Raw genomic sequence first — 1,130,974 nt, 5'->3', positions numbered from 1 at the left:
CCTATCGAAAGGACATACTGTGCAGAAATACCAGGAGATGGGCCCTGATACGGAGACTAGGACAAATCCTGATGTGCTTAGAGTGGAAGATGGGAATGAGAAAGGACAAATTAACATCTGATTTGTATGCGCTGTTAGATGCAGGCATGGGCAGAGAGGAGAATATGCAAACAGGAGGACGGATTGATAGGCTAGGGAATATAGGTGCGTACGGTGGGCCCCGCAGCATTTGTGGTGCGGGGATGAGGTCATGGGGTGCACGCTACTCTGCCAATGACCTTTGAATGTCTTTGAAAGTTTATGGGACTAGACCATAAAAAGTGTAGAGATCTCGCAATACATTTTGCAAACAAGGAGAAACAGAGAGACGGCCTGCGGCCGTCAAAGTGAAAGTACGGCCGGCGGAGGAGAAATGCGACACGGCGGGCAGGGGAGGGGGCGCAGCGGGGAGAGCGGCATGAGGGTGTGAAGCAGCAGGGGCCTGAGATGCGGCCGCCTTTGATGTGATAATGGGAGCGAAGCAGCTGGTGCATTGTGCACGCGCTTTCACGGGCACTGCAAGAAATCGCCTGGGAATCGCCTGATCTCGGTAAGCTCTGTTTAAGCCGCTATATATCGAGCTCCCGCTCAATGCGCATGCGCATTGAGATAGGTCGCTCGACCTAATAAACGTGTATGCCTTGTCTCCGTAAAAGGGCTGCAACTCCTGCTAGGCACTTTGTGAATACTCTTGGTGCCAATTGGATTCCGAAGGCAAGTACCTTGAATTGGTAGTGTTCTTGTCAAACCACAAATCAGAGGAATATTTTGTGTCCTGAATGCATTTGGAAGTGCAAATAAGCGTCCTTCAAGTCTATTGTTGCCATGTAATCCCCTATTTGCAATGGAGGTACGGCCTTGGAAACTCGTCATCTCGAATTTTTGAGTTCTTATAAATTTGTTTAGAAACCTTGCGTCCAGAATTGCCGCAGTGTTATGTCTACCTTTGGTATCAGAAAATATGTCGAGTAGTTTCCTTTGCTGCTTGCCATTTTTGGTACTAGTTCTATTACATCTTTTGCCAAAATGTCCCCACCTCCTTGAGTAGGTGGGATGTTTCCTCCTTTGAATGAACCTTTCTTCTTTGTACCATGCATGGAGGTGTCTTGCCTAACTCTATGCAATATCCTTATCGTATTAGGTTTTGAAACCATTTGTAAGAAGCGATCTTCCTCCACTCCTGAATGAAGCTTTGATTCTGCCTCCTCTGGTGTTTTGTGTAAGAGTTTGTGGTGTTTGCTATTTATGGTAGTGTGGACAGGCAGCCATAGGCCTAACACAGAGGAGGGCAAGACATTTGTTACACACACAGTGACTAATAAATGGCAACTCAAAAACAAGCATTGGAAATGCAATAGGTCTCGCACCATTAGAGTTAGTGCTTTTAGAATTGTTTATGGGGTTTTTTTTGTAAATGTTTAGCATTTTTGTTTCCTGTAGCCAATGCTAAAGTATTACAAATAAAAAAAGCCATAAACATTTCTAAAAGCTCTAACTGAAATGGTCTGAGAACTATTGCACTGTGTGAGGGTGAGTGAGGGTGAGTGAGAGTGAGGTGAGGGTGAGTGAGAGTGAGTGAGTGAGAGTGAGTGAGTGAGAGTGAGTGAGTGAGAGTGAGTGAGAGTGAGAGTGAGTGAGTGAGAGTGAGTGTGAGTGAGAGTGAGTGAGGGTGAGTGAGGGTGAGTGAGGGTGAGTGAGTGAGGGTGAGTGAGGGTGAGTGAGGGTGAGTGAGGGTGAGTGAGAGTGAGTGAGTGAGAGTGAGTGAGTGAGAGTGAGTGAGTGAGAGTGAGTGAGTGAGAGTGAGTGAGAGTGAGTGAGGGTGAGTGAGTGAGGGTGAGTGAGGGTGAGTGAGGGTGAGTGAGGGTGAGTGAGGGTGAGTGAGGGTGAGTGGGGGTGAGGTGTTGAGGGTGAGTGAGGGTGAGTGAGGGTGAGTGAGGGTGAGGGGGTGAGGGTGAGTGAGGGTGAGGGGGTGAGTGGGGTGAGTGGGGGTGAGTGGGGGTGAGTGAGGGTGAGTGGGGGTGAGTGGGGGTGAGGGGTTGAGGGTGAGTGAGGGTGAGGGTGGGAGAGTGAGGGTGAGGGGTGAGGGTGTGTGAGAGAGAGTGAGAGTGAAGAGTGAAGAGTGAAGAGTGGAGAGTGGAGGGTGAGGGTGAGGGTGAGGGTGAGGGTGAGGGTGAGGGTGAGGGTGAGGGTGAGGGTGAGGGTGAGGGTGAGGGTGAGGGTGAGGGTGAGGGTGAGGGAGAGTGAGTGAGTGAGAGTGAGAGTGAGTGAGAGTGAGTGAGAGTGAGTGAGAGTGAGTGAGTGAGTGAGTGAGTGAGAGTGAGTGTGAGTGAGAGTGAGAGTGAGTGAGGGTGAGTGAGTGAGGGTGAGTGAGGGTGAGTGAGGGTGAGTGAGGGTGAGTGAGAGTGAGTGAGTGAGAGTGAGTGAGTGAGAGTGAGTGAGTGAGAGTGAGTGTGAGTGAGAGTGAGTGAGGGTGAGTGAGTGAGGGTGAGTGAGGGTGAGTGAGGGTGAGTGAGGGGTGAGTGAGGGTGAGTGAGGGTGAGTGGGGGTGAGGTGTTGAGGGTGAGTGAGGGTGAGTGGGGGTGAGTGGGGGTGAGGGGTTGAGGGTGAGTGAGGGTGAGGGGGTGAGTGGGGGTGAGTGGGGGTGAGGGGTTGAGGGTGAGTGAGGGTGAGTGGGGGTGAGTGGGGGTGAGTGGGGGTGAGGGGTTGAGGGTGAGTGAGGGTGAGGGGGTGAGGGTGGGAGAGTGAGGGTGAGAGTGAGGGTGAGGGGTTGAGGGTGTGTGAGAGTGAGAGTGAGAGTGGAGAGTGGAGAGTGGAGAGTGGAGAGTGGAGAGTGGAGAGTGGAGAGTGGAGAGTGGAGAGTGGAGAGTGGAGAGTGGAGAGTGGAGAGTGGAGAGTGGAGAGTGGAGATGGAGAGTGAGGGTGAGGGTGAGGGTGAGGGTGAGTGGGGGTGAGTGGGGGTGAGTGGGGGTGAGTGGGGGTGAGGGGTTGAGGGTGAGTGAGGGTGAGTGAGGGTGAGTGGGGGTGAGGGGGTGAGGGTGGGTGAGTGAGAGTGAGAGTGAAGAGTGGAGAGTGGAGAGTGGAGAGTGAGAGTGGAGAGTGGAGAGTGGAGAGTGGAGAGTGGAGAGTGGAGAGTGGAGTGGAGAGTGGAGAGTGGAGAGTGGAGAGTGGAGAGTGGAGAGTGGAGAGTGAGGGTGAGGGTGAGGGTGAGGGTGAGTGGGGGTGAGGGGTTGAGGGTGAGTGAGGGTGAGGGGGTGAGGGTGAGGGTGAGAGTGAGAGTGAGAGTGAGAGTGAGAGTGAGAGTGGAGAGTGGAGAGTGGAGAGTGGAGAGTGGAGAGTGGAGGGTGAGGGTGAGGGTGAGGGTGAGGGTGAGGGTGAGGGGTGAGTGGGGGGTGAGTGGGGGTGAGTGGGGGTGAGTGGGGGTGAGGGGTTGAGGGTGAGTGAGGGTGAGTGAGGGTGAGGGGGTGAGGGGTGGGGTGAGTGAGAGTGAGGGTGAAGAGTGAAGAGTGAAGAGTGAAGAGTGAAGAGTGGAGAGTGGAGAGTGGAGAGTGGAGAGTGGAGAGTGGAGAGTGGAGAGTGGAGAGTGGAGAGTGGAGAGTGGAGAGTGGAGAGTGGAGAGTGGAGGGTGAGGGTGAGGGTGAGGGTGAGGGTGAGTGGGGGTGAGTGGGGGTGAGGGGTTTGAGGGTGAGTGGGGGTGAGGGGGTGAGGGAGTGAGAGTGAGAGTGAGAGTGAGGGTGAGAGTGAGGGTGAGAGTGAGAGTGAGAGTGAGAGTGGAGAGTGGAGAGTGGAGAGTGGAGAGTGGAGAGTGGAGAGTGGAGAGTGAGGGTTGAGGGTGAGGGTGAGTGGGGGTGAGTGGGGGTGAGGGGTTGAGGGTGAGTGAGGGTGAGTGGGGGTGAGGGGGTGAGGGTGGGAGAGTGAGAGTGAGAGTGAGGGTGAGGGTGAGGGTGAGGGTGAGGGTGAGGGTGAGGGTGAGAGTGAGAGTGGAGAGTGGAGAGTGGAGAGTGGAGAGTGGAGAGTGGAGAGTGGAGAGTGGAGAGTGGAGAGTGGAGAGTGGAGAGTGGAGAGTGGAGAGTGGAGAGTGAGGGTGAGGTGAGGGTGAGTGGGGGTGAGTGGGGGTGAGTGGGGGGTGAGTGGGGTGAGGGGTTGAGGGGGTGAGGGTGAGTGGGGTGAGTGGGGTGAGGGGGCGAGTGAGAGTGAGAGTGAGAGTGAGAGTGAGTGTGAGGTGAGAGGTGAGAGTGAGAGTGAGAGTGAGAGTGGAGAGTGGAGAGTGGAGAGTGGAGAGTGGAGAGAGTGGAGAGTGGAGAGTGAGGTGAGGGTGAGTGGGGTGAGTGGGGGTGAGGGGTTGAGGGTGAGGGTGAGGGGTGAGGGGGGTGAGGGTGAGAGTGAGAGTGAGAGTGAGAGTGGAGAGTGGAGAGTGGAGAGTGGAGAGTGGAGAGTGGAGAGTGGAGAGTGGAGAGTGGAGAGTGGAGAGTGGAGAGTGGAGAGAGTGAGGGTGAGGGTGAGGGTGAGGGTGAGGGGTGAGTGGGTGAGGGGGTGAGTGGGGTGAGTGGTGAGTGAGGGGTGAGGGTGAGTGAGGGGGTGAGGGTGAGGGGTGAGGTGAGGGTGAGAGTGAGAGTGAGAGTGATGAGTGAGAGTGAGAGTGAGAGTGAGAGTGGAGAGTGGAGAGTGGAGAGTGGAGAGTGGAGAGTGGAGAGTGGAGAGTGAGAGTGAGTGAGGTGAGGGTGAGGGTGAGGGTGAGGAGGTGAGGGTGAGGGTGTGAGTGGGGTGAGTGGGGGTGAGTGGGGGTGGAGTGGGGGTGAGTGGGGGTGAGGGGTTGAGGGTGAGTGAGGGTGAGTGGGGGTGAGGGGGTGAGAGGTGGGAGAGTGAGAGTGAGGTGAGAGTGAGAGTGAGAGAGTGAAGAGTGAAGAGTGAGAGTGGAGAGTGAAGAGTGGAGAGTGGAGAGAGTGGAGAGTGGAGAGTGGAGAGAGGGAGAGTGGAGAGTGGAGAGTGGAGAGTGAGAGTGAGGGTGAGGGGTGAGGGGTGAGTGGGGTGATGAGGGGTGAGTGGTGAGTGAGGGGGTGAGGTGAGGGGGTGAGAGTGGAGAGTGGAGAGTGGAGAGTGGAGAGTGGAGAGTGGGAGAGTTGGAGAGTGGAGAGTGGAGAGTTGGAGAGTGGAGAGTGGAGAGTGGAGAGTGGAGAGTGGAGGAGTGAGAGTGGTGAGGTGAGGAGTGAGGGTGAGGGTGAGGGGTGAGGGGGTGAGGGTGAGTGGGGAGTGAGGGAGTGAGGGAGTGAGAGTGAGAGTGAGAGTGAGGAGTGAGAGTGAGGAGTGAGAGTGAGAGTGGAGAGTGAGAGTGAGGTGAGAGTGAGAGTGGAGAGTGGAGAGTGGAGAGTGGAGAGTGGAGAGTGGAGAGGTGTGAGGTGAGGTGAGGGTGAGGGTGAGGGTGAGGGTGAGGGGTGAGGGTGAGGGGGTGAGGGAGAGGGGGTGAGGGTGAGGGAGAGGGAGAGAGGGAGAGGGAGAGGGAGAGGGAGAGGGGAGGGAGGGAGAGGGAGAGGGAGGGGGAGGGGGAGAGGGAGGGGAGGGAGGGGGGAGGGGGAGGGGAGGGGGAGGGGGGAGGGGGAGGGGGAGGGGTGAGGGTGAGGGTGAGGGTGAGGGTGAGGGTGAGGGTGAGGGTGAGGGGTGAGGGTGAGGGTGAGTGTGAGGGTGGAGAGTGAGAGTGGAGAGTGGAGAGTGAGGAGAGTGGAGAGTGGAGAGTGGAGAGTGGAGAGTGGAGAGTGAGGTGAGAGTGAGGGTGAGGGTGAGGGTGAGGGTGAGGGTGAGGGTGAGGGTGGAGGGTGAGGGTGAGGGTGAGGTGAGGGTGAGGGTGAGGGTGAGGGTGGAGGGTGAGGGTGAGGGGTGAGGGTGAGGGTGAGGGTGAGGGTTGAGGTGAGGTTGAGGGTGAGGGTTGAGGGTGTGAGGGTTGAGGGTTGAGGTGAGGGGTTGAGGGTGAGGGTTGAGGGTGAGGGGTTGAGGGTGGGGTGAGGGTTGAGGGTGGGGTGGGGTTGAGGGTGAGTGGTTGGGTGAGGGTGAGGTGAGGGGTTGAGGGTGAGGGTTGAGGGTGAGGGGTTGAGGGTGAGGGGTTGAGGGTGAGGGGTTGAGGGTAGGGTTGAGGGTGAGGGGTTGAGGGTGAGGGGTTGAGGGTGAGGGGTTGAGGGTGAGGGTGAGGGTGAGGGGTTGAGGGTGAGGGTTGAGGGTGAGGGGTGAGGGTGAGGGGTTGAGGGTGAGGGTTGAGGGTGAGGGGTTGAGGGTGAGGGGTTGAGGGTGAGGGGTGAGGGTGAGGGGTTGAGGGTGAGGGGTTGAGGTGAGGGGTGAGGGTGAGTGAGGTGAGGGTGAGGGGTTGAGGGTGAGGTGAGGTGAGTGAGGGTGAGGGTGAGGGTGAGGGTGAGGGGAGGGTGAGGAGGGTTGAGGGTGAGGGGTGAGGGTGAGGGGTTGAGGGTGAGGTGAGGTGAGGTGGTGAGGGTGGGTGAGGGTTGAGGGGTGAGGGGTTGAGTGAGGGTTGAGGGTGAGGGTGGAGTGAGGTGAGTGAGGAGAGAGGGTTGAGGGTGAGTGAGTGAGGGTGAGGGGTTGAGGTGGGGTGAGGGTTGAGGGTGAGGTGTTGAGGGTGAGTGAGGGTGAGTGAGGGTGAGTGGGGGTGAGTGGGTGTGAGTGGGGGTGAGGTGTTGAGGGAGTGAGGGTGAGGGTGAGGGTGAGGGTGAGGTGTTGAGGGTGAGGGGTTGAGGGTGAGGGGTTGAGGGTGAGGGGTTGAGGGTGAGGGGTTGAGGGTGAGGGGTTGAGGGTGAGGGGTTGAGGGTGAGGGGTTGAGGGTGAGGGGTTGAGGGTGAGGGGTTGAGGGTGAGGGGTTGAGGGTGAGGGGTTGAGGGTGAGGGGTTGAGGGTGAGGGTTGAGGGTGAGGGGTTGAGGGTGAGGGTTGAGGGTGAGGGGTTGAGGGTGAGGGGTTGAGGTGAGGGTTGAGGGTGAGGGGTTGAGGGTGAGGGGTTGAGGGTGAGGGGTTGAGGGTGAGGGGTTGAGGGTGAGGGGTTGAGGGTGAGGGGTTGAGGGTGAGGGGTTGAGGGTGAGGGGTTGAGGGTGAGGGGTTGAGGGTGAGGGGTTGAGGGTGAGGGGTTGAGGGTGAGGGGTTGAGGGTGAGGGTTGAGGGTGAGGGTTGAGGGTGAGGGGTTGAGGGTGAGGGGTTGAGGGTGAGGGGTTGAGGGTGAGGGGTTGAGGGTGAGGGGTTGAGGGTGAGGGGTTGAGGGTGAGGGTTGAGGGTGAGGGGTTGAGGGTGAGGGGTTGAGGGTGAGGTGTTGAGGGTGAGGTGTTGAGGGTGAGGTGTTGAGGGTGAGGTGTTGAGGGTGAGGTGTTGAGGGTGAGGTGTTGAGGGTGAGGTGTTGAGGGTGAGGTGTTGAGGGTGAGGTGTTGAGGGTGAGGTGTTGAGGGTGAGGTGTTGAGGGTGAGGTGTTGAGGTGAGTGAGGTGAGTGAGGTGATGAGGTGAGTGAGGTGAGGTGAGTGAGGGTGAGTGAGGTGTTTGGGTGAGTGAGGGTGAGGGGGAGTAGTTGAGGCTGAGTGAAAATGAGGGTGAGTGGGGTTGAGGGTGAGGGTTTGAGGGTGAGTGAGTGAGGGTGAGGGGTTGAGGGTGAGTGAGGATGAGTGAGAGTGAGGGTGAGTGAGGGGTTGAGGGTGAGGGGTTGAGGGTGAGTGAGGGGTTGAGGTGGGTGAGGGGTTGAGGGGGAGGGGTTGAGGGGGAGGGGTTGAGGGGAGGGGGGTTGAGGGGGAGGGGTTGAGGGGGAGGGGTTGAGGGTGAGTGAGGGTGAGTGAGTGAGGTGAGGGGTTGAGGGTGAGTGAGTGAGGGTGAGGGGTTGAGGGTGGGTGAGGGTTTGAGGGTGAGGGGTTGAGGGTGAGTGAGTGGGGTGAGGTGTTGAGGGTGAGGGGTTGGCGATTCTAAGGTGGCCCCTTACTGCAAAACTGGTTGCGGAAATCCTGGTGCATGAGCTGGACTGCTGCTGGGGCGCATTGGTGCTGTTACAAGGGTGTAAGTGCAGCAAAATCACCCGATTGAGCGCTGGGCGCTGCGCATCTAAAATGACGGCAGCGCACTGAGGGGGAGACTTCCACCGGCTGCGGCAACGGGAGATGTGCACTCTGTTTGTGAGCGGCTGGGAGGCGATTTGGCGTGCAGACTCACAGCGGAAAACTGCGGAGGCGGCAGTCCTGGGGGAGAAGTCTGGAGGGCGAGATCGCCTTAACCTTCCTGTGGTGCACTAGGCTCCCAAGATGGCAGTTATGGGATGCGGGCGGAGGCCTGATGCCGACGAAGGTGAGAGGCAGACCGAGGCGGTGAGGCGAGGAGGTGCTGAATGCTGGAGTTTCTTTGTAGCTCGGGACCTGGCTCAAGCAGCTGTAGGGACCACCAGCAACCAGGTTTGATGTCCTTGCGTGGCAGGCCGCGTTGTTTGGGGGAGCACGTTTGGGTGAGGTGGCGAGTATATTGAAGTTACAGTAGGGAACGGGTGCGTTTGCCTGTGCTGGATTTTATTCATGCAGTCAGGATTAGCACGGTCGGGCATTACCTGTGGGTAAGAGAAGGGCGATCCAGCACCGGGCTAAGGGGGAGCGTGGCGCAATTACAGCACCAGGCTAACGAGGAAATCCAGCACGGGCTATGGCAGAGGAGATCCTCGGACGGGCGGGGTAAAGAAAAGGGGAGCCAGCAAGAGGATATAAGAATAACGGAGACCTCGCAAAACCGAGTTAAAAAGGGTGAGAACGATATATCAAGCACTGGAGGTAAAAAGGGGGAAACATCGCGAAGGTTAAAAGGGTAAGAGTTAGTAAAAGCGGTGCAAGTTTGAGTAAGAATAGATCATCCAGGGCAGCTAAAGGAAACAAGACGGAGGGAAGAGAGGGAGGGGGGAGGAGAAATGCGTCTCGGCCGGAGCAGGGGCGGAGCAGGGAGAGCGGGCTTTGGAATGTAATTGACACGGCCGGCCGGTCGTGAAACTGAAAGCATGGCCGGCCGGCCGTGAAAGCCTTTGATGCGGCAGGGAAATGCGAGACGGCGGGGAGGGGGCGGAGCGGGTAAACAAAGACGGACGTGCACGCGCTTTTAAGCTCAATGCGCATGCGCATTGAGCTTAAAAGTCACGGGTACTGCAAGGAATCGCCACGATTCCTTGCAGTGTGGATAAAGAGTGGATAAGTCCCAATACTCTCGCTTGCTCGATGCGCATGCGCATCGACAGGCGAGACCTAATGATATCTTCAAGAATTTGAGACAAAGAAGCTTCTTTCAAGATTTAAAACCAAGATGTTCGCAAAAGGCATGTACATTTTTCAGGGAAATTACTTTATACTTTTAAAAAGTGGACAGTGCAATATTCAATTTAGCAATTTTAACCTATGGAGGAAAACAAGAATGTGGTTTTCCAGGTAAGTACACAACTTACAGTTCCAGTCTTTGGGGTTTCAGGTCAACACCACGCAAGGTTCAGATTGGCACCGAACCTGCACCACCAGCGACACTGGAGCGGTAGGGTGCAGAGGTCAGATCAAGGTCAGTGCCCAATTTTAACCAATGGAGACTGGGGCGGGCAGGCATTCCTCCAAGGGCTTTGGAGGTCACTGAGCGTGCAGGACGGGTCATCTTTTTGTAGCAGAGGCGCAAGACAGCAGACAGGCCAGCAGGGGCTAGCACAGAGTCAGTCACTGGTCCTTCTTCTATCATGCTGGTGTGGCTCTCTGGTGTCCGGGCTTCTTAGGTCATCGTAGATCTGAAGACAGGGTCCGAGCAAGCCACCTAAATACTAGATTTAGGGGTGTAACACGTAGGGACCAATGGTTTCCTTACCTGGGATGTCTACACCCACTACTAATCACACTATCCTGATTGGATAAGTCCGACCATCTTCAAGATGGTGGGCAATGAAAAATTTGCTTTACTTCCCCTTCAGTATCTGAGGGGTGGAGTTGGCACCTCCTATTCTTGCTAAGTTTTCTAGACGGTGCTCCCGCCTAAAAGTAGAGAATATGAACCGGGAGCTGCCATCTGCTGTTAGCAGCAGAGGCTGGGGTCACATTACAAAGGTGGCAGGCCTTTGAAGCTTCCCTCTCGAGCACTGTGCCCATACTAGGGGAGAAGGTGTAACACCTCTGCCCAGGATGTGCTTAGTTTCTGACCACAGAGAGTAGAAGCTCTTGACCCAGGGGTCCAGAAACAGGTCTGGTGGTGGCAGGTTACCTAAAGCCAGTCCGAGAACACACCAGGGTTGGTAGGTTTTTCGGGGGCACCTCTAAGGTGCCCTTGAGTACATGGTTTATTAAATATCACACTGGCATCAGTGTGTCTTTATTAACCGCGGCCCGAATTCCGCCGCAGTGGTTTTAACGATGTGGGCGGGGCCGCGTCAGCCAACGGACATGCGCAGCACTAGCCAGGTAGTGCTCGCGGCTGCCGACGGGAGCAAGGAGGGGGTTAAGAGGAGTTGTTTGATAAACACTCATGGGTCCAGCGAAGCCATCATGGTGCTGGGGAACTTGAGTTGTCGAGTTTCCAGCCGATATACTCTCCATGGCTTTCCTGGCACTTACAATATTAAGGAACAGTGTACCCTGCCTTAGGCCTTGTAAGGCCTGCTAGAGGGGTGACTTACCTATACCTTAGGCAGTGCTGGTTGGGTTGGCATGGCACGGCACACAGTGTGCCATGTCGACTGTCATTTTTCACTGCACCAATGATTGCAAGCTGCAGTGGCATGGCAATGGTGAGGGGCTCATAGGGGACATTCTTCAGTTCACATGTCTCAGGTACTAGGGGTATAATTTTTTAGGGACTTACAGGGGGCTGAAGTTTCCAATCGTGGTACAGTTTTAGGGAAAAAGCACTGACACATAGAACGTGGTTGGCAGGGCCCTGTGCACTAAAATTGAAACCACATCCTTTTCCAGGCAAAAAGGTGGTCAAGAGGCACTTTCTCTCAGTTGGCAAGTCATCTATTTGCAGGTGGCGCTCCTCTCCTGTGTGGTTGTCCTCTCCCTCGTTTGTGACTGCGAAAGAACTGACTTCCTTGCTGGTACTGAAAATTCTGTTATTGAATTGACTGACTGCCTCCCTGGTACCTCTGTTGATAAATCTGGTGTGATGTTCCAGATTTGAAGGTACACTTTCCTGTGGGTTTTTGTGAAGATACTGACCCCCTCCACATATTGCCTCTGAATTGTAGAGCTCCCATCGACCTGGCTGTCTCGTTGTCTTTTTCCAACTGATTTAGCGTTTCATCAACAGCACTTCCAAACAGCTGTTCGCCATTGAATTGCGCATTCAGGATGTTTGCTGGAATCTCAAATTTGGAACCAAGCATGACCTCTTTCTGTTACTCCTATCATCATCTGTTGACCTGAAGTATCTGCCACATCTAGTATGAACCTTAAGCATGTATTGGTGATGTTATTGCCATCTTCCACTAGGTGTGCTGCCCTCTTCTGATATTGTTCCAGGCAGGGTTTCATAAGTTCCGCTATCTTCTCCCACTGTTGGCAAGCATGGCAATTCGGCAGTGCATTTGAATTTGCAATACGCCACTGATTTGCTGCATAACTCGATTTTTCAACCCATTAGGTCCATCCTCTTACTTGCCTTGTCTGGAGGTGGTCCAGAGGTAGTTTGAAGGTTAGCTCTCTTTCTCGTCGTCAGTTTAATATTAGAGTCTGCTGGCACCATGCTCCTGCATGCAGGATCTTTGGACGAGTACTTAATATTTTTTCTCTGCACCTGGTGTAAGTGCTTTGCATGCGGCAGGTTCTTTAAAGGACTCCTTCCATTGGTCCAAGACACTTATTTGCATAGGCAAGAACTCACTCTTAGTTTGTGTGGGCATAAGAGTGTCCAGTAGGAAACAGGATTAAGGTTTCTCTTCCTCTAGATGTACCCCATATCTGTCCACTGCCTTTTTGATCACCTGGTTAAAGATGCCTATGACACCAGATTGTGATGGTCTTGATGGGTAACTGCCCACCTCCTCTTCTGGCAAATCAGATTCTAAATCTTGCCATTGTGTTTCGGTGTATTCGGAAGCCTCGGAACCCTGATATATTTGTTCCTCCTCTTCAGCATAGAAGATTTCTTCCACCCGTTCTCCTGAGGCTCAGAAGTTAGTAGTGGCTCAAGTTCTCAAAAAGTTTCTTCCCCTGATCCTACGATGTCGCGGATTTCAATGGGATACATAACTCCTTTAAACTTTTGTAGACCTTGTGTTTCTGGAACAAGACCGCCATTTCGACTTAGAGATATTTTTTCTTTCTATCTCGCCAGCCTGTTCGGCGTCAAGATTGTTGGTGGTCTCTTTCTTCAACGACAAAGAGTCTTTCAAAGACAAATCTGTTGGTAAAGGGAGGGTCGGTTCAAGACCGTCCTTGTTTTGACACAGTGTCTTTTCCTCGCCCACCCTTCGAAGACCTCGAATTTTTCTGGTATTTTGACTGATGTTGTGTCCCTTTAGAGGGTACCGAGGGTTTCTTTGACTCTGGCCGTGTCTGCGGACGTCAAATGCTTAGACGCCAAGGCTACCTTTGAGGATTTGGAATCTGTTTTTCGAGACTCAGGTAAGATTTGCGGACGATGGATCTCTTACCTTGGTTCTATATGTCTTCTGGGCCCCCTGTGTTTCAGCATTGAGGATCTATGTGTCGACCTACGTTTGCCCTTCTGGTCCTTCAGCATGTTCTCTTCATCACTTGAGAGTTCCAGGTCTCGTACAGTGGGGACCGCATGTTGTGTTGGGCTCTTCTCTGTCACCCTCTTATCCTAAGGGTCTTCGGTGTGAACGCTGAGCAGGCAATGCAATCCCCACTACAGGGATCTAAAGGCAGGCAAAGATTGCTGACCGGGTGCTCGTTCTTTTGTGAAAACTTGTGGTGGCAGTTTCTACTAATCGGGAATGGGGTCTTCTTCAATAATCCGTAAAGGGAGCCCGCTGCATGTGCATTCTCTGAAACCTACAAGGATATACTTTGCCTTTTTCATAAATTCTCCTCCGGTACAGTCTATGAATGTTTTCTGTCACTTCGGATGACTTTCAGTGTACTTCTCACGATCTTCGGGTAACTTGCTCTTTCAAATTGTTTGAGTGCCTTCAGCATGCATCCAGACCTAACGGTGGAAAAAAAGAACCTGAAGAGGACGACCAAAGGTGGGAACTTCTAAGGAAGCAAGACTACGTCACATGTTACAACAAATAGAGGTCCCTCTCAACCCACCAACAACAAAAAACAAAGCAAGAAGAAGCATAAAAGCATTTAGGGAGCATTCCGGACCCAACCGCTAGATGGCAGAACATTGCGCAGCGTGTAAACCCAGAAAAAGTTCACAGTGCAAAACTTGCACATGCGTCCATACTGCTCTGTTGCCCATCCTTTTTTTGTTCTTTCATTTGCAGTGCAACTGCATCTAAAAACGCAATTTTAAAAAACATTTTTAAAAAGCGGGACATGATGGCTGTGGGTGGGAGTATTTTGTGTATGGGTGTGCTACATCTCAAAGTTTCCCTATAAATGTATTCCTACTTAGTAGTCTATCAAACTTTCTCAGGCACTTCACTCCCAACCGTAGTTACTCCCACACAAGCCATTTTCTGATTGAACAGTTGCTACAGGCCAGAGGAGTGTGGCATCACACAAACAAATAATGGGGCATAAGTCTTGGCAAATTATGAAGGGATCCATGTCTGGATCACCATCTAAATGATGGTCTCATCTCTGCTGGGCATAGACACTCTACAACAATACTGGACAAAGCACATGTTCAAGGCACAGAATCAGTATTTTAAATATACCTATGACACTCATTGGAGAAAAGAGCACACAAGTCACTAATGCGAGTTTCTTTCATGTAGTATTGGACAATAGTGTGAAAATGCATCAGCATTGTTGATTTCTGACCAATGATCTAGTGTTTTATCTCCAAAAGAAACCATGTCTAGATCATAAGATTAGGAATTGTGCACGTCTAATCAGGGAAAGGTTTTAGTCATATGCACATTCAACAAGTTTCATAAATAATCCTTGAAAAGTACCAAGCAGTTGGCAGAAAGGTGCATTACTACTAAACAAATGCATGAATTTACATTTGCACTAGCAATGAAACAGTAGGTTTTGTCACAAAGTCAGTCCAGTCCTGAGATGGAGTCTTCTGTTGCTCCAGGCCTGCAGAAACAAGGTGTATATTCAACAGTGGGTCGTACTATCAGACCTTCAAGACAGAGTATTGATGATCAGTTTACAGAGACCTGTAATCTGAACAAAAGTAGGGATTTAAAATACTGAACATGTACGAATGTATTTCAAAGGTTTGACAAGTTAGTTTATTTTTGGAAACATATGGTTAGTGTATGTAATCATGAACACGGAACACTAAAGTGTTTTACAGTTGGTAGCTGTACCGTGCTTACATTGTTGCCTTCTTGGTCAGCCAGGTAAGGACAGAGACGGCTCAGACCTCTGACAACCAAACGGAAATAAGCCATGTGATACCAACTCTTGTACGATTAATGTCAATTATAAAGTACAGGCTGCCTAAAGTGAGAGCCTTATTTTTTTATACTGATGCTTGACATACAAGGATGAATCTTTAAGTTAAAATCGTGTGCTTCACTGCAGTGCTGTTAAAATCCAGGTCAACAGGAATACGTGCAAGCTCTGTTAACTCACAGGCTTTAACGGCATGTTTTTCATCCCGGTTTCCTCAAATGTGACTACATAGTATCAGCCAATACGTTTCACTCATTTACTCAGATGGGAGTCCAAGAGAACTTCACTAAGGCTGAAAATGAAAATGTGTATAAAGAATTAGGTTTGTGGCTAATGAGGTAAGTAGTCACCGGACATCCACTTGGGTGCCAAATTAGCTGCGTTTATGAAGTTTCAACCTCATGCCTTATTGTGCAGTCTTTAAATGTGGAAAGTATAAGACCATTTTGCAGTGTTTGTATGCCAATGTGTTGCTAGTACTTGGTAGAATATGCCATTGATGAGGAACAAGACCAGAGGGAAAACGGGTCTCTTTTAATAAAGAAATTCTTGGGATATTGATCTGAGATACATAGGAGTTAGCAAATGGGGCCAAATGAAAGATCAAGAGTTAGGTAGGGTGCTGCTTTCACAAGCTTAAGTCTAGTTACAATTCCTATTTACAAAATGCACCTTAAGAGAACTTAGTTTAAAGACGGCAGGGCGTATAGGCATGGCAGTGTACACTCGAACAGAAAAGCAATGCCAATAAAGAATGTGCAATAAATTATATGTATTCAGTCTTAGAAAGAGCCCAGTGTAACAACTCAACAGTAATAACATTAAAAGAGTAACTGGAGACCACACTGGGCTTGTGATTGTTTAACATAGGCCATCACACTGACACAAGACTCTGAAAGAAGAGACCCAGCACTTAATGCTGTACGAAGTGGTTGAGGGGGTAAGTCTGTCATGTGAATTCTGACGAACCTCTGTCGCGCTCCCCGTATATCTGCTAGCAACAGTGGACATGTAGGAGGAGTAGTAAGTGCTAATTAACCACAACCCTGGCCCAAAATATGAGAAGCCGTTGCATTTCAGACAACTTGTTGTGACGTAAACACCTTTGGGAATTGGCCACGAATGGGCATCAGGTCTGTAGTTTTCTAAATAGCTCTGACATATTGTAATGTAAATTGTGAAACATACGCTTCCCTAATGCCTAGCGCCTCACGCTCAAAAGATATATGGGGCCCGTATAGGGCATATATCGCTGAGAGGTGTCGGGATTCTGCCACACAGATTGAGAGCGGCATAGTACCAGAGGGGGTGGGGTGATGGGCTATAGTACTGGCATGTGATTCCTGTTATTTAATTCACCCTCAACTCACCTTTCCATTGTGTGCACGCATCATTAGTTGGAACGGATGATGTAGTGGGTAAAACCTGCATAACATGACTAATTGACGTACTGGTAGATTTCAGATAGGACGAGCCAGGGCTTTGGAGTATGCTAAATTCTTTTACTATTTGGACCAGTCTTCCAATTGAGTTGTCTAATATTGCGATTTGCATATTATTGTGTATTACTGCTATGTGATAAAACACCGGACAATGTCTGTGGGTTGGTCTGTGATGATGGTGTCTTAGTGCGAACTAGTTTGTGGCGTAGACTGGTGTTCCTCTTGAAGGCGAAGAGTGGTTGAAACCATTGTTTTGCTCCACCATTCAGGATCTTCCAGTTCTTTTTGATGATATTCAGGACTTTGTTCGAGATTGGTGTACATGTAGTGACAGATACAACCCTATCTTTGTCAGGTTTAGTGTGAATCTCCACACGGCCTCCCTATTATTGTTTCTAGCTCTTTTCTTTGCTTTTTGCACCGCTCTTTTTTGGCTAGTGGTAGGCCGCTAGTTTTTCTTCCTGAGCATTTGCCTGCGTCTCAAATGCCTCCATCGAGGAGCATTTTCGTCTGACTTGTAAAAATTGGCCTACTGGTTTCTGGTGTAATGATCTGGGATGAAAACTTTCATACAGGAGTAGGCTGTTTTTGTCCATGATTTTATTGTGGACCTTAGTACTGATGTCTCCCTGATCCATTGTGATCACTAGATCCCAAAACACTGCTTCCTACTTTCACACTTTGTGTGTAAATCTCAGGTGTCTGTCTCTGGTGTTAACCCACTATGAGAATTTACTCGCAATGTTCATTGCCATGCCATTTTAATACATCATCGATGTACCTGCACCACAGTTTGATGTGATCTTTGTATGGATTTTCCCGGGTGAATATATGGTCTGCCTCAAACTGGTGTACATGCTCCACTTCGAATACACAGCAGCCCGGTGATACGGCCACGAAGCTCGAGACTAGAAGGAGGCATTTACATTCATTGCCCCAGAACTACGGCATTACCAGCCATTTTAAGTATTCCCAGTCCCTCTAAGATTTATGGCCCGAGCAGCTGCGCGTTGTAAGACCATCAAGCAGCAGTAAACATTTGTAAGAATCCTTTATCAATATTAAGTTGATTTTCCTGCTATTACCGAGCCTCCCACACCCTCTACGATTTAGATATTTAGAGCCAAGTCACACACGGCAGCTGCATTTCACGTACTAATCAGTATATGTCCTGAAGTATTCCCACACTTCAGAACAATTTGGAAATAAGAAAAGGTGCGCAGTATTTTCCTCATCGCTGTTCTGAGCCATTTATCTATACTGTTTTACACGAGAAGCCTTCTGTCAGAGCTCATCATTTTCATCGCCAAACGCCTCCATCATACAAGGCTGAACTTACCCAAACGAACATTAACATTTTTTTAACTTGATGGTATTTCCTGACGAAGACACGCCTGTGTCAAAACGCGCGTCGAAGCTACCATCACATATTTCCTTTTTATTGTTCTAAATATAATGATTTACAAATGTATTATTGAAAGTCATTGATTCTGTTTTTAATAATTATCATGATCATTAAAATTTTAAAAAACGTGTTATCATCTTTTTTTGTTTGTACTCCTTGTTCTACATTGTTTATGTTCTACAGTGTCTGGGAATGTTATTTTTCATTGTATGTTTTACCCTGTCCCAGGATTGATACCTAATCACAGGGTTCCTTGTTATTTGCAAGTACATGCAGGCAGGCAGGCCATACTAGGGGCGAGGGTACTCCCCATTGAAGTTCTTTGCATTTGATGGTTCATTACTCCCTCGAATTCAAAAACAATTTCAGTTAGTGCTATTTCTGCACATTCCATGACGAAGTGTATTGGGGTCATGAAGTCCCATTCTGTCTCTTGAAGAATGTGTTCCACCACTTCAAGGGTTCGTCTCTGGGGAATGCTAGTTTTTAGCGCTTCAATGTCCATTGTTATAATCATGTCACCAGGGGTACTTATCATGTCACCATAGTCAGGCTATAAGATAGTATAAATATTGGTGTAATACTGCATGTGTGAAATTTCAGTAGTGGTCTCCACCTACCAACAACTTCGAAACACTATTAGGAAAGGAAATGTTTTGTGGCTAAGTTGCCAAGTGCCAATCCAGGAAACCTGGGATGTAATACCCCTCCCTACAGCCCCAGCCTCTTCACCTCATTGTGTTGTGCATGTGAAACAACTTGAATCTCACTGTGTTTCAGTTCCCATACCTCTAGAAATATAAAAATCTTAGAAATTTACAATATGGTTGGTTAACATGAAGGACTATATATAACAGATGTAATTAGTTGTTAAACCTCTTTAAAGCTTTTTTTTTTTTAACACTACCCCTGTTTTTGCCTTTACAAAGTTCCTACAAATCGTAGCAGCTATTTGAATACACATTTAAGCTATTTGCTGCATTTAACTGCCAAAAAAACAGTCATAGGGTGCACATTTTGTAAGATTCTTAATAAATGGCTGAAATAGTCCAAACTTTTAAGTAAACTAATTCAACACAAATGTCTATGACAATAGCAATCACAGCTCTTTGTCTTCTTCTCATAAGTGTACAGTTAAATATATTCTCATTTTAATGACGGACTACAATCCATTCACTTTCTGTACATCAAGAAGAATCACTTTATTAGCAACCAGCACTGCATTTCAAACCTCTATTTGACTTCCCCTACACTGCCATATAACCATCCTCCGAAACAATACCTTGATCTTCAAAATGTCCACAGGCCTTATGCCACCATCTTACTGCCACTGATCCCAACTTGCAAACTGCTGACAGTCCCTACATTCTGCACCTTCCCAACAGTTCTATTGCTCTCACCCTTTCAGAGTGTTTATGAGGGTCTTTAACCATTACAATGATAGCCCAACCTCAAGATTCGTTTCAATGCATAAATAATAAAAAAAGTACTAGGAGGGTGACATAAAGGGATTTCTTATTTTACAAAAAATGTGTGCACTGCCAGTCGGAGTCTCCAAATCTGGGGTCGTTTTTAGGCCTGGGTGTTGACATTTCAGACCTGCTGCTAAAAAATATATATACTGGACTTTAGGTTCTCCTATTCTAACCATTTGCTTTCTTTGATCCTCTTTCAGTCATGTCCCAGCTCTGACCAATGAAGTATTTATTCATCTGTCACCTATTGCTACTGGAGTGTAACCTTTTACCTCCACTCAAGTGCTTGCATTCAACTGAATGAGACACTACAACTATACTCTTTCGTGTCAGTTCCTGGCGGTCTCTTCTGTGCGTCTCACTCAAATATGCTAACGCTCCCTGCATTAGCATATTATACCCAGGCCTGTTGGCTTTGCCAATCCTTGTTCATCTTGGAGTGCACCAGCTCTCACTCAAGCTTCTATCACAGCTCCAGACTACATTTATCTCTACAGTGCTGAACATCCACCCCCCCACCCCCCAAGTGCACCATGCCCTTACGTATTCCTATCACAGAGCGCCAACCTACTCATCCAGCCTGCACACAACTTGACTCACACCCGGACTGAGCTGCATTGGTTCCTGAAAGCTGAAGTCCCACCGTGGCAAAGTTGACACCAAAAACAATTGAACATACTTGTTTGGTTGGCTCAACCTACTATTTATTGCCATAATACTATGAAGATACTACCTTCTAGAAGTCAAGCATACCATGTAACATCAAAGCTCTAGCATCATGTCATCCATAGAGAAAAATCTTAACACTGGCAAAGCCTACAAATTCAGAGCTTTCGGCCAGGCTTTGTCAATGTTTGTTTTGTCATGGTTTGTGTAAAACTTTTTTGTTGGGGGACCTGCTGGGCACTCGCCAATATTTAAAAAAAAAAAATTAAAAAAATTATATATATATATATATATATATATATCTCTCCAAAGCTTCAAAACACCAGCCGGTTGCACTCGTGGGCACGCCAATCGGGGGTGTGCCCGTTACACGATGTCAGTTTCACACATCCAAGGACCATAAATCCAAAAGGAAAGCAGCACTCGCAGGAGGTAGTTCCAAAAACAATTTATTCGTGGCGGAACTAAACAGCAACGACGCGTTTCACCGTGGGGCTTTGTCAAGTTGTACAGAGAGAAGAGACGCGCATGAACTTAAAAGCTGTCAAAATGCCATAGAGAGCAAAGAAGGACTGCATAATTTAGGACGAAAATGGCAGCCATATTGGAACGTTATACATTCATATCACTGCGCGTGTATTATTACCCAATTGCTGTTCACAAAAGTGCCATAAGCTCGCCCTCTGAATGGAAGTTTATAATACAAACATGATGTGGCCCTGTATGGGCAAAAGCAATCCAACTTAAATGCTCACCTCAAACGAGGACTAATGTAAGCGTGCACCACAGAAGGAGAATGAATCACATTATAACACATGTACATAACCCCTGATCTAATGTTACCAGCAATCTAAGCACAAATGCTTATAGGTACAGTGTAAACATTGACACTCTCCAAATTTATAGATGATTATATACTTAAATTACGCCCTGTATGGGCATAGGTGTCTGGCCTACAAAACATGTCCAATGACATCTCTGCATACAAAATCTATTAGCCAAGTTAAATGTTCAAAAAATCAAGATTAAAACAATCAAGATCAAGAATTATTCAAAGAATTCATCCAATAAATCATCATGTAGAATCAAAAAAGACACAATTGCAATAACATGATGCGACTCGAATCATGGTATGAAACAGACAGAATATATACATGAGTTCAATGGGCCTATCCCAGATGTACAGATAGTTCTTCATGCATGTTCAGGCCCCTCGGGTTTTTACTCTGTAGGTCGATTATGTACCTAGATTCTAAGCGTCTGAGCTTTAAAAGACGGTCACCTCCTCTAATATTGGCCGGTACACTATCGAGACAGATGTATGACAATAGATCCCTGTTGCCATTGTGCATCTTCTCGAAGTGCCTCGCCACAGGATAGGATTCGTCCTTCTTGGCAATGGCACGCATATGCTCTAAGATTCTTAATTTTACTGCATTGGTGGTGCTGCCAATGTAGTTAAGACCACACGGGCAGGTAAGGCAGTAAATCGCATAGGGTGTAGAACATGTCAGAAATTTCGTAATTTTTTTCGGTGTTACCAGACCAGGTATCTTAAAAGTGAGCGTCCGCTTACTATACTTGCAGGCCTTACACCGACCACAGGGATAAAAACCACTGAGAACAGGTAATTGAGGAGTACTCGCAGGGGAAGAGAAATGACTGGAGACTAAATGATCTTTAAGGGATTTAGCCTTCCTGTAAGTGACCAACGGGTTGGTCGGCAGGTCAGCTTTGATAATGTTGTCAGACATGAGAATACCCCAGTTCTTTTTAAAGATTTTCTTAATTTGACCAGCATTACGCGAAAAGGTAGTAATGAGGCGAAATGCCCCATTATTAGATACCCTAGTGTGCTTAGGTTTCAAAAGATCTTTACGCTGTATCTTTTTGACTCTCTCAAAAGCACGTATCAAAACCCCATTTTTGTATCCTCTTTTCTTGAATCTTTGAAGGCTAGCAGCCGCTGCCATCTTAAAGTCATCATCATTAGAATTGTTACGCCTTAACCTTAAAAGTTCTCCATAGGGGATACTCTCGATTAATTGGCGTGGGTGACTGCTGGTTGCAAAGAGCGTGGAATTCCCAGCCGTCTCTTTCCTGAACAGTTTAGTCTGTACTTTACCATCATCATCAATATATACAGTTAGGTCTAAATAGTTGACTGCACTCTTGCTGATGTGCCCCGAAAATTTCAGATTCACATCGTTGTCATTGAGTACCTCAACAAAGACATTGGCCGTTTCTATGGAGCAATCTAGAATAATAAACAGATCGTCTATGTACCGATGCCATCCTATAATTTTGTTGGTCCATTCCTGATTGTTGCACCAGGATGCCTGTTCTTCCCAGTGACCTACAAAAAGATTGGCCAAGCTAGGAGCAGAGCAAGCTCCCATACCTACTCCGGACATCTGCTTATACAATTGATTGCTGAAAAGAAAAATGTTATTGTTTAAACTGAAATTCATAAATTCCATTAACATTTTATTGTGTTCGTAAAAACGTACAGGACGTTTCTCCAAGAAACTGGCCATAGCTCTAAGACCATCACCATGAGCTATACAGGTGTATAGACTGGCAATGTCGAGGACCATCATGCAATACGTGTCTTTCCAGATAACTTGATCAATGAAGGACAAGAAATGTTTGGTGTCTCTAAGATAGGAAGGCAGAGACATAACCAAAGGTGACAGAAACGAGTCAACATAAATCGAAAGGTTTTCAGTAAGACTTCCATTGGAAGCCACAATGGGCCTCCCCGGAGGATTGTGCAAGTCTTTATGAACCTTAGGAAGGTAGTAGAAAGTGGGAATCACCGGACTTAAACAACGTAAAAATAGATATTCATCGGTATTAAGCATGTTAACATTATACCACTTTGATATCATATCGTGGTACTCTACCACGCTTTGATTATATACTTTGTTGTTCACAAGCCTGTAGGTGTTAACATCTCCCAATAAACGAAGAGCCTCGGTTTCGTATTGAGCAGTAGTAAGAAGGACAATATTGCCCCCCTTATCAGAGGGTTTACACACCAGACCAGAGTCGTTGCACAAAGTTTGTAATGCATTCTGTTGTTGTTTGGTGAAATTATCGCCAGAAGATAAATATGACTTCGATTTTCTTAGTCTAGAGAGGTCCATCAAAACCGCATCCGAGAAAGTATCAATAGCATCTGAACCCATGATAGGCATAAATGTGGAAACAGGTTTAAATGCACTGTCCCCACTTTTTTGTTGTATGTCCAGATGCGCCAGTGTTTGAGTGTTGGTGATATCTCCATCTTCACCTGTGTTGATTTCCTGATGTAGACCTTCTATGGCACAGAGGCCACCCAAATCCCGGCACCTCAGTCCATCTCCGTCTTTGTCGGCTAAAGGAACAGAATTGGCACTATGTGATTTAAGTTTGAAAAATGTGTGCAATTTCAATTTTCTCGTGAATTTAAAAACGTCAATTCTTGTTTGCGCAAAGTCAAAGTTCCTACGTGGGCAGAAGGATAAGCCCAATTTCAATATAGAATTCTCCTCTTCTGTAAGTACTTTGTTGGTCAAATTTATGATGGTCAGATTATCTTTGTCTGCAGGGTCATGTCTTAAATCTTCTTCCTGTAGAAGTTCTTCCTGCTGCGTGTGACAGGTGGGGAACCTAGTGGATTTCTTCCCACCGCCCCCGCGCCTCGTCTTCCTCTTGCCCCTGCGTTGTCCGGAGGCTTGCCCCTGCCCCCCTCTAGTTGTTGGTTGCGCATAACTTTGTACGCCACGTGAAAAGAAGGAGCTTCCACACTTCCGTCTTCACTGATCGCGTCGTCTGCGTTAGCATCTGATTCGGAGGTTACAGGTTCTACAGAGGCGGGTGCACTTTTCTTTTGCTTCAATTGTTTCCTTGTGTGGTCGTATTTCTTAGCAAAAGTTAGTACCCTTCCCATCTGATAATCATTCTCATCTCTTTCAAATTTTTCTTCCTTGCGCTGTTTTATTTTATGTTCATATTTCTTGAGACGCTTTTTGATTTGTTCACGCTTTTCTCCTAAAGTGACCTGGTCTTCCTCTTTCAATAGTTCCTCTTCCAATTCTTTGATTTGTGTCAAAGCTTTATCCCTATCGCTCCAGGCAAAGCGTACTAAAATCTTAAGACTCCCTTTGCAAGATGCTGCCGTATGCTCCGCCCATGCATCCAGCAGTTCAGGGTCAGGATTTTCGTACGCGGGGATAGTATATATCCTCAATCCCCTTGGGACGCGGTCAACATCGATATAATTTTGCAGTGATGTCGCCTCCCACCACTTTCTGATCTCACGTTCATACAGACGTTCTAGTGAGTTCAGTTTGGTGTTCATGGAGGTACCGCCCCCACTGGCTTGACTAGTGCCTGCTTTTTGAGTCCCATCAGGTTTTTTCTTGTTCTTAAACATCCCTTGTTCGGCCTCTCTTCTCTCCGCCTCACAAAACATGCTTGAATGGTAGCGCAGCCGCAACTACCACAGATACAAAATTAATTTAAGTATATAATCATCTATAAATTTGGAGAGTGTCAATGTTTACACTGTACCTATAAGCATTTGTGCTTAGATTGCTGGTAACATTAGATCAGGGGTTATGTACATGTGTTATAATGTGATTCATTCTCCTTCTGTGGTGCACGCTTACATTAGTCCTCGTTTGAGGTGAGCATTTAAGTTGGATTGCTTTTGCCCATACAGGGCCACATCATGTTTGTATTATAAACTTCCATTCAGGGGGCGAGCTTATGGCACTTTTGTGAACAGCTATTGGGTAATAATACACGCGCAGTAATATGAATGTATAACGTTCCAATATGGCTGCCATTTTCGTCCTAAATTATGCAGTCCTTCTTTGCTCTCTATGGCATTTTGACAGCTTTTAAGTTCATGAGCGTCTCTTCTCTCTGTACAACTTGACAAAGCCCCACGGCGAAACGCGTCGTTGCTGTTTAGTTCCGCCACGAATAAATTGGTTTTGGAACTACCTCCTGCGAGTGCTGCTTTCCTTTTGGATTTATGGTCCTTGGATGTGTGAAACTGACATTGTGTAACGGGCACACCCCCGTTTGGCGTGCACCCGCCCACGAGTGCAACCGGCTGGTGTTTTGAAGCTTTGGAGATTATTTTCCGGCTGCATCGAGTTTGTCGAAGAAATCCCGCATTGCCAAGACCAGGAAGAGTTGCAGAGTGAAATTCATCTTCATGATTCAGGCGTTTATTCTTCTTCTCTGGTAAGGCGCGGTTAGCGCATTCAAGACTTTCTTTGCGCACAGACATTAACTCAGAGCGAAGGGGGGATACAGCTTATTTGATCTGTGGTAGTTGCGGCTGCGCTACCATTCAAGCATGTTTTGTGAGGCGGAGAGAAGAGAGGCCGAACAAGGGATGTTTAAGAACAAGAAAAAACCTGATGGGACTCAAAAAGCAGGCACTAGTCAAGCCAGTGGGGGCGGTACCTCCATGAACACCAAACTGAACTCACTAGAACGTCTGTATGAACGTGAGATCAGAAAGTGGTGGGAGGCGACATCACTGCAAAATTATATCGATGTTGACCGCGTCCCAAGGGGATTGAGGATATATACTATCCCCGCGTACGAAAATCCTGACCCTGAACTGCTGGATGCATGGGCGGAGCATACGGCAGCATCTTGCAAAGGGAGTCTTAAGATTTTAGTACGCTTTGCCTGGAGCGATAGGGATAAAGCTTTGACACAAATCAAAGAATTGGAAGAGGAACTATTGAAAGAGGAAGACCAGGTCACTTTAGGAGAAAAGCGTGAACAAATCAAAAAGCGTCTCAAGAAATATGAACATAAAATAAAACAGCGCAAGGAAGAAAAATTTGAAAGAGATGAGAATGATTATCAGATGGGAAGGGTACTAACTTTTGCTAAGAAATACGACCACACAAGGAAACAATTGAAGCAAAAGACAAGTGCACCCGCCTCTGTAGAACCTGTAACCTCCAAATCAGATGCTAACGCAGACGACGCGATCAGTGAAGACGGAAGTGTGGAAGCTCCTTCTTTTCACGTGGAGTACAAAGTTATGCGCAACCAACAACTAGAGGGGGGCAGGGGCAAGCCTCCGGACAACGCAGGGGCAAGAGGAAGACGAGGCGCGGGGGCGGTGGGAAGAAATCCACTAGGTTCCCCACCTGTCACACGCAGCAGGAAGAACTTCTACAGGAAGAAGATTTAAGACATGACCCTGCAGACAAAGATAATCTGACCATCATAAATTTGACCAACAAAGTACTTACAGAAGAGGAGAATTCTATATTGAAATTGGGCTTATCCTTCTGCCCACGTAGGAACTTTGACTTTGCGCAAACAAGAATTGACGTTTTTAAATTCACGAGAAAATTGAAATTGCACAAATTTTTCAAACTTAAATCACATAGTGCCAATTCTGTTCCTTTAGCCGACAAAGACGGAGATGGACTGAGGTGCCGGGATTTGGGTGGCCTCTGTGCCATAGAAGGTCTACATCAGGAAATCAACACAGGTGAAGATGGAGATATCACCAACACTCAAACACTGGCGCATCTGGACATACAACAAAAAAGTGGGGACAGTGCATTTAAACCTGTTTCCACATTTATGCCTATCATGGGTTCAGATGCTATTGATACTTTCTCGGATGCGGTTTTGATGGACCTCTCTAGACTAAGAAAATCGAAGTCATATTTATCTTCTGGCGATAATTTCACCAAACAACAACAGAATGCATTACAAACTTTGTGCAACGACTCTGGTCTGGTGTGTAAACCCTCTGATAAGGGGGGCAATATTGTCCTTCTTACTACTGCTCAATACGAAACCGAGGCTCTTAGTTTATTGGGAGATGTTAACACCTACAGGCTTGTGAACAACAAAGTATATAATCAAAGCGTGGTAGAGTACCACGATATGATATCAAAGTGGTATAATGTTAACATGCTTAATACCGATGAATATCTATTTTTACGTTGTTTAAGTCCGGTGATTCCCACTTTCTACTACCTTCCTACGGTTCATAAAGACTTGTACAATCCTCCGGGGAGGCCCATTGTGGCTTCCAATGGAAGTCTTACTGAAAACCTTTCGATTTATGTTGACTCGTTTCTGTCACCTTTGGTTATGTCTCTGCCTTCCTATCTTAGAGACACCAAACATTTCTTGTCCTTCATTGATCAAGTTATCTGGAAAGACACGTATTGCATGATGGTCCTCGACATTGCCAGTCTATACACCTGTATAGCTCATGGTGATGGTCTTAGAGCTATGGCCAGTTTCTTGGAGAAACGTCTTGTACGTTTTTACGAACACAATAAAATGTTAATGGAATTTATGAATTTCAGTTTAAACAATAACATTTTTCTTTTCAGCAATCAATTGTATAAGCAGATGTCCGGAGTAGCTATGGGAGCTTGCTCTGCTCCTAGCTTTGCCAATCTTTTTGTAGGTCACTGGGAAGAACAGGCATCCTGGTGCAACAATCAGGAATGGACCAACAAAATTATAGGATGGCATCGGTACATAGACGATCTGTTTATTATTCTAGATTGCTCCATAGAAACGGCCAATGTCTTTGTTGAGGTACTCAATGACAACGATGTGAATCTGAAATTTTCGGGGCACATCAGCAAGAGTGCAGTCAACTATTTAGACCCAACTGTATATATTGATGATGATGGTAAAGTACAGACTAAACTGTTCAGGAAAGAGACGGCTGGGAATTCCACGCTCTTTGCAACCAGCAGTCACCCACGCCAATTAATCGAGAGTATCCCCTATGGAGAACTTTTAAGGTTAAGGCGTAACAATTCTAATGATGATGACTTTAAGATGGCAGCGGCTGCTAGCCTTCAAAGATTCAAGAAAAGAGGATACAAAAATGGGGTTTTGATACGTGCTTTTGAGAGAGTCAAAAAGATACAGCGTAAAGATCTTTTGAAACCTAAGCACACTAGGGTATCTAATAATGGGGCATTTCGCCTCATTACTACCTTTTCGCGTAATGCTGGTCAAATTAAGAAAATCTTTAAAAAGAACTGGGGTATTCTCATGTCTGACAACATTATCAAAGCTGACCTGCCGACCAACCCGTTGGTCACTTACAGGAAGGCTAAATCCCTTAAAGATCATTTAGTCTCCAGTCATTTCTCTTCCCCTGCGAGTACTCCTCAATTACCTGTTCTCAGTGGTTTTTATCCCTGTGGTCGGTGTAAGGCCTGCAAGTATAGTAAGCGGACGCTCACTTTTAAGATACCTGGTCTGGTAACACCGAAAAAAATTACGAAATTTCTGACATGTTCTACACCCTATGCGATTTACTGCCTTACCTGCCCGTGTGGTCTTAACTACATTGGCAGCACCACCAATGCAGTAAAATTAAGAATCTTAGAGCATATGCGTGCCATTGCCAAGAAGGACGAATCCTATCCTGTGGCGAGGCACTTCGAGAAGATGCACAATGGCAACAGGGATCTGTTGTCATACATCTGTCTCGATAGTGTACCGGCCAATATTAGAGGAGGTGACCGTCTTTTAAAGCTCAGACGCTTAGAATCTAGGTACATAATCGACCTACAGAGTAAAAACCCGAGGGGCCTGAACATGCATGAAGAACTATCTGTACATCTGGGATAGGCCCATTGAACTCATGTATATATATGTATATATTCTGTCTGTTTCATACCATGATTCGAGTCGCATCATGTTATTGCAATTGTGTCTTTTTTGATTCTACATGATGATTTATTGGATGAATTCTTTGAATAATTCTTGATCTTGATTGTTTTAATCTTGATTTTTTGAACATTTAACTTGGCTAATAGATTTTGTATGCAGAGATGTCATTGGACATGTTTTCTAGGCCAGACACCTATGCCCATACAGGGCGTAATTTAAGTATATAATCATCTATAAATTTGGAGAGTGTCAATGTTTACACTGTACCTATAAGCATTTGTGCTTAGATTGCTGGTAACATTAGATCAGGGGTTATGTACATGTGTTATAATGTGATTCATTCTCCTTCTGTGGTGCACGCTTACATTAGTCCTCGTTTGAGGTGAGCATTTAAGTTGGATGGCTTTTGCCCATACAGGGCCACATCATGTTTGTATTATAAACTTCCATTCAGGGGGCGAGCTTATGGCACTTTTGTGAACAGCTATTGGGTAATAATACACGCGCAGTAATATGAATGTATAACGTTCCAATATGGCTGCCATTTTCGGCCTAAATTATGCAGTCCTTCTTTGCTCTCTATGGCATTTTGACAGCTTTTAAGTTCATGCGCGTCTCTTCTCTCTGTACAACTTGACAAAGCCCCACGGCGAAACGCGTCGTTGCTGTTTAATTCCGCCACGAATAAATTGGTTTTGGAACTACCTCCTGCGAGTGCTGCTTTCCTTTTGGATTTATGGTCCTTGGATGTGTGAAACTGATATATATATATATATATATATATTTTTTTTTTTAAACAACCATGGCCCCAAATGCTAAAATATGTTTTGGTTTCAAAATGCACCCACTGCAGTAGTAGTGCCTGGCAGTGAAGAGAACTTTGTGTGTACGTGTGTGCCTTGTGAAAGAGTAGAATACTGTAACTCACAGTAAAGTTAGCTATGGCTGGAATGCGATAGTATTTATGCGGTGGAAGAAAAATGTGAACAGCAAACCTAGAGGACATGCCAATGAGAAATCTATTCCAACTTAATGTTTCTACTCCGTTTCACCTCCTTCCTCACTTACTGTTCCAACTACTTTTCACTCTTGTTCTCTCCACCTACACATAAACCCTGTCCTACACACATATATACACACTTCCCTCATCCATTTCAAGTTCTTTCCCTTCACCATTTACATTCTGAAACTTCAAACATTAGCCAACAGTCATCATTTCCCCTCTCCTTGCCTCCAAATTCCTTCAAAGATTAAACTAAGCCCCTGCTGTCTTCTACTTGTTTCCTTGTAATTCCCTCATCCTCTCTGTCTCCCCCATTCACTCTATACCTCCCAAACAATCTTTCTTTCTTATTCACAAGCCCACCGACCTCCTCCACTTCTTATCCATACACCAGTTTGACGGTCCTCATCTACAGGTTTGAGCTACAGATGAGGGTATTCTAAGTTATGAACTTAATAGCGAGGCTAAAACATCCATGTTTTAAAAGCTTTTGAGGTCTCGCCAGAGCATGCGCCGCTCTGGCGTGACATTTAGTAAGCGGGTTTTCGAAGTGCTACCCAAAGGCTTTTTCCAGCACCAGCTTGCTGTTACGGGCAGAAGCACGCGCGTCTTGCTCCGCCTCTCCAATGCTGCGCGCGCATCCCTCGCGTGCTTAGCACAGAGCGCATCATCGCGATTACTTTCGCTGTCGCGGCAGCGCGACCAATGCTTGTTCATTCAGTCTCTTTCTCTAGCTGTCTCCAGCCACCTCCCCTTTCATTCCGTATCGCTTGTTCCCTCCTTCCTCACTCATATTCTCCCCTCTCTTGTCTATCCCCTCCACCTCATTGCTTTGAGACAAGCTTAGTGCAGTATAAGAGCACTATACGATGCACGCGCTTGTGTTTAACTTGTTCCACATGCGGCTGGTGCGTTTTGTTTTCTAGATTTCTCATTCTCAATGTCCGGGAGACCGGTGCAAACCCCCCCCCCCCCCCTTCCAGTGCAGGCATAGGCCCCGTCCCCCATCATTTGACTGATGACTGCTCGGCACAGATCCCCTTCCCGGTCCAAGCATTTCTCTCCCCTGAGTCCTGGCATTCCTCTTCCCTCTAGAGCAGGCATGCCCCCCCCCCTCCTTTCATTGCTGACCGGTCGGCACCCAGCACACCCCCTCCCCACTTCCTCCGTTCCATCCATGGGCTGCCCAACCCCAGCATGGCTCTCAACTGAGGCCCAGCAACCCCTCTTGTCTAAGAATCCTTCCCTCCTCCGCCCCCGCTCTCAGCGCAGGGCAGGGCACCGCAGGGACCAGGGTCCCTGTCATGTACCTCTGTCTCTCCGACCTTGCTTTGCCTTCGCCAGTTTGCTTTAAAGCGAGTCTTTCTCCTGCTGCGCCGCTCCGACTGCCTCTCACAGCCGTTCCTTATCTTCACAGATGTTTTCAAGGCGCTTTTTCATTCCGTCTCTTTCTCTAGCTGTCTCCCGACGCCTCCCCTTTCATCCCCTATAGCTTGTTCCCTCCCTCCCTCACTCAGTCTCCTCTCTCTTGTCCATCCCCTCCACCTCAGCGATTTGAGACCAGCTTAGTGCAGTATACGAGCACTATATGAATAAACAGGATATAGCATGGAATTATAACGTAATGCCTTTAGACCGTAGACGTACTATGAACAGGTTCAGCTTTGCATTTTATATTTTCAAAGAGGAATACATGTTTGCTTGCTGGTTTGTGTGCGAGTATGGGTTTTAGGGGAGTGTGATTTACAAATTTGTTTATCCATGGACAGAACAAGTATTTGATGGCGCTTTAGTACGTCGTTGAGAATTTGCACTGACTCGCAAAACCCTAAAACATCCCGAAATGTGTGGATTAAAATTAAAACAATAATTAATTCTCTAGTTCAAAAACCATGTACCCAGAATACATTCTATAACCTAGATTCATTAGACCTTTCTTAATTGTACTTGCATTCAGTGTCACATGAATGGTACTAGCGGCTTAATGTATTGTTCTCACATTTGAATACATTTGGGTAGACACATGATTACTTGTATACAAGTTATTTTTTTCGCATTACCCCATCCCCTGCAGTCCACTTTGTTTAACTGAACTCAACTGAAACTCCTACAATAAGAAGCATCGGCATAGCCAATAGCTCTCGCCTTTCGGACCTTATAAGTGTTTAACCATGCAACAGTTAATGTTGTTGCACCAAGGATATTGTGCTGCATAACTAAATACTTGTAAGGTCCCAAAAGCGAGACCTATTGGCTATGCCAATGCTTGTTTAAACTGTCTTTGGTCAGTGCTGACATGGAGATATATTGGAAGCTGACTCCAGTATTGAGTGGCTAAACGAAAAGGATCTGCCCCCATTTCTGGCCGTACGGATGCCGCTAAGACATAACAGAAGTTTTCAGCAGGACCCAAACTCCCAGTGGGGGCATGGCATTTCAGTTTTTCTGTAAATATTGAGGACCATTCCTATAAAGGGATTTATGAACCAAACACAGAAATTTAAACCATGATCTTTTCGTTTATGGGGCAGCCAGTGGAGGCTTCTAAGAACAGGTTCAGAGGGTGACCGGGGTGGAAGATGACAAACTAGACGTGCGCTGTATTTTGGACCACCTAAAGTTTTGCGAACAGGCCTTCATTAATAGAAGCCATTAGTGCATTCCCATAGTTCAGGAGACAAATTATAAAGGGACTGGACAAGGAATTTTCTTGATTGAAGAGGTAGCCATTGAAATACTTTTCTAAGAAGCCATATAATTCCAAAACATGAGCCCGTAATGTAGTTTACATGTTCCTTCATGAACAGGTTCTCATCCACTACCTTTGGAGATGGGCCTATGCATAATATGCCACCAGTCATCTGACCATATCGAACGAGCCTTTCCAAACAGTACAATAGTTTTTTCTTGCTTTAAGTTGCAGACAATTCTGCTGTATCCATCTGGTGCTATTATCCATGCAGTCTCTGAATATTACCTTAGTAGACTCTGGATTGGTCCCATTGTGATGATAAGTTGAGTGTCATCTACATAAGAGATGACCTTGAAACCATATGATTGTATCACTTGTGCCAGTGGTGCCATGTACATGTTAAAAAGAGGGAGACTTAATGCAGATTCCTGTTGCAACCCCCTAAACAAGGATATGGTTCGGGAAGTAAAAGGACTCTACCTGTACTGTGATCAAAATTCTTTAGCCAACCCAAGGATTTCCCTCCGACACCAATTTCTTCCAGTCTTTTAATTAGAACTGCATGTGAGATGGTGTCAAATGCTGCTGGTGGACCAAAAAACCAGCATTGATGTGTGTCCGTCATCCAGGGAAAGTCTTATGTTGTCTAAGACCTCTACCAGTGCTGTCTCTGTACTAGACAGATCATGATAACATGACTAGGAAGGGTCGAGCAGTTGGTGGCTTTCTAAGAATGCCACCAGTTGAGTGTTCACCAATCTTTCCATAACTTTCCCCAGAAAAGTAAGTAAGGAAATGGGTCTATAATTTCCCAGTTCTTTAGGATCTGCAGTGGACTTTTTAAGAATTGTTTTAACCCTGACCTCTTCCCACTAAGCCGGGACTCAGTCCAGGTTCAAAGAGAGATTGATCAAGTCAATAATGCCATGATGAAGGGCAGGGGGCAGAATGGACAATATACAGTGGTGCAAAGTTAGAGCCTGACAACTGTATTAATCAGGGCGCTGACTTCGTCTTGCATCACCCTGGTAAACTCCTCCAGAAGAACTAGGCAGACAATTCCCTCCATGATGTGCACCGTTTTCATTTCATGTATGCTCTCATTTGCAAAAGTATTGTAAATTTTTGTTTTTTTGTCAAAGACGTTGGAAAGATCTTCTACCAAGGCCCGTGAGGCAGAAATTGATTCCTTACAGAAGTGGGATTTGTAAATTCTTCAAAAATCTTATACAGTTTTTTATGCAAATTGGCTGTATTATCGATTTGGTCTACAATATGATCTTGCTTGGCAACTTTGATGTTGATAAGACAGTGTCTGAGGGCCATTTAATGAGTAAGTCTATTTTCAGTTATTTTTGTTTTAAGAACTCCATTTACGTTCTCGTTTCCTGCATGAAGTCTTTTCATTCTTCAAGGAGTCAATGAACCATGGTGCCAGCATGGTCTTGCGCTTAAGCTTACTCATTGTGATAGGAGCCACTTTATCTAAAGTTCAAAAGATAGCACTCTCTAAAGCTCCTATCCAAATTGATGTGGTCCATTAGGAGGGAGGAAGAAAATATGAGGTGAAGTGGTTTTCCTCCATGGCCGAATTAACTTAGGAGCTGTGGTCATGACGTCAGGAGGTCATCCTGCTCGGAAGTGGAATTTAACGGCATAGTGATCCAACCAGACCAACGGTATCTGAGTGAATAGTAGGTAAAGACTATGTCCTGCTATATAGGTAGGTCCAATTACCTTTAGGTACAGGCTTAAAGATTCCAAACCCATAGGTAGGCGGCGGTGTCAGGGTCTGTGGTTAGTTTTGCATGGTGGTTAGAATCCCCTCCAGTAAGAAGTCATCCGCAGCAAGGATGTGGGGGGAGGGGACGGGGGGGTTAAGCATTCAATATGTTTATCGGTAAAGTCCCTTTTTATCCCCGAGGGCCTACATTAAAGTGCCCCACTTCATGTTCCTTTCTGCGGTGTTGCCAATCTAAAAACACGGATTTCTGCCCATTCAGTGATGAGCGACGCCAATTACGTAACTTGTATCCGTTTGTTAAAGGCAGTTGCAATACCCCCTCCTGCTTTTTTTCCCCTCTGTCCTGCCTGATTAGTTTATAGTCCGAAGGAAAAGCCAGTAAATTGTCGGGGAGGGCTGCTGGATGCAGTCAGGTTTCAGTAAAGAAACACATGTCTGACTTTTTCTTGTTTAACAAGTCCCATAACTCTAATGCGTGTTGGAGATTTAACGTGTATTACAGTATAGGCCTGGAATTTCAGACCATTGACCTCTATTGTTGTGTCCTGAAACTTATGGCCTTTTTTGAAGAAAAGTAGTATAACTAAAAGGACACGTTTTGCAAATATAGGGACCTACATATCCTGAACTAGGGCAAGTGTACTGCCTGAATTCTGAGTGCATGTGCCAGTTTGTGCTTGATATTTCTTAACGCTGTGCTCGAGTAAGAGAGATGCGCCATAATAGTAACTTTCTTGAAGGCAGGTCGGGAGGAAAGATGCAGAGGTCCAGTCTGCAGGCAGGAGCGGACGGGCACAGACGGGCTTGCCTTTGACACGCCGATGGGGTGTGTCCATTATGGCCCTTAATAGCCTGCAGCTGTCAGGTGGGGGGGAAGAAAATGCAAGAGACTAGACCGCTAATCGCGTGGTAGAGATCGCCAAAGCGGTCAGGACAGTCCTCCTTTTATGTTTTTTGAACAGAGTTTTATGTAGCGAGAACTTGACCCGAAACGGGTATCAGAGCGCTTTACATAGCACCAGTTTGATTACATGAGGACATATTCATTTTTGTTAGGCACAGGGAGATTAAGTGATTTGGCTAGAATCACAGGATGTTCAGCATCATTGCCACGACTCAAACCCAGTTCCCCAGTTTCGAGGGCAACCGCCCTACCCGTTAGGCCAACTCCTCTCCCAATGTTGGGGAGCCTAAAACATATCCCTCTGCACAAACGCCACGGCGGACAAGGGACTGCTTCAGAGAGGGAAATAAAGTGATCTGAGTGTAATACTTGAACTATGTGCAAAATTATTAAAAGGCATAAGTAAGAACAGTACAATAAATACAAACAGCAGAGGGCGGTTTGCTGCTAATGTCGAGTTTCGGTAAATAGTTTTTGACAGCTCAAACTTGCAAAGTCCTGTAGTGCAGATTAAAATTGAAGATAACACCAAATTAAATTATTAAAATAGAACTGAAACTCTACCTGAAGAAACACAAAGTATCAGCATTCATTTAAGGAAACTATTTTCTACAACTGTTCAATTGGATTCAAATGTGGTCTCTGCACGCAAACCATCTTGATTGCAACAAGGGGCGATATTAAATCTACCGCCGATTCAAAAGGAAATGCAGCACTTCTGCTAAGATCTCATCTAACGCGGATATTTTTGACCACCCTGCGCTTTACAGACGTTCAGCAAGATAGGATTGCATGGAAGTGTTCTGCACAGAATTACATCCGTCCATGTTGAGAGATCTTTCACACTATGATTTCCTACATTTTGCTCTGCACAGTTCCCCTCTACGGCCAGTGTTCCTCAAGTTTTCTCCATTGCCCCACTCCACTTCCTTTTTTCCCAACCACTCCACTTCCAAAGAGTCAATAATTCTAAAGTTTATAAATACATCAGATGTCGACTATGCCAAAGCCTCTAGTGACTGACGACAGGATGCTAAACTAAAAAAAAAGCACCAGCTACATTTTTTAAAACTCAGGTTAATGGACCAACTCCTAAATCAAATGCCCAACAGATCTATGCCCCCTCCCCCCATGCAAGAAAAGTAATCAGGAAGAACTCCAAAGCCTTCCTTGTAGAATACAAACATCAAGTTAGAAAAGGAACTTTCCACATAGTGAATTCTACATCAAACATCTGCGATTAACACAGCACACCCTTCCCGTCTCGACTGTTCAACAATGTATGCCACGTTGCAGACCTTGACAAAGGAATCGGCATCCTTAAAGCCAGGAAAGAGCCCTTCGCGCTCGGGAATCTCAACCACCTCCTCGCTATCACTACCAACCGACTCCATACTCCTCGCTTCCACTGCACCGGGCGCCGCCATCTTCCGACGCGAGACTCTCGCGAGAGTTGATCTTCATTAGGGAAACATTTCACTGGGACGGGCAGAGATAGAGGTAACGACCGGGTAATATCGTCACTGTCGCCCTGCACTGATAGCTTGAAAGACTAACCAGATGCGTCACTATTGAATCCTGCCATCAGCAGGGATGTCACTGCCGACCCAGTGTGTCATCATTTTTTCAATTCAGCGTAATTGTGGGCATAATAGAATCAGAGTGGGTAAAAAGAAAAAATCCTAGTTTACGAGTTGTAAAACAAAACTTGGTTCTACTGTATTGAATGGTTGAAAACGCTCCCAATCCAAGATGGCCGCCGCGCATTGGACGTTCAGGCTGAGTGGCGTACAACAGCGTCAACGTCCAACGACAAATATTAAACTTGCACTGGACAGCCTTTCCGTCGTACATTGAGTCGGCAGCTGTAAAAAGATAACGTTTGGTCAGTGACATGGGGTAGCTCGCACTTCCTCTCTAGGGATCTGGCCAAAAGTATAATTCAAAATTTGCAAACATTCGTGACAAGAATTTTCAATTCTATTAAGGACTAGGAGGCGAGGATTATGCTTTCTCATTTCTATTGCAGGACAGGAGGCTCCGATTATGCTAGTCTCATTTCTTTATTGAAATGCCCAGCAGCCAAGTAAAAAACTACATTACCCAGAAACACTTGGGTAACAACCATAGAGTCTCGTAGTATAAATAAGCATACAGACAATACCACATCCTCTTTCTTTGCTGCTCCGCAGCCAGTTAAGTGCTCTTACCTTGTTATTGTTCTAATTGCTGTGGTTTATTATTCTGCATTTATTTGCCGCTTTGTGCATGCTTCATATTGCGCTCTGCTTGCGCGTTTTGCCGCGTTGTTTGTTTTCGAGTGTCCGTTTCTTCTGTGGGCGTGACGCGGCTGGGAGCGAGTGTACTCCTCCCGAGGGCTGGGCGCTTTGTGCCTGTGTCCTTTCATGGTTGTGGAGTGGAGTTTCAGGGTCTTGGCTGCCTCGCGCTGCTCGCGCGGGCTGTCCTGCATTTGGGAGGCTGCCGGTGCTTGCGCATGCGCGTTGCTGCATTTCCGGCGCTCCGTGTGTCTTCTGTCACCGGAGCTTCAGTGAAGAGCGTCTTTACGACGTTAACGCCCACAGAGCTTCCAAATTTTGACCCTTTTGACGCCGGAGCCTACAAAAAGACTCCGGCTGTAATAATAAGCATAGGCTTTGCCTAGAGTGACGTTTTTTGTGTGCCAGCGAGCCCTCCCTCCACTCTCTATTGCTGTTGTTTGCCAGTAGTTTATTCTGCTGTGTGGCTTGCTGTGAGGGTTTTTTCACTCCCCTGTGACTTTTGCCTTTGGCATTATATATTCACCTTCCTCATTTTGTGGGCATATATATTCACGTTCCACGTGAACAATGAGTGATTACTATAATTATGAGGAGGACGCTGAGTATGACGACGAGGCTCCTGCACTCTTGGAGCAGGATCTTGTGGAGGCACTGGATAGAGGAGTCCAGCACTCCATGAATGCAGCCCTAGTGCGTGCCATTACGCCTCTGAAGCGGCACTTGACCAAATATGCCCAACTGCAGGGTTGGGTCCCTAAGACCAAGAAATCCTCTTCTTCATCTCCGAATAATCCGCATGCTTCGGACTTTCAAAAGTTGGCGCAGTCTTTGACTTCTTCTAAACATCCTACTATTATAGAGGATGACGAGAGTGACGATCACCAGTCCTCTTCGTCTTCCGATCCCGCTCCTCCCCCTCCAAAGAAGAAGAAATGCAAGGAACATTTCGTGGACGCACCTTCTCACCCTCCAGTTCTCACTTTCGAGCCTGCCGACATCATTCATCCCCAGTCCACGGCATGGCTTCCGTCCCCAGCGGTGACGGAATACGTTCAGCAACACATCCGTCGGCCATTCGAGAAGGAGGTACGTGCCCGCCTCCGTTCTGAATGCCCTCGGCCCGACCTTGCTGAGCATCTGGCTGAGACTCCTGAGGTGGATCCCACCATGATGACCTATTTACGCAAGTTTGCGAAGGATCCCAAGAAGGGTCTCGACAGGTCGTGGCGTGCCTGTCAAGACAAAGTGTTAGACCTCTTGGGTCCACTCACCAAAATGTTAGATCTTGGTTTTTTGGCAAAAAGTACCAACAGGATGGTTGACCCTGATGAACTCATTGAATGGGCCCAACGCGCCATTTGCCAGTTGGGCAATGCCAACTGCGCGCTCTCTAGCGAGAGGCGCCGTTCCATCCTGCTCAAACTGGATCCTAAGTTGGCCGAACTGGCAACGTCGGAGTCTGGCCCTGCGGCCCAAGGTCTGCTTTTCGGCCAACCCTTTTTAAAGGAATTGACCAATTTCGTCAATACTTTCAGTGGCCTGAATAAGGCACAGGCTTCTCTTCGCCGGACCTTACGTCCGGTTTTCAACAGGGCCGGCAGAGGGGGACGTTCTACCGGCCGTGGTCAGCAGCAGCCCTCCCAGAGGGGCTTTCAGTCCCAACGAGGTGGCCGTCAGGACTCAGGATACACCCAACGATCCAATTTCTATCCATCACGGAAAGGACGTGGCCAGTATAAAAAAGGACGTTCTGGTGGCTCCTCCGGCGGATATCACGATTCCGCCACTTCAGGTGAGAATTCTTCCTGCATGCAGTGTTGTTCTGGGGGGCAGGATCCGCCTTTTTCTAGAGAACTGGCGCTCAATCTCCAGCGATGCATGGGTGCTGGAAACGGTTCAGGGCTTCAAGCTAGAATTCTATCAGCCTGTTCGTCAGTCCCATCCTCCCTTTCCTCTCCGCTTCTCAAAGCAAAGTCAAGAGTTCATCACAGAAGAACTCCGGTCACTGGAGCAGAAAGGGGCGATTGTGCCGACAGTTCGCCATCCTCGAGGCTTTGCCAGCTCAATCTTCCTGGTGGACAAGAAGGGAGGGGGATCGAGGTTGGTCCTCAATCTGAAGGAGTTCAATGCGGGAATAGTATACCGCCACTTCAAGATGGAGGGCATCCATCTGTTGCGGGATCTCCTGAGGGAACGGGATTGGATGGTCCGTCTAGACCTCAAGGATGCTTACCTCTCTGTTCCGATTTTTCCGCCCCATTGCCGCTTTCTTCAGTTCCAGTGGCTGGGGATTTGGTATCAGTATCGGGTCCTTCCCTTCGGCCTTTCGTCAGCACCGTGGTGCTTCACGAAACTGTTGCGTCCGGTTGTGGAGTCCCTCCGCTGTCGCGGGGTTCGCTTGATCATTTATTTAGACGACATCCTCCTGCTGGCGGACTGTCCTATCAAGCTTATGACTCATCTGTCATGGACCATCGATCTTCTTCAGTCTCTGGGTTTTTTGGTCAATGTTCCCAAATCTGTACTTCAACCTGCTCAGGTGATAGATTTCTTGGGGTTCCAAATCAATTCCCTCTCTTGCCAACTTCTGTTACCTCGTCAGAAGATTCGATACATCAAGAGGGAATTGACTTCTGTTGTCTCAAGTCCGACGGTGTCATTGAGATCGTTGGCACGAGTTGTCGGTCTTTTAGCGTCTTCTCTGCAAGCAATCTTTCCGGCTCCGCTGCATTATCGAGCGTTGCAGCGCCTGAAGATTCAACATCTTCGGAAGGGCCTTCGTTATTCCGACCACATCCCTCTGTCGGAGGAGGCGAAGTCGGAAATGAAGTGGTGGTTAACTCACATGGAAGCATGGAACGGCAGAGCCCTCTTCGGGTCTTCTCCGGAGATTGTGATCGAGTCGGATGCCAGTCAGTGGGGCTGGGGGGCCCGCTGCGGCTCGGTCACGACGGGGGGCCGGTGGTCCCCCCAGGAACTTTCTCTCCACATCAATTGTTTGGAGTTACTGGCGGGATCGTTCGCGATCAAATGTCTATCTCCGCTTCAGTCCAGCTGCTGTATACTTCTCCGAATGGACAATGTATCGGCAGTCCGTTACATCAACAAACTCGGAGGGACTCGTTCGAGGTTGTTGGCGGAGATCGCCAAAGAGTTTTGGCATTACTGTCTGCACAACAAGATCACTGTTATTGCGGAATACCTTCCGGGTTGTCGCAATGTTGTGGCGGATTGGAACTCCAGATACCTGAGGGACTTCAGCGATTGGAGACTCCATCCGCGGGTGTTTCGACAACTTCAACGGACTTGGGGTCCTTGTCAGATCGACCTCTTTGCGTCCCGGCTCAATGCCCAACTTCCCCGGTTCTTCAGTTGGAGACCGGATCCGGAGGCTCTGGCGACGGATGCGTTCCTTCAGCCGTGGCCGACCTCCCTCTGTTATGCGTTTCCCCCGTTTATGATGATCCCCAGGGTTCTGGCCTACGTAACACGTTTCCAGGCGGAGCTGATTCTGATCACTCCTCTGTGGCGAGCTCAACCGTGGTTCCCTGTTCTGCTGGAAATGACTTGCGCATTGCCATTTCTTCTGCCTCGGAAGCGGAATCTCCTGTTAGATCCGCTGCTGAATCCGCATCCTCTAGTTCAGTCAGGCTCTCTCCTTCTCCTGGCGTGGCGGATTTCGGGGACCGTTGGGCACTGCCAGGCCTTTCGACGGACGCTACCAGACTCCTCAGCAACGCCTGGGCCCCGGCTACTCACAAACGTTACAGAGGTTCATGGAAACGTTGGAGTGATTGGTGTGCTCAACGGCAAGTTGATCCGACATCGGCTGATGTCTCTTTGATTGTCAATTTTTTGGCATCTCTGTATTCTGCCTCTGGCTTGGCGTACCGTACCATCAACAATTTCCGCTCTGCTATTTCGGCGGGCCATGTTCCTATTGATGGTAAACCTGTGGGGGAGCATCCTCTGGTGTCCAAGATCCTTAAAGGTGTTCGTATGGCTGTTCCTCCGCGTCCCAAATATGTTGCTTTATGGGACGTTTCAGTTGTTTTAAGTTTTTTGGAAGCCTGGCCTGTAAATGCCTTGCTGTCTCGCAAACAACTTTCGGCCAAGCTTACCATGTTGCTATGTTTGCTTTCTTGCAAACGGATTTCGGATGTTCATGCCTTGGATCTTGCTGGACGGAGTTTTACTCCGGAAGGGGTTACATTTCGCCTTTCCAGGCGCACCAAAACTAATACTGAGATTATCTCTTACCCTTCTTTTCCGGCTCGTCCCAACCTTTGTGTGGTCCAATGTCTTAAAACTTATGAGGTAAGTACTTCTAATCTTCGTTCTGATATGCAAGGTCAATTGTTGATTGCATTGTTGAAGCCTTTCCGCCCCGTTACCCCTGCTACATTGGCTCGCTGGGTACCGTGGCTTATGGGAGAGGCAGGTATTGATGTTTCTGTTTTTGGTGCTCATTCTGCTCGTGGGGCCATGGCCTCTAAGGCTTTTTCTTTGGGGGTCACCTTGGGTGACATTATGAAGGCTGCTGATTGGTCGACTGATTCTGTGTTTAAGACCTTTTACTTTAAGCCTGTACCTACGGTTGCTTCTGTGGTGTTGGAGGAGCTTTGAACAAGCATAATCGGAGCCTCCTGTCCTGCAATAGAATTCAAAATTTGCAAACATTCGTGACAAGAATTTTCAATTCTATTAAGGACTAGGAGGCGAGGATTATCCCACCCATGGATTGTACATTGTGTATACTGACACTTGTTTATGCATTATTCTGTTTTCCACTGTATCTATTGCCTTATTTTTTCCCACCCTTGTTTTGACATGTTCCTGTTATACTGGACGTGTATTACGGCTTTGTGTCTCTTTTCAGGCTCTGATCCAAAGTGATGTCTCTCCGGTTCAACATAGGAGTGCCTGTTTTTCTTCTCTGAAGATTGTTCCTGTTCTGCCTTCGGCTGTTTGGGTTCTCAGCTGACATCTTTTCCATGGACTGCCTTTGCTGTTGCATTGACTGTTTCGATCTCTTTTACTGTTTCCTGGATTCTCCTCACCAAAGAAAGAGGATGTGGTATTGTCTGTATGCTTATTTATACTACGAGACTCTATGGTTGTTACCCAAGTGTTTCTGGGTAATGTAGTTTTTTACTTGGCTGCTGGGCATTTCAATAAAGAAATGAGACTAGCATAATCCTCGCCTCCTAGTCCTTAATAGAATTGAAAATTCTTGTCACGAATGTTTTCAAATTTTGAATTCTTTAATGAAATGCTCAGCAGCCAATAAAAAACAATGAAAAAATACAGTTCCCATGAACACTAGGGAATGACCATAGAGACTATCCTATAAAAGGTCCAAACATTAGTCCTGCTTCCTCTTTCTTTGTGGAAACAGTTCCATATCGAAAAACAATCCCAAGTAAATCAACAAAAACAGTTCCAAACACGCTGCAGAAATCCAAAGGATCTGGAAGCAGAAGATCGAGGAACACTGGGTCCGTGAACCAGGAAACACAGGAGACTCTTGAAGAAGAGGAGCAACTTCATTTTGGGTCTGAACCTGAAAAAGACACATAGCCGTAATATCCAAATAGTTCGAGGAAAAAGTCAAGCAATCCAGGGGGGGAAAAGAACACGGATAAACAGACCTGCATCAGTAGGCAAGCAGTATACAGTACATAACAATGCCAATAAATCAGAAACAAGGGTGGGATAATCCTCGCCTCCTAGTCCTTAATAGAATTGAAAATTCTTGTCACGAATGTTTGCAAATTTTGAATTCTATGTCAGGACAGGAGGCTCCGATTATGATTTTTCAAAGCTGATCCACCACAACAGAGGCAACATTAATAATAGGTTTATAATAAAACGTCTTGAAAACAGAATCTGAAGACCAATCTGCAGCTTTCATAATATCAAAGAGAGTGACACCCATGGAAAAAGCCTTAGAGGCCATCGCCCCTCTTGCAGAATGTGCACCAAAAATAGATACATCGATGCCCGCCTCGGACATCAGCCAACGCACCCAGCGAGCCAGAGTAGCCGGGGTAACAGGGCGAAATGGCTTCTGTAGGGCAATCAACAACTGACCTTGCATGTCTGTACGGAAAGTAGCAGTACTCACCTCATAATCTTTCAGACACTGGACAACACAAAGATTGGGATGATCAGGAAAAGAAGGATACGTAATGGAGGAAGTATTAGACTTAGTCCTCCTAGAGAGAATGAACGTAACACCCTCAGGGGTGAAACTACGGCCCGCAAGATCCAAAGCGTGGATATCAGAAACGCGTTTGCACGAAACAAGACACAATAACATGGTCAATTTCGCAGACAACTGCTTACGAGATAACATGAGATTAGAGGGCCAAGCCTCCAAAAAACGCAGAACAATAGAAACATCCCATAAAGAGACATATTTAGGAGCGGGAGGTTTTGCAAGACGAATCCCTTTAAGCAATTTGGAAATGAAGGGATGCTCACCAGCGGGCTTGCCATCAATTCGAACGTGGCCAGCTGAAATAGCGGAGCGAAAACTATTGACTGTCCGATAGGCCAGACCTGAGGTGGCCAGGGATGTCAAGAAGTTAATGATCAGACTGACATCCGCTGAAACGGGATCAACTTCCCGTTGAACACACCAATCACACCAGCGCTTCCACGCTCCTTTATATCGTTTGTGAGTATTAGGAGACCAGGCGTCACTAATGAATTTGGCAGCGTCGCTAGAAATGCCCGGGATCGTCCAACGATCCCCGAGATGCGCCATGCCAGTAACTGGAGAGAGCCGGACAGAATGAGGGGATGTGGATCTCCGAGAGGATCCAGCAACAGATTCCACTTCAGGGGAAGAAGGAGCGGAGGGTCGCAACACATCTCTAGGAGAACCGGGAACCACGCCTGAGCCCTCCACAGAGGAGCAATCAGAATCAGCTCCGCTCTAAACCGCTTGGTGTAAGCCAGCACCCTGGGAAGCATCATGAATGGGGGAAACGCATAACAGAGAGTCGATGGCCACTGTTGAAGAAAAGCATCCGTGGCCAGAGCCAAGGGATCCGGTCTCCAACTGTAAAACCGGGGAAGTTGCGCGTTGAGGCGAGAGGCAAACAGATCCAGGTGACACTGGCCCCACTGCCGGAGAATGGCACGGAAGACTCGAGGATGAAGCCTCCAGTCGCTGAAATCCCGAAGATGTCTGGAGTGCCAATCTGCAACCTGATTGTTGCGACCCGGAAGATATTCTGCAATAACCTTGATCTTCCGTTGCAGACAAAAATGCCAAAAATCCTTGGCTATCTCCGCCAACACCTTGGACCGAGTCCCGCCCAGCTTGTTGACATAGCGGACTGCGGACACGTTGTCCATCCGGAGAAGAATGCAACAACTCGCCTGAAGGGGAGAGAAACACCTGATCGCAAAGGAACCCGCTAGGAGTTCCAGACAATTTATGTGGAGAGACAACTCCTGGGGGGACCAACGGCCCCCCGTCGAGACAGACCCGCAGCGGGCTCCCCAACCCCACCGACTGGCATCGGATTCGACCACCAGTTCCGGAGACGAACCGAACAGGGCTCGACCGTTCCAGGCCTCCATGTGGTCCAGCCACCACTGCATCTCCCACCGCACTTCCTCCGAAAGAGGAATCTGATCCGAATAGCGGAGGCCTTTCCGGAGATGTTGAATCTTCAGGCGTTGCATCGCCCTGTAATGTAGAGGACCCGGAAAGATCGCCTGAATGGAGGACGCTAGCAGACCTACCACACGTGCTAACGACCTCAATGACACAGTCTGTCTGGAAATAACAGACGTCAACTCCCTCTTGATGTAGCGCAGCTTCTGGCTGGGCAAGAGAAGTTGGCAAGACACCGAGTCGATCAGAAAGCCCAGAAAATCTATAGATTGAGTGGGGACCAAAACTGATTTCGGAATGTTGACCAGAAAACCTAGAGACTGCAAGAGTTCGATGGACCACTCCAGATGTTGCAGAAGTCTGAGAGGACAATCCGCCATAAGGAGAATGTCGTCCAGATATATGATCAATCTGACTCCCCGCGACCGTAGATGTTCTACAACTGGTCTCAGTAGTTTCGTAAAGCACCATGGTGCTGACGAAAGGCCGAACGGGAGGACCTGATACTCGAACCAACGGCCCTGCCACCAGAATTGGAGAAATCGACGATGGGGTTTGTAAATCGGGATGGACAAATACGCGTCCTTCAGGTCCAGACGGACCATCCAATCTCCCTCCCGAAGGAGATCCCGCAAAAGATGGATGCCCTCCATCTTGAAGTGTCTGTACACTACCCCGCTGTTGAAGTCTTTCAGGTTGAGAACCAGGCGAGACCCGCCTCCTTTCTTCTCGACCAGAAAGACTGAGCTGACAAAACCGTTCGGATGACGGTCGGTAGGAACGATCGCTCCTTTTTGTAGGAGAACGTTGATTTCCTCTGAAAGGCAAGTTTGTGCGTGATGGGAAAAAAGCAAAGGAGGGGGAAGACGGGTCTGATGCAAAGGGTGATAGAACTCTATTTTGAAACCCTGGACGGTTTCTAGCACCCATGCATCGTTGGAGATCAAACGCCAATTGTGCAGGAAAAATTGAACTCTGCCCCCCAACATCACATCGCAAGCTGGAATTAAGCTCACCTGCAGCGCCGGAATCTTGTTAATGGCCTTGTTGTCCACCTGATCGACCTTTGCCGTATTGGCCCTTTCCTTTGCGGGAGGGGTAGAAATTTGCACGAGTGGAGTATCCCGTGTTATGTGTTATATTGTCCACCACGTTGCTGTGAGGCTCCTCTCTGGGACTGCTGCTGCGACCCACGGCCGAACGAGCGTCCCTGTTGATGTCCGGCCTTGGCAAAAACCGGACGCATGGCCCGGCGCAATGACGCCTGCGCTTTGTCAATTCCACTGAAAGCGGATACAAATTTAGTCAGTTCTTTTAAAAACGGTTGACCAAATAAGAGGCCCTGCGCCTCTGGACCTGATTCCGAAGTCGCCAATTCCGCCAATTTGGGATCTAACTTGAGCAAAATGGATCTACGCCTTTCCGCAGAAACGGCGCAATTTACATTCCCCAGCTGGCAGACAGCCCTCTGCGCCCACTCAATGAGCTCATCTGGGTTCACGAGAGCAGAAGCGGCCTTAGCGTTGAAGCCTAAATCCAGAATTGTGGAAAGGGGACCAAGCATGTCCAGCAACTTATCCTGGCAAGACCTCCAGGAACGGTCCAGGCCCTTCTTAGGGTCCTTTGAATATTTCTTGAGGTAGGTGACCATCATCGGGTCCACCTCCGGAGTTTCGGCTAGGTGATTAGCAAGGTCAGGACTCGGGCATTCTGAACGGAGCCTGGCCCGAGCCGTCGCCTCAAAAGGCTGGCGAATATGTGCCTCAATATAAGCGGCCACAGCTGGAGCGGGCAACCACGATGACGAGTGCGGATGGACAATGTCCTCCGGCTCAAAATTGAGCAGGGAAGGACGGTCAGGTGCGTCAACAAAATGCTCCTTGCGGAGACGTTTCGTGGGAGGCGGAGAGTCCTGATCAGAAGAGGCCTGATCGGACTCCTCCGCAACACGCGACGCTGAAGATTTGGACGTGTCAGTAGCCAAAGTCTTCGCTAGCCTCTGAAAGTCAGACTTATGTGGATTATGAGGCGATTTGGTGGACTTCTGGGAAGGAGGCAACCAACCTTGCTGCATCGCATACTGGTTTAAATGGCGCTTTAGGGGATTTATAGCACGAACAAGCGCCTTAGTAACAGAAAACTGCACACCTTTATCCAATTCCTCCACCAGATCATATTCAAGAGTGTCATCCTCTTCATCATCATAGAAACAGTCATCATCTGCGACATAATAGTCTGCCATTGCACTGCAGTGCAACAATTCAAAGCCCACAAGATGACAATATGTAATATACAGTATCAAAGATACAATGCCGGGGGAGTGATAACCCCAGGGCAGGCCAAAGAGACCAGGAACAGTCCAGACTCTAAATAAACAATTGAACGTGGAGGGAGTGAAGCCTGCCGAATTACAATCACTCTAGGCAGAGCCTATGCACATGAATAATTCTACCAAAGCACTTTCCTGTGCTCCGGCGTCGAACGGGGTCGAAAGGTTGAAGGCTGTGGGCGAGAGCGCTCCAGAAACGCTTGTTCTCTCAACCGGCGTGAGGAAAACAAAGCCTCAAGCCGGAAACAACTCAGTGCGCATGCGCGACACCGCCGCCCTCAAAGCACCGGCTCGAGAGCGCTCGCGCTCTCCGAATGAACCGCCGACCCCTACTCCCGCTCCACAAGGCAACCGGGCACAAGTGGCCAGGCGCAGGGAGGCGAACACACGCTCCCAAGAACATGCCGCCAACGGACGAAAAACACCAAAACCGGGAAATATGAAAACGGAGTCGGAGCGCTCCAAACTTGCACAAACACCGCGCGCAATGCAGACAAAGCAGCGGAACACAAGGCAAGTGCAATATATCAAAGTAAATAGCATTAAAGTAGCATGAGCATGTATAAGAGAGACAAATAGACTTAACTGGCTGCGGAGCAGCAAAGAAAGAGGAAGAAGGACTAATGTTTGGACCTTTTATAGGATAGTCTCTATGGTCAATCCCTAGTGTTCATGGGAACTGTAGTTTTTCATTGTTTTTTATTGGCTGCTGAGCATTTCATTAAAGAAATGAGAAAGCATAATCGGAGCCTCCTGTCCTGACATAGAATTTTCTTAAAGATGGACAAAATACCCTTTCTCCAGAATTTATATAGTCCAATCTCATTGCACTACTTTGTGTCTGGGAGGGGCTGCCCTCACAATTGTTCAGCTGTGTTAGTATGCAGTAATGGCAAACAGACTCAAACAGCTGATAAACTGGGAGTCCACCACAGCTACATTTGCTGACATTTGCCTTGAACAGTGAGTCCTTTTCTCTTGGATAGTAGCCCACAAGTAGTATCACCGCAACCATGTCATATTTAAGATTGGTAGATATTTGTCTGTCATACCTGGACTGCTATACTTACATATCAGAAAGTTCCAAAATATCATACATCCTTACCTGCATGGATTATCATCCTCTTCCCTGGCAAGTGTGTTTTCCCCCATGATCTACAACTTATAGAATTATTTGTCAAGAATGGTGTAGGTTCCTGGTCCCTCCACCTAATGGCCTGGTCTACCTTTCCCTATGTCAGTATTCCAATTGACTTACACATTCTGTGATGATTTTTTTATTTGCCAAAATTGATTGTCTAAACGAATGATCTATCAAGTGGCATAGTTGGCTAAGTGTCCTATTTCTCTTGATTTCATTTCAGATACCTCCTCACAACACTATCCATATGTAAATTGCATTGTGCTTCGATTTTAAATTACCCCTGTTATATTGCAGCAATAGTCGGCTAAGGATTCGTATGCAGGTAATTGTCATAGAATTGGCATCTGGCCAGTATATCATATGCATACACATTTACTGCATTCCCAGTGTTTCTACTTTAATGGCGATCTATACTCTATCAGCTGTCAATTCTCTTACGCTCATTTACAGTTATGCTGGAACTTATAGTTGAATGAAATAACATTTTTATTTTCCAAAGTTTATTATTTGCTAGATCAATACTGCCCAGGTACCAGAAGGATTCAAAATTTGCGAACATACGTGACACGAATTTTCAATTCTATTAAGGACTAGGAGGCGAGGATTATGCTTTCTCATTTCTTTAATGAAATGCTCAGCAGCCAATAAAAAAATAACCAAAACTACATTTCCCATGAACACTAGGGAATGACCATAGAGACTATAGTATAAAAGGTCCCAACATTAGTCCTTCTTCCTCTTTCTTTGTGGAGGAAACAGTTCAAGTCCAAAATGCAACACCATGTAGATCAACAATAACAACTCCAAACACGCCGCAGAAATCCAAAGGATCCGGAAGCAGGCAGTAGAAGAACACTGGGTCCGTGAACCAGGAGAAAGATGAAACTCTGGAGGAAGTCGGCCAACTTTACTTGGGATCTGAACCTGAAAAAGACACATAGCCGTAACATACAAGTAATGGAAGAGAGTCAAATGCAATCCAGGGGGGAAAAGAACAAGGAATAAGAGCATTGCAATAGCATCAAAATAGATTACAGTACATAACAATGCAAATTAAGTACAATGGGTGGGATAATCCTCGCCTCCTAGTCCTTAATAGAATTGAAAATTCTTGTCACGTATGTTCGCAAATTTTGAATTCTATGTCAGGACAGGAGGCTCTGATTATGCTTTTTCAAAGCTGATCCACCACCACAGAAGCAATACTATTAATAGGTTTGTAGTAAAAGTTTTGAAAACTGAATCAGAAGACCAATCTGCGGCCTTCATAATGTCAAAAAGCGTGACACCCATGGAAAAAGCTTTAGAAGCCATTGCTCCACGTGCAGAATGTGCACCAAACACAGACACATCAACGCCCGCCTCGGACATAAGCCAACGCACCCAGCGCGCCAGAGTAGCTGGAGTGACAGGGCGAAATGGTTTCTGTAAGGCAATTAACAATTGACCCTGCATGTCAGAACGTAAAGAAGCAGTACTCACCTCATAATCCTTAAGACACTGCACAACACAAAGGTTGGGATGTGCGGGAAAAGAAGGATACGTAATGGAAGTAGTATTAGACTTAGTCCGTCTAGAAATACGAAAAGAAACACCCTCAGGTGTGAAACTGCGACCCGCAAGATCTAACGCGCGGACATCCGACACACGTTTACAAGAAACAAGGCACAACAACATGGTCAACTTAGCAGACAATTGTTTCCGGGATAACAACAGATTGGAAGGCCAGGCCTCCAAGAACCGCAGGACAATGGAAACATCCCATAAAGAGACATACTTAGGAGTGGGAGGCTTCGAGAGACGAATACCTTTAAGCAATTTGGAAATGAAGGGGTGCTCACCAGCAGGCTTGCCATCAATCTGGACGTGGCCAGCAGAAATAGCGGAATGAAAGTTATTGACTGTCCTATAAGCCAGACCTGAAGAGGCCAGGGACGCCAAGAAGTTAATGATCAAACAGATATCCGCAGAAACGGGATCAACTTCCCATTGAGCACACCAATCACACCACCGCTTCCAGGCACCTTTATATCGTTTGTGAGTATTGGGAGACCATGCCTCACTAATGAATTTGGAAGCGTCGCTAGAAATGCCCGGGATCGTCCAGCGATCCCCGAGATCCGCCACGCCAGCAGCTGAAGAGAGCCCGACAGAATTAGGGGATGCGGATCTTCGAGAGGATCCAGTAAAAGATTCCACTTCTGGGGAAGAAGAAGAGGCGGCTCGCAACACATTTCCAGGAGAACCGGGAACCACGCTTGAGCCCTCCAGAGCGGAGCAATCAGAATCAGATCCGCTCGAAACCGTTTGGTGTAAGCCAGAACTCTGGGGAGCATCATGAATGGGGGAAACGCATAGCACAGAGTCGATGGCCACTTCTGCAGAAAAGCATCCGTGGCCAGGGCCAGCGGATCCGGTCTCCAACTGTAAAACTGTGGGAGTTGCGTGTTGAGGCGAGAGGCAAAGAGATCTATGTGACACCGGCCCCAACGCCGGAGAATGGAGCGGAACACTCGAGGGTGAAGCCTCCAGTCGCTGAAATCCCGAAGATGTCTGGAGTGCCAATCCGCAATTTGATTGTTGTGACCCGGAAGATACTCCGCAATAACAGTGATCCTCTGCTGCAGACAAAAATGCCAAAAATCCTTGGCTATGTCCGCCAACACCTTGGACCGAGTCCCGCCCAGCTGGTTGACATAGCGGACTGCGGACACGTTGTCCATCCGGAGAAGAATGCAGCAACTGGTTTGAAGGGGAGAGAAACACTTGATCGCAAAAGAACCCGCTAGGAGTTCCAGACAGTTTATGTGGAGAGACAACTCCTGAGGGGACCAACGACCCCCCGTCGAGACCGGCCCGCAACGGGCTCCCCAACCCCATCGACTGGCATCGGATTCTATCACTAGTTCCGGCGATGCACCGAATAGGGCTCGACCATTCCAGGCCTCCATGTGGTCTAGCCACCATTGCATCTCCCACCTCACTTCCTCCGTAAGGGGAATCTGGTCCGAATATCTGAGGCCTTTCCGGAGATGTTGGATTTTCAGACGTTGCATTGCTCTGTAATGCAGAGGGCCCGGAAAGATCGCCTGAATGGAAGACGCCAACAGACCTACCACACGTGCCAACGATCTCAGTGACACAGTCTGTCTGGAAATAACAGAGGTCAATTCCCTCTTGATGTAACGAATCTTCTGGCCGGGCAAGAGAAGCTGGCAAGCAACCGAGTCTATTCGGAAACCCAGAAAATCTATAGATTGAGTTGGAGTCAAAACTGATTTTGGAATGTTGAGCAGAAAACCGAGAGATTGCAAAAGACCGATGGACCACTCCAGATGTTGCAGAAGTCTGAGCGGACAATCCGCCATAAGGAGAATATCGTCCAGATAAATAATCAGCCTGACCCCCCGAGATCGCAGATGTTCCACAACCGGCCTCAGCAGTTTCGTGAAGCACCATGGTGCCGACGAAAGGCCGAACGGGAGAACCTGATACTCGTACCAAACTCCCTGCCACTGAAACTGGAGAAACCGACGATGGGGTCTGTAGATTGGTATCGATAGATACGCGTCCTTGAGATCCAGACGGACCATCCAGTCCCCTTCGCGCAGGAGATTCCGCAAGAGATGGATGCCCTCCATCTTGAAGTGCCGGTAGACTACCCCTCCGTTGAAGTCTTTCAGGTTGAGAACCAGGTGAGACCCGCCTCCTTTCTTCTTGACCAGAAAGACTGAGCTGTCAGATGACGGCTGGTTTGAATAATCGCCCCTTTCCGGAGAAGAACGTTTATTTCCTCGGAGAGGCAAGCTTGATCTTGAAGGGAAAAACTTAAACAAGGGGGAGGATGGGTCTGATGCATAGGGTGATAGAACTCTATCTTGAACCCCTGGACGGTTTCCAGCACCCATGCATCGCTGGAGATCATGCGCCAGTTTTCGAGAAAACACTGAATGCGGCCCCCCAACATCACATCGCATGCATGAATCAGGCTCACCTGCAGAGTTGGAGTCCTGGTAGTGTCCTTGCTGTCCTCCGGAACGACCTTTGCCATATTGTCCCTTTCCCTTGCGGGAGGGATAGAAATTGGCCCTGGTGGAGTATCCTGTATCGTATGCTCCTCCTCGATGAGAGGTGTTACCACGTTGGGACTGGTGAGCGGAACCACGACCGAACGAGCGTCCCCGATGTCGTCCGGCCTTGGCAAAAACCGGACGCATAGCCCGGCGCAAGGATGCCTGCGCCTTGTCGATGCCACTGAAGGTGGAGACAAACTTAGTAAGCTCCTTTAAGAAAGGTTGTCCAAATAAGAGACCTTGTGCTTCAGGACCAGACTCAGAAGTCGCCAACTCGGACAATTTTGGGTCCAATTTCAAAAGAATCAACCTGCGCCGTTCAGCAGACACAGCACAATTGGCGTTCCCCAATTGGCAGATCGCCCTTTGTGCCCACTCAATCAATTCGTCTGGGTCCACACGGGCTGTGGCCTCTTTTGCCTGGAATCCCAGGTCCAGAATCTTGGTTAGAGGCCCAAGCATGTCCAGCATCTTGTCTTGACAAGACCGCCAAGACCGGTCAAGGCCCTTTTTCGGGTCCTTAGCATATTTCTTCAAGTAGGTGACCATCATGGGGTCGACCTCCGGCGTCTCAGCCAAATGATCAGCGAGGTCAGGCCTCGGGCATTCTGAACGGAGTCTAGCACGAACAGAAGCCTCAAAGGGTCGTCGAATGTGCGCCTGAATATAGGCGGCAACAGCAGGCGAAGGCAACCAAGTAGATGAATTCGGATGTAAGATATCTGCGGGCTCAAAATTGAGCACAGGAGGACGTTCAGGAGCGTCCACAAAATGCTCCTTGCGGACACGCTTTTTTGGCGGGGGCGAGTATGGTCCGAAGATGTGGAGGAATGAGCATCGTCAGAATCGGTATCCGGAGGTGCAGAAGCTCTGGAAGGCGCAGCCGCCAAGGTCTTAGCCAGTCTCTGGAAATCAGATTTATGGGGATTAACAGGTGACTCCGTGGTTTTCTTAGACGCAGGCAGCCATCCTTGCTGCTGCGCATACAAATTCAAATGACGCTTGAGAGGATTAATTGCATGCACCAGTGCTTTATTAACAGACTGTTGGACTCCTTTGTCCAATTCCTCTACTAAATTATGCTCCAAAGAGCCTTCATCCTCATCCCCATAATAGTAGTCATCATCTGCGTCATAGTAGTCTGCCATTATACACAAGGGTATAAATTAGGGCCCACAAGATGACTATTGGAATATAGAGTGTCAAGAAACACAATGCAAGGGGGAGTGTAAGAACCCCACAACAGGCTTACAAAAGAGCAGGCACAAACCGGGCTCTAAATGAAAATAAAACGTGGAGGGAGCAAAGCCTGCACAGCAAATACACTCTAGGCAGCGCCTATGCAAAAGTATCAACCGAAGCCTACACAGGACTCCAGTGTCACACGGGGTTAAATTGGAACAGGCCGAGGGCATGGGCGTTGAAAAACGACCTCGTCACTCAACCGGCGTCTGTGAGGAAATGTCACCGGAGCCGGAAACAAAGCAGCGCGCATGCGCGACTGGCGCCTGACACAATACCCGGCTCGAGAGCGCTCGCGCTCTCTGTGCGAGTTGGAAACCCCTGCTCCCGCTCCACAAGGTCCACAGGCAACAAGCAGGCGCCCGAACAATTAAACGGAGGTGAACACACGCTCCGAGACAAAGACGTCGAACGGGCGAACGAAAGCGAAAGCGCACACTGAAACAAGCGGAGTCGGGAGAGCTCCAATGAAAGGCGAACGCAGCGCATTATGAGAAATTCCAAATACAAGCAATATACACCATGCACAAGTAAGCAAAAACAGATAAAGCACTTAACTGACTGCGGAGCAGCAAAGAAAGAGGAAGAAGGACTAATGTTGGGACCTTTTATACTATAGTCTCTATGGTCATTCCCTAGTGTTCATGGGAAATGTAGTTTTGGTTATTTTTTTATTGGCTGCTGAGCATTTCATTAAAGAAATGAGAAAGCATAATCAGAGCCTCCTGTCCTGACATAGAATTTCATGCCACCTGCATTTGCTGAAAGTGTGCATAAAATCTTAGAGACCTTCTATCTTGAAATGTTCCTGGCCCATGCTTGTTTTGAGGCACTATGGATAGGGAGTGGACATAGACTGCATAATAAGAATGTATATGTGCATTACCCCTGTAAGTATAATTGTTCAACACCCTTTGAGTATATTTCTTATGATCTTATGCAAAGCATTTCATACCTTGTTGGTATGCCCCCTGCATTTTAAACAAGCTTCAACACTTGCCCCGAGTGCCCAACTACGAGTGAAACTGGTATCCTTTTATTTCGACCATGGTTCATGCCGATCTACTGTGCATGCAGGGGCCTAGGCTTATCCCTACCAATGCGAGGTTCAAGACCTGTCCTGTGCCCTGGAGGGGTGAACCAAGCGTGGGCATACCCTGGGTGCACCACATAAAGCAGTGGAGGCACCATGTCATGTTTAAAACCTATAGTGTTACCGGACCTTTTTTATGTCAGTGTGTATGCGGTCTACTGATTCCACTCATGACAAGGTCCGCTATTATGTGACATCCAGAACTGTGCATGGACATCTTGCATGCTTGTTGATTGCATGTATGTATGGGGTGTGTGTATGGTAGTAGGAATCTGATTGTTTGAGTTTGAGTACTGGGGCCAGTGAGATCCATTCTGATGAATACTTCTAACTACAGATTCCTCACTGTTAGAATAGTACCAGGCTCTAAACTGGATCTGGAGTTTTTCTCAACAGTGCTCCCCATGTGCCGTAGGTGGCACCATATGGCCCTGCAATTACTTCAATCCACCCTAGCGGTGGCAGAGCAGCTCTGCATATAAGTGTCAGCCCAGCATGTTGATGTCAGTTTCTTTCTTTGTATGCCTTTCGATGAGGATCTGGAGCTCTGCTCCAACTTATTGATTTTCTGACAACTCCAAATCTTGTCATTGTGCGTAGGGAAGATGTCGCCTCTGAGAATAACAGTATTCAAGCAGTGCATTGACTGTAGGAAACAGATTCGGTCATGTACCCACACAATGTGTGTGTGTTCAGTCACCACACAATTGTGCCCTTATGCGCCCAAAGGCAATCAGGGAGTTGAAGGTGAAGCTTTACGTCGCCAGGCAAGAGAACAGGACGTGTTTGAATCTGAGGTCCAACTCCATGTTACCAGCCTTTCTTGGTCACGGTCAAAAAGTCAGTCCTGAGCGAAGTTTTGTTCTGGCTCAAAGTCTTGTGGTAAGATGAAGTTAAAGGTGCCAAAAGACATCGAGCTGGTCCCTGATTTGGTCCTAGCACACATCAAAGTCCCCAAGCCATTGTCGACCCCAAAGCAAACAGCGGAGTTCAAGGAGACCATGCTACAAACTTTCTAGATGCTACTGGCTCCCTCAGAGCTACTAAGGCCCACTAGTTGTTTGCCTGTGCCCCCCCTCCCCGACTGCCCTTCAAGACCCGTCCTGGGCCGATACTGAAGCCGATCCAGACTTCCACTCCAGTCCTAGGGTCATTGCCAGTTACTACATGCCATGGCGACATAGACTCCACGATCCCAGGACTGCATCCAATCGCGACACCAGTGTCTGACCCAGAACCGACATTGGCCCATGGCTGGTCTTTGTTGCACTATGGCACTACCAGTAGTGATACAGCCAGAACTTAAGCCTAGGTCTCACGATGTCAGTAGTATCAGAGGATAGAGGCCCTCTTTAGTTCTGATTCCTATACTGTCCATGGCATACCTAATGCCCTCATGGCACTGATGATGAGGGGGAAGCAGACAATCTACCCTACCTTCATTACACTGGTGAAGGGTTGTATTTAAACGTACAAAATATCCGTGGGCTAAATACCGCACAAGAAAATGAGAGGCTGGACTCATCACATAGGGCCATCTTGCACATGCAGCACATTTTCCTTTTATGTGCCATTTTACACTGCAGGTGGCAATCCGCCTGCACTTTTAAGAGGGGTGAAAGATCCCCTTGCAGGTGGGTGCAGTAGTGACTGCACCTGCCTGCAAGGAGATGTCTAGGTGGTCCACAGGACCCCCTTCATCCTCGGTAGAGGGCTACCATTGGGGGCGCACTGATAGTGCACCACCTTTTGGTGGTGCACTGTCAGTGTGCCTTCTGATGGCTTCTTAGCCTTTGCACCTGCGTCTATAATATGGCAGGGGAGCAGAGGCAATGAGAAATCCACATTTGCATGGGGTCACATCCCCATGCAAATAAGGGAATGACCTCTGATGATAGCGCTAGCTCTATCTGTATTACAGAAGGGGCCATACAAGTGTCTGTGGCCCCTTATGTAATACCAAAGTGCCCTGTTAGCGCGCAAAGCGGGATCAAACGCGCACTCAGGGCACTTTGTGTAATACGGCCCCGGGTGCACCAACCGAAGAAAGTGTTTCTTTTGTTAATGCGAACAGCAGCAGAAGTGCTAGACAAGCAACCGCCTACTCTGGAGACCAAAGCCATTTTTTTGACTGAAATTCTTCAGCCAGGGCCAACTTCATCAGAGCACCTGTTACCATTTAACAAGACTTTATGCCTCTTTTACATATATTTATACACCTAAATGTTTCAAAGCTATTGGCTCCCAGTTTAATGCATTATAATCAGGTGTTGAATCATCTATGACTAAGATACTTGTTTTCTGCCAGTTTATGTGTAATCCTGAAATAGCCCCGAATGCAATGAGCAAATCTATTACTTTTGTAGTGTCTCACTTCTTTTAAAGGAATAACAACGTGTCATTAGCTCAGAGGGGTATACAGTACGTTGTGCCATCTACTAATATGCCTGCGTATGTGGACCCTAATCTCGCCTTGTATGCTAGTGGCTCAACTGCCAAAGCAAATAACAGGGGAATCAGTGGACACCCCCGTCTCGTATCCCTTTCCACTGAGTATCTCTCCGATACAATTCGACCTATATTGACCCTAGCAGTGGCCAGAGAATATAAGAGCCTATTCTATTATTCTAACTCCTGTCCCAGGCTAAGTCATTTTCTAAAGTGTTGAAAGCTTTTTCTGACATCTATTGTCATCACTATAGATCAGCAGGGATGCACCAGGAAAGATGCGGGCGCATCATGGCGCAAGGATAAACAGATGCGTGTCGCATCTGCTGGCGTAAGGTTGGCACAGTGCTGGAGTTGCGTCGCAGGCGATGCAACTCCAGCGCTGTTCCAACCCTGCTTATGTCCAACATGGTGCGTCAAGCCTTAGGCCTGCTTCAAGCAGGCGCAGGGTTTTGACGCAACATGGCCGTAAAAGTGACACAGTGAAATCTTGTAGATTTCACTGCGTTACTTTTACGTTCCGTTCCGGCGCCGGAAAGCCCACCCTGCACCGGAACGCCCACATGAAACCTGACACAGGTTTCATGTGGCGCAGGGCTTCACAACGTCACTCATCTACCTAGATGCATCACGTTGTAAATAAGGCGCAACGTGGCGCATTGTTTACGCCGCCACTGCGTCACAAAAGTAACGCAGCGGCGGCGTAAAAGTGTCGTAAGGGGCTTGTAAATCTTCCCCTCAGTATGAGCATCTGATGCGTCACTTAATAGATGTTTAGTGCTGTGTTTCAGCCAGGTATGAATCTGGATTGATCAGGATGTTCAAGGCGTCACATATGTAGTAGTAATCTTGTGTCAAGCACCTTGTTTAAAATTTTAAAGTCCATATTTAGCATCAACAGTGGTTGATAAATTGTAATAACGTCTTGGTCTCTGTCTGGATTTTGTAGGAGAAAAACTATAGCTTTTCTTGACTTGTGTGGGAGGGACCCCATTTCCCAGGCCTCTTAAACCATTTACAACCTTGGAGCCAGTTGTGCTATGTAGGTCATATAACATTTAGCTGGCAGGTCGTCAGAACCTGGTGCCTTACCATTATTGTTGCTTTAATATCTGGCATGGTTTAGTCCTTCCCAATGTGGTCAAGCCCTTCATCCTAAAACTCTAATAATATAGGTTCGGTAGCTTTACACCCACTAGTGTATAGGGGTTTGTAGTGTCATGTGAACACATTACTTATCTCTAATTGCGTATGCACTCTCACACCCTATTTGTTTTTGAGACCAAGTATTTGTGAGCCCCGTTCATGTGGATTCGCCAGCCAGGCTAAAAGGGATCCTGCTTAATCCCATTCATCATGTGCCCAAACAAAATATTCCTTATAATCAAAACAGCTGAGCCATTGCATGTGCTTGGTCAGTTAATCTTTCGCACGTAATAACTCTACCTGCTCCTCAGGGTGCCCCAGCTTTTTGTTTTCCACTTCTCAGAGGGTCTGTTCTTGATAGTTGACATCCTGGACAAATGCTTTATGGACCACAGACTACAACCTTCAAGGCCCCCCACTCTATCACGGCTGAGGATGCTGAGCCCCTATTCCCTGCAAACAAGGTTCTGTATGCCTTCCCCTATTGTCTGTTTAAAGACTTGATCCTATGGCACCTCAACTTTCAGCTCGTATATTACAGTGTGGATTTTGTCCCACATCAGTGTTAACATAAGGGTATGAAGATCAGATAGAGGTCAGGTGAGATATTCATGTTTAGTGCTACCAGCAATTTGGGAGCCTCCTTATGTAGGGCACACCTTTGCTCCCAATGATTGGACTCCACTAGATTTTATATGAATTCATTTATTACTTCATATGAATTTATTAGAAGATGTTTTCATCTTTATATCGTTTTTAGATCATGTTTCCCACTTGATTGTAACAAATTCAAATTGCTTTTCATTTTATATGTAGCTCCAATGCATTTCGGGCATATTTGCCCTTCTTCCGGGAGCTCTGTAAACACAAGGATATAGCATAGGTGTATAGCATGGGTACATAGTATCAAAACATCATACAATATATACATTGGTTCTAAACTGTTGTGGTGTGTATCGTGTCTATATGTGGCCAAGCACCCGTTCTGTGAGAAACCTTAACCCGAAGGGCTCAGTATACGGGAAAAACGCTTACGTGTTTGTAGGTCATTTCATGCACGAAGTGCGCAATCTGAAAAAGATGACACGTGTGAAAGACTGCATCAGTTTGCAGTATGATTATAACGGAACGCATTTAAAATGCAGCGTCTTACCGACTTACTTGACAATTCCGAAGTGCTCTCTTAGGTGTGGGTTCCGTGACTCGCCATTACCGCGACTGAATTGGATAGTGTAATGGGACGCACCCCTTAATAAACATGATGACGGGCTAAAAACAAGAGTGTGGTGTGAAGCTAAACAACGGACTATGTACGTTGCTAGCGCTTGAGATAAATGACGGACTAAAATCGGGTGTGTGTAGTGAAGCCAAACGACGGACTGTATTAGGACGTAGAACAATGTCAATTGTAGGAAATGTTAATATGTAGGTTACCCACATGCATTAATTTAAAGATGCATCATGATCCAAATAGATTTAAACAATTACAAGTAGCAAGCAAATTCCATCCTGTCATTCAGGCCGAACGGCTTCATTGAATTAAGTCTGTAAATCCAATTGTTTTCCCTTTGTAACATAAATTTGGTATTGTCTCTTCCTTCCTTCTTTGTTATAATATCCAAGATTATAAACCTCAATTGAGAAATATGGTGTTGGTGATCGTTGAAATGTACGGTAATCGATGATTTAATGTTTTTTGTTCTTATGTTGGATTTGTGGTCATTGATCCGAGTTTTAATCTTCCTTTCGGTCTTGCCAACATATACCTGGCCACATGGGCATTTGATCATATAAATAACGTTCATGGTGTCACATGTTGCGTTGACTTTTAGCTTGATTTTAAATCCTTTCATCGAACGGGTAATCATATTTCCTTTCATCACATTATTGCAGTTATTGCAATTAGCTCATGGGAGAGTTCCCTTATATTCCTCTGTTTTTTCTGTTTTTGTCATCAAGATTTCTCTGATGTTTTTATTCCTGGTGTATGCGAAGATAGGAGGATCCTTAAAGAATGAGTTAAAGTCAGGTTCCGTGGTCAGGATGGGCCAATGTCTGAGGATGAATCCTTTTGAAATTAGAGCTCAACGTGGAGTATTTTGATACTAACACCATCCTTGCGCTTTCACGTCTTTCTGTTCGCTTTAGTAAATTCTCCCGAGGGATTTTCATCACGCGGTCCTGTGTTTGTTCAATCAAAGGTCTGGGGTATCCTCTCTGGGCGAATCTGTTGCCCAACTCTTTAACTCGCATAATTGCTTGTGTATCGTTGGATACTATTCGTTTAGCTCGCACCATTTGAGAATATGGCAAAAATCTTTTGAGTGAAGGTTGGTGAAAACTAGAAAAATGGAGGGTGTTGTTTCTGTCTGTTTGTTTGCGGAATAAATCCGTTTCAATGCCTGTGGGTGTCAATGTGATCAGTACATCCAAAAAGGTAATTTGTTTATCTTGAATGTCCCATGTGAATTTGATGCGGTCATTTGTTCTGTTCAATTGTTCTAGAGCTGATTGTAGCTTATCCTTCGTGTTGTTCCATATAATGAATACATCATCTATATACCGTACCATTATTTCGATGTTGTTCATCCATTCTGGGTCTGTATAAATATTGTCCTCTTCATATTGCTTCATGTAAACATTAGCATATGTTGGTGCGGCACAATTGCCCATCGAGGTCCCCGATAGTTGCAGATACCATGTTTGGTTGTACTCAAAATAGCTGTGGGACAGTGTGTTAATTATCATTTCCATGACAAAATTTCTGCATAGATGGATCTATATCTGAATTCAATATCGCAGTTTCCATGGCTTCTATCCCCCCGGCGTGTGGGATAGAGGAGTATAATGCTTGTACATCCGCTGTGCATAATAGAAACTTCTTAGTACCGTCCAGCTGTATGGACGAAAGTTTTGACAAAAAATCGGTGGTGTCTTTTATGTAGCTAGTCATAGTTTTTACCATAGGCTGTAGGTATTTGTCCAAAAATGTTCCCACCGTTCCATGTAGGGATCCTCTGGTGGATACAATTGGTCTGTATGGGGGGTCTACCGCTTTTTGTGTATTTTTGGCACCAAATATATGGTAGGACTTTTGGGATTTTCTTTCAATAGATACTTTTTGGTTCTATCATTGATGGTTCCTTCTTCTACAGCTGTGTTCACTATTTCCACCAGCTTTTGTTCGAACGTAGTAGTGGGGTTACCTTCTAGTTTCATGTATGTTTCAGAGTCGTTGATATGTTCCAACACCTTTTTATTATACGTTTCTGAGTTGACGATTACTAGGGCCCCTCCCTTCTCCGCTTTTATGCATTTTATTCTTTCGTTATTGGCCACCCTTTTAAGGGTATCCACGTCCCTATGTGTGACATTCCTTCTGTGTTGTTTGTTAAAATTCAATTTGGACAAATCCTGTTTGACCAGATTATCGAACATATCGATGCTCTTGTGGCTTACAGGTGCTTGGTAGCTACTTTGAGGTCGTAGGCCCCTTAGTTGGTCTGATTTGGTTTCTGTGGAGGGTGGCAGTATGTTGTCAAAAAAGTGCCTAAGTCTAAGTTTTCTGGTAAATTTGAAGGTGTTAACTTCCATTTCTAATAGGTTGGTGTTGCTTGTGGGTATGAACGATGTTCCTTTCTCAAGTAGTTTCATTTCTTGAGGCTTGAGGGCGTAGTCTGATATGTTAATAACTAAATGTTCTTCTTCTTTTTCTGAACCATGGTGCTCCTCGTATTCTGGCTTGGTTGTTCCTTCTCTTTTTCTTTTTAGGTCGAGCTGGCGTTGGAGCGCGAAGCGCTCCCGCCAGCGAGACTATAGTCACCTTCCTCCCTGTCAAGGGAGTAACAGCTGTGAACGAGCCCGATACAGACCTGGGCACGAGCCGACCCAGGTCTGTGAACGAGCTTCAAGGTTGAGCAGCTTGTGCACGTTTGTTGGACGTCAGGCGCTGCAAGCCCGCCAGACCAATTATCCCAGCATGAAACTCTACTTCCTGAGGCGCCACAAGACCAATTATCCCAGCAGGAGTCTCCACTTCCTCAGGCGCTGCAACAATTATCACAGCATGAGACCCACTTATCACAGCATGTCAACAGGCGCCCCAGGCTGCTGGAGCACTCAACTATAATTAATGTGCAGTTGAGTGCTCCAGCAGCGTGGGGCGGCTCTCTGCATGCTGTGATAATTATCACTTTGGGGCCTCATGCTGTGATAATTACGGCGGCATGCTCTATTTGCAGCACTGAACATTTTCAAAGAAGGTGAAGCAGTGACATTCATTGGAGACACTCACCCTCACGCCCTCACCCCCTCACCCCTCACACACCTCCTCACCCTCACACACCTCCTCACCCTCACCTTCACACCCCCTCACACACACCCTCACATACCCTTACCAGCACAGCAAAACACAACACAGCACAGCAAAACACAGCACAGCACAGCAAAACACAACACAACACAGCACAGCACAGCACAGCAAAACACAGCACAGCACAGCAAAACACAACACAGCACAGCAAAACACAGCACAGCACAACAAAACACAACACAGCACAACAGAGCAAAACACAACACAGCACAGCACAGCACAGCAAAACACAGCACAGCAAAACACAACACAGCACAGCACAGCAAAACACAACACAGCACAGCACAACGCAGCACAGCACAGCAAAACACAGCACAACACAGCACAGCAAAACACAACACAACACAGCACAGCACAGCAAAACACAGCACAGGACAGCACAGCAAAGCACAGCACAGCAAAACACAGCACAGCACAACACAACACAGCACAGCACAGCAAAACACAGCACAGGACAGCACAGCAAAGCACAGCACAGCAAAACACAGCACAGCAAAACACAGCACAGCAAAACACAGCACAACACAGCACAGCACAACACAGCACAGCACAACACAGCACAGCACAGCACAACACAACACAGCACAGCAAAACACAGCACAGCACAGCAAAACACAGCAAAACACAGCACAACACAGCACAGCAAAGCACAGCACAGCAAAACACAACACAGCACAGCACAGCACAGCAAAACACAACACAGCACAGCAAAGCACAGCACAGCACAGCAAAACACAGCACAGCAAAACACAGCACAGCACAACACAGCACAGCACAACACAACACAACCCTCACGCCCTCACCCCTCACACACCTCATCACCCTCACACACCTCCTCACCCTCACACCCTCACCTTCACACCCCCTCACACACACCCTCACATACCCTTACCAGCACAGCAAAACACAACACAACACAGCACAGCAAAACACAACACAGCACAGTACAGCAAAACACAACACAGCACAGCACAGCAAAACACAACACAACACAGCACAGCACAGCAAAACACAGCACAGCACAGGACAGCACAGCACAGCAAAACACAGCACAGCACAACACAGCACAGCAAAACACAACACAACACAGCACAGCACATCAAAACACAGCACAGGACAGCACAGCAAAGCACAGCACAGCAAAACACAGCACAGCAAAACACAGCACAGCAAAACACAGCACAACACAGCACAACACAGCACAGCACAACACAGCACAGCACAACACAGCACAGCAAAACACAGCACAGCACAGCAAAACACAGCAAAACACAGCACAGCAAAGCACAGCACAGCAAAACACAACACAGCACAGCACAGCAAAACACAACACAGCACAGCAAAGCACAGCACAGCAAAACACAGCACAGCAAAACACAGCACAACACAGCACAGCAAAACACAACACAACACAACCCTCACGCCCTCACCCCCTCACCCCTCACACACCTCATCACCCTCACACACCTCCTCACCCTCACACCCTCACCTTCACACCCCCTCACACACACCCTCACATACCCTTACCAGCACAGCAAAACACAACACAACACAGCACAGCAAAACACAACACAGCACAGTACAGCAAAACACAACACAGCACAGTACAGCAAAACACAGCACAGCACAGCAAAACACAACACAACACAGCACAGCACAGCAAAACACAACACAGCAGAGCAAAGCACAGCACAGCAAAACACAGCACAGCAAAACACAACACAGCACAACACAGCACAGCAAAACACAACACAGCACAGCAAAACAGCACAACACAACACAGCACAGCAAAACACAACACAGCACAGCAAAACACAACACAACACAGCACAGCAAAGCACAGCACAGGACAGCACAGCAAAGCACAGCACAGCAAAACACAGCACAACACAGCACAACACAGCACAGCACAGCAAAACACAGCACAGCACAACACAACACAGCACAACACAACACAGCACAACACAACACAGCACAGCAAAACACAGCACAGCACAGCACAACACAGCAAAACACAGCACAGCACAGCAAAGCACAGCACAGCACAGCAAAACACAGCACAGCATAGCAAAACACAGCACAGCAAAACACAGCACAGCACAGCAAAACAGCACAGCAAAACACAGCACAGCAAAACACCGCACAGCACAGCAAAACACAGCACAGCAAAGCACAGCACAGCAAAACACAGCACAGCAAAGCACAGCACAGCAAAACACAGCACAGCAAAACACAGCACAGCAAAACACAGCACAGCACAGCAAAACACAGCACAGCACAGCAAAACACAGCACAGCACAGCAAAACACAGCACAGCAAAACACAGCACAGCACAGCAAAACACAGCACAGCAAAACACAGCACAGCACAACTAAGCACAGCACAACCAAGCACAGCACAACCAAGCACAGCACAACCAAGCACAGCACAACCAAGCACAGCACAACCAAGCACAGCATAACCAAGCACAGCATAACCAAGCACAGCATAACCAAGCATAGCGTAATAAAGCACAACAAAAAATAGCATAACAAAAAATAGCATAACACAACACAACAAAACATAGCATAGCAAAACAAAACATAGCATAGCAAAACACAACACAACATAGCATAGCATAACAAAGCATAGCATAACAAACACAACAAAACATAGCATAGCATAACAAAACATAGCATAACAAAACACAACATAGCATAGCATAACAAAACACAACATAGCATAGCATAACAAAACACAACATAGCATAGCATAACAAAACACAACATAGCATAGGATAACAAAACAAAGCATAGGATAGCAAAACAAAACATAGCCTAACAAAACATGGCATAACAAAACATGGCATAACAAAACATGGCATAACAAAACATGGCATAACAAAACATGGCATAACAAAACATGGCATAACAAAACATAGCATAGCAAAACATATAATAGCATAGCAAAACATAGCATATCAAACACAACAAAACATAGCATAGCAAAACAAAGCATAGCATAGCAAAACAGAGCATAGCATAACAAAGCATAGCATAGCAAAAGATAGCATAGCATAACAAAGCATAACAAAGCATAGCATAACAAAACATAGCATAGCATAACATAACAAAACATAGCATAACATAGCATAGCATAACAAAACACAACATAGCATAGCATAACAAAACACAACATAGCATAGGATAGCAAAACTAAACAGAGCATAGCATAACAAAACAAAGCATAGGATAGCAAAACAAAACATAGCCTAACAAAACATGGCATAACACAACATGGCATAACAAAACATAGCATAGCAAAACATATAATAGCATAGCAAAACATAGCATATCAAACACAACAAAACATAGCATAGCAAAACAAAGCATAGCATAGCAAAACAGAGCATAGCATAACAAAGCATAACAAAGCATAGCATAACAAAACATAGCATAACAAAACATAGCATAACAAAACATAGCATAGCAAAACAAAGCATAGCATAGCAAAACACAACACAACACAGCATAGCATAACAAAGAATAGCATAACAAACACAACAAAGCATTGCATAGCATAACAAAACAAAGCATAGGATAGCAAAAAAACATAGCATAGCAAAACACAACACAACACAACATAGCATAGCATAACAAAGAATAGCATAACAAACACAACAAAGCATTGCATAGCATAACAAAACAAAGCATAGGATAGCAAAAAAACATAGCATAGCATAACAAAGCATAGAATAGCAAAACAAAACATTGCATAGCATAACAAAACATAACATAACAAAACATAGCATAGCATAACAAAACAAAACATATCATAGCCTAGCAAAACATAGCATACCAAACACAACAAAACATAGCATAACAAAACATAGAAAAACAAAGCATAACACACACAAGCACACACACACAAGCACACACACACAACCACGCACACATAACCACAACCACACACACAACTATCTATCTATCTATCGCCCTCACTCTATCTGTCTATCGATCTATCGCCCTCACTCTATCTGTCTATCTATCGCCCTCACTCTATCTATCGGCCTCAGTCTATCTATCTAATCGCCCTCACTCTATCTGTCTATCTATCGGCCTCACTCTATCTAATCGCCCTCACTCTATCTATCTATCGCCTTCACTCTATCTTATCGCCCTCACTCTATCGCCCTCACGCTATCTATCGCCCTCACGCTATCTATCGCCCTCACTCTATCTATCGCCCTCACTCTATCTATCGCCCTCACTCTATCTATCGCCCTCACTCTATCTATCGCCCTCACTCTATCTATCGCCCTAACTCTATCTATCTATCTATCGCCCTCACTCTATCTATCTATCAATCTATCTATCGCCCTCACTCTATCTATCTATCGCCCTCACGCTATCTATCTATCGCCCTCACGCTATCTATCTATCGCCCTCACTCTATCTATCGCCCTCACTCTATCTATCTTTCTATCGATCTATCGCCCTCATTCTATCTACTTATTTAGATACTGATCGCCATCACTCTATCTATCTGTCTAGCTATCTATCGCCCTCACTCAATCTCTCTATCGCCCTCCCTCTATCCATCTATCCCACTCACTCTATCTATCTATCCCACTCACTCTATCTATCGCATCACCACAGCATCACTAAGGGGCACAACAACATCACTATGCGCTACCACAACAACATCACTATGCGCTACCACAGGATCATTGAATGCCACAGCATCACTAGTCGCCACCACAACATCTCTCAGCCCCACCACAGCATCAATCTGTGCAACCATTTACCAACAACTGGGTCAAATATGATCTCTCAATGTTTCAAGCTTTATTACAAATGTCACAAAAAGAGGTTAGTATTTCACTTCTGTTCTTGGATTTTCGTCACAATAAAATACACTGAACATATTCTTCAGAAAAGTTATTCACAAAAGTTTAAGCTATTGCCATTATAAATTACAATAACTTTTATTTAAGTATTAATTATTAAAAAAATTCAAAGCCATTGTTATTTGTAATATCAATACATCTAAGTCACGTGAATACAACACATATTGCATTACAAATGCTATAGGTGTCACAAGTTATAACTATTGGCATTGTAAATGACAAAGCTATTATTTTTGCTATTTTCAAAACCAACACATATATAACAAATGTGTCATTTACAATACCAATAGCTCAAACTTTCCTAATGCGAGACCTTATGCATTGCAAATGCTTGTTCTTTTGTTGTTACCCCTCCTGGGTCTGCTGTGTCGTCTTGGCTATGCTCTAAAAAAGGTGCCGCTGTGGTTGTGTTCTTGGATGAAGGTCCAGTTTGCGATTGTGATTCGTGTGATCTCGAGGATGAACTAGGTAGGTTAGCATTCATTGGTTTTTGGGGTCTGGTTGATGTATTACTCCCAGAGGATGATGTATCCGTTTGCTGGTTATAAGGTTTATTACGTCTGCGTTGAGCGTAGACCTCCGCCCATGTATACACTTCCCCAAGTTTGTAGTCCAAGGTATCACGCTTGAACTTACGTACCTTCCTTTCATTTATCTCCTTGGAGTGTCTGTCTAGTTGTGTCTTAATGTCCTCAAGTATTTTGGACCATTCCTCGGCTGTGACCATTTCGTTAAGTTCCTTTTCAGTTTCTTTAATTTCTGTATTTAGTTCAACCGAAATTGCAGACAATTCTTCCACTATAAGTAGTATAAGATCCAAGCTGCATTTGTTCAAAATAGCATACCATTTCTCTTGGAATGCCTTAGAGTTCTTGCAAAGAGAGGGTTTTAATGCTATCCGTAGACCTCTGGGGATGCGCGAGGCTCGATGATATTTGACCAGTGTGCTGGCATATAGTTTTTGGTTTGTTTCTCTTTTGGAAAGGTAGAGTAGTTGTTTGATGCACTGTTCCTTAGTGCGTGTAGGTGAGCTTTGTGCTAAATCCTCGTGAATTAGGGCGTATATTCGAGAAGCTTCCTTTTTGTCATAGGCGAAAGTGTTCGCTTTGGCATCAGTGGATTTCGTTATGTCCTCGTATTGCATGGTTTAATTGGCGTGCTCCCCTCCTGTGAGTCGGATCTGTAGATTAATTATAAACAAGTGAGCGGTGAGTGCACAGCCTGTTTGTTTGGTTTGATTTGATTTGATTTGTTGTATAGGTAATTAACGTTTGACAAGTTTGGGTGCTCCTTTAAAGTGACGTGTCAAACAGGATTTGTCCAAATTGAATTTTAACAAACAACACAGAAGGAATGTCACACATAGGGACGTGGATACCCTTAAAAGGTTGGCCAATAACGAAAGAATAAAATGCATAAAAGCGGGCAAGGGAGGGGCCCTAGTAATCGTCAACTCAGAAACGTATAATAAAAAGGTGTTGGAACATATCAACGACTCTGAAACATACATGAAACTAGAAGGTAACCCCACTACTACGTTCAAACAAAAGCTGGTGGAAATAGTGAACACAGCTGTAGAAGAAGGAACCATCAATGATAGAACCAAAAAGTATCTATTTTTTTCCCCAAAAACCTTTATTGTACCTTCAATTTTACACAGCGTATGCCTACAACCCATCGGGCTGGCCGCCAATACCATCTTACAAACATCATGCAGTACCTTCAATATGGAATCTACGTGTTCATTATTCGTGATTTGTGATACTGCAGTAAGTAAAAAGGCACTATGTGCTCATGTGCATGCTGAGAAATATTGGTTCTTGGTTTTCTGTTTTTTCAATAACAACAAACAACATTAAAGAAACATTAGGAATCACATTGCGGTCTTGCGTTGCCGATTATCAGTTACCTGAAGTCAGTAGTGAGGTTTCTTTCCCGTGTCCCCTCCGTCTAGGTCCTCCCTTCCTATGCTAAAGCCTTACAGTGTGAGTGGTCTACTGCCCCCTGACGTCGCTCCCCTGGATTCCTTTCATAGCGCACTCACAATATTATCCTACAGTAACTTTAGATTATCCCAAGTTCCAAGGCGTCCCGCTCTTCCCGAGTTTGTGCTGTACATTATCCCATTTCCCCTTCATCATCCGACATGTCCTGGTCCTCCTCCGGTAAGGGCTCACATATTTCCCCCCTGTACATGTTCCACTTGGTCCAAATTTTATTCCACTTCCCCGGGCAAGCTCTGTTAGTGTATACTGCCCTTTCCGTCACCATAACCCTGTCCATGTTAAGACACCATTGCGCCTTTGTTGGCACTTGCGCCGCTCCCCATCGCTGCGCTACGTCACGTTTCGCCACTATCAAACCCACCGTGACCCAGAGTCGATCATGTCTGGACAAGTCAGTTGCCTCCCATACATTTAGGAGGCACCTCCGTGGTTCAGGCAGCAGCGAAACCTCCAGTGTCTGTGACATAGTTCGCATTATCTGTCTCCAAAACTCCTGGATACGGGGACAGTCCCATATAGTGTGGAAAAACGTGCCCTCCTCCCCGCACCCACGGAGGCAGAAGGGGTGTTGTGCTCTATGAATGCGGTGTAGCATAGTTCTGGTGTAGTATACCCTGTGTAAAACCTTTAGTTGAACCAGTCTCAGTCGTGCTGAGATGCCTACTTCTTTAGGTGACGCCAGCGCCTCGTTCCATTCATGTTCATCCATCTCACTGGTGTCTCTCTCCCACTTCTCTTTCACTAGGGTCATTGGGTCAGATAGATTATGAAGTATTTTACGGTATGTGAGTGATGTCGCACGTTCGATCATAAACTCCGTGAGAAGGCGGTCTTCTAACGGGGAGGACTCCGGCAGTTCCATGTCGGGGGGTATGGCTGAGAGCAACGCATGTTGTATCTGAATGTATCTATACAGTTCTCTCTCTCCTAGGTCATAGACCTCTCTTAGTCGGCTAAAAGACAATACTTCCCCCTTTCCCAAAGATCCCCAACTGTCGATATCCCTATTGTGTCCCAATGTGCGAAACCTCTACTGTTTCTCATGTTGCCCAAGTCTCGAGAATCCCACAGTGGCGTAAGTTTGGTTATTCTCCCCTTCCATCCCAATGCCGCAGTCGCCGTATGCCACAGCGTCGCGGTTAGTCTGGTAGGCCCAACCAGTTTACGCAGTTTACTTTGGTCATAGAGCGGTGCCAGTAAAGTATTTGTTCCCAATTGCGCCCTATCTGCTTGGAATGCCGGTTCGTGCTGCGGAGTGTGTAACCAGTGGTTTATGGGTTTGAGTTGAGCCGCCCAGTAATATAATTTCAGATTAGGCAACGCTATTCCTCCATCGTACCAACCCCTGTGTAATTTGGCTTGCGCGATGCGCGCCGGGAGATTCCCCCACAAAAGAGCGGATACTAATGCCGCCACTCTCTGAAAAAATCTCGGGGCCACCGGATACGGAGTATTCTCAACTATATACAGAAATCGAGGCAGAGACATCATTTTATACAGTGCGGCCCTCCCTAGTAGTGTTAGTGGCAGCCCCGCCCAGAACTTAACATCCTGCTGGAGTCGTGCCATTGGGGGTCCCAGATTTTTATCCATAAACTCAGTTGGGTCTCTTGTGACTTGGATACTCAGGTATTTAAAGGAAGAACCGGCCGTCTTAAGAGGGCAATCTGTACTCAACGCCGGCATCGGACCCCTCAGGACATACATCTCTGACTTGGTCCAGTTCAATGTGTATCCCGACACCATACCGTAGCTATCACAGAGATGCAGGAGCGCCGGTACTCCATGTTCTGGGTCCGTTAGGTACACCAGCATATCATCCGCATAAAGGGAGAGCCTGTCTTCCCAACCCTCCTTCCAGCGTATTCCTGTCAGTAATGGTGTGTTCCTGATCAAAGTGGCCAGCGGTTCCAATGAAATCGCAAATAGCAACGGCGAGAGGGGGCATCCCTGACGAGTGCCCCTCCCCAAAGGAAATGGTCGTGAGACATGACCGTTTGCCACTACCTGCGCAACCGGGTCAGCGTATAGTAATTTAATCCATGCAATAAACTTGGGACCGAAGCCCAGACGGGACAGAACTTCAAACAAATAATTCCACTCTACCAGGTCAAAAGCCATCTTGGCGTCCAGCGCCAAAATCACTGCTGGAGTTGGTATCGCATCTGCCCTAGCCAGCACCCCGTGTAACCTGCGGAGATTTAGTGCGGTATTCCTATGCGGCATAAAACCAGACTGATCCGGATGTATCAGGTTGGGCAGATGGGGAAAGATCCTGGTCGCCAAGAGCTTGGCGAGGATTTTGACCTCAGCATTAAGTAGCGAGATGGGATGGTAAGAGGAGCAGTCCTCCGGTGGCTTCCCCGGTTTGGGGATAGCCACTATAGTGGCTAGTCTCTGATCTGGTGGAAGTATCCCCTTCTCTAAGCATTCCTCATACATTGCTAGCAGATGCTGAGTCAGACTCTCCGGTGTTGATTGATACCATTCTATAGGTATGCCGTTCGGTCCAAGCGCCTTGCCCGGAATCAGTGCATTAATGGCTATTTGAATTTCATCTGTAGTTATGTCCGCCTCTAATTCCGTAGCGACCTCCGAAGGGAGTGTCTGGACTTCAATCTGTTCTAATATCGCCCTAGCCATTTCCGGTGTTACTATTCGCTCTGGGGTATATACTCCTTCAAAGTGGGACGCGAGCGTGTCAACTATTTGTTCCGGGGTTGTGTGCATCACTCCCTGACTGTCTCTCACCTGTTGGACTCCTCTGGAACTGCCACCCCGCTTGTTGAGCCATGCCAGCATCTTACCCGCCTTGTCTCCCACTTCGTAAATTCTATTCTGCGTATCTGTTATGTAGCCTTTAACTTGAGTCCGTAAATGATCCGTGTAGAGTTGCTGTTGGAGGGCAAGAGTGTGTGACGTAGCCGGAGTGGGGTGCAATTCATGCGCCGCTGTTATTTCCTGCAATTTTAATTCCAATTCGGTTAATTCCTGAGCTTTTCCCCTTTTGTAACCCGTGATTGAGTTGATTGCGTGGCTCCTTAGCACTGTCTTATATGCCTCCCAGACGACCTCTGAGGAGCGCACTGAGTCTACATTCTCCGTGAAGTACTGTGCCGTCGCCTGTGTGAGCGCTTTGCGTACTTGGGGGATCTTAAGGTACGTGGCATGTATAGGGTATATGCGTTTCCGCGAACTCTCCTGGGTGGAGATCGTTAGTGTAATCGGGGAGTGATCTGAAATACCCCTGGGAAGGATGCCTATGGAGTCCACGTGTTGGATGCCCTCACCCAGGGTAAAAATGTGGTCAATTCTCGACATGCTGCCGTGTACCGCTGAGTGAAAGGTGTATTGTTTAGTCTGAGGGTGGGTGTGCCTCCAAACGTCAATTAGACCCATGGCCGTCAGGAAACGCTTGAATCGGGAGGGTCCTCCAGTGGGAGGTAGTATCGGGAACCTATCTAACTGAGTGTCCACAATGGCGTTGAAGTCTCCCCCAATTACCACATCCCCCTCGGGAAGAGTCAGTAGGAAGTCAGCCAATTTCGGGAGCTGCACCGAGTGGAGCGCTGGGGGGATGTATACTGAGACTAAATTAATGAGCCTGCCCTCCCATTGCCCCTGGAGGGCAGCAAAGCATCCCTGATCGTCAGTCTTGGTTTGCAGTGAAATGAACTGCGAGGATTTCTGAATGAGGATGCCGGTCCCCCTTGACCCCGAGGTGAATTCGGAATGAGTTACCATTTTGAACCCTCTCCTGTCCATTGCTTTGGTTGCGCCCCCTGTTAAATGTGTTTCTTGTAGTAGTGCTATAGCAGGTTTCTGCCGTTTCAGCATTGTCAATACTAGTCCCCGTTTCACCCTATCCCCCAATCCCCTCACATTCCACGTTATTATTCGTAGAGACCTTACCCGCGTGGTCAGGTCATTACTCTCTGCGTTTAGTGTTGGGTCGTCTGCTATCTGCGTGTATGAGATTGCCAATGTCTGTTACATAGGTCGTATCGTGAATAATAACTCTACATCCGTCCAGTAGTTTGCACAGAGACATTGTCGAAGAGCTAGATCTTGCCATTGTGTTCCGAACTATCGTTAAACCTCCTGTCTGCATTACAGTGTTCCAAGACCTTACATGTGTATTCCTTACAACGTCAAAACAATTTCCCCCCTCCTCCCTCCTCCCTGCCCCCCTGCTTAACGGACTTCTAACTGCCCGCCTCCCCAACTGAGCAGAGTGCTTTACCCATCCCAAAACCAGAGTACTTGCGTGTAGGGGGGAGAGCGTCTCCCCGAGCAGGCGGCATCCCTGCTCACATCTGGGGCTAACCAGGCCAGCGTCCATCTGCAACTATGAAAACTGTGATCCATTAGCAAGAGGCAGCTATCAGTACAGTGTCTGCTATTCCTGTTCATTCCTCTTCAGCAGCCTCCGTGTGTTCTTGGGTCGGAGACCCTCCCGCTCCTCCTCCACCTGACATTTGCTACCCTGTTCGGCTGTCGTCCCTGCGTCCGTGACTCGGCCCGTGATTCCTCCGCGGCTGGCCCATGGTGCGCCATCCCTCCAGCCAGTCTCTTGCCGCCTCAGGGGAATCGAAGAACCAGACTTTTTTACTACTCTGAGCCGGGCTGGAAAGATCATTGAGTAGGGCAGTTCTTTTTCCCTTAATGTTCTTTTTACTTCAAGAAAAGTTCTCCGTCTCCGTGAGACCTCCGACGTATAGTCTGGGAAGAAGGACACTCTGGAGTTTTGAATCTGTATGGCTGGGGCCACCCTAGCCGCCTGTAAGATGGCGTCCCGGTCCCTGAAGTTGAAGAGTCTAGCCAGTATCGGTCTCGGTGGGCCTCCAGTCTTTGGCTTACCCCCTGGCACCCTGTGCGCCCTCTCCACTAAGAAAGAAATTTGAAAGGCCTTTGGGCTGGAGCTGACTTTTGATTAAATCTTCTACATACAGGTCCATCGCTCCAGTAGCCTCAGATTCCGGCACGCCTAGGATGCGGACGTTGTTTCTCCGTGAGCGCCCTTCTTGGTCGTCCAGCTTTTCTTTGAGTAGTTTATTATCCGCTTGCAGTTTTCCTATTTCAACTTGCAGGTCCGATACATCCTCGACCAAGGACTTGGTCACTACTTCGACCTGTTTCACTCTCTCGTTCATCTTCTGAAGATCTGCACGGATTAATGTGACTTCGGTCGCCGTCACCCCCACTGTCTCCTGCACCTTTGCTAACGCCGCCAGAACATCGTCCAATGTAGCTTTCTTTGACCCTTCGGCGTCCGCCATTTTCCCCGCAGTCTTGCGTTGTTCTTGAGGGGGTGTCTGTTTTTCATAGGCAAATTTGTCGAGTTTAGCCTGTGTGGAGCCGTGCCTGGGGCCTCTATTCGACATGCTGTACCTCCAGTGATCGTTCTGTGCACCAGTAGGGGCGTGCCACCTGTTCCGGTAGAGGAGCCCAGTCATGAACTCCAGGTGCGATCCGCGTCGCGTTTTTGGCCGCCCCCTTGTAGTGCGTGATGCAGGTCCTCCCTTGAGAGCGCCCGGTCTCCGGTATCTCCGCTGTCGGCGGTGCTTGTTCAGCCAAGTCCTGCACCCCCCTTCTGCGTTTGAGGCGTCTCTTCAGGCGATAGGTACCCCGTTCTTCCTTCCTATACCCTCGGGCAGTTGCACAACACCTGCGACTTTCGGACTCTGTGCTCCTGGTGACGCCCTAAATAATAGTATATAGGCCGGGTGGAGCGTGCCCCTCCAGTTCCATACGCCAAATGTGCAAGTCACCGCGTGCTGACCCTGCTCCAGCCGTATGAGGGGGGTGGGGGGGGGGGGGAGGCGGGGGGGTGGGACCCCCAGTCACTCATGGCACTGAAGCCCGGTATTTACCGAGGCCAACTGGCTGTCATCCCCGAGTGCTTGCAACATTTTCTGACAGCCCCTGCCACCCCCGAAGACTTCGTCCCGGTCCCTCCGGCGTACCTGCCCAGGGGTCCCGCGACTTCCTCCCGGAGTGACTGCTCACGGGCCGACTCCCAGCACAAGATGGCTGTACCGCCCCTCTCACCGTGACGTCCTCTGAGTTGGGTTTTGCACGAGTCCCGTGGCCGCGCCCGTTACCCCATCTGTTCGCAGGTCCGTGTAGACAGTGCGGGAGCTTCCCGATCCCGTGTCGGCGATATGGACGGAGGTCCGATACTTCCGGTCAATGATGCCCGCCGGCGCTTAACTTCCGGCCGGGTGCAGATCCCCAGCTATTCCGTGGCTGCGAGGAGGACAGCAGGCCCCTCCTCTCGCTTGCCGTTCAATCCGCTCGCCGGGCCGCTGCTGCCTCTAAGCTGTGTCGTTTGGCGCCGCACGGTCACCAGACCCGGTCCGCCCCGTCAGAATGCCTTTGTCGTCGGATAAATATAACGGATTTAAGTGGGATGCCGCCTCACTGTGGGAGCCTCCCTAAGCTGCGGCCGCCATCGCTGGCTGCTAGCCACGCCCCCCCAAAAAGTATCTATTGAAAGAAAATCCAAAAAGTCCCACCATATATTTGGTGCCAAAAATACACAAAAACGCGGTAGACCCCCCATACAGACCAATTGTATCCACCAGAGGATCCCTACATGAAACGGTAGGAACATTTTTGGACAAATACCTACAGCCTATGGTAAAAACTATGACTAGCTACATAAAAGACACCACCGATTTTTTGTCAAAACTTTCGTCCATACAGCTGGACGGTACTAAGAAGTTTCTATTATGCACAGCGGATGTACAAGCATTATACACCGCTATCCCACACGCCGGGGGGATAGAAGCCATGGAAACTGCGATATTGAATTCAGATATAGATCCATCTATGCAGAAATTTCTCATGGAACTGATAATTTACACACTGTACCACAGCTATTTTGAGTACAACCAAACATGGTATCTGCAACTATCGGGGACCTCGATGGGCAATTGTGCCGCACCAACATATGCTAATGTTTACATGAAGCAATATGAAAAGGACAATATTTATACAGACCCAGAATGGATGAACAACATCGAAATAATGGTACTCATTATATGGAACAACACGAAGGATAAGTTACAATCAGCTCTAGAACAATTGAACAGAACAAATGACCGCATCAAATTCACATGGGACATTCAAGATAAACAAATTACCTTTTTGGATGTACTGATCACATTGACACCCACAGGCATTGAAACGGATTTATTCCGCAAACAAACAGACAGAAACAACACCCTCCATTTTTCTAGTTTTCACCAACCTTCACTCAAAAGATTTTTGCCATATTCTCAAATGGTGCGAGCTAAACGAATAGTATCCAACGATACACAAGCAATTATGCGAGTTAAAGAGATGGGCAACAGATTCGCCCAGAGAGGATACCCCAGACCTTTGATTGAACAAACACAGGATCGCGTGATGAAAATCCCTCGGGAGAATTTACTAAAGCGAACAGAAAGACGTGAAAGCACAAGGATGGTGTTAGTATCAAAATACTCCACGTTGAGCTCTAATTTAAAAAGGATTCATCCTCAGACATTGGCCCATCCTGACCACGGAACCTGACTTTAACTCAATCTTTAAGGATCCTCCTATCTTCGCATACACCAGGAATAAAAACATCAGAGAAATCTTGATGACAAAAACAGAAAAAATAGAGGAATATAAGGGAGCTCTCCCATGAACTAATTGCAATAACTGCAATAATGTGATGAAAGGAAATATGATTACCCGTTTGATGAAAGGATTTAAAATCAAGCTAAAAGTCAACGCAACATGTGACACCATGAACGTTATTTATATGATCAAATGCCCATGTGGCCAGGTATATGTTGGCAAGACCGAAAGGAAGATTAAAACTCGGATCAATGAGCACAAATCCAACATAAGAACAAAAAACATTAAATCATCGATTATCGTACATTTCAACGATCACCAACACCATATTTCTCAATTGAGGTTTATAATCTTGGATATTATAACAAAGAAGGAAGGAAGAGACAATACCAAATGTATGTTACAAAGGGAAAACAATTGGATTTACAGACTTAATTCAATGAAGCCGTTCGGCCTGAATGACAGGATGGAATTTGCTTGCTACTTGTAATTGTTTAAATCTATTTGGATCATGATGCATCTGTAAATTAATGCATGTGGGTAACCTACATATTAACATTTCCTACAATTGACATTGTTCTACGTCCTAATACAGTCCGTCGTTTGGCTTCACTACACACACCCGATTTTAGTCCGTCATTTATCTCAAGCGCTAGCAACAGTACATAGTCCGTTGTTTAGCTTCACACCACACTCTTGTTTTTAGCCCGTCATCCATGTTTATTAAGGGGTGCGTCCCATTACACTATCCAATTCAGTCGCGGTAATGGCGAGTCACGGAACCCACACCTAAGAGAGCACTTCGGAATTGTCAAGTAAGTCGGCAAGACGCTGCATTTTAAATGCGTTCCGTTATAATCATATTGCAAACTGATGCAGTCTTTCACACGTGTCATCTTTTTCAGATTGCGCACTTCGTGCATGAAATGACCTACAAACACGTAAGCGGTTTTCCCGTATACTGAGCCCTTCGGGTTAAGGTTTCTCACAGAACGGGTGCTTGGCCACATATAGACACGATACACACCACAACAGTTTAGAACCAATGTATATATTGTATGATGTTTTGATACTATGTACCCATGCTATACACCTATGCTATATCCTTGTGTTTACAGAGCTCCCGGCAGAAGGGCAAATATGCCCGAAATGCATTGGAGCTACATATAAAATGAAAAGCAATTTGAATTTGTTACAATCAAGTGGGAAACATGATCTAAAAACGATATAAAGATGAAAACATCTTCTAATAAATTCATTACGAAGTAATAAATGAATTCATATAAAATCGAGTGGAGTCCAATCATTGGGACCCAAGGTGTGCCCTACATAAGGAGGCTCCCAAATTGCTGGTAGCACTACATATGTTGAATTTCACATCGACGTGCAGGGACGGACACGTCACTTTAAAGGAGCACCCAAACTTGTCAAACGTTAATTACCTATACAACAAATCAAATCAAATCAAACCAAACTAACAGGCTGTGCACCCACTGCTCACTTGTTTATAGATATTCATGTTTGACATCTTGCATGCATATTTGCTGCATATAAAAATGTGTCTAATCGGACGTGTAAATCACGCAGCACTAAAAAAAGGAATAGTCCTGTGCCAGAGGGTGTTCCACTCTCCAGGTATCACTTACTCCCCAATATACTTGCCAGTGTAAAATCTTTGTGGGATCTCTGAGGCAGAGCTGTGCAGGTAAGTATGATTGTATTTAAAATGTTTGGTGCATGCATGAATATATGGGAGCGGTGTTGTGAATCGATGTGTGTGCGTGCATGTGTGAATGCATGAGTGCAATTGTTTATGTGTGTGTTTGTGTCCCTCCCGCCTTCTCCCTGCTAATACAGTATTATTTAGGCCCCTAACACTCCTTGTTGCTGTCTTGTAATTAGACAGGACTCCTATCACCGTTAACCCATGTTTGCACTCTGTATCAAGGTGGTCACTTCATACGTTTGTATTTCCATCTCCCTTCCAGCATTCAATCATTTCAGCGGTTTCCACATATGACTAAGCCCACAACAACCCCACCCCTGGATAGTGAGACAAGGCCCTCCTATTAGAACTGGTCCTCAAGAAACGCCTGAGCAGATCTACAAATTCCTAAACTGTAATAAACGGGCTGTAGTACGCAAGCAGTAAGGGTTTCTTTTCCGTAGCCTGCCACAGTGTGCATTCACCGGTCAGACTTAATCATCCTCTAATCTTGGCATATATCCATGGGTATACAGCCTATTTCCAGAGTCGTCCTGTGTTGAAGCAACTTCTGTTTAGGGTATGTTGCCAGTTCACACCTCCAGTATCATTCCCTTAGTATGGCAGCTGCTGCAACTGATTTGTCTCAGTCCCGTTTGCTTGGTCTTTAGGAGTAGGCGAAGTCCCAGACAACCGGCCCAGACCTGTTTGTCATTTGTCTCGAGTGCGGGATTTCAAGCACTCTGTCCTCCGCACCTCTCGCCACAGAGGGACGTCCAGTTGTCACTCCTCAATGCAACAAGAAATGCACTTCAACAGTTGCAGATGGAGATTAATTCAGTGGCTGCCATGACTATTCAACATGGAATTACAGTTGACCTCCTGACACTACAATAAGGAGGACTATGTGTTTTACTGAATTCCTCTTGCTGTTATTTTTTAAATAGTAGTGGAAACATAGCAAGGGATGTGGCACAAATTAAGCATGTGGTTCAAATATTCAGTGGAGCAGAGACAATGACAGATTCTGAAAATTGGTGTTGGCTATGGTCCTGGCTATGAACCGGATGGCTGAAGAGCTTAGTTCTAGAACTACTGGGTACCTATACACCAATAGTGATACTATTGTGTTGGAATAATGAATACCTATTAGGTATGTCTACGCATCAATATATGCATGTTACTTAAACATGGTGTAATGCCATTCAAAGATATGTACCTTATTGATACTTTTATGTTTCTACCATATATATATATATATATATATTATATGTGACCAAGACCACGGACGTTATCGAAACGCGTCGTCTTTTCTGCCAAAAATAAAACTTACTTGCTGCAACTGCTGTGGGCTTGCCTGAATTCCTTTCCCTTGGATCGTAATATATATCGCAGAATCCACAAAGACAGCGAAGGCAATGCCACCCTTCTCGCAGCAATGTGGACACGGACCAAGGATTCGTGCAAGGTAATTGTATTTCCTGCTTGTTACCGCCATAACGTTTCACCTCCTACGAGGCTTGTTCACATATATATATATATATTTTTACAATGGTATATGATATGGCTATCCTAAAGGGGTGTGGAGGAAAAAATATATTTCCCTATATATGTATCACCCAGATAGTGTAATCGATTACAATTCTCCCCTGCACTATCTCAGACCCATTGAGCTAGCTGTCTGTCTCTGACCAAATTAAATTGCTTGCTCTGTCCTCCCCCTCCTTTATAAATATATTCCAGCCTGACTAAGGGCATAAACGACACTCTGAAAGCCTCCTGTTTCTTACAAGTTTAGCTCAACCTATTTTATGTTCCCTTGTTTGCTTATACTACAATAAGTTTATTTTACACTGTGTCTTGTGCTTGCATGGCAATTCTATTTTCTGTGTTACCTCTATATGGACTATGTCTAAATCTGGGGTTTTCGGCTGGTGACAGCATTTTCTAACATATATAAGCAGCCCACAAAGTCAGACTCTGGGCAGAAGAAGCTTGTTCCAAGATGTAACAATGGAATGATTGATTGATTATGATTGAAATGATTACGCACTTGTATAGCGCACGACTACCCGTAGGCATCTCAGCGCTTGTACGAATACAGCCGAGGAACCCTTCCTGGCCTTTCCCTGTGAGGAGCTCACTCCTGGGCACCCCCAAGGTGAAGTCAGGCATCCTTAGTGTTGTTGGGGCCGTTGTAGAGATTAAGCAAGCTATTGCCCAGAGGTGCAGAGTGGGACTCATGATTAGAATAGGCACCGAGGCGAGAATTATCAGGTCCGAGGAAATTGAGCCCGAGACCCGCCGAGGCGGGAATTGAACCCTGGTCCCGGCCAGACTACTGCATCAGGGTCTGCCGCTCTAACCATTGAGCCACACTTCTCTACATCTACCTTCTGCCTTGGCATGCCAATTAGCATTAGTAGCTGCAAATACATTTCATCTGCTTCGGAGCCTGCCTGGTGTCTGTGTTTTCTTTGCAACGCTCTGAGGAGGGTTTGAAGATTTATTTCTCTAACATGACCTCTCTCTTCACACCGTCGCTCCCTGTTGATCACCAGCTCAGCTGTTCTGATAGTTCCAGGCGATCTCTATGATGCCAAGTTTTCAGATTGCATATGTGTGACATTTTCAAGGTTTCAGTGTACTTGTGAGGGACATTTGATATTAAATGGGTGTTACTTAGGGGCAGATTTATTAGGATTTTATGCTGTGTTTGTGTCTCAAAAGTGATGCAAATCGGTGCAAAATCTTCTTTTCTGATTTACTTTCCTCTGGAAATAACGTGAAAGTAATGCAAACCGCGCATAGTGCTGCTTTGTATTACTTTGCTCCCAAGGGGCGAACAATGGGTGATGCATGGGCATTCCCATGCAACCGCCCAAGGCTTCTGACGCTAAACCCAATTTACTTAAAAAAGTAAACAGGGTATAGCGTCTGAAAATAGGGCACACTTGAACCTGGAGCTATGAAGGAGAAATGCTATTTTTCCTACTTTGCAGGGGTGCACACAAAATTAATTTAAGCTTAGTATTGTGTACTGGAAGGTTTATCCTTCCAGTACAAATCCTATGCTTGACTCATGGAGACACCCTTGCACTATGGCGCAAAGGTGTCTCCTTGTTGCACAGCCCCACATTTCAGCTCCGGTGCGAGGGAAAGGGGATGAGAGTGCCATATTTCTGTAAATATGGAGCTATCCTGCTCTTTCTTCTCACGCAACACAGTGCAGCATTTGCAGCTGCTGCACTGCGCTCCGTGAGATACTGGTGAATTTGCCCCTTAGAGTGACACTTTCTTGCAAGAAATGAAGTCCCTGGAAAAAGATATGTCTAAGGAATTAGACCACTTTGAACAAAGGGAAACTCTAAACATATTTTGAAACTGCTTCAAAACCCCTGAAACAGAAGGTCATTAACCTAGAAATTTAATTGCGACATTAATATTAATTGGACTGGCTGATCAGACTTCCTAAGGCACTACCTGTTGTAGGGTGATGGTGGAATTGCAGATTCTATTGTGTAAAGCTTTGCAGCAACCATAATTAGTCTACCACACTTCGGACAGTGCTCGTTTGCATGTGACCTTATACAAAACATACATTCTTTTTGGGAGGTTTTTACTGGATGATCATTTACAGTTGCAATATGGGCCCTCGACCAAGGTGTACTCATACCTGCCAACTTGCAGAACAATCTCACTGTGTGAGGAGAGGACGGCACCTTGAAAGGGGCGAGGCCTCATCCCAAGGAGTACCTACCAGGCCCTTTTGAACCCCCGAGCCCTCTCCAGCCCCCTCCCCCCTCCAAAAGTAGGGACAAAAAGCTGGCGGGGGCTGGTGCTGATGTCTTGGGGTGTTTTCCCACACCTTAATGGAAGTCAGCAGCTCAAAGCCTTGGAAAACCACTATTTACAGTGGTTTTCAGCTCGTTTTCCCTGCCAAAGTGTGATATCGGTCCCTCGCCATGTGATGGGAGCCGAAATCGTGTGTCACACGGTGGCACGTGTGAGTTGACAGGTATATATACTACAGATTATTTGAATTGCACATTCTCACAGAAACTACTAATTGTATGCATCTATGCCGTGAATTTACTGAACACAACAAACCACTAGGTGGCAGTCGTGCACCAATTAATGTAATTTCTTTCAACACATTTTATGACGGGTTCAAAAGTATCACTGTTCTGAATAACTACAAACCTAGTTTATTTTTAGGTCTCGTGACCTTTAAATGCGCGCAAGCGCATTGAGGGAGCGAGAATTCAAGTGCTCGAAATTCTCGTGAAACCACCCCTTTTTTCGTGCGGTTTTCATCGAGTTCACGTGGCCACAGGCACGTGCTTTTGGGCCATAAACTTTCCCCCTCCCCAGCCAGCTTTGCCAGCAGCATTTGCCTCATCAATGGCTTCCGCTGCCCCGCCCCCCGCCCTCACTTATTCACGGCCGCAGGCCGTGACTTCAAAGGGTGCATCTTGCTTAACAGGCCGGGCTGCACGCATGTCTCGCGCTTTAGAGGACCAACAATATAAAACCGAGCAGTGCACACCAACGTAAAAAGTAAAACAGTGGCTTTATCTGACGAATTAAGAGTCACTGATAAGTATTAAACACTCATGTACACAAAATAGATGAATAATCAATTGCCTACTATAGACAAACATCGCAGGAAAAAAAACTCGCTACTGACACGGAGCCGAGGAGTCCTATTTAGAGAGCTGCCTCCTGAATACAAGTAACATCGCAGGAAAAACAAGCACTGGCGTTGCCAATAGGTCTCGCATTAGGAAAGTTTAACCTATTGGTATTGTAAATGACATAAACTTTCCTAATGCGAGACCTATTGGCAACGCCAGTGCTTGTTGTCATTATAATTATTGTAAGTTGTAAATTGCGGTTTACTGTAAGATGAGAAAGTAATAAAAACATATTAGCACAGGATCACTTTAGTTAAAGTAGAAGAACCCGCCTGTCGGCTCTAAGCCCAGTCGACCTTAACCCCTTTCGTGCTTATGACGGAACCACGCTGTCATGAGCCACAGGCGGTGTATGCTCATGACTGCATGGTTTCGTCATTTTTTTTGTTATACCGTTTTTATTGCAGAACCAAATGCACAGCACTTCAATCAGGAATATTGTCATCAGCGCGGAGTCCTCGCCCCCTTGTCCGTGTATCTACACGTCATACACAGCCATTCAGCCCACATCCCGGAGGCCGGGCAGCGATACTCTTAAACAAGAAAATCTTTACACTCGTCAGTCGCTGTGTGTGTCGTATGAGGAGATCTGCTGTCTGCTTTTAGGTTTTCATCCCCCCCCCCCCGGTGTCTCATGAAATACTCGCCTCTTCTACACTACCTTGATCTAGAAAGCCCCCCACTCCTCTTTTCCCCTCCCCCCCAAGTGTCCCCACTTGCGCCTAGCCAAAATATGTATGTCTGTGTAGTGACCAGCAGGAAATCATAATCGTCTACTGGGTGTGTGTGAAAAGTGTGATTGGTGAGGGCGCTATTGCTATGTGTGTTTCGGTCGCGTTGTCTGGTGCCTCCCCCTCTTCTCCCTCCTCCTCTATCGAGCTATCTCGCAGGGCTTGCACCAAGATTTCCCACTCCATTGCCGCCTCCTGAGCCCTCTCGTCCGCCCTTCGGCGTGCCAATTGGTACCTGATTGTGCTCTCGCTCGCCGCCCATTTTAGAAACTCATTTAGCCACCTCCGATGCGTGGGACCTATTTTCGACTTTCATCCCTTGGTCACTTCTCTTTTGGCCAATAGGAGGCCCATGTCAATGAATTTGCTCGACATCTTATTTTTGGGCGTGTGTGGGAACCAGTGCAAAATGCTGACGGCTGTATCGTATTGGAGGTCCCTACCTGTCACTTCATTCAGTGTGTCGCCAATCTCCCTCCAGTAGTCCTGTAGGTGAGGGCAGTCTCTGAGCATGTGGGTCAGATCCGCTCCTATTCTATTACAGCGTGGGCAAGCTGCCTCCTCCGCCCGAAGTATTTCCTTATTTTGCTTGGGGTAAGGTAGGCCCTGTGGAGAATATAAAAGTGGATTAGCTGGAAGCGTGCGTTCCTCGTGCTCTTCCTAGCTCGTCTCAACAACTGCGCCCACGTGGTGTCTGGGATGTCTGTCTGCAGATCCAGTTCCCATTTGGCCTTCAGCCCTGTCAAAGGTTGCAAGGTTTCATTCAGTATTCTGGAGTAGAGGCATGTGACCGCCTTGTAGGTACCTGCAGACATCATAGTGTATTGGCAGGCCAGCGTCGTTGGTGGTTCCACTAGCCCCTCACCCCAATGTGCTTGAATGGCTCGCACCACCGCCGCATGCAGTAGGTAGTCCCCCCGTGGAAGGCCGTAGCGCTCTTGCAGCGTTCGGTACGGGGTCAGTGCCCCATCGTCCTACAAGTCCCCCAGGATCTGTAACCCTGCCTACTCCCAGTATTGCAAGTGCGACCAATCTCCACCATGTGGGAGCGCTGTCACCATGCCCAGTGGGATCTCGGGTGCGTTTGGGTGTTTGACTCCCGCTCGCCTTTGTGACCGATTCCAGCTAAGACGGAAAGTTCTTTCTTCCAGGGATAAGTCTCTGAGTGCCAATCATTGTTGTAGGGCAATGTAGGCCAGCACATGTCGGGGGGTGCCGCTGTCCCTTTCTTGCTCCGGACCGCGGTATACCCTTGCAATTTCTTGCGTAAAGGTCTGTAGCTGGGCCGCTAGGTAGTAGATTTCAAAATCAGGGACCGCCAGGCCTCCCTCGTCCTTCGGGCGGGTCAGTGTGGTCAGTGCTATTCTGCATCTGCCCGTACCCCACAGAAAGGATATAATCGTCGATTTCAGCTGCCGAAATATCGCACCCGGCACCCATATAGGCAGTGTCCGGAAGTAATACAGCAACTGGGGTAAGGCTATCATCTTTAGTAGGGATACGCGGCCCGTCACTGACAACGGGAGAGTAGCCCAGAAGGACATATTGCTTTTTAGGGTGCGGAGACAGCGGCCCACATTGCCCTCCAGCATGCTCGCAGCATCATGGTATACGTACACTCCCAGATACTCTAAACAGTGAGGCTCCCACCTAAGCAGTGGGCGGGTGAAGGGCTGTATCAAGCCCTTCCTTAGGGGGAACAGGCAGGTCTTGGCCCAGTTGACTCTCAGGCCGGACAGCTCGCCGAAGTGCGCGAGGAGCCTTTCCGCCCCCTCCACAGCTTCCTCGGCATCCTCTAAAAAGAGGAGGAGATCGTCCGCGTACAGCGAGATGGAGTTGCGATTCCCTCTGTGTTCCAGGCCCCTGTAGTAGCCTCCCTTCCTAGCCATTGCGGCGAGAGGCTCCACTGCTAGGGCAAACAGCAGTGGGGACAGCGCGCATCCCTGCCTGGTTCCGCGGCACACTTCGTATTGGTTTGATATTAGGGTGCCCACCCTCACTCTTGCTCTCGCCGCCGTGTACAATACTCTCGTCCACTTTATGTAGCCCTCCCCTAGACCAAAGCGCCACAGCACCTTATACAAGTATTCCCACTCCAAGCTGTCGAAAGCCTTTTCTATATCAACTGCCAGCACTAGGGGCGCTCTAGCTTCCAGTGGCGGATCATTCACTAATCGGGTTAACCTTCGGATATTGTGAGTGGTGTTGCGCGCGGGTATGAACCCAGATTGGTCCCTGTGGACCAGTTCCTGCATATGTTGTAGCAATCTGGACGCCAGCACTGTGCTCAGAATCTTATAGTCGGTTGTCAGCATTGATAGCGGTCGGTAGGACGCCGTATTGGTGCTCTCCCTTTGCGGTTTCAATAGGGGGATCATCAAGGCTTCGCGCATAGAGTGCGGTAGCCGTCCCTTGTCTTTGGCTTCGTTGTAGACTGTTTGGAGCCGCGGGGCCAGCTGTTCTATGTATCGCCCATAGACTCTATTGGCAGTCCGTCTAACCCTGGGGTCTTAATGCGAGCCATGCGCTTCACTGCTCCTCTGATTTCAGCTAGTTCTATTTGACTGCCCAAGGCATCCGCCTGCGCCTGCTCCAAGTGCGGTAAATGCAGGTCATTTAAGAATGCATCTATTGCCTCTCCCCTGTCGCCTAGCGCACTTTTGTACAGCTTTTCATAGTAGGATCTAAAGCTATCAAGGATCTCCGACTGCGTGGTACTCGTGTGACCCCCGTCTTCTAATATGGTTAGGATCGGGTGGCTGCGTCTGGCAGGGTTGGCTAGCCAAGCCAGTAGTGTCCCAGCCTTATCCCCCTCAGCATGCGTTTTCGTTAGATAAGTCTTGTAATCATAACTGCGGAGGTGCTCAATTTCCACCACCACCGCCTCACGCGCCTCGCAGAGGCTCTCCTGGAGCTCGGGTCGATTAGGGCGCGCCAGCTCAACCTCCCGTAGCGCGCGTTCCGCTCTGTCCAAGTCGTCCAGCAAAGTTCTACGAGCCCCAGCGTATTTTCCTATGCAGTGTCCCCTCACCACTATCTTGAAGGCGTCCCGCTCCGTAGCTCTGGAGTCAGCGGAGCCTTCATTCTCCGCAAAATACTGGCCAATTCTTTCCCCCAGTGCCTCGCGGAATGGTGGGTCATCCAACGTGTCCGGTCTCAGTTGCCATGTCGGGACTCGGGATATTTCGGTCATCCAATCGAGTGACAATAGTAGGGGGTTATGGTCTGATATCATGCACGCTAGATATTCGGTGCGGGCCACCGCAGGGAGCACTAGTGGTTAGCACAGAAAGGTGTCAATACGGACGTGGAGGTCATGGAGGCTGGAGTGGAACGAGTAATCCCGTTCTATTGGGTGCTGCGTGCGCCAAGCATCGGCTAGATTCCACTGCTCCTGCCAGTCTGACCTGCATTTCGCTAGTCTGCGCACAGGGGATGTGTGTAGTGGTGGGTGTGATCTATCTAGTGTGATATCTGCCACCGAATTAAAATCCCCCCCATCAAGATAGGGCCCGCGAGGTAACTAGCCAATTCCTCAGATAGTTTCGCAAAGTATGCCGCTTGGTCCATATTGGGTGCATATACGCTGCAAAGCATTATGTGTCGACTTCTGAGTTTCCTCTCCACTGCCACAAATCTCCCCTCCGGATCCACTACCTGTCTGATTGCCTGAAAAGGGGTGCCCGCTCTTATCCAGATCAATACCCCCCTAGCAAAGGCTGAGTACGTGGTATTAAACAAGTGTCCCCTCCATCTACGCTGTAACGCTATTCCCTCCTTTTTCGTCAAGTGTGTTTCCTGTAGCAGCGCAATATGGACCCCTCTACGAACCAGATACGCATGAACCTTGTGTCTTCTTGTCATGGTGTGAAGCCCCCTCACATTCCAAGTCACACATTTTATCGTTCGTGCATTAGCCATTGTCCCATGCTGCTCGGTGCATTGCAATACAGATACGTCTCCAGGCGCTTGTGGTGACACTCCCCCCCCCTCAAAAACTGTCCCTTTCCCCCTCCCTTAACTGTGCCTCGGGCCACCCCAACTTCCTCAGGCCCCCCCCCCCAGAACCGGACCTAACTTCATGAAAGCTGCTCCCATCCAAACTGTGTGTGAGCAACCGTGCTCTTCAACCCACCTAATCCGCAGTCTGCACTACGGAGGCCTTATGGGCCCTAAGGAGCGTGACCTGGCTTCAAGGACCTGAACCACAGTCCCATCCCCCCGCCCCACAATACTCTTTGCAACTTACGATATAACAGTCCAATAGCTGCCTGCTCTGGTCGCTGCCATGGCAAGTTCCAGTGGCCGAAAGTTAGCACAGGGGCAGTGTTCCACTCTCAGCCTTCAACAATCTCCTCCGACGTTTGCGGCGTGACCTCTGGGCCTTTCGTACGGCCAAACTCCGATAGTTCTGTTTCTGAGCCCGTTGCTTGGTCCTCCGAGCCCGAGGCCCGCTCCGATTGAGTCAAAGCTGTGCCCGACAAGTTTATTACTGCCTGTAGAGCAGCTCTCCGCTCTTCCTCCGTCTGGGAGACCGTTGGTTTTCCGGCCTTCTGCTTACTTCCCCGGACCCTCCGCGACCTCCTCACCGGCAGCTGTTGTCGTGCCTCCTCCGCCCTGAGCCGCGCTCCGTCCGTGCCTGCTTAAAAGTGTCCCACCAGGCCCACGCCTCCGCCGAAGTAGGAAAGAACAGCGATTTCTCATCTACCCCCACCCGCAGTCTGGCTGGAAAGAGGAGCGAGTACTGTATGCCTTCTGTCCTCAGTTCTCTTTTGATGGATAAGAACGAGGCTCGTAGCTTCTGGGTCTCGAAGGTGTAATCCGGAAACAACGTCACCCTGCTATTGTCCACTTGAAAGGGACCCGCATCTCTCGCTCTCTGCAGCAGCCAGTCTCTATCCTTGTAGTGCAGTAGTTTAACTACCACTGGGCGAGGTGGCTGTCCCGGACTGGGTGGTCTGGCTGGTACGCGGTGCGCCCTTTCGAGCGTGAAGAAGGGTGAGAGCCCCTCCGGCGCCACTTCTGTTCTCAGCCAGTTGGTCAAATATTCCACGATGTCAGGGCCCTCTTTTTTTTCCGGAAGGCCCACTAGGCGCACGTTGTTGCGCCTGCTGCGTTTTTCGGCATCCTTCGCCCGCCTCTCCAGGGACTGTATGCGGTCCAGCGCCTCAGTCAGTCGACCCTCCATGGATTTGTGTGCAGGCACCAGGTCCTTCAGGGCGGTCTCCGTTGTCTTGACCCTGTCCGATAATTTCCCATGGTCTGCCCGCAGTAGCCCCAGACCCGTTGCTACCTGTGCTATGTCCTGATGTAGGGCGTCTTTTGTGGCAGCAATAGCCTCCAGGATACGGTCCTGCATCTGCTGCAGGTCCGTCGAGGTCTGTGATGCGTCGTCAGGTACCTCCGAGCTAGGGCCTCCCTCACCCTTCGGACCTCTGGGCTTCCCCATCTTGCGTCACTGTGTGTGGCCCGGGCCCCTCCTGGTGCCGGCGGCAGTAGATATGCACTTCCGCAGGCGTTCCAGCGCTTCTCGGGCCTGCGGTTAGTTAGGCCAGGTTGGTCGGCCCCCCCGGGATCAGTTTCATCCGCCCAATCAGGGCTCCAGCTCCCCGGGCATCCCCGCTCGCCCCGGTCAGCGCACTCCAGCACTCGTCGTGGAGTTGTATCCAGCGCCTCCCACTGTTGTGCTCCCTATAACTGGAAGGGACGTCTTCCCCCTATACCCGCCACCAGTATGTCCGTGATTCGGCATCGATCTGGTGTTTGTGGCAGTGGTCCAGCGCTCAGGAGATTACTTCCAGGCCCCAATCACCAGTAGCTGCGATGGACGATCTACAGCCGGGGCCAGCACAGGCTGAAGCTCTTGATCCCCGCGCCTTCACTGCGGGTCTCAGCTGCATCCACAGGTCGGGTCTCGCTTGGCAATACGTGGGGGGGGAAGGGCTCCATCTAGTGTCTTCAATGGCCCTCCTGCGCTACGTAGCTGGCGTTATTGCAGGCAGTTCGGACTCCTAGGGCATCCCCACTCACCAGCACCAGCGCGGCGAAGGATCGCTCCTCCCCCCGGGTGGAACGGGCGGCAGTAGGCTCCTCAGGAGGCCGGCCGGCGCAGCGGGCCTCCCGCTCCTCCAGGCCCTAGCGCTTGGATGTCCCCCGAGCAGCCAGCGGAGGCAATATGGCCGCTCCCAGGGTCGCCGTCTTGTGCTGGAGTCAGACCAAAGGGGCTCCGGAGCCGCCGATCTCCACAGACCCCGCCGCCGGAGGCCCGTCGCAGCAGACCCAGCCCGTCAGGACCGATGAAAATGTCCCTGGATCGCCCTGCGGCGCCCGCAGCAGCAGTAGGCCTCGGGAAGCCGGGGCGTCGATTTCCCGCCTCCCGGGTAGGGAGGAGCCTCGCTGGGATTGCTGGAGCGCGGCCCCGGTTTCGCCAATAGTAGAGGTCGGAGGCCTCACCAACCGGTCTCGCGCTCCTCTGGTCCTCCGGGCACTGCCTTATTTGTCGCAGTCGAGCGTCAGGGCCGTTGTCGCAGCTAGCCTTTCGTTGCAGGCTTCGAGATTGCGCCATCTTGTGCCTCGGCTTCTCGAGTTTCCCCTGCCGATTTGTACTCCTCTCGGTGCAGCCACTGATGCGCCGTACAAACCGGAGCAGGCACCGATGTATTTTCTGGGATCAACCGGACTTTCACGGGGATCCCAGGCCAGGTGAAGGAGTATTTTCCGGATTAGCGGGCGGGGGGTTGGGAGCCTCGTTAGGCTGCGACCATCCTCGCCGGCTGCAAGCCACGCCCCCCTGACTGCATGGTTTCGTCATGTGGCTGCCGCTCCGACCACACGGCATTAATTCCCCGCCTGTGTAGGCGAATTAATGAGCGGACGAGGCCATTACGGAACCATGCCATCATGAGCACAAGCCGTCCGTAACTCATGGCGGCGTGGTTCCATCACGAGCACAGCAGCGCCACACTCACCCCCAGCAGATTCAATAAATAAATCGTCCGACCATAGCTATGACCCCAGGGAAACAATGAGTTTATAGGCTAAGCAGAGCTGAATCTGATGTCCTATACTAGCGCTGATCGGCCTAAAATGCGTTATTCCAACTTCTGATGCGTGATACTTGGCAGGGCTGTATTCGATGCTGTCAGGGAGATCATGTAAGCATGGCTTTGTTTTCTTGTGTTCACGTTTGCCAGCTTCGTTCCCACCAGTATTGTATTGTAATTTCCTTTACATAGCACCTCCTACCCCTGACGGGGCGTCAAAGCGCTTTTTCGGCGAGTAGCGCGCTAATCTGGAACCCATAAGGATTGGTGGTGGATTAGTATAGTGAAATATGAAATTAATTTGAGCGGTGGATATGTTAGTCTGTTATTTGGATTGAGAAGGATAGTGGCGGGATCGACGCTGGAAAGGTTTGCATTTATATAGCGCATGCTACTCCTGATGAGGTGTTGAGGCCCTTTTTGGCAAGTAGCACGCTACTCCGGAACCAAAAAAGGATTAGTGGTGTATTCGTTTAGGGAAATATAAAATTTAATTTGAGCGGTGGTCATGTTAGTTTGTTATTTGGATTGAAAATGAATAGTAGAGGGATAGAAGAGGGAAGGGTCAAGAATGTTTTTTTTTATGGACATCATAGCAGTAGGTGGGGGTTTGGGATGAGTAATGGGGAGGTGGAAGGAGAAGAGTCAAAGGCAAGAAGGGTTTAGAAAGGCTTGTTTGAGAGATCTGAATACTAAAACGGGTATGAGATGAAGCAAGGAGGGATAGTACAGCTGGGACTTATTTGTCGCCGATGCCTTCCAGCTGTCGAGACTTGTTCATCTGTCATCGGCACATGGTAGCCTACATATTGGCTTTGCCAGTATGCAGCTCATCTGCGTCTTTGGAAAATTCCTCCAGCAGCTTTATCTGGATATTAAACTGCTCAAGTAAAGAGGTAATGCTGACTGCTTCTGTACAGGTCCCCATATCTGTTTTGGCCCAGGGGTGTCAAAATATCATCAGAATGAGTCTGGATGGTGGCGGACCTTCAGGAGTCTCTCGGGATGCCACCTACTCATTGGCATCAAGCCAAACCCTCCCCACATTTAAGAGTTACTTGTAGGCTCTTTTGACCTTTTCTTGTTTGATTACACTTCTCTCTTCAAATCACCGACTGTGATTTTTTTTGTGATATATGCGCCTCTTAGCATACACATTCACCATTTATTCAGCTGTATATCTGTGTATATATTCGGATTGCATGATACAGTCAACCTTTCTGTCCCCATTCCTACTATAGGGTTTGGACACCACCTCGAATGCGTGCGCGGAGGGTAAGGTGCCACTAGTTCACCCGACCATCGGGTAAGCATCACAATTGATTATCCATATAATTTGCACAGCCACATTTGCACTGTTGCACAAGTTACTTACCTTCGGTAACGATATATCTGTAGGAAACAGTAGTTAGTGTTAGATTCCTTACCGCCCCACCCATCCTCCCCGTTCAGTTCTACCGCACGTCTTGTGAAGGGAGTCTCCCTGAGCTCCGCTCAGTTTCTTCAATCTATAAACCTTTTATCTTCTTCTACAATGTCTTCTACTAAGAAATCTTTATTCAAGCCTTGTTCTGCTTGTGGAAAACTTCGCCTGTTCCATGAGGACCGTCATAAAAAGTGCATCTATTGCCTGTACCCAGACCAAGAGGTGAGGAATTGCAAGTTTTGCAGAACTTTTTCATCTTTGACCCTAAAGGATATAGAGGCCCGTCTCCTTCTGTGGCTACAGAAGTTGAAGACTTCAGACAACCCTGTGTCTGATGTAGAGAGTGTGTCTTCCTTCCATTCCAAGACCTCTCTGAAACGTGGGTCGGAGACAGAGATGCCGTCTCCTTTTCTAAAAAAGAAGAAGCTTGTGGACGCTCCAAAGTCCGTCTCCCCACGGGATCTGCTGGCCTCTACGCCTACGGGACCTGGTTCTCTGGCGTCGCAGTCCCAATCTGTGCCCTATCGTCTAAAACTAGTGTCAGCTCGTCGACATGCCCGTGGACGACGACAAGATCCGTCGACGTTGTGCCTACGATGACGACGACATGCTCTATGTCGACGAAGACAACGACGTCCGCATCGTCCGCAATCTGTACTCCTGAGGCACAGCCGGGAGCTCTGCTCAAATTTGGAATAATTTTAAAAACTTTGTGTGAATTGATTGATTTATTTGTGTGAATTGATTTTAAGAATTACGCACCTCTCCTTCACCTGCTAGGCGGGTTGGGGCACTCATCCTGTAACTAATTACCCGTGCAGCCGATCGGAACGCTGCCACAGGGTAGGAAATCGCAAGCACCGCCATCAGCGAGCGAGCCTGCTCACAGGCCACGCCCACTTACCAAGGCCACGCCCCCCTGACTATATAAAGCGCCGACGCCCAGACCTCCTAGGAATCTGTACTCCTGAGGCACAGCCGGGAGCTCTGCTCAAATTTGGAAGAATTTTTAAAACTTTGTGTGAATTGATTGATTTATTTGTGTGAATTGATTTTAAGAATTACGCACCTCTCCTTCACCTGCTAGGCGGGTTGGGGCACTCATCCTATAACTAATTACCCGTGCAGCCGATCGGAACGCTGCCACGGGGTAGGAAATCGCAAGCACCGCCATCAGCGAGCGACCCTGCTCACAGGCCACGCCCACTTACCAAGGCCACGCCCCTCCTGACTATATAAAGCGCCGACGCCCAGACCTCCTAGGAATCTGTACTCCTGAGGCACAGCCGGGAGCTCTGCTCAAATTTGGAATAATTTTAAAAACTTTGTGTGAATTGATTGATTTATTTGGGTGAATTGATTTTAAGAATTACGCACCTCTCCTTCACCTGCTAGGCGGGTTGGGGCACTCATCCTGTAACTAATTACCCGTGCAGCCGATCGGAATGCTGCCACGGGGTAGGAAATCGCAAGCACCGCCATCAGCGAGCGAGCCTGCTCACAGGCCACGCCCACTTACCAAGGCCACACCCCCCCTGACTATATAAAGCGCCGACGCCCACACCTCCTAGGAATCTGTACTCCTGAGGCACAGCCGGGAGCTCTGCTCAAATTTGGAATAATTTTAAAAACGTTGTGTGAATTGATTGATTTATTTGTGTGAATTGATTTTAAGAATTACGCACCTCTCCTTCACCTGCTAGGCGGGTTGGGGCACTCATCCTATAACTAATTACCCGTGCAGCCGATCGGAACGCTGCCACGGGGTAGGAAATCGCAAGCACCGCCATCAGCGAGCGGGCCTGCTCACAGGCCACGCCCAGTTACCAAGGCCACGCCCCCCCTGACTATATAAAGCGCCGACGCCCAGACCTCCTAGGAATCTGTACTCCTGAGGCACAGCTGGGAGCTCTGCTCAAATTTGGAATAATTTTAAAAACTTTGTGTGAATTGATTGATTTATTTGTGTGAATTGATTTTAAGAATTACGCACCTCTCCTTCACCTGCTAGGCAGGTTGGGGCACTCATCCTGTAACTAATTACCCGTGCAGCCGATCGGAACGCTGCCACGGGGTAGGAAATCGCAAGCACCGCCATCAGCGAGCGAGCCTGCTCACAGGCCACGCCCACTTACCAAGGCCACGCCCCCCCCTGACTATATAAAGCGCCGACGCCCAGACCTCCTAGGAATCTGTACTCCTGAGGCACAGCCGGGAGCTCTGCTCAAATTTGGAATAATTTTAAAAACTTTGTGTGAATTGATTGATTTATTTGTGCGAATTGATTTTAAGAATTACGCACCTCTCCTTCACCTGCTAGGCGGGTTGGGGCACTCATCCTATAACTAATTACCCGTGCAGCCGTTTGGAACGCTGCCACGGGGTAGGAAATCGCAAGCACCGCCATCAGCGAGCGAGCCTGCTCACAGGCCACGCCCACTTACCAAGGCCACGCCCCCCTGACTATATAAAGCGCCGACGCCCAGACCTCCTAGGAATCTGTACTCCTGAGGCACAGCCGGGAGCTCTGCTCAAATTTGGAATAATTTTAAAAACTTTGTGTGAATTGATTGATTTATTTGTGCGAATTGATTTTAAGAATTACGCACCTCTCCTTCACCTGCTAGGCGGGTTGGGGCACTCATCCTATAACTAATTACCCGTGCAGCCGATTGGAACGCTGCCACGGGGTAGGAAATCGCAAGCACCGCCATCAGCGAGCGAGCCTGCTCACAGGCCACGCCCACTTACCAAGGCCACGCCCCCCTGACTATATAAAGCGCCGACGCCCAGACCTCCTAGGAATCTGTACTCCTGAGGCACAGCCGGGAGCTCTGCTCAAATTTGGAATAATTTTAAAAACTTTGTGTGAATTGATTGATTTATTTGTGTGAATTGATTTTAAGAATTACGCACCTCTCCTTCACCTGCTAGGCGGGTTGGGGCACTCATCCTGTAACTAATTACCCGTGCAGCCGATCGGAACGCTGCCACGGGGTAGGAAATCGCAAGCACCGCCATCAGCGAGCGAGCCTGCTCACAGGCCACGCCCACTTACCAAGGCCACGCCCCCCACGCCCTCTTCCCGTATAAAATTATGTGCAACGCTCGGACGCGCAGCGGACGGGCGCAGCGGGCGCGCCGAAGGCGCGCCTAAGGCAAGCCCGTCTGGGCCCATCCGGGCCCAGCCGGACCCAGGCCCAGGAACTCTGCCCGACTCGCTGCAGGATCGTGTGGTTTATACAAGTGACATGCTTCGAGCCCTGTACCAGAAAAGGAATCAGGAATGCCACTACGTCCATACAGTGGGTAAACCTTTTGTCAACTGCGCTCGCTGTAACCCAGCTGAGCACTGCTTGGGAAAGCGGGAACTACAGATTGGCCTCCTTAACTGCCGCTCCCTCCCTAAACATGCGCATGAAATCGCTTTGTTAATACAGGACCACGGCCTGGACGCCTTGTTCCTCACAGAAACCTGGCTTTCTGCTAGCACGGACTCGGATATTGTCAACGCCCTTCCCCCTGGCTATCTTATCCAAACCCTGCACAGACCTAAAGGGAGAGGAGGGGGGCTGGCAATCATCCACAGAGAACACCTTGCCTGCCGGATTAGCAATGCCAACATCATAGACTGCGAAAGCTGCCATTTCGCCCTTCAAATTTCTCCGGCACACTCCATCTCAGGACTGTTGATTTACCGCCCGCCAGGGACACCAGGGAATTTCCTCATCGCTCTCACTGATGTGGTGTCACAACTAGCCTCCTCTGCTTTGAACTTTCTCCTCGTGGGTGATCTCAACCTTCACCTCAATGACCCCACAGATTCCTCAGCTTCGGATCTCCTTAAGGACCTCAGGTCATCCAATATCCGACTGGTAAACAACGAACCCACCCATGTTGAGGGTCACATCTTGGACCCTGTTCTGACCAACATCAGGGACATTACTTCAAATCCCCCCATTCCTCTCCCGTGGTCAGACCACTTCCTTGTTCCCTTTTTCTGGCACCGTGCCATAGCACCCCCCCTACCCCCCAAAATTCGAGTGACGGGTCGACGTTGGCACAAGCTTGAACCGGTTGAATGGGCCAGCGTGCTCTCAGACTCCACACCTGTCCTCTCCACGGACCCGACCACGGCCGACGAACAGTTTAATTCCTGGGTTACATCCTCACTGGATAAACTCCTCCCCATTACTACCACTCTCATACATACGAAAAGAGTGGCTCCTGCTCCCTGGTACACTCCGGCGCTCAAATCTCTGCGTCAGGAGTGCAAGAGAACTGAACGCTCTTGGAGGAAGGACAAATCTAACGAAAATAAGGAAGTTTATCATATTGCATTGCAAAATTACAAAACTGCTCTCCGTAAAACCAAAAGTCTATTCTTCCTAGAAAGAATAGAACATTCAACTAGTTCCAGTAAGGAATCTTTTACCATTTTGAAAGAACTTCTCAAAATCCCTGACCCGGGACCAAGAGACCCCCCAGACCCCAAAGCCGATGAAGAAAAGTGCTACAAGTTAGCCAATTTCTTCAAGGAGAAAATCCAAAAAATCCTCGACTCCATCCCATCTACGAGTCCGAGCGAGGAAGAAGAAGCCAGCAACTATCTCTCCCTCCCTTGTCTCACTTTCTGGGAACAAGTGACGGCAGAAGAGGTCGAAGACACACTGCAAGTCATTAAAAGCGGATCTCCCAGGGATCCTGCCCCTTTACGTATCCTCAAAAAGGTAGCACCCACGATCGCTCCCTTCCTCACTCAACTTATCAACGCCTCTCTGCAACAAGGAGTCGTTCCCCCCAGTTGGAAGGCGGCAGTCGTCAAGGCACTATTAAAAAAACCTTCCCTTGACCCGGCCGACCTGGCAAACTATAGACCTATCTCCCTCCTCCCGGGAACTAGCAAAATAGCGGAAAAACTTGTGAATAGAAAACTTTCACAATTCCTGGAGAACAACAACCGACTAAAAAGCTCGCAGACGGGATTCCGCCCCGGGCAAGGCACCGACATCGCCCTCCTCATGGCGGTGGAGGAGGCCAGAGCACTCTTAGACGAAGGAGGATCAGTGGCAGTGATCCTCCTCGACCTTAGTGCGGCCTTCGACACCGTCAACCACCAGCTCCTCATTCAGCGACTTAGGAGCGTCGGTGTTGGAGGAACAGCTCTGTCTTGGATATCGTCCTTTCTGAGTCAACGCTCCTTTCAAATCTGGGAGAATAACACCTGCTCCTCCGAAACTCCCCTCCAATGTGGTGTACCTCAGGGCTCCTCCCTGAGCCCCACATTATTCAACATCTACATGTCCCCATTGGAGGAGGTTGTTATCCCGTTCGGAGTGAGCATCGTCAGCTACGCTGACGACACACAGTTAGTGGTGTCCCTTTCTCATCCTAAACATCAACCTGCGGACCTTTACAATTGTCTGACACAGATACAAGGGTGGATGAATAGATCGTCTCTGAAACTCAACGGGTCAAAGACTGACATTCTCCTCCTTGGTCAGAAGGGGCCCACTTCACTGCATAACATCTGGCCTCCTTGCTTAGGCTCGCTCCCAGACCCGAAACCGGAAGTAAAAAGCCTGGGCGTGTGGCTCGACAAGGAACTATCTTTCACAACACAGGCAAATAAGGTAGCCGGGTTGTGCTTTGGACTACTCAGGTCAATTCGAAAGATTCTGCCCCTACTCCCCCACAACTCCCAAAAACTGTTGATTCAAGGCCTGATTCTTTCTAGGCTTGACTTTAGTAATTCCATCTACTTAGGGGCCCCAGAGGCAACCCTGAACAAATTGCAAAGGGTCCAAAATGCAGCCGCCCGGATCCTCACCAATACCCCTGCCAGAGCCTCGGCCAAACCAGATCTGAAGCTTCTCCATTGGCTTCCGGTGAGAGAACGGGTGATGTTCAAGGCTCTCTGCCTGGCACACAGACTGCTTCAAAACAATGGCCCCCCAAGTCTAGAAAAATTTATCAAACCATACAAAGCCCCTAGATCCCTCCGCTCCGATCAGGAACATCTCATCGTCACTCCCAGAGTCAAGAAGGCCCGTACAGGAGGGAGGCGCTTCTCGGTCCATACCGCACGCCTTTGGAACGCCCTACCTCACCACCTGAGAACGGAACCTATCTATTTAAGGTTCAGGAAGCAACTGAAAACCCACCTCTTTCCTTAAAACTGCCCCTCCCTGCCCCCGCTGACCCCCCAGTCGTACTGATCCTAGCGCTGGGATACCTACGGGTGACTACGCGCTCTACAAAATTAAATAATAATAATAATAATAATAATCGTCGACGATGGACCAAGACGTTAGGCCTATAACCTCCATTGTAAAGATCTCGTTGACGGCGAAGAAATCCGTCTCGTCGACGACCTTACCAAAGCTCATCGTCGACAGCTCCTTCGACGACGAAGACCTCGTCGACGATGGCTGCACCGTCAACGAGGAAAGTCCTGGCTCCGTTGACGGCTTCCGCTTCTTCGTCAACGCCTGGATCAACATTGACGAGTCCCTCGAAGACGGTTTCGACCACGAGCTCATCGACGGGCCCGTCGACGGAACACTATTCTCTGGCAACTGCAACGACCATTACTGTGGTGACAGCTTCTACTATAAAAAGTCCTGCTCCGCTGGTTTTGAGTCCTCTTCAAGGTGGTTCTGGCCCCCCTGCTCAACTTTTTGCGTCTGCAGAGGAGGAATCTTCTGATGGGTCTTATGTTGATGACACCTTTCGTCCTGCAAACAGTCCTTCGGAGCTCAATATAAAATATCAGGACTATGAGGATGAAGACAATGATGACAGGGGGTCACTCTTCCCAGTTCATGATGACCAGCTGGATGTTGATCACGAGGTTCCTATGGCACAGATACCGGTGTCTTTGATTTCAAACCTTCAGCACTTGTTAGACGATTACCATCATCGATTCCCACCTTCTCCGCAGGCCTCTCCTACTCCGCCTCCTCCAGCACGAGAGCCACTTCCTGTTGCTCAGGCAAGATCACCAGTTCTTCCAGATCCTGGTACTGATGATGATGATGTCCGCAATGATACTGACAAGGACGACGACGCTGTCCTTGCAGATTGGGACAATTATCGTGCCCAGACCCCGTCTCCTCCTCCTGCTTTTCCCCTGGCTTCTCCCCCAGTGGACATTGGGGGTTTCCACAACTTAATGATGAGAGCCGCGAAGCGTTTTCATTTGCTCATGCTCGTCAAACAACAAGACTGTTTCCTTTATGACTTCAAGGATCAACGTCAAACAACAAGACTGTTTCCTTTATGACTTCAAGGATCAACCTTTAAAGCAAGTGCATACCATTCCAATTATTGATTTTATATGGAAGGAGGGACTTAAACTAATTGAACGGCTTAACTCCATCCCGGCCGTGCTTCCGCGCCTTGACAAAAAGTATAAGGCGCCTGAGGATTCACCTGCATGCCTTGTGTCACAACCAAAGGCTGACTCGGTCATTACGCAAGCCGCTCAAAAAAGGTCGCGTAACCCGGCAACTCCGTTAAGTTCGCCACCGGATCAGGAAGGTCGCCGCCTGGATACCATTGGGAAGAAATTCACCACTATGGCTGCCACGACGGTCAGGGCGGCAAACTCCTTAGCCATCCTCGGGCGATACGACCGTCAGATGTGGTCCAAGATCGCGGCTTTGGTTGACCTACTTCCGGAATCCTCCAAGGCAGAAGCCCATAAGATCGTGCAAGAGGGAGAGAAAATATCCTCTGAAATTATAGACTGTGCCATTGATATTTCATCTATGGGTTTCAGACAGCTCGCAGGTGCTGCAGTCTTAAGGAGGCAGGGCTGGCTTAAGGCTACGGCTTTTCGGCCTGAAGTGCAGGCAAGAGTGCTCGATTTGCCTTTTAATGGAGAGTCCCTCTTCGGCAAGCATGTGGATGACGCCTTAGAGTCCCTCAAGAAAGACACGGACACTGCTCGTGCCCTGTGATCTCTCCAGTACCGGAAGTGGCCCTTTCGTGGAGCACGTGGCAGAGGTACTTCCTCCAATTTTCGTGGCTCCTCCCAGTACCGCTCCTATGGTGTAAACAAGCAGCGCTACTCCTATCAAACTTAGAATAGGCAATCCGATTCCAGGCCTTATAGAAGGAAAAACCACCTACAGAGGAGGTGCTACCTCTAAAAAACAGTGACTTTCCACGGATCAAGTGTTCTCCAAAAATAACTTCAGATCGTTGGGTCTTGGATGTAATCTTAAAGGGCCACACTCTCGAATTTCTTAAATTTCAGCCCACCCGCCCACCCTCTGGCCCTCCCCCAGCACATTTGAAGGAACTGTTTGCGCAAGTCACAATTATGATAAAGAAAGGGGCTGTCGAAGTGGTTCCTCGATTACAACAAGTCAAGGGCTTTTATTCCCGCTTTTTCCTTATCAGGAAAAAATCAGGAGAGTGGTGCCCTATCTTAGACCTCAGAGCCCTCAACAAGTTCATCAAGTCCCAAACATTTCAGATGCTGACCTTGCTGGAAATTTTACAGTTCCTGAATCCCGGAGAGTTCCTCTCCACAATCGACCTCCAAGATGCATACTTTCATGTACCTATCCATCACAGACACAGGAAGTACCTTCGTTTCACAGTGGATCGAAACACTTCCAATTCAAAGTTTTACCTTTCGGCCTTCGTTCCGCTCCGAGAGTCTTCACAAAGATCATGGCTCCGGTTGCGGCTTTTCTATGCCTACAGGGCATACAGTTCTACCCTTATTTAGACGACTGCTTGATAAAGGCCCAAACCTTTCTTGCAGCAAGACAACACACTTAGACTTGCCTATCCGTCTTTCAAGCCTTGGGTCTTTCCATCAACCACGAGAAATCGCATGTCCGTCCAGCACAACAAAGGATCTTTCAAGGGGCATTAATAGACTCTCATCTGGCGAAGGTGTTTGTTTCGCAGGAGCGCCAAGATCGCATTATCAAGATGATGGCTCTTCTACGCTCAAGAAGGTCCGCTTCTGTCTGAATGTTAAAATCTTTTCTGGGCATGGCATCGTCCTGCATACAGCTGATCCCCAATTGCAGGCTACACATGCGAGTCCTCCAAGAGGAGTTGGACAGACAATGGCGGCAAGTCTCAGGGTCGTTCAACGACAAAGTCTGCCTGACCCCCCGCATTCAGGGCGCATTGGAATGGTGGGCTCACCTTCCAAACATCGCAACTGGGCGGCCGTTCCAGGACACAGACCCCACGCTTACCCTTACGACGGACACTTCCTTAGAGGGTTGAGGTGCAAACCTCGAAGGGTTGTCAGTCAAAGGCAAATGGACGGCAGATCAATGCAAATGGCACATAAATCGCCTGGAACTTTTGGCTATCTTTCTCGCCCTAAAATCTTTCCGGCTGCTGGTGGAAGGGGAGTCACTGCTGGTGCGTACTGACAACACCACCAGTATGCACTACCTCAACAAGCAAGGGGGTACGAGATCTCTTCTGCTATCCAGACAGGCACAACAGATCTGGGAATGGGCGATTCGCCATCGAGTCCAGCTAACAGCAGTTCACGTACTGGGTGACTCCAACGCCCTTGCAAACTCTCTCAGTAGATCGGCTACGGACAATCACGAGTGGGAACTCCATCAACCGACTCTGGAGTATGTGTTTCGCTTGTGGGGCCAGCTGGAGCTGGATCTGTTTGCGACTCCACTCAACCGCAAATGCCTACGCTTCACAAGTCAGCATCCCCACAACGGATCGAGCTGGAATGCGTTTTCGATCAACTGGTCGAACAAATTCGTTTACGCTTTTCTGCCGATCCCTCTGATACCACGCCTACTGCACAAGATGAGACTTCAACCGTGTCACATCCTATTGATTGCGCCCAGGTGGCCGCGTCGCCCGAGGTTCACGGATCTTCTTCTGTTTTCCCAGTGCGATCCGATTCTTCTTCGTCCCCTGCCTCATCTTCTCACCATGAGCCAGGGCCAGATTTGCCACCCGGATCCAGCGTCTCTCCAGCTTCACGCTTGGAACCTGAGCACAATGAGTTTGCACATCTGAATATTGCTCCCGAGTGCAGAGAGGTGCTTGCTCATGCATGCGCTCCTTCCACAGTCAAAACCTATAAACTGAAATGGAAACGGTTTTGTGTTTTCTGCCACAAGGAGAGGGTCGAGCCTCTGCTCGTCACACCTGAGCAAATCCTGCCTTTTTTCCTCCTTTTGGCAAAGTCGGGACTTTCGCATTCCACTCCTAAAGTCTTCCTGACTGCGATTTTCCGCTTTCGCCACGATGGTTCCACATCCCTGTACTCCTCTCGGATCATTCGTCAGTTCTTTAAGGGCCTATTCCGGATGTTTCCACCTATCCGGCGTCCACCACCTGCTTGGCGTTTGAATCTGGTCTTATCACAGCTCCTCAAACCTCCTTTCGAACCTATTCATTCAGCGGAATTAAAATTCCTTACTTGGAAAGTTTCCCTCCTCCTCGCACTTACATCCTCCAGGCGAGTGAGCGACATCCAGGCTTTCACTATTCAGCCTCCTTTTCTTCAATTCTCAAGGGATGCTGTTACACTTCGTACGAATCCTAAATTTATTCCTAAGGTTCCTTCTGACTTCCACCTTAATGAACCTGTCATTCTCAAGACTTTTTTCCCAGACCCTCAGTCTCCCGCTGAGCGCTCTCTTCATTCTTTGGACTTAAAGTGCTGCCTCAAATTCTACATTCAACGCACTGCTGCCTTTCGTAAATCAGACCAGCTCTTTGTGGCTTATGGACGGATGCGCAAAGGACATCCGGTCACTAAACAATCCATTACTCAATGGATTTATTCTGCCATCAACGGGCTGGCAAGCCTCTTTCTGCTCCGGTGCAAGAACACTCGACGAGGGCAGTTGCTCCTCTACCGCCCTATTTGCTGGAGTGCCTCCACATCTGATCTGCAGGGCGGCAACGTGGTCCAGCAGGCACACGTTCACGAGGCACTACTGTCTGGAGACAGCTGACGCTGCAGACACTGCTGTGGGTCAAGCGGTGCTAGGAAATCTCTTCAGATGAAGGTGAGCCTCTGTTGCTTCCCGCCTCCTATCATAAAAGGTTCTTTCATATATATGCAATGTTCATATGTGCATTTGTTTGCTTGTATTTGTTCTTATTGCCTTTTATGACTCTCATGTGTTGGCGTACTGCTTTCTATTCTTATTCAAGCATGTGAATCTATGAAAGACACCCTAATACTGGAGAAAAACAAAAGTTACTTACCTGTAAACAGTGGTTCTCCAGTATTGATGTCTTTCATAGATTCACATGCGACCCACCCTTCCTCCCCTCAGAGGCTCTCTTCTCCTCATGCACTCTGGGTCTCTTTAGTGCTACGAAAATCTGAGGGCTTGAGCTTCTGAGGAGAAGGTTCTAGAGGGTGCTGCAGCCTGATTGGCTGGAAGGTGGACCATTATAATGACATGGATATGTTACTAAAGTGAATTCTCCCTTTAGACTTCTATGGGCCTATGTTGTTCTATGGTACTTTTACATTTCTTATTTATATCTATTTATATGTATATTTATGATGTTATATATATATATATATATATATATATATATATATATATATATATATATATATATATTCACAGAAAAAAACATAGGTTTGAGACCATATATAGTTAGGTATTTGCATTTACAAAACCTTGAAAATTCAATGAAAAAACCATAGGTTTGAGACCATATATAGTTAGGTGAATATTTTAATCATACAAAACCAATGAAATTCCATATATAGTTAGTTGCACTAACTATATATTTCGCGCACCCGCAATCCACTGCTGATGATGTCACATATTACATCATTCATGACATGGTCAGTGACATCACTGATGACATCACTGATGACATCTCAAATGACATCACTGATGACATCTCATTTGACATCATTGATCACATCACTGATAACATCATTCTTGTGCTAATACGATGAACCTCTTCAGACTCTAATATACCCTTAGATACACTCAGTGTATACAGACACTCACACACTGTCACTCATCCATGGAGTTACTCACACACCTAGTCAGTCATGCAAAGAAACAATCTCACCTCCATTTCCTCAACTATACAGTTATACACACCTTACTTATTCAAACATATACTAACACATATTTACTCTCTTATACAATCCCTGATACAAGTTCACAATGATCCATACAGCCACTCACACATTCACTGGCTCTCATGCACAGTTATTTATATATGCCAACTCTCACATGTACTGTGTTTTACATATGTACTTACTATGACATGTAGCATTCAGATATCCATTCACTCATCAATACACTCATGCACACAGTCAACCGCCCATGTAGCTGTTTCCACATGCACTCTTGAACTCATACACCTAGTGAATCAACTGCTCACACATCTATGCACAGTCACACACCTCCCAGCCACCCCCACACACACTCAATCTCCCATACAAATACTTGAGCAACCAATCAATAACACATATAGCCTCTCGTATAGCTAATGATCAACACATGCAGCAGTTTACACCACAACAGACATACTGATGCACACATTCAGACAGTTTAGTCACTAACCCATGCATTTAGTACGACACATTTATTCACTCACTCATACAGTCAGTCACGCACCTACTAAATCCTTCATCCAGACATTTATACATCCACTCATTCTTCAATATGTAAAACATATTTAAACTTTACAGAAACACACAGTCACTGGATGATGTCATCAGTGATGTCATTTGAGATGTCATCATTGATGTCATCAGTGATGTCACTGACCATGTCATGAATGATGTAATATATGACATCATCAGCAGTGGATTGCGGGTGCGCGAAATATATAGTTAGTGCAACTAACTATATATGGAATTTCATTGGTTTTGTATGATTAAAATATTCACCTAACTATATATGGTCTCAAACCTATGGTTTTTTCATTGAATTTTCAAGGTTTTGTAAATGCAAATACCTAACTATATATGGTCTCAAACCTATGTTTTTTTCTGTGAATTTCAATGGTTTTTTATTAGCAAATATCAATAGCTGTAAAATAGATACTTCATTAAAATGAATAATGTATTTTATATTTATTTAATAAAAAAATGTTTATGTTTAATTTAATTTAATTTTTTTTAAAATTTTTGCCCCGGAGCGCTCCCGTTACGCGCACCAGGCAGTGCACCGGTAAGCTCAACTCTGTTTAGCACCCCGGTGCGCGTTACGGTAAGCGCCCCGTCAGCGCAATTGCCGCGAACGAAAACAACATCGTGACGCACCACGTAAGCGTGACGTATCGCGTAACCGCGTGATGCGTTCTTTCGGCGCGCTGAGTAAACGCACCCGGAAGCGCTCCGTGGCGCGACCCGGAGTGCGTAATGTAAGCGCGCCGGAGCGCGTAACGTAAGCACGTCGGGACATGTGACCTGAAAATAACACTTTTCATTGGTTCTCAACTTTTTTTTTCTCCAAATGATGAAAGCCCCCTCCTTTTTTCCTCATTCTTACTTTCTTCTTTGAGAGAGCAAGAGCTATTTGTGAGCAGAGAAATGGCTTCAGTAGTAGCTGCAGCTGGTGTACCCCCACCACCACCACCACCACCCAGAAAGGAAGGTCCACCACCCCAGATCCTTCCAGGAGTTGAAGAAGTGGAGGAAGAAGATGATGAGGAGGAACAGCGTAGGAGATTCTTGCCGGAAGAACCTAGGGAAAGGCATGTAAAAGTGCATTTTATATGGGAGTACTTCTCCATCCCTGCTGGGCAAAAAAAAGTGAATGCCCCACATGTCACCTGTTTAATTTGCGACAAAGTCCTCTCCAGGGGCAACCCCAACAAAAAGTATTCCTTCGGGAATTATACAATGATCCGCCACATGGAGAGGTGGCATCCTAACAATTTGGCACAGGCTGAGGTACGGGACATGATTCAAAAGAACAGAGATCCTCAGGCCAGCACCTCCACAGGTGAAATTACGGTTGCAGCACCAGAGGGCGCCAAATGGTGCCAAACATACAAAATAAATTTGGTGGATTAAAGATGGTCTGCATTTATTGTGGAAAGACCATCTGCTACGGGCAACTAAGTATTTCCCTTATTAATGATGCTGTAGACAACCACCACTGCAGCAAGAAAAGAAAGCAGCAGCTTTTTTTATTTTTTTTTGCTCCTGTTGAGCCACTGTTAATTCACAGTTTTTTGTTTCTTCCCTAAAAAAATACACCCTCAGATAAACTAGGGGGTCATGATATGTCTACTGTGCCCCCTTTAGCCCATTCCCAACATTGTTTATCCTCCATCTTCTGTCTAAATTCGACCGAAACACAAGATGGCGGACTCCCGTTACGCTACCGGTAAGCTTCCCGGTGCGCGCACCGGGAAGCGCAACTCCCGCGAAAAAACGCAAACATTTTTTTTGCCCCGCGGGGCCTTTTAATAGCCCCCACATCAAACCTAGGGGGTCAGGGGGGATCTACCCTGTCCCCTTTTGGTCATTTCGCACTTTGTTTTTTCCACCTCTTGTGTCTCTATCCTACCGAGAAACAAGATGGCGGCCGCTCCGAACTGTTTGGAATGTTGTCAGACATCGGAGAGCCAATCCGCTTCTCCTCGCGAAGTTCCATAACGCGCTCCGGTGCGCGCACCGGTGAGCGCACCGGAGCGCTGTCACAGATATATATATTTTTTTGAACCTTAATTTCTCAAAATCCACTGGACCACATATCTTGAGACCTAGTAAAGGCACATCGGGCTAACAGTCCCTACAATTTTGCCAAGTTTGGTGGAAATCCATTCAGCCGTTCGGGCTAAAAGTGAGTCCAACCGCCCTATGGAAAATTGCATGGGGAAAACACGTTTTGGGACCCCCCTTTTATCTCGGCCCCCGCTTGACGAATCCCCCCCAAACTTTCAGGGAAGGACCGGAGAGTAAATGTGCCATTTTCAGGAAAATTTCAGCCAATTCCGTCCATCAACGCCAACGTTATTCAACATAGAATTTTGAAAAATCCCATAGGAAAAAATCCTAACTATATATACCTACTGGCGACCGCCAGTAGGTAATATATATATATATATATATATACATATATATATATATATATATATATATATATATATTACCTACTGGCGGTCGCCAGTAGGTATATATAGTTAGGATTTTTTCTCTATGGGTTTTTTGAAAATTCTATGTCTAATAACTTTGGCGTTTGTGGACGGAATTGGCTGAAATTTTCAGGAAAATGGCACATTTTGTTTCTGAGCAGCCCTTGAAAATTTGGGGGGGGGGTTCGTCAAGGGGGGGCCGAGAAAAAAGGGGGGTCCCAAAACGTGTTTTTAACATTGAGTTTTCCATAGGGCGGTTGGCCTCACTTTTAGCCCGAACGGCTGAATGGATTTGCACGAATTGCAAAATTGTAGGGACTGGTAGCCCGATGTGCCTTTTGTAGGTCTCAATATATGTGCTCCAGTGGATTTTGAGAAATTAACGTTTAAAAAAAGATATATATCTGTAACAGCGGACCTGGCAGCGTCCCAGGACGCGTACTTTACGCGCAACGGAGCTTTGTGAAGCGAAGCTGATTGGTTCTCCGGCGTCTGTCAACATTCCAAACAGTCCGTAGCGGCCGCCATCTTGTCTCTCGGTAGGATCGAGTGACAAGAGGAGGCCAAAGCGAAGGGGCAAATGACCATAAGGGGGCATAGTACATTGTCGCTCACCCCCTAGGTTTGATGTGGAGGTTTTAAAAGGGCCCCGCGGGGCAAAAAAAAATAAAAATAATAATAATCGAACAGCTGAATGGATTTGCACGAAACTTGGCAAAATTGTAGGGACTGGTAGCCCGATGTGCCTTTGCTAGATCTCAATATATGTGCTCCAGTGGATTTTGAGAAATTAACGTTCAAAAAAAGATATATATCTGTAACAGCGCACCGCTTCGCGTACTTTTCGCGTTACGGAGCTTTGCGAAGCGAAGCTGATTGGCTCTCCGGTGTCTGTAAACATTCCAAACAGTCCGTAGCGGCCGCCATCTTGTCTCTCGGTAGGATCGAACAGCTGAATGGATTTGCACGAAACTTGGCAAAATTGTAGGGACTGGTAGCCCGATGTGCCTTTGCTAGGTCTCAATATATGTGCTTCAGTGCATTTTGAGAAATTAACGTTCAGAAACAAGATATATATCTGTAACAGCGCTCCGCTTCGCGGAGATAAAATTATATGTGTATTACCTAGCTGTTGCTAACACCAGTTAGCGACGGCTAGTAGAATATAGCGACCATCTTGGGCCCCACTTTGCATGTGAGTGATATTTATCACTAATGACATGCAAAGTGGGCATGCCAAGATGTTAGCGACTGGAAACAGTCGCTAACATCGCTATCTCCTATTATCAACTTTTGGAAATATTCGAGATAAGCGCGAATATCTCCAAAAGCTACCACCTGCCCTGAGCAGTTCTTAGCCATGTTATCCAATGGGAGGTGGATAACATGGCTAAGAGCATTAGCTCGGTAATGCATGAATATCGCTGAGTTTTCAGCGATATTAATGCATTGCGGTCGTTTTTTATCGTATTTCCGATAAACCTTGATAATAGCAAGGTTTATCTGCGATAATTTCTGACGGTAAAAAAATCGTTGCTAAGCATCGTTAGGGATAAATATCGCTTAACTTTGGTAATATGCCCCAACGTCTGTTAACGTTCGATTCGAAGGAAATCAGGAAGTGTTGAAAAACATTGTCTGCGCCATCTTGTCTTTTTTCAAATGCCACACTTTTGTCGTGCACGGCAGCCATTTTAGATGCCTTGACCAGACCCACTCTGTGCACGCTGTCGATCCTTAGCATGGCTCCCCACCCTCGCAAGCATCTCCCCCAGGCAGTGGTCACCCCCGCTCTCTGTCTTATGCATGGGTAATAAACCTCCCCCCATCTGCGCTGCTCTTCCCTGAGAATCACACCCTGTGCCCGCCCGACACCTCCCTTTCGCCCTATTCACTACCGCACCCTCTGACACTCCTTTTCCTCTGTGTCCGATTGTCCAGGCTGGTCCTAGGGTATCAGCTAGCCCTGCAGATGTAGTTTATGGCCACAGCTGTAAAGAATCACCCCTCTTCAAAGGAGTTATAGTAGATCAAGGCCCACACTCGATGAGATCCGTCACAGCAGAAGCGTTGCTATTATCTGAAAACCATCCTGTATTGTGATTGGGGAGGGGACCGAGCCTGAAGCGGAAGATTCCAGGGATGACTCTTTGTACATCAAAGTTTTTACAATTATGTGTCACATTAAAAATATATAGCACTCCGACAAAGTAGTAAGATTATAAAACTTTAATAATTTATAAATATATACAAGAAAACAAAAATAGTAATAACATATAAACATTTTTAGGGAAAAACAACGAAGTAGCGGTCGGCTATGCGAATAGTCCCAACGCAGCACAACGTCCAGATTTCCGGCGTGGGGCGTCGCGGGGGGTGGGTCATCAGTAGCAAACTGTTGTGCGAATAGTTCCAAGGCAGCAGAACGCGCTGAAATCTAGATGACACTAAAGTGATGTCTAGTAAGTTGCCACCCAGCAAATAACGGCATGGGGCGTCGCGGGGGGTGGGTCATCAGTAGCAAACTGTTGCGCGAATAGTTCCAAGGCAGCAGAACGATGGCACCAAGGTGATGTCCAGTAAGTTGCCGCACTGGTTTTGGTATCCTACAATGCTGCTCCGAATAACGGCGCGGGGCGCCCCGGGGGAGGCGGTGAACGGGCCTCTCCAGGTGGAGTGTCATCTGTTGTAGTGGGGCGCCCCTTTACCGTTTCAGTTGCCATTCCGTCCGTTTTTGGTCCACTGTGTCAAAAGCCGCAATTCAGCTGAGTTGCGCCCACTCTTGCGGTGCAGCGATAGGCGGCTGTCACAGGACTCTCAAAATGGCGGCAGGCTGTTTCCTTTTTGGGCCTGGTCCACTGAAATGGCCCTGGGACACCTTGGAAATCGGACGCTTGTCTGCTAGGTCTTGGACCCCATTCTGGAAAGCGTCCCCTCCGCCTTGAGAATTCATCAAAAGTTTTGGGGGCTCCGACTCCTGCAGGCTTCTGGTGGGGAGCGGCTGCCATGATTGCTCGCGGAATGACCACGACTGAGCTACGAGATGGTGGTGCTCTCATGCTGACGCCAGCTTCAGTCTGAAACATCCAGAAACAAGGTGGGGCTTTCATCGTTTGGGGAAAAAAAAAAGTTTTCATCCAATGAAAAGTGTTGTTTTTAGGTCACATGATCAAGCCTTCCATCATTAGGAAACCAAAAGTAAAATGAACCAATGAAAAGTTTTATAAACAAGTCACATGACCTGTTATGCGGCATAGGGTGTAAAATGCGGAGAAAATACGTTGGCACGTGAGGCGGCGTCAGTAGCGGACCGATGTGCGAATAGGCCGAAGGCAACACAACGCGCCAAGATCCGGATGGCACCGAGGTGGTGTCCAGCAAGTTGCAGCACTGGTGTGGCCATCCTACAATGCTGAAAGTCGGCGTGGGGCGCCCCGTTGGCACGTGAGGCGGCGTCAGTAGCGGACCGATGTGCGAATAGGCCGAAGGCAACACAACGCGCCAAGATCCGGATGGCACCGAGGTGGTGTCCAGCAAGTTGCAGCACTGGTGTGGCCATCCTACAATGCTGAAAGTCGGCGTGGGGCGCCCCGTTGGCACGTGAGGCGGCGTCAGTAGCGGACCGATGTGCGAATAGGCCGAAGGCAACACAACGCGCCAAGATCCGGATGGCACCGAGGTGGTGTCCAGCAAGTTGCAGCACTGGTGTGGCCATCCTACAATGCTGAAAGTCGGCGTGGGGCGCCCCGTTGGCACGTGAGGCGGCGTCAGTAGCGGACCGATGTGCAAATAGGCCGAAGGCAACACAATGCGCCAAGATCCGGATGGCACCGAGGTGGTGTCCAGCAAGTTGCAGCACTGGTGTGGCCATCCTACAATGCTGAAAGTCGGCGTGGGGCGCCCCGTTGGCCTGTGAGTTTGCGTCAGTAGCGGACCGATGTGCGAATAGGCCGAAGGCAGCACAACGCGCCAAGATCCGGATGGCACCGAGGTGGTGTCTAGTAAGTTGCCGCACTGGTGTGGCCATCCAACAATGCTGAAAGTCGGCGTGGGGCGCCCCGTTGGCCTGTGAGTTTGCGTCAGTAGCGGACCGATGTGCGAATAGGCCGAAGGCAGCACAACGCGCCAAGATCCGGATGGCACCGAGGTGGTGTCTAGTAAGTTGCCGCACTGGTGTGGCCATCCAACAATGCTGAAAGTCGGCGTGGGGCGCCCCGTTGGCCTGTGAGTTTGCGTCAGTAGCGGACCGATGTGCGAATAGGCCGAAGGCAGCACAACGCGCCAAGATCCGGATGGCACCGAGGTGGTGTCTAGTAAGTTGCCGCACTGGTGTGGCCATCCTACAATGCTGAAAGTCGGCGTGGGGCGCCCCGTTGGACTGTGAGATGGTGTCAGTAGCGGATCGATGTGTGAATGGGGCCGAAGGCAGCGCAACAATATTTTCGGAATAGAAGACACCACTAGGCGCTGAGATTCCAAGATCCGGATGGCACCGAGGTGGTGTGTAGCAAGTTGCCGCACTGGTGTGGCCATCCTACAATGCTGAAAGTCGGCGTGGGGCGCCCCGTTGGCCTGTGAGTTTGCGTCAGTAGCGGACCGATGTGCGAATAGGCCGAAGGCAGCACAACGCGCCAAGATCCGGATGGCACCGAGGTGGTGTCTAGTAAGTTGTCGCACTTCTGTGGCCATCCTACAATGTTGAAAGTCGGCGTGGGGCGCCCCGTTGGCCTGTGAGATGGCGTCAGTAGCGGACCGATGTGCGAATGGGGCCAAAGGCAGCGCAACAATATTTTCTGATTTGAAGACACCACAAGGCGCTGAGATGCCAAGATCCGGATGGCACCGAGGTGGTGTCTAGCAAGTTGTGGCACTGGTGTGGCCATCGTACAATGGTAAAAGTCGGCGTGGGGCGCCCTGTTGGCCTGTGAGATGGTGTCAGTAGCGGACTGATGTGTGAATGGGGCCAAAGGCAGCGCAACAATATTTTCTACAATATTTTCGGAGTAGAAGACACCACAAGGCGCTGAGATGCCAAGATCCGGATGGCACCGAGGTGATGTCTAAGTTGCGGACCGATGTGCGAATGGGGCCAAAGGTAGCGTAACAAGATTTTCTGTATGGAAGATACCACTAGGCGTTGAGATGCCAAGATTCGGATGGCACCGAGGTGATGTCTAGCAAGTTGTGCCACTGGTGTGGCCATCGTACAATGGTAAAAGTCGGCGTGGGGCGCCCTATTGGCCTGTGAGATGGTGTCAGTAGCGGACTGATGTGCGAATGGGGCCAAAGGCAGCGCAACAATATTTTCTGACTGACACCACAAGGCGCTGAGATGCCAAGATCCGGATGGCACCGAGGTGATGTCTAAGTTGCGGACTGATGTGCGAATGGGGCCAAAGGCAGCGTAACAATATTTTCTGTATGGAAGATACCACTAGGCGTTGAGATGCCAAGATTCGGATGGCACCGAGGTGATGTCTAGCAAGTTGGTGTGGTCATCCTACAATGCTGAAACTCGGCGTGGGTCACCCCATTAGCCTGTGAGATGGCGTCAGTAGCGGACCGATGTGCGAATAGGCCGAAGGCAGCACAACGCGCCAAGATCCGGATGTCACCGTGGTGGTTTCATAGTTGAGAGGCTCTTCATCTGCAGTGGGGCGCCGAGATCCGGATGGCACCGAGGTGATGTCTAGCAAGTTGCTGTACTGGTGTGGTCATCCTACAATGCTGAAATGTAGTGGGGCGCCCATATACCGTTTCAGTTGCCATTCAGCTGAGTTTCGGCTGCTCTTGATGCTACAGCGACAGGCGGCTGCAAGAGGACTCTCAAAATGGCGGCCTGTTCTTTGGATTTGGGCCTGGTCCACTAAAATGGCCCTGGGACACCTTAGAACTTGGACGCTCGATTTTTTTTTCCTTTCCTGTACATGCAAAAAAAGGTAAATGCCCGGTACGTTACACGCTTCATCTGCCACGATGAACTCTCCAGAGGAACCGAAAAAAAATATAGTTGTGGTAACTATACCATGCATCGTCATATGGAGAGGTGGCACCAATTAATTATAGTGCTGCATAAAAGAGAGATTTGGAGGAGAACCCCTGACCTGCTAGTACATTCATCAAAGAAGTGGCACTGAGAGCTTCAGAGGCAAGGGAAACGGTCCCAAATATTTAGAAGAACTTTGGAAAGATTAAAATGACATGTTTAGATTGTGGTAAATTAATTTCATGTGGACAGATGAGTGTTACTCTAATAAATACAGCATATGAACATCATCATAGTCGATGGTTGGTAGAGACATTTTGACTATATCCTGGACCTGCCCGTCCTCGCCCAAAATGGCGCCGGAATAAATGGGACTCGTAACTCCTTGTTGTGTACTGGTTGCAGAACCTTGAAATCACGAGATACGTATGCAGTTTTGAAGCACATGGCGGGCGGGGACGAGAATTGATTGAATATTTCGACATCCCTATTGATATTAAGTTCTGATGTGTTATTGATTACTGTACTGTTGAAAGTTCGAATTAACGTCACCCATGGTACTTGCCCGCAAATGTATATCTAGATAATTTTATTGTAACTGGCCCTGTCGTATTTTAATTATAAAATGTACGTCCACCGATTCCGTAACTGTTAGACACCTTAGTTCTTGCAACCTAATGGCCCGCCCGTTACGTTCCTCTACAGTGTAAATGTCTATTCATCATATACGATTACAGTTTGCTCCGTGGCAGGCCCACGTGGTTATAGGCTCGTATTTGTATAATGAAATTTTCACAATAAAGGTTTTTAAAAGAAAACATGGTAGTAGTATATACATTGGTAAAGTTTTTAATAATAGTCACTGTTTTAGAATCATTAAAAGGCAAGTGAAATAAAGCAGACCAATTACATGAAGGGTAAAAGGTATAATACGAAGGAACGCAGTAAAGATAAATGGTCAAGGGCTGTTGTGTTTTCTATTCCTGCAACATAAAGTGATTGATAAGAATCTCATATTCAGGCGTATCGGCGACTAAGACAGCAGGTCGACCCTCTTTTGCTCAACGGCTCCGTCATGGGACGAAGAAACGCTCTTTTTCTCGAAAAAAGAATATATTTTACTTGCAGGACAGTTGTAAAATTTCCGGGAAAGTACATTAGCCTGGAACATTATAACATATATTTAAGAAAAAATAATGTTCGGAAGTAATTAAAAGCGTAATTTTTAGGTGATATGACCAAGGCTTTCATCATTAGAATAAGAAAAGTAAAATGAACCAATGAAAAGTTTTATTAACAAGTCACATGACTTGTTATGCTTACGTTACGCGCTGCGCGCCCCGGATGACTTCCGGATGCGCTAACGCGGCGCGTCATATGACGCATTATGCGACAACGCAGGTCCAGAATATAGTCAAAATGTCTCCACCAACCAGCGGTCGAAACACAACCCCTTTCAGCAGGCTAAATAGTTCTGTTAAATGACAACAGAAGGGACAGGCAACAAGAACCATCAGTCAAAGAGGGGAGGGCTAGTTCTTCTCTACCGGGTTACATTGGGGCGCTACCGGAACTGATCGAATTGGTAGTCTACAGTGTTTCTGGATGTTTCAGACTGAAGCTGGGGTTAGCATGAGAGCAGCACCATTTCGTAGCTCCGTCGTGGCCATTCCGCAACCAATCATGGCAGCCGCTCTTTATCGTTATTTTGGGCGGGGTGGGTGGCGGAGCCGAGCTGTTTTGCAGCCATCATTGTGTGGAGTTCAGTTCATCTCACTAGTTTTGTATTTGTCATGAGGGGTTGTTCCTAATGTTTCTATTTTAGCGAGGTCAAAAAGAGATCCCATTAGTGGCCTACTGATTTTGCTCGATTCCTTTTCTTTTTTTTTACACGATTTTTCGTTATCTGCAAAGACTAAACAGAGTATTGCGACTCTGTGTTTGTTTGTAAATAGAGAATGAACCAAAGAGAACTAATTCTAAAATAGTAAATACTTGGATAACAATCAATCAAATGGAGAGAGAAGCAGGCACGACGGATTACAACGGGGGCAAAGGCCTGCGTTAACTACCTTTCACTATCTGCAAAGAGAGAGTACTCCTAATAGAAATGAGGGGGGGGGCACCATTCAAAGCAGATCAGTGTGCATAAACACGAAAATGTTTTCACTTACCACGTACTTGACATTCGACAGCTTATGATATTTGCTATTAAAAAACCATTGAAATTCACTGAAAAAACCATAGGTTATAGACCATATATAGTTAGGAATTAGCATTTACAAAACCTTGAAAATTCACTGAAAAAACCATAGGTTATAGACCATATATAGTTAGGAATTAGCATTTAAAAAACCTTATTTTACTCACACAAAACCATTGAAATTCCATATATAGTTAGTTGCACAAACTATATATCGCGCACCCGCAATCCACTGCTGATCATGTCACATATTACATCATTCATGACATGGTCAGTGACATCACTGATGACATCACTGATGACATCTCAAATGACATCACTGATGACATCACTGATGACATCTCATTTGACATCATTCTTGTGCTAATACGATAAACCTCTTCAGACTCTAATATAACCTTAGATACACTCAGTGTATACAGACACTCACACACTGCCACTCATCCATGGAGTTACTCACACACCCAGTCAGTCATGCAAAGAAACAATCTCACCTCCATTTCTTCAACTATACAGTTAAACACACCTTACTTATTGAAACATATACTAACACATATTTACTCTCTTATACAATCCCTGATACAAGTTCACAATGATCGATACAACCACTCACTCATTCAGTGGCTCTCATGCACAGTTATTTATATATGCCAACTCTCACATGTACTGTGTTTAACATATGTACTTACTATGACATGTAGCATTGAGATATCCATTCACTCATCAATACACTCATGCACACAGTCAACTGCCCATGTAGCTGTTTCCACATGCAGTCTTGAACTCATACACCTAGTGAATAAACTGCTCACACATCTATGCATAGAGTCACACACCTTCCAGCCACCCCCACACAAACTCAATCTGCCATAGAAATACTTGGGCAACCAATTAATAACACATATAGCCTCTCGTATAGCTAATGATCAACACATGCAGCAGTTTACAGAACAACAGACATAATGATGCACAAATTAAGACAGTTTAGTCACTAACCCATGCACTCAGTGAGACACATTTAATCACTCACTCATACATTCAGTCATGCACCTACTAAATCCTTCGTCCAGACACTTATACATCTACTCATTCTTCAATATGTAAAACATATTTAAACTTCACAGAAACACACAGTCACTGGATGACGTCATCAGTGATCTCATCAGTGATGTCATTTGAGATGTCATCAGTGATGTCATCAGTGATGTCACTGACCATGTCATGAATGATGTAATATGTGACATGATCAGCAGTGGATTGCGGGTGCGCGATATATAGTTAGTGCAACTAACTATATATGGAATTTCAATGGTTTTGTGTGAGTAAAATAAGGTTTTTTAAATGCTAATTCCTAACTATATATGGTCTATAACCTATGGTTTTTTCAGTGAATATATATATATATATAAAATTTCTATGGCAAAATGAAACCCCTCATTTTGTTCCTTTTCAAATTACATTTATTAAGTGTTACCACTTTATTCCAATCAAGATGACTTCAGGTGTGCCATACTTTTGTCATAAGTAAGACTGTTAGCGTAGTAGCGTAAGCGCGTCGGGTCATGTGAATGTTAAAGAATCTGTCAATTTTCACTACTGAAATCCATTGATTTGCACTAAAATCGTTTTTCAATTATCATTTTAGGAACAGAACACAGGTCCTATGTACAAGCATTCATTTTCACTACTGAAAGCCATTAATTTGCCCTAAAATCGTTTTTTAATTAATATTTAATGAACCGAGCACAGATCCTATTTACAAGCATTCATTTTCACTACTAAAACCCGTCTCCTTTGTAGATATCTTGCATGTTGTTACAGAAGTTATTGTGGTATATGGAATTCATACCATAGTCTGTCAGGAAAGCATAAACAACATGGAGGCAGGAGATGATAAAGAGATGTTAAATACACATTGGAGATAATATAGTGGGAGATAGGAAGTAACTATGAGCAAAATTACTATGTAACATAAAAAAGTTGCACAGTATATTTTAAGTCTCTGGTGGCCATCTTTGGGCTACATTGGGCTACATTTGGGCTCTAACATATATATAGCCCAATGTAGCCCAATATATATTTTTTCAAAGTTAATTTTCGTAAAAACCACTGGAGCATATATCTTGAGACATAGCAAAGGCACATCGGGGTACCAGTCCCTACAATTTTGCCAAGTTTGGTGGAAATCCATTCAGCCGTTCGGTCTAAAAGTGAGTCCAACCTCCCTATGGAAAATTGCATGGGGAAAACACGTTTTGGGACCCCCATTTTATCTCGGCCCCTGCTTGACGAATCCCCCCCAAACTTTCAGGGAAGGACCGGAGAGTAAATGTGCCATTTTCAGGACAATTTCAGCCGATTCCGTCCATCAACGCCAAAGTTATTCAACATAGAATTTTGAAAAATCCCATAGGAAAAAATCCTAACTATATATACCTACTGGCGACCGCCAGTAGGTAATAAATATATATATATATATATATATATATATATATATATATATATATATATATTACTACTATTTTATGTACCGTGAGACTCCCACTTCGACGACGGGGAATTATTCAAGCATCTGAATCTATGAAAGACACTAATACTGGAGAACCACAGTTTACAGGTAAGTAACTTTTGTTCTTCTCCTTCCGGAGGAAGCCGGTGATATTCCGCAGGTCCAAGACATGGCGCAGGCCCCCTTTGCCCTTCTTGGGAACAAGAAAGTAGTGGGAGTAACAACCACACCCTACTTCTGGCCCAGGAACGTGCTTGATGGCCCCCTGGCCAAGAGGGCCGTAACTTCCTCTTGCAGAAGTTGCAAGTGATCCCCCGACGCGGTGGTACTGCGGTGGCATGGCTGGAGGGGTCGCCTCGAAGGGGAGGGAGTAGCCCCTTCGGACGATTTGCAGCACCCACCTGTCTGATGTGATGGTGCTATGATTGTTGTTGGGGCAGATGCACAGCAAATTTTGGTGAACTTTTTTTTACGGTTTTAGGTGCTACACAAGTAACGTCAAGTGTCCCGCGACGTTGATATATGAACATAGGAATTGTGAGGTCAGTGAGTCACTGGTCCCATCCTTGTGTGCACACTATTGTTCCTCTATTAGAACAGAGGTTTCAAACTTCTTTGTCATTTGTTAGATACGTATTTATTCAGCAGAACAGTTCTTAAATCAATTTCATCTCAACTGTATAATACTCATTAGTAGATTCTTTCTCGGTGTTTAACACTGTCCTTTAAATATATCCATATATCCAATGCATTTCCGGGCTATTGTCTGCCCCTTCATCAGGGAAAGGATACTGAAATCAAAATAGAAATAAAAGTATTCAGTAAATGATGTGCCGTTTGTGGGGTACTCTTTAAACTGGGTGTGAAGGAAAAAGAATGGGTCGGGGTGTGGTTGGGTGTTCAATTACGTGATCACCTTAAACAATCCAAAAACCCGTGAGGGTGACATAGAGTAACTCGATGTTGGTCTTACGTGTACTGAGTTTCTACTGGTGCATGGTTCTAAAAGCAAAAATAAATCTGTGTAAGTCATCGCGGCGTGGCGTGGCAAGTTGCTATCAAGGAGCTGTGAATCTGACTGAGAGTCTCTAAACTGACCTGGTTATTCGTGACGGGAGGTCGGAAGTGTTCTGCTCTTAAGCGCCCCCGTCCCTGGCCGGCCCTGACCGGCGCTGAAGAGCAGAACACTTCCGACCTCCTGACAAAGAAGTTTGAAACCTCTGTTCTAATAGAGGAACAATAGTGTGCACACAAGGATGGGACCAGTGACTCACTGACCTCACAATTCCTATGTTCATATATCAACGTCGCGGGACACTTGGCGTTACTTGTGTAGCACCTAAAACCGTCAAAAAAGTTCACCAAAATTTGCTGTGCATCTGCCCCAACAAAAATCATAGTTTTACCTTTTCGTGTCCACCCCAGGACAGATAGCACGCCATCAATCCACCATGAGCAACTACGATGAAATCTCCAAAAGTACCGAGGCCAGAGCCTCTACGTTCTCGTTTAAACCTGATGAAGCTGATCGAATCTATGCATTGATTAGGGAAGAAAACGCACAGGAGACCACTACCCGCTCCAAAGAGCAACACATAAGACAACTAATATATCTAAGCAAGAGACGTATCAATCAACAACTGCATGCAAGCACCCTGGTAAAATATCACCGCAACCAACGTATACCCAGGGGCCTAAGAATTGCCTTAAAACCATGTCTTTGTAAAAATTCAAAAAAAATTCAAGAAAGGTGGTTTGAAATTCTTAATAAATGTTCTCTGGACCTGATTCTTTTAATTATCAAAGAGTTATCTGGAATACTAGAAGAGTTAACCACGGAAATTGCTGAAACATCAACAGAATTATCCAAAATGCTCTCTGAGGAGGAATTAAAGACCATACTTGAAGACATACAATCACAAATGAATAGACATACCAACGACATTAACGAGCATAAGATTCGGAAATTCAAGAGGGACACCCTTGATTATAGACTGGGAGAGGTCTACACCTGGGCCGAAATCTACGCCCAGAAAAGAAGGAACAAACCTTATAATCCTCAAACTGAAACCTCTTCATCGGATAGCGATAGTACCCAAAGAACTAGGAGAACCCAACCTACACCGACTGGTACAGATACTCATCAAACACAGCAACCTACCACCAGCCAGCCAATAGAATCGAGTCCTTTTTTAGAACAGGGCCAAGCACAAAAAGGAGACCCCGGAGAGGACAAAACAAAAGAAAAAGACAAGAAGAAAGAACCACCGACCACGAGAAGTGCGACGGGAACCATCAAGGACAAGCAAACAAAGAAGACATAAACACAGATCAACTGGTTATTAACATCAGCAAACATCAACTTACTAAACATGTAAAACAACTTCTACAAAAAGGCACATCGTTTGTACCTACTACCAACACAAACAATTTGGAAGTGGAAGTAAGTTTTTTTAAACTTATGCGTAAATTACGGTTACGCCACTTTTTCGATAATGTACTACCTAAACAACCTCAACAAAAGGAGGATCAACTACTGGGTCTAAGATCACACAGTACATTTCAACCTCCAGTGAGTCATAAAACGTTGGATTTATTTGAAAACAGAGTCAAGAAAGACTTACTAAACATCAAACATGAGAAAAAACATGCCAAAAACATTACCCAAAAAGATTTGGATACCCTAAAAAAGATATCAACGAACGACCAGATCAGATGCATTAAAGCTGATAAAGGGGGAGCCCTAGTCATTATGGATCAAAGTATGTATGAATCCAAAGTTCTGGAACACATTACGGATACCACTACCTACATGAAATTGGATAACAATCCCACCACAGAATTCATGAAAACTTTAACAAACATTCTAGACAAAGCACATGAACTAGGCACAATCAATGACAGAACCAAGAATTTTCTAACTAAAGCCAATCCAAAGAGCCCCACCCTTAGGATGGTACCCAAAATTCACAAAAATCTGATGGACCCCCCCATGAGACCCATAGTCTCCACGTGTGGGAGCATCCACAAACCAATTGGCCAACTGTTGGATAAATATCTTCAACCTGCAGTACAATCTATGAGAACATACACAAAAGACACCACTCACTTTATGTCTAAATTGGATAACCTCAAGATCAACGCAGAGGACAAGTTGATTTTATGCACGGCGGATGTGCGTTCATTATACACCTCTATACCCCATTCCCTAGGTATAGAAGCAATTGAAAAAACACTACTCGAGTCAACCATGGATATACCGCTTCAAACATTCTTGATGGAACTCATGCTCTTCACTCTGTATCAGAGCTACTTTAAATACCAAAACACATGGTACCAACAACTGGTAGGAATGGCCATGGGCAATTCAGCGGCGCCTGTATACGCTAACATCTTTATGCAACAATACGAGGAGTGTGGTATATAAATAAATAATACCGGATCTATTTTTGAATGAATGAATGAATAACAGATAGCTCAATAAATAAGAGTCAAAATTCGAGGTAGTAGGAGTTTTGCAGGTTTATTACAGCATAAAGGACAGGAACAGGACAACCTGCATAGGAATAGGATGACAGGGCCCAGCAGCTGCTGGGGCTGGGTCTGGGATGAGCGCGCTGGCTTTTAATAACAATACATGAGCATATATACATAACGCAAACACATAGCATTACATTGCAGTAGGCGTAGCAGTGGGTGGAGCAGAAGGTGTGACGCGTAGCAGTCGCGAAAGATAAGGGATAACGAAGGTGTAACTCAGACATGTGATGCAAACGTAACAGAATATGTCATGAATGGGCGGGAACCATGGAGGAGGCTACCTAAGGAGCCGGGACCTCTAACCTGGTGGTGCGTGCAAACTGGTAATGACGTGTTACGAGGAGAAGCTGGGGGCTATGAACTCTGTGCTAGGAGCAGAGACTGAAGTCTGGAGGGTCGGAGCGACATGTACCTAAACCCTATCTAGTGTCTGATGTTTAGGGAACATGTTGATATAAACTAGAAGTCATGAGGGGAAAAGCTAACTGACTCTAAGACTAGAGCATGCATTTATTCTACATGTAGTGCGTGATGAAGAATATTAAATGACCATTAAATACAGTATTTCTCCTAACATGGGGCCGAATAGGCTAGACAATGACGGAAACTATTGATGCAGTTCAGTAGCTTAGGAATGCAGAGAAGGAGGACTGAACTGATAACTGGAATCATAACATATTCTTGGCAGACTCAGAGACTGAGCCAAGCTGCACCGGGCACTGCGAGGCAGGAAGTAAGTGAAAGGTCGAGGATACAGGTGGGGGCTGGATCGCTCCTCAGCGAGGCTCAGGAGACAGGAGCTGAAGCTGAATCTGATGTCCGGGCCCTGTTGAGGCCTGGAAACGGGGACTTTATAATAGAATAACGTGCACACTGAGAAACGTGGCAACGTAGCTTTACATAGGCCTGACATTCGTAGTATTCACGAGGACTGGAAACTGGCATACTAGAGGAGGACACAACTGTAATTGCGTCTTGAATCGGACATGGGGAATAACATATGCATATTGGTCATGCACACATAACATATGATGGATGACACGTAGGGACACAGAACATGACAAAATTTACTTTTCCACATTCCCTCCTTGTCACTACGTTTCCATCAGGAAACATCAATATTCATGATACCATCTATCATTTCATACAGTACCATTTGTTCATCTCGAATTGTCTTGGAACGAGATTTAGAACGGGGCTTGGGACTAGGAATACAAGAGGTAGCACACATGCCGCAAATCGCAGGGCCACATTGTATACAGAGGCAGCAGCTGAATATGATCGCTACTGCGATACCTAGAAAGGACAGGACTTTCCATCCCCATGCGGAAATTATATTCCAGAACCAACCGGACCATGTCCAGGTGCCTGGATCTTGGTGTAACAGATGGGCAATTTTATGAAGATGGTTATAGCTGAATAAACAGACGGCGCGTTATTTGGAATGAAAATGCAGCAACTGGATCCGATGAGTCTACAGGCCCCGCCCCTATCGGCCAGTATGACGTCAAGGACGAGACGATTCTGGAGCACGACAATTCTCATAAAGGATTGCTCTTCGGTTAAGTTACCTAGAGCGGAGGCAGTCTCATCTACTACAGCTTCAAGGGTTCTTGTTAACCTACGAATTAGCTTACTATTTACAACTGTACCTAAATAAGGGAAAACACCTTTATCAATATCAATGAATTGCTCTGCAGCAGTTTCAGTATAATCGACAATCGGTAGGTTTCTTTTGTGTCTAGTATGTACTAGGTAGGAATTCCTATGGTAGTCAGGTGGGGCTAGGAAAACAGGTGGCAGTAGGAAGGCAATGTAACAGGTTCCCTCCCAATCGAGGGGCAGACGAACATATGCAGTTTGACCACAAACAAAATAAGAATGACGTGAAGCTTTAAAAATAGATTTCCCACTGTCACTATACTTGACAATAGTAGTACAATCACTATGTCCTACGTGTACAGAACCATAATTAAGAACACATAATTCGCCTTTGACTGGTAATACTGAAATAGCAGGTGAGTCTGGAGTAGTATCAGACTGAACATTCAGGACCATGAAATTCGACGAATAGTTACCTAAATTGTACACTTCATTTTCTAGATCTAAACCTGTTCTGTGGGGGAGACCTTGCTTGTCTGGGAAACATGTGCTGTTAAGAAAAGACATATCTGTTGAGGATGACGTTAACGTGGACCATGCTCCACACGAACCATTATGTGAAAATGGATAAGGAAAAAGTGGCAGAACTCCCTTCGGGGTCTGGAAAGGGGGGAGTCGACCACACACCCAACAATTAGTGGCATTGCTGGTCTGGTGTGAATAATGCAACATGCGGATAAATGTATTGTTACGCATAGCGAGGCGGTATGAATATTCGTGAGGAGGCAGATCACTAAACGTGTGCTCTACTGTAACATTAGAAGGCTTATTTACATGAGGAACTGGAAAACACAGGAAAAATGCGTAACTAGTGCAGGAAATCAAAAGGCTGAGAAATAATATGAAACTTAGAAAAACGATACATCGGATTGAGTTTTGACTAACTCTCTCACTATGGGGGTCTATTTTATACATGTCAGAAACAGTCTAACCGTTTCACCTAGGGGAGGACTTAGACAATCAAACTGGCTGACTTAATTTACTAGACCGTAGTTTCTGTTTATACTCCTGCTGCGGAGTTTTCTCTAACAGGGGGGGGTTTTGAATCAATGTCATTTGCGGGACAGTCCTTAGGAACAATGTTTTGACAAGTCTTTAAGTCCTGGGAAATGTTCTTGGAGACCGGTTTCAATCCGTAGAATTTCTTGACGTGCGAAAGATGCACCCAGCCGCGGCGTCCTTCCAATTTCACGGCTGTACGGGTGGTGAGGAGGACCTGACGGGGCTCCTTCCAACGTGGCTCCAGCGGACTTGATCTGTCGAAGTTCCGTACGAGTACCATCGAACCAGGAACGATTTCATGCGGTGCCACCTCGGTATTGTCTGGAAATGCGGCGGCAACCTGTGAACGACATGAGTTGAGGGCAGACATCAAGGAAGCTAGGTAATCTGTCAGCATATTACATGAAACATCAGTAATACTTCGGGGTCTAGGAGTACCCCACATGTTAGGGGGGCGGCCGAATACGACCTCATACGGGGACAGACCTGATCTGGAATGTGCGACCATGCGCATATAAAACAAAGCAACTGGCAGAGCTACTAGCCAGTCCACACCCTTATCTTTACATATTTTGGCAATTCGGATTTTCAGAGTCTGATTATGTCTCTCGACTAGACCGGCTGCTTCAGGATGGCGTACACAATGAAACTTCCACTGGTACCCCAACAACAGGGAAACGTGCTTCATCAGTTCAGATGAGAATGGCTGACCGTTATCAGAATATACGACTCTAGGGAGTCCATATCGAGGGAAGAATTCACGAACCAACTGCTTGGCAGTGGTCGCGGCTGTGTAATCTGGGACTGGATATGCTTCTGTCCATCTGGACAAAGCGCATACAACTACAAGGACATACTTGAAACCTCGACATCGCTCCATCTGAATATAATCCATCTGGAGGACCTCAAAAGGGTGGTCAGGAGGCTGGAAACCACCTTGTTCCACCGGGACACTTTTACCTGGATTAAACTGACAACATATCATACAGGTACGGACTTTCTGCTTAGCTGCAGCTCGTAAATGCTTGTTGAACCAAATGTTCTGGATACTGTCTAACATTGCTTTTTCTCCTAAATGTGCTGGACTATGTGCGGTATTAATGATGACTTGAACCATAGAGTCGGGGAGAAACCATGCGGTCCTACCCTTCGTCACCCATCCTTGATCTGTCTGGACCCCTCCTTGTTCAGACCATTTCTTGATTTCATCGGGAGTAGCATGTAATTGGATATCTATGACATCTTGAGTAGGGTCCTTAACGGTCATACATGTAGTCAGATCTGGAGTGTGTGTCATGTTAACTGGACTGTCTAGAGTCTGTGCTGTAAGCTTGGCTGTGCGATCTGCTAGATCATTACCTTGAGAAATAATGTCAGTGACTTTCGTATGTGCTTTGCATTTCATGATAGCGATAGATGTCGGTAAGTGTATGGCATCCAACAGAGCTTGAATAAGGAGACCATGCTGAATCTTGGTTCCATGAGAAGTCATGAAACCTCTCTCCTGCCAGAGCACTCCAAAGTCGTGTACAACTCCAAATGCGTAACGTGAATCTGTGTAAACATTAACTTTCAGGTTCTTGGCGTGTATACAGGCTTGTGTCAGAGCAACTAGCTCTGCTGCTTGAGCGGACAGGGTATCAATACGGTGTGTTTCAATAACTTCGGTGTCAGTAGTCACTGCATACGCGGCAACTAAATCTCCTGTACTAGTTCTCATACATGACCCATCCACATAAAGTGTCAGGTCAGGGTCTGGTAACGGAATATCTGTCAGATCTTGTCTTGGCTTTGTCGTAATGTTAACTACTTCCACGCAATCATGTGTGGCTGGATTTGAATTAACTGATGGTAACAGTGTAGCAGGATTCAGGATGTTGCAGCGTCTGATTTCTATGTGTGGTTGGAACAGTGTCAATTCATAACCTGTTAAACGTGCAATTGTCAAGTGCTGTGTTTGTGTTCGGTTTAAAAGAACTTCCACGGAGTGTGGGACTTGTACTGTCAAGGTATGTCCTAAGACTATGGAATCACTTTGTCTGATAGCTAGTGCTGTGGCTGCAACTGACTTGAGGCACGCAGGCAGAGCCTGGGCGACTGGATCTAGTGTGCTAGAAAAATAAGCACACGGCCTGTATTGTCCTGCTTGATCTTGTGTGAGAACAGATAATGTTGTACCTTCGCGTTCAGTGACGAAAAGTGTAAAAGGCTTACTGTAGTTCGGCGTAGCTAGAACTGGAGCTTGGCATAAAGCTTTCTTTAACTCGTTGAAACTAAGTGTATGTTCAGATGTCCAAGGGAGAACAGTCGATACGGCTGCCTCCTGTGTCGTTAACTGTATCAGTGGCTTGGCTAGAAATGCATACTGAGGAATCCATTGTCTGCAATAAGAAGTAAGGCCAATAAAGGCACGTACCTCCTTCTGGGTTCTGGGCTGAGGAAGACTCGCTATTAACTGGATACGGTCTGGTGTCAACTGCCTACCCCTCTTGGACAGTAAGTGTCCTAAGTAGACCACTTGCTGGACACAGAATTGAAGCTTCGAAGGGGACACCTTGTGCCCCATCTCGGCTAGGAAATACAGAACCGTCAGTGACGCTCGCTCGCAGTCACGTTCAGAACGGGCTGTGATCAGTAGATCATCGACATACTGGAGCAGGGCAGTGTCAGTTGGCATGTGAATGTTGTCTAGTTGTCTCTTGAGTGCTTGACTGTAAATACTAGGACTTTCTGTGAAACCTTGAGGAGCGCGTGTAAACATATAGCTCCTTCCATTTAAACAGAATCCGAAAAGAAACTGGCTGTCTGGATGAATGGGAACACTAAAAAATGCATTCTTGAGGTCTATGACAGTGAAGAACGTGGCTTCGGAATCAATGGCTGTCAATAGGGAAGAGATATCTGGGACAACTGGGTACTGAGGAATAATACATTTGTTAAGCTCTCGTAAATCAATCACTAATCGATATACTGGGGGTGCATTTGGATCAGTACGTTTCATAACTGGAATGATCGGAGAGTTACATACATTGGAGTCAGTTTCTACAACTACTCCTTGAGCCATGAGCTCGTCTATAATTTTGGATAAGGCTGCTACAGCCTCGGGTGGCAATCTATACTGCCTGATTCGTGGTAACACTACACCTGGTTTCAGGGTCACACGATGGGGTGTGATTTGCATGTAACCTACATCAGTTGGACCTTGCGCCCATAAATGCTGCGGGACATTAGACAGTCTGGGATCAAAATCTCGTAATACATAGTGACCCTTAAAGTCACGTAGGAACAGACGTATTCCCTCCGGGGAACAGCATATAACTGCACCTAACTCTTTCAGTGTTTTAATGCCTAATAGATTTTCTGGACATGATTTAGTAAGTAACAGATCAGTAGTGCGGGACAATGGACCTACTTCTAGAGTGACTGGCTTTGAAATCTCATTAACGATAGGCTTTCCTGAAAATCCAAGGGAAACATTTCTTGAGCCTGAGAGCGGAGCCCCTGGAACTTCGGCGTGACTAATTGTGGTCCTACTTGCCCCTGTATCAATCAAAAACTTTCTGTCTTTCCCTAATACTTGACTGTGAACATAGGGACCTTCTTGATCTACAGGTATCTCGATGAGAGGCAAGCCTACCTCCCTCTCTAGGCTGTTTCATGAATACGGCTGGTACTCTGGATACTCAGACTGTGCATACTGGTACATCTGCGATGTAACATGCTGTGTTGCAGCAATAGGCTGCGGTGCTGTAACTGTCTGTGGTGCATTCTGTGGCTGAGGAATCTGTGAAACTTGTTCCTGTCTAGGCGGACGTGGTCTTTCTTTAGTCTTACCGGTAGCTATGTTATGTTTCAGAACTGCACACTCATTTATAAAATGACCTGGCTGTTTACAATAATTGCAGTTCCCTTTAACGGGTGCTGCAGGATGACTGGCTTGATTCGGACCCCTCTTCTGACTGTCGTGAGGAACAGATTGTGCAACTAGCACTTTCATTTTCGTGTCTTTCATACGTTTTCTCTCGTGTTCTTGCTCTTCTCTGATTCTATTCTGGTGGTACTGGAGCATCTGGAGCATCTGGGACGGAGTATTAGCTTGCCAGGTGCTTTCGACTTTCAAAACTCGGTTTTTAACTTGTGGGCTTGAATTCTCAACTAATTTAGTAACAAAAAGGTGAGGGTATGACTCACTACTTGTCTTGAGGCCACTGTTGATACTGAAACATTTTTCAAACCTAGAATAAAAATCACTAATATCTTCATCTTGTTTCTGTTTACAGGCTGAGATTGCATCCCAGTCTTCCTTTTTCGTTGTCAATAATCTGGGTAAAACTTGAATCAATAATTCTGGTAATTCTTTACATTTCTCTCCTAGACCAGTACCTGGTACTCGTATCTTATCTTCAGCTTCTAGGACTGCCCAATCGATCTTTTTCTCTCCCACCTCCCATTCTTTTTCTTTAAGCTTTTCATACACCCCTGCGGGTAGCAGAACCTTTAACATTTTAATGATATCTGGGTAAGTGTATTCTCCCATACGGAGCATGTCTTTTAATTCTCTATGGAACCCTGCTGGATCTTTGTCATGACAGGGAATTAATTTCTTCATTTCGAGGAGTTCCATCTTTGTGATCGGAGTGTATACAAACACTCGCTGCATTTCGCCACCCGCTCCTCTGACTGGGTGGACTTCTCGTAACGGATTCTGTCTGTCTATGTAGAATGATTTACTTTCTGGGGGTGAGACATGAACAAAATGCGGGTTCAAGAATGTTCTATATTTGTGGCGCTGTTCTAGAATGACACTAATTAAATCGGTACCTAGACCTCTCCATCTATACTGGAGTAACTCGTTCAGGATATCATGTAACGGGCCTGGATCAGAATGTTGACCCTCATACAGAGTAATGAGGTACTGAATCATATACATACCCACCAGTCGTTGCTCGGCTGGGGGCATTTTCAGAAACATTTGTGCCACTATTTCGTCTGGAAAAGTGGTAGAATCAGTAATCCATCGGACTGCTGACCGAACTATTTCTTGTTCATGCATGGTACTTAACTCACTATAACCGATTCGTGATTTCAGAATGTGATCGGTAGCTTGAAATACTTGTTCTAGGGAACCTTGTTCTGGTGCTGGATGATGGAAAATTGGCTTGTGTTCTAGACGTAAATGGCGATCTGGAAATCTAGATTTTCCTACATACGCTATTCTGGCAGTATTCTCATCGTCTTCCTCTTCAGGATCAGAGATACTTTCTTTCTCGCTTACTTGTGCTGCTTTACGCTGTTCGTGTATCTTTATTATCTCTCTACGAATTTTCTTGTACATACTTTCCATGGCACCAATGGTATTGTGCTTTCCTTCGGCTATATTATCACTCCATTTTGTTAGAGTTTTCATTTCTTCCGAGTCTTTAGACGGGTAATCCTGTTCTCTTATTAGACAGTTAATTAAGAACTTTAATATCATGCGCTGAATCTCGGCTTTCCTTTGAGACATGGCATCACTAATACTTTGTGGGTCATCCCCTGTACGGATGAAACGATATATCCTGTCTAGATCTTCTTTCATATTCGGCAGGGTGACTAGATACTCGGTCACTCTCCTTACGCGTACGGAATATAAAACCATATTAAACTCGCCTGGAACTGGGTCATAGACACATTCGCCAAGGGTTTGCCTGATCTCTGCAACAGACTTATTACTCTTAGGAGTACGCTGTGATGCTTGAGCATGTAATTCGAGTGCTGATAAACGCTTGTATGGCGGCGGAGTTTGAGGAAGACCTCCTCCTGCGGCCCCTATACTAGAATCATCAACTGATGCTTTCCGTCCTGGCAGAGTGGGTAATTGTAACGTGGGCTGGACTTGTATGGCGGGCTGACCCGGGGGAGCTGTTAAGGGCACCCCGGTGTCTGGAGGAGCAGGAATTACCTGATTTACAGGGACTGGCGGAGTGCGAACAGGATTTGCATATTCTGGGACTGTGTCGTCCAGATAGGACGAAATAAAAATATCAGCCGCGGTCGGTTTGTGACGTAGCTTGGTCGGAACTAATGGTGGCGGAAAATTACTGGATGCCTCCGGGGTCGCTTTTGGCAAGCCCTCGGCAAGAAGAGGATACATACCCTTAGTAAGGGCATGCCTCTGTCTGTCTGATTGTTCAGCTTTGACTTGTTCACCTATCTCGATTAATTCTCTTTCTTGGGCTCGTTCTTGGGATTCTCTACTTAGTTCTGACTTTCTGATTTCTTTTTCGGTTCTTTTATGAGCTTCTTTGCGCCATAGCTCGATGGCATCCTTCTGTGATTGTCTGGCTTTCTTTTTCCATAATGCCTCCTCTACTCGCATGATGCATTCGGCATCCCATGTACCCGATACGGGCCATCTATACTTTTCTTCTAACTGTTTGGTATATTCTACCCATAAATCTAGATACAATATGGCGCTTATGCCATGTTTCTGATACATAAAGTGACCTGGACTGTCCCTAGGCGGGACGGGAACTGTCGGTCTTTAACTGACGTAATTTTGAGAAGAGCGGCATGACTGGACTATAATCTGAACATAATACAATACACAATGAAAACACGAAATCACGTCGCACTCATACCACAACATTAAAATACATGAAGAACATTTAAAATAACAGTTCGAACAGAATACTACCTGGAAATACTGAGAACAGAACACATGAATTTCTCGAGAACAGAACTGACTAGAACAGAAACTAGATGCACTGCTGAAACAGTACGAAACTTACCGGTCTCTTAAAGAGACACGTCAGGACCCGTATCCACCGAAGTGAACACTTCGTTTGTGGGACTGTGTACCACCAACCCACAGACCAGAGTCAATTAAATTGACCCTGTCTAGATACCACCCCAGTAACGGTACTCACCGGGCAGCAAGAACGGAAGGCCTCGGACTGGACTGGACTGCTACGACGATGACGACGAACTTCGGACTTCGGACTTCAGTTACGGGTGGACCTCCGGATACCTCGGACCTTGGACTCTTGGCTTGGGCTCTGGTCGGGACTCGCCGCGTTCCTCCACCGTCTCGTCTGGATGCTGGACCGCCTCCTCCGTCTCCTCCGTGGGCCTGAGGGATACTTGAGCAGAAATATCTGCCACTGCGCAGAAGAGTTCCGTCACGACTGCAGAGGGTCAGGGGGTCGGCGTGGCTTCACCGACGCGTGGGGAAAGGGCAAGTCCCTATTCGGGCGCCATTATGTGGTATATAAATAAATAATACCGGATCTATTTTTGAATGAATGAATGAATAACAGATAGCTCAATAAATAAGAGTCAAAATTCGAGGTAGTAGGAGTTTTGCAGGTTTATTACAGCATAAAGGACAGGAACAGGACAACCTGCATAGGAATAGGATGACAGGGCCCAGCAGCTGCTGGGGCTGGGTCTGGGATGAGCGCGCTGGCTTTTAATAACAATACATGAGCATATATACATAACGCAAACACATAGCATTACATTGCAGTAGGCGTAGCAGTGGGTGGAGCAGAAGGTGTGACGCGTAGCAGTCGCGAAAGATAAGGGATAACGAAGGTGTAACTCAGACATGTGATGCAAACGTAACAGAATATGTCATGAATGGGCGGGAACCATGGAGGAGGCTACCTAAGGAGCCGGGACCTCTAACCTGGTGGTGCGTGCAAACTGGTAATGACGTGTTACGAGGAGAAGCTGGGGGCTATGAACTCTGTGCTAGGAGCAGAGACTGAAGTCTGGAGGGTCGGAGCGACATGTACCTAAACCCTATCTAGTATCTGATGTTTAGGGAACATGTTGATATAAACTAGAAGTCATGAGGGGAAAAGCTAACTGACTCTAAGACTAGAGCATGCATTTATTCTACATGTAGTGCGTGATGAAGAATATTAAATGACCATTAAATACAGTATTTCTCCTAACATGGGGCCGAATAGGCTAGACAATGACGGAAACTATTGATGCAGTTCAGTAGCTTAGGAATGCAGAGAAGGAGGACTGAACTGATAACTGGAATCATAACATATTCTTGGCAGACTCAGAGACTGAGCCAAGCTGCACCGGGCACTGCGAGGCAGGAAGTAAGTGAAAGGTCGAGGATACAGGTGGGGGCTGGATCGCTCCTCAGCGAGGCTCAGGAGACAGGAGCTGAAGCTGAATCTGATGTCCGGGCCCTGTTGAGGCCTGGAAACGGGGACTTTATAATAGAATAACGTGCACACTGAGAAACGTGGCAACGTAGCTTTACATAGGCCTGACATTCGTAGTATTCACGAGGACTGGAAACTGGCATACTAGAGGAGGACACAACTGTAATTGCGTCTTGAATCGGACATGGGGAATAACATATGCATATTGGTCATGCACACATAACATATGATGGATGACACGTAGGGACACAGAACATGACAAAATTTACTTTTCCACAGGAGACCCACATCTTCACTAAAAAGGAATGGACAGATAACCTACTACTTCTAACCCGTTATATTGACGACATCTTTATCGTCTGGAAAGACACCAAGGAGAAATTACAAAAACTCTTGATGGAATTCAATCAAATTGATGAGCGGATCCAACTCACTTGGGAAATATCGGAAGAAAGTGTGAACTTTTTGGACGTCAAGGTTTCCATTAACCAACAGGGATTTGAGACGGATTTATTCACAAAGCCCACAGACAGAAACAACATGCTCCATTACACGAGTTTCCACGAACCTAATTTAAAAAAAACATCTTCCATTCTCTCAAATGGCACAGGCCAAACGAATTACATCAGACCCCATTAAATCTAAACAACGAATCGAGGAAGTTGCTACCAAATTCCAAACAGAGGATACCCACAAAACATCATTGAGGAATCCAAACAAAAAATCTTGAACACAGACAGACAGAAACTATTGCAACCCAGCATAAAAAAACAACAGACCCGCATAGTGGTAGTTTCCAAATACTCCACAGCAACCACGAAATTCAAACGAACCATATATCAACACTGGTCACTACTAAACTTGGAACCAGATTTTAATCAAATTTTCTTGGAACCTCCTCTATTTGCGTTTACAAGAGCACAAAACTTGGGAGAAATGGTCCAACACAAACCAGCAATTAACATTAAATACACGGGTACAAAACCATGCTTGAACTGTGGGAACTGTAACAGCATCATTAAAGGAAATGTAATCAACCACCCCATGAAAGGAAACACTATAAAACTTAAAGTCAACGCCACCTGTGATTCGAGCAATGTGATCTATGCTCTCAAATGCCCTTGCGGGAAACTCTATATCGGTAAGACGGAACGTAAAATCAAGATCAGATTGACAGAACATAAGTCTAACATACGACTAAAAAACAGCAAATCTTCCATAGCCACACATTTCCATGAAGAGAAACACAATATTTCCCAAATGAAGTTCATTATATTGGAAACTATCTTAAGAATAGAAGGTAGAGACAATACCAAATATCTACTACAACGAGAAAATACATGGATCCAAAGACTTTCTACACAGAAGCCACTGGGCTTGAATGACAGAATTGAACTCTCTTGTTACCTGTAATAATTGCACTTGGAGTAATGTAATGATTCCTGTGTGAACTCATCATGACATTTTTTGTTTTAATTTCATTTACAACCAATAACGTTTATTCTTTTCACCTTTTCTTCACCTTTTGTCCAAGTACTCACGCACCTTCCAAGCCTTAGTGTAGGCTATGTAACTAACCCAGCATCCCCGTAACTCTCCCACCCCTGCCCCACACTGAGAGCAATCCTCACCCAATACTCCAAGCACATTCCTACATAATTTCGCCAACCTTTCATTTCTATCCCCCTCCCTACCATAGTTGTTTATTTTTTTATCAATACCATATTTTGCCAAGCCACGAACGTGGGCATGAGTCTTTCTTCCACATCCATGAACACGTGACCGCAATAGTTTGAATGTGAGCAAACGCGGCAGGAGACGCCCCCGTCCCTGACCGGCGCTGAAGAGCAGAACACTTCCGACCTCCCGTCACGAATAACCAGGTCAGTTTAGAGACTCACAGTCAGATTCACGGCTCCTTGATAGCAACTTGCCACGCCGCGATGACTTACACAGATTTATTTTTGCTTTTAGAACCATGCACCAGTAGAAACTCAGTACACGTAAGACCAACATCGAGTTACTCTATGTCACCCTCACGGGTTTTTGGATTGTTTAAGGTGATCACGTAATTGAACACCCAACCACACCCCGACCCATTCTTTTTCTTTCACACCCAGTTTAAAGAGTACCCCACAAACGGCACATCATTTACTGAATACTTTTATTTCTATTTTGATTTCAGTATCCTTTCCCTGATGAAGGGGCAGACAATAGCCCCGAAATGCATTGGATATATGGATATATTTAAAGGACAGTGTTAAACGCCGAGAAAGAATCTACTAATGAGTATTATACAGTTGAGATGAAATTGATTTAAGAACTGTTCTGCTGAATAAATACGTATCTAACAAATGACAAAGAAGTTTGAAACCTCTGTTCTAATAGAGGAACAATAGTGTGCACACAAGGATGGGACCAGTGACTCACTGACCTCACAATTCCTATGATGTGATGGTGCGCCAGTGGAGTAAGTGATGGCAAACCCTGTCCCCCACTGGCATCAAATGGGCCTGAAAGCTCGGACTAGGAAGGCTTTGAGGCGGATGATGCGAGGGTGGATGTGGACTGGCCTCGCCACGGCGGTTACCATGTCCGCCGCCGCGCTGGATGGTAGTCTGCAGCCCTTGGCTGGCAGGACGTCAGGGGGTGCCCCTTCCTTGGCCACGAAAGGAGCGTAAGGCAGAAGTTTGCTGGCGCTGGCCCGACAGGTCCAAGGACTTGGCCTTAGCCCTGGAGTCCTTGAAACGCTCAAGCACACTGTCTGCCTTGTCGCCAAAGAAGCGACGGCCATCAAACGGCATGTCCATGAGTGTGTTCTGGACTTCAGCCGAGAAGTTGGCGGACCTCAGCCAGGCGTGGCGGCGAACCGCCACCGTCGTGGTAATCGCCCTGTCTAGTGAGTCCGTGGTATCCAGCCCACATCGAATAGAGTACCGTGCTGCGTCTCGCCCTTCCGCAAGGGCTTGAGTGAGTTTTGCCCGGGCCTCCTCTGGGCAGTCTGGCAGCACGTCCACAACCGTGTCCCACAGAGAGTGGGTGTAACGGCCCAAAAGGCAATCGGTGTTGACCGACCGCAACCCCAAACTAAGTGAGGAGAACAGCTTCTTACTGAACTGGTTATACCTTTTGGATTCCCGATCAGGAGGGGCAGTCTGGAATGCGGTCTGGGAGTTAGAGACCTGGATAACCAGGCTCTCGGGGGTGGGGTGGGTGGACAGGAAGCTAGGGTCGCCTGGGGCCGGGCGATGGCGTCTGGCCACGTTCCGATCTACAGGAGGGCCTGTAGCGGGCTTAGACCAGGTGCCCAACAGAACGTCAGTAAGGGCCTCATTAAACAGCAGTAGAGACTCCGAAGAGGATGCCTGCGGTTTGAGGACCTCGGTGAGGAGGTTAGTTCTCACGGCCGCGACAGGGAGCTCACGAGCCAAGGACTTGGCCTCCCTCGTCAACACCATGCTGTAAGCAGCCCCCTCCTCCGTAGCCACGGTAGGAGGGGAGACAAATCCAGTGTTGGGCGAAGTGTCCAGACCACTGGCCTCCCGTAGCTCAACTGCCCAGTCCTGATACGACTGCCACTCCCGTGCCAGAGGGTCCTCAGACCCCTCCCAATCCTCCTCGCCCCCGATCTCCTGATAGTCCGGTCCAAAGGATGGGCCGAATCATAGAAGAATTGCTCCTCTCTCGGCGTAGAATGCGGCGTCGAGCGACGCCGGTCCGATGCCGGGTCCGGACCGAGGGGGGGACCGGGGACGTCGTCGTCCGGGGACGGCGTCGAGGGCGACACCCTGGGGGTTGGTGCTGGCGGACGGGTCGTAAGGTCGACCAGCGGCGACCCGGATCCAGACCCGGATCCAGTGGGGCCCTGCGGCGTCGAGACCGGAGGTGTCGACGGCGCTGAAGCACCCGACGGCTGCCGAGGCCGGAGCCACCGGCCCACTAGGGGACCCAGACGGACCCACGGGGCCCGGAGGCACCTCCGTAGGGCCCGTAGGAGGGGAGCGATTCCTCATGTCGACTAGGCAGGCGCTGATCTCCTTCAGCGTTGCGTTCAGCCCAGGGACTCGCGGGTATGGAGCTGGGCGCGGCGCCTGCTGCAGGGGCAGTGTCGCCCGAACCCCCAGCTGCATCGCGCGAGCGTCAGGGGGGGGGGGGGGGGGGGAGCGAGCCGGAAGAGCGGTGTCGTCTCTTCGACTTCTTGTGCCTCTTACCTGAGGACTTGGAGCCCGACGAGTGGTGTCGACTGGCCAAGCTGCGACCGGTCCCTCGACCTCCTCCTGGTCCGGGACTGTGAACGGCCCGGGGCCGACTGCCGGAGCTCGAGGTGCTTAAGGGACCGCTCCTGCCTAGCCTTCGACGTCAAGGTCCGGCATTTGGGGCACGACTTGTCATCGTGGTCGGCCCCCAAGGCAAAAGAGGCACTGACGGAGTGGGTCGGTAACCAACATCAGGCGGTTATAGTCGGCACAGGGTTTGAACCCAGGCATCCCTATCGGCATGCATGTTGATCGAATCATGTTTATGAATTGCAGAAATGTAACTTGAACTAAAGTGGATTGCTAGCCAACTGAATTTATGCCAGCATTGTATTATTTCACAGAATTAACCAAAGTCCCCTGATGAAGGGCACATGCCCAAATACATTGGGCACAATCACAATGAATGTTTTGAAAACGTTATGCAGTAATAACGAGTACCAAATGAACATGAAATAAAACAGAAACGAGCATTGGATACAATTTTCATGAAACTTTATTGAATGAATGAGATGAACATTTGATCCAAGAGTGCATCGAAGGGACGTCACTCCTGAGGGAACTGCCGCTTTTCTAATGTTGAATCCTCCTGCCATAGCCCACACTTTGTAAATCCTCACCCCTGGATGTCCCATTAAAGCTTGTCCTGACATACCTGGTAGTTAGTTTTAACTTCACTTGCACTTTCCCTCCACGCCTGGCTCATCTGAAGGTTTTAGAATAGCTCTTGATCACATCGACAAAACATCCCTGAGCTCCTCCCTCTCAGAGAGCGGGTTGTAGTCCACACTGCGACTAGGTTTGCAGTATGAGGAGATTCCCTATGATGAACCATGCCACCTACAGGTGGGTGAGGGAAACAGTCTTTAAAAGGGACTTCTCTGCAGTCCCCCCCTTTTTAGGTCTCGGCCTGTGAAAGAGTGCGCACATGCGCAGTCAAGCTGGCGAGATTTAATCAGGTAGGGTATTTTCTACTAGCGAGGTTAAGCCCCGCCCCTCTTCTCCATTGGCTGGCGTCACCGTTCATGCAAAACGGTGGCCAGCCATTGGAGAAGAGGTCCTAGTGACGTTCTTTTTTCTTTGTAAGCCCTGTCCTTTTCAGACGGGGTTCCTTGACTTACTGCTGGTGTAAAAGGTTTCTTATCTTCTTTATGGGTCCAGATGGCCCCATAAAGAAGATAAGGAACCATTCATGCCAGCAGGAAGTCAGGCACTTGTCGTGCGCTTGTTACATCTAATATTCTCCAGAATGTGCGTGTTGGAGAACGACAAAGTTCAACTGGGTAAAGTACGTTTCAAAGCTTTCAAACCTGTCAAGCAATTAAAGGAAAAACGGATTAGACACGTGATACATTCTGAAGCTGTGAAATATGTGCTTAAACACGGGATACATTCTGAGGCTGTGAAATATGTGCTTAAACGCGGGATACATTCTGAGGCTGTGAAATATGTGCTTAAACACTGGATACATTCTGAGGCTGTGAAATGTGTGCTTAAAAATAGCTCCGGAACGAACTCTGTTGAAAAGCGGCCCTCTCTCCTAGGATGACGACAAGGGCCGGAGGTAGGGTGTCCGTGACCGCAGGTCTTGATGCCAAGGCTGCCTTGGGTGAAAGGAGAACCGGGGGCCAAAGGGTGATGCGCGCACACCGCACCCACGGAGTGCCATGCACGAGGCTTAACACACGCACTGTGCACACAGACACCACACGCACACATGAACACGCACCACATGCACAAAGTGCATACGAGTACACATGCACCTCACGCAAAAATAAACACTGAATGCATGCTCCTACAGGTACAGAGAGTGCATAAATAAACACGCGGACTGGCATAGGCACAGCAAGCGCGTGCACGACAAGAGTAGTTTAAATGTATATATGAATATGCACCATACACACAGGGATACAAGTAGCTCTGGAATGAACCCTGTTGAAAAGCGGCCCTCTCTCCCAGGATGACGACAAGGGCCGGAGGTAGGGTGTCCGTGACCGCAGGTCTTGATGCCAAGGCTGCCTTGGGTGAAAGGAGAACCGGGGGCCACGGGGTGATGCGCGTGCACCGCACACACGGAGTGTGTTCTTGGTATTTATATTTTTTTCTTCAGTTTTTTCCAACTGAACATCTGTTTTAACTTTTTAGATTATTCATTAATAATGTGTTGGTGCTTTTGCGATTTCATCGTGAAGGCTTATATATTTTGGAGTGTTTGGGGGAGGGGGCAAGTGTTTTGAAAGGGAGACAGCTGTGAGCCTGGATTTCTTGCCTGTCTTTTGCTCTGTTTTAATCAATGGAGGGGAATTTGAGGCATTTTGTGTAGGAGCGCGTTCTTCGCTGATAACTGTACCCGGAGTCCCGTTCACACACATCTCACGTACAGTAATGGGACCATGCACACCTCAACATTTCCCGCACCAATCTGCCCAAATTGTCAGATGGTTCCTTTGAATTACACCCGCAGTTCTTAAACTAATGCACACACTGCACGCGTAGAAAACTCCATGTTCACAGTGGCATGAAACAGTTAAACCGTACAAGTAGCAGGTGGTAGAATGTATTTATGTTTTTTGATACAACTTTACAGAAAATAGTAGTTTTTTAATTGAAGTCGCTCTTTATGTTTTGTAAGATCTGGACACTTTTTAAAATCCGCGAAGTGATTACGTTAAAAATACGATAAACATTGAAATTTTTGGGGTATTGATTTTTAATAAAAACTTAACTTGTAAAAACGTGGTATCTGAGAGGGAGGAGGCAAAGTATTTGTTTTCTTCAATTCCTAACCCTTATTATTTTGCCTGTTGCATTAAAACATGTCGGACACATTCAGGCTTTTGGTCACTTTTTCGCAAACTATATTGCCGTGAGTCCTCAGCTCTTGCCTGTGGTCATAGCTTGTGCCCTGGAGTCCGTGCACGGGCGAGCCCCCCGCCAGCCTCACGGCTCCCTTATCTGTGCGCTCCGACTCCTGCAGCCCTCTGACCTGCCCCCGGAAGTGTGCGCCCTCAAGTGTGCGTCCTTGTTTCTCTGCCCTCCTTCCTGGTCATCCAGGCGTGCGCTGCCCTAAGTTCTGCGGTGCCTTCACACCTGAAAGGTGCGTGGCAGGACACCCAGACACATGCTGCCCGCGTCCAGCGCCCTCAGACCCTACCTTCAGTGTCAGACCCGAGCCGTCCTCCCTCGGTGCTGCAGCACCATGTCCTCGACCCCCCTTTCTTTCAAACTCCACTGGACCCACAAGGGGCCCTGGCGCAAATGCTGCCTAAGGTTTGCAACTTCTGGGTCTTAGTAACTGCACCCCCCGCACACACCCCCCCTCCCCCCCATTCTCAGGGGCTCCTTTGCCACAAGTGGATCTTTCAGTATTTATTTCATTACTTGAATTCCGCCGCACCGGACTCTGCCTCGGAAGCGGAAATTGAAGGGTGGGAAAGGAAAGTGAGGGCGCGGGTGTGGAGCAGAGGGAGTGGGGGTGGTAATGTCGCAGAAAGTTTGGTGGAGGAGGGGTAACATTATAACCAATATTTCCCGCCCGGGAAACGGCATCTACAACGAAGCCGTTTCCACGAAATCATTTACCACGCATGCACTACAACGCATGCGTGGTTACAACTAAAGGCTTTACCACGCATACCTTTACTACGAAATACGTAGTAAAGGCATGTGTGGTAAATGAAAAAAAAAACGAAGGGGGGTTTGGGGGGTCTCCCCCATAAAAAAAAATAAAGCGCTGGGATAAAAAGGGGGGCTGGGGGGGTCCCCCCCAAAAAAAAAAAAACTAACCTGAGGAGCCGAAGCTAAAGCCGAAGCTGAAGCAATCAACGTCGTTAGGGAGGAAACGGAAAGTAACTTCCGCTTCCTCTTAACGACGTACGACCGACGTAACCAGAGAAGATGGAGGGAAGGCGAGTTAAAAGGTAAGGGGTATTTTAGTAATATATATATATATATATATATTAAGGGTTAAGGGTAAATATAAGGAATGAGGCTGGGGGAATGTAAGGGGAGAGTTTTAATCTTTATCAAGAGTATGCCCTCACCATGCATACATTTACAACAAAAAACGGTGTAAATGTATGCGTGGTAAAGGAATATTCGAGGTAAAGGTTAAGCGTGGAAAACGAATTCCGTTGTAACGCATGCGTGGTAAAGGCATGCGTTGCAACGGAATTCGTTGTAACGTCATACATTCTTCCCGCCCACCGACAAGTCCCTACAGGTTCTATGAACAGGACTCGTTGAAAAACATGTACAGAAATGCACTTTTTTATGGCTCGATTTTTTTTCTCGTTTCTAAGAAACGTGTTAAAATGAAATAAAATTTGTTCTTGTGCGAAGTGTCCAGTGCAAGTGCAATGCATATGATTTTATTGGAGCGAACAAGTGAGGTTTTCAGGCTGAGTCGGGCAGCGCTGACTGGCACAGTAAAGCACGAAGAGAGGAAATGGGTGCAGCTGTTCCAAGTGGATGCCCACGCTGTGATCGAAGGGGACAGATGTTACGATGTACGCAGTTAGAGGAGTTTGAAATGGAGGTGAAAGTACATGGTCTGGGTGTTGCTGGAGTTTAGCATGAGGCTGCACTGTCCCATCCAGTGCAAGACAGGTAAGATTAGACTGTCAGGAATATTTTGCTGTAAAAGGTGTGAAATTACGCGTAGTGATATTTTTACTGTGCCTACTGCAGTGCCTTGCTGGGCTCAAAATACTTTGAATAACCTGGCTTGAAATGGGTCAATCAGCCTAATCCCACACCAAACCACAGACTTTTCCTAACAACTGGCATATATTGATTTTGTTGAGGGGTTCCTGGTTGCCAGAATTTCATCTACAACCTCAGGTGGGAGATCAAAGGCAGTCTGCTCTTGCTGCTCAATCTATCACCAAGGTGGTGGAGTTTGTGCAGGACCCTTCCCTGCTACTGCCACAGAAGATCCTCTCAAAATAGCAGCCTGATCGGATGAAAGATGCTTATGTCCAGGCGTTCTGGATAACACACTTTCTGTGCCCAATCCGGTGCCACTATGATGATTTGGGCCCAGTCACACCTGATCTTCAGAACTTGGGGCAGGAGAGATATTGAGGGAAAGGTGTACATGACTCCTAAGTTCCACTGTAGGCGGAATGTATCTCTGAGAGAGTGGCACCTTGAAACTCGTGCAAAAGTGCCGACATTGTACCTTCTCAGTGGTGGCAATAAGATCGAGCTAAGGTTGTTCCTATTCTTAGAAGAGACTTAATGCCACCTTCGGATGGAACCGCAATTTGTGATCTGCGAGTCGTCAAAGGCAGAGTTGGTTTACCCTAGCATTCAAAGATGCCATCAGGTCGTAAACCACCTGAAAAATTCTCCGGTGTCCCTTCATTTTCCAGTGACACAGCATCATTGCACAGGGTCCACAAACCTACCTGCCCATTGCATTACCACATGGCAGTGGTGTAGTCCCGCAACACCTGCACAAACCTCTGCTTGATGGACTGTAGGAAGCCCTACAGCACCAAACAGATGGCCTACAGCTCCAGAAGGTTGATGTAAAGCTGGGAGTCCACTGGAGACGAGATGTCTTTGATCTTCACTTTACCGAAGTGGCCACCCCTACCCAGAAACAATACATCAGTCACCACTGAGCTCTGGGTGGGGTAGAAGAGGTGTCTACTGCTGAGCCTTGAACAGCAGGATGCCATCAGTCTTAGCAGCCTCAGAGTCAACCTCACTGAGATCCAGAACAAAGTCTGCAACATTGGGATCATGGCCCAAATGTCCTGGACTCGCCATTCCTAGGGGAAGGCACAATGCTGCACAGTGTCCAGAATGCCTCCAATGATGGGGAGCATCTGTGAAGGAGACAGCTGTAACTTTGACGTGTTTATAGTGAACCTTAACAATGATATGAGGTTCGGTGTGGTCTTGTTGAGGAAAATTAATGCCTGGGATGAGTATGCCTTCAGCAACCTGTCATTGAGATGGGGAAGGAGTGGAATCATCACCTCTGAAGATGTGCAGCATCCACGATCATCAGTTTTGGAAACACCAGAGGGGCACCAGTGAGAACAAAAAGGAGCACAGCAAACTGAAAAATGCTAGTGCTCCAATGTGAACCGCAGATAGTGCCTCTGGGCCTGCAGGACCGAAATGTAGAAATAAGCATCCTGCAGGTCCACTGCTACCATCCAGTCTCTAGGGTCGAAGGCAGACAAGACCAGGGCTAGGGTGAGCATCTTGAATTTGTTGTTCTGCAGAAAAACATTGAGAGGGCGAAGATTTAAAATAGGACTAAGTCCTCCGTCCTTCTTGGGCACCAGGAAGTAGCGTGAATATCAACCAAAGCCTACTTGTGATGCCTGCAGCCTCTCTATGGTTCCTATGGCCAGAAGGGCCTGCACTTTTCTACTGCATGAGAAGCAGATTGTCCTCTCAGCCACTGTGAAGATGGTAGAAGTTGCAGCAGGGTGACAAGAAATGGTAGGGTATAGCCTCCCCTGAATAAACTGTAGGACCCACTTATCGGAAGATAATGCCAGTCAGGCTGTGTCCCTCTGTCAGCCACTGTGAAGATGGTAGAAGTTGCAGCAGGGTGACAAGAAATGGTAGGGTATAGCCTCTAGAGCGGTGCTCCACTTACCTGAGCTGCAGCCAGGTGGGGTGATGCATTATCCTCCTACCTAGTAGGTAAGCGGATTTTTTTCATGAGTAATGGGATATTGACCATACTTTCTATTGATAAATTGTACAAAAAGTACTGTGTATTGTGACAATTCTGTGATGTTTAGTCTACTTTTCTTTCTTGGTCCTCCTTGTATCCTGTCCTTGACACAACGATTATTCAGTGCTCTGGAGGATATTTAGTATGACCTGGAATCTACAGGTGATATAACTTTTATTTCTATTGAATTTTGCAGTAGCGAACACACTGGTCTTGAAGAAAGCAGTGGCGTAAACAATTGCCACATATGCTGAAACATGTCGACCTCCCCTGCAAACAGATATTTTGTTAAATCTATTGGTATTTCACATTGTTTTTAAGTTTTGGAAGAATTGGGAGATACTATTAAAATTCTCTTTCTACTCATTTCTATCCAATTTTATATACCTCACTTTTTCACTTCTGCACTGCAAATCAGTTACCCCTTTAGACACTACTTTTTGGTATCATCCATCTACACATATATCTATCAATGGTTGAGCGTCAGTCACAAGAACATCTAGTGGCTGACAGCATACTCTCCTTGGTATAAGGAGAACCCATATGATGATAAAGGGCGGTACCGAGTGGGAACTGATGGGAACTTTTTCCTCACCCTAGAGATATTGTGTTATGCCTTCAACACATATCGACATACTTTGTTTAATCACCATTTGGTCATTTATTAGTTGTGTCTCGGACGGGTTACATAGTCTAGTTCCGTTTCCTGACTCTTAGACACTTTTTGTTATTATAACGTATCCTTGGGGCATGTGTCTATTTGTTGGTCATTAATCCTGCCCTTAGACCCACATTCAAACTGTTTGTTTTTGTAGGGTATAGCCTCCCCTGAATAATCTGTAGGAACCACTTGTTGGAAGATAATGCCCGTCAGGCTGTGTCCCTCAAAGGGTACACTACAGTTTTGAAGCTTTGGCAGCTGAAGGGGCAAAAGGCTATGCTGCACACTGCCACTGTTGTCCACATGGTCTGTTGGTACAACGGTCTCTTTCACAAAAAGGTTGAAGAGTTTGCTCGACAGGCTGATCATGCTGCCAATATTGGAAGCCACAAAAGGGGCAAAACGTTTGGCCGGCATGGTGGGGCAGACAAGCTGAAGGACGTGCCATGGCCATACTATCTTTGAAGCGCCCAAGGGCAGAGTATGCCTTCTAATCAAAAAAGCAAGAACTATCGAAAGGTACGTCCATTAACATGGACAGGACGTTGCCAGAGAAGCCTATGGCCCTCATCCAGGTGTGTCTCCTGAGAGCCACACTGGTGCCAATTGCCCGTCTTAGGCAATCTGTGGTGTCTAAGCAACGTATATGTTACATTTTGCTGCATCATGACTATCCTAAATAAATTAGTTGGATAAGTCATGAGCGACACCAGGCAAGACCTGGTCAACAGTGTCCTAAAGGGCATCAGTATAACAGCCTAGATGGCAGCTGACATTGACTGAGCGTAATTTAGTATTTCCCAAAGGTCTCAATATGTTTTGATTCCCTGTCTGGTAATGTGGTAGGCCATGCTTTGGGTTGACCGTACCTGTTGAGTTCTGCACAACTAGGCTCTTGGGTGTGGGGTGCTTAATCAAAACGTCTGGTTCACCCTGGGCTGGATGATGGCACCATGCTATCTGCTTGTTGACTGGAGGTCCAAAAACAGGGGTCTGTCTAAGCCCCAGGAAGGATGTATGTGAGGGCTTCATTGAACAGAAGCAAGGGCTTAGTATACGCTTGCCTTGGCTGAAGCACTTCCGTTAGAACATTAGTCCTCACCTCCATATGGGGTAACAGGAAGTCAAGAACCTCGGCTGTCCTTTGCACAACCATTGAGAAGGCACTCTCTTCTGAGGCAGGCCCTGAGGTGAAATGTGCCCAGTGTATGACAAGGTGTCAAGACAGCAATGTATGTTGAACGTGCGTAAACACGCCCTTGTAGCAGTTTGCCAGAGGTCCAACACCGAAACACCTCTCGGAGCAGCTATAGTGGTGGCCTGGCTCTGAAGGAATGAGCCAGAAGGCCTCCAGGTGGCTAATTTTTGACCCATTCGTAGAATGCTTTTATGTATATGATGAACTCCGTAGACAAGGCTTGCTTCTGGACCGCCTTATAAGCAACGGCAAAGCCAATAAAAAGCTGGTCATCCAACCTATTCTCTTTTGTGGGCTCAATGTAAAAGATAAAGCTAAAAGCTCTTTCTGGGTTCAGTGGTCAAAGGGTGATTCAGAACAAAATTGCAGCGACAATACCACTTTCATGAAAAGACGGTACCACTTTCAGCAAAAATGAAGCAATGGGAAAAAAAATCTTGATCAGCAAAGAAAGAGAGCAACTGTGTAAAGGCGTTAAGGCCTGCACATTAAGAACATAAGGATGAGATGAAGGCCCTATTGAGGCATAATAATGGTGTAGGGAAAAACATATGCAGAAATCCTACAAAAAACACATTGCAATTGGTGACCTGAATAACAAAGGTCAGTCAGTCAGTCAGAGAAAGGCCAGAGGGGCAGACAAATAACGTTAACAGTGCCTACCGCAAACCTTTGTGCGATAGAATGAACAAAACATCTGACAATGTGGCCTGTAGACAGTTGAGTTGATGGTCTCCACACCACGCCACAAACATAACCTAGTGACGTGAACAAATAGAATGGAAAAAGAGGCCATAGTCTCACGAATAATATTCACTAACATCCCAAAGAATTAGCCACACAGGAGAACAAATGCTCAAGAGATTGGTTTACCAACCTCTTCTGGCCCAATAAGAGCTGTTAGGATGATCTGAGTCTAGTCTTCCCTGATCTTTTGAGGCAGGAAGTCAGGAGATGAGAAGGCATACCAGAGACCTACATCCCACCACAGGCAAAGTGCATCTCCCTGGAAACCTCTAAAAGGAAACTCCAGTGCATATTAAGCATGTCACTGCATGTTCCCACTGGTGACAAAAAGATCTAGCAAGGGCACTGTCCGCCAGGTAAGGCTGTTTCAAGTCACCTCCGATGAAGATGCCATTCCTGGTCTGCCAGGTGGTATAGGCTGAATGTGTCCGCCCTAGCATTCAGTTAGCTTGCCTAATGATTGGCCATTAAGGAGATCACTTGACACTTCAGCCACTTCTAATGAGCCAGTTCTTCCTGGCACAGTATCCATGACCCAACATCATCCTCCTTGTTGAGTACCATATGGCGGTTGTGTTGGCCATCAACAGAGAAAGCTTCTTCTTGACGGATGGAAGACCTTCAAGCCAACCAGGTGGCACAAAACTCCAGGCCGCTGATACAGACCTTCTGCTCTGCTGGAGTCCAAAGACCACCTGATCTCCACTTGATATTCAAACCCAGAAAAGATGCATCTGTCACTACTGTGAGCTCTGTGTAGTGAAGAGGGAATGGCTTACCTCAGATCAGTTTGGATTCTGCCAAACACAACTGGAGGTCACAGGCTTCCTCTTTCACAATGTAAATGTTGTCAGAAAGGTAACCCCAGAGCTGTGCTGACTGTCGGCAAAGGTAACTTCGCAAGATCCACTTTTGCTACAGACATGTGGGGCAAGCAGAATGCAATAGGCCAAGAAGGCTCTGAACTGTCCATGCAGAGTGGGTTAAAAAGATCAGGATCATAAGCTGAATGGCTAGCTATGGGGCTGGGAAGGTCTTGAACACCGTTGTGTCCAGAATGGCCTCTATGAAGGGAATCTTCTGCACAGGGGGGGGGGTGAGCGCATTGAAGGAAAACCCAAAGGATGAAAGAAGGGCAACTACTGTTTGGCGGTGGTCCAGAGCTGATTATGGGGAGCCCATCTTCAGCAGTTAGTCATCAATGTATAGGAATACATGTATCCAATACCTGTAAGGAAGGGCTGCAACTACCCTGATCACCTTTGTAAACACTTGAGGGGCAGAGGTGAGGTTGAAGGCTAGAACAAACAGGAGTTCTCCGACTCAATCATGAAATGAAGTAAGGGTCTTTAGGACTAGAGAACCAGCACATAAAAATAGGGGTACTGCTAGCCCAAGTACATCGGCCAGTCCACTGGAACCAGGCCTTGGCCTAAGTCATCATTTTGAACCTTAGTTTCTGAAAGAAGATGTTAAGAAGTTGAAGATCTACAGCCGCTGTTCTTTAGACCCTTTGGCCAGTAGAAACTGAAGTACCTGCTTATAGGAGGCATGATCGGCTGAGAAACTAACAGAAACAGGTAGGATAAGAGGGGGTGGAAGTGAAGGCCAGGGTGTAATCTTGATTTACAGAAAAATAGGTGTTGGGATACAGTAAACCACACCTATCACTTCTATTGACTTCGCAACAGTCCAAACAATCCAGAAGGTCAAACCCCTAACCTTTCATAACAGTGTCACCTCCACACTAGATCAGAACAAATGATCAGCACACCTCAAGATGTATATATAACAAAAATCTTCGGCTGTGTTGCCAAATTCCACCTTAGGCCTTGGTTCGAACCTAATGCACAGTCTCCATTTCTTTTTTCTTTAAAATACTTTTTTTATTCACATCATCTCTTTCTTCTTATAATAAAAACAATTCTTCAAAAGTAGCCAAAGAATCGCCAACGCGTTTCGTCTCTTATTTGAGACTTCTTCAGGACTCCTTGATTGGGTTTCTTGAAATAAATCGAAGCACTCGACTGTTTGGAAGCTAGTGATGGGAACACGCCGCATACAGATACAAGTATCGAATCAGGAAGGAAGACGAACCCAGGATACATTGAAAGACCAGACTGGTCTATGAGTGGTTCGATTAATTTAAAGAAACACAGTCTATCGTGTGCAGCCAGGTTGGTTCTCAAGATATATTTTATTATGTCTGTCCGTCTAGGATTGTTTGAACAACTGACTTTCTGAATTTGTCTGTGATGGCAGGCAACATCTCTCTGGCTATAATCAAATGACATGCATGCAACGTGCACCTCATGATTAAGCAGGAGAAAGAAAATATATTTTTGCTAAAAGCATCAGTACTTTTTGATTTTGTCTGGTGGTGCAGTAGGGAAAGCATTGATATTCAGCATGATAGTAGAAGCTTGAACCAAGTCCTTTGAGTCGAGGTGGGGAGTAAAAAAAGAAAACGAACCCCAGGGAGAGGCCTTCTATGTCTAGCTACTGGAGGAATGAGGGAACAGAACATAGGTTAGACCAAGCCACCATAGGTTTCCGTCAAGGCCTCACTAAAGTCTGTAAGACCTGTTAAGTGGCTGGCCCAGGCTGCAAGATTTCTGTCAGTAGGTTAGCCTTAGCCTCCATTGTAGTTACCAGTAGTTCCAACACCTCTGCTGCTCTGCCAGCTACTACAGTGAAAGAGGAACTCTCCTCAGTCGGGTCAGGCAGTTTGTGGCACACTGGGAATAGCCTCAGGACAAGCTTGGAGTCAAACAATGGTAACAGAATTGGGTCCTTGAAGGACTGACTGTGCGGCCTTTTCTTGGAGAGGTAGTGGGGGATGCATACAAGTCATGACTAGACTTCCTGCTCTTGCAGGTGTAACTTGTCACTCACCTTTGACTTGGGCCTACCCTATGATGGTGACTTTGAGATCTGGAGCGGAGCAGACCTACAACTTTGAGCGGATCCACCGTTTAGAGTGCAACCTACCTAGCTTTTGGTTAAAAAGCTTACCCTGTGCCCTCTCGACAGTCTTCAAGTGTTTGAAGGAAGATTTATCGCATGCCTTCGAGTAGTGCCTCAATCCTAGACGCAACATGCAGACATTGTGTGGATCTGTTATTGACATCTGCATCCTGCAGGTGCAGCCAGGTTTGAAGACTATAGTTTTTGTAGGAGACATTTCCCTAAAGAAAAAGTTGCTTATCTTCAGACACACCTTTTCTGATAGACTCAACTTAACCACAGATTCTTCACCTTGTGAGTTTCCTCAGGTGCCAGGTTGGATCTGGAAACATTTGTAGCAATTCCATTACACATTTACAGGTGGTATTGTGCTTTTATGAGCCCCAATGTACCCCAACATAGGCCTAGGTAGATGCACGACCGTGTACCCACATTTGTCCTACCTTGCTCTACATAACAGCTGTGGCGCTGACCTTTTGCTTAGTTATGTGATGAATAAATGTTGTGTGGTTTTCTTCGAAAGCTAGCCTAATGTACGAGTTACTTACCTTCGGTAACGATGTATCTGAAAGAGACGATTCTAGCAGCAGATTCCTTCACATATAATTATCCCCAGGCGTGAGACTGGATCCGGAAACTTTTTGCCACAGCATCCCTGCTCACCTGGGGGCGGGGCGACATCACGCGACTCCGCCCAGGCGTTGTCTGAGCACGTGACGTCAGCGAGGTCACATAAGCCCCACCCCGGCACGCCGACGACAGTTTTCTTCTGACATCTTTTCCACACCACAATGCGGAACCACCAAACAAAAAACTTGGGAGCATGGGAACAGCGTGCGAAAGAGTATACAAAAAAGAACCCCATAAGAACAGTGCAACACCGCAGTGTCCAAGGGCAGAGAAAGAGAGGAAGAACAGAGCAGAGCCCTGAGCAGCCACCCGGCCAATACCTAGATAGCAACACCCCAACTCCCCCCCCCCCGGAGACAGGGAACCTGCGTAAAGGCATGACACATGTAGCAGGCCTACAATCACACCTCGAAACAAGGAAGGGGAGACAGTCCCAACAGTCAGGAACACCCAACCTCCAGCCACCCCAGCCTAGAGGGCATCCACCCCCCAAGAAACAAGGGTAAGGCACGACCAGAGGGCCTCCACTCAGAGGAGCAGCAAGAGGAAGGGAGGGAAGGGAGATATTGGAGGCAAACCTCCCCCACCTGGAGCAGCCAGAACAGCGGGCATAGGAGCACCAGAACCCTACCTTCCCAGAACCAAGAGGAGGGAAGAACAGCAACCAGACGGAGCCACCGCCAAGAGCAAAAGAAGGTACTCACAGAAGACATGGCCCCCACAGAGAGGCGAGTACCAAGGACCAGCCCAGGGGTCCTTGCAGAACGGGGAGGAAGGGCGGGCCGTGAAGGAATCTGCAATTAGAATCGTCTCTACCAGATACATCTTTACCAAAGGTAAGTAACTCATACATCTGATAGAGACTACTAGCCGCAGATTTCTTCATGTAGAATAGATACCCTAGCAATACCCACGGGGCAGGAGGGTCTGCGAAAGGACCCCACCAGACTGGACAGAACAGAAGACCCACAGAGGACCAGACCTGTGGACCAGGGAGGTAACCTCGCCCCTACAAGGCAAGAGGACCCCCACAAGTCAAATGCCAGCAGCCCCAGAAGGGATGTAGGAGGAAGAAGAAGAGTGGTGGCCCACACACTCACAACAGAGGGACCTAGGGCAAGGCCGGAGAGGCCAAAGCACCCCACTCCGCCCCCAGGGCAACAGAGCTTCCACCCAACTCCAGGACAGGCAGAGGAACAAGAAGAAGAAGCCCTGAGGGTCCAAGGAAACCAAGGAAAGAGGCGAGCCCACCCAGAGGGAAGGCAAAAGGCCAGCCAGAACGGTAGCTATAACCATAAGCCGCCAGAAGCATGAAAGACACTGAAGCTTCCCAGCTCTCAACACAAGAGCAGGAAGGAGAGAAAATGGCCGGGCCTACTACTACAAGGGCTGCACACACAACTTCAAGAAGCAATAGCAACATGCAGAAATGCCAAGGAGAACAGGCACCCGAAGGCAACCAGCACTCCCCAGCAGAGCAGAGCCATATAACAGCTACCACTACCCCACATAGGGTACGGTAAGTCCCAAAACACGGGAACCCTCTCTGGAAGAACTTCCGCAGTAGAGGAGAAAGCAAGCATCACAGGAAAAAACAGTCTAGCGGAAGGCTTGACATCAGCCCAAAGAAAAACAGAAGGCCTAATCTCAGGGCCAAATCTGTGTACTATTCCAGCAAAAAACACACACACAGGCACAACAAGGGCCGTCCAGCAGCCAACAATGCCAAAGTCCCAGCAAGGAGGACTCAATGGCCAGTAAACACAATCTACAGCCAGGGCATCCAAAAAGCCCAAACCCGGCTCAACTCAGCAGTCACTGAGGAGTAGGCGGAGGAGGAGTAGTAGGCGGAGGAGGACGGAGCCCCCAGCAACCTCTGGATGGCAGAATCAGCCGGTGCATGGAACAACAAGCTGCCATCAAACGGAAGAACAATGAGCCGTTCCCGAATATTCTCAGGGAAGACGCTGCTCCGAAGCCAAGCAAGGCGAAGGAGGGCGACTGAGGAAGCTATGGCCCAGCCCAACACCTCCGAGATGTCCGGAGTGGAGAATAAACGCCGCCAGCTCCCGGCCATCCAAAGCATGATGCCGTAAGTCCACCTGAACAGTCTCCTGGGAAGCCGCGGATCCCAGAGACTCAGCTGAGTCCCACAAACAATAGGAGGCCCTCGCCAATACACACAAGGTGTTAAGAGCCCGCAGGGCAGCACTGGTTGAGGCGAACATGTTGCGCTCCCAAGAGTCCAGCTAGCGGGCCTCCCGGGACGGCGGAGTCAACAGTGGCGGCAGGGAGGGAAAAACGGTCCTCAAGAGTGGAATGGCAGCAGAGGGGTGGAGGGAGAGGCACGCCAGGTCACGTGGCGCCGGAAGGTGATGGTGCAGAAGGTGTTGAGGCACCAGATCTCCCGAGGCTGGACGCCTCTAAGCTCCCTCCAGGGAAGAAAGGAGCGAAAGGGGAGTAAGATCTGCCACCCACCAGAGCCGTGTGGAGAACCTCCAAGAGATGGTCTGCCGGAAAATGAGCAATTGGGTCCCCCATGCGCAGAATGCCCACAGTTGTGGACACTGCGTGCGCGAATGCCGCATGTTAAATTCAGTAAATTAAATATGAAGACTCCTCGTTGTAATGTTCATATAGTATATTTATTCTTGGGATTAGATGCTCAGGTACAGCATTCAAGTAGGAATGTAATCTGGAATAAACCCCACCAGGAGCAGATAACTTCCTGCTCAGCCTCCAGGTAACTGATAAATCCTTTGAACAGCAACAGGTAGAATCATGGATGACATCACAGAAACATGACATAGACAAGCAGACACTAACACTAAGGAGGGGCAAAAGGGGGGAAGAGCAGGATGTAACACACCTCCCGCCTTTAATGGAAAAGATGAAGAAGATAAAACAGAAGGTGGCAGAAGCAGACAGGCAGAAGAAAAAGAACATAAACGCACAAGAAATAAACACCCTCTTCAATATGGTAGAAAGAAGAGGTAATATCAAAGGGGCCTGCCTCCGTAGGGCCCTGCGGAGAAGAAATCAGCTCCTTCGTGGGTGACGGCTGTAGATCAAGACAGCCGTCCCCGAAGCTAAGCAGGACGGGCAAGGGCCAGACCTGAAAGCCAAAAGGCACCAAAGAATGGGGTACCTGCCGCTCCTCTGACAAGGGAGGGCGGGGAGCCACCCTTCGACGCCGGTGAAAAAAACACCACGCGGCAGCCAGTCTCCGGGAAGAGGACACCAAAAAGCAGCCAGCCTCCGGAGAAGAGGGAGCATCTGAAGACGAATCCACTGCACGACCTGTGTGTGGAGCCGTGGTGTCCGCACCCTGAGGTAGGGTGCCAGCACCATCCGGCGCCGAAGGAGAGATTAGATAGGGCTCCCCCAAGTCACACCGCACCGGGGATCAGAGTGGGGACCAGAGTGGGGCCGGAGCCGAAGTGGCCAAAGGGCGGCACCGTAACGGCGCTGACTCGACCCCCGCCGAGGCAGCCGCCTGCGTGGAGGGACGAGAGGCATTGGGGGAGTGACCCGAAGTTCTCCGCCAGCCTCGGCCCAGAATGTTGCGGAGGTGGTCCGGCGACCCATGTGGTGGTGCCAGAGACGACTCAACCTCCCACCCGCCCTCTGACAAGGCAGCCGCCTGCGGGGTTAGGAACGAGAATGGCCCGGAGGGGGATGAGGAGTCCCCACCCCACCTCGGCCCAGAACGGGACGAAAAGAGGTAACCGACCCTTGTGGCCCTGCCCGAAGCAGACACCGGTGCCCGAACGGCGTCAGCTCAGCCTTGGACGAGGCCTTCGCCTGCCCAGAGGGCCGAGCAGGGCTCGGAGATGCGGCCCGAGCCCTGGCGACCTCCCGCTACACCACAGGGACTCCCGCGGGAGGCGCCGTGGCGCGAAGGAGGGATCCCAGAGGGGCAGCACCCCAACAGCACCACATCCTCCAAGCCTGGATCCGAACCAGTTGGCGCCGCGGAGGGCCCCGCGCGAGGCAAGGGATCCACTGACGCCCCAGGAAGGGAAGGAGGAGGAGACGCCAACGAGGCCTGCAAAGCAGCCACGTATGTCTTCATCTGGACTCTCTATGCCCCCTCACCGGGAAACAGTGGATAGGAGGACGACACGTGGGGCCGCATCACCCGCGGAGAGTTCACGCCCCCGGAAGGCCGAACACAAGCCCCCGGGGACAAACTGTGACATTTACCCACCGGGGAGTGGCGCTCTCGCAACATCGTAGAAGGGCGGGGACGATGACCACGGCCGAATCTGAAGCAGTCTGCCGAAGCTGATCGAGGGGAGGAGGTCGACCTGGAGAGACGCGCCAATAGAAGTTTCAGGCGGCGCTCCCGCCGCGACATTGGCTTCAACTGTTGTCACGCATCACAATCAGTGGTGCCGTGTTCCTCCCGCAAACACCACATACAAATGAGATGCCGACGTAAGGCACCCACACGACGTGCAAATTTTGAAGCCCAAAGGCATTTCGCACACTGTTCCACCAGACAGAAGGCAATTGGTGAAGAAACAAGCATTTACAATGCAACGGTCTCGCCTTTGCAAAAGTTAGAGCTATTGGCATTGTAAATGCCAACATTTTTATTTATGTGTTGGTTTTGAAAACAGATAAATAAATGGTATTGTCATTTACAATGCCAATAGTTTAATCTCTCGCAAATGCGAGACCTATTGCATTTGCACCCACACACCCACAGAGCCACACACACACACACACACAGAGCCACACACACACACAGAGCCACACACACACACACACACACACACACACACACACAGATACACACAGAGCCACATGCACACCCAAAGAGCCACACACACACACAGAGCCACACACACACACAGAGCCACACACACGCACAGAGCCACACACACGCACAGAGCCACACACACAGAGCCACACACACGCACAGAGCCACACACACGCACAGAGCCACACACACGCACAGAGCCACACACGCACAGAGCCACACACACGCACAGAGCCACACACACACACACAGAGCCACACACAGACACACACAGACACACACAGAGCCACACACACTCCCACAGAGCCACACACACTCCCACAGAGCCACAAACACTCCCACAGAGCCACACTGTTAAGACACGAAACCGCACTATGCAACGAGCCACAGCAAAGTCCCGATTCCGGAACTACACAACCCAGGAAACCCCCGCTTCGAACTACATTACCCAGCAGGCAAAGCAGGAAGCATGCGCTGACCGCGCCACCATAAAGCGCCCCCGGAAGCCAGCAGACGGTGTCGGATATTTTGGTTTGCAGTCGGACGACTGCTTCGCCGAGGCTACAAAGAAAGGTGAGCCTTGGATTCTGTTTGGGGATTTCGGAAACCGACGACGCGCTGTAAGAGACTACGTTAGGGTCTCAGGACCTGTTGGTGGTGTGTCCGGCGTAGAAAGTGGCAGTCCCCGCTCAAGGGTTATCGAGCGCTAGGGACATTGTCCCTCATTTGAACCTTGGCAGTCCCCGCTCGAGGGTTATCGAGCGTTAGGGACTTCGTCCCTCATTTGAACCTTGGCAGTCCCCGCTCGAGGGTTATCGAGCGCTAGGGACTTCGTCCTTCATTTGAACCTTGGCAGTCCCCGCTCGAGGGTTATCGAGCGCTAGGGACTTCATCCCTCATTTAAACCTTGGCAGTCCCCGTTCGAGGGTTATCGAGCGCTAGGGACTTCGTCCCTCATTTGAACCTTGGCAGTCCCCGCTCGAGGGTTATCGAGCGAACCCCACGTTGGTCTTGGCCAGTCCCCGTTCGAGGGTTTATCGATCGTGCTGGGGTACGACTATACCACGCAAGGCCACCCAGCCTGTTAACTGGGGTTGAACCAGAGCAACCAGCTTGTCCCGTGTGTTGCCCTCCGTTGGATGGTGTCGGGACCGACACCACTGCGGAGGACGATTCAAGGAGTTCCAGCCCAACAACAATAATACCTCGAGTGGCATTGTCGGCCATTGCTTTGCACGGTGTCCTCTGTTGGGGAATGCCGGACCGGCATTCGTGCAGAGGACGGTTGGACAGAACATACAAGCTCCTACACCGGGTGACTATTCACTGTGTCGTTTGGTATGCTGTTTTCCTCATATCAGTACAGTGTAATAGCAAAGCTGGTCATCCTAACCCTACTGGTCTCTTCGTTATTGCGTTCTACCCAGTGTGGTCAAGTGGGGTGTGCGTGTTTGCCCAATCCCGAGGAGTCAAGGGATAACACACACACACTCCCACAGAGCCACACACCCTCCCACAGAGCCAGACACACATAGAGCGACAAACACACACACACAGAGCTACACACACACACACTGAGCTACACACACACACAGAGCCACACATACACACACAGAGCACACATACACACACCGAGCCACACACACACAGAGCCACACACACATACACAAAGCCACACACACATACACAGAGCCCCAGAGCATAATTCCAAGAGCCAATCATTTGCTACCGTGCACCCGGGGGTCCATCACTGGGTGCTGAGGTATGGCAGCGGCTCTAAAGGGGGTGGGTGTTCAAGTAATTTAGTAGGCAGACACACATGGGTCACAGGCATCGAGAGCACGGCACCTAGGCCACAAAGTGCGCGTGTTGGGTTTGATAGCTGACTTTCCACCACCAAGGTCGTCATGCACACTAGAGGCTTCTCGACATTAGTGAGCGGGGATTGCTCAAAGCCGCAGACCCTCAGTCTCCCAATGAGCCGTGAATCGCACGCTCAAGCCAATCCTGGCGCTGCGCTCTTGCTGTGTAACAGCAAGGGATCAGACTCAGGATTGGCTGATAAACGTGGTTGCTGGGGCCTAGTCTAGGTCTCTCTAGTGCACAGTTTGTGCACATGGTGCAGCAAGGTGGAAGGTTCTGCCCACAGAGTAATGACCAATCACTGTAATGGCTTATTGTCAAGCCATGCAGTAATTTGGCCATTTCTGTCGCTGCTGGGCCGCTGCTTGGCCAATGCCCGTCTTCCCCACTCACCTCTTTCGGAGAGGGAGCAGGACGGAGTCAGATCAAGAACATACCTAGGACCTTACATCTACTGTGGGCAGGTAGATTCGAGCAGAGCCTTGTATGTGACTGATCACCAACACAAAGATCCGACTCCGAAGTTGAGTGGACAGTCAGTGGACTTGGGTCAGTAACAGCCAGTGCCACTTAACCCTGAGCAAAAGTAGGTGACTCAAATTATTGGATACATATGTAATATTTTCATTGTGTATATTATATGGACGTGGAACTGGATAAAGAAAGGCAGCGTTAGTGTCTCAGCGAGTGTTTAGTGGTGACGGAGAGGAGAAGCGAGGGGAGGTTAGGTAACGTTCGGAATGGTTGGTGGTTTGATCAGGTCATCATTAATAAAACTTTTGTGTATGGAACAGTTGAAGGGTTGGTTTAAACCTTCCTTTCCTGTGTCTTTCCACCTATACAATTATGTGCCTTTGAATCCGTCTCCTGTCTGGAGCCTGGTAAACTGTGGCTTTTGCCACCCAATATATCCGAACTCAACTTTAATCACCTAAAACAGCGCCTAACTTCCACTATGTGCCAAGCTAGAGCATTTATGACATACCAATACTTCTAGGACAACCGTATTTGCCATTTTTGTCCTTTTTAGCATGTTATAGAGTGCTAATCATGTGAGAAAACGGAAACATGTCCAAAATGGCTGGCAAATTGTCTGTGTCCACTGTGCCCCGTATTTCAGCAAACTGTGAACAAACCACAAAAAGCCAGCTGTTGGTATCACAAGTGTTATTTGGGCCCTAAGTCGGCAACAATGCTGACTGAAAATTTCGTGTACCCTCTGCAGTGTGGAAATTCCAGCTCTACTTGATTTAGTATAGATCATTTGGGTAATTAATTAAATACACTGCACAGTTTTACCCTAACAGATGATTATGCAAGGGGAAAGGCCAGCGCAGAGCGATATCTCCTACGGTTGACCTACTGTTGGTACAGAACCCTGCGCTGGTGCTCCAACAAAGCTGCCTTGTGCTTCACTGGATCTTAAATAGCATACGCAACTGTGCGGTAGTTTGTGTTTCACTACTGCCGGAGCAAAGCCTAAGTAAGTCCAGCCTGGTGACCTAAAGACATGGAGCAAGGCGATACAAGGACCTTTGACGATTTTGAGGTTGCTGTGATGCTACCATTCCCTTGAAGAATCACACCTGAGTCGAGTGTGTTTTATATGTGTTTCTTCAGTTCCAACAGTGACCCAAGGTCGCATGATCATTGATTTCAGGTCACGTAACATGCATAGAAACCCAGGCCCCCATTTGGCTTCTCTTCAGAAATAGTGTTTAGTTGAAGAGAAAGTCACACATAAAGACATTACTCTGACAAACAAAATTACTACAATGAGGACAATGAAATTCTGTTATGATTATGCAGGTTTATAATTGAGGCGTATCTAGAAAGCAGGAGAGCGAGGAAAGAATAGAGGGGTACGTCCTCTTCCCCAATATAGCAGTACAAACAACATGGACGAACCCACAGGTAAGTGTTAACACTTGTGTTGACTCAAGATGATGTGAAAGAGTACAGATATTAAATGGATTTGTTACAAGACCCCTCACCCACCAACCTAGTATATGGCATACTTCATCATTGGGGTCCCAGCTGGGCTACCGAATGCAACCCAGCTGTGCTTCAACGCCTGACTACAGCGGAACGTTTTTTTTGGGGGGTTCAGTGAGGTGTGCTCAGGGAGTGGTAAAGTTAAAAATGTCTCTAAGGAACACCCAAACAAAAGAAACAACAAAATACCTTATAGGGTCTTAGGACATGATTAAAAACTGAGGCGGGATATAGTGAAGAGGACAATGTACCTTCAATATCCTTTAGGTTTAGGTCAACATGTTTCAGCCTTTTACAGTAATCCTAAGGCTTTCTTCAAGACCACAGTGTAAAAAAAAAAAAAAGGTGAGGTGACTACAAAAGTGGTGGTAGCCACGCGAGTGAGCTATCAGCACACACGTTAAGGTGTGCTGTGTATGTAGTGGAAGAACACACTTAATGTTGGAAATTTCAGACAATTTAAAGAAAATCAGACGAATCCTGCAAGGGGGAGTCTCCTGTAATCAAACATTCATCAAGGATGGCCTCCCACCATTCAAACCTGTTCGGGACTTGCCAGGATCCCGCCGGTGAGGCGGCCAGGTATCGTGATTAGATAGGAAGCCTGGCACAGTGTAAATGTAAATATAAATTGATACTTGTATAGCGCACTACTCACCCGCAAGGGTCTCAAGGCGCTTGTACGAATACCGCTGCGGAACCTATCCTGGCTTTCCCTGTGATGTGTCCACTCCTGGGCACCCCCAAGGTGGAGGCCAGGCATCCTTAGCGTTGTGGGGGCCGTTGTGGAGATTAAGCAAGCTATTGCCCAGAGTTGCAGAGTGGGACTCCATGATTGGAATAGGCACCGAGGCGAGAGAATGATCAGGTCCGTGGAATTTTGAGCCCAAGACCCGCCGAGGCGGGGAATCGAACCCTGGTCCCGGGCTCGACCTCTGCATCAGGGTCTGCCACTCTAACCATTGAGCCACACTTCTCCACTTCTGCACGTTTTGTCCAGTCCAACAAATCACAATAACTTGTATTTCCTCAGTAGATTTCAATTGTAAAGATATATCAATAAATAAGTAAATCTGTGTGGTACTCAGCATAGTTATCTCAAAGTCTGTTATGAAATTCTATGGCTATACTGAATAAGCAGCTACCTCCTACATCATCATATGAAATCTCTTAAATTGAGGTCATAACTACACTTTCACGACTGCCCTATTACCCACGAACACTGATCAAACCTTCACCCAAATTGTGGTCAACAAACCGCACGCAGAGGAAGGGTGGCTGAAAATCCTGGAGAACGAAGTTCGGCTGTCAAGGTTTTGTTGACATCTTTTGGTTCAAAAACTGTCGTTGCCTCGTTGGTATTTTGATGGAGCATAAATGAACAAACAACAGAACATAGACGCCCTGCCGAGGATCTCCTTAACCCCTTCCATGCTAATGACAAGGTCAGCTCGTCATGCAGTGCACTGGAGCTGTGCTTATGACGAGCTGACCTTGTCATGAACAATGGGATTTTCAATCAATCAGCACCCAGCGGGAATTGACTTAGCACCAATGTGGTTAAATAAATATAATAGAGTAAAGTTAACTAAAATGGGATTTTAAGTGTTAAGCTGAGGAGTTATAGAAAAACAACGTCTGAATATCTCGACCAGTCACAGGTTATACTACGAGACAACATTGTTCATACTAATACTATAGCTAACGAGCAGAAAACGTAAATACAAAAGAATAAAGATAAAAAATAAATATTCAGCATCTGTGACACTTCAAATTGGGAGCTAAATTTAGAGGTTTAAAGCGTCTCTCTTTGGTTTCAAGCTTCTCCTGTAGTGTAGTTCCTATATTCCCAATAGGCTCTGCGCATTGGAATAATATATTCAGCAGTGTAGACGTAGGACTGAGGTTCTCCAGTATTACATCTTTCATAGATTCACATGCTTGTATCTTCCCCGTCGTCATGGTGGGAGTCTCACGGTAACAGAATGACCAAAGCAGTATCATAGAGAAGATAAAACTGCATAGAAAATCCCATAGGGACTATAGCATTTGGTAACCAGACCATGTCGTTATTTGGTCCAAACGTCAGCCAATCAGCATTGCTGCCCTGACCTCACACTCCCCAGCAGAAGCTTCCTGCCTCAGATTTCCAACCGCCTTCGTGTGAGAAAGGAGTCTCCCTGAGCTCTGCTCAGTTTACTGTTCCTGAGTGAACTTTTGACCTTTTGATTCTTATATCCTGACTTCTGGATTAAGGTATTGTGTGACTATATTTCTCAATATGGCTGAAAGCTCTAAGAAGAGGCTGTTCAGGCCTTGCAGATCCTGTGGGAAGGCCAGGCTTTTCTCAGAAGACCCTCATAAGGACTGCCTATACTGTCTTCACCCTAAGCATGTTGCTAAGGATTGCAAATATTGTAGAACTTTTTCTGTCAAAACCCTTAGAGACAGAGAAGCTCGCTTGCTGTTATGGCTTCAGAAGAAGAAGGCCATATCAGACTCAGATTCTGGGGAGGAATCTTCTAAACTAACACCTAAGAAGAGAAAGGCCTCTATTTCTGAGGAGAAAGTGGAGCCTAAAAAGAGTAAACCTAAGGAGAAAGCAATGTCATCTCTCCCTATTACTCCTCTGAAGAAGCTGGCAGACCAAAAAGGGACAGGGTCAGCTCCGTCGACCAGTTCCCTAACTTTTGCTTCAAAATCTGTGGAAAAACCTTCAGTTCCGTCGACGACTGCACCGTCGACGACGACGGCTTCGTTGACGACAGGATCTAAAGCAGCGTCGACGACGTCGACGACCACAACGTCGACGAGTAAGATTATCCCGTCGACGAAGAGACCGTCGACGACCACGACGACGACATCGTCGACGAAGAGCTCGACGACGAGGATGTCGACGGGGGCCCCGTCGACGGTGGACCCGTCGACGACTGTTCCGTCGACGGTGGACCCGTCGACGACGGTTCCGTCGACGGTGTCGTCGACGGCACCGTCGACGAAAATTATACTGAAAGAGGCAAAAGCTTTCAAATCTCCACAGTCGAAGACTATGATTTCGATCAGGTCTTTTCAGTCGTCCAAGGGTTCGGCGACTATCAGCAAATGGGCGGAGTTCACATCATGGACGAAGATTTCACCTCTCCCACCATCTTCTCTGTTGGAACAAGACTCAGATGGAGAGGAGTCCTCTGGTGCTGCCTACAGTCCTTCACAGCTCCAAATAAAGAGCCAAGACACAGATGAGGAGGAGGTATTCTACTTTCAGGATAGAACTCAATCTTCCAGGTATGAGTCTTTCCAAGACACATGTGAGTTTAATGAGGAGGAAGAGCAACAAGAGGAATCACGTGAGGTAGAGCGGCAGGACACAGTTTCCATTCCGATATCTCTTGTATCTGACCTCAGATTCATGATAAACGACTACTACCGTCGTTTCCCGGAGGCAAACGCCCCTCAATCAGCTACGCCAATAGACTCTTCGCAGCAAGCCAAGGCGAAGGACACCATTCAAGATCAAGGGGTGAGATCACCGCCTTTGGTTACAATACGAGATGACCTAACGGAATCCGACGAGGATGAACAACCCGAAGAAGGGGAGCTTGTTCATGATGCTTCGGGACAAGAATGGAATGAATACATCTTGCCATCGGCCCCGTCACCATCTCCACTGCCATCCACTTCTCCTCCTCAAGACATCGGAGGTTTCCACGACATCATGGAAAAGGCGGCGAAGAGGTTTAAATTGGATATGGAGGTTAAAGAAACAGACTGTTTCTTGTATGATTTCAAGGACGATGCCAGGAAATCAGCTAGATTTATTCCAATTATCCCTCATATTTGGGAAGAGGGCCTAAAAATTTTGAAAACTCCGGCTTCCATAGCGGTTTCAGTCCCAAGGATTGAAAAGAAGTATAGAGCGCCAGAGTCTGCTGCAGCCTGTCTAATAGGACACCCCAGACCAGAGTCAGTTGTGACGCAGGCAGCGCAGAGAAATTCAAAGAACCCGGTGGCTACTTCCTTGGTGCCACCAGACAAAGAAGGAAGAAGGATGGATGGTGCCGGTAAGAGGTTTGCAGTCATGGCAGCCTCTACTATTAAGGCAGCCAATGCTATGGCCCTAATTAGCCGTTTCAACAGGCAAATGTGGTCAGATCTGGCACCCATACTGTCTGCGCTTCCGTAAGATAGGAAAGAGGAAGCGGTGGCCATCCTCAAAGACGGAGCAAAGTCCGCGGCTGAATCCATTGACATCGCCATGGATGTCTCATCTATGGCTTTCAGACAGATGGCTGGAGCAGTTTCGCTTCGCAGACAAGGCTGGCTTAAGGCTACCTCATTTCGTCCAGAGGTGCAATCGAAGATTGTGGACATGCCGTTTGACGGCGAAAATTTATTCGGGAAACATATAGATGAGGCGTTGCAAGGCATCAAATCCGACACGGATACTGCTAGAGCGCTGGGATCTCTTCAACAAGGAAGGTTTCAGTCCTTTCGTCGAAGAGGTACAAGAGGTCAATTCAATCAGAGAGGCTCATATCAGACCAACAGATATCAGCCGTATAACCAACAGAATTATCGGCAATACAATTCAAACACCCAGTTCAAGCCCTACAACTCCTCTTACCAGCAGCAATCTAGGGGCAAGTCTGGCGCCAGAGGGAAGAATCAACAGTCTAACAGACGTCAATGATTTCAGGCCGGCGCTCCCCACAATGCAGATCCCGGAAAACTACCACTATCTGTCTCAATACTTCAACAACTGGAAGTCCATAACATCGGACAAATGGGTTCTAGATGTCGTCAGCAGGGGTCATACCCTGGAATTTGTAGAAATGCCACCGGATCGTCCCCCGGTGCTCAGGCTCTCTCAACATCGTCAGGAATTGCAGAGGGAGGTCCTCTCGCTTCTGCAAAAGGGAGCCATAGAGGAAGTGCCACAACATCTCAGAGGGAAAGGCTTCTACTCGCATTTCTTCCTCATCAAGAAGAAACAAACCCTGAAATGGAGACAGGTATTGGATTTGAGGGATCTGAATCAATACATAAAAAAGATTCCATTCAGAATGCTATCATTGCAAGAGATCCTGCAAATGTTAAAGGAACAAGACTACATGGCGTCTTTGGATCTCATGGATGCATACTTCCATATTCCAATTCACTGTAAGCACAGAAGATATTTAAGATTCATCGTGGAGAGTCGCCACTTTCAATTCAAGGTCCTTCCATTCGGACTCAAATCGGCCCTGAGGGTGTTCACCAAATGCATGGCCCCGGTGGCAGCCCATTTAAGATTGCAAGGGCATTACATTTACCCATATCTGGACGACTGGTTAGTGACAGGTCAGTCTTTCAGAGAAACAACAATGTCTCTCCAGTGCTGCATTCGACTGTTCCGACGTTTGGGATTGAGGACCAACTTGGAGAAGTCCTCGCTGACTCCAGCCCAGGGCATTCACTTCCTAGGAGCGTGGATATGCACCAAGGCAGTGAAAGCTTATCCTTCCAAGGAACGGATGACGAAGATAATGGGTCTGGCCACGACCCTTCAGTCAAAAAGGTTCACTTCAGTGAGAATATACAAATCCATGTTCGGGATGATATCTTCTTGCATCCCACTGGTACCAAATTGCCGTCTTCGAATGAGACCTTTACAGGAACAACTGGACGAGCAGTGGGTTCAGTCCAAAGGCACCTTCGAGGATCGCATTACCATCACGAACCGTATGAAGGTGGCCATGTCATGGTGGAAAGTACAGAAGAACTTGGATCAGGGCTTACCCTTTGTGACTCAGACTCACGATTACGTGATGACAACGGACGCCTCCTTACAAGGATGGGGCGCACATCTTCAGGAGCTGGAGATCCAGGGTCTCTGGTCAAACTAGGAGGCACAGCTTCACATAAACATGCTAGAACTCAAAGCTGTGTTCCTGGGGCTCCAAGCCTTTCTACCCAGGATACGACATGCATCGGTGCTTATTCAAACGGACAGCACCACAACTATGTTTTATCTGCTAAAGCAAGGGGGAACAAAATCCAAACAACTGTCGATGTTGGCGCAAAGAATCTGGAAGTGGCTCATAATCCACGGCATTTCAATCCAAGTGCAACATATACAAGGCATCCTCAACACGCGGGCAGATGCCCTGAGTCGCACACCGAATGTGATGCACGAATGAGAACTGCACGACACTCAGCTCCACAGAGTGTTTCAAAGGTGGGGCACTCCCACATTAGACTTGTTCGCAACCAGGGACAATTCAAAGTGCGTCCAGTTTGCGTCCAGGTACCCTCAACAAGATTCCAGGGGAAATGCATTCCACATGGATTGGACGGACATGTTTGCCTACTGCGTTCCCTCCGTTTCCACTGATATCACGAATACTTCGCAAAATGAGGGTGGAACCGTGTCAGGTCATACTGATAGCACCAGCCTGGCCGAGGCAGGCATGGTATCCAGAACTGCTACGGATGTCAAAGGGTAACAAAATTCAGTTTCCGACATTCCAGAACCTCATTTCCATGAAAAACGGTCAGATTCTTCATCCGGACCTGCAATCGCTAAAATTGTCCGCATGGAACCTCATAAGCGGGAATTCCAGGACCTAAACATTCCTCAAGAATGCAGACATATTCTGGCACAAGCCAGAGCTATGTCAACCAACAAGACATATGCAGCTAAATGGTCTCGTTTCTGTCACTGGTGCGACAGTCAAAACTTGCATCCGTTAACAGTACACCCTGAAGGTATTCTACCCTACCTGTTATCACTATCTAAGGCAGGACTGTCGCATGCCTCGGTAAAGGTACACTTAGCAGCAATATCACGCTTCAGGAGAAAGCCAAACGAGCCATCTCTCTGGTCTTCCAGGCTAATAAAGGAGTTTATTAAAGGACTTTTTAGAGTCTTTCCACCCATTCGGCGCCCACCAGTGCCATGGCACCTCAATACAGTCCTGTCGCAACTTATGAGGCCTCCTTTCGAGCCTATCCACAACACAGACTTACAGTTTCTTTCATGGAAGACAGCCCTGCTCCTCGCATTAACATCAGCAAGGAGGGTTAGCGAAATTCAAGCCTTTTCAGTGGAAGAACCCTTTTTACAATTTCGCCAGGACAGGGTTATTTTAAGGACAAATCCTACCTTCATACCTAAAGTCCCTACGTCTTTTCATCTCAATGAGCCTATTATTTTGCCTACCTTTTTCAGCAATCCCTCAACTGATGCAGAAAGAGCATTGCACTCTTTAGACATTGCTAGATGTTTGAAGTTCTACATTGAACGAACAAAGACATTCCGCAAATCCAAACAATTATTTATTGCTTTTGAAGGCCAAAGGAGAGGTCTTCCTCTTTCAAGACTGAGTATTGCAAGATGGATATCATCGGCTATTCTGAAATGTCATGAGAAAGCGGGAAAGCCGCTCTCTTCTACGGTGAATGCACATTCCACAAGAAAGATGGCGACATCAATGGCCTTATTCGCAGGAGTGTCGCTGCCAGACATCTGCAGAGCAGCGACGTGGAAGAGTTTGCACTCTTTCACCAAGCACTACTGTCTGGACACCGCATGGAAAGAAGACACGGCAGTGGGACAAGCTGTTTTGAAACGCCTATTTCAATAAGGTACAATTTGATTATTTGCTAATTTGTCTATTCAGTACTTTTGCCTTATACTTGCATGTATTTTCATATATACATATGTCTCTGCATACTTGGTATTATACGGATATGTATTATTCTAACATTGCTTTATTGCAGAGCTTCCTTCTGGGTTCTGTCCTGGAAACGCTGCAAACCTTTGTGAGCACTGCTTACTAATCTGATACAAGCATGTGAATCTATGAAAGATGTAATACTGGAGAAGGAATTAGTTACTTACCTGTACACTATAGTTCTCCAGTATTATCTTTCATAGATTCACATGCGCCCACCCGCCTCCCCGTTTCGCAGGCAGAACCTGTTTCTCGGTATTTATCCATGTCTCTCACTCGGGGACGGAAATCTGAGGCAGGAAGCTTCTGCTGGGGCGTGTGAGGTCAGGGCAGCAATGCTGATTGGCTGACTTTTGGACCAAATAACGACATGGTCTGGTTACCAAATGCTATAGTCCCTATGGGATTTTCTATGCAGTTTTATCTTCTCTATGATACTGCTTTGGTCATTCTGTTACCGTGAGACTCCCACCATGACGACAGGGAAGATACAAGCATGTGAATCTATGAAAGATAATACTGGAGAACTATAGTGTACAGGTAAGTAACTAATTCCTTATCTAGGTCTCTACTGACTATATTAGACTTAAGGTTTGTGCCAGCTAGCTCAGAGTTCACTAGAAACTTTCTCGAATAAGCGAAGAGGAGTTTAACCTCCCTGGATAGACAAGAAGGGATTTAGTTTCTGACAACCATAAAACATGACAACTTTGCTCTCCCTGATTAAGAGTATATCTCTAGAGTCGTGTGAAAACAAAAGACAGCTATTTCACTCAGTCAAAGGTGCGTACTTAGTTTCACCAGATTGCAGAGAAAAAGAGAGACGGGCGTTTTCAATAAAAGGTGTTATTTATTGAGCAGTCTCTTTCCTCATACAAGAGAAATGAATTGCTACAATTGCAAGACTTATAGTTAAGTAAAGTGCATACAGTAAAAGCAGGATTATGAAATAATACTGTAAAAGCATTGATATGGTTTCTTAGCCATATGATACTTTAAAATGGATAAAATAGATACATACATATATACATTGACTAATCGTACTCAACTGGTGCTTCTAACTACGCCTACCCCGGTGTACCTGACCTAAGCCTAATACGTGGGAAGGAGTAAGTAAGTAGCAGTTTAAGTTAAGTTTGTTTTTCCAAGAATCTGACTCAAGAATTCTCTGTAAGGGTTTAGTCAGTTCAGTACCTGGGTATTAGAAGGAAGGAGGGCTGGTATCTCTCTCTCAGGACTCGGTATCCCAGTCACCCGCAAGGGTAAGCTGGAAACGCCGGAGGCTGGATTTCTCGGCAGGAGAAAAGACAGCGTCTTTCTCAGCGCGTCAAAAGGGAGGGGCAGCGTCCGTGGGCTCTCGCATCAGCTAGGCTCTTCGGAAGTAGATAGCTGCTCTGCTCCAGGATTACCACCGTGTGTTTGCTTAAGGCAACGTTGGTATATTTATACCTGAAAGGTGCCGGGTTTGACGTAAGGCTGGACATAAGACGTCAATAAAGATGTCACTAAGAACTGGTCGTTCTTACAGTGCTTCACAGGAGTTCTCGGATGAAATCAAAACAAAGCAGCGGGGATTTCCCAGGTTGCTGGAGGTTTGTATTTGTTTAAGAACTCTGTGTGCTTTCTAGGGGGCTGGAGGAGTAGGCTTGCTTAATATGACAGCATGTGCTATGACTGAATTATGAAAAGGGTTTCTTTGCCGTTGTAGGGATATTATTGATTTATAACCACACAAGGGCAAAGAATAGGAATATCGATTCAGGTACCTAGATAAACACACTACACCCACTCCACGAATTCATGTCCATAATTACTAAAAACTAAGCAATAGTAAACATATCTAACGGTGCACGTGTATACCGATCCACCCCAAAATACATTTTTTGCATCCAAAATGGTATATGCGAAATACACGAAAAATTAGTATAGGTACAGCATTTTAAGCAGAGTAATCATTCAAAAAATAGGATGCATATATATCAGCGGAATGATTTTGCGAAAATAACACATGAAATGGCTCTTAATACAGAAAAAAAAGTGCGAGACCATCCCATCATATATAAATACAGTTATATGTAAACATGCTTGAGGCTGAGGTAATATATTGTCTCTAGAGTTCCTAAAAATAGAAGCTCTGTTCTCTAAGAATAGTTCTACTTTAAGCAGAGGATGAGTGCCAAAAAAAGGTAAATATTTTGGAATCAGGGAAAAAATAATTTCGTTTTTCAAGGGAAGAAGTAAAAACAGTTCCAAATATTTCCAGAAGCTTTTGTTTTTCAAAGCTGAAGGCCTAATTCAGAGGTCAGGGAACGCTGAGTGCTCGTTTGCTTAAAAGTTATTCTTTTTGTTCAGGGGAGAACATAATTTCAGACAGACTTTCAAAAAAGCAGTCTACCGCTTCAGGTGAAAGTTCGACCAAGTTGGAAAATGCCGCAACTGTGCAGTCGTGAGAATGATTGCTATCATCGATGTATTGATCAGCATTGCTCACAGAAGGTCGTACCTGGTTGATGCTGCTCTCATCTTGCACTTCACTACCCTTTAATCGCAGCGGTGAAGTTTCCATGAATGCCGTCATCAGGATGGGTAACCGCTGGGGACAACACGATGCATGAGCCGTTACAGGACTTAGCAAAGTATCTGTATCCATTGGTACTTCTGATTGTAGTGTGAGACAGACGTCTAACACGCATTCTTCTCCGCACAGCATACATCTTAACACAGGTAAGATACAATTCTGCCAGATGGGTCTGAATGAAAGAAACCAGGTCACATTCAGATCTCTTAGCCGGGCTAATCCAAGGACCTTAGTTATGCGGTCCCGATAGCGTATAGCTAGAATCGTTTCTTCCATTGTTGCTGGAGTCTTGTCTGTGACATGGCTTACCATAACGAAGCAAGAGTATCAAAAATAAAATGCCTGCTACGAGTCCCAACAGGAGTGGAAGGACGCCAAAGATCGAATGGACAAAATTAGGAAAGATGCCCAGGATTGCTTTAAAAGGTGACAACAGTCCCGAAAAAATTGTCTTAAATACACCCTGGATACCATTCGTATCTGAAATGTTTAAGATTTGGCTTAGCATTTCTGCGAAGTGTAAGGGGCAATTTGTTGATAAAAGGTTATGTATCTCTGCCGTTGTCCTTGCAACTTGGAGATCATACGTTTCTTTCGATGACGTCAAGGGCACAGGCGTCTGTAGAAGAACAGACTTCATTCTGCTTAAAGTATCAATTCGAATAGAAGAGATTTTCAAACTGGGCCAAATTTCTCCCTCCCTGTCTGGAGTGTCGTTTGGATACAATGCTTTCATACAACAAGTGACCATGGAAGAAACGCTTACTAGATAAGCTTTTCCTGGCACCAAGCCACAACATCTGTGGTCCACTATTAGAATGTAGCTCCCGTTTGAAAGCCGTCTAAAGAATGGTTCTATTCGAGTTGCAGGTGTGCCAAGCTGGTGAAATGAAAGGTTATTTGAAGTCCCCTCACAGGCCCCATGTAGATTTATACCCTGACACAGAAGTATACCACTTAGTGATTTTTCACAATTATTACCACTAAGAAATACATTCTGTCCTTTTTCACTATAACATGTGTGTGTGTGTAAGGTAATTTCCATGTTGACTTAATGTATCCTTTACCCAACCTTTCATACTGGCCTGCCTGTATATACTTTTGGCAGTATCGAAATTGGAAAGTTGTTATCGGAATAGTTATTATTCCGTGTATTATCCATTCAATGACAGGTCGTTCTGACATTGTCAATGGTAATCTCTCAAGTTTTTCAATGCTCAGAATTGTATATTCTGCTCCTTTTTGTGCCAAGCTGATTTGTGTATCAGTAAGGTTAAAGATAGAGAACAGTGACGTTGTGTTGATTAAACGCCAAGGCACGTAGCCTGAACGCAGATTTTGTAACGTCCAGCCAAGCTGTACAATAGAACGCAATTGGGACTGACCATGTTATAACATTAGTAAGTCCTGTTCTATTATATCGATTGCAGATGATACAATACTGTCCAGTGAATATATTCTGGAAGACAGAGTCATTAACCCATTGTCCACAACAGAAAGTGATTTTCCAAATTAATACGGTCAATTTCTCGTATTTTCTCTGCTGTTTCAATTTGAGTTTCTTTCCAAGCTTCGTTATAAGCTGCATATATAGAGGCCGCTATGAAACGTTTTTGACGCTGTTTGCGTGGTCCCATAATGAAATCATGTAAGTCAGCACCTTCTTTAAGTAAAGTTAAGTGTTGCTTAATTTCTGCCAGTGTGGATGTCTGTAGCCATTCGAGGCAGAGTTTTCCTACACTGTATGTTGTTACTATCCCTGGATGTTGTCTCTGGGAGTATCTAGGGTCTGGCCTGGTCAATTTGAACCCCTGTATTTTGTTCAGGAATCTATCTTGACAGTTATTTGTGTCTGTGGGCCAGATCAACCATTTTTTCCAATCAGGATGTGTTCTGTTTTGGTTTAAAATATGGGATACGTCTATCTCAACATCTGTAGTGCTATTACTGTCAAGTTTTGGCTTTGGAATAGACGGTTTGTTTAAGTCTTTAATTTTGGCTAGGCCAAGACAGGTTGTTTGTTGAATTGTGTCATTCAAAAATATAATTTGTTCTGGGATCATGCAGGCTCTGAATAATGATTCTATACCTTGGACTTGCCAATCTTTGGTACCCCAGATGGTTTTTGTTTCAATCTTATTTTTCCAAAAATCAAAACCAAATGTATTCATTTTTTCAAAAAATGTTTCTGAATAGATTAATTTTGTATTTGTCAGCATGGTTTTCATTCCTGTCTTATTTAACATTCTGAAATAAAACGTTTCTGCTTCACTTGTGTTAAACCCTGAGAAGTATGGGAATTTCTCATAAAATGTTTTTGAACTACCTTTTGGTGGAGTTGCACAATGTTCCCATTGATTATAATTTAAAACATTTCTAGGTTGAGCAGATTTATGCAAATAATGGTTAGCATAGTGATTGTAGCAGTACATCTGTTCATAATTTGATGAACCTTGTAAATAATCATGTTCTGTAAATTTTGCTGACATAACTAAGTCTGACATCATATCATTTATACTTTCAAAGTCCCAATCATCAGAGAATGTGCTCGGTTTTACAAAGTCACTTAATGAAACCTTAAATTGATGAGGATACTTCAAGAGCAGGACCGGGCCATATATTTCGTAATCTGTTTTGTCCCATGCTACCCCACCGGGTATCGGATTGGCTGTGAAGTTTACTGAAGAAAGTTCTCTTTTCTCGATGTGTGAAGACTTGTGTGGCTTTAGGACCAGGTTGATATTCTGGCTTGCTGTGTCCATAGTAATATATTTTCCCTCAATGAAGTGTCCCAAGCATAGTACCATGATGAGCCAAAGCAGGAGGAAAAGTACACCTAGCACCACCCAAAATTCAATCCATGGGGAAATCAGATAGGTTTTTTGTAGTTGATGAAAGAGTTCTTTAGTCTTGTCTTTAAAAGTTTTTGTTGTTGTTGGCTCTTCCTCAGGTTCGCTCGGATCCTCAGAAAAGTCATCGAAATTGATGAAGTAGCCTGATGCAGTTCTGTCAATTGTTGGAATGGCTTCTGCATTTTTCTTTATTTCATTAGCATAGTCTGTGGTTACATCGTTGTAGACAGGTGTTTCTTGACGAATTGTTGCAATTTGGGTTTTAAGAGGCATAAGTTCCATGGCTTTGTTGCATAGTCCTTGTTGATTCACTGTAGGTTTATCAAATGTGATTAGTCTCTCAGTTTGAACCTCTTGATTTGTAGCAAACTTTGGTGTTCTGCTATTTCTTGGGAGTCCACTTGGCCTACTACTTATTATTGGCCACATGATTGTGGTTTAACCAGGTCGATGGATACAACTCGGTTCTCCTTTTTACCAGCAAGGGGCGGTAGTACAACTGATCTTGTTCCGCTGACAACTAAGACAGGTACTGCTTTTCTGTAAGGAGGCCCAAATTCCTTCTTCACCGCGATTCTTTCTCTGACCAGATCCCCAATCTTTGGAATCCAGACAGGCCTTGCTGGGACAGGTGGTTTCTCTTCAGTGGCTGTTGGCTGATGTTTCAACTTTATGTTGCTCAGGTCTTTTCTTGTTTCATTTAAGTCCTGTAAAATAGCCAAACGATCTTTGATATCAAAGCATTTTCTTTCTACCACTGAAGTCTGACTATCGAGGTCCTGTATATGCATTCTAGTCCCGAACAATAGTTCGTACGGATTGAAACCTTTTAGAGAATTTCTTGGCAGATTGTTAAGACTACGTTGGACACTTATTAGATGTTTGACCCACCCAACCCCCGAACCTAATACCTTTGCCGTTATAGATTGCTTTATGTCTCGGTTTTTTCTTTCCACAATCCCGTTTCCCTCAGGATGGAAGGGACAATAATACCGCAATGCAATGCCCATGCTGGTCATGGCCTCCTTATAAGCTCGAGAGCTAAAAGCAGGACCCTGGTCAGAGTGTAGCATGCCAATTGCGTATGTGCCGATAAAGACTCGCAAATCTTTTATAACAGTTCTGGCGTCAGCCGAGCGCTGGGGCCACATCCAAATGAATCTCGTGCAGGAGTCCACTGCGACCATGATGTATTTATAGTTGCCATCCCCTTGTAAGGGACCACAGTGGTCCAGGTAAACACACGCTAATGGTTTATCTGAGATTAGAAGGGGCGTCTGTGCTGGTCTTTTTACCGTCAAAACTTTCATTTTTTGGCATATTTCACAATCTAGAACATAGTTCCTAGTTTGTCTTCTCATTTGTGGCCACCAGTATCTCTGTTTTAATAATGATACTGTGGCCGAGACACCAGCGTGTGCAGAGGCGAGCCCTTCGTGTGCCGCTATAATTAGTCCTAACCTATGTTCCATGTTTGGAATTGCCCTATCCCCCACTCCAGGGATTCGAGCAAATGGAACGTTATTTGCATCAGTTATGTATGAGTACTTTACTGGAAAGCCTTTCGGGAGTGTTTTTATCGCATTTTTTACTGTAGCGCTGACAGCTTGCAATATCTCGCTGTCTATTTTTGTTTTTGACCGGGTGATAGCAGCTACGGAAGCTGTTTGCACAGCTGCCTTCGCGGCCTTATCAGCCAATGAATTCCCTGCAACGTGAACGCCATCACGTTGATGACTCAGTGTATGTATCACGTGAGTCTTTTGTAGTTCCTTTTGTAAAAGAACTACTTGTTCCCAAAGCGTTTTATGCTCGATTGTGCCACCTTTTGCATCTTTGAAACCATTTACAACCCAATTCTGCAAGTATTCATTGTAAGACTGAACGCAATAATATGAATCGCACACTATGAGTGTGGGGAATTCGCGATCAGTATTTTCAAGCGCCATCTTAAATGCTAGTAGTTCAGCTCGCTGAGCTGTACAATCTCCTAGAGATTGTGTTTTAGTGACCAGTGGTCTAAATTTTCCTTCGTGCCAATGACCTTTAACAATCGCGCACGCAGCACTGTAAGCTTGTTTACCCCCAACTGCGGGCTGTGCTTATCCGTCTGTATATATTATACAGCCGTAGTGTTCAAGAGGCCAGATTTCGGTCGGCAGAGGACATTCAAATTCATATTGGAGAAATTCTTGTGTATTCAAATTAGGATCAAATTCGTAGACCACGTCTGTGGCAGCAAGAGAATTAACCCATTGTATCCATCTCGGATGTAGTGCTTTAGCATTTGGAATGCTTGCCTTCGTTACCGCTTCTAGAGCTGGTACTGGTGTAACGATGATTATTCGTTTACCTTGTGCTAGGGCTCTTTCTTTTGCTACCGCAGTCTGAACCGCGGTTAGAATTTTTTCAATTGAGCTAAATTTCATTTCAGCTTTTGTGTACAAATGTGATTTGTATGCTATTGGTACCGTTTCTCCCTCATTAGAGGTTAGGTACGTGAATCCGCATCTTCCTGGGATGACTCGGATTACAAGGTTGAGTGTATTGTCGCGAGTTTGCAATTTTGTTTTAGCTAACATGTCTGTTTGCAATGATCTCAAAATTTCTGTGTGTTTTTGAGTCCAATTGATTGTTTTAAAATCTGGTTTTATTAGTTCATAGAGAGGTTTAACCCTCTCTGCATAATTTAGAATGTAAGTTCTTCCGAAATTCAGGAAACCTAGAATTGATTGTAAGTTTTTCAGCGTTCTTGGTGCTTGGATTACAGCACATTTCTCTAAGAAATTGTCTGCCAGGCTTTTGCCTTCACTTGATAATTCATATCCTAAAAACAGGACAGTTAGATGGGCAATTCGTGACTTTTTAAAGTTGAATTTGTAACCCTCTGCTGCGAACCCAAGTATTATGGTGTTCACTCTTTTCAAGTGAGTATCCAAGTCATCATCTGTTAGATAGATGTCATCGACATAAGATATTGCCCCATCATCATACATTTGTAGTAACTCTGTTACTCTCGCTGAGAATAATCCTGGGCTGTTCTTGAACCCCTGTGGGAGTCGACAGAATTTTTTCTGCGAGCCCATTATTGAGAAAGCGGTCAAATACCTGCTTTCAGGTGCTATGTTTTGACAAAAGAATCCATTAGAGATGTCTAATGTTGTTTTGTATTTTTTGCGCACGATGTTATTCATTAGTGCTGCACTATGTGAGTTTTGTACTGCAAAAGTTTTGCAACATGAGTTTAAATGTCTGTAGTCCAAAACTAGACGATATGAATCGTCTGTCTTGGAGACAGGAAACAAAGGATTGTTCATTTGTGAGGTGCATGTTTCAATCACCCCCTGGTATTCAAGTTGATCTAAGATCTCCCTAACCTGTTTTTTAGCTTCTTGCTTAATTGGGTACTGCCTCTGTGCAGTTGGTTGACATTTTAACTGGATTTTGTGAGGAGGGGAGTCCTCATCCCATCCTTCATGATTTTTATACAATGCAGGAGCTTGGGCTACTGCCCACTTTCTTGCAAGTGTATATTTTTTATGAATTGGAATGTGATTTGAGAAGGCAGGCATAATCATTTCTTCGCCATGAGGGCACTCCCTGACAAACTCCGGTGGCCAGTCTTTTTCAGCTAAAAGGATGTCATAGCCTTTTGAGCGGTTATCCCAAAATAGACCCCTTATTTTCCTAGTCTTATCTCCCTCTATACGTAATGTTATTTTGTATATTTTATGAGGTTTGCTAACTCTGGTATCTGCAGTTTCCACCTGAATGTATTCATTCATGTCCACTGTCTCCAGATGATTCATCAGGATCTTGCGAGCTATGCTCACTTCTGCTGCGCTGTCTAGCATTGTCTGTGCCCACTCTCCGTTTTTCAGCTGTGTCCTCAGGATCCTCGGCATGTTTGATTATTTTAATACTGGCTACCTTCTTTTTTGGAAATTGTACTTTTTTACTTTGATGAGCAGGTTTTTTGTCTTTGGACTTGACGTGCTCTTCCCTGTGTTCTGACCGTCCTCTTCTTTCCGATTTCTGCGAGGAAGTCTGAAAAGATCGAGAGGGACGTGTATCAATATCTTGATATCTATCAGGTTTCTTCAAATTATCCCTATTTCTAAGGTTGTATCTTTTCTCAGAGGGCTCCCTCTGGGGAGACTTGTGTCCTTGGTCCGGAGATCTTTCTCTCCGCCGAGGAGACTTTCCTCTGGACTGGAATCTTTTTTCTTTGGGAGTGGATTGTTTATTTCCATCCCAGCTCTTTTTTGGATTGTTTAAATAATTTTTAATAAATATTTTTTCCGGATTTTCAGTTAGTTGGGGTTTTACTTGTTTCCCACCCAAACTATCTCTTCCTAGTTCTTCATAGGATTTTTCTATGATTCTGGCCAGTTCAAATGGTTGTTCTGCTATATCTGTTTCCTTCAATTTCTGGAGGAAAGTTATATCCTCCTTTGCCAATTGAACCAACTCTTTATATGCCTTTGTTAATTCTTTTATTTTAACTAAGAGTTTTTCGCTAGACATTTTATCAATGTCAGGGTGTAGTGTGTAGCTGGCTAGAACCGGCCACGTTGCTCCTGGTCTACCTAGTGGACCGAGCCTGGTGATGTGATTATTATGTTTTAGAGCGCCTTTAAACCAGAGCAGGTGCTCTTGGTATTTTAATGGGATTTTCACCTCCTCGAAAGGGGTGTACTCATCTGGTGGTTCCTCTATTTTGTAATAGTGGAATTCATGTGTGACAGCGTTTGCTGCTGGAAAGTTTATCCATGAATAGAATACCTCTGTCTGCCGATATTCATGTGCCTCAATTACGAATACGACTATACCACCTCTCGATGTTAGTCCATTTTCTATAAGTTTAATAGTTATAGTTTTTCTTATGTTGACCGGGATGAGTATTGCATCCGGGTCGGTCTGCAGGAGACTTGTGTCATCCTCTAGGAGACGAGCTGCTATTCTAGCTGCCTCCCTTTCTTCTTCACTTTCTGTCATTTTTTTTTACTGACAGAAAGGTTTTTGTTGCAGATCAAGTTTCAAGGAAACAAAGATTAGGTGCACAATATTTTGGAACACTGTATCCTTCAACGTTGAATAAACCAAAACTATACATAGAAATCTCTTCCTACTAAGTTCCGGCGGATTTTAACCTTTGACCCACTCCAGACGTCTTTGTAGTATTTACGGGAAAAAGGGTCTGTGTGAAAAAGCACGACTGAGTTACTCTAACGTCTTGCGTTAGATTTATCGCCTTACCAAATGTTGGGCGCCATGTAGTGTAGTTCCTATATTCCCAATAGGCTCTGCGCATTGGAATAATATATTCAGCAGTGTAGACGTAGGACTGAGGTTATCTAGGTCTCTACTGACTATATTAGACTTAAGGTTTGTGCCAGCTAGCTTAGAGTTCACTAGAAACGTTCTCGAATAAGCGAGGAGGAGTTTAACCTCCCTGGATAGACAAGAAGGGATTTAGTTTCTGACAACCATAAAACATGACAACTTTGCTCTCTCTGATTAAGAGTATATCTCTAGAGTCGTGTGAAAACAAAAGACAGCTATTTCACTCAGTCAAAGGTGCGTACTTAGTTTCACCAGATTGCAGAGAAAAAGAGAGACGGGCGTTTTCAATAAAAGGTGTTATTTATTGAGCAGTCTCTTTCCTCATACAAGAGAAATGAATTGCTACAATTGCAATACTTATAGTTAAGTAAAGTGCATACAGTAAAAGCAGGATTATGAAATAATACTGTAAAAGCATTGATATGGTTTCTTAGCCATATGATACTTTAAAATGGATAAAATAGATACATACATATATACATTGACTAATCGTACTTAACTGGTGCTTCTAACTACGCCTACCCCGGTGTACCTGACCTAAGCCTAATACGTGGGAAGGAGTAAGTAAGTAGCAGTTTAAGTTAAAGTTTGTTTTGCCAAGAATCTGACTCAAGAATTCTCTGTAAGGGTTTAGTCAGTTCAGTACCTGGGTATTAGAAGGCAGGAGGGCTGGTATCCCTCTCTCAGGACTCGGTATCCCAGTCACCCGCAAGGGTAAGCTGGAAACGCCGGAGTCTGGATTTCTCGGCAGGAGAAAAGACAGCGTCTTTCTCAGCGCGTCAAAAGGGAGGGGCAGCATCCGTGGGCTCTCGCATCAGCTGGGCTCTTCGGAAGTAGATAGCTGCTCTGCTCCAGGATTACCACCGTGTGTTTGCTTAAGGCAACGTTGGTATATTTATACCTGAAAGGTGCCGGGTTTGACGTAAGGCTGGACATAAGAGGTCAATAAAGATGTCACTAAGAACTGGTCATTCTTACAGTGCTTCACAGGAGGTCTCGGATGAAATCAAAACAAAGCAGCGGGGATTTCCCAGGTTGCTGGAGGTTTGTATTTGTTTAAGAACTCGGTGTGCTTTCTAGGGGGCTGGAGGAGTAGGCTTGCTTAATATGACAGCATGCGCTATGACTGAATTATGAAAAGGGTTTCTATGCCGTTGTAGGGATATTATTGATTTATAACCACACAAGGGCAAAGAATAGGAATATCGATTCAGGTACCTAGATAAACACACTACACCCCCTTTGCCCAGCTAAGACTAGCGTTATGATATTGTGTTGATACCCAGACTTAAAGCTAAACAGAGCACATGGTCATGTCATCAAACAATGGTAAAGCTGCCGCCCTATTGGCCACCAACTCAGGGAACACGCGCGCACTGACCAATGAGAAGGTTCGCGGCGCGTGCTAGGCATGCAAACGAGCCTGCAGCACGAGCCCAGTCCGCGGTAACAGCCTGGCGCAAGTACCCACCTGGTCCCAGCGAAGCCAGAGGCAGGCGGCGGAATCCAGTTGCGAGTCCCTGGTGCACCTGGGCAGCAGCTGGTTTGAGTTGACCCCATGGTGGCAGCAGCCCGGTCACAGCTCTTCTTTTGCACGGGGTTAGCTAAAAGCTCGGGCTACGAAAGCTGCGCCATGGAAGCTTGGGGTGATGGAGCGCTGGGCGTTGGCGTCTACGAGCTCGGCTTCCCACGCAGCTTCCAACAGCCTCTCGCTCTCTCTCTCCCTTGGGCACCGTTCGTTCCAGAAGGAACGCTGCGGAGGAGAGGGACAGGAGGAAAGAGCCCACCCCTCTCTGTCAAACGTAAATAACTGCCCTCACGCTGCCGCGCGCAGCGGCACACTGACAGCCGCGTGCACGGGCCGCCGTTCCCAGCACCTGCGCGCGCTCACTCCCGTTACGCTATGTAGGAATCAATGTTACTTTGACAGTGTGTTAAGTGCTGTGTCGCCAGGCGCGAAACAGCGAGGTGGGAGCGCATGAGAGGAGACGCAGTGCCGTGCGCGTGCACATCAGCCAGAGAAGACACGCCCGACCTCCGAGTCTGCCTGCTGCCGAGACTGACCCTCTGCGGAGAGCCCGGTGAGTATAGTTGGGGGGGTGAGTGGTGGTGGGGGTGGGGGGGGGCAGAGAGGGAGGGGATGTGTGTGTGTGTGTGAACAGCATGCCATCTCTTGTCTCACTGTAAGCAGCGAAACTGAATGCTGGTTTGGAGATGTGCACGGCTCCGGGAGGCTGGGCATGCGCGCCCACGATGTGAAATCGACGCGCGTGCCCAGGTCTGTCTCCCTTGAGAGCCATCTCGGCAGCAATAGGTCTCGAGGACGAGACCTAAAAAGGACCCCAAATAGGCCCGCAGCAAGACTGGATCCGCGTTGCACGCGGAAAAATCTGACGTAGGCATGCCGGAGTGGGGCTTATGTGACCTCGCTGACGTCAAGTGCGAGGACGACGCCTCGGTGGAGTCGCGTGATGTCGCCCCGCCCCCGGCGGGCAAGGATGCTGTTGCAAAATATTTCCGGATCCAGTCTCATGCCTCGGGATAATTCTACGTGAAGGAATCTGCGGCTAGTAGTCACTATCAGATTTATTATCCATGATTATTCTTAGTATCGCACAACAGGATTACCATCTTCTGTATAAGAACTCTATACAAAAGTCACCTCTATCGTCATCCTTGGACAAAAGGCCCACACCATTGTGCATCTAGGTAGAACCCGAGGGTCCCTTCCGGGTATATAAGCACCATATCTTCGCTGGGCAAACCAGAGGAGAACTTTCCATGCTGACACAAGATACTGAAAAAACTCCAGCACGCAGTGGTCTGTCATCCCTTGCGGGGGGTCCAACTCAAGACCAAGACGGGTTCCTTTATTCTTTCCCATCAGGTAATGGGGTCGGCTCTTTCCTAGGGGGATCTTGGCTTCACACCTACATGCATGCTAGGTACAGTTAGATACATATAGTTAGGGTTTGCATTTTAGGAGTACCCTAGATTACTGCTGGGTATCTATATGCCTGCATATATTCACTGTTTTAGCACCATGGTAGAATTCTACGTTTTATTTAACCGCTTCGCCACGGCAGACATTCCGCCGGGGTGTGGCCGAATCTGACACATGCGCAGATTGGACGGCCCCCAGTCGTCCTCCGCACACGCCCACCGTGACGTCGGACGGCCGGGGGCCGTCTAATGCATGGAAATGGTTAATCTGTTTGTTGCTTGTAATTGTATTAATCTATTTCTGTCTAATGGTTGTTGTGGCACACATATTTTATACTAGAATGACACTGGTTTCTTCTGTATATCTCTCTGAGAAGAAATGAGCACGAATGACTGAGCGAAAAGTACTGTACTGTTGCCACAATCCCAGAAGGATCATGGATTCTGAGGTTACGTAGTTTTCAGCTCCGCTTTTCATACAGCTGCCATTTTGTATCTGGCCGCCATCTTGTGTTGCCTTCACTCAGGCAGCATGATGAGCCCGTGTTTTTGCCTTTCCAACTGCTACGTGTACTTCTTGTTACTTGTTAAAAAGTAACTTCTGCTCTTATTTACGTAACCGAAGTCAGGGTTTCGGCCGAGCACACTAATCCATGTCTGGTTTGACTGATCCCTGTCTCGGCCGACTGTTTGCTTCCCTATTCTTCTGCCTCCATATCTAATCTGCTGGCCTCCAGTATTCTCTTCCCAGAACTCAGTAATCCTTGTCCAAACTGTCTGTTGGTCTGCAGTATTCTCTCACCTGACTCACTAATCCTTGCACCAATACATCTGTTGATTCTCATTGTCCTTTTCCCTGCCTTAGCTTATTTTGCAAGTGGTCTTTCACAATATGCAAATACGTCCACCACTGTTTATTAACTTGGGGTCATCTGCACTAAGTTACTTATGGGATTAGGCAAGAACATGACCCAGGGGGAGTGAAAAGTAATCATGTGACATCTTGTTTTTCTCCTAAATGTCATCTTTTCATTGGTTGATATTTTGCGCAATGGGAGTGTCCTTGTGGAACTGTAAAAAGGTATAAAAGATTGTGAACCCCGGAGTGAAGGGGCAGTCTCCTGAGAACCTACTCTGTACTTCTTGGACCACTGTACTTAGCTGCAGCTAATACATTTTGGTTTTCTACGCTAACAGTGTATTACGTGTCTCTGTGTAACAAGGCAGGTGAATCCAGAGGATTTAGGCGTGCCCTGCGCCGCCAGGCCCATAAGGCCCGGTTCTTCAAATGGCGCCCAACGTTGGGCGGCTTCAGAGGTAGCGGTCAAGCCCGAGGGTTGTGAGGAGCCTCGCAAGGAAATTCTGGAGGAGGGCCCCCACAGAATTGACCCATGCATGTCAAAGTGGACCGAAGGTTTTTGCAGCGTGGCTTCTCCTTTCCAACGGCTGCTGGTGACTGCTGCCCTGACTGCCGCCCTGCCTTGGCCCCTTTAGAAATGTGTGGTAATGCGAGACGCTAGACGGATCTCTGTTGGCGAAGACACTTGGTTAAGTAATAGTGGGTCGCTCCCACTTCTTTGTCTTGGTTTGTTTGTTCGACTTTTGCAAAAGCCGAAACCGAGGGGTGAGTACATTTGTATTGATTGATTAACCCATTGATGTTCGTAAAGAAGCCAGTGAAATAAGGATGCCTGGTTTCAGTAAGTTTGAAAAGTTTTTATTGTTTTTTGCTATAATAGGGATTCCCAGCTGGAGGACTCTTGTCTGAGTCCTCCGGCCGGAACTCCCACCTATGATAAAGTGGTAGCTACATTGTTTAAAAGAAAAAGCCCGGCCGGCTATGTTTGACTCTTTTTCGCATTTTGTGCAAGGAAGCCAAACAGAAGGAAATTAAATAAATAAAAAGATAGGAAGGCCCTGAAAAGGATCCCCTAAATTTCTCACCTTTTCTTGAGATTATTCCTGCCCTATGCACCCAGTGCTAATGCACAAATTGTAACTCTTTAGTGGCTGTTTTTGTAAGGAGCGAGAGCAGGGTGGGCGTTCTTTTCAGTGCAGGTTTTGGTAGTAAAGTAGAGAGAACAGGAAAGGGCGCTATTTACAGCGACAAGAGCAATGCTGCTTATTACCCTTGATAGACTATAGAAAGGAAGCGAGTAAATAAAATAAAAAAATAAAGAGGAAAAGAGCGCGAAATCAGTTTTTCCAAATATATAATGGCATTTTTAAAAAAACGAAAATATGCTTACTTTATCTAAATTCGTTTTTGAAATTCCGATCTGTTAAAGTCTGCACTTTTTACCTTTCTGAATAATAGAGCGCTTTACAGCAGCCCTGTTATTCTTCAACACACCCAGGCTATCACATAGCACATAACACGCACATCACATGTGCCTACCTGCCAGTTTTGGAGCTCCTTCTCCTGAGCCTCGGGGGGGGGTCCAGTCCTGGGGCAATGCCGTGAGGGTCTGTTCTTGAGACCACGTAAAAGTATGACATTCTGGGCTGTCGTTTGCGGAATATTCTGTAGTGTCGAGTTTGCCACATACAGCGTCTCATCTTTCACCTAAAAAATATCGTAGGAATCCATGTATTTTTCTGGGAGTTCGTCCACTTTGTCATTGAAGTAACAAATCTTAAGGATGTTTTCAAAGTTTGGCACTCCATCAACCATTGTTAAATGTCCAAGGGAATAGCCCAACAGAATGATGTTATTGTTGTCCTTTAACTGCTTGAAATATTCTGTGTCCTTCAAGCCACCATCATGTTTGGTTGTAAACAAAATGAATTAATTCTGTTGTGCTGCTGATTCCGCTGTTCTCCGCTGCTCTTCAATAGCTTTTTGCAGCCAGGGCCAGTATTGCTTCGGGGTGGTGATGGGTCTGGGCTCCGGGCTCTGTGAAAATCCTTGGAGGGGGGTGGGCCCCCTATCACTCGGGCGCTGCGTCGCCCCTCTGCTAAAAATGACATTTGTTTGTATGGCTGCTTGTTCGTTCCTGTTCTTTCTTGAGGATAAAAAAAAACCTGAAATAACAAGCAAAGGCCGGTGAGGACAGCTTTGGCCGCGCAAAGCATTTCACTGTGTAGATTTTCTACTGCCAATTATTTTGAGAAGACAGGAGGTTGCATTGTAAAAATCCATCTCTTAACAAAATTAACTTTTCCTTCACACGTGGCTCCGGGCTGTTTCTTCTCCCCTGGGTGCTATATGCGAACATTTGCACGGTTTCCTTTGTAAGAGTGACTCGGTGACCTCTGGAACAGGCCATTGGAAGCCCTTGTCTCGGGTCCTTCATGCAGCTGAAATGAAGGGGATTTCACACACAGCAATCTGAAACCTTGGCAGCATAGCAATATCATATGTTCCTAAGCCCTTACAAATAGTAAGGATAGGAGAGTGTGTACAATTTCTTGACCCAGAGAGACACAACATTGTTCGCATATTTACTTTATCTCCTCATGGCCTCTCCTCCCCAGCAGTGTCTGGTTGCTATCTGTTCCAGCCACTGTCCCTCCGAAGGTCTGTTTTTTTATTTTTATTTACTGATTACGAAGCAGGCCCACATCAGTTTGTGGACGGATTTAGAGAAGAAAAGCGAAGGACAAGAGTGCAGTCTGGGGGAGGGAGGGATTACACATTAAGTGCATTCATTTTATTATGGAGAGCCCCAGGTTAGAGGATGACAATCACCATGGGTTAAAAATCGCCTTTTTCTCGTGTGCTGGGTAGACCGTGTTTACATCTGTTTAATGTTCACATTGCACTGGAACGCAGCTTGCAGAAAGAAAGCTTCCTTTTAAAGTTGGATTCACAACACTTTTTGCTGCACCACAATCTTGCCTTTGTACAATTGCAAAGTTTACACATTAATGCAAGTGGTGTCGTTTTCATTCAACTAAGATACACTAAGACAGGGTCTGCCCCAGTAATTTGTATTCTCCAGTGAATATAGACAATTCACTATAAAGTGGCGCTCCTGGACTAATTCTTTGGAAATTCGAATTTCATTTCCACCCAGCTTCTACATTATTAGCCAAGTATATTACACACTGCCTATGATTATATGTGTGAATTTTGATTAATAAAATGGTTTTGACATTTTTATACAGCACAAATGTCTGTAAACTTGTGGCAATATAATTTATATATTTACAGTCCCTGTTAGAAGCTGACGTTGCATAATTTAGATTATGAAAAGTAGAACGTATGAAGATACACATGTGGCTCTTAGAAAAAAATGTTTTAAGAAACGTAGCGATTTTCAGATCCCCTCTTGCTGCTTCCGTCAGATGAGAGCATGGTCTTAAGCATCCAATATAGGTGTCTTAAGAATCAATTTTTTTTAGAAATATTTGCAATCCTGTACAAGTAATGTGAAAATTCATGAGGAAAGTACATGTAGCCATCTACTTTTAAATGTCAGGCGATAATGTTCCCACATTGAAGTTAGTGAAGATACTGTGAAAATACCTAATTGTGGAAGCTAGAATTACAGCCTTTTTGCCCTAGTATCCTATGTGAGTGACAGTACACTCCAGATAACAGTAGTCCCATGGCGTCTGGCCACTCCCTTAAAGGTTACAGGCCACCTGCTTGCAGTACGATGAATTATTTTCTTTTGTAAATTAATTTGTGTGTCACATTTCCTATATTACTAGATTCTGCAGGATCTTCCAAGGAAGAGTTATGATCTTCTGCAGAACGCTGATAAACTCTAAACTCCCATCAGTGACGGTTATAGATGAAAGACGGACATCTAGCAAAGCTGGACAGTGATCGCCAGAGCATCATCCATGGCATCTATCCTCAAGGCATTGTGTTTGCTCCACCAGACGAAGCCAAGCGTCAGAGAGGAAGGAGGCAAAGGAGCGAAACAGAATGATCCCTGCTTTTTGATGGCAGGACTGGTTTGGGGTTTCATCCCACTATCTGTCAAGTGCTTGGAACCTCTGACAGCGCGCGGTTTCTTGATTCCCCTAGGCCCAAGATTTTGGTCAACCCCTTCCTTTCCCTTGTTCCTAACGGAAGTGCAGTGCACCGGAGAATCCGAGAGTGGCAAGGCGCTACCTTTGAGATACCTATGTTGAAAGAAAACAGCAGCCCGAGTGTCCTCTGACACTAAATGAGAAAGTGTTGGAACCTGAGAGTGTTGCTAATTGTAAAAAAAATTGTGACTCTTTCTTGAGTATTTGGGTCTGCGCGATATGATCTGCACCTGTGATCACCGGAGAGTATGGTATCTGTAGTGCCTGCCACAGAGAAGAGATATTGGTGCACTGCCATGAGACATGAGACTTTCAAGTGAGCTGTGAGTATTTGCCAGCCAGGCACTCCAACGGATACTGAGAAACACAATTTTTCATGAAAGGCCCGAATGAAGAGGCCCATGCGGAAGAAAACAACAGGAGCAGATTTGATGAACGATAGAAGCCTGCCAAAGAGGCTTAGAATGGACTTTGGGCACAGTTGCTTACACCAGCGAATTCAACGCAAATGGTAGAATATGACATCAGAAAAGTTTTCATTTGTCTAAAAGTTGCCATGGATGAGAAAGTGGCTCTGTCCTGTACCAAAAATAGTCAAAATAGTGGAATATGTGTGACTGTCATTATTGCTTGACATTGTTTTAGAATAATGTTTTGTTTAGTAAAATAGCATCAAGCCCGTGCTTAGATAAAGAGGATCCTTATTTTTCCTGAGAGCATTGATAATTCCTATGGTTTGTTTGATGACACACAAGAACTGATACAGATGCAGTAGTGATAGTATCTATTAGCTGTAGAACTCATGGATTGCTTCCCATTCTGATTAGGAAAATGATCTGGTTTTGTCCCTATTTTTTTCTACATGTGTATAAGTTAAAAGTCCTAAGTACGATAATTATATATGGTTAATGACTTTAGCTATTGTCTTTTCATGTTGCCTCTGTTTACAGTGTGGATCTGCCATCTGTGGTCCTTGTGCCACTGTTTGAGTCTCAAGGCCTATAACACGAAAAACAGAGAATATTAAAATGATAATACAGCAACAGCTTGATAACTTTATGACCATAGACATTGACTAAGACTGAATTGAGTTTGTATTCTTGCCTGAGTAATGGCAAAAGGAGGGTCTGAGGTTACGTAGTTTTCAGCTCCGCTTTTCATGCAGCTGCCATTTTGTATCTGGCCGCCATCTTGTGTTGCCTTCACTCAGGCAGCATGATGAGCCCGTGTTTTTGCCTTTCCAACTGCTACGTGTACTGCTTGTTAATTGTTAAAAAGTAACTTCTGCTCTTATTTACGTAACCGAAGTCAGGGTTTCGGCTGAGCACACTAATCCATGTCTGGTTTGACTGATCCCTGTCTCGGCCGACTGTTTGCTTCCCTATTCTTCTGCCTCCATATCTAATGTGCTGGCCTCCAGTATTCTCTTCCCAGAACTCAGTAATCCTTGTCCAAACTGTCTATTGGTCTGCAGTATTCTCTCACCTGACTCACTAATCCTTGCACCAATACATCTGTTGATTCTCATTGTCCTTTTTTCCCTGCCTTAGCTTATTTTGCAAGTGGTCTTTCACAATATGCAAATACGTCCACCACTGTTTATTAACTTGGGGTCATCTGCACTAAGTTACTTATGGGATTAGGCAAGAACATGACCCAGGGGGAGTGAAAAGTAATCATGTGACATCTTGTTTTTCTCCTAAATGTCATCTTTTCATTGGTTGATATTTTGCGCAATGGGAGTGTCCTTGTGAACTGTAAAAAGGTATAAAAGATTGTGAACCCCGGAGTGAAGGGGCAGTCTCCTGAGAACCTACTCTGTACTTCTTGGACCATTGTACTTAGCTGCAGCTAATACATTTTGGTTTTCTACGCTAACAGAGTATTCTGTGTCTCTGTGTAACAAGGCAGGTGAATCCAGAGGATTTAGGCGTGCCCTGCGCCGCCAGGCCCATAAGGCCTGGTTCTTCAATTGTCATGTCCAATAGTTGCCAGAAACTATTCACCCCTTGGTAAGGTAAGGGGACTTATGGTGGCACTTTGAGCTAGCTGGTCTAAAGGCTAACATATCCTTTGGGGTGTTTGGAATCAGTCTAGACACCAATCTCCTATTTTATGTTTTCTAAACAAGCAGATCCTTAATAGATTTGTAGGAAATACACAACAGTGCGGTTCTGCATTGGGTCCGCCCCGACTGCAATATGACGTTGGGGCTACTATACATGCGCCACCTGCGCCCATCAAAATCAGTTCCTTTCTGATCTCTGAGTTAACGAATGTGGAGCCATTGAAATCAGTTTATGGCATTGTGCAGACGTCAGTATGGAATCTTTTTATTGGACTATATGAGTCTATTCCACCGAACGAGGAGGAGGGTGGATCAGTGAGGAACCTGCAGTTGGATAAGTCTCCAACAGAAAAGGGACTACTGAAAATAAGAAACTTGTTCTTCTGATAGATACTTCTACCCGCAGATTCCATATTGTATGAACAGATTCCAAAGCAATGCCTCTAAGGTGGTAAGGCTGTGGAATGCATCAGACCACGAAATCCTGCAAAAAAGATCGGGCTAAGTACCCATCCCACTGGACCTGGTAATCCAAGCCGTAATGCTTTGTGCACGTGTTAAGGGATGCCCATGTAGCAGCCTGGCAGATGCCTATGACTGGCACACTGCATGCCAAAGCAGTGGTAGCAGCCTTCTCTTTGGTGGAATGAGCATGCAAGCTCTGTTGCGTGTTTCTTAGCTAGCCCATAGCTAATCTTGATGCAAAATATAATCTATCTTGAGATGGTCCTCTTTTGCATGGCTTTACCTTTCTTAGCCCCACAGAAACCTATAAAAAGTTGGTTGTAATGTCGGTAATGTCCCGTTCGTTACACACAGAGGCTAAGTGCACATTTAGGGTACATGAGATGAAGCTGTTCTTCTTCTATGGTGGAGTGAGATGGTGCATAGAAAGCCAGGAAGTTGATTGACTGCCATATGTGAAAAGGCAGGATTACCATGCGCAGGAATGCCGCTTTTGTCTGGAGGGCTAATTTGTCCAGGAAGAAAGATATATCTGGGGACCCATGGATAATGCCTGGAGTTTGTTCACTTGACTTGCCGATATGGTGATGGGCAATGCTGTCTTGATGGTAAGAAGACGAAGAGAGCAACTGTGCATGGGTTCCAAGGTAGTGCACATCAAGAAGGCGAGTACCAAAATAAGGTCCCACTGCAGCACGACAAATGGAGTTGGCTGGAACATGTGTACCAACACCTTCAAAAAAGGCATCACAACAGGTGACTTGAAGACCAACGGCTGGTCAGATAAACCAAGAAGGCTGAAAGGTAACCCTTTACTGTTGGCAAAGCAAGATCGTGCTGGGCCAATCACAAAGAGAAAAGGAGACGGGCAGATAACTGTGCTGTCAGGGGTCATATGTCTTGGGAAGAGCACCAGACAACAAACCTGGATTCCTGCATAAATCAATATGATTGATAGACACCTGGATGCTGTATTGTTTTTAGCTGTGAAATCGCTTTTTTAAATTTCCTTCAATTTATTTGAGTTTTCCCAATGAAGTTGATCTAAATTAACATCTAATGCAATGGGATCTTTATATGATTCAGGAACCTTAAAGACTACGGTGGAATATTGCTTTTAATAGTAAGGAATATGCTACTTACCAGTATGCATCTGTTCTTGGCATGTAGGGCTGCTGACATTCATATCTGTGCATAGATCGCCGCCTAGTGTTGGGTCCGGATGATTGCACTTTGTTGTCCTGGAAGAGTCTTCGAAGTATCACGAGATAGGGGACTCCTCCCCTGGACTAGAGTGCGCATGGGCATCTTCTCCATCCATAGATTGTTTTTCGACATTGTGGCAGAGATGGAGATAGGAAAGTAAGAGACGGCCATGCAAAAGAAAATGCTGCAGCTGCGACAGGCACCAGGGAGGAGGGCGGGCGATATGAATGTCAGCAGCCCTACATGCCAAGAACAGATGCATACTGGTAAGTAGCATATTCCGTTCGAGGCATGTGGGCTGCTGAATTCATATCTGTGCATAGACTGTATAGCAGTATCTCCTCTACCGGTGGTTACCTGTGTCAGCTGCAGCAGTTTGAAAGAGGGTTTGAGGACAGCCTGTCCTACAGCAGCTTGCTGCTTTGCTTGCACGTCTACACAGTAGTGTATTGTGAAAGTGTGTATGGTAGTCCATGTGGCTGCTTTACATATGTCTTCAAGAGGAATATTTCCCAGGAAAGCCATGGATGCCCCCATTTTACGCGTAGAGTGTGCTCTTGGGGGGACAGTTAAAGTGCGTTTAGCTTTTTGGTAACATATCTGAATGCATTTAACTATCCATCTGGCTATTCCTGACTTTGATATGGGATTTCCTTATGTTGTGGCGAAAAAGCAACAAATAATTGCTTTGTTTTTCTAAATGATTTCGTTCTGTCCACATAATAAAGCAGAGCTCTCTTTACACCCAGTGTGTGTAGGGCTCTTTCAACTACTGACTGTGGATTTTGGAAGAAAACTGGCAGTTCTATTGATTGATTAATTTGAAATTTGGATATGACCTTTGGCATAAATTTAGGGTTTGTTCTAAGAACTACCCTGTTAGCATGTACTTGCATGAAGGGTTCTTCAATCAATCAATCAATCAATCAATCAATCAATCAAAGCATTTGTATAGCGCGCTACTCACCCGGAGGGTCTCAAGGCGCTTGTGGGAGGGGGGTCCTCTACTGTTCGAACAGCCAGGTCTTGAGTTGCTTCCTGAAGGAGAGGTGGTCTTGGGTCAGGCGGAGGTGGATGGGGAGGGAGTTCCACGTCTTGGCAGCCAGGTAGGAGAAGGATCTTCCTCCCGTACTGGCTCTTCGGATGCAGGGAACGGCGGCGTGGGTGGTCGATCGTAGCTGGCGGGTGGGAGTGTAGAAGGTCAGGCGGTCGTTGAGGTATCTTGGGCCTTGGTTGTGGAGAGCTTTGTGTGCGTTGGTGAGGAGTCGGAACGTGATTCTCTTGCTGACGGGGAGCCAGTGCAGGTCTCAGGTGTCCGGCGATGTGGCTGTGTCGGGGGATGTCCAGGATGAGTCGTGCTGAGGCGTTCTGGATGCGCTGGAGTCTTTTCTGAAGTTTGGCTGCGGTTCCGGCGTAGAGGCAGTTGCCGTAGTCCAGTCGACTGGTGACGAGGGCCTGGGTGACCGTCTTCCTGGTTTCGGTGGGGATCCACCGGAAGATCTTGCGTAGCATGCGTAGGAAGTTGAAGCATGACGAGGAGACAGCGTTGACTTGTCTGGTCATCGAGAGGGAGGAGTCCAGGATGAAACCCAGGTTGCGTGCATGGTCCGTTGGTTTGGGTGCGCTGCCCAGGGCAGGGGGCCACCAGGAGTCGTCCCAGGCGGAGGGTGATGATCCCAGGATGAGGGTGATGATCCCAGGATGATGACCTCCGTCTTATCTGAGTTCAGTTTCAGGTGGCTGTTCATCATCCACTCGGCTACGTCTTTCATCCCTTCGTGTAGGTTGGTTCTGGCGGTTGCGGGGTCGTTTGTGAGGGAGAGGATCAGCTGGGTGTCGTCGGCGTAGGAGATGATGTTGAGGTTGTGTTGGCGTGCGATGGCCGCGAGGGGGCTCATGTAGATGTTGAACAGCGTGGGGCTGAGAGATGATCCTTGTGGTACGCCGCAGATGACTTTGGTGGCCTCGGATCTGAACGGGGGGAGGCGGACTCTCTGGGTTCTTCCGGCGAGGAAGGAGATGATCCACTCCAGTGCCTTCTCCTGGATTCCGACGTTGTTCAGGCGCTGCACTAGGGTGCGGTGGCAGACCGTGTCGAACGCTGCGGAGAGGTCCAGGAGGATGAGGGCCGCTGTTTCCCCGTTGTCGAGCAGGGCTCGGATGTCGTCGGTGGCTGCGATGAGGGCGGTCTCGGTGCAGTGGTTGGCCCGGAAGCCGGACTGCAAGTGGTCGAGGGATCCATTCGTGTCGAGGAAGTCGGCCGGCTGTCTGTTGACGGTCCTCTCGATGACTTTGGCAGGAAAAGGAAGGAGCGAGATGGGGCAGTAGTTTTTGAGGTCGGTGGGGTCCGCTGATGGTTTCTTCAGTAGGGCGCTGAGTTCGGCGTGCTTCCAGCTCTCTGGGAAGGTAGCACGCCGAAGGAGGTGTTGATGATGTCCCGGAGGTGGGGTGCGATGATGGAGTCGGCCTTGTTGAAGACGTGGTGAGGGCAGGGGTCGGTTGGTGATCCGGAGTGGATGGAGTTCATCGTGCGGATGGTGTCTTCGGTGTTGACCGGGGTTCAGGCGCGGAGGGTGGTGGTGGGGGGCGTTGGTACGGTCGTTGGGTGCGTCGGCTGTGTGCTGAAACTGTTGTGTATGTCTGCGATCTTACTGTGGAAGAACGAGGCGAGCGAGTTGCAGAGGTCTTGCGAGGGAGTGATGTCGTTGTTTCCAGCGCTGGGGTTCGAGAGCTCTTTGACGATGTTGAAGAGTTCCTTGCTGTTGTGGGCGTTGTTGTCCAGTCGTTCCTTGAATGCGGTTTTCTTGGTGGTGTGGATCAGCTGGTGGTGTTTTCGGGTGGCGTGCTTGAGGGTGGTCATGTTGTCCGTAGTCGGGTCTCTGCGCCAGGCTTTCTCGAGGGCCCGGCAGTTCTTCTTGGAGCTCTTGAGTTCGTCGGTGAACCAGGATGCTTTCTTGCTGCCGGGACTGACGGGGGGGGGGTCTTCAGTGGAGCGAGGTCGTCTGCGCAGTTGGTGATCCATCTTGTGAGGTTGTTGGCTGCTTGGTTGGGGTTCGTGGAGCTGGCGGGAGGGTTCTGGCTCAGAGATGTGGTGAGTTGGTTGATGGTGATCTTGTTCCAGCTTCTGCGGGGAACCTGTTGCGGGTGGTGGTGAGTGGTGGTCCTACTGAAGCTGAAGTGGACGCAGCTGTGGTCTGTCCAGTGGAGTCCGGTGGTGTGGCTGAAGGAGATGTCCTTGCTGTAGGAGAAGACGGGGTCAAGCGTGTTGCAGGCGTAGTGGGTGGGGGTGGTCACCAGTTGCTTGAGTCCGAGGTTGGCGAGGTTGTCCAGCAGTGTGGTGGTGTTGCGGTCGTTGTTGTTCTCTAGGTGGAAGTTGAGGTCCCAAAGGAGGATGTAGTCAGCGGAGGGGAGGGTGTGCGGGCTGATGAAGTCGGCGATGTCTTCGCTGGATTGTGTGCGTGGTCCCGGGGGTCTGTAGATGAGGGTGCCTCTGAGGGTGGTCTTGGGGTCGGTGTGTATCTGAAAGTGCAGGTGTTTGGCGGCTGTGAGGGTTTCGTCGGAGTTGGTCGTGATGCAGATGGTGTTCTTGTGGACGATGGCGATGCCTCCTCCGGTCTGGTTGACGCGGTCCCTCCGGGTGATCTTGTATCCATCCGGGATGGCGATGGCGATGTCGGGCGCTGAGGAGGCGTTCATCCATGTTTCCGTGAGGAAGGCGACGTCTGGTGATGTGGAGTCGAGGAGGTTCCAGAGTTCGACGGTGTGTCTGTGGACGGAGCGGGTGTTGAGCAGGATGCACTTCAGGTGGTTGCTGCTGCTGCTCGGCTTGGCTGGTGCGGTGCAGGTCTGGATGCAGGAGAACTAGCAGGATTGGCAGGTGAAGGGTCCGTGGGTACGTCCTGGGGTGGCACGGTGGCAGCCGGGGATTCGGCCGGTGTTGAGTGCGTTGAGGGTGGCGGTGTCGTAGGTCGGCGGGTGGGCTGGCAGCTGCGGGGGCCAGGGGGTCTGGCGCTGGGCGCGGTCCAGGCGCAGACGGGCTTGCCTTTGGCGCACATTCGGCGCGCCCGCTGCGCGTCAACCTTGCGCGTACGCATGCACTCTGCCATAAATGGAGAGTTGGGCGGGTGGGGCGAGGGAGGAGCAGCTGGGAGGCGGGAGCGGGGTGGCGAGTGGGGGGGTGAGCGGTGCGGTGATGCTGGAGGGAGCGTGGGTGGGGCCGCGGGATAGCAGCGGCAGGGAGCGGGGTGGGGCAGGGAACAAGCAGTGACAACGGGACAATAAAAGTGAAATGCGCTAAAAACGACGAAACAGACAAATACAAGTACAATAACGAGGCAATTTACGGCGATACAATTTACCAAACAACGAAGCAGGCACAGAGGGCAGGCAGGGTCAGGGGGCCAAACCAGCAGGTGCAGAACTCTCTAGGCAGCAGGAGGAGGCCGGGCACACTCGGGGTGGGCCACGCGGAGGGAGGAGCGACCGGGTCTGACCAGGTCAGGTCAGGTCACAGCTCCTCGCCCGTGAGCCTCGCCTTATGAACCTTTGTGGGAGGGAGGAGCAGCTGGGAGGTGAGAGCGGGGTGGCGAGTGGGGGGGTGAGCGGTGCGGTGATGCTGGAGGGAGCGTGGGTGGGGCCGCGGGGGGGGCAGGGAACAAGCAGTGACAAGGGAACAATAAAAGTGAAATGCGCTAAAAACGACGAAACAGACAAATACAAGTACAATAACGAGGCAATTTACGGCGATACAATTTACCAAACAACGAAGCAGGCACAGAGTGCAGGCAGGGTCAGGGGGCCAAACCAGCAGGGGCAGAATTCTCTAGGCAGCAGGAGGAGGCCGGGCACACTCGGGGTGGGCCACGCGGCGGGAGGAGCGACCAGGTCAGGTCATAGTTAGTGCTTGTAACTCGCCTAAGTGAGGTAATCGCAATCAAGAATGCCACCTTCCACGTTAGAAATTGCAGTTCGCATGAATGTAGGGGTTCGAAAGGAGGACCCATAAGTCTGGTAAGTACTACGTTTAGGTTCCAGACTGGGGAAGGTGGGTGTCTTCGAGGAATCACCCTTTTAAGACCCTCCATAAAAGCCTTGATTGCTGGGACTCTAAACAGTGAAAGGTGTTGCCTGTTTTGGAGGTATGCTGCGATAGCAGCGAGGTGTAGTCTTATTGAAGAGTATGCTAGGGTGCATCTTTGAAGATGCAGGAGGTAACATATAATGTTTTGTATGGAAGCATCTAATGGGTTGATTTGGTTATTGTTGCAGTAAATCACAAATCTTTTCCATTTAGCTGCATAGCATGCTCTAGTAGTTGGGCGCCTTACCTCCTTAATGATGTTCATGCAGTCTGGAGGCAAGTTAAGGTATCCGAATTCTAGGACTTCAGGAGCCAGATCGCTATGTTCATCTGATTTGGATCTCGGTGTCTGATTTCTCCATGGTTCTGAGTTAGAAGGTGGGGTGCGAGGCGCAGCCTTTGATGAGGAACTACTGAGAGTTCCAGGAACGTTGTGTACCGTGGCTGTCTCGCCCATGTGGGAGCAACTAGGATCATTGTAAGTGACTGTTGCCGCAGTTTGCGTGCCATCAGTGGTGCTGGGGGAAAGCGTACGCAAATCTGCCGGACCAGTTCATCCATATCGCATTGCCCTGTGACAACGGATGGGGGAATCTGGCGGCAAAGTACTGGCATTTTGTTTTTCGTTTGTGGCAAACAGGTCTATCTCTGGATGCCCCCACTGTCTGAAAAATGGTTGGAGAACTTGGGGGTGAATTTCCCATTCGTGTGCTTGCTGGTTGTGTCTGCTGAGCAGGTCCGCTATTTGGTTGTCTTTCCCTGGAAGGTGTTCTGCCAGGAGAAAGATGTCTTTTGGAATTGCCCACTTCCAAATGCTCTGTGCAAAGTGGGACAGCTGTGGAGAGTGTGTTCCTCCCTGTTTTTGGATGTAGTACATCGCTGTCATGTTGTCCGTCCGGATCAACACAGTCTTGCTGTACAAGTATGTTTTTAATGCTTTCAGGGCTAGGAATATCGCTAGCAACTCTAGTTGGTTGATATGCAGTTCCTTTTGTTTGATTGTCCAGAGCCCTTTTACTGTGTAGTGAAGGAGGTGGGCTCCCCAGCCTGTCAGTGATACGTCCGCTGTTAGTACTAGTTGTGGAAGTGGCTCTTGGAACAGTCGCCCCATGGAAAAGTTTTGTGGGTTCCACCACTGCAGAGAGTTGTGAGCGCGACTGTCTACCAACACTAGGTCTTTTAGTTGTCCATGAGCTTGGTTCCACTGCCGTGCTAGGCATTCTTGCAATGGACGCATTTGAAGTCTGGCATTAGGGACAATGAATATGCAGGAGGCCATCATGCCTTTGAGCTGCATGAAGACGCGAGCTGGCAGAGTGTGTTGTGGCTGAAATTTGCGAATGAGCATCTGCATGCTGGCTATCCTTGCCGAGTTTGGATATGCCTTTGCTACTGAGGTGTTTATAGTAGCTCCCAGATATTGTTGTGTGTGAGCTGGTTGTAGATGCGATTTTGGGTAGTTTATTGAAAAACCTAGGCTGTGTAGCAGCTGAAGTGTCTGAGACGTGTCTTTTGCACACTTTTCGTACGTTTTGGCTTAAATTAGCCAATCCTCTAGGTACGGGAACACATGGATGTGTTGCCTCCTGAGATGTGCAGCCACTGTCGCTAAGCATTTCGTAAACACTCTTGGAGCTGTGGTTACCCCAAAGGGGAGAACCTTGAATTGGTAGTGTTGACCGTCTGTTGTGAACCTGAGGTATTTCCTGTGAGCTGGATGGATGGGTATGTGAAAATACGCATCCTTGAGGTCCAGTGTTGCTAGGAAGTCTCCTTGTTGTAGAAACGGGAGCACTTGCTGTAGTGTGATCATATGGAAGTGCTCCGACAGTATGTATTGATTTAGGGGTCTGAGGTCCAATATTGGTCTGAGGGAACCGTCCTTCTTGGGAATAAGGAAGTATAGGGAGTATACTCCTGTCCCTTGGTGTTGGAAAGGGACTGGCTCTATGGCCCCCTTTTCCAACATGCATTTCACCTCTTGTTGTAGCAGGGTGATGTGTTCTTTGGACATAGGACGGTGTCTGGTTGGGATGTTTGGTGGAGTAGAAGTGAGTTCTAGGCAATAACCATTCTGGATAATTTGTCTTACCCACCTGTCCGTGGTAATTGCGTTCCAGACAGGTAGGAACTGTTGGATTCTGCCTCCGACCGATGTTGGGTGGTCTGGAGGTAGCGTGGTAAAGTCACTGTTTTGTGGTAGTGGAGGCTCTGGTGTTATTGCCTCCATATCCTCTTCCCTTGCTATTGTTGCCCCTATAACCTCCCCTGTTGGAGTTTTTGTTAAAGGAGCCTTGGGTGTTGCCTTTATATGTTGATGAGGTCTGTGAAGTATTGCCTCGTGTATCTGCTCTGTATGAGGAGCGTCGAAAGGAACTTCTGTATTGCTGAAACTGTAATGCACCCATTGATTTTGCAGTTTCTGTGTCTTTTTTCATTTTAATCAAAATGGTGTCTACTACAGGGCCAAAAAGGAAGTCTTGGTTGACTGGCTGGTTAAGAATGGTGGACTGCACCTCGTTCTTAAAGCCCGAAATACGCAGCCATGCGTGTCGTCGTAGTAAAACGCTAGTGTTAATAGACCTGGCTGCGGTGTCGGCTGCGTCAAGCGCACATTTGATGGAGGCGTTTGTAATAAACTTTCCCTCCTGTATGAGGTCATTAGCTTGGGCTTTAAAGGGTTCAGGCAGGTGTTGCATTAAGCTTTCAAGCTGATCATAGTGTGCCCTGTCGTAACGAGCTAGCAGAGCTTGTGTGTTCGCAATTCTCCATGAATTGGAGGCCTGTGATGCTTCCCTTTTCCCAGAGGCCTCTAGTATTTTGGACTCTTTATCAGAAGGAGGAGCCTCCCCTGTTTGAGAGTTGGCCCTTTTGCGTGCATTAGCCACTACTAGTGAGTCTAAGGGTAACTGACCTCTAATATAGGTAGGGTCTGTAGGGGCTGCTCTATATTTCTTTTCAATCCTGGGATTGATGACGGGTGCTCTGGCTGTATCTTTAAATAAATCAGGCGCGTGTTTTAACACCCCCTTTAACATAGGAAGTGTTCTTACATTTTTCTCTGAGGTGGGGAAAGTGTCAAATAAGAAGTCTTCTTCGACAGGGTCATTGTGCATGTCTACGTTGTGGTACTACGCTGCCCTGTCTATCAGTTGGTTGAAGACAAGTGTCGTCAGTAGGTGACGGCTTTGTTGGGTATGAGGGGACGTTAGGAATGGGATGCGTGTCATATGGGTCAGATGGCTCTTCCCATGGTTCATTTTGGGGGTTAGGATCCTGTGGATAATAATAATCATGCTGAGGATCTTCCCCTGTGTCTCCCTCATTGTCCCCATGGTGAGAAGGAGAGTAAGGAGCAAAAGGAGTAGTAGGCATAGTGGGATAGAAAGGAATGAAGGGTCTAGAGGGAGAAGTCCCAAAATCCTTTTTTTTCAGAGGAATGGGGGAAAGAGAGTCTGTGTCCAGTGGTATCTTTTTCCTACGTAGGATCGTGACTTTAACAGTTTCTGGATTAATGTATATCTTTGCCTGGTCGTCTGATGGATCTGGATGGAAGAGTTCTTCTTCCACTGTCCGTTGTTGTGGTCTTGGCTTTTTTGGCGTAGTCTGTTTTGGATCGACTATCGCCTGTGGGTCGATATCCCCATCTGTACCGACGACTTTTGGTGCCTTTTTTGTCTTTTTCGGCTCGGGCTCCTCCTTCGGGTGGACGAGTGATTTCGGATCGACCGGGTTTTTCAGTTCGACGCGCTTCTTGTGCTCGACAGGTTTTTTCGGTTGACTGTTCTTTGCCGGGTCGAAGATTTCTTTTGGATCGACCGGTCTCTTTGGAGCACTTGACTTTGGTTCGATAGCCTTCTCCGGTTGGGTTACAGACTTCGATGGAGCCATCTTTACGTCGGCGACCTTATTTGGTTCGGCGACCTTCGGCACAGCAGTCTTTTTTGGGTCGAGGGCCTTCTTCGGCTCGGCGCCCTTCGGCTGTGTGGGCTTATTTTGCTCGACGGCCTTTTTATGTTCGCCTCCTTTAGGCTCGACGGCCTTCTTTGGACCGGTGCCCTTCGGGTCGACGGCCTTCTTCGGCTCGACGCCTCTAGGCTGTACAGCCTTTTTCGGTTTGACGCCCTTCGGGTCGACGACCTTCTTGTGTTCGGGAACCTTCTTAGGGGTCATGTTACTTGGCCCTGTGGTCTCTGAAGGCTTTATCTTTGGTTTCGGAGCCGAGCCGGACGGCGGGGCTGGCAAATTTATTTTCAGATCTTGGCTAAGGCCTTTTGGCGATGCCTCGACCGGAGCCTTCGGTAGCGGGCTAATCGGTGTCGGTGACAGTGTACTCACGATTTGCCCGGGTGGGATCTCGTCGTCGGGGTCAGAGTAGTCCTCGACGGTGACGATCTCTAGGTCCGAATCTGGAGCTTCCGGTAGTTGTTGGTCATCATCGAAGATGTTGTCTGGTTCCGGTGCCTGTCGCTGCATCTCTTGCCTAGCGGCCTGTCGAATCCGAATGGTTTTCTTCGACTGGAATTGGGCACAGGCTGGGCAGGTTTCTTCTTTATGGTCTGGTGAGAGGCACTTGTTGCATACTGAGTGTTTGTCAGTATGGGGGAACTTGGAGTGGCATTGTGGGCACCATTTGAACGGGCTTCTTTCCATCGACAGCAGGCCCACGTGGCGTCGAAAAGGCCCAACGGCCCGCGTCGACGACCGGCTCGAGATGGAAAGTTTGTTCGAGTCAATAATTACCGAGCGAGAATAATACCGTCGAAGTCGAAGGGCTTTTGGCCTTTAGAAAGTTTTGTTTTAGATTCCGAAGTTGGAGCATAGAAATAACATCCGAACCCAATGGCGGAAAAAAACAATCTGAGGATGGAGAAGATGCCCGTTCGCACTCTAGTCCAGGGGAGGAGTCACCTATCTCGTGATACTTCGAAGACTCTTCCAGGACAACAAAGTGCAATCATCCGGACCCAACACTAGGCGGCGATCTATGCACAGATATGAATTCAGCAGCCCACATGCCTCGAACAAATTGTTTTTGTTGTGTTCAAATTGTGTGACAAAATGTTTATTTAATGGAATTATTTTCAGGGGTTACATTCCCTCGCACACAGTAGAGAGAAGGTTTGCCGGAACAAAGAAATGCGCCCCTGCTCTGATGACTTATGTGAATAGTAGTGCATTCCATGAGTAAAATGGAAACGTTCTGGTTTGAACATGTGCGACATGCAGTGTAAGCTCGTGAGGACACATGTTTTATGCCCTTTGGTTATTAAATCCTTTGAAGCTGATATTTAAAGAAAATGACAAGGCATTCACAGTTTAGATTTGAAGAACTCTTCTGCTTCTGGATATTGCAAACCAAGTTATAATCCTTTCTTTGTTGAAAAATACATTTTGCTCTATTGGTCATGTTTTGTCACATAGCCTTTCGGTACTGCTGAAGCTTTGGAGAGAAATTCAGATGCATTTAAGATTGTGATCCAAACACGGCTGATCTCTGCAAACATCTCTATTTTCTTTTCTTTTTGTTTAAGGTGGTTATTGTGCCATTTGTACTAATCAGATATTAAGAAAGCAATTGTGCTTTACTGTAACAACACTTATAGCACTGAAGGGAGAACATGGCGGCTAGCAGGCGTGGCTAGTCGAAAGGCTCTGGAGCCTCGGGTGTCTGTGCTGTGCGGAGCATGAGCGGGGCAGCGAACGATAAAAAAAATGCTGTTCTAACTTTTTAGGTCTCGCCTGTCGATGCGCATGCGCATCGAGCAAGCGAGACTATAGGGGCTCATCCAGACTTTATCTAACTTGCAAGGAATCGTGGCGATTCCTTGCAGTGCCCGTGACTTTTAAGCTCAATGCGCATGTGCATTGAGCTTAAAAGCGCGTGCACATGCCCCCAGCCGCCTGCCTTGCCTACTCTCTCTCACAGCCTCCCCCAGCTCCGCCCCCTCACTACTTGATTGCACGGCCGCTAGGCCGTGCCTCCCCTACTCTCCTCCCCCCTCCTCCTCTCCTCCCCTGCCTGCCTGCCGCTAGGCCGTGCCTCCCCTACTCTCCTCCCCCCTCCTCCTCCTACTGCCGTGTCGCACCTCTCCCCTCTCCGCCCCCTCCCCTGCCAGCCGTGTTACGGTGAAAGGCTTGTTTTATTTTGTAATCGTGATCCACCCCCCTCTATATGTTAGACTCAAATATGTGAAATTAGTTCTCTGTACAGCCAAGCTGGTCCTGCCAAGGCTTGTTGTGTCATGGTCTTTACTTGCATTGTGACACTTCTGCATTTGTAATGGAAAAATCAAACTGCAAGTAGCAGGAAGGAAAGGCATCAACGACGAGATGAACGGGCCCTATCTCGCTATCTCCGACCCTCTCTGGCTTTCTCCGACCCTATCTCGTTATCTCCGACCGTCCCTCGGTTTCTTCGACCCTCCCTTGGTTTCTCCGACCCTCTCTTGCTGTCTCCGACCCTCTCTCGCTATCTCCGACCCTCTCTCGCTATCTCCGACCCTCTCTCGCTATCTCCGACCCTCTCTCGCTATCTCCGACCCTCTCTCGGTTTTTCCTACCCTTTCTCGATTTCTCCGACCCTCCCTCGGTTTCTCCGACTCTCCATCGGTTTCCCCGACCCTCCTTCGCTTTCTCCGACCCTCCTTCGGTTTCTCCGACTCTCCCTCGGTTTCTCCGACTCTCCCTCGCTATCTCCGACCCTTTTCTCCCGCCCTGTAGTGTGCGCTGCCCATTCTCCCTGCCCTGTGTTGTGCGCTGTCCTGTCGGGATCCCTGCTCCCTGCCCTGTGTGTTGCCCTGTCGGTGCCCCTTCTTCCTGCCCTGTGGTGTGTGTACTGCCATGTTTGGGGTATTTGTTTCTGACCTATGGGGTGCATTGCCCTTCCGTAAGTCCCCCTTCTCCTTGTTTCTGCTGGAAGTGTGTGCTTCAAACTATTAGACCTGGCTGCGGTAATCACATTTTGCAAGCAGACACTTGTTAAAGTGGCAGCTTTCCTGCCATACCAACCTTTCGTAGTTACATTGTAGGGAGGCTGTGATGCATGAAATGAAAAGCAAGTCAGAAAAGACATTACTCAATTCCAATATAAATAATTGTATTTACTACTGAGCGAAGGTGGTCTAGGGGCGCCAAAGGTCGCAAGAAGCTATCGGGCATCCTGCAATCGGCCCATGATAGAGCGGGGCAGAATGGAGTCCGATAGCATTGGTGTATAGATCAAACATTATTAGGTACGCAAATAAAAAGATGGCTATGCAAAAAATGCCGCAGCTGGGACTTATCCGGTGACTGGGACCACTCCTACACATGGGAAGATCTGTACGCAGAATGGGAAATGATAGTGTCTCTGGTTGTAGAATTGTGTTTTTGATGAGTGATGAAACCATTCTAAAAGCTGGAGTTTCTCACTCCCAGAAGGAGAACAATATTGATATCAGATGAGTCTCTGGTTCCTCTGCTTGCATGCTACTTTCGCGGCTCCTTTGATGTGCGTCCATTTGCCACCAGCCACTTAGCCACTTAGCCAATTTGTGTGAGGCGCCGCCTCTGCTGGCGCGCGCCGCCTCTGCTGCCAGGCTTCAGCACACCAGGCTGCACACCCCTCACCCCCCAGTCACTTCATCCGCGCCCACTTCACACGCGCTCTGCAGGTCATAAACAGGACCATCTGCTCCACTCCCAGCACTGCATGACCATCTTCAAAGCAAGCTTGTAACACGAGCTGCCCTCAGACGTTCCAAGACACACTTTTAATGCTTCTGAGGTCGATAACATGAGCCCCGTTGCATTGACACACACTGCCCTCACACACACAAGTTACTGTCACACACACACACCCTCAACCCCTCACCCTCACTCACCCTCACCCTCACTCACCCTCAACACCTCACCCTCACTCACCCTCAACCCCTCACCCTCAACCCCTCACTCACCCTCACTCTCACTCATCCTCACTCACCCTCAACCCCTCACCCTCACTCACCCTCAACCCCTCACCCTCACTCACCCTCAACCCCTCACCCTCAACCCCTCACCCTCAACCCCTCACCCTCACTCACCCTCGACCCCTCCCCCTCGACCCCTCCCCCTCAACCCCTCACCCTCCCTCACTCACCCTCACCCCCTCACCCTCACTCACCCTCACTCACCCTCACCCTCAACCCCTCACCCTCACTCACCCTCAACCCCTCACCCTCAACCCCTCAACCCCTCACCCTCACCCTCACTCACCCTCACCCTCACTCACCCTCACCCTCACTCACCCTCAACCCCTCACCCTCAACCCCTCTCCCTCACTCACCATCAACCACTCACCCTCAACCCCTCACCCTCACTCACCCTCACCCTCAGTCACCCTCACCCACCCTCACTCACCCTCAACCCCCCACCCTCACTCACCCTCACTCACCCTCACCCTCACTCACCTTAAACCCCTCACCCTCACTCACCCTCACCCTCACTCACCCTCACTCACCTTAAACCCCTCACCCTCACTCACCCTCAACCCCTCACTCATCCTCACTCACCCTCAACCCCTCACCCTCAACCCCTCACCCTCAACCCCTCACCCTCACTCACCCTCGACCCCTCCCCCTCGACCCCTCCCCCTCAACCCCTCACCCTCCCTCACTCACCCTCACCCCCTCACCCTCACTCACCCTCACCCTCACTCACCCTCAACCCCTCACCCTCACCCTCACTCACCCTCAACCCCTCACCCTCAACCCCTCAACCCCTCACCCTCAACCCCTCACCCTCACTCACCCTCACCCTCACCCTCACTCACCCTCAACCCCTCACCCTCACTCACCCTCAACCCCTCACCCTCAACCCCTCTCCCTCACTCACCATCAACCACTCACCCTCAACCCCTCACCCTCACTCACCCTCACCCTCAGTCACCCTCACCCACCCTCACTCACCCTCACTCACCCTCAACCCCCCACCCTCACTCACCCTCACTCACCCTCACCCTCACTCACCTTAAACCCCTCACCCTCACTCACCCTCACCCTCACTCACCCTCACTCACCTTAAACCCCTCACCCTCACACACCCTCAACCCCTCACTCATCCTCACTCACCCTCAACCCCTCACCCTCACTCACCCTCACCCACCCTCAACCCCTCACCCTCACTCACCCTCAAACCCTCACCCTCACTCACCCTCAACTCCTCACCCTCACTCACCCTCACTCACCCTCACCCACCCTCAACACCTCATCCTCACTCCCCCTCACCCTCACTCCCCCTCAACCACTCACACTCACTCACCCTCACTCACCCTCAACCCCTCACCCTCAATCCCTCACCCTCACCCTCACTCACCCTCACTCACCCTCAACCCCTCACCCTCAACCCCTCACTCATCCTCACTCACCCTCAACCCCTCACCCTCACTCACCCTCAACCCCTCACCCCCTCACCCTCACCCTCACCCCCTCACCCCCTCACCCTCCACCCTCACTCACCCTCAACCCCTCACCCTCACTCTCCCTCACCCTCACTCACCCTCAACACCTCACTCACCCTCAACACCTCACCCTCAACCTCAACCCCTCACCCTCACTCACCCTCACTCACCCTCACCCTCACTCACCCTCACCCTCCCTCACCCTCACTCACCCTCACCCTCACTCACCCTCACCCTCCCTCACCCTCAACCCCTCACCCTCACTCACCCTCAACCCCTCACCCTCACTCACCCTCACTCACCCTCAACCCCTCACCCTCACTCACCCTCAACCCCTCACCCTCACTCACCCTCACTCACCCTCAACCCCTCACCCTCACTCACCCTCAACCCCTCACCCTCACTCACCCTCAACCACTCACCCTCAACCACTCACCCTCAACCACTCACCCTCAACCACTCACCCTCAACCACTCACCCTCAACCACTCACCCTCACTCACCCTCACCCACCCTTACCCACCCTCACCCTCACCCTCCCTCACCCTCACCCTCACTCACCCTCACCCTCACTCACCCTCACTCACCCTCACCCTCCCTCACCCTCACTCACCCTCAACTCCTCACCCTCACTCACACTCAACCCCTCACCCTCACTCACCCTCACTCACCCTCAACCCCTCACCCTCACCCTCACACAGTGCAATAGGTCTCAGACCATTTCAGTTACAGCTTTAAGAAATGTTTATGGCTTTTTTTATTTGTAATTCTTTAGCATTGGCTACAGGAAACAAAAATGCTAAACATTTACAAAAAAAACCCATAAACAATTCTAAAAGCACTAACTCTAATGGTGCGAGACCTATTGCATTTCCAATGCTTGTTTCTTCTTGGTATTCTTGGTATTCTCGGTGCAAGTGGAAACGGTTACAGCCAAATACAGCAACATATGGTAATCGCCAAAAATTAGGACCAAACAACTCAGGCTGGCGGAGAGCGAGAGCGGAGAGCAGAGGTGAGCGGGCGGAGCGGGCGGAGACGTAACCCGAGCTACAGAGTGCTTGTATCGGCTCCGAGCTTCTACGACGTTAACAGCGGGAGCAGTTTCATTGTGCAAGAGCTTTGGCGTCTTCTCTGTTTCCATCGGCTTTTCGGACAACCACAGGGATCAAAATTAATCAAATAAGCAAAACGACTCAGGCTGGCTGGGGGAAGCGTAAATCGGAGCCCGGGGTATAAGGCGCTTCCACCGGCTTTTTCGAGCTTCCTGAGTACTGAATGGCGGTGGCAGCGAGAGCGACTTGAAAAGACAAGCCGGTCACTGAAAGTTACTGAAGGGGAACAGATTGGCTGATATTTGGCTGATATTTGCTGTTTTTCGCTCTTCTCATCACTTTCTTCGTGTCAGAGCTTAAAAATCAAACAGTCTGGAGAGGCTCATTCATACTGACACGGCAGGGGCCGTGACTTCTTTTCTGCCACATTCTGCTACCTGCACCTTAAAGGTAGGAACATATGATGCCTCAAAACAGGGCTTAACACGTTGGCTCAAGGCTGCATACGAGCTCAAGAAGGGGAGAAGAGCTGGCTATAGATATAGTCTTTACTACCCAGGGGGGAGAATTGAAACTATAAGATGGGATTTAAAACCACCAAACCCACAATGCAATGGGCCAAGTGAGATTTTCAAAGACCTAGCTCTATTAACCCCAGAATTGCATATGTCAGAAAGAGAGACTCAAGGCTCCCAGGCTTCGGGATATACTCTTAGGAGCAAGGGGGGAAAGCAACTTAATCTAAATGCCCCTTTAGATATTCCTCCTACTGCTATTTCAAAATCTAAAATAAAATCTCTAAAAAAAGCTGGAAAAAAAGGTGCTAAAGCTCAGAAAATAGCTGGAGGATCTCAGACTGAAGGAGCAAGGACTCCAAGAAAAAATGGAGTCCTTAGAAAACGCACAAAGGCGAAATAATCTACGCCTCTTAAAAGTTCCAGAAGGGGCAGAAGGGGGAAATATTAAAGCTTTTGTGGCCAGATTGATTAAACAAACAATAGATTTAGAGATGTCTGAAGAAGAAATAATAAAAGATATCCAACGAGTTCATAGGGACCCATTCAGGCAGAACCCAAACAAGAGCAGGCCTAGGAAGATCCTAGTACATTTTCTGACGTACACTCTAAAAGAGGAAATCCTCAATAGGGCATTAAGAACCACCGAGCTTTTGACAGACGGCTTTTCTTATCAGATCAGATCAGATGTGTCTTCCATCACAGCATCTAGACAGTGGGAGCTTGGTAAGCTGCTAGAACCTTTTAAACAACTTGGCGCTACCGCTCAGCTAAAATTTCCGGCATCACTGAAAGTGATGTATAAAAATAAAATGAAAGTCCTAAAAAGGTTGGATGAGGCAGAAGAATACCTACAATTACTCACAGATGATAATTTAAGAGACCAAGACCAAGACAATGAATAGTTAACGCACTGCGAATTAGCTCATGCATCAACTACCATTATAATTTAGCTATATACTTTCAAGGCTTGCCATGTATATAGAGTAGACACCCGGGAGAAAGAGCCTCAATGGCCCAAGTAGGCCAGGAAAAGGAGGGGGGTTCTCCAGGGGAGCACGGGAGGGTCAGGACGGAGGGGGGAGGGAGGGGGAGGCACTGGGTGGGGAGCATCCGGGGGAAAAAAAACAAAAAAATGTCCAAATCGCCACACTCAAAGTTTGATTTTAAACACATTTATCATTAGAAATAATGCAGGATAGGGTAACTCATTCATCATACTTAATATTCTTTCATGGAACGTCAATGGGTAACGGGTTAAGCATAGAAGAGAGAGAATTCTTCAGTACATAAAGGATGCACCTGAAAAAATCTTTATTTTACAAGAGACCCACTCCACCGAACAAGAATTAAGAGATATCTTCAAGGAAAAAAAATGGATTCAGCAGGTGATAACAACCTCGCAACCAACTACTACCAAAGGGGTGGCTATACTGATTAAATCTAATTCAGAGATAACTTTGTTACAATCTAAGTGTGATAAAAAGGGAAGGTGGGTTATAGCAAAAATAAAGCAACATGCTTTTAAGTTTACGATTGCGGGGTACTACGGTCCTAATTTGGATGACACCCTTCCTCTCAAAGACTTCTTTGTTGAACTTTTAGATTATGAGGATCCGGTGATTCTTGCAGGAGATTTTAACTTAGTACTTGATCCACAGCTAGACAAATCTACCACTGTAAGGTTTACACATAATTCCAAAACTAGAGCTGTTCTATCTAATGCGATTATCCAGTTTGGATGGAAAGATATCTGGCGACAAAAAAACGGTACAAAAAGAGAATTTACTTTCCACAATAAGAAATTACGGAATAAGTCTAGATTAGATTTTTTTTTGATTGCGGAACACCTAGTTCAGCAAGTGGTGGAGATAAAACATCTTGGCGCCCACATCTCTGATCACTCAGCGGTCACTCTAACTTTAAAACTGTCAGGTCCACAGTTGGTTAAAAGATACACAATAGACAGAAGTATTCTCTTGGAAGATGAAATAATAGATAAATTACTCGAGGAATCTAATGAGTTCTTTACTTTTAATTTAGGTACAGCTACACTCTCGGTTGTTTGGGACACTTATAAAGCCTTTTTGAGAGGGCGTTTATTAGCATTTCAGATCGCAAAATATTCAGCATACAAGGCACAAATTTCACAGATTGAGGCAAGGATTAAAGCTCTTGAACAGAATGCATTAGATCCTAGCTTGACTGATCAAGAGAATAATAAGAAAGAATTGCTAACATGTAAATTACAGTTGGAACAGTTACTAGATGAAAGGCTGAGGAAACGATGGCAGGCTAGCTCATTAGCACATTTCGAATATGGTGAGGCCAGCGGAAAACTTTTAGCCTGGAAAACAAAAAAAGATATTAAGAAGAACTCTATTAAGGAAATACAGATATCAAACACGGGAGTGATCTCAGATAAAAGTACACATATTGATCAGGCTTTCTTTCACCATTTTGATGAAGTATATAGAGAAGACCTCTTACCACAACAGCAATTAATACAGTCATGGCTAGATCAGTATCAGGTTAAAGCTTTAGATGATCAGGCCTCAAATAATCTTAATAGAGTTATTAGCTCCATTGAAATAGCTTCAGCAATTGATTCCGCTAAAAAAAGTAAGGCTTCAGGCCCTGATGGGCTACCTTCCGAGATATATAAAGTGCTTGCACCTGTAATAATACCGGTTTTGAAAATGCTTTTTACCTCTATATATGAGGAAGGAGGCAAAATTCCTGTCTCTTGGAATGATGCCATAGTGGTCCTTATTTTAAAACCAATGAAGAAACCATCCCAATGTGATTCATATAGGCCGATCTCCCTCCTTAACACGGACTATAAGCTTATGGCAAAAATATTAGCAGAACGATTAAATGGGGTAGCAGGCCAATTGTTGCATCAAGACCAAAAGGGCTTTGTCAGAGGCCGCTCTATACAAGATCTTACACAAGCTTTGGTGGGTGCAATAGATGTTGCCTCTCAATTTAAAATCCCACTAGCGGTTATCACATTAGACGCCGCCAAGGCATTCGACCGCGTTAATTGGGCATTTCTAGGCAAAGTATTAGAAAAAGCTAATCTAGGGAGGAATTTTTGTAGGGTAATAGCAGCATTTTACCAGGCTCCGACAGCTAGATTACCAATAAATGGAAGCTTATCTTCTCCTATAAAAATTCAGAGAGGAACAAGACAGGGGTGTCCGCTTTCCCCCCTGCTCTTTGATCTATATATGGATGCGTTCGCAGAAAAGATCAGACAAGATCAAGATATTATACCCTTTGAATATAACAACTGGGTGAAAAAAGTCGCTTTATATGCGGACGATCTCATGTTGTACACTACTGACCCTATCAAATCAATTCCTCTCATATATAAAGCAGCAGAGAACTTTGGTCAAGTGTCTGGTTACCTGATTAATCAACTCAAATCAGAATGTATGTGTTGGAACATAACCTATGCTAACTCCATTCCAATTTTGAAACATCAAATCAGATATTTGGGAGTTCAAATTACGCAGGACATAAATCAACTTGCAGAAAAGAATCTTTTTAAAATCCAGAAAGAAGTTGAGCAATCCTTGAAAAGCTGGTCACTCCTGCCTTTGACCCTAATTGGAAGAATCAACGTAGTAAAAATGATGCTGCTACCTAAATTAATATACATATTCCAGAACATTCCACTTGCCTTCAATGAAGCCAAACTAAGCAAGATTCAAGCCAAATGGAACTCTTTTATTTGGGCCTCTAAAGGCATAAGGATTTCTTGGAAAAAGCTTCGCAGGAAAAAAAGCAAGGGTGGATTATGCGCACCAGATCTGAGAGTTTATGCCTGGACCCTATTATTGAAAGCGGGAATAAGGTTATTTGACACCCTAGGAGAGACAGAAACAGACTTTATGTTTCAAAACATGTTATCAGAGATCCAGGGAGGATCTAATGCATTTTTGTTTAAGTTTGGAGACATGCGGTACTTTAAAAAAGTGAGACTAAAGGTTTTTAGAGACATGGCATATGTGTGGGCCAGAGCTAGAAGAGCGCTGAATATCCCATATTATTCCGCTCTTGCCCCAATATGGGACTCTCCTGGCTCTCCTGAATGGACTAAAGATTTACTATCTATCGCTTTGCAGAATGCAAACATCAGAACATGGGGCCAGTTATTGCCTGGAGGGAACCTTTTAAGTTGGGAAGACATTTCTGTCCTCACAGATAAAAATCTATCCAGATTCAAGTATCTTCAAATTAAAAGCTGGACTCAGGCTGTTACAGGGGATAAAGGTATCAAGACTGTCCTCGATGAGCTCCTAATGAAGAAACCTAGAACTCTTAAAACATCAGTCCTTTATTGGACATTACTTGAGGAAGAAGATGGAGAATTCGCCCTCCCAGATCAGCTATGGAGGGATCAAGTACTGGATACCGACTTGCAGAATTTATGGCAAGTATCTTTTGAGTTATTACATCTCACGGTCGCACCTGCCAATTTAAAGCGGAACCACTTGTTTTCTCTTCATAGAGTATATTGGTCTCCAGCCAGGCTTGCTAAATTTTCGAAGGGGCCCACTCCCTGTTGTCCAAAGTGCAATTTGGAAAAAGCAGATGACCTGCATATGTTCATGACCTGTCCCGCACTCAGAGAATTTTGGTTTGACATACAAGAAGGTATGAAAACCCTTTTTGGGTATGAAATACAGGTTAGTACGCAACAAGTTTTTTTTGGAATTCCTTCTAATTATGAGAATGTATCACGAGATAATAATAAGTTATTTTTATATCTAATTGTCTTAGCCCGTAGGGAAAAATGTAAACTATGGGTGAGCACCACTATACCGACATATGTAAATTGGATTAGGGCAATTAGGCACACTCTCAGTTTGGATAGTATGGTATGGAAGAGAAGGAAGCATTTCTGGACTCCCTGCATTATTTGGCTCGATGGCTTATAACAACTTTGTCCAATGATTAGCCCTTTCTGCAGAATGATTCACCCGAAGATCAGTCTAAGGGTCTGGAAAAGTGAGAGACTGAGTTGATTGTCCACATGGTGGCATTGCGAGATTTTCACTGGGTGTCTGCACAAAGAGCTCCTATAAAGATTCTTGGTAAAAACAAACAAAAAAAAAACAACAACACTTATAGCTCGCAAGATGGTCTTCTGTAATCTGAAATGCTATTTTTTCAAAGGTTTACCAGTTTCTAAGAAACAGGCACACATGCAGTCAGAGGTAAGATAGCATCATTGCTCATTCAACAACACATTCATTTAGAAGTAATTTGCATGGATGCTACATCGCCTACTATATACATGTTTTGCAAACATTATGCAGGCTCTCAATCAAACGTTTAGTACAAGCCTTATCAATGAACGCGCATGATGTGATACTCCACCACACCTCTACTTCCAGTGCAAAGTTCTTGAAAATGTATTTTAACATAATAAACTTCCCATTAGTACGATGAATGGTGGACAGCATGGTGTTCATCTCTTGTTTTCAGCATGGTGAATATAGTGCCTCCTCCTTATGTTCCATCACTGCCCTGGGAGTTTGTCTTCTGGCCTGGACAGAGAGTATGGACTGGACCTTAGTGGGGGTACTGTGTTCATGGCCCGAGAACATATGGCTTTAAACTGCATACAGACGTGGAGAAATTAAGCACAACTGTGATAGTCACTGTGGTGAAAAAGTTGGCATAAGTATCCAGATCTTTAGGTCCATAGACAGTGCCTTCTCCAACAGATCACATCCTTTCTGGTATTGTGCTAATTTAGTAGTGTGAGTGGTATGTGAAATTCTCTTTAAATGGGGACACGACAGCTGATACATATTGCATGTCTTCTCGGGGGCCAAATGCCAACTCTGCCCCCACTCCTGTTTGTGTTTCAACCTCGACTAAAACAGAGTTCTTGCAGTATGTCTGTAAATGTATTAGTTGTTGGACATAACTAGTGAGGTGACAGTCACATGGTTACTTAGGTGTCAATATTCTCCATCCATTACTGCTTCAAAGCACAACATTGTCATTGCTTCTGGAACTGTGTCCCTTAGTGCTCCTGCTATTTCCATTCCCAAGAGTGCTCCTAAGTCTGCTCTATCTCCAACTGTTACTTCCATGAAAAACACAATTTTTCTGATCACCCTGGCTATTGTCTTTTAAAGACAAATAGAAACCTGTATGACACATGTAGGAGTACCTTCGGAGGACCAATTTGCCTGGGTATTAGGTGGTGTAGAAGGGTGTGTGGAGCGCCTGTAATTCGCCGACCCTTCTGGACAAGGTTCGGGTCACTTGTTGGTCAAGAGCTTAAGAGGGCAACTGTGCAGAGGTTCAAAAGATGCACACATCAAGAAGGTGAGAACCAGATTCAGATCCCACTGGGGCATCATGAAAGGATAGGGGGAAATATGTGCTGCAAGCCTTCACAAGGGGTGACTTAAATAACGAAGGTTGGTTCGGCAACTGCAAAAATGCCGAAATGACTGAAAGATAACCTTTAACCATGCCCAGAGCAGAGCCCTGCTGGGTTAAAGAAAAAGCAAATAGAAGAACCCCGGATAGAGCTGCATAAAGGGGGAGAACGGGAGTGGAGATCGATGTTTTCAGAATCACACCCTGTCACAAACTTATCCCAATGGCAGGCGGATATAGACTTGGTGGAGGAACGCCTGGCTGTCAGAATAACATCACAGACTATGGGAGGAATGTCGAAAGCTGTCAACTGTCGCTGATCATTCTCCACGCATGAAGATGTAGGGTGCACAGGTTTGGGTGTAGAACCTTCCCCTGTTCCAACAGAAGATCCTCTCAGAGGGGAAGCCTGATGGAGGACCGATTGTCATGCTTAACAGCGCAGGATATTAGACTCTCTGTGCCCAATCCAGAGCCACAAGAATAACTTGGGCTCTATAGTTCCTGATGTTCTTGAGAACTCTGGGCAAGAGTTGTATGAGTGGAACGGAATACAAAGGGCTGGAGCTCCACTCAAGGCGAAAAGCGTCTACAAGTGGCAGTCGCCTTGGAAACTCTAGGGTGCAAAACTGCTGACATTGCCTGTTCTCGGTGGTGGCAAACAGATCTAACCAAGGCCCTCCATACTGCTGAAAGAGTCCTTGAAACCTCCAGATGAAGGTGCCATTTGAGATCTGCTTGGAAGTTTCCACTCCGTTTGTCCGCCATGGCATTCAGAGAGCCCTTCAGGTGTTGAACCACCAGGGAAATGTCCTGGTTTTCCAGCCATGTCCAGAGACACAGAGCCTCTTACAAAGAGCCTACAAACCCAGACCGCCCCGTTTGCTGCAGTACCACATTGAGGTGATGGTGTCCGTGAACACTTGCACCAGACTTCCCTATTGAGGAAAAAAATGCCTTCACTGCCAAGTTAATCTTCTGAAGCTCCAACAGGCTGATACGGAACTCAGACTCTGCCAGAGACCAGAGTCCTCTGATCTCCACCTCTCCCTGATGGCTACTCCATCCCAGAAGTGATGCATCTGTCACAACAGTCAACCCTGGTTGGAGAAGAGAGTGGGGTATACCCTTGACCATATTGCGGTTCGTCAGCCACCACTGCAGATCTTCTGCAGTTCCCTCAGAGATCTGGACCATATTGGAGAGATTCCCCTGATGCTGTGCACACTGAGACTTCAATTGCAGAGACCGCATATTCCACCGGCCATGAATCACAAGCAGTATGCTGAAGGTCATGAGGCCAACAACCTCAGAGTGTTTCTCACCAAAATCCAGGATAGAGAATGGAACATCAGTATCATAGCCTGAATATCCTGGACTCGCATTTCGGGAGGATAAGCCTGAAACTGTACTATGTCCAGAACAGCTCAGATGAAAGGGAGTGTCTGAGAGAGAGTCAGGTGTGACTTTGTCATGGCGATAGTGAACCCCAGCAAGTGCAGAAGGTTTGCAGTAGTCTGGAGGAATGCGACGACTGCCTGGGGCCACCCCGCCTTCAACAGCCAATTGCCGAGGGAGAGAAAGACGGGAACCCCCAATGTTCACAGATGAGCTGCATACACTACCATCACTTTTGTGAACACCTGAGGGATGCTCGGAAGGCGGAACGGGAGTACAGTGAACTGAAAGTGCTCTTGGCCTACCGTGAATCGCAGGTAAAATCTGTGGGCATGCAGGACTGGAATGTAGAAATATGCGTCCTGCAAATCCCACGTTACCATCCAGTTTCCACGGTCCTGGGCAGAGAGAACTTGCAAAATCATAGGATAGGACAAAGGCCTCCGTTCTTCTTGGGCACCAACATGTAGCGAGAATAGCAATAACTTCCTACTTCTGATGGCGGCACTCTCTCGATGGCTCCCTTGGCCACGAGGGCCAGCCCTTTCTAATGGAGCACAGAGAAGTGGTTCTCAGTCAGACGGTCGTATGTGGACGGCATGGGTGGAGGAGTAGTCAAAAAGGGAGGGAGTGGCCCCTTTTTACTATTTGCAAAACCAAACAGTCTGATGTTACTGACCACTAGCGGTGCCGGTGATGGCGTTTCTGGCCTCCCACTAGATGGCCATGATGGCCAGAGGGCAATCTAAAGGGGTTTGGAGGCTACACCTGCTGGGCGGGGCAACCGCTGGCTGCCTGTCCCCTGTGGTTTATGGGACCCGCATCCTCAGCCACAAAATGGCTGGGAGCCTGTTGGCCATGGTAGCTGGGAGGGTATTGGTTGGAGACCCTCTCCCTGGGGGGGTGGGGGGAGGGGGGGGGGGGTGACGAGGGGCCACAGACAAGCCCAAGGACTTGGCAATAGCTCTGCTGTGCTTATTGCGACCCAGCAATTAATCTACCTTCTTTCCGAAAAGGTGAGCGCCATTAAATGGCATGTCCATAAGCGAGCCTTGGACATCACCTGAAAAAACAGTCATTCTCAGCCAGGAGTGGCGTGGCATGGCGCCACAAGCCACCAACGATGAAATCGCTCTACCCCTCCTTATCTAAGGGATGCTGGTAACCATAAGGGTCCTCAGACCCTTCCCATTTCTCTCCCCCTTCAGGCCTGTCAAGAGAAAAAGGTACTAGCTCTGCTCCAAAGAACATGGTCCCTACTGGCAATGGACGACGCGCCTCCGGTTCCATGTTGGAAATGAGGATAGGACTGCCATCGTCAGGTATGTCGGCACTGGAGCAGGCATCGAGGAAGGTCTTGGTCTCACCGGCGGCTCAGCTCTGGATCCAGCAAGTGAACAATGAGGCTCGAATGGCACGGAGGGTGAACAGCATATCCAGTATGGGGTCCCTCCCGAACCCGGATGAAAGGTGCCACACAATATGATGTGCATGGCTTCATAAAATTCTTTGAGCTGGGCGGGGCTCATTCTGGCTCCCAGGAAATCAGGGAAGTGCAGAGCGGACCTTGACTCAGGTGCGGCTGAAGTGGGAGGCTTGGAGTGCTGACGTTCTTGTGCCTGATCGGATGACTTTGAAGGGCATGGTTAAGTCGAAGACCTCTCCGACTTCTTGGATTTCAATGTTTGATGAGCTTACCCAATTTCCCCGACAGTTTTGAGTGTGACGACGGTCGGCTCCGCGAAAGATCCCGGGACCTTCCACGTGAACCAAGATCTTGAGAGTCGATGAGTCCCACACCGTGAGCAAGGAGCTTGAGGGATTGCTCCCTTTTCACCTTTGGGTGCATGGAATGGCAGTCCTTACAGGTGTTGGATTTGTGGTTGCACACCAAGCACCACAAACAAGCCAAGTGGGATCTGTCATAGACATCTGCCTGTGAAAGGCTCGACATGGCTTGAAAGCAGCCAGTTTCTTGGGTGACATCCTCACACCAGGGAAAAGCCATTCAAAAAATGACTTAGGGTAGCTCAGAACAGATCTGTGCTATCTAGCGCGATAAGGAAAGAACTGACATCAGCACGCTGGGGTGGCCCTTATATAGGTACTGCGAATGTCACTTCTGGTGCGTACGCCCCAGAGCTGAATGGTACCACCTACTGGCATGCAGAGGTCTGCTCAAAAACCTTCCTGACCCAGTCTGATGCATGGGGATATTCTAAGGTAAGGAATCTGCAGCTAGAAATCTCCATCAGAGATCTAATTTACAATTCGGATCTTGATTTTCAATGCACGCTTTCAGCTTGTAGAGCTCCTATGGGAATATGGCAGGCAATGAAGTATCAGTCCCTCTTTATCACAGAGTAACCAAATGTCCTTGTAAAATAATAAATAGAAAGGGATTTCTTTTCAGTGCTGTTTATTAGCAGCCCACACAGCTTTAAATACAGTTGCGGCCTCATCCACATTATATCTCTCACTGATTCAGCGTCTGATTGGCACTCACTCATCTACACATGATTAACTTCATTACACATTGGCAGCAGTTGGACATCATCATGGCGTTTGGTAATTTGGGAAGGTGGCAATAGGGAACCTTGAAAACTGAAGCTTGACATTACCAAAGAGAGCCACTCAACAGGGCCTCCAAAGATAACCCAAGCAGAGCCCAAATCTGTCAAGCCTGGATAGGACTTAGATGACACACCAGAGTCCAAAATAACCATCAGACCACCACTCTAAGAATGTCAAAATAACAGATGTAACTTGCAGGACACACTCCTGATGTCATGTGATGTCTTCCACATAACTACTCATGTCCATGACCCCAGCATACGTGTAATAAACACTCACAACAATAGTGTCCTCCTTTCTACTTGCACCATGGAACTATGAGGCTGCGAAAGATGTAGCAAAGACCCCAGAAAAGCTGGGCAACAGAGGAAATGTTTCTTAGTACAAAGAATATAGATGTTTATATCTTAGAACACTGGAAATATTTATGGCCTGTTGAACCACATGAAAACAAGGCTCTCCAAATCAGTTCCTCAGGACTGGACTCCTCTGCAATTCTCCCTTTTCGTTGCACATGAATAGCCTGCCATCTGCATTTAAACTGCAACATCCACAAAAACATTAATAGACTTTTTTCTTCTGTACATGTTTTTACATTTGATTTGCCTGAACAAGGATATTATTGAGTCGACTTTGTTTAAGCTAATATTAGTCCCAGACTGGATGTTTTGTCCTTGTACAGTCACTGCCACGCTGGGCGTTGTTCTGATGTCAGAACATATGCTTTGCCAGACATGTTCCTATGCACTTGGCAAAGTACATTCATGTCTAAGTCTTTGCTCATAGTCCCACTGCGGCCTGCAGGCTGGCACTGCGGCACATGTTCTAGGTCAGGAGCAAAGAACCTGTAAAGGCCTCCAAATACTGCCAGACCTCTGCTACCAAAAAGGGCACCTGAAGACAAGAGAGAAAAAAACAGTTAACCAATAGTTTGCACAATCAAAAACAAAGACTCAGGCAGCACACATAAACCAAAATAACCACTGCATGCAGCTTGTATACAAATAAACCAGCAATAATTTGTAACCCTGACACTTCTTAATGGTAAATTGGCTTAACTTGGAATGAAGGTGTGTGCAAAAGAAAAGTGTAGTTATTTTGTGATAGTGGCTTGGCTGGAAGATCCTTAAAAATACAGCAAACCTACAAATGAAAAATGCAGCAGCAGTTCGAGCCACATCAGACTCCTTCGATGACCCCTTCACAAGGTGAGATTTACAATAGCAAGTTCATCAGTGTGCCTCTGAAAAGCCTGAGACTTGGCTCTGCCTGAACGAGTTGCAAACACAGTTCTAAATACATATAGCTTCTGGACAGTTAATACAAGGTACACATGTTCTCTGAATTCCTTGCTGTAGACATGTATTTAGAATGGGAGCACTGTGGAACAAAAAAGCCACCACATGTAGTTACATTGACGGTGACAGGGGTGGGGACATACTTCAGGCTGAGAGTGGCAGTTGTTTTTCTTCAAAATACTCGACCAATCAACTAAGTCAAAGTGTACTCCAAAAGATTGTCATGATTTCTAAAGAGCAACAAAAGCTTGAGAAATTAGGTGAAAGAAGTTCAGAAATCCAAAGAGTTTTGTCTGAGCAGAAGTGTTTATCAGAGTACAGCCTGGTAAAGAATTTTCTTCAACACAGAATTTTAGCTAAGGTTTTAACTGAAACAAAGCGCGCAGTGACTTCTTTCACAGGACATCTTCGCCCTTTCATGGATGTAAGGGAGGGGGGTGATGCCTTAAAGATTGGCTATCATGGTTAAACAAACACTACTGCAGCCATGCTTTCCGTCTTTATTTATTTTTGATTTATTTTAGAGATTTTCTATAGCGCTAGCCAGCCGCGAGGGTATCGGAGCGCTTTACAACATGATGTAGAGAAGATAAATACAGGATAATGGCATGGTAGAAAAATACAGAAGTGTGGAAAAACAATACAATTCTGCTGAACATCAGAGATGCGTCTTTGAGGTAGAGAGGTCTAGGTATCCGAGGAGTGGGATTGAGGTAAAGAAGTCGGGAGGTAGTCTCAAAGACTAGGGAACGCAAGTCTAGTGCTGGAGTTTTTTCTTAGCGGTGCCAACCCAGGGGCTGATTGTTCGTGCGGTGTCTGAAGGCTGTCCAGTGGGAGCCCGATGTCAGGTGACTCCCTGGTGGGGGCGTGTGAGTCACGTGATTGCGTTCGGGAAGGCGCGGTTGAGGTAAAGGGCTTTTAGGAGGCTTTTGAATTTTGGAAAGGAGGGGGTGGTTTTCGGAGCGTTGCCTGCAAAAGGGCGGGCTGCAGTCTTTTGTTTACGTGTTTTCGGGGGGATGAGAAGGAAGGCGCTAGAACTCCTGAGGCTTCTTGATTGAGCGGCTTTGAGTTTGAAGGCTAGGTATTCCGGTTTCCCTGTGTGCAAGGCTTTGTGTGTGAGGCAGGTAGTTCTGAAGCTGGCTCGCATTTCCGCAAGGAGCCATTTTTGATCTCTGAGAGCTGGAGATGTATGGTTTAATTATTTTATTCCAGTGACCATTCTGGCTGCTACATTGAGGGTGGTTTTGAGAGGGGCTAGGTGTGAGCGAGCTGTACCAGTGAGGGCTGCGATCCCATAGTCCAGTCTGGGCAGCACAAGAGATTGGGTGGCTTGTTTGAGGTCGAACGGAAGGATGTGGGGTTTGATTTTGTTGAGGAGCTTCAGATTGAGGAAGGCGCTCTTGGCGGGGTTCTTGATGTGATTGGTCATGGATAGTTTGGGGTCAAGGGTGATTCCCAGTATTTTGACCGAGGTTGTCAGGGTGAGATTTTCGTTGAGGGCATCAATTGCTTTCACCCATTCAGCGATTCGCGGATTTTCTTCCTTGTTGGAGATTGTTTTTCCCTGATTGAGTTTGAGGTGGTTCGTTCATAGCCATTCTTGGACTTCTCGGAGAGTGTTGTTCAGTCTTAGGATGTCGTTAAAGGTGGAGGTTTCCAAGTAGATTTGAGTGTCATCTGCATATAAATGAAAAGGGATTTTGCTTTTTTCAGAATGGAGGTGAGGGGTTCCATGTATATGTTGAACAGTTGAGGAGAAAGAATGGATCCTTGAGGGACAACTCTGTTCACAGGGAGGTCAGAAGCAAAGGATTTGATTTTTACTCTTTGGGAGCAATTTTGGAAGAAGGAGGAGAACCATTGAAGGACCACTTCGTCTGCACCTACTCGCTTTTTGAAAGCTTTGATGAGAAGACTATGGTCTACAGTGTCAAAGGCTGCTGACAAGTCTAGAAGGATGAGTAGACCGCAGTGGTCTGAGTCGAGGGAGAAGAGGATGTCGTCCATGATGTTGAGGATTGCTGTTTCGGTGCTGTAGCCTTTTCTAAAGCCTGATTGGTGATGGTCTAACAAATTAATGTTGTCAATATGTTTGTTCAGTGGACGGAGAACACATTTTTCTAGGATTTTGGCTTGCAAGGGGAGGTTGGAGACAGGTCTGAAGTTATTAGGTCGGTAGAGTCTAAGCTTGGTTTCTTCAGAAGAGGAGTGACTTGGCCGACTTTAAGGCAATCTGGTATGGTGCCCGTTTTTAGGGAACTGTTTATGATTTCGCACCAAAGTGGAGCCAGGGTGAGTTTTTTCTCTTTGGCCATTTGAGAGGGAATGGGGTCGAGGTTGTGTGACGAGGGCTTGGAGGCGGAGATAAGGTTAAGGATCTCGGCTTCTGTGATGGGGTCGAAGGAAGACCAGGTAGATGCCGGTCGCATTCTCGCAGTAGTTTCGATTGTAGTGGGGCAGTCTTTGTCGGGGGGATGGAGGTTAATGTCCAGTGAAAGTCCAATCTTGGAGATTTTTTCGTTAAAGAAGTTGGCGAAGTTGTCACATAAGGCTTTAGAGGGCTGGACGTGGGAGGTCACTGGCTTGGACGCTTGTTTTTTGATGATGTCAAAGAGTTCTCTTGGTCTGTTTCTGGCCTTGTCCAGCACGGTGCAGAAAAAGTTGGATTTTTCATTATTTTTTTTTATATTTATTTTTATTGAGTATAACACAAGAAAGAAATATACACATCAGGTGTCATTAGGGTAAATACATTCCAGCTGGGGACGGGCAAATAAGTCGAAGAAATACACTGCGATCATAGGCACAGAAAAAAGGATCAGTACCAGCTTAAAGCTGAAGCAGAACAGTAAGATGCAAATGACCACAAGTACATCGCAACAGCACCTGCCCACCAGAAATACAGGATATACGACTTGAACATATGACACTCAGATATGATGGACAAAAGATCAGGAGAATATGCCACAGTTCTTGTGAAGAGAGGAAAAGGGAATAGGAAGGTCATAGAAAAAAATAAAGGAAAAAAACAAAAAAAAACACAACCCCCCTCCCTACACCCCTGCCGGTGGCTACGACCTAACCCCACTAGCAGCGTGCCTGTCGCCCACTAAACTACACCCCAAGGAAGGGAAAAGCTGGAGGAGGAGAAAGGTACAAAACGATACGGGCTCCCAGATTCCCATCTCCCCACCAGATGCGGACATCCCCTATCGCAGCATTGAGCAAGTTATAGCAATAAAATTCAATAGGGGAGCCACAAACAGAAAATGCACCATCCCGCCCGGCCCCCGGCATCACAGAGGTAGCAAATCCCGTTTCGAACATAGCAGTTACACAATACTCAGACAATCAGAATCCCGTCTAGCCCTCGCTCCCACAGACACCACCCGTCAGAGCCAAAAGAAAACATAGGAAAGTCAGCCCTGGCCCCGACGATCAATTACGCAGACCCCATCAAATACTATCAGGCCGCTACGTGTCTTCATGCGAGCCCTGACCATTCGAACCGCCATCACAACAAGAGCATCCAAAGACAGAAACGGATCAAAAACACCACAGAAGGAGTGATACCAGGATAAACGCTGACAAAGTGCAAAAGTCAAACCAGGTCCACTGCCCAACAACGATAAGTCAGCAAAGCGTTTTGGAGCATTCTCTGAAAGAGGCAAGGTATACATCCGATAGTCTGTGGAGAAGACAAACTGAAGTATAGAAATAGTCACATCCATCCCTGGCGGCATCGATAGAGGGCCAAACACACAGCCAGTACTTTCGGGCTCGCTCGCCGCCATCTTAGGGTCGCGAGAAATTTCCAAGTCCGACAGCCGCCCAGGGTCCTCGGTAGCAATCGAAGCTTGCGCCGCGGGTAAGGCATCCCCGGCTCATAACCAACAAAGGATCGGAGTCCGGTCTCCGGCAGATGTGATCGACCATTACGATCATCCTCTGGAAGGTGGCGGTGACTCGTTTGCGGAGCTCCCCAATGGCGGCCATTAAATTGTGCAGCGACGGTGTAATTTCGGCCCGCTCCATCTCCCCTCAGTGGGCGACCGGGCGGGTATCAGAGCCCCAGAGGTCGACTTCTCCGGGGCACAAGACAGAAGCAATGCAGATGACAACTGTGGGTGCTACCAAGCACGATCGCGGTACCGTCGCCGCCAACGAGGAACCAAGCCCATCAACCCCGGGAGCTCAACGGGGCTTCCGGGCGGCGGATCCCCGGTCCAAGCAGCCGATATGGAAAGCCGCCGTAGTTGCAAAAGAAAGCTGCCACCAGGTCACCATCCGAAACGAAAAGGAAAGATGCCACTTCAGGAGACCGGAACCACCCACGTCCCGCGGCCGATGTTGTTCAACTCCAACCCGGCCGGGTTAGAACTCGAGGCCCCGGCTTCAACTCTGAGTTAGGCCAAGAATGGCACACGACGTATCTTCACAATCCGAGCAGCTAGAGATTCCGGGATTGCACCTTTAGAGTCAGGCGCACTTCAGCTGCACGGGAGTCTGGTGGGAAATCAGGATGGGAGTCAGGATTCATGAGCCTCCGGCGGAGGTCGGCGGAGCCGGGAGCTTATGCGGCCATCTTGGTTGCTAGCGTAGCTCCTCCGGATTTTTCATTATTAATATGTTGTTTGTATTTTCGTCTTGCTGCTCTGAGTTCATCGTAACGGCTGGAGGAGGGATTCTTTCTCCAGAGACATTCTGTGGCTCTGAGTTGCCTTCTTTCCTCATTAATGTCCTTGTTGAACCAGGATCTGGAGGGGGTGTTCCTGGGTTTTTTCAGTTTCAAGGGGGCTAGTTCGTCTAGGATGGAGGACATGGTAGCGTTGTAGTGGGATGTAAGTTCTTCAGTGGAGAGGCCTTCCGGGGAGATGGGCAGGAGGGAGGATATTTTTTCTTCTGAATCCTCTGTGTTGATCTGCGATATGTTTCTCGACCATGTGGGGGATCAGAGATGGGGGGGAAGAGTCATGGTCTGTTGAGGGAGGTGGAATAGGATAAGGTGATGATCTGACCAGTCGACCGGAAGGATGTGATCTATAGAGATTGCGTCATGTTGGGTGATGATGGCATCCAGTATTGCTCCTTTGTTGTGGATTTCTTGTGAGCAGTGCTGGGTGAGATTGCTGGTATGGAGAAGCTCATTTAGGTTTTGTACTGGAACACTGTTCTTGTCATTCCAGTGGAGGTCAAGGTCGCCTAGAATAATGATGTTGGTATCACGGAGGGAGCAGTGAGCGATTAGGTCTGATAGGTGTTCCGAGAACGTGACGGTGTTGCCTGGGGGGTGGTACGGGAGGTGAGAGTGCACTAGATTGTTGTTGGAGGTTATGATGTTGGCGGTTAGACATTCGAAGGAGTTGTAACTGGCGTTATCGGTTTCAGACACTAATAGGTTATTGTTGTGGATAATTGCCACGCCTCTGCCTTTTTGGTCTTTTCTATCTTAGTTGATGATAGAGAAGCCCGGGGGAACGAGCATATCCAGGATCGGAGGATCGGAGGAGAGGAGTCATTGAGCCAGGTCTCGGTGATGAAAGCTATGTCAATGTCGTGATTGAGAATGGATTCTGCCAGCTCTGTAGCGTGTTTCTTTGTGGACCTGCAGTTTATGAGCATGCAGTTCGTGCGGTGAGACTCTTTTTTTGGTTCCGTGGGGATGGTGATGAGGGAGGCTGGGGGTCTGAGGGGTTTCTGGACAAAATGTTCACTTCTGATCCAAGTGATTACCTGGATTGCAGATTGCAGGTCGTTCGTTGGAGGGGTGAAGTAAGAGGAGGCCAGCTCGAGCGCTTCCTCCGGGTACATGGCCTCCATAGCCCTCTTCGGTCTCGGGGCCTGGGAAGAGGGGGGTGAGCTGACTGGTTGGGGGACAGGGGGTTGGGAGGCCTAAGGTGGGAGTGGAGGGAGGAGATGGGGCTGGGGTTGGAGATGTGGGGCGGGTTGTGGTGGGTCGAGAGGTTGGATAGGATAAGATTCAGGCCCTGTATTAAGGTGGTGAGTTGGATTTCAATGTGTGTGAGGCGGCAATCCGTCTCTTCTTGAAGGGGGTGGGCTGCAACTGGGTGTGAACTCTTTGGCGGGGAGCGCTGTCAGAGTTGTGGTGACTATTGTTGCTAGTTTATGTGGCGGTTGGGTTTATGGGGTGTGACGTAGGAAGTGAGTGGTCGGGGAGAGGTAATCTATTTTTCTTTCTAGGGGGTGGGTGACGGGGAAAGGGGGACTCGGGATGTGTATTGCAGTCGCCTGGAACTGAATGGGGGGGGGGATCCGCGGAGGGGGATGTTCTGGGGGCTGTGGTAGAACAGGTGGGGGGGCCGTGCCGTTGGAGGTGGGGGGAATGCAGAGGGGCAGGAGGTACGCGGCGGTGGTTGAGGTAGCGAGAGGCGGAATAGGGCGACAGTTCAGTGTGGGGGAATGGCTTCCCCGGTGGGCGGGTAGCGGAGGGTAAGGGGTAGAGTGTGGGTGCTGTTGGTAAGTAGAGTGGGGAAGAGGAGGTCAAAAACATCAAAGTTGGCATTGTTGGCTTGAATCAGGGCTGTGCCGTTAGAGTAGATGGTCACTGAGGTGATCCCGCGGTGCGGCAGGGGGGGGGCGTAGAATGAGAGTTTGCAGCTATGGGTCGTCTTGGTCATTTTGGTGATGTGGTATCTTTCTCGCAGGGAGGATATCCAATAGGCGGGCCTAATTGTGCGGAATATGAGGTCCATTTTTATTTGGCCTATAGTGGAACAGTGGTATAAGTCCGCAAAGAGGGATTCAGGGAATTTCTTGATCAGTTTATGTTTGAGGGTTTTTTAGATTTCGGAGAGAGGTTGGGAGGGAGGGTGATCGCAAAGGAGTTATGGCCGTGCTGTTTTATGTAGGGGGAAGAGAGTGGGGTGAGGGGGGGTGTCAAGTTGGAAGGCATTTTAACTGGGGTGATCGGGAGTTTAGTGTGGATAGTGTCTTATGTGGTGGGCTATTCTGTGGCTTGGGGGAAGGGGCGGCTAGACATTGAGCAGAGGCCAGGGACAGGGCTGTTGGCGAAGGATGCTCTGTCTATAGGTATGAGTGGGGGGAAATGGGGAGCGGTTGGGTGGGTCAGGGGGAATGGGGGGAGAGGGTAAGTTAAGTCGGTTAAGTTTTTGGAGCGGGGTGGGCAGTGGCCACCTAGGGAGGGGCGGGGAGTGGCCGTGACCAGGGCTTGCGGTGCGGCGCGGCTCACCTGCGTGGCTTTAGGGTGCCTCTAAGGTGGATTGCATTCAGGAGTATCGAGAGATGAGGACCTGGGTGGGCAACCATATTAGAGTCAGGTGCGAGGGGGGCGATAGATTGGGGACTCCAGTTCAGGAGCAGATAGCTAGGAGAGAGTACAAGGTTCAGGAGCAGACAACTAGGCGGGATAGCAGGAGGCAGTCTCTGGGGCTTGATGCGCTTCGTTGCTCGCCTGTTCCTCCTTCCGGGTGTCCTCAAAGAGGACGATGTCAGGCGTTCCTAAGTAGGCAGACCTGGTTGGGTCGCCATTTTGAGGTCAGGCGGAATGGAGAGGACAAATAAGAGCTCTGTGTCTATAAGGGAGTGCTTAGGCGGGAGGCAGGGACAGGAGACAGTCTCTGGGCATCTTGGTCCGACGCTTTTCGCCTTCGGTAGCTTCACTATGCCCCTGGGGAGGTTGTAGTCGAGGGATTTTGTGAGAGCCATCCTTGTGGGCCGCCATTTTTAGGTCAGGCAGGGCGAAGGGATCAGATTATTGGCTCTGGTTCGGGGCTGGAGCTGCTGGTTGAGTGATCGGTGGCAGGGGGCGGTCTCGGGCTTGTGGTGGGCGTGCCTCACCTGTGCCTGGGTCCAGGTGTCCCCTGCGAGAATTTCGGCCGGTGATTACCGGACAAGTTGTCATGGGAGGGCCGCCATTTTGAGATCAGGCGGTGCTCCGAGTCCGGGAGTGCATCGCTTGGAGAGCGCGAGGAATAATTAGGTGAGCGTGCAGAGGCTGGGGCAATCTCCGGGACTCGGAGACAGGCGTGGCTCGCCTTCACTAGGTTCCCGACGCCCCCTGAGGGGTTGCTGACCGGGAGTTGCTGCGAGGGCCGTCCTTGCTCGGGCGCCATTTTTCGGACAGGCAAGGAGGGAGGAGGCGTTGTAGGCTCCGTTTTGGCGCGGGGGCAGCTGGGTGGGCGCTTGTTGGCAGGAGACAAGTCACTGGGACTTGCGGTCTTCGTGGCGGATTGTCTTGGCTGGTCCGCCATTTTGGAGACAGGAGCGGAGAGCTGAAACCATTCGTGCTCCGATTTGGAGCGCGCACTGAGGGGTGGCCGATTTCTTCAGTTGGCGATGTGTGGTGAGAGCCCCGTGATTGCTGATGCCGGAGGGTCAGAATGGCGCTCCGGCGGCTCTTTGAGGTGGTGTCCTGGGGTCGAAAGAGGACAGGGAGGCGCCGGTCACCCTTGAGGCCAGAGTGTGCTGCGGCGGAGCTCCTCGTCTTCCGGACTCGAGTCAGGCTTGTCCGGTCCGGAGGTCCGGTGAGAGCGCGCTATCTAGGATCCAGGAGGTGGGTTGGGGGGCATCAAGGATTGTTCCTTTCCATGTTGTTGTTCGGTTGTGCCCAGTGCTCGCTTTCGGAGCTCCCACCCTGAGGCCATCTTTATCAATTAAAAATGTGTTTCCTTGAAAAAAGCATGTCCTTGTGAGAACTTCGTACCCAAATCACCTCTACAATAATGGTATGACAGTAACAAGCTGCTTATCAGTCTTTGCAATGCTGATTCAATGAAGATTACAGACTCTAGCTTTAAAACTTTGTTGCCAAACCTTATGTTAAAGTAATTGAAGACATTTCCATTACAGCTACTAGTGCTTCCTAAGAAGGCTTGAACATCAAAATAGGCATTGCATTCAGTGGGGTGCCCAATCCCATCACTAAAATAGGGGAAGGGTGGGAAAGGTTCACCTCCTGGAGTCAATACCCATCTGTCAAGCAGAAGACACAGATAGCTAGAAGATTCCAAACAACTCACTTACCAGCCAATGTAGCACTGGCACAGGTTCTCATGCGAGGTGGCTTGCTTAATGAGCAGCTCTACTTGAGTAGGAACATCCAGAGTTTCATCGTGAGAGAAATCTCGGCCTTTAAAATGAAAGATAAACACACACAACAGTGAGAAAACCACGGACCTCCATAGTTGTAACCCTACCATGGCATCAGCAGCACCCTACACCATAGACAGGGAAAGTTATGAACTATGATGACAAATCACAAGCATAGCAGAACATGATGCAAGCAATCACTGTGGAAAGGTGACAAAACTTGAACCGAATGTGAGCAATCACAATATCATACAACAAAACTATGGAAATTTAATGTAATAGTACCAGATCACAACATTATTCAATTATAGCAGAAGATTTAAGAATGATGCAAATAGAATGTGACTAAACACAGCAACAGACAACATAACTGCCAATAGAATGCAAAGCAAGGCACATGGAAAGTGGGCAAGCACTGTAAAAGAATAGAATGTCACCTTGACAGAGTCACTAAATGATGGATACAGCAAGAAAAGAGCACTGATCTGCCCGGACTGGGGAACAATGAGGGAAGAAGGGGTCCTCCTCCATAGGACACCTGCCCTATGCTCAAAGCATTGGCCATTGAATGCCAATTAAGCGATGAACTGAAAAAGCATTAGCTGCTCTGAACTAAATGGTGAACCCTGCCAGAGTTAATTGCTGGGTACTGGCGAGGGTGCATCCTGCACAGCCACTCGCCTAGGCCATTAAAGATTCTTAGTACCATAAGAGCAGGCTTTACTCACCTGTGAGTTTGTCGCGGACTCGATTGATGATCTGAATCGCTTTCTTATTGAGTGCTTCTGGCGCTACCGTACCATCCCCAACTGTAAGAGTAAGAAGAAAGGAAGCTAACATCAGAATCTTTTCAAGCGAGATGTGGCATGGCAAGCACAGACACCACAGCAGGATATAGAGCACTGGAAGACACTGTGACGGAGAAATGGAAGGTGAGGGTAAAGCAACAGACAATGCACACACGGAGACAGAGAGTCAGAGAGAGCATTTTGCAAAGGGTTAGAGGGGAAGAGACCGAATCTTTGAGTGGCAGAGGGAGAGAATGAGAGAACAATAGCCCACAGGACGACACAAAGCTAGAGAGGAAGAAGGCAGGAGATGGAGAGAAAGAGAAATACAACATACATTAGAGGGCATAGTGGAGACAAACGCAACACAGACAGATGTCAGACAGAAGAGCGAGAGAGAGAAGGGACCAGGAACGAGATGGGAGCAGAGGAGATAAAAAGGATCTATCTAGCTTCTTTACCTCTCTTCTGTCCATCTTCTGCCTAACTTGCCTATCCTCTCGATTTAGCCATCTCTCCAGTGAAAGCCCTCTCAGTTACATGTTCAGCTATCCCAGTCACCACCTTCCATCTATGAAGTCTCCCAAGCCTCTTCATTCAATCGAGATGCTTTTACCATACAATTACAGTTGCAAGCATGACAAAAAAGACTTACTGAATGAATGGATAGACTCTGGAACTGTGGTTCCAGTCTTCTTGTGGGCCGCCTCACCTAATTCCACAGGATCCAACAGTTCTGCAGGAAAAAAAAAACAAATCATGAATAGAAGGAATATCCACATACGACTGGGAAGTAGGCGCTGCCGTTCTACCTTCCATGCAGCAGTACACAGCCTGGAAAATGCTTTTGGGATATGAATTGCATTATAGGTACATGAGCAGGGATAAATGTTTTGATTCTTTGTATCAGCCATTCACATAGCATACACAATTTGTGGAGCAGGGGCTGTGTTTGTATATTCTGAAGAACAGATTATGGTTTGCTGCACACCCAGCGAAGCAGGATGCGTTTACATTTCCACATGCCGAGGACATGACCCTCTTCAGGTCCTGGATTCCTTCATACACTGAAGGAGCACCTTGAGGAAAAGGCTTTATGCCTCTTCATACCGTGAAAAGCAAGTCATGGGTCTCGACACACCCTCTGCAGCAGGCTGTGGGTCTCCACAAATCCTGTGGACAGATCCTGGGACCCACACAGAGCTGTGATGCCGATCCTGGTTCTTCGTGTACACTGCGGAGAAGATAATGGGTCTTCCCACACTTTCTGGAGCAGGCCCTGGGTCTGACTCCCCCAGCATGTTTGCAAGGATGTGGACCTCCCCAAATGCTAAGGAGCAGTCTCTGGTCTCCACACAACGTGAGGAATAGAGAGGAATGTGAGTGTGTGCTGTTATCTGTGTACACTCTGTGGAGCAGGAACTGGTCCACGCACATCCTCCAGAACAGGCACTTGGCACACATTCAGAGACAGGACTTTGTTTCTGCGTTGGCCAAAGATGGGAATTACAGAGTTAGAGTGAGCAAGTTAGAATGTTGAAAGTAGCCAGGCTTGGCAATGGAGAAAGCTAAATTGGGGCTGGGAGGAACTAGCGCTGGAGGGAAGTTGATTCGGGAAAGGAGAATGCTACTTACCCAGTATGCATCTGTTCTTGGCATGTAGAGCTGTAGATACATATGCTTTAGCTTAGATCGCCATCTGGTGTTGGGTCCGGAAGTTTGCCCTTTGTTTTTGTTCGAAGAAGTCTTGCAGTCACAAGGTAGGTGACTCCTCCTTTTGGTAATAAGTGCGCATGGGCATTGACTCCATCCCCAGATTGTTTTGCAGTAAGGGCGATGATGGAGTTAGTAAGAGTAGAAAGAGATGTCCATGTATAGTGTATCTAAGTAAGATAATACTGCAACAGATAAAGGTATCCGGTGAGGTGGGTGGGCGCATATGGATCTATAACTCTACATGCCAAGAACAGATGCATACTGGGTAAGTAGCCTTCTCTGTTCGAGGCATATGAGCTGTAGATCATATGCTTTAGCATAGACTATACAACAGTTACTCCCAAGCGGTGGCTAACCTGTATCTGTTGCAGTGGTCTGAAATAGTGTTCTTAAAACAGCCTGGCCCACACTAGCTTGTTGTTTCGCTAACACATCTACACAATAGTGTTTTGTTAATGTGTGTGATGTAGACTATGTGGCAGCCTTGCAAATATCATCTAAGGGTATGTTCCCTAAGAATGCCATGGAAGCCCCTAGTTTGTGTGTAGTGTGTGCTCTAGGGGGAACTGTTAATGTGCGTTTAGCTTTAATGCAGCATATCTGTATGCTCTTAACTATCCACCGTGCAATACCTGCTTTTGATATAGGATTGCCTTTATGTGGTGGTGAAAAAGCAACAAAGAGTTGTTTGGTTTTCCTAAAAGACTTAGTTCTTTAACTGTACTAAAGTCATGCTCTTTTAACATCAAATGTGTGAAGAGCGCATTCTGCCACCGAGTATGGTTGAGGAAAAAACATGTGTAACTCAACAGGCTGGTTGAGATAAAAGGCAGAAAAGACTTTGGGTACAAATTTTGGGTTAGTCCTAAGAACCACTTTATTTCTGAGAATTTGTAAGAATGGTTCTTGTATGGTTAGTACCTGGAGCTCACCAACTCTCCTAAGAGATGTGATGGCTATGAGGAAGGTTACTTTCCAAGTTAGAAATTTTAGTTCACATTTGTGGAACGGCTCAAATGGTGGGCCCGTGAGTCTTGTAAGGACTATATTAAGATTCCACACCGGAGAAGGTCGAAGTCTAGGAGGAATGATTCTTTTGAGTTCTTCCATAAAGGCTTTGATAGCGGGTACACGAAACAAGGACAAGTGCTGTCTGTTTTGTAGGTAAGCCGCTATTGCAGCAAGTTGCAGTCTTATTGATGTATATGCTAAGTTAGCCCTTTGTAGGTGTAACAGATAGCAAATGATATTTTGAATTGAAGCATCAAGCGGATTGATTTCATTGTTATTACAATAAATTACAAAACATTTCCATTTTGCTGCGTAGCATGCTCTTGTGGTAGGGCGTCTAGCCTCTCTAATGACGTTCATGCAGTCTGGCGGGAGATTAAGTAGCCAAACTCTATGATTTCATGTCTATGTCTATGTCCAGTTTCTTGTAGAGCGCATATATCACCCAGAGGTCTCATAGCGCGTTGCCGCGACTCAGGAATAGACAGAGAAGATGTCTGAAGATAAGAGAAATTTAAAATAGCCAGGTCTTAAGGGACTTACCAAACTTTGCATGCTCGGTCTCAGTTCGTAGGTGTATAGGCAGAGAGTTCCAAAGGGTAGGGGCCAGTTTAGAAAAATATTTATTGCCCTGCTTGGCTGTTCGGACCTTGTGAACTATTAGATATTTATTTGCAGAGCGGAGTGTCCTAGAAGGCTGATACTTCTTTAATTTAGTTGCCAGATACTGGGGGCCCTGTCTATTTAGGGTTTTATGGACAAGACAACAGATTTTGAAGTCTATCCGCTTCTTAATAGGCAGCCAGTGTAGCCACCTCAGACTGAGAGCAGAGGGAGATCGCGCTGGAAGGTTTAGAACCTGGCTGCAGTGTTTTGCAGAACTAGGACCTTTTGAAGGAGGTCAGTGTTTATGGAAGCCAACAAGGCGTTGCCATAGTCCAGGCGACTGACAATCAGACCCTGGATCAATTGCAGACGGGACGACAAGGGAACCCATTTTAATAAAATTCGGAGGGCATGCATTGTTCCATAGCAGGTGTGTATTGTGTGGTTTAAATGGTCCCGCATAGGTAGTTGGTTTTCAATCATTACTCTGAGGTTACGGACTGTTTCCTTCGGAGTGGGACAGGTGCCCAAGGTAGGGGGCCACCAGTCATTTGCCCATAACGTCTTTGCATTGCCAAAAAGAACAACTTCTGCTTTGTTGGCATTAAGCTGGAGGTTATTGGTTAACATCCAGTTGTTTATGTCCAGCATGCATTATCCAAATCTACGTTTGGTGCTAGCAACATCCGAGCCAAGAGTAATTAGTAGCTGTGTGTCATCGGCATACGACAATGTGTCGAAGCGGTGATCCTTGATGATTTTAGCCAAGGGAGCTACATATAAATTAAAGAGCGTAGGGCTCAGGATAGATCCCTGGGGGACACCTTTATTTATAGGTTGGCTCTTAGAAGTGTAGGTGCCAATTTGGACTCTGGAGGGACTATCACTTAGATAACTCCTGAACCATTCCAGTGCAGGGCCCTCGACACCAGCCTCTCTCAGTCGATCCAACAGAATAGAATGGGAGATGGTGTCGAAGGCAGCCGATAGATCTAACAGGACTAGGATGGCTGACCTCTGATTGTCCAAAGAGACTCTGATGTTATCCACCACTTCAAGTAGAGCTGTTTCGGTACTATGAATAGCACAAAACCCTGACTGAGAGGGGTCCAGCCCTTTATTTTTCTCTAGATGTTTAATTAGTTGACCATTTATCAAGGACTCTTGGATTTTACCAAACAGAGGGAGAAGAGATATAGGACGGTAGTTATTTTGTGGTTCTGGGTCAGTTTTAGGTTTCTTTAGAATGGGTCGGACTATGGCCCCCTTCCACCTTATAGGGACCTGCGAGTGTAGTAATGAAAGGTTGAAGAGCCTCTATATATTCTGTCAATTTTCTCTGCAAAAAAAGTAGCTAAAGAGTCGACCCACGTCTGGGAAGCAGCCAGTGCAGGATGCATCAAAGCAGGATGTGTAAAATCATTAAGAATCTTAAATAATTGTTTCTGAGAGTTAGAGAATTTCAGGTGCCAGATCGCAAGGTTGAGTTGAATGGGATCTGGATGCCTTATCTCTCCATGGTTCTGAGTGAGAAGCTTGGGGGAGAGGTGTAGTTTTTGATGAGGAACTACTGATAGTTCCACCAGGGTTGTGAACCATGGTTGTCGAGCCCACGTGGGAGCAACTAGGATCATTGTGAGGGAATGTTGTTTGAGTTTCCGAACTACTAATGGAATTAGCGGGGGAGGTGGAAAAGCGTAAGCAAATATCCCTGACCAATTGGTCCTGAGCGCATTGCCTTTGGACAATGGGTGTTGATACCTGGACGCGACGTTTGGGCATTTTGCGTTTAGATGTGTGGTGAACATATCTATCTCTGGGTAGCCCCACATTTGGAAAAATGGGAGAAGAACTTGAGGGTGTAGTTCCCATTCTTGGATCTGTTGTCTTTGATAAATGAGCAGATCTGCAATCTGATTTTTTACTCCTAGGAGATGTTCTGCAAGGAGATATATTTTTTGAGGTATGGCCCATCTCCATATGCTTTGAGCTAGGTGTGAAAGCTGTAGTCAGAGTTCCCCCCCCACGTTTTTGAATGTAGTACATTGCTGTCATGTTGTCTGTACGAACTAGGACATCTTTGCCCTACTACGTGTATCTGAAAAGCTTTGAATGCTAGAAAAATTGCTAACAGCTCCAGATAGTTTATGTGGAGTTGTCATTGTTGTAGAGTCCGCATGCCCTGAATGGTATGTTTTTGAAGATGAGCTCTCCAACCAGTGAACGATGCGTCGGCTGTGAGCACCATCTGTGGAACCAGGTCGATGAATGGCCGCCCTTTGGAAAGGTTTTGTGTATTTCACCACTGCAGAGAGCGATGAGTGCGGCCATCCACCAACACCAGATCGGTGAACAGATCTTGAGTCTGGTTCCACTGACGTGCTAAGCATTCTTGTAGGGGGCGCATTTGGAGTCTTGCGTAAAGACCGATTAGCATGCAAGACGCCATCATTCCGATCAACTGCATAAACACTCGGGCTGGTAGAGAGTGAAGCGGTTGAAATTGTGATATTAGGATTTGCATGTTGCGTATTCTGACTGGGTTGGGGTACGATAGAGCTGTGCAAGTGTCTATTGTGGCTCCTAAGTACGCTTGCATGTTGGAGGGTTGAAGATGAGACTTGGTGTGGTCGACAGTGAATCTCAAGTCGTGAAGCAGCTAAACTGTTTTGTGAGTGTGGTGTATGCAGCTATATTGAAACTTGGCTCTTATTAGCCAATCGTCCACTGTAGGCAGCACTATCCGGCCCCTAAAAACCAGAATCCAGGAAGACATACGGGCTATTCGGCATCAAGACATCAAGACATCAGATATCCAATGACAACACATATGAGTGAATGTCATGGAGCAAGGCCTGAAATTTGGTTCCATGGAACAGATTATACTCCTGCAAGACCGAGGGGGGGAACAGAGAGTTAGCCCTTCGACGCAACGAAGCAGGATGGATCTGTCGATTGTGCAGGATGGATCTGTCGATTGTGCAGCACAACAAAGGGACATAATACAGATGAGGAGTTACATTATTTCCTTTAAATGTCAAATATTGGGGTCTGACAAACAAAATTGAAAAAATTGCGTGGGACTATGCGTTTAATGATCGCACAGACATGTTACAATGTTAGGGGAAAGCCGCATTGTTTTATATGATTGTTAACAGCCAGTTCTGACTGTAAAGAGTTATATACAATGGAGGAGAATGTTTTCTTGATGTACAGATATGTCATAATTGAAAGTGAAATAACTATGTGGTCGAACAGATCAATGATATATAGATATGTTATACTTCCAGTACTGTATATTTTGTGCTGAATGAGCTTGGTTGTGGGAAGTATCCTGAATAATAGGTCTACTTTGCCTCACACCGGGATATAAACCTTAGGCTTTACTATTATCTAGTCTGTTTTATCTCTCCTGGCTTTGATAATATCCTTTGGCGCAAATCTATGTCACCCTACCTTACTAGGATTTTCTAAAAGGTCAATTTTTACCAGTTGGAATGCCACTGGCAATCTTGATTGAGGATGGGCCTCAAAATACGCGAGTGAAATACTTATTTGTATTGAAGTAGGGCAGTGTTGTGATTGTCAATTTACTACTGCTGTTGTATATAAAGATAGCGTGGGCAATGGAACTATTCCACCGAATAAGGGATTTTTCTGTGGTTGGAGCCAGAATTTCAAGGTTAGCAAAAACTTTAAATAGAATTAGCTCATCGTATGGTTTCCTTGTAATTGGGATAGAAACCAAGGGACTATAATTATCAGGAAAATCAATATTTGAATATATTAACATTCATATTAATTACTCTATGTTTAGTATTATCGAGATTATTATCAAGATAAGGATGGGGAGTCAATATTACCGAAGAAATGGCTTTGAACAAGGTTAGAGATAAGTACATGCTTTAAGTATTAATAACTGAATAGGTGTGTATATATGGGTTACAAACGGGAATGCTGCATTGCTCATACGGCCTTAGTTGTTGTACGTAATTAGAACATAACATTGGACGGGAAGTTTCTGACTAAGGACAGAGGTGCGATGTTTTTTTACCCTCCCTGGGGTCGCTAGTGGTGCAGCAGAGATAAATGTAGCTGTAATTTGGGTACTTCCCCTCAATGTGCTACGGCACGTGGGCACGTTGCTCGTGGTAACCAGGTGCATAAATAGAGGGAGGAAATTCAGGCGTTTTCGGTAAGCATTTGATCCGGAACACTTACGGCTGTTAGATATAACATGTCGCTGGTAAGCCATGCTTAGTACCCAGGTTTTGTCATTTTGGGTGGGATAAGCGTTTTTGGCTCATGGGCGTACCTTTACATTGGTTGCCAGTTTGTACTAACTTGAGAAATGTACGGTGACTATAAAGATTGAGCAGCGCCGCATGGCATAAATGCGTGTACTGGTGTTTTGGGTACGTTTGTATATATTGTGAGGCCCGGTTATTGGCACCGGTATCAAACTTTATGGAACGAGCCTGACACCAAAACGAGACCACGTGTTGCAGCCCTTTGTAGTTCCAGCTAGTTTCTTTTTTTTTTAAATGTACCTCAATGTTTAACTATTAAATTGGACGTTCCCATTAGACAGTATAGCCAGCAATGGAACTGGGTATCTTGTGTGCGAAACCAATCATAACAATAGGATATGACAAGTCAAACTGCACGGTTATTATTACGTGCTAGGGTGTAAGACCTTAAGAAATAATGACATTGCAGCGTACGTCAATTGGCACTGTATGTGTTTTTTTGGGGGGGCTAAGACGTAAGGGTCTTTTAATAAATGAAGGTGGGGGAAGGATGGCGCATGAGACAATGAACTTGATAGTATTGGTTGACAATGATGGCATTATTGTGTTTATTGTTGTGTTAATTTTAAAAGCAATAATTTGAGATGTCATAGATATACATGCCTGATTTGCTCAAATCACCCATACTAAGGGTATTGTATAAATGACAGTATAATGTAGACTTTAATTGGAGGAGTAAGGTCCCTCTATAAGCTCTTTGCTTCCAGGCACAACAGCCAGTCTATAGGGTATCACGGCCAGGTCAAGAGATTATACCTGGTAGTGCAGCACGATAGGTAAGATGGCAATTTATGGTTGTGATATGTCAATATACACAGTGTACTAACTCGTCGATATTTGTGTTATTGGTGTATTGAATTTGGGACACGATAGAAAGGCCCAAGGAATAACACAATATTATTCCCCATAGGCATAACAGCCGTTATATTCCACCTGCGAGCACGGATTTATGGTGACTTCGCAGGGAGAGCTCTTAGCGGAGGCGTCCTAAAAATTGTGGCTTCAGGTCAAAAAAACAACGAGTAACAGTACAATCGGTAGGTGCCCGGCTTATATTACATGGATGAACTCTGAAGAAATCTGGGTTACGATGTAACCACTAAGTGAATATAGCCAAGTGAGATGTGTATAATCCTTACTGATCATTGTTCGCACCCTTCTGTGTTACACGTAACTGTTTTCATTGTCCCTTCTTTTGACTTCCCCTCTATTTCTCGAGTTTCTCTCATAGAACATTTTTCTGATTACTTTCCCCTTCTACATAATTATCTTTGATTTGACCTTGGGGGTATGATTATAATTGTCCATCAATGTTATATCAATGACCAGTTTGATGAGGAGATTTAGTATTAGATACCAGGGTTTCAGGTTGTTTGGACTCTGTCTTCACTATGAAAGCTATAACTTACTTTCACATTTTTGGCACGAATGTTGAAATAGTACTTAGAAGTTTCTGAGCTTGACTAGTGCCTGAATTTATCAATATGGAAATTGAATGAAAAGAAAGTTGCTAAGATGTTCGACTTGTTATATACATGTAAAATCATGTTTGGGTTTAAAAATAATTTTTTTTTTGTTATTTGTGTAATTTTTGTAATTCAATTTTCTAAAATGTCTCCTTTCTTGGTGTTTTATATTGATTGTATTATTAAATGTGTACATGTATATTAAGATTGTATTAAACACTTGGTTTTAAATGCTTTTTACAACCCTGACAAAGTTATTGTGTAAAAAGAATGAAACACGTGGTTTCAAATTAAAAAGAAGAATAAAGAAATCTACACATTGCTAATATTGGATGGACATTCAGAAATTACTTTTCTTTGGATATTTGAAGGAGGGGCGGTGGTGCAACCCACAGTAGGCAGAAAGTCTATGTTGGTCGTCTTGATCGCCCCTGGAAACGGCAGGGTAGTGGTGTTGCATCCCGTGAGAGCAAAATGCTCAAATGTTAATTTGACTGGAGGAGGGTCTGGGAAAAGGAATTTAAAGGATTATTGTCCTTTGCCTTGAGGGAGGCGCGTCCCATACACTTCGCAGTGTGTGTTGGGTTGTGCCGTTTCCTTTCTGGTTTTAAATTAATGTGTTGTCTTCTTAAATGAGCTGCAACCACTGCTAGACACTTGGTGAAGACTCTTGGTGCTGTAGTTACCCCAAACGGGAGGACTTTGAATTGGTAATGTTGTCCGTCCACCACGTACCTGAGATTTTTCCTGTGAGCGGGGTGAATGGGAATATGGAAGTAGGCGTCTTTTAAATCTAAGGTGGAAAGAAAGTTGCCTTGCTGAATCAATGGGAGCACCTGTTGAAGGGTGATCATGTGGAAGTTGTCGATTGAATGTAGAGGTTTAGTTGTCTTAGGTCCAGTATGGGCTTGAGGCAGCCGTCATTTTTTGGAATTAAAAAGCATAGGGAGTACACTCCTGTCCCTTGATGAAGTAATGGGACCTGTTCTATTGCATGTTTGTCTAACAGAGAGAGGACCTCATGTTTTAACAGGTTGAGATGTTCTGGTGATATTGCACGCTGTCTGGGAAGGATTGTTGGTGGCGTGCTGGTAAGTTCCAGGCAATAACCATGTTGGATAATTTGTATTACCCACTTGTCTGAGGTGATTGACTCCCAGACAGGTAGGAACTTTGAGAGACGTCCCCCGACAGGAGTGGAATGATCGGGGTGTAATGGAGGGAAGTCACTGTTTATTGGCAGGGGAAGCGCGGGTGGAGTTCCCTCCGCCCCTTCCCTTGTTATTATTTCCTTTGTAACCTCCTCGAAAATATCCTCTGGAGGAGTTAGATTGGTTGTTCTCTTTGTAAGAGGAAGAGGGATTTTCTGATGAGAGTGTTTTTGAGCCACCCCTATAAAAGGAGCGGCAAAAGGAACCCCTGCTAGAAGGTAATTGTATGGCTCCCATGGATTTTGCAGTTTCATTATCTTTCTTCACTTTTTCTAATGAAGTATCTACTGTTGGCCCGAAAAGATGCTCTTTATTAAAGGGCTGATTAAGTATGGGGGATTATACCTCCTGCTTGAATCCAGAGATACGAAGCCAAGCATGTCTCCGCAACAGTATGCTAGTGTTAATAGCGTGAGAAGCTGTGTCCACTGCATCTAGGGCGCATTTTATGGAAGTATTGGTGATGAGCTTCCCTTCTTGAATGAGGTCGTTAGCTTTAATTTTATACTCCTCTGGCAAATGTTGCATGAGTTTTTCCAACTCATCAAAGTGTGCCCTGTCGTAGCATGCCAACAGAGCCTGAGCATTGGCAATACGCCAATAATTGGCTGCTTGCAAAGCTACTCTTTTGCCAGAGGCAGCAATAAGTTTTGACTCCTTGTCAGGAGGAGGGTCGTCGCCTGTAGTTTGGGAGTTAGCTCTCCTGCGGGCGTTAGCTACAACAAGAGAGTCTAATGGTAACTGACCTTTTATGTATACAGGGTCTGTAGGAGCAGGCTCATCATTTTTATCCACCCTAGGTGTCAGTATCCTGGCTCTAACTGGGTCTTTGCATACCTCATCTGTATGTTTTAACATGCCTTTTAGAATGTGTAAAGTGTTAGTAGACCTCTGTGAGTGTGTGAATGTTTCTACAAGGAAATCCTCTAGAGGGTCTGTGTGTAGTCCCACCCCGTGATATTGGGCAGCCCTGTTGATAAGTTGTGTAAAGCCAATGTTATCATCAGGTGGGGAAGGTCTGGAGGGATACAGGTCAGGGTCATTAGGTTGATCTGGATCCTTATCATAATCATCCCAGGGATCAGTGTCATGTAGTATGTCTGGATCTTGAGGGATATGATGATCGTCATCCCCATTCCCATCCTCAAAATCGTCGCCTTGTGAGTCAGGTGACATTGGAGGTGGTGAATTTGATGGTGTAATATGTAAATTGGGAATAGGAGGAGGCGATTGAGGTATATGAGGGGGAGAAGGATTAGTACCCATATCTCTTTTTTTCTTCAGCTGTATAGGGGCATCTTGTGGGAGGTCTAACTTCCATTTTTTAGGAAGAGAAGCCAGAAGGTGTCCAGTTTTCGGATCAATACTAAGTCTTTTTTGTTCTGGATCCAGGGGTGTTTCTTCGGATGGAAGTTCTTTTGAAGGAGTATCTGTTCCTTTAGGAGTGGATTTCGTCATCAGAGATTCGGAGTGGTATGTTTCGGCTCCAAACTTTTCAGCGCAGAGGTTGTTGGCTCCCAGCTTTTGGGTGTGGAGCATTTCGGCTCCGAGGCTTTAGGCTTGGACGATTTAGGGCCGAGTCTTTTGTTCTGGAGGGTTTCGGCTCCAAGGTTTTCAGTGTCGAAGATGTCTTTGGTGCTGATGACGTGGGAAGTGGCACAATGTTTCTCTTTATGTTTCGGTGCCGAAGGTGTTGGCTTGGCACCAGTTTGGGGTGGGCTTGATCCCGAAGGCTTGTGTTTCTGATTCATAGCCGGGCTGGAGGGCGGGGCATCTGAAACGCTTGGGTCGACCGGAGCCCGAGGGCGAGGGTGATACCAGAGCCTTATCTTTTGTTCGAGTGGGTATATGGGGAGCTGTACTCACGGTACGCTGACCTGGATTGACGTTCAGGTCTTCCTCCATGTTGGAGTCTGCTTCGGACACGGAGATCAGTTCTTCTTCGGCAGGACTATGTTGTTCTTTTTCGCAGCAAATGTCCGGTATGCAGCTGCTGCCGCATGGCATCTCGTGGCGTCGAGCCCGACGATCATGGATGGTCTTCTTCGATCGGAATGAGCGACACGCTTCGCAGGATTTTTCTTCGTGTTCTGGGGATGAGCACAGGTTGCAGAACTTGTGAAAGTTGGTGCGTGGAAACTTAGCACGACACCTGGGACATAGCTTAAACGGAGTCCGTTCCATCGACTGCTGGCGTGGTCGGCACGTGTAGGCCGGACGGCCCACCTCAAAGGTCCCAATCGAAGGTTTTACAGTGTACACGATACGCGTCAAATGGGAAACCGCGATCGAAGACAATACAGTCGAGGGTAGAGGATTGCGCGTCGAAGGGGTTCGAAAATAATAGCGAACCACAGCACAGCAATACACACCCAAACCTGATGGCGGAAAAAAACAATCTGGAGATGGAGTCGATGCCCATGCGCACTATTACCAAAAGGAGGGTCGCCTACCTCGTGACTGTAAAACTTCTTTGAACAAAAACAAAGTTCAAACATCCAGACCCAACACCAGATGGCGATCTATCCTAAAGCATATGATCTACAGCTCATATGCCTCGAAAATAGAATTTAGGCTCTCTATGACACCCTCATGCTATTATGTGGACACATCAGGGATGATTTAGAGCACATGCAGAAATCAGGCAGCATCTGAAAGGGAAATGCTGAACATGTTCCTGAATTGTCCATTCTACATAATCAAAGCTGCAAAACCACAATAAACTTTGTAAACCCAACCAATCTCCCCGTAAAGTTCACAATAGATTAGTCCTGTTCTATGAATGTAAGATACATGCATATTTAAATTTCCGGACACACATTCTATTCCCATTCATAATTCAGACTGAAGGCATTTATCTGTTTCGATGGTTGGGGCAAAGCATGCCTTGGTAGTATGTGAACATAGACAGTTGTCTAAAAAGTGATCCCCTTTGGGTAATATTTTGCATCAAACAGTATTGTCACACAAACACTCATTCCATACAATTACAAAGATGAACAAGGAGGAAATGTAAAAATAGCAGATTATGAAAAAATATATGCAATTTAGTCAAGGAAATGTTAAACACATACCAGACACCATTTACAACTGGCAACTCTGGTGGAGGAGGTCAGAAACCTTAGCTTCATAAATGACTCCAACTTGTCCTCTCACTACAAGGTGGCACTTACACGTCTTAAAGCCATGACAGTCCTGAGAAATGTTCTCCCATACCCCTAATGATTTCGGGGAGACATTGGTCTAGGCAGTTATTACTTTCTGTCTAAACTGCGGCAATTCACTTAATGTAGGCCTTCCAAATAATTCGGTAAGTAGCCTATAGGTCATACAAAACATGGCAGCAAGATTAATTCTGGGTGCTTCAAGAGGACTGATGTGGTTTCTCAGGATCTGGAGAGCTTGCATTTGCTTCTAGTGAGGAAGAGTCTAGTTGAAACGTTGTTGTTTCACACACAGAGCTTATTATTACCTGGGACTCATCTTTTTAGGGCGAAATGCCCACATGATCATTCAGGTCAGTGTATTTGTTTGAAATCTCCAGATGCCACAGCAGATCTTTCTCTGCTTGAACTGTCATGGCATGGAATAGACTTCATTTAAGTCTGAAATCACTGGAATGTCAGGAAACAACTGAAAACTTGGTTGTGTCACAGCTTTCTTTTGATAGGGACGTCTACTTTTCTTTCATCAAGAGTTACACTGCTTTAGGTAGACAATATGTGTCATCTCTGCTAGCACCTGGATACCCTTTGGGGTTTAGATTTCTCTCTAGAAGACAAATAAAAAAGCTCAGTTTACAGACTGGGAACGCTTGCTTTCACTGGCAGGTGTCCGTTGACAGATGGTAATGTCATTACTGTTATGGAATGGTCTCTAGCTTAGGAATGTGAAGCCACTGCTGGCAAACAAGGGCGTCAGTTTACAGATTGTTTAGACATTGCTGTAGATATCAGTCTAAATATGATGTAGCCACTAGTGACATAGGAAGGTTTCATTCTACAGGCATCAGACTTACTATGTACAATATATATTTGAACTTGATTGATTGTTACTGGCAGGAGTAAGTTGCACGTTTGTGTTACACTCACCTACAGACTGTGTAGCAGAGTAGGAGTCAGTCCGAGTCCGTGATCGTTTATTGCCTTTAATATTTGCTGTGGAGAAAAGAGATACTTGCTACAGATTTTCCTTTTACTCTGAATTCAACATTTTGAGAACATGTTCCAACAGGAATATTTACTTACTTAACTGCATTTATTTGTTTAATGACTATATATCTTGAACTTCTCTTTTGTGTATCCGGTTAACACTTAAAGACTTTGGGGTGTTAAACATTTCTCTATAGACTATAACATTCCTCAACAACATGCACTAAGCCCTTTGACCACACATTGTGGGTTCATAAGATCCCATATCCTTCAGGTCAATTCAGGCAAACATTTTTTACTTAACTGTAACTGAAGTTTCCTGGTGTTGGTGTCTATCACAGATCCACATGCTTGAATTATTCCCCTTCGTAGAGGTCAACATCCCATGATAACCTTATAAAAGTAGTCTGAGAGCATAACAGGCCCCACAGGACTTAAAACAGTATCACATGTATTTCCTTCAATGCAAAAGACCCAAAGTTTGATAACTGAAGAGAGACTGCCATAACCTTCCCCCATCCCCACAGGCATCTCACCTCAAATTTCCAGGACGAGTATGAAACATAATGATCGCTAAAAGTTCAGCCTCTTATCTGGGGAAGAGGGAGTGCCACATGAGAATCTACAAAAGATACAAATACTAGAGAACTACAGTTAACGACAAGTAACTATTTTCTTCTCCTTAAACCAGTATAACAAGCAATGTCACATTTTAAAACCAGAACATTGCAGATGGAGGGTAAGAACAGAATGGCTCACATTTGTCTGAAAAGATGACAAAGTACTGCTCATCCCACCGCTGTGCCTGTCTACCACTGCATCCAAGCAGTAATGTTGCATGAAGGCATAACCATTCCCCTGATAGCTACTTCACATATGTCAGTTAACAGACACTATGGCATGGAGGGCTGTAGATGCAGCCTTGATCCTCATGGAATCTGTTGTGGTGGTCTGTAGAAAAGGATACCTGCTTTCATGTGACAGGAGATAAGTGTCACTATCACCCATCTCAAAATACCCTGCTTTGAAAAGGGAATCCTTTTCTCATGTTGAAGATTGATACCAGCAACTAATCTGAGTTTTAGAAGGCTTTCATTCTGTCCACATAGACTTTTAAACAACAAAAAGGCAAAGGAGTAGTTAAAGACCAGCAGGTACAGACTACCAAGGAAACAGCAATCACAACAATGTCCCCGGGTCGGGCACCTAGGATCTGATTCAATATTAAAAGACAATGTTTATGACAGTAAAAGAAATAACACTGTCTTTAGGACGATAACGCTCACCCTCCTTGGGATGGCATGCTTCATCATAGGGTACGCTCTCACAACAACAACAATTTGTTGTGATGTGAGCTACAGGTCCTAGAATAGGAGAAGTTCTTGAATGTTAAACCTACCCTATGAGAGTCTAAGGCTGTGGGTGAGTGGGGTAGAGTGCTAAAAGGGCAAAAGTGATGAAAGTAGAACTATCACCTGTCAGATCATTCAGCTTTATTCTGTCTACCACAGACATGATTAGAAACAGTGAGATGAAGCATTCCTGACTGTATGAATTGGTCAACGTATTTCTGCCCTAGAAATTGATCTTAAAGAGGTATAGTGGGCATTTGTCAGGACCTGTAAGAGTCACTCTGCTGTAAATGTATTAGTGAGATGTAAAATCAAAAAGATACTGATACAATGGTGGTCACCAAAGGGAAAAGGGTACCTGTGAAAAGGATACCTGTGAAAAAGAATAGTTATGTCGTCAGAACATCATACATTCAGTTGTGTTCATATGTCACACCCATAAGTACTTCAAAAATGTACAAAAGTGGCCAATGCGCAGCAAAACACAGCACATTTTGCACTCTGTGCAGCTCACCCACAAATCGGACAGTCATAGGGTAGGTTTAACATCCAAAAGCTACTCCTATTCTCGAAGTTGTAGCCCACCCCACAAGTTTTTGTAGTGTGAGGAAGAATACTTTGAAGAAGCACACCAGCTCAGCATGTGTGAGGGCTCTCGTCCGAAAGAAAGCATTCTTCTTTTTACTGCCAAAAATATTGTCTTTCAGGATTGATTTAGATCCTTGGTGCTAGACCCAGATGCATTGTTGTGATTACAGATAGAACCGTAGACATCTGCTTACTTCCAGCAAGTGATCTGGGTCACATTGGGGTTCAATACAGTGTGTAATGGTTCGCCCACCAGGTTTGGGATGACGTTGCAGACAACGAAAGAGGAAGAAAAGCATAGAATACAACCCTGACCAAGCAATCAAAAGTGCATTAACACAACTCTTTCTTCGGATGCCTGCTTGCAAAGAAACCTTATTTCTTGTTTTGCAGCGTTGCAAAAAAGTGAGCCTTAGCTTTCTTCATGCCTGAAACACCACCTTTAGCAGACTGTTGTTGAGTTTACTTTTGTGGCAGGTCAAGGATGTGAGAGTGAAGTAGTCCACTTGGTCATTGGCTATTCTGGGTGGATGCTTTGCTTAAAGATATCGGTTTTATGACCCAGTGACATATATGTTGGACCTACATAGGCAGAGTTTTAGATTAAGTGCCTTCCTGTCTGTTGACGTAAAACATCTATGTCGGCTCTTAGTTTGAATTAAAGCCGACAAATGAGGTAACTTCAGAAAGAAGCAGCTCTTAAAGATACCACATTCATGTGCAGTTTCACTTCTTCCTGAGACCATTGCCCCTAGGCTGATAGTTCCTATAGATGGGCTCCCCATCCTTCCATTGATTTTTAACAGATGGACTTTGATGCTTGATTGCTTTTGAAAGTGACTTACAAGGGGCTGTTAGACTTAAAATATCTTTCTTGTGAGGTTATGCTCTCACTTGATCCGTGTTCTGGAGTGCCCCAAGAAAATGGATAATGTGCGAAGGTCATAGAGGCAATTTATTTTGTTGAACACAACGTGTAACCCTTGAACAGTTGAGTATAGGCGGTATTTGGTTGTTCTTGGCCTCCATGGATGTGTCCTTTACCACTAGTAATGTAGGTATGGGTACATGATGACCCAAGAGTCAAAAGTGTGCTGCCACTAGTGCCATATATTTTATGAAAATCCTCAGAGCTGTTTTGTGGTTAAAAGGAAGTACTCTGAATTGACAGTGGCAGCCAGCTACTCCGAAGCTTAAGAATTTCTACTGATTGCAGTGAATTGCAAAAGAATACGTCTTGGAGGTCTACAGTGGCCACATATTCTCCAAGCAATAATAGTTGCAAGACCCCCTGTAGCACAAGTTACTACTTGTGTAAGAGACATTAGTTAGTGATAGATTCCTTACCTTAGAATATCCTCAGGCGTCAAACTGGATCCGTAAGCAGTACCTCTGCGTGTCGGTAGAAGGCGTCATGCGGCTTCGTGTCCGTTGCTAGCGTCGTAAGCGAGATGACGTCACGGAGACTACTTAGACGCCACCCATGAGCGCTGACGTCAGTTCTGTACACGACTTTCCGCGACAGGAACACAGAGCCATGCAAGAAACTGACTACTGGTGCCATGAAACTAGGGCCCTGAAAGGGATGACATTAACCCTAGAGATCAGTTCGCAGAACGGGGAGGATGGGTGGGGCGGTAAGGAATCTATCACTACCTAATGTCTCCTACAGATATATTGATACACAAGTAGTAACTTGTGCATCTGAAAGAGACACGCTAGTGATAGATTCCTTACCTTAGAATAGATACCCCAGCAATACCAACCCCAGTGGTGGGTCTGCGAACAAGATTACCTCAGAAAGTCACGGAGAACAGAACGGCCAAAGAAGCCGTATCTGCGGACTTGACTGTCAAGGCAGTAATGCTTGGTAAACGTGTGCAGCAAAGCCCACGTACGTTACGTTACGTTACGTTAAAAGCATTTTTAAGGCGCACGTTCACCAAGCGGTTTCATGGCGCTCCTGACAAAACGGCAACTTGGGCGGAAGGTTTACTCAAATGCAGAGTGAAACAGAAGGGTTTTTAGTAGTCTGCGAAAGCAGTCGTAACTGGGACAGAGACGAAGCGCTAGAGGGAGGGAGTTCCAGGTGGAAGGGGCCATGGCAGAGAAACTCAGACCTCCATGCTTTTTCCGTCTAGTTTTGGGAACAACCAGTAAATTAAGAGATGCTGAGCGGAGATCTCTGGAGGGAACATAACGGGTCAAGCAAGAGGAAATAAAGGCAGGGGCTAGATCTGATAAGGCTTTAAAGATGGTACAGGCAAGCTTGAAAATGCAGCGTTTGGTAACAGGGAGCCAATGGAGGCTATGCAGAAGGGGGGTAACATGGTGATGTTTTGGCTGGTGGAAAATCAGGCGGGCTGCCTGGTTTTGTACCAGTTGTAGCCTATGGAGGTGGAAAGCTGGAATCCCAACATATAGAGTGTTAGCATAGTCGAGTCTGGAGGTAATGAGAGCTAGAATGACTAGAATCAGGGCATCTCTGGTGAGGAACCTGCTGATTTTGCGGATCCTCCTTAAGTAGAAAAAGCAGGATGAAGTGACTGCGTTGATTTGTGGCCTCATAGAGAGGTCGTCAGAGATGACCACCCCCAGACTCTTCACAGTGCTAACAGGAGTGGGTGACACCCCTAGTGATGTAGGCCAAAAGGTGGAATTCCATGGATTGGTGGGACCTCCCACTAGTACAAGCTCTGTTTTAGTGGGGTTCAGTTTCAATTGGCTATGAAACATCCACTCTGCAATGTTAAGCATGGTAGACTGAAAAATAGAACGGGAGGAAGGGAGGGAATCAATGGGAAAAATTAACTGAAGATCGTCTGCATAATTGAAAATGGTGACTGGGGTGCTACGGAGGGAAGCTAAGAGGGGCTGTAAGTACAAATTAAACAGTAGAGGTGATAGCGCAGAGCCCTGAGGGACCCCGCAGGTTAAGGACGAGTAGGGTGCAGAAAAGGTGGATAAGTGCACCGCCTGAGTCCGGTGGTCCAGGAAAGATCTAAGCCAATCGAGGGCCACCCCCTGGATGCCGGCATTGTTGACACGGTCGATCAATATAGTATGATCGACCGTGTCAAAAGCCGCCGACAGGTCCAGGAGGACAAGGGCCTGTGAGATGTTTTTATCGGCTCCTTTCCTAAGGGCATCCATGACGGCCACTATGACCGCCTCGGTGGAATGGAGGGGTCTGAAACCCGCTTGTTGGGCATCCAGGAAGGAGGAGTCCTCAATAAATGTGCTCAGGCAGCGGGTGACATATGTCTCCAAAATCTTTCCCAGGTAGGGAAGGAGGGAGATGGGAGGGTAGTTGCTTAAGGTAGTAGGATCAGCATTAGTTTTTTTGAGAATAGGAATGACAGCTGCCTGTTTGAAAGAGCACGGGACCTCCCCAGTGGCTAAAGAATTATTAAGCAGGGCCAATGGGGGGCCAGGGCAAGCCAGAAAGGCCTCCCTCAGAATCTGAGGGGGGCAGCAATCATTAGGGGAACCTGATCTAACTTTCTGAAATAGCGAAAAGAATTTTTTAGGAGAGATTGGCGGAAACTCTACCAATCGACTAGGATTCATAGATGGGAGGGGTGGAGGAGAAAGGGATGAAGGGGAAGGGATATTGTTTTTTTTTTTTGAAAATATTTTATTGATCAAAAGCAGAGGTAGTATTTATCAAAGCAAACACAGTTACAATCTTGACGCAGAGCACGTTCATTACAGCAGTAAGTCACAAGCACATTTACAATATGACATTAGGCCTGGTCATTTTCATGTCTGTTGAGGGGGAAGTACACAATTCGCCTCTATAAGCATTCCATTTTCCCCATTTCTTATCCCAAACTCCAGGGCACCCTCTGACCTTATAAACCGTTTTCTCGGACAGCATGCACACATCCATAGCGGCCACCCATCTAATCAGGAGCGGTTTAGAAGGTGAGCCCCATTGCATGGCTATCTCACGCTTCAGCAAGAGGAAGCCCAGAGCCGTCCATTGTTGTTCTATTGCAGTTAGGTCTGTGGGGTCCCACACATTGAGAAGTGCACATTTAGGGACCAGGGGAACAGGTTTTCCTATTACATAAGTCATTTTTTGGGTGGCGCGTGTCCAGAGGCCCTGGACCGCTGGACATTCCCACAGAGTGTGGTAGAAGGTACCGGTTAGACCGCAGTCACGGAGACAGAGATCAGATGAACGTCTGCCTATTTTGGCCAGAAGAGGACCAGACATGTATGTTCTGTGTAATATCTTTAATTGTATTAATCGGAATCTATGGTTGATAGCTGATTCACGCGGGGACATTAATGCTGATTGCCACTCAACCTCATCCAAGACCCCAATGTCGATCTGCCATTTATCTCGGAGAAGAAGGAAAGTGTTTGGCATGTTGTTGCATAGTTTGCGATAAGTGCAAGATATCGCTTTGGCTTGAAGGGGTTCCGACAGGAGTCTGTCTTCGAGGGGCGAGGACTGTGGGAGTGAGGAGAGGTCCGGGATGTTGGTGAGTATAGCGTGTTTAATTTGGAGGTATCGGAAAGTCTCAGATTGTGCCAGGTCATACGTGCTTCGTAGTTCTTCAAACGTCAACAATTTGCCCTTGCGAAGCATGTCGCCTATAGTGGATATGCCAATGGTGTCCCATTTATCGAAGCCTCGATAATGACATAGGGTGCCTAACTTGTATGAGGTCCAAAGTGGGGTGGACAACGTGAGGGTGTCGGTCCATCCAAGTCGCTTGTTCGCACGATGCCAAATAGATAAAGTATGGGACATCGGGCCCAAATATCGGGTTCGGGAATGCTTGCCGTACAGAGCTTCGAGGTAACCACCGCGGCCCGTCTGGTATCTCTCCAAATGAAAAGCAGGGTTCGAGGGCGAACCGTAGATCCATAAATTGATGCCAACCAATTGAGCGGCCCAATAGTAGAGGCGGACATTGGGGAGGGCGATACCACCATCATACCACCCCTGCGTGAGTGAGATGAGAGCAATGCGGGGAGAACCTCCATCCCATAGGAGGAGGCGGAGGTCTCCTTCAAGTGAGTTGAAATAGGAGTTAGCTACTGGAAATGGGCAATTTTGTAGGGCATACAAAAATCGAGGGAGTGCTAGCATTTTAAAGAGGGCTGCCCTGCCCGGGAGAGAGAGGGGGAGTGTCCTCCAATGCGAGATGTCGGTATGGAGTCTCTGGAGTGGGCCTTTTAGGTTGCGGTCATGAAATATTTGGGGTCTGGGGTGACAAAGATTCCCAGATACTTAAATCCGTCCCGAGCGATTTCAATCGAATAGCCTCGTGGGAGGGGTGGGGGTGAGCCATGTAAAACATAGAGTACCGACTTAGACCAATTAATAGAAAAGCCCGAGTATTTGCCGAAGTTGGTGATAACATGTAGTAGACTATTAAGGGAGGACCTGGGGGAGGAGACATACACAAGGATGTCGTCCGCGTACAGCGAGATCTTGTCGACCGTGTCCGCGTTCCATTGAAGGCCACGGATAGAATTGTCGGTTCTAATCCAATGGGCCAGGGGTTCAAGGGTGAGTGCAAACAACAGAGGGGACAGGGGGCACCCTTGTCTTGTGCCTCTGTGTAAGGGAAAGCGTCTGGACGTGTGCCCGTTGACGTAGACTTGACCCCAGAGGTCGGTGTATAGTAGTCGAACCCATTGTATGAATTTGGGACCAAAGCCATAGCGGAGTAGTACCTCAAAGAGGTACGACCATTCGATAGAGTCAAAGGCAAGTGTTGCGTCTAGGGAAAGAATGGCCGCGTCCTCTCGAAGGTGTGGGATCCTGCTCATGACATTGTGGACTCGACGGAGGTTGAGCGCAGTATTGCGGCCTGGCAGGAAGCCCGACTGGTCTTCGTGTATCAAGGCGGGGAGGACTGTCATGAGCCTGGTGGCGAGGAGCTTAGCGAGGACTTTTACTTCGGCGTTGATAAGAGAGATTGGTCGGTAGGAGCTGCAGTCAGCAGCCGGTTTATTGGGTTTGCGAATGACAACTATTGATGCCAACCGTTGGTCTAGCGGCAGGCATCCAACGTCGCGGCTTTCTTCAAACATTGCTTTGAGGTGTGGGAGAATCTCTCCCGCCATGCCCTTCAGGAACTCAATTGGGACACCACTGGGGCCCATAGCTTTGCCCGATTGGATGGCGAAAAGGGCGTTACCAATTTCCTCTGCCGTGAAGTCTCCTTCCAGTTCCTGCATGTCGGGCTCGGAAATGGTGGGAAGTCTCATTTCGGCTAGGAGTAGCTTTGATTCCGCAGCATTGTAGTGAGCTCTGGCTGTATAAACCCCCTTTAAGTGAGTGGCAAAGGCCTCCGCTATATCGTCCGGATCCGTGACAGTAGACTGATCTGGCAGGGTCAGTTCTGGGATCCAACGAGATCCCTGCTCACGCTTCTCGAGCCATGCGAGCATTTTACCAGCTCTGTCTCCCAGTTCGTAAACGCGATGTCGGGTTTTCAAGAGCTTGGCTTGCGCTTTTTCAAGAGCCAATGCTTTATATTCTAGTTGTTTCGCGCGGAGGCGGGCCGCTGTCTCGTCCGTGGGGCTTGTGTTGTGGAGAGATTCTAGGGTGATAAGGTCTGTTTCTACTTGTATCAAGTGTTCGTTTTGTTTGTGGACGTAGCCAGATTTGAGGGCTAAAGCCTTACCTTTGATCACTGCCTTGTACGCTTCCCACAATGTTACGGCCGAAGTGACGGAGCCCACGTTTTCGGCGAAATAGTATACGGTATGCTCCAGCAGGCAATCTTTAATGTCAGGGATTTTTAAGAGCCAGGGCGTGATGATTATGGGGCCGCGTGCCCTTTGACGGTGGTATGTGAATTGTACAGTGAGTGGGGAATGGTCGGAGATCCCTCTGGGGAGCCCTTCTGGGTGATGAAAAAACTCCAGATCAGTAGTGGGAGAGAATAGATAGTCTATACGAGAGCTGCTGTTATGGGCATTGGAGTAGCGTGTAAAGTATGAGGTAGTCGGGTGGGACAGGCGCCATAGGTCTTCGAGCCCCATTGTTTGTGCAAAGTCAGAGAGGTCCGAACTCGACTTGTGTGAGGGACGCTGTGGGTGCCGATCTTGGGCATCATTCATCGTCATGTTGAAATCGCCTCCAATAAGCAAGGGTCCCTGTGGGAGATCAAGCATTAGGCGCTGCAGGGTTTGCAGCGCGGCTGTGCCAAGGGCTGGTGGAATGTAGACTGAAATGATATTTAGTGGTCTGCCCTCCCAGCTCGCCTCCAACACAGCGAAGCGACCCAGGGGGTCGGCCCACGTCTTGGAGCACGTCAGGGCTACATTCTTTCGAACCAGGATACCGGTCCCTCTAGACCCAGTGGTGAAGCCTGCGTGTACGAGCAATTTATAGCCTCCCCGGTGTAGTGCTTGGCACGCGTTGCCCATTAGATGTGTTTCCTGGAGGAGAACTAGGTCTGGAGAATGGCGTTTGAGATATTGTATGACCACTCCTCTTTTTATTTTATTGCCAAGGCCATGAACGTTCCAGGTCATGACGGTGAGGGACGTTGTCATCGGGGATGTCATGGTGGCTTAAAGGAGTGAGATTGTGCTCGGATCCATGGTTTGTGGTGCAATGAGTATAGCTTGTATGGAATGATTCTCAAGGAGGGGGGTACGGTGGAGTATTTGCAATGCCCAGGATATCCAAGCACTGGGCAATAAGTGTACCGAGATAGCGTATGGCAATTTGTAGCTGGGTTAGCGCTTAAGGAGTCGCAGTAGGTAGCGCGTGAGGCTGTGACCTGCTGTGTGACACGCTCCGCGATCAAGAATCCTCTGCAGTGTGTGAACAAAAGCAAACACAAAAACAGAAACCATATCGATTTCTTCATTAACTTCCCAACAACCCCCATCCCTCCCAGACCCACCCCCTGTACCAGTTCCCCCCTGTCAACCCCCCTCCCTGCCCCCCTGCCCGCGGACTTGAAACTATCCACTCCCCAACTAGGCAGAGTGCCTGTCGCCCACCCAAACATTGATGAGGTGCGTGGAGAGCCGAAGGTGCCCTCGACAGCTGTCAACAGGATGGTATCAACTAGTGCAATTAGAAATAACAAAAATAGCAATGACATTCACATAGTAGAAGTTATTAACAACATGTAGGCCCAGGTCAGCCCCACGCCCAGGGTATTGCAGATCAATTCGGGCGAGGGATAACGTCTGAGTGTCCCGCTCAGAATATCTGGATAGTGTTTAACAATTAACGTGGAAAGGATAAGCAGCGTCTATATCAGTTCACATCCCCACTGGAGCACATCGTTTGTCCCCTCTTCATGTGTGATAAGCGACTTCCGGGGCCAAAATCCGCCCCCCTTGTAAGGGTCTTAGGGGAGTAAGTATACCCACCCGACAGAAGTCAGTTAGAACAGTAACATTTAAAGGCCATTTGGAGAGAACAGGCAGAGCTACCCATTACAAGAAGAAAACAGCAAAAGGATACATATGGTCAAGGCGTGTCACCAGCAGGAGGTGAACTATTGTCCAGGTCAAAGGGTCAATGAGTCACTTGTTTCGGTTCCGTCTGAGGGCTAAACCAGCGAGAATGGCACCGCCAGGAAGGCAGAATATGGTGGCCGAGGGCCGTCCCGACGAACTTGGAAAATCCCAGTCGCAGAGGTATCATGATGGGTCTATTCACTGTTCCTCCAGCGCCGTGTCTGTGAACAGGTCTTGACTTTCCAGTGGCGCCACCTCGTCAGTGTGCTCAGCGGATTTCCTGTGCCGACTCTGATTGGTTGACGGCCGACGCCATCCCTCGAGCCAGTCCCATACTTCAGCGGGAGATTCAAAGAACCAGGTCCTGCCTTCTGATTCGATACGGAGCTTCGCGGGAAATAACATGGAGTATTTAATGGATTGTGCACGGAGTGCCTTCTTTACTTCCAGGAAGCTGCGGCGGCGAGCTTGCACTTTCATGGTAAAGTCTGGGAAGATCGTGATCTGGGAATTGTCCATTCGTAAGGGCAGTCCCGCCCGCGCCGTCTGGAGGATAACATCTTGGTCACGGAAGTTGAACAGACGGGCCACAATTGGGCGGAGGGGGGCGCCCGTCTTCGGCTTACCCCCCGGGACTCTATGGGCCCTTTCTATGGAGAAATAGTTGGAGAGGTGCTTTGGTTGAAGGTGCTGCAGGATCAATTTCTCCACAAAGAGATCAGCAGCTGGCTCCTCAAGGCGTTCCGGAACCCCCAGGATGCGAAGATTGTTGCGCCGAGCGCGTCCTTCGTAATCATCAAGGAGCACCTCCATTTGGTGCTGTTGTTTCTGAAGTTGAGCCACCTGCTGTTGCAGTGTAGAGGTATCATCGACAAGCGCCAGGGTTTTGGTTTCGATATCTTTCACTTTAGAGTCCATTTTTCGAAGGTCCGCTCGTAGCAATGTCACCTCCACGTTGACCGAGTCGATGCGGGTTTCCAGTGAGGAGCGGACCCCCGCAATTGCCTCCATGACATCTTCCAGGGTAGGGGAAGGTCTCAATTGCGGTGGGGGGGTCGCCGCCTGAAGGGTAGGGTCTGGAGCTGTGTCTTTGGGTTCCCCCTTGGAGCCCCACGATAACTTGTTAAGTTGCCTCTGGGTGGACGGCCGATTTCCTTTGGTGGAGGCCATCTTGTAACTGGGCCCAACAGGGGGTTACGAAGGTGGAAGCGTGTGAGGTGTAATCACTGGAGGAAGAAAAAGGGGGAGGAGCTTGCGTTGTGAGCTGGGGGGGGACAGGTAGTGTATCTCACGTCTCTGTGGTCCCAGTCCTGGGGGGAGGGGGAGGGGGCGTGCGTGATTTACCAGGGCCCAGGTGGAGATGAACACAGAAAGTCGTTTAATGGCAAGGAGCGGGGCTCCGGAGGACCCACTCACCGCGAGGCCAGCCAGCAGGATGCAGGGCAGGAGCAAGTGTCTCTTCGGGTAGTTGAATGTCTCTGAGGAAGACGAGCACTACAGCGACACTCTTGCTGGGCGTCTCCAGTGGAGCGGGCACACTCAGGCGGAAGGTGCTGCAGGTGGGCTGAAGGTGCGAGCGTCTGGTGCAGCGCGCTCCAACGGGCCCCAGGTAGTGTGTCGAGGCTTCGGAGTGGGCCCCACTGGTGTGCAGCCTCCTCTGTTGGGGTACCGTAAGAGTGAGTAGTGGGCTGTCAGATACAGCTGGGGGCCCAGGCGATCCGTTTCGGGGCTGGAGGAATCAGGAGCCGCAGCTGCAGGATAAGGGTCTCCGGCAGTAGGCCCAGAGCCGGGGACTCGCCCAGACGCCGGAGCCGGGTGGGTGGGGGAGGCCGTTGTGTGCCGCACCGCTCTGCGCCCGTGTAAGCCACCGACACGTGGATGGGCTGTAACGACGGGGGATCGCCGCCAGGAGACTCGACAGGGCAATTCGCGAGCGGCGAGAGCCTGCCGGTGTGTGGGGCGGCCTCGGAGCGCTACGCGAAATACCGGATGGTTGCCGCCGCCATCTTGGGCCGATGAGGTCCGATCGCCGGGATTCGATCGTGGCAGCTAGGGGGATCCAGCGGGCATCCGGAATCCAGCGGGCGCTCCCAGAGAAGCAGTGTCGCAGCCCGAGTCGACCCTGGGCATGGAGCAGGCACTAGTGAAGGTCTGGAGGCAGGTTAGCTGTATGGGCAGAGGAGCCGCCTTAGAGTGCGACCATATCCTCCGGCTGCAAGCCACGCCCCAGGGATATTGTTTTTAATAGTAATGATCTTGTCAGTAAAGTAAGAATTGAGGGAATCGCACAAGGTTTGAGTCGGTTGGGGTAAGGGTGTAACCCTATCAGGCAGGGAAAGCTTGTTAACAATGGAGAAGATGTCCTTTGCTTTATTGTTCAAGTCCAATATTTTTTGAGAGAAGTAGGCTGTTTTGGCCGATAAGATAGATTTTTTGTAGATGTTCAAAGATTCTACATAAACAAGTCTAAGTTGGGGGTCATAATTGCGCCTCCAACGGCGCTCTGCCTGCCGGAGAGCAAGTTTATCTACCTTAAGCTGGTCGGAAAACCACCGCTGAGCGTCATGAGGACGCTTAGCTTTAATAGTTTTATAAGGGGCAACTATGTCACAGGCGGATAACAGCCATTCTTCGAGGTGGACAGCCTGGTCAGCCACCGAAATCGAAGGTGTAGGGACGGTGGAGGCCAATAAGGCATGAAAATCGGTCATGTTAACTTTCTTCCAGTTACGAGCAGATAGATTGTTAATAGAAGGAGGGGGACAGGATATAGGAAGAAAGAGGGAAAAAGATATAAAGCAATGGTCAGACCAAGAACAGGGATATACAGAGGGAGGTGAGATATCGTCCAAAATTGGTCTAGTATATGGCCTTTGCAGTGAGTGGGGGTATTAATGTGCTGGTGAAAATTCAAACCTGCTAACAGGTCGGTGAACTCCGCAGAGATATGGCTTTCGCGGGCATCGGATGGCCAGTAATTGAAATCTCCGATGATCATGATACTAGCATGATTAATCGTGAGTTGAGAAATAAATTCACCGAAGAGTTGAGGGAAGAGGGGCATATAACCAGGGGGCCTATAGACCAGAACACAAACAAAGGCGGACTTGGATGAAGGGAATTTGAGAGTGAGAGACTCGACTTTGGGAATACGAGTCATGGTCAACTCTGTGAATTTATGTTCAGAGCAAATAATGGCCGCCACCCCGCCACCGATCTTCCCGGCAGGTCGGTTGGCTTGCATGATATAATAACCAGCAGGGATTGCTGCGAGGATATCAGGGGCTGAATCCTCAGTTAGCCATGTTTCGGCTAAAAGGAGAATATCAATAGCACTGTCATGCAGTAATTGAAATATTTCAAGCTGATGGCCCACTAAGGAGCGGGTATTAAGATAAGACACCATCAGAGGAACAGGTTTCGGGGTCGTGGAGGGGGGAGGAGATAGAGAGGGTTCATGGTGGGGAAAGATTTCCAGAGCAGGAAAATCAGAGGGGACAAGGATACCACCATCCTGGGCTGCCCTGGCAGCACTAACAGAAATAGGCCCAGAGGAATTGAGTCTATGGAGGTCGGTGGAAGTATAAGTATAAATGTGGGCATTACGACTGAGCCCTGGGCCCAGTCGGCCGCGGACGGGCGCAGACGGGCTTGACTTATGCGCGACTTCGGCGCGAAGTCGGCGCTCCCGCTGCGCTCGTCCGCTGCGCTTCCGCCATACCGCCATTTATACTAAAGGTGAGGGAACACTAGACCGCTAACCTGCGATGAGTAGGTGCAGGGCGGAAGTAGTGTCACGAGCAGGAAGTGACGCTCCTCTAGCTGACCCTCCGCACAAACGGCACAAGCCGGGGCGGAACGGGGCCACGAGCGAGTCAAAATGCAGGTAAGTAAGAGCGCAACAATATGCACACCATAAATGCAGGAATAACAATTTTTAAAATAACATGTCAAAAAGTGCTTTTAAAATCAGCAGTTTTAAACACCAAGCAGCATCCAGACTATGCACGCTACCGCAGCCTAGCTCGCCGCGTTTGTTATTGTTATTGTTAATGGGATTTTATAGCGCGCCTAATCACCTACAGGCCTCTAAGCGCCAGGAAAGATGGTAGTAACAATAACTTAGCAAGATGGGAGCTGGATTATACTGTGCTCATGCTTTTTCTGAACAAGAGTGTTTTTAGGTTCTTCCTGAATCGTAGTAAGTTCCCTTCCCGACGCAGTGCCTCCGGCAGCCTGTTCCATAACTGAGGGACTAGCACTGAGAAGGCTCTCCCTCCCTTGGTCACTAGCCTGTAGCGGGGGCAGACCAGTAGTTGGGAGTCGAGGATCGAAGTGTTCTCGTGGGGCAATAAAGTTGCAGACGATCTTTGATGTAAGTTGGGGCTTTCCCATAGATTGCCCTATGGGCCGTGCATAAGTTCTTAAATTCCACTCTTTCTTTGATGGGGAGCCAGTGCAAGCTTTGTAGTAGGGGAGTAGCTTTAGATCTCCTCGGTAATCTGAAAATCAACCGGGCAGCGTCATTCATTATGACCTGGAGTCTACTGGTCAGAGTTTTCGGTAGGCCAAGGTACAGGGCATTCCCGTAATCAATTCTGGAGATGATGGTGGCCGTTACTATTGATCGCATCATGGATTGTGAGAGGACAGGGATTAACTTCCGCAGTTGCCTAATGATGTTCGTGCAACTTCCCACAACCACAGAGATCTGAGGGGCCATTGACAGATCGTCATCCAGTTTGATCCCCAAGCTCTTTACAGACGAGCTTGGTTTTGGAGCCGGGCCCAACTCTGTAGGCCAATAGAGATCACCCCAAGGTGAGGCAGTAGATGGAATCACTAGTACCTCGGTCTTGTCAGGGTTGATTTTTAACAGATTATCTGTCATCCATTGCACTGTGAACCGCAAGATGTTCTGAGTTTGGAGTTGCGCGGCCGTGGTGTCATCGACACTTAGCAGCAGTTGCGTGTCGTCCGCGTAGTTATAGACTTTACAGCCCATAGTGGCCAGAGAAGCAATCAATGGTTGCAGGTAGAGGTTAAATAGAAGCGGGGACAGGGCGGACCCCTGTGGCACCCCGCACTCTAAGATCCCCACCTCAGATGTTTCGTCCCCCAGTTGTATCTTTTGGGTCCTTCCTGTAAGGAATGATTGCAACCATTGAAAGGCCTGGCCCTTAATCCCAAAGTCCCTCAGTCTGTCCAAAAGCAAGGCATGGCTGACAGTATCGAACGCCGCTGATAGGTCCAGCAAAATCAGGGCGCTCGGTTTCTTGCAGTCAGCCATGCCTCTTAGCTCATCCAACACCGATAGCATCACCAACTCGGTACTGTGATGAGCACGAAAACCTGCCTGTCGCTCGTGGAGTGTCACTGGGCGGGTGCTGGGAGCGAGGGATAAATAGATACAGGCTCGGCAACACTAGACCGCTAACCTGCGATGAGTAGGTGCAGGGCGGAAGTAGTGTCACGAGCAGGAAGTGACGCTCCTCTAGCTGACCCTCCGCACAAACGGCACAAGCCGGGGCGGAACGGGGCCACGAGCGAGTCAAAATGCAGGTAAGTAAGAGCGCAACAATATGCACACCATAAATGCAGGAATAACAATTTTTAAAATAACATGTCAAAAAGTGCTTTTAAAATCAGCAGTTTTAAACACCAAGCAGCCTGAAAAATGTCCTGCAAGGGAATGCCGCGTCCCAAGGCAGTAGTGGCTGCTGTCACCCTGGTAGAATGGGCACGCAAACCCCACAGGGGGCTCCTTCTTAGCCAACGAGTAAAATGCTTTGATGCACAGAACGACCCACCGAGAGATGGTCCGTTTGTGCACGACCTTTTTTGGCGCCCACGTAGCCAACAAAGAGCTGGTCATCCACTCGAACTGCTGTGTGCGCTTCAGAAAGAACGAGAGCGCACGTTTTGGGTCCAGACGGTGGAGCCTCTCTTCCTCTTTCGAAGGATGCAGAGGCGGACAGAAGGTGGGCAAAGTGATAGTCTGCCTGATGTGTAACGGCGTGACAACCTTTGACAAGAAAGAAGAATGGGTCCTTAAAACCACCTTATCCGGATGGACAGAAAGGAAAGGAGGTTTAGAAGAAAGAGCCTGGAGCTCACTCACTCTTCTGGCAGAGGTGATAGCTACCAGGAAAGCCGTCTTGAGAGCGAGAAGACACAAAGGACAGTTATGAAGGGGCTCAAAGGGAGCGCACATCAGATATGTCAAGACAAGGTTTAAGTCCCATTGAGGCATTATGAACGGCACGGGAGGAAACATGTGCGTAATACCATTCAGGAAACTCTTAACAACCAGGGTCTTAAAAATAGAAGGTTGATCTGGAAGCCTTAGAAAGGCGGAGATGGCCAAAAGATAACCTTTGATAGTGCCCAGAAAAGAACCCTACTGGGCCAAAGAAAGAAGGAACAGACGGACCTCGGAAAGAGGGGCAAGAAAGGGGATCCACAGCATTCGCTGTGCACCATGCCACAAACATGTTCCACCTGTAGGTGTATACCGTTTTAGTGGAGGGAGGCCTGGCTGCCAGAATGACATCACAGACTTCGGGAGGGAGATCGAAGGCTGTCAACTGTCGCCGCTCAATCTCCACACATGGAGGTGGAGGCTGGACAGGTTCGGGTGGAGGACCGTCCCCTGCTGCTGCAACAGAAGATCCTCCTGAAGAGGCAGTCGGATCGGGGGATCGATCGAAATGTTGAGTAGCTCGGGATACCAGTATCTTCGTATCCAATCCGGAGCCACAAGGATGACTTAGGCCCGGTCGCGCTGAATCTTCTTCAGCGCTCTGGGAAGAAGTGGTTTAGGCGCAAAGGCGTAAAACAGACCGCAACTCCACTCGCAACGAAAAGCATCGCAGAGCGAGTGCCACCTTGGAAATTCCAACACGCAGAACTGATGACATTGCGCGTTCTCTTCAGTGGCGAAGAGATCTAACCAAGGCTCTCCCCACTGCAGAAAGAGACATGGCACCACATCTGAATTCAGACGCCATTCCTGATCCATTAAGCACCGGCAGCTGAGTTCGTCCGCCCTGGCGTTCAGAGAACCTGTCAGGTGTTGAACCACCAAGGTGATGCCTTGATGTTCCAGCCATGTCCAGAGCGCTGAGCCTCCTGACATAGGGTCCAGGACCCCACCCCGCCCGGTTTGTTGCAACACCACATGGAGGTGGTGTTGTCCGTGAACACCTGCCCTACACTTCCCCGGACACAGGGAAGGAATGCCTTCAGTGCAAGTCGGATTGCCCGAAGCTCCAAAAGGTTGATATGGAGTCGGGATTCCGTCGGAGACCAGAGGCCTCTGATCTCCGCCTCTCCCAAGTGGCCTCCCCATCCCAGGAGGGACGCATCCGTCACCACTGTGTGCTCGGTTGGGGAAGGGAGAGGGATCTGCCATTAACCAAATCACGATTCGTGAGCCACCCCTGCAATGACGCGCAGTGCCCTCCGAGATCTGGACGTGATCAGACAGGTTGCCCTGATGCTGTGCCCACTGAAACTTCAGGTCCCACTGCAGAGCCCGCATATGCCACCTGGCATGTTGCACTAGCAGGATGTAGGAGGCCAAGTAAGGCCGAGGGGGAGCACAGCAAACTGAAAATGCTCTTGACCTACCGTGAACCGACGGTGGGCCGGCAGGACGGGGATGTGAAAATATGTGTCTTGCAAGTGCAACCTTACCATCCAGTCTCCAGGGTCGAGGGCAGCCAAGATCTGAGCCAGAGTCAACATCTTGAACTTCTCCTTCCAGAGGAAGCGATTGACGTTCCTGAGGTCCAAAATGGGTCGTAGGCCCCCTTTGTCCTTCTTGGGGACCAGAAAGTAGTGAGAATAACATCCACGTTGTTGGCCCCCTGTGCTGCCACGGCGGCCTCCACTCCTGCGGCCGCGCTGATTTTGGTTATTCGCAGGCTTCTGGCTGAACGAATGTGCGGGGGCGCCCCTTCCCTGGCCAAGAAAGGAACGAAAGGTAGACGTGGCCGGGCGTGTAGTGGAGAGACCTAAGGACTTGGCCGTAGCCCGAGAGTCCTTGAAAAGCTCCAGCGCACTGTCTGTCTTATCGCCAAACAGGCGAGTACCATCAAATGGCATGTCCATGAGGGAAATCTGGACATCTCCCGAAAACCCAGTGTAACCCAGCCAGGCATGGCGACGCAAGGCCACTGTTGTGGAGATCGCTCTCCATAAAGAGTCCGCGGTGTCCAGCCCACACCAAATGGCGAACTTAGCGGCATCCTTACCCTCGGCAACAGCTTGGGAAAGAACAGCTCGAACCTCTTTGGGGGCACTGGGGTAGTGTCTGCGCCACTGTGTCCCACACCGAGTGAGAGTAGCGGCCCAAAAGGCAAGCAGTGTTGACTGACCGCAGCCCCAGGCTGGCAAAGGAAAGGAAAATGCTACTTACCAGTATGCATCTGTTCTTGGCATGTAGAGCTGCAGATTCTCACACTGTGCATTAGATCGCCACCTGGTGTTGGGCTCGGATGATTGCATGTTGTTGTCGTCTTGGAAGAAGTCTTTGTAGTCACGAGATAGATGACTCCTCTCTTGGATGACCAGGCTCTCCGGAGTCGGATGATTAGTCAAAAAGGCAGGGTCACCCGGTGCCGGGCAATGACGCTGGGCCACGTTCTTGTCTACAGGAACCCCCGTGGCTGCTCTAGACCAGGTGCCCATCAAATTTATTTTATTTATTTATTTAAGGATTTATAGAGCGCCTGGTGACCCGAGGGCATCCCCGCGCTATAAAACTGTGAATTGGCTAAGAGGGGGGAGGGGAGGAGCGGAACTTTTTACTTGGGGAAAAGCAGCGTTTTAAGTTGTTTGCGAAAGCGAAGGTAACAGGGTTCCAATCGCAGGCTGCGGGGAAGCAGATTCCAGCGAGAGGCTGCCTTTACAGAGAAGCGACGGCCTCCGGTACGTGCCCTCCTAAACTTGGGGACATTCGCCAGTCGTTCATTGTCCGATCGTAGGGACCTCAGGGCCTTGTACGGGGTAACCATTTCTTCCAAGATGGAAGGGCCTTGTCCATTTAGGAGCCTGTGGGCAATGCACATAGCCTTGAACTCGAGCCTGTCTCGTACTGGTAACCAATGGAGTGCTTTGAGGGCAGGTCTTGCGGAAGATCTGGGAGGGAAACCAAGCAACATCCGAGCAGCTGCATTTTGGGTTCGTTGCAGCTTACCCAGGGTCGATTCAGGGGCTCCCAAATAGACAGCATTACTGTAATCCAGTCGGGCAAGAACTAGTCCTTGAATCAGTAATTTCCTGGAAGGGGGGGGGGAGTAGGGGAAGAATCTTGCGGACGGACCGCATGAGACCAAAGCAAGTACCAGCTGTTTTAGTAGCCTGGGTTTTCATGGTTAGGTCTGGTTCAAGCCAGACCCCCAGGCTCTTAAGTTCTTTCCTGGGGGTAGGCACCTCACCCAAGCAGTCGGGCCAAACAGATGATGGAATAGTTGTCCATTTCTTGCCCATCAGCATGACCTCTGTTTTAGACCCATTGAGCTTGAGCGAAGATTCGCACATCCAGTGATGGATCTTCTGGAGGCAGTGCAGAAGACTGTCTGGGCGCCGGGCCAAGTGTGACAGTGAGACGACCAATTGTGTGTCGTCCGCGTAGCTCACGATCTTAAATCCAAAGGGGGCAACTACATCTTCCAGAGGGGCCATATAGGCATTAAAAAGGGTAGGGCTCAATGAAGAGCCCTGGGGAACCCCATTTATCAGAGGAAGAGAGTCAGACCGGGAGCAGCCATCCCAGACCTGAAAAGAGCGGCCCGAGTGAAAAGACTCCAGCCAGGCCAGCGCTGTGCCCCCGAGTCCCGCCCTAGCCAGCCGGTGGAGCAGGACACGGTGGTCCACCGTATCAAAGGCTGCACTAAGGTCCAGGAGGATCACTGCCACTGATCCCCCCGAGTCCAGAATGCACCTTGCCTCCTCGATGACAGCGAGGAGGGCGGTGTCCGTGCCCTGGCCAGGGCGAAACCCCGTTTGGGACTGACGCAGCAGTTTGTTTGATTCTAGAAACTGGGACAGCTGCGCGTTGACCAATTTTTCGGCAATTTTGCTGATGCCAGGAAGGAGCGAGATTGGTCTATAATTGGCTAGGTCGGAAGGGTCTAGTTGGTTTTTTTTTTAGCAGGGCTTTGACTACCGCTCCCTTCCATCCAGGGGGGACCATGCCTTGAGACAAAGAGGCATTGATCAGCTCTGTGACTGGAGGAGCGATCACTGGGGCGACTGCTTTGAGAAATCTCAAGGGCGCGGGATCTAGGGGGGAGCCACTTTTCATTTTGGCCAGGGTCTTTTCGACTTCATCCAGTGTGACTGCTCTAAAGGCATTAAGAGACGGACCAGGGATGCTTCCTGAGCTGGTGATAGGTGTGATCGTGTCCCGGCAAGTTAGCTGACTAGGCTGTGGAAGTGAGTCCAGGATGGTGGTGATTTTGGAGTCGAAGAATTTAGCAAGTTCTTTACTCCTGTCTGGGGAGATGCTGGGCAGTGATGGAGGTTCAGGGATCTTTAGGAGTTCTTTTACTATGAGATAAGATTCTCTTGCGGAATTGGAGGCATTTTTTATTCTGTCATCATAATAGGAGGCTTTAGAGGTCTCAGAGCGGCTTTATATGCTCTGACAGTCCTCCGGTATGCATCTTTATTGGAGTGAAGCCAGTCCTTCCTCCATAATCGTTCAGCTTTTTTACAATCTTTGCGGAGAACTCTAAGTTCTAAGTTAAACCATGGGGCTGAACCTAGCTTTCCGCTTTTATCTTCCCGAGTTTTCATGGGGATGATAGGATCAAGTGAGTCGGAGATCCACTTCCTGAAGTTATTGTCAGCTGTAACCGGGTTCCCGGTAGGATTGGGAGTTGACGCTTCTAAAGCAATGGCCCATTCCTTGATAGGGAGTCTGGACCAAGCCCTGTCTCGGGTGTACGTAATGGACTTAGGAGGTTTCCTGAGTTCTCCTGGTAATACGAGGGGGACCAAAAAATGGTCAGTCCAGGGGAGAGGGCATACAGGTTTGGCCAGGAGGGTATGAACATTGGTGAAGACTGGGTCTAGCAAATGGCCCTTAATGTGGGTAGCTCCGGTGTTTGCTAGTTGGACATCCGTCAAGGCCTCAATGAATGGAAGCAGAGGTTCTGTAGAACTTGCCGCCGGCTGAAGCACTTCCGTAAGAAGGTTTGTTTTTATCAGAGACAGTAGACAGATCAAGGTCAAGGGCCTCAGCTGCTCTATGGAGCATCACAGAATAAGTGGTGCCTTCCTCCATGACAGCGGGAGGGGACATAAAACCCAGCTCAGTGGAGAGGTCAATGCCACCTGCATCCTCTGATTCCTGTGCACACTCATGTTTGGACTCGCACTGCCGTGTAAGATGGTCCTCCGACCCCTCCCAGTCATCCCCCTCCTCCACGGCCCGAGGCACAGGCGGCGGGGGAGGCACAGGGGTAAACAAATGCTCCAACCGCGTCGGGAACGGCGCCGGTCGGCGCCGATCTAGCTCAATGTCCCAATTTTGGTCCCAAACCAGGGCAAAATTGCCTGGAAATTCAGGCAAGGGCGGAACGAATGGAATCCATGCCGGCACCGGGAACGGAGCTGCAGGGGGCGCTGTGGCCACCGGCAGAGGACCCTTGCGGGGCTGGAGCCGCCGGTGGTGAGCAAGGGCCCTCCATAGACACCGCTGGTCCCGAAGGCGTACCGGCGGGAGCCCTAGGCCTGAAAAGGCGGTCCATGGCGGCAAGAAACGCGTGCACCTGGCTCAGAGTCGCCGACGGACCCGGATAGGGTGGGTGGGCCGCAGGACTCCTACTCTCCTACGGAGCAGCAGGGGAAGAACCCCTGGCCCCCTCGTCCGCATCTGAGGACCGACAGATGGACGTCAGAGAGCGAACGCGCTTCTTCGACTTTTTCTTGTGACATCTCTTACCTGATTCCAAGGGCGAAGACTTGGACCCCGAGGAGCGATGATGATGGCTCCGCGGACGGCCCCTTGAGCGACCCCTGGACCTTGAACGGTGCGGAGACGACTGCCGGGCCTCCACCAGCTTTCAGGACCGCTCCTGCAAAGCCTTCGGAGCCATGGCCAGACAGTCGGGGCATGACCGAGAGTCATGGTCGCGGTCCAGACAGTAGAGACAAACGTCATGGGGTCCCCTACTGACATCGTACGGCAACAGGTCCCACAGGATTTAAATCCAGGCATCCCTACTTGGCAGCAGGAGTCAAAGACTCAAAAAGAGGAGAGACAAGAGTCTTGAAAAAGTTAGTCAAACAGTGACTAGGGTACGGGCTCTAACCAGATATGTGCTTGCTGGAGCGGAAAAAGAAAGAACTGATATCAGCGCGCATGAGTGGCGCCTAAGTAGTCTACATGATGTCATCTCGGCGCTTACGGCGCCAGCGACAGAGCCGCACGACACCACCTACCAACGTGCAGGGGTACTGCTGACGAAAAACTTTCCGGATCCAGTCTGACGCCTGGGGATATTCTAAGGTAAGGAATCTATCACTAACGTGTCTCTTTCAGATAGCTGGCCATTCAGAATCATTGTTTCCTCAGGAAGACAATATGCTGATGGATCTAGGGTGAGCCCCTATTCCTCTAATCTCTTCTTTTCAATCAGAAAAAAGCTGGAGTGAACACCTACAATTTTTCATGTTTCTGGATTGGTTTGACGGCTCCTTTTAGTACCAAGAGGAGGATTCTGGTCTTCAGTATGTACAGGTGTTTGTGTTTGAGCAGTGGTGTGTGCCCGAATTGGGTGAGATCCAGCATCCATCTGTCTGATGTTATTCAAGCTTAATCTAGGCCAAACGCTGATGTCCTTCCACTTATGGGCCAATTTATTTGGGAATAATTTAAATAGTAGCCACTGGCAAGGGGCTATCAATGGTAATGTCCTGTGTCTTGTGAACTTGTCTGAGAACCTTCCATGCTCTTTGATTGTGGCTTGTTGCAGGATGCAGCAAGTGGCACTCTGCAGGGCTATTGCTGCTACAGTATTGTGGCTGTTGGTGCTGATTTGAATGCTACCTATAATTTTAATAGGTTCCATCATATGTTAAACTTCTTCCTTTTGCCCTTCAAAAGGGCTGGAGACGTCAATGTTGTAATCCCCGAAGATATCTGGCAATGTCTGTTCGATTTTATATTTCGGTGAGCATCATATGTATGTTTTTGAAATAGGGACTCTCAATTGAATGCCATAATCTGAATACTGTTTTGGACTTCCAATATGAAGGAAGTTGCTTTGTGACAGCCTTGTCTAAAGAGAGCAGCCGCCCCTGCTAGCTGTCGGAATCCTGGTTCACTACATCCATTGCTGCACCTATGAAAGCCATAGGAAGCCTTATCTTCTTCACAGAGAACTGTTCCAGCATCCTATTTCTTATCCTAAGGCAAGCACTGTCTGACCGCATCTGGTAAACATATTTGCCTAGGACAGCCATGGTGTTTGCAGCTCTAATTGACATGGCTACCAGCATAGAAATCCTCATGCTTAAAGTGTCCATTCTCCCACATTCCCTGCCCAGAGGGACTGTGCAGGGTTTCTGGATCTCCTTTGGGCAGCTTGCGTTGACTACAAAGTCCCCTTTAAGGTGGGCTAGCAGAGATAACAAGATGTCTTATGGTGCTTTATATTTTTTATCTAATCTTGGAAGCACAGCTGCTACTGTTGCTGATATTCGCATCAGTTTAATTCCCTATTGCAAGAGGTGATATTGAAATGGCTCTAACTGACGTTCTGGCTGGTTCTCAAAAGTTGTGTAGGAAACAGTTAGGAATATGCTACTTCCCAGTATGCATCTGTTCTTGGCATGTAGGGCTGCTGACATTCATATCTGTGCATAGATCGCCGCCTAGTGTTGGGTCCGGATGATTGCACAATGTTGTCCTGGAAGAGTCTTCGAAGTATCACGAGATATGTGGCTCCTCCCTTGGACTACAGTGCGCATGGGCATCCTCGGCATCCTCTCCATCCTCAGATTGTTTTTCGCTATTGTGGCAGAGATGGAGTATAGTACAGTCAGAGATGTCCATGCAAAGAGTGACTGCTACAGCTTCGACAGGCACCGGGGAGGTGGGTGGGCGATATGAATGTCAGCAGCCCTACATGCCAAGAACAGATGCATACTGGTAAGTAGCATATTCCGTTCGAGGCATGTGGGCTGCTGAATTCATATCTGTGCATAGAATGTATAGCAGTATCTCCCTTAGCGGTGGCTGCCTGTGTCAGCTGCAGCAGTCTGAAACAGAGTTTTGAGAACAGCCTGTCCTACAGCAGCTTGCTGTTTAGAATGTACATCTACACAATAGTGTTTGGTAAATGTATGTATGGTTGACTATGTGGCTGCTCTACAAATTTCTTGTAAAGGAATATTACCTAGGAAAGCCATGGATGCCCCTAGTTTGCGTGTGGAATGCGCCCTAGGGGGAACTGTTAAGGTGCGTTTTGCCTTTAAATAACATATCTGAATGCACTTAACGATCCATCTGGCTATACCTGACTTTGAAATAGGGTTGCCTTTGTGTTGTGGTGAGAAAGCAACAAACAACTGTTTTGTCTTTTGAAATGCTTTAGTTTTATCTGTGTAGTATAGTAGAGCTCTTTTGACATCAAGAGTATGCAAGGCCCTTTCAGCTACTGTCTGTGGATTTTGAAAGAACACTGGCAGTTCTATTGTTTGATTGATATGAAAATGGGATACCACCTTTGGCATGAACTTAGGGTTTGTTCTGAGAACTACTCTATTTGCATGTACCTGAATGAATGGCTCTTGAATAGTTAGGGCTTGAAGCTCACTAACTCTTCGAAGTGAAGTTATGGCAAAAAAGAAAGCCACCTTCCAAGTGAGAAATTGCAGTTCGCATGAGTGTAGTGGCTCAAAAGGTGGTCCCATAAGTCTGGTTAAAACGATGCTTAGATTCCAGACTGGTGAAGGTGGGTGTTTTGGTGGAATGACTCTTTTGAGTCCCTCCATAAATGCTTTAATTGCTGGCACTCTCAACAGTGAAAGGTGTTGCCTGTTTTGGAGATATGCTGCTAGTGCAGCTAAATGTATTCGTATGGATGAATAGGCTAAATTGCAACGTTGTAGGTGCAAGAGATAGCAAATGATGTTTTGTGTAGAAGCATCTAATGGGTTTATGTCGTTGTTACTGCAGTAAATGACGAAATGTTTCCACTTAGCTGCATAACATGCTCTGGTAGTGGGTCTCCTTGCCTCTTTGATAATATTCATGCAGTCTGGAGGCAAGTTGAGGTATCCAAACTCTAGAATTTCAGGAGCCAGATTGCTAGGTTCAGCTGTTGCGGGTCTGGGTGTTGGATTTCGCCATGGCTCTGAGTTAGAAGACTGGGCGTTAGTTGCAGTCTTTGATGAGGCACCACTGATAGTTCTAGGAACGTTGTGTACCAGGGTTGCCTCGCCCATGTGGGAGCAACTAGGATTAGCGTCAGCGAGTGTTGGCGCATTTTGCGTGCCACTAGCGGTATTAATGGTGCTGGGGGAAAAGCGTACGCAAATTTGCCTGACCAGTTCATCCATATCGCATTGCCTTGCGACTGTGGATGTGGGAACCTGGCGGCAAAGTACTGGCATTTTGCGTTTTCGCTTGTGGCAAATAGATCCATCTCTGGTTGTCTCCACTGCTGGAAGAATGGTTGGAGCACACTGTGGTGAATCTCCCATTCGTGCATCTGTTGACTGTGCCTGCTGAGTAGGTCGGCTATTTGATTGTCCTTGCCTGGGAGATGTTCTGCCATGAGAAACATGTTCCTCTGAATGGCCCATTTCCACACACTTTGAGCTAGGTGTGATAGCTGTGGAGAGTGTGTTCCTCCCTGTTTTTGAATGTAATACATAGCTGTCATGTTGTCCGTCCGGATCAACACTGTTTTGTTGCATAAGTGTTTCTTGAACGCTTTTAGGGCTAGGAAGACCGCCGTCAACTCTAGTAGGTTGATGTGCAACTGTTTCTGTTGCGTAGTCCATATTCCCTGGACTGTGTAATGCACGACATGGGCTCCCCAGCCTAGCAGTGATGCGTCCGCTGTTAACACTATTTGTGGGACAGGCTCCTGGAACAGTCGCCCTTTGCAAAGGTTTTGTGGATTCCACCAATGCAGAGAGTTGAATGCTCGACTGGTCACCAACACTAGGTCCTTTAATTGTCCTTGAGCCTGGTTCCACTGCCTTGCTAGGCACTCCTGTAGAGGACGCATGTGTAGTTTGGCATGAGGGACTATGAAAATGCATGAGGCCATCATGCCTATTAGCTGCATAAACACTCGGGCTGGCAATGAGTGTTGTGGTTTGAATCTTTGGATTAACGCTTGCATTGCATTGATCCGTGCTGAGTTTGGATATGCCTTTGCTGCTAGTGTATCTACTGTTGCTCCCAGGTACTGCGGTACATGGGAGGGTTGAAGGTGTGACTTTGGGTAGTTCAGCGAGAAACCTAGATCGTGCAGGAGATGAATGGTTTTTAACATGTGGCTGGCACATTGCTGGGCCGATGGCGCGTGTATTAGCCAATCGTCCAGATATGGGTACACATGGATGTGTTGTATCCTGAGATGCGCCGCCACTGTCGCTAGGCATTTTGTGAACACCCGCGGAGCTGTTGTTACACCGAATGGTAGGACTTTGAACTGGTAGTGTTGTCCCTGAATTGTAAACCTGAGATACTTTCTGTGAGCAGGGTGTATTGGTATATGAAAGTATGCGTCTTTGAGGTCTAGAGTTGCTAGGAAGTCTCCATGCCGCAGCAGTGGTAAGACTTGTTGCAGAGTGAGCATGTGAAAGTGCTCTGATAAAATGTAGTGGTTGAGGGGCCTGAGATCCAATATTGGTCTGAAAGACCCGTCCTTTTTAGGAATGAGGAAGTATAGTGAGTATACTCCTGTTCCTTGGTGTTTGAGTGGGACTGGTTCTATGCCCCCCTTTTGCAACATACTGATGACCTCTTGCTGCAATAGCGTTCTATGTTCCTGTGACATTGGACGGTGTACGGGTGGTATGTTGGGTGGTGTTGATGTTAGTTCTAGGCAATAGCCATGTTGGATAATTTGCCTGACCCATTTGTCTGTAGTGATGTTTTGCCAAGCTGATAGGAACTGTTAAGATAAGACAGAGGTCCTATATTGTTCCAACGACCGAATCCCTCGGTCTCTTCCAGATGACTTCTGGCCCCCGTCTTTTTTTGAGACGGTGTCAGCTGCACCATCAGCACGCAATTTGGGCGTTAGCTTCGGGCCCAACTTGCAGTTAGATCTGCACGTAAATAAGGTCACCTCGACGTGCATGATGCTGATTCGCATGCTGCGCAAAGTCTTGCCCTTTCTTCCTGAGCAAGCCAGACCAGAAGTAGTACGGAGTACCATCCTAAGTCGACTCGACTACTGTAACGGACTACTTCTGGAGGCCCCGATAACACTACTGGGTAAGCTACAAAGGGTGCAAAACATAGCTGCCAAACTCGCCCTCTCACGTCCCTACTACAGTTCATCCACGGCAGCGCTACAGGAACTTCACTGGTTGCCGGTCCATCTACGCGTGCATTATAAAGCAGCTTGCATCGTGTTCAGGGCTATCCATGGCCTTGGCCCGGTCTCTTTGCGGAAGATGTTCGCTTGGTACCTTCCATCTCGAGCCTTACGCTCCTCTTCTTCTAGGCTACTTGTAGTTCCGCGTTTCCAGAGAGTGAGGATGGGCGGCCGATCCTTTAGAGTAGCGGCGGCCAAGCTCTGGAACTCCCTGCCGATATCTCTAAGGAATCTTGAGGATCTCCCAGCCTTCAGGAAGGCGCTAAAAACTCATCTCTTCCCCAGGACAGGCTAAGCTGCTGTAATCTGTTGGTCTATGGTTCAAAGCGCCAGGATACCCTTTGGGTGACAGGTTTGCGCTCTATAAGTATACCACAAATACAAAAAAAATACAAAAACTGTTGTACTCTTCCCCCGACCGGTGTTGTATGGTCTGGGGGTAGTGCCAAAAAGTCACTGTTTGGTATTAGTGGAGGATCTATTGGTATTGCCTCCACGACCTCTGCCTTTGTTATTATTTCCTCTGTATCCACCACGATTTGTATTTTTGTTGTATGTGGATTGTGTGTTTGTTTTGTACGTGGAGGATTGCTGCGATGTGTTACCACGCGCTCCTCCTCTATAATTGGGGCGACGAAAGGAGCCACTGCGTTGTTGGGACTGAAGAGCTCCCATGGACTTTGCAGTCTCCGCATCCTTTTTCATTTTGTCCAGAATTGAGTCAACTGCTGGACCAAACAAAAAATCTGGGTTTATAGGCTGGTTCAGAATTGTAGCCTGGACTTCATTTTTGAATCCGGATATGCGCAGCCATGCATGTCTCCTAAGCAGTACGCTTGTGTTGATAGATCTTATTTATTTATTTATTTATTTATTTTCTGACATTTATAGAGCGCGAACAATTACCCTTGGGTGTCTCGGCGCTAGACTGCAGTAATGTCATTCCCTAGAGGTAAGGATGCGGCTGGTGTGCTACATTTATTGGTTAAATAACCACGTCTTCAGCTTTTTCCTAAACTGTAGGAGCGATGGACTGGCTTTAATGTGATATGGTAAGGTGTTCCAGATCTTGGGGGCCGCAACTAGGAAACGGCGGTCACTCCAAGTCACAGTTCTGGTACGTGGGACCACTAATTGGTTAAGTGCTGAAGATCGTAGCTTTCTAGCCGGACTGTAGGGTATTAGGTGATCTTTAAGGAAGCGAGGCCCCTGATCCTGCATTACTTTGTAAACTATGCACATCGCTTTAAACTTTATCCTGTTTTGAATGGACAGCCAATGGTAGGACCTTAGAGTATCTGAGATGGGTGCGAATTTTGGTTTTTTGGACAGCAAGCGTGCTGCCGCATTTTGTACCATCTGCAACTTCTTTGTGACTCTAGATTGTGCATTCAGAAAGAGTCCGTTGCAGTAGTCTAGTGAACTTAAAACCAATGACGTGACCAAGGTCTTGGCGGCTGTGTCAGGCAGAAAAGGCAAGATTTTCCTAATTATTCTAAGTTTAAAATGGGCCGTGGATGCTACCTTATTGGCATGAGCCATGAAGTTCAGCTGATTGTCAAAGGTGACTCCCAGATTCCTCACCTTGGGGGTCGGGCAAGGTGGGGTGCCAGATGTTGATGGCCACCAAAAATCGGGCCACGGTGGCAAGAGACTGCCAAAGATTACGACCTCCGTTTTCTCGGAGTTGAGCTTCAGGCAGTTTCCTGCCATCCACTCACCGATGGCTATCATGCCACTTTGGAACCTTTCTGCCACCTCCTGTCCGTCACCCTTAATGGCCAACACCAACTGTGTGTCGTCTGCGTACGAGGTTAGGCTCATCCCATGTGCCTTGATGACATTGGCAAGGTCCGACACATAGATGTTAAAAAGTGTCGGACTAAGGGATGAGCCTTGAGGAACCCCACACGGCAGCGACAATTTGGCAGATCGAAATGGTCCAAGGGTGACCGCCTGAGTTCTATTAGCCAGGAAGGAGGCAAGCAGGTCTCTCGCTGCGGAGTGGATCCCCATTTTTTCGACACGGTCGACCAAGGTCTTATGGTCAACCGTGTCGAATGCTGCCGAGAGGTCCAAGAGCACCAGCAAGGCTGTCCCTCCGTGGTCCCGGATGAGTCTAATATCATCCGCTGCCTTGATGAGGGCAGTTTCGGTTCCATGATATTTACGGAACCCAAACTGGGTATCATCAAGCAGATTATTTCTCACAATATATTCTGACAGCTGCTGGTTCATGGCTTTCTCTGTCAGTTTGGCCAGAAATGGAAGATTTGCTATGGGCCGGTAATTTTTCAAATCATTCCTGTCAAGATTTGGTTTTTTAAGCAAAGGCTTAATCAATGTGTTTTTTAAAGAGTCCGGATAGGTCCCAGAACTCAGTATTATATTGCAAACGTGGGTGATAATGGGATTAACTGTGTCTGAAACCATGGCTAACACCGAAGTGGGGCATGGGTCCAGGGCAGAGCCTGATTTAATGGTCCTCAGTATGGATTTAGTTTGATCGGTCGTTAGAGGTTTAAAACTCGTCATGGTGTTACTCGGAACTATCTGTGAAGATGGAACAACAGTAGTATTGGGTTCCGAGGTGAACGCTTGATATATATTGTTCACCTTTGTGAAGAAGAACTCAGACAAGGCATCACATAGTAATTGTGATGGGGGAGGGTTTAGGTCTGGTGTGTTACCCGATAGGGTTTTAGCTAAGTTATACAGCTGTTTGGTAGAATTTTTAGCTTGCTCTATATGTAGAGTAAAGAAGTGCTTCTTTGCTGTCGTGATCATGGTTTTATAAGTGGCTAGCGCTTCTTTATATCTATTCTTACTTTCACTGTCGTAAGTTCGTCGCCAGTACCTTTCCCTGTTTCTCGTTAATTGTTTATGTAATTTTAGTTCTTCTGTGTACCATTGAGCAGTCGGCATACTTCTGTTCCTTGAGTGGGACTTAGTGGGTGCCAATTGAGACGTGGCATCACTCAGCCATTCATGAAATTGGGAAGTAGCCGTACAGGGATCATTAGATAGTTCAGGCTTAGTATTATTTAAAAGTATATTTAGGTTGTTGTTGTTTATGTCCTTCCACGCCTTGAAGGTGCCTGACTTGAGATGGGGAGTATTCTTCCTACACGGATCTTTAATAGTCAGCCTGCTGAAAATGGCCGAGTGGTCGGTCCATGTCATGGGAAGGATTTTGGTCACCTGAAGGTCTTCCACGTTCGTGAACATGCCATCTAGCGTATGTCCTGCCTGATGGGTTGGGGCCGTAACCAATTGTTTGAGTCCTATAATTTCTAAATCAGATGTGAGAGTGAAGGTGTCTCTATCATTATTTTGCTCAAGATAAAAATTAAAATCGCCCATTACCGTAGTGGACTCATCTGTGGCTAATGATTCCATTCATCTGGCAGCTGTGTCTGCTGCGTCTAGAGCACACTTAATGGAGGCATTGGTGATGAGCTTTCCCTCCTGTATAATTTCATCTGCCTGCTGTTTGTAAGGTTCAGGTAAGTGTTGGAGAAGTTCTTCTAGAGTGTCATAGTGTGCCCTGTCATATCTAGCCAACAAGGCTTGAGTATTGGCTATTCTCCAAGAGTTTGCTGCTTGAGCAGCTTCTCTTTTGCCTGATGCTTCCAAAATCTTGGACTCCTTATCAGGAGGAGGAGCCTCTCCAGTAGTTTGTGAATTAGCACACTTTTGTGCGTTGGATACCACCAATGAATCTAAGGGAGTTGTCCCCTGATGTAAGTAGGGTCTACTGGTGCAGCCCTATACTTTTTTTCTATTCTAGGGTTGATGACACGTGCCCTAGCAGTGTCTTTAAATATGTTATTTGCGTGCTTTAGGACACCCTTTAGCATGGGGAGTGTTTTTACACATCTTTCTGAGGTTGCAAGTGTATCAAATAGAAAGTCCTCTTCTACAGCATCTGAATGCATGTCTACCTTATGGTAGCTTGCTGCTCTATCTAATAAAGAGTTGAAAGCCACTGTGTCTTCTGTGGGTGATGGTTTTGCTGGGTATACTGTAGGGTCTGTAATGGGTAGAGCCCCCTCAGAGTCTGGCTCACCGCCCTCCCCATGGTTGTGAATTGGGGTCTACATATGGGTTTTGTGGATATCCAAAACCCACATCTGCGTCCTGATCTTCATCTGGGTTGTAGTCAGAGCGTGCAGGAGAGTATGGGGCATATGGAGTAGTAGGCATAGCTGGAGAGATAGGTTGGAAAAGAATAGGCGAGGTTGCACAGTCTCTCTTCTTTTTCAGTGGAATTTTAGAAAAGTCTTCAGCTGGCACTGGTCTTTTCTTTTTGGTATACACAGTCACTTTCCCAGTGTTTGGGTCAATATATAGCTTGGACTGATCTTCTGTGGATGGATCTGGATGTATGATCTCCTCTTCCACAGTTTTTAGCCTTGGCGCCGTAGTCTTCGGTTTGACTTTTTTCGGGTCGATGGCTTTAATCGGATCGACCGATTTTGGTGCCTGTATTTGTTTTTGCGGTTTTTCGACAGGTTTTGTCGGTCCGACGTCTTTTACAGGTTTCACCGCTGTTTTCGGACCGAGCAGTTTTGTTGGTCCGAGAACGTCTTTAGGCTGTAGAGGTGTCTTCGGAGCCTGCGGCTTCGGCTCGATGGTCTTCGACTCGACCGCCTTTGTTTGGTGCGCCTTAGGTTTCGGTTCGACGACCGCCTTGGGCGTAGCCTGTTTGCCGTCGTCGACTGCCTTTTTCCCTTTTTCGACAGTCGAATGCGATTTGGTCGATTCGACGGCCTTTGGCTTCGAAGGTTTAGATGTAACGGTTGCCTTCGGCTCGGCGCCCTTTTGTTTTATCACCTTCGGTTCGACGACGTTCGGTCCGAAGACTGTTGTGTCGATGAGTTTTGGTTTCGATAGAACCGGCCTGGGATGACGTGTCTCAGAAGGCTCTTTTTGTATGTTCTTAGCCGGGCGGTATGGCGGGGCTGTAGAACCAGTATTTTGATCTTGGCTAAGGCCTGTTGGCGATGCCTCGACCAGAGTCTCTGATAGTGGTGTAGTGTCTGTATGGGGCGGTGTACTCACGGTTCGCCCCTCGTTGTCATCGGAGTCGTCTTCGACAGCTACGATGTCTTGATCATATTCATCGACAATTTGTTCTTCCTGTCGATATATTATTCAGAGTCGTGCTCGGAGTATTGATCTTCCTCTCGAACCGAGTCTTCGGCGTCAACTAATTCTTCCTCATCGTCGAAGATATTCTCGGGCTCCGGTGCCGACCTCTGCATTTCTTGCCTTGCCGCTCGCCGGTTCCGGATTGTCTTTTTGGATCGGAACCGGGCACAAGCTAGGAAGTTATCTTCCCGATGATCTGGAGATAAACATTTGTTGCACACTGGATGCTTATCTGTGTGCGGGAACTTCGAGTTGCACTGCGGGCAGTATTTGAATGGACTGCGTTCCATCGACCGTCGGTCCACGTGGCGTCGAGAAGGCCTAACGGCCCGATTCGACGACCGCAGTGCAAGCAAAGGGTGATGATAGCCTATCGTTACCGAGCGAAACAATACCGACGAATCCGAAGGCCTTTTGGCCTTTTAGAAAACTTTCTTTCGATTCCGAACTTGGAGTTCTGGAAAGTACATCCGAACCCAATGGCGGAAAAAAACAATCTGAGGATGGAGAGGATGCCCATGCGCACTGTAGTCCAAGGGAGGAGCCACCTATCTCGTGATACTTCGAAGACTCTTCCAGGACAACAATGTGCAATCATCCGGACCCAACACTAGGCGGCGATCTATGCACAGATATGAATTCAGCAGCCGACATGCCTCGAACATTTACTTACCATTTTAAATTTGAATGTTCTTTTTTTCTATAAAGACATAACACTTCGCATCATCATCTGGTAGTAAATCCTAGTGTGAAGGTGAGGTTGATACTTCCACCAGTACAATATAGTAGTCCCACACATTTCCCCGAGGTCTAGTGGCTTCCTAAAGTTCTCCTTCCTTCATCTCATCAGAATAATTATCTTCTTCGTCCAATGTATCCACCTGAATAGGTCCTGGTGATGTATGTGCTGGTGAGACTGAAATTTGAGGCATTGAGGAGGCTAGCAACATTTGTGGGACTTCAGGTGGTTGCAGAAACTCTGGATGAGGTGTGGCTGGTGTTGGCAAAGGGACTTTTTGGGGTTATGGCTGAAGCTGATATGATGGGTGGGCCGGAGGTTTCAGTAGCAAGCGTGTAGAGTACGCCATCATTTTTTACGTTTCCGACTAGTTCACTTGGCACTGATGCAGTTGAAGATTCCTGGTATTCCTCTTATCACTCTTCATAATGGTCACAGTGAAGGTCAAAGAGAACTCTATTTTCTAGCCGTTCCTCCCTTTGATACTGTGGTGTGTCTGGGTGGCAGGGAAAGGTATAACTATGCCCTCCATAACCTGGTATTTTACCCTGAACGGTCTTGGACAGTACGCATGCCAAATGGGTCATATGGGTCGAAGTCTTTCTCCAGTTTGGTCTCAGCAGCTTCCTTGCTGGATGTGGTGGAATTTTCCTTGGAGATTCATGTTCCAGCAGTATTGCAGTCCTTTATCCACTATCGGCAGAATACTTATGGATGGCTTCATCAAAGAAAAGCCTGGGAACATGGCTTTCTTTACGGGATTCGTTGTCAAGACGGTCATCGACAGAACAGTTGGAGCTGGGATGGTTGATGGGATAATTGCAGATAGGCATTGTTCTTCTTTGACACCTTTGCCCAAGGTGCATCAGTCTATATAGCCTTTGCTGCTGAATTTGACTTGTTAGGTTAAGATGAAATTGGCGGTGACATTTAGATGGCTAAAGGTCAATTTTTCTTCACATCAAACCTAGGTGAAAAGAAGCACAGGCCTGCTTATTTTTGGATGTTTTAAAGATTATACTCTTGAGGCTCTTAAAATGTGGAAGCCAGTTTTTCCACAGAAGATGCCATTTTTTGTTAGTTTACCAATGTCCAGATGGTATTTATACAAATCAATAATAGGAACGGGATCTCAATATCAACTACGTACAAAATAGCATTATGAAAAAGAAAAAAACAATAGGTTGCAGTCCATGCATGGTTTAAAACGTGACGTTTTTGGTGGGGACATTTTCCTTGCACACTGGTTGAATGTGAGAGAATACTCTGTCACTGTTGACCGGATTCGAAAAGCTCCAGATCCACGTCGGAAGCTGCAGAAGGAAAGGAAATGATGTAGATGCATGGAGCTAGAGCAGATATCGTGGCCCGACATCACATGCAACATATCTGATTCACAGCTGCACAACACCACATATCGGCATGTGAGGGAATTGCTATTAAAAAGTTTACGAATCCAGTTTGGAGCCTGGGGAAATTAACAAGGTGAGAAATCTGCGGTTAGAATTCTACATAAGGAACATCAATTTCGAGAATGTGGCTCATTAAACCTAGCAAGCCCCTGACCATGATGACCTAGTACCACAAAACATAGACAACATTAACTTGAGCCAGTTGAAGGATATTGACCTTTGTGTCCACCCAATTCCAGAAAAAAACACTTTTGGACAAAACAAAATAACAGCAAAACCCTGAGTACATAAAATGAGAAATGAAAGACCAAATGAAAATCCCTACAGACTCCAACTTGATGTGTGGTGACCTTTTTGGTACTCTTGAATGCAGGGCATACCTGGATTGGTGTTTCTAAATACATCAGTGGTTTCCGAAGCCCCCTAGCCAAAGGGCTTCAAAGGGACGACAGAAGTGCTATGGAGTGAATCCACAGCCGTAGAGTATCATTTGACAGTGCAAAACATAGGTGGCTGCTGATTTTTTTAATTAAAGTTAAGTTACAGTAATTAAAGCTTATTTGCAGGACATATATCGAATTTTAAGTGCTTAGTACTGTTGTTTTTCACATCTTACTTCCCAAAGGAGCAAAATACTCACTGTCCATCAATCTCCAGTTCAGCAGGGGATCATACACGAAGGCTTCCAGCACTGCCATGACGCTGTCCCTATGCTCCCGCATCACTTCCATCACCGTATGGCATGTAATCCTGTAATTCCCATCCAGCCCCGTCACCTTCAGGTATCGAGAAAGTAAACAGAAGTCTCAGTAAGCATATCTCTTCAACCGTGCCCACGTTCTAGAAGACATGACTTAAGTCGCCAGGGATATAATGGCATTGCCTCTTTGCGTTCACAGCACAATGTGGGCATAGATCAGTTACCTGTCTGCAGCATAAAAGAGTGCCCTGTTTGCAGTACAAATGTGTGGCTTGACTGCAACACAAAGAAGGGGCTTATGTGCAGAACAATGGTAGCACGCCTTGAGCATAATGCAGTGCTGATGCCAAGGGTTTGAGTTACACTGCCGATCAGGCAGCAAGGAGGTTGCAGTGGAGAACATCTGAGGCGTTAAGCATTTGGCAGTTACAGTCACTGTAAATGAGCCCCAGGCTCATCAAATCTTCCCATTCCTCTATCTACTGTGAAAGACTAGTGCTTATAATTCTGTAGCGTTGTCTTATATCCCATGGGTTTGTTTCAGACAAAGATGAATTCTAGTAATGATTTTTCTCCACTGCTCTCAATCGCTTTTCACTCTTACCTCCATGGCGTTGGTCAACATTCGTGTGAGTCGGAATGGAATCTTCTCTGGGAATTTTTCTCTAGTCATTGCAACCTGTAAGAAGAAAACAAACATATGCGCTTCTGTGAAGTATGCAGCATATCGTCGTAGCATCCAACCTAAATGATGCCAGAAAAAGCAAGCTTCAGTTCCTGATATACAGGTTCTCACCAGGTAACCCAACATGTTCTATTTTAGGAGAGCAGTGCTTCACCTACTTATATATGCACCTCTAGTCTAGCCCCAATCCTTCCTGGCAGAGCCGAGCTGTTTCTACCTGAAGCACAATGCTCACGTGGTAGCTGCCATATCAACTGGGAACAGTACAATCTTGCAATGCGAGGCAAGCTCTAACAGTTCTAGCTCATCCAAGGACATCTTCTGACCGGGTTCCTCACCCAAGAATCTCGGCCCAGCCTAGCTTTAACTTAATCCTCAGACACCCATTATAACCCCCCCCACCCCTCCCAAGGACAGACGAGCTGCAAATGTCCAATATACAGCTGTTCACTTTCAACTGACTCAAACTATCTTGGACAACAGAGCACCCCCTTCTTCACTACAGCTTCACACTGGACTTCCAGTGTATAGAGTATCACCATCTACTAGCCTAGGATCATTTGGGAGTGTTGAGTATCCTCTCGCTCAGTCCTACTCTTCATCCCCAAACCACCACATGCCAGGCAACCTCCATCTTCATGGTATACAGTGTCTTGCCAGATCCTGCCCTATACCACTCTATGACAGCAATCCAAACTGTCTTGATGCACTAAAAGCCTTAGGGACACAGTTTTGGTTTGCACCTATACAACAGGGCTGCAATGTTCCATTGACGTGCTATGAGCTGAAAATCGCTTGACAAATGCCAGAAGTCCTGTCAGAGGACCACAGGGGTTACTGGGCCCAACAGTGGGTTACGGGGCCTTTCAGTTCTGAAATCCCAGGGTCCGGCTTACTATGGAACCTAAGTAATTAGGCCAAGTACCCCTTCTACACTTGACTCTCGGTGTAAGCATGTCCCGTGTAGTCCAAGCCTCCCTAGCCGGGTGGGGTGAGGGGGCAGGGGAGGTGTGGATACAGGGGAATGAACATAGGCTCACAACTCAAAATGCATGCAGCAGCAGCAATTAATCATTACCTAGCCAAATACATACACACTTATGAAAAAAGAGAGGTATTGTATTCCTATCGCTGCCCACATAAAGGAAACATACAACATTCACAAACAATAAAACAGTTTCCCTTGAGGTTAGGGTTCTAGTTTTTCTTTGGCAATTTTCGGTCCCAATCTCTCCTTGTGTTAGCCATTATGGTCACTTCCCATTCACTATTGGTAACATCTAAGGTATACCTTACTAGCAGCCCGAGTCTCAAGTGTCCACTTTGACTCACAATTAAAGTCAACTGTGTTCTAGCGCCACAGCGCTTCTAGCAGTAAGTTTCCCTGGGGCCAATAGGTCTGAAAAACAGTCTTACCTGCTCCAAAAGGAGGGAAGAGGTAAGGGTTTCTGAGTGTGCCCTGTCTACAGACGCCCCCAGAGACTGCAGCCAAGTTCAGGTAAGATGGCAGTGTTCGGACTAGGCGCCTGTACTCAACTGGTGCAGAATCTCTCATTTGCAATCAAGCTCCTGAAGCGACCAGAGGTTCCTGTCGCTCCTCCTGAGGGGGTAAGTGTTTGCTTGATTCCTGATGGGGGGTGGCTAAGACGATCCTGCCGTGGGTCCCTCGCCTGGGTGATGGTGCTTATATATTGTCTTCACTTTCCAGCTGGGCAGAACAAGTCATAGTCCTTGGTGCACCTGGTGACCCCTCTAGGACACTAAGTCCCTGCAAATCACAGTCCAGAGGTGTCAGCCCAATCAGCACAGTGATACTTCCAATGGCAACACCTCCTGGCATACACGGTTGCTGCTCTGCTACCGCACAGGGCCATGGCCCCTTTCTGCACACAAGTCTCCCCCCAGCGGTCCCTCCTGGAACACAGGGTGGCCGTTCCACTACTGCAAATGGCTATTGCCCTTTCCAGTACAGCAGTTTCTCTCTGGTGGCGCCTCCTGACACACGGGGTTGCATTTCCGCTCAGGGCTACTCCCTCTTTCCTTATGGCAAACCGATACACGGCTAGGTTCACGACAGCTCCCCTCCTGGCATACGGGGGTCGCTGACTCTGTCAGGCACATGAGCAACGATCCGATCATTGCAGCCATTGTTTTCTCACACTTCATACATGGAGTCCACTCGACAGGGCTCCCCCTGAACTTCACTTCCTCCAAAGCTCTCCTCTTCCTCATAGGGCACACAGGTCTTAGCAAGCAGTAAGCCGCTTGTGCTCCAGTCTCTATGGGTGATGTCCTCGCACCCACAGGGAGACTAGCAGGCCTTGGCCCCCAGTCCAGTCACAGGCAGAAGTCTTGCAGAGCTTCCCCTCCTCACGCAGCCGGTTTGGCTGCTTACCAGGTGACAATCTTTGGGGTCTTAATCTCCCTTTCTTATATTACATTTCCAGACATCAAATGTGATTTTGGGTATGAGTCTTTGAAGTTTTATGTTGTGGTCCTGTTTTCTTTGATGAGCATGCTCCTCTGCTCCCTCTTCCTCTTGAAAAGCAGTCCGTCACAGCTGACAGCCCCACAACACAGGCGATTGGAATGATAAAGGTTTCCATCATCAAAAGGTTTGCCCAAGACCCCAAGCCACACTCTTTATTATTCTCTCATGAGCCCCATCTCCTTCATAAGATGGGCCAAGTCCCCTTTCTTGTGACTTCTCACTAAATCAAAGAGCATCCTTTGAAGAGTACAGGGGAGCCCTGGTACTTCCCTCCCCAGTGTGTGTCCCACTCAGCCTACAGGAATGCAGCAACTTACAAATCTGACTGGGAGCGTATCTCTCTGCCTTCTCTCATTGTTTCACCATGCACACCTGGGTCTCCCATACTGCATACATGCTCTGCACAGTTCTGTATCCTCCATGTACTGTACCACTCATTGGAAACTATACATTCAGCATCTATATTTAACATGCACACATTGCCCAGCACGGTATCCTTTATGTATTGTACCACTCAGATGCACACATATATCCAGCTAATACATTTCACATGCACAGGCTGTATCCTTCATGTATTGTACCTCTCACAGGTAGACATGGATTCAGCACATGCATTTATCCAGCACACACTGCCCAGCATTACATCACTCAGGTACTGCACCTTCAGTACATTGATACACCATACACGCACTTCTCAGTCCTGCACGAACCCTGTATTGCACCCCTCCTAGGTACACATACAACCAGCGCAGATATACCACTTCTGAGCTGCGCAGCAAATCACACCAATTTGATATAGGCCAATGATGCGTTAAGCGCACATCAGCTGAACTTTAAAAGTGAGTGAGCATGTAAAGTCACTATATTGATACTGATTCCAAAGGACCTGTTCGCTACCAGTGATCACCACACAGTATGCTGCCATCACCAAGTAAATGCTGCTCAACTCCTAGTGAAGGCGGTAACCTTACACCACTATGAGGGTCACGCTTTGAACCCCCGGTATAACAAGACCACAACCATTAACAACTCCTTTGTCATGGCGCACAAGCCGTGCTTGCCTATGACAACAAGTCTGCTCCCTGGAGGCATTTGAAGAATCGTCAGTATTTTAAGTATTTATTCACAAATTGTTTCTATGTCACTTGTGATCTGTTTATTTATAAGTATGAAGAAAGAATATTCACGGTTCTGCCCTCTTTATGGATCCCATTAAACGTAATTATAATGCTGCTAGTACCCTGAGGTATTTAAAGAATCGTCAGCATTTTATGTACTTATTCACAAATTGTTCTCATGTCATTTGAGACCTGTTTATTCATAACTTTGATTGTTTTATTTGTTTTTGCACTTTGTAAAGGTTTTAAATAACCATATACAATAAAGATCATTCATTCATTCATCAGAAGAAGGTGAGTATACAGCAAGCTGTTATTAAGATGGTGACGGCTCGGAGAAGGAAGGCAACTATGGAAGAACCCCAACCTGGCTAATTAATAGTGCAAAACTTACCTCGAAACAGTCACCGAAGTCAATGTGCAGGATCTTTCCGCTTAGCCTATCCAGCATCAAATTAGAAGGATGTCTGTGGGAAAGAGAAGGTAGGTGGTGAGAGATAGCAGGGCATTGGGAAAGAAGAGGAAGCATATCTATGCAAACAGAGGCCATGAAAAAAAACTGGTTAGAGAAACTGGAGCACCAGAAGAAGAGTGTATATATGCTTGGAGTAATTAGCTCAGTATAAAAGAAGAGTAACCATCACTATACAAATAGTGGCACTTGGAGAGAAGATAAAATGCAACAAGAGAAAGTTGCAACAACAGATGTGCTCCTAACTGGGTCAGCAGGCAGGGTTGTGCTTCTGAGTAGTGAAAGAAACCACTTTCATGGTTTACGTTGTGCAACTAATGGGGCCAAAAGGAACAATCTACCCTTAATGGAGCAAACAGCTGGTGATGCCCTCTTGACAGGGCAACTGGAGGAATCGAACCACCATTAGCAGGTCCTAAGCAACTAATACAGTACCAGAAAACAAGGGAGCAGAGCTAAACATTTGCTTCAGAGGGTCTACAGCACAGGCATTAGGAGAAAAGCTTGTCAAAGGGCCTGTGATGTTCTCTGTGGTGGCAGACAGTCAAAAGTGGCTTGAAAAATATGCCCCACACTGCCCTGTTTGTTACTAATGACCAGCCACGCCTTTTTACACCAGTGGACTTAACAGTCTGCAAGTTCTCAGAGGCACCTTGATCATCTGCCTTTCAATGGTAGATATGGGTGTGACTAAACTCAAAGTGTATCCTTATCCATGTTCCTGGATGATTTGCTCCTAGGTTCCGTGGTTGATGGCAAATGATTACAAGCACAGGCATTTTAACTGCCCCTTGACAGGGAGGCTGATTCCCGGTAAGAAATCATACCAGTCACCAAAAACAAGTATCTTTAAAAGAGTTATTACTGAAACGTTGATTACATTATAGGGATGTATATAATATTGCAAGCCCAACACCAGATGGCTGGATAATGCACAGTAGATGAACAATACATGCTGAAAACAAGCACAATATTATCATTAAATTAAATGAGGTATTTGTCTGCCCTCTCTACAGTGTGTTGTATGTGAATAACTATTGTGGGACCAGGAGACAATCTGCTGGATAAATGAAGACACCGTATGCTGGTGTACACAGCAGGCTGCTTTCCCCTGAGGATTGTATTTATCCCACGTGGACATGACAAACCGTATATTCTTTATTCCCTTAACCCCGTCTCTGAACAAGACCTGTCTAGATGGCTAGGGATTTTCACTAGCTTTTCAAAGTTACGTTTTCCATCCACTGAAACACACTTGATACTATTAACTAGCAAGTTGGGATACTCATACCGCCTGGAGTGAGGCTACAAAACACCTTGCTCACTTCTGACCGCCTAAATTCCTCCTGTCTGCCTAGAATGTACTTTAAAACATTAACAGAGAGATTTAAAATAAAGATAGAGATTAAAGTGCAAAATCTGAGTAATTTTGTAATCCTGATGAAGTGTAATAACACCTGTGGATTGAGTACCCCCCCAAGGTTACCACCAAGTGACCATTGATTGCATCGGGATAAAAGGAATAGGCCTCACTCCAGCAAGCCAATAAAATCACAGAAGTGTAAAAGTACTCCCGCCCTCCTACCTGTCACCGAGGCCGAGGATGTATCCAACTACAGACATCACAGCCAAGGAGCGTGTGTAGTTTGTTCTTCTGTCAAACCAGACCTGGAAAAGGAAACAGCATGAACCACCATTCTGGGAGCACGGTCACAAGCATTAGTCCCCACAAGAAGTGGGCTTGACTTGAACTAGGGCAACAACAAATTACTGACCCAAGAATTTTGTAGATAATGTCCAATCTGCCACCTGCTCAAAGGAGGAATCAATGTTACTTAGTTCTGCCACGTGACTGTAGCTGGTACAGTTCCCTTCCACAGCCCAGATCATAACACTGCTACAAGCATGGCATATAGCTACTTCCCACAAGTCATATTTGTCATACTTCATTTCCCTATAATTTACACCGAAATACAACTTCATTTCAAGCCATTCCATAGCCTTCTCACTAACTGCTAGCAACACAGAGATGCCCAACTATGCTCACCCTTCCTCCACAAAAAATTCTGCTACCGACACTTGCCACTGAAACGTGCACGGAGGAAGGCACAAAACAACAAAGCTGAGAATAAAGGCAAGAAGAGGCAAGAGACAGTAATGGGTGGGCTGTCCATGGTACCTGCTGGGTGACAACACCCCAAGTCACATGCTTATTGGGAAATCTGCCCACATCTAGTCTTACACCCTATATGCCAATTCCACTTCTCTACAACATGTGCAGTTTCTTTCAACGCCTCATATAACCAGACACCTCTGTTCTACATCAGATGGTGGAGCAGAAGTTAGCCCCTCATGATTTCAACTCTAAAGAGCTAGGCCGCACACACACAGAAATCTATATGCAAGTGTAGAATATCTGGTTTCCAATCCTACCATAACCCTGCTTCCACATTAAATAATGGAGTACCCCTAATTTTCACATCTCCTATCTTAACTCTTTCATTAAACGAAGGGATAGGAAGGTCAGCGCACCCCTTCATTTTATTTCCTAACTCATCTGTACTATGCTATGGCTAGAAAGATGGCTCTGTTACTTTCAGGGCAGAGCACTGTCCTAGCACAAACATTCTTGTTAATGCATGAGTTGATACATTTAACCAACTTTGCATACACTGGGTTAGGGCACTGGCATATAATTAGTATTATGGAGTGCTTTAGAAACCAATCATCAATAAACAAATGAAAAGCTGATGAATCCCAATTCATCCGCTTCAAAATTAGAAAACTCTATTTCTATATGCAAAGCATAACTTCTTGCTTCCAAACCATGAAAAGCACCTTTTAGAAAACCATCAACCAATGTCAATATCAATATTAACAGGACGCATTGTATGTACAGCAGGAGACGATTCTACAGGACAATGGATGCATTGCTACACCATGTAATCATGGTGCTAGCTGGCACAAATCTAGGGTTTCAGTAGCCAATTTGGTGGCTGAAGATATTTGAAAAAATGAAAGATCAGTAGAAAGAAAGAATCTTTCATAAAATTAACAATACCACCAGAATATGGAAGACCATTGATTCTACCGACAAAGCTGAAAGTCTCCCCAAGCCCTGCCTAGGAGTACTAGCACTCGGCAACAGCTACTGAAAGCAAATGATAATGCATATACCTCCGAGCTGGGGCTTTTCAGCCAAAGCAGCTTGGCAAGATCATCACCAGCAGTGTTGTTAACAGCATGCTCAAAGACTTCAACTTTCTGCATCAGAGTCAGGTGGTCATAATCTGGAGCCATCTATAAAGGAAAAAAATGAAAATGAAAATATATATTGGAGGCATATAATGAGGCCCTATGGTTTGTTAAGTCTTTGCTTTGGGTTTGCAAACTATACCTCGGCAACAGGCCTCTAGGACATTAGCCAGGTGGAGTAATTACACAGCACTCAAACTATTTCCTAATCAGAGATGGGGCCGTACATATGCATTCTCACTCAGCTCTTAAGTAAGTTTATACCCTCACTAAGTCTGGGGCACAAGGATACATTTCTCAGTAGGCCCAATGGCAGTGGAGTCATATTTTGCGACTATGTCTGTATATATTTATCTTCTAAAAAACGAGATATCATCTGAGGTCATGTCGTAACCCTCAAGTGGACAGCGCAAGCTCACTGGTAGGCCGTACTGGTAAGCCGTGACGCAGAGTAGATGTATGGGCCCATCTATTCTGTCGAACCGGTGGTAGCCCTAGCCGAAGATTAATGGGCATAATCCTGAAACTGGATGGTCGTACTGATTCATGTGGAGAGGGGAATTTAGGAAAAATGGGGTAGCTCCAAAGGCACCTTGATGGGAACTGAAGGTCTCCTTAGACAGAGTCACTTTGAAACCAACCTTCTTGATTGTGGAGACAGGACAGGATCTTCAGAGGGGTCCAATGCGTTCCAAATAGGGGTACTGTTGATTGGTGTTGCCATTAGATTAGTTCTCCAGAATGTGAACAGGATCTGAACCGACTTCCTTCACTTTGTATGATCAGTGAGTCTAGCCCTTAGTGTTGGGGAAACAGTTTTTGCTAGTGTTTAAGATATTTGTGACTTAAGATTGTGTACCCCACACCAAGAAAATTTAAACAGTTCCACTGGAAGCCAGTCTATCTCTATTACAGATGTAGTTGTGTGCCACATTACCCACAAATTATGTCTGTTTCTTTTCATACTTGGTTTGAGGTGTGGTTTTAATGCATTTGCTTTCATGCTTTAATGTATCCTGAGCTGTAATAGTTCAAATAGCAAGGAGCTCTGGTAAGGTCTGGCTGATGGTTCATGTGGAGCATCAGGAGGAGATTTCTGAGACTCATAATCTAGAGGATGTTTTTGTAATTGAAGTGTTGAAATAATGGTCTGAGTAGACCCAAGTGTCAATATTTTTTATATTTTGTGCTGTGTTGGCATTGCATCCGCGTCTGGCAGCACCTAAAATATTAAGGTATAGGGATGAAAGCCTTGTCAACAGGATCGCTAGCTGGGTCCCACTAAAGGAGAGGTTATTTTCCTTATGCAAATTCTGAGATCTCATTACAATGCAATGGATAGATAGTTCACCAGTCAGGGAGAAACTGCATGTTGTAGGTTTATATTTGAAACTGTAGCAGCTTGTGCTGTGTACTCTTTTGTCAACGGCAGCTTGAACATATGCAAGGGTACCTTTAGATATGGGAAGATTCATTAGAAAATGTTCATTAATTTCTAAAGGTGAGAATGCTTTTGAGGTACAGCGGTTTAATGAGAAGGAAAGAGAGGAGGCAGCCTCAGATTAACAGCAAACGTCTTTAAGCAGTAGGGATTGATGATGGGAATATTAAGTTCCAAGTTTCAAGGAACAAGAGAGCACTAATGCCGCCTGCGCTCCTTTGATACTGGACGCTACAGTTAGGTTGATAACACACTGCTTGGTTTTCGTTCTTTTTAAAAATGGGAAAGTTTGTAATGGTCACCTAAAGGGCCTCATTGCAACCCCCCCTTTTCTGTGATGACCTACAGAAAAAAGGTATGTGGTGGAGATTGGGACACAATGCACTCTGTTTCAGGATATATGAATGCAGCATCTGACATAAATATGACCACTGTCTTCTATAGTGTCCTCAGAGCCAGAAAGAGAATGTTTTTGGGGTCAAAAGTTAATTTGAGACTTTTTGCAGTCACCTCTTGACCTCAGTTCTCCCTTTGAGTTCTGTCTGATTGTGTGTCTCAGTCCTTACTTGGAGGTCAGTCACAGTGTTGATCTTCTTTTTGAGGTCGATCTGTCTCCTGAAGTTTTTCAGAGCCAGATGATTGTGTTGATGTACTTGTGGCATGTGTCCTAAGTGTGGTGTCTTCACTGGACACTGTTTCTTTGGAGTAAGAGCAGAACTATAGACTTGGTTTGGGATTCTGCTTCAGCTGGAGGTTGTCTTCACTCCTCCTTTGCCAGGTTAAACTTAAACAGGGTTAGCTGTCTTCCTGCAAACCCTCCATTTCGGTGCCTTCCTCCAATCTTTCTGCAAATGAATTTTAGGAGGCTAAAGAGAGGATTTCTGTTCCATTTGAGTCTAAAGTGCCCAATACCAACCCATCCATTGTTTTACTGTCTTTTTGCCAAAATAGCCTTACACACAAGAAATTTCCTCTTGTTCTCTAGGTAAACAAAGGTAACAGATCCTACAGATGTTGGACCGCGACCCAACCCTAGATTAGTAGGAGAGCCCAGCCCACGTGAATCCACAACATCAGCTGCAAACTCAGAGCTATCTTGGGATTATTGACAAGCTGATGTTCAGAGCAGTGGGCTCAGCTGTAGGACCAGGAATGAATAAACATGCTAAAAAGAGCTAGGATACCCTGAGAACAGGAAAGACGTAGCAGTTTGAGTTGCATTGGAGGACCCAGTAATAAGGCAACCCGAGGAGAGAGAAGGCAGTTTGAGGTGAAATGGAGCTTGTACTAGTAATAACATGTGTCTAAGAGGAGACAGAGTCTTTTAGAGATCATGGACAGGCAGGCAGTTTGAAGAGAGACAGAGCTTTCCCTGATTATAGATGAGCAGTCTGTGGGGAGATAAAGATTTTCAGGAATCATGGGAGAGCTACAGCTGATTAGGAAAAAGCAGATCGCCTTAGGAGACAACCAGGCACATATCAAAAATGTATGTGATGTTCCATTATGTGACCATATGGTAAGTTTAAGCTATGGTCTTCTATATTCATATAGATACAGGAAATCCTTATAATAAGGTATAATTGCCCTAAACCACCTAAGTGGCATGATTCTTCTTCGCTTGCTCCTCATGGGATGGGCTCTGAAATGCCCAGTGGCTCACATGGATTGGAACTTTTCGGTGGAGATTATAGCAGTCAGAATCCGGGCATGCGCAGCGTGCATACGCCATCACCAATATGGCTGCCGACATCATTATGGCAGCCAAGACCTCCCGGGAAACTGAGCACAAATGACTCCGCTGCCCCTTCCAGTCACAGTACAAGGAGTCAAGAAACAGGGTAGGGATTCCGCGGGGCCGCTTCTGAAACTGAATTAAGAGGACGCTGATTCTTTCATAAACTATAGAACAATTTCTCATCCATATGTGACTTGAATCTTCTTTGCATGTTTTTTTTTGGCCACGCAGTATCAGTGAGGGATCATTGCTCAAAGTTTCCCTAAAGGCCGCTTATGTTGAACTAATTTCTTACGTTTTCCAACTACATATGATTTCATTACTATAAACTTGGTACATCAGACCCTGAGCGAGCACTCCCCTGTATGAGGAGCCCAGACATGTGTGCTGCATGTTGTTAAGTCTTGGGCACTTAAATATATATAAATATATGTGCCATGAATTTTAACAGCAATTGATATCATCTTTCTTTGTTACTTTTTCGTTTTTAAGGTCAAGGGGGCATGCATAATCGTTTTCTTCTTGTCCTCTAGTTACTGGAGTACTTAATAATCCATTTAATAGATTAGGGTCTAAATTTGGTCCTGACGAAATGCCCACATGTTTCTGCACCTGTTTGTATCAAACATGTTGACCCTACTGAACACAACAAAGGTTTCATTATCGCCTGTCCTGGTTCAGCGCTGTTTTAATACTGACAGAGGTACTCACCATATATAAAGAGCCTAGAGGGAATACATGTAACCAGTTTTAAACCACTCACATAACCAAACTACTTGCTATAACCATCAAATCATCAGGGCAGTGACTTGAGTCTTGGCAAACACTGGGTCCAGGATATTAAAAAGATTTCCGCCAAAGAGCCCTAGTCCATGGGAGCCCACCGGGCACCGCAGTGCCCATCCAGCGAGGAGTAAGCTAGATGCACAAGTTACTACTTGTGTAACGATATATCTGTAAGAGACATTAGTTAGTGATAGATTCCTTACCTTAGAATATCCCCAGGCGTCATACTGGATCCGGAAATATTTGCGTAGCAGTACCCTTGCGCGTCGGTAGGCGTCATCTGCGGCTCCGCGTCCGTCGTCGGCGCCGTGATGACGTCGTCGGAGTACTTAGACGCCGCCTCCGCGTGCTGACGTCAGTTCTTAGACACAGCTTTTCCGCGCCAGAAGCGCAGAGCCATGTTAAAAACCAACAACACTGGTGCCATTGAAACTAGGGCCCTGAAAGGGGATGACCTTAACCCTAGATATCGGTTCGCAGAATGGGGAGGATGGGTGGGTCGGTAAGGAATCTATCACTAACTAATTTCTCTTACAGATATATCGTTACACAAGTAGTAACTTGTGCATCTGAAAGAGCCACGTTAGTGATAGATTCCTTACCTTAGAATAGATACCCCAGCAATACCAACCCCGGTGACGGGTCTGCGAACCAATAATCACACCAGAAAGTCCTGGAGGACGGAACGGCCAAAAAAGCCATCCCTCCGGACTTGACTGTCCAGGCAATAGTGTCTTGCAAATGTGTGCAGCGAGGCCCACGTAGCTGCCTGGCAAATGTCCTGCAAGGGCACTCCCCGGCCCAGGGCAGTTGTAGTCACCGTGGCCCAAGTGGAATGAGCCCACAATCCAACAGGGGGCTCCTTTTTAGCCAAGGAGTAACATGCCTGAATACACAAGATGATCCACGAGAGATGGTCCTCTTGTGCACCGCCTTTCCCTTCTTAGCGGCCACGTAACCAACAAAGAGTTGGTCATCCACCCGGAACTGGCGTGTGCGATCCAGATAGTAAGAGAGCGCACGTTTTGGGTCCAGACGGTGGAGCCGCTCTTCCTCTTTAGAGGGATGCGGTGGCGGAAATAATGTGGGCAAGGTGATAGACTGATGTGGAAGGCCGTGACAACCTTGGGCAGGATGGATGGCCTAGTCCGCAACACAACCTTGTCCGGATGGACGGAAAGGGGGTTTAGATAAAAGAGCCTGGAGCTCACTCACTCTCCTGGCAGAGGGGATGGCAACCAGGAAAGCAGTCTTCAGAGTAAAAAGGCGGAGAGGGCAGTTGTGAAGTGGCTCAAAGGGAGCGCACATCAGAAATGTAAGAACAAGGTTAAAGTTCCACTGAGGCATCACAAACGGAACAGGAGGGAACGTGTGTGATGCCCTTCAGAAAACAAATTACAATAGGGGACTTGAACAAAGAGGGTTGATCAGGCAGTCTTAGAAAGGCTGAAAGGGCAGAAAGGTAGCCATTGACAGTGCCCAGAGTAGAGCCCTGCTGGGCGAGAGAAAGAAGGAAGAGAAGAACCTCAGAAAGAGGGGCAGAAAGTGGATCCACAGCCTTTGCTGTGCACCATGCCACAAATCTATTCCACCTGCAGGCGTATACCGATTTTGTGGAGGGACGCCTGGCTGCGAGAATGACATTACAGACTTCAGGAGGCAAGTCAAATGGCCTCAACTGTCGCCGCTCAATCTCCAAGCATGGAGGTGGAGACTGGACAGGTTCGGGTGGAGGACCGTCCCCTGCTGCTGCAACAGAAGGTCCTCCTGAAGAGGCAGACGAACCGGGGGATCGACTGACATACTGAGTAGCTCTGGATACCAGTACCTTCGTGCCCAGTCCGGAGCCACAAGGATGACTTGGGCCCGGTCGCGCTTGATCTTCTTCAGCACTCTGGGCAGAAGTGGTATAGGCGGAAAGGCGTAAAACAAACCGCAACTCCACTCGCAACGAAAAGCGTCTCCGAGCGAGTGCCGCCTTGGAAATTCCAACGCGCAGAACTGATGACATTACGCGTTCTCTTCTGTGGCGAATAGATCGAACCAAGGCTCTCCCCACTGCTGAAAGAGGCCTTGCGCCACGTCCGAGTTCAGACGCCATTCGTGATCCATCATGCACCGACGGCTGAGCTCGTTCGCCCTGGCGTTCAGAGAACCTGCCAGGTGTTGAACCACCAGGGTCACGCCCTGATGTTCCAGCCCCTGCCAGAGGCGCAGAGCCTCCTGGCATAGGGTCCACGACCCCACCCCGCCCTGTTTGTTGCAGTACCACATGGCGGTGGTGTTGTCCGTGAACACCTGCACTACGCTCCCCCGGACAGAGGAGAGGAATGCCTTCAGTGCTAGACGAATCGCCCGCAGCTCCATAAGGTTGATATGGAGCCGGGACTCCGCCGGAGACCAGAGACCTCTAATCTCCGCCTCTCCCATGTGGCCTCGCCAGCCCTGGAGGGACGCGTCCTTCACAACTAAGTGCTCCGGTTGGGGAAGGGAGAGGGATCTGCCGTTGACCCATTCGCGGTCCGTGAGCCACCACTGCAGCTGTCTCGCAGTGCCCTCTGAGATCAGGTCATGGTCGAAGAGGTTGCCCTGATGCTGGGCCCACTGAAACTTCAGGTCCCACTGCAGAGCCCGCATCCGCCACTGGGCGTGATGCACTAGAAGGATGCAGGAGGCCATCAGCCCCAGAAGCCGCAGCGTCAATCTGACCGAGATCCGGGATAAAGGCTGAAAGAGTGGAATCAGAGCCTGAATATCCCGAACCCGCTGTTCGGGCGGATAAACCCGAAACTGCGCCGAGTCGAGAACCGCTACGATGAAGAGGAGCTTCTGAGAGGGGCACAGGTGTGACTTCGGCACATTGATGGAGAACCCCAGCTGGTGCAGGAGGTCTGCCGTCGTCTGGAGGTGGCTGACGACTCTCTGGGGCGAGCCCGCCTTCAACAACCAGTCGTCGAGGTAGGGGAAGACTGAAACCCCTAACCTGCGCAGATGAGCTGCGACCACCGCCATCACCTTTGTGAACATCCGTGGGGCGCTGGTAAGGCCGAAGGGGAGCACGGTAAACTGAAAGTGCTCGTGGCCAACCGTGAACCGCAGGTAGCGCCGGTGGGCCGGCAGGACGGGGATGTGGAAATAAGCGTCCTGCAAGTCCAACGCTACCATCCAGTCTCCTGGGTCCAGGGCAGCTAACACCTGAGCCAGTGTCAGCATTTTGAACTTCTCCTTCCGGAGGAAGCCGTTGATGTTCCGTAGGTCCAAGATAGGGTGTAGGCCCCCTTTGCCCCTTTTGGGTACCAGAAAGTAGTTGGAGTAGCAACCACACCCTACTTCTGGCCCAGGAACGCGTCGATAGCCCCCTTGGCCAAGAGGGCCGTAACTTCCTCCTGCAGAAGTCGCAAATGATCCCCCGATACACGGTGGTTCTGCGGTGGCATGGCTGGAGGGGTCGCCTCGAAGGGGAGGGAGTAGCCCCTTTGGACGATTTGCAGCACCCACCTGTCCGATGTGACAGTGCGCCAGTGGAGGAGGTGATGGTGAACCCTGCCCCCCACTTGCGACACATGGGCCTGAAAGCACGGACTAGGAGGGTTTTGAGGCGGATGCTGCGGGGGAAGGTGTGGACTGTCCTCGCCGTTGTCCCCGACCGCCACCACGGTGGTTTCCACGGCCGCCACCGCGTTGGTTATTACTCTGTGGTGCGTGGCTGGCAGCACATGTGGGTACACCCCTTCCTTGGCCATGAAAGGAGCGAAAGGAACCCGTTTTCTGTCGCGGGCCGAAAGGCCCAAGGACTTGGCCGTAGCCCGCATGGTCTGCCTTGTCGACAAAAAGGCGACGGCCATCAAACGGCATGTCCATGAGTGTATTCTGGACATCAGCCGAAAAGTTGGCGGACCTCAACCAGGCGTGGCGACGAATCGCCACCGTCGTTGCCATCGCTCTGCCCAGTGAGTCGGTGGTATCCAGTCCACACCGAATACAATAACGTGCCCCATCTCGGCCTTCCACAATGGCTTGGCCGAGTTTAGCCCGTACTTCCAACGGGCATTCTGGCAGCATTTCCGCGACCGTGTCCCATAGGGAGTGGGTGTAGCGGCCCAAGAGGCAGGCGGTGTTGGAAGACCGCAGTCCCAGACTTAGGGAATGCGGTCTGGAAATTGGAGGCCTGAATCTCAGGGGTGGGGTGGGTGGAAAGGAAACAAGGGTCGCCCGGTGGCGTCTGGCCACGTTCCTATCTACAGGCGAACCTGTAGCGGGCCTGGACCAAGTGCCCAAAAGAACGTTGGACAAGGCCTTAATAAACGGCAGCAGAGGCTCAGCCGAGCTTGACTGCGGTTTAAGGACCTCAGTGAGGAGGTTAGTCCTCACGTACGTGACGGGGAGTTCAAGGCCGAAGGCCTTGGCCGCCCGCGTCAGCACCACACTGTAAGTAGCCCCCTCCTCCATAGCCACGGTAGGAGGTGAGACAAAACCAGTGTCTGGCGAAGTGTCCAGACCACTGGCATCCCCAAGTCCACCTGTCCAGTTCTCCTGGGACTGACACTCTCGTATCAGAGGGTCCTCAGACCCCTCCCAATACTACTCATCACCCATCTCCTGGTACTCAGGGGTGTCAAATGATGGGGCCGGCTCATGAAAGATGAACTCTCCGAACGGCGTCGGAAGCGGCGCCCAGCGGAGCCGTTTCGGTGCCGGATCGAGGGAGGTATCGGGGACGGCGCCGGGGGTGACACCTGAGGGACCGGCGCCGGGGAGGTCGTTAGGTCCACCGGCGACGACCCGGATCCGGATCCAGTGGGGGCCTGCGGCGCCGGGGCCGAAGCACCATACGGCGTCGGGGCCAAAGCCCCCTACCCGCTAGGGCCCCTAGATGGGTCCGCTGGGCCCGAAGGTGCCGCGGAGCCCGTCGGGGGAGTGAGGGACCTCATGGCCATGAGGAACCGCTCGATCTCCTCCGGCATCGCGCGCGGCCCAGGGACCGGAGGGTATGGGGCCGGACGCGACACCTGCGACTCCGACGGAGCCGCTTGGGCGGTGCCACCTGATCCCCCGGCCGCGTCGTGCGAGCGTCGAGGGGAGTCGGAAGAGCGATGACGTCTCTTCGACTTCTTGTGCTTACCTGACGACTTCGACCCTGAGGAGTGATGTCGACTCCCGGAGCTACGAAGGCTCCGCTCCCGCGACCGGTCCCTCGACCTCCGTCCGGACCGGGACCTCTCTCGGCACGGGGCTGACTGCCGGAGTTCGAGTCGCTTGCGGGACCGCTCCCGCCTAGCTTTCGAAGTCAGGGCCCGGCAGTCGGAACAGGTCTTGTCATCGTGGTCGACGCCGAGACAGTGGAGACACCGACGGTGAGGGTCGGTGACCGACATCAGTCGGTCGCAGTCCTCACAGGGCTTAAAACCTGGCATCCCTATCGGCACCGTTCGGAGTCGAAGACTCGAAAAAGAATGTTCAAAAGAGATCAAAAAAGTTTAGTAAAAAAAGACTAAGGTACCACTTTTTCCGGATCTGCGCTGCTGGCGCGGAAAAAAGAAGAACTGACGTCAGCACGCGGAGGCGGCGTCTACGTACTACGACGACATCATCACGGCGCCCACGACGCCGGACGCGGAGCCGCAGACGACGCCTACCGACGCGCAAGGGTACTGCTACGCAAAAATTTCTGGATCCAGTCTGACGCCTGGGGATATTCTAAGGTAAGGAATCTATCACTAACGTGTCTCTTTCAGATGATGAAGCATGCCACTTACGTGGGTGAGGTATATGATGCCCTATTATTAGGATCTCCTGTATCTATATGATTATAGTAGACCACAGCTTAAACATATTCTATGGCCACATACTAGAACAGCAAATCAATTGTTGGTATATATGATTAGATTACAGAGGGTGTGTGTGCTGGACCTTGTAAAATAATTTCGCTTCATTCCACTTGTGTGATATTGACAAGCAGGTAGCCTGAAAAGAGATGAATGCTCTAAGGATAATATGTAAATAGGTGATGCAAGGGCAAAAGCAGGTAGTTTCAGAGGAAATTGAACTCAACAGACAGGTCATCTGAGGGGATGAGCATGTAATTGTTTGCAAACCAAAAACTACATGCAAACAATTCACATGTTCAATAGAAATTCAGATGGTTTCACTAGAAAATAATTATTTTTGGATGGCGACAGGTGTTGCTGTGAAGGAACAAGGAGGAATCCCTGGGCTGAAAACAACATGGAGATTTGAGCAGGATGAATGAACCCGGAAGGGTAGAGAAGTATATAGGAACCTTAAAGCAAATAAATAAAATAACTATTCAATGTAACCAAAGGTGGCATTAATATATATGCATAGTCAGGGCTTTACCCGAAGCATGATGCGGTGTTCAATGTTCAGCAGGATCTTTTTCTTCTCTCGATAGTCTCTAATCAGCGCGTGCAGAGTGTCACAGTGAGGTACCCACCCAATCAGACCAGAGTTCGTAGACAGAGGAATTACGGCATACCTTTGGATGCTGCAGAGGGAGACAGTGATGCACCTGTTGACTCGTTAGCATTTATACATCTTAATCATCAGCTTACCACCACATCACATAGTATTTTTCCAAAGAAAGTTGCAAATGTTTAGCGAGCTGCGGCACAGATCAGTAAGTGGGTTTTTAGGGACTTTGGGGAGACTTTACTTGTGAATAGGAAGGGCTGTGAAAGCATGGGAACCATGGAGCAAGGATTATTTATGTGATGTGAAAAGTAGGGAAGAGACTGGAGGAAGAGAAATGAGGACGGAGTGGTTGGACCCACAGAGAAGGCTCATGTGTGGAGTTGATACTAAGCGACAGGAAATCTGCTTCTCACTAGGGCAGTATTAAGGGGAGGGGACAGTACTCAGGAATGGGGTATTGTCACAAGACTTGGGCAGGTCACCTCTGTGAGGGAGTCTGACTGGGAACCAAGAAATTGTATATAAATGGTTGGAATAGAATCCAGGGTGAGGTTTCTGGGTGTTTCTGTGTAAACCAAAGGATGGTTCCCCTGATGTTCTCTCAAAGCTGACTGTTTTCAGTTACTGGTCATGTAGTTTTATGCATTTATTTTGTACGTTTGATACATTTAACATGGATGGCAACTAAGCACAAAGCCAGACTGACAACTAATACATAGCCTTGCCAAGTGTCCCACATCACACGTTCAATTATCACACTTTTCAGAAAACCTTGCATCACCAAGGGATTGAGATGTGATAGGAAAACCAGCTGATGAGTGCTGACAGCGAATGTAAACACTGCTGTCAGGGTTTGTAGTTGTGATCATGGATACACCTACAAAGAGTTCTGCCACTATACCAATCACAAGGAAGAAAGTAAATGAGGAATTTAGAGGAGGGAGTGCTGCAGGAGAACCTTACTTAAGGGAAAGCTACACATACCTAAAGTGCAGCAGCCTGAACTGTTCAGTAGATGCCTAGGAAGTAGGGTGCCTGCTATAGGCGTAAGGAGCTGAGAGGGAGTGATCTCTACATCAGCTTTGAGAGGAGTGCTGACAGTGTAGACCTGGTGGAAAGAGGCGGCACTGTGGTTAATTAATACAGTAACTATGCCTCTTGTAGTTTTTCTGCTATTGGTTTGGTTATTCTGATTTTGATTCACTAGCTATATTGCTGCGGCCGTTGTTTCTGATACCTAGCAAAGTCCACTGAGAGGGTCAATAGAAAAAACCTGGAAATTACATTTTGATAGATTGATAAGTGTCATTTGTTGATCATTTTCACCAATACAGCTATTCCAGAAATACTGATAATGAATAACAATGCTAATCAGTTTTTTAATATGTGACATTTTCATCAATATTTCAGTGCTTGTTCACTAAGCCCTATAGTCAACCATGACAAAACAAACAAGGAAAAGGAGATATTGGAGATCAGGGGATACTAAAACAAGAAGAAAGGGAGCTGCTGTACCTTTAGCCTAGAATGTAGAACATGGCAGCATGAACTCTGGGTTCAAAATTTCAGCAATTTCAATATAATTTTCTTTTTGAGAAAAACACTGAATAGAAGGCTTACTTTTGGTAACAATCTTTCTATGGATACTCTTATCTACCTGCAGGTTCCTCTACTTCTGAATATCGAAAGACGCCAGACTGGATGCAGATTTTTTTTTACCATAACTCTCTTGCACCAATAGGTAACTCGATTCCTTTGTGACATAGATTGTGTGTGGATGTGACATCACATAAACTGCATAGCACTGCCCTGGCACCATTACAGGAGTTCCTTGTCTGGTAATACCAAGTATTCTGAGGCAGAGATGAGGTTAGCTTAGATGACAATGACTATGCAGTGCAACAGCACTAAATTGGAACCTTAATATACATCAGATGGCTCTGACCATTCTTCAGAAAGGGTAGGTGGGCAGGATTGGTGAGGAGTCTGGAGGCAGACAGAGTATCCACCAGAAAGTTTGTTATAAAAGATACTTCTACCTGCAGATGCCTTACCTTTTGAGGAGATACCACACAGTAACCCCCCCAGACATTGGGTCTGCAGGAATGGTGAGGCTAGTAAATCCTGCAATGTAGAATGAGCAAAGTTCCATCCGTCCTCAGTTCAGAATCCGCACAAGAATGCTTTGCAAATGCCAGAGGGAAGTCCATGTTGCCACACACCATGTCATTGCTGCAGGCACTCATCTGGCCAGTGTCGAGGTAGACGCTTTCACTCTTGTGAAAGCACCCCAGATTCCTTCCGGAGGGTCTTTTTTAGAAAGTGCATAGCAGATCTTAATGTAAAGGATGATTCTCTTTAACAGCATTCTCTTCTGGACTGCTTTGCCTCATTTGTTGCTCAACTATACAATGAAGAGTTGATCATCAGATCTGAACTCCTTCATCCTGGCAATTTTGGGGTCCAGACAATGGAACATCCTCCTTGTTGGGATGGGGTGGGAGAAAAATGTGGGTAGTGCAAAGGGCTGCTCTAGAGGCTGCTGGCAGCTGATTGGCTAGGTTTCAACATTTGGTCTTTTTTTAAAAGGACATAGATAGGCTACTACTTACTTGGTTTAAGGCTATCATAGCCTATCAAGCTTTGAAAGCACTGCTTGAATACTTTACCGAGGGACTCCCATCTTGATAACGGGGAATGATTCAGGCATGTGAATCTATGAAAGATAACCCAATACTGGATAACAGACGGAAACACCTCTAGCGAGCGCTCAAGTCCCAGTATACACGAGTAACTAGTACGATGCAGGGAGCCAGCAGATCCAACAGGCTAAGGACAGCCAAGAGTGGAACTCGAGCTCCTTCCTGAAACATCAGACTCATATCCTGAATATCCCAGATCCAGAGGAGGGAAATTCTAGAGGTATTTTGTGTACAGTACTACTCCCTGAGCTTAAGGTGGTGAGAGGGGACCACATGCGATTGGGCAGACTGATGGAAAAGCCCAAGTCAAACAGCAGTAATATTGTGGAATGCAGATGGTTTGACACCAGATGTAGCAAGTCCATCTTGGGTAGCAAATTGTCAAGGTATGGAAACACAGACTCCTGACCTGTGCAGATATGGCACAACCACCACCATGACCTTCGTGAAAATCCAAGGTGCCACTGTTAGTCCAAATGAAAGGACTGCAAACTGGTAATAGGTGTGAACCTACCATTAACAGCAGGTACCTCCTGTGTAACTGCAGGATTAATATTTGAAAGTACGGATTCTGCAACAAGGACAGCATCTTGAACTTCTCATTGCACAGGAACAAATTCAAGACCCTGTGGACCAGTGCCAGTCATAGAGCACCACCCTTTTCGGAAACAATGAACAATGGTGAGTAGCACACCTGGAAAACTCCTGATCTGGGAGCAACTCCATTGCAAAATTGCAAGCAGCTCCTGTTGGAGCATTCTAATGTGGTCCCTTGAATGAAATACTTACTCAGAAGAATGTTCATGGAAAGGGTTTGGGTTGTAGGACCCATTTGTTTATCTTAATGGCCTACCGAGACTGCAAAAAGGAGGACAACCTTCTCCCAACAGGTTGCACATGATCTTTTAAGGGCAAACTAAAGCGTTTTCCCTGTTGGTGCAGGACAGGCATAGGGGGAAGGCTGCTGCACAAGACTGCCTCTGCACTTACCCCCACTTTTATACTACCTGAGGAACCTTTTAGGCTGTTAAATGGGATGGCACTGCCAAAAAGGCAATACTTTTTAATGGCCCCTAAATTTCTAGTGTTGAGTCTTGAAGTCTCGGGCTGGAGACGTAATATTCAGGGATAGGGCCATTGCTCAGTACTGAGTCTCCCCAGGGTAGAGTCTGCTCTGTCACAAAATTGATGAGAGGCCGTCAAATGGAATGTTCAGTAGTTTAGCTTGTACACCACCTGAGAAGCCAGTGGATCTCAGCCAGGCAGAAGGTCAGGATATCCAGGTCCGGCTTTAGCACTGGTGGCGCCCAGTGCGATAATGTTAGTTGGCCCCCCTTCCCAATGACCACCTCCACTACGGGTATCTCTCACTAGCACCCTTTAACAGTGACCAAGTCTCCATAACCACTCTCTATCAGATGCATTGATTTAGTTATATAGATCCACTCATACCAGTAAAGGATGTCAGAGCACACTGCATCACACACATTACACAGAGACAATCAAACATAGGTTTGTAAATACATTTATAGAAAATGTTACATAAGCCAAAGGACTAAAGATGTAGGAGTCACGTCATCCATACTGGTAGGCCATATAGTTAGGAGTGCTTAGTGTGGAGAAGCACAAACTCAGAGTAGAAAAAGAAACAGCATAGTTGGGAGTTTTCTTTAATAAAAAGAATCGATTTCTACCCAAAGTAACCCTTTTTTCAACATTAATCTATGCTCTAATGTATACTTTGCAGTGTGAATGCAGCTCTATGATGAAAGTTAATACTTAATTGCTCTATATTAGGACTTTAAGTTATCAACTGCAAAGAACAAAAGGATGTCTCTTTTAAAAGCAGTAACCTGCTGATCTATTTACGTTATGTGCACTCTGTAATCTACATGGTACATGTTTTTTGCAGCAGGCATATTAACCCTCTGCACTATCTTCACGTAAGTCAAAACATCAACTATACAAAACTCCAATCTCTCTCCACGAAGAACATTAATCACAAGAGTTAACTTTACATTTTCGTGAGGCCTGATAATTGCCGGAGGAAAGGAAGACGGCAGAAGGTGCTTTAAAAACATAATAAACATGAAAGCCAGCACCCGGTGCGGTGGCACCGGTTGCACCGCCCTAGAGCCGGCCCGAGGATATCCCTGGTGTCAGTCTACATCTGCAAGCTATCAGCCTATTAACCACAAGACCGGTTGCAGGCTTATCTCATTCCCCCTTGATTGATTCCATTTATATGTTGTTGAAAAGAGAATGCAGTTTGGATATCATCAAAGAAGGCTGTAAGCTTTCTTTGAGGATGTGTAATTTGGTCTCCACCACAGAAAATGGTAACTCCAAAACCTTCGCCACTTTAATAACAACTGATTAAAAGGAGGTTTCCTCTGGGGGTGCCAGCCCCCAAATGCAGTTAATCTCCATTTCTGAAGAGGTGTCCTAGCTGTTGGCATTTTGAAGCTCCAAGTGTTCAAGACAGAAGTGTCCAAGGTTGCAGGAGGAAGTAGACAGTGTCCTTGCTGTCATCATCATCATGGGGATAATCTCTGGCACTTGATTATGATCATAATCTCACCCGAAAACATTGGGTATGGTGTGTCAATACTATTGTCTTGACATGAGCTCAGGTTGAATTTCATCTCTAGACCTGGCTTCCTCAGACAATGCTCATGTCTCCCTTCTCAAGTGAATTAATATGGCCTTTGTCTGTGGTGAAGGGCCATGAGGAGGAGCTGGTGTTGGTGACAGTACCTGTATTAGTTCCAATGGAACTGGTGAAGAAATCACTAACTGGGTCCCAGTTGCTGGTGTGGCTCCAGCTGGCACTGGCGTATGTCTGGCAGTGGGATTCTGGTTTGTAAGGTGCTGGGGTAGTACCCAACATTGGTATCTCAGTCAGAAACCTAAACTAAGCCATAGGGGCTGGAGACACACCAGATGGAGTAGCTGGATTTTTGAACAGTGCCATCATGGTCGGTGCTGGCAAAGGATCGTCTACTGGAGTGATGTCCATCAGCTCTAACTCAGAAAAGGACTACGCTGGAGGTGAAGAGTGTTGGGAAGGCCCACCCCTCAAGCGGGAAGTTAACAACATCTGAATGCGGATCCTACCCATATTTTCCTTTTCTTATGTTTCTCCATCCTGTTTCCAGAAGACTTGTATAAGGCACCAGATAATTACTCTTATTCCCACCTCACACACTCCCCAGCAGAAATCAGCAGGGCTGATGGAGTCAGACCTACTCTATCTTTCCTCTGGCATACAGTAGACCTGACATGACCCTTGACCCTGGTGTTAGCTAAAGCACCTGCCATGTGGCTGCCCCTCCATATGATTTCCAAGCTGTGGCTGTCCTGGCAGCAGGAGGAAGGGGGGTGGGCTTCTGTTGCTATGGGTGCGACCGCATAGTCTGTCCTCAGCGCCTCACCCACCCAGGAACAAAAACTGGCTTAATCATTAGCAGCTCAAGTCAGAGCTGGGGGATGCTGAGTGGCCCAGGGCCTGCTTCTGCACAGACATCATTGCTGTCTCAGCCCAGACATCTGGCAGACTGCGCTGGGAAGGACAAGCCCAGTTTTGCACCCATTCCACCACTTCTGAGCTGGTGGCGTGGTAGGTGACTTCTGATGAATCACCATTTCCTGCTTCAGTACAGGTCTTCAAGTTGTCACCTGCTCTGTGGCACCCAGCTATCTCTGGCACCAGGAAAATGCCTGACCAACAGAAGGCCCCATAATCCTACAGGTCTGGTTATTTTCCTCAGCTCCAGTGCTTAGTAGGCTCCAGTTCACAGGGCAGGCCCTGCCCCTCACTTAGCATGCCACAATTGAGCCATTGGCTACTCCGTCAGCACCACAGCCAAACTTCTCCAATGGCCTGACAGAGTAAGGATCGTCGGAGAAACGGCTATATGTCCTCTTGCTCAATCAGAATGGGCAGACATAGAGATTACTCCCATGGCCAGGGGAGGATTACATTTTTTATTTAAAAAAAAAAAATCCCATGTAGGTTTTTTTTGTGAAAAGTAAAAGATGAAAACTGTTTGGTGCAGGCCTGGGTCAGCATGACGGATCTCTGCACCAAACAATGCTGACGCAGCCCTGCACCAACAACGAAATGCATTAGCAGGAACTGCTGTGGCGGCGGTTCTAACCAATGCATTATGAATTGCCACCTGCTTGGTGGTCATTTATAAATTTGTCCAGTGGTCTCTCCACCTGTTGGACGGAGTAATTTACTGCGTCACCTTGGCGGAAGGACAAGCTGTCTGCTCATCTATAAATCGACCCCAGAGTGCGTTGTGCAACCCACTGTACTCATCATTGACTTCCAGAGGAGGGTGGACGCATGAGAATCTACAGCACTACATTCTACGAACAGATGGATACCAGTTAAGTAACATTTTCCTTTCATAGCATTACTGGCAGTGAATAAACCTGCTCAGCATATATTTTAAAGCAGTTCCTCCCTAAAGAGGTGGCCCGAGGCCTACACAGGCGGTCCATGGTAGCAAGAAATTCTTGCACCTGTGCGGGAGTCGCCGACAGACCCGGATAAGGTGGGTAGGCCGCGGGACTCCCGGGCACCGAAGGAGCCACAGGGGCAGAACCCCTGTCTCCCTCGTCCGCATCCGGGGACCGACAGGGGGACGTCAGAGAGCGACAGCGCTTCATCGACTTCTTTTTCTGTCGTTTCTTACCCAAATCCGAGGGTGAAGATCTGGAGCCCGAGGAGCGATGACAGTGGCCCTGCGATCGTTCCCTGGAGTGACCCCTGGACCAAGAGCGGGGCTGGGACAAGTAGACCTCAAGCAACTTCCGGCGCCGCTCCCTCAAGGCCTTCGGGCCATGGCCAGACAGTCCATAAAGGACCGACAGTGATGGGTGCACTCCAGGCAGTAGAGGCAGACGTAGTGGGGTTCTGCCACCGACATATTGCGACAGCAGGCCCCACAAGACTTAAAACCAGGCATCCCTATGTGCACCAGAGTAGACTGACAGGAGACAAAAGTCTCAACAGAGTAGTCAAAAAGTGACTAGGGTATGTGCTCTAACAGGATCTGCGCTTACTGGAGTGGAAAAAGAATGAACTGACGTCAGCGCGCATGGGTGGCGCCTAAGTAGTCTCCTTGACGTCATCTCGGTGCATACAACATCAGTGACGGACGCGGAGCCGCACGACGCCACCTACTGACGCACAGAGGTTCTGCTAGCGAAAACTTTCCGGATCCAGTCTGACGCCTGGGGATATTCTAAGGTAAGGAATCTAGCACTAACGTGTCTCTTTCAGATATAAAGACTTAAAATAAAAAAAAGTTGGAGTATTACAAACTCAAAACTAAACGCCACAAGCAAGTGATTCACAACAACACAGGCCGCAGATATATATTTAAGAGTAATTCAACTTCCAATATCGTATTGAGGGATTCTTCTTGCTTCGCTGCAAACATTAGTCAATGTGTGACAAATGAATTCAGCAAAAACAAATATTACTTTCTTTTAACAGTTTCACAGTTGATCTCTATTATAGATTTACATACAACAAGGAATAAAGACAAGACTATTCTTACACAAAGGATGAAAAAACAAGCATTTCCAATGCAATAGGTCTTGCATTTACGAGACTGAGTAATTGGCATTGTAAATGACAACGCTTTTAATTATGTGTTGTTTTTAAAACAGAAATAAAAGGCTTGCATTCACAATGCCAATAGCTTAAACTCTTGCAAATGTGAGACCTATTGCGTTACAAATGCCAGCAACCTTGCTATAATTTTTTTTTTAAAGCGTTAGGAGAGAGCATATCCTGCCAGCAAGAGTAGGCAGGACAAAGCAATTTGAGAAAATAGTGCTTAGAGGCTGTAATTTAATCTTACAGAGTAACAACATACATAACAGGGGGTGTCGCCATGGGAGGTTACAAAATGAGAAAAGAAGGTACTAAGGAGGGACTACGAAACCTATTGACCAATGAACAGCCACAGTTTACAGTGGACAATGACACAAGCCAATGAGAAATATGAGCGGCGAGTGGGCGGAGCTTCAAGTCCCTACCTGAATACAGCATGCCTCGCAGCACATGCGCCCCCCAGGCTCAACCTAATAATCTGAAGCTTGCACCTGAACTACAGATATAGGACTGTCCCAAGCAATAGAATAAAGGAGAGGTATTCTTTAGACGATTCGATGTCTACAGGACTATTTTTTTTTAAACAATTCTGTAGTCAACCTCTGAATGGCAGAATAACGCAAAGATTATGAATTGCTGATAAGATTCTCAATGCACATTTTCTTCATGAAACAAACAATCATACTAGTATGAAAGCAGATTGTATGCATACCAGTGGGAAAGCACAGGATAATCTATATTCAAAAGAGAAATTAGCAGTTTAAACATCAAAAGCGCACAGATGTCCAGTTAAATTCTACTGCTCATTGTACCTGAGGTTCTTTCGCAGAGAAGCTGGATCATTAGCCAGAAGAGTGTTGACAAGTCCAAACAGCTGCATCACTCTCTCATCCTGGCGCAAGTCCTCGTGTCCCTTCAGAAGAAACATGAACTCGTGTCCATTGCTTCCTGCGAGGGAAACAAATTGGCTTAAAGAATTCCCCTTTTGTGTCTTCACCTTCCCAGTTCACATCACATTGCTTTTAAAATCAGGTCTTAAACCAAGAAGTTGTCCTTCAATGTGTAACATCATTCAATGATTCTGGTCTAATCAGAGTGCATGCAATGAACTAAACTTTCAATGTTTTAGGACTGGTAGAAAACGAACCTAAAAGCATCCCAAAACTGGGTGTCTCAAACTCAAAATGTCTCCCAGGACTGTTATGCAATACCTTAATTTTCACTGCGATCTAGAAATAACGTATGTAACACACTGGGAAAAAAGTACTACTCTCACAAAGAGGAAAGCACATCAGAACTAATTAAATATGAGTTCTTATTGTTATAGATAAGCATAATTAAAAAACTGTGTTTTGTAATACATTTGTAATACTACAGTCGTATTCCAAACATTTTTTGTAATAACCAACATTTTATTGATTTTTACGAGCATTTGAGAAAACATGCAGAAGACAAACAGTAGTGTTGCCATCACAACACCCCACATAATATGTAGATAGCTTCAGCTTTGCGATAATCCATAATAATCCCACCACCTGACCCAAATCTTTCGGTGTACAACAAACCTTACTACAAAATGCTATTCACATACTGCACTTTTGTAGCAGCTTACGCTTTTGGGCAAGTTTAAAACCTTTCAGTATTCACAAACTGCACTGCAGTGTGTAAATATAAAAAAGCAGTAAACGTACTCAAAAGTGTAAGCTACCCAGTGAATCAGGGCCAGATGTTAGAAAAGGTCATGATTTGTTCATACAAAAGATAATTTTAGACAGTATCAAATTCTTTGGGCAGCCATCTGCTTTGGATCTAAGCACAACTCTTTCAGCTGCAAAGGGCAATATGTCTGCAAGATACACCATACATTTTGCAGCGGTGAGAAGCAATATTGGTGGCAAAAATTAAAACATTTGTTACGGGACTCAGATTAATATTAGAAAAGGTAAGGTTGCGGAATCAACTTTGTTTTATGCTCTTGCCTGTCATTAACATGTGGTAACCTGTAGCCAAGCAGGTGGTAGAGTTAAAAAGTACTTCTTTAAGCAAAATCAAATTGAAAATAGTGAGTAGCTGGTAATATGAATGCATATCCAGTGGCATGGTCAGTCCCTTCCCCTACTACTAGTAAGTAATACAGCCAATCGAGCTGTCATTTAATGAGTCGGTGGTAAGATTGGACACTTCACCTGTACTGAAGTACGAGTTACTTACCTTCGGTAACGATGTATCTGGTAGAGACGTTGTCTAGCCACAGATTCCTTAACTTAGAATATCCCCATGAATCAGACTGGATCCGGATTTTTTTTTGCGGTAGCACCTCTGCGAGCCGGAGAACGGCGCCACATGACCCCGCCCTGACGTCATCCACGTATTTGATGTCAGCGAGCTTATATAAGTCGCTCCCGGTGCGTTGACATCAGTTTTCCTCGGAGAAACTTTTCTGCGGCACAACGCGGAGCAAGCAACAAAAACTGTGAAAGTATGGGAACAGTCTGCGAAGGATGAAAAATCCATGAAATAAAGAAGGAGGATGGTGCAAGACACCATTGTAAAAGACAGAATCAGACACTGTCTACATATAAGTGAAAAAGCTGTGAGAAAGAACCCCGCAAAGTGAAGCAAAGACCCTTACCCAAATGCAATAAGGGAAGTATATCTCAACAGACATAAATAGACTGTTATTGCCATGTAGAACTGTGCCGTTCAGCAAGGACGGAGCTCAGAAAGTACAACAGTCCACTGCAGGAAGGTATGAAAAAGATCAGCACTTCCCCTATAGTAATGGAGGTCTGAAACAGAGCTCAACAAAACCTCAAAGAAGACGACTATAGAGGAGGCAGGAGCCCTGAGTCAATTGAGAAGGCGGGAGGGAGGCAAGGCAGCAGGAGAAGAAAAGAAGTAAGAGATGAATCTCCTGATGAAGGTGAATCGAAAGGCATGATTTTACAGGTAAGAAGCCCCTTGGAGCGAGTTAGGCGCACATGGCAATTCTTGAAGGGGCGCAACAATGTTAGCACCCGTGAGAGAATAATCAATGGCAACTGAAAGAGGCAAGTGGAGAAACCCACTTGGCAAGGTCCTTCCAGAACGGGGAGGATGGTTGGGCGTTAAGGAATCTGCGGCTAGACAACGTCTCTACCAGATACATCGTTACCGAAAGTAAGTAACTTGTACATCTGATAGAGACATCTAGCCGCAGATTCCTTAACTTAGAATAGATAACACAGCCATACCCCAAGGGGAGGTGGGTCTGCGACAGAACAACAGAAAGTGCCCAAGCACTGAGACAGCAACAGAGTGACGGACAATGGGGAAGGCTGTGGTGGGACAGTCAGACAGCAACTCAATTAGCTCGGAGAGCAAACGATAACAGGATTAAAAGGCGTCCCAAAAATGCTAGAATGGTGCTACACCATACCTGTATAAGTATGAGATGTAGAAACAGCGCCAGCTATATACCATAACAAAAGAGAGAGAGAGAGAGTCCCCAAAGAAGGAGGAAGAAAGACCACTCTCAGCTTAATGGCACACTATGTGGATACCAACCAATGGTTGAGGAAAACATGAAGAGATGAAACCAGAGCCTACCAGGCTAGCCCACGGAAGGCAGGTCGGGAGGAGACAGCCTGGAACCAAAGGGCAAGAGGTAGAAACTGAGCAATGTCTTAGAAGCACAGATGATAACAGGCAACACGCCAAGTGCACACCCAGTCACCAAAGGGGGGACAGGGGCGATCAGTAACAATCTGGGGCATGCTGATGCGGGCCACCACTGAAACATGCACAGAGCAGACAGCCACAGAGACAACAAGGTGGCGTAGCTAAAATAACCATAGGACTGCCCAACCAAGCAGCTTGAAGACTAAGGTGAGAACTAACTCAGGAAAAACAGATATGCAGGGTGCAGACCCTAGGGCGACTGGCATCAGAAGATCTGTCCAGCAGGCACAGCTTATATAGTATAGGGTAATACCTAATGTAAGGGGCACATCCGAAGGAAGTGGCAGCAGAGGCACCAGAGTTCCAACAGGTGTATAAATGTAGGAAAAACTCTCAGAATTCTAGACCACAGCCTCCGACTGGGAGTAAAATCAACGCTCGTCCAGAAACAGAGATATCGTTCAGAATCTGAACATAAAGAAGGGAGCAATGTAAAGCTGGCGAACCACCCCAGGGAGTGGGATGCAAAAGGGACCCCATTGCTGATGATCCAGGAAAAGCAATGAAGTACACGTAAGTGTACTGAAAGACACCCTGCCACGCAGACCATGGGCAATCCAGAGTGCAGCAATGAAAAGCTCCCTGACACATGGAGAGATAGGACCAGACCTCGCAGCAGCTAAGAGAGTTGGAAATGTAGGAAGAGAGTACCAATGACAACCTGTACATATATACATACATAGATATATATAGCAAAGAAGGATAAACAAGCCCCGACCATGCAACATCGGTGTTATAGGAGCGCACCTAGTACATTAATGGCAGGTGGTAGCCGCATTTTAAGCGTGAAAAACACCATGAAAACCTACCAGGAGGAGAATGACCATGACGTATAGAAAATAGCACCAAGTCATAACATTGAACACCGTACAACGGCAAGATAAGAGCACCAGGGGACGCATAGAGCCCAAAAGGATCTCTAGGCCCACTTGACATAAAGCAGAGCTATATAATAACATACAAGTACGCCACTTGGAGTATGGCACACCCCAAATAACGGGGAACACCTCTTAGGGAAAACCACAGTCAGAGGACCAGACACAACAATCTGTGGAACACTGCCACAGTAGGCTTACTGCCAGCTCAAAACGCATAATGCATCTAAAGGATGCTAAATGAAAGGGTAACCACCCCAGAACATGCGAAATGAAGACCTAAGGCTTACTGCCAGCTAAAAACGCACAACGCATCTAAAGTATGCTAAACGAAAGGGTAACCACCCCAGAACATGTGAAAAGAAGACCTTAGCAATACAGGCTTAATGGGGAGGGCGAAAGCCTGCAAGGAGGTGCTGAACAGCCCATTCGGCGTGGGCATCAAAAAATAGAGCCCCATCAAACGGTAGAACAACAAGTCCCTCCTGAATATTCTCCAGGAAGACTCTATCCCGCAACCAAGCATGGCGCCGCAAGGCAACCGAACCAGCCATAGCTCGGCCTAAGGAATCAGCAGTATCCAAGGCAGAGCGGATCTTAAATTCAGGAAGGTCACGGCAATCCCGGAGAAGATGAAGGAGGTCAACACGAACGCCTTCAGAGGTGGCCGAAAGAAGAGACTCTGTAGAGTCCCACAGGGCAGAGGTAGCCCGAGCCACGACACACACTGTATTCAGTGAACGAAGGGCTGCGCTAGTGGAGGCGAAGGTGTTATGACCCCACGACTCTAGCCATCTGGACTCCAGGAGGGAGGAAGCATTAGCTGAGGCAAGGAAGGGAAGGCAGTTTGCAGAACAAACTCCTGCAAATCTGGGTGAACAAATAAACAAACTGGATCATGTGGAGGTGGCGGTGCAAGACAGAACGAGCCACCGGATCGCCGGAAGCTGGCCGAACCCAGGTGCCCAAAAGGGCGTCATAAAGACAAGCTTTAACGGGCAGAAGCGCCTCCACATTCCCCGCCCCGTGATGGAGGACATCTAGCAGAGGATCCACAGGCAAGGGGACCGAAGGGGGCTGCATGTTTAGAACACGAGTGGCCAACGAGACTACTCTGAGAAACGCCACACCGGCCTCGGTAGCCCTCTGAGGAGGGGACAGCAACTGATCTGTTCTGTAGGTGAGGGCTGTAAACGAAGTCGTCCAAGACACAGAGTGCGACCAATGCCAAAGGAATGGAGCCCCATTGACGAATGGGGGTCATGACGGGGCTCCTGAGGAGGCGGGGAGCCTGCCGAGTCCAGGGGCTCCTGAGGAGGCGGGGATACCGCCGGGTCCACAAATTCTAAGGGGGGCACAGGCAAGGACATATCCGGCATCGCCGGACGTGAAGGCGACGCCGAGCTCTCTCCAGAAGCTTCCGGAGAAGAATCAACAACCCGGCGTCGATGCGGCGCTAAGACTTCGATCGCCGCTGATCGTGCCTCAACCGGCACAGAGTCAGCCCCGTTCGGCGCTGATTCCACGTCCATCATGACAAGCGCAGCTTCCGAAGAAGGGGATGGTGCCGGAGCCGGGGAGGTAAGCCTCTGGCGCCGCACAGGCGCCTACTCAGCATCAACTAAAACAGGCTCCGACTCCGAAGTAAGAAACGGAGTCGGAGCCAGGGAGGCGAGTTTACTCCAGACAGGCACCCTCGCGCCCGGATGGCCGAGGTGTGCTCAAAGCAAGGCTTTGAGCACCAGCAACCACCTGCGATGCCACAGGGAGCCCCACAGGACTATGCGGCGCGGCATGGGTGCTATGGGTCGTAGAAGGGGACCCAGCCGGGACGCACCCTGACGACACCACATCTCCTTCATCCCTGGAAGGCAAGGGCTTATTAGGCGCCGGGGGCGAACCCACCGGCAAGTCCATCGGGGACCCCGTAACTAGCGGAGGCCCTGAGAATGCCCCAGGGACAGGAGAGGACCCAAGGGAGGCCTGCAGAGCTGCGGCATAGGCCTCCATTTGGGTCCGAGTTGCCCCAGAGCCCGGACAGGGCGGAGAGGGGAGGGGTGCACGTCCGCTGGGCTCCGGGAACTAGTGCCCCCGACAACAGACGGAAATGAAGTTGAGGACCTCTGTGACATGCACCGCAACTTACCCATAAGGGGCGACCGACGTCTCTGGGCCCCAGAGAGCGACCAACGCCGCAACTGGAAACCAGAGTGGCCTGCCGGTAATGAGGAAGCCGGAGGACGAGACGACTCCGACCTGGAAGGACAAGACGACTCCGACCGGGACAGGCGAGACGAAAGGAGCTTCATCCGGCGCTCCCGCCGGGACATCGGCTTGAGGTGTTGGCAGGCATCGCAATCCGTCGAGTCGTGGTGTTCGCCCAAACAGCACATACAGATAACATGTGGCTCCGTCGCGGACATTTGCCACTAACAGGAGGTACACGCTTTAAAGCCCAAAGGCATCGCACACTGTTCCAGACGCAAATCGTCAAAAGGGACCTGAAAACAGGCCAGAGGAACCGCTTACTCCGGATCCGCGTTGCACGCAGAAAAGAAGGAAACGGACGTCAGCGTGCTGGGAGGAACCTATATAACCTCGCTGACGTCACACAGAGGTGCTGCTGCAAAAAAAAATCTGGATCCAGTCTGACGCCTAGGAATATTCTAAGTTAAGGAATCTGCGGCTAGATGTCTCTCTCAGATTGTAGTAACAGGGTTTGTATCTTATATTAGATGATAAACCCAGACTGAGATCCTCAGAGTAAATGTGAAGGTAGTATCTTCCTATATTCTATACTACTATTATAAAGAGAGAACATGTACCTTTGAGCCAGGTAAACTCGGGACCCACAACGCCAATCCACACACCCGATACATTGTAGAAATTGTCAGGGTGTGCAGATGGACATAGGCTATAAAAAATAAAAAATAAACGTACATTTAAAAAAATAACTTTAAAAAAAAGTAGTGCCCTGAAAGTAGCGCCGGCCGCGACGCGACGCTGCTCTGGCCGCGACGTAGCGCGTGCGTGATGACGAGGAGGAGCGGCGGCCGGCGGACATGGAGCTGCGGTGAAGTGAGGAGCGCGGGCGCATCATGGCGAAGAGGAGCGGCGGTGAAGTCAACATCGCGGGAAGGAGCGGCAGCACAGGTAAAGTAAAGGCTCAGGGCGGGAGGGAGTCGGGCGGGAGGGGGGTGGGAGCGGGTGTGCACAGAGGGACAGGCGGGAGGAGTCGGGGCGGGAGGGGGTCGGACCGGGAGCGGGTGTACTGCTCCCAGCCCCTTTCTGCCCCAGGCAACGCTGGGGCGGGCTGCTAGTAACCTATAAAATACTGCTTTGTCATTGAACTGGATAATGGATAGAAACCATAAGATCGGTACAGGTTGTGCTACAAGAGAACTTGTTAAGCAGGTGGTGTAGCAAATTTCTGGGAAAACTGTGTCAATAAATCTGAACGTGGAGTGTTTGATTTCTCACTTTGTGAACTATAGCTTCTTTTAATGGTACTGTCATAGGCTGTAATCACCATGGCCCTCAGAACTTAGACTCAAGTGTGAAGATCATCGAAGCTGAAATGTGCCAGCTCGAATAAGTACCTGAGATACCACAGTAGTGGGTCCAGCACTAAATTTTCAATTTCGCCTCTTTTAGAGAATTAGTATAAATACCGAGCAGAAGCATTATGATCATGGCAGATACATAACAGGTAATCTATCTCTCTTCCTGGAGCAAGAGTTTTTTGCTAGCAAAAGATACTATTTTTGATTGGATGCAGGGAGCGGAGACAGTGACCATTTAATTGATTTGTTCCACTTCCTGCAGAGCCAATGGGCTACTGACCTTAGGGTGACTACATCCTTGGTGCGCTCACCCCATGTGGGGTAGTGGGCACAATCCCTAATCCCGATTGGAGAGTGCCTGTTATCTACAAGATGGCAGGCACTGAAGAGTGGGCTTCACCTCACCTCCCCCACCTGAGGGGTGGGGTTGGCAGAGGTGGGCACACCACCTGGGCTGTGCTAATTTTTTCTGCCTGTCTTCCTGCCGAAAAGGAGGGGTCAGGAAGGGGGCCTGCTCCTGATAGCAGGAGAGGCTGGAGGGCACGGTACAAAGGCGGCAAGGCCTTTGAAACTCCCCTGCCACAGATGGCCTGGGGGAGCTGTGAACACCTCCACCCAGGAAAGGCTTTGTTTTCGGGCTTAGGGAGCGAAGGCTCACACCCCAGGGGTCCAGAAACATGTCTCATGGTGGCAGGCTGGTGTGTACCAGTCAGGGAACCCACCAGAGGCTGGTCGCTTTTCAGGGGGCATCTCTAAGATGCCCAATGGTGTATTTTTCATTCAATCCCACACTGGCATCAGTGTGGGTTTTGTGTGCTGAGAAGTTTGATACCAGACTTCCCAGTTTTTAGTAAAGCCATCATGGTGATGTGGAGTTCGAAATGACAAACTCCCTTACAATGTCTAAGAATTGGCTTAGAAACTGTAGGGGTTCAGGGCTCATGCACCTGTACCCTCACCACTGGTATAGTGCACCCAGATGGAGGCATTGCTTACCTATGCCAGGGCAGTGGGTTGTAGGCATGACACACAGGGATGTGTGCCATGTCGAATCTTCATGTCGAATCTTCACTTTGTTGTGCACCAAAACACACAGCCTGAAATGGCGGGATGTGTGTGCGTTAACCTCTTCAGTGCTCATGACGAGACCAGCTCGTCATGAGTCACAATGGAGCTGTGCTTATGACGAGCTGGTCTCGTCATAACGGCGCCGCTCTGCCCATGCACGATTGAATCCCCGCCTGTGCGGGCGAATTTATCAGTGGGCGGGGTTGTGACGAGACCAGTTCATCATGAGCACAGTTCCACTGTGATTCATGACGAGCTGGTCTCGTCACGAGCACCGCGGCGCCGTGCTCACCGCCTCCCTGCACCGTGGGGGAATTACCCCCGCAGGGAAGGGTTTAAGGTACAAGAGCTCTGAGGGTGGCACAATATGTGCTGCAGCCCTTAGAGGCCTTCCCTGGTCACAATGCCCTTGGTTCCCATGGTAGGGACTAACATGTGGCCAGAGAGGTGCCAATTGGGGGTACAAAGGCACAGTTGTTGGAAAAAACAGAGGCCCTAGGAACCTGATTGGCAGCGACCCAGGGCACATCAAGTCAAAGTGCATCAGTAGTCTGGCAGAAAGTGGGTAGGCAGGAGGGGCGGGGGTTACTGCAATTGCAATATAAATATATCTATATATTTGTTTTTAAGAGATCCAGGCAAACAGCTAAGCAGAGATTCTACCAAGAATTGTTAGAGTGCAAATCGTCTCCTCCTATAGTTTGTCAGAGGTGGTGACAAACCCCAAAATCCTTCCCTACAAAGGTAAGTGGTGACATTGTATGCAACAAAACAGCTATTTGTACTACGGAGAAGAACAAGCCACACTTAAATTAAATGTGAAAATATTATCAGATTGAGAATAGCTAAGCGAACAGGCAGCGAGAAATCGCTGTAAGTGGCTAGAGCGTGGACAGCATTGCTTGATATACTTAAAAATCCAAATGCTATCGGTGGGAGCGACCAAGAGGAAGACGGCCAGGATAGGGAAGTCTGATTTCCTTACATTGGGTCCACTGAATGAATTGTTCCTGAATTAGATAAAAACCTCCCGAGCCGAGAGAAAGCCCTCTGAACATGTGTTATTGGCCCTCAAAGTTAAAGATATGTGGCCCAGTAGTCGGTAGGGCAGGTAAACAACTAAAAGACATGCCTCTGGAGTGAAGTTGGGGTAAAGTTAAGTATATATATATTTGAGACACCTGGATTATGGATGGTAAAGTCACATACAATAGGGATGTTATGTAAGACATAACTGTACCAGTACTGGGGGTATGATATTGCTCGGTAAACACTTGCCTCCGGGGAGACCATTGAGGGGAGATCATGTTTGTACAATATCCTGACAATAGCAAGGCGGGAAATATATCATTATATTGTTCACTTGTATTGCTTCACCGAAACTGCAATAAAATTTGTTTACAAAAAGAAAAGAAAAATGACATAGCACAACACTGGTGTGCCATGTTGCAGACACTGCATGCACTATATGCAAGTCACCCCCTACAGCTGGCATTATAGCCCTAAGGTAGGGTGCATTATATTACATGTGAGGAAATATCTGCAATTCGCCTTGTGATATCCAAGTCAATTCTTGGACATTTCCAGTGAACAGGGAAGCCATCTTGAGTATATGTACAGGACACTGGTGATTACAAGTTCCCCAGCTACATAATGACTTCACTAAAACCAAAGATGTTTGGTATCAACATCTCGGAAATATTAAACTCACACTGATTCCAGTGATGGTTTTATTAATAAATGCACCCAGTGGGCCCCTTAGAGGTGGACCTGGTAACCTACCAACCTCTAGTGTGCTGGCTGAATGGTTTAAACCAGTCTGCCACCAGATTGGTTTCTGACCCCCTGCAGGTAAGAGCCCACAATCTCTGAGGGCAGACACATTGCCTGCTTAGGCATTAGGTGTTGTCACCTACTCCAAGCAGGATGGCTAATAATCAGCATATCATGGCATGTGGCTTCAAAGACCTCTGCTGTCTTTGATATAAAACCCAGGCTTCATCCAGACAGATAAAATGCAACTCCCTGGCCAGGGCTCATTTGGCACAAGGACAGATGGGAAAATTAGCTAGTTCGGAGGCATGTTCACTATCAGGCCAGTTCCACCCTACAGGTGGGATAACTGATGTGACACTGAACACCAAACCTAGAATTCCACCAACTTGGTTTTTGATAGAATTGGGTTCACTGGGTCAGGGTTATGCCCACTTCCCAAAGAAAAATAGTCATATAGGGAATGTAGTCACCCTAAAGGAGAGTATATCATGGGCTACTACCCGTCACTCCAATGAATGCCCCTAAAGTACAAGTTACTTACCTTCGGTAACGATGTATTTTGTAGAGACGATTCTAGCCGCAGATTCCTTAAAGTAGAATTATCCTCAGGCATAAGACTGGATCTGGAAAATGTTCTTAGCCATAGCATCTCTGCGTGCTGGGGGGGTGGGGGAGCGGCACCACGTGACTCCGCCCTGAAGTCGTCCGCGGGCGTGACGTCAGCAAGGTCACATAAGCCCACCCTGGTGCGCCGATGACAGTTTTCTTCGGAGAACTTCTCTGCGCAACAACGGGGAGCCATCACAAACAAAAGCTGTGAGAATATGGGAACAGTGTGCGATAAAATCAGAGAAACAGAAAGGGAAGAAACGAATGGTGAGGAACAGCACCATCGGGGAGAGTGCCTGGCACTGTGGCACTGAAAGTCATAGAAGGGAACATCAGAGCACAGCTACTGCAAAGCAACCCTGCAAGCAAATACAACATCCTCCCTGGGGGCAGGACAGCATGTGAAAATCGTCACAGCAGACGAAAGAGGCCTGCAACCCCAGCCTACAAACAGTGAGGGACAACAAGGCCAGAACAGAAGAGTAACGACAATTTACCCCAAGACAACCTAGCAAGGAGAGGCACATTCCCTGTAAAGAGCTAAGGGCTGAGGCACAGCCAAGAGACCCCAACTCAGAGGACTGCAGAGGAGTCAAAAATTTCAAGCAATTAAAAACGGAGAAGAGCATGAGTAGGCCCCACACTGGAAGGCCAGGGTGCAGGGAAGCAAAAGTACCCATGAACCCACCAACCAATCACCAGAAAGGAAGAAGTGGATCAAACAAACAGAACGAGCATCCCACAAGGGAGGAGGTGAAAGAGGGCACTCGCAGAGGACGAAACCACCCAGAGGCAGGCGAGTGCAGAAGGCGAAGCTGAAGGTCCTCGCAGAACGGGGAGGAAGGGCGGGTCGTGAAGGAATCTGCGGGTAGAATCGTCTCTACCAGATACATCGTTACCGAAGGTAAGTAACTTATACATCTGATAGAGACTACTAGCCACAGACTCCATAACGTAGAATAGATACCCTAGCCATACCCAAAAGGGAGGAGGAGGGCCTGCGAGAGAGTGTTCCAGTAGGAAGAAACGCAAGGCCCCAGTAGGGGATGCGTAATGGGGACAAGAAGGGCGGCACAGCCCCCACCAAGCAGAAGGAAGCAAGGACGAAGGGAGGCCAAGGTACCAGGGACCTCCACCAGAAAGCCCGAAGGGACAGGCAACGGCAGAGGAGTACCGAGGAAGAAAGAGCCACCCCAAACTCCAAGTAGAAGAGATAGAAAGTGGAGAAATGTGGCTCAATGGTTAGAGCGGCAGACCCTGATGCAGAGGTCTAGCCCGGGACCAGGGTTCAATTCCCCTTCTCGGTGGGTCTTGGGCTCAAAATTCCACGGACCTGATAATTCTCGCCTCAGTGCCTATTCCAATCATGGAGTCCCACTCTGCAACTCTGGGCAATAGCTTGCTTAATCTCCACAACGGCCCCCACAACGCTAAGGATGCCTGGCCTCCACCTTGGGGGTACCCAGGAGTGGACACCTCACAGGGAAACCCAGGATGGGTTCCCCAGCGGTATTCGTACAAGCGCCTTGAGACCCTTGCGGGTGAGTAGTGCGCTATACAAGTATCAATTTACATTTTTACATTTTAAGCTCTCCACAGGAGAACACACAAGTGAAGGAGACAGTGGGACCGGCCCCAGCCTCGAGTCAGCGGGCAAGGCAGGGATGGTTCCACAGCCAAGAAAGGTAGGCGAGAGAAGAAAGACTTAGTCTTGCAAGGTTCCTGCAGAACAAAAGGCGAGGGCACAAGGGCATATGCCAAGGCCCCCCGGCTGTGGACCAGAAGAGTAGGCGTGCCCAGCCGGCGGCTGGCAAATACCATGAAGCCGAGCACCCAAACCAAGCCGAACGCAAGACAAAGACAAAGGCCAGGGACAACGAGCATAACCCCAAAAGGAAGGCCGTTCCAAACAAAACCGGCCCACGAAAAGAAGTGGGACCAGCCAGAAGAGAGGAGGAGAAGTATGCAGGATGGGCAAGGCTGTCCTCCAAAACACAGGAAAAAATAAATTTGGAAACCCAATCCCCCCTGGAACACCAGACAGAGGGCCAGGCCGAAACGCCGGACAAAAAAGGGTGGAAACTCCACCGCACAACGCCGCCGACGGCATGCCACAGCCAATCACCGATGCAGCGGATACTAAAAAGGACAGAACCTGGAGCAGCGCAAGCTACGCCCAGACAAGAGCAAAGAAACCGCAGCAGCAGTATATAGTAACACCGGAAAGGGGAGGAACCCGCAAGAGGGAGTCCACACCCTCCCAGCGTGGGACAGAGCTATACAATAGCTACAAGTACCCCACTTATGGTAAGACACGTCCCAAGGAAAACATGGGAACCACTCTTAGGGAAAAAATCCCGCATCAGAGAACAAGAAAATAAGACCTGCGGTAAGAACCACAGACGGCTTAGCAATCAGCCAAAAAAAACACAATTGCCAAAGGGGCTGAACCAGCAGCCAACAGAAGAGAGGTGCCAACCTAGAACCCCAAGGCACGTCAAACCACACAGAACATACAAACGGGCCACTCAAAACACCAGATTCCAGCCCCAGAGGATCAACAAGCCAGCCTACGGAGGGGGAGGAGGGCAGAGCCAACGCGAGGAGACGCTGAATGGCAGAGTCCGCATGAGTGTTAAACAAAAGAACCCCATCAAAGGGCAGGTCAACCAGACACTCCATAATATTCTCAGGAAAAACAGCATTCCGCAACCAAGCATGGCGACGGAGAGCCACAGAACTGGCCATAGCACGGCCCAGAGTATCAGCAACATCCACGGCCGCACGGAGAATAAACGCGGCCAACTCCCGACCATCCAACACATGGTGTCGTAGATCAGCGCGGGCACCCTCATGAGAGACATGAGAAAGAAGAGACTCCACAGAATCCCACAGGTTGGAGGTAGCCCTGGTCAACACACAAAGAGTATTGAGCGCTTGCAAAGCAGCACTGGATGAAGCGAAGATGTTACGCTTCCATGAATCCAACCATCATGCCTCCTGTGATGGAGGAAACAACACCACAGGCTCGGGAAAGCACCCCAGGTACCGACCTCCACCCGCGGCGCCGCCAGGGCCGGGGTGGAAAGCTTTCGGCGCCGGCTCGGCCTCTGGCGAGACAGCCACCTGGTGGGTGGACCGAGGGGGACTCGGGGACAAGACATGAGATCCGGCGACCTCCTTTGACGCCACAGGGAGCCCCGTAGGGATTTGCGGCGAGGCAGGGACGCCTTGGGTCGAAGATGAGAGCCCCGAAGGACTGCACCTCGACGACACCACCCTCCTACAACCTGAAGCCGAACCCTTTGGCACCAGGGCAGAAGCCGCCGGCGACTCCACGGAAGGCCCCGTGCGAGGCAAGGGATCCGTGGACATCTCAGGAGGTGGAGGAGGGGCCAAAGAAGCCTGCAGAGCCGCAGCGTAGGCTGTCATTTGGGCCCTAGTCGCCCCGAAGCCAGGAAACGGCAGGTAAGGTGGCGACAGGCGAGGGTGCACGTCCCGAGGGGAACCCGCGCCCTCTGACGAACGAGGACAGGGCCTTGGAGACAAGCTGCAGGACCTACCAGTTGGTGAGCGACGCCCTTGGGGCCGTGGCGAAGGGCGATGCCGCAGTCGGAATCGGCAGCTCCTGGCTTCTGAGGTAGGGGACAGACGCTGGGACAACACCGACCTGGACAAGCGGGCCGTCAGTAATTTAATATGGCGCTCCCGCCGGGACTTCGGTTTGAGGTGCTGACAAGTGTCCCAGTCCGTCGAGTCCTGGTGCTCGCCCAAACACCACTTATAAATCGTTTGAGGGTCCGTCGCCGACATCTGACGTGCACCAGAGGTACACATCTTGATGCCCGAAGGCATTCGTACACTGTTCCTCATCGCAAAGTGTGAAAAAGAAGGCCTGAAAACAGACCAGGACATGATCCGAAACCGCATTGCAAGCGGAAAACAGAAAAAACTGACGTTGGCGTGCCAGGGTGGGGCTTATGTGACCTTGCTGACGTTAAGCCTGTGGACGACGTCAGGGCAGAGTGCCGTGGTACCGCCCCCCCGGTGTTCAGAGATGCTGTGGCAAAGAAAATTTTCCGGATCCAGTCTTACGCCTGGGGATAATTCTACGTTAAGGAATCTGTGGCTAGTAGTCTCTACCAGATTTGAGCCTTTAGGTGGCAACCCTAATATCGTGAACTCAGAATGTGATGGACCCAGAAGAAGAGGACAAAGAAGAGCTGTGAGAACGATAACTGAAGACTTGCTGTAGACTTTTTGGTGCCAAACTCTGCCTGCCTGCACTAGTCTCAACAATCGTGAAGAAACCGACTTGTCCTGCAGCTGAGCCTCTGCCAAGAACCCCAATACACTGCTAGCACTTCGCAAATTGCCAGCAATCTCCCTTGGGGTAGAGGAGCTACCCGTCTGCAGCCCGTAGGCATAAAACAGCAGAGTACGGTCTATCCTGCTGCAGGTCCATGGTTGTACCCACATGGCAGCCGCCCAGGAAGAGGCCATTGTGCCTCAGAAGGACAAATGTGTTTCCCCACCAAGTGAGAAGGAGCCAGAACCAACCGGACCCACACAGCACCAATACCCAATCCAGACTCCAACGACACCAAGCAGCCGTCTAGGGATGACAGCACCACAGAGAACCACTCCCAGAGAGGCCCAGCTGTCATGATTTTTGCACCCTCAACTGGCTAAACCACCAGCTGCAAGGTCCTACGACGCACCAGCCCAGCCGACCTAACAACTCTGCACCAGAGCTCCCTGGCCCAGGTTCTCGAGAACTGACTTTGCTGCCTCGCTCCCAGGATCCTTGTGAATCGAGCCCCCTGTTGGGAGCTCCCAGACTTATCTGCGAGGACCCTTCCACAGCCTGGTTTTAGGTGGCCCCCTCTATTCTAGCACTTCTGAAAGCTCTTTTTTAGGTTGATCACATTAAGTCAGGCGACAGCTGCGCTGGCACGCCAGACCTAAAAAGGGCTACTTCAGAAATATGAACTAGGCCAGGTGGCACATGTTTTCAAAGGCATGTAGAGAACTTTTGTAGGGCCAAGAATAATGGATGTGACTGGATCTGAAACCACAAGTATGAGTAGTGACTTTGTACGTGTCTACTGTGACAATCTGGTTGTTGGAACTTCAAATAGGATGTTCAATTTCGAAGCCACTCTCAGCAGAACATCATAAGAAGGTAATTATACTTTAACAGGCAGTGGCCTCCATGGTTGTCCAGTTGGACATGTAGGAGGGTGTGCTCCAAATAAAGCTTCTGAAGTCATGTTTCATCAAGAGTAAAGGCACTTTTTGAGAAAGTACCTGTGCCTGTCCCCTTGACGTGTGCCTATCAGATGTGTGGGTCTAAGGAACAGAGTATGCCTCCTACCCTGTGTTTCCTATGGGGTAAGCGTAAACTTTCTCATTGGAGGAATCCTCCTAGAGATAGATGTTCGAGGAGAATGTGATGACCAGCTCTACACTAATAACCATGACAGGATAATTAGGTTTAACACAAAAGGAGTCCTTATCTTCAGGGCCGAATGGCTTGAAATTTAGTGCATACACGTCAACCATCAAGGTGATCCTCCATATACATTAGTCTCTTCAGAGATGATGACTACCATCATACCTCCTATGTTTCCAGAGATGGTGGGACTTTCCTGATTGGTGCTCAAAGCTTCGTTTCCATGAACCCTCTAGTAGGGGTGGAATGGAGGGATGGCATTCAAAACTGGTCTCATTGGGCTTCGGAGGGTTTCAGGGTCAGTAACACATTCTGGTAGGATTTCTGGAATATTTCTTTCACTTCTGGTAGATTCCCTTTTCTCGCCAATGTACTCCCAAAACATTTCTAGCAACCTGGACATTACTTAATAATATGGCTGTAAAAGCGGTACAAAATACACAAAAACGGGAACTACAGATTTCTCACCCCAAAAAATCAAATAGGCAACTCATACCCAAAGATGTGAGGTAAAAGGATTTCTGGCTGAATTTTATGCCAAAACGTAGAAACTGGGCAGTACAATTTCCACAGGGACAGATTAAAAAATGGGCTGCCAGTCCATTGTCCCAGCCATCTGACATTTTCCTTCATTTTCTCATTTAAAAAAATACTATTTGGGGAAGTGTACAGACTGCTGCCAGTTTTAAGGTTTAATTATTCTTTCTAAAAAGAAAAACAAAATATAATGTACATTATATGGGAACTTATATTAATAATTAGAGTGGAGAACGTTGTCTCTTGTAAAGCACTCTGGTATTCCACTCAAAGGGACAGCGATTGAGAGTTCATGAACATCAATGAGGAACACAATATATGATCATAACCTGGAGTAGCAGAGCAAAGGAGGAAGATTAGGGAAAGAGGTAAACTAGTCATTCAGAAGTGTATTTTTCTTTATTCCTTGTAAATAAAGACCATAAAGAAGCTTCGACTAAGTAGAAAAAGTATTGATGATGTCTGTGGAGAAGTGTAATTTTCCAAATCCTAATCACTAGGATACTCGCATAAAAAAAAAAAAAAACGCTTCAACACCCCACCAGGGGTACCCAGAGCTATATAAATGCAAACCTTTTCCCTATTCTATCCCTCCGCTATCCTTCTCAATCCAAATAACTAATATCCACCACTCAAATTACTTTCATATTTCACTATACTAATTCACCACTAATCCTTCATGGGTTCCAGAGTAGCGTGCTACTCGCTGGAAAAAACGCTTTAGCACCCCATCATGGGTAACAAGCTCTATACTAAAGGAAACCTTTTTCCCTCTTCTATCCCTCCGCTATCCTTCTGAATCCAAATAACGGACTAACCTATCCACCACTCAAATTACTTTCATATTTCACTATACTAATTCAACACTAATCCTTTATGGTTACCGGAGTAGCGTGCTACTCACCGAAAATGCGCTTTGACGCCTCTTCAAGGTAGTGAGTGATATATAAATGCAATTACAATACAATACAATACAATTATCAACTCCTACCACCATGATGATTATAGGTACACATCGTTAAATAGCAAGGCTCAGGAGCAATATCAGGGAAGTAAAAACAAAGTGTCATGCACTTTCCTTCAATGTTCTGCTTGACTGGGTCATGAGACCCAACTCCTCCTCCTGCTAATCACAAACGTGTAAGCCGAAGTGGCCTATACTTTGTTGCGACTGACCACACTAATAGCACAGACCAAGGTTCAGCATGGTAAAAACATGTGGCATGAAGTGGTCCTTCCTACCCTTTGTAAAAGAAGTATATACATTTTTCAACAGTTTCACTTAGCCCGTGCTCTTATTATAGCATTATAGACATGCTAGCATGGTCCTGAATTTGATCTGTTCAATTTGAATCAGTAATGATCGGTGCACAGATTCTTCTTCTTTTGCTCTGAGTTATTCTCAAGTCTATCTTGTTTGCACAACAGCCTATCTGTTAAATTCAGAGGGCTACATCTCTCATAACTCAGTGCTGGTACAGGCTATGCATTCAACAGCAACAGGGTCAGAGGTCTAATCTCCTACCCATTAGTGTCAGCTTCCGCGGCCTCTGTTTTGATGTGATGACCTGCAGCGATGGTGCTATGGACTGGATGCGTATGATTGCCTGGTTAGGATCGTATGTCCCTGGCACGGCCAGTTCCAGGTCCCGACACATGAGGAGTTTTGGTGAGACATACTGCAGCTCCAGTGATGTGAGCTGCAATTAAAAAAAGAAACAGCAAAAAGTTACTTAACACTGTACTTTAAGTTAAGTGTGAAACAACAACTAAACTTTGGGGGGAAATGTGACATAGGAAGAACCACTGACATATGCTGCAGCCATGTGAGGGATTACAAATGCCTAAAATAGGCAAACCAATATGGAACAATAACTTACATGTAACACTGTTCCCCTGGGGAATTAGCTCAGATTCAGAACATTAGAATAATGTGTGTCTGTCAGGTTGAACTCGGAAATACTCATTTATTTAGAAATGTAAAAATTCATACAAAAATATGGTCCATTTTTCACTTTCCAAAACAGTTTTGAAATAGGAAATTAAAGAAAAAACTAGTTAGCATTGCAGTGATTAGGTAAAGAAAATTCCCCACTTAAAATTTTAACGCAGGTGGAAGTTACTTTAGCTCAGGAAGCATAGCTCAATGAAACATTTTACTTCAGTACTTTGTCATTAATTAGACATGAATGGAGCAGTAATATGAATCTGGGGAGGAAATCCCCCCCACTGGAGAACTATTGTTACAGGCAAAAACAATTTCCATCTCTAGCAAGGGTCCCTCCCTAGATTCCTAATCTTGAAATATTTTTCAGAGGTGGACCTCTATCCTCTGGGTGGGTGGGGGCAGGTATTGAGAACTAGAGGATCGTGGTCAAAACATATTAACAAGGAGATAACTTGACAGCCTGAGAGGACGCTTAATGTCAGAATCCAAACGATGTGCACTAAAGGTGTGTATTGACTTCCGAGCTGCTGCTTTACAAATTTGAGCTGAGAGGGCATTACAAAAGATTCTTCTGTCGAAAGCATTTCTTACAGGTATGTTGTCAGAATTCACAAAAACGCTCTGTCATTGCTGATTGTTTTCCTTAGACTCCCAAGTAAGTAGTAAACTAAAACTACCCAGAATACCGTTGCAATTTATTTCTCTCCAAGTGATACCTACTACCTACAGTCACGTCGAAACATGTACACCCTGCTAAGATTATTTAAAAAATATAACGGCATGTTGACAGATGGGCTAACATAAAATTCCAAATCAATTTTAAGAAGAAAATACGAGTGAGCCAGAGGAACTACTAACTGGAAGAAAAACAAAGCTGTTCAGTCGATAGTGCCTATAATCTATCAGACACCTCATAGATGCAACATTAAGAGACCTAATGGTATATAAGTGTTACTAACATAACATATGAGAAAAGCTAACTTTATTGAAAGTAATTGAGAAAGCATCAGCACTAAATTTCAAACCACTGCTCAGTTACCACAAAGGTGCAGAGAATGTAAGTGGAACGATCTTGCTCTTTAATCCTTCAAGACAATCAATACGTAGTTGTGTAAGGAGGACCCTCAATATGATGACACTATAGGATTATTTATTTATTGTTGATGCAACTTCAAGGTTCTTTCTCTCTCCCTCCAACTACATTATTTTGAAACCCCCTTCCATAGTTTGTCACAGTACCAGAATTCCACAACTACACCCATCTTCCCCTTACAATCTTGCATTTTGAGATAGCATATTATATATATATATATATATATATATATATATATATATATATACACATACATATATATCCAAAAACCAGAGTTGCCCCTGAAGTGAGATCGCACTCGCAGGTCGGTTGAAAGTTGGTAAAAGCAAGCGCCACTATCATGGACACAGTCCTTTAAAAAAGTCCTGCCAACGCGTTTGGGGCGTCACGCCCTTCTTCATAGGCATTTTCCAGCAAATGACGGCATACAGAGACAAACCAGTATATCCCCTTCTATTTATTGTCTGATTACATTCAGGTCAGCATTTCAAAGCTTTATGGGACTGGAAGTCCTTTCTCCCCATGTGGGTCCCCGCGGCCAAGTGCATTATCTCCAGTTCTCTGAAAGGCACCACAGTGTCACACACAGTCGCTCTTGCACCTTGCGCAGCGCCTCCTGCTCCGCAAAACTGCTGCCCAAGTAAGTAGCTGCAGATTCACAAGGATATTGTGGCGGTGCGATCTCGTGACCTGGGCAGGCCACTATACAACCAAAAAACAGAGTTGCCCCTGAAGTGAGATCGCACTCACAGATCGGTTGAAAGGTGGTAAAAGCAAGTGCCACTATCATGGACACAGTCCTTTAAAAAAGTCCTGCCAACGCGTTTCGGGCGTCACGCCCTTCTTCATAGGCAGTTTTCAGAAAATTACGGCAAACGGAGACAAATCAGTGTATCCCCTTCTCTTTATTGCCGGATTACACTTTGTTGTACTGGTGCAAGCAGCTGGAAAAGAGACACTCTGATTCTATGAAAGCTGCTTGTGACTTTGAACATGTACCTACCTGGAGTGCACTTCCAACTGGGGGCAACTCTTTCTTTTCAAATATGGTGCCCTGTTTATTGAAACAGTGTGATCGGAGCAGAATGTAAGAAAGTGGCTCTGAAGCAGACTCCTGAGGCGGAAGCCGGGAGTAAGGCAGAGCGTTTTTTTAAAAATTGATTGTCACTGGTAAACCTGTTTTTAAAAGCACAGACTACTTGTTCTTTACTGCACTTACCAGCTAACTGTTGTGTTCACAGCGGAGCTAGCGCTGACGACACAAACACTCTTCCCCTCGCGCCCTCGCGCCCTCCCACCACGAGCGGAGGCCACGCCCCTTTCAGGCCACGCCCCCACAACACTCGCTCATAAAAGCGCCGAGTTGGGCAACACACAGAACTGAAGCAGACTCCTGAGGCGGAAGCCGGGAGTAAGGCAGAGCGTTTTTTTAAAAATTGATTGTCACTGGTAAACCTGTTTTTAAAAGCACAGACTACTTGTTCTTTACTGCACTTACCAGCTAACTGTTGTGTTCACAGCGGAGCTAGCGCTGACGACACAAACACTCTTCCCCTCGCGCCCTCCCACCACGAGCGGAGGCCACGCCCCTTTCAGGCCACGCCCCCACAACACTCGCGCATAAAATATGTGTAATCCTCGGTCGCGCAGCGGGCGAGCGCAGCGGGCGCGACGGTTGCGCGCCGAAGGCGCGCCTAAGGCAAGCCCGTCTGCGCCCGTCCGCGACCAGCCGGGACCCGGGGCCACACACCCTGGCTCCCATGACATCCACAGCAGGACCTATAGCTCGGCGGCCCTACATAGCCTAGGTGGGATTGCCACTCCTCAGTGCTCCCACACTTTCGCTCCGTTAGAGCTACCCGCCCGATGTCCAGGGTGGAAGCACTTATTCCGCAAATCCCAGTCAGCCACTGCACTAACGTACCGTATGTACGCACTAAACTGCCGTTCCCTGCCCAAACACAGTATACAGATTGCCATGCTGCTTGAAGAACACAAGCCAGACGTGGTATTTCTGACAGAAACATGGCTCACCGAGCACTCTGAGCCGGACGTAGTTCAAGCCTTACCTGTAGGATATTATATCCTTAGAGCAGATAGACCGGTAGGGAGAGGCGGAGGTCTGGCGATCATTCTGAAGAACCAGTACCGATGTCCGACCACAGCAGAGATCATTCCTGAATGTGAGAGCATAGCATTCCACATAGAGTTCAACGCGAACAACACTTTCTCCGGTACCTTGATCTACCGCCCCCCGCAGCCCGTAAAAGAGTTTCATAGGACTCTTCCTGAGACCATAGCGGGAAGAATTCTGTCCGCCGCTAACTACACGATTTTAGGAGACCTAAATCTCCATTTCAATTCCCCCTCAGACAACATGGCTCAGGAACTACTAGAGGATCTGGAGGCTCTCCAACTGTCCCAACTGGTTGCTGCTCCGACCCATGAAAGGGGCAACTTACTCGACCCCATATTTAGCAACTGCCCGGATCTAACTGTTGATCAACCCATCCCCCTCCCTTGGTCGGACCATTTTCTAATCCCATTCACCTGGGTCAAACACAAAACCCCCCAGCTCCCTCCCCAGGTTTCCTCTAGAAGGAACTGGTCAAAACTCCCACTGGAGGCCTGGCTACACAAACTAGACTCCACTTGCCCTTCACTCTGCCCAGATCCCAACATGGCTAACTCCCACTACGAAAACTGGATCACCCATTCGCTAGATTCGATTCTCCCGATCCGTAAATCATCCTTTAACAGACTTCAGAAAACTGCCCCTTGGTTTTCTGACTCTCTTAGACAACTAAAACGCCTCTGTAGGCAACGGGAGCGAGCCTGGCGTCTAGACTTTCTCCCAGACAAAAAGGCCTCTTATAAAGAGGCGATTAAAGTCTATAAAGAAGGGATCAAAACAGCCCAGGCAACTTATTATTCTGAGAAAATATTAGAAGCAAAATCAAAACCTAAAGAAATTTTCCAGATAATAAAGCATTGCTCCACCGCCAATATGGCACCTCCACCTAACAAAACCAAGGATCAATGCAACGAGCTTGCGGATTTCTTCTATAATAAAGTCACAAAAATTTATTCCACCTTCCCCACCTCAGACACTACTCTGGATGTATCTCACTCTCCCCCCCCTAAATCACCTTGGCACCCAGATCAGCCTGCCCTTGAGCACTTTCTTCCGTTGGACCTTGACACCTTAAGTAAAGTGGCACGACAAGTAAAATCCGGCTCCCCCCGCGATCCTGCTCCTCCAGAAGTCCTAATGCAGGCAAGTACAGCCACTTTGCCTGTCATCCGGGATCTTCTAAATACCTCTATATTCGCATGCTCAGTCCCCACAGCCTGGAAACAGGCCATGGTAAGGGCGCTGCTGAAGAAGCCCGGCCTGGACCCAGACGACTACTCCAGCTACCGTCCCATCTCTCTTCTTCCTTGGGCCAGCAAGGTGTTAGAGAAGCACATAAACATGCAGCTGGTCCAGTTCCTGGAGGACCACTCTCTACTACACACATCCCAGACGGGCTTTAGACCAAAGCATGGCACTGAAGCCGCCTTGCTAGCCGTCACCGAAGAGACTCGAAGGATACTGGATCAGGGAGGATCAGTGGCAGTGATCCTCCTTGATCTAAGTGCCGCCTTCGATACGGTCAGCTACACCACCTTGCTGGACCGTCTCCACAACATCGGAGTCTCAGGTGACGCCTTAAGGTGGTTCGAGTCCTTCCTGTCTGGGAGGTCATTCCAGATCTTTGACGGAGAGATGGTGTCCTCGAGTAAACCCCTGAACTGCGGAGTACCACAGGGCTCCTCTCTGAGCCCTGTACTGTTCAACGTATACATGAGGCCGCTGGCGGGTGTTGTCGAACCATATGGCATTAAAATTGTGTCATATGCCGACGACACCCAGCTGGTGGTCTCGTTGGCCACGAAGAACAGTAGGCATTCCACAGCCGACCTCCTAAACTGTCTAGTGGATGTCAAGGGATGGATGACCAACTCCTCCCTAAAACTAAACGGTGATAAGACGGAGCTTATGCTCCTAGGCCCCACCTCTCCCGTACCATTCATTTCACTGTGGCCCAGTGTCTTGGGCCCTCCTCCCACCCCTAAGGACAGCGTCAAAAGCCTGGGGATATGGCTTGACAACAAACTCTCCTTTTCTACTCAGGCCAAAAAACTGTCTTCCACTTGCTTTGGCCTGCTTAGAATCCTGAGGAAAGTCCTCCCGCTACTCCCCCAAGAGGCCAAAAAGGTGGCGGTACAAGGCCTTATCCAGTCACGCCTGGATTCTAACAATGCCTTGTATCTAGGAGCACCAGAGATGACCCTCCGGAAACTACAGGTCGTCCAAAACTGTGCAGCCCGCACCTTGCTGGAACTCTCGCGCACTCAATCAGCCAGACCCGCTCTGAAAACTCTCCACTGGTTGCCAGTGAGGCAGAGAGTGACCTTCAAGGCGCTGTGCTTGGCGCACCGCGCCTTTTGGAAAACAGCCCCAGCCATCAACACTGACCTTATCATTCCTTACCAACCTAACAGGAACCTCCGGTCGACAGAGGCGTACCTCGTGGTTGTTCCCAGAGTGAAGCGAGCCAGGTCTGGGGGCAGGATGTTCTCCTGGAACGCCGCCAAGCTCTGGAATGCCCTCCCCATCTCACTTCGGTCTAACCCAGAGCTCCTTTCATTCCGTAAAAGTCTAAAGACCCTACTGTTCGCCAACTCCGCCTTCCCCTAGATCCCCTCCAGGTACTCCCCTCCAGGTACTCCCTGCTTCTACTCAGCGCTTGGACGCTTTCGGGCAGCAAACGCGCTTTACAAGTACTTTTACAATTACAATTACAATATACTGGACCAAAGTAAGGTACAGTGTGCTCAGAGTCCACAGTCTCCAGAGGTTTGGCAGAGGCTAAAGTTAGATATAACCTTACTCCCTAAAGTGGTAGATTGGTCGAGCAGTAAGGCAGTATCAGAGGACAGTGTAAAGCATTTGTTGTACACACTCAGTCAGCAAATGGTCTCACACACTCAAGAACTGAACTTTAGGCCAATTGTTCTGTATCAAAAGATATAGTTGTTTTATTTTAGAACCAACAAGGTATCAAAATATACTTTTCTCAATATAAGTGACTTTAGGTAATTACTTTGCAAATAAGCAATAGACTTTGTAAGTACAAGAGCTACAGTGGTTGCAAGCGACAACACAATTCCAAACACAATATAACATTGAGCTCAATGGGTTTTTCTAGTTAAATGCAATTGATTACTTTATAGATTACTTTTCTAACCACAGGACTGGATCCCCGATTCAGTCCCGGGACATATGCTGTAAACAGTTAAGTAAAAGCATTTTGGTTACAGTAACGAATTTTAAAGAATATAATTGTATTTTCAAAGTTGACACTTAGAAACTTTTCAGTGAAAACCAAGCAATGTTATCCACGGGAGGAAATTCAAGTTACTGGTAAGTACAGTTATAATTACTTTTCGGTTCAGTGCTGGGCTGAAAAGTACAGCACTGGCTTCTCTCCTGATCACACGTGAGTAAATCAGAATTAGTTATCCAGCTGATTTTAAATGAATATTTTGGAGTTTCAAAACTCCACACAAGAATATCCAAGTGAAACCAGTCAATGTTAACCTATGGAAGGAAAATTAGTTATCGGCTTTAATTAAGTACTCGACTGGTAGAGTTAAGGTTCTGGGCATAGACTCAGGGGTCTCCCAGGGTCGGAAAGGTACATTTGTTGCACCCTCAGCTGCACTGGGGCAGCCGGGTGCAGAGAGAGTAGGCCCAATGCAATCCTATGGAGGGTAGGGGGCCTTCGGTTGGTGGCTGCAAGCAAGTAGGCCACGCGGCTGTGGGAGCTGAGCTCGTGGTCACTTACACAGGGCAAGTGGGGAAGTAAAGTAGAGTAGTTGCTGCACTTCCAGCGTCACTCGGGCGGCTGGATGCAGGTTGCTTTTGAGCCGTTGGGCGCTCAATGTCAATAAATGGGAGAGTTAAATAGTGAACAAAGGCTGCAGACTCGGGGACAGAAATTCTTCAGGTGCGACCACCACTTTGAGAGGTAAGTTGGGATCTTGGAAAAGAGGTAGGTACCCCAAAGGAAGGCACAGGGGGCCGCAGGGCGCCGGGTGCAGGGGTGTCTTTTGGGGTCGGGAAATCTTACCCTCAGCTGGTAGCGGTTGGAGGGGTCCCTGGTTTTGAGGCTGCAGGCGTCGTCTGGTTCGTCGAGGAGGGTCTATGGGCACTTGTCTACGGGTCACAGTCGACGGGAGGACGTCCTCGTGGTCTTGGTTCACTCAGGCACAGGCCGGGCTCGGCAGGTGCAGAGTATGCTGGATTAGCGGTTCCTGGCTGGCACCAGGGGTGTTGCTGTTTGAGCAGAACCACTACTCGTGGGAGTCCCAGTCTTTTTAGAGGTTCAAGGCAGGCAGGTCCTCCGGGGTTTTCGATGTTGCTGTCTGCAGGAGACGCCGGAGTTTCGCAGGAGCAGATTCAAGAATCAACAGTCCTGTAGGGTTCTGGGGCCAAGTCAGTTGGTGTCGTCCTCTTGTTAGGAGCTGCAAGGCAGGTCTTTTTGTTTCTTGTTCTTCTTCTTGTTGCAATCGGGATCTGAGGAAGGAAGGTTCAGGGTGCCCCTAAATACTAAATTTAGGGGTGTTACAGGTAGGGGAGGGCAGGGACCAGTGGGTCCCTGCCCTGGGGTGAGTACACCCCCTAGCCGGGGAACATCCTTTACAACGCAACTTTTATAACGCACTACCATTATGACGCAACTTTTACAACGCAAGTTATTTCAACGCATTGCGCTGGGGGGCGCTCTAGGATAGGGAATAGTTTAATTACTATCCAACACCTTCCCTACTATCCACGGGGACTTGAGTTGGAATAGTAAATTAAACTATTCACTATCCAGCGCCCACCAACGCAAGTCGTTGTAACGACTTGCATTGTAAAACCTGCGTCGTAATGGCATGCGTTGTAAAAGCATGTGTTGAAACGTCATACATCCCCCCTAGCCTGCTCCTTTCCGGTAGGAGGGGGGCAGGAGCCTATCTCTGATTGGGCAAGGCTCCCCATCCTCAAGATGGCCGGAGCCCGAAGTGGTGTTTCACCTCGCCTCTCCCACCTGAGGGGTGGATTTGGCATAGGCTGGCACACCCCCTTTCCTCACTTAGGGTTTCCCGCCGTTCTTCCTGCCAGAGTGGGGGTCAAAACTGGTGGGGGCCAGTTGCTGAGTACAGCAAAGTCAAAGTCAAAAAATCTTGTATAGCGCACATATCACCATTTGGTCTTAAGGCGTTTGCAGACCCTTCAACTGGCTGAGTTGTAGCTCATTTCACTAGGAGAACAGCCATGTTTTGAATTCACTACAGAAGCGTCGGTTGTCTGGGATGGACATAGGATGGGGCGGAAGCTGGTTCAAAAAATACGGGGCGAGATGGGAAAAAGATCGGCCACCGTTACGCACAGTGCGAACTCGCAGGGGAAGTAAGAGGAGCTTAGAACTGGATCTAAGAGTTCTCACGGGTTGATATTTTTTCAGTTTTTTCCCAAGATAACCAGGACCGGTGCCATAAAAGCTTTTATGTGTGAGGCTTAGGATTTTATACTGCCCTCTCTTCCTAATTGGAAGCCAAAGAAGAAGCTTCAAGTTGGGGACGGATGGCGACCTAGGAGGCAGATCCAGGATTAATTGGCTGCCGTGTTCTGCAGAATCTGTAGTTTGGAAAAAAGATCTTCTTTTATAGAGGCCAATAAGGCGTTTCCATAGTCCATGCGACGGACAATGAGGCCCTGCACCAGTGGCTTCCGGGTTTCATCGGTAGCCATTTGAAGATTTTCCGTAATTTCCGTAAGATGGCATAGCAGGTGCCCAGTACACGATTCACATGTGCTTTAATGGAAAGTTTGTTATCAATGGTAATTCCCAGATTGCAGACTGTTTGTTTTGGAGATGGACAGGGGCCGAGTGTCTGGGGCCAGCAGCTGCTTGACCAATGATCTTCAGCCTTGCCGAACAGAATGATCTTGGTTTTGCTGTTATTTAACTGTCGTTTATTTTGGCCCATCCAGTTGTCAATGTGGGTCATACAGTTTTTAAACCGGATCATAGTATCAGTTGTGTCTGGGCCAAAGGTGATCAGCAGCTGGGTATCGTCTGCATGCGAGACGGCCTCAAACCCATAGGATCTAATAATCTTGGCCAGCGGGGTGACATACATATTGAAGAGCAGAGGGCTCAAGACAGATCCCTGTGGAACTCCAATACATACTGGTCTGCTACATGCAGCCTGTGAGCCTAAGTGCACGGTGGTGAAACGATCCTTTAGATAGTTGTTAAACCAGTCACGAGCCTTCCCTCAGACCCCCATCACTGTAACGAAATATCATGGGACATGGTGTCGAAAGCGGCCGACAAATCTAAAAGAAACAGCATAGCTGATTCCTTTTTGTCCAAGGCCTGCCAGATGTTGTCAACCATTTCAACTACTGCAGTTTCGGTACTATGTGCCGCTCGAAACCCTGATTGAGAGGAATCAAGAAGCTTATGGCTTTCTAAGTGATTAGTTAGTTGTTTGTTTACCAGGGCCCCCAAAGCTTTACCGAAATAAGGCAGCAATGAAATGGGGCAGAAGCTTCCAGGTTCGTTTGCATCCAATGTGGGCTTCTTTAGAATGGGTCTGACTTACGCTATTATCAAGTTTCTTGGTACAACAGCTTGTTCCGGAGACATATTAAAAATCTCTGTTAACCACGGTGTCAGCTGTGAGGCTATTTTCCAATAGATCCGGGGGGGAGGAGAGCTAGATTTAATTTTGACCATAACTTCTGACACCTGTTCACAGGTCACTGGTTTAAATTTCATCAGCAAAGGTACAGGTGAGTGATTCTTCATAACTGAAAACATAAGGACGTTGTTTTCTTGGGGTAAGGATCTATAAATAGCTTTAACTTTATCATCAAAAAAGAAAGATATTTTATCGACCCAATCCTGTGTAGGAGCAACAGAGGGTTGAATGGCTTCTGGGGAGGTAAACTCTTTCAAAATTTTATGTAATTCCTTGCTAGAGTTGGCAGCATTCTCAATCTTCTCTGTTAAATACAGCTTTTTTGCTTGTTTAATATTATTTAGATATAAGCGGTGGCTTTCTTTACATTTGGCTCGATCATTGGCGGATTGTGTTTTCCTTCATTCTGCGGCCCTGTTGGACAGTTTCTCAACTTTGAATGCTGCGGTGAACCAGGGAGAAGGTTTACTCCTGGACTTGACTCAACATTGGGGCAACGGTGTCCAGAGTAGATGTTATGGCATCTTCAAATGCCTTAGTGGCCTCTTCTATGTTATCTGTGCCAGGAAGGGCTGCAGTATTAAAGTGAGTAGAAAAAGAAGCAAGGGTGATCTTACGCCAAGGTCTAATGGCAGTACTGTCCTTGTTGCAGCTCACTATATGGGCATCCATTAGAAGACTAAACTTAATTAGATAATGATCGGTCCAAAGAAGCGGCAGAGGCTGACCAATTACAAGCTTATTTGCGTTTGTAAATAAAAGGTCTAATGTGTGACCAGCCTGATGGGTTGGGCCAACTATCAATTGTTCCAACCCTAATGTCTGTAGTGATGTTATCAATTGTTCAGTGTCCGAGTCTAACAGTAGGTCAACATGATAATTAAAATCTCCAATGAGGATAAAATAATTTGCTCCTAAAACAAAGGGCGCAATGAGTTCTAATAACTTATCTACAAAATTGGGTCTAGGTCCCGGAGGTCTATAAACTAGGGCTCCTGTCCATGTTTTGGACGACTGTGTTGTGAATTTAAAAATTAGGATTTCTGCCTTGCCTAAATTAACGGAGTCTATAATGGTGGCTTCTAATTTGTCTGTCGTAGCAATTGCTATCCCCCCTCCTCTCTGAGCTGCTCTATCGAGTCTAATTAGCTCATATGGTGAGGGAAAAGCGATAGCTATATCGGGATGTGACTGGTCATTAAGCAATGTTTCAGTTGTGAAACAAATATCTGGCTTCTCCTGATTTAAAAGAGTCCACATTTCCAGTGCGTGCTTGGTAATGAGCATTCAGATAGATGGCCTTCAGTTGTTTAGGAACAGCGACTGAAGTTCTGCACTTGAGTACCTGATTATTGGCATGGTGATATGGGAGATATCCCTGTTCCTTACCCAAAAGATAAAACAACCAGGGGGTATGGCAGCTGGCGGCGGTCTGGCGCGGACAGGCGCAGACGGGCTTGCCTTCATCGCACCGCTGCACGCGTCCGCTGCGCGTCCACGCCCCAAGCTGAATTTAAATAGCTATGGGGAGGGCGTCGCAGCTAGACCGCCAACCGTCCTGCACACACCAAACTGGAAATGAAGAACCTGGAATGCCCCAGAGGTCCCTCCCCAACAAACGGCACAAGCCGCGGTGGAACGGGAACCGGGGGCAGGAAGAGACAGGTAGGTGAGAAAAGATTAAAGCCCCACTACGGAGCAATGACAATTTAAAATGGCCGAAAGCCAATATTATTAAAATAGACAGGCACGATCGCGCTATGCAAAAATACATGAAGCATACATTGCTAATAATAATGGCAGTGCCGATGATAAAATATTGAGACTGTCACCACAAGAATAGTGTCCGGTGCGGAGATGGCTTTAAAATGGTGTCAGGAAGTCGGGGGATCCGCTGCGCGTCCGCGCCCCAAGCGGAATTTAAATAGCTATGGGGAGGGTGTCGCAGCTAGACCGCAAACTGTCTTGCACACACCAAACTGGAAGTGAAGAACCTGGAATGCCCCAGAGGTCCCTCCACAACAAACGGTACAAGCCACGGCGGAACGGTGACCAGCGGCAGGAAGAGGCAGGTAGGTGAGAAAAGATTAATGCCCCACTACGGAGCAATGACAATTTAAAATGGCAAAAAGCCAATATTAATAAAATAGACAGGCGCAATTGCGCTATGCAAAAATACATGAAGCATACATTGCTACAGCAAGTGGCCTGGAGAAGCTCACAAAGGCGGCATGCCTTTGAAGCTTCCCTGCCCATCCTGATCCTGGGGGAGGAGGCTTGGCACCTCGTCCCGGGATGTGCATTGTTTCAGGCCCCCGAGAGCGGCAGGCTCTCGACCCAGGGGTCCAGAAACATGTCTGGTGGTAGCAGCCTCCGTAGCCACGCAGTCAGGACACTGGGAGTTGGTTAGGTTTCATGGGGCATCTCTAAGATGCCCTCTGTCGTGCATTTTACATTAAATCCCACACTGGCATCAGTGCGGGTTTAATGTGCTAAGAACTTTGATATCAAACTTCTCAGTCTTCAGTGAAGCCATCATGGTGCTGTGGAGTTTGTGATGACAACCTCCCAGTACCATATACCCTTAATGGCAGCACTGCACTTACAGTGCCCAGGAATGGCCCTGGGTACTGTAGGGGCACAGGGCTCATGCACCTGTGCCCACACCACTGGCATAGTGCACCCAGCTAGAGGGGTGACTGATGGATGCCAGGGCAGTGTGTTTGTGGGCATGGCACACAGGGATGTGTGCCATGTCGACTCTGTTTAGTTGTGCACCAAGACACTCAGCCTGCAAAGGCAGTGTGTGTGTGTCAGGGTACAGGGCCCCTGAGGATGGCACAATAAGTGCTGCAGCCCTTAGGGGTCTTCTCTGGTCACAATGCCCTGGGTACCTAGGGTACCATTTACCAGGGGCTGACATGTGGCCAGAGATGCCAATTGGGTTTTAGTTTCAACACAGTTTTAGTGAAGGAACACAGGCCCTGGGCACCTGATTGGCAGGAGCCGAGGACACACTCAGTCAAAAAACATCAGCAATTCAGCAAAAAGTGGGGGCATACCATGCAAGAAAGATGGCACTTTGTTGTACTGGTGCAAGTGGCTGGAAAAGAGACACTTTGATTCCCTGAAAGAACTTACAATGTTCATAACGATGGCGACCCACTTGGGTTATACTTGCACTACCAGTCCCATAATGCTGTGCGTGTCATGGAAATAAATGAGGTAATTTACCGGTGATGTTCCTGTTTGCCGTTATTTCAATACATGCTGCCCATGAAGGACGGTTGGCCCGAAACGCGTAGGCAGTGGAAATTAAAGGGGTCGTGTCTTTGAAAGCTGCTTGTGAGTTTGAGCGTGTACCTACCTGGAGTGCACTTCCAACTGGGGGCAACTCTTTCTTTTCAAATATGGTGGCCAGCCCGGCCACAGAAGAGCCCACCGCGTGACTGAACGGGTCCATTGCTGTTTACTGAAGCAGTGTGATCGGAGCAGGAGGTGCTTTGTTGTACTGGTGCAAGCGGCTGGCAAAGAGACACTCTTGATTCCCTGAAAAGAACTTATCTGATAGAGACTACTAACTGCATACTCCTTAACGTAGAATATCCCCAGGCGTGAGACTGGATGCAGAATTTTTTAGCCCCAGCATCCCTGCGCGCCGTGGGGAAGATATCACGCGACTCCGCCCAGTCGTCGTCCGCACACGTGACGTCAGCGAGGTCACATAAGTCCCACCCAGGCGCGCCTACGTCAGTTTTTTCCTTTTCCGCGTGCAACATGGATCCAGTTCGTGCTCCGGACCTGTTTAGGCACTTTCCTTCGCTTTTGCGTGTGTTGGTAACAGTGTGCGGATGTCTTCGGGCTTTAAGACGTGTTCGTCTTGTAGGCGATTGATGTCGGTGACGGACCCTCACCTCATTTGCATGTGGTGCTTGGGGTAGGATCACGACTCCACTGATTGCGAGGCGTGCCAATGGTTGAAGCCGAAGTCGCGGCGGGAACCCAGGATGAATCTTCTCTCGGCTCGCATGTCCATATCGGCTTCGTCACCTCGATCAGCTTCTGCGGAAGGTTTTTGGAGCGGCCGTCGTCGTCGTCCCTCCATGTGCAGCAAGAGCCTCGCTCCCCTGTCGGTAAGTGTTGCAGTTTGTCCCTGAGGGCTGGTTTCCGGCCTGTTGGGGGCGTGGGCTCTCCGTGGGTGATGCGGCCCCGCGTATCGCCCCCCTATCCACCGTTTCCCAGTGAGGGGGCGTCGAGAGCCCAGATGGAGACATATGTGGCGGCTTTGCAGGCCTCGCTGGCTTCTCCTCTTCCTCTTTCACCTCCTGGGACGTCAACGGATCCCTTGCACTGTGCGGGGCCCTCCGCGGCGTCGCTGGCGGCTTCAGCCCCGACTGGTTCAGATTGAGGTTCGGAGGATGTGGTGCCGTTGGGCTGCGGCCCTTCGGGGGTCCCTCCTTCGGACCATGGCACCTCTGCTTCGCCGCAAACTCCTGCGGGAGTCCCTGTGGTGTCGAGGGAGGTCGCCGGGGCTCGGGTCACATTCGCGAGCCTCACTCGGCCCTTTAGACAGGTGGCTATTCAGTCTTAGGCCGAGGTGACGCCGCTACGGCGCCGGCAGCTGCTGGCCCGGGCGGCGCCACAGGGGTCAGCGGACCCCTCTTGTCCCGTCATGGGTCGAGGCTGGAGGGGGACCCCTTGTCCCTCCCAGGGCCCTTCTCGTCCCTCCACGCAGGCGGCTGCCTCGGAGGTCGAGTCGGCATTGGCGGCGCCATAGGGGTCGGCGGGCCCCTCTCGTCCCCTCATGGGTTAAGGCTGGCGAGGTACTCCTGGTCACTCCCCGGGTCCCTCTCGCCCCCCCACGCAGGCGGATGCCTCGCAGGAGCTCGAGTTGGCCTTAGCGCCGCCATGACGTTCAGGGGACCCCTCTCGTCCTCCTATGGGTCGAGGCTGGCGGGGGACTTCTTGTCGCTCTCCAGGTGCTTCTCGTCCCTCCACGCAGGCGGCTGCCTTGTCGGAGGTCGAGTTGGTGCCGTTCCGGCGCCGTCCCTTGGCCATCTCAGCTCCAGCCTAGCCCCAGTCCCCTGCGCCGTGTGATGTGGTGGAGACCTGCCCGGCATCTCCTGTGGTGCTGGACGACGACGACTACGCCCTGCTCCAGGTTGCGGACTCTACAGCACCGGACAGGCGTCCGGTCGTGGATCTGTCCTCGGACGCCCCCTCTTCTGGGTTGATCTTCTTCCTTGCTTTGGCCTTGGATGGAGGTTCCGTTGCCCTATAATGATATGGGGTGCTTCGGCCTCCCCTTGCCTTGCCTTTTTTCCTTTGTTGAGTGTGAATGAGCTTCTTCTTTTCTCCTTGTCTTCTTGCCAGGCCCCCGTGGGATCGTGCTGTGGGGGTTCCCCTTGCCTCCGGGGACGAGGCTCCTCGCCTTGTCCATTGGACTGGTCTGGGCTGGTGGGGCTCTTTCGCAGACCCTCCCTTCCCCGTGGGTATGGCTAGGGTATCTATTCTACGTTAAGGAATCTGCGGCTAGTAGTCTCTATCAGATGTACGATTTACTTACCTTCGGTAACGATGTATCTGGTAGAGACGATTCTAGCCGCAGATTCCTTCGCGGCCCGCCCTTCCTCCCTGCGAGGGCCTTTGGCTTGGTCTTTTGCACTCGCCTCGCGGTGGGTGCCTATATCTTCTGTGAGTAAATTTTTTCACTCTTGTAACAAGATGATTTGTTCAGCCTCTTGTTTCTTCCTCCTCTTTGACTATTTTGGAGGATGGATTTCTATGTTCCCCTGTGCCCCTCTGCCATGATCCAGGTCAGGGGCTTGCCTTCACTTTCTTCCCTTCCCTTGGTTACTAAGGGTTCTGGTCCCTCTGCTACCCTCTGAGTTGGGGTCATCTCACCGGGCCTTTGCCCTTGTTCCTTTGGGGGGTTGTTGCACTCTGTGCTGGGGTTTCCCTGGAAATTTGTTGTTCCTGTTTGTCTTGACACCAGTTCCCCTTCATTGTTCCTGGTTGGGGTTGTAGTCCTGCTGTATGTTGTCGTGACCTTTTTGCATGTGTTCCTTGTCTCCAGAGGGGGCTGTCTACATCCTGGCAGGGTGGCTTCTCAGGGCTGTGCTCAGTTCTTTCTTCTTTTCTCTGCCTTTGGCTGCTGCAGTAGTGACACTGCTCCTTATGGTGTTGTTCGTCACCATTGTTTTTCCAATTTTTCTGCTCTTTCGCACACTGTTCCCATACTCCCACAGTTTTGTCTGCTGGCACCGCGCTGTGGCGCGGAAAAGTTATCCGAAGAAAACTGACGTAGGCGCGCCGGGGTGGGACTTATGTGACCTCGCTGACGTCACGTGCGCGGACGACGCCTGGGCGGAGTCGCGTGATGCCGTCCGCCGGGCAAGGAGGGATGCTGTGGCAAAACATTTCCGGATCCAGTCTCACGCCTGGGGATAATTCTAAGTTAAGGAATCTCCGGCTTGAATCGTCTCTACCAGATACATCGCTACCGAAGGTAAGTAACTCGTACACCATGTTCATAATGGCGGCAACCCACTTGGGTTATACTTGCACTACCAGTCCCATAATGCTGTGCGTGTAATGAGGGAATTTACTGGTGATGTTCCTGTTTGGCGCTACTTGAACACATGCTGCCCATGAAGAAGGGCGGTTGGCCCGAAACGCGTAGGCAGCGGAAATTGAAGGGGCCCTGTCTATGAAAGCTGCTTGTGAGTTTCAGCGTGTACCTAACTGGAGTGCACTTCCAACTAGGGGTATATATATATATATATATATATATATATATTTCGATTGCAGAGTAGCCCCATGAAGACAAGCCACAAGAAATTAATTTACTCGCATTTATTCTTTCCATCACTTGCCAGCAGACGAACTTGAAGGTACAATGTCGATCCCAGGTAAGTTCAGGTTAGGCAAGGGTGGAAAACCGGCATACTGGGCTCCGCAGGGTTGAATATTTGCCGCTCTCTGCTTGTGAATGTGACCTCCTCAGGTCCCCAAAAACCGCAACAACCACCAACAAAGTGCGGGAGTCCAATTTACGGGGGCTATAGTGAGAGTTCACCTATGCCCAATGGGGAGCCGAATGGCGCCCGCACCGCTGCTTTCTTCCCGGCTTGGAGGTGGTGGGACACAGCCATTCCAGAAACCTGGACAAACACATGTTCACCGAGGCAAACGAACCAGCAGGGCAAAGTCCACTTGTGTTGCGGGGGTCCTTCACAGCGCGTCACTGGCATCAGCGCATAATGTCTATTACAACTTCTCCTCCAACGAAAAGAAAAGGGCCACAGCAGGGGAACTTTCGGAGGCCAATTTATTCACATTAGGGCGTATGCATTTCGGCTTCAGTTAAGCCTCGTCAGCGCCGGGTGAAGACAGGAGCAATAAAGCAGGTCTGCGGTACACTGGGGATTTTGAAGTGTTCTGCCTTTACCGCATTGGGTGAATGTTGCCGGTTCCACCCCATAGCTGTTGCCAGAGTCACTCTGCTTCACATGGTAGAAGCAAGGATGAACTACCTTGCCCAGAATGCAATGTCGATCCCAGGTAAGTTCAGGTTAGGCAAGGGTGGAAAACCGGCATACTGGGCTCCGCAGGGTTGAATATTTGCCGCTCTCTGCTTGTGAATGTGACCTCCTCAGGTCCCCAAAAACCGCAACAACCACCAACAAAGTGCGGGAGTCCAATTTACGGGGGCTATAGTGAGAGTTCACCTATGCCCAATGGGGAGCCGAATGGCGTCCGCACCGCTGCTTTCTTCCCGGCTTGGAGGTGGTGGGACACAGCCATTCCAGAAACCTGGACAAACACATGTTCACCGAGGCAAACGAACCAGCAGGGCAAAGTCCACTTGTGTTGCGGGGGTCCTTCACAGCGCGTCACTGGCATCAGCGCATAATGTCTATTACAACTTCTCCTCCAACAAAAAGAAAAGGGCCACAGCAGGGGAACTTTCGGAGGCCAATTTATTCACATTAGGGCGTATGCATTTCGGCTTCAGTTAAGCCTCGTCAGCGCCGGGTGAAGACAGGAGCAATAAAGCAGGTCTGCGGTACACTGGGGATTTTGAAGTGTTCTGCCTTTACCGCATTGGGTGAATGTTGCCGGTTCCGCCCCTCAGCTGTTGCCAGAGTCACTCTGCTTCACATGGTAGAAGCAAGGATGAACTACCTTGCCCAGAATGCAATGTCGATCCCAGGTAAGTTCAGGTTAGGCAAGGGTGGAAAACCAGCATACTGGGCTCCGCAGGGTTGAATATTTGCCGCTCTCTGCTTGTGAATGTGACCTCCTCAGGTCCCCAAAAACCGCAACAACCACCAACAAAGTGCGGGAGTCCAATTTACGGGGGCTATAGTGAGAGTTCACCTATGCCCATACACGTCATGTGATCAAGTCCCCTGGGAGGGATGAAACGTGCAATGGCTGCCACTGTATGTTTGGGAGCTAAATAAACATTGCGGTCTAACAAAGGAATTTGTGTGGTCCGTGCTATTTCTTCGCGCAAGCAGGAACAAGGCGCTGTTCTGAAGGAGTGCTCTACGATATATATATATATATATGCAGCCACGTCGGTTCGAGTTAACCGGGAATTGCAGCGCTCACCATGGGTGCATCTCCCAGCGGCGGAACCACGCCGCTTCCAATATTGCTAGAACAATAACATTTCCCAACAGGTTTCAATTTAAGACTGTTCACTATTTAGCACTTGCGTCTTCACTTTCCACCAAGTGAATATATTCTTCACTCACCAAGTGCCCTCGGGTTGTCACATGATTTCCTCTGTACAGTGCTGTCTAACTGTATTACCATGTGTAACACCCCTCTTTTACTTTGTTGATTAACATACCTTTAAATCATATGAGCCTCCTTGTCTCCTGTTTTTGTAATGCAGACTGCATACATTACATAACTGTCTTAAATTGAAACCTGTTGGGAAATGTTATTGTTCTAACTTCACACCCATCCCGACATGGTCTATGGGTTTACTCCTGTTGTTCTTACACACGCTTCCAATATTGCAACACAATCCTTCTCACAAAAGAAAATCAGGCGCACACCAATAGTTTTCCACAGCATGCATGATTTAATCTTGGATCATTTCAATTATACAGGATGAAAAGCGAGTGATCTACACGTTTCGGTGTCCCTGACACCTTGGTCACGATCAACTTATCACTGTTTTTTTTCATTATTTAAAAGCCTTGCAAGTTGGTCAATGCATCATTTCCTACCCAATGATTTTTAGCCTGGGTACTGTAGTTTTTTATATATACAAAAAACTAGAAAAAACAAAACAATCTACTCGATGTGAGAACATTTTTATGCTATTTTTTCCAAGAACTTTTAACTTGAGAATGTCACCTTTAATAGCAAAACCTGTTATTTAGGAATTGCATTCCATGCTGGGTAGCTGAATTACAGGCACAATATATAGCTGCTATTTTATGTTAAAATACAAATAAATTAAAAAACACATTTTTAACCAGCTTTGTCACAGAAGCAAAATGAACAATTTTTAGGTGGATGTAAACAATGTATACAGCTTTGTGCAGTCACTCAAAGTGAAGGAAGTCAGTGCATAAAGTGGGCTGACCAGGTGCTCCATACTCTGGTAGGCTGAAGAAAAATGTAAGCAACTATTTAACCTCTTAAGCGCTCATGACGAGGTCGGCTCGTCATGAGCCACGGCGCTCCGGTGACCGCGCCCGTTAGATGGAACGCTCGCACGCTGGGCTGATTCCCCTGCTGTGCTGAACGTTCCATTGGAACAGGAGCGGTCATGACGAGTTCAGCTCGTCATGAGCACCGGAGCGCCGTGGCTCATGACGAGCTGACCTCGTCATGAGCATGGGGGTGCTGTACGCGCCCCCTGCCCCCCAGCACAGCGGGGGAATCCCACCAGCGGCGAAGGGGTTAAACGATAAATGGATGAAGTCTGCTGATCAAAACCCCCTCTGTAAAAAACAGTCTGAACAGACAGCTAAAGCCGTCTGAAAGTGAAGACCTAAAAAAGCCCATTCACACTTTTAGAGTTTAGATATATTGTATAGGTAGCAGAAATGTTTTTGTTCTCCGGAAACATTATTTCATCTCCATTCAGATGACAGCTCTTCCTTCTGTCAACGTAATTCTAACGATCAGACTACCAAACTCTTGGGAGGGCCATAAGGTGGCAATGAGGACCCAATGGCAAATCTGTCACTAATGACATCTTGATGAAGTAGATAACAGGCTGGCCACAGGGGTGAGATCTTGAACTTGCCCTCCTGCATTCCAAAAGTCTGTCAGTATGAAGTGGAGACAGACCTGCAGCCACCACAGGTAAAGACAATCCAGAAACTGTAGAGGCACAAACATTTATTAGAAGCTATGTGCCATGGAGATTGTGCCGTGCAGGTGAAGTTCTCAATCTTGAGAGAATTAAGCAAGATATTTCCTAGGCTTGGGCAGAACCCTCAGCAGAAGAAAGATCTATGGAAGAGATGTGTGCGACTGCATAAGGGGCAGACCGCACCCACCAAAAGCCTGCATAATGGAAGGTGAGAAGGGCACCTAGGCCCTAACAAAGGGAAGATATGATAGTTTAATTATTTTAACTTATTATACATCTTCCTTAGAAAGAGTAGAAGAGCCACGGCCCTGAAAATTCAGAATGTGGGACTGCCTCCGCATCATGCACTTTCCATGCCCATAGATCTGGTAATTGTGTCAACTACATTCAAATTGCATTGCCTAGACTACTCACACGCATTCACTACATACTTGAACAGATGGGTTAAATGTTGACAGATTCATTCATGCAGGCGAGGATTAGCCAAGGTTGATGTCCCTCACAGCTCACTAGAGCTTGGTTAAGAAATTAGAATTCAGTGAAAATCCCCAAGATTGAGAACTAGACATAAAAGCATCTTTTAGTTTTTCTTCACTGGATATGAACTGATATTCATGAACACTGACTAGAATAGAAGAGCATTCTCATCCTAAAAAGCAGAAAATGTACCATTTGGAAAGTGGATGAAAGAAGAATACTGGATGTAGATTTCTATTTTAATTATGTAGTACAGAGATGCTTTTTCACTTTGGCATCCACCCTATTATCCAGTCCTGTGGTCAAGCTGTTTTTTTTATTAGCAATGTATTATAGCTGATACAATTCAAAAGCCTGAAGAATGTTAGACTGTTAAGACGCTGCCAACCCCATATAATTAGGAGCATTATTTAGCAAAGTGGTGACTAAACTGACTTATATCCTTATTTTTACCAAGACGGTATCTAAAGACATGTTCAAACCTAGTGTTTGAAGGAACATTTCATCCAGCAATGAAGGAATTTAGCAGGAATGTTGGGAATGACAGTGACATTGAGGTTAAAACCTCAAAATAATTTTGGGGAGGTTGGTAAAAAATGTTCTTAGCACAGCTCCTATGTAATATAGCATAGGACTTGGTGGAACATAAAGCCAAGCATTGGCCACCACACGTGCCTTTCCATTAAAAAATGATGCAGTGTAGCTTTAGGAATAGATTTGAAGGTAGTCCCACTGGCTACAGTAGCACAACTTTAGGTTCATACCCGGGAGTTGCCTTTCTGATTGAGACTAATACTCCACTAAAGTCTTCCAAAAATTCTTACTCACTGGAACAGTGAAGGCAGAGGTTTAGAAAAGGCTTTTCCTGTATAAGCTAATAGCTGAAAAAAATGATACAGCAATACTATTTTTTCTTAGGACATTAATCGGGCCAGTAAACCTCTTGACACAGCAGATTAAGTACTTTTTGCTTTGGAATATGTAAATTAACCTGGTGGATTCACTTTTGAAACGATCTATGCACTCCAGTTGAAAGGTTAAATGGCTGTAAAGGAATACCTTTAGAAGCCAGCATCAGATATTCAAATGTAGAATCTAGTCCTGCACTTAGTACAGAAAATCAGGTGTGTATGTTATGTTATTATGACTGCTAAAGCGCCCGAATACCCTGAGGTGTCTTGGCGCTGAACCGGACCGTAAACCCCGAGCGAAGCGGGGAGCAGGTGGATTAATTTAAAAATAACCATGTTTTCAATTCTATTCTGAAGGAGATGAGGGAGTTGGCCTCTGTCATGTGTGCCGGGAGTGTATTCCATAGCTTGGCCACACAATAGCCAATACTTCGGCCTCCCCAACTCGAGGTTCGAATCCTTGGTACCAGCATTAATCTGGCATTGGTAGACCTTAACTGTCTGCCTGGGTGGTACCAGGAGAAGAGATTTTTCAAAGGTACAGGCCCTATATCATTCAATGCTTCGTAAGCTAGGCAAAGTGCCTTAAACTTGGTATGTTGCGCCACAGGCAACCAATGAAGTTTCTGGATCTCCTCTTTAATTGATTGATACTTAGGTATGTTCAGTAAAAGCCTGGCTGCAGCATTCTGCACCATCTGAAGTTTTTTCAGATGTTGTTTCTGTAACCCAAGGTAGACAAGTTATGACAGTTGCCTATGTGCTTGTTCTGAAAGGTAAAGCAGATCTGTGAACCATTTCATCATCGCATCAATGATATGGCAGAATGCATGTCGGGAATCAGTCTCAGACTCTGGGTTCTCCAGGGGTCAAACCTAGGGAAATATTCCCAACCAGCTAGGACACTGTTTTACAAAGGCCTTAAAAAGTTACAGCATTTACATAAACATATAAAGCCCTGGAAGATCTGGAGAATGGGTAGATGGAAACTGGGAATGCTCTTAACTGCTGGTGCGACAAAGCTGAAGCCTGAGGGGTCAGCTATTGGTTTCATGTCCAAGCTATGAGAGACAGTGACAGTTTTGTGACTCAGTTCGCTCCTATTCAGCGTTCCATCACAGTTTTCGTGTTTCCCCTTCCCTTACTCGTCGTCTACTTGCAAGGCAGGGCTCTTCCAGTTTTCCTGCTTCCATCTGTTCATCTGAAGTTCCTTGAGACTTACCAGTTGGTTCCTTCCTGGTAGGTGCTCTCTTACTGAGCCACCTTATATATACGACCGAAGCTCCGCTGGGCCGATGCCTCCCCTCCTTCCAGTTATCTGGCTGTAATCTGGTAGCTGGGCATCTAGTTATAGAGCTACCCTTACTTTAGCCCAGTAAGCATCATAATGATTCTGAGTTTTGGAGTGATGAATACTTGTTAAGGACTTGTTTCTTATGCATTGTGCTTTGCTATAGAAGCTCAAAGGTCTAGAGAGCCTTTGCCAAGTGCTGAGCCACATTACCATCACCTTGTCTGCCCTTCTTTTCTCCCTTGGGTAGAGTTACGTTTAGGGGTGTTCTTCACTCAGAAAGAAAGCGAGGCAGAATCTCACTGCGCCTGAGAAACTGTGACTAGTCTCGAGTTCTGACAATGTAAAGCGCTCCCATACTGATTGGTGATTGGCGCTATATGAATTATTATATAAAAATAATCATTAAAAAATAACCTCTGGTGAGCCAACATTTGGCTAAGACATCACTAATGTTGTTCCGAATTACACTACCTTAAACTGGAAATGCTCTTTTTGGACGGTGGGCTGCAGGTATCTTTTGTGACTCTGGACAACTGGAATAAGGCAATACAAATCTTGCAGAACTGTGGAATACATGCAAACTCCCTGTTGGAGTTGCAAAAAAAACCTCTCATGTGATGTCCACATCCTCAACTTTTTCTTCTGACGGTTGTCTTGCAAGACACATATTATGTAAATGATGTTGTTCTTGCATGTGTATGGTACTCGTTATATTGCCTGGTTGCAGGGAACAAGGAAACCTTCCTTCAGCAGTTCCAACCGATCAACTTGTTGCACACTGTGAATGTTACATTTGGAGATTATTTCTTCTGCCTCATGCCTCATTGCCTAGTCACACTTGCAGGTATTTGGCAATCCTTCCCACTACTGGAGTGGGTAAAGGTGAAGGGAGTGTGTGAAAGTAGTTTATTGCTTTATGGGGATGCGCGAGATGCAGGATGTCGGCTGATTTTGTGGTGAGTGCAAATAGCATGACTGACAAAAGTGCAGATTGTATTATTACTTTGAAACCCTATAGTGTTGTCATTAGTATTCCTTCTTTCTCTCAAATCCTGCTTCCCTGACAGAGTCTGCCTCAGCCTTTGTTTGTTTTGCAGTCCCCATCAGCAAAGTTTAACCTGTATCATGCCTGTACAGGGTAAGTTCATATTCTTCTGCTAGACATGTTTTTAGCCTAGTCAGTTACTCCCCATGATGAACACTGTATAGATAATACCCTGTGGCAATAACTGAATGCAGAGAGAGCTGGGATTTCCATGTAATTAGTCCTGCTCATGTCCCTGTAGACTACTTTTGGTGATTTCTGTTTCATACTGTTTGGACGTCACCAGCCACACTTTTGGACAAGTTCACGTTAGGAGTGGTCATTTCAGACTAGTAGGACAGCGGAGCTGGCTGCTTTCATAGCAGGTTGAGGGATGCCACAGATCTTTTCGCCTGCCACATCATCCATTATTCAGCACTCCTTTTTCACTGGTGCTGAAAACACTGAAGATGCTGGACATCTCTTTCTCACTGCTGACATAATTAATGAAACATGAGGTGGGTCTGTTCTTAAGAAATTTAGACCCACTCTGGTGATCAGTGTTTTCTAGAAAAGTATAAGGTGCATCTTTTGACATGGCTGGTCTAAGACAAAAAAGCCATAATGGCTTCAAACAAACCACACACCACTGACATCAGCAGTCCTAGAGTGGGGAGTTTCAATGTTAAACGGATGATGCTGCCTGTGTGAGCTCAGAAATTATATTGAGCCTCACTGTACATCCTGCCAGAACCTCTTGAAATGTCAAGATATCTCCAAATCGCAATTATCCTTTTTGTGGTGAATGACATATTGTGTATTCGCTGAAGGGTTACAGACATCTGTGAATAATTTGAACTGTGTTGTCTTATGGTACTGCAGTAATGCCGGAGTTGGCGATCTCCAAATGCCCATCCACATCAGTACTAGGTAGAAGTAGTAACTTTGGTATAGAACACCCTAGAGAGAATATGAAGACAGGCTCAGTGTCAAATATTTTGATGGTATGTCACTCAGAGGCATTGAAGCTCTTTTTCTGGTATGCTTCAAAGAAGCCTGCTTCTATACAGGGAGCCCGGATGCTGAACAAGATGGTGACTTTCTGTTTAATGATAATCTCATTATTGATGACACCTACATTATTGATGAAGAACCCGAAGATATTCTTGCTTTTGGGTGTTTCAACACGATAAAGAATGCTGCGTAAGGTCAAATGGCGCTCTGTCAGGGTTTTTATTTTACTTCTCCTAAACGGAACCATTGATATCAGATAGTGCACAGGTGAAGCCAGCAGATCTCAAAGACATCTCCCTCAACTGAGGTTTACTAGGACTCAAAGAAGGCTCCAGAATGTTTATTATCTCACACCCTCTAAGCACCTCAGTACATGGTCCTTCATATTCCCAATTCAGCTGTTTACTGGGGTAACTGGATGAATCAGGATAAAAAGGTCCGAAATAGATCTGTGAATTAAGTGTATTTCACCCAGAGACTCTACATTCTGAAAACAAGAAGAGTATCAGGTGAAATGCTGTCTATGAAATGAGGAGTAATCAGTGGAATCATGATCAAACTTATCAACCGCTCCGATAATTCATAATTTCAAACAGGACCTGCAGGACCCTACATAAAATATGCGGTAACTTCACCCCATCCCCTGTAGTTTTCGGGCATAAGTATACTCTAAATAGGCATAAGACCCTTAATGCTGTAATTGACGTTGGCTGACATTACTCTAACACATGGTGGTTGGGCAGCAAAGGATGCAGAGGGCACAACGTTTATTTTTCCCGGACACAAAATGAGGACTGCATCCGAAGTGAAGGTATGTTGGGTTTTGTAGGGAAGGCATTTTTGGTTGAGAGAGAAAAAAAAGAAACATGGAAAATGCTCCCCAAACACTTGTCAGGAATAGGCAGCACTAAAATATGTTTATTGGTGAGGAAAGTAAGAATTTGATTAGAATTAGTCAACAAATCTGGTAAATGGGCAGAGCTTGGTATTTAGTGGTCATGAAACTGTAGACTAGAAAAATTAACTAAGTGTTAACTGCCAAAGTTGTGCCCTCTGGGACAGAAGTGGCAGAATAGCAGTGAAGAATTTCCAAAACTGTTCACTATGGCGTGTCAATTTTTGAGCTCAATCGGCCATCTTTACAAAACAAATATATAAATAAAATATATATACACACACACATTCATAAATACCCACACAAGTTTATCTTGGAAAGTATTCTACCCTTGGGGGCAGTGTTGCAAAATAGAGATGTTCCTAAGTGTTTGTTGTTGAGGATTTCACCACCATACCAGTACACGGGCATGAATAAAGAAGCAACCCGTTAGAAAGTGTCTACCCATCATCCTCCCTTAACTTCGGTTTACTATTCCACAGGAAGATTCAAGACCTTTCACAATTTTAATGACTGCCCCATCTGCTTGGTTGACGGATGTATGTTGTTAGTCCCTGTACCAAATAGAAGTGACAGGTTGGTGCAATAGAAAAAAAGATATTGGCAAGCTTGAGAATTTTCGGATCACCTTCTGGGGAAGACAGGTACCCGAGAAAAAGGGTCAGCCTGCTGCAGAAGATGGGGATAGCCTGCTGGAAGAGTAGATGGGCTGCTCACTGTATGTTAAAGGTAGAGGGAGGACTCGCTGGACCAGACAGAGACTGCCCACTACAGGAGCCAGATGGCCTGATGGAGGCATAAAATCCCCCGCAGAGGAGTCAGGGAGCACCAACCTGAAGACGTGCACACCAATGGAGATAAGAAGCCCATATCAGAGGAAACAGAAGCGATACGCCAGAAGACATAGACACATGAGGAGACAGAAAACACTGGAAAGCTAATGCTCTGTTGAGCATAGAGGTACCCGCAGCGAAAGGATTTCTGGATAGAATTCCTCTGCAAGTGCTTGCTCTAGGTGCCTCGTATGGCTGTTCGCTCACTCACCTGAGGCAGCTGCTTGGATATGCGCCTGAACACGTGATAATACAAGTCCCAGGCCTGTGTGAGATCTTTCACGTTGCCCGATTTCATATACTTCCGACACCATTCCTGAGCTTCCATCAGATCTCGTCCATATGCCTGTGGAAGGAAGAGGTGGTAACAAAGTCACAGTTAGGCAGCTAGGTGTACCAAAGTGATGCAAGACTCCAGAATATTTGACTACCTCCACTCCCAGGCTCCTTCTCTTCCCCGTCTTAAATTCGGTGCTGTTAAGAGCCAACTTGCATGATTTAAGTCCATATCTCCATGACTAACAAGGGGCTTAACTTCACAGATACGACGGCTATCTATCAAGTCTTTAATGCATGATGACACCTAGATGTATTAGCGTTAAATAAGTCACAAATAATACCTGATTAAAGGAAGTTTCTTTCAAAGTCTGTGGGCCACGCTCCATCATGGCATGCAAGGGCTCGAGTACAGCAAACATTCCCTTCACGTTCCTCTCTCCAAAGTAAAGACGCGAAGCTTCCTCCAGACCCTCATGCCACATCTCATGCCACAGGATGGCCACACGAATCAGCTCCTCGCTCACCTGCAGTAGAAACAGAACACTCAGTTCCTTTGCAAACACAAAATGAAAGAATGCCCTCATCTTGGTCACTCTCCTGTAAAGACCTGTAAAGAGTCATCCACCCTTTCTGGACAATAAAGCATGCTGTGACTCAAAGACTAGTTACAATTCGCCAATAATGGTTAAGGCCAGTGAGAAATAACCCACAGGTATCTAATTTGCAGACAGACCCACACATACTCACAGGTTCAACAAGAGAAAACTGTGTACCATGTAAACCCATGGGAAACTGATTATCACTATGCAGACACAGACAGACACATGCATGCACAAGAACACGTGAATGCAAGTGTGTACACAAAGATGCACATTGATACAAATGCATGCACACATGCACCCCATCCAAACAAACAGTATGGTCAACCACCCCTTCTGATCATTTGCTGCACAGGAATGTTATCACTTGTATACATAAAGCTCACCATGATAGCCTGCTGCACCAGTGCATTGCAGTGTTCACACATGTTCTTCAGGATTTTGTTAGCAGCATTGTGACGGGCAGTAGTGGTGGATTTGGATGCCACCGTCAGTGGATAAATCAGAGACTACCGAGAGAAAAAAAAACAAGAGTCTGAATCAACATTGGTCCCAATAAACATCAATATTGCACACCCAAAAATGGAGGTAAGTAGTTTAAGAACTGATGTCCAACAGTAGGCATACCAAAACGATAATGATAACTACATTTTGCCAGCATTGGTATCATAGGTAGAATCAGATGCTTTGAATGGTAAAAAAAAGTATTAGGATGAGAAACCCACACCCACCATAGCAATACGTGTCTGAACCCAACAGACAACAGTGAGGAAAAGGGAGAGATACCCTCACCATGTTGGGGAAAAGTTGTTTCAAACCTCAATCCAACTGAGCCAGGGGTGCTGTAGATGTAAATGTTGTTCACCCTCCTGCCCCCAAGTGTTTGGCTAGTAGTATGAAGAAGCTTGAAAAAATCCTGGGCACACGTATAAACTTAAAAGTTAATACAATTATGAGAAGTGATATAGTCGACACCGGTGGATTTCTTAAGGAACATGTTCATAAAAAAACAACGTGTACCAAAATGAGGAGCACTGAGTAGAGTCCAGGTATCCCTTACTAGTGTACAGGGTCTTGCATTAACAATCCCAAGGTGCTCTATTGGTGGTAAAGTAGCCTTCAGCTTATCAGAGGGGAGTATTAGGCATTTATTGCACACACAGTCAATAAATGAGAGACACACTCAATCAGGAAATCTAACAGCAATTTAGAAAATAACAGGTTTTTATATTAATTTAGACAACAAGATATTTCAGATTAGGTAGGTACTTTTCGAGTTAACGATTTTCAGAAACACAGAAAATACAGCTGTTAGATATGAGACATGAGCCTCAGACGTGGTAATGTAATCCTAGATTAGAAACATACAGTGCATAGGGATCTTAGATTCTAGGTACAGTAGGATTGGTTTTCTGGACTTAAGATAAGTAGGAGCCAATGTCATTACTACCACCAGCCGTTTCGGTTTACCTGACCTGGTGTGTCTGGTGCAGAGGTGCTGGTCGTAAGGGTAGCCACGGACGCTACCACCAAAGTCAATGCGAAAACCTGTAACTAGTAAAAGGCTGCAAGTGGGGACAGGGGCACAAGTCTGGCAGAACCCAGAGGGAGGCTTGGCTCCTGAGGAGCTCTAGTGCAAGGGTGCACCGTCGGTAGGCACGGACTTGGGCTATGTGGCTTGGGTGCAGAGGTGTTTTGTCAGGCGGATCGCTTGAGCTGGAGATGGGAACAAAACAGGACAAAAGCCACACTCGACAATGGCCTTCTTGGTGCTGATGTCCCATGTCGGTAGGTCCGTCTTGGTGGGTGGTGGTGTCCGGGCTGGATACTAAACAAGCTGTGGATGCAGCAAGGAGTCCAGTACCCCAGGTATTGGTGCACAGGGGGTTCTGGCCTCTCCAAACTTGGTAGGGAGATGGATTTGACCTCCAGGAGCACGGAGACCTCCCCCTGGGATGCTGCTTCCTTGGTGGACCCAGGGGTCAGCAGAATAGAGGCTCCTCATATTCAAGGAATATGCTGGCTGGTTGGCGAAGTGCTTGTAGTTCTCTGAGGCTTTTGGAGGATGCACAGCTGTAGGACAAGTCGGGACTTTGCAACTGTTGGGCCAGGAACAGGGTTTGGCGCCAAGTCTTCAGTATTGTCCTTCTTCTTTAGTGAGGAGAGGAATATGCTACTTACCAGTATGCATCTGTTCTTGGCATGTAGGGCTGCTGACATTCATATCTTAGCATAGATCGCCTAGATCGCCTAGATTTTTCGCCATTGTGGCAGAGATGGGAGTATAGCAAAGTAAGAGATGGCCATGCAAAAGAGAATATCGCAAGAGAGAATACTGCAGCTGCAACAGGCACCGGGGAGGAGGGTGGGCGATATGAATGTCAGCAGCCCTACATGCCAAGAACAGATGCATACTGGTAAGTAGCATATTCCGTTCGAGGCATGTGGGCTGCTGAATTAATATCTTGTGCATAGACTGTATAGCAGTGTCTCCTCTAGCGGTGGTCACCTGTACCAGCTGCAGCAGTCTGAAAAAGAGTTTTAAGGACAGCCTGGCCTACAGAAGCTTGCTGCTTTGATTGCACGTCTACACAATAGTGTTTAGTGAAAGTGTGTCATCCTGTGGATGTGGATCCTCTGGTTCATTAAAGTCATCTTGAGGATCTTCCCCCATGTAATCGTCATCATTATAGTCAGAATGTGTAGGGGAGTAGGGCACAAAAGGCATATTGGGATAGAAAGGAGGAGGAGTAAAGGGCCTAGAGGGAGAAGTCCCAAAGTCCTTTTTCTTCGGAGGAACAGGGGAAGGAGTGTCTGTGTCCAATGGTCTCTTTTTCCGCTAATAAACTGTAACTTTGCCAGTCTCAGGGTTTATATACAGTTTAGATTGTTCCTCTGATTCCAGATCGGGATGGAAGAGTTCTTCTTCCACTGTCTGTGTGTTTGGCGCCGATGTTTTTGGCTTACTGACTTGTTTTTGACTTTTTGGCTCGAGGGCCTTTGGTTGTGGAGTCTTTTTCGGCTCGACCATTGCTTTGGGGACGGTAACCTTTTTCGGTTCGACGTCTTTTGTTGGTTTAGCTGTCTTTTTCAGCTCGCCGGCTGTCTTTGGGTCAACGCCCTGTTTCACAACGACTGAAGCTTTTGGTTCTATACACTTTTTATGCTCGACAGCTTTCTTAGGCTCAATGTTTTTTGTCGACTCGATGACTTTTTTCGGTCGACGGGTTTTGTAGTGTGATCCTGTTTTTGTTGATCTCCACTCTTTTTAGGATCAACGGCCTTCTTTGGGTCATGTGTTCCTTTTGGATCGACGACCCGCTTTGGTTTGAGGCTTTTCTTCGGCTCGATGGCCTTCGGCTCGATAACCTTTTTGGGTTGGGCGACCTTCTTTGGTTCGACCACCTTCTTCGGCTCGACGACTTTTGGCTCAACGCCTTTCTTCGGTTCGACGACCTTTGGCTCTACGGCCTTCTTCGGTTCGACGACCTTCGGTTTGACGACCCTCTTGAGTTCGACAACCTTCTTGGGGAGAACGTTACTTGGACCTGGGCTATCGGAAGGCTTTGTTTTTGGCTTCGGAGCCGAGCCGGAAGGCGGGGCTTCTGAAGGAGCTTGTCGATCTCGGCTAAGGCCTTTAGGCGATGCTTCGACCGGAGCCTTCGGTTTCAGGATAAGCGGCGTTGGGGGCTGTGTACTTACGATTTGCCCCGATGGGATCTCGTCGGCTTCTGGTAGGTCGTGTTCATCATCGAAGATGTTCTCAGTTTCCGGTCACTGCATCTCTTGCCTAGCGGCCTGTCGAATCCGGATGGTCTTCTTCGAACGGAATTGGGCACAAGCTGGGCAATTTTCTTCGTTGTGCTCTGGTGACAAGCACTTGTTGCATACTGTATGTTTGTCAGTATGCGGGAATTTGGAGTGGCATTGTGTGCACCTTTGAACAGACTCCTTTCCATCGACAGCAGGCCAAAGTGGCGTCGAAAGGCCCAACGGCCCGCGTCGACGACCGGATCAAGATGGAAAGTTTGGTCGAGTCAAGAAGTACCGAGCGAGAACAATACCGTCGAAGGCCTTTTGGTCTTTTAATGAAGTTTAGTTTCGGTTCCGAAGTTGGAGTAGAGGAATAACATCCGAACCCAATGGCGGAGAAAAACAATCTGAGGATGGAGAAGATGCCCATGCGCACTGTAGTCCAGGGGAGGAGTCACCTATCTTATGATACTTCGAAGACTCTTCGAGGACAACAAGGTGCAATCATCTGGACCCAACACTAGGCGGCGATCAATGCACAAGATATGAATTCAGCAGCCCACATGCCTCGAACATCTGAGTTTCTGGTGCCGGGGGGGGGGGGCACCCAAATACTCCATTGAGGGGTGTTAAGGGGAGTGAAAGGCAATAACTAATGGTCTACTTACCCTGGGGGTCATTATATCCCCAATATGACAACTTCCTGTGGGGAGTGGGCATAACCCTGTCCCAGAGATCTTAATTTTACCAAAGAAAAGATGGTGGAATCCTTCTTTTGTGAAGCACATCAACCAGCCCACCTTAGGAATGACTAGCCTTATGGTACAACATGCCTACTGGCATTGCTCATTTCCCACCTGTTCTGGTGCCAAATTGGCCTTAGGGCAGGGGGTGGCATCTCCCAGGTTTAGTGGAACTCGGGTTCACATATCAAAAGTAGCAGGAATTTGAAGTCCCTGGCTCTGAAGAACAAGTTACTTACCTTTGGTAACGATATATCTGTGAGAAACATTAGTTAGTGATAGATTAACTCCAGGCGTCAGACTTGATCCGGAAAATTTTCGGCAACAGTACCCCTGTGCGTCGGTAGGCGTCGTCGTGCGGCCCCGTGTACGTCGTTGGCGTCGTAGTCACCGAGATTACATCGCTGGAGCTACTTAGACGCACTGACGTGTTCTGTACATGACTTTCCGCGCCAGGAATGCAGAGCCATGCAAGATACTGACCACTGGTGCATTGAAACTAGGGCCCTGAAAGGGTTGACCTAAACCCTAGAAATCAGTTCACAGAACGGGGAGGATGGATGGGGCGGAAAGGAATCTATCACTAACTAATGTTTCTTACAGATATACTGTTACCGAAGGTAAGTACCTTGTTCATCTGAAATTAACATGTTCGTGATAGTTTCTTTACCTTGGAATAGATACCCCAGCCATACCCCAGCCATACCAACCCCGGTGGTGGATCTGCAAACCAAGATCACACCAGAAAGTCACTGAGAACAGAAAGGCCAAAGAAGCCGTCGTCCAGACTTGACTGTCAAGGCAATAATGCTTAGTAAAAGTGTGCACCAATATGAATGTCAGCAACCCTACATGCCAAGAACAGATGCATACTGGTAAGTAGCATTTTCCGTTCGAGGCATGTGGGCTGCTGAATTCATATCTTAGCATAGACTTTATAGCAGTTTCTCCTCTAGCGGTGGTCGCCTGTACCAGCTGCAGTGGTTTGAAAAAGAGTTTTAAGGACAGCCTGGCCTACTGCCGCTTGTTGCTTAGCTTGCACGTCAACACAGTAGTGTTTAGTGAAGGTGTGTATGGTAGACCATGTAGCTGCCCTACATATGTCTTCTAAGGGAATATTTCCTAGGAAAGCCATGGATACCCCCATTTTGCGCGTTGAGTGGGCTTTTGGGGGAACTTTTAAAGTGTACTTTGCCTTTTGATAGCATATTTGAATGCATTTAACTATCCATCTGGCTATTCCTGTCTTAGAAATGGGATTACCCTTATGTTGTGGAGAAAAAGCACCAAAAAGTTGCTTTGTTTTTCTGAATGATTTAGTTCTGTCCACGTAATATAGCAGAGCTCTTTTGACATCTAGTGTGTGTAGGGCTCTTTCAGCTACCGACTGCGGGTTTTGAAAGAAAACTGGCAATTCTATGGACTGAATGATGTGGAAAGTGGATATAACTTTTGGCATGAATTTAGGGTTAGTACGAGGCACCACTTTATTTTGGTGTATTTGCATGAAGGGTTCCTGAATGGTTAATGCCTGTAGCTCAGTCACTCGTCTGAGGGAGGTAATGGCAATTAAAAATGCCACTTTCCATGTTAAGAATTGTAGTTCACATGAGTGGAGTGGTTCGAAAGGTGGCCCTATGAGTCTGGTTAGTACTACGTTTAAGTTCCAGACTGGTGAAGGTGGATGCTTTGGAGGGATAATTCTTTTACGTCCTTCCATAAAAGCTTTGATAGGTGGTATTCTGAACAGGGACACGTGTTGCCTGTTTTGAAGATATGCTGCTATAGCAGCAAGTTGTAGCCTTATGGTTGAGTATGCTAGATTACATCTTTGAAGATGTAGCAAGTAACAGATTATGTTTTGGATGGAGGCATCTAATGGATTGATTTGGTTGTTATTGCAATAGATTACAAATCTTTTCCATTTAGCTGCGTAGCAAGCTCTAGTAGTGGGGCGCCTTGCTTCTTTGATAATGTTCATGCAGTCTGGAGGCAAGTTAAGGTATCCGAACTCTAAGACCTCAGGAGCCAGATCGCTAGGTTCATCTGATTGGGATCAGGGTGCCTGATTTCACCATGGTTCTGTGTTAGCAATTGTGGCGACAGGCGCAGTCTTTGGTGTGGGACTAGGAGTAGTTTCTGTTCTGTAACTCCAGTTCTGTAGTAGGGGTATCTCTGTTATAGTCATAATCTAGTGAATAGTCCCGCCCATGTGCGTGGACCCCGGCAATCAAAAATAATCTCTTAAGTTGTCAAAAAATTGCAGAACTGCAAAGACACTTAAGAGAAAATTTAAAGACAAATAATGCAGCCTATATCCACAGGCTACACTGTCCAGTACTTCAACTAGAAATTCCACCAAAAATCCACAAACAGCAAAGCCTGTCCAGATTTCCCATGCTTTTACTGCAAAAAAAACCCTCAGAATGATAGAGAGGAAGGCCTGGACAGACAAGCCCCATAGGCTGCCATTATGTGGTTTAAACAGGATACTGTGCCTTTAAGGAAACCTTCTAGAACCTTCTCCCAGTATCCCAGAATGCATAGCAGGTCCCACTGACTTCAGTTCTTTTTGAAGGCGTAAAAACGCCAGACCTGTAGCATTATTTACATGAACAATTCTCCACCGGGGAGGAGGGCGGGCGCTTATGACTATAACAGAGATACCCCTACTACAGAACTGGAGTTACAGAACAGAAACTACTCCTTCTGTAGTAGGGGATCTCTGTGTATAGTCATAATCTAGTGAATAGAATGGCAAGCCCATCCCCACACCAAAGCGGCGGTGGAGAAAGAACATAACGCCACTACTGTGCGAACAAATTCCGCAGCGAAGCCTGCCCAACCTGAGCGTCTGCCCTGGCATCAGAGTCCAGGCAGTAATGCTTAGCAAAGGTATGAACCGACTTCCAAGTGGCGGCCTTGCAGATTTCTGCAATCGGCACATTACGGAGCAAGGCTGTCGTGGCAGCTTTGCCCCTGGTGGAATGAGCCTTAGGCTTACCTCCTAAGGTCTTATTAGCTTTTTGGTAACACAATTGAATGCAGGACACAATCCACCTAGAAATGGACTGTTTAGAGGTAGCAAGACCCGTCCTGACTGATCCATAATTGACAAACAATTGGTCTGACCTACGAATATCTTTGGTCTTATCCAGATAAAATTTCAACACCCTCCTAACATCCAGGAAATGCAAAGATCGTTCCGCCGGAGAGGAAGGATTCTGAAAAAACGTAGGTAAAGTTATGGTCTGGTTGACATGAAAATCAGAAATAACCTTGGGAAGAAATTTAGGGTGAGTACGCATCACAACCTTAGCAGCATGAAACACAGTATAAGGTTCAGTACAACACAACGCCTGAATTTCACTCACCCTGCGGGCCGATGTAATGGCCACGAGGAACGCCGCCTTCCAGGACAGGTGCTGCAACGAAGCCTTGTCAATGGGTTCAAAAGGCTCCTTCATCAATCTGGACAGCACCACATTCAATTCCCATGAAGGCGAGGGAAGCCTGACAGGAGGGAACACCTTCTTCAATCCTTCCAGAAAGTCTTTGATCACAGGGATCTGGAAAAAAGAAGTCTGTGAAGGGCATTTCCTGTAGGCAGTCAACGCAGCAAGATGAACCCTAATAGAATGAACATTAAGGCCAGACTGCGCCAAATGTAAAAGGTAAGGAAGAATGACATCTTCCTTGCAGGTTGTAGGGTCATGGTTCCTAGACTGGCACCAGATACAAAACCTCTTCCACTTGTAAGCATATGAAGTCCTAGTGGAAGGTCTCTTAGACTCCTTCAGTATGTCCATGCAATCTTCGGGCAGATTCAGATGTCCATACTGCACTATCTCAGGAGCCATGCCGCCAAACTCAAAGACGAGAGGCTGGGATGTAACATCCGCCCCCCGAACTTCGTGAGAAGGTCCGGCCTGCACGGCAACCGAATGTGAGGAAGGAGAGATCGGTGAAGCAGGTCCGTGAACCACCACTGCCTGGGCCACTCCGGGGCAATGAGAATCATCCGAGCCCTGGACCGGGCCAGCTTGATGAGTACCGCCGGAATCAGGGGAATGGGTGGAAAAGCGTACAGAAAGCTGTTCGACCAGCTGATCCATAGCGCATTCCCCAGCGACCCCGGCTGGTAGTACCTGGAGGCGAAGTCTCGGCATTTGCTGTTTTCGGCGGTGGCGAACAGATCTACGTCTGGAGTTCCCCACCTTGCGAAGACTTCTCCCAGTACTTCGTCGTTTATGACCCATTCGTGGTTTTCCTGAATGAGTCTGCTGAGTTCGTCCGCCTGAACATTCTGCACACCTGGCAGATGGGCAGCCGTTATCGTCAGTCCTCTGGCCAGGAGCCAGTGCCAGATCGCCTGCGCCTCCTGTGACAGAGTGCGAGATCTCGAGCCCCCCTGCTTGTTGAGGTAGTACATCGTGGTAGTGTTGTCCGTTTGCACAAGCAGGGAGCTGGTCTGGAAGGACGGAAGAAAGGCCTTCAGTGCCAAGTGAACAGCTCTGAGTTCCAGGAAGTTGATGTGATAAGTGGCCTCCACCGGAGACCACGTTCCCTGAATCTGCAGAGTCCCGGAGTGCGCTCCCCATCCCAGGAGAGAAGCATCCGTCACGACAGTCTGCGTGGGAATGTCCTTGTGAAAAGGAACCCCTCTGAGGAGATTCTCCGCCGAACACCACCACTTCAGAGACTGAAGAGCATGCAGAGACAGTCGTATCCTGTCGTCCCAGGATCCTTTCCTCTGATCCCACTGGTCCTCCAAGCACTCCTGCAGCGGTCTCATGTGCAGACGTGCGTGCGGCGTCAGGAAGATACAAGAGGCCATCGAACCCAGTAGAGAAGACACCGTCCTCACTGTCGTAGATGGAGTCGACATAAGAGCCTGAGCCTTCCGAAGGAGAGATAATCGTCGCTCTTCCGAAGGAGACACGCTTGCTGACAGCGTATCGATGGAGGCTCCCAAGTACTGTATGCACTGGACCGGAGTCGGGACCGACTTGGCCATGTTGATGTGCAACCCCAGCTTGTCCAAGAGAACGCACGTCTTCTGGAAGTGTGCTCGCGCTTCCGAGAAGGAGGATGCCTTGATCAACCAATCGTCCAGGGACGGGTAGACAAACACCTTGTTCTTCCGCAGGTGCGCTGCCACCACCGCCATGCACTTCGAGAACGTTCTCGGCGCAGACTTCAGTCCGAATGGGAGTACTGTGTATCGATAGTGATTGGTGCCGACTTGGAACCGCAGGAACTTCCTGTGTTTGCGTGCAATGGGCACATGGAAGTATGCATCCTGTAGGTCTATGGCACAGAGCCAATCCCCCTGTTGCAACTGAGGATAAATCTGATGCAATGACAGCATGCGAAACTTTTCCCTGCGAATCCACTTGTTTGCCTGTCGCAAGTCCAGAATGGGCCTGAACTCGTTCTTGTCCTTCTTGCGAACCAGGAAGAACCGGGAGTACAGGCCTCTTCCTCTCTGGGACAGAGGCACGTCTTCTATCGCCCTTTTCCTTAACAGGGTATCGGCCTCCACCTGGAGCTCTAGCAGCTGAAACCGCGAGCTGACCGGAGGAATCGATGGAGGCGGGCTGGTGAACCGAAGACTGTATCCATTGCAAACAATATTCAGCACCCACTTGTCCTGAGTAATTTTTCTCCACTCTACCGGAGTGGGTAACGGATCCGGGGGAAGTAAGTTCCTAGGGCCTAGACCCGGCCTGGCCCTTGGGCGCCGGAGCCGACTGCTGGCCTCCCCTGCCCCTCTGGCGCTTCTGGAACGGCTTACGGAACTGCTGTTGCTGTTGCGAATGTCCCGAAGCCTGGCCACGTCCACGGCCTTGTCCACCGGACCGCCGTTGGAAAGGGCGGTACGGCTTCTTCGTCTCCTTAGGCTTCTCGAGACCCACCGCCGTGAGCGTCTCGGCCTCCGCTTTCATGCGGGCCATCTCGTCGTCCGCATGCTGCCCAAAAAGAGACTTGCCGGAGAACGGCAGGTTGGCCACCCTCTGCTGTGCGTCCGGTTTCAGGGACGTAAGACGGAGCCAGGCGTGACGTCTCTGGTTGACCCCATGGCAAAACCCATGAGCAGCCAACAGGGAAGAGTCCGCTGCCGCACTGATGATCTGGTTGGCCACCAGCATCCCTTCACTCAGCACTTCCTGAAAATCCTCACGCTGTTCACGAGGCAAGTGCTCCGCAAAACGCTCAAGGGAGTCCCAGAGGGCGCGGGCGTACCGACCCAACAGTGCCGTGGCACTCGCAGCCTTCATGGAGGTGGCGGCTGTTCCACAGACCTTCCTCCCTGCCGAATCCATCCACCTGGACTCCTTATCCGGGAGGACCGTGGATGACGGAGCGGAGGCATGTTGTTTGCGTGCCGCCGTCACAATGACGGAGTCCGGAGGGGGTTCCGCTCTCAGAAACGCCGGATCCGAATCCGGGGCCCGGTACTTTCTCAGCAACCTAGATGGCGCCGCCTTTGCCACCGCTGGGGTGAGGAAAAGATCGATAGCTGGTTCCTCCAGGCCCGGTACCAGAGGCAGGAGAGGGCGAGACAAGTGTTTTTGGTGCAATGTCTCAAAGATCACTGACGTCTTCGGCGTGGGCACCGTCAGGGGTATGCCCAGCTTCGCAGCGCCCCTCAAGAGGACATCCTGGAACGCCACCAGGTCATCAATTGGGGACACCCTCGTATCCGGTGATCCTGACAGGGTAGGGGAACGCTCCCTGGAACCAGAGGATCCCGTGCGGGAGCGAGACTCGCGCCTCCTATGGCGGCGTCTCGACCGCGTGGATGATCTGTGTCGCGACCTGTCCCGCCTCCCAGAGCGAGAGCGAGAGCGAGACCTGCCAGTCCGTGGCCTCCCCACCGGTTTCCGTGGTGGGGTCCCCCTCGGAGCCTCCTTGGGTGCAGGTTTAGGGGTCCCCTTGGGAGGTACAGGCAAAAACGGCAGTGAAGTGGACCTCGGCGGAGGAACCTTCGGCTGCGGTGCCGGCCCACGCGGAGGGACCGGTGGCGGCAGGTCGTCCGCTGGAAGTGGAGGCAGTGTCGGAGGATCCTCTTCAGGCAGATGAGGAGGAGTGACCGCCTTAGGAACAGGTGTATGCGTCGACCGAGGCCGAGAAGGAGTGTACACCGCAGAGTACACCGTGCCCTGTGATCCTTTAGGCGAAGGGGGCTGAGAGCCCGCCCCTTCAGCCGGAGACCGCTTCCTCTTGCGTCCCCCACTGGAAGCAGTGTGACTCCTGGGACTAGAATCCCTCTTGCGACGCTTTGGAGATCCTGACCGACTCCCAGACGTCGACCTCCGTCTGCTCGACGTCGAGCGTCGCTTTTCCGGCGTCGAAGGACGTTTCCTTGACTCCGGCGTCGAACGCCGCCTCCGCGACGTCGACCTCTTCTTCCTCGGCGTCGAACGCCGACCCCTCGACGCCGAACGCCGATCCCTCGACGCCGAACGCCGACTCCTCGACGCCGACCTCTTCCTTCGCGACGTCGCATGCCTCCGCGACGTCGAGCGGTCCTCCCTCGACGACGAGCGTCGCCGCCGTCGTCTGGATGCTCTCGACGTCGAGGATCCCCTCGACGTCGACCGGCAGTGTCGCCTCGACGGCGAGCGCCGATGCCTGCTCCGTCCATGACGTCGGGATGCAGCCCTCGACGTCGACGACGAGGACGACGTCGACGGCGGCTTCGTCAGCGGTGGCTTCGACGTCGAGTCGTCCCGATGTCTCGACCCGGAGCCCCGGGGAGAAGGGGAGCACACCGCCGTCATCCCTCTCGACGTCGACGTCGACGCTGTCGACGTCGACGCTACCGACGTCGACGGAGACCTGGATCGCTTGCTGGGCTTCCTGCCTCTGGGGAGCCCCCCAGAGGCCTCAGCAGAGGCAGAGGGAACCCTCCCTGACTGCCCAGACCCACCTGCAGCCTGCAGGCGCCTCTCCTCAAGGCCAGACAGCCTGATCTTCGCCCTTTCCTTCAGAGTGCGAGTTGTAAACTGCTGGCAGATGACACACTCCTCAGGGACATGATCTTCAGGGAGGCAGACGATGCAGATCTCATGGGGATCACCTCTGGCCTTCTTCCTCTCACATGCTGGACACTTCACAAAGAGTCCAGGCATTTTAGAGCCCTAAAACACCTGAAGCAGCACACAGAAGAGAAGAGAAAACCAAGAGAGTAAACTGCAACACTTTTAGAATACAAAAGTGCCAAAACATGCAATAAACCCTTGAAACAAGGGAGAGCTCAATGCCAGGGTCCTGTAAGCAGGAGCCGGAAAAAAGAACTGAAGTCAGTGGGACCTGCTATGCATTCTGGGATACTGGGAGAAGGTTCTAGAAGGTTTCCTTAAAGGCACAGTATCCTGTTTAAACCACATAATGGCAGCCTATGGGGCTTGTCTGTCCAGGCCTTCCTCTCTATCATTCTGAGGGTTTTTTTTGCAGTAAAAGCATGGGAAATCTGGACAGGCTTTGCTGTTTGTGGATTTTTGGTGGAATTTCTAGTTGAAGTACTGGACAGTGTAGCCTGTGGATATAGGCTGCATTATTTGTCTTTAAATTTTCTCTTAAGTGTCTTTGCAGTTCTGCAATTTTTTGACAACTTAAGAGATTATTTTTGATTGCCGGGGTCCACGCACATGGGCGGGACTATTCACTAGATTATGACTATACACAGAGATCCCCTACTACAGAACTGATAGTTCTAGGAGTGTTGTGTACCATGGCTGTCTTGCCCATGTGGGAGCAACCAGGATCATTGTGAGTGACTGTTGTTTTAGTTTGCGTGCCACTAATGGAATCAGTGGGGTTGGCGGAAAAGCGTATGCAAATCTGCCTGACCAGTTCATCCATATCGCATTGCCCTGTGACGACGGGTGTGGGAACCTGGCGGCAAAGGATTGTCATTTTGAGTTTTCTTTTATGGCAAACAGATCTATCTCTGGTTGTCCCCATTTTTGGAAGAATGGTTGGAGAGCTTGAGGGTGAATCTCCCATTCGTGTATTTGTTGGCTGTGTCGGCTTAGTAGATCTGCGATCTGATTGTCTATTCCTGGGAGGTGTTCTGCTAGGAGAAAGATGTTTTTTGGAATTGCCCACTTCCATATGCTCTGCGCTAGGTGAGACAGCTGTGGAGAGTGTGTCCCTCCCTGTTTTTGAATGTAGTACATGGCTGTCATGTTGTCCGTCCGGATTAACACAGCCTAGTTGTACAAGTATTTCTGGAATGCTTTCATTGCTAGAAATACTGCTAGTAACTCTAAGTGATTTATATGCAATGTTTTTTGTTTGACTGTCCAGAGACCTTGGACTGTGTATTGAAGGAGGTGGGCTCCCTAACCTGTCAGTGATGCGTCCGCAGTTAACACTACTTGTGGAACTGGCTCTTGAAACAGTCGCCCCTTGGAAAGGTTTTGTGGGTTCCACCACTGCAGAGAGTTGTAAGTGCGACTGTCTACCAACACTAGGTCTTTTAGTTGTCCTTGAGCTTGGTTCCACTGTTGTGCTAGGCATTCCGGCAATGGACGCATTTGAAGTCGGGCATGAGGGACAATGAATATGCAGGAGGCCATCATGCCTATAAGCTGCATGAACACTCGAGCTGGCAGGGAAAGTTGTGGCTGAAATGTTTGAATGAGAGACTGTATGTTGGATATCCTGGCTGGATTTGGATATGCCTTCGCCACTGAGGTATCTACTGTTGCTCCCAGATATTGTTGTATGTGGGAGGGTTGCAGATGTGATTTTGGGTAATTTATGGAAAATCCTAGACTGTGCAGAAGCTGGATTGTCTGAGACGTATGGTTTGCACACTGTACGTATGAGTTGGCTTTTATGAGCCAATCGTCCAGGTAGGGGAACACATGGCTGTGTTGCCTTCTGATGTGTGCTGCTACTACTGCTAGGCATTTTGTAAAAACCCTTGGTGCTTGTGAAGAACTTTGAATTGGTAGTGGTGACCCTCTATTGTGAACCTGAGGTATTTCCTGTGAGCTGGATGTATAGGTATGTGAAAGTATGCATCCTTGAGGTCTAATGTAGCGAGGAAGTCGCCTTGCTGGAGTAGCGGGAGTACTTGTTGTAGAGTGATCATATGGAAATGCTCTGAAAGTATATATTGGTTCAGAGGTCTGAGGTCCAATATTGGTCTGAGGGACCCGTCTTTTTTGGGAATAAGGAAGTATAGAGAGTATACCCCTGTGCCCTGGTGTTGAAAAGGGACTGGCTCTATGGATCCCTTTTCTAGCATGGACAGCACCTCTTGTTGCAACAGCGTGATGTGTTCTTTTGACATTGGACAGTGTTTGGGTGGTATGTTGGGTGGAGTAGAAGTGAGTTCCAGGCAGTAACCATACTGGATAATTTGTCTCACCCACCTGTCTGTGGTAATGGCATTCCAGACTGGTAGGAATTGTGGTATTCTGCCTCAGACTGGTGTTAAGTGGTCTGGAGGGTGAGTGAACAAGTCACTGTTTGTTAGTGGTGGAGGCTCTGGTGTTATTATTACCACGTCCTCCGCCTTTGTTATTATTTCCTCTATAGCTTCCTCTGTTGGAGCCTTTATTAAAGGTGCCTTGGGTATTTGTTTTAAATGATGAAGAGGTTTGTGATGTGTTGCCTCTGCCTGAGCCTCGAAAGGAGGAGCGGCGAAAGGAGCCCCTAGACTGTTGGAATTGAAGTGCACCCGTGGACTTTGCGGTGTTAGTGTCTTTCTTCATCTTTTGCTAAGATGGTATCAACTGCTGGGCCGAACAAGAAATCCTGGTTAATGGGTTGATTAAGTATGGTAGACTGTACTTCATTTTTTAAAACTGAAATGCGGAGCCAGGCATGCCGGCGTAGCAACACACTAGTGTTGACAGACCGAGCGGCTGTATCGGCCGCATCAAGGGCGCATTTTATAGATTCGTTACTGATGAATTTCCCTTCTTGAATTAGGTTGTTAGCTTTTGCCTTGTACGGTTCTGGTAGGTGTTGTAATAATCCTTCCAGTTCATCATAGTGTGCTCTGTCATAGCGTGCTAAAAGAGCTTGTGTATTGGCGATTCTCCAGGTATTTGCTGCCTGAAAGGCCACTCTCTTTCCTGAGGCTTCTAAGATTTTTGACTCTTTTTCAGGAGGGGGCATCACCCGTTGTTTGAGAATTCGCCCTTTTTCTGGCGTTAGAAACAACAAGAGAGTCTAGTGGTAACTGAGACTTGATATAAGAGGGGTCTGTAGGGGCTGGTTTATATTTCTTTTCAATTCTTGGATTCAGGACACGCGCTCTGGTTGGGTCTTTAAGGATGTCTGGTGCGTGCTTAAGTACTCCCTTTAGCATAGGGAGTGTGCGTATACTCTTCACTGAGGTTGGGAAGGTATTAAATAGGAAATCCTCCTCTATAGGGTCAGTGTGCATGCTTACACCATGATACTGAGCTGCTCTGTCAACTAGCTGGTTAAAAGCAACCGTGTCGTCAGTAGGGGATGGCTTAGTGGGATATGTGGAGGGATCTGGTATGGGTTGTGTATCATATGGGTCATTAGGGTCATTTTGATCTTCCCATGTGTGATCTTGGTTTCCCTGATCATCAGGGTATATAAAGTCCTGATGAGGGTCTTCACCCATGTCCTCTTCCTCATCATAATGTGGAGTTGTAGGAGAATATGGAACATAAGGCATTTCAGTAGTGAAAGGAGGAGGTGTAAAAGGTCTAGAAGGGGATGTCCCAAAGTCCTTTTTCTTAGGGGGAGCAGGAGAAGGAGCCTCAGTGTCCAGTCTTCTCTTGTTCTTATTGTAGACTGTTATATGTCCTGTATTAGGGTCTATATGCAGTCTATTTTGGTCTGGGCTCACTGGATCAGGGTGAAAAAGTTCTTCTTCCACTGTCCGTGGCTTCGGCGCCGATGTTTTTGGATCGGTCGCTTGCTTGTTTTTATTTTTATCTTGAGCTTTTTTCGGCTTGACCACTCTTGCCGGCTCAACAGCTGTTTTCGGCTCGACGGCCTTGTTGGACTCGACTACCTTCTTATGTTCGACGGTCTTTTTCGGGTCGACAGCCTTTTTCGGCTTGATGTGTTTTTTTGGGTCGACGACCTTCTTCGGTTCGACTGCTTTTTTCGGTTCTACAGCCTTTTTCAGGTCGGAGGCAGTGTTCGGATCGACAACCTTTTCCAGGTCGATTCGTTTTTTCGGCTCGATGACCTTTTTGTGGGTCGACGGTCTTTTTTGGATCGACGCCCTTGTTTGGGTCGACAGTTTTACTTGGATCAACGCCCTTTTTCAGGTCGACAGTCTTTTTCGGCTCGACAACCTTTTTTGGTTGGCCGGTGTTTTTCGGATTGACGACTTTTCTAGTGTTGTGGCCCGTTTTAGGCTGTGGAACAGTCTTTGAGTCTATGGCCTTTTTGGAAAGGGTCTTGATCGGTCCCGGGGTACCGGAAGGCTTGGTAATGGTCTTCGTAGCCGAGCCAGAAGGCGGGGCTTCTGAAGCAATGTTTCGGTCGCGGGTAAGGCCTTTTGGCGATGCTTTGACCGGAGCCTTGTCTGGAGGTGGAGGCAGGGTAGGGGCTTTAGTACTCACGGTTTGCCCCGGTGGGAGGTCTTCATCGGAGTCCGACTGGTCTTCTATGGTGACTAGCTCTAGGTCGGAGTCCGCTGCCTCTGGAAGTTCATGTTCGTCGTCGAAAATGTTTTCCGGTTCAGGTGCCTGTCTTGTCGAGCAGCTCTTCGGTTCCGGATAGTTTTCTTCGACCGGAAGTGAGCACAAGCTGGACAATCTTCCTAGTTGTGATCCGGAGAAAGGCACTTGTTGCTTACTGTATGCTTATTGCTATTTGGAAACTTGGATCGGCATTGTGGGCATCTTTTAAACGGGGTTCTTTCCATCTGCAGTAGGCCCACGTGGCGTGGAAAAGGCCCAACGGCCCGCGTCGATGACCAGAGATGGATGGAAAGAGTTGTCGAGTCGAGGGATACCGAGCGGAAACAATACTGTCGAAATAAAGAGGTTTTTGGCCTTAGAAATTAGGAAACTTTCGATCCCGAAGTTGGTGTTGTCGAAGTGCATCCAAACCCAATAGCGGAGAAAAACAATCTGAGAATGGAGAAGATGCCCATGCGCACTGTAGTCCAGGGGAGGAGTCACCTATCTCATGATACTTCGAAGACTCTTCCAAGACAACAAGGTGCAAACATACGGACCCAACACTAGGCGGCGATCTATGCTAAGATATGACTTCAGCAGCCCACATGCCTCGAACATCTATTTACAACAGGGGACTTGAAAAGAGAATCAGGGAGCCTGAGAAAGGCCGAAATTGCAGAAACGTAGCCCTTATTAGTGCCCAGAGCAGAGCCCTGCTGGGCCAGAGAAAGAAGGAACAAAAGGACTTCTGAAAGAAGGGCAGAAATTTGTTCCACCTGCAGGCGTATACCGATTTAGTGGAGGGACGCCTGGCTGCCAGAATTATATCACCTACTTCAGGAGGCAAGTCAAACGGAATCAACTGTCGCCACTCAATCTCCACGCATGTAGGTGGAAGCTGGACAGGTTCGGGTGGAGGACTGTCCCCTGCTGCTGAGACAGAAGATCCTCCCGAAGAGGCTGTCAGATCGGGGGATCCATGCTCATACTGAGTAGCTCGGGATACCAAACTCTTTGAGCCCAGACCGGGTCTACAAGAATGACTTGGACCCGGTTGCTTCTGATCTTCTCCAGCACTCTGGGTAGAAGTGGTTTAGGCGGAAATGCGTACAATAGACCGCAGCTCAACTCGTGACGAAAAGCGTTGCCGAGCAAGTGCCGCCTTGGAAATTTCAACGCGCAGAAGAGATGAGATTACGTGTTCTCTTCGGTGGAGAATAGATCTAACCAAGGCTCTACCCACTGTTGAAAGAGACCTTGCGCCACCTCCGAGTAAAGACCCTATTCGTGATCCATCATGCACCTGCGGCTGAGTTTGTCCGCCCTGGCGTGCAAATAACCTGCCAAGTGTTGAACCGTCAAGGAAATGCCTTGACGTTCCAGCTATGTCCATAAACGCAGAGCCTCCGGACATATGGTCCACGACCCCACCCAGCTTGCTTGTTGCAATACCACATGGCAGTGGTGTTCTGTAAACACCTGCACTACTCTCCCCATGACAGAGGGAAGGAATGCCTTCAGTGCAAGTAAGATCGCCTGGAGCTCCAGAAGTTTGATATGGAGCCTGGATTCCGCCGGAGACCAGAGGCCTCTGATCTCCGCCTCTCTCACATGGCCGCCCCATCCCAGGAGGGATGCATCTGTCACCAGTGTGTGCTCCGGTTGGGGAAGGGAGAGGGATCTGCCGCTGACCCAATGTTGGTTCGTGAGCCACCACTGCAACTGCTGTGCAGTGCCCTCAGAGATCTGGACATGCTTGGACAGGTCCCCTTGATGCTGCGACCACTGGAACTTCAGGTCATACTGCAGAGGCCGCATATGCCATCTGATATGATTGGTCAGCAGAATGCAGGAGGCCATGAGGCCCAGCAGCCTCAAGGTCATCCTGACCGAAACCCAGGGTAAGGGCCGAAAGATGGGAATCATAGCCCGAATGTCCCGGACTCGCTGCTCGGGAGGTTGAACCCGAAACTGCGCCGTGTCCAGAATCGCTCCGATAAAGAGGAGCTTCTGTTGTTTGCTGCCTGCCTTGGTGGTCTTGTGGCCGGGGCCCTAAGACGATGAGTCAGAATCTATCCTGGGTGGAGTATGGGTGGAGTATATGGAGCAAAAAAATGGAAATAGGCCCAGATCTCTGTACTGGGGTGACTGTATGACTTTGTTCTACATTCTGTCCATCAACTGTTCTTTTTGCATTTGTCACCCTGAGTGGGAAGGGTATGCTTAAACGTGAGTCCTGTGCTCCCCATGCCACTGGAGTCAAGCTATCCTGGCTTATGAGGACTGAAAGCCCAAACCGGTCCTAGCATGCTTGTTTCCAGTCCAGGGACGACCTGACCTGGCAGTTCGGGCTGGACTGTTCCCATTGGGCGCAGGGTCAAGACTGATTTGCATATGGCTGGGTCCAAACTGGAATGGCATGGTGAGCAAAAAAACGATGGATTTAGGCCCAGATCTCTGTAATGGGGTGAATATATGATATTGTTCTGCATTCTGTCCATCAACTGTTCTTTTTGCATTTGTCGCCCGAGTGAGATGGGTATGCTCAGACGTGAGTCCTGTGCTCTCCAAGCCACTGGAGTCATGCTATCCTGGCTGATGAGGGCTGAAAGCCCGAAACCGGTCGTAGGATGCTTGTTTCCAGTCCAGGGAGGATCTGGCCTGGCAGGTCGGGCTGGACTGTTCCCATTGGGCGCAGGGTCAAGACTGATTTGCATATGGCTGGGTCCAAACTGGAATGGCATGGTGAGCAAAAAAACGATGGATTTAGGCCCAGATCTCTGTACTGGGGTGAATGCATGACATTGTTCTGCATTCTGTCCATCAACTGTTCTTTTTGCATCTGAATTAATAATGGCAGCATCTAAGTTTTGAGCATTCTTTCCTCAACCTTCCTCCAGCAGAGAGGATGCCTTTCACGTCAACTGGTCTTGTGTAAAGTGGCAGCGCCAACTGTCAAACCTTTTTCAGAGGCTGTTCTTCAGAACAGACAAGGCACTCTCAAGGAAATTGCTTTCTGTGGAGCTGAGACTCAATTCAAGGTATATTCCCAGAGAGTATCCCTGATGTGTGATGGTGTTACACCTTTTCAGGACAGAGGATGCTGAAACTGGTCCTCAGTGTACACCCCTAAAACCCGAAGTGAACTGTTCCAGACGGATAAGGTAGAATGCCAAAAATATGTAGCATGACCTCCTTAGAGGGCTCAATTGGCTTCGGTGTCGCCAATGGCTCAGTGAACTCGGGCACATTGGATTAATTGTGGAATCAGCACCTCCAATGGGGATCGGGAGCAAAAATGATTGGCACCATGACACCCTTGCAACTTCTCTTTCGCTATACTGGCAGGATGGAGTTGAGTCCTGCTTCACTTTTTGTATTTTGTCTCTGACTTACTGGATAATTTTGACTATGAATAGGATCTGACTTAGGACCAGCCTTGAAAGCAGAAGGTGGTAAACACCCGCAACTTGAAGCAGTACTTACGCAAGGTCTGTTAGTTCTAAAGAGTCGTGCTTCAAACCCAGACAGCAAAGTCACACCTCGTGCAGGTCCATCACCGACATCTGTTGCCGACAGTCATGGCATGGTTTGAACCCTGTAGTTGTAGGAATGGACATTGTTCCCTTACACACTGGATTTGAATTTGGAAAATCCATCAAACCAAACTAAAATGGGAGCAGAGCTCAGGATCCATGTTTAAAGGTGCAGAAAGAAGGCAACTGACACCACTGTGCAGGGGTGGCACTTTTATGTTGCTCTGCTCAGTCATTTTCAGGATAGAATGGAGCTAACATGGAGCTGCATAGCGCCACTAAGCAGTGTGCAGGGGTATTGCCCTGAAGTTTTGGGGTCCAGTCTGGAGCCTGAGGGATATTCTAAACGTGAGGATTCTGCTGTGAGAAATATCCAGCCAAACATAATTTTTAACTATGAGCATCTAGTAGAGTTACAATTTATTAAGTGATTTGCAACTCCGCAATGTCTAGAGTTATATGACCATTTTCTGTAATGAATCTTTTTATTTAGTGTGATGGAATTTGCACTAGTAACATTATACCCTGAAATCCACAGATTTCTACTTGATTGCCTTAAATTACCTGGGAGTGGCCATCTGAGGTGTACTACTTTCTGCAAGGCTTGGCTGGCCTGTTCAGCTGTGATACTGATGTAGTTGTTGGTCTAAACCTTTAGTAAGTTGCAAGTGACTTACCCTTTTGTACATGTTTTTGTATTTGCATGCCCTCCCGTATACCCCTGCGTGATTTTCCATTTGCAATAGATACTCTCTATTTTCTAGTCACTTCTAATTTTGCACCCAAAGCTACAGATTATGTGTGCAGAGCTCAAAGTACTCTCAGCAGAAAACTGCTAATAAGAGATAGGACACTATGTCTGTCCTATAGGCACAGATCTATGCACACATTTATCTGAATTACACTGATGAATATATGGATTAGTACTACAAGAGCACTATATATGCCTGTTGGTCTATTCCACACCCTTCCTTGCCTTGCATTCCAGTTATCTTTTGGGTCTTGTGAAGAGTAATTGGATGTATTTGAAGAATATACTTATATTTGTAATAATTCATAAAGCATGTTTACGTTTCGCAAATAAAGAAGAATGAAAAACAAAGATGAAAAAAGACTTCCCATAATTAAGAAAAAAGTATGCAAGGATGCAAGGTGGGGGAGGAAGACAAAGGATGGAGGTAAAAGAAACTGTGTATAGGGACAGGTGTCGGTAGAACAGATAAGCTTTCAATTTTTTTGCTAATGTAGAAGGACTTCTTTATATCAGATGTCTTCATGTAGTGAGTTTGAAAACGGTACAGCAGCTCCTAAGAATGACTGCATTGAGCAATGGGGGATTTGAAATTGTTCACTTCATATCTTACAGCGGTTTTGCTCTTCAGATTATTAACGCAACCTGAGATTTTCAAAAAAGAGGAAAGACGGGTAGTTTGTTGATGAATAAGAACTCAGGGCCTGATTACGATGGCGAACCGACTTCAGTCCGTCCGTCATCGTTTCCGATTTGGGACAGCCTGCCTACAAGGCGACAGTCCCACTGTAGGAATTACGATGCAACTACCACAGATGCGGTTGCATTGCCTATTTTTTGTATTGCGGTGTATGCTGCTGGCTGCAGCACACGCCACAAGACAAAAAGGGGTCACCACACATAACCTGCACTACGTGGCAGGCACCATGCAGTGCCTGCCACATGGTGCAGGGACACGAAGGATAGTGCCCCCCCCCCTCCATGCCCACAGCCTGTGGCCATGGGGGCCTGCTACAGGCCCCCAATGTCCCTTTCCGCCATCTTTTCCATGGTGGGTGAACCGCCATGGAAAGGCTGGCGGGGAGGGACATCGTAATCCCTATGGCGGTGCGGGATTGCGAGGCCCTCCACCACACCGGCAGGCTCGTGGAGCCTGCCAAATGCATGGCGGTCAGTGTTTAAGACCACCATCACACCATCAAAATTCCAATTGCAGCTCTCCCTTTTTTGCATATGACCATTAACATTTGGTGTCACGTGGAACCTGTGCCAGGCACCTCACCCCTCCATGTCTTCCATGCCACTGGATCCCTCATGGCTGAATAAGCTGAGCGAAACAGTTTGCTAACAGGGCCGGCTCTAGGCTCACGGAGCAGGGAGTGTAGGTAGGGGACCGAGGCCGCCAAATCCCTGCCAGGGGCCGCCACGCAAATATGTATCTAAGGATATATATTGGCGTGGCGGCCCCTGGGGTTTGGCGGCTCTGCGCAGGTGCACAGCTTGCACATGCCTTAGGCCGGCCCTGTTGCTAATTACCCCAGGGCACTCCCGAAGAGTCAATATTGATTTATGAGATCACTTTCCATTTTGGATGGTAGGTATTTGGATGACCTTGTTTATATTGAACTTATTGCAGATACTCAACCACAAGGACTTACTTCAATAGAGGTTCTTCGAATCTCATCCAGGGACACTGAGAAAACTGGTACAGATGTACTATAGCAAGCTTGATACACTGCAGTATCTTCTTTGCCACGCCCGTAACATTGTCTGAATATTGCAAACACAACAGAAAGTAAAGAACTATAGACCAGAGTATTCCTGATCTTATTCCATAAACTAACACTGGCTGCTGTGTACCGTCATTTATTTAATAGTGCCTCACTGCTTAAGTGAGCAATTTTGGGTCATGTTACAGCCCAGAAGAACCTTCTGTTTGTGTTGACAATTATGTAAATTACCCTTCTAGACTACTCTCACTATAAACAATATTCTCTTTAAAAGATACAGCTGTGAATGGACATAGAGGTTATGGGGTGTACATCTTTACTCATTAGATTCTCCAAGGCTTTTACCATATTTCTTTGCAGAACTTAGATGGGATGGTATAATAATCTATTGATAAGAGACAACCAACAAGAACAACAAGAAAGAAAGAAACGAACAAGAAGAAGACTATAACTGGAATGAATGAATGATATGAAAAATATTTATAATGAACCACATACATTTATAAACAATGCATAGAATTACATAAAGAGGTCTACATTTTAACCCCAAAATGAGGTGGGGAGACAAGCGGAAGAAAGGAAAATGCTACTTACCAGTATGCATCTGTTCTTGTCATGTAGGGCTGCAGAACCACACACTATTGCATTAGTTCACCATCTTGTGGTGGGCCCGGATGATTACAATTTGTTGTTGTCTTGGAAGAGTCTTTGTCTGTTGGATGACTCCTCCCTTAGATCGTAGTGCGCATGGGCATCGATTCCATCTTCAGAATGTTTTCGCCATTGGGCAAGTGATGGAGTTGTATGAGTACATATAAAGATGACCATGTTTTGTGTACCTAAATAAGATAATACTGGAAGAGATACAGGTAGCCGGGGAGGCGGGTGTGGTTCTGCAACCCTACATGCCAAGAACAGATGCATGCTGGTAAGTAGCATTTTCCGTTCGAGGCAGATGGGCTGCAGACCACACACTATTGCATAGATTGCACAGCAGTTTCTCACTTAGCGGCGACCACCCCTATCTGTTGCAGTAGTTTGAAATAATGTTTTGAGTACAGCCTGGCCCACACTTGCTTGTTGTTTTGCCTGCACATCTACACAGTAGTGTTTTGTAAATGTGTGCGGAGTAGACCATGTAGCTGCTTTACATATGTCATCTAATGGTATATTTCATAGGAATGTCATAGATGCCCCTAATTTACGGGTAGAATGAGCCCTAGGGGGAATGGATAGAGTGAATTTTGCTTTTTGGTAACAAATTTGAATGCACTTAACATTCCATCTTGCAATGCCTGATTTTGAAATAGAATTTTCCCTATGTGGAGGAGAAAAAGACACAAACAGTTGTTTAGTTTCACGAAAAGGTTTTGTCCTATCAATGTAGTATAGAAGCTCTCTTTTTACATCTAATGTATGTAGAGCTCTTTCTGCAACTGTTTGTGGCTGGGGAAAAAATACTGGCAACTCAATTGATTGGTTGAGGTGGAAAGGTGAAATGACCTTTGGCAGAAACTTTGGATTTGTTTTAAGAACCACTTTATTGTGATGAAGTTGTATAAATGGTTCTTGAATTGTTAATGCTTGGATCTCAATTTCTCTTCTAAGTGAAGTAACAGCTACTATAAAAACAACTTTCCATGTAAGGAACTGTAATTCACACTTATGTAATGGTTCGAAAGGAGGACCCATAAGTCTTGTGAGAACAACATTTAAATTCCACATTGGAGAGGGTGGTATTCTGGGAGGAATTATTCTTTTGAGTCCTTCCAAAAACGCTTTGATTGCAGGTACTCTAAACAATGATAAATGTTCTCTGTTTTGAAGATATGATGCTATAGCAGCAAGATGTAACCTGATTGAGGAATACGCTAAGTTAGATCTTTACAGATGTAACAGGTAGCATATGATGTTTTGTATGGAAACATCTAAGGGATTGATGTTGTTATTTGTACAATATACAACAAACCTTTTCCACTTTGCTGCATAACATGCTCTAGTGGTAGGTCGTCTTGCTTCTTTTATGACATTCATGCAATCAGGTGGTAAATTTAGATATCCAAATTCTAAGACCTCAGGAGCCAAATCGCTAGACTGAGGTGCATTGGGTCTAGATGCATAATCTCTCCATGGTTCTGCGTCAAAAGATGTGGGGAGAGTTTTAGTTTGTGGTGTGGTACTACTGAGAGCTCTAGCAGCGTGGTGTACCAGGGTTGTCTTTCCCCCATTGGTGCTATGAGAATCAATGTGAGAGAATGCTGCTGTAGCTTGTGTACCACTCATGGAATTAGTGGGAGAGGTGGATAAGCGTAGGCAAATTTGTTTGACCAGTCCATCCATACCGCATTGCCTTTGGATAATGGGTGTGGGTATCTGGCGGCGAAGCTTGGGCATTTGGAGTTGTGGTTTGTAGCAAAGAGATCTCTCTCTGGTTGACCCCACTTTTGAAAAAATGGCTGAAGAACTTGATGATGAAGTTACCATTCGTGTATCTGTTGTCTCTGACGACTCAACAGATCTGCAAGTTGATTGTGAACTCCTGGTAGATGTTCTGCTAATAGAAAAATGTTTTGAGGAATGGCCCACCTCCATATGCTCTACGCCAGCCGGGAGAGCAGTAGGGAGTGTGTTCCTCCTTGTTTTTGAATGTAATACATTGCTGTCATGTTGTCCGTCCGGACTAGTACAGCTTTGTTTGATAGGTAATGCTGAAACGATTTTAGAGCTAGAAAAATCGCTAGTAACTCCAGATGATTTATGTGGAGTAGTTTTTGTTGCATTGTCCATGTACCCTGTACTGTGTGATTTTGTAAATGCGCTCCCCATCCTGCAAGAGATGCGTCTGTGGTTAATATTATTTGTGGAACAGGCTCTATAAACGGCCGGCCCTTGGAAAAGTTTTTGGTGTTCCACCATTGCAGAGAGAGATATGTCCGGTCGTCTACCACCACCAGATCTGTTATTTGTTGCTGAGTTTGATTCCACTGACTTGCCAAGCACTCTTGTATGGGGCGCATTTGTAGTCTTGCATATGGTACTATGAAAATGCAAGATGCCATCATTCCTATTAGTCGCATGAACACTCGAGCTGGTAGTGAGTGTTGTGGCTGGAATCTTTTGATAAGATCCTGCATAGTTTGTATTCTTGTTGGGTTGAGGTACGCTATTGCCTTGGAGGTATCTATTGTAGCACCTAGATACTGCTGAGACAGGGACGGTTGGAGATGGGACTTCTTTTGATATACTGTGAATCCCAGTTTGTGCAGCAGGCATATTGTTTGATGCGTGTGCTGTACACATTGGTTGTATGACTTGGATTTTCTTAACCAGTCGTCTAGGTATGGGAAGACATGAATGTTGTCCCTTCTAGTAGTAGTGTGCTGCTGCTACTGCTAGACACTTTGTGAACACTCGAGGTGCTGTAGTTACTCCGAAAGGTAGTACCTTGAATTGGTAGTGTTGACCTTCTAGAATGAACCGCAGGTATTTTCTGTGCGATTGATGTATAGGAATGTGGAAGTAGGCGTCCTTGAGATCTAATGTGGCAAGAAAGTCTCCCTTCTTTAGCAACGGTAGAACCTGTTGTAGTGTGACCATATCAAAGTGGTCTGATTGTATGTACAGGTTTAGGGGTCTTAGATCTAAAATAGGTCTGAGGGGCCTGTCCTTTTTGGGTATGAGAAAGTATAGAGAATAAACTCCTGTGTTTAGATGTTGTTTTGGGACTGGTTCTATTGCATTCTTTTTGCAGTAGAGATTCTACCACTTGTCTTAGCAGTATGAGGTGTTCTTGTGACATGGGACGCTGTCTGGGTGGTATTGTTGGGGGATTGGAAGTGAGCTCCAGGCAATAACCTGACTGAATTATTTGTCTTACCCTCTTGTCTGTGGTGATGGAGTTCCAGACAGGTAGGAACTGTGGTAACCTCCCCCCGACAGGAGTGGAATGGTCTGGGGGGATGGAAGGGAAATCACTGTTTGGGAGTAGAGGTGTTGCGATTGTTGTTTCCTCTATAACCTCCTCTATAATATCAATTACTGGGCGAGGTTTGGTTGGGCACTTTGTAAGAAGAGGACGTATTGTTGGTTTGGAAACCCTTAGAGGTGCCCCTATATGAGGAGCGACGAAAGGAAGGTCTATGGGCTTGTGTTTGTAAAGCTCCCATGGATTTTGCCGTGTCTGTATCTTTTTTTATCTTTTCTAGTGCACAATCGACTGATGGACTGAAAAGATGTTGGTCAAATGGCTAGTTTAAGATATTGGCTTGTACTTCTGGTTTAAACCCAGAGATGTGTAACCATGCATGTCTACGCAACAATACCCCTGTATTTATTGCTCTAGAGGCTGTGTCTGCTGTGTCTAGTGCACATCTTATGGAGGTATTTGTAATAACCTTGCCTTCCTGTATTAGGTCAGAAGCCCTGGTTTTATATTGTTCTGGCAAGTGTTGCATGAGTGACTCTAACTCATCATAATGAGCTCTATCATATCTTGCTAACAAAGCTTGAGTGTTAGCAATCCTCCAGACATTGGCAGCTTGTGAAATGGTGCATTTTCCGGAAGCATCTAAAAGCTTAGACTCTTTGTCAGGGGGTGGAGCATCCTCTGTTGTCTGCGAGTTAGCTCTTTTTCTCGCATTTGACACTACTAGTGAGTCCAATGGCAACTGTCCTTTAATGTATGCTGGATCAGTTGCAGTCGCTTTGAACTTCTTTTCTAGTCTGGGGTTAATTACCCTTTCTCTAACTGGGTCTTTAAATATTTCAGGTGCATGTCTTACCACTCCACTAAGTATTGGAAGTGTGGTTATGGTCTTATGTGACGACATTAGTGTGTCCATTAGGAAGTCTTCTTCCACTGTATCTGTGTGTAAGTCTACTCCATGGAAAGTGGCTGCTCTATGAATGAGCTGCGTAAACCCAATAGTGTCATCTGGGGGAGATGGTCTAGACGGGTATACATCATCTTGTGGCAGATCTGGTGCATTATAATCTTCCCATGGGTCACCTGATGGCTCAGGAATATCATCTGGATCATTAATGTCGTCCATGTGATGTTCACTCTCTACCTCTTGTGAGTAGCTATCCCCAACATCCTCATCTTGTGGTATAAGACTATGTGTACTAGATAGTGAATGTACACGAGAAATATCTACTGGTATTTCTACTTCTGTTGAAGGAATCCTTATGGGTGAAGTTTGAGCATGCTTTTTTAGAGGAACTGGCAGTGGTTTAGGATAGTCCATTTTCCTCTTTTCAGGCACTGAAGTGATATGTCCAGTCTTTGGATTAATATGAAGAGTCTTTTGCTTTGGATCAGGTCTAAAAAGCGCTTCTACTGGAAAATCCTTTTTCGGTGCCGATTTATCTGGTTTGGGGCCGAAATGCTTAGCTTTAACAGTGTCTATTGTCTTTGGAGCAGGTTTTGGTTTCGGTTCCGAAGACTTTTTCCTAGGATCCGTGCTCTTTGGATCTGGAGTTTTTGTTCCCGGAGTACGTTTAGACTCATCTACCTTCGGAGCCGAAGTATGTTTTGGTTCCGGAACCATCTTTGGGTTCACTTTTTTTGGAACCGGGGTGGTTTTTGGTTCGGTAGCTGTGGGAACCTCTTTCGGTGCCGAACTTGCTTTCGGTTCGACCACTTTCGGTACCGAAGGATGCTTTGGTGCCGGTGTTAATTTTGGCTTAAGGACCTACTGCTTTTCGGGACCGACCGACTGACTCAAGCCCGAGTCGACTGGAGGCTTTTTTATATTCTTCGCTGCCGAGCCAGAAGGCGAGGCGTCGGAAGCTTTGGTCGGTGAGCATCTGGACCCGAAGGTGGAGGTGGAACCGAAGCCTGTCCCGGTATGGTGGGGTGAACAGGGTCGACATCTATACTCACGATCTGTTGACCAGCTGGAAGATCGTCATCTTCGGATTAATCCTCGGCTCCAGAAGCTGAATCCTCTGCTTCGGAAGCGATGTCTTCGTGCTGCTGTTCTTCGACGTCTACTTCAATCGGAGCCTCGTCTATGATGAGGTCTGGTGTCGATAAAGATGACTGCGCCATTACTCTTCGAGCTTGACGGTCCCTGATGGTTTTCTTGGAACGGAAGGAAGTGCAGGGCTCACAGTCTCCACTCTCGTGCTCTGGAGATAAGCACAGATTGCAAACCTCATGAAGATCAGTGTGAGGGAATTTGTGTCCACACCGAGGGCACTTCTTGAAGGGTGTTCTTTCCATGAGCCAAAGGCCCAATGGCGCAGTTGGGCCCGAGGGCCCCGACGAACGCTGGAATCGAGAAGTGAAGCCTCTCTTCGACGCTGGTAATCGGAATCACTGTCGACAACGATGCCGATGGTATTATGATTGATTTATGGATTCGAAAAGTGATCGTAACGGGACCGAACGATGAACACATCCGAGCCCGATGGCGGAAAAAAACAATCTGAAGATGGGATCGATGCCCATGAGCACTACGATCTAAGGGAGGAGTCATCCAACAGACAAAGACTCTTCCAAGACGACAACACAGTGTAATCATCCGGGCCCACCACCAGATGGTGATCTAATGCAAAAGTATGTGGTCTGAAGCCCATATGCCTCGAACACAGATAGTTACCTGTAAAACCTCTAATACCAGTGTACCTTAATGAGAGGAGGGAGGTAAGATCCATCTAAGAGCAAATGTTGTGCTGACAATTGTAAGAAAGTAAAGGCTGTTGTCGCTATCTAACCTGAGGGTGATATCGGCCGATGTCTGTGAGCAGCTGATGGATGAGGCGCCCCACAAGAGCTCTGGGGGTGTCAATCCTAGCGATAAGCTGCGGGATAACCTGCAATGAAAGAGGAAAATATACATAATTGCATGGCTAAACCCCATAAATGTCCATTATGATGCAAGTGTCTGGGAAAATGAATGGTTTAGGGATTCTGTGGCCTAACCAAGTGGATGTGGATCAGGAGAGTACAGAAAAGACTAGCTCTCTCCCTGCAGCATCACTGATGACAACAGTGATCCACTCCATAAAGGACATTGAACTAGCGAAAGAGGATTCTATTAACAAGAAGGTGGCAATGTAGTATTGCGTACAATTGAAGATTTATAGAGACAAGTGATAAATTGCATTATTAAAACATATGAATTACACAGCTCTTCAAAATATAAAAAGCTTTGTGCAAAGGTTGCACATAGACTGGATGGAGGGATCTATGAAAACATTTCCTGCAAAAAACAGCAATGTTCCCAAATCAAGTTTGATACATAGTAATTTACTTGTACCTGTAACCAGGTGTCAATCTGGATTGTCTTGATGCCTTCTACCAGAGCTTCATTCACATCAGGCCAGTGACCATAATCAAACCAAAGCGTAAGTACTCTGTTAAAGGAAAGAAATTCCCATAAGATGAATTTGGACAAATAGATAGACATGTGTATGTGTGACAGAAACCATCCTGCTCATTATTGCCATACCATTTTAATAAGTACCGAAAGCCCATTTACTACTAAAGTTATGCCTAGTGAGTAAGGATTTTACAGGGACTGGGGTGGTGTGGCATTAAATGGGATTCTGGGTTCAGGGTCTGAAGCATGGAATTTCGTAACAGTACAGTAGAGAAAGACCTGTCCAGTGGCACATGAAGAGTCGGAGATATGGTAGAACCTTCATTTGATATACTCACTGGGCTTGACTAAAATCCTGGGAAACACAAGATCTTATGCATGGGCCCATAGAAAGAAGAACATCTGCTGAGCCCAAGAAAGGTTTCACTCAGCAGGGACACAGAGGTAAGGTGCCCTCCAGATTGACATGGAAGATGTAGGCCTCTGAATGGACCTATGTGTCCTTCTATAGGAATGGGACGAAGTACTATGCACAAGTGTATTGCATTTTATGTAATAAGTATTTAGAATATTTGTTCGGCTCAAGATGAGCTGACAGTTGTTTTTGGAATGTGAATGAGTATATGTATGTGTGAGAAGTCTTTGGGGTCTGTTTTACAGAGGTTTTTTTTAAATATTTTTCTAATGATCATATAAGAAGAATGTGCCTAGATATATTTAAAATTATAATTATTTTGTAATGTAAATAAAATATTCATTCTTTTGATGTGAAAATAAAAAGAATTTTCTGTATTAATTTGTGCGATCTTGTCACAAAATGCATTTGTACGTATTGTTGAACTAACAAATGGATTTAGGGTTTTCTTCCATAATAAGACAGAAGCTGACAGGAGTGGGTGGCCTATGCAGATCAGGTAAAATAGTCCACAGTGGATGAGGAGCCATGCACTCTTTCGGAGAGGAGGGAGAGGTCCTTTATTGGCCACTAAGGATCCTTCCAAGTGAGGCAGGAGTAGTGCCCTCTGCACTGGTCAGGAAAGCACCAAATAGCACTCGAGAGGGGGAATCCAGCCCTGCCTAGTACACATCTTAATGACCTGTAGCGGCAGACTCGTATTGAAAAATAAAACAATGGGTTTATGTTTTCTAAGTTTCAATCCCAGGGAATTAAATGAGCCTCTGCTGTGGTCTATTTTGGGTAGTGGACCCCTATACATTGTTGGCAATTTCACCTAGATCTCTAAACAGTTTTTATAGATGATGCTCCTCAAACTGACAGCAAATCCAGTCTACATGGAGTGGGCATGTCTGTTACTACTGCTATCTCATACATTGCTGAAGGGTATCACAGCACTATGCGAAGACACATCAATGACAGACTAGGGTCATTCTGGGATTGCGACAGGTAAAAGAACTTCTCCTTGCTGTAAAGTAGAATTCAGAACACAAGACACAAAAGAAGTTACTTTGAACACATAAGACGTTTCAGTGTGTAAAGTGCCATCTTTGGACCATTTGATGGCAGGGATACTTATTTTCTAATTTTACTGATTGACAAGCAAGCAACACCAATACATTTGTGTAGTTTACATGGCAAAGAAATGGACTTTATAAAATGCTTGAACGAGGATTGTTTATAAGCATATCTGGGTCATTGGCTATGTGGCCTTATAAACTAAATTCATAATGTAGGTTCTCCACCCTTGGTAGTATGCAGCTTTCTGTTTTGTGAAACTATTTCTGGAGACATTTTACTAAGGCAAAACATTTTATTGCTATCCAGCAAACAGCACATTTCTCAGCTCTCCAGTGCCTTCAAAACTATTCTCCCTAGCCAGGAAATTCCATCCTTGCTATCGGCATAGCAGACATGTTCCAATGAGAGGAAAAGATGAAACTGCAGGAGGAAATTGTGCTTCAAATTAAGTCATTGTACCTTCCAGACTTCCTCCCAGACGCAGTATTACTGGCTTCTATTCAGCTGATAAGGCTGTAGGGCAGCTTCTGCTGGCAGCAAGGCCTCTCTGTAGTCTAAGTCAAGACGTGTGCCTGGCACTCTTCACGATTTCAAAATCGTCCCATGTGCCTGATTAGAGAGCTGTGCTGCTTTTGGACACAGCAAGCCTATAAATATGGTTTACACTTTTAAAAGCTCTCCGTTTACAGCTGGGCGACTGACATTATATAAATAATCATTTGCCATTGATGTGTGACAATTAACGCCCATAACAGTATGTAATACTTGCCATATTTGCCAAATTAGTTACACAATATAATTGTGCATTAGTGTCAGTACAAGAGGTAGGAATCAGGAAATGCATAAGGCACTTTCAGTTACTGCCATGCCCTTTTATGCCATAGGGTTTGGAAGAGTAGCATTAATCCATTTTGGATACGGATCAGAGTGTAAATTACTGACATTGGAGATGTAGTGGCTCTGTTTCTTTTTCGAGGGGCCACCTTAGATTACAATAGCCCAATTAGCATTGTTAAAAAGTGTTTTCATCAATCTAGTTATTTTAAGTATATAATGGTTCCCTAGTGTGAGTACACGACACTCCAGTATGCTCCCATACTGAAATGGTATGCTTTACTGTGGCCTAACCACACTCAACCTCTAATGTACATCACATAGTGAGATCAGATGGAACATACTTCGCTTCAAGTCCACATTGTGTTGCCCTGATTATACTGTGTTACACCCCTATCGCAACAGATCCATCATTTGCATAAGTATGTATTGCTTTGTTACTTTACCTGAGTGTGTCCTGTAAGTTATTTCCCCGGGACAAAGAGATTGAGCGGAAGAAACCCTGAACGGCAGGGACAGTGTACATCAGAAGGGTCTTTGACAAATCCTGCAATCAACATATAAAATGAGTCAATCACAAACCCATACTTTATGTTCCTACTCGTACACACTTTAATTCCATAAAATCACCCTATGAAACCCACACCAGGTTAAAAAGCGTGGAGCCCACTTATTATAAATATAGAACCTATCATATATACATGACTCACAATCATAATCTAAAAGCTACAAATATTAAACCCTGATTCTCCAATACCATCACCCTCACTACTTGCAAAACAACAGCATACCCTTGTTTCTGGGTTTCTAAATATCCAATTTTTCTGCCAATTCATGATCACTTGATTATGCAATGGCATCAGACTGGGTATGGAACTGTTTTCAATATCCTCAAATGTGAGTAGGGTAGCATCAGAATAGTTAGGCGTATTGTACCACTGACGTAATGATAGAAAGGAGGTTGTGGCTCCATGAAGGTACTGATTAGCACCGAACTATCTTGCTCAAAAGAGGCCAGGCAAAAGCAAGATCTTGACAAAGTACAAAACTCAAGAACTAGGCAAAAACTTTGGTTAAGGTTAGTGGAAGAGTGATAATGACACCAAAGGAAAAAAGAGAAAAACATCATGTTAGGTAGCATCTTTTTTTCCAATGATACTTCTTCCTACAGATTTTTCACGCAATGAAAGACTCCCTTAGCAGTAACGCAAGCAACCATAGGTCTGAGAAGATCAACAATGAAAAGCGGTCCTTTACAAAAAGTAGCGGGTTAATCCATCTCACTCAAAATAGACATTTTCAGACTCACAGTGTAACAGATAATCTCTGGTAAAAGTGTGGACTGAAGCACACGTGGCCATGTAACAGATGCCAATCCTAGGCACAAATCTCAAAAGTGGATGCCCTTTCTCAGGTTGAGTCCGCCCTGTTACCTTCAGAGTTCTGTTTGTCAAGCACATAGAAAACAACTCCACAAGAGAATCTGGTGTGAAATGCCCTGTGTGCTATAAATTCTCTTGTCTTGACATCCGAAAACCAACACAAATAGTCTTAGGTGTCTAATTTTCCTTGGCAATGTAAAATCTAAACATCCTCGCGGGGTCCACCCTATAGAGACCCTTCTCTATCATGAAACAGTGATACAGTAAAGTAGTAGGCAGAAAAATATTTTGTGACAAATGAAACTCTAAAGAGCATTTTGATAAAAAATAAGGAATAATCATGACGGAAAATAGTGAATGGAAAGATAGTACAAAGTGCCTGAAGCGTCCCAACTTTAAGAGGTAAATTGGTGGCTGTAGGAATGACAAAGAAACATCATGCACTTCTCACTGAATCCTAAATAATATCAGATTAGTGCTTGAATGTGTGCCCCCCTGCGTGGCATGGTAAACGTATGCTATCCTGCCTTGTAAGCCTACTGGACTACCATCAGTTTTTCTTTCAGAAACCTCAACAATCATTTAAGGCCAATGGAGCTGCTTCGTGTCCCCTTGGTTTTGTGGACAAGCACTGATGGCAGACAGGAAACCCAGAGGTTTCCCCTCTATCTGAGAGAAGATGGCTTACTGGTGCCTCAATTGAGACTATGTGGTGGCAGCAAGATTCTAGTTTAAAGGCATAGACTTTTTACCTGTTCCCCTATAGGGAGACTGCCTGCCGGTACTCCGGAGTAAAAGGTTGGACCAGTACCCATCGTGACTGGGACAAGTATGAAACATTATAAATGTGGGTGTAAAAATTTGTAGTTCTGTCACCAAGCGTGGTTAGCCTACTTTGCCTTTTCCCATCCCGTGCCCACAGAGTATGTGGATCTCCCTCTCTTTAGCCAGAGGCAGCAGTTATTTCCACCCCTCCCATTGAGGTGTCTGGTCCACCTAAATACCAGTTAAGTTCTGAACTGGTCACCAGTGACTTTACTGGGTGGGGTCCTACTTGTTTTGGTGATGAAGTCTTTTATTTTCAGCCTTTATGTACTAAAACCTCTGCTGATGGGACTCCAAGATGGTACCCAAGACGGAACCAGGTCGAGAGTCCACTTGGTAGACATTTCACAGCAGACAAGCTCTCGCTGAAGAATAAGGGATCCAAGAGGTTCAGGAGACCCCATAGTGGATTCACACCCTGCTCTATTGGCCGTTGAGCAAACACTAACAAAAATCTAGGGTGTTAAAAGGATATAATAGTGTTCTGGGCTACAGTTCAACCCTAGCACCTGCTATTATTTTGTGCAACTTAGTTTTAAATATTCTAGCATATTTATTTGTAATGCACTCCTTTTCTATTTCTATTATACAGTATTGACTGGCCACTGAAGTTATTGTTATTTATTTTCTCCCAATGTACTTGAGTTTCTAACACTTCCATCTCCCAGGTAAAAGCTGGACTGCCTCACTCTACAGCCCTGTAAGAGCCAAGTTTCCTAAAGGGAGTAACCTGATTATCCAACTATAGTGCATCAGTACTGTGACCATAGGATGCCAGGGCCAAGAAACAATAGCCACACAGTAATCAGACAGCACCTGCTTCAGAACTCCCGTAAAATGGCTCATACTCCGCATTCTCACCTATACTTCCAATGCTGGATAAGCTGGATAAATACCCAATCCTCAAACCAGTATTTTGTACAGCGTCTGGACATTTAGGAGGCCATTTAGATTAGAACCTGCTAGATACACTGCCAGGGATATATTCTCTTCTAGAAGCTGCACCTTCTTACCTGAGGCCAGTTGTGGACACTTTGCTGTTGTCACCAAAGTACAAGAGTAAGCGCTGGACTGCCCTGAAAGCAAAGGAGCTGACAAATTGCAGACTGATAAAGCTTTTTGGAAGATATCTCAAGGAAGCATGACCGACCAGTGTTAAGGAGCAGAACCCCCCTTTTCTACTTCATCACTGATAAGCTTGCACCTTTCTGACTTGCCCAAAAATGTTTGAGTGGCCTTTTATTTATTTGCCATTACTAATACTAGAGAGACCCAGATGTACCTTACACTCTTGGTATAGAGACGAGCTCAGCCAGCTGGAGAGAGACACTGATGTTTTAAGGTACAGGTGGTCTTTTACTATATACACCAGTTTGCAGTAGGAACTGTGGCTGTCACTCCCCAACCCTCAGATGCCATTCTCCCAGCTCAACTAAAAAAGTGTTAACCACACAGTTTATTTTTTCTACTGGTACTGAAACTTTAGAGAATGCTGAGCAATACCTCCAAATGGACTATATTCAAGAGACTTTAAAACTGGTTAGGTGCTTAACTAGTCTTGGACAGAACAGTTTCCCGACTGAAAACCAATACCTCTTACCAGATGCTGGTAGCTGACAGCAAAAGGAAACCAAGCCTCACACACACTCAAATAACTCCACTGACTTGACTTTGGAGGGATTCTTGTTGTTTTAGTGGTGGGTTTTGGGTTAAAGGGTGTTTACTATTCTTACTGTAAACACAGGAGCCGAGGTTTCCAATCACCGAAAAGGACACTGCTGAACAAGAGTCACAGACTGTGGAAAATTAGTGCGTTTTGGTGAACATTATCTGCGCCATCTTGCCTCTTCCCCTGATGCCACACTTTTGTCGTGCGCGCCCGCCATTTTAAAGATGCCCCGATCAGAACAAACCCTTTTGCATGCCGCTGGCCCCTGACATAGCCCTTTGCCTTCGCTAAGCCTGCACGCTGACCACCCCCTGCTTGCACCTGCCTTGAGTCATAAACCCCTCTTCGGCGCTGCTCTGCCCCAGGCCCTCATCCTGTTCCCAGCGCGACACCTCCCTGCTTTCCTTTCATGATCTCCGGCCCTTAGATGCAAACCCCCTTTTTCCCCGTGTGCCCGTTTTGTCTTCCCCGTTCCCAGGCCGACACCCAGCTCTGCCGATACCATTCCTTGCCCCTCCCCGTACAATAGGAAGCTTCCCCCATCAAAGGATCCCCGGGTTGATCAAAGCCCCCACTCCATGAGATCCGATCAAACCCCCCACATTCCGTGAATCGGCGGAATATCCAGCTGCGTGATACTCATCACCTGTTATGACTAGGGTGGGGATTTCAACTGTAAATGTGTGTGGGAACGGGCCCCAAAGGGGGATTCCGGGTATGTCTTTCCGTATATCAAAGCTTTGTCACATGTATGTAAACTGTAATAAAAACCATAAACACTGTATATAAGGGGCCAGGCCTCAGGGATGCAGTTAGAGCACCTCAGAACGATACCTTCTGTCCGTTTCGTTGTGTTCTCCTCCGGAGAGAATAAAAAAACCTTGTTTCCTGCTTTTCAGTCTCCAGCGCCTGCCTCTTCATTTATTTAAATAACTAGAGGGTCACAGAGGCAATACCGCCGGGCAAATATCGATTGTCCCCGACCCGATTGAACTTTTTACAATTGGCGTCCCAAGCGTGGGGCCCATCAGCGACTCGTGGATCCAGTGGGAGAGGTCCCGACGACAGAGTGAACGACTGCAACGATCGGGAGAGCTCTTGCCCAATAGACCCTCGTCTGGCAGCCGATCATCCGAACTTCACTAGTTCCGAACAGACCTCTCTCGAGTGATCTACGGTCCTGACTGGGAACCATCAGGAGTGCCGTGAGAAATACGAGAAAAAGAGGACGATCGGGCGCTGGATTCGGAAGACAAGAAACTGTCCACATGGTCCGGGTAAGGTCGTGTTGCCACGACAAGTTGCGAAATTTGTTTTGATTGCTTGATTGTTCAAAATACTAGTATTGCTCTGTTTTTTTTTATTTAGAGATTCACTGTCTGCAAACGGAGAAACAACAGGCTCCCTCTCCCTTTGCAAGCAGTGGAGGATAGGTAGGGTAGCAGCCGTGCTTGTTCTTTTTCTCCCCCACTCAATAATTGCTTGAAACTGAACTGTTGTTCACAAACTATTGTTTCCTGGAGATTCCCTGTCTGCAAGCAGGGAAGAGACCACCCTTTTTGCAGATAGTGAAAAGGGTAGGTAACGCAGATCTTTGCGGTCCTACTCATTCTCCCCATTGTTATTTATTGGTCGTTTGGTTTTATATATTTTTTTTGATCCATGAGGTATTCACTACCTGCAAACAACGTAGAATAGAAATATTCTGTCTAGTCTTTGCACCTAGTGATAAGATAGGCAGTGCTGACTTTTTAGTCCCTCGTTACGAGCCGTCATGTCTGTCTTCTCCCCACTGATAAATAGCCTGTTTAGCCCGGACCGGGTGTTAGAGGTGGACCATATAGCTCCACTAGAAGGCACCCCTAATAAGGACATGTTCATAAACTATGGGTTAGTCACCATAGCTTATAATAAATTATGGCACAGGTATACCGAAGATAGCCAAGACAAACAGTGGCCACTGGCAGGATCCTTTGACCTTGATAAAATAGAAACGTTAGAAATAGCCCTTCGAAATAATAAGACGACGCCAATTATGCTCGACAGTCTCGGTATGTGGCGCAGAGAGGCTACGAAACGACAGAGAAAAGACGAGGATAAACCAAGTAGGGAAATATACCGACAGGACAACCCCAGGACACCGCTACCCACAACTTATCCCCCGACACTATGCAAAGGACGACCAGACTTAGGGTCAGACCAATGCGCTTTTTGTAGGTATGTCGGACACTGGAAAGCCCAATGCCCGACTCTACTGAGCGTGAGTAAAGGCAAAGGGCCGACAAGAACGACAGACCGACAGTACGAGAAAAGGCGCGAGACAAAGAAGAACCCGACTTACATAGACAGACCAGACAGAACCACCACGTTTGATTATGCCCGATGGCACAGATTTCGCCAGGAAAATCTCAGCGGCATGATCAAGTTCTCCTAGGTCGGGCAATGTCAAGACGGGAACCCAGCCTCGTTTAAAATTCACAGACGGAAAGAGATAATTATGACCAATAACTGTTTTTATATTTGTCTTGGGTCTTTGTATGTCGTACTTGTACTGTCCCCCGTCTGAGTTTGTGTGTATGTAATGTACAAATCTGCGTCATCCCTCTACACGTGTTTCCGTGTTACTCGACCCCTGTTAGCAGAAACTTAGCATAAAAGCAACCTGGAAAGAAAGAAATGATAAAACAAAATCCGTAGACCATTAATAAACTTGAACTTTTAATTTAACACAACAAACAAGGAATAATAACGATAAACTGTAGAAAATGAAAGTCAAACAGAACATTCGCCCCCCCCCCCCCATTCTGGAACCTTCCAAAGTAGGGCAGGGTTACGGCTACGCCCAACCAACGGCAACCCATATAAGGCGGGCCCCGCCGCCAACTCTTGGTCAGGAAATCTTAACGTATGGGGGAGCCGGAGGAGAGGCAGGAGCCCGCAGCCTGGGCATTTGCAGGTAGTCCCGCCACATGTCTCCTTGGCCGGCCGCAACGGGCCTGGAAAGACTAAGGTAGTCCCGCCACATGTCAAGAGGAGAGCGAGGCACCTCTTCCTTTTCTCTTCCGTCACAGCCGCAGCAGTCCTGGACGGCGGGATGTCCTGCACGTACCTCCACAACAATTTGTCCAAGTTGGGCTGGGAGGGAGAGGCGACGCGGACGAGCCTCTCCCACCTCCACCGGTAGGAGGTTTCCCAGCCCCCAGCCCGACGCCGAACACCCCCAGTCAGGCGATGGTGCCCATACTTCCACAGCACCGGACACACCATGGTGGCACCCCAGTACTTGCGCAGCACCGAACGTACAATGGTGGCACCCCAGTATTTGCGCAGCACCGAACGTACAATGGTGGCACTTGGGGAACACCGGATGTGGAGAGGCCTTCATGCGGGGCGATGAAAAGGAGCGGCATGGAGTGCACCGGGAGAAGGAGACGATGTGAACGAGTCTCCCTCGCCCCCCAGGTGGGGGCATCACAGCTGCACCCCAGCTGAACGTCCCGCTCTCACAAAACAGGGACATCTTCCTTTCACTCCGAAGGGTCTCTTCCATTCTTGCAAACTCGACGAGAGTGGCCCCTGTAGGGCCTCAAAATGGCGTCTGGATCCGCTGGAAGGCGGGCCCCGGCCACTAGAGTAACTTTGGCCAGCCGTATAACTCGAACATTTGTCCCATGGAGCACGAGCCCCCATCTCCGACAGCATCTCCGCAGCCTTGAAGATCATACAAAGGTCCCCGGCGGAGCCTTCGGCCTTTGCAGGTTTCCGGTAAGGGACGGCTGCCTCGATCGCCAACGAAACTAACATGACATTGCCACACCTTCTGTTAGCGTGAATTCTAGAACTGCCGAAAAGGACTCTGGTCCAAACTGCCAGTAATGGAAACATTTCCCCCTGATGCTGCTTCCGGACTGTGCCGGCCCCGCCCAAAATGGCGCTGGTATCAATCGGAACTTACGAACACCTCGTGGTGTTCCTTCGCACTAATATAAACTTGATGTTCTGAGATTTTTGTGATCCTTTGTACACTTGGCTAGAAAAGACAAGGAGAGCTCACTCGACGAACAGTATGAAAGAATCCCCATTACAAATGTTGATTACAAATGTACAATGTATTATATTTTTATAACTGATGTAAACCTCATTTACGATGCACACGTACGGTATGCATATAGGAAATCTGATTACAACTGTTGTGATTATGCTTCTGAATTATGAAATATATGCCCCCGAACCCCCAGCCAATTAATAGACGTTTTAGTCTCTTACAAAAGAATGAGTAAAACTTTCCGATGTTTTTATTGTTGCAAACAACACCCCCCACTGTACGCACTTTAGCCATTGCCACGACCGACCAAATACGACCACACCCTCCTAATCCATATGCTGAAATGAATTTGCAAAATAAAGTCTTTGAAACTATGGACGGGTATTGCATGCTTTATTTTAAAACAATATGGGATGGGTAGGAAAGTTCTTTTTCTGTGCACCCTACTCTGCTCTCTCTTTAAGGTTAAAGGAAGATGGTTGCCCAGCCCTGGAGGACGGATCGGATCGACAACACGACACTCCGCCTTAAAAGTACGCGACTGACTCATGAACTCTCGCGTAGAGGAAGACCGTGACTTCCAAGGATGGGTAAAACGAATGGTGTAAATGAGGGAATGTAAAAGGAGGGTGAAATGAAATAATGTAAATATTGTAAAGTACAACGTTCCAAAGTAGCAGGGACCCAAGAACCGAAGAACTTTAGAACGCCACGGCGTTGAAAGAGGTTTAAGGATCCCGATAGTGAGATATATCCTTTGACTAGATACCTCGCACTAGGCACCTCTGGTTCCCTTTTTGTGTTTCCCCGCACACGCCCTACATGAACACACTACCCCCCCTCGACTCCGAAAACCATATCCCCGGGGACCCTGCCCCAAGGAGGAAAGACGAGTAAGAGGTAAGTAAAGGACTTATGAATCCATGTATTTGAATGCGCGCGAATGCTGTCTCCCCCACCCCCCCCTTTTTTTCCTTCCTCTGCAGGTTACATCAGAGATTACAGCCAAGGTGTGGCGAAGATCTGAGACCTTGCCATGTCTAAATACACGAAACGGACTAGCGCCGCAGGGTGGTGTCTAAGCACGCCTGCAAACTACTCACGTATCGAACAAACCCGAAAAATTAGCACAACCTGATAAAAAGTGATCACCCTTAAACCAGACCGGACGAATGAACCCATGTCACGCATGATGCGAAACTGTGAGGGAATGTGTGTGTGTGACTGAGGCGTTGACCCAACTGGTCAAAGGACCGAGAATGCGAGAAAGTGCGACAAAATGGTACCTCCTTTTTTCTTCTTTCCTTTTCTCAAAGCACGTCCCCTCTACCCTGTCTAATGCTCAAACTGCATGATTACAAGATTCTAACGCGGACTCGTGAATACCCTTTACTGTGTAATGCACTAAATAGCCTTTCTTGAATGCACTGCCGCCCTCTCTGTTGCACGTGTACTATTTAGCCTGCCGTTGCACTCTCTCTCTCTCTCTCTCTCTCTCTCTCTCTCTCTCTCTCTCTCTCTATTTTTGCACTACCACTCTTCCGAGTGGTTAGCCCCGAAATTGGCAGATTGCCACCCCTAGCACACCACCTAATTGGCTTCAAATACCGTCAGTATTTGCACAAACGCTTGTCTTTAATACAATCACCCTGAGGCCGCGTCATTACCTCTCCTTTTCCGCTAGAAGTCAATGAACCCAGGTTGGGCCGTAAGGGAAAGGACAGGTAAGACGACAGAGGTTCCCTAATCTGGCCCGAAATAAGGGAACTACATGTCAACGGCTCCTATAGTATAAAACAAGGACCTCAGAATACGCGACCCTCCCCTCCCCGAATCGTCGCAATACCCAAACCAGAAAAACGATCACCCCCGTTACCTCCCCTGTCTATGTCCCTGGTTGTTTCCCATAAAACCCCTGTCCTTCCTAGTTAAGTAACCGGGCTGTAAAAGGTTACGTAGGACCCAGAATGATGTTTTACAAGGTTAACAGACTAGACCAAGGTAAAGAAATCATCAAAATGAACCCCGCAGTAGTTGAAAAACAGGATGCACCGATAGAAAGGAAATGTTTAGCCCTGTTCGTCTCTCAGCAAAACACCTGTGTAGTACCATGTTGACGACTCACTGTACCCTTTTGTAAATGTGAAACTCTGGAGAACGGCATATCTTTGCCAGATTTGTCTCCCGAAGGTGGGTTACCATCAGATGAACTGTCATGCCTGTAATAAATGATTATGAAGGAAAGTCGTAGTAAATCCAACAGGTCCGCCACCGGTCATTCATATGCCAGTTGTGAACATTAAAAATAACGGACATTTTCATTCTTTGCCTGGAGCTGGGAGAGAAATAGACTTTTTGATTATCTTCATCTGCAAATTTTCTAAAGACTGTCTTTTCAAACTTGTTTAAGGGTACTGCTGTTGGAGGAGAGAAGGACCGGATGTGGGAGCACGAGGCCCGACTGCAGACTAAGGGACACCTGCGACATTAGCCAAGGCGAGACCACGACTGAAAGGAGCTGCAGGACGAGGCACTGTTTTCGGCAGCATGAAAAGAAAGGGTCGACCTGATGCCCCTGCTCGACGTCCAGTGCCTGTCGACAAGTCCCCGCTCTCTGAATTCCGTCGCACGCCCGCCCATTTGAAGTCTCTCGTTCCCCTAGTTTGTTCCCAATTTGGCCTTGCTCCATCCCCCTTTTTCCTCTGACCTACCCTATGGACTGTTTTGAACGCTCTTCTTCCATCGGAACTTTCTGACAATCACCTCAAAGGACACAGGGCGAAAAGGACCTTTCCGACCAGAAACGCGAGGAAAGGGTCGTGCCCTGCAACGCAGAACTTAGAACAGAGCTGGACTTGTAGCTCCACCGCCGGTGCTCAACAGCGCCAACGAAAGACCACAAAGAACAATGAGAACTCATAAAACTTCGAACATTCGACATCTTCAACCACCGTTTTGCTACGCCTCATTTCTCTCCCAGCCGCCATTGCATTGATCCTGCTCCAATCCGAATCTGAAACATGTATTAACCTGCCAGTTCACGTTATGATATGTACTTGCTGCTCGCCGTTTTTGTATTTCATTCCTATGACTTTCCTGCTTTATCAAATAGGTGCACCTCCTAAAAAAAAAACGAGAAACCTCAAAATGTATTGTTTACAACTCTTTTCCATCTAGGGTTCCTACCGTTTTCTTTCTCATGCTCACCACAGTAGAACCGAATAGAAAATGAACCAGCAAGATGTCTTGAATATGTTAAAGGGAGGACTGTGGAAAATTAGTGCGTTTTGGTGAACATTATCTGCGCCATCTTGCCTCTTCCCCTGATGCCACACTTTTGTCGTGCGCGCCCGCCATTTTAAAGATGCCCCGATCAGAACAAACCCTTTTGCATGCCGCTGGCCCCTGACATAGCCCTTTGCCTTCGCTAAGCCTGCACGCTGACCACCCCCTGCTTGCACCTGCCTTGAGTCATAAACCCCTCTTCGGCGCTGCTCTGCCCCAGGCCCTCATCCTGTTCCCAGCGCGACACCTCCCTGCTTTCCTTTCATGATCTCCGGCCCTTAGATGCAAACCCCCTTTTTCCCCGTGTGCCCGTTTTGTCTTCCCCGTTCCCAGGCCGACACCCAGCTCTGCCGATACCATTCCTTGCCCCTCCCCGTACAATAGGAAGCTTCCCCCATCAAAGGATCCCCGGGTTGATCAAAGCCCCCACTCCATGAGATCCGATCAAACCCCCCACATTCCGTGAATCGGCGGAATATCCAGCTGCGTGATACTCATCACCTGTTATGACTAGGGTGGGGATTTCAACTGTAAATGTGTGTGGGAACGGGCCCCAAAGGGGGATTCCGGGTATGTCTTTCCGTATATCAAAGCTTTGTCACATGTATGTAAACTGTAATAAAAACCATAAACACTGTATATAAGGGGCCAGGCCTCAGGGATGCAGTTAGAGCACCTCAGAACGATACCTTCTGTCCGTTTCGTTGTGTTCTCCTCCGGAGAGAATAAAAAAACCTTGTTTCCTGCTTTTCAGTCTCCAGCGCCTGCCTCTTCATTTATTTAAATAACTAGAGGGTCACAGAGGCAATACCGCCGGGCAAATATCGATTGTCCCCGACCCGATTGAACTTTTTACAAGACCAATGACAGAGAGGGGTAGACACATTTTAGCACAGTACTCCATTGCATCTCTCTATCTAGCACTTTGTCCCATTGATTGAGATTTTGAAGAGAATTCCGCCTGTCTTTTAGAACCCTTCCTCTCTCCTCCATGTACTTCAGCCTCCCATACATCATCTTCTGACACATCTCACAAAGTTCAAAGCAGGACGAGTCTGTGAGACAAAGCACATAAATTGTGCCTTGGTCTTTACATGAATATTTTTGTAACACAGGAGGAGCACTTTACAAAGAGATCCCAGAAGGTGTCGTGTATTTCTATAGGTTCTGATTCGATCCCCCTATTCCTGACCCTTTTCTGGTTAAACTTACTAGCTAGTTAACTAACAGTCAGCCCATGAGGCAAGAAATCCCCCATGATGCAGATACCGTTATCTGACGCAGTCACACTACGGCACAGGAACGTGTTATCTGATTAGGTCATAACGCTTGAGATCTAATTAGACAAGCGACATTCCTCCAGCCCCTGATAAGGCATACGACGTTCTCATAACAAATCAAACCTATGACAACCTGGATAATCCGTGCGGCCATTGTTTTGATTTCACAGAGAACTTTAGTAAAGAATGTGCTAACGAGCAAGTCGTATGACATCTTTATTGACGTACCTATGTCCATCCTTACGTCAATCTCGGCACCTTTAAGGTATAAATATTGCCGACCTTGCCCTATGCAAACACACGCGTGGTGACAAGACGGAGCAGCCATACTTGCCGAAGCCGAGAGCAGAAGCAGACCCCGCAGGCAGCAGCCCCGCCTTCCTGACGCGCTGAGAGACGCGCTGCTATCTCAAGCCGAGAGACCCAGCACCGGCGCTTCTGGGCAGCCCTCGCAGGCAGCCTGGAATATCGAGAGCAGAGAAAGAGATACCATTCCTCATTCATCCTAAATTCCAGGTACAGAACTGAATAACCCCTCCTAGAGAATTCTTTAGTTATTCACTTGGCAAAAACAAACTTAAACTAAACTGTAACTTTCTATTCCCGCCCACGCATTAGACTTAGGTCAGGTACACGGGGTAGGCGTATTTAGAAACACCAGTTGAGTACGTTTAGTCAAATGTATATGTGTATGTAAATATATTTTAATCATTTTAAACATCATATGGCTCAGAAACCATATCAATGTTTTTACAGTATTATTTTATACTATTGCTTCTAATGTATGCACTTTACTTAACTATAAGTATTGCAATAATATCGATCCATTTCTCTTGTACGAGAAAAGAGACTGATCAATAAATAACATCTTTTATTGAACACGCCCGTCTCTTCCTTTTCTCTACATTCTGATGAGACTAAGAATGCACGTACTGACTGAGTAAAATAATTGCCTTGTGCTCACACGACTCTCGAGATTGACTCTTGATTAGGGGAGAGCAAAGTTGTCATGTTCTATGGTTGTCAGAAACTAAATCCCTTCTTGTCTAATCAGGGGAGTTCATCCTTCCTTGAACATTCGAGAAAGTTTCTAGCGAACTCTGAGCTTAGCTGGCAAACCCAAAAATTAAGTCTAGTATCGACAGTAGTAGACCTAGTTAACGTCTGGCCTAGGCCTTTACTGCTGTAGGCACTATTCCAATGCGCAGAGCCTATTGGGAAAATAGGAGCTACACTACATGGCGCCCAACGCGTTTGGAAAGGGCGATAAAACTAACGTAAGACATTTAGAGTAACTCAGTCGTGCTTTCTCACTCAGACCCCTTTTTCCAAATACTCCAAAGACGTCTGGAGTGGGTGAAAGGTTATAATATCCTCCAAAACCTCGCAGGAGGGAACTCCTATGTATGGTTCTTGGTCTAGTCAACGTTGAAGGATAAAACAGTTCCAGAATATTGTGCATCTAATCTCTGTTTCCATAAAGAAACCTGATCTGCAAATAGACATAATACCATCCTGTCTGTAAAATGGGAGACAGTGATGGAGAAAGAGAGGCAATTAGATTAGCTACTGAAATAGCAGCAGCTGATACTACAGCACTCGATGCAGACCCGGATATAATACTCATCCAGGTCGCCAAAAGGAGAGCTATAACTCTAAAACTTATAGAAAATGGACTGACACCTAGAGGTGGTACAGTCATATTCGTAATCGAGGCACACGAATATCGGCAGACAGAGGTATACTATACATGGATACATTTTCCAGCAGCAAATGCTGTAACAAAGTACTTCCACTATTACAAAGTAGAGGAACCTCCTAATGAGTACACTCCTTTCGAGGAGGTGGACGTACCACTCAAATTCCAAGAGCATTTGCTCTTATTTGATGGCGCCCTAATACATAACAATCACATTACAAGGCTCGGTCCTTTAGGAAGACCAGGAGCAACGTGGCCGGTCCTAGCCGGATACACACCACATCCAGACATCGAAAGAATGCCTGCAGCAGAGCTGTTAATACAGCTAAAACAACTACTAAAAATTCACAGACAATTAGTTCAGTATGTAATGCGGACTTCAACAATTCAGCCAGCGATTAAACTTCCACAGCTGACCCCTCACCAGGGGAACACAAATAAAATTACACCACAGAACATCCAATCCTGCCTAGGTAAAGTTCCAGCTAAACGGGAACAAATACCATTCTGGTTGGCACAGAAAATTACCCAAATAGAGGCGGTGTTTCCTGACACCACCCCGCTGGAAAAACACAGGATTCTGACTATATGTCTCCCAATGGGAATCGCACCACACATTGAGGACTGTGACACTTGGGGTACAGTCTTTGCTTCCATCTATACAAAAACGCACGGTGTTCCATCCATTTCGGTAATACCAGATGTGCTAAAACAAATTCAAGATGAATACGGTCCAGAACCTGCTTTAACTCTTGGTATGAAATTACTGAAAGACTTCAAGCAAGTCTCGGCTATATTACTAGCCAACATAAAAGGTGAAGCAGCAAACGTGGCGATCCGCCAGAGGTTAAAAGAGACAGATATAGCAGACCAACCAGCTGAAATTGCCAGAATCATAGAAAAATCCTATGAAGAACTAGGCAGAGATAGTCTAGGTGGAATACCAGTAAAACCGCAACTGACTACAAGTCCCGAAAAAATATTTTTTAATAGTAATTCACCAAAAAAGAACTGGGATGGAAATAAACAATCCAATCCTAAAGAAAAGAAATTCCAGTCCAGAGGAAGGTCTCCTAGGCGAAGAGAGAAATCTCCAAACCCGAGACAAAGGTCACCTCAGAGTGAACCCTCTGGGAATAGATATAACCTTAGAAATAGGGATAATATTAAAAAACCTGATAGATATCAAGACATTGATACACGTCCCTCTCAATCTTTTCAGAATTCCTCGCAGAAATCGGAAAGAAGAGGACGATCAGAAGAGCACGCCAAGTCCAAAGACAAGGAACCTGCTCAACTGAAAAAGAAATCACAATTTCCAAAAAAGAAGGTAGCCAGTATCAAGGTAGTTAACAATGCCGAGAATACTGAGGACACAACTGAAAAACGGAGAATGGGCTCAGACAATGCTAGACAGCGCAGCAGAGGTGAGCATAGCTCGCAAAGTCCTTATGAATCATCTGGAGACAGTGGACACGAATGAATACCTTCAAGTGGAAACTGCAGATACCAGAGTTAGCAAGCCCCACAAAATATACGAGATAACATTACGTATAGAGGGAGATAAGACTAGGAAAATAAGGGGACTATTTTGGGATAACCTATCCAAGGGCTATGACATCCTTCTAGCTGAAAAAGACTGGCCACCGGAGTTTGTCAGGGAGTGCCCTCATGGCGAAGAAGTAATTATGCCTGCCTTCTCGAATCAAATACCGATTCATAAAAAATATACACTTGCTAGAAAGTGGGCAGTGGCCTTAGCACCTGCTTTATATAAAAATCATGTAGGATGGGATGAGGATTCTCCTCCTCACAAAGTCCAGTTAAAATCACAACCTACTGCACAAAGGCAGTACCCAATTAAGCAAGAAGCTAAAAAACAAGTAAATGAAATACTAGATCAGCTAGAATACCAAGGGGTGATTGAAACTTGCACCTCACAAATGAACAATCCTTTGTTTCCGGTCTCCAAACCAGACAATTCATATCGTCTAGTTTTGGATTACCGACACCTTAACACATGTTGCAAAACTTTTGCAGTGCAAAACTCACACAGTGCTGCACTAATGAATAACATAGTGCGCAAAAAATACAAAACAACCTTGGACATCTCCAATGGATTCTTTTGTCAAAACATAGCACCAGAGAGCAGATATTTAACTGCATTCTCAGTAAATGGCACTCAAAAACAATTCTGTCGGTTAGCCCAGGGGTACAAGAACAGCCCGGGGGTATTCTCAGCGAGAGTAACAGAATTACTACAACTATATGATGATGAAGCATTATCTTATGTCGATGACATTTACTTAACAGATGATGACTTGGAAACTCACTTGAAAAGAGTGAACACCATAATACTTGGTTTCGCGGCAGAGGGTTACAAATTCAACTTCAAAAAGTCCAGAATTGCCCATCTGACGGTCCTATTCTTAGGATATGAGTTATCAAGTGAAGGCAAAAGCCTGGCAGACAATTTCCTAGAGAAATGTGCCGTAATCCAAGCTCCTAAAACACTAAAAAACCTACAGTCAATTCTAGGCTTCCTAAATTTCGGAAGAACTTACATTGCAAATTACGCAGAAAGGGTCAAACCCCTTTACGATCTAATTAAACCAGACTTTAAAAGATCCAGTTGGTCTCAAGCACACACAGAAATTTTGAGATCCTTACAAACAGACATGCTAATTAAAACAAAATTAGAAACCCGTGATAATACACGCAACCTTGTGATCCGAGTCATCCCAGGGAAATACGGATTCACATACCTAACCTCTAATGAGGGAGATAAGGTACCAATTGCATTCAAATCACATTTGTACACAAAAGCTGAACAGAGATTCAACAACAAAGGAAAAATTGTTCAAGCAGTTCAAACCGCAATAGCTAGAGAAAAAGACATAGCTGACGGTAGACATATCACAGTCAGAACAGCAGAATCAGCCTTTGAAGCATTAACAACACCGTGTAATTTACCAACAACAACATTGGATCCAGAATGGTTACAATGGGTAAATTCAATCACAACGGACAAAGTATATTACTTCTTTGATCCAGAACTAGAAGAATTAAAAAATCTAAAATATGAAAAAACGTATCCTCTGCCAATCGACATTCTGCCTCTACGACATTACGCCTGTGTAATCTATACAGACGGACATGCTCAACCCTCCGTTTGGGGAGAACATGCATACAATCCCACATGTGAGATTACAAAAGAAGTGTGGCACGGAGGTAAACTAAGACCTCTATTAACAAAATCACACTCAGTAGAAACTAATTCAGAACTACAAACTGAAATATTAGCTTTGAAAATGGCGCTAGATAATGCGGATCGCGAATTCCCGACGCTTATAGTGTCAGATTCATATTTCTGCGTCAAAGCATATAACAAGGATTTGCAGACATGGATTCAGAACGGTTACAAAGATGACACAGATGCACCAATAAAGCAGAGATTGCTCTGGGAACAGGTAGCTCTTTTGAAAAAAGAACTACCAAAGACTCACGTGACACACTCACTGAGTCATCAGCGTGATGGCGTTCACGTTGTAGGGAATTCATTGGCTGAAACAGCCGCAGCGGCAGCCAGTAAACCGGCTCCCGTAGATCGAAAAAAGCGTACATTAAAATACATTGACGGCGAAACATTGCTGGCAGTAAAAACGTCATCAAAAGGCGACTGCTCGGTGTTACCGATCAACTATCCACTCAATTACACATACATCATAGATGCAAACTCCATTCCTTTTGCTCGAATCCCTGGAGTGGGGGATAGAGTGATTCCAAACATGGACAGGAGAAACTTGTTAATCGCAGACGCACACATGGGCGAGGGTCTCAGACACCGTAAATTAAAAGATTCTCTGGAAGAATTACAATCACGGTACTGGTGGCCAGGCATGAGCCTGCACTACACCATGTTTGTAAAAAACTGCCCAAACTGCAACAGAGATCGCAGTGGGGAGAGAAGCAGTTTAATACCTCGTCGTATCAAGGCAGATAACATCACCACTAAAAAGAATGGCTTGCGATTAACATATACAGGCTAGTTCCCACTTATAATGTAGATCCACAGCACTCGGCTGACGTCCGGACTGTTATACAAGATTTGCGAGTCTAATTGGCATATACGCTAAGAGCATGCTACGTTCGACCATTTTTTTTTTCCTTTTCTCAGGCAATCCAGCCTGGGGGGGGAAAGAATGGCCAAATGAGCACAGCCCAGCGGGAATCTTCTCACTTCCTTCCTGAGGGTATGGGATGGTGTAAAGAAAAAACCAAGACAGAAAGCAATCTATAATAGAAAGGATATTAGGTTCGGGAGCTGGGTGGGTCAAACATCTAATAAGTGTCCAACGTAGTCTAAATAACTTGCCAAGAAATTCTCTGAAGGGATTCAGTCCGTACGAATTATTATTCGGAACTAGGATGTTGATCTCTGACCTTGATAGTCAGACTTCAGTGGTAACAGAAAAAAGCTTTGATGTCAAAGACCGTTTGGCTATTTTGCAGGACTTAAACAAAACAAGAAAAGACCTGAGCAACATACAGTTGAAAGAACAGCCAACGACCACTGAAGAATCACCACCTGTCCCAGCAAGACCTGTCTGGATTCCAAAAGTCGGGGATCTAGTCAGGGAGAAGATCGCGGTAAAGAAGGAATTTGGGCCTTCTTAAAGAAAAGCAGTTCCTGTATTGTCTGTCAACGGGACAAGATCAATTGTACTACCGCCACTTGCTGGAAAAAAGGAGAACCGAGTTGTATCCATCGACCTGGTAAAACCACAACATGTGGCCGATAACCAACAGTAGGCCAAGTGGACTCCCAATAAGTAGCAGAACACCAAGGTTTGCTACCAGTACAGAGGTCCTATCAAAGAGGCTCATCACATTCGAAACGCCTACAGAAGAACAACAAGGACTATGCAACAATGCAATAGAACTTAGACCTCTGAAAACCCAAATAAAGACATTTAGCAGAGACACACCAATCTATACAGAAGTACCAAGTGAAAATGCGAGAAACAAAAATCCTGAACCAATTGGAACAATTGACAGAACTGCATCCGGTTACTTCATCAACTTCGATGATTCCTCTGAAGGCTTCAGCGAACAAAAGACACAGCCATCATCAAAATCCTTTAAAGACAAAGCTAAGGAACTTTTGAAACAACTGAAAGAAACATATCTAGTTTCTCCATGGATTGAATTTTGGGTGGGTTTTGGTGCATTTATCCTCATACTTTGGCTCATCATGGTATTTACCTTGGGACGCTTCATTGAGGGAAAATATGCTAAAATGGACACAGCAAGTCAGAACATCAACTTGGTCCTCAAACCACACACATCTTCACACGTCGAGAAAAGAGAACTTTCTTCAGAACTTTCTTCAGCCAACTTCACAGCAATTCCAATATCTGGTGGGGTAGCCTGGGACAACACTGACTATGAAATTTATGGTCCGGTCGAGATCCTGAAATATCCACACCAAATCAAGATCTCCTTGAGTGACTTTGCTAAACCAAACTCATTTGCTGATGATTGGGACTTTGAAAGTATAAACAATATGATGTCTGACTTAGTAATGTCTGCTAAATTTACAAAACATGATTATTTGCAGGGTTCTACAAATTATGACAGCATGTACTGCTATAACCATTATGGTAACCATTTCTTGCATAAATCTGCACAACCTAGAAATGTTTTAAATTTTAATCAATGGGAACATTGTGCTACACCTCCAAAAGGGAGCTCTAGAACCGTGTATGGCAAATATTCATATTTTTCAGGTTTTAACATAACTAATGCTGAAACATTTTATTACAAATTGTCAAACAAGACAGGGATGAAAACCATGATAACCAACACAAAATTGATATATTCAGATTCTTTCTTTGAAAAAATGAATACTTTTGGATTTGATTATTGGGACAAAAATGTTGATTTGAAAAGTGTTTGGGGTACAAAAGAATGGCAAGTACAGGGTTTAGAAGCTTTGTTTAGAGCCTGCATGATCCCAGAACAAATGATATTTTTAAATGACACCGTTCAACAAACCACCTGTCTTGGCTTAGCCAAAATCAAAGATTTAAATAACCTGTCTATTCCAAAGCCAGCAATGTTTAGCAATAACTCTGAAACAGATGAAGAAATAGACATAAACCATATACTTAACCAAAACAGAACACATCCTGATTGGAAACAATGGTTGATCTGGCCCACAGATACAAATACCTGTCAAGATAGATTCCTGAATAAAACACAGGGTTTCAAAATGACCAGGCCAGACCCTAGATATCCCCAAAGACATCACCCAGGGATAATAACAACCTACAGTGTGGGCAAATTATGCCTTCAATGGCTACAAACTTCCACACTGCCTGAAATTAAGCAACACCTAACTTTACTTACTGATGGTGCTGACTTGCGTGATTTCATAATGGGACCACGCAAACAGCGTCAAAAGCGTTTCATAGCAGCCTCTGTATATGCAGCATACAATGAGGCCTGGAAGGTTACTCAAATTGAGACAGCAGAGAGAATACGGGAAATTGACCGTATTAATTTGGAAAAATCACTTTCTGTAGTGGACAATGGGTTAATGACTCTGTCCTCCAGAATTTTTTCATTGGACAGCATTGTGTCTTCAGCAATCGATATATTATCGCAAGACTTACTGTTATTACAACATGGTCAGTCACAATTGCGTTCTATTGTACAGCTTGGCTGGACGTTACAAAATCTGCGTTCAGGCTATGTGCCTTGGCGTTTAATCAACACAACGTCACTATTCCAAATCTTTAACCTTACTGATAGACAGATCGGTATGGCGCAGAAGGGTGCTGATTATACAATCTTGAGCATTGAAAAACTAGAAAGATTACCGTTGACAATGTCAGAACGACCTGTCAGTGAATGGATAATCCACGGAATCATAAATATTCCAATCTCAACCTTCAGGTTTCAATACTGCCAAAAATATATACAGGCTGGCATGTACGAGAAATTGGGAAAGGGGTACCTTAAAACAACTTGGAACCTGCCCTATTCACATGCATGTGTCAGTAACAAAGGACAGAAAGTGTTTCTTAGTGGCAACAATTGTGCTATGTCACTAAGCGGCACGCTTCTGTGTAACGGTATTAGTTTGCACGGAGCCTGTGAAGGGAATTCATACAACCTTTCATGTCACCAGCAAGGCGCACCTGCAACTGAAATAGAACCATTCTTTCAAAGACTCTATAATGGGAGTTACATTCTTATTGTAGACCGCAGATGCTGTAGTCTTATGCCCGGGACTCCTTATCTCGTCACTACGACGGCGAAGGTCAAGTGCTGTGGACGTTCTTTGTTTCCCAGCTCCTTTCCAGACAGGGAGGCAAGGGCATGGCCCGGTCTGAAAATTACTTCTATTCGAATAGACACTTTAAGCAGAATGAAAACAGTGCTTCTTCAGACGCCTACAAGGCTCACGTCATCTAAAGAAACGTATGATCTACAAGTCGCAAGGACGACTGCAGAGATACATACATTATTATCAACTAATTCCCCCGTACATTTCGCGGAAATTCTGAGCGAAATCTTAAATATTTCTGATACCACTGGGGTCTCAAAGGTATTTAAGACAGTATTTTCGATGGCATTAACACCATTCAAAGCCATACTGGGTATTTTTCCAGACTTCGTCCATTCGATTTTTGGCGGACTTCCCTTGATCCTGGGACTAATTGCAGGAATCCTATTCCTAGTCCTTATTTTTCGTTATGGCAACCCATGTCACAGATCAAACTCTCGCGACAATGGAAGATACGATCCTAGCCATTGGATACCGGGACCGGATATCAAAAATCCTGGGACTATCCCGGCTTAGAGACCTAAACATGACTTGGTTTCTATCATTTCGACCAATGTGGCAAAGGTGTGTTTTACCTGTACTAAGGTGTCTGCTATGCGGAGAAGAATGCGTGTTAGACACCTGTCTGACGCTACAATCGGATGCGCCGGTGGATGCAGATACACTGTTGGTTCCTACCAAGGTTCACGCACTGTGCTGCCCTCAAAGGCTGCCAATTCTGATGACGGCATTCCTGGAATCTTCACCACTGCGATTGAAGAGTAGTGAAGTTCAAGATGAAAGCAGCATCGAACAGGTACGACCTTCTGTCAGCAATGCAAATCAGAATGTCAATGGAGACAATCATGCGCATGAATGCATGGTTACCCCTATTTCCGACTTAGAGGAACTTTTCCCATGAAGCTGTTGACAGTTTTTTCGAAAGCCTGAATGATATGATGTTCTCTCCGGAACAGAAATAGAGACTTTTGAGTAAACTCGCACACGGCGTTCCCTGAATTCGGCCTTCAACTTTAAAAATAAAGTCACATGAACAATTACAATCCAGTTCACGGACAGCAACTTTTTTCAGCAAGCCCCTAAAATATTTTTCTATATATTTTTTCCCGGGACACTGATTTTCTGCTTAAAGTAAGAGACTATTCCTAGAGAACTAAGATTTCTATTTTAGATACTTTATAGACTTTATAGACTTTAGCTGCCCGCTGGTATGTTCGCAATAGATTTTATGTGATGAAATGGTTTCGACTTTTTTTCTGTATAGCCATATTAAGAGCCATTTCATGTGTATTTCTCATATACCAACAATCAATAATGCATAACAATGCGTGTTCACTTTTGCATCTAATTCATAGCTTAAGTGCATACAATATATATGACTGCAATTTTTCAGTATATTTGAAAATTTCGAAATGCATTTATGTATTTTGGGGTGGTAAGGTATACACTATACTCTATAGTATGTTGTACTATGTTATACTATGCATAGATTAGTAGATATGACCATAGTTAGCGTGGAGTGGGTGTCGTGTATTTCTATAGGTTCTGATTCGATCCCCCTATTCCTGACCCTATTCTGGTTAAACTTACTAGCTAGTTAACTAACAGTCAGCCCATGAGGCAAGAAATCCCCCATGATGCAGATACCGTTATCTGACGCAGTCACACTACGGCACAGGAACGTGTTATCTGATTAGGTCATAACGCTTGAGATCTAATTAGACAAGCGACATTCCTCCAGCCCCTGATAAGGCATACGACGTTCTCATAACAAATCAAACCTATGACAACCTGGATAATCCGTGCGGCCATTGTTTTGATTTCACAGAGAACTTTAGTAAAGAATGTGCTAACGAGCAAGTCGTATGACATCTTTATTGACGTACCTATGTCCATCCTTACGTCAATCTCGGCACCTTTAAGGTATAAATATTGCCGACCTTGCCCTATGCAAACACACGCGTGGTGACAAGACGGAGCAGCCATACTTGCCGAAGCCGAGAGCAGAAGCAGACCCCGCAGGCAGCAGCCCCGCCTTCCTGACGCGCTGAGAGACGCGCTGCTATCTCAAGCCGAGAGACCCAGCACCGGCGCTTCTGGGCAGCCCTCGCAGGCAGCCTGGAATATCGAGAGCAGAGAAAGAGATACCATTCCTCATTCATCCTAAATTCCAGGTACAGAACTGAATAACCCCTCCTAGAGAATTCTTTAGTTATTCACTTGGCAAAAACAAACTTAAACTAAACTGTAACTTTCTATTCCCGCCCACGCATTAGACTTAGGTCAGGTACACGGGGTAGGCGTATTTAGAAACACCAGTTGAGTACGTTTAGTCAAATGTATATGTGTATGTAAATATATTTTAATCATTTTAAACATCATATGGCTCAGAAACCATATCAATGTTTTTACAGTATTATTTTATACTATTGCTTCTAATGTATGCACTTTACTTAACTATAAGTATTGCAATAATATCGATCCATTTCTCTTGTACGAGAAAAGAGACTGATCAATAAATAACATCTTTTATTGAACACGCCCGTCTCTTCCTTTTCTCTACATTCTGATGAGACTAAGAATGCACGTACTGACTGAGTAAAATAATTGCCTTGTGCTCACACGACTCTCGAGATTGACTCTTGATTAGGGGAGAGCAAAGTTGTCATGTTCTATGGTTGTCAGAAACTAAATCCCTTCTTGTCTAATCAGGGGAGTTCATCCTTCCTTGAACATTCGAGAAAGTTTCTAGCGAACTCTGAGCTTAGCTGGCAAACCCAAAAATTAAGTCTAGTATCGACAGTAGTAGACCTAGTTAACGTCTGGCCTAGGCCTTTACTGCTGTAGGCACTATTCCAATGCGCAGAGCCTATTGGGAAAATAGGAGCTACACTACAAAGGTGATGGCAAGAAATGTCAATGTGAGAAGTTGGCCTGGTATATGATGTTCACTATTCTAGTGAGCACCTTGCACCAGTCCAAACAACCCTTATGGTGATGGTTGTAAAGTCAACCTTATAGACCAGCTATCCTAGGGGTAACATGGACAAAAGCAGTCTTAGGCTAAACTCAAGAGGGCATGTGAAGCCAGCTGTTTTACCATATGCAATCCTTTTAATACCAAATGAGAGGACACCACACAGGTTATATATTCAAAATATATATGTATTTATTTCTAAAACAACCCTCTGAACTCTTTATGAGAACAGAAGCACAAGCGCATAACAAGTAACTTAATATAACATAAAATAAGTTGCACAATATGGATAGGCTCTGGTGGCCCGCTAAACCATATACTAAAATAGTGGTATAAGAACCACGTCACGAACAATGGAAAGGCCTTGGGAATCGCTGGGACTACACTGGACTAACAGTTGTTAGGAAGCAGGAGGCCCATGGGATGCGGGTGCAGTGTCTAAATGCACACATAGAAGTCAATGGTTGCGTAAAGTTAGAAAGTTAAAGGTTTAGGAGTCTTCCGACTGGACTAGAAACGAACTACTTGAAACTAGGACACTAGGAGAGTTAATCTTCACAGGAGCACCGCAGTACTCGCGTTACCTCACCCACAGGAAGCGGGTGCATAGGTCCAAAAGTGTGTCGGGTTTCGTCGTGGAGTTCTATGGAGCCTTGGAGAAAAGATGCTGCAGGCGACCAGGAAAGAAGAGTCCGGTTGGATCCAAGGGTGGATCGAAGATGAAGAGTACCTGAAAGCAGAGGGGACAGAGTCTGGGTCACTAGCCAGTGACCAGGAAGGAACCAGGCGATGTCCCGAAGCAATCAGGTGATGTCGAGGAGCTTGTCTCCGCTGCCACGTGGACCAGGAGGTGTCGACGACGACCAGGAGCTGGGCAAGGACTGTCCCACGAAGGCTCTCGCTGTTGGCGGTGTCGGTTCTCGATTCGGAGTCAACAGGCCTTGGCAAATGCAATCCACGCAGGAATCGAAGATGGCTTCTTACTCAGGCCAGCAAGGACTAAGGGGCTTCTCCTTCGCAGGGAAGCAAGGGCCAGTCTGGAGCAACCAGACCAGCGGTGTAGATTTCGGGTTTCGTCGTCACAGAGGCCACTAGCCAACGGGCAAGTGACCGGACAGACGCGTCGAGCAGGAAAATGCAAAAGGGCCCCACGCAGCACTCGGTGAGTGTGGAGAGGTGATCTTTGGTGCAGTTGGTGCTCGGGGCTGGGGCTCCTCAATCCCCAATGCACAACTTCGAGGGTGCCTCAGAAGTTTCACGGAAAGCAATTCGCTGGCTTTCCAAGATGGCCGGTCCCACGTCTTGCGTCGCCTCCACGGGTCTCAGCTTTGCTGTGGCTGTGGATTGGGCTGAAGGAAGTCTGGAAGTCCGGGTCTTGTCAGGCTCTGTGTTCAAGCTCCGGCGGGAACAACGACAAAGCAAACCGTTGAGCGCTTGATGGTGCCTGCTTGCACAGGGTGGTCACTCCTTGACCACAAGGGAGATTCTTCAGTCTTCTACGTCGAGTAGGATGTCGAAGGTCCAGAGTTTCGTATCAGAGTTTCAGTCAGGATAAATCTAATGTCTTGGGACTTAGCTCCTACCTATATACCAAATCTAGGGGCTGGATTACCTGCTAGGTCCCTCCTATGGGTGGGACCCAGGAAGGGGGTGGTTACACCCCTTTCCCTTTGTCCAGCTTCGCGCCAGAGCTGGGACTGGAGTGCCCCAGCACCGGTTTGAACTGGACTATGCATGGGACACCTTGTGTGCCCCAGGCAGTGTCTCCTTTCATTCAGCCCTCCCTGCCCCAATACGCTATAGCCTATCTGGGGTGGTGCTAGCACCTCCCTGTGACAGGAAACCTATTGTCCAAGCCCCCCTCGCTGGAAGGACTCCCAGCAGCAGGAGGTCAGACTTGTGTCTGTGGCAGCAGCATCCATTTTGTGATGCTGAGGCTCTGGTTAACTTTAACCGGGATTAATGGAAGTAACATGTCTTCTCCCTCTAGAAGGGTGGAATGCTACCCCCGTCGCCAAAACTGGCGAGGGTGTAGTATTCCAAAGCGTATGAGACCTTACACGACATGTTTTGATAAAGCCAAACCAAAGATAGCATTTAACCGCGAGGTTCATAATGCACTTAAGAGTATATGGTATGGCATTATCCTAGAACAGCTATAAGGACATGGTTCCGAAAGCTGCAGACAGGCTCAGCTCATGCTAGAGCACCATCTCACATAAAACCAAGCCCTCTGCCCTCAGGATTGTTAAGGCCTGCCATAGGAGTGACTTATAGGTGTATATGTGTCCAGATATAGGGTTAGACATAGGAATACTATATCTAAGCAAGGGGTGATTACACGGCCTTGCCCCAGCTGAGTGATCAACCAGTTGTGTCAGTTTAGATGGCCAGCCAGGGGTGGCAAAAGATATGCTGCAGCCCCTGATAGGCCTTGGGTGCACCTATGCCCTGGGTACCTATAGTACACTGTACAGGGACTCAAAAGAGTGACCCAAATCCCAATTGGTGATGTACCTAGAGTACATGGTGTGAAATTTAGAGAGAGAACAGCAGGGCTGTGGGTCTGATTAGCAGGCCCACAGCCACATTAAGTCGAAAACCAGTGAGGCAAAAAGCAAAAAATGGGGTGACCATAGGAAAGCAGGCCCTACTCTCCTACAGTCAAGAAGTTCATCCAGACTGAAAAAAGGAAAAAAACAAAAAAACAAAGTGATGCCCAAAGATGTGACTGAAGCAAACAATCTTCTACAAGGGTACGTTTTTAAGTCAAATACAAGCTTCAGTAGATAGCGGGTGTGTGCTAAGGGATGCTTGCCCCATGGACACAAAATGATCCGCTTAGCTAATTCTGATGGGCATTCTAAAAAAGCCTAAACGTCTGTTCATGAATATCAAAGAAAATCCCAAGATGAAATATCTCCTGCTCTACTGCTGTTATTTTCACCACTATATTCTCCAAAATACTCTTCTCTGGTGCAAGCTTGCCTCTTTATTTTAAAATGTTTGGGAGCTCTTTAATTATAGCCATGAGCTAGGATACCCCTTGTATGAGTGAAGTTCTGTTATATGTACACATATTCCATTCCTGGCAAATTTTTCCAAGTTTCAATTGTGATTTTGGACTCAAAGGGTCCTATTCGCAAACTGTATTTTGTATTATGTTCGATAGTACTACAATAGTACAACAAAAGTGCTAAAAAATGTTATTCACAAACCTACAAGTCTAAATCCCCAACTCTCCTATCTTTTCTATGGGGAGAGCCTTACACATGTACGTTTACTACTTAGTAAATGTGGGAGGAACCGGGGGGATTAGCTGGTAAAAGGGCATACTAACTACTAAATGGGCAGATTTAGGAAAGATATAGGCGGGTTTAGGGACTATTAGGGAGGGGTTTAGCGAGGGACTTGCATCCACCAATAAAAGGGCATGCCCACTGCTATTCACAAACTGCACTTCTAAAGTTACTGTAGCAAAAAAGATACCCAAAAGAGTAGGAAATGACTGCAGCCCAAAGCAGAAGCAAGTCGAACACCACACATGGCCAACACTAGTACTGCAACACCCTCAATAGACAATAATGGAGGGAGAGACGTACAATAAAACCCCATAGAAAAATATGTTACATTCAGTTACTTTATTTAAATATATAAATAAATATCATTTAATTTAAAAAAAGAAATAAGTAAACATGAAATAGCTGAATAACTTCTTTAATCTAAAATTACTGTAATATTAACCCATCTCACGCTTATGACGGAACCGCTCCGTCACGCCCCTCGGGTGGGCTGTGCTGGTGACGGAGCGGTTCCGTCACGGCCCGCTCGCCGCGCCTGCACGGCGCTGATTTTGCGTCTGCACGGCGCGTTCTATTGAGCGGGGTGGCCGTGACGGAACCGCTCCGTCACAAGCACAGCCCTGAGGGGCGTGATGGAGCGGTTCCGTCATAAGCGTCGGAGCGCCGCGCGGCCCCCCCCGCCCCTTAGCGCTGCGGCAGAATTGCCACTGCAGCGAAAGGGTTAAAAGAAATAAGTAACCATGAAATAGCGGAAAAACTTTTTTTTAGCTAAAATTACCGTAATATTACATTTTGATAAAATATGATCGAAGTACATTTAATTAATTCTATACATCATTTCAATCATTATTAACACTTTCTTTCACTATAGGTGGGAATGTATTGTTTAATTTAAACAGAAGAATATTTTTTATTTAATTTGAATTAAATATTTAATTCAAAGTTAACAGTGCTGTAGCTTTTTTGTTCTACACTGAAACGAAATATATAAAATGAATTTACATTAATATTTAACATACAAAAACTTTCACTATCTTATTTCGAGTTAAATAAACTATTTTCCCTTTCCCTATAATATTTTCCCTATAGTTTACCATTGGGGGATTTTGCAGTCCAATAGCCTGTGGCGGATGATATCCCGTCTGTGGTATTGTACAATTACATTCTCTCGTCCTTTGGGGAAGGCATCTTTGTCTCTAAAATTGAGAACCTTGACTATCAGAATGTGAGGGGGAGCACCAAGTAGGTGGCTTCTACAACAGAGATCTCCAGCATGTAAAATGTACCCCCAGTACCAAACAGTTGTGCAAAGGGTAGTTCCCAGGTCCATCACTGGACCAGACTCAAGACTGCCAGTCTCTGTTTCTCTACCTATGTCCAGGAGTCCAGCAGGAGAGGAGGCCATCCACTAGCCCAGGTTTGCCACGGTTGCAGATTTGTGTCATGGGCAGCACAAGCAGCCAGTCAAAGTGGGCACTCCACTGCCATGTGGGTTCAACTGTCCATAAGGAGGCGGGGAGGAGCCCCTTCAAACAGACAGAGCCCACGACTTGGAAACACATTTTTTCCTACCTCCTCAGCACCCATGGCTGCTTAGCAAGAGATAGGGAGACTGAGGAAGACCGAGCAACGGAATACCAATAACACTAGAGATGTAGTGCAGGCCGCTGTCTCGCTCTTTCAGCATGGCATGGACAAAACAGGGAGATGAGAGAGAGAAATTTCCAACCCCACAGTCCCCGCAATTCGTAGCTCTCCGATGCACAGTCGGAGTAGTATAGTTCAGGCCAATGCCCAGCCCCACAGCACAGCTACATCAACCAGTCCACTGATTCAAGCGACGTGGCAGCTGTCTTCCGAGCAAGCCTCGCAGTTACTAATAGTGCCGTCCTAGCCCTCCACGGCTGCGCTAGTCAGAAAGAGGTAAAAGGGCCCCAGGAACCCCAGGAACCGTCATCTGTGGGGCCCTTCTGGGTCTCTCGGCTCTGGAGATCGTCCATTAGGTCAGGAACCACCACTCCAGCTCTGGGTAGTTAGGAAGCAGACATAGGCTGCACCACATGCATCTGTAGTGCCGGTTTTGTCTCTAGGGGCCAGATGTAGGTAGCCAAATAACGGTCGGTAACGGCCGATTCTGGCCGTTACCGACCGGTATTTGGCTTTTGAGATGTAGGTGGGTCGTTATTTACAGAATCGGTATATTTACCGATTCGGTAAATTTACCACTTCGGTATTTTACTGAATCGGTAAATATACCGATTCTGTAAATCCATATGTAGCTGACACTCCTAAGAGTGCCACAGGCCCTTAAAAATCGGTATTTTACCACCCAATTCTATTGGGTGGTAAAATACTGAATTCAGGTGTGCATGCACACCTGTGCAATGTGACACACAGACATGCCCTTAGGGCATGTATGTGTGCCACATGTCCCACAAGCCTGTACTTGGGGTGCTAGAGGGTGTCAAAGTGACACCCCCTGAACCCTTGCAAGATTCGGTATTTACCGATTCTGTACATACCGAATCTGTATTTCCCATTGATTCCTATGGGCTTCAAGGCCCATAGGAATCAATGTAAATACCGATTCGGTATTTACAGAATCGGTAAATACCTAATCTTACCGATTCGGTAATTAGGAAATAAGGATTACCTACATATGCCTCCTTCCTATTTACCTACTCTTACATACCGATTCGGTATGATTCGGTATTTAGGAGTCGGTAAATAGGAATTACCTACATCTGGCCCCAGGTGAGGTAATCGGGGACCAAGGCTCAGTCTCTCAGGCAGTCCCGAGCCCCAGTGCTATCTTGGGCTCCATACTTGGCATTCCAGCACTACTTCTTACAGAGAGGAGAAGACATATTCTCCATGGCATGCCACTGGCACATGTCCCTCAACTCCTGGGGTAGATAAATAAGCTTTTTCTTGGGGCCAACAACAGGATTAAGGAGAATTCACAGGGGCTGGGAGAAAAGAGCTCTTTCAATGCTTCCGCCATGTTGGCTTCACAAATCACACCCCATTTGCACTGAAGTTTTAAGAAGTACTAGAACACATCTTATAGACATAGCTGTCCAAAGCTCTGGCAGGTTACTATGTTTACAAGCTTACTACACCATCCAGGATCCTTTTGGTGCACCAGCTATCTACTTTAGATATAGATCTCTTGTGTGCCAAGTGGTCGGATTGTTCCTGGGGCTTTCTTCAAGAGGAGCCATTCCAGAACATTTTTCTTTTAGGTATTTTCCTATAAGAAAACTTTAGTGCTCGATTACTTACAATCATATCAATTTCTCAAATAGTTTCAGACACATAAAATCATTGCAATTTCCCAGAAAACAGTGAGTTAAAATGCATAAAATTACCCCATAAATCTGGATTGTGTTTGGATAGAGGTAATTATGATTATCCAGTAGGCAGAAATCATCCTCATCAAGTTGACATTTTCACCTTTCTACATCTGGGCAGGATTAGGGACTTCTCTCTGAGGAGCCTCTGGCCTTTTCTGCTGCTGATTATCTGCCCACTCAGGCATCCAATTGCGAGGCCGCCTTCATTTTCTTGGTTCTGGTACAATGAACACCAATGCCTTTGGGCAGTTTATCCTCTTCATGACAACTCTACCTTTTTTTGGGGCCAGAAAGCCAAGAAGTAAAAGCCACACAGTGAAGCTGGGAGCATTACTGGTCCGAGTGATGCAACCGCCCATACTCCTCTGAGGATGAGGAGAGGGAAATAATATAGACAGAGTAATGGACTGCCCCACTTGGGAACGGGAACACCGCCTCTGTAAAAGGAGGCGTGAATGCAAAAAAAGTGAACAGCGAGTGGACAGAAGTAAACCGCTGCGGACTCACCTGGCATGCCAAGGTGATAGAGACAAGAAACCACATCTTCAACGTTCAGAGCCTGCGAGATAAACTGTGCATGGGCTTAAATGAGCCACTATAAACAATTTGGGACCAAATTCAAGTGCCATCAAGACATGATGAATGGCGAAGGTGGGAACAAGAAAGTCTGTCTCATCAGAAAATGCCTCACAACTGGTCATTTAAACAAGGTTTGTGCTTTGAGCAAAACAAAACACTTTGCAACCAACGAACTGGATAGTAGAATCAGGCATAGCAAATTTATAATAAATGCAAACTAATGCTTTAAAATAATTCTACTGATCTCTACTAACAAACCAGACCCTATAGCTTGCAGAATTCACTACAGGTAAATATTGAATATCCTATCATTAGGTTCTACTACTCACAAACAAACAGAACCTCTTAACCCTAGATCCCATAACTAAAACAAAACTAGACTCCACAATCCCTAGACCCTACTATTCAAAAACTCTGAACTTGACAACCTTAAACATGAGACTCCGAAGACCTGATTCTCTTAAGCCTAGACCCCTCTACCTGCCAACACAGAACTTACTGCCAATATTGTAGTACTTAAAACCCAAAAGATAACACCATGAACAACACTGCTCACAAATCCTGAACGTATCGGGCCTAAATCCAACACCTTACAGACTAATAGTCTAGATCACACTGCTGCACAGACATCGCTTCTTGAGTGGCAACTCTTCCTGTGCCCTGCAGCGCAGGTGGGTATGAACCCACATCCTGTGTCATAGCGAAATTTGATAAAGACGCACCTCGGACACCTTCTTTTGCAGTGGGGATGGCACTGGGCTCCCCTCGATGCTTTCATTCTCGCTCTCACTGTTGCTGCCATCAGTGTTGGCACTGGTGGCACTGGTGATGCTGGTGCCACTGGCGTGCCTCAGCTTTTTCTTCTCATCTCTGCCCTGGTTCTGGTGCTTGTAGTGGAGCACAGCCTCGAAGTTCATCACAGCCCAGGCATGCCATGCCTACATCAAGTGCACAGGAGAAAAATGAGGGCAGAGCATATATATACAACAAAGCACACAAGTAAATAAAATACTGATGAATCTAGTTACCAGCGCACACGCATAGTAAGCGATGGGAGTAGACCAACAAAAACACAGGACACGAAGATGATACTGGAGAAATTTGCACCAATGCACAACAGGCAATGAGAGTAGATCAGGAGGACATGCACAGTAGCCATAGAGAGAGGAAAAAAATACACAGCAAAGGACAGGACTAGGAACATGTGAAAGTCACATTGTGGTGGCATTAGAAAGAGGCTCAAGAGAGAACAGGCAACAGTGATTCTAGGGAGAAAACGTGGCAATCAGGGCTTACAGGTTTTCGCTTGATCCTACTACCTGTACATCTCACCACCCCCAGTGCAATGAAAGGTCATTATGAGCAATGTATGATGTAAGCATACACAGAAACATACTGGAAGACAGACGCATGATGCTGGGATACACAGACATAGGATGTCAGCAAACCAGACATGCAACGCTGGCTTTTACACACACATACAGGTGCACCAACACTTGACGCAGGGATACAGATTAAACACAAAGAAGTGCACCAATGCATGATGAAAAAACACATACAAGCACTGTCAGTCAAACGTTACTTGCAGGAACAACACGTGTGAATTTTGCATTCCTGAGATGGAAGGAGCCTGTCCCGTTTCTACACATTACTGCAGTAAGAGGCCCATGCTCTCTGTGGATGTATAGGGGGAGATCTACTCTTCCTATAAAGACAGTAAAAGGTTCAGAAGTAACTGGTGTGTATGGGGCTGATGTAGACTTTACAATTTGTGTTGTACATGGTCTGTGTTGTGAACACATTACTGTGGCGAGGTGTCTCCTTTGATCCAGGCTCACACTGTCCCACCGAATGCAAACTCATGTCGAAGCGAGATACCCATTTGCAAACACCCATCGGTGGCTTATTAAGGATATGAAGTGCTCTATAAATTGACATTACAGTGCAACACAACATCATCAGTGCAGTCATGTGTGTAAATTCTGCTGGGACGTGCTGGGCCTCCAATGACTCTTGACATTACTGACAGCAGTGAGGTGGCCAGAATCTCTTTGGATATACATGGCTCATGCAGGGTCTAACCTTTACTTTAGAGCAATGTCCAGAATATCATGATAAACGCAGGGCCTTTGCTGGCTCCACACATTCCTGCAGTGAGATGAGAGGATGCTCAGGGGTTGTATGGGGTCATTGCGGGGTCTATTGAACACATGACTGCAGTGAGGTGCCCAGACTCTTCTTGTGATGACTCCAGTGAGTGACTTCTGAAATCTATGGGGCCTTTGCAGGGTCTATATAAAATGTGACTTCAGTGACATTCCTGTAAGCCCCCCGAATGTACTGTGTCTGCGCTGGCTTTATGCTACACGTATCTGCAATGAGTTGTCCAGAGTATTGCGGCAAATGTGTGTCCTGTACCGACCCTAGCGATACAAAAGGGGATGATGGACGGAGCGTTTGAGCAAATCAAACACTCACCCCCAGTCAACTGATCTGGGTTTAATTCATCACCATTCTTTAGCCCACTCAGCCACCCCATTTTAGACATGGCTATATGCAAATCAGTCTGACCCTGTGCCTCATGGGAACAGTCCAGCCCGAACTACCGACCCTACACATGACAGCAGTGAGACTCTTGAACACTCCTAGGATAGAAGTCCTTGGATGCACAGGAACTTTGCGGGGTCTGTTTAACATAGGACTGCAGTAGAAAACAGACTTCTAGGAATGATGGGGTGTACATGTACTCTACATGTGAATGAGGTGAGACACCTGGATGGTCTTGGAATGTAAACGGTGCCTGTACCTGGCGCGTTACTATACTGAGGTGCCCAGATTCTTCTGGACAGACTCCACGCATGACAGCAGCCAGACTCCACGCATGACAGCAGTCAGACTCCACGCATGACAGCAGTCAGACTCCACGCATGACAGCAGTCAGACTCCACGCATGACAGCAGTCAGACTCCACGCATGACAGCAGTCAGACTCCACACATGACAGCAGTCAGACTCCACACATGACAGCAGTCAGACTCCGGGGCGCTCCCGGATGAACGAGCGCACAGAGTACCTTGTACCAGCTGCGGTCGTGCTCGGTGCAGGCGTTGTAGCACTGCAGCACCTTGGGGATGGTGCTCTCGTTGATGCCCTGCAGGTTCAGCTGCCACTCACCCAGCTTCAGGAAACACCTGGAATGACAGAGGAGGAGGGATTAATGGCACGAAGCACAGGGGACTTTAACCAGGCCAGGGGTACCACTGCCACAGTAGGTAAGTATGCAGCCTGTGAAGACATGGGGTAGCACTGGGGAAAATAAGTTTCCTCTCTACTCCTGGATACGGGGCCGGCCTTTGCTCAATAAGCGCACTAGGCGTAAACAAAGTTGGTGCCCCTTCTAATTCTCCCCCCTTAACTTGTCCCCTCGCCCACAGTTACACTTCTGCCCTTCCTAACCGTCGTATATAATGATATTACACAACTTAGAAATTCTGCTTTTGTGCTATACTTTGAGTAGGAATGAGAAAGGCCTGCTCTGATGTCTGATGCTCCTGTCCCCGTTATGTCTGCATAGCGCCAGGACACCCTCCTGAGCATAACTGTGTGCTTCATAAATATTATTCATTCATTAATTCATCAGTAAAACATTAATTGATGCTATTCTAGTTGTAACCACTACCTTTGTCAGAAGACCACCACCAGTGTATGTTGTAGAGCGTCGAGCGAGTCTGCGGGACAAATAGGGCAAGGCTGAGAGTTATGGAAGGTCTGCTCTGCCCCCTTCACTGCTCCTGACCCTGTCTCCCCCCCTTGCTACTGCAGATGATCCGAGTGGGGGGGCCCTTGTGTTCACAGGTCAGTCAGGTCCTGAGTGATTACCTTAGCAGCGACCAGGCTATGAAAACAACCCCACCTCCCACCCACCCCTTCCTAGCACAAGAAGTGAGAGGGGAAAAAACGAACTGAAGGGGAACATTTATGGAAACAAAAATAAAAGGCGCTGACAGCCTGCAATAAAAGAGATAAAAGCGGGCAGCTAGGTCAAGCTCATTGTGGGCCCCCCAAACGCAGGCGCCCTGTGCCCTGCTCGCCCGAGGCAAGCCCTGTTAAAATAACGTGCCTTTTCTCTCCACTGAGAAGGTGGAATGTGGATATTGAGATGAAGATGTTGGCAGCCCCCGCCCCCCGGGAGTGGGCCTGTGCTGTGTTACCGGGGGCAAACGAGGCGTGCTAACATCATCAGCGGCTGATGGCGCGAGCAGGGCTCATAAACAGCGCGCGGGTTGGAAGGCGGCACTTTCCACGCACCCGCGCGCCGGCCGCCTCTGGCCCAGGGCCGAGAGCGGGGACGGATTTTCAATCTCTCCTGGCCTCACTATGAAACAGGAAATTATGAAAGGCTCAGGGCCTCGGGCGGGATGGAGGGTAAGATAGCAGGGGCATGGAATGGTAGAATGAAGAGAGGGGTTATTAACAGATTACACAGATGCTGCTCTAAGAAATGGAACAAGTAAGGTTGAATACGAAGGATATTATGATGTCCAATTGCAAAATGCAAACCCACTTCTATTAAGTAATTTCCTATCCAGATCATGAGTAGAACGCATATTGAAATCTCATGGGGTTACTAGCATTAGGATCGAAGGCTGTTCACAGTCTAGATGCAGGATGATTTTATAAGCCACTTGTAAGCATTTCTGTACGCTATTACAATTGTGCAGGTGCAGAATTCAGTATCTAGTTGTTAATTCATCCGATCCCTTTTAGGCTCCTCACCTTTTAAATTCTCCCACGGTGCCAGACTGAGTAAGAAAGATCTTTCCACATAGCTCCTGCATGTATATAGGTGTCATTGCACTCCGCAGTGGCTTGTCCTACTGCTGGAAGTGATGGCGTGGAACCATATATGCGCCACCCCTGAACACCAACGTCATTTAACAAAAAAGCTTTCTGCACCCAATAAGGAGTAGTATCACCAAGATAAACAAGCATTAAAATGCAATAGGTCTCGCAGCATTAAAGTTATTGGCATTGTGTATGACAATGCGTTGCATAACATTTTTAGCAAACTTTGAATTGGTGAGCAGTGAGTGTGTGTGCAAGAGTATGCTGTTGCTCACATCTGTTATTATTCACACAGCTCTGATGATGCACCTCACGCACGGGGCTGACGCAGGTATTATTCACACAGCTCTGATGATGCACCTCAGGCACGGGGCTGACGCAGTTATTATTCACACAGCTCTTATGATGCACCTCACGCACGGGGCTGACGCAGTTATTATTTACACAGCTCTGATGATGCACCTCACGCACGGGGCTGACGCAGTTATTATTCACACAGCTCTGATGATGCACCTCAGGCACGGGCTCACAGCTGTTATTATTCACACAGCTCTGATTATGCACCTCACGCATGGGTGTTGACGCAGTTAGTATTCACACAGCTCTGATGATGCACCTCAGGCACGGGCTCACAGCTGTTATTATTCACACAGCTCTGATGATGCACCTCAGCACGGGGCTCACAGCTGTTATTATTCACACAGCTCTGATGATGTACCTCAGGCACGGGGCTGACAGTTATTATTCACACAGCTCTGATGATGCACCTCAGGCACGGGGCTCACAGCTGTTATTATTCACACAGCTCTGATGATGCACCTCACGCACGGGCTCACAGCTGTTATTATTCACACAGCTCTGATGATGCACCTCAAGCACGGGCTCACTGCTGTTATTATTCACACAGCTCTGATAATGCACCTCAGGCATGGGTCCACAGTTGTCAAATTTGAAGGTAAATGCACTACAGTGTAGAATTTGGAGGTCTCAATCGAGGAATCGTCCCCACCGTAAAAGCTATGAAGACATAGAACTTCAAAATGCAGTTGTTAAAATGAGTTAAAACATTAGAACGCGGTTCGATGGAGGAAATTTCTAAATGAGGAAAGGTGTTGAATAATTCAGAAAAACAGAAAAAAAGTAGAATACTTTTTAACCGGAACTTCAAGTTCCTTACTGGTAAATGCTTCAGAAAATAATTCACTTTAATTTAATGTATTTTATCAAATTTAATTTATGTGGACAAAGAATTGCGTTAGTACGATGCAGATGGCCAAGCCACCTACCGTCATCCGTTTCCACTGGTCTCTGGTCATCTACAACCTACTTTTTGACTACAAACCATAGAAGATTTACCCCCAGCTGCCACCCACTCACTGCCCCTTCCTTCATTCCCCGATCAATGTTAACTACACAACAAGCACGGCACCATTCAACCACCTGACCCAACTCCCCTAACCTGTATCTCTGACATCAACATACCTGCCATCTCACACCGCGACACACACCTGGTTACATTAACCACCATATCTTGAGCCTGCAGGGGCCACCTGTCAAATACTTACAGGATCGCTCCGCAAGTACAGCTTCATGTCCGGGGTCCGTAGCTAATTTTAAACGGACGTTATTGGTCCATAATTTTTAACACTTCCGGGTCCCATAATAACCAATACTACGGCTGAACATATACTGGGCGTCATCTACGAGTGGAAAGTACTGGTAACGTGTTAGTTGATCTACGATTGGAGTATTGGGAGGCACCCCAGCCAATCCTAGCGCGCTATAAAAAATTCCAAAAGTGTTGATTGGTTGTGGAGGCCGCATGTGCCTCTGACCGAGCCAACCTCTTACAGTCAGTAGGTGCCGCCCATCTTTGAGAACAAGTCTAAGAGAAGGCTTTAGTTGCGTCTGCTTCACCTCAAGTAAGATAGACCCTGTTTATTGTTAGGTTATTACCGACTGCTGTACTGGATGGGAAAGATGAGGGATGGCGGAAGGGGTCAGAAGACCGGGGGTTTTACCGTCTGCTGTACTGGATAGGAAGGATGAGGGATGGTGGAAGCGGTCAGAAGAGCGGGGAAGGGAAGCAGAGCCCCAGGTGACCAGTGTGAACAGGGATACGACGCTATCATGGGCACGATTGGGGAGGAGGAGATGTGGCGTACCCGTTGAATTGTCGACGGGATACGACGCTATCATGGGCACGATTGGGGAGATGTGGCGTACCCGTTGAGCTGCCGACAGTAAAAATTTGCGCGCGTGTGTGTATGTGTGCGGCGGGGGGGAGGGGGTGTCTCTGTATGTGTGCGTGCGTGTATGTGCGCTCGTGTGTGTGTCTCTGTGTGTGCGCATGCGTGCAGGGGGAGGTGTGGCTGCGTGTGTGTTGGAGCTTCCCAGTAGACAGGAGATGGCCACAGAGCGCGCGGCCTGCTCCGATCGCCTTTTGGGAGATGCGCATGGCCAGGTCCTGTCTCCTGGAAAGCTGAGTCAGTGACAATAGGTCTCTGGCGAGACCGCGCTTTCGCGCGGTTAACGCCACGAGACCTAAAAAACCATGACAGTGTGAATTATCTAACATGAAACCTTATTAACACCTAGAAGTCCACTCCACAGAACAGGGAAGAAGACAGGCGGTGAGGAACCTGCTGCCAGATAGAGTATCCACCAGAAAGAGTGATACAGAAGGTAAGCAACTTGTTCTTATGCAGGATACTTCTAAGCACAGATGTCTCCTCTTTTGAATAGAGATCAAAGCAGTACCATCCAAACGGTGGAGACACTGAGGAGTGGACTTCACATCGGGAAATCGTGCAGAACCGAGAGGGCAAAACGCCCTCCTCTGCGTACCTATGAATCATGGCAGTGATGCCTGATCTGCCAAACACAGAAAAGACCAGAGAGCTCGCAAATAATCTTTAAAAGTGTCCACTACATCCAATGGTCATCGCAACAGGCCACAAACTTAGTGCAACAAATAACTTCATGGATAGACGGTGCAGAGCCAATATGACAGAGATAACCACTGTGAGTAGGTGAAAGCCACTCAACTGGTTTTACTCAATCACCATGCATGGAGGTGTGGCTTGTGGATATTCAGATGAAGAACTCTGTTCTGCAGTTGGCAAAGTAGATGTTCCCGCAAAGGGAGACATAGTGGAGGGCAAATGCTCAGGTACCACACTCTTCAAACCCAGTTTGGGGCTATCAGAATATTCTGAGCCCATATCTCCAGACCTTCTTCAGAACTCAGGGAAGTAGTGGCAAAGGTGGGAACACATATAGGAGATCAGAGTCCTATGGAAGGCAGAACATGTCTCCTACTGAGTCCTGAGTTGGAACATCTCCTTCAACCAACACTGAAAGTCCTGTGCCACATCATCTGACACACGTATGTTGTCCTTGAGGCACTTTCAGTGCTAAGCCCTTTGAAGGTAGACGCTCCACTGGAGAGCCCACGTGTCAATGGGCATGAGACACCAACTGGATATATGATCTATTATTGAATTTTAGCATTAAATAATATATCTCAGTAATTCACTGGTAAAAATGTATCCTGCCCCTCACTGTCTGCAACTGACTTTCTAAGGGGGAATGAAAGTGGTTTGGTAGTGGTATGGGAAAAGGACGAGCAGGACTGGCTATGTTGCTACGGCCCTGCCATCTACTGGCACCAAACCCTTGGAGCCCTGATAGGAGCTGGATGGGTGGGAATGGCTGTCTTTAGCTATAAGTCAGGCACTGGAGGTATCCCCTAAATGGCTGGAACTGCTTGTGAAATTGGCAGGTGGAAGATAGCAGGTCCAAGGAGTGAACTATAGCATGGCTATCTCTGAACGACTATGAAACCGAATATGCCTTGTGCCTGGGGCCATCAAAGGGCATGTCCATGAGGGATGTCTGCATGTCCCTAGAAAAACATGTGGCACACAAACATAAGTGCCCATAGCACTGCCAACGCAGTTTGTGGTGTCTAGACCAACTCAAAGGATGTATTTGGCAGCAACAAGTCCATAAGGGATCGTCTGGGCAAAAGTGTTTAAAATCTCACTGGGGACATCTGGCAAGACCCTGCTCGCCATATTCCAGAGGATGGTGTATCTGCCTAGCAGACAGACCAGATTCAAAGAGCATGAGGGTAAGCTGGCTTGGAAAAATACTCTCTTATTAAGTGCATCAATGTATTTAGATTCACTATAAGGTGGAGTAGTAGAGATGCGTTTGTGTTTACATTGCTGCTGATGCCTGCACACAAAACTTTCGGTGAGGGATGAGGAGTCAAAAAATCTGAATCACTATGTGCAGATTTTCCTTTATTTTATTCAAAAGACAAGCACTGGGCTGGACAATACATTAATTATGTCTGTTGGTTGAGTTTTGAGTTCTGAGCTTTTGTTCCCCACACTGTCGCCTTGGGAATCATTTGACTGCTCACCCTCGCTACCCTAAGAGGAGTTTCTTGACCACTTTGCAGAGTCACAGTAAGAGAGACCCAAGGAAATTGGTGGCAAACGTCCTCAAACACCAAGGTTGTGACCTTTTTGCCAGTGCCTGCACTATGGTCCCTTCAGAGACTCTGGACAGGGTCTGACAGTCACACGGTTACTGAATCTATAGCTTGTAACCATCTCTCTTAGTTAACTTGAACTACTAGACCTTGTTGCCCCAACAAAGTTAAGACACAAATATGAGCCTCTGATTTTTCCGCAAAGTAATAGTACTCGAGAACTCAGCGGCAAAAATGGTAAATGGCTATGTCATTGCAAGTACTGTCTTTCTTGTTATTTTCTGAAATTGTGGCACAGCTACATTCCAGCTCTATAAATATAAGGCCCATTCACGAGTTCATGCAAGGTGAGACCTTTTAGGAACAGCTCAATATTGTGGTAGATTATCTGCTAACAGTTTTCTCTTCTTATTCTGATTCCTCAAACATGTCTTTGATTTCGCCTTGCTATTATTTACACTTTCCATGGTGGGAGCTAGCCTCTTAGCTCCACAACCTCCTTCCAATCCAATAGGGGAGTATATTTTCTATTTTCACTCTTTGGCTTCAAAAACAAATTCCACTGACTCTTGGCCACACTATTAAAGTTTAATATTTTGGATCACTGCTCTTAGCTCAGTATTCTGGCAAATGAGACCGGTTTCCTGCAAGTCTCTGCCCTCAAGCCATGTTGGTGCTCTTTTTTTGGGGCTTAATGAGCATATACAGTACAATTATAGACTTAAGTGTGTATATGTAGGAAGCTGGCTCTTTATATACTGGACCAAAAAGATGGGCACTGTTTAAAGAGTCCAGGCAAACCCCAAATGGTTTATAGAGGGACAAATTATGTCCCAAATGCTTTCTTTTGTTGTAGTGTGGGCAAGTTAGGTGTATCAGAGGGTAGTGATAAGCATTTGTTGACACACAGAGGCAATCCATAAGACACACTCAAGAATACATCCGAGACCAATTTAGAAAAATAAGTCCTATTTTTATATACATTTCGATACCAAGAACTTCGTTATCAAGTACGTTTTTTTTGTCAAACTTATTTTTATTAGAGATTTTGGCAGAGTACAACATAATACAGTACCATCAATTTTTTCACACAGATATTGTTAAAAATTGGATACAGAAATTGAAAGCGTGATGCGGCATGCAAATCTCTGGAGACATACCCCAGCTCAAACAGATTGAAATGAACGATTAAAGGTAACAGCTTCTCAGATAATAGGCACAGAGGTCCCTGCATAGAGTGGTACGTAAGTTTAAAGAAGTCCCATCAAACAGTGTGGCATCTGTATCTTAGAACTTTCTGCTTTGAGGGAATTATATAGAAGGTACCAAAGCGGAGTTAGAATGGCTCCCAACCATGGAGCACTAAACCCAACAGTAAATAACCAACCCTGCCCCCCCCCTCCCATTACATGGTGGCGACCAAAAAAAAAAAGAAGAAAAAGTATACGTTATAGACTGCTTGACAGATTGCAGCTCACAACTGGAAAAGGTGGAGTGCCCTAATGGAGGAAGGACAGAAGGCGGATGGGAGACCTCGGGAGAGGAATGTGACCAGAGGTCCCCATTTGAATTCAAAGTTTGTAAAATCATCCCTAAAGATTTCTGACATTCGCTCCAGACTAAGGAGCTTCTATAATCTGGAGTGCTAGAGGGAAATTGCTGGGGCTTCCCTCAGTTTCCATGCCGCTGCTAGCGTAATCTTCGCTGCCCCTATACACCGCCACATGGTCTTTTTGTCCGCTCGTGTCTGTTGTTCTAAGGAAGGATCCCGGAACCCCAACAGAACCTCAGCCATAGTGGGGATAGGATAACCAAGCATGTCTTTAATGAGCAGGGATTTCTTCCCAGAAGGGCTTTATGTGTGGGCAGTCCCACCAGATATGCTGGAAATCTCCCAGAAGTACACACCCCCCCTCCAACACCTATCAGAGGACTCAGGGAAGATGCGACGAAGTTTGGAAGGATGAAGGTACCAGTCCATCATAGTCTTGAGGTGCGCTTCCCTGAGTTCGACAGAGTGGTTGAACTTCGTAATGTCAGACCATAGATGAGACCATTCCTCATCCGCAATATCCCGCTGAAGCACACCTTCCCACATTGACATGTAACGTGGGCGAGGAGCGAGTGTGGTGTAAGGAGACATTTATATATAAAGGAGATCGTGCCCTTCATGGAGTTTGCCTTAGTAAGAAAGGATTAGAATTTTGTCAGACGGAGTGTAGCCGCCTCCCGGACTTGTGGTGTGAGGGCCCAATGTAATAGCTGAGTGTGGTGATAGCTCTCTGAGTTCTGTAAATAATATTCCCTTTTACAGGCATCAAAAGTAAGGGGGTCATAATTATGAAAGAGGTGTGCGAGGGCCAGGCATCCCTACTCCCGCCAGGCATCAAATGGCCCTGACTGTAGTCCCGGAGGGAATGCAGGATTAAAATGCTAAGGTGTAAAGGGGGAGGGAAAAGAGGTCCATCTCTCATCGCCTGACACAGAGTCCCAGACCTTAAGTGTTGTGTGGGTGGGAGTGCTAATATAGGTGTTCTTAGGCCTATCGCACTTGGGGCGCCACACTAAGTCCCATATGGTTCGACCGGTCACACTCCGATCCATGTGCAGCCAATGTTCATCGGACTCATATTTTGTCCATTCAGTAAGCACTCGCAATTGGGCAGCCTTATAATACAAATGAATATCTAGGAATCCGACTCCCCCCTCTTCTCTGGAACGGCAAAGTATCGTAAAAGAGAAGCGTGCCCGTCTCCCCTGCCATATAAATTTCAAGATCATAGCCTAAACTTGTTGGAAGAAGTCTCTCTCCATTTCGATAGGTAAGGCCTAAAATAGGTAAAAGAATTTAGGAAGGAGAGTCATTTTTATAGCATGGATACGACCCAACCACGACAAGAAGAGGGGTTTCCATTTGTGGAGCTCTGCTTGGATACGTCCCAGTATAGGAGGGAAATTGGCAGCGTAGAGACCTCCCACTTTGGGCGTGATCTGGATGCCCAGGTACTGAATGGAAGAAGTGGTCCACTGGAGGGGCGTGAGGGGCCGAAGGACCTGCATCTCCGCTGGAGAGAGTGTGAGATTAAGGATAAAATATTTACCTAAGTTTACTTTGAAGCCTGCTACTGTTTCGAATTTAGCCAGCTCTGCTTGTAAAGGTAGGAGCGATGTCGCCGAGTCCGTAATGGATAACAAAACATCGTCAGCAAATAGGGAAATTTTATGTTGTTCCCCCGTGAAAGGAATCCCCTGTATTGTAGAGTTTGCTCTGATCGCCACAGCTAGGGGTTCAATACTAAGGGCAAAAAGCAGAGGGGAGAGTACACGTGATCGAGGTAGAAGATAGTTGGCCTGAATCATAGTGAGGAACCTGGGGGCAAAACCAAACGCCGACAAGGTATGGAACAGGAACTCCCAGTTCACCCTGTTGAAAGCCTTCTCCGCATCCAACCCCACCAGGACCGCGGGGATCCGGAATCTATGGGCCTTCTCGACAAGGTGGACAATTCGGCGTGTGTTGTCGTGAGTTTGGCGCCCTTTGATGAAACCGGATTGATCCGGGTGTATAAGGTCGGGCATGAGGTCATTTAACCGCTTAGCTGGGATGGAAGAATATAGTTTCGTGTCGAGGTTGAGGAGTGCGATCGGCCTGTAAGAGGTGCAAGCCTCAGGGTCTTTCCCTGGTTTGGGAATAACAGTAATTACTGCTTCCGATAGTGAACTAGAAGTGGAACCCTCCTTCGCCATCTTGTTGAAGAGTCGCGTAAGATGAGGGATGATATATGGGGCAAAGTTCTTATAAAACAGAGCTGCAAACCCATCAGGGCCAGGAGTTTTATGTAGCTTGAGTGCCTTAATTGCCATGTTAATGTCATGGCCTCCCTTAGTTTAGTACAGGAGTCCTTGTCTCGGGCAAGAGCAGATGGAAGTACCACCTGGGAGAGGTAGAGTTTTTGACCCTCCAGAACAGGGAGATCGCTAGGAGGCTGTGATCAGAGATGGAGAGGGGAAATATTTTGGCTTCTTGGAGGTCGCCCAGAAGTGAGTGGCTGATAAAAATGTAATACAATCGTGAATAAGTTTGGTGCACATGAGAATAAAATGTAAAGTCACGGGAGGATGGGTATAGGGTGCGCCAAGAATCGAGAAGGCCCATATCGTGGAGGCGTTGTTGCGTGGCTGCTGTGAAGGAACCAGTGCAAGAGCGTTGCGAATGGGTGGTGTCTAAGTCTTTACACCAAACTAAATTAAAGTCTCCCATGAGAATCCGTTGCCGTTCCGCAAAATACAGTAGTTTCCCCAGAAAAGTGCATAGGAAAGTCGTCTGTCCTTTGTTGGGGGCATATACTGCTACGAAGGTACGGAGTTTCCCCCGCAGCTGACCCTTGACCATCACCCAGCGCCCATCCCTATCCTGTTGCACATCTAGGGGGTGGCATTTAGTGGCGGAGTGGAACAACAGTGCAACCCCCCTGTGTTTCGTTAAGGCGGAAGACCTGTAGATCAATGGGTACTGTTTGTTTCGAAGCTGTGTGTCCTCGGACCTAGCGAGGTGAGTTTCTTGGAGAGCTACTACATCGAGGTGATGATCGGTGATATATTTCCAGATCCTCTGGCGTTTCTGAGGGGAGTTAAGCCATTTGACATTCCAAGTACCTATGGTAAGTGTCATTATGTTAGTGGAGGAAGATAACAGTGAAATAGGAGCCGCATCAGGTCCATCAGGCCCTCTGCAGGTACAAGACCCAGCGGATTCGTCATACCTCCCTCAGTGGAGTGAAAAGGAGTTGCGCAACTCAATAGTCGGGATGTACTGAACATTAAAAAGCAGCCATCATGATGTTCCCAGCCCCTCCCCCCTCCCTAACAAAAGGTAACATCCTTTCCCACCATTTGCACTGTCCAAATAGTCTTACATGCTCGAGTATACATTTGTTAAAAAGCCGCCACCATAACCCTCCCAACCCCCCCTCAACCCCTGAACAAAAGTGAACAAACATAACTAAATAAACAATACAAAACATTACTATCAGTCCCAGCACGGAGTTAAAGAGACCCCGCAGGAACCAGCGGGGGGGGGGGGGACCCACAGGACCGAGGGCCCGTCCACGCCCACCCCAGTGCGAAAGCTATGTCCAAAGCACATCTGTGCGGCAAATTGGAAAGCCCCGAGAGGTCATTCCGTCCATAAGGCTACATCAAAATAGGTGCAGCGTAAAAGACTGTGCATGTATGAAGAAATTCTGAACTTATCCTATGAGGTCCGCAACATACCTTAAGCCTATACTAGACTCTATCATCAGTGATAGCCCACTGCTAGGAAATAGGAAGTAACATTGGCCTTACACATGAAGTCCTTGGAGTTCATAGTCTCTTCCGGTGCAAGCCCATGACCAAAGCAAAGCCAGGTTCTAGCGCGTGCCTCTAACTGTTACCAAAGACAACAAGCAGCTTGGTCGTTACAAAGAAGTTCGTGAAAACGTCCTACTCAGGTCAGATCCCTAGTGATCATTGCCGCCCTCTGCGTGATCCAGCGCTCCATGCTGACGCCGTTGTAGAACCTCAAGAAGATTCTCCATTCTTATCTTGTAGAGAAGTGTCCTCGTCAGAGGGGAGTCCCAGCACATCTATACCTTCCTGCAAATCAGTGATATGACACCGTTTATTCTGGTATTAAAAGGACCGCCCAAATGGATAAGTCCATCTATACTTAATTTTGCCATCTCGCAATGTAGTGGTGACTGGCCTCAGCAGTTGTCATCGTGCGAGCGTGTATGGCGACACATCCTGGAAGATGGTGCAGGAGTGGCCCTGAAATGATACAGAGTCTTTCGACCTCACCGCCTGCATAACCGCTTCTTTGACTTTAAAGGAATTATACTTTGCTAGGACATCCCGTGGCCTTTTCTTCTCTCCATGTTCTAGTGTTCCCACTCGGTGGGACCTGTCCAACTTTATTTTAAGAGTCTGTGGGGCTAGGACCTCCGATAACAGACCTACTAGGAAGGCCTCCAAGTTCGGTCCCTCTGCGCCCTCCTCCAGGTCCCTTATGCGTAGGTTCTCCCTCCGTGCCCTGTTCTCGAGGTCCTCCGCCTTGAGTTGCGCTTGCAGTAGCTGGTCTTTGAGCAAGCGGACATCTTCTCAGAGCTCAGTAGACAGTTGAGCCTGCTCCTGATGTTGTTTTTCGAGGTCTATGATTCTCGTGCCCACGAAGTCAACATCTTGTTGAAGGGAGGCCAAGCGATCTGTCAGGTCCGACCGCAACTGATCTATAGAGGAATTGATATCCTATCTAATATCATTACGGAGTTCAGATTTGAAGTCTTTGAACATAGTCAAGAGGTCAGTCTTTGTGAGGGCCACTGTTGATGCACTTGCATCACCCCGAAGGGTTGAACGTTCGTCTGCAGCGGAGAAAAAATTTGAGAGACTATTCGATGGCTTGCCCGTTGATTTCTTAGGCGGCATAGGGCTGAAACCCTCAGAGCAGAGTGGATAATTCAGGAGTAGCGTGAGCAATATGGCGTCTGCAGGGCGTCATGGGGAAGCTGCAGCACTCGTCCAAACGCTGGGGGATAATCACTCTCCGAAGCCGGGATAGGGTTCTCCACCCGGTTCGAGTACCCCTATCATCTAGATGTAAGAGAAGAGAACCTCTGCTACAAGAAGTCCCACAAACCGACGGGGTCTGGCGCACAGAGGGAGCCCAGCAGAGCTGCTTACCTGTCTAAAGTGCCCTCAGGTGAGGATGGATCCAAGAGGGGCAGCGCAGGTCCCTCTTGCAACTGCCGGCCGTTCGTTGAGTAGGCTCACCCCTAGTGAATGAATCAGGGACCAGAGGGCACTGCTGCTGGTAGATGTGGTAGCGATGGAGCAGAGACGTCTTCAATAAGCTCCTGGGCGGGTAACAGGGCATGCAGGGATAGCCTATGCGAGCAGTGTTTCAAATGAGCCCATCGACATGGAGACAGCCAGTTGCGTCAGGGTAATGAGCAAGGAAGACCAATTTCACCGCCCTCCGGGGAAATGCGGCTGCCATCTTAGAGTCAGGCAGGGGTGGAAGTTGCAGCGCTCGGTCGCTTCGTGGACAGCGCTTCTGCCCTCATTAAAGCCCCATGCCAGACACTACCTGGGTGATTGCGATCTTCCTCATGGGGGCTTCTTCTTTCGCGCGTCGCCGAGCAATCGGAAAGGGTTCTCTCTATCGTGGACGCCGTGCCGCCATTTTGCACGGTGCCCAATCCTTCCCCGCGGCGGCAGAGACAATCCGGATACCTCCAACGCTGCTCAGGGCATAAAACCAGCGTCCGTGGGTGCCTCATATCTTCCCACGTTGATGTCCTCGTTTGCTGCGCTGCTAAGTGTCTATAGCCGCTTTTTACAGCACTGAAGGCGCGCGCGGGCCGGGAGCCGAGAAGGATTAGGTCTGGTCGGCCATCTTGCCTGGCCACGCCCCCAAGTAAGTTTTTTTTTAAATAATGATTTTAGCAGCTAAGTAAAATGTTAACTCAAATACGTCTTTAGGTACTGTGCTTTCTATTAAAAATAGGGGACTCTAGTTGTCAGTTTGTTACCCTGTCCAAGTAGGGACCCTTCTTTCTAGTCAGGAGAAGGGAGTTACACTTCCAAAATAACCCCTGCTCACCCTCTTGGTAGCTTGGCACGAGCAGTCAGGCCTATCTCTGAGGCAATGTGTAAAGCATTTGCACATAACATACAAGCGCCTCGAGACCCTCTGGGTGAGTAGTGCGCTATACAAACTTAAACTTGACTTGACTTGACAGTAATACAGTGAAAACACTACAAAAGGACACCACAAAAAAAGCCAGCCAATATTTATCTGTGTACAAGAAGACCAAAACGACAAAAATCCAACATACAGTTACCAAGATACAAATAATGCAAAAATAGACTTTAAATACAGTTCCTTGAAGTCGATAGTTCCATCCTGGTGTCGAATCCAACAAATCCAGCTAATCAGGCCAGCCGCGGCATCACAGAACAGCTATGGTACTGGGGAGACTTGTAAAACAGTACCTTTAGAAATGCAGGGCATTGAGGACCTTGCAATGAGCTCCAAAGAGTCGGCAGGCGTCGGTTCCGGAGGTCGGTGTATGAGTCGTCGGCACTTGAAGTCACATGTGATTCTGGTTGAACTCCATGAGGTTGAAGTCAGGAGCGCCGGTGTTGGCAGGCGTTGAGGCTGGAGTGTGAAGGGAAGCGGTGTGCCGCCCTCGGGTTGCAGTGCAGGCAGCAGATCGGTGCTAGTCGTCCAGCGGTGTCAGTGAGACCAGGGCTATGGTGCGAGGTGGGGCGGTGCTCGTCGCAGTGCTGGCAGGTCACAGTGCAAGCAGCATCGTCATTGTTGCTGGAGCACTGTAGTCGGCAGACAATCGGGAGTCAATGGCGCGGATGGACCAAGCCTGCAGTGTGGGACGGGGCAGTGCGTTGTGTAACTTAAAAGCGGTGACCTTAAACCATAATGCAGGCAGCGGCGTCGATGTTGGCTTGCAGCTTCGTCGTCCGTGAGACCAAGGCGGCGGTGGGAAACGAGAGAGTGCGGAGTGTGGTGCCCACATGTCATGGTGCAAGCAGCGACTCGGAGGCGGTAGACATTGTTGTTGGAGACCAGGGTTGCGGTGCAATGTGCAGCGGTGCCTCGTGTGGTGCCTTCGGGTCATGGAGCTGGCAGCGGCATTATTGACGGCGTTGGGTTGCCTTTTCCCCTCTGTCGCAGCTGAAACACACCGTTCCAGATGCAGGTACCCAGAGGAAGGCAAAGTCTTTGCTGTTTCTGAGACTTCTTGAACAGGGGGCAAGCTTTACCTCAAGCCCTCAGAGATACTCAGATTAAGAAGTTGCAAAAAGTTCAGTCCAGTCCTTTCACTGCCCAAGACAGAAGCAGCCACTGCATACCAACACAGCAAAGCACCCAGCAAAGTGGTAGTCTCTACTCACAGCTTCTCCAGCTCTTCTTCTTGGCAGGTTCCTTAACCGCATGCGCGCTGCGGCTATTTTCGCGCTACGCGGCTTTTTTTCAAAAAGCTGCGTTAGATGACGAGCTCAGCTCGTCATCAGCGTGCGAGCGGCGCAACTGATGACGAGCTGAGCTCGTCATCAGCGCCGAAGGGGTTAATCTCAAAGAGTTCCAAAGTTCTGGGGTCAGGGCCTCAATATTTATACCACATTCCCCTTTGAAGTTGGTACCAACAAGGGGACTCTGGCATACATCAACCAGTTGTGCCTGGCTCAGGCCAGGTTCACTCCAGGAGGGGGGAGAGACAGCTTTGTGAGAGGCAGCTACAGTCCATTCAGGTACAAGCGACAACTCCTCCCACTACCCTAAATACAGCCAGGTCTATTCAGCCTGGCTCTGAGTCACCAAGGAAAGACACAACACACCTCAACCTCCCCCCTTGTGCCTGTCTAGTGTGAATGCACATTTCCAACTCCTGTCACTCTCAACCCAGACGGTGAATACACAAACAGGCAGAGGCACACAGGATCATTAAACAAAAAAATGCCCAGTTTCAAAAGTGGCATTTACAACCACACAATATAATAACTATTTTCACTAAAAGATTAATTCTTAAATTCTGAGTTCAGGAAGTGTAAACTCCGTTTCTCTATCTTGTCAGACTGTAAAGTTACAGCTGCATGATGTTACAAGGCAGCTCGCATTATAGCCTATGGGACAGACAGTCTTTTAACAGCGAATAACGAAATACACAGTATTTCACTATCAGAACTTGTAAAACACACCACTACCTTTCACATGTACTACACCCTGCCCATGGGGGTACCTTGGAACTACCTGAGGGGTACCTTACATGTAAGAAAAGGAAAGGTAGGGACCTTGCAGGTGGGTGCACCTGCCAGGTCGACATAGCAATAAAAACTGCATGCAGACACTGTAGTGGCAGGCCTGACACACCTTTGAAAGGCTTCTTATGTGGGTTGCACAACAAGTGCTGCAAGCCCACTAGTAACATTTGTTTTAAGGTCCCTGGGCACACACAATGCACTGTACTAGGGACTTACTAGTAAATCAAATATCCCAATCATGGAAAACCAATCATAACACAATTTACAGCAGGAGAACTTGCACTTTTAGCACTGAATAGCAGTGAAAAAGTGCGCAGACTCACTATACCAGCAAAAACGAAGTCCAACATACCATCAAAAACAGGTCAGAAGGCAAAAAGAGGTTTTCAGTGGGGTACCTCTAAGGCGACCTCTGGGTGCATGCATGAATAAATCCATCACGGGAATCAGTGTGAGTTTAATAATATGAGATGTAGGTAGGGAACTTTTATTTACCAGTCTGCAGCACATGTACTCAAAATGGCTTCCTTGTTCACTTGTAATATCTAAGAATCGACTTAGACATCACAGGGGCATATCTGATCATGCAGATATGTCTACACATGTAGCATAGAGCACCCTGCCTTAGGGACGTAAGGCCTGCTGTTGGGGTGACTTACCTATATGGCATACAGTACCTGCAGACTCGGCACACAGGGGGTGTGCCATGTCATGCCTTCACCATGGCAAGCAGCCTGCAATGGCAGTTTGCAAGCTGATGCTGAGGGATCTCTTAGGGTGGCACAATACGTGCTGCAGCCCTTGAGCCCTTGAGGATCCTCTTTAGTACCCCAAGACCTATGTACAGGGGGTACTATTTACTAGGGACTTACAGGGGGTACTTAAGCTATTGCCAATTGGGCAACAATTGTACAGTTTTAGGGAAGAGATCTGAACTGAGGGCCTGGTTAGCAGGAACACAGTTAACGACTGTCAAAATGGAATCCAATATCAGGCAAAAAGTGGGGTTACAATGTCAAAAAGGGGCCCTTTCCTACAGTATATAGCCTTCAATACAACTGAGAAACTGTGTGTTACTTTTCATACAGAAGAACGGGTACTGTAGAAGAATAAAGCAGAAGCACATACCTTGCCATAAGTTTATGTAGCTCTTGCTTATGCTGCTGGTCCTCTGCAGCAATAGCATGCTGGGCCTGCTGCTGCATTGTCTGCACGAAGTGCTGCATGTGCTGGAAGGCCTCAATCTACAGAAAAGAGAATGCTTGGTTACATAAGCATTACATGCATAAGTCATGAACAGAGCAAAATCAAGCTGATAATAAAGGAAGTCTACAGACAGAATAGTCAATTTTAGGAATGACAGAGAAGTCAGGCAGAAAAATCCAGGTCAGAACTTAAGGCTAATTTCAGAGAGCTGCAGGCAAAGGAGGTCAGGAGGGAACTGGAGTAAGGGGGTCATCAGAGAGAGAAGAGACATGGCCAGGAGTGGAGGGAATTTCCTCATACCAGCCCTTCATCCCTGACTGCAAAACTGAAGACCTCTGAGCGTTATCTTCTTTTTTAGTGTTTGCTTTTGCTCTATCTTTTCTGATGGAGCTTTTTAACGGTAGATTTTGCACTTTATTAATACTCCTAGGTGCAAGACTTGATCTGGAAAATTGTCATCAGCAATTCCTCTGTGCATTGTGCGGCTCCGCATTGGATCCATCTGTGAGAAGGTGGCTTGGTAAATGCTGTCCACAAGTTAAAGTGGGCCCCCTGTACCATTCCAAGCAACCCTTATGATGTATGAGGTCAAAGATAACCTTTATGAAAGATATCCTAGTGGTAGCTATGGAGAGCAGCTTTCAGGCTTAATCTTGAAGGAATGTAAAGCAGTTTGATTTACCAGAATATCACCTCCTGAATGACTTAATGAAGGAGAACCACACAGTAGTTATATAAATTTATTTATTTATTAATATAACACTCTCTACTATCCGCTACACGAGGACAGAACACAAGGCACACAATACGAATTCAATAGAACAGTTGTAAATAGCACAATACACAGCGGTCTTCAGGGGGAGACTGAACAATATGCTAAAATAGTGGTATAACAATCACGACTTGATTAGACACCGTGCCTAGAGCATGTAGAATTACTGGGACCCCAAGGAACCACCCAAGGTGATGACACAGGAGACCCACGGAGGACGGGTGCAGTGAGGAAACACGACTGCGTGCTCCGTACCATTCTATGGGAAAGTTGGGGTTGCAAAGTTAAAGTTTAAGGACCCTTCCAGGAGGACTTCAAGCAAACCCTTCGGAACTTAAGAGTTTAAAGAGCCACCCCACCCATGGATACCGTAGTACCAGAGTTACCTAACACAGGAAAGCCGGGTGCATAGGTCTGAAGTGGAGTCGGAAAATCTTATTGATTTCTATGGAGGAAAGTGTAAAAGCACTGCTGCCGTGAAGGGGGAAAAGGGTCCGGTGGAATTCAAGCCTGGATTATGGATGGAAGGAATCTGAAAACAGAGGGGACAGAGTCTGGGTCACTTCAGAGTGACCAGGGATTCGGGAGACGAATGCCCACCGATGTCGGGTGCTTCAGGTGCGAAGAAGGGATGCTCGACTCTGCAGCTACGAGGACCAGGAGACGTCGAGGATGAACAGGAGCCGGAGGTTAGCTGTCCCACTAAGGATGTTGAGTGCTGAGGGGTCGGTGTCCGGCGGGAGCACCAACAAGGCTTGGGAAAAGCAACCCACGCAGGCAGGTCAAACAGGTATGGTGTAGACCAGCACGGTCTAGGAGACTCACCAAGCAATGGGGAGTCAGGGCACGTATGGAGCAACCAGGAAAGCCCAAGAACAATCAAGAAGACCCTCAGGGGGACACACAGGCCAACGGACCAGGAGTCGCAAGGGGAACTTGAGCAAGATTGCAAAGTATCAGCCCACAGAGCACACACTGTGAGGAGGCCGGAGTTCTTAAGTGCACCACAGGTCCTGCACGGAGCCTGTATGGAGCAAAGGCACAAACTAAGCTTCGGATGGAAAGGGGGACGAAGTCGAGCCCAGTCGAGGTCCAATAAAGTCCAAGTGTCCAGACCGTCGAAGGTTTCTTCTTTGTAGAATTTTGTCCATGTAAAATCCAATGTCCTGTAGCCAGGTAACCCATTTTAACACCCACAGGAGAGGGTTGGACAGATTCAGGGTACCCTCCTAGGGGAGGGTCAGGACAGAGGAGGGGCTACACCCATGTCCTTTGTCCAGTTTCGCGCCAGAGCAGGAGCCAAGGGCTCCCAAAACTGGTTTGAACTGGACTATGCACAGGGACACCAAATGTGGCCCAAGTGCAGACTTTCAGGCAATCTAAGAGCGCACCCACACAGCCCAATACACTAAATCCTTTCTGAGAGGTGGTCACACCTCCTTGTGACAGTATGCCTATTGTTCTGCCTTTTTCTGCTCGAGCTTGGCTCAGCTGCAGGAGGGCAGAAATGTGACTCTGGTCGGCAGCATCCATTTTGTGCTGTCCAGGTCCAGAAGGCTGGCACCGTTAGGACGAGTGACCTCGCGAAGCTCGCTTCAGAAGGGTGGAATCATACCTCCCACACCAGTTACTGGTGTGGAGGTATGATTCCAAGGTGTTTGATACCAAACTCAATATGTTTCTATGCAGCAGTTTTCGAGATAGCATTTACCGTGAGATTATAATGCACCTCTACCTATATGTCCGGCTGAGTCACAGGCAACCCAGGAGAATGGTCACCGAAGGCTGCAGAGAGGCTCTACTCATGCAGGAGCACCCTCTCACATAAAACCCAGCACCCTGCCTTCAGGATTGTTAAGGCCTGCTATAGGGGTGACTTATATGTTTTAAGTGTAGTGACTGTTAGATATAGTGAACCTATATCTAATGTAATTAGTGCAAGCACCATCTTACACAGGCTGCAGTAGCAGATCTCGAGTTCCATTTTGCATGGCCTCTCATGGGTGGCATATTACATGCTTAAGCCCATGAGAGCCCTCTGGGGTTCCTACGCACTGGGTACAGGTGTACCATATACTCGGAACTGATAAGGGTACCCCAGTATCCAATCTGGAGTGTACCAAAGTACATGTATGTCAATTTAAGGGAGAAAAAAGATAGACTGGGGTCCTGATTATATGGGCCCCAGTCTGACTAGTCAAAAACCAGAAAAACACCAGGCAAAAAGAGGGGGTAACCATGCAGTCAGATCCTACCTCCTACACCATCCGCCCGGGATGGGTCGTTGGTGCCACTATACCTGGACCTTCACCATGAGCTTACATCAGTTTCTTTCTGTTATCTGTCCTCGCCATCAGAGGCGAAGCCCATGTAATCTGATATAGCAGTGTACCGATTTCTAGATGAGATCTTAGTAAGAAATGTTACAAGTCCATTCCACAGAACAGGGCGGAGGGTGCGTCTGCAGTTAGAAACCTACCAGAAAAGGCATTAACAAAGTTAAGTTACTTTGATACAGACTTTAAATTACAGGTTTCTTACCTTATGAATAATTCCATCCCCTGGTGGTGGGTTTGTTGAAAGGCTCAGACCAGGAAATCCTACAGGACGGAATGGGCAAAATGGCCCTCTTGCCAGACCTGGCTGTCCAGGCAGTAGTGTTTCATGAAGATGTGTAGACGCCCATGTTGCAGCCTGGAAAATGTCGGAGACTGGCACTCCACACACCAGTGCAGTGGTAGCAGCTTTGTCTTTAGTGGGACGTGTGTGCATGTCTTCTAGGGCAGTTTCTTGGCTAGTACAAACCTGATCTTAATAAATAAAACAATGCACCCGGAGTCGGCTCTCTTTTTTGCCGCTTTTCCCTTCTTTGCTCCAGAGAAGCCCACAAAAAGTTGATTGTCTGGGCGGTGGTCTCTGGTCCGTTTGATGTAGAAACTAAGGGCCCTCTTAGGGTCAAGACAGGTGAGTAGTTATTTCTTCTGGAAGGAATGAGGAAGAGACTAGAGGGTTGGTAAAGGGATGGATTTCCCTATGTGGAAGGGCATGACTACCTTTGGTAGGAAGCTGCTTTTGTCCAGGGAGAAAGAAATGTAGACTGCATGATTGTTGAATGGACAAGGCCTGAAGCTCACTTACTAACAGAGCAAGTTAATGGCGATAAAGAACACAATTTGTATAGTCTGCAAATGTGGAGACCAGCTGTGCCTCGTTTCAAAAGGAATGCACAGCCAAAAGGTGAGAACCAAATTAGGCCTCACTGAGGCATCACAAAAGCTATTGGTGGAAACATATGGCCCAGACCCTTTAAGAAATTAATAGAAACAGGTGATCTGAAAAGGGATGGCTGATAGGGTAAGGAAGGATGAAAGTCAATTTGAAGAAATGGGGTGTAGTACATGGTGTGGTTGTGAGACCTCACAGTGTAATACACTTTCAGCACTTCTCAGGACCAATCAGGCTGTGTTTGTCAAATCTAAGCTCAACCCTGGGAAGCTGTGGCTTGGAGCAGTGAGGCTTTAACAAAGGAAGAAGTGTAAAGAATGTACAAAACAGCACTGAAACAATTGAAGAAAGAAACAAGACTCTCAAGAAATCCAAAACCAATTTATAAAAACAGGCTATATTTTAACATATTTTTAGACACCAAAATGAAAAAGTTCCGCCAGAGGGTTCTGGAGATATAAATACTTGAAGAAATAGTAAACCACAACATTTCACTTAACCACGACAAGCATTGGCAAATTCAACAAATTTGACACCAACTTTTACAAACAAGCATTGGCATAATCAATAGGTCTCGCTTTTGGGATCTTATAAGTATTTCGTTATGCAGCACAATACCATTGGTGCAACAACATCAACTGTTGCATTGCTAAACACTTATACGGTCCCAAAGGCGAGACCTATTGGCTTTGCCAATGCTTCTTCTATTTAGGTCTGGGCCATAATGCGTTGTATAATTAGCCCCTGTCCCAAAAACGAGTGCCAGTGCCCAACACCTGCTACCACAGAACAAATTAAGAAGTGCCAATTACAGACTGTTTAGATGAAAAACGGTGCACACACAAAAATCTAGTTATTTAAAAAAAAAAATGGAAGAAAAGCCCCAGCCAAGGAATGCCACTCAACGAATTATGCACTCACAGCTTTAATATGTTGAAGTCACACTTTCACACAAGTTTTCATTGTGAAATGTGCCAGATTGAGAGTCAGACAAATCTTTCCCCTTTAAGTTCAGCTAGCGACTGGTGGCGCTGTAAATAAGACGTTGAGCATTATAAACGAAATCCTGCATGAAACATAATTATCTGAAATGATATAGTGGGGGAAAAACCCACTTCCTTTCAACGTTTGAGTGAGGGGAAGGACTAAAGATATGTGTGCAGGATGCAGCTTTTGTAATAGAAAAGCCTGGACTCCAGAGACACGTTTGATTGAACTGGCTCTGTCAGAGGCCAGTGGGGTTAATAATGGGGCAGAATGCAATAATTTATTGTAATAAACGGAAAACAACATTTTACTGAGTGCTTTCTTATAACCATGACAATGTTTCACATTACTGAAGTAATGGTTAGAAAGCGGAGAGTAAGGCGCTTCATAAATGCAAACCTCATTTCCCAGTATAATCTACACAGCCACCCCAATTCCGTTATTTCGCTACGGAAATGCTCGTACCTGTGCTGCGAACGGACTCCAGCCCTTCTCTTGCCAGCGTTCTTTCCCAGTGCTGCCTGGCCTGCTCTTATCTTCAAAGCCCCCGGGCCAACTCTCTAACTTGGGAAACACAGTGCCAGGCCTACAGGAGCACTCTGGGCACCTGGAAGCTCCCCAAAGTCATGCCATTATCGCACTATAACCCACCCTTTCCCAACTCGTCACAGGCCAGGGTGGGGTCAGTGATGTTTGCTGACCCCACCCCAGCCTGTGACGTCTTGAGAAAGGGCAAAGTTGGTGATTTATGGATCGATAAGCAGGGCACAAGTCCTATAACAGGGAAACAGAGGAAGAAAGAGGCTGAAAGATAGGGGCAATGGAATCAAGGGAGCGAGAGGGAGAAACGGAGAGAGAGAGAGCGCGATGGGAGAGAGAACGCGCAACTCATACACACAGAGAGCAGCATTGGAAAAGGAAGCTAGAAATGCTGTGTGAGCAACAGAAAGATGTAACTGAACATAGGAAGTGGGACACACAGAGGACACTTTCAGGGATACAAATTAAGGGAGAAGAGACATATACAGGTAGAAAGTGGTGGGGAGTCCGTATAAGAGAGTGAGGGAGATATTGAAATAAGAAAAAGAGATAGGAAAGAAAGTAAACAGAGACAGAAACAAACAAGGAGGCACAGCTCGCTCCTGCAGGCAAAATGCCGTAGGATATGAGGAATGCAGCTGAGGGGTGGTGGGATGGGTGGGGAAGTGTGGCCGAGAGCACACAAAGCGTTTCCCTTGCGGGAGCGAACACGGGCACCATCTGTTTGCAAGTTAATTACAAACAGATGGTTTCAAAGCTCGCTCCCGCAAGGGAATCGCCAAAAGTGCACGCGTTGCCATTGAAAGCAATGCAAAGCGTGCACGTTTTTGAACGAAAAAGTGAATCGATTCCTAAAGGTCTCCTCCTATGCATTGCATGCGCGCTGCATAGGCGAGACCTTAAAAACTCTGGTCAAAGTGGCATGTGGTTACTCCAGTTACTTTGGGTGACCAGCTTCAGCAGGGATCTGGACAAGGGGACTAACAAAAGTCCTAAAGAACAGTTACCTCCAAGAAGAAGCAGTCTTCACTCCACTTCCAGTGTTAATAGTAACTTGCCATTGACGTCTATGAAGTGGTCCTGATGCAAGGGATACAGAATTCTGAAGATGCTTAAGGACGCTTTGTAGTTGACAGAGGATTTCCTGGGGTTATTCCCTGGTCCGCAATCCTGGTGGGGCAACTTTGGCCACAGGGGTCAATGTCCCTCGTAGTCCTCTTTGGTCCAGCAAAAGTCCAGTTGCCACTGGCCTACTGGTAACTGGTCAGAGTCAAACCAGTGGTTCCCTTACTCTGGCAATAACTCTTCTTCTTGATGACCAAATTACACTTCGAAAGCTCTCCCAGGTCCGGCAGACTTGGGTGCAACTTTTGAGCATCAGTACTCGGTTTCCCAGGCTGCGCTGTGGAGAAGAGCGACAATCAGATGATCTCGGCTGCCAACTCACCCAAGCATGCTTTCTCAGCTTTATTGGCTTTATGGTCAGCCAACTGACTCTTAAAGTCTCTGCTTCTGGCTGGGCTTGGGTGACAACTTCTTCACGAGCAGGACACCACTGGCAAGGTCCTCTTTTTGCTAGCCCCAGGAGCAGCAGGTGCAGTCCAATTTCCTTGTAGCCTCTCTTTGTCAGGTCCTCAGTCAGTAAGGCAGTCCTTCTTAGGTCCTCTTCCCGAATCCAGTCAAGATGAGAGTTCCGGGGGGAAGAGGTGCCTCATTTTATGCCCACAAAGTGCCCATAGCCAATGGGCTACTTGGATTCATCCTGATGACAACTTCATGTGCAGTGTGGCATCTTGCTATCCCAGAATGCTCTATTCTGACCACTCCCAAGATAGCTGAATCCCTTTCTTGGGAGTGTAGAGCTTGGTAGGCCACCCTAGGGATGTGCATAGCTCTGGGCTACACATCCGTGGGAAAACAGGTTTGACCAGTGTTTTCCCCTTGCTGTAACTGACACTCTTTTGTCTACCTAGACAAAGGAGCAGCCCCTCTTGTAAATGCTCACCATTTGCTCATTAAAGGTGGCTTCCCCTTTGAAGCTCGACTTTTGGGGTAACATCCCATGTGGCTTTTCCTACCTGAAGGAAATAACATCTCCTTCCCCAGTACATCCTTTGTAGGCTTTCATAGGATTCGCTTACACTTCACCACTGAAGGCCAGAACGCTGTATTGAGGACAGACCTTTGAGTTATGTTATGTTGCACAAGTTACTTACCTTCGGTAACGATATATCTGTAAGAAACAGTAGTTAGTATTAGATTCCTTACCTTAGAATATCCCCAGACGTCAGACTGGATCCGGAAACATTTGCGTAGCAGTACCCTTGCGCATCGGTAGGCGTCGTATGCGGCTCCGCGTCCGTCATCGGGATGACGTCGCCGGAGTACTTAGACGCCGCCCTTGCCCGCTGACGTCAGTTTTTTTTTTCCAGCAAAGGGGCGTCCCGGCACTGCCAGCAGAACCATAAGCACAGAAAGAAGGCAGAAACTACACAGTGAGAAAAAGATGTGTTTTAATGGCCTTCCTAAAAGCCAGATAGATGGCTTCGGATGTGACCGGGCAGTGAATTCCAAAGAAGAGATGCCCTGCTGCGGAAGGAACGACCACCTGCCCGCACTCTTCGAAACCTTGGGACCCTCACCAAGTGCTGGCTCAGTGAGCAAAGCTGATGGGTGGGGACGTAGGGGATGACTAGGTTAGCCAGGATCCCTGGGGTGTTGAATCTAATGGCTTTGAAGGTAATGCAAAGCGCCTTAAATTCAATTCTCCTAGCCAGCGGTAGCCAGTGTAGCCGATGGATAGTGGCTGACACCGAGTAAGACCTGCGCAGGCCAATTTGGCTGCTGCGTTCTGTACCCGTTGGAGCTGAGCAATCTCGACCTTATTAGCCCCCAGATACAGAGAGCAGGCATAATCCAGTCTGGACATTATGGTGCCTGAACAATAGTCTGGCGCGTAGGGTGATAAACGAACCCCAATAGGGGTCTAAGGCCCCATAGGAGCCCAAAGCAGGTCCTGGCCACTTTTTTTGTTTGGACTTAATAGCTGAGCGATGAGTCCAGCCACACCCCCAAGTTTTTAACGGCTAACGTAGGAGGGGGGGCGCTACCCAGGCTTTTTGGCCACCACTGTTCACTCCATAGACCATGGTCCTTTCCCACCGATAACACTTCTGATTTACTGACATTCAGCTGGAGGCAGTTGGCGGTCATCCATTCAGCGACCACAGCCAAATCGCCCTGGAATTTCAGGGCGTCCCTCTTGGTGTTGCTGGAGAGTGCCACCACCAGCTGCGTGTCGTCGGCATAGGAGACCATGATCAGCCATAAACGAGCATTAGAAATCTTGGGCAACAAAGTGGCAACCTACTGAAGTTGCACTTTGCCCACCAGTGAAATTGAATGCGAGTTAATCATTAAATCTGACTTCAATCAGCAATTCTTTTGATACCTTACAGTACCAACTTTAGATGTCCCAGCCAGAAGTTAGTAGGGCGGGGATGTCAGCCTGTAACCCTGCACTATGCAATGGGGATACCAGCCTTTAAAGAGTAAAACGAAAATGGTGGTTTTTACTGTTAGGACCTACAAACCATGAAACTGCAGGTCCAACCTATGTAATGCACCCTGCCTTTAGGGCTCACTAGGCCTGCTTTCGAGGTAACACACATGAAGAAGGCTTGCGTATTTGTCATTGCCTAAAATGGCAAATTCCAGTTAGCAGTTTAAAACTGCTCTGCCAACCAGCAATAAGGGCTGGCAGTCATGCTTTTGCTTTGTTACACTCATGGTGGCACAACTGGTGCATCAGTCCACAAAAGACACTTAAACTCACAGGCCCTAGGTACCCCATGCACCATATACTAGGGGCTTACAAGAAAGCCATGCTATGCCAAACGAGGATACACCAATCAACCATGTACCTTTGTAAGGGTCGGAGCACATGCACAGTCCTGATTAGCAAAGCTCTGGGCATTTCAGAGCCATTACACTACTGCCTAGTAGGCCAACTGGAAGCAAAACGTGGGGATGAACCTGAAAAGAGCCTGTTTCCTCACAAATAACCTTTAACCATTGCCATAGCAAGGCCTTGCTAGGCTAAAGAAAGACAGAACAGTAGAATGTCAGATAATGGTGCCTGTTTACCCTTGCAAGTGGGTCTAGAGAGTCCTCCAGCACTGCCCATCGTCGCCCCCCCAGCAGCTCTGATAAAACCACCCGGCGACGTCACCCAGAAACCTCGACCTAGCAAAAGCAAGCAGAGACTTTCCGAAGCAAAATCTACCCAACCTGCACATAGCACTGACCCAACAATGGTTGAACACATTTTACAAATAGAAACCCAGGACAATGTCAAGACTAGTAACCCGGAGCCACCCCAACAACCAACACGAGGTTTGACTAACAACACAAGAGATCTCGGGAGAGATAGCGATCAAAGTGCGCAACTAATCTGCCCAGTAACTGGCAGCCCAAGCCGCCCCCCCAGCCCTGTGGTCTTGGCCATGAGAGTCCACCTACAAAACCAACTACAGAGCACCACCAGGACAGTCCGACCATCATCCTCTTCACTCCAGAATACACGGCCCGAGGCAGGGACGACATACTGAACAGGGGAAACATATTAAGACTTTTACACTCGATTACAAGCCTAGGAAACATAAGCTACCCTGATCTCCTTCAAATAGAGTTTCTGGTAAGCAATGATCCACAACGCGCAGAAACAACTAAAGCAACCTGGAACTCCACCGAGACAGCAAAGAAAATCTTGAAGGAAGAAGCAACGTTCAAACAATGGTGGATTAATCTGAGATTCGAAAAGCAACCTCGCTATCCGACACCTTTCTTACCCCCTACCAGGTCACCAGCACAGAAAAATACCAACTCAGTATTAAAAGGAGCAAGGAGCACCTCTCCAAACTGGAAGTCGATCCAACGCACCATCAACACAGTAAACCATACAAATTGTCAAAGGGGTAATAACTCTGTTTATCCCTTAGAAAAGACCAGGCAAATTAGTGTATGCACTTGGAACATCAATGGCCTAGCTAGCAAAAGCAACTACCCTGAGTTTTTACAATATTTAAACTCATTTGACTTGCTACTGTTCCAAGAAACTTGGGAAGAAAAGGCACTTGAGCTGCAAGGGTTCACAACTTGTTGTTTTCCAGCAAGCAAAAGCTCTACGTTCGGCCGCAGATCAGGGGGCCTAATGATTTTTTCATCAATTGCAACAATAGGTGAGACCAGGACAATAGAATCTCAAATACCCCCGCCAAGGACAATACAGGTGGCAAAGATCTCACTTCAGTTATATAACCAGCCTCAAGATGTAATAATAATCAACACTTACATCCACCCCAAACAGAAACGACAAGCTGGCAACGAACTGATAAAAGCCTTGGAAAAAATAATGGATGAAGAGGACTCCGATTTAATCATCCTGGCAGGGGACTTTAACATGTTTCTCATTAGCTCGGATTTAGAGGATGACCTTAACCAAGAACTTAGTGCTGCATGGAGAGTCCCAAGGCAGGGCTCAGCAAAAATTATCAAATCTACAAATTGCTCAAAAAATCTACTTCGACAACTAGAACATCTTAATTTAAGAGCCTTGAATGGGCGCTACGCGGAAGACGATCCACTGGTCGCAACCTTTCATTCCGATAAGCAATCCTCACACCTGGACTACACATTCACATCTCTAAATATGCTTGGCAGGGTAACGGCGTTCAAAATAGGGACGAGCGACCTTAGTGACCATCTGCCTCAAGAAGCCACAATAAAAGTCAATTCACTTCTGGATACTAAACCAGACACAGGCATTGATATTGAAGTGACTTCAAATCTAAGGCGGCTTCGGTGCAATCCCTCTAACATCGACTCCATAAGCCTACCAGCGAAAACTCTTTTTACTCAGACGGCAAGTTCAACAAAGTTGACAGAAGTATGGCAAAACTTTATTCTAGACATCAGTGCGAAATTGCTAAAAGGGCCGCCAAACAGGTTACGCCAAGGACAGAGAACATTAACCAAATTACAATTCACCCCAGAAATGAAAATGCAAAAACGGTTATTAAACCGATCACTGAGACAGAAACGAAAGGATACAACGAATCATGACTTGCAAACAATCCTACGGAGAGCGAAAAACTGTTAAAACGGATGAAATGGGAAAAACAAAATCAAAACAAGCATTTGCAGTGCAATAGGTCTCGCATTAGGAACGTTTGAGCTATTGGTATGTAAATGACATTTTTTATTTATGTGTTGGGTTTGAAAATAGCGAAATTAATAGCTTTGTCATTAACAATGCCAATAGTTTTAACTTTCGCAAATGTGACACCTATAGCATTTGTAATGTAATATGTGTTGTATTTACGTGACTTAGATGTATTAATATTACAGATAACAATGGCTTTTATTTTTTTTAAAGAATTAATATTTAAATAAAAGTTATTGTAATTTATAATGGCAATAGCTTAAACTTTTGTAAATAACTTTTGTGAAGATTATGTTTAGTGTATTTTATTGTGACGAAAATCCAAGAACAGAAGTGAAATATTAACATCTTTTTGTGACATTTGTAATAAAGCTTGAAACATTGAGAGAACATATTTGAACCAGATTGATGCTGTGGTGGCGCTGAGTGATGTTGTGGTGGCGCTGAGTGATGTTGTGGCGGCGACGAGTGATGCTGTGGCGTTCAGTGATGCTGTGGTAGCACATAGTGATGTTGTGGTGCCCCTGAGTGATGCTGTGGTGGTGCTAAGTGATGCTGTGGTGATGCAATAGTAGATAGAGTGAGGGCGATAGATAGAGGGAGGGCGATAGATAGAGGGAGGGCGATAGATAGATAGACAGATAGAGTGAGTGCGATAGATAGACAGATAGAGTGAGGGCGATAGACAGACAGATAGAGTGAGGGCGATAGATAGATAAATAGAGTGAGGGACGATAGATAGATAGAGTGAGGGGCGATAGATAGATAGAGTGAGGGCCGACAGATAGAGTGAGGGCGATAGAGTGAGGGTGATAGATAGATAGAGTGAGGGCAATAGATAGATAGAGTGAGGGTGATAGATAGAGTGGTGGTGGGTGGTGGTGGTGGTTGCAGACGTGATGGTGGTGGACGTGGTAGTGGCCTCGTGGTGGACGTGGTGGTGGACGTGGATGTGGTGGACGTGGTGGTGGATGAGGTGGACGTGGTGTTGGATGTGGTGGACATGGTGGTGGTGGATGTGGTGTTGGTGGACATGGTGTTGGTGGACGTAGTCGCGGTGGACGTAGTGGTGGTGGATGTGGTGGTGGTTGTGGATGTGGTGGTTGTGTACGTGGTGGTGGTGGATGTGGTGGACGTGGTGGATGTGGTGGACGTGGTGGATGTGGTGGACGTGATGGATGTGGTGGTGGACATGGTGATGGTAGTGGTGGACATGGTGGTGGTGGATGTGGTGGTGGTGGTAGACGTGGTGGTGGTGGTAGACGTGGTGGTGGACGTGGTGGTGGTGGATGTGGTGGTGGACTTGGTGGTGGTGGACATGGTGGTGGAGGACACGGTGGTGGTGGACATGGTGGTGGTGGACATGGTGGTGGTGGACGTGGTGGTGGTGGTGGACGTGGTGGAGGTGGGTCTGGTGGTGACGCTTCGCCTGGTCCTCTGTGCTCCTTGCTACAATCGCACTCCCTGCTTTCTATCACGAAAAGCAACCCCCACTGTACAGTAGGAGAACATTTCAGTAGCAATATAGGAGCTAAGCTCCCTCGTAATATTATAAAAACAGCAAGAAAACTCTCTGTTTGTGGCACGAATCACAAACAGGGCTCAGTTTCAGCAAGAAACAGGGCATTTATTAAAATGTTTAGCGCAAAGACACACACACATGCACCAAAGCCTCAGCGTTGCTGTCTATTAAAGTGGAATATGCTTATTTTAGTAGTATTACCAGGTGGTTTTATGCCACCGGGATACAAGATGTTTCCAGACCACACCTTGTATTTTACTACCTAATGCACTGTGACTTGTAGTCTTGGTGCTCGCTCATGTCATTTGAGCCAAACTGACCTTTGTTGTACACTTGTCTTATAAAACGCTATATGCAACCTTCTAAGGCAGATTCAATGAGGGTTACTTAATTACTGTATGTCACTGGGAAATTACTGCCTAAACCTCACCCAGCTGCAGAGAGCAAAGAAAAATAATGGAATGGAATTACCTACACAGCATTGACCATGGAAACTTGAACGCACTTGACACTACATTTTCAGTACTGAGTTTTGGTAAAATAAATTTCTAGTCTTGTCAACTAAACTACATTGGCCTCATAGAAATGAATTGAAAAAGGGACGAATAGGGCTGGGTAATTGCTGTCTCAGTAACCGTGCACCATGTGGTAACCTTAGAAACTAGGAGTGCATGTGAGTAGGTCATCCACTGTCAGTATTTTTTTGTTTTGTATTGTAGATGTATAGCCAGATACGAGAACTATGGACTACAAGTCTTATAATGCAGCGAACTCTTAACACATGAGGATAATGTTCTATGCATCAGACTACAGTTAATTGGTCCTGTGTATATTGCAGCCGAGAGGCTGCACACAGCTGTACACATTCTGGTGTCGGGTAATCAGAGGCACAGCAGGGCACAGTGTCGAGCACAGCTGCCTGGGCCGTTCCTCGCCCTGGAAATCAGGGTGCCCATCTAGAATCTGAGTTTCTCAGGTCATTGCTGCGCTAGCGCTACAGAGGCAACTACCATACTGCTGCTATTGTTTTTAACTTGTTACTTGTCACTTGTTACCCACCTTTTTAAAATTGAACTTGGGCACATCCCATTCGCGCGCTGACTCCCCGGTCCACCGCAGCTAATTGGTGCTGATTGTGTGGAGGGAGATCACAGTACATAGCACTTCCTGGTGGTGCCATTAGCGGGCGGCCATCTTGGAAGGGTGACGCTCCAGCTTTTCTGGGAACCCGGACTATTTAGAACCTCAGAGCGCCGACACGCAGGATCTAGAATCTGAGTTTCTCAGGTCATTGCTGCGCTAGTGCTACAGAGGCAACTACCATACTGCTGCTATTGTTTTTAACTTGTTACTTGTCACTTGTTACTCACCTTTTTAAAATTGAACTTGGGCACTTCCCATTCACGCGCTGACTCCCCGGTCCACCGCAGCTAATTGGTGCTGATTGTGTGGAGGGAGATCACAGTACATAGCACTTCCAGGTGGTGCCATTAGCGGGCGGCCATCTTGGAAGGGTGACGCTCCAGCTTTTCTGGGAACCCGGACTATTTAGAGCCTCAGAGCGTCGACGCACAGGATCTAGAATCTGAGTTTCTCAGGTCATTGCTGCGCTAGCGCTACAGAGGCAACTACCATACTGCTGCTATTGTTTTTAACTTGTTACTTGTCACTTGTTACTCACCTTTTTAAAATTGAACTTGGGCACTTCCCATTCGCGCGCGGACTTCCGGTCCACCGCAGCTAATTGGTGCTGATTGTGTGGAGGGAGATCACAGTACATAGCACTTCCTGGTGGTGCCATTAGCGGGCGGCCATCTTGGAAGGGTGACGCTCCAGCTTTCTAGGAACCCAATCTACATTAAGGCACATGACACCGCCGCGCAGCGGACACGGGCAGCGGGCGCGCCGAAGCTGCTCCTAAGAGAAGCCAGTCCGTGCCCAGCCGGGTCCAGGGGCCGCAATCCCTGGTCCTATGGCTGGAAGCTTACACATCTACGACTCCTCACGCCTACATGAGTTAAGACCTTCTGTCAATTTGAAATGCTTACATTCTATGCGCCCTACTGCTATAACCCACTGTACACACTGCAATTGGAAGTTGTCACCCAGTACTATCGGCAGACACTCTAATGTCAGTCAGTGGAAGATGTTCCTTCTTTTTAACGGAGACATGGCTCCAACTGGAAGCAGACCCGGCCGTTGTGTGGGCAGTCCCCCAAGGTTACACAATAAAGAGAGCTGATCGTACTATTGGTAGAGGCGGCGGTTTAGCCATTATTTATAAAGATTTATATACGTGTCGTAGTAATCCCACTACACTCAGACTGTGAAAGTATGTCCTTTTCGCTAGAATTTTCCCCGATAAATACCCTTTCAGGTCTTTTAATCTACCGACCGCCAGGAGCTGTAGGTTAGTATATTTCGAAACTTGCGGACCTAGCTGCTACATTAGCGCTTACTTCGGCCAACTTCACTGTATTGGGTGATGTAAATCTACACTTAGATAACTCTCTTGATCTCTCAGCCAATAATCTCCGCTGAGTCTTCAAGCGATTGATCTGGCACAAAAAGGGTTTTCCCCGACACATGATAAAGGTCATCTCTTGGATCATGTGTATAGTAACATCGAAACCCTGACCACTGAAACGCCCGTGCCACTTCCCTGGACATACCACTACCTAATTCCCCTGACTTGGGTAACTGGGAGATTCCTATCCGTTCAAGAACCAAAAAAACAGTGGGGCAGAAAGTGGGCTAGACTCTCTCCCACTCTATGGGAATCTGCTCTCGCTGATCTTAAACCCGTGAAGGTCTCTAATTCCAACACAGCCAGTAGTAACTTTAACCACTGGATTCAAAATTCCCTTGATCTAGTCCTTCCTAAGGAACCTATGCACTGTATAAAGAGGCAAAAGGTAGCCCCATGTTTTACATTAAAACCGAGAGACCTAAAACAATTGTGTCGTAGGCTAGAGAGGAACTGGAGACAAGACCACTCTCAGTCTAGGAAGGCAGAATATAGAACAGCGATCAGGCTATACAAAACTGAAATTAAGGTTGCACAGGCTCTCTTCTACGAAACAAAAATTAATGTAGCTGCCAACTCACCAAAGGAAATCTTTCAGATAGCTAAATCATTGATCACTCCCCCTCAAGAATTAGTACCATCAGAAGGAGCACTTGAATGATGCAATAATTTAGCAACATTCTTCTATCAAAAGATTCAAACCATCCATGCCTCTTTCTCCTCTAACAATTCTGAGCTAGATGCAATGGCAATAGCTAGCTCTAGTGCCCCGGCCATCTGCATGCTGGAACAATTCACTCCTCTGGACACTGTCTCATTGGATAAAATAATTCTTAAAGTCTCCTCAGGTTCCCCTATGGATCCAGCACCTCCACATCATCTCACTTTAGTTATTGATTCGATTCGCCCAGTTATTCTTGACGTCCTCAACACCTCAATTGCCTCAGGCGTAGTCCCTATATCATGGAAATGTGCAATGGTTGGGCCCTCTTAAAGAAACCCAATTTGGATCAAAGCAATCTATCCAATTACCGCCCCATCTCCCTTTTGCCCTGGATGAGCAAACTGGCTGAGAAGCACATCAACAACATTTTAGTTGAGTATTTAGAGTCCAACAACCTGCTGTGTACTTCTCAGACGGGTTTCCGTCCCCAACATGGGACTGAGACAGCCCTGTTGGCAGTGACAGAGGAAGCTAGGAGTCTGCTTGACCGAGGAGGGAAGGCAGCAATTATTTTATTAGATCTTAGTGCTGCGTTCGACACAGTTAACCATGCCATTTTAATACACCGGCTTAGTGGCATGGGAGTGTCGGGCGCAGCACTAACATGGCTTACATCCTTCTGCTGAGCGTTTCTTTCAGGTCTTTGAGGGAGATGCTGTTTCCACAAAGTAGCCACTCAGTTGTGGGGTTCCTCAGGGCTCTGCCCTGAGCCCCACACTTTTTAATGTTTACATGAGGCCCCTGGCTGAGTTAGTCCATCCATTTGGCATTACAATTGTCACCTATGCAGACCACACCCAGCTAGTGGTTTCACTAAACCAAGCTGAGGGGTCGTCTAACACTCTGGGTCCCTGTCTAGAGGCAGTAGCCAGATGGATGGAACTCTCCTGCCTTAAGTTAAATGGGGAAAAAACAGAAATCATGTTGCTCGGCAATCCATCGCCCAACATTCTTGTTCCCCTATGGCCAACCTGTCTGGGACCTCCCCCCTCCCCTAAGACACAGATAAAAAGCCTGGGAATTTGGTTGGACAGTTCCCTCGATTTTTCTTTTCAGGCCACTAAAACTTCATCCACCTGTTATGGTCTGATGAGAATGCTCTGGAAGATTCTCCCTCTGCTGCCATTTCAGACGAGAAGAATCATGGTCCAGGCGTTGATACTCTCTCGCCTGGACTACGGTAAAGCTCTCTATTTAGGAGCCCCCCAGGCTGCAATTAATAAGCTTCAGGTCACCCAGAACTACACAGCCCGATTACTCTATCAAATACCTCGCTGGGGGTCTGCCAAACCTGCCCTGAAAAACCTGCATTGGCTCCCTATTGCAGCTAGGATACAGTTTAAAGCTATATGGAGGACGGGTCCAGCTATACTCCATCCACTAGTCACTCCCTATCTCCCTCACAGAGCCTTGCGCTCCAGCTCTCTACACCTGGCCACCTCCAATAAGATAAACAAAGCTCGTTGGGGCAGCCGCCTGTTCTCTTTCAATGCTGCAAAAACTTGAAACTCCCTTCCCCTCACCCTTAGAAAGAACAGTAATTTGTTGGCATTTAGAAAGCTTTTAAAAACTCATCTGTTTGGACCCACCTGCTAGCGCCTGCCCTGTTGCGGCTCTGATTCTAGCCATCAGCGCTGCGAGGCCTCAGGGTAGTTTATGCGCTATATAAATATAATTTTCATTTTATTTCATTTCTTTGTGTCATCTCAAGCTGCATTTAACACAAATACCTAAATGATCAGCAGCTCTTGGGAAGAGGTTACTGGTGCTCATGTAAATTCTCTAATATCTTTGGGTCGAGGTCGCTCTGTATAGCACTGCAAAAAATAAATAAAAAAACTTAACACCAGGTTGTAATTTAGCTGTTTTGCAGTTAGTGTGGTTTAACAATGTATACAGAGTTTTAAATAAAGCCCGAGTGAGAGGAACATGTAAAAACACAAAGAAACAAGCTCTCGGCATTGCGTGGCGGCGGATTCCTTTGAAGTCTGATGCAGGGGGGGGGGAGAGGCGGGGGAGCGGATTCCTTTGAAGTCTGATGCAGAGGCTCACAAGCTGATAACAAATGGTGTGCGATGTGCACGCGCCCGGCTCACATGCACTGTAGGCAATCCGCCTTTGGGTGCACTTTTTAAAGCCCTTACTTTAATCTTGCCAAAGCATCCCTAACGGGATTGCTTCAGCGAGACCTAAAAATGACGAGCTATGGGCGAAACTTCTCTATGAAGTAAAACAGAAAAATAGCTCAAGGTTCTGTTAAATAATTAAAAGAATAAAGAACCCAGGCCAACTCGGCCTCAACTCAAACATAACGAAGTATGGCCAAAATACCTACTTAAGCACTTCAACAATGAGGACAGCCTTGAAGAAGCGATGACAAAAAAGCTCTGCAAATAAGCTCAGAGGGAAATAACAGACAATCACTACATAACGTCGACGACCCAAGAAATCCACACAAATGGAGTCATGCTACCACCTCGAACGGAAAAACCAATGCCTTACCCTAGTTTTTCTTGCCACATTGAGTCTGGATATTTGGCCACCACAGCAGCGGACGTCAAAAGGCAAATAGCCAGGGGAAGACCAACAGGAGCCCCTGGGCCAAACAGCATTCCATCGATGCTGTACAAATCAGACGCGGAATTCTGGAGCATAGCGATAACACCAATATTCAACAACATAAAGGACAACCGGACTCTACCTGAATCCTGGTGCGGGTCAATAATCAGCCCAATCTTCAAACATGGCAACAAGAAACATCCAAATAATTATCGTCTCATTGCACTCATAGATGTGGAGGCTAAGTATTTTGCAGGAGCCATACTGGAGGACCTGACGTTATGTGCATCTGAAAACTCAATAATTCCGATCAAGCAAACAGGGTTCTGCAGGGGCCAAGGGACCACAACCAACATCATGGCACTGACCCTGCTGATGGAAGCAACAAAAGAGATTAAAAATCCCCTATTTCTCTCCTTTCTTGATTACACTGCTGCATTCAACCACATGGATCACAACAAACTCTGGCAGAAATTGGACAACTGGGGAATATCCAGAATACCTAGAGCAGCCGATTTTACTCCACTCAAACACCTGGATTAAAGTAAAACTAGGAGTGGGCACACACTTCTCTAAACCCATTCCAACAACAAAAGGGTTAAAACAGGGTTGCGTGCTAGCACCAATTTTATTCAACCTCTTTCCTGCTGACCTGCCAGGGGAAATTGATAAATGCCTCTGCCACACACCGAAACTAGGAAAAATCCCACTGTCAAATCTGCTGTGTGCGGATGACTTGGTGCTGATAAGCCGATCACCAATAGGCCTCCAGCACCTTCTAAATGAAGCCTACTCCTTTTCAGAAAGGAATGGCCTGCAAATAAACTTCAACAAATCTAAGGTCATGGCAGTGAATTACATAAAAAAAGGGAAATCAATTGGCACATAAGCGGAGATGGGTTGGACCTAGTAACCACCTACAAATATTTGGAAGTAATTCCGGACTCCACGTACTTGTTTAAAGCTCAATTGGACTCTTTACGAGGAAAGGGAACCATGACTTACCTGGCCATAAAATCTCTAAAGGCTAAACTACCTGACCTAACGCTCAACCCTCTTCTCAGGTTTTGCACGCAAAGCTACAGCCAACTATCACATATGGGAGTGAATCCCTCCAAGGGAAGGATGCTGCAGTATTGGACACAGTAATAGCTAATTCATACAGGGCTACCTTCAACCTGGTATGTTACCAGCTGGCACAAGATTTGCAGTGCTGAGCTTGGTTCTCTAAACTCCAACGTATGGGAAGAGCTGCTCCGACATTGTAAATCATCAGCTAGAGATTATCTATTTGATTCATTTCAAGTCCTGGGTCTGTCCGACCTTTGGGGCACCCAACCCGAACTCTTGTCTTTCAAAAAATTTGCGAAAAAACATCAGCCCGAATCATCTTCCATTGAGGATAAGGATGCATTAGCAAAAAGAGGGCACGGTTGGATCACGCTCGGTGACTATGGAAGAATGCAACCGCAAGCATATTTCAACATTGGAATGAATCTAAAAACGAAAAATGTTTTTAAAATTACACCTTGGCGTAATTCCGGTAATCCAGCATTTGCCACCGTGGGTAAGACAAAACTTCTCGCAGTAATGCCGCCTGTGTAAAGCTGACAAGGAAAACATCATCCATGGGATGTGTATTTGTCCTAAATTAAAAGACTTGAGGTACAACTTATTACGACCCTCCTTCAAATCACACGGCGTCCGACCATGCAGGCAGGCTGTTAAATTGTTTTTTAACCCTGCTAAAACAAAATTAAATTGTCGGGTCGTAAAGTTTTTTGAATTAGTAGAAATAAAACACAAGACCACTTGAAAACTGTTAAACATTTTATGGACAACTAAGACACTGATATTAATCAAATTTGTAATACTGAGGAACAGCGCACAATGAACTTTTAAACATTTTTAGCAATCCTTTTATTGTTTTGTAAAGATTTTAATGAATCATGTACAAATAAAAATTACTTACTTACTGGTCCCTGTTTAAGGCTGAATGTTACAGGTAGAACTCAATACCATGAACCTTGACAAGCGTCCTGCGTTTATACTTTTGGAAGGAAGCCTAGCTACCAGAATGATACCCACTACTTTGTGAGGAAGATTGAAGGCAATCAACTGCCGCCACTCAGTCTCCAGACATGAAAGTGTGGCTTGCCCAGGCTCAGGTGCTACTGTGGAGGGAGGTCGTCCTGAAGAGGCAGTTGGATCATATGCTCATGGCAAGAAGGTTCGGATAGCACATATTACTCACCCAGTCCAGAGCCACTAGGATGATTTGGGCCCAGTCTTCCCTGAACTTTTTCAGCACTCTGGGCAGGAGGGGCAGAGGAAAAAATGCATACATGTGTTCTGAGTCCAAGTCCCGGCGACAGGCATCTCTAGGAGGTGGGACTCCCGTTTATATAGATATCTGTCACTGGGAACCTGGATGCCGGTGGCCTGATTCACTGCCACTACCTCAAAAGGACACGAGGCAAGCTGTTGCTGAGGGATTCTCTGGTGTTGCCTCTGCTGGTATCCCCTGCCAAAGCCTCGAAAGGGGCAAAGTAGTTGGGGGAGCTGTTGAACGGGCAAGGCTAGGCCTAGAGAGTTGGCTGTGGCAGTGCTCCGTTCAAAGCTCTCCAAGCCAGACTATGCCCTCGCTCCTGAAGCTCCCGATGTTGTCTAATCCTGTATGCAGCTCACCGAGCTGTTGTGATATCACAGATGGCCTGGGAAAGTCAGGGTGAATCGGGAGAAATGGCATGATCGGGTCCGAATGCGGGGAGCGACTCAGCGGCCTAGATGTACCCAAGGCATCACTTGACTCCAAGTGGTGGGAGTGGCGGGACAAAGGAGAGCCATGTTTGCATTTCTTGAGCTTCTTTGACTTACCCAAGCTTCGTGACTTTGGCGAGAGTTGGTTGTGAAATCAGCTTCAGGATTTGGAACACGTTTGTTCCCGTTACTTCAACCAAGACAGGGCCTTCTTTGAATTCTTTTAGAGTTTTGCAACTGCAAGTTTGGCTTTGTGTTTGAAGATGGCCTTTTGAAGCAGTCACACAATGTTGAGTTGTGTTTAGAGCTGAGATCAGGGCCGGACTGGGAACACAAACCGGCCCTTGCAAACTGCTCAGCCGGCCCCCACTTGGGGTGAGGGGGAGTGCAGCCGAACAGTTTGCGAGGGCCGGTTTCGGACGATTTTGTTACCGGGGGCCGATATTGCAGTCCCCCGGTAACAAAAATGGCCCCCCAGGGGACCAAAACCGGCCCCCACCCTAGGGGCCTATCAGGGAAATGCCCGGTGCTCGCTATGGCCAGTCCGGCCCTGGCTGAGATACCAGAGGGAGACATTGATGATGTCTGTCACCAAAATTTGTCTGTTACAATCCATGCACGGTTTGAGTCCTGTGGTTTTTGGAGGGAACAGATCCCTGATACACTGGAAACTTTCCAAGTATAGAATTCTGTCAAGGTGACAGGATCGTGGAACTCCGGATCTGCATAGGAAGAAGTAGAAAAGAAAGAACAGACGTCAGCGCATGGAGGTGGCATAGATGTAGTGGCCGAACATCACACCCAGGACCGGAAGATCCGATGCGGAGCCGCAAGATGCCACCTACCCATGCACAAAGGAATTGTTGTTAAAAATTCTGAGAATTCAGTCTGGTGTCTGGGGGTACTCATAAGGCGAGTAATCTGCAGTTTAAGTCTCTATCAGAAAGGTTAGATTATCAGAAAGTGCAAAGCAAACACTAAAGGAGAGGCTAGAGTTCAGAGGTCTAGGGACGCTTAAATCGGGGATAAAGGGCTCGTTTGAGGCAGTACTGAGATGATCCTAAGAAACATTTAGGGAACATTTTCTTGTCTCTTTTATGGCACCCCATTTAATTCTTTAACCAAAATACCTTTTAGACAGATGAACGACCTTACCTTACGGCTGCTCTTCCACATGTGCTTCATGTAAGAGTAGGTGACCTGAGGGTGCACTGTGGGCAGCGGATGATCGAGCTGCCGGGAAGGGTCCACGCCAAGTAGCAGGACCAAGGTCTTGTGAGCCAATGCCTAAAATGACAAGGAAGTAATAATTGGACAACAGTAGAATCACAAAAATGCATAACAATATTTACATTTTAAGTCAGGAGTTACAAGTCCATTTGGATGCCAGCAGATCAAAAATCGCGCTGGGGCTGCAGCAGGAATCTGTCAGTTTTAGCGAGCAGCCCGCAGTGCATTGCTGACGGCAGCACAATAAATGTATCCTTGTGATCAAACAGATTTTGTTAGGAAACACCGGTCTTTACTATTATTTGGGGCTCAGTAAAATATCGATTGAGGACACACTGCAGGAGCGATCTAGACAGGGCCAGGAGGTAATATACTTCTTTATTCTGGACTGATGTCTGATAGGAAGAGGCAGAGCAGTAATTTGTGCTGAATGGATTCCATGCACTCCAGTCTAGGATGCACGAAGAATACACTTAGATGGGCTGAATGTCAAGCTTTGTTTGATCTGCAAGACAGATTTATAAGAAAGAGGTTTATCTCTACACAAAGTAGTCATTTGTGCTCAATGAGTAGCCTCAGTTCTAGTCTAGAATGCACACAAAAAATACCCTACAAACGTCAGTCTATGCTATGGTCTGGAAGACATAGCATATACCACGCCATAAGAAAGAGGTTTATCTATATAGTTATTCATTTTTTGATGCTAAACCCTATTCACCTGTACAACATCATAAATACAAATGGCTCAAGCAGATAGAAAGAGAGAATGCTACCAAGAATGTGGAATGTATATAAGCGGAAGAAACAATTACATTGCTTAAGTTGGCCATTAACATAAGTAACATAAGTAACATATGGGTGTGGGAATTATGTATACAAAGTGTGCTAGTGAGGTATGGAGCACACAATGCAGCAATCATACTTTGAACAGGTACATATGAGGTAGCAGTGATTTTGAGGATTTATTTTTCTAGCGAAGGTGATGATGTGGTTCTAGTGAAAAGTAGGGCAAGGTCCAAAGATGTGGCTGCTATGACCCAGTAGAATTTGGAAATGGATATTATGTGTCTGTAGATTACCAGTGGGCAGTGTGACGCCTTTTCTTGGGATCCTGGTTCAGTAGTCTGAATGGATGCTGTCATATACCACAGGTGTTCCATTGGCACAATACAGATGCACTCCAACTGGATAACCAAGCTGCTCCATTTGGGCACTAGATTCCAACTAGGAAGCGATGACAAGGTGTCAAGACTTACTCCTGAAAGTTACAGGCGCAGATCCAATATGAAAATGAATAACCTTCAAATATTTCAATGTCCAGTCAATGCTTTAACTTCAAGGAAAAGAATGGTTTTCACACATAGGCAACAAAAAAACAGAACAGTTAAAAGCAAAGCTTTGGCCCACTTCTAGGGGCAAAATAAGCACCAATTTTTTTTATAATCCTTATGTGCTAGAGACACTCGATTTTCTGACGTTTCTTGCAAGAGCTTTCCCCAGCAAAATATCTGGGTTTGTGCAAGGAATAAAAATATGAGAACTCCTGAGAGAGTCCTTATACTGATTCTGTTTTGGGCATCATGCTAGAAAACTCAGTGAGCTGAAACTTGAGCTTCGGTTTGCACTTTCCAAAAATCCAAACAATGAGAGCAGCACAAGGAAGTTACTTGTGCAGTATATCAAGATCCTATTGCAGCCAGGGGTGATAAGGGTCATTGCTATCCAGTTAGGAAATAGCCTAAGTCCCTGGAGTTTAGTGACCAGTTAGTTTATGACCCAGTTGGCTCTTATATTTTCAATGAGGCGGGGCAGTGTAAAGTCCCACTATAAAGTTCTGAGGTGTACACAAGACTTTAACTTTAGAATTCCAGTCAATATTTTCTGGTGGGGACACCCAAATAAGAGCAGTAGCTTCACCAGTTCCCACATGGAACTGTAAAGAGGGATAGGCTCTCAATGGTGACATCATAAATCAATATCTCAAGAACTGTAGCGCTAGATAGTTCAAATAGTTTCAGAATCAGAACGAAAAACAGAACCAGATCATACGTTGCAGGTTTTAAGATGGACTGGTTTTCCGAGTACTGTCAAGAGGTGAAATAGGCACTTTAACAGCATAGGTGCTAATGGGGACGTACAGGGTCACTAGCTCTTTGAAGATATATGTTGCAGTTGTTCGGTTCTTGCCTCTCGTGTCCATCTGGGCGGTGCAGATCTTATTCTTGGGTGTCCTTGGTCCCTTCAGAGATCTTCTATGGAGATTCTCAAGTTAGTTACACAGATCTCCCTGGGATCGCTTTGCTCCTCCTGGCAGGAGCAATCCAGCTCCTCTTGAACAGCATGAAGACTTAGCAGTCATCCCAGACTTAGGCTTAGTTTGGCGGAAGATTGACAACGACGCAGTTATTCCATGCCTGGTACGTTGACTTTTCCAGTACTGCAGTGCAGGCATCCATGGTTCCAAATGATTTACAACCAGTGCCTGATCGCAAGCTTTCATTCTTTCTCTGTTGACCACAGCAGGAAACCAGAACCACCCAGAGGTTTGCTTTATTTAAAGATTCAAACACTTTGAAAAATGTGTCTTCCTGTTGTGGTCTAGTTTACCCAGGCTGTGAGCCACAATGACAATTCATTTTTTGAAGTGCCTCTTTCGTGGACAAAAGATATCTATCGAGGGCAAACACGAAGTGTGTATGTGTTTTGTCTTTCAGATTCTCACACCATCTGTGGGTGTGACATTTTTCAAAGGAGAGTGAAGAATATAGGTAATTGGAGGATACATAGGTATATGGTCATGACGAAATCCTCCATGAGGATCCATCCACCACAAATCAGGTTTGGATATGCTTCAAATATAGCATGGCAATGATCCCTCACTTCAGAGGTTGGGGCAGAGGAAGAGGGCGCAGAAGAGGGCAACAACAAAAAAAGAGTCCAATGGCAAGACCAGCCTACACGTACAGTGGAAACCAGGAGCACCACCAGGGGGAAGAAACCCTAGTCATCAACCTTTCCCCCAGGGCTCTGAGTACCAGTGAAGAGAAGGTATTACAGAGGGGCTTGGGCTTTGTCCCAACCCCCAAAATTTACAGATTTCGTGATGTATGTGAAATACAAGGCCTCTTCCATAAAATTCGGCTTCAGGCCTTTTTCCTAGACCAAGCTCCACCAGACACCATTGACTCTTGCTTGCACAAACCCTCGACCTTTACCCCGACAAGCAGTATGGTCCCCCACGAAGTGCTGACCTTTGAGCAAGCAGTACTTAAAGACCTCAACCACTGCTTTTCACAACTTATCCAATGACAAGACCACAGCCATTAAGTCCTTGGCAAATGATCCCGATATCATCATCAAACAAGCAGATAAGGGCGGAGCCACCGTTATCATGTCCACTCTGGATTACAAAACTGAGTGCCTGAGACAACTAAGTGACAGGAAGTACTACACCCCCATCAGAGAAGACCCTACACCTAGGTTGAGTAGGGTCATCTCTATCATGGTGTTTGCAGCAGAAACACAAGGGTGGATCACCAGGAAGGAAGCGGACTTCCTGGTAACGAAGGAACCAATCATCCCCTACTTCTACTGTCTTCCCAAAATACATAAGAAGACTTCCCCCGTTCCAGGACGACCCATAGTATCGGGTATCGGTTCACTGTTGGAACCGTTATCTAAATTTGTGGACCACTTCATTCAGCCTTTGGGCATGGCAACCCCCTCCTTCATCAGGGATACTACTGATGTCATCCAGCTGATTGTAGGGACTCAACATTCAGAACAAGTAGACCTCTTGGTCACTCTGAATGTTGAGGTCCTGTACACTAATATCCCGCAGAGGGCCACACTAGAAGTCATTGAGGATGCACTGGCCAGCAGTGAGTGGAACTCACCTACTCCTGTACCTTTTGTACTTGAATGCGCAACTTTAGCACTGACTGAAAATGTCTTCGCGTTCGATACCCAGCTCTACCATCAAACACAGGGTACCTCGATGGAGAGCACGTTTGCCCCGAGTCTGGCGTCTATGTATATGTCAGCACTTGAGGAAAGGGAGATCTCTAACCCCAGAAATCCATATCTGAACAATGTGCTTATGTGGAAAAGATTTATAGATGATATCTTGATCTTTTGGACAGGTGACTGCAATAAATGCGAGGAGTTTTGCAACTGGATCAATACCTTGAACCCCTTTCTCAGGTTTACCAACACCATCTCAGACAAGGAGATCCCCTTCCTTGACCTCCTGGTCAGACGTGAGGAGAATAAAATTTCTACCACGCTCTATCGGAAGACCACTGACAGAAACAGTCTCCTTTTATTCAGTAGCCATCATCCCAGGACTTTGAGACAAAACCTACCATTGGGCCAGTTCCTTCGGATCAGAAGGAACTGCAGTACTTTGCAGGACTACAAAATAGATCTAACAGGCTGAAACAAGACCTGTTACAGAGAGAATACCCTAGACACATTGTAGAAACCGCGCGTAAGAGAGCCCAGAATAACAATCGCGAGAGCCTGCTGGAGGAACGGACCAGAGTCCCGAGTCCTGCAATTACATATGTCACTACCTTCACCCCTGACTCGAACAGAATAAAGAAAATAATCCGAAAACATTCGCAGATCCTTAACACAGGCTCACTAAGCCTACCCGCACCAAGGTTCGCAATCAAGAGAACCAACAACATTAAGGACATGTTGATCAACACTAGGCCCCGGAAACAACACAGAAAGGGTCAATCAACACTGTGGGCACTACCTCCAGTCAAAAGACACTACCCGTGTGGTTCATGTGCAGTCTGGCACCTTACAAAAATGACCAAAGAAGTGAATCTCACTAATGGAGACAACTGGACATTGGCTACCCACACTAACTGTAATACCACCAACTGTGTTTACATCATTAAGTGTACTTGTGGCCTGCTTTACATCGGAATGCCCACCAGAGCGGTTAAAGTACGCATTATGGAACATAGAAGTAACTTTAGGTGTCAGAAACCAACACCAGAATGACCACCCATTTCAAAGAGGCACGACACACTCCTGACGCATTTGAATGGTGGATATTGGAAGCACATCCGGGACTTTCCAAAAATGCGCTGTTCCGCATGGAACAACGGTGGGTACTCCGATTAGCCACGGATCGATCAGTACTCAATGACAATATCCCCTAGAGTTTACTAACCTGATCTGCCCTTTGACACATATGCAGTATCCTGCTAACCCGTGTCATAGGTGACCACCGCCTTTCTGCCTCTACATCCAGAACACATATAACTGTTGCCTACAGAACACGATCTCAAAGACTCACTATAGCTTGTTTTCCATACTCATGTCGAGTCACCCTAGGCTCAGTCCTGTTATGATGTCTCCCTGCTTGCAGGTATTCCTGACCCTCAACCCTTTTGATCAACCTTATGGTCAATATTGCTTTCTCGGTTTGACTCTAGATCAACCGTTTGTCCTCCCTACCTCATTAACCATGTCTTCCTTTTGTGTTCACCTGACACCTGCCACTCGCTCAGGAATAATACACAGGCCCAGACATGGGTCGCAGGTTCCCCGGGCTCGCCTCACATTGTCAGTGCTGTTTCCGGGTACTCCAACATGGTGCCCAGTCACCCTACCGTGCTCTAGCCCTCCAAGGCACGCCGCGTCAACGTGACCGGAAGTCCCACCCCCACCTCGAAGCCTAGCAGGTGTACTTAATGAGGAGACCGGGAGCGGTCTCACTCTCGCCGGACCGGCATCGTGGGGGTAGGATCCTCGCCCTGGCCGACGCTTTGCGCGTAAGTACGTTGACCAACTGGACATGTCCTTGATCGGTACTGCGTTCCTTTCATCGAGTGGGCCACTGCCCATGCGGAGGTTTGAAGTCTTGCACCACGCGGGGACCCAGCCGTGCTCACAGGTCCCCCTCCATGCTTGGCAATCTAGCACCGCGATACCAATGGTTCTCTACTGACTGCCGTCCCACACGTTGCCTGCACCCTCCTGACTTCCGCATGGTGCAGCGATCAGCTTTACCGAGCCACTGGTGCTTTTTTGTGGGATGGGGGTGTACGGCCTGCACCCGTGAGTCGTTAACAGACCCGGCCGGGTCTGCTCACTCACGGCGCAGAGCTAACGCCCTGGTCTTGCACGATCGTTACCACGTTGCTCGGGCGGCACTTGTCCCTTGTGTCGGGTCGGCATTTACCATTCATTTGCATCGTATCCCGGCAGCGACCACGTCAGTACCTCTGAACAATCGCTGCTATGTGCAGTCCATAGTCTGGAGTCCTTGTAACCTATTCTCTGCTCTTTTCTCCTTAATCATTCTTGTGTATACAAATTGTACCCACATCTTTTCCAGCAGGGCACTACTTTTGAGTGTCTACACGAGCCGGTACTGATGATACATAGCTGTGACCCCATTTGGGTGAGTTTTGATGGATTTCTCTGCATTTTAGCTGCTCCTACCTCAATACCATTTGAAGTGACACGGTGTGCTCACAACTTGCATGCCTTTTGTCACTCACGCTCTTAAGCATCACTTGAGCGCGGCAAATAGGTATATTGACATGCATGCCCTTCGTTCCACTGTGAATACTGAGTGTTGCATTTTTAATGTTTTTTCCGATTTTATTTTGCATGTTGTGTTCATTTGATCTACTAGGTACCACTTTTTAGGGTGCTGTATTGGTGGTCACTTATACACTGTATATCCAATTTGACCACTACCAAAAAGTGTAGGTAGATCCTCTTGGTCCTGACGAATCGCCATCTAATAGGTTTAAGGCAAGAAACATGTTGACCTAATCCCACAAACAACATCCTCAGAGTGAAGCTCAGCATCTTTGTTGTATATTTTTAATTAGGATAGGGGCCACAGTCATTAAAATTGTTTTGAGTGAACCTCCTACCCTATTTTAGTTTACCACACTCAATACCTTATTTTTCACCTACACTCCCTAGGGCCCTCACTCGCACCTCTCCCGCCGGCATTAAAGGAAAAAAGATCTCTGCCAAGTAGGCCCCATCACGGGCGCCTGATCGGGCATTGCACCGCCGTCCCGATAAGGAGCAGACCCGATGATGAAGCAAGACACCTAGCTGGCTGGGTGTGTGAGGGTCTTTTTCCGAAGGAGAAAACTCTTCTCCATGCTATCCAGTCCCCATGGATACAATTTATCATTTCATATGTAACACATAAAACTCCTCCACCTTCTGTTAGGAACTGCATACTGGTTTTGCTTTAATGATCCCTCACTACCTCAGTTCCAGGAGTGATTGAGACTTATATAATATAATGTTACTGGGACAAAGGACAAGGACACACTTCCTTCACTTTTCGTTAGAGCAAGAGAACAGTACAGTGTATATAGCTCTTTTCATTAAAGAGACTGACAAACCCACTGATTCTGCAAAGCTGCAACTGTCAATTTACTCTCGGTACTTTCTTTTGGTCAACTGATTCCAAACAAGTAGGTAATGTACCAACAAAGAAGAATAAGGGACAAAGCCAGAGGAGCCCAAAATGATATTGTAAGATAAAGGTTAGACAAAGGAATCATTTTAGAATTGCAGAAGTTGGCTTGAGCAATTAAGGATCTCCCTCAAAATTCCAACAGAAAAGACGCAAAACAGAAAAATTGTGAGTTACTATGTTTCATTCATTAAGCTCTGAGACTTGCAACGTTATCAACCAGAATTGGCATATGCTAAATTCAGGTACTTTTCAATCTAAAAGGCCATTTAAAATGAGCAGCAACTTCAAGCCAGCACTGCTGCTCATTGAGGTGTGCAACAGCTAACTACGCACAGGTTAAAAAGTATTTTGAAGCAGAACATCAGAAGATATCGTTTTTGTTAGTTATGCCTACTAGCGATATAAATAGTTAAACTTGTTCTGTTCGGCCAAACAATTTCATTGCACTTCATCCTACAGATTTCTTTCTTACTTCCCAGTACCTTGGCTAAATAAAATACAAACTAAGTTTGAAATTAAATTAAAGCACCTTGAACGATGCATAGGACCTAAGACCACAGATAAGCACTATGGCTGAGACATGCTTAACAGCTACCTAATAAGGGTTAAAAAAGACAAACTAAGATATCCAAGCGCAAATCTTTTGTCTAAATGGAACAGAGGGCAACAATTTAGTTGAAATACAGCTGACGCCTTCGCCTTCCAATAGGTGTGAATGATCTGTAGGGATTCTATCGGTGTAGGTGATGTTGGGGCTGCAGCATGCCAGGAGTAATGATGGTGTGTTTGTGAGGTGTTGGAAGGCATGAGAGATAAAGTATAGATGGAACAAAAGATGAGAAAGAGGAACACATGTCATCATAGGGTAGAAGCGGTCCATAGGTGATTTGATCGGAGTATTCTATAAATATAACTCAAATGGTAAAATTCAGAAAAAGATTGTTCTAAGGCATTTTTTCTATGGAGGGTGAAAAGAGGTTTATTACTCAGTCAATGAAAAAGCTAAATGTATTGTCCTTACAATATTTGACTAGGAATTAAGTATGTGTGTTAGAAAGTGTATATCAATTTATTCTAGCTTAGCAGCAGAGGGTTGAGCAGAGAGAAACACCTCCACAATGTTGGAGGTGCACCATGGGTCCACCAGGCAAACTACGGGATGTGAAATTCATCTCTATTGTTAAGCTTAGGCAGGAAGTAATTAACTGAGCAGATCTTTGAAATAATGGTGGTATTTTCATGACTGAGTGTTGATATTCACTCTTTGTGCAAGTGAGGCATACTTACTGAAGGAAATAATTAACTTGGCTAAACTTAATCTTGCTTGAAAGTTTCCTTATTGGAGACAAAAAAAACGATGAGCTTCATAAGTGAGGTGACTTCCACGTTCACACCTTCTGCTGTAGAACGTGTGCAGGGGTACTCACCAGTCGCCCACTCTTGCCGCAGAGGCTTGCATACTTGAGCCAGGTCCTCATGTCTTCATGGGGGCTCACAACTAGAGACTGTACCATTAGAATTCTCTGCCAATCTTCGACAATCCGCTGACAGCCCTGCAGGAAGAAGAACGGGGTAAATATAGTGCATATAAGCAGATAATATATCCCAAATCACCAGGCAAAAACTCCAGACCTAAAGGAAAAATGGGGTGAACACAGTGCAAGCTCCCATACCACAGCCCCACCCCAACTAGAAAAGACAGTGAATATAGAACATGTGAGCAAGTCACAGGGTGGAGACGAAAACTGTTGCCTACCGGCACCTACGGCATTTCTGCATTGATATCCTTTACAGGTTCATATGCCACACACTTATTCATTATTGTAGTGATCCCGCTGCTAACCCTCCACTCAGGAATCTAAAATACTGCTGGACATTTTCTGACCAACCTTTGGTTTGGCTAACGTGGATTATCAAGAATGAAAACAGAGTATGGAAGTTTGTGGCCTGAGGAGGTGGTGTACATATATTGTTAATGTATATTATTGGTATAGCAAAAAAGTGGGAAGAATTGCAAATCTAGTAAAAAAGTTAATTTCCTTAGTCAACAATCTTTCTGGTGGATGCTGTATTCAGTCCCCCGCTTCCAAAGGTCAACAGGACCTGATATAGGATCAGCATCTTGAACTACTCCTTCCTGAGGTAGAGGTTCAGGACCCTGAGGTCTAGGAGCAGACGCAGACCACCATCTTTCTTGGGAATAAGGAAGTGCAGTGAACAGAATCTTTGACCGATTCGTTGCTTTGGCATCAGCCTCACCACTCCTTTCAGAAGCAGCACTGAAATTCCATTCTGCAAGATGAAAAGATAGTCCCTGAACAGGGAGGGGGATGGGTGGGGTTTGGGAGGTAGCATACGCCCTTTCTATTATCTGAAGGACCCACTGGTCTAAAGTAATTGCTTTCAAGGCTGAAGGCTGGTAGAAAGGAGGAAGCACCACCGCCTCCCACCGGCTCCTGGTGTGCTGGGTGAAGCCAACAAGACCTGCTCTCCTTGTGGTGCCAGAGAGAAACAGGAGGAGGAAAAGGTTGGATGGAGGTATCTGCGACTCTTACCTCTGGCTCTGCCTCAGTATTGTCTAACCAGAGGGGTTTGAAGCGGTTTTTCCTATGTCTAGGCGGACTGGTGTTGACAAAAGATTAACCCTCTGAAGTAGCCTTGAAAGCAATGACATTGACTGTAATCATGTTGAGGTTGAGGGTGTTGGAGGTCTAAAGATCTGACAGTAGCCTTGCTAGCTTTAAATCGCTCCAAAGCTTAAACACTTTATAGGCAAACAAACAGGCACTGTCAAAAAGTAGGCCCATGAGGGTGGCCTGTACATCTGTGGAAAACCCAGACGTGTGAAGCCAAGCATGACAGCAGATGCCTCTCAGGGAGCCCATAGCACAGACCACTGAGTTCACAGGGTCAAGAATGGACGTAAGGATGTGGTGCAAAGCATTCTGGCTGTCTTTAATGACTTCAGAGCACTCTCGGGGCGGACCTGGCATGGACAACAATGGCAGAGGTGGAATTGCGTGTTCATGTGCTTGCATGGGACGGGGTACCCGACGGAGGGTGGTAGCCAGAGGTGTGGCTCCAAAAGGCTCATGGGCAAGAGCCATGAACCCAGACATGCCTTTCAGCCCCACTGGACCGTTACCCATTTAGAGACACTGAAAACAGCATTGAGAAACTATGCTGGGTCAGATTCCACCACCAGAAAATCTGGGTATGCTGGAACCTGTGCCTGTCGGGGCTATGTGCCTCGAGGGGGCTGACCCCAATTGTAATGCAAGGGGGAGGCAGGTGGCGGATGAGACGGCACCACCACTCCAAACTTTGGCTCCAAGAATAAAGATACTGTAGGAGTTGGAGGGCACTTACCAGACTTACCTTTTGAATTACTCTTGGGCTTCTAATTGAATATGCTACTTACCAGTATGCATCTGTTCTTGGCATGTAGGGCTGCTGACATTCATATCTATAGCATAGATCGCCGCCTAGTGTTGGGTCCGGATGATTGCACATTGTTGTCCTGGAAGAGTCTTCGAAGTATTACGAGATAGGTGGCCCCTCCCCTGGACTACAGTGCGCATGGGCATCGACTCCATCCCCAGATTGTTTTTAGCCATTGTGGCGAAGATGGAGTGTAACAGTGTGAGCGATGGCCATGCTAAGAGTAAGTGTAAATTCTGCAGCCGCTACAGGCGCCGGGGAGGGGGGTGAGCGATATGAATGTCAACAGCCCTACATGCCAAGAACAGATGCATACTGGTAAGTAGCATATTCAGTTCGAGGCATGTGGGCTGCTGAATTCATATCTATAGCATAGAATATATAGCAGTCCCTCCATTAGCGGCGGCCGCCTGTGCCAGCTGCAGACGTTTGAAAAAGTGTCTTTAGAACAGCCTGCCCTACAGCTGCTTGCTGCTTGGAGTGCACATCTGCACAGTAGTGTTTCGTAAATGTGTGTGGGGTAGACCATGTGGCTGCTCTACAAATGTCTTCTAAAGGTATATTTCCAAGGAAAGCCATGGAGGCCCCCAACTTACGGGTGGAGTGGGCTCTGGGGAGGATCGTTACAGTGCGCTTAGCCTTTTGATAGCAAATCTGAATACACTTAACGATCCACCTGGCTATACCTGCCTTGGAAATGGGGTTGCCCTTGTGTTGTGCAGAAAAGGCAACAAAGAGTTGTTTCGTCTTCCTAAAATCTTTGGTCCTATCAATGTAGTACATCAAAGCTCGTTTGACGTCAAGAGTGTGGAGTATTCTTTCAGCCACTGTCTCTGGATTTTAGAAGAACACAGGCAGTTCAATAGTCTGATTGACATGGAACTGTGAAACCACCTTTGGAAGAAATTTAGGGTTAGTGCGCAGCACCACCCGGTTGGAGTGAATCTGTATGAATGGTTCTTGTACAGTGAGCGTCTGGAGCTCACTAACACGTCGCAGTGACGTAATGGCTATAAGGAAAGCCACTTTCCATGTTAAGAACTGAATCTCGCATGAATGTAGCGGCTCAAAAGGTGGACCCATCAGTCGGGTGAGTACCACATAAAGATTCCATTCAGGAGCAGGTGGGGTCCTGGGAGGAATGACTCGTTTGAGCCCCTCTAGAAAAGCTGTAATGGCAGGCACTCGGAAAAGGGAGAGATGCTGCCTGTTTTGGAGATAAGCCGCTATGGCGAATAAATGTATCCGAATGGAAGCATATGCCAGATTGCATTTGTAAAGATGCAACAGATAACAAATGATGTTGTGCGTGGACGCGTCAAGTGGGTCAATGTCGTGGTCCACGCAATAAATGACAAACCGCTTCCATTTTGCTGCGTAGCATGCTCTGGTGGTGGGCTTTCTTGCCTCCCGTATGATATCCATGCAGTCAGGTGGTAAGTTGAGGTAGCCAAACTCTAAGACCTCAGGAGCCAGATCGCCAGATTGAGCTGTTGCGGATCTGGGTGCTGAACGTCGCCATGGCTCTGCGTCTGGGTGTGAGGTGCAGTCTTTGATGCGGTACCACGGAAAGTTCTAGAAACGTGGTGTACCATGGTTGGCGGGCCCACGTTGGAGCAACCAGGATGAGCGTCATCGAGTGTTGCTTTAGCTTTCGTGCCACCAGCGGTATTAGAGGTGCTGGGGGAAAAGTGTACGCAAATTTGCCTGACCAGTTCATCCATATCGCATTGCCCTGCGACTGTGGGTGCGGGAACCTGGCGGCAAAGCTTTGGCATTTGACGTTTTCCCTTGTGGCGAACAGGTCTATCTCTGGATGACCCCACTGCTGGAAGTACGGGTGGAGCACTGATAGATGTATCTCCCACTCGTGCATTTGGTGGCTGTACCTGCTGAGCAGGTCCGCCATCTGATTGTCCTTGCCCGGGAGGTGTTCCGCCATGAGGAAGATGTTCCTCTGAATGGCCCACTTCCACATGCTCTGAGCCAGATGAGACAACTGTGGAGAGTGTGTACCTCCCTACTTTTGAATGTAGTACATGGCTGTCATGTTGTCCGTCCGGATCAACACGACTTTGGTGCACAGATGTATCTTGAATGCCTTCATTGCCATGAAGATTGCCATCAGCTCTAGGTGGTTGATGTGCATCTTCTTTTGCTGTGTCGTCCATAGTCCCTGCACGGTGTAGTGGAGTACATGAGCTCCCCAGCCCTGGAGAGAAGCGTCCGTTGTTAGGATGATCTGTGGACAGGCTCCTGGAACGGTCGGCCCTTGCAAAGGTTGTGTGGATTCCACCAATGCAGAGAGTTGTATGCCCGACCGGTCACCAACACTAGGTCTTTCAACTGTCCGTGAGCCTGATTCCACTGACGTGCCAAGCATATGTAGTCTCACGTGCGGGACTATGAAGATGCAGGAGGCCATCATGCCTATCAACTGCATGAACACTCGTGCCGGAAGCGAGTGTTGCGGTCTGAATTTCTGGATCAGCAATTGAATGCTGTTGATCCTCAGTGAATTTGGCTGTGCAGTGGCTGCCAGAGTGTTTATTGTCGCGCCTAGAGACTGCCGCACATGGGCGGGCTGAAGGTGTGACTTTGGATAATTCAGTGAGAATCCCAGATCGTGAAGAAGGTGAATGGTGTGGGACATGTTGGCAGCGCACTGCTGGGCCGACTTTGCTTGGACAAGCCAGTCGTCCAGATAAGGGTAGACGTGAACGTTTTGTCTCCTGAGGTGCGCAGCCACTGTCCCCAGGCATTTTATGAACACCCTGGGCACTGTAGTCACTCCGAAAGGGAGGACTTTGAATTGGTAATGCTGATTCTGAATGGTGAATCGGAGGTATTTTCTGTGTGACGGATGTAGTTGAATGTGAAAATATGCGTCTTTTAGATCTAACGTTGCGAGGAAACCCCTTGATTGAGCAACGGAAGAACCTGCTGCAACGTGAGCATATGAAAGTGTTCTGAGAGAATGTACTGGTTTAGGGGCCTGAGGTCTAGTATGGGTCGCAGGGACCCGTCTTTCTTTGGGATTAAGAAGTACAGTGAGTACACTCCCGAGCCTCTTTGTTCCACTGGCACGAGCTCGATTGCCCCTTTTTGCAGCATGACGAGCACCTCTTGCTGCAATAAGTGCAAATGCTCTGTTGACATAGGACGGTGCTTTGGGGGGATGTTGGGTGGAGTGGATGTTAACTCCAGACAATAACCGTACTGGATAAGTTTTGTGACCCACCTGTCTGTGGTGATGGATTTCCAGACTGGCAGGAACTGTTGGAGTCTCCTCCCGACAGGTGTTGTATGGTCGGGGGGCAGTGACAAGGCGTCACTGTTTGTTGGCGGCGGAGGATCGGGAGTTGTTGTTTCCACGACCTCTGCCCTTGGTGCTGTTGCCGCGATATCCGCCTCTACTCTGCTTGTTGTAAGAGGTTTGTGCACCACTTTGTACTGTGTTTGCTGGGACATCTGGCCTCTGGAAACACCTATATTGCTTGAGCGACGAAAAGTACTACCCCAGAACTGCTGGGACTGGAGAGCCCCCATAGACTTCGCAGTTTCGGTGTCTTTTTTGATTTTTTCCAGGGTGGTGTCCACCTCAGGTCCAAATAAGTGATCAGGGTTTACAGGCTGATTGAGGATGGTGGTCTGTATCTCCGGTTTGAACACGGAGATTCTGAGCCAGGCTTGACGCCGCAACATTACACTTGTGTTAATGGCCCTGGCCGCAGTGTCCGCTGCGTCCAGTGCACACTTAATAGAAGCATTTGAGATGAGTTTCCCTTCTTGAATGAGCATCTCTGCTGCCTCCTTATACTCATCTGGCAAGTGTTGTAACAGGGTTTCAAGTGTATCATAGTGTGCCCTGTCATATCTGGTCAAGAGCTCCTGCATGTTAGAAATACGCCAGATATTGGCCGCTTGAGCCGCCACCCTCTTCCCTGATGCCTCTAGCACCTTAGATTCCTTGTCAGGGGGAGGAGCATCACCAGTAGTCTGTGAATTTGCCCTCTTCCGGGCATTAGAAACAACCAGGGAGTCCAACGGCAACTGGCCCTTGATGTAGGTAGGGTCGCCAGGTGCCGGCTTGTACTTTTTTTCAATTCTGGGGTTTATAACCCTGGCACGTGTGGGTTCTTTAAAAATGTCTGCAGCATGTTTCAAGACACCCTTCAGCATTGGCAGAGTCTTGACAGTCTTTTCAGAGGTGGAAAAGGTATCAAACAGAAAGTCCACTTCAATAGGGTCAGCATGCAGCTGGACGTCGTGATTCTTAGCTGCCCTCTCAATTAGTGCATTAAATGCAGCAGAATCCTCAGTAGGGGAGGTTTTGACAGTATATACTTGAGTGTCCGGGGCAGTTTGCGGATCCCCTGGGTCCCCAGCATCTGCCCATGTGTCATGGTGATCCTCCGGATCAGTGTCGGCAGGGTAGTTGTACTCCTCATCGTCCCCTTCCCGAGCCTACACATCTGAGTAAGTGGGCGAGATTGGAGCAGTGTCCTGAGCACGTGGAGTAATCAGTTCAACAAGAACTGGGGAATCCGTAGAAGCCTTTTTCCTCTTCAAAGGAATCGTGTAGGACTCCATAGGCTGTGCCGGTGTGATCTTTCGCTTGTAGATGGAAAGTTTACCCGTGTCGGCGTCGATAAATTGTTCCGACTGCTCCTCCAGTAGGGGTTGTCGATGCTTTGTGCCTACAACTGCAGGGGTAGGCTTCGGCCCCGTGGACACCTTCATGGACGCGTCGACGACCGTCCTGGGCGCAAACGCCTTCGGCGCCACTTTCGGCGGCAGCGTGAACTGAATCTGCACCGTCGACTTTTGCGGCTTGGCGGCAGGCTTCGGCGTGAAAGTATCCTTCGGATCGACCGCGGAAGCCTTGTCCTTGATGCGTTGCAACGAGTCCGACACCTGCTTCGTGAAGGATGCGGACGGTTTCGTCGACCCGAAAGGTGTTCTCGATCCACCACCATGTGCAGACTCGAGGGCGACAGTGCTTCTGGCCTTTTCGGGCCGACGTGCAGGATCGACAGCTTTCGGAGCTCCGAGTCCTCTGTCTGTGTCGACGGCCTTCGGCGCCGACGGTTTCGGGTCTGCGGCCTTGACAAGCGGTTTCGGTGGCCCAGTCTTCGGCTGGACGCCTTTGAGCGACTTCACCGGTTCGACAACCTTCTTTGGCTTCGACTGCACCGACAGGTCTGAAGACGTGGAGCCGACCAAGGCGACAGGCGCTTTCTGTTTCGAAGGCGCCTCTACCACTTTCGGTTTTGTCGAGACCAAAGCTTTCACTTTCGGTTTCGATTTGACCAATGGCGGCTCCGTAGAAGTGTCCGTAGCCGGGCCCGGAGGCGAGACCGTGGATCCAGGTGCAAGATCTTGGGTAAGGCCATGTGGCGATCCCTCGACCTGAGCCTTAGTTACTGTTCGAACGGGGCATATCTCTTCACCTGAGCTATCTTCCGTGGCCCCATAGGCCTCATTGTCGTCTCCTACCTCGTCGACGACGTCTCCTGTGTCGAGCATTTCGACGTCTGCGTCATAGTTGGAGTCGATCTCCGCCGCTGGAGTTGAAATCGGCTCTCGATCCTCCTGCTCGTCTGCTTCTTCCCCCTCGAAAATGTTAACCGGGTCAGGGGCCTTCTGCTGGGCCTCCTGGCGCGCCACGCGCCGAATTCGAATCGTCTTCTTGGAGCGAAAACGAGAACAAGCCATACAGTTGGCTTCATCGTGATCCGGCGACAGGCACTTGTTGCACACCGGGTGGACATCGATGTGGGGATACTTCGAGTTGCACACGGGGCATCTCTTGAACGGGCTTCGTTCCATGATGTGTCGTCGAATAAGTCTGGTTGCGTTGACTGGGCCTCAAGCACCGAAGAGCCACGCGACTCCTCTGGACGTCCGACTCGGGAACTGAGCCGGAACAGAGCTGGGCACCGAACGCAAGACAATACCGACGCTATAGGAAAGGCCTTTGGGCCGAAAAGAAAGTTTCTATCGATTCCGAACTTGAGTGATCAAATATGCATCCGAACCCAATGGCGGGAAAAAAACAATCTGGGGATGGAGTCGATGCCCATGCGCACTGTAGTCCAGGGGAGGAGCCACCTATCTCGTGATACTTCGAAGACTCTTCCAGGACAACAATGTGCAATCATCCGGACCCAACACTAGGCGGCGATCTATGCTATAGATATGAATTCAGCAGCCCACATGCCTCGAACATTTCCTCTTTTTTTTTTGCTGGATGAGTGGGAGGAACGGCAACCTCATGCGGGCCCACTAAAAATAGTTGAAACTTCATAGTGTCCACTAAAACTGACGGAGTAAGTGTGGATCAGGGGGTTCTGATGATGGAACAGAAGGCAGTGCCTGACTAAGCATCAGAAAACCTTGAAGCCTGCAGTCAGTAAATCTGTTCTTCTGCAGCATGAACTGGGGGAATGCCATCAGTGAGAATTAAAAAAGATTGGCTTTGTGTACTCCCAGCTAACCACACTTATTACAGGAGCAACCTTGGATTTAACAGTAACGCAGGTTAAAATACTACTTAGTCACTATCATAAGCTGTCTACAACGCCTAAAATGTAGCTTTTGAAGTATACCGAAACACAATGTACCATAAGAATAACACAGCACACACTGCAGTAAGGTTACTGTGTGACTGTGCCACCAAAGACTAAGTGCTCTACCCCTGGATATCCTTTTTTTAACAATACTCATATTCTAGGAGTTGTGGTGCAGGTTTACATCAGTTGAACTAAGATAACTGAAAATAAAGATTTGTACAAGGAAAGCACAGGAGTAGAGGAAATGTCTTCAGTTACATTGAATCATTTGGTAACCTTACAGTTTAGCTACAGGTGTTAGAACACTGCAGGCTGCAGCTTTCAGATTGGACATTGCATACAACAGTTAAAAAATTGAGTGACTCACATTATAAGTAGAACACTATGTTTACGATTTTGTAATATTTTGATTTAACTGTTTCAACAGATGTCAAAGTGTGGGATTCCCGTTTGTTGCCAGGATTTCAGTTTCTGGCTAAGAAGGAGCCACGGCAGTATAGTGTCTACTTGTTTTTGGCCTGCAGAAGTGTCCTAGTAGCCAGGTATACACGGGGACAGGAATACTTTTATTAATAATGCTTAATGCCCCAGGGGAGCTCCACGAATATGGGACTAGTGTACTGGTCCTAGCCATCTGCAGCCTCTACAGGGCAAAGGCACATTATAAAGACCATAATATGTGATTGTAGGCACAGGTGCTTCACATTCTGTCCCGTAAACAGACGTATTTGTACAAGCTGCCCTTCCCAGCACTGGTGACTATCTCCTAAGAGAATGTTCTCCGCTCCACCCACACAAATGCTAAGCTATGCCCCAGTTTCGAGAAAACTTGAGTGGTGACATATTACTCTGGATTCCGGGAAACAAACTGGAATATGCCAAAGACAATTCTATCGCACTTGAAAAAGGAGAGCCAGAGCAACAGAGGTAGATGTAGGAAACTACTACTCCATAGGAATGGACTTCTTGGACCACTAAACCAAAGCCTCTACTCTACTGTATTCCCTGCTAATTTGCATCACTCCAGTTCTGTGATTCAGACTTCACCTTGCTATTGTTTGACAACATATTTCCTACGTTTTAAATGCAAATTGCAGTGCTTTTCAATGAGCAAAGCTCTTGCTTTTACCAGGGATTCTCAGATAGTCTCAGATACATGGCATTCGCATAGTCCAACCTTGATGTTATGAGTGCTTAGACAACAAATTTGCTGGCAGAGAATGAGAGTAAGAGCAAAATCTTCTGTAGAATGTGCAGCAGACCAAAGCAGGCACCTCCCACAAAATTAGTGGTTGAAAAGATATATGGCTGTCAAGTTTGACACCAAGATCCTTGACTACTCTCCCCTGGGGGCCTGAAAAGGAGGGGTGCCATCAGGCCAGACGATCTGCCATTTTGTTGTCTATTGAATTTCGGTTTTATCTGTGTTGTGCTTTAGTTGATTGATGGTCATCCAGTGAAATACATAGATTTACCTGCCTTCTCACATGAAAAAACAGCTGTGTGCCGTTCGCGTACGAGACCACTTCTACCTCCAAGGCCCTCGCCAGCTGGGCTAGTGGCGTGAGGTAAACGCTGAACAGTGTGGAGCTCAAGGAAGAGCCCTGAGGCACCCACACTACGTTCCAGGGACATTGAAGAACAAGCATTTGCAATGCAATAGGTCTCGCATTATTAAAGTTTGAGCTATTGGCATTGCTAAATAATGCAACACCAATAGCTTTTTTTGCAGTTGGTGTTGCAATATTTAGCAATGCCAATAGCTCAAACTTAATTAACCCAAGACCTATTGCATTGTAAATGCTTGTTTATGTCTGGCATTACCAAGGCTTACATGCCAGTCCTTCACAAAAAGTGCATTAGGGAAACTGGGTAGGAGCAGCTACCTTAAAAAGGGAGGTCACTACAGCATTATTTTCGAGGGCTTTGTGCCAAGGGACCGGGAATTCCAGATGCCATAGTCAGCAGCTGCTCCATCATCAAGTAAACCATCTCCCCCCACTCTATGAGGTGCGGGAAGCCAAAGGTGGATGATCCAGACCTATTCTAGCAGGGGTTCTGCCAGGGCACTTTTAGAGGATTTTCAATTACTACCTACCTATAAATGAGGCCCACGGTCTCACAAACCTGCAAACTTTTAAGAAGGGAAGCTTGTTTTGACTGTATCGGCAGTCAGACTTTTCATATTTAGAAAGGTCAATGAGATTTCTTTCCCAACTTCCATCAGAGCTTACCCATGTGCACAATCTCCACCTTTGTCTTGTTTCAGAATCCACTGATGATACAGGCTTCAGATACAGAACTGAGTGCTCCCTCGAGCTTGCCATGGACAATGCATAAACGTGCCTCTCATTCTGAACACTGAGTTACAACAGGCCATGCCTTCTCACAGCACTCTAGTGGAACCAAGCGCATATGAACAATGAGGCTGATAGCAGAGTCCAGTAGATAAACCAAGAAGTATCAAGGCCTTTTCTTGACTCTCAGAAGCTCATGGTCACATGCTGGGTGAGCAAGTAGAAAGCTTATCCACAATCTCCAATCGGCTCCTACATTCCTGAACCAAACCACATAGTTAAACTCTCATGTGATGCTGACAGATCTACCCGATGATTGGTCCTTCATGAAAAGTCATCCACCAATCCGGTAAAGTTGACTCATTACCAGGACCACTAGACGTTTCTGAAAGAAATTTTTTAAACATTACTCTGCTCAAAGGCAGACCCTATGCACAGGTTAACTGTTGACCTTTCAGTAGCAGATTGCTGCATTCAGGTGTTAAACTCTTACTTATATGAAGCAACTTTCCCCAAGCCAGGATCGATTGGATATAAAATAATGAAATAATACTATAACAGACAGTGTCACATTATGTTGCATAATCTGGCTTTTGTAGACACATAATTTTGTGAAGACAGCTACAAACTGGCCCTCTACTGTCATACAATGTCAGTGGGCCTGACTTCTCTTAACCACATTACACCTAGACCTTATGCTACGAAGACATGTGTTCCTTGTATACAGCTCTCAAAATGAGGCTGACAATCGTCTCCATGAGAGTGATAGAAGGGACGTGGTTTGGAGCAGGCTCCATTGAGCGTACAAGGAGGACCTTTTCAAGAAGGCAACACATCCCATCAGTGTATGCATATGCTGAAGGAGTTTGGTCATCAAATAACTGTTATTCACACTACAGTAAAACATTCCCAGATTAGTATAGCTAGAAGATGGGTACTTACTCGAAGCCTTTATTTCCTGATAGTCATTCCAGATAGTGGATAAATATTACTGCATCCTTGTTTCAGTCACATCATCAGTAATCAACACCCATCTGTGTGTGAAGCATTTCTCTCAAGATGACAGCAGGGCGAAGTACCAAAGAGAAATACTGCATTCGTTCCCTTCACCTGTATATAGAATCGGAATCTCTAAACCGAGAGATCCTTTCTAATCATTACAAGTAACCTGGCTCATTTTGAGTATAGTTGGAAATGGAGAATCCTAGACCACAATCATGAAGCATCTGACAGTGCCTAGCGGAAGCCATGAACATGAGGAGGGTTGGCACAACTAGCCAAGTGTATGCCTTTATGCTTGACAGCAGTGCACCGACTTAGCATAGAAGCAGAGTGAACTCTATGAGGGATATAAAGTATAAAAGGAGGCTATAGGAGAAGCAGTTTGGTTATCCCTGCTGAACGTGAAGGCCCGTTACTGGGAGATGTTATCTGACCCTTCAGATTCTAATGAAGCAGCCTGTAAAAGCCTCAGTGTTTGAGGAGACTTGCACCACTTATGTATACAGGCAGCAGATGTGTTCCCAGTAAAAAGAGATGTCAGTTTCTTCAAACCACTTGCAGGCATCACTTCCTAGTACAGAAGGAAGAACTGGAGTACTTTCTGTAATGTGTTAAAGAGCTGAGGCGGGTTACACTGGTGGACACGGAGGAAGGAAGAAGTCTTAACAGAACTTTATTTAGGCCATTTGGGGAGGAGGGCATTTACCTCAAGAAATCTTTTGTTGACTCCGGCAGGACAGCCTGCTATGCTTAGAGGCACTGCTGGGGAGACAAGGTACTTATTCTGAAATTCAGAGGGGTCTGTTCACGACCTGCATTTTGTAGTATGTTAAGTAGTAATACAGGAGTAGTACCCACTTACTACAAAATGCTATTCACAAACCGATGCACCACCGTCACTCCTATCTTTCCTATGTGGAGCTCAATGCCAAGTGGAGGAGATCTCCACCCATAAGCCTACGTTTTAGTTGTAATGTGGGATCAAGGGAGATTGGCAGGAAAATGGGGAATATTATTTACAAAATGGGAGGGGTTTAGGGAAAGTAAGGAGAGGTTTAGGGAGGAACAGCTTTTGTGAAACATTCTCGGCACTGTCTGACATTTTTCTACCTGCAACGCTTAAATAAACAATACAGCATATGCAGACTGTGAAATGTCACAGGCAGAAACACCAAGGAGAAGAGGTCTGCGGCGCACCCTCGTATACAAAAAAAAAGAGACACAGGAGCCAAACACCATCGAAAGTGAAAAAGGCAGACTGGGAAAGCTTGCATTCAATAATAGCAGTGCACGATCTGCTCAAATAAAGCTGACACTACTCTTCCAAATAAAAACGGAAGAACTGCACAGCAAAAACAAACAAGAATGAAACTAACCGGACTCCGGAGGTTTGGGGGGAAGTGGGGCCTTGCTGCTCCGGGGTTTTTCACTGCTCAGTGCGATGCCTCGCTCCTACCTCAGACGCAGCTTCCCCCTGACGGTCTCGGACCTGTCCCCAGTGGCCGGCTGTGGAATTGCAGCCCCTGCGCCAGCAGCAGCACGCATTCGGAGCCAGGAAGGGAGCACGCGCACGCTGACAATCTGCGCGTTCACAGACCACAATCTGCGCGTGGCCCGGTCTGTACTCCCTTGCAAGCCGTCACGGTGACAATACATTTTGCTGGTGGGAGCGCTTCGCGCTCCAACACCAGCGAGCCCTAAAAATGAGGGACCTATATGTCCTGTCCTCTGCCACGTAAAAGGATGCACACCATATCAAGGCCTAGCCTTCTACACCAATAGACGGGAGATGCGCCATAAGCCTGGAGTGAGGGACAGTGTCAAAGGCTGCTGACAGATCTAGCATAATCAGCATTGTTTTGAGTGACAGGCAACTCTCTGGTTTCCTATGACAGTGCACCACTCTATTCCACGCAACTCTCTACTACTTTTAGAAACGGCCATTGGGGACTATGTGGAACTCAATTGGGGAGAGGGGGGCATATCTATGGCCACCAAGTGGGTGGCCCTGAAGGCGGTGGTAAGGGGTGCTTGTGTGGGGCTTACCTATGGCGTCCGGAAACAGCTCCTCCAGGACCTTCAGAAAGCGGAGGATTCCCTCCTGCAGGCCCAGCATATTGCAGACCCTAGTGCCCTACAGAGGTTGGAGGAACAAGCAGCCAGAGCTCGGTTGCATGACATCCTAGATAGGCTTGACAAATACACTCTGGGCCAATATAGACAGCGCCTTCATAGGGAGGGAGATAAGTCAGGGCGGCTCCTGGCCTGGATTCTGAAGAGAGAGCAGGCCCCCGAGCGAATTGTAGCCTTGAGGGACCTGAACGGTGACGTGGTCTATTCGGAGCGGGCCATCCTTAGGGTGCTCCAATCCCATTTACAGCTGGTGTACGCGGCGGACCCAGGTATTTCTGAGGTATCTTATCTACCCTACTTACAGGGGTTGCAGTTGCCGACCCTTTCGGATTCGGACTGGGAGGAACTAGATGCAGGCCTGACATTGGCTGAGGTTCGTAAAGCGCTAGCCCGTTTGCCGCGTGCAAAGGCACCGGGGAGTGATGGGTTCCCACCGGAGTTTTACCATGAGTATCGAGACGTATTGGCGCCACTCCTGCTGCAGGTCTACCAAGAGGCGTTTGAAACTGGGAATCTCCCACAGAGCATGGCACAGGGGGAAATATGCATGATCCTCAAACCAGGGGGGGACATGCTTGACCCCTCGTCCTATCGACCGATTACCATGATAAATATGGATATCAAAATTCTGACTAAAGTATTGGCCACCCGGCTAGCACCCACTATGGAGCAGTTAGTGCACCAAGATCAATGCGGTTTTATTCCTGGACGGAACACTGCCATGAATCTGAGACGTTTGAATCACATCCAACACGAGGTGCAAGGTAGAGAGGAGCAAACGGTACTGGGTTCAATAGACCTGGCCAATGCCTTCGATACTGTTGATTGGGGCTATCTGCAGGAGGTCCTCCGGAAGATGGGCCTGGGGCCCAACTTCGGCCGTTGGATTCGTATCTTATACAGCTCCCCTCACGCCAGGGTGCGGCTGGAAGTCGCGAGATCGGAGGAGTGGCAGCTGGGACAGGGCACGAGACAAGGATGCCCCCTCTCACCACTACTTTTTGCCCTAGTCATCGAGCCGTTTGCTGTCAGGCTTCGAGCCGAGATGGGGCACTGGGGCATACAGGTGGGTGACACGTGCAATGTGTTGTCGCTTTATGCGGACAACGCTTTGTTTTACTTGAAAACCCCCAGAGAGGCGCTTCCGATGTTATTACAACAGCTGGACCGCTTTGGCGCAGTGTCGGGCTTGCGGCTTGTTAGACGGGGACCTGGAGGGTCGGCCGAGCACAGTGATCGCACAGACAGGTAACTTCCCCCCCACAGATGGACACCACACAAAGTTCAGGGTAACACCTTTTATAGGCACTTCTGGGAGTAGAGTGGTACGATACAAGGCAATCAGGACACGATGATCCTCTCAATTCTAGTCTCTAGTAGGGGAAGGGGGTAGCGGGACAGTCTGGGTACCCACGGGTACGGGGGTGTAACGGTGATGGCTCACAATCCTCGAGCTCGGTGTTCGGAGGGGTCAGACCGCGGCAGCGCCGGCAGGTCCCGAAGAGGTCGTAGGTGGCAACGGGCCGCGGCAGCGCCAGCAGGTCCCAACGAGGATGAAGGTTACAACGGGCCGCGGCAGCGCCAGCAGGTCCCACGAGAATGCAGGTTGCAACGGGCCGCGGCAGCGCCAGCAGGTCCCACGAGGATGAAGGTTACAACGGGCCGCGGCAGCGCCAGCAGGTCCCAACGAGGATGAAGGTTGCAGAGGGCCGCGGCAGCGCCAGCAGGTCCCACGAGGATGAAGGTTGCAGAGGGCCGCGGCAGCGCCAGCAGGCAGGACAATAGTTCACAAGGCAGGGCTGTGGCAGCGCCAGCAGTCCGTCAAGGATGAGTTCGTCGCGGTGTCTCTCGACTCCAGGATACAACTGCCTTCCTGTCCTGGGGCTGCCTCAGTTATAGGTCTGGCGCCCTTTGATGTCCGGACCCTCGCTCTTGGAGGTCGGGAGGTCTGGGATGAGGGAGTCCAGACACCCAGCAGGGGGGTGGAGCCAGCGCCCGAGGAGGCTGGGGGTGCTCGGCACCTGGCGGGGGAGAGCCATCGACACTTTGTACTCCCATTGACCTGCCAAGTGGGCCGTTCACCTCCTGGGTGGAGGGTGGTGCCGGGATGTCGGGGCCTGGCCAGGCCCAGGGTTGGGGTCGGGCTGAGGCCGCACGGCCGCGTGGTGCCGTGTCCAAGATGGCGGCTGGGCCGGGCAATGGTGCTGACGGTGGCCCGGGCCCTGTCCTGCGGGGAGGGAGCGAGCCCTTCATGTGGCCTGTCCAACATGCGTCCCCCCCAGCTGAAGGCGGGGAGAGTCACCCATCTTCTTGGGGACTTTCCTCGTCGAGGCGGAAAAAGCGGGACAGGCCATCCGCGTTGGCGTGGTCTTGGCCGGGTCGATGTTCCACAGTGAAGTCCATCCCCTGCAGGGAGATGGACCAACGTAGTAGTTTCGGATTTTCCCCCCGCATCTGCATGAGCCATTGCAGGGGTCGATGATCGGTCTGGACCCGGAAGTGGGTGCCGAAGAGATAAGGCCGGAGCTTTTTGAGGGCCCACACCACGGCGAAGGCCTCCCTCTCGATGGTGCTCCAGCGTCGTTCTCGGGCCAGGAGTCGTCTGCTGATAAAAGCCACTGGCTGGTCAAGTCCTTCGGGGTTCAGCTGGGAAAGGACTGCCCCAACGCCATGGTCGGAGGCATCTGTTTGGACGATAAATTCCCGGCTGTAGTCGGGGGCCTGGAGCACCGGGGCGGAGCACATGGCGGCCTTCAGCTTCTCGAAGGCCGCTTGACAGTCTGGGGTCCAGTTGACCTTCTTTGGTTGGTTTTTGGAGGTGAGTTCCGTGAGGGGCCCTACGATGCTGCCATAGTCCCTCACGAACCGCCGGTAGTAGCCTGTGAGTCCCAAGAAGGCGCGGACCTCGGTCTGGGTGATGGGGGACTGCCACGACTGAATGGCAGCGATCTTGAGTTGCAGAGGGGCCACCAGACCGCTTCCCACCTGGTGCCCGAGATAGGTCACGGACCCCTGGCCAATTTGGCATTTGCTGGCCTTGATCGTGAGGCCAGCTCGTTGGAGGGCCTGTAGCACCTCTCGGAGGTGGTGGCGGTGGTCGGACCAGTGGTGGCTGTACACAGCGATATCGTCCAGGTAGGCGGCGCTGAATCCTTCGAGTCCTGCCAGGACCTGGTTTACTAGCCGCTGAAATGTTGCTGGCGCATTCTTCATGCCGAATGGCATGACCTTGAAGTGATAGTGGCCATCAGGGGTAGAGAATGCCGATCGTTCTTGGGCCCGGGGTGTGAGACCGATCTGCCAGTAGCCCGCTGTCAGGTCGAAGATGCTGAGGTAGCGGGCAGCTCCCATGCGGTCGATTAGTTCATCTGCTCGGGGGATGGGGTGTGCGTCTGTTCTGGTGACCGCATTCAAGCCCCGGTAGTCGACGCAGAACCGGAGCTCCGGCGTGGCGCCGGGGGCGGCCGCTTTGGGGACCAGTACCACTGGGCTGGCCCAGGGGCTGTCTGAGGGCTCGATGATCCCGAGTGTGAGCATCTTGGCCACCTCCTCTTGGATGCAGGCCCGTACCCGATCTGGTACGCGGTAGGCCCGATGGCGGATAGGGGGACTGTCTCCAGTGTCCACGTCGTGTAAGCACCAGGGGGTGACCCCTGGGGTGAGGGAGAACAGGGTGGAGAACTGGAGCAGGAGGACTCGGCAGTCTTGGCGCTGTTCCAGGGTGAGGGCCTCCGAGAGTCGGACCCCGTCCACGGAGCCGTCCTTCTCCCGTGACCGTAGGAGGTCAGGAAGGGGTTCGGAGTCCTCCTCGGTTCCATTGTCGGTTGCCATCAGGAGACTGAGTTCGGAGCGTACAAAGTGGGGTTTCAGTCTATTAGCGTGGAGGACCCGGAGAGGGTTTCGGGAAGATTCCATATCGATGAGATAGGTGACAGGGCTCTTGCGCTCGATTACTTTGAAGGGCCCCGTCCATTTGTCTTGCAGGGCGCATGGTTCGGTGGGAGACATTACCCACACTTGTTGGTCGGGTTCAAATTCGATGGAGGATGCATTTTGATCGTACCACCTTTTCATGTCCTCCTGACTGGCCTCCAGGTTTGCTTTTGCCATCTCTCTGAACCGTCTGGTCTGGTTGCGGAGGGTTAGGAGGTACTTGAAAACATCTGGAGGGTTCTTTAGAGGGGGCATTTCCCAGCCTTCTTTGACTAGGCTGAGCGGGCCTCGCACCGGGTGTCCATACAAGAGTTCGAAAGGGCTGAAGCCGAGGGACTTCTGGGGGACTTCTCGGTAGGCAAAGAGAAGGCACGGTAGTAGCACATCCCACTGGCGACGGAGGGGCTCTTCCAACCCCCCAATCATCCCTTTGAGCGTGCGGTTGAACCGCTCAACCAGTCCGTTCCCTTGAGGGTGATAGGGGGTCGTGAATCGGTAGGTGACCCCACACTGTTGCCAGAGGGACTTCATGTATTTTGAGATAAAGTTCGTACCCCTGTCGCTGACGACTTCCCGGGGGAAGCCCACTCGAGAGAAGATCCCCATCAAGGCTCGACCCACTACTGGGGCTGTTATCGTACGAAGGGGAACCGCCTCAGGATAGCGGGTAGCGTGATCCACCAGGACCAGGATGAAGCGATGTCCCTGTGCTGTTCGGGGGTCCAGGGGCCCCACAATGTCTATTCCCACCCTTTCGAACGGGGTGGTCACCACGGGGAATGGTTGTAGGGGTGCCTTGAGTTTGCGGCCGCTCTTCCCACTGGCCTGGCAGGTCGGGCAGGACCGGCAATGGTTGGCTACGTCATTCCTCATTTTGGGCCAGAAAAAGTGAGTCACCAGGCGGTGGTAGGTCTTGTCTTGGCCCAGGTGCCCGGCCAGGGGGACATCATGGGCTAGGTTCAACAGGAAGTCTCTGAAGTGGAGGGGCACCACCAGCACTCGCCCGGCCCCCAGTTCTGCGATTTTCTGTTCGCTGTACAAGAGATCATTGTCCCAATAAACCCAGTGGGCCCCGGTGGTGTCTCCTTGGCTCTGGGCGAGCGCTTGCTGTCGCAATCCCTCGAGGGAGGGGCAGGTCTTTTGCTCCTGCCGGAATTGTTCCTGGGTGGGCCCCCCTTCTTGACGCCACTGAGCCAGGTCGGGAAGCTCGGGGGGCTGTGTGGACCCCTCTGGGGTGGGGTCCGGGTGGTCGGTCTGGAGGAAGTCTTCTTCTGGAGTGATCGAGGGCGGAGGTGCTGCCCATTCTGGTTCTTCTGGTCTAGGGATGGTGCGGGTGGCCATGGACCGGGTGGTTACGCACGCCCAGTCCGGGAGACCCAACATCCCCAGATGCTCTCTTCTTTCCACAGCGGCCCACGGGGAGCTCTCGAGATCGTTCCCCAGGAGGCAGTCTACGGGGGCATCGTCACGGACAGTTACTTTCAGCATGCCGGACACTCCTCCCCATTCGAAGGGGACGCAGGCCATCCGACACAGGCTCTCCGAGTTATCTGCCGATCGGACGGGGCAAAGTACGTTTGGTAGGATTTGTTCTGGGGTCACCAGGTGACAGCGGACGGCCGTCACACTGGCCCCGGTGTCACGCAGGGCCTCGGCCTTGCGCCCATTGATGCTCACCCATTGGCTGTACTTCCGAGTGTTGGCGGGCAGGGGAGTCCGCGGGACCATGTCTCTTCCTCCTAGGCATGCCAGGGTCATGGCGGCGGGTTCCCACTCGAACTGCTCCGACTCATAGGTCTCCGTGTCTTCGGAGACTTGTTCTTCTCCCAGGGCGGCGGCCGCCATCTGGCGGGGCCCGGGGGCCTGGTTCTTCGGGCAGGTCGAGTCACTGGCATAGTGGCCGACTCGCTGGCATCGATGACACGTCACGTTAGCTCGGAACCCCGGGCGCATCGGGGGGTTTCCCCGGCCTGCTGGGGCCGGGGTGGCGTTAGTGGGTGCGGCCGGGGCGGCGTCTCTGCCCCGGCCCGGGCCTCCTCCTCCTCCTCGGGGACGATGGTGACCTTGGTTGGTTCTGTTCTGCTCATTCGGCCCACTCCGGGCCACTCGGGTGCTCTCCCACCGGTCAGCCTCGGTGGCGAGCTGCCGGGGTTCAGTCAATTTACTGTCGAGGAGGTGCTGCCTGAGCTCGACAAAGCAGTTGTTGGAGAGGTGCTCCCACACAATGAGATTGAAGAGTTGTTCGTAAGTGGTTACGTTGTTACCCTTGATCCACCCCTCGAAGGCTCGGCTGAAATAGTTCACGTATTCCAACCACGTCGTACCTGGGATCCTGGTGCAGTTGCGGAACCTCTGGCGGTACATTTCGGGTGTAAGTCCATATCGACTGAGGAGGGCGGCCTTCATGTGGTCATAGGACGTCATTTGATGGTCCGGAAGCTGCAGCAGGGCATCACGACCCTCGTTGACGAATCTCCCCCATAGACCGGCTCCCCAGTCACTTCGAGCGACCCGGTGGGCGGTCATGGCAATCTCATAGGCCTTGAACCACTGCTGTATGTCGTCGTTCCGGTGATATTCTCGGACCACATCCTTGGGGATGTGGACCTTCTGCTCGGTAGGACCCGGGGAGTGCGGTTGCTCGGGCACCCCTAGGTTTTTGTTCAGTTTGCGCATTTCGATCTCCGCTAGTTTGCACTCGTGCTCGTATGCCAGTCTTTTTTCTTCGAGGTCTCTCTGTCTCTGTTTTTCCTCTCGCTCTTCTCTGAGCCGTAAGTGTTCTAAGTTTATTTTTTGTTCCGCCAGTTTCAATTCTCCGTCTAATCTGAGTCGTGCCAAGTCTAACTCGTGTAATCTATTTTTTTCCCGCTCTTGGATCTCTTCATGGGAGGGGCCTGTTCTCCGTTCCTCCGTCCGGGTGGTGTTGACTTCCGGGGCTGCGGGGTCCCGGGGGGTTGCGGTATTTGTCTCTGTCCAGGCCTCTAGGGCGTTTTTGAAGTCTTCTTTTGTGCTTAGCCCGGTGGTAGCAATGCCTAAGTCCATGCAAAATTGTTTGAGCTCTCGGTGGTTGTATTCTTCCAGCTTTTCCATCTGGAACTTCTCCGCCGATCCGCTCTCTTTGGTCGTCATTGTGGTTTTAGTCGTAGGGTGAGTTACTGTCTGTACGGTACGCGTTGGTTCGGATCGCGCCGCTAGCCACCAATGTTAGACGGGGACCTGGAGGGTCGGCCGAGCACAGTGATCGCACAGACAGGTAACTTCCCCCCCACAGATGGACACCACACAAAGTTCAGGGTAACACCTTTTATAGGCACTTCTGGGAGTAGAGTGGTACGATACAAGGCAATCAGGACACGATGATCCTCTCAATTCTAGTCTCTAGTAGGGGAAGGGGGTAGCGGGACAGTCTGGGTACCCACGGGTACGGGGGTGTAACGGTGATGGCTCACAATCCTCGAGCTCGGTGTTCGGAGGGGTCAGACCGCGGCAGCGCCGGCAGGTCCCGAAGAGGTCGTAGGTGGCAACGGGCCGCGGCAGCGCCAGCAGGTCCCAACGAGGATGAAGGTTACAACGGGCCGCGGCAGCGCCAGCAGGTCCCACGAGAATGCAGGTTGCAACGGGCCGCGGCAGCGCCAGCAGGTCCCACGAGGATGAAGGTTACAACGGGCCGCGGCAGCGCCAGCAGGTCCCAACGAGGATGAAGGTTGCAGAGGGCCGCGGCAGCGCCAGCAGGTCCCACGAGGATGAAGGTTGCAGAGGGCCGCGGCAGCGCCAGCAGGCAGGACAATAGTTCACAAGGCAGGGCTGTGGCAGCGCCAGCAGTCCGTCAAGGATGAGTTCGTCGCGGTGTCTCTCGACTCCAGGATACAACTGCCTTCCTGTCCTGGGGCTGCCTCAGTTATAGGTCTGGCGCCCTTTGATGTCCGGACCCTCGCTCTTGGAGGTCGGGAGGTCTGGGATGAGGGAGTCCAGACACCCAGCAGGGGGGTGGAGCCAGCGCCCGAGGAGGCTGGGCGTGCTCGGCACCTGGCGGGGGAGAGCCATCGACACTTCGTACTCCCATTGACCTGCCAAGTGGGCCGTTCACCTCCTGGGTGGAGGGTGGTGCCGGGATGTCGGGGCCTGGCCAGGCCCAGGGTTGGGGTCGGGCTGAGGCCGCACGGCCGCGTGGTGCCGTGTCCAAGATGGCGGCTGGGCCGGGCAATGGTGCTGACGGTGGCCCGGGCCCTGTCCTGCGGGGAGGGAGCGAGCCCTTCATGTGGCCTGTCCAACACGGCTTAATCGGAATAATTCCCTCATTCTCCCGCTCTCGGGGTTTGACACGGTCCCCCTTGAAGACTTGCCAGAGCTTGGACTGCTTTGGGAACGGACCAGTTTACGATACCTAGGCATCCATTTGACCTCGACAGAGGAGCAGTCCCTTGCCCGCAATATGGATCGGGTGATTGCGTCTCTCCAGCAGTTCGTGTCCTTTTGGAATGCCCTTCCGCTGTCTCTAATGGGGCGACTGGCCATCGCTATGATGGTGATGCTGCCAAGGACACTGTATGTCCTTCCGAACACGTTGTGCCCTCTTCCGCCTAGGATTTTCCGGACCCTCAATATGCTGCTTACACCCCTGCTTTGGGCGGGTCGTCGAAGCAAAGTGGCCCTTCGTACTGTCGTGTGCTCCTTTGAAGAGGAGGGATTGGAAGCCCCGCGCTTTGATCTCTACTATTACGCAGCGCAGCTACTTCCAGCTGCCAGATGGTTCGCAGATGTATGGGAGACGGGTTTGCTGGCAGGGAGGGCAACTGTGCAGGAGCTCCGGTTGGCATTGATGCCCGGGTCGGGAGCCAACGTCGAGCTACCCTATGTGGTGAGACACACAGCGGGCCGTATGGCACCGCTTTGTAGCAAGGATCCTACGAACGGCGCCATTTCACAGGGATCTACCGATCTGGATATTGGCCCCCATGGTAGAAATGGACCGCCACATGTCCTTCCGCGAATGTAGAGAGGGGGCTATGAGATCTTAGGAGACCTGTACCCCTTGGAGAGTTTCGTGACGTACGAGCAGGCGGAGGAGTCATTTGGCCTCGGTGGCGGGCAATACTTACATTACCAAGGATTGCGTTCTGCAGTGCGCTCGATCTGACCACAGTGCCCGGAGATACCTCCGATGACCCATACCTTACATATCCTACTGTACTGCGGCAGAGGACGTCGGTTGATTGCCTTGCTGTATGCGGCTATGCGACGCGATTCCGCCCCTCCGGTGCCACCGACATGGGCGGCCTGGGAGGCGGACCTAGGAGTGCCTTTGGATCATGGGCAGCGGAAGCGTATAGGGACCTTGACGCGGCGGGTGTCCTGTAATGCGCGCTTTAAGCTTATCCATTTCAACTTCCTTCACCGTACTTACCTCACTCCGACAGCGTTGTCCCGCTTCACGGAAGATAGGGGGGATAACTGCCCCAGGTGTGGCGAGGCGGGAGCGGGATTTTTGCACCTGGCCTGGGAATGCCAGCTAGTTGGCAGCTTTTGGACAGGAGTTGTAAGTCGCATAACGGCGTCCACTGGCCTTCGGATTGAACTAACGCCCCTACACTGCCTTCTGGCTTTGGTCCCTAAATCACGGAAACGGAACTCTCGTATAAATTACTGCAACTGATGTTAGTGCTGGCTAGACGTAGGGTCGCCATCACGTGGATGGGACAGAGAGCCCCCGTTATAGAGACATGGCTTAAAGATGTGAGGGAATGATCGCTAGCAGAGGAAACACACATGCAGCACACTAGAAGGGATGAAAAACTGCAAGAAGACCTGCTAGCGTGGCGTACCATGTGTATGACAGGATTGGCTAGTGATGGGACCTCGTCACACAGTGACTCTGAGGGGACCAGTGGCAAATTATTTTCAGCACTGGAGTCGGAGGCTGAGGGGGAGGGAGGAGAAGTCCACTGAGGGGTTGCATGAACAGTGTATGATGCTGGGACTGGCCTGGGTTCCTCACAATGTTATTTGTTATCTGCTGGCTATTCTGCTGGGCCGCATGAGCTCAAGTGTTTTCAGATGTTGTCCTACTCCGTGTTGTGCCATAATGAGTCCGTCGAACTGTAAACAAATGTTTTTTAACTATGCCTTGGGAGGGGAGTTTTTTTCTTGTTTTTTGTAAACTGAAAAATAAAGTTTACAAAAAAGAAAAAAAATCTCTACTACTCTTGTATTGTTTACACAATGTTATAGCTGCATGCCACCTCTCATTGTTCCATTTCTGAAACTTAGAAATTTGTGGTACTAAACACAATTCACTCTGGGTTTGACGATGCTTCACTCTGGTTATGAGTAAAATCCCCACTCTCTAACCCCAAAGTCCAAAGCACTTTGTTTCTGAGTGACCATGCACTGCTCTTTCTTTCCAGGATTATTAACTGTTCTGGTTTGTACTCCGGTTTCTCAAGATCACTCATTGTTTAGAGAAGGAGCATGAAATGCTATAGTTTAACATGACAGTGTTTCACTTATAATGTGTCTACTCGTTGTTATGGCTTTGCATCACTCTGATCTTAACCAGGTGCTTCTATGATTTGATGTGAGTGAGCCATCACTTTAGTTCAGTGTGACTGTGGATCTTTATAACATTATGTGACAGCTCATCTTTCAGGTTTTGAGTAAACATATATCGCTCTTATATTATTCAATTCAGTACTAACCTGCAGTCTTTCCCACCAAGTCTGACGAATGATGTCTCGGCGTTCAGGGACCAGTTTATACTGGATAACCTCTTCTAGCTCAGACAACATCTGACAGGACACCATTGCCTAAAAGGGACAAGACCCACGTGTAATTTGTTATGGCAACATATAGGAAACACAGGGTACAAGACACTGGAGAGTGAAATAAATAACAACGGCCACCATGTATGCATCCAGAACACAGATGCAGACAGAAGAGAATATGAAAAAGCACACAGGACATAAACTGATACATCACGAGAAGAAAGGAAAGATAAATGAAGACACACCAGAATGAGAATGCGGAGAAGGGCAACGGGGAAGGGAGAAGGTACAAAGGAAACAGGGACCTCATAAGAAGGGGCAGCAAGAGAAGAGTAAAGTTATGAAAATGGGGTACTGGTAGTCGCAAATTAACAGACCAAAGAATGAGGAACAGAATAAAAGGGTTGAGTTAACAGAACACGATCCGGGGCTGGTATCATACAAATGTGTGACCTGTCTTTATTATTGTGGTGAGTCAGTCACATATTTAATGGTTACATTTATTATCAGAACATTCTATCCACTTCTCCTACTAAATATAATGATCTTCATATCCCTCTGTGTAAAGGGGACTAGAAAATCATATTTTCAGTACAGTCCAGTGTAAGAAAGAGCTTGCCAGGCCCGACAAGACATAATGTCGGAGGGAGACTACCAGTCTAATGCCATCCAGCACTGGGGTTTAGAGAAAAGAAGGTACAATGCATAAACTCTTCAATAAGATAAAAAGATGGAGAAAGAATGGAGCTGTTTTACAATGTTTGGCGCTTGGAGAACCCTTTGGAATGATGTCCAGCTTCATACCACCAGGTAGCTAACAACTCTGATCAGCTACAGACCCTATCTAGTCTGTTTTTTGTCTCAGAGCCGTATCTAATCCCTTTGTTTAAGCAATTAAAAAGTGATGGGAGAGCTGAAAAGAACCTGCAAACAACAGACAGGAATTACCATAAGGTAAAAAAAAAACACTGAAGGAGGACACAAAATAAATAAACGGAAGAGAAGGAATAACAGTGAGAAGTGGTGAAAAATAATAGATACTGGAATGAGGAACCACAAATGTGGTCCCAAAACAGTTAAAAGACAGAGCTAAGATGCAGTACGTCCTATACTCACTCCGTATGCTCGACTGTAGCTCTCCCCGGCCATGGCGGTCAGTTCTGCATCAAGAAGATCTCTGGCTTTATCAATGCACTATAAAGTAAAATAGGAATTTACAGAGTGTTCCTGAAGGAGAGCATTTATTGTAGAAAGAGTGGGGGAAAAGGGTCCTTCGAATACCGCCAAGGGGAATATTACGATCACTGCAGAAGGCATGCAAGAGTCGCTGATTTACATACGGCCTTTACATTCTCCACTGAAGTGCACAGGTTTCAAAATAGCCCATTGGGGAGCATAGTGCTCATACCACCAAGTGATGCACTGGGTTGATATCCGCCGAGATATGCCTGGTAGTCCCCACTGCGATGCACTGGTGCCCATTACACTATGAGGAGCACTTCTGTATTGATTCTCCCCATGTGAACGTCATCTGTACTCTTAAACTTGTGCTGTGCTCTCAGTGGGTCTTTTCTCTGCCTCATTCGACTTGTCACTCTTCTCATCTCCACCCACTATGCCTTTTAACTCTATAGCAATACGAGCTAGTTTGCCAGTGCCTTCAGTCGCTGTTACTATCCTTGCATGAATTGCTTTTTCATTCTTCACTCTTCCGCTACAATTTCTTTCACACGTCTTTTTACCACTGCTTTAACTGAACTGGCAAATTTTGAGTCAATTCACAAACAGAACGGCTCAAAGCCCGCTTTCTAACAAACCATTAACCAAAACCAAAATGTGAGGATCTACATACCGCAGCATCATATGTATCCTTATTCCTTGCTCTATATCACTCCTGCAACACTGATACTCTATGACCTCAACTGGCTATCCCATCACTCCCATTAAACAATAATTCTCAGTCTCGCCATTCGCTCTAACATATTACTGCTCTCTACACACTCTAGAATTTCTTCAAATCTTCAGAAAAATAAAGAACTTCAGTTTATCTTTGGAGTTGGCCTTTCTTGCCACTACGCAGTGAAATTAGCAAGGTTCTTGTGTGAGTATCCGGAGAAGCAATGTTTTGACTAGCAAGCAAAATTCTTGATGTCAGAAAGTTTTTTTAAATCTTTACCTGCTGTGCCAATGAGAAGAGATCCTGGTGCAGTGCCAGGACTGCTCTGTAGAAGGCCCCATCATGGGTGTCACGGGGGATCATACATGTGTATTCCTCCATACTGTCCCACTGGCCTGACGGGGGAGTAAAGCAACACACGCATTGAGACACAAACTATAGCAAACCCACTTACATTTACTATCCCTTTGCACTCAGTGTTCACCTCCTTCTCCTATGTACATCACACACCCTTAACTCCTATTCACAATCATCACTACCCCTGCAAATGTGCTCCTGACGGATATACAAATGTACTTGTTCATGTACACACACACACACAAACACACTCATATATATGTATATTCTGGTGCACATGCACACATATGGTTTTTTTAGTTCAAAAAGTTTTATTAGAATTTGAAGCAGTAAATAGATAGTAAAACATAATAAAAAGTGATACAGGTGATGAGTATCTATAAAGAATAATATAACAATAGGGGCTAGGTTACAAATAGTTCATTGGATAAATGGCAGATAAATATTGTGGAATACAAAGAATTAGTGACCGGAATAATAAAAAGCATCAAAGGTATCACTATGCAATAGAAAGAGGAGAAATAGTAAGAGAAAGGGGAAAAGGAGAAAGAGAAGATAAAGGAAAAGAGGAAGAGAGCTGGGAAAGAAGAGAGAGGGAAGGCACACATATGGTGTTAAAATTGATGGGGGATCAATGCTGGGCACAAAGCAAAACATTAAAAAAATTGAAATTCACAAGATATGATACTCCTTCCACTTAATCTCTTACCACTGTTGTACTAATTTAAGCTCAGAGCTACCATTGTTAGATGCTACAAATTGTAAACAGAGGGGTGAGTAAAGTGTGAGCTGCTCAGTACCTTTGTGTTGCACTACGTGCTACAAGCATCAGTGGAGCAAGACCCCACCCTTCAGCAAGGTGGGATGAGAGGGGAACACACTAACGCCGCCCTTCGGCAAGGTGTGGGTAGAGTGAAAACTACACCCCTTGCCCTTTAGCAATATGGGACCAAATAATTACTCCCAGGCCTTAGTCAAGGCACTAAGTCCAGAAAATATCTTCCACTTTCAGCCTACACAAGGAGGAGCATGGCCCAGCACACCTAGCAGGTAAACCAGGCTTTTGCTTTGTGTTCTTAACCTCGCCCACTCTTGGGCAAGGGGGAGATCGTGGTAGAAAACATATCCCCTGCATTGAAGCAATTTTGTGGGTTCGAAGGCGCACCAACCCCTTCCAAGCCCTAAGGCAAGGCCAGAAAGTGAAGAGGGCACCAGGGCTGCTTTTAGCTGCCCCATAAAACGTACACATTATCCTCGTGCCCTTGAGTGAGGTTGGCGCTCAGTGAGAGAGAAAGCTGTCCATCCACAGCCCTCAGGCATGGCTGGGGAGAGAAGAATACAAAAACTCAGCCCCTGGGCAAGACTGGCAGTGACTAAGACCAGGTAGGGTGAATTACTTTAAATCCAGGCCTGACAGGCTGTTACGAACCTACAACCCGCCGGTTCTGGCCATGCCAGAAGGGTGAGGAGAAAGGCCTTTTTTGATCTTTTCCTGACTGAATGGTAGGAAGAAAGATGTAGACTCTAAAACTTATGCTTACTGCAGCATAAGCTTCACTACTATGCTGCTTTACAGGTTGTCTTCTGTTTTGTCTGTTGGAGGGAGAGCAGCAAGCACCTTACTATGCACTGGCATACTGGGGCATGTGTACTTTTTAAATATCCGTTATTGTTTGCGATGAATTCTCTGCTTTATATGCGGGGGCTGTGGCCTATGCAGAAATATACAGCAATGGTGCATCAGCATTAGATACAATTTTGTCTTGTATCTCTAAATGAACTGGACGCATGACTGAAAGACAGCTGTGCTACTAACCTTCATCCAGCGGTTTCAGAGTTCTCCGTGACTAAAGTTCGCTAGGAATAGACCATCTTAAATTCAAAAGTGCTAGGTTTGAACTGAGTGGTGACCTGACCGCCAGGACTGGAAGGTCACTGAACAAATATTCCTATAAATTCAGTCAACTCTTATGATTACATAAAATGAATGCCAAATTCAACCCTGCTGTAACAATAGGCACATTGCTATAAACCATGATTTATGCAGTTATTTTTAGTTTACTGAGCATAACCTTTGAACTACTTTTCCAATCTACACCAAATATGGAATGCTCAAGGCTTGAATTTTGAATACGAAGTGGGCAAAAGTCTAATTTCCTATTGTGTGAGGCATCAACCTTAGCTACAAATGTGTGACAGCATCTATGTTTTATACACAAACACAAATATATATTTATATGTATATTAATATATACATACACTCACCACTTCACTCGTGTTTACTATTTATATGTACCATTAACTTTCCGCAAACACCCACAGCACAATTACCATTCATCTTCCCCTGTACATTCAACCCACACCTCACTCAACATATTTACCAATCATCCGCTTTTCCTAGTTTACCACTCACCTTCATTAATTGACCTCTACCAATTCAATTACTTATTATGTTTCCCATGTTATTCCATTGCCCTTTTGCGTGTTGCCCTATTTTTCTTCCATAACGGAGGCGACTGTGCCTTACCTAAGCCCCAGGCTGCTGCGGCTGCCATGCGTGCCATTTTAGCTTGTGTTTCTTCTGTCACCAGAGTCCACTTCTCACAGCACTGCTGGTGGAGTTGCCCCCTGAGAAAACAAGCACAGCATTAGCCCACCGAACATCCAACAGGAAAAGACACCATGTAACTGACACTGAGCCAAGTCAACTGGAAGTGGAAGGTGACAGGGCTACCCCTGATGTAAACAGACATTAAGGAACTCTATAGGGGCAGACTTTAAATAGAAAACTCGGAGCATCACCCACGGGGGGGGGGGGGAGGTGGCTGAGTTGTGTCAGAGGAAAGTATCCGCCAACAACTGAGAACGCTGTAAATACAGTGTCTTTACTAGGAGCCATGCTGTAGCCTTGATCTGGGGGAAGAGTTGTCCTTTTCCAAACTTTAACTCGTCTTTACATTAAAACAATTAAAATATATAAAGTGATGTTGCGTCTCGAATGGCTGGAGGGGTCACAGCTCTTTTGTTAAGTTAAATTTAAATGAGAGAGTTGAACACAGTCCAGCCAGCCCTCCAGGACGGTCAATCTTTACTGGTGTCTCTAGCTTCGCTAGTATTTGTAGTGTGCTGTGCAAGTGCGGGACCAATAGACCGTGTGAAGACTGACTGGTGTTCACTGAGGCCACATCCTGTGAGGCTGAAGATGATTGACTGGACAACCCGTCTGATCTCTGCTCCAAGGTTCCTACTTAGAAACTGCAGCTGTCTTGAGAGGAAAGCCATTATCCTTGACATGCCAGTGCACTTTTCCCTACACTTCCCTGAAACTCACTCTTCTTCCTGCCCATTCTTGTGCAGCCTAGTTTGAATTTACAAGACACCTTGCCTAGTTGTGATGAAACGAACCTATGTGCCTGGCTGGGAAACCCAAATGGGAGATACAACGGACTGAAGATGCACTTTGTCATGGTCGTAGGACGAAACCTTTTCCTTTTGGCTGGCCCTGGCGTTCCACAACTGCCAGAGTGAGAATAAATACTAGTTATTTTGACCAAGGACTTTTATTCATCTGAACTTCGAAAGAAAACGGTCTGCTCCAGCACAGTGGTACAGTTTATCAGAAACATCCGCTTGAGAGAGTCACTGTGCACACCAAAGTGGCATGACCAGGCACTTGAAAAGGAGTACCTGTACTAACCAGTGAGTAGAGGAGCAGGCCCTTGGCCAAAACTGGAGGCCAGGCCAGGGCCCAACTGACGGAAAGAATATGTTGAGGCTGTCATGGAGCATGAGCATCACGGAACCACAACAAATGACAGACCAGTCAATCTTAATCACTCACAAGAGATTTTATGCAAATACCTGTACAAATAAAACAAGATGAACCCACACCACTCACGATCATCCCATTAACCTGGGAGCCTTTACCTGACCCCATGCAGCCCTAGATGGACAGACCTTGCTTCCTCTTCATCACAGTTCTTGGATTGTGTCCTACTGGCTACAGATCCGTGACCCTGATTTTACATTCTTCAGTCATTGTGTGTACTATGTATGATGTGTGTTTACTGTAGTCTAACATGCTGATGGGGGCGGTCAGCAGGAGTGTGGTGTCACATGTTTAATTAGGTGTAAAATGTGTGTATTCGAATGACATGACACTTGCTTGACAACACAGCAAAGTGATAAATCACCCTTGATCAAAGAAACACAAGTCACATTTATGATTTAGGTGTAAAATCACTTTAGGTGTACTGTCTCCTTTGTTATTAATTGTGCTGCATTGTGGTAGCACACTCAGGGGCAAACCCCCATTGGGGTGTAAAGTTATCCATGATTCAAAATTAGAAGGAGTTTGGAAACACTTCAAGGAACAAGCATTGGAAATGCAATAGGTCTCGCATTAGGAAAGTTTGAGTGATTGGTATTGTAAATGACACTTTTTTTATTTATGTGTTGGTTTTGAAAATAGTAAAATTAATAGCTTTGTCAGTTACAATGTCAATAGTTTTAACTTTCGCAAATGTGACACCTATAGCATTTGTAATGCAATGTGTGTTGTATTTACGTGACTTAGATGTATTGATATTACAAATAACAATGGCTTTTAATTTTGTAAATAATGTGGTGGTGGATGCGGTGGTGGTGCATGTGATGGATGTGGTGGTGGTGGATGTGGTGGTGGATGTGGCGGTGGATGTGGCGGTGGATGTGGAGGTGATGGTGGATGTGGTGGTGGATGTGGTGGTGGATTCGGTGGATGTGGTGGTGGTGGATGTGGTGGTGGATGTGGTGGTGGATGTGGTGGTGGATGTGGTGGTGGATGTGGTGGTGGATGTGGTGGTGGATGTGGATGCGGTGGATGTGGTGGGATGTGGTGGTGGATGTGGTGGATGTGTTGGTGGTGGATGTGGTGGTGGATGTGGTGGTGGATGCGGAGGTGGTGGATGTGGTGGATGTGGTGGTGGTGGATGCGGTGGATGTGGTGGTGGATGTGGTGGATGTGGTGGTGGATGTGGTGGTGGTGGGTGTGGTTGATGTGGTGGTGGATGCGGTGGATGTGGTGGTGGTGGATGTGGTGGTGGATGCAGTGGTGAATGTGGCGGTGGATGTCATGGTGGATGTGGAGGTGGTGGTGGATGTGGTGGTGGATGTGGTGGTGGATGTGGTGGTGATGGTGGATGTGGTGGTGGATGCGGTGGATGTGTTGATGGTGGATGTGGTGGTGGTGGTGGATGCGGTGGTGGTGGTGGATGGGGTGGTGGTGGTGGATGGGGTGGTGGATGTAGTGGTGGTGGATGTGGTGGATGTGGCGGTGGATGTGGTGGTGGCGGTGGATGTGCCGTCCCAGAGTGATGTGGCGCCGTCCCAGAGTGATATGGTGGTGTTGTGCGGCGTGCAGCAGTGTGCGGGGTGCAGCAGTGTGAGGCGTGCAGCAGTGTGAGGCATGCAGCAGTGTGAGGCGTGCAGCAGTGTGAGGCGTGCAGCAGTGTGAGGCGTGCAGGGGTGAGAGGCGTGCAGGGGTGAGAGGCGTGCAGGGGTGAGAGGCGTGCAGGGGTGAGGGAGGGTGAGGGTGTGTGAGGGTGTGTGAGGGTGTGTGAGGGTGTGTGAGGGTGTGTGAGGGGGTGTGAGGGTGAGGGGGTGTGAGGGTGAGGGGGTCTGAGGGGGTGTGGGGGTGTGAGGGTGAGGGGGTGTGAGGGTGTGAGGGTGAGGGGGTGTGAGTGAGGGGGTGTGTGGGTGAGGGGGTGTGAGGGTGAGGGGGTGTGTGGGTGAGGGGGTGTGTGGGTGAGGAGGTGTGTGGGTGAGGGGGTGTGTGGGTGAGGGGGTGGGAGGGGGAGGGTGTGTGAGGGTGAGGGTGTGTGAGGGTGAGGGGTGTGAGGGTGAGGGGGTGTGTGGGTGAGGGGGGTGAGGGTGAGGGGGAGTGAGAGTGAGGGGGAGTGAGAGTGAGGGGGAGTGAGAGTGAGGGGGAGTGAGAGTGAGGGGGAGTGAGAGTGAGGGGGTGTGAGAGCGAGGGGGTGTGAGAGTGAGGGGGTGTGAGGGGGTGTGGCGGTGTGAGGGAGAGGGTGAGGAGTGTGAGGGTGAGGGGGAGTGAGGGGGTGTGTGAGGGTGAGGGGGTGTGCATTCTGAGGGTGTGTGGCGGTGTGAGGGGGTGAGGGCGTGTGAGGGTGAGGGGGTGTGCATTCTGAGGGTGTGTGGCGGTGTGAGGGGGTGAGGGCGTGTGAGGGTGTGTGTAAGGGTGAGAGGGTGGGTGTGTGTGAGGGTGAGAGGGTGGGTGAGAGGGTGGGTGAGGGTGAGGGGGTGAGTGAGGGGGTGAGGGAGGGGGTGAGTGAGGGTGAGGGGGTGAGTGAGGGGGTGAGAGTGAGTCAGGTGAGTGAGGGTGTGAGAGTGAGTGAGGGTGAGAGGGTTGTGAGAGTGAGTGAGGGTGAGAGGGTTGTGAGGGTGAGTGAGGGTGAGTGAGGGTGAGTGAGTGAGGGTGAGGGGTGAGTGAGTGAGGGTGAGTGAGAGTGAGGGCTCTGAGGGGGTGTGGCGGTGTGAGGGAGAGGGTGAGGGGGGTGAGGGGGAGTGAGGGGGTGGGTGAGGGGGTGTGCATTCTAAGGGAGTGTGGCGGTGTGAGTGGGTGAGGGCGTGTGAGGGTGAGGGGGTGTGCATTCTGAGTGGGGGGGTGGCGGTGTGAGGGGGTGAGGGTGGGTGAGAGGGTGGGTGAGAGGGTGGGTGAGAGGGTGGGTGAGGGGGTGAGTGAGGGGGTGAGGGGGTGAGGGGGGTGAGTGAGGGGGTGAGGGGGTGAGTGAGGGGGTGAGTGAAGGTGAGGGGGTGAGTGAGGGGTGAGAGTGAGTGAGGTGAGTGAGGGGGTGAGAGTGAGTGAGGGTGAGAGGGTTGTGAGAGTGAGTGAGGGTGAGAGGGTTGTGAGGGTGAGTGAGGGTGAGTGAGGGTGAGTGAGGGTCCGAAGTAAATGGTGGCAGGGCAGACATCATTGCAGCTAGCAAGTCGATCTTGACATTTGTATACTCTCTACTCCGACCAAGGCTGGAATTAGTCACTAGTTACAGACCTGAAGACTGGATGTGCTCTCTCTGAACACACTGCAGCGGCAGAGCTGTGAACATCGGCCCGATCAGATCTGCACACAATTTGTCATAGATAGACAATAAGCACATTGCATGGAGAGCAAATGTTCCTTCTGCTGGACTACGAAGCAGTCCGTAAGACATAGACACACACTACATGCTCTACTGCACAACCTCATGAACACACTACAGAGTCCGCAAGGGCTAAAGCTAGAGCTAGGCAAACCCAAAGCGCAGCATACATATATCTACGGAAATCTAAGATGAAGCAAAATTAAACTCAAGGCTCACGGTGCCCTCAAGCCACAGTCTAGAACACCATGACTGGGAATCCATTTTAGACGGAGCCATAATGAGCGAGTGGCCAACAGACCCTGTAAGTCCCAGTGGGGTACACGTGTTACTATGGTAATCCCTAAACTAAAGCCACAATAAACATGTGGTAAATGGAGACTATAAACAACAAGCTCTCGGCATTGCTGTGGGGGAGGCGGGGGAGCGGAGCGCATTCCTTTGAAGTGTGATGATATGGGGGGGGGCAGGGGAGAGGAGCGGCCACATCAATGGAGAGCTGATGAAGTGCTAGGATTCCCCACGGCCAGACTGACTTTTGCGTGGCGCGCAGCGTACTTGGGAACACAGCGACATATAGCATGGGACAGAGTAGCAGCGTGAGAGGGACAGAAATGCATATTTTTAGCGCACAGCATGGGCGGGGGCAGTATGTGACAGAGGCAGAGCGTGGGCAGAGTGGGACGCAGCAAGAATGTGGGGTCAGAGGGGCACATAGTATGGACGGGGGTGGGGGATCAGAGGCAATATGTGAAAGGAGCAGAGCGTGCCATGGGGCGGACAGAGTGGTGCACAGCATGGACGGTGTTGGGGGAACGGAGAAGGCAGCATGTGACTGAGAGGCAGAGCGTGGGCAGGAGACAGCGTGGCGCGCAGAGTACTTGGGTTGAGAGGGACACTTAGCATGGGGCAGACTATCAGTGCGAGAAGGGCATGGGCGGGGGGCAGTATGTGACAGAGGCAGAGCGTGGAATGTTTTTAAGACAAACTTAAAGAGAGGGCTAAGCGTCCCAGCAGACCGCGCCCTAATTTAAGCTCGGACAATTTTATAGAAGCAGCCGAGGGCAAGAGACTGCCCGCTGGTAAAAAAAACAAGCCTTTCACCGTAACACGGCGGGCAGGGGAGGGGGCGGAGAGGGGAGAGGTGCGAGGTGCGACACGGCAGGCAGGCAGGGGAGGAGAGTAGGAGGAGGAGGGGGGAGGAGAGTAGGGGAGGCACGGCCTAGCGGCCGTGCAATCAAGTAGTGAGGGGGCGGAGCTGGGGGAGGCTGTGAGAGAGAGTAGGCAAGGCAGGCGGCTGGGGGCATGTGCACGCGCATTTAAGCTCAATGCGCATGCGCATTGAGCTTAAATTTCTCGTGCACTGCAAGGAATCGCCACGATTCCTTGCAGTGTGGATAAAGAGCGGATAAGTGCCAATACTCTCGCCTTGCTCGATGCGCATGCGCATCGACAGGCGAGACCTAAAAAGACTCACAATGTGAATTACACGTTTCGACAAGCAATGGCTGCACTGACCCAAATGAAGTAAAGGTAGAAGGGGACTCCAAAGCCTCTCCCTCTCTGTATTTCTAGTGCTGATTGATTTGATTTCTAGAAAATAACTGAAGCTGACTGATGTTAGACATAAAATACAGATCCGTGCCTTCTTTTATACTTATGGCACTTTTTTCTAGAAAGGCATTTTGCGTCAGCTTGATTTGACATATGGCACATGCATTTATTGCACATAGTGTATTAAATTAGCCCCAATAATAATTCAAAACAAATCATTATCAATGTAACTATGAAGCCTTGGCTAGAATCCCTACTTTCTCACTTAAGCAAATTGTATGCTACCAAACAATCACTCAACTTCACTGTGCCTAATTTCCCCGGGCTTCCTTGACACTCAAATTTGAGAGCACACTGAATTAATTCAGTTCGGGATGTGCACAATACAAAAAGGTGTGTATGGAGTGTGCTTCACATAAAATTATTTTGGCATACACTGAACTAATCTGTCTCTTGGTTTACTAATTGTTTCAAAATTAGGACATGGAAGAGTTTAATGTTGAGAAACTATCACTTTTATTTAATTACGCTTAGTAATATATTTCAAAGGTACTAAAAAGGACCCTTAAAAGAAATAACATCTGTCATACTGCACATGACATTTGCTGTGCCATTCACATGCTAAAATATTCCAATGGTTGGGTTCACCAAGCCGAAAGTTATGTTAACGAGTTAGTTCATCACTGTGAAACGGCCGCAGTTAGTGGACAAAACAGTTAAAATGCTACCACCCCTTTCACAGGAGGATGAAGGCTTGTGTTTGTTCACCGTCCTGTGTTGTAGCCGTGTTATGGTGGTTGCCAATTTCAGTCATTACTTCTCGTGTGATCCGGAGGGGATGAATGTTTCTAGTGCTGAGGAGGTTGTGCTGGGTCTGATCTGGAACCTTGGTGTTCTAGAGTTGGCAGTGAGTTCGGGTAACGCCATGCTTGGAGGTTTATCTCAGCAACGACAGAGCGGGGGAGTAGCTACCAGAAAAGAGTTCTCAATCCAGGCCATATCCTTCACTTGGAGAGGCTGAAGCCAGGTCGCTCTGGAGTCACACTCCACAAAGGCTGCAATACCAGGCTCTGCAACTGGGTAAACATTTGGAGCCTTGGGCACAGAGTTATTGTGTGGATGGGATCTCTGGCATGAGGTATAGTAGGCGTTGTGCTTTTCACAGTGCACTACAGAGAAAATTGCCAGACTCCAACAACTAGCATCATATTCATAGCTATAGCTGTGGTGTTAATAGAATGATTAGCAGTGACCAGGAGATTAAGAAATGAACTATCGGGCCATCACCCAAGCATCTGACTGGGGCTGGAGGGCACTGGTGAGGACTGATCATCTATTAGCCTACATCATCTGCAGAGAACCTCTGAACCAAGCCCAGTTTGTAACACAGGGAGGACCGTGTATTTATTCCTACATGGCTATTTGGAAGGGCCCCATTAGGGCTAGAAGATGGCTTAAATGGTTCCACCTCAACCAACAGGTTGTGAAGGCATGGAACATCCAAAGTCTTCTGCTCTGAGTGGTGCGAATGGATTCAGGCACCCAATGGGTTTGGCTAGAGCCAGGAAAGAAGCAGGCTAACCAGTAATATGCAAAGTAAAACATGGAGCACTCCCAGTATATTTGCAGCAATTCAGATTCATTTGATGAGAAAAAATACAGAAAAGACTATAAAAAACATAGGAAACAGTAGCACAGCTTTTCCAAGACATACAGTGTATATTCGTCCCATCATTGATGCATGCTCGATAAAGTTTCACAACCATAAACATAACAGAAGCTCAAGACCTAATTACCCGGAAAAAAACACCCCCAGACCTCAGAGATGGGTAATCCTGTACAACTTTCAGACGAATGCGAGGCATAAACTGTAATCCAAACACAAGTGCAGGCCATGCATACTCCATCTGGTCTCTTAGTCAGCAATGCTACTGCTAAAGTCCTGGGAGGTTCGGGTTGAAACGCTGTACAAAGGGTACTAACCTGAAGAGGAATATCACCTGCCCAGGAGGTTTGATGAAAAGAGCAACACAACAGGGAGCTAGGATCTTGGATTAGCAGTGCATTCTTGTGTCTTGTGGCAGCTAAGTAACAAACAGCAGTATATCAGAATTATTTCCAGAATAGAACATTGATCTGTTGGGAGCGCCACCGAAGAAAATGGAGTAGCTCAGGCCTAATAATTGCTGGTATATCCCTTCTGCTCCAACATTCCAGTGTTTGACTTTCTGTTTCACGCTTTTTTCATTTGGAACATTTTACGCTCAGTGGGTGGAATGTTCCAATATAGCCTTAGAGCCCGACGTAGTGGGCTCTACTGCCCATTAAGGGCCTGCGACAAAGCCACGGGCCTTTAACAAGGGAGCGGGCCTTTAATGTCCGGTAGAGCCCACTACGGAGGGCTCTAAGGATATATTAGAACATTGTGCGTGTGGAGGGCAGATGTTCCTATTTGTAAAACAAAGGCCTCATGGAGCCCGAGGGGCTTGAAATCCCCTCGGGCTCAGTGAGGGCTTTGTTCACAGAAATAGCTGTGAACAAACATTGGACTGTTGATGCTCCGGGCTTCTACAAGCCATTAAAAGTCTGGAGCACTCAATTGTCTTCAATGGTACGCTCAACATTACAATGTTCTGAAAGCACTATAGTCCTTCTGTCTCAGGCTGTACACGTTGTTAAAGGCCCTCTCCCTCGTTATAGGCCCTCGACCCTCACCCGGATCCAAGGCCTTTGACAACCAATATTGCAATCGGCAGAGAGCTATAAAACTACAGTAATACATGAAAACCTATGTAAACGCAGACCATTATCGAAAGCAATCTACAATTTGCTGAAAGGGATGTGCAGAACCTCACATTTTAAACTACATACAAACAGGGTGGTGGGATGTGAGTCCTGCTTTGTGTTTGCCTGGACAGCCCAGATATAGTCAACTTCCAGGAAGAAGTGAAGCTCTGACTATCGACATCTTCCATAGAAGGTTGCTAGCGGTTTTCGGAGGATGTGGAGTGGTTTCATACGGATTGAAAAATAAGAGTGAAATATAGTCTTGTCTGTAATCAATCAGCTTGATGAGCCATTTATTCGTGGTTCAGTTGTCAAACTGTCAAACTACTGAAAACTCGCGACTTTGTATTTTTTCTAGAACAGGTGGAACGTAATTTGGGAGGCCAAAAAAAGGGGATGATGAAAGTGAAGCAATTACTGAAGTTTTATGTCCTAACATAATCAGTTCAAAATTCAGTAATGTCGAGTTCAGCCATCTGGAGGTGAGCTAACTTCCCATTCCAAACAGGACAGCTGAAAAGCAGGCCTCGGAGTTAAAGAGCGCAGGCATACATCTGTGTGCCATCCAGCTCTGAAAGATGAAATCATGCAACCAAACGAGGTTCTGCAATAAATGAAAACAGACTAATTTCTTAAAGACAAGGTAATGCCAGCAGGTCCAGCTGGCACTATCCAACCCTAACAAAAGACTAACGGGTTACTAAGGGGTCAGCACCCTCTTTAAAATATCACAGGCATAGCTTCCCCATACTCACAAAAAGACCCACAACAGAAGGCTATGCACTCCCACTCTCCAGTACCTATCATCTTATCCCACAATCCTCTGCTCCCAGTCCTGTGGGTTTCACGTATGCATGAACCGCTACCAGGACACGGTCCCATCTTACCATTCGCCAAGTGCTTCCAAGCAACGCATGCGGCCGAGCATCAACTCGGAGTCATCTTTGTTCACCTCCATCTTCTTGTCATAGGCGAGAAGAGCATCTTCCCACTCATGGAGCTTCTCGTACCAGGTGGCCTGGATCTCCTAGAGGGCAGAGATGGAGAAGTGAGGGAGGAGGTCCAAACAGAAAAGATACTGAGCGGAAAGAGTAAAACTGAAAGTAGGAGCAGAAGAGGAGAGGGCAGAGAGTGAGGAATCACTAGAAGGAGCGAAGTACGAACAGGGCATTTACAGTAGAGAGCTACAGCGTGAAAGAGAAGTTGTGAGGGGTGAGGTAAAATGATACATAGAGGAGTGTGCACAGTGAGGAGCAAGATGAAGGGAGGACACTGGGTAATGAGATTATGAATAAGATGCAACACTAAGAGGAGGCTGGAAGAAAAAAAATTAAATAGTTGTCACAGAGTAGAGTGAAGCCAACTGAAGAAGGAAGCCTGTAAAGATACAGGGATATGAATCACAAGAAGGAGCAGGACAAGAAGAAGATAATGAAAGAAAGAGAGTGAAAATGTCAGAGATAGAAGAGGGGAAATGAGGTTACAGAGAAGAGTTTGGTGAGGGAGAAACAGAAAGAAAAAACGAAAAGAATAGAGGATGTAAGCGAGGGGCAAGGCAAATGTAGAATAAGAAGAGATGGGGGCATAACAGTCAAGAGCAGGGGGAAACTGAGAGGAAAGAGGTTCAGAGGATACTGAGAGTAGACCAGGATTAGTTTGGGGAAAGAGCAAGAGGGGGAAAGAACACTAAATGGATGAAAGCCACAAGAGAGAGAAGTATAGAGGGCAGCAAGAGGAGGTGTCAGAGTGGGAAGTTGGGGGCTCGGGGAATTCTAAAGAAGAGAATATATGGGGCAGACAAAGAAACCAGGGAAGGAGCAGAGAGAGAGAAAGCAGTAACCAGTATCGGAGCAAGAGGAAAGGATGCTCAGGGCAGAGAGGAGAGCCAGGAAATGACTCAGAAGAGAAGATGAGGACGGGGATGCGCGGTAACAGTTACAGGGAGAAGAGTGGGGTGAAGCAAGGTACAGAGAAAACAAGGCAAGACTTTGGGCAGGAGGGAAATGGAGAGAGGAATATGAACAAGAGCATACAATGAGAGCGAGAGAGGGAAGCCAAAGGAAGAGAGGCTTCCAGGGTGAGCAATACGAAGAAATGGTGAAACAGGAACAGCTCAGGAGCTCTGTTGTTTGTAAAGGCCCCAGGAATATTTCATGGTTATGGGGATCACTGAACAGTCTCGTATTCGCTAAGTATCAGAGGCCTTCTATTTAGTTAATTCTGGCCTAAACCACCTCAATCAGAGCAAAACACAAAAGGGCTTTGAAGACGGGTCTTTGTTTTATAAGTAGCGGGCCTGGCGCAAACAAGCATTGGCATAGCCCATCAGTCTCGGCAAAGGGGGTGCCTAATTACAGAGACGGCGAAAGGGGCATTGGGGCAGTTTATCAACCAATTAGCATGCAGGCTGCTGCATATGTCCAATTGAAAAATGCACCCTCCGATGCGCGCAGACGTACAAAGCTACTGAGACGCACGCGCATAAAGAGCACACGCATAAAGAGCACACGCATGATTCGAGCCCAGCAGAAATAAACAAGTACACTTAAGCTACAACCAGAATACACGAATCCAGTCAAAAACGGACACACGCGAAGCCCACGGGTGGGGTCTGAGCAAGCAGATATACCCAGGGCGTCACCAGTGGCACCTTCTGATGATACACATGGGGAGTAAACGCACACACCTGATACTGAGAGCTCAGATTTTATGTAATTTATAACGCATAGCCTCGTTCAATAGCACGGAGTCGATATAGATTTCGGCAGAAATAACAAAAAAAGAAAAGCATCATATAAAACTATAGGCGTAAAGTTAAACATCATAGTTTGCTGTTAAGAAGCACCTGCGCTCACACTGCCTTCCACACATATAGGCAGATATCTTACTAATTATTATAAGTTTTTAAGTCACATGTAGGTCTCAGGGGTGTGCCTTCTTTAGCTCCGTTCTTCTGTGATGTACCTGTTTGTCAGGCACACTACTTGTTTATTTAGGCATTGTTATATAGTGAAATGTATTTATGTGTGCATTTTTATATAGCGACGGACATTACCTAAAGGTTCTACAGCGCTTTACAGTAGGACTGGTCATTGTGTTATGTTATGGGATCTTATATAGCGCATGGCTACCCCAGCATCGGGGCGTCCCAGCGCTTGCGGACATGCCTGAAGCTAGTACGACAGAGGATGTGCTAGATGGACGCAAACAGCCAAGTTTTTATAAGTTTTCGGAATTGCAGGTGATTTGAAGTGGCCCGAGCTTTTGGGGGGATAGAATTCCAAAGCTTAGGGGCCAGATACCTGAAGGAGCGGCCGCCGGCTCTACTCCTCCGAATCCTGACAGTACGAGCTAGAAAAAAGTCAGCTGAGCGGAGTGCGCGCGTGGGAATATAAATGGAACAAAGTCCCTGCAGAGTTTGGGGGCCAGCGCTATACAAGATTTTGTGGGGGAGGCAGAGGGTCTTGAATTGAATGCGTTGCTGTATCGGCAACCAATGTAGTCATCGGAGAAAGGGGCACGTGTGACAAGTTTTGGGTAGGGCAAACAGAACACGAGCAGCAGCGTTCTGTGCTCTTTGCATCCTATTTATCGCAGTCATGTTGGAGCCTAACATGGGGACATTACAATAATCCAGGTGAAATAAGACTAATGCCTGGACTATAATCTGGCGGGTAGGGGGCTCAAAGAAACCCAAGATGGGTTTAAGAGAGCGAAGACGCCCGTAGCAAGTACCTGCCACTTTTTTGGCATGGGACTCCAGGTTGAGTGAGTTGTCAAGCATCACCCCCAGATTTTTTACTGACTCCTTGGGTATGGGAGCTGGTCCCAGCGCAAGAGGCCACCAGTGCTCGTCCCATGTCTGCGTGCCATTGCCGATCAGAAGTACCTCTGTTTTAGAGGAGTTTAACTGAAGGCAATTGTTAGATAGCCACCTTGATATGGCCAGGATGTCTTCTTGGAATTTAATTTGGTCCATCACATTGTTGTTTGAGAAGTTGAAAATGAGCTGCGTGTCGTCCGCATATGATATTAGCTGGATCTTACGTTCCCGGGCCATCAAGGCCAGGGGGCGGACGTACACATTAAACAATGTGGGACTGAGCGCAGACCCCTGAGGCACCCCACATTCAAGAGGGAGCCTGCTGGATGAGTACTGCGGGGCGTGCACCTGGAAGGAACAGTCAGATAGGAATGACGCGAACCAGTCCAGGGCCGTTTCTCTGTCTCCGATCTCCCACAGTCTCTCAAGTAGTATTTTGTGGGAGACCGTGTCAAAAGCCGCACTCAAATCCAGCAGAATCAAAATAGAGGTTGCGCCCATGTCCAAAGAAGCCCTTAGATGTTCTGTGACTGTTAGCAGGGCAGACTCCGTACTATGGTTAGCACGGAAGCCATTCTGGGACTCATCTAGAATCCCATTGGACTCCAAGTAGGCAGTCAGAGTGGAATTGACATGTGCTTCCGCCACTTTCGCAAGATAAGGAAGCAGCGAAATAGGTCGGAAACTATCTGGCCTAGAGGGATCCAATGATCGTTTCTTCAAGAGGAGCACTACTTTGGCATGTTTCCAAGATTTAGGAATGGAGGCTTGCTGTAAAGATCGGTTAATCAGCTCTCGGCCTTCCTGCAGGACAGAGTCACGAAGTGATCTGAACAATTCCGGTTTGATGGGATCATCCGGGGCTCCTGACTTTACTCTTAGAGCCAGGTGTTCCATTCCTGTCTGCTCTATAGGTGGAAGAGTTGAGAGGGAGTAAGGAGGATCAGATTTGTCTCTAGCAGGATTGGGGAACCCCAAGGGGCCATCCGGTTGTAATAGGTCATATATCCCTTTGACTATATTAATAAAGAAACAGGATAGTTCTTCACACTGTGCATCTGACACTATCAGATTGCCTGTGCCTTCCGGAGCCTTGGTCATATCTTTCACCAGAGAGAAGATCGTTTTGGAACGGTTAGTGCTTGAGATAATCAGGTCTGTGTAGTAGGTGGCTTTAGTTTTTTTATGAGTTTGTGGTACGCTTTAGTGGCCAATCTAAACTTAGTTTTGGCCAGGGGGTCATAAGATCGTCTCCAGATACGCTCTAACAGCTTGCATTGTTTTTTTAGTGTCAACGAGAGTCTCCGAGTACCAGGGGTGGGACTGATCTCGCTTAGGCCTCGAACGTTTCATGGGGATAAAGTGATCCAATGAATTATTAATCCACTCCCTATAGGCAGAATCCGCCTCCTCCATGTTGTTCGACCAGACAGGGCGGAAGTGGTTAAGCCTGGCTTCATTAGTAAGTTACAAGATTACATTATCCTAAAATGTTGCTACATTTAAATAAAGTAAAGACAATAGAGTGTGGTATAAATGGCGGCAGTCATAATGTCTGTATAACAGGATGTGGACAGGTGTCAAATGTAAGACACGTCTGATGAAATGAGGTAGACAAGGACGCCTTAAGGCACCGATCAGTGCAGAGACTAACACAGAGAGGTAACATCCTAAAATGAGGTCAAAAGGCTGCAAGGGCAGAGACCATTTTAGACACAAGGGGGTCGATTAGGATCGCGGACGGACTTGAGTCCGTCCGCGACCCCTGAGGAGGAGGGAACGTCCGCATGGGCTGCGGCGTTCCCTCCGATCAAATTAGGATGTGACCGCCAGGGTGGCGGTCACATCCTCTATCACTAACATTGCGGCGGGTGCAGCTTCAAGCTGCATCCGCCGCAATGTAAAAAATCCATGCACAGCATTTGCGTGCACAAAGCGGCAGGCACCGCGCGGTGCCTGCTGCATTGTGCACGCAAATGCAGGGGGGTACCATAGGTACCCCCCATGTGCACCCCCCACCCCACCTTCACCCAGGGGGCCCGCAACGGGCCCCCAAAGTGAAGGTCCGTATGCTTTTCCACAGCGGTAAAGCCGCCGCGGAAAAGCATATATTTTCAGACATCCTAATATGCCTGGCGGTGTCTGATAGACACCACCAGACATGTTAGTGCTTTTCCGCCGCGGTCGCCTTCCGACCGCGGCGGAAAAGCGGCGGACAGATTATCAGACCCACCAGCCATCCTAATTTGGCGGTGGGTCTTTGGAGTCTCCGCCGCGGTTTTTCCGCATCCTCCAGGCCGGCGGACACTTCCGCCGGCCCGGAGGATGCGGAAAAACCGCCATCCTAATCGGCCCCAAGGTGTGGGTGTGCTCCCGTCGGGCATTCACTTTAATTAAACAAATCTAAGGGTGGCTCCTCTGTCGGAACGGATGAGAGTCGCCCCACTTAAGTTACCATTCCCCCCGAAAGAATGAAAAATAAAATGGTAATACATTACCATTTTATTTTTCATCCTTCCATCCTGACGCTCGTGTGAGGACAGGGGTGGGGCCGCCGCTGAATGACAGCAGCAGGGAGGAGGGAGGGCTGTTTCTGCACGTCTTTTTGGCCAGCCGTCTTGTGACGGCCAGCCACACATGCGCACTTTGAAACTTCTAACCCAGCTGCATTAGGAAATCTGGGTCAAAGTAAGTGCTGGGCTCCAGTGTCCTTGGGAGCAGCGATTGAGGCCCCTCCCTCCAATCATGGTGCTGCTCTCAAAGCGTGAGAGCAGTGCCAGGATTAGATCCCACACTGTAGAATACAGTTGCGGTTAAGAAGAGGTCCGGAGTTGGAGGATGTTGGTTAAAGTTTTTTTTAATTAAAATGAATGTGCGTGACCGCCCTCCCTCTCCCGTAGATGCCAGCCGCCACTGCGATACACTGCAAATTAAATATAACTCACATTCAATCAAGGCTCATTTTACAAATGCGTCACAAGTTGAAGTACAGCCGCTGTTAGGAATGAAAGTGACAAAAAGAAGCATCTCTGACACCTTCCTCGCCCTCTGTGTCTGCCTTTTAATTTGCAAGGTTGGTGATTTTAAACTTATTTGTATTTTAAATACTTTGTAGAGTTGTGTTTCTCCTGAGAAATTATAACAAGAGGTCTGAATGTACAAGCGAGAGGTGCCAGGCGGCTGAAAGTCTATGTCATAGCAGGGGGGGACAGGCTATTGGCTTTGGCAATGTGTTTTAGCTAATATGTACACCAGTGTGGCTGCTGTTTAGCATGGCTAAACGTTAGTGGAGTAGGGTAGATTGAAGTACGGTGCGCTTGAGGTAGAGTGGAGTCATGAAGAGTGGAGTGGGGTTGATTAGCATAGAGTAGAGTAGGGTAGGGTAGGGTAGAATGAAGTGGGGTGGATTGGAGTAGATTGGACGGGAGAGATGGGTAGATTAGTGTGGTAGGCTGGAGTGGGGCAGATTGAATTGGGGTAGAATGGGATGGAATGGGGCAGACTGGAGTAGAGTGGGGTAGATCTGAGTGGAGTAGATAGGAGTAGGGTAGATCGGGATAGATTGGGGCAGAGTGGAGTGGGATATATTAGCGTAGATTGGAGGGAAGTGGGGTAGATAGGGGAAGAGTGAGGAGGACGGGTAGAGTGGAGTGGGGTAGAATGGAGAGAAGTCGGGTAGACAGGAGTGGGGTAGACTTGAGTGGGGTAGATTGGGTGGTTTATAATAGGATAGAATGGAATGGAGTGGGGCTAGTTTGGAGTGGGGTAGATTGGGGTGGAATGGCGTAGATTGGAGTGATGTGGGGTAGATAGGGATGGGGTAGAGTAGAGGGGGCTGAAGTGGAGCCGATTGGGATAGAGTGGGGTAGGTTGGAGTGGGGTAGATTGGGGTGGTGGAGATTTTAGTGGGGTACATTGGAGCGGGGTAAATTGGAATGGGTGAGTGGGGTAGACTGAATTGGGGTAGACTGGGGTGAAGTGGGGCAGATTGGAGTGGAATGGGGTAGATTGGAGTGGAGTATATTAGAGTGGGGTAGAGCAGGGCAGAGTGGAGTGGGATATATTGGGCTAGATTGGAGTGGGGTAGACTGGGGAAAAGTGAAGTGCAGTGGATTGGGGTAGATTGGAGTGGAGTGGGAGACACTGGAGTTCAGTAGAGTATTGGGAATTGAGGTGGGTGGGGTAGGTTGGAGCGGGTTAGATTTGAGTGGAATATGGTAGATTGGTACATTGTGGGACATGAGTGTGGGGTACATTTTGGTACATTGGAGTTGGTTAGATTAGAGTGGAGAGGAATTGGATAGATTGCAGTGGAGAAAGGAGTGGGGTAAATTGGAATGAGTGCAGCAAAATTGGACTGCATAGGAGGGGGGTAGATTGGAGTGGAGTCGGGTAGATCGGAGTGGATTGGAGTAGAAAGAAGTGGGGTAGATTGGAGCAGATCTGAGTGTAGTGCGGTAGATTGGGGTGGAGTGGGGTAGATGGGGGGTTGACTGGTTTAGATTGAGTGGAATGGCACAGACTGACGTGAAGTAGATTGGAGTGGGGTAGATTGGAGTGGAGTGGGGTAGATTGGAGTGGAGTAGGGTAGAGTGGAGTGGGGTACATTGGATTGGGGTAGAGAGGAGTGGGGTAGATTGGGTTTGAGTAGGGTAGATTAAAGCCAGGTAGATTGAAGTGGCAGGGAGTAGATGGGGGTGAGGTGGAGTGGGTTGGGTACACTTGGGTGGGTTACACTGGAGTATAGTGGGGTAGATTAAGTGAAGTGCAGTGGGGTAGATTGTAGCAAGGTGAGGGAGAATGTGGCACAATAGAGTGGTGTGGGGTAGATTGGAGTGGGATAGAGTTAGAGTGGAGTAAGTGGTGTAGAATGGAGGGGTGTAGAGTGGAGTGGCGTGTTGTGTCATGGAGTGAGTGGCGTAGATTGGAGTGGTGTGGAGTCGAGTGGCATAGTGTGTTGTAGAGTGAAGTGCCATAGAACGAAGTGGTGTGGCATAGATTGGAAGGTTATAGAGTGGAGTGGCGTAGTGTGGAGCTTACATGGTGTGGTAGAGCACTGTTACTACAGACAACACATTTTCAATTGAATTGAGCATTACATTAACACCAAAATACGGTTTTACTGCACACAAACGATAATTTGTGCAAATGTTATCACCTAGTATATTGATGTGTTTTTATCTTATTCAAATATTTGATTTCACCACACTTCAGAATTACAAAAAAAGTGCTTTATTTGTACCATGACGGATATATTCTGAAATATCAGCACAATTCATTTTCTTTTGTGTGTGCTGGGAAAAAAAATCCTACACCCTCTCCTCTTACACTGCTACTCAGCAGGATTGCCACATAAATCCTCTAGCAATTTGAAGTCAGAGACAGAAAAGTAAACACCAAGCTCCCTCGGAAGAGAGAGCTTGACATTTGACATCGGTCTATGAATGCACAGCAAATGTGACAAGATAAGAACAAGATTTAAAGGGCTGTTTACAGAAAGCGAGTTTGAGGAAGAATACAGTAAACAAGGTTTGGGCAACGGGAGGGATGAACTCAAACTGGACAACCTAAAAGCAAATAAAGCAAGCAAACAGAAAGCTAGAAAATTTGAGTTACAAACCACAAAGCCAATGGTAATCAATGAGCGAATTGCATTACTAGGTCAGCTTTCTGAATGCCCCCAAAATGTCTTTAACAAATCCGAGAGTGCTCCAACCTAAAAAGTAACGTACCACTAGCCCACGTGTAAAAAATATTTGCAACAGAGTTATTAGAAGGGGAACATTTGCAGTCTGCCGAAGCAAGTACTGTATAAAACACAATTTATTATTATGTCCATAGAGATCTCTTCTGTAATATCCTGTTAATCTACAGCTTGTTGTACACAACTTGAAACACTGAAACAATTACGGTATTTTTGACAAAATGGGGGTCAATCTTTACAGCCATCATTCTTTGTATTTCCATGGGGGTCACCTATTTATACTTTGTGCAACCTCATACTGTGTGTAATACATTTTTTAACTAATGACCTATATTCACATTGCTTTCTAACACAGGCTTAGACCTCTTACCACTATAAATGCACGACACTAATTCCCCAGGGCATCGACCAGAATTCAAATCAGTGACCGTCCAGTAACACCAACAGATACCTGAAGTTTCGCATTAACCAACCGAGCTTTCCTATCAGAAAAATTAATCTTCACTCAGATACATTTAAGATGCATTTCTTTTTTATTTATGGTTTGAACAATGTATTTCATAAGCAGCTACCTGTAGGTGAAAGTCCAACAAAATTGAGAATATTTTGTTCTTTTTAGCCATAGTTTACCATTGCCCTTACTGTAACCAGGATCACAGTTCACATACTTTTCTTTATGCATTTCGACCACGGTCTAAACCCCACTGCCTGACCCTTCGATAGCGGCTGGAGGCGTCAGAAGGCGCACCAGCTTTACTGCCTTGAAAGCAAAGCACCCAAACAGCATAGCCTGAACGGCATCCATGTATGTATGTATGTATTTATGTAGGTGCCTCTGATTTCGGTGGCTCAGACTCCTAGCACCCCCTGCACCCTCTGACCTCCTTCCCCACTCGGCTTCCTCCACTGCCTGAAATGCCCGTATGCACCAGAGATTCACGACCCCGGATCCATGGAAGCACCATAAGTGCCTGAGACTACAGAGGGTCCCATTCACCCTGCCCCAACCCCATATCACACACTCTGGGAGGGATGCTGTCATTGAGCGCAGCCTGCTCACAGACAGGAAGCAATTTCAGCCGCCAGAATCTTCTCCGAGCAGCCACGCTCAACAACAAAGACTTTCATTGTCTGCCCAGGTTGAGGATGGCGAGAGAGAAAAGACAGCAGGAAGAGGGGAGCCTGGGGAGGAGGAACAAAGAAAAAACCCCAGTGAGGTGGAGAACAAGGTGCATCTGCCATGCATTGGTCTCTCCGGGAGTTCTGTGTCAGAGGTGCACGAGAAGGGTGCTTTCTACTGGGAGCAGCAGGTTCTCACTGGCCCTCGGTATAAACACATCAGGAAGAAGCAGAGACAGCCATGAGCAGAAGACACACCCCGGAGAAGAGACACCCATGAGTAGGAGAGGCACCCATGAGTAGGAGAGGCACCCATGAGTAGAACAGACAGTCATGAGTAGGAGAGGCACCCATGAGTAGGAGAGGCACCCATGAGTAGGAGAGGCAGCCATGAGTAGAACAGACACCCATGAGTAGGATAAACAGCCATGAGTAGGAGAGGCACCCATGAGTAGGAGAGGCACCCATGAGTAGGAGGCACCCATGAGTAGGAGAGGCACCCATGAGTAGAACAGACACCCATGAGTAGGAGAGGCACCCATGAGTAGGAGGCACCCATGAGTAGGAGAGGCACCCATGAGTAGGAGAGGCACCCATGAGTAGGAGAGGCACCCATGAGTAGGAGAGGCACCCATGAGTAGGAGGCACCCATGAGTAGGAGAGGCACCCATGAGTAGGAGAGGCACCCATGAGTAGGAGAGGCAGCCATGAGTAGGAGAGGCAGCCATGAGTAGGAGAGGCAGCCATGAGTAGGAGAGGCACCCATGAGTAGGAGAGGCACCCATGAGTAGGAGAGGCAACCATGAGTAGGAGAGGCACCCATGAGTAGGAGAGGCAGCCATGAGTAGGAGAGGCAGCCATGAGTAGGAGGCACCCATGAGTAGGAGGCACCCATGAGTAGGAGAGGCACCCATGAGTAGGAGAGGCACCCATGAGTAGGAGAGGCACCCATGAGTAGGAGGCACCCATGAGTAGGAGAGGCACCCATGAGTAGGAGAGGCACCCATGAGTAGGAGAGGCACCCATGAGTAGGAGAGGCACCCATGAGTAGGAGGCACCCATGAGTAGGAGAGGCACCCATGAGTAGGAGAGGCAGCCATGAGTAGGAGAGGCACCCATGAGTAGGAGAGGCACCCATGAGTAGGAGAGGCACCCATGAGTAGGAGAGGCACCCATGAGTAGGAGAGGCACCCATGAGTAGGAGAGGCACCCATGAGTAGGAGAGGCACCCATGAGTAGGAGGCACCCATGAGTAGGAGAGGCACCCATGAGTAGGAGAGGCACCCATGAGTAGGAGAGGCACCCATGAGTAGGAGAGGCACCCATGAGTAGGAGAGGCACCCATGAGTAGGAGAGGCACCCATGAGTAGGAGAGGCACCCATGAGTAGGAGAGGCACCCATGAGTAGGAGGCACCCATGAGTAGGAGAGGCACCCATGAGTAGGAGAGGCACCCATGAGTAGGAGAGGCACCCATGAGTAGGAGAGGCACCCATGAGTAGGAGAGGCACCCATGAGTAGGAGAGGCACCCATGAGTAGGAGAGGCACCCATGAGTAGGAGGCACCCATGAGTAGGAGAGGCACCCATGAGTAGGAGAGGCACCCATGAGTAGGAGAGGCACCCATGAGTAGGAGAGGCACCCATGAGTAGGAGGCACCCATGAGTAGGAGAGGCACCCATGAGTAGGAGAGGCACCCATGAGTAGGAGAGGCACCCATGAGTAGGAGAGGCACCCATGAGTAGGAGAGGCACCCATGAGTAGGAGAGGCACCCATGAGTAGGAGAGGCACCCATGAGTAGGAGGCACCCATGAGTAGGAGAGGCACCCATGAGTAGGAGAGGCACCCATGAGTAGGAGAGGCACCCATGAGTAGGAGAGGCACCCATGAGTAGGAGAGGCACCCATGAGTAGGAGAGGCACCCATGAGTAGGAGAGGCACCCATGAGTAGGAGAGGCACCCATGAGTAGGAGAGGCAGCCATGAGTAGAACAGACACCCATGAGTAGGATAAACAGCCATGAGTAGGAGAGGCACCCATGAGTAGGAGAGGCACCCATGAGTAGAACAGACACCCATGAGTAGAACAGACACCCATGAGTAGGATAAACAGCCATGAGTAGGAGAGACACCCCTGTGTACAAGAAACATACCCGCTCAGAAGAGACACCAGTGGCCCCCTGAGCTGAAGAGACATTCCTGAAGACAAAATACCCATCCGAGCACCAAAGATCTCTCCAAGCAGCAGAGACATAGCAGACTACTAGAAACAGACCCTTAGGATAACCAGGGAAAGCTTATATTCCTACCTTCACACTCCAACATTTCTCGACACTGTACATCGTTACATGTTATTAGAATCTGCTCTGGTCAGGAGCAGATCCCGGACACTTCTTTTTTAAACGCCTTGATGAAATGGAGCCTTTTGACGTTTTCACAGCAACCCAAATAGCAAAAATAAGAGGGCATAGCTTCTCATTCTTAGCAGAGAAGGATCACAAGCGACTCTGGAGGATGCCAAAATGGATCTTTGACCACAGATGTCAGAACTGAGCAGTTTTCCACTCTATTTAAAAATCACATCGGCCGTTCAAGCACCAATGTTCTCTGTTCTACAAACAGTCTCCCTCTATTGGTCCAGTCATGCTGCAGTATTTTCTGTTCAGCCATTATTGTCTCTCTTCCAGTCGCCCCGTTATTCTCACCTTTCTCATAAGGTGAAGCCTTGACAGAAACTCGGGAACTTTAGAAAGAGTGCTGCTCATGCGCTAAGGTTAACTTGACCCTCAGGAAGACACCTAAACATGATCATGTCAGCCATTCCCGTATGGGTTTCCCTTGACCACTTTGCATTCTCCGCTTCTTACACTCCTATAAAATGCCTTATCAGAAACCTTTGCAATTCAGACACTTCGGGCTGTCCCTCCTCTTAATTTGATACTCAAAGTCTTGTTCCTCAGGACCACACCTTTTCCCAACACATCCTATATATCAACTCCACCCTTTCCCTCATCCTCTCTCCTCTTACCTTATTTCTTCCTCTTTTCATCAGTAGACTTGACCATCATTTCTTTTCTCTGATCTTCATTTTGCTGGCCACGCTTCTGCTCTCCTCCTTTTTCTTTCCCTACTAATCTCATACCCAATACCTTCATGCTCACTGGTTCCCTTTCCACATTCATCCTCCTGATAATCTCCTTCTTCCGTCTAATTCTTATCATTCTCCTCCTTAAGCTTTTCCTTACTTTGATCTTTTCACTTCCTCATTTCCTCAGTATTTACACGTCTTTCCACTCCAACCTGTTCTTTTTTCTGCATGCCCTGCACTACCTCCCATTTTTCTCCCCACATTTGAAACACTATCAGACTTAACTACCAATTATTTCTACTAGAAAACGAATAATGACTTAACATCTATTTTCATGCTCTGTCCTCAAAATACTACGCACCCTTCCCATCCACACACTAGGCAGCTATGCTCGTTCCTGGTAATTTACAGCAGTCCCACATGCAATGTATCCTTTTTTAGGTTTTGCCTACGCAATGCGTACGAAGTACGCATGCGCTAGCAAAATCTAATGATATCTCTGATATCTCTATGTGGGGTCGGGTATCCGCCCCCTCCTCCCATTGGCTAGCTCCATAAATGGAGGCTAGCCATTGGGAGAGGGCTCTGTCCGTCAATGCCGGACCAGATTCGGGGGCGTTCCCGAGAATTTTTCCAATTTGGTGACGTCAGCCTGTTCTCGGGAACACCCCTGAATCTGTTCTAGCATTGACGGCACCCCTTCCACGAGTCCTAGGCTGCATGTCAGGCCACCTCTTCCTGCGTCCCGCCGCCTCCGACCGTCCCGCCGCAGCGGGGCCTTGCAGCAGCCTCGGCCACCAGCACTACCATGGCGGGCGCTCTGCCAGGCTCCCGTGAGCTGCGGGAAACTTCGCCGCCCGCCTGCCTGAGCTAGAGACGGGCCGCCGTGCTGCCCGCGGCGACCCGGAAGTGACTAGCCGGCCGGCCAATCCTAGCGCGGCCGGCCAGAAGTGCCCGCCCCCCCCCGCAGCCCGGGGGAAGAAGGAAGACGGCAGCAGAAGAAGTATGGCGGCCCACGCGGGGCTCCCGTGGCCTGCCTGGAGGGAGCCCCCGGGAGAAGCGGAGGACGTTGCCGGTCTCCCATGCTGAAGAGGGAGACCGGAGAAGTGCTCGCAGCCCACCGCCTATGTCCGCCCTTTGTATGGGGTCGTCACAGTCCTCTTTTTCACATCCCCCTCCTCTACACTCCCCCCTCTCGTTTCTCCTCTTTATTCTTTTCCTCTCCCCTCTTTGCTTCCGTTATTCTTGCCATTTCTTTCCTTCCGCCTTCACATACTTTCATCTCCTTCACATCCTATTTTCTCTCCTCGTCCTTCTCCCCCTGTCTACCCCCCCCCCCCTGTCCAAACAGGTTCTGCCAGGCTGGCTGGAGCTGGCATGGGAGGGTAAGTGGCTTGTGACCCTCCCTCTGCTTTTGTGCCCTTTAGCCCCGCTCCCGGTCTCAGCAGATATTGCCCGGCTCCGTGGACTCCACTCTCTCACCCTCGCCATGAAGATGCTCGCCCTCCTGTGCCTCGTGGCGGTCGCTGGTCTGGCCTCGGCGGTGCCCATCTCATCGTGAGTACTTTTACAATCACTTGCTTCTGGGATGGAAAGGGTCAGGCAGCCCGCTCGCTACTGGTAGTAGTCATTGAGTGGGCACGTGGGCCTATAAGTGAAATGCACCATGGTGGACCTGGGCGGCTGCCCCAGGAGACACCTATGCGAGCCCCTGCCGCCCTGCTCTGCTGGGCCCTGCTGCTGCTCTGCGCCCCGGAGAGGTTCGCGCTGGTTTGTTCTTTCTCTCAATTTTTTTTATTTTGCTGTTGTACGTTGTAGTAAACCTTCTTTCTTCCTTCTTATTCCCTCTTTTTTCACCATTCTATCCTCCTCATCCTTGTATTTCCTTGCTTTCATATTTTCCTATCTTTTAATTGTTCATATCCCTCCTTTTCTTCCTTCATCGCCTCCCTCTTTACAGTCACTCTAATACTTCACTCTTTCCATCCTTATCTCTTTACTCATCCACTTTGTTCCTTCTCCTATGTCCGACGTCATCCAGCAAACGTAGGTATTGGCTCTCATCTGGAGAATGTGCTAGCCTGGAAATCACCCGGGGGAAGCAAGAGGGGCGGGGGAGCAGCAGAACAAAACCTGTGATTTTGCTCATCTTCGCTTTTGCAGTAGGAAAGATGCTCTTTGCTTCAAACTGCCCCTTCCCTATTTCAGCCTGAAAAAGAATATGAATCTAAAATATTTGACCTTTTCTATTTTCTTTTCTATCCCGCCCCCTCCCGCCCCCTGCTCCTTTCCCCGCCGGCACCAAGACACCAAGGTGACTTAAACTTGGTAGAGTTGGAGAAGGGAAACTACGTTTTAAATATTGTTTGCAGACAAATTCTGGTTTTATTGTCCCGATGTCTAATGTGGCAACCCCGAGCCCAGTGACACTCCTCCAGGGCCGGCGGCGGCGGCGACCAGTGCCGAGTGCTCAGCTTAGTGCGTTTTAATGACAACGGAGCTGGTTAATGGCCGAGGGCGGCTAGTTAGTAACCCGTGGTATTTAATGGCGCTGGAATCGCTGAACGTGGATGGTCTGTGAATTAACAGGAAGGCCTGGTATGTGGATGAATCTGGATTCGAGAATCATACGTTATAGGATTATTTAAGGCAGGGTCCTGCGTGAGAAGGGACATGAATGAGGGGGTGCATGCAATAAGGATTGTTTTGTGCAGTGCCACAGGGGCACCCTGGAGCCACTCCGGTTCACCATTACTAGAGGTATTCTGCACATGGCCTGGGGGGGTTGCCAATGTGTACGTGTCTTTGGCTTTTTAAAAAAAAAAAAATAAGATGACTATTTCTGTCTATTAGCAGGCATGTCTAGCCAAAAATAGTGCTGCAAACATTCCAATCCGCGATCCATTCCCGAATGTCTTCGTTTTAGAGGTTCCTGCTGAGAAGTATTATTAGCCTCCAAAGGCACGCTGTCTTGTAAGTGATCAGCTGTCGGATACATGCTTGCATGCTCGCTTTCTGAGATTTATAGATATAAAGGTATTTGTTTGAAATGTTAAGATTCATGATTCTCTCTCCCCTGCACAATGGCCTCTTTACTATCCTAACAGATTATGTTGTCGACGCCGAGACTCGACCCTGGCCCCCAGCTCCATAATGTCCGTGTTCCCGTTCCTTCCCGCACCACCCCCCCCCACCCCCCCTCCCGGTGTCCGTGTCTCCGGCCGTCTGTCCCACCTCATTTACATTAGAACATCTTCAGTCCTGCTCTTTAATAACCAGCTCCCGCAACAACTCCCCGTGCCAAGTCCTCGCACACACTCTTTACATAAAACACCTCTCTGTTGCCTGCGTGTGCCTCCGTGTGCCCCTGTTGCCTGCTTGTGCCTCCGTGTGCCCCTGTTGCCTGCTTGTGCCTCCGTGTGCCCCTGTTGCCTGCTTGTGCCTCCGTGTGCCCCTGTTGCCTGCTTGTGCCTCTGTGTGCCCCATTTTGCTTGCTTGTGCCCCTGTTGCCTGCTTGTGCCTCCGTTTTCGTGCCCCTGTTGCCTGCTTGTGCCTCCATGTGCCCCTGTTGCCTGCTTGTGCCTCCATGTGCCCCTGTTGCCTGCTTGTGCCTCCGTGTGCCCCTGTTGCCTGCTTGTGCCTCCGTGTGCCCCTGTTGCCTGCTTGTGCCTCCGTGTGCCATTGTTGCCTGCTTGTGCCTCCGTGTGCCCCTGTTGCCTGCTTGTGCTGTGTGGGTGTGTGTGGAGGGCTCTGTGTGGCTGTGTGTGTGGGAAGCTTTGTGTGGCTGTGTGTGTGGGAAGCTTTGTGTGGCTGTGTGTGTGGGAAGCTTTGTGTGGCTGTGTGTGTGGGAAGCTTTGTGTGGCTGTGTGTGTGGGAAGCTTTGTGTGGCTGTGTGTGTGGGGGGCTTTGTGTGGCTGTGTGTGTGGGGGGCTCTGTGTGGCTGTGTGTGTGGGAGGCTCTGTGTGGGTGGGTGTGGGGGGCTTTGTGTGTGTTTGTGTGTGTCATTTGCGAGAGATAAAGCTAGTGGCATTGTAAATGACAATGCCATTTATTTATGTTAAAAAAAACATAAATAAAAATAATGTCAAGAGCAATGCCAATAGCTCTAACTTTAACAAAGGCAAAACCATTGCATTGTAAATGCTTGTTTTTTTATTTGTTTATTGTCATTTTATCAACATACAAGCACAAAGCACAATGCAAGCATCTTCAGGACAACAATGATACGATAATCCGTTTCATGGACAGTATAAGCATAAAACCTCACAATGTCCCCCCCCCCCCCACATGCAATGTATCCTTAATCAATGCCTTTTGTTGTCTCCTCAGTTGTACCAGATCATCTAGAAGTATGGACTCAGGGACATTTCAATATTTGGTTTTATATATTGATCTGCCTACAGCCAAAACACCTCGTCAATTTATAAGGATTCTAGCACACATCAGGTCCCAGAAATTCTGCTCAGCATATGCTCAATATCATCTTAGATAAGCAGCACTATATACATCTCCAATAAATATAGACTTGCATTCAGTGGCCATTCTGCTATACCTATTTCGAATCAAGTTTAGCACTTTTAAGAACAACAAACACTAATTCCAGGAAAGACTTATTATTTTGTTTACTGATATGGATAAAAAAAAGGAACTTCTATACTTCTGCTTCAGTAACGCTCTTTCCGGTGGATACTCTATCTAACCCCTGTCTCCTCTCCTTATGATATGCCCGGGACTTCATTTTTTGGATTTCTTTCAGTAGTGCTCCAGTGAGATGTGTGGGTTTGCATTGGCTTCATACTGCCCTGGAAGTGATGGAGTGGAGTTGCCTATAAGAACCAGCCCTGGCGCACAGATTTCAGTTTCCTGTCGTTTCCTTTTCCATGCCCTCAGATGAGGAGCATTAACAATTTTTTGATACAATGTGCTGAGTACTAATGTGGGACCTTCATAGAAGATATAAAGAGGCCACTTCACAGAACAAGAAGGTGGGAGGGAAGTGAGGAATTTATAGTTAGATAGAATATCTACAAAAAAGCCCATGACCGAAGGTAAAAGAACCGCTTTTCTGATTGATATTTTCAAACAGATTTCGCAGCAATGAAAAGATACCAAAGCAGTATCTCCCCTAGGTGGACGGCCTGTGGAGTGGACTGATCAAAAAGTGATGCAGAACCTAGCGGGCAAAGAATCCTTCCTGCCGAACCAAGCTGTCATGGGGTGGGGTTATCTGTGAGAACCTGTACCAGTCTCCCCTTGATGGACAGTAGAAAGGTCTTCAATGTCAAGAGAATGTCCTGCTACTCCAACTGATTGATTTGGAGCCGGCTTTCCACCTGAGACCATAGTCCTCTGATCTCCACCTCTACCAGATAACATCCCCAAATCAGCAGTGACGCATTTTTCATAACCTACAGCTATGGGTGGAGTAGAGAGATGTGTCTGCCACTAGTCCAATTGTGTCAAGCAACCATTACTGCAGATCTCATGCAGTCTCCTCTGAAACCTGAATGGACTCCGATAGGTTTCCTTGGTGATGGGCCCACTGAGACTTTAGATCCCATTGCAGAGCCTGAATATGCCACCTGGCTGAATAGCAGGATGCAACAGGCCAAGAATCCTCAGAACAAGTCTCCCCAGGACCCAGGAGTGAGGCTGAAACATCAGGCTCATAACCCAAATGTCATGGAAGCATCGTGATGGAGGGAAGGCCTTGAACTGCGTTGTATCCAACACAGATCCTATGAAAGGAAGGCTCTGTAGGAGTCAGGTGCAACTTTAGCTTACTGATTGAAAATCAGGAAGTTCACTGTCGTCTGGAGGTGGCCCCCAACTGACCTTGACGAGCCTGCCTTCAATCACCAGTCATTGAGGTAGGGGAAAACTGGGACCCCTTATCTTTCAAAGATGAGCGGCAATCACCACCATCAATTTCCTGAACACCAGAGGGGCACTGTTAAGGCCTAAGGGGACCACTGTAAATTGTAAATGCTCCTAGCCTACCTTGAACCACAAGTAAAGCCTGTGGGACTGTAGGACATGTATATGAAAATACACATCTTGCTGGTCCAAGGCTACTATCCAGTCATCCAAATCCAGGGCAGGCAAAATCTGGGTCAGCGTGAAAATTCTGAATCTGTCCTTCAGCAGGTAGGCATTCAGAGCGCGATGATGTAAATTAGGATGGAGGCTTCCTTCTTTCTTCGGCACGAGGAAATTGCAGCCTAGCTACTCTCTCAATAGCACCTTTCCACAGCAAGGTTTGCATCTTCTAAAACAAGATAGAAAGGTGCTCCTCTAAAAGTAACTGATGTAGGTAGAAGTTGTGGTGGATCGGAAAGTAATTGAAAGGCTTAGCTCCAGGGGACGATCTGGATGACCCATCTATTGGATGTTATGGATTGCTACCCTGAGAGGAAATGCAGGTTTATGCCTCCCACAGGGTGGATTTACTCCGCTAATGGAAAACTAAAGAGGCTTGGATGCTGCTGCAGCAGGAGAGGGACTGGGAAGATCAGTGACCCTAGTGACCTGAATGTTGCCTGCCTGATCCCTGTCCCCACCACAAAAAGGCTGTGGTGACTGCAGCAAAAGTGGGGTGCCTCGTGTTGCCTATATGCCAAACCACTGGAGTAGCCTATGAAGCCCCGAATCTGATGAGGATTCTGTCTAGCAGGGGTCAAAAGGCTAAAAGAATATGTGTGGGTAAATCAGTCCATTCTCGCCACTGACATCTTCTAGTGGCGGCAATCTTTAAACAAGCATTGAAAATGCAATAGGTTTCGCTTTTGATTAAGTTAAAACCATTTGCTCTGCTATAAAACATCATTGGCAAAGCAAAAGGCTTTAACTTAATGAAACGTATTGAATTCGGCGGTAATTGGAGTTAGGCCGGCGTTTACGAGCAAACCTCTCCCCAACGAAAAGCCTGTTTAGCTCACAGAAACACAAAAATATTACTCACTTCGACCAGGCACAAAACGTCCGATATCTATTCATTTTCATCATCCAAAAAATAAACCATCAACACTCGTTGGCTCCGGGTATTTATTTTTTTTTTTTTTGCAGTTTTATATAGCGCAAACTTGACCCGAAGGTAGTGGAGGCTTTATATGAGCACCAGTAATGTTACATAAGGACACGTTTGCAGAATGCGCAGGACGCGCTGAAAAGCAACAAGAACACACACACGTAAAAACTCAAACGGGAGAATAAATGAATGCAAATGGATTTCTTCAGCACGAGTTTTATTTCGGCATTCTGCAAATAAAAAAATCCTATAGTAAGGTATGTTGACCTGCATTTAAGACCTTCGCTGATATAGTTCCACAGATATTTACAGGTAGAACAGGCAGACAGGACCCCTGGCCCCCACCGACAGAAGCCGACCCGACGATCCTACAACGCCGCCGATCTCATCGCACTCAACACCGGCCGCATCCCTGGATGTCATCGAGCCGCCTCGAAGCACACCCACGGACCCTTCAGCTGCCACGCCTGCAAATTCACCTGCATCCGGACTCACCCTGCACCTGCACTCGCCAAGCCGAACATCAGCAGCAACCACCTGAAGTGCATCCTGCTCAACACCCGCTCCGTCCACAGACACGCCGTAGAACTCTGGAACCTCCTCGACACCACCGCCCCTGACGTCGCCTTCCTCACCGAGACCTGGATGAACGCCTCCTCAGCCCCAGACATCGCCATCGCCATCCCGGAGGGCTACAAGATCATCCGGAGGGACCGCACCGCCAACCTGACGGGAGGAGGCATCGCCATCATCCACAGAGACACCATCCGCATCACAACCAACACCGACGACACCCTAACCACCGCTGAACACCTGCACTTCCAGATCCACACCAACCCGAAGACCACCCTCAGAGGCACCCTGATCTACCGAGCCCCGGGTCCACGCACACGATTCAGCGAGGACATCTCCGACTTCGTCAGCCCGCATGCCCTCCCCTCCGCCGACTACATCCTCCTGGGGGACCTCAACTTCCACCTGGAGAACAACAGCGACCGCAACACCATCAGCCTGCTCGACAACCTCGCCAACCTCGGACTCAAGCAACTGGTATCCACCCCCACCCACCTCGCCGGACACACACTCGACGCCGTCTTCTCATCCAGCAAAGACGTCACCTTCAGCCACGCAACAGGACTCCACTGGACGGACCACAGCTGCGTCCACTTCAGCTTCAAAAGAACAACGATCCACCACCACCAGCAACAGGTTGCCCGAAGAAGCTGGAACAAGATCACAGCCGACCAGCTCACCGCTTCCCTGAGCCAGCACCCCCCCGCCAGCTCAGCGAACCCCAGCCAGGCCGCCGTCAACCTCACGGAGTGGATCAACAACGGCGCGGACGAACTCGCCCCTCTGAGAACCCCGCCCAGCAGACCCTGCAGCAGAAAAACACCATGGTTCACCAACGAACTAAAGAGCTCCAAGAAGAACTGTCGAGCCCTCGAGAAAGTCTGGAGAAGGGAACCAACTACGGACAACATGACCACCCTCAAGCTCGCCACCCGGAAACACCACCAACTGATCCGCGCCACCAAGAAAAATACATACAAGGACCGGCTGGACAACAACGCACACAACTGCAAGGAACTCTTCAACATCGTGAAAGAGCTCTCCAACCCCAACGCCGGAAACAATGACATCACCCCGTCGCAAGACCTCTGCAACTCCCTCGCTTCCTACTTCCACAACAAGATCGCGGACATACACAACAGCTTCAGCAACCAACCAACGCAAGCCACAACCGCAACAACGCCACCCACCACTACCCTCCGCACCTGGACCCCGATCAGCACCGATGACACCATCCGCACAATGAACTCCATCCATTCCGGATCTCCGACTGACCCCTGCCCTCACCACGTCTTCAACAAGGCCGACGCTGTCATCGCACCCCACCTGCGGGACATCATCAACACCTCCTTCGACACCGCCACCTTCCCTGAGAGCTGGAAGCACGCCGAACTCAGCGCTCTTCTCAAGAAACCCACAGCAGACCCCACCGACCTCAAGAACTACCGTCCCATCTCGCTCCTCCCGTTCCCGGCCAAAGTCATCGAGAAGACCGTCAACAAACAGCTGGCCGCCTTCCTCGAGACGAATGGATCCCTCGACCCCTCACAGTCGGGCTTCCGAGCGAACCACAGCACCGAGACCGCCCTCATCGCTGCCACCGATGACTTACGAACTCTGATGGACAACGGAGAAACAGCGGCCCTCATCCTCCTGGACCTCTCCGCGGCTTTCGACACTGTCTGCCACCGCACCCTAGTACAGCGCCTCGGCAACATCGGAATCCAGGACAAGGCACTGGAATGGATCACCTCTTTCCTCGACGGAAGAACACAGAGAGTCCGCCTACCACCGTACAAGTCAGAGGCCACCAAAGTCATCTGCGGCGTCCCTCAAGGATCCTCACTGAGCCCCACCCTCTTCAACGTCTACATGAGCCCCCTCGCGGCCATCGCACGCCAACACAACCTCAACATAATCTCCTACGCCGACGACACCCAGCTGATCCTCTCCCTGACCAACGACCCCGCCACCGCCAGAGCCAAACTGCACGAAGGGATGAGAGAGGTAGCCGAATGGATGACGACCAGCCGCCTGAAACTGAACTCGGACAAGACGGAGGTCCTCATCCTGGGCTCCTCGCCCTCCGCCTGGGACGACTCCTGGTGGCCCCCCGCCCTGGGCACCGCACCCAAACCAACGGACCACGCACGCAACCTGGGCTTCATCCTGGACTCCTCCCTCTCCATGACCAGACAAGTAAACGCCGTCTCCTCGTCTTGCTTCAACATCCTGCGCATGCTACGTAAGATCTTCCGGTGGATCCCCACCGAGACGAGGAAGACGGTCACCCAGGCCCTTGTCACCAGCCGACTGGACTACGGCAACGCCCTCTACGCCGGAACCACCGCCAAGCTCCAGAAGAGACTCCAGCGGATCCAGAACGCCTCGGCCAGACTCATCCTCGACATCCCCCGACGCAGCCACATCTCCGGACACCTGAGAGATCTGCATTGGCTCCCGGTCAACAAGAGAATCACCTTCCGTCTCCTCACCTACGCGCACAAAGCCCTACACGACCAAGGCCCGAGCTACCTCAACAACCGGATCAACTTCTACACTCCCAAGCGCCTCCTCAGATCAACCAGCCACGCCCTCGCCGCCGTCCCCCGCATCCAAAGAGCGACAACAGGAGGAAGGTCCTTCTCCTACCTGGCCGCCAAGACCTGGAACTCACTCCCAACCGACCTACGCCTGACCCAAGACCACCTCTCCTTCAGGAAGAAGCTCAAGACCTGGCTGTTCGAGCAGTAGCGGCACCCCCCCCCCCAACCCAGCGCCTTGAGACCCTACGGGTGAGTAGTGCGCTCTATAAATGACCTGATTGATAGAACATTTTTGTGTCCCACTCTGATTTAAATGGTTGTATTATTACGTTTTTGCACACACATCCTCACATGATAGTTCCTCTCTTTGCATTTTCTGTACAAAACCTTGTTGTGCACTCCAACTCCAATGTGGATATAAGTTCAGAACGTTTTTTATTGAATCGATTGAAAAACGACTCGATTTTTCCGAACAGTTACATTGTTTACGCCTTCGATAGAACTGATTTTGCGAGAGAACCATGTCCGACTAATGCGCTCCCTTTCTCCTCTGAGTTAAATGAGAAAATAGCGGGGGGCACGAAGGGAGCTTGTTTGCTTTGTTTCTGACATTTTATGAACACATTTCTTTTCGTCATACGTGCGCGGGTGTTTGCTTGGTTGTTGATAATGCTTTGTCGTTGTCTCCTTCCTACATCTTTTATTAGCAATTAAAAGTGGTGTGGACTACACCTTGTAATGTAGTTTGAATTGTATATATAAGATATAGAACTCGCGGAGCTCCGATAAACAGTGGCTTGATGGTACAGACAGCATTTTATTGGATCAGGCGCACCCTGACAGGTCTGTACATGGAACGGAACGATATGGTGCATGTGAGGGAGGCACAGGGGTCATTTACCAGAAAAGAGGACTGCTTTTTTCTGGGTTTGGGGAATATAAATGGCAAAGTAGTCCATTGTTCACATTTTTATATTGCACTATTATAAATATGTACAATTTTAGAAGCAGAGAGAAAATAATACGCTCAGAATCACTCGACTTTCTAACTGAAGATACGATTAGAACGCAGGCCTCAAAATTACAATTTCGGCAAATTAGCCAGGATTATACCCCCCCCCCTCCCGGCCACCCAACATTGTGTGCACACGTTCAGCTGCTTGTACTATGGATTCATACACGTGCACTTCTGGACTCGTGACCTCGACGGGTCGATCGGGTGAGGGGTCGGTTTCACGCGCTCGGTGCACAAAGCCCACAGACTCGCTTCAACGCGTCCGCCTCCACTTGGGGATTTCTGTCCTTACCGGTTTTTATCAGCACATTTAATTTTTTTCATCGCCCAAAAGTTGTTCTGTGCTGCTGCTCAGACCTGTTAACGCTGAAAAAAATAAAAGTACATTCTTGGACCAAAAATACTAACCGAACTAGTGAGAGCGTTGAAATGACCCGCACAAATTACATTACAAAGCAGCATTCCTCAGAAGGCTTTGTAAAGCATGCGCACATTGGAAACGTTACAATGCAGGCTAATGATGTCGAAATGCAGTATTCCTAAAACCCTTTGTCCTAACGTCATGTGAATAATTACGGAAATAAGTATTGGACTAAAAAACTTGTTTCTGCGTTTATTTCTAAAATGAATATCCAGACGTCGTTGCATTTTTATTTCCTGTCCTTTAGCAATCCCTTCCCACCCATATTCTCAAACCTTTCAGGCCCCTGGCCTGCGCGCCATCCATTCCTGCAGGTGACTCGCCTGCCCTGAGCTTGTAATACCTTCATTGCTCCCACCGGGGACGGATTTTATCTGTGTTGTGAGCCGATAGCAGTGTCCCGGGCCGGCAGCCAATCACAGCGCGGCCTGGGACACACGGCAACAAGGGGCGGGACTTAAAAAAAGAGTCAGAAACGCCCACGATTCGCGTTCTGACCGGGAAAGAGTGATGGACAACCGTGTCTTCCAATGGCTAGCCTCCATTTATGGAGCTAGCCAATGGAAGAAGGGGCGGTTTCAAGTCCTCACTATTGAGCTAACATTAGATTTCGCCTTGGGCGGAGCAACTGCTACGCAGTTGCTACGGCTAAGACGAAACCTAAAAAAGGTAATTGCTTGCAGGATCCGCATCCTCAGCTCCGAAAGGACTCAAATATCTGTGCATCACTGGTAGGGAAGGCTGTCTCTTTCTATATATCAGACCTCTGGAGTAGCCCCTCCATTTCCAAAATAAATTTGGAAATTGTTTGGCAGGGGCCAACAGCCCCAAGGGATGCGTAGTAGCCCTACTGTCATAAGGATCTCCAAAGCTGAGTCCATCTTCTCTCTGTAGCGGCGGGACATATTATAGGGCATGCCTGTCAGCCAAGCCTGCACATCCCTTGAGAACCCAGTGGACTTCATCCAAGAATGTCGATGAAAGACTACATTGGTATCTCCCATCCAGTCAAGGCAATCCGTGGTATCTGAGCATGTGTGGATAAACTCTTTGGTCGCCTCCTGCTCATTATGTATCGTAGGGGTTAAGGAATCCCGAAGATCTCGCTGGCCATATTCCAAACAGCATGGGTACATTGGCCAAACAGACGGATGCAATTACAGACCAGAATGGCAGAGTGGCTGGTGAAAACATATGCTTGCCAAAGGTGTTGAGCCTTTTAGATTCTCTATCCAGACAGGCTTTGAATTTGGATTTACTTTACTGTTCGATGCCTGTACATCAAGACTCTACAGAGTAGGGTGATTGGTGAGAATATCTGTGTCACCAGGCACCAGCCATGACATCTGGCCACCTACATGTTCGGAGGTGGGCAAGAACATGGTATTGACCAAACAGCCGTCAGAGTATCTGTGAAGCATTGTAAGGAAATGCCTCTTTTTGTATGGTCACCCCCAAGTTCTTTGACTGATGGAGTTCGTTTTTGACTCAGAGTGTACTGAGGCCTACTAACAAGATCTCAGTGCCAGTGCCCTGACCGCAAAATATATATCGAATTAACTGTACCCAACTGGAATTGGCTAATGTACATGCAAGTCCCTAGTATATAGTACTCTGGTACCCAAGGCATGTAAGTTAGAGTGGTACCCCAGGGCTTGGAGCACTGGCTGCTCCTCCCTGATGGTTCCTCAAGTAAAAGGAGTCCTCCAGGGAGTCCTCCAGTCCGCCACCGCAGAGTGGTAGAGCAATCATGCACTGCTAGCCCGACTTTACCACAGTAAGCAATGGTAAAGCCTCCATTTTCCCTGTACACCTGTGTAAGTCATTCCTATGGCAGGTCTACCGAGTCCTAAGGCAGAGTGCAACATATGACACAGGTAGGACATGTTTTTTTTACATGTCCTGACAGTAAACACGCAAGATTACAGTTTTTACTGTGAAAAGACTTGGTTGCCCAATTGGTTAGTATAGGATTACACGCTGACCCCTCAGCAGTGATAACTCTTGAACGGTGCAAACAAAGTGGGCACTCCAAGGGATCAAACAACTTGTTACATTAAGCCCGACTTTTATCTCAAGTAAAAATGTATGTAACTTGTTATAGTGGACAGCTTTCGCAAAGCTGCTAATGTGTTGCTTTTTACACTTGTGCTTTCCTGGGCCCACATGGAGTCTGTTCCACGAGACAGCTTTCTGCCCTCTTGGGAGAGATGTGCAATGACTTTCAGGTAGGAGAACAATGAGGGACTGCAGTTCAGGGAGGTGTCACCTTCCTCCTGTAGGAAGTCACTTAGGTGTTAGTCACAAACGGCAGGATTTAACAGGGAAGCCACATGTGAAGAGCAGATGTATCACACTAGGGAGGAGGGGTTCCCTATTGTTTAGGCAGACAACCATGATAGTAATTTGCCCGGCTTATCCCCAAGATGATGTGTGCGTGCCGAATGTGCAGCGTAGTTTACGTTTTTCAGCCTGTCCAGAAGTTGTGTGTGTTGTTCCCTGGCTGCTAGCAGGGCCCTATCATCTCCCTCAGCCGCCTCCTGTTCCCCGACCAGCAGGTCAGATTCAGTCCGTGTCAGCTCCTCCTCTATCTGTTTTCGCATACCCGCCTGCATACCCAGACAGTGGCCCCTCGTGACGACCTTAAATGCATCCCATTCCAATTGGGGAGTGGAAGCAGTATCGTTATTTTCATCAAAGCACTGTAAGAGACGGGTCGAAAGCGCTTCCTTATATGGGGTGTCTAGTAATACGTCTGGCTGGAGTCTCCAAGTGGGCACCGGCGGGTGGGGGCGCTCCCAGGTAAAGTCTAAGATATGAGGATTGTGGTCAGAGTGAGTGCGACCCAGGTAACAGGTGTCTGTGACATGGGGGAGTAGGTCGCTCGTCAGCATGTATCTGTCCAGTCGAACATGTAGCGTGTGGGCTCCTGAATAATACGAATACACCCGCGTGTGGGGGTTGCGATTGCGCCAGGCATCATGCAAGTCCCACTGTGTCGCCCAGTTTACAAGCGCCCTCATTGCCCATGCACCGGTCCACTGGCCAAGGGGGGAAACGACCAGTCCAAGCCAACATCCAAGACACAGTTGTAGTCGCCCCCGAGCAGAAGTGGAACGCCATGCCACGATGCCAGTACTGTTGAGAGCTGTGTGAGGAAACGGCCCTGTTCAGTATTAGGTGCATAGATGGAAGCGATGACAATAAGCTGCCCTTCTAATTTACCATGAAGCACTACATATCTGCCCTCCGTGTCTGCTCTGCTGTGGGTGAGTGCAAAGGGGACCCCAGGACGTATCCAAATTAGCGTTCCTCGGGCATATGCCGAAAACCCAGTAGCATATAGTTGTCCCCTCCACCTGCGGTGTAATGTAAGCGCCTCTGGGCCGGTCAAATGGGTCTCTTGCAATAGCGCCACATGTACATGGTGTCGTTTGAGATACGAATAGATCTGCTAACGGCGTGAAGGTGTATGTATACCACGCACATTCCAGGTGCAAAATTTAATCAAGGTCATTTCACATCCGTCCACTCGTCACACCCCCAACCATCCACCACCACCAACCAGCACAACTGTATAACAGGACAATTACCCACTTACAGCATCTAGATATCTTTGCACATACCCGTTTTTCCCAAAGAAAAGAGGAGGGGAACAAAAAGAGGCAATCAACCCTGTGAACATAGGGAAAAAACCAAACAAAATGCCAAAGGGTCGACAGCAGAACATGTCGTCGTACAAACGCTCTAGTGAGCTAATGAATCCGTGAGTTCAAGGGGGGGGGTCACTGAGCGCTTGGCTCTGTCCTTACAGGAGCATCATGCAATCAGGTTGAGGGTGCTTCCCCTCCACAGGTAGTCTCTGTCATTCGGCCCAGCTCCAACGGGAATGTCTGTCGTGTAGGGCACTAGGTCTCTTGGGCCCAGGGCCCAGTCTCCCGACAATGTCCCAAGAGGGGACCTATCATGCCACTCACCTTCAGGGTTCCGTCCACCCCTACAATGTCGCCTCACGACTCACAGGCGGTGCTGATTTCCCTGCCAGTCCTGGATCGATAGGGCCAATAACACAATGGCACATGACCCAAGTCCGGGCGCCACCCCGCAGGCGGGGCGGGCTCGCCAGTGGCCCAGCAATGATCCAGTGAATCAGTATCTAGGTGGCAACAAGAGTTCCCAGGGCCAAACAGGAGGGGCCAGTTGGTCCAGCAACGTTTTCACTGGACAAAGTCAGCAGTTTGCGGGGTCACATCCGGCAGTTCTGTCGATATTTGTGAGTCTGGGATTCCATATATGTGTTCGTCATCGGTTGCGATGGCGCGGGGGCTGGCCTCCAGATCGGGGTCTGCCTCCAGCGAGCCGCTGATTTCCGCCACCATCCGAAGGGCTTCCTGTTGCTCACTGTGTATGAGTTCGGGTGTAGGACCCACCTCTGTCTCCGTGCGTGTCAGTTTCGTCGGCGAAGGTCTCCGCCGGCGTGGTCGTCGAACTCCTCGGTCACGTCGCGACGTCGACTGTGCTCCTCCGGGCTCCGTGTCAACACCCGAGTCAAGCCAGGTCTCAACTGCCTCAGGGGTATTGAAAAAATGAGTCTTGTCTTGGGCCACTACACGCAGGCGGGCCGGAGAGAGAAGGGAATACTTCAGAGCTAGGCGGCGGAGCCGCTGTTTCACTGCTAGGAAAGAGTGTCCCTGGCGTTGGACTTGTATGGTGTAATCAGGGAATAATATGATCTTAGTATTATCAACCCTGATGTCCGGCAATTTCCTGGTTTCTCGCAGTATGGCATCGCGGTCCCTGTAGTTCAAAACACGGATAAGCATGGGTCGTGGGTTGGATCCCGCAGGAGGAGGTCTTGCCGGTACGCGGTGGGCCCGTTCTACCACAAAATGTGGAGATAGGGTACCTTCTGGCAGTAAGTCCATAAGCCATCGCTCCATGTGTTCCGCTGGCTCTCTTCCCTCCCAGCGCTCCGGCAGACCTACGATGCGGACGTTGTTCCTCCTCGCCCTTCCTTTCGCATCCTCCGCACGATCCTCCAGGAATTCCACTCTGTTGAGGAGGTCTTTGACATGTCTATCCAGTTGTGCGATCTTGGGTGTGACATCGTCATGGTGGCCTCAAGGGTGGTCGTGCGGTCCGATAATTTTGTATGGTCAGCCCGGAGATGCGTTAGATCTATGGCGACGCTATCAATTTTCGTTTCCGGAGAAGTGCGGGTCAATTGCATCGATTCCTCCTGCCGTTCCATTGCCGCCAGCATCGTATCCAATTTGGAGGCAGTCTGGTCCAGGTCAGCTGCCTTCGCCATCTTTCCCTTCACCTGCGCGCCGCCAGCACCAGCCCTCGTCCTGGAACCCCCAGACATGAGCGGCACAATGTAGTTCGAGTGCCAGCTCGTCCAGGAAGTGCCCCAAGGCCCCAAAGAGGGCACAGCTCTTCACTAAGACAAAAGAGATGGTCCAACCACCAGGGGACGCAGGACGATCCGTCCACAGATGCGCGTGGGCGCTCCTGTTATATACCAGGACAACTGGTCGCACTCGGGGAGATACTGCGAGGGGTGAGACGTATCCACTCCACCCAATGGACCACGCTCTTTAGTGTGCTCAGGTGACAAGTGGCTCTCCACTGAGGGTATCCAGGGGGGAGCCGCAGTCCGTTACAACCGTCCATCCAAATCAGTTGTCCATGAGGCTGGTATTTGTGCATTGTCAATATGGCTGGCGACCGCTGCGAGCTGTCACCTCACTGCCGTCAGCTCCACCGGCCTCTCCAAGGAGGAGCGGCTCACTTAACAGCGGGGCAGCCAAAACCAGAGTTCCAGGGGGGGCAAACATTGGTGTCATCTCATGTACCCCAGGCACCACACTGTGGGAGGATGACCGGGGGGTTGCGCAGGGGGTCCGTCTCCACCGTAACAAGAGGTGCCTCCCGCCTGTAATTAGGGCTAGATCCACCCCAGGCCAGGGGGGGGTCGGTCGTCTTGAAAGCTCCTCGCAGTGTCCCGTCGCAGCACTCAAGCTATGAATCCACGGGTGGGATCGGCAGTAGGGGGTCCTCCCGGGGCCTCACAGTTCCAACTCCGTGGTGATGCACCTATCCTTCAATGGAGGCAAGCAGAAGTGCGACCCACCGTGTCGCAGGCCAGGCAGCCGGCCAGGTCTATATCCCGTAGTAGGGGCGACCGGCCGTTCAGGATTGTTCCTAGGGGCGCCACCAACCAGAAAGGCGAAGTCCGTGGCCACGCGGCAAAATTCACCATACCTTACGCCGTGAGCAGTGCTTCTTCAGGCCGCACGATCGTGGCTCTAACCCGGCCGCGCACCAGCTCTCGCACCGGCCAGGGAGGAGGATCCAGCGGGAAAGTCGTGAAGCGCCGTCGCCGCCGAGACAGCCAGCAGTCTCCGTCACTCCCAACAGTAGGAGCTCAGCAGTCACTCCGGTGCGGCCGCAGCTGTAGCCCTGATCTTTGGACTGGGTAAGAGTGGTCTGCTTAATTCAGACACTCTGTTCATCACCACCCCCTTTTCTGAATCATTTTGTCCACCATAAGCGTGGAAGGGTATACTCAGACATGAGTCCCTTGCTCACTGCTCCATCAGGATTCAAGCAAGCCGGGCCGACGACGCCTGAAATGGCAGAAACCGGTCCCCGGAAGCTTGTCTCCTTTCTGGTGAAGAATTGGCTTGGTAGTTTGGTCTGCCCTGTTCCCATGATGCACTGGGCCAGGGACAGACTAATTTGCATATAGCCAGGTTCTGAGCTGGGATGGGGCAGTGAGCTAAATAACGGTGATGGATCAAGCCCTGATCTTTGGACTGGGTAAGAGTGGTCTGCTTAATTCAGACACTCTGTTCATCACCACCCCCTTTTCTGAATCATTTTGTCCACCATAAGCGTGGAAGGGTATACTCAGACATGAGTCCCTTGCTCACTGCTCCATCAGGATTCAAGCAAGCCGGGCCGACGACGCCTGAAATGGCAGAAACCGGTCGCCGGAAGCTTGTCTCCTTTCTGGTGAAGAATTGGCTTGGTAGTTTGGTCTGCCCTGTTTCCATGATGCACTGGGCCAGGGACAGACTAATTTGCATATAGCCAGGTTCTGAGCTGGGATGGGGCAGTGAGCTAAATAACGGTGATGGATCAAGCCCTGATCTTTGGACTGGGTAAGAGTGGTCTGCTTAATTCAGACACTCTGTTCATCACCACCCCCTTTTCTGAATCATTTTGTCCACCATAAGCGTGGAAGGGTATACTCAGACATGAGTCCCTTGCTCACTGCTCCATCAGGATTCAAGCAAGCCGGGCCGACGACACCTGAAATGGCAGAAACCGGTCCCCGGAAGCTTGTCTCCTTTCTGGTGAAGAATTGGCTTGGTAGTTTGGTCTGCCCTGTTCCCATGATGCACTGGGCCAGGGACAGACTAATTTGCATATAGCCAGGTTCTGAGCTGGGATGGGGCAGTGAGCTAAATAACGGTGATGGATCAAGCCCTGATCTTTGGACTGGGTAAGAGTGGTCTGCTTAATTCAGACACTCTGTTCATCACCACCCCCCTTTTCTGAATCAGCAGCTGTAGTCAGGGCAATATCACCACGCCCGAGGCCCGAAGTCTTCATCTCGTGGCTCACGGCAGTCGGGCCCTGTGGGAGGGGCTCAACCCCGGTCTTGCGTGAAAACACACGCCGGCCGGGGGAGCCTGCTGGAGGGGCGCCCGTTCACCGTCGCCTCCGGGTCATGTAGAGATCTCCGATCAGCCCCGAGTTTGGCAGGGGGGGGGTCAAGGATCGTTGCAGGCAGCTTCGCTGGAAGTTTGGGCCAGAAGCGGATAAGTGGCACGGAGAAATGACCTGCGGTCGGGGAGCTTAGCACGGAGCTCTACCCGGGCACATCCGCTGCCATTGCGTGCTCACCCATGCCCCCCCTGACTGCATTGACACTTATCTAAGTTTTACTTGAAAAGGTTTCTAAGTGCCCAATTTGTTAACTTTGCCAAGGCTTGTTCGAGGTTGAGTGAAAGTGCTCTGATTTATTATTGCTTATAAAATCTATACCTCCAGAACCCTCTAGTGGGTCTTTTTCATTCTAGAGTCTAAATTCTTATAAAAATATAGTCTGTTTTTACAAATTGGAGTCATGTTGATTTTTTTTCAATTGTTCTGGTTTTGTTTAAATGCTTTACACTTGTTCCTCTGTCTAAGCCTGGCTGCTCAGTGCCACAGCTACCTAGTGTTGACCTCATGGTTTTACAGAAGAAACCCATCAAACCTAAAGGGTAAGTGCATCACATGGTGAGGTCGCACAATACCACAATATAATACACCCTATTTCCTTACAGGCAACGTTAAAAGGAACCAAGGGCTCACAAGTTGCTAGTTCGGGCTGTAGACTTTCTGTTAAAACATTTGTTTTAGACTAAATGAAATACAGTTGGAACTCTAGAACTTCGGCTGTTCTCAAACTCACCACTGAAAATGAGGCACTCTTCTCTACTGGTGGCCTAATCAAGCTCGGTCTCAAAAGAGGTTCCAAGCCCACTGGCATTTTGTAAATACTGGTATAAAGCATCATCAGTATAGCCATCCCCCTCACCATCATCATCCTCCTCCTCTTCAACATCTTCAGGTGCGCCTTGTTCTGGCACATGGTCAGTGTCAGAGCCAGAAAAATAATGGAATCTCTTGTAGAAGCTGAGATGTGGCAGAGGCACAGTTTTAGTCTCTGGCTGCATGACAATTAGTTGTACTTTCATAATTTCACAGCACAACAAAGGTTGAACTAGGCCAGACATCGGCTTGGGGTCATGATGTCCGGCATTGCAGTGGCGGGAACTAAAGTGGATTGTGGGGCTAGCGTTCAAGTCTATACAGGGGTAGGTAGGTACATGCTCGTAAACAGGACTCAAAGAGCAAGATGGCGCTGGGGAGAAACCAGCGACTGGTAAACTAACTGAAAGCTCCTGTGGCTCCTTGGGGTTGGAAGGTGTAGCATAGTTAACTGGAAGCAAATTGAATATCTCCAATGTGGCCCCTTTCAAGGCCTTGATCTATTGCGGGGTCGACTACGGCTCGGTTAACTCAGGGTGTCCGGATCAGCTGAGGAATCTGCTCAGTGACCTGTGACCTTGTTGAAGTGTGACTCATATCTTGATGCCTTTGCATCTTCTCCTTACATTTTCACAATAGACTCAAGTCCTCCATACTTTTTTTGTATTGCATTTAGGCTTGGAGGACTTTGAGCGAGTATAGAGCCATGACTTGGAACGGGAGCGAAGGTTACAACATCTTGTGTTTGCTGACATACTGCTTCACAGCCTGGGCTCAGCTTGTCTTCAGGTGCTTGGAGTGCACATGACTTAGAGCTATGACCCAAGCCCAGGCAACCGAGACATTTTGTGCAGATCCTTGACTGACATCTGCCTCCTGAAGTCAAGGCATGGTTCGATTCTGGTCATTTTCAAGGTGGGGAGGCAGGTTGGGTAAGGGGAGGGACACATTATTTCCCAACACACTGTGAAAGTTTCGATGTCATCGGAAGACTCAACAAACTCGAGAATGGAGCCCAGGGTCTGTGTCGGAAGGCTTAGAACTAAAGGAAGTGATGCCAGTGGTGGTACTTATAAATGGGCATTATGGAGCAAGCGCCAGCCTACTATGCCACTTAGCGGCATGCTAGAGCACTACTCCTAAAAATCTTAGGATCTAGTGTGGGGGAATATTCCAATGGTGAGGATTATGCAGTTAGAAGTATCCACCAGAGGTTCAGGTTTGGGGCCATTAGGTTCCTGTTGTTTTTCCACAGCCTGTGAATGTGTTTTAGGAAGCTTATTACTGAATAGAATTTTTTTTCAAAGGAGCAAGTACAAATTACGGTCATTGAACAGCTGGGATTAACATGAATGTCTCTTGGTGGGAAACCAGCCAGCTCCAAAAAGTAGGGTACCATAGTACTTGATAACCTATTGAAGTTTAATTAGGTTATGATAGGTCCATAGAAGAATGCACCTGCCATAGAATACCACCCGACAGGTTCAGAGGTCTCTGGAGTTGATTAGGCTTCCAAGCCGAAGCACTCATGAAGGTTGATAAGCCCATGTTAAATCTCTTTATTAGAGATGCAATATCATTATCTCTGGGGCCCTGGTAATCACGTTTTTCCTGTCAACGATGTGTTGGGCAGCAGCTTCGCGTAGCCCAAAAAACTCTAAACCTCTGACCAGTATTATTAAATTACAGCATAACGAAGAAAGAAGCTATGTCAGGCCCTTCAACTGTCGATCATTCATCTGTGCAAATTTAAGAGAAGTAAACCAATCAAAAAAGTGCGAAAAAGAAAAAAGGGCAGAAAGAGAGTGTGCATGAGCTTGGTACTAATACCCCTGGAATCTATTTTTGATCCTGTACCAGAAGGTGGATTTCAAACTACACAATAGACTGCAGGGACTGACCACTTAGAAAACCTAGGAGGCTGGTGTATGAACCATCATATTACTTTTCTGTTAGATTTTGAGGAATTATTTGTAATGTTTCAAAAGCTCTGAAACACTGTATCACATGCCTTTTCACCAGGTGATTTGCGGATCTCCGGAGTATTACACCAGGAATCATCCAATATTTTTCATCAATATACAGGTGCTGAGGCCTGTGGTAATCAATGTGTAATATTGATCACACATCTTCCTCTTTACTATCAGTAGTTGGAACGAAGGTCCTTTGCATGGTTTTGACAAGCACTGTGCTTTATTCATTCTTTCTGTTCCGCCCAATAGGTTTCCTCCTCTGAATGGAATAATATGGCCACTATTGCCAGGTGTATAGTTGTGTTCATACCATATCCAGGGCCCAAGACAGGAGAGGGGTTCATACTCAAACAAAGCTTCACACTATCGCAGCATCAGTGACTATCCAGACACATGTACTCACTGCAGATACTTGAATGACTGCTACCTGAGAAACTAGCAATTCTTTTGTAATCATTGCCCACTAAAAGCACATTCCCTTAAGAGAGGAAGCTTTTGGCAACATGATTCTAAGCATCCTTTTTAGTCAAACCTCATCTGCCAGCATTTGCTGTCTCCTCCCTTACAACATTACCACCACAAACATCTCCTCCTTCAATTCACTTGAAATAGCTGGGAAGGCTATGCACTATTGTGATTAATACCACCCCTCTTCCTCGGAACATACAAAACCTTAATTGAAAAATGCATGGAATGTCTAACAGAGCATCAAAGGCTAAGCTCCCATACCATTTACCTTGGGGACCTAAGCATCAACTGAAACAATCCTTCGGATCCGCACAGAGCAGTTATAATGTAACTCTCCGGCCATTTCAACATTTACAAAGTTTGTCTGGCTCTTAGAACTGTTGACCTAGTGTTCTATGATTTAACATCTATTCAGTTCCATTCTCTCAGAGACTGAATGGTCTGCCCACCTTTTGATCATCATCATCTTCGTTTTAATTGGTAATGCACTACCTGAATTTATTTACAACTTAACACATTTGGAGAGATCTGGTCAACAGCAATGAATAACATTAATACGACTTTAGATTACTAAAACGACGCAAAGCTACTCTGTAAAAACCTTAGAGTCATAATCTCTAAACAATTGGATTCTTCACCTTTATGGAAGATAAATCCACTGCTAACAAAGGAAATACTTGGTTCTCAGACAAACTATTCCCAAAAATATAAGAAATCTCAGGACAGTCGAGAAAATATGGCACTCAAAGAATCTCTTTGTTCTCTACCAACTTCAAAACAGGTTCATGGATATTTCACCGCGGACCAATACATTCTATAGATCGGTGTTTGCCCACGGTGTTATCCCAGTCCCCTTTACCCCTAATGTTTCCATGTCCCTTTTATCTTCATTTTCCAGGGCACTGTTTTTTTGTGCTGCCATTGCGTGTTTATGTCATTACAGGATTTCTGATAGGAAATGAAGTATTAAATGTTGCTGAATCATGTAAACAATAAATTACCATTCACACGCACACACATACATACGCTCCCTTAGGTCAACCAGTCATCCTAGTCACAGCCTTCACCCTGTACCGAGCACTTTGCGGATAACCGAACTCGTGTGCCAATTAACCACCCACGAACTGCCAAATCTGTACTGCAGACAAACTCTACCCTCCGATATGTGAGGTCATAAGCAGGGCATGGCTGTCGCACAAGTTGTAGTTAGCTCAGCAAACTACAATTCGTGAGTTTTAGTGTTTTTTGCATTTAAAACATGACGTTATGACTGACATTTTTACCTTAACTATAATGCCATTTCAAGCTTAGTTTTTTCAGTGAATATATGTGTGTATGTATATATATATATATATATATATATATGTATATGTGTGAGTGTGTGTGTGCGCGCGCATGTAAAGAATTATCAGATGGTAACTGATGCTTCTTACTTATACATACAGTACAACATGGTTATACCTTGGATAGTGATGATTTGTTCTTTTCTACATAGGAAATTACATGAAAAAAGAAATAAGAGGAGAGGCTTTGGTTTCACAGCAGGGGTCATTCAAGGAAAAAGGATTTGGAGGAGCCTTTTCAGAGGATAGGAGGAGTTTGCTTGGCTCCATTTAGGTTTCCATGTGTGTTTGGAAAATGTAGCTTGTGTTTTGGTTTTTTGAAAGGCTGCTGGAGAAATCAAGAAGAAAGATAATGTATAATTCTCGCTTCCATGCCCATAATAGAATTGAGAATTTAATAGAATTGAAACGTTACTTTACATTCACTAGGAAATATTTTATTATCCAGCTCAATAATCATATACAAGACAATAATCTATTGGCTCCATATCATTCTGATTTCAGGAGCAGATGCAGCACTGAAAATGCCATTTTAAAAATTCTTGAGGATATTCACTACATACTTTATGAAGGGGCCTCCTATCTGTTCATCATTTTTGACCTATCGGTGGCATTTGACACAGTTGATCAACAGACGTTATTTGAGATCCTAGAGACCTACATGGACATCGATGGTGTAGTGTTGAAGTTGTGTGCTTCCTTTTTCAGTAATCTAAAATAATTGTTTAGGATTATGGAAACCTACACACAAATCTACATTAGTAGCCTGCACTATTGTGTGATCCTATCTCTGTTGCTGTTTAAGCTCTACATGGAGCCACTGATAGTTGTGAGAGAAAAAAGAGGAGTGGCAATTCGTCAATATGCAGATGATACGAGATTTCCCAGAACTTCTCCGTTATTCAAGACGTGATCTCCATGAAGTACTCTTGGCAAATATCTAAAACCGGATGTCTGCTAATCTACTGAAGCTCAACCCACAGAAAGCAGATTACGTCCTAATTAAAAGCCCATGCACCCACAAAAAAATGAGAAGTGGCATGATGAACTCAACAATGATAAATTCTCCCTAACTCTGACCACTGAAGGGGAAATGTTTGGGAATCTCGATTGAATCTAACCCTCCATGACATATCATACAAACCAAACTGTTGCCAAAGCCCAAGCAACGTTGTACGACAACAAATAACAAATCCTTTCTCCAGCCGAAATTTAATCTTGAAGACCCCACGGAGTCCAAGTCCATGGACTTTCTCAAAAGTCTACAGAACATCAGCCTCACCCAGCTCGTTCAAGGCCCTACCCACATCGCCAGATTCACCCTGGACCCCATCTTTGCCTCCAATTACATGAATGGACCACACCATCATCCACTTCTACATAACAGGGTCACCACCCACTCCTACAGAGTCTAGCAAACACCCCAAACCGCTGCTGGAAGAAAGTTATAGAAATGGAATGGCTCAACGCCCTCCAACTACACTACCCAGAGCCCCATCAACGATACAAGTAACTTCAACAACTAGATCACTACCTGCGCCAATACCCTGGCGCCCCTGAAAAACACAAACTCAAAAGATCCAACAAATAAGCTGGCTGGTACAACCAATGTTGACTTCAGAGAGTCCAAGTGAGTTTGCAAACAACTTGAAAGGAAATGGAGAACCACCTGAGGAACCACTGCAAGACACACCTAAAATTCCACACTTAGACAATATCACTATCGAGAAAAAGGCGCAGATGCTGCGAATCAAATCTAGCTCCTACAACAGAAAGTAAAGTTTTGCATGCGTCAAAGAATTCACCAACCCAACAGCCACAACCAACACCATCACCCCTATACAAGAACTCTGCAACAACCTTCTTCCACGAAAAAACTCAGCAACTTTGAACCCCCGAATCCCCAACCCCCCAATCCCCAATCAACCTTCCCAGCTTGCTAACCTAATCAACCAAAGACTTTCAACTGACATTATGGAAGCTGCTATCCATCGAGGACACTGCAGCAATAATGGACACAGTCCACCAAGGGGCGCCCACAGACTCCTGCCCCCACATTATCTACAACTTAGGAAGTGCTACGATCAGCACTCCACTCACTTCCATCATCAACACCTCCCCTCAAAACAGCCACCCTCCCAGATAGCTAGAAACACAGCAAAGTCACGGCCCTCCTAAAATAAACCCTCGAAGTACTCAGCAACTACCGAATCATTATGGTGCTCCCCTTCCCAGCCAAAGTCATTGAGAAGACTATCAACAGACAGCTCTGACCACCTAGAATGCCACAGAACTGTAGGACAACTTGCAATCAGAATTCGGAAACAACCACAGCACAGAAACAACCCTCATTGCTACCACTGACAACATACACACCATCCTAGACTGTGGACAGACCGTCGCCCTCATCCTCCTCGACCTCTCCGCCGCTTTCAATACCATCTCCCACAACATACTCACTGCCAGACTACAAAGAGCGGGAATCCAAGGACCAGCACTCAAATGGATAGCTTCCTTCCTCTCCGGAAGAACACAATGAGTCAGGCTCATGCTCTTCACATCAGAACCCATCCAAGGACCTCATATGCGGAGTCCCACAAGAATCATCATTCAGCCCCACACTTTTCAAAATATACAAGGCTCATCTGGCTAACATCATCATATCCCACGGAATCCACATGACCTCCTACGCTGATGACACTCAGCTAATTTTTTCCCTCTCAGACAACACCGTCACCACCAAGACAAACTTCAAACAAATGAAAGAGAACTGCATCAAGCTCAACACCTAGAAAACTGATGTGATGATCTTCAGGAATAAGAGTTCACCTTAGGACTCCAGCTGGTGGCCTGCCGAACTCGGACCCACACCCACCCCAAACGACCACACTAGGAATCTAGGCCTCATCCTAGACATCAAACTCACCATTTAGTCCCAGGTCAATGCAGTCACCTCTGCATGCTTCCACATCCTCTGTATGTTACGTAAAATCTTCAAGTGGCTCCCACTAGACACCTGACGTACCATCAAGCAGCCCCTAACCACAAGCAGATTGGACTAGGGAAATGCACTCTACTCTGGCATCCCAACCCATGTTTTTCACAGACTTCAAACCATCCAAAACGCCGCAGCAAGACTCGGCCTCGACCTCCCGTGCCGATCCCACACCACACCAACCCAAAAGCGCAGGCAATTCAAACTTCTTACACATGCCTTCAAGTCACTACACAACACGGGACCAGCATGCCTCAAACACTGGCTTCACTTCCACCAACCCACCAGACAACTTCGCTCAGCATCACTCACTCGCACATCACCCACATCCACAGAAGCAGAAGGAGAGGTCAAATGTTCTCTTAACAAAATGCCAAATATTGGAACCACCTGCCCAGCACATTCAGATCTCCTCCTCAATTCTTGAATTCCACAAGAAGCTGAAGACGTGGCTTTTCAACCAGTCTTCATGCGGACCATCGAGACTGCCTATACTTAGGCAAGGCCTTACCACACGCCTACTCTCACCTATTCAGTACCTGGATACTCACTGGTGAAAAGCAGCGCTCTTCAAATCCACCTTACATTAATTTACATTACAATGGATGAGACTGTCCCAAGGGTAGTGATTCGTGAACATGTCGGAGACTTCCATGTTGCAGCTTGGCAGATCTCCAGAATAGTTTTCCGGTACACTAACACAGTAGTGGCGGCCTTGGAGCTGGTGGAGCGAGGCCACAAGCCCTTAGGAAGTTGATTCTTCACCAATGTATAACAGATTTTTATACAGAATACAATCAAATTGCAAGATGGTCTGTTTCAGGACGACCTTGCACTTCTTCGCTCCAGGGAACGCAATAAAGAGTTGATCATCATACCAATGGTCTTTGGCGCGATCAATATAGAAGGACCCACTACAATGACTTGGGCCCAGTCGGTCCAAATCTTTTTGAGAGCACTAGTCTGGAGCAGTTTCGGCAGAAAGGCGTATTGAAGTCCTGAGTTCCAATCGAGGCGGAACACATCTCCGAGTGAGAGCCACCATGGAAACTCCAGCACGCAGAAGTGCTGACATTGTGCATTCTCAGTGATGGTGAACAGATCGAGCCACGGTTCTCCACCGGTCTCAGATGAGACCTTGCACACCTCCGGATGTAGATGACTTTTGTGATCCTCGAGGCATCAACGAGTTTGTCCACCTTGGCCCTCGGAGATCTCACGAGGTGCTGCATGACCAAGGAAATGTCTGAGCACTCCAACCAAGTCCAAAGCACAGACCCTCCTGGTACAGGGTCCACAACCCTAACTGCCCAGTTTTTTGCAATATCACCTGGCAGTGGTGTTGTCCATGAACACCGAAAGCAGCGACCCCTTGATGGACAGAAGAAAGGTTTTCAATGCTAAGTGAATAGGCCTCAACTCCAACAGATTGATGTGAAGTTGAGACTTCGCCAGAGACCAGAGTCCTTTGATCTCCACCTCTCCCATGTAACCACCCTACCCCAGGAGTGACACATCTGTCACCACCTTCAGCTTTGGGTAAGGAAGGGAGAGGGTCTGCTGCTGACCCAATCGCAGTCCATCAGCCACCACTGCAGATTTTGCTGTTCCCTCTGAAATCTGGAACAAGTCAGAAAGATTCCCCTGATGCTGTGCGCACTGGGACTTCAGATCCCACATCAGAGCCTGCATATGCCATTGGCATGTTTTACCAGCAAGATATAAGAGGCTCTGATACCCAGAAGTCTCAGAATCAGTCTCAACGAAATCCAGGATAGATGCCGAAACATGAGAGTCATAGCCTGAATATCCTGGACCTGTTGCTCTAGGAGGATAGTTGTGGAACTGCACTGGGTCTAGAATGGCTCATATGAAAGGGAGCGTCTGAGAGGGAGTCAGGTGTGACTTCGGTAGTGAACCCCAGCAAATTCAGAAGGTTCGCCGAAGTCTGGAAGTGCGGCCACTAATTCCTGTGGGCCAGCCCACCCTCAACAGCCAGTTGTCAAGGTAGGGGCAGACTGGAAGCCCTGACTTCCACAGATTGCTGTAACCACCGCCATCACTTCAGTGACACCAGAGGAGCACTGGTAAGGCCAAAGGCTGCACAGCGAACCGGAAAAGCTTGTGACATACTGTGAATTGCAGGTTGCACACGTGGGCCGACAGGAAGAGGATGTGAAAATAAATGTCCTACAGGTCTAGAGCTACCATCCAGTCTCCAGGACACCCAAAACCTGAGTCAACTTGAGCATAGTGAATTTCACTTTCCTCAGAAAGACGTTGAGAGGGCGCAGATCTAATACAGGGCAGAGGCCTCCATTCTTGTTCAGGGCCAGAAAGTGGAGGAAAAAACAACCACACCCTACTTCTGGTGTAGGCACCCTCTCAATGGCTCCGTTGGCCAAAAGAGGCCACACTTCTTGACGGAGTAAGGAGAGATGATCCTTCATCAGCTGTTTTTGGGATGTGGGAGAGCCTGAGGTGTTTTCAAAAATGGAAGGGCGTACCCCTGCTGCACGATCTGGAGAACCCACTAGTCGGATGTAATCGCTGACCATTAGTGTAGGTGATGTCTGATTCTGCCACCAACAAATGACTGTGCTCCTCGGAGGGCACACCAAAGGCGATTGGAGACTGTGGCAGCTCGAGGGGCAAGGAACTGATCAGCAGGCTTGGACCGGCTCACTTGTCCTCTTTCAGCCCAATGGCAACTTCCCCAAAAAGACTCGGCAGGTTTCTGAACCAAGTACTGCTGGCACTGTTATGCCTGATTTGGCCCCTTCCACGTCCGCTGTAAAGGCAAAAGGACTACTGTTGGCAATAACCTTGCTCTCACAAAAGTGCTTGAGCGCCGCATTAGCCATGTCACCAAACAGATGGGAGCAATCGAAGGGCATGTCAATCAGTGATGACTGGACATCCCCATAGAACCCAGTGGGTCATAACCAGCAGCGCCACCATAGGAGCCATGGCTCTGCCCTGGAGTCTTGTGTTCCATTCGCACTGCATGACAAACTTTGCTGCAGCCCTGCCGTCCACCAAAACTTGACTGAGGATGGTGCGGAGCTCCTCAGGCAGGATGGGAAGAAATTGCGCAACCAAATGCCACAAAGCATGAGAGTATTGGCCAAGAGGCATGCGGTGTTCAGTGACTGCAAGACAAGGCTGGTTGAAGAGAACATGTGCTTCCTAAAGGTGCCCAGCGTCTTGGATTCGCTATCAGGTAGAGTAGTAAGGAACGTGCTGGGGTTGAACTTCGCTGTTAAAGCCTGCACCACCAGGCTCTCAAGAGGAATGCTGAGAGAGGAAAGCTGGGTCTCCCCGGGTGGTAAGGTGCCGGTTGGCAGTCAATCGGCGTACAGGAACCCCTGTACAAGGTTTCATCCAGGCTCCCGGAGCACTTTGGTGGGGGCTTCATTAAAGGGAATCATGGGCTCAGATGAGCCTGCCCCAGGCTGCAGCAACTCTGTCAGGACATTATTCTTGACTTCGACAGCCGGAAGCTGGAGACTGAGGACCTCCACCGTCCTGTGCACCACGGTGGCAAAAGAAGCGCCTTCCTCTGAAGCCTAACCTGGAGGGGAGAGCAAGCCATAGGCTCTGGAGGTATCCAAGCCACTGGTGTCCCCCAGCTTCTCCTACCAGTTATCCTCATCAGGGTTCTCTAGGGGACCATACACCTCCTCAACGTCTCCCTCTTCAGGGTGGTAGGGTCTATCAATGGGTGGAAAGTCCAGGGATTTGTAGGGCCTGGATGGCACTGGCTTTGAGCAGTGCCGGGCCAGTATCAGGGATAATGATCGGTTCGTTGTTGAGCAGAGCTGGGAATGGCGTCAGAAGAGGTAGAGCCAGGGTGAATGGAGACACACTTGGCTGCGTCACTCCAGAACCGGGGGCAGATCTAGAGTGCACAGCACTCCTCGAAGTCGAACCCACCAATGGTATCCCAGAAGGGGTATCTATCAGCTCAATGGAGGCAGAAGGCGCCCCAGAGGGAGTCAGTGGCCCAAAGATGGTGTGCAAGGCATCAAAAAATTCTCTAAGTTGGGCAGGCCTTGCCCTGTGACCGGGAAAACTCGGGGTAGCGTGGAGCAGGCCCGGATGCCGGCTCTGCAGTTGGAGTGCGGGAGCAGGGCCTAGAAGCACAAGGTAGAGTGTGTGAAACCATAGAACACTTTGACTTCTTTTTCTTGGGCTTCTTCAACAGAGGTTTTGGAGTGGGAGGATGATCTGTCACGATAATGGCTCCGGCGAGTGGGCCCAAAAATTTCTACAAGAACGTGAAGGAGACCAGGAATGGTGCCGAGCCTTATTGTGTCACTCCACCAGGAGCTTAATCACTCGCTCGCGAATCGCCTTCAGGTGCATCAACTAGCACTCGGCGCATGCCTAGTAGGTCATGCCCTGATCCCAAGCACCAGAGACAAACCGAGCGGGGGTCAGACACAGACATCAGCCTGTGACAATCCCTACAAGACTTAAAACCTGAAGGTTTTGGGCAGGACATACCCTGGCACACTGGGAGCAATGCTTAAAAAAATTTGACAACAAGTTAGAAATAGTTCAGCAAAACATGACAGAGGTACCTCTTTGGAGCTGTGCTGTTGGCACTGAATGAAAGGAACGGATGTCAGCGTGCCGAAGAGGTGCATATATGGGTATCTTAAATGTTACTACAAACGCGGACAATACCGAGGCGAAGCCGAAAGACGTCACCTACGAGCATGCAGGGGTACAGTTCAATATTTTTCAGATCCAGGCGGTTGTCTGGAGAATATTCTAAAGTGTGAAATCCGCAGTAAAAAGTCTGTATCAGAAAGAATGTTTACCTAAAGAAACAAATACACACATTTCTGGAGCTGTGGAATTAGCTTCCCAACCACTGAATATGCTTTTGGTGACTTATCATATGAGTTGCCTATAATAACTTCCAGTTTGGGAAAGTGGTTCTGGCAATAGCTAGGTGTCACCAATTACAGTTTGTCGAATGTAGGTTGTTTGGTACCACTGGAGTATGTTCTTTAAAAAAATAGCGCTCACATGGGCTTTGCTAAATTCAGAATGACTGTACTATTGCATGGCCGCATTAGTAAGACCTCTGGTTATTTTCAGTACTTGGAGGTCAAAATATGCATGCCTGCGTAGTAATATTTTTCAGCCTCATGAGAACTGCTCTCCTACAGTACGAGGATAAAACCTGTATTATTTTATTTTTAACATCTGTAAAACTGCTCTTTTCGGCGGTAGCTTATCAGCAAGCCAAGGCTGCTGCATAACAAAGATCTCTGCTGTATTTCTCTCTCTCTCTCTCTCTCTCTCTCTCTCTCTCTCTCTCTCTCTCTCTCTCTCGCTTTCTTTCCCTCTCTCTCTCTCTCTCTCTCTCTCTCTCTGTTGCCAGAGGCTTATAAAGCCCAGGAGATGGAATGCAAGTCCGGCCCTATATCTGTTTTTTTCCCTCTGCCACATCCACAGCATTAGGGCCTGTGTGAGTGGAAGGGGACTTGACGCTGTGTGACAGGTTTTGAGAACAGGGAAATGTCCCGACTGCCTTAGGGAACCACATTTTCTGCAGTACACCTCTTTTTCCCCTTTTACAGATCTCTAGTCAACCTCTGTAGAACAAGCCTTTTCAGCTGAGAAGTGCAAATCCTGTGACTCACCCGATCCCAGTCTCAGCCTTACAGAAAGACAACATGCTAAAGAGGAAACAATCCAGAAGCTCTCCATAGCCAAGGAGGGATAGGTTACAGTCCAAAAGATCCTTTATTTGTCAGTGGATGTATGACAGCAAAAATACTAATTTCATTACCTAGCGGGCCTAATACTTTAAAGTTCACAAGTGAGATCCGTGGGCTTGGCAACAGCTTTATCTCGACTGAAAAGGAAACACTGCAGCAAGCATTACTGAAGCAGGGTGACCATAAAATTCGCCCATCCCTAATTTGCACCGTCGATATAGTTGTTGAGAACTAGAGGAAAAAGTCCACTGCCATAAAATATTCCCAAATGAAGGCCTAAACTGATAGTCTCTTGAGCAATGAAGTCCAACTTGGGCTAAGGAGGACCAAATGCATGCCGGGTTTTAGGAGAGAGGAGTTGGCCTAACGGCTACGGCGGTTGTCCTCGAATCTGGGTTCAAGTCTCGGCAATGACGCTGAACATCCTGTGATTCTGGGCAAATCACTTAATCTCCCCTTGCCTAACAAACAAGCATTTACAATGCAACGGTTTCGCCTTTGCCAAAGTTAGAGCTATTGGCATTGTAAATGACAATATTTTTATTTATGTGTTGGTTTTGAAAACAGATAAATAAATGGCATTGTCATTTACATTGCCAACAGCTTAATCTCTTGCAAATGTAAGACCTATTGTACCCTACTGGATTTCACTGAAGAAATTCAGAGTCTGGTCTGCAGGTGTCACGTGACAGATGCCCAATTGACAGCTGAGGGGGTTAAATCGTGCTGGGGTGGCACATTAAGGCAACGCTTGCTGAAAGCACTACACTACCCTACTGGAGTGTCAGTCTTTTTGGACATGGTCCACTCACTCATCTTGAAACAGGAAGCTCGCCACCAGTTCCACAAAAAATACCGTCATTAAATCTTTCCTTTTTAAGGGTTGGACATTTCAGTTGGCGTCTGCTCTCAGTCACGCTCGTCTTGTCGCCCATTGTCAATCACGCGCCTCTCTGTGCCTGGCTGTCAAGTGCCGGCGCCATCCTAGTGCGCATCTTCAGTCAGCCACGGTGTGCTAGCCAACCGAACTGCATTATGGGATGGCATGGTGGGTTAAAGAACCTGTTTTACAAACATGTGTCCGTGCTTGTGAGGAGATAGTGCACCTGTTGAGGGAGAGAGAGTGTGTTTGCATATGTGCGTGCATGCATGTGTGTGTGTGAATAAGCACTTCCAAGATTTAGTGGGACTAGAGTTTTTATCTACAAATCATTGCTTTCAGCTGTGTTCTAATGGAATCAAAGCAACACTACACCCCCCATAATGCATAGTGTGATCACATAAAAGTACAGAACTGGAAAGAGTGTCCATAATGACCAGCAAGACCCTAAGAAGGATGTGCTTCAGTCTCCAGTGCCACGGGCGAGTGGAAACACACACTGTGCTGGTGGAGAAGTAGAAGAAGTACAAGTGTCCATAGAAGAGAAGTAGAGGGGATGCACTCTCCACTCCCTATGCACTCTCCACTCTCCACTCCGTATGCACTATCCACTCCCTATGCACTCTCCACTCTCCACTCCCTACGCACTCTCCACTCCCTATGCACTCTCCACTCTCCACTCCCTACGCACTCTCCACTCTGCACTCCCTATGCACTCTCCACTCTGCACTCCCTATGCACTCTCCACTCTGCACTCCCTATGCACTCTCCACTCCCTATGCACTCTCCACTCCCTATGCACTCTCCACTCTCCACTCCCTATGCACTCTCCAATCTGCACTCCCATTGCACTCTCCACTCCCTATGCACTCTCCACTCCCTATGCACTCTCCACTCCCTATGCACTCTCCACTCTCCACTCCCTCTCCACTGTGCACTCCCTACGCACTCTCCACTCTGCACTCCCTATGCACTCTCCACTCCCTATGCACTCTCCACTCCCTATGCACTCTCCACTCTGCACTCCCTATGCACTCTGCACTCCCTATGCACTCTCCACTCTGCACTCCCTATGCACTCTGCACTCCCTATGCACTCTGCACTCCCTATGCACTCTGCACTCCCTATGCACTCTCCACCCCCTATGCACTCTCCACTCCCTATGCACTCTCCACTCCCTATGCACTCTCCACTCCCTATGCACTCTCCACTCCCTATGCACTCTCCGCTCCCTATGCACTCTCCACTCTCCACTCCCTATGCACTCCCTATGCACTCTCCACTCCCTATGCACTCTCCACTCCCTATGCACTCTCCACTCCCTATGCACTCTCCACTCCCTATGCACTCACCACTCCCTATCCACTCTCCACTCCCTATCCACTCTCCACTCCCTATGCACTCTCCACTCTGCACTCCCTATGCACTCTCCACTCCCTATGCACTCTCCACTCTGCACTCCCTATGCACTCTCCACTCCCTATGCACTCTCCACTCTGCACTCCCTATGCACTCTCCACTCCCTATGCACTCTCCACTCCCTATGCACTCTCCACTCCCTATGCACTCTCCACTCTCCACTCCCTATGCACTCTCCACTCCCTATGCACTCTGCACTCTCCACTCCCTATGCACTCTCCACTCTGCACTCCCTATGCACTCTCCACTCTGCACTCCCTATGCACTCTGCACTCCCTATGCACTCTCCACTCCCTATGCACTCTCCACTCCCTATGCACTCTCCACTCCCTATGCACTCTCCACTCTCCACTCTGCACTCCCTATGCACTCTCCACTCCCTATGCACTCTCCACTCCCTATGCACTCTCCACTCCCTATGCACTCTCCACTCCCTATGCACTCTCCACTCTCCACTCCCTATGCACTCTCCACTCCCTATGCACTCTCCACTCCATATGCACTCTCCACTCTCCACTCCCTATGCACTCTCCACTCTCCACTCCCTATGCACCCTCCACTCTCCACTCCCTATGTACTCTCCACTCTCCACTCCCTATGCACTCTCCACTCCCTATGCACTCTCCACTCTCCACTCCCTATGCACTCTCCACTCTCCACTCCCTATGCACTCTCCACTCTCCACTCCCTATGCACTCTCCACTCCCTATGCACTCTCCACTCCCTATGCACTCTCCACTCCCTATGCACTCTGCACTCTCCACTCCCTATGCACTCTGCACTCTCCACTCCCTATGCACTCTGCACTCTCCACTCCCTATGCACTCTCCACTCCCCACTCTGCACTCCCTATGCACTCTGCAGTCCCTATGCACTCTCCAGTCCCTATGCACTCTCCAGTCCCTATGCACTCTCCAGTCCCTATGCACTCTCCACTCCCTATGCACTCTCCACTCCCTATGCACTCTCCACTCCCTATGCACTCTCCACTCCCTATGCACTCTCCACTCCCTATGCACTCTGCACTCCCTATGCACTCTGCACTCTCCACTCCCTATGCACTCTCCACTCTCCACTCCCTATGCACTCTCCACTCCCTATGCACTCTGCACTCTCCACTCCCTATGCACTCTGCACTCTCCACTCCCTATGCACTCTGCACTCTCCACTCCCTATGCACTCTGCACTCCCTATGCACTCTGCACTCTCCACTCCCTATGCACTCTCCACTCTGCACTCTCCATGCACTCTGCACTCCCTATGCACTCTCCACTCTCTATGCACTCTGCACTCCCTATGTACTCTCCACTCTTCACTCTCTATGCACTCTCCACTCCCTATGCACTCTCCACTCCCTATGCACTCTCCACTCCCTATGCACTCTCCACTCCCTATGCACTCTCCACTCCCTATGCACTCTGCACTCTCCACTCCCTATGCACTCTCCACTCCCTATGCACTCTCCACTCTCCACTCCCTATGCACGCTCCACTCCCTATGCACTCTCCACTCCCTATGCACTCTCCACTCCCTATGCACTCTCCACTCCACTCCCTATGCACTCTCCACTCCACTCCCTATGCACTCTTCACTCTCCACTCCCTATGCACTCTTCACTCCCTATGCACTCTTCACTCTCTATGCACTCTTCACTCTCTATGCACTCTCCACTCCCTATGCACTCTCCACTCTGCACTCCCTATGCACTCTCCACTCTGCACTCCCTATGCACTCTCCACTCTGCACTCCCTATGCACTCCCTATGCACTCTCCACTCCCTATGCACTCTCCACTCCCTATGCACTCTCCACTCCCTATGCACTCTCCACTCTGCACTCCCTATGCACTCTCCACTCCCTATGCACTCTCCACTCCCTATGCACTCTCCACTCCCTATGCACTCTCCACTCCCTATGCACTCTTCACTCCCTATGCACTCTGCACTCCCTATGCACTCTGCACTCTCCACCCCCTATGCACTCTCCACCCCCTATGCACTCTCCACTCCCTATGCACTCTCCACTCTGCACTCCCTATGCACTCTCCACTCTCTATGCACTCTCCACTCTGCACTCCCTATGCACTCTGCACTCCCTATGCACTCTGCACGCCCTATGCACTCTGCACTCTCCACTCCCTATGCACTCTGCACTCCCTATGCACTCTGCACTCCCTATGCACTCTGCACTCCCTATGCACTCTGCACTCCCTATGCACTCTGCACTCCCTATGCACTCTGCACTCCCTATGCACTCTCCACTCCCTATGCACTCTCCACTCCCTATGCACTCTCCATTCTGCACTCTCCATGCTCTCTGCACTCCCTATGCACTCTCTATGCACTCTCCACTCTGCACTCTGCACTCTCTATGCACTCCCTATGCACTCTCCACTCCCTATGCACTCTCCACTCCCTATGCACTCTCCACTCCCTATGCACTCTCCACTCTCCACTCCCTATGCACTCTCCACTCCCTATCCACTCTCCACTCCCTATCCACTCTGCACTCCCTATCCACCCTGCACTCCCTATGCACTCTCCACTCCCTATGCACTCTCCACTCCCTATGCACTCTCCACTCCCTATGCACTCTCCACTCTCCACTCCACTCCCTATGCACTCTGCACTCCCTATGCACTCTTCACTCTCCACTCCCTATGCACTCTTCACTCCCTATGCACTCTTCACTCTCTATGCACTCTTCACTCTCTATGCACTCTTCACTCCCTATGCACTCTTCACTCCCTATGCACTCTTCACTCCCTATGCACTCTTCACTCCCTATGCACTCTGCACTCCCTATGCACTCTCCACTCTGCACTCCCTATGCACTCTGCACTCCCTATGCACTCTGCACTCCCTATGCACTCTGCACTCCCTATGCACTCTGCACTCCCTATGCACTCTCCACCTATGCACTCTCCACTCCCTATGCACTCTCCACTCCCTATGCACTCTCCACCTATGCACTCTCCACTCCCTATGCACTCTCCACTCCCTATGCACTCTCCACTCCCTATGCACTCTCCGCTCCCTATGCACTCTCCGCTCCCTATGCACTCTCCACTCTCCACTCCCTATGCACTCCCTATGCACTCTCCACTCCCTATGCACTCTCCACTCCCTATGCACTCTCCACTCCCTATGCACTCTCCACTCTCCACTCCCTATGCACTCTCCACTCCCTATGCACTCTCCACTCCCTATCCACTCTCCACTCCCTATCCACTCTCCACTCCCTATGCACTCTCCACTCTGCACTCTCCACTCCCTATGCACTCTCCACTCTGCACTCCCTATGCACTCTCCACTCCCTATGCACTCTCCACTCCCTATGCACTCTCCACTCCCTATGCACTCTCCACTCCCTATGCACTCTCCACTCCCTATGCACTCTCCACTCTCCACTCCCTATGCACTCTGCACTCTCCACTCCCTATGCACTCTGCACTCTCCACTCCCTATGCACTCTCCACTCTGCACTCCCTATGCACTCTCCACTCTGCACTCCCTATGCACTCTGCACTCCCTATGCACTCTCCACTCCCTATGCACTCTCCACTCCCTATGCACTCTCCACTCTGCACTCCCTATGCACTCTCCACTCCCTATGCACTCTCCACTCCCTATGCACTCTCCACTCCCTATGCACTCTCCACTCCATATGCACTCTCCACTCTGCACTCTCCACTCTCCACTCCCTATGCACTCTCCACTCTCCACTCCCTATGCACTCTCCACTCTCCACACCCTATGCACTCTCCACTCCCTATGCACTCTCCACTCTCCACTCCCTATGCACTCTCCACTCTCCACTCCCTATGCACTCTCCACTCTCCACTCCCTATGCACTCTCCACTCCCTATGCACTCTCCACTCCCTATGCACTCTGCACTCTCCACTCCCTATGCACTCTCCACTCCCTATGCACTCTCCACTCCCTATGCACTCTCCACTCCCTATGCACTCTGCACTCTCCACTCCCTGTGCACTCTGCACTCTCCACTCCCTATGCACTCTGCACTCTCCACTCCCTATGCACTCTGCACTCTCCACTCCCTATGCACTCTGCACTCTCCACTCCCTATGCACTCTCCACTCCCTATGCACTCTCCACTCCCTATGCACTCTCCACTCCCCACTCTGCACTCCCTATGCACTCTGCAGTCCCTATGCACTCTCCAGTCCCTATGCACTCTCCAGTCCCTATGCACTCTCCAGTCCCTATGCACTCTCCACTCCCTATGCACTCTCCACTCCCTATGCACTCTCCACTCTCCACTCCCTATGCACTCTGCACTCTCCACTCCCTATGCACTCTCCACTCTCCACTCCCTATGCACTCTCCACTCCCTATGCACTCTGCACTCTCCACTCCCTATGCACTCTGCACTCTCCACTCCCTATGCACTCTGCACTCTCCACTCCCTATGCACTCTCCACTCCCTATGCACTCTGCACTTTCCACTCCCTATGCACTCTCCACTCTGCACTCTCCATGCACTCTGCACTCCCTATGCACTCTCCACTCTGCACTCTCTATGCACTCTGCACTCCCTATGTACTCTCCACTCTTCACTCTCTATGCACTCTGCACTCCCTATGCACTCTCCACTCCCTATGCACTCTCCACTCCCTATGCACTCTCCACTCCCTATGCACTCTCCACTCCCTATGCACTCTGCACTCTCCACTCCCTATGCACTCTCCACTCCCTATGCACTCTCCACTCTCCACTCCCTATGCACTCTCCACTCCCTATGCGCACTCTCCACTCCCTATGCACTCTCCACTCCCTATGCACTCTCCACTCCACTCCCTATGCACTCTCCACTCCACTCCCTATGCACTCTTCACTCTCCACTCCCTATGCACTCTTCACTCCCTATGCACTCTTCACTCTCTATGCACTCTTCACTCTCTATGCACTCTTCACTCCCTATGCACTCTTCACTCCCTATGCACTCTTCACTCCCTATGCACTCTGCACTCCCTATGCACTCTGCACTCTCCACCCCCTATGCACTCTCCACCCCCTATGCACTCTCCACTCTCCACTCCCTATGCACTCTCCACTCTGCACTCCCTATGCACTCTCCACTCTCTATGCACTCTCCACTCTGCACTCCCTATGCACTCTGCACTCCCCACTCTGCACTCCCTATGCACTCTGCACGCCCTATGCACTCTGCACTCTCCACTCCCTATGCACTCTGCACTCCCTATGCACTCTGCACTCCCTATGCACTCTGCACTCCCTATGCACTCTGCACTCCCTATGCACTCTGCACTCCCTATGCACTCTGCACTTCCTATGCACTCTGCACTCCCTATGCACTCTCCACTCCCTATGCACTCTCCACTCCCTATGCACTCTCCACTCCCTATGCACTCTCCATGCTCTCTGCACTCCCTATGCACTCTCTATGCACTCTCCACTCTGCACTCTCCACTCCCTATGCACTCTCCACTCCCTATGCACTCTCCACTCCCTATGCACTCTCCACTCCCTATGCACTCTCCACTCTCCACTCCCTATGCACTCTCCACTCCCTATCCACTCTCCACTCCCTATCCACTCTGCACTCCCTATCCACCCTGCACTCCCTATGCACTCTCCACTCCCTATGCACTCTCCACTCCCTATGCACTCTCCACTCCCTATGCACTCTCCACTCCACTCCCTATGCACTCTGCACTCCCTATGCACTCTTCACTCTCCACTCCCTATGCACTCTTCACTCCCTATGCACTCTTCACTCTCTATGCACTCTTCACTCTCTATGCACTCTTCACTCCCTATGCACTCTTCACTCCCTATGCACTCTTCACTCCCTATGCACTCTGCACTCCCTATGCACTCTGCACTCCCTATGCACTCTGCACTCTCCACCCCCTATGCACTCTCCACCCCCTATGCACTCTCCACTCTCCACTCCCTATGCACTCTCCACTCTGCACTCCCTATGCACTCTCCACTCTCTATGCACTCTCCACTCTGCACTCCCTATGCACTCCGCACTCCGCACTCCCTATGCACTCTGCACGCCCTATGCACTCTGCACTCTCCACTCCCTATGCACTCTGCACTCCCTATGCACTCTGCACTCCCTATGCACTCTGCACTCCCTATGCACTCTCCACTCCCTATGCACTCTCCACTCCCTATGCACTCTCCACTCCCTATGCACTCTCCACTCCCTATGCACTCTCCATTCTGCACTCTCCATGCACTCTCTATGCACTCTCCACTCTGCACTCTCCATGCACTCTGCACTCCCTATGCACTCTCCACTCCCTATCCACTCTCCACTCCCTATCCACTCCCTATGCACTCTCCACTCCCTATGCACTCTCCACTCTCCACTCCCTATGCACTCTCCACTCCCTATCCACTCTCCACTCCCTATCCACTCTGCACTCCCTATCCACCCTGCACTCCCTATCCACTCTGCACTCCCTATCCACTCTGCACTCCCTACCCATTTGCTGTTAATCACCTTTGCAGCACGCACTTTATGGCCTCTGATGCTCTTCAGCGCTTTGCAGTGCGGTTAGGATATGAAGCGCTATATAAATTCAACTGTAATGCATTACGAAAAATGCCAAACCATGAAAAAACTCCCTGTTGCAAATCTTATGAGCAGTTTTACAAGTGTCTCACGAGGGGCACGAGATGCTTAGCCCATACGAGTCTATTTAGGCCGTTTGGGTACTGGACAACCGCAGTTTTAAGGACATTATTAAAACGGACTGTAAAGTCGAACTGAAAGAATGAAAAGTTATGCATGCTGCAACAAATGGGATCAGCCGAGCAATTTCACATCAGACAAACTACGGAGTCCTCACTACAAATAAAGGGGCAAAAACTACCTTTAGCGCCCATGCACTTGATGAACAGCCAGATCGTGGCCTGTGTCTTCATCATGTATTTTTAACCAACGTACACTGAATTCACGTGCTCCACCACAAAAAAACAAGCACTCACCTGGGCTTCCTCGCATGGAATGACCAAAACAAACACAGAAGGAAAAAAAACGAAACTCCGCCCACCGCCGCGATGACGACATCGCAGAGGCGGAGAGGGAAAAAATCGCGGGAACGCCCCCGAATCTGGTCCGGCCTTGACGGACAGATCCGGCTCCCAATGGCTAGCCTCCATTTATGGAGCTAGCTAATGGGAGGTGGGGGACGTTCCGATAGCCAATATGGTAAACAAAAGATTTCACCTGCGCGAACTGCTTGCGCAGATCGCCAGGTCGAAACCTAAAAATGAATGTGTCCTCATGTAACGCAACTGGTGCTATGTAAAGCGTTCTGATAACCGATTCGGGTCAAGTTTGCGCTATATAAAACTCCGAAAAAAAAAATAGGTTAAAATTTGTCATGAAAATGAGTTCATTAAGATTCATCCTATGTCAACTTATTTTACACTGAAATTCATAAAATAAGCAAAGGATCTGGCCCACAAGGTCGCTGCAAGAAACATCCGTTCTCTAGTGAAACAGAAGATAGGATACCACACCAAGAGAACATGGAAACAACTGACCAGAAAAGTGAAGACACACCATGAAGTGTAAGGGGGAATAACCAAAACACAGTATCAGATGTGACTTTTTTGTTGCAATCTGAAACTGTTTTGAGGTTCTCTTAAGAAAGCCAGGACCAAGTGTGCTCAAAGAGTTCTAAAATCACAATTTTGTGGACTCCTTTGTTGACTAATTAGCAAGAAGAAAGATTCCTTACGTATAACAACACTTCATTTGTGTGAAGTTGAAAGCTTTTGTTTGATTCAAATGCTCAAAGCATTCCTCGTTGTGCAGCTAAGAATCCATGTTACATTGCGAACAACAGCAGAATAAAAAAGCATTAATGCAATGTATTACTAAATGTAGTATTTCTACATTATTGTGAAAAGTCTGAACACCAGCCAAAGAGGTGGATGTGGTCTGAGCTTCTCTTATCCCACAGGCCACCATGCTACAAGATATTCCTAGCCCAAGTGTGTGTTGAAGAAAAAAGCAAAGAGGGTCGCTTGAATATATGAAAGACACCCATGCTGGAGAACTGTGGTGGGAGGTAAGTAACATTTTCTTCTCCTGCATTTGATTTTTCATAGGTATGTATGCTTGTATCAGGACTACTAACAGTGTGAAGAGGTTCCACTTGCTGCACCAGATGCTGAAGCATCAACCTCCCTCCACCCATCGGAAAATGACTTTTTAACAAGATAACTTGGCGGATATGCTGGGAGAAGGTATGAACCAGGACAGAGTATAATAAAGGTCTGACTGACTAAAGTGTAGGGGGTATGGTATGATCTGATGTTATTTGGCTGCAAGAGGCTTGCCGGTATGCACCTTACCATTTACACAATCTGTTTGACTTTGAGGACTATGTCTAAATTGTGGAAGGTGTCATCTTCCTGCCTTTATACTCTGTCTGCATTTGTTTGGTTTGCTTAAACAGTCCACCTGTAATTGCTTAGGTGCCAAGCAGTCTGGCAAAGGGATCTCGTATCGCAATAAAGTATCTGGAACCCACTCTTTGAGTGCATCATAGTTGATCTGAGCATGCACTGACTTTCAACTGAAAGGAGAAGTAAGATCATGTACCAAGACTGGGGGGCCCAAATGGCAGGATCAGAATAATTTTGCATAGGCTAGGACTCTGAGGAAACAGAGGAAAAGTTGAAAATGCCTATCCCTGAAACCCTAGTTGCACTGTCTGTTATTTGGTGCTGGAGGTTGTTGAGTAGAGTTCGAAGACAGGGCTCCTCATTTGCAAAATTAATCTGGAATTAATCCTTCTCCAACTTTTGCCTGCCGAGAAGGTACTCCATGTCAATACAGGCATGATTTTATAGCACCTATTACCAAAGTTGTTGGTCTACCTAGATAGCTTTTGTAATCTGGTTCTCTGCTTTTGGGCACAGAGAAGTCATGGCCATTCAAAAATTACAGCTGAATTCTTTACACAATAAAAAGCGTGTAGAGCCAGCCGACTTGCTATGAGTTCCAATACATTTATATGAAAAGGTTAGTCTTAATCCTTCCAAAGCCTCTTGTCGAAAGTCATCAAACCGTTGAGGTATGCATCTGTTCTCACGACAAACTTTGACAATGGGGCTTAGAACGACAGTCCTGTACTCAAGATGACTATCAATCTCTACTGGCTTAAGCAGTTGCTACAGTAGGTCAAACTGTTATTGTACAGGTGGGAGGACAATATCACTGGGAGAAGACAAAGACTTTCCCCTAATAGGGCTGACATTGCTTTTAGATATATAGAATTCTGTGATAGTGACAGGTAAAACTTCTCATTTAAGGATAAGCCAAGCAACTGCATCAAACCCAGATCAACTGTGGCGGCCATCCTAACCATAGAGACAGTGGAAGCCTGGTCATTTTGCCATCTGATATTGGCCATTCATTTTGTGATGACCCTGAGTACTAACTTGATTCCAAAGTTAAATACTTGGGAATCATAAAATCACAGACATTTGTGATGCTTTAGATGGATTAGGATATGGAAATAGGCATCCTGAAAAAAACCTCTTTGTAGGCCCTAAGAAAGAAGATGTCTCGAAGGGTCATCAGTCTGTATAACTGCTTCCTGAGAAAAGCATTCAGTTGTCTGAGCGCCAGGGTGAGAATTCACCTTCCAGCCTTCTTCCTAATCAGTACGTAAATGGAAAAAGTATTTACCTCTCTAGTATTTGGATACCTGTTAGACGGGGACCCTGAGGGTCGGCCGGATACTGCGGGAGAGATCCCCGAGGGGGACCGTCTCCGGCGATCGTACAGACAAGTTACCTCCCTCCCCACAGACAGGCACCACACCAGGTCGAGTTCAATACTTTATATAAGGTTCGTAAGGCAAGGATATCAGCGATACAGGATATCTCGGACCCGGGGGTCCTCTCACTTCTAGTCTCTGTAGGGAAAGGGGGTAGCGGGACAGTCTTGGTACCGGCTTGGTACAGGTAGTGGTAATAGGCGAGCTCACAATCCTCGAGCTGGAGAGTCTGGGGGTCGGGCCGCGGCAGCGCCAGCAGGCCAAGACGATGGTTTCACGAGGCAGAGGGCCGCGGCAGCGCCAGCAGGCCAAGACGATGGTTTCACGAGGCAGAGGGCCGCGGCAGCGCCAGCAGGCCAAGATGATGGTTTCACGAGGCAGAGGGCCGCGGCAGCGCCAGCAGGCCAGTCACGGATGAGTTCTTCTCGGGTCTCTCGACTCCAGGATACAACTCCCTTCCTGGTCTGGCACTGCCCCAGTTATAGGTCTGGTCCCCTTTGATGTCCGGACCCTCGCGCCTGGGGGCCGGGAGGTCCGGGATGAGGGAGTCCAGACACCCAGCAGGGGGGTGGAGCCAGCGCCCAGGGCGGCCGGGGGTGATCGACACCTGGCGGAGGAGAGCCGTTGACGATTCCTTCTCCCATTGACTCGCCAAGTGGTCACTCTGCCTCCTGGGGGGAGGTTGGTGCCTCGATGGCGGGGCCGGCCGGGCCCAGGGTTAGGGTCGAGTTGAGGCCACGCGGCCTCGTGCTGCAGTGCCCCAAGATGGCGGCCGGGCCGATGTCGTGGTGTGGATGGTGACCCGGGCCAGCTGGGTCCGGAGCTGGTGTCTTGTAGTGGAGGGATTGCAGGGTACTTCGGGTGGTCGTTGGGGACTCTGGCTGGGGATGCAGGGAGAGCCAGGGTCCCGGTCCCATTGCTGGGAGGGGGGACAGCCCGAATATGCGGCCTGTCCAACATGCGTCCCCCCCAGCTGAAGGCGGGGAGAGTCAGCCATCTTCCTGGGGACTCTCCTCGCTGAGGCGGAAAAAGCGTGACAGGCCGTCGGCGTTGGCGTGGTCCTGGCCTGGACGATGTTCCACCGTGAAGTCCATCCCCTGCAGGGAGATGGACCAGCGCAACAGCTTCGGGTTCTCCCCCCGCATTTGCATCAGCCATTGCAGGGGTCGGTGGTCTGTTTGCACCCGGAAGTGGGTGCCGAAGAGGTATGGCCGGAGCTTCTTGAGTGCCCAGACTACGGCGAAGGCCTCTCTCTCAATGGTGCTCCAGCGCTGTTCTCGGGGCAAGAGGCGTCTGCTGATGAAGACCACCGGATGGTCGACCCCTTCGGCGTTGAGTTGGGAGAGGACGGCCCCCACACCATGATCGAAGGCGTCCGTCTGCACAATGAATTCCCGGCTGTAGTCGGGAGCCTGGAGCACGGGGGCCGTGCACATGGCGGTCTTTAGTTTCTCGAAGGCCGATTGGCAGTCCGGGGTCCAGTTGACGGTTTTGGGGCCCTTCTTGGAGGTGAGCTCTGTGAGGGGCCCCACGATGCTGCCATAGTCCTTCACGAACCGCCGGTAGTATCCGGTGAGCCCCAGGAAGGCCCGGACCTCCGTTTGGGTCGTAGGGGGTTGCCAGGCCTGGATGGCAGCAATCTTGAGTTGGAGAGGGGCCACCAGCCCGCTTCCCACTTGGTGTCCCAGGTAGGTCACGGACCCTTGGCCAACCTGGCACTTGCTGGCCTTGATGGTGAGCCCGGCTTGCTGGAGGGCATGTAGAACCTCCCGCAGGTGGCGGAGGTGGTCGGTCCACTGGTGGCTGTACACAGCAATGTCGTCCAGGTAGGCGGCGCTGAAGTCTTCCAGGCCCGCCAGTACCTGGTTTACCAGCCGTTGGAACGTTGCCGGGGCGTTTTTCATGCCGAAGGGCATGACTTTAAAGTGGTAGTGCCCGTCTGGGGTAGAGAAGGCGGAGCGTTCTTGGGCCCGAGGGGTGAGGCCGATCTGCCAGTAGCCCGCTGTTAGGTCGAAGATGCTCAGGTAGCGGGCGGCCCCCATCCGGTCAATTAGCTCGTCGGCCCGGGGGATGGGATGAGCGTCGGTCCGGGTAACTGCATTCAGCCCACGATAGTCCACGCAGAACCGGAGCTCAGGGGCAACGCCCGGGGCAGCTGCCTTGGGAACCAGGACGACTGGGCTCGCCCAGGGGCTGTCTGAGGGTTCGATCACTCCTAGGGTCAGCATTTTGGACACCTCGGTCTGGATGCAGGCTCGTACCCGGTCTGGTACGCGGTACGCCCGGTGTCGAATAGGAGGGCTGTCCCCGGTGTCCACATCGTGGAGGCACCAGGGGGTGACTCCGGGGGTGAGGGAGAACAGGGCGGCGAACTGCCTCAGGAGCGTTTGGCAGTCTTGGCGTTGCTCCGGGGACAGGGCCTCGGAGAGCTGGACCCCTTCCCCTGAGCCATCCTGCTCGAAGGCCCTCAGTAAGTCCGGAAGGGGTTCGGAGTCTTCTTCTGTCCCATTATCGGTAGCCATCAGGAGGCTGAGTTCGGATCGCACAAAATGGGGTTTTAGCCTGTTGGCATGGAGGACCCGTAGGGGGTTCCGGGCCGTCTCCATGTCGATTAAATAGGTGACGGGCCCTTTGCGTTCGATTACCTTGAAGGGCCCGGACCATCGGTCTTGGAGTGCACAGGGTTCAACCGGGGACATCACCCAGACCTGTTGTCCCGGTTCGAACTCAATGGAGGACGCGTGCTGATCGTACCACCTCTTCATGTCCTCCTGACTGGCCTCGAGGTTGGCTTTGGCGGCGTCTCGGAACCGCCGGGTCTGGTTGCGGAGAGCCAGGAGGTACCTGTAGATGTCCGGGGGAGTTTTCTGGGGGGGCTGCTCCCAACCTTCCTTGACTAGGCTGAGGGGGCCCCGGACGGGGTGCCCGTACAGGAGTTCAAATGGGCTGAAGCCGAGGGGCTTCTGCGGGACCTCCCGATAGGCAAACAGGAGGCATGGAAGTAGCACGTCCCACTGGCGTCGAAGGGGTTCTTCTAGGCCCATAATCATCCCCTTGAGGGTGCGGTTGAATCTCTCGACCAGTCCGTTTCCTTGCGGGTGATAGGGGGTCGTGAATTTGTAGGTGACCCCGCATTGTTGCCAGAGAGACTTCATATATCTGGAGATAAAGTTCGTGCCCCTGTCACTGACGACCTCCCGGGGGAACCCCACCCGGGAGAAGATCCCCATCAGAGCCCGGCCCACCACGGGGGCCGTCACCGTCCGAAGAGGGATGGCCTCGGGATAGCGAGTGGCGTGGTCTACGAGGACCAGGATGAACCGGTGTCCTTGGGCTGTTCGAGGGTCGAGGGGCCCCACAATGTCTATTCCCACTCGTTCAAACGGGGTGGTGACGACAGGAAAGGGTTGTAGCGGTGCTTTGATTTTTCGGCCACTTTTTCCGCTGGCCTGGCAGGTGGGGCAGGCCTTGCAGTGGTTGGTGACATCCTTTCGCATGTGGGGCCAGAAAAAATGTGTCACCAGGCGGTCGTATGTTTTATCCTGCCCCAGGTGTCCGGCCAGGGGGACATCGTGGGCTAAGTTCAGGAGGAAGTCTCGGAAGCGAAGGGGCACCACCAGCACCCGACTGGCCCCTAGTTCTGCCACTTTCTGCTCGCTGTAGAGCAGGTCTTGGTCCCAGTAGATCCAGTGGGCCCCCGAGGTATCCCCGGTGCTCTGGGCCAGGGCTTGCTGCCGGAGTCCTTCGAGAGAGGGACATGTCTTCTGTTCGGCCCGGAATTGTTCCCGAGTGGGGCCTCCCTCCTGCCGCCATTGTGCCAGGTCAGGGATGTCCCGAAGCTGGTCGGCTCCTTCTTCTGTTTGGGTCGAGGGACTGGCGTCTGGGGCGGCCTCCTCTGGGATGAGTGCGGGAGGAGGTTCTGGCCACTCGGGCTCTTCTGGACTGGGGACCGCGCGGGCGGTCATGGACCGGGTCGTGACGCAGACCCATTCGGGGAGGCCGAGCATCCCCAGGTGTTCTCTCCGTTCGACGGCTGCCCAGGGAGAGCTTTCGAGGTCGTTTCCTAGGAGGCAATCCACGGGGGCATCATCGCGGACAGTTACCTTTAACATCCCCGTTACCCCTCCCCACTCGAAGGGGACGCAGGCCATGTGGCATAGGCTTTCGGAATTGTCTGCTGAGCGGACAGGGCAAAGAATGTTCGGCAGGATTTGGTCTGGAGTGACGAGGTGGCGTCGGACCGCCGTTACACTGGCCCCGGTGTCGCGGAGGGCTTCCGCCCGGCGGCCATTAATGTTGACCCATTGACTGTACTTCTGCGTGTTGGCGGGAAGGGGGGCCCGCGGAATCATGTCTCTCTCCCCTAAGCAGACCAGTGCCATGGCGGCGGGTGCCCATTCCGATGGATCGGTCTCGTACTCTTCTTGGTCTTCTGGGCTTAGTTCTTCCCCTAGGGCGGCCGCTGCAACCTGGCGGGGGGTAGTGTTCGGAGTCTTTGGGCAGTTGGGATCACTGGCGTAGTGGCCGGGTCGCTGGCATCTGTGGCACGTAACGTTGGCCCGGAAACCGGCCCGGACGGCAGGGCTTCCTCGGCCAACCGGGGTCGAGGGGTTGCTGGGGGGTGACGAGGGGCCGGGGTCTCTCCCCCGACCCTGGCCTCCTCCGTCTGGATGATTCGCTGGGTGCGTTCCGGCCAACTCGGGTGCTTTCCCACCGGTCGGCTTCGACGGCGAGTTGTCGAGGTTCGGTTAGCTTACTGTCCAAGAGGTGTTGCCGGAGCTCCACGAAGCAGTTGTTCGATAGGTGCTCCCATACGATAAGGTCAAAGAGTTGTTCGTAGGTGGTCACTTTGTTGCCCTTGATCCACCCCTCGAAGGCTCGGCTAAAAAAGTTCACGTACTCCACCCAAGTTGTACCCGGAATCCGTTTGCAGTCGCGGAACCGTTGGCGGTACATCTCAGGTGTGAGCCCGTATCGAGTGAGGAGGGCGGCCTTCATGTGGTCGTAGGAGGTCATCAGATGGTCCGGGAGTTGCAGCAGGGCGTCCCGCCCTTCGTTGACAAATCTCCCCCATAATCCGGCTCCCCAATCGCTTCGGGGAATCCGGTGGGAGGTCATTGCCACCTCATAGGCTTTAAACCACTGCTGTATATCATCGTTCTTGTGGTATTCCCGGATGACATCTTTGGGGATGTGAACCTTGGGCTCGGTCGAGGCAGACGGGTCGGTCGTTCGGGGAGCCCGAGGTCTCTATTCTGTTTCTGGATCTCCAGTTCTTTGAGATTGCGCTCATGTTCGTACGCTAGTTTCTTTTCCTCTAGCTCTCTCTGTCTTTGCTTTTCTTCTCGCTCTTCCCGGAGCCGTAAGTGTTCCAGGGTTATTTTTTGTTCTGCCAGCTTGAGTTCCCCATCCAAGCGAAGTCGGGCTAGTTCTAATTCGTGGAGTCTGGTTTTTTCTCTTTCTCGGATCTCTTCCAGGGAGAGACCCGCTCTTCTTTCTTCAGTTGGTGCGGGGCTCGTCTCGGTTGTTTGTGTTCGGGGTACGGCCGTACCCGTTTCCGCCCAGGCTTCTAGGGCTCCTTTGAAGTCTTCCTTCGTACTCAGACCCGTGGTTGGGAGACCCAGTTCTATGCAATATTGCTTCAGTTCTCGGTGGTTGTAGTCTCCCAATTTTTCCATCTGGAATTTCTCCGTTGTTCCGCTCTCTGTTGTCATGGTGGTCGTGTGCCGTGGGTCGGGTGACTTTCTGTACGATTATGCGTAGGTTCGGATCCCGTCGCTGGCCACCAATGTTAGACGGGGACCCTGAGGGTCGGCCGGATACTGCGGGAGAGATCCCCGAGGGGGACCGTCTCCGGCGATCGTACAGACAAGTTACCTCCCTCCCCACAGACAGGCACCACACCAGGTCGAGTTCAATACTTTATATAAGGTTCGTAAGGCAAGGATATCAGCGATACAGGATATCTCGGACCCGGGGGTCCTCTCACTTCTAGTCTCTGTAGGGAAAGGGGGTAGCGGGACAGTCTTGGTACCGGCTTGGTACAGGTAGTGGTAATAGGCGAGCTCACAATCCTCGAGCTGGAGAGTCTGGGGGTCGGGCCGCGGCAGCGCCAGCAGGCCAAGACGATGGTTTCACGAGGCAGAGGGCCACGGCAGCGCCAGCAGGCCAAGACGATGGTTTCACGAGGCAGAGGGCCGCGGCAGCGCCAGCAGGCCAAGATGATGGTTTCACGAGGCAGAGGGCCGCGGCAGCGCCAGCAGGCCAGTCACGGATGAGTTCTTCTCGGGTCTCTCGACTCCAGGATACAACTCCCTTCCTGGTCTGGCACTGCCCCAGTTATAGGTCTGGTCCCCTTTGATGTCCGGACCCTCGCGCCTGGGGGCCGGGAGGTCCGGGATGAGGGAGTCCAGACACCCAGCAGGGGGGTGGAGCCAGCGCCCAGGGCGGCCGGGGGTGATCGACACCTGGCGGAGGAGAGCCGTTGACGATTCCTTCTCCCATTGACTCGCCAAGTGGTCACTCTGCCTCCTGGGGGGAGGTTGGTGCCTCGATGGCGGGGCCGGCCGGGCCCAGGGTTAGGGTCGAGTTGAGGCCACGCGGCCTCGTGCTGCAGTGCCCCAAGATGGCGGCCGGGCCGATGTCGTGGTGTGGATGGTGACCCGGGCCAGCTGGGTCCGGAGCTGGTGTCTTGTAGTGGAGGGATTGCAGGGTACTTCGGGTGGTCGTTGGGGACTCTGGCTGGGGATGCAGGGAGAGCCAGGGTCCCGGTCCCATTGCTGGGAGGGGGGACAGCCCGAATATGCGGCCTGTCCAACAATACCTTTTTAATGTCCCTTTCCAGCAGCATGCACAGAATACCTGTCATTTCCTGCAGGTGGGTCACAAGTACTTTCTCTGTGCGAGTTTGGAAAAGCTTGTGCTCATATTCTAGAGGAAAACAGATGACACTGAGCACCAATTTATCTGCGGTCACTTGTGGTCATGCCAGTAGCTAGTGTCAAATTCTGCCTTCAAATAGTCATTAAAAAGAGTGCAGGTATCCGGCTGAAATTTTTGTCTTTTGGACGAATCTTTGATAGAGGTTTAAAGTGCAAATCCTGCTTTTAGACGCAGGCAGGTTGTACTGAGTTATTTGTGTATGTCTCTAGTAGGTGTACAGAGTGCCTAATTTAGGTTGGTGGCTTCAGGAGAACGACACCAGCTCTCCTTTTTAGGTCAGAGGACTTATTTTGCATCATCAGACTTTGACCTAAAGCAAGAGAAAGAAAAGCAGGGGAGGAAGAGAAAGACACGAAAATAGTGACAAAAATAGAACGATAGAATGAAATGGGACCTGTACAGTGGGACAAAAACACGATGGTGGAGAAAAGAGGGATGAGGTAGTACTAAGAATAGACAGTCTTGGTATTCGGCAACTCCTGCTTTCAGCAGCACACCTGTGGTGGGTTTCTAGAAACAAACTTGAGCCCCTGTGCTTCATATTTATTTATTTTACTAATTAAGCCGTAGAGAACTACTGGGTGTAGGACGTCTGTTAAGCAACTTTAAATTGGCTATATTAGTATAAGGAATACTGCAATCTATTTCATTGCCCGTGGAAAAGATTACCACTACAGACCTGTAGCAGCGGGTTTATACAGTGTCTGCCGGTTTTGAAGTTCTTTGCAGACTTCCATCAACATGCATGGAATGCCTCTGTGCTGCTGAGGAAATGACTGAGTCTCCCCTAGGCTATCAGTCCGACTTGCTATGGTAACATCCACACATTTACACAGTCTTTCCGTCCATACTACAACTCCCCCTTTTCATGATCAGGCTGCAGTCTTTAAGCGAAAACAACTTTCCACCAAAAGTGCTGAAGTAGAGGAGATTCATTTCACAGATCTTTGCAGGTTTTCTGCACAGTCATGCAAGAAGCACAGCTTTCTCATAAACAGACGGGTAAATGAAGTATTTTTGCCCTTCTGTCTAGTAGTACTTGATAGGTAGCTATTTTAACATTGAGCAAATCTACAATATGTTCCTTCAGAGAACCCTTATAATTAAAAATAAATTCCTCTTCATCAAATGCACGTCACCCTGCCTGTTGCACTTCTTCGCCTTTCTTACAGGAAGCTGGCTTCTTATGTAGAGTACCAAAATAAAGTACACTATGTTGAAAGTCCAAAAGTCCCTTATTGGCTTACAGGGCTTAAATTAATAATCCCAAATGCCCTCTTTGTGGTAGTGTGGGCAAGCAGTTTAGGCTTATCAGAGGGTAGTGTTAAGCACTTGTACACACAGAGTCAACAAATGAGAGACACACTCAAGAAGAAACTGGAGACTTATTTAGAAAAATAACACATTTTAATATAATTTTAGACTCCTAGCTCATCAGAATCAGGTAAGAACTTTAGACGAGATCAATGTTTACAGTAAAAACAGTAGAAAATGACATCTATCAGATTTGAGGCATGAGCCTCAAATACATTAATGTTACCCTACGGGAGAAACTTTCACTGCATAGGTAGACTTACAGATGAGCCACAGGACTGTTCTTCTGGACTCAAGGTAAGTAGGGACCAAGGTCCAAGAAAGCACCAACAGTCAAGTGTACCTTCCCTGGGGTGTCAGGGTGCAGAGCTGCTGTACGCAGTGTTAGCCTGAAACGCTACTCAATAAAGTCTATGGGGAAAGTACCTTTCAGAAAAAGGCTGCAAGCAGGGACTGGGGGACCAGTCCAGCAGAACACAAGGGGGGTCCCAGGATCACAGAGACACTGTTGGTTTACTTGAGCCTGGGCTGGGGAGCTCGGGTGCAAAGATGTTTGGGTCGGTGAGTTAGAGGCTCTCATGGTTCTTGAGGTGTACCTGCAGAAGATGTTAAAGAACCACAGGAGGGCCCCTCTCGGTGTAGACCTGGCCTCTCTCAAAGTCCCTAGATGTGCAGGTAAATTTTGGAAGAGGTGATATTCCAACTGAACACAAACATGCCTTGGTGTTTGCAACTGGCTCAAGTACTTTGGGTATTGGTGCTGGGCGGCTCCTGACATCTCCAAACATGGCAGGGAGACGGATGTGACCTCATTGAGCAATGAAGACCTCTTTCTGGAGTGCTGCTCCCTCAGTGGGTCTGGGGGTCGACACAACACTGTATAGGGCAGATGCAGCTGCGTGTCTGTTGGTGCAGGAAGTGGCTCCTCCACTCCAAGGTACATGTTGCTGGGTCAAGTAAGGGCTGGCTAGACCTCCCAGGGTTTGGGGAGGTTATTCCGCTTCTGGATGAGTCTGTGATTGTTGGGAGAGCAGCACCCAGGGAGGGTTTTGCCAAGTTAGGTGCTGGTCCACAGTTCTCACATCTTCGGCTCTTCTTTGCCCTCCTTCTATCAGGCAGATGCATCTGAGTTCCTGGTGTCACAGGGCCACTTACATACAAAATGTAGGGTTGTTAAGGGTAGTAGCCAATAGGCTACTTACTTATGGGGTCACAACACCCCTTCCTGGAGGAGTGGGCATAACCCTGTCCCAGAGTTCCTAATTCCACCAACAACAAGATGGTGGAACCCTTCTTTTGTGGAGCATATCAGGTAGACATCCTTAGGGGTGTGACTAGCCTGGAGGTGCAGCACACCTATTGCATAGCTAATTTCCCACCTGTCCTGGTGCCAAATGGGCCTCAGGGCAGGGGGTGGCATCTCCCAGGTCTGGGGGTATCTGGGATTGATTATCAAAGGTGACAGGTGCTTTGAAGCCACTGGCCATGATGTGCTAAATCACTAGCCATCCTGCTGGAGGATGTGTGAACATCTTTCTCCAGAGCAGGCATTATTTCTGATCTCAGAGAGCACGGTTCTCACCTGCAGGGGGTGAAAAACGGGTCTTTGGTGGCAGACTAGACAATACCAGTCAGCCAGCACACTGGATACTGGTAGGTTTATCAGCGTGGACCTCTTTGGTGCCCTCTGGGTGCATGCCATAACAAAGCTAGTACCAGTAACATTACATATTTATTAAGACAAGGTGTTTGATAACAAACACCATAGGTTTTAGTAAAGCCACCATGTAGCTGGGGAACTCGTAATGCCCAGTGCCCAGCATATATACTTAAGATGGCTTCCCTGCACACTTGCGCCATCTAGGAGTTGAACTAGACAGCACAGGGGCATTGTTGCTTGTGCAGATATGTTCTCACATGGAATATAATTTACTGTGATATCCGGAATGCGCAGGGGGAATCAAATAATGCGTGCAGAAGTTGAATTCGAAGTAGGCAGGAAGAATCCGGAATGCACAGGGGGAATCAATCCAAGCGTCACTTTTCTACATAGATCATCTAGCGAGCGTGTATCGTCATATTGGCTTCGATGCCTTTGACTTCCTCAGGACAGTTACACGAATCTCAAAGTAACCTGATCTTATTAGAATACATTCCAATGTATATGAAGAAACTAAGAGTTTGCTCACAAAGTCATTCTGTGGGGAAGTTGCCCCATCATACTTGGAAGAGTTCTCCGCTCTGAACGTGTTTCTATGGTTGTGTATTTGGTTCCAGCGGTTGTCTCTGTGGTTGTTGATTATCATGATCGTAAGAGGATTTCTGGAGTATCAGTAGGACTATTTCCGCTTGGTTAGTTATTACAAAATTTCATTTCCCCCATAAAGTCATCACCCGTCTGTAATGTATCTGTGTAGATTTGTCTTGGTGTTGTCAATCTACCTCGCTCAGCTCACCCTCGAACAGCCACTACTCCACTTGTCTGAGCTTCTAGATACTAGCTAGTGTTCCGCTGCATTCCCCTCGTATGTCTGCCTTAAAGGCGTCCCATGTGTACACCCAACTAGTATTTTTCTTATGGCGTTTGTTTGGAACTTTTCATTATTATAGAATTCCTGTTTTGTAACGGAGTCCCTGATCATCACTGAAAGGAATATCCAGTGTGTTGCGGTGTTGTGTGGGCAGTCACATTAGTGATAGTTACATTCAGGATTGATCAGAGAATGTAACTGAATGCATCTTAAGTTTCTTTGATAGAGGCATAACAGCGTTACTCACTAGAATGGAATCAATTCGGAAATAAGATTTGTGTACATGTGAGACATATGAGTAAACTTCTTTCTAAGATTATTCCTCCTACCATGAGTCCCTCAAGCCTAGATTTCTCAATGAATTTCTTGGCGAATGCTACTGTCTTTGACGCTACGCTTGGGAATCTATCACCCATCAGCTGCCACGTAGAATTTAAGTCTTCCACGAATATAAGTTCTCCTGTGGAATGGTCTCCAAGTGTATTTCAGAATGATATGAGGTATTTATTCTGCGCAGGATTAGATACATAGACTGTGGCCACCATGATGTTGCGGACATGGATATATTCTGAGAGTATATTATATTTTCCCTCTTTATCAAATTTATAGGAACTGGGTATGAAGCAATAGAACTTTCAAAGGAAGATTGTGCTTGGTTCCAGCCAAGGCGAATAATGCCACCATATACACCTTTTGTTTTAGGCACTGTTCATCTTGTTTTTTGAGGAGTCTCTCCTGGATGGCTATGATATCTTACAGTCCCTTCCCCAAATCCCACCATAATTTAGTCCTTTTTTAGGTAAATTGAGAAACTTTCAGGTTTAGCAATACAATGCCTACTGCCACCTATCAATCTCTGGGTTTTGGGAGTATTAATTTGAGGAACTATGACTTTGTATGATTGTCTAGAAGTGGTCTCTCCTGCGTCTGTGCTGTTTACTGTTATGTATATAAATCTGTATTCTTTGCACTTCTTTCCCGAAAAGGAAAACTATAACATAATAAGAATATCTGAACAAAATATATACAAGAAAACTGATATCTGATCTTGAAACGTGCAGCGGATATCACAGGGAGTCGCACTGATATATACGGCGTCATGAGCCACCTTACAGTAGACCCCTGATTCTCTACAGTGATGTTATATGCGTGCCCTGAATGCCCACCTATCCGGCCCCCATGAGCTCTGCAGTCTTTTTGTTTTAGCTTGTTGTGTTGCAAGATATATTCTTCCACTTTTCCTTGCATTATCTTTGAGCTCTGGTCTTGGACCAAGGTTCCAATACATATTCCGGGCTGGAGGAGCTTCAAAGCTTGATGATGGGATGAGGTGCAGCTTGGGCAAACACTTATCCTAAAGGAAAAGTCCACAAATACTTGATGTGTTCTTTTAGTAGCATCTATATTATTTGTTTGAATTGTTGGTGGTGAAGTAGGGTCATCAGAGAGATATCCTGGAACAGGGCAAATGTGTGTTCATGGAAAAAGAGGATGTCTTAGCTCCTGCCTGTACGTATGGGTTCTTCTTTCAGTCTGAAGCTTTGCAATTAGTCCTAAATGTTTGTGCGCAAACGGCGCGCCCGCTGCGCCCGTCCGCTGCGCGTCCGAGGGAAACACATTTTTATAGGAAGTGGTAGGGGCGTGGCCTCTTGTGAGTGGGCGTGGCCTGTAGTCAAGTCCGATGATGGCGCCAAGGAAGGATTTCCCTCGCCCGCGACAGCGTTAACCTCCGCTGTGCGGGGGTAGCTAAGTGGGAGTAAGAGCCAAGAAATGCAAGAAGCAGGTAGGAATAAGTTTTAAAATCAATTCAAAGTTTCAACGTTACTTTTTTTAAAATACAACAAACATTTGCTCCCGGCTGTGCCTCAGGAGTGTCAAGGTCCTAGGCTCGGGCTCGTATTCAGCCCGGCTTAAGAAGGCGGGGGCGTGGCCTCGTGTGAGTGGGCGTGGCCTGTAGTCAGGTCCGATGATGGCGCAGAGGAAGGATTTCCCTCGCCCGAGGCAGCGTTAACCTCCGCTGCGCGGGGGTAGCAAAGTGGGAGTAAGTGCCCAGAAATGCAAGAAGCAGGTAGGAATAAGTTTGAAAATCAATTCAAGTTTCAAAGTTACTATTTTAAAAATACAACAAACATTTGTGCCTCAGGAGTGTCAAGGTCCTAGGCTCGGGCTCGTATTCAGCCCGGCTTAAGAAGGCGGGGGCGTGGCCTCGTGTGAGTGGGCGTGGCCTGTAGTCAGGTCCGATGATGGCGCCAAGGTACCACGTGTGAGTGGGCGTGGCCTGTAGTCAGGTCCGATGATGGCACCAGTACCACGTTTATTCTAGATTAGTATAGGAATACACACTTCCCAGGAAAGCAAAGGACTGTTATGTCTGTGCTCATTTACTGTCATTATGACTCTCGAGGAAAGAAATACTAACATGACACATAGCATAGAGGAACACAGTGATGTTTTTAAAAATGTGTGGAAGAAAGAAGAAGATGAATTTAGAAAGAAAATGGTTTACCCGAAATTGAGATTAAACAGACAACATAAAGGAAACATTTGCATTTACAGAGGAAGGACAGTCAGACATGTAGGGATTAGCAGTTGTGAACACAAATTTGAAATAATGTGAGGGACATGTCAAATTATACCGGGAAAATAATCTGGACTGTAAGTAAAAACGTTATTATGATATGGAACGCCAACGGAGATCCACATAATCACATAATCCGGGTCAGTCGAAAAGCCAGGTCTTGAGGTCCATCCTGAACGAGTGGAGGGTTGGGGAGCGTCTGATGTTGACCGGGAGCAGTTTCCAGGTTTTGGCCATGATGTGGCAGAAAGCTCTCCAGATGCGGGAGACCTCCACCACGGCGAGGTCAGCGGAGCAGAGGTTTCTCTTGGGTATGTGGAAACATACTCGGTCGTTGAGGTATTTGGGACCGATGTTGTTGAGGGATTTGTAGGCGTTGGTGAGGAGTTTGTAGGTGATCCTCTTCTCGACGGGGAGCCAGTGAAGGCTTCGGAGGTGTTGGATCATATGTTTGTGGCGCGGTGTACCTAGGACGAGTCTGGCGGCAGCGTTCTGGATGGTCTGGAGCTTGCTTAGAAGAGTTTTGTTGATTCCGGCATAGAGGGTGCTGCCGTAGTCAAGTCTGCTGGTGATGAGTGCATGGGTGACGGTCTTTCTGCAGTCGGGGGAGATCCATTTGAAAGTGTTGCGTAGGATGCGGAGGCAGTTGAAACTGGTGGAGGAGACGGCGTTGATCTGGCGGTTCATGGAGAGGGAGGAGTCGAGGATAATGCCGAGGTTCCGAGCGTGGTCAGTCGGGGTGGGTGGGCTCCCGAGGGCAGAGGGCCACCAGGTGTTGTCCCATGCAGAGGTGCAGGGTCCGAGGATGAGGACCTCAGTCTTCTCGGAGTTGAGCTTTGGGCAGCTATCCTTCATCCAAGCTGCTACACTTCTCATTCCTTCTTGGAAGCTGAGTCTGGTGATTTCTGGGTTCTTGGTGAGGGAGAGGATGAGGTGGGTGTTGTCGGCGTAGGATATTGTATTATGTATTAAATTTAAACAAACCACGGTATAAACTACTGGCATATTCCAGACCAAAATGATTTTCAGGTCTAGAAAAACCTCTCCTGAGGAGTAGCCCCACTACTAATGCCTCCTCATACATGTTTCAATGTCTTTGCATGCCAGCTGTTGGAAATAAAATAATTTAGCACAAGAGGGTGTGTGCTCATCGCCCACTCAAGGGCCCTTCTCTCACAACAGAAACAGAGTAGTTTGTTCTTTTACAGAGACCCAGTATAATGATTTTGATCTGCATGACCTCAATTGCTAGTGGACAATCTCCTACAGATCCATGTCCTCGGCTGGAACAAAACAACAGTTTTGCTCAACATTCTCTGAAGAGCACACTTCTCCCTGGGCAGACATTCGCATTTTCCTTCAAAGAATAGGGCAACCTTGCATTACACATGAGGTGGGCTAGGAATTTCTGTTCTGAGACAGAGGACTCTAGCACCCAGCACCACACAACTCGCTTCCACTGACGCCTAGTACACCTCAAGCCCAGCATATTTGTGTGTAGTGCTCTTTCCTCACTCTAGTTAAACTGACAACATACTCTCTGAAGCAGATAGACTGACGTAATCTGTGTGCCAATATTAAACAACAACAGCAGAGGATTAGGGAACACCCTTTGCAAGGAAAATGATGGGTAATAGCTGGTGCTCTTGTAAAACAAAGGGATTTACATGGGGCAACTTGAACTACCACAGGCAGAATTTTCAGCTTCAGATAGTTATCAGCTACTCCTACCGATAAATTAGAATTTAGATAAGACCTGACGACAGGTAAGTGGAAGGAGGAAATACCTTACTTACCTGTAACTATGATTCTCCAGCATTGATGTCTTTCATAGATTCACATGCTTGAATCCTTCCCAGCCGTCAGGCTTGGAACCCCCAGTAACATTATACAACAGTACATATAAATGCATTCATGTACATTGCCATTCAATGAAACTTTACTTACCCTATCCACATCATTATATATAATCCAAACTCCAGAAAATCAGAACCAACCTCACCCAGCTCATGCTTCCAACTGTCAGATTTTCAGAACCGCAAGCCCCTTTCTCTTATTATTACTTTTTTCATATGATTTAGTAGTTCTCATTAAAGGGTAGGTGGGGGGGTTGCATATGAATCTACAAAAGATACCAATGCTGGAGAACCAGAGCTACACATAAAAAACGTATTTCCTAATCCAACATTGGATCTTTCATAGATTCACATGCTTGAAACCAGACTAACATAGCAGCACCATCATTCAAAGTGCTGAAGATGGGAATGAGGCTTACCTTGTGCAAACAGATTCCCGAAAACCACTTGACCCATTGCAGCCTCCTTGCTTACTTGCAAGTCTACACAATAATGCTTAGTGAGCTGAGTGAGGTTAGTTCTGATTGACAGGAGTTTTGAATATATACAATGAAGAAGATAAGTTAATTAAAGTTTCATTGAATGCCAGTGTAAATAAATGCATATATGTGTACTGCTGTTAGTAATGTTACTGGGGGTTCCCAGTCTGACAGCAGGGAAGGATTCAAACATGCAAATCTATGAAAGATTTAATGCTGAAAAATACTGGTTATGTGCAAAGAAATCAGTATAGTCAATTCAAAGCTTCTTCACCTCCCTCCAAGATAGCCAAAGATACAGGACCCCACCCCTTGGCTCTCTGCTCTCTGGCGTAGGACAGAAAGTGCCTTGGTGGGGGGCACTCTTGTCCTACTAGCATCTCTACTGCTTCTCAATTCACAGGCAGGTAATCTCAAACTATTGTAATACTATTTTAGAACATGCCTAAAAATTAATTCAGAATCTGTGGTCTGGTGCTGGAATGACAGGCAACCCATCATGTGAGGAGCTTCCAAATAATACCAATCCAGGATCCACTGACAAACACACACCCACAAAGAACTTGCTGGTGTAAAGCTCAAGACCAAGTCACACATATGCAACCATAAATAAGCATTTGCAATGCAATAGGTCTTGCATCACAAGTTTGAGCTATTGGCATTGAAAATGACAATGCCTTTTATGTATGTTTTGGTTTTTAAAACATAATTCAAAGACATTGTCATTTACAATGCCAATAGCTTAAACTATTGCAAATCGGAGACCTATTGCATTGAAAATGCTTGTTTAATTATGCAAATAGTGAATACTATTGTTCATTTTTAGTGTAAAATAAAACGGAGTATATTAGCTAGAATATGACCCTATCTGGCAGTTAAGGTAAGTAAAAAAAATACTGTTAAATGTATGATGTATGCAAGCTTGTGCGTTAGAATGTGTTTATGTGTGCAAGTGTGTGTGAATGTTACTATGTGTAAGCATGTGAGCAAGTTAAAGTACAGGTCAAATGGCTTGCAATGTCACTTCCACTACTCCTGGCATTTTGGTAAAATTGACATCCATGTCCCGAAACAGTTCTATTTAAATGATATGTCGTTTCGTATTTTCTTCTCTTCTTTTTCTTCTGTGCCCGTGTGTATGACATGTTATTTCCTGTATCTGCGTGACTGACACTGGACCTGCACCTGTGTGTGTCATACACACTGACTGGCCTGTGTCTGCGTGCCCGACACCTTTTTGCCTGTGTCTGCGTGCCTGACACATAGGTCTGTGGGCCTGACATTTGTGTCCGTGTTTGATACACCTGTGCCGCTTTTGTGTGATACACCATTTCCTGTGTCTGCGTGACTGACACTTGGAAATACGCCTGTTTGTGTCATACACACTGACTGGCCTGTGTGCCTGAAAAATTGGTCTGTGCCTGTGGGCCTGTGTGAGTAACACACCTGGGCCTCTGTCTGCACCACTGGCTGTGCTGTAAGTGTAGCTGGAATGTAGGTGTACCCCAGTCTGATGTCTGTGTCGCAGCAGCCCTATGCTGTGACTGGGTGAGGACGCGTCTTTGTGTGCGTCTCGAGCTGGCCCGAGTTTCAGTGTGTATTGGAGGGAGGGGGGGATATATCTCTTCGGTCTGTCCCGCACTCAGCGGCCTGCATGCGAGTGTTAGCAAGGCCTGCCTGCAGCATGCTTCTGTGCTGCTGTGCTGACCCCACCTCAACCTCCACAGCCTCTCTGGTGCTTTTATGCTTTAAGTGAGGGGCTCCTCTGAGTGAGATATGGGCATGCTGGGGTGAGTATCAAATGCTGTGGAGTAGGAAGAGGGTGAGTCTGCCACTTCCTGGGGGGGCGTTGCCTTTCGGCTATTTGTTTCCGCCCCTTGGTGTAGGTGGCGTGTGCCAACCCATGTGCCCTCCCTGTCTTTCCCTTTGGGGTACTGCGCTCAATGCTCTTTATGCCGGCAGTGAGTCTCCCCCCCCCCCCCCCCCACACACACACAGATGGGTCATCTGTGCGGACTGCACCGGGTTCCCGCTTATATGCAGTACCTGCAGCGCTTCCTTCTACACAGAGCTTTGGTAGCGGAGATGCAGTGACCTCTGGCGCTCACAGACCCTGACTGACACGGCCCTTGAGAGAGCCCGGGCGTGAGCGGAGCCAACTATTCTGCCCGTCCAAGGGGCGCCTGTACCTAGGCAAGAGAGTAGAGCCCATCATTTCGCCCGTCCAAGGGGACGCCTGTACCCAGGCAAGAGTGATACCTAAAACTTGAAAAGTGTCTACCCCGTGCTTGCCTCTGTGCCAGGCCAGCTCTCCCGTGTGCCAGCAGACCTGTCATCTTCGGCCTCATATGCACCTATTCTCCCTCCTCGTCATGCTCCCTTAAAATGATTCATATTTGAAAATGACCAGAACTAATGCCCATGGTGATTTACAAACTCCACGCGATAAACTTCAGTCTGGCGAGTGGAGTGCGCGTCCCTCTCAGAGGCTCATCCTTCTGTGAGGCCGTGGTGCAACGCCTTCCGCCTGATTAACATTGATCTTTGATTGAAAAGTGATGCAATATTTTTAATTCAAAAGTGATGCAATTAAGACTATTCATTTAGCACACATATCAGGGCACACAAAAAGAGATCCGGGAGACGGTGCTGGCGGATAATACGCGGCAAATGGCTTTTTTTGTTTGGACTCTGACAACCGCGTGGGTGGCAGGAGCAGATGCAGGGTAGGCCTTTCTTCGCAGAGCTGGTGGCTGCTGTCTGCGGGACGGGCTGGGGACAATGGAGGCAGCCGAACGAGGGCAGACACTTTGTGTCGCCCATTTTTCTCTGCCTTTCTTCCCGGGGTCTAGGCTGCACAGAGCGGTTGATCTTCTGTGCAAGTCAATCTGTTCCCTGGGACCGGGGAGATGGGGCCAGCGATCAACCCCTGCGCGTGTCAACAAACAGCTCGGCACTGGATGCACACGGCTAGTTTCGCGGAACCGGGAGGAGCTCTGCAAACACTGGCGGTCTGGCTTCACACTGCCCTTAACTTTAGAACTCAAACTAAAAAGGTGGCTGCTGCGGGGGCTTAAACCCCTTCTGGGCTTCTTCAACTCCTCAGTCAGGCAGGTTGTCGTCCAGGCTCTGATTTTGTCCAGACTGGACTATGCTAGCTCCCTCTACATCGGGATTAATCAGACTGAGATTGTCAGACTTCAAGGGGTCCAGAAAGCAGCAGCCCGAGCACTCCTTAGCTTGCCAAGGGGTTGTCCTAGCTTGAATGCAATACGCCACCTTCATTGGCTGCCTGTTGCCAGGCATATTGAATTAAAGGCCCTCTGTATTACCTTTAAAATCCTCCAAATCTTCATCGCCCAGCATTTTGTCAAACCTGCACTCTTTCTATAACCCCTCCTGCCAACTCTGCTCTACGGGACAGAATTTGGTGGTTGTCCCTAAGGTGAGGAGGGCTCGTGCTGGTGGCCACTCGTTTCGGGGGCTGGCTTCTAGACTCTGGAATTCCCTTTCCATTTGCAGTCTTCAGCTTTATCTGCCCTTCCGTAAAGCTATTAAAACGTTTTTGTTTCCTCCTCTATAAGTTGTTCTGTTGTCTGCCAGCGGCGCTAATCTGGTTTCAGCGCTGGGGCAGCGCGCGCTTTACAAATCAGCTTAACATAACATAACGCGCAGACCCGGCACCGGTGCGGGCAGCGAGTCTGACCCACGGACCGGGGAGAGGTCTGTAAACTCCTCGGAGTCATGGGGCCAGAGACCAACCAACCACGCATGTAAATAAACACACACACACAGCCCGCTCTGCACCGGCTGCACACAGTGAGTCAGTCTGTTCTGCGGTCCGGGGAGAAATCTGTGAGCGCCTCTGAGTGATCGGGCCGGATGACGATCCACCATGCGTAAAACGTAAAAAAAAAATACTGTGATCGCGGTGTCGCTAGCGGCCGCCGCACCCTTTAATGTAATAAATAAAAAACACACAATTTAGAGCGCATAGTGCTGCAGCCACCATTGTCGAAATAGTGCTCACCCACCAGATAAAGCCCACTGTGCAATGGCTTACGCAAAAGATCCAGTCGGGATGGGCCGTACCAAAAGGAGACAGGGCGGTCACCAAAAAGCCTCACTTTCAATCGGTGGCCAGTGTTTTGCATAAAGGATGACGCCAGCCAATGGGAATGACGGGCGGTGCTTCAAGCCCCCTTCTGAAATCTCCTTGATCACAAGAGGTCTCGCAGAGCGCCCAGCGCGTGCGCTGCAACGCTAGGCAAGACCTAAAAAGGACCCAGTCTACAATCTCCTGATTTATCCAGTCACTCCTTTTTTAGAGCTAATTCCCAAGTCCCTCTGAGAGGTGCGTCCAATGAGCAAGCCTATCGTGGGTCAGCAAACAGTTTTCTGTTACCTAGTACAGAAGGTGACAGTGTATATCTAGGAGGGTATGAAGAAGCAACATAACACAAATACAAAAGCCTGAAAGATCAGCAGGCACAGCTACAGACAGTGGACGTAGGAGCATATCCTCTTGCAGACAATCTAATTCTCTCAAAGAACAAAGTCCCTCATGAGAAATCTGATTAGCGCATTCTGCTTCCTTTCACTCACTCTGAATACATCTGAAGCAGGCTATATCCTTACTGTTGATCATGGTATCTTCCCCACCCGTTCTTCACATTTTCCAGTGGCATTTTAGATTTACTATAATTTTGGTTATTGATTGTGAACATTACAGCAACATCTTAGGGGCCAAATCTCAGCTGAAGCTTTATAACTTTTGGATGCTTTTTACTTTAAGGGACATTTGTGTTTACATCATTTGGACGCGTTTGAGCTTTATGGGACATTTTAAGTTTTACCTACCAGCAAGCCACTCACAGCTTACCATTGATAGGCTTTATTGCCACTCGTTTGCTTGCTTCTTATTCAATAGCTTATCTTCATTTTCTTATGTTTGTCCCCTCTCTGGGGCATAGCCATAGCTGCCAAGGTTTCAGATGTGTATGTGTGACATTTTCCGAATGTCAGTGTAATAATGAGTGACATTTGAACGACCAGGAGTGACACCTTCTCGCGAGCGAAATCCAGCAATGAAGACGAGGGAAACATAATAAATTAATTTAGAGCAACAATAAATGCCTCACAAACACAGGCTCCACCTTCAAGAGACACCCGTCAGCCTCTCCTGAGCGCCGGATTTAATTGCCTCATGACTAAAGTAAAGCACAGTCTGAGTTGCTGGTTGGTCCACAGCGAAGGAAAAACGAATTGCGGCAGACTGCAACTTGCACGTCGGGCATTTGGGGCATGGCAGCCTGGAGCCAGTGGGCAATTATGTGGAGGATCATGTAGTGACATTAGTAGATGTCACGTGGGTGTTTATGCGGCACAGAGAAATCGTGTTACATTTGCTGAGCCGGCCTGCGAAAGGTGTCATGCTGTACATGTTATCTGTGCGCGTGTGTCACTGACTGGCCACTATGTGATAGTCTGTGTGTGGCTGCGAGTGCGGAGAATGGCGCGTGTTTGCACAGAATTCAAAGCCGGAAGCACAGCTAATTTGGATCTTTTAATTATTGCCACTGCGAAGTACTCTTACTTTATGCCCCTCTCTACCTTTGGGGCTAGGCACACACACTTACTTGAAAAGAGTCGAGCAGAGCTGCATTTCACGCGGCGATGCCGGCCACCTAGCTCGCCCCTCCCTGTGTTGTGACCGGCCGCCCGAATCAGGCTCGCTCGGGCCGGCCGGCCGGCTCAGCTGCACAAGTCTTGGTGCTCTGGAGCCGTGAAGCGCCCACTCTGACCGCCGCAGTCTGTCCGGGTGTTCTTAAGTGACTCTGCCACCGACCGGGCCGTGGTGAGAGAGCTGGGTCAGGCGCGTTTGATACAGCGCGGGATTCATTACCACGCTGCCTGTGACCTCATCAAGACCAGCCTGGAGCCATTTCTAAGTTCAGTAAATTGCTCTGGAGCCATTTCTAAGTTGAGTAAGTTGCTGCCCGGGCCGTGAACTCGTAAAAGTGAAAGTATACCGTGCTACGGCAGTGATTCAATACAGTTGTTACATTATAGCAAGCGCGGCGCCGCAACTCAGAACCCAGCCACCAAGAAGTCTCCCATGCAGCTCGCGCAGCCACCAAGAAGTCTCCCCTGCAGCGCGAGCTGCCTGCCTGTAATACCACTGATGCTAGTGTTTTATAAGAACAGCGCTTGATAGGCACAGGCCCTTATATTCGTGACATCGCATTTCAGTGCGGTGATGCGGACCACCTCACTGAAATGCGGTAGCGTCACGCCTGATGTGTGATACTTGGCAGGGCTGCATAGCCTGTTTACTAATCTTTTGCCTGGCAGACCTTCATTCTTTGCCTGATCGCTTTTTGGGAACTACGTTTATTCTTTTTGGTTAAGAACTCCCTGAGAGTACGTGTTTTCCAGATCCCTCCCCCATGTGCTTCTCCCTCTGCCAAATACACACCCTGCGCTATGTTTTGCTCTCTCCCTTTTGTATTGCTCTCGCTTTCTTGTGTAGTTTTCTCCTCCTAATTGTCCAAAGCTCCACAGTGCATCTCCCGAATACACTTCTCCCCAAGCCCTATGTTGTTCACTCCCTCATGAGCTGCATGCTCTCCCTCAAGTGCTTTTCCCTTGCCACACACACCCGCCCTCCAGGCTGTTTTCAGCATTGTGGGCTACTCACCCTGCCCCCATGTCACTCTCTTCCTCTTCTCGCTCCTCTGCTGCCCATCCCATCTGCTTAGTTTTTGAAAAATGTTATTGAGAGTTTTGTGTTATTATTTTTTTATTACTATTTAGTGATCCAAGTGGCGCCAGCCATCTCATAATGGGATATTAAAAAAAAAAAGAAAGGAAAATGGTGGCCGCATCATTATGTTGGCTCTGCCAGGTGTGGTGAAGCATGTGTGCGCTGACAGAGTAATGCGACGGACAACAACATTGCGTCCTCCCTCTTTGGTAACTCTTTTTTTTAATGATTCATTTTGCAAAATGCTTTTTGCCAATATTGCACAACATTGGCAAACTACATTTGTAAAACCAGTGGCTCTGAAACCCAATACCCATGCCAATGCTTGTTTACTTTTCCATTTGAATGTTATAGACTTTTAAATTGTTTTACATTCTTCGAACCCCACGGTTTCTTTCATTTTAAACATATGTGTTTAATAGAAATTCTCAGAATCCCAGGACAATACGGTTGTGAATTACCTTAGATTTACAAAAGTGTATCATTCCTTTTGGAATTACAGTCTTGACATAGCTGCTTGTGGCTTTACCGCAGTGTTTAAGTGTGTGATTTTGACCACATGTTTTCCAGAAGCGGTTCCTTGTGCTCGCCAGTGCACAAATTAGAACAGAGGTGCCTCGGCGTGCATTTTCACTCAAAATGTATGTATTTTCTTAGCCTTGTATGAAAGGAGAAAATACTAATGTTTGCTAAACCTTGATTAAAAATCCCACTTTTGAAAATGGACAACAAAATAAATCCTACACTATGAATTATGGTAAACCGTGCATGTCTATTAACATACATCTTGGACAGATGATTGAGCAGAAAAAAACTCACCAGCTCCCCAAAATGCTTCATGGCATATTCCAGCACTCCAGCTGCGGCCTCTGGCTGCTGCAGTTTATTGTTTATGCTGGAAAACAAAAGGTAAAGTCAGTATGGCTCACGTCTCTACAAGAGACCATCTTCCTGTTAAAGTGCTTGAAAACACACACACTTGCTGTATTATTATTGTTGTCTAATAATATAGGACATATTACTTGAATTACAATATTTCAAAGAGGTTAAATAAATAGCTACTCCTGAACATGCCCAACTCAACCATAGTCTAGGCACAACTGGTCGATATCAAGTTTAAGGAAATAGTTATAGATTAATCGTGCATCATGCCACAACATAAACAAAAGTATAAAACCTTTAATAATTCTGACCTGTAATAAGACGAATTTTCACATTAAAGCTATATTGCCTGTGCAATTCAGTTGTACACATATTAATCATGTGTTACAGTCTATTGTTCTCTCATCACAATTTTTGTAAGGTATTTGGTTTACAGTCAAAGCTGAGGCAGTGGTTCAGTTCAAACCTTACCTATGATCACAGGTGAAAACCAAGGCACTTATTTTAAGCTTGACAAGCTGCACTCCATTCCTCTAGGGCTGCAGAGGGTTGTACTGTGCTCCCCTGGAATCTACAGGCCGTCGTATGTAGAGACCCCCCGAGGAGTTGCAGCAACAGCGGATCACCTAATGGAACTGAAGGTTTGCTAAGACCGCACAGCAAAGTTTTTTTGTTTTTCAGAAAAAAACTTGCAAAGCAGGTGTTTGTTTCTGAAAAAAATCAAAAAAACTAATGGTCCCAACACCCTAGGAGTTTTTGCCCAGTGTGTGTGGAGTTAATTTTTATTATTTTTCCTACTCTGTACCGTTGGGCTGGAAATATGGCGATTCGCCAGAATCATAATAGAGCGGGCAGACTGAAAGGTTGGCAGACAGGGTACTCCTCCATGCATGTGATGGTGAGCCCTGCCCAACAAACTCCAAATAAGAAACAAATTCTCGCTTTTTACTCACTTAAAAAAACACTAAAATGAAGGACATGCAATTAGTATGCTCGTCTGTGATGGTGAAGCAAGTATACTATTGGCTTTATACATTGCTAGATACACACTAGTAGCTCAGACCTTGAGAGAAAATGATGGGACCTACCAGCTGTTTCTCGCACCCGTCAGTAAAACGACAACTTCAGCTCTACAGCCGTGCAAAGGAATCATGTCCACTATGAAGTCATTTGAGTGCCAGATCTGCATTTTCATCCATAGATCTGTGGGTTCCTCTGCTCTCAACATCAAGGACTCCCCCTGCAAATGCTACTCGGGCAACACTTGCTGAACCTTCTGCTTACTTACAGGGGGTAACAAGCATTTGCAATGCAATAGGTCTCGCATTAACGCGGGTTTGAGCTATTGGTATGGTAAATGACATTGCCTTTTATTTATGTTTTGGTTTTTAAAACGTAAATAAAAGGCATAGTTATTTACATTGCCTATAGCTTAAACTTGCTTAAATGCGATACCTATTGCATTGCAAATGCTTGTTGTATATTCAGAAGGAGTGTGTTGAGGTGTGTTGTGTCTCTTGTGCTAGCACAAGGTCACCAATTATCTAAAAGTGTTTAGAGTCAGACCAAAATTACAGCGCAGACTCAAGTACCAGATACAAAAGCAGGAACGAGTCCAGAACAATAAGGTGCTATAAATTAACTAAAATTACAAAACTAACACATTACGCTCATTTCTCAACAACCTGCCTATTTTTTCAATTCACGTCCAGCGTGAATTGAAAAAACCTCAGCCTCTTTATCTCCCCTACCCTCCCTCAGCAGTCCCACCAAGATATTACACAGCCTCTTTCACATGGGACCTGCAAAGTACCTCAAGGCAACCGACAAAGGCACATGATACAAGCTTTCTCTATTCTTCCCTCCAAATTAGACCCTGTGGAATAAGACATGATAAGACCATCTTTTTTGTCACTCTTGCATGACCCCAAAACGCGTCCCACATAAACCTCGCTGCAAATACAGTTGTTCCAACCAAACGTTACATGCTCGATAATGGGCTTTGGTACCTCACGTGGGATACGAAGCGGTATCCAAAGGCAGTTACTAATATACAACTGCAAAACACCACAATCAATCTAAGCAATAGAAAACATCATTGCGACTAACATGAATTTGAGGCCAACGTAAACCATGTGTTTCTGCGAGTGTAAACTCTGCAAAAATAAACTCGAAAAATAACACCGCCAGAAAGAAATGTTATAGAGAAATACAGTCATGCTATTTTCCCAACAATCCACTTTACCATGACCTAGTTTGAACAGCAAATAAGTACAACCTTCAACAGCGACAACAAATGCATTAAACATATTTTGATTTGCAGAAATAGTAAAAATAGAAAAAGTAAAATGTTTTTAACTCGCATGTGAGACCTACATCTCCACAGAGCCTGACGATGCCTGGGAACACTGGGACCACTGGGACAAAAAATAAATAAAATACACGTTTAATAATGTTTTTAAAAGAGTAGACCGGCATTTAGTAAGACGCTCTCCTTACAAACTCATAATTGGGACAGTCACGAGAGCGGCAGAAGCGAGGAGTTGTCTGATCGGCGTCTGCAGATCTTGTCCCAGAGGAAGAAGTAGCACTAAGAAGCAGCAGCAAGACACCCAGAACCCAGTACATTTTTGCAGAGGCCGCCGCACCCCCCCCGAAGGGGGGGGGAGGCTCAAGGGCCGGCGCCATAATCCACGCCGAGCCCCAGTGGAAGAACCGGTTCTGGGCGCCCAGAAGCGGCAGGAAGGCTCAACACCTCTCAGGGGAACATCCTGTTGGCACCAAGGAACCCCCAGCCAATAGGGGGGACAGCATGGTACGAACCCCCCAATGGGGGGGCAGCTGCATGGAGCAGACGAGCGGAAGGGGGAGATATAAGCCACCGCTCCCCCCAGATAGCTCCTAATTTTCGTGGAGCAGGGGAAGCGGCGCACCTGAATTTTCGGACCCACCCACCCACACCTAGGAACCAGCAGTTGTCGCAGTGCTGGACAGCAACACAAGCATTGGCGGAAAGGAAATTGTTACAACGGATGGCTAAGGAGACACACCAACAGGGCGGTGTGTAGAAGTAGGCCACTCATTTTGGGATGCCGCACGGCAGGGTGAGGTGGCCGGGCCAAGGAGGGGAGTAGCAAACGGAGACGGCGCTCGCGGCCCAGACCCGGCCGGACGGCAGGGCACCAAAAGGTAGCGAGTTGGGCCTAACTCCTTGGAGAAGCTACCCCTCCCTACACGCAAAGGGCGTGGGTGACCAGCCAAATGGTGGTCCCAGAGGTAACACGACAAAGAGGACAACCAAGGACTAACAAAAGAACTGGTTTGGTAGGCGTGCCATCTACGAACTGAATGTACCACGATATGATCTGCACAATATGATGATTGACATGTTTATGACCCAGATATGATTTATGACAATGATGATGACATGTATGATTTATGACCCAGATATGATTTATGACAATGATGATGACATGTATGATTTATGACCCAGATATGATTTATGATTATGGCGATGGCATGTATGATTTATGACCCAGATAGGATGTACGACATGTTTATGACCCAGATATGATTTATGGGACATGGTGTTGACATGTATATGACCCAGATATGATTTATGATCCCAATAAAACTGCGGCCAACAACCACCACAACAACTACGACCTTGTTGGCTAAGTGTATTGGGATAACAGGGGTACTGGTCTCGGGGTAGACACTTCCCACGGTATGGGGGAGTGCGGGGGTTATGATTTCAGACACAACTAAATAGCACGCAAACACCGGGTTCTACAGAGCAGCAACAAAATGCCTGTTAATTAGTTGCTCTGTGTTGAATTTATAGGTTCCCTTCTCCGATGGTTGTATAATCAGGGAAAGGATTCTACACACGCATGCATACCATATTTCAACAGTATTCCAAACATTGAAACATTCCATTGTATATGAGATGTGCAGGTCATATTTTGCATAAAATACATCTGCATGTGATTTTCATGCATTTACTGTGGGTTAAAGCTGATTCAACCCTCGGGAAACATGGCTTTTTTATGTGAGATTACCACCCTTGTGGTAGGCAAGGCTAGAGCTCGTGCAGGAATGGAGAAAAACCTACCTAGACCATTGCAGAGCGCGGTGTCCATGAATGTAAAAAAAAAAAAAGAGCGCGGTGTCCCTGAAGTGGGCGCCGCGCTCATGACTAAAGTTAACTTTAAAAAAAATAATAATTAACCCGAGCGTGGTGTCCTTGAAGCGGGCGCTGCGCTCGGTATTAAATTTGTAAAAATAATAAAATAAACCGCACGCGGCGTGCCTGAAGTGGGCACCGACCTCGGTATTACATTTTTTGAAATAATAAAATAAACCGAGCGCAGTGTCCCTGAAGTGGGCGCCGCGCTCAGTATTAAATTTAAAAATAATAATAATAAACTGAGTGCTGCGTACCTGAAGCAAGAACCGCACTCCATGTTAAAGTTTGAAATAATAAAAAAAAAAAAAAATGAAATGCAAATTAGGTTAGGAAGCGGCCGCCATTACCGAAGCTGGCATCCCATGCATGCTGTGTCCCTTAATGAAGTAAATATTTCTCGGAACTGGTAATAAAAGCTCCAGAGTTAGGACACAGTAAAAGATCGAGTCTTCGTGGGCGGTAACAAATGGAGACAAGGCGGTAACAAGGGAGCGACTAACAAGCCTTATAATGAATCGGAAGCCAGCATTTACCAAGGACAATGACACAAGCCAATGAAAAGTATGGGCGGAGAGGGGGCGAGGCTTAAACAGCATACTCTACTACTGCATGCCTCGCAGAACGAGCAGTGCAAGCGCGCTGACGCTAGGCTCGACCAAATAATGACTTGGTTACTCACCTGGCTGCAGCACAAATGGTATGTAAGCTAGGGAGTTTATAACGTTCTTCATAAAGCACTAGGGGCAAGTATGATATAGGTTGTGGTCACATACAGAGCCATGCAAGGCTCACACTACAATTGCAGAATCCTCCAAGCACCGAAGCTGCCTTATTTTAGACCAATGAAATATCTCCTGTTTGCCATTAACAATATAAAGTTGTCCACAGGCATAATGTGCCTAGTGACCTCTGTTTAGGCATGATCTGCCACCCTTGTGGCTAATTCTATGCAGAACACCCTAAAAGGTATGGATGTCAGAACCGAAACAGCTCATCCACTGCCAGAGCTCACTGCCCTGTGGAACCCGGATCAGGTATGGCACGACCTGTTCTTAAGACAAGCCAGATCTGAGGCTTGACGTTTCCCTGCCTGAAGGGAGTCAGGTCTGAGTTTTGGCAGAGCACCGCTCTCTGGAGTGTCTTAAAACACCTGCGGCTTGAAATAAGGCCAGTGCTGAGACTTGACTCATTACTGCCTCAAAGGAGACCAGGGTTGAGGCTAGGCAGAGCCCTGCCCTGAAGAGAAGCCAGTTCGAGCGAGGCCTCTCAGCTCAGTTCCAGAGAGAGGATTGGGATCAGGCTCTAAACAGACGTGTCTCGAAAGAGGTTTTGTTCAAGGCTTATTACAACAATAATTTATAAGTAGGGCCACTGGATTTATGCGGCCAGGGGAGCACACAGTTATGTTGCAGGGTTGACCTAAGTAGGCAACAAGAAAAGGCAAATTATGTGGCGTAACTTGGCACAATTTGTGATAGTTTTAAAAATGTTGTCATTTTTACACAGCCCAACACTGTCTGAGCAAAGTTTTCACTTCATTATTATCAATTTAACCCCCAGGTACAGCAATAAGCTACAGAAAGTGGACCAGTCAACCTGTGCAAAGGACATTCCACTGCTTGGCAACAAGTTGCTGCATTTTTAGAAACTTTTGATCCGTTTGAGCTACACATATTTGGGGGTTAAAATCTGTAGATTATGCAGTAGATGATGGATTATGTGGCAAAACCAGTAATTATGGAGAAAAATACTGAAGCCACAAAATCACATAATTCAAGTGGCCCTGCCTAGTTAGGCTGAGGTTGGTATTACGGAAGGAGGTTTGGGATCCGTCATGTCACACCACAGCTTGGAGCAGAGGTTGCACCAGGATAAGTCCATGAGGAGTTGCCATCTATGACAAACCTAGAATCGCCACATTTGTAGAGCAGATACTCCAACACCTTGCAGCAGAGATGCAACTTTCTTTGTACTATGCGTCCTTTTTGAAAGCAACACATTGGTTGCGTGGTTTGAGAACTTTTCTTGATATCTGGGGTTTGTCTCGGGTCCTTTAATGAAAACTAACAGGAAACTCCTTTTGGACAACTGACCCTTTTAGAGTAACGAGGACATACGTTCCAGCCTTACAGGAGGTGGAGGGCGTCAGAAACACGGATATAGAGATACAGTAAATAAACAGACAATAACATTGGAATGGCCCTGACGTGGGACTGGAGAAGGCACTTGGCACAGAACTGTTTGCGAATGGAGGCGGGATGAGGCCTGAGAGGAGGCACTAGCCTCAAGGCTGGAAGGGAGGCCTGGGATCTCTAGGCACTGGAGCAAAGCTTGGCACTGCACTGGTGGAGACTAACTGAGGCTCACTAACGCAGCCCACTTTGTGGGGTGGGGGGTTGCTAGGGCTTGTCATCGCACATCATGAAAGGAGCCAAGTGCGGCTGGCCACGTCGCCTGCAAGGCAAGACAGAGGGGTCAGCAAACTAGTGTTCGTCACCCAGTAGATTGTCATTTTATTTCGAAAAGGTCACCGCAGGTACAGAGAAGCGCTAGGGGTAGTAATACTACTCTTCGTACAGCTTTTCACGCAAAGAGGCTAGTCTGACGCCGGCCACACTTAGTCCTGTCAAGTATCACGCATCAGGTGTGACTCTAACGCATTTCAGTGTGGTGCTCCGCATCACCGCACTGAAATGCATTGTCACGCATTCGATGCCACTCTCTCTCCTGTCACACAAAGTGCTAAACTAGTAGATTACTGGAGACTCCAGGCTGCTAGCTTGTGTGCGTGCCAGGCCTGCGCTGGGGCTGCTCCCACAGACGTCACTTGCCGGCCCGGGCGCGAGCTGCAAGAAGCATAGAGCACAGCAGTGAGGCTGCTACAATGTATTGTTTTGTGAAAGCCGTAGCGCATTCCCGCCCAGCGCGGCGCCACAGTCACAGCATGAGTCTTAAGACCCGGCCGAAGGCAGTACGTATGCTAAATTGTTCTATCACCTGTGGCTCTAGCGGGGTGGCTTCGCAAGCAGATCATGAGTCTAACTGCGGCAAATGGCAGTGCTTCTTGCACCGCCGCGGTCATATTTTAAAATGAGCATGATTGTCCCGCGCAAATGGGAGCTCCAACCCACGGATCCCGGTGGCTGCTGGAGCCCGGAGAAACAGTCACAGCACTGATTAGCAGACACTGGCAGAATTAAGCCCGAGCAGAGCACAGTGTTTTTAGCGAGAGGATAAATGAAACTACAGTTATCCTTCTTTGATAAAATCACAGCAGTGCTCCTTGCCTTTCTGTGTTTTCGGCAACTGGCGACACCCTTGTACTGTGTTAGGATTATGGACAAATGAAGTATTAAGTGACGGCAGCGGCAAGCAAAATAAAGTTTCTTTTTTTAAGTATGCACCGGTGCCACCCGGAACCAGAGAGAGAGAGAGAGAGTATGAGGCTCAGCTGGCGCTCTCTTGTCCAAATGGCACTTATTAGCAGTGCACTGTGCTATCCTCAAACCTGAGAGGGTCATCACCGCTCATGACTGGTAGGATGTTTTTAACTTTATTATCCTGTCAGCCCCGAGGAAGGCATCACTGGTGCTCAGGCGGGTCCGCGCGAAAATAACATGCTAGAGTCTGGGTCCTGTATAAAAAAAAAAAATGCTGCCAATTAGATCAGGACAATTTTAAGGAGAGCTGCCTGTGGCTCTCTGTTCCCTGCGACTCAATCACGAGACAAGTCGCACCGACAACAGTGTGAAAACAAGCATTTACAATGCAATGGTTTTGCCTTTGTTAAAGTTAGAGCTATTGGCATTGCTCTTGACATTATTTTTATTTATGTTTTTTTAACATAAATAAATGGCATTGTCATTTACAATGCCACTAGCTTTATCTCTCGCAAATGACACCCACAAACACACACACAGAGCCCTTCCACACACACACCCACACAGAGCGCCCCACACACACAGCCACACAGAGCCCCCCCACACACACAGCCACACAGAGCCCCCCACACACACAGCCACACAGAGCCCCCCACACACACAGCCACACAAAGCCCCCCACACACACAGCCACACAAAGCACCCCACACACACCCACAGAGCACTCTACACACATTTACACAGCACAAGCAGGCAACAGGGGCACACGGAGGCACAAGCAGGCAACAGGGGCACACGGAGGCACAAGCAGGCAACAGGGGCACACAGAGGCACAAGCAGGCAACAGGGGCACACAGAGGCACAAGCAGGCAACAGGGGCACACAGAGGCACAAGCAGGCAACAGGGGCACACAGAGGCACAAGCAAGCAATAGGGGCACGAAAACGGAGGCACAAGCAGGCAACAGGGGCACACGGAGGCACAAGCAGGCAACAGGGGCACACGGAGGCACAAGCAAGCAACAGGGGCACACGGAGGCACAAGCAAGCAACAGGGGCACACGGAGGCACAAGCAGACAACAGGGGCACACGGAGGCACAAGCAGGCAACAGGGGCACACGGAGGCACAAGCAGGCAACAGTGGCACACGGAGGCACAAGCAGGCAACAGGGGCACACGGAGGCAGAAGCAGGCAACAGGGGCACACGGAGGCACAAGCAGGCGACAGGGGCACGAAAACGGAGGCACAAGCAGGCGACAGGGGCACACGGAGGCACAAGCAGGCGACAGGGGCACACGGAGGCACAAGCAGGCGACAGGGGCACACGGAGGCACAAGCAGGCAACAGGAATCCTTGCAAAATTTGTTTGTGTGCTTTTCGATAGCATAATTTCTATGGGCATGTATTAAAAAGAGGAAGCAGGTTGGCACATAAGACGACTTAAAATTGACTTACATTTTTACTGTATTATGTATATAGATTAAATGATTTTTAACTTAATCTATATGGTAGCACTCTTAAGACTCAGGATTTAAGCTATCTTTTATAACGTCTTTTTTCTAAAATGTGACTGTAAATATTTTTATGATACTTTTATGATCTGTGTAAGATCGAATAAAGGATTTGATTGATTGACTACTGCTAGTCCACTGAACAACATTAGGCCATGTGTTAGTTGACACCTACTTTGGTATTATAATCCCCAACAGAACTGAGCCAGAAGAGTGTCCGAAGCTTAACTGCAATAGTGGATAAACATTTCACATTAAAAAAATTAAAGTTGGCTCAAAATCAGTGTTTCCTGCAAAGTGTCTTTTGCATAGAGACCATTTGCAGTTTGAGTTGTGCAGACTAACGAAAAAGCATTGGAATAATGAGCTCCAGATCATGCTGGATTTCAGATCCTGTATTTGGAAGGTTATCTTCGATGAAGAAGCATCATAGCAGCATTAAAAAACTTAAATGTGCAAAGAGAAAGGACCCTTCAACTTGACAGCATATTTTTCTCTTTTGCTAAATATGGCGAGTATGAAATGTAACGAGTCTTAAAACTGACCTGAATGTTTACCTAGACAGAAATATGGTAAGGAATGTGTGCCCTCTCCTTGTATCGAGATGAATCTAGTAATATGATCGCACCACCGAAAGACGCGACCTCCGTCAGCAAGCACTACTCTCCAGCCATGTAGCACCTGCGTGACTGTCCCTAAAGCTGGAGCAGCAGCCTATGAGCAAAATATTTATCCGGAGAATAAACTTCTCAGAAGAAAGTTCTCACTCGAGAAAAGCAGCCCATGGGCAGAAATCGAAAAACACCCTCCAAGTTAAAAGGCTGTTGCCAGAGATTCAGTTCCTGATCATAACTTCAGATCTCTCTGTACCGGAGAGAGAAAAAAACAGGCCAGTCAGCCTGAGGGATTTCACCACCATAGAAGAATCACTTGGCCAAGCTCCCTGCACTCCGTCCCACAGCGGGACTTAAACACCTGAATTATCGATAGCAGCGAGAGCCGAGAAACAGCTCATCGGTAATGAAGGAAAAAAAGCACACCATGGCCGTCATATAGGAGTCCTCTTAGTCACATACGAGGCGGCTCAGACAGAACTCAAAGAGACCACTCAACGGGAGGTCACAAAATATCACGGGAGGGATGCCTGTCCCTATGAACTTCACCTTTAGTTCCATATCACATAAGACACCGAAGATCACAGAAGAGAAGCCCTGAGAGAAAACATAGAGATGAGAACCTTAACGGTTCGGTGCTATGTGGCAACTGCACACACAATGAGGAAGTCGTCTCACCCTCGAAGAGGCGCACGAAGACGGCTGTTCGGCAGCGCCCCTTTGCTCAGCACCCCTCGTCTCCTCCAGCTGAATCCCCAACACCAAGGAGGGGTCCCAGTTCCAGCCCAGCTGCTTGCACATCCCACAGGCAGTGAGGGGAGCGCGAGGCGACACACCCGGACGGCTAAGCCTAGCTGCTAAGCACCTGTTCACGCTCCTGTGCTTCTCACGTGCTTGTTTGTCTCCCCCGTCCCCTCCTCCTTGGCGCTCACACTCCCCTAGGCATACCTCGGTGCACACAGTCCCCTAGGTCTGCCTCTTTCCGTTCCCTCCTGGGGGTCCCGGGAAGCTGCCTCCTCCTCCTCCTCCGTGGGCTCCTCTCCCAGCGCTGCGGCCGCACACCTTTTGCCCAGCAGCTTCTTGGCGGCCTCGTCCTGGCCCAGCTTACAACAAACCGCAAACCGAGGGGAAAAAGGCAGCCAATCACCGCGCAGGTCGCCCGGCGAGCCTCCCGCAGCCTGAAGCAATGGCAGCGCGGCTCCCGGGTGACGTCGGCGGTTGTTCCCTCGGCTTCTCCGCGGCCGCGAGGCCAGCATCAGGCAACAAGCGGGAGGGGGCGGGAAAGGGGGGTGGAGAGACGCAGAAGTGCCGGCAATGCCGGACCAGACTCGGGGGCGTTCCCGGCGTCGCGTGACGTCGGCAAAAGGGAAAGAATGTCAGGAACGCCCCCGTGTCTGGTCCGGCATTGACGGACAGGCCCCTCGTCCAATGGCAAGGCTCCGTTTACGGAGCCAGCCAATCAATGACGAGGGCCGACCCAAAGCACCCTACAGTTCTCAACAGGATTTCGCCTGCGCGAAAAGCTGCGCAGAGCGCAGCTTTCGCTAGGCAAAACCTAAACAGTTAGCTGACTAAGCATTCAGCCTCCAGTCCCACTCCCAGGCAGTGGTGGAATGGACAGCAGCAGTCAGGTGAGTCAAACACTCTGACTAGGGTTGTCACATTCCCAAGAGAAGTTTATATGTTTTATCAAATCTGCTAAATAGAAATGGAAACAACATCAGAATTATTCATGTGTAACGTTCTATTTCTGTGTTTGGTTACTCTAAGTAATAGTCATGGATCAGTGCTAGAACACGTTTAAAGTGCTTTCTATTTGCATTACTTCTTTGTAGTATGTTCAGTTAAAGGTTGGAAATATTTACGAGCTTCAGTTGAATTTGCTTACTTTTTTACATGCCGGAATAACATACCTGCCCTGAGTTCATTTAATTTCTGAAGCTTGTACTTACCTGTATTAGGCCGAAATAAAGTGCAACGGCATGAGGATGTGAAAGGTTTTATGATATTTTCTTTACTTTCATATCTTTTATGCAGACACATCATTTCGTATAGTATCTTAATCTTCTATTTCAAGTGTTTTGAAGCAGTTTCAAGGTATTTTAGGGTTTCTGGTTGATAAAAAGTGTCTGATATTTGAATATTTATCTCTTTCCATACACTTCATTGCTTCGTTTTACTTGAGATTAAATGTCCCCCCAAGTGTCACACATTTGGCTGTTCACTGACAACACTAAAAGCCCTTACATTTCTGGTGTTGTTTAGCAGTTTTAAGATCTTCTTAGAGTTTCTTGTAAATCAGTTGGGTGAAATTTCTGATATTTAAATGGGTTGCTGGTCTTCAGTACTTTATTTTGCTTGCGCAAAAGTGTCACTCATAGTAGTTGAATGTCACTCATAATTCCACTGAAATTATGGAAATGTCACACATAAGCAATCCAAAACCTTGGCAGCTATGCACACTCCTCCTCCGAAGGGAGGCCCGGTTTTTACCAAGGAACAGCTCAAGTAAAGGATGGTCCTGGAGATGAGACTTGGTGCAGCCCTGCTAAGATGGAGGCTGGCCTGTGCTTTGGCAGCGCACACGTTCACGGTATTATTTACACCAGCAGAGTAATAACGCCTAACTACAAGGCGCAGACATGCTTCTCAACACCTCGCTCCCACATCTGCAAGGCAGATCGAGCGTTTACGTGCTCCAGAGGCTGCGGGGATGTGGTTTCCTCCGCGGGGAGGTCGGGCACAGGCGGAGCTGCTCATTGCTGTTTATAGGGACACCTGATAGCATTGAGAACCGAGGCGCGCACAATGGAAGTCTGTGCGCCCAGCAGCTGCCCCCGGGTCACGTAAATCCCGACAAACCTCAAGAAAACAAGAAACGCCTAGAGGAGAGCCAAGGTTTCTGCTGGATGTCAGCACCTCCCCCGGAGGGAGTGTGCTAACCGGGACGCTAAAGTGCAACGTGCAAGCAGCGCACACGGACGCGAGCACGTTGTGCGCGCCTTAGCACACACGCAACATACACTGCGGCAGACAATTAGGAATAATGTAACGCAAAGCGTGAACGCTGCAACACACAAGTAGTGCTAGTGGACACTGCACAAGCACCGTTCAAAACACAAACAGTGCCCCACTAAAAGGAAAACAAGTAGTGCACACCACACTACTAAATAAGTGAAAACACGGAAACAGACAGGCAAACTGTTGCACACAAGCAGTCCACTCGTGCAATACTTCAGTAGTGCACACCGAACGGACAAGGGAAAACTGCAATGTGAAAGCCTTACACACTGCAGCATTCTGTACACGCCACTAAACTAGCACACAGCTTGCTGTGCACTGCACCAATTGACAGTGGACACAGAGAAAGCAGAAGCCAGATGCTACCAGTCCTACACAGCAGAAATGTGTACACATGCAGAGCCGCCACAGGACATATTCCCCACATAATTGCAGCTCTCAATCCCAAAGCGCAGGCTGGGAACAAGCCAAAAGATAGAATTTCACACAACATAGAATGGACACACTCTTTGCCCACGACCACACACTGTACACCAGGCCCAGAAGCACCAATCAGACAATGTCACTTGTCTTTCACAAGTTACAATGGGCAGAGGTCAACAGTTATAATGCACCAAATGGCAACACATCACAGCGTGTACAACTAAGGCTGTTCTCCTACTCGAGCACTGAAATGCAGAGACCAAAGGGCCTCTATGACTGGATTCTATTTAACATGCTCATAATATCACTGCTAGAGAGGCCAAGCCCTCAGGGGCAGCACCCCTCTGCTGTGTGACCCTTTCCAGTGAAACAGGTGGATTTCAGTCGCCCAAGTCCATTTGTTTATGTACCTGTTCTGTATCTTTCCAGCTTGTGACTAGGGCCAGGTCAGTGGCTTACAGTCCTGCTGGTCGCCCCTCCTCGCATTCCACGAACATTATGCAAGGCTCAAGGGTCTTTTGTGGATGTTTAGATTCAGAAATCACCAAGACAGCTCCAACAAACTAATCAAATATCTAGACGCCCAAAACATGTAAATGGCGCCACGTTGCCAGATATTTATACATAAACACGTAGCTCACTTCTTTCTCTTCACTCCTTCCACCCTCCATCCCCTACAAAATAAATGTCACCCTAAGCTCCAATCATGCCAACTTCACCATTCTGGTCTAAGTCCACATAAACGTGGTTGTTTCCACATGCACCCAGTTATTTCTACAGACATCTCGGAAGAACCCCAGAACTGACCAGACCTCAGTCCACAATCCCTTTGTGTAAGGAGGTGTTAAAAACATGTTAAATAAGCGAGCAACCATTTATTTGCAGATTAATAAATGCTTGCCCGTTTATTTAATATTTTTACTGAATATTATTGCTCAGCCACTGAACAGCAGCATGTACTGCTGTTCACCTGGAGGGCCGCATAAGAGGGCCGCAAGCGGCCCCCGGAGAGTACTTTGAGTGTCACTGTATGTAGACAATGCACAAGACACTTCCTGCCTGCACCTGGATCACTAAGTGTACCTGCATGTCTCTAGAGCCGCCTATTTATAGCCCTAGAGTCCCGACCCACCTTTTCTTGCAGCAGTCTTTCTCGACTGACACTTTCGTTTCTGTGTGCGGCCTTTTCTCCAGGTGCTGCTAGTTCAGATGCAAACTGGGGGTGAATATTTTGCCATTGTGCAACATTCCGTCCATCAATTGTTGTTTTTGCTTTTGTCACCCCGAGTGGGAAGGGTATGCTCAGACGTGAGTTCCATGTTCTCCATGCCACTGGAATCAAGCTATCCTGGCTGATGACGGCTGATAGCCAGAAACCGGTCCTAGGATGCTTGATTCCGGTCCAGGAAAGACATGGCTTGGCAGTTCGGGCTGGACTGTTCCCATGAGGCACAGGGTCAAGACTGATTTGCATATGGCCATGTCTGAACTGGGGTGGTGTGGTGTGGTGAGAAAAAGAACGATGGATTAAACCCAGATCTGTGACTGGGGGTGAATGTTTTGCCATTGTGCAACATTCCGTCCATCAATTATTGTTTTTGCTAGTTCAGATGCGGTGTACAGGGCAGCATTCATAGTTAGTACTGACTTTTATCCTCACTTCCCCAGTACCCATGATACTAGTAGTTGTGAAGGACAGCCACGACTCCATTAGTCGTATTGACTCTCCAGTGAAACTTATAGTCATAAAGTCATACTTACTCCAGGAGGGGGTTAGAGAATGAGTTTCAGATTTATCACACAATAGTTATAACACTCAATGAAGTTCAGCGTACAGCCAGAAGCATTTATTTTTAAATTAATATGTCTTTAGCAACAGAAAAAACAACAGTTAACACAGAACACAATCATGAAAATCCAGAGTACTCTACCAAGAACATATGACCTAAACCGCCCTGTTATTCTTTAGGGCTATAACAGAAAGAAATGCACATGTGGGTGGCGGGTTTTGAGAATAATTCACACATAGCTCAGATCTTTTGGGCAGCGACATAAGTTATGTTTTCGGTCAACAGCACAACAATTGAGAGCAGTTTGAAAAGTTTGATGCCTAAGGCTGTGCCAGGAAAAGAAGTGCAACAAGGCCCCTTAATTAGTAAAGTTGAAGTAGGTAGGGAACTAGGGATTTATGACAGACTTTGTAACACACATTTTTACTAACTCATGGGTCCTATAGATGGACTTAGGATGCCAGCAGCTTTAAATTAGCAGATAGCTGATTGTTTCAGCTCCCGCTTGGGTACCGGCATCACCAACCCTGTCCCATATGTTAAAATGGGCCAGTTGTGGGAAAAATGATATTGGGCTGGCGGTTTAAGTGTTAAGGTTGCTGATGGGAACACTAGCATGGAAATGTCAACGCCGGATATCCTACGATCCGTTTGCTGCTCTCAATTACTGCATTTGTTGCAGACTCCCTACAGGCATTTGGTCCTCGTGTGTGGATTTAACGTCTCTCAGTGCAAAGGCATTTGCAGATACGATAATGAGGATCAAGAAGCCTCAGGGTCAGGATTAGTATGGGCTATCAGTGTTCAACAACACCTTGTTGGAACTCTGCTTGGATCTGCTCTCCCGAGAGTCCCTTAATGGACCAGACATTTCTGTCCCCTGCACAGATGTAGCCATCCTAGATCTCAACCCCACCATGCCCCTTTGCATCTCTGTCCAGATCTGTGACTCTCTGAATAGTTTTGAACGCCTTGGCCTGGAAGTGCCTACCTATGGACCAGAGTGCAGTAATGTAAATCTAGGTCACCCCACACCCCTCCAGCAATGCTACTTCTCACACCTCCAGTGGCAGTCTAGACCTTCCCAGATGGTTATAAAGCAAGAGTTGTTCCATATGCAGTTTTATGGGAATGCTTTGCAGCTCGTGAATCTCATCAGCCCCATCCGGTTGGTTTCATAGCGAGGGATTTTGTTTCGGTTTTACAACTGAATCAAGAAGCCAGAAAACCAACAGGGACAAATCAAAGTCTGTCTGGAAGACGGGCATAATAACCTTGGCCCGTCTTCCGGACGGCTAATTCAGTGGGCTAGTACTCGGATATCGCTCCTTAGGTACTAAAGAATGGCTACAACACAAAGGCTTTACACCACTCCCCATACACATTAGGAACCCACCTGTCAGTATTCTGTAGCACCAAAGAAGCTAACAGCACCTTGTGCTCTTCCAACATAGAGACAATTCCCTTCCGATTACAATCAGCCACCCAGCACTAACTGTGCTCTCCCATCACCACTGGTACCTCAGACACCCAAGCACCAATAAACACTTTAAGCCGCAAACATTCCTTTCGGCACTCTATGGGCTCAATCACCTCTAACCCTTTCCCTAGCCCACTGCTGAAACTCAAACCCCCTTGCAGAAGTATGCCGAGTGTTTGAGGTCATACCCAAGACTCACAGGTCCAACTTTCATAGTAAACTTACAAACACCACACACAGTGGGTCAAAATAGTCAGTGTTGGCTATTGGACAAACTTCTAGAACCCCAAAGAGCTTTTACTCTTCCTGAAAGAGAAAAAACAAAACAAGCATTGGCAAAGCTAATAGGTTTCGCCTGCACAAGAGCTATTGGCTTTGCCAATGTGTTTTAGCCATGTTGTCCAATAGCATGGCTTCTGTTCAGCATGGCAAAAAAGTTATGGGCATAGAGGAGAGTGGCATGGAGTGTTGTAGAGTGCCATGTATTGGAGTGGCATAGAGTAGAGTAGCGTAGAGGTGCGTACAGTGGAGTAGCGTAGAGTGTTGCAGAGTATAGTGGCGTAGAGTGCAGTGGCATAGAGTGCAGTGGTAAAGAGTGGATTGGTAAAGAGTGGGGTGGTAAAGAGTGGGGTGGTAAAGAGTGGGGTGGTAAAGAGTAGACTAGATTGGCAATGGGTAAAGTGGGGTAAAGTGCAGTCGTGGTCAGTGGCATAGAGTGTAGAGGAGTAGAGTGGTGCAGAGCAGAGTGGCGGAGAGTGGTGTAGAGTATAGTGGCACAGAGTGTAGTGCTGCAGAGTGGAGTGTTGCAGAGTTGAGTGTTGTATAGTGCAGAGTTGTAGAGTGGCGTCAAGAATATTGGGATAGAGTAGAGTGGTGTAGAGTATAGTGATCCAGAGTAGAGTGCAGTGGGTAGAGTGCACTGATGCAGACTAGAGTGGCGTAGACTGCCCTGGCATAAAATGCAGTAGTGCAAAGTAGAGTGGCGGAGTGCAGTGCTGCAGATTAGTGTCGTAGAGTGCAGTGGCGTAGACTATAGTGATGCAGAGTAGAGTGCAGTGGCGAAGAGTACTGTAAACCACTGCACTCTACATCACTACAGAGTGGCGTGGAGTGGCATAAAGTGGAGTGGCATAGAGTGGAGTGGCATTAAGTAGAGTGTAGTCGCATAGCGCAGAGTAGTCCATGGTAGAGTGTAACGGCCTACAGTAAAGTGGTGTAGAGTGCAGTGATGTACAGAAGATTAGAGTGGCATGCAGTGAAATGGCGAAGATTTCAGGGGTGTGGATTAGTACAGAATAGAGTGCATTGGCACCCAGTGCATTGGCATAGAGTGCAGTGTTTCAGAGTCGCGTAGATAAAACTGTGCAGAGTAGAGTGAAGTGGCCTAGACTGGAGTGGTGTAGGGTAGGGTAGAGTGCATATGTAAAAAAAATGTAAATTGATACTTGTATAGCGCACTACTCACCCGCAAGGGTTTCAAGGCGCTTGTACGAATACCGCTGTGGAACCCATCCTGGCTTTCCCTGTGAGGTGTCCACTCCTGGGCACCCCCAAGGTGGAGGCCAGGCATCCTTAGCGTTGTGGGGGCCGTTGTGGAGATTAAGCAAGCTATTGCCCAGAGTTGCAGAGTGGGACTCCATGATTGGAATAGGCACCGAGGCGAGAATTATCAGGTCCGTGGAATTTTTGAGCCCAAGACCCGCCGAGGCGGGGAATTGAACCCTGGTCCCGGGCTAGACCTCTGCATCAGGGTCTGCCGCTCTAACCATTGAGCCACACTTCTCTGCATAGGCATAGAGTTGAGGGATGCAGAGTAGAGTGGAGAGAGAAATGGAGTGGAGTGGTGCAGAGTAGAGTGCAGTGGTGTGTAGTAGTGGAGTGGTGCAGAGAGGAGGGCAGTGGCTTGCAGTGGAATAGGGTGGAGTGGCGTACAGTAGAGTAACACACTGTCATTACAGACAATACATTTTCAATTGAACTGACCATTACGTTTGCAAGGACACCGTTTTATTAATAAAACCACAGAACACAAACGATAATGTGTGGAACTGGCATCACCTAGTGTATTGATTTGTTTTGATCATATTGAAGTATTTATTTCCAACACACTTCGGAATTAACAACAATGTGCCGCATTTGTGTTTTCCTAATTGCAATATATTCTGAAATACTTGCACAATTCAATTAAATGTTGTTGTGTGCTAGAAAGAAACCCTTTCCTACTCCCAGTATCCAGCAAGATTATCACATAAAACCTCTCACTTTGAAGTCAGAGAAATTAAAGTAGGCACCAAGCTCCTTCAGAAGAAAAAGCCTGACATTTAACCTCTGTCTTTGAATGCACAGCAAATGTGACAAGATAAGAACAAGACTTACAGGCCTGTTTACAGAAAGGAGTACTCATGGAAGAATACAAGGAGAGGAAGTGTGAAAAGGCTTGGCTCCTTGGAAAGGACGAACTAAAGCTGGACAGCCTAAAACAAATAAAGCCAGCAAATAGAAAGTCAGAAATGTGAATTACAAGCCTCAAAGCCAATGGCAAGCAACAGCAGAACGCATTCCCAGGGAAGCTGTCTGAATGTCCCCAAGATGCCTTAAGCAAACTAGACAGCTGCGCTGTCTGGTAGGCTTCGACCTAAAAAATGGCAAAGAAAATATAAGCACACATGGCTTTGGGAACCTTTGGACATGGCTTCTAGAGTTCTCTGATGCTAACGAGCAAGAAAGGGAACGGATGGATTTATCGAAAGGTAGCACCCATTTAGCCACTGGAGCGCTGACACAACCGGTTGATGTCAGTCAACAACTTGGACATAATAAATATCCTGACACCATTCGAGCGTTCAAAATATTTACAGTGCCAACCCTGCAGCTGGGATATTTCAAAGATAAATAATCTGCAGAAGAAATACTATCCAATAGAACTTGTAGTTCACGTCGACAACGACTTAAGCATGAATTCCCATTTAGATGCTGTCTGTCTTCAAAGGACAATTATTTCAGCTCACCCAACTGAAAACTAACCTCCACTTCCTCTCCCCGATTCCACTCAGGAATCGGAGAGGGAGGAAGGAGAGGTAGGTTTTACACTTCACAACTGCTTTACCAGGGTGGGGTCAACTGGGACCTGGACGACATGTGCATTCCTCCGACCTGTCGCCTCCCAACACACCCATCTTGTGCCCATCCCACGTCTATTAGGTAAAGCAACTAAAATAGCTATTTAGCTAAACCAGCACAAGCGGCAGGGTTGTAGGAGAAGAAACAGAAAGAAAACATGATATATAGATGCAATATCAACCCAAAACAATATTAAGAGAGGAAAAGAACTGCTATCACATTTCTTCCTACATCTCGGTGAATGGACTGAGGTCTGGCATGCCAATTTTCATGCATAGCAGTGGTTTTGCATTTTAGCTCCCACGAAAATGTTACTTGCACCTACAGCCAAAACTTCTGAACTGATCTACACCAAACCTGGGATGATGATAGAGAATGTTTACATGAAACCTGGGACGATAGTAAAGCTCTACTGAGACACGTGTGCTATTGTTTATTTGATATAAATCTGTTCAGTAGTTTTTGAGATACAAGCATTTAACATAGATGTGTAAAAGAGTTAACACACAATGCCTTTTAAAATGCTAAATCATGATTTGCGATTCATATCAATTTCATTTAGAATTTTCTGACAAATGTGAAGAGCTGGAGGGCTCTGAATTTTTGTTTTGTACGTACCTTGAAATTCGTGAATTAAGTCAGATTTGCAATTTTTGTGCTGCGGGGGGAAAAAATTACACAGCCAAGGGAGTCTGAACCCAAGGGAGTACTGATGGGTAGCCGAAGGTGTGGAAAGCCTGAATCTCACAAAAGGAAAAAAAAATGAAAATGGTACGTGATTTGCGAATCAAAAAGAAATCTTGATCCGGTAAGCAGACATTTTAGATGTAGTTTTGACTGCCATTTTGTGAGTAAATCACAAATTAGTTATGATTTAGGACGTTTGTGCAGTAGAAATATATTTCACAGTCAAGGAGGGACGTTATAATGAGTGTCGGACCCCATGGCACAGGTGGTAGAGACCTATATGCTGGAAAAACACAAAGCTGCTGTTAGTTAGTTGGGGTATTTCACGAACGTATTTTACCATTCCAACGCTGTAATACTGTGTATGGAGTGGTAAAAGTCTACTGTCCTTTTTCAGCTTAGCATGGATAGCACTGTAGTAATCCTATGCTTAAAGACTTTGCTGTAAAAATGGCACAAGGCTTTGTCACTTTCTAGCTCGGCCTGGACGGTACTGTGCTAATCCTATGCTTAAAACTCTACTAGAACAAGCATTTGCAATGCAATAGGTCTCGCATTATGAAAGTTTGAGCTATTGGTCTTGTAAATGACAATTTTTTTATTTATGTGTTGGTTTTGAAAATAGCTAAATTAATAGCTTTGTCATTTACAATGCCAATAGTTATAACTTTCGCAAATGTGACACCTATAGCAATGTGTTTTGTATTTGTATTGATATTACAAATAACAATGGCTTTTAATTTTTTTAAATAATTAATACTTAAATAAAAGTGCTTCTAATTTATAATGGCAATAGCTTAAACTTTTGTAAATAACTTTTGTGAAGATTATGTTCAGTGTATTTTATTGTGATGAAAATCCAAGAACAGAAGTGAAATATTAACATCTTTTTGTGACATTTGTAATAAAGCTTGAAACATTAAGAGAACATATTTGAACCAGTTGTTGTTGAATGGTTGCAGAGATTGATGCTGTGATGGCGCGGAGTGATGCAGGGGTTGCGCTGAGTGATGCAGGGGTTGCGCTGAGTGATGCAGGGGTTGCGCTGAGTGATGCAGGGGTTGCGCTGAGTGATGCAGGGGTTGCGCTGAGTGATGCAGGGGTTGCGCTGAGTGATGCAGGGGTTGCGCTGAGTGATGCAGGGGTTGCGCTGAGTGATGCAGGGGTTGCGCTGAGTGATGCAGGGGTTGCGCTGAGTGATGCAGGGGTTGCGCTGAGTGATGCAGGGGTTGCGCTGAGTGATGCAGGGGTTGCGCTGAGTGATGCAGGGGTTGCGCTGAGTGATGCAGGGGTTGCGCTGAGTGATGCAGGGGATGCGCTGAGTGATGCAGGGGTTGCGCTGAGTGATGCAGGGGTTGCGCTGAGTGATGCAGGGGTTGCGCTGAGTGATGCAGGGGTTGCGCTGAGTGATGCAGGGGTTGCGCTGAGTGATGCAGGGGTTGCGCTGAGTGATGCAGGGGTTGCGCTGCGTGATGCAGGGGTTGCGCTGCGTGATGCAGGGGTTGCGCTGCGTGATGCAGGGGTTGCGCTGCGTGATGCAGGGGTTGCGCTGCGTGATGCAGGGGTTGCGCTGCGTGATGCAGGGGTTGCGCTGCGTGATGCAGGGGTTGCGCTGCGTGATGCAGGGGTTGCGCTGCGTGATGCAGGGGTTGCGCTGAGTGATGCAGGGGTTGCGCTGCGTGATGCAGGGGTTGCGCTGAGTGATGCAGGGGTAGCGCTGAGTGATGCTGGGGTTGCGCTGAGTGATGCTGGGGTTGCGCTGAGTGATGCTGGGGTTGCGCTGAGTGATGCTGGGGTTGCGCTGAGTGATGCTGGGGTTGCGCTGAGTGATGCTGGGGTTGCGCTGAGTGATGCTGGGGTTGCGCTGAGTGATGCTGGGGTTGCGCTGAGTGATGCTGGGGTTGCGCTGAGTGATGCAGGGGTTGCGCTGAGTGATGCAGGGGTTGCGCTGAGTGATGCTGGGGTTGCGCTGAGTGATGCTGGGGTTGCGCTGAGTGATGCTGGGGTTGCGCTGAGTGATGCAGGGGTTGCGCTGAGTGATGCAGGGGTTGCGCTGAGTGATGCAGGGGTTGCGCTGAGTGATGCAGGGGTTGCGCTGAGTGATGCAGGGGTTGCGCTGAGTGAAGCTGGGGTTGCACTGAGTGATGCTGGGGTTGCACTGAGTGATGCTGGGGTTGCGCTGAGTGATGCTGGGGTTGCTCTGAGTGATGCAGGGGTTGCGCTGAGTGATGCAGGGGTTGCGCTAAGTGATGCTGGGGTTGCGCTGAGTGATGCAGGGGTTGCGCTGAGTGATGGTTGCGCTGAGTGATGCTGGGGTTGCGCTGAGTGATGCTGGGGATGCAAGGGGGGAAAACGAGTCTAACAGAGGGCAGAAGGGCACAAAAAGCGAGTCTAACAGAGGGCAGAAGGGCAGAAAAACAAGGGAAAAACCAGTCTAACAGGGGGCAGAAGGGCACAAAAAACGAGTCTTACAGGGGCAGAAGGGCACAAAAAACGAGTCTAATAGGGGCAGAAGGGCAGAAAAACAAGGGAAACAAGCTTCGGGTAGAAAGCATTAGTGCACTCGGACTTAAGAGTAGATTGAAGTATCCTCATGAGGGCAGGAAAAGGCAGCCTGAGAACAGGGTGCTCTGCGAGGGGGTAGTTATGAATCGTTTAAGTCAACACTAGGTGCATTTCAGAAAAAAACGTGGGAGAGCGCAGGAACATTTCTGAGGTGAAAGTGGGTGGTTAAGGAGGCAAGAGCTTCGTACATGCTACGGGTAAATGTTCCTTGAACAGCAGGAAACAAAAATGCATTCATAACGTAGACAGACTACAATGCTAGAAATTACAGCTTCGAAACTTCAACACACCAACCTCTGCTCAAATAACGGCTAAATTAGTTTATTACAGGAAAACAAACCATAGAGAAACGGAAACATAGGCATTGATGTGGACAGTTGAAAGCAAGAAAACTGTACTTGGATGGAAAAAGGTCACAGTGAAACTACAAAAAACAGCAGCAAAGACTGCTTACAAAGGTAAAACAAGTACGGGAAATGCAAGCGACAGGGAAATGCTAGTGCTGGGAAATGCGCTTTCCTTTGTAGTGAAGCAGGGGACGGGGACAGCGGATCCCTTTGAAATAGCTCACAGCCTCGCGGCCGTGAAAGTGAAAGCAATTAGGGGGGAGGTGGGAGGGAGGCTGATGGCTTTGATGTGGACGCGCGTTCCGCATAGTAATCAACACGCACTGTCCAAAATTCGCGATGGTGTCAGAGCTTGGATTGCCTACTATAATTCTCGACAACAAGCATTGCTAAAAGCAATGCTTTAAGTCGAGACCTAAAAACAGACATTTGAGGTGAGCAGATTCTGAGTGTTGCTGGTTTTGTAGTATACTCAAAATAAAGGAGATGCACTTCGCCTCAACTTGAGGTCTACTCAGAGGTAGGCGGGTGGCCGGTTGGGGGTGTGTGTGTGTGTGTGTGTGTGTGTGTGTATGTATACACGTGGAAATGACCTAGTAGCAAACTACCTCACTCAAAAGTCAATTACTGAGTTTGAGAAGTATTTGGATGGGTTACATCCACAGCTGAAACCTTCCCTATACATAAGGCTCAGACTAGGAATGTTCCAAATGAAGGTCAATCTAGTCTTGTACGGGGAGAACTAAAAGGGGAGTATTTATAGTGAACACTATATCTAGGGGGAAAAGACACTGCGATGAACTTTTTGCTATTTTGCACTATATCTACACAGGTGCCAAGATTTTGGTTACTCCTGTTATTTAGGTTAAAAGATACTTGAACAGTTGAGGAAGCAATGACACTTTAAGGACTGTTAAGCCACTAATGATTACATCAGTGACTGCTTACCTATGGCCAGTGTGGCCACAAATTAGATATTGGAATGTATCATGAGTCGCTGTTCAAGTACCCAAAGGGGGTATAGGCACACTGCCGCACTGTCTTATTTGTCTAGAACAGTGGTTCCCAAACGTTTTAGAATAACAAATTTTAGCGACCGAGTTAGCTTTAATGAGGCAGGCTACTTTTTAACGTAACTAAAGTTTAGTGTGGTAGCGCACTGACATTTACAGACAGCACATTTTCCATTGTAATGGCCACTAGATTAGCACAGACAACGTTTTACTGATAAAACTATAATGCACACAAATGATGATTTGTTGAAATCAGGCTTCAGTGAATATTTATCATTCACTAAGGAAAGTGTCTTGATTTGTTTCGATCCTAATAAACTCTTTGTTTAACTCATACTTAAGAATTAAATAAAAAAATGCTTGCTTTTTTAACTGCTGAATATGTACATTTAATTTAACAGGTATTCACGTTTTATTATGTGTTACAAAAAATGACATTCTACAGCCTTTCCTTTCACACACACATGCAAGACTGGCACAAAAAAGTAGCAATTTGTCAGGAGACAGAGCCTGACATTCGACCTCTGTCTTTGAAGCTAAGCAAATGTGACAAGATTGATACAGAATTCAAAGGCATCTTTATTTATTGTTTGGACTTTTCCTACCCATCAAAAATCGGCCAACGACCCACTACACTGGTATAGAATACCACAAGGCTGAAAGCAATAATATCTGACGTTTTTTTCCTAACTGGATTTTATTGTGATAATCTTTGCAAAGGCCCTTCTCCCTCCATAGCCCCCTCAGCTGATCGATGCATTGTGCAAAAAATTACTAAAGGCTATTTTAACCTACGTACGGTGTTATTTGTTATGTATAAGTTATTGTCATGTGTCACTTAGTGCAAAATTTCTGTCAGATGACGTCACCAAAGCCACATAGCGCCTACCCCAGCATGATGACATCAGTTTCCATCCAGTCTTCAAGGCGAATGGACAGACTGAAATCAAAGAGTAGTGCAGTACCCAAAAAGATATGGGGATCTTTCCCTAAACTACAGCAATCAAATGGGGATGGGGATTTGGGAATGGTCGGTGAGGACTCGGCAGGAGGATAGAGGATTCACCTGATTGTTAACGGACGCAAGTAACTTTTTTTCCGATGAATACTTCTACCTGCAGATTCCTCACCTGCAGAATAGATTCCTGAGCAATACTCTGCCATAGAGGAGGGTTGGTGGGTGAATAGACAAAGAAATCCTGCAAAGTGACTGCCCTTATATGCCTCGCAATCCAGGCAGTAATGCTTGGCAAAAGTGTGTAAAGATGCCCACGTCGTTTCCTTGCAAATGGCTGCTGTAGGGATGCCTCTGGCAAGGGCAGAAGTGGTGGATTTGGCCCTGGTGGAATGGGCTCTGATTCAGAGGATCCTTCTTGGCTATAGCATAGCAAGTTTTGATGCAGAGTATGATTCACCTTGAAAGGGTCCTCTTCTGCACCGCTTTAACACGTTTAGCACCACAGTACCCTAGGATCCAACCTATGTAACTGCTCGTCCTCCTTAGTGGAATGGGGTGCGGGTAAAAAGTGAGAAGTATGATGGACTGGCCTAGGTGGAAGGGAGTCACCACTTTTGTAGGCAAGCAGCCCTGGTTCGCAACACCTACTTGGCGGGAAAAAGGAAGTAAAGTGGGATGGGTACTAAGAGCCTGCAATTCGCTCACCTGTCTTGCCGAAGTAGTAGCAACTAGAAAGACAGTGTTTAGTGTCAGCATCATTAAGGGACAACTATGAAGGGGCTCAAATAGAGCCCCGCTAGAAAAGTTAAAACTAAATTAAGATCCCACTGAGGTACAATAGGAGGTTGAGGGATACATGTGCATTAACCCCTTCAAGAAAAACATACAATGGGCGATTTAAAAAGAGACAATTGATCCGGCAGGCAGAGGAATGCTGACAATACAGCCAAACATGTATTTATTTATTTATTATTTATTTTGTATACTTATATAGCGCGAGCCTGTCGCCCAAAGGGCATCCTGGCGCTTGTCATCCCTTGACAGTGCCAAATACACAAGCCCTCTGGGCAAGTGAAAGTGCATACAGAAGGACCTGTGATGGTGTGGCCTGCAAGGGGTCCACACTATAGCCCGTGCACCAGCAAAGGTTCTCCATCTGCCAGGGTAAGATGTTTTGGTGAAGGGGAGTCACACAGATAGAATTATGTTAACCACCTCTGGTGGCAGGTGAAAGGAACTTAAAAAAAAGTTTCCGCTCAATTTCCAAGCACGTAGGTGGAGACTGGGATGCAGAACCATTCCCCCAACAGAGTGAAGACGTCCAGTCGAAATGGCAGCTTGAGCAAGGGACAAGTGGAGAAGGACAGTAGATCTGCATACCATACCCTCCTTGGCCAATGTGGGGGTTATAAGAACGATGGGCATGGTTTTGGTGAACCTTCCTCAGAACCCAAGGAATCAAGGGTACGAGGGAAATGTGTAGTGCAGCTGAAAGTTCCACTTCAACTGCAACACTTCCTCCAGTGCTCCCAGCAATGGATACTGGAGGGATCAGACCTGTTGGCATTGAGCATTTCCAAGAAGGCAAACAAGTCTACCTGAGGAGCGCCTCACTGGGGGAAGATGGCCTGGACAACCTCCATAAGGCGGCATCACTTGTGATAGGCAAGATAATGCTGGCTCGGAATGCTAGCTCCGACAGTCAGAGACCCTGCAAGGTGATTGGCAGTGAGATTCCTTAGTGGTGTGTGCACAGTAGCAATGCTTCTAGGCAAAGGAGGCAAGACCTTACTCTACCTTGCTTGTTGACGTATCACATTGCTTTTGTGTTGTCCGTCAAGATCTGGACAGACTGACTTTGGATAGAGGAGAGGAAGGCCTTGAGCTTCAGCCAAATCACCGCAACTCTCCAGCATAAGGCATAGGCATCCGTAAATACCGCAGTCGTGGTTGGAGGCGGGTGAAGCCAATCCCACAACTCAGGTTCGCCCGACCAAATCACTTCTGCTGCAGTGCTGGGGAAGATCACAGTTGGGTCTGACAGGTCTCCTCTGTACTGCAGCCGCTGCGTGAGGAGGCACCACTGCATGGCTATAGTTTTCCCACACAAGTGCATGATTAGAAGACAGGAAGCTATGAAACCTAGAAATCTCAAGATCTTCAGAACTAGAACTTGCAAGTCTTGATGTAAGGCGGGAACAATCGCCTTGATGTTGGCAATCATTTCAGGGGAGGGAAGGAGAGTAGTAGAGTGGTGTCCATAACCAACCCTATGAACTGGATTAGTTGGGAGGGCCACAGGTGAGATTTAGGCTCAGATCGAAAAGCAAAAGTCAAACAGCACGGACACGGTTGACGGCAGAAGGCGCAATACTCGATCAACCACACATCCAGATCAGGTAAATTGGGATGCCCGATCTTCTGAGTCGGACCACCACCCTCATCTTTGAGAAGACTCATGGTTAAACCAAAAGGGTGCACTGCAAATTGGTAGTGCGCAGAACCCACCACAAAACACAATAATTCCAGTGTGACAGCAGGATAAGAATGTGGAGGTAGCCATTTTGCAGGTCAAATGAACACCATCCAGTCTCTAAGTTTCAAAGACAGCAACACTGAGCAAAGGTAAACATCTTGAACGTTTCCTTCCAAATGTAGAAGTTCAGATTTCTGAGATCCAGGATCGGATGCAGACCGCTGTCCTTCTTGGACACTAGAAGTTCTATGTGCAATATCCCTGACACTTTTTATGTTCCGGTACCAACTCTATCGATCCTCTCAGTGGGAGTGCTCCCAATTATGTTGCAGTATGGCTAGGTTGTCTCGGCAGGAAGGAAGGTGGGGGAGCTATATGGGTAGAGCCTGAAAAAAGGGAAGGATTTTGCCTCTTTCTACTACTTGGAGGACACACTGGTCTGAAATAATGACCTTCCAAGTCGGCAAAAGGACAGCCGCCTTCCTACAGGCTCCAAATGAGCCTGGGGAAGTGAACTAGACCTCTTGCCTGGTGGTGCAGGGAAAGAGGAGGAGGGTTGATGGGTGGATTTACAGCCCTTTCCTCTGGCTCTGCCCCTGTACCCTCAGACCAATGAGCTTAGTTATTGGTTCTGAGGCTTGTATTGTTGCCACTGCTGAAAGGAGAACCCCCTCAAAAAGCCACAAAATCGCTAACATTGGTGATAATCTCTCGAAGGGGGTGGTAGCTGTAGTCCCAAGGAGAGGTCTCTAGCCTTGAACCTCTCAAAACCCGCAGCCTACTCTCTGAACAAGAGTGCTCCATCGAACAGCAGGCACATCAAATGTGTCTGGACATCAGGAGACAGTAACAGGCATGCCTCCAGGTAGTGATAGAAGTGCCCATATCCTAGGCTGTAAAGTCAGCAGTGCCCAGTCCTGATTTAATATTACAGCGGGAGGCCTTCTGCTCATTCTGGATCACCTAGTTGAAATAGCCCCTCATGTCACATAAAGCACCAATATCTGAGCCATATCCCATAGGATGTGGGTGAAGCACGCGAGGAGACAGTTGCCAATGATGGACTTCAGAGCCATACTTCCTACCCAGAACATCTTCATGCCCAAGCTTCCAGACGTTTTGGCTCACGATCTGATGGGACCATTGGAAAGATTCCAGTCAAAGGAGCTGACGAGCAGGAGGCCTGGATGATGAGGCAGTCAGGAGAAATGGTGGGTTGATAGAAAAGGTAGGTCACTTGGAGCAGGACAATAACGGTGTGCTACGAGACTGTCAACTGCAGGGTCGGAAAATGTTTATTTCCCTAGGCTGTCAGAACTAGGTCTAAAAGGGCTTCATTTCTGGGCATCAGGAGTTCTGCAGTAAGTCGTATCGGCAAGGGGACCTCGGTGAGGACATTGGTCTTAACCAAACCTCAGCAGCCTTTTTCACTACCATAAGAAATGACAGCACTTCCAGTGTGGGTGGTCCAGTGGGAAGCTCCATGTCTAAATCCAGGGAGGTGCTCCGATCACTAGATGATGACAGTCCTTTCAGTATATGTCATTGGTCACCATTATCACCTCCAAATGGGTACGGATCGAGGGAATCTGAATCTGTCCCAAACAGGCCATGTATCCTGTTTCTGTACTCTTTCTCTTCTACTAGTCTTTGGGACTCTCTTCGCAACCTGCACCATGGCACAACTTCAAGGGCAGGCAGAAGAGATGGAGGTGGCACCGGTGGAGGGAGGGCTGTCCAATGCACAGGTGATTGCAGCATGGAGTAGCGGAGCGCCAGACCAAATGAATGTCAAGTTAATGTTGGAACAGGTGAGACAGTGCCATAGGCATAAACATCGGAAGGCCGTAAGGTGCCATGGGGCTCGAAGGTGCAATGGATGGCCCTGATGCTCTTGTGAAGACTAAATGCACAGCTTTCAAAAACACTGATGGATCTGAGCTTGGAGTTGTAAAATCAGAAAAGGATGCAGCCGGCGTCGGGAAGTCGCAGTGCAAAGGACCCGGCGGCAAAGAGTCTGGAAAGGATGGAAGTGGCACTAGTGGCGATTGAGTGGGTTGGGCCAGGTTCAGTGGAGTCACCAGAGCAGGGTCACTTGGAGGGGCTTTAACTGGCTCCATGATAACCAACTCTGGTTCCAGGGATGAAGATCCTGTGGGAGTTGTTGGATATCAGGACTTACCTTTCATATGTTTTTTAAGTTTCTTGTGCCTTTTCTTCTTCCCAACTGAAGAGTGGGAGGAGGGTGACCTGGAACAAGGTCTTGAACACAGTTGAATATGCTTCTCATCTCTGACTCAGGCCATGAAGAGTTTCACCTTCTGCCCTTTGATGGCTGTCAGGTGCATGCTCCGGCAGGAGTCGCAGTCATATTAGTTCTGGTCTGACCCGAGGCACACGAAGAAGATAGAGTGGGGATTTCTATTTATTTCTAGTTATAGCATTTATAAAGCGTCTGGTTATACCACCAGGGTTTCCCAGCTCTACGCAATCCCATTGAAACAATCTCTTAAAGCCTCAAACAAAAAATGAATTTAGAAGAACTGCGTTTTAAAGCCTCAAACAAAAAATGAATTTAGAAGAACTGCGTTTTAAGCTGTTTATGAAAACTATGCTGAGTTGGGCAGTTCGGCAACTGAGATGGAATTGAGTTCCACAGTTTGGTAGCCAGATACTTGAAGGAGCGCCCACCTGAAATTGGCCCGATTGACCAACGGAACCTGAGCCATGTGGCGATGGAAAGACCAAAGAATTCTGGGAGGACAATATGATGAAATCAAGCGGCAGATATAAACTGGACCTGCACCAGTCAGGGCACTGAATACAAAACAGTCACATTAAACAGAATGCGATAGCCCACTGGGAGCCAAAGGAGATTTCCAAGTTGGGCAGAGATGTGAAAGTGATTGGGCAAATGTCCCAGGAGGTAGGCCGCAGAGTTCTGAATAATCTGTTAACGTTAAGATATAATCACAGCCTGACGCTTTACTGGGTATTAATATGGAATGACCAAACAGACTTTCTTAGACATATTAGAAGACCAAAGCAAGAGGCTGTCACCATGTTGATCTGACAATCCAACATGAGGTGATTATCAAGCCATATGCCCAAATTTGTTACCACAGAAGTATGAGCCGGAACTGGGCCTAATCTTGTTGTAATTGACATCTGTCCCTCAGAGTCCCTACAGGACTTTACCCCAAGATCTCTTTGGAGAAGACATGGTATTGCTCAAATAAGTTTCTGTGAGGAAAGCTCCTCAGAGAGAGTTATTTCTGAATCTGTGACGAAGGTGTGGAAAAAAGAGAACTCACATTGTTATGCCAGGGTGAGTGCTGTAAGGCTTCTGTGACTTCAACTGACACCACTTCCTGAATCGCTACAAACCCAGAGTGCCCTACTGGAGGCGAAAAAGCTTTGAAAATTCTGCAGCCAGTCTGACACCTAGGTTTAATCTACAGGGGAGGAATCTAGAGGTGGAAGCATCAATAAGAAAGAACTTGTATCCTAAAAAGGTAGCTGTCGGATGAACCGAATTCTGGATCAAATCCGAAATTATCTGCATCTGCTGCAAATGCTGGTCTAGGAAACAACCCTTGGGTTACAACACAAAACCAGAAGCCTTTCATCTGCTAAAGATTCCCTGCTCACCGCGCCCATCTTCATACATGTAGACAGTGTCATTCAGGCATCCAATCTCGAAGGTACTGGACCCTCGCACTGAGATCTCCACTACCTTCCCTGATCTCATCATTTCTGGTTTCTGACCTTGCCTTCCTTGTTGGCTCGCATTTCAAATGCTTGAGACTTGCATCTAGAAATGATTTACTTCCCAGTTTGTATGTTACAAATGGACTACATAAATAAACAGAGCCCTCAGAATTGCCAAACAACACGATTGCCAACACCTTTATAGACATGTTCTAATTGTTACATGGCATTTGTACAGTACACAATCTGCAGGTAGAATGGTATACTATGGAAGTCTGCAGTGCTGTGGTTTCTGATGCAAGTCCTGCCAGACTGGAATATTACTTTAAAGAAAATGCTATATGACAATATTCAACTGCACACTTTAAATTATAGCTAAAGATTAGAGCAAGAGGAGAAATGGGATTAAATGCAGACGATCTGATTCTCTTCCTCCGTCAGTCCAAAACCTCCTGCCGAGCCCTGCTCACCTTTATGGACTACAATGAGGCTGAAAGAGTAGTCCTCCTGATATCACTGAATATTCATAAGTCACTAGAAATATTACAAACTAAATCTGTCTAGGGATAGTATAAATAGCTTGACAAAGTGAATTAAGCAGATTATCCAAAAAGAAAAAGCATATCAATTCTAAAATCAATATCCAGAAGAGATTATAACAAATATTGATAGGAAACATTATAAGTTAATAATACTAGATGCATTTTATTTTAAAAGTATATGATTAATACTTTCGAGTCTATACAAAGCAATATATAGTTCTCTGTGCGGGGAAGAAAAAGAACGGGATACTCTCGTCGAAGTTTTTACAGAAAAAGTATGTGTTGGGAGGTTTCGGATTTCCCCAGATTTGCAGCACTCATAATGCCCTCACACTTAGACAAATAAATGCTTGGCTGAATGGTTTAAAGGCGACAGCGCCTGGAGGGGGGAGAGTAAAAACAGCAACAGCACATTTCACACTTTTTTGGTGCCAATCATGGAAAATTCCTGGACGAAAGAATATCTCCTATAACAGAGTACAGACCTGGAAGTCTGAAAGAAAAACCAAAAGCAGAGGGGAGAATAATATTTTAATTTGGAATCGTACTTACTGGGTCAAGTCAGCTAATAGGAATTCACAATAAGGAGTTGTGTTGGAAACTGGCTAAAGAGAGACCTACGAGGCTACTCTCAGCTGGAATGGGTGCAAATGGGCAGCAATGAACTTCGCACATTTAAAAATATTTAATGCCAGCAGAAAGAGCTGCATACTTCACTTTATGGAGTGAGATTGGTTCAGTACTAGAAACTAAAGGCGGGTCTTGAGTTGCAAAGAATTCTATGGAGAAACCAATGTGTAGGCACCAAGAGAGACAGGCTTTTCACAAAGAGTGGAGCAGGAATGGCAAGATGCTTTAGAGCACATGACCAAGTAAACCAAGTAAGGAGCAAGTAAAGGAAGAAAGAGTAAAGGATCGTATCCTAGAATGCAATTTGTTTTATTTAGTTTAAAAATGTATGGAAAGCAATGTGCTTTTCAAGAAGTTGGACATGTTTCAGGGAGGAGACCTATGGGTTATTGGGTCTTATCTTAAACTAAACAGATCTAACCATGCAAGCAGCCACTCACGTGTAACCTGGGCTACTCTAGCAAGTGCTGGTGTGGTGCGAAGTGTCATACTGTCCTAAGATTCCATGTCAGGACCGGAGGCGAGGATTATGCCAACCTTTCTTCACTTTATTTAACAGCAGCCATTTCACAACTTTATTAAACAAACTACCATTCCCATGAATCCTTGGGAACGTAACAAAAAACAACAACATCCAAAGGAAAAGCAGTCCCCAAGTATGCACCAATCAGCAGGCCACATCATAGTTGCTCAATTGTGTCTCTTCAGCCTCTTTCTTCGCTGCTCCAAGCCAAGATACGTGGTGATTTTTCTCTCACTTTGTTTTGGAGAATGTATTGTATTTTTGTACTTTGTGCCTTCATTGTGCTTCATACTAATTGACTCGGTTGCAGGAAGGCTTAGTGCTCCTTCGCAGCCGATTACATTTCGGTGCGGCTCTGCGGTGTGGTCATCCCACTGACCAGTGGCACCTGACAGCGTTCCGAGGCGTGCTAGCTCTGAATTTCCTCACAGCATAACAGGAAGTGCGTGCCTTCGGAATACGGAGGCTTGCCGTCCGAGGAGTGATGGCCACTTGTGGGTATGTACCACCCGACTGGACCGATTTCAGATGCCCTGCAAGCACAGGGTCAGTATCATACAAGTCCTGTGCGCTCCTTCTCCTCCTGTGGTCCGCTTAAGATTGCAGGTCTATTTAGCATGCTGGGACACGATCCCTGGTGAGGAACCCCTTTGAAAGATGTACTGGGGTGAGTTGTCCCCAGGCCTGGATCCCCCTACAGTGAAGCTTTGCCCACAAATGAACTAGGCTGACACCCAGCCTCACCATCCCCCCATATTTGCAAAGATTTGCCTGCCACAGTGGCTCATGGTTCTGGTGCTGAACTAAGTCCCTATTAAGCATTTATTACATTGTGCCCACCACAGTTTGATTGCATGTCCTCTTGGATCCCTAAGGGCACAAGGTGTTTAAAATGGAATGCATAGATGATGATGAGCAGACGGAGGAGGACCCTCCAGCCCCCCTTCCTTGGGATGATGAGTTCTACGACGCTGTGGATGTGTCCATTTACAGGGCAGTGTCAGAGACAATAGCTTCTCAGGGCTCATGGGAATGGTAGTTGTTAGAAGGTGGTTCTGACACTATGGGCCGCCCGGATTTTTCATTTTTTGAGCACCTAATTGTTGAGCTTTTACTGTGGGGGAGCCTCATGATCTGGTACTCACCCACAGTGAACTCATAATGAAGGAGACTGCATGGAGATTTTACTGGTGTACCCCTGGCTTGACCAGGCCGCTGCGCAACAGCTGGAGTATGGGACACCGTGCTGGTTACATGCAGACACGGGTGTACATGCGTGTGCACACGTGTAGGAGCTGCGCAGGGGAGATTCCTAGCGGGCGCAGTCCAGGAGCAGCTACACAGTGAATGGTGTGACAGGACTTAGGCAGAATTGGGTGGTGACATGGAATAGGCTTTATACACTGGAAAGGAACATGCCAGGGAAAGTAGATGTAGATGTAGATGTAGAGTCCATTTATAACGCGCTAGCAATCGCTCCAAGGAGCATCTCGGCGCCAATATGAAGACAACCAGATGAAAAAGTTGCCTTACTGCTAAGGAGACCATAGCCGGGATCACACTAGCGCTCTGGCCATTGGGTCTGGAAGATTGTAAATCCAGGTTTTCAATTGCTTGCGGAACTCAGACTCCTTGTCCAGTGCTCTTAATAGAGGGGGTAGGGCATTCCATGCTTTGGCCCCCAACACCGCTAGGGATTTGCCCCCGCGGGTTTTGAGTCTGAATCTAGGGATGGTCAAAAGATTGGCATTGGAGGATCTTAGTGCGCGATTTGGACAGTATTTTACAAATTTATTTCTTAGGTAAGTGGGGCCTGAATTATGCACAGCGCGAAAAGTGATAGTTAAAACTTTGTGGAGGACCCTTTTAGTAATAGGCAGCCAGTGTAGTGCATTGAGGGCTTTGGTTGCTGAGGATCTTCTTGGCCATTTCAGAACCAGCCTTGCAGCTGCATGCTGCACCATCTGGAGTTTATGAGTAACCATCTTATTGGTGCCAGCATACAGGCTATTGCAATAGTCAATGCGGGAAGTGACTAATGCAATCGTAACAGTTTTCCTTGCTTCGAGGGGCAGCAAGTCGAAGAACTTTCTAAGCATTTTTATTACCCCGAAACAAGTGCCTGCCACTTTTGACGCTTGATGTTTGAAGGATAGATCGGCGTCAAACTGTACCCCAAGGTTGCGAGCCGAGGAGGTAGTGTGGGGTGGAATTTCTGCCTTCTCAGGTGTCAGTGTGTCTTACTGTGTTTTCACTTCGTTATTTTCCTATGGGGATGTGGGGCCCATGGCTAAAATGACTTCCACAAAGCCTACAGATTCCAGACACACACTAATGTCCAGTGCAGCAGATGTGAAAATTAGTATTCTGCAGAGTCCAAAGTCATATTTGTACTGCTTTTGGGTCGTCCGGAAATGTCATATTTCTCCGAGTCCCTGGCTGGGGTCTGGCCATGGCAGGTTAGATTAATGACCTTTCTTCCGAGAGCGAAGATCTTCCCTCCAAGGAGAAAAGATAGGTGGAGCTAAAGCCAATCCATCAACTGCTGTCGCTGGGTGTCAGGCACCGGTTTGCACCCAGGAGGGAAAGGACTGAGGGGGGAAGAAGTTGGGTTTCAGAGGCCATGTGGCCAGAGACACTGGACGACTCCATTTTGAACAACCCAGAGGCTGGACAAGAAGGAGGGAGGGGGCAGAGAAGTTATGTGTCGCTGTGTGATAGGACACACAGAGACTTCCTGCCAGCCCTCTACTTATTTTTTAAAAAGTACTTGCACAGGAAGAGAAGCTCTCTCTGGAGTGTGGTCTGCTGAGGTGCTGGAGTCTGGTGCAATAGGCAGTTGGAAGGAGAGACCCCCTGACTGCCCCCAGGGTCCTAACAGCGCCAGAAGAAGAGCCAAAGACCAGCGCGCAGAAGAAGAGGCCTCTGTGCAGGGAGAAGAGAGGCGCAGGGAGCCAGTGAAGACCGCTCCCTGCAGGATGCACCCTCTTGGAGACCCGGAGGATGACGGAGAGTGCTCCCAGTGGCTGGGGGACGCCACCAGGAGCGAGAAGACACAAAAATGGGGAAAATCGGACTCCAGGGGGCCGAGATATGCACCCGAGAAGGTAGGCGACCTTTGACCCCGCCTGGGACTGCCGACGAAGCGCGTGGGGCTCCTCCGCTGGTCGCAATCATGCCCCCGGGGTGGGTAAGGTCCCAAGGGCTTCCCCAGGAAGAAGCAAAGCCCGTCGCGTCCCCCCCCCGTGAAAATTTCCCCCAGGGGGTGCCAGGAGCCCACCCTGGCTCCCCGCCGACGCGGGATGCAGGTGAGCACCGTCGCGCCCCCTGAAGATGGATCCCATCCCCGGGCCCCGAAGTCATGGAGGGGGCCCGGGCCCTGAAGTGAGGCGGAGGTGGGGGGAGTGCCACCGCACTCCCCCGAAGATGTCCAGGGGCCCGGGACCTCATCCCCGGGCCCCCGCAAAGAGGAGGAGGCCGGGGGAGCTGCGGGAGTCCTCGCGTCTGCCCGTCAGAGCGGGCAGACCAGAAGGGATCGGCCGGCTCCCGCGGCAGCATGGAAGAGTGCTGGCCGCGCGGGGAGCCGGCAAGGGCAGCTGGGGGTGGGCTCCCCAGGACCGGCCTGCAAGGGCAACACAGCGTTTTCTTGGCTAGTGGTGGCCCCAGAAGAACGGGGTCACCACTCTACATGTGCAAAGGTGCCGGGGGAGCTGCAGGAGAAGCACAGTCTCCCCCCAACACGAAGAGCAAAGTCCCACCCCAAGTGTCTTGGGGATTCTAAGGAATCAACCCCTCCAGGGCTCGACTGGCAGTTAACACCTGCTGGGCTGGAACTTTTGTTCTTCAGCTGAGGGTGTTTTGATAATTGCAACAAGGAGTGAAGGGCTGAGTTGGGGGATGTCTAGAAGGGAATCCCCTGGAGGTGAAGAGGTGTAATTGCACTGAACTGCGATTATTAATGCTTATTTCTTGTAGAGGGACTGAATTTCACCTGGTTAATGTGAAGTGCTGATGCAAGGTGATGTCATAAGTAAAATGGATTTAAGTGGCTAGGCATTCCTGCTAGGATGTCTGACTGTAGATACTTAAACCTGTGGATTTTATCTGTGATGCCTTTAGGGGCTGCAATTGCAATGCATTCTAATGATATCCAAATGTGCAGAGTACTGTCATTCTAAAGTGTGCGTAAACATGTATTCTTGCTGCTGCGCTTAGGTGAAGACCCCAGACTGTTAGCCCTTAAGATGAAGAGGTGCATACTGTATGCTCAGTAGGAGATGCTCAGTCAGGGTCATGTGTCACCAAGGCAGTTGTAGCCTGTTTAATACTTGTTGAGGTTATGGGGGGGGTCGCCACTGGGATGGTGCCAGTGCGTGCGCAGGGCCCTCGCTCCAGGTTAAGACCAATTCACTGCATTGGGGGCAAGATGATGTGCCTACATGGGAGTGGTGGTACTAGACCCCACGCCCCCTGCGGGAGGGGTGGAGATGTTATGCAATGTCACAAAGTAATTCCATCAGTTTATGTATATTTGTAAATTGGTGTATAGTATTGAGTGGTGTGTGTGTGTTTAATAAATGTACTCTTACTTTTATAAAGCAAAGTACAGACTGGACAATCAATTATTGAGTGTTATTTATGCGCACCTGCAAATGGCGATTACTAGCCCACACCACCTCCCTTGAGTAAGCCTCAGACTGCTCTTCAACGCTACCCTCTGAGAGTCAGGCGCTGCCCTAGGGTGTTTGGTTCCCAGTGAAGGATAAATGTGTCACGTTATTTGTGCAGGCCTCACAGATGCTGCCTCGTTTTCCAACAGTAGTTTGTTTAATAAAGTTGTAAAATGGCTGTGGTTAAATTAAGTGAAGAAAGGTTGGCATAATCCTTGCCTCCGAGTCCTTAACAGACAACTATAGCTAGGAAATTTTTCATTCTGCACCATTGACCATGGAGTCTCCAAATGTATCCTTTAGTCCCATTTTCTGCAACCTTACTCATCTCATACAGATTTGCTTCATGACACCAATGCAATGGCCACTAGTGAAGCTTGTAAGCGGGACCACATATGTGCCTGGAGACACAATGAACCTAAAGGAATCTTGGCTAATCTTCCAACTCCTACTATTCAGAAACCTGGCCCAATAGGGCTCACACGGTTAGGTGTTACTGACAACAGGAACTAGAGAAAAAAGTCTGACAACCACAATGCCACCAGGGTTTGCACACCCAATCCTGCAGAACTTCACAACCTCAGGACCCAGCAAGGCACCAGTGGGATGATTGTGCACAGACCTGCAACACTATATAACCTCAGCATTTAGTCTTAACACACCAGGATCACCACAGTGAAGCCACCAGCACTACACAACATCACAAGTCACCAAGTTATATTGGGAATACCATATGCAGAAAGCTCTCAAGCACTACACAGTATCACTATCCGCTACTGTGCCACCAGGATTACCACACACAGCCCTTCACAACTTCAGCATCCTGCCCAGGCCCACTTACATCACCAGCAGTACACATCACCATCCACAAGAGTGTCATTGAGATCATCATTCAGCTCTGCAGCCCTCTACAATGATAACATTCACCATTGTCTTATCAGGTTCAGCACACCAAGCTCTGCAACACCAAAGAACCTCAGGATGCACCCACATTGCCCCCACTAAAGGAACTAGAGCATCAAACATCATCACTATCCATTGCAGGGCCACTAGCACAACCATACGAAGCCCCACCCAACCTCCGCTTCAACCACACCAGGATAAATGCATTTAGCCTTCCACTTGTATAGAATCTCAGAATTCAACACAGACTCATCTCCACACCTCCCCCAGCGCTATTTAGGGTCACAGTCCACCACTTTGCTGCTCGGATCATGACCCCCAGTTGTGCAAAAAATTCGAAGTTAAGTTTATGTAATAAAAAAAAAAAGTACAAGTATACAACTTCGGATATATGGGACATCCTTACACCTAATTTTACAGATAATTATTTAATTTCTATCTTGAATTTTGGACGGTTGAAGTCGGGGTATGCCTTATTTTTTATTCTAGACAATTTTACCAGTGTCTCTGAGCTGCAGGGGAGTGGACTGTAATCAGCATTCGCAGTGTTTTATACTCATTTTGCCTCTTTTCTGTGCTTCAGTGTTGGGGTAATAAACCACATTAGTGCTGTCTCCCTAGTGTGAGCTGAATGTAGACAAAAGCCAGTCGAGAAATCTGATGTAGTGCAGGGTGAAACACTTAGCTGCTCCTAATTGAGTGCTGTAATCTAATGCAAGGAAAAATATTCTGTCGCTTATCTTGCATTGGATTACAGAATATTGATTATTTTGATCTTTACTGGATTCCATACGATTTCACCGACCTTTTTTTCCTCTGTGTAGATTGCTTTAATCACTTCCCCTACTTTCATTCAAATAACAATATTCTGATTACTGGATCCTTTCTTGAATTAGATGAATTTGAAGTTTACTCTGATTACCTGACCCTACATTAGATTACAGGATATTTCTCATTTCCTTTTCCTACATTTCATTACAGGAGGAGACTACTCCGACTGCTTTACCTTACATTTTAATTCAAAAGATTAATGTGGCTAGTTCAACATGTAGTGGATTAAAGAAAGGGATTATTTCAATTCACGCCCATTCGGCTGGACTGGATTACGTTAGCTTGCATTAGTTTACAGTACAGTACAGTACACTTTGGGTGCCTCCCAGACATCCAATCGTGGCATAATTGTAAAGTTGACTGAAGGAAAACGAGCATTTGCAAAGCCAATAGGTCTGGCCTACGCAAGAGCTATTGGCTTTTAGCCATGTTGTACGCGAGCGTGGCTGCTCTTCAGCAGGGCAAAAAGTTACTTAGGTAAAGGAGAGTGGAGTCAAGTAGAGTGGCGTGGAGTAGAGGGTTGTGAAGAAAGTAGAATGTCGTAGAGTGGCAGGGCGTGGAGTACAGAGGAATTGAGTGGTATAGGGTGAACTAGAGTGTCAGAGTGGAGTGGCACAGAGTGTCATAAAGTGGTGTAAAAGAGAGGGGAGTGGCGTAGAGGGTGTTCCATAGAGTGGAGTAGAGTGTTGCAGAGTGAGTCGTGTAGAGCGGTGTAGATTGTCATAGACTGTAGTGGCATAGAGTGAAGTAATGTAAGAGAGTGGAATGGCATAGAGTGGAGTAGTGTATTGTAGAGTGGAGTGGCACAGTGTCAGAGTGGAGTGGCGTAAAGTGGAGTAGTGGAGTTGTGTAGAGTGGAGTAGTGTGTCAGAACCGAGTAGAGTACAGTGGGCGGTGTGGCATATAGGGAGTTGTGTAAAGCATTGTAGAGTAGAATAGTGGCATAGAATGGAATAGTAGATTGGAGTGGCATAGAGTGGAGTGGAGTAGAGTTTAATGTAGTAGAGTGTCAAAGTTGGGTATTGTGTAGTGTCGTTGGGTGTAGTGTAGTGTAGTAGAGTCAAGCAGAGTGGTCCAGAGTGAAGTAGTGTAAAGTACTGCTGTGCAGTGTAGATCGGCATAGAATGCATTGGTTTTGAGGAAAGTGGTGTAGAGTGCCTTGGCGTAGTGTGCAATGACGTAGAGTAGATTGGCGTAAAGTGCAGTTGCATAAAGTAGATTGTAGTGGAGTAGAGTACAATGGTGTAGAATAGAGTGGCGCAGAGTGCAGTGGCATAGAGTTGATTATTTCAGAGTAGAGTGAAGTGATTTAGGGTGTAGTGGCGTAGAGTGGAGTGATGCAGAATAAAGGGAAGCAGTGCAGGGTAGACTGCAGAGGTGTAGAGTAGAATGCAGTGGAGTAGAGTGGTGTAGAGTGTAGTGGTGCAGAATGGATTAGAGTGGCATAGAGTGGAGTGAAATAGGGTGGGGTAGGATGTAGTTTTACAGAGTATATTGGCGCAGAGTGCACTGGCATAGAGTGCAGAAGAGTGGCGCAGAGTTGAGTGGTGCAGAGTAGAGTGCGGTGGGGTACAGTGCAATGGTGCAGAGTAGAGTGGCAAAGAGTGCAGTCTTCCAGAGTAGAGTGTTGTAGAGTGCAGTGGAATAGAGTGCACAGGCATAGAGTTGTGAAGAGTACAGTTGTGCAGAGTAGAGTGGTGTAGAGAGCACTGCCATAGACTACTACAGTGGTGCAGAGTAGAATGCAGTGACATAGAGCACAATGGTGCATGCTCCACACAAAACAAGAAAGAGCTAAATTAACATGCACTGGCAATTTGGATGTACCAAATAAGAGTGACAATGAAGCCATAGAATGGTAAGCAATGAGAAGGCTTGAAGCCTTTTGTAGAGAACAAAATCTCTTGCAATTGACAGCGCTTGCATGCTGTCTTAGGCGAGACCAAAAACCAAAGGGCTATTCCAGAACAAGCATTGGCAAAGTCAATAGGTCTTGCCTATACAAGAGCTATTGACTTTGCCAATGTCTTTTAGCCATGTTGTACAGCAGTTTGGTTGCTGTTTAGCATGGCTAAAAGTTAGTGGTGTGGCGTAGAGTAGACTGGCTTAGAGGAGTGTGACGTGGAAGGGAGTGGCATAGAGGGAAGTGCAGTAGAGGGAAGCTGGGTAGGGTAGAGTGGCGTAGGGTAGCATGACAAGTAGAGTGGATTAGAGTAGAGTGGCATGGACTGGAGTAGTGTAGAGTGGAGTAGAGTGACTTGGGATGGTATAGAGTGGCATGGTGTAGAGTGGAGCAGCACAGAATGAGTGGTGTAGAGTGGCTTCGAGTGAAGTGTCATGAAGTGGAGTGGCATAGAATGGTACTGAGTGGCGCGAAGTGGCACATAGTAGAGTGGTGCAGAGTGCAGTAGAGTAAAGTAGAGTGGAGTGGCGAAGAGTGTGATGGAGTGGACTAGAATGGCGTTGAGTGGTGGCATGGTGTAGAGTAGTGTGCCTTGAGTGGCATTGTGTGGAGTAGAGTGGAGCAGGAGGAGTCAAGTGTGCTGGAGTAGGGTGGAGTAAAGTAAAGTTGAGTAACAGAGTGGGGTGGAGTTGAGTGGCATAGACTGGGATGGAGTAGCACAGAGTGGAGTGGCACAGAATAGAGTGGCATAGACTAGAGCGCCGTAGAGTGGTATGGCGTGGAGTAGAGTGGCATACAGTGGGTAGAGTAGAGTGACACAGAGTGGCGTAAACTGAAATGGAGACTAGAGTGCAGGGTCGGACTGAGTACCAAAACCGGCCCTGGCAAAGTACTGGGCCGCCTCCCCCTCCCCGCAAGGGGGTTTGGGGGTACTGCCGAGCTCTTTGCCAGGGCTGGTTTTCAGCCGATTTTGTTACAGGGCCGATTTTGCAAAGGGCCCTGTAACAAAAACGGCCCCAGGGGCCGAAAACCAGCCCCCACCCGTACGGTGCACCGGGGGATTGCTTGGTGCCCGCTATGACCAGTCCGGGCCTGCTAGAGTGGAGTGGCGCAGTGGAGTAAAGTGGATTGGAGTAGAGTAGAGTAGACTGAAGTAGAGTGGCGTAGAGTAGTACGGTTGTGGATGTAAGTAACAAACATCAATAGAGAAGGCAGATAGGGTAAAAGTAACATAAATGAGACCAGGAATTATGCTAAAACACTTATAATATATTGCATTGCAAAAGGATGAGCAAGAACACATGTACTTGGTCCATGCTCAAGAGAGAGCTAACACAAGAAAGAATGACTACAGGAGCTAAGCAATCAAAAGATTTCAAATGAGAATTAGTGACAATGAAAACAGTGAATGGTATGCTGTGGGAGGGTTGTAAGACCACTGAATTGTAAACAATATGTTGCCCAACATGCTGTGTAGACGAGACCTAAATATAAACAGGGCATGCCGCCAAAGTTATTTCAAGTTCTTTTGTTAGAATACCCATTGTCCCATTTTTCAGGGGTGGGAGTCTCCAATCACTTTGGCCCCCACCCATGCTATCCCGTTGCTGATAAGGGAGCGGTCATTATCCCAAACACAAATATTTTAGGACAAAGCGTACCAGACAGGGTAGCTATCTGATTTGCAAATACTTCTTGGGGACATTCGGAAAGCTTCCCTGGAAATGCATTCCGCCCACTGCTTACCATTGGCTTTGTGTTTTGTCACTCACAATTGCTTGCTGTCTATTTCCTTGCTTTATTTGTTTTAGGCTGCTCATTATGTCTTTGTCCCTCCTGGGGAGCACAGCGTGTTTACTGTATTCTTTGACATGTTCTCGCTTTCTGTAAACAGGCCTTTAAATGTTGTTCTTATATTGTCACATTTGCAGTGCATTTAAAGACAGAGGTCAAATGTCAGGATCCGTCTCCCAATAGAGATTTGTGTTTACTTTTGTTTCTCTGACTTCAAAGTGAGAGTTTTTATGTGACAATCATGTGGTGTACTGGGGGTGTGCTTGACGAAGGCTATATGATGTTATTTTTTTCTAGCACACAACAAAATTCATTTCAATGTCTGCAAATTAACTGTGCAAATGTTTCAGAATTAGGAAAGCACTACTAATGTAGGATATTCTTTGTAATTGTGAAAAAGTGTGGTGAAAACAAATATTTAATACGATCAAAATAAATGCACTAGGTGATGCATTTCTACACATTATCGTTTGTATTCTGTATAGTTTATCAGTAAAAATCTATGCCTGTGCAAATGTAATGGTAATTTCAGTTGAATATGTGTTTTTTGTAATGGCAGTCGCTACCACATTCTCTTCTCCGTGACCCTCTACTCCCTTCTAAACTACGCTACTACACTCTACACCACTCCTCTCTATGCCACTTCACTCTAGACCACACTATGACACTCCACTCAACGGCACTCCACACTACTCTACAAAACTCTAGTCCACTCTACGTCACTCCATTCTATGCCACTCCATGACACTCTATGCGACTTCACTCTAGGCCCCTCCATCCTACCCCACTCCACTCTGACACTTTACTTCACTCTACACCCCTCCACTCTTTGCCACACCACTCTTTGTCACTCTACGCAAAGCACTCTATGCCACTACATGACACTTTTTTCTACGACTCTCCACTCTACACCATGCCATTCTACAACTCGCCACTAACTCTACTGTAAGAGACTCTACTCCACACCACTCCATGACACTCTACTTCATGCTACAACATTCTATAACACTCAACTCCACGGTATGCCTTAAGACTCAACTCCATGACATTCTACGACTCTCCACTCTACCACACTTTACTTAACGACTCTCCTCTCAATGACATTTAACTCTATGACACTCCACTCTATGCCACTCCGCTCTATGACACTCTACTCCACTCCACTTTACTCCACTCTGCTCTACGACACTCTACTCCACTTTATGCCTCTCCACTATACATCATTTCACTCTGCACCAATTAACACTATCCCACTTCACTCTACACCACGAAACTGTACAACAATCCACAGCACTCTATGCCACTCTAAGCCATTCTGCTCCACTCCATGACATTCTACTCCACTCCATGCCACGCCCCTCTCCTCTACGTCACTAACTTTTAGCAATGCTGAACAGCAGCCATGCTGGTGTACAACATGGCTCAAACACATTGGCAAAGCCTATAGCTCTTGTATAGGCGAGACCTATTGGCGTTCCCAATGTTTGTTAAAACAGGAGGGATCCTGCAGAGAAGCCTTTAATTATACTCTTCTAGACATTGGAGGGATTGGTACACAGGACACTCTTAAACCAATCAGCCCGACATAAATGTACAATAAATTTAATTTTCACCATATATATTTTAAAAGACTTTTTTACATATTGGACATTTCCAAAAGAATCTCTGCTTCTCTTTAAGTAATATCAGAAACAGCTACACTCTGTAATTTGGCCCTCAGAGGTACCCTGGTTGGGGGCGCTGTAATTCGCCTCGGGTGCACAATCTTCCTTCACTGCCCCCCAAACCCTCCCCCCAGTAGAGGGTTTCGAGGTGCTTCTCTGATGTCCACTGAGAGCGAGAGACACCCTGCCAAATGGAGCATGAAGAACGCAATGGGAACAGGTGGTAATAGTTAGGCGGGGGAGATGGCTTTATGAAAGAAAGAGGGGTAGGGACATACCTTGAGAGCGCCTGCCTTAGGGGTGTTAGTAGCTGAAAGTTGTTGAATTATGCTATTACTGCATTGTCTCATTGCCCCCACCAACTTCAGAAGTCTTGGCACCACTTGTGCAGTTAAATCCCTGGGAGCAGCAACGATGTGCTACAACTCAACCCACAAAGCAGACGAGATGTCACTGATGCATCCTCAGACAAGCATTGGCAAAGCCTTTGGGTCTGGCTTTGGCAGCCAGCCTTTTGGCTTTGTCAATGTTATTTTGTTTTGTTAAGGTTTTTGAAAACCTAATTGTTAAAGAAGCTGCTGGGCCCTTATCAATCTAAAACAAGCACTGGCAAAGCCAATAGGTCTCGTCTATGCAAAAGCTATTGGCTTTGCCAATATGTTTTGGCCATGTTGTGGCTAAAAGTCGGTGGAGAAGAGAGGAGTGGTGTGCAGTACAGTGGATTGTTATAGAGAGTTTTGGAGTGGTGTAGAGTTGAGTGAAGTGGAGTGGCACAGAGTGGAGTGGTGAAGAGTATTGTGAAGGGAGTAGAGCGCCATAGAGTGGAACAGCGTAGAGTGGAGTGGCATACAATGTCGTGGAGTAGTGTAGAGCAGAGTGAAGTGCATAGTGTGTGTTGAGTAGAGTATTGTAGAGTAAAATGGAATAGAGCAAAGTAGATTGTCGTAGAGTGCAGTGGCAGAGTGTGGTAGAGTGGAATGGCTTAGAATGGTGTAGAGTAGAGTTACAATTAGTGTCAGAGTGGAGTGGCATAGAGTTGAGTGAAGCACAGTGGAGCAATATGTCATAGAATAGAGTTGAGTAAAGTGCATGGAGTAGCTTAGAGAGTCAGAGTGGAGCAGTGTCGTAGAATGGCAGAGTGGAGTAAAGTGTTGTGGAGTGGCATGGAGTGGAGTGTCAGAATGGAGTAGAGTTTAATGTAGTAGAGCGTCATAGAGTTGAGTATCATGGAGTGTCGTATGGTGGAATGTCGTAGAGTGGAGTGGCTTACAGTGAAGTGGCGTGAAGTACAGTGGTGCAGAGTAGACTGGCATAGAGTGCATTGTTTTTGAGTAACGTGACAGAGTGCATTGGTGTAAAGTGCAGTGACAGAGTAGAGCGATGCAGCGCAGACTGCAGTGGGGCAGAGTGCAATGGCGTATGTGGAGTGCAGTGGCGCAGGGTGGAGTACAGTGGAATAAAGTGCAGTAGAGTAGTGCAAGGTAGAGGGTGCAGAGTGCAAGGTAGATTAGAGTGGTATGATGCAGAGTGGAGTGGTGTAGAGTACAGTTGAGTTGAGCAATGTAGGGTAGAGTAGAGTGCAGTGGCACAGAGTGCAGTAGTACTACTGCAGAATAGAGAGAAGTAGAGTTTGTTGGGGGGATTGCAGTCTGGCAGAATAGAGTGTAGTAGAGTGCATTGGCATAAAGTGCAGTGGGCAGAGAGCAGTGGCATAGAGTACAGTGGCACAGAGTAGAAAAGAGCGCCACAGAGTGCAATGGTGTAGAGTGCCATTGCGTGCAGTGGCTTTGAGTGCATGAGTGAAATGGGCCTCTCAGAGAAGGCTGTGTGATGGTTCTTACACTGCACGAGAAAGAATAGGACCTCTGAGATGGGAAACTGTGAGGGTTATAACATTGTATGTGAACGAATAGGACCTCTCAGATAGGCGGCTGTATGAGGGTTCACAATGCGCGCGATAGAGAATGGCCTCAGAGAGATGGATGTGTCTTTGTGATGGTTTTGGCACCGCGCGTGAAAGAATAGTAACGCCGAGGTGAGGCTGTGTGAAGCACCTCAATGCGCGTGCGCGGACATGGGTTCTCAGAGAAGAGACTGTCCGATGGTTTCACACTGCGTGCGCGTGAGTGGTCAGGGCCTTTCAGATAGGGGGCTGTGTGGCGCTCACATCGCGCGTGAGTGAATAAGGCCTCAAACAGAGGCTGTGTAATGGTTTTTACACTGCGCGCGAAAGAATAGGACCTCAGAGCGGGTTCACACTGCACGTGAATGGACAGGGCAGGCCTCTCGTGTGGCTGTCTGGCTAAATAATCAAACCGCGCTCCTGTACAAGGAGTTTACTTTCTGCAGTAACTTGACAACAGTTACGGACAGAAAGGGCCCTGGGGAGCCCGTTCCGCTATCACATCTGTGAGAGAACGCTCCATGCCTTACTCTCATCAAGAGACCCCCCTCCACCGGAGCAGTCCTCTCGGCTGCGGTCCCTCGTTGCTTTCATGAGGCGGCCTTCCTTCCAAAGCAGTGCCCGAGGACACCATTCTGAGGCCTCCACTGATGTCGTCCCCGAAGCTCTGCCCTCTACAGCTCACCCGAGACTGCACTCAGACCCTCGCGGCCTCCCTTTCCAGGCGCCGGGCGGGATTGTGATTAGTTGGTGGCCTGCATTGCGGTTATGGCTCCTTAATGCACCCCTACCCGCCTCCCCATCTTTGGGCAACTCTTTCCGCCTCTCGGGGGCCCACCGGCGTCCTGTACTAACGCCAATGGTTGTAACCCGCCAGCCGCGTGGCGGGGCTGGGCGTGCCCCTCGCACACGTGTTTCCAATTCAGGAGTCAGGTGTTATTCAGTACGAGCCTAAAACGGCCTCTCCTTCCCTCGCCAGGTTGGGAGGAAGGCCCCAGTCTCGAGCGGAAACGGGTTTTCTCATTTCAAATACCATATGTCGTCGTATAAGTCTCTGCTGTACGTTAGGGTGCCTGGAAATACTTTCCTTGTCTCTCCACTTCACGTTTTCGTCTCATCAAAAGTAGACGAGTTTGGAGCCTGCTCAGGACAGGATGTCCTTCCTGTTTAGCCATGAAAAAGGAGTCCTAGCCCCACCGTCGGGTGCAGGGAGGGGACTGCATAGCAGGATCAGCAACATAAACACCTGCCCCAAGCAGAAAGACAGGGAAGGGGAAACGATCAGGATCCAGGCACTCTGGGCCTGGATAAAGCACGAGTGCCACATTGGCACCAAGGTTGGAATAAAAAGAGAAGACAGAATAAAAAGTGTCAACTCAAAACGTGCAAATCCCTCCACCCAAGATCCCACCCATGCAGTCTCAGACACTCCATTGTTGTTCATGGTGCTGATGTCCTGGTCAACCAATGCTGTCCTATCACCGGTTTTTAGTTACAGACAGGATTACACAGTCCAGCTATCACTTCAGGACCTAACTGATAGTCGTGGTTTTTGCTAGGCCTATATGATGGATTATGCGGTACAAAGGGGGTGGTGATGGACGGAGCATCTGAACCAATCAAACACTCACACCCAGTCAAAAGATCTGGGTTTAATCCATCACCGTTCTTTAGCCCACTCTGCCACTCCAGTTCAGACATGGCCATATGCAAATCAGTCTGACCCTGTGCCTCATGGGAACAGTCCAGCCCGAACTGTCATATGATGGATTATGGTGAAAAAAACAAATGTGCAGAGGGTCAAAAGGGGAATAATTTAACGACCTGTCCACTCATGCCCTTATACTCAAGATGAAAACACAAAATGGTGTGCTGTCCTGAATGGTGAACGAGGATCACACGGACACGTGTGTGGAAGGAAAAGTGTGTTGAGTCACACTGGGCTAAGAAAATCCCATCAGACCACCCTCGTGGCGGCATTTCATCATCTGGGAATAGGTAGTACCTCCATGCACCGCCCGTACCATCGAATGACGGTGCGAAAAAAGAAAGCGGCGCATTTAGCCACAGTTGTGCTTCTTAGCCCAGTGTGACTCAACACACTTTTCCTTCCACACACGTGTCCGTGTGATCCTCGTTCACCATTCAGGACAGCACACCATTTTGGACCTGGTCTTCTCTTTTTGTGTTTTCATATGATGGATTATGCCACATCCTCGCTCCACTTCAAAGCTCAACTGTTTCTCATTGTCACTTCCACACTTGATCAGCAAGACCCTGTCAACACAGAACAAGCATTGGCAAAGCCAACAGATCTCAGCAATGCCCAAGCTATTGGCCTAGTCAATGTCAATGTCTTTTAGCCATGTTGTCTAGCAGCACATCTGTTGTTCAGTTTGGCTGAAAGTCACTGAAAAAAGTGCTATGATGCGGCCAGCGTAGGCCGCGTCATAGGGCTTTTTTTGCATTAGGAGGGGTAGGACAATAAAGTCAGCATGGGGGCGAAGAGACTCTGCATCGGCGTAACATTCTGTGATTCTGGGCTTTCAATAACTTTCAGCCATGCTGAATAGCAAATATGCTGCTGGACAACATGGCTAAAAGACATTCGCATTACGGAGACCTATTGGCTTTGCCAATGCTGGTTATTTTAGGGTCCTGTATCTTGTAAACCACTGATCACAATCAAGTTTTTGCAGTGGCATTGCACTCCCAGGAGTCACTGGAACGATCAGATCTGGTCTTAGGGTTTAGGACAAGACCAAAACTATACACATGCTAATGTACAAATTACTTACCTTCGGTAATGATGTATCTGGTAGAGACGTTGTCTAGCCGCAGATTCCTTAACTTAGATTATCCCCAGACGTCAGACTGGATCTGGAATTTTTTTTTTGCAGCAGCAGCACCTCTGCGCGCCGGAGGATGGCGCCATTCGGCCCCGCCCTGACTTTGTCCACGTACGTGACGTCAGCGAGGTCATACAAGTCTCTCCCGGCGCACAACACGGAGACACCAACAATAACTGTGAAAGTATGGGAACAGTGTGCGAAGGAGTAAAAATCTGTGAAATAAAGAAGGATGGTGCAAGACACCATCTCAAAAGGCAGAATCAGACACTGTCTACATATAAGTGAAAAAGCTGTGAGAAAGAACCCCGCAAAGCGAAGTGAAGACCCTTCCCAAGTGTAACAAGGAAAGAATATTTCAACAGACAGAAATAGACTGTGAATACCATGTAGAACTGTGCCGTCCAGCAAGAACGGAGCACAGAAAGAACAATAGTCCACTGCAGGAAGGTATGAAAAGACTGGCACTCCTCCTATAGTAATGGAGGTCTTAAACAGAGCTCAACAGACCCCCAAAGACGAGGACTATAGAGGAGACAAGAGCCCTGAGTCAACAGAGAAGGCGGGAGGGAGGGAAGGCAGCAGGAGAAGAAAGAAGAAAAATATGAATCTCCTGATAAAGGTGAATCAAAAGGCACCATTTTACAGGAAAGAAGCCCCTTGGAGGGAGTTAGCCGCATATGTCAATTCTCAAATGTGAGCACCCGTGAGAGAAAAACCAATGGCAACTGAAAGAGACAAGTGGAGAAACCAACTTTGCAAGGTCCTCGCAGAACGGGGAGAATAGGTGGGCGTTAAGGAATCTGCGGCTAGACAACTTCTCAACCAGATACATCATTACAGAAGGTAAGTAACTTGTACATCTGATGGAGACATCTAGCCGCAGATTCCTTAACTTAGAATAGATACCACAGCCATACCCCAGAGGGGAGGTGGGTCTGCGACAGAACAACAGAAAGTGCACAAGCATTGAGCCGGCAACAGAGTGACGGACAATGGGGAAACCTGTGGCGGGACGGCCCAACAGCCTCCCAATTAGCTCGGAAGAGCAAAAGATAACAGGAGGCAAGGCGTCACAAAAAATGCCAGAATGGTGCTACACCATGCCCGTATAAGAATGAGATGTAGAAACTGCACCAGCTATATACCAGAACAAAATAGAGAGTGAGAGAGAGAGTCCTGAACGAAGGCGGAGGAAGGACCACTCTCAGTTAAATGGCGCACTATGTGGACACCAACCAAAGGTCGAGGAAAACATGAAGAGAAGCAACCAGAGCCTACCAGGCTAGCCCATGGAAGGAAGGCCGGAGAGGCTACAGCCAGAAACCAAAGGGCAAGAGGTAGAAACTGAGCAAAGTCTTAGAAGTACAGGCGGGAACAAGAAGCACGCCAAGAAGCACCCAGTCACCAAAGGGGGGACGGGGCGAACAGTAACATTCTGAAGCACTCTGATGCGGGCCACTACTGAAACATGCACAGAGCAAACAGCCACAGAAACAACAAGGTGGCGTAGCTAAAATAAGCATAGGACTGCACAACCAGGCAGCTTGAAGACTAAGGTAAGAAAAAAATCCTGAAATACAGTTATGCAGGGTGCAGACTCTAGGATGACTGACATCAGAAGAGCTGTCCCGCAGGCACAGCCGATACAGTATAGGGTGATACCTAATGATAGGGGAACATCCGAAGGAAGTGGCAGCAGAGGCACCAGAGTACCAAAAGACGTATAAACGTAGGAAAGAATCTCGGAATTCTAGACCACATCCTCCGACTTGGAGTAAAAATTAACCCTTGTCCAGAAAGAGGGATATCGTTTAATATCTGAACACCAAGGCAGCAGTGTAAAGCTGGGGAACCACCCCAGGGAGTGGGACACAAAAGGGACCCTATTGCTGAAGATGCAGGCAAAGCAACGAAGTACACTGAAGTTTACCCTGCCGCGTAGACCAAGGGCAATCCCAAGTGCAGCAATGAAAAAGCTCCCGGACACATGGAGACATAGGACCAGACCTCGCAGCAGCGAAGAGAGGTGGAGATGTAGGAAGAAGAGTACCCATGGCAACCTGTATATATACATATAGAGATATATATAGCAAGGAAGGGGAAACAAGCTACAACCACGCAACATGGGTGTTATAGGAGCACACCTAGTGCATTAATGGCAGGTGGTATCCGCATTTTAAGCTTGAAAAACACCATAAAAACCTCCCAAGGAGGAGAATGAGGCATATAAGCAAGACGACCCATGACGTATAGAAGATAGCGCCAAGTTACAACATTAAACACCGTACAACGTCAAGATAAGAGCACCAGGGGACGCATAGAGCCCCAAAGGATCCCCAGCGCCAGCAACAACAACATCACACCGTTGCAAGACCTCTGCAACTCCCTCGCCACATTCTTCCACTACAAGATCACAGATATACACAACAGCTTCGGACCCCAGACCCCGCCCCCAGCCACCAAACCAACGACCCCCACCACCACTCTCAGCGCATGGACCCACATCAGCATTGAAGACACCACCCGCGTCAGGAACACCATCCACTCCGGCTCCCCCTCCGACCCATGCCCTCATCACATCTTCAACAAAGCAGACACCATCATCGCACCCTACCTCCGGAACGTCATTAACAGCTCCTTCACGTCAGCCACCTTCGCTGGAAGTTGGAAACACGCAGAAAGCAACGCTCTTCTGAAAAAACCAACAGCGGACCCCAAAGACCTCAAGAACTTCCGCCCCATCTCTCTGCTCCCCTTCCCGGCCAAAGTCATCGAGAAGACCGTCAACAAACAGCTGACTGCATTCCTCGAAGAAAACAGCTCGCTCGACCCATCCCAGTCCGGATTTCGAGCCAACCACAGCACCAAGACTGCCCTCATCGCAGCCACCAATGACATCAGGACCCTGTTGGCAACGGAGAGACAGCCGCTCACATCCTCCTGGACCTATCGGCAGCCTTCGACACCGTCTGCCACCGCACCCTAATAACCCACCTCTACAACACTGGGATCCAAGGAAACGCCCTGGACGGGATCACATCGTTCCTCTCCGACAGAACCCAGAGAGTCCGCCTCCCTCCCTTCCTCTCCGAGGCCACCAAGATCATCTGCGGCGTACCCCAAGGCTCCTCACTCAGCCCAACTCTCTTCAATATCTACATGAGCCCACCATCGCCCGCAAACACAACATCATCTCCTATGCCGACGACACCCAACTTATACTCTCCCTCACCAAAGACCCTCTCACCGCCAAAGCCAACTTCCAGGACGGAATGAAAGAGGTCGCAGAATGGATGAGGCACAGCCGTCTGAAGCTCAACTCGGACAAGACTGAGGTCCTCATCCTCGGACAATCCCCTTCCGCCTGGGACGACTCCTGGTGGCCCACGTCGCTGGGCACCGCACCGACACCCACTGACCACGCACGCAACCTGGGATTCATCCTTGACTCCTCTCTCACGATGACCAAGCAAGTCAACGTAGTCTCGTCCTCGTGTTTCAACACCCTGCGCATGCTCCGAAAGATCTTCCGGTGGATCCCCACCGAAACCAGAAAGACGGTCACCCAGGCCCTCGTCACCAGCCGACTGGACTACGGGAACGCCCTATATGCAGGAACCACAGCCAAACTTCAGAAACGCCTTCAGCGCATACAGAACGCCTCCGCACGACTCATCCTCGACATCCCCCGCCACAGCCACATATCCGCCCACCTGAGAAACCTGCATTGGCTCCCCGTCAGCAAGAGGATCACATTCAGGCTGCTCACCCACGCACACAAAGCGCTCCACAACATGGGCCCTGAATACCTCAACAACCGCATCTCGTTCCACACCCCCACCCGCCAGCTCGGTTCCTCCAGCCTCGCCCTCGCCACCGTCCCACGGATTCGCAGAACCACCACGGGAGGAAGATTGTTCTCCTACCTAGCAGCGAAGACATGGAACTCCCTCCCCGCACACCTACGACTGACCCAGGACCATCTCACCTTCAGGAAACACCTCAAGACCTGGTTATTCGAGCAGTAGCACCCCCCCCTTTTTTTCCTCCAGCGCCTTGAGACCCTCGCGGGTGAGTAGGCGCGCACTACAAATGTACTGATTGATTGATTGATAGGCCCACCTGACAAAGCAGAGCTATATAATAGCATACAAGTACCCCACTTGGAGTATGGCACACCCCAAACAACAGAGAACACCTCTTAGGGCAAACCACAGTCAGAGGACCAGACACCACAATCTGTGGAACACTGCCACAGTTGGCTTACTGCCAGCTCAAAACGCATAATGCATCTAAAGGATGCTAAATGAAAGGGTAACCTCCCCAGAACATGATAAAAGAAGACCGGAGGCTTACTGCCAGCTTAAAACGCATAATGCATCTTAAAGGATGCTAAATGAAGAGTAAACCACCCCAGAACATGCGCCTGAGAAATACAGGCTTAAGGGGGAGGGCGAAAGCCCGTAAGGAGGCGCTGAACAGCCGATTCGGCGTGGGCATCAAACAATAGAACCCCATCAAAGGGTAGATCAACAAGTCGCTCCCGGATATTTTCTGGGTAGACGCTATCCCGCAACCAAGCATGGCGCCGCAGGGCAACCGAACCAGCCATAGCTCGGCCTAAGGAATCGGCAGTATCCAAGGCCGAGCGGATCGTAAATTCAGCAAAGTCACGGCCATCCCGGAGAATATTAAGAAGGTCAACACAGGGCAAAGGTAGCCCGAGCCAAGACACAGACTGTATTCAGTGAACGAAGGGCAGAGCTAGTGGAGGCGAAAATGTTCCGACCCCACGACCCTAGCCATCTGGACTCCGGGGAGGGAGGAAGCATTAGCTGAGGCAAGGAAGGGAAGGCAGTTTGCAAAACAAACCCCTGCACGTCTGGGTGAACAAATAAACAAACTGGGTCATGAGGAGTGTGAGAAAGTGCCATCTTTCTTGCATGGTATGCCCCCACTTTTTGCTGAATTGCTGATGTACTTTGACTGAGTGTGCCCTGGGCTCCTGCCAATCAGGTGCCCAGGGCCTGTGTTCCTTCCCTAAAACTGTGTTGAAGCTAAAACCCCATTGGCATCTCTGGCCACATGTCAGCCCCTGGTAAATGGTATCCTAGGTACCCAGGGCATTGTGACCAGAGAAGACCCCTAAGGGCTGCAGCACTTATTGTGCCACCCTTAGGGGCCCTGCACCCTGACACACACACACTGCCTTTGCATGGTGAGTGTCCTGGTGCAGAACTAAACAAAGAGTCGCCATGCCCACAAACCCACTGCCCTGGCATACATCAGTTACCCCATTAGCTGGGTGCCCTATGCCAGTGGTGTGGGCACAGGTGCATGAGCCCTGTGCCCCTACAGTACCCATGGCCATTCCCAGGCACTGTAAGTGCAGTGATGCCATTAAGAGCATATGGGGCTGGGAGGTTGTCATTACGAACTCTACAGCACCATAATGGCTACACTGAAGACTGACAAGTTTGACGTCAAACTTCTCAGCATATTAAACCCACACTGATAACGGTGTGGGATTTAATGTAAAATGCACTACAGAGGGCATCTTAGAGATGCCCCCTGAAACCTAACCTACAATCCACGTCTTGTCTGAGAGGCTGCCTAGGCTGCCACACAGCAGACATGTTGCTGGACCCCTGAGTGGAGAGCCCCCCGCTCTCCTGGGCCTGCAACAATGCACATCCTAGGCGAGGTGCTAGGTCTCCTGTCCCAGGATGGGCAGGGGGAAGCTTCAAAGGCATACCGCCTATGTGAGCTTCTCCAGACCACTTGCTGTACCTGAGCAACTGGCCCCCACCTGTTCTGACCCCCCACTCTGGCAGGAAGACTGGTGGGAAACCCTATGTGAGGAAAGGGGGCGTGCCAGCCTGTGCCAACTTCACCCCTCAGGTGGGAGAGGCGAGGTGAATCACAACTCCGGGCTCCGGCCATCTTGAGGATGGGGAGCCCTGCCCAATCAGAGATAGGCTCCTGCCCCACACCCACAGGAGAGAAGCAAGATAGAGGGTGTACTCACCCCAGGACAGGGACCTATTGATCCCTGCCCTTCCCCTACCTGTAACACCCCTAAATGTAGTATTTAGGGGCACCCTGAACCTTCCTTCCTCAGATCCCAATTTTGAAACAAGAAAGAAGACCTGCCGTGCAGCTGCTAACAAGAGGACGACACCAACTGACTTGGCCCTAGCCCTAAAGGCCTGTTGATCCTTGAACCTGCTGCTGCTAAATCCCGGCGTCTCCTGCGGACAGCAACCTCAAGAACCCCGGAGGACCTGCCTGCCTTGACCCTCTTAGAGACTGGGACTCCCATGAGCAGTGGTTCTGCTCAAACAGCAATACCCCTGGTGGCAGCCAGGAACCGCAAATCCAGCCCACTCTGCACCCGCTGAGCTCGGCCTGTGCCCAAGTGGACAAAGACCCTGAGGACGTCCCCACGGCGATTCTGACCTGGAATCCAGTGCCCAAGGACCCTCCTTGACGACCCAGACGACGCATGCAGCCTCAGAACCAGGGACCCCTCCAACCGCGACCAGCAGACGGTAAGATTTCCCAACGTCAAAAGACACCCCTGCAGCCGGCGCCCCCCGGCCTCCTGTGCCCAACTCCGGAGTGCCTACCTATCCTCCAAGATCCCAACTTACCCCTCGAAGGGTTGGTTGCTCCTGAAGAATCTCTGTCCCGAGCCTGCAGCCTTTGTTCCCTTTTCAAGATCTCCTCTAAATAACATTGAGCGCCCGACGGCTCAAAAGCACACTGCACCCAGCCGCCCGAGTGCCCCTGGCAGTGCAACCTTTGTCCTATACTACTTCCCCATTTGCCCTGAGCAAGTGACCAGGAGCTCAGCTCCCACAGCCGCGTGGCCTGCTAGCCAGCAGCCACCAACCGCAGGTCCCCTGCCTCTCATTGGGCCTAACTACCTCTGCACCCGGCTGCCCCAGTGCCGCTGAGGGTGTACCAACTGTACCTACCTTACCCTGGAGACCCCTGAGTCTATGCCCAGAACCTAAACTCTACCAGTCGAGTACTTACCTAAAAGCCGATAACTCACTTTTCTTCCATAGGCTAACATTAACTGCTTTCACTTGGAAATTCTTTTAAGTGTGGAGTTTTGAAACTTTAAAATATTAATCTAAAATCAGCCGAACAACAAATTCCGATCTACTCACCTGTTATCAGGAGAGACCTCAATGGTGCATCATTGAGCCCAGTACTGACCATGAAAAGTAATTCTAACCGTACTTACCAGTAACTTGAATTTCCTTCCATAGGATATCATTGCCTGCTTTTTGCTGAAAAAGTTTTACGTGTCGATTTTTGAAACTTACAAATATTCTTTAAAAATCGTGCCAGCAATGAAAACATAATTACTTGCCTGTTTTAGATAGATGTCCCAGTGCTGAACCTAGGAGTCCAGCACTGGATTACAAAAGTAACGTAAACATACTTTACCTGCAAACCGAATTTCCTTCCATAGGGTAACATTGGTAATTTCATCTGAAAAAGTTTCTAAGTGTCAACTTTTAAAATACAATAATATTCCTTAAAACACCAAAACACTTTTACTTACCTGTTTACAGGACATGTCCCAGGACTGAATCTAGGATCCAGTCTTGAGGTTAGAAAAGTAATCTACAAAGTAACTAACTGCACTTAACTAGAAATTCCCATTGAGCTCAATGTTGCATTGTGTTTGAAATTGTGTTGCCTAGTGCAACTAACTGTGACTATTGTATTCAAAGAGTCTATTGCCTATTTGAAAAGTATTTAAACTAAAGTAATCCATTCTGAGAAAGTATATTTTGATACCTTTTTGGTTCTAAAATAAAAACAACTATATCTTTTGATACAAAACAATTGGCCTAGAGTTCAGTTCTTGAGTGTGTGAGACTATTTGCTGACTGAGTGTACAACAAATGCTTTACACTGTCCTCTGATACTGCCTTACTGCTCGACCAAGCTACCACTTTAGAGAGTAAGGTTATATCTAACGTTAGCCTCTGCCAAACCTCTGGGGACTATGGTCTCTGTACACACTGTACCTTACTTTGGTCCAGTATATACAGAGTCACTTTCTAACATGGAGCAAGATGGTGGCGGTGCAAGACAGAACAAGCCCCCAGATCACCGGAAGCTGACCGAACCCAGGTGCCCAAAAGAGCATTATAAAGAGAAGCTTCAAAGGGCAGAATCGGCTCTACATTCCCCTCCCCGTGGTGGAGGACATTTAGCAGAGGGTCCACAGGCAAGGGGGCTGCATGTTTAGAACACGAGAGGCCACGGAGACTACTCTGAGAAACACTGCACCGGCATCTGTAGCCCTCCGAGGAGGGGACAGCAACTCATCTGTAGGTGAGGACTGTAAACTAAGTCATCCAAGACACTGAGGGTGCAACCAATGCCCAAAGGAAGGGATCCCCATTGACGAATGGGGATCCTGATGGGGCTCCTGAGGATTTAGTATGAAGGAGTTCGGTCCTTAAAGTGGGAAGGCTGGACCTGAAATCACAATTTTATATAGAAGAATTGCCCCCCACTGCTTATTTAAACCAACTTTTAGTTATAAGCCACACATCTACCTGAGTTAGAAGTGTTTGGTACAAATAAATATACCAAACACTTCTAACTCAGGTAGATGTGTGGCTTATAACTAAAAGTTGGTTTAAATAAGCAGTGGGGGGCAATTCTTCTATATAAAATTGGGGCTCCTGAGGAGGCGGGGATCCTGCCGGGTCCGCAAATTCTAAGGGGGGCACAGGCAATGATATATCCAGTGTCGCTGGACGTGAAGGTGGTGCCAAACTCTCTCCAGAAGCTTCCAGAGAAGAGTCAACAACCCGGCGTCGATGCAGCGCCAAAACGACTTTGGCCAGCGCCGATCGTGCCTCGTCTGGCGCCGATCGTGTCTCCTCCGGCGCCGAGCCAGCCCTGTCTGGCCCCAATTCCACATCCACCACGACAAGCTCCGCTTCCACAGAAGGGGATGGCGCCGGCGCCGGGGAGGCAAGCCTCCAGCTCTGCAACAGCGCTGACTTAGCCTCAACTACAACAGGCTCCGACTCTGAAGTAAAAAGCGGAGTCGCAGCCGGGGAGGGGAGTTTACGGCGCCAGAACGGTACCGACTCCGGACAAGCGGCCGCCCGCCCGGAATGCCGAGGTGTGCTGGAAGCAAGGCCTTGAGCACCAGCAACCACCTGCGACCCCACAGGGAGCCAAACGGGACTATGCAGCGCGGCAGGGGTGCTATGGGTCGTAGAGGGGGACCCAGCCGGGCCGCACCCTGACAATACCATATCTCCTTTGTTCCTGGAAGACAAGGGCTTATTTGGCGCCGTGGGCGTACCCACCGACGAGTCCGTCGGGGACCCCGTAAACACCAGAGGCCACGTGGACGCCCCAGGGACAGGATAGGACTCAAGGGAGGCCTGCGGAGCGTGGCATAGGCCTCCATTTGGGTCTGAGTCGCCCCATCACCCGTATAGGGTGGATAGGGGAGGTGCGACTCCCGGGGGCGCAGGTCCGGAGTGCTCCCGACAACAGACGAAAGTGAGGTCGAGGACCGCTGCGACATGCGCCGCAACTTACCCATAAGGGGCGAACGACGTCTCTGGGCCCCAGAGGTCGACCAACGCTGCAACTGGAAACCAGAAGGGCCTGCCGGCGATGAGGAGGCCGGAGGACGAGACGACTTCAACCGGGACAGGCGAGCCGAAAGGAGCTTCATCCGGCGCTCCCGCCGGGACTTCGGCTTGAGGTGTTGGCAGGCGTCGCAATCCGTTGAGTCGCGGTGTTCGTCCAAACACCACATACAGATTAGATGTGGGTCCGTTGCCGATATTTGCCGCGAACAGGAGGTACACGTTTTAAAGCCCAAAGGCATCACACACTGTTCCAGCCACGAAGCGCCAAAAGGGGCCTGAAAAAAGGCCAGATGAACCGCTTACTCCGGATCCACGTTGCACATGGAAAAGAAGGAAACTGACGTCAGCGTGCCGGGAGGGACTTATATGACCTCGCTGATGTCACATACGGGGACGCCGTCAGGGCGGGGTCGGGTGGCGCCGTTCCCCGGCGCGCAGAGATGCTGCTGCAAAAAAAAAATCCAGATCCAGTCTGACGTCTGGGGGTATTCTAAGTTAAGGAATCTGTGGCTAGATGTCTCTATCAGATTAACAGTACACATAAATGTGGACAGCTCCAGAACTAGAAAGTCTAGGAAGATAACACTAATGGCTTCACACACAAAGGGAGCACAGTTTGGGAATTCATCTGTCATTACAGCATAGCTGATGTCAACCAAAAAATAAACAACAGGGATCAACCACAGTTGGATCGAATGATTGAAAAACATATTAGAGAGGGTAGGCACAGCTTTACCAAACCACAAGGGACTTTCAATCCAATATCCTATTAACCTTTTCAGAGCTAATACTAAGCAGCTTCCAGGTTATCAGTACCTGTCTTAGTACACAGCCTTAACACGTTTAAAGCAAGCTGGTTATTGCTGAGTGAGGCTTCAGCAGCGCTGAGTGCCCCATCAGAACAATGTATTGGCACCCTAAATTTCAAGCGTCTGCTTGCAAATTAACAAGTATTTTTATTGGTTTGTCCTACAGATGTTTTTAGTACTCTAGAGCAGTGGTTCCCAAACTTTTGACTCCTGAGGACCCCCACTGACCCCCACTGAGTCACCACTGGAAGCCGGGGACCCCCAAGCAATTTGTATGAGTTAAATTTCAAACATTAAAACAGTAATTAAAATAAAATACACACGTGTGCACACAAAACAAATACTCAAAGTACTAAGGATTTTGAGGCCAGATGTACGACCATTTAATTTAGCGCCTCGCAATTGGCGACACATTGCGAGTGGCAAATTGCGAGTCGCTAAATGAAATGTACAACAGTGTGTTTAACACTGTTTGGGATTCCCAATGGGGTCGCAAATTGCGAGGTTCATTAATATTATAATATTAATGAGCCTCTCGCAATTTGCGAGCCCATTGGGAATGCCAGCCTTCCCAGTGATGGTGGCCTGCTGGGCTCTGCAGGCCACCATGTCTCGGACTGCTTTTAAATAAAGCAGTTTTTAAAAAGAAATGCAGCCTGTTTACCATGCATTTAAAAAAAAAAAAAAAAAAAAGAAAATGAACCTTTTTTGTTTCATTTTCTAAGGGCAGGCAGAGGTCCCTGGGACCACTGCCTGACCTTAAAACATAATTTTGCATGCATTTGCAAAGGGGAAGGGGTCCCCCTAGGGACCCCTTCCCATTTGCGAATGCATTACCATCTACCTGAAGTAGGTGGTAATTGTGACTGTTTTGCGCCCGCAAAACATTTGTACATAGTTTTGAGACTCGCTATTTGGAAGGGAATGCCCCTTCCAAATAGCAAGTTGCAAAACCTATTTAGAGAGTCACAAACAAATTGCGACTCGCGAAATAGGCTATGTACATGGCCCAATAGGTTTTTGCATGCGCAAATGGTTTTGCGAACCTGTTCGCGCATATAAAAACAGACCGTACATCTGGCCCTTAGTATTTTATATTGAAGTAATAGCCCCTCTGTCACATGTATTTGATTTGTTTTGTAGCATCTCTCATACCATTGTAGGATGTCAGAGCACTTTACATCACACACATATAGAGACATTGAATCATACATGTAAATCAGTGTGTATATAAAATGTTTAAAGAGTGCTTGGTCTGGAAAAGCACAAACTCAGGATTCATAGCATAACACAGTGGCTAGCATTGACTTTAACATTAAAAATGTATTTCCACCCAAATATATCTTTTTAGCAGCATCAGGCTAATAAATAACTGGGACAAAATATAAGTTACTAACTGGTACCATGCAGTTTGCAAGCAGCTCTTTGATGACAGTTTAGAGGTCCCTCTGCTAGATTACGATTGTCACTTATGAAGTGCACAGTAACAAAAGAATCTCTGTGACAAAAGCAGTAACCACGAACCTAGGCACATAAAATGCTGCTTTTTAAGATGCATGTTACACATTCTTTGCAGTAGGCACATTAACCCTCTGTGCTACATTAGTTAAATTAAAGCTGCCACTGAACAAAACTCTCCTCGCTCTCCAGCAGGTACATTAATCACTAGCATTCTCTTGACACTTTTATTGTTGCTGGAAAGCTGCTAATTATACAAGAAATGTTTCTGTGCTATTAAAACTGCTGCCTACGGACCCCCTGGGAATGTGTCACGGACTCCTGGGGGGTCCGGGGACCACAGTTTGGGAAACACTGCTCTAGAGTATGACAAAGGGGCACCCTCTCAACAAATTCTGATCCTGTGTGGATTTGGACAGTTCACTTGCACTCACTGAGTAGAGGCAATTAATGTATTTGTATCGTACTGGTGCGGCTGCCTTACCTGTAGTGATCAATATTTTTCAAAAGCCATCATCATCTTCTTCAATGATCTTACCCACTACTGGAAAAGAGCAATAGTTGGGATGCTCAATTTAATCTGAGTCACTGGTACTCAGTCGGGCTACTTGCCAGTGTATTTTAGTTTTTTTTTAGCTTGTCTCTGCCTTAGCAGGCAAGGGCCAATCCTTGCAAATCAGACTTAGCCTGAGCCACATGGGAAAGCCCAGGCCAAGAGTGATTAACAGTGGCTCCACAACTCAGTCCATCACTTTCTGTATAGTCCCCATGTTGTGCACTCAAACATCCATCCGACACGGTATCCCATTACACCCTCAACAAGAGGCTTCACCACATCCAAATTCAAGACGACTTCCTCAGATGGAGCTCCTCCTTCCTCACTGGAGGAACCCAGAGGGTCCTTCCTCACCTCAGAACCCAAGAACATCATCTGCGGTGTCCTTCAAGTCTTGTCCCTCAGTCCTACTCTAGCAAAAGACCCATCCACCACGATGGCCAACTTCCGCATGTGCATGACCAACATCGTCAACTGTACCAAACTGCCTCCAGCTCAACACAGACAAAACACAAGTGCTGATCTTCAGGAACAAAACCTCCCCGTGGAACAACTCCTGGCGGTCTTCACGAACTAGGACCCTCACCCACTCCGACAGACCATGCCCGAAACCTTGGCATAATCCTGGACAGCAAGCTCAACATGAAAAGCTAGATAAATGCAGTCTCCCCTGCCTGCTTCCTCACTCTTCGCACGCTCTGTAAGATTTTCAAATGGCTCCCCGTTGACACATGGCGTACGGTCACTTAAGCCCTATTCACTAGCCGCCTGGACTACGGCAACGACAATATACAGAAAATTACTGCATAAATAAATTATAGCAAGCCTCAGGATACACATAAGACACCAAATGTGGTTATTTGTTGGATCCTAAAACTGTGGGCCCAGGCTTCCATCCCACTTCTCAGAGGTTATTTGAATCTAATCTTGCCCCACATATGCGGAAAAGCTGGTTAAACTGATACATTTACAAGTGTTGTCAGGTACTGTTCCAGCAGCCAAAAAACTTCTATCACTCTTTAGGTGCTGTTGCCCATGTGTTTGTGAAGATACTTTTACAGTGTGTTGAAGTATGGGCAAATGAGACACTTTAGGAGCATATGCCATTTAGGCACAACTAAGAACTGTACGTCAATGGCTTGTCTTATGGTAGATGGTGTAGAACGTCACGTAGGTTGCTGTTTCATGGACATTTACATCACATTTGTGGATAAGAACACAGGTGCTTTACAACTTTATACTAAGAAAATTGAACTGGGGTCTTGCTGAACATGGGCAGCCAGTGCTTAGAACAAATGATTAAGAATGGCCTGAAACAGAGATGTATTTTAGCTCAATGTTGTTTAGATTATTTCTTTCATACTTGATGGTTAGTTTGTTTAAGGTGTATGTTTGTTGGCTTAAAGAGTTAGTAACCACATGAAAGCATTTAAGGTATGCCAAACATTTGGTAATACTTATTTAAATGTTCTTTTTATTGAAATTTGCAAAATACAACGACAGTAGAGCACAAGTCACACATTGGTGATCCTGAACAGAATTAAACTGAAGAGTCAGACAGAAGTCAGTGGTCTTCCACATTATGTCTGGGCAGCAACTCGAGAAATGTTTAGTGTCCCACTGTCATTAATCAAAACTAATTGCCCTTGAAGAGCTTCAGGGCACCAGGCATTCCCCATAGGAGAGGTATAGTAAAAATATAGAAAAGAAAGAGCGGAAGGGAACATAGAAGAGGGAAGGGGGAGATGACTACTCTCTGGCCCTTAGGAAGCAGTTCTTGCCAGGCATAGCAGCAATCACGGTGCACCTGGCATTAGTTATCATGGTCAATTCACAGTGCTTGCGCTTCCTCAGGTGTGGTTTTCGTTTGGTCAAGGGGTTGAGACTCTAAGTACCTTTGCAGTGGTTCCCATATGTTTATTGGTCGCAACTGCACGGGCATTAATTCCCAGTAATTGGACAACTGACTATGGCACAACGCAGTGTCTCTAAGCCATTCAGTCACGCGTGGGTTGCGCTTGGGGCCCCAGCAGATTGCCACCCTCCTCTTTGCCAGCAGCAGCAACATGGCCGCTAATTTCCTGTGCTCCACAGACACTCCGCGAACATACCCCAGAAGAGGCACCAGGGAAGAACGCCATCAAGCATCGAAGCCAGCACCACAAATATGCGTTCCCAGTAGCTCGCTGCTTCTGGGCACTCCCAGGCCAAGTGCAGGAAGGAGGCCTCCGGCTCTCGGCAAAGCACACACCTAGCATCCTCACTCAGCCCAGCTCTATGCAGCCAGACAGAAAATACTGCAAACACAATAAATTAACCATAAACCACAGTAATGGTGGCCTCATAGTAAAGGGTTGAGGAGAATTGGAATATTAATGGAGAATGTCTTAAAATTGCGAACTCCTACGTGTATTAAGGGGGCGATCTGTACTCGCATGTTTCTTGAAGGAAACACCAGGAGGCTGGGAAAAAACAGGCTGTAAACTCTAAGGCTGTCCTCAGGAGATTTAACAGGGTATATAGAAGGCATGTGAGGGTAAGGTCGTGCCAGTGACCATATGGGGTATCCTAAGTACATTTTGGACTAAAACTGGATGAGAAACAATGCAGGGGACAATGGAACCTGCTCTTCACCTACCTAGTGCATGTGCTATGTAATCGTTCACTTTCACCTGGAGGTTCACGCTAAACACTCTCGCTTACATTCTTTCATAAGTTACACACAACAGATGTGTGTAATAGCAGCTTGGTGTCTTTATTAGGCAGGGATCAATCTTGAGGTGTTGAACATACAAAAAAATGGAAGAACTGTGCAGCAATTGTACTCTTGCATCATTGCATGGTGCATGGAATATATGAATTGGGTTTAGACACAAATTGAAACACGCACATTCTTTCAGCAGAGAAGCTTTTTAACTGCATCAAAGAAAATACAAAGCCTATTTAATTAGTTATATAGCAGACTAGAAAACAGGCTTGCTTGTGTCCGGTCTTCGATTTTTGGTTTGCAGCATAGACTGGAACCAGCTCGTCAGCATGCCTGATGTAAATCATCCATATGAGTGTTTTTTTATACATATTTAGATATGCACTTTATCTTTTGTGCACCCTTCTCTGGAAGTTGAATATATGTACAACTGCTGATGTAATGGAAAGATTCAACAGAATGGAAACAATGTTTTATCATATTTTTGTGTGGTTTTATATAGTGCAGATATGACCTGCAGCGACCCCGCACGCAGGGGCGGCGGGCCAGGGCCTGGTCAGAGCCGGAGCGCCTTGGTATCTGGGCGGAGATGAATCGGAGGAGAACACCTGGGCCTGGGTGACGCGGAGTCACTACGTCTGTGGGTGCCCTGCAATGGTGGTGCCCCTGTGGGGGCTCCGGGAGCCTGATGAGGTGATGGGAGACCCCCACTCCCCCCACCGCCTACCTAGAGGCTGGGTGGAGCGGCTCGGCTGCGGTCACGGAGGCCGGGGCCGTTAGACATGGGCTGGCACGGCTGCCAGAGGGCGGCGGCGGCGTGATGATTGTGTGGGGCAGGGCCCAGACACCGGGGGCGCTGCATGAGGCCTGTAAGAGGTTGCCTTGCAAGTGTGTGTGTGGGGGTAGGGAGGGGGCTCGGTGAGGGGACATCTTCTGCCCTGCTGAGGTGATGGCGTCACCAATGACTGTGGCCCAGGGCCTGGTCGAAGTGTTATGCTGAGGCGGCTGCTGGTGACACAGTGGACGTAGAGAAGTGCCCCTCATTATACTGTGTCCTCCTTCGGGGTGAGGGGCATCAGAGCCTGGAGAGCTGGTAATGCTGGGGACACGAACTGCCTTGGGGAGCGATTGGCGCGGCATGTGAGGTCGTGGCCCGATGTATGTGATGCATGAAGAGGCGTGAGATCGGGTCCCGGATTCGGAGACTAGGAGCGCATCATCCCAGATGGCAGCCCCCATCTCTGGGATACTCCAGATGCAGTGTGGTCCTGGCTGGAGGCCTACAAAGCCATGATCAAGACGGTCCTCCCAGCTGTGACCTCGCGATCTGTAGAGGACTTCATTTGAAGAGTGATCATGATATCCTGGCTGTCTCCGTCCCGCGGCAATGGTTGCCTGTTTGTACTGGGTCGCTCTGGCCGGTAGACTGGTTACGCCCCTGGCACTGAAGGGTCTGCAGGAGCGACATAGCTGGCAAACATGGACCTGGGACCTGCTGGCTACCCGGGGCCTCTGGGGACGCTGCCTGGCTATACCACTGGGAGTTGGGCTGGTGTGGCACATGAGCACTCAGACCTACTCTGTCCGTCCCTAAACAGACTGCCCCTACTAGGCAACTAGAGGAGGCCCTCTCTTCACGATGTTCTTTTTTTACAGGTTTGAGCGGCTAGTTGCTATGCTGTCCTTAGGCGAGGGAGTTTGTAGTTGGGGTTTTGTTTACATGTCCAGTGTTGAACATAGCATCCTACTGCTGGGTAGCAAGTGGGTGGGGTACACCGAGTGGCCGCGAGATGGTGCAGAGGGAATTCTGGTATATGATATATGATAAACGTCCATAGCAACATAAAGTCATTGTCGTGAAATGGAAGGGGGATTGAGTTTGCTTCCAAGAGGCATAGTATTCACCTATATTTGTGTCGCAAAGGAGCTCAAATTGGAATGTTGCAGAAGACCCATTCTTCAACAGAGAAAGCTGTCCGCCTGCGACCTAGATGGCGCTGCCAACTCTATGCAACCTCCTACTCTGCTTATTCCCCAGGGGTATTGCTGTGGTTTCGGGGTGGAACCCCTTTTGAGGTCACACACTCTATCATTGACCCAGAGGGCTGTTATGTTTTGGTAAAGGGCAGGCTACTGGGCAGGGAGGTCACCCTTGAGAGTGTGTGTGCCCCAAACTTGGACCAGGTTTCTTTCCCTCGGGGTCTGTCCATGGCCTTGACCTCTGTCGTAGCAAAGGACCTCCCTTTAGGGTGTAACTTTAACTGTGTTGCGAATGTTCACCTGGATAGGTCCACACCTCCTCTACATGGGACGCTGGCATCCAAGACTTCACAGGGTTTTCAGGACTGGATGGGACATTGGGGTCTTGCGGGTATTTGGAGGGTGCAAAATGGGCTAATACCAGGCTATTCTCATCATTCACATCTTTATAGACTGCACACACTCCTAGATATGTTTGTTTGCTCGGCCTGACTTAGCCCAAATGCAATTCATAGTGAGTATCTGGGGCACACGCTACGAGATCACAACCCACTACAGCTGACATTTCATCCTGTTGCCGTACGCACAGTAATTCCTATGTGATGCTTTAACCCATCCTTTCTGGACGATACATGCTTCTAACATTCCCTTCAGACGGCCATCTCTGAATATTTCCAATTCAATCAGGGCACGGCTGGTGACCCACTTGTTGAATGGGATGCTTTTAAAGTGGTGGTGAGGGGCCATTGTATGGGGCAGACCATCGGGGTGAGAAGAGAACGTAATAGAGAACTTCCACTCTAGAAACCAGGTTACATGATCTGGTAGTAGTTTGGGTTCTGAGATTTCCACTTAAACACAGTTCACAGATGTGAAGGGCCGATATAATGCTGCACTAGAACATCTGCAGTGCCTTGACCTAAAGATTTCCTTGCAAGATTTTGCGAGGAGGGGGACAGATCGGGCAGGCTCTTGCTGTGGTTGGTACGCCTGGAGACAAAGGAACTGAAGATGGGACTTTACAACACTCGCCCAGGGCCATTAATACAACATTCTGCACATATTACGAAACCCTCTACAAACACCCCCACAAGTGTTCCTGGCACCATTACTGCTGCGTACGCTTGATCTGACCTTGCGGGAGGAGCTGGGAAGGTGTGGGGGGCAGTGACGGTACAGGACATTCAATTGCCCATCAAAGAGATGACAGCTGGAAAAAGCCCAGGCGGATTGTTGGCAGAGTTTTATTTTTGCTCCTGCCCTGATCCCTAGATTAGAGGCTCTGTATGTGGAATCATGGCATGTAGGGTCATTGCCAGTTTAGTCTCAAGACTTATTTGTGGTCCCTCTTCTGAAGACGAAGTCTTAGGCTGCACATCCATCTGAGTTTCGCCCCCTCTCTATGTTAAAAGCAGATTTTAAGATTCTCAGTAAAATCCTAGCTATGAGATTGCTTCTGTTAATGCCTGGGCTCATACATGAAGACCAGAATGGATTAATACCAACTAGGTCCGCCTCAGGAAACCTCCGCCGTTTGTATTATATCCTCCACCATAGGGATATTGGTCTTTACCCAGATGCTGTAGTAATCTCAGTTGACCTGGAGAAGGCCACTGATTCTATAAGATGGAATTTTCTAAAAGCAGTTATGAAGCAGATGGGGTTAGGAGATGGATGGCTTAGATGGGTGCATTTTTTATACACTAACCCTATGGCAAGAGCTCGGACAGTGGTGTCATTTCGGCCTCATATGGAGCAAATTGTGGCACTAGACAGGGGTGTCCATAATCCCCCATTTTATTTGCTTTTGGCCATTGAGCCACTGGTGGAGCTTTCCTGATGGAGGGGTGCAGGTCATGGACTGCTCTTGGGAGGCAAAACAAATATTATATCCTTGTATCCGGCTTACTTATTATACCTAGCTGATGGCCAGCTGGGAGTGACCCATGCCCTAGAGCTCTTAAAGGAGGTTTCAGTACTGGCATGCCTTCGAATAAAAAAATTGATGACTCACCTTTACCCCATGACACCAGGACTGCCACTGCCAATTGATCTGCCAACAGCGTTCAATGGTCACCTCAGTCCTTCAGATATCTGGGCATACAGGTGTTCTATGCCTTGGAAGATCTTAAGGAAGGCAATGTGGGACCAGTGACAAGATCACTTAATACGTGTACAGTTCTGGCGTTCCCTAAAATTGCCAGTGATAGCTTGCACCGCCTTGTCCAAGATGATTATGCTTCTCAGACTCTTATATTTCTTTATGTATCTCAATGTTGTACTTGGTTCAAAAAGTTAGGTTCCCTACTCCGAGATCTAATTTGGAATTGGGGCATAATGGGGCCTCCCTGACAGTATTTCGGAGAGCCCTGGAGGATGGTGGATAGGGTGTCCCCGATTTTGAGTTATACTACTTGGCCGCTCAGCTTCAGTGTTTGCTCAGTAGTTAGATGGTAAGGGTCTTGGGATACTCTGTCTGTTGGTTTGGTTGATAACCAGGGGCTTTAGCTGGCGAAGCTCCTCACTCTGGCAAACATCTAGGGCCCTTTCTATGCTCCGAATATACCACTGATAGGGCTGCCCCATGGGGATCCACTCTCTCCATTTACGAGATGTCAATTATCAGAATGGACGACAGCCGGTATAATTATGGTGCTTGGTTTTTTCCAGCAGGGTGAGCTTATCCCCCTGGAGGATTTCCTGTCCCAATATTATCTGCCCCCGGTCAGTTTTTAAACTATCATGCACTGGTGAGAATGTTTGGCAAATTATGGAAGCGGAGCAGACAAGAGCCGGAAACCTACTGTATTCTTTAGCCATTGGTAACCCTGGGTGCTGCACATCCTCTTGTGAAGTGGCTTTATAGAGCACAACTAGTGAGGATTACAAAGTTATTGGTTAAAACTCAGGGGCGGTGGGTAACATTGCTGGGCAGGGAGTTAATGGAAGTGGAGTGAGGTGGGGTTAATCTATGGGGAGCCCAAAGCGTTTGTAAGGAATACCCAATTTAAACTCATCTAATTCAACTACGTACACATTACCTATCTGACTCCACACAGACTGCAGGTTATGTATGAAGGTGATGAGCAGACCTGTCCTAGATGTGGGGGGCTAAAAGCAGGGTTTGCGCATATGACCTAAAACTGCCTAATTGATAATATTTTTAAAAGATTATTAATACTGTTGTGTGTCATGTTTATACAGCTTAATCATGTGTTACCAATATCGTTATAGACAGGAAGTCTCTCCTCTGTTGGACATGGTTGCCTACACCCTCTACTGAAAGTACGGGAGCAGGAGAAGGACATACTATCTCATGGTGGCACTAGAAATTTGTGGACCCGGACAGGCTTGGACTGGCTGTACAACAACCCACTGCCAAATACATGCAGTCCCAGAAACCCATGGAGCCACACCACCAACCTCACACCTCATTGTTTTCAATGAAGTTTAACTCAATCAGACAGCTGATCAATACTCTCACTGGAGGAAGAAAGCTTTTACTTGGCAAATACAGTGTTAAGAATGGCTTCAATTAACTGGATTCACATGGAGGATTTTAGTTCGTTATCCAACTTCCCAATATTAAACGGGGTCCTTAAGATTCAGGCCAAGGAAATCTACCAAGACCTCAAATAAAGTTCTGATTAGGAAACTGGCAGATACCGATAGCAGTGGACCTTTCAGAGCCAGCAGGCTTAGGATCTAGGTAAAGACCAGGGTGTCTGCCTTCAAATTAAATAGCAGTGCTTTTGTCTTGGAATCTTGTCCTCTCACCATGCATTATGGAACTTTCTATGTTCCTGTTGGATGTGTTTATGGAATTAAGTGTCCTATAGGCCCACTGTACACAGACAGTTGTTTTTCTCGACATTTACAGGAATGGAACCCAAGTCACCATCTTTAACTTTTCTTAAGAAGAGAATATTTGGGATAATAAAGGTCCTGGAAAAGGCAGAACCCTCTACTGCTTTCACGTATTATGTATGTGTATGATCATTCTATAGATGTATAGAATGATCATGTGATGTAGTATTCTTTAAAGAGGAGAGTCTCTCACTGTTTCCTAAACTGGAGCAGCACATGGGTGGTCCTGACAGATATGGGCACGTTGTTCCAGATCCTGTGTGCATAGATGGAAAAAGTCTGGCGTCTTGTTTTTTAATTTACACTTCTTAGTCGGCAGTCTAAAGGGGTCCTTGCTGCGGGTGTGCAGAGAACCACTGAGATGGTTAGCCTGTCTGCAAGGTAAGCGAGGGTGCTGGTTGTGATGACTTTGTAAATGAAGCAGCTGGTTTTTAATATGGTGCCGCCCGGCAAAGGGAGCCAATGGAGTTCAATCAGGTTAGGAGTGGGGTGGGGTAATGATGTACGCCGAGGAACAGCCTGTTAAGACTTCAAACAGGATATTCCCATTGAAGGAGTAGTTCATAAATGTACCCGAGCCTCACTTCTTAGGATGGAAGACTTCAGCCATGTCCTTATGCAGGCACTGGCATAGTATGGAACAAAAGAGGTGTAGAGGTCGAATTTCTGTGACAGGACTAGCCCCAGGCACGTTATAATGGCACTGTTGTTCACCTGTCTGACCAAAAGATCCCTTGACTGACGTTTTGACTCCTTATCTATGTGCGAGACCACGGTCTTCAGCTTCAGGCTCCTTAAAGATCTCCTGAGACGATTTGAGGTCTTTGCTTGATGACGAGTGCAGCTTTAGTTGGGGAGAACAGGGCTGCCTTTAGGACATACATGGCCTCATTCTCCAGCACTGGAATCAGTTTCATAATGGACAGAGACACCAGGGCCTAGACTCACGAAATAGTTGGGTGTGAGCAGGTACCAGTGCTCACCACTATACGCCTTGGAAATAGTGTTTCGGTTGGTATTTGAGCCAACCTAACGGGGCCTATTCTTGGGAGGAGGCCTCCGTTCCTCAGGACCATGTTCGAGAGTGACACTCGTGATGGTGAAATTGAGTGTCTGGCACAAGAGAGAGCTCGTGATCTGAACAGCCTTCCTCTCCTGGGCATTTGGTGGCACTTTCCATAGTCATGAAAACTTAAAGTGGAAAAGGACTATTAGGGAGTGGAACTAGTTTTGCGACTAGATACTTGTACCCTCCCTGGGGCTGTGAGGATGACCTCAGGAATTAAAGGTGGACCACTAAGTGATGAACCTTCACTGATAAACAAAGGCTTTTATATTCAATCCTCCGTTTTGGGCATCCATACTTGCACTTTATCTGTGTCTAGAGATGAAATTCAAAGCCTCCTAAAAGTTATGGATGATGTTAACACAGGTCCAGCAGGAATTTCGTATAGATGGTAACACACAGAGCAGATGTGTGCACAAATGACTGTTCCCAAAACAGAAGATGAAGTGGTGATGTGGCTACACATCTGCAAACAGCTTCTGGGAAGATGTGTATTGCCTAAAACTCGAGAATTGCCAAATGGGCGGGGTACTCAACTTCTGGGAAGCGAAAATAAGAGGGTGAGAAAGAGTAAAAGGAGGAAAATAAGAGAGGTGTGAAGCAGGTTCCACAGTTACACTTGGCGAGTATTGGTTTTTGGTTTCACTCATCTAATGTAACTTTTTGTGATTAGAGATTTAGCAGTTGTCCAGTCCTGCACCCAGAGCCATTGAAATTGAGGGACAGACATAGCATTGTTGCTCCCTCTTAACTGGGGCATCAAAACAGTTGTAAACATGTAAGTTCCTTGCGTAGAACCAAGCGCAATCCAATATTGTGACACTGGTCATAGGGAAAATGGTTTTCAAAAAGGGATTGGCACAATCGAGCAAGGCCTAAATTTAATGTTACTGCAGCATAAATATATACGGATAAAGTCGGAACGCTTGTATTTTACTTTTGTAGATCTTTCATCTGCGTTCGACTGCGTATCACACACTAAATTGTGGGCAATAATGAAAGGATTGGGTGTGGACAACACCATAATCTGTTTTTTGAGGGATCTTTATAGTGGAGCCACAGCTTCTGTCCGCTACGGTAGGGGGGGCCAATGCTCCAGACAATTCAGCGTGGGCCGGGGAGTGCGGCAAGGTTGCGTACTAGCACCTTTTTTATTTCTTCTTTACATCAACGGGCTTGAGCATCACCTGCTGCATGAGTGCGGATATATGCCCAGGGTGGGGAGGAGGGCAATCCCTGCACTCATGTATGCAGATGATGCCGTACTCATGGCACGCACTCCTCGGGCTCTGCAAAAACTAGTAGTTAGTTTCGAGAATTTTATGCTGAATCTAGACTTACGAGTAAACTGTAGCAAAACTTTTACAATGAACTGTGGTCCAAAATCAGGTAAACCCATGAAACGGATGTTTTTAAACAATGTGCCATTAGATAATACCCCAACCTTTTCTTATCTGGGTATTTTATTCCATGAGTCAGGTTTTTGGACAAGCGCAATTAAGGCTAGAACCCTTTTATTTATGAAAACGATCATGGCTTTAAAGAATTTTGTTAGAAAACTGGGCATGAAGCCGATAAAAGAAATGCTGACTATATATAGAGCAACATGTATATCTGTGGCTATCTATGGCTCAGGCTTGTGGGGGTACGCAAATGTTGATCCAATCCAGGTGGTGGAAAATAAATTTTTGAGGGAAGTCCTTGCAGTCCCACAGTGTGCAGCAACATTTAACTGTCACGTAGAACTTGGCCAACCTTACATAACAGACATTATCAAAATTCAACCTATCCTATTGTGGCACAGGGTATGGACTACAAATGAATGCGTTATGAACCGGGCCCTGTTACAGGACATCCTGAGTTTGGATCACGTGGACAGAGTGGAATGGTTGGGATATGTAAAGTGTTTCCTGTCTGAGATTGGATGCTACTCTTACTATTTGGATCCATCTTCAATGGGTAGCATTCCTAGGAAGACACTAAAAACCCTCTGCCTGGACCATCTTGAGGCTAAGAGGAAGAGAGCTGAAACCCTGAAACATTCAGTACATTCCCACCTTTCTATTCTTTGTGAGACTAACTCTGTACAGCCATATTTATCCTTGCCCATGTCAAACTATGATCGCTTTCTTTTAACTCGTTTTAGATTTTGTATGTTTTTTAGATTGGTGTCCTTCCCTAGCATGAACTCATGGAACCGTATGTTGCCCACTTGTCCATGTGATGGTATGTCAAATCAATCAGATATCCATATCCTCTTTTTCTGCAGATTTTATGGTGCCCCTCGTAGAAAAATTATCGTCCCTTTTTTAAAAGAAATGAATTTAACCAGATGCCGCCCAGCTTTTTTAGAAGTACAGAGAATGGATACGGTTTTAACTGTAACTGTGGTTTTAAATTTTTTAAAGAGTGTTTTTAAATCACGAAAACAAATGATAACTGAAATGGTTTAAATTTTACCTCACTGGATAACTGTCTATTTGATCTCCCTCTCTGAACTAAAAATTATGAGTTGTAATTATTGTAATTTGTCTGTATGTTTGTTACTTTTATGGTTATTTGTTTTTAACCGAATAAAGTTCTTTGAAACTGAAACATAGGGAAAATATCTGAGAAATTATAATGACTAGTTAGTGAATGCCATCAAATACTTGGGGTCGTTTCAAAGTCTCGGCAGGTTTCAGTAACTTTTATAATACTAGCTGTTCATTTAGTCCATGTCAATAAAAAATCTCTTAACGAAGCAGCACAGGCTGGATATTAGGTTTACAGTTCATTCTTTTTATTGTCATGCTGTAAGCTTTTACATTTCGGCTTCGCTACCCTGGTGCCACAAGGGAGTAATCTGTTTATTCAACTGAGTGCAACTGTATTGTAAGACTGGGACATCAGCGGTAAATTACAGTACCAGAGCAGGATACTGCCCAGTAACCCTGAACCCCCCAAAAAACATTCCCCACACTGTGCAACGAGTGATCAGTCTGACATCTGAAAGTGACAAGGTAAACACAATAAAATAGCACCCTGAAGACGTCTGTTTATTGTTTGTAAGGTGAAACAACACGTGGACAGGGCTGTAAAAGAATGTACTGAGAAACAAGAAGGGTGTGTGGAGGGTCAGGGGGACTGTTTAATGACCTGTCTGCTCGCTCCCCTGTCTTTAAGATACAAAACACAAAAGAGCAGATCAAGTCTGGGAGAGGTGTGTGCCTGCAATAGCAAACGTGTGGTACTAATGGTGAGTACGTGAAACAAAGGGTGCCAGACATGAAGACTATTGGCGGCAGGAGGCTGAAAAAATTCCCATCAGACCACCCATGTGGTGGAGTTTGCGTCATGTGGGAATTAATGATCATGCCATCCCAAGTCCGACCAAATAGTGCCGGAATAGATGTCAAATAAATATGATCATTATGTGCATCCTAAAGTGATGTAAACTAAGAAAGTGCAGTGCTCAAAAATAATTAAAATTGGCTACCCAGACTCCAAAGAACGTTCAAACTAGAAGTCCGAGTGTCAAAGATTAAAAACACGCTAGGTAGTGAAGACTACCCTATGGCGCTAGACAGTGTGGTCGACATGTTTCAGCCTTCAGGGCATCTGACCCGGCTTTCTTCAGGACCTTTGACAACAATTATAGCTACTGCAACTACAAATGAGATGTCATTGTGAAAAAATATGATAATAACAAACATGTACTTGAAAAGTTACATATATATCAGAAATCTGGAATACTTAAATGTCCACTGAAGGGAAAGTAATAAATCTTCTTCCCAGCTTTGTGTGGGTGATGGCCTCACCTCACCCGGCAACCGCTCGGGAGTATGAGGCCCCGCTCTATCCGTCGGTGCCTCAGAACTGATGGCGATCACCTCCACTTCCGCTCGCCATCAGTTCTGAGGCACCGACGGATAGAGCGGGGCCTCATACTCCCGAGCGGTTGCCGGGTGAGGTGAGGCCATCACCCACACAAAGCTGGGAAGAAGATTTATTACTTTCCCTTCAGTGGACATTTAAGTATTCCAGATTTCTGATATATATGTAACTTTTCAAGTACATGTTTGTTATTATCATATTTTTTCACGATGACATCTCATTTGTAGTTGCAGTAGCTATAATTGTTGTCAAAGGTCCTGAAGAAAGCCGGGTCAGATGCCCTGAAGACTGAAACATGTCGACCACACTGTCTAGCGCCATAGGGTAGTCTTCACTACCTAGCGTGTTTTTAATCTTTGACACTCGGACTTCTAGTTTGAACGTTCTTTGGAGTCTGGGTAGCCAATTTTAATTATTTTTGAGCACTGCACTTTCTTAGTTTACATCACTTTAGGATGCACATAATGATCATATTTATTTGACATCTATTCCGGCACTATTTGGTCGGACTTGGGATGGCATGATCATTAATTCCCACATGACGCAAACTCCACCACATGGGTGGTCTGATGGGAATTTTTTCAGCCTCCTGCCGCCAATAGTCTTCATGTCTGGCACCCTTTGTTTCACGTACTCACCATTAGTACCACACGTTTGCTATTGCAGGCACACACCTCTCCCAGACTTGATCTGCTCTTTTGTGTTTTGTATGTAAAAGAATGTACCCAAATCTCGCTCAAATTCTATGTAAATAGTGTCCGTCCAGGTCTCGAGTGATGCCGCCATATGGGAAATTGCCCACGGCTACCCGTGGAAGTGCTTGGCCATGCTGCTGAGCGGGCAGCCCCCACCTCCGCTCTGGCTAGATTCAGCCTGGCACGTGGGGACGGCCCGCCGCGGGAGGGGCACCGGGGAAACGAAAACAGACCTGGGATATTTAAACTGCTGCGAAAGTGGAGCGGACAGATGTGAGGAAGGAGCGACGACGCGGAACACCAGCCTCACACTGCGCGCGGCAGCGGAGCGGCCCCGGGGCGCGAGAGCAGGAGACCGGCCTAGAGCTGCACGAGACCGGCCTGGAACCGAGAGAGGCCGAGACCTGCCCTGAGGCGCCAGAGGTCGGCCAGCTAGTACGAGAGGTCGGAGACCTACCTGCCTTGTGCTGCGAGAGGCCCGAGACCTACCTACCCTGTGGCGCGAGGGGCCGCAGACCTACCTGCCCTGTGGCGCGAGGGGCCGCAGACCTGCCCTGTGGCGCGAGGGGCCGCAGACCTGCCCTGTGGCGCGAGGGGCAGCAGACCTACCCTGTGGCGCGAGGGTCAGCAGACCTACCCTGTGGTGCGAGGGGCAGGGGACCTGCTCTGTGGTGCGAGAGGCCAGGGTCGTGACATCTAGTGGTGCGAGAGGCCAGTACTGCGAAAGGCAGATAGTGACCCGGTGCTGCGAGAGACAAGAGACCGACTCACCACTGCGAAAGGCCAGAGATCGGCCCAAAACAAAAGAAAGCAGAAGAGCATCTGAGCGAGGGCTGGGAGAGACTGACTGCGACTGACTGCGGGCAGAGACACTGCCACGCAGCATTAACAGACGCGGGGCTACAGCGCGATCCAAGGGTCTGCACTAGGGCAGAGGGGCTCAAGGGAGACGCAAGGGACCATTACAAACAAGACAGGGGTGTGCAGGGGGTTGGTGGCACATGAGTCGGGTGCCCCTGGAGCACCTGTCCGTAAACACTTGCGGTGGTCCAGTCCACGGGATCTACTCCAGATAAGGAGTGTCTAGACAAGTGTTTAAGCTTTATTTCCAGCCTCCATCCCACGCCTGTTAGGACCTTGTTTAATACCCCTAAGTGATTAGTATCCTTAGTCTGAGAAAGTCTATGCCAAGCCTGCAAGTGTCCATCCCAAGCGGAGGGTCTCTCTCTCGCCTCAGATGCTCTAGCCCTTGCCTCAGGGGGTCTAATTTAACCTTCTAAGCGGTTATCTTTAGCCTCAAAGTCTTTCCCGAGCCTGCAAGGGTCCCAGGCCTCGGAGGGTCTATTGTAGCTGCCGGGACTCTAGTTCCTCAAAGTCTTCCCCGAGCCTGCAAGGGTCCATCCCAGGCCTCGGAGGGTCTATTGTAGCTGCCGGGACTCTAGTTCCTCAAAGTCTTCCCCGAGCCTGCAAGGGTCCATCCCAGGCCTCGGAGGGTCTATTGTAGCTGCTGGGATTCTAGTTTCTCGAAGCCTTTCCTACACCCGGTGACAATGACGCTTGGGTGCCCTGTGAGCTGGCAGTCCTGGCTCTCCGTCCTGCTCCTTTGCTCTGCCATCGCCCCCGCGCTGCCGCAGAAGACGCCCAAGAGGAGGACGGCCAGCAGCCCCGTCCGGAAGGAGCCCCCGTGCTGCGAGGGCATGCGGGAGCTGAGGGCGCAGGTGGCCAACCTGAGCAGGCAGCTGGAGGAGCTGGCCCAGAAGCAGGAGGGCGCCTGGGTGAACGTGCTGGTGCAGGTGATGGAGCTGGAGGGCGCCCACAAGCTCCTGGAGACGCGGGTCGGGGAGGCCGAAGGCCGCTACTCGGAGCTCGACCAGCAGCTTGACATCATGGAGCTGCAAGCGGCGCAGACCGTGACGCAGAGCTCGACAGGTAAGACCCTCTGAGCACTGCCCCACTGCACAGAGACAGGGCAACACCCGATTCACTGCACCTCGAAGATGCTGGCGGGCTGCTCTACAGGTGATACCCACATTCACCCTACCACTCCTCCCTCCCTCCCCACCAATGACAGGGCCTCCACCACTGTTCCAGAGTGATACAAACCCACACATTCTCACTGAAGCAGACAGAGCTTGGCAGGTGAGCCCCAACCGTGTCATAGCACCAGCAATCAGTGCTTTAAATGGGCCGGTACTCACTGGTACAGAGTACCGGCACTTTTTCATTTTTCTCCCATTCAGTACCAGAACTTCCCCTCGGACAAGGAGAGTACCGGTACTGATGGGGTCTGATTGATAAACCGGGAATTGGGGAAGTGGGCGATGGACCGGTGCCCGGGGCCCATCTGTGAGCTGTTCTCTTTTTGGTTCAGTGGTGCAGGTTCTGAAAGTGTTCCTGTTGAGCGGTGTTGTGTGGCGTCGTCAGTGGCTCCGTGGGGCCCAATCACCCTCTCTAGAAGCTTGCAGCAGGGACAGACGGAATCTTGTAACTCCCACCTCTGAGCAGATCTGGCCTCAGACTCCTGAGTCCCCTGCTGGGCCGGCCCAATTAGTGTAGGAGGCTGACTTGTGCCGGGGTGAGAAGGTTCGTCAGAGCCCAGCTGTGAAGAGACATTTCACCCCCTCTCCCCACTGTATGAGGCCCGTGCCTTCTTAATCTGACCCCCTCCCCTGCCCGACTGACACACGAGGAGTGCGGTGGGAGCCTCACATGAGACCTGGTTGAGGGGGGCTATTACCCACCCTCACCTCCTTGCAGAAGAGGGCATTGTCGCACTGCCCCGTCAGGCTCGCTGCACATGCACGATCCCTGCTGTGGTCGTCCTGGTGCCCACGGACCTTGTGACTGCCAGAGGAGTGGGCAAGGAGGGAGAACAAGAAGAAAGAATGTAACGAGGGCAGAGAAAAGGGGGGAGGTGAGGCTGAAGAGGAGATAGAGGGGAGGAGCTGCGGGATAGGAGGGATAAAAAGACAGACTGGGCAATGGAAACAGTAAGACGCACAAAAAGACCTAAAGAGCAAAGATTAGTAAGCGATAGTGCTGGATGGAGAACAGCTCACAGAGGGGCCCGAGGTACCGGCCCATCGCCCACTTCCCGAATGCCCGGTTTATCACTCTGACCCGGACTAGGAGTACCGGTACTCTCCTTGTCCGAGGGGGAAGACAAATTATAGTAACGGGACAAGAGAAACAGTGGGGGGAACCGAAGTGAATTAAAGAGTGTCCGAGAGATTAGAGATGATGAAAAGGGCAAATCGAAGGAAGAGAAGTAGAGAGAGATAACATTAGTGTGAGGAGAGAATTCTATGTGTTCACATGCATAAAAGATGAAGCGTGAGAGATAAGGGAAAGAGACATTGTGCCTAACTGGCTGTGCTTGCTGGGGGTATGCTAGTGGTGTGCCTTAATTTTCTGTGATGCAAAACTGTGTATATTTGTAGAGGATAGTGGAGTGCTTTCATATAGTGCTTCACTTTCAGTTTCTCGAAGCAATATCTATAAAAGTGTCACTTTTACCCCGTTTAAAAGTACTCAATAGTCCTAGCTCAGAAGTATAATTTAGTGTTGCCTTTATTAGAACACTTCACTAGCAGGTCACAACAGAAGACGCAGCTCATCAAGTCCTCTTGCTGAAGCGTATTGCTAGTATGACCATCCAACATAACCCTGGCACCTTCCTTGGGCTGTTCACAAGGCCTCTAACTCTGACTGCTACGTATGCCCTTGAATTCAGCAGTGAACCAAGCTAAGCAGCCCTTGCCCCAGCGTTCGGAATACACTAAGGCATTTAATATATGTTCAATGAGTACTGTCAATTCTGAGCTGTGTTATTGGCTGCTTTTTCATACGGACTTTTAGTAGGACAGCAACGACATTTCTAAACACAGTCGTAATGGTTTAATGGGACATGGCTTGCATTTCTAATAAGGTTCTTAATAACGTTGGATATGTTTGTGGCTCTCATCCCATCCCCAGCAATAAGGATGTTCAAGTTTCCCACCCCATCCCCCTATAGCGTGTCCACCTTCCCCAGCTCCAGCCTACCAGGGCAGGAAAACCGCCAGATACATTTTAAGGAATGGGCGATTTGGGCAATTACAAATGCCCCCAACTCCCAAGGTCCTGCCTGAAAGTTATCTCTTGCTCTCTTTTTTCTCAATAATAACCTCTCTGTCTACCTGCCTCTTCCTATTCATGCGTCACCAATTACTGCCTTTCTGTGCACCTTTCTTTCTCTCCTCACCCATCACTTGCTCTAGCATCTCTCACTATCTGCCATCACCCTTCTTTACCGATCACCCTACTTTGTCATCCTCCCTCTAACTTACTCTTTGTCTTACTTTCTTCTTTTTACCTTGCCTCTCTCTCTATACCTCTGTCTTTGTACTTCACCTTTTGCTACCTCCTCCCTTTCTACCTGTCAGTTTGGGCCTGATTTCGCTCTCCCTCACAAGTCATTAACCCCCTGCGCATATCTACCCCACTTTCTGACCTTTAGGTCACCTCTTTTATTACTCTCTACCACTATTTCTCTGCCTCCCCTATCTTTGTCTCACATCTCTACCCTTACTTGACCTCAGCTCTTCTACCTCTCCCCTTTTCTTACTCTCGCTCTCAACATATCTCTATAGCTTCATGTACCTCCCCATAATTTCTATTTTGGCCCTTCCAACCACACTTTGTCTCTCTGTATCTCTGTTCTCACACCTATCTGGTCACAATGGGATGCATTTCAAAATATCACCTGGTACAGAAGTCTTTGCATACCCCGCATGTTCCTGGCTACAATATCCCTTTCATTAATAACTAGATCTTTGTGCTTTCTAGTCAAAGGTTCGATTCACCATAAAATTGTATAGAGTGTGTATGTGCTCGCTGTTAAGCGCAGCATGCAGCATACAGATCGCAGATTAATTTTTTATGTAGATATCTGAGTTGATTATTGATTTTGGTGCAGAGATCCTTGTCACAAGTTAAAATCCTTGTCATTCAGCTTAGTGAGTTACGTCCCGCATCAAGGAGCTGCATGTAAACGACAAGGCATATGTTTAGAACCTTACCATTTTTTCCTCAATCTTTTGTTATTTTAAGGTTGCTAAAAACAGAGGAACTTTGGATAGTTATAAACATATATTATTAACTGCTATATAAATTGATATTAGTGTAATGACTAAGACTGATACATCCAACATTCTTACAATCATGCAGATTTCTTGTATACAAAGCTTAGAAAAGTCAAAAACCCAGCCCCTGACCCTTGTCCCACCCCGTTCTTCACCCTTCGCCCTGCCCCTTCCCCCACCCTTAGCCCTGCCCCTTCCTCATTCTTATCCCTGCCACAAACTTCCCCATCCTTAGCCCTGCCCCTTCCTCATTCTTATCCCTGCCACAAACTTCCCCATCCTTAGCCCTGCCCCTTCCTCATTCTTATCCCTGCCACAAACTTCCCCATCCTTAGCCCTGCCCCTTCCTCATTCTTATCCCTGCCACAAACTTCCCCATCCTTAGCCCTGCCCCTTCCTCATTCTTATCCCTGCCGCCAACTCCACCCCCAGTCCACCGCTCATTTTGGCGAGTACCTGCACTTAATATTTTCCATTTAAAACACTGACTAGCATCCTCACCACCTCTAGAACATATCACACCGCAACCTCTGTTGTGGTAACCGACAATCTCACAGATTGTCAGAAAGTTTAAAAGATAAGAACACCACTGCACAAACTTACCATCAGCAGTATTAAGGCATTTCACACAGAAAGCAAGACACACCTCAAGCATCGCACAGAAGGTATGACGAAAGTTGACAGGTAAAACCCCTCTGATCCACACCAACACCATTGCTAACAACCACCACATTCCATAACTTGATCAAACAAGGGTACCCCTCTTATAGGATAACTACAGCCGCACAACATCTCAGATAGTGAAGCAAAGCGGAGTTAGAGTTAAATTTGTTCCTGCCATTACCACCAATATCCTATTGTCATCACATGACGATACCTCTCATCTCAGCATCTTGGAGAAGGTGATGTGGAGCTCGAAAGGTAAGGCCAAGACAGTGCAACACCACATTCAACCTTGCCATTTGCACAACATCCTTCACCATTAGTTCCCATCGGCAGCACGTTCCCTGGTACTACCCCTATTACAGCATCCTGGGGACAAGATGACACCGACTACACAGTATTTCATATTTGGTGGCACATGATTAGAGCTCACTGTACCACCCCCAACATTCCCATAACCACCTAGAAATGACTCTGATCAGAAAACATCCATGCCATAGCAAGATGAAAACAGAGAGCTCCATAGTATGAATACACTGAGGTTTATGACCTCACCCACCATCATTCCCACTCTCCTCAGCACCTCCCCATATTCCACTTTGTCATCATCATCAGATATACAATAACATCCACACTACAACATCTTAAAACAGTGATCAAGTGCAGTGAAGCCACAAACCTAAATTTCCTACAGCGCCAACATCCTCACCTCCACCATTAAAATATTCCTCACCATCAGGACATCAGCCATACAGAATAACACCCTTTCCAAGGTATATCCCAGTCCATGATGTGGAAATCAAAATATAAGACACCACTGCACCCTATCGCCTCCTTTGCACCACCATGGCATCCCAGAAAGGATAACACCCACCGCACAGAATCTCAAAGATGGCCAAGAAAAGCTTAACATGTATTAGACTGGTGCACACTGCCTGTGCCACCCTCACCCCTTCAGTCATTCTCATCTTCACCTCCATTAGGGCACTTGAAACTTCAACCTCACAGCATATTACAGGTGGTGAACCAGAGCCTAATAGGTAAGTAGCCACTGTGCCCCCCAGCTCCACAATCAGTCACTGTTCTCCCTTCAATCACACCCACTGCCACCACTTTGACTCCACTATCACACCATGACGTATCAGAGCCTGGACGACATCCACCACATGTTATTTCATAGAAGTTCACACTGAGCTTGCTGTGTAAAAATAACCGGCGTCCCAAAGCTGCACTACAACTGGACCATCATAATCACCAACACTCTTACATCCATCTTCACTCCAGGGCACTTCACGGATGCAATATCAACCACTTACACCACCACTGCTAAATCAAAGGAGTCCTGCACATCACCACCATCATCCTCCACAATGAGACACTAGTGCCCCCAACACCACCACTTCAACCACACAGTTAGCATTAACACGTGACCCAAATGCCAACACAACTCTCACCACTGTACTCGCTTTCAGCCTAAACCCCTAGCTCCCAACCTAGTTTTTCTTGTATTCACTATAATGCCCACTCTGCAACATCCTGCAGGAGGTTAATGAAGATAAATACTCCTCCTTCCTTCATTCTACCGCCCACAGCATAAACACACAATGAACCTTCCCTCTTAGAGGAGCTAAGAGACACAGGATAACCTTCTGTTTACAAAGCATCAGAAACGCAGGATAACATGCCGCCACCACTAAAGGTCAACACAGAAATGTTAACACTCAACCCACAGGGTATACCATAGGAAAGGATACATCTTTACATCTCTATCTGCACCACAACAAAGAGATGGCATCACAAGCTAGCACTAAAGGGCCTTTAACAGACACCGGATGAATCACCATCTAGGGGGCAACTCACAGGTAGATAATAATACAGTCAACACCAAGTGACATCCCAACAACACAAGAAGCGGTGCTGCCGCCATAATAGAGAATCTCACAGACGCAGCATCACTTTTCAGAAGAGATCACTTTCCCTCCTGTTATCTCACAGAGACAATTAAGGGCTTGCATTTAGTTTAAATTATAAGATGCTATTATAAGATGCTATTATTCAGTAGGTTATCACTTGGAAATTGACAACATTTATATACCAAATGCATGATTTTTCTTTGCCGGCTTTCTTAAATAACATTTGTTAAAGTAACTTTAATGAAGTGGAACTAAACTCAGTTAAAATTAACATAGAACAGCAGCAGATAGTAAGCGTGAATATGAATTCAACCCTAATCTTGTTTAATTTTTACAGAAATACCAGCAGTGACAAAGACAGTAAGTAGGTTTTACATTATGTTGCCAGTTTGCTTGTATCTATGCAGTCACATTTCCATTCTTCCATGAACTCAGTTACTCGTCGTTGCACCTCGGCACCCATTAATCCATCCGTTGACTCATTCTTACAGTCACTTGCCCATCCACAGTAAAAGTAACCTACACACAAACACAATTCAGACCTCTCATCAATGAAGATGTGCGTTCAGTTAATAGAAAGACCTATTGCCATTGCTACTAGTTTGTGAGGGGTGAAACAGTGCTTCGGTTCGTGTGTGATTGTTAGTCTGTGTCAGTAGGGTGTAACTGCAAGTCTGTGAGGAGTGTGAATATGCTGTCATTAGTGTGAGACTGCTACTCGGACTGGTGTGGCAGAGAAGCAGGAGGGTGAGACTGCTAGTCCTTGAAAGGTGTAAGAGTGCTGTCAGTAGTGTGCTACTATTAGTGTGTGAGTATTTCTGCGTGTGACTGCCACTCTGATGGGTGTGGAAGTGCTGCGAGCAGAGTGTAACTAGAAGTTTGTGAGGCGTATGAGTGTTTCTGGTAGAGTGTAGCTGCTAGTTTGTGAGAAGCGCGAGGGCGCTGTCGGTATTTGGGGTGTTTTGCTTTTCCACCATGGGGCTTTAACAGTTATGATAGTGTTTTTATCAAGATCATGGTTGAAGACCAGACCTGCTGTGAAAACTTTAACAATGGTCGAGCCTTCTTTTTGAAACAGCGCGGCAGCAATCTTTGCTAAGCAGAGTCCTATTCCTTTCATTGACAAAAAAATGAAAATTTAAAAGAAGTCTTAAATAACCACGAGGTGTTGGGGAAGAAGATGATTGGGTGGGGGCGTGTTAAGGGCAAGCCACTGGAGTGGCAGGTAACTTGTAGTAGGTAAGGAGCATGTGAGAAAGAGCAAGAAAACACATGCATAAGAAGTGGAAAGGATACAAGTCAGCAATTAGAGGGATGATAAAGAGCCTATGCTCCAGGGGAGGGACAAGCACACGAAGAGGAAAGCAAGCCTCAGACTAGGAAGCAAGTAAACAAGAGTGACAATAAAGCGAACCAATGGTAAGCAATGGGCCGGCTCTAAGTGCACTGTAATATTTTGGTATGGTCCACAGGAGGTCTTTGGCAGACAGACCGCTAAATCATGTCTGTAGGTGAGACCTAAACATACCCACACCAGCTTTTCAAGGCCTCACTAATTTGGATTTCCCAATGCTTGTTTTAAACTGTATTTAATTAAGTTCCATGTACCCTATTTTGAATTAAATAACCCATATCATTAACTTTTTCGTTATTTACCATTGACTAATTAATGCACCAAGATGTGGTGGAGGCAATATAATGATAAAGCATTATATTGAATGTATACCTTAAGGAGGTGGGATGGAAGAGTAGGAATAATACAATTTAAGGTTGCTGCACCAACAACCTGGAGCCAGGTAACAGTGTTGATCAACATGTCAGGTGGCATTACTCTTAGGGTAGTGCCACATACGTTAGGGTGCAGAGTCACAAAGTTGACACCACTGTGAGGCCCACAGCCCCTCAGTGTTTGTCCAGTGTTAGATCTTGAAGTTACACTCAGTGATATGCCCAAGGTTACCCCTAAATCACTTCCTCACACGATAGCCCCTTCATCACTCTGTTAAATTCAAAATACTGCTAAAGACAGAGCAAAAAAAGTTCTACAAATTTAGAACATGAATGTAAAAAAGTCTTGGATGAAATCTACAAAAAGCCTCTATAATGTTTAGCTCACTTACTGCCTTTACTATTGCTTTGTATATGGTATTTATTATGAGCGAAGCACCACTGCACATTAATTTTGATAATTTCTTGTGGGGTGTCACCTCAGGCCTACGTACAAAGTGTTGCCTTGCTACCAGGTTTTTATACTGTACCCAATAATTATGAGAAAATATGATCATATGATCACTTTGTCGTTTTGTGGGAGTGGTGGGTGAAGGACTATTGGATTTAATCGAGATGGGTTCAGAAGTTTGGAAACACAAGATCTAGATGGCGAAAAAGGCAGTAGGGGCTGAAATGGATTGAGAATACAGCACATGCATCAATACTATCCTTTAAATAGCTAACAATTATAAAAGGATGGAGGGTCTTTGATTTAGCAGTAGAGTTACAAGAAAGGGAGGAGGGACACCATGACAGCGATGAATGTACATGCACCAATGAGGTCTGAGGTAGAGTTAGGAAGAGCCCAGCAGGGAATTGTAAAGAGGGGACATACCAGGATCCAGAGGGGGAACGGCAAGAGAGTGCAGCAAGGTTTAGGGAAATGGACAGAGAGAGTTCAGACCACGAGAGTGCGGAGAAGCTAGGTGGAGGTTCGCTAGGGTCTGGTCAGCGGAGAGGAGCAAGGAGGGGTACAGGGAGGCGGGTGGACGCAGAGGGGACCGACGGGTGTAGAAGGGCTGACTGAGTACAGAAGCACAGAGAGTGGTGTGTGGGATAAAGGGGCAGCAGAGAGTGGTCATGATGAAAACAGAGAGGCTAGAAGTTTGGAGTGTGTGGGAGTAGGTGGGAGCCGAGGAGGGGGGGGGGGGGGAAGGATGAGTAAAAACCCAGTTAGACGCCCAAGAGGCCTGGAGGGTGTTTGGAGGGCGAACTGAGTGCACTGTGGCCACTGAACAGCATAGAGGTCCAGTGCAGCCTGGAAAGGAGATGGCCTGGAGTGCAAAAAGATCAGGTGGAATGCAGTTAGGTTAGCTGGAGTGCGCAGAAAGGCCAATGGCCAATTGAATGTGTGGGGACCATAATAAGTGCAGGGGGTGAAGCAAGGGTAGAGAGGTTGGATGGACCCCAGAGGAGGGAGCAAGCCTAGCACTGCTAGCTGTGTGCAGCTGTATATAAAGCTCTCTTTTCTTTCCACAGATGCCCTCTACGACTGTTCCTCTCTTTCCCAGAAGAACTACAAAATCTCTGGGGTTTACAAACTACCCGCAGATGAGTTTCTGGGGAGCCCAGCGCTGGAGGTGAGAGCAAATCACAGACGTACCTGCACAAACTGGCAAACAAAAAACACAGACATACACAAGCAGTAACAGTCATTCACTCTTGAAACCGCTGGACGCTCACTCTCGGTTTCATGTTGTTTTTCTTTAACACTGAGCACGATGTCCTTGAAGCGGGTGCAGCGCTCAGTGTTAAAGAAAAACAAGCATTGGCATAGCCAATAGGTCTCGCCTTTGGGACATTATAAGTGTTTAGCCATACAACAGTTGGTGTTGCACCAAGGATATTGTGCTGCTTAATTAAATACTTATAGGGTCCCAAAGGCGAGACCTATTGGCTATGCCAATGCTTGTGTCTCTTGCCCTCAGGATGAAACATATGTCCTCGGTGAGGTATCACCCTTCCCCAGCCTTGGATGGAACTTCGAGGGGGGGACTTCGTTAAGTATGCGATCACAAGCTATGATCATGGACAGTGATCTGAAACCGCATGTATGGAATTTTCACGAGGTGGGCAGAGTGAGGCTATAAATGTAACACTGAGGCAATGATTAACTGATGAGGTCTTAGGGCAAATTTTCGGCTGATCAGACTAAAAAAGAGATGTAATACAGAGAATAAAGTGTTCAGTGAAAATTCTTCTTTATCCGCAGTTACTGAGACAGAGCATTCACTGCAACGGATGCAAAGCTTTGTTGAGTGTTGTTTTTTATTTATATTTTATTTCTAGTTGTTACTCTGTCACTGTGATAAACTCGTGGCTCTAACAAATGCATAAACATTCCTATCTCCCACACTGCTATCACAAAGCTGCATGCGTCTCTCTGGCTGCCTTGCACCCAAAGGGCTCACTCACTATCATTGCTGCTTTTTCTTTGAGTAGTTTTTTAGCCCTCCAAACAGTACTACTAGTTACTCACTTTCCCATGGCTGCCCTGACTTTCAGAATTAAACAAAACATTTAGGATAGCTATTAGGCATCATATCTATGCATAATGTTTTCAAACCGAAAGTCGAAAGTGAAAATGTCTCCTCCAAACGCTAAACTTTTGAATGCAGAGTATGAAAATAGGCAGTTTGTAGAACTAGCTCATTAAATGTGTAAGTTTTAAAAAAATAACTGTATTCTCCCCCCCCCCCCCCCCCCCCAAAATCCTTTCATACTTACAATTCCTAATGGCACAGACAAATGTTTCTGCATACATTGAATTATACTGTTGCTTAGAATTTGGTGAAAGAACAGTTTATGAATTTGTGAGGATTCTGGTCCCCTCTATAAGGCCATGCCCTTCTTTACAGATGCCAAGCTCCTTTACAGGAATACTGTTTCATGGCCTTGTCCCTTTTGAGAACTCCACCTTTTCCATCTCAGTAAAAGCGCTGCATACTGGGTAAACACCTTCGGCATGTCAGCGAGCTGTACAATAAGTCCCAGGTGTTTGAAAGCAAGTATGCCTATTTATTTAGTAACTATAACATTCCGCCATGTAGTAGGACGTTGATTTTAAAAAGGCACACATGCGTGTGAATAACCTGGATTGAGTTCGCCTCAATTGTCTATTCGTGTCGCACACGATTACATTTTAGCCCGCGTCGAGAGTTGCCCTTACAACAACAAATCCAATAGCTCGTGTCACAATCCTGCATTACCTCTAGCTCTTGCTCCTCGCTCTGCTCCAGCATCTTCCTGAAGCTCACCGGACTCTCAGCCATCACAGCCCCAGGCATTCTCCCGAGAGTGTAAGCTGTAAGCTGCAAGCAGCACACACTTCAACCGCCAATGTTGCGCTTCCGGCGCACGCTGTCACAAGGAGGAACTATAAGTGAAGCGTGCGTTCCAAGCCTCTCTAACCTCAGATGGGAAGGCAAATGTAATGACGTAGGGGATATACTCATGCACGTTCCGGGGCGCACCTTCCCGCTCCGCCGTGTGTTGTTGCTGCTCAGTCCCTCGGAAGCGGCCGCAGATGGCTCACAGCTCTCGGTGGCGGTTTCCTGCACGGCCCGGCATGGGGCGGCGACTGCTGGGGCCTCGGACCCGTGTGGCGGCTTTACCGCAGGCCCCCAGTGCAGCGCCCGGCTATGACACAGCCCTGCAGGTGTCTGCGGCCATTCGGGCAAACCAGCGACGTTGGAGAGAGGCGCTGGGAGCGGCGGCAGAACAGGTGAGATCCCAGACCCACTGCGAGAGCACCTCGCAGTAGAGTACATCCCACGGGTAGTTCCACTGAGCCACGGTAGCTTCTTACAGCCACACCCCAACCAGATCCAACGTGCGGGGGCGCACTCTGAGGCAGATACGGTGAGTGTGTGTGTGCCTGCCTGCCTGTGCCTGCGTGGTTGCCTGCCTGTGCCTGCATGTGTGCCTGCCTGTGCCTGCGTGTGTGCCTGCCTGTGCCTGCGTGTGTGCCTGCCTGTGCCTGCGTGTGTGCCTGCCTGTGCCTGCGTGTGCATGTGTTGTGAACAGCCGGCCGGGATCGGAGCGCGTGACCTGATCCGATTCCGGCCGGCTGCGTGCTCGTGACAGTCTGTTGTCTCTGCCTAGTCCTTGACAGGCAAAATGACTGAAATGATTGCAATAGATCGCTTTGCGACAGCAGGGGCTTTCGCCCCTGCAATCGCAGGCGCGACCTAAAAAAAGAAAGAAACTGAGCACGGTGTAATTGAAGCGGCGCTGCCCTCAGTTTGAAAGTTAGAAAAATAAATAAACAAACAGAGCGAGGTGTCCGAGAAGCAGGTCACCAATAAAGTAAAAAAACAAAAACAAAGTACAGTGTCCCTGAAATGGGCATTGCACTAAACATTGTAGTTAAAAATAAATAATAAATGAAACGGAACGCTGTGTCCCTAAAGCGGGCGCCGCGCTCAGCATTCAATTCATCCGAAAAGTGATAAAGTCTAAAAAAAAAAAAAAAGCGGCCTCTATTGTCCTGTGTGGGCGCGCTGCAAATACAGCCGCTATTATCCCCATTAGTAAGTTACAAAACAAAATAGTGCTTGCAGACTTAAAATGGAGACTGTGTAACCAGCGAAGTAAAAGGTCCCGTCGTCATGGCTGGTAACAAATGGCAACAAGGCGGTTACAAGGAGGGACGAACAAGCCTCATAATAAATCAGAAGCCAGCATTTACCAAGGACAATGGCACCAGCCAATGACAAATATGGGCTGAGTGTGGGTGAGGCTTCCACAGCATACTCTGCTACAGCCGAGCGAGCAGGGCATGTGTGCTGGTGCTAGGCTCGACATAAAAACCAGTACTTCCGCCTAATGAAACTGGAATGGGGAAACCGTGAGCTTGAAAGGGCGGGAGAACTGACAATTTATAAAGGTCCACTCACTGCCCAAAATGGTAAACGACCCCCTAAAGCCTTCACACTGTCTGTTCATGTGCCCATTGCTCCTTGCACTGTTTGCTATGTGTACGGGATACTCACTAAGGGCCAGATGTATGAAATTTGTGACTTGCAAAAGTGAATGTACAACAGTGTCTCAGACACTGTTTGCGGTTCCGAATGGGGTCGCAAATTGCATGCCTCATTATTATTCCTGAGGCAAGCACAATTTGCGTTCCCATAGGGAATGGCTAGCACTCAAAGGGATAGTGACCTGCTGGAGTCAGCAGACCACCATGTCTTTGACTGCTTTCTAAATAAAGCAGTTTTTTTTAATACAACCTGTTTTCCTTAAAGTAAAACGGGATGCATTTAAAAAAGAAAATTAAACTTTTCAGTTTCATTTTTTAAGGGCAGGCAGTGGTCCCTGGGACCACTGCCTTCTCTTAAAAAATATTTCCGCACACACTCACAAAAGGGATGGAGTCCCCTGGGACCCCCCTTCCCGTTTGCGAGTGGTTTACCACCTACTTGAAGTAGGTGGTAAACTGCAAATGTTTTGCGACGGTTGTAAAACAATGGTACATGGCATTGAGACTCGCTATTGCCCCTTCCTAATAGAGAGAGTCGTTAACGCTACGTTTGTACATGACTGGACCCTTTTTTGCGGTCGCAAACGGGCCGATCTCCAGTTTGCGACCGCAAAAAAGGGTTGTATATCTGGCCCATTGTCTGTTCCGTGCGGCTCACATAGTCTGTCTAGGTGTGTCCCACTCCTTGCACCCACTCTGTGTCTCCAGCTCCTATGATTATGTGCATGTACCCCACCCTCGTCAGTGTTCGATCACTCGTACCAAGCAGGCTGGTACAGGTGAGACGGGAGCTGTGCTGGAGCTTGGGCAGTACTGTATTTCAGCCGAGGGGGGGGAGTGTAAGCGTTTCTGTTCCCCTCCACCCCAATGGGAGCAATCAAAGTAAGGTGAACTACCCACTCCTGCTCGGGAGTGAGCAGTGAAAGCCACAGCACACATCACGTCTTCCCCCTGCCTGCAATCTCCCTGGTATAAAAGGGGCCTTAGTTTGGGTGTTGAGATGCAGTTCCTCATTGTGCCGGTTTTAAGTTCACTGGTCCCTGCCTTGATGCGGCCTCTTTATCCTCAGGTGTATTGTGACATGGAGACGGATGGCGGCGGCTGGACTCTCATCCAGAGGAGAAAGGCCGGCCTGATCTCCTTCAACCGCGACTGGAAGCAGTACAAGGAAGGCTTTGGAAATATCAAGGGAGACTTCTGGCTGGGCAATGAGAACATCCACCGCCTCACCCAGCGCCCCACCACCCTCCGCGTAGAGATGGAGGTAACCTGGCAGGGAAGCGCATGCTTATCTGGAAAGGGAGTGACGCAATACTGCGCGTGAGTGGAGCAGGCTGTGAGTGAAGTGTGCTAAATCCGGGTACAAGTGAGCCTGTAAGTTACATGTTACAATACTGTACAAGGCAGGGTGTGAGTGACGTGTGCAAGAGCCTCCTTTGAGGCTGTGAGTGATGTGTCACTACAAATGTAAATGTAAGTCACGCGTTAATATACTGTATAAGGCAGGGTGTATGTAACATGTGCAAGAGCATCATTTGAGGCTGTGGGTGAAGTGTGCTACAAATGGGTGTAAGGGAACCTGTAAGTCATGTGTTTCAAAACTGTATAAAGTAGGATGCGTCTGTCCCACTAGAATGGCTCAGAACTTTAAACTGGTAAGCGAGGTGTGTGAGACTGATGCTATTATTTACGTGAAGGCTTTAAGCCAAGTCGGACAGTACGGCCAGAGAGGCGTTATAAAACGGCAAAGGGTTGTAAATGAGGTGTGACATTATTGCACAAGGAAGGGCTGTTTGTGAGGTGAGTGAGATTTTATAATACTTGACTGGAAAGCCATACGTGAGTTACCGGGTGCTATGTTAAAAGTTATATGTATAGGGCTGTATTGCCATTGGTATGGCCTTGTGGCACATTTTGGGGTTTGAATACCTCTCACTCCCTGGTCTTGAGGACAGTGTAAGAGAACTAGGAATATAGCTAGTATGAGTCTGGCTAGTATTTTGTGTATGTGTTTGGTTGTAAATGTCTTAGTGTTGCTTGGTGTGTGTGTGTGGCCTGACATCTTTACCAATTTGAGTATGTACCATCTGAAGGATTGGTATGTGCATTGCCCGGTTTGAGATGTACATGTGGTACATGGACTATGTCCCTTGTTAAAGTCCACACGTTCCCTTCAAATCCATCTGATTTGTTGGGTGTTGGGTGGGTGTTGCTTTATTGTTATGTTTTTTCTCGTAGAAGTATTTTTCATGAAGGATGGAGTACTGTTGTAAGCTCCAACTACATGGGGTCTCTTAACGGTGTTTTGCCGGAAGTTGGGATTGTTTATTGTTATGGTTGGTACTGGTGTGAGCTTGCGATACCAAACAATACAGAAAATTTACTGTGCGCTGGATGTGTAATATCAGTGTCTTGTTTGATGCTGTGAAACACAGTGTTATAAGCATAGAGACTTGAATGCAGTGTTTATATAGCACAAACACAGTCAAAAAGCAGCAGAGCAACGTACACGGTCAAACGAAAGGAACCGGTGTGATTGTAGAGGTAGCTAGGTTCTGGGAGAAAAAGAGAATTTATTGCATCATTATGTAGTGTTTTGCAAAGAGGAGTGTCTTCAGCTCTTTCCTAAACTTGAGCAGGGCTGGGTAGTCCTGATGAATACACTGTGTCATTCCAGGTGCTGGGTGCATAGATGGAAAAGGCCTGTAGCCTTGTTTGTTTCTTGTTTGCACTTCTTCGTCTAGAGTCTGATGGTGTCCTAGCTCAGGGTGTGCCGAGAGCTACCGGAGAAAGTGAACTCGTCAGCCACATTGCCAAGTACAAGTAACAACCGGATGACTCTGAACTCCCAAACGCACTTCCAGGAAGTTAGCATTGTTGTTGATCATCAAGTGCTTTTGTGTGCTTTTTGACACCAACTATGTGGACTATCTGATCTGTATAGTTTTGGTGTGCAGTGTACCATCCAAAGTGTTAAGTGTTTGCTGTTACAAGGTAGTAGGGAGAAGAGTGGACAGGAGGGTACTTGTGTGAATGTGGTGATGCACGTATATGGAGCATCTGCACTTTGCGGGAAGTATACCGGGTGTTTTGTTTCTTGTCAGATGCAGGGTATACGTGTCAAGATGTTCTGCTGACCCTCCTCTCTAGGCGACACTACTGTACGCAGATCACGCTGCAGGTGTCTTTCGATAATACGGTGCTGATTTACACTTAATTTACACAAAATGTATATGCATATCCCAAAAAAGGCACAACACTCCCATCAGACTTACGCTGCCCTGTGTAGAGCCACATTGCCGTACATGGAATAAATCCATTACGGATCCGGGTCCAGGTGACTTCCTAATAGTTTTGAGACTCATAATCTACACATACTTCCTTAAATTTACTTTTAAGGTTCCCAAAGCCTAGGAAATTAAAATGAGACACCATATTTTTGCAATCACTTCAGAAATGTTTGCAACTCCTTTACAAAATATCTGTGTAAAATCCAAAATCGTTCATTTTTTCCTAAGCAAATCAAGCCTGGTTAGTTTCAAGTTCACTGAAGAAAGACTCCCAAGTAAGTGCTTACTGCAGTATATTCAAGTCTCTCATTCATACCAGCCAAGAAGCCATCTGTGGCGGTCAAATGCTTTGTAAAGCAAGATACTGTGTGCACTGTAGGATGTGTGGCAAGACTGTGTGAAGGAGCAGGCTGTGGCTGAGGTGTGTGGGGGCAGACTGCAGAGGAGCTGCTACAAAAAGAGGAGGCAGGATAGCTTGCCTTTTGAAGCGTAAAGAAGGTATAAGCTCTAACAATAACTCTGCCCCCTTCATTCCAGGACTGGGAAGGCCGCAGCAGCTATGCACAGTATAGTCACTTCAGCATCAGCGATGGGTTCAACAGCTACCGCCTCCTCCTCGGAGAGTACAATGGCACAGCAGGACGAGACTCTCTGCGCTACCACAACAACACAGCCTTCAGCACCAAGGACAAAGACAACGACAAGTGCCTGGACCACTGCGCCCAGCTCCGGCAAGGTGAGTGGGGGTAGGCCAGGGAGCAACACAACAGGAGGAGGGCTGGATCTGACATGCAAGGAGGGACTTGAACACTGGCAGGGACACAGGCTCCGAGACCAGGGTCTCAAGACAGCATGGCCCATAGGAAGAGGGCTCAAGAGTGAGTGGTGCCACTGAAAGAGAAGGAGGACTCAAAGGAGCTTACAGGCCCATACGCACACAAGGAGGCTACTAGAGGGATGGGGAAAAAAGGATGGAACAAAGACAAGTGCCTTGATGGCTGCACCCAGGAGTGACAATGGGATCATGACCAGGATGACCAGGGGTGCAGCAAGATCAGAGCATGACCGCCAAGGGGGTATCCAGACCAACGGGAACAGAGGATAAAAAAAAGAGAGGTTCAAAGCAGCCGAATGGTCGGGCCACTAGGTCCTAGAAAGGAGCAGACCCACAGGTTTATCCAGGGCAGGAAAGAGATCCATGCGATGAAGATGAGAAGAGGGGGTAAGGAAGGCATCAAGTAGCTGGACCACTCTGCCCGAGGTGTGTGGGGAGGATGTGGGGAGGATGTGGGGAGGCAGGATTAGATAAGCCACAGGTCGGTGTAGGGAGGACAGCAGGAAGGGTCCTGTTTGGATGGACAGAGAGAGGAATAGAGAAGTGATGCACTAAAATGTTGCCATTTGAGGGTATGGGAGTGGCTAATGACATCCGTCATGCTGGAAAATTGCTCACCCTGAAGAGGGTCCCAGATATAAAACCTCATAAAATCATCCTCTCCATTTGAAGAAAAACCAAGTATCGGTAATGGTGACCATAAAGCTGTGGACTATTGTCTTTGGAGAGTTCAAGAGGCTAGAGAGGTAGAAAATTAAGATCAGATACAGACCTGTGGATCTGAGACATAGCGTTAGTCCCTTCACTCTTTCATCGACGCTAGCATCTGCCAACTTTCATGAATTATAAAGCAAGGACGGAACAGAGGACGTAGGTGCAAAGCTTAACCACTTAGTTACATGCCCTGACAGAAAAGATTCAGCAGAGTGACCTTAATATTGAAATGCACAGCACTTTTAAATACAGGTGTGGAAGGAACAAGCAATATTGACCTCTAGTCTTGAGCTATTGCCCTTAAGTTGGTCAGGAACACTGACAGTCGGATTGTAAAAATTGCACAAAACTATTCATCTATAAATTGAGGTGATATTCAATGAATTCCCAATAACACTTGTACCTTGCACACTATTTGTTGGCTGTTCTTTGTGGGATCAAGGAGTGAGGACAGGGAGAAAACGTATAGTGACATAAAAGTAAGATACACTTGTCGACAGTAGTAATAGAAATTAACAATACAATCTTACTCAACACTCATAAGCATTCCACCAATAGAGACACATTTGGATCATCAAAGATCAAATTAAGATTCTAAAAGAGACTAGCTTCATTATTTGGAGAAAACGAGTTTTAAAGATGAGATGTGCACTGCAGCCACAGCACATCACCTTTCACCAGATTCCTCTGTACTGATAGTCAATAGGAAGTTTGGGAGCTTTCTTATTCATGATAAAACATACTACAGACCAGTCAAAATACAATTGGTAAGGTAATTCAAAGAGACACATGCCCGGAAAACAGTTAATTTTTAAGTTGTTAAGATATGTTCGTTCGTATAAAAAATATACATGTGTACCAACACAGACATCAATTGTTGCAAGGAACCATGTGTAAAAATACCCAGTGAGGAGAATATATTATATATATTATATATATATATATATATATATATATACATATATATATATATATATATATATATATATATATATATATATATATATATATACATACATACATACTAGCTGCCCGCCCTGACATTGTCCGGGGATAAAAATGAAAGTCTCGAAAGTTTTTTTTTTACCTGTGTAGTTGAGCAGTGCATACACGGTAACGCTAGGTGTCCATTGCAGCCGAACATGTCTGAACTGGTCCAGCCAGTGTGAGGAAGCGCCACAGTGACTGCGTTTTAGCCCCCCTGCTATGCTGAATCGCCTCAGCACCCGCCTCAGCACCCGAGCAATATTGGGAACGTCTTTGTCGGCTCCAGCCGCGAACGTGTTTGTCCGCTGTACCTGACGCCACTGCAAAATGCGAACTGTGTCAGCCGCGAACGTGTTTGTCCGCTGTAGCGCCACTTAGACGCCCCACATGGCGTCAACGGCCAACGCCCACAACAATGCGAAATGCACCGCCCACTCGTATTGGAACGCTAGTCCCACCCAGAACGCTTCTCGCAAGCGGTGCAATCTAGCTTGGTTTTGATGAATGCCGCGCCCATGTGCTCTTCGCTCTATGCACACGCCCCCAGCACAATACACACTCCCACAACGGACTACTCAGAACGCCAGCTTGGTATTGACGAATGCCGCACCCATGTGCTCTTCGCTCTATGCACACGCCCCCAGCACAACGCACACTCCCACAACGGACTACTCAGAACACTTCTCGCAAGCGGTATAATTCAGCAGGGTTGGGTTTTGACCAATGCCGCGCCCATCGCTCTATGCACACGCCCCCAGCACAGCGCACACGCCCACAAAGGACTACTTTGCCCCTAACGTTCTTTTCCCCTTATAATGTATACGGTGGGCTGCTGTATAGCCTATGTCCATCTGCTGATACTGTGTTTTGCAATGCTGTATTGGGTGTTCCGATTGGTGCTGTAGTTCCTGAGCTTAACCGCCTCAAAGGTTTGGGCTCTCTCTTTATAATATTAGTATGGATATATATATATTGGTACTATGAAATTGGAGGAGAACATCAACGTTCCTGTTGTTAGGAGGGACATTGTTAAAAAAGTATTCTCTTCCACTTCAATGCAACTTTCTTGATATAGGGGTGGAGAACATGTTCTATTAGGCTTATCATGAGAAGTGTTTGGAATGTGGAGATGGAACTTGGAATTGAGAAAAGGAAGATCACGCTAATGTATAGCCTAAATCACAACTGAAAGGATCTTTAACCCCCCTGAATAATATGCAAAACAGAGGACCAATCCAGGGCAAGTGCCTATTCTGAATAAGCCCTGAGGCACACTGCTGCAGTATGAAGCCACAGGGATTCTAGCGAACAGAAAGGCAATGAGGTCCAAGTAATAACTGCTGCTAGGGTCGAACATCGAAGTGTTTATTGTGTTCACAACTAAGCCCAGGAAAGGAAATAACAGGAAAGGCAGAATTATTAAATGAGATACAATTTATCTGAAGGACTACAGAAGAGAGTGCGTTGCCAGAAGAAGTAGCTTGTGTTGGTGAAGGATGTAGGAACCATTTATTCTAATCAGAAGACGATCTAGGAATCATTAACATAGTTAATTGAAATCAAGAGAGGGAAACCGGGTCATGGGGGGTGAGGGTACACATTTAAAAGAAGAAAAGAGAACAAACAACCACTGGTAATCTCAGAAGTAATAGTGGGTCTTAGAATAATATGATGGAATAGCAACAGCTTTTTCGGAAGTATGAAATCTACACAAGTGTGCAGTCTCTCCGTCTGAGCCTCTGCATGCAAACAACAAGAACTTAATTGTTAGCGGTGTTACAGGAGGAGGAAAGTACCTATAACTGACCACAGACATTGCCACCAGTGCCTCTATTTGAAGGCCAAAGATTAGGTGAGGTGCCATACAGAGGGTACAAATCAACTTTAAAGAGGTCCTGCAGGCTATCAGTTTCGACAACAGTTCAATAATTCCAGCCTAGTGCAACATGGGTGTGACAAAATAGGCCTACCGGTGAATCAGTGGTATTGGCGCCAGAAAGTTGTCTCTCGATCCCAACACTGGATGCAAAGAGGAACACCTTTTCATTAGCAGTGACGTTAGATTATCTTTTCCAGAGCACCATGCTTAATGGTCAATTGGTAGGTTTGGCATTAGCCAAGACCTTTTGATGTTTCAAAAATTATACATATAATATACTTACTTATAAGGGCTTTTAGTCAGCTCTCTTCACCCACTGGTCTATTATTATGTCATCAACTTTCTTCTTCCGCCCACTAGAGCACACAGCATGGGGCATAAGATCAGCCACTTCGACTACTGGCTGACTTCACTGCGAGTGATGGCATTCTGCCCTTTCACAAGGAGCACATGCACACACAAAGTAGTGCCCTTTAATGCCAGGATTACTAAGGACATTTTTGCTTTTTGAGATAAAAAAATATTTTTACTTAAATCCAATTTTTAGATTAGGGAACACCTAGCAGTATCCTTAACAATACTGTTTTGCAAAAACAAAATACAAGAAGTATGGACAAAGTCTAACGACTGACTGCCAACACCAAACCTATTGGCTTTGCTAGTGATTGTTGAGACTTGCAGCTACTACTGTCATGCTAGTTGCAAAGGCTCTTGGAGCTGCTGTGCTTAAGCCAAAAACAGAACCTAAGACATCCCTCGATTTGCCATACATGCTTCTTTCTCATCAGCTAAGGGGCCAGAATGACCACCTTCAGACTAGATTCACACACTTGTTCTGATAATAGAAGTCCTGAAAAGACTGTATTTTGTATTTGCATTTCCATTTCGAAGAAATGTAATACAAACATGGCCAAGTTTTCCCAATCTAATACTGCTTCTGCAGCCCCTGAAGCATGAGACGAGTATCTTTCGAGCAGAATTTGGATGAAGGGAATGTCTTTCTGGAGAACCAGAGATAAAGTTGGCACATCCCTTTTCAGGTCCAGAGAAACACACTTTCACTGCTGCAAAGGGAGGGTCCTCTCCAGCGTCCGAGGTGAAGTCAGTCAATAGATAAAGTTCTTTAGACTTTGGATAAAAGCAGAGCTTTAAGTGAAAAACCGGTCCTCTTAGCAAGACAGGAGGGAGTACATATGGAAAAAAGGGTCTTATTTATGGTTGCACAGCGTGGGGCTACACCATATGTAACAGGAGAGATTTAGTCCAGTGTCATTGTTTAGGAGAGATGTGGTCAGAAGACACAATGGCAGTGGACCGGTTTAGTTGAGAAGGATGGGCATATTGACGCAAGACAGCATTGGGTTGATTTTGTGACACGGAACAGCATGGGAGTAGCTCTGTATCATAGGGACAATAACTGGTGTGTGTAACAGAATGGGTGTTGTTGGATTGTGGAATGGTGTGTGTATGGCAAGGTACAAATGCAGCCCTGTCAGGGATGGCATAAGTCTTTGGCAAGAGGCAGCAAATGTGCTGGGTTTAGTGCCTTCTCACCTAGGATGCTTTTAGCAGGAGCTCAGTTTTAATGGGAGAAGCATTCAAGAAGGTGGCATCTGACAGGATTGTAAGGGTGACTGTGTTTAGAGCTGAAACTGCTTGTTACCTAACTCACTACTCCTGCTCACTGATGTTGCTCTGTTAAGAACTGCACCAGCTGTCACACTGCGATCTGTGAAAATTCCTCCTGTAAGTAGCAGTGTCTGGTTTCCTGAGCCTGTGGCGAGTGTGCCCTATATTCATCACTAACAAATCTTTTCACCAACAGGTGGATACTGGTATAACTGCTGCACAGACTCCAACCTGAATGGTATCTTCTACCGCAAAGGAGAACACACTCAAAACGTTGATGGCATTACCTGGTATGGATGGCATGGATCCTTGTACTCGCTTCGCAGGGTGGAGATGAAGATTCGGCCACAAGATTTCAACCTGTCAGAAAAGCATTCACTGGCTGCTGCCAACCCAGTGTTCCCATGAGACATGCAAGAACTTGTGACTCACTAGGGGTATCTGTGTATATCTTGTATAGTAGAAATCCACTATGTATGCTAGCAGATAATAGATTCTTGTATGGAGTGTACAGTCCTGGGCCTTTGCTTCTGAGAAAGAAAGTCTGCTCTTAACAACAGTAACACCAAGCCCTGTTCCATCATGGGAGCAAAAGGACACTAATGCATACTTCCAATGGCAATCACCCGAACCAGTGACTATGTAACTTTCTAACAGGGATCAGAGAGGGACTGTATCGAATGAAATTGCCTCTCTGAAAAGTCAGAATACTGGCTGCCAGTAGGGCCCGGTAGCAGTCCTACCAGACTCCCATATTTTTCTGGCGAATTCAGGGGTTGCTTCCACACACGAACACTGCTATTTCTCCTCTACCCAAAGATCTATAATAAAACATTACCATGATGTGTGTGTGTGTACACATAAACACACGTGCACACACAAACACACACACACACATGAACTACAATGCTACAAGGCATTTTTGATATCTTAATGATAATAGTCAAATATAATTCACAACCAACTGCGGGAAAATGGCTACAAAGTTTGGCATTGCCTAGCATATGTCTATAGTTAGGTTTGAGGCAAGGGTTCGAAAGATAAGTGCTGGTAATTATTTTCATCTATAAAGTTAACTACACTATAAGACATCTGCAGATATACTGTCGTATCAGTTATCAACATACTTCACCAGCAGACCATTATTACAGAAGCTTAAAGAATTTTCTGGTGACTGCGCTGCATCAGCAGCAAAACCGGGATATTGTACTGCTTGGCAAGAGGGCAGCAGAGTCGACCTCTGAGTCAGACACCCACAGGCCCAGGGTGGAGCGATGGGTTTCCGAGCTCCTGATCGATGATGGGCACCTGAGTGTGCACAGGCAGTCAACAGGGCAAGAAACACCTGCTATCTCGCCTAATCAATGGCTTGTGCAGCCCACAGCATCCCCAGAGTCACGATTGTGGGTGGCACAGAGCTCCTTAGGCACCCATGGGCGTAGAGGGACACCCGGCCTCTCTCACCTTGTAGAGGGCGGTGCTCGAGGGCCCAACATGATCTTCCCTAAAATACCCGTAACACTCCTCTGGTCAGAGTGCTGCATGGATAGTCAAATCAAGCACAGGGTCATTGCAAAAGACTGGATGTTGCCGGACTCGGAGTCCCAAGGTCAGCTGGTGTCTGCAGAGCCTTTTCTGGTCCTGAGGCTCTAGGAAACAGGGTGCACGTCAGCATGGGAGGAGCCAGAGAGGATGACATGCTTGATTAACTGTTGCTAGCCACATCTTACCGCGGGGACACACTGGCCTCAGTGTAACCAGGCGCTCTATAAGACTTATTATTATTATTATGTCCTTGGAGAATACTAGGGCACAAGGTGAGGAGCAGGCAGACCAGTGCATTAGAGTCGCTTAAGGAGATTAGAAGTCCCTCCTGCAGCTCAGCAGGCCAGCACAACAGTCCTCTAGCAACGTGCAGATTGTACAGCCAGCAGCTTCTGGTTACAAGTCCCATGCTGTGTCTAAAAACATGGGGTCAGAGCTCATGTACTTATACTCAAAATTGTATTTGTTCAAGGGGTGACTTCAAAGGAACCCTTAAAACTGCACAATTCCTTTCAAACCAGCCCTGGCTCCAGATGTCAACAGGCGGTAAATCAGCCATTTTTGTGAGGGCAGGACACAACCTATACAAATGTAAAGTGTGAATGGCTTGAGCCTCTCCAAGCCCAGAAAGACTATCAGAATGCAGATGCAACTTCTGTCACACCCAGCCCTTTCTGTGTTGTGGGTGTTTGGAAGGTATGCACCAAGTATAGCGGTCACCCAGCCGCAGGCGTGTATTGGAGTCAGACTGCAAAGCACAAGAGTCATAAGCACAAAGAAATGCCCACTTTCTAAAAGTGGCATTTCTAAAATAGTAATGTAAAATCCAACTACACCACTACATAGGAATTATCACTACTATTCTAAATATACCAAACACGGCAAAGCCGGTCCTTCCTGATCAAGAATTACTACTCAAAAGTATATAAGGGAATTCCCAATGCTAACCTATGAGAGGAGTCGGCCTCACAGCAGTGAGAAACCAAACAGGATGTTTGTCACTACTACGACAAGTCACACATAAGGCACGTATCCTACCTTTTACTCACACAGCACCATGACCATGTGTAATAAAAGGGAGTTTAAGGCATGGCAAGTAGTTTAAATGCCAAGCCAAAGTAGCAGTTAGCTGCACACACAGGCCCGGCAGAGGCAGGCCTAAGGCAGGTTTGAAGGGCAACTCCTGTGGGTGGCGCAAACAGTGCTGCAGGCTCTCTAGTAGTATTTCATTTACAGACCCTTGATATATAGGATACCACTTAACAAGGGACTTTCAAGTAAAGCGAATATGCCTAACAGGTGTAAGCCAATCATACCAAGACATGGTTTGAAAGTTCACAACTACATTCATACCTATTCAAAATAGTTGTGCATTTTGTTTCTTTTCCTCTCACCAAACAATTGTCAGCGAAGTCTCGACCACACAGTATAGTGACCATTACTTTATGGCCGCCAACAACTGATCTCTGTGAAAATGTATTATATTTTTGTAAGTGCCCAGAGTCCTAAAGCCAATAAAAAGAAGCTCAGAAAAATAGGCGGAAGAAGGCAAAAAGTTTGGGGACAACCCTGGAAAAGGCCAGGTCCAACAAAGGGAAATCTACATTTTAAAGTTCAAGATATGGTTTCAAAGTGCACTACTACCTTCAGACCTATTTAAAACATTTATGCATTTTATTTCTTTTCCTCTCACCAAACAATTGCCATGCAAGCCTGGACCGCAAGGCACAGTGCCCATTATTTTATGGCCAGCAACAAATGATCTCTGTGAAAAAGTATTATATTTTTGTAAATATGATTATATTCTTATTTTATCTTCCTGAAACATCGTACAACATTTTGTTGTGTGCTTAGCAATAAATACATTTTTGTTTCTGCATTTCATGTGAGTTGCACCAGATTCATAAAGTCTCTTATAGACACATTCATACAATTATATAGGGTCCTTCCCTTTCTAAGCGGTTTTAGTTTTCAACCACATACCACTGCTACACAGCTTTGCCTACTGTTTAAAACGAGGAGGGCATTAGAATCAAATTTGAATGATCTCCTCTTGGGGACACTAGCTCACCTACAATCTAATCTGACAAGGCTATGAATTGTTTTACTGGCTAGAACACAAGAAATGAAAAACTCATTAGAAGCTGGGACCTACTGCTATGAGCAAATGGATCTGTCTTGTCAAATGTAGGAATACCCCAGTACAACTCCCAAATCTATTTGTTTTTTTATTGAGCAATTCTTCTAGCTGTGGCGTATTTCTCTGAGTATATGGGATTTGCCTCTGGACAAAAGTAAGAATGCCCAGTATGACTTCCAAACCAATGTGTTTATTTATTGAGAAGGTCTTCTAAAGGACGTACTGTACATAGTTACATTGCCAGTCAAACAGTACGTTATAGCAGGGTCAGAGGCAGTATGACACACAGATGACTGAGATGAGGTTTTGGTATGAATAATGAAGCAGTAACTGAACATTACAATGCTGAGTGATACTAACAAATGCTTACATTGAACGGGAGAGACATGTACCAACCACCACAGTATTTACAGATTTACATTTCGGTTAAATGACATCAGGTGGGTAATAAGACATTCAGAGATTAGATATTTCCAGAAAAAGGAGTTGGACTTTGAGAATTTGCCTGTACTCATTAAGGAAAGGTGGAGTTGAAAGCGCTTGGGAGGATGTCCCCTATTCGTTGACTAAGCAGCGGAAAGGATTTAAGCCTTGAAGGAGCTCTTGAAGATTTGTGAACAGCGAGTGAAATGTAGGTTGGTCGGATATAGGAGAACAGCGAGCATGTGGCCTGTCTTTAGCTGGAGGAGGTCAGGTGAATTGACAGCTTTTGGCAAGTATCTTGTGCTGTGTCTATGCTCATCTAACAACCATTCTACCAGGTGTCGGTGTGGCAAGGTGGACGACTGAAGTAGACTGGCTAAAGAAGGATCTGCTGGTAAAATTGATAATACTGTCATAGGTAACAAACTCGTATCGGAGCAGTCTCATCAGTGAGGCAGCGGAGTAGTCCAATTTGCGGAAATCAAGTGCATTCCTCAGTGAATATTTAATTTCAAATAGAAACTGCTGGCAACTATTTTTCAAATAAACCAGCTGGAAGCACGTGGTTGTAGTTATGAAGTTGATCATGTTTAACTGAACCCCTACATTTAGGGGGGGGGGAGTTTGGAGGTGTAATGGAAATCTACTGGGACTAAAGATCTCTCTACAGGCATCAGACTGGATCCTGATGTTTTTCAGCAGTACTTGAGTGTTTTTGGCCACAGAAAAAACGACTACTTCACCAAATGTGAGGCAACCATGTTCCAGAGACCAAGACAAATCTGATAAAACGAATTAAAAAGCAACAATGCTATCAAAAATGCAAATCTCCTCAAAAGAGTAAAGGGATTAAGGGCAGTGAAGATAAATATCCATCAAAAAGGATATTATGGAATTTAAAGTAATATTTTTACTTTAATTGGACACTTTTTCCACCAGATTCCTCCACTTGGAACCATTCCCAAAGCGCTTACTATGCTGAAGAAAGTATCATCACCAGACTTGAATCCAACAAGTGTGACGTACCGCCCTATCCAATTGCACATCCAACCTTGCATCCAAAATCAAGACAGTAATGTTTAAAAACTGTGTGCAAAGATGCCCAAGTGGCCACTTGACGGTCATCAAACACTGGTACTCCTCTCAGCAGAGCAGGTATGACCAAAATGTTCCTCAATAAATGAGTCCTGAGACAGAAAGGGAGCTCTTTATTTGCAAGTTTGTTACAGAGCGATAAGCATAGCACAACCTATCTGGAATTGGTGTGTTTGCAAACCAATCAAGAAGAGAATGCAATGTTGCTAATCAGTTCTGAATCCTCTGGATCTCTCCCCTTACCTTATTTTGCACTCGCATACTTCTACACTTAGATAACCATTTTATGAATCTGCCATCCTCCTAAACAAGCAGGTGTGTGCCCCAAGGACTACCTTTTATGTGTATTACCCTCTTCCAAACCCCTTTCTAGGTTGGAAAATGTCAATGAAAGTTAAAACCTTAATACTGGTGCAGTTTGGAGTAAATTCATAAAAATCAGTGGCACATACTATGTGGGGGGCGTGGGTTACAATATTATCACAAGCACGAACACCTAACCACACCAAGAGTATTTTCTCAAATTACTCTTAAGGTTACACTCCCAACAGTACAAAAAAGGCAAGCAGTCAAATACCTGGGCAGCAGCCTTACTTATCCATTCGCATATGGCACTTACATTTTTCTTTGTTTCCTTTCCATACCCAGTCAAGTAGTGCATTACAGCTTTAGAACATTGTATGGAGCTTCACTCCGTTTTAATTAACTTATCCTAAGCCAAGATACTTTACTTCCTGCAGGGTACAAAGCTCTCCCTGGCATTTTGATATTGCCTTACAATATTATTGTTAATATTAATATTATTATTGCACACCTTCGCTCTATCTCAGAAACGTCGATGTAGCTTAAGAGTAGCAACATATCTTCACGATAAAAGCAAGGAAGTAGGTGCTGAAACTATGCATGTTACACTCCGTTTACCTTTACACATAGAAAAGAGCCTCATCAACCTTCTAGAAAGAACAGTGATTATTAGACTAGTCTACAGGTCACGTTACTTAAGACTGCCTTTGCTCTCTTGGACAAAGCCAAAAACTTCACCATATGACCCATTTATATTGTCCAAAAACTCCATCCTCATTTCTGGCAAGTAAGGAAAGCTTTCAACAAAAACATAGAGCACTATCCAAACTGCAGAAAATAGCATTCAAGATCTTACATAGAGAATCAGCAACATATTTTTGCCACACACTCTCCTACTACAAATATGCAGTTAACTAGGTAAAATGCATTTTGCCGGCCTTATTTACCAAACAATGTCAAAATGACCAGCACGCATCTAGATTCTGATTTTTTATCATTCTAGCCCCATGCACTGGAACTCATACAATGTGCACATCTGGGCAATCTACTTCATGAATGTCCTAAAAACCCAACTTCTATCGGAGAAAAGGGAAAACGTTTCTTAACTGTAACAAGCGATTTGTTGTGACGTAGATTCATAAGCTTCACTTCTTCCGTCCTGTGTTAGGCTCACAACAGTACAACTTGTTTTTCTTCACAGAAGTGCTTTTGGTTTTGAGGTGACTTGCGATTCCTCCCTCAAAGGCCACAAAGTACTTGGAGAAACACTGTACCAGAATGTATTTCTCTCCTATGAGTATATGTTGAGATGGAAGGTATTATAGAACCTGGTATGAAAATGTTATAGAGCCCAAAGTTAGTTGCACAACTAGTAACTTCATACATACTCTTGTCTGGGGAGGCAGCAAGGGTTAATCTACAGCACTCAACAATGGGAACCGAATGTTACAGATAAGTAACGTTTTCAGTTTACTGCTTTAGATACCATGCTTTGCAAAGACTGAAAAACATTACCCAGACCTCAAAAGTGAGACAAGGAAGATGCATGGAATAAACTCTTGAGTAAAGTTTGTCATGTCACTCCTGCACTTCATTTCTTGATGGCCTTCAATATCCATAAAATAGTGATTGCTGAATGTCTGACAGGAAGACTGGTAGCAGCTTGGCACTGGCGTTCTGGGGCTGTGATGAGTTGCACTCAGAGAAAGGATTGCTCGACTGGAAGTCCTTTTTCCATTCACTATATTTAAGGGCCAGGTATGGAAAGCGTGAGGGGCATATATAGAGAGATAATTGGAGTATCCTACTTCAGTCCATTTTTAAAACAATTATTTTGCAACTTGGCTAGATAATATTTTTAGAAACCTTATTTTTCAGTTTTACAGAACATTACAAATGAAACAACAGCAAGCAGTAGTGTGCATGGTGAAAGGTATAGTGCACATATTGCAATATGACATCACAAAACATAATTCCAAGGACAAAGGGCAATCAGAATCTCCCAACGAGCAACCGTATTTACCCTACATGCATGCCACGTACATCAGCTCAAACGGGTGGGGGATTCAGTCAGTCACCCGTCCCCCCAATTGTCGTCAGTGCTGTCACTGACTTGGCTAGATAATTAACATGTCTTGATGAATGTGGTATACTTTTGTTGCTGAATGAGTGCAGAAACTAGTTGACTGATATCACTGATATGACAGTCAACAAAGTGACTACATATATGTTTTTAACATTACAATCATATACCAGCTGAATAAAACGTGGATTAGTCTTATAATGGATGACATGGTTAACCATTCATTTTGTTTGTCGGCCTCAAAAACCTTTTCAAGCATATTACAGGCATACCAGGTATGGTATAGCCTAGCATTGTAGCGTATAGTATGGCCTGTCGTATTATATAGTATGGTATAGTCAACTGCCTTGACCCCGCCTTCATCACCCCGCGTGTTATTACAACGACCGCGTTGTAACAACGCATACCATTACCCCGCAAGTTGTAACAACAACTTGCGGAGGGGGAGAAGGTGTTGTATTTAAAATCCAACACCATCCCGACTGTCCACACAGCCTGGAGTTGGAATAGTACATTATACTATTCCAACATCCAGCGCCCCACTCTGCAAGTCGTTGTTACGACTTGCGGGGTAATGGTATGCATTGTTACAATGCGATCGTTGTAACGACCACGTTGTAACAACATGCAGGGTAACGCGATGCGGGGTCAAGAGGCATATTCGTATGGTATGGCATGGCCTGTCATTGTACAGCACAATATGGTATGGTATATTATAGTATGGTACTGTAAGGTATGTCATTGTAGGATATGGTGTATGAAACGGGGTTTTTGTTGCAGTAGTCCCCCCACTTTTTGCCTGGTATTTGATGCAACTTTGACTGAAGTGCACTGGGTTCCTGCTAAACTGGTCCCCAATGCCAGTGTTGCTTACCCAAACAAGACAACTGGTAATTTGATCCCCAAGTGACCAGGCCTTTAGCACCTCTGTAAGTCCCTAGTAAGTGGTACCTCTTTTACCTAGGGCATAGGTACTAAAGTGGGTCACTAAGAGATGCAGCATATATTGTGCCACTCTAAGCTACCCAGGGCCAAACTCATACAGACTGCCACATCAGACTGCGTGACAAGGTGCTCTAAAAAGTGAAAACACAACATACCACACACCTGTGTGCCATGTCCCCTAACACCACATGTAATATTTGTAAGACATCCCTACAGCTGGCCTTACAGCCCTAAGGAATGGTGCAAAATATTATGTGTGGACATATCATCATGAGCAGATATGCCTCTGTGCTGGCCAGTTCAATTGCTGCCAGTACAAGTGATCAGGGAAGCCATTTTAAGTCCATGTGCTGGGTACTGGTCAAAAACGAACTCCTCAGCTACATATTGGCTTCACTGATACCAAAGATGTTTGGTATCATACATCTCATATTAATAAGCCCACCCTGATTCCAGTGATGGATTTATTAATACATGCACCCAGAGGCCACCTTAGTGGTGCCCCCTGACAACCTACCAACTACTGGTGCGCTGACTGACTGGTTCTAGCCAGCCTGCCACCACAGACAAGTTTCTGACCCCCAGGGGTAAGAGCCTTTGCTCTCAGGAGGTCAGGAACAAAAGCCTGCTCAGGCAGAAGGTGTTTACATCCAAACCCATAGGATGACCTGCGAATTAGAGTTTCAAGTTAGGGAGCTTCAAAGAGCCCACAGCCTTTGGTATATGAATCACAGGAGAGGATGCTGACCCCTGCCCTGTGCCATCTGGCGCGAGGACAGGTGGGAAAATTAGGTATGCAGGAGGTGTGTTGCACTGTCGGCTGGGCACCTCTCTAGGGTAACCAAGCCTGAAGTGAACACCAAATTTAGTATTCCACCATCTTTTGTGGGATGGAATTAGGAATTTGGGGGCCGGGTGATGGCCACTCCCGATAGGAAGTGGTCATCAAGGGGGTGTAGTGACCCCAGGAGTGAGTAGTTGTAGCCATTGACTACTACCACTCACTCCCCTTAACGCCCCTAAATTAAGTATTTAGGGGACACCTAATACCAGGACTTCAGGTTTCAACGGACACAAAAGAAGAAATAGACTGAGAAGACTGCTGACACGGGAACCAAGCAGGATGACTGACCTGACGCAAACCCTGTCAGCCTGCCTGCTGCATCAGACCCTCGTGGAGCAACGAACTCGTCCTGCTGCTGTGTACTCCAAGAAACCCACCAGTCCTACCAGTGCTTTGCCAATTGCCAAAGAGACTCCCCCTTGGAGTAGAGAAGCTACTCTCCTGCAGATGCAGATACCAAGTAGCAACGCCCTGTACGCCGACTTGCTACCTATGGTAACTACCGACGCAGCAGTACACCCAGGAAGAGGTAGCCGTGCTTCTATGGGTCAGATCCATTCTCCCTCCAAGTGTGAGGACGCCAGGACCGACCAGAGGCATACAACACCAAAACCTGGGGTTCTAGAACAACTGCAGCAGCCAAGACTTGATGTATCCAGTGTGGACACCAATGCCGAGGAAAACCGACCTGCACATCGAGGCACGCCGGGGACAGTGAGACCCACATTAAGAATGGCCTAGCTGTCCTGTTTGCCCCTTTCTACAGAAACCAAAGACAAAAAGTGAGACTTTGACCACCGAAATCAGACGCCTCTAAGCAACCCTGCACCCGAGCTCCTGAGGCCTAGTTCGAGGGAGGTGATGGTGCCAACGTGGTCCCCAGACCCACAAGAGCTAAACCCACACTGGACCTCCAGTCACTGACTGCAGCATCTTTCTGCAGGCCCCCCTCCAACCACAGAAACTCAAGCACTGGATCCAATGCCAAATGACCCCACTACACCCGAGCTCTACAGCCCGAGGAGAAGTGGACCAAGGGGGTCCCTGTGTGCCTGAGGATCTCAAGGGTCAAGCCCCACTGTGGAGTCCCCAAGACTGGTTCCTCAGTCCCTGATTATAGACTCTTTGTAACTGGACTGTTCTCCCATTAAAGTGAACAGGACTCCCAACGCCATGACACACCTCTGCACCCGGACACCCCGGAGCCTCCCAAGGTGACCTGTTGGTGTGCCCTTGGACCTTGCCCCATAATCACCTAAAGTCCAGAAAAACAGTCCCTTAAGTTGCTGTTAATTGCCCAAATGCAGTACATGTTTTTCCCTCATAGGATAACATTACTATTCCAGAAATTGCAGTGTGAGAGCTTTTGAAACCTGTAAAAATTAATATCTTGAAAAGTACTTACCCGATGATCTTGGTATCTAGATTTATCTAAAAGTACGTGCTATGTTTATAAATTGGTGACAGATTTCTTTATTGAGTGTGTCTCACTTACTGCCTTTGTGTGTCCAATAAACACTACTCTCTTGTACACCTAACTGTTCGCACACTCTACCTCAAAAGTAAACATTTGGGGTGTCATTTGAGCCTCTGAAATTCTTTACACTGTGTACCTCTTTTTGGTCCACCATATAAAGAGTCAGCTTCCTACATATAGTATGGTATAGCCTATTATTGTATGGTATAGTATGGCCTGTCATTGTAAGATAAGATATGCTGCTGTATGGTAAGGCCTGTAATTGTATCATATGATACGGTACTGTATGTCATGGTAATGTCCGTAATTGTATAGATTGGTATGGAATGGCTTGACTTTGTATGGTACTGTCTGTCATTGTATGCTATGGTATGGCCTGTCATTTCATAGTATGGAATAGCATGTCACTGTATTGTATATTCCTAAACCTCACAGCTCCACTTCATTACCTAACACTAAGGCCAGATGTAATCAGTACATTACAAGGTGCAACCGCTAGACCAAATTATGCATCTTTGGGCCAACAGAAACTCAGAATAAAGGTTGCTTCGAGCTGTAATTAAAACATTTAAAATCAGAGCATAGGAAATCACAAAGCAAATGCAATAAAAAGGATAAAGACTCTGACACTGATACCTCAAGTAAAAGTAAAGTAGAGGAAGACACTGTGGCAGGAAAAAAAGAAGTATTTTGAAAATCAGTAGTTAGTTGTTTTTATAATCTCCAACCTAAAAAAACAGAGCAAGTTCTGGAATTATATCAACAGACTACATGATTGCCATAACTTTAGGACAGAATATGGAAAACGCATTCATGAATGGGAAAACCACATTTTGCAAATCTATTACGACAATAATTACACACTGGAGGAAGCTACTGGTCTCACCTCAGACCTCAAACAGTATCCACAGTAGGCCATAGCCGTCCCCAGAGGAGAACAAAGAACTTTGTTGCAAAATTTACACCAAAAACTAAAACGGTGCAGGTTAGGAGGTACCCTGTGGAGAAGTGTGGCTCAACGGTTAGAGGCGGCAGACCCGGAGGCTGAGGTCGGCCTGGGACCAGGGTTCAATTCCCGACGCGGCCGGGTGCAGGATCAATGTCAGCGGGTCTGATAAATCTCGCCTCGGTGCCACTCTAACCATGGGGTCCCACGCTGCAACTCTGGGCAATAGCTTGCTTAATCTCCACTCTGGCCCCACCACCGCCGGGGATGCCTGGCTTCACCTTGGGGATGCCCAGTAAAGGGACCATCTCACAGGGAAAGCCAGGACGGGTTCCCCAATGGTACAGCGCTGGGACGCTCCAGGGTAACCACGCGCTCTATAAATCCAACATTAATTCATTCATTCATTTATTCATTCCCTGTGACCTATAGAAATACCAGGTGCTCTGTTCAAGGCCCATTTAAATTAAAATACAACAAACTATGATCAAGGTATTTATCAGACGCAATCCAAGATCTTGATGTAGGTGCCTACTGGAAAAACAAACCAAGAGGACTAGCCCTCAAAATGGCTATTATACTATTTCCTATTAAATAATTCATATCATCCTGTTCTAATCAACCATTCACAAATCCAAGATGTAGGCTCTGTGATTACAAATTCAAATCAATACTTCATATTTTGTGCTGTTGTCCTGGGGCCAAGATTGCAATGCAAATCTTTATTAAAACTGACTTTTCTCGCAACCAAACTCCTGTGTGAATTCCTGTCAAACTGTTTATATAAACAATCACAATTATCTGATTTAATTTTACTAAGTTCCAGCATCACATTTCTCATTAATGCAAACGTTAGAGTTTGCTTTTGCTAATGTTGAATTTATAAAGGCAAATGCTACTTACCAGTATGCATCTGTTCTTGGCATGTAAGGTTGCTGACATTCATATCTTAGCATAAATCGCCGCCTAGTGTTGGGTCCGGATGTTTGCACCTTGTTGTCTTGGAAGAGTCTTCGAAGTATCACAAAATAGGTGACTCCTCCCCTGGACTACAGTGCGCATGGGCATCTTCTCCATCTTCAGATTGCTTTTCGCCATTGTGGCAAAGGTGGAGTATAGGAAAGTAAGAGATGACCATGTAAATGTATGTAAGGAAGATAACCATGCAGTTTTGACAGGCACTGGGGAGGAGGGTGGGTATATGAATGTCAGCAGCCCTACATGCCAAGAACGGATGCATACTGGTAAGTAGCATTTGCCGTTCGAGGCATGTGGGCTGCTGAATTCATATCTTAGCATAGACTGTATAGCAGTTTCTCCTCTAGCTGTGGTCGCCTGTATCAGCTGCAGTGGTTTGAAAAAGAGTTTTAAGGACAGCCTGGCCCACAGCAGCTTGTTGCTTAGCTTGCACGTCAACACAGTAGTGTTTGGTGAAAGTGTGTATGGTAGACCATGTAGCTGCCCTACATATGTCTTCTAAGGGAATATTTCCTAGGAAAGCCATGGATGCCCCCATTTTACGCATTGAGTGTGCTTTTAAGGGAACTGTTAAAGTGCGCTTTGCCTTTTGATAGCATATTTGAATGCATTTAACTATCCATCTGGCTATTCCAGCTTTGGAAATGGGATTACCCTTATGTTGCGGTGAAAAAGCGACAAATAGTTGCTTTGTCTTTCTGAATGATTTTGTTTTGTCAACGTAATATAACAGGGCTCTTTGAACGTCTAGTGTGTGAAGAGCTCTTTCAGCCACGGATTGCGGGTTTTGAAAGAAAACTAGCAATTCTATGGACTGATTGATGTGGAAAGTGGAAATAACTTTTGGCATAAATTTAGGGTTTGTACGAAGCACTACTTTATTGTGGTGTATTTGCATGAAAGGTTCATGAATGGTTAGTGACTGTAGCTCACTCACTCGCCTGAGGGAGGTAATAGCAATTAAAAATGCCACCTTCCATGTTAAGAATTGTAGTTCACATGAATTAAGTGGTTCGAAGGGAGGTCCCATGAGTCTGGTAAGTACTATGTTTAAGTTCCAGACTGGAGAAGGTGGATGCTTTGGAGGGATAATTCTTTTAAGCCCCTCCATAAAAGCTTTGATAGGTGGGATTCTGAAGAGGGACATATGTTGTTTGTTTTGAAGATATGCTGCTATAGCAGCAAGGTGTAGCCTTATGGATGAGTATTCTAGATTACATCTTTATAGATGTAGCAGGTAACATATTACATTTTGGATGGAGGCATCCAATGGATTGATGTGGTTATTATTACAATAAATAACAAATCTTTTCCAATTAGCTGCGTAGCATGCTCTGGTAGTGGGACGCCTTGCTTCCTTGATAATGTTCATACAGTCTGGAGGCAAGTTAAGATATCCGAACTCTAAGACCTCAGGAGCCAGATTGCTAGGTTCATCTGATTGAGATCTGGGTGCCTGATTTCTCCATGGTTCTTTGTTAGCAGTTGTGGCGAGAGGCGCAGTATTTGGAGAGGAACCACTGAGAGTTCTAGGAGCGTTGTGTACCATGGCTGTCTTGGCCATGTGGGAGCAACCAGGATCATTGTGACCGACTGTTGCCTTAGTTTGCGTGCCAATAATGGAATCATTGGGGTTGGTGGAAAAGCGTACGCAAATCTGCCTGACCAATTCATCCATATCGCATTGCCTTGTGACAACGAGTGTGGGAACCTGGCGGCGAAGGACGGGCATTTGAGTTTTCGTTTGTGGCAAACAGATCTATGTCTGGATGTCCCCACTTTTGGAAGAATGGTTGGAGAACTTGAGGATGAATCTCCCATTCGTTTATTTGCTGACTGTGTCGGCTTAGTAGGCCTGCTATCTGGTTGTCTATCCCTGGGAGGTGTTCTGTCAGGAGATAAATGTTTTGTGGAATTGCCCACTTCCATATGCTCTGTGCTAAGTGAGACAGTTGCAGAGAGTGTGTCCCCCCCTGTTTCTGGATGTAGTACATGGCTTTCATGTTGTCCCTCCGGATTAACACAGCCTTGTTGCGTAAGTATTTCTGAAAGGCTCTCATTGCTAGGAATACTGCTAGTAACTCTAAGTGGTTTATATGTAGCGTCTTTTGTTTGACTGTCCAGAGACCTTGGACTGTATATTGAAGGAGATGGGCTCCCCAACCTGTCAGTGATGCGTCCACTGTTAGTACTACCTGTGGAACTGGCTCTTGGAACAGTCGCCCCTTGGAAAGGTACTGCAGAGAGCGCTACGTGCGACTGACTACCAACACTAGGTCTTTTAGTTGTCCTTGAGCTTGGTTCCACTGGCGTGCTAGGCATTCCTGTAAGGGGCGCATTTGAAGCCAAGTATGAGGGACGATGAATATGCAGGAGGCCATCATGCCTATAAGCTGCATGAATACTCGAGCTGGTAGGGAGTGTTGTGGCTGAACTTTTTTGAATGAGAGATTGTATGTTGGCTATCCTGGTTGGATTTGGATATGCTTTTGCTACGGAGGTGTCTATTGTTGCTCCCAGATATTGCTGTAGGTGGGAGGGTTGCAGATGAGATTTTGGGTAATTTATTGAAAATCCTAGCCTGTGCAGTAGCTGGATTGTCTGTGAGGTATGGCTGGCACACTGTGCGTATGAGTTGGCTTTTATGAGCCAATCGTCTAGGTAGGGGAACACATGGATGTGTTGCCTTCTGAGGTGTGCTGCTACTACTGCTAGGCATTTTGTAAAAACCCTTTGTGCTGTAGTTACCCCGAAGGGGAGCTCTTTGAATTGTTAGTGCTGACCCTCTATTGTGAACCTGAGGTATCTCCTGTGAGCTGGTTGTGAAAGTATGCATCCTTGAGGTCTTATGTGGCGAGGAAGTCGCCTTGCTGGAGGAGTGGGAGTACCTGTTGTAGAGTGATCATATGGAAATGATCTGGGAGTATGTATTGGTTCAAAGGTCTGAGGTCTAATATTGGTCCGAGTGAGCCGTCTTTTGGGAATGAGGAAGTATAGAGAGTATACCCCTGTCCCTTGATGTTGTAATGGGACTGACTCTATGGCACCTTTTTCTAGCATAGATAGCACCTCCTGTTGTAACAGCGTGATGTGTTCTTTGGACATTGGACGGTGTTTGGGTGGTATGTTCGGTGGAGTAGAAGTGAGTTCCAGGCAGTAACCATACTAGAAAATTTGTCTCACCCACCTGTCTGTAGTGATAGCGTTCCAGACTGGTAGGAATTGTGTTATTCTGCCTCCGACTGGTGTTAAGTGGTCTGGAGGGAGTGTGAAAAAGTCACTGTTTGGCGGCGGTGGAGGCTCGGGTGTTATTATTACCACGTCCTCTGCCTTTGTTATTGTTCCCTCTATAACCTCCTCTATTGGAGCCTCTATTAAAGGTGCCTTGTGTAGTGCTTTTGAATGATGAAGAAGTTTGGGATGTGTTGCCTCTGCCTGAACCTCGAAAGGAGGAGCGACGAAAAGAGCTCCTAGATTGTTGAAATTGAAGTGCACCCATGGACTTAGCGGTGTCAGTATCTTTTTTCATATTTTCAAAGATGGTATCAACCGCAGGGCCAAATAAGAAATCCTGATTAATAGGTTGATTGAGTACGGTAGATTGCACTTCATTTTTTAAATCCTGAAATGCGGAGCCAGGCATGCCGGCGTAGAAACACACTAGTGTTGACAGACCTAGCGGCTGTAGCAGCTACGTCAAGGGCGCATTTTATGGATGCGTTAGTGATGAATTTCCCTTCCTGTATTAGGTCATTTGCTTTTGCTCTATAGGGTTCTGGTAGGTGTTGTAATAATCCCTCCAGTTTGTCATAGTGTGCTCTGTCATAGCGTGCTAGGAGAGCTTGAGTATTGGCAATCCTCCAGGTGTTTGCTGCCTGAGAGGCCACTCTTTTCCCTGATGCTGCTAACATTTTTGACTCTTTGTCAGGAGGGGGTGGGGGGAGGGGGGTGCATCACCTGTTTTTTGTGAATTAGCTCTTTTCCTAGCATTAGATACAACTAGGGAGTCTAGTGGTAGCTGAGATCTGATATAAGAGGGGTCTGTAGGGGCCAGTTTGTATTTTTTCTCAATTCTTGGATTGAGGACACGCGCCCTGGCTGGGTCTTTAAAGATGTCTGGTGCGTGCTTTAGTACTCCTTTTAACATAGGTAGTACACGTACACTCTTCTCTGATGTTGGGAAGGTGTTAAATTGAAAGTCCTCCTCCATATGGTCAGTGTGCATGTGTACGCCATGATACTGAGCTGCTCTGTCCACTAGTTGGTTAAAAGCGACAGTGTCGTCAGTAGGAGATGGCTTTGTGGGGTATGGAGAGGGATCGGGTATGGGTTGTGTATAATCTGTGTCATCAGGATCATTATGGTCACTCCATGTGTCATCCGGGTTTCCTTGATTGCCAGGTTCTATAAAATCATCCTGAGGATCTTCACCCATGTCTTCTTCCTCATCATAATCTCTAGGTGGAGGAGAATATGGAACATAAGGCATGTTAGGAGTGAAAGGAGGAGGTGTGAAAGGTCTTGAAGGGGATGTGTCAAAGTCCTTTTTCTTAGGAGGAACAGGAGAAGGGGCTTCAGTGTCCAGTCTTCTTTTGTTTTTATATACTGTTATATGTCCTGTACCAGGGTCGCCTGCTTGTCTTTATTATTTGTTTTTGGGTCGAGTGTCTCTTTAGGCTGGACGTCTTTTGTATGATGGGCAGCCTTCTTTGGCTCTATGGCCTTTTTCGGCTCGCCTGCTTTTTTGGGCTCGACGGCCTTCTTCGGCTCGACGACCTTCTTCGGCTCGACGACCTTCTTCGACTCGACGACCTCCTTCGGCCCTCCTTCGGCTCGGCGGCCTTCTTCGACTCGGCGGCCTTTTTCGGCTCGACGGCCTTCTTCGGCTCGACTGCCTTCTTCGGCTCGACGACCTTCTTGGAGTCGGCGCCCTTTTCCGGATCGACGACCTTCTTGAGATCGACGGTCTTTTTCGGATCTGTGACCTTCTTAGGGTCGACGGCCTTCTTCGGATCGACGGGTGTTTTTGGGTCGATGGCCTTTTTATGGTCGACGACTTTTTTGGGTTGAGCGTCTTTGCCCGATGCTGAGGCCACTTTGGAAACAGTTTTGCTTGTTCCCAGGGTACCGTAAGGCTTGGGTGTGGTCTCCGGAGCTGAGCCAGAAGGCGGGGCTTTTGAAGCTGTGTTTCGGTCGCGGCTAAGACTTTTAGGCGATGTATTGACCGGAGCCTTGTGTGGAGGTGGAGGCGGGGTAGGGACTTTGGTACTCACGGTTTGCCCCGGTGTGATCTGGTCATCGGAGTCCGTTGGTCCTCTACGGTGACTATTTCCAGATCTTTGGAGCCCTCCACCTCTGGGAATTCATGTTTGTCGTCGAAAATGTTTTCCGGTTCTGGTGCCTTCCGCTGCATCTCTTGTCAAGCAGCTCTTCAGTTCCGGATAGTTTTCTTTGACTGGAACAGAGCACAAGCTGGACAGTGTTCTTCGTTGTGCCCCGGAGATAGGCACCTGTTGCATACTCTATGCTTGTCACTGTGTGGAAATTTGGATCTACGCTCTGGGCATTTTTTTAACGGGGTCCTTTCCATTAGCAGGAGGCCCACATGGCGTCGAAAAGGCCCAACGGCCCCCGTCGACGACCGGATAGAAGTGGAAGTGTTGTCGAGTCGAGGGATATCGAGCGGAAACAATACCGTCGAATATAGAAGGTTTTGGCCTTAGAAAGTTGGAAAACTTCGGTCCCGAAGTTGGAGTTGTCGAAGTACATCCAAACCCAATGGCAGAAAAAAAGAATCTGAAGATGGAGACGATGCCCATGCGCACTGTAGTCCAGGGGAGGAGTCATCTATCTCGTGATACTTCGAAGACTCTTCCAAGACAACAAAGTGCAAACATCCGGACCCAACACTAGCCGGCGATCTATGCTAAAATATGAATTCAGCAGCCCACATGCCTCGAACACTCAGTTTAATGATTTTTTAGTTTACTAATTAATATTTATTTTAATTGCCGAAGTCACTAGACATTTTTATAATTCTTCAGAATCTTGTAATAATTTTAAGTAATCAAAAACAATAAATTACTTACTCTTCCATTTCCCCCATTAATGCCTATCAAAACACCACTGTAGCCGAGCCTATTCCTTCCACACGCTAGGAGGGTTATTTTATTTTATTTTATTTGGTTCTCAGTGGGAGGGGTGTCCCCTGTACTCCGCATAAAATATTTCTTTGTAGCCCTGTCTACACCCAGAGATTCTGGTGAGAAGAGTTTCTGTATAAAGAGAGGATCTTGTCGGGCAGGTTTCGATCTTCTCACCATGCCGACTTTTACTCGGTCTTTAAAATTCTACGCATAGATTTCATGCATTGCCTTCAGCATGAGTAAGAACCCACTGGTCTTCTTTTTTTTGGAGGGTGTTTCAATATGGAGATCATCCTCCTCTTCCATTTGCAGAGCATCTTTGTGCTGCTGCTTAGCCCTAATTATAACCGGGAGGAATCTGAAGCAGCAGGTGGAGAAGCATTTACAAGGTAGGGCTCGAATGGCTCTTCCTTTTGTGCACCATCCCTATAGTCGTAACATGCATCCTTCTGCTTACACTGGGTCTTGGTATGGGGTCAGAGAGTTAGAACGTAAGTGCACTTCTTAATCATGCAGAGTGTAGAAAGTATTTCTGGCGGGTGGGGGGAGTTACTGCAGTACTTGTGGTACTTTTAAATTTCTGAAGAATAAGGTAGGACATGTGTTTCTCAAAAATGGCCTTTTCCACAGTACGCCTGTGTTTCCTTTTAAGAATGTATGGGAGATGTGTGGTTGTTGCTTAAATATACCCTATTTGTGGATCAATATTTATTGTAACCTGTAAGATGGCGGTGGTTGAGTTAATTCCCACCTGAGGGTGTACATTTTTGGAGGTCGATGCGTTCCTAGGTGTGGAGGCCTTTGTGGCCTTCAACATGTTATTTGATGTAAACTGGTCTGGGGCGAAGGCTGTTTTTGATGCTGAACTGTTGACAATATTGGGTGGTGTTGACCCTGCACGCTTTTTTGAAAAGTGTTTCATTGCTCAAGTCATGTGCTCTCTTTAATGCTGTCCCTTGGTAACAAGACAAGACACTATTTAAGGCCAATCTTTTTGGAAGATGGTTCTGTAAGAGGAGAGTGTCCTTGTGACACCAGGGGTTGATCCTTGATTACGAGGGATGAACTCTCATGTGTTGTTTTTTTCTGGGTCCAGGCTTTGCTGGGAATGCTACAGAATCTTGGTCTCTGGAGCCAGAGCCCTCTGGGGAAGTATCTACCAACCTCCGCACTTGGATCGGGCCTCAATACTACCAGGAGGCTCACCTGAATCTTCAATTCAAATACTTTAACAACTTCAGTGACTGTGCCAATTTCAGACTCAGATTGTTGATGCTGCATAAGGGTGTAGGGCACCCACCATCTGTCCGTTTGCTGATTTATAGTCTTTTTGCAATGAAGACATTGCATGCCAAGCAGGTGTTTTCGTGGTGGTCCTTTGGCAAGTAGAAGTTGCAGACCTGATTTTCGTCGAGCACTGACATTTGATCTTACAGTTAGGGCAGAATTTAAACAGAATGTTTTCAATAACTTTCCAGCGAAATTAGTTATTCTCATGGCTTTTCCATTCACTATCAAACACTCCCTACCCCTTTATCTCACTCATGCAGGTTCCTGCTTTCGCCATTTGCAGCAGTTTTTCCTTCTTTCTCTTCCCACTTCCCACTTTCTCCTTTGTCTTTTTCCCTCTCTTGCTCGCGGTCAATGTATGATGAGGAAAAGTAAATGCTGGTCCCCAAAAATGGGTGTCGTGGGTCTCACCGGCACAAATTAATCACTGGGGGTAGGACATTTGAGTCACCTCAAAACAGAAAACACTTCTTTAAAAAAAAAGCATGTGATCTACAACAGCGCATGATGCAGACCAACGTGAACCCAGTCCCACAAACCAAAACAAACTTTAAATGAGACTAAAATAAATGGTGTTATATTTTGTGTGTGTGCTTGCCCAAGAGTAAATTATTGATTTGGGAACTCCATTAACCCCTTCGGCGCGGATGACGAGCTGAGCTCGTCATCAGTTGCGCCGCTCGCACGCTGATGACGAGCTGAGCTCGTCATCTAACGCGGCTTTTTGAAAAAAAGCAGCGTAGCGCGAAAATCGCCGCAGCACGCATGCGGTTAAGCACCCAAAGTAAATACCCATTCATTGCTTTAAAGGTGACTTCCAAAGTGAAATCTTGAATTAACCTACCTTTGTAACAGTGGTTGAAACAGGTTTACAGTTGACAATGAACACTATAAACCACTCCGGGGAAAACTTTCAAACTACCCCAAAAATAGTCCATTAAATCATGGTAGGGTAAGTTCCTAAAGTACTGCAAGAGCAATTGCTTAAGCTGCCCCATCAAAAACTCCTCAAATATCAGCAAAGTTAGTGCTTCACACTCCCCCAGAGGCTAGTAAACACTGTAATATGCTGCAGGCAACACCAAATTGGACTACCATTGTTAGTGCTCTGGCTGTAAAGCACAAAAAGCTTGTAAAGCACAGGACACACTCACAAGATACGTTTATATCAGTGAGATGCACCTACCTGATGAGAGCCTCAAGGATAGGGGGACTAGGTCCCTTCTGAAACTCCAGCTCCTTGTAATGCAGTGCCTTAGCATAGGCTCGACACTTGGCTGCTCTCTCCCCCAGAAGCACGATGCCATTGTCGTCTCTCAGAGGAAGCGGGCCCTACAGGGAAATGTGTTATAGGCATCAGCATCACAGAAGATCTACTGTACACCTCAATCCACTTTCTGCTTCTTGACAGGAATCCTCACACCCTAGAACCATCATTCCCTCGAGCCACACCAAACCTCACATTCTCTGCCCCGAGTTTACCAAAGTTTCTGCTCTCCTGCATTTGTCCTCCCTTGTCCAGACACACCCACATGTGCACCTTCCACCCTACACAAGTTCCATTACCATACGTGTCTTACTCCTCCCGCTTGAGCTCTCTTCCAGTCTCTTTGCACATCTGTTGCCCTTGTTGTTTAGTTCAGCTACTAAATCACCCCACTTCTCTCTTTGTTTTTCTTCAGTCCTTTCCCTTCAAACATTCCGTACTACCCCACGGCACTCGCTTCAGCTCACCTTGTCACTGTGCTCCATGAATTCAGCCAGGTTCAACAGGGTCTGTGTGACCTCAGCGATATCCTGCGAGGTCAGGGCAAGCTCGATGCTGCGGATCAGCTCGTCCTGTTGATCCTCATTAAGTTCTGACCAGCAGGAGAGGAAGGCAGCATTGAATAGGTCCCTGCAATTAAGAGATACATGTTCAAGAACCAGTGGAGGCTGGAGGAACCTGGGAGTGTAACAACAGTCGGAAGAAGGGGGGAAAGGAGGCAACTGAAGAGGTGTTTGCATACAGAAATCTAATAGTACTGGTAGCCAGGAGCAGAGGGGAGAGGGCTATGTACTCATAAAGGAGAAGAGAAAGGCAGCATTTAAAAAGACTACGCTGAGGAGAGCTCCACGAGAGCAGTATCAAAAAAGGCTATGCTTAGGAAAGACCCACAGGTCCAATTCAACATTCCGGGCCCGATTCACAGAACTAATCTGAGACAAAATCCTAAACTTACTACTTTTGGTATTCACAGAAGGCACTTACTACTTTTGGTATTCACAGAAGGCACTTACTACTTTTGGTTAAACTTACTAATTTTGGTATTCACAGAAGGCATTTAGTAGTATAAGGACAATCTGGTAGCTTTGGAAAGCATAAGTTATCATACAGCTGTGGGGAGTGGTTTTAAATATAGTTGTGGGGGCAAAAATCCACCTATAGCTGGGAGTACACATCCAGTTAAAATGGTGAGGTGGTCACAGTCCCACAACTGTGATGGAAAGTTTAGACAGCAATGGGAGAAGAGAGACAGATGCGCACACACACACAGGCGGACACACTTCCTTCAGCACCATAGTCGTTTTCTGCCAGTTATTGAGGGGACATTCACTGACAAATTTGGAGGACATCATTGGCACAGCTGTGGAAGGACAATCACACACAAATACTGTAGGATGTAAGACCAAACACCAATAATGTATTTATTTATTTATTTTGAAAGTTTTATATAGCGCGAACAAGATCTTTGCAGATATCAGAGCGCTTTACAGACGAAAGGAGCAACCTGTGAGTAAATAACAATTGGGGTGAGGAAGGTATAATAATAGACCTGTAGCTAAATAAATATTTGATAAATAAATTTCCCCCATGCAAATGATGATTCTACTCAAAGAGAAACAGCCTCCAGTCTATGATGGAATACTCAAAACATGTGAGTGAGGGTACCCAGAGTCAACTGTGCTGCAAGGCCTAATGGCAAAACAGCACTATACAAATCTCTGCTAACAGCATATTTTGACAAATTGCTCTGTGGGGAAATATCCATTCACAGTTATGTGGGGGACATTCACAAAAAGCTGTTGGAGTCAAGACAGACAGACACGCAAACCAAAACTCATGTATTGGGTAAACATTAACAAAGATGGGGGTGTATGGCAGAGGGGTGCACAATGACAGCTGTGGAGTTTTAAACATGCTTTAGGAATGTGACCTCCATGGGGGGAGAATTCAAATCTTGTACATGGGTCCCATATACCACAAACCATGCAAACAAGGGCTGGGGTGTCTGATGGAGGGCAGCTTTATAAAGGTCGGGGATTTCATTACCTTGCTAGTGGTGTGTGCGCCTGTGCCAAAGACCAGCAGGAGCGCAGTGCAGGAGAGGAAGAATCCTTCAGCAGCTCCACACTCAGACGTCGGAGCCACTCCAGCCAGTCATCTTTGGAAACCCTTCTAGCAGCACCCCAGGCCTAATAAAGAATACAGGTGACAGACACATTTTCAGAGAACAAGCGACATATCTCTCCTGATGCGATCACAAACACACAAATTACAGGCAAGGTATGAGAACAGGTGGCACCTCTAGAATAGTCAATTTTCTGTGGTCTTGCATGGACCTCACATTAGCAATGGGCTTGGGTGACGGCACTCCATATGGATGGACACCCTGCCCAATCAATATGGATCCGATAAACACTAAGGAAGCATCTTCCCTGAGTGAGCCACACACAAGAGGGAAGTGGACTGATGCCGGTGCCCCCCAACCACCTGAGGTTGACATGAGAACCTTGAGAGACCAGATTGGAAAGATCACATTTGGTGCAGCTGTGCTGCAGAGGAGACTCTGGGGAGGACATCTGCCAGGGAGTGTGAAGGAGGAACAATTTAGAGCAAGAGTGGCTGATCACTCAAAGGTAACAGAGTATCAGTCACCAAGCTCGAGTTGGAGTAGCATGGATTTTCCTGGAACACTGAAGGTTCCTTTAATCATCGGGATCCCTCTATACACAGTGTGGGGCACCTGATTATGCCACTAAAAAGTCCCCTAAAGAAGGTAAACACAGGCCTTCCAAGCACAAGAGAGAGACCTCTTTTCCCCAAAGGCCCTGGCATTCAAAGAGCACCAGGACAGATACTGTGAGGAGCGCTTACCAGTGGATTGAAACAAAAATATCCTCACAGGAAGGAACGCTAGATGACATGAAAGGGAGAGTGTTGAAAAACTAGAAGGTTGAGAGCAGTCTTGATCAGCATGCCGCAGAAGCAGAGAAAAACGGAAAGAATGAGGACACTGACCAGAGAAAGCATTTTGAAGAGTGGGAATTGACTTACAAGTGAATATTGAGTACCTTGAGAATTAAGTGAGAGGATGCGCCTCTGAATCTTAGTTGTACCCCAATAGAAGGATTTGAAGGCCTGAAAAGGAAAATGCTACTTACCAGTATGCATCTGTTCTTGGCATGCTGAGCTGCAGATTCACACACTGTGCATAGATCGCCATCTGGTGTTGGGCCCGGATGTTTGCACTTTGTTGTTGTCCTGGAAAAGTCTTTGGAAGTCACAAGATAGGTGACTCCTCCTTTGGACTATAGGGCCCATGGGCATCGGCTCCATCTTCAGATTGTTTTTTTGCCAGTGAGGAAAATGATGGAGTTTTGTGAGGAATAGAAAATATGCCTATGTATGCTGTACCTAAATAAGATAATACTGGAACAGATAAAGGTATGCAGGTGGGCGTGTGTGAATCTGCAGCTCTACATGCCAAGAACAGATGCATACTGGTAAGTAGCATTTTCCGTTCGAGGCATATGAGCTGCAGATCACACACTGTGCATAGATTGTATAGCAGTACTCCACCCTTGCGGCGACCATTAGTATCTGTTGCAGTTGTTTGAAACAGTGTTTGAGTACAGCCTCACCCACGCTAGCTTGTTGCTTCGCTTGCACATCTACACAATAGTGTTTTGTGAATGTGTGCGGTGTAAACCGTGTACCTGCTTTGCAGATGTCATCTATGGGAATGTTCCCTAAGAAAGCCATTGAAGCCCCTATTTCCCTAGTAGAATGGGCTTTAGGGGGAATAGTTCATGTATGTTTTGCTTTTTGATAGCAAATTTGTATGCATTTGACAATCCACCTTGCAATTCCAGTTTGTGATATAGGATTGCCTTTATGTGGTGGTGAGAAGGATACAAAAAGTTGTTGAATTTTGCAAAAAGGTTTTATTCTGTCAATATAATAAAGGAGTGCTCTTTTAACGTCTAGCATATGAAGAGCTCTTTCTGCAACTGTTTGTGGTTGCGCGAAAAATATTGCCAACTCTACAGACTGGTTGAGATGAAAAGGAGAAATTACTTTTGGAAGGAATTTTGGGTTTGTTTTGAGAACACTTTATTATGATGGAGTTGTAAAAATGGTTCTTGAATAGTAAGTGCTTGAAGCTCACTGACTCTTCTAAGAGAGGTAATGGCTACTAGGAAAGTGACTTTCCATGTGAGAAACTGCAATTCACATTTGTGCAGGGGTTCGAATGGAGGACCCATGAGTCTTGTGAGGACAATATTTAAGTTCCACACAGGTGAGGGTGGTACTCTTGGTGGAATTATTCTTTTGAGTCCTTCCATAAAGGCTTTGATGGCAGGTACTCTGAATAGTGACAAATGTCTGTTTTGTAAGTATGCTGCTATGGCAGCAAGGTGTAACCCTATAGATGTTTATGCTAGGTTAGACCTTTGTATATGTAACAGGTAACCTATGATGTGTTGGATTTACACATCTAAGGAATTGACATTGTTATAGTATATAACAAATGTTTTCCACTTGGCTGCTTAGCAAGCTCTAGTGGTGGGGCGTCTAGCTTCTTTGATAACATTCATGCAATCAGGGGGAAGGTTAAGGTAACCGAACTCTAAGACTTCAGGAGCCAGATCACTAGGTTGAGCTGCGCTGGATCTGGATGTCTGATCTCTCCATGGCTCTGAGTTAAGAGGTGTAGTTTTTGGTGCGGGACTACAGAGAGTTCCAGTAACGTGGTGTACCACGGTTGTCTGGCCCACGTTGGAGCAACCAGGATGAGAGTCAGTGAGATTTGATGCAGTTTGCGCACCACTAGTGGAATGAGCGGGAGAGGCGGAAAAGCGTACGCAAATCTGCCTGACCAATTCATCTATATCGCATTGCCTTTGGACAATGGGTGTGGATACCTGGCGTCGAAGTTTGGGCATTTGGCGTTTTCGTGGGTTGCGAACAGATCTATGTGTGGGTGTCCCCACAGCTGGAAAAATGAAGAACTTGCAGATGCAGTTCCCACTCGTGAGTCTGTTGTGTGTGACGACTTAACAGATCTGCTATGCTGTTCTGGACTCCTGGAACGTGTTGGGCTAGGAGAAAAATGTTTTGAGGAATGGCCCATTTCCACATACTCTGTGCTTGGTGGGAGAATTGCAGAGAGTGTGTCCCGCCTTGTTTCCGTATGTAGTACATTGCTGTCATATTGTCTGTGCGGACTAGGACAGACTTGCCCAGAATGTGTTTCTGGAAGGACTTTAATGCTAGGAATATGGCTAGCAACTCTAGGTGATTGATGTGGAGTAACCTTTGTTGGGGTGTCCATGTGTCCTGTATGGTATGATGTAACAGATGATCCCCCCCGGCCGGAGAGCAATGCATCTGCTGTTAGCACTATCTGTGGAACCGGCTCGATGAACAGTTGCCCTTTGGAAAGGTTTTTTGTGTTCCACAACTGCAGAGAGCGATGCGTGCAACCGTCCACCAACACCAGATCTGTCAGCTGACCTTGAGCCTGGTTCTACTGACGCGCTAAACATTCCTGTATGGGACGCATTTGGAGTCATCCGTGAGGGACTATGAATATGCACGAGGCCATCATCCCTATTATTTGCATGACCACTCTAGCTGGGAGAGAGAGTGTTCCAGTTGAAATTTGTGACTAGGCTTTGTATGCTTGATATCCTGGCTGGACTGGGATATGCAAGTGCCTTTAAGGTATTTATTGTTGCCCCTAGGTATTGTTGTATGTGGGATGGCTGCAGGTGAGACTTGTTGGTTTATGGTAAACCCCAAGTCGTGAAGCAGTTGGATTGTAGTGTGAGTATTTTGTATGCACTGTCTGTAAGACTTGGCTTTTGTGAGCCAGTCGTCTAGTTAGGGGTAGACATGGATATGTTGCATTCTTAGATGAGCTGCAACTACTGCTAGATGCTTGGTGAGGACTCTGGGTGCTGTGGTGACTCCGAATGGGAGTACCTTGAACTGGTAATGCTGACCATCCACTACAAACCTGAGATACTTTCTGTGAGAAGTGTGAATGGGGATATGGAAGTAGGTGTCCTTGAGATCTAGAGTTGCAAGGAAGTTGCCTTGTGCCAGCAGAGGAAGAACCTGTTGAAGCGTGACCAAGTGAAAGTGGTCCGACTGTATGTACAGGTTTAGGGTTCTGAGGTCTAGGATGGGTCTTAAGAGAGCCGTCCTTTTTTGGAATGAGGAAGTACAAGGAGTAAAGCCCTGTGTTTTGCTGATGCAGGGGTACCGGTTCTATTGTGTGCTTTTGCAGAAGGGAGATGACCTCCTGTTTTAGCAGTGATAAATGATTCAGTGACATTTGGCGCTGCCTGGGTGGTATGTTTGGTGGGGTAGAAGTGAGTTCTAGACAGTAACCTGTTTGAATGATTTGTCTCACCCACCTGTCTGTGGTGATGTTGGTCCAGACAGGAAGGAACTGTTGTATCGTCCCCCCGACAGAAGTGGAATGGTCCGGGGGGAGCGGAGGGATGTCATTGGGCAGAGGTTGAGGCAGATCTGGTATAGATGGTTTTGCCTCTACCCTTATTATTGTTGCCTCTGTAACCTACGCTTTGTAAGAGGTGGAGGGGTTGTCTGAGGAGTAGCCTCTGGAGGTGCCTTTGTAAAAGAAACAACGAAAAGAACGTCTGGGAGCTTGCGATTGCAAGGCTCCCATTGATTTGGCTGTGTCTGTGTCTTTCTTAATTGTTTCAAGTGAAGAATCTACATTAGGTCCAAACAAATATTCTTGGTCGAATGGCTGGTTTAAAATGGAAGTTTGTACTTCAGGTTTAAAACCTGAAATGCGTAGCCAAGCATGTCTACGCAAAAGTACACTTGTGTTGACTGCTCTTGAGGCAGCATCTGCTACGTTAAGGGCGCAACGAATGGAGGTGTTAGTGATAATTTTACCCTCCTGTATCAGATCATTGGCCCTATTTTTATATTTGTATGTGCCCTATCATACCTGGATAACAAGGCTTGAGATTTGGCGATACGCCATATGTTAGCTACTTGTGACGCTATTCTTTTTCCGGAGGTGTCTAAAAGTTTTTGACTCTTTATCAGGGGGTGGAGCATCCCCTGACGTTAGGGAGTTGGCCCTTTTTCTAGCCTTAGACACTACTAGTGATTCTAAAGGTCCTGGTCCTTTAATATAGGCTGGGTCTCCATGGGCAGCTTTATACTTTTTTTATCGAGTCTGGGGTTAACTCTAGCCCTCACAGGATTTTTAAACACTTCAGGTGCATGCTTGATGACCCCTGTTAGCATTGGTAAAATAGAAGTGGACCTTTGTGAAGTGTCAAAAGTGTCCATGAGGAAATCCTCATCTATAGGGTCTGTGTGTAAGCTAACCCCGTGGTATTGAGGAGCTCTATGAAGTAGCTGATTAAAACCTGTTGTGTCCTCCAGAGGGGAAGGCCTAGAGGGATATATGTCCTCCTGTGGAAAATTAGGAACATCGGGTGCATTGTAATCATCCCAGGGATCAGGAGAAGATGGTAGACTATGATTCCCTGGTGGTTCCTCATGTGCATCCTCTTCCTCATCAGATGTGTCATCATCATTCCCTGGTGGAGATGGTGTAGAAGAATGATGTGGTGGGGGAGAAGGTGGAGGAGGTGGTGGAGAAGGTACCCTGAGGGGAGATGTGGCAATGTCCCTCTTTTTAGGTGGTGGAGCCTGTGGAGGCGTATCCATGGTCTCTTTTTCGAGCTAAGGATGAGCTGACCAGTTTTAGGGTCTTTTAGAAGAGTTTTTTGTCGAGGGTCTGGTGTAAAAAGCTCTTCTGATGGAGGCAGATCTTTCGGCACCGACTTTCTTGGTTCGGTAGACTTTGGTATGGAGTGCGGTACGGTTTTGTGGTCTTTTGGCTTGGAGCCATGATGTTTAACAGTCTCTGTCGTTGGTTGTGGAACCGGTAGTTTTTTTTGGTTCCAAGGCCTTTTTCGGCTCCGAAGGGCATGGCTCCGAACTTTTGGGGAGCGGTTTCTTGCTCGGCTCCGAGTGTTTTTTCGGAGTGGATGGGTCGGTGCTTATAGATTAAGGTGCCGAGTGCTTGGATGTGGAGGCAGCGGCCGGCACGGAGGAGGCTTCTTTTTCGGTGCCGGTGACCGGGTATCGGTACCGGTGGCAGACTGCCTTGAGCCCGAGTCGCCTGAAGGCTTAATAGGCTTCTTTGCCGAGCCCAGGGGCCTGAGAAGCAGTGTCTCAGTGTGCACCTGGGCCCGAAGGTGAAGGTGTGACCAAAGCCTTTTTCGAAGGTGTATGGAGGGAGTGAGGGTCGACGTCTTTACTTACGACCCGCTGCGCAGCAGGAGCGATTTCTTCGATGTCGAATTCCTCCGCTTCGGAGTCGCTGCCGAGGATTTGTTTGACCTTCTCGTATTCTGGTACATCAACGCCCTCCTGGAAAATGTCGTCGGGATGGAAGTCGAGGAGCGAGCCATTTTCCTCCGAGCTCAACGATCTCGAATAGTCTTCTTGGAGTGGAAGGAAGCACAAGCTGAACAGTCTCTGGCCTCGTGCTCTGGAGAAAGGCAGAGGTTACACACCTCAAGCAGATCGGTGTGGGGAAACTTCGACCCACATTGAGGACACTTTTTGAATGGAGTCCTTTCCATAAGCCAGATACGAAGGCCCAAGTGGGCCCGAAGGCCTTCGTCGATGATTGGAATGGAGGACTTCAAAGTTGGAGAGATGCGCGACGACTAGGAACCGCGATCGATAAGAATACCGTCGAACGGGTTAAGGATTGCGCGTCGAAAGTAGAATCGGTAATGGGTCCGAACTGGAGCGCGAGAAACACATCCGAGCCCGATGGCGGAAAAAAACAATCTGAAGATGGAGCCGATGCCCATGCGCACTATAGTCCAAAGGATGAGTCACCTATCTAGTGACTTTCAAAGACTTTTCCAGGACAACAACAAAGTGCAAACATCTGGGCCCAACACAATCTGAAGATGGAGCCGATGCCCATGCGCACTATAGTCCAAAGGATGAGTCACCTATCTAGTGACTTCAAAGACTTTTCCAGGACAACAACAAAGTGCAAATGTCCGGGCCCAACACAGATGGTGATCTATGCACAGTGTGTGATCTGCAGCTCATATGCCTCGAACAACAACTTACTTACCTTTGGTAACACTCTTTCTGGTAAAGATTCTATTTAGCCCACACATTCCTCACCTTTTGAATATTACCCAGGCGTCACACTGGATCCGGAAGCTTTTCAGCAGTACCTCGGCCCCCCATCAGGTGGTGAAGTGCATCAAGGCTGTCTGTGCCCTGATATACAAAGCCCTAAGAGTTAATCAGTTGTGACAAGTGTGCAGATTCCTAGACTTGGGATCTTACTAATGGCTAGCGTCCTATCACAGAACAGGGATGACAGGAGAGTCTGTGAGGAATCTGTGGATAGACAGAGTCTCTACAAAAAGACATAGGGCCAGATGTAGGTAGCGAAATACCGGTCGGTAACGGCCGAAAATCGGTGAATTTCCCGTTACAGACCGGTATTTAGCCCTTCCTAATGTAGGAGGCTGTATTTTACAGATTCCTTATTTTAAGGAATCGGTAAAATACCGATTCCTTATTTTAAGGAATCGGTAAATTACCGAATCCTTAAAACCTATGTAGGTAGCACTTAAGTGAGGGCATTTTTACTTTAAGAATTCATTATTTACCACCTACTACAAGTTGGTGGTAAACATCGAATACCTTTAAAAAAGCAATAATTTGCTTTTTTCAAAGTGCCATGTGGCAGACATACATGCCCTTGCGCCACAAGTGCACACATGCACGATTCAGGGGTGCAACAGGTTGTCAATGTGACACCCTGCCACCCTTGAATATGCTCCCGCTATTACAGATTCTGTAATACCGAAGCGGTAATAGTGAATGGCTTCCCATTCATTCCTATGGGCCTCCAGGCCCATAGGAATGAATGGGAAGTTATTCCTTATTACCGAATCGGTATTACCTATTCGGTAATAAGGAATAGTACAGAATCTGTAAATTGTACAGATTTTTTATCTACATCATATTTACCGATTCCTAAATACCAAATCGGTCAAATTCGGTATTTAAGAATCGGTAAATTGAGATTAGCTACATCGGGCCCCAAGTTACTTGCCTTTGGTAACGTTCTTTGTGGTAGAGACTATCTAGCCACAGATTTCGCACCTTTTGAATACAACCCACATGCTAGCCTGGACCCAGGAACTTTTCAGCAGTACCTCAGCGCTCCATCTGGTGGCTCGTGTGGCTCCACATTGAAGCCGTTCCATTCAGGAAATGACATGCGGAGCCTATGGAGACCCCACCCTTGCACGCTGATGTCAGTCGCTTTTGAGGTTGTCCACACCCCCAGACACAGAGCCCACAAGAGCAAATCGGTTGGAACCAGTGTGCCGATTCTTAGACTTGGGATCTTATTAGCGGATAGAGTTCAATCACAGAATTGGGAAGATGGGAGGGTTGGTGAGGAATCTGTGGCTAGATAGTCTCTCTACCTGAAAGAAAGAAAGTTATAAAAGGTAAGTAACTTGTTTTTCTGATGGACTCCTTAGCTTTGAATGGATGCCAAAATATCTATTTGGAGCCAGGTAGGTACATGGACTACATAGACAAAATGCCCTCTCTGACTGTTCAGAAAATAGTACTTTGTGAACGTATGTAGGGTCGCTCATGTGGCTACCTGGCATACGTATAGGAGAGGGACTCTGCGTGCTAACGCAGTGGTAGGAGCTTTGGCCTAGGTAGAATGAGAATTCCGTCCATCCAGAGGCTGTTTTTTAGCCACTGCGTAGCAGATCTTAATGCAGAGCACGATCCAGCGGGTGATGGTTCTCTTCTGCACTGCCTTACCTTTTATCTCTCCAGGGAACCAGACAAAGAGCCGATCGTCCACACAATGTTCTTTGGTACGATAAATGCAAAAGCTGAGCACTCCTTTGAGATCAAAGAGATCATGCCTGTATTCCTCTAGAGGTTCAGGTGGAGCACAGAATGCCAGCAGGATGATAGTTTGACCGACATGGAACAGCGTCATAACTTTTAGTAACCGCAGACCCAACCTGTCTAGGAAGTAGGTAGCGTATGGTGGATTGACACAAAGAGCCTGAAGCTCACTTCTACCTCGTGCCAAGGTGATGGAGATCAGGAACATAATCTTAATAATAAGCCTTAAGGGACAGCTGAAAGCGGCTCGGAGTGCACATCAAATAGAAGAGAACGGGGTAATATATGCTGTCGCACTTTCAAGAAGTGCATCACAACTGGAGAATTAAACAACGTGGGCTGAAAGGGCCGAAATATAACTCTTGACCATGCCCAAAACAAAGCCTTGCCTGGCCAAAGACAAAACAAGCAACAGGCCTTCAGATAACTTGGCCTGGAGCAGATCATACGTGAGCTGCACTAAACCACAAATTTATCCCAGTGACAGGCGTATACAGTTTTTGTCGAAGGAAGCCTGTCTGCCAAGATGACAACCACCACCTCCAGAGGAATGTCAGAAATGTTCAGCTGCCGCTGCTCAATCTCCAAGCATGAAGATGGAGATTGAGAAGCTCTGGGTGCAGAACCTAGCACTGCTGCTGCAACAGCAGGTCCTCCCAGAGCCTGATCAGAGGATATATGCTCAACCCCAGGAGATGTGGTTACCGTACACTCCATCCACAAATCACAGGCCACTAGGACGACTTGGGCCCAGTTGGTCCTGATCTTCTTTGGAACTTAGAGCAAGAGTGGGCTCGGGGGAAAGGAATGTAGGAGTCCTGAGTTCCACTTGAGACACAACGTGTCACTGAGCGAGAGACGCCTTGGAACCTTCAACACACCGAAGTGCTGACATTGCGCAGTCCCAGCGATGGGGAATAGATTGAGCCATGGTTATCCTCATTTGCAGATGAGTCCTTGCACCACCTTAGAGTGCAATTGTCACTCGTGATCTGGTAGGCACCGACAGCTGAGTTAGTCCGCCCAGGTATTCAAAGGGCCAGTCAGTTGGTTCGATACCAGGAAAGTTTCCTGGCAGTCCAGCCATTTCCAGAGGCACAGCATCGCCTTTCACACGTCCGAGACCCCGCCCTGTATGCAGCAATACCACATGGCAGTGGTGTTGTCCATGAGAACCTGAACCAGCGTCCCATTAAATGGACGGAAGGAAGGTTTGCAGCACCAAGCGGATGGATCTCCGCTTCAGCGGGCTGAGGTGAAGCTGGGACTCCTACAGAGACCACGCCCTGTTTGTTGCAATACCACATGGCAGTGGTATTGTCCATAAGAACCTGAACCAGCCTTCCGTAAAATGGACGGAAGGAAGGTTTTCAGCACCAAGAGGATGGATATCCGCACAAGCAGGCTGATGTGAAGCCGGGACTCCAACGGAGACCAGAGGCCTCTGATCTCCATATCTCCCATATGGCCGCCCCTACCCAGAGGTAATGAATTGGTACCACTTCAGATCCCACTGCAGAGCTTGCCTATGTCACCTGGAATGCTTGACCAGCAGGATATAGGAGGCCATCAACTCAGGTAACCTCAGAGTCTACCTTACTGAAATCCAGGATCGAGCTTGAAAGATCATAGCCTGAATGCTCTGGACTCTATTTCCCAGGGGAAAAGCACAAAATTAAACACCGTCCAGAATGGTTCCGATGAAATGGAGTGTCTGAGAAGGAGTCAGGTGTGACTTTGGCAAGTTGATAGTGAACCCCATGGATGACATGTGGTTTATATTATTCTGGAGTTGGTTGAGACTACCATGAACAGTCAGTTGGCGAGGTGCAGGAAGAATAGCACCCCTGACCTCCGAAGTTGTGCTGCCACCAGCGCAATCACTTTTGTGAACACACACGAGGGGCAGTGGTGAGAGTAAGGAGAACACTGCAAACTGAAAATGCTCCAGTCTCACAACAAACTGAGGTACTGCCGGTCAGCCCCAGGACAGGTATATGGAAACAGGTGCCCTGCAGGTCCAACGCCACCATCCAGTCTCCAGGGTAGATAAGGCCTGGGCATGGGTGAGCATTTTGAATTTCTGCTTCAGGAAGAAAGCGTTATGAGGGAGCAGGTCCAAAATAGGCTGCAGGCCACCATCTTTTTTTTTTTACACCAAAAAGTAGCAGGAATACCAATCATGTCCAACTTCTGGTGCAGGCAACCTCTAAACAGCCCCTTTGGCTAAAAAAGCTTGTACTTTCCGCCGCAAAATGAAGACACTGTCCTTCGTCAGACACTGGGGGGGATGGTGGAAGGTGCTGTGGGGAAGAAAGAGGGTAAGGCATAGCCCATTTAAACATCTGTAGAGCCCATCTATCCAATGTTCTTGCCCACCAACCTGGGAAGAAACAGTGGATTCTGCCTTTCACAGGGTGGCTGTGCCCCTGTAAGTGCATGCTAAAGAGGTCTGGCAGGTGGGGATGCAGGGGACGTAGTAGACTGGCAGCTAGTTCACCTTGGCCGAAAGAGCGGTGGGCACCACAGGCTCCACTGACTGCAGAACGGCTGGGTTCCTTGTGAAGGCTGGACATGCGGACGGTATGGGCACCGAGGCAAAAGCTGCGAAAGGAGCAGTGGAACTGTGACGGTTGGCGAGGTGTGGCAGACAAGCACAGACAGAGCACGCAGTTGCTGGTTACTGCTGTTCATGTCCTGTAGCATTTAGTGCTGTTTTCTTAGCGCAAAATGCATCCCTGGGCCTATTTTGCATGTGAGGGTGCATTTTGTACTTTGAGAATAGCTCTAAATGCTGGTTCATGTTTACCACGTAATTATGCATAATCAAGAGTACATTTGCAGTAATTACGAGTAATTACGCTAGAGAGAATGACGCCAGTTACACCCACGCTTACTTGCTTGCCAAACATTTTCACCTGCTTTGATTCCCTGTCCAGGGAGTGGTAGGGAAGGTGTGGGGTTAGATCTGCTTGTGGAGGCTTGGAGGAAGTGTGTTGGGAGAGAAAACCAGGGTCGACTGGAGCACAGCAATAGCGTCTGGCAATTTGTTGATTGTGCATGGGACCAGAATAAGAAACTGACGTCAGCGAGCAGGGTTAGCACCTTTATAGGTGCCACCCCTGCACATAATTTCCTGGTGGGTTGCAGAGTTTCCAGATCAAGTCTGATGCCTGGGGAATATTCAAAATGCGAGGAATCTGCAGCTGGAAGTCTCTAAGAGAAGCATTCCTGTAAGTATGTCTGCAAAGCTAGGTAATGGGAGCTGAAGCTAGCATGCACGTATAGATTGTGAGATGCAGCAGGCTTCCTAAGAAGGGCTTTCAGGCATTTGAACTTGGATGCTCTCTAGCAAAAAACAACAACAAAAATGTTTAAAAACATATTGTATTTGCCTTTTCCCTCTAATTTGAGTAACAGTTTTCAAATGGCTGGAGAAGGACACATTGCTTCATCGGACTCTCACACATGCCTACTAACATAGATCATGTCAGTGATACGGACCTTCTCCCGAACAGCATCTGTCATTGTCAGTCATCACATGGAACCAGGTCTATATTTCACAGAACACTTTAAGGGAAATGGTGACGTGGAATAAAGGCTGCCCTAATATGTCCTGCACTGCCCTATCATACTTATGTGATCATGTTGCTTAGGTGAAGTCTCCCTCCTTCCCTTGCTATAGTACTCTCAATGTCACACAGTGACTGCTGTGCAGAAAAGGGACACAGCTACAGGTGATGTGCCACAAGCTGCTGGTTGCAGCTACTCTCTTTAGTCATCACAGTTCTAGAACGTATTGGGCATAATATCTTTCAGACCTCTACAGGGTCAAATCTGCATCCACTACAATCATTGACTCTTTGCAAGGTTCTGATATTCTTGCAAGCTCTTCTGCTAATGCTCCCTTTGAGCAGCTGTACAGGAGTGGGTATTCTCATGTTAAGTTACCTCATATTTACAACCTTTACTGCAAGGTCTGTGGGTAAACACCAACACGAGTGACACAATCTTGTATTAAACTGCCACCCAGACATTTGTTTCCTGGCAGGTATTTGGTTACCTCGTAACCAGTGACTTATTCATCTTGAATCTTGCCATTTCTGGTTGCTTAAACATCAAGACAAGAGCCAGGTGCTGGGGATTGGGAGAGGGGGTTGAGGTACAGTGGTATTTTACAAAAATACCTTGCTAATCACTATCCCATCTATTTAAACATGTTCTTCTAACTTGGAATTTCTAGTCTATAATCTGGAAATATCACCTCCACAATCCTCGACATATCTACTCTGATATCACTTCTCAAGCAGAATCTGAGAATAACTAAACAGACTTTTAGAGTTGATGAAGTACTTAGCAACCAGAATCTCCTCAGTTTTAGGTTTTGGGGACTTCAATCTTTGGTTAGATGACTTCACAGACACTCTTGCCAATAATCTTATGCCTGCATTATCTGAAATGGATCCGATCAATGGGTTAAAAGAGCCACACCCACAACGCGATGATTGTATGCCATATGTTTCAAACACCAGCATTTACATTCAAATTAATTACGTTTGTGATTGGGTGTAACCATTTGTTAATTACCATCTAAAAACGATTTACAAAGCTCACCCAAAAATCCCTCTCAAAATTCTAGTGTCATAATACACAAGCTCTATGGATCCTAGATCCCTTACCTCTGAAAGAGCATTCATATAAACTATAAATTGAGTTAACATAGCTTAAAGGGTCTTGTTTTGAACTTCTGGATACGTTTGTTCCTCTACAAAAAATGTCACTCCTGCCAAACTGTGGAGCAGAAGGAATATGTTTACTTACCTTGTAAGCATCTATTCCTTCATAAGGTGGTAGCACCCTTCCAGCTTAACCAAACCATTGAGCTCCCGGTCTTTTTTCCCCTCAGCCAGACTCGGCGGTGGAGAGGGCCCTCACACCCTCGATGTCAAGAGTGTCCTCATGTATTACATTGGCAGGACCAAGTACTTTGGCAAAACATAGCAACTTTTTGTTGCTTTTACCAAAGCTCAAACAGGGCACGCACCATTAAAGGAGCACATAGCCAGATGGATTGTCATATGTATCCAAACCTGCTACATTAAGGCTGAAGTTTGCCTTCCTCACCCAGGCCACGTTCTACAAAGAAAAAACGAGCACTATGGTGTTCCTTAGACATATCCTCAAAGCTGATATCTGTAAGGCAGTTACAAAGTCCACTCCACACATGTTTACCAAGAACTACTGTGTGGATGTCTTAGCACGCCAACAAACTAGAGTTGGTCAGGCTCTTCTAATAACTTTGTTTCAGTCTTCTGAAACATCCACCAGCTAGCCACCACTTAGGGGAGTACTGCTTTAAAGTCTATGCAGGGCATGTGTACCTACACATGCACAGCCACACATGCTAAGAGCGGAATAGGTTACTTAACCTGTAAGCATCTGTTCGCAGAATGTAGTGCTGTAGATTCACATGCGCCCACCCTCCTCCCTGAAAGCCTTTGGTTGTTGCAGATGTACATTGTTTCACTTGAACTCTTTGTATATAACTTATTACATGGTCCCCAAACTGGGTCTAGAAACAGCGTGGCCGCAGAGACAAGCATCTTGTTTGCACCTATCATCTATCAACTAATCAAACGCTGCTTCACTGAATGTTATTTACTTACAAACCTGAAGAATGGCATTATCAGCCCCTTCCTAAGAAAAAAAACCTTTGACCCTATTATCTTGTTTAATGCCTCCAGATTCTGGCAAAAGTTTTTTTTAAAACTTGCAGTCTACCAGCACCAACACACTCTGGATGGCCATCTGTTAATCAGGCTTTCGATCAAGATATTATACTAAGATTGAACTGGTTTTGGAATGATGCAGACAAAGGGGGCGAGCTGCCTCCTGGGTAAATGCCTTTGACACCATGAACCATCAGCACCTGTTGTCCCGAAACGTTAAGTGCATTCTTTTTTAAACTATTGATCACAAATAATTAAACTGGGATCTGTTTCTTCTATCCCAGTTTCTCCTGACGGCAAAGCCCTAAAAGGAAAAGTTCATCACCAGTAATCTCAATTCTTTTCCATTGGATTACTCATCTAAGCCATAAGCATGGAATTCGTCTCACCGTTGAACGGAATCCTGCAGCACTTTATCAAACAAGTTAAGTTCATTAACTTCAGAAATTATATTTCTCGTAGATACTCAGTCTAACTTCAGATTTGACACCCACGAATATCCCCCAGGCTCCCGATAGGATCCAGAGGATTATCTTCAGCGGTACTCTTACCAGACGGTAGGTGGCGCCTTCCGGCTCTACTCTGGATCCATATTGCATCAGAAGTGAAAGAGTGGCACCGTATATAAGTGCACACCCTTGCGCACTGACATCAGTTTCTTGTCATTTCCCTTTCCATACCCTTGGACATGGAGAAGAACACTATTATTGACTGCGTGGATCTCTGCCTTGCGACCTTTTTAGATGTCAAAGAGAGGCCATGCCACAGAACAGGGAGGTAGGAGGCAGTTAGGAATCTGCAGTTAGACAAAGGATCTGCCAAAAAGAACACTACTAGAGGTCAGTAACTTGTTATTCTGATGGATACTTCAAACCACAGATTCCTCGACTTGTTAATACATAGCATAGCAGCACCTTCCAAAGGTAGAGGGTCTGAGATAAAAAAAAGTCTTGCAGGATTGAGCAAAGGAACCTTCAAATCAGAACTATAGGTTAAGGCAGTAGTGTTTAATAAACATTTGCACCAACACTCAAATCATAGCTACACAACCAGCAATTCCAAACACTAAACAGACCCAAAAAATCCATCACTCAGATCTTCAAAGAAGAGAAAAAGTAAAAAATGTCATGCTTGAAGTTGTTGATGAAAGCCACTCTTCACTAGGGAGCACTGCAGCGAAGGAGAAAGAGTTCCACAATTTGGGAGCTAAATACTTGAAAGTGTGCCTGCTCGACCTGGCCCGGTTAAACCACAGAACTTGGGCCAGGTGGAGACGGTAAGACTGAAGAAAGAACTGAGGTAGGGTGACAGGGGAAGCTCAAGCAATGGAGATAAACTATGCCAGCATCAGCAAGGATTCTGTAAGCAAAGCAGAGCACTTTAAACGGAATGGCTATGCACTCTGGGAGCCAGAGAAGATACCCAAGTTGGGTAGAAGTGAAAGTACTTGGGCAGACGTCTCATGGGCAACAGAGTTCGGAATAATTTGTAATCAGTGAAATAGAGCTTTATTAACTCAAAGGTACAGTACATTTCCTTAATACAAGCAAGATATAATCACAGCATGGATGACGTTTTCTGTGTATTAATAGGGAGTGACCAAAGAAGCTTCCTTAAACATTTCAGAAGCCAACAAGCTGTCACTGTGTTGATCTGATGAACAAACTAGAGTTAATTATCAAACCACATGACCAATTTATTTAGCGCGGAAGTAGGAACTCAGTATGCCACCATTGAGTCCCCCAAATAGTGGCCTGATTGCTGATCAACAGAATTTCTGTTTGGGTGCCATTTCATTTTAGGCAATTGATGCCCATCCACTTGGCCACTGATTTCTAGCAGGTCTTAGGTTGAGACGGCAGTTGTCATCATCAGGGGACAGTCTAATGATGATCTTCCACTATGTCTGCTATAGATCAAACATGCATGTTAACCACATTGGTGCTAAGGCAATTCCCGCTGGGTGCTGATATTATTATTTGCCATTGTTCATGACAAGATCAGCTCGTCATTAGCACAGCTCCAGTGTACTGCATTACGAGCTGACCTTGTCATGAGCATGGAAGGGGTTAAAGAGCATTGGGCTCAAAGACCAATCCTTGAGAAAGCTGTGAAAAATCACCTTTAGAGATGAGGCACGGGGTTTAGATGAAGCATGGAATGAGCGATCAGCCAATAAGGAAGCAGCCCAACTCAAAGCCACACCCAATATCCCGCTCTCTTCTAATCTTCTGAGTAGCATCCAATGAGACACAATATCAAAAGTTGCAGCCAAGTCCCAAAAAATCAAGAGTGAAGTTCCGCCCAGATCAAGAGTGGCTTTTAAGCTCTTCCGTCACCTGAAGGAGGGCCGACTCCTTGCTATGGCCTGTGCTAAACCCGATTGAGAAGCATGCAGATAGCAGTGTCGCTTGAGATAGTCCAAACTGGATTTCGGTGTTAGATGTGGGAGGACACTAGGATTGCCATAGTAAACTCCCACCACACACAGCCCTCAAAGCCCAAGTTAAGTGTGGCTAAAGACTTCAACCATCTTAAAAATGCCCAGAGTGGGTAGGGTTCACCCCGGGAACCATTACCTCATTAGTGAGGGCGTGCCCACAGGCCATTCCCACCTATTAGCGTGTGCCAGGCATAAATGTGACGCCTCCAGGCAACACCTTCAGAACACTCCTGGACCCGTGGAAGATCACAAGAGGACTGAATCTGATCTCTCAGACCTGAAAGAGCCTAGAAGACTGGACCTGATATCACTTTTGGACTCCAAGGGTTATAGAGGTGGCATCCTTTTAAAGCTATATGGACACAAGTTACAAGAGGCCTTTATTTCTGCAACTGCCCAGCTGACTAGTGGCAACTGGACATGGATTGGGTCCTCCTGTTGGCCTCTGTCTGCCACCCTGTGAGTCTCTTAGTGCCTACCCTGAGGTCCTGGGTGATTTTAGAAGTGTACCCCTGTGGAGGAGTGAGACCTAAAGGACTAAAGTCAGAAGGTAAAATCTTTGAACAGGACAAACTTGGTTAGTATATCGGACACCCACGTCATCGTAGTCACATATAAATTTGCTGCTAGGTCCTGTTGTATCCTGACCAGAGACTATCTTTGGTACTCTGTGCTTCTTGGCACTATTTCTACTTAAAACTTCCAAAATTCATATCTACAGTTTCCCTTATTGGATTACTATCAATTAGGGGTAATTTTTTTACTTTTTCTAAATTTGTTTTAGGATTATTTTTACTGTTTTACATTCCAAATCTATTACTGTTTCCATACTGCATATAAATACTGTTACCATTCCCTCTAAGTTAAGCCTGTTTTCTCTGTGCCATAGCTATCAGGGGGTTGAGCTTAGGCTTATTCAGTGACTTTAGATGATCACCCTGACAAGGATTGTTATTATTGCTTGAGATGGGTACTTAACCCCCTCAACTAATAATCTAATTTCTTAAAACCATCAAAAGACCTGTCCATCAGTGATGCCTGCACATCGTCAGAAAATCTGGTGGACCTTATCCAGGTGTACCTGTGAAGCACGACACATGCACCAACAGCTTTGCTAATACAAACAGTGGTGTCTATGCTTGCTTGATTGAGTTGTTTTGCTGCATCGTTTCCAACATGGATAGTCTGAGCCAGGGAGGCCCATAAGTCCTGCAGGACTATTGGCAGGAGCTTTATGGCCACACCCCATAAGGCATGCTTGTAGCGACCTAAGAAGCAAACCACAGAGGCAAGCCGACAGAAGAAAACATCACTTTGCCAAAAGCACCAATATATCTGGATTCTCTATCTGGGAGATTGGTTGGAATCATCTGCACAATAAGATTTTCTGAAATGTGGTGCCTAGGGAGGGACGTTGGATCCCCTAGGACAGGCCTAGATACTAACAGACTAATGGGCAGACAATAATATGGTTTCAACCATGTAGCCATCAAGGCATCTGTAAGGACTTCATTGAATCGGAGCAGGGGCTCAGAGCTGCTGTCCCAGGATGGAAAATCTCCATCAGAACATTTGTCTTAGTCTCAATGGAGGGTAACAGCAAATCTAGAACCTCAGATGCCCTCCAAACCACCACTGCAAATGAGTCACTTACCTCCACTGGTGGCCCACATAGCAAGTAAAGCTCCATTTCAGAGGAGGTGTCAAGCCCACTGGCATTTTGTACGTCAAGATACAAGGCATCATCACTATAAGGAGGGGGAAGCAAGCCACCCCCTTTCCCATCATCACCAGTAGCTTCTGGTATAGAATCAAAGTCAAAACCAAAAGAGAATAGATCTTTGCTTTTAGCACAGGCGTCAGACCAGAATCAGGCTGGATAACAACCGGTTGCTCTTTTGTGAACTCATAGCGAGCCAACGGTCAAGGTCAGGCTGACATCAGTTCAGGGTCTGACATAAGTCTTCTATCAGCACCACTGGAGTTAAAAATCGATGTTGATGCAACAGAAACAATTGAAAACATTGGGAACTGGTGTAGAAGTCTGTACCGGAGTGCATAGGGTTCCAGTAACCGGTTGAGTGGGGACAAACTGCATCGGGGGTGACCCACCGGCAGTATCCTGAATAGATGCTCTGGTGGTTCCTTGAGACCCAAAGACGCTTGAAGGAGCCCGAAGAGTACTAAAAATCTGCAATCACGTTAAATGCCTCTATCTGTTTTGGCCCGGGGAACTCAGCGCACAGTGGAACCAACTGGGATATCAGATCTGAGGCCAGTGATCTTGAAGGGGAGTAGCTCAGTTCTTGAAGTCCTGGTGCCTTCTCTTTGAAACCAGAGTGGGTTCGAGTTCCAACCAGCTTTCTTCTGCTTTCACTTGGATTTTGACTTCAACTTAGATTCACTTCACTTAGATTGTGGGCGGGAAGTGGAGTGTTAGTGGAAATAGTCTTGTGCCCGGGAGTGGGAACACAAATTTAACAAGCATTGGAAATGCAATAGGTCTCGGATTTTTTTGAGTTAGAGGTAATGGCATTGTAAATGGCAATGTGTTTTATCCATGTGTTCACCCTGCACACTCATTCACTGCAGTCACTGTCACTCCGCATTCACTATCACTCTGCAGTCACTCTGCACTCACAGTCACTCTGAATCTGCACTCTGAATCTGCACCCTGCACTCACAAATGCACTCTTGACTCACACTCTACATTCTGAATCTGCACCCTGCACTCACACTCTGAATCTGCACTCACAATCTGCACTCTGAATCTGCACTCTGCACTCACAATCTGCACTCTGAATCTGCACTCTGCACTCACAAACTGCACTCACAATCTGTACTCTGCACTCTGAATCTGCACTCTGCACTCTGAATCTGCACTCTGCACACTGAATCTGCACTCTGAATCTGCACTCTGAATCTGCACTCACAATCTGCACTCTGCACTCACAATCTGCACTCACAATCTGCACTCTTCCCTCTGAATCTGCACTCCGCACTCAGAACTCTGCACTCAGAACTCTGCACTCAGAACTCTGCACTCAGAACTCTGCACTCTGCACTCTGAATCTGCACTCTGCACACTGAATCTGCACTCTGAATCTGCACTCTGCAACTGCACTCACAATCTGCACTCACAATCTGCACTCTGCACTCACAATCTGCACTCACAATCTGCACTCTGCACTCACAATCTGCATTCACAATCTGCACTCTCAACCACTTTTCGACGCACACGTTGTAATGTCCCTCCTGAAGTACGTGTTGTGGTTGTTAACGCAATTCCAGTCAGATGCGAATAAAAACCAATATGAGATGTAGAGTTATTAGGAATAATTTTAAACTGTAACACCGAGGTCGAAACGTCCACAATTGCGATCATCACAGGGAAGCTTTTGATGATAACGACTGTCAAGACTAGAATGCTTAAGGATGGGATGGAAATAGACCTGACCGTCCTATGCTTTAGGTTCTTCAGCTGCTGGGCAAAATGCGGGGAGAGGCGACGTCAGAGGCCTCGAGAGGTTCCGGCTTCTAATTCCAGCGGTGGGGGCTGAAAGGACGAGCAGGCGGGGAGAGGCGATGTCAGAGGCCTCTGTGCAAGCTCAGTCTGTCTTTTCCAGTGGTGGGGGCTGCAAATGGAGCGGTGCGGTCAGAGGCCCCTCTGAGATCTCCTCAGGGGATTCCTGCGGTGGGGGCTGCAAAGGGAGCGGCGCTCCGAAGCAAGAGTGCGAGTGGTATAATAATGTTACATTGTGGGGGCACTTGACCATGTAATAATGACTCTTGAATGTCTGTACCTGGCTGGAATTGCACAGCTAAATGGAACCAGATGCCATAATCTGTCACGCCTGCATTAATGCCATGATAGATTATGCACATGTAGGAACAAGAACGAGTGGTGCCAGGCGCGCGCCACTGCGACCGAAGAGCAGAGAGTAGCCGGAGGCATCTGAAAAATGCACGGCGAAGAGCGGGACGGTTCGTGGAGGCACGTCTGCGCTGCGAGGGGGCCTGGCCACGAGAGCACACAGCAAAGAATGGTGCACGCGCGACCGGCATCTGTCTTCATTTACCACGGGCCCTGACAGCTGGTAATTGAAGAATTATGCCCTTCTGCTGCGCGTGTCCGCACGGAATATGCACTAGGCGGAGCAACTCTAACGCCTATGGCCTATTGCGTGCTGGCTTTTAAAAACACAGGCATGCTAGGCCCAATTGCCATGCAGCTGCCATAAATAACAAGCAAAAATCACAAGCTTTTCTGGAATTCGTAGGTTAGATTTTCGAAGTTCTCATAAAAGGACTCTTAAGCCACGCCCACTTCGTGGGACGTAGGCCGAGCCCTAAAAAGGAGTGGGACCTGTGGAAGACTGCAACGTTTTATGCTAGGCATTGTATAGCTTCAACTCCCAGTCTTGAATCACCTTTGGGTGTATTAAGGCCATTGGTCCCACAACTTGGAGTCGTGAACAGTGCATAAGGACTAAAGGCATACCTGGTGAGGGGCCCGTGACTGACAGCTGCATGTGACAGTCTCTGCATAGCTTAAGGCCAGTTGTTTCCAGGGAGGACATAGTTCCCTAGAAAAGTCTGGGTTAAAATACTGAAATTGATGGAAGACCAAAGAAAGGGGAATCAGAGACCTGGATCCATGTAAAAAGGCATAAATAAAAGAACTGATGTCAGCATGCAGGTGTGGCACTTATATGCAGCACCACAATGTTACTTTCGGGGCCTATAGAGCCTGTGCGGAGCTGCAGGGCGCTAGATATTGGCACACAATAACACTGCTGAAGTAAATCCAGTCTGGAGCCTGGCGGATATTTTAAGGTGATGAATATGCAGTTAGAAATATCCGTCAGAATATTTGAGTTCTGGATCATCTAGTGGTTGGGGTTGGCTTTTGGTAGTGCTCCTTTATGACTTTCTTTTCTCTGGTTGTCAGGGAATATCTCTTGTTTTTGGTATCTGGTCTCTGGTATGTTCAGGGGCTGGCATGTGTGCCTGGACACTGGCAGACCTATGGTGGCTCAAACAGTTTTCATTAGTGGTTTCTGGTGTTTAATGACAGACTTTGCTATCTAATGGCAGACGCCGGTGGCAAGGAATGATCAGTGGTAATGGCTACGGTGACCTTTGGTTATGGTTGTGGAGGATCTCTTTAGGGGACAGGGTTTCTGATGACTTTGGGATGGATGTATGACGTTACCACGCGGTACATCACAACGTGGTACTTTACAACGCAGCTTTTACTACGCAAGTCGTTACCACGACTTGCGCTGTAGGGTGCTGGACTTAGGAATAGTATGATTTACTATTCCAACTCCAGCCTACGTAGAGTAGGGAAGGTGTTGGAATAGTATATCACACTATTCCTTAGTCTAGAGCGCCCTCCAGTGCAAGTCGTGGTAACGACTTGCGTTGCAAAATCTGCGTTGTGATGGCACTGCGGTGTTTTGACCGCGTAGTAAAGGTTGTTTCCCCTTTGGGATATCAGTGAAGTGGATTGGTGTTTCCTATGCTGGCTACATGAGGTTTCAGATGGTGGTTAAGGTGAAGACCCTGGTAGCCAGGGTGAAGTGAGCAGTGGTCAGGTTTGGTTCTCCGGTGGCTATGATTTGAGGTGCAGAGCAGGCTGTGTGTGCAAGGATATTTACTCACCCTCTGGAGGTTGGCAGTGCTGACATGCAGTTTCTTCATAGGCCCAGAGTCCAAAGGATTACTATTCAACGACTCCCCCAAATTGCCCTTCAGTACTCTGTGTTGATAGATCAGAGGATCTTCCTCCTCATCTGCAAGAGTGTACCCCTGAAACAATAGGGCAGATTCATCAGTGAGCCGTGCAGGGGCAGATGAGCCAAAGCACAATTTAGTGTCTAAAGCCAACACTCTCTCAAATTAACATATACCATATTTGGGGGCCAAAATTACAGAACATTATTTACCATTAACAGCCGCTGATACCTGGAAAGCATGCTCTTATATGATCTCACAATCTTCCATTTTTAGGCGTATGATGTGCCTGCAGTCAGATCCATGTTTTATTCTCCCAGTTGTTTAGCAATAATGTGGCTATACAGGAGGCCTTGTTTTTAATCCAAAGTGTGACTTTGTCTTATCTGTCCCTCACTTTCACTTGACAAATGCAACAGTATCTGCAGTCTCTCACACTATTAAATAAATGCAGCCTGTGTCACAAACATTAGCCTCTTTCGAACATTCAGTTTTCCTAACATTTGCACTTTCTCCAGAATAACATCTACTGGAAAACTGACCAGAAAAAAAACATCCCCATGGATTCAGCTTGCATGTATTCCGATTTTACATTTTGTCTGGTCTAAAGCTTTTTCTTCTCTACATGCTGCCTCCTGAGAGAACTACAGTCAAGTCTACCCAAAGCAGTGGGAGCCCCTTCATATAATACTTTTTCTCAAGGTATGGAAACCACGAAGATATGACCCAGCCAAGTGGTGCTCTCAGGATTCAGCTCACTTCCTCTCTAGGATGTTGTCCCACACAAAAAGCTTCAATACAGCGTAGAAAGGTAGAGTTATATTGTGACAATATCACACAACATGCTATGAAGTAAAACAATGAACTTTCAGACCCTTAAACTGATTGGCTTAAAAGATATTCTGCCATCCGAACTGACAAGTGAACAAGGGTAACATTCTCTTAACTTTCAATTCAATAGACCTTTGGATTTATTTAAATATAGGGGATAGTAATTTGAGTATTTATATGCCACAAATGTTGTAGAATTCTTTAGTTTGTATTCTTTTTGTGTAGATTTTACCTTACAGCCTACAGGAAGTACAAAATACTCTGAAAGACTTGGCGGCTTAGAAGGTTCGACAAAATGGAATTATCATTGGAATTTAAAATTACAGCCAACTTCAACTGGAATATTAAAGGAAGAAATCAATATATGTTGTTTTTCTACAGTGCCTTGTAGTACATGAATTTGATTTGTGTGGTGAATCACTTCCTACGGTGTCTTTGGCTAGCACCCACTGGAGTGATTTCAACTTCAGACTCAAGGTGTTCCAACAGGCGCTAACTTCAAAGAACAGAAATTCAAGTAGCCTTGCTCATTGGTCCTGGTACCACTCAAAAATCTTCAAGAACATTTCAAAGAATTCTTGAAGATTTTTGCATTCTCTGTTGACCTGCCTGGATTTCCAGTGTAGCCTATAACGAAAGTATAGTTATTATTAAAATCCATTCAACCTACATTCACTGGGAGTTCTCCACTTTTCATCCCACAATTTTCTTTTTGTCCCAAGTTAAAACACCTTTACTAATATGGGTAAATAGGCTTGTTTGGATGTATGTTCTTTATCTTGCATATGCACTGTAATTGTGCTTTGTGACTGCTATATCCCTGAGCACTACCTTATCTCCCCTTTAACGCTGCAACCACATTGCACACACCTGCATGACGTAAGATAACTCACCTTGAGAATTCGGCAGATGAGCACCTCATAACGCTGGTGGCTTATTTTATGGCGCACCAAAACCTTGTTCACCATGGGTATGAATATTTGATACTGCAGACAAAATAAAAGATAACGTAAGCATATTACCACAATGCAAAATTGCTGATAAGACAATGCCGAAAAAGACAGAGGAGTGGAAGGGGGATTTCGAGAATAAAGAGAGTAGATTAAGCCAGGGAAGAAAGCTATGGGAGTAGCTAAGACATCTACAATATCACGGGGCAAGTCGAGTGAGGGGAGGTAATAAGAGGCTGGGTGAGTGAGTCATTGAGTGATTTAATGTAGCACTTTTCTGCCTAGTTATCTTTGAAACTGTGGGTGTGCTTGTGAAAGTAGAATCTTGTGAGTGAAGAAGAACTTCTTCCGAGTTTTCCATAACCGGAGATATGTTTGATAGACTGAAAGAGAAACTTAAGACTGTTTGAAAAAGTAGGGTGTTCTAAAACAAATCTGCTGTCCCCCATTCAAAACATTATTCTCGTATGTGAGGGCGATCATGGTTGAGAAGGAAGAGGCATGGAGAGAAGGGAAACGGCCACTACAACGCGGCCGTTTCCACGCATGCATTACAACGCATGCGTGGTTACCACGAATGCCTTTACCATGCATACCTTTACTACGAGATATGTAGTAAAGGCATGTGTGGTAAAGGCTAAAAATAGAAAAAGGGGGCTTGGGGGGTCTCCCACCAAAAAATAAAAAAAGTGTGGGAATAAAAGGGGGGTTGGGGGGATCTCCCTCCCTCCCCCCCCCCCAAAAAAAATGCACCTGATGTGACGAAGCGGAGGCAATGGGCGTCATTTGAGAGGAAACTGAAACTTCCGCTTTCTCTTAACGACGTACAACGTCACCGACAACAAGGAAGATGAAGGAGAGGAGACGACTAAGAGGTAAGGGGAATTTTAGTTAAAAAAAAAAGATTACGGGTTAAGGGCAGGGGTGATTATAAGGAGTGGGGGCTGGTGGGTCACGTAAGGGTACAGGGGAGGGGTATAACCTTTACCAAGAGTATGCCATTACCATGCATAAATTTACAACGAAAAATCGTTGTAAATCTATACGTGGGAAAGGAATATTCATGGTAAAGGTTATGCGTGGAAAAAGCATTCTGTTGTAACGCATGCGTGGTAAAGGCATGCGTTGCAACGGAATGCGTTGTAATGACATACAACCGCAAGAGAATAGGAAATGGAGATAACAGCGAGTGGCTGCGAGAAGTACAGTGCCATGAGCGATTTAGTGGATGGAGGCAATGAGAGATAAGAATATAAACAGAACAATTTTCTGCTTTCTCCGAATCAGTCTCAGGCAATATCCCCCCGATTAGCTCTCTGTGGTCAGACCTCGGAGAGCAGGATTGTCAAGTCGAACATACCTTCTTCCCAAGCTGGAAGACCAGCGAAGATAGGGTGTCCATGGCCATTGGACGCAGCTCAACAGAGACGTCCAGTGTCCGAACAATAGGATGGATAATTCGTGAGGCATAATCTGTGAAGTCCAGCGATTCGGTTAGCCTGTCAACAGTCTCCAAAGCAGCTCTGAAATCACACAGCTCAGATTACTACAGCATAAACACGAGCGCAAACCACATACAATGACATACCTTTTAACAAGCATTTACAATGCAATAGGTCTCGCAATGACATTGATTTGAGCTATTGGTATTGAAAATGTTTTATTTTTTTCCCCCTCCGTGAAGCATTAATCAAGTAATGGGGTTGTAAATGACAATGTCGTCTACCCCCCGTTGGCCCCCGCAAAGCTCATCAGCATGTGCCCGTCATAAAAAGGAATATCTGACAATCGCATTGTAAACATTTTGCGACAATTCTATAGTTTCACAACGGTGGAACAAACACCGTACATATGTTGTGCAGTTTTAATGTGGTAGGCACATTCTATAAATCGTCAACTTTGTAAACATCAGCAAAAATCAGCAGTTGAGAGGAAACAGCCCGGGGTCTCCGGACGAACATGCCTGGTGCTTAATTAAAGGGGCACTGCAGGTAAAATCTGAGTGAATCATGACCACTCACAGGGCAAAAGAAGAAACCCTGTAACGCCCTAAAGTCCGTGCAACAAATTAATATTCAGAAAGTGAAAAAAGCACAAGACTGTGTACACCAGTTTGACGTCAGACATAGCGAGGAAATGCGCGCAGTGCTGCGATGCGGGTCTTTAACAGAATTATCCCAAAGCGTGATGTTAAGGGGAGGTGAAGGGAAAGTTTGAGGGCAGGAATGCAGTGCTCGCTGCCAGGTATATGGGGTTTAGGGCGGGGGGTCGCTAGCATGATGCCAGGCTGGTAGCAGACAATAAGGAAACAGCATCTGAGGTGACCTCACCTCGGTAATGTGCTCAGACCTGAATTACCGCCGCTGGACCCAATGTCCATGTATTTTGCTACCAACGTTCCTTAAGGAAATCATTGTGGTGGATTGAGAACACGTTGTGTCTCAGCACAAAACATAGGTGTGTGTTTGCAATAGCATTCGCCGACATTTCAGCTGAGGAAAATGTCGTTTATTGCAACCGGCGTCACTCTCCTCCAAATAAACAATTCTACTGTCCTGTGTAAAGGGCAGCGCTTTGCACTTCGGTGTGTAAGCCACTGAGCACAAGGGGGTCCTGCAGACACTGCCTGCAGTTCTGGTGTGAGTTGTGCACCCCTTAAATTACACGGAAATTCTGTAAACTTCAGGTGGGTGTGAGGAGTGCTGCCTGGCAGCCCCGCTGCGTTACCGCCACTCGAGGAGCCTTATTACACCCGGCATGTTACCGTCAGGTGTGCAACAAAAGACTGCAGACCTGCAGTGTGTGTACTGCACGACTGGAAGGGAGCGGTGGGTGGGAAGAAGGAAGCACGTGTGTTCACTCGATTGTGCATGTATAGCGCGAGCACGCATGCACTTTATTTACCTCACAAAGTACATCAATGTACAATTACTAAAAACACGTCACTTTAAAGGAGTAAAGTGACATGTTTTTAAAGTATCCAAATCTGACCCAAGGACAGTGGAGCTCACAAGGCGGCGAGTCCCAGGCCTAGAATTGAAGCTTTACCCGTTTGCTCCTCCCCTACAACACAGTGGTGTATAGGGTCAGCCCCCGGGCCACCCACACATGCCGTGAAAGAGCTGACCCTCCCGAGTTGCCAGCTTGAACACTCACCACAGAACAACTGAAGAGCCGGGCGTGCCTGCAATGAGCTCACAGGAAACATGATCTGGGAGTACACGCCTCCAAAAGATATGAAAGAGCTTCACGACAGCAGTGAAGCAGATGACCCAGTCCGGATGGGCCGTCCAAAAGGGAGAAAGGGCAGTGACCAAAAACCATCCTTCTCAATGGGTAGCCAGCGTTTAGAATAACAGCTGACGCGACCCAATGAAAATGATGGGTGGGGCTTCAAGTCCCCTTCTGAAATCTCCTCTCTCACTATGTCTCGCCGAGTGAGCAGCACATGGGCTGCAATGCAAGGCGAGACCTAAAAATACGCCACAGCATTCAAATGAAAACTGCAGCATTTTGCAAGTACGCCAACTTCCATTCCTGGCTTAATTTGGGATTGAACACATTTGCAGAATCAATAAATCATTTTATCCAAGTAACCGCTACTTCATATAATAAGATAACACATTTTATTCTCCAAGAAAAATAATGACACTTTTTCATCCAGAGACTGCTCATCTTGTCTGATGCCAGTTATGTGCCCCTTGCCACCAGCATCTAATGATCAATTTCCCCTATGCAAGACCGCTTATATGAGTTTTGGGATTCAGTGGTTACTGGACAGCCCCCGTCTTGGGTACTGTCATTTATGTGAGATGATCAGTCGTCTGGATTATCAAGATAGTCCCTTTAGTAACCTGAATCTCAAGAGTGATAAACAGTCAAGACTTACTCTAAGAGGTGGAAGTGGCTTGGTAACTCACAGCACAAGAGTATATATACACCATGCTCAACGCAACGTCCAGTGAGAGATTTTAGTTATATAAAGACCAGACACTAATTTGCAAGTAGGTTAAAGAGGGCAGTAGGTCTAACAAAAACCTGAACAAGAACTTAATACTTCAAACAATTTAACAGTGTTTATGTACTAGGCGCTACATTTGAATAACATGGGAGTGTGAAAACAAACTTAAAATCTTCTCTGTGTTTTGCTAATGTACTTTCATATAATGTTGTGTTAAAACTGCACACACAGCCCTTAATGTATCAACTATTTGAATTAAATATGAATGTCGTTTTATATTAGTTCGAGGCTTCCTGGAACACTGAAGATTCTTGGAAGGTTTGTGTGACACTAGTAGGCCCAGTAGCCATAGTACTCAGTGTTGTTCTTGCACATTTCCTGACAGCGCAACCTCACATGCAAACCTGGGAGGTGGATTCAAGATTTTCTGAAAATAATGAGGCTGGTATTGTACATATTATGTTCCTCTCAAAACGGTCAGTGCTTCTTTGGGGTGGAGGGGATCCGACACCTGCACATTAGATACGTTTCTACTGAGAGAAACACGTTTCTGTCACGTGATAAAGCATCATTGATTTGTACTGAGAGAAAAAAATATATATACATCGGGGTGATTTTCTATTAATTTTACCTCTATGCTCTAACTGACCATTTTCTAGCGATATAGCTGACCAGCTGAAAAGACATTTGTCTTGAATCTTTTTCGCTGTGCTGCTTGCTAGTTTGCATTAAACACTATGTAGGAAGGTAAATCCCTGACTATGGTTGCCCCCAACTTTTGCCTGGTGTTTTGCTGGTTTTCTGACTTAGTTGACCTGAGGCCCTGCTATTCAGGACCCCAGGCCTACTGCTCTCTCTGTAAAATGGATTCCATGTACCTTAGGTACATATCTAAATTGGATACTGAGTCACCTTATCAGTCCCTGTACAGTGTACCTTAGGTACCCAGGGCATAGGTGTACCCAGGGCCTACCAGGGGCTGCAGCATGTATTATGCCACCCCTGGCTGGCCATCCAAATCTGACACAACTGGCTGCTTGACAGCTGGGGCAAGGTGGTGTAATCACCCTTTGCTTTAGATATAGTATACCTATATCTAACCCTAAAATGGACACATAGATCTCCTATCAGTCACTCCTATGGCAGGCCTTAACAATCCTGAAGGCAGAGTGCTTGAAATCGTGTGAGATGGTGCTCTGGCATGAGCTGAGCCTGTCTGCGGCTTTCGGGATCCATCCCTTAGCCGTTTCCATGATATCGCATACCATATACTCTTAAGTGCATTATAATCCTCGCGGTTATGTGCCAACTCTGGTATCGCTTTATCAAAACATGTCGAGTAAGGTGTCATACGAATTGGAATACTAACCCCTCGCCAATTCTGGCGACGGGGTTAGCATTCCACCCTTCTAGAGGGACACGACATGTATGTAACCCCTAACCCCGGTTAAAGTCAGACAGAGCCTTAGCATCCACAAAATGGATGCTGCCACCGAGACACAAGTCTGCCCTCCTGCTGCTGGGAGTCCTCCCAGAGCAGGAGATAAGGACAAAGGGTTTCCTGCCAGGGGCGGTGCCAGCACCGTCCCAGACAGGGTTTTGTGTATTGTAAGTAGGCAGGGCTTTAGAGGAAGGTGACTGCAAGTGGCACCCCGGTGCTCACTGTGCATAGGCCGGCTGAAACCAGTTCCAGGGGCACTCCAGCCCCTGGCCTGGGGAAAGCCCGCCAAGGAAGTGGGTGTAACCACCCCCCTCCTAGTCCCACCCCTAGGGCAGGACTTAGTCGCGTGCCAGCCCCCTTTTACAGGATAAAGGTAGAGACTGGCCCCCTTCCAAAGCAGATCATCTTTGAATCCTGAAACTACTTTCCACGAAAGGAACTCAAGACTTCTTCCTAAGATTTCTCCCTTGTGACTAAGGAGTAGTCACCCTGCATCCGCAGGCACCATCTTAAGAACACTGCGGTCTGCTGCAAGTCTCTCCTCCGGATCAAGACTGCCCAGCTCGACGAGAACCGGCTTCCCTGGCACCTCTGACCTCTACCTACATCATCAGTCACGCTGAGATTCGTGGGTGTGACGAGACCTCGAGGGACCGACCATCGCCAAGACTGCACGACTTCTGCACAGCAAGCCCACCGAGTAATTTCCTGGTGAGTGCTTTGGGGTCCGAGAAGCCCCCACCCTGAGCAGCTCCAGCACCGAAGAGCAGCCCCCCAGCATCTCCACGATCGGCGTGGGGCCCTTCTGCTTTCTGCTGCTCGCCGCGTTGTTTGGCTACTAGCCCGCTGGCTTGTGGCCTTCCGAACGACGCCCGACGACAACACTGCTGCTGGTCTGGTTGCTCCAGACTGGCCCTTGCTCCCTTCCAGAAGAGGAGCACCCCGGACCCTCCTGGTCCACTCAAGACGCCATTTTGAGTCCACCGCGTGGGCTTGAATTAGCCAAGGCTTGTTGCCCAATCCTGGGTAACTTCGACGCCAACGACTTCATCCTTCGTGGGACAGCTCGCACCTCCATCCTGGTCGCCGACAACGCCTCCTGGTCCGAGAGACTGCAGAGCCCAGCAGCGCCCACTCACCTGACTGCGGTGACTTCGCCCGGTGCCATCCTGGTGCCCACTTAATCACTGGCTAGTGATTCAAGAACTTGGTCCCCTCTGCTTTCAGGTTTTCTTCTTCCTTGATCCAGGCTTGGATCTATCGAACTTTTCTTCACTGGTCGCCTGCCAGCAACTTCTTCCTTCCAGGCTCCTGGTCCGGCAACGAGATCCCCGACGTCTTTTCAGACCTATGCAGCTGCAGCCCCTGGGCTAGGTAACTTCGGCACTCCGGTGTCCCAGCATAGCCTCACTATCCAAGGGTCAGGATCCACTGTCGTTTTCTCCCTACCAGGTCGGGTTCGCCCGTGAACACTAACTTTGTGAATTCTAGCTTCCATAGACTTTGTCCCGCATCCCGCGTGAGAGTGCACACTCTGCACCCGAGTCCCCTAGGCCTCCTAGTAGTAATCTAACGATTCCCTAGTCCAGTCCTAGCGATTCCAAAGCCTATTAGAACTGTTACTTACCTGCTAGTAATTCGCATTCCACTTTTAGCGTATATGGTTTGTCGTGCCCCTCGGGCATTTGTGTAACGTGCTAACTTAAAAGTATTTTCGTAAGAGTTTTGTTGTGTGCTTAGCTCCCTGTCTCATAAAGAGCCAGGGTAGTCTTGTTATAAATAAATACACTGTTTATTTTCATAACAACTTGTGTGGTGTCCTTTCACTGGGTGTTCAAGGGGTAATGTGATGGTAAAACAGCTGGCTTAACACGCCCTCTAGAGTCTTAGCCTTAGACTGCTCGTATCCATGCTACTAGGATAGCTGGTCTATAAGGTTGACTTACAACCAATCATCAATAAGGGTTGTTTGGACTGATATATAGTGATCACTAGAATGGTGAGCACTGCACATCAGGCCAACTTCTCACATTGGTGAGCAGCGGTTGGGATTTGAGCTTGCTGTTGTTTTACCACACATATCCTAAGAATATCTTGTGAAAGATCACATAAGTACTAAAGGTACATATAACTTAGCTTAGAATACTCTGAGTTCTACTGAACCAGCTGTTGTAGCTCCTAGGGCCTAGCACACCCTAAACTACAACTCTAGCAAGGGATCAGTAGGCAAACATATAGTGTAGGTAAGTGCACCACTTACACCTCACTAGAAAAGCATGTCGACTCAGGGGGACTCTACTGAGACTCCCCTGGTCAGTGTTGACCCTCCACAGGTCACTTCAAGATATGCAGCTCTCAGTTTCCATGAGATGAGACAGATCTGTGTCTCCAGAAAACTGAAGCAGGGGTCTAACCCCACCACTTCCTTTCTGATAGGTCTCTTAGAGACATATGATGCCAGAAAGCTTTCTCAGTTACATGAGAACATGCCAGCCTTAGAGGGAACCTCTGGGGATCCAGATCTCCCCAACACTGATTCAGCAGTTGAGGAGGAGGATCAGGAGGTACTCTCTGGGGATGAGGTAGACAAAGGTCTTGAGGTAGTCAGAAGGCTAACTAGGACCAACTTAGACTTACTTGGGCTAGGATCTGGGGGCCCCCCAGTACTAACCCGAAGTGGGCCTAACCTTGGAGTTAGGAGAGATAGATCTCTTTCTAGGGACTCCAATAGATCTCTGCACTCTAATGCCTCTTCTCAGGGGAGAAGGAATCCTCCACAGAGGAGATTTACTTCCCCTCAGAGAAAGGAGCATGAAGCTAGGATGAGACAAGCTGAACTGAGGATTGAAAGGGAAGAAATTGCCCTGGCCAAAGAGAAGCTTGCCCTGGCAAGAGAGCAGCAGATGAGTGGGCTAGCTCCCACTGGTGGCAGCAATCTCCCAAGAGATAAAGAGAAGGGTTTAGATACTAAACACCTGACTAAAATAGTGCCCCCCTTTAAGCAAGGGGATGACATCCAGAAATGGATGGCTGCTTTGGAGAGGGCCTGCACTGTGCAGTGCATTCCCCAGAGTCAGTGGGCAGCTATACTGTGGCTCTCCTTTGATGGTAAAGGTAGAGATAAGCTCCTCACTACAAGAGTGGAGGATGCTAATGATTACCAGGTCCTGAAAAATGCACTGGTTGATGGGTTTGGTTTAACCACTGAGCAGTACAGGTTGCTGTTCAGAGACACCCAGAAAACTCAGTCTCAGGACTGGTCTGACTTTGTTGATTGTGCCACTAAGGCTTTGGAAGGCTGGCTACTGGGTAGTAAGGTTACTGATTTCAAGGGATTGTATAATCTAATTATGAGAGAGCAAGTCTTAAATAATTGTCAGAACCAGTTATTACACCAGCACCTGGTAGACTCTGATCTGACCTCTCCACAAGAATTGGGTAAGAGGGCAGACAAATGGGTCAGAACCAGGATTAGGCCCAAGAACCAAGGTGGTGACCAGAAGAAGGAATCAACCAAGCCTCAAGAGAAGGGTGGGAATAAATCTCCAGATCAAACCACATCAGGGCCCCAAAAATCCTCTGAGGGGGGTGGGTCCCAGAATCCTTCCAACAACCAGAAGAAACCTTATTGTTATCCCTGTAAACAGGTGGGTCATTTAAAAACTGACAGCAGTTGCCCAAAGAATAACAATAAGGAAAACATACCCCCAAGTAACATTCCCAAACCTCCTGTTACTACTAGTAGTAATCCCCCAGGTGGTGGGAGTGCCCCCAAGAATTTGGGTGCATTTACTTTGGGAGTTCCTGGGGACTCTGGCCTAACCAGGTCCCCAAACTTAGATACTCTTGTCTGTGAGACTGGCATGGGGTTTGCCAACTTCACAACTTGTCCCAACACTTTGGGCAAGTACAGACAGGAGCCCCTCATCAATGGTATAAAAGTTGAGGCCTATAGAGACACAGGGGCTAGCATCACTATGGTGACTGAGAGTCTAGTCCCCTCAAGGCAACTTTTACCTGGTGCCACATACCAGGTGACCAATATTGATGGAGTGCAGAGAGATCATCCCATGGCAGTGGTCAATCTCAGCTGGGGAGGTGTCACTGGCCACAAGAGAGTGGCAGTGTCACCAAACTTGCCTGTAGATTGCCTACTGGGGAATGATTTAGAGCTCTCAGCCTGGGCTGAAGTTGAGCAAGAAACCCATTCTAAAATGGTAAACATCCATGGTAAGGTTAGTGGGGCAGTGGTAGCCACAGCCCCAGTCCAAGATATCCTCCCTGAACAGGTCAGGAGGGTTGTGCCAGTCACAACCCAGTCTCAGACAACTTCCTTCCCAGAACAGGTTGTCAAGGCTGTCATGGTAACAGCCCACACCCAAACTGAACCCCCTCCTGAAAAGGTTGGGAGAGTTGTGATGGCCACAGCTCAAACTCAGACAGATGATAGTGTTGTGAAGCCTGAAACTATGGATCACTCCACTCAGACAGAGAGTATTGAGGAGGAAGAGAAATCTCCCTCCCACCAGACTTTAGGAGAGGATCAGCCTCCTCAGGGAACTGATCTGACCCCTTGTGAAGAGACTGCCACAGAGGTAGTCAGGCCTAGCCTGGCAGAACCCCTGATGTCAGTGGACCCTTCCAAGGTGGGACCCAGTCTGGAGCAGGTAACCTGCCCCTCTCTACCCTGCCTCAGTCAGCCCAGGGCTGTAGAGGTCAGGGAGGCCAGTGTTGGACCCCAAGGGGCCCCCTGTCCAAAAGAATCTCCCAATCAGCAGATTAAGGGCACTGAAGCTAGTAGTCCTAGCCAAGTGAAAATAAAACATACTCCTGAGGGATCCCCCTTAAAAGTAGTTAGGGACCTCCCACAGATGGACACTGTTGGGCACAGCCAAACTTGGGACCTGAGGGCCCCAGACCTGACCTGTCCCTCCAGTAAGCCAAACAGAGGGACCCAACCTCCAGCTGTAGGTAGCCAGAGGTTGACCCTGAGAGCCCAAAACAACTCAGTCTTGGAAAGAAAGGCCTCTATGGTGGATGATGATTGGAGGAAGCTGAGCCCAAAGTTAGTGGAGCCTCACTTCAGTACTCCATTTCAGCACCAGCCTTTTTCTTTGACAAAACACACCACAGGTAGAGATTCCCTATGGTGGAGACCCTCAGACACCCTTAGGGTGAGGGATTGCTTAGTGGACCATGACATAGGGGGTAACCATGCCAGTGCTGGTACTTCCTTAAATGGCCACTTAGGCAATATAGGCTTACCTGGACAAGGATAGCCTTATCTCCTTTCGTTTGGGGGGGGGGTTATGTAGGAAGGTAAATCCCTGACTATGGTTGCCCCCAACTTTTGCCTGGTGTTTTGCTGGTTTTCTGACTTAGTTGACCTGAGGCCCTGCTATTCAGGACCCCAGGCCTACTGCTCTCTCTGTAAAATGGATTCCATGTACCTTAGGTACATATCTAAATTGGATACTGAGTCACCTTATCAGTCCCTGTACAGTGTACCTTAGGTACCCAGGGCATAGGTGTACCCAGGGCCTACCAGGGGCTGCAGCATGTATTATGCCACCCCTGGCTGGCCATCCAAATCTGACACAACTGGCTGCTTGACAGCTGGGGCAAGGTGGTGTAATCACCCTTTGCTTTAGATATAGTATACCTATATCTAACCCTAAAATGGACACATAGATCTCCTATCAGTCACTCCTATGGCAGGCCTTAACAATCCTGAAGGCAGAGTGCTTGGAATCGTGTGAGATGGTGCTCTGGCATGAGCTGAGCCTGTCTGCGGCTTTCGGGATCCATCCCTTAGCCGTTTCCATGATATCGCATACCATATACTCTTAAGTGCATTATAATCCTCGCGGTTATGTGCCAACTCTGGTATCGCTTTGTCAAAACATGTCGAGTAAGGTGTCATACGAATTGGAATACTAACCCCTCGCCAATTCTGGCGACGGGGTTAGCATTCCACCCTTCTAGAGGGACACGACATGTATGTAACCCCTAACCCCGGTTAAAGTCAGACAGAGCCTTAGCATCCACAAAATGGATGCTGCCACCGAGACACAAGTCTGCCCTCCTGCTGCTGGGAGTCCTCCCAGAGCAGGAGATAAGGACAAAGGGTTTCCTGCCAGGGGCGGTGCCAGCACCGTCCCAGACAGGGTTTTGTGTATTGTAAGTAGGCAGGGCTTTAGAGGAAGGTGACTGCAAGTGGCACCCCGGTGCTCACTGTGCATAGGCCGGCTGAAACCAGTTCCAGGGGCACTCCAGCCCCTGGCCTGGGGAAAGCCCGCCAAGGAAGTGGGTGTAACCACCCCCCTCCTAGTCCCACCCCTAGGGCAGGACTTAGTCGCGTGCCAGCCCCCTTTTACAGGATAAAGGTAGAGACTGGCCCCCTTCCAAAGCAGATCATCTTTGAATCCTGAAACTACTTTCCACGAAAGGAACTCAAGACTTCTTCCTAAGATTTCTCCCTTGTGACTAAGGAGTAGTCACCCTGCATCCGCAGGCACCATCTTAAGAACACTGCGGTCTGCTGCAAGTCTCTCCTCCGGATCAAGACTGCCCAGCTCGACGAGAACCGGCTTCCCTGGCACCTCTGACCTCTACCTACATCATCAGTCACGCTGAGATTCGTGGGTGTGACGAGACCTCGAGGGACCGACCATCGCCAAGACTGCACGACTTCTGCACAGCAAGCCCACCGAGTAATTTCCTGGTGAGTGCTTTGGGGTCCGAGAAGCCCCCACCCTGAGCAGCTCCAGCACCGAAGAGCAGCCCCCCAGCATCTCCACGATCGGCGTGGGGCCCTTCTGCTTTCTGCTGCTCGCCGCGTTGTTTGGCTACTAGCCCGCTGGCTTGTGGCCTTCCGAACGACGCCCGACGACAACACTGCTGCTGGTCTGGTTGCTCCAGACTGGCCCTTGCTCCCTTCCAGAAGAGGAGCACCCCGGACCCTCCTGGTCCACTCAAGACGCCATTTTGAGTCCACCGCGTGGGCTTGAATTAGCCAAGGCTTGTTGCCCAATCCTGGGTAACTTCGACGCCAACGACTTCATCCTTCGTGGGACAGCTCGCACCTCCATCCTGGTCGCCGACAACGCCTCCTGGTCCGAGAGACTGCAGAGCCCAGCAGCGCCCACTCACCTGACTGCGGTGACTTCGCCCGGTGCCATCCTGGTGCCCACTTAATCACTGGCTAGTGATTCAAGAACTTGGTCCCCTCTGCTTTCAGGTTTTCTTCTTCCTTGATCCAGGCTTGGATCCATCGAACTTTTCTTCACTGGTCGCCTGCCAGCAACTTCTTCCTTCCAGGCTCCTGGTCCGGCAACGAGATCCCCGACGTCTTTTCAGACCTATGCAGCTGCAGCCCCTGGGCTAGGTAACTTCGGCACTCCGGTGTCCCAGCATAGCCTCACTATCCAAGGGTCAGGATCCACTGTCGTTTTCTCCCTACCAGGTCGGGTTCGCCCGTGAACACTAACTTTGTGAATTCTAGCTTCCATAGACTTTGTCCCGCATCCCGCGTGAGAGTGCACACTCTGCACCCGAGTCCCCTAGGCCTCCTAGTAGTAATCTAACGATTCCCTAGTCCAGTCCTAGCGATTCCAAAGCCTATTAGAACTGTTACTTACCTGCTAGTAATTCGCATTCCACTTTTAGCGTATATGGTTTGTCGTGCCCCTCGGGCATTTGTGTAACGTGCTAACTTAAAAGTATTTTCGTAAGAGTTTTGTTGTGTGCTTAGCTCCCTGTCTCATAAAGAGCCAGGGTAGTCTTGTTATAAATAAATACACTGTTTATTTTCATAACAACTTGTGTGGTGTCCTTTCACTGGGTGTTCAAGGGGTAATGTGATGGTAAAACAGCTGGCTTAACACGCCCTCTAGAGTCTTAGCCTTAGACTGCTCGTATCCATGCTACTAGGATAGCTGGTCTATAAGGTTGACTTACAACCAATCATCAATAAGGGTTGTTTGGACTGATATATAGTGATCACTAGAATGGTGAGCACTGCACATCAGGCCAACTTCTCACACACTAGGTCTACTTTAAGCGTCCCTGTGTGATGTGTTTTATTTTGAACAGAGCCCTATGAACAATGTTATCATATGGGAAACTTTGGGTATTTTTGTACAAGCTTTAAAAGTTCAGTGACTCAAACTAAATACTGTTTATTTGAAAGTCAGTAGTTACATTGTTAGGTATTACTTCAAGAGTCATTGTATCATGATCATACATCGGCAGTACCTAGACATTGTAGTACTTTGCACTGGGAGTATCGCAGGAAAGTTGGTAAGCCTTTATGTTTTAATTTGTGTGTGTGTGTGTGTACCTGTGAGCGTGTACATTAAAAAAAACAAAGGTTACAGGGATGTTATATTTAGGCTCAGATTTCACTCGTAAGTTTTAGTTAGCTGAGGTAACTATAACTGCTGAATTTCTACAGTTTTGTAGAAGTGAAATCTGAGCCTAACTATAAAGTCGCTGTAACCTTTAATTTTTTTAATGTATTTCTAAGGTTTTTTAAGCCCATTTCCTAACTATAACATCCCTGTAACCATTGTTTTTTTCCAGGGAATTTCTATGGTTTTGTCAATCTTATTTCCTAACTATAAAATCCCTAGAACCTTTGTTTTTTTTCAGAGAATTTCTACCTTTTAATGTTATTTCCTAACTGTAGCCCGTAACCTTTGAGAGTGAGTAAGTGTGGGTGATTGAGTGCATGAGTGGGTGCGTCAGTGCATGAGTGGGTCTGTGAGTAGGTGTGAGAGCATCTGAGTGGGTTTGCGATTGCCTCCATGAGTGTCAGTCAATCTGTGAGTAAGTGCAGGAGTGTCGGAGTAGGTCTGTGAATGGTGTGTGAGTCTCTGAGTAGGTCTGTGAGTGGGTGAGAGAGAGTATGAGTGATTCGGTAAGTGGGTGCTTGAGTGCCTGACTGGGTCTGTGAGGGGTTGTACATGTCTAAGTTCATCTGCGAGTGGGTGCATGAGTGTCTGAGTGGAATATGCTTGTTTTCTGCCTTGTTCCTGACTATTATTTTGCCTCCTTCTGCTTGTTGCTGACCTTTATTTTGCCTCTTCCTGCTCATTTCTGACCTTTATTTTGCTTCTTTCTGTTCGTTTCCGACCTCTATTTTGACACTTTCAGCTCGTTTCTGATCTCTATTTTGCCTCTTCTGTTCATTGCTGGACTTTATTGTTCTTCTTTCTGCTTGTTTCTGATTTCTATTTTGCCTCTTTCTGCAATTTTGCCTCTATCAGCATGTTTCTGGCCTCCATTTTGCCTCTTTCTGTTTGTTTCTGACCTTTATCTTGGAGGTGGTGGTCCCCGGGCTGTATATGGCCCAGAGCCCACTCCCTGTTTTTAAAGTTATGTGCCCCAGGGAGGTTGTAGTCCCTGGGTGGTCTGCGAGGCCCCTCCCATTACTTTCAATTTAGGCCCAGGGAGGTGGTGGTCCCCAGGGGGTCTGTAAGGCCCCCCTGTCTATTTTTCATTACTGTAGCACCAGTGAGGTGGTAGTCCCAAGCCCCCATGGGGGGAAGTCCGAAAGCCCCCCCTTATAATGTTCATAAGACCTGGGAGGTGCTGGTCCCTGGGGTAAAGTAAGCCCCTGGAGGAGACCCCATGTGCCTACCTCCATTTTTTATAAAATCGCCGCATGCCCACCAGGGGCCTTTTCAAAACAAGAGTGGGAGCCTGTGCATGTTTTCTTTTTAATTACATTTTTTTCTGCGAATTCGCAGCAATTTATCGGGCAGGTCGCTTCCCCACCGCTGCAGCTTTGCCGGTGCCAGTGTTCTCCTGTCTGCCTGCCTCCTCCCGCATCGTGCCCCGTTGCTGGTCTCGCCCGCTAGACCCGCCTTGCTCTGCTTGTGCCTTCTTCGTTTTTGACCCCAGTGCCCCTCTTCTCTTCTGTACCACGCGTGTCCTGTGTGCCTGCTCGCCCCTTTCTCTCCTTGTTCCCCGTGTGTTTTTGCTGATTGTTTTTTCTGTTTTACTTTTCAGGTCGCTTCCTGAGCGCCTCCCGATCGCCGCTGCCTCCCGTGCGGCCCCGCCCCCCGGGCCCATTCGCTGGTCCGGCCTCCGGCCTCCCGCCTCCCAGCTGACCCCTCCTCCCTTTCCCACCCTCATATGGCGGCCGCTGCGCGGTAGAGACAGCGACCCTTGACCCTCATTGTAGGTCGCTTCCCCACCGCTGCAGCTCTGTCGGTGCCCGTGTTCTCCTGTCTGCCTGCCTCCTCCCGCATCGTGCCCCGTTGCTGGTCTCGCCCGCTAGACCCGCCTTGCTCTACTTGTGCCTTCTTCGTTTTTGACCCCCAGTGCCCCTCTTCTCTTCTGTACCCCGCGTGTCCTGTGTGTCTGCTCGCCCCTTTCTCTCCTTGTTCCCCGCGTGTTTTTGCTGAGAGAGAAGCATGAAGCCCCCCCAAGGCTGATTTTGGTCCTGGAATCCCCATGGGCCAGACCCCAATTTCATAAGGAAGGCGCCTGTTGTGGCACCCCCTCATGGAGCCATTAATGGCCCTGGGGACCCCATCCCCCTAGGTCAGGTTGTGCTATGTCCCAGGGTGCTCACCCCCGGGACATATCGGTTTCACAGCCCACACGGGAACGGAAGTACGAGTTACTTACCTTCGGTAACGATGTATCTGGTAGAGATGATTATAGCTGCAGATTCCTTAACATAGAATTATCCCCAGGTGTGAGACTGGATCCGGAAACATTTTGCTCAGCATCCCTGCGTGCCGGCATCACGCGGCTTCGCCCAGGCGTCGTCCACGTACGTGACGTCAGCGAGGTCACATAAGTCCCACCACCGGCGCGCCTATGTCAGTTTTCTTCAGAGAGAACTTTTCCGCGCCACAACGCGGAGCCATCAGACAAACTCTGGGATTATGGGAACAGTATGCAAAAGAGCAGAGAAAGTGGAAAAGAATGGTGACGAACAACACCATAAGGAGCAGCGTCAACACCGCAGCAGCCATAGGCAGGTTAAGAAAAGAACAGAGTACAGCCCTGAACAACCACCCTGCCAGGATATAGATAGTCCCCTCTGGAGACAAGGAACACACGCAACGTGTCACGACAACATCCAGCAGGACTACAACCCCACCCAGGAAGAACAAAGGGGAAACTGGTCTCAAGACAGACCGGATCGACAAATCTCCAGGGGAACAACAACACAGAGTGCGACAACCCCCCCCCCCCGTCCCCAAGGAAGAAGGGCAAGGCACGATAAGATGACCCCAACCCAGAAGGTAGCAGAGGGACCAGAACCCCTAGCAACCAGGGAAGAGGAAAGGGAGGGAAGAAAGTGAAGGCAAGCCCCTAACCTGGACTAGAGCAGAGGGGCACAGGAGAACATAGAACTCCATCCTCCAAAGAGTCAAGAGGAGGAAGGAACAAGAACAGAACAAGTCATCCTATTAAAAGAGCGAAAGAATGCACACACAGAAGATACAGCCACCCACCGGGAGGCGAGTGCAGAAGACCAAGCCAAAGGCCCTCGCAAAACAAGGAGGAAGGGTGGGCCATAAAGCAATCTGCGGCTAGAATTGTCTCTACCAGATACATCGTTACCGAAGGTAAGTAACTCGTACATCTGATAGAGACTACTAGCCGCAGATTCCTTAACATAAAATAGATACCCTAGCCACACCCACGGGGAAGGAGGGTCTGCAAAAGGGCCCACCGGCCTGGACATAACAGAGAGCCCCACAGGGGACCAGGCCAATGGACAAGGCAAGGAGCCTTGTCCCCGCAGGCAAGGGGAACCCCTTAGCAGAACACCACCAATCCCACAGGGGCGGGGGAAGAAGAAAAGGAAAAAAAGAGGAAGCCCATTCCACTCAACAGAGGAACAAGGCAAGGCAAGGGGAGGCCGCAGCACCCCACTTCCTTACAGGGCTACAGAACCGCCATCCAAGGCCAAGGCAAGCAACCCAGAGGCTCCAAGGAGACAGGGAGAAAGAAGGAAGAACAGCCCAGGGAGATCGCCAGGCTGTGCCCCAAAAGAGGGAAGATCACACAAACCTTCCCAACCCCTGGGCCAGCGAACATGAGGATGAAGAAGGCCCGGACACACCACAGAGAGGGGTACACACACATGACCCAAAAGGAGCAGAACCAGGTCGTTGTACGGCGTGTTGGAACTTGTTCTTTTAGCGGACCCTTTGGGTGAATTGAAAGGAGCCATTTTCACCAGGTCTCGAGGGCCCATTGGGGACGCAGCTTCCAAAATGGCCGGCAAACCGGAGATCGAGAAGCCAAAGACCAAGTCCGTCCACCGTGGGTGTACCATACAATCGAATCCTATGAATCGATACACACATCCTAAGGGATCCCCCGGTGGAGCGAGTAAATCCCCGGGAGATGCGGGGGACGACTCGGCGGCGGGAGACGATTTGACCCTACGCGATGTCATGGGCGCCATTGCCAACATGAAGACCTCTATTGGCCAACAATATCACGAAGCCAGGCCGCATGCAGCAGGTCAGACCTGACGAACAGTGCAGCAACCCCAGAGAAGGACACCTAGGGTGCCATCCAGGCATTCACATTCAGCACAAAGAAATTACACCTGCAAGTACATAAGCGCCATGGAGGGCAGAGACCCGAAGGCGACCACAACTCCCCAGCACATAACTAGCTATATAACAGCTACCAGAACCACACATAGGGTATGTTAGTTCCAAACATGGGAACCCAAGTAGGAAGAAACTTTCCACAGCAGAGGACAACTAAAAGAGCTACGGGGAAAAAAACCAGCAGAAGGCTTGTCAAGCAGCCAAGAGAAGAACAGGAGGCCTAGTCTCAGTGCCAACCTGGTGTGAACAACCTTCAACAAAACACACACACAAGAAGGGCTGACCAGCAGCCAACAGAGCCACAGTCCCAACAAAGAGGACTCTCAGGCATACGAAGCACACAGATCACACAACGGGGGCGACTCGCCCCAACAAAAGAACAGCTCACAAAATCCAGACCAACTCACAGGTTACCGAGGAGGAGGAGGGGGAGGAGGAGGCCGGAGCCCCGACAAGAACCTTTGGATGGCCATGTGAGAAGTTGGCCTGATATGCAGTGCTCACTATTCTAGTGATCACTATGTATCATTCCAAACAACCCTTATTGATGATTGGTTGTAAGTCAACCTGATAGACCAGCTATCCTAGTAGCATGGACAAGAGCAGTCTAAGGCTAGACTCTAGAGGGTGTGTTAAGCCAGCTGTTTTACCATCACATTTACCCCTTGAACACCAAGTGAAAGGACACCACACAAGTTGTTATGAAAATAAAGTATATTTATTTATAACACAACAACCATGGACTCTTTATGAGGACAGGGTGCTAAGCACACAACAAAACTCTTAAAGAAATACTGAAAGTCGCACAATTTACACAAATGCCCGAGGGGCACGGAAAACCATATACTACAAAAGTGGAATGCGAAATACTAGCAGGTAAGTAACTAATCTCAGAGGCTTTGGGATCGCTAGGACTGTACTACTGAACCTTTAGATTACTAGCAGGAGGCCTAGGGGGATCGGGTGCAGAGTGTGCACTCTCACGCGGGATGCGGAACAAAGTCTATGGATGCTAGATTTCGTAAAGTTAGTGTTATCGGACGAATCCGACTAGGTAGAGCTGAAACGAAAAAGGATCTGGACACTTAGATAGTTAAACTATGCTGGAGCACCGAAATGCTCAGGTTACCTAGCCCAGGGGCTGCGGCTGCATAGGTCTGAAAAGACGTCGGGAATCCTCGTTGCAGTCTATGGAGCCTGAAAGAAGAAGTTGCTGACAGGCGACCAGTGAAGAGATTCGGAGGGATCCAAGCCTGGATCGGGGAAGAAGGAGACCTGTAAGCAGAGGGGACTAAGTTCTGAATCACTAGCCAGTGATTAGGTGGGCACCAGGATGGCACCGGACAAAGTCACCTCGACCAGGTGAGTGGGTGATGCTGGGCTCTGCAGTCTCTCGGACCAGGAGGTGTTGTCGGCGACCAGGATGGAGGTGCGAGCTGTCCCACGGAGGTATCTGCTGTCGACGTCGCTGGACCCAGGATTGGGGCAACAACTCTTGGCAAATGCAAGCCCACGCGGTGGACTCAAAATGGCGTCTGGAGTGGACCAGGAGGGTCCGGGGTGCTCCTCTGTTGGAGGGGAGCAAGGGCCAGTCTGGAGCAACCAGACCAGCAGTGTTGTCGTCGTGGTTCGTCGTCGGGAGGGTCACGAGCCAACGGGCAAGTGACCTGGACAACGCGGTGAGCAGCAAAGAGCAGAAGGGCCCCACGCAGATCTCGTGGATGCAAGGTGGCTGGACTTCGGTGCTGGAGCTGCTCAGGGTCGGGGCTTCTCAAACCCCAAAGCACTTACTCGAGGGTCTCTCGGTGGTCGTGCTGGGCAAGCGTCGTGCAGTCTTGAAGATGGCCGGTCCCTCGAGGTCTCGTCACACCCACGAATCACAGCTGGGCTGATGATGTAGGTAGAGGTCAGAGGTGCCAGGGAAGCCGGTTCTCGTCGAGCTGGGCAGTCTTGATCCGGAGGAGAGACTTACAGCAAACCGCGATGCTTGGATGGTGCCTGCTGCTGCAGGGTGACTACTCCTTAGTCACAGGGGAGAAATCTTGAGAAGAGTCTTGAGTTCCTTTCGTGGAAAGTAGTTTCAGGATTCAAAGATGATCTAGTTTGGAAGGGGGCCTGCTCCTACCTTTATCCTGAGAAAAGGGGCTGGCACGCGACTAAGTCCTGCCCTATGGGTGGGACTAGGAGGGGGGTGGTTACACCCCTCTCCTTTGTCCGGTCTCTCCCCAGCTCAGGGGCTGGTGTGCCCCCAGAACTGGTTTGAGCCGGCCTATGCATAGTGAGCACCGGGGTGCCACTTGCAGTCATCTTCCTCTAAAGCCCTGCCTACCTGGGATACACAAAATCCTGTCTGGGATGGTGCTGGCACCGCCCCTGACAGGAAACCCTTTGTCCAGGCCTCCGTTTGCTGGAAGGACTCCCAGCAGCAGGAGGGCAGACTGGTGTCTCGGTGGCAGAATCCATCTTGTGGAGCTGAGGCTTGAGTTAACTTTAACCGGGGTTACAGCTACATACATGTCGTGTCCCTCTAGAAGGGTGGAATGCTAACCCCGTCGCCAGAATTGGCGAGGGGTTAGTATTCCAATTCGTATGACACCTTACTCGACATGTTTTGATAATGTTATACCAAAGTTAGCATTTGACCGCGAGGTACATAATGCACTTAAGAGTATATGGTATAGCGTTATCATGGAACAGCTATTAGGACTTGGTTCCGCAGGCTGCAAACGGGCTCAGCTCATGCCAGAGCACCATTTCACATTATTCCACGCACTCTGCCTTCAGGATTGTTAAGGCCTGCTATAGGAGTGACTGATAGGAATATATGTGTCCATTTTAGGGTTAGATATAGGAATACTATATCTAAAGCAAAGGGTGTGTACACCACCTTGCCCCAGCTGTCAAGCAGCCAGTTGTGTCTGTTTTAGTTAGTCAGCCCAGGGGTGGCATAATACATGCTGCAGCCCCTGGGAGACCTCTGGGTACACCTCTGCCCTGGTTACAGGGACACAAGAGAGGGCCCAGTGCCAATTCAGTACCTGGGTACAATTTGGGATAGAGAGAACAGCTAGGCTGTGGGTCTGATTAGCAGGCCCACAGCCAGGGAAAGTCGTAAACCAGTGAAGCAAAAAGCAAAAATCTGGGTGATCGGGGGCGTGGCTTAGTGGGCGATCATGGCGGACGTGGCTGCCTAAGAGCTCCCGCCGGCCCGCCGTTTATCCTGGAATTATCCTGGCCCCTGAACCCCGATAAGTGTACCGTGTCCGAGGTGGTCGTGGCGGAGGACACCGGGAATCGTCCGGTGCCGGAGACAACGCACCGAGACCGTCTGCGGCTGTGGGGCGAGTGAGTGCAGCGAGCGGCCTGGTGCCCGCCGAACGAGCCGGGGCCTCAATTTTGGCACCCCTGACCGGAGGACCTGACCCGGAGCCGGCGCTGCCGCTCCCTGGCCGCGTTCCGGGGCTGCCTGCTGTCGGCGGCCCACAGCGGAGTGCCCTGCCCATCCTCATATTGCCGGCGGTGGGGGCCTGGGCCGGTGGGGGGCCTCGGAGGGGCTGCGGCCTACCTGGCCTTGCCGGAGCCGGGGCCTCGAGTTTGGCGACCCCCGCCTGAGGTCATCCACGCTGGTACTAGGACACTCTGCTGCTGCTGTCAACGGCACCCTTCGCCTTCCGGGGGCGCGGCGCCCCCCACCGCTGGCAGGCGCATTACCCTCCACTGGGACTGGCGGCGGCGCTCCGCTGCCGGTGAGAGCTGCATCCTCCATTCTTGTTGACTAGTGCTGTGGGGGCTGTTGCGAGGAGCGGTGCCGGAGGGGGACGCTGCAGACATTGGACATTTGACCAGTGATTATCCTCCCAGGGCTTGGCTGGACCTGCAGGTGGTGTGGACGCGGCGAAGGGACCGGAGCGGCAGGGGCGGCCTGGTGGCCCGAGCGCGGCCGGGACCTTGATTTTCACAGCCTGTGCTGGCCACGATCCGGGGCTGCCTGCTCCTGACGACCTACAGAGGGATCCCCTGCCTTTCCTCGCCATATTCGCGGTGGGGCCTGCGACTGGAGGGGGTGTCGGAAGATCTGCGGCCTACCTGGCCTTGGTGAAGCCGGGACCTCTAGTTTGGTGGTCCCCGCCCGGAGTCACCGGCCCGGATCCATTGCCCTGGTGAGTGGACACAGCGGGGCCCCCCGGGAACTGAGGGGTCAAACAGGCGCCTGGCCCAGATAATTGCCCTATCCTGCTCCTGTGGTACCTGGGGCGGCGGTTGGAGAACTTGTGGCTTGAACTAGAGTGGCCCATATCTGCGCCGTGCCAGGAGTGCCGGTGGGCGCGAAGACGAATTCATACACCTTGGCGGGGCGGCATTGCCTGGGGTGTACCCGATCTGTGGGCTGGTGGCGAGGGACTCTCGAGCGGCCTGGTGTGTTCGGGACGCCTCGGCCGGGGCCTAGTTGGTGGACTATCGCGAGAAGCGGCCCTGATACAGGTGCGTGTCACTGCTCTGCCGTCTGAGCGGCCGCCATGACGAGGGGCTCGGCCGCCACTAAGACAGGACCCATTGACAAGTTCACTGGCCATGGTGGAGGAGCCGGGGCGGCTGGTGGGGGTCATCCTGCTGGACCAGACAACGCGGCGTTGATGACGGCCATTACACAGTCCCGCGACATGCTGGATGCGAAAATTGGCGCGGTGGGGGCCGATGTGATGCTGCTGCGTCAAGATCTTCGCAATGCAGTCGCCCGCATTACTGAAACTGAGACCAGGGTCACGGCAGTGGAGGGAGATGTTGGTGCCCTTAAGAAGAAGATTGCCGACATGGAACAGATCCAACGGGGCCTGGCGCATCGTGTGGAGGATGCCGAGGGGCGGGCGAGGCGGAACAACCTGCGCTTCGTTGGCTTTCCGGAGGACTGCGAGAATGGGCCTATGGACGCTTTTCTGACCCGGTGGCTGGAGAGCTGGCTACCACCGGACTCCCTGTCGCGATGCTTCATAGTGGAGCGTGCCCACCGCGCCCTGACACAGAAGCCACCGGCCGGGGAACGGCCTCGCCCGATCATCGCCAGGCTCCTCAACTTCCACGACAGGGACGTCATTCTCCGGGAAGCGCGGCTAAAGGACACCCTGCTGTATGACAATCATAAAATAATGATATTCCCGGACTATACCAAACTGGTCCACCAACAGAGGCACTCCTTCCTGGATGCCAAGGCCAAGCTGCGTGGCCTGAAAATTCAATACTCGCTGCTCTACCCGGCCCGCCTCCGGGTGATCTTCAACTCCAAGACCCTCTTCTTTGATACGCCGGAGGCCGTCTTCAACTGGACCGATGAGACAGTCAGGATCCGACCTCACGTCCAACCTGGGCTGCACTCTGGATCGTCGCGTGGCTCGTCTCAGGACAGGAGCAACCCGCCTGGCAAAGGGAAACGTCATCGCAAGTCCCGCTCCCGGCGGAGGTCCCTGTCCCGGGACCCCCTTTTGGGGGACACACAGCCTGATACGGATCAATCTGATAGAGGCTCCTGATCGCCCTTCATGGGGACTGTCTGCTGGTTGCCTTCTATATGTGACTATATCTGGCAGAGGCTGAGCTGTGGTCGGTGGGACATACATTGGCTGGTGCAGTATTGACCTCTTCTTGGCGAATGCCGGGGCCTTCATGGTCTGTAACTTTCTTGTGGTGCTTTGCTTATGACTCTACTGTATGTTTGTTGGGGTTCGGGGCGCGTACTTTGGGCTGCCTCCTCCTGTTGGGACAGGGGGGTGGTTCTGGGAGTGTGTCTGATTAGTTCGGGGGGGGACTAGTTGGGATCCATTGGTATGGCTGGCTTTGGGCGCTGTGTTTTGGGCCTGAAGTACCGTATACCGCGACAGATACTTCATTGTTCCTTGAGGTATGGGGGTGGGGGTGGGGGGAACTGGGGTGTTTGGTTGCTTGTGGGTTGGGTCGGGATTGGTGGGGTAGTGGGGTTTGGGGCTTCGGGGTTTGTGGGGTTTGGGGATCTGGTTCTGGGGGGGCACGTGGTCTCTGTGTATTTTGCAACTGTGGGGTCTGGGGCATGGGCCGGGGGTCGGGGAGTGTGGGGCTGGGAGCATTGTGATCATGGTTGATGTTCCTCACTTAGCGCCCAATGGCGCTTCCATGCGTGTTCTTAGCTGGAATGTACGGGGACTATTGGACAAGATTAAACGGGGAGCGGTGCTTCGCTGGGCTAAGAGGGACTTGGCAGATGTGCTCCTTCTTCAAGAGACGCACATGCTAGGTACGAAAGCCCTGAGTTTGCAGCGCTTTGGCTTCCATCAAGTGTTCCATGCCGGATTTACCAGGGGCTCCAGGGGTGTGGCCATTCTTATTCATAGACAGCTGGCGTATGTACATGAGCGTCAGTGGCTCGACCCCCAGGGACGTTTTGTCTTTATACGGGGGAAGGTCGGTGTGGAGCCGGTTGTGTTTGGCTGTGTGTATGCCCCCCCCCCCTTGCAATGGGCCTTAGCTGAACGTTTGTTTGCCTTATGGGCTGAGTTCCCCCGCTCCATGGCTGTGATTGGCGGAGACTGGAATGATGTGATGGATGTGGCTTTGGACCGGCAGAGGAGGCCTGGAGTGGCACTTGTGTCCTCCCCTACACGGTTGGGGGCTATGGTTGATGGTCTGGGCTGGGTGGATGTGTGGAGACATCTGCATGCGGAGCGGCGAGAGTACACCTTTGTCTCGGCTGTCCATGGCTCCCTGTCGCGTTTGGATTGTGTGTTTGTCCCGAGGGCTTTCCTTGACAGGGTGAAGGGGGCAGCGATTCGGCCTCGCGGGCTCTGTGATCATTCCCCTGTGGCAGTACAAATTGACTTGTGCAAAGCACGTTCCCCTTTCAGATGGCGAATGTCCGCGTGGCATCTGCAGCGCCCTGATTATTCCCAGCATCTGCGTAGCGCGATCGCCCATTATTGGCAAGACAACCTTACCGGAGGGATAGATGCGGTGACAGTCTGGGAGGCTATGAAACCCACCCTGCGGGGCGTAGATATTGCTTGGTGTGCGTCTGCTCGCCGGACTCGGCTGGGAGGCATTGCTGCGGCCGCAGAGCGGGTGGAGGAGCTCGAGGCTCGGCACAGCGAGGCGCCCGATGATATGGCACTGCGGCTACTCCTACAGGCGCAACAGTCCTATTCCTCGATCCTGTTGGACGAGGCTCGTCAGGCGTGGTTGGCCACCCGTAGTAGGGTTTACCAGTGGGGCGACAAGTCTTGCACCATGCTCCATAGGCTGTGCCAACAGAACCTACAGCCTCTTACACTGCCGGGCCTTGTTGATGGTGCAGGAGTGGCGATCACGGATCCGGCAACTCTTGCAACGAGTTTTGCGCGCTATTATGGGCACCAGTATGCCTCTCGGGAGACTCTCTCCCCTGCCATTATCGCGGATTATATTGCATCGGTTCCCCCATCTGCTGTCTCTGATGAGGTGCGCGAGGCCCTGGACCTTCCCCTGTCGGCTGAGGAGCTGGGTGACGCACTGGGTCAGTTAAATGTAGGCAAGGCGCCGGGGCCGAGCGGATTCCCCAGCGAATTTTATAAGAAGTTCCATCTGCAGCTCGGGCCGCACTACTTGCGGGCCCTGGAACAGGCACGAGAGCATGGCCGCCTCCCACCGGACTGGCGTCATGCCGAAATAGTGGTGTTTTTGAAGCCAGGTAGGCCCCCTGATCGCCATGACTCCTATCGCCCCATATCCCTCATCAACTTCGAGGCCAAGCTCCTGGCAAAGGCGCTGGCGAACCGCTTACTTCCACACATTTCAGCCCTTGTCCACCCAGATCAGGCGGGTTTTATGCCGCGCAGGGCGACGAGACACAATATACGACGGGCGCAGGCCGCGATACAAGCGATTGAGTCTTCGGAGGACCCGGCGGCGCTCCTGCTGGCTGATATTGATAGTGCCTTCGATTCGGTCAGCTGGACCTTTCTTTTTGCTCTGTTGCCGCTGCTAAACCTTGGCCCGATCTTCCTCTCCTATGTCAGGCTGCTCTACACTGAGATCACGGCCTCGGTGCGTATCTCGGGGACGGCGTCGGCTCGTTTTCCAGTGTCCAGAGGCACGCGTCAGGGGTGTCCGCTCTCCCCTTACCTTTTCGCGCTGGCCATGGAGCCGCTGGCCGCCAGGGTGCGCCGCGATGAGCTCTACCGTGGCTTCGTCTGGGGTGCGAATCATTCAGACCGCATAGCTCTATACGCGGATGATGTGCTATTTTTCATGACTGACCTGCAGCGTACGGGTCCTCGTGTCCTGGAATTGATGCAGGAGTTTGGTCGGGCATCGGGGCTCTTCCTTAACCCGCGCAAATCGACCATGTGGGTGCTGGGGGGTGCCGCAGTGGCCTGCCCTTGGGCTGCATCCCTTCAGATGGCTGTGGAGGGTGTGAAGTACCTGGGTGTCTTCCTCTCTGCCTCGCCTGCAGTGGCATGGGACCGGAACATCCTGCCGGTATGGGATCGGGTCCAACTGGACGTCAAGACATGGACGCGCATGCCTCTTAATATCTTAATATCTTCAAGATGGTGGCTTTGCCCCGTCTATTATATCAACTGCAGAATCATCCCTTCCAGGTTGACCCGCAGTGGTTCCGTACTGTTAATTCTGTGCTGGGCCGGTTTCTGTGGGCTGGCGGTGCCGCCAGGGTAGCGCTGCGCACATGCTTCCTCTCTACCTACTGCGGCGGTTTGGCGGCCGCGGATATTTTGTCTTACTATCAGGCCTCCCATCTCCTTGTGCTTAACGAGTGGTGGTATGGGGACCGTAGTGATCCGGCTTATGCCCTTGAGCATTCACTGATGGGTGGCGCCTCCCTTCACACCCTGCTGTACTCGGCTAGGCGAAGGCGACTGCTTCCGCAAGTCACCCAAGTGGTCTTCGCTGTCTGGCGGCGGGCCCTGCATCGGGTGGGCTGGTGGGGTCGGCTTACAGCTGAAACCCCGCTGTGGCGCAATGGCCTGTTACCGGCGCTGGCGTCTCTGTCCGGATTTGACGGCTGGGATGCGATTGGGATCTCGTCCCTAGGTCATGTCCTCTCGGGTACTACCCTAAAGTCCTTTCGGGATCTTAGCTCCGAATTTAGCATGCCCAAGACCCAGTTTTTCCGCTACCTTCAATTTCGCCACGCTCTTACTCCTAGCCTGGTGGGCCTGGAACAGCTCCCTGATTTTAGTCCTATCGAGGCTAAACTGTTTATGGGAGACCTAGGTGACAAGAAGGTCTCGCAGATATATCGCTCTCTGGTCACTCACTGTTCCCCTTCACTCGCGGCGCTGAGGGCCTCTTGGGAGGGTGATGTTGGTCCATTGGATGATGACGACTGGCGTGAGGCCTTGGAATCTCCCCGTGGTGCTGCTATAGCCATCCGCCTTCGCTTCATCCAGTTCAAATACCTCCACCGGGCTTATTATACTAGACACCGCCTATGGCGGGCGGGCCTTGTTGCGACTCCGGAATGCCTGAGGTGTGGTTCTGAAGACGGCACCCTGTTTCATACGGTATGGTCCTGTGAGAGACTGACTCGATTCTGGGCTGGGGTTTGGGACTGCCTGTCAGAGGTGTTGGGTTGGGACCTGCCCCGTACCCCCAGGCTGGGCCTTCTTTATGTTCTGGAGAACGTTGGGGGCAATATTTACAAACGCCATTTGCTGTTGCTGGGGCTGGTGGTGGCGAAGAGAGACCTGGCACAGGCCTGGAAGAGCGAGCGCGCCCCCCCAATCGGGGCTTGGAGGGCGGGCCTGGACTTCCTCATGGGACTAGAGCAGCCTGTTTTTGAAGCCCGGGGATGTCCCCGCAAACACTACAAAATCTGGAAACGGTGGGCGGATTACCGGGGCCTGCTCCTTGACCCCCCGTGGACATTGATGATGCAGTAAAGCTGGATGTGGATCCCGCACTCTAGGCTGCTGGCCGGCTCCACCTTTGTAGGTTATCTCATGTTGCTGGACTGTGATCACGTGCACTGGGTTAGGGTGGGATAAGGGGTGGGTAGCTGCGGGCGGGGCTGGTTGGTGTTTTTGGGGTTGGGTGGGTGGGGTAGTTCGCTGTCATTCACTATATAACGCTGGGTTCGATGCTGTACTAATGATGTGTCTCTTTCTATCTGTCGTTGACAGTCTCCTCCTGACTGTGGAGGGCTGTGTTGAGCTTTGCTTGAACTCATAATAAAATTGGTTATGAAAAAAAAAATCTGGGTGATCATAGGATTGCAGACCCTACTCTCCTACAGCCGAGTCCGCCGGGTCATGGAACAACAGGGTGCCATCAAAAGGAAGATCCACAGAGAAGGAGCTTCGCGCGCAACCGTGATGGCCGCGTGAGCACAGAGCTCCCGGACCTTTGCCACCTCCTGCACTTATCCTGAATAATATCCTGGTTATGACGATGGGTCATTGAAGACGCAACCCAGCTGATATGATAGCTGTTTTCAGAAACCGATTTGGACTCCGGAAACCGATTTTATGATACTCTGAACTTTTGTGGCCTGCTCCACGGAACTGCCCGGGGCTCGAGTCAACGGCCTGCCCGGGCAGTAATTGAACAACATCGGCCTGCCTGATCCTGCTCACTACCCAGGGCTTGCTTTCGGTATCACTTTTGGTCCCGGACCCTCTCCCGCCTCGATCCCGCTCCTGCCGCCCGGGACATAATCAACTCCGCAACTCCGCTCCAGTATTGTCATCGAGTGTCACTGGTCGTTGTACGGCGTGTTGGAACTTGTTCTTTTAGCGGACCCTTTGGGTGAATTGAAAGGAGCCATTTTCACCAGGTCTCGAGGGCCCATTGGGGGCGCAGCCTCCAAAATGGCCGGCAAACCGGAGATCGAGAAGCGAAAGACCAAGTCCGTCCACCGTGGGTGTACCATACCATCGAATGTTATGAATCGATACACACATCCTAAGGGATCCCCCGGTGGGGCGAGTAAATCCCCGGGAGATGCGGGGGACGACTCGGCGGCGGGAGACGATTTGACCCTACGTGATGTCATGGGCGCCATTGCCAACATGAAGACCTCTATTGGCCAACAATATGAGACTCTGGCCCAAAAACTCGACACTGTGGCAATCGATGTCAACCTGATTAGGGCGGATTTAGCCAAGACTAATGAAAAAGTTAAATCTCTGGATTTGAAAACCTCCAGCCTCACGACTGATGTCTCCGATCTACAAACGGAGGTCCGCAATCTACGGTCCTCCAACGATTTCTTTTCTCGCCGACTGGAGGACTTTGAAAGTCGAGCACGACGAAACAACGTTCGTATTATTGGGGTCCCTGAAAAACCGGAAAGCCCAACTGTAGATCTTCTCGTTGAGGACCTCATTGTAAATCACCTCGCCCCTAAAGGCCTGAGCAACTTCTTCGCTGTGGAACGTGCACACAGGGTGCCGGGAGGAAAGCCTAAGCTGGGCGCTACCCCGCGACCCATAATAGCCAGGATCTTCAACTTTAGGGATAGAGACGCTATCCTGCAGGCGTCGCGTTTGGGTAGCCCCACGAAGTTCGAAAACACCACGGTGAGCTTCTACCCGGACTTCACCCAGCTCATGCAGAAGCAAAGGATGGGATTCCAGGGGGTGAAGAGACGACTGAGAGAAAGGGACATGAAATACGCAATGCTCTTCCCAGCTCGGCTGCGTGTGGAATATGGAGATCGGACGTTCTTCTTTGATCATCCTGAGGCCGCTAGTGACTGGCTCGACACGTTGCCCAGGCAGCAGGAACACTCTGAACACTCTGGAGGAGCCGAAGGTGGCCCGATGGAGCAGGAATGAGAAATGGACTCGGTTTCTAGAATACATAAAGACCTTCCAGCTGGGGTTTGATTACTCAAACTGGCTTTGATAGTGGTAGTTACCCAGGGGTGGCGAGGGGGGTGGGTCTCTTTCTCCTCCGGGGTTTCTTCTCGTAGACTAGTTATATGTTAGGGTGACAGGCACACTGCATGTTGTGGTGGCTTTTGAGTCTAACGCAGGGGTGCAGGGTGGTGGGGCATGTTTTTGGTATTTGCTGGGGGGTGGAGGGGGGGAAGTTGTTTGTGTTCTATTCATTTCAAGGCAATGTATTGATTGACTTTTGGATTTGGATGTCGCGTTCTTTGTGGGGTGGCTGCTGCAATTATTCTCGGGATGGGGGGTAGGGGATTGAAATTATTGTCTTGGAATGTTAATGGGCTGGGAGATAGGATAAAACGGGGTGTGGTGATACAACTATTGAGACGTCTCTCCCCCGATGTGGTGTTACTGCAGGAGACACACCTGATAGGAAACACATGCCACGCTATGAATCGGCGGGGCTACCGTCTTCTGGCACATTCTGGATTCACCACTGGCTCTAGGGGGGTAGGCATCCTGGTTAAGGGTTCCCTCCCTCTGGAAGTCGACGATATTATTCTTGACGATAGGGGGCGATATGCCGCTATTACTGGAAGATGGGAGGGGAGGACTGTCATTCTGCTTTCTGTCTATGTCCCGCCTGGCCTTCAGACCACGACCTTTGCCGACTTGGGGAGAGTAATTTTGGGGCTTCCTGAAGGCATCCTGGTAGTGGGTGGTGATTTCAATTTGGTTGTCTCCGGAAGTGATGACCGCTACCCCCCCAGGGAACTCGTAAGATCACAGTCCTGGCTGGGTGGCTTTTTGGACACGTTGGGTTTAATAGATTGTTGGAGGCTTCTTCACCCGGGACAGTCACAATACTCGTTTCACTCTGGTGTTCACGGCAGTCTCTCGAGACTTGATTACATTCTGATGCCTGCGGCACAGGCCTCTTCTGTCAGGGAGATTAGACATTTGGCTAGGGGTATTTCAGACCACTCCCCACTATGGCTTGTAATGGAAACTAGGCTGGGAACTGAGGGCCGGGTGGCCCCGATTAACCCCTGGTATCTCCACAATCCTAGGACCCGTGCGAAATTGGTCAAATCACTGGATCAATACACGGAGAATGTGGGGTCTGTGTCCTCTTCTGTCTCGCTGTGGGAAGCCTTCAAGACTGTGATCCGTGGACAGGCGCTATCAGTAATCAAGAAACGTAAAAACGAGGCTGTGGTTCGCCTTGAGACCGAAATAACTGAATTGGAAGGGGAGTTGGAGCTTGGTGTCACTCATGACAAGCTTCACCTCCTCAGTCTCAAACAACTTGACTATAGGGAACTGGTGACGGATGCCGCCAAAGTGATGAGTAGAGAGCAGCAAGGACGTTTGTATGATGTGGGAGATAAGGCAGGGAAATTGATTGCTTGGCTAGACAAGAAGGAGAGGGCGAGTCGTGTGGTCCCTTTAATCGAGAGAGTGGATGGAGTGAGAGTGACTGACCCGACTGAGATTGTGGAGTGTTTTGCGGAATATTTCCAACCTGTATATTCCCCTGTATCCGACAGGCCAGAGCAAGACTCACAGCTACTGTTACGAGACATTACATTGCCCCGCTTGTCGGACTTAGACAGGGAATCGATGGATACGACGCTTTCCGTTGAGGAGGTTGCGAATGCTGTCCGCTCCGTGCAATCGGGAAAAGCCATGGAACCTAACGGACTCCCCATTGAGCTTTACAAGCTGCGCCCGGATAGAATAGCACCGTATCTTCGGTCAATGTTCTTGGAGCCATTAGAGGTGGGCTCCCTCCCTCCTGATCAACGACTTGCATCTATCGTCGTGATTCATAAGGAGGGAAAACCACGAGATCGTTGTGCATCGTACAGACCTATTTCGCTCTTAAACACTGAGCCTAAGATCTTCGCGAAAGTGCTCGCAAACAGCTTGATAACTGTAATTGGCGACCTGATCCATCCAGATCAATCAGGTGTTATTCCACACCGTAATACGGCATTGAATCTGCGGCGCTTGCATGGCGCCCTTGCGAGGGCTGCGTCGCTACGTGAGCCGGCCATCTTGGCCTCCTTGGATGCCACTATGGCGTTTGATACGCTAGATGGCCGTACCTCTGGGCCGCCCTTGCAAAGTTTGGTTTTGGCCCTGTTTTTATCGGTTGGGTGAGATTACTGTACGAGGACTCATTGGCCCAGGTGGTCGTTAATGGTCGGGTTTCTGGGCCGTTTACCCTCGGTAGGGGTACGCGCCAGGGGTGTCCGTTGTCTCCGATTCTTTTTGCCCTCGCCTTGGAACCCTTGGCAGCCTGGTTGCGGTGGGAGCCATCGATGAAGGGTATTCGGTGGACCCCGGACTTCGAAGACCGAGTGTCACTCTACGCGGATGATATCTTGTTGTACCTCACGTCACCTCGGAAGTCGCTGATAGTATTATTTGATGTTTTAAATTCCTTTGGGAAAAACTCTGGCCTTGTAATTAATTGGTCCAAGTCTTGTGTCTATGTTCTTTCGGGTGAATCTCCTCCCATGCCGCGTGGTTGTCCTATACAGGTGGTTCAGACGGGATTTAAATACTTGGGAGTTTTTATTGCCCTAGATCCTGCGGTCCGTTATGAACGTAACCTACTTCCCCCGCTCCAAACCTTGAGGACCGATGTTGTGGCATGGCGCAAACTTCCGTTGTCCCCCCTCGGACGTGCAGCATTGTTTAAAATGATGTCACTGCCCCGGTTTTTATATGCGTTGCAAAAAACATTTGACATTATCCCGGCGAGCTACTTTCGAGAGGTGGAAAGTCTACAGAGACAACTGATATGGGGCGGGCGATCCCGCATTGCCCTTGCTAAGCTGACACTCCCCTGGTACGATGGTGGAATCGCACTCCCAGATATTCGGCGCTATTATTGGGCCTCCCAGCCGGGGGCGATCAATCATGGCACGTACGGTCCTGCGTCGAATCCCGCGTTCGAAATGGACAAGTGGCTGCTGCCTGGCGGGGATTATAATAGGGCGCTCTATACGAAATCTGCTGGGAAGATGCTCACGGGTTCAACTAAGACAGCGGTGCAAGCATGGCATCGTGCTAATGCTGCAATGGGATGGAAGGATCGATTGACTCGAGCGACTCCACTCTACGCATCCGAGAGGCTTGGCTGACTGTGGAAGACGAAAGGCTTTGATAGGTGGGACGGGATTGGTATATGCAGAGTGAATGATGTTTGGGTCAAGGACAGGGTCAAGACTTTTGATGAGTTGAAGGTGGAATACGAGTTGAGTGATAGGGAGTTTTTCCGTTATGCGCAGATTCGCCACGCGCTGACCTCGGTTTTTCCGTCGGGTGCCACTGTCCCGGAGGCATCCCCACTTGAGGATCGGATACTGGACGGCTATGTCCCCGATAGTACGATTTCACTGATCTACAAAAAATTGATAAATAATCGGGTTGACCTCTTCGACCGACTCAGAGAGGCCTGGACCAGCGATGGTCTGGAGTTGGACGACGAGGACTGGCAGTCGGCGGTATCTTCGCCGAGGGAGGTTGCAATTCCGGCACGTCTCCGGTTTGTACAGCTCAAAATCCTCCACCGGATTTATGTGACTGGTCCTCGCCTGATTAGTATGGGATATTCCTTGGACGGGATGTGTAGGCGTGGATGCGGCATGATGGGCACTTTTCTCCATATAATCTGGGAGTGCCCGGCGGTAGTGCGTTTTTGGAATCGCGTGCATGCGGTTATGGAAGAGGTCACGGGTGTTGAGTTGTTGCCAGAAGCTAGGAGATGCTTTTTGAATGTTTGGGAGCCGACTGACTATGATGTGGCGCAGACACAGTGGGTGACCCTCGGGAATATGATCGCCAAGAGAGATATTGCGCAATTGTGGGGATCTCCGAGGCCGCCCACTGTTCTGGCATGGAAGGAAAACATGGACTGGTGTATGTTTAGAGAGAAGACAGTGTACGTGGCACGTGGCAGGCCCCAAAAATGGGGGAAAGTCTGGGGTCAGTGGAACTCCTATCGGGGTGAAATATGCCCCCCTCCCTGCACACACATCTCGACCGCTCCACCTTCCCCCTGACCCGACATTCCTACAGATGTTTCAGCTAAAATGCCTCCTGACTCGCAATTCCCCTTGCTTTCCCCCATCCTGTACTGTTGATCGTATCAAAGTTGTATGTTTTCTTCCTCGCAGGACGCTTTACCATTTGTATTGTTTGTGTTGCCTTGTTTATTTTTGTTCATGTTTAAATTCTAATAAAAAGAAATATTAAAAAAAAAGGAAGATCCACCAGCCGCTCCCGCACATTCTCCGGGAACACATTGTCCCGAAGCCAAGCATGGCCGCGAAGGGCAACTGAGGAAGCCATGCCACAACCCAGCACCTCCGAGATATCCAGAGCAGAGCGAAGAATAAACGCCGCCAGCTCCCGGCCATCTAACGCATGGTGTCGCAAGTCAACACCAGAACCCTCCTGAGTAGCTCCAGGTCCAAGGGACGCCGCCGAGTCCCTCAACCAAGATGTGGCCCTATCCAGCACACATAAGGTGTTAAGGGCCCGCAGAGCCGCCCAGGTCGAGGCAAACATATTGCGGCCCCAGGAGTCCAGCCAGCGGGCCTCAAGGGAGGGTCGAGCCAACAGCGACGACAGGGAAGGAAAGGCGGTCCGCAAGAGGGGGCCACTGGCAGAGGAGTGGAGGGAAAGACACGCCGGGTCACGTGGCGCTGGAAGGTGCCGGTGGAGAAGGTGTTGGGGCACCGGATCCCCCGTGGCGGTGCGCCCCCAAGTCCCAGTCAGCGAAGAATGGAGCGAACCTTCAAAGGGGAGCAGCAGATCTCTCCCACCAGAGCCCTGGTGAAGAACCTCCAAAAGATGGTTCGGAGGGAAATAGGCAGCCGGATCTCCCATGTGCAAAATGCACAAGTTACTACTTGTGTAACGATATATCTGTAAGAGACATTAGTTAGTATTATATTCCTTACCTTAGAATATCCCCAGGCGTCAGACTGGATCCGGAAACTTTTGCGTAGCAGTACCCTTGCGCGTCGGTAGGCGTCGTCTGCGGCTCCGCGTCCGTCGTCGGCGTCGTGATGACGTCGTCGGAGTACTTAGACGCCGCCTCCGCGTGCTGACGTCAGTTCTTAGACACAGCTTTTCCGCGCCAGAAACGCAGAGCCATGTTAAAAACCAACACTGGTGCCATTGAAACTAGGGCCCTGAAAGGGGATAACCCTAACCCTAGATATTGGTTCGCAGAACGGGGAGGATGGGTGGGTCGGTAAGGAATCTAATACTAACTAATGTCTCTTACAGATATATCGTTACACAAGTAGTAACTTGTGCATCTGAAAGAGACACGTTAGTATTAGATTCCTTACCTTAGAATAGATACCCCAGCAATACCAACCCCGGTGGTGGGTCTGCGAACCAATAATCACACCAGAAAGTCCTGGAGGACGGAACGGTCAAAGAAGCCATCCCTCCGGACTTGGCTGTCCAGGCAGTAGTGTCTCGCAAACGTGTGCAGCGATGCCCACGTAGCTGCCTGACAGATGTCTTGTAAGGGCACACCCCTGCCCAGGGCAGTGGTAGTCGCCGTGGCTCGGGTAGAATGTAAATGTAAATGTAAATGTACAGGAATTTATATAGCGCAAATCACCAAGCGGTTTCTAAGCGCTTGCTTAGGGAACCCGTCCTGGTATTCCCCTGTGAGATAACCCCGGCAGGGTATCCGCAAGGTGAAAGCCAGGCATCCCGTCGCGAGGGGCCGTTGTGGAGATTAAGCAAGCTATTGCCCAGAGTCGCAGAGTGTGAACCCTTGAATCGAGTAGGCACCAGAGCGAGAATTATCGAGTCCATGGACATTTTAGGACTCAAGACCCCGCCGAGCCGGGAATTGAACCCTGGTCCCGGGCTGACCTCTGCTTCCAGGTCTGCCTCCTCTAACCAGTGAGCCACACTTCTCCAGAATGAGCCCGCAATCCAGCAGGGGGCTCCTTCCTAGCCAAAGAGTAGCATGCCTGGATGCATAAGATGATCCACCGGGAGATGGTCCTCTTGTGCACCGCTTTCCACTTCTTAGCGCCCACGTAACCAACAAAGAGTTGGTCATCTACCCGGAACTGGCGTGTGCGATCCAAATAAAACGAGAGCGCACGTTTTGGGTCCAGACGGTGGAGCCGCTCTTCCTCTTTAGAGGGATGCGGTGGCGGAAAGAAGGTAGGCAAGGTGATAGACTGCCCGATATGGAAGGCCGTGACAACCTTGGGCAGGAAAGAAGGTTTGGTACGCAGCACCACTTTGTCCGGATGGACAGAAAGGAAAGGTGGAGTACAAGAAAGGGCCTGGAGCTCACTCACTCTCCTGGCAGAGGTGATGGCAACCAGGAAAGCAGTCTTCAAAGTGAGAAGGCGAAGAGGACAGTTGTGAAGTGGCTCAAAGGGAGCGCACATCAGAAATGTAAGAACCAGGTTCAAGTCCCACTGAGGCATCATAAACGGAACAGGAGGAAACGGGTGTGTGATGCCCTTAAGAAATCTATTGACAATAGGGGACTTGAACAAAGAAGGTTGATCAGGTAGCCTGAGAAAGGCTGAAAGGGCAGAAAGGTAGCCCTTGATAGTGCCCAGAGCAGAGCCCTGCTGGGCAAGAGAAAGAAGGAAGAGAAGAACCTCAGAAAGAGGGGCAGCAAGAGGATCCACAGCCTTTGCTGTGCACCATGCCACAAATCTGTTCCACCTGCAGGCGTATACCGACTTTGTGGAGGGACGCCTGGCTGCCAGCATGACATTACAGACTTCAGGAGGCAAGTCAAATGGCCTCAACTGTCGCCGCTCAATCTCCAAGCATGGAGGTGGAGACTGGACAGGTTCGGGTGGAGGACCGTCCCCTGCTGCTGCGACAGAAGGTCCTCCTGAAGAGGCAGACGAACCGGGGGATCGAATGACATACTGAGTAGCTCTGGATACCAGTACCTTCGTGCCCAGTCCGGAGCCACAAGGATGACTTGGGCCCGGTCGCGCTTGATCTTCTTCAGCACTCTGGGCAGAAGTGGTATAGGCGGAAAGGCGTACAACAGACCACAACTCCACTCGCGACGGTAAGCGTCTCCGAGCGAGTGCCGCCTTGGAAATTCCAACGCGCAGAATAGATGACATTGCGCGTTCTCTTCGGTGGCGGATAGATCTAACCAAGGCTCTCCCCATTGCTGAAAGAGGCCTTGCGCCACGTCCGGGTTCAGACGCCATTCGTGATCCATCATGCACCGACGGCTGAGCTCGTCCGCCCTGGCGTTCAGAGAACCTGCCAGGTGTTGAGCCACCAGGGTCACGCCCTGGCGTTCCAGCCATTGCCAAAGGCGCAGAGCCTCCTGGCAAAGGGTCCACGACCCCACCCCGCCGTGTTTGTTGCAGTACCACATGGCGGTGGTGTTGTCCGTGAACACCTGCACTACACTCCCCCGGACAGAGGGGAGGAATGCCTTCAGAGCTAGACGAATCGCCCGTAACTCCAACAGGTTGATGTGGAACCGGGCCTCCGCCGGAGACCAGAGGCCTCTGATCTCCGCCTCTCCCATGTGGCCTCCCCAGCCCTGGAGGGACGCGTCCGTCACAACTACGTGCTCCGGTTGGGGAAGGGAGAGGGATCTGCCGCTGACCCAATCGTGGTCCGTGAGCCACCACTGCAGCTGTCTCGCAGTGCCCTCCGAGATCAGGACGTGGTCGGACAGATTGCCCTGATGCTGGGCCCACTGAAACTTCAGGTCCCACTGAACGCGGGACGCCAGGAATCCATCGTTTGGAACGCCCGCGGGTTGATGTGAGCGCTGTATACCAACTTATTTTCGATATCGTTAAGGGAACAGATCAACCGACTGTGGTCCCGTGTGACTTTTAATATTATCAACCCCGCTTACCATCCGCTGTTTTTAAAAAAAGAAATTATCTAAAGCAACGAGCGCCATACCGAAGAAGAGCCGTTTGCCTTGAAAATAGCAACCCCTTGGTTACAATCTGTAGATTTTAATTGTGGCTCCTGAAGAAGGCGTTCTTGTTCAAACGCCGAAACGCGCGTCGAAGATTATTACTGTTTGCCACTGTCTTATGAATTTATTAATTGTGTCATTGATATTTTTATTTTGTATGTCAATTAGTGTTGTTTTTTAATTAGAATAGGTCAAGTGTATTATTTGGCTATATATTTGAACCCAAATGTTTTTATCCTGAGTATATATACTTAACAATAAAGCACAATTTTGTACTTTTAATTTGTATGTTGCGCCTTGTGTTGTCGCTACCTCCCTGGTGATATCATATTTGATGGTTATTTTTCACATTGCCCACTGCAGAGCCCGCATCCGTCACCTGGCGTGATGCACCAGAAGGATGCAGGAGGCCATCAGCCCCAGAAGCCGCAGCGTCAACCTGACCGAGACCCGGGATAACGGCTGAAAGATGGGAATCAGAGCCTGAATATCCCGGACCCGCTGTTCGGGTGGATAAACCCGAAACTGCGCCGAGTCCAGAACCGCTCCGATGAAGAGGAGCTTCTGAGAGGGGTACAGGTGTGACTTTGGCACATTGATGGAGAACCCCAGCTGGTGCAGGAGATCTGCCGTAGTCTGGAGGTGGCTGACGACTGTCTGGGGCGAGCCCGCCTTCAACAACCAGTCGTCGAGGTAGGGAAAGACTGAAACCCCTAACCTGCGCAGATGAGCGGCGACCACCGCCATCACCTTTGTGAACACCCGTGGGGCGCTGGTAAGGCCGAAGGGGAGCACGGTAAACTGAAAGTGCTCGTGGCCAACCGTGAACCGCAGGTAGCGCCGGTGGGCCGGCAGGACGGGGATGTGGAAATAAGTGTCCTGCAAGTCCAACGCTACCATCCAGTCTCCTGGGTCCAAGGCAGCTAAGACCTGAGCCAGTGTCAGCATCTTGAACTTCTCCTTTCGGAGGAAGCCGTTGACGTTCCGTAGATCCAAGATAGGGCGGAGCCCCCCCTTGCCCTTCTTGTGTACCAGAAAGTAGTGGGAGTAGCAACCACACCCTACTTCTGGCCCAGGAACGCGCTCGATGGCCCCCTTGGCCAACAGGGCCGTGACTTCCTTCTGCAGAAGTCGCAAGTGATCCCCCGATACACGGTGGTTCTGCGGTGGCATGGCTGGAGGAGTCGCCTCGAAGGGGAGGGAGTAGCCCCTTCGGACGATCTGCAGCACCCACCTGTCCGAAGTGACAGTGCGCCAGTGGAGGTGGTGATGGCGAACCCTGCCCCCTACTGGTGTTACATGGGCCTGAAAGCACGGACTAGGAGGGTTTTGAGGCGGATGCGGCGGGGGAAGGTGTGGACTGACCTCGCCGTTGACCCCTACCGCCTGGACGGCGGTTCCCACCGCCGCCACCGCGATGGGATCCCTGCGGAGCGTGGTTAGCGGCACGTGTGGGTGCACCCCTTCCGTGGCCACGAAAGGAGTGAAAAGCAGCCGATTGCTGGCGCGGGACCGAGCGGCCCAAGGACTTGGCCGTAGCCCTGGAGTCCTTAAAGCGCTCGAGCGCATGGTCTGCTTTGTCGCCATAGAGGCGACGGCGATCGAACGGCATGTCCATGAGTGTATTCTGGACATCTGCCGAGAAGTTGGCGGACCTCAGCCAGGCGTGGCGTCTGACCGCCACCGTCGTTGCCATCGCTCTACATAGCGAGTCGGTGGTATCCAGCCCACACCGGATTGAATACTTGGCTGCATCCCGGCCCTCCACAAGGGCTTGGCCGAGTTTGGCCCGTACCGCCAACGGACACTCTGGCAGCACTTCCGCGACCGTATCCCACAGAGAGTGGGTGTAACGGCCCAAGAGGCACGCGGTGTTAGAAGACCGCAGGCCCAGACTAAGGGATGAGAAGATCTTTTTACCATACTGCTCATATCTCTTGGATTCCCTGTCCGGCGGAGCCGACGGGAACGCGGTCTGGGAATTAGAGGCCTGGATGACCAGGCTCTCGGGGGTGGGGTAGGTGGACAGAAAACATGGGTCGCCCGGGGCCGGGCGGTGGCGTCTGGCCACGTTCCTATCTACGGGCGAACCCGTAGCGGGCTTGGACCAAGTGCCCAGAAGAACGTCGGTCAAGGCCTTATTAAAAGGCAGCAGAGGCTCGGCCGAGCTTGACTGCGGTTTAAGGACCTCAGTGAGGAGGTTAGTCCTCACGGCCGTGACGGGGAGCTCAAGGCCCAAGGCCTTGGCAGCCCTCATCAACACCACACTATATGTTGCCCCCTCCTTCGAAGCCACGGTAGGAGGGGAGACAAAACCAGTGTCTGGAGAGGTGTCCAGACCACTGGCCTCCCCAAGGTCTCCTGCCCAGTCCTCATGAGACTGACACTTTCTGGTCAGAGGGTCCTCAGACCCCTCCCAGTTCTCTTCATCACCCATCTCCTGAAACTCAGGGTTCTCAACTAATGGGGCCTGTTCATAGAAGTGAAACTCTCCTAACGACTTCTGGAGCGGCGCCCATCGGGGCCGTCCCGACGTCTGAACAGGAACGAAGGTGGAACCGGGGACGGCGCCGAGGCGACACCTGAGGGTCCGACGCCGGGGAGGTCGTAAGGTCCACCGGCGACGAACCAGATCCCGAAGGAGGTCCAGCGGCGTCCCGCGGCGCCGGGCCCGAAGGCGCCGACGGCGTCGGGGCCGAAGCACCGGACGGCGTCGGGGCCGAAGCCCCCGACCCGCTAGAGGCCCCAGACGGGTTCGCTGGGCCCGAAGGCGCTGCGGAGCCCGTCGGAGGAGAGAGGTTCCTCATGGCCATGAGGAAGCGCTGGATCTCCTCCGGCGTCGCGTTAAGCCCAGGGACCATAGGACGCGGCGCCCGCGACTCCGACGGAGCCGCGTGGGTGGTGTCACCCTAACCCCCGGCCGCATCGCGCGAGCGTCGGGGGGGAGTCCGAAGAGCGATGACGCCGCTTGGACTTCTTGTGCCTCTTACCTGACGACGACTTCGACCCGGAGGAGTGCGGCCTACTCTCGGAACTGTGGTGGCTCCGAGCCCGCGACCTGTCCCTCGACCTCCCATGGGAACGGGACCTCTCGCGGCGCAGGACCGACTGCCGGAGTTCGAGTCGCCTGCGGGACCGCTCCCGCCTGGCTTTCGAAGAGAGGGCCCAGCAGTCGGAGCAGGCCTTGTCGTCGTGGTCGACGCCTAGACAAGATAAACACATGCGGTGAGGATCCGTGACCGACATCAGGCGGTCGCAATCATCGCAGTGCTTAAAGCCGGGCATCCCTACGGCACCGTTCGGAGTCGAAAGACTTCGAGAAACGATCAAAAGCGATCAAAAAAGGTAGTCAAAAAATGGCTAGGTTTACTGCTTTTTCCAGATCTGCGCTTGCTGGCGCGGAAAAAAGAAGAACTAATGTCAGCACGCGGAGGCGGCGTCTAAGTACTCTGACGACGTCATCACGGCGCCACCGACGACGGACGCGGAGCCGCAGACGACGCCTACCGACGCGCAAGGGTACTGCTACGCAAAAGTTTCCGGATCCAGTCTGACGCCTGGGGATATTCTAAGGTAAGGAATCTAATACTAACGGGTCTCTTTCAGATTCGCACAGCTGTGGAAACAGCACGAGCGAAGGCCGCACCCACCTCCGTAGGGCCTCGCGGAGGAAACAGCAACTCCTCCATGGGGGACGGCTGCAAACTAAGACGGCCATCCCCTAAACCAAGCGGAGCGGGCAAGGGCCAGGCCCGAAAAAGAGAAAGAGGCACAGAAGAGTGGGAGACCTGTGGTTCCTCCGGCAAAAGCCGCGGCGACGGCAAGGAGCAGTCTTTCGATGACTTTGGGGAGAAAGCCACAACGCGGCGGCACGTCTCTGGCAAGGACGACACGAGCAGGCACCCAACCTTTGGGGAAGAGGGAACGTCCGAGGACGAATCCACGACCTGACGCCTGTCCGGTCTGTAACCTGGAGCAGGTCATCGTCATCCAACACCACAGGAGATGCCACAGGCCACCGTCCCGTCACACGGCGCCGGGGACCGGGGCTGGGCCCAAAGTGGTCAAGGGGCAGGCGTCGGAACGGCGCTGACTCGACCTTGGACAAGGCAGCTGCCTGCGTGGAGGAACGAGAAGCACCTGGAGAGCGACAAGGAGTCCCCCGCCAGCCTCAACCCATGGGGGGACAAGAGAGGTCCACAGACCCCCACGGCAGCGCCAAGGCCGACTCGACCTTCGGCGAGGCAGCTATCTGCACGAAGGGACGAAAGGGACCCGGGGACTGACAAGAAGCCTCCGCCAGCGTCGACCCATAAGGGGACGAGAGGGGCTAACCGACCCCTGTGGTGCCGCCAAGGCTGACTCGACCTCCGACGAGGCAGCCGCCTGCGTGGAGGGACGAGAAGGGCCCGGGTAGGGACGAGGGGTCCACCTCCGCCTCGACCCATGACGAGACGAGAAGTGTCCTCCGACCCCTGTGGAGCCTCCCGGGCCAGCAGCTGCCGGCACCATAGCGGCGTCACCTCGGCCTCACACAGAATAGCCCCCTGTCAAAACGGCCGATGCGACCCGAGCCCTGGCGACCTCCCGCGACACCACACGGTCTCCCGCAGAAGTTTGCGGCGAGGCAGAGGTGCCGTGGTCCAAAGAAGAGACCCCCAAAGTGCCGCACCCCAATGGCACCACATCCACTAAGCCTGGAGCTGAACCAGTCGGCGCCGGGGCCGAAACCTCCGGAGACGCAGCGGAGGACCTTGCATGACGCAATGGGATCCACCGACGTCCCAGGAGGCGAAGAAGGAGGAGGAGAAACCAGCGAGGCCTACAAAGCCGCAGCATATGTCTCCATCTGGGCTCTCAATGCCCCCTCACCGGGGAACGGTGGATAGGGGTACGATACGCGGGGCCGCAACACCTGCAAAGAGCCCACGCCCCCAACAGGCCAGAAACCAGCCCTCGGGGACAAACTGCGACACTTACCCACAGGGGAGCGATGCTCTTACGGCACAGGAGATGGATGAGTACGACGAGGACGATGACGGCCGCTCCGAAAACCCTCCACAGAAGCTGAGCGAGGTGACGAAGCCGATCTGGACATGCGAGCCGAGAGAAGTTTCATGCGGCGTTCCCACCGCGACTTCGGCTTCAACCGCTGACACACCTCGCAGTCCGTGGAGCCGTGATCCTCCCCCAAGCACCATATGCAAAGGAGGTGAGGGTCCGTCGCCGAAATCAAGGGTCCACAAGACGAACACATCTTGAAGCACGAAGGTATCCGCGCACTTTTCCCACAACACACGAAAGATAGAAGGAAATGGCCTAAACAGGCTCAAAGCAAGACCCGGATCCGCATTGCACTAGGAAAAGGGAAAAAACTGACGTAGGCGTGCCGGGGTGGGACTTATGTGACCTCGCTGACGTCACGTACGGGGGGGACGCCTGGGCGGAGCCGCGTGATGCCGTCCCCCCAGCGGGCAGGGATGCTGGGCAAAAAGTTTCCGGATCCAGTCTCACGCCTGGGGATAATTCTACGTTAAGGAATCTGCGGTTAGTAGTCTCTATCAGATACCTGTGTTTGATCTTGCTTGTCGGGAGCAGTTTAAAAACTCCTGCCCCATGGGAGCGAACTTTTCATCTGTTCCTGAAGCAGCTGAAAAAATGACTCCTGGCCGCCAGGAGCAGCCTTTTTACAAGCGCCCTGCGGGCGGGAGCAATGCGGCTCCTGTTGGAGGTGGAGAGTTGGCCCCCAAAAACAATGTTTTTTTCCTGAGTGGGTACCAGGGAACCCACCCTTTGTTGGCTGGGCCCGAGGGATGGGGTCCCCGGGGCTAAAATCAGCCTGGGGAAGGGGGCTGCCTGCCCCTTCCCCATTTAGAATATGGCCTGGTCATGAGAGATGGGGTCCCCATGGCTGAAACCGACACAAAGAGAGGGGTTGTGTGCCCCCTCCCCCAACGGTGGTGAGCACCGGGGGAGGCAGGGTACGTACCCCTTCCCCTAAAAAGATGCGCCGGGCCCCATGGGATGGGGTCCCTGAGGCCAAAATAAGCCCAGGAAGGGGGATATGTGTCACCTCACATACAATAAATATGCCATGCCCAGGCATGAAGTCCCTGGGGACATAATCAGCCCGGGGAGAGGGGCAGCATACCCCCCATTAAATATGTTGATGGGGACCTGGGCAAAAAGCGGCCCAAGGAGGCAGGCCCTATTACCATCTCCAGATAAAAAATGCACTGGGCCATGGGGGATGGGACCTGTTGGACAGGCCTCGTAGCCGGGCCGTCCCCCCCTACGCACAACAGGGCCCGGACCCGGCTCTCCCTGAATCCCCAGCAAGAGCCACCCCGGCAACCCCCCCGAGGTAATCCACAACCCGGCCACACCGGGACTCCAGCTCCTGAACCCTCCCGTACCGGCTGGCCGGGTCCCCGTCAGCCCCATGGCCCCGGCCCGGCAGCCATCTTTGGACACTACAACACGAGGCCACGCGGCCTCGACTCGACCCCAACCCTGGGCCTGGCCCGGCCCCGACATCGAGTCACCAACCTCCACACAGGAGGTAAAGAGACCACTTGGCAGGTCAATGAAAGAAGAAGGCGTCAACGGCTCTCCTCCGCCGGGTGTCGATCACCCCCGGCCGCCCTGGGCGCTGGCTCCAACCCCCTGCTGGGTGTCGGGACTCCCTCATTCCGGACCTCCCGACCTCAAGGCGCGAGGGTCCGGACATCAAAGGGAACCAGACCTATAACTGGGGCAGCCCCAGACCAGGAGGGCAGTTGTATCCTGGAGTCGAGAGACACCGAGAAGAACTCATCCTTGGCGGACTGCTGGCGCTGCCGCAGCCCTGCTCTGTGAACCCTTCGTCTTGGCCTGCTGGCGCTGCCGCGGCCCTCTGCAACGTGAACCCTCATCTTGGCCTGCTGGCGCTGCCGCGGCCCTCTGCAACGTGAACCAACATCTTGGCCTGCTGGCGCTGCCGCGGCCCTCTGCAACGTGAACCCTCATCCTGGCCTGCTGGCGCTGCCGCGGCCCTCTGCAACGTGAACCAACATCTTGGCCTGCTGGCGCTGCCGCGGCCCTCTGCAACGTGAACCCTCATCTTGGCCTGCTGGCGCTGCCGCGGCCCTCTGCAACGTGAACCAACATCTTGGCCTGCTGGCGCTGCCGCGGCCCTCTGCAACGTGAACCATCATCTTGGCCTGCTGGCGCTGCCGCGGCCCTCCGCCATTTGAACCATCGCCTCGGCCTGCTGGCGCTGCCGCGGCCCGACCCCGCAGACTCCTAAGCTCGAGGATTGTGAGCCTCCCTCCTGCCACCTCCTGTACCGATCCGGTACCAAGACTGTCCCGCTACCCCCTTTTCCTACAGAGACTAGAATTGAGAGGACCCTCGAGTCCTGAAGCTCCTGTACCGCTGATAACCTTGCCGCAAGAACCCTATATAAAGAGTGTTGATCTCATCCTTGTGTGGTGTCTATCTGTGGGGAGGGAAGTGACTTGTCTGTACGATCGCCGGAGACGGCCCTCATCGGAGGCCTCTCCCCCAGTATTCGGCCGACCCTCTGGGTCCCCGTCTAACATTGGTGGCAGCGGCGGGATCCGAACCTACGCATAATTGTACAGAGGGTCACTCGCCCCACGACACACAACCACCATGACAACAAAAGAGAGCGGAGCAACAGAAATATTCCAGATGGAAAAGCTGGAAGAATACAACCACAGAGAACTGAAACAATTTTGCATACAATTAGGCATTTCAACCACAGGACTGAGCACGAAAGAGGACTTCAAACGAGCCCTGGAATCTTGGGCGGAGACGGGTACGACCGTACCCCAAACACGAAGCCACGAGACACCCGAAACAAGCCCCACGCCGACGGAAGAAAGAAGATCGGGTCTCTCCCCAGAAGAGGTCCGGGAACGGGAAAAAAGCAGGCTCCATGAATTAGAACTGGCACGACTTCGCTTAGATGGAGAGCTCAAATTGGCGGAACAAAAAATAACGTTGGAACACTTACGGCTCCGAGAGGAGCGAGAAGAGAAACAAAGGCAGAGAGAGCTAGAAGAGAAGAAGCTAACCTACGAACATGAGCGCAACCTCAAAGAACTAGAGATTCGGATGCAGAACAAGGAACTCGGGGTCCCCGAGCGCACGAACACTCCTGCCCCTACAGACCCCAAGGTCCACATACCCAAAGATGTCGTCAGAGAGTACTACAAGAACGATGACATCCAGCAATGGTTCAAAGCGTACGAGGTAGCCATGACCTCCCACCGGATTCCCCGGAGCGACTGGGGAGCCGGGTTATGGGGGAGGTTTGTCAACGAAGGGCGAGACGCCCTGCTGCAACTCCCGGACCATCTGATGACATCCTACGACCACATGAAAGCCGCCCTCCTCACTCGATATGGACTCACACCCGAGATGTACCGCCAGCGGTTCCGCGACTGCAAACGGATCCCGGGTACAACTTGGGTGGAGTACGTGAACTTCTTTAGCCGGGCCTTCGAGGGGTGGATCAAGGGCAGCAACGTGACCACCTACGAGCAGCTCTTTGACCTTGTTGTGTGGGAGCACCTTTCTAACAACTGCTTCATCGAACTCAGGCAGCACCTCCTGGACAGTAAACTAACGGAACCTCGGCAACTCGCCGCCGAAGCTGACCGATGGGAAAGCACCCGAGTTGGCCGAAACGGACCCAGCGAAGCGCACAGAACTGCCCAAGGGCCCCATCGCCCCCGTGGAGGAGGAGGCCAGGGTCGGGGTAGGGACACCGGCCCGGTGACTCCCGCCAGCAACCCCCCGCCCCCGGCCGGCAGGGGAAACCCCCCGATGCGACCCGGCTTCCGAGCCAACATCACTTGCCACCAATGCCAGCGACCCGGCCACTATGCAAATGATCCCAATTGCCCAAAGAACCCAAACCCTTTACCCCGCCAGGTCGCTGCTGCAGCCCTGGGGGAAGAGCAAACCCCAGAAGACCAAGAAGAGTACGAAGCCGACCAGCCTGAGTGGGAACCGGCCGCCATGTTCCTGGTTTGCTTAGGGGAACGAGACCTGATCCCTCGGGCCCCCCTTCCCGCCAACACGCAGAAGTACAGCCAGTGGGTCAACATTAATGGCCGCCGGGCGGAAGCCCTCCGCGACACCGGGGCCAGTGTGACCGCGGTCCGCTGTCATCTGGTGGCCCCGGACCAGATCTTGCCGAACATTCTTTGCCCTGTCCGGTCGGCCGACAACTCAGAAAGTCTATGTCAAATGGCCTACGTCCCCTTCGAATGGGGAGGAGTATCAGGGATGCTGAAAGTGACTGTCCGCGATAATGCCCCCGTGGATTGCCTCCTGGGGAACGATCTCGAAAGTTCTCCCTGGGCAGCAGTCGAACGGAGAGAGCACCTGGGGAAGCTGGGCCTCCCCGAATGGGTCTGTGCCACGACCCGGTCCATGACCGCCCGTGCCGTCCCCAGTCCAGAAGAACCCGAGTGGCCGGAGCCTCCTCCAGCGATTGTCCCAGAGGAGGCCACCCCAGAAGCAAGTCCCCCAGCCCAAACCGAAGAAGGACCCGGTCGGCTCCCGGACCTCCCCGACCTGGCCCAGTGGCGTCAAGAGGGGGGTCCCACCCAGGAACAATTCCAAAAAGAACAAAGAACCTGTCCCTCCCTCGAGGGACTCCGGCAGCAAGCCCTTGCCCAGAGCGCAGGGGACACCTCGGGGGCCCACTGGATCTACTGGGACAATGACCTGCTCTACAGTGAGCAAAGGATTGCAGAACTGGGGGCCAGTCGGGTGCTGGTGGAGCCCCTCCGTCGCCAGTGGGACGTGCTACTCCCGTGCCTCCTGTTCGCCTACCGAGAGGTCCCTCAAAAAACCCTAGGCTTCAGCCCATTTGAACTCCTGTACGGGCACCCCGTCCAGGGTCCCCTCAGCCTAGTCAAAGAAGGTTGGGAGAGGCCCCCCCAGAAAACTCCCCCGGATGTATACAAATACCTCTTGGCCCTTCGCAACCAGACCCGGCGATTCAGGGAGATCGCCAAAGTCAACCTTGAAGCCAGTCAGGAAGACATGAAGAAATGGTATGATCAGCACGCCTCCTCCCTCGAGTTCGAGCCGGGACAGCAGGTCTGGGTGATGTCCCCGGTTGAACCCTGTGCCCTACAGGACAAATGGTCCGGACCCTTCAAGGTGATCGAACGCAAGGGGCCCGTCACCTACTTAATCGACATGGAAACGTCCCGGAACCCCCTACGGGTCCTCCACGCCAACAGACTCAAGCCCCATTTTGTACGCTCAGAACTCAGTCTCCTGATGGCTACCGATAATGGGACGGAAGAAGACTCCGAGCCCCTTCCGGACCTGCTGAGGTCCCTCGAGCAGGATGGCTCCGTGGAAGGGGTCAGACTCTCCGAGGCCTTGTCCCCGGAGCAACGCCAAGAATGTCAAGCTCTCCTGACACGATTCGCATCCTTGTTCTCTCTCACCCCTGGGGTCACCCCCTGGTGCCTTCACGATGTGGACACCGGGGACAGCCCCCCTATTCGCCACAGGGCGTACCGCGTACCAGATCGGGTGCGCGCCTGCATCCAGACCGAGGTGTCCAAGATGCTGACACTGGGAGTGATCGAACCCTCGGACAGCCCCTGGGCCAGCCCCGTCGTCCTGGTCCCCAAGGCCGCCGCCCCGGGCGTTGCCCCTGAGCTCCGGTTCTGTGTGGACTACCGGGGACTGAATGCCGTTACCAGGACCGACGCTCACCCTATCCCCCGGGCAGATGAGCTAATTGACCGTATGGGGGCCGCCCGCTACCTGAGCATCTTCGATTTAATAGCGGGCTACTGGCAAATCGGCCTCACCCCCAGGGCCCAAGAACGATCCGCCTTCTCTACCCCGGACGGTCACTACCACTTCAGGGTGATGCCATTCGGCATGAAAAACGCTCCAGCAACATTTCAACGACTCGTGAACCAGGTACTGGCAGGCCTCGAAGGATTCAGCGCCGCCTACCTGGACGACATCGCTGTGTACAGTCACCACTGGACCGACCACCTCCGCCACCTGCGGGAAGTTCTACACGCCCTCCAGCAGGCCGGGCTCACCCTCAAGGCCAGCAAATGTCAGGTGGGCCAAGGGTCCGTGACCTACCTAGGACACCAAGTGGGAAGCGGTCTGGTGGCCCCCCTCCAGCTCAAGATCGCTGCCATCCAGGCCTGGCAACCCCCTACGACCCAAACCGAGGTCCGGGCCTTCCTGGGGCTCACCGGGTACTACCGGCGGTTTGTGAAGGACTATGGCAGCATCGTGGGGCCCCTCACGGAGCTCACATCCAAAAAGAACCCCAAAACGATCAACTGGACTCCGGACTGCCAATCGGCCTTCGAGAAGCTGAAGGCCGCCATGTGCACTGCCCCCGTGCTCCAGGCTCCCGACTACGGCCGGGAATTCATCGTACAGACGGACGCCTCCGATCATGGCGTGGGGGCCGTCCTCTCCCAACTCAACACCGAGGGAGTCGATCAGCCAGTGGCATTCATCAGCCGACGCCTGCTGGCCCGGGAACAGCGCTGGAGCACCATCGAGAGGGAGGCCTTCGCCGTAGTATGGGCCCTCAAGAAGCTCCGGCCCTACCTCTTCGGCACCCCCTTTCGGGTGCAGACAGACCACCGACCCCTGCAATGGCTGATGCAGATGCGGGGGGAGAACCCGAAACTGTTGCGATGGTCCATCTCCTTACAGGGGATGGACTTCACTGTGGAGCATCGTCCAGGCCAGGACCACGCCAACGCAGACGGCCTGTCACGCTTTTTCCGCCTCGGCGAGGAGAGTCCCCAAGAGGATGGCTGACTCTCCCTGCCTTCAGCTGGGGGGGACGCATGTTGGACAGGCCTCGTAGCCGGGCCGTCCCCCCCTACGCACAACAGGGCCCGGACCCCGGCTCTCCCTGAATCCCCAGCAAGAGCCACGCCGGCAACCCCCCCGAGGTAATCCACAACCCGGCCACACCGGGACTCCAGCTCCTGAACCCTCCCGTACCGGCTGGCCGGGTCTCCGTCAGCCCCATGGCCCCGCAGCCATCTTTGGACACTACAACACGAGGCCACGCGGCCTCGACTCGACCCCAACCCTGGGCCTGGCCCGGCCCCGACATCGAGGCACCAACCTCCACACAGGAGGTAAAGAGACCACTTGGCAGGTCAATGAAAGAAGAAGGCGTCAACGGCTCTCCTCCGCCGGGTGTCGATCACCCCCGGCCGCCCTGGGCGCTGGCTCCAACCCCCTGCTGGGTGTCGGGACTCCCTCATTCCGGACCTCCCGACCTCAAGGCACGAGGGTCCGGACATCAAAGGGAACCAGACATATAACTGGGGCAGCCCCAGACCAGGAGGGCAGTTGTATCCTGGAGTCGAGAGACACCGAGAAGAACTCATCCTTGGCGGACTGCTGGCGCTCTGTGAACCCTTCGTCTTGGCCTGCTGGCGCTGCCGCGGCCCTCTGCAACGTGAACCCTCATCTTGGCCTGCTGGCGCTGCCGCGGCCCTCTGCAACGTGAACCAACATCTTGGACTGCTGCCGCTGCCGCGGCCCTCTGCAACGTGAACCCTCATCCTGGCCTGCTGGCGCTGCCGCGGCCCTCTGCAACGTGAACCAACATCTTGGCCTGCTGGCGCTGCCGCGGCCCTCTGCAACGTGAACCCTCATCTTGGCCTGCTGGCGCTGCCGCGGCCCTCTGCCACGTGAACCAACATCTTGGCCTGCTGGCGCTGCAGCGGCCCTCTGCAACGTGAACCATCATCTTGGCCTGCTGGCGCTGCCGCGGCCCTCCGCCATTTGAACCATCGCCTCGGCCTGCTGGCGCTGCCGCGGCCCGACCCCGCAGACTCCTAAGCTCGAGGATTGTGAGCCTCCCTCCTGCCACCTCCTGTACCGATCCGGTACCAAGACTGTCCCGCTACCCCCTTTTCCTACAGAGACTAGAATTGAGAGGACCCTCGAGTCCTGAATCTCCTGTACCGCTGATAACCTTGCCGCAAGAACCCTATATAAAGAGTGTTGATCTCATCCTTGTGTGGTGTCTATCTGTGGACAGGGAAGTGACTTGTCTGTACGATCGCCGGAGACGGCCCTCATCGGAGGCCTCTCCCCCAGTATTCGGCCGACCCTCTGGGTCCCCATCTAACAGGACCCCAGGGCCAAAAGCAGCCCGCTGAGGGAGCCAGCGGGTTGGCTGCCTTTAGGGGGTTTGCAGGCCTTGTGGCCTACTCCCCACTGTGTGGGGCTGGCTGCATGCAAGGGGTTGGCCACAGGTCAATTCCTGAGGCCAACCCCCTACCGCAGGCCAAAGGACGTGCGTACCAATGGTTGGATTAACATATGGTATTTAAATATTACTTTACGTTAAAAACCCTAGGAATCCACTGAAAAAACAAAGGTTACAGGGACATTATAGTTAGCAAATAGCATTAAAAACAAATCTCTAGATATTTATTGAAAAAAAAATACAAAGGTTACAGGGATGTTATAATTTGGAAAAAATGTTAAAAAAACTTTCGAAATTCACAAAAAAAAAACAAAGGTTATAGGGACGTTCTTGTTAGGTTCAGATTTTACACACACGAAACCATATACATTCAGCGGTTAAAGTTATCTTAAGTAGCTACAACTCATGACCAGGAAACTCTGGAAGGCGCAGAGATGGCCCAGGAATAGGCTCAACTGCGGAGCAAGACCTCAAATGGCTACATTCCCTTGTGTTGTCAGATGACTTTGAAAGATGGGCGGAGTCGAAGACCTCTTCAATTTCTTGTTCTTTTTGTGGTACCTACCAGAACACCTGGATGACTTTGACAGCGATAAAGATTCCATGATCAAATGTGGGAACTTCCTCTCAACCATGATCGAGGCAGTTGAAGCATCACAGATCGAGCAGCAAGGAGCTTGAGGGACCGCTCCCTCTAGGCCTTCAAGTGCATGGCGTGACAATCAACGCAGGTCTTGGTGTCATGGTTGCACTTGAGACAGCAGAGACAGATGCGGTATGTGTCCGTCACCGACATCTGCCAGTGACAAGCGCCACAGGGCTTAAAACCAATTTTACTCGTGGACATCCCTCCCACACCAGGTGACAATGTCTCAAAAACTCTTTGAGAAAAGGTTGAAAAAGGTCAGTCAAAAAGTGACACGAGGTAGCTCTTTTCCGGATCTGCGCTGACCAGTGAGGAAAGAAAAGAGCTGAGATCAGCATGCTGGGGTGGCGCCTGTATAGGCACTTCGCTCATCACTTCTGGCACAGACAACGCCGATGATGCCATGAACAGCCAAACAATGCCACCTATCGACGTTCAGGAGTATTGCTCACTAACAAATTTCCCGATCCAGTCTGATGCGCTTGGGGATAATTCTAAGGTGAGGAATGTACAGCTAGAAGTCTCCATTAGATACATTAAACTGTGACAGACAAGGTACCAAATGGCATGTCCCAACTCGCCTTGGGTAATTCTTTTAATGTGGCTCTCCTCTAACCTGGCATCATGTCTGGTAAACAGTTTTGTGAAGCTTCGGAGAAAAGGGAGCCATCTCCGGATCTTTGTGAATCCACAACTTTTTTACTAAATTCATCCTGCCACCAGAAGAGTATAAGACATACAGAGCTATATTGCTGAGCAAAGCTAAAACTAAAATACTTGAGGAAGTGCTCAATAGCCGCCTTGTACCTCACAACCAGTATCTGATCCATGCTGGCCAAAATGGCCTCATTCCGAGCTGGCCAACGCAGCATAGTATCAGACACCTAGAGAATGCAAAAGCTCTTTCAGACCACTGGCTGTAGCCTTAACAGACTTTGAGAAAGGAGTCAATTCTGGTGGGTGGGACTACTGATCTTGGAACTCAAAATATACATCTTGGCTCTACCTTTATCTCTTATACTCATTTCCTATAGAAATGTCTGATTGCCATGGTTCCAGTGAATGGCTTCCTATTGAAGCCCTTCCCAATTGGAAGGGCACTAAAGAGGGTTGCTACTCTCTCCCCTGCTATTTGCTCTAGCAACTGAACCCCCAGCTGGACTCCTGATGGCAGAGCAAGTTATGCAGGGCTTCCAGTGGGGAGATGGGATTGGATTTCCCTTTCTACAGATGGCCTACTGATATATCTTGGTAGCCTCAAAATCTCAGGCGCAGAGGCCCTTAGAATCATTCTTTCAACAGATAACGGGCCTTAAAGCTAATGGGCCACAGTCAATGTTATACCCGCACTAGAGGTGGCAGACTGGGGCCCAGAGCCTTAGGATGCCCCAGGTAGGTTCTGATATTTAGTAGTCTATGTGTCGCTGTCGGCACCCGACTGCTGGCAGTGCAATATCCCACTGCTCTTAGAGGCATTGAATAGGGATTTTAATCTTTGGCTTCAATGCCAGAGTGCTTGCTCTCCCTGCCCTGTTTGAGCCTAGAGCCTAAAGAGAGTCTCTTGACCATCCAGTTTGGAGCACACTAGTACTGTGTAGCCTTAGAACATGAATAGTAAACAACAATTACCATTCAGGATACTGCCCACTATTCCTCTGACTACCCCAGACACCCAAGAAAAGGCTTTGCAATACCCAGACACATTCCATAAAAACAAATCCTTAAGGCATCTGGACATTACCACAGCAATGGGACTTTTACCAGGTGGAACTCTAAATGGTTTGATGAGGACCAAGATGTGTCGAGGGACTGTGACACTACTCTAAAACTATCTTACAACCATTTAAAATGTACATGCTGCAATTTATGCATACTCACTTCCGTGCTAGTATTGGGGCGTCTGGCGCATCAAACAGCTTTACTATTGGAGGCAACAGCAGATGAAGATAATCATCCAGATTTGCACCGAATAGCTGGATTGCATTGAGGAGCTGCGGAAGGGGCATATTGAGAAAAAAAAATTATGAATTGTTGCCAGACAACAGATGAAATAAAACATGCCTTGCCCACAATGTACCCTACTGGCGGCAGTGAAGGACGATTATCTTAACAGCAATTACACATCCCACCAATTCATGGTTGTCAGCACCCACCTCCTACTCCAATCGTTTTCCTCTTCCATCATCATAGCAATAATACTGCACAGTCCCCTTCAATTAAGGATGTAAGCTAGTGCTCCTCCATCATGGCTGTCAAGCCAATGCTGACTTCTCTACAATGCTCACTCACGATAACATTGGCAAAGACCTCCTCCCACTCCAATCCAACACTCATCTTCTTGGCGTCAAAGTCACCATTATAGGCTCAATGAACATATCTTTCAGTGGAATTCCAATCTGCTGGCTCCATTCATTTCTCCCCTTAGTGGTACAACACAATCAGTATGACTTGCTGCACCTGAGTGTTTTGCCCACATCCATCGCAGATGCCCACCTGACCTCACTCACCTGTCTGTGAAAATAGCCCACCTCGCCCTTCCACCAGCTCACCTTGATAGTCACAATGCGCCCTGCACTGTTGTCATTCATGAAGACCCGAAGCATGTGGGGCACGAGCTGTGGCAGATAAAGTTTGAACTCGCCACCCAGGGCTAACACGATCTGCTCAATCAGCAGAATGATGGTGCTTTGGATCGGGTTATTCGTGGTCCAGTGATCCTGCATCCGCAAGGGATAAAGACATAGGCACATCAATGTTGGTGAAAGAGAGTGATTTGAAGAGTAAATGGGTGGGTGGAGCAGAAGAGTCAGTGGAGCAAAGGACAGAGAAGGGAATCCAGTGGAACAGAAGACAGAGCAGACAAGAGGATAAGGTGGTGGGGAGAAGTGTGTAGAGGAGGTGTGGTGCTTTATCAAAAAGAAGGGAAAGGTGATAGGGAGAGGCATAGAAAAGAGAATGGGCAAATGAGAAAAGAGTAGGGTACAATAGAGAAGAGGTGAACAGGAAGCAAGGGAGATGGAGAAGATGCTGATCAAAGGCAGTGGGCACACCAACAATGCAGAAAAAATATTATCTTGACTGAGTTGAGAAAAGGTAGGATGAATAGAGAAGCAGTGAGAGGCAAAGAGGGAGAAGATAATCAAAGACAGCCAGTGCATCAACAGTGGGGAAAGCGAGAACAAGGTCAGGATTGGGTGAGAGTAAGTTCAGAGAGCGGAAGATGGCAAGGAGAGAAAATCAAGTCGAGGTGAGACACTTGTTGATTGAGACAAGGCAAAAGAAATGGCAACAATAAACACAGAGGCAATTCTAGGGTATGTCTTCAGAAAGCAATGCCTGGCCTGCCTTACGTTTTCAACCCTAGGACATCTACAATGGGAGATCAATGGAGGTGCTACCTTCTACCAAAAACAAAATGCATACAAAGTGTACCACCACCAATCCTCTAGGGTGGCTCCTGTTGCCTCATATCAGGATATGGAGTTATGATTTAAGAACTGCACCACTAGCATGGAGGCAGCCTAAAAAAGTTCTTTATATAAAATCCCCTGTCTTTCTAATTAGAGCCCTAACGTCCCAAAGGGAGTGTGTAGTATGCCTCATTTTTTAGAAACATAGTTTATTGATTTTAGAAAAATTGTTGATGAAACGTGTCCTCTTGACTTTCCTGCTCTGTGCTGGGCATCACAAAGCAACCAGGAAAACAAGGTAGGGCATTTTGGGGGACAATTCACTAATCAGCTTCACTTGTTGAAGACCGTCCATCATGTTGTTTGTTTTGCTGTTCACCCTATGTGGGAAGGGTATGCCCAGACGTGGGTCCCTTGCTCACTACCCCACTGGAGTCAAGCTATCCTGGCTGATGACGGCTGATAGCCAGAAACCGGTCCTAGGATGCTTGATTCCGGTCCAGGGAAGACATGGCTTGGCAGTTCGAGCTGGACTGTTCCCATGAGGCACAGGGTCAAGACTGATTTGCATATGGCCATGTCTGAACTGGGGTGGCTTGGTGAGCAAAATAACGATGGATTAAACCCAGATCTGTGACTGGGGGTAAATGTTTTGCCATTGTGCAACATTCCGTCCATCATCTTGTTTGTTTTGCAGTCCTGCCTATGCCAGCTCATAAATCCTGGTAACGAGATTGAAAAGGAAGATTGATCAATGCAGCTTGCTCTGTGGTTGGCAGTGACTTACCAACAGTAATAATGATATTTTACATTTATAATTCATAAGCACAAGCTTAGAAGATGCCAGCAGTACATTGAACAAAAAGTGAACCAAATATGTCAAAACTAAATTAACACGGTAGCAAATGTTTATTGTACTCCAAGCTTGAGAACAGAATACAACACATGTCTGTCTCTTCCAGGAAATTTACCAAAGACAGGGAACCACCAAATATAAATGCCCTGCTGAGTGCAAGGTTCTGTACCATCTTAATTTATATACACAGTAACATGGACCCTATTGTAAAGGAACTAGACCTGAGGCCTGAATTCACAGATACCTCCATAAAATGACTGGATTCAAATCTTAGCTTGGCATGAGGGTGTAGTCATATACACCATCAACTGCTTCTCCTGCCAAGGTACTATGCCCGGTCCACAGGAACCATCAACTACTAGCCACCTTATTTTAATTTTTGGTGAACTTTGTTTTGCCACTGAGAGCTATTTTTTGGACTTAAATTGGATCCTATTCCAGTTAGGGCGCTTAGTTTTTGGACTTGACTATTAACTGTTTTTGAGGGGGAACTCACCTACACATGCACATAGTAAATTAATTACTCATTATTGCTTTTAAGGTAACTACAAGTTTAGGGCAGAAGGCAGACATATATTCTAAATCACACACAATTGCAACAGTAGTAAACCTGAGGACTACTGAAGGCAGCTGAGATACCCTAGGTTTCTTCCTCATGGAATAACCTTGGTTATCGGTCCCCATGTAATAACAATTTAGCCTCTGATTTTAGCACCCCGATTATCCCTAGCAGGAAATGAAGACATATTTTTGTAGGAGTAGTAATTTTACTGGACACCTAGGTAACTTTGTGTTGTTTACAAGGACATATTATATTAGAATTTCTAGTACCTACAACCATTTAGAATACTCTTTGACTTTACCACTCCTGGGGAATCAGGAGCCTGTAAAGTGACCCTGATTTTCCAACTGAAGTGAAACAGTACTTGTACTACTGGTGTTTTAATGGTGCAGAATCTATCCAGTAATCGTGACAATCCAAGGTACCAATGGAATGTACTAACAGTCTTTTACTAATGTTGCTAAACTGGAAGAATTTGGATCCCCCACATTAAGTTAGGCACACAACAGAAATACCGGTCTCTTGTTCTAAAATCAGAATTACACCAGAAACCTCAGCCTCTTCTCCACAATGTAGAACAAACATCAAATTGGATATGCTACACTGCAGATCCAAAAGCTAGGAAGATATCAAAACAGCAAGCGCTTGGCTTTGAAGTTATGTACACATAAAAAAACACACCAACCATTTGAAGGCAACATTAGGCATAGAACAACAATTTCAATGTCTTGAATTCAGTGGTATATATAAACCAAGAATACCAAATGCAAAGATGGACGTGCATTTAAAAAAATACTAAACTATTGATATAAAGTTAAATACAAATCAGAACTTGCAGGCTTTTCACCCGAGTGGAAATTAGAGGCTTTCAGATCCACAGTTCAACGTTTACTGAAAATTCTGTTTGCCCAATCTAAAGTCACACACCCGCCAGAAAAGTCAGCCTTCTGCACACAATATGGCAGTTCCTTTAAATTAGAAGCATATCCCATAGAATGCACTTTATGAATGCCCCCTATACAAACAGTTTAGCTGAGCTTACCTTGTTTGAGTCTGTCCGAAGAGGATCTGTGGTTTCCAAGACATCTGTCTTCAACTCCTAAAAAGCAGCAGTGAAGCAGATTTTGAGAAAATTATACTCCCTTGGCAACAAGCATTAGTCTTAATGCATATAACAAGTAAGTGTCTCTGGTTGCACAATGGCATCAGCAAATCCATGAAGGAAATTAGGAAACTGGTCCAAGGGAGAGCTCAGATCTGTTGTGCATAACTCAAAGATATGTTAAAAACAAGAATCTATTCAGTAAAACAGCTGGTTCCTGTCAAGAAGGAGGTGCTACCCCCTGGAAAATGTTGTGAGAGTGCCAATTGAGGCAGAATTCATAACGCTGGTTTTGCTTGAGATTGTATCTAAGAAATATCACCTCATATGGATATAATTAGGCATCCTGCAGCCTTTGAATTCTGCATAGAATTTAAAGAATGCCTGTACCGTGCTGTGATCTGATCAGTGAACAGGAGGAAATCAATTGGTTGATAGACAACTGGAGTCAATCAGATAAATGACAACGGTTTGTGTTCATACAGGGTAAATATAGCCTTATGAAACTAGAATGTTTATAGGATGCATGGCCCTAATTCACCTATCATAACTGCATCGATTACAACAGTGGTATCCTGTACTCATCCGGTTTTGTGTGTTGTAGTGCTTAAAACAGTCAGAATACAGAAATCCACTGTCATTAGTATAATGCAACATCAGTAAGTAATAGCTTCCAGTTGTTCTATTTGTGGATAACTTATGCCACAAAGTAAACCAATGCAAACCTTCCTATAAACATGCATTTTTGGTATATTAAGGTTAGATCCCTACATACCAAGAATATTCAAGCTTTTTCCCACAGTTCTAATTTCTTGTGTCTTAAAATGCTTAAATAGTGTTCCAACCAACGAGGATCATACTCTGCCGCAGGCATCTCTAGCAAGAAGTGTCCTGAACTAGGATATATTACACCTACCAGAATGTGCTCACATTGAGGTAAAATGTCTTGGGAATCAACTAGTCCTCAGAACACTATGCCTAAGGAATACAACCTACAGTACCACTTTATAAATTGAAAGACAAGATTCTTACTCGCATGAGGGAGAATATTTCCTCCATGTAGGGCCGGATGTGACTCCGTACAAAAGACACTAGCATCCCCAGCTGCTGGAACATAAACTGTAAGAGAGACAGAACAGATGTTAACACCACTCCTGGTGAGACATGACATATGTTACTGTTGGAGGGACACAATAGATTAAATTATGTTGCAGACCCTCTCTAAGATCAGAAAGAGTCTGATTCCCCTCCTCCAGCCAACACAACAAAACACGAGCCAAGGCTTTTAACATAACATAGGAGAGTAGCACAGAGATCATTAAAACACCAAGGATTTTATCATATTATTGGGAGAGTACTGCAGAAGATGTTCCCATGCCTGGGTGTTTAACAATGAAAAAGGATAGTGGAGACACAGTTTTCAAGCGTGTGCTTTTTACATAATGTGGGTGTGTACTGGGGTGGCACACATCTAGATTTTTACCATGTGGGATGATAAACAGGTTGGTATAACTCTGTGGCTTTTAACAATGTGAGGCCATAGCAGAGGTTTTACTATGCAGATACTTTTAACATAATGTGGGGAAGTATTAAAGAGCTTGTTGACCCATAAAAGCTAATATAATGCAGGAATGATCTACCGAACACTGCCTACAGGTTTATAAAATAAGTAGAAAACCTTTTCACACTGAGGCTTTAAGAGAACATAGAAATTCAACAGGTCTTGATTACATATGATATTTTATGAGGACATACTACCTTGGCTTTATTTTATGTACCTCCCAATGGCCCTGCCGCTACCAAATTCACAGAGACCCAACCTAACAAGTGCTCCTAACAAACACTCATCTTGCTGGGAAGAGAAGCTGAAAATGGCAACAAATTACAGCAGCAAAGATCATCCCAGTCCTCAGCAAACTCATATTTATTGTAGGTGCATTTTATGATTGAAGTTGTTTTCTACTACAGTTCAGTGGTCTAGGCTAGTATCGTTCTTCCACCAAAACAAATCTCTGACAACTACTAGACAGTCAACTCTATCCTAGGAAAAGAGCACATATTCTCGCACAGGCTTGAGTCTTCAATATCATGAATAATTTGTTGGTTAAAAAAGAGTGCCACTGCTCACATTCATTATAACTAAAGACACTGTGAAAAAGAGACTGCTGTAAAATGTTTGTATGTGTGATTTCTTATTCAACCATTTTTGCTCTCCTTCAAACGTTTGCATGTTCTAGGAAAGGGAGGAAATCTTTAAGGCCAATGCACACTAACCTAATAATCATGGTAGAGGAATACATGTACAAGTGCAAAATTGAAAATGAATTATAACAGTGACACTACAGGCCTACGGTAGGTCAATTCGCCTGTACGTCAAGTGCAGATATGGATTTTCATTGTTTAACTTTTAATTACAAATACTCCCGCAGTAACTAAATGGGGAGAAGAATTACCCCCAAAACGGTATCAAATCCTTTGCTGACTGAAGTAAAAAAAAAAAATGACAATACGTCTGAGAAAATATCCAAGGATATGACTGGTCAATCAAGAATGATCAAGGAAAATGGCATACCCAGAGGAGGAGGTACACAGCCCCATTTGAAATCCATCAATTAACAATATTAACAATTTGCAGAACTAGGGGGAATATAGATGAATGGATTAGAAATATACAGGAGTGCTGTTAGATCTCTTAAAATGGGTTCTAACCCAATGGATTTGAGAGAAACAGTGGTATATCAAGACCCCAAAGATTATCTTTAATTTTAGGAAATGCAACCGTTAAGGGCAAATATTCTATCACAATGATTTTTTTCATGTCTAATGTCATGTAGCAGACATGCTGTTTAGTCCACTAAAAAATAGAGATTACAATAAACTATATTTGATTAAACTAATGCACGTCTCAGTCCTTAAAATTCTAACAAATGTTTGTGTTATGCACAATGTCATGAAAGCAAAGGCAGCTTCCTGACTCTGCAGCACTGAGAAAACAAAGAACTCAATGGGCCCATTTGTTGGAAAAAACTTGTAAAGTTATACCCTTACTCCTATGAACATTAAAACGTTTTAGGAGTTTGCAAACATTCTAAGTAATACGCCAGGAAACCTTCACAAGCTACATCATTCCACACATAGTATTTGGAATGTCATGTGACATTTTCTAATTCTTCTACGTACATTTCTATACACAGCACAACACCAAGTTGGGGGAATAACAAGTCATTGTACCACTGCACATTTTTTTCTTTCTTTTTCCTCCATGGGAAAACACCTGCACCTTCACCCCCATGAATTTGAGTGCAGTCCATTCCCCCTGCCATGTTGGAAGGGGAGTTGCTCATGCCAATGCTCGAGTGATTTCTGGCTCTTTCCAGGTTGGAGAGAAGCTTGTGAACGCCTACAAACTCACACATCTGTGGGTGTTCACAAACTCTCAAGGCAACCCATTCCTTGATCTATTTACTCCCCCAACCTTTGTGTGGGTTGTACTACTGTGCAGCTGTATGTAGTAGTAGCTTACAATTGTACAGCAGTAAAACCACTTATGCCTGCAATAATTATCCTTCAGTGGATACCCAACAGATGTAAATGGTGCAATTACCACCATTAAAAGTAGGTTTATTGCCGTAAATAGCTTGATGAATTCAGCACCATGCTTTTTATTATGGAAATGGACTTCAAAAGTTGCAGATATAATGTCTCAAGAGTCGTTAGATGCCAGAAATAATTTCTTTCTTTTGCAAGTATTCTCGGGCACTTTGGAGCTTTCCTTCCTTTAGAGAATCTATGGCAGTTGCGGGAAGATTCACCCACCAGAGGGACTCCCAGATAACTCCAAAATATATTTTACAGCAGAGAGAATCTCTAGCAATCCCAGTAAGGCTCTTCATTACCCTCAGCCAAAAACTGAACATACTACAACGAGCATCTGGCGAAACAATTGCAAATAGAAATCCAGAGCCGCAGAACGGTAATGACATCCACCTCCTTTTGGTTAAGGGCAGAAATTCATGGTCATTTTTAGGCTGGTCTCCTTTCATACAGTAAAGTATACCCACAAGTGAATTCTAAGAGGAATGTCTGGGACTGGTGTACACTTCGAGCAACTCCATCACATCCTGTGAATTCTCATTTCTTTCTCCTCATGTTGTACTGTTCCCTCCCAGTATTCCTACTCACTCCCCTTTAACTCTCTTCCTGGTGTACACATCCCTACATTTGTTCTTGTGCATCAAACCCAATCCACATCTAGTACAGTAGGAGTTAAACATAGACCATTCCACTTCCCCAAAGGATCTTGATGGTTGCAGGTGGATGGGACAGGGGGTCGGGCCCGGAGCTGGAAGGTCAGGCACGGTATGTTTCAAGTCGTTGCGGGGGGCTCTGTGGGAAGAAGTTGTTACTTTTGGCTTGGATGCAGCAGCGAAACAGCCAAAGTGTTTTCTTCCTCCGGGCCCGACCTCTACTGATGGCTCTGGTCATGTTGCGGCAGCGAAGAAAGTGCACTTGGGCGTCGTCAGAACTTACTTGGGGAGAAGGCTGGTGGGACTGGAGAAGCAGCAAAGAAAAACAAAGGGACAAGCATTAACAAAAGCGATGCAGCAAGGCCAGGCTCACTGCCCCTCCATACCCATTAAAATATCAATTTTCCATTTATAAAACCTCCAATAAAGTGCGCAAATACCCAGCTACCTATCAAGGGTAGTGCACGAATACACCCATCCCATAAAGAAAAAGCAGCCAGCGTCTACTTGAATAAACCCCTTGCCAATGAGGCAGATCACTGTGCAAGTGCAAGAAAACACACTTGCCCTGAGAAATAGGAAGAGCTATCAACATGTGCTTGTATATACTCAAAGTAGCAGAGAGAATACCAGAATTAAAGCAAGCGCTCATATACACCTCCATCTGCCGAAAGAAAAAGACAGGAAAAAGCAAGTTGCTGAATACACCTAGCAAAAGGAGAGCAGGCAGAAATGGCTCTAATACACCCCAAACAACTCAGAGAAAAGAAAGGGCGGTCAATACGTGCAGGAATTACTCCACCAGTGAGTGACAAAAAGAGAGCACACAGTGTCAACTACACTATGCTAGCCGATGCAAAAGGAGCAGTCAACAAACATTCCAAAATATCTTTCTACACAGAGAAAAGTAATGAAGTCAAGAGTACACAAATACACCTGTGCCACAATCAGCATGGGGCTCAAATAAACCTTGCATGCCCAAAGAAAGGAAAACAGACAAAAAGTCCAAAAAGAACATAAGTTCACTCTACTCTATAAGGAAAAATAGAGGAGCCAGTGTGCATGAGAACACTTTGTCTCATCTAGAGAAATACAGATCAGCTGCATCAGTTCCCCAATACTTCCCTCTGTTTAAGTGAAAAGGAGAGCAGCCAACAAATGTACAAATAAACCAATACCTGTGGGAGAAAGGGTGCACAGGAATACCAGTCATAAAATGTCCATATACTATTCTGCCCACTCAAGAAAAGGAAAAGCAGATAACAAGTGCCCAAATGTGAACATCTTTCGCCCGACAAACTGAGGGATAGAAGACAGCAGGAGTAGAAGTACAACTTCACAGGAAAGGAAAAAGTAAGCAGTGATCTAGTATCTGAATAAATCAAATGAAATCATGAGTTAGCAAGCACATTAACACAACAGCGAGTCCATCTAGTGGGTGCCTCAATACATCCAACTAATTATTAACAAGGGAAAGAGAGTCCAGGCCAGTGTTCATAAAGCATCAGGTTCAAATGAGAATTAAGACATCAGTGATAAGAGCAAGAGGGTAAAGATTCCAGGACAGTTAGAAAGCATCTGTTCCACCACCCAGATGAATGGAGAGAAAAGAGAGGGGCTCAATGGTGAGCCAAAACACCTCTATATTACCTGGGAGAAACTGGGCCTCCTACAGGGGACACTTTCTGCCCTCTTATTTATGAGACTGTAGAACGTCCCACCAAGTGCAGCAGAATACCACCAATTGTGAGAAAGAGAGATAGTCCAAGGAGTGCCCAAAAATTTGAGTTAAGGGTTGAACTTGAACAGGAGGGAAGAGGAGTGTTAGGAGACATGAGGACGTTACAAAGCTAGGATTTAAAGAATTATAAGTTAAAAAGGATGCAGATAACTTAACAAGGCACACACATGAAAATGGAAGCAGAGGAATGAGAGGAAAAAAAGAATCCAAGGGCAGAAGAAGGAAAGCACATGGATACAAACGAAAACAAATAGAGGAACAGTTTCTGTACAGATGGGACATAGGGGTAGAAATGCAGAGCAGAACTTTAAGGGAGGGAAACTGAAAGTTCTGGTGAAGTAAAGAAGAAGGATCAAGCAGAATGAAAGCCCACAAGTGCAAGAAGAAACATTAAATTAAGTGAAGGAAGGAGTGAGACCATGCACGAAAAGTGACTGAGCATGCAAAGTAGGGAGAACACACAGGCAACTATAGGAGACCACGCAGACAAGAGATTAAGATCATTAAGGCTAGGGAGGAAGGCCATACAGGCAAGAGAGAAAACCATGCAGACAAGGGAGGAAGACTATCCGACACTAGAGAGTATGGCTAATGGCATGGACAAGACCCCATGAGTGAAAAGCAAACTTGAGACAATGCCTGGAGAAAGTAAGAGCACACTCACCTCCCGGGCACTTCCATCACAGAGTCGGATGACTGCTAGGAAGGTGGGCATGACCTGTGGTAAGAACTGCACACACTTGAGGCCCAGAGACTTGAAGATGAAGGTGATAGCTTGTACCACCATTGTGTGATGGTTTGAGAGTGACTGGTCCCGCAAGATCCTCATTAGTGTCACAATGGAGACCGCTGGGTAGAACTCATCCAGAGGTAGGTTCCCCATGTTCACCAACATTTCACTAGTGCTATAATCCGCTGTGAATACAAAAAGCAGACAGTGAATGAAAATAACAGTAAATGAAGTTAAGAGAGGGAATATGCACAAAGGGAATAAGGAAGGACAGAACCAAAATCCACAAGTGAGCTAGCAAGACCAGAGGAATCAGGGGCAGCATTTGAAATTATGTAAGAGACAGAGATAACTACATGGCTGCAGGTGAGGGAATTAATTAGACAGAGACGGCAATGGGTCCTGCAACAACAACAAGAATTCAGTTAAGATCAAAGCGAGCAAAGGAACCAGGGGAAAAGTGTGAGAGTCAGAGCAAATCAGAGAGTAATGGAAAGGTACGCAACAAGAGTCATTACTAGCAAAGGTTTAGTGGGCTACAAGTGGAACTTTGTAACACAACACACCTAGTGACAATTGCAATGATAATCAAAACTGTGACAAAATGAGAGACAGCAAGCGAACTACAGAGAGAGGAGCAGCTGGGAGCAAAGAGATTCTGGGAGCAAGAGGACCCACGTAATAAGCATGAATGAGTGCAATAGGACCAGGGCAGTTAAGAGGGCAACAGAAACATGTATATTTATCCAGAACAGGAATCAAAGCAAGCAAGCGGCAATGAGAAAACAAAATAGAAGCAATAATATAGACGCGGAAACAAGACAACCAGGGTGTCTATGGATACCAGAAAGTAGAGAGACCAACATAGTCAATGGGAGGAGGGAACCAAGGGGCAACAAGAAAGAGTGAAGGAGAGAAATCAGGGAAGCAACAGATAATCAGTAAGAGAATGGGGTAGGGAGATCCAAGATGGTGTCAGTGAGAGCAGTGGAACTGAAAAGCAACGCTGAAGATGGACGAGTGCCATTGATCACTTCAAGCGGATCAACCAGGGGCAATGAGGGCCATTGCGGAAACACCAGCAACAGGGACATTATAGCAATAAAAACACTGCCAGCAAGAAAGAGGAAACAGTTGTAAGATGGAAAATCAGTGAAAGCAATGCAACAAGGGTAGATAAGAGTCAGAGAAAGCAATGGGGCAAGGATGCAATAAGAAAGAGCGAGAGGAACAAGAATAAAGAGCAATAAGATTGAGTCAATGAGACCAAAGTAAAGAGTCACTGGGGAAACGAGTACAGATAATAGAATCATCCGGGCAACAACAGCAGTGATAAAGGGAAGGAGTGAGCGTGACAAAACAAGCAGGATGGGTCAATAGCAAAACAGAGATGATGGGTTGATTAAAGGGGGACATAGAAAGTAACAAAACCACAAGCAACAAGACAACTATAGTGAGAAGAGGCAACAATGAGTAGTCCAAAAGAAAGGAAAACAGAGGTTGCAAGAAGGTGTTAATGCAAAAAAGGTGAAGGCTAGAGTATCAAAGCGAATTTATAGGAGAGCAATCAGGAACAATATGAACACACACTAAGGTTCTGTGAAAGTAAAGAAAATAGGCCATAAAAGAGAGTCAAGCAGAGGTGGACAGAGTACATAAAGACCAAGCGCAATAAGTCAGTTAGTGAGAGTCGCACAGTGCACTGGGATAGGGGTAATTAGAAACAGCCAAGGGAGAGAACCAAGGAAAGAGAGTGACTGTGAGCATCAGCGAAAGCAGAGCATCAAGTGGGAGTAAGTGAGAGCAATCAAGACTGGGGCAGTGATAGAGAAAAATACAATTTCACTGACAAGAGTGAGCCAGTAAATGTGGGAGGATCTGGGACAATAAAAGTCAGTGAACAATGGAACATAGGTAACAAAATGCAGTCTGTGAAGGCCAATGAACACAGAGGAACGAAAAGCAGTATGTGAAAGAGTTGTGACTCTGAAAAAAGAAACAAGCATTTGCAATGCAATAGGTCTCGCATTAGGAAAGTTTGAGCTATTGGTATTGTAAATGACACATTTTTTATTTATGTGTTGGTTTTGAAAATAGAGAAATTAATAGCTGTCATTTACAATGCCAATAGTTTTAACTTTCGCGAATGTGACACCTATAGCATTTGTAATGCAATATGTGTTGTATTTACGTGACTTAGATGTATTGATATTACAAATAACAATGACTTAATTTTTTAAAATAATTAATACTTAAATAAAAGTTATTGTAATTTATAATGGCAATAGCTTTAACTTTTGTAAATAACTTTTGTGAAGATTATGTTCAGTGTATTTTACTGTGACGAAAATCTAAGAACAGAAGTGAAATATTAAAATTTTTTTGTGACATTTGTAATAAAGCTTGAAATATTGAGAGAACATATTTGAACCAGTTGTTGTTGAATTGTTGCACAGATTGATGCTGTGGTGGCACTGAGTGATGTTGTGGTGGCGACGAGTGATGCTGTGGCGTTCAGTGATGCTGTGGTAGCGCACAGTGATGTTGTGGTGCCCCTGAGTGATGCTGTGGTGTTGCTGAGTGATGCTGTGGTGATGCGATAGAGGGAGGGCGATAGATAGATAGAGGGAGGGAGGGCGGTAGATAGATAAGAGTAAGGGGGATAGATAGATAGAGTGAGGGCGATAGACAGATAGAGTGAGGGCGATAGACAGATAGAGTGAGGGCGATAGATAGAGTGAGGGCGATAGATAGAGTGAGGGCGATAGATAGATAGAGTGAGGGCGATAGATAGATAGAGTGAGGGAGATAGACAGATTGAGTGAGGGCAAAAGATAAATAGAGAGATAGATAGATTGAGGGCGATAGATAGATAGAGTGAGGGCAATAGATAGATAGATAGATAGAGTGAGGGCAATAGATAGATAGATAGAGGGCGATAGATTGATAGATAGAGTGAGGGCGATAGATAGATAGATAGATAGATAGATAGATAGATAGATAGATAGATAGATAGATAGATAGATAGATAGATAGATAGATAGATAGATAGATAGATAGATAGACAGATAGATAGATAGGAGTGAGGGCGATAGAAAGACAGAGTGAGGGCGATAGAGTGAGGGCGATAGAGTGAGGGCGATCGATAGATAGATAGAAAGAGTGAGGGCGATAGATGGATAGATAGAGTGAGGGCGATAGATGGATAGATAGATAGATAGAGTGAGATAGATAGATAGATAGATAGATAGATAGATAGATAGATAGATAGATAGATAGATAGATAGATAGAGATAAATAGATAGGAGTGAGGGCGATAGATAGATAGACCGATAGATAGATAGAGTGAGGGCGATAGATAGATAGATAGATAGATAGCTAAAGTGAGGGCGAGGTTGGCGGCTATATGCTAAGTGTAATGGTCATCCAAAATGACCAATTCTGAGCGGTAGAGGAGGGCCAGTTTTACTAAAGTGCGAAGTCTGAAAAAGACACATTTATGACAGGTGCAACCTTCTAAGCCAATTGAAACTGGACATTCAGTATATACTGAAAACAATGGTTTACCTGGAATTCATTTATACCAACTTTGCAGTGAAGCAAAGAAATAGGTTCATGCATGCAATTAGTGTGGTAAAACCACTAATACACTCTAGCCTTAAGGGTGCATTTAATCAAAACAGAAAAGTAGAGTAAACTACACGTATCGTGTAGTAATTTGTGGACCACATAGAAATTTTACAAATGTCACATACAAGGTGCTTTAAGCAGACAAATCAACGAATGTGCACTCTGTCCGAAGGTGACAAAACATACAGAACTGAACAGGTGACAATTTTAAGTACAGGCTACAGCTTTCAATATGTGTTCATAAATACACGCATAAGCTCATCAATTAAAAAGGCAAATTCTTTTAAGGCAGTGAATAGTGTGCTTTGGTGTCGATGGCGTTTCAAACTCTTTAGAAATGTTGCGCTCTCTTCAGGACAATGAGATAACCGGAACACCTGATTAAAAGTATAGCCACAAGGTTGTGATTGGATGACGTAACCAGGATGTGTTAGAGTTCCTGTGACACACAAACTGTGCCTCACTCGGCTGGGCTTGAAACTGAGCAGTGTCTCCATGGGCAATTGATGTGTACTTCGACCCTTTGGGTCGGTCATTAGAGGGACAAAAGTCCTCTTAGTAATGAATATATCCCGCGTGAAGCTGGTGCACAATCCAGGCTGCCTCTGGATACAAAAAATCAGTACAAAGGCGGAAGTGGGAGAACACTGAACCCTCAAGATCTCTACCTTTTCCCACCTTGGGATATAGCGCACAATCGCCGATTTGTCCGCTTATTGCACCTTGTATGTGACATTTGTACAATGTCTATGTGGTCTACAAACTACAACACTATAAGGGTACTTACTATACAGTTGTGGTTAAATTCAAAATACACATAAGGCTAGGTAGGGGTTATTATCGGTTTTACTACATTAATTGCATGCTTAGAATACATTTCTTTCCTAATCTACATAACGTGCATGAATAATTTTCAATGATTTCATAAATATGCCAATTAGTGGTTTCAAAAATTGGAAAATCCTCACTATTTTTGATCACAGAATGTTTGTAAGTATGATCTTGAGATGGCAAAGAATAAATGAACGCAACTTAGTTTCTCGTTAACTTGGCAGACTCAATCTCCTATCCGGCTGACGTCAGTACATTGATAAGGACGGTTACACACAACTCTTGTGTCACCAAGGACGTAATATCCAGTCCTTGTGCTTTTTCTTCCACAAATTAAGGCTTTCCGGTGTTTTATTGCAATTGAAGCAATCATAGCGAGCCGGGCTCTAATTCCGAGAATGCACCTGGTTGCTAAATTAAAACCCCAACAGGGTGGCCGGTTGCGTCCACAATGACATGGAGTCATCTGGGAAAACACGTTCGAGTATCAGTGAATTAATGAACGAATGGGCGACTGGTAAAGAGAGCTGTAATGGATACAGCAGATATTTACAACGCTAAAAAACGACAAAAATACATTATAAAGCACTATATAAAATGAGTTATAGTTATAACAGAAGGCATGAAATACACGCGTAATTGTATTTCTTACCTTGCACGAAGTCTCTCTAGTCTGGGCCTGTATACTAATGTAAAAAAAGGAATATGCTACTTACCAGTATGCATCTGTTCTTGGCATGTAGGGCTGCTGACATTCATATCTTGTGCATAGATCGCCGCCTAGTGTTGGGTTCTGGATGATTGCACCTTGTTGTCCTGGAAGAGTCTTCGAAGTATCACGAGATAGGTGACTCCTCCCCTGGACTACAGTGCGCATGGGCATCTTCTCCATCCTCAGATTGTTTTTCGCCATTGTGGCAAAGATGGAGTATAGAAAAGTAAGAGATCGCCATGTAAATGTATGTAGAAAAGTACTGCAGCTGTGACAGGCACCGGGGAGGAGGGTGGGCGATATGAATGTCAGCAGCCCTACATGCCAAGAACAGATGCATACTGGTAAGTAGCATATTCCGTTCGAGGCATGTGGACTGCTGAATTCATATCTTGTGCATAGACTGTTTAGCAGTATCTCCTCTAGCGGTGGTCACCTGTACCAGCTGCAGCAGTTTGAAAAAGCGTTTTAAGGACAGGCTGGCCTACAGCAGCTTGCTGCTTTGCTTGCACGTCTACACAGTAGTGTTTGGTGAAAGTGTGTATTGTAAACCATGTAGCTGCCTCACATATGTCTTCTAGTGGAATGTTTCCTAGGAATGCCATGGATGCCCCCATTTTACGTGTTGAGTGTGCTTTTGGGGGAATTGTTAGAGTGCGTTTAGCTTTTTGAAGCGTATTTGAATGCATTTAACTATCCATCTGGCTATTCCTGCTTTTGAAATGGGATTTCCTTTATGTTGTGGAGCGAAAGCAACAAACAGTTGCTTTGTTTTTTTGAATGATTTGGTTCTGTCAACGTAATATAGCAGAGCCCTTTATACATCTAGTGTGTTTAGGGCTTTCTCAGCCACTGACTGCGGGTTTTGGAAGAAAACGGACAATTCTATTGAATGATTGATATGGAAAGAGGATATAACTTTTGGCATAAACTTAGGGTTAGTACGAAGCACTACCTTAATGTTGTGTATTTGCATGAAAGGTTCTTAAATGGTTAATGCCTGTAGCTCACTCACTCTCCTGAGAGAGGTAATGGCAATTAGAAATGCCACCTTCCATGTTAGGAATTGTAATTCACATGAATGGAGTGGTTCGAAAAGGTGGCAACAAATTATACTGGAGGGTCTAAAAGAGAGAAGGACGCAAAGTGTGTACAAAAAGGGGAAACTGAAGGCAACCTAGAAATGTGTGTATCTCTGGCTCAGGTCATCCCCACAGTGGCGGTGGAGTTCCTTCCACCATCTGGACCCCCGTCCGTGAAAGTTTTCAGGGCTATCTTGATGGTGGTCTTGTGGGAAACCCAAATGATGAAGGGCGGTTCCGTGTGGTGACTGATGGGCATCCTCTTCTGACCACTGTGGGGATGACCTGAGCCAGAGATACACACATTTCTAGGTTGCCTTCAGTTTCCCCTTTTTGTACACACTTTGCGTCCTTTTCTCTTTTAGACCCTCCAGTATAATTTGTTGTTATTAGTATGTAGGGAACATATTGGAGCCAGGTCTTTAAATCTCCCTTAGGTCCTAACCACTGGTTTGTATTTTTTCGAAAAGGTGGCCCCATAAGTCTGGTAAGTACAACATTTTAGTTCCAGACTGGCGAAGGTGGATGTTTTGGAGGGATGATTCTTTTTAGACCTTCCATACAAACTTTGATAGGTGGTATTCTGAACAGGGACACGTGTTGTCTGTTCTGGAGATATGTTGCTATAGCAGCAAGGTGTAGCCTTATGGAAGAGTATGCGAGATTGCATCTTTGAAGATGCAGTAAGTAACAGATCATGTTTTGAATAGAGGCATCTAATGGATTGATTTGGTTGTTATTGCAATAAATTACAAATCTTTTCCATTTAGCTGCGTAGCAGGCTCTAGTAGTTGAGCGTGCTGCGACACCTGATTACAGTGGAGCGGGTTTTCTTTTTCTTTTACATGTGCAATGATTCTAAAAGGTAAAAAAGTGGATTAAAAAGGGGACAATACTACTCACTGGAAGACTTAATTCTTGAGTGATTGCCCCCCCATAAAATAGAAGTGTGACACCTGTGTCTAATTAGGTAGACTTTGATGTCTGAGACGTGTAGTGTTTAGTTAAAATAGCGACGTGTGCTATGTGATTTTAAAATTAGGTCTACATGTTTCAACCATCTTGTGATTGTGGGTTTTCGTCAGGACCGAAGGCAGTGATCTGGGTGGTACGCACACGCTAAGGTGCGTCCAGTTCGGTACACCCCGTGAAAGTCCCTGTACCGAACAGGAACCAAGTAGGTTTCCGGTCCGATGAGCAGAAGCCACGAGTGACGTGAGCATGACTCTTGGAACCCGGACACCCATGTAGCGGCTTACACCGCTGTCTCAGTTTTTCTTCCGGAGTGGGGAGAAGACTTTTGTATTTTTGTGTAGGTCCATAATTTTGTGGGCCAACTTATCTCACGTGATCGAGGACTGGACGCACCTTAGCGTGTGCGTACCACCCAGATCACTGCCTTCAGTCCTGACGAAAACCCACAATCGCAAGATGGTTGAAACATGTAGACCTAATTTTAAAATCACATAGCACACGTCACTATTTTAACTAAACACTACACGTCTCAGACATCAAAGTCTACCTAATTAGACACAGGTGTCACACTTCTATTTTATGGGGGGGCAATCACTCAAGAATAAAGTCTTGCAGTGAGTAGTATTGTCCCCTTTTTAATCCACTTTTTTACCTTTTAGAATCATTGCACATATAAAAGAAAAAGAAACCCCGCTCCACTGTAATCAGGTGTCGCAGCACACCCTGTTGGCACTCGGCCTTCGGGGTGGGACCCCGATGATGAAGCATGTCACCAACCAGGTTGGTGAGTGAGGGGTCTTCAAAAAGGACATGCTTTGTCCTGATTTAAGGTTGGACATACTGTGCTCCATTGAGCCTTAAGCTCCGGGTGCAGAGGTTTTCTCGGTCACCCTTCCAGGGGGTACTCCTCCATTTGTTGTTACAATTGAAGCAGGGGACCAGGAGTTCCTACCTTACACCTTGTTTAATACCCTTACTCTCTCATTTTATTTTGGAAGTCTAGTAGTTGAGCGCCTTGCTTCCTTGATAATGTTCATGCAGTCTGGAGGCAAGTTAAGATATCTTAATTCTAAGACCTCAGGAGCTAGATCGCTAGGTTCATATGATTGGGATCTGGGTGCCTGATTTTGCCATGGTTCTGAGTTAGTAGCTGTGGCGATAGGCGCAGTCTTTGATGGGGAATTACTGAGAGTTCTAGGAGTGTTGTGTACCATGGTTGTCTTGCCCATGTGGGAGCAACCAGGATCATTGTGAGAGATTGTTGCTTTAGTTTGCGTGCCACTAATGGAATCAGTGGGGTTGGCGGAAAAGCGTACGCAAATCTGCCTGACCAGTTCATCCATATCGCATTGCCTTGTGACAACGGGTGTGGGAACCTGGCGGCAAAGGACTAGCATTTGGAGTTTTCTTTTGTGGCGAACAAATCTATTTCTGGATGTCCCCACTTTTGGAAGAATGGTTGGAGGACTTGAGGGTGAATCTCCCATTCGTTTATCTGTTGGCTGTGTCTGCTTAGCAGATCTGCAATTTGATTGTCTTTCCCTGGTAGGTGTTCTGCTAGGAGAAAGATTTTTTTGGGATTGCCCACCTCCATATGCTCTGTGCTAGGTGAGACAGCTGTGGGGAGTGTGTCCCTCCTTGTTTCTGGATGTAGTACATGGCTGTCATGTTGTCCGTCCGGATCAACACAGTCTTGTTGTTCAAATATTTTTGGAAAGATTTCATTGCTAGAAATATTGCTAGCAATTATAAGTGGTTTATATGCAGTGTATTTTGCTTGAGTGTCCAGAGCCATTGAACTGTGTATTGAAGTAGGTGGGCTCTCCAACCTGTCAGTGATGCGTCCGCTGTTAATATTACTTGTGGAACTAGCTCTTGGAACAGTCGCCCCTTGGAAAGGTTTTGTGGGTTCCACCACTGCAGAGAGTTGTAAGTGTGACTGTTGACCAACACTAGGTCTTTCAGATGTCCGTGAGCTTGGTTCCACTGTTTATTATTATTATTATTATTATTATTATTATTATTTAATTGCGGGTTTATATAGCGCTAGGAATCGACTCCCGGAGGAGTATCTCCACGCTTCGACCGCTGGGGAACCCGTCCTGGCTCACCCTGAGAGATGGTCCCTGATGGGTATCTCTAAGGTGCGACCAAGCATCCCCGGCGGTCTGGGGGGGCCGTTGTGAAGATGAAGCAAGCTGATGCCCAGAGTTGCCGAGTGTGGTTTCTGACTAGAGTAGGCACCGAGGCGAGAATTATCAAGTCCGCTGACCCTGGTCCACGACCCTGCTGCGTCGGGAATCGAACCCTGGTCCCGGACCGTTCTCTGCTTACGGGTCTGCTGCCTCTAACCAGTGAGCCACACTTCTCCACTGTTGCGCTAAGCATTCTTGTAATGGACGCATGTGAAGCCGGGTATGAGGGGTAATGAATATGCAGGAGGCCATCATGCCTATAAGTTGCATGAACACTCGAGCTGGCAGGGAGTGTTGTGGTTGAAATCTTTGAATGAGTGTCTGCATGCTGGCAATTCTGGCTGGATTTGGATAAGCCTTTGCCATCAGTGTATTTAATGTTACTCCCAGATATTGTTGTATGTGGGAGGGTTGCAGATGTGATTTTGGGTAATTGATAGAGAATCCTAGACTGTGCAGTAACTGGATTGTCTGAGAGGTATGGTTTGCACACTGTGTGCATGATTTGGCTTTTATGAGCCAATCGTCCAGATATGGAAACACGTGTATGTGTTGCCTTCTGAGGTGTGCTGCTACTACTGCTAGGCATTTTGTAAAAACCCTCTTGCTGTAGTTACCCCGAAGGGGAGAACTTTGAATTGGTCGTGTTGACCTTCTATTGTGAACCTCAGATATTTTCTGTGAGCTGGGTGTATAGGTATCTGAAAGTATGCATCTTTTAGGTCTAATGTAGCAAGGAAGTCGCCTTGCTGGAGTAACGGAAGTACCTGTTGTAGAGTGACCATATAGAAATGCTCTAAGAGTATGTATTGGTTTAGAGGTCTGAGATCCAGTATCGGTCTGAGGGATCCGTCTTTTTTGGGGATTAGGCAGTAAAGAGAGTATACTCCTGTCCCCTGGTGTTGAAAAGGGACTGGTTCTATGGCACCTTTTTCTAGCAGGCATGTGGCCTCCTGTTGTAACAGCGTGATGTGCTCTTTGGACATTGGACGGTGTCTGGGTAGTATGTTGGGTGGAGTAGAAGTGAGTTCCAGGCAGTAACCATACTGGATAATTTGTCTCACCCACCTGTCTGTGGTAATGTTGTTCCAGACTGGTAGGAATTGTGTTAGCCTGCCTCCAACCGGTGTTAAGTGGTCTGGAGGGAGGGTGAACAAGTCACTGTTTGTTGGCGGCTGAGGCTCTGGTGTTGTTGCCGCCCTGTCCTCTGCCCTTGTTATTATTTCCTCTATAACTTCCTCTGTTGGAGCCTTTATTAAGAGTGCTCTGGGTGTTACTTTTGAATGTAGAGGACGTTTGGGAAGTGTTGCCTCTTCCTGAGCCCCTGAAGGAGGAGCGACGAAAGGAACTTCTGGATTGCTGAAACTGAAGTGCGCCCATAGACTTAGCAGTGTCTGTGTCTTTTTTCATTTTTTCCAAGATTGTATCTATTGCAGGCCCAAACAAGAAATCTTGGTTAACTGGTTGGTTTAGGATGGTTGATTGCACTTCATTTTTGAAGCCGGAAATGCGGAGCCACGCATGCCGGCGTATTAAGACACTTGTGTTGATGGACCTAGCTGCTGTGTCAGCTGCGTCAAGTGCACATTTAATGGAAGCATTTCTGATAAACTTGCCTTCTTGTATGAGGTCTTTAGCTTTAGCTTTGAACGGTTCTGGTAGGTGTTGTAGTAAACCCTTCAGGTGTCGTAATTTGCTCTATCATAGCGTGCTAATAGGGCTTGTGTGTTTGCAATTCTCCAGGAGTTTGCTGCCTGGGAGGCTACTCTTTTGCCTGAAGCTTCTAGTATCTTGGACTCCTTGTCAGGAGGGGGAGAATCTCCTGTTGTTTGTGAATTAGCTCGCTTTCGAGCGTTTGATACTACTAGTGAGTCCAGTGGCAATTGTGACCTAATATAAGTAGGGTCTGCAGGGGCAGATTTATATTTTTTCTCTATCCTAGGGTTGAGGACACGCGCTCTGGCCGGATCTTTAAATATGTCAGGTGCGTGTTTTAGTACCCCGTTCAACATAGGAAGTGTACGTACACTTTTTTCTGATGTAGGAAAAGTGTCAAAAAGAAAGTCCTCTTCTATAGGATCGGTGTGCATGTCTACGCCGTGAAATGTAGCTGCCCTATCCACTAATTGGTTAAATACACTGTTGTAGTCTGTAGGCGACGGTTTTATTGGATATGTAGAGGTGTCGGGGATGGGTTGTGGGTCATAGTTATCATAAGGATCATTTTGATCCTACCATGTGTCATCCTGTACATCCTGATCCACAGGTTCGGCAAAGTCATCTTGAGGATCTCCCCCTATGTTTTCAGTGTCATCATAACCTGAATGTGTAGGAGAGTAAGGTACAAAAGGTATGTTAGTAAAGAAAGGAGGTGGAGTGAAAGGCCTTGAAGGAGACGTGCCAAAGTCTTTTTTCTTTGTAGTAACAGGTGGAAAAGTATCAGTGTCTAGCGGTCTTTTCTTCCTCTTGTAAACTGTTACGTGTCCAGTTTCAGGGTCAAGATACAGTTTAGATTGGATCAGGATGGAAAAGTTCTTCCTCAACTGTCCGTGGTTTTGGCGCCGAAGCTTTTGGCCTAGTCACTTTTTTGAAGTGGAGGGCCTTCGGCTGTGGAGCTGTTTTCGGCTCGGCTGCTGCTTTCGGCTTGGTGACCTTTTTAGGTTGGACGACTTTGTTTAGTTCGACGTCCTTTGTTGGCTGGTTTGCCTTTTTCTGTTCGATGACCTTTTTCGGGTCAACCTGTTTTTTCGGATCGACCTTTTCCTGATCGACCGTTTTTTTCGAAGTGACCTTCTTCGGATCGACTGGTGTTTTCGGGTCGACGTGTTTTTTCGGATCGACTTTTTTCGGGTCGACAGTTTTTTCGGGGTCGATGACTTTTTTCGGTTCCCCGTGTTTTTTAGGCTGAACGACCTCCTTCGGCTCGAGGTTTTTTGCAGGCTCGATGACCTTCTTCGGGTCGATACTCTTTTTAGTGCGATGCGTTTTTGTTGGATCGACACTCTTTTTAGGCTGGACGGCCTCTTTCAGGTCGACTGTCTTGGGCTCGTCAACTGATTTAGGTTGTACGGCCTTTTTGGGAATAGTTTTACTGGTTCCCGGGGTATCGGTAGGCTTGGGTTTTGTCTTCGGGGCCGACCCGGAAGGCGGGGCCTCCGAAGGAGTGCTTCGACCGGAGCCTTGTCTTGGGTTGGAAGCGGGGTTGGGGGCTTGGTACTCACAGTTTGCCCAGGTGGGATCTGGTCATCGGAGTCCGACTGGTCCTCCACCGTGACAATTTCTAGATCGGAGTTGGCCGCTTCTGGGAGGTCATGTTCGTCTTCGAAGATGTTCTCCGGTTCCGGTGCCTGCCGCTGCATTTCTTGTCTCGCAGCTCTAGTTTTCTTCGACCGGAACTGAGCACAGGCTGTACAATTTTCCTCGTTGTGCTCGGTTGATAGGCACTTGTTGCATACTGTATGTTTATCAGTATGTGGGAACTTGGAGTGACATTGTGGGCACTTTTTAAAGGGGGTCCTTTCCATCGGCAGCAGGCCCACGTGGCGTCGAAAAGGCCCAACGGCCCGCGTCGACGACCGGATCGGGATGTAAAGTAAGTTCTAATGGAGGGGTACCGAGCGAGAACAATACCGTTGAGGTAAAAGGCCTTTTGGCCTTAGGAAGTTGAAAAGTTTCGGTTCCGAAGTTGGAGTTGAGGAGTAGCATCCGAACTCAATGGCGGAAAAAAACATGTATGGAGAAGATGGCCATGCGCACTGTAGTCCAGGGGAGGAGTCACCTATCTCGTGATACTTGAAAGACTCTTCCAGGACAACAAGGTGCAATCATCCGGACCCAACACTAGGCGGCGATCTATGCACAAGATATGAATTCAGCAGCCCACATGCCTCAGACATGATTTTACGCCACAGTAGTGATCAGACTCACCTGCCGTGCCCCCAAGTATGCCCATCTCATAGATTGCAAATCCATGGCTGACATACAGCCTGGACTCTGGTGGGCGACTGAATGCGATAGGGACTGGTGAGATCGTCGAAAGCTACTCCGCACAAACACGTGACAAGCCGCACGTTTGGCACCGAGCATTGCCAGACATCACAGCGTTCTGACTGTCGCCTGCATGCAGCATAAAAACATTAACCCGCCAATCGTTTTTTTTGTTTCCATGGAGGTGGGATTAAAGTCCAAATCGACAGTCACGTGCAGTAGGGCGCTACATAACTAAATATGTATGTATGTATGCTATAGGTATCAAAGGTGACCAATCGCAGATGCCCAACCACTTCCATGCTAATGACAAGGTTAGCTCGTCATGGAGTGCCCATTCATTTAAATGGAAATTACAGTAAATTTGTGGATTTGCCTTAGCATTGAAGTGGTTATTAAATTAACAGCCAATCAGATACCGTGACGCAATGTAAAGTTCGATTTACAGAATGCATACAACCAATTTATTCGCTATTTTGATGCCTGGCTAAGTCACCGAAACACATTAATACTGCATGGAAAGGTGAAAATCAAGTTCCAATGTGCTTTCGAACTAATGTAATATTTGGAAAATATATATCCTCTGCTCTTCGACTCTCTTCGCTACTTTCCTCCACATGCGGAGTCCCACAGGGCTCCTCGTTGTCCCCACTGCTTTTCAATCTCTACATAAGACCTTTGATTCATTCACTAAAAAACAGAAACATCACTGTATTTAATTATGCCGGTGATCTTCAGATAATCTTCTCCCTCAGCTCTCCTAACGCCGTAAGCGAGTTTCAATCTACCATGCTTCATATCCAGTGTTGGATGGATATGAACCATCTGAAACTCAACCCTGGCAAAACAGAGCTGGTTCTGCCTGGGAACAGCAAGAACAGTTGGAGCCCGAAATTTTGGCTGCTCGAATTTGGTCCCCCCCCACCCCTTCTTCCTCCGTGAAAAGCCTGGGTGTCACTATCAATGCTGACCTCTCGCTTCGCAGACAGGTTGGCTCTGTGATCTCTTCTACTGTCCATCAAATGCAGAAAATAAGGAAGATTGCCCACCTGTTAACCCATTCTGCTCTAATTCAGGTGGTGATTGCACTTTTCTCTCACGGCTTGATTTCCCCAACTCGATCTATCTCGGCCTTCCTCTTGGTTTGCAAAAAAGCTTCAAATGGTTCAGAACCAGGCAGCCAGATTGATATACAAACAGCCTAAGTGGTCGCCAGTTAGACCTCACCTGGCACAACTTCACTGGCTCCCAATAGCTCATAGAGTATCCTTCAAGACGGGTTGCCTAGCCTTTAAAGCCTTTCACGGAAAAAGCCCTAGATTCATTAGTCGCATACTTACCAAATATACCCCCCGGCGTAGCCTCCGTTCAGCCCACCATCTTCTGCTTAACACCCCGTCTTTCAGACTGAAACGTCAGGGAGGGTGTAGTTTCTCTCATCTTGCTCCAAGATTTTGGAACTCCCTTCCTCTAGCTTTGAGAACTTGCAACGATCTCCTCTGCTTTAGGAAATCTTTGAAGACATGGCTATTTGAGCAAGTGTACGCCTAGTATCCTGACCGCATCTGACTTCAGTATTCAGCACCATGAAACCCTCGGGTGTACGCGCGCTTAATAAATTCCTACTAACATAACATAACATATTGGACAGGTCTGACCACTCCTCTGAAAGCTCGTTTGCGCAACGAGAGGCTTTGGGCAGACAGACGCAGCAGCTTCGCCGTGAAATGGATCCAAAAAAAACAAGCGGGCGCAAGTGATATGTTGTAAGTGAAACCGATATTCCAACTTTCAAAGGGTAGCGATAGTTACTTCGCGAAAATAACACAGTATTAGATCAGACTTTGCAAACAGCCCAACGTTTTATGGTTAGAGCAGCTTGACGGTCTTGTAGAAGCTAGTTTTAAACCCATGGCAATTACAACAAGCTCTCAGCATTGCGTGGTGGGGCGGGGGAGCGGCATTCCGTGGCCGGGCGGGGGAACGGCTTCCTTTGAAGTCAAATGGTTGCGATGTGCACGCGCCCGGCTCACATGCACTGTAGGCAATCCGCCTAGAAAAGCCTTTGGGTGCATTTTTGATAGATCCTACATAATATCTCACCAACAAGCATTGCTAAAGCAATGCCTGAGACTCGACCTAAAAAGCATAGCCACAAGACCGTGGGTAATAAGAGTAAGATAGCTGGATTGTACTTCTCTACAAGCAGGATCACCTTGCTATACTAACATCACAATGGTGCTAAAGTGTCATAAACATATAAGATGTATTTCTTTACCGAAACCTGGTCCTGCGTTACAAGAAGTCAAAGAGCAATAGGAAATCAAAAGGAAAGACACACAAGCATTAAGATCATAGGCAATAAGGAAGGGCAGCAAAAAGAGTCACCAAAAGCAACAGGAGGTGCCGCAACCAGGAGAGGTGGCAGCCAAGTAAAGTGAAGGCAAACAGAGGGAGTCATTGAAAACAAAAAATAATCATGAGACAAGTGGGACAATGTGTGGAAGTCAATGAGCACAAGGACAAGTAGAGGAAGTCAGTAAAAGTCAAAGAAACTACAGGACAGAACCAAGAGAGTAATATATGGCCCTAGAAGGAGACCATGTGAGCCACAAAACAAGAGCAAAAAGAATCAGTAAAAGTTAGAAGAGGCAATGAGACAAGTAGGGCATTGAGAGGCAACCAATGAGTTAGTGAACGCAACAGGACACAATCGAAGAAAGCAGGGGAACAAAAAGCATGAAAGAGAGACCATGAGGGCAGCTGAATTAACCAGTTTACCGCTGCCGTTATTTCGGCGCAGTGTAGGCGTTCTGTTGAGTGGGCGGGGCCACGTCGGCCGTTCGCAGCACCAGCCAGCTAGTGCTCGTGATGGCCAACTGCAGACGGGATCACGGAAGGGGTTAAGGGCAACAACAGAGCCAAAGCAACTGTGGACAACCAGGATTCACTGGGTTTCGCAGGATCAGTCTAACTAGGAGCAAGGGGAGGGTATCATATTGGGGCTGAGAAACATGATGCAACAAGAGAGAATCAGGGAAAGCAAAGACACTGACAAACACAATTGGACTGTCAAAGAAACAAGGTACCCCAGACCAAGGAGAGGTGTGAAGAAAAACAGTAAGCTAATTCGCACACTGGGACTAAACATAAAGGCTATATTTCAAATACAATTTCCCATTTTGGATTGTAAACTGAAGCCACATGGGCGAGGCTAAGTAGAATACAAAGCTTTTCTGGGGCCTGCAGATGGTGGCCCATCATGCTAATTGCTTCCTAACAATTGTTTATGGTACCATATTAATCAATACAACTATTTAGAGAAGCAGAATTTGCCTCAGAAATATGTCTGCTTTATGATGATAAAAGCAATTCACCTGAATTTCAAGGCATAACCTTTTAGGGATGAGCACCTAGAAATTATATCTTAGCATCACAAATTGTTCATTCCTTTCCACTGAGTTCTGCTTCATAGCAAAAGGTAATCATGAAGCTCAATGAAACTGGTGGGAGACTATAAGTAGGACACATTTGTTGGGTTAACAATTGTAAATGAAAAATAGAAATAACATAACACTTCAGCAGACTTGTATACCCATTTGACACACATTTTTACGCAAAAGAAAATGGAGCCAAAACTAACATAAAAAAGCAAACTTGCTCTTTTAATCCTTCAACAATCCATTCTCCAAAGGGAAAATAAGAAAGCATTTTATTATTTGTTTTTTTTTTTTAGAAGTTTTCTATAGCGCTGACCCGACCCGGGGGTATCGGAGCACTTTACAACAGGAGGGGAAGAAACAAACATATACAGTTTGGGAGAAGGAAAAATGTGTTCATAGGTGTGGACAGAAAAAAAAAAACAGAACAATTGCGATGCGTCCGAGGTGCCCCATTGAGGTAGAGAGGTTTAGTGGTCCAGGGTGTGCTGTTGAGGTAGAGAGGGTTAGAGGTAGTCATGATACATGGAAGTTTTTTGAGTGGAGGATAAGCGTGATCATAAGTGTTCGAAAGAACAGAGATGTGATGAGCGTCCGGGGTGCGTCCCTGAGGTCGGAAGGTCTGGGGGTGCAAGGTGCGCCGTTAGGGTGAAGGAGGTTAGAGGCAAGTTTGATACATGGAACAGGATACGTCTGCAAGATATCCCTGAGCGGCGATGGAGCATGCCGAGCGGGATAGAGAGAGGGGGTGAGGTCGGTAGTGGATGTGTATTCCCAGGTGTCCGATGTTTGGAGGCTCGAAGTCATGGATTTCAGTTCGGGAAGGCCCGGTTGAGGTAGAGGACTTTTAGAAGACTTTTGAATTTTGCAAAGGAGGGGGTAGGTCTGATGGGCACAGGTATGGAGTTCCAGATCTTGGGTGCGTTTCCTGCAAAGGAGCGAGCTGCGTTTTTTTTGTTTGCGCGTTTTCAGGGGGATGAGTAGGAGGGAGTTGGAACTACTGAGACTTCTAGACTGGCCGGCTTTCTTTAGTTTGGAGGCTAGGTATTCTGGTTACCCTGGGCATAGGGCTTTGTGCGTGAGGCATGCAGTTCTGAACCTGGCACGTAATTCCACAGGGAGCTATTTTAGTTCTCTGAGAGCAGGAGAAATGTGGTCGTATTTTTTGACTCCGGTGACCATTCTAGCAGCAGCGTTGAGGGTTGTTTTGAGTGGCGCTAGGTGAGCGAGAGTTGTCCCGGAGAGGACTGCGTTCCCGTAATCGAGTCTGGACAACACAAGTGACTGGGTGGCTTGTTTGAGGTCCCAGGATGGTATGTGAGGTTTTATTTTGTTGAGAAGCTTCAGGTTGAGGAAGGCACTTTTTGAAGAGTTCTTGATGTGATTGGTCATGGTTAGCTTGTGATCAAGGGTGATTCCAAGTGATTTTACAGAGCTTGCCATGTGAGGTTACCGTTGAGGGCGTCTATAGCTTTCAGCCATTCAGTGATTTGAGGATTTTCTTCCTTGTTGGAAATGAGGAGGAATTCGGTTTTTCCCCGATTGAGTTTCAGGTGATTGGCTGATAGCCATTCTTGAACCTCTCTGAGAGTATTGTTGAGTCTTAGAATGTCGTTGAAGGAGGACGTTTCCAGGTAGATCTGGGTGTCATCAGCATATAGATGGAAGGGACTTTCAGGTGAGCAACCTGTCTCTGTGCATCATGAAGCACTACTGTGAGTTTTGGCAGCAAATTTAGGCAGCATGACAACCACTTAATCTATTTAATGAAGATACCCAAGAAGGGATTAAATGCAATAATTCCATGAAAATACACCTGACGGAATTCAATTTAAGAACTAAATCGATTCTCAAAAAGGATTACAAAAAAATATATATTTTCTTCAACGTCTAGGAACCATCATTAGTGTTCATACATAATAGAATAGCAAAGCAAACCACAAGGCAGGCGAACAAGCAACAGCTTTAATGATGTGGACCAAATAATCAGATGAAACTGAAACAAGTAGCACAATGAGGCCTCACCTTCAATGTCTGCTTGGAATCACTGTAAAGTGACTCGGGTGCACCTCTTTAACAGTACACATATATCTTGCACTTCTGGTACTGGGAAAACTACATGGCTGTCATTTACGGGCTAAGTCCACAATATTACAAATATCTAAAAGCAAATCCAGAGGTTTTGTTTGGACCAATCTCCATTTGGCTCAGCTGCTGCTTTACCTTCAGTTAAAAAGGTGGTGATGTCAATTATTCAGAAAGGGCAATGTTCTAAAAGGGCGAGCGTATCATCTAATAATGAGGCACAATAGTAGTTTAGTTTAGTTTAGGGCATTTGTAAAGCGCCTGGTGACGCCACTGGCGTGTCCCCGCGCTATGGTAAGTGAGTAGTTCCTGTCCCCCCCTCCCTCTAAGGCTACCTGCTAAATAAACTATCAAAATAATTTATGCCTGGATTAACGGAAAATAATGCCCCAAAAGGACATTTTATACAGGCACTAATGACAGCCAGAGGAACCTCTATAGAGGTCCATTCCAAGCTGCATTTGGCCAAATTATGGACAAATGTAAATACACTGACTTTCTGGCATGTTCCCGGGAATTGATGTTTCTTGCCTGGATAATCTCTTCCACTTACAGCCATAACAGATCCTTGTGGTAGGAAAGTTGACCTCTTTCACAGACTCAAGGGCACCTAAGATGGTGAGGCCCTTGCACAACCTAACTAATTGCCAGCACATTCTCTTTCTACAGTTACTTATTTGACTGGTTTTGAGTTTAACTTGTTATTCTATTGTAATATTTTGCATTTTAATGGTGTTCCCTGGGTGGTCAAGAAAAGTAGTTTACTTCTAAGCGCATCTTATGTCACTCTTAGGATTTACTGTGTTATCTGTCCGCGTCTGAAACACTGTTATTTACTGACATTCAGGAGTGGTCAGAATATTTAGGGTGACTCATGGCCATTCATTTTCATATTTAATGCAAAGTTATTACCCCTTGCAAATTCACTTTTCACTGTCATTTTAACTTTTGATTCACAAAATGCTAATGGCTGAAAGTGTTAAATTTAAATAAATGTTGAATGTGGGGCACCTGCCAAAAAGTGGCGGATATTCTGCTCCATGTACTAGGATTGCATTGATGTCAATGGCACTTTAAATATGGTGAACAGGACATCCACCACTTTTTAGAAGTACTCTAAATAAGGCACTTAGTGCACTCGGTTTTTGCTTACTTGTTTTTTTATTTCTCTAGAACAATGTTCATACAATCCAAAGGTAAATCTAAATGTGTGTTTTGCAAGCAATTAAGAGCCAGGAAGGTAAGATCAGTGATGAAAGGCTTTGGTGGGTGATTTTACCTTCCATGACAAGGAGATCAGTTTAGTTTAAAGTTTTCTTATGTGACAGCAGAAGAAGATCTGTGCACCCCCTTGTTAGAGTGATGATACCTTTTTGTGATCTTTCAACTTGAAGATGACTTTCAGCAGAAGAGGAATGTGTGAAAAAGCAATAAGAGAAATATCTTATTAGGTGATTGGTTTGGCAGTCCCCTGGGGGTCTGGTTTCTTTGTAGCTGAGCACATATGGCCTGATTTAGAGTTTAGCAGACAGGATACTGTACAGTAAGCTTTCAGTTGATACAAAGCCTTCTTCGGCAGTCGGACTGGAGTAGTGGACCTCACAAAAAGGGTATGACACCACTCGCCCTATTTATGGTGGACTGTGTTAGGTCCTTGTTTTTCTGTCCGCTACTGCCAGGTTTGTGGAACAGAAAAAGAACAAATAATGAACCCTTCCCCAGTCTCCGAGAAAACTCTGTGTGTCGGGTCATTCGTTTTTTGTTTTTCAGGAACAAATGCACATTTTTAGGGTTTGTTTCTGAAAAACAAAAAAAACAATAGCAGAAGTCCAATAAACTTTTTGTACTTTTAATAGGAAACCCCACGGTGGTGGATTCTTTTAAGGCACAGAGATGATGCAGTAAATCTGGCAGACGGTAGCCCGTCAGGGTAGCAGAGATATTGTCCTCTGCCACTCTGACAGGAGTGCCGTCCACCAATTCCAAATCAGGCCCTTTATCTCAGTATCCTGATTTCTGAGCAGTAACATCTATATATAGGATCTCTCAGTCGCCAAAGATTATTGCAACAAACTCATCAATGACGACTCATTTGTGACTTTCTGTCAATCCAGTTCTGTGGGCCTGTGACTCAAGGGCAGTGAGCCAGTTCTTGCATTTCAGCCATGTTTTAAAACTAAGGCATTAGGCTCTAATGCATGCTCAGTGAACGGTGCTTCAGAGGACAGTGAAGTTGCACAATTAAGGGTTGCTCTTGGGGCAGCATGGAGCAGAACAACAAGTTCAAGCAGCATGCGTATCCCTTTCAATATATATATAATGTCCAAACAGTGTTACTGTTTTGTAGAAGAAAAAGTTACTTACCTTAAACTGCTTTTCTGATAGTCTATCTAACCACAGATTTCTCACCTTCTGAATACTTCCCCAGGTGACAGACTGGATCTGGAAACTTTTGAGCAGAATCTCTGTGTGCCATCAGGCAACGCAGTTCCACTCCAGAAATGATGTGGTGAGCGAATACAGGCACTACCGCTGCGCGATGACGTCAGTTGCTTTTAAGGCTGTCCACACAGTCAGGTGCAGAGACCAAAAAAGCAGATTAACGTTGACCAGTGTGCAGATTTCTAGACTTGGGATATTTTTAATTGTCAGAGTCCAACTCACATAATGGGGAAGATGAGTGGGTTGGTGAGGAAGCTACTGGTCAGACATAGTCTCTATCAGATAGACCATTACCAAAGGTAAGCAGCTTCTTCTCCTGATAGAGACTTCTAACTGCATACTCCTCAACTTTTGAATAGATACCGAAGGTGCGCCTAATGCAAGCCCGTCTGCGCCCGTCCGTGCTATGACCGTGCCCAGCGCCAGACCCCCTGGCCACCACAAGATCCGTTGCTGCTACAACGCAAACTGCCTCCACGCACTCAAAGCCGGACAGACTTCCACCTGCTTCCAGGTCACCCCGAAGGTCACCCACGGACCCTTCACCTGCCGAAACTGTAGCTACACCAGCTAGCGCACAACTGCATGCCCTGCCCATCCCAACACTGCTGGCCACAACAACTACCTCAACTTCCACCTCGAGAACGTCAACGACAGCAACTCTACAACATTGGTCGACAACCTCGCCAACCTCGGACTCAAACAACTCGTCACGACACCCACCCACCCACTCTGCCGGTCACACGCTCGACCCCATCTTTTCCGTCAGCGACCACGTCACCTTCAGCCACACCACCGAACTCCACTGGACCGACCACCACTGCATCCACTTCTCCATCGAGAAACACACCGCACACAACCAACTGCAATGTATCCCACACTGCAGCTGGAAAATAGCCACCGAAGACCAGCTCACCACCACGATTGCCCGAGACCCTCCACCCGAGCCCTCCGACATCGACGCAGCAGCCAACAACTTCAGAAAATGGATCGACGACTGCGCCAACACCCTTGCCCCGATAAGGAAACCCTCCAACAGTCGCACCAACACGAGAGCCATCTGGTTCAACGCCGACCTATAAAACTCCAAGCACACCTGCAGAAGACTCGAGAAACATTGACGCAATGACCAGACTCCAGATAACCAACATGAACACCAGACGCAAACACCACCAATTCATTCGATCCACCAAAAGAACCTCCTTCAAAGAACGCATCGACAATAACGCACACAACAGCAAAGAGCTCTTCAAAATTGTGAAAGAACTCGCCACCCCCAGCTCCTGCTCCATCGATATACCACCATCACAAGAACTCTGCAACTCCCTGGCTACCTTCTTCCACCGCAAGATCGCAGACATCTACAACAGCTTCGACACCCAGACACAGACGCCATCATCCCCGACTCTACACCAACCAAGCACATCGACCCCCTACTCTCCTGTTACAACGTCAACAACGAAGACACCATCAAAATCATGAACACCATCCACTCTGGTGCACCCTCCGACCCCTGCCCCCACCACATATTCAACAAGGCAAGCTCCATCATCGCACTCCAACTCAGAAAGATCATCAACAGCTCCTTCGAGACTGCCACCTTCCCAGAAAGCTGGAAACACACTGAGATTAACGTCCTTCTCAAGAAACCCAAGGCGGACCCAAAGGACCTCAAGAACTTCCGACCCATCTCCCTGCTCCTGTTCCCGGCGAAAGTTATTGAGAAGACCGCCTATAGACAACTGACCCACTTCCTGAAGGAGAACAACGTCCGGGACTCCTCCCAATCCGGCTTCCACAGCGATCACACCACCAAAACCGCCCTCATCACCGCCACTGACGACATCAGGACCATACTGGACAACGGCAAAACTGTGGCCCTCATCTTCCTGGACCTCTCGGCCGACTTCGACACCGTCTGCCACCACACCATGTGCACAAGCCTCCATGACGCAGGAATCTGAGACAAAGCCCTGAACTGGATCACCACCTTCCTCACCGGCAGAACGCAGAAAGTCCGCCTCCCCCGTTCAGGTCCGAAGCCACCACAATCACCTGCGGCGAACCCCAAGGATCATCCCTCAGCCCGACCCTTTTTAGCATCTACATGGCAACGCTCGCCAACATCGTCTGAGCTCACCACCTCAACATTGTCTCTTACGCCGACAACACCCAGCTGATCCTCTCCCTCACTAAGGACCCGGCTTCCGCCAAATTCAACCTCCATGAGGGAATCAAGGCCGTTGCAAAGTGGATGAAGACAGGTCGGCTGAAACTGAACTCGGACAAGACGGAGGTCCTCATCCTTGGCTCTTTCCCCTCCGCATGGGATGACTCCTGGTGGCTGGCCGCGCTGGGAGCTGCCCCGAGACCCACCAACCACACACACAACCTGGGAGTCATCCTGAACTCAACGCTCTCGATGACCCTACAAGTCAACACGGTTTCCTCCTCCTGCTTCAACACCCTCTGCATGCTCCGCAAGATCTACAGATGGATCTCCACCGAAACCAGAAGAACTGTCACCCAAGCACTCGTCAGCAGCAGGCTGGACTACGGCAATGCCCTCTATGCAGGAACCACGGCCACACTCCAGAAGAGTCTCCAACGCACACAAAACGTCTCCGCACACCTCACCCTCAGACTCCCTCGCCACAGCCACATCATCACCCACCTGAGAGATATGCACTTCCCAGTTAACAAGAGGATCCCCTTCAAGCTCCTCACCCACGCTCACAAAGCACTCCACAACGCCGGACCGGCATACCTCAACGAACGACTGTCCTACACCCCGAACCGCCAGCTTCGCTCCGCCGACCTCACACTCGCCAGCGTCCAACGCATCCGCCGAACGACCACCGGCGGAAGATCATTCTCCCACCTCGCCACCAAGACATGGAACACCCTCCCCATCCACCTGCGTCAGACCCAGGACCTGCTGACCTTCAGGAGACATCTCGAGACCTGGCTGTTCGACCAGTAGCTGCTTCCCCCCCCCCAGCGCCTTGAGACTCTCACAGGTGAGTAGCACGCTCTACAAATGATTGATTGATTGATTAATTGAAGTGAGAACCTTCCTACCATACAATCTAGTCTTTTAGGGCTTAATTTACGGGTTGACAAACAGTACTCATATGTGCGTCAGAGTGGTGGTTAACATTACCTTCACCATCTTGACAGACTAGCAGAAGTCAAAATCAGAGATAAGTGACGGCATAGCAGTCACCTCTATACATTAAAAGCAACCACTGTCATAGTGGTTCCTTTCAATATGCAAAATGTTTGGTGGCTGGCCAATGTCTGTTTTGACGGCTGTTCACCCAAACTTTTTGTGTTTCAGAAACAAACTTTCAAAGCATTCATTTGTATCTGAAAAGCAAGAATAATAATGCCCCTTGTTAGACCGGTCAGTCTTTTGGTGGTCTACCCCGAAGCCTTTTTGCCTACTTACTTCAAATTTTTGGTGGGGTTCATTTTGTTGGCCTTAGGACTCTGTGCACTTTACCATTACTCACTACTGATAACCAATGCATATTTAATTTACTTAAGTGCCTAGTAGAGTGACATACCATATACCCAGGCCTTTAAATCAAATGCTACCAGTGAGCCTGCCACCCCCTTAAGTAGCCCTCCAAAACATGTCCCAGGCCTGCCATTGCTGCCTGAATGCAGTGTCACACTGCCATGTCCACTTGGAGTTTAAGTCTCCTTGCCAAGCCTTAAACTTCCCTTTTAGTACATATACGTCACCCCTGGGTCGGCCCTAGGTAGCCCATCGGACAGGGTGCTGGGCAATTAAAACGTTGGGCATGTACCTTTAAGTTTTACATGTCATGGTAGTATAAAAACTCCTAAATTCGTTTTTCACTACTGTGAGACCTACTCTCCCATGGAATAACATTGGGGATTCCATATTATATTTAATAAGCTGTAATTCCTAATTGGGAGCAGCTAGATATATTTTGTACCTATGAAACTGTAATAATAAACCCTCTTTAATGGTCAAGTCTGATTTTTCAGAACAATTTAGAAAATGGCAGAAAGTTTGCATTTTTCTGCCCTTATCCCTTTGTGCCTGCAGCCTGCCTTGGACACAACAGACTTTATGAATTCCTCTCAGACAGACACACAATAGAGGGATTAGGAGTGCCTCAATGGGCCACCTGCTGGCAGGGTAGGGGCAGAGCTAAGCATATCCCCACTTACACTTACATTAGCCTGTCCACAGCCTTCACCTAAACTGCCTAACAACCCTTTACTGCCACTGGAGCCAGGGCAGGGGAGTCAGGAAATTCCATGCACTTCAAAGAACCTTTCCAGAAGGTTCTCCCACCTTCTTGAAGAAGAGCACCAGGTTATACAGCCATGACCTTCAGACCCTCTTCAGTTCACTACTGAACCTGCAGAAGGACTCTCAGAGGACTGCCTCCTGCTGTGCACTCTGCCAGACTGCTGCTGCACCTGAGAAGACTGCTTTCCTGCCTGGAGCCTGCCTTGAACCATCAGAGGCTAGACCCTGCATCTTCATTTGCAGCCAGGCTACCTGAAGTGACTCCAAGGGCTAGTTTGCTGGCCTCCTGCCTCCTGCCTCAAAGCCACAGGGACATAAATGGCTCTCACCATCTTGAACCCACACCTGGACCCAGCCTGAACGAGTCCAGAACCCCCAAGAAGTGATCCAAGTGCCTTTGACCCTTGGTTGTTGTGCTAAATGTGCAACCTATCCTTCCAAGGTTCATTGCCGGTTGGATTGACTTTGCCGCTACCCCTGTTACATTGTCCTCATCTCCAGCAAACCCGTTACAGAGGCCCTTCGCCAAAGGGGTTTCCGACTTTCTGGAATGGTCTTCAGCTACGGCCCCTGCTTCGTCCCGCTGGAGTTTATTGACTTCCATTTCGGTGACCAAGTCCGAAAGTAGAAATCTTTATCGCTGTTTTGACCCAAGGTCATCCCACGACGACACTCCCTCCTCGGAAGCCTCCTGCATTCTTGCCCCACTGAACTTTAGCTTCTCAGAATATTTCGTAAAGGATGTTTTTAAGTCCGAAGCTAAGTGCTGACCAGGTCCAATCCACTTCTTGTATCCAAACCGAGCTCCATTGCGGTTGACCTGAAGTTTCGACTTTGACCCGGTCTCGCGCGATGTCTCCCAACCCCCCGTTGGCTCTTTGATCTTTTAGGTGCTAGATTTCACTTAAAATTGTAACAAAATCATTTGTCTGGTTCTACTGATTGGATTTTTGTTGTTCTGGTGTCCAATAATTTATTAAAATGTACTCTATTTTTCTAAATTGGGATTTTTCTTGTGTCATGTTTTCACTTTATTACTGTTTGTGTTCTGTATAAATACTTTACACATTACCTCTAAGTTAAGCGTGATTGCTTTTTGTGCCAAGCTCCCCAGGATTGAGCAGAGGTTAATTTAGTGAATTATTGTGGTTTATCCTCCAAGGGATTGGGGCAGCTGCTTGACCAGGACTCAAAACCCAGTCAACCACCAACCCAATTTCCCACACCCAAAAAAGTGGGAGTTTTCTCTCAGAGTGTGGTGATCATTATAGTTTTTTTCAGTCACTCAATGCCAGGTTTTCCTGGCACTGATGAAGAGGAAAAAAAACAACAGAATACCCCCTAAGTTGGGCGAGGTGTGAAGTCTCTCCTCTACAGCCCCTACTCCATTGGGCCGTTCGAAGGAGCTTTCTGTCCATGGAGCCAACGGGGACTTGGTCAACAGAAAATGTAAGGTCTTCCTGTCTCAAAATGAGACAAGCAGTCCTACAGTTTAGTACTCGCATTTCTGAAGGAGTACTCTGTTGGCCAGACTCTTAATCAGACCCTTAGTTTCCCTGTCTTGGCAAGCCGTATGGAAGGCATTGGCATTTGTTGATGACGCTTGAACTGCTAAGGTCTCAGGTGTTGGATGGAGGCTGACAAACTTATGATTATTCCAAAGCCATGAGGGAACAACAGTGAAAGGACTCAAGGGCCTAACTTCACCAGTACCATAACCTTTGTTTTACTGTACTGTTAAGTATTTGAAAAAAAAGAAAAAAAAAACCTTTGTTTTACTGTACTGTTAAGTATTTGTTGTACACACAGAGTCAATAAATGAGGCACACAGAAGAAACCAGAGACCAATTTAGAAAAACATTTTTTTTATATATTTTAGACACCAAGATCTTTGTAATTGGGTAAGTACTTTTGACGTTATCAAATTTTATGGTAGAAAAAGTCGAAAATTACAGCGGTCTGATTGAGGCATGAGCCTCGAACGTGTTAATGTTATCCTATAAGAGAAACATTCACTACATATTGTCCCACGCAAACGACTTATAAGACTGTTCGTCCGAAATTAAAGTAAGAAGGGGCCATGGTTCAAGAAACCACCAGCAGTTCAATTTCTCCTGCACTGGGTTGTCTGTGTGCAGAGGTGCGGGTTGCGGTGGTAACCTCAAACGCTATACGTGTAAGTCAAAGGGAGAAAGCACCTGCAAGAAAGAGATTGCAAGCTGGGACTGCGGGACCAGCCCGGCCGAACCCAAAGAGAAGCTCAACTATAGGGGGTTTCTGGTGCACAGGGACACTGTTGGTTTCCGTGGACTCGGCTGAGGGGCTCGGGTGCACAGGCGTTTCATCCGACAGCGTCGCACTTTCAGAGGCCCTCAATGTGCATCGAGGAACTAGTGAAGGGGGTGCAAAACAGGGCAGCAGGGCCACTCTCTGTGCTGACTTTGTCGATCCGGATTTCCCTTGTAGGTAGGTCGGTGTTGGCATCAGTGGTGTCTGGACTGGACATGCAACAAGCCTTGGTTGCCTAAACTACTTGGGTGCCCAGGGTATTAGTGCAGAGCGGCTCCTGTGGGTCTTGGCACCTCCGAACTTGGTGGGGAGACCAATCTGACCTCCTGGAGCATGAAGACGTTTTGCTGGGGTTCAGCTCCCTCGGTGGGCCCGGGGGTCGACAGAACGCTGGACGGGACAGCTACAGATGGTGCCTGCTGGTGCAGGGAAGTGGCTTCTCCACTCCAAGGGAGATGTTTCCTGGTTGTTGAGGTGCTGGACGGTCCTCCAAGGGTTTGGAGAGGATGTACCACTCTTTGTGAAGTCAGCATTGGCGATTGGCAGAGTACAAGAAGTCTGGCAGGGTTTGGCACCAATCTTTTGTGAAGGTTCTCTGTTCTCGCTCTGTAGGCCCTTCCTCGTCTTCCTCGGTTCCCAGTAGTCAAAGTCTTGACTTGATCTGCTTTCCTGGTTTCAGGGGCCACCTAAATACTGAATTTAGGGCAGTTAAGGGGGTGTGAAGAGTAGTGGTTAATGGGCTATTTACTCTTGGTGTCACTACACACCCTATATGACTACTTCCTGTGGGGAGTGGGCATAACCCTGTGCCAGAGTTCCCAATTCCACCAAAAACAAGATGGTGGAACCCTTCTTTCTGTGTTCACTTCAAGCCGCCCGCCTTAGGGGTGTAACTTGCCTAAAAGTGAACACGCCTCCTGACTACCTAATTTTTCCACCTGCCCTGATGCCAAACTAGCCTCTGGCCAGGAGGTGGTATCTCCCAGGTCTGTGGGAAGCTGGGGTCTCATATCAAAAGCGGCAGATGCTTTGAAGTCTCTGGCCTTGGTATGCAGATTCACTAGCCATGGTGATAATACCTCCGGCCAGAGCAGGCATTGTTCCTGACCTCCTGAGAGTGTGGGCTCTCACCTGCATGAGATCCGAAATGCATCTGTGGAGGAAGGTTAGAAGGTCTCAATCAGCCAGCACATTAGAAGACTGCTAAGATTTCAAGGGCAATTCTAAGGTGCCCTCTAGTGCATGTCATAATAAAGCCAGTACTGGCATCAGTACAAACTTATTAAGACAAGGTGTTTGATACCAACCCCCAGTACTTTCAGTGAGGCCGTTATGTAGCTGGGGAACTCATGATGACAAGTGCCCAGTACATGTACTTAAGATGGCTTCCCTGTTCACTTGTACCATCTAATAATTAAACTAGACAGCACAAGGGCATATCTGCTCATGCAGATAGAACCTCACATGTAACATAATGCACCCTGCCTAGGGCTACATGGCCTGCTGTAGGGGCGACTAACATATATAACATGCAGTGACTTTGGCTTGGGACATAGTGAGGGTGCCATTTAGTGTTTTCACTCATGGTTTTCACCATGACACGCAGTCTGCAATGGCAGCCTGCATGCAATTTATGTTTGGGCCCCTTAGGGTGGCATAAAACATTCAGCAACCCTTAGGGACCCTCTTTAGTACCCATGCCGTAGGTACCAGGGGTACCAATTACTAGGGACATATGGCCCTGAGGTCTGGTTAGCGGGCCTAAATGCACTGACATAGCTGAAAACCAGCATCTAATAGTGAAAATGGGACAAAATGTTGGGGGACAACTGCAACAAAATTCCAGTTTCCAACACTCTCCCACAACCATGACCCTTTGACCAAGACAGCTCATTGGCAGGCTTTTATCTACGGATCTATGTGCTATGCATCTCTTTTTGATGCATTTTCATTCTTTTAATTCAAGGTTTTTAATTTGTTTTCCTTTCATTGCAATTGTGTGATTTTTCTGGGTCTTTGTTTTAGCTTATAATATAGTATTTCGGTCCGGGTTCTAACGAGAAATAATTTTCCTTATCAACTAAATTGAAACACTTCTACCTGTGCAGAAGGAAAACTCATCTCAGGCTTTGGTTGAAGATTTTCTATCACTGGTATAGGCTCAAAGGGGGGATCGGACTATACCACTGAGACCAGTTCAGAAGGTGTCCTATTCAACTGCATCTTACATGTGAGCAGGAAGACGAATGGAGATTTATATGTACTGCCTATGTTGTAATTTGTGTCATGAGGACGCTTCCAAAACAACTTCTGAGCAATGCCGAAAGAACAATGAATGACATCTTAGAGCAAGCAAGCCTTGGATCCTCTTCACCACAGAATCTAAGATTATATATGCCTGCTGGAAAGCAGCAATAGAAAAGTATTTTCACAAATCTCATTTTAGTCTGAAACATGAGGGGAAAAAATACTCCTCCATTTGTCTGGGGCCTAACATAAAATGTAATTTTTTTTTTTAGCTAACTACACAACCTTCAGGGTAGACCTTCTTGGTTGATGAAGAGATTCAATTGGTACATTGCTGAACACAGGGCATGTCTACATTTTTTTGATGTACCGTGATGAGGAATTGTACATTGTTGTAATTTTGGAAAATTATGTAAAGGCTGAATGACAAATTCTTTCAATTGGTTGCAATTAGAGAGGGCAGCCACAACTACTTGTTTTTTTTACACTGGTATACTATATACTTGTCTACCAAGACATTTTTATAACCTCACTGATGAATCTATGACTAATAATAGGAAAGTGTGCCCTACACATAGAAATTGGCTGAAACTCATCACTTAGCAAAGAATGCTATTGCATTGACCAATATGGATTTTATGTATAACAGAAGAAAACAGGGATATAAGGGGTTGCGGAGCACAAGAGACCCAGGGACAAAACATAACATAACAGAGAACGAGTGGCAGTAACAAGAGTGTAAAGTGAGCAACGTACAAGGCAGAAACAAAATTGTTACTGTAAACAAATAAACCAGCAGTCACAAACAGCTAAGGATCCAGGAACCACAGAAAGGACAGACAGTAAATGAAAAACAGATAGCGACAGAGTCTCATATAGAAGACAAGAACCATGGGTAACAAGCACGAGTCCTACAGAGCTAAGGGACAAGGTGCGAGCTGTTGCGAGCTGATTTTTTTTCCGGCCTGTCATCTAGGCTACGGGCTATAAGCGCCAAGATACTCCCTGGAGTGACAGCCGCGCTATATAAGTGTATAAAATAAATAAATAAATAAATAAATAAGGTAAAACAAAAGGTTTGGACATCCTAGCATGTCAATATTCCTAAAATGTACATAAAATCTGTGTAAGAAAGTAGCTCTGTATATACTGGACCAAAGTAAGGTACAGTTTGCACAGAGTCCACAGTGCTCAGAGGTATGGCAGAGGCTAAAGTTAGATATAACCTTACTCTCTAAAGTGGTAGCTTGGTCGAGCAGTAAGGCAGTATCAGAGGACAATGTAAAGCATTTGTTGTACACACTGAGTCAGCAAATGGTCTCACACACTCAAGAACTGAACTCTAGGCCAATTGTTTTGCATATAAAAATATATAGTTACTTTATTTTAGAACCACAGTAGGTATCATAAATACTTTCTCAGAATGAGATGTTGCAGTTGAATACTTTCAAATAGCAATAGGTTTTGGAATGCAATAGTTACAGTTGTTGCAATATGCAACACAAGTTAAACGCAAAATAACATTGAGCGCAATTGGAGTTTTTAAGTAAATGCAATTAAATCACTTTACAATAGTTTTTCTTACTCAGGGCTGGATCCTGGATTCAGCCCTGGTGCATTTCCTGTACACAGTTGAAATAAATCGTTTTTGTTACACAGGCGATTTTTAAGGAATATTTGTTTGTTATATAAGTTTTGAAAATCGACACAGACGAAATTCTGGCAAAAACCAGGCAATTTATTCCTATGGAGGAAAATTGAGTTAACAGTAAATCACGGTTATAATTACTTTTCAGGTTCAGTGCTGGGCTCAAACATACAGCACTGGGGTCACTCCTGATAACAGGTGAGTAATTTTGTTTTCGTTGATTGGTTGATTTTTAGTGAATATTTTAAAGTTGCAAAACTCAACACTTAGAAGAAATTCTCAGTGAAACCCAGCCAATGTTACCCTATGGAAGAAATCAAGCTATTGGTCTTTGGGTAAGTACTGGGCTGGCAGAGTTAAGGTTCTGGGGGTAGACTCGGGGGTCTCCCAGGGTCAGGTAGGTACAGTCGTTACACCCTCAGCGGCACAGGGGCAGCCGGGTGCAGAGTGAGTAGGCCCAATGTTATCCTACGGAGGATAGGGGGCCTTCGGTTGGTGGCTGCTAGCAGGCAGGCCACACGGCTGTGGGACCTGAGCTCCTGGTCACTTACTCAGGGCAAGTGGGGAAGTAGAGTAGGGTAGATGCTGCACTCCCAGTGGCACTCGGGCAGCTGGGTGCAGGGTGCTTCTGGACCTTCGGGCGCCCAATGTATTTCAATGGAAGAACTAGAAGTTGAACAAAGGCTGCAGGCTCGGAGATCCTTCAGGTGCGACCACCACTTCGAGATGTAAGTTGGGATCTTGGAGGATAGGTAGACACCCAGGAGTTGGGCACAGGGGACCATGGGGCACCAGGCGTCTTTTGGCATCCGAAAATCTTACCCTCAGCTGTTCGCGGTTGGAGGGGTCTCTTGTTGTGCAGCTGCAGGCGTCGTCAGGGGCGTCGAGGAGGGTCCTTGGGCACTGGATTTGTGGTCACAATCGCCGGGGGACGTCCTCAGGGTCTTGGTTCACTAGGGCACGGGCCGGGCTCAGCGGGTGCAGAGTGTGCTGGATTCGTAGTTCCTGGCTGGCACCAGGGGTTGTTGCTCTTTGAGCAGAACCACTGCTCGTGGAAGTCCCAGTCTTTAGATGAGCAAGGTAGGCAGGTCCTCTGGGGTTTTCGACGTTGCTGACCACAGGAGACGCGGGGTTTTAGCAGGAGCAGGTTCAAGGATCGACAGGCCTGTAGGGCTGGGGCCACGTCAGTTGGTGTCGTCCTCTTGTTAGCAGCTGCACGGCAGGTCTTCTTTCTTCTTGTTCTTCTTTTCTTTCAAAATCAGGATCTGAGGAAGGAAGGTTCAGGGTGCCCCTAAATACTAAATTTAGGGGTGTTACAGGTAGGGAAAGGCAGGGGCCAATAGGTCCCTCCCCAGGGGTGAGTACACCCCCTATCCTGCCACTCTCCAGTGGGAGGGGGGCAGGAGCCTAGCTCTGATTGGGTAGGGCTCCCCATCCTCAAGATGGTGGGAGCCCTGAGTTGTGCTTCACCTCGCCTTTCCCACCTGAGGGGTGGGGTTGGCAGAGGCTGGCACACACCCTTCCTCACTTAAGTTTTCCGGCCAGAGTGGGGGCTAGTACCGGTGGAGACCAGTTGCTGAGTACAGCAAGTGGCCTGGAGAAGCTCACAAAGGTGGCATGTCTTTGAAGATTCCCGTGCCCATCCTGGGGAGGAGGATTGGCACCTCGTCCCAGGATGTGCATTGTTTCAGTCCCCAAGAGTGGCAGGCTCTCGACCCAGGGGTCCAGAAACAGGTCTGGTGGTGGCAGCCTCGGTAGCCACGCAGTCAGGACACTGGGAGTTGGTTAGGTTTCAGGGGGCATCTCTAAGATGGCCTCTGTCGTGCATTTTACATTAAATCCCACACTGGCATCAGTGCAGGTTTAATGTGCTGAGAAGTTTGCTACCAAACTTCTCAGTCTTCAGTGTAGCCATTATGGTGCTGTGGAGTTCGTAATGACAACCTCCCAGCACCATATACTCTTGATGGCATCACTGCACTTGCAGTGCCCAGGAATGGCCCTGAGTACTATAGGGGCACAGGGCTCATGCACCTGTGCCCACACCACTGACATAGTGCACCCAGCTAGAGGGGTGACTGAAGTATGATCAGCCTGCAATGGCAGTGTGTGTGTGTCAGGGTACAGGGCTCTTAAGCGTGGCACAATAAATGCTGCAGCCCTGAGAGGTCTTCTCTGGTCACAGTGCTCTGGGTACTTAGGGTACCATTTACCAGGGGCTGACATGTGGCCAGAGATGCCAATTGGGTTTAGGCTTCAATGCAGTTTTAGGGAAGGAACATAGGCCCTGGGTACCTGATTGGCAGGAACCCAGGGCACACTCAGTCAAAGTACATCAGCAATTCAGCAAAAAGTGGGGGCATACCATGCAAGAAAGACAGATTACAGATTTGTTGCTTCATGGTAAAACAGATGCATTACAGATTTGAGACTACAAGGATAGAGAAAGGAGGGAAGGCATGAAAAGCATGAGAGAAAGAAAGGAATGAGAGAAAGCATAGGTGAAAGGATAACAACCAAGAAGAACCTTAGAGTAGACACAAGGCAATAGAATGATACCGAATTTCACACTGAAGGAATACTAAGGAAGGAGTAGTTTCTGTCCTGTAACTCCAGTTCTGTAGTAGGGGTATCTCTGTTATAGTCATAATCTAGTGAATAGTCCCGCCCATGTGCGTGGACCCCGGCAATCAAAAATAATCTCTTAAGTTGTCAAAATCATGCAGAAACTGCAAAGACACTCAAGAGAGAATTTAAAGACAAATAATGCAGCCTATAACACAGGCTACACTGTCCAGTACTTCAACTAGAAATTCCACCAAATAACACCACACATAAGACATCCAGACCAGTTTCTACCAAGAGAAACTTGCCTCTACCCTTAAAAACACTCTGGAATAATAGAGAGGAAGGCATGGACAGACAAGCCCCATAGGCTGCCATTATGTGGCTTAAACAGGATACTGTGCCTTTAAGGAAACCTTCTAGAACCTTCTCCCAGTATCCCAGAATGCATAGCAGGTCCAACTGACTTCAGTTCTTTTTGAAGGCGTAAAAACGCCAGACCTGTAGCATTACTTACATGAACAATTCTCCACCGGGGAGGAGGGCGGGCGCTTATGACTATAACAGAGATACCCCTACTACAGAACTGGAGTTACAGGACAGAAACTACTCCTTCTGTAGTAGGGGATCTCTGTGTATAGTCATAATCTAGTGAATAGAATGGCAAGCCCATCCCCACACCAAAGCGGCGGTGGGGAAAGAACAGAACGCCACTATTGTGCGAACAAATTCCGCAGCGAAGCCTGCCCAACCTGAGCGTCTGCCCTGGCATCAGAGTCCAGGCAGTAATGCTTAGCAAAGGTATGAACCGACTTCCAAGTGGCGGCCTTGCAGATTTCTGCAATCGGCACATTACGGAGCAAGGCTGACGTGGCAGCTTTGCCCCTGGTGGAATGAGCCTTAGGCTTACCTCCTAAGGTCTTATTAGCTTTTTGGTAACACAATTGTATGCAGGACACAATCCACCTAGAAATGGACTGCTTAGAGGTGGCAAGACCCGTCCTGACTGATCCATAATTGATAAACAACTGGTCTGACCTACGAATATCTTTGGTCTTATCCAGATAAAATTTCAACACCCTCCTCACATCCAGGGAATGCAAAGATCGTTCCGCCGGAGAGGAAGGATTCTAAAAAAACTTAGGCAAAGTTATGGTCTGGTTGACATGAAAATCAGAAATAACCTTGGGAAGAAATTTAGGGTGAGTACGCATCACAACCTTAGCAGCATGAAATACAGTATAAGGTTCATTACAACACAACGCCTGAATTTCACTCACCCTGCGGGCCGATGTAATGGCCACGAGGAACGCCGCCTTCCAGGACAGGTGCTGCAACGAAGCCTTATGAATAGGTTCAAAAGGCTCCTTCATCAATCTGGACAGCACCACATTAAATTCCCATGAAGGCGAGGGAAGCCTGACAGGAGGGAACACCTTCTTCAATCCTTCCAGAAAGTCTTTGATCACAGGGATCTGGAAAAAAGAAGTCTGTGAAGGGCATCTCCTGTAGGCAGTCAATGCAGCAAGATGAACCTTAATGGAATGAACATTAAGGCCAGACTGCGCCAAATGTAAAAGGTAAGGGAGGAGGACATCTTCCTTGCAGGTTGTAGGGTCATGGTTCTTAGACTGGCACCAGATACAAAACCTCTTCCACTTGTAAGCATATGAAGTCCTAGTGGAAGGCCTCTTAGACTCCTTCAGTATGACCATGCAATCTTCGGGCAGATTCAGATGGCCATATTGCACTATCTCAGGAGCCATGCCGCCAAACTCAAAGACGAGAGGCTGGGGTGTAACATCCGCCCCCCGAACTTCGTGAGAAGGTCCGGCCTGCACGGCAACCGAATGTGAGGAAGGAGAGATCGGTGAAGCAGGTCCGTGAACCACCACTGCCTGGGCCACTCCGGGGCAATGAGTATCATCCGAGCCCTGGACCGGGCCAGCTTGATGAGTACCGCCGGAATCAGGGGAATGGGTGGAAAAGCGTACAGAAAGCTGTTCGACCAGCTGATCCATAACGCATTCCCCAGCGTCCCCTGCTGGTAGTACCTGGAGGCGAAGTCTCGGCATTTGTTGTTTTCGGCGGTGGCGAACAGATCTATGTCTGGGGTTCCCCACCTCGCGAAGACGTCTCCTAGTACTTCGTCGTTTATGACCCATTCGTGGTTTTCCTGAATCAGTCTGCTCAGTGCGTCTGCCTGAACATTCTGCACACCTGGCAGGTGGGTAGCCGTTATCGTCAGTCCTCTGGCCAGGAGCCAGTGCCAGATCGCCTGCGCCTCCTGCGACAGAGTGCGAGATCTCGAGACCCCCTGCTTGTTGAGGTAGTACATCGTGGTAGTGTTGTCCGTTTGCACAAGCAGGGAGCTGGTCTGGAAAGACGGAAGAAAGGCCTTCAGTGCCAAGTGAACAGCTCTGAGTTCCAGGAAGTTGATGTGATACGAGGCCTCCACTGGCGACCACGTTCCCTGAATCTGTAGAGTCCCGGAGTGCGCTCCCCATCCCAGGAGAGAAGCATCCGTCACGACAGTCTGCGTGGGAATGTCCTTGTGAAAAGGAACCCCTCTGAGGAGATTCCCCGCCGAACACCACCACTTCAGAGACTGAAGAGCATGCAGAGACAGTCGTATCCTGTCGTCCCAGGATCCTTTCCTCTGATCCCACTGGTCTTCCAAGCACTCCTGCAGCGGTCTCATGTGCAGTCGTGCGTGCGGCGTCAGGAAGATACAAGAGGCCATCGATCCCAGTAGAGAAGACACCGTCCTCACTGTTGTAGATGGAGTCGTCATAAGAGCCTGAGCCTTCCGAAGGAGAGATAATCGTCGCTCTTCCGAAGGAGACACGCTTGCTGACAGCGTATTGATGGAGGCTCCCAAGTACTGTATGCATTGGACCGGAGTCGGGACAGACTTGGCCATGTTGATGTGCAACCCCAGCTTGTTCAAGAGAACGCACGTCTTCTGGAAGTGTGCTCGCGCTTCCGAGAAGGAGGATGCCTTGATCAACCAATCGTCCAGGTACGGGTAGACAAACACCTTGTTCTTCCGCAGGTGTGCTGCCACCACCGCCATGCACTTCGAGAACGTTCTCGGCGCAGACTTCAGTCCGAATGGGAGTACTGTGTATTGATAATGATTGGTGCCGACTTGGAACCGCAGGAACTTCCTGTGTTTGTGTGCAATGGGCACATGGAAGTAAGCATCCTGTAGGTCTATAGCACAGAGCCAGTCTCCCTGTTGCAACTGAGGATAAATCTGATGCAACGACAGCATGCGAAACTTTTCCCTGCGAATCCATTTGTTTGCCTGTCGCAAGTCCAGAATGGGCCTGAACTCGTTCTTGTCCTTCTTGCGAACCAGGAAGAACCGGGAGTACAGACCTCTTCCTCTCTGGGACAGAGGCACGTCTTCTATCGCCCTTTTCCTTAACAGGGTATCAGCCTCCACCTGGAGCTCTAGCAGCTGAAACCGCGAGCTGACCGGAGGAATCGATGGAGGCGGGCTGGTGAACCGAAGACTGTATCCATTGCAAACAATATTCAGCACCCACTTGTCCTGAGTAATTTTTCTCCACTCTCCCAGAAAAAATTGAATGCTTCCCCCTACCAGAGTGGGTAACGGATCCGGGGGAAGTAAGTACCTAGGGCCTAGACCCAGCTTGGCCCTTGGGCGCCGGAGCAGACTGCTGGCCTCCCCTGCCCCTCTGGCGCTTCTGGAACGGCTTACGGAACTGTTGTTGTTGTTGCGATTGTCCCGAAGCCTGGCCACGTCCACGGCCTTGCCCACCGAACCGCCGTTGGAAAGGGCGGTACGCCTTCTTCGCCTCCTTAGGCTTCTCGAGGCCCACAGCCGTGAGCGTCTCGGCCTCCGCCTTCATGCGGGCCATCTCATCGTCCGCATGCTTCCCAAAGAGAGTCTTGCCGGAGAACGGCAGGTTGGCCACCCTCTGCTGTGCGTCCGGTTTCAGGGACGTAAGACGGAGCCAGGCGTGACGTCTTTGGTTGATTCCATGGCAAAACCCATGAGCAGCCAACAGGGAAGAGTCCGCTGCAGCGCTGATGATCTGGTTGGCCACCAGCATCCCTTCACTCAGCACTTCCTGAAAGTCCGCACGCTGCTCGCGAGGCAAGTGCTCCGCAAAACGCTCGAGGGAGTCCCAGAGGGCGCGGTCGTATCGGCCCAACAGCGCCGTGGCACTCGCAGCCTTCATGGAGGTAGCGGCTGTTCCACAGACCTTTCTCCCTGCCGAATCCATCCACCTGGACTCCTTATCCGGGGGAACCGTGGACGACGGTGTGGCGGCATGTTTGCGTGCCGCCGTCACAATTACGGAGTCCGGAGGGGGTTCCGCTCTCAGAAAGGCCGGATCCGAATCCGGGGCCCGGTACTTCCTCAGCAACCTCGATGGCGCCGCCTTCGTCACCGCGGGGGTGAGGAAAAGGTCCATAGCTGGTTCCTCCAGGCCCGGAACCAGAGGCAGGAGAGGGCGAGACAGGTGTTTTTGGTGCAACGTCTCAAATATCACCGATGTTTTAGGCGTGGGCACCGTCAGGGGTATGCCCAGCTTCGCAGCGCCTCTCAAGAGGACATCCTGGAACGCCACCAGGTCATCAATCGGGGACACCCTCGTGTCCGGTGATCCCGACAGGGTAGGAGAATACTCCCTGGAACCAGAGGATCTTGTGCGGGATCGAGATTCGCGCCTCCTATGGCGGCGTCTCGACCGCGTGGACGATCTGTGTCGCGATCTGTCCCGCCTTCCAGAGCGAGAGCGAGAGCGAGACCTGCCAGTCCGTGGCCGCCCCACCGGTTTCCGCGGTGGGGTCTTCCTTGGAGCCTCCTGGGGTGCAGGTTTTGGGGTCCCCTTAGGAGGTACAGGCAAATACGGCAGCGAAGTGGACCTCGGCGGAGGAACTATCGGCTGCGGGGCGGGCCCATGCGGAGGGACCGGTGGTGGTGGGTCGTCCGCTGGAAGTGGAGGCAGGGGCGGAGGATCCTCCTTAGGAAGAGGGGGAGGAGGGACCTCCTTAGGAATAGGCTGGGGTGTCGACCGAGGCCGAGATGGAGTGTACACCGCAGAGTACACCGAGCCCGGTGACCCCTTAGGCGAAGGGGGCTGAGAGCCCGCCCCTTCAGCTGGTGATCGCTTCCTCTTGCGTCCCCCACTGGAAGCAGCGTGACTTCTGGGACTAGAATCCCTCTTGCGCCGTTTTGGAGAGACTGAACGACTCCCAGACGCCGACCTCTGTCTGCTCGACGTCGAGCGTCGCTTTTCAGGCGTCGAAGGACGCTTCCGGGTCTCCGGCGTTGAGCACCGCCTCCGCGACGTCGACCTCTTCTTCCTCGGCGTCGAACGCCGATCCCTCGACGTCGACCTCTTCCTCCGCGACGTCGTACGCCGCCTCCGCGACGTCGAACGGTCCTTCCTCGACGACGAGCGTCGATGCCGCCGTCTAGATGCTCTCGACGTCGAGGAGCCACTCGACGCCGACCGGTGCTTCGCCGGCGACCGGCGGTGTCGCCTCGACGGCGAGCGCCGATGCCTGCTCCGTCCATGACGTCGGTAAGAAGACCTCGACGTCGACGGTGATGATGATGATGACGTCGACGGCGGCTTCGTCAGCGGTGCCTTCGACGTCGAGCCATCACGGCGTCTCGACCCGGAGCCCCGGGGAGAAGGGGAGCACACCGCCGTCATCCCTCTCGACGTCGACGTCGATGCCGCCGACGGAGACCGGGACCGCTTGCCGGACTTCCTGCCCCTGGGGAGCCCCCCAGAGGCCTCAGCAGAGGCAGAGGGAACGTTCCCGGACTGCCCAGACCCACCTGCAGCCTGCAGACGCCTCTCCTCAAGGCCAGACAGCCTGATCCTCGCCCTTTCCTTCAGAGTACGAGTGGTAAACTGCTGGCAGATGACACACTCCTCAGGGACATGATCTTCAGGGAGGCAGACAATGCAGACCTCATGTGGATCACCCTTGGCCTTCTTCCTCCCACATGCTGGACACTTCACAAAGAGTCCAGGCATTTTAGAGCCCTAAAATACCTGAAGCAGCACACAGAAGAGAAAGAGAACACCAAGAGAGTAAACTGCAACACTTTTAAAACACAAAAGTGCCAAAATATGCAATAAACCCTTGAAACGAGAGCTCAATGCCAGGGTCCTGTAAGCAGGAGCCGGAAAAAAGAACTGAAGTCAGTTGGACCTGCTATGCATTCTGGGATACTGGGAGAAGGGCCTAGAAGGTTTCCTTAAAGGCACAGTATCCTGTTTAAGCCACATAATGGCAGCCTATGGGGCTTGTCTGTCCATGCCTTCCTCTCTATTATTCCAGTGTTTTTAAGGGTGGAGGCAAGTTTCTCTTGGTAGAAACTGGGCTGGATGTCTTATGTGTGGTGTTATTTGGTGGAATTTCTAGTTGAAGTACTGGACAGTGTAGCCTGTGTTATAGGCTGCATTATTTGTCTTTAAATTCTCTCTTAAGTGTCTTTGCAGTTTCTGCATGATTTTGACAACTTAAGAGTTTATTTTTTATTGCTGGGGTCCACGCACATGGGCGGGACTATTCACTAGATTATGACTATACACAGAGATCCCCTACTACAGAAGGAAGGCAAGACGGGGGTGACAAGAGTAGGAGAGGGTGACTGAACAAAGAAATGGGTGGTTAGTGAGAAACGAGTTTAACTCAGAAATTAAGAGTTCAGTAAGAAAGTTTAAAAGGACTACTCAACAGATATTAAATAACAGGCAATTGAAAAATGAATGGTGTGTATGATAAACAATTCTCCATCAATAAATAATTAACCACATCAATGCTATGGCAATTCCCGCCTGGTGCTGCCCCTCTTTCAATTCCATTGTTCATGACGAGCTCAGCTCGTCATCAGCACACAAGCAGTGTACTGCATGACGAGCTGAGCTCGTCATGAGCATGGAAGGGGTTAAAACCTACAGTTAAACAAGCATTGTATTAGATGTCATTAAGTAACCTGATGTATACATCAGGCTAGCGACAGTACAACAGTTAAACAAACAAAAAAAGAATACAGAGAGGATTTCCGTGTTGTTTTTATCAGTTGTATATTTTGCATTGTATTTTGGCATAGGTAAGTGGGGGTAAAAATGTAGACCCACTCTGCAGTTGCTCTACACAACTACCGGACACCAATGATGCACCAGGCGCTCCTGGTGATGCTGACTAACATCCGTGCCCAGGATTACAGCAGCTATCACATCTACTACTACAGAAGAGACCACAGCAGAAACTAACAAGTTACTTACCTTCGGTAGTGCTCATTCTGGTGAAGACTCAAGAATCAAGGCATCGGTCACGACGGTCAGCTCTGGGTGAGGTAAGGAGAAGGGTCTGCCACTGACCCAATAGTGGTATAGCAGCCACCACTGCAGATCTTTAATTTTCTCCTCTGAAATCTGGACTTGGTCAGAGAGGTTCCCTCGGGGGCGGGGGTTAGGTGCGAAACTGCACTGTGTCTGGATTTGATCCGATGAAAGGGAGTGTCTTTGAAGGACTCAGGATTTACTTCAGTCTATTCATAGTGAATTATAATGATGTTAGGAGGTTCGCCGTAGTCTGGATGTAGGTAATGACTGCTTGTTTTAAGTCTGCCTTCAGTAGCCTGTCGTCGAGATTGGAACTCCCTAACAACAAGCGTGAGCTGTGACCACCGACATCTGGTGAGGCCAAAGGGGAGCACAGCAAACTGGAAATGCTGCTGGCCCACTGTGAACAGCAGATATCAGTCAAGGACCTGCAGGACAGAGATGCAAAAGTAAGCATCCTGTAGGTCCAGAGCTACCATCAAGTCTCCAGTGTCAAGAGCAGAAAAGACCTGAGCAAATGTGAAGAAGTCATTGAGAGGGCAGAGGCCTCCCTACTTTTTCAGCACCAGAAAGTAGCAGGAATAGCAACCACAACCTACTTCTAGTGCTGGCACTCTCTCTATGGCCCCCTTTGCCAAAAGAGCATTCACGCCCTTCCCTGAAAGGGACAGATGGTCCTCCATCAGCCATTCTGAAGAAGGTGAGAAGGGCAGTGTGGTTTCACGTGGTAATGCCTAACCCTGCACGACGATCTGCAACATTTGTTTACAAAAGGTAATGGCTTGCCACCCTGGGAGAAAGAGCTGGATCCTGCATCCGACTGTGTGGCTGTGTGTTGCTAGGGACAAGCTAAAAAGATTTAGAGGCTGCGGGACCTAGAGGCACGACCAACAGGGTGCACGCTGTAGTAGTTGTCCATGAGATCTGTGGGTACCACGGTCGCATCCATGAAATGGGTGAACGGACTGCTGAGCTGGTGGCAGCTGTTGGCAATACTGAAAGTCCCTACTAATTGACCTTGTGGTAGGCGTGAGCAAATTAATCTCCAGAAACATACATGCCATTATCCAAATCTGTCCGCAAAATACCATGGCACAAATAATGCCCTTTGAGGCAAGGGCACCATGTCAGTGTCAAGATTGTGTGGAGGAATACGAGGCATCAAGCCTCTGTCGAGGTCACTGCGGCATCTGTCAAGGTCGAAGGGGCCTCCCGTCTAGGTCGAAGGGGCCTCCGTCTAGGTTGAAGGTTCCTCCGTCAAGGTCGAAGGTTCCACCGTCAAGGTCAAAGGGGCCTCCGTCAAGGTCAAAGGGGCTTCTGTCAAGATCGCCGCGGCCTTCATCAAGGCCGCTGCTGCCTGCGTCAAGGTCGCCACTGCCTGCGTCAAGGTCACCGTGGCCTGCGTCAAGGTCAGCGCGGAGGTCAGCATAGCCTGCGTGTCAGCGTCAAGGTCAGTGCGGCCTGTGTCAAGGTCAGTGCGGCCTGCGTCAAGGTCAGCACAGAGGTCAGCGTAGCCTGCGTGTCAGCGTGGCTGCGTCAAGGTCAGCGCGGCCTGTGTCAACGTCAGTGCGGCCTGCGTCAAGGTCAGCGCGAAGGTCAGCGTAGCCTGTGTCCAGGTCAGCGTGGCCTGCGTCTAGGTCAGCGCGGGGCTGTCCCAGAGTCAGGCAGAACTATGGGTTGGCTGTAGATCGCACTCCGGCGTGGAATGTGGGCTGGGAGGGGGTTCAGTATTGAAGCCGGTAGACACCCGGGAGTGGATCCACAGGGCCCAACTGGCATCAAAGGAGGTTTTGCTGACTGAAGTCCAGATGGGAAGCCTCTTGTCTCCCTGGAGCCCACAGGCATGGCAGACGGAGCTGGTGCCATGCTAAAAATATGTAAAATGCATTTTGAAACTCTTAGATTTGTTGAGGAATGGCTCAGTGGAGCAGGTCCAGGGGGCATGATGACACATGTGCACCCTTTTAGGAGACTGAGAATGGAGGGACAGGGCTGGGTTCCACTTGGACTTATGTCACTTCCACTTAGACTTAACCGAAGACGTGGACCTCGATGATGACCTGTTACTAGAATGGCTTCTGGAGAAGCATCAGGATGTTCCCTGGGACTTCGACCAACATGGGTTCTTCCAATGCTTGTTGATAAAGAGCTTCGGCTTGTGCTGCCGAATACCCTTTGGGTTCATCAAGGGGCAGTTGCTGCAGGACTTGTAGTAGTGGCCTGACCCCAGACATCACAAGCAAACCAAGAGGAGATCAGTCGCAGACATTTGTTTGTGACATTCCCCGCAAGGCTTAAACCCTGTAGAGTATGAAGGGGACATAGCCCTGGCATACTGTATACAAAGTCTGGAAAAGAAAAAAATCGAAAACCTTACAAAAAAAAAACCACAGTCTTAAACAGACTAGGGGTACTTTTGGATCTGCATCTTTTGGGGTGGAAAGAAAGGAACGGATTGAGCACCCAAAGGTGGTGCCTATATAGGGCACAGGACGCCCTATATCCAAAGCAAAAGGTATGATGCCTCTGCCTTCTCGCTTCCTTTTCTTTTTCTTCCCTTCATGCACCTACCACAATGTCTAATCTTGCCAACCGGTGCAAGTGGGAACTGTTCGGTCGGGGCGTTTATGCATCACAAAGTCTGCATATAAAAGCAAGTAACAAGGCTGCTATTTAATAAAGGACCAAATTTGCATGCTGAGAATAGATGGTCCTCCATATTAGTGAAACAGGATTAAATGAAGCGTGGGTCAGGATGTAACCCTAACAAATGTCCTTAGGAACTGTGAGGGTCTAGGTATATTGCCCTTTCCTACAGTTCTGAGCCACACCTCTGAAAATGTGTGTAATGGGGACAAATTGCCCTAATTAATGCAGTCTTTCTCTTCCTTCTCCACTGAGCTATGTAACTGGGCTCTACCTACATTATCAAATGTGGTTTGGATGTACAAAAATGTTAAAAACAAATGTTACCTGACCCTAGTAAGGTGGAGGTAAATACATTCTACAAAAACCTGGTCAGAACCTAAACAACAACACAAACATAGTCCTGAGTTAGGCCTTCACTGGTAAAGGCACACAGAGAGATCCAAGAGAGGGAACAGATCAACGAGCCGAGAAACAGACAGAGACACACAGACACCATGGCAAGAGAGGCAAGCAGAGGGGAGAGACAAAGAGCGTGGGAGAGAGAAAGATGCATACCAACCAGTCAAGACCAATAAATACACATATAAAATGATATACCTAGAAACCCACCACAGAGGACAGAACTCAAACTGTCTGAGACAAGTCCTGCTAACTTCTGGCAAGCTGAAGTGTTTGGCTTAAAAAAGTAATGATAGGACAGTGTCTCTGTCAAGTCTTACTTTCATCCCTCTTCCTTCTCGCCCTTCTGGTCTTTTCTCGTCCCCATTTATGTCCCCCACACAAATCACCTACCAGAGTCCTGACCGGATTTGGATTCCGACAGGCTGACAGCAGACGCATCGCGGGACTGGTCTATCATTCCAATGTTCACTTTGTGCTTGTAGGGGTCCAAGGCTCCCAGCAGCCCCAGTACCCGGATTGCCTGGAAAGATGGGAGAACAAGCCATGAGGGGGTGAGGGGGAAGAGCAGTACCCCTGTTTCCCTGTCTGGACTGGGCACCTCATTTCATGAATGTCCAGCTTTCTGTGCTTCGTCACTCAAGCAACACTTTATTGACTAGGCTCAACGATACTAAAACAGAAAATGCCTGGACCAGCATTTTGGGACCCAGTGTTTATTTTGGTGGTGGGGAAACGCAGGAGTGGGTGAATGGATGCATTGATTGATGTGTGTGAGGTGGACGCATCTTTTGCAAAAGAGACTACAAAATGATAAAAAATATAATAAGGGTTTTATAGTAAAGACATCTCCATTACTTATTATTTCTCGAGCCGGTTGAGGACCCCAGTGCTGTCCTGTTAATGTGAGTGATGGAGAGAGGGCTGCTGTTCAGAGAGCACTTGCAAGTGAAATAAAGTCTGTAAGGCAGAGGGGAATAGAGACAGTTTGTACTGAATGAAGCACTGCCAAGAGCAAAGTGGGGACAGAGGGGATGATTGGCAAACAGAGGGGGTCAAAAGGCTGCCTGTTGGCGCTAGGAGGGTTGCAATAAAAGGGACGCAAGCAGCTGCAGTCTCAAATCAGTAGGTGAAGTAATCGCAGGTGGTTGCTGGTGGATGGAGTGCTTTAAAAGCATAAATGCACAGAACGACAATGCTACATATGCTGAATATTACCTCTCGGCGAATTCCTTGGTTTTGCTCCGTCTTCAGGAAGTTCAAGAGGACTTCTAGCAATGATGGGTACTTCCTGTAGGGCTCAACCACATACCCCGTGCTGGCAACCAACTGCCCCAAAGTCCATAGGGCCACCTGCAAGAAAGAACAAGCATTAGAAATGCAATCGGGCTCGGATTTATTTGAGTTTGAGCTAATGGCATTGTAAATGCCAATGTATTGTTGCTATGTGTTATGGAGTGTGTTCATGTGGTGTGTACTGCCAGTGATCTCCTTGTGAGTGTGAGAATATTGCACCGTTACTGCCTGTGATGTCCTTCTTGTGAGTGTGAGAAGCTTGCACCTCTGCTGCCTGTGGTCTCCTTGTGAGTGTAAGAAGCTTGCACTGCTGCTGCCTGTGATGTCGTTCTTGTGAGTGGGAGAAGATTGCACCTCAGCTGCCTGTGGTCTCCTTGTGAGTGTAAGAAGCTTGCACAGCTGCTGCCTGTGATGTCCTACTCACTACTCTACTCTACTCTACTCACTACTCTACTCACTACTCTACTCTACTCACTACTCTGCACTCACTACTCACTACTCTACTCACTACTCTACTCACTACTCACTACTCTACTCACTACTCTGCACTCACTACTCACTACTCTACTCACTACTCTACTCACTACTCTACTCACTACTCTACTCACTACTCACTACTCTACTCACTACTCTACTCACTACTCTACTCACTACTCTACTCACTACTCTACTCACTACTCACTACTCTGCTCACTACTCACTACTCTACTCACTACTCACTACTCTCCACTCACTACTCTACTCACTACTTTCTACTCACTACTCTACTCACTACTCTACTCACTACTCACTTCTCTACTCACTACTCTGCACTCACTACTTTACTCACTACTCTACTCTACTCACCTCACTACTCTACTCACTACTCACTACTCTACTCACTACTCTGCACTCACTACTCACCTCACTACTCTACTCACTACTCTACTCACTACTCTGCACTCTCTACTCACTACTCTACTCACTACTCTACTCACTACTCTGCACTCACTACTCTACTCACTACTCACTACTCTACTCACTACTCTGCACTCACTACTCTACTCACTACTCTGCACTCACTACTCACTACTCTACTCACTACTCTACTCACTACTCTGCACTCACTACTCTACTCACTACTCACTACTCTACTCACTACTCACTACTCTGCACTCACTACTCTACTCACTACTCACTACTCTACTCACTACTCTACTCACTACTCACTACTCTACTCACTACTCACTACTCTGCACACTCACTCTGCACTCACTACTCAATACTCTGCACACTCACTCTGCACTCACTACTCACTACTCTGCACTCACTACTCACTACTCTACTCACTACTCTGCACTCACTACTCACTACTCTACTCACTACTCTACTCACTACTCTACTCACTACTCTACTCACTACTCTGCACTCACTACTCACTACTCTGCACTCACTACTCTACTCACTACTCTACTCACTACTCTACTCACTACTCACTACTCTGCACTCACTACTCTACTCACTACTCACTACTCTACTCACTACTCTGCACACTCACTCTGCACTCACTACTCACTACTCTGCACACTCACTCTGCACTCACTACTCACTACTCTGCACTCACTACTCTGCACTCACTACTCACTACTCTACTCACTACTCTACTCACTACTCACTACTCTACTCCCTACTCTACTCACTACTCACTACTCTACTCACTACTCTGCACTCACTACTCACTACTCACTACTCTGCACTCACTACTCTACTCACTACTCTACTCACTACTCACTACTCTGAACTCACTACTCACTAATCTGCACTCACTACTCTACTCACTACTCTGCACTCACTACTCTACTCACTACTCTACTCACTACTCTACTCACTACTCTACTCACTACTCAGTACTCTACTCACTACTCACTACTCTGCACTCACTACTCACTACTCTGCACACTCACTCTGCACTCACTACTCTGCACTCACTACTCACTACTCTACTCACTACTCTGCACTCACTACTCACTACTCTGCACACTCACTCTGCACTCACTACTCTGCACTCACTACTCACTACTCTACTCACTACTCTACTCACTACTCACTGCTCTGCACACTCACTCTGCACTCACTACTCACTACTCTGCACTCACTACTCACTACTCTACTCACTACTCTGCACTCACCACTCACTACTCACTACTCTACTCACTACTCTACTCACTACTCTGCACTCACTACTCACTAATCTGCACTCACTACTCTACTCACTACTCTACTCACTACTCACTACTCTGCACTCTCTACTCACTACTCTACTCACTACTCTACTCACTACTCTACTCACTACTCTACTCACTACTCACTACTCTACTCACTACTCTACTCACTACTCTACTCACTACTCTACTCACTACTCTACTCTCTACTCACTACTCTGCTCACTACTCTACTCACTACTCTCCACTCTACTCACTACTCTACTCACTACTCACTACTCTACTCACTACTCTACTCACTACTCTACTCACTACTCACTACTCTGCACTTACTACTCACTAATCTGCACTCACTACTCTACTCACTACTCTACTCACTACTCACTACTCTGCACTCACTACTCACTACTCTACTCACTACTCTGCACTCACTACTCACTACTCTGCACTCACTACTCTGCACTCACTACTCACTACTCTGCACACTCACTCTGGACTCACTACTCTGCACACTCACTCTGCACTCACTACTCACTACTCTGCACTCACTACTCTACTCACTACTCACTACTCTACTCACTACTCTGGTGGTGTTAGTACTGGTAGTACTGATGGTGGTAGTACTGGTAGTAGTGGTGGTGGTTGTGGTACTGCTAGTGGTAGTACTGGTGGTGGTGGTACTGGTAGTACTGGTGGTGGTGGTAGTACTGGTGGCTGTAGTAGTGGTAGTACTGGTGGCTGTAGTAGTGGTAGTACTGGTGGTGGTAGTACTGGTAGTATTGATGGTGGTAGTACTGGTATTACTGGTGGTAGTGGTGGTACTGGTAGTGGTAGTACTGGTGGTGGTGGTAGTGGTAGTACTGGTGGTGGTAGTACTGGTGGTGGTAGTACTGGTAGTGGTGGTACTGGTAGTGGTAGTACTGGTGGTGGTGGTACTGGTAGTGGTAGTACTGGTGGTGGTACCGGTAGTGGTAGTGCTAGTGGTGGTGGTACTGCTGCCCGTAGTACTGGTAGTGGTAGTACTGGTGGTGGTGGTACTGGTGGTGGTAGTACTGGTGGTGGTAGTGGTACTGGTATTGGTAGTACTGGTAGTGGTAGTACTGGTGGTCGTGGTACTGTTAGTACTGGTGGTGGTGGTGGTAGTTGTAGTACTGGTGGCTGTAGTACTGGTGGTGTTGGTGATACTGGTAGTGGTAGTACTGGTGGTGGTGGTAGTACTGGTGCTGGTGGTGGTACTGGTAGTACTGGTGGTGGTAGTACTGATGGTGGTGGTACTGGTGGTGGTGGTAGTGGTAGTACTGGTGGTGGTGTTAGTGGTAGTACTGGTGGTCGTGGTACTGTTAGTACTGGTGGTGGTGGTAGTGGTAGTACTGGTGGCTGTAGTACTGGTAGTACTGCTGGTGGTGGTGCATGTATCAATGAGTCTAATTTTTCCTAATGAAATAGCCATTGGCATTACGTGAGACACACAAGACATTTGTGAATTCCCATTGTAACCGCGGGAAGGCTCTGTTTTCCATGATTATTGCGTATTCACGTTTTTTCCACAAACTTTACAATAATGATGACTGCATGTTAACTCTGCGAGTCAGGCTCGACAGCACGTGTCACGAAGGTCACTTTTAACCCTCATCATTTATTCAACAAGTAGTCTGCATGTCAGCACTTATTAAAATTCGGAAAACAAAGCTTACAGAACCAGAATCCAAATGTTTTATAATAAAACGCCTTTAAACCCCGTTTTTTAAACCACAGGCAAAAATAGTGCAGCGCAGCGTGCGAGGAAAAGAAGGAAATGGCGCCCTTCGGAAATGAGAGTATTCAGGAAACACAAGACCTACAGTGTGGACGAGCATGTATGAGTCATCTTCTGTGAACCTCGCCTGCTGCCTCTCCTCTCGTCATTTTACATTGAACGCGCTCACCGCTCAGACCATCTGGATTGCATTACACGGGCACTCTGACAGCTCCTAATTAAGATTAATAGTCTGCCGTGCGCGTAACCGCACAGAATATGCCAACATGGCCGCCTAACATTACATATGCCCTATGGCATCAAGACTACTACAAAAACAGCACCGCGACGACCAATCACCATTCAGATAATAAAAAAAAGCTCGCGCACTAAGGAATGTTTCTTTCCCAAGCCCTAAAGAAACTTTTTTTTTCTTTAACAATAGGAGCTCGGAGCTCCGCCCCACTTCGTGGTGACGTAGGCCGAGCCCTAAAAAGAGGTAATCAGTGAATAATCTGACAGAAGTGTTTGAATGTGAAGAATTAAGAGGTTTTCAACTATATGGTTGGAGATGAAGGAGATCTAGATGATGGCGTAGTCAAAAGTCAGGCTCTGCTGGATGACCAGTCAATGTTGATTTTATTTTAGTGTTCGGTAACAAAACTAAAGAAACAAGAGGTTTCAGGCGCCAGAAAGGATTATTGGATCAGGGAGGGCAAAACGTCTATGAAGGGCATGGTTGGGCTCTAAGGCATTCATACTTTTATCAACAGAGGTCTCCAACTTCACATTCTTCCGTTTTTCCAATCTGGTTTTTGGTAGGACAGCTTGGAAATAAGCGAAGGAGTAGTTTCTGTCCTGTAACTCCAGTTCTGTAGTAGGGGTATCTCTGTTATAGTCATAATCTAGTGAATAGTCCCGCCCATGTGCGTGGACCCCGGAGCAATCAAAAATAATCTCTTAAGGTGTCGAAAAATGAAGAACTGCACAGACACTTAAGAGAGAATTAAAGACAGTTAATGCAGCCTATATCCACAGGATACACTGTCCAGTACTTCAAATTCCAAGAAAAAATCCACAAACAGCAAAGCGTGTCCAGATTTCCCTTGCTTTAACAGCAAAAACCCTCTGGAATGATAGAGAGGAAGACATGGACAGACAAGCCCCATAGGCTGCCATTATGTGGCTCAGAACAGGATACTGTGCCTTTAAAAGAACTTTCCAGAACTACACAGTATCCCAGAATGCACTGCAGGTCCCTTTTACTTTTAGTTCTTTTTGGAGGCGTAACACGCCAGACCTGTAGCATTCCTTACATTAATATCTCTCTCCACCGGGGAGGAGGGCGGGCGCTTACGACTATAACAGAGATACCCCTACTACAGAACTGGAGTTACAGGACAGAAACTACTCCTTCTGTAGTAGGGGATCTCTGTGTATAGTCATAATCTAGTGAATAGAATGGCAAGCCCATCCCCAAACCAAAGCGGCGGTGGAGAAAAGAGAAATAACATCACTACTGTGCGAACAGATTTCGCAGCGAAGCAAGCCCAACCTAAGCGTCTGCCCTGGCATCAGTGTCCAGGCAGTAATGCTTAGCAAAGGTATGGACCGACTTCCAAGTGGCCGCCTTGCAGATTTCTGCAATTGGAACATTACGGAGCAAAGCAGTTGTGGCAACTTTGCCCCTGGTGGAATGAGCCTTAGGTTTACCCCCTAAGGTATTATTAGCCTTTTGGTAACACAATTGTATACAGGACACAATCCACCTCGAGATGGACTGTTTAGAGGTAGCAAGACCCGTCCTGACTGATCCATAATTGATAAACAATTGGTCTGACCTACGAATATCCTTGGTTTTATCCAGCTAAAATTTCAACACCCTCCTGACATCCAGGGAATGCAGGGACCTTTCCGCTGGAGAGGAAGGATTCTGAAAAAACGTAGGTAAAGTTATGGTCTGGTTAACATGAAAATCAGATATAACCTTAGGAAGAAATTTAGGGTGAGTACGCATAACAACCTTAGTAGCATGAAATACAGTATAAGGTTCTTGACAACACAACGCCTGAATTTCACTCACCCTGCGGGCCGATGTAATGGCCACGAGAAACGCCGCCTTCCAGGACAGGTGCTGCAACGAAGCCTTATGAATAGGTTCAAAAGGCTCCTTCATCAATCTGGACAGCACCACATTCAATTCCCATGAAGGCAAAGGAAGCCGGACAGGAGGGAACACTTTCTTCAAGCCTTCCAAAAAATCTTTGATCATAGGGATCTGAAAGAAGGAAGTCTGTGAAGGGCATTTCCTGTAGGCAGTCTAAGCAGCCAGATGAACCTTAATGGAATGGACATTAAGGCCAGACTGCGCCAGATGTAGAAGATACGGAAGGATGACATCTTCCTTACACGTCGTTGGGTCATAGTTCTTGGACTTGCACCAGATGCAAAACCTCTTCCACTTGTAAGCATAAGAAGTCCTAGTGGAAGGTTGCTTAGCCTCCTTCAGTATGTCCATGCAATCTTCTGGTAGATTCAGATGGCCATATTGCACTACCTCAGGAGCCATGCCGCCAAACTCAAAGACGAGAGGTTGGGGTGCAACATCTGCCCCCCGAACTTCGTGAGAAGGTCCGGCCTGCACGGCAGCCGTATGTGAGGAAGGAGAGACCGGTGAAGCAGGTCCGTGAACCATCACTGTCTGGGCCGTTCCGGGGCAATCAGGATCATCCGCGCCCTGGACTGGGACAGCTTGATGAGCACCGCCGGAATCAGGGGAATGGGTGGAAAAGGGTACAGAAAGCTGTTCGACCAGTTGATCCATAACTCATTCCCCAGCGTCCCCGGCTGGTAGTACCTGGAGGCGAATTCTCGGCATTTGCTGTTTTCGGCGATGGCGAACAGATCTACGTCTGGAGTCCCCCACCTTGCGAAGACTTCTCCTAGTACTTCGTCGTTTATGACCCATTCGTGGTTTTCCTGAATCAGTCTGCTCAGTGCGTCTGCCTGAACATTCTGAACACCTGGTAGATGAGTAGCCGTTATCGTCAGTCCTCTGGCCAGGAGCCAGTGCCAGATCGCCTGCGCCTCCTGCGACAGAGTGCGTGATCTCGACCCCCCCTGCTTGTTGAGGTAATACATCGTGGTCGTATTGTCCGTCTGAACAAGCAGAGAGTTGGTCCGGAAGGACGGATGAAAGGCCTTCAGTGCCAAGTGAACAGCTCTGAGTTCCAGGAAATTGATGTGGTACGTGGACTCCGTCGGGGACCATGTCCCTTGAATCTGTAAGTCTCCGGAGTGCGCCCCCAGCCGTGGAGCGACGCATCCGTCACAATAGTCTGCGTGGGAATGTCCTTGTGGAAGGGAACCCCTCTGAGGAGATTCTCCGCTGAACACCACCACTTCAGAGACTGAAGAGCACGCAGAGACAGTCATATCCTGTCGTCCCAAGATCCTTTCCTCTGATCCCACTGATCCTCCAAGGACTCCTGCAATGGTCTCATGTGCAGCCGTGCGTGTGGCGTGAGGAAGATACAAGAGGCAATCGATCCCAGTAGAGAAGACACCGTCCTCACTGTTGTAGATGGAGCGGTCATAAGAGCCTGAGCCTTCCGAAGGAGTGCTAATCGTCTCTCCTCCAAAGGAGACACGCTTGCCGACAGCGTATTGATGGAGGCTCCCAAGTACTGTATGCACTGGACCGGAGTCGGGACAGACTTGGACATGTTGATGTGCAACCCCAGCTTGTTCAAGAGAACGCACGTCTTCCGGAAGTGCGCTTGAGCTTCCGAGAAGGAGGCCTTGATCAACCAATCGTCCAGGTACGGGTAGACAAACACCTTGTTCTTCCTTAGGTGTGCAGCTACCACTGCCATGCACTTCGAGAATGTTCTGGGCGCATACTTCAGCCCGAATGGCAGTACTGTGTACTGATAATGATTGGCGCCGACTTGGAATCGCAGGAACTTCCTGTGTTTGTGTGCAATGGGCACATGGAAGTACGCATCCTGTAGGTCTATAGCACATAGCCAGTCTCCCTGTTGCAGCTGAGGATAAATCTGATGCAATGACAGCATGCGAAACTTCTCTCTGCGAATCCACTTGTTTGCTTGTCGCAAATCCAGAATGGGCCTGAACTCGTTCTTGTCCTTTTTGCGAACCAGAAAGAACCGGGAGTACAGACCTCTTCCTCTTTGAGACAGAGGTACGTCTTCTATCGCCCTTTTCCTTAACAGGATATCTGCCTCCGCCTGGAGCTCGCGCAGTACTGCGAGCTGAACGGTGGAATCGATGGAGGCGGGCGGGTGAACCGAAGACTGTATCCACTGCAAACAATATTCAGCACCCACTTGTCCTGAGTAATTTTTCTCCACTCTGCCAGAAAAAATTGAACGCTTCCCCGCACCGGAGCGGGTAACGGATGTAGGGGAAGTAACCACTCAGGGTCGAGACCCGGCTGCGCCTTTGTTCACTGTATAGGACTGCTGGCCTCCTCTACCCTTCTGGCGCTTCTGGAAGGGCCTCCGGAACTGCTGCTGCTGTTGCTGCTGCTGTCCCGAAGCCTGCCCTCGCCCTCTGCCCTGTGCCCCGAACCGCCTCTGGAACGGGCGGTAGCCCTTCTTTTCTTTGGGCTTCTCCAACCCAACCGCCGCCAGGGTCTCGGCCTCTGCTTTCATGCGGGCCAGCTCATTGTCCGCATGCTTGCCGAACAGGGTTTCCCCCCGAGAAGGGCAGATTGGCTACCCACTGCTGGGCCTCCGGCTTGAGTGATGTGAGCCTGAGCCAAGCATGGCGCCGCTGGTTGATCCCATGACAGTACCCATGGGCCGCCAAAAGCGAGACATCAGCAGCCGCGCTGATGACCTGGTTCGAAACCAGCATCCCCTCCTTCAGGATCTCCTGGAAATCCTCCTTCTTGTCTCGTGGCAGGAGTTCCGTGAACTGCTGGAGGGATTCCCACAGGGCACGATCATACCGCCCTAGCAAAGCCGCATCGCTAGAGGCCTTCATGGCCGTAGATGCCGTCCCACAGGCCTTCCTCCCAGCTGAGTCGATCCATCGTCTCTCCTTATCAGGAGGCATGGTAGAAGGTGGGGAGGTAGAATGTTGTTTTCTTGCTGCCGTCACTATAACGGAGTCCGGAATCGGGTCCATCCGCAGAAAAGCTGGGTCTGAATCCGGGGCCCTGTACTTCTTAAGAAGCCGGGATGGAGCGGCTTTCGTCACTGCAGGCGTGAGGAACAGCTCTTCCGCGGGCTCTACCAATCCTGGTACGAGCGGTAGTAAAGGGCGAGACAAGTGCTTCTTATGAAGTGTCTCAAAAATCACGGACGTCGTAGGTGTTGGAGCCGTCATCGTGATTTCCAATTTCGCTGCACCCCTCAGGAGAACATCCTGGAACGTGCTGATGTCGTCCACAGGAGACACTCTCGTCCCCGGGGATTCCGATAAAGTCGGGGAGTAGGTCCTGGTCTTGGAAGAGTCCGTGCGGGACCGTGAACCGCGCCTCCTGTGGCGCCGTCTCGACCTTGTGGAGGACCTGTGCGATCTCCCCATCCGTCCGGAGCGGGATCGCGACCTCCTTGGCTTCGCCCGTCCCGCCGGTTCCACCGGGGCGGGCGACTTCGGCTTGGCTGGGGCCCTCGGCCGAGGGGTTCCCTGAGGAGGAGTCGGAAACCATGGCAGTGAAACTGACCTCGGAGGAACCGGAGGAGGCGTGTCAGCCGGCAGCTGAGGTTGAGGCTGAGGCTGAGGCAGAGGTGGAAGTGGTGGAAGTGGAGGCGGGGTGGGAGCCCACGGAGGAAGGCCTCTCGGAAATGGAGGAGGAGGAGGAGGAGGAGGCGTAACTGGCTACGGCCTAGCAGGGGTATACACAACGGAGTACACCGATCCCGGCGAGCCGCCCTCCTTACTAGGCTGGGACGTTGGAGAGTCTCCCATAGGCACTTGACGCCTGCCAGACTGACTCCTGGCGCCAGAACTCCTTCTGCGCCTTCTCGGCGAAGAAGAACGGCGACCCAACGGCGAGCGTCGGCCCCTCGACGACGAGCTTCGTCTCCTTGACGGCGAGCGCCTGTCCCTCGACGCCGAATGCCTTCGCCTCGACGGCGACCTTCTTCGCCTCGACGGCGACCTCCGACGCCTCGACGGCGACCTCCGACGCCTCAACGGCGATCTCTTACGCCTCGACGGCGACCTCCTGCGCCTCGACGGCGATCTTCTCCTCGACGCCGAGGATCCCCTCGACGACGACCTTCTCCTCTTCGACGACGGCGAAGTCGCCGTGACGGCGAGCGCCGACGCCGGACCACCTCTCGGCATCGAATACTCGACGACGACGCTGACGACGACGAAATCATCACCGGAGACCTCGACGGCGGTCTGTTCAGTTCCCTCGACGCCGAACGTCGACGTCGCTTCGACCCAGAGCCCTGGGAGACGGGGAACAGACTGCAGTCATCCCTCTCGACGCCGTAGTCGGTGCAATCGACACAGACGGAGAATGGGGACGTTTGCTGGTCTTCCTGCCCCTGGGGAGCCCCCCAGAGGCCTCAGCAGGGGCAGAGGAAGCCCCTCCAGACCCACCTTGTGCCTTCAGTCTTCTGTCTTCGAGGCCCTGAAGCCCGATCTTCATCCTATCCCTCAGGGTCCTGCTAGAGAAACCCTGGCAGATGTCACACTCCTCTGGGACATGAGATGAAGGAAGGCAGATGATACACACCTCGTGTGGGTCCGACTTGGCCTTCTTCCTGGAGCACTCAGGGCATTTGTCGAATAATGCAGGCATATTGACCTTGAAGAGTGCACCAAAACCCACACCAGGAAGCAAAGCCTCAAAGTACTTCGGAAAAGTACAAAAAAATGTGAAAAAAGTGAAAAAAATCACCAATAAACCCTGAAAAGGGAGAGCTCAATGCTCCAGGGTCCTGCTTGCAGGAGCCGGAAAAAAGAACTGAAAGTAAAAGGGACCTGCAGTGCATTCTGGGATACTGTGAAGTTCTGGAAAGTTCTCTTAAAGGCACAGTATCCTGTTCTGAGCCACATAATGGTAGCCTATGGGGCTTGTCTGTCCATGTCTTCCTCTCTATCATTCCAGAGGGTTTTTGCTGTTAAAGCAAGGGAAATCTGGATAGGCTTTTGCTGTTTGTGGATTTTTGGTGGAATTTCTAGTTGAAGTACTGGACAGTGTAGCCTGTGGATATAGGCTGCATTATCTGTCTTTAATTCTCTCTTAAGGGTGTGTGCAGTTCTGCATTTTTCGACACCTTAAGAGATTATTTTTGATTGCTCCGAGGTCCACGCACATGGGCGGGACTATTCACTAGATTATGACTATAACAGAGATACCCCTACTACAGAAAGTGCAAAATCAATCCATATGTAAGGTATGTAAAGAGCCATGGATGAAACCAAACAGCAACAGAAACAGGGTTGTACAGGGTTTAAAACGGTAAACAATTCAAATAAACTCACAAGTCAATCATTAACACTGTTACAACCTACCCTCGTTCTTAGAATTAAGTACTGATGGGCATGCAGGGAAGAGGATATAAGCTTGCTGTGCCACAATAAGACAAGTTACATTTCATGGATGAGGCAAGCCAAACCACAAACAGGCCTGAGGCTGCTTATGTTTATGTTCAAAGGGGATATCCCCAAGAACCCAAAACTAATGAGCACATTAATTGAAGTGATTGAGAAGGACTGAACCATTTTTTGTGTTGTGTTTTAATAAATGTTTAGTTTGAGGAGTAGTGTGTAAAAAGATGTGGACAGGGGCTGGAACTATAGTGCCTGACAAAGTGTATGATATCTGGAAAGATGCCATGTTGGATTAAAAACTTGTTTGTACACCATATGTTTGCACTACTTCAGGATATTATCGAAAGGAAGCCAATGCGACTATGGGCATTGTTTGGCGGATGGGATACTCGGTCACAAACGTGCCGGATATTCCTTCTGCTGTATTACTCGTGCATTATTAGCCCATGGTACTTGTAATATGCGGGATATCCGCAATGTTTTGACAGCATATCCCATCCGTCACACACTATCTCTGGCTCTAAGCATCATAATTGCTCCAGAATGTATTTGAAACAGGACACAAAATTTCTAACCCTGTCAAAAACGTTTTTTTATTTAATTTCGAATAACCGACAACGCTGCTCGCAGTGGTCGAACAAGAGAATGATGTAAACATTGATTTGTAATCTAACATGATATCAGTCCTGGTGAAGACCCACAAAATTTGCTAAGAGTTGTAACATCAGCGACTCAAGGATTGACAACGTAATAGTTTGAACATCAACAAAACATGATATAATCTTTATTTCAAGAATCAGATTTGTAAACCAACAGGTGTCTTGGATTGTAAATAGTGTACACAAATTGTTGTTACAGAGCACATAACACCCTTTTTACACAGTTAATCTAAGTCTTCCAAAGCATCTCCCTTTTTCACCTTTATCATTAACAGACATTGTCCTATATCCATTTCAAATTAGTTTGTGAATGCTATAGGCTTCATAAGTGTTTTATGGCTGGCCAAGAGTAGAATGCATGCACTAATATAAGCAGCACCTTATCCTCTTTTGTCATGCATTATGGTTGTAGACTGAATAGACAATTGTATTTAAATGCTACTCATCAAACTAGCCATTTATTGACAAAAAGCAAACCCCTATGAAACCAATTTGTTTATCAGTAGCTCAACATGGACACAGTACCAAAGATAACTTAAGACACTATCAGGACCCGAATCACTGAGTTTCCTCCCTTAATGGACCATGGTAAGTACTTTTGTACATCCACAATTGGCTACTGGTGTACCCTTGTATATGGTTCTAAGTTACCCAGGGCATAGGTGCACCAGGGGACTCCCATGGGCTGCAGCATGTATTGTGCTATCCATAAGAGACCGCTCAAACTGTGACTACTGGCTAGCCATTAAAGACTGTGTGAGTTGGTGCTGGCGCCCTTCATGATAGATATAGGTTTTCTTTTTCTGAGGTCGCTGCACTTAAAACCTATAATTCACCCCTAGAGCAAGCCTTTCAGTCCTGAAGGCAGGGAGTTTGGTTTTAAGTGTGAGTTGCCCCTGCATGAGCAAGGCACCTCTACAAACCCCAAAGTCGATTCTGCAGGCTTTGTAAGTGCAGTCAGCCATTTAATACATATAGAGGACATCAGTCATTACAAAATGTCTAACTGTATAGTGGCTGCACCGAACCCGGTCATCTTTGGTATCAAACATGTTAGAATCAAACCCGAAAACTAATGCCACTGTTGGAAGTATAATCCCATGTACCTGGGGGGCTCCCTTAGGGTATCCCTTGTACTCCTGGTTACAGCCTGTCAGGGTTTTGACAGCAAACTAGTGCTGCTGCCAACTACAGACACTATTCTGCCCTCCTGCCGCTGAGCCAAGCTCCAGCAGGGGAAGGTAGAACAATTGGTTTCCAGTCGCAGGGATGTATGACCCCCTCCCAGACAGGACTTAAGTGTATTGGGCTGTGGAGGGGGCGCTTGCCAGCGCCACCAGACTGCTTTGAAGGGCACATTTGGTGTCCTCCTTGCATACTACAGTTGGAACAAGTTCTGGGAGCCCTTGGCTCCCGCTCTGGCACGAAACTGGACAAAGGACATGGGAGTATCCTCCCCTCTGTCCAGCCCCTCCTCTATAAGGGACCTTTTAGTAGATCCAACCCTTTCCGTAGGGTACTTAAGGGCTTACCTGTGGGTGACTCTTCAGATTCGTCGCGGGACAAGATTCAAGCCTGAAACCATGTCACCCTTCGACCATCTGGACACCTGGACTTCGCCTGGAACAGAGACTCCTGGTCTTGCTGTTCTGCAAGTCTTCTTCATCGCCTGTGTCGTGCTTCATCCAGGATCTTTACCAGACCTGTGGTCATCAAGGACACCAAAAGTAATCTCCCTTGGAGTGAAGGAGTCACTTCTCTGCATCTGCAGGCACTGCAACAAAGTGGACTGGTCTGCTGCTCCTGACGTGCCACGGACTTCGAAAGGCTCAGCAACACATGTGGTGGTTCCGCAACTCCCTCGAGGCCTGCCCTGTCCTTTCTACAACTTTGAGGACAGTATCCTTTGTCGGAACCGCTGGGACCAAACCCCTGTGCACCGTGTCGACCTGCCATTGCCAAGGCTTGTTGGCTCTGCACTCCAGAGATCTCCAGGCTACAAGAAGCTCCAGCATCTCTTCCTGCCAAGTAAAGCTTCCTCCCGCATCCTCTGCACCGTGGGTCTTCCTTCTTGGTGAGCTGCTCGAGGTCGTCTTGTAACTCCTGTGCCTTTGGCCTGTGGGTTCTCTTGAGGGTCATCTTCTGCTCTAGTGGGCTCACCTGCTGGCTCAGACCTGCTCTCACTCCCTGCTTGTGGTGAGTCCTTTAGACCTTGCTGGTCCCAATGTTGCTCCTTCTTTGCTTTCCACGCCTGTTGCAGCTCCCAAGGATTGCTGGTGCTCCCACCGGACACCGACACCCTGGTTCTGGACTTCTGACATGGGACAGCTCGTGCACCGCTACTGGTCTTCCTCAGCATCGCCTGGTCCTCACAGTGGCAGCAACAAGGTCACAGTCAACTCTCCTGAACCGTCCGTCATCAGTGGGCATTGCTCTTCTGTACCTCCGAGTGGCACAGACACTATCCCCTCTGCTTACAGGTTCTTCATTTCAAGAATCAACCCTTGGATTCCACCGGACTCTTGCACAGTCTTCTCCAGCTGTATCTTTCCTGAAGTTCTCCATTGGGGTCTACGGCAGCTTCCGACGTCACTTCGCACCTATGCACCCAGCTTCCCTGGTGTAGGTATCCTAGTTCCTGGATATCCACAAGTGGGGTGACTCTCCAACCTTCTGTCTTCCACTGAGTTTCTTCAGGGTCCACAGGGAAAGGTCCTTATTCAAAATTACAACTTCCCCCTTGACTTCTTTTGGACACGTGGCTTTGTTTCCACTCTGCACTCAGCCTCCATGGGGTTCCGGGGTACTTACCTTGGGTGGTTCCTTGTGTCCCCATCTCCTCTGAGTCTTCTGGTCCAAGTCCCGACTTTGGTCGCAGTTCGCATCCCACTTTTTTAGTATATGTTTTGGTCTCCCCCTGGAGACCACGTTATATTGTGCTTACTTACCCTATTTGCACATGAAGTATTATTGTGTATTTGTGTTTACAGCTCCAGGTAGGAGATATAACAATGTGTTAGTGAGTGTTGTGTAATAAATAGACATATTTTTATATATACACTGGGTAGTAGTTTTTCATTTGACCTACACTACATGATTCAACTGGAAAAACAAGCTGCTTCAGGTTAAGCCTGAAGGCTGCTTTCTACAACTACCACTTTGACAGCTTTCAAAGGTTGTAAAAAACCTCTAAAATCACCATACAGGTTGCCTGGATTAGTATAAGGTGCCTCACTTAAATAAGTGTGCACCATATACTAAGCCAGCCTCCTACAACTACGAAACGCCTCATAAAGAGTGCCCCTGATTTTGGCTCTGAAATCGTACACTCTGGAATTACCAGGTGCAAAATTCCCTTTCAATCACATGTTACGGTGTTAAAAATGCGCTAGAAGAAAAATCTACTTACCTTCAGTAACGCCTTATCTGATAGACTCTATTCTTGACGCAGATGCTTTCCCTTACAATTATCCTCAGGCGCCAGACTGGATCCAGAAATATTTTCGTGAGCAGTGCCCTTGTAGGCCGGTAGGCCGTTAGTGTCATCAGCGCTGGAAGTGACGTGAGCAGTGCCTATATAGGTGCCACACCAGTGTGCTAGCACCAGTTTCTTTTCGTGACTTTCCACGACTGGAGCGCAAAGCCACGAAGAACACTTGTCTGGAAAACTAGGGCCCAGAAAGGGGAACAGCCCTGTCCCTAGAAATCAGTTAGAAGAACGAGGAGGATGGGTGGGTCTGTAAGGAATCTGTGACTAGATAGAGTCTCTACCAGATATGGCGTTACCAAAGGTAAGTAACCTGTTATTCTGATAGAGAATTTTAAAAAAAACATTTTATAGATATGTTCAATAACACATACATCTGTAGGCAGGGTACGGTGTAGTGGTAGCTCTTAATATGATGAACATCATATCAGTGCTCATGAAACCACAATGCAAGTTTGAGAGAGTATACATAACACTCGAAGCAACTGCTGCCCCCATGCAGTCCTTCTCCCACCATGCTTCTACTGCAACTTCATGCCAAATCCATACAGGAACAGTCCGAATGGAGATGCCATTCGTGATCTGCTGGGCATCTTCAGCTGAGTTTGTCCACCCTGGCAATCATACAGCCCGGTTGGTGTTGAAACACCAGGGAAATGCCCTGACATTCCTGCCATGTCCAGAGACACAGGGCCTCTTGATAAAGACACCATGACCCCAATCACCCATCTGTTGCAGTACCACATGGCGGCGGTTTTATCTGTGAACGCCTGCACTAGCCTTTCCTTGATGGAAGGTAGAAAGACTTTTAATGCCATCCAGATTGCCCGGAGCTTCAGCAGGTTGATGTAGAGTTTAAATTCTGGCCTCTGATCTCCACCTCTCCCAGATGGCCGCACCAGCCCAGGAGTGACGCATCGGTCACCGCGGTTAGATCCGGTTAAGGAAGGGCGAGGGGTCTGCCGCTGACCCAATTGCGGTTTGCTAACCACGACTGGAGATCTTTTGCAGTTCTGGACCAGGCCAGAGAAATTCCCCTAATGCTGCGCCCACTGGAACTTCAGGTCCCACTGCAGAGCCCCATATGCCATCGGGCACAGTGTCACAAGTAGAATGCAGGAGGTCATGAGCCCAGTAGCCTCAGAATCAGTCTCAGTCGAAATCCATGATAGAGGATGAAGCATCAGTATCATAGTCTGAATATCTTGGACTTGCCGTTCGGGAGAATATGCCAGAAACTACACCATGTCCAGAACAGCTCAGCTGATAGGAAGCATCTGAGAGGGAGTCAGGTGTAACTTCAGCATGTTGATTGTGAATCCCAGTGAGTGCAGGAGGTCTGCCATAGTATGGAGGTGGGAGACGACAGCCTAGGTTGACCCACCTTCAACATCAAATGGTTAATCAAAGGGATGAATGGCACCCTTGATCCCTGCAGATAAGCAGCAACTACCACCATCACCTTGGTTAACACCTGAAGAGCGCTTGTAAGGCCAAAAGGGAGCACGGTGAACTGACAGTGCTCATGGTCTAACATGAACTGTAGGTAATGCCTGTGGGCAGGCGGGACGGGAATGTGGAAGAATGTGTAATGCAAGTCAGAAGCTACCAAAAGTTTAGTGTGCACAGAGTCCAGGGGATCCCCAAAGGCAGGCAGAGGCTAAAGTAGATAATACCTTACTCTCGATTTGTGGTAGTCTGGGCATGCAGTAAGGCTTTATCAGAGGGTAGTGATAAGCATTTATTGTACACACTCATGCAAAAAATAATTTAACACACTCAAAGACTGAATTCTGACCAATTTGTTTTTATAAAAAATATTATTTAGTTGTATTTTATTTCTAGAACCAAGCCAGGTCCAGTGCAGGTAAGTGTAATAGTGCTTTGCAAGAATAATGCAGTTAAATACAGTCTGAATGCAGTTTTTGTTACAGGTAGATCACATGTTCAGAAATAATTCAAATTACTTTGCAGTTACTTTTGGGATTTCATTGCAGAATACTTTTCAGGATTACTTTTTCTACTCAATGTGATATGCCTAGATATCACCCTGGGACATTTCCTGCATAAAAGGTAAGTAAGTCAGTTTTTACCAAAACACAGTTTATTACATTTTCATACACTTTTCATCTCCACACAACTTTTTTCACAGAAAAGCAGTCAATGCAATCTTATGGGAGAAAATCAAGTTATCGGTGTTAAGGTAAGTACTCAGCCTTGGGAGTTGAATTTCCGGTGTTAGAACCACCGTTACCCAGGGTCAAGGATGCACTCAAAGAGCATCCTCAGCGGCATTAGGGCAACCGGGTGCAGAGTGCTGAGGCCCAACTTTATCCAATGGGGTATAGGGGTCCTCCGGTTAGTGGCTGCTCACGGGGTTGAGGGAGCCAAGCTCCTAGGGTTAAGCTGAGGGCAAGGGGGATCTGAGTTAGCACACAAGGTGCACCCACAGCCGCACAGGGGCGGCTGGGTGCAGAGTGTTGATTTGGTGTTGGGTGTCCTGTTGTTTTCAATGGGAGTTGCCGGTTTTGACTGCAGGCTCGGTCCAGGAAGTCTTCCGGGAGGAACTAACTGCTGGACAGGTAAGTTGGAGGGCTTGGGGACATAGGTGCACCTCAGGTTCTCTTCTCCAGGGCACAGGGCGACTGGATGCAGGTGTGCCTTTTGAGGTCGGATTTCACCTAACGGGCCACTTGCAGTTGGTTGGATCTCCGTGCAGAGGCTGCAGGCGATGTCGGGAAGTCCTGGAGGGGTCAACCCACAGTTGACTCAGACTCTGGAGAGCTTATGGACCTCGCTGAGAACGGTGGAACACTTGTACTCTGGCCTTAGGCGTCGGGTGTGGTAGTGGTTCCAGGCGTTGTTGTTTTTTATCCTCTGCAGGCTTGGTGTCTTTCTTTGGTTATTCATTTGAACATAGCTGCTGTTCGCAGACGATCCGGACTTTGTTGAAGGCAGTCAGTCCTCCCAGGGGTTCTGGAGGTCGCTGGCTGCAGGACAAGGTGACTTTTGCCATAGGATCTCTGGAAACTGCAGACGGTCCACTAGGGCTGGTGCCAAGTCAGTTCTTCTCTGCAATCTCTTCTGCTGGGTGTCTTCTTTCGTCTTTCTTCTTCGTAGGCTGCAGGAATCGGTCTTCTTGGTTTCGGGCTGGCCCCTAAATAATGTGTTTAGGGGGTGTTTTAGGGGTCTCGAGGTCAGTAGTCAATGGGCTACTGACTTTAGGGTGACTATACCCTTGGTGTGCTCACCTCACGTGGCGGAGAGAGCACATTCCCTAATCCTGATTGGAGTCTCTGCAAGATGGCGGGCACTGAAGAGTGGGCATCACCTCGCCTCCCCCACCTGAGGGGTGGGGTTGGCAGAGATGGGCACACCTTCTGGGCTGCTCTAATTTTACCCACTTGTCTTTCCACCGAAAAGGGGGTGATACAGGGAGGGGGCCAGCTCCTGATAGCAGGACTGGGGGTTGTGTTACAAAAGGCAGCAAGGCCTTTGAAGTTCCCCTGCCATAGATAGCTCTGCCTGACCTGGGGGAGGGTGTGAACACCTCCACCCAGAAAAGGCTTTGTCTCTTGGCCCAGGGAGCTGAGGCTCCCACTCCAGGGGTCCAGAAACATGTCTTGTGGAGGCAGCCTGGTGTTTACCAGTTAGGGAGCGCACCAAAGGCTGGTCGTTTTTTAGGGTGCATCTCTAAGATGCCCCCTGAGTGCATTGTATAATAAATCCTCCGCTTGCATTAGTGTGGGTTTATTATGTAGAGACATTTGCTACCAAACTTCCCATTCATGCTACCAAGCTTTCATTTAAGTAAAGCCATTATGGTGCTGTGGAGTTCGTAATGACAAACTCCCAGATCATATACTCTTATATGGCTTTACTGCACTTACAATGTCTAAGAATGGTCTTAGACACTGTAGGGGTACAGTGCTCATGCAACTATACCCTCATCAGAGGTATAGTTCAACCAGCTAGAGGGGTGTCTTACCTATACCCTAGGCAGTGAGTTTCAGGCATGGCCCACAGGTATGTGTGACATGTCGACTCTTCACTTTTCTCTGCACCAAAACACACAGCCTGTAATGGCAGTGTGTGTGTTAAGGTACAGGACCTCCAACGGTGGCACAATATGTGCTGCAGCCCTTAGAGGCCTTCTCTGGTCACAATGCCCTAGGTACCCATGGTACCTTTTATAAGGGACTAACATGTGGTCAGAGAGGCACTAATTGTAAATAGCAATGTACAGTTTGGGGAAAGAACACAGGCCCTGGGAACCTTATTGGCAGGGACCCAGGGCACATCAAGTCAAAGTGCATCAGAAATCTCACAAAAAATATGTGTGTGGGGGGGTCCTACTGCAACAGAAACCCGGCTTCTTACATCCAATCTCCTGGATCCAGGGAAGACAGGGGAAATCCATGCTCAAATCCTTTTTGATGGAGAAAATAAGAGGGAGCAGGTCTAGGATAGGACAAAAGCCTCTGTCCTTCTTGGGCACCAGAAAGTAGCAGGAATAACAACCACAACCTACTTCTAGCATCGGCTCTCTTGGCCAAGTGAGTTGTCACTTCCTGACGCAAGCGGGTGGCATGGGTGGAGAGGAGGTCACGAAGGGGAGGGAGAAGCTCCATCGTACAATCTGAAAAACCCAGCGGTCTGATGTTATTGACCTCCAGTGCAGCAGGTGATGGCATATCCTGCACTCCCACTGGATGTCCATGATGGTAAGAGGGCAAACTAAAGGGGTTAGGAGGCTGCGGCTGCCGGTGTGGTGGTGGACTGACCAGACCTCTGGCTGCCCGAACCACAGGGTCTGTGGGTATAACATCCTCAGCCATGCAGAGAAGCTTAAGCGCCATGGAGGCTGCGTGAGTAAACAAGCGGCTGGATGCCCTTTCTGTGGCCTCGAAAGGAGCAAAGGCGGACTCAGGTTGAAGAGGGGCCATAAAAAAGCTCAAGGACCTGGCCGTAGCCTTGCTATCCTTGAAGCGATCCAGCACTGAGTCTGCTTTGTCTCCGAAGAGACGGAACCATCAAAGGGCATGTCTATGAGCAATGATTTGACATCCATGAAAAAGCCAGCAGTTCTCAGCCAGGCGAGGTGCCGTAAGGCTTCCGATGAAGAAACTGCTCTGCCTAGCGAGTTGGTCTTGTCCAGAACACATTGGATCGCGAACTTCTGCTGTAGTACCTTGGGAAAGTAGGGTCCAGCCCTCCACCGGACACATGGACAGCATCTGCGCAACCGAATCCCACAGTGCATGGAAGTAACGCCCCAAAAGACAAGCAGTGTTCACAGACGGCAGTGCCAGGGTAGTGAAAGAAAGATTTTCTTTCCTAAGGTAGCCAGCCACTAGGATTCCCTATCTGGTGTAGTGGTAGGGAATGCGCAGGGATTTACATGGGAGGTGGAAGCTTGGACCCCCAAACTCTCCGGGGTAGGGTGTTGTATGAGGAAATTAGGGTCCCCCGGGGCAACGCTGTTGGACAGGCCGCGGGGTCGGGCTGTCCCCCCTCCCCACAACGGGGCCCGGACCCTGGCTCTCTCGGAATCCCCAGCCAGAGCCCCCGGCGACCCTCGAAGTAATCCGCAATCCATCCACAACAAGACTCCAGCTCCGGAACCGGCTGGCCCTGGTCACCATCCACACCATGACCCCGGCCCAGCCGCCATCTTTGGGTACTACAGCACGAGGCCGCGTGGCCTCAACTCGACCCTAACCCTGGGCCTGGGCCGGCCCCGACATCGAGGCACCAACCTCCCCCCAGGAGGTAGAACAACCACTTGGCGGATCAATGGGAGAAGGAATCGTCAACGGCTCTCCTCCGCCAGGTGTCGATCACCCCCGGCCGCCCTGGGCGCTGGCTCCACCCCCCTGCTGGGTGTCTGGACTCCCTCATCCCGGACCTCCCGGCCCCCAGGCGCGAGGGTCCGGACATCAAAAGGGGACCAGACCTATAACTGGGGCAGTGCCAGACCAGGAAGGCAGTTGTATCCTGGAGTCGAGAGGCCCCGAGAGAACTCATACTTGACAGACTGCTGGCGCTGCCGTAGCTCTGCCTCGTGAAACCATCGTCTTGGCCTGCTGGCGCTGCCGCGGCCCTCTGCCTCGTGAAACCATTGTCTTGGCCTGCTGGCGCTGCCGCGGCCCTCTGCCTCGTGAAACCATCGTCTTGGCCTGCTGGCGCTGCCGCGGCCCTCTGCCTCGTGAAACCGTCGTCTTGGCCTGCTGGCGCTGCCGCGGCCCTCTGCCTCGTGAAACCATCGTCTTGGCCTGCTGGCGCTGCCGCGGCCCTCTGCCTCGTGAAACCCTCGTCGTGGCCTGCTGGCGCTGCCGCGGCCCCACCTTGCCGACCCCTCAGCTCGAGGATTGTGAGCTCCCCTCCTACCACCTCCTGTGTCGACCCGGCACCAAGACTGTCCCGCTACCCCCTTGCCCTACAGAGACTAAAACTGAGAGGACCCTCGAGTCCGATATCTCCTGTATCATTGATAACCTTGCCGCACGAACCCTATATAAAGTGTTGAACTCATCCTTGTGTGGTGTCTATCTGTGGGGAGGGAAGTGCCCTGTCTGTACGATCGCCGGAGACGGTCCTCATCGGAGACCTCTCCCTCAGTATTCGGCCGACCCTCTGGGTCCCCGTCTAACAGACGCCATAACAGCAAGCAATCAGCCTGTTCACATGAGACCCTGTGTAAGGTTTAGACCATGTCCCCAGCAGGACGTCTTTGACGGTTTCATTAAATGGGGGAAGCAGTTCTGAGGGCTCACTCCTGGCTGAAGCAACTCTGTCACGACGTTACTTCTTGACTGCCGCTGACGGAAGGCTAAGGTCCAGGACCTCGGCCGCCCTTCTCACCACCATAGCAAAAGAAGCTCCCTCTTCCTTAGCCACCGTAGGAGGAGAGAGAATGCCGGTATCTGGAGAGCAGTTAAGTGAGCTAATGTCCCCCGATTCCTCACACCAGTCCATGTTAGGGTCTAGGAGCTACCTCTTCCAATCCTCCCCGAGTCCCAATCCATAGGAATAGGGCTCGGGGTCCAACCTGGAAGGCAGGGCTCCAGTTGGTGCCAGAGTCAGACGACGACCCTCCGGCGCCGTGTCGGAGGCAGGGATGAGAATGGAGACAGCGGCACTGGGAGCATCAGCATTGGGGTCGGGGAAGGTTGAGATGGTGCGACCAGCGGTGGACCGGATCCATCCGTGAATCCAAGGGGCCCAACTGGAGCTGGGGATGAAACCACAAGCGGAGAACCAGTAGGGGTCTCTCCCGACCCTGCGGTGCTCGAAGGCACGCCAGCAGGAATGGAACGCCCAAATATGAGGTGCATGCCTCATAGAGCTCACAAAGTTGGATGGGGGTTGCTCTGGCTCCCAGAAATCCGGGAAGGAATGAAGCCGGTCCAGGCGCAGGCTCAACAGCGGAGCCAGGCCTCGAATGCAGATGCACCCTCGTCTCGTTAGATGACTTTGACGGACAGGGCAAAGGTGAAGACCTCTTCAACTTCTTACTTGTCTTTTTGCTGTGGGACTTGTCCGAGGACGATTTTGAGTGTAACAGAATCTTTTGCTCCATAACCCATCCCCAGACCTTTCTCTCGACCGGGATCGAGACCGTGGTGGCATCGCAAGGCTAGGAGCTTGCGGGAGTGTTCGCTCAAGGTCTAGGAGTGCATGGCACAGCAGTCAATGTCGGTGTTCACGTTGTGGTCACGCTTGCAGCACCAGACGCAAAATTGATGCGGTTCCGTCACCGACATAATCAAAGGCACGCAGGGCTTGAAGCTTGTTTTCCAAGATTCAGAAAAGGGGGTGGTGATGAACAGAGTGTCTGAATTAAGCAGACCACTCTTACCCAGTCCAAAGATCAGGGCTTGATCCATCACCGTTATTTAGCTCACTGCCCCATCCCAGCTCAGAACCTGGCTATATGCAAATTAGTCTGTCCCTGGCCCAGTGCATCATGGGAACAGGGCAGACCAAATTACCAAGCCAATTCTTCACCAGAAAGGAGACAAGCTACCGGGGACCGGTTTCTGGCATTTCAGCCTCGTCGGCCTGGCTTGCTTGAATCCTGATGGAGCAGTGAGCAAGGGACTCATGTCTGAGTATACCCTGCCACACCTATAGTGGCCAAAAACGATTCAGGATTCAAGCAAGCCGGGCCGAAGACGCCTGAAATGGCAGAAACCGGTCCCCGGAAGCTTGTTTCCTTCCCAGTGTAAGAATTGGCTTTTGTAGTCTGGTCTGCCCTGTTCCCATGATGCACTGGGCCAGGGACAGACTAATTTGCATACAGCCAGGTTCTGAAACTGGGATGGTGCAATGAGCTAAAAAACGGTGTTGGATCTAGCCCTGATCTCTTGACTGGGTGAGAGTACTCTGCTTAATTCAGAGACTCTGTCCATCACCACCCCTTGTTGTAAATAATTTTGTCCACCCTAAGCGTGGAAGGGTATACTCAGATGTGAGTCCCTTGCTCATTGCACCATCAGGATTCAAGCAAGCCGGGCCGAAGACGCCTGAAATGGCAGAAACCGGTCCCCGGAAGCTTGTTTCCTTCCCAGTGTAAGAATTGGCTTTTGTAGTCTGGTCTGCCCTGTTCCCATGATGCACTGGGCCAGGGACAGACTAATTTGCATACAGCCAGGTTCTGAAACTGGGATGGTGCAATGAGCTAAAAAACGGTGTTGGATCTAGCCCTGATCTCTTGACTGGGTGAGAGTACTCTGCTTAATTCAGAGACTCTGTCCATCACCACCCCTTGTTGTAAATAATTTTGTCCACCCTAAGCGTGGAAGGGTATACTCAGATGTGAGTCCCTTGCTCATTGCACCATCAGGATTCAAGCAAGCCGGGCCGAAGACGCCTGAAATGGCAGAAACCGGTCCCCGGAAGCTTGTTTCCTTCCCAGTGTAAGAATTGGCTTTTGTAGTCTGGTCTGCCCTTTTCCCATGATGCACTGGGCCAGGGACAGACTAATTTGCATACAGCCACGTTCTGAAACTGGGATGGTGCAATGAGCTAAAAAACGGTGTTGGATCTAGCCCTGATCTCTTGACTGTGTGAGAGTACTCTGCTTAATTCAGAGACTCTGTCCATCACCACCCCTTGTTGTAAATAATTTTGTCAACCCTAAGCGTGGAAGGGTATACTCAGATGTGAGTCCCTTGCTCATTGCACCATCAGGATTCAAGCAAGCCGGGCCGAAGACGCCTGAAATGGCAGAAACCGGTCCCCGGAAGCTTGTTTCCTTCCCAGTGTAAGAATTGGCTTTTGTAGTCTGGTCTGCCCTGTTCCCATGATGCACTGGGCCAGGGACAGACTAATTTGCATACAGCCAGGTTCTGAAACTGGGATGGTGCAATGAGCTAAAAAACGGTGTTGGATCTAGCCCTGATCTCTTGACTGGGTGAGAGTACTCTGCTTAATTCAGAGACTCTGTCCATCACCACCCCTTGTTGTAAATAATGTTTTCCAAGATGACATCTTGCCACACCAGGAAAAGATTCTCAAAAAAATTTATCAAAGTTGAAAAAAGTCAGTCAAAAACATTATTGGGGGTAGCTCCTTCCGGATTTGCGGTGACTGGCGCGGGAAAAAAATAATTGACGTCTATGTACTGGGATGGAGCCTATATAGGAACCGTGCATGTCACTTCTGGAGTGGACAACAATGCCACGCGGAGCCGAACGATTCCACCTACCGGCATGCAGGGGTACTGCTCATGAAAACATTTCCGGATCCAGTCTGAAGCCTGAAGATAATTCTATGGCAGGGATTTGTGGCTAGAAGTCTTTATCAGTTCCACAGATTTCTGAAGCTTTCCACTCATTCAAATCACTTTTACCTGCTTATACATTACACCATGTTTTTCTGGCAAAATGTGAAGGGAAAAATCCAAGGGTGCAGAATTTCCCGCAAAACTCGTACTCTTGATTGGGCAACAAACTCACGTTTATGGCTGAATCTCAATTAGAACAGGATTCATAATGCTGACCTAAACACTGTCTACATGTAGCAGACATAGAAAATCAAAGATGCGTGTGCACTACGCTTGCTTACCTGTCGTTTGGCAAGAAGTGAGGAGTCTTGCAGCATGTCCATGATAATGGGGAATAGCTCGTCCATCCACTTCCTCATTTCAAGACCACTGACCTGAAAAAAAAGAGGGATTTGAGGGAAGATTAAGAATCCTGTACTGAGAAAGCCACCTCCTATACTAGCAAACACTCACTTTACACAGAGGTCCTTACTAACTAAAGCAAACATTGTTAGGAAACATAGACATCCATCAACACTGGGTCAGAAATTCATCTAAACACACAGAGCTCCCAAACAGCATCTACACATAACAGCAAACTGTCTCTTAAAATGAATAAATTGATGCAAATGCAGACTGCTCTCAAAATCAGCAACTATAAGGAGGTAATAGACAACAGTGACTATTCACCCACCCCAAATCAGCAAACACCTCCATGTGACAGAGATACCTTGTTCCAAACATATGCAGGTAACAAAAATGGGACTTCACTGAAACCAAAAAAATCTTCATGTAACAGAGTCTGATTATACTAGTTAACACTTCTATGTTATGTAAGTGCTCCTGCTCCACAGAAAACACATGCTGCAAATATCGAAAGATTCATAACTATCTATCGGAATCATTGAGGGCTGAAAGCATAACACTTAGGGCATGAAGAATGTGCCCACCGAAACTTTCACTCATCAGAGAAAGAGGGAAACATAAAGAAGATTCTCACCTCCCAGCAAAGGCTACAGGCAATAGAGACATTTCACCAACCATTAACAGGAACCATAGAGTGCTCCCTTGCACCAGCAACAACATACAGGTAACATAGGAGCCATCCCTTCAGCAAACAGGAGAGACTGGCTCCAACCTGCACAGTAAAAATTCTTACAGTACTACCAAAAACTGTCTTTGTTTGAAACAACCAAGCCTCTAGAAGAAATAAACACTATGCAATTTGCCTTGCAGCAGGACACCACAACAGATACATAATCAAGGAGAATCTGAGTTGCCTCCACATGAACCTTCATGTATACGAGCCAATCGTCTTCCTGCCAGTAGGTGATAGGCCCTCACTCACCATCTACTTTCTAATCAACAGATGAGTTGAATCATTAGGGCTACGACCAATGGAAAGAGAGAACACCATGGCCAAAACAATTTGACCCCTCCATGTCTTGATTAACTTCATATGTTACTCATAAATGAGATGGGTATCTTGTAACACTGGAACTGAACATGTCCAAGCATATACCTCCACATTATGCCTCTATGTAACATTATCCATACCCCTGATATGCCAGGCGATTAAATTATGCCCTAAATCAGAAGGGGGAGAGAGAGAACCCGAAGTTCACCCAGCTTTCCATTGCGATATCCCTTATCAAAAGGAGAGAGAACCACATACATTTGACAGGTTCTCCAAGAGGATTGTGTCGAAGACCATCAACCATGTCTTCAAAACTAATGGTGTATGTCATCACCCTAGGTGTGATATGGTGCACTCTTTTGCCTTATGGGGATTATGGAAGTGCACCATGGAATACAGTAGGCCATGGATCAGTCTATCAGGATTTGGTACACAGCCGTCCAGCGTACTGCTGTTCCGATCTCTCCAGTCCTGAAAGGCTAAAGGCTACGCCTATAACTAAAGATCTACTCCCGGCAGAGTACTAACCCTGAATAAAGACCTGTAAGTTAGTTGCCTTACACACATTAACACAAGGGATTCCCTAAAGTCTAGGTTTCACATAAACAAGGTCCTGACGAAGGCCTCAGACCCGTAGGGGTGACTGCCTGGCCAAAACATGTCGACCAGACCACTAGATGTCGTGGACCAATAACCCATCTGCACTACACCGCCCTGCCTTTAATATTATCCCTGTCCCTATCTTTAGTAAAATTTCCTCTTAGAGGACAGGAGATAATTTTACCATCTACTTTCCACATCTTGACACTGTCACCACCCAGACAGTCTCCCTCCTGGTGGAGGACGTTCTCCCTTGGAGAACAGGACACTCAAGTGATTAGACACAATGATGTTTCTATCCACCATATCACACCTAGGGTGATGACATACACCACTGGTTGTGAAGATGTGGTTGGGTGTCATCGAGACAATCCTCTTTGAGATCCTGTCAAATGTATGTGGATTAAATTATGACCCCATACTGTCAGTGAAAAAGCATGCATCCCTACAGTCCCAGCTGTGCCAAGATTAGAGTGGGTTGTCTAACATGGTCCTTTAAAGTCTCCACTTTATCCCAATTAGGTAAAAGGTCATGCCTACCAAATTCTACAATCTGCAGCACCTTGTTATTCCCACTGGTCAGATCTGTTGGAATAACCCCCCCCCCCCCCCACAGACTCTGCAAACCATGCTTCTTCTTTATGCTCACTAATTACAAATCAATCAAAACTCTCATTCCCTAGTAAAACCTAGAACTTCGCTGGACAGCACCCAAACTTGCCTTCCCAGTGTCAATACCCTCATCCTTGGCATGAACATAAATAATTGCACTTCTTACCAGTAACCCTTGCGTACGACTACGACATAGTGCAACAACGAGCTTACAAACTCTCAACAAACCAATAATCAACATATACCAGTGCCTTAAGGTCTACTTTTAGTCCGTTATCCTCATCAGAATGACTACATTCGACCAGGAGTTCTTGGACTGAACTGCTTCTTAGAAAAAAGACACCATTGAGCACTCTGAAAAGGTAGCAAGGGGCCAGGATTTAGCATTATACAAAAATACTTAAATAAGTAATGATACTTTCTATGCATTGTAAAACCTACTTATTGGTACATTTCTTTTCATATTCCGATACAAATCTGTCAGTGCCCCTTACAGGCCCTTACAAAAGATACAGTATGTCCTTGTTCTCAGCAGCTGTTTATTAAACTGCTTCCAGTTTGTTTGTTCTTAATCTTGCCTAAAGCGTCTTTCATGCTTTTACTTGGGCAAGTTATACTGTCTTCCTCTCCCATATACCTTTCTTTTTTCTATCTAGTATCCCCTCTTCTGTGGAGCGACAAAAAAAACTTGTGTTGCTTTCATATGATTGGGCTTTTTCATGGTAAAGCAGACATGTTAACTTGCAAACCAGGCCTGACTATATGCCACCATGAGAGCACTAACATGAGAGAGCGAAAGACAGAGAGAGGGAGAGGAAGGGAGAGAGAGAGAGGAAGGGAGAGAGAGAAGGCGAGAGCAAGCGAGAGAGAGTGTGTGCGTGAGTGAGAGATAGAGAGTGTAAGAGTAAGAGAGGGGAGAGAGATGTTTAGGACCTAGAAAACCTGTAGCCTGATTGATAATGTTTACAGCATGAATGAGATCGCCATATTATTTTCAAAAAATAATACTGACACATACACTCTCTGAAGAGTAAGTGCACTCATGTTGCCATACACTAAGGCCAGGTTTACCTGTAAAAGAGTATGCATTATCAGGAAAGTCGTCCCAGACATAACACTGTCCTTGAAGACTAACTCATGAGAGTATTCTTTTATTTGGCCTCTTCGTCTGAAGAAAATATGTAAGATGGAAACAAGAGTCTTATCACTCCATAGCCGTGACAGGCTCCAGCAGTTTCATTCATAATCCGCCAGTCTGCACATATTTTTGGGGAAGTCACTACTTTAATGACACTAAGGACAAAAGTGTTACATTATTTGTTGAACCCTTGTCTCTACACCTGGTGTGTGAGTTTACTGCATTTGTAATGCATTTATGAGAAGGTAGCACTCTTCTGATAGATACTGTCGGCTGTTTGGCATTACCTCCAGGTGGACGGATCCATTTGGGCCTTGTCAAATGATTGTTAAAAAAAAAAACATTGGAAGTAAGATTTTTGCCTTTCAGGATGGGCAAGAGGCAAGACCACTAATCGTCTGAAGCTTCAGGCTACCATCTCAATGATGGTAAAAGAGATGGGTACAATTGAAAAGGCTTGGACTAGTGGACCAGCAACTTGCCCCAGTGTTTCACAAGTTGGAACTGTGCAGGTCACACATGCAGCCTGAAGCCTACTGTTCTCCCTAGAATTATCCTTCTCGGGCCTCTTGGTCTATCGACCTCCTGGAGCGCCAGGTCAATTTACATCAGATACAGAAGACCCAACTGCCAATCTAGCAATTACCTCGGCCAACTTCACCGTTTTAGGTGATCTAAATATCCATCTAGATGATCAACAGGATTTAGCAGCCAACAGCCTCCGGCTGAATCTTCAAGCAATTGACTTGATTCAAAAGGGTTTTCTCCCAACACATAATAAAGGTCATCTCCTGGACCATGTGTTCAGTAACATTGATACGTTAAAAACTGAACCTCCCATTCCACTACCATGGACTGATCATTATCTGTTACCTATCACCTGGATCACAGAGTCCCCTCTCTCCGCACAGGAACCTAAAAAATACCTGGGCAGGAAGTGGTCAAAACTCCCCTCCACTGAGTGGGGGTATTCACTTGCAGCACGTGAGCTTCCGAAGTCCTGACATAGCCAGTGCCAACTTTGATAATTGGATTGATAACACCCTTGACTCAGTTCTCCCGAAGGAAGCCTTATACTGCATAAGAAGGCGAAAAGTAGCCCCCTGGTACACCCCGAGACTGAGGGACATGAAGCTTTCATGCCGTAAATTGGAATGGTATTGGAGACAAGATCGCACACAGGCCAGGAAGACAGACTATAGAGCCGCTATCAGGCACTATAAAACTGAAATTAAGGCAACCCAAGCACAGTTTTATGAGTCTAAAATTAGTTTAGCTGCCAATGCCCCCAAGGAAATTTTTCGAATAGCAAAGTCATTGATCACTCCCCCCCCCCCCCCCCCCAACAAACACCATTAGATGGGGCACTTGCCCGCTGTAATAGCCTAGCATCTTTCTTTTATCAAAAAATCCAGACCATCTACTCCTCATTCACCGATGACCTAACTTACCTGGAGGCTACAACAGTAGCAAGCCCCAACACACTCCCCCCATGTACACTGGAAAAGTTCACTCTCTTAGATCCGGTCTTGCTAGACAAAATAATCCCAAAAGTCACCTCTGGCTCTCCTAAGGACCCTGCACCGCCATCTGTCCTTACCTCGGTCATGGAGCTAATTCGCCCAGCAATTCTGGACGTTCTAAATTCTTCAATCACCTCAAGTGTTGTTCCAAAATTCTGGAAATGTGCAATGGTCAAGGCACTCTTAAAAAAAACCCATCTAGACCAGAATAATTTAGCCAACTTCCGCCCCATTTCTCTGTTGCCATGGATGAGCAAACTGCTTGAGAAGCACATTAATAACATCTTAGTGGAACATCTTGAGTCTAACGATCTGCTCTGCGCTTCTCAAACGGGCTTCCGCCCCCAACATGGGACGGAGACAGCCCTATTAGCAGTTACTGAGGAGGCCAGAATCGTATTAGACCAGGGAGGAAAAGCGGCAATTATATTATTAGATCTTAGCGCTGCTTTCGACACGGTTAACCATGCCACATTATTACATCGTCTTAGTGGCATGGGAATGTCGGGCGCGGCTCTGTTATGGCTCACTTCCTTCCTGGAGGAACGCTTCTTCCAGGTTTTTGAAGGAGAAGTTGTTTCTTCCAAACAGCCACTCAGTTGTGGGGTGCCTCAGGGCTCTGCCCTGAGCCCCACACTTTTTAATGTCTATATGAGGCCCCTCGCACAGATTGTCCATCCATTTGGTGTCCGTATAGTCACCTATGCAGACGACACTCAGCTTGTGGTATCATTGAACAATGCTGAGGGGTCGTCTAGCACTTTGAGTACCTGTCTTGAGGCGGTCGCCAGATGGATGGAGCTCTCCTGCCTTAGATTAAATGGGGAAAAGACGGAGGTTATGCTGTTGGGGAACCCTTCACCTTCCATTCTGGTCCCCATTTGGTCCCCCTGTCTCGGTCCTTCCCCCTCCCCCAAACCCCAGATAAAGAGCCTAGGAGTCTGGTTAGACAGATCACTCGACTTCACTGTTCAGGCAACCAAGACATCTGCTACTTGCTTCAGACTTATGAAAATGCTCCGGAAAGTCCTCCCGTTATTGCCGTTCCAGGCGAGGAGAATCATGGTTCAGGCTCTGATCCTCTCCCGCCTGGACTACGGCAATGCACTTTATCTTGGAGCCCCTCTGGCCGCAATACATAAGCTCCAGGTTACCCAAAATTGTGCAGCCCGATTGCTTTTCCAGATCCCTCGATGGCAGTCGGCCAGACCTGCCTTGAGGAAGTTACACTGGCTTCCGGTAGCAGCCAGGATACAATTCAAATCTATGTGCCTGGCTCAGAAGGCCCTTCGCAAGACAGGCCCATCCATAATGTTTCCCTTGGCCATTCTCTATTCCCCTTCTAGAGCCCTACGATCCAGCGCATTGCACCTGGCCACTACGACCAAAATAAACAAAGCCCGCTGGGGTGGTCGCTCATTTTCTCACAATGCCGCCAGAATGTGGAACTCTCTCCCGCTTGCCCAGAGAGAGAACAACAATCTGCTGACTTTCAGGAGACAACTAAAAACTCATCTGTTTGCAAAAGCTTATTAGCGCCCTATCCTGTTGTCAGAACGGTCCTGGCTAAAGCGCTGCAAGGCCTCAGGGTAGTTACGCGCTATATAAGTTTAATTTTCATTTCATTCATTCATATGGCTTAATATTATAGCGCACCATAGGGAGAGAGGTGTATTTTCTTCTGTGTAAAGCAAGGGGCACACAAATGCACCACTAGAAACAGATCTTAAGTAATGGACCATCCTCGATAGAACCATAAAGTAATTTGGGAAGCTCAAGATCAACAACAGATTGAACTGTGTCAGAAGAACAAGTGCAAATTTGGATTCCAGGACCTGAAGTGGAGCCCTTCTCAAACCGCAAACATCTATTCAAATAAAGATAGTAGAAGAACATTTTGAGTGGACAAAAGCGCAATATGAGAACCAGCAATTTGCTGAATGTAGATGCTGATACTCTTATATAAACTGTAGGTGCAGTCTGCAGTTTTAACACACTAAAACATAGGAGTTTGTATCCTGTATATCCACTGAGCAGATGTAGTCATTGTGAAGACTTGAGACCAAGAGCCCATATAAACCACCAGACGTCTCCAGTAAGTAATTAGTAAGTAACTATGTTTAATAGAACACCTGTCTATAAAATCAACACACACCAAACCCCTCCAGCAAATACAAGTTACCTAAAACTAGCAGAAACATTCAGATTAAGTTGAGACTTCTCTACATTTACAATCACTGTCGCGTAAGATGCAGAGCTTACCAGCAAACACCTCCAACTAACCAAGAGCTCTTCCAGCCTCTCCCCCAAAAGAAAAGCTTACTGGGAATTATCAAATCTAGCCCGCTGAGTCATCTTCTAGAAACAAAGGCTTGCAGTTAGTATTTGCCTCTCTTCTGTGACTGAGCTCCCCTTCGATCTTTCGGGAAGCAGAACCAGTCCCTTCATAGTACCCCACTTTAAAAATGTGTTGCACTGGCTGCTACACGATCTCTGTCATGGATATTCTTGTCTGTGGAAGATTGACTAACCCTATGGAATCCAGGAGCACATGAGATCCTAGGACACAAAAGATTACATTTTCATTCAAGGGTACACCTACCTGTGCCAGCTCCCCGATTGTAGCAAGGACTCCAGTCACCACCCCTGGGTTAGGGTCTGGGTCCTTCAATTTAAGGATCAGCGCCTGAGAGCAGAGAGAGGAAGACAAGTTAGTGTCTGTGAGGACAGAGAGCAAGGGGCAGTTGTAATGCCAGTGAACAGCAGACAGAGGAGGAGGCAGAATAAATGGCCAATAAGAACAGAAAGAGGATGGGGTAGAGCCATGTATCTGTGAAAAGCAGAGTGGGTCGGATAGAGAATCAATGTCTGAGGGAAGGGGACAGCACCCACTAGGAGCAAAAGGGGGCAGTTGGATTTAACACATGAGAGAGCAATTAGTGATTAATATAGTTGTTGGAGGATCAGTCTGCAACGGCCAGAAGCAAAAAAAGGGTAGCAGTGAGTCTCATTGAATATGAATAATGTAGATGGGATTAGATTAAGGTGGCTCTGCACCTAAAATAGCTGGAAAGGGTACGATATGCCTTTTATAAGTAGGTGGGTAAAGAGAGCAATTCAGCCCTCAGGAGGAGTAGAGTGACAGTGAGCATCTCATAGGATCCGAAAGGGAACAAGCGAGTCATTTCCAACAAGGAGCTATATGAGATTCAGAACCTATGAGGTGATGAGAGGCGAGTCTGAGAGTGTGTGCAACAGATGATCAGAGACTCTTACAGTGGAATAACAGTCCACACCTGCGAGCAGAGAGGGACAAAGTGAGAATCAGTGCCTGCGAGCAGCAGGCAGAGAGGAGCAGATGAAAGCCAGAAATGGGGAGAGCAAAAAATAGGAAGAGTGAGTAAACACCAAGGGATAACAATGAGGGGAAGAGGGGAAGTCAGTGCCTGGGAAATCAAAGAAATGTAGTGAGAATCCTCATCTATTGAAGAATAAACCTTAGCACAAGCACAACGCCATAGGACACATATCTCACCTTGAGGATAGGCTCCATATATGGTCGGATAAGACGAGGGGCATTGGAGACCAGGTGCCCCAGCATTCTTGCACTCTGCTCTTTGTTCCTTCCAACACCGCTGTGCTCCAGCTCTGTTAGAATCTGCAGGGGAACACAAACTCTTCATAAATATAGTTCTCATTACCACCCATAAAAGAATCTGCAGCACCAGTGAGCATGTTAAGTTATCAAAATGAGAATGTCAGATGGTGATATACCACCCCACAGACAAGGCGGGTCAGAATATATGCCCACCAACAATAAAAAAAAAGTAAAACAAGATCAGAAAGAGCAATACAATCAGGGTCAGAGACGGGGGGAAAGGCCAAACAAACATTCTAACATTTGATTGAAGTCCTTCTCTCCAAAAAAGTATCATAAAAGCCAAATATTGTCTTTGCTGCCACAAACGTCCATCACAGACATAGAGCTCTGAAGCAACAAGCAGCCACAGATGCCCTGTGTAGCCACTACTAAAACAGTGATGAATCAACACACTATTACGCTGTTGAAAATAAACATATGAATTTATAGAACAACTTAATTCATCACACAATAAAAGTATCACAGTAACCAAATATAACACACAGCATTTGTTACACAGAAAGATACAACAACATTTTTTTCCAGCGTAAAGCTGAGCAACACATTAAAAAAAACATTTATTAAAAAAAAAATCAAGTGATCAAAAATAAGGTATGAAATTTATCACAATGTATTAACCATCCACAAACCAGCTTCCTCTCCTATCCCTCATTGACGTTATGCTTGTCCTTGGTCCTGTACGACACTCCGCTGCCTTTTGGCTAGGTTCATGCTATAGAAACCACATACATACATATATCATATGCCTTTAATTGAACTACTCGCTATAGTAGCTCTGAAACCCAACATATATTTTTTTGTCAGAACACCACACACACACACTACATTTCAATTCAACACAATACAGGCTGCAATGTCAGTACCCCCTGTGGAGGTATCCGAATTTCAAACACAAGGAGCTAATTCGACAGAATACCACTAACGCCTTGCAAAGGCTTAGAAAACCATGAACCAGACAACCAGCTACACATCTTATACAGCCACATGTCCTGCTCTGAATAATTTTCTGCTTGGCAATAGGTATGCCTACCAAATACCTGCTATTCTCATCAGCCACATCACTCCATCAACCAATGCTCAATGAACAAGACACTGTTATCACACTGAGATATGAGCCACAGCACAATAACTGATACGTGTCATTACTATCCGACTCCAGTCTAGGATAGAAACATGTAAAGTAAGCACAGACTGTTAAAGGTACAGAGAATCAACAATGTGCTACACAAAAGCCAATAAGGTATTAAAACATAATAAATGGCCTTCACAGACAGCCCTTTATCCAGCAAAAGCCCCTAATGGAATGTGTGAAACAGACAACCTTACAGCTGCAGAAGGACCCAAATGCTACCAAGAAGACAAACAGGCCCATTATCTTGTAAGCCCATAGAAGCCATAAAAAGACTAGCAGCCAAAAAGAGCCCTTTAACAACAGACCATAAACAATCTCAGAACCTTAACCTTTATTCACAGGCTGTCACACATCGACTGACACACGCTGAATACTGATACAGCCATAGACATCCAAGCTGTGGAGGCTTAAGCAGCCATAAACATAGCCAGCTGCCAGAAACAGCATCTAATCCACAATCTGCTCCAGGAAAACAAAAGACATCCATGTAACCATACAGTCCCAACAGTCACACAAGGACAAAGCAAGTTGATGCACTCTAGCTGTGTCAAAGCTAGCATATCCCAATCCCATGATACTGCACACTCATCCATTTAAAAGCCATGAACGGAAGTATCATCATAGATTCAAAATGTTACTTTTCACGCCTGACTATACCTGTATTAACATCTTGCGTAGGAATGGCATGACAAAGGCGGGGTTCATGCTACTGAGCCGCCCAATGGTACAGATAGCCAGCTCTCGGATCTCAAACACCTCATCATTCAGGGCCACAAAAAGTGCCTGTAGATTTTCTGCCTGTGCTAGGTGAGTGTCAAAGCGCTCGTCCAGCGAAGCCAGTACACAGTACCGGATATCGGGATCTGCAAAAAAGGATATTTTTACTCACAACATCAGCACAGTGTGTCTGACATATGCGCTTCCGGAGGTGGGTCTATTCACAAATGTACCTCCTCCAATATCTCCTAACATTCCGCAGCTAAGTATTTCCCTGCCCCTCCTTCTTAGATAATTTACCATCAAAACAATTGCCAGCGCATCTCCTGTCAGGAGTGTCCCACCACCACATTGGTTTATATTGTTCTCCCACCCTTTCCCGAAAATACCTCTTTCAAGAAAAATGTATCAATAGCAATAGTCAAAACCTTTCTTGCTTATCCAAATTCTGTTTCCAGCCAAAGTCTAAATACTGTTTTCTCAGAATATATATATATATATATATATATATATATATATATATATATATATATATATATATATATATATATATATATATATATATATATATATATATATAAATATACCTCAAGCGTGAATCATTCCCTCTATCACATGGCTGACTAAGCTACCTCCACGCTGATCTATAGCCATCTATGTGATTTGGCAACCTCCAAACTGATCTATAGTCCTCACTAAACTCTCAGACGGATGCATGGCAGAATATCGACCAGAGACATAGTGTGCTACAGCAATATCAAAGCCAGAAAATCGAATACCCAAATATTGTGAGGTTAATGATATATTAGTAAAGTACAGGATGTATTCTCAACTTTACATCTACGTAACTTGAGCAAAAAAAATATAATCAAGGTGCATACACAAGGAGTTAAGTATAGTGATTCTATACTTACTTTTAAATACTTACCTTCACAATATTTCTGTAGTGGAAAATATAGCTATTTATTTTTGTAGAACAATATTTAAAACACTGTATTCCAGTAGCCTACCTCTCAGACACTAGATCCCCATCCAGACTGGTCTGTATGGTTTCAAATGAGACAGAGTGAGATCTTGGTCAATATAGGAGGTCTGTGGTGACCATGGATGATAATGTAACACAAACAGTTTTTTAGTTTCACTTTTGGGAGTATGCATGCTTACATTAAATCAATTTTACTTCAAGCCTTGTCTGGGCTTAAATATGGTCCTCACATCACTCCATAGCTGATTCAGAGGAAAAAGAGAACTCCTAATCTCTATGGCATAAACATAGGATTCCAGCTCTTCGGAGTATCATGGCATCTCTGTATGTAGGTGTCACTCTCATCAGCTGGACAACTAGCTGGTTCAGGAAGGCTGATCTTAGGTGTGTGATAACTTCACTTCAGAAACTGAAATCATGACTCAATTTAAAACTGCCAGTTTGCATGCAGCCACAAAGGTTTTTTACCTAAAGAGATAATCAAGTGGCTGGTGGTTGAGGCGGTTACTCACAACCTGCATGACACTTAAAAGATTCCTAGCAAAAATCCCTAAAAGAAAACTGCAGAGTTAGTCAGCCGCAGGCTGCTCCTATGCCACGTAGCAAGGTTCATATGTAAGCAAAGATTAAGCAGATCAAGAGTGCCCTTTGATTGGCTTGTGCTATTAGTCTTTCTATATAAGAGATGCTTGCAATGTCGAGCGTCCTTTTTCAGTGTTTGATGGGTGCCACTGCTATGTTCTCCTCCCCTTACTTTACAGTGGAGTTTTAACACAGCAAAAAGTTGCTACTCATACCATAGGTTTCTAATGAGATATAAATAAATAAGGGTTGAAAATGATGAGGAAACAACAATGAATGACAAAAGCACCAAACACTGAATCCAACAAGGTTTAAAAGCATTGATAACACAATTTCCCATAAGATATTACAATGTTTATACAGGACAACAGCCATACCGCATAACTGAGATATTGATCCCTTACACAGTTGTATTACGCTCATGAGCTACAAATGCTGTAAAGGGGAAATATCTCAAAAACCTCAGAGCTTCTTTTACCTGGATCAGTTATCCCAACCACCAGCAATTTGCTGAGCACATCAGCCACCACTTGTACAGCAGTCTGACTGACCACATGACCATGTCCACTGATGAGGTGAATGGATGGTGTAAGCAGACGGGAGCATGTCCGTGCAGCCTCAATCCGGATCTCCTTATGCTCACTGTTCAAGAAGTGATCTGCACAATGCCGGACAAACTGCGTCAAAGAATGCCCTGGAAAGAAATGGGAAGGCGAGAGGATGGACCACATATTAACGAGGTGGTCGCAGGGAAGACCAGATTCAAAGAATTTTCACATCACTAAGAAAGCACAGATGGTCATCAGCAGAGAAGGCAAAGTCAGAAGACCAGCACAATACCTAAAGATCACTAATAAAAAAACAAGTCACATTCTTCATAGAAAAAAAGACATTAGGAGGGTGTGATAGTACTGTATTTTTTAGTTCTGGTTCTCAGTGCCAGAACATTTGCCTAAGAAAACTCTGCTATACGCTGAAATAGCTGTTGCATGGCATGCAAAGACCACAGCAGGGCCCATAACCTACCCCCTCCTGTACAAGCCTGGGGAGCCACAAGAGGACCTCCAATCTACATTGGCAGCAATGTCTTGTTCGAGCTGTCTCATTTTGCGCAAGCTGTTACATCCTGCACACGTCGGCGACACATTCTGCATGTGCCAGCATGACCTGTACAAGCTAAGCACTGCTTCACTAATCAAAGCGGGTGAGGGAAAAAACAAAAATATGATTTCTTCAAAAAGTCACATAATCTCATGTCATTACAATAACGAAAAATGATACGCTATTTACATAACCTGAGGAGCGAACTTCAAGTTCGCTAAAGAGTATAGAAGACAGAATTGAGAAAAGGTTAGGCTGCAAAGGCACATGTCTGGATACAGCAAACAAGTTTCCCTTTGTTCACCATGAAAAATTAATTCAGACCACGGGGTAGTGTTCCTTTCATGAGCACAGACATCCTAGTTAAATTTTAAAATATGGCGCTGAAAATTCTTGCTCAACTCAGTATAAAGCTCCTCTGGGCTTAAAGACCACAGCATTCTTCTGAATGTATGGCACAGAGGCAACCACATCATACTAAACCCTGAGTCAATAAAGAAGTTGGGACACTTGACACTCCACACAAGGACCTTTAGCATATTACAAAGGTTTTTTTTTTGTTTGTTTTTTAATGGTCCCGCCAGGTGATTGCCACTGGAAAGGTATTATCCTAATCTGATCATCTCCATCATTAGTGTTCTGCGTGGAAACAATAATGGTGTGGCTAGTACGTGCCCTCAGTCTTCAACTAAGTCGATGACAGATGGACTCGACTACAGGGAACTGGGGGAGGGGTTGGTAGAGGTTGGCATGGGTCATTTATGCTAAGAATATACAGTTACTATTGAGGTGAAAGGCACAGCACATACATGGAAAAACAGTTTTTGAAGCTTGCTGTATGCTTCCGAATCACTTGAACATCCGAGACCTTTAAAGATTGGTCAGGAGAATTCCTGAAAATGAAATTATACAAAAACCTGAACCCAAGGGAATGCCTTTAATTTATTTATGTTTGTAAAGCTCGGACTTATGATGGATTGCAATTTTGTAGAGCTGATAATGATAAAATAACAATTCCTGATAAATTACTTGCTCAGGTTTTTTAAGGGACACTAACATCCTGTAATTCTACCTCTTACCCAACCTGTTTGCCGTCTTCAGGCCAACGACAGGTCGAAATTCCTGCTCTGATGCCGTAATTTGTATTACAATGTAGTGGGACATGATGGCCCTTCTCAACTGAAGCAAAGGATTCAACCTCTTTGGAGGAATCTGGATGGAGAACAGCAATCCCTCCGCTATTATCCTCTGCCAAACCAGGAGATTGTTCGAAATTATCCTTCTTATATGCCGGCTGGACAGTAGCAGGATGACTGGGTCACAGTATGAAGGCAATTGGAGTCTTTTGAGAGGCTGAAGATGGCTACTTATCTCTGAGGACACTTTTGGACACTTATAGATCTGCTACCGAACTTGTTGTTCTTAATAGAGCTGGAGTCGTCTTCACCCCTGCCGTATCGTTTGCATTGTAGCTTTTAGGATTCTCTCCTGTTCACTGTGGCCACTGTCTTTGCTTCAAATTGGTTTTTATTTTGCCATCATTATGGAAGTCAAAAAGAGAACAGCTTGAGACTGGAATGTCTATGACATTTTGCTGCAACTTAAACTAGAATGAAAGAATATTAGGAGGTTCTTCTCAGTGAACGGCAGCTGTGTCAGGACTCCAGTGCAGATAAATGAGCATTGCTTGTTGCTCAAGTAATGATTTTATCTGTAATACTACAGATTTCTTTCATATATTCTTGCAGAAATAATCCAAAAATGAATGTGCGGTGTGCCACAGAGAGATCGTAACATTGCAAGATAGTAGCGGGCATGGGGATCCAAAAAATAGTAGCAGATGTTTGACATCCCACTTTCCAAAAGTGACCATTCATCTGCTCTCTTTCTCTGGAGCAGCTGAATAATGATGATGATGAGGATTATAATGATGATGACAGATTTGTGAAGAGCCAATGAAGCAGAGTGCCTAGAGTAGAACCGAAGACATTGAACTTCTTTTGGCCGGAACCACTACAAGTAAATCAGAGGTGGGTTTTCCTTGAGGAGTTTAGGATCACATTTTGCAATTTTATAGATTTTCTCTATATGCTTCATTACAGAGCTATCAAAGGGACCTTGAATAGTTTAGGTTACATGCTCCGGAAGACCAGGAACCAGAGGGACATGGGGGCTGTCATGCTCTTTCATTTGAAGGCTGCAAAATATCACCAGTCTGAAAAACTGTGATGACTTCAATATTAAGCTCCTCACATACACTTTGGAAACTTCTTGGAAGCTGACTAGGTCATTAACAGTGGAAACTTGAGATGAAATGGAGTCCAGAGATTGTGGACAAAGTTCATACCAGTCTGAGGAAGACTACATATCTAGTACTGCACAGTGCATTTTAGGACATGTAGGTGGAGTCTCATCTCTCAATCACTCTTCAGTACAATGTACTTTCAGTGAAGTAGCCCCAGGCAATATAACACGATTGCTGTTTGTTATGGCAATTTTCTTTCATTTTTAACTCCTGCCTTTTAGGTCTCGGCTATAACGCGCTTGAAAAGCGTGTTCTCGCCAGAGAACTATAGTCGGCCTCTCAGCAGTCTGAGAACGCCAAAGGGAGACAAGACCTGGCCGCGCGCAGCGTTTTCCCATAGGATAACGTTGTGCGCGCGGCCAGGTCTTGTCTCTACAGCATTGAATTCAGAGCGGATCGCGTCGCGCGCCTCTCTGGAATGCAGGGGGAGAGGCGCGCGGCGCTGATAATCAGCCATGCTTTTTTTCCGTGCCGTCTCTGAGCGTCCGTCACACGGAGGGTGTGATTAGCGTCTGCGCTGACAGGCGTCAAACCCCCCTCCATCGCGCCTGCTCAGAGCCGTGACCCCGCGTGCCCTCGCAGACGCTACTCGCGGAGCGGTCACATTTCACAACACTAAGAGACGCCGCTCCTCCCTGAAGGGGACAGCATGCCGTGTGTCTTCGGGCGAGCCTCTGCGGCCTCTGCGCTCTCGTCCAGCCGGGCGGTGGGGGTCCGAGCCGCCCTCAGCAGAGCTGCCATGTCCACAGTGAGTGTGCGGGTCACCCCCTCTGCCAAGGGCCTGTTTGATGACCCTGTGCGGCTCTCCGTGAGGGGTCTCTCGCCGCTACAGGGGGTCACCCTCAGGGCTTCTCTCACGGATGAGGCGGGGGTACCTTTCCGGTCCTCCGCCCAGTACAGGGCGGACAGCGGCGGGGGGCTGGACCTGACCAGCTCCCCAGCCCTGGGGGCCAGCTACACGGGGGTGGAGCCCATGGGGCTGCTGTGGTTGCTGCTTCCAGAGACCCCACACCGGCGCCTGGTGAAGAGAGACGTCCTGACCCCCTTCTGTGTGGACTTTGAAGTGTACGAGGGTCACGACCCCCCGGTCAGCGCCTTGCCGGGGTCACCAACCAGAGAAGTATCCTGGGAGAGGGGGTGCAGAGGGTCCCCGTGCGCGAGGGCAAGGTGAGAGCCACCCTCTTTGTGCCCCCTGGTGAGTGACGGGTAATGCTTATGGCTGAAAAACTTTAAAAAACAAATCCGTAGTGCTAACTGCTAACATGGAGTTTCTAAATCTTTTGTCTCTTCTGACAGGGCCCGGCCCCTTCCCTGGTATTATTGACATTTATTGCACTGGTGGGGGCCTTCCTGAGTACAGAGCCAGTCTTCTAGGCAGTCGTGGCTTTGCCACATTGGCCTTAGCGTACTACGGCTATGAGGACCTCCCAAAGCAAATGAAAGAATTCCATTTGGAATATTTTGACGATGCTGTAAACTACATGCTGCGACACCCTCAGGTAGACTTCACTTCTAAATGTACAGACACAGCGAGATTGAAACATGGGTTTTCATGGGGGAATCCCTAGCAATCTTGTGCGCCACAAAGCAAAACCTGCTCTGACTAAAAGATACAAATTAACAGATTTAAACTGTACCATATATCGAAGTTTATTTCTAAAATGCAGCATGCATGATACAGAGAATGTCGATCGCCATCAGCGGACACCACCACTGCCATGCACACACAGACACCACCACTGCCATACACACACGGACACCACCACTGCCATACACACACACGGACCCCACCACTGCCATACACACACGGACACCACCACTGCCATGCACACACGGACACCACCACTGCCATACACACACGGATACCACCACTGCCATACACACACGGATACCACCACTGCCGTACACACACGGACACCACCACTGCCGTGCACACACGGACACTGCCATGCACACACGGACACCACCACTGCCATGCACACACGGACACCACCACTGCCATACACACACACGGACACCAACACTGCCATACACACACACTGACACCACCACTGCCATGCACACACGGACACCACCACTCCCATGCACACACGGACACCACCACTCCCATGCACACACGGACACCACCACTCCCATGCACACACGGACACCACCACTCCCATGCACACACGGACACCACCACTCCCATGCAGACACGGACACCACCCGTGCTTAATTTGTAAAAAAAAAAAGTGCCAGGGCTTTCATTTGTAAAAAATTAAGTGAAAGGGCACTCGTCAGGAGGCTACTGTAGTTTGCCATACACATTACGCAACTTTGAGCTATTGGCATTGTAAATGACAATGACTTTTATTTATGTTTCGGTTTTTAAAACATAAATAAAAGACCTTGTCATTTACAATGTCAAGACCTTAAACTCGCGTTCATTTACAATGCTAATAGCTCTAACTTTTGCAATGCAGAGACCGTTGCATTGTAAATGCTTGTTGTGTTAGGTGAGCTTGTTCAGGAGATTTATCGGCTCCAGGAGAACTGTTGAAAAGAGGAGGCATGACATCAGAGAAAGGAATTGCAGAGGAAAACACCCCTAGCCACGGAAATATGGTTGAAAACCTTATCCCACATATTTGAATGTCAAATAAAGACAAGAAACCTTCAAAATAATTTGTTTTCAATCGACATACAGCTTTCAGAGGAAAGATTAGAATGCACGACTGACTTCGCTGGGCATGACGGTATAAGACATCTTCAAAAATTCTTAAAGTGGCAGGTTCGGGTTTGCAATGTTATATAGTCCAAATATCATACAATCCGATGTTGTACAGTCCAAGATGCATCATTACTTATTTCCTTTCCTTTTCAATTAAAAAAATACGGACATAAGGCCGATGTCACTTTAAAAATAAAACAAAAAAGCAGAGTTGTCTTATGTAGGCATGGTTTCTGTTTAAAACTCCTTTTAATTTTGAAACACGTGTACATAAAAAATACGTTCCAGGAACCTGCACATGCTTAAAAATGTTCAACATTTTATGAATGCCAGGGGAAACCCCATGGTGAAGATTTACAGGTATTTACTTTGATTAGTTAATCACATAAATGGCTCCGTCAAGATGCAGAAGCTGCTTCAAGTGAAATATGTGAGCTGCCCTTCTGAGGATTTACACCCTTCAAAATGCCTCTACTTGTATGCCTTATCCCCTTCCTCTCTAAACCCCAAGGAAAGCCTGCCTATACCCATAAAGGTTTTTTCTCCATTTCCCTGATTGTGTATGTGGAATTCTTATCAAATTGTATCTCCTCTCATCTAAATCTGCTACTAGTTAAAGGAGACCCCCTATTCCTGAAACAGGAGCATACTCTGTCACAGACCTATGTTTCAGGATCCATGTAGAGTGAAACTGGGTCAGGATAATTGTCAATTCTTAGTGTACACAGCGCTTACTCAATTATGTTCACCAGGCTGCCTCCCCATTCTCCTGACCACCTTTCCTGACTCTTTTCCTCGAGGGGACAATTTCCTGCATTGCACCAGTGACTATTTGTCCTTGTTAGAGGGAAAACACTTTGAAAGTGGACAGCGAACACCTCTGGTTCTCAATGAATTGCCCTGCTATGTTTAATGTGTGTTGCTTTGTATGAAGTGCACCAAAAAAAATAATTATCTCTAGGTGCTTGAAAGAGTTGCCCTCAGGGCTGGAGGTAGTGGTAACAATTAACAACCAACCCAATGGCTTGCGAGGTAGACAGCAGCTACAGATACCTTAAGGGCTCAGAGTCATGGTCCCTGGTCATTTCTATCAGGAGCCAGAGCCAGACTACTGGTTCTTACTTCAGATCATTCACAGTACTGCAGTCAGGATGAACTACCAACCGAAGCCTTGATATGTACGTTTTTCTACATTGCCCACACGGTTTCGTCAACCAAATCAACTTTGCATATGTTCCCCTGGTTTCTTCCAAAACCATGACGCACTGCAGTCTGCAATGAAACAGTTAATTACCCGAAACAATAGTTTTGCAGTTCGGGGCTATTCTAGAGTGACATACATGATGTGTTTTATTCTGGGATGCGGATGCTGGGCATGCAAAAACATATTAATAAAAGGGTTACCTACCTGTAGGAGTAGTTTTTCAGCTTGAAGAATTGTCTGGATGCCAACAAATGTGTGTGTAAGTAGTCTAGTTCTGGTCTACCACCTCCTTGAAGACTCTTTCCACTATTTCTTGCTTCAGCTCCAAACTCGATGAGTTGCCTTCCTATCTGCTTAACCGGTCGGCTTCTTTGTTTTTGACCGGCTGGTAGGTGAATTGCTATTGGGGTCACATCTCCATATCGTCTGTGTTAGTTAGGAGAGCCCCTGTATTCTGAGCTCTACCGGTTTGTTTCGGTAGGACAAATGGCTTTGGAGACATTCTTGCATTGGTCTCATGTGGAGTCTGGCATGAGGGATTGGAGATATGCATGAGACCAACATGCCCATCATCTTGAACACCGTCCTCACTGTCATCGAATGTCCCCTCTATTAGAGGCAAGTTTGCAGTGTTAATGTCAAAATCCTCTTTTGTATCAGGACCACCTTGGCTCTCTTTGACTTTAGTGTTGCTCCTAAAAGCACCTTCTACCTCTCAGTGCCTGGGGATGATTTCTCTAAGTTTAAGGAGAATCCCAACCTGTGCAGTGTACACATGTATTCCCGGGCTTCTCAAGTGTGCTGATATCACAGAAAGACATTTGGTAAACACCATTCATGCTGATTTTACTTCAAAGGGAAGCCCTATGAATGGATAATGTATATGGTCTGCCACAAACCTACGCTATTTTGTGTGTCTGTTGCTCATCGGAACATGCGGGTAGGCATCCTTGAAGTCTTTGGCTGCCTTGCCTTAAGAGTGGGATGACTTCTTGAAGTGTGGTCCTCTTAAACTATTTGGTCTACAAGAACTAGCTTGCGAATCAGAGCTCCAGAATAAGTGCCAGGTCTGGTTTTAGAATTAGAAAGCATACAGAGTATAGACCCTGGTTGTTTCAGCTTTTTGGTGCTTCTCTTTTGCTTGTGTTTCTCTAGGAGGTATTTTACCTCTTCTTGCAAGCGAATTAGCTCTTCCATTCTGCCAGTTCTTTTTCGTGGTCTTGCAGTAAGTGGGTTGTGATCCAATAACTATTCATATCATACTGCGTACCTATTTGTTGGATGTGACTGTTCTCTACTCCTGGAGGAATCCTTCTACTCTGCTGCCTACTGGTGTTCTGCATCAGGGGCCTTCTATTAGGGAATCACTTTGATGAAGGCCCAACACCCATGGGGGGGGGGGGGTCTCCTCCCTATGTCCCTGCTTCAAAATGGTTGCCTCAGCGTTGTGGAGTACTGCCACTGTGTAGTTGTGTTTTGTGCCACCATCTAATAACCAGTGGCTAAGATTAATTCAAGCACCCTACCCATCACTTTTTAGCATACTTCAGACCTGATTTCAGACAGTTACTGATGGTGGTCTTACCATCCTCCTCTTACACCAGTGCCTTGGCTCATTTCTAGAATTGCTCTGGTAGATGTTGGATCATGTCTTCCATCCCCTACCACTGCTGATGTCCACTGGAGTTAGCTATCTGCCATTTTGTAACAGCTGATGTTTTCATCTTACAACAGCATCTTCACCCTCTTTCTTTTCTTGTCTGGTGGTAGACCTGCGGTTGTGGGAGCACTGGCTCTCGGTCTGGCTGTGGACACTATTATGAAGTCTGCAGGGGCATTGTTTATTTATGAATGTAGGTTCTTGAGAAGAGTGTTATTTTTTTCTCACGTTCTGATGCTAAGGCCCTGAAAGATGCTGGTTACTTTAAGGGTTACTTCCCTGATCTTGGATGCTTGGAATCACAGGCAAATACTGTTTTTTGTCTGTACAGAGATCAGGGTTTCGAGGAGAAAGCATAAGCATGAATCAATTTGCTCCTCCTACAGGTGTACCGTGTATGTGTCTGCAGCTCCTTTATTGACAGTGTTGCACATGACAATGTCATCAGGGATTAAAAGCCTTGAAGGGTATGAGCACACGTCATCCTCTGGTGAGTCTGTGTCCATGTCCCATCAGCCTCCATTCTGCTGAGATTGAGAACTGAAAAATGGCCTGCTCATACGGCTCTTTCTCCTCCCAGTACAAACGTTCTTGCTCCTTTTCTTGTGGCCGAGCTACTGTGGGATGTTACAGCTCCTTGTTTTCCTCATATGCTTTTTTCATCTTCTATATCCTTGTAATAATTCTGAAGACTTGGAGAGAATCATGAAACTCCTTTCCTTGGAATAGCATTGCCATCTTAGCTCCAAGTCAAATTTTGCCCTTCTAGACTAGGCTCCATTTTCTTCCCCAGTCCTTTTTCAGAGTTGAGCCAAAGTCTGAAAGTTTGTCCTGAGAGGTGCCCTGTGCTTGGTCCTGTAAGGGCACCTTATTTTTTTAATTTCCTTCGACTACCAATGGCTTTGGTGTTGAGTGTGTCTTTGAGGACTTTAATTTAGAGGTTCAGACATTCTGCAAGCCTGTGGAGTTGCAAGCATAGTTTTTTCCTTCAGCAGCTTTTGAGGTTGATGCTGTTCTTCCCGGTGCACCACTTAGGATTCTTTGGGGATTTCTCTATCACTGGATAGCCCCGTGTCCCCGAGAGAGGACTGTTTAGTCTGCGACTATATCACACTGTGTACCCATCTTTGTTTCTCCCTCACCTTAAATAGCCCTGGTTAGAAACTCTAAGCACACCTCAGACCCTGTGGACTTATGGTCCTCAGGCAGGTACATATTACAGGCTTTCTGTGCTCAGGCAAATTCTAAAAGTGGTATTATCCATTTCCCTCGAAGAGTCTGACCCCCGGTCACACATTCTCTGACCCATGTGGTTGGAGTTTTACAGCCATACCTGATTTGTTCAAGTCTTTTTCTGTGTTCTTCAGTTCTTCTCGAAGTCTGCTGTTGATTCCAGGGTTTTCAATTTTCTTTTCACTTCATCCTTTGGTGTTCTTTGTCATTGTCTTCTTTTTCGCTGAACTGTGATCTGGAGCTCTATTTTGTGCTACCGAATCCAACGGCAAACAAAAGAATCAGAAGGAAGATGGCAACCATGCACGGGCCTTTGCAGCATATGTGTGATGTCACATGGGGATCAACATATCCATCAAATGGCCGATGATGCCAAAAGGAAAAAAAATAGAGGCAAGAGACAATTGTGACCCAAACACTGAATAGCGGATCAATACGCAGTACATGAATCTAGTCATGCTGCGAAACTAAATGTGAGGAGTATGTATGACTTAAGATGATGACAAGACAAACACCACAATGGCCCACATTATTGCAGTCTTCAGAGTCAATTGTCCCTGATGGCCTATTAAGAGGAGCATAATGAAAGTGTGATTAGAAAAAATAATTTCCAATACTCCTTTTTAACGAAGATGAAGGATGTTATATGAATATAGAATAGTCTCAAGCTATAAACCTACAGCTAAATCACACGCAGTCTGAACTATTTTAAGAATCACATTTTATGCAACGATTGTAAGGCAGTATCCCATTTAGGTAGCAGGCCATAAGAGCAATAAAAACAAAAGCAGCTGTATTTTCACTAGTTGAATGTGGGCAAGGTCTAAATTGCGAGAGTCAGATTAGCTTAACTGTGCTTTAACTGGAAAATCAAACATTAAATTTTTCATTTTTTTATTTGACTTCATGAACAAGAGTGGAGCATGAGATACAAGGAGTTAGCGCTATAATGTGAACCTAGAGGATCTCTAGGGTCATCCCTTTGTTGGGCACACTTTGAGATTATCTTTCTAGAAAGAAAAGATTTCCATTCTGTTGGTTTGTTATTTATCAACAAAAGCTTTTTTAATTGATTATTGTCATGTTTAGTTATTTTTTCTTCATCTTTTCACCTCTTGACATGTTCAAAATACAGGCAATGTCATTCAACAATATCATATCCAATGCATTTCGGGCATTATGAGGTCATGCCCTTCATCAGGGAAATGGACACTGTGAAAACGAAAATAAGGTAACATTTACTAATTTCAAAAAAACATAAGCGAGTTACATCTCCATTATAAAGGTGCAACACAAAATAGTGCATACAAGTCAAACATGCAATGTGATCATGTGAAGTTGGTGTGCGGGCAAGGGGTTTTGTATGCGTGCAAGGGTAAAAAAACGCGGTTACTTACATGCCTTTCTTCATGTAAGTGTCGAATCTAAAAGAATAGGGAGGGTGCTCGTTAGGTTATGGCATGAAGATAAAACAATTGCGGAGCGTGTTCTCGCGAGTCAGAGAGACCGCGTCTATTTCTCATCAAAACTAACCTGGTGCAAGTGTAAATCCAGTTTACTGTTCGTTGTTCGTCTCGCCGTAGCGGTTCAACATAGCGACGGCTGCCAATGGGTCAGTCCGCGCTTTCCTTATTTTGAAAAACAAGGCGGTCATGTGGGGTATCACGTGCTACTGGCCAGTGAAAAAAGACTATCGCGTGTAACTCTCAGGTCGGGCACTTGTGTGTCCAATTTGTGCCAATCGAGTTTGGCATTCCTCGGGAAAAATCGTTGCCGTGATGTTTATAATGCATAGTCAAAAGGAAAAATAAAACTGATAAAAAATATAAAAAAATGAAAAACTATCGAGTAAACGTTCATAGGAGCCCCGAACTTATGGGGTCCTGGTTCCAAGGTCTACACATTAAGTACTTGTGCTAAAGGGGATGGCTGGGAATTGTGATATCGAAAGGGGTATGTGTGTACATGTGTCAGATGTAATGGAACTTACAACAGTATACACAAGCAGCAATCTGCAGAGCAAATGTTTTAAAGGTAACACGCAAATTCGATTCGTTCATTAAGGCCCATTGGTTTCTGGGTAAACAATTTATAAATCCAGTAATTCTCTCTTCTGAGTAGAAATTTTGTATTGTCTCTGCCTTCTATTTTTTGGACAATCTCAAGAATAGTGTATTTGATTTGGGCAGCATTGTGTTGCGCTTCTACAAAATGTGCTGATAGCGCTGATTTAGTGTTCTTCAAACGGATGTTAGATTTGTGCTCAATTAAGCGTGTCTTGATGCGTCGCTCCGTTTTGCCCACGTACATTTTCCCACATGGGCATCTGATTCCATATATCAGGTTGGACGATTCACAGGTACCATTTACTTTTAATTTGATGGGGTAACCCTGTGTGGGATGACATATTTCGTTGCCTCTGATAATGCTGTTACAGCTACCACAATTATAACACGGTTTAGTTCCAGAGTATGTGGTGATGTTCGGAAGTTTATTCCGGAGGATTTCCCCCAAATTCTTAGCTCTAGTAAATGCGAAGATAGGTGTGGAGCTGAAAGATTGTTTAAAGTCCGGTTCCATGTTCAGGATTGACCAATGTTTCAGAATGGATTGTTTGTATTTTTTGCTTGCAGTCGAGTATTTAGAGACAGCTACAATCCGTGTTTGCTCAGATTTTTCTTTCGGAGTTAGAAGTTTGGATCTGTCCATATTCTCAATTCTGTTTCTGCTTTCTTCCACTAGAGTTGGTGGGTATCCTCTCGAGGTGAATTTTTTGGTCATTTGTTCAAGTCTGATTTTCAGTGTTTGTTCGTCCGAACTGATTCGTTTGACCCTGGCCATTTGTGAGAATGGTAAATTCTTGATTAGGTTTGGCTCATGGAAACTTGTGTATAGGAGCATGTTGTTTCTGTCGGTTGGTTTTGTGTATAGATCTGTTTTGAATCCTTCCGGGGAAATTGTGATATTGACATCTAGAAAATTAACCTCAGTGTCCGATATGTCCCATGTTAATTGAATCCTTTCGTCGATGTCATTGAATACCTTCAATTGAGTGTTTAGAGCTTCCTTGGTGTTGGTCCAAATGAGAAAGAGGTCATCTATGTACCTTACTATCATTTTGAGATTATCTGTCCATTCGGGTTTAGACAAAATATGTTGTTGTTCATACCATTGCATGAATATATTTGCATATACGGGTGCCGCCGAATTGCCCATTGCCATGCCCGTTAACTGCTGGTACCACGTTTGATCAACTTTGAAGTAGCTATGGTAGAGAATGAATTGCATCAATTCCATGAGAAATGTTTGAAGATCTATGTCAAGATCAGAGTTCAAGAGGGCATTCTCCAAGGCCTCTATGCCCATATCATGAGGTATGCTCGTATACAAGCTACGTACATCAGCTGTGCATAAGATTAGTTTGTCCGTTTCATTCACTGGTATTCTTTGCAATTTGTGTAAAAATTGCGTAGTATCCTTGATATACGTTTGCATGGATTGTACTGATTTTTGCAGGTATTTATCAATGAGTTGGCCAATGGGTTCATGGAGGCTACCTATAGTAGATACTATTGGTCGCATCGGAGGATCATAGGTGTTTTTGTGGATTTTGGGAACCATCCTTAATGTTGGACTTTTAGGGTTCAATGTTGTTAAGAACTGTTTTGTTCTGTCCGTGATTATGCCTTTTCTGTAAGCTTCATCAATGATGTTTTTGAGTGTTTTTGAATATTCCAACGTCGGGTTTTGATTCAGAATTATATAAGTTTGGGTGTCTGAAATATGTTCCATAACTTTTGAATTGTACATCTCTGTGTTCATAATAACGATGGCTCCCCCTTTGTCAGCTTTGGTGAAAATTATGCTGTCGTCGTTAGCCATTCTATGTAATGTATCCAAGTCTTTCTGTGTTATATTTCTTTGTTTGGGTTTAGTATGTTTCAACTTCTGTAGGTCTTGTCGTACTAGATTTTCAAATAAATCTAATGTTTTATGGCTCGTAGGAGCTTGAAAAGAGCTTTGAGGTCGTAAGCCTAATAGTTGGTCTTGTTCAGTATGTGGTCGTTCAGGTACTACATTATCGAAAAAGTGTCTCAACCTGAGTTTCCTCATGAATTTGAATAAGCTCACCTCTAGTTCCAGGTTATCTGTGCTGGTGGTGGGAACAAAGGACATCCCCCTTTGTAGTATTTGTAATTCGTGTGGATTGAAATTTTTGCCACTGATGTTAATCACTAATTGCTCTGAGGTTGGTTCTTTTTCTTCGTTTTCTCTTTCTCCTTGATGTTGGCCGATGTGCTTCGTGTTGTCGGTGGGTCTCTTTCTTTGTCCCTTTCTGATACTTCTCCTGGGTCTCCTTTTTGGGCTTGGCCCTGTTCTAAAAAAGGATTCGGTTCACTGGGCTTGCTTGTGGTGGGTTCTTCCATGGTCGTTTTTTCTTGAGTGGTTCGACTTGGTGGTGGTCTACGTGGTTTTTGTGTGGTGTCACTCTCCGTCGATGATGTATCTGTATTCGAGTTATACGGCTTATTTCTTCGTTTCTGTGCATAGATGTCTGCCCATGTGTAAACTTCCCCTAGGCGGTAGTCCAAAGTGTCCCTTTTGAATTTACGAATTTTTCTTTCGTTAATCTCTTTTGTGTGGCGGTCTATTTGACTTTTGATGTCCTCTAAAGTCGTCTTTAATTCGTCTTCCGACATCATTTTAGAAAGTTCTGTTGAGGTTTCTTCAATCTCAGTGCTCAGTTCCTCCAAGATTGTGGACAGTTCTTGTATGATCAGAAGGATCAGGTCTAGGGAGCATTTGTTTAAAATTTCATACCAGCGTTCCTGGAATTTTTTGGAATGTTTGCATAAGGATGGTTTCAAAGCAATTCTTAGGCCTCGTGGTATGCGTGAATTTCGATGATATTTTATGAGAGTACTGGCGTGTAGTTGTTGATTGGTTCTCCGTTTGGAGAGATATAGCAATTGTTTAATGTTTTGCTCTTTAGATCGGCTCGTGGTTTCCTGTGTGAGTTCATCCCTGATTAATGAATAGATTTCATCTGCATCTTTGGTTTCAAATGCGAAGGTGGAGGCGCGGGCCTCTGTGCTTTTTGAGACATCCCCTTTAGCACAAGTACTTAATGTGTAGACCTTGGAACCAGGACCCCATAAGTTCGGGGCTCCTATGAACGTTTACTCGATAGTTTTTCATTTTTTTATATTTTTTTTTATATTTTTTATCAGTTTTATTTTTCCTTTTGACTATGCATTATAAACATCACGGCAACGATTTTTCCCGAGGAATGCCAAACTCGATTGGCACAAATTGGACACACAAGTGCCCGACCTGAGAGTTACACGCGATAGTCTTTTTTCACTGGCCAGTAGCACGTGATACCCCACATGACCGCCTTGTTTTTCAAAATAAGGAAAGCGCGGACTGACCCATTGGCAGCCGTCGCTATGTTGAACCGCTACGGCGAGACGAACAACGAACAGTAAACTGGATTTACACTTGCACCAGGTTAGTTTTGATGAGAAATAGACGCGGTCTCTCTGACTCGCGAGAACACGCTCCGCAATTGTTTTATCTTCATGCCATAACCTAACGAGCACCCTCCCTATTCTTTTAGATTCGACACTTACATGAAGAAAGGCATGTAAGTAACCGCGTTTTTTTACTCTTGCACGCATACAAAACCCCTTGCCCGCACACCAACTTCACATGATCACATTGCATGTTTGACTTGTATGCACTATTTTGTGTTGCACCTTTATAATGGAGATGTAACTCGCTTATGTTTTTTTGAAATTAGTAAATGTTACCTTATTTTCGTTTTCACAGTGTCCATTTCCCTGATGAAGGGCATGACCTCATAATGCCCGAAATGCATTGGATATGATATTGTTGAATGACATTGCCTGTATTTTGAACATGTCAAGAGGTGAAAAGATGAAGAAAAAATAACTAAACATGACAATAATCAATTAAAAAAGCTTTTGTTGATAAATAACAAACCAACAGAATGGAAATCTTTTCTTTCTAGAAAGATAATCTCAAAGTGTGCCCAACAAAGGGATGACCCTAGAGATCCTCTAGGTTCACATTATAGCGTTTACTTACTCGACGCCATTGGACTCCTGGCGCCACCTTGTGGAGCACCTACAAAAACTAACCAATAACCGTGCAATTTAAAAGGAACTTTTATCACATTCAACTAGCTGTGCATCCGCCCAATCCTTAATACAAGGAGTTAGTGCATTTTATTATGCATATAATCATGCATCTCTAAAACATAAGTGTTTGCCTAACTAAGCATGCACAGCCTTCACCACCACAAATTGTGGGCTGACAAAATGTTGCATAAGTTATGGACGGAAGTGATGGGATCTATCTGAAAGTTTTTACCCTTTTGGCGATCGCTGCCCATCTCCCCAATGGGCAGAGTGGCGGTCTCCAAAATGTTGGTGCTACATGCCTCCTTTACTTCTTTGCAGCACTCCCGATCATTCTACCCAGATGCTTCTTTTGTGAACTCAATGGCCTCCTGTTGGAACTGATATTGAGCACAGCACTCTATAACAACCCCTACTTGAGGGCGCTAAGTGACGGAGGCGGCAAATATTTGTCCATGGCAAGGGCCCTCACATTCCATACTCCCCCTCAATAGCGATACAATGCATACCGGGACTCCATTAGGAGATGCGGAGATATGATACGGACCAGTGGAGAGAGGCGAGGGGTTGATCAACTGGGAATCTTTACAAAGATGGCACCCTTACGGAATTACAGGGCACTTTGGACACTTATGGCATAGAAGCGGAACGCTTTCCGACATCCATGCCATACAACATGAGGTGCGCATCACATGAACTCTGAGGAAGCAGAGCCACCTCCATCCCCCACACTACACGTTCTCCTACCCTACGGAGCCACCCGACAAGCCGGCATCACATTATACAATTCCTGCCCAACAGGGTATGCGGATGGGTGCAGGCCAGCGGGAACAGCGCCCTTCCACAACCGTGATTAGACCAGGCTTGGTCCAAAGTGCTCCAGCACATGAAAGAGGAGTCCCGAAATCCAAGATTCCACTTCACACAATTTAACTATGTACATCAGGCCAATCCCTCCCCGCAACACATTAAGGGTATGTTCCCAGCTCTAACCCCCGAGTGCCCCAGGTGCAACCTATTGGATGCTGGATTCTATCATAAGATCAGGGAGTGCCCGATGTTACAAGCGGTCTGGCATAAGGTCACAAATATTGTTGCTGAACTCGCAGAACACAACCTAGCACCAACACCCGAATCCTGTCTGTTGGGTCTCGCCCCAAGGCCTAGGGTGACAAACATTTACATAGGTTCATCAACCTAGCTTTTGTCCTGTTTAAGAGACAAATAGCTATGTCATGGAAGGCGCCCATGGCGCAGGACCTTCAATGCAGCTAGCCACATTATATTAACATGGGCGTGTGCAGAGACACATACCCTCACGTAGCTCCATATGGGGGGGAACAATAGAATAGGCAGCACATGCTGGGAGACTTACCTTGCCAACACTGAAGTGAAAAACAACAGCCCCACACCCTGAAGGGCACACTGCTTTCAGCAGCTAGGGATCACATTCACACACCATGACAAAAGCAGTTTGGGCTTGAGGACATGGGCACATTAAGAATCCGTACACCCCACCTAAACCCCATACTACAGAGAGCAAATCACAGAGAACATGGGGAAGCCCAAGAGACAGGAGGTGATACATTTGATGGATGCGAACCGCTACACAGTCATCGGCGTGCACAGCACTCTCCAGGTGCCGACACCTGATATCAATCCACAAGCACTAGTGCTCCTCACCCACCATTGTGCCACGGTGCCTGTGATACACCCTGATACTACTGCCCGAGGCCAGCCATCATGCTTCAGCGATATCACACCGAACAAGCTACTTATATCCTCAGCACCTTCACCGTTGCAGTTGTTACAGTTTAGTTTACTTTGCCCTTTTTTCCCCATATCTTACGTATGAGGTATCAAGACACGCTGTCTTTTCTACTGTACCATTAACGATTATACTGTCTGGACCGTGAATTATTATTGTACAAACTCAATAAAACACATTTAAAAAAATCCCCTCCGAAATTACGCAATGGGTTGTAATGGCATAATCTTGGTAATTTCACATAAATTTTGTTACGCCAAATTACAACAATTACGCCATGCCTAATTCCCCTGTGACAGGTGGCATTAGTACCTGTATGAGAAGTCTTTGCATTTTGAGTTTTCAGGTGCTGCGAACAGGTCTATATCTGATGTGCTCCACCTTCAAAATACCTCTTGTAGAACGTGAGGCTTTAGCTCACATTCATGCAAAGCACTCCTTTGCTTGCCTAGTATGACCCTGTATTCTGTACACCTGGTAGGTGCACTGACACTAGACTGGGGTGTCTTTAGATGGTCCATTTCCAGATGTTATGGACAGTTTGGAAAACACAAATGATTTTGTTCACCCATGTCTGTTGAGGGAGAACATGGTGATTATGTGGTCTATCTGGATTTGGACTATTTTCTCCTTTACATGGTGTGAACAGCCCTCAGCACCAGGAACACTTTTTTGAGTTCAAACACCTTTATGTGCTTTACTGCTTCTGTAGGGTTCCACAGCCTCCTGATCTTCAGGTTTCCCATGTGGGGTCCCCACCCTGTGTGGGATGCATCAGTGGTGATGGTCATTGTGGGAGCTGCAAATCAAAATGGTCTTCCTACAGTTATGTTTTTTATATTCCACTACTGTATTTCCTACCGCACCCCATGTGAGACAACCACTTGGACTGGGACCATTTTTTCTGTCCCTATTCTTGAGTGTATAACTTGCCATTTGAAATAAGCACTATATAAGACCCCATCATGTCTATCAATTTCATTACTGCTCTAAGTGTCAGAAACTGTTGCCTGATAAAGGAGAGTTCGCTCTCTCAATGTCAGGACTCTCTTTTGCTTCCTTTGAGTTTAGTGTCATGATCAAAAACACCTTTTCTTTCTCTGGGACTGGGGACGATTCTCCAAAGTTATGGAGAAACCTATTCTGGCTAGTGTTTGTTATCAACATCTAAATGTTGTTCTTCTTTTACCAGCCAGTCGTCCAAGTAAGGGTGTATGTGTATCCCTGTTTTTTCTTGGAGTCCTTCCAAGTGCCACGCATCACGCGTTAACCTAACTCATTTGAAAGCAAGTCTCAGCATTAAAATAATTATAACGTATTATAGCGTTTCCTCAGCTGTCAAGCTGGAGCGCTGCAGTATAATAATTAGCACTGTCTGACAAAGCAAAGCTGGCAGCGCCGGTCCACGCTGCTTACGACTTGTAGGCTGGCTCAGCTGAGCTTGTTGCGCTCATTCTGGATACATTTACTCAGCATTCTAATTCACATGACCTAATGTCACGAGAGTGACTGAAGGGCACAACTCATCGCTTTAGGCATTATTAGGGTTTTATAGGACAGTAATTTGCCAAAAGTGGTTTGAGTCAGCGTTAGCTGTTGTCTTTGTGTCCAATGTGTAGGTGGGGCTTGTTTTGGGCATCTTACGCCAGCAGTTCGTGCTGGCCCCGATAGTCCTCTTCTATTGATGTTTGCCGCCTGTGCCTCATGTCCGATAAGCGCATCGCGCCCGCATGCACCCCACCGAACCATGGCTTTGTGCTGCGAGTACATAATGCGGTCCTCGGGCAGTTGGCCAGGTTCAACAAGTACCAGGTATGGAGGGGGCCTGCGCCTGTGAGCGGTAAATGCTGCGTCCAACCGATACAGGAGCGGCTGGAGTGGTGCCCACGTGACAGGGAGCAGCCTTCTTTCAGGTGATGCAGCCCTTTGCACGTAAGGTCCATGTACACCCACAACACACATGCAAGGGGTGCTGAGACCCTGGGCACAGAGACACCAGGAGATGGGCAGAACATCTACATGTGTCAATGGCACACATGTCTTTGCAAGCAAAAGATGGTGCACCGTAGATGCACATAATTACCACAAGGCACTAGACTCCGTGTGCACAAATGACACATAGGAGTGGCAACTCACAGGTTAACCTTTGTTACTGGCATAGGTGAGAGGGGCTAGTTGTATGCACATCAGTGGCGAATGCAAGGTGCCTGCCCCACTGTCAGTGTGTAGCGGGCACGGTGCAGGATGTGAATTATTTGTTGTTGTTGTTGTGGGCGGAACCACAGGGAAGTCAGGAGAGAACATATCTTTAACATGGCTCTCATGCTCCTGTCCCCCCTCCCCACAGACAACATAATTACTGATGCTGTTGAACGTCCTTATATTATGTTGTTCACTCCCAAAGAGCCAAGAGGCCCCATGTACATAAGGCTTACAGGGTACCAGATTTCCTTAATGGATAAAAGTTAAACTTCGCCTGGACTTGATCACCTTGGATTGTGACTTGATTTTGCTAGCGAGAAAGTGTCAATCAATCGTTGAACTGTCACTCGTGAACTACACTGAAATTATGAAAATGTTACACATAGCAATTTGAAACCTTGCCAGCTCTGCTACTGCAAGACACTCCATGAATGCCCTGGATGCGGATTTTATCCCAAAGGGTAATACTTTGAACTGATGATATACTTTGTTCACAACAAATCTGAACAACTGCTTGCTTTTGTGTTATGTAAATGTAAATGTGCTGGACTTGTAAAGCGCACAGCTGCCCGTAAGCGTCCCGGCGCTTGCTTAGGGAACCCGTCCTGGTATTCCCCTGTGAGAAACAACGGCAGGGTGTCCACATGGTGAAAGCCAGGCATCCCGCCGCGAGGGGCCGTAGTGGAGATTAAGCAAGCTATTGCCCAGAGTCGCAGAGTGTGACCCCGTGAGTTGAGTAGGCACCAGAGCGAGAATTGTCGAGTCCGTGGAATTTTTTGAGCCCGAGACCCGCCGAGGCGGGGAATCGAACCCTGGTCCACGGTCGATCTCAGCTTCCGGGTCTGCCGCCTCTAACCACTGAGCCACGCTTCTCCACTTACATTGGTATATGCAGATAAGTGTCCTTGAAGTCTATGGTGGCAATGAAGTTTCCCTTCTACAGATGTGGTATGAACTCCTGCAACGTGGTCATTTTGAACCACTGCATCTTTATGTACCTGTTTAGCAATCTGAGATCTAATATCTGTTATAAGGACTGATCTGCTTCGGGTACTAGAATATATCCAGAGCATACCCCTGTGGGGATCTCTCCCTTGGGGACTATTTCTATAGCTTGCTTTTACAAGAGCTCTAGCACTTCTTCATTTGCCAAGGAGTCCACCTATTGTGCACACCATTGGTGTTGTGTTTTTGAGAAGTGGAGAGTCATTTTGATTAAGACACTCCCCTCATTATCCCCACCCAAAGCTTGTCCTCTTCGAATTGCTCTGTCGCAAAAAATCTGATGGTGTGTTGAAGAGTACTGCAATTGGAGTGTCGTACCTCGGGAACTACATGATTGGCTGAATGGTGCCCGAGGAGTCTTGGATGAAAGGTGCCCTTGTATGCTTGTCTTCTGGTTGGTGTAGTACCTCTCTTAAAGGTCCCATAACACTTTTGCTGTCTCCGTATCATTTTAATCAAATGCCATGCAGCTTCCACTGCTTGTTCAAACAGGTGTTCCCTTGTGAAGAGCATGTTTATGACCAAAGCCTGCACTTCTAGTTCGAACCCGGAGAGTCGTAGCCAAGTAGGTCTCCGTAATTTTGTTCCAGTACAAATTTGCCTGGTTGCAGTGTCTAGGCTGATTTCAGACATGTGTTAAATATCATCTCCCGTCTTCTAGGCTCAGCCGTATTTTATATTGTTCTGGGAGGTACTGCATTAAGTCTTTAACTTTTGCCAATTGCTGGTGGCTACAGCTGTTGAGATAGGCGCTGGAGTTTATAACCCTCCACTGGGTGGCTGCTGCATATTTCTGGTCACCTTTCTACCTTCTTGCTCTCTTTATCAGTGAGTGATCTCGAAGATGTAGAGTTCTCTTGAATCCCTTCCTGTCTGCTATTACTACTGCTTTCGAAGACATAGCTCTTGAAAGGAGTTCACCTTTGGCCTAGGATGCTAGGGAGCATTGGGAAATGAATATTCCTCTTCTTGGTTAGCATGAGGGTTTGTAGAAGGAAGCAGGACTCTGCTTGTTCCTACTGCACCAGTTGCACCCCATAGCTACCTGTTGCCGTTTTTATTAGGAAGCTGTACATAGCTAGATTTCATGGCAATGGCCTGATAGGATAAGAATCCACCCCCTCCTCCGAAAAGGCACGGTTAAGGTCTTGCCAAACTTTGCATGTGCCCTCCTCCTCGGTGTTCTCAATGTTGCCCTTGTTTTCATAGAGGAACTCCTCCTGCTCCTCATTGTGTGGTTCTGGTGTAGTCGGTGGCTCGGGCTCCCTGTTCTCTTCATCAACAGCTTTGGTCTCTGATGGCCTTCCTGGGATTCGAATCCCCTTCAACAACTCATCAAAATCCCTCTTTTTCTGCAAGAATGCTATAATTTCGACCTCTTCTCAACGTTTCTTCTGCTCAAACTAGAGTGCTCATTGATAGGCGTCAAGTATGGCTGCTGATTTCCTTTTTGGGATCAGCCTTTCCTTGTTTTGCCTCTTTTTCTTCGACCTGTTCAAATTGCCTGTAGGCGTCAGAGCAATCTCAGAGGGTTTGCCTACTGCAGTGTCCTTGGCCTTGGTTCCTTGTAGTTCCTTTTTGGCTTTGGACTCTTGGGGTTCTTTATGCTTTTGCTACTCTTCGTTCACCAAGTGTTTTGATGCCAAGGGATTCTTTGGAGACTTCAAGTTAATTTTTGTTGCTGGGTCTCAATGCGACCTGTTGATGCTTCTTTGCATCGCCATCCTTCAATGTCTTCCTCACCACATCCAGGCTCTTAAGGTCAATGAGCTCTTATGCAATGTCAAAGCCCACTCCCTCCACCAATTCGGTCTTTTCTGTGTTCTCCTCATTGTCGCTGGAGAGGCTGATGTTCTTGAGTTAAATCTGCTTTCAATGTTTGTGGCTGAAGTTCAGCATAGGTTTTACAAACCTTGGTGCTAAAGTCTCTTGGTAGGCACCAGTTGCAGACTTCGTGAGTATCCTTTTGAGCAAATGTGTGATAGTACCTTTGCCAAAGTTTAAAGGGAGGGATTTCCAATTTCCCTGATGCTCACGGATACCTAGTTGTACACTCTCCCACCGCGAGGTTGAGTGTTCAGTGGTGTCCTTTCGTTAAAAAACAGTCATACCAGTGTTCTTGTCTATTTCTTAGGTATTCCTTGTTATTTAAATACCATTTGTTTTCTTACATTTTCCTTAATGATCCGTCTGTACACTTCTTCGTTTCTACTAGAGCTCCTCCATCTTGCTTCCAGACCCAATGGCGGAAAAAAGAATTTGAAGAGGTGTCCACCCAGGGGCTTCTTGGGCATAAATCTGACTCAACAAGAAAAAGGTCATGCCACAGTCATGCCACCCAATGGTCCTCAACACTGTCCAGCCAAAAAAAGGAAATAGAGACTACAGAAGAACAACTCTGGACCCAAACACTACATTGCTGAATCAAGTACAGAATGTGAATACAGAAAAGATTCGCACTGCACAACGAGAGTACTAGCCTTGTTCCCTCCTCATTACAGGAACCACTTCAACAGCATCCTTTGCGAGTGGATATTGAACCTGTGTGTACACGAAAAAGGTATGACCTTCCGACACATGTGATAGGAAGGGGGTATAACAAAGGAAAGGGGCATAGCTTACTTGAACAATTTTAAGTACCAGGCGAGAAAACAAAAATTAACCTTGCCCATCTCGGACTAATGTGTCTAGATGAGGGGAGCAATTGCAGCAGCCAAAGACTAAGGAGAATGCTGCTCTTGTTGCTGTGTATGATGTTTGCCAGTGTCCCTGTACCACGAAAGGGCTGGGCAATGGAAGAGGTCACGGGTGTTGTGTTGTTGCCTAAAGCTAGACGATGTTTGTTGAATGTGTGGGAACTGAATGACTATGATTTGTCGCAGACTCAGTGGGTGACCCTTGGCAATATGATCGCTAAGAGGGATATCGTCCAGTTGTGGGGCTCTCAGAGGCCGCCCACAGTTCTGGCGTGGAAGGAGAACATGGACTGGTGTATGTTCAGGGAGAAGACGGTGTATGTGGCCCGTGGTAAGCCCCGTAAATGGGGTAAGATTTGGGGTCAATGGAACTCCTACAGGGGAGACATATGCAAGCCCCCCTTTACACAATTGGTGGCGGATCCTTCCTCCCCTTGACCCGACGTTCCTGCTATCATGTTGTTTCGATTGTCTCCGGACTTGCTGTATCCCTCATCCCTCCCATCCTGTAATGTCAGTGATTGTCTTAAGATCGCATGCTTTCCTCCCCACAGGACGCTTCGCCATTTGATTGCTTGTACTGCCTTGATTGTTTCTTTTTTGTTTATGATGTTAAAAGTTTTAATAAAAAGAAATAAAAAAAAAAAGAAAGGGCTGGGCAGACTGCTGGAGGGACTGCAAGGACTAATGATAGACTAAGGCCTTGGAGAAGCTCTGATATTTCCTGTATTGGTGGGGGTAGTGACAAGCGGAGAATAATCAGGCTTCTGGAGCGAGCCACCTGCTGGTCTATGAAGCGATCCATTGCAGAATCTCCCTGATCTCCAAAAAGCATGGCTCCATCAAACAACAAGTCGCTCAAGAACTCATAGACAGCTCCAAAAACCAGTTATCCTCATCCAGACATGACACTGGATAACCACAATAAGGACAACAGCAAAGGCAACACAGTCTGTAAAATCAAGGTTGGCTCTCAGAACATACTTGGCAGCACCTTAAATTTTCTCCGAGAACTTGCAAAATCCCACCTGCCTTATTCCAAAAGTTATGGGTAGAATGACCTAAAAGGCACACAGCATTCAATGAGCCAAGAGCAATGAAGCAGAAGAAACGTGTGTTTACCCAAGCCGTTAATTTGTTTACTTTCACTCTCGGAACAGCTGAAGGAAATGCATTACGGTTGACCTTACTAGTGGAGCCCGGAATAACCAGACTTTCCAAAGCAGGATGTTGCATAAGAATGGATGGATCACCAAGAGCACGTCTGTGCTTGCAACCAATTAGGTGGCTCTTGAAGGCTGATAATGTGGCGTGGACCGAACAGCTGTCAAACAATCAGTTATTATACACCAGCAAGGATTCAGAAAGGCAAGGAACGGGCTGTAAAATGTCCACAAGTAGTTTGGCTTTAGTGTTAATAGTAGGCACCTGCAATTCAAGGGCCCACTTGAGCTGGATTGGCCACTACCATTCTGTACGTTCAAATGGAGGCTATCATCTCCATAACGAGGTTGGGGAGTGAGTAAGGGCAGGGGTGAACCTTATTCAACTTCTCATTGTTGTCCTGGTCCTCAGGGCCTTGCTCAAGGAAATGGTTAGTGTCGGAGTCAAAAGTGTAATATCCTCCAGAATCCTGCAATACCAGTGTTATAACAAAGGAACTTGTGAGGATTCCACCATAGCCACAGGCTAGGCCTTTGCAATCTCATATTGAGACATACACCATGTAGATCCCAAAGATGGTTCTGGATCAAACATCAGAACTGGTAAAAAGTCAGCAATGTGCAGCATTGGTGACATTCCAGCACCAATTCAAGAATAACTGGTGGGTGAGGCACTGGGTCAGATGGTGCTACGAAAGGATCCACAAAGGGAGCCTTGCCTGGAGTCCCTAAAGTACCCATTGGGCAAACCCTTTTGGACTTTTTGTGCTTCTATCACATTTGGTCTCTTGACTTTGTCTTGAACTTTACTGATGACAGAACGATATAGAAGCAAGTTCTATGAACAACCTTGAAATTTCAAGCGTTACTGGCCTCTCTTCTTAAGTTGCACGACATAATCTGGGCCTCACGCTCCCTTCGAGTGCATCAGGGAGCTATTCTTGCACTACTCAGAATAGTACATTGTGCTGAAGCAGCAAACAGATGTTGTGCAGGTCCTTGACAAACATCTGCTTGCAGCAGTCATGGCATAGCTTGAAACCTGTCATCTTTTATGAAGACATACTCTGACGCATGTTTCCTGGATTTGAGGAGTCGGTAACTACACCTAAAAGTTTGGAGGGGAGCAAAGCTCTGGATCCATGTCAAAGGGCAAGAAAAAAGAGGAAAAGACTTCAGAGAGCAGTTACAGCATCTGGAGGCTGCGTGGAGTCCGATGGCACTACATGTAGGTGCACAGGTGCTAATGCAAGTTTCCAAATTCAGTCTGGTGCCTGAGAGTATTTGCAAGCTGAGGAGTGTGTGTTTACAAGTTCCATTAACAAGTGGGGTACTGCTGCCCCTACAAGTCAGGCTCATATCACTCTCCGTCACTACATTGGGTTATTTACTGGTTGAGAAACAGTGCCTTTAGTGTTTGTCTCTGTTCCCTCCTGGATAGACATCAGGATAATTAACTCAAACCAAAGCCCCCTTAGGGAGCACCTTTCTTCGTCCCACAATACAAGTTATAGATATAGCACCTATATTGAACAATGATAGTACAAGCCACCGATCTTCAGATCATTAATACAGATTTGAGCTATTCTAAAATGTGATATAGGTGACCTCAAACCACCCTCACACTTTCTTCTGCATACTCCCTTGTGTGCAGAACTTTGTTACCCACTGTTGCAACAAGATTGCAGTGCAGTTTAAGAGATCATGGATGATATTAAAAACTCTACACTTTAGTTGATTCTGCAACAAACACCCTTCCTCACCCATGCGATTGAAGACTAGGTCCGACCTAATCACCAACTTAGCAAGACCTGTGAATTCTTGACAAGAGGTGTAGAAAGCGCTACGACATTGCAAGGGATCAGGAAGCCATCTTAAGCATAATTACTGGGCAATAGTCATTAAAAGTTACACAGCTACATAATGGCTTCACTGAAAATAATGGTGGTTAGTATTAAACACTTTGTCTTAATGAACAAGTTACTTACCATCGGTAACGATTAATCTGTTAGAGACATAGTCTAGCCGCAGATTCCTTAACTTACAATATCCCCAGGCGTCAGACTGGTCTGGAAAAGTCTGCGCAGCAGCACCTCTGCGCGCAGGGGGGCGGTGCCGTACGCCCTGACGTCGTCCATAGACGCAATGTCAGCGGAGTCCTATATGCCCCGCCCCGGCGCGCCAACATCAGTTTTTGTCAGAAGACTTTTCCGTGTCAGAACGCAAAGCCACCACCAAAAACTGAAAATATGGGAACAGTGTGCACAAAAAGAAAAAACAAGGTATGGCAAAAAACATCCCCATAGGAATGCATTACCAGGCACCGTATAATGTAAACTGGGGGGGGGGGGGGGGGGTCCCCTTGAGTTGAGAAGATGCAGAGCATAGGCAGGATTTGAACCCTTGACCAGTGTGAGCCTGTGCCACCAGAGGCACAAGATTTACGCTTGAGCCATAGCTCCTTGGTGAACCATCATCACATCAGCCGGCAGAAAGGCTGCAACCACAATATAAGACAGTGAAGGACAACCAGTCGAGAACCCAGGAGAAAGGACAAACTACCAGGAAGCGTCACCCAAAAGGAGACATCAGATCCGCATACGGGACCTACCGAATGTAGCATTGCCAGAGACTTGAACCACTAGAGTGCAGGGGAGGCAAGAAACCTCAAGTGGTAGGAGAAAGGATTTAGACTCACAACGGGCAACCCAGGGTAAGGGTTGAAAAGGACACACGGCATATGGGCCTACCGTCCAATACAAGGATGGGTAGAGCAGAGCCACGAAACAGAATGTAGCATCGTGAGTCGGAGAGAAGAGAAGTCGTCACCCCGCAGAGAACTAAAGCCACCCAAAGGGAGGCGAAAGCAAGAAGCCCAACCTGAAAAGGTTGTCGCAGGATGGGGAGGATGGGCAGGCGTTAAGAAATCTGCGGCTAGACTATGTCTCTACCACATCCATCGTTACCGAAGGTAAGTAACTTGTTCATCTGATGGAGACGTCTAGCTGCAGATTCCTTAACTTAGAATAGATACCAAAGCCATACCCGTAGAGGGGGCGGGACTGCGACTAAACCCCACTAAGGTTCAGAGAGAACCTAGCCGTCAATAACATGACCAAAAGCGTGTCGTCAACTAAAGGACGAAACAGTGGGGACAGAAATGACAGCGCAGCCAACCACTAGACCCTTATGCTCTGAAGAAAACGGGAATGAAGGGGAGGCTAGGGCACCACAGCCCATCCAGAATAGCATGAAAACCCCACCTATGTAGAGGGGATGAGAGAAGGAAAACACCAAGCCAGAACGCTTGTGCCGGATTGAAAAAATGCCGACTTTGAAAGAAGACATCCATCGTTACCGAAGGTAAGTAACTTGTTCATCTGATGGAGACGTCTAGCTGCAGATTCCTTAACTTAGCAGGCGTTAAGAAATCTGCGGCTAGACTATGTCTCTACCACATCCGTCGTTACCGAAGGTAAGTAACTTGTTCATCTGATGGAGACGTCTAGCTGCAGATTCCTTAACTTAGAATAGATACCAAAGCCATACCCGTAGAGGAGGCGGGACTGCGACTAAACCCCACTAAGGTTCAGAGAGAACCTAGCCGTCAATAACATGACCAAAAGCGTGTCGTCAACTAAAGGACGAAACAGTGGGGACAGAAATAACAGCGCAGCCAACCACTAGACCCTTATGCTCTGAAGAGAACGGGAATGAAGGGGAGGCTAGGGCACCACAGCCCATCCAGAATAGCATGAAAACCCCACCTATGTAGAGGGGATGAGAGAAGGAAAACACCAAACCAGAACGCTTGTGCCGGATTGAAAAAATGCCGGCTTTGAAAGAAGACGAACAAGAGGGATGAAGGATCCACAGGATCCAAGGTGTCGACAAGAAGCCAGAGCTAGCCCCAGCTAAACAACCAGAACAGCGTAAAACACTGCCAAACCTGCTCCTGTAAATATACGAAGGCAGCAGGATACCGACCCCCGCCGAGTACGGGCTGATATGGAACAAAAACACACCTAGTAAAGAAACTGGCTTGAAAAAGGGGGGGGTGGGGGTTCAGCACTTTGCAGGAAGTAGAACTGAACCTATGGCATGAAAGAACCGCAGGATGCGGTAGTCGACAAGCCAACCCAAAAGACTGGTAAATAGTATGGTGGAGAGAACGCAGACCGCCCCCACACGTACCACAGAGGAAGAGTACTGCGGAGACCCTTGCCAGCCAGACGTGTGAGAGCATTGAAAGGATGCCCTTACACAGTCAGAAGGGCGCACATACGCGGCCAGAAGGAACACCAGGAAGCAAGACAGCAGGAACAGCTGAGATGCGCAATAGCAAGAAGGCAAAGGCCACCAACACCAGAGAAGATCTGGTAATGTAAGAGGACAGGGCCAATACCTAGGCAGGAAAGCCCGCACAAGCCATTAGAAAGAACATGGCGCAAAAACAGCCTTAAGAGGATGCCGAAACCCGGCCAAACCCAGGGACTAGGGCACGCTCAAAAGGATCTGCATTATACAGAAGGTGGGACTAGTCCAGGCTAAAAGCAGCGTTTGCCTCCAGTCCAAGAGAGAGAGTAGAACCCTCGCAGGACAATTTAGAAGAAAAGACGAGCCTAACAAGGAAGTACTCAAAACCAACGCACAGGTCCTAGACACCAGACAGAGCAGAGTTCAGGGAGAACCGGCTCCAAGAATCCGCCACATTAAGATTGCCCACAGGACGCAGAAATCCCTGCGTGGAAGCAGCTGGGATGTGGATAAAACTGCTGGGGAATAAGCCAAAAGGCCATAACAATTGTACAACAGAGAGGCCCACTGCAACTCCTCATCGGCAAGAGCAACCCAGAAGGGAGTGGCGTCAAAGAACGGACAATGTGACAAAAAGCATGATGGCAGGGCATGCGACGTAGATACTACACAGCAGAGACCCAGACCAGAAGTGGAAGCACCACAGACAACAGAGCGATGCGAGCCTACGAGACGAGTAAGGGGGCATATGGATCGCAGAGGGACACCCACAATGAAAACTCCACAGGAGCGAACAAAGGCGAATGCAGACATCTGCCACCAGCCAATACCCCACATAGGGCAAGGGTTAACCCCTGGCAAGAAGGGGGTGGGCATTCTCTTGGCAAAACAGACAGTCGGAGGACTGAAAACAAAACCAACCAGCCATAAGGCTGTACAGACAATACAGAGACACCAACCCGTCTCTGATAAAAACCGGGCCGTAAGGAAAGACCCGCAACCAAGAAGAAGTCAGGTAGTGACACAGCAGAATTACGGCAGCCCTGACAGAAGCCTGGAAATCGCCGAGTCTGCATGGGACCCAAAAAGATCTATACCGTTAAACGGCATGTGTTGTAGGCTTTCCGAATATTAGCAGGGAACTGACTGTCACACATCCAGGCATGGCGGCGCAAGCCACCGACCGTGCAAGAGCATGGCCCACAGAGTCTGTGGTATCCAGGGAGGAACGGATTGAAAAATTTGCCATCTCCTTGCTGTGAAGAACAAGACGGAAAAGCTCTGAGTGCAATTCCTCCGGAAAGGAAGGAATAAGGTTAGCCACGGAGTCCCAGAGTGTGGAGGATGCACGTGCAAACACGCATGTGGGGTTTAAAGTGCGGATGGCTGCGGTAGACGAAGCAAAAAGCTGTCTTCCACATGCATCAAGCCACCTGGATTCCCGGGTGGGAGGAAACAAGGGCAAAGTGGAGGAGTCCTGTAACCCAAAGGCCGCCTGAATCACCAGGCCCTAAACAGTAGGGTGGAGGGCTAGACAAAGAGGATCCCCCGGGGCAGGACGGTGCCTACCAGCAATGACCTGATCAACTGGGTCCCCGGAAGAGGGCCGTGCCCATGCACCACGCAGGACAGCTAATAAAGCACCCCCAAGGGGTAGCAAGGGCCCCAAGGTGATGGGCTCGAGATGAAGCAAATCCATTAAGGGATCAGGAATGAGGGGTACCACAGGAGGCTGAAAGCAGAGGAAAGCAGCTGCCCGGTTCATAGTCCGCGCATAGGCGACCCCTAGCCCTGTAGTCACCCTAGGAGGGGACAAGAGGCCGTCTGTGTGAGACGGTTGGAGACTAATTCTCCCAGTTGCTATAAAGAGCGGGGCTGGGGAGCTACCCAAAGGCCATGCCACATTAGGGACCTGCACCAGTGGCTCCCGACCAGGGGAAGAAGCAGCATCCGAAAAGGCTGTAGCGGATACCGGTGTCGCCCGACCCCGCTGAGGAGACAGAAACGAGGAACATCAACCCCATGCATGGACACCGTTGTCGATGAATGGATGGACACTGTCGGCGATGGATGCGTCGACAGCGGTGTCGGTGGGCGCTGTGTTGGAGTCGACCGGACGCTGCCGGCCTCCACTGGGGACACAACCTCGACTGGAGTCGGCTGAAGCGTTGCCCCAGACGTGGGTTCAGGCTTAGAGCTGGGTGTGGACTTGACCGACGTGGAGCCCAGCTCCAAGCTCGGTGTCGTCGACGCCGCCCTCGCCGGAAGCCGCCCAGGTCTATGCGTTGACTGGCAGTGAGAGCCTGGCGTGAAACCCGGCATCGCCAACGCTGCTTCCGCCGTCCGCGCAGGAAGCCACACAGGGCAATGCGTTGACTGGCGGAGTGTGCAAGAGCGACCAGGACGGCCTGGGCCATGGGCCAATGTCGTCGCCTCAGCTCCGGAGTCAGAGTCGGAGCACACAACCCTGGTCGGGGAAGGACTGACGAAAGCCCGGGATGAGCACCCTCCGCCTCTGTGGGGCCCGAAGGCGCACCAGGGAGAGAGGGGGACTCAAAGTAGGCCTGAAGAGCCCGGAAGTAGGCCTCCATAGAGGAGGAGACCTCCGGGCGCCCTTAGCTGCCCCCGTACGAGAGGAGTGGGTGCCAGCGGCATGTCTACGAGAGGTGGACCTCAGTGGACGCTCGTGGCTACGCTTACCTTTTTTAGGGCGCCGGTAGCGGGAGCGGCCTCGGGAGCGAGGCCCCTCTGGAGAGGGAGAGCGGCGACAAGAAGAAGCTGGGCCGGACAGCCGCGCGGCCAACAGCTTCATACGGCGTTCCCGAATGGACTTCGATGTAATCTGTTGGCGTCCAGTCTCGGGTGAAGAGGAGATAAGGAGCTGACAAACCTCCAGAGAGGAAGGGACATCCGGAGAAAATTCGACGTGCCGACGTTGGGATGGCGCCGTGGAGTCCGCCATGGGCACCGGTGTGTCCATCAGGGGTGCCGAGTCGACCTCCACCACCGTGTGCCTTTTAGGAGAAAGGGGCAGGGTCGGAGCCGAAGCGGCCAATGAACGTTGCCAGAGAGACACCGGCTCGACCTTCGACGAGACAGCCGCCTGCGCCGAAGACCGAGAGGGACTCGGGGAGGCGCACCGGGTCCCGGCCTCCATCCGCGGCGCCGCCAGGGTCGGCAAGGAAAGCCGGCGGCGCCGGAAAGGCACCGGCTTGGCCTCTGGTAAGATAGCCGTCTGCCCAGAGGACCAAGGAGGACCCGGAGACGAGGCGTGAGTCCTGGCGACCCCCTTGCGACACCACGGGGAACCCCGCGGGGCTTTGCAGCAAGGCATGGATGCCATGGGTCGAAGAGGGGAACCCTGTAGGGCCGCACCTCGACGACACCACGCCTCCAAAACATGAAGCCGAACTCCTCGGCGCCGGGAGCGAAGCTGCCAGCGAGTCCACGCAAGGCCCCGCGCATGGCGAGGGATCTGCGGACGTCACAGGAAGAGGAGGGGGCCCAAAGAAGCCTGCAGAGCCGTAGCATAGGCCTTCACCTGGGCCCTGGTCGCCCCAATGCCAGGAAATGGCGCACGTCCTGAGATACCCGCGCCCCTGCAGAACGAGGACAGGGCCTCAGTGACAAGCTGCAGGACTTACCGGTGGGCGAGCGACGCCCGTGGGGCCTCGGTGAAGGACGATGCCGCATCCGGAATCGGTGGCTTCGGGACCCTTTCGAGGTAGGGGACGGACGCTGAGACGAGACCAATCTGGACAAGTCGGCCGAAAGCAATTTCATCCGGGACTTCGGCTTCAGATGCTGACAAGCATCGCAGTCCGTAGAATCTCGCCCAAACACCACATACAAATCTGGGGAGGGTCCATCGCCGACATCTGACGTTTACAAGAAGCACATGTCTTGAAACCCGAAGACATTGCACACTGTTCCCAACGCAAAGGCGTTAAAATAGGCCTGAAAACAAGCTAAGGGAACACAATCTGGATCCGCGTTCCACGCGGAAAAGAAGGAAACTGACGTTGGCGCGCAGGGATGCGACTTATGTGACCTCGCTGACGTCACCTCCGCGGACAACGTCAGGGTGGAGTGACATGGTGCTGCCCCCCAGCGCGCAGAGATGCTGCGGCAAAAAAAAAATACGGATCCAGTCTCACGCATGCGGATAATTCTACGTTAAGGAATCTGCGACTAGTAGTCTCTATCCGATATTTAAATTCTAAGAATTTAGTAGCCAGGCTAACAAGTTCAGCAAACTGGCGTCTGGATGCCAGACTTGTAATGGATGCATCCATAAATGTAGTTACATTTCTGTGTAGTGCTGCTGAAAACTGTGTGACAGGTGAGAATCATGGCTAGCGTGTACATGTGGGAGAAAAGAGGGACATGGGAATTCTTTCTAACCTACAAAGAACGAGAACCATGTCTGAGTATACCTGCGGCACTTAGGGCATCGCACGGAGGAAAACAAAGAAAAAGTGATGGGAACATTTCTTGAATTGATCTCACATATTCTTTTCATCAAGTATTTCATCCATCACCTTGTTGTTTTTTGGAGCGAACACCCTAAGTGCAAAGGGTATGCTCAGATGTGAGTCTCATGTTTACTGTGCTATAGGATTCAAGCTGCAGTCCATTGAAGAGGCCAAAACAGGGCAAAACTGGTCTGGGACTGCTTGTGCTCCCTGCTAGAGGGGGCCTCTCGTGGCAGTTTGGAATGGACTGTTCCCATTAGTCGCAGGGTCAGTACTTATTTGCATAAGGAGGGCCTCTGTCTAGAGTGACATGGTCGGTAAAAACCCCTGGACTGGAATGTAACACAAAGAAATCACCAGGGACTGAGCTAAATATATTTATTCCATCCATCCATCACCTTGTTGTTTGCTGCAGTTCTGGGGTATTCAGGTGTTACTGAACCACAGGATAATACTACAGACCATCCCCGCCTAGCAGATTCGGGAGGCATCTCTAGTAATGCCTGCCTACATGTAATAAACTATTTGTGGCAAATATCACTAATTGTTTGCTAACTTCTGTGAAGCAACTGCTAACCCTTCCATTCTCCGAACATAGAGAGCATGGACTCCCAAACCTTCTCCAGGGTGGCCTCAGATCCAAACCAGCATGAGACATCAGGTGAATACAGGCTCCCATTATTCCCATTGGTTTCATGACTTTCGTCACTATAGACACTGGTAAATGCTCACTTTACTTTGAAGTGCCAATAGTCTAATTGCCCTGGCAGTAGCCACTGCTTTCACAGTGTTGACATCTGACTCTAGAAAATTCTTGTTGCTTAGGGGATGGAGAGGACTTCTAAAGGTTACCTGTTTATTCTAACAGTTACAACAGCTGTATGACCATGCTGGGTTTCTCTGGCACCGCAGAAACAAATTCTTCACCAACCGGTCATTCCGATTTAGATGCAACTGGCTTGATGACATAAATTACATTTTCCACCACTGAATTTAGAAGTAAATTTAAAGTCGGGATTCATATCTACATTTAGAACTTCCCTATCAGCCGAGATGACTGAGTGTTATTTTTGGCAGTTAGGCCTTGAATGCGAGTGACTCAATGAGGGGCATGACTGGGAGGAATCGAACACTCCTAATAAATACCTGTACCTCTGGTGAGGAATGTAATGGTGTAGGAGAGTAGGATCCGCTTACTATGGTTACCCTGACTTTTTGCTGATGTTTCACTGTTTTTCGACTTTAGTCTGGCTGGGGCCCTGCTATCCAGGACCCCAGCCTAGCTGCTTCCTCTCTAAATTGATTAAATTTACTATAGGTACACTCCAGTTTGGTTACTGGGGTACCCTTGTGAGTCCCTAGTATATGGTACACTAGGTACTAAGGGCATAGGTACCCCAGAGGCCTACCAGGGGCTGCAGCATGTATTATGCCACCACTGGGAAGCCTTCCAAAATGACACTACAGGACTGCTACTGCAGCCTGGGTAAGGTGGTGCATGCACCCCTTACTAAGATATAGGTTACCTTTATCTACCTTTAATCACTGCACATAGAAACCTATCAGTCACCCCTATGGCAGGCCTTACTAATCCTGAAGGCAGGGTGCTTGGTTTCGTGTGAGAGGGTACCCATGCATGAGCAGGACCCCTCTGCAGCTTTCGGAATCTATTCTCTGAGGCTGTATATTTTATATGTATACCTGGTGTGGTTCTCCTGTCATTTGGTAATTCACGAGATTATAGACTGGTAAAACAAGCTGCTTTTCATTCCTCCAAGACTTATCCTGAAGGCTGCTTTCCACAGCTACCACTAGGATAGCTTTCTATAAAGTTGTCTTTAACCTACCATCAATAAGGGTCGTTTGGACAGGTGCAAAGTGCCCATTAGAATAGTGGACAGCATATGCCAGGCCAACTTCTCACAAATGGGTGTCAAAAAATGCCTCCTATTCTGAGACTGTGTAGCAAAAATGGGGACTTATATGTGGGATAAGCTTTTACTACACTGATTTCCACATTTAGTGAATTTGTTAAGCACAGTTTTTCCATATTATTTTCGCCTGCTTTGACCTGGCGAAATGGGTCAGGGTTAAATTGTGAGGTGTGATCTTTACTGCGCAGCTCAAAAATCGGATCCCTGTGCAAACTCCATTTTGTCAAGGCTCATACTTTGCCCATAAATTCATAGTCAAGCCCTAGGCCATTTAATTCACAATACACATGGTGCAAATACTTCAACTCTTTCAGTGGAAATAAGGTCCTGAAAATGACCAGCCCCAACTGGACAAAACAACAAATGCTTTAACCCCTTGCGTGCGGCCGCTTTTACCCTCCGGTGCTGAGCTCTAATGAAAACGGGCGTGGTCATGACGGAACGGTTCCGTCATGAGCACAGCTCAACCGTAGCTCATGACGGAACCGTTCGGTCATGAGCACCGAAGGGGTTAAACACCTATAGGAACTACTAGTACTATTGGTGCTACGTCAACCAGTCACTTGACAACTCATAGCACAAGCCATGATGCAAAGCAAGGGGAGTACACACATAAAAAGAACTATTGGTCATATTGTGTGATCATTCCCAGAAAATTGGCAAAACTAAAAAAAAACAGCACTGGGCCTTCTCAAAAATATTTGGCTCTGCAGCGATACTGATGAAAATTCTCACACTGAAAGAACTCAACCAACTCAACAATGTGACCAATAAAAGTGAAACCTATGAATGACTCTGCAAGCCAGTGCAACTCTGTCCAACAGAAAAAAGCACTAAAGCGATGGTCTCCAAACAGGCCCATCAAATGACTTTGGACCCAATCTCTACGACTGCAGGTGGGTGAAACGTCCAAGGCTGTGCAAATAGGCACTTTTTTAAATCCTTTGGAACACAGAGAATTAAATCTCATGTAGAAGGAAAAAAAAGTTTTTGCGCACTTTTATCTGAGAGAATGTGTAGTGACCAGTTTCAATCTGTCGCCACCATAGAAGTAGCAGGCTACTTTAATATTAATAATTTAAGAGTGAAGAAATCGAAAGTGGTCCCTACAGTTGGAAAGGAGGACTGTCTGGGTGTTTGACTCTAATCCTCACCGTTTTAGCACAAACCGGTGAAGTGGTGTACAGCTGACCAGGTGAAAGAGGCCTATTTGCAACAATTCTAACACACAAACGGTTGAGTGAGCTTGCTGACGACAATGCAAACCTAGAAAAAGATGTACAATCCATGGACTTCAAGCAAAAGTGTTTCAGAACTGCAATGAATGCTAACTCTCTACGCTCTTCTGTTACAATGACACAAGCATCATTTTTCTTTGTTTCATGGTCTCAAAACCGAACACATTTGAGCAGGGATTGTGGGGAGGGCTGATGCGGATTCACTAAAGCGTCCTAAGTACAAATCTAAACATAGGCCCTGGATGTGCGAGATCATTAGCCATCACCAGCTCAGCAGCAGTCTGCCTGCAGGTTCTTGGGCTGGGGAGGAAGACATTCCTGGCCACCCACATAACCAAGGGGAAAAGGCCGCTTTTACTTTGCATTCCTTGGATATCCATTTACAAAACGAAAAAAACAATATCAAGAGCTACCTTGAAAGCAACAACTGACCTCAGGACCTAGACTGGCTAAGGTGGTCCGGGTACAAGCAGCCCTTTGTCCTGAAACCACTTTATTTATGGTTAGTGGCTTATGACACACCCACATCCGGCTCCGCTCAGCAGACTAATGACTCTGCACCCAAGTAAACACACGGGTCCAAGTGTGGTAAATCAGCTGGTTTCAGCGTCTGTCAAGTGACTGTATTTACTCCAGAACATGAGCCCCCTGAGGCTAGGGCATGCTGATGGCGTCTACTGAGAACAAAGAGCTCTGCAATTGCCCTGGTGAACAAACCTCAAAACAAGCATTTTCAATGCAATAGGTCTCGCATTTGCGAGCCTTTAAGCTATTGTCAATGTCAACGCCTTTTATTTATGTGTTTTCAAAGCAACACATAAAACAGGCCTTGTTATTTTTAATGCCAATAGCTCAAACTCTTGCAAATGCGAGAGAACTTTAATGGTGGCCGCGCCCCTACCTGTAGATGCTGCGCGTGTATCCAGATTACAGAGAAAGAGCTGCGCCCAATATTAAGTGAAATTGCATATGGGGTGTTTTCACTCTAAGTGGGAAAAAATATGTAATTTAGAAAGCTTCTGTAGCACTGCTTCTAAAGTGAAAGCGGCACATGCTATTAATTAAATAAATAAATAAATAAGTGTGGCCGCTAATGTGAAAGCGGCCTGCGCTGTAAAATAAATAATTAAATAGGCACAGCCGCTAAAGTGAAAGCGGACCGTGCTGCAATTTAAATAAATACATTAGTAAAAGCGTGTGGCATGCTGCGATGTCTTGGGTGGAGATCATTAAAGAAAGCAGTGCTCACCGACTTATAAAGCAGACAGTGTATCAACACAAGTAAAAAGTCCTGTTGTTATGGGAGGTTACAAATGCAGACAAGGGAATTAAGCCTATTCACAAATGAAAAGAAACGATTTTGCAAAGACAATAACAGGAGCCAATTGAAAAGATGGGCAGGACATGGGCGGAGCTTCTATCCCATACCTCAATACAGCATGCCTCTCAGAGCAGCGCATGCATTGTCCAGGCTTGACCTAAAGAATACAGGCCCCAAGTCATATACAGTGCCATCTCTGAGTCTTGTCATTGTCCTTGCCCCCTGAATGTAAAATGCTCTTTGTTGTAAATATATATATATATATATATATATATATATATATATATATATATATATATATATATATATATATATATATATATACTTCTATTGGTTGTATATAGGGATGCCCATTCAGGGGCATTATGGCGAGTGATGAATGGTATTTGTGATTTACAAATGGCGCTCGTTTTGGGGACTGGTTTGTTTTGACTTACGATGTCCTTCTTTGCTTTCTGCGAACCATGTGTGTTTAAAGCTGTACCAAGATGGCGCTTCGGTAAACAAAGATTAAGGTCTAGTACCGAAACGCGTCTGTTCGTCTTGCAGCATTTTGGAGTTTAAATAAATTTCCAAATCTACCCCCCGAGAGTGCTTTTTTGTCCGCGAGGCCAGGAGAGTTGTCCTCACGCGGAAACGGAGCAGTAAATATATATATATATATATATATATATATATATATATATATATATATATATATATATGGACTGTGTTTTGTTTATCTTCTAAACCGGATTAAGGGCCATATGTAGGTAGTGTTTTGAGATTCTCAAATTGCGATTTTTTGGGAATCGCAATTAGAGAATCGCAAAACAAAATGTAGGTAGGATTAGCACATTTTTTTGCGAACCTAATTATTCCTTATTTGCGAATCGTAAATTGAGCTCTCGTGACCAAGGGAGAAAATCCCGAAACGCGTCGAGTGTTTCTTTTGCCATTTTGACCATCTACTGAAGAATAAATCCACGACTGCTGCACTTTAAAAACGTTTGGTGTCCGTCATTGCCGTGCTGAGGTACGCTGTGTAGAAGCACGGCTTTGGTGTATTTTTGTTGAGGCTGCCTGCCTCATGACGGACCGCCTTCTTTAAGAGGCTGGGAGAGGCGCTGCAAACAGTTTGTTTGCGATTGGGATATATATATATATATATATATATATATATGGACTGTGTTTTGTTTATCTTCTAAACCGGATTAAGGGCCATATGAAGGTAGTGTTTTGAGATTCTCAAATTGCGATTTTTTGGGAATCGCAATTAGAGAATCGCAAAACAAAATGTAGGTAGGATTAGCACTTTTTTTGAGAATCCCAATTATTCCTTATTTGCGAATTGCAAATTGAGATTAGCAAATAAGGAATACCTTCTCATTCATTCCTATGGGCTAGAAGGCCCATAGGAATGAATGGGAAGACATTCTAAATTTGCGATTCTCAATCGCAAATTGAGAATGCAATTTCAGGGTTGTAAGGGTGTCAATATGACACCCTTCTGCACCCCTGAAATTAACATGCGTGCTCATGTGGCCCACAATGACCCACATGGCACTTTGAAAAATGCCAAAAAGTGCATTTTTCAAAGAAATCGCAAAATACCACCAACCTGAAGTTGGTGGTATTTTGCGATTCCTTAAGCCAAAATTTGCACAACTTGGGTGCTTCCAACATTGCATTTAAGGAATCGCAATTTGCAATTCCTTAAATGCAATAGCAAAATAAGGAATCGCAAATTTTGCGATTCCTAATTTTGCATGTGGGTTTTTGTGTGCTACATAGCACACTGCCCTAATTGCGATCGCAAATGCTGAAATTCGGCAAATTTCAGCATTTGCGAGCGCAATTAGGCTTCCTACATATGGCCCTAAGTTCTTAAGACCTTTGTTTTTTAAATATAGATCAGAACAAAGGATGAAGGCTGTAGAGTTGCAGTCAGAAATGCATTATTTAGATGTGGCAGTAGGAATTGCACAGTTTTTACGTTCACTTAAATAGAGTTTTAACAATGGGTTACAGTCGGGGTGATGAGTGGGCTTGATGGGTTTTAAGTAAATTTTATACTGGAACTGTTTTCATGTATTGTTTATGGACAATTGTACTAATAAACTTGCATTCTACCTACATCTCTGAGGAACTGAATTATGTACACTTTTAAAGACAAGACAGAACACCTTCTCTAGTTGCTACTGTATTTTTTTTAGGTCTCGCCTGTCGATGCGCATGCGCATCGAGCAAGCGAGACTATAGGGGCTCATCGACTCTTTATCTAACTTGCAAGGAATCGTGGCGATTCCTTGCAGTGCCCGTGACTTTTAAGCTCAATGCGCATGCGCATTGAGCTTAAAAGCGCGTGCACATGGCCCCAGCCGCCTGCCTTGCCTACTCTCCCGCCCCCTCACTTCTTGATTGCACGGCCGCTAGGCCGTGCCTCCCCTACTCCTCCTCCTACTCTCCTCCCCTCCCGTCTGTTCCCGCAATCCTCCCACACCCCCGCTCCGCCCCCTCACTCTCTCTGCCCGCCCGCTCTCCACTCCATCAGGCAGCCAGCCGCACTTCTCCCACACCCCCGCTCCGCCAATAAAAACATGTTAAAAGACACTTTGAAACCATTTTCCTTGCAACGTTGGAAGTGGGTCGATATTGGTGATCTTTTTCTCAAACCAAAATTCAGAGGGACATGAAATTCCTACTTTTAACGTGAAAGCGCGTAAACTTCAGTTTGCGGGTGCTAACCGCATTAGTTCAAATTACACGAAGGTCGAAAGGGGAAAAGGTTGCACATCCCTACTTGCTGAGCAGTCTTGTGAGCGGTCTTCCTCGCAGTCGAAGTCCTCCGGTAAGTCCAATGCAAAGCCCTCCCCTTCCCGCCGTGTCGCATTTCTCCTCCCCCCTCCCCTCTCCTCCGTCCGTTCACTTCATGAATTAGCATTCAAACACACAAACTTCCAGGAACTTTTTAAATAAGCAACGAGTATATTGTTCCTGACGTTTACATTTCATTATGAATTTAAATCACAGTATCTAGCGGATAGTCCAGGCACTTTTTAAACTGCTCAAACCACCGAATTTCATAAGCATTTCGCCTTGTTGTGGAGATCTGGGCACCCTCTAGCTGGATTCTTTTTACATTCAGACCATTGCATTGAGTTGTTTAATTGTGTCTCGGCTGTATGCAGTTTTCTTATATGGACCGCTTTTTAGCGTAGATTACGGTCTAGTTACCCATTCAATATGGCGCATAAGCTTAGTCCTCTTTTCATGCGCATGCAGGAAGCGCATTCAGGAGGTACAGGCTAATTAAATTCAGTCACCCGCGGATTTTCGTTTCCGTGCTTTTCGCGTTTTTCGTGTTCAGGAGACAACACCACAGGCTGCTTTCGACTGGTGAGTAGAGGATTCTAGAAGTGCTTACTCTTGACTGGGAACTCGGCAGGCATCTCCAAGTTTTAGTGCGGGTAAACTTATCGCATTTACGGTCTTTTTACAGAGCGTGTTACTCAATGAATAAAGATCGTGTTGAAAGGAACCCCACGCTACCTTTCATCTTTGGTGAGTCTGTTTTACGATTTTTGGTAACTCTAATTGAGAAACGCATTCGAGAACAGATGTTGATATCACCAAGTCTTACAGCAGACACACTCACAGTATTACGGTCTTTTTACGGAACTGGTTTAAGAATGAACATACAGCGTTTTTAAAGGGATTCGCCTGTGCCCTACACCTTCGATGAGTTGTGTACTGAAATTTCACGTAGATGCAAGTGAGAAACGCGTTGTGTACAACATGCAACAGCATTTTACATTTAGAGTGCTCTGTTCTATGATTGCAGATTTGAACAAACTTTTCGCCTTCATACTATTTTGAACAGTATCGTGACATCAGAATTTTGAAGTTCCTTCGTTCTTGGTATCATGACTGAGTCGCATGTAGACGCATACATAAAAGATTGACATTGAGCAGTGTGCTGCAAGGCAGCACATGGTTTCATGCTGTTAGTTATGTGGGCTGGAAGTGTTACTGCACGTCTTCTCCCACAATGGGCGTGTTTTGTGTGCTCATGGTCTTATATGTATGTGCGCCTAATACCATAGCAGCCTGTCGTCGTTCTTTTTCTCGTACCTTTTGTGTCACCCTCACTCACCCCCACTCACCCTCAACCCCTCACCCTCAACCCCTCACCCTCCCTCACCCTCATTCACCCTCAACCCCTCACCCTCACTCACCCTCACCCTCACTCACCCTCAACCCCTCACCCTCACTCACCCTCAACCCCTCACCCACCCTCAACCCCTCACCCTCAACCCCTCACCCTCAACCCCTCACCCACCCTCACTCACCCTCACCCTCAGCCTCACCCTCACTCACCCTCAACCCCTCACCCTCACTCACCCTCACTCACCCTCAACCTCATGCTAAAGATTTACAAAAAACCCATTAACAATTCTAAAAGCACTAACTCTAATGCTGCGAGACCTATTGCATTTCTAATGCTTGTTTTAAAATCTGTGCAATGCCAAGTGCAAAGCTTCAAGCACGCCTGTAACTGAAAAGTCAGGTTCGGAAGATCTGTAGGGCTGCAGCATGAGAGAATGATGCTTTGGGAATTCAGAAATAAAGACAATTGATTGGTACAGCCCCTTCCAGTTTCAACACGGCTCTAGGGAAGTCTGGTTAATCCTCTGTGGCGCTCTGTTTCTCTGGAGTGAATTGTAGCTAAAATAAAGGTCACTGGAAAACATTAGCATAGAGATTCCCATAGGTTGCATGGATGTCTTCATCACAGTTGTTTTTTCTGTGGGATCTATCGGGGGACGTCTATATCACCAGTTGGAACCAGATCCTTTAATCTCACAGAGGGTTCTAGGATAGTTTAGTGTTCAAGCCCACTCTGGGATTTCATGATACCGGGCTACAGTGGCCCTCGCTTTGCATGACCTTGCTATGGGATGTTATGAGGCTCAGGGGCTGTTACAGGCTAATCCAACCCCTCGAGCCTCCCAGAGAACTGGGAGTTTAGTTTTCTACACTACTGGTGTCTTGTGGCTCAGGGGATCTGCTGCAGATGCCTAAACTAGCAAACACCCACCTTACCTTCAAATTCGAAAGTGCCCAGAGTTCGCAGCGCAAGAGTAGTTATGCCTACATCGCTGGCCTCTGGGATGTTGGTGAGACTGGGCGAGGCAAGTTGGTGCCCAAGACCCTTGGGCATTCCCGGGTGACGCAAGGGCTTATGCATAAGGACAAAAGACAGCATCTTCAGCAGCCCATCCTGGATGTCCTTCTTCAGCATTGGTATCTGACGACTCAGGTCATACATGACGGCTGTGAGAGCAGGGCTGAGGAAGAAAAGACACAGACAGTGTAAGGTCCTTCAAAGAAGAGCTGGTAACTCACCAGGCAAAGCACAGGCCTGAGACCACCATCACAGGTAGAGACTATGGCCTAAGGACACTAACATAACTGTGCACAATAAACATTATTTATAACGGATTACAAATACATACTACAAAAGCTATAAGCCCGGAATCACATAAAAATGAAAGTTCATACAACCCCCCCCCCCCTCCCCACACACACACAACCTTCTGAAAGAAATTAATTGCTTACCTATAATTCCAGTTGTTCAAATTTGGAATCTTTCATATATGCACATGCTTCAATCATTCCCAGTCCTTAGGCTGGGAATCTCTGGTGCATTTAAATAGCAATAAAATGGAAAAAGCAGTGTTAAAATGGCCATTGGGCTGAGCAACAGTGTTTGTTTAGAAGCAAGTCCAGCTTATTTGATGTAACCCCAACTTCAGCAGATAAACTAGAAGTGCTAGCTCTCCTACTCTTCCTTTAGGCCACCATAGCACAAAGTGTGAGAACACTTTATAATAAATGAGCCTCTAAACGGGGAGGAAGGAGGGGGGACATGTAAATATATATACATATGAAGGATGCTAATGTTGCAGAACTAGAGTTACAAGTAAGTAACTAATTCCTTTGTCAACACTGGATCTTTCATATATTCATACGCTTGAATCACAAGACTAAGCAAAGTACATTGTAAAATATAACAAAAGTGGGAAGCAATCGCGCCTTTATCAAAACAGGTTTCGGAGGATTGCCTGTTCCACTGCTGCATCGGCTTCTGCCTCCACGTGCAGTCAGTAGTGTTTTGTGAATGTGAATGTCCAGTCAGCAGTGTTTTGTTAATGTGGACCTGGTCTCATTGCTGAGACTTCTGGTGCTTGGAAGTATAGAGTTTCACCTCACCGTCTTGTATGGCTTTCAGGTTCATTGACGTGCAGTCACTGAAGGCCTTCGAATAGCGGCTCGACTCCAGTCACCACAGGCAAACCTGATGATGATCTGTCACAGAGATCTGTTTGTGTTAGTCCTTATAGGGCTTAAAACCTGTCGTTTTGGGGGCCGCAAGTACTCTGCAGAGCAAATTTCTAGCTAGAGGTATGGGTCTCAATAGAAACGAGAGGTAGCTCTGGATCTGCATCTGGTGACGTGGACAGAGAGTAAGAGACATCAGCGCGTGGGAATGGTGCTCATATGTGTTCTGCATGTCACTTGTGGAGTGGAACAGTGTCAGTGCAGAGCCGCGAGGTGCCACCTACCAGCACACTGAGGTACTGCCGGAAAGGTTTCTGGATCCAGTGTGACGTCTGGGGAATATTAAAAAGGTGAGGAATCTGCAGCTAGAAGTCTCTATCAAAAGGACTCTAACAAAATAATATTTGAGTTCCCTCTTGTCCAGGCCCAACAAGTATGGTAGTATTAGATGTAGTTGAACCTGAAGTGGATGAAAGTCTTTGCTCCTGCACCAGACACAAAGGCGATTCCACTTGGTGTGGTATGTTTTTGTAGTTGCTGAAGCATGCGTCTGTGCTGAGATGTTTTTTGCAGTCTTGTGGTAGATCCAAATGGCTGACTCTTTGGTCAGGTACCATGCTGACAGGTTCAGTGACTTGGGGGCGTGGTGTAGTATCGCTCCATAATATCTGGAGAGGAGTCTGGAATGTCATTTCAGAGAAATGGCTGAATGTGTTGACAGCCGCAGACGTTTGCTGTACAAGTACTGGTATGGCTACGCCAAAGCAATGAGGATTAGAGTGCAATGAACCATCATCACCCTCTTTAACACCCTGTGGGTCAGGGGAAACTAAAGAAAGGTGTAAGCAAAGATTTTTTGACCGAGTGATCAAATGGACATCACCCATTTTTTCCCCGGAGTTTTATGTAGTGTGAACTAAACCCAAAGGTATCAGAGCGCTTTACATGAGCACCAGTTGCGTTTCAGACGGACATATTCATATTTTTGTTAGGCACGGGAGATTAAGGTATTTGCCCAGAATCACAGGATGTTGAGCGTCCCTGCTGAGGCTCAAACCCAGATCCCCAGCTTCGAGGTCGACTGCACTTGCAGTTAGGCAACATCCTCTCCCCATGAAAACCCATGGTGTCTGGTTGCCAAAATCTACTTTTAAAGTCCTGTCATTTCTTGTTGCTTGGTATGTCCAAGAGCTGATCATGGGTTAACCCAACTGTCGCAATCTACAATCTACCTGGTTCTGGTGTAGTTCCCACTTATTGGAGTCTAAAAGTTGTTGTTTGAGTGCATTCACCTGATAGTTTTGAGAACCTGGCAGTAGTTCCACGACAATGTTGATCTTATGAGAAAAGGCCCAATCCCATATTGGTTGACCCTCTTCTGATAGAGATCGGGATAACATTCCTCCTTGTTTGGCTATATAGAACATAGACGTAGTATTGTCACTTCTGATCAGAACTGCTTGGTTTGCCAATTTTTGGGAGGTACGGTTGGAGGCCTAACTGTATCGCCAGAGTTCCAGCACATTGATGTGCAGCATTTTATCTGCATCTGAAGAGGCTTTGGTTGATAATTGTTGCAGGTGACAAAGAGTTAAGCTCTTTGTTGGTTTCTCATAGAACATAATTGAGAGGAGCTCTTCTTTCATCCTGATGACCTTCCGTATCCTTGCCAATGATTGCATTTGGAAGAATATCCCTGGTCACAGTCAGATTACCTTTGGGGGTAGTATGTTTGACCCTGACCTCCATACTGGTTGAATCGTCCCCTGTAATTATGGGATCTACATGAGCAATAAAAAATTGACAAACCAGATCTATGGTACTTTAAAAGACCTAGGGCCAGATGTAGGTAATTTTAATTTACCACCTCTTAAATACCGATTCATACCGAATCGGTATTTAAGAGGTGGTAAAATAGAGGGGGGGGAGATGTAGGTATTTCAGATTCGGTAAATACCGAATCGTTAAGATTCGGTATTTACCGATTCTGTAAATACCGATTCGGTATGGCCCATTGATTCCTATGGGCTTTGCAGCCCATAGGAATCAATGGGCAATACCGATTCTGTAATTACAGAATCGGTAAATACCGATTTTAGCAAGGGTGCAGGGGGTGTCACTTTGACACCCTCTGGCACCCCAAAAATAGGCATGTGCGCCATGTGGCACACAGACATGCCCTAAGGGCATGTCTGTGTGTCACATGGCACAGGTGTGCATGCACACATGTGCATGCACACCTGGATTCGGTATTTTACCACCCAATTGGATTGGGTGGTAAAATACAGATTCTTAAAGCCCTGTGGCACTCTGACATGTTCCAGCTACATCTGCATTTACAGAATCTGTATTTTACCGAGTCTGTATTTACCGATTCGGTAATTTTACCGAATCGGTAAATACAGAATCGGTAAAATACCGATTCTGTAAATGCATGCTCTACATCTCAAAATCCAATTACCGGTCGGTAACGGCCGAATTCGGCCGTTACCGACCGGTAATTGGCCACCTACATCTGGCCCCTAATGCCTTTGCTATATCAGTGTCGTTTAAATCTTGGAGGGCCTCATTCATATGTTTTCCAAACAAGGTGAGGCCATTAAAAGGCATGTCCAGGATTTTTGATTGAACCTCAGAACGGAAGGTTGTGGATCTCAATCAGCCTTGTATTCTCAAAACAGCTCCACCTACAAGCTGGCAAAAGCCTGCGTTTGAGACGTCCATTGCTGCATCAATTATGGCACTGAAGTAATTTCTCCCACCTTGAGGATAGCTTTAGCAGTCTCCTTTTAATCCTGCAGGATAAGATTGTGCAATGGTGCAATGCCATCCAACATTTGGCAACTATGAAGTCCTACAATCACCAGAGCGTTCTTTAAAAGAAGTTTTGAACTAATTCTCTGATGAAGATTGTCTACACACCTAATACCCCTGCCAGGAGGACCAGAAGATGGTGTATTGGGATTTTATCACATCTCCTATGAGCAGCAGAAGTTATCACAAAGTTTGGCTTCAGATGACAAACCAGACACGTAAGCACTGAATCTGGGGCTTTGGCTCGAAACATGGAATGACAGTTGCAAGTGTCTGTGTTAGCTTTAGCCCTTCAGACCAGACCCCCATCCAGGCCTGGTATGGATTTTATAGAATTTCGCAGCTTTTTTCTTTTAAATCATGATGTAAACATTGCTGTTCTACTAATATCATTGGCAGGTTGAATTTCGTGGCTGCTCTTTCCATTAAGGAAAGAAAACAGGATATATCATCCGATAAACAAGGAGAATTAGAAAGGTAACTCCTTTCCTTTGGAATGAAGATGTTTTCCCCGTCATTAATACCTCCGACATCTCCTTGTCCCACTGCCTTCTCGTCTATATCGGAATACATAGAATTTGGCACATTCTCATCATTTGCCATGAGCGGGAGATGGTTCCCTAGGAGATTAGAGGACATGGTGGTGGTGATAGTTCGCAAGGGGGCAATAATAGGAGATGGAGTTATGGGCACAGTAGGTATTTCAGGTTGAAGCAGCTTACCCACAAGTTGCTTGGTAGCAGGTTCTGGAAAGCGACCATCATTTGTTGCAAAGTAAATAAAAAGGCCACAGGTATTTGAATTACCTATGGCTCCCTAATGTAGCGAGGCGGTCCATATGAGCGTGAATTATAAGGAACATTATCTTGCTGATAGCCATATTCATAGTAAGGCCTATCCTCATTCATTTCAGCCCCCCAAATCCCAGATGAAGCCTACATCCAATTATTTTGGACTGTATGTGGTCAGTGATGCATGCTCACTAGCATCTTCTTTCTGTTCTACTCCAAAATTTGGGAAGGCAGAGATATTGTCATCCTTAATGGTGTAAAAAGATGATCAGCAACTACTGTTGTTGACGGTATTGTCGTTAACAGTATCATTGCACTAGTGTTGTTGATGTCAATGGTTGTGTTGTTGTTGTCAATGGGTTTGACGTCAAAGGTTTCGACTTTGAAGCCACCAGCATGCATCACGGTGGTAAGGGAGACATGTATTGTGCTGTTGCCGACGGTCCAGTTTTCGGCAATGAGGTCTTATTTGTGGTCGTCGTTGACAGATTGCTTTCTGAGAAGGCTTTCCATCTAGCAGATGGTTGGTCCTTATTTGAAATACATTTTTGCACAGGTTTTTGGGAAGATCGAGCCTCTTCTTTTCTGGAGTTTTCTAGGTTTCGTTTGTGAGGAAGTGGCTGCTAGCGTTGTACCAAATAGATTTAATTTTTAGAAACGTTATAAGTCTCCTTTTCAGTGCAGCCTTAATGAGGTGTTTGGAGGGTCATTTTTGGACAGAATCTTCCCCTGAAGAGGAGGCATCCCCCTTTGCAGGAGAGAAATTATCTTTATCCTGCAAACATACTGCCAACCTCCTGTCAATGTCCTGTTTTAAGAAAAGGGTTTACAAATGTCAGAATGTGAAACCTTATGAATATGATAAAGACAATGAATACACTAAGAATGAGGATCATCACTATAAATAATCATCTGCCTACAAGATGAACAGGAAATGAAAAGATTGCTTCTCTTTGTCACCCACAGTGACAATAAGTGGTAGCGTCAAAGGGTCTCCCTCGCCCTGAAAATAGCAAATTTGCCTAAGAACAACTCACAGTTCTGTGAAAGCTGAAGATAGGGTAGACCAAGACATTAACGCTATTGTGTTTACTGAAACTTTAGAGCAGAGCTCTGCTTGGGGACTCCTTCAAACACTACGTGCAGTAGAAATCTGAGGTATGGTGGACTACAGGGTGAGTAAAGGAGCTGACACTTCCACCCCATTGACTGAAGTTCAGGTTGCTTCACATGAGGTGGATGTGCAACCAAACAAACAGGGTGTTCAGGCGTTTGGCCATTTTAACACGATTTGCTGCTATTTAAACAAACTGGTGATTCCCATCCTGACGACTCAAAATTATTTGAGCATGCAAATATATAATGTTGGACACTCAATTAGACACTAACTACAATACATAGGTAAATGTGTCAATGAAGTGCACTATTACACACACAAAAGCACAAAAAACGATATACAATGAGCGCTGCAGCCCCAGGAATGAAAACACAGAACAATTACACACCAAGCATTCTAAACCTTGGACCTGACAACACGCTACAAGTACACACCCTTGCAAAAACATTACAAACAAACACAAAACAAGCCATAGAACGCACCAAATCTCTAACCTGACAACTTACAACAGAAATACACAAAGAATTCTGCAGTGCAATTCTTGAGAACATAAACAAATGACTTTTACAAAAACACACAATTTGACACACAAATTGACATTGCAAGGCTTACAAACACAACAAACACAACAAAACTACCAACCAGATGTGTGGCCTTTTCCCGGGGTCCCAAGACACTCAGCAGCAACTGAGCAGTCTTCTATGTAGGTAGTTAATTAATGACTGGTGTTACTGTATTAATAAAACTATTGCTCTCCAACAGTTTTACAAAGAAACTCCATTTGTGTACTTGACTCACAGGTTTGAGTTTCACTTTAGAAGATGGTAGAGGTTAGGAACTCAGATGCAACTTAGAATAGAAAACAACATTTAAACCTCAAAGTTCAGTATGTGTTGTATTTTCAAAGTATAGTGACTCGATCTTCAAGAAAGTAAAAACTACTGGGTTCAGAGGTTGTTGGTAGCTTATAGGCATTGAATACTAGGGGGATGTCTGGAGGGGAATGCCCCACGATCCTTTGCCTATCTTCAACAAGAATATCATCTTCACGACTCACAACATTACCACTACATACGCCTTTCCCATGCCCTGCAGGCCTGCCCCACGATCCTTTGCCTATCTTCAACAAGAATATCATCTTCACGACTCACAACATTACCACTACATACGCCTTTCCCATGCCCTGCAGGCCCACTTTAAAAATGGGACGTCAATCCCAGAGTATTCCCCTATGGAAGACAGGTTGCTCCTGGACCCGATATCAGAGAAACCCACCTCTACAATATACCGCAAACTCATGAATAATACGTCGGACCCGCTGACGTCATTGAGGGCACGGTGGGTGGAGGACATAGGCGAATTAGAGGACGACAACTGGCAGGACGCCCTACAAAGTCCACGAGAGATAGCTATACGCTGCAGGTTCCGGTTGGTGGAGCTCAAGATCTTGCACCGGGTGTACTACCCCCACACTCACCTCTTCGCCTGGGGCGAAGTGGGTCGGCCCTCTGTGCACGTGGGTGCCAGGAGGAGGGCACCTTCTCTCATATATTAATGGACTGCCCGGAGAAAATGACTTTTTGGACTAAGGTGGTTGACTCGATGTCGGCCGTGGTGGGCTCAACGGTCCCACTTGAACCCAGATGGCTACTACTGATGATTAGGCAGGATTCGGATTGGATTAGACATAAGGAAGTATGGCTGGCATTGGCGGCAGTGGTGGCCAAAAGAAACACTGCAAGTGGCTGGGGATCGCCGACGTCGCCACAATGGGACGAGTGGGTCCGTGATTTGGACTGGTGTCAAAGGGCTGAGGAAACTATTTATAAAAGCAGGGGATGCACTAAGAAATGGCGGAAAATATGGGTGCCATGGAGGAAGTACAGAGAGACGAGGGGTGGGTCAGGATTGTGATGACAATCATTGTTTGCCTCACCTGTACCATTGGAGATCCTATGCCGTACTGTAGACTGCGATTCTACCACATGCACTATAATGATTGTCCTGTATTGTATGATGATATGAGCAAATGTTAATAAAAAGATTTGTAAAAAAAAAAAAAAAAAAAGAAAGTAAAAACTGGAATTACAAATATGGTGCAAATCAAAATTTAAAAAGTTGCTTTCACCTTTCTGGGGCATAAATATTACCCCAAACTTTTTTTGAACAATAAAGCACTCTGCACTAGCTTTTCTGCCAAAGTGGCCATGTAGCCTAAGGCATCATATGGGGTTGAACTTTTGAGGATTTAGGAGACTTGGGGACACTTTGGTTGTAACAAAATGTTATTAACCAAGTTTCTTTCAATGGGGTGAAAGATTGCTATACATCTAGACCGCTGATTCAATGGTCTCTGCCTAGGAGTTCAATACTGCAGAACTAAGATGACAGAATCACATTGCAGTTCAAAAGGGCCAGCTTCTGCAGTGCAGAAACCCAGCACTCCATCAGCCAAAGTCCAACACAAGTAAAGTTAATGCCACAATTCAAACATATGATCGTAGGAATTGTAAGGGCTAGTAAGAACCTAAATTAGAAAAGCTGGATCCCGCCAATGAGCCACAACATGCAGCAAGTGTGTAAAGACTACCAACCCTCAGGTGTGCCTTGGACAGGCAAGGGCAGATGTGGGTAAGGGAAGGTTTACGGATAATGCAGCCTGTTTCGAGAAAGAACCTCAGGGGCTCCTCTACACAGGTACAACTTATCTTTGATTATGACCTTTGTCTTGCTTCTTGGCCAACTGGGCTGTTAGGGATTAATGTGCTACTGGGAAGGTATAATTTTTGAGGTGTCATCCACACAGGTCCTTCAGGTAGCTGAGCCTTGAGCAGATATTCAACCACTCCAGCAGCTGTCTCCTTGCATGGCAGCCTTCTCTTCTCCCACAGGTAAGAGTAAAAGGGTCTCCAGAAATATAGGCTTGATTCCAGTATAAACAGAGATTCAGCCTCAGAAAATGCATCTGCTGATGTGAAATATCTCCTCAACATTCACATGAAGTATTAAATACTGGATTCAGGACCACTGAATTAAGGAGACCAGTATTTAGCCCATTTGGAGACCAGGGCAAAATGCCTGTGACAAATCATGATCGGCTTTGTTCACAGTTTAAACATTTTCCCCAATCAGGGAGAAGCACAACTCTTCCTTGTGTCGCAGTTTTTGAGGGCTTCTGTAACATGAAGTCCAACGGCACATTACTTTAGACTATTCAAGGTTATTTGGTGATCCAAGCCCCAACAGACCGCCATTGCTGGGCAACAGTAATTAGCGCAGGACAAGGGGTGGGTTTTACTGTAACAGTGTAAACTTACACTGAGCCAAGGAAATGCGTGAGAATCCTAATATTGCCTAACATAGGCAGTCTGTACGACTCTAGACAGGGACATGCAGGTGGGCAACCATGGACAAAGGCACCCTATGGCAAAGGCGGCTGATGAATTTAAAAAGTGGTGAGGAATAAAACAAAGTATTTGATTTTGACCAATCAAAACAGCGAAGAGAATGAGCTAAATTTCTTCAGGAGGTTCAGGGGATCAGGGGGTTCTCGGCCCCAAAGAATTTGAAAGGAAAACAAACGCACCAAATGGAGAATTTTACATCACAATGATCTCATACATTGACTAAAGAATCTAGATGGTGGCCGAGCCACTGCAGACTTCAGCCAGATGACTGTCTCAGCTCAAGGTATTCTTTAACCCACGAGCCCAAAACAAACCGAGCTTTCATGTGGCTTCTATCTGTCATCCACCTTCTAACCTCATGCACCAAGAATGAAAGACAAAGCATTAACCTAAAAGATCCTATCGGACGATTCACAGATTTCCCGCAATATTTGTGAAGTCCAAGGATGTTTGGGTAATTAAACTTAGTTGCTGTGAAAAATGGGATCGGTAAGTATTTTCACTCCGTCACATTTTTTATTATTGATCCACTGTATCCGTAGTGTAAAGAATTATGCATTATCGTTATCTTGGATAAATTGCACCTCATTAAGTGGCAATGTGTGTGTTCAGTAAAGCCTCTGCGCAAGCATGAGAGCACTGTTTATGCTTTACTTGCAGCATTTTGGAAATGCCTGTCCAGGGAGTCATAGGAAGGAATCGGTGATAAACATCAACGGTACACTCAGAAGTAACAAGCATGGCTTTGCTTTGTCTTCTCTACACTACGGGAATTGCCTTGAGAAGCTAGCGTGGATGCCTGCCGTGACTCTTTCTGATCTTCCCTCAATTTATCTGAGTAGAATACCTGGTTGTGGCAAAAGAATGTGCTGAGCTGATAAAACGTAAGATTTGTGCATACATCCTCTGATAAGCACTCACAAATAAGTAATATCCAGAAGTAAAATCCTATCCCAAGGTTCACATCCAAAATCATCTTCATAGATCTAAATTAAGGAGTGTGCATTTTTGTTTAGCAGAGTGTAGCCCAGTTGGTTATCAGCAAAAAGTGGGAGTGTTGGAGGAGCTGGTAAACTGGATTTAGATGAGCCTTTACTTGTGAAGCAAAGCTAATTATAAATTAAGGAGATGTTTGTGTTGAAAATGTGCATGTTTGTAACACTACTAAAATAATTCAAGGCCTACCCAATTGCTGATTTAAAAAGCATTGGCAAAGCCAACAGGTCTCGCCTACGAGACAAGAGTTATTGGCTTTGTTAATGTGCGTTTTTTAGCCATGATGTACAGCAGTGTGGCTGCTATGCAGTCTGGTTAAAAGTTTACAAAATGCACAATGATGTGGCCAGTGCTGGCTGCACTAAAGTTTTTTTTAATTACTGGAATGTGGGTGAATTGTGTGGGAGGCCAGACTGGGGGTGGCAGTGTTAGGGGGCACATGTGGGGGGATAACACAGGCAACAAAGGGTGTGGGGAAGAAAGCACTATGATGCTGCCAGCGCTGGCTGCGCCACAGCGTTTTGTATTATTGAGGGGTGTGAGGCAACACAAAGAGAGGTCTCAAGGATGGTGGGTGGGGCCAACACTGACAATGGAGGGTGTGAGAAAATAAACCACTATGGCGCTGCTAGCAGTGTCGACAGCAGTCTTTTGATGTTATGGCGTGCGAAGGGCAACAGAAGGCGGGCGGATGAGAGGGGCAACATGAACAACAGAGGAAGGAATGGCTGGAGGGTCATCATGGACAACAGAGGGTCGGTGCGGACAAGCAACAGGGACTACAGAAGGAAGGGGGAGGTGGTGGGGGCAAGCAACAAGGACAACAGAAGGAAGGGGCAGGTGGTGGGGCAAGCAACACTAACAAAGAAAGGAGGCAGGGTGGGTTGAGGCATGCAAAAACTTCAAGTGGATTAACTAGCTCCTCTGTTTCTGGGGGATAGAACAACCATATATGGGTCTACAAAGTGCCACAAAAACACAGCAAAAAACACAAATGTATGCTGCAAAATTTCCACCTATGACGCAGTAAAATTAGCCTCTCAATGCCACAATATTCTGGGTAGTCTGACCTATGATGTAAAACAAAAGAAGAGTTATCCATCTCGTGGCTGAATTGCACAACGTGAAACTAGAAAACCTGGCTTCAATCCCAGCTTCCAGACTTGACCAAATGCTGTGATTATTGCCAATATTTTATTTTAACAAGCCTCCTTTTCTTCCATTTTTACATATGAGAGCACCTTCAAATACATGAGTTCAGTTACGATATGTGCTTTACAAAACTCTCTATTTTGTTTAACTTAATAGACTATAATGTTGCTTTGTGTATAATAAGAACCTAGGCACATATAGGGTGCAGATTACAACAGTCTTGCCTTCAGTACACTAATTGCATTGCCGTGGGGTCGGTGGTGTATGTTCCTAAGCTCATGTTTAAAAACACGGAGGTGATGTGGGCTAGTGGCTACAAATACCAACTATGCAACACGGGGAAGCAGTTTCGAATCCCGACAAAACTCCCTGTGCAATGCCCTTATGTCCTTTGGTAAGGTTCATTCTATGTAGTACTGTCAAAAATAAAATATAAATTCTACCTGTCACCGACACTCTAAAGTCATCCTCCAAGAATGGGGGGCAGAGCATTAATATTTGATTTCAGAAAGAGATACCCCTCTAGTGACTAAATTGAAGTGTGAAACTAAAAAATCTGAGACCAATGTCGGTTTCCCTACCTTACCAAATTGTTCGATCATAGGCAAATACTTTATTTCAGAGCCTTCTATTTGTTCATTATCATATGTCAGAGCACCTCCAAATATGTGAGTTCAAGATGTATGCTGTACTAAATCCTGTTTTTTGTTTGATTAAGTACACTATAAATTTGTTTCATGCATAATAATGAATATGCTACTTACCAGTATGCATCTGTTCTTGGCATGTAGGGCTGCTAACATTCATATCTTAGCATTAGATCGCCGCCTAGTGTTGGGTCCGGATGATCGCACATTGTTGTCCTGGAAGAGTCTTCGAAGTATCCTGAGATAGGTGGCTCCTCCCCTGGACTACAGTGCGCATGGGCATCGGCTCCATCCCCAGATTGTTTTTCGCCATTGTGGCAGAAGATGGAGTGAAAAGTGTAAAGGATGTCCATGCTAATGACTGAATGGGCGATATGAATGTTAGCAGCCCTACATGCCAAGAACAGATGCATACTGGTAAGTAGCATATTCAGTTCGAGGCATGTGGGCTGCTAAATTCATATCTTAGCATAGAATACATAGCAGTCCCTCCATCAGCGGCGGTTGCCCGTGCCAGCTGCAGAAACCTGAAAGAGTGTTTTGAGAACAGCCTGTCCTACAGCAGCTTGCTGCTTGGAATGCACATCAACACAGTAGTGTTTTGTAAAGGTATGTGGTGTAACCCACGTGGCTGCTCTGCAAATGTCCTCTAAAGGAATGTTCCCTAGGAAAGCCATGGATGCCCCCAATTTGCGTGTGGAGTGCGCCCTTGGGGGTATCGTTAGAGTGCGCTTGGCCTTTTGATAACATATTTGGATGCACTTAACAATCCACCTGGCTATTCCTGCTTTGGAAATAGGGTTGCCTTTGTGTTGTGGTGCGAAGGCAACAAAAAGTTGTTTTGTCTTTCTAAAGGGTTGTGTCCTGTCTATGTAGTACATCAACGCCCTCCGTACATCTAAGGTATGTAGCATTCTTTCCGCTACTGTTTCTGGGTTTTGGAAGAATGCCGGTAAGTCAATAGTTTGGTTGAGATGAAACTGTGACACCACCTTCGGAAGGAATTTGGGGTTAGTGCGTAGCACTACCCTATTTGGATGAATCTGAATGAAAGGCTCTTGGATTGTGAGCGCTTGTAGCTCACTAACACGCCTCAGTGACGTAATAGCTATTAGGAAAGCTACTTTCCACGTTAGGAACTGGAGTTCACACGAGTGCAGTGGCTCAAAAGGTGGTCCCATCAGTCTGGTGAGGACCACATTGAGGTTCCACACCGGAGCTGGTGGTGTTCTTGGGGGAATGACTCGTTTCAGACCTTCAAGGAAAGCTTTAATGGCAGGCACTCTGAAGACAGAGAGATGCTGCCTGTTCTGAAGATAAGCCGCTATGGCGGATAGATGTATCCGAATGGAAGTGTACGCTAGATTGCACTTGTAAAGATGCAACAGATAGCAAATGATGTCAGGGATAGATGCATCTAGCGGGTTGATGTCATTGGCTGTACAGTAAATGACAAAACGCTTCCATTTCGCAGCATAGCATGCTCTGGTAGTTGGCTTCCTTGCCTCCTTGATGATGTCCATGCATTCCGGAGGTAGGTTAAGGTATCCAAACTCTAGGACTTCAGGAGCCAGATCGCCAGGTTGAGCTGTTGCGGATCTGGATGCTGAATTTCTCCATGGTTCTGCGTCAAAAGTCTGGGCGTGAGGCGCAGTCTTTGATGCGGCACCACCGAGAGTTCGAGGAACGTGGTGTACCATGCTTGGCGCGCCCACGTTGGAGCAACTAGGATGAGAGTCATCGCGTGCTGCCTTAGCTTTCTTGCCACCAGCGGTATCAGAGGGGCTGGCGGAAAAGCGTACGCAAATTTGCCTGACCAGTTCATCCATATCGCATTCCCCTGCGACTGTGGGTGAGGGAACCTGGCGGCAAAGTGTTGGCATTTTGCGTTTTCTTTTGTGGCAAACAGGTCTATCTCCGGATGACCCCACTGCTGGAAGTACGGGTGGAGGACAGATGGGTGTATCTCCCACTCGTGCATTTGATGGCTGTACCTGCTGAGCAGATCCGCCATCTGATTGTCCTTTCCCGGGAGGTGTTCTGCCATGAGGAAAATGTTCCTTTGAATGGCCCACTTCCACATGCTCTGAGCCAGATGAGACAGCTGTGGCGAGTGGGTGCCTCCCTGCTTTTGAATGTAGTACATCGCGGTCATGTTGTCCGTCCGGACTAACACTACCTTGTTGCACAGATGTACAATGAAGGACTTGATTGCCATGAAGATTGCCATCAGTTCCAGATAATTGATGTGCATCCTCTGTTGTTGCGTCGTCCATAGTCCCTGCACTGTGTAAGTGAGCAGATGAGCTCCCCATCCCTGGAGAGATGCGTCCGTTGTCAGGATAATCTGTGGCACTGGCTCCTGGAACAGTCGGCCCTTGCAAAGGTTGTGTGGAGTCCACCAATGCAGAGAGTCGTATGCCCGACTGGTAACCAACACTAGGTCTGTCAATTGTCCCTGAGCCTGTGTCCACTGATTCGCTAAGCACTCCTGGAGCGGGCGCATATGTAACCGTGCGTGAGGGACTATGAAGATGCAGGAGGCCATCATACCTATCAACTGCATGAACACTCGCTGGAAGCGAGTGTTGTGGTCTGAACTTCTGGATTAGAGACTGCATGCTGTCTATCCTGACTTGGTTTGGTTGAGCCATGGCCGTCAGGGTATTGATCGTCGCACCTAGAAACTGCCGGACATGTGCCGGTTGAAGATGCGACTTTGGGTAGTTCAACGAGAAACCTAGATTGTGAAGGAGGTGAATGGTGGTCGACATGTCCGCGGCGCACTGTCGTTCCGACTTGGCTTGAACGAGCCAGTCGTCCAGGTAGGGGTAGACATGGATGTTCTGCCTCCTGAGGTGCGCTGCTACTGTCGCCAGACACTTGGTAAACACCCTTGGGGCTGTGGTGACTCCGAAGGGTAGGACCTTGAACTGGTAATGCTTGCCTTGAATAGTGAACCTGAGGTATTTCCTGTGGGACGGGTGTAGTGGAATGTGGAAATAAGCATCCTTGAGATCTAAGGTTGCTAAGAAGTCCCCTTGGTTTAACAAGGGAAGAATTTGTTGCAGTGTAAGCATATGGAAATGTTCTGATAGTATGTACAGGTTGAGGGGACGTAGATCTAGAATGGGTCTGAGAGATCCGTCCTTCTTTGGAATAAGGAAGTACAGGGAATATACCCCTGTGCCTTCCTCTCCCACCGGCACGAGCTCGATTGCGCCTTTGTGCAGCATCGCCACTACTTCCTGCTGCAATAAGTGCAAGTGCTCTGCGGACATAGGCCTTTGCCTTGGCGGAATGTTGGGTGGAGTGGATTTCAACTCTAGGCAATAACCATACTGGACTAGTTGTCGCACCCACCTGTCTGTGGTGATGTTTCTCCAGACGGGCAGGAACTGCTGCAGTCTCCCCCCGACAGGTGTTAAGTGGTCGGGGGGCAGTGACAGAGAGTCACTGTTTGCTTGGGGTAGAGGAGCGGGAGTTGTTGTTTGCTCTGCCGCGACCTCTGTTGCTGTTATTTCTGTAACCTCCCTTGTTCTGTTTTGTGAACGAGGATTGTGCTCCACCTCTTGAGAATTGCGATTGTTGACCCATTTGTCCTCTGGTGACTCCACGTGCACCTGAGCGACGAAAATTATTGCCACGAAACTGTTGTGATTGTAGGGCCCCCATGGATTTAGCAGTTTCCGTGTCCTTCTTTATCTTTTCGAGGGTGGTGTCAACATCTGGACCAAACAGTCTATCAGGATTGACTGGCTGATTAAGTATGGTTGTCTGAATATCAGGTTTAAACCCTGATATGCGGAGCCAAGCTTGTCGTCTCAGCATGACGCTAGTGTTGATCGCCCTAGCTGCTGTGTCTGCGGCGTCAAGTGCACACTTGATGGCTGCGTTGGAGATCAGTTTCCCTTCCTCTATAAGCAGTTTGGTGCCCTCTTGAAACTTTGGAGGCAGGTGTTGTACAATCTGCTCTAGGGTGTCGTAATGCGCCCTATCGTAACGTGCTAAGAGTGCTTGTGTATTTGCAATACGCCAAAAGTTGGCAGCTTGTGCCGCCACTCTTTTGCCCCCTGCCTCTAGCACTTTGGACTCCTTGTCTGGGGGAGGAGCTTCACCCGTTGTCTGGGAGTTGGCCCGTTTTCTGGCATTTGCGACCACAAGAGAGTCTAGTGGCAACTGTCCCCGAATGTATGCAGGGTCCGCAGGTGCTGGTCTGTACTTCTTCTCGATACGTGGATTGACCACTCTCGCTCTGGTAGGTTCTTTAAAGATGTCAGCTGCATGCTTGAGGACTCCCTTTAGCATAGGCAGCGTTTTCACAGTTCTTTCAGAGACTGAAAAAGTGTCAAAGAGAAAGTCCTCTTCTACTGGGTCAGCATGCATGTCCACATCATGATTAGCAGCTGCCCTCTCAATGAGTGCATGAAAACCTGCAGAATCCTCTGTTGGGGATGCACGTGCACTGAAAGGTTGTGGGTCTTGCCCCACACTTTGGGTGCCTTGGTCACCAATGTCATCATATGCATCTGGATGTGCATCTGGTTCATTGATGGGGAAGGTGTATTGGTCCTCTTCATTATATCCCTCACCCTCAGAGTGTTCTGGTGAGGGAGTAGGGCTTCTTCTTGGAGGAGGCTGGATAGGTTCTATGAGGTTAGAAGCGTCCAGAGGAACCCTTTTTTTCTTTAGTGGGATGACATAGGAGTCCAGAGGCTCTGAAGTGATCCTCCTTTTGTATAGGGTTAATTTGCCTGTGTTGGCGTCGATGAAGTGCTCAGAATCGTCCTCTGATTCGAGTTCTCGACCTGAAGGTACCCCTGCCGTAGAAGAATCCGACTGCTTTGGCGTCGATTTCGTAGAAAAGGCCTTCGGAGCCTCTTTCGGCGGCAGAAGGAAGAGAAGCTTACTCTTAGGCTTTGCCGGAGTGTCCTTCGGCGTCTGAGGCGACGGCAACGGAGCCGACGTAGCAGCGGCCTTGTCCCTGATTCTCTGCAGCGAAGCGGCGATGGGGGACACTTCACTTACAGTGGCTTTTGGCGCTGACGAGGATGTCTTGACCTTCCCCTCGGATCCGACGTCATGGTGGCCTTTCTGAGTCTTGGACGCCGATGCAGTCGCCGCCGACCCAGAGTCCTTGGATCGATGCGCAGATGTGCCAGCCGTCGATCCGTGTGCTTGTGTCGCCTCCGACTCCACTACGCGACCGACGGACGGAGTCCCAGTCGGAACCGGAGCCGTGCCGCTGGCCTTGGCGTGCTTAGACGGTGTCGCAGCGGTTGATCCGTGCCGACCACCCTTCTTAGAGGATCCCTCCTCTGGCGCCGATTTTGACCCTGTGGAATCGACCGATTTCTTCGACTTCTGTGGACCGGAGGTCGACGGAGCCGATGCGGCGGCGGGTGCAGTAGTTTTCTGTTGGCCGGCCGCCATGTTAGGGACGCTCGAGTCCATAAGTTTCGGTTTCGTTTTCGGGTCGGCCATTTTAGGCGTAGTCGATACCGTAGGTTTCGGTTTCGAACCGGCCTGCCCAGCAAGTATGTCCGTGGCCGGGCCTGAAGGCGGGGCCGTGGCTTGCGGTACGAGGTCTTGGGTAAGGCCTACAGGCGATCCCGTGACCCGATCGTGATCTTCGAAACCTTCGGGGCATAGCTCGTCCCCTGAGCTATCTGCCGCGGCCCCATAAATCTCTTCGACGTCCCCTACCTCGTCGACGTATTCAAGGCCTTGACCCACGACTCCGTCGTCGTCTGCCGGATCCGCCTCGACCTCCGTTTCGGGTGGGGATATTTGGAGATGATGACCCTGTTCATCTTCATCTTGGTCGCCGAAGATGTTTTCTGGATCCGGGGCCGCTTGTCTGGCCTCCAGGCGCACCGCGCGCCGAAGCTTGAGAGTCTTTTTAGACCTGAATTGTGCGCAAGCCTTGCACTTGCCGTCGTCATGGTCCGGTGAAAGGCATTTGTTACAGACCGGGTGCAGGTCTATATGTGGGTACTTAGACCCACAGAGCGGACAGTATTTAAACGGACTCCGCTCCATGCTGGAAAGTTGTGGTCGTGTCGCGATGAGAAGGCCTCGATGTCCGAAGAGTGAAAAAACTCCGCTGAATCCGACTCCAAGAGTCGGAAGAACTCGAGACCGTGCGCAAACAATACCGACGCTATAAATACAAGGCCTTTTGGCCTTAAAAAGTTAGTTTTACTCGGTTCCGACAGAGAGAAGTCGAGACCGCATCCGAACCCAATGGCGGAAAAAAACAATCTGGGGATGGAGCCGATGCCCATGCGCACTGTAGTCCAGGGGAGGAGCCACCTATCTCACGATACTTCGAAGACTCTTCCAGGACAACAATGTGCGATCATCCGGACCCAACACTAGGCGGCGATCTAATGCTAAGATATGAATTTAGCAGCCCACATGCCTCGAACGCTTATTATGCATGAAACAAATTTATAGTGTATTTAATCGCATATAACCCACAGAGAGGGTACACACGGCCCCTCCCTTTCCTCTTAATTCAATAACACCATTGTCCTTAGGGCAGAGGTAGGAATGATTCTCAGTTCATGTTTAAACACTCTTACTTTTAATACATAGTTTTCAGTGCAGTGTAACACTTCTGCATGTTAGAGAAATTCAGTTTTTTAAGACACATTGCAAACTCTAACATTTCACTGTGTCATCATTTGCATGCCAAATACTTTTAAGGCTCACATTGGTGGACAGTTGTTTTGTTGGCTCGCTCATCTATACTGTATGTTACTTTCTTTTTCTGATAAAATTCTGAACAATCTCACACAAACAAACAATCCCTCATATAGACACTCACATACACACACTGGTGCATACTCACAAACCGGCAGATAGGCACAAACAGCATAATCATGATCTCACACATACGCATGAGGTGGAAACTTACCAAGGGTAGTCCTCAATATGCACTTTGCTCTGCACCTGAAAGAGGCACAACAGTTCCTAACCTCCAGAACCAATAAACATGGCGCCAGAACGTGGTTTGCAACCTTAAGCCCATTCAGAAGCTCAGGGAGGAATGAAGGCTGTAGTTTTACATTTATCGTGGCTTCTGATGGGGTATAAGGGAGCATTACTGACAGTCACCAAATCAAGATTATTTGACATGCTGCACTGCCTGAAGCTTGTGCAACATGTCAGAAATTTATTGTGTATGTGTGAGGCTTGTTATGTCTTTAACAGCCACCACCTGGCACATGCGCAATACAACCAGTAGAGCCCTCTCCTTCAGGTGATATTAATGCTACTTAAATGCAAACAAATGATCGGTGAGATTTACAGAGGGAAGCTAACTAAGTCTGAGGAGACATTTTTATTTATCTCTTGTATGGTAGCTTGTTCGTTATTACTTCGGAATTGGAAATCCAATATAGTTCCCGCCCAGCTGAAATGGTTCAATAAAATGAAGAGGACTCGGAATTTTGAGAAAGCATATTCTAGTAGGGTAGGAGTCATTGGAAAATTTGAAAAGAATTGGAGTTACTTTAGAAATCTAGAGGAATAGAGGGGAGGGGGCTTACTCTTACATTGATATAGAGGTCGATTCTGTAGCGGATTCTGTATGGTAGAAATACTGAGATACTGCCACGTAATTGTGAATACCTGTCGATTAGATATCTAGTAATAACATCAGTAAAAAGCAGTAGCACTTTATAGGATAATTGCACTTTGAGGAGTTTGCTTGTTTTTGCACATTTTTACTGTTTTTGATATTAATGTTGATATTGGCTGCATTTTATGGTTATGAAGATTGACAATAATGATAGTGGAAATAAGGCACTTGCACTTTGTTTCTGATAGTTGCACTTTATAATAATCTGCTTGCTTTTTTTACATTAATATCGCTTTTTATCATAAATCATAAAGGACGATATTGGCTGCTATTTGATCTACGGGAATTGCACTATGCGATGTTTGCACAATATATTGTGGCACTTTTGTTTGATGGTCAAAGCATATTATCATTTTATTATACAGGGATTGGCATATTGGAAGGCACTGTTTGAATTCAAGTTTTACATCTGGTTTTTCAACTGTGGTAAAGAGGCTATTTCATGTATTATTAGGCTACATTAATTATGACTTTTAATTCAATGTTGAAATGTATTTTATGTACCTCTTGCTTTGCTCAATAAAAAACAGAGAGATTGTTTGTTGTCAAGTAAAACATGTAATATGTAAGCAATGAGTTGCAGAGTGTGGTGTGTGGTGTCGCTGCCCTACTGCCCAAATAAAGAAGCTGACACTGACTCATATAAAGACCATCATCTTGTGCACCCATGCGTACATTAACCAAATGCACAGCACCATTCGCCCAAACAGTAAGTATGTATGTTCTCCACATGAGGACAGGCAGGGGACTACAATTACAAAGAACTGGACGAATCTTTGACAAAGATAGTCAATCCACAACCTTCCCACAGGGTTACACCTGCCTGTGGCTCTGTCTAAACCATGGGTACTTGTAAACATTTGCCCAGGGGCCACAAACTATGAGCTGTGGTTTGGCCGAGGGCCGTACTGTGGCGGTAAGGAGTCCAGGGTGGGTCAGAGATTGCGTAAGGAGGTCTAAAAAAATGTTAAATAAATGGGCAAGCATTTATTTGCAGGTTATCTGAAGTTAAATGGTGCAGGACACCACAGTAGTCAGTTCATTTAACCAGCAAATATATTCTTGACAGTTTATTTAACTTTTTTTCTGAATATTAGTGCTCAGCAAGTAAACAGCAGCTCGTGTTACTGTTCAACAGGGGCCGCATCTAAAGGTCAAGAGGGCCGCAAGCGGCCCCCGAGTTGTGCTTTGAGTATCACTGGTCTAAACTATAATCAAGATCAGAACACTGCTACCTCAGATGAGAGGGAGTGACCACAGTCGCTTTGGGTGGGGTTTTAATTTGAATGATGAGGTCTAAGAAAGTGTAAACTCTGCTAATGAGCAGCACAGCATGAAATAGTAAGAAATAGAGTGATTCCAGGGTACGTGTCAGGAAGAAATATACAGGGCAGAGTGGCACAGCTTTCTGAGCCACACAGATGGACCTTATCTAAAGGACTGATCCAAGATTCTGCAAAAAGCAATTCAGGGCAATGGAACGGTCAGCTGACCATATCACACAAAGCCCCACTTAGAACACTCAACAATTACAACTCACATGTTCACTGGTTTAACAGCAAGATGTGCACTCTCAAAGAAGAGGCAACAGGAGAAGACACCACAAAGACAAAAGAAGGATTCAGCTCAAAGATAAAGAAAGGTTTACTGAACCAAGCTCCAAGTTAGAGAATATAGTTCACAGACAAATACTGGAAGCAGCACACTAAAAAGGTAGAAAGAGTCAACTCAAAGGAGAAAGTTGAAGCGAGGCAACTCGTTTGGTACGCAACATAGTGAAAGAAAGCAGCTCACTGGCACAGACAGTGGCAGATGACAAAGCAAGTACACAGCCAATGAAAGAGCCAGCTCAGTGACCGCTATGAGAGATGGCATGTCACTATCAAAACAGTGGAAGGAGCAAGCTCATAAACACAAAGGGGAATGCTCCACTTGGTAACACCTACCTAAGTCCTACGGACAACATGGGTTCCAGAAGCTCTTTAATGTCCTGTTGGATGCACGGCCCCAGTGCTCGAGCCAGCATACTAATGCAGGTGAAAACTGTGGCATCGACCTGAAGCAACTTCTGTCTCCTGCAAGAGAGGGGAACATAATGGTTAAGGGAGACAAGGTGGAAGTAAAAAGACCGCAAGAGAGAGGCATTGTTGTTTCTCCTAAACCTCATATCAGACCATACCAGATGCTACGGTTAACCAGGCATTAAACATCTTTACACAGCAGCACAATGTCTTTCCTATAGAAAAACCTTCAAATATTAAAATTGAGTTAAAAAGCACTATTATGCCACATGTATCTGTGGTCTACAACTGACTTTTTGTCAATGGCAAAACTCCTACTATTAACTGTTCCCATGTTTCTTCTATAACAATAATATACCCTGTTGTTTAGGAGAGGACTGAGACAACTGGAGACAATATCATGTTTGTTTTTCAAAGGCAGTTTTCCAAGAAATTTAGCCTGGGTAGTAATGGCAGCAATTGGACCAGAGGCTCACCTTACACCCAGGAAACTATACTGATTCAAGATATTTGTAAAAATCAGACACCCACCATATTAGAAAGAGGACTGACTTGCAAGGATTGCACAATGTATTTTTACCAAGAATGTCTTGCAAACTTCAAACACTGGCAAAAAAAAAGAATTATAATTTGCCCAAATTAACTTTCCATAAATTGTGGAAATTTGCGGTCAGTGATGACAGTCCTATTCGGCAGTCCATCTTTTCCTGATACGAATAATACGTCACGTGTAGGCGAGCAGCTTGTACAGGAGAGAAGCAGGCAAACATTTCCACTGTGACAAGTCTGGTTATCAAAGCCAATTTTCAAAGAAATATACCATGAGGATAACAACAGTTTTCTGTCACCAGTTTGCAATGAAAATAAGAAGTCCTACCAACCTGTGATACTATTGGAAACAAGAGCTCTAGGCTGAAGGAAGTTACCCTTTTTGTCATGGTCAAACCCACTTTCTGCCACTGGTACTGATGTTTTTCGACTGGTGTGCACCGGGTTCCTGCTAATCAGGCCCCAGTGCCAGTGCTCTTTCCCTGAAACAAGGTATAATGGTTTAAGTGTCACACACTTTAGCACCCCTGTAAGTCCCTAGTAAGTGGCAGCCCTAGTACCTTGGGCATGGGTACTACAGAGGATCCCTAAGGGCTGCAGCATCTATTATGCCACCCTAAGGGACCCACATACAAATTGCATGTGGCTTGCCATTGCAGACTGTGTTATGGTGCAAACCATGAAAACATGGCATTGCACACTCACTGTTTGCCATGTCAAATTGACTGCATGTGATACATGTAAGTCACCCCTAAAGCCCTTGTAGGCCTAAGACAGGGTGCACTATATTCCATGACAGAACATATCTGCATGAGCAGATATTCCCCTGTGCTGTCTAGTTCAATTACTAGATGGTACAAATGAACAAGGAAGCCATCTTAAGTATATGTGCTGGGCACTGGTCATTACATGTTCCCCAGCTACATGATGGCTTCACTGAAACCTATGGTCTTTGGTATCAAACACCCTGTCCTAATAAATCCATACTGATCCCTCAATTGGGTTTATTAGAACCTGCACTCATAGGGAACCTTAGAGGTGCCCCCTTAAACCTACTAGTCCTCTAGGGGGCTGGCTGACTGGTATCGTCCAGCCTGCCACCACAGACACATTTCTGACACCCTGAAGGTGAGAGCCCACGCTCTCTGAGGCCTGAAACAATGCCTGCTATGGAGGAAGGGGTTCACATCTCCTCTAGCAGGATGGCTAGTGATGTAGCATATCAAGGCCTGCGACTTCCAGGTCCTTGCTGTTGATATGTGACCCTGGCTTCCCCCAGACCTGGGAGATGCCACCCTCTGACCGAGGCACATTTGGTACCTGAACAGGCTCGAAATTAGCAATGCATTATGCGTGTTGTACCAACGGGCTAGTCACACCCCTAAGGTGGGCTACCTCATGTGCTCCATGGAAGGATTCCACCATCTTGTTTTTGGTGGAATTAGGAACTCTGGGACAGGGTTATGCCCACTCCCCACAGTAAGTGGTCATATAGAGAGTGTAGTGACCTCAGCATTTAGGTGGCCCCCTGACACCTGACCAAAGACAAAGAAGGACAAAGAAGAGCCGAAGACTGCAAGAACTGAAGACTAGCTGTGGACTTGGCGCCAAACCCTGCCTACCTGCTTCTGTCTCGACAACTTAACCGACACGACTCGCCCTGCAGCTATGCATCTTCCAAAAGCCTTGGATGGCTAACAGCACTTCGTCAACCCTTCAGCATCTCCCTTGAAGAGGAGGAGCCACTTCCTTGCACCCTACAGGCACAGACCGCAATGCCTGGTTTATTGATCTGCTGACCACCGGGTCCATCTACGCAGAAGATGCCCAGGAGAAAGTCACCATGCTCCAGGTAAGATCTGTCCCCCCATTAGGTTTGGAGACACCAGGGCCCCCAGGAGCCACCCTACACCAATACTTGGGGTAAATGACCCCTTGCAGCAACCAAGCCTTGTTCAGTGTCCAGCCCGAACACCAACACTGTCAAGATTGACCTACTGACAAGAGACATCAGCATCATCGAGGCCAGCACCGAGAGTGGCCCTGCTATCCTGTTGTGTTCCTTCCAACAAAGCTTTCAACGCAAGTGACCCATCAGACAAAACACCTCTGTACCCAAGCCCGAGTTCGAGCCTATCGACGGTGCATCCTTGCTCCAGAGACCCTCAAGAACTGAAGCCCTTTTGGGTTCTGAAAGACTTGTCCCCAAGTCCCCACTTGCATCCTTTTTCTGTTACAGGTTTTTGCCATAGACGTCAGCGTCAGCGTCCGAGGCTACCCTTGCGACCAGCGCCTCTGAACCCAGATACACCAGGGCAGGTAACCCAAAACTGCTGGTGGTTCTAAGGACCTTGGCCCTCACTTACCTTAAGTCCAGAAGAACTACCCTGTAACTCAATTGCAAGTACTCTAATGCAGTGTATGTTTTTCCTATAGGATAACATTACCACATTCGAGGCTCATGCCTCAAATTCGACAGCTGTATATTCTATGTTTCTGAAAATCGCTAAACTGTGAAGTACTTACCCAGTCTCACAGATTTCGGTGTCTAAATTAATATAAAAATCTATGTTATTTTTCTAAATTGGTGTCAAAATTTTCCTTATTGAGTGTGTCTCATTTATTGACTCCAGTGTGTACAACAAATGCCTAACACTCCCCCCTGATAAGCTTAACGCTACTCGGCCACACTACCACAAATAGAGCACCTTGGGATTGCTATAGCAAGCCCCTGTACAGTAATAAAGGACACAGACTCTCTGCACAGTGCACTTCACTTTGGTACACTTATAGAGACAGCTTCCTACATAGAGGAATCTAGAAATTTGTGTGTAAAGTGGATCGCACCCTTTTTCATACATAGAACGCCCTGCAAACATACAACTGAGAGTAAAAATAATCTATTTCTTGACTTTCAAGTGGTGTAAATGACTTAAGTTTTAATCAATGGCTATGGGACGGGAACAGGCCAAACTGAGCATGTCAAGTCAATATACTAGGAAAAGAGATCTGGCATGGTTTGCTTGTTTCTCTGCTATCCGATATGGCCACCCACAAGTGGGGCACTTTTCTTAATATTTTTTTTTTAGAGGCGGCCCTGGGGGGATCTGGAGGAACGCATAATGGTACCTTCCACACCTCACAGGACGACGAGGGAGTGGATGTATGACCATTCTATTCTGCCGTTGTAACTGAAGCAAGTCCACTGTTGGTTGGAGAGGCAAGGAGGTTTGCGATCAGTATCAGTGTGTTTGTTTTAGGGCGGGTGCATGGATATATAATCAACATTCTCAGAGGCAGACAAGTAGCACTGTGGCCGGGGAGTTTATGTACACAGCAATTAAGTGATAAACACTCCGCTCTTGCTTTATGCTTTTCCTAGATAAACCATTTTCTGCAGATTGCAGCATACTTTCTTCATTGCACGTGCTTGCACATATGTCTCTGTGTTCTCAGAATTCTTAAGCCTCGCAAGGTTTCAATTTACTGCAAAATATTCTATGTTTTCCAAACTTCTCTCACTCCCTGCAGATCTCTGTGTTTCTTCCACATAGCCAATTCTTCTTAATCTACCTATGTTTCCTGATGGACCTGCTCCCTGTAGGTCGTTATATGCTTTTCTGTTCCCTATAGACCTCTCTATTTCCCGATTCACTCTTCCATCTCGCCCAAGGCTTCTTCCCCATTCCTTGCTTTACTAACTTGTGAGCAAAATCCTTGGGAGGCAAGGCGGTTTTGATGTTTTCCAGGATCTTGCTCAGGTAGCTGCTGATCTCTGTCCTTACGGCCACTGACAATAGCCCAATAGCTTGGAAGGCTACAGGCCGCTCCTTTTCTCTTTTCACACAGCTCAGCAAGTGGCTCATGGTTTCTGGAAGGTACTGATCGACTGCAGAGAGAAGAGAAAGAAAGACTGAGAATTTCTAAATAAAGTAAAGAACATACAGTAAAGCAAATAAAATAAACTTGAGTCAACAAACCAATTACAGAACATGTCAACAAAAAACTAAATCAAATAAAGGACATCAGCGCCATAGAGAGAATTTAAAACAATGACAACTAAAAGTGTGGACGTCGGAGTAAATTAATCAACTACCAAAGAATGTACGCAAGAATCAAGAAAGTAATAAAACCAAAATCTTACAGTAGAGCATACAAATGAAATATCAGGGTAAATGAATCATTAAACAAAGACCAAACATCAGAGCTGAAAATGTAAACCAAAAAAGGGGACTCGGACCAATGAATAGGTGAGTAGAGTCAATAAACTAAAGGGCAGACACCAGACCAATGAATAGTACCAAAGAAAAGACATTATAGCCAATAAATCAGACTAAAAATATGAACATGAGTCAATTCATCATTAATTAAAATAACCAACCATAAAAAACAATGAATCTAACCAAAGAATTGACACCAGCAAAAACGAATCATTAAATTAATTCAAAAAAATGACACAACAGACGCCAAATAACTGACACATTAGCCACTCAATCCACAGTGACAGGCCAATTAAAAACCAACACCAAGAATTCAGACAACAATTAACAAATCAATAAACAAATAACAGACCAGAGCCAAGAATGCAACAAAGAGTAGAAAATAGAGCTAAAGAATAAATGAATCAACCCACTTTAAAAAAACATAAAAATGGTCGTAAGAGCCAATGAAAAAAACTAAAGTTGTCTGAAAGAATTGGTGAGTAATCAACCAAACAACAAACCAGTGGGCTAACAAAACAAACAACTAGCACCATTGACAATGCTCGATAAATCAAAGAACAAACATCAGAGCAAAATAGTCAAACCATTAGGACGAAATTGGACAATTGAAAAATTACATGAAAAAAAGGATATCCTGACATAAAAAAATACCCCACAGAACGGATACTTCTCAGCTGCAATCACACATGAAGAGCAGTGCACTTCAACAACCCAGCGAGCCAGACTAACAAAGTTAAGTCTGCTTTGTTTTCACATTCTTGGCACTGAACCTACCAACTGTTCTCAAACATTTTATGCAACAGCATTCACACACACCACATAGCCATGCTGACACACACACGTGTTAGCTGACACATTCAGACCAGCTGATTTCACAAACTCAACAACAAACATGAGAATTGTCACTATGAAGCCTTTTCTGGGATCCTAGGCCAGTCGGAGGATGTTGGGCAGTTTCCTGTAGGGGAACAGCTCACTGATGTCGTACGACCGCAATATTGATGCACTTCAAATTGAATAGCCAACAGCCACAGTTTAGGCAATTACCTCTTTAAGGGTTGCTAGGGCGACCAGTTAAGACTTACACCAGAAGAGTGAAGGGGTTTAGAGTGTAGCCCAATAGATAACACTAAAAAATGTAGCTCCAACTTTTCACATAATACTGAACCCAATGACCAATGTTATCATATGGACAATTCTTATGGTCAACTTTGCAAACCTTGGAAAGGATCAGATCATTTTAGTTCAAATGGGTTACATTGATTGGATACAGGCAGCAATACTGGAATGTGAGCTTTACTTTAATGTACTGGCATAATACCCCAAACGATGTTAAAAAACTGTTTTAGTTAGGTTTCTGGACTTAAAGTAGTTATGTCAATTGAACTACAAGAGGCCCATCCCCACTAGAAAAGTCCTGGGTGCTCTGAATAGTGCCCTGGTGTCTGGCCACCAGTGACATTTGCGCTCACCTTTGTGAGCCAGTCCATATCAATGCTCTCTTTTTGTCTCTTTACCTATTCTGCTTCCCCAGTCTAATCTGCATATTGTCAGTGTATGGTTGGCAGCGGATTTAAAGAAAGAAGTATGGAAGCACACACTGATACTGTTGTGTCTGGATTTGAAGGTTAGCGAGTCTTGCCACCATTATAACAGAGCTTGCATTTTGTAAATGGTTGCATTTTGTGGGCATCAGCACTTATTTATAAGTAACTAAGACTTATTTTTCCTCATCAAAGTTTGACCTGAACCAAGAGAGAGGAAGGCAGAAACGGAAGAAAGATCAAGAAACGTGACACAGAGAGAAAGAAAGCAGGAAAAAGATACTACAAGTGGGAGATAAAGAGACATGCAGTGTAGAGATGTAGCAGAAGAGGCATGATTCGGAATTTGGCAACCTAGGCACTTGGCAGAGGGCTCTTAAGAAAAACATTGATTATGTGCCCTTATTTTATTATTTTCACACAGTGCACTTGGGGTCAAGGGTCAGTTACTCGTGTCTAGGGACTGGTTAAGAGCTGAAGTAGACTCATTCGCTACAAGTGGAGAAGGAGAGAGATAGTGGATTCGTTTCGACTAAATGTTTCAGAGGTGTAAGTTACACATTCAAGAAGCCTGACACATATCGGTGACAGTGGAACCAGCCGCAGCTGGTCAAAATTAACATCTACTTTGAAAGGCCTCTGCTGGGTTCAAAGCTAAACTGGGCCACAACATTAAACAGTGACAACTTTAGAACCATAAAAGATAGAATGATAGTTTGAATGGCTCCAGATTCAGAAAGATCTCCTCTTGCTTGCGAGTGAAAGAGACTGTCTATTATTCCCTCTAGGTGGAGAACGACGAGTAGGATCTCTGTATAATGGGTGGTGGATGATGCAGGCTCAGCCTTCTGGAACTGGGAAGGCAATGGTGCAGCTCATTGACCCTCACGTTCTTTTTGAGTCTCCAGGGCAGCTGGGATGAATCTAACATACGGCTTATGAGCAGTCCGCTGAACTGCTTGCAAAATATAACAATAAACAGGGTTCAGTGGGTCCCTAAGGCCATTAAACCTGCTGCAACATCGGTAGCTACACCCTGACTCCTGACCACCACGGCCAATCAACTCATAGCCAGGAAAGAGTGAGACCACACTTTCTCATAGAGGTTGGATGTACACTTTATGCCTGTCCCGTTACCAGAGCATACCTCTCCTGATTAACAACATTAAATTATGGAACACCTCCAGTGGAAAGGTAGATTGTCCATTTAGCACAAGGAAAACATAAGACGGACCATAAACACTTTTTTTTAAAGGAACCGAGCAGCACAGCTTTTTCAAGCCTTGCAGTCCACTTTTTTCGAACACCTATTACAGGTTCAAAAACCCAATAATATTCAGGCATCCTTTATTAATAAGTTAAAACTCCAAGCGCTCACACATCTCATGCAGCCAAGCTTCACTCCTCCGGTAGAGCACTGCCCAAGGTCTGTCCAGTTATATTTTCAGACAATCTGACTCTAATGTCTGACCCAGCTAGTAAGACTATTACACAGCTACATTCATATACAAGGCATCGACACTTACTCAACTCACAGACCTGTGATCGCTCTCACACACACAAACCACGCACTGCAACACATCGTATCGATGGGCAACCATGCTACGAAGTAACAATTACAACATGCTGCCAGCACCCGTGCTCACCACTACCAACTGTACTAGCATTCCTCAAAGACATGCTCACACAACATGTGCTACCTCACTCCCCGCACCCCTCTCTCACACCATGAAGAACTGTACTGACAATGCATGCATGTGCTTACAGACCTCAAGGCTCGACGTTCATACCTCTCACATTCTGGGCAACCATGCTCACACCAACCAGAGTCTCACTCTCACAACCCAAGCAACCACACTCGAACACCCCATGACACTTCTACTGCACATCCCTCTTAAGAAGATAGGCCTCACCTGTAAAGGCAGTGGGCCGGAAGGCAGCCAAACGTGGCAGTACATTTAAAATTGTCATTTGGATAAGGGAACTTTTGCAGCTTCGGCACTTCAGGACCCAGCGGCACACCTGAAAAAAAGAAGTGTCTATGACGTCATATAAAATGGGAAGTGGGAAAATCAGAACACAAAAGAAGGAGAAAGGCAAAGGGGAGCAAGAAAGGGAAGAAATATTGGAAAGAATGAGCCAGGTGGAAGAACGAGAAAGGGAACAGGATGGGTTAAGAAAGAAGTGAAATGCACACTGGAACGAAGAGGTGAGAATGAAGGGAGAGAGAGGTACAGAGGTAAGAGAAGGGAGATGGAAGCGGCAGGCTGAAGAAGAGAGGCAGTAGGAGAGGAAGGGAAATGTGCAGGCAATTGAAGAAAGAAAGTGGGGGGGGGAAAGCCGGTGGAATAAAAGGAGCTTGTAAAAGGGTGGTTATTTGGAGAGAGAAAGTAACGAAAGGAAAGAGAAATAGAAAAAAGCAGCAAAAGAAAATGGACGGGAAGCAATAAGTTGAAACACTGCAAAGAGCAGTAAGGGAATGAGAAGAGATAGATATAAGGAGGTGCATGCTGAAGAGGGATAAAAAAGAACTAATTAGACAGAAAAAGAGGGAGTGGAGGAAAGTACGGGTCTTGAAAATTGAGAAATAGTACATTAAATTAAACAGAGAAGATAGACTGAAAACAGCATAGAACGATGTACAAAAAGATCTAGTGTAAGAATAAAGAGAGTACAGCAAAAAAGGATGTGACACAGCTGCATATATTCACCTGATCAAACTTTTCCTCCATCAGTTCCCGGCAGCTCCGACTCTCCACTAGGGTGGACTTGGAAGACAGGGATGCGCTTCCATAGGCTAGGATGCTAGCCTGCCCACTATAGCCCAGAAGGCCCATCAAAGCATTGGAAGGTTGAGGCTGGACCGACTGGAAGCTGGTGAATGGAGTGATGTGCCGTGGCTTGGTGCCAAACCCCATCAGGTCCTTGCAATGCTTGTCGTGTACAAGCTGCTGCTGAGTTATCTCTTCCATCTCTTCCCGTAGGCGCTGGTTGGGAGGAAGAAATCCTGCAGTTTAGTAATGCTGCTAGGAACTGTCAACAGCTCCAAATAAAAGGAGACACAACCCCAAGGAAAAGGGGCACAGAAGCAGGGCTCACTCTGGGATGGTTTCTGTGCAGCAAAGCCATTCAGTGCGAAAAGAATCCCAGGTGAAGTGTTAGCTCACTGACAAACGTGTAGAAAGCCTCATGCAACACAAAAAGCGCAAACAATACAGCAATACACCACAGCACATTGCCGGGTTAAGAGATCTGGAACAAGCTACCAGATTCCAGAACCATTGTAACCATTGTTCTTCTAAATGTCTCTGAGATATTCCGTTTTTGAGTCACAGCTGACCATCTGTTATATATACAACCATACACGCGCTTGTGTTTACATTCCAATGTCTCGCGCACACATTACACCATTCTATTACATGCCCATTGTGCGCGACCCGCGCGTGTATTTCCCTTTGAATACTTCACGTGTCATGTTATGAATCAAATATGTATGCCTCGCTACAGATAACTGTTTGTATTAAATATTATGCATGTATAAACTGTTACGGAGGTCAGTTACTGCCAACGACTGGAGCCTCCGGATGTACGCTAGAGTGCTTCTTCTTTTAATGAATAAACTCAACTTGAATATAATATACGTTGTGGATTCATACATAACAAATTGGCGACGATGGACGGAGCAACTTTAACCCTTCGGAAGAAGCATTTCTAAGCATTTCACGACCGATCTTAGAATTGAAAATTCACTTCCATTTTAAATGATCGTCGGAGCATCTCCTTCACAACGAAAGCTATTCCTGACATCTACAACAGAAACATCCAACCCCCGGTCTGGAATACAATTTTACTGCTTCTTACTTTTAACGGAGCGTCAACGCGGCGACTTTCTCCCAGCGCCGAGGGAAGTTTCTCATCCACCCTGCGTTTGAACAGCGGAACAGGCGGAAGTGAGAACTACACTTCCTTTTCAAAACGCTACTCACAGTAAGTGTGACGAACACTAAAGAGGTGACTTCGTTTTCACCAATTACTTCTACGACGATTCTCCAGTCACAGGTAAAAAGACTGAAATCCATGTTACAGTTGGAAAATTACACCATTTGAAACAGGATAACTTTCAATTATTTACTACATCGTTGGATTACCCATCTACTTACAAGTAACTCAAATTAATTGATTTTATTTTTATAAGAAAACAAACATTAATTCATTTAATTACTATAAGTATATTTTATAAATACTTTACATAACTTATATTGAATTCTCACCAGTATGTGTGCTCAAGGTTACACGCTATCACCACCACAAAGTTATTGGACAGCTGGTAGCTCTCCTTGTATGCCCTGGATCGAATGGAAAGCTTATTTTTTAAATTACATTGAGACATTAGATACCAATGGAAAAATGAAAGCCCCAGAAAAGAAAGGTATCTTCTTACACTGTTTGGGACCAGAAGGATTAAAAGCCTTCAATCAATTACCTACTTCACAAGCAAGCGGTGATATGAATATTTTTGATAAAGCTATATATGACTTTGATAAGTACTGTTCCCCTAAAGTATGCATAGGGATTTCGAGGTATAAGTTCTTTCAGAGAAAACAATCAAAAGAAGAATCTGTTGATAATTTTGTTTCTTCTCTTAAAACGTTAGCATTAGATTGTAAATTTGGTAACTTACAAGAAGATCTCATCAGAGATCAAGTGGTTATGCATTCCAGTAATGACACAATACAAGAAAGACTGTGGATAAACGGGGATGAAAATTTAGATTTCATAATATCCATTGTTAGAAAAGCTGAACTTTCTTGTAGAAGTGCACAACAAGTTAAACATAAAGATGTTTCCATTAGTAGAGAAATTGTTTCCAAAATCAATCATAAATATGAAAACAAAAATAAGGATTTCTCTAAAAAGAAACAAACAATTTCCTCAAAAGGAAATTCTGAAGATTTTAAAAATAACCTAAAATGTTATAGATGCAACAGCAAATCGCATTTAGCAAATAGCAAAAATCAGTTACTGCCAACGACTGGAGCCTCCGGATGTACGCTAGAGTGCTTCTTCTTTTAATGAATAAACTCAACTTGAATATAATATACGTTGTGGATTCATACATAACACCATCTCTAAAGCCCAATTCCCCGCTGGAACTAGTGACACTTTGATGTCCCGTCAGTCTTCGAAGTCCCACGTTTTCATTATGACTGAAAAATCTTGATAGCAACTGGCTGTTTCCAACAAACGCCAACTTTGTCATGCAAACAGGACCTCTCTCAGAAGCCATCTTACAGGGTAACAAACAGAAGGATTATGGATAGTGGTACATGTTGGAATCCAAGGAGTCCTAATAAGATATGGAGGTAGGCAAGACTCCTGTGCTGCAAGAATTCTGATTTGCAAACACAGGAATTGCCACATGAATATAACCAGGGTAAGGGAAGAAAGTCTGAGACTTGTCTGTGAACATGTGATTATAAGGGAACTGTCATTAAACTTTGATTTGAGGAAAATAGATGTGAAGTCGTGGCATTTTTTGTGTTTCAAATGAGTCTATTTGTATGTAGCCCAAAAGCCTAAAGATTTCCTAGAGAACCTATTAATTCAGAGCCATCTATGGTTAACTTAAAAGGCTCTGAGTTAGATGTACAATGACTGTCCGAATGTGGATATCTGCCCATAGCAGATCTCCTGAACCTTGAGCATGAAGGTTTGTCAACTCCCTGCTTATTCCGGTAACACATGAATGTTGTGTTGTGCATTTGTATCTGCATCAAGCAGAGGTCTGAAAAAAATATACTGCCCAAATTCAGTGCGTTTTAATGTTTACTTTGTTTTTGGTCGTAGAGTGCAAGACCCCTGGTTTGTGAACCACGTTTGGTTGTACTGCGATTCATGGAATGTTTTTGACCAAGACAGAGAAAGGTTCACAAACCTAGCTTTAGTTTTCTGTTGGTTATTTTAATTGCAAAAGATGTGAAAAAGTTCTAAATATTTTTAAACAAAACCACAAAAAGGGTTCTGTTCTGGCACACGCTCAGTCTTCATGCCAAGTAATTCTGTTCAGTAGTTTACCTTAGCAGAGAACAAAAAAAATGAGCATGGAAATTACAAATACCTACACATGAAAAGATCCTTAACAGGGTCCAGGCAGATTCACCAAATGGGGGGTGAAGTTATTAGCAATCAAAAAATGTGTTTCCCATTACTAACCAACAGCCGTGAGAAGCAACTGCTCCAATAAGAAGCCCACATTGCTGAGCTTCACTAATACCCCTCGTTTTGTCACTATCACTTTCAGGCAAAGTAAACAAAACCCAACGTTCTTAACTATTTTTGCAGACAGTAGTTTGAAAACCATGTCATTTCGACTGACACAAAAATGTGTTTTTGCTAAACACCCACTGTCTGAATAACCAAATAAAAATATTTACTACAGAAAAACAAACTAAAAACTCCACTACTTCAATGTTTTAAATAAACTTTCACAGACTGAAACAAAACACATTTTTCATGCTTAGTGTTTAACAAAAAACTTTTAGTATAACAAAAAACCTTACAGATAATGTGCAATCTGGCTCAACAAAGCAGTCTCGGACTTCGGCGGATTTCTAAAAAACACTCCATTTCCCACATGGTTTATTATGCTACCAGAAGGACAAGTTACTTACCTTCAGCAACTCCTTTTCTGATAGAGACAGGATCTAACTGCAGATTCCTTACTTTAGAATATCCCACACATCAGGCTGGATCCAGAAACCTTTGCTTGAGCAATACACTTGTCCAGAGGTGGCGTTGGTCGGTTCTGCATGACATCATCTGCGCGTTCGCACCGGAAGTGACGTCCACATCACTTATATAGGCAACACCTTGGCACGCTGATATCAGTTACTTTTTACGTCAGGACCGTGGAGCCATGAAGCGCACGGACAGTGGTATGCCTAGAACAGCGAGGGCCCTGAAGGGATCCGTCATGACCCTATAAACCTGTCCGCAGTGTGGGGAAGATGGGTGGGTCGGTAAGGAATCTGCGGCTAGATTATGTATCTACCAGATAAGGCGTTACTGAAGGTAAGCAATTTGTCCATCTGATAGAGACATTTAGCTGCAGATTCGTTACATTGGAATAGATACCCCAGCAATACCATCGCCCAGGGGAGGGATTGTGGACAAGTTTGGACAAGGAATTTCTGCAGGACAGAACGGCCAAAAAGACTTGACCATCAAGGCAGTAGTGCTTAGTGAACTTGAGCAGTGATGTCCACAATGCTGCCTAACAAACGTCAAGGACTGAAACATCACGTTGCAACGCTGTGGTTGCAGCTTTAGCTCTGGTGCAATGAGCTTGTAAGCCTTCAGGAGGCTGTTTCTTGGCCAGAGTGTAACAAAATGTTATGCATAGAATGACTCATCGCAAGATAGTCATCTTCTGAACCACATAACCTTTCTTTAATTCATCATAACCCTCGAAGAGTTGGTCGTCCACTTGAAACTCTTTAGTACAGTCAAGATAGAACACTATCCTCTTTTTGCGTCCAGATGGTGGAGTCCCTCCTCCTCTTTAGAGGGATGCCGAGGAGTGGGCACAGTGATGGATTGCCCCACATGGAATGGTGTTACTACTTTTGGCAAGAAAGCGGTCCTTGTGCGAAGAATCAACTTATCAGGGAAGATGGTCAGGTAAGGAGGCCTGGATGACAGAGCCTGGGCTATGACCAACAACACAGCAAGGAGACTCGCAGAAAAACTACAACCAAGCGTACAAGGGGTGGGAAGAAAGACAACATGGACAACAGGAGGGGGCGGGAACACAGGGAATGCGGACAACGGGAGGTGGGGCGGGGGCATGGTGAACACAACAGGAAATTAAAAAACAAGCCGAGGCAAAAGACATAGTAGTGTGGGTACCAAAATATATGGCCATATTGAAAGAATCCATGCAACAGGGGCAAAACTGCCACAAGGCGGAACAAATGTACTCTATCCACAAACCAAAACTATGCCATTTAGAAAGGCGGACTAAGTAACCAATAACAGGAGATGGGCGTGTGGTGGGTGTCTTCTAACTTCCCAGAGACATTATAGAATGCCTTGCAGAGCAGCACATATGCGCTGCTTCTAGGCTTGACCTAAAAAGGGTTGGTCTGGCAGCCTCAACAAGGCAGACAGAGCCGAAACATACCCTTTAAGAGTGCCCAGAGGAGAGCCCTGCTGGGCAAGGTTCAAAAGAAAGACGATCAGCAGACTTTCTGTGCAATAATTTTTTTTTTTTATTTGCCACCGGCAGGCGTACAAGGTCTTGGTGAGACGTCTGGCTGCCAAAATAACATCGCAGGCTTCAGGAGGAAGGTTGAATGCAGCTAGAATAATCCGTACCAGCAATAATCTTACTATCTGTATAGCCCTGGCCAAATTCATAGGCTGGGCATGGGCCATCAGAAGTAAACTGGAACCGGGACTGAAAACTTGTTAAATGTTTGCTAAAACCAGAAGGAAAATGTATGCACTTTTTGTAACTTGTACTTATGATGTATTTTATGAATTCAACTCAATCATTTTAACCTTTTAAATTATGAAATGTAAATTTTTTTTTTAAAGCTTTTATGACACTGTCGAATAAAGCTTGTTTTGAATTGCTATCAACTGCTGCTGCTCAATCTCCACGCAGGAAGGCGTAGAGCTGACAGGTTCGGGTGGAGGACCCTGCCCTGCTGCTGCGACAGAAGATCCTCACAAAGGGACAGCCTGATCCAAGGATCAATGCTCAGTTGGAGAAGCTCGGGATACCAGACTCTCAATGCCCAGTCCAGAGCCACAAGAATGACTTGTGCCCGGTCGCTCCTGATCTTCTTGAGCACTCTGGACAGGAGTGGTATTGGGGTAAAGGAGTACAGGAAGCCTGAGCTCCATTCGAAATGAAAAGTGTTGCAGAGCGTGTGCGACCTTGGAAACTCCTGCATGCAAAACTGCAGACACTGCGCTTTCTCGGCGGAGACGAACAGACCTAACCAAGGCTTGCCACACTTCTGAAATAGACCTTGCGTCATCTCCAGATGGCGACGCCAATCGTGAAGTGCTAGGACTCGATGGCTGAGTTAATGCGCCCTGGCGTTTAGGGAACCTGCCAGGTGTTGACACACCAGGGATATGCCCTGCTGGTACAGCTGTGTCCAGATACAGACGAACTCCTGACAAAGTGTCGACGACCCCACCCGCCCCATTTGTTGCAGTACTACATGGTGGTAGTGTTTTCCGTGAACACCTGAATTAACTTCACCTTGATAGAAGGAAGGAAACCTTTCAACGCCAAGCAAATCGCTTGGAGCTCCAGCAAGTTGATGTGGAATATGGACTCCGCCAAGTGTCCTCTGATATCCACCTCTCCTATATGGCTGCCCTATCCCAAGAGTGACTCATATGCATTACTGTGTGATCTGGTTCGGGGAAGGAAGAGGGGTCTGCCTCTGACCCAATAGCGGTTGGTCAGCCAACACTATAGATCCCGTGCAGTTCTCTCTGAGATATGGACCATGTCTGAGAAATTCCCCTGATGCTACACCCATTGGAATTTTAGATCCCACAGCAGAGTCTGAAGATGCCATCTGGCATGTTTCACTAGCAGGATGCAGGAGGCCATTAGGCCCAGCAGCTTCAAAGTCAGTCTCACAGAAATCCAGGATAGAGACTGAAACATCAGTATCATAGCCTGAATATCCTGGACTTGCCGCTCAGGAGGATAGACAAGAAACTGCACTGTGTCCAGAACAGCTCAGATGAAAGGGAGGGTCTGAGAAGGAGTCAGGTGTGACTTTGGCACATTGATAGTGAGCCCCACGGAAAGCAGGAGGTTCGCTGTAGTCTGGAGGTGGGAAATGACAACTTGGGGTGAGCTCACCTCAACAGCCAGTCATCGAGACAGGAGAAGACTGGCACCCCTAATCTGCGCAGATGAGCTGCAACCACCGCCATCACCTTGGTGAACACCGGAGGGGTGCTGGTAAGGCCAAAGGGGAGCACAATGAACTGAAAGTGCTCATGGCCTAGCGTGAACCGCCGGTAACGCTGATGGGCAGGCTAGACGGGAATGTGAAAATAGGCATCTTGCAAGTCCAACACTACTATCCATTCTCTGGGGTCTAGTGCAGACAAGACCTGAGCCAGAGTGAGCATCTTAAACTTTTCCTTTCTGAGGAAGTTGTTTGGGCAATCTAGGATAGGGCAAAGACCCCTGTCCTTTTTCGGGACCAGGAAGTAGCGGGAATAGCAACCACAGCCTACTTCTGGCATTGGAACCCTCTCTATGGCTCTCTTGGCCAAGTGAGCCCTGATGTCCTCCTGAAGAAAGATCAGGTGGTCCTCCATCAGCCAGTTGCTAGTTGGAGGCATGGAGGGCGGGGTAGTCTTGAAAGGTAGAGAGAAGCCCTTATGGACCGTCTGAAGAACCCACTTGTCAGATATGATGGTTTGCCAGTTGTGAAAGCGATGGCTGATCCTGCCATAAACCAGCCGCCCATGATCCGGAAGTGCCAGCCTTAGAAGGCTTAGAGACTGCAGGGGAGAAGTGGATTGATTGGAACTCGGTCCGCCTGATTCACGGGGTCAAAATTAGCCGGGCCCACAGATGTGTAGTGGTTGCTGAACTTGCGCAATCTTGTGGCTGGGAAATGGCCAGAGTAGCTGAAAACCTCTTCCGCGGCCATGAAAGGGACGAAAAGCAAACAGGGGATGGGTGGTCACCGAGAGGGCCAAGGACTTGGCCGTAGCCCACATGCCCTTAAAGCTTTCCAGGGCCATGTCTACCTGGTCTACGAAGAGACGAGTGCCATCAAAGGGTATGTCCATAAGGGAAGCTTGGACATCCCCAGAAAAGCCATAAGTCCTCAGCTGGCTGTGGCATCGATTAGCCACTGTTGATGACATTGCTCTACCCAGCAAGTCAGTGTTGTCATACCCACAATGAACGGTGAACTTGGCCGCATCTCGCCCGTCCAATATCGCTTGGGACAGCAAGGACCGGGCCTCCTCCAGAACCTGTGGCAGCATCTGCACAACCATTTCCCACAGCGAGTGGGCACAACAACCTAATAGGCATGCAGTGTTCACTGACTCCAATGCAAGGATGGCGGAAGCAAAAATCTTTTTGCCCCACCTAACCAGCATCTTAGCTTCCTTGTTCAGGAGTGCAGAAGGGAACGTGTCTTGTGAGGTAGAGGCTTGGACCACCAAGGTCTCGGGGTGGGGTGATTGGTGAGGAATATCTGGTCGCCCAGTGCAGGGTGATGCCAGCAGCCAATGCTCATATTCACAGGAGCCCCTGTGTGGGGCTTGGACCAAGTGCCCAGATGAACATCAGTTAAGGCCTTGTTGAAAGGGAGGAGGAAATCTGAGGAGGAGAAACCCGGCTGCAGGACCTCCGTCAAGATGTTCGTCTTGATGTCCACCGAAGGGAGCTGAAGGTTCAGGATCTCAGCTGCCCTTCCCACCACCATAGCATATGAAGCTCCTTCCTCCGTAGCCACGGTATGGGGAGAAAGCAGGCCAGAATCCGGGAAGGTATCCAGTACACTGGCCTCACCCAGTTTCTCATACCAGTCAACTTTGTGCTCAGGCTGATTTTGTAATGGGTCCAGCAACCTGTACAGATCCTCCTCCATTCCTAGACCCTCAAAATAAGGTTGAGGAACTGACTTAAGACCAGAGGATAAAGTCAGCGCTAAAATCGCTGTCAAAAGGCGCGCAATCCGGGTTGTCTGGGATAAGGATGGTATAGGCCAAGGGATACCGGCGTTGTCGGGAGTTTTGGTGCGGAGCCAGGGAAGTTCGCAGGGGTACGACCAGCACTGGTCGGGATCCACCACTGGATCCATTGACGGCCATCGGGTCGGAGCCACTGACGTGGAACACAATGGAGTCCATTCCTGAGCCTCTGGGGCCAGAAGGTGCGCCGCGACTGTCTGATCCTCCATATATGAGGCATATTGCATCACAGAAATCAGTTGGGCGGGAGGCACTTCGAATTCTGGAAATGCAGAAAGTGCGGAGTTGACCCAGATGCAGGTTCCGCAGAACGAGGTCTAGAGCAAGGTCCTTCCTTCGATGGGAAGAATAGGAAGCATGCTTCTACTTCTTGTGTTTCTTATGCCTCTTGTCTGAATGACTTGCCGACTTCAAGCGGGGGGACGAGGTCTTAGGACGCCTGGAGAGGCGGCCGGACCTTCCTCGCGACTGGGAACATAAACCTCTGGGGCGATCAAAGTGGAGTCGAATGCCCGGGCCGCAAGCAGCTTCAGGGATCGCTCCCTCAAAGCCTTCGGATCCACTGCTGAGCATTGAAGCACAGTGGTACAAAAGGGGGTGGTGATGGACGGAGCATCTGAACCATTCAAACACTCACACCCAGTCAACAGATCTGGGTTTAATCCATCACCGTTCTTTAGCCCACTCTGCCACCCCAGTTCAGACATGGCCATATGCAAATCAGTTTGACCCTGCGCCTCATGGGAACAGTCCAGCCCGAACTGCCAAGACATGCCTTCCCTGGACCGGAAACAAGCTTCGGAGGACCGGTTTCTGGCATTACAGCCGTCTTCAGCCCGGCTTGCTTGAATCCAGTGGCAAAGTGAGCAAGGGACTTTGTTCGAGCATTGAAGTCGGCGTCCGAGTTGTGGTCATGCTCCAGAGATTGTGTGGACCCGTCAAAGACAAGGAGCAGCGGCAAGCGCGGCACTGTTTGAATCCAGAAGTCTTCTTTGACATCAAGGTAAAACGTACACACCAAAAATTGACAAAACTTCGAAAAAAGCCTGTCAAAAAGTGAGAGAGGGTAGATCTCTTCACGGATATACACTAGCTGGCACGAACAGAAAAGAACTGACATCAGCGTGCCGAGGTGGTGGCTATCTAGGTGACGTGGATGTCACTTTCGGCACGGATGACGTCACACAGAGCAAGACGATGCCACCTACGGGCGCGCAAGGGTATTGCTAGAGAAAAAGTTTCCAGATCCAGCCTGACGCCTCGGATATTTTAAGGTAAGGAATCTGCACCTAAGTGTCTCTATTAGATCGGTGAATTGCCTTACTGACCACAATACGTATATTCAAACTTCCAAATGATACTAAAGGTGTTAAGTAAAAAAAAATTACAAAATCACTGATTATTGAACTCGTCCTAATGTTTTGACAGCCAGCCAACTGAGGTCCAAAGGGAACCATGTTTGGCAAGGTCATACTTTAAATGCGTAGATAGATATGTGGGGAAAAAAACTTTTAATCAATGTCATCCATAGTTAATCATCAACAAAGAGAACACCTTTACAAAATCCATCACTATGTGCCAAAGGTCCCCTTTTGGGCAGGCGATCGAGAGGATTTTTAAATGTTTTTTATTTAATTTTGCCTGAAATTTCTAAGCTGCTGACATTTATTTTCTGCCTTTCTCCCACAAGAAAATTCCAGTAGGGAAAGTGTATACACGGTCTAGTTTACCAGATTTTAACTACTTGTCCATTGGGTGGGACTTCCAATGATAAATCAGTAGCCGAATATACCACCTTATTTGGCAGGGGATAACAAATATACTGCATCATCACTTTTTAAAAATGAAAATGTTCAAGATCAGCAGACGAAAAAGAGAAACCGAGAGGGAGAAAAAAAAGATGGGAGGGACAGGGTGTGTGTCTATGGGTGAGTGCGCGTACATGTGCGGCTACACACTTCTCCCTGAGCAGGACAATGGGTAGGTGCCTAACAATATGTATATAGGTATGTGAATCCTGTCTAAGGATTCTCTAACATAGGTGGTATGTTAGAGAAAGCATTTATTAGTGTTTTCATCAAAGGCAATGAAAATGCTCCAATTACTGGAGAAAGGTATGATGGAGGAAATTCCGCCAATGGCTGGTCTACTCAGTTTAGCTCTTCTTCCGCTAATAAAAGGTTTTTCATTACTACCCAGCTCTAGATAATCCCCAAAGTCTTTTATTTTTTGGAGTAGGTGCATCCGGAGTGATAGTGTTTTGTCACAATTTATGATCGAATATCCCAACCTAATACGCACACACAAACAAAGACAGCTAGGTAATAAGGCCACTCAAAGTGTGAAGGAGGAGGCAATTGCTAACATGTTGCCAGGCTTATTCTTAAAGAATTCTTCAACCATTGGTACAGCTTGATGCATTCCATTCAACAACAAGAATGAATCCATGAATGGCAAAGGTCAAGTGCACACCTTTAAATTATGCTTCTCTTTCCTTAATCTAGATTGCTAAGGAGTACTGAGAGGTCCTGGGGGAGCAATTGTAGCATAGGGATGAGCATGGTGTTCAACATCGAGCATCTTACCTCTCCTTCCATGCTGCTGATTCTCACAAGTTCATTAATGATTAATAAGGCCCCATGGATACGATCATCGCGACTCACTCCCTTCTCTTTGGAAAAAGATTCATCAAAGCCCCTCTCAGCCTCTTCAAATGTTTGCTGTGGAAAAACCAGGAAATGTACATTAAACAGTTCAAATGCCCAAGAGATGTTAATGCATTTTTAAATTGTCTTAGATATTGCTAACCTGACAAAATACAGCCCCTCACAGAGCTCGGACACATTATCAGACCTCTGAAGTTTCCAAACTACCCGACAAATGATCTAATTTTTATTTTTATTTCACTTTAACTAAGTGGCTACTGCAGCGTTAGGATCAACTAATAGAGGTCCCTGCACTCCAGAGCCTAGGAGCAAAGGCTCAGATCCAGAAGTGCCTTGAGTATAGGGCAAACCTCTTCCGGAGTCAGATTACAATTCCCTTGGAGAGGTAGGGTGATATTTTTATTTTTTAAAATAACATTGGGGAGGTGGGATGGGTTTCTGTACTGCAACACTCCTAACACACTTGCAGAACCACTGTTGGTGCCCTGCTCTTCCTCATGAACCAAGATGAAAATATGACAATTTTTGTAGGCCATCACTACGGCTTATTGGGCGCGCCTCATCCCCATGCACGTATACTGAATGGGTTTCTCCACTCTGTTTTAAAACAGCAGCCTTGTGCCGGACTTCCCTTTGTAATGCCTTATTCCAGGTTTCCTTTTTCTTTTCTAGTTCTGGGTGTCCCAAACCCATCAGGGTCACTCACAGGCATATTGTCTAGTTGGAAGTCACACGAGGAGGAGTGCTGGGTGGGTCCAATACCTCGAACTGGAGCCAGCACTGTCCTTTGTGTCTCCCACCTGCAGGGAGAATCAATTTGTCTCTCTCCTGTCAGTGCTGGTGCAAGCAGCAGGTAGAGAGGCGGAGTCCTTTCCACCGTCTAGCATGGGTATTGGGGGCAGGCAACGCATCTGTGAGTGATGGCTTTCCCGCTTCGGTCCTCTTCTTAGTCCCAGGGAATAGTGTCCCAGGAACATCCAGAATCGCAGCAGGCCCTGGGGAATGGGGCCACTCACACAACAAAATAATTTATTATGAATATGTCTATCCCCAGAGGAATTTAGAAATAGTTGCCAAAGCACCTCAAACTTTTCTTTCTGCTTTGCAGATTATTTTCTCCAGCCCCGGAGGGTAATTTCAAAGCTCTTCCTCTCGTGTTGCTCCTTGTGGCCAGCCCTAGCCACCAGGAGCATTTTCTCCAGGGCCTCTGCCTCCAAAGGGGTGCTTTTTGTGCAAGCTTGGTTTGATGGCTGCCTGCGCCTGACCTGTTCTTTGCTTGGAAGCTTGGTGCTCTCTCCAGCTTCAGGGGCATCTAAAGCTGCCCCTCCACAACCAACAAGTAGAACACCCTCCCTGCTGCAAACCCTAGGCCCCATGGCTTTGGCCATCTTGCATGGCACCCGTGCCAGCAGAGTCCATGGTAACCTTCTTTATGGGGAGGGGTGGGGGTCACTCAGCTGCGGGACCAGTCTACACAAGCCTCAGGGGTCGTTCCATGGTCCCTCAGCATGTCCAATGACTCAACTGTTCCTCAGGGGGAATAAAGGGACCAGTGCAACTTGCCCTGGAGAGACCCATCTTAAACCCAGGGGTCATCTGGCGTTAAAGGCCTTTAGTCCTTACTTGCAGTGGCATCCGTGGCTTATCCTTCCAGCTGCAACAACAACAAAGTGATGAAAGGAATGATTGAATTCATCTCAGGCTGGGCCACATCCCTGTCCATCATGCATAGTTGCATAGTCAGGCTCTGGAATACCCTTCCCCTGCAGTTACGTTCAGAGACCCATCATCTTACCTTTCGAAAGAACTTGAAACTTGGTTATTTCAGAACATCAAACTGTAAGCTTCACTCCTCTTCACGGCTGCTAGCGCTGGGATGCCTTAGGGTAGCTACGCGCTTAAGAAATGTTAAATAATAATAATAATTTTTCAACCACCATGCCACCTCGGTTTGATCCAAGCTGTATGCAAATCAGTCTTGACCATAGCTCTATTAGAACAGTCCTGCCCGTTCTGCCAGGGCAGGTCCTTCATGAACAGAAACAAAAGCCCCACTAGATTCCAGCCAGGACAATGGTCATAAATACTCCTCAGTCAGGGGCTTTACTTAAAGGCAATTGACCAACCACTCCTGATATCAAACACCCATTACAATGAACCACAACACACTGAAGTGACTGCAAGACAATATGCAGCATTCTATATAACTACCAAATAATGAAAGATTGATCAAAGAGCCTGTGCTAATCTAAAATAAGTTTGATCACATGTCACATCTTCATATTTGGAACAGTCAGTGAAAAGATGATGCTAATATTGCTTAAAGTACCTAACGGAAAGGAAAGATTTGCACGATGCAGTCCTCCATTCTAACAAGTTTGGTCCCCAATTATTTCTTGGAAACGATTGGTAAGGGAGGTTGTCACCAATAATGCAATATATTGATTGAATAATTTGTAGACAGGTTAAATAGCCTCTGCTAAGAAAGGGTTTATAATATCAGTTCTGTGCAAATTACATTGACCCGGAACCAACCACTGTTCCTTACAGAACTATCACCCCTATAGATAGTATATAAAGAACCGCCACTGATGTGTGAAACCACCATTCATTATATCATGTATGACATCAAACAACTACCATGCTTATCTGAAAAATCTCCACCAGAACAACCACTACAATTAATACCTGGTGACCTACAGAATCATCAATCTGTCCCGGTCTAACGGAACCAAAGAAGAAAAGTGTTCTTACCCTGTACCATGGTAGTCTCTGCATTTCCTTCGGCTCTCGCTGTGTGGTGAGGATCAGACATGCTCTCAAAGCGGCCACTGCACCTTCACGAACTGCCTGCTTCGAATCCCATACAGCAAAGAAAATATTATCGAAGAAGGGTTGTATCTGCTGAAAGAAGAACGTGGGGGCACTGACAGCCAACTCCTTCAGTACCAGCACCTGAATGAAGAAAAGGTAATGGAAATGTCACCATGTTTGACCAAACACTGCCACCATTTTACTCTTAAAGGTTCAAGCAGCCAACCAATTGATCCAGATCGACACAAATAACACAGGCAAAAAAATTTAAACAGTGGAATCACTACTTGAGGCATACACAGATCTCCTCCAACAGACTCAACACAGTGAGACTGTATCTATTCATTATTTACGTTGAAAAAGAGTAGCCGTAACATTCCTATTGATTCCACCACAGAATAACACTAAGAGAATACATTTTCTGTAGGACGGACACGATTAAAAGGGAACGGACAGTCCTTTTCAATGTTTATTAAACATTTTAATGTGGAAAGCAATGACAAGTACAGTGTGGATCCTCCATGAAGCTGCCTTTCCAGAGAATTTGTTTCCCAGCTGTTAAATTCAACACCAAAGCAATACAGTAAAGGAGTGTCAGTAAAATATGCAGGCTTACTAACAGAATCGAAACAATAGCATATGGTAAAGCTAAACCAGTAGACCCTGCTGTAGACCATTTTATAAGCAAAGAGCAGATTCTTATATATTTATACCCAAAAGGACTGTTGAGACCAACGCTAACAGGTGCTTTGTGAACTTAATTCTACTCAATGTTTTAGGAAATTAAAAATGGGAGATTTATTCTCAATCAAAGAATCTGAACTTGTAATTTCATCACTGCAGGGGGGGAAAGCTCCGGGGTTAGATGGAATTCCCTCAGACATTTTCAAACACGATAAGGTTCGGTGGGCAAGATATGCGACTGTGCTGGGAAATGCCCTTGCTAAAGGGGCAAAAATCCCCGATGTATGGAAGGGGGCAATAATAATTCCGATCTTTAAGAAAGGCGATCGGTCACTCCCGGCAAATTATAGACCGATAAGTTTGCTGGCCACTATCCTAAAAGTGGTGGGGAAGATGGTGGTCGACAAACTTATGGCCTGGGTAGATGAGAATAATGCTTTATCCCCCTACCAGGCAGGATTTAGGCGGGCAACCAGCACGGTTGATCAAATTTTTCGCTTCACTATGCTACGGTGGGGGACTGTACTCCTTGGCGAAGGCAGCCTTTATGTAGCATTTGTAGATCTGAGGGCTGCCTTCGATCTGGTGCCTAGGAGCAAGCTGTGGGTTGTTTTGAGTAAGATAGGGGTCCCACTCGAGCTGCTTACACTAATAATGCGTCTTCACGAAAGCAATTTCGCTAAAGTCCAGTGGGGGAGGAATGGGGAATCTACCACCAATTTCCCAGTTGAACGGGGGGTACGGCAGGGATGTGCCATGGCACCCCTGCTGTTCTCCTTGTTCATTAATGGTATAGTGGATAGGATGCTGGATGCGAGGGCTGACGCACCTTCGCTAGCGGGCATCAGGGTTCCGATCCTGATGTTCGCTGACGACACCTTGATCGTGTCCAAAACCCCGGCAGGACTCCAGCGAGCCTTGAACGTATTTGATATGTTCTGCAAGGAACGAGGTCTCGAAGTTAATGTAAATAAAACCAAGCTGATGGTCTTCGGGCAAAAGCGCCAATCCCAACCTAGGGTATCTCTGAACAACATCAGACTAGAGGTAGTAAATGTTTTTACATACCTAGGGGTGGAGATATCAAGCAAATTTGGTTGGTCGAGGCATATTGAGAAGGCGGTGCTGAAACACCAGCAGATTTCAGGAGCTCTCCGGGTAGAACAAGCTAAATCCAAAACCAGGCCCATCAAACCTGCTCTCATGGTATACGACGCAAAAGCCTTGGGCGCAGCCCTTTACGGGGCTGAAGTTTGGGGCTTTGAGAGGCTTACTACCCTCCAAAGATCTGAGAACAGGTTTCTGAGAGGGATAACTAGCCTCCCCCAAAGTACCCCATTAATACCGCTTGGCCTGGATTTAGGAAGAAGATCGCTTAGCGATCGTGCCCGACTAAGGCCTATCCTCTACTGGAGACGGCTATGGACGACCCCAGAAATTAGACACTATGCTGAGGGGTTCTCAGCCTTGGTTAAATCAGATGTCTTCCACAAAATTACATGGCTAAAAATGCTCAGGGACGTCCTTGCTGAGCTTGGTCTCTCCAAACTCTGGGAAAATCCCCTCGAGGAAGTGTTCCCTAGTAAAACCACTATAAAAGCCAAATATTGGGATTATATTGACCAGATGCTTTGGAGGAGCGCAACCTCAGAATCCATGGGGGGTAGGTTTATGGAAATTAAAACAAAACCTGCCCTAGAACAGTACTGGGACACTATAACTGTCCCGTTAGACAGGAAATTATTTTTCCAGTTAAGGGCAGGTTCCCTCCCCCTGAGGTCATTGACGTCCAGCTGGGGAACTAGTAGTAGTTCGTGTTGCCCGACATGTGGCGCCCCAAACGAAAGTATCGCACATTTTCTATTCCTGTGTGAGGCCTATGTAAAACCGAGAAAATCCTGGTTGGCACCTGTTTGTAGAAACCTTGGTGTGTTAAGTGGTGTCGAGGGGTTGAGAATTATTTGTTCCTCCACCGAATTACCCATTGTAGTAGGAACGGCAAAATACCTGGGGTGGGCTTGGTCCATAAGGCGGAGGGCTCTATCTCCTAATATGCTTTGAATTTTACCTTTTTGTTTGCATGAATTATCATTGCCAGTATCCTGTGGGAGAGAAAGATGAATTTTAAATTGTAAAATGCTGCTAATATGTACGTTAAGAGCTTTTGACTGTATAAATTTGGGTATGGACCGCAAAGCGGAGGATCTTGCTCTTTACCATGCATTTAGATCTAGCACTTTATGAGAAAGCTTATATTAACTATTATTGGTAAATATTTTATGTGTGTGTATTGTGTATTTTTAACTGTATTTTACTGTCAACGTATGTCTAGAGTTTTAAAATGTATAAACTTATATGTGTGTGCTTTTATGAGTGTATAACTCGAATAAAGCTTTTTCATCATCGAAATTAAAAATAGTCAACATATATAAATGGGTTGATTAGCAATTGCCCCACCTTAGTTTTTGTACCAGGTTCCACAACGCACCTCCTACAGATGACTAAACTGCTGGCTTTCCCTCAGGCTCCTCCTGCAACCCCACATCTGCTGCATCCCATGTGACACTTATGACTTACATGCATGCACTTCGCACCTTGACTGCTCCACACTCACTCTTGTTTACTTTCTTGCAGGTGGGGCTAAAAATATGCTTCCAAACACCTATTCTCCCAGTGGCTTAACTCTGTGCCTCTCTCTCTGTTGCATGTCCGGACTGCCCGAACTCTTAGGACACTCACCCATTTTACTTCTGTACTCTTAACATCACCTCCAGCTATGATCAAAACACACTAACCTGAATAGTTTGTATCCCCTGTAGACTTTCAAAGCACTTGCCAAAACCCAATGGTGTTGATATTATTGCTACCATTTGGAGCATGTCAGCTGAAGAGGAAGTCCCCTCATGTCTACCCCGCTGTGCTGCTACTCTATGACCCCAAACCACTAATATACTCAGCCGAACCAGTTCGCTATGTGACGGTTCTTCGTTCTTAGTCGTCTTGGCCTCGTTCATTACATCTTGCTTCCTTTGACGCTCAATCTACCACCACACTGTCATCCTGCAGAGATTTCCTTTGAAGTCTAACTTCGCCATGTCTTTCGACCTCTCTCCAGTTCTGGTAATAGTGGTCTAAACGTTGTCGTTCACACTTTCCATATTTCCTATGCTGAAGTCTGTATTCCAGTCTAGAAGTTGAGTGTTTAAAGAGTGCCCTTTTGATGATGTACTTTAACTATGAAACACATCTCTTCCTGACTGCTAGAAGCTTTTTCAGTCTATTCCTATATCCTTTCTTCAGTGGCTGAATCTTTGGGACTGGTCGGTGCCATGTAAAGCCACAAAAATAAAGTATAAGTATATATTTCTTGTTGACTAACAGTCACTAAACTCTTTTGAGCACCCTACTATTAAAACTGTGCTTCACAGATTTTAGATTAAGCCTGTGGAGAGAACCCACAAAATTATATTCATTCAGTAAAATTAAAACAAAACAATACCAGGAGACAGAAACAAGTTCTTCTATAATCCCTTTGTCTAAGTGAAATAAATGAATAAGGAGACAAAAAGCCAATAGTGGCAGCCTTTGTTTTGTTGCTTGGATGCAAGAAAACAAACATTCATGGCAGACTTGGTAGGATCACTCGAAGGACCAGAGAAGTATGCACAGAAGTAAGAATTTAACAAGTTGTACTATTTGTTGAGAGAGGGAGAAGTTGAGACAAAAAGATTGGCCACTCCCTGTTTTTCTGTCGTTCACAGAGACACGAGTTAAAGGTATGGAGAGTTAACCATACTAGCATCGGAAAGCATAGGGACCAGGCCATAGTAGGAACTTAAGTTCCAGACAAAAAATGACGAAATGTGAACAGAAATGGCGTATTCAGGTGGTCCTAATGACAGATCAGGCACACATGGTACACTAATTCAAAGTGCTCCTCAACACTGAAAACGTTTGTTGGTGACAGATGTAGAAACATGTGTCTAAGGATACAGCACCCTCCAAGCACAAAAGATATTTCTATCATTATATCAGGGGTAAATCCAAATGGGAAGAAAAATAAGGCCAAACTTCTGTTAAATTAAAAGTATTCATATTAAAGCAAATGGTCTCGGAGCATTAGCAGGATGTTCATTACACAATAAGTAAATAATCATTTTATTTAGGCACGCCCTCCAAACAAAGCCAATCCTGCATTGCATATTTGCATTAAAAAGGAAACATTTTTAGGAAATCTGTTAGAAAGTTAGACGCTAGGACTCTCACCACAAAAATCTAAAATATTTACAGCTAGAACGAGTTGCTGTAAATGAAAAAAATCTAGCAGAATGAATGCGAACAAATATCACCTAAACCATAAGACTATACATTTTGCTTCCTTCTGTTGGCCCACTCACGGACACGAAGCAGCTGGAAATTCTGGAGAACAATCCCACACTTGACCAATCTTCTCTCCAAGAGGCACATTAGTAACTCAAGCCAGAAGCTTAGCACAACTCAAACAAGCATTGGCAAAGCCAATTGGTCTCGCTTTTGTGAGAGTTAGAGTTATTGGCGTTGTAAATGACAATGTCTTTTACCCACGTGTTATCGAGTGGAGTCGAAGTATGTGGTGTGGAGTGGAAATATGTGGGTTGGATTGAAATTGTTAGTTGTGGAATTGTGTGGAATGGATTTGTGTAGCGGAATAGTGTGCAGTGGGATTATGTGAATAGTAATCATGTGGTATTGAGTATACTGGAATTATGCGGAGTGGGATTGTGTGTTGTGGAGTGGTATGTAGTGGAGTTTAATTATGCGGTGTGCAGTAAAATTTTGAGGCATGATGTGGAATTTTGTGGTGTGCATTGGATGTATTTGTTGTGCAATTGGGTAGTTGATTTGAATTATGTGGTTTGGTGTAGAATTGTGTGGTGTGGAATGAAAATGTGTGGAGCTGAATTGTGTGGCGTGAAACTGTGTGGTATTGAGTGACATTATGTTGATTCGAATAACATGGCGTGGAGTGTTTTATGGGGACAGAGTGGTTTTATGTGGGGTGTATTTATGTGGTATTGAAAAAACATGAATGTGACCATGTGTAAATATAATTGGTGCTCCTATAAGTATTAACAAATGCCACCTTCGTGAAGCCCCTGAAGGCTTTACCCTTCTTTTAAAGCTCTCTGGTTGGGCCTCTTGGGCCTTGAAGCAATCTCGCTAGCTGTCTTGGCTCAGCCTATCTAGATAAGTTGCCTCCCATCTTCCATAACCTTGCAAATGGCAAAGGCATTGGGATCACAGCACTAGGTGGTCACCCTCCCTTCAAAATGATGACTTTTTTTACAAAGTTTGGAACACGTAGTGCCGTAAGATTGCGCAGCACACCTAACATGTATATATGACAGAACTACTATACACCAGCTCAACTTGTTCCTTATTTCACTCAATTTAGAAGGATGAAAGGCCAAGTTCAGGACATGAGCCTGTGATCCAGATGGCATGCAGAGATTTGTTTCCAGACTAAAAAAGCACAGATCAAAAAAGCATCTGGCTGAAAAGAAATTGCTATGGAATGTGGCAGCGCCCTGCCTCAGAATGTGTCCACTTCGAGCCAAAAAAACAGTGTCCAGCTCTTCAAAACTACAGTTGGCCGAAAGTCTACGGCACAGCCCAGTAAAATTAGCACTTGCTGCCAAATACCGGTGCTTCTCACAGCTTTAAATCCTGGGAGTAGGCGGCAGAACAGCTCCACCATTCATCCACCCAAAAGCGCCAAAATGAGTAAGGGTAGAAACAATACTGACTTCTCATATTTTGTAGCGCCACAAAGACTACACCAAATGTTCTACAGAAATGTATCTTCTTAAATATAATCTGTATTTAAACATGTGTGTCATTCGAGAGGGGTCATCTTAAATTCCCATTCCAATGCGTGATCTCCTTGATGATAACCATTTTGAGGCGATTAAGTATGTGGGCTTTTGGTCGGGGAGTGGATAAATATGACAGATCAGCATATTAGCTTTTTACTTTTCCAAGGTCTTGTTGGCACTCAAAAAATGTTTGTTTAAAACTATACGAAGACCACACAAGGTAGCAGGCACCGATCGAGCAGTTTCTTCAAATATGCCGAATTGCCTGAACGTGTCTTCTCCAATAAGTATATTAACATGTCTTTGATATTCCTTTTGCTGTGCCACCCTTGCAACTTTGTGACGCTCAAAGGAGGAGGCAGCTGCTGCTGCTTGGGTGCAAGAGGATGATACCACTGTGCGAGAGGCCAATCCTCATCATTAGTGCCTTGGGGGCACGGTGGAATCAGGTGCCCTCTCTGAATAGGGGGTGGGGGGGGGGGGGGGGTGACGGAGACCATAAAAAAGAAATTGGTAGCAGAAAGAAATAACAGGTCTCGGAGCTTCGTGGGAATCACTATTTACTTAAAGCAATTTTACATCGCGCAAACTTTACCCAAAGGTGACAGAGCGCTTTACAATAGAACCAGGCAAGTTACACTTGTGATGGAATTTACACATATACACTCATGATATCAAAAAGTGAAAGGTTGCAAAATTAAGGAAATAAAGGTACAAAATTCATATTTTCGTGATGGAATTTACACATATACAATCATGATAACAAAAAAATGAAAGGTTGCAAAATTAGGGAAATAAAGGTACGGAATACATATTTATGGAAGTGTCTTTGGAAGAGAAGAGTTTTAAGATCCGTTTTCAAAGTCCAGAGCCGCATTACCTGGTAATGATTGAGCCACAAATCTTTCCATTTTGAAAGTAGGAGGTTCGAGCAGTAAGTGTTCAGCATTGAGTGAAAGTCTACAGATTGTGTAGCAAGGGGAGGCTGGGCAGTGGGTCAGGATAAAACACACACCATTAAAGAAGCAAGGAGGATGGAACATGCAACAACAGTGTAAGCGGAGGACGGAGAAACATCAAAGACGCCTACAACAGGGGAAGAAAAACAAGCCGATTTGTGCAAATACACCAGGTGGAATCTGTGTGTTATTAAAAGTAGGGAAAATAAGCTATAAAAAACTATTCTTCAACTACTATCTTGTTGTAGTTTAATTTGAATCTCCAGGGGAGTTTTGTCAGAAAGCGGGATATGATGTGACTCTACAGCACAGCTTTCCAAACTGTGTGGCGCAACACCTTACTGTGTCGCGCCCCATGGGTAGGTGTGTCGCGCGATCAGCATGCTGTTTAGATCACACCCGCGGGCCTTCCAGCAACAGGCAGAGTGGCGCTGCAGGGGGCTCTAATTTGAATAACAAAGCCTTATTAGCAGGTTAAGTGGTCTTTTAAAGACCTGTGAAGTGCTCGAGTGCGGCTGTGTGTGTACCCGGGAGCCGTCTGAGCCGGGGCTGACACACACGACGGAGGGGGGCTGGGGGATATTACATCCAGCTATTTGGGGGTAAGCCGTGTTTTACAATGCGCATTGTGTTAAAAATGTATTTACATACCGAATGATTATAAAAATTGTTCCATTATATAAACACAGCGAATGCTGGTGCAGAAATAATTGCCATACTACGCATTAATAGCATTTCTACCAGTCAAAATACACGGATACAGTCGGGATATAGTCAAGGAGGAAACTGTTGTTTCTTGGTTGCATAGCATGTGTTATCAATGTGCATTCTGTAACAAACATGATTACATCCAGAATGCTACAAAATAAATTACATCATTGAGTTGTATCCACTCCACGGAGGGAGGCAAAATCATAGCGAATACAAGTGCAGAAATACTTGCTATATTACACACTATTAGCATTTCAAAATACATGAATACAGTCAGGGAGGAAAACATTGTATCTTGTCTACATATCAGAGTAAAGGTAGGTAAACCACGATGATGTTAATGCACTGTATTATGTGAATATTTGCCAAAATACCAATGCACATGTGTGTGGCTACTCATTCATGCGAGAGACACGCTAGTTGGGCATGGCTGACTTCAGATTCATTAAGGCCAATATTGATGGTGTCAAGAAGTGACATGCATTTGCATTCCCTCACATCTAGTATGTGCCCCATATTTCCACACCTTGGGCCCAGAGAGGCCTTTTCCAGGATCAGCCAGCAAAGTTCATCAGGGCTATGATCAGCGTTCTGGAAGTGTTCAACCAGGGCATTTGACTTTAAAATGTGTGATTCTGGGCAAATGAGTTGACCTCACTGTGCATAACATTGTAAATATGTGTGGAATGTAACGTGATTGTAAATATATAAAATGTAATATCACAAATGTGCAAATCTCCTGTTCATGCTCTGTTACCAACCATGTGGGTTTTCTTCAGATCCATACAAAGATACATACATTATCTGGGGGTGGATGTGTGTGGGGGTGTGGCTGTGTGTAGGTGTGTGTGTGGGGTTGTGTGTGGGGTGGTGTGTGTGTGGGGGTGTGGGTGTGGGTGGTTGTGGGGGGTGTGTGTAGCTGTGTGTGGGGATGTGTGTGTGGGGATGTGTGTGTGGGGATGTGTGTGTGGGGATGTGTGTGTGGGGATGTGTGTGTGGGGATGTGTGTGTGGGGATGTGTGTTTGTGGGGATGTGTGTTTGTGGGGATGTGTGTTTGTGGGGATGTGTGTTTGTGGGGATGTGTGGGGGGGGGTTGTGTGTGTGGGGGGGTAGGGGTGGGGTGGTGGGAATGGGTTGTGTGTGTGTGGGGTGGGTTGTGTGTGTGTGGGGTGGGTTGTGTGTGTGGAGGGGTGGGTGTGTGTGTGGGTTTGTGTGTGTGGTGGTGTGTGTGGGGGGTGTGTGTAGCTGTGTGTGTGGGGATGTGTGTGGGGGGGTTGTGTGTGGGGGGGTTGTGTGTGTGTGGGGGGTTGTGTGTGTGTGGGGTTGTGTGTGTGGGGGGTGTGGGGTTGTGGGGGTGGGTTGGGTTGTGTGTGGGGTGGGTTGTGTGTGTGTGGAGGGGTGTGTGTGTGGGGTTGCTTGTGGGGTTGTGTGTGGGGTGGTGTGTGTGGGGGGTGTGTGTGGGGGTGTGTGTGTAGCTGTATGTGTGTGTGGGGATGTGTGTGTGGGGATGTGTGTGTGGGGATGTGTGTGTGGGGATGTGTGTGTGGGGAGTTGTGTGTGTGTGGGGTGGGTTGTGTGTGTGTGTGTGTGTGGAGGGGTGTGTGTGTGTGTGTGTGTGTGTGTGGAGGGGTGTGTGTGTGGGGGGGTTGTGTGTGTGGGGGGTTGTGTGTGTGTGGGGTTGTGGGTGATTCGCGCTAGCTCGCGTTACCGTGTCCCTGAAACAAATTTCACAAAAAGGTGTGTCACCAACATGAACAGTTTGGAAAGCTGTGTTCTACAGTCTGAGCACAGGGCTCACATTACAGTCGCAGCTGGCACTGGGGGGCGGGGGAAGGGGGCTCACCACAAGTACCAGAATGCAGGGGAGCTGCTCACGGGACAAGCTCGAGCCGGAGTAGGGCAGGAAGAGTGCAAGAATACACAAGACTGTGTTTTACGTTCAAATATTTTGTGTGGCCTCAGAAAATCGCTCCAACAACGATGGGCTGCCACAAAGTACCTTATTGCACCTCAGTCTGCTCATTTCTGCTTGGCCTATTCAGAATTTTAGCAAGATGGGCCAGGAAACACACACAGCTGCAGAATTCTGGTAAATGCTGTGGAACACTGGGGTGAGAATAAAACGCCAGTCAAACTGATAAAAAACACCCCAACTCTCTTGCCACAGTGAGCTGCTAGGGTCAGAGAAGTTTGGGCTGCCGATATTGAACAACCACTTACAGATAAAATTTGGAGAGGATGTTGCAAACAAATTAAACTAGTTTCATGCAACCACAGACATAAATTACGATAATCCAAGATGCTCAGGAGGGCCTTTGTCACACCACAACAGATGGTTAGGATATAGAGCACCACTTTTAAGCATAGCCTCAAATGTAATTTACAGGCGGCATCATTCATCCACATGGCTTGGTCCTGCAGCATAATAAATGCCTATTGTCAATAAATATACAGTCTAGTACAGCAGATGATGGGGACGCAGTTGATAAAATCCCCATTGATTGCTTTGATGGGCTATGTAGATCCGTTACCTAAAAGCACAAGCAGATCCTTAGCAATTGCAATGCTACTGGCGAAATGTAAAATAGTCACCCGCTGGGGCACCAGACAGAAACCCAATGTTAAAAGCTGGCTTAAGAACAAGACATACTGCGACACCATGAGCGAATTATACGCTGAATTACAGCCGCCCACATCGCCACCCAAAGATATATGGCAGCCCCATATGGAACACCTCCGTTTACAAGAGACGCAAGAGACGCAGGACACCAACCCAGTCAAGAGAGGCAGGAAGCAAGTCAGAGCGTATAATCCATGGTGTGGAACTGTGGAGTTTAAATTGGGTAAGGAAGCGCTTACGGAAAGATGCATGCACTAGACTGGCGAAGGGACATAGGAGCAGAGAGGTAGAGATCTACGAAACACACATATAGAAGACCATTAGCTACACCGAGCAAGGAAATGTATCTGTTTATGTACACCTGTTTTGCTATGTTTTTCGATCCTGCATGCTATAGACCTGCATATCAAAGTATCAAGAATTTTTGTGCATTGTTAATAAAATGATAAAGGTTTTTTTTAAACTCTGGTTCTCTCTATGAACAAAGTGAAAAAACTACTCACTGCTGCATGTCTTCTTCCTTCGTTCCTCTCAGGTCCCAGCCACTCAAGGGCTCGTTTTACCTCGAACTCCACATATTCCGCTGTGAATGTATCCCCTGCCATTGCCAGACGTCCCATGGCCTTTGAGGCCATCTCCATAACCACGGGGTCACTCGAGGGTAGTAGATTCCGCAGGTAATTGGCAAATCTGCTGATGCGGGTGGCATTGCCGCCCTCAACACCGATTAAGCTGACTGTGGGTAGAATTTATAGCAGGTAAGCCTTTGGCAACATAACAGCTTTCCCTCTTATATCCAAATCAAGAAACTTCAGTCGAACACTTATGCTCAACACTTTCTAGTTATTATCTACAGCTAAAAACATTTAGCAGACTGGCACCCTCACCATGACAAGAAAGATAATGGAATCTAGGCCCAATAACTACATCCCGAACACACATCATTCCCCCAAATACATCCAAAATCCCAATAGCAGCAACCAACATCATCCCTTGGATGAACACTTGTTCTTAATGTAAAAACAAATGCAGTATAAACCCTCAGATTGTAATCCAACCCAAGTAACCTAAAATGCTATTTGAATAGTCAGAAAATACAATCTGAAAATGTTCAACACAGCTCAAAATAACCTTAAAGCACCAGACAATGAATTGCAACATTTCCTGATTTCACAGCCCAATTTAGTGAACTTGAACACTTATTGTGGGTAGTAGGTGATGGGTGCACATACCAATTGCAAGAATGCCCCCTTTCCTCTCGCTCACATCTGAACTGGACACCAGCTCAAAAATATGGTGGTTGAGTTCATCATAAAACTGAGTGGCTTCCTCTTGGGTCACCTATAATCAATGAAACATGACATACATAAGAACCGTATCACAACTAGATCTGAAAAGAAGCATCATGAGTAGGAGAGTCATTAAGATCAAGTTAAACTGAGAAACCATACACATTAAAAAACAAAAGAACCATGCTCTGAAAGCAAAGCCAAACTATTGCACTTTGACTAACAAAGTCACGATGGTATAACCCATTACAAATTAATAAATCAATAATGAATAGCTTTAGTTATTCCCTTGACTTAAACATTACTCTGCTCTTTATTCATGAAGGAGAACAAATACAAGGTGATGGATCAAATGCTTGAATTAATCTCAGCCACTAGCAATCACTTGGGCCGCATCGCAATCTTTTGTTTTCCGACCACTATACCAAGTGCGATGAGATGCCTAGACATGGGTCCCATGCTCACTGTGCTACTGGAACCAAGTTATACCTGGCAGATGAGCTTTAAGGGAGAAACCAGTCCTGGGTTTCTTGTGTTGCATTTCAGGGAGCACCTAACCTGGTAGTTCAGGTTGGGCTGTTCCCAATGGAGCATGGTCAAGTCTGGTTTGCACATGGCTGGGTCCAAACTAATGTGGCACAGTGGACGAAAAACAATAGACTGGGATGTGGCCGGAGAAACGGCCAGTCGCTTAGATTAATTGCATCCATCACCTTATTTTTTTGCCCTTATTCATGATGGGCATTTTTTTCTTTGGTGAAGGGGAACAATCACTGAATGTGTAAGGAATTTGAGCAGTTTGTGACTTCTAAGGCCTGTTGGCTGGTACAATGGTCCAGCATTTTTGATAACTTCTACTTCGGTTTGTTCTTTTCACTTCATGGCATTTTTCATGTTCAGTATATAATACGCTTCAATACCATTTGAACTTTACAGCTGCAATATATTTCAGTTAAACAGCCTAGCCTCAGCAGCAGCGCTCAGCTTTGCACTCAAGCCATGGGATGGACTAACTGCTGGCTGGTTCCTACACATGCTTGTGAACTTAAATGAGCTTCACCTGGTTCAAGATACAGTCCACAGTGAGCAACCATCCTAAAACAGACTTCATTCACTCTGTTCAAAATCTGGCACAAAGGTATAAACGAAGGCTTATCTGGAAGAGATGATCCAGCTGTAGAAATGTAGCTTTTTCTGAACAGGGGAATCTGCTATGTAATACCATGGCGTGGAAGCGAAGATATATTTAAGACAAATCAACAGACTGCAGAACATGCATATCCTTGTAGCTATTGGAGGTAGCTTTTTTTCTTTAAGCGCCAGAGGCATATCATGTGGCACGGAAATAAATACATAGTTTCAAACACAATCAACCATATCCTGTTTCATTGCCTGGGTGATGCAATCTACCTTTTCATTTGTTATCTCTACTTCTATATTTTGCTTATTAAAGAATACTATGCCTTTGCTCTTCATTCTTCATATTTAGCCACCTTTATCATCATCGCCACCATGGTCTGTGCTCTGGGTGCCTTCCTCTTTTCACCCCGTGCATCGTGCCCTGTTTTCAAATATGAGCCCAGTTCATCCGTCATTCCACTTGCAGAATTTTAAATTTGGAAGACCACCCTCTCACCTTTGATCTTTCTGACCACCTGCCTTTCCCCCCAAGCATACCTGCAGTTCACTCTACATGTGTCTCTTACCTCTCTAAGTTCTGTGGTCACATAATGCTGGAGATCTTTTGCTGCTTTAGCGCGGGCTTCCTCGTTCCGGCTACGAAGCCCACTTGCAAACTGCTGCAGCATAATCATGATCCCTGACATCACAGCAGAGGCTGGCATGATGCCTGTCAGAGCCTACAGGGGAAACACAACCATAGGTAAAAGAGTGTTGAATTTGAAAGCAACAGAAAACGACCATCTCTCCTTAAAGACGGATGGTATTCAACTATACGGATACTCCAGAATTAATCAGACTAACTATGAACATCAAATAATTCATTTACAGTAAAGGAGTGTGCCAAGGAATAGGTGGAAATTCTAAAAACAACATTGGGCTAGAGGTAATTCATTGCAAATAAAGGACTAGGACAATACAGTATTTACCTAATTGAATAGTAGGAGGACATCTTTAAATTATGATGCATTCATATTTTTCTAAAGAGATATATTTCCAAACATGAAAACGTTTATAAGTTAGCAAACAATGTGTGTTTTTCTGAATTACTTCCGTTTCTCTGTCCTGGCATTCTTTATTAATTGTCTGATAACATCAGCAGGTAAACCCGGCAAATCAGTAATAAACATATGCCAAATAATAACCATTCGCCAGGAGGTAGAAATACAGATTCCAAATACAATGTAAAAATATACAATACAGACTATGGGGGGCCTGCCCTCCATCTGCCAGCATAGCCCTATAGAAATGCCTAAGAGTCGTCCCCGCCCAATTCCAGCATGGCCTGAAAGATGTAAGAAGTGGCAGGGCCCGCCATAAAGGAGCACCAGATATCCCTGATAATAGCAGAGAGGCTAGCTTACCGAAGGAAGTATCCCAGGCCCAAAGTAAAAGCTTCTTGAGCTGCCTCAAATGTTATAAACTCCTCATTAGGGAAGAGATCCCCATATGTGGCACCCAACGGGAAAATCAAGGACTTCCAAAGATTAAATCTGAAGGCCCGAGACCTCTCCGAACCTGTCCAAGAGGTCCAACAGTGAAGCAAGTGTCTCAGAGAGGAGAAAAAAAAAGATTATAGTACACATATAGGGACACAAGATGGGTAATATCGCCTACCATATTTACCCAGGGCGCCATCAGCTCCACAGCAAGGGCAAAGAGAAGCGGGCATTGGGAGCAAACCTGTCATGTTCCCCTGCTAATGGGCCAGCTCTCTGAACATAATTTACCCACTTGCATCATGGCGATAGGCCTGGTATACAGCAGATGGACCCAGGAACGAAACAGAGGACCAATCCCCATAGAACTCATTACTTGCATGAAATATGGCCATTCCACTGTGTCAATGGCGACCTGACCTGACCTGGTCAGTCCCGGTCGCTCCTCCCGCCGCCGCTGCCAGGCCGAGTCTCTGCCCCTGTGTGGAGTGGCACCCTGTCCTTGCCCGCGCTCTCCTGTGCCGCTAAGGTTTGCCATCTGTGTCGTGTTCTGCTCGTGTTGCTGATTTTTTTCGTCGATCCCCTGCCCCTTGTAACTTTTGCTCCGTGTCTCACTGCCCCTCTGCCTGCTGTCGCCCTTGCTGTGCCTACTGTATTTTGTGTCCTAACTTTGTTCTGTAACCTGCCCTGTTCCCCTGCCCACCCCGCTCCCTGCCGCTGCTCCCCCGCGGCCCCACCCACGCTCCCTCCGCATCTCCTCACCGCTCCCCCCCACTCGCCACCCTGCTCCCGCCTCCCAGCTGCCCCTCCCTCCCACTAAGTAGTACTTAAGCCAGGCGCGCGGGACGAGGAGCTGCGACCTGACCTGGTCAGTCCTGGTCGCTCCTCCCGCCGCCGCTGCCAGGTGGAGTCTCTGCCCCTGTGTGGAGTGGCCCCCTGTCCTTGCCCGCTCTCTCCTGTGCCGCTAAGGTTTGCCATCTGTGTCGTGTTCTGCTCGTGTTGCTGATTTTTTTCGTCGATCCCCTGCCCCTTGTAACTTTTGCTCCGTGTCTCACTGCCCCTCTGCCTGCTGTCGCCCTTGCTGTGCCTACTGTATTTTGTGTCCTAACTTTGTTTTGTAACCTGCCCTGTTCCCCTGCCCACCCCGCTCCCTACCGCTGCTCCCTCCGCATCTCCTCACTGCTCCCCCCCACTCGCCACCCCGCTCCCGCCTCTCAGCTGCCCCTCTCTCGCCCCGCCCCCCCCACTCTCCATTTATGGCAGAGTGCATGCGTACGCGCAGCGGGCGCGCCGAATGTGCGCCGAAGGCGCGCCACAGGCAAGCCCGTCTGCGCCCGTCCGCGCCTGGACCGCGCCCAGCGCCAGGATCCCTGGCCCCCGACGATGCCTGCCCACACGACGGACCTACTACGCGGCCTCCCTCCACGCACTCAACGCCGGCCGAACCCCTGCCTGCTACCGAGCCACCCCGAAACGCACCCACGGACCCTTCACCTGCCAAGCCTGCAAATTCACCTGCCTCCGGACCTGCACCGCACCCACCAAGCCGGGCACCAACAACAGCGACCTCAAGTGCATCCTGCTCAACACCCGCTCCGTCCACAGACACGCCATCGAACTTTGGAACCTGCTCGACACAACTTCACAAGACGTCGCCTTCCTCACAGAAACCTGGATAAACGCCTCCTCTGCACCCGACATCGCCATCGCCATCCCAGACGGATACAAGATCACCCGGAGGGACCGCGTCAACCAGACTGGAGGAGGCATCGCCATCGTACACAAGAACACCATCCGCATCACGACCGACTCCAACGACACCTTCTCCGCAGCCGAGCACCTCCACTTCCAGATACACACCGACACAAAGACGACCCTCAGAGGCACCCTCGTCTACAGACCCCCGGGACCACGCACACAATTCAGCGAAGACATCACGGACTTCATCAGCCCGCACGCCCTCCCCTCCGCTGACTACATCCTCCTAGGGGACCTCAACTTCCACCTGGAGAACAACAAGGACCGCAACACCGCCGCCCTGCTGGACAACCTCGCCAACCTCTGACTCAAGCAACTGGTCAACACCCCCACCCACTACGCCGACCACACGCTTGATCCCGTCTTCTCATCCAGCAAGCACATCACCTTCAGCCACTCCACTGGACTTCACTGGACCGACCACAGCTGCGTTCACTTCAGCTTCAGAAGTACCACGACTCACCACCACCCGCAACAGGTTCCTCACAGGAGCTGGAACAAGATCACCGCCGAGGAGCTCACCACCTCCCTCAGCCAGAACCCACCCGCCAGCACAACGGACCCCAACGAAGCAGCCCGCAACTTCACACAGTGGCTGACCGCCTGCGCAGACGACCTCGCGCCACTGAAGAACCCTCCCAGCAGACCCAGAAGCAAGAAAGCCACCTGGTTCACCGACGAACTCAAGGACTCCAAGAAGAACTGCCGCACCCTCGAGAAAGCCTGGCTCCTCGACCAGACCACAGACAACATGACCACCCCAAACAAGCCACCCGCAAGCACCACCAGCTTATCAGCACCACCAAGAAGAAATCACCGAAGGAACGACTGGATAACAATGCCCACGACAGCAAAGAACTCTTCAGCATCGTCAAGGAGCTCTCCAACCCCAGCACCGGCAACAATGACATCACTCCTTCACAAGACCTCTGCGACTCTCTCGCCTCGTTCTTCCACCGCAAGATCGCCGACATCCACAACAGCTTCGGCGCACCATCCACGCACCCAACCACCGAACCAGCGCACCCAACCGCCACCCTCCGCACCTGGACCACGGTGACCACCGAAGACACAGCCCGCACGATGAACACCATCCACTCCGGATCTCCAACCGACCCCTGCCCCACCACGTCTTCAACAAGGCCGACTCCATCATCGCACCCCAACTCCGGGACATCATCAACATCTCCTTCAACACCACCACCTTCCCGGAGAGCTGGAAGCATGCCGAGCTCAGCGCCCTACTGAAGAAACCAACAGCGGACCCCACCGACCTCAAGAACTTCCGCCCCATCTCGCTCCTCCCTTTTCCTGCCAAAGTCATCGAGAAGACCGTCAACAGACAGCTTGCCGCCTTCCTCGAGACAAACGGATCCCTCGACCCCTCGCAGTCCGGTTTCCGAGCCAACCACAGCACCGAGACCTCCCTCATCGCAGCCACCGACGACATCAGAACCCTGCTCGACAACGGGGAAACAGCGGCCCTCATCCTCCTGGACCTCTCTGCAGCGTTCGACACGGTCTGCCACCGCACCCTAGTTCAACGCCTCAGCAACACAGGTATCCAAGAGAAGGCACTGGAGTGGACCATCTCGTTCCTCGCCGGAAGAACACAGAGAGTCCGCCTCCCCCCGTATCGATCCGAGGCCACCGAAGTCATCTGCGGCGTACCGCAAGGATCATCACTCAGCCCCACCCTCTTCAACGTCTACATGAGACCCCTTGCAGCCATCGCGCGCCAACACAACCTCAACATCATCTCCTACGCCGACGACACCCCACTGATCCTCTCCCTCACCAGAGACCCCGCCACTGCCAGAACTAGGCTACACGAAGGGATGAAATACGTCGCCGAGTGGATGAAGAACAGCCGCCTGAAACTGAACTCAGACAAGACGGAAGTCCTCATCCTGGGACCATCGCCCTCCGCCTGGGACGACTCCTGGTGGCCCCCCGCCCTGGGCACCACTCCCAAGCCAACAGACCACGCACGCAACCTGGGCTTCATCCTGGACTCCTCCCTCTCGATGACCAGACAAGTCAACGCAGTCTCCTCATCATGCTTCAACACCCTACGCATGCTCCGCAAGATCTTCCGATGGACCCCGACCGAAACCAGGAAGACGGTCACCCTTGGCACTCGTCACAAGCCGACTGGGCTACGGGAACACCCTCTATGCCGGAACCACAGCCAAGCTACAGAAAAGACTCCAACGCATCTAGAACGCCTCCGCCCGACTCATCCTGGACATCCCCCGACGCAGCCACATCTCCGGCCACCTGAGGGACCTGCACTGACTCCCCGTCAGCAAGAGAATCACGTTCAGACTCCTCACCCACGCACACAAGTCTCTCCACGACCTGTGCCCTAAGTACCTCAACGACCGCCTGACCTTCTACACGCCCACCCGCCAGCTACGTTCTACAAGCCTCGCCCTCGTCGCCGTACCACACATCCGAAGAGCCACCGCCGGAGGAAGATCCTTCTCCTACCTGGCGGCCAAGACATGGAACTCCCTCCCTACCCACCTTCGGCTGACCCAGGACCATCTCGCCTTCATGAGACAACTCAAGACCTGGCTGTTCGAGCAATAGCGGACCCCTTCCCCCAAGCTCCTTGAGACCCTTCCGGGTGAGTAGTGCGCTATACAAATGTTATGATTGATTTATTGATTGATTGAATGGCCTTTGCAATATCTATGAGGACAATGGCCAATTCATTCTACCTCCCATCTACCTCGTGCATGACGTGGGCCAGCTGCCCAAGCTTCATGGTGGCATTGCGACCAGGAATAAAACCACACTGATCCTCGTGGACCAATTGAGGAACGATGTGACACAGCCGGGAGCATGGGCTTTACTAAGGATTTTTGTATCCATAATAATCATGGACAAAGGTCTGTAGGAAGAGGGATCTGAGGGGTTAGACCCCAGTTTAAGCATCATAGAGATATAATACTCCTACAAGGATTCCGGCAGGATGCCAGCGCCACCGGCTTTCTGGTGCACATCCAATAGGCACTTCTTCCTTATGGGAAAGATGAGCTTCTAAGTCCGCGATCGCCTCGGCGTTTAAGCGAGGGAGTGGCACAATATTCAGGAAAATAGTAAAGCTATCCAGGGCTGGTGGATTCGGGCTTTGATCAATGGTTTCTAAATGAGCCCTGAAAGCTTTAACAATATTTCGCTGGGTGCGCACATCCGTGTCCGTAGAGTCCTCAAAGATGAAGCATTGGGCGCAAGGAATCTCCCTCCTGAGGATCCAGGCCAAGAAGCATCCCGAAGCGTCACCCTCTCTATAAAGGAGCTGGTGATAGGATTTACGGGTATATTTCTCGAGCCTATCCCTTACCTCCTGGACATGTCGCTGGCCCGCCAATTCAGTCCATGGTTCAGAAGCGCCATCTGCTGTAGCTGCCGTATGCAAGCCAATTTAGTTTCCCCATCAGGAAATCTGATTGGAGCGTGCACCTCACCCTGCAAGAGAGTCCCACACAGCACCCCTGGATCACTGCCTTCACTGCTCCCATTCTGTAGCCTGGTGCAGTGTGAATGACCCGTTGATATCAAAATAGTCTGAGATTACCTCCGCAACGATCTCTCGCCCCTCAACATCCTGAAGACTCTCAGGATCAAGTCTCTATCCCAAAAGTGAGCAGGATGCATTCACCCAAGAAATTTTGCAGAGCACCGAAGAATGATACTGAGAAAGATGAACCACAGATCGCACCCTCCCCTCCAGGGAATTCGAGACCAGTATATGATCCAGTCGGCTATCGGTATTGTGGGTGGGGGAATAACAAGAAAAACTCCCTCACGTCAGAGTGGCCCTCCACATATCAGAAAGTGCCAGATTAGCCACTGCCCCCCCGAAAGGGAGAGTGTCATCCAGTGTTTAGTGGTCAGTTGAGGCAGGTGTCTTTTCAAACCTTCATCCAGGACACAGTTTAAATCACGGGCCCACAGGACAAATCCCTCAAATGTCGGGGTAAGAACCTCCTGAATCTTAGAAAAGAACTGTACGTCATTTGTGTTAGGTGCATAGGTGTTCATGATGGCTACATCATCCCCATCTAGTTTCCCATGAAGGAGTATGAAGCGCGCTTCCACATCGACCTCCATGTAAGTCAACTGACAAGAAACCCCTGCTGCTATCCATATGAGGAACCCTTGGCGAAATTATAATAATTAACAAAGTATAGTTACCCCCGCCATCGCTTTCCAATTTGGCGGCTTCAGATCAGATCAGGTCAGAAAGATGGGATTCCTGCAGGCATGCGATCTGGACCGCATTGTGCCACAGAAAAGACAGGACTTCGCTTCTGTTAGTGTAAGTGTCCAGACCTCTCAAAATCCAGGAAATCAAGTTGTAGGTGTCAGGACTAACCATAATAAACGTAAGTGTGAATCAATGTGTTACTCCAGCACAATATTGGAATTAATTCGAAACAACTAAAAAAAAGCATTTGCAATGCAATAGGTCTCTCATTTGTGAGAGTTAGAGCTATTGGCGCTGTAAATGACAATGCCTTTTGTCCATGTGTTTTGGTTTGGAATGAAGTGGATGTATGAGGTGTGGAATGGAATTGTGTGGGTTGGATTGGAATTGTTAGTTCTGGAATTGTGTGTGGTGGAATTTTGTGGTGTGGAGGGGATTTGTGTTGTGGAATTATGTGGCATGGTGGATAGATAGGGATGAGAGCTGCACAGAACAGATAGACAAATAGTATGGTGCAGAGTGGATTTGTGTCGTGTAATTATGTGGCATTGTGTGTAGTGGAATGATGTGGATAATAATTATGTGGTATTGAGTGTGAAGTGTAAATATGTGGATTGGTATTTTGTGTTGTGTAGTGGTATGTAGGGGAGTTTCATTATGTAATGTGCTATTGAACGTTGTGGCATGATGTGGAATTCTGTGGTGTGGTTTGGATGTATGTGATGCATTGTGTAATTGTGTTGTTGAGTTGATTTGTGTGGTTTGTTGTTGAATTATGTGGAATGGAAATGTGTGGTAAAGCAAAGAATGAAAGTTAATCAAAAAAACACATGGAAACCTGCCACTGTTTATCCAAATGTAGCTTAGCAGAAGGTGTAACGAGGCACAGCAGCAATCTTGAGATTTGCTTTTCAAAGTTTTGCAATTCGTTACAGGTGTACACGAAATTCTACTGTTGACATTTACAGAGAAACACATGGGCTATGGCAGCTGTTTTAGAGGGGCAAACGTAATGTCATTTTTTAGGTCTTGCCTGGCGAAAGCAGCGCATGCGCTGTTCTCGCCATTGCGAGTACCTTTTGCAATCAATTCAGCCTAAGCTCCTCTGGTTGGACAAAGATGGCTGCCTGTCATTCAGCCAAAGGTAAACATTCATGCGTACGTGTACTCGTACCTCCGGAGAATGGACAGGCCCACGTCATCTTGTTTGTCTTGTTTTGCTTGTGCCGTTGTCATGGCAACCAGCGCATGGGGACAGTGTAAACTGGTACTGTCAGCCCCTGAAATGCCACTCGGCTCCGATTACCTTTCAAAAGGAGTCTCCGCTGTCGGCGCCGGGCTAAGCACCTTTCTTCCTTCCCTGCTCCCCGGCTCCAGATACAGTGTTCAGCAACGACAGGGGGGGGGAGGGGGGTACGGAGGCCTGGTTGCGAAGAGACGTCCTGCGCCTCCTACACTCTCAGCATTGCTTTGGCCAGACGAGCCCCTTCGTTACCAGGCAACGCCCGCGATTGGGTCCAATCCCAGCGCGGCAGGACCCTGACGTCAGGGGCTCTAATCTCCCGTGTCTCTCGCTGCCCTCGGTCCCTGAATGGCACTTACATAAAAGAGCATACATATTTTCACTGGATGGATCAAGTGGCGCCTAACGGTTTTCCACATTTGTCTGTAGCCATACTCTGTTGCTGTCAACAAATATTGCGTATGCACAATTAAAACATTTTATTTGTTGTCATGTGCGTCACCATTTTTTGTGGACACGTATTTTTTGGTTGTTACTGGCATCTTCAGAAAATGCATAACAATCACTGTTTTGTCCTGTCATGACTAAAAACTTTCTAATTTAACAGGATATGTTTGTATGGCAGTCTGAGGTTTGGATTACCCCTGCTAATAACATCGTTCCTGGGCACTTTAGTTAAGCTTTTCCTACTTTGGAGCACATTATGTGCATGCACCACTGGCAGGTATCAAAATATCAAAGGAAACATTTTGAAGGAACAGTGATTTCATTTGTAATTTAACAAGACATTTTGTAACAATTTGCTACTGGAAATAGTTAATGTTGCTTGATGGCTCATCCGGTGTTCATCTTTCGCTGTGAACTTTCAACTTGCATAGAATGGAGTCATCCACAATGTTCTCTAACTACATTGGCTCTGTTGCTCTCATACAGCGCTTACAACTTCCACATCATTTACATTGTAGAATGTGCGTGTGTGTGTGTGTAGCCTGTTTTGCTCGTCTTAAGAAAATGTCTGCTGCAAAATAGTTCTTAGGTTTGCTCAAAACAAAGAGACAATAAACCTAGGAATGTGGCCCAAAACAGAGACAAGTGCCAACAATACCGTGGTGAATATAAATTCATTTCAAGCTACGATCACAAGGTCACTTTCTAAAAAGAAAACATAATTTTTAAATGAGCATCCAGTAAAAACTTTTGGATGAATCTTTTCTCCAAGTTCCAGGACCATGACAAGTACATTATATTGAAACCAGCCTCGAAAAGACCTAGAAGAGGACTGCACAAGCAGAATGTGTTACGTTATGTTATGTTATTTGAACTTATAAAGCGCACTGCTACCCAGGGGTGTCCTGGCGCTGAGTACTGGATTACCTGGGACATCTGTGAGCTGTTATTGAGAGAACAACCAAGTTTTCAGACCCTTACGGAAGGGGATTAAACAGGAGCATTTCTTAGTTGGAACGGGAGTGTGCAGGTCTCGTCCGATTACCTGACTCTTCTATGCAGGACTGTCACCCAGGCTGGTTTTGTTTTAAATGTCTGATATTACTTGCAGTTGACTGTTATTTGATATAATAACCTACTACAAATGCAATGATTTCTCAGACAGTTTGTTGGATTTCGATTGCCTATTTACATGCAGAATAACGCCCGAAGCCACTAGTCCATGGGAGGGCAACTAGTGATGCTACACAGATGAGAATAGATTAAAGCTGGTTACCATTTGTTTCGCTTTGTGTTTTGTAGTCTCTCATTGTGGTGTGTTTAGTTATAGGTTGCCATTTATTTGTAGATTTGTCTACTTCATTATTTCGGTGCCTTGTAGGCTACACCTACTATATGATATGCGTGCTTGTTATGTTAGAATGGGATGTTCCATTAAATCCCTCCCCCGGACATACTTGTCAAGCTTCAGAACTGCTGTTCTTTCTGGGTAATCAGCGAGGTTTTCATCAAAAGGGACCATCCTTTCTCATTTCCGGAGTTCCAGTCACTCCTTAGAAGTATGCAAAAAGGTAAACGAGCTCACAGGTTCACAGTCAATTTCAACAGCCCCACTCCCTTCCCATTTCTATTGTGCACCACTGCACTTCTGTTCCACTGAGTAGTGGATATAAATGCCAGCATACTATTGAATCCAACACAATCTAAATTTGGAACCAGCTATATACTGATTTCCATTGAATATATCGTAATTATAAATGGCACGCATTCTTCCACAACTGGTAGATGTGAGTGACCCTGTCTAAACTTTTTTTCAACCGAAGTTAAGAGTAAAGAATATGTCAAGCACTTCTGAGAATTCTACACCCTTTGAATTGCTAGCCAGCAGAACACTTGGGGACAGTATAAAGGAAAAGCACACGTGGTCCTTCACCAGCACGTTACAAAGCACCTATTCCTTTTGCACTTACCATACCCCACACGAGAGCTCCACTTGGTTGCTACTATAACCTTTAAAGAGCTATACACTTAGGGCTTTTAACAATATTTGGTGTATGTACTTGGGACCTTAGTACCTAATGTTCTCTTCTGTGCACCGGCCTACCTAGAGTGAATACTAAATAAAAACGTAACGGGAGGCTAATAACAGTACTGACCCATCCTAATCATCATTTCTTTATTTGTGAAAAAACAGTATGTGTTACGACATAAAGCTTTTCTTGGGAGCCGACTAGCACTGCTGCAAAATACAGGGGTCACCAAATACCAATGACACCGACTACTAAGGCTGCCTTGTATTGATTTCAGCTCATGCCTCTTTCTCCCTCCACCCCGAAACCCCTCTCCCTCCATCTCACACACGCTGTCACACTTTTCATCCATTCTTTCTCCCTTTGTCACCGTTCTCCGATCTCGCTTACTAGTCCATTCTGTCTTTCTCTCTCCTGCCCGGGGTCAAAGTCTAGTGATAACAAGCATTAAAAATGCAATAGTTCTCGCCTTTGATTAAGTTAAAGCCATTTGCTTTGCTAATGGTATTCAATAGCAAAGCAAATGGCTTTAAATTAATCAAAGGCATGGGGGTTTCTGGGCGACAGGCACACTGCATGTTGGGGTGGCTTTTTTGTCTACTGCAGGGGTGCAGGGTGGGGTGTGTTTCCTTGGGTGTTGGGGGGGGGTTGTTGGGGCGTTTGTAGTTTGTGTTTTGTTTTTTCGAGGCGATTCTATTTTGCTACTTGTACTTTCAGTGTCATGCTCGTTGGGGGGTGGTTTCTGCATTACTTCGTGGGATGGGGGGTAGCGGGTTGAGGTTTATTTCATGGAATGTCAATGGTCTAGGGGATCGTATAAAGCGGGGGGGGGGTGTTGCGATGCCTGCGACGTTTGTCTCCCGATATTGTCTTTCTGCAGGAGACACACTTAGTGGGCAATACTTGTCGCGCGATGAATAGGTGGGGCTATCGTCTTGTTGCGCACTCAGGGTTTACAACGGGTTCTAGGGGGGTGGGCATCCTTGTCCGGGCTTCTCTTCCCCTTGCGATAGATGATGTGATCCTCGATGATCGGGGGCGCTATGCCGTCCTCGTGGGACGATATGAGGGCAAGACCCTTTCCCTGTTCACCGTCTATGTGCCCCCTGGCCTGCAGACCTCTACTTTCTCTGATTTGGGCCGAGTTTTGTTGGGACTCCCTGATGGTGCTCTTTTCATGGCTGGTGACTTTAATTCTGTTCTCTCTGGTCTGAGTGATCGTTACCCCCCTAGGGATATTCCCTCGACCCATTTATGGCTGGGTGGTTTTTTGGATACCTTTGGTTTGGTGGACTGCTGGAGACTTATGCACCCCACTCAACTTCAGTATACTTTCCACTCTGGGGCCCATGGGAGTTTGTCTAGATTAGATTACTTCCTCATGCCAGCTGAACAGTCGTCGGCTGTCCGGGAGATTAGGCACCTTCCCCGGGGCATCTCGGACCATTCTCCGCTCTGGCTCTGTTTTGATGCGGGGGTGGAGGCGGCGGGCCGGGTGGCTCCTATCAACCCTTGGTACCTGGCCTCCCCTGAGACCCGTGATCAGTTGATTACGTCCCTGGACAATTACTTTTTGGATAACGAGGGGTCTGTCTCTTCTGCTGTGTCCCTATGGGAGGCTTTTAAGACAGTAATTCGTGGGCAGGCCCTGTCCCTTATTGCTGAAACCAAAAAGGCAAGGAATCGGGAGGTGGTGGATCTTGAGATGGAAATACTTGAGATGGAGGCTGACCTGGAATCGGGTGTCACTCGTGCCAAACTCCATGCCCTGGGTCTGAAGCAATTTGCCTATAAGTCTCTGGTTACTGATGCGGCCAAAATGATGTTTAGGGAGCAACAGGGTCGTCTGTATGATGTTGGGGACAAAGCGGGTAAGTTACTTGCCTGGTTGGACAAGAAAGAGAGGGCGAATCGAGTGGTGCCTGTGATTCAGACTTTGAATGGTGTGCGGGTGACGGACCCGGTTGGAATAGTGGAATGTTTTGCGGACTACTTTCGTGCGGTTTACTCCCCGGTGTCGGTAAGGGATGAAAACGACTCTCGCCTCTTGCTGCGCGACATAGCTTTGCCCTGCCTCTCCGACTTGGAGCGGTCCTCCATGGAGGCCCCGTTCTCTACGGACGAAATCGCGACTGCTATTCGCTCTCTTCGTTCGGGCAAGGCTTTGGGCCCGAACGGTTTGCCAATCGAGTTATACAAACTGCGCCCTGATCGGATTGCGCCCTATCTTCGAACAATGTTTTCGGAGTCACGTGAGCGGGGTGCTCTCCCTTATGACCAGCGTCTGGCCACGATTGTGGTAATTCCTAAAGATGGTAAGCCCCGGGATCTTTGTTCGTCATATAGACCCATCTCCCTGTTGAATGTCGAGCCTAAGGTTCTTGCCAAGGTCCTGGCTACTCGCCTCCTAACGGTCATTAGTGACTTGATTCATCCGGACCAATCCGGATTTATCCCGCACCGTAACACAGCTCTTAATCTGCGTCGCCTTCATGGAGCCATCGCGAGGGCGGGGCTTCTGACGGAGCTGGCCATTTTGGCTTCGTTGGATGCCTCGATGGCCTTCGACACGATAGAGTGGCCCTACCTTTGGGCGGCTCTTGAGAAGTTTGGTTTTGGCCCGGGGTTCATCGGGTGGGTGAAGCTGCTGTATACCGACCCCCTGGCACAGGTCGTGGTTAACGGTCGAGTGTCGGCTCCCTTTCCCCTTGGTAGGGGGACCAGACAGGGGTGCCCCTTGTCTCCACTACTTTTTGCTCTCGCATTAGAGCTGCTAGCTGCGTGGATTCGATGGGAACCTTCTCTCAAGGGTATACGTTGGTCCCCAGATTTTGAGGACCGTGTATCGCTTTATGCGGACGACATTCTTCTTTATCTTACTTCCCCGCGTAAATCTTTGAATGTCCTGGTTGATGTTCTCGCCTCGTTTGGTAAGAATTCTGGTTTGATTATAAACTGGGCTAAATCCTGCGTCTATGCTATTTCGGGTGATCTGCCTCCGTTGCCGAATAGATTTCCCATCCAGGTTGTTCAGTCCGGTTTCAAATACTTGGGGTTTTTTATTACATTGGATTCGTCGCTCAGATTTGAACGTAATCTCCTTCCCCCGCTTCATAGATTGAGGCTGGACGTGGCTCGCTGGCGTAAATTACCCTTGTCGCCGCTGGGCAGGGCCGCCCTTTTCAAGATGATGTCCTTGCCCCGATTCCTTTACGCGCTCAAGAATTGCTATGACGATATCCCCGCTACTTATTTCCGAGAGGTCGAGAGTCTACAAAGGCAACTGATTTGGGACGGGCGCCCGCGTATTGCACTTGCGAAGCTCACCATCCCTTGGTATGACGGGGGCATAGCACTTCCTGATATCAGGAGATATTATTGGGCTACGCAACTGTCTGCCATTAACCATTCGATGTATTCCCCGGGTCCGGATCCGGCCTTTGAAATGGACAGACTCCAGCTACCGGGTGGTGACTTTAATAGAGCGCTTTACTCTAGGTCGTCTGGGCTCCACCTTACGGGACCGACTAGGATCGCGGTTCGTGTGTGGCGCGCTGCGAATGTGAGCTTAGGGTGGGATGAACGAGTAACGCTGGCGACTCCGCTTTTCGCGTCTGAGCTTTTGGGATGTCTGTGGACAACGAAGGGGTTTGATCGCCGGGACATGATTGGGATCTGTAGAGTGGGTGACGTGTGTGCGAATGGAACGGTGAAGTCCTTCGAGGCCCTTCGGAATGATTATGACCTGAGTGATAGGGAATTTTTTAGATATTTACAGGTCCGTCATGTCCTCACTTCTGTTCTGCCTTCCGGTACCGCTGTCCCAGAGTCCTCCCCCCTCGAAGATCGTATCCTGGACGGTCATATCCCTGATAGCACTATCTCCTTGATTTATAAGAAGCTTATTCACAACCGCACGGACTTGCTCGTTCGACTTCGGGAAGCATGGGTCGGCGACGGGCTGGAATTGGATGACGAGGATTGGCAATTGGCGCTATCTTCTCCGAAAGAGGTCGCCATTCCGGCCCGTCTCCGTCTTGTTCAGCTCAAGATCCTCCACCGGGTGTATGTTACTGGTCCTCGTTTGGTTGTGATGGGTTTTTCCCCGGATGGCCTCTGCAAGCGTGGGTGTGGGATGAGTGCCACGTTTCTTCACATTCTTTGGGAGTGTCCGAGAGTGGCTGCCTATTGGACGGGGGTACTTGCGGTGATGACTGCTGTGACTGGAATTGCCCTGGTGCCGGAGGCAAGGAGATGTTTGTTGAATGTTTGGGAACCTACCGATTGTTCGGTGGCCCAAACCAGGTGGGCGACCCTGGGGTATATGGTGGCGAAGCGGGACATAGCGCAACTTTGGGGCTCGCACAGACCCCCCACTGTCTCCGTGTGGGAAGAAAACATGGACTGGTCTATGTTCCGTGAAAAGACTGTCTACACAGCCAGGGGCAGACCTAGGGCATGGACGAAGATCTGGTGTCAGTGGAATCCCTATCGCGGGGATATTTGTGCTCCTCCCCTGGTGGAGGCCCCTGATGTTCCCTTGTCACCCTAGGTTGGAGTCCCTGAACTTTTGTATACTGTCCTTTGGTTTGATGTATTTGTACTCTTCCCCTGGTGGAGGCCCCTGATATTCCCTTGTCACCCTAGATTGGCGTTCCTGAACTTTCGTATACTGTCCTTTGGTTTGATTGACCTCCCCGCTGTCCCCCCGCCTTGACTTAGCCTACTGATTGTGACTTTGTATTCCTGCTTAGTGACGTTTCCCCCCCCCTCCAGGGCTGACTCTCTGTGTATTACTCCTTCACCTTGTTTTTGTTGTTTGTTGTTTTTGATGTGTTTTAAAATAAGAAAAATGTCTTATCCTGTTCCATATTGTGGGCGACATTTTGTATCCGGATTGTGCCTGACCGCCAGAGTGGCGACCACTGTCTTATACCGTGTTCTGCTCCGATCTTAGCGGCCAGCCCGTGTGGTTGTAGGCCGATTTCTGTACACATGATTTTGTTGCTCAATAAAAGTAAAAAAAAATAAAAATAAAAAAAAAATTAATCAAAGGCGAGACCTATTGCATTTTCACTGCTTGTTACAGTAAGTGTTTGGATGACTCGGGTGGGAACTCACCTTCTTACTGCAAATTCTCATGTGTTGTCACTGGCTGAATTACAATTGTGCGTAATAGCAGAAGACTAGAGAATTTTTATTGGAGAAAGTTTTTCATAATTGAGCGTTTTTCTTAACCAGATCTTAAGCCATCGTTAAATAAATGTTAATAAGTCCGTACCGTTCCTTGGTTTTGAAAACATTAAACAGGAGCACAAGGTTGAAAAGTTTTCTGTCTATAGCCTTGCAAAGACAACTCGACCCCAGCCCATGGGTTTAATGTATGCAGGGCAATGCGCTCGTGCACTACAAGCCTGGCCGGGGCTGTTCTGTCACACCGTTCACAGGAGATTTTCGTTTGCGTCAGTTTTCATTAATACGTCTTTGGATAAATAAAGTGAAATACTGACACCTCCTCATAAGGCTGTCTGTAGTTTCTTTGATCTGTTTCACATGTGACCGCAGTTCTTTAAAAGTTTATTTCTGTATTTAAAGGGATATGTACTTAAGTAGCCACAGGCGTCTTGAGCCCTATGAAGTTAGTGTGTTTTAAATGCATGCAATTATCAATGATGTCAGAGAGAAACGAGATTGACGCTGCCTGTTGATGAATTGTTTGCTTGGTGGGTTTTCCGAAGTAAAACCCGGGACCGGCGCTGTTTATTTAAGCGCTCCGATGCCCAGTTCGTGTTAGTTTGGCACTTTAAAAAACATACCATTATGCCGACAGTTACATAAAAAAAATTCTTCCAGATGTAATAATGAATATAACATGTTTATAATTTTGAAATGGACGTAAGCCAGCCCAGAATTGCCAAGAATTCTACTTGAGTTTCCCGAAATAAATGAGAATATTAACACCAAAAGTGGTTAGTTTCAGTTTTGTGCTACCTGCGCACCTGCCTTGAATTATAAATATATTATTTGTCATCTCCAGCTACGCATTGCATTGGAATGTATGTACTGTGAAAAGAGCTAAAATGAGCGCGTTTAAACTTTCCGCCTGTGCCTCGGGACAGGTGTTATTCAATAACAAGTTCTACACGAACCTGACTGCCTCGTACCGTAGTTTTAGTTTTCAGGACGAGAAGGGCACCTGTTGCAAGCACCCAGTACAGCAGCAATTCTTTTTAGGTCGAAGCCTAGCGTTCCTGTCTCGCTGGCGAGATTTAGTGTTCATAGGATATTTCACTAGCGGGCTTTAAAACCCCGCCCCTCTTTCCCATTGGCTGGCGTCACTGTTCATGCTAAACGGTGGCCAGCCTTTGGGAAAGAGCGTCCTGTGACGTACTCTTTTCTCTTTTAGAGCCGTCCCTTTCAGACTGGCTTCCTTGACTTACTGCTGTGGTAAAAGTTTTCTTATCTTCTTTATGGGGCCAAACAGATGGCCCCAAAAAGAAGATGATAAACCTTTTACGCCAGCAGTAAGTCCGGCTGAGGCCGTCTCGGACGGCCGGCTCTGAAAGAGAAAAGAGAGAACTAATGCTCGCTGCTTCTGTGTATTGTGGTTTCATCTGTTTCAGATATTTTTCCAAACACTCTTGGATCCCCCCAGCGATCTCACTCACCGCACCCTCGTGCTCTGCCCCCTGGCACTTAAACTAAACAGATCGGGCGCTCCCGGACCCCATGCGACCCACCAGTCCTCTGACATCGGGCACACGCGCCCCATCTAGTCTGGGGCTCTGCCCACCGGCACTTTGTAAGCCGAGCTCTTAAGCCCCCCCCATGCCGCACTTCTTGCGCTGCACCCCCAGCACTCGCACTTACCCCACCTCCCCCGGGGCTCTCCCGCTGGGCTTCGTGGCTCCCGCCTCTCCGGATCCGGCCACCAGCTGCAACTTCGGGATCCGATAGTTCCCAGCAGCCCAGCCCCCAGCTCCGTGCACGGGGGGGGGGGGCGTGTGGGGGGGCCGTATGCCGGCTCCGGCAACACAAATCACTGCGCACCGGCCAGATGTTGCAAGGGGCTGTCTGCTTCCAGGGGGTCCGGAGCCCCTCAGCTGGGCGCTGACACTCCTACCCCCTCCTGCTGGTGCCCCCACCCTGCCCCCTTCCTTCAAGGGTGTCTCACAGCCTCTGTTGACAGGCCCCTGCCTCCACTTGGCTGCTCCCAAAAGTGCAGTGTTTCCTAGTTTCCTCCTTTCTTTCTTTATTTAATGTTTTTTATTTTTTACCCAATGCTTTCTCTCCCAGCTGGCCCAGCACATCACTGCCTCGCTCCTGCCTGACTTTGCTTCCAGTGTGTTTGGGGGGCCTGTGTCTCCACTTGCTGGATGGCAGGCGCACGACAGGAGCAGCCTGCAGGACATGCCGGGTTAGTGAAGAATACACAAATAGATCAGCAGACAACTTCCAAACTAAATGTTAGAGAGGTCGCAAGACAGCCACAAAAAAGCAGAGAAGACTTCAAAACCTCCAGCCGAGATTTTCTGCTGGGATTTTAATACCTTACCATCCTAATTAACCGAGGTTGATTAAGGATTTAGGAGATAGCGCAACAACATTGGTCGACGCTCTAACTTAAGAGCTCGTGAAATCAGGTTCGAGTCTCGGCGTCGTCTGAACACCGTGTGATTTTTATTAACGATGGGATCCATCTTTGAAGATCCGGGGCTGAGGTCTCGCACTCGCAAAATGGCGGCGCCCCAAACAAGACGAGGCACCTTCTCTCAGTCCCTCATAACTACTCCAATTTCAAAAACGAGTCGTTTTTTAAAAGCGCTTTTGACTCGGTTTTCATTGCTGCCCCGACGAGTGTGCTGTGCTGTTTTTGGTTATACGATTCAGAAAAGGGGGTGGTGATGAACAGAGTGTCTGAATTAAGCAGACCACTCTTACCCAGTCCAAAGATCATGGCTTGATCCATCACCGTTATTTATCTCACTGCCCCATCCCAGCTCAGAACCTGGCTATATGCAAATTAGTCTGTCCCTGGCCCAGTGCATCATGGGAACAGGGCAGACCAAACTACCAAGCCAATTCTTCACCAGAAAGGAGACAAGCTACCGGGGACCGGTTTCTGGCATTTCAGCCTCTTCGGCCCGGCTTGCTTGAATCCTGATGGAGCAGTGAGAAAGGGACTCATGTCTGAGTATACCCTGCCACACCTATAGTGGCCAAAAACAATTCAGAAAAGGGGGTGGTGATGAACAGAGTGTCTGAATTAAGCAGACCACTCTTACCCAGTCCAAAGATCAGGGCTTGATCCATCACCGTTATTTATCTCACTGCCCCATCCCAGCTCAGATCCTGGCTATATGCAAATTAGTCTGTCCCTGGCCCAGTGCATCATGGGAACAGGGCAGACCAAACTACCAAGCCAATTCTTCACCAGAAAGGAGACAAGCTACCGGGGACCGGTTTCTGGCATTTCAGCCTCTTCGGCCCGGCTTGCTTGAATCCTGATGGAGCAGTGAGAAAGGGACTCATGTCTGAGTATACTCTGCCACACCTATAGTGGCCAAAAACGATTCAGAAAAGGGGGTGGTGATGAACAGAGTGTCTGAATTAAGCAGACCACTCTTACCCAGTCCAAAGATCAGGGCTTGATCCATCACCGTTATTTATCTCACTGCCCCATCCCAGCTCAGAACCTGGCTATATGCAAATTAGTCTGTCCCTGGCCCAGTGCATCATGGGAACAGGGCAGACCAAACTACCAAGCCAATTCTTCACCAGAAAAGAGACAAGCTACCGGGGACCGGTTTCTGGCATTTCAGCCTCTTCGGCCCGGCTTGCTTGAATCCTGATGGAGCAGTGAGAAAGGGACTCATGTCTGAGTATACCCTGCCACACCTATAGTGGCCAAAAACGATTCAGAAAAGGGGGTGGTGATGAACAGAGTGTCTGAATTAAGCAGACCACTCTTACCCAGTCCAAAGATCAGGGCTTGATCCATCACCGTTATTTATCTCACTGCCCCATCCCAGCTCAGAACATGGCTATATGCAAATTAGTCTGTCCCTGGCCCAGTGCATTATGGGAACAGGGCAGACCAAACTACCAAGCCAATTCTTCACCAGAAAGGAGACAAGCTACCGGGGACCGGTTTCTGGCATTTCAGCCTCTTCGGCCCGGCTTGCTTGAATCCTGATGGAGCAGTGAGAAAGGGACTCATGTCTGAGTATACCCTGCCACACCTATAGTGGCCAAAAACGATTCAGAAAAGGGGGTGGTGATGAACAGAGTGTCTGAATTAAGCAGACCACTCTTACCCAGTCCAAAGATCAGGGCTTGATCCATCACCGTTATTTATCTCACTGCCCCATCCCAGCTCAGAACCTGGCTATATGCAAATTAGTCTGTCCCTGGCCCAGTGCATCATGGGAACAGGGCAGACCAAACTACCAAGCCAATTCTTCACCAGAAAGGAGACAAGCTACCGGGGACCGGTTACTGGCATTTCAGCCTCTTCGGCCCGGCTTGCTTGAATCCTGATGGAGCAGTGAGAAAGGGACTCATGTCTGCGTATACCCTGCCACACCTATAGTGGCCAAAAACGATTCAGAAGAGGGGGTGGTGATGAACAGAGTCCATCACCACCCCTTGTTGTAAATAATTTTGTCCACCCTAAGCGTGGAAGGGTATACTCAGATGTGAGTCCCTTGCTCATTGCACCATCAGGATTCAAGCAAGCCGGGCCGAAGACGCCTGAAATGGCAGAAACCGGTCCCCGGAAGCTTGTTTCCTTCCCAGTGTAAGAATTGGCTTTTGTAGTCTGGTCTGCCCTGTTCCCATGATGCACTGGGCCAGGGACAGACTAATTTGCATACAGCCAGGTTCTGAAACTGGGATGGTGCAATGAGCTAAAAAACGGTGTTGGATCTAGCCCTGATCTCTTGACTGGGTGAGAGTACTCTGCTTAATTCAGAGACTCTGTCCATCACCACCCCTTGTTGTAAATAATTTTGTCCACCCTAAGCGTGGAAGGGTATACTCAGATGCGAGTCCCTTGCTCATTGCACCATCAGGATTCAAGCAAGCCGGGCCGAAGACGCCTGAAATGGCAGAAACCGGTCCCCGGAAGCTTGTTTCCTTCCCAGTGTAAGAATTGGCTTTTGTAGTCTGGTCTGCCCTGTTCCCATGATGCACTGGGCCAGGGACAGACTAATTTGCATACAGCCAGGTTCTGAAACTGGGATGGTGCAATGAGCTAAAAAACGGTGTTGGATCTAGCCCTGATCTCTTGACTGGGTGAGAGTACTCTGCTTAATTCAGAGACTCTGTCCATCACCACCCCTTGTTGTAAATGTTTTTGGTTATACATCACAGCCCCTCCTATCCTAAAAGGTGCAGAGCAATGCCTGACTTCAAAATGGCGGCAGTTTAAGTCACTTTTGGGTCGCCTTTCAATGCCCTCATAATTACCCCAATCACAAAATGAGTCGTTTTTGACTCGATTCTTCATTGCTGCCCTGGCGAGTGTGCTGTTTAACTGGGTATACTTCACAGCTCTTCTTATTTGAACTGATGCTGAGCAATGACTGACTTCAAAATGGCTGCAGTTTACGACATTTCCTTTTTGGTCGCCTTACAATGCCTGACTCTAAAAAGACGATGCTACCAATTCTTATTATCTACACCGTTGATGTTAAGTGACTACCCTGAATTACTGATTGAGAGTGACATTCTGGACTCATTGCTAATCACTTTAAAACCTAGCTTCCTATACTATCCTCACTGAATACGTGCTTGACTTTAATCTGGCAGTGCTATAAAACTATATAGATTACATCCTGACCATCGCGGCTCACTTGGCCCAATGAAGACACCTTTACCACTTGTGCAGCGGAAGCACTGATGCTTACCCCTCAAGCACCTTCCTCTGAATGACTTAAGCCTTTAAACTTATTTGCTCTCCTATTCGACTTCCTAACAGTGCACCTACCCCAAACTAACATGATGGGACCGGATCTGACTGCCTCTGGATCAAACACCTACACCCTGATCTACCCCTCAAATCTCTCAAAAACTGCCACAAAAGCATTCAAACACCGCACCCTGAGAAACCATCCTGAAGCTCTGATCTCCGACCCACATTTCTGTTCGGACAAAGGCACCATCACCAATGACCTCATCTTCTACTCCAAAAAAATTCCTGCCTGGTGCAATACCCTCTCTCTACTCCTCAATGTTCGCTTCTCCAGGAACATTCCTTATGGCATTTAGCTCTCAATAGGGCCCACGGTATCACTACAAGCAGACCTAAATATCACCCTCTACAAAAGTGGCATTGTACTGATCCAAGCCTCTACAAAAAAACCTCGATACATTTTCAGATCTTTATGCCACACTCCGAAAACATGTGCATGATTCTGGAACGCCGACCAACACCCAACCCGACGGTAATCCGTCCCCACTACCAAATATAGAGCACACTTATCCCCTCACTTCTCCTATCAACCCCCCAATCGCCAGGGACCAGAGACCCTTGATTTCCCCCCTCCACCCTCTTCGTTCGGAACAAACTGGTTCCACCACAGCACACCTCAACCCCTTCAATCCTGCTACAACCCCCCTGATCGAAATAAACCCTGGACCCTCGATCCCCTCCCCCCATGCCTCACTTTCCGACTTTAAGACCACCACGTCCTTAGCGACCCTTGCTGATACAGGTCAAACCAACCCTGCCAACACTCTATCTACCCTTTCTATGACTCCTAACACTGTCCACCCTTGTCCTCCTAACCCCCCCTCCCTAGCGATATCCCTTTCAGCTGGTCAAACCAGCGCCGCTAACACTCACACCCCCCCCTTCCATGACTCCTTGCACAATCAACCCCACCAACCAAGTCCACCATAACTGTCCACCCATGTCCTCCTAACCCCCCCTCCTCCTCAATGACGTCCCCTCCAACAGATCAAGCCAGCACCGCTAACACTCTCAACCCCCTTCCATGAATCCTAACAAAGCCCACCCTACCACCCAATCCACCATATCTCCCAACACAATCCACCCCAACCCTCCTACCCCCCCTTCACTTTTATCCGCTCTCTGCACTCCAGAGCCGCCAAAATAATTCAGAGCTGCCACTCCTCTATCCTCGAGCTAACAAATCTCCTCCACCTCGCCGAACTATCCTTCGCAAACCTCATGCCTCAGCGTTCTCCTCCGCCCATCCCAGAACTTCACAAACGTCCGATACCAACTACCTTAAGGCATCTTCGCCCTCCCAAGCACACTAGCTATCTAACTGAGGAGGAAATCCTTGACCTCACCCGCTCCTACAACTTCTGCCCTGTCACCACCGACACCCTAGACCTCACTGAAAAGGAAATACAAGATATTGTCAAAGACCTTAATCCAGCCCCTATCCCTCCCTGCCCACCAGATGTAAGTGCCGCACACCCTATCTGCACGGTCACTATCGATCCACACAGACTGGCCTCCCGCTGCAATAGAAGGGCGATCAGAAGCAATCTTGCACCCGTACCCCTGTCTGCCCCGAGTCCACTACTACCACCTCCCTCCCTGGTCTGATGGGGCTCCTAATCAACTGCCGATCGGCAGTAAAGCATGCCGCCGATGTCGCTGCTCTCATTCTGAGCAATAACACTGACCTAGCCATCCTAACTGAATCATGGCTTATTGATGCATCATCCCCATGCCTCGACCTCTTAGTCCCCCCCCCCAATAATTTTAACATTGCCAGACTAGACAGACCACTTAACAAAAAAGGTGGCGGAATCGCATGCATCTATCGCTCTAACCTCCTTGTCTCAGAGCTTTTAACGGATACCACTGACTCCTGAGAATATCTAGCCCTCTCAGTCTGGAGCAACACCACCCACCTTTGCAACCTGCACACTTTTTACCACCCCCCAGGCAATAACAATCAATTCACTGATTACCTTATGGAAATTATCACGGCTAAGAACTCCCCCAACAACAAAGACATCTTCCTTGGTGACTTCAACCTGCACTGGAACGACCTTAAGGATCCTCATGTCAACGCCATTAAAGATCTCATGACCGATCTAGCTCTGGCCCAGGCTTGCCCACTCCCTACCCACTCGAAAGGGGCTACTCTCGACTGGATCATCTCTAACGAGAAAACCGTCAAACTCATATCCACCGACCCCTGCGACTGGTCTGACCACCAAGATAATCGCCTTTCTCCTACCCTGCACCCTCAAAACATGGGCTCCTCAACCAGTGCTACCAAAACGCTGGGTCAGAGACACCAAAAACCTAGACCTAATCAAACTTGAGACCCGTTGCAATTACGACCTCCCCCCCTCCTCACATCACCTCAGTCAGCGACCTCAATGATCACTACACTGTTTCGATGTCGAACATTTTAGATGACCTAGCCCCTCTTAAACTAAAAAGGACTCGAGTCAAAGATAGAAACCCTTGGTTCACTGGCTCCCTCAACGACGAGAAAAGAATTCTCCGACAAGCCGAAAGAATTTGGAGACAACACCCATCGGCAGATCACCTAAAACTTCTCCGCCAGGCCAGAAATGCTTACAACAAAAACATCCTCAAATCAAAAAAAGAGTTTTTCAGAGCGGAACTAGGAAATGCCCAGAACAGGCCTCGGAAACTCTGAGATGATCAAACTCCAATCGAACAAACTGTCCAAAACAGCGAAAGAAACCCCCAAATCTCTCATCTCCTCCGAAGATTTCTCCTCATTTTTCGCAAACAAAATCCTAACCTTAGGTACCGAACTCAAAGCTGCCTCACTCCCCCCACCTAACATTGACCTTCCGCCTCCTCCATCACTGCTACCGACACAGACCTCACCCAAGAATCTAGCGCACTGGTCCGAATTCTCACCCTACGATGAAGACTCTGTCGCAAATATCCTTTCCTCCTTAAATCCGAACAACCATTTCAACGACCCACTCCCCTCGATCTGTCTTGCGACTATTACCAAATCCATCATTCCTTGCTGGACTGCTATAATTAACGCCTCTCTCCGGCAGGGATCAATCCCGATCTCACTGAAAGCAGGCCAAGTCCTCCCCATTCTGAAAAAACCATCGCTGGACCCAGCCTCCCCAGATAACTTTAGACCAATCTCCAACATTCCCCTCTTGGCAAAAGTGATTGAAAAATGTGTTCACATACAGCTAAATCACCACATCAGCAATTTCTGCCTACTCGATGACTGCCAATCCGGCTTTCGACCGGGACATAGCACTGAAACCACCATGCTCCACATTGTCGATGATGCTCTTCAAGCCCTGGACCAAGACAAAAAATGTCTCCTAATCCTCCTTGATCTATCCTCGGCCTTCGACACTGTCAACTACGAGATGCTACTCGAACGCCTCAAACTTAGGATGGGCTTAGATGGCACTGTACTTGACTGGTTTAGTTTCTACCTTCAAAATCGATCTCAGAGATTCCTGGTCAATGGTGAACTCTCCTCCTCCTCCATGGTTACGGTGGGAGTCCCTCAAGGATCAACATTGTCCCCCACCCTTTTTAATCTCTATTTGGAACCTCTTGCCGAAATCCTTCGCACAGCAAATATCTCCTTCCATATGTACGCTGATGATACTCAGATCTACATAAAAATCTCATCACTCGCAGAGATCCTCACCCTGAATGAGGCCCTGAAGCTGACTATCCGATGGCTCGCTTCAAACCAACTCAAACTCAATGCTAATAAAACTGAGTTCCTTCTAATCTCCCCGCCCAAGAGCAACTCTGAGATACAGACTTGGATCAAAGCTATCACAGCCTTAAACTGTTCCCCGACCATTGTGGACTCTGCCAAATCACTGGGTATCACCTTGGATCACAACCTAAACATGACAAACCACATCAACTCAATGGCCAAATCCGCCAGATTCCACCTGAGCTACCTATGGAAACTGAAACCCTTTCTAGCTGCTCCCGACCTAAAACTAGCAGTCCAATCATTAGTTATCTCTAGACTGGAATATGGTTGCTCCACCCTCTCCGGTTTATCCAAGGTCACTCTGGCACCCTTAAAAGCCTGCCTCAATGCAGCCGCCAGACTACTTACTGGCTCTAGAAAAATTCATCATATCACCCCCCACCTGAAAGCGTTAAATTGGCTTCCCCTCGAGGCAAGGATTCACTTCAAGATAGCATGCATCACGCACAAGGCCTTACACTCCAACTCTCCGGCGTATCTAGCACAGAAGCTTGTGATATCCGGAGGAAGCAGAAACTCACGTTCGGCTAATACCCTTCTACTCCGGCCTGCACGTTTTAAGAAAACAAAAACCTACAACCGGGCTTTCACCGGGAACACTCCAAGAATATGGAACTCCTTCCGGCCTGACATCAGAAGTATCCACTCCCTGGCACGCTTTAATAAAGAGGCTAAATCCTTCCTCATGGGTAAATTCCTTGGCTAACCAGCTCCACAGCCACCGAGAGACTTAGCACCCATGTGATATCCCGTTCTATTGCATGTTCTTTGACTCTGTAAAGCACACTGTGGTACAGCTTTCTTTTCCTTTTCAGTCCCTTAACGTAAAGCACCCCTGTAACAGACTCCCTAATGTATGCCCCTCTATTGTGTAAATTGCTCCTATGTACAGCTTTCTTCCCCTCCCTCCCTTGCACATTCCCCTTTTGACTCCCCGCCTACCATATGACCCCTGATTCTGTATAACCCTCTGATGTATTGTTTTTCCCTTTTGACAACCATCTTTCTTGTATTACTCTATGAACCTGTAAAGCGCTCTGATACCCTCACGGGTCAAGTTTGCGCTCTATAAAACATTAAAATAAATAAATAAATAAAATAATGTAGGTGGTGGTACTCATTTGAAGCACTCCCATACCTTCGGCTCGAGTTAGCACTATATAAAAACTCCAAATGAAGAGAGGATTCTAATATTGCACAAAATGCTAAAGAAAAAAGGAAATGAAAGTAAACAAAATCGCGTGCTGTTGCCCAATAAAATCATGACACACGCTCATGTTTACAGTTGCCATGTGATTCAAAGTCACAGGGACTGCGTTTTGCCAGTCCTCCTATTTCTTTTTTTTTTTTTTTTTTAAACAAATATTTGTCTTCCGGTGACACTTCAACTGACATGAATCAAAACCATAACTCCTAGAATGCACTGGTTTGTGAACTTAGATGCTCAGGACAGGAGCCCAGATTTTCTGACGCATGCGTCATCTGGTAACTCTGCCCCTTTTGAGGCAGATGTCAGAGACTGTTTAATGTCAGGGTAGACTATTTCATTTCAGAGTGCCTTCTGGGAGTTTTGCTAGGTGCTCTGGACGGGTCTCAAGTGCAGCAAATGCACGTTGTGACTACTAACTCATAAAGGCTGTAGCGTAACAACCAGAACTGTCAACTCTGGTACTGGGGAGCTGGGTTCGAACCTCAGCTCAATATTGTGGGGTTTGGAGCAATTCACTTAACCCGTTGGGTGCTCATGACGAGCTCAGCTCGTCATGAGGCACGGTTGAGTTGCACTCATGACGAGCTGAGCTCGTCACAGCCGTTGGAAGGTTCACACGCGGGGATAATTTCCCCGCTGTGCTGAACGTTCCAAAATGGGTGTGGTCGTGACGAGCTCAGCTCATCATGAGTGCTGCTCCACTGTGCCTCATGACGAGCTGAGCTCGTCACAAGCACAGCGGCGCCGCGCGCGGCCCCATACCCCCCGCACAACGGGGGGAAAACACCCAGCAGCAAAGGGGTTAATTTTCCCATGCCTGCAAAAATAAACTGTCCTTGTGTAATATAACTTGTGCACAGATAAAGCGTTCCAATATCGTCGGGTCAAGTGAACACTTTATAAAACTTCACTAAAAATAAATGCTGAGTCGACACCGAACCCTCAACTCATACTAAGATGGCTGCCACTTTTACCGTATGGGGTCAGCTGAACAGGCTTTTGTGAAAACACGAACGACGGCCTGCAAATTCAACCTTTCCTGAACAGTGGCCAAAAGACTATGTTGTGTTCCCTTGTATCTGCGCAGTCTAGTCGTTAACGCTTCTACCAGCATACATGTTCCTGTCATCCATTAGTTTCCGGTTCCGGGTTTGAAGACTAGGGATTAGATGCTGTGTGTAGTGTGTCTGTGACACTTGTGTAGGTGTATTGCACGGTTCTATGTATTAGTGAGGAGAGCGTGGATGCGTTTCTTTGTCAGTGATGTATCTGGGTGTGTCTGTATCAGTGGAGGTTTTTGTGTTCTCCCTCTCATTGGATGTGCAAATGAAGCAGTGTGCGGCTCTGTCTGACAGCGCTGTTGTGAGTATATCCGTGTTCTGTATCAGTGGCGAATGTCTTTGTCAGTGGCACTTTTAGTCTCTCTATCTCTCTACGCACACACATATGCACATATATATATATGCATATATATGCATATGCATTTATATATGTATGTGTGTATATATACATACATATATAAACATATATATACATCTGCATATCTATATAAATACAAAAATGAATGCATGCATACATATAGATAGATATATGCATACAAATGCATGTTATGTACATGAAAGTTGGAAAAACACTAATAAAAGCAAAGCTAAAAAACCACCTAATTACAAACAGAATTGCTTTAACTTAAACAAGGGTGAGACCTATTGCATTTTCAATGCTTGTTTGACCGCGGTAGGAGGGGAGGCTGGGCCAACCAGCTGCATCTATGGTTGTAAGATTACACTGTTGTCTCTGCCACATGTGCATTATCACACAGAGCTATCTTGCCAGAGGGATGTTAGTGGACAGTGGGAAGAGCCGACACTACAATATGACTTCAATGGCGTCCCTAAATCTCAATGCAGTGCTGTTGATGGTTTTTTACACCATAGTGTGGCATGATAACACATCTTAGCATGAACGGTGACGCCAGCCAATGGAAAAGAGGGGCGGGGCTTAAACCCAGTTAGTGAAAGGTACTCGAAAACATAAAATCTCGCCAGCGAGTCTACGCATGTGCGCAGCCTACGCTAGCCGAGACCTAAAAAGTAGTTTCTAGTCTAGATTTTTAAAAAAGAGCGTCGTGCCCACCTGCAACCACGAGCAGAATAAGCACACCTTATCCTAGGCCCAAGCAACTTTGTTTAGCAGTGATGTCTGTTTACACCATTTAGAATCCTCTTTTGTGGTTTTGTACATTTCGTTTTGGTTTCATAATCCTGGTGAGTCATTGGGGCAGTGCTCTCCCAGCTGTTCACACTGTCCCTCTTCGGGTGTAGCCAAATTTATTGTTTTGGCATTTCTGATTTCATTGTTCAAACAAAATAGATTAATGCTCTGTTTTTGGGGCCTTTTTAACAACAGTAGTTCCTGTACATTTTTTTTAAATGTATTTCCTCAGAGCACTTTTGTTCCTTGCAGGTGGTGTTAAGCTTGCTATTCTAGTCAAATGCTTTTTTAATAGAATGCTGTTAAGTATGATTCCTTTTACGGTAGAGAATGCATTTCTCAGAAATAGGAGGAGGCTTGTGCCTGGTAAGTCCCTGGCAGCACGTTTGACTACTAAAAAGTACACATTCTTTAGTAGTCAAATGTGGACAAATGTGCATTGCATAGGTTATAGCAGTGCAGGTGTTGCAAACCTTTGCAGGTTGCATTGGAAAGGGGGAGCAAATTAGACTATTTGCCCTCCTTGCGATTTGCAAAGAGAACAAGCATTGAAAAGGCAATAGGCCTCGCCTTTGATTAAGTTAAAGCCATTTGCTTTGCTAATGGTATTGTATAGCAAAGCAAATAACTTTAACTTAATAAAAGGCGAGACCTACTGAATTTTCAATGCTTGTTTTTAATGTAGGGGCTTCAGATCAAATTCACTGATACCAAAGGTTTAAGGATTTTAAGCTACCATGAGAAGTTTAAAAGTGGAGTGTAGGGGCAAATTGACAAAGGGGAGGCACGAATGCAAGAGCAGAGGTCTCATGGAGCAAGAGGAAACCATTGGTTTATGTGCACTTAATTTTTTTTCACCCGTCGATCTCCCGGTCTCATTAATGTACTTTAAGATGTGAAAGTGATTAGGGTTGCCACACGCTTACATTTGAGAAAGAGGTTTAGAGACGTTATGCCAGCCCAGCAGAGTACTGGTAATGCGCACTTGATAATAGAACGTTTTAGATGTTTTCTGACTGCAAATTTTGAACATCCCCCAGCAACGAGAAGAACACCAGCCACCTGACTTAATTAGTAAAGCAACACACAATAAACGTAATGTCAGGGACTTAACCCGCTGAGTTACGTTAAATACTCACTAGCTATCACTGTGGTAGTAAAGAAGTTTGCCAGTGAGAGATCCCAAACTATATTTCTCTATTAATTTAGAAGCCTGGAGTACTCTACAGTAAAGCCCAATGCCATAAAGTTATGCGTAGTAGGTCGGGGGAGGGTGGTTCAGGAGCTAGGGCAAATATATGTATGTGTGTAAATATACATACATATATAAACATATATATACATCTGCATATCTATATAAATACAAATATGAATGCAATGTATGAAAAATATCTGTGACAAATGTCACACTGGACCCATTTGCCACACAATGGTTAATATGAGCGGGAAGTCAGTTCAGGTGGAAGGCCAACTTAAATAAATAATCACGTAGGAAACTGGTCAACTTGTCCAAAATCACACAGTGTGGTCAAGTAGGGGATGCCATATAAAGCTCGATTCAGCAGAAGCAACTTAAGAGAAAAGAGATGCCTGACCCACATGATTACAAAAAAGACCGGCATAGTCGATCCTTGTATTGAAATTAAAGAAGCACGACGCTTGCGTTCTAGTTTAAATGAGAGTATTTCGGCCATTTCAGAATAGCAGCTGACTGACAACAGTTCTGTTGACCGACAACAGTTTTAAATAATTAATTTGCCAAATTGAAGACTTCAGCAAGGAAATTGGCATTTCAAGCTTCCTGAAAGAGGCTTTGACCCGTAACAGTAGGCTTTGACAAAGTTGCTCAGCCCTACGTCACCCCCTTCTCTCTACTCCTTCCAGTTCCTCTGGTAAGCTACGTGTAGGCAATGCCACATCTCTGTGCCGCAATTCCGGTGTGCGCAACGTCCTGTAGTGCTGCTTTTCAAGTGGACCAATCCCTGTAATAGTCGCCCCCCAAAGCAGAGCATGACGGAAACTCTACTTGCCCGCCCCTCAAGTGTTAAAAAAAAAATAAACACAAGCAGCGACGGTGGGAGGTGGTGATGAGGGGATGGCACAGGGGAGATTAAGTGGAGATTTAAAGAACTGTAAGCAGCGAAGGCCAAGAGAAGAGCAGGAAATCATGAGGGCGGCTGACTTTGCTTGGCTCCTCAGGCGGGGTAATATAAACAAGTGAGGAGACGCGATGCAGGCACGCACATGAACTGAAAGCTAAATCAAGCACACAGTGGGAGCGTGTGAGGCAGAGAGGAGATGCCATGCGCGTGCACATCGTCTGTCCGGGCGTGCACATGTTTTGTCCCCTTCGCGCACCAAACCGACAACAATAGTCACGCCAAGGTGAAGCAGCGCATGCGCTGCATTCGCTAGGCGAGCCCTAAAAAGCATTTCTAACTTCCCCCACACAGGACATGTATAAAAAAACAACATATGCATACTAATACATTAAACACAAAGAGCCAGAACGTGCACTACTGCACTCCATATCACCAATAGACACTAACAAGTGTCACGTGGAGGCAATGCCACATCTCTGTGCCGCAATTCCGGTGTGCGCGACATCCTGTAGTGCTGCTTTTCAAGTGGACCAATCCCTGTAATAGTCACCCCCCAAAGCAGAGCATGACGGAAACTCTACTTGCCCGCCCCTCAAGTGTTAAAAAAAACCAAACACAAGCAGCGACGGTGGGAGGTGGTGGTGAGGGGATGGCACAGGGGAGATTAAGTGGAGATTGAAAGAACTGTAAGCAGCGAAGGCCAAGAGAAGAGCAGGAAATCATGAGGGCGGCTGACTTTGCTTGGCTCCTCTGGCGGGGTAATAAAAACAAGTGAGGAGACGCGATGCAGGCACGCACATGTACTGAAAGCTAAATCAAGCACACGGTGGGAGCGTGTGAGGCAGAGAGGAGATGCCATGCGCGTGCACATCGCCTGTGGGCGCGCACATGTTTTGTCCCCTCCGCGCACCAAACCGACAACAATAGTCTCGCCAAGGCGAAGCAACACATGCGCTGCATTCGCTAGGCGAGCCCTAAAAAGCATTTATAACTTCCCCCCACACTGGACATGTATAAAAAACCAACATATGCATACTAATACATTAAACACAAAGAACCAGAACGTGCACTACTGCACTCCATATCACCAATAGACACTAACAAGTGTCACCTCTAAGAGAGAAAAGAAGAACAAGAAGAGAAAGATAGAGAGAGGAAGGAATACAGCCCTAACCCCAGAGAACGCCCTGCACAGATGCAAAAACAGCAAAAGCATAAAAATACAATCCCGTTTGCCCCATTCAATAAATTACATGCCCCTCTGTTGTGAACCATTTTAGGACACTATTGTAAATTTCCTGATTCATGCCTTTATATAGGTATAAATGACTATGTCCTTATATAGGCATAAGAATCATAACCATATTTAGTCATAGCTCATGCAGTCCAAATACGGTAGGGCTACTTCCACTAGTTCCGAAAATCTACAACGATTTCTTGGAAAACTCAGCCTCAGCAGCTAGGGATTTTCCCTTGCTCGAGAACTAACTCGTCCAAGAACTCATGGAGTTTTCAAAGAACTGAGAATCTTTAGTGACGTTATTATGTCCACCTTTACGTCAAACTCGGCAACTTCAAAGTATAAATATGCCCACACTTGCCTTAGCAAACACACAGTGGTTTGGAGCAGTTCGACTATCTACTTGCCCGACGCGCCCTGCTACTGCAAGTGCCGAAGGAAGCCGACCCTCCAGCAGACGCACAGAGAGATGCTGTCTTTTCTCCTGCCGAGAAATCCAGCTCCAGTGTTTCCAAGCTACCCTTGCGGGTTGTTGGGAAATCGAGTCCTGAGATTGACCTTCTTCGTTCCAAACTAAGGTACGGAGTTGATTAGACCCTAAGAGAAATCTTGGACAGATGCTTGGCAAAAAGAATACTACATTTATGCTACACCTCACTTACTTCTTCCCTCATACCAAGCTTAGGTTAGGTACATCGGGGTATGCGTATTTTAGAAGCACCAGTTGAGTACTTTTAGCCTCTGTTATTTATGTCATTAAATCGCACGGGTTGAGTTTAACCTCCTATGCCGACGACACCCAGTTGGTGTTGGCTGTGCACAAGGATGGAGTAGCGGTTGCGCCCAGATTTCAGAAGGGTATGCTAGCTATTAGCTCCTGGATGTCGAGCAACTGCTTAAAATTAAACTCAGATAAGACTGAGGTCATGACCTTTGGCACTCTCTCTCCCGGATGGTCCTCCACCTGGTGGCCCAACGAAATGGGCCCTCCACCAGAACCGGTTGCCAAGGTCAGAAACCTCGGAGTAATGTTCGACGACAAATTACTATTTCAACATCATGTAAATGCCGTGGTCTCCTCCTCCTTCCATATCTTACGAAAAATCAAGAAGTTACTTCCATACCTCCCAGCATCTGCGGGAAAAACTCTCATTACCACCCTTATCTTCTCCAAATGGATTATTGTAATGCCCTCCTTCTTAATGCCCAAGAAAGGCTCCTGAGTAAACTCCAGTCTGTCCAAAACGCGGCAGCCAGAATTTTACTTGGCATCCCCAAATACAAATCCATTACCACGGTCATACGTCAACTTCACTGGCTGCGTGTCAGAAGCCGGATTAAATTTAAGGCTCTCTGTATTGCCTATAAAGCCATCCATAACTCAGGACCTCGGTTACTAAAAAGTGCTTTTCTCATTTACACCCCCATTAGGCCCCTTCGCTCATCATCCTCCTGCCTTCTACCTGTCCCACGTACAAAAACCTTGTCTTGGGGAGACAGGCGCTTCCTAGTTGCCACTGCAAGACTCTGGAACACACTACCCCTCCATATCAAAACTAGCCCTACTCTCATTGCCTTCAGGAAACAAATAAAAACCTGGCTTTTTAATCAATGATTCTTCCTCCTGCGTTCTTCTGTCTGGAATTACAATCCATAAGCGCCGAGACACCCCAAGGTATTTGCGCGCTATAAAAATCACCCAAACATAAACATAAACATGTATGTATTTATCTATGGTTTAGGCACCATACAATGCTCTTACAGTATTATTTTATTCTACTCTTTATACTATATGCATTATATTTTGCAAACAGTTTTACAATTGTAGCAGTTCATTTCTTATGCTTGAGAAAGAAGACTGTTCAATAAAACCTTTTTATTGAAAACGCCCGTCTATCTATTTCTCTGCACCTCTGGTGAAACGAAGCATGCACGATTGACTGAGTGAAATATCTATCTATTATTTCCACGCCTCTGATGATCAGTTTTATCTTGGGGAAACAACGTTGTCATGTTTATGCAGTTGCAAGAAACGAATCCCTTCTTGTGAATTCGAGAAAGTTTCTAGTGACCCCTAAGTTCGCTGTCCTTCACAATTAAGTCTAATATATTCGATAGAGACCTAGTAGACCTCAGTCCTACGTCACATCTATAGGATATGTTATTCCAATGCGCAGAGCCTATTGGGAATATAGGAACAACACTACACCTCCACCCAAAAAGGTTAGAGAGCAAATTTGTCACCAGTTTCTGTCCTGAAATAATGATCGCCCCCCCTCCCCCCGGGGTAGGGGGGGGAGGGGGGGATTCTTCTCACTGAGCTTCTTTTTCACAGTAATGAGTGTAGTATGGGTAGATAGCTAGGTTACGGTTCTCAAATTGGGGGAATGAAAGTTCTCTAGCAGCCCTCAGGATGATGTCCCTATCACAGTAGTTCATGATCCTGAAAATAAGGGCCCTGGGCAGAGCCCACAGGGGATGAAAAAGAGAGAGAGCTCATTGGGCCCACTCTACAACAGAGAACCTCGAGAAGCCCCTAGGGCACATGGTATTCCTTACCCAGTCCTCAATGAAGGTCTCCGATGGATTGGCCCTCCACCCACTCTGAAAATGGCTGAAGGAGGACACAGTTTCGGCACGAGTGCCCTTGGCATCTTCAGAACAGTTCTCCAACATATTCGTGACCACAGACATCTGGAATACATGTTGAATTACTTGGTGAACCTCCAGTTGCAGGGTAATAATGTTGGATTCTGCATTGTCCATCTTGTTGGCTACTTTGCGCAAGTAGGCATGCAGGCGATAAACTTCGAGGGAGACCCCACAATTTTTCTCTCATGTACTCCCCTAGAGCCCTGTATGGCTGCTGGTAAAACTGCTCTGGAAGGTTCCGTGTCTCGCTCTGTGGACTGTTCAGGAGTAGATGTCCAGCTCTTTGCGTAATCCTGCCTGGCGGGTGGTGGTATACTATGCAATGGTGTTGTCCTGAGCCTGGCGCTGAGATCTGTCCTTCTCCTTGCCAACGGCACCACCGTGAGACTAGGCGGCCAAAGCAAGTTAATGAGTCGGGGGGATTACCCCTCAGGTGTGCAGGTGTATAGTCGGGGAGTGAAGCCGTCCGGGGATCCCAAGCTCTACAGGCGTCAGGTCAATCGATCAACTGGAGCACCACCCAACAATCAGGGCCCCAGTAAATCTTCCATGGATGCCAGCTCTCCTACACTGCAAAGTCCTGGAAATCCACCAGAAGGGGGGGGTGATCAAAAGGTGTGCAGAAGGCCTCTAGCCCAAGTAGCAAACACCAGCCCCGGCTTTGCGGTCACTCAATAGCAGAGGCATCAGCCAAGCCTGGGCGTCTGGACAGCACCCACCTACTGAGCCCCACAGCTGGCAATCCAATCAAGCAGGAGGGCGTGGCCACCTGCGGGCCCCACCATCCCCTGGGAATCCCTGTACCAGTCACCTAGAGGAGATAAGGACTTACCAACTGGTTCACGTAAAGGTCCCCGACGGATAACGCTACCGCACAGAAAAGGAACACCATACCAGGCCAGTTCTCCATGGTTCACCCATACTAATATTATAAAGAGAGAGCTCAAACCTTTTAGGCGGGTAATCTGGGGGCGTGAGAAACTCTGGGGCGTGTGTCCGGCCTTCATGCCATGTGAACGCAATTGCGCTGCATCAGGGGGCACACTGGGGGCGTGAGAAACGCTGAGGGCGTGTGCCACGTTCCGCCCTTCATGCCATTTGGGTCGTACATTAATCAGAAGATCGTTTGCTGGGGCCATGTGCTGGGGGCGTGACAAACGCGTTCACCTGGAGGCCTGGTAAGTAACGTTACTGCAGCCTCTCCTGCGTGCTGTTACTGAACTCTCTCATTCAACGAAATTACACGCGCCTGCTACCATCAACCAGGGCTCTAGCTGGGCTCAGACGGCTGATCAGTACACTAATTACACACGCCTGATAACATCAATCAGGGCTGCAGCTGGGCCTCAAGCGGGGGAACACGCGCCTGCTAACATCAAACAGGCCTGCATCTGGGCCTCAAGCGGGGGAACACGCAAATGAGCGTGTCTGCAGGTACAATTACTGCAGCCTCTCCTACTCGCTGTCACTCAACTCTCTCATTAAACGGATTTACCCGCGGCTGATAACTCTCTCATTCAACGACATTACACGCGCCTGCTAACATCAACCAGGGCTGCAGCTGGGCCTTCTCCGTCCCTATTCTAATAAAACAAAAAATGTTGTCTACCGCGAGATTTTAAAATAAATTGCCCTTGCCAAATACACACATTACACACATTCTATTTCATACCCGGACAACGTCGGGATGGGCTGCTAGTCTGCTTCATAAAGGGAAAGCCCCGATGAGCAAGTGCTCCCCTCTGCAGTCAGTAGTCTTCTACGGAATCAGGGTGGGATGGAGGGGGAGCCCGCCTCTTCGCCTCAACCGGAGCCCACTCCGACCCAGCGGGCCCCGAGACAAGCCTCAAGCCACGCCGGCCCCACCGGATCGAGCCAGGCACCGGATGGGCAGAAGAGAGCGCAGAATGGAGGGGGGGGGCACAAAGTTCCCCAAGCCGTGGGAGATCCCCAGCAGGCACCCGAGCACAAGCAGATCTTAAGGCAGCAGCAGGATAAGGGCCGCCAAGCGCACACCCAGCCCATTGGTGAGGCACAGCTTCAGCAGGCTCCAACTGCATCAGGAGACTGGCTTAATCGGGACAATCATCCTCCAACTCCGCTCCTACTCGTCCAGGAGCATGTTCTAGTCGGGTACAGAGAAAATGGGGCTCCCTGGGCCAGGATGTAGGCAGGATTACTCTCTCATCGACTGTGTTCCTTGGCCACGCCCCACCAAGTTTATCTTTGGAAGGAAGTTCTCCAGTTAGCTTCCTTTTCAATGCAAGTTTTTAAGACCCACACAGTTATCAATGGAACCCACATGCTATGATCTGAAACTTAGAAGGTTCTACTGTAGGGCGTCCTTACTCAAATGGGATTCAAAACTAGGGAGTTTTCAGCTAGCACGAGGCACTACCAGTTTTCTCACCTTATTAAAAGAATGTTGGGCTTATTGTATGTACTACTGACAATGGATGTGAGAATTACAGTTCTTCATGACGTGGTGCCATAGAAGCAGCCAAGATCAGACCCGATTACAGTACATTGCATCTGAGTCCCTACTGTGCTATTTACACCAAATTTACATGCATGTTGGTTCTTGATCAAATCTATCCACAAAGTAGTGATCACACTGCTTCTTAAACATGGTAAAATACTGACCAAATGTGAACCTAGACAAGTTAACAATAGGGAAATGATCACAAGGAAGCCACTGAAGTATACTAATAAAATGGAAGCAGCCCGAACACAATTGATACATAAGGGTGAGAACCACCAAACTTATCTGACAAGTTGTTCCTACTTAAGCCCAATCAAAGAGCTTGGCGGCCACATTCAACGCTAAAGCAGCCTTTGTTCGTTTTCAGGTGCAAAACTGAATTTTATAGGAAAACTCTTCAGCAGTTTGCACTTTTATGTCCTAGGTTGCGCCAAACAAATTCTCAAAAAATAAAACACTGCAGAGATGAAAAGTTAGCAGATATATCATATACATATTCTATTTACAATGGGAGATAAATGAATGGCTTTTCTAAATGGCTTTCTGAATTGAGGGGGGGCACTGCATATATACAGACATCTCCGCCTCTGTAAGTAGTGAGGATGCTGTGGTACTGTGGGTAGCAAAGGAGAGAGAATTGGAAGTGAAAGCCTAGGAGGACTGAAAACTTTGAGGTTCATGCAGCCATTTCTATTACTATATTGTGTAGTAATACTAGTGCAATCAGCATCATATTGGTTTAATCTCCGTTTAGATGCAACATTTTAAACTTAGGAGACAGACATTCCACAGCCAGTAGCATTTTGGGCCATGCTGATGTAATGTACTCTAGTATTAGAAAAAAAGACTGAATGCTATACAGTGATTAGCATGTCTACTGCATAAAGTAAGCATTAGTGCAAAAAAGGTTGAGGTTAGGCACTCTAAATGCATTTTCAGACATGCAGGATATCGGGATGAAGGTTTTTTATTTGATGCCAATTAATGAATGGTAAATCTGTAGAGAAATACATTTTTGAAGCCCAGCCGGAGAGTCATTCAAGAGCTAAGAAAAGGATTCTGAAACTTACTGGAGAGCGAACTTGTGCAATATCTGATCTGAATACCCGAGAAGGGTTGGTTCAATCATAAAAAAAAAAACACACCCTCTATTTCAGTCAACAGCAGCAATCCAACCAGAGCATGTCCGACATAGCCGACTTCATTAGATTTTAGATTCTGGACACCCGCATATGTGAGTAATTCCAACGGGAAACAAGTATTGAAAATGCAATGGGTCTCGCCCTCGTTAAAGCAGTTCTGTTTGAAATTAGGTGGCTTTTTAGCTTTGCTTTTATTAGTGTCTTTCAAACTTTCATGTACATAACATGCATATGTATACGTATATGTATATGTATGCATGCATTTATATGTGTATTTATATAATAATAATAGTAATAATAATAATAATAAAATTTATAAAGCGCCTGGTTACACTAGGAAACAGTGTGTCCCCGCGCTGTGAAGACAGAAAGATCAAGCCAGCTCCTCGACAGTCGTCACGTGTAGGGGCAGACAGAGAGCCTCATCTTATTTCGGGAAGAGGTAGGTTTTCAGTTTCTGTCAAAACCTCATCTCCGATGGTTCCATACGGAGCTCAATCGGTAGAGCATTCCATTGTTTACTGGCCAGATATCTGAAAGAACAACCACCCTTCCCCGCACGATAGATACGAGGAACCTGGAAGCGCATGCTTCCAAGGGACCTCAGATGTCACTTGGGCTGGTACATGGTCAGTAATTTTTGAAGATAGATAGGCCCCTTACCCTGCGCGATGCGGTGGGCCATGCACATCGTTTTAAACACAATGCGCTCGCGGATGGGGAGCCAGTGCAGCATAACAAGAGCACGGCTCCCTGAAGACTTCTTGGAAAGATTCAATGCCAGCCTAGCAGCCGCGTTCTATACGCATTGCAGTTGGTGCAGTCCTTTTATACTCAGGCCCATATACAATGAGTTCCTGTAGTCTAAATGAGGCGCCACGAGAGTATGAATCAAAGTTTTCCTGCTCGTTGCGGGGAGTAAGTCTAGGGTTTTGCGCAGGCTTTTTAAGATGCCATAGCATTTGCCGGCAACCCCTCTAGTGTGGTGTTCATAGGACAGATTGACATCAAGTCTCACCCCCAGGTTTTTCACCTGCTCCGAGGGGTTAGGAATGGGCCCTAGTTCATGTGGCCACCACACAGAGGACCAGATGGAGGGAGCTTTCCCCATCACAAGAAGCTCAGTTTTACTCGCATTGAGGCGCAGGCAGTTGTTATTCATCCAGCCTGCCAATTCCCCTTGACAGGCCGAGAAATTTGCTGCAGCCTCTTCTGGGGGCTGGGACAGTGTCACCACCAATTGGGTGTCATCAGCGTAGGACACTATCTCCACCCCATAGGCTTCCACTATCTTGGCAAGGGGTTCCATATACAGATTGAATAGTGTAAGGCTCAGAATAGAGCCCTGTGGAACCCCTTGCCTTAATGATCGTACTTCCGATTTAAAGGGAGGGCAGTGGACTTGAAATCTTCTGTCTGCGAGAAACGAGCACAGACACTCATGCGCCGGCCCCTCAATCCCCACCTCCCTGAGGCGGGAGAGCAGAAGGGGATGAGAGACGGTGTCAAATGCCGCGCTGCTTATATAGATATGCAGATGTATATATACGTTTATATCGACAACCAAAGTATATTCCGCGCGTCGCAATCACAGCTGGCACAGATACACCAAGCAGGGACCAATTTTACGGCATTCAAATCTTGAGTAGTAGAGAGTAGAGTGAGTAGTAGAGAGTAGTAGAGAGTGAGTAGTAGAGTAGTAGAGTGAGTAGAGAGTACTAGAGAGTGAGTAGTAGAGAGCGAGTGGTAGAGAGTGAGTAGTAGAGAGAGTAGTAGAGAGTGAGTAGTAGAGAGTGAGTAGTAGTAGAGTGAGTAGTAGAGAGTGAGTAGTAGAGTGAGTAGTAGAGTGAGTAGAGAGCAGTAGAGTGAGTAGTAGAGTGAGTAGTAGAGTGAGTAGTAGAGAGTGAGTAGAGTAGTAGAGAGTAGGAGTGAGTAGTAGAAAGTGTGTACTAGAGTGGGTAGTAGAGTGAGTTGTAGAGAGAAGTAGAGAGTGAGTAGAAGAGAGTAGTAGAGTTAGTAGTAGAGAGTTAGTAGTAGAGAGTTAGTAGTAGAGAGTTAGTGGTAGAGAGTGTAGAGTGAGTAGAAGAGTCAGTAGTAGAGAGTAGTAGGAAGTAGTAGGGAGTGAGTAGAAGAGTGAGTAGTAGAGTAGTAGGGAGTAGTAGAGTAGTAGAGAGTGAGGAGTAGAAGAGTGAGTAGAAGAGTGAGTAGAAGAGTGAGTAGTAGGGCGTAGTAGGGAGTAGTAGGAGTGAGTAGTAGAGTGAGTAGTAGAGTGAGTAGTAGAGAGTGAGTAGTAGAGAGTGAGTAGTAGAGAGTGCGTAGAAGAGTGAGTAGTAGAGAGTAGTATGGAGTAGTAGACTGAGTAGTAGAGCGTGAGTAGTACAGATTGAGTAGAAGAGTGAGTAGTAGAGAGTAGTAGAGAGTAGCAGAGAGTAGTAGAGAGTAGTAGAGAGTAGCAGAGAGTAGCAGAGAGTAGCAGGGAGTAGTAGGGAGTGAGTAGTAGGGAGTAGTAGAGTGAGTAGTAGAGAGTAGTAGAGTGAGTAGCGTGAGTAGTAGAGTAGTAGTGAGTAGTAGAGAGTAGTAGAGAGTAGTAGAACGAGTAGTAGAGTGAATAGAGAGTGAGTAGTAGAGAGAGAGTAGTAGAGTGAGTAGTAGAGCGATTAGTAGAGTAGTAGAGTGAGTAGTAGAGAGAGTGAGTAGTAGAGTGAGTAGTAGAGTGAGTAGAGTAGGAGAGAGTGGGTACTAGAGAGTAGTAGGGAGTAGTAGAGAGTTAGTAGTAGAGAGTAGTAGAGAGTGAGTAGAAGAGTGAGTAGTGGAGAGTAGTATGGAGTAGTAGAGTGAGTAGTAGAGCGTGAGTAGTACAGATTGAGTAGAAGAGTGAGTAGTAGGGAGTAGTAGAGTGAGTAGTAGGGAGTAGTAGAGTGAGTAGAGTGAGTAGTAGAGTAGTAGAGAGTGAGTAGTAGAGAGTAGTAGAGTGAGTAGTAGAGTAGTAGAGTGAGTAGTAGAGTAGTAGAGAGAGAGTAGTAGAGTGATTAGTAGAGGGAGTAGAGAGTGAGTAGTAGAGTGATTAGTAGAGAGTAGTAGAGTGAGTAGTAGAGAGAGTGAGTAGTAGAGAGTGAGTAGTAGAGAGTAGTAGAGTGAGTAGAGTAGTAGAGAGTGGGTAGTAGAGTAGTAGAGAGTAGTAGCGAGTAGTAGACAGTTAGTAGTAGAGAGTGAGTAGAAGAGTGAGTAGTAGAGAGTAGTAGGGAGTAGTAGAGAGTAAGTAGTAGAGAGTGAGTAGTAGAGAGTAGTAGAGTGAGTAGTAGAGAGAGAGTAGAGAGTGAGTAGTAGAGTGAGTAGTAGAGCGATTAGTAGAGAGTAGTAGAGTGAGTAGTAGAGAGAGTGGGTAGTAGAGAGTAATAGGGAGTTGTAGAGAGTGAGTAGTAGAGAGTGAGTAGTAGAGGGTGAGTAGTAGAGAGTGAGTAGTAGAGAGTGAGTAGAAGAGAGTGAGTAGAAGAGTGAGTAGTAGAGAGTAAGTAGTAGAGTGAGTAGTAGAGAATAGTAGAGAGTGAGTATTAGAGTGAGTAGAGAGTGAGTAGTAGAGTAGTAGAGATTGAGTAGTAGAGAGTGAGTAGTAGAGTGAGTAGAGTGAGTAGTAGAGAATGAGTAGTAGAGAGTAGTAGAGAGTGAGTAGTAGAGAGTAGTAGAGTGTGGGTAGTAGAGTAGTAGAGAGTAGTAGCGAGTGAGTAGTAGAGAGTGAGTAGTAGAAAGTAGTAGAATGAGTAGAGTAGTAGAGAGTGAGTAGTAGAGTATGAGTAGAGTGAGTAGAGAGTAGCAGAGTGACAGTGTCTCACACACAGTGTCACACAATGTCACACACACACACACAGTCTCTCACACACACACACAGTCTGTTGCAGACCTGTTGACGTAAAATAGGCTTTTCCCTATAACTGGGGCGGAGTAAAATAATTGTGTTGTCTATGCATCATTAGTACATCCAGTACAAAACATTTCCGCATTATATTACTGATGCGACTTTAATGTATCTGGCCACAAGTTCAATTTATGGATTGAAAAAACCTTATTTCTGCTCGCACATTCTTGTCTGGTTTTGAGTTGGCTGCATAAGCAGAGGCCAGCGTTCTTTTATTGGCTATCTTCTTGCAACGTGGTCAATCAAATGTATGTCTCATTGCTTACTTCTCTCACCTATTATGTTTTAGGGGAAATGCAATAACCATTGAGGCTAAACACTGAATGTGTGTGTGTGTGCCTGTGTTTGTGTATCTATTCATAAAGGGGGTGGTGATGGACAGAGTATCCGAATTAAGCAGAACACTCCTACCCAGTCAAAAGATCAGGGCTTGATCCATCACCGTTTTTTAGCTCACTGCACCATCCCAGCTCAGAACCTGGCTACATGCAAATTAGTCTGACCCTGGCCCAGTGCATCATGGGAACAGGGCAGACCAAACTACCAAGCCAATTCTTTACTGGAAAGGAAACAAGCTTCCGGGGACCGGTTTCTGGAATTACAGCCGTCTTCGGCCCGGCTTGCTTGAATCCTGATGGTGCAGTGAGCAAGGGACTCACATCTGAGCATACCCTTCAACACTTGTGGTGGCCAAAACGATTCATAAAGGGGGTGGTGATGGACAGAGTATCTGAATTAAGCAGAACACTCCTACCCAGTCAAAAGATCAGGGGTGGATCCATCACCGTTTTTTAGCTCACTGCACCATCCCAGCTCAGAACCTGGCTACATGCAAATTAGTCTGACCCTGGCCCAGTGCATCATGGGAACAGGGCAGACCAAACTACCAAGCCAATTCTTTACTGGAAAGGAAACAAGCTTCCGGGGACCGGTTTCTGGCATTACAGCCGTCTTCGGCCCGGCTTGCTTGAATCCTGATGGTGCAGTGAGCAAGGGACTCACATCTGAGCATACCCTTCCACACTATCTATGTATCTATCATGGATGTGTTTGTGGGAGTGTATGCCGGTGCGTGTGCCTGTGTATGCATTGTGCGTGTGCTTAATCTGGACTGAGTTTGTGGGGTATTGAGTATTTATGCGTGTCTCTGCCTTCGCAAGTTTGTGTGTGTATATCTCTCTGGTCGTGTCTGTGCTTGTGTTTGTGCCTGTATGTGCGTCACTCGTCCTCAGAGTGGGCTGCAGAGGAGTATTCCTACAGTGAGGACGCGCCTGCCCCCGTCCAGCCCCGTAGGCAGCCGCCTGTGTGCCTCGCCTCGCAGTGCAAGCCTTCTGCGCCTTTATTGAAACCCAGTCCAAACGTGTCCGCGGCTACATGGCGAAGGGGCAAAAGTGTGAAAACGTGTGCCTGTGTGACTGCCAAAGTGTGTATGTGCCTGTTGGTGAGCGTATGTGCCTGTGTTTATATATGTATTGTGGTTGTGTTTGTGTGACGTTTGTCGGTGCAATTTAGTGAGTGTTCACCAGTATGTGTGTGTGTGCCTGTGTTTGTGTATCTATCATGGATGTGTTTGTGGAAGTGTATGCCGGTGCATGTGCCTGTGTATGCATTGTGCGTGTGCTTAATCTGGATTGAGTTTGTGGGGTAATGAGTATTTATACGTGTCTCTGCCTTCGCAATTTTGTGTGTGTATATCTCTCTGGTAGTGTCTGTCTGTGCTTGTGTTTGTGCCTGTATGTGTGTCCCTCGTCCACGGGGTGAGCTGCAGAGGAGTATTCTTACAGTGAGGACGCGCCTGCCCCGGTCCAGCCACGCAGGCAGCCGCCTGTGTGCCTCGCTTTGCAGTGCAAGCCTTCTGCCCCTTTATTGAAACCTAGTCCGGGTGCAGGAACGGACAACATGTTGAAATCGAGGAAACGCAAGCAGACAGGCAGAATCGGAGTCCGCATTTCCTCAGTTCAACAAGTAACTGACTGATAGTTATCCTGACGCATAAACTACATTCTCCAGCCAATCTCTCGACAAGTGTTTTTTCAAGGAACCGACGCAATATGTTGTGTAGTCAATCTCAATTTACAGCAGTAAATAGTTTTTCAATTGCAATTCCGAGCATAACAGACTTCTCAAGACAAAACTATGACAGGACCGGAGGCAATGATTATTCTTTTCTTTTTCCCATGCCTTCATTAAGTAGCAAGTAAACGAATGCCATAAAGAACTACAATTCCCAAGAAAAATCGGGAGTAACAAATTGAAACGTGACATCTAACAACCAATCAATGTCTCCTTACATTGTCTCTATGCAGCGCCATGGCTTCCTCTCTTTTTTGCTGCGGAACGTAGCGATGCAATAACATTTGAAGTAAAAGGTTTCTTATCTTTATGGGGCCATGTGTTTGGCCCCATAAAGATAAGAAACCTTTTACGGCAGAAGGAAGTCAGACGAGCCCGTCCAATTAGGCCGTCTGTAAAAAAAGAGAAAAGTGCACATCACACTAACCTCTTTCCAAATGGCTGGCCACCGTTTAGCATAAACGGTGACGCCAGGCAATGGGAAACAGGGGCTTAAAGCCCGCTTGTGAAAGCTCCTAAAAAACATAAAATCTCGCCAGCGAGACTTCGCATGGGCAGCCTACGCAGGTGAGACCTAAAACGAAATATGCTCATCCCCCCCACACACACACACAAAAGGTGAAATTGAAGCAGGCACAAACCAAGGTATTAACACAGTGGTATGTAATGTTGCACCAATCGTTTTAAGAAATGAATCCACAACTTTACAAGGTCACACAGAATGTACTACTCTCCTGTGATACTAACCAGAAAGACACATGAAGTAATCGTAAATACTAATTTGTAAGGGCACACTTTTTCCACCATGCTATGCTTGGTTTAGGTTAAATGTGCCTCCGCTACAATTTGTTCCAGAACTATAGGTTTCGTGCGTTAGGGGTGAAGAGTCCCCCATCTGTGCTGAAACCTATAGTATTACAATGAAATGGCCCTTACAGTGGCATAACCTAAGCTAGACCATACAATCAATAATACAGTATCCAACATAGGCATGTGGTACAATACATCAGAAGACAATGGCATATAGACAGTGATGATGAAGCGGATCAGGAGGGAGAGAGTGCAGCCAAATGAGGGCAAGTCATCAATGTTTATAGAGAGCAAGTAGTACGCATGTAGCTGCATATCGTAGGATAAAGGAGGGGGAGTGTATCCGTGCCATGGAAGTACGGGAGCCCTGGGGGGTAAATAGTCGGAGGGGGATAGGAAGGGTATCCCATCACATAACATCCGAAAGTAGTATCAAAAGACCCATCCATGTACAGTCCTCCTAAGCATGGGGATAGCTTATACTTAGATCCCATCATCATGTCGGACATCGTTCCCTTCCGTGCCATCATCGCGAGCTGCCTGGGCTCGTAAATAACCCATCAGGGGTTCACAAATATCTCTCGGCCTGCTAGATAGTGGAAGTAATTCAGAAAATACTGAGTGTTGTTCCTGGCTATATGTCATGTCGGCGAGCCATTCCTTGAACTTCGGGGCCCTGCCACGACCCCACCTACATGCCACGCGCCGCTTCGCTAGGAGGAGTGCAACATCCACGAATTTCCTGTATGTCTTAGGGATGTGAGGTGTGTGTCCCAGCAGCATGAGTAACGGGTCTGGAGTAATGGAAGCGCCTAGCATGAGTTCTAGTGCACTGTGTATTTGTCGCCAGTAGGACTGTACAGGGGGGCACCCCCAAGCGAGATGTAAGAAGCCTGCGTGTTCTGCATGGCATCGTTCACAACGATCATTGTCAGACAGGTGAAATCTGTGTTTTTTCATAGGGGTATAGTATAGCCGTTGCAAGAATTTGTAGTGAATTATCTTGAGTCTGCAGCTGGCAGAGATACGGGCCGTGAGGGTGCAGCAATATAGCCATTGGTCATCCGTGATGTCCACGGCAAGATCAGTGAACCAATGTGTTCGCGCCGAGGCCTCAGGCACCGGGCCGCATGTCCTGACGTGGCGATACATGCCCGACACCAGATGGGAGCCATCCTGTGAGCACAACAAGAAGTGTAGCGGGAGCGTGGATTCAGGCTCCTCAGGGAAGTTGGGAAGAATATCCCGCATCCCTTGGCGCAGTCTCAAATAATAAAATACTTCTAGCGGGGTGCGGGCGTGGGTCAGAAAGAATGCGTCCGCTGTTTTAAAGCGGCCCTCAGAGAAGAGATCGCCCCAACAAGTGATGCGTAGAGTCCCGCAGAGCATTCGAAAACCGCGCTCCTGCAGGAGTTCAAGCCTTGGGTGATACGCTAGTGGCAATCGAGGGGAATACAGCAGGCCACATTCCAGCTTTGCAGCCAGACGGTTCCATGCATCTAGGGTACACGTGACAGAGGTATACGGCGTCGTGATGGCCGACGTTGGGCAATGAAGGAGGTCGTTAAGGGGTAGGGGGTTGGCAATCCAATCCTCCACCGCCAGCTGAGGCATGAAGGGAGTGGGGACCAGCCAGTGATAGGCAAAGTGCGCCTGCGCACAAAGGTAGTAGACCTCAAAATCGGGGAGGTCAAACCCTCCTTTATCGTATGGCTGTATCAGCATAGTCCACTTCAGCCTCGGGCTCTTAACCCCCCAGAACAGGCGGCAGAGTTCAGACTTTAAAGGTTTAAAAAAATGGGCGCCCGGATAGTAGGGGATATTAAGGAAGAGGTAAAGGAAGCGCGGGAGCACTACCATTTTGATGAGTGACGCCCTACCAGCCATGGAAATAGGGAGGGATATCCATCGGTCTACCAGTGTGGTGAGCTTAGCGATGGCGACGCCATAGTTGGAGCGAATCATTTCGTCTCTGTCTCGTGAAACCCGGATACCCAGGTATCGAAGATCAGTTCGACACCACTCTAAGGGGTAGTCCAAGGGGAAGTCCGGGACTGCGTCCGTGAGCGGGAAAAAAAGGGACTTCGTCCAGTTACCTTGCACTCCGGACATTCTGCCAAAGATGATTAACTCTCTAAGCAGGGGATTCAGGTTACGCACCGGGTCCTTGACAAACAGGGTCATGTCGTCCGCGTATAATGATACATCAATCTGGCGCTGGAGACATCGAATTGCGCCTTCCCGATGGAGCTGTCGGACCGACAGGCAAGGGGTTCGACGGCAATAGCGAAGAGGAGAGGGAACAACGGGCATCCCTGCCGGGTGCCTCTAGAAATGGAGAGTGACGTGGAGAGGAGACCATTGACCAGCACTCTTGCGGTTGGCTGTGTTTATAGCAATTTGACCCAGGAAATAAATAGGGCAGGGAATCCCATACGGGTCAGGACAGTGAACAAATATGGCCATTCGACGGAGTCTAATGCTTTGGTGGCGTCGAGGAATGCCGCCGCAACAGGGATGTCAGGGTGGATTGTGTGAAGTAAGGAGAACAGAGTCCGTAGGTTGTGAGAAGTGGATCTGCCCGGGACGAAGCCAGATTGATCGGGTAGAACTATCCGAGTCATAAGAAGAGATAGTCTGGTGGAGAGCACTTTGGCCAAGATTTTAACATCGCAATTCAGGAGCGAGAGTGGCCGGTAGGAGTCGCAGGATTTGGGGTCTTTGTTAGGTTTCAATAATGAAGTGATGACGACTTTGCGCATGGAACAGGGGAGTATGCCATCAGCTAAGGATTCCTCAAAAACCTCGCGGAGGACCGGGGCCATAGTTTCCACATAGGTCTTATAGAATTCGGCAGGGAGGCCGTCCAGACCGGGCGCCTTCCCATTTTGGAGTGACATGATTGCGCCCCTGATTTCTTCCACCTTGAAGGGGGCGGCTAGGAAAGTCCCATCGACATCGCTAAGCCATCACAGTGCTATATCACCCAGGAAATCATCATACTGGACATCCGCTGTTGTGGCTGTAGTGTACAGTGCGCGGTAATGGGTAACAAAAGTGGCGAGTAAGTTATCGGAGTCTCTAATAGTGTGCCCCTGATCAGTGACCACCTCAATAATCGTGTTGTTAGTGTGTGGTGTCCGAGTCAGCACGGCTAGTGCCTTGCCAGGTCTATCCCCCTCGCAGTATTTCCTCGCTTGCCAATGCTTGCCCCGAAACCTAGCCTCTCTATTCGCTTCCTCTTCATATTGTGTGAGTTTGTCCCGAAAGTCAGCATGTGCATCAGCGCCATCTCCCTCCACCATCCGTGACTCCAAAGCCTTTAACTCACCATCAAGTGTACGGAGTGTACGCTGTATATCCCGTAAGACCCCAAAGCTCTTAGACATGCAAAAACCTCTGACCGTGACCTTGAACACCTCCCAAATGTGTTCAACAGAATCGACAGAACCTTTGTTTCTGGGGAAGAAAGCGTCTATCTCATCGCCAAGTTCTGAGCGGAATACCACATCCAGCAAGGCCGTCGGCTGCAACCGCCAGTGTGGTCTCGGATTGTCCCACCCAGGCACCTTAAGAGTAAGAAGGACCGGGCTATGGTCGGAGTACGTCCTCGGGAGGTGGACTACATCCGCTACTACCGCAGTTATCTCCCTGGACAGGAGAAAATAGTCAAGGCGTGCCCAAGTTCCAGTCAGTGAGGTGAAGTGTGTACCCTCCATGAGGGAGGGGTGTAGGTGTCGCCAGGCGTCTACCAGATTCCCCTCCAAAAGCACCCCCTCCAACGCTTCCCTGGATCTGGGTTTGTAGTGTGTTTCTCTGTCTGCCCTGTCCCACCGGGGCCTCAGTGCTATATTGAAGTCACCCCCCCAGATGACATGCCGGGAACCTACGTCCAGAATTTGACCCCACAGTGTGGTAAAGAAAAGGGGCATATCTAAATTGGGCGCATAGCAGTTCACTAATGTGATGGTGTCGTGACCTAGCCGTCCCCATAATAATACGAAGCGGCCTTCCGTGTCCGCAAACTGCCCACACACCTGAAAAGGAACTGATCGTTTGATTAGCATAACAACTCCCCTCGCATACGTGGAATAAGAGGAGAATGCACGGACAGTAGCCCATTTGCAGCCAAAGGTAGAGCGCGACTGCGCCGAGATATGCGTTTCCTGCAACATGGCGATTTGGACCTTGTGGCGATCCAAGTATGTAACAACATTACGACATATTTTAGCATCACTGAGTCCGCGTATGTTCCAGGATAAACATTTCAATTGTGCATCAGAGCCTACTCCTGCCATGTCAATGAAGAAGTCATAACCATGTGACACACCAGTATGGATACAAAATAAACAGCAGTGCTGAAGTGATTCAAAGCAATCCAAACATCAGTTAGCCAGTCGGCGTCCTCAGCGAACCAACCTCCCTCCCCAACATTACCCAACCCCCCTCCCACTACTGCATCCCAATCATGCCAGCAGCCATACATCCCAATGTCCCCCCGCCTCCCTCCCTCCCAATTCTCCCTCAACTTGTGTCCATGAGTGGGGTACACCCGTAGGGAAAACATCAGCAAGGGCGCACAGCCACTTCTCCCCCCGGTAGCCTCTCACACTATACCTCCCTCGATAGAGGCCAGGGTGGGGAGAGTGGTCCCTGCAGTATCTTACCACCATAGGAGTCAGTCAGTCTCAGAGCGCTTAAGAGGCGGCTCCAACCGCCGAAGAAGCGTCAGTGTGGCAAATTCAACAGGACAGCATCAGGCATGGATTGCCCCAGGAGGGCGCTGCGTATCAATTGTCATCTTCATGCAATGGCGGGTCAGCCTCAGGGTCTGCATCGTTGTCACGTCTGCCCCTTTGTGCCCTGCGTAGCGTTTTAAGATAATCCTCAACCTTTTGTGGGTCGGTGAAAAAGCGTTGCTTGCCCTGGTGCATCACCCGCAGCTTCGCCGGGTACAACAAGGCGTAGTCCACCTGGGCCTCTCGTAATTTCTTTTTGACAGCCAGGAATTTGCGTCGTTCTTCCTGCACGAGGGGAGTGAAGTCAGGATACAGGGAGAACGTAACACCGTTGTATTGTAGGGTCTGTTTGGTCCGGGCAGCTCTCAAGGCGACATCTCGGTCGCGATAATTCAGTAGGCGAGCGATTATTGGTCTAGGCGGCAATCCGGGTTTCGGAACTGGGGCCAGAGATCGGTGCGCACTCTCAACAATAAACTGGGGTGAGAAGGCATGCTCTCCTATCGATGCTCGGAGGCTTTTCTCCACATACAACTCCATCTTGCCAGTGTCTGTGGATTCCGGAACGCCCGTGACGCGGATGTTGTTGCGTCTGCTCCGGGCTTCCAAATCCTCGTTCTTGGCTGCGATAACCCGAAGGATATTGTCCATGCGAGCGAGTTGGGTGGAATGAGTGGCAGTGAGGTCGTCGTTGTCCGATATTCGTTGCTCCGTCGCAGTGATCCGTTCCTCATGCTGATCCACTTTGTGCACCTGGGCGTCCATTCTAGAGGACATCCCGTCCACTTTTTCCACCACTGTGGCAAATCCCTGGCGCATTTCTTGGAACAAGCGGTGCATGTCCAGTTCGGCCGATGGGGAGGGTGCAGAAGCATGATCAGCGCCACTAGCACCCTGTTCGGCGGGGCCCGATTTCAGCCCCTTCTTGGCGCCCTCGAAGTTGATTTTCGTTTGGCGGTTCTCTGGGCGCACCATCGTGGGTTCGCGCTACCCTTTGGTATCCGTCACGGGTTGCGTCAAAAATGTGAGGTACCGCCGGACGTTCAGTGGAAATAGCAGCTCGCCCGCTAGCTAGGCCCAAAAGAAGGAGCAGCCACAGCAGTCTCCAGCACGCCGCGGGATGAGAGGCGCAGTCGACAGTGCGGCAGAGGAGTTCAAGCGAGGTAGTGTCGAGTAGGTCTCAGGTGTGGATTTGCACTATGAATAAATATGGAGAAGTCGCTCCCAAGGGCTCAGAGGTAGAAAGCGCCTTCAAGGCAGTCGTGGTAGCGTTGCCAGTATTTCACCCCCCTTGAGCCTCTCCGGCGCCGCCAGCCGTTTCGCGCCTTGGTAATGGCGCAGTGGTGTCAGGCTGATAGATCCACAGTCAATCCCCTCCTCAGGCGATTGGGGGTGAAGTAGTATTGACGTTCTGCTCGGGGGTGGGGGGGCAGAGCATCCAGTTTCCACAGCGTATCATCAGCTTGCTCGCATTCACCCCAATGCACCGCTCCCAGCTCGCGTCCCCCTCACTGTTCCCTGTGCCAGTTCGTCCAGGCGGTTACTTCTTTGCCGGCTTCGGGGGGGGGGGGGGCATTTATCTCACACTGTGCCCGGTACCTGAAGTTGGGAGCCCTGCGCCCTCTGCAGCAGTGCCGGCAACGCTCGTCCGCAGCTCTCACCCGCCGGTAGGCAGCCTCCAGGGACGTCCCGGTGCGGTCCTCCGTCCCCTCAAGGCAGGATCTGGCGGTCCGAGGCCCCGTGTGGGAAACAGCAGGGGTTCCACCGCCGGCTCTCCGTTCTGGGCCTTACGCCTCGTGGCGCGCACCGGACTTGCGTGTCCGGCCGCGTCCAGGCTCCACGTCGCAGCGGTTCCAGGGGCAGCGCCGGTGAAACTCTCGGGGCCGCTATCTCGCCGTAGGCATCCACTAATGCCCTGAAACTTGGATCGAGTGTAGTTTAGGCTTCTCGGCAGCGATTCCGCTATTTTGGGAAGAGTTATCTCCTCAGGTGAAAAGGATTTCTATAGGATCAAATCTGCAGGGAACGGGAGCTACGCTAGTAGGCAGCCATTCCACTTGCGCGCCCTATAGCGCCCCCATAGAATACCAATTATGAATGAAGATAAGTAGTAGGTATGTTGTAAGCACAACATGAACCAGAACTTACAGGTCAAGAGACTGCTGCAGAACCTCACAGGAAAGTAGAGATGGCATTGAATGACCCTGAGGATCTCTGAAAACGAACCCAGCTCACTGTATGGAAACACCAGACACTAGTTCATACTATGAGTAATCAGATGAGAGTACATCAGGTCATAAAAGGACATAACCCCTGGCATGACATCCCTCATCAGTGACTGACCGAAGCAGCAAAAGATGTCAGAGCAAGCTTACATTTCTGATGTATGTAAAACCACTGTTTTAATTCTTGTCATAACAAAGTAATGTTTGCAGGTTATTTGGTTGGGTTCTAGGGCAGTTAGTGGTTACTAGACAGGTACTCTAGTGTGGGTACTCTTGTTTAACACTCATGTCCCAGGGAAGCGAAGACTACCACATACCAACTGGATAACCAAAAAAAAAGATATTTGGATATTTTTGGTGACTTGAATTTGAGCAGTCCAAGCTTTGTCTAGGAAAAGGTATAGAGTTGAATCCTAAATTCAACTTGATACAGTAAATAACACTCAAACTTAATGCTCAGCTAGTGTTACACATTCATAGAAACACAGGAAGTTTATTTAAAGGCAAGTTAAAAGCACAGCTAAAATGATGATACACAGCAAAAACCAGAAGGTGCCACCACATTTTGGGGCAGATACACAAACCTAAATACTTTAACATGTATGCATTATTAGACTAGATTCCTTTACATGAGTCTAATGTGATGTCTGGCCCTGTCTCACGTTTTGGATGCTACACTAGTGAGCTGAGTTTCAAGTTATTAAAAAAAACCTTCACCCAAAGACTCATCAACTGAACAACAAAGAAACCTCTAATATCAAGTAAGTGGATTGAATAGTGCATTAGGAGTCTCTGTGTCCGGTTCAAGTGGGTTACTAGAGCTCTGGTAAAGGTTGAACCATGTCCACTTGGGAATCAGTTCAGTTCAAAACCACGTAGATCTTCCTCTCCCTCTGTTGAAGGCTACTATCTAGAAATGGCGACTTTTTTGGGTTCTAGTTGGGGTTAATCAACATAAACATCTTGACCTATACAAACTGGTATGACTTTGGATTCCCTGCTTCTAAAGCTCACAAAAACATGGCACAAAGAAGGAGGATGCACTTCGCTAATAGGAGAACTTTGAACGAAATATCCAACAGTCTCCATCTGGACATCTGTTACCAGATCCTTCATATCCCATTAAGCTGGATGCCAAAATGCTTGTCACCAACTATTCATAATTTACTCAATATGGGACCCTTTTATTTGGGTGGTGGGTTTTTGAGTGAATGTATATCACTTTTTCCCCCAATGAGACAAACCAGTTGGGGTGTCGGACCACTCAACTTTCCAGGGTTCTAACCAGAGCTTCATATGATTCTTTTCATCTAGCTCCCTTGCAACAGGGGTTGATACTTTGCGCAGAAACACTGTAGTCTAACCAGAGTTACAAATCAAAAGAGCTCACCCCCAGTGTATTGCATTAATTTGCCATAGAAACAATGTTATAGAAGCTCTAGCATCTACTGTGGAAGTGCTATACATTTCAGGTAGTAACTGGGACCCAGAAGGTACCAACAACTTCTGCATTTTTTCCATTATCATAATTTTACATGCCCTTTTAATTTAATTCATTTGTAAATGGTGCGGTTCCTCGTTGAAATTATAAAACTAGCTGGGCATTGAGATTTTTTTATTCAATTTGTGGTGTCATGATGTATCTTAGTTTAAAACCCTGATCACATCTGAGGGTGAACCATTACTGCTCTGCTTCTCTACCGCACAAGAATCTCCGGACAACACTCTGCTATACACACTTCTTTCCTGGATCACTCGCCCTGTGCTTCATATTAAACTAGAAATAACCAAGCAAAATATCATTATAATTCAAGAACGTCCAAGACCACCGGTCTGGTTGACTAAGATGCACATTCTTCCAACTACCATCATAACACTTGTGAGACACCAGGTAACCGCAGATCCTGAATCCACTCGAAAGGTGGCTGCTACTACACACATCTCTACATCACATGCAGGTAATCCTCTTTTGGAATTCACTTGTCACCATGAACAGCACATAGATTGCCCCCAGTGCTTATTTGTCCTCCTTTAGCATGTTCTATCCTAACAAGCATTTGCAATGCAATCGGTCTCGTCTTTGGGACCTTATATGTATTTATCTATGCAGCACATTAGCCTGGGTGCTGAAACATCTACTATTCTTTAACATGGAGGGAAAGTAATCACCAAATTGCGTGCCGGTATGGGAACACATGGGAGAGAAATATTGCCTTTCGGCAGGAAATGGTATAGTCCAAAGCATTGTTTTTAATAGAAAATCAGGGCCTTCGGTGGTCATATCACTAAAAAACACAAGATTTGAAAAACATATTCATGTCTACGGGTGCTCGTGGAAGACAATTTCTATGGACTGGAATCTAGCAAATGCTAAAGTGATTTTGGTATTTTACTGACCTCTGCTGGTCGTTTTCTATTAAGAAAGTTAAATAGAGGCAGCTGCCAGAAAGTCCCTCAGCGGAAAGCAATTCTAGTATTTTACGGTCCTCTACTGGTCGTTTTCTATCAAGACAGTTAAATAGAGGCAGTTGAAAAGAAAAAAAGTCCCTAAGCTGAAGCAGACAGGTCCTAGGGCTGATCTCAAGAGCCCACAAAGTATATACACATATAAGTATATACTAAAGTATATACAAGTGGTCTCAAATGCTCAACCTAAAAAGGAGAACGAAGCAGAGTCAAAACACCTTTTTTTTTTTTAAGACACAAAGATTCTCGGTCCTAAACAAGAAACAAATAATTTTTAAAAAGGTTGCGGGAAAGGTGGGGGGGGCAGGGGAGGAGGTGGACGTAGTACATAAAAGAGAGCAACTTTGGGTTGAGAAGAAGTTCACAAGAAGAAAGCAACATGGAGTTCAGGAGAGGGAGGGATCTCCAGATTCGAGGTCGACCACCCTAACCATTACTAGGGAGGTCGTCCTCAAATCTGGGGAACGGGGTTCAAGTCTCAGCAATGCCGCTGAACATCCTGTGATTTTGGGCAGATCACGTAATCTCCCCATGCCTAACAAAAACAATTTAATGGTCTTCATGTAATGCAACTGGTGCTATGTAAAGCACTCTGATACCCGATTCGGGTCAAGTTCCCACTATATAAAACTGTAAAAATAAGATCGCGGGCACTTAATCCTACAATGGGCACCTTGAAAAGTGGAGCCTCAATAGGCATGCACGGACTTGCCCTTTACATGCACTGAGCTCCATATAACTGGGACACCTAGCACCCACGCAGCAGATCCTTAGGTGACCCTTGCTTAAGAATCCAGATCATTCGACAATAGCTGCAAAGATTCCACTCAGTGCCTACATTTACATATGGTGGGTGATCAAATATGTTGTTAATCGCTTCTTATGTCACTCACTTGCTGCTTCTTATTACTGTCTCAAATTACAGACCTAATGCTCAGCTGGCATCAGGTCCTCTCCTTCTGGTGCTTGCCCATCCTCCTTACTGGGCTACTCTTGCTCAATAGTCATGCTAGCACAACTTGCCATTGAATGTGATGTTGCGCAGCCCAGACTATTCCAGTCACTTCACAGGACCGCTCTACACTTTTAGACTCTTTATCAGGACCTACTGCCAAAGAGTCCAGCTGCATCGCCCCACTTTTGGCCCTAGAAGTTGTTGCCAAAATGTTGTAATTGGTCATAAAAGAGTCTGTAGCCAAGGAGTGAGGTGTGGCGCAGCAGCCAAGGTGGCTGACTCCAGTGTGTGGAGCTCAACCTTCGATCCCCGGCAGCAGCTCGGCATCATATGACTCTGATCAACAGTAGCTCACTTAAACTCCCCGACAGCCCCCAGCGCCTTGAGACCCTTAGCGCTTTACAAATATTGTATTGATTGATTGATGTAGAGATAAGGTCTTTATTTCATGTCAAGTTAGGGGGCTCCCTCCAGATCTAACCAGCTTCCACATCACACACACACATCAACATTCTATTATATCCGTCACTCTCAGCATTGCAGACGCCAGCTCACAGAAACAGGGAATGGGGAGACACAGGCTATACACACAATACTTCAGATAGCAAGTGTTGGCCGGGAATATGGGCGCCCGAAGAGAGTGGAAGCCAGGCCTTGTAAGGAAGCCACTTGCTTGATTATTTAAATACTAATTACTGAATTTAAAAAAACGTGAGTTTACTACATTCCTAACCACACCAACTGTGAATAAACATACAATACATTAAATCTGGCAGTTGTATAGACATCGATACACAGATGACGGGTACTGGATGCAACAAGAGTAAGTAGAAGGGTTTAGAACTACAAAAAGGGGGTGGTGATGGATAGAGTATCTGAGTTAATCAGAACACTCCTACCCAGTCAACAGATCAGGGCTTGATCCATCACCGTTTTTTAGCTCACTGCACCATCCCAGTTCAGAACCTGGCTACATGCAAATTAGTCTGACCCTGGCCCAGTGCATCATGGGAACACGGCAGACCAAACTACCAAGCCAATTCTTCACTGGAAAGGAAACAAGCTTCCGGGGACCGGTTTCTGGCATTACAGCCGTCTTCGGCCCGGCTTGCTTGAATCCTGATGGTGCAATGAGCAAGGGACTCATGTCTGAGCATACCCTTCCACACTTATGGTGGCCAAAATAATTACAAAAAGGGGGTGGTGATGGACAGAGTATCTGAGTTAATCAGAACACTCCATGTAGCCAGGTTCTGAACTGGGATGGTGCAGTGAGCTAAAAAACAGTGATGGATCAAGCCCTGATCTTTTGACTGGGTAGGAGTGTTCTGCTTAATTCAGATACTCTGTCCATCACCACCCCCTTTTGAATCGTTTTGGCCACTACAAGTGTGGAAGGGTATGCTCAGATGTGAGTCCCTTGCTCACTGCACCATCAGGATTCAAGGATTCAAGCAAGCCGGGCCGGGCCGAAGACTCACCACCCCCTTTTGAAGGGTTTAGAACTTACAGTGGAAGTTTTACTCAGCGCAAACCAGAAACTGTCAACAGGCAGTTCCCAAACATCCGGTGCTGGTAACCAGAACTACTTCCAGCGTTGTGGACAATTTGTATCCTCCAGCTCCTCTGCTATCTTCGGAACTCTGCCCTATTGGACAGCTCGGTCTGACGCCCTATAGTAGCCCCGCCTACTCAATCAGAGACATGCCTTGCTCGGCCATGCCTCTTGAGTCAGGCAGTTAGAAGCAGCAACGCTCAGAGATGGCGATTTGTTTGGGGAAGTTATTACTTTTCTGATTATATCACACAGCCAGCACTTTAAGCTCTGACTCCATCCTCTTATCTAGTGGCCTTTTGGCAGTAGCTCATAAAAACAGATAATGAAGTGTAAAATTAATGAGGAAAAGAAACTGAGTCGTTTGATAGAAGAGGGAAAGAAAGGAGTGGAACGAAATTTGCCGAAATTTACACGAGGGGTAGAGGACTGAAATTAACACGAAGGGTAGAGGACTGAGGGAGATGGATTTAAAACAATATCAGTGGTGGGATAGGAAGGAAGACGTAACAAGCCGTGAGCGTGCACGCTCCCGAACTTCCGGTTTCGGGATGTGCACGCTCACGGCTGTCGTGGGGCGGGACTTCCGTCTTGCGAGAAGCCCGCGCCCACGAAGTGGATGGCCCAGAGGACCGGTGGCAGCAGAAGTCAGGAGTGGCGGCTGAGGCCGCTGATGCGGTAAGTGGGGCTTGGCACGTGTGTGTGTGTGTGTGTGTCTGCGCGCGCGCGTGTGTGTGTGTCTGCGCGTGTGTGTGTGTCTGCGCGTGTGTGTGTGTGTGTGCGCGTGTGTGTGTGTGTGCGCGTGTGTGTGTGTGTCTGCGTGCGTGTGTGTGTGTCTGCGTGCGTGTGTGTGTGTCTGCGTGCGTGTGTGTGTGTCTGCTCGTGTGTGTGTGCGAGCCTTCGGCCGGCCTGCGTAAGCGCGTCCACAGACCCTGGTCGGCTCGTGCACCGGTCTGTCTCCCTTGACAGGCAACTCGGCGACAATAGGTCTCGAGAGCGAGACCTAAAAAGGAAATTTTAAAAAGCCTCTCTAAGTAATTACACTTTTTGGAAATTCTAAACTCGCTTGTTTATGCTGAACATTCACTGTGGATCACGATTTGGTGAGGTAACCCACACAACATCCCGTGTTCAGTTTAGTCCTTTACAACCTCCGTCTCTGAAAAGTCGGACCACCCTCAAGCTTTTCAAGATTAAACAATGCAGAAGTATCAGGTGTTTGTTTACCAAGGACACTGACAAGCCCCTCCAACTATTATTGCCTTAAACACTGCATTTGTGCATTGAAACGTAACACTTTTTAGGTCGCGCCTAACGAACGCAGCGCATGTGCTGCATCGCCTTGGTGAGACTATTGTTGTGGGGTTTTGTAGCGAAGGGAGACAAACCCTGTGCGCGCACAGACAGGCCATGTGACGCGCATGGCGTCTCCTCTTAGCTTTCAGTTCATGTGCGTGCGTACCGCACGGCGTCTCTTTTGCTCGCTGGCTTGTTTCAGTATGTCACAGAACAGGAATGTCATCTTCGTGTGTCTGGGCTTGAAGAACACCAACTCTTGTAAACAATGAGGAAAGCACTCTGTTAATCAGATCTCTGTTATGTTAGTGAGGATAATTTTGCCGAAAGTACTGATGCCAGTGTGGTATATGCACTTTCGGCTAAACTAATGCCTAGCGTGCTTTCATTTTTTTGGTTTCTCAGAAACAACACCCTCAAAACTGAGATTTGCTTCTCACTCAGAAACAACACCCTCATAAATGGAGATTTGTTTCTCGGATACTTAAAATGATTGTCCTTGACACACCAGAAGATTTCTTTCTGTGTATTGTCGACATTTTTGTCTTCTGTGCAGGGTGTCTTGCATGGGGGGGCCATTATACTAAAACACAGGTTCTGCACCCACACTTCAAACATGGAGGGGCTTCGCCATGGTGACCCTGTGGCCCTGTTATGGTTGGGCCACCATTTTAATTGTTCCCAATGCAGTCAGAAAATGAGGTGGAACAATGGCTTGTTTGGTGCAGAAAAGGCAGTGGTGATTTACACGAGGTCACCTCTTTCCCAAATCGTACATAAATGAGTTATGAAGTAATTAAACTGATCAAACTGTTTAGTATTATTTCTAAAAACAAACAAACAGAAAAATGATTTACTTTAAAAAGTAAAAATGTATGTGAACCATAAATGCACAAGACAAATTCTAAATTTTGGCTTCCTTGTTTTCTGGAATTGACAGGTCGGAGGACACAAACATTCAGTGCTGTGATTCAACAAAGGAGATATAGCTAAACAACAAAGGGGAATTTGGGAGACTGTGCGACTCAGCTTAATGTGGGGATGCTGAATTAAAATAAAACAGCAGTGGGGAGGTGTATAGAGAGCAACATCAAAGGGGCGGTGGTCTCCCTTTAACTTTGTAAAAGTAAAAATATTTTCAAACCAAATCAAAGGGATCTTTGAAAAGCGTGGAAAGAAAGGGGGCATTTTATCGTGCTAAGTATGGGTAAAACATTTTCTTCAAGGATGAAAACCATGTTAGAAAGTGTCTTTTCTTCCAGCTGTAAATCATCTGCACAATTTCAAAAGGCCAGTAATTCTTCATGATTTATTTAATCAAAAATAGATTCACAAGATCGCAGAGGACATTTAGAGGATGAACGTGGTTTGTAACAGAGAGAAAAGGTCCATCTCTGGACACACTGTATCTACTGATCCCATCAAAATGTCATCTAATGGGCAAACAATCTCTGTGTCTACTTGACAAGTCAGAGCAATGCTTCCAAATCCACCACACAGGCGGTCTAGAGGTGTCCAGTATTAGTCCAAGAGGCATGAGCCATATCAGATTTTCAGGATAAACACATGTGATCACTATTTACATACAATTATTGAAACTGCTCGCACAATGACTCAACAGGTTAAACAATTGCATCTGATCTATTCCTTCTCAGAATTAATTTAATTTGTATTGGTTCTTCTTGTCCTTCTTGACAGGAATTTTTAAACGGCTTAAGCCAAGTACAGTCATACAGCTGCATGTGATACAAGGTGATGTTTTGGGCCCTTTCAAACAGAAATGCAATGCAAATAACTTATGTGAGACTTCGAATTGGCTAAAGAGTGTACCAAGTCTGCGAGAAAGATACTAGTACCCGAATAAGAATAAATGTTGTGCTAACAATCTACACATAAGATAGTGAGTCAAGTCCTACAGGACACACGTCTACAATACTAGAGATAGATTTAAGACATTTAATCGCACAGGATCTCAGTTCATCGTTTTTCACACATTATGCTATTTTAGATTGAGATTAGACATCTGCAATACAACCTTGTTCCTGCTCCAGTAACAACAGTTCAGCCTGAACAGCTAATTAAGACCCTCACTGAATTGAAATACAAGCAACCCAAAACCAGTTTCGTCAGTGGGGTACAGCCTGAGTCCTGTATCGCGATGAGCTAGTGACCTACCCATCTCCTTTAAGACGTGTTGTTTGTTACAGCAAATGCCAGAAGACTCCCTTACCAATGAAACCTTCTTCACACCTTATCGTCCCCACCCTCCGCATTCACTAGGTCTCTTAGAGCCAAACTAACCCACAGATTACACAGACCCACAGGCTCTAAATTTAGAGTAAGTGTATCCTTCCCAGTCTTAAGGTTGTGTGCAACACTTTACAGACAGATAAACTGAACTATCTCATCTTTTCTTTTGAGAACCACTTCGACCTGCAGATGTCAGTGCCCAGCAGAACAAGCATTTGCAATGCAATAGGTCTCGCTTTCAAGCGAATTTGAGCTATTGACATTGCAAATAACAAAGCCTTTTATTTATTTTTCATTTTAAAAACATAAATAGAAGGCATTGTCATTTACAATGCCGATAGCTCAAACTCATGTAAATGCGAGACCTATTGCATTGCAAATGCTTGTTCTTATACTATGGAATTTTAATCTGGTCTAGTACCATGTGGTCAGTAAAACCTTCAAATGAGCATATAGATGCTAAGACTTTTAATGATGACAAATGTTTCCGCTTACTTCATCACAGCCTGATGGCTAACTTCAAGTGTACTTTTCCACCTTGCTTTGCATTACAAGCCTTTCTTCAAACAACTATAAGTCTTCCACTAACACCTCCTCCTCAGGTCCTGTTTTGTATTCCACACCTGGTGCAAGCTTCCCTAAGCAAGTTATACAGCAGAGTATTTTTGGAAAAGCTTGTCCATGCATGCCTAGTTCTTCCAAATGTTAACTCCCTGCTTCCACTACACAGGTGGATCTCATGCCCACGTATGAGCGCTGTTGCCGGTGCTACTACGATGAAACTTTTTCATCACATTACCCATGCCCTGCTCCTATTTACTGACTTGCTCTCCTACCTCACTGAAGCCTTAAAGTGCTTCAGCCATATCTTATTGTAGTTTTATATAGCGCAAAGCGTTTTACATAAGCACCAGTTACATTAAACAAGGTCTCTCATTAATAAAATTGATCATCAAAAAAAAAAAACAAGGTCACTCAATTTTTTTCCCTAATGACTTTTAGTTAGAATTATACAGCAACCTATAATATACGCGTCCAAAACTGCTATAAATTGGAATGATGGTCTAGCTCTCTCACATAAGGTTTTTTTGTTGCCAGAAAGACCAACCTTGCCCTACTTGCATACAACACAAAGCTACTTTGTATTCTTATCAGGAAAGTCGAAGGGCTCAAATAATTGAATTAGTCTCTTTGAGGAATACAACTCTGGGTGCAAAAAAGCTGGTTATTCTGCAAAACCAGCAAAACAGAAAAGAAGCCGGTTTGTGAACTTTGGAAATAATCTAAAAGTGAGGTGGACTGTGAAAGTATGCAGGTTGGGGAGTCATTTCTTAATCTGTCCATGTAAGGTAGAATGCTGTGATCGGCTTTGCGATCAAATCTGTCTGAGGAGAGGGGGTTGCCTACCTCTCACATCCAAATACCGCTAAACTAAGTCCATTCCATGATGACAGAAAGAATGTCACCATACACAGGAGTTTAGCATCCCCTATTGTACTCATTTGTTTTCACTGTATTAACATTTTTGTGCCCACCACACTTCAGAAGTACAAAGCATGAGCTTCATTTGCACTTTCCTAAATCTGATTTATTTTGAAATGTTTGCATAGTTCATTTACAGACGTTTACATTTTGTTGAGGGTAGAAAAAAGTCTTTCCTTTCACACCACCAGATTGTAACATAAATTCTCTCACACTAAAGTCAGAGAATGAAATGTAAACATCAAGTTCCCTCAGAAGACAGAGCCTGACATTTGACCTCTGGCTTTGAATACACAGCAAATATGACAACAAAATGTAAAGGCCTTTTGAAGGAATGTGAGCACTAGTGCAAGAATACAAGGGGAGGTGGTAAACTGGCTATTCTCCACAGGAGGGACAAAGACATGCTGGACAGCCTAAAACAAACAAAGCCAGTAAATAGAAAGAAAGCAAATGTGAGTTACAAACAACAAAGCCAATGGCAGTCAATGAGCAGGATGCATTCCTTGGTCAGCTTTCTGAATCTCCCCAAGAAGTCTTCAGCAACCAGACAACTGCACTGTCTGGTAGGCTCCGGCCTAAAACGTACAGTGTGGATGGTGGCGGATGTTAGGCTGGGCCATATTCCACAGACCCAGACAAGTCTTCATTAGTTCTCCATTGAGGAAAGAACATTCTGGGACCTCACTATAGTGTGAAAACGAACTCAATTAATTGAAGTGTCCAATGCACTGAAGAAGTTACTACAGAGACCAAATTCAGGCACACAAGATGTTCATATAAAGGTTATCTAGTTGGGGCTAACTTGAGCAAGTGTATGATTGGTGGCAAGTTACTTCATGAGGTAGGTGCTTTGAGGTGGAACAATGTTTCCTGGGAAAGTCAAATTGATTGCGGTGTTCTGGTATTTTAAACAACGTCTGAAGAGGTAATTATGTTAACTCAATTATTACTCTTTGTGTGTTGGTCCTACAAGTACTTTTTAACATATTTCTTTATATTTTATTATTCAGATTGTACAAGTCATTTGTTCATCCAAAGAAAACAGTGGAATTACATATGCTTGTATATAGGATTCTTCTCTTCGCACATATTTTCTTAGTCATAACACCATGAATTAAGACTGTTAAGGTATTCAACAAACTAAAACAATGTAGCATAACTCTATAACCTAATTACACTTGGAGGGTCTGGTTCTCCATCTTACTATGAAATTTTATTTTGATGAAAAGCCAAGACCAGAAGTGAAATATTAACATCTTTTTGTTACATTTGTAATAAAGCTTGAAACATTGAGAGAACAAATTTGAACCAGTTGTTGTTGAATGGTTGCACAGATTGATGCTGTGGTGGCGCTGAGTGATGTGATGGCGAACATGTGATGCTGTGGCGTTCAGTGATGCTGTGGTAGCGCATAGTGTTGTTGGGTTTGCCCGAAATGATGCTGTGGTGGTGCTGAGTGATGCTGTATGCTATGCTATGTTTTGTTTTGCTATCCCATGTTTTGTTTTGTTATGCTATGCTATCCTATGCTTTGATTTGTTATGCTATGCTATGTTGTGTTTTGTTATGCTATGCTATGTTTTATTATGCTATGCTATGTTTTGCTATGCTATGCTTTGTTATGCTATGTTTGGTTATGCTATGCTATGTTTTGTTGTGTTTTATTATGCTATGTTTTGTTTTGCTATGCTATGTTTTGTTATGCTATGCTATGTTTTGTTGTGTTTGGTATGCTATGCTATGTTTTGTTGTGTTTGCTATGCTATGTTTTGCTATGCTATTATATGTTTTGTTTTGCTATGCTATGTTTTGTTGTGTTTTGTTAAGCCATGCTATGTTTTGTTGTATTTTCCTATGTTTTGTTATGCTATGTGTTGTTGTGTTTTGTTATGCTGTTTTGTTATGTTATATTTTGTTATGCTATGCTATGTTTTGTTTTGCTATCCTATGCTTTTTGTTATGTTGTTTTGTTGTGTTTTGCTATGCTGTGCTTTGTTGTGCTATGCTTTGTTGTGTTTTGTAATGCTATGCTATGTTTTGTTGTCTTTTGCTATGCTGTGCTTTGTTATGCTATGCTTTGTTATGCTATGCTATGTTTTGCTGTGTTTTATTATGCTATGCTTTGTTTTGCTATGCTATGTTTTGTTATGCTATGCTATGTTTTGTTATGCTTTGTTATGCTATGTTTTGTTATGCTATGCTAAGCTTTGTTATACTATGCTATGTTTTGCTATACTTTGTTATGTTATGCTATGCTTTGTTTTGTTATACTATGCTATGTTTTGTTGTGTTTTGTTATGCTATGCTATGTTTTGTTATGCTATGTTTTATTTTGCTATGCTATGTTTCGTTGTGTTTTGTTATGCTATGCTATGCTGTGTTTTGTTATGCAAGGCTGGTGAGGGTGTGTGAGGGTGAGTGAGGGTGAGGGGATGTGAGGGTGAGGGTGTGTGAGGCTGAGGGTGGGTGAGGGTGAGGGTGGGTGAAGGTGTGTGAGGGTGAGAGGGTTGTGAGGGTGAGGGGTGTGAGGGTGAGGGTGAGGTCGACATCTTGAACAATCCCGGGCAACAGTAAATCCTTGGAACATGTGATATCGCCTGCTAAGAACCTGCTAAGAACCCTTGTGAGTAGACCGGTGTGTGTGCCTGTGACAGAAATGAATCATTCGTAGTTACAAAAAGGTACAAATTAGTGGAATGGAATGTTTGCTGCCGGACTTATTTATTGAACACTCATATCAGTGAAGGGCATATGGGGTGACAGAGATGCAGTTATGTCAGGCGTTCCCAGGGCTGTTGGGGAGAATTCCTTTCAGGCCAGGGAATCTGGGAGTCCAGCCGGGCTGGGGAAGAGTCAGTCACACAGAAGAAAGCCTTTAGCACACTGCTACTGTTCATGTCTGAAAGCGTTCTTTCAAAATAAATGTCTCACTTGGGCATGGACGGTTCATCAGTTGGGTTATTTAGAAATGGCATTTTGTGATGAACAATTAAGTTTCTTTGACTTGGTAGGAAGGAACCAACAGGAATACTTTATATAGCAAGACACAGTTTTGTACAAGGTAAATGAGAGAGATTCTCTTAGTAAATAACATATTTATAGGTGACATAATATGTATTTAATTAAAAAAAACAAGGCACTGGCCTTGAGACCTTCTCTACAGACCCTCTCTACTCATGCTTGCCATTTGGAACTCGGAGCAAACTATATAGGGGGCAGAATTAAAATGACTACTTTGGCTGAGAGTTTGGTCATCCTGGAAGCTCCCCTTATGAGTGAGCTTATACAAGAGTGCATCTGTTTGGATAATACCGGGTCCATCCCTGGCTGAATTATGTAAAATCTGGTTTTTTGAATTTGGGAACTGAAGGGTCTTTTGTAAACCCAAAAACTAATACAAGGGGTGGCAAACCCTTAGTTAAAGAGTTGTTCCATAAGTGGAGAATAGAAGATCGCCAGAGGGATTTTTATCAATCCCAGACAGCTCTAACCAATGTGTCTATTAACCCTTCACGAGGCCTGGAGCGTTACCTCACACTAGTTTCAAAATGAGAGGAATAGATTTTATCTCATCAGGTGTCGCTTTAATTTAATTCATTTTCTTACAGGATACCTGGTTTGTTAACCTCCCTAACTGTCCCTGTGATTCTGTCCCAAAACCAAGCTCGTTGCACTTTATGTTGTGTTTTAGCATGTATTCTTCGCACAGCGGGCGTTTCTTAGTTCCTGTTCATGACAGCTTGAATAGATTACAAACGTTGGATACCCCCATACTTTCGATGCTTTTTAGGTCTCGCCTGTCGATGCGCATGCGCATCGAGCTTGCGAGCCTATAGCGGCTTTAACAACCTTTAACTAACAAGCAAGGAAGGAATCGTGGCGATTCCTTGCAGTGCCCGTGACTTTTAAGCTCAATGCGCATGTGCATTGAGCTTAAAAGCGCGTGCACATCAGTTCCCTCAGCCGCAATCGCCGTCTGTTCCCTCAGCCGCATTCCTCCGACACCTTTTGAAGTGAAGCTTAGCTTCACTTCAAAGGCCCCGGCTTCTTCACACCCACATGCCGCTCTCCCCGCTCCGCCCCTCCCCTGCCCGCCGTGTGCATTTCTCCTCCACCCCCTCCCCACAGCAATGCCCTCCGTCTTGTTTTTTTTATTTTAACTTTCAGCGCAAGGATCCCGCTTGTTCTTTATTTATTAAACACACGCTTCGCTCTTTCTCTTCTGCTTCTTCCACTCGCAATCTGCTTTTTATATTTTTTCCTTCTTTCCTCGCCCACTCTTTCCATTTTACTTCAGCTTTTTCCATTTTTTTTGCCCCTCTGACTCACACCCGATCTCCCGCCTTCTTTTCCGTCTTATTATAGCCTCTATGTGCTCTCACCTCAAACAATTCTACCCTTCACTACGACACTCCCGCCATTTCACCCCTTCTTTACTCATTCACACTCAATTTCCCGTCTTTTCCCCTTTCCTCTCATTTCTTTTTTTCCTCACACTTCGTCCTATCTATATTTACCCATCTCCAGCCCTACTCTTCTCCATCTTCTTGCTCACGTTGCCCCTACAAACTTTTCTTCCTTCGCACTCGGTTTTCCTGCCCATGTCTTACACGCTCCCCCAGAGTCTCTTCTCGTCGCTGGCAGCCTCACCTTCTTTCTTCACCCTTCCTTCTCGCTCACGTTAGCCCTACAAACTTTTCTTCACACGCACTCGGTTTTCCTGCCCATGTCTTACACGCTGCCCCCAGAGTCTCTCCTCGTCGCTGGCAGCCTCACCTTCTTTCTTCACCCCTACACAATATTGCTTGTACATACAGTGAACATGACACACTGACTTTCCTTGGCGCACTCATGCCGATGTTGTCAGGACATTGCAGGTGGGGTCAAGTTAATGTTTAAAAACCATTACTTTGGGCCGCTTCCGTGTACTGCATGAGCAGTCCCTGTAACTTCTGCAGGCCAGCTGCTGCTGAGACGCTGACACTCTCCCGCTTTCTGCTTGGCGCCACCAGCCCTTCCTCCCCTCCTCCCCCCCTCCTTCCAGGGACGACCACCGTCTCACACCCCATCCCCATATGCTCCTTCCCTCCCACTCGCTGGCTCCCCCTCCCCCCCCCCCACCAGGCTCTCAATGCTTGTTTTAAACCAAGGCAGCGGGGGCTCTTCAGCGTGTCCGACTCAACATTTATCCAGTGACTCAACAAAACAACATTTAATCAAGAAAACTGCACTCAAATCATCGTAGGTTCCCAGCTTGACAAAATGTGTGATCGTTGTCAAATGACTTTGCTTCACCGTGCATCGGTTTACTCGAGAGTCGAATCCGAGACCTCTTGTGGACACTACGTTTAGAATGTGTGCAATATAATAAATAACACCCACCAGGCTCTCAATGCTTGTTTTAAACCAAGGCAGCGGGGGCTCTTCACCGTCTCCTTTGCCTAAAACTCACATGGTCGCTCTTGGATTTATTTTTATTGGCCATTAACTCTGTGGTTTGCGCACTCTGTCAATTTTTTACAAACAATTTTTTATATTCTCCCACTGGGCAAAGTAACATTTGCTGTGGGCTTAAAAATATCAGCATTCGTTAATCACTCGTGCATGGCTTACTTTTTTTGGTATCACTTGTTCTCTCTCTCTCTCTCTCTCTCTCTCCCTCCCATAACTCTCTCTCTCTCTCTCTCTCTCTCCCATAACTCTCTCTCTCTCTCTCTCCCTTCTCTCTCTTTCTCTCTCTCTCTCTCTCTCTCCCTCCCTCCCTTAACTCTCTCTCTCTCTTTCGCTTCCCTTCATTTACTCGCACACGCAACGCCACTCGCACACGCAACGCCACTCGCACACGCAACGCCACTCGCACACGCAACGCCACTCGCACACGCAACGCCACTCGCACACGCAACGCCACTCGCCCACGCAACGCCACTCATCCACGCAACGCCACTCATCCATGCAACGCCACTCATCCATTTGCAAAACGGAAAATGTTAAACTCTTCTATTGCGAGACCTATTGCATTTTCAATGCTTGTTATTAAAAGTGCACTTGCCATAAGGAAGAGGTATGGACATATAATGAGCATTACATGCTGGGGTGGGTTCAACTGAGATATTTTGTGATTTTATATTTGTACACTTTTTATGAGCTTTTAAAAATGGTGTGTTGTATTTTTTAACTGTGCTTTTATAGCAGAATAAAAGTGCAAACCTGGTGCAACTTCAAAACTGGTGCAGAATTGCTCAACATCAGGGTAAAAATGTCCAGCAACAGTGCAAACCAGCCTGCCGTTGACATCTGTTTACTGATGTGGCTCTTGTTATTGTGAAGTGTTCACAACCCCGCTTTGCAGTGATTCACAGCACTTTTTAAACATGATTGACGACACATGAGAAGGTATTATCTGCATTTATTTTGCTAGGAAGGCAGACTTTGAAACAAGAAACTTAATCTCAGTGCACTGCTACTTAAGCAAGGAGCATGGAAATGCCAAAATGATATTGTTACTGTCAGACTGGGGACTTGAAACCACGCTCTCCTGAATGTAAACACCAGAGACTTTCAAACTAGCACTCTAGCTTCACTCCCTATCTGGGGGTCGAGAGCATATCAGTGGGGGTGAACCACCTGGTGAGATCTTGGTACCACCTGCAAATAACGTGTTCCATGTTTGGGAAGGCTGAATTAGCCTTTTACAGTTCATCAAAAGGATTCCTGCATGTGATATGGGTTCCGGAGTAGCGTGCTACTCGCCAAAAAAGTGCTTCGTCGTCTCATCAGGGGTAGTAAGCGCTATATAAATGCAATTACAGTACAATACAATATTGACACTATCAATAACGCCACCCAGGCTGCGGGGGAAGCAAGGGGAGGGCTATACTCCAAGGTGTACATCGTGCAACGAGGTATGAGACTCCCCGCGCCTATAAGTGAGGCGATTGACGTAGCTGTTAATAATCAGGCCATGAGCCAGTCCGGCTGTGGTGGCAACACTCTCCTGTTCATTAATCAATTCTGCTAATGGACCAGCCTTGTAACCAGTGGCACTAAGGGGCTACTAGACAGCCCATAACAGTGGCCCAGCACCCGGGCCAGGCAGCATGTGCCCCCCTACTCAAAATGAACAAAAGCTGAGCTCAGGGCAGAGCTAAACAAACACCAACCTTCATACTTCAGAAAATAAAGATAGGGGAGTGCTGTGCCCCAGATCCGGGGGGGGGGGCTTGGGAGGGAGTGGTTCAGCAGCCCCAGGCGCTAATCTCTGTTTTGGGAAGCCTGGCTAGTAATACATCTTAACACCGGCCTTGGGGTGCGGGGGTGACACCTCCAACCTAGGGCAGAAGAGGGTGTATGGGCAGGGCTTCCAGGCTTGCAGCTGCAGAGCTCACGTTACCATAAACAGAGGCAGTGAGTATTTTAAGCCGTAAAGCCACCCTCTTCTCTTCTCAGTCACTACACCTTCATTCAGGAGGATAAGGGGGTTAGATGGTTAAATGCCACTTGGTGAAAAAATCAATCTCGAAAAACACATGCTAAATGTTCCATAGAAAATAAAAATAAAACTTGTTTCTTGAGCTAACTCTATCAAAGAGGATGCATTAAATGAATGATTTACGAGCTAGGCAAAGTTGTGTTCCTGTGGCATTCTTGTTTGATTAGCGCAGACGTTTTCTATTTTTTTTTTAACTTTGTTGTGAAACCAAATTCACCCGCCCCCACCCCGTCCGTGCTTGAGACACAGAAGAGGCACTCTGTCGTGCACGACGAGCCTGGTGTCATCTCATAGCAGTTGATAATCAATCCAAAGTGTCTGTAGCTCGGACAAGCCCATCAAAGCGCTTTATGTACTAATGCACACATCCCCCAACTGGGCATATGATTACGGTTGGAGCTCCATCCCCCACTGCACTGAATTGCTAAGGGGAGGTTAGTCAGAAGGCAAGAGAAGGGAGTGTAAATGAACGCGAGTTGTGCGAGCGCGAGGAAGAGGAGAGAAGGAGGGAGGGGGCGGGTTGTCGCGGTCGGCTCGTAAAAGCAAGCATTGGTGAAATGAAATAATAAAAAAAAACAAGCTTGTTTCTCAAAATTGTGAGATTCTAGGAGATGGGTCAACATCAGGGGTGAATAATTATGGGGGAGGAGAAATGCGAGACTAAGAGGAGCCACAGATGGACTTTAGAACAAGGCAGCGCTGGGAGGGGGCTGGGCACGCAGGAAGGAGAAATGCGAGTCACGGCCTGGCGGCCGTGAAGTGTGAAGCAGTGGGCGGGGAAGCAGATCCCTTTGAAGCTCTCGGGGGCAGGAGCAAATGGTAAGGGGAGGAGAAATGCTGCTGGAAGGCTCGGGCAAGCTTGTGCGTCTACATGGGCTGGGGGGAGTAGGAATGCGAGTCACGGCCTGCGGCCGTGAAAAGTAAAGTGAATTATTAGGGGAGGAGAACTGGCAGAGGCCGGCCGAGCGCACGCTGGGGAAGCCTGTGGGAGGCAGTCTGGTGCCTTTCATGTGGGGAAATGCGCGTACTTGTGGTCACGTGATTCTCGTGAACTGTTGAAAATCCGCTTTTTGAGAGCCTTGGGTTTAAGTCTTGGTTTAGCGGTGGTTTAGCGGCATTAGACTCGCATATTCATTCCTGCGGAATGGAATAGGCGAGACCTAAAAATGTGGGACCATTAAGAGAGGTAGGGATTGTGCAAAAGTGATGATGCCGAAGCAGCGAGTCATCAGAGACTAGGAATGGGCAACAGAATGTTTTTCACAAACACACTGCATTTCTTGCAAAAGTGCTACTAAGATTGTTAAGATTGCAAAGTTCTAAACAACTCTGCTTTGTCCGAAAATGTTAATTTGTGCTGGGATTTTATATAACTAACTGTAAGAGTACAGGTGGTACTGTACAAGTGGGTGTGTTTCTCACTGTGGCTACAGCATAAAAAAATATACAGGTTTGCAAAATTTTACACATGGAGACAGCGCATGTGCACTGCCTAGCTAGACTTAAAATGAATGTATGTGTTCTTGTGTAATATAACTAGTTCTCATGTAAAGTGTTGCAATACCTTCAGGTCGTGTTCACGCTGTTTAAAAAGTGGAGGGAAAAGTGCTGCCCTTACACTTCTAGGAGAAGTGAGCATATTGCTCCATTAATAGTAAATATGCGTAAACAGTGTTATTAAAAGGTAAAGCAGTCCTACTGAGAAGTGTTAGTTCTGATCATTTGAAATGAAGCATCCACACCAAGATGTGCAAAGTATCAGTATTAAAAGTAGTGCAGCCAGGACCAGAAGTGATAGTACTGACCCGTGAATAATTAATTAGCTCTGCTGAGAAGTCGCAGTGCAATCCTGTCAAACGAACAGAAGCCCTTAGGAGAAGTGCCAGGTTAGATGATCTAACAGTGCAGCATCTCTGTTGCATCACTGTCCCATTAAAATATTACAGCTTTGCTGTAAAGTTGCAGTATGGGTGGACTTAACGCACATTGGCACTGCTAAGAATACGGGTGCCGATTTATAAAAGGTATAGCAGCACAAGTGAGAAGTCTTATTACTGGCCTGTAAAAACATGTCAAACACTGCAGAAGGTTGCCGGCATCGTCATACTGAACACATTGCTGTGCCTCTGCTCTGACCATCAGCCTGCTGTCTATTAAAGCTATGGTGTTTCAAAGGCATACCTCCCTTTTCTTCAAAGAACAGAAAGTGAAACGTGCTACGCACCCCCATATCGGCGATTGGCGACGGTGAAGATACTTGGGCTGGTCAATGCCATTTAAAGTTGCTGAGTAATTGTATTTGAGCAAACCTTTTTCAAGTTGCAGTTTTTGTGTGTACATTTACTTTTCAAACCAGACAAAAACCTCACATGCATTACAAAACTGTATTATTAGCTCATACAGGTTTTAGGTCTCGCTAGCGAACGCAGCGCTTGCGCTGCTTCGCTAGCGAGCCTCTATTGCTGCCACTTTCTGTCCCAAAGGGAGACAGGAGGTGGCACGCGCAGACAGGAGATGTGCACGCGTACGGCGTGCACATCTCCTGTCCCCGGAGGCTGACAGCACGCGCATCGCGGCTTTCAGTTTCGCTCCCTACGTCGGCTCCAAGGAGCCAGCTTCAGCTGTCAGGAGGAGGAAGAGGGCTCGGTTCCCCACTCTGCGGTGCTTTATTTAATCTTTTCCATAAAGACTCCTTTATTGCTTCTCACGTTGTAGTCCTGCTGCCTGGCTCAGAACTCTGAAGGTGTGGCCTCTTTTTGTTTGGATGCTTGAACTTACATACAGTTTGCATTCTGTAGTCGCCTTGTCCGAAGATCCTTTGTTTTCATGTATGCCAAGCCTCGTTTTTATTCACTATTTAGGCCAATACATACACACTTTGTGCATCAGATCTCACTTCACAAAATGTAGGTGATTGCGGCATTAGGAAAGCTCTTTTAAATATCCATGCCCTGTGACTTGGTTAAACGTGGATTAATGCAATTTATGACTGTCTCCATGTATCTACAAATATCTTTCATTTATACTCATTTTACAAGGGCAGTTTTTAGTCGTTATGTAGCCGTGTGCTGTAAACAATACACGTTGGTGTTATCCAAATGAGATGTTAAGCGAAATTTAACGAACGCTACACTATTTATCGAACGCCGTATTGAAGCATCGATTTGGCCATGCTGTGTTTGACTGCTGCGTGTACAGGTTGCAGTCGTCTGAGATGCATGTGCCAAATTCTGGTTGTGACAACAAATGCTTGTGTGTATTTTTAAAATAGAAAACCAACTTGTGTCAGAGAAGAATGTCCTGGGCCTACATCTACCTCTAGCTACAGATAGTCTACCACGCCTCGCAGACAACTCTCACCAAAAAACAATTAGCAAAATCCCAACCCCCACCTAGCACTACGATAAAGTCCTCCACCCACCAGTCCCTAAACAAACTACAGCCAAACTTCTGTAACGTTTCTCACACCCCAGGGGTCTGTGTTTTTTTAGGTCTCGCTGAGCCAGCGCGCATACGCTGCTAGCGAGACATTTAGTAAGGGGTAAAAAAAAAGTGCAACCACATGCTGACATGGCCGGCCGGCCTAAAGCTTGAGTGCATGTGCTCGGGCGCGCGTTTTGCTTGCCTCTCTGGGCTTTTCAATTCCCTCCCCCCTTGGGTGCCTCCATCTGTGCTTCCAATTATACCACTGTAAAGTTGTTAACCCTTCACTTGCCCTCCTTCGCCCGCACTTCTTCCCCCAAAGTCACGCGCTACGGCAATTAATTCCGGCCCTATTTAGAATACTAAATATTGTGCTCGTTTCGGCAGTCGGCCATTTTCACGCCATTCCGGCCGACAGCCGAAACGGCGTGAAATAAGACGTGCACTTTCGAATGCGCGTCTGCCAATTTATACTTCTTTCAGACTTTTGCGAGCTGGATTCCGATGTAAATGGAATTTTCACGGTTTCTCAGCTACCGTGACAGGGCGTGTTATTTTCTGTATACAATATTCTGGGCGGTATTACGAATGTTCTGTGTATAGCTATGATACTTAGACGGGAAATACGTCCATATTCTCCTCGTTGCTCATATTTTCATATCATTCACTTACCACTCAAGGACGGTGCATGATTTTATTTGTCATTTTGTACGGCGTCCGCAGGCCTTCACCGCAAAGGAAGTTTAAAAAACAAAATATCTTCGATCTATAGAATAACCTCATCAGTGATCCCCACCCAGCCGAGCCTGCAGACCCCCCTCCCCCATCTAAGTGCTCAAAGGGCAAGTTATGATTCCTGTACTCTGCTACGTCATATTCTGATATCCTCCCAAGTGACCCACAGCTCTTGCAACACAAAGCCGATTTGAAAGCAGAAGTTACAGACAGGGTGGCTCGTTTGCAGTGCATCGATTTTTCACTCCACGTCATGATGTTCGTGATTTATTATAATAGCGAACTTGATTCAAGTGATAGGTGGATGTCGGAGGTCGGTGCTGTTCAGGGCCTCAACTGCAGAGGGGATTCTTTAGTGGAAAAGCAGTTGCCAGTCCCTTTCTGAAATCCCCTCATCCACAAAATCTCTTGCCGAGCGAGCAGCGCTTTGCGCTGCAACGCACACGAGACCTAAAAATGGGTGAGTCCTTTTGTAAGGTAACTGGTGCTCATATAAAGAGCTCCAATACCTTTAGGTCGAGTTTGCTCTAAATAAATCTGCAAAAAAAATTAACAAGCATTTGCAATGCAATAGGTCTCGCATTAATTAAGTTTGAGCTAATGGCATTGCTAAATATTGCAACACCAATTGAAACAAAAGTCTATAAATTGTAGGCCAAAAAAAGTGTATTTATTTTTGTAGCAATGGTGGCATGCTGCGCTTTAGATAAATATGTTTAAAAGTAAAGTGTGCCATACTGCGATTGCTACAATAGTTGATTGTGGATGCGTTAACAATTGATGTGTGCACTGATGGCTGGTGGTGTGTGTGCCTGTAGATATTGTGCACTGATGGCTGGTGGTGTGTGTGCCTGGTGGAAGTGTGCACTGCCGGCTGGTGGTGTGTGTGTCTGGTGGAAGCGTGCACTGACAGCTGAGGGTGTGTGTGAGCCTGGTGAAAGCGTGCACTGACGGCTGCTGGTGTGTGTGTGGCTGGTGAAAGCGTGCGTTGGCGGCTGGTGGTATGTGTGTGCCTGGTGAAAGCGTGCACTGATGGCTGGTGGTGTGTGTGTGCCTGGTGAAAGCGTGCACTGACGGCTGGTGGTATGTGTGTGCCTGGTGAAAGCGTGCACTGATGGCTGGTGGTGTGTGCCTGGTGAAAGTGTGCACTGACGGCTGGTGGTATGTGTGTGCCTTGTGAAAGCGTGCACTGACGGCTGGTGGTGTGTGTGCCTGGTGAAAGGGTGCACTGCCATCTGGTGGTGTGTGCCTGGTGGAAGTGTGCACTGACGGCTGGTGGTGTTTGTGCCCGGCGAAAGCGTGCACTGATGGCTGGTGGTGTTTATGCCCAGTGAAAGCGTGCACTGATGACTGATGGTGTCTGTGCCTGGTGAAAGTGTGCACTGATGGTGTGGTTGTGTGTGTGTGTGTGGTTGTGTGTGTGTGTGTGGTTGTATGCGTGGTTGTATGTGTGCTTGTGGTTGTGTGTGTGGTTGTGGGTGTGGTTGTGTGTGTGTGTGGGGTTGTGTGTGTGTGGTTGTGTGTGTGTGGTTGTGTGTGTGTGTGGTTGTGTGTGTTTGTGGTTGTGGCCGTGATTAAGCTTGGATTTTCTATTTTCACGCTGCAGTTCAACTTGCCCAAAATCACACAATGCAGGAGCATAGACGCCGTGATTAAGTTCAGATTGTGGAGGAGGGAAGGGGAAGTGAGAGGAGGGAGAAAGCAAAGGGGAGGCGCGGAATAGGAAGAGAGCGAGCGAGGGAAGGGCGTGAATGTTGGCGAGCTGTGGCATGGCGAGGAGGAATGCTGAGAGGTAGTGACCCAACAAATTAACACGAAGAGGCGAGGCAAGCAGAGTCTTGAGGCAAGCGCCTGCTCGGGCCCCGAGTCTCCGGCATGTAAATCACACACAAGCCACATTAAATTATAAATTGTAGTAATTCAACGTTCAGAATGGAAATGGGGTGCCAGAGTATGATCAAAATGCAAGATACTATGTTTATTTAATGGAAAGCATAAAGTGCTTTATTTAAAATTTTAATCTCTCAGAAGTGTGGGTGGGGGTATTAGTGTTTCTGTATTAAGAACCGAGCTAGGGAGCTACAGAGTGCTATAAATTAATTGGGGATTTACACATGTGCATTTCATAATGGGGTTACATTTCATAATTACAATTTTTAGGTTTGTGGTTCTGAGCCTAGCCCAGAAACACACGTTTTTTAGTCAAATGCTGGTGCCGGGATTAGAAATTAGGTCCGCAGATTTCAAAATTGATGGCGTAGTTACTCATCTCCTTCACTGCAAAGCTGAAGGGGGACCCTGACGCATTACTGTTTGACCACAACACACTGGTGCAAGTTGTCTGGCTGAATCTAATACCTTGTCTAACCTAAAAGGACGATGCGATATAAAAGACTTCTGCAAACAAAAACAACTAGAAATTAAAACACCACAAGCAAAAGAAGATAGCAGGGTTTTCAAACTGTTAGGAAATAACAAAAGGGATGTTCATTATGAAAAGAAACCAGTCACGAATTCAAGACATAACCATCCAAAAATATAATCGAGTGGTTCAACGTTTTGTTCTTCCAATGCATAGCACACAGGAAATATATCTGCTTGGAGGGACCTTGTGGATAAACATCCATTACCCTCCGCCCCCAACCTGCACCCGTTGTCCCTGCCTATGGATCTATCGAATTCCCAGCTACACACCTTGTGAATTCAACTGCTAAATAATCTTAATCCCCTCGAAAAAATGAAGTTCTACAGCATCTATTTAAAAAACAAAAAACCTTTGGTGACAGAAAACATGATATGCAACTTAACCGTTAGCTCAAAAAACACTTTTATCCCCTTCATCCCACTTCCTGTTACGCACGGGCCCGTTGCAGACAAGAAACCGTTTAATTATGAAGTATATGTGGTAATTAAGTTGGGTTTAATGAGCTGCAAATGAAACAGGGGGTGGTTATGAAGCCTTAGAAGTGTAATTTCCCGTGATTAAGCTTGGATTTTCTATTTTCACGCTGCAGTTCAACTTGCCCAAAATCACACAGTGCAGAAGCAGAGACGCCTTGATTAAGCTCAGATTGTGGAGGAGGGAAAGCAAAGGGGAGGCGCGGAATAGGGAGACAGAGAGCGAGGGAAGGGGGTAAATGTTGGCGAGCTGTGGCACGGCGAGGAGGGATGCTGGGAGGTGGTGACCCAACAAATTAACACGGAGAGGCGAGGCAAGCGGAGTCTTGAGGAAGGCGTCTGCTCCGGCCCCGAGTCTCCGGCATGTAAACAGGCCCGGCCAGGGCACAAGTCCTAAAAAAAGAAGTGGGGGGACTCTCCAAGGTAGGCGTGGTCACAGGAAGTGACATCACGACAGGAAGTGACATCACAACAGGAAGTGACATCACAACAGGAAGTGACATCACATGTAAGGCAGATCTATCATTTGCATATAATGCAAGATTTAACAATTGAAGCTGCTTGGTACTTAAGTCTGTGACTTAAGGTCCCTGCATGGAGGAATTAGCAGCCCGTATGTGGATGAAGTTTGGCGAAGGTGACATGAACACATTTTCAAAACGCTACAGGAAAGTTTGACTGCAAGATTTTGTATACATTACAGGTTCCCAGAGAGGCTGCTTCCCACACTCGACAATGACTATTACACACAGTAGGGCTCCATATTCACGTTATTCTATCGATGAGTGTTATATGTTATCTCCCCACCTATTGTAAACTAGCGACTCTGTATTAAATAGTTTTGTCCCAGCTGCCTCTCTCTAGCTGTGGCTAGATTTATTTATTTTATTTATAAAGTTTTATATAGCGCGAACTTGATCCCAAAGGATATCAGAACGCTTTACAATTTGCAGCAAAGGTAACAAATCAGAACATTAGTCTAACATTGGTAATCTTGGCTGAGGACAATGGAGCTGCCGGGGCATTAACTTGGGTCAATGCCTAAATTTTAGATATATTAACTGGCCATTGTATTTATTTTAGCAGATTTATTTATTTCTATTTATTTTAGGAAATGTATTTAGTTTTGGTATATTTTAGTTTGACTTATTTGCCTTCATTTACTTCAGTGCAACAAAATATAAACATTGCTTTACTTTGTATTAATACTGTTTATTTTTGTGATAGTTCCTAAAAAAAGGGCCGATTATGACTCATGCATTGTAATGGTTGTTTCCCCCTTTACAGAGACTACTTACTATAAAATCGGGGTGGGCCTAGCTCATGATGTCATTTTGTGGGGACCCCTTGAAGAAAGCGGGCAGAACCTTTGCAAAACTTTGTGCCCCCCTATCCAGTAGTGCAATTATCCAAACACTAACAGGATTGAGCCTAAATTAAAAATATACTTACATACGTAATGCCAAGTCAGACGTCATCATGGAGTCATGTTTTAATGAACAATCCAGCGCCATCCTACACCTCCCCATTTCACAAAATTATACAATTCAGACCAACAACACAAACTAGAAGGGGGCGTTGCTGTCCTCATTAAACATTCCATGTGGAAACAGCGACACACGGAAGAACACACAAGGGTACACCATCATACTACTTACATTTTGTAGCCTGGTGTCAATTGTTCAATGCAGGGCTTAATTTGTGCCAGTGCTTAGCGCCGGCACTTAATTGGCAGGGCCGGGTCTAGTGGGACTCTGATTCTACACGCACGAGGCGCACAGTGCATGTAAAATGTTTTAATTTAACTTACAGCACACTTGCTAGTACTAATACTTAATAAACTCCTCAAGTCTCGTGCAGCCGCATCACATTGTGTTTAGTTTTTCACATCTCAGTTTACCCTTAATTGTTCACGATCACTTGAATAATGAAATATTCTGAGTGGGAGAGCTCTTTGGCAGCACTCTGCCAGGTTTCTCTCTCGTCACTCTCATGCTGCTGTGTTAAAGAGCCTCGGTTCTACCGCACAAAGAATTAGGGTGACCAACTGGCATTGGTGCAAATTCAGGACGGTGAGTGTAAAAATTCAGGACAAAGGGTCAAAATTCAGGACACAAATTCTGGACAGGAGGTCAAAATTCAGGACAAAACTTCAGGACAATAGGTACGTTTTACAGACACATCAGAGGTCGCGCAATAGTATATAAGTAAGCCCAGCCATTTCCAAAAGTATTCAACCATTTGCAAACCTATCCATCATGTATCCTTCCATCTATCATTTCACTCATCCATCCCTTCATCCATCCCCTCATCCATCCTTTCACTCATCCTCCATTATCCATCCATCCATCCACCCTTTCACCCTATCCATCTGTACACTTATCCATCCACTCTTCATCCCATCCATCCACTCATCCATTCAGCCATTTACCCTTTCACCAATCCAGCCATCCTTTCACTTACTAATCCTTCCACCCATCCACTATTTTAGTCATCCATCCATCCTCCCTTTCTCTCTCCATCGACCCTTTCACTTAGCCTTCCTTCCATCCATCCATCCACCCACCCATCCATCCATCTACTCATCCACTCATGAATCCATCCATTGCCCCTATCACTCATCCATCTATCATTTCACTCCTTCACACATCTATTCATCCTTTTGTCCATCTACCCTCCCTTTCACTCACTCATCCATACTTACACCCACCCTTTCACTCATATGTCCATTCATTCACCCTTGCACTTATCAATCCATCCATCATGTCACTCATCCACCTACCCCCATCATCCACCCACCATCCACCCACCCACTCATCCATCCTTTCACCCATCCACCATCCAATCCACTGATCCATCCTTTCACCCATCCACCATCCACCCACCCACTCATCCATCCATCCTTTCACCCACCCACTCATCATCCATCCATCCATCCTTTCACCCTACCACCACCATCCCACTCACCATCCATCCACAATCACCCACCATCATCCAACCTTCACCCACTCACCATCATCCATCCTTCACCCAACCATCATCCATCCATCATCCCATCCCCCATCATCCATCCATCCATCCCTCATCACCACCAACCCTTCCCCTCATCATCCGTCCATCCTTTTCCCTCATCATCCATCCTTTTCCCTCATCATCCATCCTTCCCCTCATCATCCATCCATCCTTTTCCCTCATCATCTATCCATCCATCCATCTGTCCTTCCCCTCATCATCCATCCATCCTTCCCCTCATCATCAATCCATCCTTCCCCTCATCATCCATCCATCCTTTTCCCTCATCACCCATCCATCCTTTCCCCTCATCATCCATCCATCCATCCTTCCCCTCATCATCCATCCATCCTTTTCCCTCATCACCCATCCATCCTTTCCCCTCATCATCCATCCATCCATCCTTCCCCTCATCATCCATCCATCCTTCCCCTCATCATCCATCCATCCTTCCCCTCATCATCCATCCATTCCCTCATCATCAATCCATCCACCCCCTCATCATCCATCCATCCACCCTTCCCCTCATCATCCATCCTTTCACCCACCCCCTCATCATCCATCCATCCATCCTTCCCCTCATCATCCATCCATCCATCCATCCTTCCCCTCATCATCCATCCATCCATCCTTCCCCTCATCATCCATCCATCCATCCTTCCCCTCATCATCCATCCTTTCCCGTCATCCATCCATCCTTCCCCTCATCCATCCTTCCTTTCATCCATCCTTCCCCTTACCCATCCATCCATCCCATCCATTTATCCTGCCCTTCATCCATCCATCCTTCCCTTACCCATCCATCCATCCCATCCATTTATCCTGTCCCTCATCCATCCATCCTTCCCCTCCATCCATCCATCCTTCTCCTCATCCATCATCCTTCCCCTCACCCATCCATCCATCCCATCCATTTATCCTGCCCCTCATCCATCCATCCTTCATCCTTCCCCTCATCCATCCTTCCTTTCATCCATCCTTCCCCTCACCCATCCATCCATCCCATCCATTTATCCTGCCCTTCATCCATCCATCCTTCCCCTCCATCCATCCATCCTTCCCCTCATCCATTTATCCTTCCCCTCATCCATCCTTCCCCTCCATCCCTCATCCTTCCCCTCATCCATCTTTCCCCTCATCAATCATCCAGCTACCCCTCCACCCATACATCCAGCTATTTACATTTTCTCTCCATCCTTCCCCTCACTCATCAATCCATCTATCCTCTCTCATTATCCATTTATTCAATCTTTCATTCATCCATTCACCCTTTCACTAATTCATCCAGCCATTCACACATCCCTTCACTTACTTACACGCCCACCTTTCCATATTAATTTTGAGCTGCGCCCTTTTGAGAAGAGGCCCATCAAGAACTTCACCCTCGCTGCAGGGGCCGTTCCAGGACTGGGACAGAAGCCACCCAGTGCGGAGACAGGATCCACCACAGGGGGGGGGACAAGAGCCATCACAGGCGGGGGTGGACTGGAGCCACCACATGGGGGGACAGGAGCAGGAGTCATCACAGGAGAGGGAACGTGATCCACCAGGGTGGGCACAGGGTGGGCATGCAGTATTCTAGTATCATCTTGGGCTTCTCGCCCCCTCCTGCACAAGACAACGAGAAGACTGTCCAAAATGCCATCCCCCACTTCCCCCACTGTGATGTACAGTACTTACAGGAGATACTCCGAGAGAACTGATTGAACTGATTGTCCTCCATACTTTGTTAATCAGTGTGGGTGCGATTGTGCCATTTCTTTATTGTATTACATTATGCATGTTTGAAGAACCGAGGTTTGCTTACAAATTAGTGACAGTAATTAAGCTCGGTGAAGAGAAGCAGGTGCTGCCTCGGTGTAATCAGGGGTGTAATCTGGCCAAGTCTAGGATGTTTGGGGCCCTGGGTAGAAATGGAATGTGTGAGCCCCCCTCTAAATAGCAGATACAAGACGCATTCAGGGTTGTTTGCGTGTGAATGGATGCCCCCTGAAGCTGCAGCCCCCCCCCCCCGCCTCTCAGTCACCTTCAAGCACCTCTTAACAGCTCATCAAGGGCTGAAGGTGTGAGGGCTGCCATCCCGCTGTGCCTCTCGAATGCTGCTGGGCATCTGAGCTTTGGTACAGCATCGGAGTCAAGAAGGGAGGTGGGGGCAAGCTGTGCCCGGTTAAAATTACGGACAAATGGCAGGGGCGTGGTGACCACCAGCGTGCTTGATTCAGCCAGCCACTCGCCCACCCGGAAATGCTTTATTTACTTTGTGCGCGCCGCGCTCCCGTTTATTTAATGGTGGACGCGGTTTTGATTTAGCAGGGTGGACGGCGTCCACCCTGAAAAACCCTCGGAAATAAGTGGGGGGATGCCGTCCACCCGCGTGGTACCCCGACTCGTGCCCTGGGCCCGGCTCTAGGAATTTTTATTTGGGTGGGCCAAGGGTGCATTTGGGTGGGCCACTGCGGGCTTGATTTGTTGCATATATGTCTAGACAGGCCTGCTTCAGGGCCCTCCTTTATCTCTTCTTAGTCTTACAAGGCCCAGTAAAACTCACTCTGTTCCAAATCTCTTTTTAATGTTATCACTCTCAAAAAGTGTTTTTTCCATGTAAAGTTACTTTGATGAGAAGAGGAGGTTTCTGAGGTGGGAGTATCAGGCAAGTGACACTCCTCGGGCTTCCTCTGTGCGAGCCTTCAGGGAGAATTCCTCTTCATTACTACTTCTACCTAACCGCGGACTCTGCGACACACTCCCTTACAGGCTTGATTAGCCACTGTTCCTCTCCAGTGCACCTTATCTCACAGATGACCTTGGGCCTCAGTCCCATATCAGGCACCATCGGAATCCACTTTCATTTTTCCCGGTAAAAACATTAGTAAAATCACCTTCATACTTGAAACATTCAATATAGCAGTAAATATAATTAACAGGCACTTTAAAGTATGTCCCACAGTAGCCCTTATGGCCCGACTGCTAATTAAATAAACAAAAACAGAAAGGCCATGACAGGGCCGGCTTTAGCGCTGATGCAAATGTCTTTTTTGGCTACGCACCAATATCCTCTTTCTCAGCAAATACCTGTACTACCACCTTCCAACAGTGCCCCTCATCCCTCCAAGGCCCCCGATTGACCTCTTCCTCAGATTCCCTCAGTGCCACACGTCACAAGTGCCACTCATCTCCCCAAAGCCCCTTCCCCTTATGACCTCCTCCTCGGATTCCCTCAGTGCCACCCTCCATCAGTGTCCCTCATCTCTCTGTAGCCCCTCCCCCTCATGACCTCCTCCTCAGACTGCCTCACTACCACCCTCCATCAGTCCCCCTCATCTCTCCCTAGCACATTCCTCCACCCCATGACCTCTTCCTTGGATTTCCCTCATTACCACCCTCCATCAGTGCCCCTCATCTCTCCCTAGCTCCTCCCTCCACCTCATGACCTCTTCTTTCGATTCCCTCACTGCCACCCTCCAACAGTGCCCCTCATCGCTCCATAGCCCCTCCCACAACCTCCTCCTCGGATTCCCTCACTGTCACCCTCCACCAGCGCCCCTCATCTTTACGTGCCCCTATCTCATGTGCATTTCATTTCTTGTATAGCGCTACTCATATCAGTGTAGTGTGTGTCAGTACTTTACACCACACACATTATACAGAGACAATGAATCAAAAAAGTATGTGAATCAGTCTACAGGGAATGTCACATAAACCAATGGGGATTACAAGGTGTAGGAATCATAAGACATCCATACTGGTGGGCAGAATATTTTAAGAGGGTTTGGTCTGGGAAACACAACCTTAGCATTTAAAGAGTATTCCATGGGGGTCAGCTTTACTGATAAAAATGTATATCTGGTCATACTCATTTTAGCAACATTAGAATGATGAATGACTGGGGAAGTTCTAACTATATCACAAAACAAAAAAAGCGAAGTTCTAACTATACCATTCATGTTTGTATGCGGCTCTTTGGTGACAGTTCATTGGTCACTGTCCTATGTTAGGATTGTAACTTTTGAACTGCAAGTAACACAAGGATCTCTGTGACAAAGGCAGTAACCCACTGAGCTATCCACATAAAATACAGTTCATCTGCATTTAAAAACTATTAACAGACAAACGATTGCTCTCAAGAAGGATCATTAACCACCAGCGTTATCTGGGCATTTTGTATTGTCTCATTGCTGCCCTGCATCGGCCATGATAATGATAAAAACTGTTTAAATGAAACACACACTGAGTATGTGTCCTGCTGAGCCTGTGCAGATTTTAAAAAGAAAAAAAATTAGTAACACATTCTCTTACCTACTAAATTAGTCAAACTTTGTGTCACAGCCTGGTGTGATAAGCCGCTGCAGGGGTCAGTAAAGGTGACTAGGAATAAACAAACTTCTTTTCTCCTGTGCTGCATAGAAAAATAAATATCAACGCAGCATGACAGTAGGCAAAGGTTACCAAAGGTTACCATTGTCAAAGAGAGTATTTGTCGCATTTCATCATGCAGAGATGAAGGGGTGAAAAAATAAACAAAGCCTTGTTAACATTTAAATGGTCTTTAAAGACCTGTGAAGTACTCGGGTGCGGCTGCGATCATCTCTAAAACTGTCTCTGTGTGTGCGCCCGGGAAGCTATCTCGGCCCGGGCTGACACAAACAACCTGTGCGTTGCACGCCTGCCTTCAAGCCCTCACTGCGAGGGCCAAGGCTCTTGTTTGGGTGGGCCAGGCTCATGTTTGGGTGGGCCTGGCCCACCCGCTAAAACCGGGCCTGAATGTAAATCACACACAAGCCACATCAAAGGGACAATCATTGCATCGGACAATTTGCAAAGTAGTGAAATTTCTTCTGAAGTACTGAGGGAGAGAAACTCAACATAGGGCGAAAGCATGGGGATTAAAGCTAAAGGGCTCTAGTCATCAAGAGTATCTGGCTGTTGGCAAAGCCACGTTTAGAAGGAGGGGCGGGGATGGCGGTCAATTTAATATGTTCAGTTACCAAAAAAAAGTATTGTGGAAATTTAAAGCTCAATACAGCAAGCTTTACACTCCTTTTTTGCAGGCCACGGTTAATATTAAATTCCCGAAACCTATTGGTCGGACTGGATCTGCCACTATTAGTCTTTAATTTATGGAGGAGGGGTGAGTATATGTACTATTTCCATGGCACAGTTTCACTGTGGTTTACAGAGGTTTTCCACATACTGAAAGACAGTAGGCAAAATAGTAATGAGGAGAAAAACAAGCTCTCGGCATTGCGTGGTGGGGGGGGAGCAGCATTGGGTGGTGGGGGAGCGGCTTCCTTTATAGTCTGATGCAGAGATTTTATGTTTCTAGTAGTGGGGCTTCAACCCGCCCTCTTCTCCATTGGCTGGCTTCCTAAACGGCGGCCAGCCATTGGAGAAGAGGTTTGTCTTTCAATTTAAGCCCTGTCTTTTTCGTATTGGGGGGCGTGTTTTTTCGGTTCTTTCTCTCTGTGACGTCCTCGGTCCAAAACACGCCCCCCAATCCGAAAAGGACGGGGCTTAGTGACTGACAAATGGCGAGCGCTTGTTTAAAGGACGATTGCTTTTGTTTACAATTCGTTTCTCTTGACGGATCGTGCAACTGGAAACTTATGGAGGGGTCCGCATTGTGTCGTTTGCTTATTATGATGGGACTTAATACGTGTGCGACTCATTGTCATAAACACTGCCACGGAGTGCCATACACTAAACAGCTGTTTGTTGGTTTTACATTTGGACTGTCGGTTGTCGTGGGTCCCGGTTCAGCCCTTCCACGCTTACCTATCCAGCACCTGTGGCAGGGAGACGCTGGTGGTCTGGTCCGACATGGCTCGCCGAGGCTCTGGTGGATGCCAGCTGGGGGCACGCACTTCACTGCCCGCTGCAGGCGTCTGCTTAGCCTTCCTGGTCCTTACGCCCTCGCAGCCAACAGGTCTCTGAAGCCGTTACAAAGGCTGCTAACACCCACCGCCTCGGAGAGCGGCGGCCCCCGCAAAGAGCTCTGGCGTCGCCTGCTCCTTCTGTGAGGTATAGCAGAGTCAGAGGGGATCCCACTGGGCACTGACTGGAGGAAGCGGCAGTCATTCGCTGACGTCAAATTGCGACTCTGAGTGTGCACGTGCTGCCTCCCAACAGGAGACTGCTGTTGCGCACTGAGAATTCCTCAGCTCCCTTGTCTCTGCTTAGAAGACCGAGATGGGCTAGTACCGGTTGCAACAGCAACGGGAGGCGCACGCAGGGCCACCGATTTCGGCGACGTCTTTCCAAAATGTAGGTTTCTTTTGCTTTACGTTCGCTCCCCATAACTGTAATTTGGAGTTTATTTGTGTAAATTTTGACACGAAACAGACGGTTTACCGTACCTCTGCCTCTATCACTCTACGCTCTGTAGGGGCTGCCTTCTATAAACACCCGCGACTACGCCCGTTGTTGGGAACGCCCAACATCACATTTCTCCTTAACCCAGATACGCTCTGTAGGGGCTGCCCTCTATAAACACTCGCGACTACGCGCCGCTGTTGGGAACGCCCAACACCACATTTCTCCGTAACCCAGATAAAACCCACAGCACAAGAGTAATTAATACAGAACACAAACATTAATGAGTTCCAAACTTTCCTAACTCTCAAAGTCCTTGTACTTCTGGGACGGGACTGGATCAGGTCTTAAAGTGATTCTCTGAGACCCACCTATCAGGTTAGGAGATTCCGTTGCAGGTGTAGACAAAGAGTTTTGAATCACAGCGCAGGCTATTGAACGGTCTGCCTGGATTCCTTCCCGCTGTTCTTATTCGGGTATCTCTTCTCCCCTTACTATATGCCTGTCAGATACTTTCTTCAAAGCCTTCTTCCACCTCTTTCTCTTGACCCATCTCTTTGTCAGGTATCCGTACTCCAAAACTTCGTAAAGAACAATATATTCCTTGTAATCTTTTGAGTTCTTTTCCTGGCTGATTTCATGGTGCCTTGAATCTGGTTACTCTCCGAGGTGTAGGGGCTTGGATCACAGCACAAGCCATTGAGCGGTCAGCCTGGATTCATTCTTTCTGTTCTGACTAGGGTTACTCTTCTCCCCTTACTATGCCTCTGTCACATATTTGCATACTGGCATCAGTGACTATGATGGTACAAATCGTTCATGCCAAATGAATGGAATTCACAATTAATTTTTGAATTGCTCATAAGTTTTTTGTATCTACAAATTTAGTGTCCTTCAACAGCGCTCTCAAAACCTTAGTTTTATCAGAAAAGTGACCAAAAAATTTAGCGTAACACTCCATTATGCCTAGAAACTACTGCAACTCCTCCTTGTTCCTCTAGAATGGTGCTTTTTCAATTGCCTTAACCAGTTTCACCTTTGGTCATACACTTTCACCAGATAAGGTATGTCCTAGGTAATCTACTTCACTCACAGCATACTGATAGTTTCCAATCCCAATCGTCAATTCCGCTTAGGGAAAACCCGAAACACCTCTCTCAAAATCAGATCATGATCATCTTGATCCCTGCCACACAAAAGAATGTCATCATGAAAATATTTGACATGGTCCACCTCTGTCAATCACTTCTGATACATTTCTGGAAGACAGCAGAGCAAGATACCAGCGAGAATGGCATCCTCTTTAACCTGAACATTCCCTCTGGTGTGATAAATGAAGTGAGATGGTGAGGCTCTGTGTGTAATTTGATTTAATGGTACGTACTAGATAGGCTTAATGTTTTGAATGCCCTTGTTCCTTTCCCAATGGACAATCCATTTATATTAAAGTTAATATAAATAATATTATTAGAAATTAATTAATTTAAAATGTATATTAAATGTGTCTCTCTTGTCGTCTCTGCCCTCATCCTCCCTCTTCACACTTCCCCTTTCCCACCTCCACTACTTATGTCTCTCCTTCTCTCCTCTCTCAATGCATTATTTTTTTACATAATGTGTAATTGTTATAATTATCTGTTACATTGTGGAACCTAATGTAAAGCGCTCTGATACCTTCGGGTCTAGCCAGGGCTATATAAAACTCTTAAATAAATTAATAAGAAGTGTGGAGAAGTGTGGCTCAACGGTTAGAGCGGCAGACCCTGATGCAGAGGTCTAGCCCGGGACCAGGGTTCAATTCCCTACCTCGGCGGGTCTTGGGCTCAAAATTCCACGGACCTGATAATTCTCGCCTCGGTGCCTATTCCAATCATGGAGTCCCACTCTGCAACTCTGGGCAATAGCTTACTTAATCTCCACAACGGCCCCCACAACGCTAAGGATGCCTGGCCTCCACCTTGGGGGAGCCCAAGAGTGGACACCTCCTAGGGAAAGCCAGGATGGGTTCCACAGCGGTATTCGTACAAGCGCCTTGAGACCCTTGCGGTCAGTAGTGCGCTATACAAGTATTAAATAATAAATAAATATATTGGTTAGTGGTGATACACTCACATAGCTGGAATACAGTATTAGAAATAAACACACATGTGGGCTGTCCTGTCAGATTAGTGTACCAAGACAATCAGACTGACCCATTCTGCAAGTTCTTCAACACCAAGGTCATATGTTTGATTCATCTAATCGTGAAGTGCTGTTCTCATTGCATACAGAACATTTCTCAGCTTGTGCACACTCCTTCACAATGATTCTGTGATAAAAGCCATGCAAAGACTAGGATTCATTCTCCCAAACAATTGTACAAAACTTGCACTAATTGTTAACAAGACCTGCTTGGCACAGTTTGAGTCCAATAAAATACCAACATTTTTCTGCTCTTTCCATCCCAAGTTCTTACCGTGGCTGCCCACATGAATAGTGCGTGGAGCCCTACACTGATAAGGGTCAATTTCAGTTCCAAAACAATCACGGGAAATTTCACCCAACTGAGCTTACCGATCCACTCTAAAATACCACATTATGTTTTTTTGTTTTTTTTTATTTGTGTTGCCTAAGGTAGTGTACGGAGAACCTGAATCTGCCCACAGATCCGGGGAAACATTCATAATCTGTATTACACAGTTGGGAGGAACACAGATGAAGCATTTGAAGGAGACAGGTGCCTGGGAAGCAATTGGGATAGGATTTTCTAAGCTTAGGGAGTGGTTTAGTGATATTGGTAGTGGAATAATAAAGACATTACTAACCCCAATACTAATCATTATAATTTGTGTGATATGCTTGTTTATTTTTATAAGAGGAATAAAAATGATTTCTGTAAAGGGTAAGTCAATGTGCAATGTAAAGTAACAGCTGCTTGAATCAAAAGGGAGAAAAGGGAAATGTGAAGAAATGGAATTTGAAGATATCCAAAATAGGGTTTATTGTGAACTGAAAGAATGAGAGAAATCTACATGCAAGCTTCAAGAGTAAACAACTTCTGTGTAATGGGGGGATTTCAATTAAAGGAGTAATTCTCTGTGACAGTCAGTCAAAATACTTTATTTCGATAATTCAATATCATAAAAAGACGGTGAGGCATACAAAACAATCAAATACACTATTAAAAACAGTTACAAATTCATGTAATTAAAAATATTCCACAAATTTCATGAAAAATTAAAAAGGAAACCATTTGCAATAAAATGTAGCTGCCATATTACATTGCACAATTAAAAGAACAATATATACAATACAAAAAATTCATCTATTTAGAAATACAGTCAGTTACAATTTAACGTTCTCTGGTTCCTAACCCTAACAGCACCCACCAGATAACTGGTGACATGAAAAATAACTCTAGGGCTGTTTAATAGTTGTAGGTATAGGAGAGCAGGTTTAACTTTAGAAAACCCTACCCCCTTAAGGATAGGAACAAGAAACTTCTTCCTTACAGCCGTGTAATGATCACAAAACATCAAGAAATGCATTGTGTCCTGCGATGAAAAGTTATCACAGGAACACGGTGGGGCCTGTTCAGGACTGCTCCATTCAGAGAAGTGACCTAAAGTCAAATGAATCATATTAAAATGAAAACGTGTTAAAAGAAACCTGTGGTAAGAACGATTAACTAAAACAAGATAAAGTTCAGGTCCTGGAGGATTGGAAACAATGAGGTTAGCCCTTACAGTGGGTTTTCTGAGCTCAATTTCATCTCTGTTTAAGGACAGTATCTGTAGCATCGCCCCCTTTATTAATGCTATGTCCTTACGAGTTATTTTGTCTGGTGAGAAAAAGAGCTCCGGTCTCCCTAGTTTATAAAACCACTGTTTGACATAGGATTAACCACTTGATTTTATTTACATTGTCCAGTGTGAGGCAATCTTTAAGGATGGCATGATTCAGGGAGAGTTCATCATTCAACCAGGTCTTCAGCCAGAATATTAAGGGGGCCACTCTTATCATATCTGTAATAAAACCGGCCCCTAACTCAGAATGAATCGTATAAGATGGGGTAGACTGTGGCACTGATAAAATCGATCTCATAAATTTATTTTCAGTGACTTGCAAACAGTCTATAGTGCTATAACCCCATAATGAGCTGCCATACGTGGCTACCGTCAGGCATTTGGCTTTATAAATGTTCAACAGAGCCACGATGGGCCTAGCCCCCAGCTTTTTGCTAAAGCCCATGATTGCTGAGGATGTTCTAACAAAAGCAGTATTTCTATTTTTAATCTGTGGTCCCCAGTTTCCCTTCTCCTGGAAGGTAATCCCCAAATACGGGAATGTAGGGACTCTGCAGAGTTCCTCCTCACAACAAAAAAAGTTTTCAAGTTTTTCTTTCTGGGACCTCTTCCCATGATCATGATTTGAGATTTTTTTACATTTATTTTGAGGTCCAGGGAAGTCATAAAAAGGCCAAAAGCATCCAGCAAACGTTGGAGCCCAAACCCGGTCCGTGCCAGAAGGACCGCATCATCCGCATATAAGAGAACCGGTATGCCGAGTTCCCCTATATGCGGGATATCCGGCGTAGCCTCCCTAAGCACGGGTTCAAGGGCGTTTATGTAAACTGTGGAGAGAAGGGGGGGCATGATACACCCCTGCCTGACCCCCCCTTTCTGATTTGAAGTGGCTGGAGCAACGCCCCTCTGTGTTCACCCTAACAGAGGCCAAAAGGCCGGAATGGAGGTCCCCTAAAAAGTTTACCAAAGCATGGTCAAGACCTAGATCAATTAAGATCCGCCAAAGTTTTGCGCGATTTACAAGGTCGAAGGCCGAGGACAGGTCCATAAACCCCAGGTATAGTGACCCATCCTTGGCCTTGGTGTATTTTTCGGCCAGCAATTGGAGGTTAAGACAATGATCCATAGTACCTCTTCTGGATCTAAATCCATATTGCACATTCGACAATATCCCTTTATCGTCGAGCCACTCCTGTAATTTGTGCAAAATGACCCGTCCCAAGATTTTAACGGATGAGTCTATTAAGGAGATCGGTCGGTAACAGGCTGGGTCTGCTCTGTTGCCCTTCTTAAAGACTGGGACGACAATGGATTCGTTCCACGATGCTGGGATATTATTTTGATTTAATGCGTTAAAAACCTTGCATAGGATCTTCGACCACAGTTTAGGGACGTATTTAAAAATATCGGCAGGTACCCCATCAGGACCAGGTGCCTTATTTATCAAGGTCTGGTCTATCGCCCTTTCCACTTCTAGGGCCTCAAAGGTAAAACGAGGACCCTCCTTGCTATAGATGATATTATTTATAGGTTCTTGCTCGGCAGAGTTAAGAGTATATATTCCCAAAATGTTTAATCCATGCATCATCAGGAATATTAGACTCAAGGGCGTAGTTCTCTTCGTTTGAGAGAAATGGCTGGTTTACTACTTCCCAGAATTTACTACTATTTTTTAATGTCTCCGGTTCAAGTAGCTTTAGCCAGGCCTTTTCCTTTAACTCATTCTTCCTATTTTGCATAGCATTTTTATAGCGTACTCTTAACATAGCTATTTGGGCACGATCTTTTGGGCTGGTTTTCAGGGCCCTAAGTAAATCAGCATGTGCCCTTGAGCATTAAAGGAGTAATTCTCTGTGACTCCCTGGGTCACCAGAGGGAGATATCTGATTGGGTTTTTCAAAATAAATGTGTTTGAAATAAATCGACAATAATATGTGAACATGCAAATGTTGTTAACTGTGTATTATTCACATTTAGATTGACCATAGTTAATGTAGGACTGTAATTTGAAATCTCAAGTTGGTTTTCATCTTGCTACAGGACATGTTAAGTTTTATTTCTAGCTAAAGCTGAAGTCCAAATTAACAAACATGAATTTCCTTTTATCTTTCGTATGTAAAATGTTTTCTTTTACTGTGATAATTGCTTAATGTTATAATTGGTAATAACTAAACACATGCGGATTACAATGTATCTCGTTGTGGTGCAGATAAAATGAATATTTGAAGGACACTTAGAAAAGCTGTATTGTGGTGGATCCTGAGAAACTAATGAGCTCAAGACAGTATATTTTCACTCTAACCTGACTGGATCGTTTCATGGGAACTATGTGTAGGCGATGTGAATTTTAGAATTGTGTGATTTAGCCAGTGCAGAGTACGTTCATTACAGTGCTGACAGCACAGCAGCAAATGCTTCTGTGCAGACTTTCTTCAGATTCTGAATAGAGCAAAGCACTGCAGGAGATTTAGGGGACTCTCTATGAGAGAATGGACTTTACTTGACTTTCCCTTTGAGGCAACTTTATGTTAGTTCATATTTTTGTCTGTATGGCTGAATTATTTGAACTTCATAAATAACAGAATGCATTCATATATGAACATTAACTTTATGATTTAGATATCTGTAAAAACGTTGACCTTTGGGATTGAAAATATTATTTGCAGTCTTCCTTGAGGAGCCTAATCTGCTTCTCGTTACTGAATATATTGATTTGTTGACTAATCTCAGTTGCAAAGCTTGATTCGTCAGACAGAACTCTATGGGCCCCAAATTTGCACACAGAAAAGGGCTAACGCTTGTTTAAAAATTGCCCTGGTGAGTTAATCAAGTGACAACACGAATTACAGTACTTTTTAGTACGCTGTTGCTTCCCATATATTCTGGTAGAGGCCCACTTAATATCACCGTACTGGCACACCCACGCACGCTAGCCACATACACCTGTCCTTATGGATGCATCTTATATACCTTTGCGGGCACACATTTTAGGGTGCCCTGTACTCCAGGTATGCACTATAATCTCCGTACACTATGCTTTTGAGTAGCCACTCCACACGCTGAATACTCTTGGCCCTGAAGATCACTTAGCAGAAACATCCTGTGGTTGCCACTGCGGGAACCAATGAGCGAGCAAGCCGGTGATATTGACAGGAAGTAGCACCAATAGGCAAGATCGACAGGGGTGGAACCTTCTGCTCACCTTGCCCGGTGGCCGAGTTTTGCTGCGCCCCCTCACTTCTCGCTGCTCCTGCCCCAGAGTCTCGGGGCAATGCCCAGAGTGTCCACGGCGCTAAGTGGGCCGCATACTCCCAGGGTGGTTACCAGGCTTTTCCTCACCACCCTACCATCCCCTGCTTGCAGCCATTCCAGCGCGCGGTGTCTGCTGGGAGTAGCGACGCCGGAAACATTGATCTCAGATTGCAGTTCCGGCAGCGAAAAAGATGCATGGCTAGGGGATGTTGTGGTAGGTAACGTAGTGGTGAATTGGTGTAATGGAGCCTTAGCGCTCTTGAAAACGTCGTTGTGTATTGCTACTATAGCGACTGACTTCTAATGTTTCCTGGTGTAAACGTAGATTCCACTCTAGTAATATGCTCTGGTACAGACGGACGTTGTTTTCGCGGGTACCTACCCATTCCAAGATGGCTGCCAAGCTTGGATAACCCTAACGAAGATGGCACACCGGAGGAGAGGGAGGCGCAGCGGAGATTCCTGGGTCACCGGAGGTGACACGTCAGTAGAACGGTCGCGGAGGACGCCATGGATACAGGTTAGAGTGCGTGGCGAAGTGGGAGACTAACATGAGGGAAGACCTGATGTAGGGTTAACAACCTGATGTAGGGTTAGCAACGCATGTTACTTTGAATAATAATCTGAGTGAAATCCGTTGGCTTCCCATAAAGCTGTTCTGCTAGGGGATCTGCTCGACTGATCTGAGTGGATGTCATTGACCAGGTGCTTCCCACAGCTACTGGGGAAATCCCAGAGCGAATATTAAAGTCTATAGGAAACGGAATTTCCCCTTTTTTCCATCGTGCTTTCCAGGAGTCTTTTGTGTTAGGGTTAATGTTAATGATCATTTATAGAGCGTACTTACACCTGGCGGCTTCATGGCGCTCACAGGCTCAGTATGCTAACCAGAAAAATTGTTAATTGTATGCTTGCAGGAACAGCCAGGTTTTAAGAGACTTCCTAGGTTTGAGCTGGATTTATCTGAGTGGTTGTCATTAATTGACCTGGGCTTCCCACACGTACTGGGAAAATCCCAGAGGGAACATTGAAGACTGCTGGGAGCGGAATTTCCCCACTTTCCATTCGTGCTGTTTAGGAGGAGGACCCTTTTTAAAAAAAAAAACTGAAACCGAAACTAAAACTATAGCCAGATGGTAACTCCGCCATGATCTGCTCTTCCTTGGGCTCGTATGACAAGTCTCCTACGCAGTTAGTTACTTTTCGGTGTTGGGTGCACTTGCATCATTCCCGACCATCCCTCTGAAGGCAGAAGCAACAGGTTTGGAGTATTTTCATAACGTAGCCTCTCGTGCTGTTCACGGTCCCTTCCCTTTGCAGCTATCGGTTAGGTGGTCATAGTACTATTCTGATTGAAGCAGCAGCCTTAACACTTTAAAGTCAACTAAATGCACGAGGAATAACAATTGCTCTGCTCTTCGTCTTCTTACTGTAGGTTCTTCCGAGCCACTCGTCCTTTCTGTAACTGACGCTTCCATGGTGAAACCAGGGAAATGTGTGGATAAAACCGGCGTCCTCGCTGACAACGAACATGTTCTGGACGTTCACTGCAACGGAGAGGCAGCACAGCTGGCCAGCGTCTCGGATCACCCGCAACCGCCCGAGACTGAAAAGACATGTCACTACCACACTGCCTGGAGGCAGAAGTGTGCGTCGTACGTGCTGGCTCTTCGACCTTGGAGTTTCAGTGCCTCGCTGATCCCTGTAGTGCTAGGCAGTGTTTTGGCGTATCGATCTCAAGGCAGTTTAAATATTCTGCTGTTGCTGGTCTGCGCCGTGGCTGTTCTCGCTGTGCATGGTGCTGGGAACCTGGTGAACACCTACTATGATTTCTCCAAAGGAATTGACCACAAGAAGAGCGACGACCGGACACTTGTGGACCACATCCTGGAGCCCCAGGACGTAGTGCGCTTTGGGGCCTGCCTGTACACCCTGGGCTGTGTCTGTGCAGCCTGCATCTATGGCTTGTCAACACTGAAGCTCGAGCACTTGGCTCTCATCTACTTTGGGGGCCTCTCTGGTTCTTTCTTGTACACTGGAGGTAAGTGATGGGTGGGGTGATATTCCGACGGAAAGTACCAAAATCAGCCTTCCTTTTCATTAGGCTGGGACTGGTAGATTTTTGCACTATATGTACATTTCTGTTTCTGGAAAATTGTGAGCAGTGCGAGTAGGTGGATGTGGGCTGGGAGTCCTGTTAAAGGACACCATTAAGGGTTGATGGTAGCTAAAATATTTAGAGATAACCCTCAAATCAAGGGGACAGGGTTCTGTAAACCGAAAACACCCATGTTTCCTCGTGATAAATAGCTCTAAGTTCTCGTACACTCACACGTTACATCACACATTAGAATAGCACTCAATCAAATTCAACACCACAGGAGTTCGAAAAAATAAAGGCAGAGCTTTAATTATAAAATGTGAAAATTCATACATTTTGAAGTCTCTACATAACATAATAAAGATAACAAAAACAATACAAAAGACACAAAAGACAATGTAAAAAACTATACAAAACAGTAAATAAAGGAGGAGGATTTTCAAAACTTCCAATTCGCTTTTTCTAATAGGGCACACTTCCATGCCATCAGACTAAGACTGCAATCACTTGCCTTGGAAACCAAAGTTAAGAGGTGGGCTACGGATTGATGCAAGATAATATATTCATTATTTAATACATCAAGAAACGATCTACAGTAATAACTCTGTTACCTAAAGCGGCCATGAATAATGGGTAGGTGAGGCTGAAGTATCGGATTGGAAGTAGATACTTAAATTAAAATAGTCTTGTGCATTGGCCATATTATCATTCGCTTTAGCATCCATCAGATTGAAATTAAAATCTCTGGTAAGAACCCCAGCATTCACTGACATAATTAATTACACCTTTATTTAGAAACGGGCAAGAGTGTAAGTTGCTTTTTTACCCCTTTTAGACTTAATTGCACCCCTACCCATTTGCTATATGAATCTGATCGTACTTAAACATTTTAGTTGTAATGGAATGAAACTCCCTAGTCAAAGCCTCCACTCTATAGAATGTATTGGATAAGATACCCCTACCAATTGTTATAAGGATATTGCAAGTCACTGAGGAGTTCTCTTATAAGGTCACATACCTCCGAGTTGACTTTTAATATAATTTTTATCCTATGGCAAAGAGTATTTCGTGCCTCCTAATAAATGCTCATACCACCCACTTCCCCAAACACTGCTTACATTCTTGGTATTTTGCTCTTTCATATGAAAGCTATAGTATATTTGCAGACCTGATTAACAATAGAATCTGTAATGTGAAGCTAAAAGGACCAAAAAGCAGTTAGTAAGAATATTGTAGGCTAATGGTGATTATTTTATGGCAATGTAAAGTACCTAAAAAAAAGGGCAAGGAGGTAATATAAAAATATTCAATCAATCAACCAGGGATTTGTAAAGCGCACTACTCACCCATGAGGGTCTCAAGGCGCTGGGGGTGGGTGTGGGCAGCTCCGTTAGGGTAATTTGAAGAGCCAGGTCTTGAGGTCTTCCTGAATTGGTGCAGTGTCTGGCTCCGTCAGAGGTGAAGGGGGAGTTCGTTCCTGGTCTTGGCTGCGTGGTAGGAGAAGGATCTTCCACCTGCTCTGGTCCTGTAGATGCAAGGGATGGTTACTAGGGAGAGGTTGGCTGAGCGGAGTCTTGGGGGCGTGGAAGGAGATTCTGTCATTGAGGTATTGGAGTCCGGTGTTGTGGAGGGCCTTGTAGGCGAGCGTGAGCAGCTTGAAGGTTATTCTTCTTTTGACTGGGAGCCAGTGGAGGTTGCGAAGATGTTGGGTGATGTGGTTGTACCAGGGGGTATTGGGGATTAGTCTGGCTGCGGCATTCTGGGCGATCTGGAGTTTGCGGAGGTGTTTTTGTTGATTCTGGCATAGAGGACGTTGCTGTAGTCTAGTCTGCTGGTGATGAACGTGAGTGACGGTTTTCCTGGATTTTGGGGGGCATGGGTCAATTTGAACGTCTTGCATAGTATGCTAAGGGTGTTGAAGCATGCGAAGGAGACAGTGTTGATTTGGCGATTCATGGTGAGTGATGAGCCCAGTGTGATGCTGAGGTTCTGTGCATGGTCCGTTGGGGTGGGTTTCTGAGGGCGGGGGGCCACCAGGTGTCGTCCCATGCAGAGGCTGTGGGGCGACTTCTGTGTTCTCCGAGTTGTTTCAGGCAGCTGTTCTTCATCCGGGTCACAACAGCTTTCATCCCTTCCTGGAAATTGAGCTGGGTGTCATTGGCGTAGGAGACTATGTTGAGCCCATGGTTTCTGACGATGGTTGCAAGGGGGGCCATGTTGACATTGAAGAGGGTGGGGCTGAGGGAAGATCCTTGGGCTACTCCGCATCTGATTGGTCCTGAGAGTAAAGGGTGGGAGTCTTATTCTCTGTGTTCTGCCCGAGAGGAATGATCGTAACCAGTCTAAGGCCTTTCCTTGGATGCCAACGCCGTGAAACCTTGTGGCTGGTGTGCAGTGGGAGACGGTGTCAAAGGTTGCTGATAGGTCCAGGAGGATGAGGGGTGCTGTAAGGTCTTGTTCAAGGAGGGCACGGATGTCTTCAGTGGCGGGGAGGAGGGTGGTCTCAGTGCTGTGGTTGCTGCAGAATCCGGATTGAGCGGTGTCTAGGATGTTGTTGGGTTATATGAAGTGTGATAGTTGGGTGCTGAGAGCCTTTTGAGGACTTTGGCTGTTAATGTAAGCAGTGAGATGGGCCTGAAGTTCTTGAGATCCGTCGGGTCTGCAGAGGGCTTCTTTAGGAGGGGGTTGACTTTGGTGTGCTGCCAGTTGTCTGGTAATATGACTGTCTCGAGGGAGCAGTTGATGGTTTGACATAGCTCGGGTGCAATGGCAGTGGCAGCCCTGTGGAAGATGTGCGGCGGGCAGGGGTCAGAGGGTGCTCCGGAGTGGATGCTCTTCATGGGTTTTATGGTATGCTCTGTCGTGAGAGTGGTCCAGGTGAGAAGGGTCTGTTGGGTGGCATCGGTGGGGGTAGGGGTGGTGCAGGGGTCTTGACCTTGAGGTGAAAGAAGGAGCCAAGTCTGTTGCAGCGGTCTTTAGAGAGAGGGACAACTGTTGTTTCGCTATTGGGTTTGGCAAATAAACCTTGGAGGAAGTTCTTCTTTGTGGATTTGATGAGTTGGTGGTGTTCTGTGATGGCTATTTTGTAGGCGGAGCGTGCTTCCGGGATTTTGCTGTTTCTCCACCATGTCTTTTCCAGTCATAGGCAAGAGCGCTGGGATTCTCGGGGGGAGTCATGGTGAACCAGTTGGCTTTCTTTCTGTCGCTTTGTGGTGTTCTGAGGGGGGTGAGAGTTGGTGCAGTTGGAGATCCATTGGTGGATGTTGCTTGCTGCTGTGTTGGCGTCTGTCGTAGTTTGGGGTGGAGTGCAGGTGAGGGCTACGGTGAGGTGTTCTTCTGAGACTTTCTTCCAGGTTCTCCGTGGGAGGCGGCACATGTGCTGGTGTGTGGTGGTTTTTGTGAAGGAGAAATGGATGCAGTGGTGGTCGGTCCAGAACAGTTACGTGGTGTGCCTGAGGGGACTGTTGTTTCCCCCGGCGAAGATAGGGTTGAGTGTGTGTCCTGCTGCGTGGGTGGGGGTGGAGATAAGTTGCTTCAGTCCTATGGTGGTGAGGTTCTCTAGGAGGGCCGTGCTGTTGGGGTCGCTGTGGTTGTCCAGGTGGAAGTGCAGGTCTGAGTAGTATGTGGAGGCGAGGGCTTTGGGTGCGATGAGGTCGGCGATGATGTTGGTGATGGGGGTGTGGGGTCCAGGTGGTCTATAGGCGAGTTTTCCTTGGAGCATCGTTCTGGGGTTGGGCTGGATCTGGAAGTGGATGTGTTCTATGGGGGGGCGAGGCATCGTCCGAGTTGTGGTTGCCACTCAGAGGGAGCTTTTGTGTATTATGATGAGGCCTGCTGAGCGGTTGGGGCAGTCTTTTCTCAGGATCTTGTGTCTGTTGGTGATGTCGGTCGCGATGCCGGGTGCGGAGCTAGCATTGGTTCAGGTCTCTATGAGGAAGGCAACATTGGGCATGCAAGTGTGGAAGAGGTCTCAGATTTCCCCGGCCTGTCTGTACTGGGAGTGTACGTTGAGGAGGATGCAGCTCAGTGGTTTGTGTATGGTGGCGTCCGGTGTACTGGGGCTTGGTGCCCGGGTCTGGAGGGGGGTGAAGGTGCGCCGGCAGTGTTGGTGGGAGATCGGGCTTTTGGTGTAGTTCGGCGTCTGGAGCTGGCAATTGTTGTTGCATCCAGGGTTGAGTGTGTGGAGAGTGCTGGGTCGTAGCGGCAGGGGCTTCAGGGGACCAGGGTCTGTGGAACTGGTTGCAGAAGTGCTTGCCTTTGCACGCCTGCAGCGCATTAAGTAGGGGTCGGGGAGGACAATCAGCCGGGAGCAGGAGCAACACACTGGGGGAGAGGGGCCGCAAGGGGCAGCATCGGTGGGGAGCACAGGAAGAGGGGGGTGAGCAGGCGGAAAAAGGGAAGAGGCAGAAGAGGGAAAAGGAAAAAAGAAAAAGGCAATGAAAAAGATGCAGACAAGTGAAAGGGCAGAGAAAATAGAGGAAAGGGCACATAAAAGAGGCAGACAGGTGAAAGGCAGACACCGAGACACAAGGACAACAGGACAAAGCGGAATAGCAGAAGAGCAGGGTGCTCTGCCACTAGACCACCAAGGATGAGGCACAAGCAGGAGCCTGCAGGTGTAGGAGGGCCCGAACTCCTACCTGGAGGGGCTCAAGGGCAGTGAATCGGAGGTCTTGCTCCCTTTGATTCTTGTGTAACTAGCTAAATAATGCAAACATAATGTTAACATGTCTGTAAAGTAAAAAATCCAGAACTAATGGTTTTATTCTAGTTTTCGTTTAGTAATGGATTGCCCACTGCCTAGAACAAAGGTAAACACATTTATTTGGCCTCTGCAATAATTTTGTTTCTGTTCTTTCCACAAAATTAGTGTGGTTATTTCCTAGCACTGAGGAAATATGTATCTCTGCTGTATTTCTCATATTGGTTTCTTTTTTTTCCTATTGCAGGAATTGGCTTTAAATACGTGGCCCTTGGAGACCTTGTAATCCTCATTACTTTTGGGCCCTTGGCAGTTATGTTTGCCCATGCAGTACAGGTGGGATATCTGTCTGTTGCACCCCTGTTGTACGCAGTCCCGCTAGCCCTCAACACTGAGGCCATCTTGCACAGCAATAACACCCGAGACATGGAGTCTGATAGACAGGCTGGCATCGTGACACTTGCCATTCTTATTGGACCTACGTTATCTTATATCCTGTACAACACATTGCTTTTCGTGCCATACCTCATCTTCTGTGTACTGGCCACCCGCTATACCATCAGCATGGTACTGCCTCTGCTCACCATTCCAGTCGCCTTTTCTTTGGAGAGACAATTTCGAAGTCGGTCGTTTAGTAAAATCTCCCAAAGAACTGCCAGATTGAACCTCTTTCTGGGACTCTTTTATGTGTTTGCCATTTTCTTGGCACCAGCTGGCAGCTTGCCCAGGATCTCACGCTGAAAGTGTTACAAGGGATTCAAACTCCTCTTCAAATTTTGAATTCTGTGGAAGAATTCCTGGAGCACCTAATTTACCTTCAGTGAATGGTATCAGTCGAAATGAGCTGGTGTCTCGAGGATAGTTCAGGCATAATGAGCCCAGCAAGATGAATATCTCAAACCTTGTAAAGCAGCCCTTTTGCTCATCATAAATCTGCACAATGGACTGAAGGTTGCGCCCCCTTAATTACCGAGGTGGTCTAGAGGTTGAGGGCTTCATGTCAGTGGAAGCAGCATTATAGTCACCACCGTGCCTCACCAACAAGCCTTTTAGAAAATCTTGCTAAAATGCACTAATATAGACCCCATGCTAACTGGTGACTTTTGCACCGAGGAAGGTTTGTGCAACCACATGAAATTGGACAATATGGAGGTATCAGAGTAGCAGAAAGTAGTACACAGAATTCGAAGAGTTTGTGCCATTCTTAGCCAGGTTATGCAAACATGATTTTTTTGTGTTGTGCTGATAATCAGTCGCCTTCATAAGCACAAGGTTTCTTTATTCCTTTGCAATGTTACGCAATTTTGTGTGTTTTTTTATACTGCAAATGTGTTGTAACGTATCTGCTGCTAGAGGTAAAGGGAAGTTATATTTATTTGCCTGATGATTGTGTTATAGAATCCTATTTTGTTTTCAAGCAAGGAGGCAAAGGAGCATTCACTTTCAGAATGTTCTTCAAGAGTATGGACCTTAGCTTCTTTAGTGGCAAGGACTGAAATCCTGCAGAGCCAATACATACCGAATCACACCTCAAACCGATTCTTGGCAGGTCCGCGACTTTTGTAGCCATGGGGTTATAGCTGGTCTATGAACACCTCTTAATCGTAGAAACATTGGCCCTGCCTATATTTTTCCATTAGTTTATTTTAACTAAAAGCGGAGCATGTGAGGCACATTTCGTTGCTCGTTTTCTAGCTTCCCCTAATTGTTGTCATTACACTCCAGTGTAACTCATGCCTAATCCTTAAGGTACGATTGGATAGCTGTAGGGTTGCCTTCTTTTTATCCGTGTTATTTATTTAATTTTCGTCCAAAATAGTTTGGTCCATTTTTTTCCAACTTTTTAAAACAGTGTTCATTGTGCATCTTGTCTGGGTTGCTGAATGTTGACGTGGCACTATCACTACTGTATTTTTCATACTGTTTTTGGCTTATGTTTGTGTAAGCCATTTTTGGAAAGACTAAATGAACAAAAATCAAGGACTGGTTCATGCAGCATGCTGTTCTCAAAAGGAATATGTCTGCTAAACCATGTTCAGTTTTAAGCAGGAAGGTTGTGTTCTTGCTAAGGATTGGTTCTGTTTATATTATCGCATTCTGATGGCATGCTGTCTTGCACTACATTTTTTTTGTATACACAACATTGAAGAAATAGTTCTTCCAGAATGTGAAAGTCCTAGAGGAATATGAGAAATTGTGACACGAAAGGTCATGTTTATAGCAAAGTGTAAGTACGTTTGGTAAGCTCTCCCTGCTTTACAGCTCTTATAAACAGCAGAGAATATTCCCATTTTAGCTTTTGTTTCAGCGGGACTTTTTTTTTGTTTAAATGTATTCTTTAAAATGCCAATTTTTTTATGCATACAGAATTCTATACACTGCATATTTTTTCTACTTTAATATGCCTAGCGAACTTTGCACTATTTGATAGACTGGTGTTCTTCACACCTTATAGACTTTAAATAAATGAAACTGTTATTATAACAACTTAGTTTGCTTAATAAAATAGCTTTTTACGATGTCTTGTCTTTCTTTAAGAGTTAAAGTCTGCCCTTGTTATTGGATCAGATGATTTCCTCTTGATCTTGATTGAATTACAATCCCCCATGGCATCTTTTGCCTGGTGCTTTGAATGACTCTACGGAGGACAGTGGAATGGACACATTCACTTTCTGCAGAAAGGTGAATGTCCTATTGACCTTTGCTTTTTGGTGTGGTTTGGTTGCTGGAGATCAGCCCAGTTGTGTTTCTTTGAAGTAATTATAGAACACATGGGGGGTCATTAGGATCTCGGGCAGGTCGCCACTGCCCGCATGGCGGTGGCAATCAGTCCGAGATCCGTCCCCGCCCGCCACCCATTTCCCCCGCCATATTACTATGGCGACAAGTCGACCGGGCGGAAAAGAGTTTAATATGGTGGCGGTTTCTGCTAGACACCGCCATCCATAATATGATGGTGGTGGACACGTGCCTTTCCATGGCAGCGTTGCCGCCACGGTAAGGCATGCGGGAATCTCTTGCGGGGGGCCCGTTGCGGGCCACCAGGGACTCTGGGGGTCGGGGGTGCACATGGGGGATACCATTGCAATGTACAACGTGGCAGGCACCGCATGGAGCCTGTCACATTGTGCATAGTAATGAATGACATGCATTTTAGCATTGCGGGCAATGTTAAATATGCGGGATGCGCCCGCCTCCTAATGGCCCCTACGGGACCCCCGCCCTTTTGGCGGGAGGTCCCTTTTTCCGTTGGCGCCATCCTAATGACCCACATAGTTTCTGGAATTTCTTGCATAAAAATAAATTTGTGATGTGTGCAGTGTAAAGTTTTCCGGTCAATCAAGTGCTGTGTCTAATAATTATAGATAATAAGTAGGTGAATATGATAAAGCAAGAAGGGTAAAAACAACTTGAGTACAAAACTATGACTCTGTAATGCTAAATGAATCACACTGGTAGCACCATATTGGATAGATCGAGGCAAACTCTGGTCTTGATTTTTGGAATTAAGAAACATGCAAGATCTAAGCAGAATAAAACATTTAGGGCCAGATGTAGGTAATTTTAATTTACCACCTCTTAAATACCGATTCATACCGAATCGGTATTTAAGAGGTGGTAAAATAGAGGGGGGAGATGTAGGTATTTCAGATTCGGTAAATACCGAATCGTTAAGATTCGGTATTTACCGATTCTGTAAATACCGATTCGGTATTGCCCATTGATTCCTATGGGCCTTGCAGCCCATAGGAATCAATGGGCAATACCGACTCTGTAATTACAGAATCGGTAAATACCGATTTTAGCAAGGGTGCAGGGGGTGTCACTTTGACACCCTCTGGCACCCCAAAAATAGGCATGTGTGCCATGTGGCACACAGACATGCCCTAAGGGCATGTCTGTGTGTCACATGGCATAGGTGTGCATGCACACATGGATTCGGTATTTTACCACCCAATTGGATTGGGTGGTAAAATACCGATTCTTAAAGCCCTGTGGCACTCTGACATGTGCCAGCTACATCTGCATTTACAGAATCGGTATTTTACCGAGTCTGTATTTACCGATTCGGTAATTTTACCGAATCGGTAAATACAGAATCGGTAAAATAACGATTCTGTAAATGCATGCCCTACATCTCAAAATCCAATTACTAGTCGGTAATGGCCGAATTCGGCCGTTACCGACCGGTAATTGGCCACCTACATCTGGCCCTTAGAATTATGGGGCAAGTTGTCAGGTGAAGCTAGAGTCTTGTTGCAAAATCAAACCCAACAAAAATGTTGCCACAACTTAGTGCCTCAAAGTGGGACATGCCCTCTGTTGGTTTTTCTAGAATTCTATGATATGCATATTCTCATTCTTTCAGAATGTCCATTGGGAGCAAGAAAACAGAATGTCAAAGTTGTAGACAAGTGATACCTAACATGGCTCAATGTTTTGTAACAAAGACTAGAGCTGTGACCTTAGTCCCGAGGGCCTAGATTGTGATAATTGCAGGCATTCCAGAAAAAACATTTTAAGATGAATTTGTGCACCTGGACAATGTGTAGCACAAACTGGTTGGTGATCTTAAATACTGTTGTCATGGGCCAACGTTGTGATGGTCAGGAAAGGGACAAGTTAACGGAGGCCCAGCCTAGTTCCTGCAGCTTCATGAAAGGCCTTAATTATCTTTGGTTTTTTTTTACATGCATATTTTAAAAATAATTTCTACATAAAACATTTCTACTAGAAACAGATCATAATTTCAGTTCAAGTTGATGCAGCCAGTTAAAACTGTTATAAATATTCAATGTAAGATTAAAAATCATAAAACAAATCAACACGTCTATTTGGAAGTACACCACTTCTTTCAATCTTGCATTGCACTTAGCGAACTATTAAATGAAGAACAAACCTTTTACAATCTTCCCGTCCGAAGAATTCCTCACTTGTTTGGAGAGGTTTCAGCTTGCTTAAATAAGTTACTCACGACACAGTTGTAAAAGACTGGGACATTGCACAGCACGTCTAAGGCAAGGTCCACAAGAAAATTATTGTTGATACTATGCCCATGAATTTGTAAACTGAGTTGTCAGCTGTGGCTTAATATCCATGATACATGTATTACAAATTCCTCCTTTTTAGGTCTCGCCTGAGTCAGCGCGCATGTGCTGCTCTACGAGACTTTTTGTAAGGGGGCTTCAAAATCTGACCACACGCTTGTGCTAGTGGTTTGTTTTTGGTCAGAAGCTATTGGCCTTTGCGTGCATCTTTCTAAGAAAGACCGCACGCAGTTGGGAAAGGCGGGTGCATGTCCCGCCTTTGCTCCGCCCACGGCCTACTGCTTGCAGTTACCCGCACAAGCACCATCTGTTTTGAATTATAGAGCCCAGACGCATGCGTGATAATTAAAAACAGATGTCTTGCTGTGGCGCGCGTGCACCACTCGCGTGCTTGTTCTTTAAGTGATTTAATGTGTTTCGGAGATCCCGTGCTTGGCTGTCACATGGATGGGGCCTGGCCGACATCCTGGATTGATGCTGGGTTAGACAAAGCTGCTGGGCTGATCCAGCGGAGCACGTCTTCAGGGGCTGAGAACCGATGTCCTGAGCATAAAGACACCTATGGCGTAAAATGGATGATGAAGGCGCGGATCGATTGGTGTTCCCTGCTTTTCGATGGTGTTCCTTGCGCATTCCCAGCCTAAAAAGAGATTTACTTCTGTCCTGCGAAATAAACAGCGGCTTTTCAGCACCAAAACCGGTTCCAGTGTGTACTTCAAAAAAGGGAAGAAGGATGTGCAGGTTTGAGCTGGAGGGACAAGGGCCATTTACAGGTCTGGGAGGGGTTTGGTACGAATGGAGTACCTAAACTTGTTTCACTCATTTCCCTATTCTGCCGTCTGCGGAGCCATTCGTCTGCTTGCTGTCACTCTCTGCTAGAAGTCTGTTGGGGTAGTTTGGGTGGGGAAGGGGGCTGCTGCTGCCATATACCGCTTTTCAGCCAAGCTTATTGAAATCCCCAGAAGGGCCTCATCGGAAAATAGATCGATCTGTTAAAAATCACTAAACGTCGCAGAAAGATACATTTCGAATGGAAATCTTATCGTGTGGAGACAGCAGTCGGTTAAATGCAAATCCCTTATCTGAGCTGTCACTTGCCGCTCAGATTCCATTTCCGAACGTGACTCAGTTTCGAGAGTACTTGTGCAGGGGGCGGGGTATAAAACTCACTTCCCCTCAACCAACCCTCTCTCTCGCCAGGCTCTATACATGAACAAAATAACTCTTCAAAAGATAGTTTTGCTTATCTCCTATTAATCATGAAATAATAATAATAATAATCCACATTTGTATAGCGCACAATCACCCGTTAGGGTCTCTAGGCGCTGGGGGGCCGTCGGGAAGATTAAGCGAGCTATTGCCCAGAGTCACATGGTGCTGGGCTAACCTGCCGCCGGAGCCGGGGATCGAACCGTGGTCCCCAGATTCCAGTGTCAGTCGCCCTGGCCGCGGCGCCACACCTCTCCTCGGTCGGTCTATGCATGTTGGCTCCAGGTGTAACGTGAAACTGGCAGCTTCCAGTCCCTGCTGGGATATGTCGACTATCATTCTTCTGAGGTCGATACAGAATTGTGGCAGGAGTTCGTGGGCCTTAACAGCCTGCAAAAGTAGGCTCCCTTCCTGGCTGGTTGAGGGGCTGCTGGGGTTAAGAGGAGTGTGGGTGCTTCGAGGGCTGCTGCAAGGCGACAGGTCAGCCCTGTTTAGGCACAGAGGCCTTGGCGTTGGCTTCCTTTTCCATTACCTAGAAGCCCTGCTGGCCCTCAGTCCCCCGCCTCCTCCCCCAACAGATTCCCACTCAGACATCTGCAGATCTTGTGTCCCCAGCAATTTTAAAGGGCAAATATAACGCTAAGAGAACTCTTGTGGTTAATGCTCTCTTTGGAGCGATCTGAGTTTTGTCTAGTCACAGTTTTTACTCTTGCAATCGCAAAGGTGGTTACTGTGCCTTCTACAAAGCAAATTGTGTAACCTACAGATTTGTATTCTATGTATTTAAAAACAAACCATTGGTTACTGCTTTTGTCAAGGATGTTTTTGTTACTTGCAGTTCATAAGCTGCAGTTCTCATATAGCAGAGTGAGCTGTGAACCAGCATCAAGGGGCTTCACACAAACTGCCTTTGCGGCTGAGCAGGCGTCAGGAGGAAGTTCTGCTGTGTGGAAGTACAACTGTCGTGGCACAGGGCTTGGAACACTCCAGTGGCCGAGTGGGGTTTATGTGGGGTCGGCTCTGACTGAGCAGGCTTGTTGATAGTGAGTTTGTGGGCACATCTATGCGCTTACCTGCGAGCCTATTTGGAGGTTGATCTCTGGCTGTGTACATTTTGCTCTGGGAGTTCACCTCGAGCTGAGGGCGTAGGTGCCGAGAGAGCAGCTTCGATGGAGTCTCCCCTGAATGTCCCAGATAGCTGCCAGACAGCTGCAGGAAAGGCTCGCTGGTTGCATGTTTATAACAGGATGTCAAAAACATGTTTGTTTTCTCCGTGGAGGAGGGAGGGTGTCAGTATAAGTCTGAAGAGTATAAAAGCTTCGTACGTTTTATGAATTGAGTCCCTGGCCTTTTTCCAGGCTTAGAAATAGATTGGCTATTTTTAGAAATAAACCGTGCCCTTTTCTAGACGTGTCAAGTTTGTGGCAGAATTTCAGTGCTCTCCTGAAATGGCTCGATTGTCATAATGCAGAGAGGCGGTAGATATGGAAATGAGGCACTTGGGGTTCGTGGAAAGAGGAAGATAAGGCGGGTTCAATTATTGCTTTAGAATACCATTGCTGTGCAGAGGGCAGCAGTTGTGTACATCTGTGGCTCGTCTTGGTTGTAGCACAGATTGCACACTGAACGACGAGATCGAGGGGGGTTCTTGTGGAAGCCGAGGATGCATTTTAAATGAGTGGTCCTTTCTGGACTCTCGCAGCCACTGGGAAATCAACTAAGGGTTAGGAGAAGATTGCTCTCCGCACTGTGGCAGAATCCTTCTGCTGCCCATAAATTGCTAAAAATGTTGTCTTAGATGAAGAAGGTTGGCCAGCCTGTGGTGACTGGCAGTGTGCCAGTCACTGATGAGGCTTGGGTGCAAGCTGGCAATTTAATTTCGTCAGCCCTGTGTGGTAGCCTACATTATCAAAGAAGTCCATTCAAGTAAAACCAGCATTGGCAAAGGCCAATTGGTCTCGCCTTTGGGACCTTATAAGTGTTTAGCCATGCAACAGTTGATGTTGTTGCACCAAGGATGTTGTGCTGCATAACTAAATACGTATAAGGTCCCAAAAGCGAGACCTATTGGCTATGCCAATGCTGGTTTTGACAGTGCTGGTAGCCAAATGTTGCTGGCCCCGATTTGCACCCAGCTCATGGGCACAGATACAATTGTAGCCATAAGTTGTTGATTTAATTATCAGAGCCATCGAACCTAGGCTATGCTTGACCTTAACCCAAAGTATATGAATTGGTCTTTCAAGATGGTTCCCAGCAGCTGAGGTGCTTATTGTTGGACTCGTGATCAGCCCAGGCCAGAGGGAGTAGCTACCAAGACAGAGCTCAAGTGGGATCAACTGCGACTGTGAATCAGCGGAACGCTCAGGCCTAAGGTAGTGCTGGGAGCTAGACAGAGGAGGACCGGATCACATCCACTCCACATGGCAAAACAGAGCTTGAGAGGGTCTGCTGGGACTCGCAGGGCATCATAGAGTTGTACCTTTGTGCCACAAGTGTCCCTTTCCTACAATTGAGGCAGTATGGATTCTGTGATTAATACCACATTCGTCCTGAATAGTGGCCCCCAGAGTGATGGGTGGGTACACTCTCCAAGCAAAAGTCCTGTGTGGGGAAAAGTGGCAGCAGGTGAGAAAAAGACAAAAGGGGCCTGATTCATAGAGAACTCAAACTTTTGTGTAAGTTTATTACTTTTAAGTATTTACAAACCAAGTACAAGTTACTACAAAAAGAAGCTAGTAAGTCCAGCACTACACAGGGCCAACCATTGGTTACTGCAAACCCCTCTCAAAGAACCTAACGAACGTGTGGACTTCAATCAATCAGCTTTATTCAGGTATTTTAAAAACGACCATAAAAGCACATAAAAAGTTAGTACAGTACATTATATATAAAAATAGAGCATATGATGTTAATATGCTTTAAAAATTCAGCACATTGTGCAAACGTATGGCATTTTTTAGGAAACTCCCAACTGAGGAACAACAATAGACTTGATAAAATTCACAATATGCATGATTGTGCCCATTCAAAACTATCACATTTAAGAAGTGCCAGTCAAAATAAGCTTTTAAAAGGCACACAATCACAGAAAAAGTTAAAATCCATCCAAGCCTGGGTGGAGACCTAGTGGCATGGGCTGATTAAATAGATGCTGAATCATATTGCCCAGAAGGAAAACCCAAGTAATTCCTGATTGTACTTAGCCGAAATTTAGTTAGTGATCTTTCCCATGCATTTTTAGGTTTCGCCTGTCGAAAGCTGCGCAAGCAGCGTTTCGCGCAGGCGAAAACCTTTGTGTAGAGTATGTGTGTGTAGTCCCGCCCCTCTGTTCCATTGGCTAGCTCCATAAATGGAGGCTAGCCATTGGAATCGAGATCTGTCCGTCCTAGCCGGAGCAGATTCGTGGGCGTTCCCGAGAATTTTAGGCTTTTGCCCACGTCTTGCGGCTGTGTGTGTGTGTTTTTTTTAATTTTTTTTTTTAAGCTGTTTTCGCCATTTTGGAAGTGCCGTTTTCAGGGGTGGGTTTCGCGATGTCCCGCTGTCCGTTCCTGCCCCCCCTCCCGCTCTCCGTGTGCCCATTCCTGCCCCCCCTCCCACTCTCCGTGTGCCCGTTCCCACCCCCCCTCCCGCTGTCACGGCACCTCGGCTTGTTGCTGAAGACTGCCGTAAAGCGGGTGACATCCGGCTTGTTGATTGACTGTCTTCTGTTCGCACCAGGACGCCTCGCAGCATCTGGTCGGGGTTACCTCGCCCAGCCCGGCCTGTGCAGCTTCTTCTAAATAAGGAAGCTGTTTTTCTCAGAGCATCCTGCAATGAAGGGCTTTTGCTGCGTCCTGGGCTCGCGGGGGGCACTGGGATAACCATCGGATGCTGCCCGCATCCCTGGCGCCACCTTTTCACCTTTATTACATGGCCTTGCTTACATAGTAGCAGTAGCATTCACCCTTCTTATATATGGACCTCAACTCTACTAAACTGTTTCACGTTGCTTAAGGCACAGTGACACTCATGTTATCGACTTCAGGAAGATAAGAGGTCGAGTCAGTCTTGTCGGCGTTTGGAGATTTGATCATAAAAACAGATCCCTGACGAATGACACATCCCACCAGACTATCTTGCTGGTTTGAAAATGGACACAGGCTCTCTAGGCCACCCGTGGCGACACCTTGCGCAGACCACACATTCTACACTTTGTGGCAAACATGACATTAAAGTCGTTGTCCGTCGCCTAAGGACTGGCAGAGGACTGCTGCCCGAGGAGGGACATACCGCTCATATGTACGAAACATACCTTTCCACGGCACCCCTACCTCCTTAACTGCAGCACCCCTAAACTGCAGAGCAGAACAGTCCCGAACCGCTTACATCAAACGCCCCCCTCACATCACACGCCCCCCTCCCCTACGAGGTCACCGCACCTCACCCAGCCATGTGAGCGGACCAGCCTCTGGCCGAGGAGTGGACATGAGGTGGCCAGTTCTGAGGCCCTGACGGACGTGTCCCAGCTTACTACAGATATGATTTCTCATGCGATAAACACGTGACTGGTGACTCTCTCCAGTGGTGTCCGTGTCACTGTCATTACATATTTACTACTGTTATTCGGCTTCAAGTTTTGTTTTATGCTCTCCTTTCCCCAACTCCTCGTTTTTTCCTCCCTTATTTCCCAATGTAATATGTAACATTATAAACAGCTTTAGTTCTTTCTACATAGTTCAGTCGTCTTGTAGATTTCTTTATGCATCTGTTGTCTTTGTAACTCATTTTTATGAGACTATTCTTAATAAAGCTGCTTAGAACCTTCTTTTATGTCTAATGTATGTGAGCCGCTTCTCCAGCTTACGAATGTCATATCCATTCAACCCTCTGCATGTGTTCTCGTCAGTGCTTTACAACGTACAGCGTGGATTCTTCTGCATACATTTCCGTATTTTCCGCACAGAGAACCTGAAAATCTATAGCATAAACAAACATCCATGGTGACGTATGGGCTGTCTACATGCACCCACAAGCTTTCTACAGAGTTGAACTTCACCAGTGAAGTCAAAAATCTTTTTTTTCTGATTTAACTCAGAGCTTTATTCTTGTGGAAACGAGCCTTTCAGACCTGAACACATGAAAACATACAACCCCCACCCCACCTTTTCACCCCACACCCCTTCTCACCCCACACCCCTTCTCACCCCACCCCACCTTCTTGCCCCACACTCTGCCTCCTCACCCACACTCTGCCACCTCACCCCCACTCTGCCACCTCACCCCCACTCTGCCACCTCACCCCCACTCTGCCACCTCACCCCACACTCCGCCTCCTCAACTTCCCCACACAGTGTGTGCAATGATATTCGTGGGGGGATAGCTCGGTGTCCTTTGCGGTTTATAGCTCTGAACACTGGGTGGGTGGCTGCAGTGCTATGCAAGTGGTGAGTTTCTGCATGGTGGTAAACATGGGTAGTGAAGTGTGGTATATTAGGTGGGTATATGCTACTTACTCTTAGGCCAGGAGTTGGTAACTGCACTGTTGTCCTAGGTGTGCATAGCTTCATATTTTTCTCTGTCCTTGCTCAGTGTGCAGTGTGGCGCCAGGGGCGATTGGCTCTCCTTCCACACCCTACAGTGTTCCCCCTGGGCTGTGTATATGTATTTTGCTGTTTAGTGCATGTGTTGGGTGGTTGCACAATAGTGTAGAGATTACATTATTGGCATTGTAAATGCCAACACATAAATACAAATGTTGTCATTTATAATGCCAATAGCTCAAACTTTTCAAAAGGCGAAACCATTGCATTGTAAATGCTTGTTCACAAAATGTAAGTAATGTTCCATTCTAACATAAGCTTGGTTCATGACATCTTTTACAGTGGGCTTTTTCAATCCATTTACTTCTCGGTTTGCCATGGAGAGTGACAAATATTTTTTTTAGCCTTTAATACATCGCCCTTAACAATCAGATGCATAGGTCTGATCTGCTCAGGGCTTCATTATTGTCCTTAATATATCTCAACCATGGAATTTCAAGGCCCAATCTCATGTTAGGCAGTCAGCAAAGACCTCCTGATTCAGTTAAGCATGCATATTTCCCCATAATAAAATCCAGAGGAGGAGAAGGGCAAGTTATAATATGATCCTTAACATAGGTAATCCAGAGCTCCTAATGTGTGCAAACGTGCATGTCCAATTGTGGGAGTCCTAGCAGTCGCCTACCGAAGTGATTCTGTTCCTGCTGTAGTTTTGAGCTTTCTCGATAGCCACAAATGGCTGCCATATATACTGTAAACTGGGACACAGCAAACACAAGGAGTTGGTGGACGGAGCGCTGAAACTTTTCAGACACTCACCCCCAGTCACAGATCTGGGTTGAATCTATCATTGTTCTTTAGCTCACTTTACCACCCCGGGTCCGACCCAGTGATATGCAAATCAGTCTTGACCCTGTGCCTCATGGGAACAGTCCAGCCTGAACTGCCAAGCCAAGTCTTCCCTGGACCGGAAATGAGCATCCTGTGATTTTTTTTCTTTTTAGTTGATTGTCAATAAATATTATTAAGTGCTTAAATGTTTGCGATACATGATTTTTAAGGAGGTGGCACCTCTCCTCTTAGGGAGGGTAGTCCACTTTTAACTTTGTTCAAATGCCAATTAACATTTGCATTGGATAGGGATTCAGTATTACTTGCTATGCACAGGTTAGTCACAGTTTTAATTGGACCATTTGGAAGAGTACAGTGGGGAAGGAGGAGTTTGTTTTACAGTTCGTCCTCCTCACTTTCCTTTTTGTCCATGGCTGCGTAGTACCTTAGCAGGCTGTGCACCATCCTGCGGCACGCTTCCCTGCTCAACACCTCTCAGTTGGTCACCATGCGGGTCCTGGCGTACAAGAGAATGTCCTTCGCACAGCAGAGGAGTCTACAGCACTTCTGGATAGCTTCAACTGTGTGTGTTTGTGGAAAAAGCCCATCACAACATGGGCTGATATGTTATGTTCTTCTAGGCGATGTGGGCTTCCAGCTCTTGTCTTAAAGCAGCCCGTGGTCTCTGGGCAAAAGGGCAGGCCCACAAAAGATGGTATGCAGTTTCCCCTGTGGAACATCCCCTTGGGCAGGTTCTGTGCGGGCATAGGCCCCTGCTGTGCATGAATGACTTCAATGGCAGACCCCCCTTTTGCGGTCCTCCATGTAATGTCTTTGTATCTGTTGGTCAAAGCTGGGGAGGATAAATATCCCCACATGTGCGTTGCCAGCGGCAAGTCGCTCACGAGTTCAGTGGTGTCCCTGGTCCTGATTAGTTTGTGGATTGTCCTGGGCTTTCAAAGGCTAGGAGCGACACAGTTCAGCCCAAATTCCTCCACAAACCTTTCTACCTCCCTGTAGTACCATGGGAGGTCTCAGTTAAATGTCACGGCGTTCTCCCAAGGGGTCCCACCGAGTTTTCTCCACACCGGAAGGAGGAAAAAGCAGAACCTCTTGTAGGCTGAGTGGTCCATGTTCACATTTGACAGGGTTATATGAACACAGCCACACACAAAGCAGGCCCTCCGGAATTTCGGAATGTCGGGGACTGCCTTCCCCCTTTGCGGTGCTCCTTGTGCCTGACTGACCTTTTAACCCTATCCATCTTCGAGTGCCAGATAAAATGGAACACAATGATGTATATTGCCCTTGCTACGTTGGCCAGCAGGGGCTAGGCCTTGTCACTTACTGTAGCACAGGCAGTGCATCATACTTAAGCACCAGAGCCTTCCTTTCGATGCTCAAGTTTCTCAGACTCCAGAGGCCCAGTTTTTGCTTCACCTTGGCCAGGCGTTCGTTCCAGCTCTTTGCAGCTGCCCCTGGTCCTCCAAACCAGACGCCGAGGATCTTTACCAGTCCTGCCTCGCTAGGGAAGGGGAGTGACTTGTTGCAGAGGTCCCATCGTCCGAAGAGCTACGCCTGCGATTTGTCCACATTGATTTTCGCCGCTGATGCCTTGCCAAAGTCCTTGCACACTTCCAGCAGGGATTGGACCAATTTCCCATCCGCACAGAAGAGGGAGACCTAGTCCATGAACATCACACACTTGACCTCTTTTTTCGCGTCGCCGGGTGTCTGAATCCCTCTGATATTCGGTTTCTTACTGATGAACTCAGCGAGTAGCTCTATAACCAAAACGAACAGAAGGGACGAGAGCGGGCAGCCTTGTCTTACCCCAGACCTGATAGGAAAGGGGTCTGTTTTACAACCATTTACAATGACTGAACTGAAGATGTCGTTATACATTATTTTAACGTAACCGCAGAACTACCCCAACAGCCCAAAACCATGCAGTACCCTCTCCAGGAACTCATGGGAAATGCAGTCAAATGCCTTCACCTGATCTAGACAGACCAGGGCAGCCCGGATCTTGCAGTGCGTGATGTACTGGATCGTGTCCCTGATCAGTGCAGGCTATCAATGACTCTGCACCCCGGGACCCCGCAGGTTTGGTCTGGGTGAACTAACTCTCCCATGGTGACCTTCACTCTACCAGTGTCTTAGCCAGTATCTTGTAGTCTACATTCAGGAGAGAGATGAGGCGCCAGTTCTTGAGGTCACATCTCTCCCCCTTATGTTTATACAAGAGCACGATCATTCCTTCCCTTAAAGTGTGGGGCATGATTCCCTTCCTCTCTATCTCCTCATACATCTGCAGGAGGTCTGGTCCCACTAGGTCCCACAGCGAGGCATAGAATTCAAATGGGGGACTGTCACTACCATGCGTCTTTCCCGACTTGAAGGATTTAACTGCAAGGTGCAGCTCCTCCAAAGTGAGGGGGGCATTAAGGGCTTCTCTCGCTGTTAGGTAAACAGTTTTGGGATACCACACAGAAACCTTTCTGCTTGATCTCCTTCTGACCTCTGAGTAGGGGTCCCCATAGAAGTCTGTCACAACCTTCCTAATGTCCTCCCTGGTGTCACAGAGGGTTCCCTCCTTATTGCGCAGTTGAACCAGAGGGGTGTGTGCTGAGTGGATTTTCCTTAAGAAGAATGAGTTGCATTTCTCCCCCCTTCTCCAGGTTCTCCACCTTAGAATGGAAAATTATCCTCCTGGATTCGACATGAAAGTGCGGGCTCAGCTTTTTCTTGACTTTCTCCAGAAGGGTTCATGACGTCCCATCCCCGGAGTTGGAGGTCTTGCAGTTCTTGCTGAAGTCTACTGAACTCCCTCTGTCTCCCCCTTGCAACCTGCCTGCCCACATTCTTGAAATCATCCTGGATCTTACCTTTGACCCATTCCCCTGTGGACTGGAAGGTGTCTTTCATGGCTTGCCACTGAATGTATGTCTCCCTCAGCTCCTCCTTCATCCCCTCTCTCTCGAGCAGAGAGCTATTGAGTTTCTAAGTACCTGGACCTGTTAGGAAGTTGCCTGTCAGTTCCCCTTGGAAGTGAATAGCTCTGTTATCAGAGAAGTGCACTGTCACCTTTGAGTGTTGCCTGATCTTCACTGACAGAGAGGCAAAGATGAAGTCTATCCTGGAGCGCAAGGAACCATCAGGGCGACTCCAGGTGAAGTTCCTGGTGTTTGCCCCCATGGACCTAATGACATCTGTAAGGGAAGCCTCACCCACCATCTCCACCAGTAGTTTTGCGGCATCATCCACCCTTCCTCAGCCCTGGCCCTGCATCGTCCGCCTGCTTCTAGAATACAGTTGAAATTCCCACCCATCAAAATTGTTCTTGAGGTAAGCGGCTGTGGCCTGAGGCGTTGAAACCGCTCCCGTCGCTTGCCTATGTTAGAAGGGGCATACACATTAATAAGTCTAACTGGCTCTCCTGCCCATGAACCATTGGGGACAAGAGCCCTTCCACCCTCCAGTTCGGTGACCGAGTCCATTGTGAAATGCCTCCCTTTGACTAAGGTAATCTCTCCTACAGACCTACTGCTGCCCCCCACCCCCCCAAGACCAAAAGTAATGCCCTAGGGTCCACTGCTGTTCTAGGTGTGTGTATGATGTTGCGAAGGGGATGGAGCATTCCTGAATCATATATACATCATATTCCTGGCTGGCAAGAAAACTCAAAGTATTAGCACATCTGCGCCTGTCTCTAATACTTCTGACATTTACGTAAAACAATGAAATGGCCATCATTAATTTGTTTTTAAGAGTTTAACTTAATACTTAAAGACTAATTATCAGGTCAGAGCAATTGGTTCCAAATACAATGAGAAGGCTACTTACTGGGGTATTCAGCCTCCTGTTGGGGCTCAGGTGCTGGGCAGCTGTTGCTTGCTATTGCACGATGGCTGGCCCACACTGTTGGCTGGGCTTGGGGTCAACCTCCTCCGGGGTGACGGGAAGGCATTGTGCTCGGTCCAGGATGGAGGTCTCTACCTCTTCTACTGTTGCAGGTGATGGGGTCACTTCCATGGAGGTTGCCAGCGCCCTCATCTCCATTAGCACTTTCAACTCTTGCTCGAGTTGCTCATCCGGGCTGTTTTTTATTGACTGCTCTTCCGAATCCTCGAACACATGGTAGGGGTTGTGGTTGCTCATGAGTCGCTTGCTTGTTTTTGCACTGTCCTGTGAGGGACTGTGCCTCCTTTTCCTTCGCTCCTGTTTTGTCCAGGGGCCTTCACCCATGTCTTCGGTGGCAGCTTGGGCGGGAGCCTCCATTAGCTCACTGGGCTCATGGATGGTAGGTGAGATATCTTTGGGTGTCTGTAGCTCCGGGGCCTTGACGGTGTCCTGGTTGGGCTTGGGTTTGTCCTGTTTGGAGCCCTTCCCTCTCCTGCTGCGGGGCTGGGACTGGAAACCTGGTCTCGTCAGCCTCCTCCTGTCAGTCTCTCCAGGGTGGTTTGGCCGCCTGGGCGTAGTATTTTGCTCTTTTTTGGGCAGTCTTTAAAGAGGTGGCCTACACCCCCACAGAGGTTGCATGGGGTCTCCTCTTTGCAGGTCTTTGATTTGTGGCCTTTTTAGGTCAAGCAATTTATTGCTCAAACCTATTACATGTGACCTAACTCTCTTGAAGAAGCCTGATTTTCTACAATGCATGTTGTGTACTGGAGCGTAATAGCTTCCCCAGGCGCGCGCTAGGCCTCACTCACACCCCATATGCCCGCTCCCCCTCCCCCCACGCCTCGCACTAGACTCCCCCACCGCTCGCCATATGCTCGTTCCCTCCCACTGGCAGCCTGCGGCCACTGATCACAGTAAAGGCTTTGATCTATCTCACACCCCTCTCCCACTCCCTCCTTCCACTTGCTCCTACTGACCATGTAAAGGGGACGACACTGGAACAATGGTGGCCTCGCCAGGAATGGCCTTCTGTCGACCCCTTCTTACATCCTCCAGACATGGCTGGGGCAGCTTCTTCCTGCAGTTTGTTCTTTGGGCGAGGGTATTCCTGGGTGTGGCAGAGCTGCATGCAGTGTAGGTCCATGCACACCACAACTTCGCCTTGCTTTGTTGTATCTTTGCATTGTTAATGTTCACATTTGTTCGAAATTCGCCATGTGCCTTTCGTTTCTGTCTCACTCTCTCCTACCCCTTCACTGTCTTGGCCTCTCCACTCTTCCTTTATTTCTGTCTCACTCTCTCCTGCCCCTTCACTGTCTTGGCCTCTCCAATCTTCCTCTATTTCTGTCTCACTCTCTCCTGCCCCTTCACTGTCTTGGCCTCTCCACTCTTCCTCTGTTTCCGTCTCACTCTCTCCTGCCCCTTCACTGTCTTGGCCTCTCCACTCTTCCTCTATTTCTGTTTCACTCTCTCCTGCCCCTTCACTGTCTTGGCCTCGCCACTCTTCCTCAGTTTCCACCTCATTCTCTCCTGCGCCTTCACTGTCTTGGCCTCTCCACTCTTCCTCACGTTCCCCTCATTCTCTCTTGCCCCTTCACTGTCTTGGCCTCTCCACTCTTCCTCTATTTCTGTCTCACTCTCTCCTGCCCCTTCACTGTCTTGGCCTCTCCACTCTTCGGGCTGGACTGTTCCCATGAGGCACAGGGTCAAGGCTGATTTGCATATGGCCATATCTGAACTGGGGTGGTGTGGAGTGCAAAAAATCGATGGATTTAGGCCCAGATCTCTGTACTGGGGTGAATGTATGACATTGTTCTGCATTCTGTCCATCAACTGTTGTTTTTGCATTTGTCACCCCGAGTGGGAAGGGTATGCTCAGACGTGAGTCCCGTGCTCTCCACACCACTGGAGTAAAGCTATCCTGGCTGAAGGCGGCTGATAGCCAGAAACCGGTCCTAGGATGCTTGATTCCGGTCCAGGGAAGACCTGGCTTGGCAGTTCGGGCTGGACTGTTCCCATGAGGCACAGGGTCAAGACTGATTTGCATATGGCCATGTCTGAACTGGGGTGGGGTGGAGTGCAAAAAAACGATGGATTTAGGCCCAGATCTCTGTACTGGGGTGAATGTATGACATTGTTCTGTATTCTGTCCATCAACTGTTGTTTTTGCATTTGTCACCCCGAGTGGGAAGGGTATGCTCAGATGTGAGTCCCGTGGTCTCCATGCCACTGGAATCAAGCTACCCTGGCTGATGAGGGTTGAAAGCATGCCACTGGAATCAAACTATCCTGGCTGATGAGGGTTGAAAGCCCGAAACCGGTCCTAGGATGATTGTTTCCAGTCCAGGGAGGATCAGGCTTGGCAGTTTGGGCTGGACTGTTCCCATGGGGCACAGGGTCAAGATTGATTTGCATATGGCTGGGTTCAAACTGGAATGGCATGGTGAGCAAGAAAACTATGGATTTAGGCCCAGATCTCTGTACTGGGGTGAATGTATGACATTGTTCTGCATTCTGTCCATCAATTGTTTTTGCAATAGCAAATGACAGTCAACAGACCTCCCCAGCCTCCTATGTTTGTGTTTTTGCTGATGCTACACAGCATCGGATAAACAAACAGGTAAAGTCAACAGGTCAATAACGCAAGATCTATTGGCTTTGCCAATGCTTATTTACCAGACTTTTCTTGCATACGCGCAGTGCTTTAAGTGGAAATACAGATATTCAGATACTCGCTATGCAGGAGACCTGTTTGCCACAAAGAAGTGCACATGCTCTGTCACTTTGCCAGTGCTGAGGAGAGCTGGAACTCTCCCTCTCAAATGAGTGAAGTGCAAATACTTAATACCTGTCCATTTACAGCACTGCACGTGCAGATCACCTCAGTCCCGGTGTATGCCTCCTCTCTTCCAAGGTCAGCTGAGCTTCTTCCGACAGTTAACATATGTTGCTGGGAACACAGATGTTCAGGGAAGCAAAAGACCCGACCGATCGTCAATGCTACATGTCTAATGTGGAGTCACTGGAAGATTACTTCTAAGATTGTAACTAATGTCACTTCCTTCCCACTGCAGGCAGGCACTCTAAAGAAGCGGTCCTCGGCAAGAGTGACCCTCCCAGGCACATGGCGGTGGCATGAATCCTTTTCATATTCGGGCAGATGTGTTCTCGCGCGCTGGGCTGCTATGGCGACCTCAAACACGGACACAAATAGAAACCAGCCCCCCTGATCCTTAGAGCCGGGCAGCTCTGCTGGGAAACGTTAAAGCCCTGGCCCGGCATGTCTGACCCGCCTGAGTCACCGCCCAGGCCGGATGACAGGATTCTCATTCCTGACACTGACAGATCGTCCAGTGAGGCACTGCTGCTGGGCCAAGTGCACTGCGACCTCCAAACCATGCGAGCAGCACCGTCTGCGCTTTCACTGTGAACCAGCAGACATGACACTGCTCCAACGGCAGCACATTCACAAGGGATGAACACCCAGGACACGGGCATAGGCCAGGGAAGCTGCAGACGCATTCCAAGTGCACTGCTACCTCCAAACCATGCGAGCAGCACCGTCTGCGCTTTCACTGTGAACCAGCAGACATGGCACTGCTCCAACGGCAGCACATTCACAAGGGATGAACACCCAGGACATGGGCAGAGGCCAGAGAAGCTGCAGACACATTTCCTGGTCCCACTGGATGGACTACGAGCAGCTGTCAAACCAATGCAAGTGGAGACTCTACAACAAACACATGGAGGCCTAATAAAGCAGGTGCATCCAAGTTAACACAAGACAGCAGCACCACAGAGAGCACACTTTGAAGACAAGAGAACAGTGAGAAAGAACACAGGTATGTCCGTCAGAAACAAACACAAGGAGAGGGTGGAGGCGGAGGGGGTTAAAGACGACGTGTGAAAGTTGGGGGAATGAAGGGAAAGAGTAACTATATCAAACAACAGAGAAAGAAACACAAGACAACATCTGCAGAAATCATCTGATATCACGGGGCAGAAAGCAACAAAGCATGAAAAAGAAAGCCAGTTGTGGCCGTGTAGGAGAGAGTATATAGAGAAGATTGAGGGCGATGTAAGAGTAGGAGGAACTGGAAAACAGGCAAATGGTGGACGTGGAGAGTAGTAACCATACAGACTCGAAAGAAGGATGGGTGAAGATCTGATGAAGAATGAGAGGGGGCAGCAGGAGAAAGGTACGGTAAGTGGAGAGAACTCGAGGGAAAGTTGAGACAATGTGAGCATGAGTAGGAGAGAGGAGGAGTACAAGGGGTGTAAACCTTCTACATGCATGTGGACATGTAGGGAGTGAGGGATGGCAGTGTCTGCAATCTTATACTGAAGGGACACAGTTGCCATTGTTAAAGAGGACTGAAGGGAGGCAGGCACATGTTGGAACATTTATTGTAGGAGCAAGAAAGTAGTAGATACACAGGACAGGCAGAGCAGTTCCAGGGATTAGTGCCCCACCAGGAGATAGGTGTTACTTGCTAAGCCACCAAAGTGCTTCAGCCAGATGTCAACTGCCATCCGCAAGAATCAGGAGATTGCACCTTAGAAAAAACTGGCACAATAACCATACGACAAGGGAAGGACAGGAGTGCCCATCAAATGAATACACATTATGACAGATGGTAATAAACATTGGGGAGAGCTTAAGGAGATAGGGGAGGGTGCAGTTGATGGAGAGAATAGGATGGCGTAACCATAGATGGAGCTCTGGGTAGAAACAGGACCTGCGAGGTGCACTAGGTAGTGATGTGTAAAAGTACGGAGGGCTCACAATCGTAAAATGCTTATCGTAAAATGCTTATCATGAGGAAGAACTACATGCTGCATGTTTGGTGTCTTGAGGATAGTTAAAGTGAGTGGATTCTGTTAATCAACTTTTCCAAGCATTGATTTCAAAGTCTCAACTCAGTTGAGGGAAAGTGGTACAGAAAAAACGATAACAACGGTGGTATGGGAGTGATAGAAATTTGATGTATGTGCAAAGTGAAGACTAGCCTTTGTAATAAACAAAGCCCTGTACAAGGAGGGAGGTGGTTTACACACAAAACAAGCCCACGTAAGAAATCACTTCATAACGGGTAGTGGAGCTAACCAGTATTTAAAGGAGTTTTACCATCTGCTTACAGCAACCACGGTTGAAAAACCGCAGCTCTTTGGAGCAGTTCTCTGGAGCACACAAGCTGTTTTCTTTTTTTTCTTTAACAAGTTGTTGTGATGCTTGTCGCGAACGTTGCCTCGGAAGTACCAAGGAAGTGATGCTCGTTCCACTACTTCCCCTAACCGGTTCACCATATGCCAGAGTAGAATATCTGGACCCAAATAGTGATGACATTCAGGGGAAAACAGGGAAACAAAACAAGGTAAGTAGGGGAAAACACAGGTTTCTTCATACACAGGTGGAGTGACTGTCAATCCTGGGGAACCCACGAACCTCTGTAAAAACTGTCTCCTGTATGTGAGAACAAGGAACAAAAGTTAGTGCAGTTCTTGTTGACATATAGTAGAGAATGTAGGAGGGTTGAGAAATCTACATACTGTTTAGAGTGTAGAGGGTGGTATAAACATAGATAGGAAGGACTGGTCTTGTAATCAGGAATTAAAGCTCTCCGTGTACCCTGTGTATTTGTTTGGGGAGATCCTAAAAACTGGAACTAGAATCAATACTCCTCTAGTTCCAGAAAACAATAAACCTAAGCCGGGACTAGTATCAATACTCCACTAGTCCCAACGAATATAACAGAAAGAACCTCTGTATTCCTATATGAACATAAACACAAAGCACGAACCCTGTGGTCCGTAGGAAGGGATTCACAATACTTAATCCAAATAACTGCCGATCCCTTATTTAATCAGGGATAAGCGTACGACACTCGGACTAGAACATTGTTCTGACTTGCAAACGCTCAAAATCAGTAAAGCCACACAAGTACTGAGAAACAACTAAGACTGCCGATATATATCACAAAGCTTGGTACCTGATTGGTAACGACCCGACGTCAGCCGCAGAACCGACGGGACCCGCTAAACGCCACCACCGTGACACGGACTCGAAAACACAGGACCCCGGAACCGGAATGGAACGCAAAGCGTTCTGGGAAGGGAAGGAGGTGGCTAAATGCCGGAAAAGGTGCTCACGCGCATGCTCGGCTCTTCGCGCATGCACCTCACACATTGCCAACCAACTGGATGCGGTTCCTGCCAACCACGACCTGGACTACAAGCACGACAGTTGTATTGTTTTACTTCATAAAAGTTACACAGAGATATTGCAAGACAAGCAAAACCTAAAAAATGTTATATACAAATAAAGAAATCACACAAAGTATTAAGGGGCATATTATCAAGCACGGCGTTAAAATTATCGCCACTTTAGCGGCAGGAAACTGCCACTAAAGAGGCGATAATGGTCTTGATAATATGCCCTTGAGAATTCCAATAGAAGCCCATGTTCACACCAGAACATGGGCTTCTATGGGAATTCACAAGGACATATTATCAAGCCCATTATCGCAGCCGTTTCTAGATAATATGCCCCTAAGACAATTACAAATTGCTCAAAACCTGGGGGCTTATTATCAAGACGGGCGATAAAATTATCTGTTCTTGATTGTCACTGCATTGAGAGAACAGTAATCTATACAGCAGCACAGACCGCCCTCCCGTTTAGGGATAAAAAAGAGAGCGGACGAAGCGGGAGACCTAGAGACTCTAATGAACCCGAGATCCAGCATTTTGTCCAAATACTCTCGTAAGTAGATGTTCTACTTTTCTGTTAAAGCATACACTCTGCTAGTTGGTATACGAGCCCCTGCTTGTAGGTCTATTCGGCAGTCGTATACCCTATGAGGGGGTAGACTTGTGGCTTCCTGGGCATCAAAAATCGGTGAATAGAAGTGATATACTTCAGGTAGTGTTTTATCAGGTTCCTCCACGTTATCCTCTATCTTAGTCACCGCTTTCTCATTGACTACTGGGATTATCGTGGGTCTAAGATCTGCCGTATCTGATATCGCTGTGCATATGCTAGACACCATAGAGGTTGAAGGTTGCTTGTGTGTGTGGCATGATGTGGATTCGAATACTATCTGTCCTGTTTGCCAGTCTATTGTTGGGTTATGTTGTCTTAGCCAGGGAAGTCCTAACACCACCGGAAATTGAGGTGACTGAATTATATCAAAGCTAAGGGTTTCCCCATGGGTTTCTGCTATGACTACTTCTAGTGTCTAGTGGGGCCAGATTTCAATGAACTCCCGTCAATGGTGTATACCTCTTCTATTGTTTTCTTAGGAATGTTGGAAAGGTGATTCTCTTGTGCCCATTGACCATCCATAAAATTACCGGAAGCTCCAGAATCAATCATTATGGAGACTTCCAGTTGGTGAGTATTCCATTGCAACAAAGAAGGTACAAAAAAGTGGCTCTGCATATGTGATAAGGAGGAGACTATAGATCCTGAATGACCCGATGCCTTAGTCTCTCTTGGCTTCGGGTCCTCTAGTTTTCCGACTTTCTTTTTTGTTTAGGCTTGAGGATGATGGCTGGAGGACAAACGAACGTCAATCTGTAATAAAGTGCACAAATGCTTCCAAAACTTGGAAACGAATTGTGCACCCCTGTCTGTGATAAGAACGAAAGGAATGCCATGGAGTCTGATAATGTTTTGTAGAAAGACCTGTGCCAGAGTGACTGATGTAGGAAGGCTAGGTAGAGGAATGAAATGTGCGGGTTTGGTAAAGAGATCACTACTACCAGTTTTCTGCCGCTAAAGCTGATAGTTTATAAATCTACTCATTCATTAACATGGTCAGACCATTCAATAATCACATTTGATCTTGCTGGCCCTTGCGAACACGTAGTTAAAAAAGCTCCAATAACTCGGATTTACAGACAGTGGCATAAATCATCTCCAAATCTATTTCGTGAAGCATTTAACCCCGTCTACTCCTCTTTTTCGGACACAGTTGATAATTGTCTGACGGCCTTTCATGACACTATTAAGTTCACATTAGATGCTCTGATCCCTGAGAAAAAATCCAGCGTGGTTTCCACTCGTATCCAGACACCGTGGTACTCACCGGATCTTCCAACAGAGAAAAGCAAATGTAAAAGGCTGGAACGACAATGGCGACGAACTAAAGACCCTATAGACAAGGGGCAGTACAAAGCAGCCCTAGACATAGACCATAACAATTTTAAATCCGCACTGAAAAATCATATAGCTACCCAACTTGAGCAATCAGGCAACATTCTAAAACCCTTTTTCACATTCCTAATACCCTCATTAACCCCAAAGCCTGTAACCCAGATGAGGAACCTACTCAATTACTTTGTGACAATATAGCTGACTGATGATTTTTCACAAAAAATAGAGGATATTTATAATAAGATAACATCCTCCATTACCAACACCAATCATAATTTGATGATTGATCATGCCTCTGATTCTTCTAGACAGCTCACTTTAAAAGAATTTCCTTTGCTTACCATTTAGGATACTGAATCTCTACTAAAATCTGCCAAATCAGGCTCTCCCAAAGATCTAATTCCTGAAAAAACTGCTAAAAAACTTGCAGCCGAACTGGCGGAGCCTCTTTGTTCTATTCTTAACTGCTCTATCAAAGATGGTAAACTCCCTAAAGAATGGAAGGATGCTCAGATCATGCCCATCAGGAAAAATCCTAAATTGTCTCCCAATGGTATAACCAACTACCGCCCCATTTCACTGCTTCTCCTTTATAGCAAATTGCTGGAAAACCACATTAACATTCATCTTTCTGCCTTTATTGAATCTTCCAACTGTCTGGACCATTCTCAGTCAGGATTCCATCCCAGGCACAGTACTGAACTAGCCCTGGTTAATGTAGCAGATGACATTCGTGTGCTGGCTGACGCCGGCCAAGCAGTAATTCTCATACTGCTTGACCTGTCCGCTGCATTCAACACCATCTCACACCAAATCCTGCTGGACAGATTGTGCTCTATAGGAATACAGAATTCAGCTTTAGACTGGTTGCAGGACTTCTTCAAAAACAGGACCCAAACAGTGAATCTTGGACCATTTAAATCCAAGACTACCTCAGTAACCAAAGGGGTACCACAGGGTTTCTGTTTAAGTCCATCCTTGTTTAATGTGTACGTTGCCCCCCTTTCAGTACTCCTTAGGACGACACTCAACTTCTTCTTTCCTACAAGAATGATACCCCTAACATCCAAAGCATGTTCGCGGAAGGTATGAAAGCTATAACATCTTGGATGAGCAGTAATTTCTTGCAGTTGAATGCAGGGAGGACATAAATAATGCTTTTCAAGGATGCTGTCACCAGCTGGTCTCCTAGCTGGTGGCCAGAAGAATTAGGCCCAGCACCATCTCCCAAGGCAGTAGTTAAAAATCTTGGGGTACTAATAGATAATGACTTAAACATGGATGAACATATAGCAGTAACTGAAAGAGCTTGCTTTCATGCCCTTAGCCTCCTTTGTAAGGTCTTCCATTTCCTCCCTGCATCAACACGTAAAACCCTGATCCATGCCCTGGTACTTAGTCATTTGGACTTCAGCAATGCTTTGCTGATCTCTGCCAAGGAATCTGCCTTGCATAGTCTTCAGGTGGTGCAGAACCTAGCTGCTTGTTTGGTAACCAGTGCGTCTTATCGTGCCCCATCACTTCCCCTACTACACAAACTTCACTGGCTACCTATTTGCAAAAGAATTCATTTTAAAATGTGCTGCATTGTGTTCAAAGGCCTAAACCAGGTGGGTCCTGCCTATCTAGCTGATAAACTAGTTAAATACACACCGTCACGCTCCCTTCGTTCTGAAGGGAAAGGCCTGCTTGTCATCCCCCATATTATGCAAGCCAGACTGGGAGGACAATCGTTCTCCTACCTGGCCCCCAAACTATGGAATCAACTGCCCCTGGATATCCGCCTTACCACTAACTATCTAGGTTTTAGGAAAAAACTCAAAACTCTGCTTTTTTAACTTTGCACCCCATACCTATACATGTCCTTAGCGCGGAGATACCCCATACGGGGTGATTCAGGCGCTTTACAAATGATATAAAAAAAAGTGGCGATACTTTTATCGCCTGTCTTGATAATATGCCCCACAGAGACCCAAATCTAGAAAGTCCTCTGGTTCTTGAGTGCACAGACCTCGTGGAGGTTGGGTGCACTTCTAGATCCCTATGTTTTCACAAGGCTTCAAATTGCTACTGCTGACAAATGTTTAATTGTAGGTTCAGTCCTTTAATGGGTCTCAGCTTACTCCATATTTGTTTTCAAAATGCTTATAAGACTGGTTTTAAATGAAGACAAATCAAATACTTCCAAACAGTATACATCATGTTTCCTTTTTCATCTAAACAGCAACTAAGTGTTGGCGTACTGCCCTTTACTATAACCAGGTAGTTTGTCTTCACCTGCCAACTACCTCACCCTCACTTGATGCATTATTCCCTAACAAGCCCCTCTCCTCGCCATTCCACCGACTACAACACTCCAGCTTCGAAAAGGGCCCTTCTTTCACAGGTACTGCTGGCGGCTCAATCCCTTTTCAGACTGAGACTTTTTCTTACTCGTGGATGTCACAAAAAGGTCAATAGCACTTGGATAAATAACATGGATATCACAGGCAACAGTCCCTACATATACCGTTCCAGATACCAGGGAAGTAGTGGGCACCAAGAGCAAGAACATCAGCCCGAGCACACTGCAGCTAATAGTCAAGAGAAGAGAGAAGGCAAAGGTAAACTCACTGCTTTCTGCACAGTACTCATTCATGATGCAAAGGGCCCAGACTCAGTCTTATGGGTGCAGTGTCTGGGAATGAGGTGAAGATTCCAGTTACTGGCATGATCTTTAGGAAGCATGCAAAAACAAACTAAAAATACTTTTTCCAAAAACAGACTACAAAATACTACTAAAATCTCAATTTCATACATATCCGGGGCTGTGTAGATCAAAGCTCCACCCCTCTGTGGTGAATCTTTGATCTACAGATATCGCGAACCTAAAAAAAGACTTTAGCTCCACTGAAGCAGATATATTGCTGATAGAGATCGCAGGTCACCCGACCAATATTTTCACCACTTATGTTTCGGGCCCATATATTTCATTTCACCATATACATTGATCAGATGACCTTACAATCTACTACCAATAATTGTGAGTCCCTTTCGATTATTTCCAGGGTACCCGACTTACCATCCACCGTTACGACTACCTATGACCATGATGGGTCAGGGAGCTAGCTGTAAAAGGAAAGGCAGCAAAATACAAACCCAACACAAAATTACTTTGATATTTTCATAAAATGACCACGGACCACTAGGAAGTTTTAAGTTTCTTTATCTAGAATTTAGGCTTGAAAAATCATTAGGTTTACAGATAAAAGGAAAAACGATAATCAAGGTAACAAGGATACATAACCATTACAGGAAAAATGTAAGGGCAATCATCTAAGTTGTAACTAGGGCTATAGGGAACACGCTAAGACAGTTTTCATGAAGGTGAATGAAAACCTGGAATCCTAAGAGATATAGTAAGAGTGAAAATTTAAAACACGCTATAACTCTAGTAAAGTACTTCAGTTAAATGTTAAGAGAAAATTTATAGGCCACATCAGGAAATTGTAAACTGTAATGTAGAAAATGATTTCTAAAAGGTAGGGTAACATAGGAGCACGCTATGAAATTAAATGCAAATAACTTTATGATATGCAATGGTTGCGGAAAGCATGGAAAATTATCATATGCAAAGTATGTCTTTATTGAAGCAAAGACAGAAAAATAGAAAGGTGCAGTTTAGAGTTTTCGGCAAGATATTTACCTAGACTGGTGTGAAAACCAACCCTGGCCACGGGTCAGTTAAGGACAGGAAACACCCCAAGGAATAGCAGTCATCAATGGGACAGCAGGTGCAGTATGGACACCCCAGGACAGGACGGGAAACCCAGATTAGGATCAGGAAAGGACCACCAGGATACGACCAGCACCCGCAGTTCGGAAGCAACGCCTGCGCTCCACCCTCTCTGCAGCTATCAGTCAGAACCCCGATTGGGTTAGCGAACTCCCCAGCAAAGTGCTCTGCCAGCACTTAAGGTTTAGTAAAACCTTAGTCTATGGTCAAATTCGGACAGAGTGCTCCGCAGCTCTCTGTAAATTCAGTCACCTATTGAGTGCGTTGGGTCAGTGACAGGTCAGCTATTCGGACAAGTCGGACAACTTCTCTAGCTAAACCTAGGCTAGATATAATCTTTTGGGTCAGTGTACCACCCCCAAATGTTGCAAAGTGTCAGAATCCCCAATTTCGATTGGTCCTAAGGTAGGATTTGGTTAACACACCAATCAGAACAGACTTATTCAAGTCCTATTTTGCATTCTAAGGTACCGCCTAGCAAGATTGGGGTTCTCATGAGAGAATACACAGAATACAATAGCAGTGTATACATATGTTGCAAGTGCAGTACAAGTTCTGTTTCTCCGGCTGGGTGAAGGTGCATCTTCCCAGGCCCTTTTTGGCAGTAACCTTCTCTTGGCTCGGTTTCAATGTCACCTCGCCATGGCTGGTCCTGCGCAGAACTGCACTCCAAGATGGACGCACAACCCCCATCACCCCTCCGTGCCGAGGATACATGAAAAGTAAGCGAAAACAAATTAAAACATAGAAATGAATGAATGTATTACATGTCATGATTTCACACTTCAAGTTTATCATAAAAACATTATACTATGCAATTAAGGTTAAGTGCTACACATAACGACACGATGAGCAATAGCACGAGCTTCACTTCATTATCACATTAAGCTGCCATTTTATGGCGATTACGCATGCGCACCTTTTCCCTCCAGAACTATATCTACGTAAAGTCCCGTGAGTGTGACTAACGCATGCGCAGAAGCGAAAAGTCAAGCAGCGGCCATTTTTAGGTACAAGGATTAATCGTATTAGTAGAACACATAGGCAAGCTTCACTATTACACACGCACATTCAAAATACATAAAATTAGTAAAACGAACAATTGGAATTACGAGATTATAACATATTTTCGAGGTTCTTGACTCGAGCAAGTCACGATGCGAAATCTTGCTCTATCAATCCCCTCTTTGATGATATTTACTATCATCACAAATAATGGAACCAGATGCCAACTTTCTTTCACACCTTGTACATTTCTATCTCTTCCAACAGGCGATTCAGTTTCTCTTTCTCATTTTTGGTAGGGTGAGAATTTTTCACCTTTTTATAAATCTGATTATTAATTTCTTCCAATTCGAGCTCATCCGCACTCCGTTTCACTCCTCTCGCATTCACTTGGTATTTCTTTGTGTGTTTGCGACATTTGCAACAGACGAATATGAGAAATAGGATAAGACCTATCACTCCAATTGGCATCAGTACCTTTAACAATAAGCTTTTACCTAAACTAGCAAACCAATGACCTACATTGGAGAGACCATCAACTAGTCTCTTCCAGGCACTGTCAACCTCGAGTGGTTTGAGTTCCTTTTCCAAATTAGTAATGTTTTTCACATATCTTTTGAGCTGTACACTTTTGTCCGGAATGTAAGTGCAACAATGTTGCGCCTTCAACATCCGGCAGACTCCGCCCTCTTTTGCTAATAAGGTGTCAAGAGCAAGTCTGTTCTGCAAAACCATTGATCTGATCGCAACCATTTCAGTATTGACCAGCAGAAATCCATGAGCTGTGTCCGTAGACAACACATCCACTATTGTGGATAATTTGCAAATTCTGTGAGTGTTCAGAACCACTCCCACTCCAGGTATCAGTGCACTAAAAATACTACCCATTATTTCACCTACGCTTTCTCTTTTACTACGCACTAAGCCATTAGTGTTTTCGTTGCTTCCAGCAATTTCATTCATGTGGTATATTTTCGGGAAAACAATGCCAAAATAGCAGCTTCCATACCAGTGATCCGGCAATTTGAAATAAGCCTTGTTTCCACATACATAATAAATTCCGGGAAACACAGGTTCTGACCCATTTTTAAAACCCCAACCTCCAATTACCTTGTAATTGTGTTCACATTGACTGGAACCAATGAAAATATTATTATAATAACTAGTCTTCTCGCGATGAAGACAGAGTTTCCCTTTCTTTTCGAAATCCAGCAACAAAGCAGGCCCTGCCCCGCCATTTGAGGTGCTTTCCATGTCCTCAGCCCATTTTGGTGTTTTCTGTCTTTTGTCATTTGCCTTTTTTGGAAACTCTCCCTTCTTTTCTCTGCCATGTTCAAAAATATTTTTTCTTGTTCATGTAATGAACAGGTCAAGTTGTCTCTGTGTGCTTCATTTAAGTCTATGGTACCTATAGTCAGAAAGTATTCTCCCATATACCGTGTAACGTCACTTTTGGTATGTACAGGATTCAGATTTCCACGTATGGGAAGTTCAGAAAATATCACGTCTGCATTAGAATAGTAATACTGTAATGGTCCTCTTTTATAAAATAAGCTTGCTAAAATGCTACAGGAAATTCCATAGGTCAGAGGTAGGTGATGATACGTCACGCCTTCAGCTACAGAAGTAGGTAGCTTCATGCAGACATAGCAATCTTCTATTTCCATAGTTTCTACATAATGCACTAACAAGTTTGCGAAAACATTTAAGTGTGTCTGGTTTCTAACTCCGTGGTAATGTAGTCCTTCCTCATCTGATGCTTCTAAGTCTTGTTTTGTCTGTCTGAGTGCTTTTTCACGTCTTTCTACACTTCGTGTTGTCAGTTCTTCAGTGTCAGTAGTCTGAGTAGGGTCAATATTAGTATTTTTGCTTACCATAAAAGGAATGAAAACTGTTAGTCCTATCCAAACTAATATTACTATAACTATACTACATATACATACCTTGCAGCATGTTTTGCAACAACTGCGGCTAGGTCTACCACTCACGTTTGAATCAGACATTTTGGCTCAGAAGAAGTTTTCAACCCCTCTTTGTGTCCTTGCCCAGGTACCTTTATGCTGAGCAATTTCACGGTGGTTCGTCCTCTTCCTCTGCAGAGTAATCAGTGATTGGTTCCCCGTCGCTTTCGTCAGTAATATCAAGATCCTCTAAATTTTCCAGAATCAGATATGTCCACTCAGGATCCTGGTATTTCTCATTCAGTCTTTTTATTCGATCACTCCTTCTTTTGGAACTTTCTCCAGCTTGCTCTGTTATTCGTATGCTTTTTCTTCTGTCGGCAAGTTTCTCTTCTACTGTTTTTATTCTCAGTCTTAGTCTCTTAATGTATCTTGGTTCGATATTTTTCTTTTTCTTAAGTCTTTTGGTTGGCACTGTTAGTTGACTTTCTTCTAATGCTCTTTTGTTTTCATTCGTTTGTGGCGTTTCTTTTGTCTCTTCCCTTCCTGTCTGGCTAGTCCCAGGTCTTGTATCTAATTCTTCTGCCTGGTTACTATGCTGGCCTGGTTCAGGAGAATTTTGGTTCTGGCTTTCGAATGTCTCTGTTGCTGTGTCCTGAACACGTTCTTCTAGTTCTATCTGATCCTGTTCAAGCACTTCGATCTCTTTATTTTCTTCCGCTCGAACTTTTGTACTAGTTCTAGTCTGTCCCTTTTCAATATCAGGAGTCAGTGGAGGAGTATCGATCACTTGTTCTGTCCCTGTCTGACCTCCCTCTTCGTCCTCAGATTTGATGTGAATCTCAATGATCTGAGGGTCTTCGCCTGTGCCTGTCTCGACCTCTCTAATCCACTCTCTATCTTCGTAGATTCGCTTTCTTGTTCTGATTGGGTCTTCAATGAAATCGATTATAGGTATCCAATCATCTTGGCTGATACTCGGTTGCTCGTCATCAGCTACTTCCGGACCAACGTTTACAGGACTCTCAGCTGGACTGGTGCTCGGTTGTTCGTCTTCAGCTACTTCAGGACCTTCATCCGCAGACCCCTCAGCTGGACAACCTTCAGCTCCAGGCTCCTTGTCTGGAATTACCTTTTGAGTATGGCTGGCATGGATCCACCTGGGAATGCCTGCACACTTCACTGCTGTCGTGGTCACCAGTATTACTTGGCGTTTTTCTCCCCACCTCGGTGCAAGGCAACTCGAACGAGTGTGCTTCTTTATTCTAACCCAGTCGCCTGGAACCAACTTGTGAACTGGAGTTGTCGGGTTGGCGACGGCGTCTTCCCCAATCTGGCGAGAGATAGAACGCACTTGGTCACCCAGTTTCCTGCAGTACTCAAGTACCAAATCATCAGAAATGCTTAACAGTTTGTTTCCTGGTACCCATGCTTGTCTCATCACTCTTCCCATCAATATTTCATGGGGGCTCAGGCCTGTTCTCCGATCTGGAATACTTCGGAGTCCCATCAGAACAAGAGGCAAAGCAGTAATCCAATTCATTCCAGTTGAGTCACACATTTTGGCCAACCTTGATTTAATAGTGCCATTTATCTGCTCTACCACTCCAGAAGCCTCAGGACGATGTCCACAGTGTAACTTTTGTGTGATTCCAAATACTTTACAGAGTTGGTCCATCACCTCATTCTGAAAATGTCCGCCTCTATCTGATTCAATAGTGACTGGCACCCCGAACCTAGGTATCAATTCTCGTAGTAACAATTTGGCTACTGTTAAGGCATCACTCTGTGGGACAGGGTAGGCTTCCACCCATTTTGAAAAGAGGCAGACCACTACAAGGACATATCTTTTTCCCTCGCAGCGTGGCATGGTGATGAAGTCAATTTGTATTCTTACAAAGGGACCCCCTGACTTTCCAATTTTCCCCAGTTCAACTACTGTTCTTTTGCCAGCGTTGAACTGTTGACACGTCATGCACCTCTGGCAAAGGGATTCTGCTACCTTCCTGAATTTCGGGTTATACCAGGTCTGTTGAAATACCAGAACCATGGCATCCCTACCAATGTGTGATCCCTCATGTATCAGTCTGGCCATAGGGGCAAGCAGGTACCTAGGTAACACAGACATACCATCTGGGCCCACCATGACACCATCCTCACGTCTTGGTCGACAACCAAGTCCCTTCCACTTCTCTTTCTCTTCCCAGGGCACAGCATGCTGCCATTCTCTCACTTCATCCCAGGTAGGCACTTCTTCAAACACCATAAGTTGGCAGCTGTTTCCAGTCCCACCCCGTCTGATATTCATTGACATGCGATCCATAGCACATTGTTTTGCTACCCGATCAGCAAAATCATTTCCCAATGACACGGGGTCAAGGCCCTTCTTATGAGCAACACATTTGACCACTGCCAATTCTTTTGGTAATTGGATTGCCTCTAGAAGGTCTTGGATAACTTTTCCATTTCGAATGGGGGTACCTGATGAAGTCAGGAATTCTCTTTGTAGCCATAATTGGCCAAAGTCATGCACAACCCCATAACAGTACTGGCTGTCAGTATACACTGTTATTCTTTGGTCTTTTCCCAATTTGCAAGCTCGTATCAAGGCAATTAGTTCGGCTACTTGTGCAGACTTTATTCCAAATAAACAGGATGCTTCTTTAACTTTGTCTAACGCAACCACAGCGTAGGCAGCACTTAGGCCTACAAGTTCGTGTCTCATGCATGAACCATCCACAAACCATTCTTCATCATGTACAGGCAAGGGTGTTTCTTTAATGTCTGGGCGGGGTTTAGTACTGAATTCTGTCAGGTCAATGCAGTCATGCTCATTCTCTCCCTGGTCTTCTAAAACCATTGAGTCAGGGAGCAGAGTGGCGGGGTTCAGTATATTACACCGAGTGATGGCCACATTTGCAGCACCCACGAGAATCCTCTCGTATTTAGTCAGCCGACTAGGGGTGAGATACTGAGTCTTGGTTCTGGTTAGTAAAATCACAACTGCGTGTGGAACATACACAGTTACAGGATGTCCCATGACAATAGATTCACTCTGTTCTAAACTTGTGCATGTTGCAGCCACTACTTTCAAACATCCAGGTAATCCAGCAGCCACTGGATCTAAAGTGGCAGAAAAATATGCCACGGGCCGTCTAGTTAAGCCATGTTCCTGTGTTAGGACCGACAATGCACAATTGTCTCGTGTGTCACAGAATAAAGCAAACTCCTTGGAATAATCTGGCATTCCCAAAGCAGGAGCAGTACACAGACAATCTCGTAATTTTGTAAATGCTGTTAAGCTTTCATCATCCCATTCCACAGGGTCCGGTGCTCCTTTCTTTGTCATTTTTATTAAAGGCTTTGCATGGACTGCGAATCCCACAATCCATTGCCTGCAGTAACCTACAACTCCAAGGAACATTCTGATTTCTTTCTGAGTACGGGGTAACTGTATCTTTTGAATTATTCTGACTCTCTCTGAGGTGACTTTTCTGATTCCCTTTTCTATCTGGTGCCCCAGATATTTCACTGTTTTTGAACAGAACTGTAATTTTTCAGGGGCCACTTTATGTCCCTTTTCACTTAAGTGATTCAGTAGGGCAATGGTGTCAATCACGCAATCCCTATGACTTTTGGACGCCACCAATAGGTCATCAATGTATTGCACCAAAACAGACTTTCTCGGTAAGACTAAAGTTTCCAGGCATTTTTTCAAGATCTGATTAAAGATAGTGGGGCTCTCTGTGTACCCCTGGGGGACCCTGTTCCAAACGTACACGTGACTGTTGAAAGCAAATGAGAAAAGAAATTTGCTATCTGGATGCAATGGGATCGAAAAGAATGCGTGACATAGGTCTATCACGGTAAACCATTCAGCATCCCAGGGAATCTGATACAGAATCACAGCTGGGTTTGGGACAATAGGACAGCAAGGAACCACAATTTTGTTTACCTTTCTCAGGTCCTGCACTACTCTGTACTTGCCACTAGGTTTCTTGATTCCAATTATTGGGGAATTACATGGGCTACTCATCACTTCTTGTATGATGTTTGCTTCTAGCAATTTCTGTATCTCAAGGGCAACTCCTGCTCTCACTTCGGCACTCATTCTGTAAGGCTTAGTATTGGGGTAGGCTGCATTTTCCTTTATGGCTATTTGTATTGGGTCTACATTGGCCATTAATCCTACATCCTTTCCTGTAAAGTCCCATACTTCTGGTTTCACTGTCTGTTGAAGTTCTTCAGGTAAGTCCCGTATAGTCATTCGTTTAATTTCCGAGTCAGGTCTGACTAGCATTAGTTTGTAAATACCATCTTCGTCTGGGGTTTGAATCTCAACGCCCTTTGGTGTGCAAAAGATAGTGCAGTTCATTTTGCACAGCAAATCACGTCCCAGTAAGTTCACTGGACTGGTATCACAGACGACAAATCTGTGCATTTCTTTGAAGTTCCCTATTGATATCTCCATGGGCTCGGTAACGGGGGTACTAATCAATTGATTAGATATTCCCACTACTTGGATTGCTTCTCCCGAGAGGGGTAGGTTTGGAACGTCTGCTGTTCTCACAGTAGAACGGGTAGCACCAGTGTCCAATAGAAAGGTGACATCATTTCCATCAACCTTTCCTTCAATGTATGGCCCTGACTGGTCTACCGGCAAGGAGGCGCCAAGTACGCATTCCTTGTCCTCCCCTCTCAGGCCCCGTCAGTACTCGTCGTCACAGAAAAAAGTGTCATTCAATAAATATTGCGAAGTTGCTGCATTTCTGTTCTCATTGTCCCCCCAGATCTCTATATCATCTCCCTGCGGTGATTTTCCCTTAAAAGTTGGCTTTGGCGCTCGGGGTATTTGAATCGTTTTTACTTGCTGCTGGGTCTTTCTTGGCTTTTCATTCTGCGTCTGTGGAATTAAATCAGGGGTTTGGGTATTATCGGACTGTAAATACGGATACTCGTCTCTCCAATGTCCAATTTCCCCGCACTGGTGGCAGGGAAATTTCTTTTTGGCTTCCTCTCTGCTCATTTTTGCTCTGGGCTTTCCTCCACCCCCACCCCCAGGGCTTTGGTTCTGAGTGGTTTTATTTAGCTTATTCAATTGTTTTTCCTGCTGTTCTGCGAGCTTCACTTGAGCCCACATCACCTTTTCCTTCAGGGCCTTTTTCTTTTCTGCCATTTCATCCTCACAGTACTTTGCGTACCGTAGGACCTCGTCCATTTTCTTGGACTGCCAACAGATTTTGTTATCTTTTATCCACTGACAAATTTCTGGTCTTAAACCGTTTACAAACCTGTAAATGAAATGCGTCATGTCCTTCATTTCGATGTTATCTATACCACTGTACGTTTTGAACACCTGCAACAGCCTTTCATAAAAGGAATGCACAGTCTCGTCCCTTTCCTGCGTGGTTCTATCTATCTTGGTCCAATCAGTTTCCTTTGCGGGCACTTTTAGCTTCAGATGCTGAATTACCTGTTCATATTTCCTCATCACCTCAATAGAGGGTTCACCTGTTTTGGAGTCCCTCTGGTATTCCTCACTAGGCCAAGCTATGGCTATTTTGCACTCAGTCCACAGATCTACAGGGACCACTATGTCGAAGAACCCATCCAGGTCCTTCCACAAGCACGTTTGTACTTTTACAAATCTTTCTACCTGCCGGTACCAATCAACGGGCTTTTCTCGTAATTTCGGGAAGTTATTGGTAAAGGACACAATATCCTGTCTTGACCATGGAACATGTACATATTTTCCTCCTGGCACTTCGCGCATAGGCCATAACTGTTCTGGTTTGTCTGCTTCCTTTAGAACGAATTCGGGAGTTACCTGCTTAGACCTGGCCTCATCTTTTTTCCTAGCCCATCTGGCTTTCCATCTTTCTACGTCTCCCCATTTCTGTAACACTGTCAATAGTTCTTTGACCTGTGCCTTTTTCCCTGATATATTCAGGTTTTCCAAATCTTTGTCTGAAAATTCTGCTCTGTATGGTGTCTGCAAGGGTTTCGATTTTGAAATATCTATTCCCATGCTAGCAGCAGTATCTGTCAATTTTTCATGAAGTACTCGGGCATTTCGGGTAAGACTTTTGCAAATAAACAACAGCTCTTCTTCAGAGTAGGTATTTAACCTGTCTAATCCTACATTTCCTGCCATTAATTCTTCTATTTCTACTCTTAGTTTGTAGAGATCTAAAGGTTTCGTCTGCGAAGTTTGTTTTTCTAATTCTTGGCTCCATCTTTCAATTTCTTCAGGTGTAACTAAGGTGACACTTCTAGTACCCGAAGTCGATTCCATTTGAATCTCCCTCGTATTGAAAGGATTATGTCTTTTCTGCATTCTTTTCCCTGTATTTCTTTTGGGCAGATCCATTAGTGAGACTTCAGACTCGCCCTCGCTTGTCTGTTCATCTACAATTAAGGGTTCTGGCCTTGGCTGGGCTATGACTGGGGAAATGACTGGAGGGTTTGGACTCTCATGCCGATCCCCATACAATGGAACCACGGGTCCGATTGTTACTGGGATTGTCAATGCCTCAGGACTGGTATTTAACTGAGAAATTTTCTGAATTATCTCAGCTCTCTGCCTTGCTAGAATTTCTCGCTCCTTTTCTTCCAATAATCTCTCTACGGATTTGTCATGTAACACCTGTGGGGTCAGAGTGGGAGCATAACTCGGGGCAGTGGGATGAGTTTCACTAGGTCCTTCACCATAATTTGGTCTTGGGAACAAACTTCCTGTACCTAGGGACCTTGGTTCTCTTTCATATAGAGGCTGTAAAAATGGCATTCCTGAACCTGAGGGTCTTGGCTCACCCTCGTAGGGAGGTCTCGGGGAAAAATCGCTTTCACTGGAGTATCTGGCATCCCCCCTAGCTGGTATTCTTGGATAGATATCTCTTGTATCTACGGGACCTAAGCTCTCGGTATAAGGAGGTATGGGGCAACCCCCTCCTGCACTGGCTGATCGGGCCTCATCCTGAGGATGAAGTCTTCGGGAATTTTCCCCCTCACTGGAAGGTCTATTTCTTTCATTATAAGGAGGCAGACTTCTCATAAACAGGTCATCTAATAATTCATCATCCGACTCTCCAAGGGGCACCCAGTGTTTACATTTTTCTGTCTTTTTCTCCCCCCCAGGAGGACCACATGCTGGCATCATTGGAAACAGTCCTTCTACAATCATATTCTGTCTCCACTGTTTCATCTTTTTGGCTCGGGCTTCCTGCTTCAACTTTGGGTAAAATTTAGTTAACCCTTTATCCATTCGGGGCTTATCCCTTTCAAAAGCCTCGATTTCCCATTCCTCTAGTGCTTCATACTGCGTTAACCTAGGTCTGGGGTGTAAGTCATTCATTCGGGTTCTCAGATTGAATAGAATCCTACTGTTAAAGGTACCCTCTAACGGAAAAGCCAATACTCCATCATCTTTCGTGTATTCCACCCAGTTCTCCAACCATACACATGTGTTGTACCCTTTATCGAACATCATGAAAGATGCGGGAGTGTTGGGTTGCGGTATGACAACACCTTCTCTAGTTTTAATCGGCTTGTCCTTTTTGAAATAATTCTTCACTTTGTTTACAAGAGACACTTTTCTCTTAGTTCCGTACATAATGTCGTTTTTAACGCCTTTCCACTGATCGTCCTCGAATCCCATATGCCGTGGATCAGGTCTGGTATGCGGTCTATACGAATGCCACATACGATTTTTACGAGTGACTTTGTTTACAAAACTCACTTCCAATCCGAGTGCGTCTCTTAATTTCGTGCAACCAATGAAATGCACGAGTTCAAAAAATTTTGACCAATGGGTGCGCGGCCTTTTCGCGAGACCGTTCTCACGCTTTGGCACTCACCCCTCCTTTACAATTCCAGCTCCGCTACAACCCCGCTGTGACTACCAATCCCAGCGCGGCACAGAGTGACGTCAGAGCAGCTTCGCGCCTGACTCCCTCCTTCACAAGGTAACGGAAACTTTCTTTCTTTCTAAAGTGCTAGTGTTCGGTTATTTAACAACGAATACACATTCGCCACTGTGCTCAAGTGTCTAGACAGGAAAGAGTTTTGTTTCACTGCAAGTAAACTACTTCCATTTACTTTTCACACTCTACGGGTAGATCTCTTCCGCCTACCCTTCACACTAGCATTGGGGCACCTGCTACTTCCCTAGACTCATCCACCTTTCCGGGATATATCCAAGTCTAAAGTTTCACCAGCGAGCCCTTTTGCTTTCACTAAAGCTCCGATGAACCTGCTACTCTTCCGGTGTGACCCTCACTAGGTTATGCCACAATAGGAATTTTGCCAATGAACCTCGTTACTAACATTTATTCAATCATACATTCAGAAAAAACCCTAGTTAGTGCTTCCAGTTCTGCCTAACCTGCACCAACTTTCCTTGAAAGCCAGTGACCTCAAAGCAAGTGGATTCTATTCACCACTCGCTATTCAATTCCCCGGGGATTTCCGACAACATAGATAGCGTTTTACATACGAATGGATTAGCACATATAACAGTATAATAACAAGAATAACGATTTTAACACATTTCATAATTTTTCAAAGCAAACACTTCAAGTGAGTGATCAAATCACTCGAATTGTCTACTCTCATTAGCAGCATCCAACTTAGTTAATCTTAACTAGTCCTGCCTAACCTTTAGCTATTCCCTAACCATCCTCGATGCTACCAGAAAATTACTGATAGAGATCGCAGGTCACCCGACCAATATTTTCACCACTTATGTTTCGGGCCCATATATTTAATTTCACCATATACATTGATCAGATGACCTTACAATCTACTACCAATAATTGTGAGTCCCTTTCGATTATTTCCAGGGTACCCGACTTACCATCCACCGTTACGAGTACCTATGACCATGATGGGTCAGGGAGCTAGCTGTAAAAGGAAAGGCAGCAAAATACAAACCCAACACAAAATTACTTTGATATTTTCATAAAATGACCACGGACCACTAGGAAGTTTTAAGTTTCTTTATCTAGAATTTAGGCTTGAAAAATCATTAGGTTTACAGATAAAAGGAAAAACGATAATCAAGGTAACAAGGATACATAACCATTACAGGAAAAATGTAAGGGCAATCATCTAAGTTGTAACTAGGGCTATAGGGAACACGCTAAGACAGTTTTCATGAAGGTGAATGAAAACCTGGAATCCTAAGAGATATAGTAAGAGTGAAAATTTAAAACACGCTATAACTCTAGTAAAGTACTTCAGTTAAATGTTAAGAGAAAATTTATAGGCCACATCAGGAAATTGTAAACTGTAATGTAGAAAATGATTTCTAAAAGGTAGGGTAACATAGAAGCACGCTATGAAATTAAATGCAAATAACTTTATGATATGCAATGGTTGCGGAAAGCATGGAAAATTATCATATGCAAAGTATGTCTTTATTGAAGCAAAGACAGAAAAATAGAAAGGTGCAGTTTAGAGTTTTTGGCAAGATATTTACCTAGACTGGTGTGAAAACCAACCCTGGCCACGGGTCAGTTAAGGACAGGAAACACCCCAAGGAATAGCAGTCATCAATGGGACAGCAGGTGCAGTATGGACACCCCAGGACAGGACGGGAAACCCAGATTAGGATCAGGACAGGACCACCAGGATACGACCAGCACCCGCAGTTCGGAAGCAACGCCTGCGCTCCACCCTCTCTGCAGCTATCAGTCAGAACCCCGATTGGGTTAGCGAACTCCCCAGCAAAGTGCTCCGCCAGCACTTAAGGTTTAGTAAAACCTTAGTCTATGGTCAAATTCGGACAGAGTGCTCCGCAGCTCTCTGTAAATTCAGTCACCTATTGAGTGCGTTGGGTCAGTGACAGGTCAGCTATTCGGACAAGTCGGACAATTTCTCTAGCTAAACCTAGGCTAGATATACTCTTTTGGGTCAGTGTACCACCCCCAAATGTTGCAAAGTGTCAGAATCCCCAATTTCGATTGGTCCTAAGGTAGGATTTGGTTAACACACCAATCAGAACAGACTTATTCAAGTCCTATTTTGCATTCTAAGGTACCGCCTAGCAAGATTGGGGTTCTCATGAGAGAATACACAGAATACAATAGCAGTGTATACATATGTTGCAAGTGCAGTACAAGTTCTGTTTCTCCGGCTGGTTGAAGGTGCATCTTCCCAGGCCCTTTTTGGCAGTAACCTTCTCTTGGCTCGGTTTCAATGTCACCTCGCCATGGCTGGTCCTGCGCAGAACTGCACTCCAAGATACTATGCAATTAAGGTTAAGTGCTACACATAACGACACGATGAGCAATAGCATGAGCTTCACTACATTATCACATTAAGCTGCAATTTTATGGCGATTACGCATGCGCACCTTTTCCCTCCAGAACTATATCTACGTAAAGTCACGTGAGTGTGACTAACGCATGCGCAGAAGCGAAAAGTCAAGCAGCGGCCATTTTTAGGTACAAGGATTAATCGTATTAGTAGAACACATAGGCAAGCTTCACTATTACACACGCACATTCAAAATACATAAAATTAGTAAAACGAACAATTGGAATTACGAGATTATAACATATTTTCGAGGTTCTTGACTCGAGCAAGTCGCGATGCGAAATCTTGCTCTATCATTGCCACCTATATACCTTCAAGTAGGACCATTTTCTCACCCTAGGAGTATTCAACTCCCATTATGAAGATATGGAGAATACTTACACCATCACTCTAAGGGACGACATTGAGACTTTGGGCCTGTTTCAAATGGCTCAATCTCATTCTGCTGGATATACACTTGACCTGATTTTTTTTCCAATTCAAATGCGGTCATGTTAAAATCGCCCCTGGAAGCTACCAGATTAGGCCACAACCTTCTTAATTTCTAGAGTGGTCTGAGTCAATGATGCCTTAAAGCAACTTCTAAACTTCTTACTACTTGAGCCAGATCCTGTAATCTCAGAGGGAATACTAATTTGACCAACACTTCCATTTACCCACAGGTGGACTAGCAGATAATATCAACATGTGGCTGCTCAATTTAATGCTGCCATTACGGAGGCCCTAAAGACTGGCTCTTATGAAAGCTTGTAAATCAAGCAGAAGATCTACCGCCACTAAGTGGTGTAACCCAAAGGGAAAACAAAAGATTACGCAAGAGACTTGCATGTAACTAGCATTACTCCAAGCTAGTCTGACAGAGCGGCTTACAGAGAAGCCCTTTTTTCATATCATAAGAATATTCGTATGTCACGCCAGAGCTACCTCAAGGCACTCGTTGGACGAAACAAGGATTCCTCTAGGCACATTTTTAAAATAGTAAATACATGTACCCATCCTATTTTCTGGTCTCAAGAACTGTGAAGCACTCTATCCACTTTCTTCCATGATAAAATCAGAAACATCAATACAGATTTCACTATCTCACCCCTTCTTATCTCTCTGACCCATCTCCAAAAATCTCCCAATCTTCTTTTAATTTGCCCCCTGGCTAGGGGTCGCAGTTTCAATGAATTTGTTGTATAGTTTATACAGTAGCGGTTAGCTACCATAATACTTTTCTACCTATTTTTGTTTAACCTGTGTCCAGCTAATGGGTGTAAGTGTTTACAAAATGCATGTGCTTCTAATGCATCACAAGAGGTATCGAACATGTTATATATCTTTGTATTGAAGCGTAACCTTGTGTGCAGTTCCAACAAGGCAAAGATTTTATGTAGTCAATACTAAGACTTGTAAGCAGCCTTAGGTATTAGACTGAATCCTCTCAGCATGACAATTTCTACATAACATAGAAGACTGTGCACACTATGTACATGGGCTTATTTTGCTTCCAAAGATGGGTTATCTGTACATTTTTTCCCAATGTATGAAGGCTGCAGGTAGTACAATCTTTAGCATCTTCAGACCGTGCTTGTTTTAAGCGAATAGTGTCTTTTTGGCCAAGTCTTGCATAGTTTTCTACTCATATCAATTACATTTCTCAATGTAGGTTCAGTGACTGTGAGGGGTTTGATACAGATCAAAGCTGTCATTAGTAGGGCATTAATTTTGGAACAGACGTTGAGTATCTTGAGGAACTTGACTTTCTCTGAACAGTTGTATACATATTGAATACCATGTTCAATGAGAGTTTACCATATTTACCTGGTTGATTGTTAATGTGAACGTAGGCTACCCGTGAAGTGTATGTTATAGGGTCAATGTGGCACATTACACAGACTTGCTACATTTAAGGAAGGTGTATAAGTGATTGCATTAGCAATGCTTTATATTATTCTGAGCTATTTTGTACTTACTTTCAGGCCTCTAAAGCCATGTTAATTTATAGCATAATATGTACAAGAGAAGTTTGGATGAAGTTACCAGTAATGTCATCAATGATATCATTTGAGATGTCATCAGTGATGTTATAAATAATGTCATGGAACATGTCTTGTGTGATGTAATATGTGATGTCCGAAGCAGTGCATGGCAGGGGCGCAATTTATAGTTCGCTCTGTTAACTATAACTGGTGTATCTCTGTGTTTTTTTTGTCCAAAATGTTAATATTGTCACTGACATATTCTCCTAACTATAACATTACTTTAATCTTTGGGTTTTTTTCTCATTGAATATACATAAATATATATTTTAATTTATTATGCCATTTGGACTGTTATATGTATGAACGTATGCATGTCTGTATATACATATATATATATCTATATCTATATATATATATATATATAGATATAGATATATATATATGGTATTTCTATAGCATGAATCTAGTCAAAAAGACAACAAAGTGCTGTAGAGGGTCAAAGATAAGCATAAAATCAACAAATGATAGGAGAAGAATGTGCTCATTGGATCGTTATTGCTTTGTGATGTGTTCTTTAAAAAAGTGGGTCTTCAACTCTTTCCTAAATTAGAGCTGCGTTAGGTTACATTAAGTCACTGCCTCCTGAATTTTCGAAGGGAGTTTGATGCAGTACCCGAGAGTGACCATGTTTGGTGCTATACTCACCTCAAAGTTGGGCTGGAGTACATTTAATACTG

General features: G+C 47.4%; 3 protein-coding genes and 2 pseudogenes across 4 annotated transcripts; 3 read left to right on the top strand and 2 right to left on the bottom strand.

Moving 5' to 3' along the window:
• Positions 1–214,821: 214,821 nt before the first annotated feature.
• MTOR (mechanistic target of rapamycin kinase) lies at positions 214,822–1,079,954 on the bottom strand. Of its 2 annotated transcripts, XM_078642233.1 has the most exons (60): positions 1,079,749–1,079,954; positions 986,740–986,892; positions 984,977–985,085; positions 984,248–984,480; positions 972,855–973,055; positions 970,020–970,154; positions 958,389–958,664; positions 957,591–957,699; positions 953,613–953,799; positions 949,287–949,415; positions 927,530–927,774; positions 884,487–884,702; positions 882,382–882,587; positions 880,467–880,589; positions 879,534–879,617; positions 871,944–872,036; positions 846,171–846,305; positions 845,346–845,475; positions 800,071–800,321; positions 797,949–797,969; positions 794,451–794,537; positions 793,359–793,415; positions 790,038–790,205; positions 789,367–789,479; positions 737,117–737,279; positions 735,700–735,792; positions 733,904–734,050; positions 711,128–711,270; positions 709,549–709,711; positions 709,001–709,146; positions 587,585–587,660; positions 506,707–506,846; positions 496,870–496,970; positions 494,265–494,380; positions 493,205–493,282; positions 492,023–492,130; positions 467,374–467,499; positions 458,398–458,529; positions 435,326–435,441; positions 418,097–418,214; positions 415,747–415,962; positions 383,718–383,818; positions 380,898–380,994; positions 380,353–380,451; positions 350,862–350,984; positions 350,218–350,400; positions 349,809–349,943; positions 322,481–322,655; positions 304,165–304,300; positions 294,941–295,088; positions 284,541–284,663; positions 282,949–283,031; positions 281,286–281,358; positions 277,202–277,276; positions 276,538–276,673; positions 240,560–240,625; positions 226,804–226,884; positions 226,089–226,169; positions 225,295–225,400; positions 214,822–215,887 (listed from the first exon to the last, which is right to left on the bottom strand). In XM_078642233.1, the coding sequence occupies exons 2-60, from the start codon at positions 986,875–986,877 to the stop codon at positions 215,872–215,874; spliced, it is 7,665 nt and encodes a 2,554-aa protein (XP_078498359.1). In that variant the 5' UTR covers positions 986,878–986,892; positions 1,079,749–1,079,954; the 3' UTR covers positions 214,822–215,871. The 2 variants fall into 2 exon arrangements, with proteins under 2 accessions (XP_078498359.1, XP_078498360.1); XM_078642234.1 differs by lacking the exon at positions 797,949–797,969 and having other exon boundaries at positions 1,079,749–1,079,935.
• Positions 351,120–366,651, bottom strand: LOC144756444 (uncharacterized; annotated as a pseudogene).
• ANGPTL7 (angiopoietin like 7) lies at positions 665,186–695,393 on the top strand. The gene is made up of 5 exons (XM_078642232.1): positions 665,186–665,741; positions 674,761–674,861; positions 679,335–679,529; positions 682,093–682,291; positions 687,796–695,393. The coding sequence occupies exons 1-5, from the start codon at positions 665,363–665,365 to the stop codon at positions 688,005–688,007; spliced, it is 1,086 nt and encodes a 361-aa protein (XP_078498358.1). The 5' UTR covers positions 665,186–665,362; the 3' UTR covers positions 688,008–695,393.
• Positions 888,064–890,208, top strand: LOC144756443 (acyl-coenzyme A thioesterase 1-like; annotated as a pseudogene).
• UBIAD1 (UbiA prenyltransferase domain containing 1) lies at positions 1,079,948–1,089,120 on the top strand. The gene is made up of 3 exons (XM_078642235.1): positions 1,079,948–1,080,318; positions 1,081,234–1,081,839; positions 1,086,849–1,089,120. Exons 1-3 carry the CDS (start codon positions 1,080,309–1,080,311, stop codon positions 1,087,340–1,087,342), a joined length of 1,110 nt encoding a protein of 369 aa, XP_078498361.1. The 5' UTR covers positions 1,079,948–1,080,308; the 3' UTR covers positions 1,087,343–1,089,120.
• Positions 1,089,121–1,130,974: the final 41,854 nt, after the last annotated feature.

Source organism: Lissotriton helveticus, chromosome 5_1 (assembly GCF_964261635.1).
Source record: "Lissotriton helveticus chromosome 5_1, aLisHel1.1, whole genome shotgun sequence".
Lineage (NCBI taxonomy): Eukaryota > Metazoa > Chordata > Amphibia > Caudata > Salamandridae > Lissotriton > Lissotriton helveticus.
This window is presented reverse-complemented; position numbering and strand designations above follow the sequence as displayed.

Excerpts from the sequence above, each read along its gene's own strand:
- MTOR (XM_078642233.1), bottom strand. The coding sequence starts at position 986,877 with ATGCCAGCCTCTGCTGTGATGTCAGGGATCATGATTATGCTGCAGCAG. Across the intron at positions 957,700-958,388 it reads TGGAGGAAAAGTTTGATCAG|GTGTGCCGCTGGGTCCTGAA; the intron begins GTGAATATATGC and ends TCTTTTTTTCAG. Across the intron at positions 872,037-879,533 it reads CAATCGGGGAGCTGGCACAG|GTCAGTGGTCTTGAAATGAG; the intron begins GTAGGTGTACCC and ends CTTTTTTTTCAG.
- ANGPTL7 (XM_078642232.1), top strand. The coding sequence starts at position 665,363 with ATGACGCTTGGGTGCCCTGTGAGCTGGCAGTCCTGGCTCTCCGTCCTG. Across the intron at positions 674,862-679,334 it reads TGGGGAGCCCAGCGCTGGAG|GTGTATTGTGACATGGAGAC; the intron begins GTGAGAGCAAAT and ends CTTTATCCTCAG. Across the intron at positions 679,530-682,092 it reads CCCTCCGCGTAGAGATGGAG|GACTGGGAAGGCCGCAGCAG; the intron begins GTAACCTGGCAG and ends CCTTCATTCCAG.
- UBIAD1 (XM_078642235.1), top strand. Across the intron at positions 1,081,840-1,086,848 it reads TTCTTTCTTGTACACTGGAG|GAATTGGCTTTAAATACGTG; the intron begins GTAAGTGATGGG and ends TTCCTATTGCAG.